Here is a 1139698-nt window from a genome sequence, read left to right as displayed (position 1 = left end):
TTCCATTGAATTTAATGATCCACAATTGCCTTTCTATGGGTCTGACTGTGCTGGGTGCTTGGAGTTAATTTTGTGCAAATAACTAGCCTGGGAGGTGCCCCTCCCTGTCCGATTGCTGGGAGGTGATGTAGTTGCACTCTTGTAACAATTATAATGTTCTACACAGCTATACGTGCATAAATTCAAAACCATAATCTGTATATGCATCTCCTAATGACCATCAAGTTCAGAACATTACACACTTTCATAAAATATTTTACTTGACATATTTATACACAGTAACATTGTATATAACAAATTGATTCAATTGCTTATTCTTTGGACTTCAGATCCCTGTTCTCCCCTTAGGAAGTTTGGACCCTGATTGAGACATGGGAAGTAACTGTCCCATTCTCCTCAGTGCTGGTGAGGCCTCAGCTGGAGTACTGTGCCTATTTTTGGGTGTCACATTTTAAGAAAGATGTGGGCAAACTGGAGAGAGTCCACAGAAGGGCAACAAAGATGATAAAAGGCTTAGAAAACTGATTTATGAGGAAGGGCTTAAAAAACCTGGGTATGTTTAGGCTTGAGAAAAGTCTGATAAGTCTTCAGCTGCATTAAGGGCAGTTATAAAAAGGATGGTGACCTCCAGCATTTATAATAGTAGTAAATATATTAAAAAGTGTTTTTAATGTATAAGGGGGTGTCAAGGTTCCTCCCCCACTCTGAACTCTAGGGTACAGATGTGGGGACCTGCATGAAAAACCTCCTAAGCTTATCTTTACCAGCTTAGGTCAAAACTTCCCCAAGGTACAAAATATTCCACCCTTTGTCCTTGGATTGGCCGCTACCACCACCAAACAAATACTGGTTACTGGGGAAGAGCTGTTTGGACACGTCTTTCCCCCCAAAATACTTCCCAAAACCTTGCACCCCACTACCTGGACAAGGTTTGGTAAAAAAGCCTCACCAATTTGCCTAGGTGACTACAGACCCAGACCCTTGGATCTTAAAACCAATGAACAATCCTCCCAACACTTACAACCCCCCTTTCCAGGGAAATGTTGGATAAAAAGCCTCACCAATTTGCATAGGTGACCACAGACCCAAACCCTTGGATCTGAGAACAATGAAAAAGCATTCAGTTTTCTTACAAGAAGACTTTTAATAGAAATAGAAGTAATTAGAAATAAGAAATCCCCCCTGTAAAATCAGGATGGTAGATACCTTACAGGGTAATTAGATTCAAAACATAGAGAACCCCTCTAGGCAAAACCTTAAGTTACAAAAAAGATACACAGACAGAAATAGTTATTCTATTCAGCACAATTCTTTTCTCAGCCATTTAAAGAAATCATAATCTAACACGTACCTAGCTAGATTACTTACTAAAAGTTCTAAGGCTTCATTCCTGGTCTATCCCCGGCAAAGACAAAATATAGACAGACCCACATACCCTTTGTTTCTCTCCCTCCTCCCAGCTTTTGAAAGTATCTTGTCTCCTCTTTGGTCATTTTGGTCAGGTGCCAGCGAGGTTACCTTTAGCTTCTTAACCCTTTACAGGTGAGAGGAGATTTCCTCTGGCCAGGAGGGATTTTAAAGGGGTTTACCCTTCCCTTTCTATTTATGACAGGGGGGTTGCACTCAGAGGCTTGCCTTACATCAACCAAACTGTAGTGTAGACCAGCCCTCTGATTATGATCATGAAAATACATTAGGTTGCAGCCTGCTGTGCATATACTTGTTGAAGTTACATGAGTTTGTGTAACGTTGGACAAATTCAACCTCATTGATAAATTGCTATGTGCTGCTCTTTGTTGTATTTAGTGACAACAACATAGTTTATCAATAGCATTTTAGTAGCTTTTGATGTGTTTATGTAACTGTAATTTACTGTCAGCGTAGTGATAATAAAAAAAAACCCTTCCTGTTTTTAACCCAACCCTTCAGAAAGATATATTTGCAGAAAAAACGAAGAGGCAGGAAGAAACAGTGAGTCAACACAGGATACCATCTGTTTTCTCACATAGTGTTCTGTATCCACATTACATGAAAAATGATCAGCTATTTAAATAAAAATATTAATCAGATAGGTGGATTGAACTGTCCTTTTGCATAGGGGTCAATTAATGATTTAATTAATGATATTAGTAAAATTCCATTCCATTTTAGTTACTGAACTTGTTTTTGGGGGGTTTCTTTTTGCTTTGATCACGTCTACAGAACAAAAATGATTCATGTATATATCCTGATTAGCAAAATGATATATTTGCTGTATTTGTTTTAATACTTTGAAATTATCGTGGGGTGGTGAACTAACTGAAAGGAAAACCTATAACACAGATGAAGCTAAGCTATTTCCTTTGCCAGAACTATGCTGAGGAGAATCAAGTTCCACGAGCCCAAAGTGCATGCACAATCGTATTTTGAACTCCTGCATAATCTCTAGTGAGTGGTGACTCACGTGGATAAAGTTTATTTTGTGTGCAGAGCTTGGAAGTATACTACCATGGGTTTTTTCCTAACCTGGCCCCTATCCTGCATGTGTAACCCACATACCTTCTGGGTGTGTGTTCTGTCCCATCTAGTGGCACCGAGACAACTTAGAGAGAGAGATAAACATGAGTCTCCTCTACAACCTTAGCCAGGAGGAAGTTGGCTTTTAGGTTATGTAGTAGAGGTTCATATACTAAGCTCCAGAAGTCCCAGATTCGATCCCAATGGCTGGTGTCTGTTAGCGTTATGCATGCAAGCACCCATATATGTGAATCAACTTCCAGGATTGGGGCCTCAGTTTCAACTACTGTGAACACTTTATAAGTTTGCACCATACCACATTTATTAATCACATGCTTAAATACCTTTCGATCCGTGTCAAATCTTCAGTTATGTGCACAAAGAATCAGAACATATTTTATGCACATTAATTCTTTGAGAATTAATTTTGTGATATGGAATTAAAGAGCAGAGGGAAATTAAATTAATGTGAGAAAAAGAATCAAAAGTTTGATTTCTGTCAGCACTCAAAGAATTGAATAAGATGTGTTATTATTTTCATGGAACTCCAGTATAATGAAAAAATTGCAGATCTTGAAGAGCTTTTCAGTTCCAGTGTTAATGTGGTTGACATGCTGTCCATTTGTGATGTTCGACCTCCATCTTGATAAGATCTTACAAATCTTGTATGTAACTTCAATATGAACTCTTTCAAAAGAAGAACTTAAAGGTCAGTTGAAAATTGCACTGTGAAGAAAAAAGTATGTTCACTAGAAGGAAATCAATAAAGTCACTTTAGAGACATTCTGGTTGGATCAACCAAGCACAAAACATCTGCGCTGGAGGTAACAGCTGTTGTACTACCACTGAACAGGATCATAAAATTTCACCCTCATTTGGCTTTGCTAATGAGTGAAAATGACTGCACTTAAGGAGCAGTCTATAATTATCAGTTATCACAGAAGCCTGATAAGAGAGGTGGAGTTTGTGTGCATAATTAAAATTACCCTCAAATTTGAAAATAATGTAGAAATGAAAAGACACGTATAGCTGAAAGTGTTTCCTTTTAGATACAATTTATTTTGCAGCTAAACTGAGAAACTGTCATGAAGTATAACTTTCCATCTGTCCGTTCTATATAATTTCATTTTGTAATATAAGGTATAAAGACTAGGTGGGAGAGCACTTTTAATTTTAAGTTTGAATTGCAATTAGTTTCTACTTCCTTAAAATGAGTTTTTGGCAGTATAGTTTTTTAGAAAGTTTGTGATTTTTTTTGCACTAATTTCAAAAGTTTTTCATACAAAGAATGACAAAAAGATACAGGATGATTCAGCATGTTAACTTAGTATAGAATTTTTCTTTAAAAAATGAGACAGCTGATCAGTTCCTATGCGGGTCACTTGCTGGAGGATTCTCTGCACCTTGAAGTCTTTAAACCACGATTTGAGGACTTCAATAGCTCAGACATAGGTGAGAGGTTTATTGCAGGAGTGGGTGGGTCAGATTCTGTGGCCTGCATTGTGCAGGAGGTCAGGCTAGATGATCATACTGATCCCTTCTGACCTTAATATGAGTCTATAGCCACAGTTATAATGGTTTTATTGACAAAATAAATTTTACTCCTTCTTACTCCTGTTAAGACTACAGTGATTTTTATTAATTTGTATTAATGTAGTGCCTAGGAGTCCTAGTCATGGACCAGGACCCCATTGTGTTGGGCACTGTACAAACACAGAACAAAGATTCGATTTTGACAAATAGGGAGGAACTGGTTGAGAATTTGAAAGTGGAAGGCAGCTTGGGTGAAAGTGATCATGAAAGGACTGATTCTAAGGAATGGTAAGAGGGGAAACAGCACAATAAAAAAAATGGATTTCAAGAAGGCAGACTTTAGAAGACTTAGGGAGGTGATAAGTAAGATTCCTATGGAAAGCAAGTCTAAGGGGAAAAACTGTCCAAGAGAGTTGGAAGTTTTTCAAAGAGACTTTATTAAGGGCACAAGAGCAAACTATCCCACAGTGCAGGAAATATAGGAAGTATGGCAAGAGGTGACTCTGGCTTAACCAGAGGATCTTCAGTGATCTGAAACTCAGAAAAGACTCCAACAAAAAGTGGAAACTAGGTCAAATTATAAAAGATGAATATAAAGAAACAGCACACATATGTAGGGACAAAATTAGAAAGGCCACGGTACAAAACGAGATTAAACTAGCTAGAGACATAAAGGGTAACAAGAAAAGATTCTAAAAATTCATTAGAAGAAAGAAGAAACTAAGGACAGGATAGGCCCATTACTCAGTCAGGATGGAAAAACAATAACAGAAAATGTGGAAATGGCAGAAGTGCTAAAAGACCTTTTAGTTTCAGTTTTCACCAAAAAGTTTAATAACAATTGGACATCCAACTTAATGAATGCCAGTGAAAATGATGTAGGATCAGAGGCTAAAATAGGGAAAGAACAAGTTAAAAATTACTTATACAAGTTAGATGTCTTCAAAGTCACCAGGGCCTGATAAAATACATCCTAGAATACTCAAGATGCTGAGGAGATATCTGAGCTATTAGTGATTATCTTCGAAAAGTCATGGAAGCTGGGAGAGATTCCAGAGGACTGGAAAAGGGCAAATATAGTGGCAATCTATAAAAAGGGGAATAAGGACAACCCAGAAAATTATAGACAAGTCAGCTTGACTTCCATATCCGGAAAGATAATAGAGCAAATAATTAAGCAGTCAATTTGTAAACACCTAGAAGATAATAAGGTGATAAGTAAAAGTCAGCATAGATTTGTCAAGAACAAACTACGTCAAACCAACTGTGACATTCTGTACCTCGGGAGAACAACCAGCACGCCTATGTTCATCCTTATAAAATGGTTGTGTGGTATCCAATGCATAGTTTGTCATGATGAGCGTCTTTGGAAGGCTCATGATGCACTGAGCATTGTTGTTATAGTAATGTTATAGGTTGTAATTTCATGTATATAGTTATGAGGCTGAAAATTTGTCTTCATGGCTTAAAACAGGCCCAGGCAAAACGCTCCAAGAGCAGAGGGGCAGTTCACACCTCATCAGGGCATGTATGGGACAAACCCAGCCCAGCCTCACAGGAACAAAGGACACTGGCATAGGCAGCAAAAAAGGATCTGTTGGACTCTTGAGTGAGTCACGCCCCTTCCTTTGGTCAGTTTGGGACTACAATGAGGTAATGCTCACCTGATTTAGAAGGGGGGGGCAAAGCCAAAAGGGAAGAAAGGACATGATAAAAGGGAGAGACATTTGCCATGCTCTTCCTCTCTCTTGCACCTCCATCTACAGATATCACCACCAAGCAACTGAAGCGCTGATCAAAGGGGAGAGCCTGGCTGAAGGGCAACCAGCCACCATGTGGTGGGAAACATCTAAATTTGTAAGGGCACTGAAAGTGTTAAGATCAGCTTAGAATGCTTTTTGATTTTATTTCATTTGACCAAATCTGACTTGTTGTCCTTTGACTTATAATCACTTAATATCTATCTTTGTAGTTAATACATTTGTTTGTTTATTCTACCTGAAGCAATGCATTTGGTTGAAGCATTTCAGAGATTCCCCTTGGGATAACAAGCCTGGTGCATATTAATTTCTTTGTTAAATATGACGAACTCATATAAGCTTGCAGCGTCCAGCGGGCATAACTGGACACTGCAAGACGGAGGTTCCTAGGGTTGTTTCTGGGACCAGAGATATTGGCTAGTGTCATTCGATTGCACAATCCAAGAAGCAGCTTACATGCCAGAGGCTGTGTGTGAACAGCCCAGGAGTGGGGGTTCTCACAGGAGAGCTGGGTAAGGCTGGCTCCCAGAGCCAAGGATTGGAGTGACCTAGCAGATCACTGATCCAGATAACACCAGGGGAATGTCACACTAACCTAATAGCTTTCTTTGACAGGGTAGCAAGCCTTGTGGATAGAGGGGAAGTGGCAGATGTGGCATGTCTTGACTTTAGTAAGGCTTTTGATACTGTCTCACATGTTCTTCTCATAAACAAACTAGGGAAATATGACCTAGATGGAGCTACTATAAGATGGGTGCATAAGTAGTTGGAAAACTGTTCCCAGTGAGTAGTTATAAGTGGTTCTCAGTCATGCTGGAAGGGCATATAATTTGGGGTTCCTCAGGGATCAGTTCTGGGTCTGGTTCTGTTCAATATCTTCATCAATATCTTAGATACCGGCATAGAGAGTACACTTATAAAGTTTGCGGACAATACCAAGCTGGGAGAGGTTGCAAAAGTGCTTTGGAGGCTAGGGTTAAAATTCAAAATGATCTAGATAAACTGAAGAAATGGTCTGAAATAATGAAGGATGAAATTCAATAAGGACAAATACAAAATACTCCACTTAGGAAGGAACAATCAGTTGGACACATACAAAATGGGCAATGACTGCCTAGGAAGGAGCACTGCTAAAAGGTATCTGGTGGTCATAGTGGATCACAAGCTCAGTATGAATGAACAGTCTAACACTGCTGCAAGAAAAGCAAACACCATTCTGGGAGACATTAGCAAGACTGTTGCAAGCAAGACACGAGAAGTAATTATTCCGCTCTACTCCACGCTGATTAGTCCTCAGCTGGAGTACTGTCTCCAGTTCTGGGTGCCACACTTCAGGAAAGATGTGAACAAATTGGAGAAAGTCCAAAGGAGAGCAACAAAAATGATTTAAGGTCTAGAAAATATGACCCATAAAGGAAGATTGAGAAAATTGGGTTTGTTTAGTCTAGAGAAGAGAAGACTGAGGGAGGCATGTTAACAGTTTATAAGTACATAAAAGGAATGAGGAGGAAGAAAAATTGTTTTCTTTAATCTCTGAGGATAGGACAAGAAGCAATGGGCTTAAATTGCAGCCAGGACGGTTTAGGTTGGACATTAGGAAAAACTTCTTAACTGTCAGGATAGTTAAGCACTGGAATAAATTGCCTAGGAATGTTGTGGAATCTCCATCATTTGAGATTTTTAAGAGTAGGTTAGGCAATCATCTGTCAGGGATAGTCTAGATCAGGGGTTCCCAAACTTGGTTTGCAGCTTGTTCAGGGTAAGCCCCTGGCGGGCTGTGAGATGATTTGTTTACCTGAGTGTCCGCAGGTATGGCCACTCGCAGCTCCCAGTGCCACGATTCGCTGTTCCTGGCCAATATATATAAATATATATAAATATATATAAATAATTCTTGCAGGATTAATCACCATGTTAGTTCTCTAATTGTCATCAAGAACTTTGGGTTAGTGATGTACATCTGTCTGTTAGCTGTCTACCTTCTGAATGTGGAATGTCTATAGATAAGTGTGCAGCAGCATTTTCAGTAAGGGAAAATATACCACATGACTTAAAGTTCGAGTCCTGCAGAGGGTAATTCAGACTGTTCAAAATCTTATCCTTTTCCTTTCAGTAGTTGTCTCTGCAGAGCACTGTATCCATCAAAGGGCTGTACCCACTCAGGTTTCAGAGTAACAGCCGTGTTAGTCTGTATTTGCAAAAAGAAAAGGAGTACTTGTGGCACCTTAGAGACTAACCAATTTATTTGAGCATAAGCTTTTGTGAGCTACAGCTCACTTCATCGGATGCATACTGTGGAAAGTGTAGAAGATCTTTTTATACACACAAAGCATGAAAAAATACCTCCCCCCCCCACTCTCCTGCTGGTAATAGCTTATCTAAAGTGATCACTCTCCTTACAATGTGTATGATAATCAAGTTGAGCCGTTTCCAGCACAAATCCAGGTTTTCTCACCCCTGCCCCCACACACAAACCCACTCTCCTGCTGGTAATAGCTTATCTAAAGTGACCACTCTCCTTACAATGTGTATGATAATCAAGGTGGGCCATTTCCAGCACAAATCCAGGGTTTAACAAGAACGTCGGGGGGGGGGGGGGGGGGGGGGGGGAGGAAAAAACAAGGGGAAATAGGTTACCTTGCATAATGACTTAACCACTCCCAGTCTCTATTCAAGCCTAAGTTAATTGTATCCAATTTGCAAATTAATTCAATTCAGTAGTCTCTCGTTGGAGTCTCTTTTTGAAGGCTTTTTGTTTTAATATTGTGACGTTTAGGTCTGAGATCGAGTGACCAGAGAGATTGAAGTGTTCTCCGACTGATTTATGAATGTTATAATTCTTGACATCTGATTTGTGTCCATTTATTCTTTTACGTAGAGACTGTCCAGTCTGACCAATATACATGGCAGAGGGGCATTGCTGGCACATTTCTGTTCTGCTTTGAACAAAGTATAAAAAACATTGAATCTTAGAAGAATGCCTGGCCACGCTAACCCAGGGGGTATTTTCTCTATCTTTGATGAAACTTGAAAGGCAACTACCACAGCCATATCTCTTGGAACAATCACAGAGAAGAGCTACAAATGCTAAGCAGTGTGTGTCCTCCTGGCTGAGCAGGTCATGCTAGAGTGTATTCAGGTCAACTTACTTGTGTAGATCAATATAATGGTTAGTTGTATACATGTGTATTTAGATGTTTAAATTTCATGAAAACTAGTGGAATGGGCTTGTATTGTTTTTGCTTATCTGTTCCTGTCATAATGTAACTGCAAACATTTACGTAGTAAATAGCCTTGCAACTAAATTGCCCATCAAAGAAACCTTATGAAATGCTAATAAAGGACTTCATCAGAAAAGGTGTTAATTCCAAAACAAATGGCCTTTGTGGTGAGGACTTGAGGTCAGAGACTCAAAAGGCATTCCTCACTCCCATCAAAAGACAAAGCCCATGCCAGGGGAGACCCTGTCAGCTTAACCCTGTCAGCCAGTTTTTTGTGAGAAGATATAAATTAGATTCATGGAAAGATCATTTATCTCTGACTGTTTGGACTCTTATAGGGAAGTGTGCCAGATGCAAAGCTGAGATTCCCAGATATCAGCTGGGTACCCCTGAAAAGACTTTGGGAACTAGCAATTTATTACATCACTGCCACCATTTCAACTTACAAATTGGGACTCACTTGTTATTATATTTTACCTGCTTTAACCTCTCGATAACTCATTCTTTTTTTCTTAGTTAAACAATTAGTTTACTAAAGAATTGGCTACCAGCGTTGTCTTTGGTGTAAGATTCAGAGTATCAATTCATCTGGGGTGACTGGTCCTTTGGGACTGGGAGCAACCTGAGGTGGTGTGATTTTTGGTTAATGTGACCATTATCACTAAGTTCTCTTTGTCTGGGTGGCAAGATAGACTAGGGAGTCTCAGGGGACTGTCTGTGACTCCATGGTAAGACTAAGATAGTGATCCAGGAGTTCACATTTGTTACTTGGAGAAATCTAATTATAGAACATACCACCAGTTTGGGGTGCTGCCTTGTTTTCTGACAGTCTGACCTGAGTTTGGCACTCACAGTTGTGAGCCACTTCAGACAGTGTGACACTGCGTATGGAATAAATCAGCTTTGCAGGGTTGTTGGGTTTTTTTAAGTCAGCAAATTTGACATTAAGCACAAAATAAAGCACAAAAAGCTGATATGTGAATGAGAGATAGGTCTGGCTTTGTCAAGCTTCGGAACAGAACATCTAGAAATCAGATTTGCTTCCCCCCATTTCATCTACTGCAGTGCATAGCCCTATATTCTCAATGCATCCAGATCTGTGTGCGCACACACAGGGATTCTTCTTTCATATAGGGCCCTACCAAATTCACAGTCCATTTTGGTCAATTTCACAGTTATACCTGAAATCGTAAATTTCATGATTGCAGCTATTTAAATCTGAAATTTCACAGTGTTGTAATTGTAGGGAGCTTGACCCAAAAAGGAGTTTTTGAGGGGGATCACAAGGTTATTGTAGGGGAGGTTGCGGTACTGCTACCCTTACTTTGGCACTGCTGCTGGTGGTGGCACTGCCTTCAGAGCTGGGCAGCTGAAGAGCGGTGGCTGCTGGATGGGAGCCCAGCTCTGAAGGCAGAGCCACTGTCAGCAGCAGCGCAGAAGTAAGGGTAGCATGGTATAGTATTGCCACCCTTACTTCTGCGCTGCTGCTGGTGGGGCGCTGCCTTCAGAGCTGAGCACCCGGCCAACAACCACCGCTCTCTGGCCGTCCAGCTCTGAAGGTAGTGAAGAAGTAAGGGTGGCAATATTGTGACCCCCCTGCAATCCTTTTTGGATCAGGACCCCCAATTTGAGAAATGTTGGTCTTCCCTGTGAAATCTGTATAGTTTAGGGGAAAAGCACGCAAGACCAGGGGGGAAACCAGATGTCACGGTCTGTGATATGTTTTTCATGTCTGTGATTTTGGTAGGGCCCTATTCTTATATAAAATATCTCAGAATTTAGCAGTATATAAGTATTCTATAACTTGCTGCAATGAGAGTTGCCTGGTGATTATATAATAAGAAATGCATTGAAATTGGTATTTGGAGGAGTGTTTGTACAACAGACTCAACATAAAAGAAGGATTCTAGGTGGACTCCTCCTGAAGGTCGAAACAACAGACTGGACTTCTACACAGAGTGCTTCCGCTGACTTGCACGGGCTGAAAGTGTGGAAAAGCAGCATCACTTGCCCCATAACCTCAGCTGTGCAGAACACAATGCTATCCACAGCCTCAGAAACAGCTCTGACATCATAATCAAAAAGGCTGACAAAGGAGGTGCTGTCGTCATCATGAATAGGTCAGAATATGAACAAGAGGCTGCTAGCCAGCTCTCCAACACCACATTCTACAAGCCATTACCCTCTGATCCCACTGAGGGTTACCAAAAGAAACTACAGCATTTGTTCAAGAAACTCCCTGAAAAAGCACAAGAACAAATCCGCACAGACACATCCCTGGAACCCCGACCAGGGGTATTCTATCTGCTACCCAAGATCCATAAACCTGGAAATCCTGGACGCCCCATCATCTCAGGCATTGGCACCCTGACAACAGGATTGTCTGGCTATGTAGACTCCCTCCTCAGGCCCTACGCTACCAGCACTCCCAGCTATCTTTGAGACACCACTGACTTCCTGAGGAAACTACAATCCATCGGTGATCTTCCAGAAAACACCATCCTGGCCAATATGGATGTAGAAGCCCTCTACACTAACATTCCACACACAGATGGACCACAAGCTGTCAGGAACACTATCCCCGATAATGTCACGGCAAATCTGGTGGCTGAACTTTGTGACTTTGTCCTCACCCATAACTATTTCACATTTGGGGACAAAGTATACCTTCAAATCAGCGGCACTGCTATGGGTACCCGCATGGCCCCACAGTATGCCAACATTTTTATGGCTGACTTAGAACAACGCTTCCTCAGCTCTCGTCCCTAATGCCCCTACTCTACTTGCGCTATATTGATGACATCTTCATCATCTGGACCCATGGAAAAGAAGCCCTTGAGGAATTCCACCATGATTTCAACAATTTCCATCCCACCATCAACCTCAGCCTGGACCAGTCCACACACGAGATCCACTTCCTGGACACTACTGTGCTAATAAGCGATGGTCACATAAACACCACCCTATACCAGAAACCTACTGACTGCTATTCCTACCTACATGCCTCCAGCTTTCATCCAGACCACACCACACAATCCATCATCTACAGCCAAGCTCTACGATACAACCGCATTTGCTCCAACCCCTCAGAAAGAAACAAACACCTACAAGATCTCTATCAAGCGTTCTTACAACTACAATACCCACCTGCTGAAGTGAAGAAGCAGATTGACAGAGCCAGAAGAGTACCCAGAAGTTACCTACTACAGGACAGGCCCAACAAAGATAATAACAGAACGCCACTAGCCATCACCTTCAGCCCCCAACTAAAACCTCTCCAACGCATCATCAAGGATCGACAACCTATCCTGAAGGATGACCCATCACTCTCACAGATCTTGGGAGAAAGGCCAGTCCTTGCTTACAGACAGACCCCCCAGCCTGAAGCAAATACTCACCAGCAACCACACACCACACAACAGAACCACTAACCCAGGAACCTATCCTTGCAACAAAGCCCGTTGCCAACTGTGTCCACATATCTATTCAGGGGACACCATCATAGGGCCTAATCACATCAGCCACACTATCAGAGGCTCGTTCACCTGCACATCTACCAATGTGATATATGCCATCATGTGCCAGCAATGCCCCTCTGCCATGTACATTGGTCAAACTGGACAGTCTCTACATAAAAGAATAAATGGACACAAATCAGATGTCAAGAATTATAACATTCATAAACCAGTCGGAGAACACTTCAATCTCTCTGGTCACTCGATCTCAGACCTAAACGTCACAATATTAAAACAAAAAGCCTTCAAAAAGAGACTCCAACTAGAGACTACTGAATTGGAATTAATTTGCAAATTGGATACAATTAACTTAGGCTTGAATAGAGACTGGGAATGGATGTGTCATTACAGAAAGTAAAACTATTTCCCCATGTTTATTCCCCCCCCACACACACCCCCACTGCTCCTCTGACGTTCCTGTTAACTGCTGGAAATGGCCCACCTTGATTATCATTACAAAAGGTTTTCTCCCCCCCCCCCCCCGCAGCTCTCCTGCTGGTAATAGCTCATCTTAAGTGATCACTCTCCTTACAGTGTGTATGATAACACCCATTTTTTCATGTTCTGTGTGTATATAAATCTCCTCACTGTATTTTCCACTGAATGCATCCGATGAAGTGAGCTGTAGCTCACGAAAGCTTATGCTCAAATAAATTTGTTTGTGTCTAAGGTGCCACTAGCACTCCTTTTCTTTTTGCGAATACAGACTAACATGGCTGCTACTCTGAAAGCTAACATAAAAGGTATCCACTTTTTTGTATCCAAAGGATGCCAAATACTTTGCCTTTGGTATTCAGTGATTCCAAATTCCATGGAAGTGATAGACTACTTCTAACAGGAGAGAATTCTCTGGAACTGCTCAGGTAGAAGAGGGAGCTAAGGTTGAGAGAGACTGGTGAGATGGTATCTATTTTAAGTATTTGTACCTTTTAGTCGCACAAACATCAACCCCCTGCAACAGGCCCAATGATCATGTATAGACTGAATCTAACTCAAGTATTTGTCACATCTATACAGCACACCATATCTGAGGCATCAAATAGGATGGGCCCATACTGCACTGCCTCATCACTACGTATCAGTTAGTTCCTTTGAAATTCTTTTGTTCTGGAGATTTAATGCACTCATTTTTCTCATGATGCTCTATAGTCGCTTCCTTAGAGACTTCAGAGCCAGACCCTGATGCATGCTCTGGCCCTTTTGTGCCACTTTAGGCATTATTATTATTAACCCACAAGAAGTACCACCAATACTCATTTTATGGCAATGGTGGGTATGGCGCTCTTATGTAAGGTAAGAATACTGATCTATAATTGTTTTATGAATACTATATGTGATCTGGTCAGTAAGTTAGACTTTCCTGGATGACTGTATTCTTCTTTCGTATGGCTCGGGTAGGTAGCAACAACTACAAATTTATATCTAAGTTTGATAGCCAGCACATTGCCGCAGCAGTGAGCTGGTGAATGTCCTTCAGGTTCCCAGCAAAAAAACGAAGGGAACATTCAGATATGATGTTTTCTGTAGTTTGTGCCTGGTGACCACAGTTGTGTACAAGTGTTTGCCTCATTTTCCATTTAAAGAGGGTTTGTTCACATCTCCCATGAGATGTCCTGATGCGATTCAATCTGCACCAGTCTTTCCAAGATAAATAAAAACCTGGTGGTTCCTCAACAGGATCAATGATGAGCTGTTTGTTTAGAGTGATCGAAATACTCCATGTGACTCTCCATTGAGCCTCAGCATCAAAGTTGGGAGTAAGGATCTTAATACTGTTCCATAGAGGGTTGCGGGATTTTAATCTTGTCTTTGGCAGGTTCTGCAGGTCATGGTGCAGTGGGATCCTCGTATTCGCATTCACACGATTAAGAGAGCGAGATGTCTGAACAGCTTTTCTAATCTGTGGAAGCTGGATGTGTGCTAGGACTGGGAGCCAGTCAACTGGAGTAGATTTGCAGTATCCCTGACACTATGTGCATAGCATTATTGAGTTGAGTGTCAAGGAGTTTAGTGTCTATCAGACCACACTGATGCACAATATTCGGCTGCAGATTATATCAAGGCAATTGCTGTAGTTCATAAGGTCCATGGACTGGAGCCCCATGATGTTCCTGCCAATTTTCTGATAAGTGCTACATGAGATCTGACCTTACCGGGTGTGTTCTCGAGGTGTTGTCAAAAGGTCAAACTCCAGTCCAGTGTAACACCAAGATACTTTGGATTAGCTTCGTGGCTGACGCTCTTACCGCAGAACTGCACATCAAGTTTGGTATTAACCATTTTATTGTTCAGATGGAAAGCAGTCACCATGGGGTTTTTTGTATTAGGCCTAAATTTCCAGTATTGGAAATAATCAGCCATTGTGCTAAGATCTCAGGTTAGGGTGCAGCTGATGGTATGAAGGCTTGTATGTTGAACAGCGAGCACAATATCTTCTGCATACATGAATTTCCTTTACTTGGTCACTGGTGTATCTGTGGTGTACAGATTGAAAAGGATTGGGGCCAGGACAGAGCCCTGAGGGATGCCCAAGTTAAGAGTTCTTGGTGTACTGATCCGGCCATTAAGGTGTACCTTAAAGTGGCGGTCCCCAGTCATTGCCTCCAAGAGGCGGATTGTTTGCCGGCAGTGAATGATGTGGGAGACCTTGAGGAGGAGGCCCTGTCTCCAGACAGTGTCGTACGCTGAGGACAGATCAAGAAGGGTGATTCCTGTCTTCAACTTATGTTGGAATCCTGCCTCAGTGTGGCTGGTAAGTGAAGCTAGTTGGTCACAGCAGTTCCTCTTCGGGCAAAATCGTGCCTGCTCCACTGGGACAATGTCTTCGATGATATCAGACAGACAGTGGAGCAGCGCCAGTTCCATGAGCTTGCTGGTGGTTGAGAGGAGAGAGATGGAGCTGAGTCCTTTGGGGGTTTCACAGGCTTCAGTAGGGCAACCACTGTTGCCTGTCGCCAGCTTGTTGGCACTTCTCTGGTTCTATGCAGGCAGTAAAAAGTGCCTCCAGCCGTTCCCGTCCTTGTCTCCCCAGATTCTTTAGAAACTCTGGAGGAATGCCATCAACCCCTGCAGCTTTCTAGCTTTTTGTTTCCAAGAGCGCAACATTGATCTCCTCAACAGAATATGGAGAGGAGAGTGGGGATTCCTCCGGGCATTGTTGAAGGTTTCTGCTGAGTTCCCGTTGGACCTTCTGGCGTGTAATCTTGTCTGCCGGCATCTTGCTGTTAGAAAGGAGAGGCAACAGCATTTGCTGTCACCTTTGCTGAGTGTTGCGTTACTGGCTGGAATCCTCTAGGTTGCAGCAAAAGAGCCCATGCCTTATGGCTCAAAATCAGGGCTTTCAACGGTCTCTTTCCATCTTTCCAGGTATGCCAAATTCAAGGACTCAAGCAGCACAGTGCCGTTATTTGGGTTGCTCCTCTTTTCGTATTCCCTCAGGAGAGACTCGGATTCTTTTGTCCAGCGGGGGGTAAAAGCCTTGTGGTGACCACGCGGTATGTACTTCTTAGTGGTCGATTTTAGGATGTTTGTAAAATAACTGAAGTTTCTAAGTATCAGTTTGAGCTGCGGTATCCGAGATTCTGTTTCTGAAGTGTAGGTGGGCCAGTCAGCCTTGCGGAAATTCCAATGCGGCTTTGGCACAGACTGCAGAAGAGGCACTTCCAGGCCAATCTGGAGGATGATTGGGTGATGTTGGCTATGCAGAAAGTGACTCAGGATGGTTCTTGTTATGGCCAGTGGGACACCTGCACTATTACGGGTCACAAAACACTGGTCAGGGTTGTGATCCGTTGTCCACCTCACATCAGACCACACTGATGCACAATATTCGGCTGCAGATTTTCGGTCTGATTCGGATTCGGTCTGATTGTCACACACCGAAAAGATCCGGATTGCTTCGGATCATAGAACAGGAGGAGGTCTTCAAGTGAGGCCCATTCTGTGATCTGCTTCCCAGCTGTGTCATTTGAGCAGTATCCCCAGTCTTCATGATGGCTGTTAAAGTCACCTATGTAGATGGCCGGATGAAGAAGGGAAGGTAAGATGGGATCAGGCCCCATGATGCTAGGTGGCTTGCATATATTTACTATAATAATGTCCCTAATTCTAACTACATTGATCTCTCTTCCAATGGTCGATGATTCTTCCAAAACTTCCAGATCCTCTAATCCATTTCGTATGTACACTGCTAACCCATATTTTGGATGGTTGACATAGCCATAGAGATTTTGATATAGCCATAGATTTTATGTCTGGCAGCTTTATCTTCTTCATTCACACATGTTTCTTGGAGGGCCACAATATCAATGTGATGGTTTTTGAGGGTCCTCTAGAGGTAATCCACTTTTTCCCTGGACATCCCTTCTACATTAAGTTGATATATTCGGAGGACTGGCCCAACTGTTCTTTTTTGGTCCTGAAAGGGAGGTTTGAGGAAGTATAATCATTGCTACATTCACTGTGAGGTCAGTAAAATGATGTCCAGTGGCCAGTTGAAAACATTGGTATGTTGGTGGATTTCCATAAAACACGGAGCACAAAAAACCACCAGCACTTAACAGAAGCAGCAAGTGAAGGTTGTCGCCTTGCTCCAGATGACTGTATTGATGTAGCTTAATAGGGGGCTGGTGGATAAACAAGCAGGAAAGGAACACAATGATTCATAGATAGGAACATTCCAGTGCACACTTGAAGGTCAATGGGGAAAGCTACTCGCTTCAAGGCTCTTCTGTCCTGTTACAAGTTACAAGCTTTGTTTTGTAAGTGCTGGGAGTTAACAGATGAAAGGGTTGTAAACTGTTAAAGGGACTTGTTCTTTGAGAAAAGAGGTGATAAAAAAAACTGAGCAGCTCCTGAATGAGACAGAGTGAACTGGTTTGTGAGTTAGGGGAAGAGACTGTCACCCAGATCCCAGAGCAGGGGTGGGCAAACTACAGCCCAAGGGCCAGATCCAGCCCGCCAGCCATTTTAATCCGGCCCTCGAACCATGGCCAATGGGAGCTGCAGGGGCGGTGCCTGCGGAGTCAGACTGCAGTGTGCAGCAGAGCCGCCTGGGAGTGGGAGTGGGGAACATGCCACTGCTTCCAGGAGCCGCTTGAGGTAAGTACCTCCCAGAACTGGCAGCCCTGAGCCTCTCCCCATGCCCCAACCTCCTGCCCCAGCCCTGATCCCCCTCCCACCGCAAACCCCTCATCCCCAGACCCACCCCAGACCCAGCACCCCCAGACGGAGCCCACCCCTCCCCCCCTGCACCCTACCCCTTGCCCCAGCCTGGCACCCCCTCCCGCACCCTGAACTCCTCATTTTCTGGTCCCACCCTAGAGCCCACACCCCCCAGCCAGAACCCTCACCTCCTCCCATACCCCAACCCCAATTTCGTGAGCATTCAGGGCCCACCATACAATTTCTATACCCAGATGTGGCCCTCAGGCCAAAAAGTTTGCGCACCCCTGTCCTAGAGGTCTTGGGGTGCCTGTAGGAAGCGTAGACCTTCCAGGCTCCTCATGTGGAACATAATAAGACATCTGGTAAGCTAGACATGCATAGCTATAGGCTTTTAAGGCGTCTCTTCTCTGAAATGTTTTTATTCAAAGAAATACCTTGCTTTTGGAAAGACTTGTCACTAGGTGTCACTGATTACAGCTCACAGAAGGAAAAGAACTGCAGGTGCTGAACATAAATCAGGCCTGCTGAGATAATCATGACTAGTGCCCATGGACTGCAGCTCAAGGCTTGGTCTGAGAGTGGGAGAATCGTATGATTCCATCACAAAGGAGGTGACGGTTTGAGACCTGATGGGAGGTGCACTCACAATGGGAACTATGACAATAACTTTCTCTTAAATTACTGCTTTTTAAAAACAATTATTTGAATTGCTCTGAAGTGCACAAGACTAAACGAAGGACTTAAATAATCATATAGCTGTAATCTTTGTCTTTCTGTTCTTCAGCTCTGCTTCAGCATTTGCTGCCGTTGCTATTGTTCCATGTCTAACATTTAGATTCTAATACACTCTTCAGTGCAGGGCTAGGTCTTTCTCTCTCATCTGTAAAAGTTGCAGCACAGTTTGAATGCTATAAAATACTAGTTAGTTTTACTTTTATATAATGGCCGCGAATTCAACAAAAGTCGTTAAAAGTGCTACAGCTCAGGGGTTTTAGGAAGTACAAATAACTGTATTTCTAGACATTCCATCCCTTTGTGCCTTTGAAAATGTCCCCCTAAACAATACAAAAAGACCATTGGGTAAGCAAATATTGTGGCTCAAAGAATAATATTAGAACTAGGGGCCACCAAATGAAATTAATGGGCAGCAGGTTTAAACCAAATAAAAGGAAGTTCTTCTTCACTCAGCGCACAGTCAACTCATGGAACTCATTGCCTGAAGAGGTTGTGAAGGCTAGGACTATAACAGGGTTTAAAAGAGAACTAAATAAAAATTCAGGGAGGTTAAGTCCATTAATGGCTATTAGCCAAGATGGGTAAGGAATGGTGTCCCTGGCCTCTGTTTGTGAGAGGGCGGAGATGGATGGCAGGAGAGAGATCACTAGATCATTACCTGTTAGGTTCACTCCCTCTGGGGCACCTGGCATTGGCCACTGTCGGCAGACAGGGTACTGGGCTAGATGGACTTTTGGTCTGACCCAGTATGGCCATTCTTATGTTCATAAACTAAAAATCATGGGCAGCAGTTGAAAACATCTGTGGCTGTTAATAGAAAAACTAATTTCACTAAAAAAAGAGCAAGCCCAAGAGAAAAAGAAGTGTCCTCATACTATAAATGAGTTAAACAAAAGCAAGTCAGTGTTCATCAGGACTGTGGTAGTGAAGAAACACTATGTGACTATGTCCTTTTCAAACACACTCATAAAACCGAAATAGCAAACAGCTCAATAGCAGTCCTTAAAAATGAATAACAGTGAAATTAAGCAGTGGCTTTAGTTTTCTTGGATGGCAGTTCTGATACCCTGTAACCCACTATCAGTGACTGCAGCTAGCTCTTAATGCAGACTAAAGGCTTCCCAGGAATATCCAGTTGACATTTTAAGTCTCATAATAAATCAGCTCAGGGAATACAATTTCAAATGAAAACCCAATTCAAATATCACTGCCAGTAGTTAATCCCTTAGCAATACCTAGTGGAGCAACATAACTAAACCTCAAATGCATAAAAATAATGCCAAGCCACAACTCTTCATCTTTTGGGAAACTTAATGATAACAAGGGAACCCATGGATATTAAGGGAATGAAGGATTGAATCCACAGTCCCTGAGTCATCAACCAGCATTCAGGGCCTCAGTGACCCAGGATGAAATGTGAGCTACAGAATTACACAGATGACACATTTTGTTGAAAAATCAAAACCTGGAAAATTTCAACCAGCTTTAGGGACAGATCCTCAGCTGGTGTAAATTGTCACAGCTGAGGACCTGCCCCTTAATCTAGATAGGCCCCCAGAGTATCTGAGCACCCGATAATCTTTGATTAACTTATCCTCACAACACCCCTGTGAGGTAGGGAAGCACTATTATCCCCATTTTACAGGTGAGGCACAGAGGGGCTAGATTAATGGGAGTTAGGTGCCTACACGTTTTTGAAAATCGCAGTAGGTGCCTATCTACCTCTTTAGGTGCCTAAATACATTTAAAAATCTGACTCTAACTTGTTCTAGGTCACAGAAGAACATAAGAATGGCCATACTGGGTCAGACCAAAGGTCCATCTAACCCAGTATCCTGTCTTCCATCAGTGGCCAATGCCAGGTTCCACAGAGGGAATGAACAGAACAGGGAATCATCGAATGATCCATCCCCTGTCACCCATTTCCAGCTTCTGGCAAACAGAGGCTAGGGACACCATCCCTGCCCATCCTGGTTAATAGCCATTGATGGACCTATGCTCCATGAGCTTATCTAGTTCTTTTTTGAACACACAAGAATACTGCTCACAGCACGGACTTGAGCCCAGGCATTCAGCTTCCTTCCTGACCACTGCATCATCCCTCCTTAGGGTATGTCTACACTGCAATTAGACACCCACAACTGGCTCATGCTGTCTGACTTGGGCTTGGGCTTCAGGGCTGTTTAACTGAAGAATAGACTTTTGGGCTTGGGCTGGAGCCCAACCTTTAGGACCCTGTTAGGTGGGAGGGTTCCAGAACTCAGACTGCAGCTTGAGCCTGGAAATCTACACTGCAATTAAACAGCCCCTAAGTCTGAGCCCCATGAGCCTGAGTCAGTTGGTGCAGGCCAGCTGCGGATTTGCAGTGTAGACGCACCCTTAGTGCCCAACGCCTAACCAGAACCAGCAGGTTTCCTTTTCTTTTCTACATTTGTCTATTAACATTTGTGTATGTGTTCCTTTTATGCCTGTGTAAGTCTCTGGAGAAGAGCTGAATTAAGCTGGGACAGTCAGTTTTAGTTTATATGTATAAAGGATGTGCACCATATTTAACTACTTCCAGCAAGGAATTGTTGTTGTGAAGGTCACTTTTAAAGGGGATTTACCACTCTTCTTAGACAAAGGGATTTTTTATATTTTTTTCTTAAGTGGCAAGTTGCTTCCCACCCCCCCCCCCCTTGCTTTTGTATTCAGTCAATACTAAAAAAGATTTTTGAAAGGTTGTCTTCATCCTTCTTCCTCTTAGTCCTTTTTGCCATAGTGAAACAACATCAGAAAAACTGCAAAATGTTAGGTGCAATAAAACTAAGATTAAGATCAAATTGACTTAAATCTTCCATCCTACTGCAATACACCATACCAAGTGATGGAGTTTATAGAAATGATAATTCAGTACAGGGAAAGATAAAAAGGGTCAAATGAGTGTATCCAAATAGTCTTTTTTGCTTGTGGTTTTGTACATCTGTATCCATGATGTCTCTTTTAACATGTTTGATTATTGCAACTGAAAGATTGAGTATTAAAGTACAGTAGAACCCCATTTATCTGACTCTCCATCCTCCGGCTGTCTGTATTAACCGAACAACCAGCTCACCCAGGTCCAGAGGCAGGTGGTCTCTTCTGTGGCCACCAGATGGTGCTACAGCCTTGCACTTTCCTGTTCTCCAGATTTTCCAAATTTTTGATTATCCCATCTGGCCCCAGTGCCAATTAGATGAGATAAACGGGGTTCTGCTGTTCTTGCATTTGAGAAAAGGGTGTTTCCTTCGTAATGAAGGCATCACCAATAAAGCAACATTGCACTTATAGTCATAATTGACCTTCTCTGGTTTTTCTTTACTTCAAATAGTCTGAAGTTGTGTATTGTTCTTTCTATTCATTCTTTATTACAAATCGTGCATTCTTTATGCTAAATCAGATACACTCAGAAAGTAATCAAAATCTTCCTGTTAGTTTGCTGAGAGCAGCTTCTCTGAAGAACTCTTCTAGTGCCATTTTTATTATATAGAAATCAGACAAAGAGAAAGAGACAATTCTTTAGCCAATTCCTTCTTAGGGCCCAAATCCTACAAAGCATTTAACCTGTGTTTAAAATTTAAGCATGTAAGTAGTCCCTTTGAAACCGTGGGACTAATCACATGTTTAAAGATGAGCATGTGCTTAAGCATCTGTAGGATTGGAACTTAATATTAAACTTAAAAAAACTAAACAATTTAAATTGTATAAAAGACAGTGTGATGGTCTGTACCCCTGTATTCAGTCCTTGCACTCTCTTGTAATAATCCTTGTACAGAGCATGCCTTGTGAGGTATTTGAAAACTCATAATTTGCTGATTATTATTGTCCTAGTAATATATGTTTGGCAATATTGTATGTAAAGTTATAAGATTCCACTGTATGGTGTTACTAAAACATGTTCCAAGTCTGGGGAGTGACCAACCCAGTTTTTCAGAGACAAAGGGCAGGCTGATGCCTCAGCCAGGTGTAAACAAGGTCAAATGGGCCATCACCTGCTAAGTGGCTATTCACTGGCAGGAAAAGGGACATGGTTGAAAAATTTGCATTTTAGCAAAAAACAGCATGGGGTCCCCATCTACACAATCTGCCTGCTGCCATGTTCCCAGCTGAAGATGCTTCTCAAAGGAGAGAGAGGACTATAAAAGGAGGGGCAGACCCCAATGTATCTCTCCCTTTCTCTCTGCTTATGGCATTCATGACACCCAAAGAACAAAAGAAGCAGCGCTGGTCGGGCAAGAACCTGACTGAAAGATGTTCAGCCAGTAGAACTGCTGAAACATGGTGAGAGAGGCTTTGCTTTGGATTAACTCCAGTTTTTGTTAAATTAGGAATTTTTTAATTGCATTTAGCTTTTATTTTTCTCTTAACCATTTCTGACTTTTATGCCTCATTACTTGTATTCACTTAAAATCTATCTCTTTATAGTTAATAGACTTGCTTCATTTTATCTAATCCAGTGGGTTTAAATTGAAGTGTTTGGGAAAATTCATTTGGGATAACAAGATTTGTGCATATCGTTTCTATTAATAAAACAATGGACTTTATTAACATTAGGGGCTGGGCAGTACAAGATATATTATACTTCTGGGGGAAAAAGTCTGGGACTGGAAGTGTGTTGGGGTCACCCTGCAATAAACAAATCCAATGTGCGTCTGGCAGGCTGCAACTCACATGGACAAAGCTGGGAGTAATTTACATGCTGGAGGCTGCTTGTGAGCAGACCAGAAGTGGTTGCTAAAGCAGCAAAGTGGTGAGAAAGGCACCCCAGATTAGAGACAGGGGGACACAACCACTCATTAGTCTGGATCTTACCCTGGGTATGTCCCACAGGAATTATAGCATCGAACTTCTTTCACAATGAGGTGAGATTCCATGACTCCATGCTCACCCTCAGGTAAATGCATTTCAAAGTGGAACTGGACTATAAAGTGAGGGTCAAAAACACCCAAGGTTTCTCTCGCTCTTTCACCTAAGAAGACAAAAGAAACAGCCATTTTGACTATGGGAGAGATTCTGACCTGAAATTTGGTCAGCCCTGTTGCTGGGAGCATATGGTAAGAATTTTATCTTGAAGCAAGTCTAGATTAAGTTTTAGCACTAGAAAGCATTTTACCTTTAATGCCTGGTACTTGTAATCACTTAAAACCTCTCGTTGTAGTTAAATAAACATGTTTTCTTCTTTAAACAAAACGAATCCAGTGTTTGTGGCTCAACTGGACTGTGTGGTAACTTCATTAACAGTAGCAAACTGTTTGGATATTATTCCCTTAGAGGGCAACAGACCTAAAATATCTGACCTGACCAGGAGAAGGCTGAACACAGGTTTTAGGGAAGATTTAGAACAGGTAGGGTTGGGGTCACTCTGCAGGTACTAACCAAGGCTGCTGAGGTCAGTGTTGCTGGCAGGCAGCCGCTACACACAGAAACTCGGGTGTGACCTACATGCTGTTTGTGAGGAGTCCAGGTTGGGAGCTATAGCAACAAAGCATTGTGAGGCATCCCAGGTTGCAGGACTGGCGATGACACAGACCCTCACTGATCTAGATTGCACCCCAGAATGTCATACATGTAGACAGTTGTTTTAAAATCCTTCCTCTCCAAGAGTTTTGTTCCTGCTGCTAAAATATTTTGTTTTAATAAGGCTGTCTGATCACTGTAGCCCACTGGTCAGATTTCCTGAAGAAACGAACAGACCGACTGGGTAAGCATGTTGGATACAGAGGCTACTGTAGCCCAACACCTGGTGGCAAAAATCATGGGATTGTACTGTAAGAAAGGTAAAGGCATAAGGCCTAACACCTGGGGAAAGGGGGGGAGGGAAGGGAGTGTAGGGTACACTCAGAGACCAGAAAGAGGACAGAGGTGTAGCTAGCCCTGCAACCATGAGTGGTCTACTTCAATTTGAAAGTTGAACAAATCATCAACTATTTTGCAGATAATTGTCTCAATGCCTGTACTTGCACCGCAAGGCCACTGTGACATGATTTGGCAATGATTAACTACTGATGGGTAGAGAGTGGTACTACAGAAAAGGATGTGGGGTTTATAGTGGATCACAAATTGAATCTGAGGGTGCTGTTATAGAAAAAGCAAATGTCATTGTGGTGTGTATTAAGAGTGTCATATTTAAGATGTGGAAGTAACTGTTCTGCTCTGCGTGGCACAGGTGACGCCTCAGCTGGATATGGTGTCCAGCTTTGGGCACCACACTTTAAGAAAGATGTGAACAAAGTCCAGAGGTCGAGGGTCCAGAGGAGGTTAACAAAAATGATAAAAGTTTCAGAAAACATGACCTATGTGGAAAGATTGGGCCTGTTTCTTCAAGAGAAGAGAATGCCTAATGGGGAACATACGTCTTCAAATATGTCAAAAAGTTGTCATGATGAGGAGAGTGATCAATTGTTCGTGTCCACTGAGGGTAGGACAAGAAATAATCAGCTTAGCTGGCAGCATGGGAGATTTATGTTAGATATTAAGAAAACTTTCTAATTATAAGGATAATTAAGCACTAGAACAAGTTACCAGGGAAGATTGTGGAATCCATGTGCTTGGAAGCTAATAAGAGGTTAGAGAACAGGGTTTAGCAATAAAATGCATATAGAGAATAATGAAAGAGCTCTCCAAAGTCGGGGCCTAAGAGACCGTAAGGACAGTGGAGATGTAAATGAAGAGAAAAGGGAAGTGCAAGAGAAAGAAGAATGAGAAGAGATTAAATTTTGGGGAGGCCCAGTTTGAAATGACAACTGGATTGCTGCTTGAGATATGGGATGGGATGCAGAGGAAAGAGGATAGTGGAGAAAAGAGGTGGATTTTGGCCATCATCAGCATGGAAACCATAGACAGATGAAGCTGCGGCGGGAAAGAGAATGTAATGGGACAGATAGATGGCTTTGGGGAAAAATGGGAGGGAGGAGAAGCTAGTATAAGCAACACTTAGAAATTGCATAGGGTCTGATTGTTCCTGACTTTAGAACATGTGTGTGAGGGAAGGGGGCAGAAAGACATGGGGAAATCGTTTTGTCCCATCTCTGCTAGCACTGGAACTGTTCTCTGAACCATCATAGGACAGCCTCTTGCTGAAAATTGTTGTTGGTCATGTGTCAGTCTCCTAGTGTAGAAAGAGCCAAAGAGACAGCAAATCCCACAGCAGCCACAAAGCTGGACGTATTTTCAACAGGTACATAGAGATTGTGTTATACTATTAGTAAGGAGTACTTGTTTCTAGATGTGAGCTGAACAATATAGGTGAGAGAGAAGCAATTCTTTAAACCTACTAGAGCTCAGTCATTTTCTCTCACTTCTTTGTCATCCGTATTTCCTAACTTATGTTTTCAATTCTCTCTCTCTCTCACACACACAACCCCTCTCCCTCCTCCTTACCCCCCCTCTTTCTCTGACCCTAAACAGACTTAAGGAGCATATTCTCAGCTGGTGTAAAACAGCCTAGTTCCAGTGATTCCATTGGAGCTAGACTGATGTATGCCAGCTGAGGAGCTAGTTGTGAAGGTGTGTACCAACCTCACACTGGGCCAGAAGGGATTAATGAGAGCTTGTGGGCTCAGACAGCCTCCTCTCCACTACACTCGGAGAAAGGAGTTTAAAAGGCAGAGCCCAGTTCAGATGGGGACTGACCAAGAAGGAGAGTGATTGGTGGCTCCCACTCAGTGAGAGAAGCCTGGCTGGAGTCAGGATGCTGAGTGGGCCTGCTGGCAGACAGAGCCTCCCTGAAGGAAAGTAGGGCTGCCATTGGGAGCCCAAGGCAGTTGTGAAGGAGAGCGGGAGGAAATGAGTCTGCTAAGGGTTTTCCATGCTGCTGAAAGGGCCTGCAGGTAGCAGGTCTCAGGTAGCTGAGTCAGGGACTGCCCTGTCAGGCAAACAGAGCAACCTTTCTTGCATCAGAACCAGCTGGGTAGCAGAAAGTGCTAAGGAGCTCTGCAGTGACCCTGTGGAAGAGGCTGAAAGAGCAGCTGATATGCTATGAGCCTGGGAAGAGGTTATGGCAAAGGCCCATGACAGGGCAAGGTAGGAAGTGGACCAGGGAAGCAGCAAAGGGTCTGTGTAGTCAGTCTTATTAAATGGCCCCTGGATCAGAACCCAGTGGAGAAGGATGACGTGGGTTCCCCTGCCAGCACGCTGAGGAAGGTAGAGCCAACCCCCCCAATGGGAGGTAAGGATTCTTAAAACCCCCTGACCCAGGGGTAAAGACTAATAAGTCAGTTGTCAGACAAAGGCCTAATGTGATGTTTGTATTATTGATTACACCTGGAAGGGTGGGGACTATGTGTGACCTGGTTGGATGGCCGAATTATATGAAGAAGCAAACCATGACAGGGCCAAAGCGTCTGTTAGCAGGTGCCAAAGAAGACCAGACCCGGCCACAAGGTGGGAAACCAGCTAGTGAGTTACATGCTTGTATTGATCAAAGAGCTTCTTTGTTCATATCTACTGTATTTCATAGTTAGGCACAAAAATATATAAGAGTGAAAACAGAAGAGCTTTCAGTTAAAATAGACACAACTATGGAATCTTTTCTAGGCCACCATGGTATGTTTGTAGGGGGAAAGCAAGTAATAAGTAAGGAAGTGAATCTAGATTTCTTGAAAAAAGCAGACTAATTCTCCTGTGAAGTGATTGGGTATTTTTTTATGTTAACAGCTATACATTTACATAGCAAACACTCTGAAACTGTTACCGGAAGGGCTTGGCTTGTTAAAAATAGCAACTAATTTTAAAGCAAATCTTATTTGAATTTGTCTATATTTAGTAATGGCTAACAAATGTTTAAACCAATGCCTAGTCAATTTAATGTCTGAAAGGAAGTTAATTCCGGAACTAGAATTTTAATCCAATAAACAAACAAACTGGGGATGATGTGTACAGATGACCAATAGAGCTCAACAGAAAAAAACACTTGGCTGAATAGATAATTAAATTAAATTCATGATATCTATCCTTGACATTATCAGTATTTTAAATGTCAAAGATTTGATGGCTGTACTGTGGCAGGCCTAAAGGTCAAAATTTGTGAAAGCAATTTTTGCTGCTTACAGAAGGTGGCAGTATGTGACATTAAAATATAATATCTGCTCTTAATAAAGACTGACGCTTAGTTAAAAAGAGTATGTACAATGAATGAAAGCTTGTGGGTTGAAAAAATTACACTTTTTTATAGTCAGTCAGTCAATTACTAGAATCTAAGTTCTATGCATTCAGTCCTCATCATTTTGAGGACACTTATCACGAGCCACAGGTAGGTTATTTTTGGTTTCAGAGTAGCAGCCATGTTAGTCTGTATTAGCAAAAAGAAAAGGAGTACTTGTGGCACCTTAGAGACTAACCAATTTATTTGAGCATAAGCTTTCGTGAGCTACAGCTCACTTCATCGGAGGTTATTATTAGGATTAACCTTGATAACACAACTCTTGTATAATGAAAAGAATTATGTATCTCAAATACTTGACAAAAGGGGTTTATATCATTTCCCCCATCTTACAGATGTGGAGATAAGCACAGAGAGGTACTGTGATTTGCTCACAGTCACCCAGTAGCAGAACTAGGAAGAGAACAGAGGTTTCCTGTGTCCTAATCCACTGCCCTATCCCAAAATCTAGTGCCAATGGATCTGAGATATACAGTACTTTTTCCCCAGGGGGAGGAAAGTCTCAGAGTGGAGCAAACAATGAAGGAGAGTAATGAGGCCATGGCTGAAGAGACAGACTGACAACTCAGGGAACATGAGAGTGAGCATGCACATCTTGCAACAGAGTGAGGGATGAAGCACAGGCAGAATGCATGGACACCCAGGGAACAAGTCTTGTTATGAGAGCCAAAGCCAAGCCCATCACTTAAATAACCCTGGAATATGTAGCAAAGACAATGGCTGTGAAGTGATGATTTAAACAGCTGGTTTGGTTCAATATGGTCATTTAATCAGGGGCTAAATGGTACTAGACTTCTGCCTCTAGAGATCCTTCCCCTCCCCATCTTCTACGTTACATTCAGGGAAGTGCCTGCTGAAGGACAATATGTCTCCGGGAAGAACTACACTTAAAATGAGAGTGAGAGGCAGCAGATATGTAGAGGGGAGAAGCGCTGCTGTCAACGTAGAGCTGTCTACACCGGGGTCAGGTCAGTTTAACTTCATTGCTCGGTGGGTGAGGGGTGTTACACCCCTGAGTGATGTAATTATACTGACCCAATTTCCTAGTGTAGGCCTGGCCTCAGTTTTCAATACTGTAGCTGTCTTGGTTTCAAGATATAAGAGAGACAAGGTGGGTGAGGTAATATCTTTTATTGAACCAAGTTCAGTTGGTGAGATAGACAAACTTTTGAGCTTACACAGAGCTCTTCTTCAGGTCTGGGAAAGTTATGAATTTAAGTTCCAAGGTTGTCTTTTGAAGTGTTGTGCAGGTTTCCTTTGAGAATGAGGACTGATTGATCATTCTATATCTGACCTCTTTGTGAAAAGTGTTCATCCAGGCAATGTGGTGTTTTTGTCTTTTATCATTTTCCTGTGTAAGTTCATGTGAGAGTGTAGTGATTGTCTGGTTTCACTCACATAGTAGTTGTTGGGGCTTTTAATATTTTGGACGAGGTACATTACATGTTGTGATGAGCATGTCTAAGAGCCATGGGTCTTGAAAGGTGTGTTTGATCATTGTAGCAGTGGAGATATGCCTGTAGGCTTTGCATTTGTTATGGCCTGGTCTGGTGCTCCTTTGAGTTAGGTGTCTTGGTCTGTGGGGAGCTTGCTGCTGCTGCTGCTGAGCTTGAGGAGGTTGTGGGTTGTTTGAAGGCCAGAAGAAGGGGTTTGGCAGAGACTTCTTTCAGGATGGGGTCCCATTTAATTATGGGTTGTAGTTTGTTGATACCCAGTATGGGTTCCAGTATGGGGTGGTAGGTGACAACTAAGGGTGTGCAGTCAGACAGGTTTTATTTCTGCATTGAAGCAGATTCTCTAAGAGTATTTGGGTGGCCTATTCCATGATGTGAACTACTTCTCCGGTGGAGTGTTGTGGTTTGTGTTGAAGGTGGTTTTGATTGTGTTAAGGTGTATATCCTGGACTTTCTTCTCAGAGCATATGCTGTAGTATCTGTATGCCTGGCTGTAGATAACAGATTTCTCTTGCACTTTTTACACTCCCTGCTTTTTGTGAAGAGCTTGGTCTTAAAGCATAAATCTGTAGCAGACAGAGTTATAACCATTTGGCAATGTCTCGGCCATTTGTAGCTGCCACCTTCCTTCTCCATCATAATGTTTTGAACGGGAAACGAGACTATACCAACCCTTTCACCCAGCTATTTTTTTTTCATGGTGAACAGTCATGAGGAAGCAGAGTGAGATGGAAATCACAGGTTTACACAAAGATTGGAACACTGAAGACCTGTGAGGCCATGGATCTCTGTGACACTCGGAATCTACCCTCCAGAGTGTATTAATGGAATTACCATGTTAGCTTAGACACATTCACAGATTTTAACGCTAGAAAAGACCATTCTAGTCATTTAGTCTGATCTCCTGTGTAATACAGATAGCACCTTGCTGCTTCTACATGGTTTCACAAGATTGTAAAATCACTGGCTATATGTATTTGTAACTCATGGTATATTCATTTAACGATGGTACTTTTTGTTTTGTTTTGTTCACTCAAATAGAAAAGCCAACTGGATTCATCGCTGCCCTACATGGGAAACGTGTTACATTTGGAAATATAAAATGATGAGGCAGCCCAACAGAGTAGTTCAGTTATCTGATATCTGGGTTGAAATTCTCCTTAATATGCAACATTAAAAGTCTTAGCTTTACAACATTAGTGGTTTTAGTTGAATCGCTGGTGAATGTTTGCCACCATGAAGCCACTACATTACTTGGCACAAATGTTAGCTCTTGTTTAAAAGTGTTGGAATGGCAGGGTTATTATAGGTCAGGATTGGAAGAGCAAAACAGAAAGCTACCACAGTGACTGTCCAGCACTAGTCAAGGCTATCAGCTTCTAGCTTCACAAGCACTGAAATTCAATCAAAACTTAAGAAGAGGTTGAGAGAATATAAATTATTTTTTTAAAAGACAAACAAACAAAAACCAGAATTGCCAGTTGCTATTTTTGTGAAGAATAAGCCCCCAACGTGATAGAGTGAAACTCCTCTCTGCTTTGAAATTAAGCACCCACAATGTTAGCTGCAAAGGAAGCACATTTTCCCACTACAAGGGAAAATTCTGCTGTTCAAAACATATGGCATTTAAAGATCAAGAAGGCCTCTGAGGGAATAATTGCTTTACTGTTGGGTGTTCCTACATTTCAGATCACTGGGCTCCCTGACATTAAATCGGTCAAAGGTCCTGTTGATCATAGCTAGTGCACATTTGAGCTAGCGACCAAAAATGTTGAGAATAATCTAAGATCTTGTGAAAACTTCAAATTAAGAAGAAAACACAGTTGTGGGAGATGGGGAGGAAGCTGCTGTTTTATGTGTTTCCCAATGATTACACAAATCCAAAGAAGACAGTTCAGTTACAAGGCAAATCACACTCCAAAGATTTCAGTAGAAATACACTGAAGCACTCCACTGGAGAAGCGGCAAAGAGTCCTGTGGCACCTTATAGACTAACAGACGTATTGGAGCATAAACTTCCGTGGGTGAATACCCACTTCGTCAGATGCATGTAGTGGAAATTTCCAGAGGCAGGTATAAATATGCAAGCAAGAATCAGGCTAGGGATAACGAGGTTAGTTCAATCAGGGAGGATGAGGCCATCTTCTAGCAGTTGAGGTGTGAACACCAAGGGAGGAGAAACTGCTTTTGTAGTTGGCTAGCCATTCACAGTCTTTGTTTAATCCTGAGCTGATGGTGTCAAATTTGAAATGAACTGAAGCTCAGCAGTTTCTCTTTGAAGTCTGGTCCTGAAGGTTTTTTGCTGCAGGATGGCTACTTTTAAATCTGCTATTGTGTGTCCAGGGAGATTGAAGTGTTCTCCTACAGGTTTTTGTATAGCGCCATTCCTAATATCTGATTTCTGTCCATTTATCCTTTTACGTAGGGACTGTCCAGTTTGGCCAATGTACATAGCAGAGGAGCATTGCTGGCACATGATGGCATATATTACATTGGTGGACGTGCAGGTGAATGAACCGGTGATGGTGTGGCCGCTCTGGTTAGGTCCTGTGATGGTGTCGCTGGGGTAGATATGTGGGTAGAGATGGCATTGAGGTTTGTTGCATGGATTGGTTCCTGAGTTAGAGTTACTATGGTGCGGTGTGTTGTTGCTGGTGAGAATATGCTTAAGGTTGGCGGGTTGTCTGTGGGTGAGGAATGGCCTGTCTCCCAAGGCCTGTGAAAGTGAGGGGTCATTGTCCAGGATGGGTTGTAGATCACCGATGTTGCATTGGAGAGGCTTTAACTGAGGACTGTATGTGATGGCCAGTGGAGTTCTGTTGGTTTCTTTATTGGGCTTGTCTCACAGCAGGAAGCTTCTGGGTACACATCTGGCTGTGTTGCTGTTGATCTGTTTCCTTATTTCCTCATGCGGGTATTGTAGTTTTGAGAATGCTTGGTGAAGATCTTGTAGGTGTTGGTCTCTGTCTGAGGGGTTGGAGCAAATGCGGTTGTACCTTAGTGCTTGGCTGTAGACAATGGATCGTGTGGTGTGTCCGGGATGGAAGCTGGAGGCATGAAGGTAGGCATAGCAGTCGGTGGGTTTTCAGTATAGGGTGGTGTTAACGTGACCGTTACTTATTTGCACCATGGTGTCTAGGAAGTGGACCTCCTGTGTAGATTGGTCCAGGCTGAGGTTGATGGTAGGGTGGAAGCTGTTGAAATCGTGGTGGAATTCTTCCAAGGTTTCCTTCCCATGGGTCCAGATGATGAAGATGTCATCAATGTAGCATAGGTAGAGAAGGTGTGTGAGGGGACAAGAGCTGAGGAAGCGCTGTTCCAGGTCAGCCATAAAAATGTTGGCATACTGTGGGGCCATGCGGGTGCCCATAGTGGTGCCACTGGTCTGGAGGTATGTATTGTTACCAAATTTGAAATAATTGTGCGTGAAGATAAAGTCACAGAGCTCAGTGATCTACAACCCATCCTGGACAAATATCCCTCACTTTCACAGGCCTTGGGAGGCAGGCCAGTCCTCACCCACAGACAACCCGCCAACCTTAAGCATATTCTCACCAGCAACAACACACCGCACCATAGTAACTCTAACTCAGGAACCAATCCGTGCAACAAACCTCAATGCCAACTCTGCCCATATATCTACCCCAGCGACACCATCACAGGACCTAACCAGATCAGCCACACCATCACCGGTTCATTCACCTGCACATCCACCAATGTAACTGTCAAGGTTCCTCCCCCACTCTGAACTCTAGGGTACAGATGTGGGGACCTGCATGAAAGCCTCCTAAGCTTACTTTTACCAGCTTAGGTTAAAACTTCCCCAAGGTACAAATTAATTTTATCCTTTGTCCTTGGAATAACCACTGCCACCACCAAACTCTAACTGGGTTTACTGGGAAACATAGTTTGGACACGTCTTTCCCCCCAAAATCCTCCCAACCCTTGCACCCCACTTCCTGGGAAAGGTTTGGTGAAAATCCTCACCAATTTGCATAGGTGACCACAGACCCAAACCCTTGGATCTGAGAACAATGAAAAAGCATTCAGTTTTCTTACAAGAAGACTTTTAATAGAAATAGAAGTAAATAGGAGTAAAGGAATCACCCCTGTAAAATCAGGATGGTAGGTACCTTACAGGATAATTAGATTCAAAACATAGAGAATCCCTCTAGGCAAAACCTTAACTTACAAAAAAGACACAAAGACAGAAATAGTCATTCTATTCAGCACAATTCTTTTCTCAGCCATTTAAAGAAATCATAATCTAACGCATACCTAGCTAGATTACTTACTAAATTTCTAAGACTCCATTCCTGGTCTATCCCCAGCAAAGCAGCATACCAACAGACACAGACCCTTTGTTTCTCTCCCTCCTCCCAGCTTTTGAAAGTATCTTGTCTCCTCATTGGTCATTTTGGTCAGGTGCCAGCGAGGTTACCTTTAGCTTCTTAACCCTTTACAGGTGAGAGGATTTTTCCTCTGGCCAGGAGGGATTTTAAAGGGGTTTACCCTTCCCTTTACATTTATGACAGTAATATATGCCATCATGTGCCAGCAATGCCTCTCTGCTATGTACATCGGCCAAACCGGACAGTCCCTACGTAAAAGGTTAAATGGACACAAATCAGATATTAGGAATGGCACTATACAAAAACCTGTAGGAGAATGCTTCAGTCTCCTTGGACACACAATAGCAGATTTAAAAGTAACCATCCTGCAGCAAAAAACCTTCAGGACCAGACTTCAAAGAGAAACTGCTGAGCTTCAGTTCATTTCAAATTTGACACCATCAGCTCAGGATTAAACAAAGACTATGAATGGCTAGCCAACTACAAAAGCAGTTTCTCCTCCCTTGGTGTTCACACCTCAACTGCTAGAAGAGGGCCTCATACTCCCTGATTGAACTAACCTTGTTATCCCTAACCTGATTCTTGCTTGCATATTTATATCTGCCTCTGGAAATTTCTACTACATGCATCTGACGAAGTGGGTATTCACCCACGAAAGTTTATGCTCCAATATGTCTGTTAGTCTATAAGGTGCCACAGAACTCTCTGCTGCTTTTACAGATCCTGACTAACACAGCTACCCCTCTGATACTTGACTCCACTGGAGAAGTAGATTGCATGATGAAACAGCTTTCCACAGCCCAGGACACACCAACTCAGAGCGGTACCAGACCCTGCCACAACAACAGATGCAAAATGTGCAGACATATCTCCACCGCTGCAATAATAAATGCCCCCTATAACATCTTTCAAGATCTATAGGTCTGACCTATGCCTTTCACATGTGGTGTACTTCATCCAGTGCACTAAATGCCACAGTAACTATGTGGGTGAAACCAGACAATCACTAAGCTTTCAGATGAACTCACACAAGAAAATGATAAAAGACAAAAAAATCCTGTCAGCTGTGGGTGAACACTTTTCACAAAACAAACACTCTTTATCTGACCTATCAGTCCTCATCCTCAGAAGAAACCTGCATGACACTTTCTAAAGATGAGCCTGGGAGTTTGAATTCATAACTTTGCTAGATACTAAAAATCATGATCTTAAATAAGACACTGGATTTATGGATTATTACAATAATCTGTAACCCATTAACCCCCCTTTTTGTCCCAAGACTACAAGAGTGTTAATGGGCCACTTCACCTTGAATGATCCCTTACTTTAGCATAAGTAGTTTGAACAGATAGAATATATGCTATCTTGTATTTTGCTGTGACACTCTTGGTACCTTTCCTAGACCTGAAGAAGAGCTCTATGTAGCTTGAAAGCTTATCTCCCTCACCATTAGAAGTTGGTCCAGTTAAAGATATTACCTTCACTCACCTTGTCTCTGCTAGAGAAACCGCAGTCAAGATAAGCAGAGAAGAGAGAGAAACTGAAGGGAGACAGAGAACTGCAAGAGTACTCAAGGATAGTGAAGACAACACAGACTGAGTCAGAAACTTGAATGTGAAGGATGGTTGGAAGGGAAGTTTTAAGTTGCTACAGAATTAAACTGGACAGGTAATACACCAACAAAAAAACCCAACCCAAAACTCTAGGTGAGATTCTCCACTGCCCTGGACTTCATGCAGTCATTTACTCCACTGCGAACAGAACGCAGATGGATAAAAATCATTATTCTAATTTAATAGCATTTTACACACACTCTATATTGGTGCCAATGACTATGCTATAGGTACAGGGCAACTGAGAATCTACAGGCCTAGACATGTGACTCAAAGTGCCTTTCGTTTTCAGATTGACGTGACTAATAGCTAATGTGGACTTCTTACAAAGAAGGTAGTTTACTTACTGCAGTTCACCCATGAATGAATGAAAGTCAGAGCTGGCAGTAAATGGTATTTAGCAAATAGAATTTTCTGAGAATTCTCTCAATTTCCCTTTTGTAGGAAAATGTTGTTCTTACAGACACCATGACCACCCATAGCAACTCTCATCAAGAACTTCTAATGTGATGGAAAGGTTCAACACTTATACAGAGAACCTGATTTGTATTCACAGGGTCCTAGAACCCATCCTCCAGCCTGAGCCCAGAAGTCTACACAGCAATGAAAGACCCCCACAGCTCAAGCCCTGCCAACTCGAGTCAGCTGGCATGGGCCAGCCATGGGTTTTTCTTTGCTGTGTAGACATACGCTTACTGGGTGTAATTTGTGTCTTCTTTAAGGCCCCTTTACACTGCCAGAGTGGTGGTAGTCATGTTAGTGAAATTAGAATCAGGGCTGCTAGAGATTAACAGTCCAGGCACTAAAATGTTGAACTATGACAACAGGCAGAATAATCAAACCTAATGCTCCCTCTGACCACAATAACAGCCCTCCTCCATAACAGTTTGCGTACCACAGTCTGTGTCTGTGTCCCCTCTGTTCCTCCTGCTGAAGTCCGTAAGAAATTCTTCTACCTTCTTAAATTGCTAGATAATCTTCCATATTTGCAGTTTTCCTGTGTTATATTCTTGTCTGCCTTTCCCTATTTTTTCTTAATTATCTTTATCCCAAATGATCAGCTAGTTGCAGTCTGAGGACAAAGAGCCCTTCCTTGTGCACACAGGCTGGACTCCCCCAGGTTAAAATATATGTAGACAATGTATTATATCGTATATGGAAAGTATATTTGCAATGAATCCATGGATGCCATAGTGTTCATGTTCAGAGGTTATCTGCATCTCTTCAGAACAGGTAGGCCTATTTTTAGTCCCAGCTACACTCAAATGTCAGATTTCAGTATTGTGGCACACAGCACAAACAGGTTCTTGTTCAAAACCCTGTCACACATCACAGAACAGTTGCTGAAAGTCTGTAGGTGTAACTCAGCAAAGGCCAATTCTCTTGCCCCACCATCCAGTCAAAAGCACCAATGTCTTAAAAAAAACTGTGGGAAACATGTTGGGTGTTTTGTCAGCCTGAAACATGAAGCTGGTTTAATGCCATAATTGATTGTGGAACATGAGTCTTAATTTCCTGTCACTAGCATACATTTTTTTTTATCCCTGTCCCCTTCCACTGTGAACGTGGAAACCAGTTTCTACACAATAAGTTGCAAAATGGGAAATGACATTATACATTTTATGAACAGGAATGAGGGAACAGTTTTCTGAACCACACAGTGGAAAGGTGGGGGTGAGGAGGATTTTCAAATATGTGGCCCCAATCCACAATAGTTTATAAGTCAAAACCAATGTCTTAAACTCCACCTGGAAACTGATAGGCAGCCAATACAGATCCTGGAGCACGCCCTGTGGGATTCATTGCTCAGTAAGAGGGTTGCTTTTTTCTGTGCCAGCTTTGGTTGCAGGGAAGATGTAAGGGGCCAGACTCTCACCCCTAGTGAGGCCATGAGGCATGTTAGGGGGATTTCCATTGTGGGGTTGAGTGAGAAACATAAGACGTGCAGGTACGAGCAGAAATATCTGAGTGTATCAGACCACAGCCAAACATTTTTGTTCCATGATAAAATATTTCCTTCCCGTTTTGAAGCCATTCCTACTTAGGAAAGCCAGTGACTGGTCTGGTCATGTTAGGGCAGGAACCAAATGTAGCCTCTCTGTGTAGAGTGCAATGGATGAAGTGTGGCAGAGTATGTACTGGTACAAAAGAGAAGAGCCACTTAAATTATTTTTTATTTGTATTATCATAGTTCCTAAGAGCCCCAGTCATGGACTAGCATTTTCACAGACATTGATTCATCCTTTGTCTTCTTGAATAGTTTCAGATAAGGTCATGGCCTGAATAGCCACTTAGACTACGAACTGCTGGATACCTGAAGACCAGTCTAGGTTGTGGGAAATATTGTATTGCTGACACCTTCCAGGGGTTCTGTGTGAATGCCCTCTTCTGAATCTGAATGACCCACACAGATAACTTCTGAGGAACAGGCCTGCTTTCTTCATACTGCCCCCTCAGTCCTCCATATACTCTTAGAGGGTTGGAAAAGCTACAACAGTGTCATAGAATTATAAAAATGAAGGGCTGGAAGGGATCTCAAAGTCATCAAGTGCAGCCCCTGTGCTGAGGTAGGTCCACCCCTGACAGTTGTTTGTCCAACCTGTTCTTAAAAACCTCCAGTGACAGGGGATTCCATAACCTCCCTTGGAAGCTTATTCCCAAGCTTAAATACCCTTATAGTTAGAAAAAAATTCTTAATATTTAACCTAAATCTGCCTTCCTGAAGATTAAGCCTATTACTACTTGTCCTACCTTCAGTGGACATGGAGAACAATTGACAGTCTTCTTTATAATAACCCTTAACATATTTGAAGACTTATTATTGCCCCCCTCCCAATCTTTTCTCAAAACTAACCATATCCAGTCTTTTAACCTGTCGTCCTAAATCCTGCCATAGTTTCTCTATGCAAGAAATGGGTGTGCATATATGTCCTCCAGCTATACAACGCATGTGTAGTGAAGCAGCTCTGCTAAGATGGTTACAGGCATTTTACAGAGATCAAAAGGTCAGACATAAATTGAAAGAGGCTGCTGTATCATCAAAAGGCAGGCTTTGGTCAGCTATCTGAAATGAGCTCCACTTTATTGCCCACAGATGGGTCCATATTCTAGATAATCTTGGCTATAGACAAGAACTCCAAGGAATCATTGACCGCCAGTAAGAGATAACTGTCCTTGACCACTGCATCTACCTTTAAAAGTCCATGCTGAATTGCAATGTCTCTAGCATTTTATGCTCTGTATATTATTATGTGAGAGGTGGAGTGTGCACTAATCAACTCTGACTAGATTGTATTCTTGCCAAGAAGTAAATGAAATATATTGAACAGATTTTTTTTAATCTATTGAAATGCCTGTAGTAAATATCCTTTCAACATTGTTCTTGTGGCTGTAACAAGAGATCCTCTAAATAAGATGCAACACAGGAAGTCAGTTTAAATCAACCAAACAATCACTCAGTCATTTCCAGTCAGTGGAATAATATTCATAACATCACTTTAAAAGTCCTGCCACAGTTCCTTCTGTGTCTTTCAGTTTTCACCTTTGGGTGCAATGACAATTGTGAAGAAGTTGTTTATAAGGTCATCAAGGATACTAGAAAGACTGATATAGCTATCTGACTCTAAGACAAAGCTAGTGCTGTAGGGTGAGCTGCTGTGCTGGCCTTATTCTGCAAACTTTATTCACTTTGACTGGCAATTAGTCATGTGTGAATAGTCAGTAGGAATCAGGTCCAGCAAAGTCGTAGAATCTGGCCCACTTACATAGGCTTCAGAACACTTACTACTTTACTAACACAATTTTAGAAGCAGATAAGTCAAGTTAGCATCATCCGAGAGACTAATACTTCAGTGGGAATATCTGTATGAATGAGAATTACTCATGACTGAGGGTTGCAGATTGGGGCCCATGAACATATGACAGGTTTCTGTGTTTGTTTTCTTTTTTTTAATGCAGGGGTTATCTTTCACTGGATCAGCTTAATATGTATATGTAATAAACTAGCTGCCAAGATAAATATGTCTTTTTGGGCAAAAATTGAACATTGGAGATAGAGAACACTTCTCTTTCAAATAAAAATTCAGGTTATGAACATTAAATTCACTATAACAGTTACTTGGATATTGACCAAACAGCTATAATAGGTGACTGAATTATATAATACTTATATATATATATATATATATATATGTGTGTGTTTGTGTGTGTATGTATGCACACAGTCTTATTCTATCTTAATTTATATCTTCCTATATATAAATATGCATCAATTAAGGTAGAATAAAAGACCTCATGACTAGATTAGATCCACTTCTGGAGTCTGTTACATGACTATATGGTAACCTTAGGATAAGGTAATTCACCTTAATTATGTGAAAATTAATAAAAATATATTAAAGCACGTAAAGGTCTTTTGGGTGTGTGTGTGTGTATATATATATATATATATATATATATATATATACATATACAAAGGAGAAAGATTTGAATTTGTTCCAATTTTACAATTTGGGCTCAGTCCTGCAGTCCTTACTCATGTATAACTCCATATCAGCAATTATTTGGTATGGAAGTGACAAGGTAAAATTGAATGTGAAGTCTGTTAGATAGCCAGTATATCTGGTTTATGTCTTTCTCTCTTGGTCTGGGAGAAATACTGGTATTTTTAACAATAGTGTTTAAATATTAGCCAAGTAAAGCCTTTCTAGTGCAGAGAGAAGAGGTAACATATCTTAATTTTTCTAGAATTTCCTATGTTTGCTAATCTCGTATGCCTTTCTCCTTAAAGTGCCCCCATCCTTTTTTGAGAGACTCAATACACTAATGAGGACTTCAGTCACTGCCTTATGTTTATAACAATTAGGTCCTGCAATTAGGGAACAAGAATTTGGCCCTGATCATGTAAATAGCTCAATTAAGATAGACCCCTGCACTCAGATGGACCTCCCTGCAGTACTGGGGCTGGAGCCCAAGGATGGGAGCTTCCTTCATTGGGAGTAGAGTTAGGCCAACCAACCCTGAGCATCTCTGAAAATCCTAACCAAAATATCAAAGGCCTTATCTACACTACAGAGTTTTGTTGACAAAAGTAATGTCGACACGCAAAAAGCGCTGTAATAAAAATTGGTATTGCATGTTCACACTTGCTCCCTCTGTCGGCAGAGCGCGTCCAGAGTTGGGGCACTAACTTTGACAGTGTGAGTAATGGACTGCGGGTACCTATCCCTCAGTCCAGCTCAACACTTCTGCCACTAGATCTTGTGGGAAGGTGGAGGGGATCGTGGTACATCTTGGGACCAGGCTCAATGTCCCATGATGCAATGTTTTCCATCCTAGCATTCCTTAGGCTTCCAGTTTTCTTTTGCACCATTTTTCAACTACCCTTGTTTTCTGTGCACCCTGGCACGTTTGTGTCAAGGGATGGATCCCGCACTGCTCTCCTATACTCTGATAATGGTCAATAAGACGTCACGGATGGCTCAGCAGTTAATCATGAAGTTCCTAACAGAACAAGAGGCCCAGTTGCCTGACATGGTGTGTGATATGGATAGCAGCAACTTTAGATTTCTTTTGGCATTCACAGAACAGCTGCACACGGTGGACCATCACTTCTGGGTTCGGGAAACAAGCACTGAAAGGTGGGAGTGTATTGTCATATACGTCTGGGATGACAAACAGTGGCTACAGAAATTTCAGATATGGAAAGCCGCCTTCCTGGAACTGTGTGCGGAGCTCACCCCAGCACTGCAGCGCAAGGACACCAGAATGAGAGCTGTGCTATCGGTAGAGAAGCACGTGGCAATTGCAGTGTGGAAGCTGACGACTCCAGACTGCTACTGGTCAGTCGCAAATCAGTTTGGAGTTGGGAATTCGAACACTGGGGCTGTGTTAATGCAAGTGAGCAGGGAAATTAATTGCATCCTTCTATGAAGGATTGGGACTCTGGGAAATGTGCGTGAAATAGTGGATGGCTTTGCAGAAATGGGTTTCCCTAACTGTGGCACCAGACCACCTTGTGATAGAGTACATCAATTGGAAGGGGTACTCCTCCATGGTGTTGCACGTACTTGTGGGCATTTCACTGACATCAACGGGAGGTGATCTGGGAAGGTGCATGATGCATGCATAGAAAGCTGCAAGCAAGATTACCTTCCAGACCAGAAGCGGGGATGTTGAAATGCCCATAGTGATTCTGGGAGACCCGGCGTACCCCTTACAGCCATGACTCAGGAAACCGTACATGGGAAACCTGGACAACAGGCTGAGTAGGTGCCGGATGACAGTGGAATGTGCCTTTGGCAGATTAAAGGCACTCTGGTGATGCCTTTATGGCGGGTTAGACCTCAACGATGATAATATTTCCATGGTCATAGCCGCATATTTTTACTTTGAATAATATTTGCTAAGCTAAGGGTGAAAGGTTTGCTTAGGAGTGAAGTGCTGAGGCAAACAGCCTGGCTGCTGATTTTGAGCAGCCAGATACCAGGGCTATCAGAGGGGGTCACCGGTGGTGGGAGGGGGGACAATTTGAATCAGGGAGGCTTTGAGGCATCATTTTGAAAATGAGAACCAGTAATGTATATATCTGTGATTGGTATTACAATGTTACTAGTTTTCATAGGAAGCAATTGTGAAATTTGGGGCCCTAAATTCCAGTAAGCAAATGATTAAACTGCCTGTATATGTATTGATAGTGACTGCTGTCTCAATTTGTAGGACACAAAGATTAGTTATTGTTCAAAAACTTTGCTTTTATTGCACAAAAAACAACACGCCTACATCCAAACACGCTTGGTGGGAAAGCAGGTAGGGAAGAGCAGACTTTCAGAGCTGTATGTAGGTCCAGTTATCATTTTGAAAGTTGTCTGAGGGGGTAGAGAATGGGAAACTGAGAACTCCTGGAAAGTGGAAAGGAGTGTGCGGGTGGAGTTTGTGGGGGCATGGGAAAGAGTTCTGAATGTGCTGCAGGGGAGGGCAGGCACACATTTGGTCAGTCTGCAGCATTATTAAGGACTTCAGCATCTGTGTTTGCTCCTCTATGACTTTAATCATCCACTCAGTAATATCCTTATTGAACTCCTGCTTTTCTTTCCTGTCCTGGCTTTTGGCTTCCCTCCATTCCCTGCATTCCCTTTTCTCTACATTGGAGAACTGCAGTACCTCCTGGAACATGTCTTCTTTGCTCTGTCTTGAGCGTTTTCTTATCCGGTGGAGACTCTCTGCCATTGTGTGTGGGGTGTCCCTCAAGGCCACATCTGCAGAAGCACAAGAAACAATGCACAGAAGCATGATTGTTAAGTTCACACACAGCATTGAAACATTTCAGTAAAATACACCTCTGGTAACATTACAATCACTTTCACACTGACCTGTGGCAAGCACACATCTTGGTGAACACCCAAAGCATGGTGAGTGTTGGCTGAGTGGGGGGGGGGGGCACTCTCTATGAGGAAAAGAGCTTTCTGGAAGGGTTGCAGTGAGCCAACTAGGGAAAACATTCTAAATTCTCCTACACTTTTCCACAGGTGGGGGGCATTGTAGCAGATATCTCATTCCTGAGAATAAGCAGGGAAGCAAGGGCGCATCTACTACACACTAGATTCTGCCGTGGTCCCTGTGCTACTTGCCTGTATGCCTCTTTGGTCCCTGCATAAGTGATTGCCAAATGGTGCAGAAAAGTTTCCTACAATGGGGGAAGGAATAAAGCAGCTCTGCCAAGGAACCTTCAACAGAGGATTACTGAGTACCTCCAGGAAAGTTTCCTAGAGATCTCTCCGGAGGATTCCCATGAGATCTTGGCGTTCATCAATACCCTGTTCCACCATATTGATTAGCTGCACAGGGAAATGTCCAGCACATAGAAACAAAGTCATCCTTGTACATTTCTATACCCTGAACCCACCTCTGCACTACACAAATAACAGCCACTTACCAGGCACCTTCTCTTCTGTTTCTTGCTCACTGGAAAGCAACTGCAGAGACTGGCTGGCTGCCTGCCCCACCAGGTGACCCTGCAGTGGGCTCCACATCATCATCTAACTCCACCTCTTCATCAATGACTTTGTTCTCCAGGTTATGTCCTCTTTCTGCCACCTCCAGGCTCTTGGCAGTATCCATGAGGCTCTTGGCAGTGGAGGTGGGAGTCGCGGCTAAGGAGAACATCCAGTTCCTTACAGAACTGGCAGTCTTAGGTGCAGCACTGGAACAACGGTTTGCCTTCCTTGCCTTATGGTACGCCTGCCTCAGCTCCTTTATCTTCGCTCTGCACTGCAGTGTGTCCCGATCACAGCCCTTTTCACAAAAGCCTTGAGAAATCTGCCCGTAGGTATCAAAATTCCTACAGATGAAGCACTTCTGGGACTGCACAGCCTCCTTTCCCCATATACTGAGCAGATCCAGCAGCTCCACAGTGTTCCAAGTGGGAGAGGGTTTTCTGCACGAAGCTGCCATGGTCATTTTGTAAGATGCGATGAGACCTCTGCATACTGAACAAACAGGAAATGGAATTTCAATACTTCCCAGTGCTTTAAAGGAGGAGGAATGGATGGCTGTTTACCTGGCTGCAAGTCAGTGGAGTTCAAACTGCTGACCAGAACAGTCAGGATGGGCATTCTGGGACACCTGCGGGAGGCCAATTAAAGCGATAAAATCAAGGGTGGTGTCTACACTGGCACTTTGTCGACAAAACTTTTATACAAAAAGCCTTATGTCTCTTGTCGGGGTTGTTTTATTTTGTTGCCAAAACAGGGAATTTTTGCCATCAAAAGTCACATTGTCGTGTGTATGCATCCACTGTTTTGTTGACAAAAGCTGCCTTTTGTCAACAAAACTCTGTAGTGTAGACAAGGCTTAATATTTGGAGTACTTGCTATGAAAAGTTCACAGTCAATAGGCCTAAAGGCTCATAACAATATTTATCCAACAATTATAAACAAATTAATTTTTAAAAACTATGATGAGTTCATTGGCAGCTTTTAAACAAACAAAGGCCCAATCCAATAAATCAGTGCAGGCATGTATGGCCCTCCCTCACTGTCAATCTCCAAGAGAGGACATGTCTCTTGACTGTCACTCCCCTGGAATAATAGTTTTAGAGAAGGGGGAAGTTAGCCATTTCGAGGCTCGATCCCTCTGGTGGGGTAGAGTAATGAGCGGTCCAGGGGCCCAATTCTCAGGCAGGGTAGAGCCAGGTATAATCTGGGAACCCAGGCCCTCAGACAGGGTGGTACCATGCACAGTCTAGGGCCCCAACCCTCAGGCAGGGCAGACCAGTGAATAATCCGGGGAACCCGGCACTCAAGCAGGATTGAGCACCCATCAGGTTTAGGGAGCTCAGGTAGGGGCTGAGCAAACATCAAACAGTCTAGGGTCCTATCTCAGCAGACAGTAGACTCCCACAGGCTTCCTTGTAGACCTCCACAAGGTGGGGTAGCAGGGGGTAGGGAGACACAGGCACATCCGACTGCACTGCATCCCAGCCCAGGGCCCGAACAGTGTCAGAGTGGTCCACCACTGGGTCAGCGGGGATCTAGCAGCAACACGCTGAACCAGATGCAGGCAGCAACTGAACCAGACCATAGCTGGCTGTCCCTGGGCCACTTTCCACCCTTCCCTCGGTGTGTACCTGGATCTCGGGGTTGTCCTCCATCTCCCCTGGGTACACTGCAAGCAGTAATCCCAGCCGCTTCTCAGCAGCAGGTGTGTCTGGTAGCTCAGGCAATTCAGATGAGTCCTTAGGGCAGCAGAAGTCCTCAGCAGGGTGGAAGCATCTGCCTCCTTCAGTGGCTTCTGCCCAACTGAGCTACAGGGCTTGCCTTTTATAATTCCTGTTCCTGTCCTGCCCCTCTGCTTCCAGCGTAGTGGGCATGGCTTTCCTGGTTCCACCTACCAGGAGGCCCACCCTCTCTGTTAATCTCTGAGGGAGGCCATGCCTCTTTGTTACAATCAGTCATTTGCAATAACTAGTCTATTACCACCTCTTCCCTTCCCTTCATTTCCTTTTTCTTAAACTAGACCCACTCCCTTCCATTTGTTTTTGTATATTACGATGATGCTGTGTTGTGTTTCAATGTACTGTGTCTACTTTTATTCTTTTATAGATTGGCATGGATATTTTGGAGGAGGATGGGGCATTATAAACTTATTAAGATGAGTTCATTAAAACTGGACATACACAACAATTTAGCCTATTTTCATGCTTCCAGGATCTTATTGTTTAGGGTCCCCAGCCTGGAAATGATTCTGCATGAGTGCAGAGGTCCAACACATCCAGCAAGTTGGAGGATCGAGACTTATCTATGTGACATGATGCAAGGAACACTGTGTCACTGGACTTAAGAACCCTGAGGGGAAAAGGACACTGCTCAACTTACTTGGGGATGGGTCTTTTCCTCATGGTTTATGTTTATGAACCCTGTTTGCGGTGTTTTCCCAAATTAATGCTGAGTTATTTCCCTCCTTTTATGAAAAGTTTCTTTTTACACTCAGACTCTGTGCTTGCAAGTGGGGAATTATTGCCTCTGAGAGGCGTCCAGGGGTGGTGTGTAATTTTTCCAGGTTACTGGGTTGGGGCTTAAGCTGATTCTGTGTTGTATCGATGGAAAGGAACCCCTAGATATTGAACCTGGCCCTGATTGCTGCTGGCTTCGCCTGGCAAAAGGATTACACAAGCAAGCCACATTATCTCTCATATGGCCCAGCCGTGAACCAGTCCCCCATTGTGCTAGGTGCTGCACAATTTCACAAATTTACTTTAGCAGAATACTAATGAGAATCTTCCCACATACACTCATGAGAGAGAGCGAAGCAGCTTTCACTGCTGCAAGAGATTTCAAACACTTACTTATTGGTAAGCCGTGTAGGAGTGTGAGAGAGGTCAGAGTTGGTTATTCTTTCATTTGTGATGAACACAACTGAATTGAAATGTCACAGCAGTTGCACCTGGTAATTTTAAAGCTTCAGAGTCTTGGTAGCCTGTGGTTTCACCTGCCAAGCAAATAAAAACTGACTCCCTGACTGACTATACACATTTAAATTATTATAGACAACTATATTTTACAGTGTGCTTGAAAACATTCTGAGCACTTGTGGAGCTTAGGTTGTGTTTGGACTTTATTTGGAGTTTAGCAGCTTACACTGTGCAGCTCCAAAACATGGAGCTGGGAGTTTAATAGAAGACCAATGCAGCCATCAGTGATCCTAATCACTTGTGTGGGGCTGATTGATGTTAACCTTTTTAGAGTCTGTAATGACCTTCTTGGATATTAGAGAACCTCTGCAGAAAGACACAGAAGATGACATAGTGTAATAAAAAGGACATGAAGAAAATTAATTTTAAATGATCAAAGAAAAGGCAGCATCCCTATAAAAAGAGCTCCCCTGAAAAGAGAGAATAGCTTTGTCAAACCTCTTACATTAGTTGTTTCAGCAATTTCCTTGCTGCAAGTGAACAATTAGAAAGTATTGGGGGAGGGTTGCTGGCTCCTGAGGGAGGAATCTTTGAGCAGGATTTGTGATGGCCCCTCCCTTCTGCAGGAGTTACAGCTAGAAGATTGGTTAGAAGGTGAGATTGGCAGGGTTCATCTAGCCAATATGGTATTGTGTTGGGTGGCACTTAAAAAAATCAAGAAACTGCTCTCACTTTTTTTGGAAGCACAGGAGAGAACAGGCAACTTGAGCCCCTCCTTTAACAGCAGAACAGAGAGACTGAGATTAGTTTATTCATTATTCAGAGTGATGCCAACTCATAAAAAAACCCCACATCTACACTGACTTACACACCCTGCTTGCTACACTTATGTTCCTCTTGAACAGTCCTGAAGATTTTAATAGGGATGAAACCAAATAGGTTTGTCTAGAAATCACTTAAAATCCATAGATCTTAATGAGATCATTTCGCTAGGATTTTTAAAACAGACTTTGTCATCCCATAGCAGGGACATAATTCCCTATTACATTCTATAAGATATTTAAAAAATTCTAAAGGAGTTGTGTCACTCCATTAAAATCTATAGGATTTGATCATAAGGACACTTTTGAACATGGTTGTAGCAAGCACGTTTTGTTTCTCCAATGTAGACAGGTTTTTGTAAACGAAACAATGTGCTAACCAAATCACACTATTAATTATGCACTCACTGCTCGCCTGGATTCAGCCTTTACAGATATTAAATTAGCTTTTACATACTGCATATCATCTACTAAACAGGTTTTTAATGGCAAAAAATGAATCTTCACATTTGCTGTGTAACAATTTGTAACTGTGCTTATTATCCAGCACTTGGTATTAGATACTATTGTGTATGTTCATTGGGACCCTCAAGTACAAAGTGGCCAGATCCTAGACTCCTCACAACAAAATCCCTAAAAGAAGAAACATACATGATGATTGTGTAACCCACACACTCCTGGGTGTGGTGTTCTGTCCCATCTAGTGGCACCGAGATCACTTAGAGAGAGATTAACGAGTCTGCTCTACAGCCTTAGCTAACAGCCAGTTGGCTTTTATGTCATGCGACAGAGGCTCATGTATTGAGGTCCCCAGTTTGATCCTGCCCACTGATGACCGGGGTCTGTCGGCATTACAATTGCAGTCCCTCACATTGTTCACGCTGCTCATGTGTTATATCCCTTCCCTCAACCCATTCTCTGTCTTATCTATTTAGATTCTATAGTCTGGGGGGAAGGAATTATCTCTTATGCTACACTTGTGTAGTGCCTAACAAAATGGTGCCCCGAGTTTGGTTGAGGCTCTTAGGCACTACTGTACTACTAATTCTAATACTACTCTGTTAGTGGATCATTTCTTCAAAAAACAAACAAACAGACTTTAACAAACTCAGAGAACTGGTAGATATGGTTCCTAGGGAGGTCTCTAAGGGAAAAGAGAATTCAGGAGAGCTGGCAGTTTCTCAAGGAGACAATATTAAAGGCACAACCCTAGTCTATTCTGATAAGAAGGAAAGATAGGAAGAATAGTAAGAGGACAATATGGTTTCATGATGGCTCTTTAATTACCTGAAAATTAAAAAGGAATCCTACAAAAAGTGGAAACATGGACAAATCACCAAGGAGGAGTACAAAATGAATCTGTAAACTCAGGGGTTGTACCCTATGACTGGAAAATTGCGAATACAGTTCTTATTTTTAAGAAAGGGGGAAAAAGTGACCCAGGAAACTACAGGCCAGTTACTTCGACCTCAATTGTATGCAAGGTCTTGGAACAACTTTTGAAAGAGAAAGTTGTTAAGGACATAGAGGTGATAAAATACATCATGGTTTTACAAAATGTAGATTGATCCAGACCAGAGTAATATCCTTCTTTGAGAAGATAACAGATTTTTTTAGATTTAATCTACCTGGATTTCAGTAAGGCATTTGATACAGTTTCACGTAGGAAACTATTAGCTAAATTGGAGAAGATGGGGATTAATATGACAATTGAAAGGTGGATAAGGAACTGGTTCAAGGAGAGACTACAATGGGACATACTGAAAGTTAAACTGTCAGGCTAGAGGGTGGCTACTAGTGGACTTCATTAGGGATCGGTCTTAGGACCAATCTTATTTAACATTTTTATTACTGACCTTGGCACAAAAAGTGATTGTGCGCTAATAAAATTTGCAGATGACAAAGTTGGGAAGTATTGCCAATATGGAGGAGGACTGGAATATCATAAAAGATCTGGATGACCTGTTAAACTTGAGTAATAGAAATGGGATGAAATTTAATAGTGCAAAGCGCAATAGCGCGCATTTAGGGATTAACAACAAGAATTTTTGCCATAAACTGGGGATTTAAAGCGACAGAGGAAGAGAAAGATCTGGGTGTATTGGTTGATCACAGGATGACCATAAGCTGTCAATGTAATGCAGCCGTGAAAAAGACTAATGCAGTCCTAGGATGCATCAGGTCAGGTATTTCCAGTAGAGACAGAGAAGTGTTAGTACCATTATACAAGGCACTTGTGAGACCTCATATGGAATACTCTGAGCAATTCTGGGCTCCAATGTTTAAGAAAGATGAATTCAGGCTGGAACAGATGCAGAGAAGCTCTACTAGGATGATCCGAGGAATGAAAAACCTACCTTACGAGAGGAGACTATGAGAGTTTGGCTTGTTTAGCTTAATCAAAAGAAGGTTGAGGGGAGATGTGATTGCTCTCCATAAATACATCAGAGGGATAATTATATACCAGGGAGGGAGAAGGATTATTTAAGTTAAGCGCCAATGTGGCCACAAGATCAAATGGATATAAACTGGCCATCAACAAGTTTAGGCTTGAAATTAGATGAAGGTTTCTAATTGTCAGAGGAGTGAAATTCTGGAACAGTCTTCCAAAGGGACTACTGGGGGCAAAAAACCTAACTGGCTTCATGACTGAGCTTGATAAGTTTATGTACGAGATGGTATGATGGGACTGTCTGCTTGGCATGAGGCCCACTGGCAACTGCCAGTAGCAAAAATCTCCAGCGGCTGGAGACAAGATACTAGAAGTGGGCGGGGGGGGGGGCGAGCTCTGATTTACTACGGAGAATTCTTTCCCAGTATCTGCATGGTGGGTCTTGCTCACATGCTCAGGATCTGACTGATTACCACCATATTTGGGGTCGGGAAGGAGTTTTCGCCCAGGTCAGATTGGCAGAGACTCTGGGGCGGGGTTTGCCTTCCTCTGCAGCATGGGGCATGGGTCACTTGCAGGTTTAAACTAGTGTAAATGGTGAATTCTCTGTAAATGAATGTCTTTAAACCATGATTTGAGGACTTCAGTAACTCAACCAGAGTTTATGGGTCTTTTACAGGAGTGGGTGGGCGAGATTCTGTGGCCTGCGATGTGCAGGAGGTCAAGCCAGATGATCCTGATGGTCCCTTCTGACCTTAAAGTCTATGAGCACACATGGATAGGGACAAAATCAGAAAGGCCAAGGCACGAAATGAGTTATACCTAGCAAGGGACATAAAAGGCAATAAAAAGAGGTTCTTTAAATACATTTGTAAAAGGAAAATGAAGCAAAGTGCAGGTCCTCAGCTCACCAGGGAAGAAGGAGATCTAATGACAGACTACATTAAAGAGGCTGAGGTGTTTAATGCCTATTTTGCTTCAGTCTTCACTGAAAAGGTTAATACTGACCAGATATTTAACATAATAACAAGGCGGAAAAGAATGCAAGTCAAAATGGGAGGAAAAGTGCAATATGCACTTCCTACGGTGCAGCCCTCCAAGTGTGCTCTCGTGTACTGACAGGGAAGGATAGAAAGAAAGGGTCTGACCATCCTCACCCCGCCCCCCCAATCACACACACTCCTGCTACACATCCCATCTCTGGACCATTCTGTGTTGCTGGGAACAGAATCAAGCCCAGAACGAACTCAGGTTGCTCATGCAGGTACATTATGGTTGATTGCTGCACAGGAGACTTAGCAGGGAAAGAGAGGCTTCCTGTCATCTCTTGCCATTTAGGCACCTGAGCTAGGCCAGCCATAATTTAGCTGTTGAATAATGGGAAGGAATGATTTAAAAACAGGGAAAGAAGAAAAACCCAAGGAAACTATAAGACCCTTTGTACTGGCCAATAAAGCTTTCAGAGTGAGTCACAAAGCTAAGTGATACCACTTAGAACTGATTAACGTACATCTCGGGAACTGTGCTTATTTAATTTATCTTCAATTTTATTATATGCAAAGTATTGAAGTGAACTGTGCAACTTTCAGTCGAGTAACTTAAAATAACACCAAACAATTGGTGGCACAGAACCTGGATTAAAAAAGTTCCCATTGGAACTGCCTGATGACAAAAAAGCTCCAACATGTGGACAAATTCTCTGATGATTTAAGTCTTGAACGTTAAAAAAACTGTCGGTGTCACTATGCCTTGATGGTGTTATCAAAGGCAATTTCAAATAGTCTATTTTAAAAGAGTCCCCTTTATTTCAAGGGTGTCCTGAAAAGAGATTACAATGTGTGATGCTGTGGCATGATACCAAGGCTTTATCAGCATGAATCTGAGATGGACATGTTACCCAGGAGCGGTGAAGCCATGAGTGAGTTATGTAGGAATTTGCAGGCCATCCTAATGAGGCTATGTCTACACTAGCACTTTTGTCAGTAAAAACTTTTGTCAGCCAAGGTTGTGAAAAAAACACACACCCCGACCCCACAGTAAGTGTCACTGACAGAAGCGCTGATATGGGCAGCGCTGTATCTGCAGGAGTTGCTCTTCCACTGACATAGCTACCGCTGCTTGTTGGGGGTGTCTTAATTATGCTGATGGGAGAGCTCTCTCCCACCAGCATAGAGTGGCTACACGGGAGACTTTATGGCGACGCAGATGCAGTGGTATAGCCGTGCCGCTGTAAGGTCTGTAGTATAGATATAGCCTGAGTATATGCAGGATACATTGGGTATGTATTCACAGACGTGGAAAAACCTGGTGAGGCAGAGATTACCGCTGTGTTAGTGTTTTACCACCTTGTAATATAATATCTGCTCAGGACCCCCATTCTACACTCTTTGGTCTGAGATCATAACAGTAACAAATATTTTATTTCATGGATCACATCCCTATTGTGCTAAGCATTGTACTAAAACAAACAAAGAGACAGAGCTTGCCCTGAAGTGCTCCTCACCTTGATCACCTTGACTGATAAGTCCTTCAGCCCTCATATAGATTGTGCCAATCACAACATGTCTTCCATTCTTCTCTTATCCTGTCCTTCCTTCGCCATGTGCAGCCATGCCTTTTCATGATAAAATTTTCCCATCTTATTGGAGGTCGGCCGAGTGGTCGTTTCAGTTCCCGTGGGTACCACTTGGCAACAGCTGCAGTCCATCAATTGTCACTGAGCCTAGCTATATACCCAGCCCATCACACATTTCTCTCCCTGCTTTCAACAAAACCATCCTGCACTCCACTCTGCTGTGTGATCACTTAACTGGGGATTCGGTCGAAGATTGAAATCCCCAGAATTATTCTTCCCATTACCCTATTCATGATAGATAATTGTTGCTCTTCTATCTTCGTCAGTGTCCATGTTTTGCTGCCATACAACACTTCTGGCAGTATTATTGAGTTGAAAAGGTTTGCATGTGTTGCCTTGTTGATTTTTCCTTGGAGGACATCCTTGATAGAATTGAATGTACACCAACGAGCTTTCTTTCTTTGCGAGAGTTTGCCTTCCTGGTCATGGTGCATGTTAATTTCTTGGCCCTAACAGACATATCGCTCAACTTCTTCTATTTGTTCTCTACTTATTGCAGAGGTATATGTTAAAGCACACAGTAGAATAGCCTCAATTTTTGAAAAAAATTCATGTAAAGACAACAATTGGGAAACTTCAAGGGTCTGGATGCTTTATCTGAACCTTCGTAGTTGTCTAGGTTGGCCTGTGAGCCTTTTATTCTTTCACAATCCCCCTTCCCACATCAGGCTTTTGACTAGACCCTCCCTTTGCCATTAACTTATGTTGTCTTCTTGGAAGTTGGGGGAGGGCAACAGAAGTAGGCCTACTGGCCTATCATTCTTTATCAGATGCCTTTGGCAAAGGGGAGTTCCACTTCTCTCCTGGAATTTTTTGGGGTTGTCCCCCATCTCTGTGGCTCACTTGCCCCCATATATGCTGGGAAACTGTAGACCCTTCCTGAGTACAGGGGGTAGGCTCAGCAGTTCAGAAAACAAAAAGGAATATTGTGTGGCTTCCTACAATAGTTCAACCCAGCTCAGTGCTCAACAGGTAAGATACTCTTTGAAGTAGCCTCAAAATTTTCAGAGATATCATACAGTGCAAAAACCTTGGAGCCCAAGTTTTCACTGATGTGAACATTTTCCACCCAAAACAACACAGTCATGAAAAAAACCATTCTTTGGGAAATAAGAAAATTCTGTTTCTTGCTTTTGTGTGTGTGTGTGTGTGTGTGTGTGCGCACGTGCATTAAATAATTCTCACAAGGTTTTCTCAATACAAAGGTCAGAACAGAGGCCACATAGAATTGCCTTCAACTTCCCCTGCAAAGAACAGTAATAAAGAAACTATTGAATGTAATAAAGAAATATTAGAAAGTTTACCTGTACCCTACTGTGTCTGTGTCTTATTTTCTATTAACCATGCAAAAAGCATTTCACTGTTCCTTGCTCTGGAGGCCTCTTAGAGATACCCACTCACAGTATGTACTACATCTGGTACAGAGAAAAGAGTAGGTTGTTTGCATTTTGCTATATCTCAAGGGAACAACAAAACACAAACTACAGGTTCAGAAAAGGTGACTAAGAAAAAAGTACAAAGCCAGATAACTGTAGTTGAAAGAGCTGCAGCTGCTTTAATTTTCTCCTGGTACTCATAAACAGCACACATGGCTTGGAGCACAAATGTGAGTCCTCTTAGAAAAAGGAAAGAGATTAAAGAACTGGTAGAGAAGCTTGAAAACACCATACCTCCCTATTACCTGACAGCATACAACCAATAAAGGGCTAAAAATCTAACGACATCAAACTAGGGTATAAAACTATAAATTTGAAAAGGTTTATCTGGGACGTATTCTCAAGCGTACAGTATTTGTCATTTTATAATCATGCAGCAGTCTCAGATTTAAATATGGGAAATTAGATGATGCTTGTACAGTGCTTTGAAGATGTAAAACACCATTTAAGTTCTAAAAATTATTATTATTATGGCAAGTCAAAGGAAAGAGTGGGTAAGGTTTTGACATAATCATGGAATTCCCTGAAAGTCATGAGCGGGGAAGAACTATAATACATTGTACAGAGGAGAAGCCTGTTTTTCTGTTGGGTGGGATTCCTATTTTGCTACTGTAGCCATACTAAGTTTTCTTGTGCTCACCATCAGCAATGCCTTAGTTAAATTATATATGTTTTCTAGATAAACACATAAAAAATCCTCTCAGCTTACTCTTTGGTTTGTGACAAGTAGCAGAGGGAAAGTCAGTTGGTGTCCAAGAAGGAGTTGAACTTGGGAGAAGTTTAGAACAATGAAGTGCCAGTATCAGTTACCAAACAGCCTCAGAGTTGGAGCCTCACCAGCTCAGCTATAACAGTGTAGCATGGATGTGATTTTTATCCTAAAAGGAAGAGAGGCTGAAATCTAACAAAATAAATCAGATATGAATGAATCATACCAATATTCTCTGCACAGCATCGAAGACAACTGAATAGGGGTAAGAAGTCAAGCTGTTTCTTTTGTGAGTGACAGTACCTGATGCAATCTTAATTGTTTCAAGAAAAGGAGGACTTGTGGCACCTTAGAGACTAACAAATTTATTTGAGCATAAGCTTTCGTGAGCTACAGCTCACTTCATCGGATGCATCTGATGAAGTGAGCTGTAGCTCACGAAAGCTTATGCTCAAATAAATTTGTTAGTCTCTAAGGTGCCACAAGTCCTCCTTTTCTTTTTGCGAATACAGACTAACACGGCTGCTACTCTGAAACCTTAATTGTTTCAGTTACTGAGTGAATTGCCTAGGCTAGCGGGTGAACAGAGTGCACTTTATATGCTAGGCACATGCCGTGCATTTTACTCATGATGCGTAAGTAGACTTGTGTGTAAATGGGGGAAGCCTCCAGAATTTCCCTAATTCCCCCAATTATGAAGCTGTTTCCCTCTTTCAAAGCCCCACCTGGCTAGGTAAAGAGATGATGCCCCCTACTCTATAAAAGCAGCAGTCACCCATTCCAAGGTGGGACTTTTCTGCCTGGGAGAGTACAAATGCTGCTGTGAACTCTGGGGTTGCATGACAAATTCGAAATCCTCGGCAAAGTCCTGTTACACCAAAGGGAGCTCTTCACATGCTCTTGAAGAGAAAACCTCTGGCTAGTGCATCAGTGGCTAAAAATATTGGCCGGCCAATAAACTGATGGACGGCAAGGAAAAATAAAGACCATTGACCCCTGGCCTGGGCAGCAGAGCTGTTCCTAAGGCCAGTTCAACTTTTTTCACTAGCTCTCCCCTAATCTTATTTGGTGATGACACTGTAAAAGACTGCTGGCCCTCCTGGCACCTATGACTACTCTCCCAGTATTCCACGACAAGATCTAGTTTCATTACCATTTGAATGCAGAAGACCCAATCTCTAGGTGCACTGCCTTCTTGGGGCAACAAAATGACTTACAGGAGGGCAGTGAGTAAAGTCTGCTGAAGGATAGGAAGTTTATCAGCTTCTCAACAGTGCAAACAACCATAGTCCATGTTTTGCAAACTTTTACAAGTAGGGGCAGAGGTTCACAGATGAAGTGACTATGAAACCAAAGGCTTAATTTGACTAGGTTTGAATATCTTTGCAAATGTTCCTCACAATCTTACCCACTGCCTATTTACTTAGACACTGCCTAAGTGTCTGTGCAGCCTATGAAGTGCCGGTATTCTGTCTAGGCCTCAATGGCTGAGCACTAGTAGTTCAAGAAGGAGCTTGCTGGAAAGTCTGACCAAATGAGCCACATCATTGTGGCATCTGATTTCCAACACTGATCCAAATCACAAACCATGTGATCTTCATTTCTTTTATTCACAAAGGGCTAAACACAAATGGCTAAAACAATGTAGCCAGTTTTAACCCCACTTTCTGTAACCGTGTTGAAGAGAGTTCTGCCTCATCTTTAACAGCTGCATCACAAGGCAGGGCTTCTCCCCAGCTTGCCAAGGACTCACTACCGTGCCCACACTCTCTTTCAGGCAGTTTTACTGTCCAAACTTAGGTTAAATCAACAAAAATACAGTTCCTCAAACTATGGATTTTGCCCCCGTTAGTTCTCAGTTTCCTTCTGCCCCTCCCATCCACAGGACTCTACCAGTCCTTCTGCTCTTGCTTCCCTGTCTTCCCCTCACAGGGGACTCAGGCAGTCCTAGTTCTCCAGAGCTCCCTATTCCCAGGGAACAGGCAGTAAGAACCCCAAGTCCACTCTCTCTGCCTCTTTCCTGTCTGACTCGCCCAGGCTCCCCCATGCCAGGTCTCTCTCTAAGCTCAAACCCTCCCCCCTGCATACCCATGCCCTCTTTTAAAACTCAACTGAGGTCAGCTGACCAGCTACAGGTGGACTGGCCCTGCTCCTTCTTAAAGGGCTGGTGTCACCCTGTGACAAGCAGTTAAACGATTTTCAATTCCAGTTTAGAGGGACCTATTCTGGATAGCTTCTACTTTACACAAACAATTTCCTGGAACAAATAGGGTCTATGCATCTGAAAACTCTTCATCCTTTACGGAAAAAATTGGATGGGAAGTCTTGTAAGTTTAACTCATCAAATTCATCCCTGACAAAAGGCCCAATGTGTTTTAGGACTCCCTCTTTTTCCCTCCTACCCCTACCCTCTTCTATAAATTATTCTGAACAACAGATTATAGCTTTCAAAAATAGACAAACGGTAACTGTGCAGAAGTTTAGAAATCTTCATTTAAAAAAAGAATGGATTTTGAAGTACTTATTATACTAATAACTTATGTATCCTTGATAAAGACTCAAACAAATAACTCGTAATTAACAGCCCATTCAAATACACATAAAGAGCACCTACAAAGTGAAAGAAGGAGAGAGGAAAAATGTGTGTGTACCAATATTAATTAATTAGCTAAGCAATGTTAATTTAGTGACTCAATAATTAAGTCTGGGACACTGAGGTTTCCTTTGCTGTATTTGTTAGTATTTGTTTCCTTAAAACCCAGTTCTGCATTAAGTAGATGATTGCAGCTTATTTGACATATGGTTTCCAGAATGTCTGAGTTTTCATTGAAATAGAAATGGATTTTCCTTTAGATGCTTATGCAACCACTGTAGTTAGTAAAATTTTCCTTGCCCTATTGCCACCTTTAAAACTGCTTCATCAGGGGAGTCTCTGGGAGATAAAGGACTGAGCATATAATTAATTTTACATTTGATATAAAAGAATGAGTCTGATTGCTTTCTGTCCTGAGTATATAACAATGTAAGGTTTTATCAAGTAGCTTTTGAGACTATGAAAACCTTCTGATGCACACATTAGTAATAATTAAATGAGGTTGATGATTGTGCCCTAACTGCTATCATATGCTGGTGCTCACATGGTATTTATTTTATTAGATAATTGAATAAAGAGATTCAGAAATGTCAACAGGCTGGCAGTGTGATTTTTAAATCAGTTTATAGTGTTAAGTTGGTATCTTTTACATGTTTGTGTTTTTATCATATTTCTCTTAGTACTTCATCTCTCCTTGTCGCTTTTATTTTTTAGTCACTCTTTCTTTAAGTCTACCTCAGACTGTAGGATAGAATGAGTGCATCCAAAGGTGATACCAATATTGCTTTATTGATCTTCCAGTGAACAAGGGAGAGCAATAAAAGATGCTGAGATTAACATGAGAGATGGACAGTATCTCTTCTCTTTTCTCATTCTCCCTCTGTTAATGGAGCAAGAATTGCCCCATCTCTTTCTCAGTTGGGCTTTCTTCATGCCATTGTAATTTCCTGGACAGCTGGAAGAAACCGTTTTGCTGGCATGCAGATCTACTCTGCTGAGTTTTAATCTAAAATCAACAAGTTTCCACTGTGTACAAAACTGCACTTCAGCATAGTTTTCTCACGGCTGCCCAGGAGCCAGGAAATGTCTTATTACTTCATGATTCAATGATCAAATGATGCTACTTCAGTATTCTTCCCCATAAATATTTTCTGCTCTAAGGAATATCCCCTTTCTGGCATTTGATAATGCAGAAATTGCTAATTACATTTACTATACATTAGATTGACAAGCTGGCTGAAATTCCTTTGAACGGGCCTGTGATGGTTAACAGGGATCCAATAGTCACTGCCCACTCCTTGTTGCAGTCATTGGAGCGGGTTCTGGATAATGATAGTTGAGTTTCAAAAGGTTTGGTTAGATAGGTGTCCAAAAGCTTTGTGCTTATCTGAAACTAATTTATGCGACTGAACCACTTTGAACTACAAATGAGGAAGGAAAACTCACTGGAAATCCAGCAAGAGAACATGTACTACAGGAGTGGATGGGTGAGGTTCTGTGGCCTACAATGTGCAGGAGGTTAGACTAAATGATCATGATGGTCTCTTCTGGCCTTAAAGTCTATGAGTCTGTGTTCTTATAATTTCCAATTCAGGCAATTGACCTGTGGTTAAGGTTCTTTTATGGTACTTTCATTTTCTGGCTCTAATAAACCAGGCAATGCAGAAGCATACAAACAGGTACTCCAATTAATTTCAATCAAACTTTTTCAAACTTCAGAAAGGTTTAAAATTTGGGTTAATTAATGATTTTTATTTTATCTTAACTGGTTTGTCTGTACCTCATTTTCTTCTTAAAATATTTTACCCATGTGGAGGAGCCATAGATCAGTGGGTCTCAACCTTTCCCAACTACTGTATCCCTTTCAGAAGTCTGATTTGTCTTGCATACCCCCAAGTTACATCTCACTTAAAAATTATTTGGTTTCAAAGATCAGACAAAAAGACAAAAGTGTCACAACACGCTGTTACTGAAATTGCATAGTTTCTCATTTTTACCATATAATTATAAAATAACTCAAATGGAATATAAATATTGTACTTAAATTTCAGTGTGTAATATATAGAGCAGTCTAAAGAAGTCAAAAATTTCAGTTTGTTCTGACTTCGCTAGTGCTTTTAATGTAGCCTGTTGTAAAACTAGGTATATATCTAGATGAGTTGCCATACCCCCTAGAAGACGTATGCTTACGCCTGGTTAAGAACCATTGATAGATGGTTAGATAGCGTAAAGTATATGAAAAGCATACGATGGTTTTGAAAGTCTTTTCTGAAATGGAAACTGAATGATACTTTCAAACGTCATCAGCGGTAAAGTTAGTTAAGGATCCACAGAATGGAAAAGATCACCAAGTGCTTCTGAAGAAAAACAGCTTCTCAGCTGGTGCTTAGTTGGTAAAAGACACATCAGCTGAAGATTAATAGATTCTCAGCTGAAGTAAAGTTGAAAGTTAATGAGCTATGCCAACATTTGCCAGCTGACAGTCTAGCCCAAGATATCCCCCACTCATTATTTCCATACTACTAGATGCACTAGCCATTGAAGTACATAGAGTATTCTATGTTTATACAAGACATGTACTCTGTCAGCTAGGAAGAGAAGAGAAACCTTGAGAATGGATTATTTCTGTCCTGTCATATATAAATAAATGCTTGATTTTTTTCATGAAAAATGTGAATATAACAGTGTGTTTCATGCATTGCAATATTTCTAAGTATAATAATTAATCAGCAAATTACTCTGTTTTAATTACATTAGGAAAATTTCTCCAGTATTTGAAACTTTTTTGCTTGATCTGGATTTCACAGTCAAATATGTATTTCAAAAGTAATTAGAAATAGCAGTCAAGATTATTGTTACAAAATGTTTGTATTATGGGGACCCAGTCAGGCACTGTGTGAATATATAACAAAAAAGTAGTCTCTGGTGCAAAAAGTTTTATAATGTAAGATAAGAGTAAATTCTTCAATATGGTGCTGCACATAACAGTAACTTTGGGTTTTTCTTCCCAGCATTGGAACTGGCATTCAGAAAGAACAAACTCTGACATATAATAACTAAATGCTACCAACCTGTACTCTTCATAATTTTTCTACCCTGCTGTAGTGAGGCTTTGCAAAGTCTTCAACTGGATGAGAACATGTAGAGCAGAGGTGGCCAACCTCTGGCTCCAGAGCCACATGCGGCTCTTCAGAAGTTGATATGTGGCTCCTTGTATAGGCACCGATTCCGGGGCTGGAGCTACAGGTGCCAACTTTCCAATGGGTCTTTCATAATGCAATATAGGAGCACCATGATTAAAAACTGCAGAAGCTAATTGGCAACGGAAATTTGGACGTGCTCAGTATGTTAAGCTTTGAGGGATTTGTTCAGTTCCTATGCCCGGAATTATAGTTAGTGGAGACAGCTTCAAAACTGAAGGGGCAGAATCATATGTTGAGCAGTCTAATGCCGAGGGGTGGACAAAAGGGAGCTTCTTTTGTGGATATTGTATGGTTTAGCCTTCAGTTAAAAAAATAGTAAAATTTTAATGATTCCCAGATCACAGGAAGAATAATATCTTTCATAGTGAGTGCAAATATCAGTCCCAAGAGTGACTCAAACATATTGCTGGATTACGGCAACCACAGTGGAACAGGTACTTCAAAATAGCTGGGGTTGACAAATCCTCCCTTGAGCTCCAAAATTTGAACAAACGTACATTGAGAAGGTTAAGAAAATCTGGTGACATATCAAAAATCAGTGTTTACCCCCAAGTCTATTGAAGAACAAAAGGACACAACTCCTGGACCAACTTACATGTTGTACCTGGAGTACAGAGTAGTGGCTATAGTAAGGAGTTTTAAGTTACTGGTTTACAATTTTAACATTTAATATTCATGGCTATTTAATGGCAGCTCCTTAATAGTCACTTATAACTGAGCCTATGGTCATCAAACAAGATTAAATCCCTCATTGCCTGTTCTAAGGTGGGTTTCAAAGGTGTTAAAAATGGTCCCACTTTAATAAATAAATATAGTTACCTCCTCAAGTTTTAGTGCAGGAGATCTGGGAAGGCACAGAGTAAAGCCTCAGAATACCAACTAGGAATGTTTCAGGGAGATGTATATAGTTTCATATTCTCGGTGCCCAAGCCCCATGGTAGTCAGAAGGTGCAGCGATGATTTGAATTAATTTGTTCCATTCAATGCCCTCTAAAACAAGGGCAAGGGAGCGAAAAAGGCAAGTGTAGGCTCATTGCTTAGAATGGAAAGAGGATTAATAATGGATGACACCAAGAAGACTGAGGTGTTTAATGCTTAATTTGCTTGTCTTCATGACAAAGTTAATTGTGATCAGATGCGTAACACAATATTAACAACAAGGGGAAGGAACACAAGCCAGAGTAGAGAAAGAACTGGTTAAGGAATATTTAGATATGTTAAATGTATTCAGGTTGGCAGGGGCTAACAAAATTCCTAGAGTATTTCAGAAACTAGCTGAAGCAGTCACGGGACTATTAGCTATTATCTTTGAGAACTTGCAGAGGACATGTGAGGTCCCAGAAGACTGAATAAGGGCAAATGTAGTACCTATAGCTAAAAGGGGGAACAATAAGAACCCAGGAAATTATAGACCAGTCATCCTAATTTTGATATCTGGAAAGATACTGGAACAAATTACTAAGCAATCAGTCTGTAAGCACCTAGAGGATAATGAGATTATAAGGAATAGCCAGTATGGATTTGTCAAGAACAAATTATGCAAAACTAACCTAATTTTATTTGACAGGTTTACAGGCCTAGTGGATTAGAGGGAAGTGGTAGATGTGACTGTGAAAAACAGACCCATTGGTGTTTCACTACTGTGTGTCAACCACTCTTGTCAGATCTGACATACTCACTATACCTCACACACTGTGAGCTGTAGCTCACGAAAGCTCATGCTCAAATAAATTGGTTAGTCTCTAAGGTGCCACAAGTACTCCTTTTCTTTTTGCGAATACAGACTAACACGGCTGTTACTCTGAAACCTGTTCTCATGATATTTACCCAAAAGGTGACACGTAATATATTACTGGAAAACTAACTCACTGATCATGAATATTCTTGAGTGATGTACATACTGTAAACCCTCAAAGGACTTTATAAATATATGCTGGAAATATGTGACTAAAATGTGTTTAAATCAGGGATGTCAGGGGGAGTTAATAAAGGGTATTTCTCCAGAGAAAGGAAAGAGGCCAACACCTCAAACCAAGTGTGGCCAAATTCAATGGGCTATTCATTTGTATCAGAGGTTGCAGGATGTGATCGTTTGTACTGTAAAAATCACTAGAAGGGGAGAAGCCAGCATGGAGACTACACCACATGACATGGCATCCACACTCAGTAGGGAAAAGGAGCTTCATTTCAGAGGCTTCATTTCAGAACCCCATAGTTATCTACTACTGGACAGATAGAAGAGGCCAGGGCCATCTTCCTGGAACTGTATGAAGAGCTCATCCCTGCAAGGATACAAAAATTATAGCAGCCTTCAGAGTGGACAAGCGAGTGGTGATTGCTGTGGGGAAGTTGGCAACTCCAGACTGCTACCAGTCAGTTGTGAATCAGCTTGGAGTTGGGAAGTTCACCATGGGGGTTGCGATGATGCAAGTGTGCAGGGCCATTAATCATCGCCTACTATGAGGGACTGTGACTCTTGGCAATGTGCGGAAAATAGTGGATGGCTTTGCTGCAATGGGATTCCCTAACTGCGGCAGGGCGATAGATGTCATGTATATCCCAATTTTGGCCCCAGAGCATCTTGTGATGGAGTACATCAACAGAAATGGCTACTTTTCTATGGTATTACAGGTACTGGTGGATCACCAGGGTCGTTTCACTGACACCAACTCGGGGTGGTCCGAGAAGGTGCTTGACACACGCATCTTCAGGACAACTGGCCTGTCCAGAAATCTGCAAGCAGAAATTTTCTTTCCAGACCAGAAGATTCCAATAAGGGATGTGAAAATGCCCATAGTGATCCTAGGAGACCCAGCGTACCCCTTGCTCCCATGGCTCATGAAGTCTTGCACCTGAAACCTTGACAGCATGAAGGAGCATTTCAACAACAGGCTCAGCAGGTGCAGAATGTCTGTAGAATGTGCATTTGGCAGATTAAAGGGTTGTTGGTGCTGCCTTTTTGGCAGTTTAGATCTCAATGAGGAAAATATTCCCATAGTCATAGCAGCCTGCTGTGTACTGCATTACATTTGTGAAGCTAACAGGGAAAAGTTTCCCCGGAGTGGAGCACTGAAGTGGATGGCCTGGCAGCTGATTTTTAGAGCCAGATACCAGGGCTATTAGAGGGGGTCAACGGGGGCTATTTGAATCAGGGAGGCTTTGAAACAGTATTTTGAAAACTAATGTGTCTTTCTGTAATTCATTCAGCCAGGCATCGTTCACTTGCTGCATTGAATGACCCTTGTAATGATTACTGCCTGAGTGTTATTTGCAGTCTGAAAATGTGCTGATTGGCACTATGTATGAATTACTGCAGCAATCACTATGTATAGGTCACAAATAAAGAATCGTATTTCTAAGTCTAAATTTTTATTAAACAGCAATATACAGTGTGACGGGATCCCCAGGGTGCAGCCTGGGACTGTGGGACCACTGTTCCCACTTAACTCTCCAGCCTGGGCTGTCTCTCACAATGCTTTGCTAATGACAAGCAGCAAACCCCTCCTGGCCCTGTTATCACTCAGCACAACAGCATGTGGTGCCCCACATACAGCTAGATTGCATGAATGCTCCCAGAGCCAACTCATGAATCACACAGAGAAAGGCACCAGCCAAATCCCCCCAGCTCCCAGCACTGTACCTCAGGAATATACCATCTTGCACTGCTAAAGATGAGCAGTGCTAATTTATTAATTGGTTCACCACTTCATCAATGGAAAGTGAATATACACTAGCCTTTGCAAACCTGAGCAGATTTACCACACACTTCAGGCAAACTCACTGGTAAAGATAAACAGTAAAACAAATTTATTGACTACAAAAGATAGATGTTAAGTGATTATAAGTTACAGGAAAAAAGTCAGAGGGGTTACCAAAATAAAATAAAATATAAGCATGCAGTCTAAACTCTCAACCCTATTAGACTGGGCAACATCTAGATAAAGCATTTTTTTTCACCCCACTGGATATTACAATATACAAGTTTGTTCCTTAAACCTGGGCCAGTCTCCTGTGTTGGAGTCTTCAGTCTTCTGAGTATCTTTGTTGCTTGCAGCATATGTGGGGGCAGGAGAAAGGCCAAGTATGCCCCCCACCCCGTGTTCTACTTTATACCCTCAGTCCCATGTGCTTGGAGAACACAAATCCAGGCATGTCTAGTGGGATTCCTGAATCCCCAGGCAAGGTTGAGCAATTCCCCTGGTGTGGCCTCATGCAGGTGAGTCATTGAATTGTAGCTCCCTTGCTGGACAATGGATGTTGACGGTTGTTTGACACCCTGCCCGGGTGTTGGTTACTTTCCTTGCTGTTGCCTCTGGGGAGCTAATATCTGGTTGATACCCCAACTTACAGCATGTTTTAGTGACAAGCATACAACACAATCTCATAACTTCATATGCACTAAAGATATACATATTCAGATAGAACAGTTAGTTTCAGCCGATCATAACCTTTTCCCTGATACCTCACATGGAATGCTTTATATGCAATATCACAATTATATACAGATGAGGAATATGGGGATTACAGGACGCTCCCCCAAAGTATACAATGTCACACACAGATTTCAATATCTTACAAGGGACATGAAATGGAGGAGCACTCTCTCAAATGAGGCTCTCCCTGTTGTGTGTGTAACTCCAGCTGTCATTATGAAACATGTCCCCAGGTGTGGAGTGCAAGGGGCACTGTGATGGGCCAGGAACATGTGAGGAATGTGTGTGGGAAGTTTGGGAAGGGCATAGAACACAGTTCTGTATGGGCTGCAGGAGGAATCAAGCACAGATGTGTTCTGACTACAGCACAATCAGGGACCTCAGCATCTCTGTTTGGTCCTCCATCAGCTTTATCCCCTCTCTTAGCTATCCAGTCTGAGTTTTTTGTTGATTGTCTCTCTCCACACTCTGTGCTTGCTATCTGCAGCATCAGATGATTGAAGCACTGCTCTAAACATGTCCTCCTTACTCCTCCTTGTTTGCCTCCTTATCTAATGGAGGTGTTCCACTGGTGTATAGGACCTGGCCCTCAAGGACACATCTGCAGAAACAACTGAAACAATGAATAGAGGCGGTATTGAGAGTGCACTCATAGTCTTGAGTCATAAAAGTTACATACACCTCTGTTTCACTTTCCCTTGGCAAGCACAGACGAGAGCCCTAAACATGTTGAGTTCAGACCAGTGGGGAAGGGGGAAGAGGGCACAAAGGGCCTGAGTGGTTTCAGAATAGGATCAATGAAAGTGCTAGGGACACTATTCCAAATACTGGTATCATTTTCCACAGGTGGGAATGATCAAAGCCAATACTCCTGAGGGTAACCAGGCGGATCTCCTGCAGGCATGTGGCTAGAGACTCGGTCCATATGCTGCTCAGCTGTGTGCTGCTTTTGTTCCTGCAGAAGTAATTGCCAATTGGTGCGGCAAAGTTTCCTAGAGGGGGAGAAGAAACAAAGTAGCTCTGCCAAGGAACCTTCGGCAGAGGATTGCAGAGTACCTCCATGGAAGTTTCCTAGAGATCTCTATGGAGGATTCCTGGGAGATCCCATTTTGCATTAATAAACTTTTCCTCGGGTCTCCCACTGTGTAGCTGCACAGGGGAAGGAGAAGCAGATGCAAACAGTACCTAGTGTCGTTAATTTCTATCTCTTCTCCCACTTGTACCATGTAACAAAGTAAAGAAGACCTCCACCTCATGTCACCATGCAGTATCAAAGCAAAATGAGTACTTACTGGAACTCCCCTTTCCTGCTTTAGGCATGCCAAAACTGGAATACTGGGACTGGCTAGACCCCTCCAGAGTCAAAAAGAGGTCCTGGCTTGCCATGCCACTAGACGACCATGTCGCCTGTCCCCCATTCTCCTCCAACTCCACTTCCTTATTCATTCTTCATCTTTGTGCCAGAAGGGTAGGGGCAGAACAGGAAAAGTTTTGGAGAATACAGGCAAGGCCTGCAGCTCAGTTGAGGGAGAGCCAGGGGAGGAGTCGGGCCCTGCTGCTGGCCCCTGAACCAGGGACCAAGCTGTATCAACCCCTATCTCAGGAGGAGTATCCAGAGGACCTGCTGTCTGGCAAATATTTGGAGGAGCTGCTGCCAGGCAAATACCCAGAAGAGCTCCTGGAACTGTTGGCTGCCGAGTACCTTGGAGAGCCTGAGAGCCCGTGAGTAATGAAGCCCTATGAACAGGTAGGGGTAGGAATAGCCAGGGAAACCAGACATTAGTCCAGTTGTGTTTGCTGAAGCCATGGTCAGCATGTTTAGTCATGATCCCTGCTGACCCAGTGGCAGGATTCCCTGTCACTGTTAGGACACTGGCCTGGGACCCAGTGAAGTAGGGTGGGCCAGGGTCCTCCTTGCCTCTGCTGCCAGCTCCCCTTTGGGGTAGCAATCTACCACTCTTAGGCCGGATGGCCTGCATTTGTTTGCTGTCTGCCCCAGCCAGGTAGCTGGGCCATAGACTGTGGTCTGCCCAAGCAGGGAGCTGGGCCACAGACTGTTGGCACTCTGACCAGCCCAGAGGGCTGAGCTTGACCGTGCTAATTCCCTGGTTTTCAGCCACAAGGTGGCATTGTGAGGTGGAGTGGCCTCCCTCTGATGCTGACAGGGGGAAGCCACTTCACGCCACTACAGATTCCACTGGCTACTACCTCCAGTTCTCCCGACTTATCCCTGGGGCTCTTGGGCGTGGAGGTGGGGCCACTATCGAAGATGGCGTGCAGCTCCTAGTAGAAGCGGCATGTTAGCACCTCCCAGAGCAGTGGTTTGCCTCCCTTGCTTTCTGGTATGCCTGCCTCAGCTCCTTGACCTTAGCACTGCACTGCTGCATGTCCCTTTCATGCCCCTTCTCCTCCATGCCATGAGCAATCTGCTTGTAAGTATTAAAGTTCCTATGGCTGGAGAGGAGCTGTGGCTGCACAGCCTCCTTTCCCCACAGACCCATCAGATCCAACAACTCTGGTGTACTCCAGTGGGAGCGCATTTGTTGTGGAAAGCTGGCATGGTCAGCTGGGAAGATGTGATGTGAGCTCTCCACACCAAGGAAACAGGAAGTGGAATTTCAAAAATTCCTGGGGCTTTAAAGGGGGAGGGGTGCATGCCTGTGTACCTACCTGCAGGGCAACAGAGTCGAAACTGCTGACCACAACGGTCATGATGGGCATTGTGGGACACCTCCTGGAGGCCAATTAGCACAACATAAGCAAACGTAGTGTCGACACTGACACCGTATTGCTCTAACTTCATCGCAAAAAGCTCTGTGCCTCTTGTTTAGGTGGTTTTATTATGTTGGCATGGGAGGAGAGTTAAACTGGTATGAGGAGCATTGTAGTGTGTAAACGTCCACTGTTTTGTCGATGAAAACTGACTTTTGTAGACAAAACTGTGTATTGTAGACAAGGCCTAAAACAGATTTTCTTTACACATCAGTTCAAGTTGGATGTAATACTGCACTTGAGCCACATGATGGAGCCACTAGAAGTAACCTAGATATCCTGCGTATTATTTGTTTGTTATGATTATTTTAATAAAATAAGTATTTGTGTCGTGATATCCTGTACTATGTGAATGCCAATTCCATACATTTAGAAATATATCAATACCCTTAAGGAAGAACAAAGCTTCCGTTGCCTTCCCCACCGATTAAGCTTTTTTTTCCCACTGGAATGGAATCTGGCAAGTTTACTTTGCATTTATGTTCTTATGAGAACTCTTGCCAACAGAGAGAGAATTTCTAGTGTGACGCAAAGCTGACAAGATTGTGGAGATCTCTGGAGATCTGGAATCCTGAAGTCAAGAGCCTTCTATTAAGAATGTGCAATTTCATCAGCTCCAGTGATCCTAGTTATAACTGCTGTATGAGGAATGGAGTGAGAGGCCACCCCAAATAATCTGGCACTATATAGATGTTTCCAGATCATTCTTGCAAACCAAAACTGACACAATTAGGTTTGACCCAAATAAATCCTTTGAGTGCCAGGAAGCAATGCTTCTTATGATGGAGTTTATTGATATGTAACTCACCTGACTAGAACAGAGATTTTCTTTACATACCAATAACAAATAACAAGGGGCACGGACATTTGTGAAAGAAAAGGCCATTTAGAATTTGAATTAGTGTGCATGAACTTGTTTATACAATATATCACAGGCTCTCAATGTGATATAATGCTGATTGAATCTTTTAAATTAATGCCTTTTTGAGGTAAATAAAAGGATGTGAATCAAACCAAAACATTTTATACATAAAAAGAGACTTCTTAAATGATTGCACGTGGTATTATAGGAACAGACCTTTTAACAGAATTGCTTTTGGTACAAAAGGTTTTAAATTAACATTTACAGTGGATTTTTTTTTTTTTTTTTTTTTTTTGCGTGTGTGTGGCAGGTATCATTGGTGGAATCTAAATATGCTTTTTTCTGGCTCAGGTTTGTTTGTTTTTAAAATATGAATTTATTTGAGCACTCAGATGCTACAGTGATGGGTGTGGTTTAACAACTTGGATACATGAGAAGTCAAATTTTTACACTGGCAAGGTACCCAACAGGGAGTCTAGCCATCGGAAAACTACTGTTTCTGTACTGTTACATTAAAGTATTGGGAGTATCTTTTTTTTGTTTTGGAAGTACAAATGTTTATATTAAGAACAAAATGCAGTTTCCTAATTCTGGATCATTCTGTAATAATTCTTTTAGGACTACACTAGATTCTATACTCATCATAAACTCTTAATTGATATCAGCATGTGCATATTCACAATATAATTGCTTCATACTTCATACACCATCACCAGATAATTCATGCTGAAAGCAATGTGCCAGCTATTGGGTGAATCCAGGCAGAAGTAGGGCTTAGCAAGTATAAGCAAAATGTTGTCTGAAATTACTTAACCCTTTCATATTATGAAGATAACTTTTTTTTGAGTGATTTCTCGTGCCCTTACAGCAAATGGAAACAAGATGAAATTGGCACCATATGCAGTTATTAAAGACCACACAAGGCGAGAATATGCATTTGTCTATATTACCTACTGTCTTACAGGGAAAGAAAGACCTTTCAGTAACATTATACTTTATTTTAATAATGTGGTAGAAGAATAGACCCTTAGATCTGCATTCTGAGCTGTGCATTGCAAGGAAAGCTCAATAGCGTGTGTGTGTTTGGAACAGAGAGGGGGATCACACCTTAATTTTTGTACTAAAGCACTTTGTGGAAACACTTTATAAATATATGGATCAAGAATTCTGGAGATGTTCCATGCATTTCCAGTAGGCACTCATATAAATAATCCTGGAGGTGATACTGATACTGTGCCTATTTATTATAACTCAAACTGTAATCAGATCGTCAGCAGAGAAAACAGACTTAACAAATCCAAAACTGTAATGAGATGACATTTAAGAGATGTAGTTGTACTTCTGAGTAATGGAATAACACCAATCTTTTTGAAATTTTGAAAAAAGACATTTTCCTCTGGAAGCAATGCTGAAAGCTGCTGAGTTAGAGCAGGACATTACTTTACTGACTTCAATTATTAGCCAGAAGTAGTGTGTTAAATGTCCCTAGAAATACCCAGGTTTTTTAAAGCTCAAAATAGTAAATAGAAAAGAAATAGCAGGTCTTAATTCTGGATGCTGAATACTCTCCACGTACCTTCAAGAACATTTGCATCTAGCACATTGTTTACTGATTTTTCATGTTTGCCTTTTGGTAGAAAATAGTTGTAATTCTGTTATTCCTCTACTACTTATTTGATGTGATTATGCTAGACATGACTTATACAGTAGCTGAAAACTTGCCATTGGGCCATATCATCTCCTCTTGTGAGAAAACTCACAGGAGGGAACCGTGTAGGAGGAAATCTGAGCAAGGACTATTTTATGGAGACCTTCTCATATCTACCCTGCAGGGGGAAGGTTTGACCTCTCCTGAAGAAAAGGCTCCAGGGCCTGCTTTCTCAACTGATGGATCTCCAGGGATTTCTGTGCATCTTGGAGGATCTACAGGAGAACAGGGCCATTCTCATGGAGGCACTGTGCCTTTGCACCATCTCTTGCCTTAGTAGCTACCCTTGGTACCCTGGCAGCTCAGCTCCATTACAACTTCACTACAAGAGGCTACTCATAGCTGTGGTGGCCACTGGGGTCCCCAAAAAGGGCTCAAAATATTAAAAACACATTTTCAGGCTATATTATTTTGAAGGAACAATGCACAACCTCCCACTACCCCGGCCGATTCAGTCTATCCCCTGCCACCCTGAACTCAGCCTTCTCTGGTCTCAGTGCTTTGTCATGATCCTACAAACATTTACACATTTGCTTAACGTTGAGAATGTGAATAGTCCCAATTACGTGTGTTTACAGGAGCAGGGTTACTGTGTGCATGTTTTATCTCATTCCTAACCCTTCCTCTGGTTTTGTCCTTGGTCACAATTCAAAATCATGCCCACAAGCATGCTTTTCTGGGAGACTAGTGTACAGAAAATCGCTGCCCATTGAGTCTCTTACAGAATGTCTCACCTTAATTTGCATATATGCTTGAGAAGCTTCTTTATGTTCTTAACAGTGAATCTCCTGTGACATCCCACAGCCTAAAGACAGGTGTTTACAGCTATGATTTATACTACATATTAAAATGCATTCAAAGAATTCCCATAAAAGATATTTCATTGCTATTCAGTTTTACTACAGCATTTTGTCTAATTGTTCCATAGCTGTAAAATCAAAATGAAACACTGTAATATTAACCAGTTATAATAATTTAATAAACAACAAAGTAAGAGAGTAATACAGCCATGGGTAGGAGAATGTATATAAGGAGGAAGGGCAGTGTAGATACCAGTCTAATAGGTTATACTGGCTGTAGAATGACCGTGCCTAATAGGGTACAGAATGTGAGTGAGGCCAAACAGCAAAAATTAAGATGTTTGTACACCAATGTGAGGAGCCTAGGTAACAAAATGGAGGAACTGGAGCTACTCGTGCAGGAAGTGAAACCAGATATTATAGGGATAACAGAAACATGGTGGAATAGTAGTCATGACTGGACTACAGGTATTGAAGGGTATGTGCTGTTTAGGAAAGACCGAAATAAAGGTAAAGGTGGGGGAGTAGCATTATATATCAATGATGAGGTAGAAATAAGAGGTAAAGAAATAAGAAGCGATGGAATGGATAAGACAGAGTCCGTCTGGACAAAAATTACATTGGGGAAGAAAACTATTAGAGCCTCCCCTGGGATAGTGCTTGGGGTGTGCTATAGACTGCCGGGATCTAATCTGGATATGGATAGAGCCCTTTTTAATGTTTTTAATAAAGTAAATACTAATGGAAAGTGTGTGATCATGGGAGACTTTAACTTCCCAGATATAGACTGGGGGACGAGTGCTAGTAATAATAATAGGGCTCAGATTTTCCTAGATGCGATAGCTGATGGATTCCTTCATCAGGTAGTTGCTGAACCGACTAGAGGGGATTCCATTTTAGATTTGGTTTTGGTGAGTAGTGAGGACCTCATAGAAGAAATGGTTGTAGGGGATAATCTTGGCTCAAGTGATCATGAGCTAATTCAGTTCAAACTGAACGGAAGGATTAACAAAAATAAATCTGCAACTAGGGTTTTTGATTTCAAAAGGGCTGACTTTCAAAAATTAAGGAAATTAGTTAGGAAAGTGGATTAGACTGAAGAATTTATGAATCTAAAGGTAGAGGAGGCCTGGGATTATTTTAAATCAAAGCTACAGAAGCTATCGGAAGCCTGCATCCCAAGAAAGGGGAAAAAATTCATAGGCAGGAGTTGTAGACTAAGCTGGATGACCAAGCATCTCAGAGAGGTGATTAAGAAAAAGCAGAAAGCATACAGGGAGTGGAAGATGGGAGGGATCAGCAAGGAAAGCTACCTTATTGAGGTCAGAACATGAAGCGATAAAGTGAGAAAGGCCAAAAGCCGTGTGGAGTTGGACCTTGCAAAGGGAATTAAAACCAATAGTAAAAGGTTCTATAGCCATATAAATAAGAAGAAAACAAAGAAAGAAGAAGTGGGACCGCTAAGCACTGAGGATGGAGTGGAGGTTAAGGATAATCTAGGCATGGCCCAGTATCAAACAAATACTGCCTCAGTCTTTAATAAGACTAAAGAGGATCTTAGGGATAATGGTAGCATGACAAATGGGAATGAGGATATGGAGATAGATATTACCATATCTGAGGTAGAAGCAAAACTCAAACAGCTTAATGGGACTAAATCGGGGGGCCCAGATAATCTTCATCCAAGAATATTAAAGGAATTGGCACCTGAAATTGCAAGCCCATTAGCAAGAATTTTTTATCAATCTGTAAACTCTGGAGTTGTACCATATGATTGAAGAATTGCTAACATAGTTCCTATTTTTAAGAAAGGGAAAAAAGGTGATCCGAGTAACTACAGGCCTGTTAGTTTGACATCTGTAGTATGCAAGGTCTTGGAAAAAATTCTGAAGGAGAAAGTAGTTAAGGACATTGAGGTTAATGTTAATTGGGACAAAATACAACATGGTTTTACAAAAGGTAGATCATGTCAAACCAACCTGATCTCCTTCTTTGAGAGAGTAACAGATTTTTTAGACAAAGGAAATGCAGTGGATCTAATTTACCTAGATTTCAGTAAGGCGTTTGATACCGTGCCACATCGGGAATTATTAGTTAAATTGGAAAAGATGGGGATCAATATGAACACTGAAAGATGGATAAGGAATTGGTTAAAGGGGAGACTACAACAGGTCTTACTGAAAGGTGAATTGTCAGGCTGGAGGGAGATTACCAGTGGAGTTCCTCAAGGATCGGTTTTGGGACCAATCTTATTTAATCTTTTTATTACTGACCTCAGCACAAAAAGTGGGAGTGTGCTAATAAAGTTTGCTGATGATACAAAGCTGGGAGGTATTGCTAATTTAGAGAAGGACAGGGATATCCTACAGGAGGATCTAGATGACCTTGTAAACTGGAGTAATAGTAATAGGATGAAATTTAATAGTGAGAAGTGTAAGGTCATGCATTTAGGGATTAATAACAAGAATTTTAGTTATAAGCTGGGGACGCATCATAGAATCATAGAATCATAGAATATCAGGGTTGGAAGGGACCTCAGGAGGTCATCTAATCCAACCCCCTGCTCAAAGCAGGACCAATCCCCAATCAAATCATCCCAGCCAAGGCTTTGTCAAGCCTGACCTTAAAAACTTCCAAGGAAGGAGATTCTACCACCTCCCTAGGTAACGCATTCCAGTGTTTCACCACTCTCCTAGTGAAAAAGTTTTTCCTAATATCCAACCTAAACCTCCCCCACTGCAACTTGAGACCATTACTCCTTGTTCTGTCCTCTTCTACCACTGAGAATAGTCTAGAACCATCCTCTCTGGAACCACCTCTCAGGTAGTTGAAAGCAGCTATCAAATCCCCCCTCATTCTTCTCTTCCGCAGACTAAACAATCCCAGTTCCCTCAGCCTCTCCTCATAAGTCATGTGTTCCAGACCCCTAATCATTTTTGTTGCCCTTCGCTGGACTCTCTCCAATTTATCCACGTCCTTCTTGTAGTGTGGGGCCCAAAACTGGACACAGTACTCCAGATGAGGCCTCACCAATGTCGAATAGAAGGGAACGATCACGTCCCTCGATCTGCTCGCTATGCCCCTACTTATACATCCCAAAATGCCATTGGCCTTCTTGGCAACAAGGGCACACTGCTGACTCATATCCAGCTTCTCGTCCACTGTAACCCCTAGGTCCTTGTCCGCAGAACTGCTGCCTAGCCATTCGGTCCCTAGTCTGTAGCTGTGCATTGGGTTCTTCCGTCCTAAGTGCAGGACCCTGCACTTATCCTTATTGAACCGCATCAGGTTTCTTTTGGCCCAATCCTCCAATTTGTCTAGGTCCCTCTGTATCCTATCCCTGCCCTCCAGCATATCTACCACTCCTCCCAGTTTAGTATCATCTGCAAATTTGCTGAGAGTGCAATCCACACCATCCTCCAGATCATTTATGAAGATATTGAACAAAACCGGCCCCAGGACCGACCCCTGGGGCACTCCACTTGACACCGGCTGCCAACTAGACATGGAGCCATTGATCACTACCCGTTGAGCCCGACAATCTAGCCAACTTTCTACCCACCTTATAGTGCATTCATCCAGCCCATACTTCTTTAACTTGCTGACAAGAATACTGTGGGAGACCGTGTCAAAAGCTTTGCTAAAGTCAAGAAACAATACATCCACTGCTTTCCCTTCATCCACAGAATCAGTAATTTCATCATAGAAGGCTATTAGATTAGTCAGGCATGACCTACCCTTGGTGAATCCATGCTGACTGTTCCTGATCACTTTCCTCTCGTGTAAGTGCTTCAGGATTGATTCCTTGAGGACCTGCTCCATGATTTTTCCGGGGACTGAGGTGAGGCTGACTGGCCTGTAGTTCCCAGGATCCTCCTTCTTCCCTTTTTTAAAGATTGGCACTACATTAGCCTTTTTCCAGTCATCCGGGACTTCCCCCGTTCGCCACGAGTTTTCAAAGATAATGGCCAATGGCTCTGCAATCACATCCGCCAATTCCTTTAGCACTCTCGGATGCAACTCGTCCGGCCCCATGGACTTGTGCACGTCCAGCTTTTCTAAATAGTCCCTAACCACCTCTTTCTCCACAGAGGGCTGGCCATCTACTCCCCATGTTGTGATGCCCAGCGCAGCAGTCTGGGAGCTGTCCTTGTTAGTGAAGACAGAGGCAAAAAAAGCATTGAGTACATTAGCTTTTTCCACATCCTCTGTCACTAGGCTGCCTCCCTCATTCAGTAAGGGGCCCACACTTTCCTTGGCTTTCTTTTTGTTGCCAACATACCTGAAGAAACCCTTCTTGTTACTCTTGACATCTCTTGCTAGCTGCAGCTCCAGGTGCGATTTGGCCCTCCTGATTTCATTCCTACATGCCTGAGCAATATTTTTATACTCTTCCCTGGTCATATGTCCAACCTTCCACTTCTTGTAAGCTTCTTTTTTATGTTTAAGATCCGCTAGGATTTCACCGTTAAGCCAAGCTGGTCGCCTGCCATATTTACTATTCTTTCGACTCATTGGGATGGTTTGTTCCTGTAACCTCAACAGGGATTCCTTGAAATACAGCCAGCTCTCCTGGACTCCTTTCCCCTTCATGTTAGTCCCCCAGGGGATCCTACCCATCCGCTCCCTGAGGGAGTTGAAGTCTGCTTTCCTGAAGTCCAGGGTCCGTATCCTGCTGCTTACCTTTCTTCCCTACGTCAGGATCCTGAACTCAACCAACTCATGGTCACTGCCTCCCAGATTCCCATCCACTTTTGCTTCCCCCACTAATTCTTCCCTGTTTGTGAGCAGCAGGTCAAGAAAAGCTCCCCCCCCTAGTTGGCTCGTCTAGCACTTGCACCAGGAAATTGTCCCCTACGCTTTCCAAAAACTTCCTGGATTGTCTATGCACCGCTGTATTGCTCTCCCAGCAAATATCAGGAAAATTAAAGTCACCCATGAGAACCAGGGCGTGCGATCTAGTAGCTTCTGCGAGTTGCCGGAAGAAAGCCTCATCCACCTCATCCCCCTGGTCCGGTGGTCTATAGCAGACTCCCACCACTACATCACTCTTGTTGCTCACACTTCTAAACTTAATCCATAGACACTCAGGTTTTTCTGCAGTTTCGTACCGGAGCTCTGAGCAGTCATACTGCTCCCTTACATACAGTGCTACTCCACCACCTTTTCTGCCCTGCCTGTCCTTCCTGAACAGTTTATAACCATCCATGACAGTACTCCAGTCATGTGAGTTATCCCACCAAGTCTCTGTTATTCCAATCACATCATAATTCCTTGACATCACCAGGACCTCCAGTTCTCCCTGCTTGTTTCCAAGGCTTTGTGCATTTGTATACAAGCACTTGAGATAACCTGCTGATTGCCCCTCCTTCTCAGTATGAGGCAGGAGCCCGCCCCTCACAGACGTTCCTGCCTGTGTTTCCTCCCAGTATCCCGCTTTCCCACTTACCTCAGGGCTTTGGTCTCCTTCCCCCGGTGAACCTAATTTAAAGCCCTCCTCACTAGGTTAGCCAGCCTGCTCGCAAAGATGCTCTTCCCTCTCTTCGTAAGATGGAGCCTGTCTCTGCCCAGCACTCCTCCTTCATGGAACACCATCCCATGGTCAAAGAATCCAAAGCCTTCTCTCCGACACCACCTGCGTAGCCATTCGTTGACTTCCACGATCCGACGGTCCCTGCCCCGTCCTTTTCCTTCCATGGGGAGGATGGACGAGAACACCACTTGCGCCTCAGACTCCTTTATCCTTCTTCCCAGAGCCACGTAGTCCGCAGTGATCCGCTCAAGGTCATTCTTGGCAGTATCATTGGTGCCCACGTGGAGAAGCAGGAAGGGGTAGCGATCCGAGGGCTTGATGAGTCTCGGCAGTCTCTCCGTCACATCACGAATCTTAGCCCCTGGCAAGCAGCTGACTTCTCGGTTTTCCCGGTCAGGGCGGCAGATAGATGACTCAGTCCCCCGGAGGAGAGAGTCCCCGACCACCACCACCCGCCTCCTTCTCTTGGGAGTGGTGGTCGTGGAACCCCCCATCTCAGGACAGTGCATCTCATGCCTTCCAACCAGCGGAGTCTCCTTCTGCTCCCTTCCCTCAGACGTATCATCTGGTCCACTCTCCGCATTAGTACCTGTGGAGAGAACATGAAAGTGGTTAGTTACCTGTGTCTGCGTTGCTGAAACCCGGACATCCCCCCTTCTTCTTCTGGAGGTCACATGTTGCCAAGCCTCTTCACTGACCTCTTGGCTCCGCTGTGCAACCTGCTCTAAATTTTTAGAGCTTTGTGCCCGTAGAAGCATATCCTGACTTTTGTCCAGAAAATCCTCAGTTTCTCGTATGCAACGCAGGGTCGTTATCTGTTGCTCCAGACCTTCAATCTTCTCTTCCAATATGGAGACCAGCTTGCACTTTGTACAGACAAAGTCGCTTCTGTCCTGTGGAAGAAAGACAAACATGGCACATCCAGTGCAGGTCACAATAGCTGAACCCCCCCCTTCCATATCACCTTCCTACTATGAGCTTCCTCAGAGAAGTTGGCAAGATGTAAGCCTCACTGGGCTCACTCCAGGCGAACTCCCAGGCAAACTCCTGCTGTGTGCTGCTCTGCTGTCCCCCACTGCTCAGCATCAATTAGAAGTAACGGAGGAGGAGAAGGACCTTGGAGTATTGGTTGATCATAGGATGACTATGAGCCGCCAATGTGATATGGCTGTGAAAAAAGCTACTGCGGTCTTGGGATGCATCAGGAGAGGTATTTCCAGTAGGGATAAGGAGGTTTTAGTACCGTTATACAAGGCACTGGTGAGACCTCACCTGGAACACTGTGTGCAGTTCTGGTCTCCCATGTTTAAGAAGGATGAATTCAAACTGGAACAGGTACAGAGAAGGGCTACTAGGATGATTCGAGGAATGGAAAACTTGTCTTATGAAAGGAGACTCAAGGAGCTTGGCTTGTTTAGCCTCATTAAAAGAAGGTTGAGGGGAGATATGATTGCTCTCTATAAATATATCAGAGGGATAAATACCGGAGAGGGAGAGGAATTATTTAAGCTCAGTACCAATGTGGACACAAGAACAAATGGATATAAACTGGCTACCAGGAAGTTTAGACTTGAAATTAGACAAAGGTTTCTAACCATCAGAGGAGTGAAGTTTTGGAATAGCCTTCCAAGGGAAGCAGTGGGGGCAAAAGATCTATCTGGCTTTAAGATTAAACTCGATAAGTTTATGGAGGAGAAGGTATGATGGGATAACATGGTTTTGGTAGTTAAATATTCATGGTAAATAGGCCCAATGGCCTGTGATGGGATATTAGATGGGGTGGGATCTGAGTTACCCAGGAAAGAATTTTCTGTAGTATCTGGCTGGTGAATCTTGCCCATTTGCTCAGGGTTTAGCTGATCGCCATATTTGGGGTCGGGAAGGAATTTTCCTCCAGGGCAGATTGGAAGAGGCACTGGAGGTTTTGCACCTTTCTCTGTAGCATGGGGCATGGGTCACTTGCTGGAGGATTCTGTGCTCCTTGAAGTCTTTAAACCATGATTTGCGGACTTCAATAGCTCAGACATAGATGAGAGGTTTTTCGCAGGAGTGGTGGGTGAAATTCTGTGGCCTGCGTTGTGCAGGAGGTCAGACTAGATGATCATAATGGTCCCTTCTGACCTAAATATCTATGAATCTATGAATCTATACTGTGGAAAAGCTTAGACCAAAGGATCATCCTTATTAGAGCTTAACATTCTAATGTTGTAGTTTAATTTTTTATTAACTGCATGGTAAATTCTCCACTCCAATCCTTGCTCTGCACGATATAGGAAGTAATATGACAATTAGATGACTTTTGACTACTGCTTAAATAACATATCCTGTTGATATGGTATTAGTTTTGTCTTATTTCTGTTTTGAAGGAAGCCTGTCAGGAGAATATTTTTTAACTTCCTTTTATTCATAACTCTTCATTGTTTGCCATTCCATTTAAATGTAAGAAAATATTTACTATTGCCTACCAATTTTCCTTTTTCCATTTGGAAAACATTGACTCTTTCCTATGTATTGATAAAGCTGAAATTAACAGGGAACACTTTTTTCTTTTAAAGTCCTTTAAATACATTCCATGTGGAGAGCAATGTTCCAAGCAATCCTAATACAGCAGATTAACTCCTCAAGGGAGTTGTGAGGGAAACACCTTCATTCTTATATACAATGAAGAAAGAAGAGAGATGGTGAAAGAGTTTTAATATTCCAAGCACACCCATAAAGCAATTTGGTCTAAATAATCAGATGGAGAAAACTGTTTAGATTATAATCAAAGTTTCATTTGTATTGGATGGCACCCAAGAAGTGGTGTGCTTGTTTGCATGGCAACAGCCAGAAAGCTTTTTCACAGCAGCATTGGTCCCTATCTGGAAGTTGGTTGGAACTACACTACTATGTAGTCACCAGTCTTGTTCAACAAAGATTTATTTGCTTTGGATAAAGATTTACGAATGGTGTTTGACTAACAAAAATATATCATTCTTATGTGTTACCTTATATTTTCAAAGAATGAATAAACCATTCTAAACTCTTGTTTAGCTGCTGATCTCATGTGCCTCTCTCAGTCTCTAATGCGTTTGACATCACAGGGTTTTTTCCCCTTCTGTGGACATCTTATAGACAGCAGTTCTGGAACTAAGAAATGATTCCAGTCATAGGGGCCTTAGCGATGAACAGACTTGACTGGTGATATGCAAATGACGTCTTAAGAGATCTGCTCCTCTGCATTCTAAATAGTATGACCTCTAGTTATGTCTGCTCACTCTCTTCACTGCTTCATCCCTCAGAAAGCTACTTTGTCGTATTACTTTAACATGAACTAGTTCTCATTAGACTTTCCACCTTGATTTGCTTTTGACACTACTTTTGCAGACCATTCCCCTAGTTCTCTGTATTGATGCTGCTCTCACTTGTCCATCTCCACCTCTGGTAGTGGAATCCCCGTCCATGACATCAGCTCCTCTGACTATTGCAACTACCCCCTCTAAGGCCTACAAGTCCCCACTCGCCATACTCCAGCACACGCAGAATAATATTGCCTACCTTCTCACATGCACAAAGCATAAGCACTTTAGATCCCAGTTCAGACACGTCCATTCACTGCCCCTTAATTGCACGGTCCAGTTTTAGACTGCCCTCCTGCGAAGGATCAGCTGTTCTAGCCTTCATGTTGTGTACTCCTTTTCATTTCCTGCTGGCCCCTAGTCTGTGTGTGAGGACAATTTCATTAACTCAGATAGGTGCACTCTTTTCTGAGACCAGTTGCTAAATTCTCATTTGGTGTCCCAAGCTGAAGTAGCTGATCACCAAGTAAACAATTAATTCCCTTTTCTGCCGTATTACTTTTTTTCAGAGCAAAGACTGGTTTAAATAAATAAATAAAACACACACACACACACACACACACACGTTAACAGCATTTCCTCAAGCAAAACAGTCAGATTCAATCCAGATTATCTCATACAAAAAGCTGCATTTATCTTAAGGAATAGCAGAGTGAGATAAATAGCAAAAGATATTAGAAGTTTAACTTGACTGCCTGGGTTCTATGGAAAGCTTAATGCATGCTAGTGGAATCCTTAAAGACCACTTAGCTACAAAGCTAGTGTCTAAAATGTGACATGTTCCAGTCTGTTTGACTTATGTTAGCCTGCCTCCTGCCAGAACTGCATAGTGGAGTGACATATTCACTCACTCCCCTTGAGGAAATGGAATGCTCATCTTCTCAGAGCCTGGGCCAAATATAGCTCACTTCTGCTTTGTAGGTGTCTGAGAATAAATAAATGGCAATTTCTCAGGTCCTGCTGTAATTAAATATATATATATATATATATATATTTTATATACATAAAATCCTTTTCAAAACTGACTACACTAAATCTCATAAGAGACAATACAAAGTGAATAGGGTGCTATCTTCTTCATATCCCATCTCATTTCTACCCAAGCTATTCAAAATTCCTTCACTTCAATTTCCACTATCTAAATGTCTCTTTACAGGCTGATTGATTTCAACCACTCTTTACCGGTGCCACAAAGCTATTTTCAAATTTGTGTAAAAGGATTTCTCCATAGGCACTGCTGAGCTCTGTGGATGCTCTAGGTAGAATCCAGCTTGGTAGTTTTGAATGGGTTCTGATACTACATGGCTGAGTGTAACAAACACCTAGATTGGATGGTTAAGCCTCTTTAATGCAGTGGACCTGATTGTTTGCAACCTCGCATCTGGTGCAGTCATTTACACCTGTGCGAGGTGGGTGTAAAATGCTAACGTTCCGTTTTTTTAACTGTAACAGGCCTGTCTGTCCCCCTTATGGACCACAGGCATGGGGTTAGCCAGCCATATTCCAAGGCATGGCTCCTTTAAAGGTGTTCCAGGGAGGATTGACTGAATATTGGGGCCAGGTGACAAAGTCCCGTGGTGATTACTGTTGTGATAATAATTATGATATGTTAATTTCAATGAAATAAATGGACCCAGAGAGTCAAAGGTGTTAACATGACCTTGTCACTGTACAACAGTAAAGAGTTAAACTTGGTTTGGCGTTTGGAGTACAGAGATCTGTGGCCCTCTTAGTCCAATGGCAAACAGACCATTAATTTTTTTAACCTTTTATTAAAGATACAGAAAAAGGAAACACAGTTAAGGCATTTGAAAAGCATTAAGTGAAGCTTTTATTTTAACAACATACTTAGTCCCTCTCCCTTTAGCTGTAGAGAGTTTTTTATAAGAAAACCTCCTTGTCTGACAGTCTTTTAGATGGTGTTAAATATGGTAATATCTTTCCTTTTTGGGGCAGAGAGAAAAGTTAGTTAAGATGATCTGCAGCTGTTGTTAATGTTTGATCCTGCTTCCTTTAAGACAAAACAAGACAAACACACAAAAAAGGAGAGAAAAGAATAGCAAAGAGACCATGCAGCTTCTGTCTCTGCTACTGACTTTCATTTGCAACCTTACCGCTGGGGGAGCGTAGGCCCAGCACAGTTTCATCAGCCACTCTGAGATCTGGCAAATTTGTACTAGCCATTGGACTGTTTAAAATGTTTTTTAGCTGTCTCACTGGGCATGGGCTCATAGTAGTGTTGCAAAAGAGCCAGCCTTGGCAGGCTAAACCAGACTCAGAAGGCAAAAGGAGAGAAATAGGCAAGACACAAAATAAGGTGAAAAAAAGGAAAATGACACACCAGGGAGGCGGTGACAGCAGGCACTCAAGTCTCACATCCTGGGTGGTGATAGCATTTAGCTGGAGCCACATTAGGTGGTGCTGTCATCGGAGTCCCGGTCTCTGGCCTAGCCTGGTCTGAACATCTTTCAGGATCAGGACACACCAGTGGTGTCAGGATGGATCTTGGGGGTCTCAGGAGATGGTGAATGATGCTAAAGCTTACTCCTTCCAGTTCATCCATCTACACCATTTTGATCTCCCACCCCAAGTCTATTTTAAAGGGCCTCATGAACGAATATAATATTAAAATATTACAAACAATTCAATCAATGTTTTGCCACATTTATCTTGAAAACAAAATGCTCCACAAACTTTCTGGAGCCTACCTGAAAGACCTGTTTCTCTCTACTCCCTTACCACATTTGCTTTTGCTTGTCTAGCCTTAGCCGGTACTGTGCCCCTTCATTATTTCTCTGTTGATACAAGAGCCTCCTTTTCTGCAGCTCAGCTGTACGGAACAACTTCCCTCCATCCATTTGCCTGCCTGACTCCATTGTTTTTTTCAGCGCACAACTGAAACATACCTATTTATTCCTTTTAATCTCTGTCTCTGCTGTTTGCCTTCTGACTGCTACAATTTACCCACAGCACGCTATTTTCAATAAGTGTTATTAGTAGCTTAGGCCACATACTATCATATATTTTTAAACTTTAAAGCATTTGAAGTGCACTTTGTAGTATATTATCGATGGGCAAGACTGATTTAAAAATAAACCCTGTATTAAGAACAGAAACTATGTGAAGGAATAAGCTAACAACATTTATTTCTGCTTTCTATTTCTGCAGCCTGCAACTGCCCAGTCCTGGTCTCCTTTGTTTTTTCGGTCCCAGCATGCAGCACTTCACAGGAAAACCAACAGATTGCATAAAGAATGTGCAGGAAGTATGGTATCTCTCTACTTCCTGAAGGACTTATTCCATAGCAGACATATTGGCTGAGATTTTCAAAGGACTCCACCAGAATGCAAAAGAAGTTGCACACCTATCTTCCTCAGGTTACTTTGGAAAATACCAAATAAAACTGTAACATAGTGTGTGTTATTAGAGAGAAAAAATGAAACCATTACCCTGTAGACCAACGTTCTCACCTTATCACCTACTTCATTCTGCAAAATTAATTAGTTTTTAGTTAATGTTTGCACAGAAAACTGAAGATACAAGTACTATATAAATGCTAAGTATTGTTGAGTGATTACACATGTGAATAAAATGTTTTTCTAGGTAAAGTGAATGATGCATCTTCAAGATGGTCATTCATATTTCTGAGATGATTACCTAGGGCTAGCAAACAGTATTTTGTTCCTAGCAAATGATATATTTTTTTCTCTTATGCAAAAGATAACTGGAGACACAATACAGAGATGCTTCTTCTCAATACACTGCCCAGATGGTCTTTCATTATTTCATCAAGTGTCAGTTTTTATTGCTACAAAGTAGCTATCACTATTCAGATAAAATGCTGAAGAAGATTATTATTGACAGTAAACTCAACGAGCCATTACACTGGGGACAATAATCTTTATAGTTGTTTTCAATGTTTAGCATAAAAAATGCCCATACTGAATTGGATTCCACCACAGGCTCTGCTCAGAAATTGTCCTGTCCAGATAAATTGTAAAATTAGACACTATTCTTAAAAAATATTTCCAAGAAAAGTGATTTGCCATGAAAACATTATGCTCTTTAATACACTAAACTGATTTGTCCCTTAAGAAATCAATTTGATGTGTTCTGAGTTCTAAGAATCCTCCATCAAATCTGCGGCATATGACAAACTAGTGCCGGCAAAAGATCCATTTAATATGCTCAACATCAGTAATATTATCAACTAGAAAGAGCTGACAATTTTGTACAGATAACTTGGCTATGTACACTTATTAGCACGTCATTTTGTTAGTAGAAGATTGTTTAGTCAAACACAAATAGCTAATATTCTTATAATGTCAAGGAAATGGAATGCTGTGCTCTGATACAACCAAACTGTGGTCCTCAGTGTACCTGTTAGTGGTCCACAGAGAGAGCAATATGGTCAGATTCTGTTGCCCTCTCCTTGTTTCCAGATGCAAAAGTGAATTTTTAGCTTATTTTTTTAATGCACTAAACACTTCCCTGTTATTATTTTTCCATGTAACCAGCTGCTAGAAAAGGGAGTTTACAGTATGCCAATGAACTTCACAGCTAATACTACAAACTGGGAAGTTCACAAGAACAACTGAAGACAGATATAAGACCTAGACCTTGTCTACACTACAGGTTACTTTGGTATAAGTTATGTCACTCAGGAGTGTGAATAATCCGCACTCCCGTGTGGCGTAACTTATACCGACCTAAGCGCCCATGTAGACAGCGCTATGTCTGCGGGAGAGCTTCCTCCGTTGACATAGCTACCACCTCTCACAGAGGCAGGAGTTAGTAAACTGATGGGAGAGCTGGCTTACAGCATCTCCTCCACAAGTGCTACCGCAGCACAGCTGCATTGGTGCAGCTGCGCCACTGTAAGTGCTGTAGTGGAGATGTAGCCATAGATATGGTTAGGAAAAATGACATTCATTTTGGAGAGATGCAAGCAATGACATCAGTAAAATAATGGAAAACAGAGATTCAAGGGGGAGGGAGAGAAACCTGTAAAGTTGTGAATTTTTTACCATCCCTAGTAGTCCTAGTTTGGGCACAAGTGCCTGATCAGTTTTTTAAATTGGCATTTTTGTTGTATCATTATTCTGTGTCCATCTCCTAGAGTTGGTCAAAAATCTTCTGTTGGAATTATCTTCCAAAAGAAAATTGGGTTTTCAGAGAAACAAATTTTTTCACAAAGTATTTGATTTCTGTAGAATATTTTTTCCAGATTAAAACTATAATATTTTGACCAACCCCCCAAATATTTCCATTGTGAATTGTTCCCAGTGGTATTTCTGATGCTCCCATTCTCCTCTGTGGGCTGGGCTCCCCAGCTGGTTTTCATTTTCCATGATATACCACTTCCCTTCACCAAGAAAGGAGACCAGGGTGGATGTAGTTTTCGGAAACCCAGTCTAGGAGAATGGGATCTTGAGGCACCCAAATTAAGCTTCTTGCATGAGGCATGCAGCGGCATATCAGAATCTGAATATTTCCATTTTTGGTGGAAATATTTTGGTGTTTGATTTTTTTTTCTGAGTAGTCAAACTTTTTTTGCAGAAAAGACCCCTATTTTCCAAGCAGCTCTAGTATCTACCCAGCCAGCTTGAAAAATTTAACTATTATGTGAATTTTAATTTCTGTGCTTTTTTCCCTGCTACTGTTACTATATTTATGAAAAAAATAAAAGTTTGAAACTCCTGTCAAAGGGAAAACTTTCCTGCAGCCTTCATTATTGAATCACTACTGCTCCACCACAACTTCTTATTGCGAGCAGATAACTCCTTTATTGCTAAGTTTGAGATTTTGGATTAAATTCAGAAGTGCTGTGTACTTTTTTTTGCCAACCCTTGAGTGCTCAGACATTATGTTCCCCAAAATACTGTGATTTTAATGGTAGTAAATGTTGGATTCTTGTTATTTGCTTTTGGATTTTCCAATCTTTAGGGGTGTGACAAAGTGCAAATTTTCTGTAGTATTTTTATGAATCCTATGTATTCCCCAGCTTCCCAGTATACTTGGCATTGCTACTCCAGTGGGGGAAGATGGATTAAGTATGGTCTCAAGGCAGACTAAGAAACATAGCTAGGTGATACACATACACACTTATCTGAGCAACTGAATGGGTCATTAAAGGGACTAGCCGAAGCTGGACCATATCAGTAGAAAAGCTGAGAACATAATGTAAAGCCCCAATCATGAGAATATTGACACCTAGCAATCATCCCAGAGGAAGAACCTTTCCCTGCCTCTCAGCAGTGGTTGTGAAAGCATGGCCCTGTCTGGAGAACAAAGGACAGGGAGGTGACGATCAGGTGATAAAGAGTTATTTTCTGGAAGTGGCTGACTCCTGTCACCTGGTTCTGACTAAGGAAGTCAAAGAGAGACAGAGTCCGAAAATGGAATTCACTACAGCTTGGCCAGTAAATTGCTCTGGCTTGACCAGAATGGACTATGCTTTAACCTTTATTTCTCTATATTAACCTCAGAACTTCCAATGCTGCATTCCAGTTGACTAATAAATCCTTCTGTTTTAAAAATGCTGCTTGGATATCACTCCAAATACTTGCTGAAGTGCATCAGTCCCTGAAGAGTATATAAGTCTCTGCTGGAGTCTCAGGGTGTGAAACAGAAGTTCTGGAGACCAAAGGCATGAGTCTAGGAGGCAGTGAGGCCATGTGGCCTACTCTGAAGGAAGAGTGGGACTGCCTGGGGGTCTGGCTCACTGAAAAGATTCCTGCACATGGCTGTTCCAAAGCTGGTGTGCAACACTGATCCTGTGGATCTGTGACAAGGGGTCACAATTTCAGGCATCCCTGTAATTATGAGGGACAGAAACTTTTTTTTAAAATAATAAACCTGGGATTTTGATGTATTTTTATGACTCTAGGAGCTGGAACTTTAAGAAAAACAATAAATACCCCAAGACACTCAATAGCAATGTGAGAGTTGGCAGCACTGTGTGTAATCAGCTGTAGGTTAAACTCCCATACATTCACTTCCTTAGACAGATATACACCCAGTAAAGGAATCCAATGTAGTCTAACTTACACTTTATATGGCTCCTCAGCAGGTAAGTATAAGTTGGGTGAAGTGGATGCTAGTCACTTGACATTAAAGTAGGGCTGGAGGCGTCTGTAAGTTATACCTCTTTCCATCATTTCAGCATATGCGCTACACTAATTTAGATTCTCTTACACATCAGTAAAGTATCATTAAAGAAGGTCTAAAGGTGCTGAAATAGCTATGCCGGCAGATCGCCCTCGTGTAACATATGCCAACTGAAGGAGTTTTTCTGCTGGCAGAATGACACCATCCTCTCTGCCCCAAATGACATTAGCTAGGTCAACAGAAGCACTCTCCAGCAAAACTTTGTAGTGGAGACCAGATGTAAGAATCTAACTTACAGCAACCAATGCACTTCTCAGTCTGGCCGTTTCTTTCCACTATGAACCTGACTTTGGCTTCTGTTGACCAAACTAACCCAGAGTCCATAATGCTTTATGGCTAGGCCAAAGGTGGAGTGAAAAACCCTGCTGAGAAACTAGAGTGCCAATATAGCAATGGTATTTTCACCATATAAGGAATGGAATGAAAGATTGTGAAACTGGCTCTGACAAACAAATGTATTAATCAAAATATGCAAATTGCTTTATTGCTGTAACTACAACTATGCTTGAATAACGTGTGCTGTACAATCAAAATAAGAAAGTAGCTAATAGTAAATAAGGTATGTTATATAAAATCATTTGTAATTATCTTAAGTTTCAGTGTTGAAACTCACTAAGTCAAATTGCTGTAACCTCTGTGGAACCTCTGTTCATTGCACATGCATGGTCTGGTGGAATCTGTCAGAGAATAAGATGGATGCCTTATTGAGACTTGCAAAAGCAGTCTACCAGGTACAGATAATTATCTGTACTGGGGTCTGGTTGGTACAAGATGCCTCTGTATTTTGCAAAACATATATGGAGCTAGAGGAAGTCTGTAAGATCTGTAGGTAATACAGTGTTTGTCAGTGTCACACACAATATCAATATCATATATCATATCACATATGTTTTTGTATAACTATGAATTGTATCCATGTTAAGTTTTTCTGAGAATGCTTTTCACTTATGCAAAGTTTTTAACCAAAGGGAAAGGTGAAGTGGTGTAATTTCAGTGCTAGATGCAGAAACATACCAGTAAGACAGGATAAGATATGATCTTGTTAATGCTTAACCAACATACATGCTTAGCCACTGTGCACAATTTATCAAGGCATGGTTCGTACAGGTGGCTTTGTTTTTCTGATCTCTGGAATACTATGTTAAAAACAAGATAAGAAACTGGTAAGAACCAGTGTGTAAAATCTTTGGTGATGTATGGAATTTCCTATTTTGTTAGAAACAACTAGGATATAGATATGAGCAGAAATGAGTTCATAACTTTGAAACAGATTTGAGCTGCAGGGCTCTTTCTCAGGGATTGGTGTATATTTACGCTCTGTGCTGATCTGTCTTTAACTAATGAACACCAGCTGAACTGCTATCTGATGTCTCATTGATCAATCATGTAAACTGAATGCCTAACACTTCACACTTAAACCTCAAGAAAAGTCATTTGCACTTTGAATTTTGCATGTGTGGTCTGTGACCAGCAGAGAATTCCCTCCTGCTGCTGCCCCACATTCCCAATCTGATGTAGCTTGAACAAGCTGTACTGATATTTAAGATGTAAGATTCAAGGGAAAAATGTAGCCAGTCATGTTTTGAAAACTGAAGATTTTGCTTAATACACCAAAATATAATGTTAGCTACCTAGTACTAAATACATTTTCATGTCTTTAAATAAACAAAGAAGATGAAAATAAAAAGGCCAGAAAGGTGAATGTAGAGGGAAGCATATTAAGTAGTTAACAGTACAAAAGAGACATTTGAAAGATCTAAAACAGAAATATTACAAAATGAAATTAAACCACTGTGAAATAAGGGTAAGGAAAGCAAAGGCAGAGAATGACAGGATGATTGCACAAGAGGTTAAGATAAAGATAAGAAATGTTTCAAGTACTCAAGGAACAAAAGGTCAGCAAAAGAGACAACAGGAACTATAAGAGACAAGGGTAATTTATTGGCAAAACAGATGAATCCTGTATTGCAGTGTTCACTAAGAAATCCAGGGGTGCAGAAGTTGCCAGAGATAAGAGACATACCTCTACATATCTCCTAGTGGGGAAGAAGAAACACGGACAGAAATCAGGATCTCTTCAGAACAGGTTACCAAGAAATTACAACTGCAACCTCTCTGTCCACGCTCATATCAGCGTTCGTCTGATGGTCTTCATTGTAATGCCTGCCACGTGAAAGAGGTTTCCTATATTTCCCTCCTTATCCAGTCCTAACACAATTCAGTCCTGGCAGAAAGCAGGAATTCTACCAGAATAAGGACAAGGTTTGGTCAAATCTCTTCAATTCTCATATGAAACTATTTTCCGCTTTCCTATATCTTAAACTTTTCAACATACAATAGTGATTAATTTACACAACACTCATATCGTAATCTGTAATTTATACCACACTTGTATAGTGATCACTGTCATGTTTTATTTAACATGGCAGGCAATTTTAATATTATTTATAGGAAAAACACGATATGGAATAAATTATTATGGAATTGTATTTAAAGATTGGCAAGACTCCAAGACTTGATGAGATCTATAATTGGATTTTGAAGGAAGATTTCAGAGTAAAAGACCATTTATGCACATGGAGTCTATGATGCGGTATATAAACCCCACACTGACTAAGAAGAGGTTAACTGGAGCCTGAGAGCTCTATTAGCCCCACCTTGTTATACGTGGAGCGTGTCAGGCTCAGTGTGGAGTTAAAAAAGGAGGAGTTCACAGTAGTTAGGGTGGATGACACCTAGGAGAGAGTTTGCATGGAGTATCTTCTCTGTGGGAAGTTCCTGACAAGAGCCAGGCAGAGAGAGAACTGTGAAAATGCTACAGGAGTTGAGTAAACTCCTGTGGTGGACCTTGGAAAATGAGCAAGACTCCAGGGAGAAGTCCTGGAGCTGTTACTTTGGAAGAAACAATGAGATTGAAGAGGAGCCCAGGAAAGGCAGAAGATGTATTGATGACCATTATTTGCTTCAGGTTGGGGGGCTGTCTGTAAGCGAGGACTGGCCTGTCTCCCAGGGTCTGTGAGAGTGAGGGATCATCCTTCAGGATAGGTTGTAGATCCTTGATGATGCGCTGGAGCGGTTTTAGTTGGGGGCTGTAGGTGATGGCTAGTGGTGTTCAACAATTGAAAAACCTGGTGGCTGAACTTTGTGACTTTGTCCTGACCCACAACTATTTCAGATTTGGGGACAATTTATACCTTCAAGTCAGTACCCGCATGGCCCCACAGTATGCCAACATTTTTATGGCTGACTTAGAACAGCACTTGCTCAACCTACAGCCCCCAACTAAAACCTCTCCAACGCATTATCAAGGATCTACAACCTATCCTGAAGGACAATCCCTCACTCTCACGGACCTTGGGAGACAGGCCAGTCCTCGCTTACCGACAGCTCCCCAGCCTGAAGCGAATACTCACCAGCAACTACACACCACACAACAAAAACACTAACCCAGGAACCAATCCCTGCAACAAACCCCGTTGCCAACTCTGTCCACATATCTATTCAAGGGACACCATCATAGGACCTAACCACATCAGCCATACCATCAGGGGCTCGTTCACCTGCACATCTACCAATGTGATATATGCCATCATGTGCCAGCAGTGCCCCTCTGCCATGTACAGTGGCCAAACCGGATGGTCTCTATGCAAAAGAATAAATGGACACAAATCAGACATCAAGAATTGTAACATTCAAAAACCAGTAAGATAACACTTCAATCTCCCTGGACACTCAATAACAGACTTAAAAGTGGCAATTCTTCAACAAAAAAGCCTTCAAAACAGACTCCAACGAGAAACGGCAGAACTGGAATTAATTTGAAAACTGGACACCAGCAGATTAGGCCTAAATAAAGACTGTGAATGGATGGATCACTACAAAAAGTAATTTTCCCTGTGCTGATACTCACACCTTCTTGTCAACTGTTGGAAGTGGGCCACCTTGAGTGCACTGGCCTCGTTAGCACTACAAAAGTAATTTTCACTCCCTTGGTATTCACCCCTTCTTGTCAACTGTTGAGAATAGGCCACTTCCACCTTAATTGAATTGGTTCGTTAGCACTAACCCCCATCCCCAACTTGGTAAGGCAACTCCCATCTTTTCATGTGCTATAATATATATTCTGCTTACTGTATTTTTCACTCCATGCATCTGATGAAGTGGGTTTTAGTCCATGAAAGCTTATGCCCAAATAAATCTGTTAGTCTCTAAGGGGGTACAAGGACTCCTCATTGTTTTTTTAATTTAGACAAGAGTTCATGAAAAATTCTATACTTTTTTATTTCTCCTGTTTTTACTTTTATCGTATTTCATCAGTTTGAATTTTGGGAATGCCCAGAATTTTTAACGTATGCAAACTGCACAGGCTAAATTCTGCTTTCATTGACAGTGGTATAAATCTGGAGAAACTGCATGGAATTTACAGTACATCTACACTAGCAACTAGTCACATGTCCATACATGTGGCTGTGCCATAACTCCCCCTATTGTCCGAAAGCATGGCTGAAGGCAAGTAGAGAGAAAGTAAGCTAGAAAGCCTGAGAGGTATGGGGAAGCAGGTGACTCGGGCTGAGTCATGGTGCTTTTAGCCATCTTAATGCAGCTAAATGTAAATGTATACATTTAGGAACAAAGAATGTAGATCATACTTGCAGATTGAGTGTTCCTGATAATATCATTTAGTAAGCATGTGTTAACGGTAACACAAAAGCATTGCACAATGATCACAATACAACTGGGTTGACATCCTCCACAGCAGAAACCCAACCCCTAAGGAGTTAACACTGTAGAGGAACCCTGCAACAATTATCTGTAATGAGTCATTAGTTACACAGACATAAAATGCTAATGACCATTGGCTACAGGGAAACAAAACCCTCACAAAGGTATGTTGGCAAACAAATATGTGCTAATGTTCCCTCTTGTGCTTTTCTAGCGTTTGCATAGGGTATGAGGGTCTTCCTCAGCACAGATGGATGTTATTCTTTTCCTTCCTGGCTGTTCAAGGATGTGCACACATATGGCACTCTGGATTTCTCTTGCCTGCCAGGAACGAGGAGCAGTGTGCATGTGGAATCTGGCTGTCTGTACAGAGTTTGCAAATCAGACTTGTCCAGTGCCCACTCTGGACAGAAGTACTTTCTTTTACCCTCACAAACATGGCCTCCAATAAGCTTTCAGCCTCCCAATCGTGCACTCTAGGATCATTCTGCAGCTACACAGTTTGTAACTGAATTCACTGTTTCCGGGGTCACTGATATCTGGGTATGGTTTAACAAACCAAGTTAGGAGTGGGTATGTGTGGTCCCGCAAATTAACTGTTGTTCTGAAGAGAACCATGCCATTGCTGGGGAATAAATTCTCCCCCTTCACCACCCCCAAGTACAATCCCAATCTCCTCAGCATCCTGTCACCATGAACCTTTCCAGTGTTTTCCACATTTTGGTGTCTATGTACCTGCCTCTGGGGACCACTAAATCTTGCAGAACAAGTGAATAGTAACCTTTTCAGTTCACATACTTACTTACTCCTTTTGGTGGGCAAAGTATTGGGATGTGGATGATGTTGATAGCCCTTGCACAGTTTGGAAATCCCATCCTCTCAGAGCCAGCTGTCATTTCTGGCACTTTGTTTATGGCAACCACCCATGCAGAAATGAGAGTGTTAACTGCCTCACAAACCTGTACAACCACAACTCCAACAGTGGATTTTCTAACCCCAAAGTGGGTTTGCAGATGACCTGTCACTGTCTGGTGTTACCAGCTTTCACAGGGCAATAGCATCAGTATAGCTTTCCGAAATCTAATGGTTGGCACAGGAGGTGTGGTGCAAGTGCTTCACACAGCTCCATGAAGGTCTGTTTCCTCATTCAGAAGTTCTGAAGCCACTGCTCATTATCCTAGGTTTCCAAAATCATATGATCCCACTACACCATGCTGGTTCTCCTGGGCCAGAAGTGGCAGTCAACCCATGGGCATGGCAATACCAGCAGTCACTATGTCTGTTCCATGGGACCAGAGTGGATTGTCATTCATCCTCAAGGTCAGCCATATTTGCCATTTTAGAAAGTTCTGCCCTGATTCCGTCCAGTATCTCGACAATTGTATACTGTCCCGCATAAACATTTGTTCCTCAAGAAGAAGCAAGAGCAGAACCACATCATCATTCACTTGCTCCATGTCTTCTATCCAGTTTGGCAGGAGGGAGAGGTGGAGCAAGAACTGCTGTTGGCAAATGTTTGAAGGCAGGGGAAAGTATCGACTACACACTACAAGGAGGTTCCCAGAGTGTCTCCTGTGATGCACAGAACCCTGGTATTTGGGTTGCTGGGTGTCCAATTTTCAACTGGAAAGTTTGGTTGAAAAGGAGATATGACAGTGTCCAGTCAGCTGTACTGACTGGACACCAAAAGTCTGGTTACTGTGGGTGGGTGGGGAAAATACCAGGTCATCAACCTGCACTAGCCCCTGCTCAGCCAGGGCCACTTCCTACTTGCATCTCACAAATCAGCCAGGCAGCAAGCTCTGAATCAAGCTGAAGCTCTCGTCAAAGCTCTGGAGCACAGGGAGCCCAGATTGGGGGAAAGGGAGGGAGGTGGAGAAGATTGAGCAGTGAACAACTTGCGGGGGGAGAGGAGTGGACTGGGGCAGGGCCTTGAGGGAAGAGTCAGAGCAGGAGGGTCCAGTTTTCAGAAAGTTTGCCACCCTACCTGGGATACCACCCCTGAAATGGTAGCACTAATGTCATGTAATAAAAGAAGAAGTGTGGACGGGAGTATATGCTTGTATAGAGTGTTTTATCTGTCTCCAGAACAACATGCTTCCACTCTACTCCAGGCTGATTAGGCCTGGAGTAGGAGTATTGTGTCCAGTTCTGGGCACCACATTTCAGAAAAGATGTGGACAAATTGGAGAAAGTCCAGAGAAGAGCAACAAAAATGATTAAAGGTCCAGAAAACATGACCTATGAGGGAAGATAGAAAAAACTGGGTTTGTTTAATATGGAAAAGAGAAGACTGAGAGCGGATACGATAACAGTTTTCAAGTACATCAAAGGTTGTTACAAGGAGGAGGGAGAAAAATTATTCTTCTTAACCTCTGAGCGTAGGACAAGAAGCAATGGGCTTAAAGTGCAGCAAGGGAAGTTTAAGTTGGACATTAGGAAAAAAATCCTAACTGTCAGGGTGGTTAAGCATTGGAGATTTTTAAGAGCAGGTTAGACAAACACCTGTCAGGGATGGTCTAGATAAAACGTAGTCCAGCCATGAGTGAAGAAGACTGGACTAGATGATCTCTCGAGGTCCCTTCCAGTCCTATGATTCTATGATATGTAGACAATCAGCATGGGTACAGGGTACATGCTTGATCATGTACGTGGTCAACTAACAGAGTATATGCTGAATTGTAATATTATTGAATTAAAGCACTCTCTTTTTCACCTAAGAAACTAACACATGCTGTTACTCCAGTGTCAACCAAGACGATTACACTATAGTTTGATTAATTCAGTGTCAGAATGACAAATCTTTAACCAAAAGCCTGAGATTCCAGTACCATGAAGCGAAATAGGGAAATTTCAAATTAAATCAGATTTGGATGAAATTTAATAATTTCAGATTCAGATAAACATTCACTAGCCTGAATACTCACTAATCTGTGACTTGTACTGGTGTGAGAGAATTTATCCCTATGTTTTTAATAATGGCCATACTAATGCAAATTGTAGTTCATTAGAGGGGAAAAAAAGCAAATTATTCTTCAGCTGATTTGCCATGCTGTAGGTTATGGTAATATTTCAGTATCCCATATCTAAGCTCAGTCCCTCTCTGACAATACTTTTCATAATTCTGATATAGGTGTATGTGATGGGTTTTGAACCCCATTAAGTACTGAATGGCTTAATATGGGCTTGAGAGACTGTGACAGGGTTCACTCACCATTGCAGCATCTCCTGCTGGCTGTCTTGGGGATTAGCTCTGTTCACCAGTGCACCCTCCTCTGGTGGTGCCTCATCGCTGTCACTTTCGTTCCAGGACCCAAACCACTCCTAGGGCTGTGGAGTCCTCTTCAGTGACACTGCCCTCCAGCTGTGCCACACTTTGTGTTCCCCCCTTCTGGGGGACCTGCAATCTCCGTCCAGCCACTCCCCTCAGTGGCAACTTCAGTCCATTGTCCCGGGACCACTTCCCATGCAACTCCAGAACCCTTTTCTGCCCTTACCTCAGGGCCTCAGCCTGCAGGCCCTAGCAGCCAGCCAGGAGCTCTCTCTAACTTCCCGGTCCCTGCTTGCAGCACTGTTTTGTCCCAGGTGCTGCCACTCCTTCCTGCTGCTAGAAGCCTTGTTGCCTCCCCCGACAAGCTCCAGTCAATTACTGAACTCTGCTCTACCCTGCAGCCCTTCTTATATAAGCCTGCCGGGCTGTGACAGGCTGCCCCTCTCAGCCCTTTCTAATTTGCTGGCTCTGGTGCAGCGAGTGAGGGGCAGCTGCCCCATCATAGAGGCCAATTGATGAAGCTCAGATGGGGAGGGGAATGGCGATGATTATAAAGGCAGGAAGTTGAGAGCAGAAGTAGCCATGGAAAAGACAAATGAGGCAGTCCAAAGACTTTCCAAGTATGGAAATGACTGGTGACTTAAAATCTGACTTGCCGAAACAAAGTGAAATGCTTTTAATCAGGAAGAAAAATAGAGAACAATGGGATTTATTTCTTTATGGTGAAAAAATTCAGATAGTTCAAAACTTTATGTTCCTAGGAGTGGTGCTTGATAGTAAGTTAACCTGGAAAAAGTCATATAGATAATGTCATACAAAAGTGTAAAAGTAGGATGAACTTACTTAAAAGTGTAGCTGGAAACAAATGGGGTGCAGATAAGAAGGTACTGATGATGATGATGTAGAGAGCATCGATAAGATCAATTTCAGACTTCAGATGCCAAGCTTTTGGTCCAGCCTCTAAAACAACTCTCAGAAAATTGGAATTGCTCCAGATCCAAGCTCTGCAATTGCCATGTGGCGCAATGATAACACCACCAGTGTGTGTGCTGCAAATAGCCACTGGGGAAGCACCTCCAAATCTGAGGCTGAAACTATTAGATCTAACCTTCTGGGCAAAGGTAAAGGGAATCATGAAAATAGAAGTACACAACATATTTATGAGGATTGCTGGGAGCTTAGTAGACAAAATAATCGCCACAGACTTCCTCATACTATCAGGGTCAAAAATGGGTAAAAGAGATATGTAAAAAAAAAAAACTTGAGAGAAGTGAAAATTTTAAGTCATGGGAAATCAAATTACAGCTAGACAGTTATTCCCATTTGTGGATTTGGAATTGTATGAAAAATCGGAGGGAAATTAAAAACTGCATATAAAGACCGATGACATTTCTGAATTTGTTTATGACCAGCTTTGCCAAGTCTACACAGACAGATCAAAAGATGAGAGTGTGGTTAGAGTGGGAGCAGCCTTTTGGGTTCCTTGTTTTGGAATCCAGAAATCTAAAAGGCTATTGAATTATGTGACCATTTTGACAGCTGAAGTAATGGCAATACTGTTGGTACTAACCTGGATAAAAGATGTGTGACCGGCTGTAGCTGTAATTGTATCTGATTCCCTGTCAGGCATAATGACAATAGAACAGGGACTTCAGAAAGCAGAAATGACAAAAGTGAGACACTGTTCCTAACTATGGAAATAATGCAAGCAGGTATTTGTGTAGCAATAGCATGGATTCTAGTGCGTATTGGAAATGAGATGGCTGAGAAAGCAGCAAAACATGCTCTACAAAATTAGGAGGTGGATATTATGATACCTTGAAGTAGGCAAGTCTTTAAAAGTGTGGTCTTAAAAGAGCTTGCAAAGGAATGGCAAGAACTATGGACTAAGGAAACCAAAGGATGAAGATTTCATGATGTATTCTCAAAAACTGAAGATCATACTGTACTTCACAGTCATGATGGAAAAAGTGAAGTAGTCATTTTTAGAGTGCCAACAGGTCATTGTGCCTTAAATGATAAGTGAAACTGATTATAAAGACAGGCTGTATAATGTGGTCAAAAACAAAAAAACTCGAGCATGTTCTATGGCATTATGGGCAGTATTCTACGGAAGGACAGTTTCTATATGGAAAATTGAATCGGCATAGAATCAAACATTTTTCCCTAAAGAGACAAGTGAGAACATCAGGGAAATAGAACAGTGCAAAGAAAGCTTTGCTGTGTTACCTTAAGAACACTAGACAGAGTGCAAAGATATATTAAAAAAAAATCAAACTTGGCTAACAATGAATGAAGAAAGTGGCAGTCATAGACTGATAGGATGAAACTGCTGCACCAGAAACAAAGACCAGGACAAAGACAGGCTGTAGGGAGAGAGGCTACAGTCATTCTATGGGAAATAGAGAGGTGGTGAGGAGAAAGCTGGGGGAGAATAAGCCCTGGGATTCTAGCCTGAGTTGAGAAGGCTGACAAACAGCTGGGAGGCATAAAGCAGCCCCTGGGGTGGAGCAGGCTCTGGTGATGCACCCTAAAGAGGGGTAGGATTTGTACTGTCATGGATAGAAAGCCCTGGGAGGTGTTCTGTGGAGGAACAGAGAAAAGAGAACTATAGAGACTTAAAAGGACACGCCTGAGGAGGGTGGAAGTTGATTAAAGCTTATATTTTTATGCTGGAATTTTGTTAGAGGATTCCAAAGGAGGGCCCTGAAAGAAGGGTCAACCTAGAGAGGTTTCAGGAAAAAAGCCCTGAGCAAGGATGGGTATGAAGTCTTGGAAAACAGCAGCAAGGAGTGGAATTGTGTAGATCTGGACTCCCGGTTATAAGATCCCTGGGCTGGAATCTGGTGTAGTGGGAGAGACACTAGCAAGATGGCATGTGTCTGGAGAAAGTCATTAGAAAGTCCTGAGGCCCAGATGTAAGGACCAAGGGCCCTTAGTTGGGGCCATAGACCCTCTTGTGAGAGACTTTTGTTACCCCAGAAGGGTTAGACTATGTATTCTGACCTGGCCGGAGGGCTGAGTTACGGGAAAAGAGATCACCACAGCAATGGAGTGTTAACAGAGAGAGCCGTATGGGGAGAGAGGTGTCACACCTGACCATGAGTGTTCCTTTGGCGAGTGAACACCTTCACAATTTCTAAGTCTATCTGTGTACCGATAAGGTGCTGGTTAGTGTAGTATCTATTTCAGTAAGAATAAAAGCTTACCTAAGTGGGCATTTGACATTTTGTGCCAATTGATGGCTGGCAGCATGAGAGGGGAACGAACCACTCTGGCTGCAGTATGATTATGCTTACACAGATATCCTTGCTCACACATGAGCAAGTTTTCTGATGAGTGGCCATTCCTCAGGTGTTTTGGGTGAACAAAACCCCATGCACATGAATATTCACAAATAGCAAATAATAAACGGGGTGAACATAGTCAAACCAACTGGCTGTTCATAATTTGAACAAATATGCCTGAACACTCTTCACAGTATTTGACTAGCATTAGCTGAAACTATGAGCTGCCCATGAGGATCAATTAGGAGGAAGCTGTTTAGTCATTTCCTATTGCACTCTCAAAATTTTATTTGAAACATGAATGTAGGATGCAGCAACATCCCCAGAGACCTGTTTGTCCATTGTTTCCGTCCTCCATATATTTCCAGAGACGTATCAATTTCCGAGTGTTTTTGTGACTTTTCCTTCTTGTGCCCATATTTGCTGTCAGAGCACTTCAAATGTATTCAATAACTGCTTTCTGAGCACCATGCTTAATCTGGGCTGTTTGGCGGCATGACATGTACAGCACAATTTTTGGTGCATTTCAGCCCCTCAGGGCAAAACACCAGACCTGGTCAGACTTGGTATAGACTTCTATAAATCCTCTCTTGAATAAATCCAGGGGTCAGGATGATGAAGAGACAGGAGGACTGGCTCTCTCAAATTTTAATAGGCAGATCACCTCAAATGTCAACTTGACTGGGTTTCAGACTTTTGACATTCAGTGTGGTTACACATGGAATAGGCAGCTTTTCCGAGTATTCCTCTGAGATCGGCCACCTGTACAAACTCCTAGGTGGCCTAATCCTGCACTAAAACTAACATAATGCATTAAAAAAGAAAGCAATTAGGGGCCAGATTTACAAAGTTATTTAAGCACTTGGAGATACATATAGATGCCTAGTGGGATTTTCAAAAGTGCCTAAGCAAGTGAGGTGCTTAACTCCCATTCAGAGTCAAAGTTAATGCTAAAAAAACTGGAAGCAGAATTCCAAAATACTACAGAGAATGATATCAGGATAAACACCCCCCCCCACACACACACCAACAGGCCAAACCACTTGGTTTGCTGGCTAAACAACAACAACAACAACAACAAAATTGTTTGGGGTTGAGCCCAAAGGATTTTTTTTTTTCAAATTTTTCAGTGAACAGAAAAAGTATTTAAAAAATTGTTTGGGTCAAACAAAACATTTTGTTCAATCCAATATAATATGATTTGTTTTGCGGGGTTTTTTTTCACATTTTTAAAAAATAAAATGGAAGTAAAATTCAAAATGAAAAATCATTTCAAATTGAACAATTAAAATATATTTTTTTAATTTCAAAAGGTTTTGATTTTTGTAGATGTTTTGAATTTTTTTTAATTGAAACAATTCGGCAAATTAGTGAAATATTTCAGTTGACCTGAATATGTTTTTGGTGAAAAAAGTTTCAGCCAAAACATTTCCCAGATCTACTCCTATGATTAGATGTGTGGAGTAACCACAACAAAATGATACTTGTTCAAAACACTAATAGCTGCAAGAAAAGGTGCATATTTTGGTTCATGATTGAAAATCCTACCAAGGAGATATGGCAAAGAAAGCATGTGAAATTAAAGCGATGAAACCAATCACAACTCAGTTTTGATGGTCCGAAACTGTTTGAGAGTGCTTGAGCTCTAGTCAATGATATAGTTCCAAACACACACAAAAACAAAAAAAAACCCGCTATGTCCCAGAGCTAACACATTGTACTACACCTGGACATCAGCTTAGCATCTATATACTGTACTTGTGCAGAATTTATCTTTTCCCCAACCAACCACACATCTGTGTGTGTGTATATATATACATAAAACATTATATTACATTATGTATATGCATATATAATGCACATTTAACCAAAGGTATGATTTTCTACCCAGTAAACAACGTTGCACCAATTATCCATATATAGTCTGTCATTTAGAACATTCACCTGAATACCTACTCTGGACACACAAAGGGATCAGCCATGGAAATAACTCTGTGCACTTACCTGTTGTATATAAATATAAAGGGAAGGGTAACAACCTTTCTGTATACAGTGCTATAAAATCCCTCCTGGCCAGAGGCAACATCCTGTGACCTGTAAAGGATTAAGAAGCTCAGCTAACCTGGCTGGCACCTGACCCAAAGGACCAATAAGGGGACAAGATACTTTCAAATCTTGGGTGGGGAGGGGAAGGTTTTTGTTTTGTGCTCTTTGTTTACGGGGTTGTTCTCTCTTGGGACTGAGAGAGGCCAGACAGGAATCCATCTTTTCCAACCCATCCTAATCCAAGTCTCCAATATTGCAATCAGTATAGGTAAGCCAGACAAGGCGGATTAGTTTATCTTTTGTTTTATGTGAATTTTCCCTGTGTTAAGAGGGAGGTTTATTCCTGTTTTCTGTAACTTTAAGGTTTTGCCCAGAGGGGGATCCTCTGTGTTTTGAATCTGAATATCCTGTAAAGTATTTTCCATCCTGATTTTACAGAGGTGATTTTTACCTTTCTTTTTTTTAAATAAAATCCTTCTTTTAAGAACCTGACTGATTTTTCCATTGTTCCAAGATCTAGGGGTTTGGGTCTTTGATTATTTTGGAACCAATTGGTTCGGATATTATTCTCAAGCCTCCCCAGGAACGGGGGTGCGTAGGGCTTGGGGGGATATTTTGGGGGAAGATGTCTCCAAGTGGTCTCTTTCTCTGTTCTTTGTTTAAAACGCTTGGTGGTGGCAGCATACTGTTCAAGGACAAGGCAAAATTTGTACCTTAGGGAAGTTTTAAACCTAAACTGGTAAGAATAAGCTAAGGGGGTCTTTCATGCGGGTCCCCACATCTGTACTGTAGAGTTCAGAGTGGGGAAGGAACCCTGACACCTGTCAATTATTTTTAAAATAATAATAAAAAACCTGTCAATAAAAGAGTGTGACAAAGGAGACAACTGTGATAGAAGTGTTTGAGAAAGCTATAATGTTCTTAATTTTTAATCTACTAGTGGCAGTGTAATGCAGACAGTCAGGCTGCATCTTTGCATCTTTGTAACTTTGTGTTACAGGTTTCAGTGAACCTGACTCGTGAGCTCTGACAAAGAGCCACCATAAAAGAAAGCACTGACTAACTTTTTGAAAATAAGTGTTGAAAAATGCAGTTAAGCAGAAGAGATATATTCAAAGATTGAAAATGCACAGGTAATCTGTCTCACGGCCGTATGGGGTGGAGGATAGACCGAGAGATAGATAGATAGATGTGTGGATCTGTGGAAAAGCCTAGGGACTATTCATCTCTGACTTTGCTCTGAAAATTAGTTCATTTGATAGACCACTGCAGTGCAGGAGACCTGGGTTCAATTCCTTGTTCTGCCACTGGCCTGCAGGGTGCTTTGGGCAAGTCACTTCCCTCTCTAAGCCTCAGTTTCCCCATCCGTAAAATAGGGATAATGATACTGACCTTTGTACAGCACTTTGAGGTTTGCTGATGAAAAGTGGTGAATAAGAGGTATGTATTAATTGCTATTATTAATCCTACATATATTATTATATCCATTTTTATTCCGGTTTAAAGTATAGACTATGGTGGAATTAGAAATTGAATATATTTACTCAAGGATACAGACTCATTGTGGGATCCCTACCAAATTTACAGCTTTTCACTTGGGCAACCTGTATGGATAGATCCACTGACAGCCGCTGTGTTCTGGAATCAAAAAGTGGCAAACTGTAGGAAAAATAATACTTTCTCTCAGATGTATATCACATCTGGTAAATCTAAAGACTCAGCTTCTAATCTAACTGTACAAATTAAATAATTCATATTTGTCTGATATGAAAATTCAAGTTATGTTTACAGTATAAACTTAATGACTGAACTTAGTCTGCAGGCTTTTAAGGTGGGGGCTCTATATTTGATCTCTTCCTCAAAAAGATGGGCTATAGAGCTAGGAAGCCTTAACACCAAGCTTTTGCTCTGATAATGCATCCTACCTACCATGCATATCACTAAAGAGAAGAGTTGAAATTATGTAATTGCATAACAAAACTGAGGTTTCAAGGATTATGCCTAATTAGTAATAAACATATTTCGAGAGATACCAGAGACTCTTAGCCTCAAAATCTAACTTGACTCACATGAAAGGACACAAGGTTTTTAAGAATTATGCCCATACAGTGGAATGAATTAGTGCTTTGTGACAATTTTTCCTCAGACTGAATTTGTACATTTTCTGTCTCTTAAATGGAAGCCAAAATAATCGTTATCTTAAACAAAGCTATAGTATAATTAAATTATAATAAGACGGTTATTTTGGCAACATGATGTTTAGTCATGGAAGAAAGAAGTCTTGGATCACAGGTGGCATGAATCCAACTATATCAAACCAAGGGAACTTGACATCAAAACAATGTTGTTTATGAAAACACAAAACCCAGGGAAGGTGTGATTAATTATTCCTGTTCTTGGAGGATGTCAGAATTGATTACAGATAAATGGCTGAATGATTCATCTCCTACAGGTCAAAATGATTGCACAATGATGAAATTAAAATACTTAATATCGGGGTTGAATCAGCAGTTTTTCCATTCCAGAAGAAAGCTCAGCAGAAGATGTCAGCTACCAGCAAACCCATAAACAGTTCCACATTAGCCTTTTCTCTCATGATATATCAGAGTTCAGTGAACACAGTTCTACTTATTGTTCCTATTCATTCAATAAATATAAAAAACTTAAGTTCCAAGAAGAACTAAATGCCTGGTTGCTCCAGGTGATAACTCATTTTACATCACTCTCTGTCTCCTACTGTTTTCATCCATCCAGTTTTGCATTAAATAAAGAGTTCTTTTCAATTTGAAAGGAAAATGTGAAAAATAGCTGTTGGTATACAAACAGGTAATGGAATACTTGGGGAAAAGACTTATACCATGTCAAGGTTCCTTCCCCACTCTGAACTCTAGGGTACAGATGTGGGGACCGCATGAAAACCTCCTAAGCTTACTTTTACCAGCTTAGGTTAAAACTTCCCCAAGGTACAAACCATTTTACCTTTTGCCCTTGGACTTTATCACTGCCACCACCAAACGTCTAACCGGTATATTACTGGGAAAGAGTCCGTTTGGAAATGTCTTTCCTCCCAAAATCCTCCCAACCTTTACACCCCCTTTCCTGGGGAAGGCTTGATAAAAATCCTCACCAATTTGCACAGGTGAACACAGACCCAAACCCTTGGATCTTAAGAACAATGAAAAAGCAATCAGATTCTTTCCTGAGGAAACTACAATCCATCGCTGATCTTCCTGAAAACACCATCCTGGCCACTATGGATATAGAAGCCCTCTACACCAACATTCCACACAAAGATGGACTACAAGCCGTCAGGAACAGTACCCCCAATAATGTCACGGCAAACCGGGTGGCTGAACTTTGTGACTTTGTCCTCACCCATAACTATTTCACATTTGGGGACAATGTATACCTTCAAATCAGCGGCACTGCTATGGGTATCCGCATGGCCTCACAGTATGCCAACATTTTTATGGCTGACTTAGAACAACGCTTCCTCAGCTCTCGTCCCCTAATGCCCCTACTCTACTTGCACTACATTGATGACATCTTCATCATCTGGACTCATGGAAAAGAAGCCCTTGAGGAATTCCACCATGATTTCAACAATTTCCATCCCACCATCAACCTCAGCCTGGACCAGTCCACACAAGAAATCCACTTCCTGGACACTATGGTGCTAATAAGCGATGGTCACATAAACACCTCCCTATACCGGAAACCTACTGACCGCTATTCCTACCTACATGCCTCCAGCTTTCATCCAGACCACACCACACGATCCATTGTCTACAGCCAAGCTCTATGATACAACTGCATTTGCTCCAACCCCTCAGACAGAGACAAACACCTACAAGATCTCTTTCAAGCATTCTTACAACTACAATACCCACCTGCTGAAGTGAAAAAACAGATTGACAGAGTCAGAAGAGTACCCAGAAGTTACCTACTACAGGACAGGCCCAAGAAAGGAAATAACAGAACGCCACTAGCCATCACCTTCAGCCCCCAACTAAAACCTCTCCAATGCATCATCAAGGATCTATAACCTATCCTTAAGGATGACCCATCACTCTCACAGATCTTGGGAGACAGGCCAGTCCTTGCTTACAGACAGACCCCCAACCTGAAACAAATACTCACCAGCAACCACACACCACACAACAGAACCACTAACCCAAGAACCTATCCTTGCAACAAAGCCCGTTGCCAACTGTGTCCACATATCTATTCAGGGGACACCATCATAGGGCCTAATCACATCAGCCACACTATCAGAGGCTCGTTCATCTGCACATCTACCAATGTGATATATGCCATCATGTGCCAGCAATGCCCCTCTGCCATGTACATTGGCCAAACTGGACAGTCTCTACATAAAAGAATAAATGGACACAAATCAGACGTCAAGAATTATAACATTCAAAAACCAGTCGGAGAACACTTCAATCTCTCTGGTCACTCGATTTCAGACCTAAAAGTTGCAATTCTTCAACAAAAAAACTTCAAAAACAGACTCCAACAAGATACTGCTGAATTGGAATTAATTTGCAAACTGGATACAATTAACTTAGGCTTGAATAGATACTGGGAGTGGATGTGTCATTACACAAAGTAAAACTATTTCCCCATGTTTATTCCCCACCCACCCACCTCCCACTGTTCCTCAGACGTTCTTGTCAACTGCTGGAAATGGCCCACCTTGATTTTCACTACAAAAGTTCCCCCTCCTCCCTTGCTTTCCTGCTGGTAATAGTTCATCTTAAGTGATCACTCTCGTTATAGTGCGTATGGTAACACCCATTGTTTCATGTTCTCTATGCATATAAATCTCCCCACTGTATTTTCCATTGAATGCATCCGATGAAGTGAGCTGTAGCTCACGAAAGCTTATGCGCAAATAAATGTGTTAGTCTCTAAGGTGCCACAAGTACTCCTTTTGTTTTTGTGAATACAGACTAACACGGCTGCTACTCTGAAACTTATACAGATCAGTATCTCTGGATGATGTGTATGAAAGGAATTGACAAACACATTTCTTGCACACTGGCAACTTTTGAAATGTTCTGGGTTTGTGGGAAGATGCCAGAGGATTAGAGAAAATCAAACATAGTACCAGCCTTCAAAAAAGGAAAGAAATATTACAGACTGTTTATTTAAGTGTAACAACCATTTACCCGCCAATGGTCTCTTGCATAACGTAGGCCAAAGAACCTCACCCAATAACTTCTACCGAGGTCTCTGCTGGGGATCTGAAAGTTAAGGGGCTGCTGAAAACCCATGTGGGGAATATTTATGGTTGCACATGAAGGATGAGTTTGTTTTCCCAATTTTCTTTTTGAGAAGTAAATAAATTGGCTAATTTAATTCATACCATGAGAAAACATTCTTTAAAAACTAGTTTTTTACTTTAAAACATTATTATGGCATGTCATGCAACAAAACTGGTCTTCCATATTTTGGTCATGTGACATATATTCTCAGATTTGATGGCTGAAAGATACAGGCATCTGAAAGATAAAGGGATGACTCTCCCTTCCCCAGCTGCACCACGCAGGAGTTTGTCAGGAACTGGCATTTATAATATGTTTTGTACAGCACCTAGCACAATGGGGCTCAACGTTGTTGCAGCTTTTAGGCACACCTGCAATATAAATGTTAAGTAACTGAGGATCAAACCTGTTATTTTCAATTTTTTCTTTAAAATGGTGGCAGAATTGGCCGTTGAAGTGAAAGCATCTCTCAGGTATCAGAGTAATGGGCAGAATCAGCATTTCCATAGCAGATCACTAGTAGCATTTCAAGGGTCAGGTTTTTTTTTTTAACATGGCTGAACTGGGTTTTTTTAAATCCGTTTTTCCAATGTATTTGGAACAGAAAGGCTTTTTGTCTTCTTTGATATCAGCCAGGCAGGTCTTCTCTTCCCACTTTATTTTTTTCCCTTCAACAAACATTTACTGGGGCTATGCTGAAATCCAAGAAGTTGCCTGGAGGGACAAATCACTTGGTCTCACCACAGCTGCTATTGCCAAATTGACAGCCCTGCAGATTGCCCATGCTATAAAGTAGAGGGCTTCTGTCTCTGTCAATCTGGCACTTTTCACAAGCACTTGTATAATAATAATAATAATAATAATAATAATAATTAATATCAAGCCCTGAAGTAGTCAAAATGAAATACAGTATTTACACATTCTTTTTCTCACCACATCTGCTGCTGCTGCTATTCAGAGATGCTGCAATATTCACTACAACAATAAAATCACGCTGATTCATGGACATTGCTGTACTGTTTGAGTTCCACTCACAGGACATTTTAAATGCCCATGATCATCTTCCTAAGAGTTCTGATTCCTCCTAAATGGTACATTTGCAATGGTCCAGCACAAGCTGGTCCACAGCACAGCACCATGATCACCACAGCCTCAATTTCCTCATCAATGAACTCATATTCCTCTTCCTGGGCACACTTTAGTGGAATATAACAAAAATGTGTTCTCTTCCTTATCCTTACAGCAGGGCTTCCCCTGGCCCGTCCCAGTAACCCTTGTGTCAGGTCTTCAGCAGCTCATTGGGCCCTTCTGTAGGGTTCCACAGCTACCCGTAATGTCAAAGCTCCAGACACCAGTTCTCTTGGTTCCCAGTCCCAGGGTCACCCACCATTTCTCTTAGCCTCTGTTGAGGTACACTCTAGAATGTCGTTGTGACAGATGTGAGACCTGGGAAGTATAAGGAGTTCAAATAACTGTACTGAAATGTGCCAGGCAGGCATAGACTTTTGGGACAAATGTTAAGTAGGTTTCCTGGGGAACAAGATAAGGCAAATTTCAACCTTTTGATGCTATGCCAATGGTGAGCAACCTGTGGTTCGCAGGCCACATGTGGCTCATCAGGCCACCAGACAGTTTGTTTACATTTGCACAGCTGCCCGCAGCTCCCAGTGGCTGTGGTTTGCTGTTCTCGTCCAATGGGAGCTGTGGGAAGCGGTGGCCAGCACTTCCCTGCGGCCCACGCCACTTCCCACAGCTCCCATTGGTCGGGAACAGTAAACTGCAGCCACTGGGAGCTGCGGGCAGCCGTGCAAATGTAAACAAACTGTCTGGAGGCCTGCCAGCAGATTACCCTTATGGGCCGCATGCAGCCCATGAGCCACAGGTTGCCCACCACTTTGCTATGCCCTGCTGAGAGAACCATTGACTGGTGATTCCCAGTTGCCAGAGACCAAAGGCCCAAGCTGTATAAAGAAACAGCTGAATTTCCCAGTTGTTGTCTGGTTCCTGATCTAAAAACTGACATGAACTTGTAACCAAGGGGAAAAACTCCAGTTGGCAGGTCTGAAAGACTGACACCTACTAGGAGTCTATTGTGGAGTTGGGCTGACTCCTTTTAAGCTTTTAGTATGAATGTAGGTTCTTATATTGCTTTTCATATATTTTCTCTGCACTGCTTTTGCTCTAAGAATAAATGCAGTTTGCTTTGTGAAGTCTGGCTGGTATCTGGTATAAACTGTTATGGACCCTGGAGAAAGAGTTAGCCACAAGTGCTAGACACTGGTCAGACCTGCTGAGAAATCACAGTGGGGTGCAGAAGGACTACCAGCCTAAAACCCCAGTATGAAGGGAGAGAGATGTGGGTCTCGACCCCCAGAGCAGTGACAGCTGGGAAGCCTAAAACCTTAAGTGGGTGCCCTCCAGGAAGACCGGAGAGCGGGGAAGGGGTCAAAGGTGCAATTAACCCTGAAACTGAGACAGTCGTCCTCTGAAATGGTATGGAAAAGATGGAAAACTAAAAAGGTTCGTACTGTAGCATTTTTCTAAGGGATAGTGTTTCCTAATTCTGAGCTAAGTGCAGAAAGATACTGTTTAAACATGTTTAAACATGACCATTGTGATTGTTCCGTGCCTCTGAGGATCAGGCCTTAAGCATCCACACATAGCTTTGCCAGTCTGACCTACAACACAACTGCTAATCAAAGTCTAGGCCACTTCTAAATCACAGTGTCAAGTATAACAAGCAGGTGACAAGCACTGGCAATCTCTTACAATGATTTTGCGATCTGGATAAATGTTCAACAAATTCTACTTAAAGTAGGCAAAGTGATAAAATAAGTTATCAGGTTTAGTGAAACCAACTTTCAAGGAGATCTAGATGCTTCTGAACCATAACAACCTGCACAAACCTCTCCTGCCAAATCTCCATTTCCAAAAATTTCACTTATTAAAGAGTAAGATTAAGTGCTGGTGAGTTAGCACTGAATAATCATTTTTAGAATTACTACCTTTGGAGATATTATTGACAGAATAAGCAGTTCAGCACAGTCCAGATGCCAATGAGTTAAGTTCCTAAACTGTGTTTTTCTCTAGCAACCTTCCATGACGTACATATACAGTTAAATTACTATTTATGGAAACCCTAGGACAATGGTATCTAAGGTGACAACGTTATCTCTTTAAATACCTCTTCCTGGAAGCAGTCCTTTGGGATGAGAAAGCACATAATTCTGTGAGACAATTGCAGGTACTACAAGTTTGGATCCTCTGTAGAGTACAGACCTGTTGGCTGTATTTTTACTTTTTTTTAAATAAAAGTTGAGAAAGAACAATGTTTCCTTGAGAAATTACCTTGAACACACCTTCTTCCCATTGTGTCTCCTTCAGTAAGCACTGCAGAAGAACAGCAAGGTGTAGAGCTCAGACAAAAGCAGAAATCAAATGCTCATCTAGCTATTCTGTCCTGATTCTTTTAAAAACAAGTATGGCAGAGAAATACTGCAAATGGAGGGTAACGTCCTAGTCCTTCTTTTCTGTTGTTAGTAGACTACATCTCTACATGAAAATCATCAGTTTAATAATCAAATGGAATTTTTTTCAGAAATAAAAGAACTCCAGCACAACATCTTGAAACCAAATAGTTTAGCACCCCTAATGGCATCACATGTTTCCAGAACAGGAATGAAAAGAAAACATCTTCCATCTCTCAGATTTTTACGTGAATTTAGTTCTATCCTGTCCATCAAATCTGTGGAGATTGATTCATGTATATATCAGGAGATTCAAAGGATTTGGGGGCTTAAGACAGCTTTTCCCCCAAAGGGAATGAGCTAGAGGAAACTTTGCAAGGTGAATTCCACAGTGTCCTTCCCTATGCAAGTTTATACCACACAAGAGGATTATCTGGGCCACAGAGACTGTAAGGTTTCTATATCAATTTCAATGGCATTAGATTGAACCTGAAGAATATCTTTGACTCAATTATAATGGGACCAGTTTCCTTTTTTCCCACTGGGTTCCATAAGAGTAAGCCTGTGATTTGAAGGGTGCATCAGAAAGGCTGCCTCTAAAAGGGAAGGGTATAGTGATGTAAGCCTCACTCCCCGGGGGCCTGGAGATGGCTGTTGCAAGACCAGTTGACACAGGGGCAGGAGCAGGCCTTTCGGAAGATACATTGGTGAAAGTTGTTCCAAGAATCAGGGCTTGTCTGGAGCCCCACCTGGAATTTGAAGCTGTTTTACCTTCACGAGGCAGCAGGCTGGGTGTGTGGGGGCGAGAAGTGTACTTGCTGCACCCACAGGCGTGACTCAAACCCCAAAACTTATGCTTCACAGTGAAATTGGAAGGAATGGTGATAGCCACCTTTCTGCCATATTTTCTCTCTTCAGTCTGGCTTGTGCATGTGAAGTTAGAAAACCCATATGGGTCTCATGTAATAAAACAATGCAAGAAGACACTGTCCCCTGGCAGGATTATATTATGCTGTCATTGGAGATAACCAATACCTAGCAGCAATAGAAAATGGGCAGATTGATGTGATGGCACATTACACAGGAAGGAAGCAATTCAGTTTGATCAGTGACTCAATGCTCACTGGCCCAAGCCTCTGATCACTTTAAATCATTGTATTAACTTCGGCCATTTTGAGGCTCCGTGATGAAGCTACTTTTGTTAAGTGTGGCAGTTTCTTTAGAAAGGAGAAGGATCAAAAAAGGAATGTGCAATGTGAATACAAGCACTCACTACTAGTGTTAAAACGTCTAACATATAGGTTATAGCACTATAATGGCAAAATAGCATTCTTCAGAAGCTTTGCTGGAACTGGTTGTGTGAGCTAATCTGACTCACTTTTGGAAATGCTGTTTAACTATTGATCACCACATAACAAAGCTCCTCTATAAATATTCATTTTTAAATTGCTATTTGTGTTTCGATATCCAAATGCTTTTAGTAAATTTACCTCCATTGTGAATACAATGCTGGATATATTACTTTAAAATAAATCTTCCATGGCACATTGCACCTTTATGGGGAAAAATTATCTGTCAAGTTTGCCACTAATTCATTGTGGGCAGAGGGCTGGTGATACACATTTGACCAAGACAGAGGACTCATCACTACCAGCCACAGCCTAAAAGCTGTCTGGCAACAGTGGGGCCAGAGACCTGTTAGCAGAGTGGGGTGGGGGGATAGTGCCCTTAAATAGATGTACCCCTTTTTCTAAACTATCTGTGTGGGATGGGGATGAAGCAGCCAGGCTGGAGTGATGTTGGTGCTGCTTACAACACATGTTGGAAAGCAAAAACTGCCCAGTTCCAAAGGTTCCAAGACTCTAATGCCTTCTGATGTCAAAGTGTACAGGCTGGAGCGTTTGTGTGTTGTCTAGTGAAATGGTCTCACACTGTGGAATTTCCTTTTCTTTCAAAAAGCTTGTAACAGAAAACCTAAATGATAAGAGGACTACAAGCTCAAAAGTCAAGGAATGACAACATTAAGTTTGCACAGTCTTAACTCTGCTCCTTTTTCTGTATATATTATGATACAGCCTTTAATTACAGGACCACATACTATTTTTCAAATCCAATTTATCGTACAATATTGTACATGCACATCTTGTAGTACTGTGTACGTGGAGTTCAGAAAGTCATTTATATGAAAAGTAAAGAGTGAACCATTCTTATAAAGCATACTAAAAGAATAAGCATAATAAAACCAATAGTGAAAGTTTACTGACCAACATAGACCACCTAACTGCAAGAAACTGAAATACAGGTGCCAGTAGATACATATTTTAGAGAGAACTTATCCATAAAATGACTAAGTTAATACAGATATACTAGACCATTGTTACAATAAAAATAGAGCATGTATGCTAGAATGAAAACACATTTTATTCAAGGTGCTGTGCATGGTTATCTAATAAGGATTTGGTCCTGAATTTTACCTGTCTGTATGTGTGTCTCACTTTTTCACACATACATGTTCTAAAACTTCAGGTGCACAGATTCAGCCTAGGGCTGATATCAAGTAGCTACACTCAATAACTGACAATTTTTAAAGAAGTCAGCAGTCCCCACTGATGTCTCCAATACATGATGACAGGAAGAAACAAAGTGCCAAGTTTTATATGCCATTAACAATGTCTAGTTCACATTACAAAACTAAGTAATCAATGTCAATGAGATCAGCATTAAATATTATTGTGCACTTTCCACATTGCTTTTGCCTTACAAAGAAAATGGATTATTAAAAAATTCAGACTGACAAATCCTATTTTGAATGGGGGAACCAAGCTAAGTGCATACAATATACACTGTTGTGATACAGACTACAGATTTCTCATGGTTGGCAGTCTTGTTTCATACAGCAGTGGTGCAAAACTCTTCTGTTAGTTCATGTGTCTTTTTCAACCCTTACACCTTGTCTATGTACAGAAGTTGCAGGGGGTTGACTTAAATTCATTTTTAAACTGGTTTAGCTAAGCTAGTGTGAACTCCATATATATATACACTCTTATTTCTGTTTGAGTGGCTTATTTTCAGATAGCTTAAACTGATTCCTAATCGACTTTAGATAAACTGAAAAAAGCTTGGTTTAAAGAAGCAAGAATGAACACAGCACTGGCATAATGAAATTGGTTTAAAAATCACATCTCAAATTAAACCAGTGCAATTTTGCCATGTAGACAAGCCCTTAGAGTATCCGTTGCCTTATATCTTGTGCAATCATTTAACCTTGTGCAAAGTGGGTATGGAACACTAGCATTTTGATTTGCTAGTGATTTACAATTTTGTGCTCATTTTAAACAAGCTGTATTGCAAGAGGAGAATCAGGCCCTTTGAGTTTTAGGTTTGAACAAAACCTGCAGGGCAAATTTTTCCCTTGCTTACAATCCATGTAACTCCATTGAGATCAGTGGGGCAGCTGGGGGGATGGCAGGGAAAGTGGCAGGGAATGTGGCCACACAACACAACGTGAGACTCAGCCATAAAACCTAAAACTTTGCCTGTTTATGGGTCAAAACGACATGAAGCCACTTAGTGTTTCTTCTTAACCGATGCCTTGGACAAATTCATTGAAATGTTCATGAATGTTAGCAAATATAGCTCAAGTTTAAAGCTATGTCTACACTGGTGATTGGCCACAGGTACTGGGCCATGTGTAGGATTGCCAACCCTCCAGGATTGTCCTGGAGTCTCCAGGAACTAAATATTAATTTTAATTAAAGATTATGTCATATGATGAAACCTTCAGGAATATGTCCAACCAAAATTGGCAACTGTAGCCATGTGTATTCTCATCCATGTATCCCACACCCATGTGAGTGTCCAATTATGCTGTGCTGGAGACGAGTATACACTCTGTACCCGGGTATACCCTCATCCACATTGCACCGTTTCTGATATGTGAAGTTAGTCCTAGCATTTCAGGGGCAGCATCCCAGGGTTCTGTGCAGCACAGGAGACACTCTAGGATATATCTTGTTGTGTTGGTGGTACTGCAGACGACTTCACACATTTGGCTATGGCAGCTCCTGCTCACCCATCTCTTGCCCAACTTGGTGGAAGACCTGGAGCAGTGAACAAAAATGTGGTTCTGCTCCTGCCCCTTCCTGGTGTGTGTGTTGCAGTATGCAACCAGTGAAAACCTTGGGTAAATGGACTTGGACCTTTCTCTCAAGCCAAAGACGGGTGGTATGGACAGTGACTGATCCACTGATGTCCTTTGACACAGTCTCAGGAGACTGCCGGTGTTTCATCTGTATGTCCGCTGGTGGACTGCCGCTTCTGACCAAGGAGAACCAGCATGGTATGGTGGGATTACATCATCTTGGAAACCTGGGATGATGAAACATTGACTGCTGAATTTCTGAACGAGGAAGCAGATGGTTCTGGAGCTCTGTGAGGAGCTGGCCCCAAACCTACAGCAGCAGAACACTCAGTTCCATAGACTCAGCACCGAAGTGGATGGCTCTTGCTCTCTGGAAGCTGGTAATGCTGGACAGATTCCTGTCAGTCACAAACCATTTTGGGGTGGGGAAGTCCACTGTAGGAGTTGTGGTGGTTCAGGTTTGTGAAGCTATCCACACTCTCATCTACCATGGGTGATCGCCATCATTAAAGTTCCAAAATTGATAGCTGGGTTCCAGAGAATGGGGTTTCCAATTGCACAGGTACCATTAGGAGCACCCATATCCCCATACTTTGCCCCCCTGAAGTCCTAGTGGACTACAAAGGCAGGTTCATTAACACTAATGTCAGATTCACAGAAAAGATTTGTGGCAGGAGGATGCGGATAAGATCAGGACTGTACTTGAAAGGGGAGGAAGAGACTTCATACCCTGAAAATGATATGGTTCTGTACAGCATCTCCACTCCCTGGGATGATCCCATGTACCTGCTCCTACCCCGGCTAATGAAACTCTGCCCAGACATCAACAACCTGGCAAAACGGGAATTATATTTTGAAACGTAAATTTGTATATATGCAGAGCTGTGGAGCAGGTTAGAATTTCCACTTATTTAGTAAATACAAGTTTACAAGATGATCCAAAAATTCTGCAGGATAATCCAAGAAATTTACAGGTTATTCTAAGCATGTGGATTTCCATTACTCTTAATAATTTAATAGGTTTTATGTTCATGTTCCTTCTAGTATTAAGGAATGACTAGATTAATTAAATTTGACAACAGATCGAAAAAAAACACATTAAAATGGCTTAAATAAGTATGAATGACTTGCTTAGCTCCTCAAAATTGCAAACTCGCTATATTTTTCTTTGCTATTGCATTACTGTTGCAGGGACTCTACATGTCCAGCTACAGTACATCAGTTAAATTATTTGATACTATACAACTGACTTAACAAGACATGATGCATAATTAAAATCATCAAGTGTGTCCAGGAAATGCATAATGATAGTTTTCAAAAAACGTGGTTTAAATACTTAAGAGATTTAAAACAACTTTACACATTTTAACTCTTAAAGAGCAAAGTTTTTATTTGTTTTTCGAAATGAAAATCTTACAACCTTAATATTCCAAGTTTTTTTGTGGCTTACCTTATATTCTGTGATCCTTGAATGTACTGATTTAATAAAAAATACATGGTATCTTTGAATAAACCAGTATGTCTTGAATAACAGCATTTTTGATGGGCAAATATTAGTAAACTAATTACTTCTCTGTGTGAATGCCTGAAACTACCCAAAACTTCGAACGCGGAGGTCTGATAGCAGTTGTTTGCTAATGTTTTGGTATACTGATGTTCTGATCATGAATAAATTATAATTAATTTACTTTTTAACATGCTGGCATTCTTAACAAGGTGTAACAGCAGATGTGTGTGGTAAATGATCATTTGCTATTAATGTTCGTTATTAGCATTGGTTAAAAAAATACTAAATTTTCAACCAGAAAAGTGACATATTTCTGATGATTATTGTAAAAACTGTCCAATTTTAGACCAGTTGTATTCATTTATCTGATTATACTCGAAATATGGGAACATTAATATTTTCTAGCTCCTTAGTAATAGCCTTATTGTTGTTGCTGCTAACAGAAACAACAAAGTCCAGACTAGAATCCTTATTGTAAACAGACACTAGGGAACCTTAATTCAGTTGACTTTATGAGGCCCATTCCTGTAATGCTTGGGACTGAGAATTAACCTTACTCGCACAGGGCTATTGTAACATCTTTTACTCCCATTGAATAAAAACAATGAGGAGTCCGGTGACACCTTAAAGACTAACAGATGTATTTGGGCATAAGCTGTCGGGGGTAAAAAACCCACTTCTTCAGATGCATGGAGTGAAAATTACAGATGCAGGCATAAATATACTGACACATGAAGAGAAGGGAGTTACCTTACAAGTGGAGAAACAGTGGTGATAAGGCCAATTCAATCAGGATGGATGTGGTCCACTCCCAATAATTGATGAGGAGGTGTCAATATCAAGAGAGGGAAAATTGAATAGTTATTTAGCATCAGATTTTTAAAGGTATGTAATCAATTAAAGATAAAGATGGGCACTTTGTGGGATTTTCAAAAACACCTAAACAGGTTAGGTGTCCAACTCCCTTGGGAATTTATTTAAGTGTTTATCTGCCTCTTTAGGTGCTTAAGTACCTTTGAAAATCTGGCCCTTACTTCCAAAATATTCCCACTGAAATCAATCAGATTCCATGTGAAGTAAAGTGCTACTCACTCTGAGTTAAGGTCCTCACAATCCAATGCACTAGTAGCATTATAGATTTCACTAGGCCTGATAGTAGCAGTATTCACATCGGTGGTCATTGTCTCATTAAAGTTTGAATATTAAGGGCTCAATTTTACTTATGCAGCATCTGTTTAGTTTATTATAGTGGTGATTTATAGGGCTTTCAGCCGAGCCCTTTAATGGATTATATTACCAGTTTCAAACATGGGAGGAATAGGGAATACTGAAGTTTGAAGAAAGTCTGGCATTCAGGCTAACTTCATATGCATGAAGAGTTAATTACCAGAGCATAGAAACAGTGGGGGCGGGGTGGGGGAGGATTTATTAGTCTCTCAGGTAACTAGACTGGAACACACAAAGAAGAGAGGAAGTCAGCTTTCTGGCTCTGCTGGAAGTGACTAAATAGACAAATAGAGCAAAGGAAGCTGCACTGAATTCTGGAGGTGTTTGTTTTAGTGCTCTATCTTCTGTGGAAAGATGAAATCTAAAATCCTTTGTTTTTTAAGACTGTTTGGGATTTCTCATTGGAGGACAGGGAGACCCCACATTTTGTGCTCCCATACAGGTTAAGGGATTTGCAGTTTTCCCTCCATTTAATTTTATTAGCCTGTTAAAAGTTTTAATTTCCACCCCAAGGACTGTACCCAGAAACTTTGCTGACTCAGGTACATTCTTAAAGGGACAGGGAGCCCACAGGTATTCACAGAGGCAGTGGTCTTGTGAATGCAGGAGGGGACACTTTGCAGAACAATTCCTGACTGCTGCCTTTCCTCAGGGGTGCTGGAACAATATGTATATGGGGTTGGGGGGTGCTTAGGGCCAGTGAACGAAACTGTAAACCCTGTGTATGATGGAAACCACTTCAACCCAGCATCCCTAGTTCCAGCACCTATGCCTTTCCTCTGAGTCCAAGACTAGAGTTGCCAGGTACAAGTGTAAGCCACACACCTTCTGGGTGTGGTGTTCTGTCCCATCTAGTGGCACCGAGACCACTTAGAGAGAGATATAAAATGAGTCTGCTCTACAGCCTTAGCTAACTGCCAGTTGGCTTTTAGCTCATGTGGTAGAGGCTCATGCTCTAAGCTCCAGAGGTCCCTGGTTCAATCCTGCCCGCCAATGACCGGGGTCTGTCGGCATTATATAAGATAGGTAGGAACCGGGGCTGGCTTTACCGTGAGGCGAACTGAGGCAGCTGCCTCAGGTGCCAGACTGTGGGGGAGCCACCACTAGAACCCAGAGTGTAGAAAATTGTGTCTGCTGCTGGTGCATATGTATTCTCTCTGCTCTAGATGCACAGAGATGGTAGAGTGCTGTGCTGGAGGAAGAAGGGTACAAGAGACATAGCAGGCAGGAGAAAAGGTGAGAGGGAATAACAGAAAGCTGCAAAGAGAGAGAGGAGGAGGAGCCTTTTATGTACCTCTCTAGCATCCCCAGGAGCCTGGACTGATTAACACCAGCTTCTCAGGGAGCTTCCTGTTTCCTGCTGCTTCCATGAACTCACTTGAGGAGAACAGGGAGTCAACTGAAGTAGTAGGAGCCAGTTAGGCCCTTTAGACGGTGATATCTTCCCTCATTCAGGCCCTGATACCAGCCTGCTTATTTGTCCCCTTCATTTGAGTGTTGAGAGCCACTATAGCTGGCACAGAACAGCAGTCATGAGTGAAAGAAGAAAACGCCCCTCTGAGGCAGCATTCAGAAAAAGAAAGCAAGCAAAGGAAGCTTTTCTATCTAAGCAGGAAGATACATAGACACAAATGTTCATGGTGAGTCTTCCGGCCCCAGTGAAGATGTGAGTGGTGAGGAGATGCCTGATCTTCCAGTTAGTCAGAGTGCAGGTGACCTAGCAACTACTGCAGCATCCATATCTCCATCTCCAATGGATGTAACCATGCACATTCCTGAAGAAAAGTGTAGCTCAGAGAAGAGTGTGGTGGAGGCGCAAGAAACAGCTGCTGCTGAGTTTAGTTCCTTAAGTCTAGATGATCCAGGACTGTGGACCCACTTGAGCAGCCTGAGGGACTTCCTTGTACTGCTTGGGCCACAGCAAGTGAAAAACTTCATGTTCCCCAAAGACAATGAAAATAGAAGTTTCCGTCCAACACATTACTGGCATGAAATCCCCAATGGTGACAAAATGGAGAGGCCATGGCTTATGTACTCAAAAACCTAGAATGCTGCATACTGTTTTTGTTGAAAACTCTTCCAGTCTAATGTTCCAGCCACATTGGGTTCTACAAGAACAAAGGACTGGAAAAATCTGGCTAGAAATCTGGCATGCTATGAGACGGTGTCAAGGTTCCTTCCCCACTCTGAATTCTAGGGTACAGATGTGGGGACCTGCATGAAAGACCCCCTTAGCTTATTCTTACCAGCTTAGGTTAAAAACTTCCTCAAGGTACAAACTTTGCGTTGTCCTTGAACCCTATGCTGCCACTACCAAGCGTGTTAAACAAAGAACAGGGAAAGAGCCCACTTGGAGACGTCTTACCCCTCAAAATATCCCCCCAAGCCCTACACCCCCTTTCCTGGGGAAGGCTTGATAAAAATCCTCACCAATTTGCATAAGTGAACACAGACACAAACCCTTGGATTTTAAGAACAATGAAAAAACAATCAGGTTCTTAAAAGAAGAATTTTAATTAAAGAAAAAGTAAAAGAATCACCTCTGTAAAATCAGAATGGTAAATACCTTACAGGGTAATCAGATTCAAAACATAGAAAATCCCTATAGGCAAAACCTTAAGTTACCAAAAGACACAAAAACAGGAATATACATTCCATTCAGCACAGCTATTTTACCAGCCATTAAACAAAAGAAAATCTAACACATTTCTAGCTAGATTGCTTACTAACTTTTTAGAGGCGTTCTGAAGAGCATTCCTTATCTGTTCCCGGAAAAAGCATCACACTGACATACAAAGCCTTTCTCTGTCCTTCCCCCCCCCCCAGCTTTGAAAGTAACTTGTCTCCTCATTAGTCATTTTGGATCAGGTGCCAGTGAGGTTATCTTAGTTTCTTAACCCTTTACAGGTGAAAGGATTTTGCCTCTGGCCAGGAGGGATTTTATAGCACTGTATACAGAAAGGTGGTTACCCTTCCCTTTATATTTATGACAGAAGGGAGCAAATCACCAGAGAGCATTCCATAGGTGGACAGAGCTTGAGATGAGACTAAGGTTAAAGGCCACCATAGATGATCAGCATCAAGAGAAGACTGCATCAGAGTCTCTTCACTGGCAAAAATTTTCTGAAGAGGCTCATTGCCATTGTGAGAATGCTTGCCACCCAAAACCTAGCACTGTGTGGCACTTCAGATCAGCTGTATGTGCCAAACAATGGAGACTTCCTTAAAATTATGGAGCTGATGGCTCAGTTTGATGCTGTACTCCAGAATATCTAAGAAGAGTCACCACCCAAGAAATGTACACACACCACTACCTTTGAAAAACAATTCAAAATGAGATCATACAGTTACTGGCAACAAAAGTCAAACAGAAGATTGTGGCAGATCTGAAGTCAGCAAGATATTACTCCGTTATTCTTGACTGCACACCTGACATCAGCCATACGGAACAAATGACTTTAATGGTGTGTTTTGTAACAACAACAGAACCCAGTGAAAATGATCCTGCAATGGTGACTGTCAAAGAGCATTTTCTAGAATTTATTGACATTGATGATACTACAGGAGCTGGTATGACAAATGTGCTTCTTAAAAAGCTGGAAGATACAGGAATTGCAATAGCTGACATGAGAGGTCAGGGCTACGATAATGGTGCCAACATGAGAGGAAAGAACAGAGGAATGCAGACACGGATCTGAGAGTGAAACCCTCAGGCTTTTTTTGTCCCATGCAGTTCTCATTCATTGAACTTGGTGGTCAGTAATTATTAACAAACGATAGTATTTCCCTGAGGTAGCCCAAAGGATAGACTGACTAGAAATTAGTAATAATATTATCAACTCACCTATTATGGGCGTCACAGCAGTAGTAAGTGTCTCAAGCTAAGGGTACGGACAGCCTCTGTAGCCAATCATTCCCTGCTTTCATAGCTCAGAGATCCTTTTCATTCATCAGTTTACAGATTTTATGCTGTTTACTCTAGATCTCCCTGCTAAGCATTATGTAATCTTTCTTTTACTCATTTTGCACTGTTCAATGACATTCATGAAGAGTGCCTCATGCTAAAATGAATGTACAGTAAAAAAATGGCATTTTTTGTTTTAAAAGAAGAGGCAGTACTTCCTCAGCTTCAGCAAATGCACTCTTGGGAAGAATGCTTTGCATTTGTCTAAAGGATATGGGATGATGACATGACATCACAGGAAAGTTTTGTGTGTGCGTGAATGAGTGAGAGAGGGGAGAGAATGCACCTTACAAGTAGGTTTTTGGAGGTACTTCTAACAGAATTTCTGAATGACTCCTTAGCTGTTCCTGCCAATAGGTACAGGGCCACTAAGAGAAACTACTGTAATCTATTTTATAGATTTGAATGACCACTTGTAAATTATATCTGATGGTGTTATTTTTATGCAGATGCAAAGTAACTGTTTAACAGGTTATACTTGCAGCAAAACTGCAGTTCCCAAAAGTAAAATACTCTATTTTATCTGAGAAATTAAATTAAATAACGCACAAATTAGACCTTGAACTGGCATTCAGTAATTTAACTGAAATCAGCTTCTCAATTGCATTTAAAAATTCCAATTGTTAATGAGAATGATAGTAATTATGGTCATATTTTAGAGCACTTTGAACGAGATAAAATTAATTTTATCTGAAATGGCAACGTTCTAATAGCCTGTATCTACCGCCCCCTGCTTGTGGCATGATTTTAGCAGCTGATAACATGAGAAATATTTTAGCTAGAAACCAATTCTTTGACAACTGAGGGTTGGGAAATCTGACTTTTGAAAGGTATACAATACAAGAGAGAATATGTGAAAGAAGACAGCTGAGGCCATTAGTTAACTGAGGGTTTGGACAATCAGATTTTGAAGCCCATTCAGATCTGCAGATTTTGATGTCTGAACTCAGGGTCTGCATGAATAACTTCCCTGAAGTTGACTGGTCAGCAAGGGGAGCTGAAGGAGGAGGAAATGTTGGAGTAGTGAGGTGTTCAGCAACACAAGACCAGCTATTGTATTTCTCAGGTGACTATTAATGTGACTTTTAGAGGCTCCGATCTTGCAATGTTCTCAGCCCCAGACAGGTCTGGGAGCTAGGGCTTAGAGCCCTTCTCCTGCTTTCACTGATATCAGTGGCAAAATTCCTGAGGAAGCTGGATTAGGACCGAGGACTATGAGCCATACTCTGATCTGCACGTTGGGACCAGCTGATGGGCTACACAAATAATATCATTTTTCAAATGTTCAGAAGTACACATTTGCAAGGATGTGCATCTCACTTGCCAAGATACTTCCCCCAACTGATATGCACATTAATGTAAGTGCAATTCACAGACATGTATATCAAAAGCTGTGAGACTGTAAGCATAGTGTATACAAAAGTGCATGCCATGCTTGCACTGTCACTGAAAATTTGAGTGAGGGCACGTCTACACTACAGACTTTGGTCAATGCTAGTTACATTGGTGTGCAACCGCTGAAGTTTGTATATCACTCGGGTGTGTGCATACTTAGCTGCTTGCGTGGGCATTGCACATACTCACCAGGAGTGTTTGTGTTGATGTAAAGTATGGTTTATTACATGTCGGATCCCACTGTGCTCTGTGCCATCACCCGGCACAATGCCTTTTGATGTTTTTGCAGTGTTTTGTGGAATAGTAATGACTTGCCCCGGGTTTTCTGGGAACTAGGGGTCAAGATCCTAGCATGCAACTTTCTCCATTCCATTATGCCATCCATAGCCCATAATTTTTGCCCCTTTTTAAAAAAAATATTTCACATACTCAGCCAGCACTTTTCAGCCTCTGTCATCTCTGGCAGAAGCACCGAGCCTGCACAATTCACTCTTCTCATTAATGTTGCAAATACAGGATACACAATTGTCATGGATTTGCAGATCCTCAGGAAGTACTGCACCAACGGGGGAGATGAAGATTTCTTCAAGAGCTGTCTGGTGAGGGATATAGTGAAAAACAATTCAAGGTTGTTCGTGGCATTCACAACCAGCTGCAGATGGAGCACCACTTCTGGGCCCAGAGAAATAAGCACTGGCTGGTGGGATTGCATTTTCATGCAGGTTTGGGATGACAAGCAGTGGCTGCTGAATGTTCAGATGCGAAAGGCCACGATCCTGGGTCTGTGTTCCAAGCTTGCGCCAGCCCTCCAGCCCATGGACACCAGAATGGGAGCTGCATTGACAGTGGCGATTGTACTCTGGAAGCTTGCAATGCTGGATTGCTACTGGTCAGTGGGCAATCATTTTGGAATTGGAAAAAACACAGAAGGGGCCATCGTCATGCAACCATGTCTCCTGCTGCACAGGACTATGACTCTCATCAATGTGCCAGAAATAATGGATGGCTCTGCAGCAATGGGCTTCCCTAACTGCAGTGGGGTGATAAACAGCACCCATCCCTATTTTGGCATCAGCCACCTGCTACAGAATACCTCATTAGAAAGGGCTACTTTTCTATGGTTACACAGGCATTGGTGAATCACCGGAGACTCTTTGCTGATATCAGCGTGGGCTGGTCAGGGAAGGTGCATGATGCACACATCTTTAAGAACACAGGACTGTGCAGAAAGCTGCAGGCAGGGACATGGTTTCCCAACTGGCAGGTGATCATTGGTGATATTGATGTGCCAATAGTTGTTATTCTGGGGGACCCAGCCTACCTCTTGCTCCCCAGGCTCATGAAGCCGTACACTGGCCATCTCAACAGCACCAAGGAAAGATTTAGCTACTGGCTCAGCAGGTGCAAAATGGCAATTGAATGTGCTTTAGGTAGCACAGGTGCCGACTTTCCAAAGTGCTAGAGGGTGCTGGTTCCCTGGCTCTGTCCCAGGCCCTGTCCCCACTCCACCCCTTCCCCCAAGGCCCTACCCACGTCCCTCCTCTTCCCACCCCCGGTCCACCCTGCTCCGCATCTTCCCGCCCCCGCGCCATCTCTGCCCTGCCTCTTCCCACCCATTTCCGCTCCCTCCCCTGAGCACGCTGCATCCTCGCTCCTCCCCCTCCCTCCCAGCCTTCTGCACCCCACAAATCAGCTGATCGCAGCAGGCAGGAGGCAGGAGGAGGGAGGGGGAGGCACTGGTCCACGGGGCCTGCCAACAGCTCCAGATCACCCACTGAGTCGGTGCCTATGTTTGGTAAATTAAAGGGACACTGTCAGTGTTTACTCATTAGACTGGATCTCAGTGAGAAAAATATCCCTATGGTTATGGCTGCTTATTGTGTCCTGCATAATATCTGTGTGGCAAAGGACTCTACCAGGGCAGAAGTGGAGTAGCAGTCAGCTGACTTTGAACAACAAAACACAAGGGCTGTTACAAGAGCCCAGTGTGGAGCTATGCAGTGGAGGGAGGCTTTGAAAGAGCACTTTAATAGTCAGCCACAGGAGTGTTCTGTGCCAGCGTGTTCTCTGGGCCTGGAGATTTGGGTGCTGCTAAGAATTGTGCAGAGCTTCCTGTACATTTAAAAACATGACTGGGTGCTTTCTTGAAGCTATGAATTCTGTGGTGCGTGGTGTATATTCCCTGTTTGCTTTGAGTACAGCCACGGATTCCTCAATATTTGTTGTGAACTAATAAAGATAATTTGAGTCTCCAAAAATAGAACTTAATTGAATGGAAAAACAGTGCAGAAAATGAATGTGCAAAAAACCACAGGCTATGGAATACACATTTTAACATAGCTTAATGGGGTGAGCATTTAAAATTAGAAAGGAAGTACACATTTAGTCCATTTGAGTAAACAAATGTAGTTTGCTGTGGCTGCATATTCACTAACTAGTGAGACCCACAACTGGTGTACGTGAAGTTATGGTTTTCCTTGCTGTCCCCTGGAGTGGAATGGTAGGGGTAATGATGTATCCTGTGATGTCAAGTGGGATGTGGGTGGGTGGAATCTAGGGAGCACTGAACCTGAGTTCTCCAAGGACTGCAAAGGGTGGAGAATGCAAAGGGTGGAGAGACTCCAGGATTTTTGGACTTGTAGTTAAACCAGCATCTGTAGCATTTGGGTTTGCTCCCTGAGAAGACCCACAAAAAGGCATTCAGCAGCCATGGAGAGGACACTCCTAAGCCTGCCGTACCAGAAGCTGCTGATAAATACAGTCTGATATACCACTGAATTTACTGTCACAAGGGAAAAGGAAAGATAAAAGAAGGGAGTTTTGAAACTTATTACCAAACACAGTTTTAATAAGAATTGCTTATTGGCACTTCAGCTTTGGAACACCTCAGCACACCATTGTTCTCCAGCTCCAGCAATGGTTAATATGGCCTGCCAGGGACAAAGAGGGGAAGGCTTTTTTGTTGCATGAAGCTATAAAATCCCTTATCCATGAGTACAATTACAGGGCAGTGACCCTGAATATTGGCACTATTTTCTTGAATTCATTACTTTGTAGTCAAGGAGAGTTCCTGTTTGGCATCCTTTAAACAAATCCCTATGATTTAACATTTTTATCAATGACCTGAAGGAAAACATAAAATCATCACTCATAACATTAGAGAGAGAAGGTGGGTGAGGTAATATGTTTTATTGGACCAACTTCTGTTGGTGTCTCTCTCGCCAACAGAAGTTGGCCCAATAAAACATATTACCTCACCCACCTTGTCTCTCTAAAATCCTGGACTGACATGTCTACAACTACACTACATATATCTCTGATAATGTTAGCAGATGACTCAAACATTGGAGGATCAGTAAATAATGAAGAGGACAGGTCACTGATACAGAGTAATTTGGATCACTTGGTAAGCTGAGTGCAAGCAAACAATATGCATTTTAGTATGGCCTGATGTAAAGTTATACATCTAGGAACAAAGAATCCAGGCCACATTTACAGGATGAGGGACTCCATCCACCCTGACCCCCTAGAATTTTTTTGAGAGTCACTGCCCAGAATAATCAGCTAAATATCAGCTCCCAATGCGCTGCTGTGGCCAAAGGGGCTAACATGATTCTTGGATGTATGAACAGCAGTAAGGAGGTTATATTTGTTATGCTGGCAAATCAGGTGCCTGCTCATGCCAAGGCCCCTAGGCATCAACTGTACACTGACAAATTCATAGCTGGAAACCAGTCTGGCTCACTTGTGTGTTAGTGTTGTTAAAATAGGTATTAGGTTAATGAAAATGTATTTAGTGTTTAGACTTCATGAAATGCTTGTAAGTTGCTGAATGCATTAATCTCACTTATAATATCTCTATCCTATGTTAAAAGGTAATATGTAAGTGTTTACTCTATAATTGTAAAAGCATTCATGCTGAAACCATAAACCCCCACAGGTAGGAGCGAAGCCTTACCAAGTGTAAAATACTGGTTTACAACAGGAGGTCTTATCTCCTGCCCAACAAAAGAAGGCCCACAGACACCAGAAAAACCATTGTGAAACATCCGAGGACAAAAGACTTTGTTGATTGCCCCCCACCTCCCCAACCATGAAGAGGAGACGAGCATCAGGACTCGTCCCATCAGCTTGAACTCTGTGGGATGGGAATAAGAATCTCTGACAGGAAGAAACTGCATCTCTATTCTGCTTGGATTTGGAGAGGGCAAGATTTCTAAGCATAAGCAAGGGATTCCCTGCTGCTTAGCCTGAGTTAGCCCTCGAGGGCATATAGAGCTTACATATTACAGGAGCTTCTATTACCTTTTGAAACCTGAGACTAACTCATTTGTGTGTGTATGTTTACCTGCTTTAACCTTGTAAATAACTTATTTCCTTTTTCTAGTTAATAATTAGTTTATTACAGGATTGGCTACAAGCATTGTCTTTGGTGTAGGATCTAAGGTGCAACTGACCTGAGGTAAGTGACTGGCCCTTTGGAACAGGGAGTAACCTCAATATTATTGTGATTTTTGGCAAGATAACCTGGGGGCAAGATAACCTGGGGGCAAGATAGACCAGAGTACCCAAAGGGACCATCTGTGACTCTATGGTTAGGCTGTTATAGTGCTTGAGGAGTTCACCCTTGATACATGGTTGGTGAAATCTAAGTATAGAACTTGCAGTCAATTTGGGGTTTGTGCCCTGGTTTGTAACAGTCTGCCTTGCAGCTTGTACTCAGGGTCTTGAGACACTCTAGACAGCTTGACAATATTATCTCTGAATTTGGCACCAGTGAGACTGCTGCTAGAATACTGCATCCAGTTCTGGTGTTCACAGTTCAAGAAGGGTGTAGATAAATTAGACAAGGTTCAGAGAAGAGTGACAACCTAGTGATAGAGGATGTGGAAAAAGCTAATGCTTTTTTTGCCTCTGTCTTCACGAACAAGGTCAGCTCCCAGACTACTGCACTGGGCAGCACAGCATGGGGAGGAGGTGACTAGCCCTCTGTGGAGAAAGAAGTGGTTCGGGACTATTTAGAAAAGCTGGACGAGCACAAGTCCATGGGGCCGGATGCGCTGCATCCGAGAGTGCTAAAGGAGTTGGCGGATGTGATTGCAGAGCCATTGGCCATTATCTTTGAAAACTCATGGTGATCTGGGGAAGTCCCGGATGACTGGAAAAAGGCTAACGTAGTGCCCATCTTTAAAAAGGGGAAGAAGGAGGATCCCGGGAACTACAGGCCAGTCAGCTTCACCTCAGTCCCTGGAAAAATCATGGAGCAGGTCCTCAAGGACTTAGAGGAGAGGAAAGTGATCAGGAACAGTCAGCATGGATTCATTAAGGGCAAGTCATGCCTGACTAATCTAATTGCCTTCTATGACAAGATAACTGGCTCTGTGGATGAGGGGAAAGCAGTGGACATGTTGTTCCTTGACTTTAGCAAAGCTTTTGACACTGTCTCCCACAGTATTCTTGCCAGCAAGTTAAAGAAGTATGGGCTGGATGAATGGACTATAAGGCGGATAGAAAGTTGGCTAGATTGTCGGGCTCAATGGGTAGTGATCAATGGCTCCATGTCTAGTATCAAGTGGAGTGCCCCAAGGGTCAGTCCTCGGGCCGATTTTGTTCAATATCTTCATAAATGATCTGGAGGATGGTGTGGATTGCACCGTCAGCAAGTTTGCAGATGACACTAAACTGGGAAGAGGAGTAGATATGCTGGAGGGTAGGGATAGGATACAGAAGGACCTAGACAAAGAATTGGGCCAAAAGAAATCTGATGAGGTTCAACAAGGACAAGTGCAGAGTCCTGCACTTAGGACGGAAGAATCCCATGCACCGCTACAGACTAGGGACCGAATGGCTAGGCAGCAGTTCTGCAGAAAAGGACCTAGGGGTTACAGTGGACGAGAAGCTGGATATGAGTCAACAGTGTGCCGTTGTTGCCAAGAAGGCCAATGGCATTTGGGGATGTATAAGTAGGGGCATTGCCAGCAGATCGAGGGACATGATCATTCCCCTCTATTCGACATTGGTGAGGCCTCTTCTGGAGTACTGTGTCCAGTTTTAGCCCCACACAACAAGAAGGATGTGGAAAAATTGGAAAACGTCCAGCGGAGGGCAACAAAAATGATTGGGGACTGGAACACATGGCTTATGAGGAGAGGCTGAGGGAACTGGGATTGTTTAGTCTGCAGAAGAGAAGAATGAGGGGGGATTTGATAGCTGCTTTCAACTCCCTCAAAGGGGGTTCCAAAGAGGATGGATCTAGACTGTTCTCAGTGATAGCAGATGACAGGACAAGGAGTAATGGTCTCAAGTTGCAGTGGGGGAGGTTTAGGTTGGATATTAGGAAAAAACTTTTTCACTAGGAGGGTGGTGAAACACTGGAATGCGTTACCTAGGGAGGTGGTGGAATCTCCTTCCTTAGAAGTTTTTAAGGTCAGGCTTGACAAAGCCCTGGCTGGGATGATTTAGTTGGGGATTGGTCCTGCTTTGAGCAGGGGGTTGGACTAGATGACCTCCTGAGGTCCCTTCCACCCCTGATATTCTATGATTCTATGATTCTAAGAGCTGCAAGAATGATAAAAAGATTAGAAAACATGACTTGCGTGATAGATTTAACTGATTACAGTCTATAAGTACCTACACTAGGGAACAGAAATTTGATAAAGGGCTCTTCAGTCTAGCAGACAAAGGTATAGCAAGGTCCAATGGCTGGAAGTTGAAGATAGACAAACTCTGACTGGAAATAAGGCATTGATTGTTAACAATGAGGGTAATTAACCACCGGAACAATTTACCAAGTGGGGCGGTGGATTGTCCATAACAGGCAATTTTGAAATCAAAATTAGATGTTTTTCTAAAATGAGAATTAGTTCAGGGACGTTCTACTGTCTGTATTATACAGGAGGCACCTAAGCCAGGTCAGCCACTTAGGTAGTCCATGCCCCAGGAGCTGAAGCTGTCTCTGTCTTCTGCTCATGCTTGATACCTCACTCACACTCTGCAGGCATTTCCCGGTGTCCTAGCTATCTTTTGTGCTAATGCTGTCCCTCTGCCTATTGTGTCCTGCCTCTGACCCTCCTGATGTGGGGTCTGGCAGGTCTCCAGTCTCAGTCATGCTCAGAGCATGCCTGCAAGCGCAGGCCCCACCATCAAGAAAAATGTTTCCCTCACCTACTTTAAAAATCCCACTTGGGTATTCAGCTTGGGCTCTGAGCGGCTCATTAGCTGTGGGTGGTAGCAGTGCTGAGGCCACTTTGAAAACACAGACCAGCAGAGCCAAAAGTGCCTATGGGGATTAGGTGGCACCTGAGCAGCGGCTCTGAAAGTGGCAATCACACCTACATGGTGGACATAGGCACCTATCTGCCTGTTTAGGACCTTAATTCTTTTTAAAACCCTGGCCTCACAGTAATGCAAGTAATACTTGTTTGTACATTGATTTGTATCAGGGGGTAGCCATGTTATTCTGTATCCACAAAAACAACAAGGAGTCCGGTGGCACCTTAAAGACAAACAGATTTATTTGGGCATAAGCTTTCTGCATCTGAAGTGGGGGTTTTTTACCCACGAAAGCTTATGCCCGAATGAATCTGTTCGTCTTTAACGTGCCACCGGACTCCTTGTTTTTTTTAACTGATTTGAGTGCCTTGGGCAGAAGGCACTCTAGAATGCTAAAGTAGAGTTATTCAGGCTTTTACCTCGACTCCTTTCCTGAGCCTCATACACTTATTCTTGATGTATATATTTTCAAAGATCTTATGAACATCTTATATTTATGAAGTGCTGTGTCTATTCTATTTATATTTGTATTTTGTTATTGTATTATGCACCAGACCCTATTGCTAAGACACGAAGAGTCAATGGTAATTAAGATTTCTGTTAGAAGTAAAATACTTATGGAAAATCTAATGAAATATTATATACTAGTTTTCCCTCTGCATTGATTCAGCCAAAAGTAGACAATCTGCAGATTGTTTCGAAGAAAGAGAAAAGGGCAGCTCTATTTTTTCCTCTCATTTTAAAATAAATACATATCTTGAAGGTGTGAATTTCATGGTGCCTTAGTATTCATGGCAGAGTCAAAACTAGGCTTTAGGAAATGTTGAGTGAAACTGATTTGTCCTACAATAAGGACCACTGTAAATGGCTGATGACAATGTGTGAAATAAATACATGGTTTATTTCAATACTACTGAAGAAAGTGTTATTAATGGTGAATAGCAAAATCGCTGACCTCACATGGTGTGACAAAATGGGAGTTTTCTGTAATATTTTTGTGAGTCCTATGTGTGCATCAGTTTCTCTCTGTACTGTACATTGCTCATGGAGAAATAAGGGTTAAGTCTGCTCCTGGGGGCAGCTCAGGACTTGAAGTGTGAATGTCACCTTGGTGTCAGGGCTGCAGTAAATGGGTTGGTAAGGAACTGGCTGGAACCTGCTGAAAGAGACTCATATTAATGCCAAATTCAAATGAGACAACGTGAAGCCCCAATGACCAGAACATCGACACCTAAGAAACAGTGACCAGAAGAAGGACTTCCCACCTTTCAGCAGGGAAGCTGAGCAGAGAACAAAGGACTGAGATGTGATAGGCAGGAGATAAAGGGTTGGCTTCTGATCTCCCTAGGGTCCAAGGACTAAGGGATAGGGACAGCGACTGAAACAGAATTTGTCACAGCTTGGCTGGCTTTTTGCACTAGTTTTGCCAGGATGGGCTATGCCTCTCTACATTAACCTAAGGACTTCAGATTCTGTATGCCAGGTGACTAATAAATTGTTGCCTTGTGCGGTAGTATGGTCTAGTGGCCAGTGTCAATAAAGACGCCCTTCCTCCAAGAGCAGCATGGCCCAATGGCTGGAATCAATAAGCGGTCCTTCCGCTCCGGGCGGCATGGCACAATGGTCGGAGTCAATAACGTAGCCCACCCCCATGGGATTGGGTGGCCGATTGGCCCACTGGGGAAGTGGGGCGCCACTTATGAGTGTGTGGTGCCCAGGGTAGGGGAACTTGGGTCCTCCCTGCTCCTCCAAGTCCCAGCCCAGGGTCCTGGAGGTGATGGGGGTGCTCACCACCAAGTCAGCGGGGATCCTCCCAAACCACGTTGATGGGTTCCCTGGTTCACTCACCGGAGAAGAGTAAGTCCCTTGGGCTGCTTCCTACCCTTTCTCCCTCGGCAATGCTCCATGGTTCCCCTAGGTCTCTGGGGTCCTCGGGTGGCATGGCTCCTGGCAGTGCATTCTCTTCTCCGGGCTTGTCAGGCAGCCTGGAGTCCGTCTGGAACTCTGCATGCCATGGCTCTGTAATCGGCATCTGTATCAGCTCCCTGGAGAGAGCCTGCATCATCCCCCTCACCCCCTTCAGCAGCCTGCCCAAACTGAGTTGGGCTGCTTCCTTTTATACTCTGTCTCCAAGCTGAGCATGCACAGCAGAGTCAGAGGGGTGGGGTTTCCTCAGCCTGCAAAGCACAGTTAACCCTTTCAGAGCTGATGCAGGGTAGGTACAATCTTTATACCTTGTTTGAAAAGGCTGCTTGCTGTTGCTTCAAATACTCACTGAGAGCATTGCACCTTGGAGGAGGGGTTTAGTACAAACCTCTCACAGGAGCCTGGCTCTGCTGGATTCATTGCAAAGAGCCAGGGATAGACACTGGGATTGCTGGTGCCTGAAGGTCCAGTTCTGAAGTCTTGCAAGTCATGGATCTGCCGCTATGGAGTTATTGGTTACAGTCTGGGGCATAGACCGGACCCTGTGGGTCTTTGACACATGGTAGCAGCTATTCTCTATAATTAAGCTCCACTGACTGCACTTTGGGATTTCCCCTGGTATTTATTTATGGTTCAGAGGACGTCATCCTAAGTTTCAGAAGCTCAGTGTACTCTGGATGCAAGCCTCAGAGTTCATTTTCAGCAGGTTACATCAGTGAACACAGGACTCTTCCTGGTTCCAGATATTTCCCTCTTGGTCTATTCCTTTGGGCCAATTCCCCTCCCATAGGCCTGATCAGGGGCACTCCCAGAAATCTCTTTACATTTACATGGTACATATAACATACAGTACTGGTTGGGTTCCAGTCCAAAACTTCCTCTCCACCAACTTCCCACCCAAAGCAAGAAACAAAATGGAGTCACCCACCAACATCCATCTCTGGGCCCTATGCAAAACCTCCTCATGCCCACTTCCCTCAAGGGCTCTCTGCTGCCCCTCTGGCTCCCCCACGCAGGCACTCACCTCACCTCCCCATACTTGAGTCGGGTCCTGAGGATGTTTATGAGTGAGTCCTGTGGGCAGAGCAGAGAGGACATGGGCTGCTGGAAGTGGGGCAAAGCTGAGGAGAACCCCTGTGGGGGGGGGAAAGCTTTGGTATAGGGGCTGGCCCTGTGGCAGCAGTGAGGAGCAGCAGCACTGGCCACCACAGTGCCCACTCAGGTTTGGTCCAGCGGCCCCTCTGTCGTGGTGAGGGGTAGAGAGGCATGGTACGGCTAAAACTGAGTAAGTGGTATTCCAACCTGGTGCATGGGGGTCGCAGTGCCACACAGGTTTGGCCCTGTGGCCCCTCCATCATGACCTGAAAGGAGCTGTGACCTTGTCTGCCAGGTCACAATGCCACTCACTCAAGGTTGGCCCCACTGCCCCTCCCCTCTGTCATGACAGAGGGCCATGAGGCCAAACCGGAGTGAGCAGTGGAGTGGCCACTGCTGCTGCTCCTCACCACTGTCGTGGGGCCAGCTCTGCCTCTGCCAATGGTACACACCGTGCATATAGCTTTAGGTGCCACTGGGCTTGGTGCTATGGTTATTGAAGTCAATGGCAAACCTTCCACTGATTTTGATGCTGCTGGATCAGGAACTTATTCCTCAGCGCAAGGAACCTCTTCCCATTTGCTCAGTTTTCTCCCACTATCCCTTTGTAGCAAAAAGCCATTCATCTTCTTCAGAATAACACACTGATATGTGTGTGTGTGTGTGTGTTATAAATAAAGAAAAATAAACTTTTTTTCTGACTCCACATAGTGTTTAGTGCAGTTGTCACTGAATATCCTCTGCATATGATTTGTAAAGGACAACATAAAATAAACCAAATTGGATGTCAATGGAAATACTGACATACCTTTGCTCCCTTATTATAATATTGCATTGTAACAGAAGCTCAAAAGCTGCTTGGCTATTTCACTGATATAAGAAGGCTGTTGATAAATTGGAGAGGGTTCAGAGAAGAGACACAAGAATGACTGAAGCATTAGAACACATGCTTTATAGTGACTCAGCTCCTTGAGTCAATCTATTTAGCTTAACAAAGAGAAGGTTAAGGGGTGACTTGATAACAGTCTATAAGTATCTGCATGGGGAACAAATACATAGTAATGGGCTCTTCACTCTAGCAGAGAAAGGTATAACACGATTATATTGCTGGAAGTTGAAGGTAGACAAATTCAGACTGGAAATAAGGTGTACCTTTTTAACTGTGAGTAATTAGCCACTGGAACAATTTATCACAGGTCATGGTTGATTCTCAATCACTGAATTTTTAAATCAAGATTGGATAATTTTCTAAAAAGAAATGTGCTCTAGCAATTATTTTGTAGAAGTTCTCTGGCCGGTGTTACACATGAGATCAGACTAGATCAGGGATTGTCAACCTTTGGCACGTGGCCCACCAGGGTAAGCCCCCTGGCAGGCCGGGCCGGTTTGTTTACCTGCCACGTCTGCAGGTTTGGCCGATTGCAGCTCCCACTGGCCACGGTTCGCCACTCCAGGCCAATGGGGGCTGCGGGAAGCAGCGACCAGCACATCCCTTGGCCCGCGCAGTTTCCCGCAGCTCCCATTGGCCTAGAGCGGTGAACCGTGGCCAGTGGGAGCTGCAATCGGCTGAACCTGCGGATGCGGCAGGTAAACAAGCCGGCCCAGCCCGCCAGGGGGCTTACCCTGGCTGGCCACGGGCCAAAGGTTGCCTATCCCTGGACTAGATGATAACAATATTCCCTTTTTGGCTGTGGAATCTAAGAATCTATTTTAAAGAGTCTTTTAAAAAGAATGTGTCTGTCCAGTAAATTACCATGGTATTTAAATGCTGTAAACCTTTGTCTATTTCAGATTTATTGTAATATATTAAAGGGAGGATAAATTTTCAATCTTCAATAAAGAAGTTCTCAGTGTGGTATAATTATTAATATACCTAAAATATTTTGTAAGGGCCTGCTCTTGAAATACTTGCAACTACAGCCAGTCTGAGATTTTTGTAACAAAACCAGAAGATTAATTTTACTGATCTGACAAGCAGGGAGGGCAATTATAGTCTCATCTCAATGTTCATGATGCACAGATCTCCTATTAAACTTTAATATGAGTTGCAAGTGGGAAAAAAACATGCAACAAGATGGGCAATCTACAATAAACTGTTTGGTATGCACTGACATTCCCGGTCAAATAGAAAATATTAGATCTATAAACCTTAATTTTCAAAACCAGTGAGAGCTACAGGTTGGAATAGAGATACAGGCAGAGTCATACATTAAGACTAAAATACTATAAACAAAATATATATCTAATGCTTTGAATGTTTAAAAAAAATTCCAGATATCTCATTTTTCCAGGGGAAACGTCAAGTTTTTCTGACTCATATCCTTCATTATTCATTTTCTGTAGTGTAAAAGTAGGTACATTAAACAGCTGTGAAAGAACACACTAGCTCAGCCGTTCTCAAACTTATTTGATCACAGCCCCCACCTTCTTTGTGTCTGTAGTAGTTTAAGCCCCCCTCCAGCACACAAGTACATATACTGATAAAACAAATCAACAATATTGCCTAAATATTAAAAACAGTAAGGCATTGATTCAGAATTGAAAGAAAATGGATATTTCCATTCCCTTTTTTATTTTTATTTTTTTTAAATAAATGTGGTTGTTGGTGAGAGCATCCTGGGCAGGTGTGAGACAGGAGGTGGAGGAGAGCAGGGGGTAGGGTGAGAAGCAGTGGAGCTCTCAGTTGCAATGGGGAAGCTCTGTGCACAGGGGGCTGGTGTGAAGGCACAGCAGCGAGTGGCAGCTGCTGGCCGGGCACCAGTTCTAAAGGCAGCGCTGCTGCCAGCAGCAGCGCAGAAGTCAGGGTGTCACGGTGTGCCATTGCCATCTTTACTTGTCCTCTGCGGCTGGTGGCGGTGCTGGCGTCACAGGCTAGGCAGTGGGAAAGTGGCAGCTGCTGGCTGGGTGGCCAGTCTGAAGGCAGCGCTGCTGCCAGCAGCAATGCCGAAGTTGAAGAAGTGAGGGTGGCATGGACTAGTCACTGATGTAGGTTAAATGTGCGCAGTACGTTTTTTTCCCTAAAGCGTCTCACCCCCTTCCCCTAGAATACATTTTGCATCCCCCAGTTTGGAAAACTCTGCCCTAGCTGATCAGATGGCAGCAAGGTGCATTGGGTTTATTACACTGAAACGCCATATTTCCTTTACATTTCCATGGCCTGTTCTGGGGAGGATGGCAAGGGAGTGAAGGCACACTGCCCACAGCTGGTATTGGAGAGCTGTGAAATAAAGGAGACGGAGAGGCAAGGTGTGTTAGATAACATCTGCTCCTAAACGGAGTCAATAAGATGCAACCTGCTTGCATAAGCAGAAATATGTCAAGTTAAATGGAGCAGCAGCAGGGATGACGGTAGGGCGCTTGGAAGTTGTGAAAATAAACAAGTGGCACATATTAACATTTGTAGACACCAGTCAACTGGGCTGGTGCTTTCCCAATGGCACTTCCATTTATTAAAACCGCAGTGGAACCATGGGATTCCATCCTGTCAACATGCTGCAGAGGAGAAATATCATAAATTGGGCAGTGCCGACTTGGGAAATATCCATGCCTGAAATGAACTTCAGAAGCCTTGGGAGCAGGTGGAGGGAATATATAACAAATGCTTTATGTTGGCTCTTGGCCCAGCCAAGTAATTTAGGGTAAATGAGCACCAGTGGAACACTGACAGGAAAAATCAGAAGAGGTTTAATTTACTGCCAGAAACAGAGCTTGAAGTGAAAAGAGAGATGGACTTGGGGGAACAAACAAACAAACAAACAAAAAATGCTGAGTAACAGAGAGCCTACAACACAGGCTTCTACTGTTTATTTCCAGGGAGAACTGGATCATCTGTTACCCTGATTCTGTAGCCTTCATGAGACCTTTCCATTCTTATGCATGGCTATCTTTTGCCTTCTTGTTCAAGGTTAGCAGGAACAGTGCACACATTTTGGATAAAATAGACAAGAAAAGTACATCCAGAGATGCTGCTTCATTTATTTCTCTGTAAAGGAGAACCTGCCCCACTCTAAAGAGCCCAAACTCTGCTTTGACTTCGAAAACCAGGCTGCTATAGTACAAAGCTACAGAGCCACACCAGGAGAAAGAAATGGAGAGGCATAGCCAAAATAGAAAGTATGTGTTTTGAGATAGGAGCTGAAGAGAGCAAATGTGACAATAGAATTCAGAAAGGCTGACATGGGGTTGCAAAAGAGAAGGTGTAATGTGCCTGGCATTGGCCCTAGTTACCTGAGAACTCACTTATCCTTCTGCAGTGATGATTTTGTATGACAGCTTTGAGCCAGTGGAAAAATAAAGCTGTTGACAAATGAGGGAAGAAATGAATCTGCAAGGAGACAGACCTTTCACAGGAGCCAGAGCAAGACAATTCAACTTGCTGTCAGAATGGCCGTGCACTTCACCATATTTCGAAGGAAAGGTAAAACCCATCTCTTTGAGTTAGCTTTCCCACAATAACACTCATGAATGTGTCAGTGGCTTTATGCCTTGAAAACATGTTTTTAAAAAATCCAAATGATAACTGTAAATGTGTTCCTGCCACCAGGTACAAATATCTTTGTATTTGTTTTCAAGTAAATAGTTCTGGTAATATGATGATGGGTGACTTTATGGAAGTTTAGGTATATAGTTTTTGAACCAGTGGTTGTGAGTACGTAGATCAGGGCAGGGAGTGGAATAGACAGAAAATAAAATTTACTCTTCTCCCAGACTGTCTCCCAGAGCAGACGTTTGCCCCCTGAGGGTTGTGAAGGGAGAATTGGCCGTGGGAAGAAGTACTAGTAACATTGCTTGAGAAGGGCTTGTGCCTACGGCACATACTATGTTTATGGCCACTAGCTTCATCTTGGTTTTCAAATCATTCTCCTTTTAGGGCTACACACTGAGCAAAGCTCAACTCACTTTATGTCAATGGTGACTTACAGCTTTTAGTGAGTTAACATGAAAAACAGCATGGGAGCAAATACATTTACATAACGCCACTGGAAATAACATAAAATACAAAGTCGCTTGTGTCACCAATGCTGTAGTCACTGTGCTGCCAATATCCTGTGTCATTATCCAGTGCTTGTAAACATTTTAAAAATGTAATTACAAAAACAGATTTTTTTGTAAGGTTTCATTTTGTGAAGTCCCCATGGCTGGCAGCATACACTGTATCATCTAGAGTGCCAGATGCCAGCTTGTTTTGTTGCTGTTTGGTTTACAGATATGCATTGGTAAGTGGGTGCGGACCATCAGCTTTGTTCCTTTGTCGCTCTTTATTTATTTGCTTTGTTTATACTTTCATAAGTGGATGGTGTTGTGTAAGTCACGCTTTTGTTAGAGCCGAGTAAAGCAGTGGGCCAGATCTTGAGGTGGAGTGTGCCCATTCTGTGCTGCATCAGAGGCTAAATCTCAGAGGTGGTGCAAATGGCCATGGGAGGATCACCCTGCCATATGGAGATTGCCTCATAATGTAGAACCCTCAGAGCAGCTCCTATGTCATTTCTATCTGCAGGGGGCATAGCTGGAGCAAAGCTGGCATTTCCAAAACTTCTCTGTGCCCTGCTGATCCCTGACTTCCATTATGGTCCCAAAGGCCATTGGCAGCCACTGTGACTTGGAACAGTCTTCAGGCTGTTCTCATTGATCCTGGAAGACCACACTGCAGCCTCAGGGAGTGCTAAAATGTAGGTTTTTGCCACTTTTGTACCTGCCCTCTTGACCTGCTCTGTGAACTCTTTGGCAATTGCTGAAAGTTTGGCCCCATATTTTTATTTTTTGGAAACATCCTGGCAGCAGAATATTTGTAATAAATGTAAAAGCAGACCTGTAAAATATTTAAGCTGAAGTCATTCTTTAAACAAATCCCTTCTAATAGAAGGGCTGGCATTCTACTCTGTCTTCAGGGCCCACCTTGCCAGTTTTTAGATTCCTGATAGGGTGTTTTCTTCCAGCTGTTGGTTTTCCCAGGCAGATTGGATTACATTTCTAAATCCTATAAAGCTCAGATGACACTGCACCTATTTTCAAACTCTATTTTCTGAAAGTAGTATCGGAAAAGATCACACTCTGCAGTGTATAGGAATGGGATGGTATCCCTTTAACTAGTTTGGGAGCCTTCAAGTGGTGCTCACCCTTTCAGTGTATTAGAAGACACCAGATCCCAGCTAGAGCAGCAGCATATAGATACAGCTAGGCCTTGCATGTTGCAGATATTTGGTAAACACTGATTTGGACCCTAGCATGCTCGTGTGCATATTATGTATGCTATGTAAAGAGGGGGAAAGGAAACTTCAAAACCAACACACACACAGTCAATGCAAAACTGTTTCAGTCTAAAAAAAAATCATTTGCTTGAAGTGATAGTCCTTGCGCTATAGTGGTGTTGCTGTTTTAAATTTTTTTTTTCCTCTCACAGTTAAGTTTCCATCAGGTCTTCTCTCTGCTTCCCTGGAAGAAAGTTTGAAAAGGACAATACACATTTCAGAAGTGGCTTGCCTTAGTGGCCTCTAGAATTGCCGTGACTGGCCACATAAGTGCTGGTGTTGCTACTGTTGACCTTCTCCCACGTTATTTTAATAATTTCTTCTCTCTATTGCACTATATTCAAATCAGACCAGAACAGTGGTATTGCCTAGGACCAGTAGAAGTGTTATCTGAGCAAGTCCAAGGGTCAGGCTTCCTGCCTGCTGCATGGCAACAACAAGGGAGGCTAGGGGAGGACTGAGTGACAGAAGTCACAACAGCACTGAGCTGCCAGTCCAGGGAAGGGGCTGAGTGGGATCAGAGCAAAGAGATCTGAGTTGCCTCAGGACTAGTGGAGGGGAAGAGAAAGAGCTGGTCAGAGCAATGGAATGAGCTGCCAGTCAATGAGTGGGACTTGAGCTTAGCTGATCTCCGTGACACAAACAATGCCTGGAATCGAGGGTATGGAACATTAGAGAAGGTCACCGCTGCATGTTTCTGAGGCTGAGCAACATGCAAAATGTGTTCCCTTTGCAGAGAGGCATGTAAGGGATGGGCAGGGGAGAGATTGGATTTGGGGTTTTTTAACTACAGTCTGGTCATCAAGGAAGTTGTGTGTGCCCGAAAGGCAAACAATAGTTTAATTTGGTGCCCAAGCCACCAGGGGTTTTGCAGCACAATAAAATGCAGTTACTTGCTAGTGCAAAATACAATTTGATTTTAGGGGGTAGATGGCACTTTCTATTACTTTATAAAAATCAGACAAATGTAACTGCTGCTGCTCAGAGCATACCAATGTAATTAGGCAATCAATCTTTGACTTATACACTAATGTCAAAGCAGATGATGGGTTTCACATAGGAGTCGCCTCCTCCGCTGAGGTCACAACCTATAGTGGTTAGGGTTCCCAGAACCGCCCTTTCCTTCAGGGCAGCAAGGGCTAGTGGCAAGAGCCCCAGGCAGTAGCACTGTAACGTTAATAGTCAACAACTGTAGTGTATAGTACCGTTAGTCCCAGGCTGTAGTGCATAGTACTGGTAGTCACAGGCTGTAGAGTCTAGGCGTAGGTGGCGAACCTGGGCCTATCCTACTCCATCAGGTTCCGACCCAGCGCCCTATGAAACCAATCACCACCTGGAGGAGGGTTGAGGTCTCTATGTCTCCCAATGCCTCTCCTGTGTCACTTCCTACCCTTAAGCCTGCCTCAGGTATCTCCTCAGCTGGCAGCAGCTCAGTGTCTCCTTTGTTCCCCGTGGTCAACTGGTTCTCCATGGCACAATCAGGGTCCCCAGCCTCGGCAGTCTGGAATCTCAAGGGTTCTTCACAGGAGCCTGGAGCACACATCTGCTCTCCTCCTCAGTCAGCCTACTCTGAGCTGAGCTGCTTCCTTTTATATACTCCTTTCACCAGGAGGCTGCCCATCAAGGACAAGGGGGTGTGGCCTCTTGGGACCAATGTAGTTGATTAACCCCTGCCTGACCAGTGTGGGGATCACCCCCCTCCCTAACCCCCATTGCAATTAACTATAATAAATACATTTGTATAAAATTATGTACATGTTTTTCAACATCAAAATGTCTGGGATTCACCAAACCACCTTCTTGGGGTTTTTTTGGTTAAAAAATATATTATCAGCCTTAATCAGTAAAGGTTGATATTGAGGCCCTGGACTATGTAAGCATAAAACACATGGCACATAATTTTTTTTTAATTTCTTACCATACTCTTAACTGTAAAAAGGTTTTCCAGAATTCATTAAAAGATGAGTATTCATGGATTATCTATCAGAAAAAAAATTTGTATGTGAAGATAAGACCTTTGGAAGTGTTTCCCTACATGCACAAGACTGCTGTGATGCTCATAGGAAATTAATGGAAGAAGGAAATGTGTCACTTTGCCTGCAAAAGGTTCTTAGTAGTTTGCCACCTTGCTTAGCAAGGTTTATGCAGTTGCCAAATATGTTTTTAATTTTAGAGATTTTAAAATACTCTGCAACTTGTAGACAAATTGTCGTTAGCATAGTTCCATCCAAGATTAAGAGCCACATAATAAAAAATTTTAAATAGGCAGTCACAAAGTCTCTTAGGGAATCATCTTGGAAATGAATACAGAACGTTAGCTTTATCATTGTGCTTGCTGATAGGTCAGTAGCTGAGAAAGTTGGTGTACATCAGAGTTGTGCAAGATGAGAATCTTTATAACTTTCTCTTTGTTGACACAGAATTTGGGAGAGCCTGGGTTATCCTACCGGGTTCTCTCTTTCAGGGGCTATTAGGGAGGAGTTAACATAGGTCCATCTACACCAGCTGTATGTTGCCTAGGGATTCCCACTAGAACTCCTTTGGTAGCTGGTTACACTGGCTTTCTCATTGCTTTGCATAGTTGGAATGAGGTCAAGGCTCTGTCTCTGAGTGTGTGTATTATGTGGCTCGGGATTGATAACAAGATACGATGGCTTTCAGAGCACAAGTGCTCACCATTTAAAAAGTCAATATTCACCAACAGTTTTCTTCTAGTTAGAACAGAAATTGTGACTGCAGTGTTTTGGGTAGCACTCCTGGATAAATGTTAGTAGATGATGACTTTTTGATGACAAGGACGGTACTCTAGGTCACCAATTCAAACCCAATCCAGATTCTTAGTCAGTAAAAGTCCATAATCTCTAATGATGTTTGTGGCATGTGAAATGAGTAGGTGATCTTCGTCTACTGGGCAGGAGACTACTTCACAAACCATGACCACTGGGTTAGTTTTCCCAATGGAGAGGGAAGCTCAGTTTATGAATTGAACTACCTTATGATCCCTAGAGGTGGTTCGTCTAGATCAGGATTGAGGTACATTGACAGAGCAGTGCAAGAAAGCCTGAGCTGTTGGATTCCATGTTGGGCCGCTTCTACAAATAAACAAAGGACTTACCTCTTCAGTTCTATGAATCTGGAGCCGTTCAGAAGCATTAAATTCAGAGGTGAAAAACATAGAAGATTGTCTGTGCTATGTCTCCCGTGGTTAGTCTTTTTGCCATTGGTGGAGGACCACATGTTAATTTCAGTTCTTCTTGTCATATGGTGTGTTAAAGATTAGATTCAGAAGGAGGATAAAGCAGTTGTTTCATACTCATCATAATGCTATGTGACTGTTTCATAAATTGTTCCTGTTTGTGTTAGCAATGTTGGCCATGTCATTGTATATTTAGGGCTAGATCCATAGCCCAGTGAAGTCAAGGGAACTTTATCCACTGGCTTCAATGGTCTTTGAATCAGACCTTATATGTATCTTTCCTGCTGCTCTACATGTACCAATCTAATAAACAATACATAAGAAGATAAGAATGGCCATACTGGGTCAGACCAATGGTCCATCTAGCCCAGCACACTGTCTTCTGACAGTGGCCAATACCAGATGTTTCAGCAGGAATGAACAGAACAAGTAATTATCAAGTGATCCATCCCCATCACCCATTCCCATCTTCTGGCAAACAGAGGCTAGTGACACTTCAGTGTCAGTGATGGTCAGTTGATGGTGATAAAGAGGATATCATTCACTGAGTTAGCATATTTCAGATAGTTTAATGTTGTTTAGAAATCAGAACTACTACCATGGTTAAGGTGAGACTGGATTTGTCCCAAAAGTTGTATAACATTACAGTTAGAAAGTACTAATTGATGGGCAAAGGGAATCAAGCAAAATAAATTGCAGAACAATATCATAAATTCAAGTACAAAATCTTTTTCTTGTTAGGCTTCACATATATACATTAATAATGAAATATTCCAATATCGCTGTACACTGTATCTCTCAAACCAGGCCATTGTAAATTTGATGCCTCACAAGATGAATGATAGCATACATGTCTTTGAACACTTTGGTTCAAGATCATACGAGGTGCTGAGCACATCTTGTGAGGAAAAATGTGCTAAAGATTGTGAGACATTTTAGTGACGGTGGTCATATAAGTATCTTAGATAAGCGCCCTCAGCTCATAAAATGATTGCATTGGCTCTGCTGTGACAGCCTACATAATATATAAAGTACTGTGGGGAAGAGAATGATTTTAAATAAGAGTGGAGCTAAACTGGAAAGGGAATTCAACAGTGAGATCTGATTCTGTGAGGGGCTGAACTCTTCCTGGTTGGTGCTGAGCATACTTTACTCCCATCACAGCCAGGCTCTTGGTGATTTCATACCCTAGTTAAGCACCTCATCATGGAGACACTGACATCCTCATCACTGACTCATCTAATTTGCATAATGAGTACCCATACACCCATTATGCAAATGAGAAAGAAAAAAGAAATAAGGGAAACCATCGTAAAAATAGCTTCCAATTTAGCTTCCTCAATCCCTGGTTTTAATGATTTTTTCCCAAAGTACTACATTACATTCTACAGGATTTAGAAGGAAAGCAGGCCAAAGTTTGTAGCTTTTTATGCTTCAATACTTCTGATGTGTTTGGTGTTCTACAAAAGTCTCTCTTGTGTCTTAATGCTATAACCAAATACGGCCAGTTTCTGCAAATCCTCCATGTGACATACCTTTTGATTTTGAGGGAACTCTGCATGCAGGCTCAAGCTGGTAATCATGAGGTTTCATTGGGTGGGGGAGAATAAAATAAATGTAAATTCCCTTAATCCATTCTATACAGTGCTTAGGCACTATACTGATGAGAGCAAAAGAAAACCTTATTGAGATCAACTGAGAATAGCAGTAAGAATGTAAAAAGTTCTGAAGTAAAATAGACCTCAAAATAGTTGCCTTAAAACCAACATAAATTAAAATAGTAGAGCATGATTCAATGTAGAAAAAAGCAAATAGCAGGAGTGCTGTGAACTGTGCGGAATCTCTCTTGATTATACAGTAAGGTTCTACGATTGAACACTCCAGCCCAGCCGCTGGTCTCCAGTAAGGCTGTCCACCATAGTCATAATGGCCCAAAGCAGCCTTAAAATGATCTTAACGGGGCAGCTGAGAATTCCCTCAAGTGGAGCAATCCCAGATAATGTAGAGTGACCATTACTAACGCTACACTGCTCCCTCTTGTCCCGTCAACATACAAGCATACTGGGTGAAGTAGGAGTGTTCTGTGCTCTGACAATCCTCAATTGGAATAACAGCCCCTAAGGGCACTGTACAAGTCAGCATCAATTTGAACAGGTCTGAAGCATCTCCAGTTTATACTTGGGACCAGACTGGTCCCTAGCTGTCCTAAGGAATAGAGGGAGTGCCCCTCGTGGGGTCCTGCACTGACCAGAGCTTTGCCAGACCCAAGGTAAGGCTTTCAAAGGTAGATAAGCCTCTTTTTTCGCAAAGATATTGTTTCAGCTTTGAAGTCCTATAAGTCAATTTAGCCTCTAACGAAGCTATGTGGTGTTGTTTAGCTATTTGCCTTGCAGCAGCTTCTCAAGATTCAGAACTTTATATTTGCTTCTACAGTGATTTTCTGATACCAGCTTTCCAGGTGGTGATGATTAGTCCTGAGTCGCATGTTTCCATGCCATCTTTTGAGTCATGATTTCAAACATCCCTAGAATTCTCTCCCAGTATATTCAGAAGGGGTAGAAGGATTCTGAATACATTAAAGCCTGGTTCTTGGGCATTAAGGCTGCATTGAGCTAAATAGGCAAAAAACAATGGAACTAGATAATAATACTTTGCATTTCCATAGCACTTTCTATAGAAGGATCTCAAAGATTTTCACAAATGTTAATGAAGCAACCCTTACAGAAATCCCATGAATCATGTAAGCAGTATCAGAGTCCCTATTTTCCAACTGAAGAAGCTGAGGTACTGATGATTAAGTGACTTATTAAACATCACATAAGACATTTATGATTGTCAGGACCAGATCCCAGATCAGCTGACTCAGTTTTGAGATTCAGATGCAAGACAATTCATCCTCTCACAATTACATTGCAAACTTACTTACAGGTATATGGCTGTTGGATATTTCTAAGTGTGACCTGCAAAGAGACCTCTAGGGAAGCTACTAGAATATGTACAAAATAAGGGAATTCCTTATATTAGGCTCCATTTGAGCACCCAATGAATCTGTGACTTGGCTGAGGGGAACTTTTCTTAGCCTGTTCTAATAGTTCAGGCTTAGGTTTCTGTTCCTCTCCCAAAGAATTGAATGTAAGCCAGGTAATGAGACATTTTAAAATGGAACCTTAAACAATTCTGTGTGATGAGAGGAGCTTTACTGAGCTCTACTTCCTAGGCTTACATCAGAAATTCTCAACACTAAGGGTGGAGGGGGTGCTTCAGATTTTTTAGGGGTGTGTGGTGAGACAAATAATTCAGTAATTAATAATAAATGTGTGTGGGGATTTGGGGGGGTGGGGCGGCGCTAAGCATCAGCTCATAATGCCACTCACTCAAATTTGGCCAGGCAGCTGGGCCAAGTTGAGTGGCACTGTGACCCCATGCACCAGATTTGGCTCTTCCTCTTTTGCAGTTCTTCTGGTTCCCATCCTCTGAGCAAACAACTGCTTTCCAGTACCAAACAAGCCCAAATCACTCAGAGTGACATTGGCAACACTAATAAAGATAAGGGGTATTTTTATAAATGCCTTTGACTTGCCTTTTGAACAGATACGTTAGCAATGTTAGGTGGCGATAGCATTCTTGTTGTGGTAAGGGAAGTGGGGAAGGTCCTCGTAAAAACATAAATAAAATAATGCTAAGGTAGGACGTGATTCAAAGATAAAAGATTGAGAACCCCTGTGTTACACCAGTGCTCTTCCCATTGATTTTAATGGGAATTGGATCAGGCCCTCTATAGCCTAAACAATGCAAGGTTTCATCACATGCAATGAAACTCAGTGATAGAATATAAGGACCACTGAGGAGCAAAATGCACATTAAAAAAAATCAGGGTTCTTAGTAACAGTAGAATCCGGCGCAAGCAGGACAAATCCTAACAATGACAGTGAACTGATAAAATGAACAAGAAAGAAAATCCAACTGCTGGGATGTAGGGACCAAACACACATGAGTAAGGGTCTGCAGCTTCTTTTCTGCCAAGGAAATTAATTTAATCCAAGTCACAGAACAGTTTTTAACCTTCCTTTCAGAAACAAATTCTTCAGCTTGGAAATGCCAGTGCACTCTGAACAAATGCATCTCCCCATGTTACTTAATCTCCAGCCCTGTCTAGTCCACCCCCACAACCCCTCTGTCTGGGAGAAATTCTAACAAGCCCCCACCCCCCGCTGCCCTCTTCCTTCCCGTCCTCAAACAGCAGATCCCCATCAGGTACCTAGCCATTCTGAAAAGAAGTGTTTTTCACAATGGGAATAGTTTCTTTTTCAGTAGAGAAATTCCCTTCTTCTACCACCTCCAGTTTGCTAGAGCTAAGCTTCCCACAGTGCTGAATTTTCTTCTCCCTTGCAGACACCCACAGGTTCTGCAGTGATAAGAGTACAAACAGAAAACACTCACCAAATCCACTCAGCTCTACTGCTTTCCCCAAAACACTCAGTCCCACTCCTTCAGCAAGCCCAGCAGCAGCTGTATGTTACACATTAAAGACAGCCAAAGAAGTTAATACTCTTTTATTTGCCGCCGACATTGATAGAAAAGATTGCCCCCCAAAAAAGTGTTCATTTTTCTTAACTTGGAAGCAAACCATCTACATTTCTCTACAGTTAAAATCATGTAAAGTTTCATATTTGAATGTATTAATAGATTGTTCCATGCCTTTCTGTAATTATTACAGTGTGTAACTGTAGGGATGTATTTGGTTTTTCTACAAGATGAATATATCTCCCCTCTGTAATACATGCTATTAAAATTAACATAAAATAAACCACTGGTTTTGTATGAGCAACCCTTTTTCTGGGGTCAGATAATGAGCCCTGAATTTACTGTTTCTAAGCAAGGTGCCAGAGACCTTCCAGCAGAAGTGTGTATCCTGTGGGTTGCATTTGGGAAGCTTTACATTGTTATGATACTGCATAATTCTTGGTTTACAAAACCAACAGCAGTCCAAAAGACCTGAATCTGCACTCTTCACCCAAAGAAATTCTCCCCTTATATTTTCAAAGTTGTCTTCAGTGGGAATTTGGCTTTTGCAGGATCTAACCCAAGGAGCACAACAACTTAGTGCATGGAAAAGACCCAGCTGGAGGACGCAAAAATGGATTGGGGGAGATTTTCAAAAGTCATCAACATTGGCCTAATTCTGTCCCCACTGAATTGCAGTGAGTTTTACCATTGTCTCCACTGGGAGCAGAGTTAGGCCAATGCTGAGCACTTTTGAAATTCCACCTGCACGTGTGTGTGTCTGTATGTTTAAAAAAATATTTTTTAAATAGTGTGGGAAGGATGTCTTAGCTTCACTATAGGCCATGTCTGCCCACCTCTTTACACTCATCTTTGTTCAATACTGCCCTTTTTATTTAGTAAGGTTTCTTGAACAATAGTCATTTGTGGGGAACAGTTGCTTCTTAGCATATTTTTTCATATTCTTCTTTAAATGAGCCAACTCAGAGGGCTGTCAGTTATGTAAGCATCATCAACAAACCCCTACACATTGAAAACCCATCTCTTACCTCCAAGCTTTAACATAGGATTTGTCACTCCAGATCAGACTACTGGTCAATCTACTTTAGTATCCTGTCTATGACAGTGACTAGTACCAGATGCCTCAAAGAGCAAGAAACCTCAGAACAGACAATTATGGAAAAATCTGCCTATGGTGAGATTTCTTTTTAACCCCAGGCAGTCAGTGTTTAGCTTATGTCAAACATCCTTAGGGTTTACAGCTTTTTGTTTATTCTACCTAATTTAATGGTGGGTGGTCTCATTATTAATATAAATGTTTAATATTACTTTTAATCCTGTTAAGATATTGGATTCAATATCTAGTGGCAGTGAGTTCCAGATACTGTGCTTTCTTTGAAAGAAAATCCTTTTCAGTTTGAAATTTGCTGTTTTTAATTTCATTGGGTGTCCCCTTATTCCTTCTAAAAATGCTAGAACAAGTAAAAGCATAATTCTCTAGACCATTAACTGTTTTACTTCACTTTATCATGTTACCACTTACCTATTTTCCTGCAAAATAATGACCTAACTTCCTCCCGCCCTTCTCTTTCAACCCCATTACAATTGTATATAGTATTCTTCATTTCCTGTAATAAACTCTTGCACAGTGGTACTCTGCTTTTCTAAACAGTTTCATTCATTTAATTGACCGAATTCTATTCTGACTGTCACCCTGAAGAGAATATGGCTTTAGGCTTAAACTTAGATTAGATTTTTAAGCCTCCACTGATGTGTCCTCCATTGGCTGCAGTGCCTAAGAAATTAACTCATTTAGAACAAAATTGCATCTGAACAGGACAATGGGGAAATCAAAATAAATCTTTGCATTCCTTAGACCTGGAAGAGTCTTTAAAAGCCAGAAGACTCACAGGTCCTGAATCTCAAAGGATATTTGCAGCTATTACACACCACTCCCTGAATCAGGTTAGGGAGACATTACTGACTTTACGGGAAAACAAAAACGTTGACAAAGGCCTGGAACCCTGAAGTCAGTGGAAAGAGTTGGATGCTGGATAGAGCTCAAAGGGAAAAGGAGAAGAACGTATGACACTAATATTCTTCACATTCTGCTTTCAAATCCTTTGAAAGTGCATCTTGATCTGAAATAGGAGAAACACATCTGGGTTAATGATTTAGGAAAGCCAATTATCCAGATAATATCCTGTGGGTTAAATTCTTCTCCAAGTATGCAGTATTAGAGGTATAGGGCTGAACAGATGATTTGGGGGTGGGCCGCTGCAGACCAGACACTGGTTCCCATCATCACTTTAAAAATAGCTCTTCCCAAGACTTTGCAATCATTCTATGGTTCCCTCTTGCTGTAATTTAAACTGTTCTGTTATGAAAGGAATTTAATTTAGGAGAAGAAAAATTGATTGTTTGAGCAATTTGTCTCCCACTAGCCTCTAAAGTAAGGCCTTCAGGAGGAGTCTTAAACTCCTAATGATCGCACTGGCTACTAGTTATACCACATGGCTGGAACAGTCCCTTGTTTAAAGTACAGAGTAAATTAAGTTCCAGGCTATACAAGCTTGGAAGAAGTATTAACAATTAGAGGGTAAATGCACTAACTGACTTTGAAGATGCTAATTATTTTTACTCAGTACTGTCAATTTTCAATGAGGGTTTATTATAATTGTAGAGATTTAAAATGAGCAAAGATGTTACATGCAGTTGCAGCCGGGTGACAAGAGTTTGTACAAACAAGGAGAGGTTTAGGGGAAAATGGGATTTTGCTTTGCAACTTAACATTTCATGACTTTATTGGAGTCAAAAGTTTGCAAAAACAACAGGGATTTGCAACCTTTGCCATGTGGCCAGTCAGGGAAATCCGCTGGCAGGTCGGTACAGTTTGTTTATGTGGAGCATCCGCAGGTTTAGCCGATTGCAGCTCCAACTGGCCGCGGTTCGCCATTCCAGGCCAATGGGAGCTGCGGGAAGTGGCAGCCAGCACATCCCTTGGCCCATGCCACTTCCCACAGCCCCCCATTGGCCTGGGACGGCGAACCACGGCCAGTGGGAGCTGCTATCAGCCGAACCTGCAGATGCAGCTGGTAAACTAACTGTCCTGGCCTGCCAGCAGATTTCCCTGACGGGCTGCATGCCAAAGGTTGCCAATCCCTGTTGTAGAACTTAAGCAAAAGGAGTAATTTGTCCAATAAGACAAGGGAAAACCACTAAAAATTGTTAGAATCATGATTTCCTGTTTATCTCTCTCAAAAAAATACAGTGAGAGTCCTGAATTAGGATTGTAGGTGTGGACAGCTGCAAAGATGCTATTATTTGAGTAATATTTCAATATCACATGAATCCAGTATAATATCATTAAAGTTTCTTTTAAACAGTCAGAAAAAAAAAAGAGCTATAAGTTAGAAACCAACACACCAATATTTTCATTGTGTGGCAGCTTCCAGTGTTGATGGTGGCCTCACACTTGATGGGAAAATATAAAAGTCGCTTTTACAAATACAGAATTATTTTTTTTCTGCCCAGCTCTCCTTATAATGGAACGGCGAACCGTGGCCAGTGGGAGCTGTGATCGGTCGAACCTGTGGACACTGAAGGTAAACAAACCGTCCTGGCCTGCCAGCAGATTTCCCTGACGGGCCACGTGCCAAAGGTTGCCGATCCCTGAAATAGGATATTGTCACCACCACTACTCTTTTCTCCTGAACGAAATCTCAGCAAAATGAATACTGTTTCCCAAAGCCTTTAGACTTCAGTGGAACTGCATTCTCTGGCTTAAAATGGTTCCACCACAGGTTTTCTGACCGCCTCTTGTTATGAAGGAATAATGTTCCTTTTGGAGGATTATGTGGGACACATTGTGGTATGGGTTTTAAGCTGTGTAATGTGTTATGGGAGATACAGTATGGATAGGGAGCTCTGGGAGGCAGTTTACTGAAACTTAGTAAGAGCTTCTAACTGTTCCCCTTCTAGACCTGCAACAGAGTGACTGACTTACTTATCTGAGGGACCGGGACCAGTGCCAGGTCACACTGATTTTGCGTCTGCAGAAGACTTGGCTCATTTTAAACGTTGCAAAAGATTATTTGGTGGCAGAAAGGAGTGGACTTGGCTTTTAATGATTTTTGATCATTAGAAACAAATGAAATAAGAATTCAGTGATGTTGCACGGTTTGCTTTTGGTGCAAATATAGGTGGGATTGACAAGCCTGAGCCTTTGATTTTTTAAAGACGGAAACAATCGTTGGACAGCACCTATGGCCTTCCCAGAGGCAAAGTGGTAGGACCCAATTATGGAGCTTTTACTCCTGGTAGTGAGCACTTACTCATATGGGAAGTCCCAGTGCAGTGGGACTGGTCATGTGAATCAATTCTCGCTAATGTGGTTAAAGGTTCCCAATCAGGCGGGAAGCTAGGTTTTTCCCTGTCGATCAACGTACCCTTTGATATTGAACATGCGCTGCATTTGCTTTTTACATTTAATTCCCTTCTGGGTTTTCTTAAAAAATAGTTGATGGGACGATGGAGAAAGGGGAAATCATAGAAAAACCCAAAACATAACCCTGCTTTACACAGAGCCATCCTTGTTATATTTGGCTAGATGAGATAATTTGTGAGGTATTTAAATCAGTCCCAAACTCTCACCATTCCTTATAAACTGAAGCAAAAAATAACTTTTAAAAAGTTCTGTGAAAAGCTCCAATGCAGCAGCTCATCTTCTTCCTTCCTCAGAGAACACCTTGCTGGAAAAATATAAATTCAGCTGATGGTTTGTCTTCTCTATGCAGCTCTCATGCTCCATAGTGCTTCCCTTTGGCACACAATGTGTCGTTTAGCCAGGAGAAGTACTATGGAGCGTGGGATCTCTGTGTTCTAAGGACCCAGGAGCTCTGATTCAATAAAACTGTTAAGCATATGCCTAAGTCCCATTGACTTCAGTGGAGCTTAAGCACATGCTTGAAGTTAAACATCTGCTTTGCTAAATCAGGGTCAGAAGCAGAAAATGGAAGCATCTGGTACAAGGATTGTCATTTTTTCTCACAGGTGTAGGGGTCATTGGGGAATGGATAAGAAATCATATATGTGGAATAGAAAATGACAGACCAAAGAATGTTAGACGATATTTGCACGGACCCTATTAGAGTAGTTCTTGAGCATCTTACAGTTCCTAATTTATCCTGTCAACATCCTTGTGAGATAAGTGCTATTATCCCCGTTCTGCAGATAGAGAAAAGCGATACAGATTTTAGGTAACCTGCTTAAGGTCACCCAAGAAGTTTGTGGCAGAGCAGGAAATTGAACCCAGGTTTCCCAAGTCTACAGCTAGTGCTCTAACCACTAAAGCATCTTACCCCAGTGAAAGGAAAGGAATGCGTCAAAGGACAAAAACATTTTCGACATGGGTGTACTGAATACAAATATATGAAACTTTAAATTTCTCTGTACGTTAGTGCCAAAGAAAGTTTCAATCTAACAGATTTCATTCAGAGACCATCCACTGTTTTTCTGTCAGAGTGCTATATTATGCTCTGATTGAGAGAATTTTTAATCAGAATTTGGAAAGTGACACTCAGAATTACATCTGGTAGTCATCAGCACTGATATAGCAACAACACTTTCTGCTAGCTTTAGACAAGCTATAAGATGTTCAGAAGGACAGGTGGGTGAACAAGTAGGAATGTCACAAAGTTTGATCACTTAGGTTATTCTATCTACATCCTAAAAATGAATGAAAATTGCACAAGAAAATAAGGGAGCAGGTATTCCAAAATCAAATACCAACTCATACTATATTAAATATCCTTGTGAAAGTAAGCTGGTGTCATCAGGAGATGGTAGTGTGACTACACTGGAATAATAGTACTTGTTATGAAAAGATTGCCTTATGATAGGCACCTTGGAAAACCTAAGATAGAACAAAAAAACTTTGGAAACTACAAAAGCATGCTTCTGATGTTTGGTATAGTCTAGTTAGACTATGACTATCTTATTGGGAGCTATTCATTTGATGTTGTGACGAATCAGCAATCCTGCTGAGGACTTTAATCAGGTACCTACCAAGGAAAAATTTCCACTTTAAGCAAATTGACTAGCTTCCATTTATTGCTGTGCTATTTCAAGAAACTGTAACTTGCCCAAAAGATAAGTGAATGGACAACAGGACTGGCTGGCAGTATCTCAGTTTGTATAATCTACTTTGGGCCCCCAGTATGTATGTGTAACATTGTTCTCTTGTAGGTGGACTATTACACCTGATTGAGTGTATGTGACTGTGTAGTGGCCAGCCTACAGATGTTATAAGCCATAATACTAAGAAACAATAATAACTAAGCTTTCAGCCCAAGCAGTAGAAGTCTGATATTTAGAGTCAAAAGTATGACAACTTAATGATGCTCCTGATGTTGAAGGCGTAGAATTTAGCTGACAACAAGAACTGGGCTGGAAACAGTATTCCCAGCCTGTGAACATTTTTGAGATTTCAGAAAGTGTTTCATGCTCTGAGTGGGAACGAAATCCAAAAAAAAAAAAAAATTTCAGATCGGGTCAATTGTAGTGTTTCATATTGCTTTTGTCCTTTTAAAATTTGTTTTTATATTTTTACTATAAATTAACAAATTTTGAAATAGTCATTTCAACTCAGAAAACAAAACTTTATTTAAAAACTGTCAACACAGGATGAAAAAGAATCAAAATGGGGAATTAATCAAAACCAACCCTTCCCTCATGAACAATTTTGGTTTAGGTGAAACACCATTTTCTGAGAAAAAAGTTCCCAGCCAGCTCTATTGACAAAGATAGTATCTGCTGTTTTGTAGCCACAGATTTGTTACAGAGTTAGAATGATAAGAGCATATGGTGCTGTAAAAGGAGTTGCTTGAAGTCTGTCTTTTTTTATAATAAAAGCCAATGGACAGAATTACTTCTTGTGTCTTACGTACAACACTCCTGTTAATACATCCCAGAATGACATTTACCTTTTTTACAACAGCATCACATTGTTGATTCACTCAGTTTATAATGCACTACAAGCCTCTGTTGCTTTTCTGCTGTACTTCTACCTAGTCAGATATTCCCACATTCTGTATATATGCAGTTGATTTAAAATTTCCTAAGTGTAGTACTTTGTACTTGTCTTTATTGAATTTCATCTTATTGATTTGAGACCACACTTCAATTTATCAAGGTCATTTTAAAATGTAATCCTGTCCAAAATACTTTCAACCCTTCCCAGCTTGGTGTGACCCACAAATTTTATAAACATACTCTCCACTCCATCATTCAAGTCATTTATGAAAATATTGACTAGTACCGGACCCAGGACAGACTCCACTTGATATGTACTCCTAGTTTGACAGTGAACAACTGATAACTACTCTTAGTTCTGTGGGTCTACTCCAAAGGCCACTGAAGTCAACTGAAAGATTTGGATCTGGCCTTTTGATGGCATATTTTTGTAACATTCATTACAACATTACATGTTTCCTAAAGTTTGAACCGGTGATTAACAAAAAACTACCAGCACAGCTGAATTCATAGGCTGATTATAAACAACTACATTTTGAGTAAAAGGTGTTTTTATGTCTTGTACACACAGTTATAAAATGTATTTATCTGTGATTTTCTCAACTGCCATAAATAGATAGGAAGAAAATTCCTATGTTATACTCTCTAGAGCTGGTTGGAAAATGGAAATCCCTTCACACAAAACACTTTACATCTTTGAATTTCTTTTGTGCCAAATCAGGCTGAAAAGTGAAAATTGCAAACATTTTTTTGGGGGCAGAAATTTACAGAAAAATTCTATTTTGTGAATGCCAAAATTTTGGCTTGCAGGCTGCCTGCCTGGAAGGCTCTCATCAATTTGAAGTTCTGCCTGATAAGAGCCCTCTAGCTGGCCTGCTGGCAGCTGAACTCCCAGGCTTTCCACCTCTCTGCCTCTTCCTTTCCAGTTGCCAGAGAGGCAGCCAATCTGAGGCGGAATTGGAGAGCCAGGGTTCTCAAACTGCCAGCCTGCCCCAGCTCGGCTGCAGCTCCATGGTTGCCTGACTGGAAAAAAGTGAAATTGCCAGCAGCCTGCCAGCTGGGCAGCCACAGAGCCATCATTTTGATTTACCCAGTGGGGAAAAAAATAACATTTTTTTTCCTGAAAAATTGATATTTTCCATATGAAAATTTTGATTTTGTGAGCAGCACCAAAATTCCTGGCCAGCTCTAATAATCTCTGATTTAATTGTTTTTGGTAATTACATCTTCATGTTTGTGTGTGTGTGTAACTTATCAAAGCATAATGAAATTTTTCTAACATTTTTCAGCTCCTTACTGTCACATCAAGGTTTGGGCATGGGGGATATAATGTCTACATAATTAAGACCTGATCATGCAAAGGCTTAAGCACAGGGATAATTTTAAGCATGTGTGTTGTCAAAGCTTTCAGTGGGACTGCTTCTGTGGATAACTCTTTAAGTTTTTCAGGACTGGAGCCTTAATCAGAGCGGAGGCTTTGAATTGAAAACAGTGATATTGTTTAAAAAAAACCCACAGATTTTTGTCAGCCTTGGGACTTATAATTGTACCCATAAATCAAGCTTGTTCTTCCACTAGAAATCAAAATAGTTATATGTGACCTATCTTTTTAAAATTAAAAACAAACCATTATAAATAATTAATAAATTACTGTCCATGCATCGTAATTTTTAATTGCTAAGAAGTTTTTGACATGTTCAGCTTACATCGGGCTGTACTGTTTTCCTGCTGATTACACTGACGTCAGATAACTGATTTATTGCCATATTTTAGACCTGGAACTAGGTTTTAATAAAGCCAGCTGGGTTTTAGCCTAAGCAATACATTTAAATCTATGTCCTAAATATAACATGAAGGCTTAAAACGTTAGGGGGTGGGAAGCAATTAATTGATCAGAAATATTGCTACTGTGACAGTAATGTGACTTATGAAATATACTATGTGGTCCTCCAGTAACTAGAAACAACCAGAATTATTAAATAAATTATTTGCAACAAGGTCATAGAAGCAATAGTGTCACTTTTAAATACAAATTTTTTAATGTACTGACTAATGTGTACCACTGCCCTCTACTGAAGAAAACATAGGATCCAAGAGCATATCATAATGAACCCTAACACTATTATCAGCATCTCATAGCTCAGTGGTTAGGGGCACTTTACTAAGCAGGTAGTATTGCTGCAGAAGGGGACTTGAACTGGGTGGGGATCTCCCTGATGCTGGGTGAGTGTCCTAATCACTTGGCTAAAAGTTACAAGAGAGGCAGGTCTTGAGTGAGGTCTGAGCTAACAGGTGTGCTTAGAGCATACCTACCAAATGAGGCCCTGTAGGTAAGATAGGCAGAAGACCGTCTGTCTTTCCCCAGTTTATCATGCTGGGGTGTAGGAGGGAGATAGGTGCCTAGAGAGAGTCAGGAATGATCTGAGGCAGAAACGTAGATGCCTAAGGGACTTTGACAGTGAAAGTTTAGGCGCCTACAGTGTTGGGGGCGGGGGGAGGTTTCAATCACAGTGGTCCCTAAAAACTGGGTCTTAGAGACCTGAGTCTGGTGTTTAAGCACCTAAGTAACATTGTGGATCTGGCTGTGATTAACTATGAGTTTGTTTGCACAACTGCAGTATGTCTGAAATTTATTTTAAGTGTTTTAATGTAATCTTTTGCTACCTTTGCTAAGAGCATGCATGTTGTAATTATAATGAAAGAGCTTGTGGTTTATCATAGCAATAGCTGTGTCTGAGCATGCATGCATTCCAAGGAGATCAACATCTCTCAGCTTGCATTATTGAGAAGTTACACTGAAACATTTCACTTTAAGGAGAGTGGCAACAATTAGTCCTAATACCTTAGTGACATTTTTATTAAAGAAGAAAGTTCATTTTTAAAACTGTTTTTTTCCCCAAAAACACTTGTTAGAAATATTCGTCACTGTTTCAGTGTCTGTAGCTGTGAATGTTTCTCAGCAGAAGCTGCCAGTTGGCTGCTATTGCCAGCAGGAGGTCCAGTCTGATGATTTATATTAGGATTTAGGGAAGGCAGAGCCATATGCATGCAGGACAAAAATAAGCAGACTTTGCACATTGTTATAAGGTGATTTAGACTCTTTTGAGGTTAACCCTGAATTCCATAGTCTGGATTCTCCCCTGATTTACACAGGAATAAATCAGGAGTGACTCTAATGAAGACAGTTGTAAGTGAAAGGGGAATCAGGCCACCTGAGCTCTAATTTAAATCAAATAGTCTAGATGGCAATTTCCTACATAATTGGTTGGTATGTTCTATTTTTTGTAAAAGATTTTAAAATATAAACAACAAACTATAGGGAGTGTGAAGAAATATGATGCATAGAGGTATACACATTATTTTAATTTAATGGACAAAAGACCTAGGTCCAGATCCTCAAATCGATAGGAGTCAGGTACTGAAATACCATTGAGGATCTGGGACTTAAGGTCCTAATTCTGTCTTCCTGCATATATTTGTCATAGGGAAAAACTAGGTCCCTATTGTTTAGGAACTAGGTGAAGACAGGAAAGCAAAATTACTATCCATAAACTTGTTAACTCATTATAAACTGAATACTCCACTGCATTCAATCTGTCACTGATATGACTGCACGTATATAACTGTCTTTTCTATTCCTACCAACATAAATACACACTCTCTCTAATAGGACTTTAAAAAATATTTTAGTGAGATACTCTTCTTGGCAGTTAGATGTAGTGGTTAGTACACTGCCAAAAGTGAAATCCCTGCAAACTGCATGGAAACTTTTTAAAGACAGCATAATAGAGACTCAGCTTAAATGTATACCCCAAATTAAAAAACATAGTAAGAGAACCAAAAAACACCCATGTAAAAGAAGCAGTGAGAGGCAAAAAGGCATCCTTTAAAAAGTGGAAGTTAAATCTTATTGAGGAAAATAGAAAGGAGCATAAGCTCTGTCAAGTGAAGCGTAAACATATAATTAGGAAGGCTAAAAAAGAATTTGAAGAACAACTAGACAAAGACTCAAAAAGTAATAGTAAAATCTTTTCAAAGTACATCAGAAGCAGGAAGCTAAACAACAAGAGGGGCCACTTCATGATCGAGATGCTAAAGGAGCACTCAAGGATGATAAGGCCAATGCAGAGAAACTAAATGAATTCTTTGCATTGACCCTCATGGCTGAGGATGTGAGGGAGATTCCCAAACCTGAGTCATTCTTTTTAGGTGATATTAGTGGAGGTTTTGGAACAAACTGACAAATTAAACAGTAATAAGTCACCAGGACCAGAGGGTATACACCCAAGAGTTCAGAAGGAACTCAAATGTGAAATTGCAGAACTACTAACTGAGGTTCGTAACCTATCAATTAAATCAGCTTCTGTACCAAATGACTGGAAGATAGCTAATGTGGCACCAATTTTTTAAAAGGGCTCCAGAGGTGATCCTGGCAAGTACAGGCCAGTAAGCCTAACTTCAGTACCGGGCAAACTGGTTGAAACTATAGTAAAGAGCAGAATTGTCAGCTACATAGATGAACATAATTTGTTGGGGAAGAGTCAACATGGTTTTTGTAAAGGGAAATCATGCCTCACCAATCTACTAGAATTATTTGAGGGGGCAACAAGCATGTGGACAAGGGGGATCCAGTGGATATAATGTATTTAGATTTCCAGAAAGCCTTTGACAAGGCTCACCAAAGGCTCTTAAGCTGTCCCTCACCAAAGGCTCTTAAGCTGTCATTGGATAAGAGGGAGGGTCCTCTCATGGATTGGTAACTGGTTAAAAGACAGGAAACAAAGGTTAGGAATAAATGGTTAGTTTTCAGAATGGAGAGAGGTAAATAGTGGTGTCCCCAGGGGTCTGTTCTGGGACCAGTCCTATTCAACATATTCATAAATGATCTGGAAAAAGGGGTAAACAGTGAGGTGGCAAAATTTGCAGATGATACAAAACTACTCAAGATAGTTAAGTCCAAAGCAGTCTGCAAAGAGCTACAAAGGGATCTTACAAAACTGGGTGACAGGGCAATAAAATGGCACATGAAATTCAATGTTGATAAATGCAAAGTAATGCACACTGTAAAACATAATCCCTAAATTATGGGGTCTAAATTAGCTGTTACCACTCAAGAAAGTGATCTTGGAGTCATTGTGGATAGTTCTCTGAAATATCCATTCAATGTGCAGTGGCAGTCAAAAAAGATAACAGAATGTTGGGAATCATTAAGAAAGGAATACTGCATGCAGATGTGGTTACCCCATCTCAAAAAAGATATATTGGAATTGGAATAGGTTCAGAAAAGGGCAACAAAAATGATTAGGGGTATGGAATACTTCTGTATGAGGAGCGATTAATAAGATTGGGACTGTTCATCTTGGAAAAGAGATGACTAAGAGGGAATATGATAAAGGTCTATAAAATCATAACTAGTGTGGAAAAAGTAAATAAGGAAGTGTTATTTACGCCTTCTCATAACACAAGAACTAGGGGTTCACCAAATGAAATTAATAGGCAACAGGTTTAAAACAAACAAAAGGAAGTATTTTTTCACACAATGCATAGTCAACCTGTGGAACTCTTTGCCAGAGGATGTTGTGAAGTCCAAGACTATAACAGTGTTCAAAAAAGAATTAGATAAATTCATGGAGGATGGGTCCATCAATGGCTATGAGCCAGGATGGGCAGGGATGGTGTCCCTAGCTTTTGTTTGCCAGAAGCTGGGAATGGGCGACGGGGGATGGATTACTTCATGATTACCTGTTCTGTTCATTCCCTCTGGGGCACCTGGCATTGGCTAGATGGATCTTTGGTCTAAATCATTATGTTCTTACATTATGTTCTTCATTCATGGTCTCTACTGCTGTGCCCCTCACTCATTTTTTCCCTCTTCATCAGTTTCTTTGCCAGATGCATACAGAGTTTGTATGGCCACATCCTCTCATCGAGGCATACAGAGGCAGTTTCGGGATGCTGGGAAAAACACATTTGCTTGAAAAAGCAAGTGTGTGCCTATCTTGATTTATTGCGATAAAGAGCAACCATTCAGTAACAGCACCCTCTTCATTGGTAGGTTTGCCAACTCTAGAAACAGAGACAGATGCTTCCTTTGATCAAACTGTGTTATTAGCGGGGAACTCCACAGCTGGATTCATTTGGCAGATTTCCAAAAAAAAAAAAAAAAAGGTCACATTTGTCTTGAGGTTTCCATGCAGAAAAGCAGCGTGGAAGGATGGATTCTCAACCTTCTGCTCATGCTCCCGGTTCCTGCTTCCCTCCTTTCCACTTGTGGAAAAATAATGGGCAGGCAGAGAGATACCTGCTGTTCCTCCTCCACTGGCAGCTTGTCTGCGCATATACTCTAGTTTACAATGCCTGACAGATTTCTTGATGCTCCCAGGGAAGCCTGGCAAGATGTACAGTGTGAGTGGAGGAGCAGCTCTTTTGTGAAGGACGCTGATTGCTTGTTTGCAGTCGAGGAATCCTTTCCAAATGCAGGATTTCAAAAGACATTAGACTCCTGCTTTCAGGATAGTAAAAAGCAACAAATACAACAGAATCCGGAAATTTTACTTCTTTGTTCCACGCTGTAGTTAAGACCCTAACCACTGACTATCTGAAGAGAAAATTAGGCAGTAAAATGTCCACCACTATTAAGACAGATGCTTCTCTTTAATATTGGTTTCCCCTGGGGTATCCAGAGACCAGGGAATTTGGCATGCTCGTCAGTATTCCTTCTAGTTATTACCCCAAAATATAAATCCTTTGGTGCAGTCGTTCCCAAACTTGTTCCTCCGCTTGTGCAGGGAAAGCCCCTGGCAGGCCGGGCCGGTTTGTTTACCTGCCGCGTCCGCAGGTTCGGCCAATCGCAGCTCCCAGTGGCCACAGTTCGCTGCTCCAAGCCAATGGGAGCTGCTGGAAGCGGCACGGGTTGTGGGACGTACTGGCCACCACGTCCAGCAACTTCCAATGGCCTGGAGCAGCGAACCACGGCCACTGGGAGCCGCGATCAGCCGAACCTGCAGACGCGGCAGGTAAACAAACCGGCCCGGCCCGCCAGGGGCTTTCCCTGCACAAGCGGCGGAACAAGTTTGGGAACCACTGCTTTGGTGATATCAATGTTTGGCTGAAATATTTAGGTATAATTGGCAGTTCTTCTACAGCATCCATGACTTCTATGCAAAATTAGTATGTCTGCTGTATTAGTATGACTTTATAATGGGCTTGCCTAAAGGAAAATCCAGAAGGTGATGAATTGCTCTTTTCTGGAGGACTAAAACTCAGATTTTAATGCTGCCTGCCTTATAATTGTCACATGAACAAGTTCTAGGATTTTCCCCTAGGATTTCTGTTATTAACTATTTGTATTACATAAGTTAGTGCCTCAAAACCCAACAGAGATCGGGGTCCAATGTTCTGGGGGCCTGTATATACTCCAAGTAAAAGACATTCCCTGCCTTGAAGAGTTTATAATCTAGAGACAGGATAAGACAAAAAAGTAGGAGAAAGGCAATGTAGTTATCTCTCATTTAAAGATGAGGAACTGAGGCACAGAAAGATTAATTTAGGGCCCAATCCTGCAACCACTTAAGTACTTGCCTAAAATCAAGGAATCTCTGGTTCTGAGAGAAACAACTTAGATAGACATCTTGGCTTTATCTTTCTTCTCCATTCTCACCAAGCTCTTGGTTCATGGCTCTTGGCTCTGGGGCCATGCTCTTTTAGGGCTTGTACACAGGGAGGTTAGTGCACAGTAAGCATGATGTGAATTTAAAATGCACTAGCTACTCCACAATAACTTCCCTTGTGGACACTCTTATTGTGCACTGAGAACCCACAGGTAATTTAGCTTAGTCCACTTCTAAAGTGAACTAAGTTAATGTGCACAAAGGCACTGCTAGTCCTCAGTAAGAGTGTTCACATGGGGGAGTTAGTGCATAGTAGCCAGTGCACGCTATTAATATGCAACAGCTACTGTGGGCATTTCCCCCGTGTAGACAAGCCCTTAGCCTTGCTTCTCACCACATCCTCTCCATGCTGGGGCCTCTCTCTTCTTCTCCCAAGCTCCCCGTTTTTGGACCCTCCGTATTTAAAGGGCAAGATGAATACCCACATGTGGAAAATAGGACAAATCCTTTCCACAGTTAAGCCAATGCAAATCTGGAGAAACTACATTATTGTCAGTGAAGTTACTCCAGATGTAGACTATAGAATGTTTTGGGGGAATCACACCTGTGTTATACTGGAATTCAGACTAGATCAGAGGTGGGCAAACTATGGCCCGCGGGCCACATCTGGCCCGAGGGACCGTCCTGCCCAGCCCCTGAGCTCCTGGCCAGGGAGGCTAGCCTCCAGCCCCTCACCCACTGTCCCCCATCCCCTGCAGTCATGCCACTGCATGGGCAGCATGGCTGGCTCCGTCCGGGCAGCAGGGCTGCGAGTTCCTGCCACTCTGAGAGGCATGGTATGGGGGTGGCGGCAGCATGCACATGGTGGCAGGTAGGGAGTCCCAGGGGACAGGGAGCAGGGGGCAGTTGGATGGGGCAGAGGTTTGGGGGGCAGTCAGGGGTCGGGGAACAGGGGGGATTGGATAAGGGCATGGGAGTCTGGGGAGCCTATCAGGAGGAGGGGGTGTAGATAGGGGTCGGGGCAGTCTGGGGAAAGGGAGCAGAGGGGGTTAGATAGGGGTTGGGGTCCCAGGGGGCCTGTCAGGGAATGGGGGTGTGGATAGGTGTCAGGGCAGTCAGAGGACAGGGAGCGGGGCGGGTTAGACGGGGGCGGGGTCCTGGGGAGGACGGTTAGGGGGTGGGAGTGCTGGGAGGGGTCAATCAGGGAACAAGGAGCGGGGGGGGGTTGGATGGGTTGGAGGTTCTCAGGGGTGCAGTCAGGGGATGGAAAGTGGGTGGGGGAGATAGGGGGCAGGGGGCAGGCTGCTTGGGGAGCACAGCCTTCCCTACCCAGCACACCATAAAGTTTCACACCCCGATGTGGCCCTCGGGCCACAAAGTTTGCTCACCCCTGAACTAGATGATCATGGAATCTGAATCTAGTGCCAAATTTGACTCAGCACATCTTTATTCCCTCTGGTTCAAAAATCAAATGCTTTTTTTGTAGTGCACTACAATTTTCCTTTAAAATATTAGGATGTTGCATAGTCATAGACTCATAGACTCATAGAATATCAGGGTTGGAAGGGACCCCAGAAGGTCATCTAGTCCAACCCCCTGCTCAAAGCAGGACCAAGTCCCAGTTAAATCATCCCAGCCAGGGCTTTGTCAAGCCTGACCTTAAAAACCTGTAAGGAAGGAGATTCTACCACCTCCCTAGGTAACGCATTCCAGTGTTTCACCACCCTCTTAGTGAAAAAGTTTTTCCTAATATCCAATCTAAACCTCCCCCATTGCAACCTGAGACCATTACTCCTCGTTCTGTCATCTGCTACCATTGAGAACAGTCTAGAGCCATCCTCTTTGGAACCCCCTTTCAGGTAGTTGAAAGCAGCTATCAAATCCCCCCTCATTCTTCTCTTCTGCAGACTAAACAATCCCAGCTCCCTCAGCCTCTCCTCATAAGTCATGTGCTCTAGACCCCTAATCATTTTTGTTGCCCTTCGCTGGACTCTTTCCAATTTATCCACATCCTTCTTGTAGTGTGGGGCCCAAAACTGGACACAGTACTCCAGATGAGGCCTCACCAGTGTCGAATAGAGGGGAACGATCACGTCCCTCGATCTGCTCGCTATGCCCCTACTTATACATCCCAAAATGCCATTGGCCTTCTTGGCAACAAGGGCACACTGCTGACTCATATCCAGCTTCTCGTCCACTGTCACCCCTAGGTCCTTTTCCGCAGAACTGCTGCCTAGCCATTCGGTCCCTAGTCTGTAGCGGTGCATTGGATTCTTCCATCCTAAGTGCAGGACCCTGCACTTATCCTTATTGAACCTCATCAGATTTCTTTTGGCCCAATCCTCCAATTTGTCTAGGTCCTTCTGTATCCTATCCCTCCCCTCCAGCGTATCTACCACTCCTCCCAGTTTAGTATCATCCGCAAATTTGCTGAGAGTGCAATCCACACCATCCTCCAGATCATTTATGAAGATATTGAACAAAACGGGCCCCAGGACCGACCCCTGGGGCACTCCACTTGACACCGGCTGCCAACTAGACATGGAGCCATTGATCACTACCCGTTGAGCCCGACAATCTAGCCAGCTTTCTACCCACCTTATAGTGCATTCATCCAGCCCATACTTCCTTAACTTGCTGACAAGAATGCTGTGGGAGACCGTGTCAAAAGCTTTGCTAAAGTCAAGAAACAATACATCCACTGCTTTCCCTTCATCCACAGAACCAGTAATCTCATCATAAAAGGCGATTAGATTAGTCAGGCATGACCTTCCCTTGGTGAATCCATGCTGACTGTTCCTGATCACTTTCCTCTCCTCTAAGTGCTTCAGGATTGATTCTTTGAGGACCTGCTCCATGATTTTTCCAGGGACTGAGGTGAGGCTGACTGGCCTGTAGTTCCCAGGATCCTCCTCCTTCCCTTTTTTAAAGATGGGCACTACATTAGCCTTTTTCCAGTCATCCGGGACTTCCCCCGTTCGCCACGAGTTTTCAAAGATAATGGCCAAGGGCTCTGCAATCACAGCCGCCAATTCCTTCAGCACTCTCGGATGCAATTCGTCCGGCCCCATGGACTTGTGCACGTCCAGCTTTTCTAAATAGTCCCTAACCACCTCTATCTCTACAGAGGGCTGGCCATCTCTTCCCCATTTTGTGATGCCCAGCACAGCAGTCTGGGAGCTGACCTTGTTAGTGAAAACAGAGGCAAAAAAAGCATTGAGTACATTAGCTTTTTCCACATCCTCTGTCACTAGGTTGCCTCCCTCATTCAGTAAGGGGCCCACACTTTCCTTGGCTTTCTTCTTGTTCTTGTTTCTTCTTGTCATGGAGAACCCGACTTAATATAACCCAGACTGGTTCAGTAAAGTTGAAGATTAAGAAAACTAAAATAAAAAGGAAACCATCAGCAATGTAGTTTTGCATTACTTATTTCATGGTAAGTAGGTAATGTTCGTGAACATTCAATCTTGCCTACTCAAATTCAATCATGGGGGTGCTGATGATGATAATCTTTTATTCAAGCTTTGGCCACTGAAAAGGTAAGATGAATAATAGCTGCATCATGAACGTGACTGTGTGGCATCCATAAAGCCTTGCTAGAGAAAGTGATCTGTAATTCAACACCAGACAGGCATAATTTAGCAACTGAACCAGTTGATCTGCCCTCTCAGAGAGGAGACCACCACATCTGTACTGCCTGAAACATACATTTGAAAATAAACAAAATGGGAAGTCAATGAGGCTTTAATGATCATGATGGCTAATTTCAATTAGATACAGTGGGAGCTCACTAATTTTCTCTTGGCTAGTTCGCAAAACTCATGATTCTTAGGAAATCTCTGCGCCCCCCAGCAAAGGTTTAAGAGAAGTGAGCTGTTGTGAGGTCTCATATTAATAAGACTTTCCTAGTTTAATAAAATATACAGTGCCTGCATTATGGTATGTTGACAGGCATAGCATAGTTTTGTGATAAATGAAACCCTTATTGCATGGGCCATATTCACTCTATGTAATTATCACAGTTCTGGGCAACCACAACTGGATCCCCCCTCGGTAGCTCCCCAGGGGTACCCTCTCTTAGCTTCCATTTCCCTATCTGTTGCCTTTCTTGGGTGGAGACACGTCTCTCTCCCTTGTGACCAGGGTATTCCCAAGCTGTACAGTTATCTGCCTTCACTGAGTCACTCCCCAGCCTAAACAAACCTGCTTGCTTTCTCTTCACAGACATATCAGGAGCAATTACACTGTTATCTAAAACAAAAACAATGAGGCGTACTAGTGGCACCTTAGAGCGTCTCTAAGGTGCCACGAGTACTCCTCATTGTTTCTGTTTTTGCTGATACAGACTAACACGGATACCACTCCGAAAACTGAACAGGAGTACTTGTGGCACCTTAGAGACTAACAAGTTTATTAGAACATAAGCTTTCATGGGCTGCAGCCCACTTCATCGGATGCATAGAATGGAACATATAATAAGAAGATATATATATATATATATATATATATATATATACATACAGATAAGTTGGAAGTTGCCATACAAACTGTGAGAGGCTAATTAGTTAAGATGAGCTATTATCAGCAGGAGAAAAAAACTTTTGTAGTGATAATCAAGATGGCCCATTTAGACAGTTGACAAGAAGGTGTGAGGATACTTAACTTTAGGGAAAGAGATTCAATAGATGTGTAATGACCCAGCCACTCCCAGTCTCTATTCAAACCCAAGTTAATGGTATTTAGTTTGCATATTAATTCAAGCTCAGCAGTTTCTCATTGGAGTCTGTTTTTGAAGCTTTTCTGTTGCAAAATTGCCACCCTTAAATCTTTTACTGAGTGGCCAGAGAGGTTGAAGTGTTCTCCTACCAGTTTTTGAATGTTATGATTTCTGATGTCAGATTTGTATCCATTTATTCTTTTGTGTAGAGACTTTCCGGTTTGGCCAATGTACATGGCAGAGGGGCATTGCTGGCACATGATGGCATATATCATATTGGTAGATGTGCAGGCGAACGAGCCCCTAATGGCATGGCTAATGTGATTAGGTCCTATGATGTGCCACTTGAGTAAATATGTGGACAGAGTTGGCATCAGGCTTTGTTGCAAGGATAGGTTCCTGGGTTAGTGTTTTTGTTGTGTGGTGTGTAGTTGCTGGAGAGTATTTGCTTCAGGTTGGGGGGCTGTCTGTAAGCGAGGACTGGTCTGTCTGCCAAGATCTGTGAGAGTGAGGGATCATTTTTCAGGATAGGTTGTAAATCTTTGATGATGCGCTGCAGAGGTTTTAGTTGGGGTCTGAAGGTGACAGCTCTTTGTTGGGCCTGTCCTGTAGTAGGTAACTTCTGGGTACTCTTCTGGCTCTGTCAATCTGTTTTTTCACTTCAGCAGGCAGGTATTGTAGTTTGAAGAAAACTTGATAGAGATCTTGTAGGTGTTTGTCTCTATCTGAGGGATTGGAGCAAATGTGGTTGTATCTTAGAGCTTGGCTGTAGACAATGGATCGTGTGGTTTGTCCTGGATGGAAGCTGGAGGCATGTAGGTAAGTATAGCGGTCAGTAGGTTTCTGGTATAGGGTGGTGTTTATGTAACCATCACTTATTAGCACAGTAGTGTCCAGGAAATGGACTGCTTGTGTGGATTGGTCTAGGCTGAGGTTGATGGTGGGATGGAAATTGTTGAAATCATGGTGGAATTCCTCAAGGGATTCTTTTCCATGGGTCCAGATGATGAAGATGTCATCAGCGTAGCGCAAGTAGAGTAGGGCTGTTAGGGGACGAGAGCTAAGGAAGCATTGTTCTAAGTCAGCCATAAAAATGTTGGCATACTGTGGGGCCATGTGGGTACCCATAGCAGTGCCGCTGACTTGAAGGTATATATTGTCCCCAAATGTGAAATAGTTGTGGGTGAGGACAAAGTCACAAAGGTCAGCCACCAGGTTTGCCGTGACATTATCGGGGATACTGTCCCTGATAGCTTGTAGTCCATCTTTGTGTGGAATGTTGGTGTAGAGGGCTTCTACATCCATAGTGGCCAGGATGGTGTTTTCTGGAAGATCACCGATGGATTGTAGTTTCCTCAGGAAGTCAGTGGTATCTTGAAGATAGCTGGGAGTGCTGGTAGTATAGGGCCTGAGGAGATAGTCCACATAGCCAGACAATCCTGCTGTCAGGGTGCCAATGCCTGAGATGATGGGGCGTCCAGGATTCCCAGGTTTATGGATCTTGGGAAGCAGATAGAATATCCCTGGTCAGGGTTCTAGGCATGCGTCTGCACAGATCTGTTCCTGTGCTTTTTCAGGGAGTTTCTTGAGCAGATGGTGTAGTTTCTTTTGGTAATCCTCAGTGCGATCAGAGGATAATGGCCTATAGAATGTGGACTTAGAGAGCTGCCTAGCAGACTCTTGTTCATATTCCAAATTATTCATGATGACGACCTCACTTCCTTTGTCAGCCATTTTGATTATGATGTCAGAGTTGTTCCTGAGGCTGTTGATGGCATTGTGTTCAGCACGACTGAGGTTATGGGGCAAGTGATGCTGCTTTTCCACAATTTCAACCCGTGCACGTCGACGGAAGCAATCTATGTAGAAGTCCAGTCTGTTGTTTTGACCTTCAGGAGGAGTCCACACAGAATCCTTCTTTTTGTAGTGTTGGTAGGAAGGATTCTGTGGGTTAGTATGTTGTTCAGAGGTGTGTTGGGAATATTCTGTGAGTCAGAGACGTTGAAAGTAGGATTCTAGGTCACTGCAGAACTGTATCATGTTTGTGGGCCTGGAGGGACAAAAGGAGAGGCCCCGAGATAGGACAGACTCTTCGGCCTGGCTAAGAGTATAGCTGGAAAGATTAATAATATTGTTGGGTGGGGTAAGGGAACTACTGTTGTGGCTCCTTGTGGCATGTAGCAGTTTAGTGTTCTTTTTCCTTTGTAGAGAAGCAAAGTTTGTGTTGTAAATGACTTGTCTAGTTTTTGTAAAATCTATCCATGGGGAAGTTTGTGTGGAAGGTTGGTTTTTTATGAGAGTATCCAGTTTTGAGAGCTCATTCTTAATCTTTCCCTGTTTGCTGTATAGGATGTTGATCAGGTGGTTTTGCAGTTTCTTTGAGAGTGTGTGGCACAATCTCACAGCATAGTCTGTGTGATATGTAGATTGTAATGGATTTTTTACCTTTAGTCCTTTTGGTATGACGTCCACCTGTTTGCATTTGGAAAGGAAGATGATGTCTGTCTGTATCTGTACGAGTTTTTTCATGAAGTTGATGGATTTCCATTCCATACAGCTAAATTCAGTGCCTTGCATAATGACAGGTTTCAGAGTAGCAGCTGTGTTAGTCTGTATCCGCAAAAAGAACAGCAGTACTTGTGGCACCTTAGAGACTAATGAATTTATTAGAGCATAAGCTTTCGTGGGCTACAGCCCACTTCATTGGATGCATAGAATGGAACATATAGTAAGAAGATCTATCTATCTATCTATATATATATACATACATACTGAAAACTGTTATCTAAGTTACCACAGAGTTCTTTCTAAGCAAGCCTACTTTATTCTTAGGATAAAAAGCGTTACAGAGAAAACATATTAAAACGCTAAAAGACACACTGCCAATAAGCCTATGAGGCATCACCTGTCAGGCTTTGGGTTCTAGGCAGTCAGAGCCAGCCAGAGAGTCAGAAGTGAACCTAGGGCAGCGCTGAAACCGGGGCCCGAGGGACAGGCTTTGGGTTAGAACAGAGGTCAGAGTTCACAGAGAAGCCAAATCAGGATTGGAGTCTAGGCGCAGGCTGAAGGTGAAAGTCCAGCTGGAGTCAGTTCATCAGAGCTTCAGATCAGAATAGGTACCCAGTCTTACGAGGCTTTAGTAGACCAAGTCCTTCCAATCCTCTCCTGAGGATTGGGGTCCTCTGTAGACCAGGAATTCTGGTATTTGCTAGATCAGGAAGAGAGTCCTGAGTCAGCCAAAATGCAGTCTTTTTATCCAAAAGTCTTTTTCTTTGTCTGAGGGTCTCTGGAGAATCCAGTGTGAACTAGTTATGCATATCTCCCCAGAGGCTGATAGCAGAGGAAGTTCATTAGCATCCCCCTCCCTATTAGAGAAGATACATGCAATGCCAAAACATGTACACAATTGCATTTTTAATACAATGTACCCCAAAGGTGTTGGCACAAATTTGATAAAGTTTAACTCAGCTCAGTAAAGCTTATTTTAATTCCATAAGGTTTGTTCAGTACATTACAGGATATTGTCAATTGTCACAGTAACTTCACAGAATTCAGCGGTGTTGTACCCACTATGGCTAAATTGGTATACATTTATTAAAATAGAAATTTCATAAACATTTTGTGATGGTTATCCATAGAGAGGTTCCTAAACATTAGTGAGCACTAGGGTCTGACAAAACCCATTAATGTCATTTGGGTTGGTCCTACAGACTTTATCGGGAATTGGATCAGGTCCTAAGTATAGCAGTCTCATTGACATCACTGGGACTACACAAAAGTGTAAAGTTAACATATGAATAAGTGTTTGCAGGACTGGAGTATATAATGTATGCTTCCTAGAACTTTACTTTTTTGCCTGAGGAGCCAAATTTATCCCTCACGACTGAACTGAAGTCTGAGTTATGGTCCAAAGCATGAATTTGAGTTATGGTCCAAAAACTATATATCATTTAATAGGACCAATAATTGTATTATTGCATATTTAGACTCCAAGGCCTATTTATTTCCTTTTGTTTTTAAAAAAAGCTTTACATAGTGCTAAGATTTCATCAAGGATATAAAACTGATTAGATTTGGCTACTCTAGATCATATAATCAGTTCAAATGAAGAGCTTCCTACAGATATGTCTGAGTGCCGGAGAAATCATAAAGTACAATTCTAAATAGTCCCATTTATATGAGTGGTGCAAGTTAAGGCCCAGTCCTATTCCCATTAAAGTATTCTGAAAAATTCCCTATGAATTCACTGGTTCTAAATCAGTCCTTTATTTAACATGGTCATCTACAGCTATGTGGGAACCAATGTCACGGTCTAATATCACTTCCAACTTGTCTAAACCAGAACACTCTCTCCACTTTCTCAGAAATATTCTGAAAGAACAGATAGTCTTTGAAACAAATTCTGGCTCAGCACATTGGATGAAGCAGGTTTAAAGTAAGTAGCTGATTCACACAAGCTGAGGAGCTAGCTCATAACATTTTATCAAGATGTCTCTCGCTATATAAGCCAAAATATAATATATATATATATTTCAGTTTATATATTCATGTCAAAAAGTGTTTGTCTCAAAATAAAAGAATTAGATCAACAAAATGAGTATAGTTCTTTTAACATCTGTTCTGTTTCCACTGGATGGTATTTTGAAAAATATAGACAGAAATATCTTCCAGTAATTATGAAAAAAGTATTTTTCAGTTGAAAACCTTCCAGGAACAATGACAGAAAGCAAACACAAGACTGGAGATTTACCTAATCATTGATCTTCTTTTGTAAATCAGATCTTCAGCTCTGCATGAATCATTTAGCTTAATAGTCACAAGGAATTTCATTTTGCTGTATGTTCATACAGGATATTGTCTCTACGGAATTAGTTGTCCAATCAGGGTGACTTTCCCTCCTATTTCACCTCTTTTCTTTCTGCACTTTTTAATGTGAATAAGGCTCCCACAAGCAGGAGGTTGGCAGCATAGATACTTTAAACATCAGTTAATCTTTTATTTCTCTTTTCCTCCTTCCCCAGCTTCTGTAGATTCAAATACTTTCACTGGTGATGCAGGCATGACCTCTTCTGAACAGACAATGTGACACAGTTTAACATATTCAGTGTTTATAAATAATGTTTCCACATATACTCCAGATATTCACATGCAGGTTTTTCTTTACCCAGCCATTTCCTCCAAGACTCCTGGAATTTCAGACATAGTTTAAGAAAAAATCTTCTGTACTTCAGGTAAAATTATAAATTACATGGTAATTATTATTATAATCGCTGTACATTGGCCAAATCCTTATTCACATGGATAGTCCTTACTGAAGGGAGTAATCCCACTGAATTCCATGCATGATCCAGCTAAGTGGTGTGGCTGCCTAAGAAAACAATATGCATTTATGGCTAATGTAAAGTCTCTTCAGTCATCTCTTAAATGGTATTAGAGGCTTCATGGATGCTTCATCAGTGGTCACTTTTTTTCTTTTAAATCCCTTTAATCTCCCTTGCAGAGCCAAAAGGGCTAATGTTTTGAGAAAAATGCTCCCATGGGCTGATCTTAACTGTTGCTCAAAACACAAGTATGCTGTATTTACCAATGTTCATTCCCTCTCCCAGAGAGTGTGTCACCTCTAATACATCCAGGGGTCTCCACTCATAGACTCATAGATTTTAAGGCCACCAGGAACCATCATGATCATCTAGTCTGACCTCTTGCATATTACAGGCCACAAAACCTCACCCACCCACTCCTGTAATAGACCCCCTAAACTCTGGCTAAGTTACTGAAGTCCTGAAATTATGATTTAAAGACTGCACATTACAGAGACTCCGCCACTTACATTTGTTTAAACCTGCAAGTGACCCATGCCCCATGCTGCAGAGGAAGGCAAAAACACCCCCAGGTCTCATACCTCAGTCCCTCACATGGAAATGAGATGTAATAATCATTAAGGTATCATGTCACTCTGATGCTGCTGTAGTTTACAAATATTTTAATTATATGTTTTATTTTCTCCTTTTGTGTAATGCAGCAAAGCCAGAGATACATTAGAATTCCATTTTTCTGTTTTCCCAGTATGTAAATGCTGTACACAGCACAGTTTTACCAGGGTATAAGATCCCTCTGGTAAGTATTTTCAGCAAGTCGTATCTCTTCACTCATTCTTGGCAATGCCCTGATGTTCACTGCATTTCAAATGTGCATTCTGGTGTAACCATCCACTTGAGGTAAGGCAATAGAGGATCTCAGCCAAGTAGACTCAATAATACCCTGTGCGCCTACACCTGCGTTGTTGTTGTTGTTGCTTTTCTGGTAAAAGGTCTTCTTTTACTAACAGACTGATATGTTATGCTGTAAAAGTGTACCACAAGCTTTGCATTTTTGCTGGGCCTTTACCATTTACTTGTATCACCCCTACCCTGCCACCTTTACATGGCCTTAAAAATTAATGCAATTCCTTAAATAGTCTTCCAGGGTCTGGGGGATGGGAGGGTGGGTTATGTGCTTGGGTGTCTGAATTCATATAAAGGAACAAACCATGTGCCTGAGAGCCAGATGTATCCTTTAGTACTCACATTACATTCATCTTTGAGGAAAAATATTTCCATGATGCCTGGGAAGTTCCACAACCTAATGCAATAACACTAAGACTCCTATTTTATTTTTAATTTAGAGGGCCATATCATAAACTTATGTAAATCCATGTTGCTTTACTGAAGTTAATAAGCTACCTTGATTTACACCAACTGAAAATGTGTTGGCTAGAATTTAAAAAAAAGCCAATAGCAAAGAGCCATTTTATGTTATTTTGTGTATTCACAATGCACATCTCTGGATACATTTGTATATTATGCATATACACTACATATACTCATTGTCTTTGAAATATCTGTCTGATGGGGTGGGTTGAAAGGACTGTGACCAGAGGGGAGGCGGGGGGAACAAGCTACTCAGGAGTCCAACACTTAAAAGCTGTTGGACTCCTGAATAGCTTGTTCCCCCACATCCCCTCTGGTCACTGTTCTTTCAACCCACCCCATTAGACAGATAACTACCACGGCTATTTACTCCAGTTTTCAAAGCAAATGTCATGTTATTTTTCAGAGATGGTGTGACATACCAGGGTGCAATTTAGACTAATGATCAGCTGTGTCAGCCCCTACCCTGCAACCTTGAGTGTCTTACAATGCCTTACTGAAATAGCTCCCACCTGGGCTGCTCACAAACCGCCTTACAGCATGCAAGCTATACTTTGAGTTACACTCTGGCTCTGACCAGTTTGGTTATACTTCAGGGTGACCCCAAGACACCTCCAGTCTTAGATTTCCCCCCAGAAATGTATGTCCTGTACTGCCCAGCCATCTCCTGGACAATACAAGTTATATTAAGCCCATTATTTCTTTAAAAGAATAATATGCGCACAATTTGTCACCGCAAATGGAGTTGTCCAGCCACTTCAATTTAAATACACTGGATGAGATAAAACAATAAAACAAGTTTATTAACTACCATGAAACAGATTTTAAGTGAGGACAAGTAATGAGGCATAAAAATCAGAAATACAATAAAAATAAAATGCTACTGGTGATTAACTTAACAAACTATGGTAAATTCAAAGCAAAGTTCTCCCACCACATGCTCTCAGCAATCTTAATGACCCTTTCTCCCAGAGTCCAATGAAGGCTTCTGTTGTTGCTTCAGGTGCAATGAATGTGATGGGCGGGGGGAAGGGTGAGTGCCTTGGGGTGTTTGTCCCTCCTTTTTATATTCCTGTCTCTCCATTTGAGAATTTCCAGCTGGAAGCAGTTTGTGTGGAAGGAAACTCTTTGCTAAAATGTAGATTTTTCACCCAAGCCCCCTTTCCTGACAAAGAATGGCCAGTTAACAGGTAATGGTCCATCAGTCTTGTTTATACCTGGCTGAGACAGCTTACTCTTTGTCTCAAGAAACTGGTTTGGCCTTTTCCCAGACTTCTCTAGAAAACATACTTTTAGTCATGATCTCAATTTTTGTTTAAAACTTCACATATAACTCTACTACATGCATTTTGCCATGGTATTATTATTGATCCGCAAATTATGAGTTTTTAAATGATACCTCACAAGGCTTGCCTTGTACCAAAACAATGACAATAGTGTGTAGGCTGTGAACACAGACGTATATTCTGTCACAGATGGGCTCAAAGCAGAACACAGAATTTGACATCTCACTCCTTTCCCTTCTTGAAATTCTGGACTACAGATACAAACTTTACAATCAAACATTTCTAAAATGGACCAAGCTGGAGCATCAAACCCAAGCACTCTGCACTTCAGGGAACATTGCACTAAAATCTGATTCCAGATCTGAATATAAACTTCACTACTCTGGCTAATCTCTAGTATTAATTGAGGCCAGAATAAATGTTATTCATGATGAGCTAACTCCTTAGCAGATTTTTTGCCTAGAAATATTTTATTTAATATGTTTTGAACTGAAACTTCACTGAACCTATTTAGAATTTCCCCATGTTATTAGAACACAATAGTCATAACCAAGTACACCTTTCAGAACTGTTAATTAAAAGGGAATGTTGGGATAAATAAACACATATGCCAGGGGAGAAAACCTGGATTTGTGCAGGAAATGGCCCACCTTGATTATCATACACATTGTGAGGAGAGTGATCACTTTACATAAGCTATTACCAGCAGGAGAGTGGGGTGGGGGGAGAGAAAACCTTTTGTAGTGATATCACCCATTTTTTCATGGTTTCAAAAATGTCTTCTGTATTTTCCACAGTATGCATCCGATGAAGTGAGCTGTAGCTCACGAAAGCTTATGCTCAAATAAATTGGTTCGTCTCTAAGGTGCCACAAGTACTCCTTTTCTTTTTGCAAATACAGACTAACACGGCTGTTACTCTGAAACCTGTTCTTTTTAGAGGTCAACAGTTGGGATCTCCTGCAGTGCTTATGTTAATTGTTGTCCAAATTTTTACCAGGAACTGTTTTGTCCATATGGCACTCGGTGAACATGTTTGTAAATATAGGGTCTGTAGAGAGAAATGAAAATAAGAAAACTATAATACATACAGAGAAACCTAATACTTCACCTGCTCTATTATGATATATAATTTGCAATGGTGATTAAATATGTGTGTACACATTATATACATGTATACAAGAGGAAAATAGTTATTTATATAGAGAATGTTTATCAGAATAAAGAGAAATACGTACTGTACATAGAGATGCAGATGGAGGCTCAGATTATTGGGAATAACTAGTTCCCAAGGCTTGAAAAAAGCAAAAGGGACTCTCAGAAGTGAGTATAATGTCCAAAACTTCACTGCAAGGACATTGTTGCCCACTGGAGGTCACATTTCTCAACCCAAGAGGCACTGTTATTCCCTATAAAACGTATATAGACAGATGTTTTTAGTTAGTTATATTGCTTGAAGATGAATTTCTCCTACAAATGTGTATTGCAAAAAAAGCATACAAAATGGTGTTTGTCCCTTGATTCTCATTTATGATTTCTAAAGATAGTCTTTTGTTTACAAAAAAAATTTCTTATTTGTTTTTGTTTATTATTATTTACAATTTGTTTTTTACATTTATAAATACAAGGTTCTGACTTTCATTATTTGCTGAAGGACTGTGGCAGGTTCTTTGAAAAAGCTGAATGGTGACATCTTAGCAAATTTAAACTTGAGATACTGAAATTCAATATTGCCTTTATCACACTTCTACTTGGAACTAGGAAAGCTGTTAGTCAAGTTTCAGCTTCAAGCAGTGATATCATCATCCAGGTCTTTCAAGGATCTTGGGAAAAACCTCCACCAAAAAGAAGTCAGTAATGATATTTTCTTTTTTATATGAAGAAAAGTGGAAAATGAAACACTTTGAAGAAAACCCCAAACTTTGAAGCTAGATTTCTTTTTTAACTTCATAAAGAAGTAAACAAAACAAAGATTTAGATTACTTTAGATTTCCTGATCAGTATGAGATAGCAGCTGGCCAGAACCAAATCTGTATACCTGTAAACTCTCGAGGGATGGTTCTGTTCTCACTTCCCTCATGTTAACCAATACATATATATTAGGCGTAGTATACACTGTATTAACAGGTATTATGTGCCTGCTATTAGTATGTGTGTGTGTGTGTGTTTTGGGAAGTTATGTTTACTGAATGTATTATGCTCTCCCGACTATTCTGGTCACCCATGTCTAGTATCCCACAACACTCTGCAAAGCTGAAGTCAGTTTTGGCATTAGAAAATAGGAGGCCTGCCAAAGCCAAGATACATGCCTGGTGTGTCCTAGCACAGGCTGGGATGTACTTCTACACCGAACTGGTTTGGCATGAAGTGTCCAAAACAGAGATAAGGAAAGTACAGAACCAAACAAGTTAAGGAACTGCTATTAACTAATGGGTTGTAATTTAGTGACATATAGAGAGTTTTGTAACTTCTAAAACCATACTATAAATACAGCTAGTTTAAATGCATATTTCCAAATCACACCTTCTATGTAAGGTGTGATTACACTTCAATAATTTGCTTCCCAAATACTCACCAGATTGACCATTCATTGCTCCTCTGTCTTTGGTGCACACCTTCCAAGACTGGGTAACACTTACCACCAGAATTCCTGGCTAATGTTGACTCTTGTGACTACCCCTGATCAGATGGCCCTGATTGTAAAGGAAAAAGAGGATAATGTCAGAAACCTCCTCTCATCAGGCAGAAGGAAAATAGTGACATGCTGCAAGGACATTGCAAACAGAGTTAACCATCTGGCTGTCTCCCGTCTCACTGAAGTGACTGTGGCTTCTGTTCAAGAAGAAGGTGAGAAGCCATGAGGCTGCCAGCTGACAATGAGAAGTACTTATGGAACGACTTTTGTTTAGTTAGAAGGGATAGAACTGAAGTAATGCTCTGGAAGATGTTGGCCTGAGGTGTAGGATGCAGGAGGGAAAGCAATAGGAAGAGGCTACACATTACAGATTTTTGTCTACTGTGTAAAAATACAGTAAGTATCACACAATTCCTGATCTCTCATCTTTTGTCATCTGGCTTATTTGAATAGTGGCCAATCCCCCTATCCGTTGGAGAGCTTTGGGCTGAATGGACAACTTCCTCACAGGAGAGAACCTGTTACTCCTGGCTCAGGCAGAGCTCTCATCTCTGACCACTGCCTGATAAGCTGCCTTTGACCTTATACTAGATCTGGCTGAAAAAAATTGATTTTTTTTTAAAGAAAAAGTTGACCATTCTTTGTGTGATATCTTTGCAGAAATGTTTCCCTCTGGTTTATACAGAGGCACCATTCTCCTCCACTCTCTTTATGCCCTGCAGATCCCTCCTGGGGCCTCCTACACAGTCACAGCATCCAGCCTTTTTTATCCACAGCCTCTCCCTTGGTTCTTTGCTGTTTAGGACAAAAAAACCCCAAGACAAGCCCCCTTGCTCAGCATGCTCCTTTCTTCTTCTTCCTCAGACAGCCACACTTCCCTGCCTTCTTCCTTTTCTGAGGTTGGCCAGCTTGGCCTACTCATTTTTTGCTGCCCAAAGGAACATGTCGTTTGGAAAGAAAGACGTTTTCCTCTGGGTCTTTGGTTCTTCAATCTGACTGCATGAACTATCATTACAAACTAATGAGGAATGGGCATTGCACCTGAAATGACTCAGCAGCCATTCCATGGTTGAACCACCATCAGCAGTGGGACAGAGAGACCATTGAAATGAACATAAAGTAGTTGTCTTCTTCTCTTACCTCAACTCCTTTGGCTTGTGCCTCTCTTCCATGACACCCAAACTCAAAGGAGATAAAGAAGAAGCCATCAGTATTCCCCTCCCCGCCATTATGATCTCCTCCTGGGTAAAAACAGAAGGGATCAATTTCTGGCACATCTTGGAGATTTCCCCTGCCTCTAGACATCAACCCAAAATGCCTCTAATTTCACATTCCACCCAGTGCAGGCAAACTAAAAAAAAACCCTGAAGGTTAAAAGCACCTAGATTCCTTAAATAAGTTCAGGTACATTTGTCAGTGCTTCCCACCTCACATGTAGTACCCATATATGTATCTGTAGGTAGTCTGAGTAAATTACCATGATTGAGACTATACTTTCAGGGATCATTTCTATAGTTTGTAACTAGAGAAGTGTAGCCGAAAGTGTCTTGAGCTGGTGCAATTCCTGGCCACCAGGTGAAGGAGGAAGGTGAATAAAAGAGAGAAGGGAGAAAGTCAGACATGATTCAGCTACAGGGAGTAACAGACACATGGCAGTTTAATTCAAAAAAGGCCTTTTCCTACTTAACTGGTATTTACATGGCGTATTTTTCAGGATTCCAGAATGGCCACCAGGTTTCCTGGAAGTGATCTCATAAGACACATCTCATCTGTTAATATCAGCATTTATCTTCTTGGGCAAACTTTGCAGGGCGCCCATTAACTCTGTTGAAGAGTATCTTCCAAGTGCTAGGCAAGGCATTATAGTTAAAGATGGTAGATGCTTGCTGAGAGTATCTGTTTCTGACAGTTCTGTTATCCTGTAATAAACAGATTGCATATTATTGTTGGACCTGTACAGTTGCATTCAGCTCACCATACCTATGCCTCCCTCCTTCCACCTAACAATAGCCTCATGCAGCACAGAACAAACAAAAATTGGATTTCACTATAAGTTGTATATTTAAAACTGTATTCAAATTGTATGCTACTATTTTACATTTCAGGCTTTTGCTTTTAATGCTCATCCTGCTTGCAGGCTATGGGGCACTGTTGGGGGGTATGACGTCTTCATCTAGCAGCTGTCAGTCAGCAGACAGATAGCCTAGTTGGACCTCTCTGTTTTAATGAGAAGCCTGCTTCGTCTCTCTCGGTTTTGGAGTTCTTATGTGTTATCCTTCTGAATTCTATGAAATAAAGTAGTGCTACATTACAAACTTCCAGCAAGAATATTTAAATTCTCTGTTTATATGCCATAAAACATAATACTATAGTAGTGTGATAGTCCTTCCCAAACTATAATAATGGAGTTTTTCCTGTAGCTCTGAGTTATTTGGCACAGACTACAAGAAGAAATCCAAAGATTTGCAGGAGAAATTTCACTTTTTAAATCAGCAAATAAAAATGGAGGAGAACTAGCTGCTAGCACACTCCTTTATTTCACTGGCAATATAATGGCTATGACTATGCATTTTTATGGACAAAAAACAACCAACCAAAGCCATGACAATCCCCCACCCCCAATCATGAGAACTGAATATATAGGTTAATTGTCTGAGCTGTGTTTTGACAAAATATTCAGCTGTTTTGGTTGTCTCAGAACCTCAGATCATGTTAATGTGCTTTTTTCTTTTCTTACAAAAAAGTACAATGTGATACTGAAGTCTCTTAATCCGATGTGATTTGATTATAAGATAGGGGATAATAATATTGAAAAGGTGAATGCTAAGAGTTTAATTCTCTTGGGATATTAGCTCACACTGTACAAAGGCTGTAATGTTTTCTGGCCAGATTCTCAGCTGGGACGTGTAGCTCCATTGACTTCTGTGGAGCTATGCTGATTTATGTGAGCTGAGGATTTGGCTTATTCTGTTTGTTTAGTTGAACTGAAGCTTCCCTCCTCAATATCATTCACTTAAAATAATTTAAATAAATAACTTCCCTCAAAGTGTACCTATAAATAAAAAAGCCAGGCGATAGCACCTTGCTTAATTTAGTACATGTGCATGCTCACATGCTAAAGCTGTTTATGATAATAAATGCACTGTCTAAGGCTCAGAAATCTGTTTTCGAAGTTCAGAGCAATGTAGCCTTGGGTTAAGTAGTTGTGTGGGAGTGAATATTACCAGCAGGAGTAACAGTGATGAGTATTCATTACAACTTAACGCATTGCTGATCACTTACATTATTATAGAATATTTATTAGATTTTTTAAAATAATTTCTCCTTCCTTTAGTTTCTGTTAGAAATGCCCACTTCAGTTGTTTCTTTGAGATGCCACTTTAAATTTCAGGGGTTTTCCTGGCCCTGCTTGCAGGCAATGCGGCTTTGGAAGAAAGCATGCAGTCTGGGCCTCAGAACAGTCAATTCTGCAGCCAGCCAGCCTGGAATAAGGTGGGATGAGTTGTGTCGCTGTTTCAGGGAGCAGCCTGCTTTGTCTCTGTTGGTTTTGGGGTTCTTGTGTGTGATCATTCTGAATTCTGAAGAATAAAGTAGTGATACGTTGCCACCTTCCATCTAAAGTATTTATGTTTTTATGTAATTTCTCTGTGTGTATGCCATGAACATAACACCTATAAAACATGGAGGAAAATCATGTTAGAACTTTATTCCATGTTTTCATGTGATCATTTGCAACTCACCCTGGCAAACAAGGAAGGTTATTTCAAACATCGTACTTTCATTAAGAATGATAGATTAGTTAATGAGTTTTACAGAGAAAAGAAAAGTTTGCAATGAGCTTGTCTGTTTTGATTAGGTTAATGTAGGTCAGACTGACTTCCTTATTCATATAGAAGAAACACTGGTCCCACTGAAGGTAAGGGAGATTTGCCATAGCCTAACTTCTTTAGGACCAGTGAGTTTTGCCACTGAGCCCTCTATGATTTGGGGTGTATATTTTTGTTGTGTTTTAGTCTGCTAATACACATACTTATCACTTGTTTGGGTTTTTTAATACTTCATGATTATTTTATTTTATGATTAATTTAAAATGTTAGGGCAAACTAATGAGTAATATTCCAATATCCCTTTTGTTTAGTGATCTATTTAACACAAAACTAAGAGGACCACATTTTCTGCTGATGTAATTGGGTGTAGCTTATTGGGTTGATGTCCCTGATATGTGGTTAATCTGCAAAGCCAGAACCTTTTCTTGTCCTCACACTAGTTGCAACCCAGATTTTTGATCCACTTCCCTCCCCATGCATAGACGTGCTCATAAATACTGTCAGCACAGTTATGTTCAATTGCATGCAGCAGTACATACAGCACGATGCTTTCACCCAAATACACTCACATAGTCAGATCCATCTTCCTCATATAAAAAGAGTCAGACACTGACATGCACTAACGCACTCCCAATTACAACCCCCAGGGAGACATGCACTAACACATAGTCAACCCTTCATTCCCCACATTCACAAAAGCATACTTTGAAAGTAAATGCCCTCCAATCTCAACATCTTCCAGTATAACATGTACACATACACACATGCTTCCTTCTTTCTCCTCCTCCCTTGCTGGGTGATTCCAACTGATGTATAGGTAGCTCTCACTCCCTTTCTCCTTCAATTGCACAGTGTGTTGCTGTGAAAACAAAACCAATTTTAGCATCAGGGGATATTTTCAAGCTTCCCCGCCCATCCTGGGTCTGAGGCTAGATTCTTCAGTTGCCATGGTGAGCAGGGGTATAGGCAATTCCTCCAGTCAGGGGGGAAAAAAACATGAAGTGAATGTTAATTTGAAGAAAACTGGCAATACCCTGTTTTTTAAGCCAATACTGGTTCGTAAATGAAGGTTATTCCTCCTCAGGCATTAACAGGGCAACAAAGAAAAAGGTTATAAAAATTATGCACACCTTGAAATAAAAATCTTACCTGTTGTATGATTGAAAAAAACAAAAACAGAAATACAAGGAAGAGAGTAGTAGTCTAGTGGTTAGAGGAAGGAACTGGAAATAGAGGCCTGGATTTTGTTTCTGGCTCCACCACTGACTTGCTGGGTGGTTATAAGCAACATACTTGGGGCTAGATCAAGGATCTGCAACCTTTGGCTTGTGGCCCATCAGGGAAATCCACTGGCAGGCCGTGACGGTTTGTTTACTTGCAGCGTCCGGAGGTTCAGCTGATCACAGCTCCCACGGGCCGCAGTTCGCCATTCCAGGCCAATGGGGGCTGCGGGAAGTGGCGTGGGCCGAGGGATGTCCCGGTCTGCCAGTGGATTTCCCTGATGGGCCCCATGTCAAAGGTTGCCAATCCCTGGGCTAGATTATGGCAGTGGTAGGGAGTATTGCCATCACAGGTGGTATGACGCTTCAGTGTGCCAGCAAAAACTTTGGGAAATGGTGGTCCCTTTGGAGCTCTCAGGAGTTCAATCACTATGTCACCGTGAGAGAGAAGCTGTCTTCTTTATGGGTAGCCAGCTCTTCTGGCCAGTGCAGAGGGGGATGGGACCACTGAGTGACGATGCCTGGAGTAATCCTCACACTGTGGTGTTCTTGCACTCAGGAGGTGTGATTTGCACTTGTGCAGAAACCAGCACAAGGTCTATGCACCATTTTAAGTCCTATTTTGAAGGCTTAAATGGGACTTAAGTGGTACAAATGCCTTATGCTGGGCCTCCACAGAAGCGTGAATCCCTTTTCCTGGTGCAAGGAGTCCCTTTGTTCAGGACACTTACATAAGAGAAACAAGATGGTGAGAAACAAGGTTTGTGTTCCCCCCACTCTGTTATGCACTTATGCAGGTTTCAAGCAGAAGCTGGCCTCTGGCTTCACTGTGCCATACTTTTGTGATCTATAAACTAGTGATTGTGATGGTTGGCACTTGATGGACGCGTCAGTAGTGGTTAAGGGGTCAGTTCCTTCTTAATGAAGAGAGGGGTTGGTAGGGGACCCAGGCCCTTCCACTCCACTGGACTCTAGCACAGGGCCCCACGGCTGCCCTCCTTGAACCACTTCCTACCCCTCCCCCAATTCTATAGGCCAGACTTTGCAGTTTATAGCAAAAGGTACTGAAGAAAAGGTATCAACTGCTCATTTAGTCTGTGTGGACCTAGCAAGTAGGCTCCTCTTTTCCCAGAGGAACTGCCCCAGAGTCCCCTCTCAGGAGCTCCCAGGGCAGGTCCCTCTCCCAGCCTTGTCAGCCCCTTCTGAGCTGCTTGGCTTCCTTTTAAGCTCCACTTCCATCTTTAACCCCTACATTTTGAGCACAGAGTTTATACACCACGTCACAGTGACAATAATTTGCACTTATTTTATAAAGTGAGTTCCAGCTAAGGATCTCATAATGTTTTACAGACCTGAATTAGCTTCACTTTACAACCTTCCCACTATTAATTCCAGTTGCCAGGTGGTAGAGATTCTGTGAAAATGTTTGAAAATTTCAAAATAATGTTCTACAGGTTTTAAAATGTAACAATTTTTCATTTATTAAAAATTTTTTATAGAAAATTTTGATGTGTTTTGGCTCTGATTTTTCCTCTTTTCTCTCCCTTTCAGTCCGCTGCCCTTTTTTTCCATTTTGCCACTGGACAAGGCAAAGGAAAAAGAAAGGGATGGAAAAAATGAAAACCAAGAAACTTTGTTTTCTCTTGAGTTTCATAATAAAAGGATGATTGCGGGGGGTGGGGGGGGGAAGAAAATAAAACTTCTCACATAAGATTTGGGGTTTTTTTAGAAAAGGCAATTTGATGAAAAAATGTTTGTTCAAATAACTTTGACCACCTGTACCCGTCAGGTATGTTAGTATTTCATTTCACAGATGACAGAACAAAGACAGAAAGATTAAGGCCAATATTTTCCAAAGTAGGGATTGATTTTTCTGTACTTTAAGTTCTGAATGCTACACTTGACACTTAGAGTTCTGGATGTACTGAGCACCCAAAATTGCAGTTGAATTAAAAGGGAGCAAAGGAAGCTCAGCACCACAGAAAAATCAGGCTAATGGTGTCTCACGGTGAGCTCTCAGAAATCGGTGGCTAATTGTGAATGAGTGTAATTTACAGCATGTCACAGTTGAGTAGCAAAATTAACGTGGGGCTGAATTGTGGCTTTGCCACAAGCCCTGAGTATGGGGCAGTATGTTGTGGTGCTGCCCCCAGAGGAGATGGAGGATCAGATTGGGATTCAGCGAGACACAGACTGCCTCCTGTTTCTCTCCCATCTGGTCAAGGGGGACACATACCCTGGGTCAGCCCTCTACCCAATGCAGTGTGCGTCCCCAGCTTCTTCAGCATATTGCATTGTGGGCTGTATGGAGACAAAACTCCACCCCACGCAGTCTCTGATCCCACACAATCTGACCCCACACACCTGTTGAGCTGCGCTGGAGGGAGAGTAGAGGCTCTTTGGAGTTTACTTTTCTGCTGCACGGCTACCCGCCTTAAGAGTGATAGGCTCAGGAGAATAAACCCTCTTACTTTCCTGTGTGGGCTCCTCGGGCTGGCCATGATCTGGCCTTTATTGTGTAACTTAAGGATTATTAAAGTCAAGGAAGCTATGCCTGCTTACGCTGGTGGTACAGAGCAGAGCCAGGACTTCTAACTCCCAGGTCTCTGTGGTACAGGTCACAGTGCTTTACATATCATGGTCCTCATTACAATAGCCAACTTTGCAAACTGTTCCCACACCACATCAATCAAGAAAAGAAGATTCTTTCTGCAATATCTCAGGTACCACAATGTGATAACTGTTGGTAGTGACTGAGTTCTTGTTAGTAAATATTGTTCCCACTTGTCATAGGGTTAAATTCTGAAGCATAATTAGCATCTGTAAAGTGCCTTGAGATCCTCTGCTGTAAGGCTGTATATAAATGTCAAGCTTTGAATTTGTTAGATAACTATGCCAAGAAAATAGTTAGTGCATATCCACTTTATCATAAAAAAGACTTTGTATAGGATTAACCTCCTTACTGCTGAATGAAGTATTGAGTACACACAGGGATCATGGTCCTCTGGTGCAGCTAGATGTACAATATCTGGGAGAGCTCTTCCTAGCAATCTATGGATTTGAACAGAAATTCTTTGGAATTTCCTACAGCTGGGAAGAGGTTAATATTGAAATAGCTGTTTCAAATGTCACTGCTGTATCCTTAACAATAGTGTGCTCCAGTAATGGTTCCTAAATAAAAAGATGACTAATAATGTTTCACACGCTATAGAGCTCAGCAAATGTTTCTAAGTCAAACTACATGTCTACTAGGCATTTCTACTTATACTGTAAACAGAATGATTCACTGTATCCAGAAATTGATGGCCTGCCCTGTTGCTTTTGTCTGTAACTGTTCACAACCTACGGGAGCATAAACAATTAAAAATAATCAAATAAAACAGTGACAAGGGTATTTATATTTCAAATATTCACAGTGTCATAAGGAAGAGTAAGTAGTGGTTGGGGTGTGAGAGAAGACAATGACGTGTTACTGCATCTTCCATGACAAATGAGCCTAATGGACCTAGGGTTGTATTTTAGGCACTTAAGCAGTTTAGGCATCTAACAAGCCCATTGATTTCTGTGAGGTTCCAGAGAGTAAACCAGTGCTGAATTTGGCCCAGTATGTATGAAATACATCAAAGTTTGTACAGCCCATAGAATATGTAAAATCAATCCTGAAAGATGCTGAGTATATTGCCCCCAGTTCAGCAAAGCACTGAGCTAAATTTAAACACATGAGTAATTTCATCCCTATTCATCAAAACACCTAAGCAAGTGATTAACTTTAAGCATGTACTTAAGGCCCATTGACTTCAATATTTTGTGGGTATGTTGAGAGAAAATAATGGTCCCTCGAGGATGTCCTCTTACAGGGGTGACCATATTCCCCTATGCTGAATACGGGACACATGGTAAAAATTCTCATATTCAAGCAAGTTCAGTGGCAATCAATGAGAACTATACAGTACAAACATTCAAATTAACATCAAGATGACTGAGCCCATTAAAAAGAAATACTGTGTAGCTGGATTATCTTTAAGGCTTTAGGGTTCACACAGAGAGGGGTGACACACACACGGAGAGGTGACACACAGACACTCCCATATCCCTCTCACTAGGTGGGGTGACCGACTGACCCGAGCCTTCCTGCCCGGCACTCTCCATCCTCCATGCCTTGTTGGGCCCCCGGAACGCTTCCCGAAGCAACACGTGGGGGTGGGGCACACAGGGTCATATGCCCCCGCCTCCCCAGATTGTGGCCAGCAGCAGCCTTTTAGCACTCTGTAGGAGGGAAGGGATGGAAGCTGCTTCCAGTCATAGGGGAGAGAGGGGAGGGATGACCTGCCCCATGTCTTTACAGAGCTCATCTCTTCCTCTGCCCCTCCCCCCCAGCTTCCCCTGTGGCTGGAAGCAGTTTGTCCCTTCCTGCCCGCATACTGTTGACAGGAAAGGCAACAAGCACCTCCAGGCTGCTGCTGGCCACCAACATAACCCAGCCACCTCCTGTCTCCCAGCTGCAACATGGGCAGGAAGGGGTTAAGCCCTAAGGATGCATTGTGCACCAGGGCCCAGGGAACCTGACTGCAATGGCTTCAGTGAACCCGGCCAGAGAGGTGGCTCAGCAGTAGAGGTTGCCTAGGGGATGGAGCAGCCCCTTGTTCCTTGGGGGCAGGATCCAGGGCAGGGGGTGCAGGTGAAGAGGGTGCTAAGCCAGTGCCTGGGGGCTGCTGTAGACCCTGCAGGGTTGGGGCACGAACAGGCTGAAAATTGCTCCCCCCCACACTCCAGAGCTTAGCTGAGGGGCGCAAAATGATTGTCTGCCATTGCTTTCACGGATGGTGGGAGGGGTGACTGACAACAGGTACCCAGAACCACCCGCAACAATGTTTTTGCCCCATCGGGCATTGGGAGCTCAACCCAGAATTCCAATGGGCAGCGGAGACTGCGGGAACTGTGGGATAGTTACCCACAGTGCACCCCTCCAAAAGTAGATGCCAGCCACGGTACTGTGGATGCACTCTGCAAACTTAATGTGCTTAGTGGGGACACCCACTATCAACTGTATAAAATCACTTCCTAAAAATCGACTTCTATCAAATCGATGTAATTTCATAGTGTAGACATACCCTAAATATAGATACTTCGCTTCTTATATCAAAACTATGAAGTATAACAATGTCCCGAAGTTTAGGACATATTTTGTTGCTCCCTTATCCTTTTTTCTCTTTGATCCATCGTTCTTGCTATTCCTTCTTAAATTCTCTTTTAAGCAAACTTTTGAATTCCTGTTTACTCAATGTGATCTTTATATCCACTGCCTCATTTTAAAGGCATTTTTCACTGTTCTGGCTAGTCTAAACTGGGCTTCTTCTTTTCAAGGCTCCTTATCCAAGATTGTCTTGCCTCACAGGCACAGCAAGGTGGGGCTGCCTGAGCCCAAACCTGCTCCTCAACTCCTACCATGTCTTGCCTGGTGCAGGGTTTGTACACATTGTCACGGGACTCAAAGCATGTTGTCAGACAACTGAAGGTGAAGGTAGCAGTGTTCCACATCTGTCTTTAGCCAAGACCAGAAAGGCTTGCTTCTTCCCTCCCCATCTGAGTGAAGCTATCATTGGTGATGCTTCAGGCCATGTGCCATCTTAACTCTTTCATCAATGAGTGAAGCTGTTTTGGTTCAGACCTAGCAGCCTAATGGCTAAAACATTAGTCTTTTAATCCACAGTTTGTGAGTTTGAGTCCCACCTTGGGGTACTCTTATCTGAGCCTTTCCCTTTTGTTTACTGTGATTCCCTCAAGAAGATAAAACCATTGCTAAGCCCTTGTTCCTGGTATGGCTTGTCAAGCATCAGACATCACCTTGGAAAGTAGTAGCCTGTATCAGGCCCTCAGAGACTCCTGCAGGCAAGGCTGTGCTCTCTCTGCAGGCTCTTCTTTTCTTGGTCTCCAATCCCCATGGGTTGCAGAAAAGGTGGGCTGTGTGGCTCTCTTGAGTCATCAAGGAAGGTAGGACTAGGAGGAGGAAGAAACGTCAGGCCCTATGGAAGGTAGGGCTAGGAGGAAGAAGAAACCACGACCAGCACCCTCTTCTACTTCAGGAAGCCCAGCAAGTCACAAGTGCCAGATGGAAAGCAGGCAGCCCTGCAATGAGCTGCAGGAGCAGCAAAGGGCCATTGAGAAGCCCTCTGATGTCTGGAGGCCCGTCCACTACTTTTGGAAAGCTCAAGACCAGCAAAAGGCAAGCTTGAAAAGGGGAAGACTAGTAGCTGGCAGGATTCAAATCTGTGTGGGTATCACCCAAAGGATTTTTACTCTGTCGCCTTAACTTATCAGAAGCATGTTGTCTGTTATCAGGGTGCTTTCCTTCCCTGAGACTTCATTTCATATAAGTAATTTGTATTCCAAAGTGATCTTCTAGTGCTAAGTGGAGATGGTGAGGTCTGGGGGGAAATATCAACATTGTTCAGCCTTATGTCTCAGTGAGAATTCAGCAGAGTCCATTGACCTCCGTGGGTGGACCACCCAGATGGGAGCATCGTTAAATCTTTATCTCAGCCTAAGTACCGATCTTATTGCAGCAAAGATACAATTATTATAGCCCTACTTCCAAACCCATACCAAAGATTAGATCCAGAGCCTGCCCATCTGTATGAATTGATCCCATCTACATGTTTGAACACCTCTTATACAAGAGGTAAGGACAGGAGTTCATCTCTCCTTGTGAAGGACCTGAAAGCAGTTTACATACTTAAATTGATAATCAGGCTACAGACTGGATCATTTCACTTACCACTAAAATACAGTCACCCTTGGGTTAAACATGGCAGTTGTTTTACTGAACACAAAAAATGCTATACAGCATGGTAAAAATGGAAAACAATATTATATCCAATCGAAACTTCAGGAGGAATGTGCAGTTGGTAGGCAGAATATAATCACCTCTGGTGGTATTTTGGTTAGGACATTAGAATTAATAAAACAAATTTTCTGGAAATTGTCATAAGGCTTTACAAATGGTCAGGCCATCAGTTTTATGTTAGATTTTTAAAATGACACCTCCAGTAACACATTATCCTCTAGTACCATGCTGGGACATTGATTCAGCACAGAGTCAGAAGTTCAGAAAGAGCTGTACATCTTTTCATATGGCTTCTGTTGAAGTTTCTCATGATAGGCTATTTAAGAAAACTGTATAGCCTCAAGGTGAGCAGCCAAGTTGATTAAAATGGGTAAAGTAGGAAGCAAATAGTAGAGGTTAATAATGGAGTACCACAAGGATCAGTGCTGAGGGTAACATTTTCAAAAGCCCCTAAATCACTTAGTAGTAGAGTTGAGTTAATAACTGATTTCTTGCTTCAGTGGCTGAACACAAAAGTAAACAAAAAATGCTCGTTTCTATGTTAACCAAAATTGATTTTTTTTTTCAGTTTTCTAACTAAAATGAAACTGCCTCCCCAACAAACAAAGCTTCCGATGAAAAACCACCTGAAACAAAAAGGGAAAAAATCCAAACCAAAACAATCGTTTTGGATTTTTGCTTTTGTTTTTTCTTGAGGAGGGCGTATTTTGAAGAGTCAGAATGCTTCATTTTGAAATGATTAAAATGAACAATTTCCATTTTTAATTATTATTTTTTTGGCTAAAACAATTAGCCAAATTCAACCCAAATTTGTGAATAGTTTCAGTGCCCCTGAAATGCGTGTTTTGATTAATTTACTGTCAGGCAGAAGGAGAGTCTAAGCACAGGTCTCCCGTGTCTTTTGTGAGTGTCCTAATAACAGGGCTATTGGGTGGATGGGTGTGGTGATGGTGGAGCAGCAGCAGCACCCTCTCCACCTCCTCCTCCTTTAAAACAAACAAACAAACAAACAAAAAAAACCTGACTGGCCTGCCTGAGGAAACTTACTGCCAGGAGAGGGTTCACAGCTGGGAATCCAGTGTAGAGATAGACACCTAACTCCCTTTGAGGGGTGTGGTGTAGTAAATTCCATTAGGCACCTCTCTTCATCTTTAGACAACGTAGTAACTTCATTAATCTGGCTCTTGAGCACTTTTGAAAATTTTACCCTAGCTCATTTATTAATTATCTGGAAATATTGTGCCAAATTATCTGAGCTACACCAATTTACACTGGCAGAGCTTGTCTCATTAGCTGTATGGCATGACAAACAAGCGTTAGAAGAATTTTCGTGAAGTGAATAACACTTTTTTTAAGTTTCACATAAAAGAAAGATTTCAGAGTAGCAGCTGTGTTAGTCCGTATTCGCAAAAAGAAAAGGAGTACTTGTGGCACCTTAGAGACTAAATTTGTTAGTCTTTAAGGTGCCACAAGTACTCCTTTTCTTTTTATAAAAGAAAGAAAGTGCTTGTTTGATACAAAATTCTATAAAATCTCTCCCCTGAAAAAGGGTAACACATGCAAAAGTTCAAGCATAAAGAATCAGGCTCAGAATGGAAAGTTAGCTGCAACCTTAACTCTAAAAAATACTTGTTAAAATTATCTGATCATGATATAGAAGTATTTGGTATCACACATTTTTTCAAACTGCATATTTTACCAAGCATGGAAATCCTCTCTGGCAGCTGACTGTGGTTTCCAGCGCATACCTTGCTATCAAACCCCATTGTGGTTGGTCATTGTAAAATTGTAAAAGAAATTGTAAAAGAAAAGAAGTGGTTCTCATCAGATAAAACAAAAATGACTGTTGAGTTAATTTAGCCCAGATTCACAAAGGTGCGTGGGCACCTAAACCCCCAAATTAGGCTCCTCTGCCCCAGTTTTGAGTTTCAATGAATTCCACAACCCTTGGCTTATGCCTAACCCTGTAGGTCCACACTAGAAACTGCAACCTGTACAAAATATAAAGCCTACTCACGATACACAAGAACAAATTTCCTTGTGTTGAGTGCTGTTTTTAGGCATGATCCTGCAGCCCTTACTCACAGAAGCAGTTTCACAGAACTGTCCTTAGGAGTAAAGGCTGCAGTACTGGGCCTTTAGCCCAATATGGCAAAGTGCAAAGCGAGACATAACTCTGTGTGCTGTGAAAGGAGATTCTATATTCTATTAAGAGTGAGGACCTTTGATGTTTAGTTTTTTTTCTTTGAGTAATGTGAAAGCCCCAGGGGAGATGAATCAGCTAAAATTCCTGTAAATAGATATACGAAAGCTTGAGACATCTGACTGCAGAGCTAGTGCTAAATATGATGCCACTTTAGCTAGCAGGCAGTTGAGAGGTGTGTGACCATGGGAAACAGATGTTAGAGAATTAATAAGTGTGTTTACATTCCATGTGGTGAAATATTTAGAAATTATTGGAATGGCAAGGTTTGACAGCTCATATAAGTTGTTTGTGTTGTATTAAAGCTGCAAGTGACAGAAATAATGTGGCTAAGGCTGTTCTAAAAGGGAACCATAAGTTGTCAGACTTCTGTGTGAGGTCTTGCTGTTAGACTTTCTAACACAGCTACTTGAGGAGTGAGTATGAAGACTACTTGGATTATAACCACCACTAAAAGGTAAGAAAGCCTCAGTTCCTCAGGGATGGACTTTCCTCACAAAGGGGCAGCAAGCTTATCACAACAGCTGACTAGAAGCTAGTGACTTGTAAGTTCAGGGTGAAAGATTTTCTGGGTGAAGATGAAAATGGAAACCTAAAGCCTGAGCAGAATAAGTGTCTTGATAAAAATATCAAGCCTAGAAGAATGTAAGAATGAAGGAAATAAGTTCATTTCCATTGGAATTTGAAACTACATTTTGGATTCCCCCTAAGGACCGAAAATAATTCTCTCTTTTCAAAGCATCTTTACAAATTTTAATAAGAACCAAGGAAGAATTATTTGTATTACCATTAATGTTATTAATTTTATGGTGTAAACTGTTGTTAGTCCATTATTAATTTTGCTGTACTTATTAAATACCTATGTTATATCCATCACTGTACATGAAATTGTTACACGAGGAGAGATTTGTCAAAGGTACAAATGAGAGACACATAGCTCTGCGACGGGGTCTGGGATTCACCAACCTAGCGCCTCCCGCTGGTACGTCAGGGAATTAGCTCTGTCCAGTGCGGAGCGCCCTCTGCTGGTGGTGTCCTGTCCATCTCTTGCCTTTCTGGCATCTGGACTCGCGTTGCTCCCTGCTCGGCTGCGTCCTCTTCAGGACACTGCCATCCGGCAGTGCCCCCCAGTCCACACTCGCCCCCTTCCAGGGTGGGTTAACAGCAGTCTTTCCAGTTCGCTCCTGCCGCAGTGGCAACCACAACCCCCAAAGGTCTAGCCCCTCTGCTCAAGGGCTGGCTGCAGTCTATCATGGCCACTCTTCCATGGCCAGGTACAAGGGGGAAGGGGGGGACCCAGGCCCGCCCACTACTCTGGGTCCTGACCCAGGGACCCTCTGGTGGCAGCCTCTATGCCCTCCTTCACTCCCCTCATCTGTCCGTCTTCCCTGGGTCACTTCCCCTCTGACCCCTTGCACCCTGTAGGCCAGTAGTTCTCAACTCTGGTCCATCACTTGTTCAGGGAAAGCCCCTGGTGCACTGGGCCAGTTTGTTTACCTGCTGCGCCCTCAGGTTCAGCCGGGAGCTGCGGTTCACCACTCCAGGCCAATGGGGGCTGTAGGAAGGGCGCCCAGCACATCCCTCAGCCCACACTACTTTCTGCAGTCCCCATTGGCCTGGAGCGGTGAACAACAGCCAGTGGGAGCTGCAATAGGCCGAACGTGTGGACACGGCAGGAAAACAAAACAGCCCGGCCCACCAGGGGCTTTCCCTGAATAAGCAGTGGACCAGAGTTGAGAACCACTGCTCTAGGCCCTTTCCTTAGGGCCTGCAGCCTGGCAGGTATCGGGCTGGAGCTCTTCTCTGCTCCCCCAAGCCTGCCCAGCACTGCGCTGTCCAAGGTGCTGGTCTCCTTAGCTCAGGAGACAGACCTTCCCCTCTGAAGGTCTGGGAGACACACTCCTCTCCTGGGCAGCTTTTTTATAGGGCTGAGCCCGGCACTGATTGGTTGCCCTCTGCTCAGCACTGATTGGCTCCCCCACAGGTCCTCTCTGATTGGTTGCCATTCCATGCAGCTGCTCTGGCCTGTTGTAGCGCAATCTGGGAGTGGGGCACCGACCCACGACAAACTCTCATTAACTGTCATTGAGAATTAGGCACAAATGGCAGTTAGGCACCTTTAAAAACCTCTCTCAGGGCCAAGAACCTCTGCAAATAAAGCTAACAGTCCCTTCTTACAATGAATAGTTCCACTTGACATGAAGACACTGAGAGTTATTCCCTGAATATTTGTGTGAGGGAATGAGAATTTACTGCTGAAGGCAATTGTATGGGAAAGAGGTCACTGAGGACTGAGGACTGAGGTGCTGATCCTATAAAGATATGCTTAACTTCACATACTGAGAGTAGTCCCATTAAAGCATGTACATACACCTTTGCAGGCTCACAAACCTATTTTGCCCTGTGATCCATAATTATTGGTGATGATGTGTATGAAGGAAAGAATCCAGCTTGACATTCTGATACCAGAATTAGTTTTGCACACTTGGCAGTTAGAAAAGACATAGTTTAATGGTACGTGGGCCTGATGTTACTCATCTTGAGTATGTACATTACTTCTCACATAGTCTCATTGAAACCAAGCACTTTTGACATGAAAATTATTGAGAGATTATTAAACATGATGCCCCCACAATGCCATTTAGTTTTTGGCTCACTTTTCTGAGTAGAGCAGCAACTCTTTCAAAGCTTTCATTCTTGGGATAGTAAAAATGTTTAGAAAGCCACAATTTTGATGACGTTCTTAACTGAAATTTTGATAAAACAGGGGAAAGTGTAAAAATGTTCACAAAAATTCAGAAGTTTGACCCAAAGAAAAAATAAAAGTTTTAATGCAAATTCTTGAGAAAACTGTATCCCATTTTTGACCAGCTCTATCACATTCTCTTTTTTCTGTCTTGGACAACTATGGTTTAAAAACTTCTTACAAGTGGATGATATGTGGAAGGGAAGGATAGGGGCTGTTTAGTGAATATAATAACCTTCTAAAGAATAATAAAGTTAATTTAGTTTGGATGGGGGAGGGCGAAAGAGAATCTGTGAAATGGTGTAAAGGGAACTCCTAAATTCTAAAGTTCATTTTTGATGAAGAACTTGAAAACCTAATGTCATTGCTAGTCCCAGTTAGAGAGAGGGTATCAGACAAAGTGGAAAATATTTTAAAATGCCTAAGTCCTATTTTCAAATGTGACTTTGGCTATGTCTACTAGGGTATGAATTGCAGTGCACACTAGTATGCTGTACTTTAACACCCCTGTGTGCACTGAAGGCATGAACTAAAAGGTACCTCGTGTGAGTTAATATAGAGTTCTTTAAACAGGACTAAGTTAGCATGAACATGAACTAGGTACCGTTTAGGTCATTCCTGCAGTGTCCACATGCAGGAGTTACAGCACAATACACTAGTGCACACTGCAATTTACACCTCCGTGCTCTGAAATACAAGGCTGTGTAGTCTCCTAAGGGCAGGATTCACAAAAAGACTGCCATGTTAGGCACCTAAATCCCACCAGCAGGCACCACTGGGATTCATAAACCCCTGCTCAGCTGACACCTAAACTTGTATGTGCCAAAACTCATTTGGTGCCTACATTTTTGTAGCAAAAGTTCCCTAGCTGCCTATGTTTCTGCCTCTGAGCATGTGCACTGCAGCCCCATGCCAGGCATCTGGACACCTGAGCCCCAGAGCATGCCTAACTCACCTGTAGGGCCTAATCTGGTATTCATACTCAGATCCCTCCTACCTGATCAGGGCCCTAAAGGTGAGCTTACACAAAACTGTCAAGGGGCAAGGAGGATCTCCTGGGTAACTTTTATCCCAGTGGTTGGGGTATACACCTGGGATGTGAGAGACCCCCCGGTTCAAGTCCCCGTCCACCTGAGGCATAAAAGGGATTTAAAGAAGTATTTGCTACCTTTCATATGAGCGCCATAACAATCAGGCTATCGGATAGTTTGATATCAGGCTCCCTCAGTCTCTCCTGTTGAAGCTGTTTCACTGTGGATAAATAATTTCAAAAGATAGTGGAGAGGGGGATTGGCTCCTGGGTCTTCCACTTTGCAGGTAAGCTCGCTAACCATCAGGATACAGAGAGCACCATGTCTATGTTTCCTTGTGCATTTAACCCCAAGTGACATTTGCAAATGGGACTTAGACTCCTAAGTCACTAAGGTATTTTTGAAAATGTTATCCTTGAATGAACAAGTGGGGTGTGATCCCCTATGACAATTCCCACATTACTGTGAAAAGGTAACCAGTTTGCAGTTTCAGCAGTATATACAATTAAGGTAAAAACAGGTTGGGCCACCAATAGCTTTGATATTTGGGACAGTCCACAATTTAGTACTCACGCATATCTTTGGAGTTCAGTGGATCCTGAGTTAGGCTTGTGTACATCACCCCACATTTCGGTCTACAGGGGTGTGAACTGCAGCACACACCAAAGTGCTGCACTGTAATTGCCCCACATAGATGTTGTTAACATAAATGAAAGGTACTCAGTTCGCCTCAACGTAGTCCTGTTTGAAGACGCTAGTAGTGTCTGCATGTGAGAGTTACAGTGCAGCATTTTGGTACTCATGGCATTTCTCACTCCCATAGTGCAGTGTAAACATAGGTTAAGGGCATGTCTACACTACAAACTTTGGTCTACACCAGTCATTTCAGCATCAAGCTTCCGCAGTTAGTATATTGCTTGTACATGTGAATACTTGGCTCCATGGGTCAGTGCTGTGTGTACTCACCAGGATTGCTTGTTTTGATGCACAGTGCGGTGCACCATGGATAGGTATCCCAGTGCGCAACTTGCCACCATCCAGCACACTGTCTTTGGGGAAATTCTGGCAATGTGTGATGTGGCAGAAACGAATCATGCAAGGGTGACTGGGAACAAGGGGTCAAGTTCCCATCATGTGTCTTTCTCCATCCCATAATGACATCTCTATCCCATAATTTTTGGGCCTATTTTGAAAAGCTCATGAACCCATATGAAACTTGTTGCTGTCCACCATCTCTGACAAAAGTGTGGAGCCTTCACAGATTTGCACTATTGTCATGAGCATTGCAAGCACAGGACACATGATCCTCCAGTATTTGCAGAGCCACAGGAAGAGTCAGAGGGAACATGACAGTCTCCTGGAGGACAGATTGCTGTGAGACATAGCAAAAACAATTCAAGATTGTTGGTGGTGTTCAGGGCACGGCTGCAAACGGTGAAGCATCACTTCTGGGCCTGAGAAATGAGCATTGACTGGTTGGGTTGCATCGTAATGCAGGCTTGGGATGATGAACAGTAGCTGCAGAACTTTTGGATGCAAAAGTCCATGTTCTTAGATCCGTGTGCTGAGGTCTCCCAGGCTTCCAGCACAGGGACTCCAGAATGAGAGCTGCACTGACAGTGGATAAGAGAGCGGCGAGTGCCCTGTGGAAACTTGCAATGCCAGATTGCTACCAGTCAATAGGAAATCATTTTGGAATTGGAAAATCCCCTGTGGGGGCCATTGTCATGCAAGTGTTCAGGGACATTAATTGTCTCCTGCTATGGAGGACTGTGACTCGGCAATGTGCAGGACGTAATGGATGGATTTACAGCAATAGGGTTCCCAAACTCTGGTAGAGCAATAGACAGTACACATATCATTATTTTGGCACCCAGACCAACTTGCCACACAGTACATCAACAGAAAGGATGACTTATCTATGGTTATGAAAGTGTTGGTGGGTTACCAAGGATGCTTCACCAACACCAGTATTGGCTGGTGAGGCAAGGAGCATGACACTTGCGTCTTCAAGAACATAGGACTGTTCAGAAAGCTGTGTACAGGGACATTCTTTCCTGACTGGGGATGTTGAAATGGCCATAGTGAACCTTGGGGACTCAGCATACTCTTAAGCCCCTAGCTCATGAAGCCATATACTGGCCACCTCGACAGCACCAAGAAGAGATTCAGCTACTGGCTCAGCAGGTGAAGAATGACAGTAGAATGTGGTTTTGGTAGATAGAAGGGACACTGGCCTTGCTTACTCACAAGCCTGGGTCAGTGAAAAAAATATCCCAATGGTTATAACGGCCTGCTATGTCCTGCATAATATCTGTGAAGCGAAGGAGGAAAGTTGCCTCTGGGGTGGAGGCAGAGTTGGAACGACTCTCTGCTGAGTTTTAATAGCCAGGCACAAGGGCTATAAAAAGAGCTCAGTGCAGATTTATATGGCTCAGGGAGGCTTTGAAAGAGCACTTTAACAGCCAGCCACAGGAATAGTGCAGTGGTTTACTGTGTGCCAGCTGTCCCTGCAGGGTGGGGGCCTGTTAGGAATTGTGTGGTGGTTGGTGCACATCTATGCATATAACACTGACCCTGCACCTACTAATTTTATGGTGCTTGCTGTACATTTATAATTATTACACTTTTTCACTGGTCCTATGAGTTGTGTCACAGTGTGCAACAAGCAAGTGGGTGCTTTCACTACTGCCAGGCATTCTGCAGCATATGTTGGGAACTAATAAAAATGAATTATTCATCAAACAATAGAGCTTTTTTGAGTAATGAAAACACTTCAAAAATTCTCTGCAAGTAAAAACCAAAAACATTAAAACCATAATAAATTTATGGAAAAGAGTTTAAAGAAAGGGAAGGAACATTCATGTCCATTTTAACTGCCAATATGTCAGCCATGACTTTTGCAGGTGTGTGAAGTTGTAGTTGTCCTTACTATCCCCCACGGTGGAGTGGTAGGGATAGGGTTGTGGTCCCGATGTCACACGCATTGTTGGGGTGGGGGGTGTAGGAAGATACTATACTGGAGTTCTCTATGGACTACAAAGGGAGGCAAGCCTTGGATTATGGACCCAGTAGGTGCACAAGAGCCTGCATCATAAGTTTGCTGCCAGAGTAGCCCCATTATGTCCTCGTTCTTCTACCTCTCCTTTTCCTGCCGGAACTCTGGGGCTTTGATCCTGTCTGCTCTTTCCTTCTCCAGGCTGTCTGCAATGTTCGCCCGCAAGGCTCTATGCTCATGGACTAATGGTAGCACTGCCTTGCAGGATCTCGCTGAACATGTCCTCCCAAGTCCTCTTCTTTCTCCTGCTTATCCAGGTCAGATGTTCTGCAGGTGTGAAGGAAAAATTTCTTAAGGCCTCCATGTCAGCAGTTGCAGATAAAACACCCAGTATAGTCACAACAGAAAGTGAAAGCTAAGATTCAGACCTCCCCCCCAAAGCTTTAAACAAGACACACTTATTGACACTTCTGCTTCAGAGTGTGTATGCACAGCTCCACTCACAGCACCGGCCATGGTGAAGATGGCCCACCAGGGGGGAGAGAGTTGCTCAGTTGCACAAAACTATGACTATAGGGCAATTGACTGAGTACTGGCACCATTTTCCACAGGTGTTGGTGGTTTTAGCTGATATCTCACTCCTGAGTATAACAAAGGCAGAAAGAGCCCAGCTGCTGCTGGTGTCCCAAAAGCTGCCTGGGCCACATGCTGCCAGCCTGTGTACTGCAATGGTGCCTGCAGAAGTTATTGCTGACTGCCATGAGAAAGTGTCCTACCGTGGAAGAAGAAATAAGGCATCCCTCCCTAGAAACTTTTGGGAGAGGATTGCAGAGTACTTCCATGAAAGTTACATTGTGATCTCTCAGGAGGATTCAAGGAACATCTCTGTGTCCATAAAGAAACTGTGGTGCATGCTCCTCCCCCGCACCTCCTGCCTAACGCTACAGGGGAATGAAAAGAGGATAACAGTGCTGCTACCTCTCTCTGTTGTACCACTACCTCTTCTAGTCAGAGTTAATTAAAGAAAAGTTGATAGCTGTGTCCTGCCAAATTGGGACGCCATCACTGTAAAGGGAAATGAATTTACGCACTTATCTAAGGATCCTTTTCCTGCATCAGGCTCACCCGTGCTCGACAGCTGGGACTGACTAGACTGCGGTGGAGTCTCAAATAGGTCCTGGCTCACAGCATAGCTGGACTCCACCCCCCCATCACATGTCCCTCATCCTCTTCCTTTTCTTCTTCCACCTCCTTCTCATCCTTGCTGTTCGACAGGGGCTGTGACTTGGGCTGCTCAGAGGTATCCACAGTGGTGTGTGGGGTGGAGATAGATTCTCTGCCAACTATGGCATACCAGTCTTTCTAAAAGCGGCAGGTCTGTGGCTTAGCACCAGATCAATTGTTGTCCTCCCTGGCCTTCTAATACGCCTGATGCAGTTCCTTCACTCTCATGCAGCACAGTTGCTGATCCCCGTCATACCCCTTCTCTTGCATCCCCCGTGCAATCTGCTCACAGATGTCCACATTTCTATGGCCTGCACAGCCTCTTCTTCCCACAGGCCAAGGAGATCCAATATCTCCTGTCTACTTTAAATCGGAGCACATCCGGAGCATGTAGCTGGCATGGTCAACTGGGTACACAACAAAAGAGAGCTGCTAGGTGTGCTCGCCAAGAAGGACAATCAGGAAAAGGCATTTTTAAAATGTTCAAGGTTTTAAAGGGCGGCAGGATGCGTGGGGGGAGGAGGTTACTGGTATCTGTGGCCCCTGGGCAGTGGTGTTCACAATTGTGACCAGAGCACAGTGCTTAATTTGTAATGAAAGAAGTGCCAGGGCTCAAGCAATTAGGTGCCAGGGCTCAAGCAAATTTTTACTTTAATAACAGACGCGGCTAGCCCGAGTGCTGGGGCTATGAACTGCCAAGCCTAGAGGTGCCGGAGCTCAGCCCTGGCAAGCTCTGGCACAAATTAAGCACTGCCAGAGTGGTCAGAGTCAGGCATTGCAGGACAGCTACTGGAGGACTGTTAGGATTGACATAGGTAATGCAATACTGTATCGACCTCAGTACTTTGACCATGGCTTAACCCTGCTTGGGGAGGTGGTGTTACTATGTTGGTGTAATGGAGAGAGTATATCAGTGGGAGGCAGATTTAAGTGTACCTGGATGCACAACTAGGTCAACGCAAGACAGCTTACGTCAACCTAACCGTGTAGGTCTTCGTCTACATTAGTCTCATGTAATTCTAGTTAATCAGAATTGATGATCTAAAAAACTACCATTGACTTCAATGGACTTTGGAACAGACTCCTGTATCTTTTAGAAATAACCTCACAGCCTTTCAAGTTTTTAAGAAGGCACTGTTTAAACAGACATATCAGAAATTATATGCACAAACTTCACTACCTTTTTTTCTTCATTAAAGACACACCAGTGTTTTTTGTTAAAGTTATTCTTGTAATAAACTCCAAGTAAATTGTATTCCTCTTCAGACGCTCACATTTTTAGTTAAGGCTTTCATAGTGATATTTAATTCATGTTGATATACTGACTACTTGATGAGTTTATAAAAAATGCAGCAGGAAAGTAACATAGTTTAATAATACTGCTGTTCATCAGCTTGTCTTGTCCCACATTTACTTTAGATAATACGTTAGCAACCTATTTCTTTACACAAAGGAGTGCTAATTAACCTGTGGATCTTGGGTGATTATTTCGTGGTTACCTCTGGCCACAAGCTCCCCTTAAAACTGCAAACAGAAAAACTAATTGTTTCTTAAGGATGGTGATAGGTCGATGGAGTATATATTTTTTCAACTACTGGTTTGCTAAAAATGAAGCATTCTTCCATCGTCATTCATTATTACCAGAATCTTTATATTGTTATTTCTTCTACTATCCACAAATTCTAATAGGTAAATTACACAGTCCTTAATTAAACAAAACTTACATTGATTTCAAAAGAAGTTTTGCTCTATTAGGGGTCATAGATAGGGCGCTATGTATATAAGTGTTCTGCTACCATTGAGAACAATGACTAAAAAAACCAATCCAGATGGCATGGATGAGCCCTGGAGTACCACAAAGGACTCCATGAATCAACCTAATTGGAGTAAGCCTTACAATGGAGCAGGTCTCAGCATCTTACCTCTACCATGTGATTTTGAGTCCATCTGATATTATTAGGTACTTACCATGTCACCCTTGCATAGGTTAAGATATGAAAAATAAAAGGAAATAATTATGTACATGTATATTCTTGTAATATATGTAATAAAAAGTTAAAAACAAAAACCAGACATCCTCATCCAAATATACCATATAGAACATAGTACTTCCACAAAACAATGAAATTCCCACACAAAAATATTAAGTTGTATACTAGTTAAGGTTGCTTAAAAAAAATAACCACCAATCCAAACAATAAAAATCTAGGGAATCATTGAAATTATGTGAAATGAATTAGTTAGCAACCAATTGACATTAGTTTTTGGAAAGCACAGTCTTCATTCAGCCTCATTCAACACATGTGCCTCAACCATCCAATTCATAAAAAAACACCTCACCAGACAACTTCAGCCAACACAAACAAATGTAGCCAAGTTGTTAGTAATATGACACCAGCTCAAGTGTCCCTTTATGGCCTTATGAATTATTTTTAAAATTGCTGGAATCCTTTTCTGGATAAAATAATCAATGGCCTCCGCTAGTTTTAAATCATGCTGTTCACTTATTAAATTAATAAACAGTCTTTTTTCTTGTGTATTTTTAAAATTATGTTTCACTTTTGCCTCACAAAAGCAATACAATAAAAAAGCTATAATAATTCTTTAGCTCTTCAGGTTTTAATCAGATTGAAAACGGTAGCTGCTTTTGTGCTCTGGCATGTGACACAATACCGAACAGTCATGGTTGTCAATTTTCTTTGATACTCTCTCCCTTTAACAAAAAATCATTCACCTGTTAAAATTGTGGAACTCTTTTACCTATGCAAAAAATTAATTTCATAGAAAGACTCAGGAGAAATAGATCTTGAAAGTGACTGAAGAAACTGTTTGAAGGTATTCCACTTATTAGAGGTATTACAGAAGTAAATGAAACCAAATGCAAGCATAAATTGGCTACTGCTTGACAGGCAGAGAAGCTGTATGTACTCAACAGAATTAGGTGTGCAGAAAAGGAGATAAATCAGTCAAGCTAATGGTCTGGTTAGGGAAAATATAAGAAAGCTAAAAAATGTTTTTGGGAAGTTTATAATATAGAGGGATTGTGTGTTTCAGATAATGATGATGTTAATGGTTCTTTTAAATAATTTTATTCCCAGTGAGATAGCTGACCATGATTGTAACAGATCGATTAAAAAAAGATATGGAACAATTCTTGAGGGCATTATATTTGCCAAGCTTCTCTAATGAGAAAGGGGAAGATTTCAGAGAGAAGTAAGGGCTTGATTCTACATGAAGAGTGGAGTCCTACTCTCAGCTAGGCACTAGTGATGGGAAGAAAGTTTAGACAGCCCCCTTCTCCCTAATCTTTACCCTCTCCCCCTTCACATCTTCCCTTCCTAACCCCCTGAGGTAGCTGCAGGACACGATCTCTCCTATGTGTTCAAGTAAGGATTAGAAGGGCCGTCCAATAGGTGGGCCCAAGGAGGCACGGACTGATGGCCCACTAGCAGCACATGTTAGCAGGTGATGCACACTGTTCCTTTCTAGACAATCTTAAGAGGGCCGTCTAAAATGTGGGCCAAGTACCATGTCTCAAAAAAAAAGAAGCATGGACTGATGGCCAGTACTTAGCAGCACACATTAGCAGGGGTTACACACTGCTCCTTTTTAGAGCAGCAGCAAAGTGAACCCAATCACACACATGCCTGATCACAATGTGGAATCATGGCTGGACCAACAGAGGACGTGTCCGCCAGTGTTCTGGCTGTTCCTTGCAGCACTGTCGAGGGCAGGGTTTAGCCAAAATGTTTGCAGCTCTCCGAGCTGTTCAATCCATGTTTCATTCCCAGAGTTGGGCAGCATGACAGGACGGTCTCTGGACTGTCTGGATTCTAAAAGGACAGAATAACCGACCAAGAAGATGGAGTTTCCCAGAGTTACTCAGAGTAGCCCCAAAATACTTTTGGGAAACTGGAAAATTACTACATCTCTGCTACCTTTTGAAATTATAGACTGTGACTCACTTGTACATATATTTTACCTGCTTTAACCTCTCAGTAACTTATTCCTTTTTCTTAGCTAATGAACCTTTAGTTAGTTTACTATAGAATTGGCTACCAGCATTGTCTTTGGTGTGAGATCTGGGATGTAAATGGACCTATGTGAGTGTCTGGTTTCTTGGGACTGGGTATAACCTGATTAGTTTGTGATTTTTGGTGTAAGTGACCATTTATTACATAGTCCAGCTTACCTGCGTGGCAAGATAGACTAGAGTGTCAAAGGGGACTGACTGTGACTCCATTCTAAGACTCTTGTAGTCCTTTGGAGTTCATATTTGGTGCTAGGTTGGTGAAATCTAATTATAGAACATACCACCAGTAGGAATATCTGCCTGCTTTTTGACAGTCTGCTGGCACTCATGGTTGTCAGCCACTCTAGACAGTGTAACAACTGACAGCTTGAAGAAGAGCTCTGTGTAAGCTCAAAAACTTGTCTTTCTCACCAACAGATGTTGGTCCAATAAAAGGTATTACCTCACCCACCTTGTCTCTCTAATATCCTGGGACCAACACAGCTCCCACAACACTGCAGAGGACAATCTATTGACAGAACACAATGGAAGCCTGAAAAAGAAAAAAATATTTGTGCTTTAGCCAAGAGATACACAGCAGCTCAGAAGTAGGACTATTCATGTAGGTGACTTCCCTTCCTTCTGTACTTCATAATCACATGTAAGTTCTGTCACCTCCAGTTATATAACTCACAGGAATTATTAAAGTTTCACATTAGTAGTAACTCTCCTGCATATCCAGAGGTGGGCGGACAACTGGCTTTGGTGTAAATTTATGGGCTGAGATAATGAAGGTTTTATAAAATATTTCACAAGAGTCAGAGGAATGCCATTTACTGTGGTGTTTTTCATATCCATGAGATGCTTCCTCTATGATTGGAGTCCTTCTGGGACTCTCTCCATATGATTTCTATATATTCTTAACTGCTTAATCTTGCCCAATATTTTGTTCCCAGAACATCCAGGTCCTGTCAGTGGAAACAATTAAAGTCTCTATGATGGTTTGGTTCCCTTTGTTGTCAAAACTTTAAAATAAATTGGTACAATTCTGTTCACTAGTATGTGGAGCCATGAGGATGTGTATTCATGGCTATTCTGTAGCTTTATTTCTTCCTCTGCGAGAGGGCTCAAAGGGTGGATATGTCATGTGTACTTGCTTGTTTACTCTAACGTTATCACATGCAGAGTTCCACAAATTTCTATCTTGTCATCACTTCTTTTCACGTACACTAAGTGTTTTAACAAGACATATTGGTGTGTGGTTGCTGGTGAGTATTTGCTTCAGGTTGTGGGGCTGTCTGTAAGCAAGGACTGGCCTGTCTCTCAAGATCTGTGAGAGTGATGGGTCATCCTTCAGGATAGGCCATCCTGAAGGACGACCCATCACTCTCACAGATCTTGAGAGACAGGCCAGTCCTTGCTTACAGACAGCTCCACAACCTGAAGTAAATACTCACCAGCAACCACACACCACACAACAAAAACACTAACCCAGGAACCTATCCTTGCAACAAAGCCCACTGCCAACTGTGTCCACATATCTATTCAGGGGACACCATCATAGGGCCTAATCACATCAGCCACACTATCAGAGGCTCGTTCACCTGCACATCTACCAATGTGATATATGCCATCATGTGCCAGCAATGCCTCTCTGCCATGTACATTGGCCAAACTGGACAGTCTCTACATAAAAGAATAAATAGACACAAATCAGACGTCAAGAATTATAACCTTCAAAAACCAGTCGGAGAACACTTCAATCTCTCTGCTCACTCGATTACAGACCTAAAAGTCACAATTCTTCAACAAAAAAACTTTAAAAACAGACTCCAATGAGAGACTGCTGAATTGGAATTAATTTGCAAATTGGACACCATTAAATTAGGCTTGAATAAAGACTGGGAGTGGATGGGTCATTACACAAAGTACAACTATTTCTCCATGTTTATTCTCCCCCACCCCCCCCACCCCCCCCGTTCCTCAGACGTTATTGTCAACTGCTGGAAATGGCCCACCTTGATTATCACTACAAAAGGTTTTTTTTCTCTCCTGCTGGTAATAGCTCACCTTACCTGATCATTCTTGTTACAGTGTGTATGGTAACACCCATTGTTTCATGTTCTCTGTGTATATTAAAATCTCCCCACTGTATTTTCCACTGCATGCATCCAATGAAGTGAGCTGTAGCTCATGAAAGCTTATGCTCAAATAAATTTGTTAGTCTCTAAGGTGCCACAAGTATTCCTTTTCTTTTTGCAGATATAGATTAACACAGCTGCTACTCTGAAAAGAATATTATAGTGTCTTTATATAAATTAATGGTACAGTGTCATCTGCAATAATGTGTGCCATTCTAGTCGAAAAGGATATTACAGAAGTAGAGGGAGTTCAGAGAAGAGTGAGAAGAATGATAAAGAGCATGCCAATTTTGTCATATAAAGGCAGATGGAAAAAAATTGGGATTGTTTAACTTAGAAAGCAGATGAATAAAAGAGGGAACATGACAAAAGTACAGACAATAATGAATGGCCTAGAGAAGGTAGATTGGGAACTTCTGTTCTCTCACACAAGAGTAAGGGGAGACTGAATGAAATTAAAAGGTGGGAAATTTAAATGGAATAAAAAGAAATACTATTTCACTCAATGTGTAATTAGACTGTGGAACCCATTGCCACACAAAGTTTTTGAGGTCAAGAATTTAACAAGACTCAGAAGGGGTTGCACATTTATATTGATATCAAGATTATCCAGAGTTATCACAATTACTTATAACAATAATGTTGTCAAAGGGACATTAAACCTTGTGCTTCAGGGATTAAGCTAGTCTTTAAATGTTAGAGATCAAGATACAACCTAATGTGTACGGAGGGTCGGGGGGCACATTACCCAGCAGATGCCTACTGTGAGGATCTTGTACCTTCCTATGGAGCATTTGATTCTGATCACTCTCAGAGTCAGGCTACTGGACTTGATGGACCTTGGTCTGGTCCAGCATAGTAATGCCTATGAGACTTTACCAGTTAGGGCTCAATTTGTGTAAAAAGGAAATTATACTGACAGATATAGGGAAGTATCTAAAGGAATGGGTGGAGATTATGAATGCACGTACTGTCAGAGGTGTTTTATGGCTATTGCAAGTACAGATCACTGCTGAGAGTCATTTTCAACCCACAGTCCACAATGGTTCCTAAGTCTCAGATAACAGCTATGACAAATAGGTGGTAAAAGGTGCTATGATTGACTCAGAGGCTTCAACCATTCTCTCTCTGATGTGGACCTTGCCCTAGTGGTCTATGCCTTTACAGCTTCAAACTAGATTACTGCAGTATGCTGTACCCCAGAGCTAAAGAATACTTAAAAGCTTTAGGTTCAGGAAAGCCATTATGAGCACATAATGCCAGTGCTCTGATATCTATCCAGGGATTCTGTTATATTCTGCTTATATATAACTATTTTTTTACTGATATATGCAGTGTTGTTATAGCCGTGTCAATCCCAGGGTATGAGAGAGGCAATGTGGGTGAGGTAACATCTTTTATTGAACCAACTTCTGTGAGTGAGAGGGAAGCTTTCAAGCTTACACAGAGCTCTTCTTCAGGTGCGCTTGAAAACTTGTCTCTCTCACCAACAGAAATTGGTCCAATAAAAGATGTTACCTCACCCACACTGTCTCTCTGTTTTTGCTGATATAAGGCATAGATTTACCTCAACAATGGGTGTAGATATAAGTTCATAAATAAATAAAATAAACATTCAAGGGACATGTCCCTAATGAAGTGCTAATACTATAATTAGGTCTATGTGACTAATATAGCACAAACTATTTGATTAATTTTTCTGTTCAGATAATATCTGTGAACTGGTCATGATATCCTTAAACGTATGTGTTATTCAGATTTATGGAACAAATACCTTTAAAATGTGTTGGTTTGTTCATCAATATTCATGTTGCTAAATTGTGATTGTTCAGATAAAACATATGATATTGTTTCTTTTCCTTGACTAGATAAGCCTGAAAGCACTTCCTGAGTCAATATTGTGAGTCACTTGGTAATTTCATTTTCTGTGAATGTTCGTGCTAGCAAACGGACTCATTTATGAGTTTTTAGAAAAGGAGTGTGAATATGGCCGAGTTAAAATCATTTGAAAATTCAAATTAGTATTCAAAAACTCTTTTTTATTTTACATTATACATTGTACAGGAATGGTAGAAAACTGATAAGGGAAGTAAAGGAACACAAGGAGAAATTTATGGCCAGCAGAGTTAAGAACAATAAGAAGGAGTTCTTAAAGTATATTAGGAACAAAATGAATATTAAGATGGTATTGGTTCATTACTATACAGAAATAGTAGAATTATCAATAATAATGTGCAAAAGACAGAAGTGTATCTGGTATCTGGTATCTCAGACGATGTTAAACAGCAGCTACTAATCTTTTAAACCAGTAGGTCCAGATAACTTGCATCCAGGAGTTTTAAAAGAGCTGAGTGATGTGCTCAATGGATTGTTAATGCTGATATTTAATAAGTCTTGGAACACTGGGGAATTTCCAGATGACTAGAAGAAAGATAATGTTGAGTCAATATATAAAAGGGGTGAATGGGATGATCTGGGCAATTATAGGCCTATCAGTCTGACATCAATCCTGGATATTGGAGGGGCTGATAATGGTCTTGATTAATGAAGAATTAAAGAAGGGTAATATAATTAATACCAGTCAACGTGTGTTTGTGGGACATAGAGCCAGTCAAACTAACTTGACGTCCTTTTTTTTTTATGAGATTACAAGTTTGGTTGATAAAGATAATAGTGTTGATGTAATATTCGTATATTTCTCTAAGGTGTTTGACTTGGTACTGCATCACATTTTGATTAAAAAATTAAAATGCTACAAAATTAATATGGCACAGATTAAATGGATTAAAAACTGACTAACTAATTTGTCTCAAAATGTAATTGTAAATAGGGAATCATCATCGAGTGGGTGATTTCTAAGGTGGTCCCATAGGAAGTGGCTCTTGGCCCTATGCTATTTAATATTTTTATCAATGGTCTGGAAGAAAATAGTAAATAAACTCTGGTAAAGTTTACAGAGACAGGACATACAAATTGGGGGAGTGATAAATAATGAAGAGGACAGGTCATTGATACAGAACAACCTAGATCGCTTGGTAAACTAGACGCAAGAAAACAATATTATTTTTATACATCTAAATGTAAAGGCATACAGTTAAGGACAAAGAATGTCACTCATACAGGATGAGTCTCTATCCTGGAAAGCAGTGACCCTGAAAAAGATGAAGAGGTCATGATGGGTAATCATCTGAATATGAGCTTCCAATGCGGTGCTGTGGCCAAAAGGGCTAATACAATCCTTGGATCCTAAATGGGGGAATCTCAATTACAAACAGAGAAGTTAATCTCTGTATTTGTCACTGATACGACCACTGCTGGAATATTGTGCCCAGTTCTGTTGTCAACTATTCAACAAAAATGTTGATAAAGTGGAGAGGGTTCAGAGAAGAGCCACAAGAATCACTAAAAGAATAGAAAACATTCATTATAGTGAAACACTCAAGGAGCTCAATCCATATAGTTTAACAAAAAGCAGATGAAAGGGGTGGCTTGATCACTATCTATAAGTAGCTACACGGGGAGCAAATATTTGACAATGGGTGCTCCAGTCTAATAGAAAAAGGTATAACATGATCCAATCACTGGCAGCTGAATCTAGACAAATTCAGATTGCAAATAAGGTGTACATTTTTAACAGTGAGAGTAATTAATCATTGGAACAATTTATCAAGGATTAGGGTGGATTCTCTATCATTGTCAATTTTTAAATCAATATTGGATGTTTTTCTAAAAGATATACTCTAGGAGTTATTTTGGGGAAGTTTTCTGGCCTGTCTTATACAGGAATTTAGAGTAGATGATCCAAGTATTCCCTTCTGGCCTTGGAATCTTTGAATCTATACATCTAGTTCTAGATATAATGGAATGTTGCATGTTTAATAAAAAAGGGAAGGAGGGGGTGGGATCTGCTAGTAGATTCTGCTGCAGTGAATCAGTCAACTGTTGCCAGTATAAATCAAAATAAACAAGTTGCTTCAAACTTTTATGTGGGAGCAAGGCAAGAAGCCCAAAGTCTTGTTCAAAAATCTCTCAGGCAGTCAAAAATGGAGGATTTAGCTTTCCGCATTATTTTTAATTCTCATCAGTGCTGTCACTTGGAATAGTTTTCAACTTCTTGGGCACCTGTCAACTATCCTCTCCTCATACCCCATTTAAAACAAAGTTCTTTTCAAAAGCCTTTCAAAAATGATCTACCAAGGACACCTATTTTAATTACAGGTTAGTTTTAAAATTTTTAAACTATTTAAACATTGCTAACAAGAAATTGTGAAACAAATCCATGTTCTGGGTTTCCTGGGGAAACTCTCTCTCTCTCTCTCTCTTAAGGTTCTCCATGCGCCCACCACAAGAATATGTGTAAGCTATTCTCCCCATAAGCACTCTTTGCATCACACTGTTTTTTTCTTTCTTGCCACTGCTACTAAGTGGCAAAAAGTATGTTCAATATTGTTTGGTGAACACCCTTATTTTTGGGAGGTATTTTAGCAACTGTTTGCCTACTCCACTTTTAATTTGTTTTAAAAAAATACTTTAGCCCAAGATCTAACTTATCAGTTTTGCAGCCAATATTTATTTGTTTATGGATGTGAGGGGTAGGGAGACCAATTGTGTTTATAATGGAAAGTCAGCTGTAACCTTAACTATGGAATGACTATTGCCATTCCAAAATTTACCTATCTATTGTAGGTTTCTTTATAATATCAATCATTGTCCAAACTATGAGCCTGACTCTTAGCTGGTGAAATCTGTGGATCTCTATTGATTTCAATATATACTGGGGATCTGGCTTTATGTAGGTGTGGGATCAGTGTGTGCGCACTGTATTTGTGATTAGTCTTACTACATATATACCTTGTAGGAAAACATAGTACTAAAATGGAAAGGAAAGGAAATTTAGTTGAGTCTATTAAAGGAAATAAAAACATAACATGAATTACAAGCTTTAAAGTAGGCAGAAGAAATAATGTTGTGTAAATTTAATCAGATGATAGTTTTAATTACTATCAAATCCTACATGTTGTCTGCTTGCTAGTTTAGATTTAAGGGAAACCTTTAAGAAATATTTACCTGGACAGATGTCTCATTGAGATATTTGTGAATAAATATTGTAAAGAACTATGGAATCTTTCAGTAATTAACTTCAATTTTGTTTATTTTGTAATTAAGAAAAATACAGTTCAAGCTAGAAAATACAGAATACAGTGTTTTGCTTTATTAAGAAAGGCCCAAATCCTCTGTGCCTCCTCAGTCAAAATTATTTATTTGCGATCAACTTGAGAACAAAGATGCTCTGTAGAGGCTACCAAAAGGCCACACAGCCACAGTGGCTTCCTAATTGGTAGAATGAGAAGATCCATATAATAGCAGATTTTCCAGCCTCATATTCCTTCCTGCCTTCCTCCTATACCTACTCACCTATCATAAAAGAGCCTTTGCACATTGCCACACTAGGACCACAGAGAAGCTGGGTATTGCAGCATGTATAGCATGCCTGTGCAGGTCCTTGGCATCCTTTTCTATTTGAGAGTTGCTCATACGCTTACGGTGATGCTGTGTATAAGAAAGGTGACCATTTATATCACTGTTCTTACCACTGTTACACAATTTCCATAAATTTTATACAAAGTGTATCATGTAAGGTGTCAATGGAAAAGTTATGATTTGCTAACTATAATTTTCCTGTTTATATGCAGGTATGATCATTGTATCTGAAGTATGAATTTTGGCTATGTGCTTGCATCTTTAATCTGTGTTATATTCCTTGGTGACATCCTCCAGATAGCTGTCTAGCCCTGATGTAGATCTAGGCATTGATAGTCCATCAAGGACACTCCACTCTCACAACGGGCCATGGAAGAAACTCATCACACCCAAATAGCTTTTCCTGAGGATGCCTCAGACAGCAAAGAGCCAAAAGCCACGCCCAGTGATTCAGCAAGTCATGTAAGAACATGTGATATGCTCATGTGACCCTGGACTTCATCTTGGGCCAGTAACTTTCCATGCACCTGGCCTGTGGGCTTTGTTTGGGACAGTAAATATCCAGGCACATGGCAGAGGATATAAAAAGACTCCTGAGATATTTCCATTTTGCCTCTTTTCTGCTTTAATCCTCTGGACTGTGGATTTACAACTAAAAAGAGCACCTTGAACTCTGGACTGAAGACCTTCCCATCTTTTGGAAGTTACCAGAGAGACTTTTGAAAGCCAGTAGTCTATTCCGTCACTGCTACAAACCTGATATAAGGACTTTGCAATCATTTGTATGTATGTGATCTATTAAACATTTATAAAAAGAAAAGGAGTACTTGTGGCACCTTAGTGACTAACCAGTTTATTTGAGCATGAGCTTTCGTGAGCTACAGCTCACTTCATCGGATGCATAGCATATCGTGGAAACTGCAGAAGACATTATATACACACAGAGACCATGAAACAAAACTTCCTCCCACCCCACTCTCCTGCTGGTAACAGCTTATCTAAGGTGATCATCAAGTAGAGCCATTTCCAGCACAAATCTGGATTTGTGCTGGAAATGGCTCTACTTGATGATCACTTTAGATAAGCTGTTACCAGCAGAGGAGTGGGGTGGGAGGAAGTTTTGTTTCATGGTCTCTGTGTGTATATAATGTCTTCTGCAGTTTCCACGATATGCTATGCATCCGATGAAGTGAGCTGTAGCTCACGAAAGCTCATGCTCAAATAAACTGGTTAGTCTCTAAGGTGCCACAAGTACTCCTTTTCTTTTTACGAATACAGACTAACACGGCTGTTACTCTGAAACTTAAACATTTATAAATCTCTTCTTTTCTTTTATTAATAAATCTTCAGTTAGTTTACTAAGGATTGGCCAACAGCATGATATTTGGGTAAGATCAGAGATTCATATTGACCTGGAGTAAGTGTCTGATACTTTGGGATTAGTATGAACCTCACATATGGTGAATTAGGTTTTCAGTAACCTCTTCCTATATTGGACCTATTTATTTGTATGGGAGCCAAGGCCTGAAATGCCTAAAGGGAACTGTGTTTGGCTTCTGGTTAACCAGTATGGTACTGCAGAAGCTCTTTTCTTAATGGGTTGGTGAATCTAATTATAGGATAAACCACCAGTTTTGGGGGATTGTCTGTCCTATTTCTTGCACTTTGCCCTGAGTGTCGCATTCTCTGTGTTGCCCTTCCAGACACCCAGTCACACTTACATCTATATATCCATCTATCTGTTCCATCACCATAGTATCTCAGCAGTTCCTAGGTAAATTAAATCTATATGGCAAGGTCACTAGTTAACCTTATGGAATTGTTTACCCTTCCTCTACTCTTGTTGGCTAAATTAGAATCTGTCTGGGGAACACATTTGTTTTTTGGTGGAAATACTTTGTCAAAGAGATGGGGAGGATCTTCTAATATGTCCTGAATGCAGTAAAATTCTGGATGAATCTAGCTGCCTCTGGAAATCAATAACACGTTACTGTCATTGGTATACTGATGAGAATAATGTCCCACAAAGTCCTTTGTAAATTATTGTTGTGGAGGAGTGCTAGGGTGGTTACCTGAGGGACCCCACCTCCACCTTTTGAGGAAGTGGAACCCATCACTACTAAGTGTTTTGTTGAAGAGAAAAATGTTTTGATCCATTTTAGAACCGCATCTTCTCTTCCCGCTATATCATGTATGTGGGTCAGTAGCATCTTGTGATTGACTGTGTCTAAAACTGCAGAGAAGCAAGTAGCAGGAGCTTTCCGACAGTACCCGAGGCTGCCCATTTCCATGAGGAGGTTGTTTTTCAGTGTTTCCAAGGTATTTTGGACCCCTGCTGGAAGCCTGAATGTGAAACATTCTTTAAGCTTGGTTGTCATTAGCTTACATCTTTCATTCGGGACAATTAGGGATTATTAATAACACTTAATAACAATTAATGATAAATAACTCTTCCCTTTAGATTCCAGATTCCTAAGTGTTGTTCTGGGGAAAAGATGTTGGCTCACAGAATTGTATATTAAACTTGTAATAAAATTTTAAAGTCCCAATTTCAAAAATGATGTATGTATTTTGGTTAAGCACCAATGGTCTAGATTTTCAAAATTACTTAAGTACCCAGATTTCAGAGTAGCAGCTGTGTTAGTCTGTATCCGCAAAAAGAAAAGGAGTACTTGTGGCACCTTAGAGACTAACAAATATATTTGAGCATAAGCTTTCATGAGCTACAGCTCACTTCATCAGATGCATGTAGTAGAAAATACAGTGGGGAGATTTTATATACACAGAGAACATGAAACAATGGACAGTCTCTACGTAAAAGAATAAATGGACACAAATCAGACGTCAAGAATTATAACATTCAAAAACCAGTCGGAGAACACTTCAATCTCTCTGGTCACTCGATTACGCTCCTAAAAGTGGCAATTCTTCAACAAAAAAACTTCAGAAACAGACTCCAACGAGAGACTGCTGAATTGGAATTAATTTGCAAACTGGATACAATTAACTTAGGCTTGAATAAAGACTGGGAGTGGATGGGTCATTACACAAAGTAAAACTATTTCCCCATGTTTATTTCCCTTCCCCCTCTCCCCCGCCACTGTTCCTCACACGTTCTTGTCAACTGCTGGAAATGACCCACCCTGATTATCACTACAAAAGGTCCCGCCCACCACTCTCCTGCTGGTAATAGCTCACCTTACCTGATCAGTCTCATTACAGTGTGTATGGTAACACCCATTGTTTCATGTTCTCTGTGTATATAAAATCTCCCCACTGTATTTTCCACTGCATGCATCCAATGACGTGAGCTGTAGCTCACAAAAGCTTATGCTCAAATAAATTTGTTAGTCTCTAAGGTGCCACAAGTACTCCTTTTCTTTTTAAGTACCCAGAGATGCATATAGGCACTTAGTGGGATTTATAAAAGCATGCCAGAGGGTTAAGTGCCTAACTCTTATTGATTTAAAAATATTTTTAAAAAAATCACAAAAAATTATCTAATTTTTTGGCCAGCCCTAATGATCACCCTTAAATCCCCTTGACATCAGTGTGATCTATGGCCAGTTCAGTGACTACTATTTACATATGTAAACATATCTACATTTACTATTACCTGTTTCTGATTTGTCCTGACCCCAGCTTGTCTGTTTATCTACCTATTGTATCTTTTCAAAATCCTACATTATGAGCTTTCTGGAGCCTTCTTCCCCAATAGATCTCTGCACACTGATTAGCACTCCTAGGTGCAGCTATAATATAAATAATAAGAAGGAGAAGGTAATTTAGGGAATTAACAGAATTATGTTTTCTTTCTCTTTTATAACAAGAGTATAAAGTTAGAATTGTCTGCATTTTCATTGACATATATATGGTAAATAAAATACATGGTTATCATCTCCATTTATATATCAAAGTAACATTTATTTACCAGAATAATAAAAAAAAAAACTTTCTTCAGGACTGCACCTCTGAGGTAGGGGAAAGCTTATGTACTGCAAAGATCCTGATAGTTATGCTGCCAGGAGTTAGAACTTCCTGTAGAGCTATCCCAGTCAAAGGATATTGCACAATATACATGCAACTGAAAACTGACACTAGCAATCAATGGCCCATGTGCAGTACATTAGAATTCCATATAAATATGAAAATTGTGTACAGGAATATTGAAAATCATCCATGTGCTCATTACTCACCTAGTAGCTATCTCATTAACCTGAAGCCACAATGTGATGTTTACATTCAGGTTAAACACATTGAATGAGTTGTAGGAGGATACTGGGCAGACCACAAGTACTTGAGTCACCACACAGCTTGAGTCAGACACCATCTGCACAGTAATGCTATAAAAGAGCTTTCTGTTAAAAAAAAAAATCTTTCTCCCTTATTGGCACATGGCACTGTAGCAACATGTGTGCAGTCAATGCTTTCCATTTCCTTGAACAAAGGTGACCTCTGGGGAAAGTCCCAATCATTTTCAGTGTACTGCTCATGCTTCTCTGATATTAGGAATATTATCATGTTATTGGTATACAAGAACAGGGGAGCTATGAAATGTCCAATACATTTGGACATGAAGACTAGTATAGTTTCAGACACCTCACCAGCTACGTTTTTTGAAGAACCTGTAGCCAGAACACAAAGACTTAGCATTATATTTTAAAGGCAGGAGATGAGGTGAATGTTGAGTGGCAAACTGTGGAGACAGCAGTTTGCACAGCCCATTAATGACATCTGTCCAAATAAAATTGTTGGAATCAGTCAGCTTCAGTATTCTGGTTCCATAATGTATATTCTTACCTCAGTCTAGTTCTCTGTTATGTCTAATCATCGGGGCACACATACAAAAATAGAGTATCGTGGAATGGTTCTGGATGTATTTCCTGTAAAGGAGAATGAAAACAGGAGAGCATAGAGGTATTTCAATTAGCCTATCTATGTTCTTGCACACCTGCCTGGTGTGTGTGGGTGATGGCTACTGCATGCTATGTAATGGAGGTACATGGAAAAAAAGAAAAGAAAAAGAAATAGATCAATATGAGTGTAAACTCATGAGCCCGGGAGCTGATTCAAAGCTCACTGAAGTCAATGTGAACACCTCCATTTACTTTAGGTCTTTGGAGTAGGCCCCAGTAAACAGAACTGCCCCCCACCCCTTTAAAAAAAACACCTGCATTTGTGAGCCTAAGAAAAATATATTTAAAATCAAAGAAGAATGTCTACAAGTGAGGCAGGGAAAGAAACACTTAGATGTTGTAAGTTTGTTCTGGTCTTACAATCACAATCATATTATCCTTATTATTGACAAGATTCAGAAAATAAAACCTCTGAATCTCTCTACAATTTGTATATTAAAATTCACATGGCCCTGAGAAGTTGAATAAAGTAAAAACAAATTATAGAATACGTTGAATATACTGAAATAAGTAACTGATGAATGTCTGTTGAAGACATAGCAGCAGAAGCGTGATTTATAGATGTTTCCATTAAAATCTATCCAAATCACTACATCTAAAACCAAACAGCATATGTAAGAAAAACTATTAAAGTGCCCAATCTTGCTTTTTTATATAAGGAATGGAGGATCAGACTCTAAATGCAAGGAAAAGTAAGGTATTCTTCCTATAAAGTGAATATTTCAAGTTGTAATTGCCACAGTAACAGTGTCAGTAAAGCCAATTAACTCAGCTAACAAAACAAGATTTACTATATTAAAAAATTAACCTGCTGCAGGACTTTACAAAAGATGGTACTCAACAAATGTACAGAATACTCTTCTTAGCGTAAACCCCAGCTATAAAAACACACACACAACAAAGCCAAGCCAGTAATCACAAAGCTATTTTATATGGTTTATGTTATAAATCTTCTGAAAGACATATGTACTGTCATAGCTTGTAAGTCTGATGGAACAGTTTCTTTTGGTGCTCACTATATATTGTACACAAATTTCAAAGCAGGAGAAGAAGGTAACATAGACAGTTGTAGATTATTATATGTGTATTATAAGGTAGAGTTTAAAGATGACTGTTTTTAAACATTTGTTGTCTTTTATATGAGACTAACTTTTACCTACTAAAATTACCTGTAGCCAATTCTTGTTCCTTGTTAAGATTTTCTAAAATATGCGGAATAAGAAAACTCATAGAGAATCACTTAAGAAATTGTTTTCAGATTCTTAAATGTTGTGCATAGGTTATTCCAATAGATTTTGCACTGAGATAAAATAGTAAATAAATTAGTTGTATTGTGGACTTGAGTCAAAGAATTAAAAGAACATAAGCTCTTTAATTCCACTGCTAGAATCACTACATGGTAAAGTTAATTTACACTGAACTAAGCAGCATTCAAGAGATCAGTCTGGAGAACATCTGCTGACTCTTGCTTACTAGGGAAGCAGGCTTGCACGAGTTCTTCATGCTTGCCAAGCTTTGGCAGGCAAGAAGTAATAAGTACTTCCAGTAAGAAGTCAGTACTACATACCACCAGAGTTGTTATTAAAACAAAAGCAAAAGTCCTTAGTAAGAATGCTGAGTGTAAGGACATACTTTTATAATATTTGTGGACAAAAGTAAGCTCTGACTTTTATATCCAAATAACAAATAGTAAACTCATAGTTAAATCAAAATCTAGCTATTCACATCAAAACTATCATAGAAAAAGTATTAATGGAAATCTAAGGGATGATCAATCACTCATTTTATATATCTGAAGAATTTTCCCCCACATGTAATGAAATTGCTGATTTTCCCATTCTGTAGCGTTACTTCCCCCCCCCCCCCCCCAGCTCCAAGACCTAACACTAAGGGGCACCAGAGAACTGAACTGTAACAGTTCAGATCCAGCAGGAACCAGCTGCTGCAGACGTCTGCATCGAACCAACATAATAACTTATTTGGTGGCGGGGAAAAATGAGGATTTGGAAGAGATACAGAAGAGGAAACAACACATCAGTTTGATACATACCCTAGTATAGAAAATCAGATCTGAGATGAAAGCAAAGGAATACAAATTGCGAGAATTACTCTGTGATTTCCCCATTATATTTTATTACTAAATGTCAGCTGAGTGATCAAATATTTTCCAAACAAATGTGGAGAATGCCGAATAAAATGTTACATAACACCATATATCTATAATTCCTATCAGAATGATTGTGAACTTAGTTCAAACTTGGGGAAGTGTCAGTAGAGAAGTAATTCACACACACACACACACACACACACACACACACACACAGAGGAGCCAGAGCCACTAACATCTTTACTAGTTCACTCTCTTTTTCATGGGGGTCTGAGTAAAATGTTGATCCTGCCAAATCCTGCCACTTTTTGACGCCAGCCCTCCACATTCCACTACCTAAACAGAGAACAAGTTTAGCGACTCCTATTGTATGGGTGAGAGGGAAAAAAACCCAAACCAAATAAACAACAAAAAGAACTACCTGAATCCAACATATACCAGAGCAACAGTATCACAAAAACCCAAATCCAGCACCTGCATCCTGGTGGATGCAGCCATTTTGGGGGTCCATCCCATAAATTACACTGCTTAAACAAATTTAGCTGTTCCAACTCTAGGAAAATAGAAATCCAAATGCCACTGCATCCTGGTGGAATAGAACCACAAAATCATGATATCTGGAACCTTTTGGATCCTGCCTGTTTTTTTACACTAACCTGCTCTTTCCCCTGCACAAATAGAGAGCAAGTTTAGCTGCTCTTGTACCAAAATCAAAAAAAGAAACAAAAAATCCCGCCATCAACATATCCCAATGCAAAAATGCAGAGCTGGCACCTGCATCCCGATGGATCCTGCAAGTTTTTTGCCCCAACCCTTGAAATCATTAGAATCAAAGTACCAAACTGAAGTATGTTAAGGGTTAGCAGATTATGTGTTCTGATTGACTAAGAACTGTGATGTGGTCTGATTGACTGCTGTATAGTTTTTCTTTCAGTATTAATGTTCAGTAGTTTTAAATGAACTTCACTCAGATTTTAAGGCCCACTGGGGCCATTATGATTATCTAGTCTGAGCCCCTTGCCAACACAGACAAAAGAATTTCTCCATGAAACCCATAACTTCTGGTTGAGCTATAGAATATCTTTTAGAAAAATATCCAGTCTTGATTTAAGACTTCAAGTGATAGAAAATCCACCACCTCTCTAGGTAAGTTGTCCCCCTGGTTAATTATGGTCACTGTTTAAAATGTGCACTTTATTTCTAGCCTGCATTTGTCTAGTTTCTGCTTCCAACCATTGGATCTTATTAATCTCTTGGATACTGAATTAAAGAGCCACCTACTATCATGAATCTGTTCCCTCTGTGGGTACTTGTAGATTGTGATAATAGGATGATAGAATGATAGACATATAAGGCTGAAAGAGACCTCAAAAGGTCCCCCTTGTCCCTACCCCCCACTCTGAGCCTAGACCAAGTATATCTAGTATATTATAGTATCGCTCCCATTTGCTAAGGAATAAATACATGACTGACTAAATAATGGGGAGGATTACATTTTATGAAGTACAATGGGTACACTTAAAAAGATTCATCCTGCATGTAGAGATATTACAAGTCTCACCAATAGTCTCTATCTTCAAACTGAAATTCATTTTTAAGAGTATCCACTGTAAAAGGAAAGATAAATAACACTACTGATATATGTATCACATGACCAAAACACGAGATGAATTCTTGTAAATGAAGACTCCATTTAAATTATATGTTGGCTGTTCAGTGCCAAAACCCTTGCCAGACATACTTTTGTGGCACTGTTGCCCCACGATATGTTAGGATTCTGATTATTCGAGTGGACTATTAGATGCTGCATATGTACTACATCTAAATGGTATTCTGAAGGATATGCAGCCAAAAAAAAAAAAAAATAGCCAGATCCGGCAAGATATAAGTGCCAAATTAGAGTTGTAAAGTTCTATGACTGGGATGTTTTGGCGTCCAGTGGGTTTTTTGTTTTGTTTTTAGATTTTGGATTTGGCGGTTGTTGGTTTTTTTTTTGAATAATAGAAGCAAACATTGTTCTCTGTTTTGATGGTACAATTTCAGGGTTTGGGGGCAAAACGCAGCAGGATCCAGATGTGGGATCCAAGTTTTTGTGTTACTGTTACACTGGGGTGTATCAGGGTCAGGATTTTGAAGACACACGAGGCTAAACGGGTTCTTCATTTAGGCAGTGCAATCTGAGGTTCCAGATGGCAGTTGGGGTGTTGCAGTGCAGTTGCTCTGGGATGCTTTGGAGGTCTAGGAGTTATGTCAAGTGAAATATGGACGGGCAGACTTAGTTTTCATGTGGGCAGTGGAATAGTGGGTAACGGGGGGCCATAAAAACCCTGGCAGGATCCAGCTCTCACCCGGACCCTGACATTGTATCTGACCCGAGCCGTTTGCTGTTTGAGATGACCCGGCACACACAAAGGACACCCACAGAGAGACAGATGCCTCCAGCCATCGCCCTGCGGGGAGGAGGTGGTTCGGGGGCCACAGAGGGAAGGAAGAAGGAGCCACTGATGGGAGCAAAGGCAGGAGCCGGGGATGCTGGAGCTTAGGACGTGGCGAAGCGAGGCGAGCGGCGCGGGCTGAGGAGTTGCGCTCCGGAAGCCCGCCGGTGGGGCCATGTGGTCCCCGGTGCCTTCCCCCACCTCCGTGGGCAGGCGGAGGAAGAGCGGCGGCCACTGCGCCAGGAGAGAGCGAGCTCGGCGCGGGAGGAGATGACGCAAAAGGCAGCGCTCCCCCCAAAAAAGTGCTTCTCCAGGACGAAGATGGCGGCAACTTAGCCCAGGGACCAAAGATGACCGTGGCCACCGGGAGGCAAAACCCAGGCAAGCCCGCCCCGCGCGCCGGGGGAGAACGCGCCCCGCGGCCCCAGCCGCCGCCGCCGCCGCCGCCGCTCACTGTCACCAGCCGCCGCCGCGGCAGCAGCAGCCGCCGCCGCCTCCTCCTCCCCTTCCGCGTCCTCAGCCGCGCTCCGGGAGCCCTGCAGCAGCGCCGCGCCGGCTAGAGCGCGGGTGGGGGTGGGGGGTGGGGGGGAGGAGGGAGCGGGGAAGACGGAGACCGGGGTGCAGGCATCTGTGCCAGGGCTCTGGGCTCAGGAGGAGGAGAAGCAGCCCCGGCAGCGTTAGGAAGGAGGGAGGCAAGGCAGGCAGGGGAGCTGCTCTCCTCCAGCCGCCCGTCGGCAGCGGGGGAAGCGGCATGCAGCTGGCAGGGGGCAGCCGGCTTTTCTCAGGAGAGCGATGGAGATCTGCTATCTGACAATGCCTGGGTGAGAGGAGGGGAGGAAAAGAAGCAGCCAGCCAACCCCACCACCAGCCGCCACCACCACCACCACCAGCACCACCACCACCTCCTCCTCCTCCTCCTCCTCCTCTCTCTGCATTGTTGCTCTCATCTGCTCCACCGTACTCTGTATTGGATGGATCTGTGGTGAGACCCAGCCGGATCCACCTGCAAAACCCAACAACATTTCAATAGGGAGAGGACGAAGAAGAAAAAGAAGAAGAAGAAGAAGAAGAAGAAAGAAGAGAAAGAAAGAGAGAGAGAGCGGGAGAGAGAGAGAGAGAGAGAGGAAGGAAGGAAGGCAAGAAAATCCCCCCCAATCTTTTAAGTCAATGCATATTGTGGTGACACTGGCAACGGAGCCCTCACGGTGGAGTCGGCCAGGGCTGCGCGTTCCCAAAATATGACCAGGGGTGCTTGGATGTGCAGTCGGCAGTACGATGACGGCCTAAAAATCTGGTTTGCACCCCGGGAGAACGAGAAACCCTTCACTGATTCAGAGAGGGCTCAGAAATGGCGACTGTCCCTGGCATCGCTCTTGTTTTTCACAGTCCTGCTCTCTGATCACTTGTGGTTCTGTGCCGAAGCCAAACTCACCAGGACCAGAGACAAGGCGCAGCAGCAGCCCGAGCATCCGGAGCGGGAGCTACTCTCTAGCATGGGGGAGCCCTCGCCTGCGGCACAGGCGGCCCATAGACTCCTCTCCTCCTCATTACCCACCCTGCCTCCCTCCCCCAGCAGCAGCGGCGGCAGCAGCAAAAATAATAACAATAACAACAAGGCTATTTTTCTAGGGAACTCCACCAAACCTTTTTGGCGCCTGGAGACGTGTTACCCGCAGAGCTCCGCGTCTGGCCAGTGTTTCAGCGTGGAGGATGCGGACTCTGTGTGCCGGGGGAGATGGAGCCGGGAGCAGCAGGTGACCGGGAGTCATCCGACTCCGGGCTGGAACTTGACGGATTTTTACCTTTCCTTTTGTAATTCCTACACCCTTTGGGAGTTGTTCGCCGGGTTGTCCAATCCGGACACTTTGAACTGCAGTCTGGATGTGGTGCTGGAGGGGGAAGGCTCCTGCCGCCAGTGCGTCCAGGCTTACCAGCGCTACGACCAGCACGCTCAGGAGAAATACGAAGAGTTTGAGGTTATGCTCCAGAAGTATTTACAATCGGATGAATACTCGGTGAAATCGTGTCCTGAGGATTGTAAGGTAGGAGCCCTGCTGTGTTTTATGCTCTCTTTCATTGATGGGCCGGCTGGTTGCTTTCCCTTTTATTGTTGGTGGTGTTTTTAATTCGGGTGCTGATGGCTTTAATCAGTAGGGAGGAATTGACTCTTCTAGTGGAAACTGACAAGGAGCCCTTATTTACGCATTGCTTGCAAGGAAAAGAAGAGTGATCCTTGGTCCTCTGGGAGTGCAGAGCTGGATTTCCCCTACTCATGAATATGCGATTGGCTCAAACTCGGCTGCCTGCTTCCACAGGGCTTGGATGCGGCTTAACAGAGAGGCAGGGGTAGGGGCTGCATGCCGATTAGAAGGACCTAGTACGGCAATGGGGTGTGAATGGGCTGTCCCTGGTTGTTGACCGGCTGGAGTGGACGTGGGAAGTTGGTTGTTCCGCGGGATCAGCGGCGTGGTTGCTTGGCGTTTGTGTAGGCGCTCGGTGGCAAAATGTATCTGTTTCGGTGCGCACCGGGGGAACTTTCTGATTGCTGTGTAAGCGATGGGGCTATGCGACGTGACTCTCTCCTAACTTTCAAAGACAAGTTACTGGTTGTCTTGGGCTTTTGGGTTGAATCTCAGTGAAGTCAATGGATGACATATGTCCGGTGTTAGCTGACTTGCAAGTCGTCTCGTCTTAGAGCTTCCAGAAGCAGGGTGCTCTCCAGAATCGCTGAAGGACAAATGTTTTGGTGATTTGGCACAACATTATGAATACAGATGTGTTGTTCTCTTTAACATGTGCAATGTGATGGGATTCTGGAGGAATCAAGAATGGGCATTTCCTAACGTACGAATAGAGATTGTGGCAACGCGATCACGTGTAAAAAGGAAGACGTTCCAGATGACTATCTATGTATGCGTATGTGTCTGTGTCTGAAGTCTGCTCTACACAATCTGTGGAGTGGGGAAGAGCTCAAGGACTAGAGTGGCTGTAAACAGACACTGCAGTGACCTTTACTAGGGAAGAAATGATGACAGAATTTCAATAAACCTCATCGTTAGTCTTTGTGTATTCCCCATGCTCATTCAGAACGATCCAAAGACAGATTATTTTTCTTCATAAGCAAACAGTGTCCCACGTTGATAGCTGTCTCTCCACTTTGCACAAGACTAGTTGGCCCAGCTCTCAAGGCGGGAAAGCGCAGGGAAAGGGGCCGTGCTTGGTGCTTAAAATACAGTCTGGTTTTTAAAAAATATTTTCTGAACAACCAAACCATCTACATGGCTTCTGCTCTGAACTGGCTTGCCTGAATTTTCTTGATTATCTACTGCATTGGTACCTTAACAAATCCAAACCAAATCCTGCTTTAGAAATCTGAATCAGCTGAGCACAGCAGCACATACAAATTATCTATCTGAACAGAAGGCTTTTCTGGTGAGCATATTGAACAAGAGAACCTGATCCCACACCCGTTAGTGTCTTTTAACTTTAACAGGGCCTTCTGGAATCGTTTGATTATTAAGGTATATGCCTTACAGAATCCCATTGTGTTGAATATGGGCAGTACGAATAAAGATAGCTTATGTATACTGCCTCAAAGGACAAACATATGCATGTCCAAAAGTCCAATAACGTTATCTCATTATGTAAATAAAACCTGATGTTATCAGCAAGAAAAATATGTCTGTAGAGTTTTTCTCATTAAGTTCAATAGGAATAAAAGCAACTCACAAAGCAATTTTGGACCTGCATTTCCTGGATCATTTAACCGTATATGTATATGTAAACACACACCACATGCATTTTATACTTAGACTACAGTGTAAATATCTTTTATCTCGAAATTGGCTGATTTGGAGGCAATAGAAAATGTTTAGGTAAGGGCCACAAGTGTGAGGGCATCATTGCCATTTCAGTAACTCCTTCTCCTGGAAATTGATCTCCTACCTTGTGCTGCCAAACGAGCAATATTTACATTATTAACATGATGTTTTAAATCATAGGCTGGTTTGATTGGACTTTTTCACCACCACATTAACAGTTGCTTTACCATATATCATAGCATGTGAGAAAGGGAAAATTGCATAGAATACTAATTATACAATACTGTATATTATTTCTTTTTTTTTTCTCACTGGGGGTTGATGTGAATACATGTTTTGAATGAGTGTTCTGAAGAGAAATAAAAATAAAATTAAACCAGTTACATTTTAAAAAAGAAAATATCCGTACTTGTACCTTTCCAGTAAGAAAAGGGGCAAAAAGGAAATACAGAGCAAATTACTAATAGTTCTTGGGTTGGGGTTGCATGCACTAGACCTGCCTGCCAGTGCTATTCTACCGTGTATTGAGAATTTGTCCAACCAATCTATGTGACAAAGTGAAGACAAAACAAGAACAAAAAATCAAGTAGTATTGTGCCTTTTGGAAGATATGACAAAGAAGTGATCTGGTCAACTATATTTTTTATGTGTGATAATTAATGATCAGATGCAAATCCCTACTCCTGTTACACTGGCTCTTTTCTAAAACAGTTGCTGTCCAACGTGCTGAAAAACAGAGCACAATGCTTACTGCTCCCATAGTCTACATACACTGGAGATATATAACTATGTCACATGTTCTCTCCCTGAATTTATGTGCTCATATCTTTTAGGGCATTTTCAGTCTTATATATCACTATGTGAAATCCAATTATTTAGCAGTCTTAAGCAGTCTAGCGCTGCACATGGTATATAGTAAGGTGATTTAGTGTACTGTATACTCAATTGAATGTACATGCAACTATAAAGTCCTACTTTTTTTTTTAAATGCTCTATCTTGGGGAAATGACCTGTTTAAAAACAAAATAAATAGAAAATCCCACTTTACTATCTTGTTTTGTTCTTTATAAATACTTGATTTATTTTAAAAAAAGGGAAATAGCTTTGCTAATGTACTCAAATCTGTGATAATTAAATGTCTAGATGATATTTAAGAATTATGTTAAAGGATCAACATCTAACATCTGATGAAGAAACAGAAATTTGACATCTAATCATATATAGTTGTTATACCCCATTTGACTGGTTAATGTGGTGTGCTCCTTTTTACTCTGTATTAAAAGACAATATGAAAAATAAAGAATTCACTCAATAATCATATATATAAAGACAGGTCAGAAGTGAAATAAGAAAATCCATTCAAGAAATTTATTTGCATTTAAGAAAGTTTTAGTATTCTGGGAGAGTAGCTACATTCTGGAGGAGAAGAGAGCATTTCATCCAGTTAACAATTTTTAGTTGATTACAAAATCAGGAAAAGTTACTATGAATACCACTCACTGTAACATTTATATTCTGCTGGACCCTCTACTCTTTCTTACCCCAGCAACCTCAAGAAACAATTGATTCATAGGTTAATAAGTGGCAATTATGACATTACTCGTTCTCTCATGCAAATTATTATACCTTTCAATAATTATAATATAAATCACAATTAGCAAATATTGCATGTTTTTTTACTGTATCATTCTGAAATACTGACTTTATACTTTCATATTTTTACCTAAAAGTAAGATTTTTATGAGTTATTGGACTTTCTTCTCTTGTATGCCTAGTAGTTTCTGGAGTTTGTTTTAGTCATGTTTTGTATTATGGCAATACCTTTGTAGTCAGAAATTTTTTGGGTTAGTATAAATTCACTTTTAGATATTCTGTTAAGCTGAATTTCATATTTAGGCTCCCAGATCTTCAAAATAAAAGCATATTAATTAAGTAGAAAGAAATTGCTTCCTCTAACATCGGTAGATCTTGCTTTTACATGTTACACATATCTGTGCATCTAAATTTGAAGCAGATTAGAGTAGTTGCTTTAAATACTCAAGGTTCAGACACTTATGCTTGACTATGCCACATAAACTGCATACACAATGTATACTGGTTGCGGCTGAGCTTCTCTGTGGACTTGTTTCTGTTTTACCTTCACGTGTTATTGTTGTTGTCTCACTGTAATTCTATTCTGGTTTCAAAATATATTGATCAACTGTTGCATAAGTCTGGTGTCTTTGAACATTTTTTTGTTTACTTTGATAATCACACATACGAGGGATATACAAAACAAGAAGTACAACAAAGAAAAAACATTTATTTTAATGCATTTAAATATTGGGCTGGGTTCTTAGCTGGTGCAGATTAGTGTAGCTCCACTGACTTTAATAGAGTTATGCTGAGTTACAACAGTTGAGAATCTGGACCATAATTTATTTTAAACTTTGATTTTTACAAAAAATTTGCTTTTCTTTTGAAATATTAAGAAACAGATTGAAGTAATGTTTACATCTGGGGAAATTATGGTAATTGTGATTGATAATATTGATATAGTCTTGTTAACCAGGAATAACTGATACTGAATATAAATGGTATTGGGTTGATGTTAGAAGACACAGTTCCTAATAATGAGTTGTCAGCTTTCCGTCAGGGGAAATACTCAATTTCTTATTCTTAAGTCAGAAGCCTATTGCTTTTCTGGAATAGAGGAAGATTCTGGCTGCTTCTGAGTCTGAACTGGGTCAAAGCACTAAGTAGGCCATACAAATGTAAAGGTTTTTTTAAATGCTGGTTTTGGAGACAGAGAATATTTTCTGTATGGAAAGCATTTGAGCTGCAGAATATTCTTTGCAGACACATTTATTAATGCTTGTAGTTGCTGAACAAAACAGTTAGCATCTCAGAGTCAATTATTTCACTGTAAGAAACTAAAGTGTATGAAATAAGACCTTACTGCCCTTTGTCAATACTAGCTTAAATACTGTGATGTGTTTTTCATGTATTTTCATGGATTGCCATAATAACATCTAATTATTCTCTTTTAATGCTAGGATACCAGAGTGGAAAAATTAGAAGATATGCCAATATTTTTACTTTCTCTGTTAAAGAAAATGGGTCAAATCCTGCTGGAAAATCTGTCATTAACATCAATGAGATGACTGAGCAAGGGCATCAGGCTTGGGCCCACAGCTCTAAAATTATTTTGTTTATTAAAATCTTTCATTGCCAAGCTCCCCACTGAAATTAGTTCAAGGAAAATGGCATGGTAGATTCAATATATTTCTTCAGTCTGGGCCTTATCCAAAGTCCAAATCAGTGGGAGCTCTTCCATTACTATAATGGGCTTTGGATCAGGCCCTAGATATCCTAAAGGATGATACATAAAACAAATACACTATAAAGATTAAATAATATTTAATCAGTTCAGATTTGCAATTTTAAGTCCATGCTGCTAGTAAATTTGTAAAAATAGTTGAATTCCAATGCTACTTAGTTAAAATATGGGTTCCTGAATATTATTATTATCACAAGTATTCAGTTGATCCGTGAATATAGCTGGTATGCTTCTACTCCTGGTTTTTATTTGATCATTGTGTTCAACTCTTATTAAGTAAGAGGTTATTCTAGAGCATTTGAAAATAATTAAAATTACAGTATTTCTCATTTCATTGGAAATATCATGGTTTGTATGAACCATGAGTTTACCGTAGTACTTTTTTTTTCTAAACAGAAGATGCACTGTAATTGGATTTTGGTTTAAGCTCTTAGTTAAGTAGGCAGAAAAGAACAGATGAGAAATTTGAAACCAAATTTCAGGTGATGAGAACCTTTCTATTGCAAAGGTCAAATAGACCAGTATTTGACACAAAGCTACTTTGGAGTTTCAGTCACACAGCAATATTTAAAATTTAATACATTGGGGAGTGATTCTTAAAATTAATCACTAAGAGTGAAGTCTTATGATTTGGCACTGGTGGACAGTATCTAGTATAAAAGGCAATTGTAAAAATTGAATTACAAAGTTGATATTTAAAAAAAACCTCTGGAAATATAGTGTGTATTTTTAAAACTTCGTTAAAGATGAATAACATATATTATTTTGCAGGAAATTATGATCAGTTTGTTTGCTCTGAGGTAAAATTATTTTCATGCTGTACAGTTTAAAATACATCATGTAATTTAGATAACTTCACAAATTGATGTTTGTGCATATTTGTTTGCTGAACTGAATGTAAGAAGTTAAATCAAAAGCGTAATTTTTTCCCCTGGAAATTAGTTTGTGGATTTGACATGTGGCAGAAGTCAATACCTCTATTATAGTTCATTATGGCTTTCTTGTAATTAAGGCCCTGGTCCTGCCTCCATTTAAGTCAATGGCAACACTCCCATTTACACCAATGAGTTTTGGACTGATCCCTAATGTCTTGATTCAGAAACTACTTAAGTACATGCCCAATCTTAAGTACATAACTAGTGCCAATCAAGTCAATAAGATTATTCACATGCTTAAACTTAAGTATTTACTCAAGTGCTTTGCTGTTCCGGGGACAGAGTGCTCAGTAGCTTGTAGATCAACCCCTTAAAGAACAAATTTCCCATGACCATAATTCTACCCTAAAGACTGGATTAGTGGCAGCTGCCATTACACATGTGGGGATCTTAGAGCCATATAGGGTATGTTTATGCTGTGTTTTAAAACTTGTGGCAATAAGTCTCAGAGCCTGGGCCTAAAGACTTGGGCTCGCAGGGGCTCATGTTATGGTACTAAAAACAGCAGTGTAACTGTTTGGGCCCAGACTGGAGCTCAGAATCTGAAACCCTCACTTCTCCCTGGGCTTCAAAGCCTGGGCTCCAGCCTGAGCCCAAATGTCTACAGAGCTGTTTTTAGCACCATAGCATGAGCCCAAGTCTGTAGGTCCAGGTTCTGAGACTCACTGCCACAGGTTTTAAAACACAGTGTAGACATACACATAGGGGAAGGTCTCATTGCTCTGCCTTCAAGCCTCCATTCCACACTGGTTCATTTGGATCTTCCTTGTACAGTTTGTAGGCGATGCAGAAGACTCTTTCCTTCATCCCCATTTCCTATTAGGAAAAAGTCATCAGGAAGTTAAATACAGTTCTATCGTTTATAATGCCTGAAGATCACCTGGTCTTTACTCAGTCCAACAAACTCACACAGAGATTGGTGCATGTTTTGCTCCATGCTGGTCTGAGTAAGGATTGCCTAAAAGGGCAAAAAACATACACACATTGTATTCTTTAGTATGACTAATACACCTCAGAAAACAAAAAGTGACAGTAGTATTAAAATTAGGTTTGTGGGATGTTGTGTAGAAATGCTGATTCTAATGCAGATTGAGTGGGTTTGGTTATGCATGCTGGTACTTGGTGCTGTTCTGCACCAGCATGGTGATATCACCAGGTTCATGGGACCTGCACACAGTCTCATGGGAGAATTAGAGATGTGTTTTAGAGATGTGAATGGGAGTAAATGTATTAGATTATGTGATTGCATCTGTGTTAAATGGGATGAGGGTGGTCTAGCTTTTGTTGTTGTTGTTGTTAAGGACCCTGCAATAGTATTTGTTTCTGACTCTTACAAAAGCAAATCTTGTGAGAGCAGGGTGTAAAAGAATGGTGGTCTGGTTGTTTCCCTCCTTATAAGATATTCTGAGGGGTGTGTGTGTGTGTGTGTATGTGTGTGTGTGTGTGTTGGGGAAGGAGGTGGATGGATTCCAACAGCTTTCATCCTCTTCTTCTCTCAGATCATGCAAGAGGGAAACTCCAAACCCAGCTATAATCCCCTACAACCCTCTTCATTCAGTATACACAGATCTGCTCCCAGTGTATACTCAGAGGCACAACTGCTTGTTTCAGTGAATAACATATGGTTTCACTACATTTTAGTCTTGTAAAAACTGTAGAGCCATCATAGCCAAGAAAGCGAGTGAGCTTTAGCTTGCTAAATTCCAATTATAGGGTCAGGTTAACTGCTTGAAAGCACGAAAAGGCAATGGAGTTGCACTGCTGTCACTGAGGGCATGTTTTAGCCTGCAAAAAAATGTGTTTTTTCATGATGAAGATGTGTGAGATGGAAGGAACTTAGCTTGACGTTTGGAATTCTGGTTGAGTTACTTGTAAGCACAGCATGTGATATATGGAAGTCCTGGATCATTCATGTGGGATCTGCACTTGGAAGGGTCTCCCCAAGGATGTTCCCCAGCTCATGCCCAAATCTGGGGTTCAGCTGATTCTGTGATATCATTGCCCCCTCCAGATTCTGCAGAGCTCTCTGTGGGTGTCTGGACTGTGGGAAAGATGAAGATTGGGTGGGCAAGAGAAGATGTGGACAGGCCAGGGGTGAAGCTGGGGGCGAGGGGGCGGAGGGGATGAACATTATCTGCCCTTCCAGTCTCATGGAGATGTTTTGGAAAAGAAAATATATTACTAGTATTATCAATTGTGCTAAGCTCCATCTGCAGAAGTTTCAGGGACAGCTGCAGCTGGGAGGAACCTGGGTCCAATGAAGCTACACTGCCAGGGAGCCAGAGATAGGGGCAGGCAGGTGCCAGTGAGACAGTTCAGGAACTTCACATGAATGTCATGGCCTCCTGAAGGTCTTTGAGGATGTTTTTTTTCAGGATGTTGCAGGATGGGGGCAAATCTTCTCCCGTCCCTGGTAGGATGATGCAGAGAGAGATTCTTAGGGGATTTCTTCCCTGTGGTGGTAAAACTTAGGAGATGGGATGATCTGAACTGAACTTATTAAGAGGCAATATAAATGGGATGAGATTTCCAAAAGTGCTGTGCTTTTTGAAGTCAATGAGAGAGATCCCATTGTCATTAATGGGATCATATCTAGGGCAAAGTTGAGGGCCACTTTTGCAATGAAGTAGTGAATTTTTCAAATGTATCTAGTGAAAAATTTAAAGAAGTAGCATTTTAAAAAATAGGTTATTTTAGTATTGCTTGAATATAAGAAGTTCTATGGTCTTCAGGAAAATCAGAAGCATTTTCTCAGGGAATGAATGTAATTCCAGTAGTTATAAAAATATCTTGAATGAGTCCTGAATGTATATTTATTTCTGGATGGTCCTTACTTCTGCACAGTGGATTATAAATTGACTTTATTTGCCTGAGTACAACTTGCAGATGCCACTGACAGCCTGGCTAGAGGGTGGCTGAAGGAATGGCTAGAACAACACAAATGACGTGTTGTGATCGGTGCTCTCTCTGTCGGGGCTGACAGAACTATTGATCAAGGTGACAAAGTGACAACGTGCATATGGAATCTATAGCTTGTCAAGCTACTTCATCTTTGTGGAGTATTGTCATTGCAATGAATCCTTTCATTACATGTTCAATGTATTAGCAATCAAAACCATAAGGAAATTTCTCATGAAAGAAAAAAAAATAGATAGTCTGTGATAAGTAGCTGATAATGTTTCTCACTTTGTCAGTTATTCTTTTAGGGAAAAAAACAGACGTGTTTTAGAATTTATTGTCCATTTCTGATCATTTTTCTACTTTGGTTAACATGCTTTTAATTTGTCAAGAGTTACACTTATGGGAGATACTAGCCCATTTCATCACATTTAAATTTGTATCATTATGCATCCACTTAGGAATATAGTTTTGATTTAAGGTTTTATTATATAAAGAAGATTTTGAACAACTCTAATATGTATTAAAGCAAATTAGAAAAGTTAATTATATTATCTCTCAGATTAACATGCTACAGTAATTGAGTTCTAAATACAAAATCATAAACAACCAACATTTCTAAATGTGTTATTACAAATTATTTTCATTAGGTGAGAACCCTTCTGAGGCATATCAATATATTTATACAAGTGACAGATTAGAAATTAGCAAGATTTTACTGGGTTTTGCTTTAAAGTAAAGTTTAGTTTGTAACAACAACAACAAAAAAAACAAAGTAAATGGAGGATTCTTTTCAAATGTCACATTCCGGCTTTTATTCACATTGTGTATTATTGTAGAATAGATACCACATGTACATGAATCCTGAAAATTTACTCAGCAAAAAGTGAATGGAAATCTCACTTGAGTACCATTAACGTTTTTATCACATATGATGTTTTTTCAGAATAGGCTTCTATACAGAAATGTGTTGTGAATAATAAGAACACCTTATTTAGTCACAGTTGCAATAAAAATTCTTCTATATTGAGAGATTTATAACTGAGCTGTAAAAGGAAATCACTCCAGTCTGAAACTTGGTGTAGAAGCACTCAGACTGGGAGTAGAATTCTTTACAATAGATAAATGAAAATAGCTCTTTCATGTTCAAGATACCAGAGCAGAAAAAGAAACACAGAAATTGTCTGTGCCAATAACTTTTTTGAGCTCCTGCAATTTAAACAGCTTTTTGCATTACAGTTGGAAATGTGCAGAAAACTAGGTTTTGATGTGGACTAAAACCTTTGGTGATTTTCAGAGGAAATTACTCTTCTCAATACAGAGTAACTTTGTTTTGTCAAATTATCTGGCTAGAGTCCGTTACGATCTTAGTGTTCAAGGCTATATTCTTTGTGTACCTAAATTGGGTGCAGGTTTGGGCCCCGTTTGTGTAAAAAAAAAAAAAAAAAGGGGGAGGGGGGGAATGTTATAGTCTAAAGTTCTCTGAGCTGAAGATTTGCCACAGACTTCCAAGGAAGCAGGACTGAGCCTCTGGCTATGATCAGTCCATAACTCATCCTATAGAGGTTGTGGGTTTGCTCCAGTAGCTTGTCCACATGAAGAGCTTCCAATGAAGTAAAGGAAGCTTCATTGGGTGGAATTGCTGTAGGATTGTTGCTATAAGGAGAGATCCATTATTCTGAGACTACTTAGAGAGGGCCATATTTTCAGCAAGTTCCAACTATATTTAATACTTTTGTCTATTTAAGTGAGATCCTTAACATAATATACATTAATCTTAGATATAGACATCTAATGTTTTTAGTGTCATATCAGGGATTCTAAATGTTATTTTGTCTATCTTAAACTCATTTTATTTCTAATGATATTCCCTCTAGTACTGCAATTAGCCAACAGACATTGATTAATTTATCCTCACTGTCTTTGGGTTAGAATACTGGTTTGGTTTAATGTCAAAGATGAAAAGTTAACATTGTCTCCCTGATATTAGAAGTTCTAAAGTAAAAAAAAAAATCATATAAATCTCCCTGTACATTTTGTTATTAAAACAAATGATCAAGTTCATCTAATACATTTTCATAGAATATCCGGGTTGGAAGGGACCTCAGGAGGTCATCTAGTCCAACCCCTTACTCAAAGCAGGACCAATCCCCAGTTTTTGCCCCAGATCCCTAAATGGCACCCTCAAGGATTGAACTCACAACCCTGGGTTTAGCCGGCCAATGCTCAAACCACGGAGCTATCCGATCCAGAGACAAGCATTCAAAATATGGCCACCAGATCATCTCGAGGCTATTGCTGATCAAACATTTGCATAAGAGCAAAAACACCTAATTTTTTTTCTTTGCTTATTTGATGTAGACATGCCAGTGAATGAGGACAAGCACCAGGATGGATTTTTAGCTGCAGGCTGCAATTTTAGTAAAGTTAACACTGGGGAGAGGTGCTACCTCCCCATAATGTATCCTGCCCATCGTTCATCCTGCCCATCGTCCATACTCTCAACTACCAGGCCTTTTAAGTGGTTCCAGTGTAGGGGCTACACAGGTTCCTACCATAAAACCCATAACACAGAGTAGACTTTTCTCAGTCTATCCCTAGGACTCAGCTCTCTCTTCTGAGTTCTATCATCTCCACCTCTGCACAGGGGAGAGAGGGTACTAAAAGGTGTGTGTGTCGGGGGGGGGGGGACGACTCTGGCATGCGAAGGACATAAGGTCTTCCCCTACCCCATGAGCATAATGCCTATCAGTAAAATCCCAGGTCTTTTACCATAGTCTTCTGGAGAAGCTTTGTTGTGCATTCAGACAGAACAGAAATGGGAAACCTCTGATCCTAGATGAAAGTTTTCTTGCAGGTGTCACTGCATAGTACCTGCCAGAGTTTGGCGTGGTATTATAAAGATGTAGAAATTTATGAATAAAACACATTTAAAAATATTGGGCCAAAATATTCTCTCAAACCCATTTGTGTGACCGGGTAAGTGTATTGCATACAAATCTATCTATGACCAATAGGAATTTTAAATGATGCTTTATTTTCACCCAAATAGATACGGTCTGATTCTCCTCTACGGGAAATCAGGAGTGAGTTCATTTAAATCAATGGCATTATTCCAGAATACATGTGATGAGAGAGCAGAATTAGGCCCATGTGGATTAAAACTCCAAAATGTGAAATGCAGAGAATAAATTTTATTCAGATTACTGAATTTGCTAGAAAAGGGGAAGCACAAAATTATGTTTAAAATGCCCAGTTTCCTGTACTTGACTGATTATATTAATTTGCTGTTGATGTTAGACTAGTGCTGTTTCTATTCTTTGTTGCTGTGTTTGGTCTTGATCCCATTCTCCTATTCTATTGATTTTTCATACCATGACAAAATACGATGCACTTAATTTGTTAAAGCTATGAAAGGAAAAATTACTGAGAGACAGCTCAGCAGAATTAATTTGCCGCTTCCAAACAACAGTATAGGTCATTCACCAGTGTTGTAAGGGCTGATACTAGTTAATACAGAGTAACTCCATCAACGTCTAGATTTACACTGGTGCATCTGAGTTCGGAATCTAATAGAGCTGGCTGAAAAACAGAATTTCTGCTCCATGGGAAATTACAACATTTCACAATGTGTTTTCATGCTGAATGGGAATGAAAAGCAAAAGTTTGAAATTACACATGGAAATTCTGAAAATTTTTGATTCAGAAACATTGAAACGTGAAGTCAAAACATTTTGTTTCAATAATATCAAAAGGTTTTATTCTGATAATGGTTAAACATTATAATGTAATATACATTAAACAAATTATATTATTTTAAATTGAATATGTACTATTACAATTGATATAATATAAAAACAAAAATAATCAAAATTATAGTCAAAATATTTTTACCTTATTGAAATGAAATGTTTCAACATCATCAGAATATGAAATGATTCATTTAGACTTTTTCTTATAAAAAAATTCATCATGTTGCTGTAAAATGTATTGATTTGATCAAAACTGCATTTTCAGATGGAAAATGGTTCAAAATGTCACGAGCTCTAATAAATAGTATCGGAATATGATTGGCAGATCAGACTCACAGGGTTGTCAATATTTCAGATAATGAATGCTTCGGGAAGTTTTTCTTATTCATGCAAAACAGAATAAGGTGGTTATATGTTAACTGCTCCAGGTGCAATAGATGATGTATCTTAAAGAATTACTTTAATGGATTGACTTATGAACACTTTTAACTAATAAAAGGTCAGACAAGACATTTTTCTGGTACATTTTTATTGTTTTTTTAGGTAGATGGCTCAAGTTATGGTAAGATTTTTTTAAGACTGTCATCAAGGGCTCATTCTGTCTTACAGCTATTTTAAGCAGAGCTTGTATACACAATAGAAAGGCGACATTTTAAACATTAATTCCCAGATAAATAAATGAGTTGTGGTGGAGTTAAAATGGAGCATATGTCAGTAACCTAAAGGTAAAATCCTTACAAGAAAATTTCAGTTAGCAAAATCAATGAGGAGAGAGCCAGGAAAAGTCAAAGTTAAGAGGATTCTTACTCAAAACACAAACTTTGCAAGTATAAAAATTTGCAGTTAAGGAATCAAAACAACCTTATCTCTGCCCCCTTGACTATTTCAATTCCCTTCTTTATTCCTTTTATAGCTACTTTCTATGATGCAATTTTATTTGGACCAAGGACTTTTTCTAAAGACTTTAAGAAGTCCCCAGCTATTCTTTCAGGTGGAGTAGTAAAAATATGCACTACAGATTACTGGTTTATAAATGAGGCTTGGATCATTGGTTGGCACATGAAATTATAAGGCTAGATCATATAAAGTGCTGCATACCTTCAGTACCTAACATGATAGGGCCCATTAATGGGGACTCAGGAACAATTATCCTGAATATGCTATTTACCTAACCAGGAATTTGTAAGTAAGATTTTTTTTCCCCTATGGAGTGTGTAGGATGTAAAGAAGCCTGGAATTGGCACAACAAGTGTGATTAAGAACAAGGCCTTCTAGTTGTTATGGTACCCAAAGAAAGTGACGTTCTTTGTTAGGGATGGATAGGCTGAGTTTTTTAAAAAATTTTCAGGGCGCTTTACATGGGAGGAGTTAAGTTATTTTGGATACCTTAAGTGTGAATTGTCATACTTTCAGATGTTTGGGTTTAAACTGAATTTGGAATTTTCCTGCTTGCTCAGGTTCTTTTTTAATTATTAAAAATTTCTTATAAGAATTTTCAGCCTTAAATTGCTGAATGTATCCTGTGAATCTTAACCTCACATTAATGACTTTTTTGGTCCAAATTTTCTTAGTTTTCCATAGAGTCCTAACATGACACTGAGCAAAGAATGGAGCTTTGGGCTGGGGAAGGGTGGAGAGTGGGAGAGGAAAGATGTGGCATTCTCTCTTTCCTTTAGAATTCTTGAAGTCTGTAGAGGAGATTCATGCCTCTTGAAGTTCCTAGGAGACATCTAGAACTCCCTTTGAACCTTATTAACTCACCACGAGGGCCCCAGTTCCCTTCACCTCACAAACTCAAGAGCCTTTCAGATCCCACCACTCTACATTGCTTGCAAATGTAAGGAGGCTTGTTGGGACCCCCAGTCCCCTCCCCCTCACAAGCCTTTAGTAAACTATACAGTTAAAATGTCACAGTTTCACTCCACACAAAGCGTAATCCACACACAGAGGTATACATGCCACACAAAACCTGAGTGCATGGGCTTTGTGTGGGGAATTACTCAGGTATTGAAGAGAATGAAATCTATGCCCAACCTTCGCTCAATATCCAAATCAGCTCAGCAGTTTCTTTAGGGCTGCTACTTCAACCCCTGGATCAGCTCAGTGATCCATCCAGTTCAGTACCCTGTCTCTGGCAGTGGACGAGGGAGGTGAAAGACTTGCTGATGGAGAATGTTTCTTCCTAACTCAAACTAAGCAGTGATTGGCATATAAACATTCATGCTTGGGGACATATCTTTTCTCTATATATTATTTTGTCTAGTGTACCTGGGAGTGTGCTCATTATGGAGGAGCTGTGGTAGGGACTCTATTGTTAGGGTAACATTTGAAAATGAACTTAAAATGGAATATAAATCCTTGTTTTTCTCTAAAAGCCCATTGTCTTTCAGTGAGAAAATTCACACAGAGCTGGTTTGTAGGCCCTTTGAAGTTTTGGTTTTGTTTCTCTTTGTAATTCTTAACGTGGCTCTGGCTGAAATTGTTCTTTGGTAGCCTTATTATCCATTGTTGATGGATATCTGTAAAAAACCCATTGTATACCTACACAAAATTTGGTAGAGAGGTGTAACCCCTATGGTAATTTAAAAAATGTTGGATTTCGGGTTATTTTTGTCCATTATACACCATAAGCAAAAGTTTATGCACAAGCTGTTAGAGAAAGTTTATGTGCAGCTGTGCATAAACCTTCTTTGCTGTTTGTGTCACTGCACACACACTTGGTGCCACTCATGGACAGCTGTTGACGCAAACGGATTTGTGTGCAGCTTCTATGCGTAATGGAGAAGAATCTATTTGTGGCTTCTGTGCATATCTGAAAAGGGTCTCATAGGCAGCTGCTGCCACATAAGAGTTTATGGGCAGCTTGAGCTCCTGTCACATAGGGTTCATGTGCAGTAGCTGCTGGTGCATAAAGCCTTCTCTGTTAGCATCTACACTTACCTTATGTTTGCAATGCAGTTGAAGGTGTGTTTTGCAGCTTGGGTGGGCTTACCTGCGCTAGATTTAATTTAGCTAGCACACTAAAAATAGAAGGGAAGATGTGGCATCATGGGCTTCGGCGTGGGCTAGCAACGTGTGTATGTACCCTGGGTCCCTGGCGTGCTTGTACAGCCCACTCTGAAGAGCTGTATCTTCATTGCTATTTTAAGTGTGCTAACTAGATTGAAGCTAGCACTGGTAGTCTCCCCAAGCTGCCAATCACACCTTTTATTGCAGTGTAGCTGTACACTTAGCTGTTGCACGACACCAGCCCCTTTCTTAGGAACGCTAAAACAGTAGGAAATTAATGTACAAAAATCTTTGTTGTGAAGCTGTTAGCATTGCTCCTCACTTGACACAAACCTGCAAAAGCAAGGAAATGGCCAGTTAAAGGACTTTGCAGTACACACCCTCTTCTCCTTCACCCATACGCAAAACTACTGCCCATTACTAAAACTACCGTTCACCTTGTTGGATGAAAAAAAGAGATCCACTTCAATTTAGGCTTAAGCAGTTTCTTTTAGCCTTTATTGTGCACATTTTAAGATAATACTGTTATTATTTATGAATTGCATATACATGCAAAAACAAAGCTGAGAAAAGTAAATGATCAAGTTGCTTTACTAGCGGACAAGGTAACTCTTTTCAAATCTCTGGTCTCTGTTAGGTTTGCCCCTGTGTCTTCTCCACTCTCTCTTATTATCAATCACCTATCTTTTATCCCCTGTTCCTTAACTTTGCACAGACTCAGCTTACCAGGTTACCTCATCTGTGTACTATCTATTCTAAACCCCCAATTAAAACATTCACATGATTAAATCACAATAACTAACCTGAACAAATACATTTTTTACTTATACTGCTAAAGCTTATTTTTATCTGTCTACTTCTGTTATGCCCCCCTGACTCCATCCAGTTGTTATCTTACAATAGTTGGTATTCTTACTGGTCTGTTTTTTTGTCCTTGAGTTTTTGCTTGTTAGCTTGTCTTGTTGGAGATGGGGGGCTGCACTTGGAGCTAACAGGTCCCTCTTGACCCTATGCTTCACCATGCTATTTGCACAGACTAAAAGTTTTACATATAAGATGCACAAACCAGTTTCATGGTTTACACAACCCTGAAGCTGTTTCATCTAAATTCTGAAATGCTGCCTCTGCAGAGACCTACAAAAAGCAAAAGTTACTTTATATTTTCATATACTACCATACATAATATTCACTTCTCTAACATTTAGTATATATATATTTGACTAATACTGTTCTTTACAGAGTTCTCTAACAACCTCAACCTTCCCTTCTCCCCACCACCCTTCAACCCTCACCTATCACTATTAGTTATGGATGTCAGGGCAGTAGTGTGTTGTGCTAGGTGAGGATAGATTGATATACGGGTTGATTGAAGATAATCATCCCTGGGGGGCAGAGATAAGGTTGTGGCATGTGGTCTGTCACTGATCTCTGAACCTCCTCTATTTCTTAAGATAGTTTGCCCACAGCTAAATACTGTATTACAGGTGAGGACATATTATTGATTTATATAATGAGACTGTAATGTCATCAGTATTCTTTTCCATCCCATTCCCACTGCTGCAAAAAAAGCAAACATCATTCTTGGCTGTATTAGCAGGAGTATTGTAAGCAAGACACAAAAAGTAATTCTTCCGTTCTATTCCACCTTAAGAAGGCCTCAACTCCAGGCTCCACATTTCAGGATAGATGTAGACAAATTGGAGAGGGTCCAGAGAAGAGAAACAAAAATGATTAAAGGTCTAGAAAACATGCCCTATGAGGAAAAATTGCATTTTGTTTAGTTTTCAGAAGAGAAGACTGAGAGGGAAAATGATAACAGTTTCCAAGTTCATAAAAGGTTGTTGAAGAGAGGGTGAAAAAATATTTCCCTTAACCTCCGAGGATAGGACAAGAAGCAATGGGCTTAAATTGCAGCAACGGAGGTTTAGGAAAAACTTCCTAACTGTCAGGGTAGTTTAGCACTGGAATAAATTGCCTAAGAATGTTATGGAATTTCCATCATTGGAGATTTTTAAGAGCAGGTTAGACAAACACATGTCAGGGATGGTCTAGATAATACTTAGTCCTGTCATGCGTGCAGGGCACTGGACTAGATGACCTCTTGATGTCCCTTCCAGTTTTATGATTCTATTATATGTTCAAAGAATTCAAATATGTTAGTGAGGGACACAAGCCATGCTGCTTTGTTTCTGTCTTATCATGTTCATCTAGGTGTTTCAGAATTCTATTTTTAATTATTGCTTCAACCAGTTTATCTGGTACTGATATAAAGCTTACTGGTTTGCAAGTCAGGATCCCACCTTCCCGAACACAGCACTTGTTTAAAAGATAAATGCAACAGTTGTTCTCTTTCAGACCTCAGGAAGGTAACTGATTTTAATGAGAAATTAAATAGTTTTGTTTTATTATTGTTCTCAAATTGCTTCAGCACTCTTGAATAAACAGCATCCTGTCTTAGGGATGTGTTGATCTTTAATTTATCAATACGTTCCTCTTCTGACATTTGAATCTTCGAATGTACCTTAAATTTATTACTTGAAAAGAATAGGTATCTCTCCAGGATTCTCTGTGGTGAAGAGCAATGCAAATAAATCATTTAGCTTCTGTGCAATATCCTTATGTTCCTTTTACTCCCTGGTAGCATAAGGGAGCCACCAATTCTCTTTCAGGTTCATGTTTCTGATATATTTTAAAAGTTTTTTATAGCTTTGGCTGTTCACTCATCATATTCCTCTTAGCCCTCTTAATCCCCTTTTTATATGTTACCCGCCATAGTTTATCCTTGAGGAGGGCCTTAAGTTACCTGCTCAATGTACATATATTCACCACTTGGCCATGAGGGAAATAAACTGGGCAGCCTTCCACTCCGATGAACCTGCTTTTGGTATTCTACGTTCATACTTAAATTGGACTTTTTACTCTGTGACTGGGTGGCTAGGTTGTACTAGGCTTTATCTTTAAGTTAGAGGCTAAGGGCTTGTTCTTACCACGGGGGTAAGTCGACCTAAGTTATGCTACTCTAGCTACGTGAATAATGTAGCTGGAGTCGGCGTAACTTAGGTCAGCTAACCCCGGTGTCTTCACTGCGCTGCGTAGATGGGAGACGCTCTCCAGTAGACTTCCCTTACTCTTCTCAGAGAGCTGGAGTATGGGGGTCAACCGGAGAACACTCTGCCATTAATTTAGTGGGTCTTCACTAGATCCACTAAATCAATCCCTGCTGCATCGATTGCAGCAGTGTCGATCCGCCTGTAATGAAGACCAGCCCTAAGATATTTGTAGTTTATTTAATGGGTTTTCTTTACTTTACACTGACATGTAATCAAGCAGCCTACTCATCATCAGTACTGAACACCCACTTAGGCCAAACTCCTTTGTGTTCACTCTGTCAGTGCTTTACTCTGGGTCTTCTCTCTGTTTGAGATTTTGTGATGTAAAATTACTGTAGCACAAAAATTCTCTCAGGGGGTATGTGTGCGTGTGTATAATTCCAGTATTTCAAATTTGTTTTCATCCCAAATTGGGACAAAATATCAAAATACTGACATTTTTCACAGAATGGAAAGACCAAAACCTTTCCATTGGGAAATGCTAAAACATTTTGTTTTGAATTTTTGATTGAAATGGGACATTTCAACATTCCTGAATCAAAATATTCTATGAACTGAAATAATCTGTGTCTCCCTGAGCTACCGGGTTGTCTCTGTAATCTGTGATGCTTCATGAGAGTTGTATTCATGCCCTTGCTTCATTCATTCATGCTTCATGCCCTATTCTTTTTTATGAATCATGAGTACATTTCCCATCATGCTTCATGGCCATGTAACTCCCATGTTGCATTGCATCAGTTCAGCTAGAGGGGATACCGTAATACATCATAAGAGATACAATCCAACCAGGGAGTCTAGACCATAAAGGATAATAAGGCATGAGGCACATAAAATACAACTCCCATGAAGCATCACAGCAGCACAGATTAGTTTGTCTTTAGTTGCCTGATCTCAATGTGTGCACTGTGCAGAATGCTTTAAACCACTAAAGATTAAAAAGTTTGAAACTTATAAAATGTATGTATGTAGACTGCAGCAAGAGATCTATGGAAAATTTTACTTCATTTCGTAATACCGTCTCCTAGGGCTTTCAGTAACGAATGTGCCTGTTGCAGCTATGACACGTTAGAGGGGTACAATGTACATTCCACTCACTAATAGTGGTGTTGCAGAGGTAGTGGGATTATTGTCTCCTTTCTCTTCCATTCTGAGCCCCCATCCAAGTCATGCACCTGCAGGGTTACTGTCATGGAGCAATGCCTGTGCTCCCCAATTTGATTGAACAGAAGTAAGTGGGGAGGAGAATGTAAGAAAGTAAAATGGAAGAGGGGTTTCCAAGCATAGAATCTCCTCCTTGTGTGGCCTCAAAGGGCACAATCAAGCTCTTTCTCTGGAGATCTACCCTCCAGTAATAGCCTTAATCATAAAACTGTCCCCTCCTCTTAAAATATACTGTCCATATCCTGAGGAAAACAGAATAAAACAAACCACTTTAAATTCAGGTGTTCCCATTCCAACAACATTTCCAGACATGTAAAAGAATAGAGTATGATGGTAGTAAAACTGCCCTTTTCAGTCTAAAAAGTTCTCAGATTGCATAGCAGATGAAATAATAGTTTTCTAACTAAGTCACTGTCCTCAAGTTGACAAATGTTCTAAAGATAATTTTATACAAATAGGGGAAGCTCTTGCCCTGGTGTAAGCAAGTGCAGCTCCATGGATTGCAGAGGAGCTGCGCCTGCTTCATTCAGAGCTTAATTTGGCCCATGCTACTTCCTAAAAGCACATTTCCAACAAAAATACTGAGGGGCAGATCCTCAGCTTGATTTAAACCAGTGTAGCGCTGTGGAAGTCAGAGGTGGTAAGCACCTGCAGCTGCCATTGACATCAATGGATTTATGTCAGTTTATACCAAGCTGAGGATCTGACCCTAGGGTATAATGTTGATTAAAGCTTAAGGGCCAAATTCTGCTCTTGAGCATATATGAATGGCACATGTATGAAGCCTCATGTGTCTATCTGAGGGCAGGATTTGGCCTTTGGGAAGAAACTACTTTAAATCTATGTCAATGGCAGAGTTCTTATACTAAGGGAAAAAATAACTTTTTTAATGTATTCAAACCCATGTAGTTAATGGGAACTGAATGTGCTCAGCACTTCTGAAAATCAGGCCACATTTATTTGGAAACCTAAATATGGATTAGGTGGCTAACGTTAGGGGAAGAAATTTGAAAGTTTTAAATGACGTTTTTAAAGTTCTTGAATAATACTTTTAGATATTTTTACAAAAGCTACCGACCACCATGCTGAACAGTCCAGAAATCCATACTAACCTCCATATATTTTCAAATACAACATCTTAAATTATAAAGATAGCCTTAGATCATGCCATTGCCCTAATACCAATAGTCTATACTCTGTCGCTGATCTACTATCTCTGTTGAATGCAGCACCCCTGTCAATCTGTGAGAAAAAGCACTCTGGGTTTACACAGTTCTTCCTTTCGTTGATTGACAAGAGGTGCCGCATCCATCTGACACAAATATAGAGACACATGCATACAGACAGCACTACTCCCAGCTACATGTCACAGCAGCCAGTGTGGGTGCTGCTCCAAAAGCACAAGCCCAAGATACTTGAGCTAAATCTACATCAGCTGTCAGTGGTATTAAGGCTTATAAACCAGTCACTAGAAACTGACATCACACACACACTTTAACATGTCTTACATAATATTCTGTCTAATTGCGGTTGGTAGTACATAGATAGAGACGTTAGCCAGTATGTTACACAGTGAATCTGCTATCTTTTTTAGTAGGATAGACAGATTGGCAGAAGTGCTGGTAAAAGGTTTGATATGGCTTGATGGTGACTGACATTATAGGGAGTGCTTGTGCTCATTGCCATGTATAATGAGAGTGGATAACTATTTGGATTAAATGAAACTCATTCTTCTTCCTAAAGTACTACTTTTTGAAGACCAAAACAATCACCTAGCAGTAAAATTTCTGTATTTCTGAACTAATTTTACCTTCTCTTCCCACAAAATCAGTTCATGTGTACAGCCCTGCGCGGATACAACATTTGCATCTGCATCCAATCTGCGATCCCCAAAAATGGTCTGCAGATATAAAGCAGATATCCATGGATTTGCAGGGGTCTATTCATGTGTTTTTCTTCTTTTTCCTCAGTGAGACAGCTATCACTTACCATCTAACTCTACTGGATATGCTGTATTATAAAACCTCAGCAACTACTATTACTAAACAGTTTCCAAACTGCTGTCATATTTGGATGATGCACAGCACTGGGCACCAATGCTTTGATGTTGTATTTTAGCATACAGAAGTCTGTGTTTTAAAATACATCAGCAAAGTAACTTTTACCTCATAATCAGCACCATCAAAGCACCACCCATTTCAGGGTCTCAGCATACTCTGTATTAGCCAAGGTTGTACCATTAAAAGAGTGAAAGACAATAGGTACACAAAAAGAAAAGGAGTACTTGTGGCACCTTAGAGACTAACAAATTTATTTGAGCATAAGCTTTTGTGAGCTACAGCTCACTTCATCGGATGCATTCAGTGGAAAATACAGTGGGGAGATTTATATACACAGAGAACATGAAACAATTGGTGTTACCATACACACTGTAATGAGAGTGATCAGGTAAGGTGAGCTATTACCAGCAGGAGAGAAAAAAAAAACCTTCTGTAGTGATAATCAAGGTGGGCCATTTCCAGCAGTTGACAAGAACGTCTAAGGAACAGTGGGGGGGCGGGAGGGGGCGGAGAATAAACATGGGGAAATAGTTTTACTTTGTGTAATGACCCATCCACTCCCAGTCATTATTCAAGCCTAATTTAATGGTGTCCAGTTTGCAAATTAATTCCAATTCAGCAGTCTCTCATTGGAGTCTGTTTTTGAAGTTTTTTTGTTGGAGAATTGTGACTTTTAGGTCTGTAATCAAGTGACCAGAGAGATTGAAGTGTTCTCCGACTGGTTTTTGAAGGTTATAATTCTTGACGTCTGATTTGTGTCCATTTATTCTTTTATGTAGAGACTGTCCAGTTTGGCCAATGTACATGGCAGAGGGGCATTGCTGGCACATGATGGCATATATCACATTGGTAGATGTGCAGATGAACAAGCCTCTGATAGTGTGACTGATGTGATTAGGCCCTATGACGGTGTCCCCTGAATAGATATGTGGACACAGTTGGCAATGGGCTTTGTTGCAAGGATAGGTTCCTGGGTTAGTGGTCCTGTTGTGTGGTGTGTGGCTGCTGGTGAGTATTTGCTTCAGGTTGGGGGGCTGTCTGTAAGCAAGGACTGGCCTGTCTCCCAAGATCTGTGAGAGTGATGGGTTGTCCTTCAGGATAGGTTGTAGATCCTTGATGATGCGTTGGAGAGGTTTTAGTTGGGGGCTGAAGGTGATGGCTAGTGGCGTTCTGTTATTCTCTTTGTTGGGCCTGTCCTGTAGTAGGTAACTTCTGGGTACTCTTCTGGCTCTGTCAATCTGTTTCTTCACTTCAGCAGGTGGGTATTGTAGTTGTAAGAACGCTTGATATAGATCTTGTAGGTGTTTGTCTGAGGGCAAATGCAGTTGTATCGTAGAGCTTGGCTGTAGACAATGGATCGTGTGATGTGATCTGGATGAAAGCTGGAGGCATGTAGGTATGCGTAGCAGTCAGTAGGTTTCCAGTATAGGGTGATGTTTATGTGACCATCGCTTATTAGCACCGTACTGTCCAGGAAGTGGATCTCTTGTGTGGACTGTGACTCTTATGTAAACTGCTGGAAATGGCCCACCTTGATTATCACTACAAAAGGTTCCCCTCCCCGCCCCGCTCTCCTGCTGATAATAGCTCACCTTACCTGATCACTCTCATTACAGTGTGTATGGTAACACCCATTGTTTCATGTTCTCTGTGTATATAAATCTCCCCACTGTATTTTCCACTGAATGCATCCGATGAAGTGAGCTGTAGCTCACAAAAGCTTATGCTCAAATAAATTTGTTAGTCTCTAAGGTGCCACAAGTCCTCCTTTTCTTTTTGCGGATACAGACTAACACGGCTGTTACTCTGAAACCTTCCTTTAATATGTTACCCATATTTATTGTATGAAGAGGGGGTGGTGTTAATTGTTTCATTGTAAACTGAGGCCTTATTGTTATTCTGAGTCTAGATTGACAAATTATTGGGCAGATCTGCTAAATGGGCTTTATGCCACAACACAAGGCAGCCCTAAGACTTATTTAAATGATCACTTGTGGTTTTCCACTGTAGCAGCTGCTATGCAACCCCCTGCTTCCCAGACTCTAGGGTATGGAAAAACATCATGTCTAGGATGTTCCTGCCCTGCAATTAGATCTGGTTGAAAAATTTTAGTTGAAATGGGATTTTTTTGACAAAAATGGCCATTCTCATCAAAAATCAACACATTTTGAAAAATATGTTGATTTTAACTACATTTTGTTTAGCAAAAACCCTAAACAAAGCATTTTGCTAACGTTAGAAAGTCCTGTTTTGACAAATTTGGAATGAAACATTTTGATTTTCATTTCAAAATGACTTATGAAAACAAAATTCTGAAATATATTTGTATGTATACGTTTAAAAAGGTCAAAATCAGAACCAAATTTATTTTGAAATTTTATTTTATAAGACATTTTTTAAAAATGGTTTCAAATATTTTTGAAATTGCAGAATTTCTCATAAAATGGCTCCTGCCTAGCTTTACTGGCAATTCCTGGCCACTGAAATGGTCTAGTGGGCCTATAGGCAGACAGAGTGAAATATAGCAGTCCTTACAAAATTCTAAAGTTTGCTGGTGTTGCAAGCTCAAGGGCTGCAAAGATAGCATTTTTGAAATTCTGTCCCTGATCTATACTGAACTCAGCTTCTTCATAGCTCATGATCTTTATCTACATATTTTGGGACAGAGGGCCTTATTCAAAATATCTTACTCATGATGGAGCTGGCTTCCATGTTCCCTTCACTGCTTACTCTGTGGAGCGTCTTTCACAAACATAGCTTACGTAGATTTTATGGGAAGATGGGGGAAGAGAGTTAAATCTCACCCATTAAGTTATTCAAAACTTTATATACAAAAGCTATTTTTCAAAATTATTTTTCCAGTGTGCGTACACAAATACCATTAAAAATAAGATGAGCCGAATGTGTGCATGAGGGCAAATTAATTGCCTCCCTGAGAATTAGCTGTTTTTGAAAACCTGTCACTTTCAAAACCCACCTATTTTTACTATTTTTTTAAATCCTGAATATGGTTCTATTTCCATGTGTTTCTGCTTGAGAAATGGATAAACTGTTTTGCACTGAGAACACTAAAATTGTATGTAGATTGAGAATCTGTATGAAAAGTTAAACCCAATCCACATTAAAATGTAGAAGTTATAAAGCTCTCAAAACATTCTTAAACAGAAAATTTGACAGGCCGTTACAGTAAAAATAGGCCTGCTACAGCATAAGGCTTCTTTTGTCTAATACCTGTAATATTCTATCCAAGAAACTGAGCACTTGACATCTCGTAGGGAGCAAATCTACACACAATCTTAAGTAAAAACCTAGGTAGCTTTAATGAAGCTAAATAAAAAGGTATTATGTAGAGGACATATTACAAACTATAGTTACCTATTAACTTTGGGAATCAAATATGTCATAGACTGCTAGTAGTGTCACAGCTATTGGGGATCAGATACATTTATTTCAGTCTCTATGAGACGTAATATGGATTTATTAAAATGTTAGGTTTTACTTTATCTCTTTGGAATTCGTTTCTTAGACCTGTCATCTCTAAAAGGAAGAAAAGCTTGCTTAGTAAGTACAGCCATCTACTGTGTAAGTACAGCCATTGGCTTGTTTATTTTTTTCAGGCAAGGATTGTTGACAGGCCATTTCCATTTCTAGGACCAAATCCTACAGCCCATGCTTAGACAAAACACCCTTTGAAGTCAGTAGGAGTTTTAGTTGGGTCTGGATTACAAAACTGGTCCCTAATATGCATGACTCTATTATGCTGGGCTAGTACTGGGCAACCAGTTAGTTAACAGAACATGATATGACTTTACAGTCTGTCATATTTAAAAGCGTCAGTGCAGCTGAAAACGGGAGAATCTGTATACTGCTTATGTTGAACCTCGTAAGCTGGTGTGTACTATTCCTTTGGGGGTGGCAAATATGAGAGTTCTATGAGTGTTCAGGTGGAACAGGGGCTGGTCACTCCAGAGGGACACTCGGAGGACTCAGTGGCGGATGTGTGCCTATCACGAAGCTTTACAGAGAGAGCAAGGACTATGGAGGCCTAGAAGAAGTGATTGTGTTGCCAGAGGCTGGTGATCCACAGCAGGTACAGGCAAGGTTTCTTCATGCTAAGGGCAGGTATTAGCAAGATGCCTCCCAACCCTGGATACCCCTGGGAAGCATCACAGTGTTCCACAAAATAATTATGCAACTAGGACTTCACCTGAGAGGTACTGAACACTTGCAACTGTCATTGAAGTCACTAGTCTCGCTCAGTGAAAGTGGGTCAAAAAATATTGGGCCCTGTGAGAGAGCAGAGGAAGTGAGGGAGCTGCCTGCAGTCTGGAGCTGGTTTGCTAAATGAGCCAACTGGAGACGCCTGGAGGGAACCGCAAGGAGCTGGCTCCTCATAAGAGAACTGAAGCAGGTTTTTAAGGGGGAGCTGACTCTAGGAAATCTGCAAGGGAATCAGCTTTGAGCAGAGTAGCTGCAAGCTGAACTCAAACTGGAATGGGTAACTTCCTTAGAACTGACAAAAGTCTCCGTGAACTCACTCAGACTCTGAGATAAGAGCCATGCCTGGGGCCGGATTTTGGGACCCTGAGTTTTACTTCTGAGTTTGTTTTGTCTGAATAAACCCAGACCGCAGTAAGTGTGTGTGACACAGAGGCCCATTTGTGGTTCATCACTGCTATGTATCAGCAGCTTGTGTCAGGCCTGACATATTCACTATACCTAACACACTATACTCACTACTGTGATGATATATATACCCAGAAGGTAATGTGTAAGATATTTATTGAAAACTAATAACTCACCGATTAATAATATTCTTGTGTGATGTATATATGGGTTGTGCACAAAAGTTATGGATCTGTGCTAGAATTATGTTTGTTTGGAAAGCAATATATAAGCACAGTCTGCCCTAGACAAAGGAATGTGTATTTGTGACTCTGGCCAACCTGGTTGTCAGGCAGAGACAATGAACGTACATTTATGTAAAAGATAACCTAAAGTCTTTGTGATCCCTTATTATTCTCAGAGTTCATTGACCCTTTCTCAAGATGCAGGATGACCTGGTACTGTTCTTCCCTTCCTCGGGATTTCCCATTCCCCTGCTGATTCACATGTAAATAGAGCTTCTTTCTTTTGATTCCACACCCTCCTGTTTGAGAGAAAACCTTTCTGTTCTCTGTTTGGTCACAGACTTTAAAGCATAATATCATTAAGTAGCTATACTTCCTGATGTACTGTTAATACTTACATTTCAAAATGATGTTAATCACCATTGTGTCACAGGCTTTCAGACTTTACTTGATATACTTTTACAATATAGTAATAGTGTATACAATCCATTGACTCAATTACTTATCTATTGAAGTGCAGACCACTTCAAGAGGCTATCTGTGACACTCACTAGGTTGATGTCTTTGCTTACCTGTTATGTAAATATGCCTTCATTGTCTCTGCCTGATGACCAGGCTGGTCAGACAAACAAAGGAGGTCCTTTGTCTAGGGCACACTGGGCCTCTGCATTGTTTGCAAAACACATTTTAAGACATAATTTTATCATATGTCCATAAGCGTTCATACACACACCTCATGCAAGAATATTAATAAGAGATTTATCAGTTTTCCAACATGATATACCCCAAAGTTGGCATATACATTGTGACAACAGGTGTCGTAAGGATTTCTGGCCTGGCAAAAGTTTTTGATACAGAGTTGTGAACCACACAGGTCCCTGTGTCACAGGGTGGGGACAGGATGAGCAAGTGTGTGGAGTCTGTTTAAGGGAGAACAAAGAGAAGAGCAGTGCAGAGGCACTGCAGCTATGCAAAGGTGCACCGGGGCAGCCAACATGTTTACAGGCCCCTAGTATGCAACTGATTTATGTATCGAGCTCTGTAAAGAACTGTTATTCCAACTTGTATAATTTTTTTGTGGGGGGTGGTGGGAGAGAGAAAGTGGCAGCTCTAAACTGAACCTCAGAAACAAATATATGTCAACTGTGTATTGACCCAGAAGCTGAAGTTGAGCAGCCAGATTGCTGGGAGTTGAACCATTTAGGAATTTTGATTAAACATTCAACTAGAAAACATTGTCAAGTTGAAACTGACCCTTTATGCAGGAAAGGGTTGGTTTCTATAAACTTTTTTATTTACTGAAATTTTTTTGGAAAAATTTCAAAACTTTAAAAACATTTTATGTTTCAATATTTCAAAATTACAAATTCCGGTTTTCTCATTGAAAATGACTTTCTGTTTACAAATTTAAGCTAGAGTTTAAAAAGCCTTTTTATTAAATTGCAGAAATTGAAATGGAATGTTTTGAAATTATAGAAACAAAACATTTTCAATTAATTGATCCAAACTGATTTTTATTTTTATTTTCGGTTTACAAAATTTTGAGATTTTTGACTTTTTATCCCTATCACACATGGCAAAATGTGTTGAAATCTTGCAAAACACTGCCAGACCCCTGCACGAAATCTGAATACATGAGTTTTATTCAGGGATTTTCTGGATTTGAAGAGATTGAAAGCTTCCCTCCCAGGCTGCAGAATGCTAGGAGAGACACTCCTTTACCACAGCGTAGACCTCAGGACAGCAGTAGCAACTGCAGCCTTTCTGTTCTGCATCCATGGGGGACTTTGGTCTGTAGGTCTGCAGTGTCACAGATGCCCTGGCCACCTCCCTGTTGCTTGATTTCCCCAAATCCTTGTGCACTCTGGAGAAAAAGATGGCCTTTCTGGAAGGATAAACGTGGAGAATGGGAGTTCCTCTGCACAGGTTCTCCGAATGAGAGGCATTTTGTGCAGCAGAACTTCATCAGTTTTGCTTCCCTTGAGGCCTTACACAGCCCTCCTCCATCCTGGTTGGATTGAACTTGAAGGGAGAAGGGGCTGAATTCCTTTTTTTCCCTGATGTAAAAACCAGAAAAAATTACAATGGGGGTGAGGGGTGGGGACACCCCAAGCCACTGGATTTACTGAAAAACAAAAGCGATGCAGTTTCTAATTACTTTCCATGCAGAAACAAGGATCAGAGGATCTAGTGATCTGAATCACTCTAGATATATGTGCTGCTCCTCATTAGCAAATGGTAACAAATAGTTTCGTTCCAGTGCATTGTCCATGGATTAACTTGCAGGCTGCACTTAACAAGTTTATCTTTACCAGTGGTCTGTATTTCAGTGGAACTTTGACCATCACTGACACAATGTAGCCTGGTGTAATTTCAAAATTATTTCTAAGCAGTACAGCATTGAGTACTGTTTTGGCTCCAAAATCACCATCATTTTTACTATTCACACAATTCAGAGATAATGGGAGATGTTAAGAGATACTTTTATTGTACTTGGTAGATGAAAAACTAGGCCAAATCTTCACTGGGGATTGCCTGGTGCTGAGGGAGGAAAGGAAGGAGGGAAAGAAAGGAAGCAGAAGCTTCTTTGATCCCTTGTGTCTCAAAGGTTCATGAAGGAGGGGGAGTCCCAGTCATAAACCATCATTACAACAGGGAAACCCAAATGTATATTTTCTGTGGATGAAGGAGCTAATAAAGAAGGGGACCGGGCCGAAACAGTGACTTTGAGGTTTTCTATCTAGTTATTGGTTTCAGAGTAACAGCCGTGTTAGTCTGTATTCGTAAAAAGAAAAGGAGTACTTGTGGCACCTTAGAGACTAACCAGTTTATTTGAGCATGAGCTTTCGTGAGCTACAGCCCACTTCATCGGATGCATAGCATATCGTGGAAACTGCAGAAGACATTATATACACACAGAGACCATGAAACAAAACTTCCTCCCACCCCACTCTCCTGCTGGTAACAGCTTATCTAAAGTGATCATCAAGTAGGGCCATTTCCAGCACAAATCCAGGTTTTCTCACCCTTCCCCCCCCACACACACATACAAACTCACTCTCCTGCTGGTAATAGCCCATCCCTCTTTGAAACCTCTCTTTATAATGCGCATGATAATCAAGGTGGGTCATTTCCAGCACTAATCCAGGTTTTCTCACCCCCCCCCCCACACATACCCCCCTCCAAAAACCACACACACAAACTCACTCTCCTGCTGGCAATAGCTCATCCACACTGACCACTCTCCTTACAATGTGCACAGCAATCAAGGTGGGCCATTTCCAGCATAAATCCAAGTTTAACCAGAACGTCTTGGGGGGGGTTTGTAGGAAAAAAACAAGGGGAGATAGGCTACCTTGCATAATGACTTAGCCACTCCCAGTCTCTATTCAAGCCCAAATTAATAGTATCCAATTTGCAAATGAATTCCAATTCAGCAGTTTCTCGCTGGAGTCTGGATTTGAAGTTTTTTTGCTTTAAGATAGCGACCCTCATGTCTGTGATTGCGTGACCAGAGAGATTGAAGTGTTCTCCGACTGGTTTATGAATGTTATAATTCTTAACATCTGATTTGTGTCCATTTATTCTTTTACGTAGAGACTGTCCAGTTTGACCAATGTACAATGCAGTTTCCACGATATGCTATGCATCCGATGAAGTGAGCTGTAGCTCACGAAAGCTCATGCTCAAATAAACTGGTTAGTCTCTAAGGTGCCACAAGTACTCCTTTTCTTTTTATCTAGTTATTGTTCGTCACAATGGCAACTGAAGAAAGTTGGTTATTCCCATTAGCTTGTCCTGATAGCTTGTCCTGGTATAAACATAGGTTGGGAGTCTGTCCTCTTGCTCCAGCTTTGAGCTTGAGGAATTTTCCTGTCTGTCTACGTTGTGTCATGGATATAGCATTGGAGATACTGGGGTTGTATTTGCTTTCCAAAAATAGGTGGAGGAGAACAGAACGGCAGGAGAGATTCCAGAAGACTGGAAAAGGGCAAGTATAGTGCCCATCTATAAAAAGGGAAATAAGGACAACCCAGCGAATTACAGACCAGTCAGCTTAATTTCTGTACCTGGAAAGATAATGGAGCAAATAATCAATTTGCCACCATCTAGAAGATAATAAGGTGATAAGTAACGGTCAGCATGGATTTGTCAAGAACAAATCATGTCAAACCAACCTTTCTTTGATAGGGTAACAAGCCTGGTGGATAGGGGGAAAGCAGTAGACATGGTATATCTTGACTTTAGTAAAGCTTTTGATACTGTCTCACATGACCTTCTCATAAACAAACTAGAGAAATGCAACCTAGATGGAGCTACTATAAGGTGGGTGCAAAACTGGTTGGAAACCTGTTCCCAGAGAGTAGTTATCAGTGGTTCACAGTCATACTGGGAGGACTTAACAAGTGGGTTCCCTCCGGGATCAGTTCTGGGTCTGGTTCTGTTCAATATCTCCACAATGATTTAGATCAGGGATCTTGTCAGGGTTCCCTCCCCACTCTGAACTCTAGGGTACAGATGTGGGGACCCGCATGAAAGACCCCCTAAGCTTATTTCTACCAGCTTAGGTTAAAACTTCCCCAAGACACAAATTCTTTGCCCTTGGAGGGTATGCTGCCACCACCAAGTGATTTAACAAAGAATCAGGGAAAGGACCACTTGGAGTTCCTATTCCCCCAAAATATCCCCCCAAGCCCTGGGGAGGCTTGAGAATAATATCCTAACCAATTGGTTACCAAGTGATCACAGACCCAAATCCCTGGGTCTTAGGACAATAGAGAAATCAGTCAGGTTCTTAAAAGAAGGATTTTATTTTTTTTAAAAAGGTAAAAATCACCTCTGTAAAATCAGGATGGAGAATAACTTTACAGGGTAACAAAAGATTCAATAACACAGCAGAACTTCCTCTAGGCTTAGTTTCAAAGTTACAAAAAACAGGAATAAAGCTCCCTCCAGCAAAGGAAAAATTCACAAGAAGAACAAAAGATAATCTAATACGCCTTGCCTGGCTTTTACTTACAATTTTTGTAATATGAGAGACTTTTAGGATGGTTTATAGGAGAAGGAGTTTTCTGAACTGGTGCTTCCCTGCTTCCCAAGAGAACAGACAAAATAAAGCCTTCTCCCCCCGCCCCCCAGATTTGACAGTATCTTCTTTCCCCATTGGTCCTTTTGATCAGGTGCCAACCAGGTTATTTGAGCTTCTTAACCCCTTACAGGTAAGGAGGAATTCTAGGCTACCCTTAGCTGTATGGTTATGGCAGGTCTCAAACTCAATTTACCTTAGGGCCAGTGCCAGTCCTCAAATCCTCCCAGTGGGTCAATAATGTCACTGAAGATGGTGTTCAGAAAAGAAAATGTTTATATTGCATTTTTTATTTTGAATGTCTTAGAAATAATAAAACTGTCACACAACTTTATACAATTCTTCGCCTGCCAGAGCATTTTTGGTGTTTGCCAAACACCTGTCAACGCTTCAGTTCTGTCAGTTTGTTGATGTTTGGCCTCAGTGACTGAGCAGTTGAAACCTTCAGGATTGCAGCAAGGTGGGCATCAGATAGTTGTGTTCGGTATTTTGACTTGTTTATATTCATTGTGGAAAAAAGTGACGCTGCCTCCATGGCTGACTCTGCCCAGCAACTAATGATGCTGCCTCCATGGCTGACTCTGCCTGGTGACTAGTGATGCTATCTCTGTCCCTCTCCCACAGCCAAGGGGAGTTGTGGGTGGAGGCAACGCCTGCAGCTGACATTGCCGGCAGCGTGTCTGCATGCGTCTCTCCTCCGCTGGCTGCAGCAGATGACCTGTGGGCTGGGACTTTAAGACCCCTGATTTAGATAATGGTATAGTAAGTACGCTTATAAAGCTTGTGGACAATACCAAGCTGGGAGGGGTTGCAAGTGCTTTGGAGGACAGGATTAAAATTCAGAATGATCTGCACTAACTGGAGAAATGGTCTGAAGTAAATTGAATTTCATCCTATGAGGACAAATGCAAAGTACTCCATTTAGGAAGGAACAATCAGTTGCACGCATACAACATGGGAAATGACTGCCTAGGAAGGAGTACTGAGGACAGGGATCTGGGGGTCATAGCGAGTCAACAGTGTAACGCTGTTGCAAAAAGGCGAACATCATTCTGGGATGTATTAGCAGGAGTGTTGTAAGCAAGACATGAGAAGTAATTCTTCCACTCTACTCTATGCTGATTAGGCCTCAACTGGAGTATTATCAGGGGTGAAAGTGAGCTGGTGCGGGCTGGTACGGCGTCTTGGTAAGAAGTGGCCTCCGGTACCGGCCCATATGCAGCTGACGTTAAAGCGCTGCTGTGGCAGCACCTTAATGTCGCTGCCTCTTTTGCGCCCCCACCCCTTACCCCCCCCAGTCTGTTGCCCTGCCGGTAGGAACCCTACCGGCAGGGCCACTGACAGCGGGAGTAAAGGGGGCAGCTGCCCTGGGGCCCAGTGATTTAAAAGGTCCCGGGGCTCCTGGCCGCTGCTACCATGGCAGTGGCCAGAGCCCCAGGCCCTTTTAAATTGCTGCTGGAGCCCCGGGCGGCTCAGGCCAGACAGCGCAGAAGGGCTGGCTGGGGGGCTGGCTGGCTGCCCCTTCCGCCCACGGCCCAGCCCCTTCCGGGAGCCCGGAGCAGGGCCCCCGTACCAGTAAGTCGTCTGTGTTACTTTCACTCCTGAGTATTATGTCCTGTTCTGGCTGCTACATTTCTGGAAGGATGTGGATATATTGGAGAGAGTCCAGAGAAGAGTGAAAGAAAATGATAAAAAAGTGTAAAAAACATGACCTATGAGGGAAGATTGAACAAACTGGGTTTGTTAGTCTGGAAAAGAGAAGACTGAGAGGGGACATGTTAAAAGTTTTCAAGTATGTAAAGGTTGTTACACGGAGGAGGGAGAAATTTGTTTTTCTTAACTTCTGAGGATAGGACAAGAAGCAATGTGCTTAAATTGCAGCAAGGGAGGTTTAGGTTGGACATTAGGAAAAACTTCCTAACTTTCAGGGTGGTTGAGCACTGGAATAAATTGCAGAGGGAGGTTGTAGAATCTCCATCTTTGGAGATTTTTTAAGAGCAGGTTAGACAAACACCTGTCAGGGATGGTCTAGATAATACTTAGTCCTGCCATGAGTGTAGGGGACTGGACTAGATGACCACTCGAGGTCCCTTCTAGTCCTATGATTCTATTGCCAACTCTTGGTGTTCAAAACCCATGAATTAGGCTCCCCAAAATAATGAGATTTAAAAATACTTCTGGTTTTTTTCCTATTTGCTTTCTGGTTTTTGAGGTTTCAGGCTTCCAATTTTCCAGCATTTCTTAGCAAATACAAGGACTAGAAATGTACTTAAAAAAAAAAGAGAGAAACTGAGATTTGCTCCTAATAAGAGTGACTCCAGGAGTTGGGGCTTTCAGAAAACCACCAAATATTAGGAGAGTTGAATACATTGGAATGGGGCTGGCATTGCACTGAGCTTAGCTGTTTTTGGGTGTCTTTAATGCAAGTTTCATGCATATTTATTTTTCCCTAGTCTTTTTGCTGTGCCACTGCAGGTAGATCTATGCCCTGGACTGTGGCAATGTGTCAGGATCATAAGATTTTCTGTTATTAAAGGGGAAGAATTTTAGGTCAGTCCTCACATCACTAAAGGTGATTTGTAAAGACTATGTGGTTCTTTTAGTAAAGTTGTGGCTGATTTAGGCAGATTTCACAAGAAACTGGAGGAGCATGTGTCTGTAGGAGAGTTAAGAAAACTGAAACATCTTGAAGAAAACAGAATGTTGTAGTTCATTCCTTTTTTAAAAATAAGAGGACTCAAACGTAAAGATAGCTGGAAAATGCAGGTTTATAGTTTAAATCTGTACACCACCGCAAGACAGGTATACAAAGGAATATTAATAATAAGTGTTGCCGAAGACGAGTTGATCCCAGGATATTAGAGAGAGACAGTGAAGGAAATAATATCCTTTACTGGGCCAACTTCTGTTGGTTAGAGGCACAAGCTTAGCCAGACCTCTTCTTCAGGTCTTCACTGATACAGATATACTCACAAGAATATGGGTATATTATTCCTGTTCTAAGCAGGGCTGCAACAATACTGCTTTTGCTACTTGTAAGTCAGGTCAACACATAGAATATAAATATAATATGTGGTACAGAGTATATTATTCATCTTCAGTAAAACAACCCCCCATTCAAAATGTATTTGAAGCTACTGCAAAAATTGCAGTTTGCCACAGACTTCAGCATCAGAATGCAACAAGAGCTAGGAGGTCTTGTCAAATAATTTAGGTACAGTTTTCCATCAAGTACAGCTGTATGCGTGTGTGTGTGCAGATATGTATAGCTATGCACACTTAATATATAAAGAATCCTTTTACAGGTAATTTACTGACTTCCAAAGACCTTGAAATGACTGTGTTTAACTTTATGCATTGTGAGTAGTCCCACTGAAGTCATGTTAAGGAGTTGGATAAGTTTTAGCAGGATTGGGGCCTTAATTTATATGTTGCTGTTGAGCTAGATTATGAATCTTGAAATTTGGTACATTCATTCATTCATTAGCTAGTGACTATAGAAATAATCCAGATTTGAATATGTACCTTTCCAACAGATGTTGGCAAAATGCCATCAGTCATTTTTATTGGATTTCAGTCTGTTCAAATGCCCTTTAATGTCACCCCTGTTACAATTTACACATTTTCATGGGTCAGGTGCTCATGATGGGAATGAGGCTTCTCTTTTGTAAACATGATGTTCATTTGTGGTCACTAGTTCTGTTTATCAGATTTTAGCCAACAAAAGTGCCATAGACAATGACAACTGATAGCACCTTTGGGCAGAAGTGGCTAACTCCCACACCCATCATCCACTCATACTCTTCCATATTGACACTATATGTAGGGTGACCAGACATCAAATGAGAAAAATTGGGACAGGGAGTGGAGGGTAATAGGAGTCTATATAAGAAAAAGACCCCAAAATCAGGACTGTCCCTATAAAATTGGGACATCTGGTCACCCTAACTATATGCTTGAGATAACTGACTTTCTTGAGCAGTGAAGTGCTGGTGGGTTTGATACCACTCCATGTGAGTAGTTTAGGAAAACTTGTAAGCATGGAATTTTGTCCATGCAAGATACTCAGACTTTCATCTGTGTAGCTTTCCCACTAACAAGCCAGGAGTGGCAGACTGTTATCATTATGCACTAAATAGGACTGGCTATTTTTTTTTTTAAACCAAGCTGATCATTGGAAACTTGGCACGTAGATGCTTCAGCTGGTGCAGCTGTCCATCTGCTTGCTGGAAGTAGCTAAATGCACAATATACAACTTCTTCACCAACCACACTGAATCTGTATTTGAGACCAGGAGCAATTCAAGGTGTTGGCTTTGATCTGGAAAGCTGTATGTGGTTTAGGCCAGGGGTTCTCAGGAGAAATGTTTGGTCTCTGAGGCCACCAACTCTTGCTGGTGGCTGCTCTCAAGCTTTTTCCTAAAATACTTAATTAGTTTTAGGAAAAACAAGTAAATATGTGCATATACATGTCCAAATCATTGTAATTTATTTATTGCTAGCTAGTAAGTCTGTTGTGAAAAGTGATATTAACAAACGTACAGGTATCACTTTTCACAGCAGACTTACTCAGCCCTGGCAACTCTGGGGACAAATTAAGCCCTGGATGGAGGGCCAGGGGAGGCAGCAGGGAATGGGAGGGGCCGCTGATTTGCCCCCCTCTTTCCCAGCCCAGGAGGCTGAGGCTGCAAAAAAAGTACCTGGTGGCCACGTGCGGCCACGGTGGCTGCATTTGAGAAATGTTGGCTTAGGCACTAGCATTTTGGAAGATCATGTCTCTTTCTGGGTACCAGAACAGTAGTCAAGTCCAGCTGGAGTGCTTGAGCTAACAGTGGGAATAGTATTAAGCACTGTTCTCAAGGATGGAGTCAATACTCTGGAGATCTGTCTGAAGCTGACTGTTGACTTTTACAGAATGACATGATGCCCATCTCTCTTAGAGTACATCTAGGCTGTAGTCTTAGCCTGCTTTTGCCCTGCTGCCCCACCATTCATACACAAAACCTTCAAGCACATTTGTTTGTGCTTTGAACCCCCTGCTTCCTTGCATGGCTGTGGATACAGGTTAAAGCCCAAGCTGTGCTTTAATTCAGACTTTTAACCTGCCCACTTTGCAGTGAGGGTGCAGGACTCAAGTACTGATAGTCCTGCAATGCCCTTCTGTGAAGAAGTCTGCTACCCCTTTAAGGATCAGCCAGGAACTCACAATTAGTACAGCCTGGGTGTAATCAAGGAGACTCCCTGTTCTGCCCTAGGACTGACCTATTTAAACAGGAACAGGAAGCTGAGTAGAAGAAAGAGGACTAGATGTTATCTAGCTTGTAAGGGTTGGTGATTGTTCTGAAAGGCACAGAGACTTTGCTTTTGATTTTGGGAGCTCTGAACCTGGGTCCTGAGGTTAGGGCTTTTGATCTGCTCTCTCAATGCTCCTTTGATGGAGCATCATTAGAGGAGGCATACTTATTTTGATTAGTTTGATTTGGCTTCTCATTGCCCTGATCTATACTAGTTGTTTGATACCCAGTTGGGGGAAAGTAAGGTGGGGCTCACTTGTAGTGCCCCACCTGGCCATGTAGAGTGGCCCTGCTCATATACCTTCTCTCAGTTCCCTCCTGAGGGACAGACAAGTTCTGTTAATTGCAAGAGAATTCTCTATAAAAGAATCCTATACCATCTCAGTACAGAGAGCGATGAGATATGCCCCCAGAGATACTAGCAAGTGCAGAAGCAGTGAGGAAAAGAAACACGGGTAGGGCTCTGCTATGATAATGCTCATACTTGTGCTAGGCTAACCTGAGTAGTTAGATACAGGTACCAATCAGTTGAGTTAACTGCAGTGTACACACATCGTTAGGCTGTCACTTATGGGGGTGTGATGAGTGAGTGGGTATGTAAAGTTATCTGGGGCGGGGCGGGGATAGAAGTCACTTGGGTTTTTACTTAATTTTGAGCTCCATGTTTTGGGTCCAAGCTAAAGGTTGTTCCAGCCATGCTGGAAGAATGACTGTGGTGAGACAAACTCCTTTTGAACAAAAGATTCTAGTTTAAGTTGAGTTTTAGTCTTAGAAGCATATTTTATGGTTGCTTGTTTGTAATAATTTCTCTCCTTTTTTTATATTTGGTATCACTTAAACCTATAAAAGTGGCAAAGAGTCCTGTGGCACCTTATAGACTAACAGACGTATTGGAGCATACATCCAATGAAGTGGGTATTCACCCACGAAAGCTTATGCTCCAATACGTCTGTTAGTCTATAAGGTGCTACAGGACTCTTTGCCGCTTTTACAGATCCAGAGTAACAAGGCTACCCCTCTGATATTTAAACCTATGTCCTTTGTTAATAAACTTGTTTTACTCTTCCCATAAACTGACTTAGTGCTTTGATTAAGGTGGAGGGTTTGTCAGCCCCAGTTCAGTGAATAAGTTGCTGTGTACTTTAAAAAGGCCTTGGTAAGGTTTTGTGGGTGCTACAGTCAGAGGGGCTGAGCACTGGAGAAATATATCTTTGGGGAGACGTCTGAACTGGGAGGGTGTTGGGGTCACCCTGCAAGGCATAACCAGGCTGGTGAAAGCCAGGGTGAGGCTATTGTGCTGCAAGCATGCTGTTGGTGTCAGGACACTGAACCAAATCTTCACAGCAGAGACATGCAGGATTACAGGGCAGGTGGTGACTAACCCCCTGACTAGTCCGGGCTGAACCCCAAAGTGTCATATTAAGGTCAAGTTCTGATCTGTTAAACTGCTGTAAATATCAGCCTACATTTAAAAAGTGAGTGATCTTGGATGCCTCCATTTCTGGATACCCAAGTGGAGACACTTTAAAGAGGCCTGGTTTTTAAAGTTGGGTGACACCATCCACTAGATTCAAAATGGAGTCTTCTAATCTACACAGAGTCTTGTATCTCCCAAAGTGGACACAATGCCATGCTTTGGTGCAAAATGCTCTGGCTTCTGTGTTGTTGTTCTGTATTTGTACCAATATAACTGAGATCATAAAAGTGGCTTCCTGACACTATGGACAATATTTTGTTCACAGATTTGTGGAAGCCACTGGAGTCAAAGTGGCTGTATGTGTGTAGAAGAAGGGATTTGGCAATTTCTGTATACTGTGTAGGAGAAATACTTCAAAATTTTAGTTGTATTTTGTTAACCAGAATGTCATTAAGTAAAGCTTTTCTACAAGGGTCTTACTAACAGCCTCTCAGATCAGCCTGAAGAAATGATCTGCCTGTCTTTTTAGACTCTGGAGAATTTGATTCCACCACCTCCCTAGGTAACGCATTCCAGTGCTTCACCACCCTCCCAGTGAAAAAGTTTTTCCTAATATCCAATGTAAACCTCCCCCTCTGCAACTTGAGACCATTACTCCTTGTTCTATCATCTGCTACCACTGAGAACAGTCTAGATCCATCCTCTTTGGAACCCCCTTTCAGGTAGTTGAAAGAAGCTATCAGATCTCCCCTCATTCTTCTCTTCTACAGACTAAACAATCCCAGTTCCCAGTTCATCATTAGGTATGCATTACTTTTGTACAGGTAATTCATATTGTGACTAATTGTGCAGAGAAATAAGAGACAGGAATAGTGATGCTTAGAAAAACGAATGGAGAATATCATATTTATAAATAGTTTTGAACTCTGCTGCATCTCTAATACCAAATGCAAACATTTCTTAAGAGAAATGGTCAGTGAACCGTAATACTAAATGCAGTATTACCAGAAGAATTCACGTTCTAGCTATATTTCCTCTTTGTCTCATCTTATCTATTTATCTGAGGACCAGAGTCTGCACCCTAGAGTAGCACGTTACTCAGCAAGTAGACCAGCTGAAATTTATCAGGATTATTTGCAAAATAATGTATTACCCAGTGGAAGTAAAACTGGCAGGTTCTGTCCCAAAATCTGGGAATGATAATACGCAATTTAAGAACATTATTAAGTGTGAGAAGAATGAATTAGGGATACAATCTCTTTATAAACATTTTTATGTGAAGTTGATTTCAACGTGATTGACTTTAAAGCAACTTTTCTCAATCAAGATGGAGTTTTCAAACGATAAGCAGTTTGCTGTAACCTTGTTCTAAACTCTAGAGGTAAAAGAAGCAAAAAAGGAACTCAGAAGTTTACTTATTTTCACTGTTTCTGATGAATGAATTTTGAGTGACTGGTTGCGTCCCTATGGTTTTTCCAGTTAGCTACTTTTTTAGGATTTTCACGTTTAACTTTCAATACATTGGTGACACAATGTCACCTTAAGACCTTTCACCCAGATAAGACCATGTCAACTTCCGTAAAAATGATCTTATGAATCCAGAGTTGGGGTATTTTGTGGGGGGAGGGGCGTCACAGATGTAAGTCTCCGGTATGCAAAATTTTTAAATTGCCTATTTAAGTGAGACTTTTCCAAACTGATGTTTGCTAATAATGACCTACAGTCCACTCCGACCTCTTACCAGCCTCTCCCAGTGCCCAGAGGAGGCCCACTAGCAAGAAGCACAGTGCCAGCAGGACATCACTGTCTGGCACCTTGACTGCACTTCCAGCTCCTAATACATGAGGATTCAGAAGACTGTGAAAGTAGAAGAGCTTACAACCCTCCTGTTATCTTAAGTATCTTATTTTTCCCTTTGTCAATTTTTTGCTCTTGCTTTTATTAACTGGGAGATGTCAGTCTTTTGATTTTTAGGATGTGGCAGTAATAGAGTGAATGTGTATATCATGTCTCTGTGAACACCCATAAAAGCTATTAAGGGAAGACTCCTGAAAGAAATGTTTCCAATGTTTGAATAGCCCTAAATATTGTCTTATAAAATTACTCATTAAAATCTTCTCTGTGTCCTATGTTCAAAAGGCCTAGGAAGTTTGAGATTGTCATCTGTAACTTCTGACAAATGAAAGTTGTCAAATATCTGTCAAAATCTGTTGGCGAGGGGAGGAAAGGGGAATTAAATACTGAAAAGGAAGCTTTATAATTGGCTCTGACGTTGTGGTCCAGACATTAGATAATTTGGTTCCAATATTAAACTATTTAACAATTCAAATTAGCAATTTGATTGACTTTGATCAAATTCTTAAATTGGTATGTATAATCATACAGACAACTACTTCCTTAGTATTTGAATTAGAATTGATTATTTTTTATATTTGATTTGAGTAATTTAATGATTTAACTTTAATCCAATATTGGGTCTCACTTGTTTCATTTGATTTTGATTTAATAGATGTAATGCTTTGTTTAGTTTAGTTTAATATTAATAATAGCTTAGATTTGGTGATATGTTTTCTTGGTTCTATTTGGTTTTTATGTTTTAATAAAATTGATAAAAAGACATTGTCACATCTCTTTCAATAAGCAGTGTGGGTGCAGAAGCTCCGAGGACCTAGGTGGCTATTAGCTGGACAATCTAAAAGCCAGACCAGCTCCCCCTAATTAGTCTTTGGTTCTCACAGAAATTGTGTGGATTAGAGACATGGCACATATGCCAGTTACTCAAAGGAAGCTCCATTTTCTATCATAAATTATGCTGTAGTCATTATGGCAGATCTTAAGACATCCTCTTTCTGTGAAAACAGAAGCAAAATTGCATGCTTTCACTTCTAGTTTTTGTTTCTGAGCATTACAACAGATTACAATTTATCTAGAAAACAAAAATTAACTTGGCTTCCAAATATTCCTTTCTTCATTCTTACAGGTATGAAGAAAACCTACTGAAGTCAATAGGAGTCTTTCAGCTGACTTCGGTAGGCTTTGGATCAGGCTCCTAAATAGTACTTGTCTTCTAAGGCAGTAGTTTTCAACCAAGGGTACACATATTCCTGGGGGTATGCAGAGGTCTTCCGGTGGTATGTAAATTCATCTATATATTTGCTTAGTTTTGCAACCAGCTACATAAAAAAGCACTAGCAAAGTCAGTACAAACTAAAATTTCATACAGACAATGACTTGTTTATACTGCTTTATATATTATACGCTGAAATTTAAGTACAACATTTATATGCCAATCAATTTATTTTATAATTATATGGTAAAATGAGAAAGTAAGCAATTTTTCAGTAATAGTGTGTTGTGTCATCTTTGTATTTTTGTCAAACACTACCCAAAAACATCTATCAAAATTTCACATTTGTCCACGTGAACACTTGCGGCAAGCTGGGGTGTGACTCTCCCCACACTTGCCTGCCGGGGACTAACTAACCCTTTGAAGCCAGTTTACATGCATTAACAGTTTTTGTTAATCTGCTTTGATCTGGTCCTTTTAAAAACAGGACTAGATAAAAGCATATTGCCTGCTCACCACAAACTAAATGTTCATACAGAAATGTCCAAAATCAACTTTTTTTTGCTGATTGTTCCTTGAAATGGTTGACTTTTTTCGCAATCTCTAGAAATAGCCTACTGTCTAAAGTAGCATTGCTGACTACATTAGCAATGCAAACTTCTTTGGTTACTCTGAATAGAAATGAGAGAAAAGTATGGTTTAAATTATACTTAATCAGAAAGGGCCTGCTCCTATTGAAATCACTAGGAAAACACCTATTGATTTCAGTGATGCAGGAAAAGGACTAGTTGAGATCACTTGTAAAGAACATGGACTTTGTGAAGGATATGTATTACTAGTTGCTATGAAATGATATAAGCCCCACCACTGCTAGTGGATCTATGCAGGTGAACCTTGGTGCTGATGTTGGGTTTGCCTGCATGGAACAATTCTCAGATCTGAGGCCAATCTGTATCAAATAAAATGACATCAGTTATAGGAAAGGAGTAAGAGGAGAGAGAAGTTATCCAAGGTTTGTTTGTTGCAGATTGATTTCCATTAGAATTGTGTTTATAAGTATCTGAAGTGCATGTAATAGTAGATCAGTTTAACAAAAAGAGCACTTTGAAATTTTATCTTTGTAGCCATTTTATATGATAGAATGTCATTGATTAGGAAATGAAGGAGAATCAAACACAAACACGGAGATGACTTTAAGTGGCAGGCTACAGCTTTCCCTCTAATATGAGGGAAACCTCGCTCCCCGCAAAGTACCAGGCATTAACTTGGGTCCAGAATGATAACCAACATTCAGAGTGGGCCTGCTTCAATCTAACACCAAGAACTGAGCCCATCTCTGACTCCTGTGTCCTCGTCCCACGCGGGTGAATAAGGGTATGCACATTGGTTATCTCAGTCTGTGAAAACTTAAGGTCTTGTTTTCCTATAGGTCAACAGGTTCCCCCAATGATTTTCTCAGACAAAATGACAAACTCCCCTTATTAAATGTATAACTTTAAAATTCCTGTCCTTACTCCTGGTTAGCCTAAATCTAGGCTGCTAAGCTGCTGTGAGAAAGCAGGGGAACCCTGGACACCTTGTCAACTTTTCCCAGAGGGAAAAAAAATTCCTTCATTATCCCTAAAACTGGGGGTCTGATCAGGCTCACAGCATTTTGGAAATTCAGTTTACACTTTTCCTTCCTATAGAGCAGGGAGGGTTGGGCACCAAGACTAATTGCTGATCACCTAGTAGGGCTTCATGTCCAGCAAGTGGCTAGGGGAGGGCGTGAGAGGCCGTCAGGCCTCCCTTCCTTCTACCGAATGGCCAACATGGAGAGAGAAATCTTTCCTTCTCCTCTGCCCCACTTGCCTGAACAGGGGCTCTTCATGTTTACAGTGCTCCCCACATGCATTCTGAGAATGGTGGAGGAAGGAAAGACTCTTCTGCATTTAGCTGAGCCTGCCTCTTCTTCTCTTCCCTCTGTCCTCTCTCTTTCTAGTACCTAGTAGCTGTCTAACACTGCTGGTCTGATCAAACACCCGCTTCTGTTTCACCTCCACCCTCCTGGCCCAAGACAGGAAGGACACTCAAAAACAAAGAAAGTTGACAAGGATCTCTTCTTGATCGTTCTAAGCCTTGACCCAGTGGTTCAATCTGTCAAATCATTTGAACTTTTACCCGTTGAGAGAAATAGTGATGAGGAAATGAGAAATGGTGCATAGAAAGCAACCAGGTGCCAGTGAAATCTGTCAAATAAAATTAATGTAGTAGAGTGTCCTCTGTATTATATTATCTTTATTTAATAGTGTTCTAGAACTACAAAAGTAAAACCCTCAGAAAGCTGTATTCCTGCTGTCAGCTCTCCTGCTATTTTATAGCACATCTACTATAATTAATGATCTATCACAGTTTCCATTGTAAGTCGTGATTTTTATTAAGGCTTTATAGCAACAAAATTAACAAAGAGAGGGAAGAGCATCTTCGCAAACAGGCTGGTTAACCTAGTGAGGAGGGCTTTAAACTAGGTTCACTGTGGGAAGGAGACCAAAGCCCTGAGGTAAGTGGGGAAGTGGGATACCGGGAGGAAGCAGGAGCACGCGAGAGGGCAGGGCTCCTGCCTCATACTGAGAAAGAGGGACGATCAGCGAATTATCTCAAGTGCCTATACACAAATGCAAGAAGCCTGGGAAACAAGCAGGGAGAACTGGAAGTCCTGGCACAGTCAAGGAATTATGTTGTGATTGGAATAACAGAGACTTGGTGGGATAACTCACATGACTGGAGTACTGTCATGGATGGATATAAACTGTTCAGGAAGGACAGGCAGGGCAGAAAAGGTGGGGGAGTTGCATTGTATGTAAGGGAGCAGTATGACTGCTCAGAGCTCAAGTATGAAACTGCAGAAAAACCTGAGAGTCTCTGGATTACATTTAGAAGCGTAAGCAACAAGGGTGATGTCGTGGTGGGAGTCTGCTATAGACCACCAGACCAGGGGGATGAGGTGGATGAGGCTTTCTTCCGGCAACTCACGGAAGTTACTAGATCGCAGGCCCTGGTTCTCATAGGAGACTTCAATCACCCTGATATCTGCTGGGAGAGCAATACGCGGTGCACAGACAATCCAGGAAATTTTTGGAAAGTGTACGGGACAATTTCCTGGTGCAAGTGCTGGAGGAACCAACTAGGGGCGGAGCTCTTCTTGACCTGCTGCTCACAAACCGGGAAGAATTAGTAGGGGAAGCAAAAGTGGATGGAAACCTGGGAGGCAGTGACCATGAGATGGTGGAGTTCAGGATCCTGACACAGGGAAGAAAGGAGAGCAGCAGAATACAGACCCTGGACTTCAGAAAAGCAGACTTTGACTCCCTCAGGGAACTGATGGGCAGGATCCCCTGGGAGAATAACATGAGGGGGACAGGAGTCCAGGAGAGCTGGCTGTATTTTAAAGAATCCTTATTGAGGTTACAGGGACAAACCATCCCGATGTGTAGAAAGAATAGTAAATATGGCAGGCTACCAGCTTGGCTTAACAGTGAAATCCTTGCTGATCTTAAACACAAAAAAGAAGCTTACAAGAAGTGGAAGATTGGACAAATGACCAGGGAGGAGTATAAAAATATTGCTCGGGCATGCAGGAGTGAAATCAGGAAGGCCAAATCACACCTGGAGTTGCAGCTAGCAAGAGATGTTAAGAGTAACAAGAAGGGTTTCTTCAGGTATGTTAGCAACAAGAAGAAAGTCAAGGAAAGTGTGGGCCCCTTACTGAATGAGGGAGGCAACCTCGTGACAGAGGATGTGGAAAAAGCTAATGTACTCAATGCTTTTTTTGCCTCTGTCTTCACGAACAAGGTCAGCTCCCAGACTACTGCACTGGGCAGCACAGCATGGGGAGGAGGTGACCAGCCCTCTGTGCAGAAAGAAGTGGTTTGGGACTATTTAGAAAACCTGGACGAGCACAAGTCCATGGGGCCGGATGCGCTGCATCCGACAGTGCCAAAGGAGTTGGCGGATGTGATTGCAGAGCCATTGACCATTATCTTTGAAAACTCATGGCGATCGGGGGAAGTCCCGGATGACTGGAAAAAGACTAATGTAGTGCCCATCTTTAAAAAAGGGAAGAAGGAGGATCCTGGGAACTACAGGCCAGTCAGCCTCACCTCCGTCCCTGGAAAAATCATGGAGCAGGTCCTCAAGGAATCAATTCTGAAGCACTTAGAGGAGAGGAAAGTGATCAGGAATAGTCAGCATGGATTCACCAAGGGCAAGTCATGCCTGACTAATCTAATTGCCTTCTATGACGAGATAACTGGCTCTGTGGATGAGCGGAAAGCAGTGGACATGTTGTTCCTTGACTTTAGCAAAGGTCTCCCAGAGCATTCTTGTTAATACTGCAAGTTAAAGAAGTATGGGCTGGATGAATGGACTATAAGGTGGATAGAAAGCTGGCAAGATTGTCGGGCTCAACGGGTAGTGATCAATGGCTCCATGTCTAGTTGGCAGCCGGTATCAAGTGGAGTGCCCCAAGGGTCGGTCCTCGGGCCGGTTTTCTTCAATATCTTCATAAATGATCTGGAGGATGGTGTGGATTGCACTCTCAGCAAGTTTGCAGATGACACTAAACTGGGAGGAGAGGTAGATATGCTGGAGGGTAGGGATAGGATACAGAGGGCCCTAAACAAATTAGAGAATTGGGCCAAAAGAAATCTGATGAGGTTCAACAAGGACAAGTGCAGAGTCCTGCACTTAGGATGGAAGAATCCCATGCACCGCTACAGACTAGGGACTGAATGGCTAGGCAGCAGTTCAGCAGAAAAGGACCTAGGGGTTACAGTGTACGAGAAGCTGGATATGAGTCAACAGTGTGCCGTTGTTGCCAAGAAAGCCAATGGCATTTTGGGATGTATAAGTATGGGCATTGCCAGCAGATCGAGGGACGTGATCGTTCCCCTCTATTTGACATTGGTGAGGCCTCATCTGGAGTACTGTGTCCAGTTTTGGGCCCCACACTACAAGAAGGATGTGGAAAAATTGGAGAGAGTCCAGCGGAGGGCAACAAAAATGATTAGGGGACTGGAACACATGACTTATGAGGAGAGGCTGAGGGAACTGGGATTGTTTAGTCTGTGGAAGAGAAGAATGAGGGGGGATTTGATAGCTGCTTTCAACTCCCTGAAAGGGGGTTCCAAAGAGGATGGATCTAGACTGTTCTCAGTGGTAGCAGATGACAGAATGAGGAGTAATGGCCTCAAGTTGCAGTGGGTTGGATATTAGGAAAATCTTTTTCACTAGGAGGGTGGTGAAACACTGGAATGCGTTACCTAGGGAGGTGGTGGAATCTCCTTCCTTAGAAGTTTTTAAGGTCAGGCTTGACAAAGCCGTGGCTGGGATGATTTAGCTGGGGATTGGACCTGCTTTGAGCAGGGGGTTGGACTAGATGACCTCCTGAGGTCCTTTCCAACCCTGATATTCTATGATTCTATGATTCTATGAATTGTTAGAGAGGCTGTCATCTGGGAGACTTTTTGTTTTGTTTTAAAGAAGTTTGATTTAAATGGGTTCAGCCCTGTTTAAATTAGAGGACAAAAAAAGATAATTTGTTCCTATGTTTATATATCATGAGCCAAATTCTGTTTCTGTAAACAGGCACAGTTCCCCTGAAGTAGATTAGCAGTTTTGACACCAGTAGAGACTTTGGCCTATTCTCTGTATGTTGTTTATCTTGGTACCCAAAACAAGGAATTTTGCAGTCTGCAATGTATTAGATATGTCCTCCCCCCACACACACCTTTTCTCTTTCTTCTGTGCATCTTTTCCTTCCCCTCGTCCCACCCTCATTGTCCCACCGGCTCTTTATTAGGGATTTAAAATGTGTACATATACTGCCCCATCACAGTATAAGAAGCAGATTATATAGCCAAGATATTCAGAAGTGAGATTCTACGGTTATGCTCCTAAATCCCTATGGAGGCCCATAAACAAGACTTCTGATTTTCAGAAGTGCGGATCACAGGCCACCCCCATCAATAATCTTTGAAAACCTTATAAGCTCCATCCTTTGAATTTGCCGAGCACTCTGGACCAGTGTTTGAGCACTTTGCTGGATTAGGCCAGAATGCTCACCACTTTACAGGATCGGCCCCTACCTGCAAAAGAGATACCTGTTGAGGCCATTTGGCAACGGAAGCTAGTTGAGAAAGATGCATATCCCTCGTGTGCTCTGTGAGATGCACTAAAGCACAATTATTTTAACAATTAAAGTGAATTAAAAGCCAAAAAACAAAAACAAATGTTCATGAGTGCTACGTGCATACGTGCATCCAAAAAAGGAATTTAGGTCCCAGTTCTGCTCTTGCCTGTTCATGAGAGGACGCTTACACTGCTAACTTCAATGAGACTCCTTGGAGGCAGTTGGGTCTGCCCGAATAAGAGTCCGTGGTAGGATCAAGGCCTAAAACTCCTGAGCTGGAGTTAGAGCTTATTCCTGAAGCCAAGCTTCTCTTTGGGCCTGTATTACTACTTGCAATGTCTAAATGCTACCCCAGCTGTGTGGCTGCACACATCCCCAGCTGTTGTTTACCTCATCTTTTTATAGGAGGAGCATTTCCCATCCAAAGATTTAATATTTTCTTCTCTATTTGGAGGAAAACAAAAACATAGGCCCAAGTGCTGCAATGAGATACCCATCCACATCCATGAAAGTCAGTAAAAATGTGCATGTCTCCCTGTGCACATCTCATTGCAAGGTCAAGGCCCAAGTTATCTGACAAGTGCTATAAACAGCCAGGTAACTCAATGTCACCCTTTAAGACAAAACTGCATAATAAAACCCCATTCTTTAACTAATCACAAATGCCAGTACCCGCAACAGTGTGGCTACCCATTCACCAAACTAAACTTCCCAATACGTCAGTTGCCCAATGTCAAAGTTCACACTACCCTCTATGGTATAAGGTTCCTGATTTCTGACTCCTGACCCCCAGCAGCATAGAAAGCTCTGTATTGCAGTGAGGATACCACAGTAGCTTCTTGTTATGCCGTATTGTTGCACAAGCAAATACAGTTTAAGAGCAGCAATCAGCACAATACAGTACCTCTAAATATACATAAATCATTGTTAGACTCCAATTCTCTCTGGGTTACATGATTGTAACCTTAATTCCTAAATAACGTTTTATTTATGTACTTTTCCCCAGAAAGAACATATAATTCCTTCCAAACTCTTTATTTAAAAATAAAAAATCTTATAGACTGACTCTTAAACATCTTTTTTTACTCAATATATACTTAGTCCTGGGAAAAGACATGCACGTGTCAGATTTCTCAAGCATCTCTTCCTCCTCTTCCCCTTCCACCCCCCTCACCCACCCCGTAAATCTGTTGGCCAGCAAAAAAAAAAAAAAAATCCATTAACTAATTTAAGCCAACTCTCTCTCCCACCCCCCTCCCAACCTATCTATTCACTGCCTTTTTCCTAACATGTTCATTTCTACCTCCTTTTCTGGAAGGTTATTAGACACAATACTTAAAGCAAGCCATTAGATCATCAGCAAATTTGATGTAGCTACCTGGGTGGAGTTTCCCAGACACCATCATGTTTGACTGCAGCTGAGAAACTGCAGAAAGGCCCAGCAATCAAGGGATTCATTAATACTAACATGCTTTTAGATCTTTTGCTGATGTGCTACAGTGGTTTTGATGATCCACTCTTTCCTTTGGATACATGATTGTAAAAGTAATTCAAATGCAACAATGTTTGAACTTAGATATTAGTGGTGTGTCAGTCTGGTCAGTTTAATTTTATTTGGACAAGGAAATCATGTGCTACTGTGAGTGACAGAAGAGCCCTTGCATGTGTCACCCATAGGAGCTGTGAGCGTGATGCTGCATTCCTCTCTCCTCTGACTTCTATTGGTGGGAGTTTGAGTTGCATAAGGAGTGCAGAATTTGGCCAATGTATTTTTGAGGAACAAATAGATTTAACATGCATGTCAAATGTTAAAGAAAAGCTTATCTAATACCTTAGATAAATTGTTCATTTCTGGGAAGGTATGACCTCTGTACCTTAGCAAGGTGAGTGAGACCTCAGTAATTCCTACGTGACTCATGGTGAAACAGGTTGACATCCACATCCATTTTATGAGAAACTTTAGAAGAGATGAAGGTGGTGGGGTTTTTTTTTTTTTTGGCGGGGGGGGGGGTCGAGCGGGGGTTGGATACTTTGTTTGCACCTGTTTAATATCTGTGCTCATGCCTTATATTTAGAGCCGGACAATTTTTTGATTGAAAATGTTTTCTAAGAAAAATGCAGTTTTGCTGACACCAAAACATTTTGTGAATGTGTCATTTTTGCTTAAAAAAAAATTTAAAAAAATCAAAACATTTCATTTAGACATTTTTGAAACAATGGGTTTTTTTTCCCATTTGAAACAAAGTTGTTTCAAAATTCTTTAATTTTACTTTAAAAATAAAAAAATGAACAAACATTTTGTTTCATTTCATTTTAAATCAAATTAATCTTTTACTTTTTTGATTCACCAACATTTTGGAATAAATTCATTGTTATACAGAACTTTTATACATAATTGCCAGCAAACCATAATAGTCCATTCTTCTCACAGCTCTGCTTATAAGTTTTCCAAGAATTAAAATATGAAAGAGTCCTGACAACACTCTTGTTTCCTTGCTGTATTCCAAGTATTTTCCAGGAATGTAAAGTATAAAAACCACTAACAAACACACAAGAAAAATAATATGAATTAAGCCTGCCATTTCTTATTAATAAATAGAACATCTGTAGACAGCATGATTGATCTTTATGACAAAAATAATAATGTCTACAACCTTATTTATAGTCTAACATTATTGGATTTCTATTTTGTAAAGTTAAGTCTTTTATTTCAAACAATATGTAGTTCTATTGATCACTTTAAACAAAGAAAGAAACCCCTCCAACCTGCTACTTGCAAAAACTCTTTCTGGCAGAATTCTGTTGATGCCATCTACTGCATTACACGGGCACTTTCATCTTCTATTTTCTGCTTCTCCTCCTTTTAATGTAGCAATCTGAAAAAAGAGATTACTTGGCTGTGAAACATATTTCTCCAGCAGCAGGATCTGGCTCAGGGGCAAGCTCCATAGACAACTAGTTTGGCAGTGATAGATAATTGGACAATAGATGACTCCTGGATCTCTGCCTTGTAGTTAAGTTGTCTAAGTTGTCTTCCCTGCCTCTTTCTATATTCTTTATGACCTGGATTGGTTATGTATAGTATTATGTTTGTGATATAACCAGGTCCTCCTCTCCATTGTGAATGCCACAATAAATAGTGTGTGTGTGTGTGTGTCAGACAGAGAATCCCATTCCCCCTTGAAAGAGGGAAAAAATTAAATGTCTTTATATGAAGATCTCCATTTTACTTTAGGATCAGAAACAATTACTTAGCGCATTGTTTCTTGGAGGGAAGTAAGCAATTCATTTCCTTCCTCAGCAGGGTTCAAATAAACAGTCCTTGCTCCTTCTCACAGGTGGGCTGATAAACAGAGGGATTCCCTTTTGGCAAGTTCAAAGGAGAAAGGTTTTTTTTTGTTTGTTTGTTTTTTGTGGCACAGGAAACAAAGTTTCCTTCTCAGCTCATGTCTTCCTTTATGAAAGGTAAACAGGTTTTGTTTCCAGCAAGAAGGGATAAGTACATACAAAATATCCTGTCTTAGCAAGGTTACAGCAAAAAGTTCATATTCTCCTTGGCAGTACTGGGATATTTAATGGTATGTCTACACTGCAGCTGGGAGAAAGCCTCGCAGCCCAGATAGACAGACTTGAGCTAGCCCATCTTGAGAAAGCATGCTAAAAATAGCAGTGTGGATGTCGTAGCACGGAGGGCCAGTACTTTGGGCTAGCTGTCCAAGCCCACCTGACCCCTCCTACAATCGAGCTAATGCAACTGTATTTACTTGACCTGGGAGGCTCCCTACTTCAACCCTAAAAGATCACAGGTCCCAGTCCTTAGCTCCAGAGCACTTAAGGCCTTTGCTCACTGTGTAGATGGGTTCCTGGAGAAAGGCTATTGGTGTATTTGAGAGTAATTCAATACACCCTAATATCTATCTTATAAAGAGATTCTACTTCTGAGTGAGCTCCGATTTCTCGGATCATGAATCCCAAAATAGCAGGCTGTTGATAGAACACCTACTATTCCACCTCCCATTTCTTCCTCTATCCATGACTTATGAGGGAATGTGTCCAAGCAGTATAATGAAACCTCACTGTTTTGTGATGTTCAAATTCTTGGTATGTGATAACCGGTTTCATAAATGAAGCACATCTTTCAATATACAGTCATTTTATATTTGTGTTTATCTCTTTGGTATACAATACAGTAATCCATTTGAGAAAAACCTGAAGCTGCAAATAACATTTTACATCCCAGTGATTTACAGTGTAATAGTGACACCCAAATGGTGGTAAATAAAAGGAAGTATAAAATCTGCCACGAGGGAGGATCTTGCTTGTGTGGCAGCTTCAGGATTCATGCACCCTAGGCTGTTTAAGATTTTGAGGTAAGTGTTTTGTCAGGTACAGTATTACTTGAGTCTGTCAAGCACCTAAAAAGCATCACAGGAATCCAATATTAATTGGAGTCTAGAAGGGTAGGTTGTGGCTGAAACATGTTGTTTTGAAGCTTGAAATGCGGTTGGCAAGGTGTCTAGTTGCTTAATTCATAGAGATGGTAGGAGACATAATTTGGGTCCATGGATTCCAAGGCCAGAAGGGAACATTGTGATCATCTAGTTTGACCTCCTGTATAGCACAGGACAGAAAATTTTCTCAAAATCTCCAGAGCATATCTTTTAGAAAAACATCTCATCTTGATGTAAAAATTATCAGTGATGGACAAACCACCAGGACCCTTGGTAAATTGTTCCAATGGTTAATTACTCTAACTGTTAAAAATATGCACCTTATTTACAGTCTGAATTTATCTAGCTTCCAGCCATAGGTTTGTGTCCTACCTCTCTTAGCTAAACTGATGAGCCCGTTATTAAATATTTCTTCCCCATGTAGATACTTACAGACTGTAATCAAGTCACCCCATAACGTTCTCTTTGTTACGCTAAATAGATTGAACTCCTTTAGTCTATCACTGAGGCATGTTTTCTAATCCTTTAATAGTTTTCATGGCTTTTCTCTGAACCCTCTCCAGTTTTTCAACATCCTTCTTGAAGGATATGGACTGTTCATTAGTAACTGTTACAAACTGGGCCAGTCACCAGTCCTATGGATGGACCTGATCACTGGGTCCCACATGCTCTTAAGCAAACTGGATCTGGTCAGAGTCTAGTCACTGTTTGTAGACCTGGGTTTCTATGGCCATACTCCCAGACTCAGATTACGTGGCTGACACCACCTCCACCTTGGGTCATGGGACTTGATAGTCTAGCCACTCTAGATCCTAAAACTGGTGTCTTAGACCTCCTAAGCTGCCCCAGTTATATACACGTTTCCCCAGACTGCCACCAAAGCTGTGAGTGCTCTGGTCTTCTAGTTTATTCCTTTTTAGGGACTATGTTGTAGGAAAGACATAGCCAACATTTACACTTGCATTAACAAAGTTCATAACAGATAAGAAATGAAAGATTGCATAATTGACACTATGGACATAATTGACACACGGACAAGTACTGACCTAGTGAATAGTACACAGACCTGACATCTTCTCTGGACAAGTACTGACCTAGTGAATAGTACACAGATTTGACATCTTCTTGGAAGTAGAACCTGCAGTAAAAATTAGGTAAATAATTGTCTCCACCACTGAAACTGGCAAAATATTTCACACCTGATTGGGTTCTCGGTTACAGGTATGGACATGAGTGACACCACTGAAAGTCAATGGAGTTTCAAGAGTGTAAAACAAGCATTGCTGATGCAGAATCAGGCTCTATGAATTTATGGGAAAAGTTACCCTTTTAAGATTTTTATCAGACTTTTGTGTAAAGCAAAAAAACATTTTTGACCTGAAAGAGTTAAAAGACACCTTTTCTTGTTTCCAGAATATTAAGGGCTTTACGGGGGGAAATGGTGAATGTGTGCCTCAGAGAAACTTGCCTAAATAAATGAATGACAGACAGCTACCGGTCAGTCGGGAATCAATTTGGAGTGGGCAAATCTACTGTGGGGGCTGTTGTGATGCAAGTAGCCAACACAATCACTGAGCTGCTGCTATCAAGGATAGTGACTCTGGGAAATGTGCAGGTCATAGTGGATGGCTTTGCTGCAATGGGATTCCCTAACTGTGGTGGGGCGATAGACGGAATGCATATTCCTATCTTGGGACCAGACCACCAAGGCAGCCAGTACATAAACAGAAAGGGCTACTTTTCAATGGTGCTGCAAGCACTGGTGGATCACAAGGGACGTTTCACCAACATCAACGTGGGATGGCCGGGAAAGGTACATGACGCTCGCATCTTTAGGAACTCTGGTCTGTGGGAATGGCTGCAGCAAGGGACTTACTTTCCAGACCAGAAAATAACCGTTGGGGATGTTGAAATGTCTATAGTTGTCCTTGGGGGCCCAGCCTATCCCTTAATGCCCTGGCTTATGAAGCCATACACAGCCACTCTGGACAGTAGTCAGGAGCTGTTCAACTATAGGGCTGAGCAAGTGCAGAATGATGGTAGAATGTGCATTTGGACGTTTAAAAGCACGCTGGCGCAGTTTACTGACTCGGTTAGACCTCAGCGAAACCAATATTCCCATTGTTATTACTGTTTGCTTTGTGCTCCACAATCTCTGTGAGAGTAAGGGGGAGACATTTTTGGCAGGGTGGGAGGTTGAGGCAAATCGCCTGGCCACTGATTATGTGCAGCCAGACACCAGGGCAGTTAGAAGAGCACAGCAGGGCGTGCTGCACATCAGAGAAGCTTTGAAAACCAGTTTCATGACTAGCCAGACTACGATGTGAAAGTTGTTTGTTTCTTGATGAAAACCCGCCCCCTTGGTTCACTCTTCTTCTCTGTAAGCCAGCCGCCCTCCCCTCCCCACTTTGATCACCACTTGCAGAGGCAATAAAGTCATTGTTTTTTCAAATTCATGCATTCTTTATTAATTTGTCACACAAATGGGGGGATAACTGCCAAGGTAGCCCGGGAGGGGTGGGGGAGGAGGGGAGCACAGGGTGGGAGGAGGGGAGGACAGAAGGACAAGGCCACACTGCACTTCAAAACTTATTGAATGCCAGCTTTCTGTTGCTTGGGCAGTCCTCTGGGATGGAGTGGTTGTGTGGCCGGAGGCCCCCACACCGTGTTCTTGGGCATCTGGGTGAGGAGGCTATGGAACTTGGGGAGGAGGGCGGTTGGTTACACAGGGGCTTCAGTGGCAATCTGTGCTCCTGCTGCCTTTCCTGCACCTCAACCAGACACCAGAGCATATCAGTTTGATCCTCAGCATTGCATCCTGCCTCCTCTCATCACGCTGATGCCACCTCTCCTCTCGCTCATCCCTCCTGTCCTCTCGCTAATCCCTCCTCTCCTCTCGCTCATCCCTCCTGTCCTCGCATTCATTTTGTGCTTTCCTGGACTCTGACATTTCTCCCTCAACACATTGTGCTGGGCTCTTTCAGTGTGGGAGGCCTGAATGAGCTCAGAGAACATTTCATCGCGAATGCATTTTTTTCGGCTTCTAATCTTTGATAGCCTTTGGACAGAGATGATAGGGGGAGCGTTGAAACATTTGCAGCTGCGGGAGGGAAAAAAGGGAGATTAGTCTTTAAAAGAGACATTTTAGAGAACAATGGGTAGACTCTTTCATTGTGAACCAAGCTGTTAACATTATATAGTACATGCGCTTTCTTTACAAGGTCACATTTTACCTCTTATATTGAGGGCCTGCTGGTATGGTGTGAGAGATCACACACGCAGGCCCGGCAGGCAACAGAATTTGGTCTGCAGGCAGAAATGGTAAGCCACATTCTTTTGGCTTCTTTAACCTTCCTAACATGTGGGAATGGTTTCAAACAGCAGCGCATTCATTTCACGTACCAAGCACCCTTTGGGTTGGCCCTTTAAAATGGGTTGACTATTTAAAAGGAGGGGCTGTGGTTTTCGGGTTAACATGCAGCACAAACCCAACTAACCCTGGAGGATGTCCCTGGAGGATTTCTGCTCCATCCCCATATATGTTAACAGACTTTTCCAGTAGCTGTACTGGCCGCGAATGCATCCCAAATCTTCAGGACAAATTAATCATAAAACAGGGTTGCTTTAAAACTGTGTATTATATTTACAAAGGTACACTCACCAGAAGTCCCTTCTCTGCCTTCTAGGTCTGGGAGCCCACCTTCAGTGGGTTGGGAGGGTACTAGATCGAGGGTGAGAAACAGTTCCTGGCTGTTGGGGAAAACGGTTTCCCTGCTTGCTTGCTGTGCTTCAACCTCCTCCTCATCATCATCTTCCTCGTCCCCAAAATCCGCATCCCTGTTGCATGAGAATCCATTGATGGAGTCCACGCACAGGGCTTGGGTAGTTGTAGGGGCACCCCCTAGAATGGCATGCAGCTCATCATAGAAGCGGCATGTCTGGGGCTCTGACCCAGAGTGGCCGTTTGCCTCTCTGGTTTTTTGGTAGGCTTGCCTGAGCTCCTTAAGTTTCACGTGGCACTGCTGCGGGTCCCTGTTATAGCCTCTGTCCTTCATGCCCCGGGAGATTTTTTCAAATATTTTGGCATTTCGTCTTTTGGAACAGAGTTCTGATAGCATGGATTCATCTCCCCATACAGTGATCAGATCCAGTATCTCCCGTTCGGTCCATGCCGAAGCTCTTTTGCGATTCTGGGACTGCATGGTCATCTGTGCTGAAGAGCTCTGCATGGTCACCTGTGCTGATCAGCTCACCACGCTGGCCAAACAGGAAATGAAATTCAAAAGTTCGCGGGGCTTTTCCTGTCTATCTGGCCAGTGCATCTGAGTTGAGAATGCTGTCCAGAGCGGTCACAATGGAACACTCTGGGATAGCTCCCGGAGACCAATACCTTCAAATTGCATCCACACTACCCCAAATTCAACCCAGCAAGGTCGATTTCAGTGCTAATCCACTTGTTGGGGAGGAGTACAGAAATCAGTTTTAAGAGCCCTTAAAGTCAGAAAAATGGCTTCGTAGTGTGGACGGGTGCAGGGCTAAACCAATCTAACACTGCTAAATCCGACCTAAACTTGTAGTATAGACCAGGGCTATGTTTACCTTAAACAAGTCCTCTGCCTCCATAGTATTTACACACCTTGAATAATACTGTTAGGATATGTTGCTGCACATAAGATCACGTTTGCTTATTCCAGTGAGATACCTTAAATAAGAAGCAGCCAAATCCTTTAATGTGTGTTTAAAGCCGGATTTTCTACATTCACATCTACAGCACCTTTCTCTTGAAAATTCTCTTCCCTCTCTCCCTGCGTGGCATTTGCTGTCATATAAAACCTGATATTAGTTTGGTGTGCTTGCCTTGTTTCCTTAGAAACCTTTCTGTGAGATTTCCTGTAAAGGAAATTATCATCCCACATTTAGGAAGGTACAGTTACAACTGAATAATGTTTTGACAGAATTATCAAAATTAAATTGCACACTTTACGACAGCATCACATCTGAATTAACCTAATGTATATGTTTGATTCCTAAATGCTTTCTCCTCAATTCTGAGTGGCAGACCAATGTCCATCATCTTTAAAAAGTCATCGAGTGAAAAAAGGTCAAGGCTAACCCAGGGAAAGAAGCATTACATACAGTACTTTCACTTTTGAAAATATGGTTCTTTTAGAGGCTCTAAATGGGAACCCATGCAGTTCAAGACAATATTTGCATTAGAATCAGGGAATGTTATCATAATTTTGTAACATTTGCTGCAAAGCCTGTTTATTAGTACTACAATACTAGTAATACTAGCGTTACCTAGGGAGGTGGTAGAATCTCCTTCCTTGGAAGTTTTTAAGGTCAGACTTGACAAAGCCTTGGCTGGGATGATTTGATTGGGGATTGGCCCTGCTTTGAGCAGGGGGTTGGACTAGATGAACTCCTGAGGTCACTTCCAACCCTGATATTCTATGATTCTATGATTCAATGCACCAGGATTTGTTGTATTTTATCAGAGTTCAACTCCGGTACTAACAGATGTATTGGGATTTTAAGGTCCGCATCCTGTAATCCATGAGTCCACCCATACAGATCCGATTGCAGGACTGGATTCTGAAATCCTGTGGCTCTTGCCAGGTGCTCAAATATGCAGAAGGAATCCATTTGTTTTATCTAGCTTTGGGAGAATCTGTAACAGATTCACTGGTACTGCTCATGGTGATTACTTTTTGTATTTGTATGTACAGAAAAACATATATTCCTCATACAATCATATTACTGGCACCATGGTGCTACATTGTTGGTAATGGTTTTTTGATTATTAAAATGTAAATCAACTGGAAAAAGTACTGGGGTGATGCACAAATGGCACTGTTATTAGGGGCTGATTTGATAAAATTAATGCCTCTCACTGCAAGTTTGCATGACTGTGAATTATTTACTCAGAGTGATGCAGCCATTGTGAATCTTTTGGAAATAACAGACTCTCCTCCAAGCTGTTGAAGTCAAATGGGACCCTACTGTAGAAATCTTATATATCAAAAGCAAGAAAGACTGTTATATATATATATATATATATATATATATATATATATATATATATATATATATATATATATATATATATATAAATATATATATTTTCTGCGGCAATTTAACTGTGCTGAACTCAGTTGGCTTAAGATGGAATCAGAAATCCTTGCTAGACTTATAGTTTTGTAATACATCTTCTCTTATTTTTACTCTGTATATGGCTACACTTGTGCACATACCTGAGTAGTGGATCGTGCAATGCTCATGAATGTTCCTCATAGCAGTGCCTGAGAGTCTACATAAGCTGTGCTGGACACAGGTTTAACACAGTGTACACATGTACACCCGCATCATTAGTGCGACCATTTCTGTGGCAGTATCCCAGGGATCTGTGCATCACCGGGAGACACTCTATACGCTGTATTTTTGGTACTGTCCCCTGTCTGCATCTATTTGCTGATGGCAGTGCCTGATCATGTCACCCCTCACTGTTATCCCCTGCAAAGAGATGGAGTGATTGAGTGATTGGATGATGATCTGGTCCTGCAGTGGAGTGGGTGCTTGGTAACATGTTGGGTGGAATTTGGGCAGCATTTTCTGACACTTTGAAGATGTTGGTCAATGCCCATTGATTTAGCTCACATTGTACAGATATGGTGAATTCTGGTATTGTCATGTTGTGCCCTTATGTTGACCATCACTTCTGGTGCAGGAAAACAAGCATGTTGTGGTGGAATCGCATCATTTTGGAAATCCGGGAGGACGAGTGGTGAAGTCAGAACTTCCAAATAAAGAAATTGATCTTCATGGAGCTGTGTGAGGAGCTTGCACCAGCTCTCCAGTGCCAGAACACTTGATTCAGGGAAGCAATACCAATTCAGAAACAGGTTGCTATTGCCTTGTGGAAGCTGGTTGCACCAGGCAGCTGTAGGTCCAATGCAAACCATTTCGGGGTTGGAAAGCCCACACTTGGTTCATCATGGTGCAGGTTTGCAAGGCAATTAACACTGTGATTTATGTACAAGTAGCTGTCATAAGAAAAGGTCCAGAAATAATAGCTGGATGCAAAAGATGGTGTTTCTGTGCAAGGGCTATCAATGGCACTCATGTCCCAAAACTTTGCCCACCACAATGGGCAAGTGAGTATGTGAACTGAAGAGGTTTCTTTTCACGTGTTCTTCAAGGCTTAGTGGACCACAGAGGCATATTCCTGAATACAAATGTGGGAAATACTAGAATGGTTCATGGTGTCAGGATGCTGAGGGGATCAGGGTTGTATTTGAATGGGGAAGAAGGGACTTTATTCCCTCAAAATGATATGGTTCTGTATGGCATGTGTAGGCCAACTGTTATTTTGGGGACCCTGCTCCTGGTATGGGTCACAAAACCATATTCTGACATCAATGACCCTGGAAAAGGGGAATTCAGTTACAAGCTAAGTAGCTGCAGAATGGTCATGGATTGCATGTTTGGTAAGCTTAAAGCTCATTGGCACTGCCTGTGCCTCCATCTGGATGCCAATGTGGCAAATGCTGTTTGTATAATTGTTGACTGCTGCATACTACGTAACATTTGTGAAGGTAAAGGAGCATGCTTCCATCCTGAGTGGGATCAGGACAAGTCTGTTCGGGCAGCTGGATCCTACCCCCCCTTGCACACTGATTCTGGTTCCCAGTGGGCAAAGGATATCAGGGACACCATATGTGCATACATCTTGGCACGGCAGAGGATGACATCTGCTTGTGCTGAGGGACACCTTCCTATCCTATAAAGCTGCTGGAAATGCACCTGAGGTAACAACACTGATACATACTTATGGGGATACATAGCTTTTTAGGTTTTGTTCCTCTGTGGCTGAAAGTTATTAGCCATTCATCTGTGTAACACTGAGGACTTTCAAGATTGTGAGGTCATATGGTTAGTCATCACTTTGGGATTTGTTTGAACATAATAAAACTATAACATACTTGGTGTAATTTAGACCTGGTGGGAAATGAAACTTACATGGGTGAAGTCTTTCTTCATTCAGTGATGACTTCATTGGTATGGACACTTAAATTTTGAAGGTAAATCTGTGTTTTAGAAAAACTAAACATGAACATCAGGGGAAGAGTATTTAATCTGCTGGCTGAGAGCTTCTCTAATACTGTTCTTAACTATTTTATATAGATTTAATGTAAAATCTCCAGAGCAGTGGTATACATAAATGAATTACCCATAGGGCTAGTTAGCTGAATTAATGGGCACAGGGCAAGTGAGGTGGTCAAAAGGGACTGATCTATCTTCCTGGGAATTATTTTTACATTCCAAACACCCGAAAAAGCTTGAAACAACCACCACTGTTTGTAAAAGTCAGTGCCAGGTAAATGTTGCCTTTATACTTCTTCTGCAAAACGGAATTTCCACCCAAATTACACCTTTCTGCCCTGAGCCTCACAACAGGTATGATTTAGTCCTGGAGCTGTAATAGCTCTGCTGTATATAACAATGATACTTCTGATATAAGGTAGTTCTGCAGATCTAGAAAAGAGAACTTTTGAGATTCCCAGCTTCCCAGTGGGGCCCAACAATTAATCCTAGCCCTATAGACTTCTGAGGTAGTACATTTTATAGTGACATTTTTATGAGTATTTTAAAAAAACACCATTTTTTAGTGCATTATTAGAGGTGTGTTAAAATTTTTCTCCCTGTTACCCTTGAAAGTTACGTACATTGGTAAGAAAGCCAACCTGCTTTAGAGAGAGATGGATATGAAATATAGTTCCAATAAAAAGTTAAGACTCTAAAATATTTAGATAAATATTATGTAACATTGAATGGCATGTAGATAAAACATTATTGTGGAGTGAGGGTAAAAGGGTTTCACTAGCACTCTGTATAGGCTGACTACACAATTTACTCATGCTTTTGTTACTCCTGAGTAGAGCTGGGCAATTAACTGGTTTTCTTTTTTGGTTTGTGGCCAAAATGGAAAAAAAAATGGGTTGACCCAAACCAAATTTTAAAATGGTTTGGTGCAATGAAAAAGTTGAAAACAAATATTTTAGGGTCAAATAAAACATAATTCAAAAGTCATTTGAAATCAAAAAATTAAAACCTCTCACTTAGAAAATGTCAAAATGTTTCATTTTGACTTCCTTGGATTTTTTTTCCTAACTAAAACAATTTGGTGAATTTGACATAAATTTGTGAAATGTTGTGATTAACCTGTTAAATTGCATTTGAAAAATATTGCCCAGCTCTACTCACGAGTTATGTGGATACCCTAAAAGCAGGCTGCTGAAAGCTATATGTTACATATCACATCACAACATATGTGTTTGTGTATATATTGGGGGTGGTGTTGTATTACAGGAGTGTCTAGAGGTTCCAGCTGTAATTGACACTAGCTCTTCATTGTGTTGAGCAATGTACAGACACACAGTACCTCAAATTACTTGTACTCTAAATGGTAAATGAGGTTTGCCAGGGATGTATGTATGTACAATACCATTAAACAAACCCTGTTTAATCTTAATGCCGTATTATGAAAAGACCTTTGAATTGGGAAAACGTTTTTATTTTTTTGCTGGTGACCAATGTTGTCATATCCAAGTCAGTAATCCACAATAAACAGACAAGTCTCCCCTCATTGTTAATAATTTCCATAAAATTGTAAAATATTCCAACTAATCTCTTTCTGGGATGTTGTTGTATTTTATGTGGTTTAATGAACCTCGACTAATTACCTACTTATCACTACTACTAATCACAAAGTTATTAACGATTCCCCAGAAATTAACCTTTTGAGTTTTACTCTTTAAATAATACTGTTTTTAGGATGCTTTAGAGCAGTGGTGCTCAAACTTTTTCAGTTGCACACCCTCTTACCAGTAGTAGAATCTGTCCTTACCCCTCTTCCTCCAGTACTGCACAACCAAGGCTTCCTCAGCAGTGGAGCCTGGGCTGAAGGCAGAGCTGGGGATGGGAGAGGAGCTGGGGCTAGAGGCAGAGCTGGTCTAGAGATGGAGGGAATGAGGGTGGAGCCGGGTTGGGGACAGAGTGAAGCTGTGGCTGGGGTTGGAGCTGGTCTGAGGATGGAGAGGGAATGAGGGGAGAGCTGGTCTGGGGCCGAAGGAGGGGGTGGAATGGAGCTGCGTCTGGGGATGGAGCTGGTCTGGGGGTGGAGCAGGGCTGGAATATGGCACGTCCTCTCTGCCCCCATATTGGGGCTGGACCCGGCCTTGCCGACCCCGGCACTCCCCCTCCCCTCCCCAAACATTCATCCACACCCTCCTAGGAGGGTTTGCCCCAAAATTTGGGGACCGCTGCTTTAGAGGCAAGTGTGTGTCTGCTGAAGACACAAAAGAAATGCTTCAGAGTAGCAGTCATGTTAGTCTGTATCCGCAAAAAGAAAAGGAGTACTTGTGGCACCTTAGAGACTAACAAATTTATTTGAGCATAAGCTTTCGTGAGCTACAGCTCACTTCATTGGAAATGCATAGAAATGTATTTATTATTGAAATGACTTGTGAAAGATGCCGGAAAGACAGCTAAAGAGACTGAAGTCTTTGGGTTATCCAAAGAAATCCACAGGGTAAATAATAGCATGATCCTCCCCATTCTGTTCTCTAATGCAGTGGTTCTCAACTTGGTGGGGGTACTTGGAGGTCTTCCATGGAGTACATCAATTCATTTAGATATTTGCCTAGTTTTACAACAGTTTACATAAAAAGCATTAGCGAAGTCAGTACAAACTAAAATTTCATAGAGACAAAATGAGAAAGTCAGCAATTTTTCAGTAACAGTGTGCTGTGACACTTGTATTTTTATGTCTGATTTTGTAAGCAAGTACAGTAACTCCTCACTTAAAGTCGTCATGGTTAACGTTGTTTCGTTGTTATGCTGCTGATCAATTAGGGAACATGCTGGTTTAAAGTTGCACAATGCTTCCTTTTAATGTTGTTTGGCAGCTGCCTGCTTTGTCCACTGCTTGCAGAAAGAGCAGCCGGTTGGAGCTCGCTGGTGGGGACTTGGAACCAAGGTGGGCCAGCAGCCCCCCTATTAGTTCCCCTAAGTTCCCTGTGTGGCAGCTGCCCAGCAGGCTATCAATTGCCTGGCAGTTCAGCTGTCCCTCTCCCAACTGCCCTGTGCTGCTCCTGCCCTCTGCCTTGGAGCTGCTCCCAGGAGCCTCCTGCTTGGGGGGGAAGAGTGGCGCTATGTCAGGGTGTCCCCCTCCCCTGCTCCTGCCCCCCAGCTCCTGTACCTCATCTCCACAGGGCTGGGGGGACACGACAGGGCTCAGGACCGAGGGAGCTTGCTGGCAGCAGCTGCTGTCTCAACTTGCTGATCTACTTAAAAAGGCAGTGTACTTAGAGTGGGGTCAGCATATTTAAAGGGGCAATGCGCATCTCTCTCTCACACACACGGTGTGTGTCTCTGTCTCTTTCTGCCATGTTGTCTCCCCTCCCTCCATTCATGCTCTCTTGTAGGCAACATTAACAACAATATGTTAACCCTTGAGGGGTCAGCCAAGTGCTAGTTCATCATTTAGCAATAAGGCATTCCTTGGGAAATATCCCACCCTCTTCCACCCTCTGACTTCACCATCTCAACAATCTCACCTCACAATCATCATTGCTGCCTACAGTATTAAACTGTTTGTTTAAAACTTACACTGTTTGTGTGTGTGTGTGTATAGTGTGTATATATAGACTTTTGTCTGGCGAAAAAAAATTCCCTGGAACATAACCCCCCTATTTACATTAATTCTTATTGGGAAATTGGATTCACTTAACATGGTTTTGCTTAAAGTAGCATTTTTCAGGTACATAACTACAAGGTTAAGTGAGGAGTTACGGTAGTTTTTAAAGTGAGGTGAAACTTGGTGGTACACAAGACAAATCAGACTGCTGAAAGGGGTACAGTAGTCTGGAAAGGTTGACAGCCACTGCCCTAGCACGTTTCCCATTTGGTTGTGGGAAGGCTCTGGGTGAATTGTGTGTGCCCCACATAGAGGCACTTCCCTACTCTTCCCCTCACCCTCTACACTCTCTCTTCCCCTGGGCAGAAGGGAGCAGGAGCTGGGTAGCAGGAGCAGCACAGAAGAAGTAGCTGGAATCAGCAAGTGGCCAGTCAGTAGCCTGGTAATGATCATGGCCTGGCCACAGGGGGAGAGGGGCTGGCTGAGGCTGTAGGAGGGGTAGGGGCTGTGAGAATAACATCAAGGGGCCTGGGAGGAGGGGCTGAACAGAAGGCTTGGGCTGAGGATGAGAGGGGAAGGCAGAGCAGGGGTAATGGTACATCCCCAAAAGATACAAATGTACTTAATGGGCCCTGTCAAGGTTCCTTCCCCACTCTGAACCCTAGGGTACCGATGTGGGGACCTGCATGAAAGACCCCCTAAGCTTATTCTTACCAGCTTAGGTTAAAAGCTGCCACCACCAAAGTGTTACACAAAGAACAGGGGAAGTGCCCACTTGGAAACGTCTTCCCCCAAAAAATATCCCCTCAAACTCTACACCCCCTTTCCTGGGGAAGGGTTGATAAAAATCCTCACCAATTTGCATAGGTGAACACAGACCCAAACCCTTGGATCTTAACAACAATGAAAAGCAATCAGGTTCTTAAAAGAAGAATTTTAATTAAAGAAAAAGTAAAAGAATCACCTCTGTAGAATCAGGATGGTAAATACCTTACAGGGTAATCAGATTCAAAACATAGAGAATCCCTCTAGGCAAAACCTTAAGTTACCAAAAGACACAAAAACAGGAATATACATTGCATTCAGCACCACTTATTTTATCAGCCATTTAAACAGAACAAAATCTAACACATATCTAACTAGATTGCTTACTAAGTTTTTACAGGAGTTCTGACCTGCATTCCTGCTCTGGTCCTGGCAAAAGCATCACACAGACAGAAAGAACCCTTTGTTTCCCCCCCCCCCCCCACCTAGCTTTGAAAGTATCTTGTCTCCTCATTGGTCATTTTGGTCAGGTGCCAGCAAGGTTATCTTAGCTTCTTAACCCTTTACAGGTGAAAGGGCTTTTCCTCTGGCCAGGAGGGATTTAAAGGTGTTTACCCTTCCCTTTATATTTATGACAGGCCCCCTTAGTTGAAAGTTTGCAAACTGCTACCTTAACCTTCTTCTGCAAGGATATGAGGGCAGCACTCTATTCTTCCTCAGTCCCTCTTGTGAGACTGTTGTTTTGAAAAGTTACAGAGAACCCCTCTGAAGTACCTCAGTAAATGAATATTTTTTTTTGAAGTACAGAAAAGTTCCAGAGTGGAACAATCAAAGGCAACAGTCTAGTCAAGTTTGTCTGCACAGCTCTTAGTATTCCATTGCACAGTTTTGGCTTCGGATTCCAGCTGCTCAGAGCTGAAGACTGGAATATTAGTTGCAACATTCTAGCACGTTTTACTGCTTCCAGTCATTCATAGGAGCTCAACAGCTCACATGAACTTCAGTTTAGCTCATCTTTATACTCTTTAGGTACTGAACTAAAAATAAAACTCTGTACAATGGACCTACATAAAGGTAAACAATTATTGTCCTTTTTCAAACTCTTTTTTTGTGAAATGGACATTTGATCTACTAGGCTGGACTTCAATCAGCAGCATGTGGTTGGAGTCCTGCTTTGCCTAGAACAGAACTGGGAAAAGAGATGCTGGGGGGCGGGAGGGGAAGAAAGTAAAGGATAGTTCAGAATTGGTTACAGTGTGATTGCTCAATTCCTCATTCCTTCTTTCTCTCCATGGGAGTTGCTGTGGATCTAGAAAGCTGTCTCATTGGGCCACTGGATAGCCATCCAGTGGCATCTGCTCCAAGTCACTGGAGATGAAAAGTGATCCATTACAAATGGTTTCTTCCATTACAAATCCCTGCAGCTAGCCAATCACCATGTTTCTTTCCTCCAACAGGTGGAAATAAATGCTTATAAAACAAAAGCATGAGAACAATTTTTCTGGGCAGAGGAGCAAAAAATATTGGGATGGAGTTTGTAAAAGTTCAGCTCACCTTTCTTGAGATGTGTATGAATTATGGCTGCTAAACTCTTGTCAGCATTTTGTGCTCTGTCTCGTTTGGTTAATCAAATGAAAAGATCTGATTCTGAATATCACTTACTATGCATCTAAAAAAAACCAGGAGTACTTGTGGCACCTTAGAGACTAACAAATTTATTAGAGCATAAGCTTTTGTGGGCTACAGCCCACTTCATCGGATACATAGAATGGAACATATAGTAAGAAGATATATATAGATATACATACAGATAAGTTGGAAGTTGCCATACAAACTGTGAGAGGCTAATTAGTTAAGATGCACTATTATCAGCAGGAGAAAAAAACTTTTGTAGTGATAATCAAGATGGCCCGTTTAGACAGTTGACAAGAAGGTGTGAGGATACTTAACATGGGGAAATAGATTCAATATGTGTAATGACCAGCCACTCCCAGTCTCTATTCAAACCCAAGTTAATGGTATCTAGTTTGCATATTAATTCAAGCTCAGCAGTTTCTCGGTGGAGTCTGTTTTTGACTAAAGGATCAGAAACATGTCATATAGATGACATGTTTGTATTTTGTGGTGTGGTGGACTTATCTACAGTTACAGCTCACTGTTATTAGCAAGGCCTATAGACTAGTAGCTACAACTTAGAGTACAAATGGTGGAAGAGGAGGACGTTAGTTCTAATTACTTGTAAGGAATCTTTTAAAAAAAGACAGATAAGACTCTGTTTTATTAAAAGTGCTATCTGCTTTTTAAGACTAAGCAGAAAATTGCCATAATGAGAAATAATATGAAATGGTAATTCAAATGCCCCTTTTGTTTCCTTGGACACTTTAAGATCTTTATCACCTGCTGAGTGCCTGGCACAATGAATAAACATTAGAGTGGCAGACTACATAGCATTAAGTAGATTCTGACTAGGGGACAAAGCACTTCCCATTACTATCTATCTGCTCTTTTGTTCAAATAAAAAACATGCAGGTTTGAAATTTCTAGAAAAAAGTTCATATCTTCAGTTGGTGGTTCTTAGAAGAAATTTAATTGTTTACCTATCTTTCCTGAAAGTGATAGGTTACTTCACAAGAAAAAAATTAAAACAGTTTACACCAACCAATGCCCTGAAGAAAAGAATGCAATTTAAGTCTAATCACCTAAAGAGAAAACACGCATGGATTTACATCTGTGAAAAATAGCACATCTCCTTTTTATGCAGAATTGTCTCTCTAGAGTGAGTTCATTGGAAAAAGTTAGGAATGTACTGGGCTGTGGGGACAAGTATAAGAGTAATAAGAAGGTGATTAATGCATCTTCTGCAATAGCCATTTATAATTGGGCCAGCCTGGTATTCTTATGGTGGTGTCATGGCACATTAAGTTTGGGAAATAAGAGTTTAGGAGTTGAAATGAGTTCTTTGATTCTGGCCCAGCTGGGCTTGGGAGCTTTTTATTAAAGCAGTATATTTAGCTTCTGAGTGTAGCATGATGGCTTCCCATCCCTCTAATGTCCTGTCTGAAAAGCATTAATGAGTTTCTGAAAAAGGAACATTCAGACTTTTTCAGGTAGAGGGGCAAGATGATTCCATAGCAGAAGTTCCTTTTAAAAATAACCACAACACTTTTGTCTGACAGTTAGATGCTCACGACTGTTACAAGTAAACAGCTAAAAATACTGTAATTGAAAGACTAGAGAAAAGAGATTACTTTGCACTTCTATATTACCTTTCATTTATTAACAAAAAATAACAAAGCACTTTACAACGAACCACTCCCTGAATTCCACGCAGTGAGGTAGGGAACTATAACTATTTTGCCGATGGGTAAACTGAGGCACAGAGAGAGTAAAGTGCTTGACCAAGTTGTCAGAGTGACTTAGTGGCAAGGCCAGGAATAGATCTTATTGTTTGGACTGACCGTCCCAACCTAATGGCCAAACATTAAACTTACACAGTGGACTTGAAAAAATGGTGCAAGTTACAAATTACATGGGCACAAGACTGGTCCTGACCACTGCAAGCTGCCTCAGCTGCTCAGATCACACATGCCCCTGGCAAGACATTGGAACACCTTTAAACTTTTTAAAAGCAGGAAATGGTAGCACCCTCTTTGGTGATCTGTGGAAAGGAGATGAGCATGCTGGAATTTTGCTGGCTGTGTGTGTGTTGCCCATTGTTATATTACCGGAGCCAAAAGAGAAGGCAGTAGATCCAGAGGAAGCTTATGGAAAGACAGCTATCTCCTGTCATGGCTTTATTGTTCTGGCTGGAAAACTGAAACTTGTAGGAAAGTGAGGTTTTGCACTGAGGAGGAGGAGAGTACAGAGCCCCCAAAACATTTAAATGGACACACAAGCATCCATACTTCCCTTTCAGAACAGAACTGGGATGTGTCACACTAAAGAACAGATATCATATACTATTTCTTCCTCCCCCACCCCTTCTTCTCTATTTACACTCAGTCTCAATTCATTTTCCACCGTGTCACTTGAAGGCCCTGCTCCTATTTTTAATCTTCTTGACCCACTCCGTGGCTTACATTACTGCTTGCTTACTCCTTATCACGTCTTTTATGTGTTCTGCTCTTCTGTGCTTTTGCTTTCTCCCTCTGTTCCTTGCATGACTTCTCCCTCCCGCATAGTGCTGTACATGTGGGAAGGTCCCCACTAGAACAGGCCAGGAAACTGAATTTCAGTCCTGTGAAAAAAACATTTTTGGCGGGGAGGAGATTCATTCTGAAGCTTAACAATTGATTAAAAACTCTTCCCCTGGGAATCCATAGAGCTGGCCAGCCTGGAATCTGGAAATTAAGGCATTTTAGGGAGCCTCAGAGCCCTGTATCATGGGCAACCTACCACCTGGGCTGTGGGAGGACTGGGATTCCTAGGTACCCAGGTTGTCACCAGCTGGGGAGCAAGGCAGCCAGCCAGGCGGGCAGTGGGGGCACTGGAGATGCCAGGGAGGCAGACAGCCTGCCTCTCTGGTTTCCATCCAAACTTTTGCTAGAATCGGCACATTTCTGACATATCAGCATTTTCCTACAGAAAAGTGTTCTATCAGAAGATTTTCAACCAGCTCTAGTCCCTTCCCCAAAATCTCTGCTATCTTTTTTAATCTCTACTGCCTTTTAGCTGACCGTGAGCATATCACCTTACCAGCTATCTCTTGGCCCTTGCCCAGGGCTTATTATTCCCCAGGCCTTTTTATATATTTGCATAGTCATCTGTTCAGTACTTGTGTGTCATGCACTTTCATGCTTTCTTTTTCATTCGAGGAGAGTAGTGGCTGCTGAAATGCCTCCCACTACTGTTGATTATTGGGTACATGATTGTTCCTTGCAGTGGTGGTAGAATTTCTGAGCAGATACTTTTACAGATTTCTACCAACTGCTGATCTCTGTAATAAGGATGAGACACCAAGGAATGATGACAGATCCTGACCCATGCTATCTAAATGGCCCCTAATACCATAGTATCTGAGTATCCCACATTCATCGGGGTGTTATCCTCACAACGTCCTGTGAGGCAGGGAAGTAGTGCTATCTCCAGTTTGCAAAGTGGGAGCTGAGAGTCAGAGATTAAGGTATCAGAGTAGCAGCCTGTTAGTCTGTATCCGCAAAAAGAAAAGGAGTACTTGTGGCACCTTAGAGACTAACAAATTTAGTTGAGCATTAAGATTAAGATTAAGGTGAACTCTCCCCGGGGCTCCCGCTGGCTTCTCCGGGTGGAAGTTTATAAAACCTGGAACTGAACCTAGCTCTCCCAAACTCTAGGCAGCTCTAATCACTGGACCATGAAAGATAAAAGATTGACGAGGAATTTTTAAACTAAGTGTCCTCTGTCCTGCTCTGGCCATCTGAGAGAGTCTGCCAGTCTGGGAGAATCCTTAGCTGACATAGCTGGCTGTGCTCCAGCCTCTTGGTGTAAGGGGCATACTAGGGATTGGTGGTAAATAGATTGCCCCTGGGGTGATGATATGAACATAGCTTAGAGAAGCAACGAGGCTGCTCTAAAATTATTCTGGGGATAGGAAATGTGAAGATTAGTGGGAGGATTGGGAAGATGAAAATGTTTCTCATTCCCCCTGCACCAGCATTTACTCAGTACAGCATAGGATTCAGCCATGAAACCTCAGTGGTTCTCAGTCCACTGATTCTAAGGACTGTTGTGATAGGTGCATCTTCTTTCGAGATGTGCACTAGCTGGATTACGTGCCTATTAGAGTCATGAGTAACTTACAGGCCTCTGTTCCAGTGCACTTATTTGCACAACTTAATTCTCTGTCTGCAATGTTGTGCTCATGAAGAAGGCTTATCTCCATGAATCTTACCACTCTCCTCGCAGTGAGATGACATTAGCTTCCAGTAAACTCACTTAAGGTGTATTGTTCCTAGCACTCTACTGACCTCCTTTTTCATCAGAGGAAATGGTGGGACCTCATTTCATGGTCTTGAGTGGTGTTGAGCTTTTACATTAATAAAGATGAATTCCATTAGCAGTCTTGTCTATCAGTCAAATGTTAATTCGTCTAAAATGTAAACACTCGTACATGGCAAAGGAATGAGTGCCAGAAAATAGCTTTAAATGAATTGACCTGTGTTACTTAGAGTTATTAACCTGTCACAGCAGCAATGGAATAAAATTTCTTTTAAGCATGTCATAGGCTCTCTTCCTATCATTTCCACCCTTCCTCTCTTCTTTTGTTGTACACACTCAGGGGATCCAAATAATAGTGGGTTATGTACCAGAAATGGTTGGAATTTTTTTCATTACATCTCTTTTCATAGAATATCCCAACTGGTGAATAGTGAAACTACCTGCCGAAAAGAGTCATTTTTGGCTAATTTCCCATTTAGAAAAAATGTTGGAAAAATTCAAAATTGTATGTCTCATTTTGACCACTTCTAAAAGGGAAATGCCCTTTTTTAAGGTCAAAATGACTCTTTGTTTTGTAACACATTAATTTATAATAAAAAACCACATTTTTAAAAACAGGTTGAAATAAAAATGTATCAAAATGTTTTCACCTGATCCATTCCCCTCCTTCCTCCTCCGGATTTTCCATGATTTAAATTTTTTTAGATTGACTTTTTGTCCTAATTCAACAAGTGAAAAAAAATTGAAATTTCAAAAATTCTCTCGGGGTGAGAAAACGATTTCAAAATCTGTCGTATAATTATACCGATATAAATCTTCATGTTTGAAGAGCAGATACATTTCAACACACGGATCTTGTGAGAAGGGCTTCTTTAGAAAACTACAGCAGCTGTAGTATCAAATGAATGGTTTCACTGAATTGTAGCTGCAGAATTGTGATAATTTTTCCTCTGATTTGTTTTTATGGCTAGTGTCTCTGAGATAACTGTGATATGCAGGGGCTGAAATATTGAATAAGCTACAGCTTCTACTGCAGCTTTATTTTTAAAGCATTTTTATGATAAAATATAATGTAAATGAAAGCAGAAGCTAAGGAGATGGAAGTTCATGTATTTATATGTACGAAGTTGTGCCTCACTGAATCAGCCTGTGCCATAAAAGCTTTTGGCAATTAGAAATGTTTAATGGTTTTATGGAAAGGTGATGTTTAAAATGGTCCTTTCCTGGAAGAAGAGAGCAAGCTGTTGAGTCAACTTTCAGATCTCCTGTACAAAAATCAAGTTCCAACTAACTGACTATAGCCAATGGATATTATGGAAATTTATATTAAATATATATTTACTGTGCCGCTCTAACCTACTTGCTGGAATGGAGCAATCAGGCTGTGGGGGAGGGAGGAACTTAAGTATAAGGATTAATACATAAAGACAGAGAATGTTGGTGCATGTTTTTGAAATTGTGAACATGCTAAATTTTTTAAACCAGGACAGTGAGAGTGTATTGCTTTAAAAATGCTATCAATACAGCACTCTCAATGCTTGACTCTCGTATTCCCAGGGTGAGTCCCCATTCTTTAAGGTTTTTTGATCGCTAGAGTCAGTGGCAATGATATCCCAAAGTGATGAATCGACGGCTCAAATTGAGACACCATGCCACAACCCAGAGCAAATTGAACAATCCAGGGACATCACAATGTCTAGAGATGCCATGGATGGTAGACAAATCTCTAAGGAGATGAACAGCAAGGGACTGAAGTGGAATCAAGCCACGGAAAGATTGTGGAACCGAACAAATGGGCAATCTGGGGGTTTAAAGAACCCGGCAGGTCAAGCGAACTCCACGGCCCAAAACAAACATACGATGCAGCTAACTGGCAAGACTGGTTATTGGCAAAGGATACTTGTAGAAACAGGCTGGGAGACAGCATAATGGCAGCTGGCGGGGCAGCGCCTTCATTCACCATCAGCAAAAAAGAACTGATTGAAAGGTTCTGACTTCTGAGGCAGTGGTTGTTGGGAGTACAGTAAAACCAGTACTGGTGCATGCGGTGGGGTCTGGTTTCAAGTTCTTTGCTTCTACTGCTCTGTTAAAGCCCCAAATCCTAAAAATGTGGGGAATTGTACAGAGTGAAGGAGATCTAGGATGAACATCAGTAAGATGATGCCTGCAAAGAATCAGATTTACAGGTAAGAAGTTTTTCTCTTCACTTACCAAGTGAAGATAAGTATGATAATACACTAATATTATTTTTATTATTTTGTGTCTCCCCAAAGTGTTCCCGGTGCTTCCTAGAGGATAAAGAAAGAAACATTCTCTTTCTAAAAATAAATCTAAAATTCTAAATTTTAGGTGTGACATTCAGTAGACAGGAACCGGCATGTGGAAAGACAAAGGCTAGAATGATAAAATTATACAGTTACACAGGTTAGAAATATGTGCAGTTTGGGTGTTTAGATCAATGTGTGTTTATATTTGTGAGTAAAACAGGCAAGAGAAATAAGACAGTGAAAGTTTTATTTTGCTTACACTGGGTAATTACTATTTTTAGCTGTTTGTTTCCATATTATTAGTCTTCCTATGTATTACACAGGATTGAAGACATGAGTCATCTCATCCCTACCTGATTTTCTTCCTAGCTACTGCACTTCTGTTTTCTCTATACACACAGACAAATACTACTAGTCTTATGTCATCTTTCTCCAGACTTGATTCCCTATTCAGTGCTCTTCTTCTCATTGTCTGGTCCTTTCCTCCCTTCAGCAGCTACTAGTGTCCTTCTCAATCACCCAAATCCTGGCCCCATTGAAGTCAATGGGAGTTTTCCAATTGACTTCAGTGGGGCCAGGATTTCAACGGAGCTGTGGGTGGAGCCTTGCTCATATTTGGCAGCTCACTATTTTTGCAGGAGCACCAACAAGAGAAACATCTGGGAAAAGACTTCCTTTCTTATGCAAGGTAGCCTATTTCCCCTTGTTTTTTCCTACCCCCCCCCCCCCCCCCGACCTTCTGGTTAAACTTGGATTTATGCTGGAAGTGGCCCACCTTGATTGTTATGCACATTGTGGGGAGAGTGGTCAGTTTGGATGAGCTATTGCCAGCAGGAGAGTGAGTCTGTGTGTGTGTGGGGGGGAGGGGGTGTGTGTGAGAAAACCTGGATTTGTGCTGGAAATGGCCCACCTTGATTTTCATTCATGTTGTAAGGAGAGTGGTCACTTTGGATAAGCTATTACCAGCAGGAGAGTGAGTTTGTGTGTGTGGTTTTTGGAGGGGGATGAGGGGGTGAGAGAACCTGGATTTCTGCAGGAAATGGCCCACCCTGATTACCATACACATTGCGAAAAGAGTGGTCACTTTGGATGGGCTATTACCAGCAAGAGAGTGAGTTTGTCTGTGGCGGGGCGGAGGGTGAGAAAACCTGGATTTGTGCTGGAAATGGCCCATCTTGATGATCACTTTAGATAAGCTATTACCAGCAGGAGAGTGGGGTGGGAGGAGGTATTGTTTCATGGTGTCTGTGTATATAATAATGATATTCTGCAATTTCCACAGTATGCATCCGATGAAGTGAGCTGTAGCTCACGAAAGCATCTCATGCTCAAATAAATTGGTTAGTCTCTAAGGTGCCACAAGTACTCCTTTTCTTTCTCCCACACACTCCTCTAGCTCTGGATCACTGTAACAGTGTGAGTTGCCTAAGGGTTACTCACCACTCTGTGCATTTTGTAAGCATCCCCACATGGGATGGGCCAAACTGATGAGATAATTAAGCACCAGGTGATGAACCCAGTTATCAAGGTAATTCAGCTCACTGGCTGAGGACAGTCAAAAGAGGAACAGGAAGAGATAGGGAGAGGGGAAGGGAAGGCCAGAAAAGCACAAGATTTCAGGGTGGTGAGGTATCTTTCCCTGGGTCTAGGGAGAAGGTAAAATCCTTATGCTATGGGGAACAAGCATTTGTATAGCACAATGTAAATAAAGCATATGGTGTTGAACTTCCCATGGGACTGTGAAAGGACTGTTTGTAGCAAAGAATCCAGCATGAGGGAATCCTGCCCTGTCACAGTCGCTCACATAGTACGGTAGATGCAGAGATACCATGGAGATGGATGAAGTTTAAAAAACAAGATGGATAAGTAGACATGTTAATGTCTTTGCCAGAGGAACACTCTGATAATAGAAATTATTATAATAGTCTCAGCTAAGAAATGTAAACAGACATCAGAGACCAAGACCGCCACAGGGAAAGAGACCAGAACCAAGTTAAAAATAAGAATTTAAATGTGACTATTCTGAACTCTTGCAGCCTAAATGAAAGCACCTAGCTTCCTTTTTCCTGTGTAATGTGCCATATTTTGTGTCACCACTCTTGTGTCCGAGGTTGTCAGATCAAGGCTGACAGTAAAGTGATTTTTTTTTCTTGAGCCATGTAGAATGTTTGTTATTATGTGATTAGAAATGTGTATTTAATTTGTTAATTAACACATGTTAAACTAATTAATTATTGAGAGGAAGTCTACAAAAAGAATATTAATTTTGGAATATTAACAAATGCAGGACTTTTTCCCATCAGACTACATAGCAAACACTCTGCAGACATTTTGTTGCCAGCTTTTGGATTTTGATTTAAGAAAGACTTTCTAGGCTTGTACAATATTTTACCAAACCATTGACTTCTTTCCTGCTGTTACTAAACTGTAGGCTAGAAATTGCAATAGACTACAAGCTTCTGATGCTGTGACAGAAATATCAATGTTGTGCTAACAAACAATTCTTTTTTACTACATTTTTTTAATATTTAAAAACTATGGGAACTACCTCTGAGGTGGATTTGAGCAAAATAAATTGTTACAATATTTACTTGGAAAATCTAGGGTGTTGTTTATATAATATGCTTCAGAGCTCTGGAGGAATACATACACACGCAGATGTATACACACACATATGCAGGCAACTTTGACAAGGAAAAAAGCTTTGGTATGCTGGATACTGTAAACTATTTTATACATAAAACAGCTGAATTGATGAATTTTCAGTGTTGCCAGGCAGCACCTTCCACATATGAACTTTCTTTTTAATGGGAAGAAGATATTTAAGTCATAAAAGTCAGAGATGGGAGAGCCCTGTCTAGACTATTCACTGGATAATCAGGAGATCAGTCCCAATTCAGTAAAACATTTAATCATGTGTTTAAGTCCATCCCTACCAAGCAAAGAATGTAAATATTTGCATAAATCCATGCCATCCGCATCCAGCAAAGCTATTAAACATGAGAGGGATGGACTTGAATGGGTGCGTAAAGTTAATCACATGATTAAATGCTTTGCTGATTTAGGGCAATAGTCCCCAATATCAATGAAGTACTGGATATTAAACTGATATTCCACTCTGTATTACACAAGACACAGGACATAAAAACTTCAAACAATCCATGCCAACTAAGCCCCAATCTGACAAACATGCACATGCTTAAGTTTAACATCTGAGAATTCCCATTCACTTCAGTGCAATATGCATCTGCATAAGTGTTTGAAGGAACTGAGTATAATTGATATTACTACTTGTGCTTTCACAGCCAGAATTGTGTTTTTAAGACAAACTGTGGTAATGTGAAGACTTGATATAAGATGGAGTACCTGGTACACTATCAGCCCAAAGATGATTTGATATTTGCTGCAGAATAACAGAGTTTAGCCAGCTACTTGTATTTAGAAAGCCTTTGGGCCTAATTCTAATCGCATGCCAGCTTCATGATAACTTCACTCCATTGACATCAATGTAATTAGTCCAGATTTAAACTGATGTGAGATCAGATTTAATTTCTAATTTGCAGTTATATTTGGCACTGGGATGTAAGGAGCAGTGAACTCCTCATCAATTCTTTATATGGTACCATTTTGCAGAAGAAGATTGTCAATTGCTACAGAGGTTATATCTTACAAAAAATATGGTATGTTTTTACAAACTGCAGAGGACTGCTTGTCTGTTTTGGTTTCCATTCAGTCAGTATCCACCAGATAGAAAATGATGGTTCATAAAGTCCTAATGACACTTTGCTGTCCCTTGATTAAATGTCTTCGGTACCTACCGAGGGACGTACCAGCCGCCGCTTCCTGCAGCCCCCATTTACCTGCAGTGGTGAACCGCGGTCACTGGGAGGTAAACAAACCGGCCCGGCCCGCCCCACCAGGGGCTTTCCCTGAGCAAGTGAAGTCCCAAGTTTGGGAAACACTGCATTAGAGGATTTCCACAATGGAGAATGTTCAATGGAAACGTTCTGGCACAGGTAATTTATTTGTGTAGCCACATCATGTTTGTTTCCTTTTGCCTTAATTTTTAATGTGTGAGGGCATAACATTTACACAGTGTACTATGACCATTAATTCTAAATATTATTTTAGAAACCACACAAACTACTCGTGATCTCTCTGCCAACTTTTGCATAGACGGAGGAATAATACCTGAATTGAGATTGCTCATGACAAAAAAAGAAAAGGGTTTGATGCACCCTGCTAAATTTATTATGGACACATTTTGAACTAATTAAACTCATTTAACTAATGAATTAATGTGTAATGCCTCAGAAGCAGTGATTAAATCCCCACTTTAAATGGCAAAACTTAATATAGCCCAGAATATGAAACTGTAACCAGCACCTACATAAATTCTTTATTTCATTTATTCTGGAGATACTGCTTTTATGTGATGTCCAGTGAGTAGTTTCATTGGAAGTGTTTGGAAAATTAATCTAATGATATTTGGCTATGTTTACTTTCCTCAGCAGAAACTGTATTTTAAATAGACCCGCACAGTTCATTTAATGAGTCTTTTTTTCCTGGAAGCAAAGTGGAAAGTTGAGCTGCAGTCCCCTGGAAGGTACATTTTGTTTAGAATATGACATTGTTTATCTTCCTAATCTCAGGCCGCAAAAATATGAAATCCCAAAAAGTGAAATAATTGTTTTATTCCATAGCAAAACTAAAGAATAACAGTGATTGGCCAAATACCAGTAGAGACTGGTTTTCCCCCCCCTTTTTTTCTTGATCAATAGACCACCAAGTATTTTCCCTCATGTTTTCATTTTGACTGCTGTTCCACTAAAGGTGTGAAGAGGAGGAATTAATATAATGAATGGGACAGCCAGGTGTATTCTTCATAAACAAATAACTTTAAAAAAATACCACTTACAGGTGAGGAATTTTTAGCTATTTGTCTGCACTTTAGGCATATCACCTTCTAGCATGCCTTGATCAGTGTATGAATGAAAGTAGATGAGCCTGCCCGAACTTATGGGTTTCTATTGCATCTATGTGAAAGCAGTGACTTCCAATTTGCAATCATTCACATGCAAAAACTTAGATACTCTCATGATTTTCCAAGAGAATGAAATTTTGCAGTGGAAAAATTCCACTAGTTCCAACCCTGAAACCACTTTCCACGGTGAAAGAATTGCTCTCCTCCCTTCCCCCAAGTATGTTCTGCTCCTATATTTATCACCCCCAAATGACTGCATAAATCTTGGCTTATTATGCCAAGGCCTTTGGAGGAAATTGTGCAAAGCTTGTACTTCTGGTGGGCCTTGGTTACCTAGATTTGCTTTGCCATTTCAGAAGCTCCCTTGTGGACATAGTGGAGTATCTTATAGCAGCCTCTGCCTGATTTTCTTCACAGGATAGAGTTGAGTTATGACTCCCTTGAAGAATTTGATGTATCATGAACAAAGTTCAGTGCCCAGCTAGGGGGTTTTTCAGCTTCACCTTGCAAGATCTGAAAAATCCTGTCTGGATATTGCATAGCTTTTCATAAAATGAGGAAAGGGAAGGCTTGCATGGCTATGCAGGAGGTCAATTAGAATCCCAAATCTCTCTGAGATCAAGGTGAGTTTGAGATTCCAATGGGACCATGAAGACCTGCCCCCTGACCTAAGAGCACAATTTATCCCAATGCAGGCCCTCTTTGCAAATTCTATGTAATATGTTCACACATTCCTCTCCAACTTTCCTGAAGAACACTACATGGCTTAATCTCTCCCGATCATACTCCCTGCTTGCACTTTATATTCCCAATCATTTCTCACATATTCTAGTTCCCCTTAAGTTCACATCAGAGGATGCAGCAACCCTGCACTCTTCCCATAGCATGTACCTGTCCCCCTATTTCTCCTAACATTCCTGTCGCACCCTCCATGGACCAGCTAATCCATCTGAATCTTGAATTCCATCCACCACCCATTGGCGCCATACCTTTTGTAGTCTTCCAAGCATTCACATGTCCTTCCCCCCCACCCCAGCACATTAAATCTGTATACTGTCCTTTTTTCACTGCACAGTCTCTAGCCCACCAAAAGAACCTATTCTTGTTCCTTACTGGAAACTTAATCTTTTCTGTAAGGAAGTCCTTTCACACCAAACTTTAGCAGCAACACCATCTCTTTTGGAGACAAATGGGCTGGTAGCAAAGAATTTTGCTGGGGAAACCTATTTATTTAAACCAAGTTTTTTCTCAGGGGACATGACATTCAGGATACAGCAGGATCTGAAGGTAGGCACCACTAGATTCTCCTTACTGCAGGTGGAAGTTTCTGGGAGGAGTTGCCAGTTTAACTCTTTCTGCTGGAGCCTTCTTCTGTGGGGAGCTACCAACGTAAATTCCCTAGATCAGGTTCTCCACCTAAGGGGTAGATGAATAGACAGACAATCTTGACTCTACTACTCTTCTGCTTACCCACAAAGTGGGAAGAGGAGCTCAATAGGGAATCTGAAGACTAGCAAGGGGAATGAAGACCAAGGGAGAACTATACTATGCATATTGCTGTACATTTACTTACATTCTGCTGGGAGCCAGCTCTGCTTTAAACCTGCCACAGTCTGTCACCACCTAGAGCCAGACTTCCTCACTTCTCAGGGGCCAAGCTGATAGCTGATCAGAAAAGGGGGGGAAATAGGCAAAAATTGTCTCTTTTTGAAAAAATTCATTATTCTTTCAAATATGTTTGGTGTTTAGCACTGTGATTTGCGCTGGAACCACCTATTCTACTGCCCTAGTTTTGCCTGTATTTTAGTACTGGTCCTGCCAGACGTTCAGCTGTCCTTTGTCCCAGAGCTGGTGACTCTCCGTACTTACCATTCTTTCAGTGATCAGTAACCTGCCCACATCCTTCACCCCAATGTTTCCTGGATATCTTTAGGTGGCATTGGATTTGTGTGTCCAAAATAAAATCCCACACTCTCACATGCAGAGACAAGAAAAGAAGGATTACGAAGGATTGCTAGAAGCTGGGAATGGGCGACAGGGGATGGATCACTTGATGATTCCCTGTTCTGTTCATTCCCTCTTGGGCACCTGACATTGGCCACAGTTGGAAGACAGGATATTGGGCTAGATGGACTTTTGGTCTGACCGAGTACAGCTGTTCTTATGTTCTTATACTCTTTGCCCAAAAATGACACATCAGGTCAGTGACAGAGCTTGGAATAGAATTTAGATTTTCCTGACTAGCTAATATTGCTCTTATTTTTTCTGGTGGCTTTCCATTTCTATGTTTGTATTTGTGGCCGGGGTCCCACTGGGGGCCAGCTGAGGTCACTCAATTAGGGTGAACTGCAAAGAATGGGGCAGATAATCCCCAGTGCTGGTGGATATTTTCAATACTTAGATTAAGTATTAAGATTAAGACATCATAAAACAGCTTCTTTATTAACTCACTGGTTGTCCAGAAACCAACAGCACAGTTCTCTTAAAGTAACCCAGCCGCAGGCCTCCATCCAGATACCCAAGTCAAATATGATGAATATTTCTGAAAATCTTATTTCATCATAGAAAAGAAAAAGGTCTACCAATCCCAAAGGATCAGACACATTACCTCCCAGGTTAATGAATATTCCAGATCTTACACAAATACACACTGCAGCCAATTCTTATTAACTAAACTAAAATTTATTAAGAAAGAAAAGGGAACGAGTATCATTAAAAGACTAATATACATACAGACATGAGTTCAGTTCTTGAGGTTCCGATACGTAGCAGAGATGGTGAGCTTTGTAGTTGCAAAAAGTTCCTTTGGAATTTAGTTCATAGTCCAATATCCAATTTCAGGGCGGTCCAGTCAGAACTGGGATCTCAGTCCTTGTGGCTTAGGTTTCCCCTACATGAAACCTCAAGCAGATCTGAGATAAACAGGATTGGGACCCAAGGATCTTTTATACAATTTCAGGTCTTCTTTGACGAGTTGGAGTCCCTCGGGGAACAACAGGTAATCAGGTTTCAGAGTAACAGCCGTGTTAGTCTGTATTCGTAAAAAGAAAAGGAGTACTTGTGGCACCTTAGAGACTAACCAGTTTATTTGAGCATGAGCTTTCGTGAGCTACAGCTCACTTCATCGGATGCATAGCATATCGTGGTAATCAGTTTGTCTTTGAAGTGGGTCCATCACCGGAACTTAGCTATACGAATTAACATAAAACAATTACCAGTTCCTCCACTATTCACCAATGATTTGCTATACATTTCAAAAAGAGATAAATACAAATGTATCCTATGTTTACAATTCATTTAAATGCTAGGATGTTCTTTTGATCTTTGAATTATCAGAATACAGCATAGACAGGGACTGTTGATTACATTGTTGACCATTACCCATATACACATGTAAATACACAAAAACACAAAGATTATCTCCCCATATATTTTTATGTGTTGAATTTGAGTCTTTTTTTTTTTTTTTGCAGGATGCTTAACCCTTTCTGGCCATGCATCACAGTATTATAGATTAGACAAGTTAACTGTCAGTTAAGAGGGAGAAAAAATACATTCTAAATGGGAAGCAATGTGTCTATGTAGAGAAATAGCTTGACAGTTTTTTTCTGAGATTATGAGTGTGACATACTGCAAAGTGCAAACTGGACTTTTGAGCAGCAGTGTCCCCTTAATTCTTCAGTCCAGGGTGCTTCTTAAACTGCTCTGCTAGTGAAAAGCAACCTCTCCAGGCTCTGCTCACAGCCATTAGCATGTAAAGGCATACCCAGCGAAGTTACAGGAATGCTGTCCACAACACTGGCACAGGAGTTGCCATTGTATCTGTTCATATCCCTCAGTCCCAGCTTTGCACCTGAGAAATGCACACTTTACACTGTTCAAGTCTTCCTCCCACCCCCTAAGAAGGTAAACTCATTAAAAGTTTGTCATTCAATGAAAGGGTAATGAATATGCAACAGCCTTTGTTAACCTAAGATTCCAACCAACACTTCAACCAAAAGCACACTGGATTAGATAAACAATGAAACAAGTTAATTAACTAAGGATAGATTTTAAGTGTTTAAGGAATAAAAGTTAAAATTTGTTACCAAAAAAAAGATAAAACTGCAATCTAATTCCTAAACTTTACCAAGCTAAATAAGATTTGAAGTAAACAGCTCTCTCACCCAGAAGCTGCTGCATGCAGTTCAGTTTTTAGTTCCCAGGCTGGGTTTCCTTTCAGTCTGGGACCACTACCCTTAGTCCAGTGTCCATGGATGTTCTGAGCAGGGAGAGGTAATGAGGAAGCCATAGTTTTATACCCTCCTCCTCTCTTTGATGAAGAGATGAAGACAATCAGTCTGTGGCATACATGAGATTCAAAGCATCTCCCAGGTGAACTGTAAATTTCTTAATCACACCTTCTGCTTACATGAGGGATGACAAATCTTTTGTTTACAGTCCCCCTGGTGGTGAATGGTTGCTTTGATAGCTAATAGTTTTCTAACACCTATGGTCAGTCCTTTGTTGACATATGGGAGCTAATCTGTGTGTGTTCCCCAGATTTACATGTTTCAGTAACAAATATATAGCAAAATTGTAATTCCAAATATAATGCTGATATACACCTTTTAACAGGGCAATGATTTTCAGTAGATTGTGACTTTTCAAATGATACCTCACAAGGCATACTTTCTACAAAATATATCTTGCCCATATAAAAGTGGTGAACGTGGGATACAGGGAAAGGTGGAGAGAATTGACAGTGTCATTCAAGCTGTACGTTCCTCGTGTTCTTAAAACTAACAAAAAAATACAGATGCCAGGCCATCTGGCAGGAGACAGCTCTTGTTTCACTAATCAAACTAACCTGGTATTTATTGTATTGCCTATGTCTGTAAAGCTTTCTGTGTATATGGAATGTGTAAATCTTGCCACAGTGATTTAGCAAGTCAAACCATTAGTTATATTGTTTATGTTCATTATATTTCAGTATTGTCATTGTATGATGAGAGATGGACACTGAACTGGATTGAGGGTGTGCATCCCTACAACCTATAATGTGGAAGACATTCCCACTATTTAAGTTAATATCAGAGAAATTGGACAGATTTTACAGTGTACTAAGTGAGATGGGGAGCTTGAGTTGTTGGCAAAATAGTCAAAGTGAAATCATAGAGTATCAGGTTGGAAGGGACCTCAGGAGGTCATCTAGTCCAACCCCCAAAGCAGGGCCAATCCCCAAATCCTTGCCCCAGATCCCTAAATGGCCCCCTCAGGCATTGAACTCACAACCCTGGGTTTAGCAGGCCAATGCTCAAACCACTGAGCTATGCCTCCCCCCAGATCTTTTGGGGGAAGTGGTATGTAGTTGTAGATGTGGATTGATATAGATGAAGAACATCAAAGACGCACAAATATATTTTCTCCAATAGACAGTGAAACTTGCACTAGACAACCACCACATTTCTAGTACAGAGCAGTTTTCTTAGTCTGAAATATGCAGTAGTTAGTTTCTCAGAATAGATCTTTCTGCCCCAGTGGTTATGAATAGATTCTGGCCTTCCTTCGAGTCCCAAATAACATTGTTTCTCTTCACAAATTTTCCACAAGTATGCTACTTCAATATGTCATCTTTTAGGGAAGGCTTTCTTTAATATGGAATAACTACCCAGCAACCCACATTTTCCACTTACATGTGACATGATCAAATTTAGGCTCAAGACTTTTATCTTTTCCTACCTATTTTTTGTACTATTTAATATTAGTCTGTGGTGGGGAGTGGAAGCGGGGGTTGTTCAGTGTGCATTTCCTGGACATGGCCATAAATAAATGAATAAATGTTTAAAATAATATACGAGCTAGAATATACTAAACATATGTATATAATTACAGTGCATGCAAGCTGATGAAAGTAGGACTCACTTTTATCCTAAATTGATAATGTTAGGGGAGGCAACATATTTCATAATCTGATTCATTACATGGTAAATTATGTACTTTCTACAGGAGTAGGCCAGTGAATATAAATGTAGTATCTTAGCACTTCCAAACATTATTCATGCTGTTTATTATAAGGTCTTGTGTTTATTGTCCATTACATTTCAATATTATCATTATATTCAGTATCTGTGTTAATTTTCAACAAATATTCACTGGTGGCAAAGCAGACAAACACCCGTTTATATTGATTTTGCTTTTAATTCCAGCAATTGGCTTAAGTGAATACCTCTGCATTACCTTGGAAACAAATGGAGACTTGACTTTGAGTGGCTATACACCCAAAATTATGGGTGGAGCGCCGCAGTGTGAATGTGCGGTACAGAATAATAAGATAACCACTGTAAAGATCATTCCATGTTGTATTTACAAAAAGAAGAAATCCAGATAAAATGATAAAAGCCATATAATGTTGGAGACTTATGAGAGAGAATAAGGAAAATAGAGTAATTCTACTGAGCAAGTTGCTTTTAAATTCATGAGGTTGGTGTTAAAGTAGCACATCTGATATGGAAAAATCCCCAAACATTGGTGAGAGTATTACAAGTGTTGGTATTTATTTATTCCCAAAATATTGAAAATAGCAACATTTCTGTGTGAAAGTGATATAATGTCCTTCCTCTGTATAATAACAATACAACCTTGATTACTTAAATAGCACAGGGACATTGACTGCATAGGATAACTGAAATTTCAGATGATCCAGGGAAAATTCAGTAGATCCATTTGTAGGCTCCTTTATCAGGCAAGACTCCTGTTGAAGTCAGTGAGAACTTGACCTAAGGACTGACTGGTAAAGAAACTCAGAATTTTACCCAGTCTTAGAAAGCATACTCATGATTTGGATAAAAAGATATTTTGGGTCGATGTTCAGATAATCAAGGTAATGGCATAATAAAATTGCTATTTTGGCTTTCAGAATTTGATTTTTGGTATTTCCTTTTGCTTATACAGTGTGAACATAAATATTGCTTTGTATTCCCATCAACACATAATTTAAGAGTAGAAGTAAAGCTGAAATATTAAGCTACTTCGAGGAAATTCTGAAAATATAATGACCTGAAGGTGCCTATGATTTGCAGGTATTACTGAATTAATCCTCATCATTATTATACCCATTTTACAAAAGGGGAGATTTAGGCACAGAGGTTGAGAATTAGCCTAAATTTTCACAGGACGTTTGTGGAAGTACAAGAAATAGTACACCTGGGTTGCCTCATTCTCAGTTGTGTCTCTCTAGACTTTCATTCAGCAAAGCACTTAAACATGTAAGGAGGTCCACTGAAGTCAATGGAATTTAACCATATGCATAAGTGCTTTGCTGAACTGAAACTATAGAATATTACAGGATTGTGCCCCAATCTTGTATTAAGTTGTCTTATGCTTAGTAGATCTGCCACAGCAATGAAAAGTCATGGTTGGGATAATTTTGCAGATTTTTCTATTCTTCAGGTTCATTTCCAGACTTGCAGATGAAATTTCTGTTAATCATTAGGAATAATTAAAAGTGATTTTAATAAATCCTCTAGGTAATGCCTGTGAGCTGCCATCATTTATTTTTAATTCTGTATAGAAATTGCATTTAGTTGCAAAAATGTATGTCCACAAGAGAAATACAAAACCACAGTAAGCCATATAAAATTAGCAGTTTTCAATGTTAAATGAACACTGTATTCCCAAAAATCTTTGTTTCTAGTAAAACATTAGAATTTACTTTTTATTTTTAAAAAGCTAGTGTTACTTAAAAAACATTGTGTTACACAGTAGATTGTTCATAATCTATGAGATGAGTCCTGCAAGTCCTTATTCGTGTGCGCAGTTGTGACTTTGACTTTGCAGTATTTGTGTAATGACGACTTTGACTTTGCAGTATTTGTGTAATGACTACTCAGATATAAGGCTATGTAGGATCAGCCCCTAATTTACTTTTCACTTTTTATACTTGTTTCTCATTTTTTCTAGTTTCACTTAGTTTTGACAATGAAAGCAGCCTTCTGTCACATTCAGTAAATTTGAGCTGTCCTTAGTCAGTGTCACCTTATAGCTTGCATCTATTAGCTCAGAACTAGTCTGTTTGAATTGCCAATAGAATTCCTGAAGAATTGATTTCCTTTGTAAAACATCATGAAAATGTTACTATTCATATAAAGCTGTAAATCTTCTCTCCCTCCACACAGGGAAAAACTACAAAAAATGTGGATTTTACTGTCCGAGAGTGCTTTTACTATATTGTTGCCCCCTTTTTGGCTCTGACAGCTAATTAATGTATGGGACCCTGGAAATGTCCCAGCTAGAGTAGAAATAGATGAAAGAGTCTGGTATATTCTCTGACTGAATTTTGTTTATTTACAAGAAATAGATGAAGTCCCACTTCTCTGAACTCAAGAGGGACATACCCCTTCCTCCCCCTCGCAAAAAGGCAGTTTGTTAGCATAAGGGCCGAAGTTGCGTTCATCCAGTATATCAACCCGGACCTCGCTCTAGGCTTCTTCAGGTTTGCACCATGCTCACAAGCTGCTGCTTGGCTTTCTTCCTGGTTCTCAGTCTCTCTCGGTTTCTGTATTTTCTGTGTTCCCTAACACCCACCCACATAAACTTACTGAAAACAAAACTCAGCAAAAGCTCCTGGGTGGGTTCACATATTCCTTTTGTTTTAGGTGCCATCTTAAATTAATCGGCATGTGAATTGAAGAGTGGGTTCACACCTGTTAACCGCAGTGAGGTTTTAACTCAACCCATAACAAGGTTTCAACAAGCTCATAATAATACATAGTCACATCTTGATATAATTCACACTAAATTTTCCTGGATCACTTCACAGAACTATTATCAATAAAGAACATTAAAGTTAGGTCAAAAAAGTGACTGACTATTAAAATGCCATTTTAATAATCTATACTGATTCTCCTTTAATCATGAAATGTGTTTACAAATCCAAACAAGATTTTTCAAATGGTAGCAATTAAAATTCAAATTAACACATAATCAACTTGATAAAGTGTAGTTGTTGATTTTCCAAACTCTACTATTTTCTTTCTGCTTTGTACCTTGTCACTGGCAATAAAAATTTCAGAATCAGAACTTTGCTGGCATTGTTGTTGATGGCACATTATACAAAATTAAATGCAGCTTGCCCTTCTGCAGCTGTTTTAACTCTATGGCAGTAAGAACATTTTCAGGTGTTAAGAGATCACTGGAATAATTTCATAAAACTTGCCTAGATACTCTGGTGGTAGTATTAGAAATACAGATATATAAAGGCCCATCTCCCTAAGTGTTTGGAGTTGAATAATACAATCAAAACAACTACATGGAGAGGCTTTCCAGTTGTGATGGAATTCCTAAACCATTGTGTATTACTTCCTGTCTGTGAGCAATAGGCCTTATTCTGATCTCACAGCCACTAGCTTTATCTCTACTGGCTTTATTCTCTGTTCCAGCTGAGCTTAGACTGACGCAAGGACTTTCTTAGACTGACGCAGGGCCTTTCTTAGACTGACGCAGGGCCATTCTAGTAGTATGAGTATAACCAGAGCTCAGCAGCAGGTGCTGTGAAGCGGGGTGTTGGAAGAGAGGGAGATTTCCAAGCTGTAGCAGCAGCTGACTATATGGCCTTTTTGTAGTGCCAGAGAGAGGCACAAAAGTGCTGTTAAGGTACAGAGAATTGGGATTGTTGACTTCAGTGGAGTTTCCCCTGACTGATAGTGGTGTAATTCAGAGGAGAATCAGGCCCAGATTCCTTGGGTGAAATCCTGGTCCCTCTCAAGACAATAGCAAAATTCCAGTTTGTTCCAGTCAGACCAGGATTCTACTCTTTCACTCCATACACCTGGTTATGCTCTTGGGAGCTGGGGATGATTGTCACTAATAACGTCCATGTCTTCTGATTCCTGTGTGGTTCTGCAACTTGCAACAATATAGCTGTATTAATGACACTGTTGCTTCGGAGCTCTCGGCGCAAACCTGGTTGTTTTTTGTTTTTTTCCTCTGAATGCATTTGGCCTCTTGTTGAGTCAGGATCTGTGTGTCCTTCTGGGCTTTACTTGGCTCAGGAACCAATGACTGGTGTCAGCCAAAGGCAGCAGATACTTACAATGTCAGGGTGCCATTTAAGAGTCTACCTCCCCCCTCCCCCGATCCTAACCAATCTTTGACCTTTAAACTGCAACTGACATACTTATATAGTATATTTTATTGATTTATTTATGACTGAGCTCATTAAACACAGCTGCACTCAATGATCAGGAGAAAATGAGCCAAAAACAACAGAAGGAGTGATCTGACTGAAGGAAACAAACGGAAATGGTTGTTTTATGTCCACTATGTGATGTTTATCTAGTTCCCTAGTGGAGCAGCACTTTTAAAGCAGACAACTTCCAGCAAAGTTCAGGCATCACTAAAAATGGTGGGGAGCAATAATACACAATCTCATCATCACTAAAGGTTGCATTGTCAACTGTCCAGGAACCTTCAGATGCTTCAACCATATGTAAATGCATATAATCTTGATATGCAGAGATGCTAGGCAGGAGTCACAGTCTAGGATTTTAATCCTATATAAATGCATATAATCCTGATATCCACAGGCACTAACCTGGTATCCACAGGCAGGGTTCATAAGGAAGTAGTTCCAGCAGTTCTACAGAAGGGGGCTAAGATAACTAATATCTGTTAGTGTTCCATTGCTCTACTTGGGACTTTGGGTGTGGTCAGACAATGAGGATGCACACAGCTCTCTTCTTCAAGCAGCAGTAAGGACAGCTGAAGAGTGCTTTGCCCCAGACCTTTCTGGATCAACTTGTTCTGCTCTGGAGTGGGGCCCTGTAGAACCTCTGACCTAGCACAGTTTTAGTAACTTAGGGCACAACTAATCCCCAGTTGGCCAATGCAAATATTTGGAGAAATGATCGAGTGATGTCTTATAGTACAAAAAGTGAAGCATGTATGGCAATGATCAACATGCATAGTCTTATGCGTATAAAACACCAGCAGCCTAGAGGTCAAAATGGTACTTGTGTAAAAAGTCCTGTACTGTACTGACATCTACTCTTCTGTAGCATTGGAATATAATAAATATTTGTTCAGGGCTATAACCATTGTTTACAGGTAATAAAGGTGAGTAAGGCTCACCCCCACGGTGGTGTCAATGCATTCAAATGTCTACCCATCAACTTTTGATGGTACTTCCTGTGCCTACCAAGGAGACCACGGATAATCCGGTTTCGATTCCAGAGAGGGGGCATGAGAAATGGCTTCCACATCCAAGGAAGGCAACAGGCACACACATTACCCATTCCCGACCATGGGAGGTAGTGATGAAAAATAACAATACAGGACTCTTTTGAGGCCCTATAATTGGTATGAGTAAACAGCCCAGGCTGGCTCTCAGTTTAGGAAAGTCCTTTATGAACTTAGATGTGTTTCTCATTCATCTTCCTTCTTAGCTCTACCTACCTATCATCCCAGCTACCTTTTGCTTGCCTGAGACAACCCCTCAGACTGGGGTGGCCTCACCAGATGCACACCTTTTGTATATTATCATAATCTATTTTAAAGCATGGAAATGAATTATTTAAATATGAACATATGTATACTGTTGATTACAGTGGTCACCATTCATAGGCTCATATTTGCCCAGTTACCACATTATGGTATGTGAGAGATCACAGTTGTTCCCTTTTACTTAGAATATAAAATAAGTGGGTGTGTGTCTTGTTTATATTAATGGAGAATATTGTCAATGGTATATTCAACACAAGAAAAACAAACAGGGTTAAAGAGGTAAACAAATCAGAACTCCGAGGATAACAATCAGCTCTCCTTCGTGTGTTTCAAATGTAAACTGTGCTTTATATTCTTAGAGTTGCATAAAACATGAAATATCTTCAGTGTCTGAACATGCTCCAGTCAATGAATTACATACCTGTTCAGTGACAACCAGGCATTGTTTGAGTACTCAGATGTTGTATATAATTCATCTCTGGCAGAAGTTAGTCTCTTTGCTCTACTTCTTTGGACCTGCAGGTTAGTACAGAATCTTTCAGGGTATGTACACAAAGCAAAGGGCAAAATACTTCATACTGCAAGTACATAGCCCACCACTACAAAAGGTAGTGCATATGAATCAGTTAGACTGTTGTAAAATAAGAGTAAGAAAAGTAATTATGCAAGACATATGTCTGAACGAGTTAATCTCTTTAAAGATGTATTTTGGGTTCACCCATCGTTTCATTGGTCAGGTAAAGTTATAGTCAGGAACCCGTGAGTACTAATCTTGGCTCTAACACTTACAACTTTTGTAACCTTGGACAAGTCCTCTTTGAGAAAATGCTGCTCACTTTGGATAGGTGCACATGGTCCCAAAAGCAGCAGAACCAACACAGTCTGAGTGTGTGTATGTGTGGGTGACAAGGAGGCCTCAGAGTGCGGGATGCCACACTGCACCATCATCATGCAGAGGTGTCCTTAGGCATGGCTTGGGGAAGGGTCAAAGTGTGGCCAATGGTTCCATGTGCTACTTGAATCTACTGGGCAACCCCTCACCTGTAGGGAATTTATTGAGGCTTTCACTGACACTGAAGCCCATAAGCCATAATAAAAGATGTGGAGTGTCTGCCTGACTGCTCGATGCACCGTTTGCTGGCTGTGGCAGGAGGAGTGTGAACCCACCAAATCATACAGAAGTCTTCTGCACAAAGTTCATATACTCAGGGTTTGCATAGGCATTTGGGAGGAGATTTTCAAAGACTCATATGGCAGTTAGGCAAACCAACTGCCAGTGAAAGTTAATGGGTGTTAGGCACCTAACTGCCATTTGTTCCTTTGAAAATTTCCCCCTTTGTTTTTAGAATCAAATCCAATAATTATTATTCAGGAAAAATCCTATGCAAGGAAGTTTTTGCCTGAGTAAGAACTGCAAGATTCTGCCTCAGTCTTTTGGCCTTGGTTTTCCCATCTCTAAAATGAGTGTAATACCAGCCTACTTTGCAAAGCTGGTGTTGTGAGATTAATGAATGACGTAATGTTTGCAAAGCACTTTGAAGCTGTAAAGCATTGTTTAAGTGCTCATTATTATAACTTTGTATGTTTGTCTTTAGTGGTCTTTTACCACCTGCAAAGTGATATGTCCGGTTTACAGTTACCATTGGACGCTATATAAGTGAGTGTACTGCTTTTTGCTATGAAAATATAATTCTGATGTGATGGCCTATTTTCTAGACTGCATTATCTTCTTGTGCGTACATATTTGAAAGATGGGGAGGAAAGACAGAACGTAACTTCTCACTCTGTTATGCTGATCTAAAACTGGTGTGACAGAATGGAGATTTGGGCCTGAACAATGGAATGGCATCAAAAAAAGCTCAGCTGTGATGCCCTATATTCCAGCCCCCAGCCATAATGGTATCAAATCAGTTGTTCACTTCTACAAAATAAAAAATGGGGCTGTAAATTCTAACATAGAATTGGAAAGAGAAACAAAGATTGTAAACTTTTAGGGACAGGGATGTCTGTTTGTTCTGTGTTCATTCAGTACTTTGTAGAACAAGGTCCTCATCCATGACTGGGGCTCCTATGTAACATCCAATACAAATAAATTAATAATAACACAAGTAAAGAAAACTCCATCGCATTTTAGAAAATCAGCACCTAAGGCTTAATCCTGCAAATAAATCTTAATTATTGAAGGCAACTGCTTGACTTCATGTAATGGCATATATAATAGTGATCCCTTGAAAATTATATTCTGGCTGTAATAGCAGAGCTCTGGTACTGTGGTGATGCGTAGTGTTTATGAAGATACATTGAGTGAGATTAGAATGTGAGGAGTGACAATATTGTTCAAGAATTGAATAGAAATTCCTGTGCTTTAAAAAAATAAAGAAATCCAAAAAAGTGCTTATCTGCTTCCTTGTACAGTTAAAGATGGAGTGGCCATTTGTTTAGGAACTTTGTAACTTTTCCATCTTGATAAAGCTGTGAAAATTGTAATCTAAAAGTAACTGTAAATCAATGTAATCTTGTTTTTTATTTTTTAAAAAATTGCACAGTCATAGCAGGCAAGGTGGTAGCTTTTTTTCTCTTGTTTTCAGAACATTTATGCTGACGACTTCAATAGAACATTCTTAACTCTCCAGGCATACGGTGAAGAAACTGCCTGAGACGTTTGATTCATGATGCTTTATAAAACGCACTTTTATAAAGGCTATGAGTATTTGATCTGACGGATGTGTTTGATGCAGTCTTTGGTAACTTAAAAACTACATTGATCAGAATGAGACTTTTGACACTATTCCAAGGACTTTTTTTTTAATTGTTATTATTTTTATTATCAAAACACAGATCATATTGTGTCATCGATTTTTGCATGTAATAAGGTTGCACCAGTATAATTGAAAGGCAAATTTGGCCCATTGCTCTTAAAACTTAATTTTCTTCTTCCAAAACTATCTAGGCAGACCAGCTGGCTCCAGGCAGCTCTCCTTTAAGTGTAGTAATAGCATTAAACCAATTTAATGTGACAAATGGCAAAAAGCACTTTGCAGAAATTTCGTTCAGAGAAAAGAGTGAGTTGGGAAGTTGGGGCGGAGGGGGGAATGTTGCAAATGAATATGCTTATGTTTTCATTGCATATATCTACAGCCAAGGTTAGGAGCCAGAGTAAGCAGACAGAAAATTTGGTAAATCTTTAAGTCAAAACATACAGAAATTACTGTCTTTCAGTGTCACAAAGATCTCAGATTAAGATCCATTCTGACTCAAGGTAGTGTTATGCTGGCAATTTAGGGTACACTTTTAGTTATTCTCTGACAGGATGTTAATTGTCAACCTTCCATCTCTAGGAAAATCTCTTGAAGAATGGACTCTACTGAACTAATGAACTTAATTTCTTAGCGACAGCTGCCAAGGTGCTGCCAAACCCATCTGTTTTATTACCTTTTCATTGCATTTTCTTGTTGTTCCTTGTATATAAGAGAAGAACCGTATCAAAGCATTCACTGTGACTCCATTGTAATTGCACCCTCTGTTAGTAATTCCTCATCCATTCAAAAAGTTAGCTGCAATATTTTGAAACAAATTGACATCATTCTAGTACTGCAGTTAATCTACTATTCAGGAAGGCGTAGCAGGGTATGTTTTATTGCTGTGCTTTCTATGTATGGGTACTTCAGAAAGAATATTAGCTTTGGAGAAAGTGTTTGAATATTGTAATGAAGTCATTATACCTAACAGACTGTAATTTTTAGATTTCAGTTGATACCAAGTAGCCCTGTTTTATAATAATTTTTCTTTAATGTTGGGATTATGAATGTTTTAATATTTCATTACATGTTGCACACTTTTGTCATTAGTCTACATTAAAGCTCTGAAAGTCTATTATATGGAAATGATAGAAATACTTAAAGACCTTTAATAGGCAGACTGACAGCTTCTATGGAAACACTAATAGTGATATATTGTGCAAATCAATTTCTTTGAAATGTGACGGTCATGTTTGTGTAGGCTAGCTTTCTTTAATGTGTTGCATGTCAGGAAAATGTTGTGTATTGCTAGATTTTATAGGTAGAAGGATACATAATGTCCCCTTCGTAGCAGGGCATTTTTCAAATGATAAGACTCCCACAGAATGTAAAAAAGGGTAGTTTGAAAGTTATGCTACAAGGGATGGCAAGAAATGTCAAGAAGTAGTAAAGGTTTGCCTTCATCTTATTATTTAGGAGCAGATTTGAGTTGAATTATAGCATTTGACTTTTTGGGAGGATGTAAAGAGTGGGTAAATATTGACAAATGAATATAAATTACGCTGTCTGGCAAAATTATTAATATGTAGCATTTTGACAGTTAAGGAAAAGCATTTGAAAAATATTTTCTACCAAATAATCATTTTAAAGTGAAGGCAGTTTAAACATTAGATCCTTCCTGGTTCTGCTGCAGGCCCTCATGGTCTAAGTGTAGTAAGAGTCTGTTTGTAGTTTTGACTTCATGTAATAGGATGCTGTCAAGGCTAGCAGAGTAAAAATTACACTTGCCAAATTTGTTTTGGTTTGCAGGCAGGCACAAACACTTTGCACCATTTTTGTGCTGCTCCAGCCTTCTTTGGTTTTGTGAGCAGTCAGGGCATGGATGTTCATGAGATTTGTTCTCACAGGGACGAAGCAGGCTGTTTGAGCAGGATGAGGGATGAAGTATGAGTGCCAAAAGTTGTGATTTTTCCCTAAACCCCAAAACCTACTACTTCTCTCCTCAAAGAACAAAACACGGGAAAACTCAAGCAAACCCACTGTTTTTTATTAAATGAATCAAAAATCACATACTAGTCAAATCACTTGATAAGCATATTTTTTCTCACACATAAAAGGATCACACATAACAAATAAAAATCTTGTTACTCTGTAAGTAGAAGACAGCAATAGTTCCTGGTAATTAGGCCCAGACAGTCTTTTTTGTGTCTGCCCTTAGATACATTGTTACTACCTATTTGCCAGCACTTAACCCATTACGAAGTTTTAACCAGATAAATGCAAATGTGAGGGCAATACACTCAACTGATGCTGCCATAGTTGATCTGGAGTGCAGGACTCTTTAAAATTAACAAACGGAGCTCAACTGTCAGATTAGCACTGTGACTTTGATAGTACCGTTAGCAGCCTGTACTGTGTCTCTCATATTTTACATTTTATTTTTGTTGTTGAAGCAAATGGCAAAGCCTTTCTTGTCATGCTCTTCTCTGCATTCTTGGATGACATCTTCTCAACTAGGATGCAGTCTTCTGCAGTTTTGCTTTTCAGCTATATAAGGAGGAACATGTCCTGGCCCCAATACTTTTAAATCTATACACCACGGATATACCAGCGATGGAGTCAAGGAAATTTGTGTATGTGGATGATGTTGCCCTAGCTGTTCATCATACAAGCCTCCATACCATCAGTGCACCCTAACCCAAGATCTTAGCACAATGGCTGATTATTTCCAATGCTGGAAGCTTAGACCTAATCCAAAAAAAACCCATGGTAACTGCTTTTCATCTGAACAATAAAATGGCTAATACTAAACTTGATGTGCAGTTCTGCGGTGAGAGCATCAGTCATGAAGCTAATCCAAAGTATCTTGGCTTTACACTGGACCGGAGTTTGACCTTTCAACAACAGCTTGAGAACACCCATGGTAAGGTCAGGTATCGTGTTGTGCTTACCAGAAAATTGGCTGGAACATCATGGGGCTCCAGTCCACAGACCTTACAAACCACAACAATTGCCTTGGTATATTCTGAAGCTGAATATTGTGCACCAGTGAGGTCTCATAGCAGTCACACTAGACTCCTTGACACTCAACTCAATAATGCTTTGTGCATGATGTTGGGATGCTCAAATCGACTCCAGTTGACTGGCTCCCGGTTCTATCGCACATCCAGCCTCCACAGATTAGAAGAGCTGCTCAACATCTTGCTTTCTTAATCATGTCAATGCAAAGACGAGGATCCCACCGCACCATGACCTGCAGAACCCGCCAAAGATGAGATAAAAATCCTGCAACCCTCTATGGAACCATATCAATATCCTTACACCCAACTTTGATGCTGATGCTCAATGAAGAGTCACATGGAGCACTTCGACCGCTCAAAACAAACAGCTTGTTGTGATCCTCTTGAGGAACCACCGGGTTTTGATTTATGTCAGAAAGACAGGTGCAGATTGAATTACATCAGGCCATCTCATGGGGAAAATGAAGTAAACATCTGTATGCAACTGTGGTCACCAGGCACAAACAATAAAGCACATCATATCTGAATGTCCCCTTTGTTCTTTTGCCAGGAGCCTGAAGGACATTCACCAGCTCGCTGCTGCAGAAATGTGATGGCTATCAAACTTAGATATGAATGTGTAGTTCAGGGATTGGCAATGTTTGGCACGTGGCCCGCCAGGGTAAGCCCCCTGGCAGGCCGGGACGGTTTGTTTACCTGCCGCGTCTGCAGGTTCAGCCGATTGCAGCTCCCACTGGCCACGGGCTGCGGGAAGCCTCAGCCAGCACATCCCTTGCCCCGCGCCACTTCCCGCAGCCCTCATTGGCATGGAGCTGTGAACCATGGCCAGTGGGAGCTGTGATCGGCCGAACCTGCGGGCGCAGCAGGTAAACAAACCGGCCCGCCCTGCCAGGGGGCTTACCCTGGCGGGCCGCGTGGCAAACATTGCCGATCCCTGGTGTAGTTGTTGTTATCAAGCCATATGAAAAATGAAGTAGGAGCAGATTTTTCCCCCTCCATGGACACTCTTCGCAATTATTGTGTCACTTTTTTCCTGATCAAAAACCATTTTGCGTTAATATAAATGTTGATTCTTTTAATTTGATTCCCTCCCCCTGCCTTTTTCTTCACTTGTCTTTTAATGGATCTCTGAGTCTGGAGGAATATATCCTGGGCAATCATTTCTTTAAACTGTTCATTATGTGAAACTGTTCATGTTAGTATAAAAGACGGATGCATGTTCAAGTCATTTTATTTCAATTGTTATGGCACAATCATTGGTTGGCTTTTGCCATTTTTTGGTGTTGAAGATGAGCAGAGATGGCTCCTGAATGCCTCTGATGCTGAAGATTTTCTGGAAGGCGGACTCAAATTGTCATTGTGGCTGTTTTGATGAGTCATCTGAAGTCTTACTTGTAGAATCATCACTGCTCAGTGTACTTCCTCTAAATAGTCAAAGTTTCATTCAACTTGATCCTGAAGGATCCGATTGTTTTTTGCATTGTCTGACATGAGCAAAATCTTTTATCATGTTAACTCCTGTTTACATTTAACTTAAAAATGATCCATTATCCTTATTTTAGTTGCCTAAAATTACCTTCAGCTTTAGGCATGCTGAGTCACATAAATTTTTTCAGTGAATGCTGGTGATCACAAAACACTATGTCATTTGTAGTATTAATCAGCAGCTTTCACATTTGATATAGTTTGAATGAGAAACAACTTCCTAGTAAATTCAGGACTGATAAGACTGGAATATAAGATGAACTAGCTAACTTTATATAAAATCATGCTATCAGATGTCCTGCACAGCTTCCAAAAGTTTATAGATTCTAACAAAGTCCTATCAGTTCACAACTCCATTCACGCCCTGCCCTGCAACATCCATTTAATGCCAGCTCATACTAATACACTAGCCACACTTGCTCTCCTATCACCACTAATCCATTCCCTTTCCTCTCTTGGTTCCTTGCATTGGCATAACAAGAATCTTGAATAACTCTTCTAAAATGTTAAGAAGGAAGTGATGAGCTCAAGTTTTCTTCGCAGATTCAAATAAGAATCACGAGTTTCTAGTACCAAAAAAATTCAAATATGTGCTATGTTAATGTCAATACTTCAGAGTGAAAAAAGTTTTAAAAAAAATCCTGGTAAAATCCACTGGTTTGTTTTTGTTTGTTTTGATAGTGGGTTGTTGTTGTTTTTTTTCAGAAAAAAGAAAAGTTTTTTATTATTTATTTTTATTATTCATTTTTAATTATTATTTATATCATCTTCTAATGATTAAACAAAACTTTTGGATTTATAAACTTTTGCAAACTTTTTCTTTAAACTTGCTGTCAGCTCAAACAAAGCAATGTTCTGCCAACATGATTCCACTCCGTCTTTCATATCAGCCTTAATCTACTAGGTTTAATCCTCTTGTTGTTAGGGTATGAAAAATATGACACCTATCAATAGCTGCTTCACCTCACATAGGCCCTGATTCAGGAAAGCATCCCTACTCATGAATGTACTTACTCATGGGACTAAAGTTAAGCTCATGCTTAAGAGAGTTCGTCAGTAGGGATGGACTCAAATTTATGCTTAAATGCTTTCCTGAATTGGTTCCTTAGAAGGCAAACCTCTGCATTCTGTGTTGTTGTTGTTGTCAGAGGAAGCTTTAGATTGGTCTTCAGTATAGACCTCCTTTAGTAGAACTCATTGTAGTAATGTAGCCTGGATCAGAAATTTCTCACTGTTTTTTTGTTTGTTTGTTTTCACACCTTCTTTTGAAACATCTCCTGTTTGTGGTTTGTATTACCATAGTGCCAAGGAGCCCTAGTCATGGACCAGGATCACATTGTTCTAGGCACTGTACAAAAACAACTGGTCACTGTCAGAGACAGGATATTGGAATAGAAAGTCTACTGGTCTTATCAGATATGCTAAATCCTCTGTTCCTATGTATGAATATCAGGAAAAACATTAAGTGTGAGGTAAGTTAGATTCTACAGTAGTCTTCAAAGGCAGAAGACATATTTATTGACACAAGCTGCAACTAGACTGAAAACCCATCATAATAAGCACTGTACAAGGATGAAGTGGCAGGTGGTCATTCCCTGCCCCAGCAAACTTATCTAAATATACAAGACAGATAAGGGTAGAAGAAAATTAGCAGTAATAGTATCCTTGTTTTACAGATGGAGAATTTAAGCACAGCGAAATTAAATGACGTGTAAGATCACAAGGAAAGTCTGTGGTTGAATCAGGAACCTAACCCAGACCTATTGAGTATGGCTTTGGTGGCCAAACGAACAAAAAAGTTCGCTTACGATCAAACAAAACTTTTAAAATTTCTCAGTGAAATGAAAAAGTTAAAAAAATACTTGGTTGGTCTCCTTTTGGGGGCTTTAAAATGCTTTTTAAAATGTTTCAAAATAAGATATAGGGGAATTCTGAAATAAAACATCTTTCCTAAATGACTAGTTGAAATGCTTCATTTCAGCAATGGCAAAATAAACTAGTGTTTTGACACTTCTGATTTTTTTTGTAATCATAAATTCACAACTAGTTTGTTGCCCTGAATCTGCATTTTTTAAGTGAAAAATCTATTTGCATGAAAACTTTTGCCTAGCTTTTCTGTTGAGTTCTAGCCCATTTCCCTTACCTCAAAGATCATCCTTCCCCTCTCTTCACACTTAAAACAAGACTGAATGAACACATTGGTAAATACACTGTAAAGAACAGTCCCTCCTGGGAAAGAGATATGTCAGGTTATCTAAAAGGTCTTTTCCATCTTTAACTCTTATGATTCTACAACCATGTATCCAAAACAGCCTGCTCAGTTCTTAAATCCTGGTTTAAGGAGAAACCATTCTAAATTGTCCTTCTCTCTCAACTGCTACAGCAGAATTTTTCCCCCAGTGTCTCAAAATGTGCTCTACCTTTTTAATCTTTAAATCAAACAATCAAATCAATCTAGTTATTGCTTAGGCCATGTCTACATTACAGATACTATAACAACATAGCTATTGTTCCATAGCTGTGTTACACAGCCCTGTAGTAAAGACACAGCCTACCATGACAAAAGGGTTTTTTCCATCCCTGGAACTCAACCTCCCCAACGACAGTAGCTAGTTTGATGGAAGCATTCTTCTGTTGACCTAGCTAGATCGACACTGGCATTCAGGAATGTGGATTTTTCATGCCCCTGAGTGCCATAGCTTTTTCATCCTAAATTTTAAGTGTAGACCTGGCCCTAGTGATCTGCATTTGCCCAGAAATGCCCATGCTTTTAAATAATTTCCCTCTTGTTTTCATGTGAATTTTTTGACCTTGGTCTATATCTCGTCCTCCACCAAGTTTTTATGATGTGCAAAACTGCTCCTGCATTTATGCATGTGGAAAATTGCACATGGTTTGAAAGTAATGTGGATGACTAATTCTATGTCAGTGTCTGGATTTCTACTCACTCCAACAGTTTTCTACGTTTTGCTCCTTGTGGCCTGCATTTTTTTCTTTTTAAAATTGAGCCCTCTGGATTTAAGTACATGATCCACTTTTGTACACATCTGCGATAGGGAAGTGGTATTTTACAGTGGGAACAGATTCAGAGAGAGAGGCTAAAGGCCATATTTACAAAGGTCTTTAGCTACCTAAAAATTCTGATAGGTGCCTACCGGGGTTTGCAAAAGTATCTAAGCAGGTTAGATGCCTAAACTCCTGTTTACTTAATTGCTTTGTAAATCCCACTTAGGCACCTAAATACCTTTTGTACATCTGGCCCTGTTTGATTTGCCCAGGGTGACACAGGACGTCTGTGGCAGAGCTGGGTGTTGAACTTAGGTCTCTGTGTTGATAGATGAAATTGAAACAGGATGTATCGACTTCAGATTTTTCTTTTTCTATTCCCTGTAGTTTCTGTGATGATTTTTCTTATGATAGGAGGCCCATTTTGGGCTGGTGACTGTTACATTTTTTTTCTCTGAGCAGGATTGTAAACTAATATGAGGTTTCTTTAAAAGTGGTATTAATTTTAAAGAATTTGCAATGACTGCAAAACCCTTTCAAATGAAACTCTGTAACTGTGATAAATTAAAAAAAAAAACCACTCAAAGCTGGCTAATCTGTTTGCTTTATCCAAGTTTGGATACCTGAATTTATAATATACTGTGTAGGAGTGAGTGACTTGATAATCTGAAGTCCCAATAGAAATTGATTGAGATTAATGAAGTCTGACTCACAGATGTATTACTAATTAGAAAAATTTAAAGCTGGGGATGGGGGGAAGAGAAGACAAGCCTACATTACAGCGTTGAAACTTTAATTGTTGTTGTGAAAGTAGATACAAGAATTAAGACATAAAAGCAGACTCCTGCATGCGTATTGACTAGCGACAACAAATTTTACTTTACCGCAGTTGAATAATTAGGATTGATTGAAGTGACTCAGGATTCCACTTCTGTGCTAGCAATATTGTAAATAAAAAGGCAAAATGTTTTTATTTGGATTTGTTAGCTCAATCTGAGCAGTATTTGCTAGACCTCAGTGCAGGCTCTTGCTCCTCACCATTTTACCATGGCAAGTTCCTGTTAGAAACCAATATTTCATTCCACACAGTGGAAAGGGTTGTAGGAGAGGCTTCTTGCCATATTTCAGTGTTAGAAAATATGGATTTATAGTGGCCAAGCATCTTTCATGTAGATGGTCCTGGGCATACCTTAACACTGAGCATTGACTGCTGTTCAGCTTGATGTGAATTGACAAGTGGTTTGCCTACTGAAGAGTATATATTAGTCTTTTCCTTGTTTGTGTGTTCAATCCACTTTACCTTATTTTCAGTAAAATTAAATAAATGAATAAGCCTTTAACTAGAGCCCATCTGTTATTGGTAGAGGGTGGGGCGGGGGGGAGAAAGAGTGCTGGCCTGTTAACAAGAGGAGATTGTTATAATTTCCTTCTCAACTCTTTATTGAAAGATTCTCATGACTACAACCTCTGAGTATCAAATATTTTACAAACTCAAGTGCACTCTGTGTAAGGATTAGTGCAAAATGAATATCTTCCTATACAGTCTTGATTTTGGCGATGCCTCTTTGTTGTGCTTCTCTAAAACATTTCAACTATAAGTAGAATTAGTATTGTCTTGAAATTAGCTACCCTGGTTAGTTAATAATTTGTAGTGCTGTCAATTAATCACAGCTAACTCAAGCGATTAACTCAAAACAAATTAAATCAATTTTTAAAAATGGCAATTAATTGCAGTTTGAATTAGATTGTTAATAATCGAATACCATTGAAATGTCATATTTTGGATATTTTTCTACATTTTCAAATATATTGATTTCAATTACAACATGGAATACAAAAAACAACAAGGAGTCCGGTGGCACCTTAAAGACTAAAGATTTATTTGAGCATAAGCTTTCGTGGGTAAAAACCTCACTTCTTCAGATGTCTGTGCAAAAAGAAGAGCAACACTCTTGCAGAAACTACAAAACCTGAACCACCAAAAAAGAAAATAAACCTTTGTTGGTGGCATCCGAGTCAGATGAACATGCATCAGCCCGCACTACTTTGGATTGTTATTGAGCAGAAACCATCATCAGAATGGAAGCTTGTCCTCTGGAACAAGGTGAACCACAAATTTAGTCCTGAGGGACCATACACCAATGGAGCATTAGCATCGCAAAGCAGAACTCTACCATATCCCTTCCAATCCAAGCAGGTTGGAGAATGGGATGGATATGTGGCTCAGGAGCTGCTCAGAGGACTTCAGCTTGCCATCTACAGTTAGAGTATGGCCCCTTTTTGCCATCTAATCAATACAAAGAAACAGAATTGTAAACCAGAATTTGGCCCAGTTTGTATGAAGAGAGTTGGACTTTTCATAATTTGAGTGGCTGGAATAAAATATTCATGACTAGTTTATCCAAATTCTTTCCATCAGTTGGCTAATGAACTTCATAAATATGATAGAATCTCAGAGTTATGAACACCTTGGGAATGGAGGTTGTTCGTAACTCTGAAATGTTCATGACTGAACAAAATGTTATGGATGTTCTTTAAAAAGTTTACAACTGAACATTGACTTAATACAGCTTTGAAACTTTACTATGCAGAAGAAAAATGCTGCTTTCCCTTTATTTTTTTAAAAATAGATTACATTTAACACAGTACTGTACTGTATTTGGGAGGTTTTTTGGGGTTTTTTTGGTCTCTGCTGCTGCCTGATTGTGTACTTTTGTTCCAAATGAGGTGTGTGGTTGACTGATCAGTTCGGAACTCTGGTGTTCATAACTTTGAGGTTTTACTGTATGTTGTTTTTTCTTTATCATGCCAGCTCTACTGCCATGGAATACTAGGTGATGTCCTATCAAGGAACTGACCTATCCTTTCATGATTCTTCCTGTAGAGTTCTAACAAATGATCTGCCAAAGCCTTGACAAAGTGGACTAAGAGCTTCCATCCAATATAATTTATTTTTAGCACTTACCTAACTCACCACTTAAAATACAGGAATCTTACTGATTCCCACTTTGCTAATGCACATACCCAATTGTTGTTATGCCAGAAAATGGTGGCCTCTCCTTCAACAGGAAATAGTGGCATTATCAGATGCTACTGTATAGTAACAGGCTGGGGGGTGGGGGCGATGGATTTTTAATAGTGACCATTGTATGTTATACAAATCAACATTAAAAACAACAACAACCTAAAAACTACAACACAACATCACTACACAGAAAGCCGGACCAGTAATGTTTCACCGTGTACTCTTAATTTCAGGGAATCCTTGTGTGCACAGTGCTCATACTTAAAATCTAACAGACGTATTGGAGTATAAGGTTTCGTGGGCGAATACCCACTTTGTCGGAAGTGGGTATTCGCCCATGAAAGCTTATGCTCCAATACGTCTGTTAGTCTATAACGTGCCACAGGACTCTTTGCCGCTTTTACAGATCCAGACTAACATGGCTACCCCTCTGATACTTAAAATGTTTTTTACTGGTTTGAGAGAGATTTCCTATATACACAGGGTTTATCTGCAGAATTGATAATCTCTCAAATTGGTAGAAATGTATTAGCTGAACACTGTAAAGTCTGTATTTACTTTAGTGTAAGAGATTAACTCAGCCCATAGAGAGCTGTAGGGGCTAATTCAGCTCTGATGGAATGCTAGTGAAGTCAGTTTGTTTGCTCCCTCCTACTCTAGGTCTGAATTTGCCTGTAATCTTCAGTTTGGTCACTAAGGAAGAATGTTTTCAACTTTTTTTTTCTTATGGTAGTGGAAGGGAATATATTGTACAAACAAAATAATTGCACTGGAAAACATGGACTATATCTTTGTATGTCATCCTTTCTTTTTAGGAATGGGATGTGAGAATCTGAGAGGATTTAAAAGTTTTTTTAGTCGAAATGGAGCCAAATTCTCTCCTGTTACACCGGAGAAACTTCTGGTGATTTCAGTTGGCACATGGTCTAAATATTACTGTTGATAAACTAAGATCCCCAGTTTAATCATAAACAAAAGTAATGGCAGTCAGCTGTTACTAGTGGGTTGGGTCTGTGAAAGACAAATTATGTTTACTTAGCGGGCCTTTTCATTCACACCATTCAATTTAAACTCGCCCCAAAAAATACCTACTCAACTACTGTAGAATATTTTGTTCACTGAAAATAAGGGAGTTCTAACTATGCTTCTCCTATGTTAGTAGATCACTTGAAACGTTACATTTAGTATATTCTGACAGCTTTTACTTTTGATTAATCTAGTCTTACGTAAGGAAGGAATACTAAAATCTATTAAAACAGTGTTAAAATGATGCTAAAAGAATTATCGGAAGTTTTTCTGGTTTATGTACTGCAAGGACTTTTATTAGTACAATTTTATATTCAGCTGATTGAGGCAAGGGTCTTGTGGAAAAAAATATTGTTATCATGTAACTAAAGACTGTATCATGATGCATACACACAAGGAAGGAAGCAATTTAGATTGTACAGGCAACCTGAAATGTAGCATTCCCTAATTTTTGAGTGCTTGTCTGTGTAACCATAATGTTTTTAACATAGTTTTGGGATGAATATGTATTAAAATTGAATATTCACGAGTACTAATACCCTGATAGCTGTCCTTTCACAAAGGTTTCTTACAGTAAGAATGTAAAGAATTTGAAAGTGAAGAGGGGCACAGAGGAGAAGAGGGAATACACAGAAAATGGCAGTGAGAAAGGAGGGTGCATTGGGTATGTTGAAAAGAGAGAAGGAAGGTTACAGTATTTTTACAATGGAAATGAGTTTTTAAAAACCTGGAAAGTGGTATTTATAGGAATTATAGAAAGAATTAAGCTCAGCAACACATTGACACTACAACGCATACATATAGATAGTGGATGCCTCAGGGAAATTGGTGAGGGAGGGTAAAATTCCTAAAAGCGCCTAAGTGACTTAGGTTACTAAATCTCATTTTCAGAAGTGACTTTAGGTCCTTAGGAGCCTACATCTCAATGAAAGTTGCTTTTGAAAGTTTTACCCACAATTAGAGCTGTGCAGAGAAAGATAATTCTATTTCACGGAGGATTTTGATATTTTAAAATTAGTTTCATTCCAATTTGGGGAAAAAAATCTAAAACTTTTGGAATTCTTTGCATAAGGGAATGGAGCCCCATCCCTGAGGCACACCATCTGGTGGGCGGCCCTAGCTGCCAAGGAGCCACTGATCTGAGAACTTGATGGCTATGGCTTCCAGGCTTCCGGCTCCCCATCATCCCACTTGGCAGGCTGGTGAGGAGCCAGATGGACAAGCTGGCAGGCAGAGTTCTGTCAGGCCCCTGTCTGTGTTCCCTCAAAACCTTTTGTAGTGATAAACACCCATTTTTTCATGGTTTGTGTGTATAAAAACATCTTCTGTATTTTCCACAGTATGCATCCGATGAAGTGAGCTGTAGCTCACGAAAGCTTATGCTCAAATAAATTGGTTAGTCTCTAAGGTGCCACAAGTACTCCTTTTCTTTTTGCCAATACAGACTAACACGGCTGTTACTCTGAAACCTATCAAAAGTTGAGTGGAACCAAAGTATCTCTAGAGTATTTTTATGAATTGACATTTTCTGATGGAAAAATGTTCTGTTTTGAGACTTTCTAATCAGCTATACCCACAATTCCTTCTGGCTAGTCAGCGGTCATAACTTCAGAATGAAGTGGTAAGCTATGCGTAGTGCCAAGATTGACCCTATTTGGTAAGCCAAATCTCAGATATAGCCATACTATTTGCACAGAGGCCAAAGAGTGAATAGGCAATGGGTCATGGTCTCGCCCCTAAGATGTAGGTCCTCCAGAATAGTTCAGCGGCATGTTGATGTTGTGGTAGCAGGAAGATGGCACTGCTACTGCCCATGCTGTACATGTTCTGTAGAAAAACAGATTTCATTTTTCTGGGCAATCATTTACAGCAGAGATGTAGCCTGATCTGTGAAGAAGGCTTCATGTGTGATAAAGGGATTTGCCAAAATTTGATTGGACTGGGAAATGAATGAACAAATAAGAAACATGTACAGACCAAGTTGGCTGTAACGAAAGGTCAGTGTAACCATGGCAATCTAAAAGTGTTTTCTTTTATGGTTTTCTTAGTTAGGGTTGGATTAGAAAAAGGAGAGTATGTGGGAATTCCTCAGTTTTTCCAAGGAAACAGAGCTTTAAGAAAAGCTTTGAAAATATTTGATTGTATTGGCAGTGAGATTTTTAAGTGATAACCTTCATGAATGAAAATGTAAGAAAAACTTCAACTTTAAACCTCACTATGCTGAAATTTAGCATAACACACAACCTAGGTTTCTCTACCCCCATTGCATCACATTAGTTAATGTCTTCCATTGACACCTCCAGCATAAAAAGCTGTGTGTCCATACGTGGCAATATTAATGTGATTTCTTGTTTAGGGATTTGTCCACTTCAGATATGACAAACAGAATCTCACTATAAATTCTACTCTTATTTTGCCTATATCAATACCTGTTAGCAGTACAGCTACATTTTGATTAATCAGGTTGTATGGATTTGTGTTTAATGTATTTAATTTTATTTAGCACATTGATAACATTTTCAGTGTTTTTAGAAATATCATGTCCTGTGTAGGTATATTTAAAAACTGAAGCATCTGTCAGAAACAATGTACAGAAAAATGGGTCATGAGTGTATCATATATTCTTTTAGAACATTAAAAATGCGTAGGCTTTTACAATCTATTTGTAGTCCATTAACTTTATAAGATCTAATCCTGCTCCTATTGCAGTCTATGGTCATAACTCCTCATGGCTATAATAAAATTAACAAAATTTAATTTTCAAAATAATGCTCTAAATATTTTGGTTTGTGTTTGCAGCCAGGCACTGTTTCTCAATGTAAAGCCTGTAAACTGAACTGCTGTTGTAAATCTGAGCAGTCACACCTTCAACCACATGACATGCCTAACTTGAAATGGTTAAAGGTGTAGCTACTCAAATTTGCACCTATGATTGAATTTCAGGTGCTAATTTTATGGGTGCAAACAGCACTCACAAAAGAGGGACCACCCTTTGGAAAATGTATTGTTCAATATTAACCCACATGTTCAGAACAGTTTAACTTAAACCAATTAAACAAGAAAACTACAGTGATTTCAACAAATATTGTAATTTGGACATATACCTTGTAATGTTGTATTTTTCAAGCTCTCATTCAAATTGAAAGCCCTTTTTTTGTTGTTGTTTTACACAGTAATCTGAAGCTTCACTTTGCCTAAATTTTGTGATCTTTGATCCATTAAGATGCAAACTTACTGAAAAGAAATCTGAGGAAAGTGTGGCTCCCAGTGGATTTCTGGTGTCTAAAAAGAAAACAAACAAACAAAGCTCCTTTAAGAGTTTTAAGGGGAATATTATAGGTTTTTCTGTGAAATTAACAATAATTTTATTTTAAAGAGTATGGTATATTTAAGGACATCTTCATTACTCACATATACAATACAGTCGAGTAAATCTGAAAAAAAAGTGAGCCAGATTCTGCCAACTTTCCTTACACAGGGAGTAACTTACAACTCAAATAGTTCCACTGAAATCTATATTGCTGCTCATGGGGCAAGGTACTACTAGATATGAGAGGCACAATAAGGCTCAGGGAGAGTGGGTTTGTGTATCTGTCTTTAACGCAGTTCTATGGTCCAGATTCAGAAGGGCAATGGAGGAAGCGAAATGAAAAAGAACAGAGGACTTGCTGCTTCAACCTCTGCTCATGTTGAGCATTACCTTATATTGTGAGTAGTTCTACTGAATTCCATGGGACTACTCACATGAGTAAGTGCTACTAGGTGTGAGTAAGGGACCCAGATTTTGCCCACAGCAAGAAAACAGATTATCAGCAGGTGTAACTAGGCACCTGAATGGATGGATACAATGGAAAACTAGTAACAGATGAAATAATGTTACCTGAAGTCCACACAAAGTATTTCCCTCAAACTTCAAAGGAAAAGGATACCTACATTTCTGGGGGAGGGGTACTAGAGATCTAATTTATCATTTTTCTAAAGTGCGTAATTAGTCTATTTGAATTATTCAAGTTGGCAGAGCACCAGACACAGATGAATTATAGACCAGAATTTGAAAGGAAGTGTCCTCGGAAATAAGAGAGCTTTAGGTGAAGCTTTTAGATTGCATAGCTTAGACATACCTTATTTGAAAACAAGAGGTCATGGACTGAAGTTGAGGAGGAAGTGATATTCGAGCAACTTTACTGGTATTTCTATATGAAGAACTTGGAGGGTGGGTCTTGAATAATGGGAGGAAGGGGGAAATCCTAGTTTGCAGTAGAAGAGAGTGAAGTACATAATTTGAAGATGTAATAGGATGTAGAAGAGGAATACAGAAGTATAGCTACTATGGAGAATATAAATTGATTGGTACTGAACCTTGAAGAAATTGAGCAATTCATTGGATATATGATACAAACTGTTAAGAGTTAATGTATTCCTGAAATTAAGATGAGGTTTTTCTTTATTTATCCCTTGGATAATTGGAAATGCAAAGTTCAGATATTAAGGATAATGTTAATTCTGCAGTTGTGGTATCCTAAATAATGTGATCAAGAAGTGGTAGTGTCCGCTAAAGAGTACTCAGGAACCAGGAACTAGTGAATTTGAGATGTGGTGAGCAAGAGGTCTAGAGGAAAAGAATCCAAAAGAGAGAGAGAGTAGTGAGAAAGACATACACCTATATTCTGACAGCATACAGGGAGAAAATGAGCGATGTTAGCTTCTAGCTTGAGAGCTGGAGAGGATCCTTATGTATATATGAGAAAGAGGGTGTCTTAGATATTAAAATATAGAACGTATGTAAGCCTGTAATAGGAGACCCTAAATAAGCACAAACTTATAGATTCAGACACTGTCCCCAGTTATCTGAATGCAGCACCGACTGCAGTAGGGGTTCTATGCATATATATGAGGACAGAATGTGACCCACAGCATACTGTATATGAGACATCCTGGGCCCATTAGAATCAATGGAGGTTTTGCCATACCCATTTACATCAGTGGGGCCAGGATTAGGGTGACCATAGTTCCCTATGCTGAATACGGGACACGGTAAAATTACTTGTATTCAAGCGAGTTCAATGGCAATTAATCAGAACTGTGCAGTACAAACGTTCAAATTAACATCAAGTAGACTGAGCCCCTGTTAAAAAGAAATACTGCATAGTTGGATTATTTTTATTTACCTTATCTTTAAGGCTTTAGAGTTCACGTGGGGAGGGGTGACTTACATACCCATACCCCCCCCCCCCACACACAGGGAAAGGTGACTCACACACACACACACACACACACACACACACACTCCCGTACCCCTCTCTAACCCAAGGTGGGTGACCAACTGATCCAACTCTCCCTACCCGGCACTCTCCACCCTCCATGCCTGGCTGGGCCCCCAGGACACTTCAAAGCAACACGTGTGTGTGTGGGGGGGAGGGCACGCAGGGTCATATGCCTCCCCTCCCAAGATTGTGGCCAGCAGCAGCCTTTTGGCACTCTGTGGGAGGGAAGGGACAGGAGCTGCTTCCAGCCAGGGGGTGTGGGGGAGTAATGAACTGGCCCATGTCATTGCAGAGCTCATCTCTTTCCCCTCTCCCCTGCCCGTGCTCCCCTGTGGCTGGAAGCAGCTTATCCCGTCCTGCCCGCACTGTGTCAAATGGCAGCAAACACCTCCAGGCTGCTGCTGGCCACCTACATAACCCAGCCGCTTCCTGTCCCCTGATTAAAGCGTGGGAAGGAAGGGGTTAAGCCCTAAGGATGCATTGTGCACCAGGGCCCAGGGAACATGACTGCCGGGGCTTCAGCGAACCTGGCCAAAGAGGTGGCTCAGCAGGGGAGGGTGCCTAGGGGACAGAGCAGCCCCGCGCTTCCTGGGGGCAGGACCCAGGGTGCTGGGAGGCAGGTGAAGAGGGTGCTAAGCCCCTGCACCGGGGACTGCTGTGGACCCTGCAGGGTCGGGGCACGAACAGGCTGGAAATTGCTCCCCACCCACTCCAGAGCTTAGCTGAGGAGCGGAGAGGCTTCCCGTTCCAGCGCTGTGCGGGGCTTTGGCACACACAGGGATCGGCTCTTCCTGGCTAGTACTCTGGGCCAGAAGGTCTTGGGCTTTCCTGGGGTGTTTGCCCAGCCCGAGGCAGTGGGGGAAGAAAGGAACCTGCCGGACAGGCTGTTGCTGAGCTGAGCTCACTGATCAGGGGCTGGTTCTCCGCACAACACTCCCATCGGGGGAGATATGAAGGAGCAGCGGGGCTGGGGTGGCGGGGGGAGGTGACGGGGCAAAGCAGGGAGAGGACAGTGAGAGAGGGAGCATGTAAAGGGCTGATGGGTGGGCAGGAGAAGCAACACATAACCGGCCACTGCCTGGCACCTGCCCGCACTCACCAGCCACCACAGCTCTCAACGTGGAGCCAGTGCTGGCTGGAAATGGAATGGGGGGTGGGGCCCTTCTGGCCAAGAGCTGGCACGCAGCAGGGGCTGCACTGATGGGCCAGCAGGAAAAGCAGCTGGCCCCCTGAGCTGAAGCTTTGCCCCACCCCCAGCCTTGCACACCCTCCCCCATCGTCGACCACTGGACCCCCCCAACTCACCACTGGTGGAAGGGCGTCTGGTGAGCAGGGATCTGGCCAGCAGCAGGACCCACCAGTACTGACTGGGGGGAGACAGAAAATACAGGACAATTTTCCCGTTTTTAAGAAAAAGTCAGGATGCCTGCAGGAGGGCTTAAATATTGGACTTTCCCTTTTAAAATGGGACGTCTGGTCACCCTAGCCAGGATTTCACTCCTGGAATCTGATTCTGTGTTGAAAAGATTACTGTGCATATGCCTTTGGCATTGCCATCTGTTTATATTACTCAGCCATTGTGACTAGCAATCCGAACCAAGCAAAATGCACTTAGGCCTGGATGCACAAAAGGAGTTTGGCACTGTGAAGCTGAGTATCAAAATGCCTAACTTTTAGGGGGCTAGAGAATCACTGTGATTCACAAAGCCCGAGTTAGGTGCCTAAATGGGGAAAAGATGGCAATGTTAGACTGCAGTTCACAAAAGCCAGCACTGTGGGACGGGAGCCACCTAAGTTAGCCAGCGGGAGATGCTGACGAGAGGGGTATGTGCTAAACCCCTCCCCTCTCATGGATGTAGGTGCCTAAATACAGGCTGCAGGGAGGTGCCTAAGTCTGCTAGCAATTCTCAGATGTGAACCCTCTCCTGGAATTAGGCACCTACTCTATTTTAGCAAGAAGTTGATTGGAGGGGTCGGAGGAGCTCCCTCATGGCTTGTAGCCCAGTGGTTAGGGTATTCACCTGAGATGTGAGGGAATCCCTGGTTCAAGTTCTCCCTCTGCTTGAGGAGGAGAAGGGATTTGAACAGGGATCTGCCACCTCTCAGGTGAGTGCTCTAACCATGTGGCAATGGGTAATTTTGATGTGAGGCTCCCTCAGTCTCTCCTGTTGAAACTGTTGCTCTCTGGATAAACATATAAAATGTTACTTGGGAGGGAGGGAGAGGGAGAGACAGAACAAGAATGAGAGACAGAACAAGCATGAGAGCTGGTTGTTAGTACACTCACCTAGTGAGGGTCCACTCCCCCTGCTCTAGTAACTGCCCCCCTGCTTCCTCTGCAGAGTTGTGTGAACTCATCTGAGCAGCCTGATTAGGCACCTTCTGAGCAAGCCAACTGGATGGGGCCCCACATGCAAGTTAGATGTTTGACCACCTATCTTCCTCTGGTTTGTGAATCACACTGGGGTGTAGGCGGGAGACAGACATCTGGGTGTCTAGAGCGGGGCAGTGTTGTGCATGCTTAGAGGCAGAAACATAGGTGCCTAGGGAACTTCTACTGCAAAAACTTAGGTGTTGAGCTATTTTAGGCACCTACAATATTCAGTGAGTGCCTTGTGCATCACAATGGTCCCCAAACTGGGACTTTGGTTCCTAAAACAGGGACTAAGGCTCCTAACTCCTTTTATACATCCAGGCCTTAGTTCTTTGGCAGAGTTCAGCAACAAGCATTAGAAGCCAGAAATGAGTTTTGTGTTGTGAGAGAGATTTTTTTTTTTTGGCTTTGTAAACCTGAAAAATGACCAAATCAAGTTAAATGAAGTGTTAACAATCCTTGGCCTGTGACCTCACATACTAATTATCCAGATTGAGGGCTTTGTCAGACCTATCTCTTCTCAGGTGTGAAAGTGTGGAAGGGGAATAAGAGGGTGCTAGAAATTCTTTGTATGCTCTTGTGCAGAGTCCTGTCTCCTCTCTTCACCAGCCAGAAGAACTAAGCTATTTGTGTGCGTGTGTGTGTGTGGGAGGTGCCTACTACATGCTATTAAAGTGTCTGCCACTCCCATGGTCTGCTCCTGGAGGCACTGGCCTGCCCTCAGGTTCACAGGAGCTCCTCACCATTTTACAATGTATGCAGTGGCTTAAAGCCAGAGTCCAGACCTGAACAGGTATTGCAGTAAACTGAAATAGACAGAAACCTGTAAATCGTGGCTCCCCTTTAATTACACCATAGCTGTACTACTAGAAGGCACTTCTGTAGGAATGGTAAGCATGGAATTTATGGTGGAAAGTCAATCGTACATTAAATGGAGGCTTTAAACATTTATCTGCTGTACTTCAGTCAATCTATATAACTAGCTTTTTAAAAAACATGATTAGTTTAATTGTTTTTGAATATGTAACAGGCAAAGCTCCAAAAGCCCTATAGACAAAGACAAGTGATTCATGAGGTCTGCTAAAGGTCAAAGAAAATTGATATTGAAATCAAGAAAACCACAAAGAGGACATAAAAGAATAAATGTCAAAGACAATGAGATTGTGGAAAGGAGAAAGTTAATAAACCACCAAAAGGAACAAAATATTAAGAGAAGAGAATGAAAGTTTAAGTTCAATTAAATATTTCATAATAGTAATACCAGACAAAGAGAGCAGATATTCGTATATTGAATATTGTTTAAAATGTGGCTATTGACCAAACAGGTTATCTTTGTAACTGTGAGCCCTGCAGCGGAGAATATGGGAGGGTGGGGTATAGAAAGGGAACATAAGTTCTCCCTTTGCCTCTCTGCCCAAAGATTCGCCTGGTTCATGAGTTTGGGCATGACCGTGTGGGAAGGCTCTATCTACATGGTCATACTCACACTTCAAGTGTGAGAGTAGAGAGGGATGGGGAATGGACAGAACTTTGACTCTGCCACCAGCATGCAGGCCAGTAGATCTGTGCTAAGGTGGGGAATTACTGCATAGTGTAAAGGGCTGTAGTAAATTACTTCCACATTGGAACAAATAGGTAGCTGGGAAGAAAAACAAAAGCTCATGCTTCAGGGCTTTATCAGGCCACCTGCAGGGGTCAAGAGGAGATTGCATGCCACCCCCAGTGTATTCTGCGGGTATTTTGGTCTTCTTCCTCTGAAGAAGATGACCATGGCTGGAGACGGAACACTGGACAGGGTTAGCCAATGCTCTGCTGTGGCTCTGTGCATTCTCTCTCTCTCTCACATTCTTGGCTGGCTGGTTCTTACTCACATGCTTAGGGTCTGACAGATAGCCCTATGTGGGTTCAGGAAGAAATTTCCCCCCTTCCCCCGGTGCGATTGGCAGAGCCCTTGGTGGCATTTCAGCTTCCTCCGCAGCATGTTTGCCAGGATTCTTTAGGTATCTCTCAATCATTTCTCTGCAATTGCAGGAGTCTTGGGAAGTGGTGCACCTCGGTCTCTCCTGTTCTCTCACAGTTGCACACAATATTCTCGACTCTGGTGGGCAGTATTACTTTGGTCTAACTTGGGATTTTGGGTTTAGCATGTGGGTGCTGGGTAGCATTGGTAGCTTGTGATATACAGAAGGTGTTGCCTGATTTTAGGGAATTAATATTATTGTTTATATAACTTAGGTTATAGGCTCACCAACTGATCTGATCAGAGGATAATACGGTTTTTGTCCCAGAATCAGACTACACAGAGTCTTGCAAGGACCTTCGGGATGTATGACAAGGACATTCGTGCTAGGAACAAAATACAGCCTTAGATACTTTGATTGACATAAATGGAAAAGTAATCAAATGGAAAAGCAATCAACCAGAATTAAAAACGGCAATAGTACTGTTCTAGAGGTTCATGTGATATCAATTACTATAAAACTTCCTCGATTAACATACTCGCACCTTTCCTTAAGAACCTGATGGTAAGACACAAAGGGCCAGCCTCATCTCTGGCATACCAAAAGAGTCCAATGGTCCAGGTTCTTCAGTGCCCGAGTGGAAGATGAAGAACTCAGAAGGAGCTAGAGAGCGAGAAAGCCAGAAAACAAAGCCAAGGAAAACTGACCTAAAACTAACTGGCTAAAGATGGTGGTTTGCCCTTCTTATAGAGCCCCAGCAGTATGTGCCCAACCTGCCATGTCCAAACTTAATTCCCTCACCCACATAATATCAGGCAGTGCTTTCTCCATAGGCTGGCATAGTCATATATGTTAATGACCATTAGCTCATTCTTACTTCTGTTACTTCTGGCCTGAATAGGTTTGGTGGTTATTTCCATGTTCTTTGTGATGTACCTGTTAAGTGGTCTACCGACTGCCATTTATAAACTTATCTAACATAGGTATGCTAACTTGCTTTAGCTCATCATACAGGATGTGGCCTATAGGTTCCTTGCATTCTACAGAGCTGTTATCTGTTATAATAAAACAAACAACAAACCCTTAGAAAGGATATAATAAATCAAGTAATAAGGCTAGCCCTGTAGGATACACAGGTCAGACTAGATGATCTGGTGGTCCCTCCAAGACTTAAACTCCATGACTCTAAATACGATTGAGTCAGAATTTTTTCCCAGTGCAGCAGTTATTTACAGGCTATACACAAAGCCCAATCTAGCCTTATGTTGTATTTTTTCATGATAAATGTTCCTAGGGCCCAATCTTTCAGTTCCAAGTTAACCAAACAAAAACAAACACTTTTATTTTTCTGCCTGTTTCTTACATTTAGAAATATCTGGAATATAAAATCTTGTTTATCCTGTTTTCCACTGCCAACACCTGCAGGGCAGTGCTGAACTGTCCAAATAGCACCGTCTACTGGCTGGCCCAGCAGAGCAGCATGAATTCCCTGGGCAATGCCCCTAACAAGCTCCATAATGCATTCTCTCTGGTGCACTCTAATTAGCACTGGTCAGAAATTTTCTGGGAAAATGTGGTTTCTGCAAAATTGATTTTTTTCCAGAGGATAATTAGATTTTTTCTGGAAAAACCTCATTTTTCCATTGGAAAAAAAACTAAATACTTTTGCTTCAGTTGAGTTGATGTTAATCTGTACCCACTAGATCTGCTGCAGTGGCTAGTGGGAGTTGTAGTTCTGGTGCCTCATTTCCCCATTGTCCCCTATGGGCATGACTCCCTGGCCAGACTATCTATCCCATAATGAACCTGGGTCTCCCTTCTGGCTGAGCTGCCTTAGCACATCATGGGAATCCTGTGACCATGTTGAATCATGGGAGGTGTAGTTTGGCCTGACAGCCTGACCCACAGGGGAGAATGGGGCATGAGAACCCAAACTACATTTTCTATGAGCCACTGCAGTGGCTCAGGGAGATGCAGTTTAATGGTGAACCAACTGGTAATGGAACATTTTGATGCAGGAATGTCACAACAGTTTATTCAGATCAAAAGTGTTAAAGTCAATATTTTTATATTTATTAATCTAAATTTTTGACATTTTGACACTTTGTCCCAGTTCAGGAAGAAAATAAATGTCAAAATATTGGAATTTCTTGTGGGACGGAAATTCTGATTTTTCAGTCAGTTCTAACTGTAAGGTATCCTAAAGACTGAGACAACAGGAACAGGTTGCCTCCTTGCTTAGGCATGTAAGTACACTCTGGATAATGGGGACAGTTAGTGGAGAGCCAGTTTTAATCAAATCTGACAAGTAATCTGAGAGGGAAGAAAGTGGCCACTAGCTTTTGATAGAGGTCACCTACTAGTAACTGCAGAGTGACGGAGGAATACAGTTGCCCAGTTCCTTTTCCTTATAGGCCAACCAAAGCTCATTCTTCACTGGGGCAGCCAATTCTTGCTATTATGTTCAGAGGTTCTTTAGGAAATTGCTGACATGAAAATTCCAGCCCCAGTTTGTATTCTCTCCTAGCCCTTTACCTTTGGTTTCCTTGCTCCACTATAAACTTCTGTATTTCAGGATTAATAAGAAATCTCATCCTCTAGCTAGCACACTTGGCCTGGCATTTTAGTCATGCCCTTTACAATCAGAGTTGAATTGAACCGAAGGGTCACAGCAGAGGAACCCCCCGAGATGTGTAGATAAAAAAAACTTGCAGTTAACCCAAATTTATCCACAAAGATAGAGTAAAACTGCATTGTCAAAAGTCAGATACAGAGTAGTCACTAAAGTTCCTCTAATGCTGCCAAGCTAATACTGTCCCAGGCCAAAATATTTAAAACATGGAAAATGGAAAATCCAAGGAGATCAGCAAAAGTGCTAAGTCATAATTCCTCTCTCTTTCAAAATGTTGAGTAAATTTCCCTTCCTAAACTGTCTTTCTAATGAGTCTGTACTGATCCATTAAAAAGGGAATTTAAGGCACTGGGTTGGCTAGGTGCTAATGCGAATAATTTGTTTATGCCCAATATCCTCCAAGAATACGTGTGCAGGTTTCATTCTAAGCACTTTCCAAATACTCCAGCCTCTTACAAATATCTCTGGTTTCAGATTAGCAGCTGTGTTAGTCTGTATCTAATTAGTCTGTTAGACTGATACATTTGTTAGTCTCTAAGGTGCCACAAGTTCTCCTTTTCTTTTTACAAATATCTCTGTTATTCTCTGTGCTATTTATTAGGCTAATAGGCTTAAACAAACCAAAGCAATATTTCAGAACTTGTCCAGTCTGACTGGGCCTTTTAAGTAATGTAGCCAAGACATTATTTTCTATTTTGTTACCTCTACTACAAAACAAAAAAGAAAACATTCCTCCCCATTAACTTACATTAGTAGAACAACTGAGAGTTCAAACTCCTGTTTAATTCTGTTCTCCTTAAAATGTGGCTCCTTTTTAAACACATACAATCAGAAACTAAATTAGCAGAAATGTGTGCAAATTGGCTCATTATGTTCCACTGCTTAGCTGGAATGACAAGCTGATTTTAGAGGTGCACCGCATTTGTTCATGCAAGGTGCTTTTGCTGTTGTGTGTTGTTCGGTCCACATTTTCTACATAACTAAAATATGTCAAGCTCATTCCACTTTAAGCTGGTAGTAAGATTCTAAAAATGACTTGCTGTGGGAAAACTACATACATGTTAAATAAAGTGCCATACTGATAGATGCATGAAATGTGGCACTGCAGTCACAGATATTAATGCAGTAGCTAACAGTTGTGGTATGGTGAACAACTGCAAATTGGAGTGGGGGGCAGCTGAAGGATTTGAGAAAATAACTCTTATTTTAACTTCTCAGTTCGTGAGTTTCTTGTAAAATAATGTTGGTGTGTGTGAGGTGCGGGGTGTTCAACTGATCGTAATAAGGACTTTAGACTATTTTTAGGCAATACTGGTAATATTATCTGCAAAAGTCTAATATGCCGGAATATTATTCAGTGAAAAAGGATGTGTAAGTAAATACATAACATGAATCTGCTGTTTGGATTTTAGATTAAATATCTTTATAGCAAAGGCTACTCTGGCAGAAATTACAGTTTCTCTACTGAGGCAGACGTTGACGTTCTTCGCAATACTGTATGTTGAAGATGTTCTTTAGGAACTTAGGTGCAGTTTCAGACCCTGTTTTTATTGTGCTTTTTTGACTCTCCTTGCCCATACCCAAGAGCTGTGAAAGTCAGGCAAGGTTAATAAGATGTGAGCCAGAACTGGATGAAATCATGATCTCTTGAGGCCCACACATACTGTAGGAAACTTAAAAAATAAGCCAACCAACAAACATCCCAATCTTCTTTGTTTCTAATTTCATTGACTAATCCCATTGTTGTGCTTCACTTTCTGGGTGCTAACAGAATAATTTTTGCCTACCTGAATGAACGCATCAAGAAAAAAATAAGGCTTTATAGAAGAGCACAAGACCTACCTCTGAACTGCCGTAAGAATGGTACACTCCATTCTGATGATCGGCAGCCTCCAGGGATGAGAGAAGAAGAGCATTTCAAGTGAAAAATTGTTGGTCTTGGCCAAGGTTTTCAAAAATAAGTGGCTAAAAGTTAGGCTCCTTAAACAATATTTAGGCACCTAAATAAGTGGCCTGACTTTCAGAACTGCTGAGCACGTACTGCAGCTCCCAGCATGTCTGAAAATCTGTTTGTTTATTTTGGTGTGTAAATTTGGCTTTAGGAGTCTAACGTTGAGCAGCCATTTTATAAAATATTGGCCCTGGCGTCTGTCTTCTCACAAAGTCTTTATAAAATATGCTACCCATTGACTCAAATATAGCTGGCCAGAATAGCTAAGTCAGTTTTGATACACTTTTTACTTAAAGTAGTTGGATTTAGGATCTAATGGCCATTTAAGTCAATGGGAATCTTTTCATTGATCAGGCCTACCAGGTGTGGCCGAACGGTAGCTCGCAAGCCGCATGCGGCTTTTTGACAGGTCAGCTGCACCTCGTGGAGCTCGCGGCTTCATCGCCGCAGGAAGGGGCACTGAGGCTCAGGTCTTCCCCTTGCAGTGGGGCAAGCCGATGCTTGTGTCTCCAGACCCACAGTATGTGGGGGAGAGTGCGGAGGCTCAGGGTTTCACCCTGCAGTGGGGGTGAGCTGGAGTTCATGGCTTCAGCCCTGAAGTGCGGGGGGTGCTGATGGTTGGGGCTTTCTCCCTGCAGGAAGCAGCGAGGGAGTGCTCAGGGCTTCAGCCCTGCAGGTGGCACCCTAGGCTTCGGTTTCAGCTGCACATGCTCATTATAACAGGAAATGGCATCAGTGTAGTGCTGTGCAGACCTTGTGTGCTGTGATCTCCCTGCATGCTGCACGCTACAGGCTGTGTTTACTGTTCATAAATCACATTTGAATAGATTTAGATTAAGTGTTAACCCTCCGTTAATTTTGTGGATGACAATTACATCTTCAAACTGTAAGAAACACAAATATGAAGAAGAAAATGCACGTTTTCAGCCGCAATGGGAGGAAGATTTTGAATTCACTAGCAAACATGACAAACTTCTGTGCCCAATCTGCAATGCATTGCTACAAAGCAAGTAACTTGAAATGTCACTACAAAACTACTCGCACAACTTTTTGTCTAAGTACCCTCCGGGATCAGAATTAAGGAAAAACAAGCTAACCGCATTAAAATTATCAACAATCAACAGACACTACTTTCTGCGTTCAGTAAGGAAGCTGACACAATGACTGAAGCTAATTTTGTTATGGCATGTAATATTGCTCATGCTAAACATCCATATTTTGATGGAGAATTTAAGAAGACTATTGCAGAAGTGGGTTTCAATTCTAGATTGAAGTAACACAAAACTTCAATGACTAATACAGCAAATTCCAATTTTGTGCCACACGACACAGAGTCAGATCTCCCAGATCAGTGCTGATGTTGCAAACAACTGGCAAAAGGTATATTTTTGATATTAAAATACTCTCTGGGAGCCCTTTTCAGAAGCCCCCATCAGAATTAACATATTTTCAAAAATGAAAACATTTAACATTGGTTTTTGAGTTGAAATGCTGATGCAGCCGTTGGAGAATTCTCTATCATTCAGCTGTCGATGAGTCTACATCAATATTCAAGATATTCAAGATAAACTACAACTAGCAATATTTTTTGCTATATTTCCGCAGATGTAATTGTGAAAGAAAAAAAGTTAGACTTAATGGTGCTAAAAGAAACAACCCACAGTATTGACATAAAGAACGCATTTGACAAACCATTGACGTACTCCAATGTACCACTGGATAAACTTATCAGTGTTGCAATGGATGGAGCACCTGCAATGGTGGAGAAAAAATGTAGGCCTTATCGAGCTCTTGAAAAGCGATCTCAAATTTCCAAGTTTCTCCCTGTTCATTGCATCATCTATCATGAACATCTCACAGGCAGATACTTCAGGTATGAAAATGTTATGAAAATAGTCTGAGAAATTGTCATTTTCATCCACCTGAATGGGAAGATTCATCAACAGTTCAAAAATTTCATTGAAGAGCTGGACCTTGAAGACAAACCTAACAACGTCTCTTTCTACTGTATTGTGAGGTGGTTATCAACCAGCAATGTCTTAAATAGGCTCCAACAGTTCCACAAACCTATCTGTGCTTTCCTTGAAGAAAAGGAAAAGTCCTATCCATAACTGAAAGATAAGCAATGGATGCAGGATCTGATGTTTTTCGTTGATATTATGTAACATCTGCAAACTCTCAACTTGGCACTCTAAAGGAAGGATAAGATTATTTCTGAACTTACTCAGATTGTCTCCAGCTTCCAGAACAAGTTAAAGTGTCTTCAAAGAGACACAGTGCCCAGAGACTTCAACCACTTCCCCCATCTCAAGAGTAGGGTAAACACATTCCCTGAAATCAAAAACTCAAGGAATACAGAAGTAAATTACAAGGACTGCTTGATGACTTTCAGGCCAGGTTTGAAGACATGCAGAAGCTGGGATCCTGCTTCGCCCTTCTTGTAAACCCCTTCATGGTTAATGTGGTCAATGACAGCTATCCAGTTCCCAAAACCATGGTTACTGAAACATCTACTGTAGAAATAGAACTATTGGAACTCCAGGAAGACTGGGCTTTAAAGATAATGCATAAATCACAATTGAGCTCTGGAAGCAAGTTCCAGGAACAAAGTATCCTCAACTCAAGAAGACTAGCATACAACTCCTTTCAATTTTTGGCACAACAAACTGCTGTGAATCGCTGTACTGTGTGATGAAGTTCATAAAATCGGAATATTGTGCGGTCCTTACAAATCAACATCTGACAAATCAGCAGCTGCCCCTCTGTAGAGCCTTGACAGTGTATCAACCAGATTTCCAAAGATTTACGACCAGGATGGAGACCCACAAGGCCTCTAGCTCTAGCAGAAATTAGCCATGATACAGTAAGTAGGATGTTAATATTTTTGAAAATGCATTTGTAAAGGTTGTGCATGTCTTGTGGCTCGCGAACGTCTGAAGATTATCGTATGTGGCTCAGAGTGTCAGTAAGTTTGGCTACTCGTGCATAGATAGTAGCATTCTTGCTTCTGGACCAGAAAGTTAAGGGTTTATTTCAGAGTAGCAGCCGTGTTAGTCTGTATCCGCAAAAAGAAAAGGAGGACTTGTAGCACCTTAGAGACTAACAAATTTATTTGAGCATAAGCTTTCGTGAGCTACAGCTCAATTCATCGGATGTATTTATGTCTGGACTTGGTCAGATACATATTCCTGACATTGCTGTGTACAAAATGAGGAGTGTGCACTGTTAGAGCAGCTGCCCATGAGAAAGGTTCAAAGATCAAGATGTGGAAAAATTGGAGAGAGTCCAGCGAAGGGCAACAAAAATGATTAGGGGTCTGGAATACATGACTTATGAGGAGAGGCTGAGGGAACTGGGATTGTTTAGTCTGCAGAAGAGAAGAATGAGGGGGGATTTGATAGCTGCTTTTAACTACCTGAAAGGTGGATCCAAAGAGGATGGATCTAGACTATTCTCAGTGATAGCAGATGACAGGACAAGGAGTAATGGTCTCAAGTTGCAGTGGAGGAGATTTAGGTTGGATATTAGGAAAAACTTTTTCACTAGGAGGGTGGTGAAACACTGGAATGCGTTACCTAGGGAGGTGGTGGAATCCCCTTCCTTAGAAGTTTTTAAGGTCAGGCTTGACAAAGCCCTGGCTGGGATGATTTGATTGGGGATTGGTCCTGCTCTGGGCAGGGGGTTGGACTAGATGACCTCCAGAGGTCCCTTCCAGCTCTGATATTACTATGATTCTATATCACTTCTTTTCTCTCTAGCAGGTGTTCTAGTAGAAATAAGTCATTTTGAACAAAAGTTGTATCCGTTTCTGAATACTGTTTGTTTGATTTGTTCATTCTAACAATTTGTATTCAATCACTGTGGAATTCAGACTGGGGTGATCACTTTTCCAGCTGTTGGAAAGCTAAATCAGCTAAGACCTGTTTGAGCTAAAAAATAAACTTATAAACAACATGGTACCACCCAAACTAATGGTTTGTAGTAATATCATAGATTGGCTAGCTTCAGCAAAGCCCGTCCCAGAACTATTTCATGCCTGGAAACTCCTTTCCCTGGGCAGATGGAAAGGGTTCTAAGTAGTCCAAAAGACAGCATGGCTGCTCAGATCATTTTCTCTGAGATGTACATATTTCCCTTCAGCCAGTGGGTATTCTGAGGTAACAGCCTTTGGGACAGCTGTAATTAGTTCCGGCTACAGTGAATCTTTCTCCCTAGTGCCAGCATCAACCCCTTTTTTACTTATCAGGTTGTGTATATACTCCATGACAGTAACAATGACTTCTCACACTCTCTACAAGCTAGCATCTCTTTTTGTCTTTCTAATATATGCTCTTGGGATAATCTTGCCATTACTTTAAACTAACCCAGGGGAAGAGTTAATCCCCAAGGGGAAGATAAGAAGTTTATCTTTGGCTTCTCCCTGTCATTCTTTGCTCACATCCAGACTCTTGCCAAGTTTTGTCCCTTCTGCGTCTCTAGCAATTTGAAAATTGCCCTCTTCCTCACCATCCTCACAGCCAAAACCCTAGCTCAGGTTATGATAATCTTTGACCTGAGCTGCTTTAATCTTCTCTGGCCTACCTGACTCTTTACTCTCTCCATGTTACTCCCATTAAATTGGCTCTAATTCATTTTCCTCATAAAGTTCAAATTCCTTGGTCTAGCTCTTAAGGAACATTCCTACCCTGGCCTGTCTTCTCTCTCCTTGTTGTCCTGTGGCTCTCAGTCACTTGCCTTGATGGCATTTCTTCACACTCCTCACTATGTCAAGAAAAAATAACCCCCTGTGAGTATGCCAAGCATCATCATCCAGTTTCAGTCTAATTTCTGGCACATTCTGTCGTTCCTGTGCTTGCTACGCTCTTCCTGACAAAACATAGTCTTGTTTGATAAATATCGGAATTTATCAGATTTGCTTACACATATCATTTACATCATCATTTTCTGTTTCACTCTTTTCCCTTCCCCTTCCTTTGTCTCTTAATTTCAGTTTCTATGTTTGACTAATTTAGGTTGTAAACTCTTCAGGGCCGGGACTATGTCTTTTTATTCTCGGTAGAGTACTGTGCAAAGTTATGGTGTTATAGAAATATTTAATTATTATAATTATTAAAGCCCAGGCTTTATCACCTCACAACTAGCTAATTCATTTCTACTCGATTCTATGATAAATCAGTTGATCTGACATCCATATGCTTCAGTTTCTTAAAAAAGATTCCAACATGACTATGTATGTACTAGAAATGGGTAGTTATTAAAGTACCCATTTGCTTCACTACACATGGGTGCCAAAATCAGGATTTACTTGAGTAACACCCAAGTTGTTACATCAGTAGAAGTGCTACCTATAAATAAAGGGAGTTGGGGGTATTGCTCTCCGAGGTAGCTGTCTATAACAATTAGAGAAGCTAGATATTCAAAATTGCCTAACTTCAGAACTCCTCTGTTTAGAGATGCTTGAGTCTAAAGCTGTAGTTCATTCAATTTCTGTTATATATGGGCCTGGATGCACAAATGGATTTAAGGTTCCCAAAACAGGGATTTAGGGGCCCAAATCCCAGCGTTGGCACTGCAGTGATCCACAAAACTCCTGCCAAACCCTGTAGGCACTTACAATCACACAATACTGAATTTTTTGCAGTAAAAGTTCCCTAGGCACCAATGTGGGCATGTGCAGTGCTGCCTGTCTTTAGTCATCTGGTCTCCTATCACCCGCCTAAACCCAGAGCAATTCACAAACTGGGGGCCCTCTGAGAATGCCTACTGGATCGGGACCCTCAAGCAAGTTCACACAAAACAGATGTGGGAGGGAGAGGAAAGGAAGGCCTTCCCTTTTACCTTAGTGTACTCATCTGGGATGTGGGAGACCCCCCCCCCCCAGTTCAAGTCACCTCTCCACTTAAGAGGGAGAAGACATTTGAACAAGGATCAGCCCCCTCTCAGGGGAGTGCTCTAAACACTGGGTTAGGGGTTACTCTGTTGTAGCGAGTTCCCTAATATCTCCCGTTGAAACTGTTGCACTCTGGATAACTGAAGTGTCATTGGAGCAGGCAGACAGGCTCCTGGATGAGTGCCGTAAGTCCCAGACTACAGAGTCATTCTCATGCTTGTGCTCTCCCTGGTCCATGTGACTTCTGAAGTATTTATTGAGTGTGCAACAGCTTCAACGGGAGAGACTGAGGGGACCCCCCCCCACATACGCACATGAGAATATCCCATAGTCCAATGGTTAGAGCACTCAACTGAGAGAGGGCAGATCCCTGTGTAGATACCAAATTTATATTTGAGGATATAAAGCAGATATCCAAGGAGCTGCAGAGATCTACTAGGAATGGAAGCGGCGAAAGCAGCCGCACGTTGGGCGGCTGCTCGCAGGAGCTGGCTCCCCACATGGGCAGCTCTTCTGGCATGGCTGTACCACCCCCCAGCCCTGCCTTGCAAGCTCCTGGACTAGCATGACCAAGGACAGCTGCCACTGGTGCTTTCGCTGCTAGTAGATCCCTGCAGCTCCTCAGATATCCACTTTATATCATGGATATAAATTTGGCATCTGCACTGGGCCCTACCTCTGGCTTCTAGGGCTCTACTTTAACCACATAGCCATCTGTCCTCACTAGCAAAAGAGGGGAAAAATAAGGAAGATAAGGGAAATTATAGAAAATAATTAAGGAGAATTATAGCCCAGTCAGTCTAACTTCAATACCTGGAAAGATACTGAAACAAATTGTTAAAACAATCAATTGTAAACACCTAGAGCAGTGTTTCCCAAACTTGTTCCACCGCTTGTTCAGGGAAAGCCCCTGGCAGGCCTGGCCGGTTTCTTTACCTGCCGCGTCTGCAGGTTCAGCCGATCGCGGCTCCCACTGGCCACAGTTCGCACTGCACGGCCAATGGGGGATGCGGGAAGCGGCGCAGGCCGAGGGATGTGCTGGCTGCCCTTCCCGCAGCCCCCATTGGCTGGGCACAGCGAACCGCGGCCAGTGGGAGCCGCGATCGGCCGAACCTGCGGACGCGGCAGGTAAACAAACCGGCCTGGCCCACCAGGGGGCTTACCCTGAACAAGCGGCGGAAGAAGTTTGGGAACCACTGGCCCAAGAGGATAATAGGGTTTATGAGGAATAGCCACCCTGGATTTGTCAAGAATAAATCATGCTGCAGCAACCTAATTTCCTTCTTTGGCAGGGTTTCGGGACTAGAGGGTAGGGGGAAGCAGTAGACATTGTGTATCTTGATTTTTAGTAAATCGTTAGACATTGTCCCACATGACATTCTCATTAACAAACTAGGGCAATGTGGGGTGGGTGCACAACCAGTTGAAAGACTGTTAAAAATAATTAACAAATAATTATCTGATAATTTAAAAAATTATCAGTGGTTTGCTGTCAAACTGGGAGGGTGTATCCCACCACACTGGTTCGTTCTGGGTCTGGTACTACTCAATATTTTCATTAATGACTTGGATAATGAAGTGGAGAGTGTGCTTATAAAATTTTCAGGTGATGCCAACCTGGGAGGAATTGCTAGCGATTTGGAGGACAGGATTAGAATTCAAAATGACTGTAACAAATTGGAGAATGGGTCTGAAATCAACAAGATGAAAGTCAATAAAGATAAGTGCAAAGTACTTCACTTAGGAAGGAAAAATCAACTGCACAAATACAAAATGAGCAGTAACTGAGTATTGGTAAAAAGGATATGGGAGTTATACTGGATCACAAATTGAATGAGTCAACAATGTGATGCAGTTCCTAAAAAATCATTCTGGCGTGCATTAACATATAAGCGTTGTATGTAATACAAGGGAAGTAATTGTCCCACTCTGCTCAGAACTGGTGAGGTCTATGAGGGAAGGTGAAAAAAGTACACATTTAGTTTTGAGAAAAGAAGACTGAGGCATGACCTGATAAATCTTCACTTACGTTAAGGGTTGTTATAAAGAGGACTGTGGTCAATTGTTCTACATGTCCATTGAAGATAGGACAAGAAGTAATGGGCTTAATTTGCAGCAAGAGAGATTTAGGTTCCATATTAGGAAAATCTTTCTAGTGAAGGGCTCGAATAGGCTTCCAATGGAGGTTTTAGAATCCCCATCATTTTTTAAGAACAGGTGGACAAATATCTGTCAGCAATGGTCTAGGTAGGTATATTTCGTCCTGGGGGCTTGACTTGATGACCTCTTGAGGTCCCTTTTAGCCCTACATGTCTATGATTCTATAAAGAGCTGAATGATTCACCTGTCTTTTCTAAAACTCTGTCCACACTGCAAACTTGCATCAGTACAAAGCTCTTCCACAGCTGGAGGTGTGTACTTACCCTTTGCTCAGACATGTGCTTCTGGGGTTCAGATGTGGACAATAGGGGGATTATGGCACAGCCATGTGTAGGGACATGTGTACTGTCATACCCATAGTGTAGACATACCCTAATAGTCCTTTGCCTTTGTACCATATTGCTTACACAGTAGTCAAAAATGTGATCTGTGTCTCTTAAGACATGTTTCGGCAGGCCAGTCAATTCTCACTTTCAAATTTAGTTGAGTACATATGTTAATTTCATAACCATTTATGTATATTCCCACAAGGTTAATTTGTGTCATATTCAATCTAAGTACTTGATGTCTACTGGTAACCACTGAATAAAAGTCCGAACACCAGCATGATATGTCTGGGGAAAGTTCTCTAATTATCGAGAGAAAAGATGATCATTTACACCTTTCTTGAAGTAAACAGAGCTCATTCCTAAAAGGGAAGTAAATAAAAGCAGTTCAGGAACATGTCTGTTATGATGTGATTGAAACAGACAAATCTATATAACAATGTAAGTTGTTTGAGACAGCTGGCTATGTGTATAGATTGTTCCTATCATACTGTAAGAGATAAGATAAAAAGTCCAAGATTCAAATTCCCCAGAGCATTTAATTCAATTTGTACAAAGAAGCCTGCAAAAAAAAAAGGGGGGGGGGCTTTCCCAAACATTCTTGCCACCTAAATCTAGATCACAGCACTTTGTGAAGTTGTGTGTATCTTTTTGGACTTATATTGAATTGACAGCAGTCTTGGGGGACCTGATTCTGCTCCCATTGGTGGTACTTTTGTCATTGACTTTAATGAGAGTAGCATCTGGGCTGGTAGTTCCAAAATCCTCTTCAAAGCGTTTGAGTGAATACAGTTCTGTGAACTCTTTAAATCCAACAAAATGATTGTATTCTGAGCTATGTTTTATTTCTTGTGAGTTTAACTGTCATGCAGCAATTTAAGCAGGGAAACACAGACAATAGACTTGAGGTGGCATTTTAGTGGCAAGTACTTTTATACATTATTTCTGTTGCGAGGTTTTTATTACTAGTATTCTCCATTAGTATTCAGATGGAGCATCTCAAGGTAGTGAGATTTCAGGGTTTGTAGGGAAGTAAGCATCTGTGTGTTGTCTTCAGTGAGTCTGTTATTTAGCTGAACCTGCTATTAATGTTCACATCCAGTGGAGACTTTTTTTCTGCAATCTCTACAGCAATCTGCTTAAATGTTTCTGCTTATAGTACTGATGCTTGGTAGTCACAGCTACAACCCAGAAGGAGGAAATGCAAATTGAAGCACTAATTTACAGCCCTTAAACTTCTGACAGAGAGTGGTGAAAGCTTTTGTGAATATATTTTGATAGTTTTTGAGGGGGAGTGGATGAAGTGTGACTTAAAGGAAAAAAGTACTCTTATGTTCTTTGGTTTTAGCAACAGTTTCATGCTCTGTCTCAGGTGCTATAGTAGTACCTGCCTTGAGCTGTAAGTATTAAGACCTAGATTTGTAAAAAATAGGTGTTTTACTGCTCAGCATTGCAAAGCCTAAGTTATTTGGACCAGTGGTTCTCAACTAGGGGTATGTGTACCCATAGGGGTATGCAGAGGCCTTCCAAGAGGTATATCAACTCATCTAGATACTTGCCTAGTTTTATGACAAGCTACATAAAAAGCACTAGTGAAGTCAGTACAAACTAAAATTTTGTTCAGACTATGACTTGTTTATACTGCTCTATATACTATACACTGCAATATAAGTGCAATATTTATATCCCAAACAATTTATTTTATAATTATATGGTAAACATGAGAAAGGAAGCAGTTTTTCAGTAATAGTGTTCTGTGACACTTTTGTTTTTGGTGTCTGATTTTGAATGTAGTTTTTAAGTGAGGTGTAACTTCGGGGTGTGCAAGATAAATCAGACTCCTGAAAGGAGTACTGTTGTCTGGAAAGGTTGAATGTCACTGATTTAGGCAGCAAAGTCCTATTTTCAGAAGTGACTTACAGCCCTTAGGTACTTAAGGCTAGATTCACATGGAGGATTTACGCATTGCAATGCCTAACTTCTTGGTGCCATGATGCCCAGTGGAATTCACTGCCTTGAGTTAGGTGCCCAGGCTCACCATGCATTGCACGGAGACAGATGCTAAGAAAGGGATTCTTGGAAGCCAGCACACTGAGCGGGGCGCCACCTAAGCTAGTCAGGAGAGAAAAGTAGAGGAAAGGGGCAGGGCTTAGGGTCCAGATCCACTTAGGTAGCTAACTCCTATTGAATTGAGCCCATGATGCTGGACTGACAGGTTGCAGAGGGTAAAAATCTTAGTTATGAGCCCTCTCCTGGAGTTGAGTGCCTAAGCCAGCTCTTTCTTAGGAAAGATCAAAGACAGAGAGACATCCCATCTGACCACATTACAGTCATTAACCCAGTAGTGAAGATGTTCACCTGGACATGAAAAACCTGTTCTTAGATCCTCACTTTGTCTGATTTGAACTAGGAACTTGAATTGAGGTCTTCCTCATTGGAGGCAAGTGCCCTAACCACAAAGCTAATGGGAATTTGGGGATGGACAGACTCATATGTGCATCCCTCCCTCCTAGTATGAGGCTCCTGGTGGGGCTTAGCCATGAGCAAAGCCTCTGAGAAACACACTGGCTGTGTCAGGTCTTAAGCAGCTTTGTGCATGCCTACTGGTGTACACGGAGAGGCCTCTGGGGATGTAGGCACCTATAGGATTATGTGGCTGCTGAGCAGTGGTTTTATGAATGTCAGTGGTGCATAAATGTTGGGCTTAGGAGCCTAAAGAGACAGTTAAGTGCCTAAGGGCTGAATGCTCACAAGGAGTTAGGCTCCAAACTTCCGTTTCAATCGAATTTCAAGGAAGTTCAGAACCTAACTCCTTGTGAGCATTCAGCCCTAAATGTCTAAATCACTTCTGGGCTTGCCTGCATGAACCTGCTAGGTGGGGAGGGGGAGTTAGCTGCAGCACACACTGAAGTGTTTTGTTGTAACTGCCCTGTGTAGACCCTGCTAGTGCAAACTTAGAGGTACCTAGTTAACATTGAGACACTTTTTTTAGTTCATGCTAGCAGAATATACATGGGGCAGATACAGCACAGTGCTTTGTTCATGCTGCAATTCATACCCCCCCCCCCCCTCATTTTCTGCACTGTGGAGCCACGTAGAAAAGTCCATAGACATCTAAATCGATTAGAACTTGCAATGCTGAGCACGCCAATACCAAAATACCATTTTTTTTTCCTAAAAAATGTTGGCCTAAAGCGTTTGCCTTTTGAAAACACTTCCAAAGCATGAATAACTTAGTCCTTGGTAGGAGTCTTAGAACCCTCCGGTTGTATTTAGTCATGCAGAATCAGGAAACTGCAAGCCTTTCAGTAGTGAATATATGTTTGTCAGGTTTACAAGGAAAGATTGGTTTCAAATTAAAGAGAAGAGGATTCTTTAACAAAAGGAAAACGATACACATGATGCTGGTCAGGCAGAGAAAAGAGTGCATGGGCAAAAGGAGGCCTAGAAGAAAAGTGATTTTTGAATTCATAATGACTTAATAATGGAATGGGTGACAGACGATGGTAATGTCACTTAATGCACTTCTGGGAGAGGCTCAGGCACTATGGTGCTGAGGATGGTATGAACACTTATATAGAATAGACCAGTGTAGAACTGATGCCTAATCATGCAGCCCCCATTTCACATGAGTAGTGGTGTAGACGTCACTGGGGCAACTCATGTGAGCAATGAATGCAGTACTAGGTGCTATAATTCTAAAAATATAATAGAAATCTAAGTAGCATGGAGCAAGGTGTAAGCATACAAATTAAACCACAATAGAACCAGATTTATAGATTCATGGAAGATGAAATGAAAAGAAAAAAAATGCTCAATTTAAAGCCTGCTATTCCTGTTGTTCTCCAAAGTATAAAGAAACATTTTGTTTGCCTTTCTGTAGCGTGACAGTTGCACCTTTCAGCTGAAGATGCATGTTGCCTAACAAATGATTTTGTTTGAGAATGCTTTGCTGGTGATGAATTATTTGCAAGTGCAGTTGTTTCATTTTGCCATCACAGAAGGAATAGTCACTACCTAGGGGCAATATTGCATCAGTATTTCAGCCATGAGTGTCATTTCCATTGTAAATGATTGGCAGTTTCATATCTGGTGATCTGGTTGAACTAGTCTTCTGGGTAGCCTGATACAAATTAAAATCAATTGTTAGCTGACCTTAGGGTGTTCAGTGTCTGAAAGAGGATTTAGTAATGAAACACTTAGAACAAAACAGGAAACCAAACAAGCAAGCTGGTAATTCTGACACTGCAATCCATTAGTTCAGGGTTTTATGCGAAGAAAGCTGGATTTGATTCTACTCTTGATCACACCATTGTAAATTAGGAATGGTGACATTAGGAGCAGAAGAAGCATAGATGTCAAGAATTTATGCTGATATAAAACTGCTGTGAAAGCAGAATCATACCTATTGGGTAAAATTCCCAGAAGCACCTAATTGTCCTATGAGCTGAAGTCCCACTGAAAGCCAATTTAAATCAATGTACATTATTATTTACATTAACTTGTGACTCTAAACTTAAGTGTAAAGTGGAAATATAAATGATACTATGAATAAGGTTGGAGCTGATTTCTACAAAATTTTGAAATGGAAAATTATCTAAAAATGCAAAACTAATCAAATCTCTGTACCAATGAGCAAATGCTTGTGTTTACGAGCTGAATGTTTTAGAGTTGATTTTATAGAATTTTATGATTTCTTGTGATTCTTTCTTTCATTTTGTATTTTTTAAAAGTGAAGTCATCAAATATCTGTTTTTCTTGCCTTTTGTCATCATAATGAAGTCATATCAGGGGTGTGTTGCTGACTTAGCTTTTTGTGGAAATAAATAATTTTATTCCACTGATATGCAGGAGAAAACAACGTTTTTTTCACATGAGCAAATGTCTTAGTTGGGAAATAAACTGATGTCACAGACTGCCACTGGAAAATAGATTTATTTTCTTCCTCTCCGATGATAATGAAATTGCAGCATATGTCCCAATTTATGAAGTTCCAAATGAGTTATACTTTTTTCTTGCAAGTTCAAAAAAATGCTCCTTTGCTGCTAAACAAGTACACTTTTCCCAGTTGCATGCCAACAAAAAAAAAATCATCTTTCAGTTTTTGTGAAAAATAGTGCTATATTTGAGGCAAATTTACAATGTTTGACTAGAAAAAAGTGGATATATATTTGTTATTTTGCTAGTATAGTGCTTCATGTTAATGGAACACCAAGTGACACAATCTTCTGCCCTCCCTTACTGAAACTCTGAAGTCCTGTCACTATACACCGGGCCAAATTTACAACTGGGAATAGTTGTGTTGGTAATTCTAAAGTCCTGGTCAGGAACCTACAGAGGATTTTCCCTAGGCTTTACAGATAGCAGAACCATATTTTTGCTCAGCCCTAGTTTTATTTATATATATATATATATATATATATATATATATATATATATATATATATAAAATGATGTAGTTGGTAGATTTTACTATTGCTAAACTGCATACAAATTGCATACAAAAACTTTATTAGTCTGCCATTATGAAAGAGCCCTTCCCTGACAGTATGCCAGTAGATGAGGTGAACTTTAGAGAGAGGACATCTTTCTTTTTCAAGGAAAAATGCTGTGTGCAGTGCTGCTGTAGCATTTCAGTGAAGATGCTACTATGCCAATGGGAGCGCTTCTCCTGTTGGTGTAGTTAATCCACCGCCATGAGAGGCAGGAGCTATGTCGATGGGAGAAGCCCTCCCGCTGACATAGCGCAGTTTACGCCCGGGGATAGGTCAGCATAACCGCGTCACTCAGGGACGTGTATGTTTGACTGATGTAGTGATACTGATGTAAGTTTGTAGTGTAGATCTGGCTTTTGTCAGGGGTTGACAGTAAATAATAATAGTACTGGCTATCATTGAGCATTGCGGGGGTCTGCAACGTTTTTTCTATAGCCTTTTGTTTTGCATCTCAGGCCAGATCTACACTATAAACGTACACTGGCATAACTACGTCACTAAGGGGTGTGACAAATCCACATCCCTGAGCGACGCGATTATACTGGCCTAAGCCCTGGTGTAGACAGCACTATGTTGAAGGGAGGGCTTCTGTCCTTGACATAGCTACTGCCTCTTACAGAGGTGGATTAAATACCCCTATAGGAGAAGCTCTCCTGTCAGCGTAGTAGTGTCTTCACTGCGCCACTGCGTCGTTTGGAGTGTAGATCTGCCCTTGGTCATTGTATCACTTCTATTAGTTTATATTTATTATTTTATTTTATTGTCTACATTGCAGCTGCACCTAGAGGCATTAGTCAGAGATTATGCTAGCCATTGTACAATGCCTCCTAATGGGACTACTTACATGCCTAAAGTTTTATGCTCAAGCATCAATATCTTCCTGAATTTGGGCTTTATTTAGTACATTTAGAGAGTCCATATGCATATGTGGTGAATTAGGAGTTCCTTTAGAATTATGCATCATAGATTTATTCTCAGCTGTTTGTTTCTTTTGTGCATCAATTTTCTTTGATTTTTTTCCTTGCATCCACTGAAAGTGATGAGCAAGAAAGAACTGTAGATGCTCTTCTCCAGTGATGCTTAGAAAATAGGAATAAAGGATCTGACAATGGGGACATCCCTGTAAAATTAAGACGGCCAGCAGTAGCATATCTGAGACTATACTGACATAATTTTAGAGATTTGTCTTAAAGGCTCTATGCACTTGCTGCAATCTAATTTAAGATCAATTAAAAACTTGAAACTGAGCATTTAAAATATTGAACAATTAATTTTACAGCGATCCAGAGCATATGTTATCACAAAGAAGTATGTGGGGGGGAAAAGTTGTTTGTCACTAAGGGTTCTTTTTTTCCCTTCCTTTGATGACATATGCTCTTCCCTGTACTTCTTTAGGACTGCTGCTGACCTATGACACACTTGTGAAAATTGATAGTCACAGTATACAAGCCACAAGGAATACATTAGAGCAGTGTAAACTCCCCAGAGATGGGGAACACTGTTAAGGCACGTAAAGAGAGGAAAGGACATGTTTAAAACTGTAAAACGAACCAAAGCCATTCAAGTGAGTATTTACAACTCATGCGTATCAGGCAATACACGAATAAGGTTAATAATGACAACTCTCTGTATATTGTGGTACCACTGGTCAGCCGCAAAGATTTATCATAATGTTATTTTTCTTCAAAACATATTGGGCCAAATTGTAATCTTATAATCCACACTGCTTAGGTGTGAGTGTGTTTCTGTGCTGCCCCAGGAACAGGGCACTTAGCAGAAGTGAGGAGCATGCAGAACTGAAAGTAGCTCAGCTTAATGTGGCAGGCTAAAAACACTTCTGCACAGGGATCCGAGAAGGGCAGACAAGTTCTCCTAAAATACACCAAAACCAAATGTCTAGAGTAGCTTTACATGACGATGAGGTAATAAGAACCATGAGATTTGTCTCCCTCTCTGCCCTCGAAATCCTAGCACTAAACATGTGTTGTGTGTGGATGCAGGATATGGCATGCTCGTGTGTTGCTCTTCCACATGGACTCTTGGAGACGCGCTTGGCTAGCTCGTGCCTGCATGCACGTAGTGTAGACATAGCCTAGGAGTGCCAAGAGTTCAGGAACCAAGACTGTAGCTGCCTCTTGTGCAAAAGAAGAATACTCTTCGCAATCTGTATCCTAATTCTATCTGTTTATATGGCCCCCATCATCTCAGTATAAGAATGCCTCACAACCATTAATGAGTTTCTCCTCAGAACATTGTTCTGAGGTAAGGAATTATCATTATCTTCATTCTATAGATAGAAATTAAGTGGAAAGGAATGGTGTGACTTACTCAAGGTCACACAGGAAGTTGTGGCACAGTTGAGAATTTATTCTAGATGGAACACTCTGACTTAAGCAACCTCTTTCCTCCCTTTGGTGTATCTATGTAAAAGTAGACAACAATGCAGTGGAAGACTCTCTACAAGTGATGGGCAAACATCCAAAAGTTCAGAGCTTTAGTGCCTGAAAAGTCTTGCTCATGACATTGGAAATACAGTAAAAATAGCTTTTCTCTACAGCATTTTGATATTTCCACTTTTGGTCTGGAAGTGAACCAGAGAATGCAGAGTTGAGTGATTTGTTTTTGCATGTGTGTCTGTTAAAATTTGTTAATTCAGTTTGTTTTGTTCAGAGGTTTAGCCTAGCTCTCATTTTATCTGAACTGGTTCCCCATCCTAACTTCAAACTGGCTTTAAATGATGTCACCCAAAAGTATAATCATCCCACAATCAACTTACTAACAAACCTTATTGTAGACCTCATTGACCTCTGAATGGTCATGCAATCTCACAACAGAGTTACAGCAGGAAGATTTCACTTTTTGGTGATCACTTCTAGAACTTTTTGTGGAGTAACTAATTATCAACTGTTTTAAAGTGAGGAGAAAGCAGGAGTGTAAAATGCATAATGTCAATACAGGGTGTAATTCACAGAGCAATCTTATTATCAGGAAATAATTGGACTGAAAGCATGAATTCAGATTGATGGAAAGGATTCATTTGTAGTATAATTAAGTGGGAACAGGACTGTGATGTTTTTCAGTTGCAAACTGTTTTTATAGATAACACATTTGATAATATAAGCTGAGTCCTCTGACATGAGTCTACTAACCATCATGGGGGCTCAGGTTCAGAAGAATTCACCTTCCCTTGCAATTGGAAATCACCAAGGGAATGGTGTGACTAACAGCAAGAACTAACAACAATACTTGGTGTGTCAGAGGCCAAGAGAGATGCCACTTTAGTCAAGAAGATCCAGCTGCCTCCTGATCTCGGGGCCAGGGAGAGTCTAATTAGCGTAGTTTAGCCAGGCAGGCAGTCTGATATAATATTGGACTGGCCAGGGCTTTGTGTGGGTCTGGACAGGCTACCATTCCCCCCTCGAGTCAGTCTTCAGTCTGCTGAGAAGCTGCAAGAGCTGGCTGCCTGTGTGCTTCTTTGCTGTGAGTTACTAAGAAATCGGCTTATGATGACACTTAGATCTCCCATCACATCTGACCTGTAGTGGCTGCCCTGTCTCTTTCAATCTACTCTAAAATACTAAGATGACTCCAGAGCACAGCATTTAATGTACAAGCTGCAGCAGTGAGGTTCTTGATCAAAAGTAATAGAAAATGAAAGGATTCAGGGTCAAGTATGTTACACAGGACAAAGACTATAGTAAGGTCAAGGCGACCAGTTGTTAAAAAAAAATACAACTACAAAGTTTTAGTGGTTGAAAATACCCTTTAGAAAGCTTATTACCCTTGCCTTTTAGGAACTAATACTCTTAAACACTTGGAATTTTCACAAGGCCATGGGCTTTTCGACCAACCAAACAGCATCTGCATTATAAACTGCCAGCTAGAGCTTCCTCAGGGAATCTTATATAAACAAATAGTGGCAGAGTGATTTTAATGAAAATCAACACATAAAACAGGGGGACTTAGTGGCTCAGGGGACTGGTAATGGGACATAGAGCCTTTGAGCCCCAGGTTGCCAGCCTGATTCCAGTCTAAACCTCCATCACAACAGGCAGTCTGGGCAAGGAAAAAGACCTAATATCTCATTACCATAGATGGCTCACAAAGAACTATTCTGACTAACCTATGGTTACTTGCTGCAAAGTGTGCATGTTGCTATATTCTGGCTAAAACTTTTAAATAAGCTCATGATGTTTACTGTCATTTCTATTATGCATCCAATCAGGAACCAGGCAATTTTCCTTCTCAACATTAATGTTTCAACCTTCAATCTCATATTACCAACTTGGGAACCAGATTATTGTTTTAACAAAGCATCACAGTCCTGTTCCCACTTAATTATACTACAGATGAATCCTCTCCATCAATCTGAATTCCACTGAAAATTTTGTTTATTATACAATTTTCACCCATCTGTAGTAGTTATATGAAAAGTAAATGTAGAAGTTGGCCGTGAAAATGTTGGACCCTCCTTAGCTGTTCCCATCCTGGAAGAGTTTGTGGCCTCTCTTATTTGAAAGACTCTTACAGTTGCTCTCACTCAACAAAGTTTTATTCTGGGCCTCTAGCATCTCCAGTGCTGATCCTTTTTTATGTACTGACCACCACACCTAGGATTTTCACCAGGATTTAGTGCTTCACAAGTATTCACATGTGAAACACTGATATTTGCACAACTATCTGTGATTTGGACCCAAGGTGAAATGATCCTGTTCCTGACTGTCATGATAAAAAAATTCCCCTTGAGCAAAGAACACATTTTTGTGAATTAGCCCTAGTGGAAATTTGGAATTGTCCATCAAAAGACATTTTCTAGGACCCATTAGACACAATCAAAAATGCTACCCAAGATTTCATTTTCATCTGAATAACTATTAGACTTGTGGAACAAAACTAACCTGCTACTGTAGTCATGCTGTGGGTCTGCATCATTTTAATATCTTTTGTAGGAGGATATGCAAAATTTACACAGCTTTTGAAGTATGCCAGAAGCATATTAATAATGATAATAAATAACACACACACACACACACACACACATACAACAACTGCAACAAAGAAATCTCTAGAAGTGCCCAGATGTCATTAGGGTTAAGCCACTCTTAGTAAAGCTGATGAAATTCGTAGCTAGCTAGAAGTTTTATTTCACTTTGCCACTGTATGGTGCTTGGAGGATACTATTATAAAAAGGTAAACTGTTTAAAGATAAGCTGCCTTCTGTCTCCGCAAGGGGTAACGTGCTCATGGGCTATGTCTACACTGCACACTACCGGTGATGGCATGTAGGGTACGTGTAGCTACATGCCACAATGGAAAGCAATCTGTATCCATATTGCGATGCATAGCTATATGTAGCAGTAAAAGGCTCTGGCGGGGGAAGGCAATGGGGAAAGGCTTCTGCATTGGGGAGCTGCCACAGTCTTTCCTTGCTACCTCTCCCTTGCCAGAGCCTTTCCCTGCAGCAAGGAAAGACTCCAACTGAGGGACCCTACACTGTTAAAAATAGTGTACATATGGGAGGCACAGGTTGGGCATGTAGAGGGCTGTATAGGGTAAGTACTCATCGGGTTCAAGTGTGTATTTACTCTACTCACCTCAGCAGTCCCTTACCACCTAAACTGCTCTTTCTACCCGTGCTTAGCGGGCGTTTAGTGTATGTGCTCACACACCGCTGTAAGGAGTGTGCAGTGCAGACATACCCATAGAAGGAAACATACGGCGACTTCAAAACTTCCGTAAGAATTGACAGAACCATCTACAGCGGTATTTCTCAACCTGTGGGGGTCATGGGATGGGTTTAGTGAGGTTGCACGTGCACGGCCGGCATTAGGGGGATGGCAAGAAAGGCAATTGCCCAGGGCCCCATAACACAGGGCACCCTATGAAACGAAGTTACATTCTTCAGTCCCAGCCCTGGCCCTGGCCCTGGGTGGCGGGGCTCAGGCTTCAAACCTGCTGCCTGGGGCTGACACATTTAACTTAGTTTTGTGGGGCCCTCTGTGGTGTGGAGCCGGGTAATTGCTCTGCTTGCCACCCCCTAAGACCAGCCCTAAGCATTATTCATAATTTACTCAATGATATTTAAAGTAGGGGATCTCCATTTTTTTGTGACTTAGTGGACGGGGGTAGTGGGGGGAGTCACAATTTTTTTTTAGTTCAGAGTAGGTCACCAGCACAAAAAGGTTGAAATACACAGATCTACAACACAAAATGTTGGACTTAACCATCAGTTTGTGATCTAGCCCATTGCAAGGAAGAATTGCATTGCCTCTGGAGCAGCCGTGGGGGGAGCCACAATCCTGGTCTTCCAGCTGCTTCAGGGATAGAGTAAACTGCCACAGGTTTTTATCTGTCACAGCATGTGCTCCCTGCCATCATAACTACACTTCCAAGCACGCTGGGGAGGTGGAGTCAAGGCTCCACTAGCTTCCCATCCTCTCCTGCATATCTGCATGATATGGGTATACAGTGGATCTGCAGAGCCTGCTTTCCTCTGCATATGCAGGAAGTGGTGGTATGGTACTCCAGTGTGAAAGGAAAGAGTGCGTTACACCTTCTTACTGTCTTGTGCTGGCACATAAGATAGCCCATGATCTGTCCATAATCAGGACCTATATCAGTGAGGTGGGTATTAATATATCTCCTCTGAAGCTGGTGCTTTTATGAAGTACATTTTTCTATAAATAGTTTAGAAGTTTGTATGTAGAAATATATACAGTGGGAGAATGTATTGCTAAACATGACAAGGAAGGGAGATTGACTTCCTCAATTTATAAAAACGTGCATAGGTTATAGAAATACTAATACATTATTTAATATAGTTTTGCACACGGCATGTACATATCTATATTTGTAGTAACCACTTGAATTAGATTATATATGAATAAGAGGCATCATAAAGCAAAACAGCACTGCCAGGATGTCCCTAAATTGTCATTTCCCTCCCAACAAAGCTCATTACGTCCTTAAATCCAGAAAGCACATTATTTCATGATTTAAAAAAAACAACACAAACCTCTTGATGACACCAGGCAGTGAATTTTTTGATGATAGAAGATGGAGTTATCCCTTTAAAATGTTTAAGGGCATATTCAGCAGAGCAGAGTGGTTCACATAGATTAATCTATTTCGGATATGTTTTATCACCTAGCCAACTTACTTCCTAAATTAGGCCTGCCACCTCTCAGGCTTTCACCCGGATACTATGTCAGGTTTTTTTAATGCTGTGTCTGGTGTGAGGTTGAAGACTGCATTTGTCAAGTGTTATATTATTTTATTTTTATTAACCGTAAAACAAATCCAGATTTTGAACATCCACATACCATACTGCTGCTGCACCATTTTTACATCATACTATTTTTAGGATTTTGTTTTTAGCCTTCTCCTTTTTTTCCTCAGTTCTTTGTTTTTCAAGGAGTTCATTTTCAGTTCTCTCAATATTTTTTAAAGATAATGAAGTTAGTCACATTACTGGAGAAGGCATGGGAAGGTTCAAAATAGAGCAGTGTATTAGCTCTTTAGTGTTTCACTGTAGCGAGACTGATCTGTTGTGAATACTATTCTACACAGGCTACCAAGTGAACATCTATATATGATTATACATATTTCCCGCAAGGCTGATTGTCGGTGGGAAATTCAATCCTTCCCTAAATCTTTGGAAGTTTATGGTGAAACTTGCAAAAGCCATTTGCTGAGTTCTTTTACATAGCTTAGAGACTAACCAATTTATTTGAGCATGAGCTTTCGTGAGCTACAGCTCACTTCATCGGATGCATACTGTGGAAACTGTTTCCACAGTATGCATCCGATGAAGTGAGCTGTAGCTCACGAAAGCTCATGCTCAAATAAATTGGTTAGTCTCTAAGGTGCCACAAGTACTCCTTTTCTTTTTGCGAATACAGACTAACACGGCTGTTACTCTGAAACCTTTACATAGCTTGTAAGTTTGGTTAGAGCTTAAAAATTAAGAGCAGCATGGGGGAAAAAGTTAAAAAGACAAATTTTTCAACTCATCATAAGCTTACCTTTTTGTACCATGACACGTGATTATTTCTGGATCTTTTAGTCTTAGAAGTCTTTTTGTTTGAGAACTTACAGCAAAAGATTCTAAATCGATTTAGATTGTAAGCTGTCTGCAGCAGGGACTGTCTTTTTTGTTCTGTGTTTGTGCAGCACCTAGGACAGCGGGGTCCTGGTTCATGACTGGGGCTCATAGGAGCTACTGCAATACAAATAACTGATAACACCCCCGCGGTCCACTCCCACAAAAACAAAACAATAAGCTGTGTGGACATGTTTATACCTGCTATTTGATGTGGGCAGCTGTACAAATGAATTAGCTTGGTGTACTATATTGGCATTGTGGGTGAGCGTCAACTCTCTATTATGAAGTGTGCACTAACTATGTGTGTGCATGTACCTGATGTATGCATACACTTATGTAACCCCCTGCTTGCTTGGAGTGATGCTCTGTCCCCCTCTAAGAAAGGGTGCCTACACTTACCTGATGTACTCTTGAAAAAATAGACCCAGACTAATAAGCTTGGTGTGATTAGTACCATGTGATTTAATTTTGGTAATGTTTTAAAGAAGAGGCATATTTACAAGATTAAACAAATGCAAAATAAAATCTCTATTTAGAGATGGCTGTCTAGGGTCTAGATGCAGATTAGGTTTGGGGCAAGGTTCAGGGTTCAGATTTGAGGCTGTAAAGTGTCTCAAGCAATATACAATTAACTATTATGATGGATAAAGTCGTCTGATTTTTCTCAGGGCACTGCAATGGGGACAGAGTTAAGGTGATATGGGTACCTTAATTGTGAAATTCCATTTTCAAAGGTTTTGGTTTCTTGACAGTTTAGTCTGTAGTCTGGGTTTCTAATGTTTTGTTTATAGTTTTAACTTGAATGTTCTTATAGAATCATAGAAATGTAGGACTGGAAGGGACCTGAAGGTCATCTAGTTCAGTCCCCTCCTACCCCATGCTGAGGCAGGACCAAGGGTACCTAGACAATCCCTGACAGGTGTTTGTCTAATCTGTTTTTAAAAATCTCCAAAGACAGAAATTCCACAACCTCCCTTGAAATCCTATTCCAGTACTTAAATATCCTGATAGTTAGAAAGTTTTTCCTAATATTTAACCTAAATCTCCCTTGCTGCAGATTACGTCTACCTTCAGTAGACATGGAGAACAATTGATCACCACCTTCTTTATAAGAGGCTCTAATGGGATTCACTTGGGGCCAGCAGGCCTAATGGGCAGGCTGTGGCTCAACAGAGTCTTGGGATGGCCTTGCCAAGCAATCTGAAGGTCTGGCAATCAAATTAGTCCACCATCCCCCTGGTGCTCCCCCAGATTCTCTCAGTGGGTAGAGGAAGAGGAAGCAGGAGGGAGAAAAGTAGGGGAACCTAGGCCCCTTCTCTCCACTGGGTCCTGGCCCAAGGAGGAAGAGGTGAGGAAAGTCTTAGTCCTCTCTATCTTGTACATCAGACCTGCATCCCCTGTGCCACTTTCTACCCGCCTCTGTTCTCTCCAGTTTGTGGCATGATCATGGCACTCTGCTTCCTTCTTAGCAATGGATTGCTCCCCCAATAATAATAATTCAGTCAGTTGCATCTTCCCTGCTTATTTTCCAGTGTCCACTTGCTCCTCCTTGTAAGGGAGAAGTGTAGGGAAAACAGAGGGGACAGACCCTTGGGTCTTACTCACATTCCATACTCTTCCCCTGTAGATCTGTCTGTCCCAGATGCCCTCCATATGGAACATGATCTGCAGCTGCTGGGGATGGGGAGATTATTGGCCTGATATTACTCCACAGCTCCCTTAGCGTTAGTGTGGGGTCTATAAACCACATCACACAGCCCTTAGCACATTTGAGATTTATCAGGTTCCAACTCAGTCTTCTCTTCTCTTCTCAAGAATAAACATGCCCAGTTTTTTAACCTTTCCTCATAGGTCAGGTTTTCCAAACCTTTTATCCTCTTTGTTGCTCTCCTCTAGACTCCCTCCAATTTGTCCACATCCTTCCTAAAGTGTGGTGCACCGAAATGGACACACTACCCCAGCTGAGGCCTCACCAGTGCTAAGTAGAGTAGGATAGTTACCTCCTGTGTCTTACATGCAATACTCCTGTTAATACACCCAGAGTGATATTAGCTTTTTTTTTTTGCAACTGTATCACATTGTTGACTCATGCTCAATTTCTGATTCATTATAACCTCCAGATCCTTTTCATCAGTACTATAGCCTAACCAGTTATTCTCTATGTTGTAGTTGTGCGTTTGATCTTTTTCTTCCTGAGTGTAGTACTTTGCACTTATCTTTACTGAATTTCATCTTCTTGATTTCAGGCCAATTCTCCAGTTTGTCAGGGTTCATTTGAATTATGTCCTCCAAAGTGCTAGGAACCCCTCCCAGCTTGTTGTCATCCACAATCTTTATAAGCATACTCTCCACTCCATTACCAAGTCATTAATAAATTTAATGAATAGTACCAGACCCAGGGCAGACCCCTTTGAGACCCAAATAGAGATGCCTCCCCCACCCCACCCCAATTTGACAGTAAACCACTGATAACTACTCTTTAAGTAGAAACAACAAGCAGTGGGGTGGCACCTTAAAGACTAACAAATTTATTTGGGCATAAGCTTTCGTGGGTAAAAAAAGCCACTTCTTCAGATGCATCTTTAAGTAGGTTTTTCAACCAGTTTTCTGCCCAATTTATAGTAATTTCATTTAGACCACATTTTGTCTAGTTTTCTTATGGGAATGTCATGTGTGACTGTGTTCAAATCCATGCAAAAATCAAGATATATGACATGTACAGTTTTTCTGCCATCGACTAGGCCAGTATCCCTATCAAAGAAGGAAGTTAAATTGGTGTGGCATGATTTGTTCTTGACAGATCCACATTGCTATCAATTATAACCCTATTATTCTCTAGGTGATTACAAATTGTTTAATAATTGTTTCCAGTATCTTTCCAGTTACCGAAGTTAGGCTAACAGTTCTATAATTCCCCAGATCCTTCCCCACCACCACCCATTTAAAGATACTTACTGTGTTTCCGCTTATCGGTCCTCTGGGACCTTACCCATTCTCCATGACTTCTTGAAGATAATTGCTAACAATTCGAAGATGGTCTCATTAAGTACTTGTGATGCTCTGCTGGGGTGTCTATAACTGTGTGTTACCTTTTCAAACCTCTGACTCAGTGAGAGAGAGATTTTCTGCTGCTAAACTGTGTGTCAGCTCCCTGACACTCCAGTCAGTGAGCCAACCCAACAAACTCCTCAGGACTCTGCCACTCCTTTCCTTGCCTTGCAGGTAACTCTGGGTGCCCCCAGGTCCCAAACCCTCTGGCAGAGCATTCCTCTGCAGATCTAGCCCCTGTCACTGGACACTTACATAAATTACCAACTACACTGTCTCCAAAAGAGACAGTATGCATACCAGTCTGTTGGATCATCAGAGGATGCACACTTCACTTTAACAGAACAGTGCTGAGATGAATTGATAACAAAACAAAAATGAATTTATTCATAAGACCAAAGATTTAAGTTATACTGAGCAGAGATAATAGAAACACAAAATGCTTACAAATAAAAGAATAGAGTAACACACTTCCAAGAGCCTACATGAACCTTCAGCGTCAAGCTTTGTCTAAAGCAGTTTTCTCACCTACAGTTTATTTTTCAGCTCACCAACCCACATAGTTTTTCTCCACTGCTGTTTGTGCTCCAGTGGGGGGCTGCCATACTGTTTCCTCATCCTCCTGATATTTGGTGTTTACCTGAGATTCAAATGAACAGGCCATAGTCTCTGTCATCACCCTGCTCAATTTGCATTATAGACACAAGATAGGTAAGGCAATATCTTTTATTGGACCAACTTGTGTTGGTGAGAGAGACAAGCTTTTGAGCTTACACAGCTCTTCTTCAGGTCTGGGAAAGGTACTCAGAGTGTCATAGCTAAATACAAGGTGAAACAAAGTATTTAGCATAAGGAGATATCACCAGTTGCAAGAGACCATTCAAGATGAAGTTAATACCTCTGCAGTCATGAAACGAAGGAGGGTTAGTTGGGTATAGATTGCTGAAATGATGCATAAATGCAGTGTTTCTACTGAGTCCAAGATTTTGAGTACCTAGCAAAGTTATGAATGTAAGCAACCAGACTCCTCTTTTGAAGGTGATGTGCAGGTTTCCTTTGAGGATGAGGACTGAGAAGTCATATATGGAATCACTGTTTTGTGAAAAGTGTTTGCCCATGCGTGATTTGGTATGTTTGATCATTTTTCTGTTTTGAGTTCTTTCAAGCTCGTAGTGACTGTCTCATGTCACCCACATAGTTGTTATTGGGGCCTTTAGTGAACTGAATTAGGTACACCACATATTGTAATAGGCATGTGTGGGACCCATGGATCTTGAAAACTGTGTTGTGGGAGTACTGATCATCATGGCAGTGGAGGTTTTGCATCTGTTATTATGGGAGGAACTGGTGCTGCAGCCACAGGCAAACAGGCCAAGCAACATTTCTTTGTCTAGGACAAACTTGTTTATTGAGCCTGCCCCCAAAGTGTATTTTAGGAACATTTTCAGCACACATACATACCTCTTTACACGCCCTCTATACATACATCTGTTGGGGGTTTGAAATCCAAATCTGACAGCACTGCCAAGTAGCGGAGGTCTGGGCCATATCGCTTAGTGGCAAGAGCTGGTTGCCAGGGGTAGGGAAAATTGGGCTCTCCCTGCTCCACCAGGTTTCAACTGAAGACCCTGTGAATAACAGCTCAAATATGTGGCCTGGGGCTGGGCACCCTTGCGCCTGTTCCCTGGTCTACTTCCAACCCCAGCTTCAGTTCATTCATCAATGTCACTGGTCTGTTTCTGGATTCCCCCCTTGAGTTCTGTCCAACTGCACTCTAGAGGGCCTTCTTCTGTTAGCTACAATCCATCATTCCCAGCCTCCAGGGGGTGAAGGGTCTGTGGTGCCTTGGCAGTGGAGCCTGGTCTCGGTTGAATGGAGCAGCAGCTTCTCTCCAGGAGCTTTCAGTGCATGACTGCTCCCCTTCTCTGTCCACCCAGACTGAGCTGAGCTGCTCCCTTTTAAGTCCCGCCTGCAATGTGAGCATGCCCAGTAGGTGTGGCTGGGCGGGGCAGCCTTCTGGACCCAGAGCTGTTCTTTAACCCTCAGTTCACCAGTGAGGGGGTCGTACACACTATTTTCCCCTCAGACTAGGTGATATATTTTCTCCTGCTCTCCTCTTCCCTTTGAGGGGAAAAAAAAATCAGCATTTGCGTGCGCCTTCCCCGGGCAATGGAGCAACCGGAAGTTGTAAGGCTGCAGGGAGTGATACCATCTCGTAATCTGGGCACTGGTGCCCTTCATGGGGTTTGATAGAAGAGGGGATAAAATAGTTGAGTTCATTAAGATCTGGATTCCATTTTTAGTTTTATAGAGGAACAAAATCTTGTGAGAATATAAAAAAGAAAATGCAACTGTCATTGTGCTGAATATAACTTAAAATAGAATATACCCACTACATATGTAATTACATAGGGCAAGGTTTGTCACAAGGAATTACTTTTAATTTAATTTTTATTTACACAATGTATACAGTTTTATTAAATGCTGGCTATTACTTGTGTCCATGTAGTATTTGTGGAATTGGCGTATGTTATTGTGGTTCATCTAGTTATTGTCAGGTTTTGGAGAGGATTTATATTTTCACGTTAGATTTTTAGTTGTTTTATGGTAATTGAGTTTGATCTAAAATCAATATAGAAACCGTAATAAGTAATTGTCTGACACATCCAAACTAGTGTTGACCATAAGACATTAGACGTCTTCAATTCCATAGTTTATAAAGATGTTAAACAGGTAGAAAAATATATATTTTAAATTTCACTTTATACAAATGTTACATATATATGTTTAAAAAAGAAAAATGAAGCTTGAATCTTTCTTGTATGGTACCTGTAATACCATTGCAGCTGAGCTACTCAAAACTTGTTTTCATTGTAATACATTTGTGAGTTATTTTATAACAAAATTATAACCCATAGATTTTAACTCATGGACATGCATGTTGAATTAGACCTAAAGAAAATAACAGTGCTTCAAACATCTGAAATGCTTTAGATTAATAGTAGTTTATAATTATGTTGTGTTGTAAATAGCTGCCTCAGAAATGGAATCTTGAAATGACAGCTATTCCACTCACTGTCTGGTTAGCAATTACTCCATCATCTATCAACAACACACTGAAATTTCATTTTTCCATGAGTGGGAACCTTGAGAATAATGTTTCTGAAATGAATGCAAGAAAGGGAAGATCACTGAGAATCTTTGGCTCTCACAGTAGCATGGAGAGGGTCAGGGATTGTGGGCCTCCATATAAAGAGAAATTAAAGAGTAGGGACAAACCTCTTGACAGGTATGTGGCATGTGCATATGAGAAAACACAAAAAAGACAGAATCAGCAACCAATACAGGTTGAGCAAAAAATATGTTGCTGTCTGGATTGTATACATAAGGGAGGCCAACACAGTATCTGTGATGAACATATAGCACATCACCCGAAAAACAGGAAAGCCACTGAAAATGGAAAAGGGAAGAGCCATTGCATAGTCCTCCATTTTCTCCTTCGTAACACTTGTTCAAAAGCAACTGGTAGAGTATGGCTGGCAGTGTCATTTTTAAATGAGTGCACCAATGTGAACAGGACCTAAAAGTTGGGACACAAAGGCTGGAAACCGAGTTATGTACAGAACGTAAAGACTAATGAGTGAAAGGGGAGAGTGTGAAATAAGGACTGATGACCATTGATCGGCCTATTATCATGATGGCAAGGCCACACCAATCTCCTCCATTTATTCCAGGTGCATAGAGACTGCAATTTATCGGAAATATGAACAAAAATAAATCCACAGAGGGATAGTGCTGATCAGTGGTTTTTCTAACACTGGATAGGGAAGGGGGACGGCTGCTATGATAAAATAACCAGGGTCATATGCAAGGCTGCCGGAACCTTTGTAGAAGTGCCATGGCCAAAGTGCCCCCTCCCGCTTCGCAGCTATGCTCGCGATGAGCCAGCTGCCCTCTCTTCTCGTGCCACAGCAGCCCCTGGTGGGCCAAAGGGATAATTGCAGCATCTCCCCAGACAAATCTATTATTCTTCAGAGAAAAAAAATCTGTAAGGGATATGAATTCTGCACTTATGTTTTTTTTTTTTTGTTAAAAAGTGGGAGGCCATAGTCCTCTACTTCCCCCAGTTCCAGTCCTGTTAGTCATATGTCTTCAAGGGAATAGTGCACAAATAACGGTAGGCAAACTGCAACTGGCCATACACAAGCCAGAAAGACACCAGATAACATTGATTACAGGAGAAAGAGAGAGATCAGGAGTGCTCAAAGATCATTGTAAGAACAGATACCATTGTAGATGCATCTAATCCCATCAAACAGTGTGCAGTGAAAGATGAAAGGAGAAACAATATTCCTTGTGAGTGTTATGTAAACAAATGTATTAAAATAACACTGCACTCCATAACAATACTGAGGAGATCCACTATGATCTACTACTTTTAAGGCATAAAACATAATGGAAATATATCAAGTCAGAAAGAATGCTAAAGAAGTTACATTTCGAAGTGAACACAAATCTGTCCAGGGCTGTGTGCCCACTGTTGACCATGTATATCACCTTCTCCTGTGTCTGTCTTTTGCATGTCACCCTATTTTGTGACTTACTTTTTCCTGTTGCTCTCCTGTCTCTGTTCCTACCAGACCTGGTTGCCAGTGTAAAGAATTGCCGATGCTAATGAAGTTGACATCATGAGTCATAAGTGCCTATGGCTTTCCAGAATTACCCCACCATCTTTTGTTCTCTATGCTGGTATGAAATACTCCGTTAGGTACCACCACCATTATCAGGACAAAGACTTTTCACAAGCTAATATCAGGAAGAAATTTTCCCACAAGGGAAAACAAAGGAATTTCTTTTAGATGGTGTGAAAATACATATAGCAGCCTCTTCAGAAATGCTCCAGAAGTCAATGTTTTATACATTTTCAAATATATTGATTTCAGTTACAGCACAGAATACAACGTGTACAGTGCTCACTTAATATTTATTTTTGATTACAAGTATTTGCACTGTAAAAAACGCCAAAAGAAATAGTATTCTGCAATTCACCTAATACAAGTACTGTAGTGAAATCTCTTTATCATGAAAGTTGAACTTACAAATGTAGAATTATGTACAAAATAAACTGCATTCAAAAATAAACAATGTAAATTTTAGAACCTGCAAGTTCACTCAGCCCTACTTCTTGTTCAGCCAATCACTCAGACATACAAGTTTGTTTACATTTGCAGGAGATAATGCTGCCCGCTTCTTGTTTACAGTGTCACCTGAAAGTGAGAACAGGTGTTCTCATGGCACTGTCGTAGCCAGTGTTGCAAGATATTTACATGCCAGATGCGCTAAAGATTCATGTGACCCGTCATGCTTCAACCACCATTCCAGGGCACATGCATCTATGCTGATGATGGGTTCCACTCGATAACAATCCAAAGCAGTGTGGACTGATGCATGTTCATTTTCATTATCTGAGTCGGATGCCACCAGCAGAAGGTTGATTTTGTTTTTTGGTGGTTCAGGTTCTACAGTTTCCGCATCGGAGTGTGCTCTTTTAAGATTTCTGAAAGCATGCTCCACACCCTGTCCCGATCAGATTTTGGAAGGAACTTCAGACTCTTAAACTTTGGGTAGAGTTCTGAAGCTACCTTTAGAAATCTCACATTGGTACTTTCTTTGCGTTTTGTCAAATCCGCAGTGAAAGAGTTCTTAAAATGAACAATGTGTGCTGGGTCATCATCTGGGACTGCTATAACATAAAATATATGGCAGAATGTGGGTAAAACAGAACAGGGGATATAATTCTCCCCCAAGGAGTTCAGTCACAAATTTACTTAACACATTATTTTTTTAACGATCATCATCAGCATGGAAGCATGTCCTCTGGAATGGTGGCTGAAACACAAAGGGGCAAATACATGTTTAGCATATCTGGCACGTAAATACCTTGCAATGCTGGCTGTAAAAGTAGGAGTGTTGCCAGCAGATCTAGGGAAGTGATTATTCCCCTCTATTTGGCATAGGTCAGGCCACATCTGGAGTATTGCGCCCAGTTTTGGGCCCCCACTACAGAAAGGATGTGGACAAACTGGAGAGAATCCAGCAACGAAAATGATTAGGGGGCTGGGGCACATGACTTATGAGGAGCGGCTGAGGGACCTGAGCTTATTTAAACTGCAGAAGAAAAGAGTGTGTTGGGGGAATTTGATAGCAGCCTTCAACTACCTGAAAAGGGAGGGGGTCCAAAAAGTATGGAGCAAGGTTGTTCTCAGAGATGGCAGATGACAGAACAAGGACCTATGGTCTCAAGTTGCAGTGCGGGAGGTCTAGGTTGGATATTAGGAAAAACTATTTCACTAGGAGCGTGGTGAAGCATGGAATGGGTTACCTAGGGAGGTGGTGGAATCTCCATCCTTAGAGGTTTTAAAGGGCCGGCTTGACAAAGCCCTGGCTGGGATGATTTACTTGTGGTTGGTCCTGCTTTGAGCAGGAGGTTGGAGTAGATGACCTCCTGAAATCTCTTCCAACCCTAATGTTCTCTGATTCTAAGAAGAGGGCAGCATTATCTCCTGTAAATGTAAAGAAACTTGTTTGTCTTAGCGGTTGGGTGAACAAGAAGGAGGACTGAGTGGACTTGTAAGCTCTGAAGTTTTACAGTGTTTTGTTTTTGTACACTTTTTGATTTCAGTTACAACACAGAATACAATATATATGAAAATGTAGAAAAACATCCAATATTTCATTTCAATTGGTATTCTATTGTTTAACAGTGCAATTAAAACTGTGATTAATTGCGATAATTTTTTTTAATTGCATGAGTTAACTGCGATTAATTGACAGCCCTAATAAGCCCGTTAACTCTCTGCACTGCAGACTATGCATCAAAGTGATACAAGATGATGTTGCAAGAGTTCAGATTGTTAATATATGTGTGTTGGTAATATTCTTCTATGCTCAAACTACCCTTTATGACAAATTTCATAACAAAGAGAAAATCTTTTGAGTAGATAAACTCCGAAGCATTGACTTAATTGGCCAAATGAAAAATGTTAGAGTTCAAGTGCTATAATATTTGTACTTGTTCAAATATCTTTAAGAGCAGAACAATTTTAGAAAATTAAGATAATTAAGTGTAGAAAATGTTGTGACACATATGACAGATCTTTTAGAAATTGAGATTTTAAAATAAATATTATACCTATCATAGGACTGAACTCAATACCTTTAAGAATACTTTATCATCAAACATGCATAGTCTACTGAGGCTGCTTGTGCCAGCCAGAGTGACCACCATGCTTCATATTGCACCAGGCATTATGTAGGGGAGTTCCCAGATCTGGCTCTATCCTGAGAATCCACAATCTCTGGGGTTGTGGTGCCAGGTAGGGTCAGTGCATGCACCCTTTCATGCATCAATGAAAAGTTTGAGATCACGGTGTGTTGGGGTGTTTTTGCCAATCCTGATTATTTGGCCAAAGAGCATGCAACATTGCTTTTGAATATAATCAATTAAAGGAAGGACAGGTCTCTTCAAAATTGTGACATTTCGCACAAAGTCAAACCACTTTATGCTCAGGATTTGGCACTGACAGAGCATATGGAGTGCCTCCAGCTGCTCCAAGTCTTCCTGTAAGATTGTCCAGGTTTCTGACTCATAGAGCAATATATGTAGTAGACAGGTTTGATAGATCCTGAACTTTGTCTCAGTGCAACGGCGTTTTTGTGTCCATAACTGAGCCGTGGATTTCACGTCAAATGTCTGGTTTGCTGTGACTGTTTGAACTCAGCTTGCAGCCGATAAACTCATCAATGCTCTCCATAATACTCGACACTACCTGCACCAGGAGTTCTGATGGCCCGACTCTGAGGTTCTGGACCTTGATTTTCTGCCATGAGATGTTCAACCCCATAGTGTAAGGATCTAGATTTCATTTTATTTAAAAAGTAAATTTCTAGTCCTCATGGTTACGAAGAAAAGCTTGAAAATAGGACTCCTAAAGCCTCCGACACTAGAAAGCAAATAAAAAGAACCCCAAATATATTACTTTAACATCTTATTTTTAAACCAATCTAACTATATTTGAGGCCCTACTAATGATTTTTGCACATTTGGGGTTGGTAAAACTGAGATAGTAATGGTAATGCTTTTTAAAAGTACATAAAATCATATAGATGTAGGACTATAAGGGACCTCGTTAAGTCATCTAGTTCAGGCCCCTGCACTGAGGTTAGGACTAAGTGATACTCAGACTGAGGCTAATGAGCCACAAGTGGCTCTTTAATGTGTTTCCAGCTCTTTGCAGCACATGATATTAAAACATGGTGTGATTTAATTATTAACCAATCAGGATGCTTTTACTATGTTATTAACCAATTATAGAACACTTGGTCAGTCATTTTGCTGGGAGAATTATATAATAATCATCACTGGTGATCCCTCAATTCGAGGATGATCTCTACCACAGACCTGCCAGCTGGGAGACAATTATTTCCTTCCTTCTCTCTCTTTTCTGCTTCGAGCGAAAGGTGCTTCCGATCAAAGCGGGTCACTGCCTGATGGAGGATGTGGCACCATTGAGGTTGGTTGGTGGCTTGCTCCTCCCAGCTTGTGATATTCACATCAGTTTTCTTGAGATATGCTTAAATATTAAATGAACCAATGAATTCACACTACTGTGGCTGTTTTGGGTAATGTTGATAGCTAATTTGGCTCCTGAACAACTGAGGTTTGAGTGTCACTGATCTAGACCATCCCTGACAGGTATTTGTGTCACCTGTTCTTACAAACCTCCAATGATGGAGATTCCACAACTCTCCTAGGTAATTTTTTCCAGTGCTTAACTACCTTTACAGTTAGGAAACTTTTCCTAATGTCTAACCTAAAACTCCCTTACTGCAATTTAAGCCCATTACTGCTTCCCCTGTCCTCATTGGATAAGGATAACAATTTATCACCGTCCTTTTTATAATAACCTTTTACATACTTGAAGACTGTTTTCATCCTCCCGCCACTCTTCTCTTCTTCACACTAGGCAACCTAATTATTTTTCAATCTGTCCTTGTCATGTTTTCTAGATCTGTAATTATTTTTGTTGCTCTCCTCTGGACTTTCTCCAATTTGTCCACATCTTTACTCAAGTGTGGTGCGCAGAACTGAACAAAATACTCCAGTTGAGGCATTATCAATGATGAGTAGAGTGGATGAATTACATCTCACGTCTTGCTTATAACTCTCTGGCTAATACATCCCAGAAAGATGCTGTTGTTGTGGTTTTTTTTTTGCAACAGTATTATATTGTTGACTCATATTTAGTTTGTGCTCTACTGTAACCCCCAGATCCTGTTCTTCAGTACTCCTTCCTAAACGGTCATTTCTCATTTTGTATTTGTGCAGTTTACTATTCCTTCCTAAGTGTAATATTTTGTATTTGTCCATATTGAATGTCATCCTATTTAATTCAGACCAGTTTTTGAGTTTGTCCTCTGAAGCACTCGTGAGTCCTCCCAGCTGGGTTTTGTCAACAACTTTATAAGTGTACTCTCTATGCCATTATCCAAATTATGTATGAAGAACCAGACCCAGGACAGATTGCATTGGTATCCCATTTGATATGCCCTTCCCGCTTGATTGTGAACCATTGATAACAACTCTTTGAGTAGTTTTCCAACCAGTTTTGCATCCAACTTATAGTAGGTTCATATAGGTATTTTGCTCTAGTTTTTTAATGAGAATATCGTGGGAGATAGTGTCAAAAGCCTTACTAAAGTTGAGATATGTCACAACTACTGCTTCCCCACATCTACTTGTCAAAGACGGATATTAGGTTGGTTTGACATGATTAGCTCTTCACAAATCTATGTTGACTGTTACTTGCTACCTTATTTTCTTCTAGGTGCATACAAATTGCTTGTTTGATTATTTGTTTCATTATCTTTCTTGGTATTGAAATTAACCGGACTTGTCTATAATTCCCTGAGTTGTCCTTATTCCCCTTTTTTATAGATGTTTGCCCTTTTCCAGTCCTCTGAGATCACTCCTGTCTTCCATGAGTTCTCAAAGATAATCACTAATTACTCAGATTTCTTCAGCCAGTTCCTTAAGTATTCTAGGATGTATTTTATCAAGCCTTGATTATTTGAAGACCTCTAACTTGTCAAAGGGCAAGTCTACACTACAAAATTAAGTCGGTGAAAGATACATTGACACTTCAGTAATTAAATGACTTTTGCGGGTCCACAGTATGCTCCCTATGTCAGTGGTGTGTGTCCTCACCAAGAGCACTTGCACTTATTTAGCTGTCGGTGTGGGGCATTCTAGGACGGCTTCTGAAAGGCAGCAAGTCAATGTAAGCAACACAAGTCTAGACTCTACACTGACACTGCATCAACCTAACTACATTAACCTAAGTGCCATGCTTCTCGCAGATGTGGAGTTAAGTCAGTATAGTGAGCAAGTTACATTGTTACATCAGTGGGAGCTACATGTTACTGTAGACGCTTACAGAGTTAGGTCAATGTAAGCAGTGTTATGTTGACCTACCTCTGTAGTGTAGAACTGGCCCAGTCGTGAATTATCCCACCAAGTTTTTGTAATGCAATTGTGTTACATTTGTGATTATTCACTAGTATTTCTAGTTCTTCCGGCTTATTGCCCATACTTCTTGCATTAGAATACAGACATCTAAGATGTTCATTAGATTTTCCCCTTTATATTCCCTCTTGTCTCTCCTCTGTCCCTGCTATGATTGCTTATGAAGCACCCCCGAGTTTTAGCCTTAACCCCAGTCTCCACGTTTTGGACTTACATGTGGGCTTTTGTCTCCTGCCCCTGTCAAACAAAGTTTAAAGCCTGCCTCACTAGATTAGTCAGTCTGTATCCAAAGATACTTTTTCTTTTCCTTGATAGGTAGGCCCCATCTCTGCTCAGCAGTCCTTCTTGTAACAGCATCCTGTAGTTCGAAGAAGCCTCCTGGCAACACTATGCCATGCATTTTCTTTCAGGATGTGTCTGTCTCTTCTTGGGCTCCTACCCTGGACTGAAAGTATCAGTGACAATGCCACCTGCTCACCCCATTCCTTCACCCTCACTCCTAGAGCCCTGTAAGTCATTTTTGATCTGCTCAGTGATGTACCTTGCAATATTATTAGAGTTCTAATGTGTGAGATGCTTGGGGTAATAGTCAAAGGGCCCGATGATCCTCTGCAGTCCTTCCATAATGTCTCATATACGGGTCCCTGGCAGACAGCACGCTCCTGGGATGCCATGTCAGGCTGGTAGATAGATGCCTTTATCCCTCTTAGAAGGGACTCACTGACCACCACTGCCCTTTGTGTCCTCTTGGGAGCACTGGCTGTGATACTCCTAGCTTTGGGGGTACATGGCTTCTCCTCTTTCACCTTTTGGCGAGATTCCTCATTTCCAAGGCAGCATATCAATTTTTTAAAAATCTCTGTGGATAGTGGGATGGGAGCAAGGGCAGAGCAGTACCTGGTGCTAGAAGTAACCAGCAGGTTCAAGTAACCAGAAGCTCCTGTGAAGAAGCTGTCTCCTCCTCCCCTGTTGGTGCTACTGGTTTCCTCTCCCTATAGATTGCTTCCTCAACCTTGGAGGTCTCCATATGCATGTTTTCAATTAATTCCTTGTGTGCATGGATGCTTCTAAGTCTAGCCACCTCCTCCTGTAGCTCTCCCACCTGCTTCCAGAGACACAGCTCTCACACAGGATGGTCTCCTCTGCTGGCTTTCTGTGATGGGGAAATGCAGACCACCATGTCTGTAAATCCATTGCAGGACCTGGCAGAGGCATCCATGGTCAGGTTCTCTGTCTGGACCCAGGCACAGGTGGAGGAGCCAGGAAGTGTATTGGCATTGGAAGTAGCCTTTCTCCCTCCTGCAACATGCCTTAAATTAACTACCTTAACTCTCAGTACTAGAGAATGAGACTGAGTAGCTATCACATGACTAATCACATGACTAATACGAATTCACATTCCTTGATTCTTTACAGTAAATCCTGTTTTTATGAACACAGCGGGAATCAAACAGCAGAAGACAATTTCTTTGCTCATAGTTCCAGTTCCCTTCCCAGCCAGCACTTAGCCTAAAACGTCTCTCTCTCTGTAGGCTTTTTTTCCCCCTCAGGGTCACGTTTCTAGTATTTGTTGTGAGTGTGTCCTTGGCTTTCTGCTGCTTCTCTGGTTTTAATCCTGCTTCTCTCTCTCTCTGTCTCTTCCCCCATCCCCTCACTCTCACTTATATTAACAAAACCCGTCTACTGATATAGCTCCATTTCTGTGATGTTGTGTGTCTTTATTTTGGGCAGTAACATGTATTACATGTTCTCATAAATATAAAGGGAAGGGTAACCACCTTTCTGTCTACAGAACTATAAAATCCCTCCTGGCCAGAGGCAAAGCCCTTTCACCTGTAAAGGGTAAAGAAGCTAAGATAACCTCGCTGGCACCTGACCAAAATGACCAGTGAGGAGACAAGTTACTTTCAAAGCTGGAAGGGTGGGGGACAAAGGGTCTGTCTGTCTGTGGGATGCTTTTGTCGGGAACGGATCAGGAAAGCTCTTCAGAACGCCTGTAAAAAGTTAGTAAGCAATCTAGCTAGAAATGCGTTAGATTGTCTTTTGTTAAATGGCTGGTAAAATACGCTGTGCTGGATGGAATGTATATTCCTGTTTTTGTGTCTTTTTGTAACTTAAGGTTTTGCCTACAGGGATTCTCTATGTTTTGAATCTGATTACCCTGTAAGGTATTTACCATCCTGATTTTACAGAGGTGATTCTTTTACCTTTTCTTTCATTAAAATTCTTCTTTTAAGATCCTGATTGCTTTTTCATTGTTCTTAAGATCCAAGGGTTTGGGTCTGTGTTCACCTATGCAAATTGGTGAGGATTTTTATCAAGCATTCCCCAGGAAAGGGGGTGTAGGGCTTGGGGAGATATTTTGGGGGGAAGATGTCTCCAAGTGGGCTCTTTCCCTGTTCTTTGTTTAACACGCTTGGTGGTGGCAGCATAGGGTTCAAGGACAAGGCAAAGTTTGTACCTTGAGGAAGTTTTTAACCTAAGCTGGTAAGAATAAGCGTAGGGGGTCTTTCATGCAGGTCCCCACATCTGTACCCTAGAGTTCAAAGTGGGGAAGGAATCTTGACATGGTGGCAGAACGGTGGGATCGTTTTGAGATTTTTTGGGGATCATTTTAAGATTTTTTGGGGATCATTTTGAACCAGAAGCACAGTAAGATTTTAAAAGGACATTTTTTTTCCTTTGGGCTGCTTGGAAGCAGGCTTTAAGCTGAAAGCAGTTAGAGTTTTTCTGTCTCTGCCTGGAGGCCAAAGCAGCAGGCATAACAAAGGGATCTTCCTTTTGTGAGCTGGAGTTTTCTCTACCTAAAGGCAGGTAGTTAACCTCCTGCAGGGAAATTCACAAGTTTTTCACAGACCTAGAGGGTTTTTTTGTTTTTTGCCTGGAGACAGAGGTGTTAGCTATTTTCAGCCTACAAAAGAAAAAATAGCTATCACAGAACATAGGTATCAGGTTACAGCACAACAAAAATTTACAAGCCAGTTTTTTGTTTTTTTTTTAACTCTCCGGTGTAAAGTTAGTTAAAAACAGAGAGGCTAAGGTGACAAAACCCAATGCAGAAAAAGCCAAAGAGGCTGCCCACAGGAGAGAAATGGAGGTAAAGGAAAAAGAATGGAAGCATGCTGAGGAGGAAAAAGAGGCTGCCCACAGGAGAGAAATGGAGGCAAAGGAAAAAGAATTGAAGGCAAAGGAAAAAGAGTGGAAGCATGCACTGGAGATGGAGAAAGCAAAGGCTCAGCAGAATATACCAGATAACCCTAACAATCCTTACCCAACAATCCACAAATGGGAGCGACTATGTCCACAGTATGATGAATCCAGGGATGTTGCTGAATATTTTCTCACCTTTGAGAGACTGTGCACACTCCATAAAATTCCTGAAGCTCACAAGATGACCACATTGGTTGCAAAATTGACTGAAAGAGCTCTGGACATATTCAATAAGATGCCTGTTGATGAGGCTTCTAACTATAATACATTCAAGGATTTGGTTTTAAAGCAATTTCAAGTTACACCTGAAACTTACAGAGTAAAATTTAGAGCCCTTAAGAGAGGACCTGGACTAAGTAATGTGGCTTATCTAAACCAGATAAAGGATCTGTTAGATAAATGTGTCAAAGGAAGGGGTGTAACTAGCTTTGAAGGAATGTGTGATTTGATGGCTTAGGAGCAATTCCTGAATATGTCCAAGGAGGAAATAAAACAGTGTTTATGGGATAAGGAAATGGACTCAGCAGAAAGTCTTGTTTCTTATGTTCATCAATACGAGCAGTCCCAGACCGCCAGAGAGGTGGGGCAAACTGGAACAAAACGGGTGGAGGGAGGAGAGAGGAACAACCCTGGTTGCAGTTGGAGTGGATACCAGAAGGGACACCCTCAGACCACACCCTACTACCGGGGGCAGCCCAAGGCCCCAGCTACACACCAAGGAACACTCCAGACACCTTATCATCCTGCCACACCATTCTCCAGCAACCCATCCCGCCCCAGTGACTGGTCAGCTGGACGATGTTTTAAATGTAACGAGCCGGGGCATGTAAAGGCCAACTGCCCCAAGAACCAGAACAGATTACAGTTCATTGCACTGGAATCACACCAGAGGTCCTCAGGCCCAGATACCCTCAGAGCGGAGGGAAACTGTGAGTGTGCATGGAAAGAAGGTCACCGCGTGGAGGGACACCGGAGCGCAAGTGTCTGCTATCCATGCTTCCTTAGTGAACCCCAATTTAATCGACCCAGAGATCCAAGTGACGATTCAACCCTTCAAGTCAAACTCTTTCAATTTGCCTACAGCCAAGTTGCCTGTCCAGTACAAGGGCTGGTCAGGAACGTGGACTTTTGCAGTCCACAATGATTATCCCATCCCCATGCTGTTGCGGGAAGACTTGGCCAATCATGTGAAGAGGGTGGGAATGGTCACCCGCAGCAGGCTAAGCAAGCTGTCACGCCAAGCTCTGTTCCGGAAACTTCTACCAGGACCTGGTCAGAGGTAATGGAACCAGACCCCATGCCAACGTCTGCAATAGCAGTAGTGGATTCAGTCCCAGAGACCAGACAGATCCAGTCCCAGAACCGGAACAGGCGGAACAACCAGAACCAGTGCCAGCATTGAATCCAGTGCTTGCAATCCCAACTCCAGCGGGCCCCACCGAACCTGCACCAGCAGCAGCAGATAACCCTACACAAGAGGCTCAGCCGAAGCCTGAACCCCAACATAGTGCACCAGCAGAGAGCGGTTCACAGTCAATGGAAACAGCCCTATCACCTGCATCGCTTCCAGGGGGATCAAGCTTAGGTCCACAATCCAATGAGGAACTGATGTCTCCAGCATCAAGGGAACAGTTTCAGACCGAACAGGAAGCAGATGAAAGTCTCCAAAGAGCTTGGACGGCGGCACGGAGCAACCTACCACCTCTCAGCTCTTCTAATCGATCCAGGTTTGTTGTAGAAAGAGGACTTTTATACAAGGAAACTCTTTCTGGTGGACACCAGGAAGACTGGCATCCTCAGAGACAGTTGGTAGTTCCAACTAAGTACCGGGTAAAGCTATTAAGCTTAGCCCACAATCATCCTAGTGACCATGCTGGGGTGAATAGAATGAAAGACCATTTGGGAAAGTCGTTCCACTGGGAGGGAATGGGCAAGGATGTTTCTATCTATGTCCGGTCTTGTGAGATGTGCCAAAGAGTGGGAAAACCCCAAGACCAGGTCAAAGCCCCTCTCCAGCCACTCCCCATCATTGAAGTTCCATTTCAGCGAGTAGCTGTGGATATTCTGGGTCCTTTTCCGAAAAAGAAATCCAGAGGAAAGCAGTACATATTGACTTTCATGGATTTTGCCACCCGATGGCCGGAAGCAGTAGCTCTAAGCAACACCAGGGCTAAAAGTGTGTGCCAGGCACTAGCAGACATTTTTGCCAGGGTAGGTTGGCCCTCCAACAGCCTCACAGATGCAGGAACTAATTTCCTGGCAAGAACTATGGAAAGCCTTTGGGAAGCTCATGGGGTGAATCACTTGGTTGCCACCCCTTACCATTATCAAACAAATGGCCTGGTGGAGAAGTTTAATGGAACTTTGGGGGTCATGATATGTAAATTCGTAAATGAGCACTCCAATGATTGGGACCTAGTGTTGCAGCAGTTGCTCTTTGCCTACAAAGCTGTACCACATCCCAGTTTAGGGTTTTCTTTTGAACTTGTATATGGCCACGACTTTAAGGGGCCATTACAGTTGGTGAAGCAGCAATGGGAGGGATTTACACCTTCTCCAGGGACTAACACTGGACTTTGTAACCAACCTACAAAACACACTTCGAACCTCTTTAGCCCTTGCTAAAGAAAACCTAAAGGATGCTCAAAAAGAGCAAAAAGCCTGGTATGATAAACATGCCAGAGAGCATTCCTTCAAAGTAGGGGACCAGGTCATGGTCTTAAAGGCGCTCCAGGCCCATAAAATGGAAGCGTCGTGGGAAGGGCCATTCACGGTCCAAGAGTGCCTGGGAGCTGTTTTAATGATCTCATAGCATTCCCCACCTCCAACCGAAAGCCTAAGGTGTACCATATTAATTCTCTAAAGCCCTTTTATTCCAGAGAATTAAAGGTTTGTCAGTTTACAGCCCAGGGAGGAGATGACGCTGAGTGGCCTGAAGGTGTCTACTATGAAGGGAAAAGTGACGGTGTCGTAGAAGAGGTAAACATCTCCATGACCCTTGGGCGTATGCAGCGACAGCAGACCAAGGAGCTATGCACTAGCTACACCGATGTTCTCAGGCGATGTTCTCAGCCACCCCAGGACTGACTCAATGGGCATACCACTCCATTGACACAGGTAATGCTCACGCAATTAAAGTCTAACCTTACCGGGTGTCTCCTCAAGCTAAAACTGCTATAGAACAGGAGATCCAGGATATGCTACAGATGGGTGTAATCCGCCCCTCTGGCAGTGCATGGGCATCTCCAGTGGTTCTAGTTCCCAAACCAGATGGGGAGATACATTTTTGTGTGGACTACCATAAGCTAAATGCTGTAACTCGCCCAGATAAATATCCAATGCCATGCACAGATGAACTATTGGAGAAACTGGGATGGGCCCAGTTCATCTCTACCTTGGACTTAACCAAGGGGTACTGGCAGGTACCGCTAGATGAATCTGCCAAGGAAAGGTCAGCCTTCACCACACATGTCGGGTTGTATGAATTTAATGTACTCCCTTTCGGGCTGCAGAATGCACCTGCCACCTTCCAAAGACTTGTAGATGGTCTCCTAGTGGGATTAGGAGAATATGCAGTCTCCTACCTTGACGATGTGGCCATATTTTTGGATTCCTGGGCAGAACACCTGGAACATCTACTAAAAGTCTTCGCGCGCATAAGGGAGGCAGGACTAACTGTTAAGGCTAAGAAGTGTCAAATAGGCCTAAACAGAGTGACTTATCTTGGACACCAGGTGGGACAAGGAACTATCAACCCCCTAAAGGCCAAAGTGGATGCTATCCAAAAGTGGCCTGTCCCAAAGTCAAAGAAACAGGTCCACTCCTTCTTAGGCTTGGTCGGATATTACAGGCGATTTGTACCGCAATACAGCCAAATCGCCGCCCCACTGACAGACCTAACCAGAAAGAAACAGCCAAATGCCGCTCAGTGGACCGAAGAGTGTCAGGAGGCCTTTAACCAGCTTAAAACGACACTCATGTCTGACCCTGTGCTAAGGGTTCCAGACTTTGACAAACCATTCGTAGGAACCACAGATGCGTCTGAGCGTGGTGTGGGAGCAGTTTTAATGAAGGAAGGACCGGATGAAGAATTCCATCCTGTAGTGTTTCTCAGCAAGAAGCTGTCTGAGAGGGAAAGCAACTGGTCAGTCAGTGAAAAAAAATGTTACGCCATTGTCTACGCTCTGGAAAAGCTATGCCCAAACATTTGGGGACGGCGTTTCCACCTGCAAACCGACCATGCAGCACTACAGTGGCTTCATACCGCCACGGGAAATAAGAAAAAACTTATTTGGTGGAGTTTAGCTCTCCAGGATTTTGATTTTGACATCCAACACATCTCAGGAGCTTCTAACAAAGTGGTTGATGCACTCTCCTGTGAAAATTTCCCAGAATCAACTGGTTAAAATTGTCCTTGAGACGTGGAAAATATTATTAGTCTTTGTCCACTTGGTAGTATATTTAGAGGTGCATGTGTCTTATTAACTCTGTTTTCTCCTAGAGCTCCAGGAAGAAATCACAACCAGCGTTTCACCCTATCTGTGATTTGCGGGCGGTGTCACAAATATAAAGGGAAGGGTAACCACCTTTCTGTATACAGAACTATAAAATCCGTCCTGGCCAGAGGCAAACCCTTTCACCTGTAAAGAGTTAAGAAGCTAAGATAACCTCACTGGCACCTGACCAAAATGACCAATGAGGAGACAAGTTACTTTCAAAGCTGAAAGGGTGCAGGACAAAGGGTCTGTCTATCTGTGGGATGCTTTTGCCGGGAACAGATCAGGAATGCTCTTCAGAATGTCTGTAAAAAGTTAGTAAGCAATCTAGCTAGAAATGCGTTAGATTTTCTTTTGTTAAATGGCTGGTAAAATAGGTTGGACTGAATGGAATGTATATTCCTTTTTTTGTGTCTTTTTGTAACTTAAGGTTTTGCCTGGAGGGATTCTCTACATTTTGAATCTGATGTTCTGGGTAGAGGCTCCTATTCTTTAATTTGGTTTCATCTAGTTCCATAAAAGAGCTTAATAGCTTCTTATAACTATCTTAAATGGAAGGCAATGGTTTTGCCCTGCCAGCTTCAATGGGGTTTCACCTATCTCTTAATACTCAGAGTTCTCAACCAAGAGGTCTTAACCATTTTTCTTCCTTCCTCATATTTGTGATGATTTCATTGTTTGTTTGTTTTTCTCTCTCAAGACTACTAGCTTAGTCCAAAGTTACTCCAGCTCAATACCTGTTGGACTGCTTTGCAAGACTTTACTAGCCTAAGAAATATTAGGTTCATGAATAACATGCTGAGCCACTGCCTTCGACTAACTCTCTTCATTCCACATTAATATTCAGAACATGAATAGTATATCATGAGACACAAAATCATTTTAAGAAATGTGCTGCTGATTGTATATAGAAAAACAAATCAGCAATAATTAAATATTTTATGTTAAGCTTCCTTAAAATCTCAGTGGGGAGTCACATACACATTTTTAAATCATTTGAAAACAAAAACTGTCTTAGAAGGAAAATATTTGTTTATATTTACAGTAACATTATCAAATAAAGGTAAATATATCAGTTACAAGATCTTTATATCTATTTTTAAGTGCCTTTGAAGTGATTAATGGGGTCTGCTATATGTGATGGGTGCTAGTTGGATGGGTGTTTAGATGAACCTCTTGTACGTTATGGAAATGGACCTAGATTGCAACAACTCCAGTCTTTGGGAAGTTTGTTTTCAGTGTAATTCCAAATCCAGTCTTCACAATTTGGGCTTTTACCAGTATATACCTCATTTCTGTTATTTGTTAGTATGCATCAATACTATTCAATGGGAAAAGAGCAATTTTAGCTTTTTGTTGTTTTCCAGATGAATGAGTAGAAAACAGCATTAACAGAAAAATATCTATTCTAAGGATTCTAACTATATCTGTGCATGACATGGAGTCAGTGTCAGTGCATGGGGATTGTACTGCCTAAGCTACACTCCCTCCTTTCCTACCACTTCTGAATGCCCTTATGGAGGCTCAATAGGGCTCAGGTCCATGCAGAGAGGCCTGTTAGATTACTATGAACTGAGAAATATATTCCTGTAATGAATTTTGAACTCTCTTTCACCCCAACAGCTTATCGTTAGAGACAGATACTATTCCCGTAAACTCGCCTACTTCCCAAAATTGAGATGGAGAGAGGCCTTGAAGGAAGGCCCCAATTCAAATTCTGTCAGGTTATATTAGGGAAGCAAGTTCCAAAGTTGAGCATGCTCCACTGAAAGTGCCTTGCCTGCAGCTTATTCATAGTTAAACCAAAGAGGAAGATGTCACTTGCACATCTCAGCTGATCTTAACTGCAATGGGATACATATCACCGTGCCAAAGAGACATGTTCAGTGGGTTGGAAAACCTAGGGATTTTTCAGGAAAAAAACACGAACAGTGAGTGCTAGAACTTTTTTTTCAGTGCTGGAATTTATATAATACTCAGAATTATCAACACAAACTTAACATATTTGAAAGGTTTATATGATATGAGAAACACTGGGCTGTAACTTAATTATGAATGAAAGCTTGGACTATTCAAAAAAGATACAATGGAAGTGATGTGATGATCAAGGTTAATGTTACACCTACTCAGAATATTAGGAATCCATTTGAAAGTTATACTGCAGAGTTGTCTCTTTTCTTACATTCTAGATTGTAAACTGCTGTGGGCAGGGACCATCTTTTTGTTCTGTGTTTGTACAACATTTAGCACAATGGGGTCTTGGCCCATGTCTGGTGCTAATAGGTGCTCCCACAATACAAATAATAATAGTGGTAGCAATAATGAGAATGGATGAAATCCCTGGGGAGAGAGGTGTGATTAGTAGGTAGAATTAAATGCTATTGTGAATGAATGTTGAAGACAGGGTGCGAGTAAAGTTGTGAACTGTGGAGAGCTTGGTTTGCTAGAATTTAGAAATGTTTGGAAGCTGGGCAGGGCATCTGTGATACTATGGTTCTGTATAAAGCTGGCTAATTCTTCTTTTGTTTCACTCGCACAGTGTTGAATTCACTATGTAGTTTTTTGTTGTTCTAATGATAGTGCATGTAAAAACCGCTGTTCAGTCTCGCAAATGGAGAGTTAGTGTTGTACGATTACCAAACATCAATGTAGGAATTTCTTATTTAATTCATGATGGTTAAAGTTGAAGGGATTGGTAGGAAATAAGTGACTAAATGGACTAAAGTAATGAAGACACATAGTATGAGTTTTGTGTTTCATTTAATAAAATTTAGATTTTTTTCAGTCAGTTACTTCTTAAAGAGGGCAAAGAAGCTTTTGCTTTTACTTCAGGTAAGGGAAAAAATCACAACCAGAGATGTAATCTTTGAGGTAGATAAGATCAAAATCATTTAGCACTTTATAAATTCAAATCAACACTTTAAACTACACATGCAAGTGAACTGCAGTTAGTGAAGCTAAGAGAGTATACTGGGAATGTGTTCCCCGAAGGAGACTAGTAAGCAGGATTCTGCATCACTCAAGTTTTCACATCGTCTTCAAGTGTGTGTCAATGTAGAGCATAGTACAGGAATCCAATCTTGAGCTAACCCTACTTTGCAGGCAACCAATTTGGCCAACAGATGTAGTTTTCAGTGCTGAAGGTACAAAGCTGCTGCCCTTGGGCCAGTGAGCCATTTGCACATTCCTGAAGTCTGAGAAATGATGCAGTTGTATAACTTCTGCTTCAGTGGTTGCACAAATTTTACCAAGGAATATTTATAGGGCTTCTGTGGGAAAGTATTTAGTATAAATAAGCCATTGCAGTTTATAAGTCTGTTAATTGGGTCCAATATTTATTGAGCTGATTTCACTATCGTTAACATGGGGAAGTTTTGTTAGAGGAACCAATTTTTAGATCCATCCAGGCAGGGCCGGCTCTACATTTTTTGCCGCCCCAAGCAGCCAAAAAAACCCATTACAACCTGGCCAATACGCCGCCACCAGAGAGAACAGGAACATTGGTGGGAGTTGCTGCTGAATTACCGCCAATGGCGAGACCCGGGTCAGAAGAGTTGCCGCCGAATTGCCCCCGGGGCTGCTGCCGGAGTGCCACCCCAAGAACAGCCGGAGTGCTGCCCCTTCAGCAGTGCCGCCCCAGGCACCAGCTTGCTTAGCAGGTGCCTAGAGCCGGCCCTGCATCCAGGGAACCATACTTTGGAACCCAGATGCCAGAGGCAGCCTGAGGGATGCAGTGGTTTAGAACAGGCCAGACTCCTTCCCTTGTGGGCCCTGCCCACTTCCTCTGCTGAATCAGCCAGCTTCAAGTCACCTGAGGGAGCAGTGAGCTGTGGTGGATTGTATGGTGTACAGAGGGCTGTATTGCAATTGCAAGCTATCACTTTAAGAGTGGTAGTAGTGGCCATCCAAGTCCTGCTTGCAGGCTAGGGGCCTCTATAGCAGCAAAGTGGTGTGAGCAGTCAGTCTGCATGCAGCCTCAGAGCAAGGTGGGGTGAGTTGTGCTTCTTTGTTTTAGAGAGCAGCCTGCTTTTCTCTCTCTCTGTTTTTTGTTCTTGTGTCTGATGGTTCTGAAGTCTCAGAAATAAAGCAGTGTTAAGTTACAACCTTCTAGCAAGTGTATTTGTTTTTATCTAATTGATCTGTTTGTATGCTGTGAACATAACAGTTTGCACAACTGATATACATTCCAGGCAGACTTTCTGCCACCGCAGGCTACAGCTTGTGTTCCATTAGCTTCTGCTAGTGAAACTCAGGTACTGATTCATATTCATTCCATGGACAAGGCTCCATAACGTACAGTGCGTTCTGAAAACCAGATGGTAAATTTGTTATTTCCTGGCACTGTACCAAAACCCCAATAAGCCTATCCTTTACCACTGTTGTCCTAGGGGAATTTTAAGAGTGTACCCCTGGGGATATAAAGAGATGGCCTTTAAGGAGGTACTACAGTGTTGTCTAGATGGGGAACTACTGGATCTTAGTTTAGGTAAGACCTCATGGTAGTACTGTTGGTGAGATATGCTCACTTATCCAGGTGCTGAGGAAACATACCTGAGGTATACTTAGGTCTGGAGTTTAAGTTCATTACATATATGAGTCTGAGATGGCACCTGTCTGGTTTATGTGACAGTACTGCACATACAGGATAGTCTGTCACCTCCAGCTACCAAACGATAAATTAAAACAACAGAGTTATTTGATGTTGAACTACATATATAAATGAATAGTTCAATCAATACAGAATTCCTTCTGTTTGTTAATTTGAAACTAAATATTTGTATGCTATCCCACATATATAAGCTCAGGAAAGCTTATGCTCAAATAAATTTCTTAGTCTCTAAGGTGCCACAAGTACTCCTTTTCTTTTTACAACTATAATGCCTAGAAAGTTAATATTTTACATGAAAAAACATAAAAGCATAATTCAGAGATCAAGGGTGGATTCTGTTACAAATTCCACAACCACAAAATCAGAGAGAAGGCAGGACTCTAGTGTTTTTGTTTAGGTGGCTGGAAAAGGTGCTTTGCTATAAAAAAAAGTATTGAAAGATCTCAGATCTCGAAGGTCTTCACTGATTATATGTAGAGTCATAGATTCATAAATATCTATGAATCTATGAATCTATGACTCTACATATAATCAGTGAAGACCTTCGAAATCTGAGATCTTTCAATACTTTTTTTTATAGCAAAGCACCTTTTCCAGCCACCTAAACAAAAACACTAGATTTGGGGCCATATCCTCAGCTGATGTAAAATGGCATAGGTCCATGGAAGGCCATGGAACTAAGTTGATTCACAGGAGCCCAGGGTTTGGCCCATTATACCTGACTGACAGACTCAAAGTAGTGAATTGCAACTGACTACAGTGTAGAATTATTTAAAAGACGGTACCACTGTCTGTTAGTGACTCTGTTAGGAAATCAGTGCGAATTTGTGTAATATTGAACTGTGCAAATTAATGTGTGTAAAATTAACGTAACTGTTTAAAATAACATTTCCCCTCGTTTCTAGGTTCCTGCAAAAGGAAGCATGTATCCAGATTAGTATTATATATCCATGGAATTGCAGATATAGATCAAGAAAGCATGTTCAAGAAACAATGGGTTGCAAAATTATTGTTTTTATATAATGAATTCTACTAATCAAACACTTCTTTTACTCACCTATAGCTCTGCAGTTTTATTGAAAACTTTTCTCCCTCCTGTTGTTTATTCTCTACAACAGCAAATGTGTTAGCAGTATTTTGTTTCTTATCTTTAAATAAAAATTGCTTTGTAGGAAGTGAATAGGAAAAGAAAAATGCAGTTCGAAGCTTGTTTACTGCATGTAGAACAACTAGATTAAGTGTGATAATTATTTTGCCACTAAAGAGCTCTTACTGCACTCTACTAGAAATGCAGTTGAAATATTTATTCAGTGGTCCCATAATTTATCGACAAACAATAAAAGCACCCTCAAATTTTTATTCTCTTGCTCCTCTGGCAATTCCCAAAGGCTTAATTCCTGTTATTAAGCTACATTTTAAAAATAAAAACTGGACTGTATAGATGACTCTCAAGTTACTGGTAAGCTGACAGTTTAAATAAAGGATTTATATGGCTTCATTTATTTAAAAATTGTATAAACTGTTTTTAGGAGGTGTTCTGTAATTATAGTGGGGACTTGTAGCCAAATTTCCTCCCAGCTCTGTGTGGGACCCAAGATACAGGGCAAGTCACTTGACCACTCTGTGTCTCCGTTTACTCACCTGTAAAATAGGGAAAATGCAGACCTGCTAGTAAGGTGCAGAGATAGCTTTAACACTTCTAAATCACTTCAAACCCCTCACATGAAAGATGATGCATAAAGTGTAAAATATACTACTAATAATTATAGCTTATTAATTATATTATCTTCAGTGGGTTCCCTCCAACAGGGCAAGGGCTCCGATACCCAGAATCCTAATTGCCCCATTTCCAGTGATTATGAGGTATAGGTATTTTCTTAGAAAAAAACATGGCAATTAATTGTTTATGACAAACTAGCTTGTATTATTTCCATAATGCAATGCAAAATAACAAAGGCTGAGAAATTAATTATGAACTTAAAAAAATAATCCCAGTAAAAAAACGTAGTCAAACCAAGGAGAGGTGAAGAGCAGAGAACACTCTGGACAAATCAAAGGAAATTTTAATTCCTATATTTAGAGCTTGATCCTGCTCCCATGCAAGCCAATGGAAAAACTTGCATTAACTTTAATGGTGCAGGATCAAACCCTTAGTGCTCAGCTCCTGCAGCAATAAGTTCCCTAGAAATAAGTTGGATAAGTCATGTTTATGGACAGAAAATAAAAATAGCAAATTAATAGCTAACAGCTAAAAAGATCAAAACATAAATCCAATGCCCTGATTTAATAATGTTTTAAAAATAATTACATGTATAGTCCTTCCCATTCATGATACAGGATGCAGTAGGAGTTCTGAACAGGTACCAAGGGTCAGATTGCAGTGCCATGTTTCAAGGTCAGCAGGTTTTATATTCTAGCAACTGATAGGCCAATGCTAGCCTTCATTTTGCCTTTTGTAACAAACAAACTTGTCCAGTGTTTTATCGTCTCCATTGTCTAATATACTGAATTAATGGGTCTGATTCTTGCCCTTCACAATGAATAGACAATATTTACTCTAGTACAAAGTGGGTGATAAACACTATCCAGTCCAAATGTGTACTCATGTGTAAATGATGCACTGATGTAATGATGACTCAAGATGCAGGGCAATGGCGAATCAGGCCTATTTATGGGCAACTGTGATTTAGAACCTTGAAGATATTTTTAATGTATTTGTTTATATTTCACAGTGAAATTAATTACATATCCCTTGCCAACATATTTATGTATCTCTCCACATTTCTTATTCTTATCCAAATGCATTTGCATATCCCTAGGATCTTTGGATGATACAGAGCTGATTATTTGCAGGCTCAAATCACTCGTGACTCTTACTGGTCAAATTGATTTTCATTGAATAGTTTTTACCACCTCCATTAGAAGAATATATTTATATATATATACATACATATATTTAAGACCAAGTTAATCAGCTGCAGAATCTGATATGATTTAAATGTTAATATATTACATTAGTTTGGCCTGGCAGAATGGCAACCATTTATGCTACAAGAGCTGTATACCTCTTTTCTCAATTGTCAATTTGCCTGAGGCAGATGATCAGGAATATGAAGCCTATAGTTTGTTCTCTTTTTAAAATAGCTGGGTTTTGTTGTTAAAAAAAATTACCTTTAAAGAAAAAATTCTCTTTCTTAGTTTTACAAGTTTTGGAAGAATTATATTCAATAATATACAGTTTGGATTGTAGTATTCAGTAAAAACTAAGTAACAGAGGAAAAAACTAATCCGATATAACCAAAAGAACATCACTCCCTTTTCCATTATAGTAGCACCTGCTAGCAGTGCAGCAGGTCAGGGACTTTTGGCTGGATATTGAATGGAGTTAGCACCTAAAGATGCAGATAGATCCTTAAAAGTAGTTTCAAAACTGGTTAGACATTTTTCAAAATCCTTCTAGGCATCAATCTGCATCTTTCAGTGCCTAAATACATTTAAAGATCTGACCTTTTTATACTCAAAAGTTTCTTCTAACCCTCTGTTATAAATTCATTACCACTTAGTGTTACTATCCCTTGGGCCTGTGAGCCATTCAGTATGAATAATAAATAGTACTTAATTTTTATATGTTCACAATAACTAACTAATCCTCACAACTCCCTCTGAGGCAGATGGATCCATGGAATGATCTCTATTTAAAGATGGGGAAACTGAAACAATGCCCAACGATGGATCATTCCTCTTTGGTTTTCCTCATCTGTTTTACAAGGGAACCAGAAAAGAATAAAGAAAAGGGATGTTGTTCACGCACTGAATTATGGCCAATGAACCTCAAGCTTAGCCTGTCACATCCCTGTTGTGCCTAGGCTGGGCCTTTCTTGAGCAGCGATTGCCAACAGCATTAAACAGTTTGAAATGGTTTTTAAACCTATATCTCCAGAGTCAAAGGATGAAATCACCTAATGTAGTTTCCTGATTTTCAGTTTAGGATAATGCAGCCCTCACTTGTTGGTATGGCTGGACTGGAAGTGTAAAGTCACACTGGCGTCCTGGCTGATGTGATGAAGAGCAATGAAACCTTACACACAGTGAAGGCTGGACACTTAGTTCCCACCCTCACAGCCTGACCAGCCCAGCCATGAGGGTGCCTCATGGGTCCAATGCTTTGCCCAACCAGGCTTGTCCTAGATCTAAGCCACTGTTCACACCCATTTCTCATTGCCCCAGCACCTTTCCCTGGTTCTGCCCCGCCCCCTCCCCCATTTAATTACCGCAAGTTTTCCCACTTTGCTCAGGGTTTTGCCAGAACCTTTTTAAAGGAGTACAAGGGCTTTTCCCACACACACACTTTTGTTACATAAAGGAACACTGTCAAGCTGTTTTGCAGCATTATCTTCAAGAATTGATGGCAAAACGATTTTTACCACAACTAACACAAGTCTCACCAACTGTATAGGCTTTCCAAGTTTGAGCAGTCCTCAAGCTTACATGGTCTAGGACCTTCATGTTAATGTGACTGACAGATGGTATTTTTGGCGGTTTTTCAAATTCACTTAAATTTCTCTTAAATTGAGAGGTTTTGTTTTTTTAAGAGCTATGCTTTGTATAGAGATTATGTTGAAGCAGGGAAGATTTCACTGAATGACTAGATAATAATTCACTGCAAGTGACAAGCTGACATGGGTTCACTTTCTTTACCACCCAAAGAAGATCCAAATAAGTAGTTGGGATCATATCTTCTAACAATCTTGCACCGTTCACTACTTGTAACAGAAATCCTACCAGCGGTGTCTCAAATCCCGTCAATTTTTCTCCTTAGGTATTGTTTTATCTGGCTGCCTATTTCAGAAGAAAAAGAGCTCTGTAAGCTCGAAAGCTTATTTTTTTCACCAACAGAAGTTGGTCCAATAAAAAATATTAACCCACCCACCTTGTCTCTCTAATACCCTGGGACCAGCACAGCTACAACAACACTGCATATTTCAGCAACAGGCATTTGTTGTGTTTCTGTATATTTCTCTTTGAAGTTACTGCTACGTAGCCACTTGAAAGATCACAATTCCATTCACAAATATACATCTTCTGCCACCACATGCAAACTCAGACAAGTGACGGCAAAGCATTCAGACAAGTGAGATGAAGGTGGATCAGTATGAATATGCACTAACTCTTCTTGCTGAGCCAAGATCAGGCCATTTCCCTGGAATGTATGCACGCAGGTTAAAAGCGGTCTGGCTGGTGGGAATGTGCCTGGGAGAAATAAGAAGAAAAAGGACCTTGATGGGGGCAATCTGGGTGGGAGGGTTAGAGGACATGAGGTCAGAGGGAAGGGATAATGGCTGGAGTACAGGGGGCTTCAGTTAGTGTATGTTGGGGAGAGGGGGCAGTTAAAATGGGCATCTGTTGCTCTTCTCTAGACTGTCTCCAATTATTCCATATCTGATTTTAAAGTGTGGCACCCAAAACTGGACAGAGTACTCCAGCTGAGCCCTCACCAGTGCCGAGAAAAATAGAACAATTACCTCCCACATCTTTTACGTCTGACAGGCCTGATAATACACTGCAGAATAACAGCAGCCTTTTTGGCAGCTGCAGTGCACTGTTGGCTCAAATTCCAGTTGTGATCCACTCTAACTCCCAGAGCCTTTTCAGCCATATGACTCTGCCTAGCCAGTTGTTCCTCATTGTGTAGCTGTGCATGTGCTTTTTCCTTCCTAAGTGTAATACACGGGACTTCTCTTTATTGACTTTCATTCTGTTGATTTCAGAACAATTCTCCAGTTTGTCAGGGTCATTTTGAATTCTAATCCTGTCGTCCAAGTTGGTAGCAACCCCTCCCAGCTTGGTGTCATCCACACATTTTATAAGCGTACTCTCCACTACATTATCCTAGTCATTAATAAATATGTTGGATAGTACTGGATCCAGGGCAGAGTACTGTGGGTCCCCACTAGATACATCCATGCAAAACATTGATAACTATTCTTTCCTTTTCCTTTCCTTTATTCTTTCAATATGGTTTTTCAACCAGTTTTGCACCCATCTTACAGTAATTTCATCTAGACCACATTTTATCTAGTTTCGTTTATGGGAATGTCATGTTGACTGTGTCAAAAGCCTTACAGAAATCATGTTATATCACATCATCTGCTTACTGCTTTCCCCTCATCCGCTAGGCCAGCCACCCTGTCAGACAAGGAAATTAGGTTGGTTTGGCATGATTTGTTCTTGACAAATCCATGGCTGGCTATTCCTTATAACCATATTATCCTCCACGTGCTTATAAACTGATTGTTTAACAGTTCACCTCCTTGAGATCTCTTTCTTCTCAACAGCTCCAACCCTACAGCAGAACCCTTGGATGCCATTAATACTTGGCAAACTGTACAGGCAGGTGACTCTCCTTAGTTCTGTAACCAGGCTTTTACACTAGATCCGACCGGTCCCACCCCCTCAACTTCCCTGCAGAAACAGAAGGGCAACCTTTTGTTCTCCCTTTCTTCCTAGCTCTGCAGATGCCAGGTTGTAGCCTCTGCAGGGGGGGGATTACAGAGGGATTGCCTGGTGGGTAGCAGCTTCCTCTGTTGGGACCCTCGGTTCCTGGGGTTCCCTGCAGCCACAGGTTTGGCAGCCACTCAGAACTGGCCCTCTATATTTATGTCTTTTGGGATGACAGGAGCTCTGGCAATGTGATATGGAACATCCCAAGCTTGCCTCAGTGGCTTGGCAAGCTTGAAGGGTAGGCTTTACCAAAAGCCAGCCAGCTGTGCAACTGATAAGAGTACAGTGTGAAAGATTTTTTCCAACAAGCTGGTGTACAACAGTTTGGGAACTGCTATACAGTCTAAAGGCCATTAACAAGATCAAGTGGTAGTGTACTCCAAACTAATTTTACCCTCATTTGTGGTTCATTAAAAACCATTTTTTTAAAAAAGCTTTCCAGTCATCATGATTACAGAAATACAGAACCAGACAATCCCAGGCTTATTACCTATTACTTACAGATTATATGAGGTATATTTGCAAAAAAGTTACTTTAAGAATTCCGAAGGCTTAACTGAACAGATAGACATCATTATATTCAATGAAATGTTATGATTTCAGAACTACCTGGAAGATCACAAGGATAGCCACAACAAATCAAATCCACCACATAAATACATGCTACCCTAGCAAAATATTAGTTAACAGTGACGTTTCCCCCTCAACTTTCAAAACTATTAGTGGTGTTTTTTTTGCCTGGAGATGACTAGCTACCTCAGTAGAACTCTCACAGCTAAAGCCCTGTAAATGGCTTTGAAATCATATGGGCTCAGTCCCATTTCTACTCACATATAGAAAATTTGGCATTTGCCTAAATACCTTGATGAATCACAGCTTAGTCACCAAGATGCCATCAAAGGAAAACCAAAAGTGTCCAAACACAGAAATGAAGTAACAAGACCTTACTTTCAGATGAAACCAACCTGTTACATCTCAGGTTGACTGGTGCTCAGTTCCCAGAGAGGAAACATGCAGTGCCAACTCAAAGGTCTGCTCATATTCGGGGAGGAAACCCACTCCTGTGGTCTAGGGTGTAACATCATGGCTGATCTCTCAGCCCCGCTTTGCTAGAGCAGTTCACACACTCTTGGATCAGAGCTCAACTGGCCCTTTACCATGCACAGACTATTGGCCCTGCCAGGGAGTCAAAAATTATGTCCTTACAGTGGAAGCATCACAGAGAGAGAGAGAGAGAGAGAGAGAGAGAGAGAGAGTCTAACATACTAAGTACATTCAGGATTCCGTCACTGCTCCTGCATTTTTGTCCACTTGATTGTAGATGTGGGACCAGGCTCAACAGGCTAATGTCTGGCTTGACCAGAGTTGCTAGAACCATGCCCTGGTTTCCCCTGGTTTTCTTCCCACGCTGTGACTGTGGGGCAATTTGCCAGACAATAACTCATGTGGTGGAAGAGTGCCCATCCTGACATTTGGGAGGCAGTTTACAATACCTAGCCTCCATTGATACAGAGACCATCCACTGGCTACAGAACCTGGACATTAAGTTCTGATGTCTGCGTATGAGAGAGAGAGAGAGAGAGAGAGAGAGAGAGATCCTACTTTCTTAGACCAACTAACTTGTCTGTTCCAGCTGTAGTCAAGGCAGTGAAGACACTGATAGTTCAGCAAACATTCTGTAATGACTCTTATTATGGGATGTCTGCACTGCAGCCGGGAGCATGCTTCCCAGGGCAGGTAGACACACACACTTGAGCTAGTGTGCTAAAAATAGCCGCATAGCTGGGGTAGCACAGGCAGGGGCAGTGTGGGCTAGCCACCTGAATATGTACCCGGGGGCCAAACATATGTTTATGCAGGCAGCTAGCCCAAGTTGCAATCTGTGCTACTTCATGTACGCTGTTCCATTTAGTGTATTGACTTAAGCAAGAGATGTACATGTCTATCTACCTGCACTGGGACGCATGCTCCCAGCTGCAGTGCAGACATACAATGGAGCAATGCAATGTTAAGACACATCTGATTATTTAAATACTTACTAAAAAGAAATGGATTGGTCAAATACAAAAGTAATCTTTTATGATACATACAATTGTGATGGACATGGAAGAGCGAGACATGGAGAGAAGTCCATAAATATTACAGTTTATAACAAAGCAAGATTAAAAGCCACGGAGGATTAAAAGCCACTGTCTTTTACCAGATCCAGATGCCACAGCGAATAAGATTTCATGCACAGAGACTGCGTGCAAGTGCAAGGCACAACGTTTATTACTTATTATTTTGTTCGGTAACAGAACCAGAGGGGGAACAGTCAGGCAGCTCATTCCAATATAAACTACCCATCAAGATAAATCCAGTTCAGTTCCCATGCAAACTGTTATAAAAAGGGAATAATCCTCACAAGGAAACTACCACTAACTCCTCCCCATCCCCTTGCAAAATTCACCAAGGGATCGGGAGCCAAAAGGACACAGGAGCAAGTAGGCCACATCTTTTCCTTGAGCAAGCCCTTTCGTCTCCTTTCATAGCAAGTGCCCAGCCAGAGGCTACATGGTTAAAGCCCAGGACTGCATTGACAACTTTGGCCCCTCTTCTGTTTTATTTAGCCTGCACAGGACACCGGCAATATAGTTGTAATAAATAACTTCCTAGATCTAGCAAATCTCCCTTGAGCTCTGAGGAAGGTGGAAAAACCCAAACTGCTACGTGCCAAGTCTGATGTGGGATGAATTTATGCTTGTTCCAATTTCATTGTACAAACCTGAAAAGTGATCATCAAAAACATAGCCATCTCGTGTCAGCATGGATATCTCTTTGGAAGGTGTTGACGCATCTCTTTGAACTTGGTCCGAAGTACAAGTTTTCCTCACTGATTTTAGTTTTAAATGTGCTGGTTGCTTTGCCAATGAATAATAGCTGTCAAGACTAGCCTATTCAGCTGAGTTGCTCATGTATCTCAATGAACTGAACACCAGTTTACTGAGACTGAAAACTATACTTTTAATGTTGATGACAAAACAAGGGTAGTAATAAAGAAACTGCAATGTATAGCATGAGAAACAGAAAACGGAAATTGGCAAGCACTCCCGACCTTGAAAAATTTCCTCATTGAAAATGAATTGCAAGTTCATCCTCACCTCCCTGCTGACATAAAATGTCATAAAATGCCTGAATTTTGTCACTAAGTTTAATAAATACTTTCATGAAATAGAAGACACCCTGCCATATGGCTTCTTGGCAAAGGAAAACAAAGAGTTGATTGAGCTGTCACGGGATAGTAGACTCAAGCTTGAATTCAAGAAAGTCACAGCTCAGTGACTTTCAGATGCGAAGGAGAGAGGAGTTTAGCCTGATATCAGAAAGACCCTTGAAATGTTTGTGCCCCTCAGTACTACCTATCTCTGCAAGATTGTTTCTTCTTCTGTGATTGCCATTAAAAATAAATACAGGATGAACTCAAGGGCAGAACCAGACCTTTGGTTGAAGCTCACTGATATCTCACCTCAGATGAAGCCCAGTACGTTCTGTGAGGCGAGCACCCCTTTCTCCACTTTTTCACTTTCTCCAAGAGCTACTCAAAATGTTTGGTATTTTTCTTTATTTAAATTATGTAAAAAGGGAACTTTGGCTCATGTTCATCAATCATTCAGATAAAAATTACCAGGGACTTTGATTGAAATTAGACATGTTAAAAGTCAAGCTGTTGATGTAGTACAGCAGCATACCAAAATATACCAAGACATCATTTATGACATTTAATTGGCATCCTTAGGTATTTATTTTGCTATAGAATCCAGAAGTACTTAAGCCTATTAAGGCCTAAATAAGTGTGCACAAGGAGAAATTTGCAAGTAGTATTTAATTTTTTAAAGATGGTGGTATGTGAAACAATAAAGTTTGGGAACTACTGCTTTAGAGGATTCAGTCAGGGAATTTCTGGAATCTTTGATTTTGCTGAATCAAGGATGTGATATCATGAACTTTCCAGGAGGAATATCCCAATCAATTCATTTTGTCATGTGTTCACGAATTAAAAGTTGTCTCTAAAACTGAAATAAAGATCTAGTCCCAATATTGAAATAAATATTGTGATGTAGTTTTTATTAAAGAACTATTAGTTCTTTTGCTTAGTGCCAAAATGTACTGCACTGTGCAAAGGAAACAACCAAGCCTGCAATCCTATAGAGATTTATGCAGGTGCTTAACTGAATACACTGTGAATAGTCCCATTGACCTCAATGGAATGACTCGCAATGTGTGAAGTTAGACATCTACTTAAATCTCTGTAGGATTGGGCATTGTAATGTAAATCTTAAACTGATTTTCTACTCAGAAGCTATGGATAGTGTGAAAGAGAGAGACCAACCTTGGATCAAATTCTGTTTTTTTAAATTGTGCCTTTTAAGTAGCATAATTGAATAAGTGCCATTGAAATCAGAATTTTATTCATCCATATTTTGTCTTGATGAGCTCAGAAGGATGGATGTTTTTTTCTTTACATCATAGATACATTTCCTCAATTGTTATTGTTTTTATTGATTATTATTTGTATTGTATTTGTATGTAGCTCTATACACTAATCAAGGATTAAGGCACCATTGTGTTAGCAGAAGGTTATCCCATAGCAGCAGCAGGAAGGTTTCTTGTACCTTCCTCTAAAGCATCTGATTCTGACCAACATAAGTGACAGGATATTAGATTGAAAGGGACATTGTTCTGAACCAGTATCAGCATTCCTAGGTCCTGTACAGACATGTGATAAAAGCCAGTTACTGCCCTAAGGAATGAAAATTAGGATTGTTTAACATTTGGGGGGAGGGAGGGAATAAGATGTATTTTATTGAAAAAAGGTCTTTTTTCAAAATTGAAACTTCTTGTGAAAAATTTTCCTCTGTTTTGAAATTTTCTGGGTTTTTTCCTCCATTCAGAAAAATGGAAAACATAGCCAGTTCTTCATTTTGTGGTTGTTCTTCTCTGTTTCCCTTTCTTCTCCACATTTTCCTTTCAGTCTCCTCCTCTCCCCGTTCCCTTTCTCAGTGGCAACTTGGAAAAAGGAAAACAGAGGAGAAAGGGGAAAAAAGAAAAGAGGTTGGAAAGAGGTAAAAAGAAAAACCAAAAATTGAAAAATTTTGAAACAAACTTTCAGTAGCATTTTTTGGGAAACTTTTTAAATAAACAATATATTCATTTTTTAACCCCTTGGAATGAGAATGGCTTCAAAATGTTTGAAAACTTTTACAAAAAATATCTTTTAGTGTATGACCAGCTCTAGGTAAGTGACTTCATAAAATGTGTGTATAATTACCAGTATTGCTTGAGAAGAAAGATCTATAAATTTATTGCTACTAATCTAAATTGATAGGGATTATCCTAAAGTTCATGGCATGGACTCTCAAGACATTACTGTTCTCTCACACATTAAAATGCTTTGTAGCCTCTGATTTTCAGAGCACCTTCTTAAGCAGACAGAAAATAATTTCTGACTTATTTTGTTTAAATAAATGCTTGGGTCTGATTTTCTTTCTGTGATTCAAAAGAATGATGGAAATATTGTGATGGACTGTGGTCCATATGTTAAAATGACTTATTTTAAAAAGGTTATATTTTAATTGTGTTACACCAGAGTGACAGAGTTGGTTAATGTGTCTTCATGATGTTTTCTGAGGTCTACATGATAGCGCAAAAGTCATTGCTTGTACCCTTAATTCATGTAGTAACAAATATTGAGTGAATTCATTACCGGTTAATAGAGAAACAGTTTTGTAAGCTAGATATTGCAAGAGAAGAAAGACATTTTAAAAAGGTAGGTTATCATGACTTTCAACAGCACTATGTCACTAACAATGTTTGAAACACAGTTGGATCACTAATCATAAATATTCAGCGGGAGTGTCCCTGCTTCAGGTGACTGTAGCTGGTCAAAACTTAGAAAGGAAGTGCTGGAAACATGTTGTGCAAGATTTGACCAAGTAAACAGGATTCTGTTCCAGAGTCTGGTATTGTCCTCCTCCTCCTCCCACTTCTTCAAATGACAATTACCTGAGCAAAAGAAAGAGCAGGCTGTATTTTGCCAGTTAAGAACATTAAACACTAATGGTTAATGTCATCTTGATTTGTGAGACACTGGCCAGGGTTGCAGGGTTATATAAACTAAATGTTGCTGCTTTTGTGAGGTGATTATTCTGATGGCTGCCAGTTGGGTGTCACATTAATAGACCAGATCAGAATCAGCTCTGTACCATTAGTGACTAAAATCCCCTTAATCAGCACTGCAGGCCTGTCTCAGCTATTGGATAAAACTGGGAGTGTTGCCACAGCACTGAACTTTCCTGCTGATTTAACCTGTTGGAAGGAAGCTTTGTGTAAGGGGACTGTTGCCCCCTTACTAACATTCAGTGGGGGTGTTTTGGTTGGCTAGCTCCCAGTACTAAAAGGGGAAGGGTCTATGGGAAATAAGGACCCTGAGACTGCTAGTCCCCAGGAGGCTAATGCTCCAGGTCAGCCTGAATGACAGGCAGTCAGGCTAATCAGAGAGTCAGGAGGCCAGGGAGGTCCCGTCCTCCGAGTGAGCTGGATTTGCCTGGGTCAGACAGAGTGGGGCCGAGCTAAGGAGAAAGCAGGGGCCCGAGCTGAGCTGGGGAACAGAGCCGTGTCAGATCCAGAGAGAGCAGACCCTGTCCTGGGTGCAGAGCTGCAGCCCAGAGAGAGCAGACTTGCCCTGGGAAGAAAGCTGTAGCAACCAGAGCCAGAGGGGCCAGAGAAGCAGCCCAGGAAGCAGGTCAGTGCTGGGAGCAGAGTCACAGAAGCAGCCTGCAGAGCAGACCTGTCCTGGGAGCAGAGCTGCAGCAACCAGAGCCAGAGGGGCCAGAAAAGCAGCCCAGGGAGTTGGAGGCAGAGCAGCAGAGACAGAGTGGTGGAGCTGGGGCTGGAGCAGTCTGGAGCTGAGTGCGGTGAGCAGCTGGGGAGACCGAGGGGGACCCTGGGGAGACCGAGGGGGACCCTGGGCAGGCCCAGCACAGGGAGATGCCTCAGCCAAGAGGCTCTGCAGGCCAGGCTTGGATCGTAACCCCGACAGGGCGGAGGCGACACTGGGCAGAAGGGTCCTACCACTTAGAGCCTGAGAGCATGTGGCCACCACCAGAGCAAGTGTCCAACCCACAGCATCCCTGCAGCACAGCCAGGGCCTGAGAAGAAGGCCTGGGACTTACAAGGAACCGACTGTGAACTGCCCGGACATTCCAGAGACACTGTTTGTGATGTTCCCTGCCACAGAGCGGGGTGATGTGTTTCCTTTCACCTTTCCCATTTCCCCTTATTCTTTTTAAAATTAATTGTTGATTGAATAACTTGCATTTGCTTTAACTTGTATGTAATGGTCAGTGGGTCAGAGAAGTGCCTAGTGCAGAGAGAGTATCCCAGAGTGGGGACACCCTAGCCCCTGTCCTAGGTGACCACAGCAGGGTTGGGGGTCGAGCCCCCTAGGAATCCTGGGCCCAGCCTTGTTGGGGTTACGAGGACTCTGCCAGACAGGAGAGTGGAAGGGGAGTCCTCAAGGGCAGGGAGGCCACTGGGTAAAGGAAGTGGGAGCGAGGACTCAGATCCTTTCGCTAGCCCACTTCACCCCCTGAGTAGTGCAGAAGCCAGGAAAGTTCCCCACAATAGCAGGACTATTCCCCTGCTTACATTTGCTGTAAAGCAGGTTATTTTTCTGGAGTTCTGGAGATGAGGCTTGTTTCTTCCTTGTTGCTCTTGGTTCCTGGCCCACTGACATTTTTCACAATAAATATGTCAGTATTCCTATATTACCTACAGATTAAAATGTAACACACTATTAATGTCCTGGATGGTGTATCTCCTGTAGATCCCATTCATAACGTCTAAATGAGTTAAAATCAGCAGCTAAAACTTACATATGTGTCAATCTCCATTGTGTGTAATTGAATCTAGCAGAAGAAACAGTTCATAAACACACTATTTTAGTGGCTGTTGTAACTCTTAATTTAAATGATGTGTGGATGATTAACTATGAGACTTGCAAAATGATCATACTTCTTGGATTCAAGTTAGTTCACATATAAATGGGAAAATAAGAAACATTTATTAAAACAATAAGTGGGAAAGCATTTTAGATTGCATTTCTGGTTATCTTCTATGTCAGATGGAAGGATTGAGCAGAGTTTGTTCTGAAATGCAACATCTCCTTTTTTAAAGCAATTTGTTGACAGCAGCATATTTCCTAACCTGCAAAGGCCCAAATATGGGATGCAATGTATGAGAGACACCTACATTGAGTAACAGATATTTTATACAAGGAAGCGTAAATGCTCTGGAACTGAGTTCTCTACTTTTAAATAGCTCTTTCTAGAACTACAGTTTCATGATTCTTTACTCTGATGTAATACATAGAAATATATTCTATATTTCTGATGTAAATAATTTCCCCCAAATTGGACTGTAGGTCACTTTAGGATTAAATGAATGTTATCCCTTGAGATCATGTTTGCTTGAGAGGTATGAACAGCAACAGCAGGATTGCAATCAACATACATGTAGAAACAGAAGCAAAATAAAATTGAACAAGCTACTCAAATAATAGCATACTATACAACAGACATCTGAGAGAAGAAAATCTTTAAATGACCTTTCCTGTGTCCTTTTATATTTACCAGCATGTTTGCACTCTTTAAACCTGGTTTCTCAGTATGGAATCCTGTTGTTAACTGTCACAGATGTCACACGGGACTGCTTCTATCGCTGCTTGCTTTAGGTCTGGCTTGTAAAACTGAAGATAAGTCTTCACTGAACTATATACAGTATTTTTAATTAATTGCATTTCATTTTATCCTTTATATTACCTATCATTCCAGAATGGACAGAATTCAGTTCTGATGAGCATAACAGCTTTTCTAGAGATAAAAGTGGTCATGGCTTTAAAGTCTGATACCAAGGGACCTTCCAAATTTAGAAATGAGAACATATTAGCGGAAAAAGGAAATGTCTCAATGTTCCCTTGGACCCATCTTTCTCTTATAGTCCTAGAAAGACTTGATATGTTGCACTTTAAAGGTGTGACATGTTTATTTAGTCAAGCTATTTTAGGGGACGTGTTTTTACATGCATTCATTTTGATTTTTCTTTCCTTTTTGATCCCCAAAATGTTAGATCATGGTAAGTGAACCACCTGATTATACAGGTGGACTGACACAAGAAATAGTCTTACTAAAATTCTTAAAGCTGTCTAAACCATCTTTTTTATCATATGTGGCATGTGACAAAATATATGATGATGTGATGGGGTATAAAATGTAGATACCGTGATGATGAACGATGCAGTCATTTGCAATGACATACTTCACCCCTTTAAATGATCCCAAATTCATGCTGGTAAAACCTTTATACACACCCTCATGTATAGAGTTGGTCAGGAATTTTTCATTAGAATAATTTTCTGTTGAAAAATGCCCTTTTTGTAAATTCAAAATTTTCCATGAAATATGAAAATGATGGCACCCCAGCTAGACACCTGGAAGGCTTATATACACATTATAGAAATGCAAAGTGTCATACAGTTGGTAGCAGAAACTAAGAGAGATCTTAAGACAGAAAAGACACACACACACTGTTTGTATGTGTACATGTAATTGAAAGTCCAGAGTTACGTCTGCATATGGACAACTTGCAGCCTTTATATATCCTCCAGCAAAGCCAGTATTGATGACCTTGATCTTGGAATTAATCGTATATATTGAAAACTACTGGAAAAAACAATTTAAAGAACTAACAAATCAATGTATTAAGTGTGATTCACATTATACAGAAATAAATTAAGCAGGTTACCATGGACCCAACCCCCCCCCCCCCCCCCCGACCCCAACCCCCCCAAAAGCTGTTAAACAAAGCCAAAATTGTGATAAAGAAATTTGAATTCCCTTTCGAGCTGATTTTCATCCAGATGCAAAAGAGCTATCAAAGAAGCTACCCATTCATTGTCAATTCATAATGATTTCATAAAGTAAACCATATAAGCCTTCAGTGATATCTTCCCAGCAGTTTCCTGTACCTATTTTGCAGGCCACTGAACCCATAATTTCTGAATTTCCTTGTTACAGAGTTGGAGAAACCCTATCTGGGAAACATTTTTTTTCTCTCAATTAAAATTTTGTGAGATCTCTAGCTTACCAAGCAACTTTATAGTAAATAGAGAAATTCAGGATTCAGTCCTCTCTTTAACAGTATGCACTGAAGTAGCAGATGTGTGATAGTCTATCCAGAGGTAGATTATTTGTGAAAGACAAAGTGGGGAATTCAAATATTTTATTAGTATGAAAATAATAGTTAGAAAATATTAGCTGTCCCAGAGTAGTCTGTTGTAGAAATATGTGGAAGGTTCAGAGAATAAATCAAATATACCAATTTATTTATTTTTTCCTGTTTTTTTTTTTTTTCCAGAGAGGAGGAAAAAATGCACTTTTCACTGCTACATTTTTTGACTCTTCTTAACACTAGGAACAATAGCAATTTCCATCATAGAAATGTTTAGTAGAAGTTCTACTATTGTAGGAGAAGGAATGAGGGTACAATTAGCTTTTAACTTTATTTTAAAGAATCATTTATTAAATTTAATGAAATTTAACCTCATTTAGTAACTATACTGAATAATGCTGTTTTTGGACTTTGGAATTACTTGAAACAGATGCATCCGATGAAGTGAGCTGTAGCTCACGAAAGCTCATGCTCAAATAAATTGGTTAGTCTCTAAGGTGCCACAAGTCCTCCTTTTCTTTTTGCGAATACAGACTAACACGGCTGTTACTCTGAAACTTGAAACAGTGGAAATATTAATTACTGTGTTTTTCATAACAGCACCCATTACTATAGTACCTGGAATAATATGACTACATAGTTATGACTACAAAATGAATCAGAATTTTGCTTTTAATAGGATCTTTCAAACTGAACATATTGCATCCTACATTAATGGGTTATATATTGGTAGTTCAGTGATTGTGTTAACAAATATGGCAACCATTATATAATACCTTACACAGTTTCTAGCAGGTTCCAGTAGGTTACAATTCAAACCACAGTAACTGAGTTGGGTGTGTGTAATTATCTACATTGGAATTTGACCCAGGACACTATGAATAAAACCATTGCTTTTGCAAAAGTTTCCATGCAGTGTTTTGAGTGCAGAAGTTGATGACATTTCTTTTAGGATGGTACTTTCAACAGCCTAGCAGAGATGTATTTGTGTAATGCCTAACAGAGGAGAGGTACTGGAAGAGGTAAATGCAGTAGCATATCACAATGTATTTAGCAAAAGGCAAAGTAAACTACAAAAACAGGCAGAGGAGGAGAAAACATGTTTTCTGGAAATAAAGTTATTGAACAGTTAGAGACATGAAATGTCATTTAGAGAGGGGAAATTATTTGGGATTAGTTTGCAAATAAATCACTGGTGCTCAGTGACCCTAATATAATATTTGGGCATTGATTCAGCACAGACTTAGTACTACCTATTGAATCATTAAATACATTCACCTCAGAACCTTGCATTTTCCTTTGAGGGCTCCCATCCAAATACTGACCGAACCTGACCCTGGGCTTATTTCTAATGAGATAATATTGCTCAAGAACCTGTGACTGCTGGCACTGGGCCTGAACCAATGTCAGCTGAAGTTAGTGGAAAGACTCCCATAGACTTCATTGACCTTTAGTTCAGGCCCATGATGTGTAAAGAGAAAATGAGACCAGAAAAAGGCAAAGGAAAGACAGAAGATAAACATTTGAGCTTCAAGATAATACCTACGTGCTCTAATAGTATGCTTTGTGGCTATTCTTGAGACAAAAAAATGGCTTTGTCAGGCTATTTTCCAGGATTTAAAATTGTCAGGCATTCTCAAACAGAATTAATAGCTCCCCAGCAATGAATCTTTAGCCTGTCAGACATGACTTCTCCACATGTTGTCATTTCTCCTGTTTCACTTTTGACTCATGATCTTTCCTGTATATAATTGTCATGTGGTTAATACTCCCACATACAGTTCCTGAATTTTCTGCTTTCTAAGTTTTCAAACTGTGTACTATCCCATTTCTATATGTGGGGTTCCTGTTTAAAGTTTACTCATTCTGCAATAACTGGTACTATGGTTGATGGGGTGGGGGGGGGGTGGGGATTCAATTTTCATTCATGAATAGACATGTATACACATCTTATTGAATAAATAAAATGATGGCACTAGATAGTACTGCAAGCTTGAATGTAAAATTTGATTCATGGTTATCTTTTAGGCAAACTAGCCATTACACCATGTATTAGGATGTAACTACACATAAATAACACAATGCAAGTCATTTTAAAGGAACTTCAATAGAAGATGTTTTTGTTTGAGTAATTCTGGGATGACATAAGACATTTCAATCAGTGGTACAATATTTTAAACCTGGGTTATTGTTCTGTTGAACCCAGACAGTATTATGGTTGATTAAACTCGACTCCTTCTTGAGACAGGTGAACTAATCCTTTTATTCCCAAAGTGATGATGTTTCAAATTTTTTGACAGAACACTGGAAATGAGTAGGTAGGATTTTCTCATCTCTGTGCTCTGTTCACAGAATATCTACTTCCAGGGTGTTGTCCACAGGAACTCCACAGTATTCCAAAGTATTGCACAAGTTCATGGCCAGAAACTATGCGATAAAGCTCAGGAAGTAGATGGTGGTGCAGTGGGCCACCTGGGTAGCTGGTCAGTCCTCGGTAAAACTCAGGGCAGCTTCAGGGTGCTCCAACGTGTGCAGACTGCCAACAGCAACGAGGGTTAATTCTGACAGGTGGGGATCAGTCAGATGTGAATCTCAGACACACACTTGTTCCTCTGATGACAGGTAGAGGGGTCAAGTAGGAGCTAATATGGAAACCGTGCCATACAAGGTTTTGCCTAAGCTGGGGAAATTGTCCAATGATTAGATCCACCTGCTTTGGGAGAGATTTGTGCGGGCACAATGATGCAAAGTCCCCTAATGTAACGGAGAATGTGGCCTCATAAATCTAATCATCTCACCATAGAGCTCATCACCTAAATGCCACTTACCTCTTGCTGAAATAGAGGGCTAAGTAATCCTCTCCCTTCTGATAAAATGAAAGTAGTCACGTGTCAATCAGTCTGTATCAATTAACCCAACTCAGAACCGTAGATGCATACCCTATATGCATATATAATTTTGCTCATAATTGTATATTTATTATATATTGGATGATATATATCCATAACTAAATATTTTGTAGAGCAGGAATAGTCGATTATTTTTTGCCAAGGTCCAAATTTCTTGGTCAAGGTATCGTGAAGGTTGAGACTCCAGAGAAAATAATAAAAAACCCCAGCAATAGTAACGATAGATGATGATGATAATAATAATTAAATAAAAATATTTGGGGTCCATTCAAAAGCATCTGGTGGTCTGGGTTTGTCCCGTGATCCGCCTATCGAATACCCTTGTTTTAGGGCTTTTGAAAGCATGTATCTCACCTGTTTGTCTCCTTTTATTGACAATTGCCACAACAAAGGACACAATATTCTGAACAGACTCCAAATACAGCTGGTTGGTCCTTGGATTGTGTGCCATGGAAGCTTGTGGATTTTTTACATGATGAATAGAGCTCTGATATTATTTCCTCAGTATTCAGCCTTTCACGTATCCATCTGCTGCAATGCTGATTCTTGCCTTGTAGTATATCTGGTACTGGGAAATCTCTAAATAATCACATAATTGAAAGAATCGCACACTTCATGTGAGTGGTGTGTGCAGAGATCACACTTGCAAATGTAGAATCACTGTACAGTACTGCAGTGTCCTCCTACCGGGAAAAAAACCCCAAAACCAGAGATGTTTCAGCACTTCTGCTCACATACAGCCAGTCAGCAGGATTATTGTAATCAGGTATAAAATTCAGTGACAGAACACATTTTAGCAACATGCAGCAGGCATTCAGAGGGATGGATATCTGAATTCTCTAGGAAGAGAAGCATAACATATAGTGGAGAGGAGACCTGTGAAAAGGGAAATCCCTTCAAAGGGAGATTTGAGATTCTGCCTGCTGAGAGGAATTGCACATAACTCCCCCCACCACCATGCAGCAATTGCTACCTTGTTGAGTGAAAGCAGGCGTTGTATCACATGGTGGTGAGTGATGGTGTTATGCAGATTCCTAAACAAAATGTGTATTCTAAAATATTTACTGCATGTTCTAACCCCAAAGGCTGATATTAGAAATGTAAGGAACACTTGACCCAGGGGCAAGAGGAAACCTGTGCATGGAAGCCTAGCAGGGTGAGGCTGATGGTGTGTTTGTTATTAATGATTCATTTGTATTCTGTTCATTAATTCTGATAATATAGGATACATTCAATATTCCTGTTACCTGGCATGTATTCTGTGCATCTCATCCACAGGAACTGCAGCTAGGTGATGAAGAGGTATTCCCTAATGCAGTGGTTCTCAAGCAGGGGTACGCATACATACCCCTGGGGGTACACAGAGGTCTGCCTGCGGGTACATGAACTCATCTAGATATTTCCCTAGTTTTACATAAGGCTACATAAAAAGCACTAGCAAAGTCAATATAAACGAAAATTTCATACAGCTAAAATGAGAAAGTATGGTAAGCAGTTTTTCAGTAATAGTGTGGCTGTGACACTTGTTTGTATTTTTATGTCTGATTTTGTAAGCAAGTAGTTTTTAAGTGAGGTGAAGCTTGTGGGTACGCAAGACAAATCAGACTCCTGAAAGGGGTACAGTAGTCTGGAAAGGTTGAGAATCACTGCCCTCATGCTACTGTGCAAGTGGTGTAATGAGTAGAGTGATCAGACCAGTGTGGAGGCAATAACCAATCTGTACTTTATACCTTGAACTAAAAAAATTTGATGTTCAAAAAGGATTTTGTACTTTTAAAAAAATGGAAACCTCATGAGCCTGTTCTGGTGTGATTTTCAGCTCAGCTTCCGCACAATGATCACTGGAAAGCCTGGGATTCATTTAGCCTGCAAAGTGCTTCCTGCCTCGTGTTTGCAGTGCAGTTCTGGAGAAGCACTGGAGAGATCAGCTTCTGAGGTAATGAAGGTTAGGATTTGGGCAGACATTTGCAATGATCTAGTAGATGAGGTGAAAGGGTAACTTGTTACCAGGTAGGTTATAGTAAAGTGTAAAAGATGAAAATGTATTTAAGGATTAAAGGCTAATTAAGCTATCATATGAGTGATTGGGCAGCTCAAAGAGGCTGTCTGATTCATTCAATGCCTTTGGCTTGTGGTACTGAACAGGCAGTTAGGAAACAACAGGACACAGCCCTAAAGTGCTTCCAACAGAAGAGCTGGATTACGATAGCCTTACTCACACTGAATAGTACCTTACTCCCTGAATACTCCCTTTGAAGTCAATAGGACTACTTGGGAGTCAGATGCTACTAAACCAGAGTAACTGTCAAGCAAGGACAAAACAAGGTGATGGGTGAGAGGAGCTAACCCTAGACTCTGACTTTATAGAACACATTAATGGAACTCTCTCAGTGAATGCCGCTACATGTATAACAAGGGAACGAGGTGGGGATAAGAGCAAACACTTGTTTGCCTTTTGACATTAAACAGGACTTCAGACTAATTATATTTTGGGAACCCTGCATGTGGCCCTCACATACATTTTCAGGATTTAAATATGAGGGTTTAGATAGCCACATACTTTCTGTTCAAGTCAATGGGGCCAAATCACAATGTCATTTTATTTAACTTTGAATAGTTCACAGATGGGATTATTAACAGCAATGCATAAGGAGTAGTCCAAACACATAGACGTAAGTGCCTCCATAATAAGTGGGGTGAGAGAGAATTGTGAAGTCATGAAAATTAAAGTGAATATTTATTATTTTAAATAATGTTATATTGGCTAATTGGCACATTTTGGATGAGCTGCTTCTGAATTATGTATCAGACTACCTCAATACCTTATTAGTTTTTCATGACTACTGACCAACTGCATTAATGCAGTTGATCTCCATGTGTGCCGATGGATAGCCTATATGTGTCTGAAGGTATTGCACGGAAATATATTAGGGGGAAAAAAAAAAGACAGGCTAGGCCAGAAAATGCTAATCAGAAAATACAGATGCAGTGGGAGATATATCTTCCTGAAAGCAGCATTTTTAGGCTGCTGGTACATTACAACATTTATCAGGCATGCATCATGCTGCTATTCCAAAGAATCTGGAAATAAAAAGTGCGCTGAGAAATCTTACAGGTGTTGAAGGAGCAAATGTGGTACAAGAGAAACAATAATGGCAAATCCATCATCAGTGATTCAGGAGGGCTCTTTTGTGAACCACAGGGAGAGGGTTTTTTGCCTGTGAGATTTGATTAAGTGAATGGGGTTCTAAGATTTTTGTATTAAAATTATTGTAAAACATTATTTGAATCTTTGATTTTTCCAAAGAGCTGATCCTTGACATAAATGCTGCTGAGCAACAATACTCTCTCCATAAAGAAAAGGAGGACTTTTGGCACCTTAGAGACTAACACATTTATTTGAGCATAAGCTTTCGTGAGCTACAGCCCACTTTGTCGGATGCAGCTCACGAAAGCTTATGCTCAAATAAATGTGTTAGTCTCTAAGGTGCCACAAGTCCTCCTTTTCTTTTTGCGAATACAGACTAACAGGGCTGCTGCTCTAAATACTCTCCATAGTTAGCTCTCAGTTGTTCAAACCTCAGAGGTCTTCCTTACAGGTGTTTAAAGTATTTATCACTTGTAAGAAAGTTGCTTCATGTTTGTTTTATCACAACCAAAAGAGGCCACTGAGATTTAGAGTATGTGATCTCTGTTGTTCGTAGCTTGGTAGTCACTTCATCATTCTAGTCCAGAAATAAGACTGAATAAGTTAGTTCTTCTTTAAAATTTAAAATCTCAACTTTAGGGGTACGGTTGGGCCCTTTCGGATGAGACTGAATTGAGGAGGTTGCAGTTTTGCTACTGGAAAGCTGGAGCAATTTGTTCTATGCAATTATGTTTGTATTCTTTATTTACGCATTCCTCAGTGTGATGGTAGAATCATTCATTTACCCCCATGCTACAAGCTTGAGCAATCGAAGGGTCAGGTTTGGGATTTAAAAGCTACCTCAGAATACTACAATGCATTAGGGAAAATTATATTATTAGTGTTACCTCTTTTAATGCAGCAACCACCCTTACATCTGAAAAAGAAATGCCTGGAGGGCAAGAGGGCAGGGTGGACATAGAAAGCTGAAGTACAAAGGCAAAATTGCCTTCAGAGAGCAGAACTTTTTTGTTTCTGGAGAATCTCAGCCTGTTCTAAACGCTGCGGGAGGGAGCAAATCACCCTTGTGCAAAGGCTAATGCATTTTTTAAATCTTGCTCCAGCCATATTTTGGGATATGAGAGCCTAACAAGTCAGAAATCAACTGGCGGCAGGGACAGGCTTTACTGGGTTATTAGGAGAGAATTTTGGTTTGACTGCAGTTGCGATACTATGTGTAAGCAGGGGAATAGTCCCGCTCTTGTATGGAACTTTCCTGGCTTCTGCACTACCCTGGGGAAGTGGGCTAGCGAAAGGATCTGAGTCCTCGCTCCCACTTCCTTAACCCAGTGGCCTCCCTGCCCTTGAGGGCTCCCCTTCCACTCTCCTGTCTGGCAGAGTCCTCGTAACCCCAACAAGGCTGGGCCCAGGATTCCTGGGGGGCTCGACCCCCAACCCTGCTGTGGTCACCTAGGACAGGGGCTAGGGTGTCCCCACTCCGGGGTACTCTCTCTGCACTGGGCACTTCTCTGACCCACTGACCATTACATACAAGTTAAAGCAAATGCAAGTTATTTAATCAACAATTAATTTTAAAAAGAATAAGGGAAAATGAGAAAGGTGAAAGGAAACACATCAACCCGCTCTGTGGTAGGGAACATCACAAACAGCGTCTCTGGAATGTCCAGGCAGTTCACAGTCGGTTCCTTGTAAGTCCCAGGCCTCCTTCTCAGGTCCTGTGCTGCAGGGATGCTGTGGGTTGGACGCTTGCTCTGGTGGTGGCCACACTCTCTCAGGCTCTAAGTGGTAGGACCCTTCTTCCCAGTGTCGGCCCCGCCCTGTCGGGGTTACGATCCAAGCCTGGCCTGCAGAGCCTCTTGACTGAGGCGTCTCCCTGTGCCGGGCATGCTGCCCAGGGGTCCCCCTCGGTCTGCCCAGCTGCTCACCACACCCAGCTCCAGACTGCTCCAGCCCCAGCTCCATCACTCTGTCTCTGCTGCTCTGCCTCCCTGGGCTGCTTCTTTGGCCCCTCTGTCTCTGGTTGCTGCAGCTCTGCTCCCAGGACAGGTCTGCTCTGCAGGCTGCTTCTGTGACTCTGCTCCCAGCACTGACCTGCTTCCTGGGCTGCTTTTCTGACTCTGGCTCTGGTTGCTGCAGCTCTGCTCCCAGGGCAAGTCTGCTCTCTCTGGGCTGTGCCTCTGGCTTTGGGGCTGCAGCTCTGCTCCCAGGACAGGGTCTGCTCTCTCTGGGCTGCTTTTCTGGTCCCTCTGGATCAGGGACAGCTCTGCCCCCCAGCTCAGCTTGGACCCCTGCTTTCTCCTTAGCTCGGCCCCACTCTGTCTGACCCAGGCAAATCCAGCTCACGTGGAGGATGGGACCTCCCTGGCCTCCTGACTCTCTGATTAGCCTGCCCACCCTGTCATTCAGGCTGACCTGGAGCATTGGCCTCTCCCCACTGTTTCTGGGGGCTGTCAGTTTCAGGGTCCTGATTCCCCATCGACTCTTCCCCCTTTTTAGTACTAGGAGCTAGCAACTAAAACACCCCTGCTGAATGTTAGTAAGGGGGCAACAGTCCCCTTACATATGGAAGAGAAGTGATAACAGATCTATTTTCCAATGTTATTAGGACTATCAGGGTTCAAGAACTGCATGTAGCAGTGCTCATATTTCTTCCATTAAGTGGATTTGAAATAAAAAAAATAATTTATGGAATTTAGGGCAAGTAATTTTTTTTCAAAACACCACAATTGTGTGTTTTGAAAAGAATGAACGGTCTCTACTGTTTTAAAGCCAAAAGGCTCTTAATGTTCATGAACATTCCGCAGTATTTTCAAGTTTATTTTACTTAGAACTCAAAAGAGATTTATTCCAGTTTTAAAGAAAGCAAGTAGTTCAAAAGCAACCATCCTGTACTTCCAGAGAGATTAAAACTAGAGCTGGTCAGAGGATGACAGCTCCGTTTTGTGACAGCTTTCAGAATTTGCTTCTGTTCCACTTTGGAATGAAAACAAAACCTTTGGAACATTTTCAAAAATTGTGTTGAAATATTCAATTCTTTTTAACTGAAAAGGTTCAGGTTTTGAAGGTTTTTTTTCTCTCTCTCTGCCCCACTTCTTGGAGTGACTGGAGAGCCTACCTGGGACCTCGGAAAGCTTCCTGTTGAAAACATAATCAAAATTGATGTCTCTGCAAAATGTTTAAACTTCAGCAAAACTGCATTTTTGAGAGGAAAAAAACCCCCTATATAAATACTGGAAGGGTAGTAAGAAACAAGACTACAAAGGCTTAGAGAATTATCTAGGGAATATGAAAAATTAATTGCTGCAGTCAAATTGCAAGAAGAGAGCAGGTTAGTTGAGTATATTAGAAAGAACAAATTAGTATTTTAAATGAAAAATACTTAGCAGATGTATGACTCTGACAGGTACTAGTTTGACAAGCCTGGAAGGCCTCTGTTTATCCATGGCACAGACCTGGTCATATTGAGCCTGATTCTCTGCTCTGTTACTTTTGTTTTACCCCAGTATAATATTATGGACTTCTGTAGAGTTACATGGTTGTAAAACGTATATACCCAGAGCTGAGAATCAAATCCACTACCGCTTAGGAATGTAAGGAGTTACATTTCCATTTTCATTTTAGTACATTAGACCTCAGTTTTGCACTTTACTCCTGTCAGTTGTCTCAGTGAAGTCAATGTGATTATGCATAATCTTAAATTTAAAAATGTGAATTTTTGCTGGCCTGGGGGCTCATGTATCATGGCAAGAAGTATGTCACATAGTTTAAATTGAAAACATTTTCAAGTTTACAAGCATAAGGAAAGTAAGGCAAACAAATCATATCATTTAACATGTAGCATTTATTCAAACTTAATTATATTCTGCTCTTATAGTTAATAATTAAGTATCTGGATCAATGGAAAATATTCAGCTTTTCTTGTATAACTCAAATTAACATTTTAAAAATTGATCTTTTCTAAAATCTTTCCAGTGAAGTTTCCTGCTTTTAATTTAAAAATATTACAAAAATATTTGTAACAGGATATAATTATTAGCTTGGGAGGACAGCAGGAAAAGCAGGATGGACATGGCTTTTTAACTAGCTTATTATTGACCACCAGCAGGCCTGCAGAGGAGTAACATATGCTGATGTCACCAAAACTGGAACTATGGTTAACACCTCAGTGACACAGGTAATCTTCAAACAGATATGAACATAAGAATATTCAGGCTGGGTCATACCAATGATCCATCTAGCCCAGTATCCTGTCTTCTGACAGTGGCTTGTGCCAGATGCTTCAGCGGGAATGAACAGAATAGGGTAATTTATCAAGTGATCCATGCGTGTTGTCCAGTCCCAGCTTCTGGCTGTCAGTGGTTTAGAAATATCCAGAGTATGGGGTTGCATACAGGGTATTCTGGGCTCTTTGAGGCTCCCTGATAGAGGATACCACTCCCCGCCCCAGAAAAGGAGCAATAAAGGTGGGTCCTCCAGGCCCGCTTAGAAAGACTGCAGGGAAGCAGCCAATCAGAGCCCATCAGGCTCAGATAAAAGGAGTTACAGGGCCTGAGCAGATCAGTTCCTGGTTGGGACCAGATGGGGCAAGACAGAGACTTTCCAGGAAAGGAGGGCTTGGGGAGTCCCTGTGCAAACGGGAGAAGACAAATAGGACCCAAGGACTGTAACCTAAGGTAACAGGTGAAGGTGATGGGATCAAGTGGGAAGCGGCCCAGGGAATAGCAGCATCAACCAAGTAGAGGAAGCAGCATGTGGCTACTATCTATAAAGGGTCCCTGGGTTGGGACCCGAAGTAGTGGGTGGGTCCAAGTCCCCGCACCAGCCACTGGAGAACTGGCCTGAGACCCAAGGAGGGGATAAGACTCTGCAAGAAAGGGGCTAGGAGTTTAAACAGGTCCAGGGATGGAGCTGAAGACCCTGAAGAGTTCCAACCATTTGTTGAACTTTGTTATCCCAGAAGGGGACTGAAGTTAAAGAGTAACATGTCTGGAGAGTTGGGACACTACAGAACCACTCTAGTGGCAAAAAATTTCCAGGGAGAAAGCACTGGCTTATAACACGGCAGGGACAAACTTAAAGCTAGCCCAGAATGGCTGAGAACTGATCCCAGAGGCAGGGCTGCAAATACCAACAAGGGCATAGTGATAGTCCTTGTTGGCCCTTTGTTACCCTGGAAGGTGTTCATTGATTTTAGACTATGTGTGACTTAGATAGAGGGTTGAGCCAGTGAAGACCTGCCTCACGAGAGCAACAGTCAACAGGGAGCACCAAAAGCATAGAGAGAGAGAGTGCAGGTTTGCACCTAGTCAACAGGAGGCACTCATGAGAAGTGAGTGCACCCCATCACACTGATTGTCTTGGCTAAAAGCCATTGATAGACCTATCCTCCATGAACTCAGCTAATTCTTTATGCAACCCAGTTATACTTTTGGCTTTCACAACATCACCTAGCAATGAGTTCCACAGGTTGATTCTGTGTTGTGTGAAGAAGTGCTTCCTTTTGTTTGTTTTAAACCTACTGCCTATTAATTTCATTGGATGACTCCTGGCTCTTGTGTTAGGTGAAGGGATAAATAACACTTATTCACTTTCCCCACACCAGTCAGGGTTTTATAGACCTCTATCTTATTCCTTCCCCCTGAACATCTCTTTTCTAAGCTGCACAATCCCAGTCTTTTTAAACTCTCCTCGTATGAAAGCTGTTCCATACCTCAAATCATTTTGTTGCCCTTCTCTGTACTTTTTTTAATTGTAATATGTCTCTTTTGGGGATGTAAGCCCATCAGTAGAGTAGTCACTGAAATTGCTGACAGGTTTTAATATGAACAGATAAAATAACACGTTTAATAGCTAAAAATTGTACCTCTTGCTTTTCTGGGTGATGAACTGGAAGATACTGACAGTAAAGGTGATTAAGGCCCTGATTCAGTGAGTTACTTAAAAATGTGCCTTGCTGATTCCGGGTTTTAGTTCCTGATCTTTCAAACACTTATGCAGATGCATAACTCTAATCATGTACTTCTGGAGTCATATAAGTGTCTGTACAGGCCTCAGCAATTACAGGAATCATAAACATTATCATGCATTGTTCATTTGCCACTATAGACGCCAATAATGTACTAGATTTCGTGGGCATTATGAACAAGAGAAGGGAGATTAGAATAACACCTTGATTTCATGAAGGTCCCAGGTGACAGTCTGCAAATCTTCTTCAAATCAGGAGGCTGTGAAGTAAACTGCAAAGAGAATGGTTTTTAGTACAGTATTCTGCATTAATTTTTTCAAAGTGCAATACAGTTTTGTATTAAGTGTGAGTCATTCAAATATTACAAAGAAGAGTGCAAGGCTGTAGGGCTACTGTTGCCCCTTTTGAACTGAGTGGCTAGTCAAAGTTTGGAGCCCTGCTGGTGTTCCAACTAGGAGTAGAAATTGATGAAATAGATATTTCTTTGATGCAGTTTTGCGTATGGACAAAGAATGTACAAAATTCCATGTCTCTGAATGCAGGAAATAGCTTCTTTTGCTCGCAGCACCAAGAGCTCTCTATGCAGCCTGCTCTGCTGGCTCCAAAACTTCTCCCCATGTTTCTGCCAGGGTCAGCCACCATGCTCTCAGTTTTTCCTTCTGCCTGTGTGTCTGACCTGGTCTACACTAGAAAATTAAGTTGGTTTAAGTATGTCAGTCAAGCATGTGAAAAATTCTCACCCCGGAGTGATATTGTTAGGTTGGTTTAAGTCCCAGTGAAGACAGCACTAGCTCAAAGGAAGAATTTTTGTCAACCTAGCTACCACCTCTGAGGGAGGTGGATTACCTACGCTGATGGAAGAACCCTTCCTGTCAGCAAATGTAGTGTCTACACTGAAGCGCCACAGCAGTGCAGTTGCACCACTGTAGCATTTTAAGTGTAGACGTACCTTCACTTGCCATCTTTTTTGTCTCTTTTTCAATTCTTTTTTCTGTGTGTGTGTGTTCTGTCTTGCCCCACTCATCCCTACTCAAAACAACGCTCAGCAAAGTCTTCTGGGCCAGTTTACATAGTCCTGTTGTCTTAGGTGGGGCTTATGCTTACAGTTATATTTATTGAAGTGTGAGTTCACACCTATCAATCTTAATGCCATAACAAGGTTTCACCCAACTCATAATACTACCAAAACACTATTTAAAATGTAAAATCTAATGTTAACATTTATCAGTTCTAGATGACTTAAGGAAGAATTTTCTTAGGTTGAAAGATACAGGCATTTAGAAAATAGTATTTTATAAATTTGGTGTATAAAAATTGGAGGTGTTTAATAGTTATGTTACAGTAGCACCTATTGACCTTAACCGGGATTGAGGCTCCATTGTGCTAGGACCTGTGTAAGATGTAGATAAGGTCCCAGACTGAAGAGCTTACAAACTATGGCCTTATTCCTTCATCAGGATCCACTTTAATGACCCATGTGCCCCTTCCAGAGGTCAATTGAATTCAGCCTCCATTTATGGGTAGCTAAAATTATGAAACCCTGACGAATTTGGTAGCTCATCTCTGATCCGTCTCCAGAATTAGTACATGAGGCAAAATTCCCATATTGGGATGTTATACTCCAGGTGAGGCCTTGCCACAACTACCTACAGTGATATGCAGAAAAATTACAGGAGCTGTTACAGCTCTGTGTAGCATTAATTGATCTTTTTGTCTATGGGACATCTAATCCAGATTGGGAGGGGACATGTACAGTGTAGGAAAGCTGGTTCCTGACTCCTGTGATCAGCCCATATGTTTTCTTTTTGCAGAGCCTCTCTGTCATGTGGAATTACTATGGTGGAGCTGGCCTGTTGGCAAGTAGGGTACAGAGAAGAGGGAACATTCCATGCAGCTGTGTTTTCCCTCCAGGCATCTCCCCCCAACCACGTTTTTCAGCTTGATCAAGGTTTTGTTTCCCCCCGAGCTATACAGCAGAAGGAAGCATATAAGCCTGATTGGGAGGGAAGTTCTCTAAGAGAATATCAGCAGGGACCTTTTTACTAAAAATAAAATAATAAAAAGCTTGTTCTGATCACAAGGGCATATCAGACAGGATGAATTTCCTGCCATTTGTAGGAGGGGCAGTAGAGATTGTTCCTTCCATCCTCCTCTTTGCTTGCTACCAAAGTTCTTTCGCTGTCTCTGATATTATACAAGAGATTGTCTCTTGTATTTAAAGAATCTATTACATTTGTGTGAGGTAGCGTATTAGAAAGCTTTTGTAGGCTGTCAACAGAAAGGTAGCTCATACAAAACTTTCACACTCCATGACATTTTCAATACTTTCTTCACAAGTATAGCAGTTCACCATCTGGCAAGGCAATTTTCCCCACAGTCCAGGATACATAACTTAAATTGAAGTGCTTTGCTGTTTTTTTTTACTTTACAATTCTACACTTTGTCACAAGCACAGTGCTTTGCTTTACTCTATATTATAGCAATGTGTACCTGTAACATGGAACTTTGTGTACCTTATGGTGCAGATCTTTGATCTCCGATGACAGCTTAATTCAGAAGCAGATTCATCATTTTGTCTTGAACTTTTCGACATTTAAGTGTGAGACTTTTCTTGATCTGTCCTTGCAAAAATAGATGGGATTGAAGTAGATACATTTTATTTGAGCTATTTTCCCTAACTGCACAGGATTCAGTTTGGGATGTTATTGATTATAAATGGAGTATTGTACAAGTGAATTAAACTATAGCCCACTTATAGGCAATTGCAAATGACGGATAGACTTTAGGATTCTGTTCCTTTCTGTGTGACTTTAGGCTCAGATTCGCTGGGACCACACAAGTGCTTAAAATTAAGCACCTATTGAAGTGCTTTGCTGAATTAGGGCCTTCATCTTTGTGCCTCAGTTCTCCATCAGTAAATTGGGATGACAGTGTTTCCTTTGTCATCTCTACTTAGATTGTAAGATGGAGGGGGGGGGGGGGGAAGGGGACTGTCTATTGCTATGGGTATGTTGAATACCTGACACTTAATCTTTACTGGTACTGTTTTTATTAACAATTATAATTAAGGCTGCATGTCTGTCAATGAGGTCGTGGAAGTCACAGATTCCATGACTTTCCGTGACCTCTGTGACTTCCACAGCTGTAGTGGCCAGTGTGGCTGACACCCAGGGGATCGCCCAAGCAGCAGCCAGTGTGGCTGGCCCCAGGGGTGCGGAGCAGCTCACCTCCCCCCCACCCCAACCCCCTGCTTCCCGAGCAGCAGACACCTGGACAGCTAAGATTTAGTCAGGGGTATTTATAGTAAAGGTCATGGCCAGGTCACGGGCCGTGAATTTTTGTTTATTGCCCATATCTGAGTTTTACTAAAAATATCCATGACTAAATCGTAGCCTTAATTATAATTACTACAGTGTTGAATTTGTTCTGATTCTGAATCCGCTACAGAACTTTATGCATTATGGGCCACATTGTGTTTTGATGATGCAATTCCAAGTAAAGGTCAATGGGGCGTTGCAATGTCCCAGGGTGAGTTCAGGGAAGGATTTTGCTTATGTCCCTCCCTGAGAGTCCAAGCCCGGAGGGTGGTAGATGGGAACGAGCAGACAGTTCACACTTTGCCCAACCTCTTTTCACACCTTGTTGGGGTCATTATGAGCACCTGGACTCTATCTCAGCTGTGGCAGTGCCTAATACAAAACTTCTCAGCAATCTTTAAACGAACAGTACCTCATCCTAACAAAAAGACTAGAACCGCTTCTGACGTAATGTGGCATAGCTCCATTGAAGCCAATGGATGACTTCAGCAAAATAATGCCAGATTATCCCATTGACAATATGGCCCTTATATGTATAAATCATTCAAGCATGGTATGCTGAAAATGAAAACTGAAACATGCTTTCCAATAAAAGCTGATGCTTTCCTCCTTTTGTTAAAGAACAGAGATACTGAATCCATCTTAATTAAATCAGAACATCTTGAATATTTATTGTATAGCATTAAAAGCTAACGTTCAGCTTTGCAAATAATTTTCCCGAAGAAGAGAGATGTTTAAAAACAAGCGAGAGAAAAGGATAATGGGTGTTCCCAATCAGCTGAGTTGATGATGCTCAATTCATAAGAATGTGAACTTCCTAACTTGAGTGCTGGATTGTGTTTGCACACTTCATACTGTTTGCACACTTGTCTATTCCTTTGAAACAGCCAACATATTGATGATACAGTAAGAAAGGTATTGTGTATATATTAGAACCTACTGTGATTTCTTTTAGGTCAGTTCTTTGCTGTCAATTTCATGTGTGACAGTTTACATTTAATGACAGGTTTCAGAGTAACAGCCGTGTTAGTCTGTATTCGCAAAAAGAAAAGGAGTACTTGTGGCACCTTAGAGACTAACCAATTTATTTGAGCATAAGCTTTTGTGAGCTACAGCATCCGGTGAAGTGAGCTGTAGCTCGCGAAAGCTTATGCTCAAATAAATTGGTTAGTCTCTAAGGTGCCACAAGTACTCCTTTTCTTTTTACATTTAATGTGATTTGTTCTTTACTAAACAGGTGAAACAATATGCGAAGGGCGTGCTTTGTCAAGAGATCGCTAACCAAGAGTTTCTGGGCTGTCCAGCTTGTATCTTTGCTCAAAGCAAATTAGGCCGAGCGAACCCGTAGGAAAAAAATCTGGCAAGTCTGCTTGTCTTGCTAAGCTGCTGGGTCATACAAGCTGTACTAGGTCTGCCCCAGAAAAAAATTTAAAATGTTAACCTCCCTGAGTTCTCTCAGCCTATGTGGTATATAAAGTAACTTGTGCATTTTTATTGCTGGGGGAAATAGCATTCTATAGCTTCACATGTTGTATATTTGGTATTTCCATCTCCCCTGCAGCAAAGTGTAAGGAATATAGTCCATGCAATTAGAGCACTGCCATGTCCGCAAAAGCAAGCTCTGAGTGAGTGGTATTTTGTGGGTTAAAACTGTCTGGGTGTACTGCTAAGAACTGACAGCACAGCTCCTTCAGCATGTTGAGCCACTGCACCACTACACAGGTTTTGTTGTTGTTGTTGCAAAGATCTGCGGTGTGTATCAGCTGGAACAATAACTAGCCAACTCCCCTCCCCACTGCTGCAAATCCGCTACCCAAATATAACCTTTTGCTGTGAAGAAAAAAACATCCTGACAAGTTTTCAGCAACAGTTTTGCATGTGAGGCATCTGTTTGTTTTCTGCATTTGGCCTTTTCATATTCAGGAATATACAATTGTGCGGGTGCTGCTGTTCCCTGCAGAAGTTGACAGTTAATTTTCCCATTTGTCACATTAGAGAACTTGTTCCTAAAGAGATTTTTTTTTATGCACTCTGTTTCTTCACTATCTTCCTTCTGATGCAGTGTTTAAAAAACATACACACAACCTGCCTTTTTCTGCTTAGCTGTGATGATTTTACTTTGACCACTCTTACAAACAGGGGTGATGGAACAATTTTTATAGTGGGGGTGCCAAAAGTCATTGAACCAAACTGAAAACCCTGTATTTGATGGAAACCACTTTAAGCCAGGGGGTGCGGCATCACCCATAGTACCCATAGTTCCAGCACCTATGATTACAAATGATCAATCTTCTTCCATTGAGGTGTAGCCCTTTAAATGCAGTCCAGTTTTGTTTGAGACTGAAAAAACAAGCACAGTGTTAACCTGGCCTAATAATAAAGCTGTAGGCAGTAAATTGCGTAAAGACCAAATATTTTGGCCTACTGTATGTGAAAAGGAGTATGTTCACAATGCCTGTAAACTGAACCCATGAGCAGTGCTTTAACTAGGTGGCACAGCTCAACTTCTGCTATCGTAATACAAATGATTTATAATTATTAAAGCCAATGTGAATTGAACAGTTTACATTTGTACATAGAGTATTTTGAAATGTGTCCTTTTGCATACTGTAGGCATGCTAAGGGGATGCTAAATATAGAAAAGGAATATTTTCCTTTTTAAAAGATGCCTAAAAAATAGGGACACGTGGTGCTTTTGGTGCTTTTGTTGTTGTTTCTGTGGTACCACCACAGTTACATGCAACGGCCTTTCATCGTGTCCGTATTACAGTATATTATATCCTTGTACAGTCCCCTTTGAATGAAGCTTCCTGAGCCGTGGCGTCTCTGAAATTTTAATCTCTGCTAAATTCAAAAGCCAAAAATCTTTCATGCAATTGTGTACACAAGTTCAGAAGTTACATGTTTCCAGAGTTTTTTAAGAGAAAGGGAACGTGAAAGATAATTATGATGGGGACTTCTGTTGCTGGTCGTTCCAAACTCCTATCCTTTGCCTTGTGGTGGAGAAACCTCCAACGGTAGTAGGAGGCAGGATTCACCGAGAAAAGACTCCAGCACCTGTCTCAGTAACAAACAATCAGCATTACTAGCAACAATCACCTAGGTAAAGGGGGGGCGGGGAAGTCCCAGTGCCCCCAGCATCAGCCCCATAGTCATTGATCAGGGGCTTCTTTCCTTTTTGGCTCTGGTTGATTGTCACATGCAGGCTTTTAGAGGGCACGTGCTCAGGCTGCCGCTGAGCCTATCCTGCGGCTCAGAGCTCAGACTCTTGGCCTGCTGTGTCCCTGTAGTAGCAGCAGCCTCTGCCTGAGCCTGTTCTGGCAGTCCACCAATTTGCTTCTCCAAATGCAGAAGAGGTGACAGCAGGAGGTAGGGGCTGGATTTCCTGCCAGATCTTTAGCCTGCTAAGGCTCTGTAAGACTGAAGATGCTAGGGTTGCCAGCTCTGGCTAGATGTATTCCGGGAGGTTTCACCGCATGGCATAATGGCCTTGAGGACTGAAATACTCCAAAACTCACTATGGAGTGAGCTGCTTGCCTTCAGTGGAAAATAATGTGTGTGTGTATCAGATTTTTCATGTGCACACAAAGTTCAAGCATGTAATTAGGGTTGCCAACCCTCTAGGATTGCCCTGAAGTTTCCAGGAAATTAAAGATTAATCTTTAAAGATTATGTGGTGTGATGAAACCTCCAGGAATATGGCCAACCAAAACTGGCAACTCTAAGCATATTACATAAATAACAATATTGAAAAATCATCAGTAATGTTTATTTTTAAAGGAGTGATGGAGATTTACTTTTTAGTTTGTATGTTTGTGTCAATTCCATTATTTAAAAATAATGGAAAGAAAATGATATACCATCCCCTAATGACTGATGCAGAAATAACTCATTCAATAGATTCAAAATAAATAAATACATTTTATTACATTTACCTTATAAAAGTTGGGTTTCCTGTAGTTGAGTATACTTTCTCACTTCTTAACCCTGTACTTTAGTTGGCTTCTTACTGCTTTCGGCAACTCTGGAGACTTTTTGACATGTTCATAAAAGTCTGCACAAGACCTACTGTCATTCATCTGCACCTGTAAATTTGCTTTCACAACACTTTCACCTAATAGATTCCTTTTTTTTCCTCCAAAGTCCAGTCATTAAAATGCAAACCTTTTTGCAATATGCATTTGAGACTGTAATTGAAAGTGTGAAAGATATGACTTTTAAAATTTGGTTGTTTGAGAACTTCCACTCATCTTTAATGTTTTTTTGTTTTTGTTTTTTGCTCCTTTGAAATTATTTCTCTTCTTATTTCCTATAAAATCAATGATCATAATATTGCCTGTCAAAATCAATCTCAAGGTGAAGAACTTCAGCCAACTTCTCAATATCAAACAATTGCACTTCATTTTCCAGGGAGAGGACTCATTTGTTTGAAAACAGATAGATCTCTTGAAATCAGATACATTCCACTCCTTGAGAAATTATCTTCACAATGCCTTATCGGTTTCCTCCTCAAATTTTCTCCTATTCCATAGAGAGAGATTGCACAAAATAGCTTGCACTGAACATCCATAGAACTTGTCATCTTTCCTTCTCTTTAGATTAGGAAGAAGTCCTTCCATGATGCAGTCTAATTCTGTACAGTTGGCATCATTGCATTCTAGTTTTTTAAGTGCTTCATTAAATAATCCCATCAGATTAGGTAGAAAGTAAATATAACAACCAGAACAAGACTTCTGATCATCCTTATATTGAATGTGTCCCACATAATCTTGGCACATTCTTCTGACCCCTCTGAAATGAAATATTCCTTTAGTGCAGGCCACCACTGTAGGACTCATTCTATCAGAGGCAGAAGGGACAGCCACTTTGTTGGCTTATGGAGCAGAAGTTCTTTGTTCTCAATTTCTACCAAGTTGAAAAATGAACTGAGGGATTTTGTCTTTTTAGTGGAGGTAGAGCTCTCACCACACACTTTCAGAATAAGACATTCAACCTAAAAATTCAAAGATTTCATGTAATTTTTAACACAGTTATGATTTACGTGGCATTTGCATCCAACCTGAATCGTTCTTTCATGAAGTTGTTTGAGCTTCTGGTGAACTGACCTGTTTCCCAAAATTACCAGAGCCTTTATCAGTTGTGTAGGATGATGGTGTTTATATGAAGGCTGTTTTTGTCTATAATGTTTGAAATCTATGCTGTACTTGTCTTGCTGGTATGGGAAAAAAACACATAAGCCAATTTTAATCTTTTTTCCATCTTTTGGAGGGAAAAAAAACAGTTACAGGGGAAATATTCTTATTTTCCTTATTTGAGGTGTCTATTCCAATTGAGGAGAAAAAAAAGCACTAATTCAAGATTATTAACTAAAAGTTCCTGCAATTTCAGTGTCAAAACATTTTCAGCAATGCTTTTGACCAGACTTTTACTTGCAATTTCTGAATATGATAGGAACTTCGGAAATGATTTGTTACCATATTCTTGAGCAGAATAACTTTAATGATGAATCATGCCATGGTTAATTTATCGTATTTCTGCTGCTGTTAGAAGATTTCCCTGAGTCGTCCTTTTTTGTGAATAAGGATGGAATCTAAGGGGTTTTTCTGATTTTTTTTTTCACAATGTCTTTGTGTCTTTTATATATAGCTATATCTACACTACAGACCTTTAATGCTGCAGCTGCGCTGCTGTAAGGTCACCCACATAGCCACTCTATGCCGGCAGGAGAGAGCTCTCCCGTTGGCATAATTAACCCCCCAATGAGTGGCGGTAGCTATGTTGATGGGAGAGTGTCTTCCCGCCGTCATAGCACTGTCCACTCCGGTATTTAGTCAGTAAAATTTATGTCAGTCAGGAGCATATTTTTTTTTAACACCCCTGACCAACAAAAGTTTTACTGGCAAACATGCTGGTGTAGACATAGCCTCTGTGTGTGTGTGTGTGTGTGTGTGTGGTGGGGAGGGGGTGGGAATATCACCACACAATCTACTGCATAGACTTATTTTCAAAAGTAACTTCCAGATTAGCTGTCAGGGTACGACTGCGTTAGCGGCTGATTTTTTGAGGTGGTGAGGTTTGAAATGAAAGGAAAAGGCAAAAGCGGGAATTTCCTCAGCATGGCTGAGTGAGAGAATGTCACTGAACAGCAGTGAGCAATTTGTATTATTTATGGCAAGGAAGCTTTCTGCTGAGTTCTGGCTCTTTACTATCAATGTTACTGAGTCAAGGAGAACAGGCAAACCATACAAATTAAAACTAATTCCAGCTTCTTACCAAAATGCACAATTCATCAGGCTTCTGGTGGGAATACTTCAATTCTAAAGAAGAAGGTATCTTGGGAATTATATCATAATTTGATCTGCGTTTCCTTCTCCCCAGTGTTTCACAGTTACGGAATGAAAATGTAGTTGCTTTCTCAGCAGCAAAAAGATAAACGGTGACTGGATTTGCCGGTTGTGAGAAGTCAGCAAGTTGAATCAGATTGTTGCTTCTCAGTTATTTGTCCACAAAATAAGTTTTAAGTTTCACTTCCATGATTAAATTGTCAATGTTTAAGGCAAAACATCAGGGTGAAATAATGAAATCTGAAGCTGTTGTAATCCCTGTGGAAATTACAGTATCACCGACCCTCACATTCAAAATCATGAGTCAGACCCCCACCAAAAACTCATGACAAAATAGTGAGTGAAAAAAAATGTGGGTGGTTTTGATCTATCCCTTATTTCTTTTTCACTCCAAGGAAAAAAACGCCCAAAATAAATGTGTGCGATCGTTTACTTCAGTTCCATTATTTCAACTTTACATTGATTGCGATCTGTCCCAATATACGTACTAAAGTTCAGAGTAGTGGACACATAATGGATTAATAAATATAAGTACGTTTTAAAAGAGACACTTGAAAATGTCTCTTATTTGTAAAGGTTCTTATAAAGCAATCATTTAATAGACTCCAGTAAAAAAAAAAAAAAAGTGGTGAATATCTTCAAGCTGAATTTCTATTTCATCAGTTTTGTTTAATTGAGGTGGTAGACACAGATCCAGGGTAAACCAACTGGTGATATTTTATTTATATATTTTATTTCTCGGCAACTATCCCATAATTCCTATAGATAACCAAAGAGTATCTCAGCCTCTTTCTGTAGACCAACCCCCAACTGATTTGTCCCACTTTCTTTTTCCTTTCATGGGGAACTACACAATACAGAATGATATCTGCTTCTGACAGATAAAGTGCCACAAATTAAGAGTATGTTACATATTGGAGTACAAAATGAAGAAACTTTAACACCTTTCAGAATTATTGCTCTATGATGGCTGCTTTTTCCTGAATCAGATCATCAATCTCTGATGTTTTTATGTCTTGAGGTAAATAGATCCTTCTGTACATCTTTTCTTCCCTTCTTTCTGATGCAAAGACCTCTCCTCTTGTTCCCTTTCTCTCTTATGCCAGGGTGCAAATATTGTTTATAATCATTTTATATATTTAAGCATGTCCCATCTTTTCCACTTAACAATTGTAAAGGGGAAACATTAACAAGGTGCTTTATGGTGGCATAATTGTGAGAGTGAAACTTGGATAAAGTATGTATATAAAAAGATCTTAAATCTTATTCAACTTTAACAAGTTTCTCAAATATATCTGCCTTGTGTATTTCAGTGGGAGTTTTTGTGGATATTAGAAAAAGATATCAAATGTTTAGGATGTGATTTTCAATGTTTGGTGTTTTTTTACCTGTTTTATTCCAGTATTCCTCCACTGACTTTGGTGAATTGCATCACAGTGAAATAGGTATAGTAGAGTGGACACTCAGATCCTATACTCTCTTGTATACCAATGGGTCTTCTGTGGTGTGAGAGTGTCTATAGCACTGATAACATCTTTGGAGCTATTATATTAAAATGAATGTAACTTGCCATATTTGTTGCCATTGTGATAGTATTCCATAACTTGCTAGATTGCATAGCAGGATCCAAACAGTTTTTCTTTATTTTGTAATTCAAAATTATTTTAGAAATGAAATGCTTTCACACACTCACTTTGCTGTTTTTAGTTTTTACTTTATGTATCTGATAGTTCTGGCAGGGAACATGTCAGTGATATATGTTTTTATCGGCAAAAAACAAAAGAGATTAAAATTCTACACCTTTGAAAACAATCACAATCAATAAAATAAGCAGAATGATGAAGACATCTCTGAAATTGTAGACAGCATTTTTTTTTCTCATTGCAAAGCTTGAAATGTGGATTGTGAGAGAACTTTGTAGTTTTCTTGTTGACTTTTTTGACAGTCAGCCTCCCAAAATAATGTAAACTCTAACTGACAAATCACAAAACATTTTTTCTCAACATTACAGAAGTTTGTGCATGATTCAAATTGTTTGGGGGTGAATTTTCCCCCTAAATATTGTGTTTAATGGCTTGCAACTTTATCCAACTATATCTAATGAATGTGTAGGTAGCAAAAAGCAGATTTGGCCAACTAAATCCATCCCCATTATGTTTCTCTGTTCTTCATATTTTCATTGTCATCTTGACTGTATTGTTCAATCTTTTCTTTCTCATAATAAAATAAGAATGGCCATACTGGGTCAGACCAAAGGTCCATCCACCCCAGTATCCTGTCTACCGACGGTGGCCAATGCCAGGTGCCCCAGAGGGAGTGAACCTAACAGGTAATGATCTAGTGATCTCTCTCCTGCCATCCATCTCCACCCTCTGGCAAACAGAGGCTAGGGACACCATCCCTACCCATCCTGGCTAATAGCCGCTGTCCTGAAAATCTTAATCAAAATACTTGTATTGGTGACTGCACTTAAAATATTATTCCATGTGTTTACTCTTTAGAGATTCTTTTTTGAACTTCACCAGTGTGAACAATTTATGTGTTCTACCTTGTCAAAATCCACCCATAATTTTGAATATGTTCTACAGCTTACATCAGTTTCCTTTTCCACAGATAAGAATTCCCCCCCCTTTATCCTTTTCACAAAACAAAAGTTATTAAACATGGGACACAGTAATACTAGGGTACAAAGTTTATCGGAGGGACAGAACAGGTCTTGTTGGTGGGGGAGTGGCACTATTTGTGAAAGAAAGCAAATGAAGTAAAAAACTTAAATGAACAAAAACTGTACCATAGAATCTCTATGAATAGTAATTCCATGCTTGAGTAATAAGAATATAGCAGTGGGGTTATATTACCGGCCACCTGAACAGGATGGTGATAGTGACTGTGAAATGCTCAGGGAGATTAGAGAGGCTGTTAAAATAAAAAACTCAATAATAATGGGGGATTTCAACTATCCCCATATTAACTGGGTATGTATCACCTCAGGAAGCGATGCAGAGATAAATTTTCTTGACACCTTAAATGGCTGCTTCTTGGAGCAGCTAGTCCCGGAACCCACGAGAGGAAAAGCAATTCTTGATTTAGTCCTAAGTGGAGGTCAGTATCAGGTCCAAGAGGCGAATATAGCTGCACTGCTTGGTAATAGTGACCATAATATAATTACATTTAACATCCCTGTGGTGGGGAAGACACCACAGTGGCACAACACTGTAGCATTTACTCTCAGAAAGGGGAACTACACAAAAATGAGAAGGTTAGTTAAGCAGAAATTAAAAGGTACAGTGCCAAAAATAAAATCCTTGCAAGCTGCTTGGAAACTATTTAAAGACACCATAATAGAGGCTCAACTTAAATGTATACCCCACATTTAAAAACATAGTAAGAGAACCAAAAAAGAGCCACCGTGGCTAAATAACAAAGTAAAAGAAGCAGTGAGAGGCAAAAAGGCATCCTTTAAAAAGTGGAAGCTAAATCCTAACGAGGAAAATAAAAAGGAGCATAAACTCTGGCAAATGAGGAAGGCCAAAAAAAGAATTTGAAGAACAGCTAGCCAAAGACTCAAAAATAGCAACAACAAAAAGTAAGTACATCAGAAGCAAGAAGCTTGCTAAACAACCAGTAGGGCCACTGGACAATTGAGATGATAAAGGAGCACATAAGGATATTGTGGAGAAACTAAATGAATTCTTTGCATTGGTCTTCACAGGTGAGGATGTGAGGGAGATTTCCAAACCCAAGCCATTCTTTTTAGGTGACAAATCTGAGGAAGTGTCCCAGATTGAGGTATCATTAGAGGAGGTTTTGGAACAAATTGATCAATTAAACAATAATAAGTCACCAGGACCAGATGATATTCACCCAAGAGTTCTGAAGGGACTCAGATGTGAAATTGCAGGACTACTAACTGTCATCTATAACCTATCATTTAAATCAGCTTCTGTACCAAATGACTGGAGGACTGCTAATGTGACACCAATTTTTAAAAAGGGTTCCAGAGGAAACCCTGTCAATTACAGGCTGGTAAGCCAGACTTTAGTACCAGGAAAACTGGTTGAAACTATAGTAAAGAACAAAGTTGTCAGACATACAGATGATCATAATTTGTTGGGGAATAGTCAACATGGTTTTTGTAAAGGGAAATCATGCCTCACCAATCTACTAGAACTCTTTGAGGGAGTCAACAAGCATGTGGACAAGGGGGATCCTGTGAACATAGTATATTTAGATTTTCAGAAAGCCTTTGACAAGGTCCCTCACCAAAGGCTCTTAAGCAGAATAAGCAGTCATGGGATAAGAGGGAAGGTTCTCTCATGGATTGATAACTGATTAAAAGATAGGAAACAAAGGATAGGAATAAATGGTCAGTTTTCAGAATGGAGAGAGGTAAATAGTGGTATCCCCCAAGGGTCTGTAGTGGGCCCAGTCCTATTTAACATATTCATATATGATCTAGAAAAAAGGGGTAAACAATGAGCTGGCAAAATTTGCAGATGATACAAAACTACTCAAGATAGTTGTTAAGTCCTGGGCAGACTGCAAAGAGCTACAAAGGGATCTCTCAAAACTTGGTGACTGGGCGACAAAATGGCAGATGAAATTCAATGTTGTTAAATGCAAAGTAATGCACATTGGAAAACATAATCCTAACTATAGATATAAAATGATGGGGTCTAAAATCAGCTGTTACCACTCAAGAAAGAGATCTTGGAGTCATTGTGGATAGTTCTCTGAAAATATCCACTCAGTGTGCAGTGGCAGACAAAAAAGCGAACAGAATGTTGGGAATCATTAAGAAAGGGATAGATAATAAGAAAATATCATATTGCCTCTATATAAATCCATGCGTGCAGATGTGGTCACCCCATGTCAAAAAAGATTTATTGAACTTGGAAAAAGTTCAGAAAAGACAACAAAAATAATTAGGGGTATGGAACAACTTCAGTATGAGGAGAGATAAATAAGACTGGTACTTTTCAGCTTGGAAAAGAGAGGACTAAGGGGGGATATGATAGAGGTCTATAAAATCATGACTGGTGTGGAGAAAGTAAATAAGGAAGTGTTATTTACTCCTTCTCATAACACAAGAATTAGGGGCCACCTAATTAATTAATTAATAGGCAGCTTTAAACAAACAAAAGGAAGTATTTTTTCACACAGTGCAGTCAACCTGTGGCACTCCTTGACAGAGGATGTTGTGAAGGCCAAGACTATAACAGGGTTCAAAAAAGAACTAGATAAATTCATGGAGGATAGGTCCATCAATGGCTATTAGGATGGGCAGGGATGTTGCCCCTAGCCTCTGTTTGCCAAAATCTGGGAATGGGCGACAGGGGATGGATTATTTGATGATTACCTGTTCTGTTCATTCCCTCTGAAGCACCTGGCATTGGCCACTGTCAGAAGACAGGATACTGGGCTAGATGGACCTTTGGTCTGACCCAGTATGGCCGTTCTTATATTCTGATATAATGCTAGCTGCCCCCCTTTTCCCCTGCAATAAAATCATTTTACTTAGACCAGTGTTCTACATGTGTTTTTACCAGTGTTTGCACTTGTGCATTGACAATATCATTTATTTTGAGCCACGATTCAGGAAAACACATAAGCAAGTGCTCAACTTTAAGCATATGAGTAGTTCTACTAAGTCAGTGGGAATACTCATCTATCTAAAACTAAGTACATGCTTAGATTCTCAGTTCAGTCTGGACCCTGATTTGCATGCTTTCCCTCAGTTGCTGCAGCTCAGTTTACCCGTTATGTACTGCAGACATAGAGCCAAGTTGTGCTTGTCTGTTGAGCAGGGGTTTGCAAGAATCCCCTGTTCAGAGTGTGGCCATGAGTGCACATACTCTGCTAGTGGCCCCAGGATGCAAAACTCTCTAAAGAGGGAAGTTGTGGGGCCATCAGGCCTCCCTTCCATAGCACCCAGCAGAATTAGTTGCTCACACACTCATAAGGCAGCTGCCACGCACCCTTTGTGTTCCCTTATGCTTTGGGAAATATTGTACCTCCCTCCAAATACAATATCTTTCAGTGTTCCCACTGGGGTGGTGTGTCTCACGAATACTGAGGTTGTGTTGGACTCATAGACTCATTGACTTTGAAGTCAGAAGGGACCGTCATGATCATCTAGTCTGACCTGCACATTGGTCTGATAGATGCTCCTGGAAAACAAATGATACTATGGCTTGTGAACAACAGCTTCTGAACCCTTACTGTGATAGAAATAAACTCCTGTGGAGGTTAATTTCTGACACTCCCAAAAGTAATATTAACTGCATGACTTTATTTGGCTCTCAGTGGTGTTAAGAAATTCAGGCTGTTCCAGAAGAGAATCTGGGCTGTGCAACTGCGGTTTTACAGGCCTGTTTGAGGAGGAAAGCTATGATAATCAGGTCATGCTAGCATGGGTATGTATGTCTAATGGGTTATAAGTTAGAGTTTAATATGTTTCCTCATGAGTCTGTTTACCATTCTCAGTATGTACTCTGCATATCCTCTTCATCTGATACTGTCTTTTGGAGTCACATTTATTCTTTGTGGGGTTTTTATGTGTTCACATTCACTTGTACTATACCATTATTGTCAATTTTACTCAGCCAATCATTTCAAATCATCTGCATTTTCTGACTCTTAATGAGAGCGAGGCTGAAGCTTCACCTCTTCTCTGAACGCAGATATGAACTTTTCCATAGTTCAGATTGGTTTGGATACATTTTTATACTTCCATCCTTATGGACAATGGACCTCCCACAAACCAGTCTCCCTCTCCCCACCCATACTTCTATGCTTCTGAACCAATCCTAGCTATAGAATTTATCTTAGCGCCTTCTATAGCACCTACCCTCTGCATTCCAATCCCTAAACTTGATCTGTTGCTGGGTTCTGGGGTCCTAATCCATATGCAGAGGTTTTCTGTTTACTGATGCCTAAAACGTCACCTTCATTCTGTGAAAAACCACAGAGCTGGGGGGGCACATGCATTCCAAGGTAGGGAGAGGGAGAAAAGGGGCATCCTGAGATGGCTCTTGGAATGCAACATGAGGGAGTCTACGAGAAAGGGAGTCAGGTTAGAATAGGATTCATTTGCACACCGGGTGGTGGCTGGGAGTCTCCTGGGGTTGGATGAATATTGCGAAAATGGATCAAGGACTTGTTCAGGAGTCAGTCTGCTATGTCTGGGGGAATTGGATACTTGTGATGAAAGGGATCTTATCCTAAGTCTGATGCTTGGCTGAGGTTCAGAAAGCATCTTATGTTTTAGATACTTGTGTGTGAACTAAACTGAACCTCCCGTCATCGGAAATAACGTCTTACATGAGAAAAAACAATGAGGAGTCGTTGTGGCACCTTAGAGACTAACAAATTTATTTGGGCATAAGCTTTCGTGGGCTAAAACCCACTTTGGGTTTTAACCCACGAAAGCTTATGCCCAAATAAATTTGTGAGTCTCTAAGGTGCCACAAGGACTCCTCGTTGTTTTTGCTGATACCGACTAACAGGGCTACCACTTTGAAACCTCTTTCCTGAGAACTTTCTACTTCTTAGTCATCATTTTCCTCACTCCCCATCATGTTCTAAGTCTTTTCCTTGGGCAGCTATTTGATTTAGAACCACAGTAATTATAGCTTAAGACAAACTGCAGCACAGGGAACAAGCTCCAGTACTTAGGCAAGACGTTGCCCGTCTTATTCCATTCCAGCTATCTCTGATCATATAGCATTATGATTTCTTACCGATTTCTTATGATTCTTTATAGTATTTTCCCCAAAAATGATGTTAATCTGACTGCTTTATAATTGCTTTTTAAATTTCCTGTTATGTTTGTCAAGAGACAAAAGGGGCAGTAAATATTAAAAAAGAGAAATCACTATAAAGTTACAAAGAACCTTCACTGGATTGCTTGAAAAAATGAGAATTTTATTGCAGTATTATCCTTCCTACCCTTGAGTTAATGTACTTTGTTTTAAGTATCAGAAGGGTAGCCGTGTTAGTCTGTATCCACAAAAACAATGAGACGTCTGGTGGCACCTTAAAGACTACCAGACTTATTTGGGCATAATCTTTTGTGGGTAAAAAACCCCAGTCCATGCATCTGAAGAAGTGTTTTTTTTTTTTACCCACAAAAGCTTATGCCCAAATAAATCTGTTAGTCTTTAAGGTGCCACTGGACTCCTTGTTGTTTTTACTTTGTTTTATGTTTTCTCATGTGATCAATGATTATTACAGCTGGATTCAGAGATTTTAAGGCCAGAAGGGACCATTAGAATACTCATCTAGTCTGATTTCTTGTATAAAACGGGCCATAGAACCCATTCTCTCTCTTTTATTTGGGGGGGGGGGGGAGGGGGATGTCCCACTTTAACAAAGGTTATCAGCTGCTAAAGTCAGAGTCAATCCGATCCAAGATTCCCAAACGTTTCAGGGTGTCCTGATCTGAGGTTTTGGTCCAGCTCGCTATAAAATGAGGGACCTGCTACAAAGTTTGTATTGTGTCTATGCTATAGGGGGCGGGCTCCAATATAAAAATAAAATGCATGATGGGACATTGTCTTTCAGTGCTTAATAGAAAAGTTGCAGCTGACTCCTATTGTTGGCCATTTTGAAAAAGCTCTCTCTCTCTCTCTCTCTCACACACGCACACACACACACACACATTGTTTTCAATGGGACTTAAAGTTTCTATCTCAAAGCATGGGGAGCCACCATCTTCCCTTATGGTGACTGTGGCTTCAATCCCATTGAGAAGAATGGGAGCTGGAGGCCAATTTGAAAGAGGATAGTAATTTGTGACAGGTAAAATTTCATTTATCTGAGTTACCACTGAAAATTATTTCCCAGGTATCTTCATGGTGGGACTTGCCCACATGATGAGGGGGTCTAATTGATTGCCATATTTGGGGTCGGGAAGGAATTTTCCCCTAGATCAGATTGGCTGATACCTTGGGGTGGGGGGAGGGGGTTGCCTTCCCCTGCAGCATGGGACATGGGTAACTTGCAGATTTAAACTAGTGTAAATGGTGGATTCTCTGTAACTTGGAGTCTTTAAACCATGATTTGACAACTTCAGTAACTCAGCCAGAGATAAGGGGTCTATTTTAGGAGCGGGTGGGTGAGGTTCTGCAGCCTGCCATGTGCAGGAGGTCAGACTAGATGGTCATGATGGTCCCTTCTGGTCTTAAAGTCTGAGTCTATTTATGAAAAATAATGTCAAAATATGAATATTAATCTTAAATTTCTTTTCCAAAGCTACGTGTTGCATCATATCTACAGAACAGGTAGGCCAGGAGGGATGGGGAAGTATGTGTGTAGTGTAACATGGGGAAATGCAATAGGCAATGGGAGTCTGGGGTGTTTATGCTGGGAAATCTAGTGACTGAAAAAAGAAAAGGAGTACTTGTGGCACCTTAGAGACTAACCAGTTTATTTGAGCATGAGCTTTCGTGAGCTACAGCTCACTTCATCGGATGCTGTAGCTCACGAAAGCTCATGCTCAAATAAACTGGTTAGTCTCTAAGGTGCCACAAGTACTCCTTTTCTTTTTACGAATACAGACTAACACGGCTGTTACTCTGAAACCTAGTGACTGAAAGTTTCTCTTAGAGCAGAAAACTTAACTCTATCCTATAGTGATATCATGCAACAGCTACACAATCATGATGGTCATTTTAATGTTTGTGAACCCATAGGAGAGGGTTAACCTGATTTTTAAAGACAAACTAGATTATTTTATATGATTTTTTTCCCTTTTGTGTCACCATAAAGCAAAATTATGGTTTGTGCTGAAGGAGAAACATTCAGTTTTAAGAAGTTTAACAGGGAAAATTTTATTTTAAATGTTATTTCTAATTTTATGTATATATAAAATCATAAATGGAGTTGATAGTGCTTCCTATTAAAGCTGCACAAGTCTTCCCATAAGACACTGGTTTCAGTTGCTTAAAACTTTATGAAACTTTAACTGTTTGGCCTGAAGTTTTCCATGCCAGGTGACTGATTCAAGTTGAATTTGTTTGGAAAAAATCTCAGCCAAAGCACGCACGTGTGTGTGTGTGTGTTGCCTATACCGATGGGATTCCGATGGGTTTTTGACGTGACACCTTTGAAAAGTCTGTGACAGAGCACAGTTAAGGTTGTTTGGGTGCCCTAACCACATTTCCTTACCTTATCATGCTTGGATTTCTTTTATATTTAACCTTAAATCTGAATTTCATGGGATTATAATGCATGATTTTGGGATAATTACAACATGCCTTTAATGTAGTTTAACCAAAATTACTGATACATGCTTTTAATCTTAACTGCATATTGACATAGAATATTTTGGGGGGACTCAATAGAAATCTATAGCTACTTATCTAATCAGTTTTCCATGCTACTTAACAGATGCAGTCATCAGATATTATCAATTTTGTTGTTCTTCATCAGGTGAATTACTTTCTTATCTGAGACAGTTTCTATTATTTGTTCTATTCCCTGTTGATCATTTTCCATTGTAAAAAAACCAACAACAATGATCTTTTCATCAGTAAAGAATCATCTAAAATATCACTAAAAAGTCATCTAACTAAAGAGATCATGTAGGAGACACACTTCTGGTATAACAGGAGTGTCCATTGCTAGGATGCAATCAGTTAAAACCAAAACCCTGTTATTTGCATAGAACACAATCTTAGGATCACTGGCTTGGTAACAACATACACCAGATTCCCTGAAACTCAGACTATGTTTGATTATAATCTGTTCATAAATATATAGAATTAATGATAAATTAGTATCTCTTGCTGCGTTAAATGCGCATATACATAGTCTGGGTCTGAGTATGTTATTCCTGTCCCTCTTCCCATTGTGGCTTTATGAGCCTTGTGTTTCAGATGGCTATATATTTTGGAAATGCGGCCTTTATCAAAACTTGTCCTTCCTCATATCAGAGCCAAGGATGAATTCCCTGGCTATGGTAGCCTAGTACCCATATCTCAAAACTTGGAGAGCTTTGCTGGTTCTGAAATGACAATCAAGTTAGAAGAACAGTAAATTCCATTTTTCTATTAAATTTCGTCAAAACATTACCTTATTTTACACTCTGTTTTGTGAACTGTCCAAGTTATCTTCCCCTGTGTAAACCATATTTTATGGCTGGACCAGTTAATGATGTAAAAAAGGTTTTTTGAAAATAGACAGAAAAATGTGTTCAGTGTTTCTCATACCAAACCTAAATGCTTCTCTGACTGCAGACAGAAGATTTCATGCAGTTTACCCAGAGTGATAGAGGTTTCTCTACGGTAGGTCTCCTCCTTTCACCCCTTTGACTAATTAATATTGTTTGAGATGGGAATTTGGTGACTAATGTTGTCTCCTGGGCAACAGTGTTTAAAATCTACTTCTCCTAAGAAGGCCTTTGAGATTTGGTTTCCTGTCTGAGCCTGCTGATTTTTGAGCTGAGCCCTTTTTTTTTGTCAGCTAATGGTACAAATTAAGGAAACGGACAGCATGTTAGAGCAGTGTGAATAAAGGAAGTTTTGCTAAATGAGGTGGGTGGTGGAACCATCTGGACATTTGAAACTTGCCTATTTCTCAGTTAGATAATTATCTAATTACATTATTGTTAGTCTGGGCATGTAAAGATCAAACTACAGCATTATTGCTTGTGTCTTAAATACGATATTGAAGAGTCTGACTTTATTACAGTCTAAGTCAGTTATTAGGTTTTTTTTTCTCCATTGATGTATTGTTGACTTTTAATATCTTGAATCCATGCTACTGCAACTGGTGGAACTTTTCTTTACTAAAATCTTAGCTGTATGCAGAGTTCCAACTTTTTCAGTTCATTTTAATGCTGTTTAGGAAACTGCCATGTTGGGTTAAATGTTGCCCGTTATTCTGAAAATCTTTTAGAGTTTACACACCTGCATTCGCATAGTATTTAAAACTTCAGGTTGTCTGAAAACAATAGTGTCTTTATTGATGTGTTTATTCAGTTTCCAGACACCACCTTAAAATACAGAGCAGATACATGGTGTGCTGATGTCTGGATTCAAATGCATTTTACATTGTCCATCCTAGAATGCACAATATTTTCCTGGAATGAGCCTAAAAGGAAACTACTTGTCACCAAGACTATATACATGTGAAGGGAGATAGCATTTTTCAACCATGTAGTACAGAGGTGCTGGAACCATTTTTATAGTGGGGCTGCTGAGCCATTGAACCAAACTGTAAACCCTGTATATAATGGAAACCACTTCATGCCAGGGGATGTAGCAGCACCCCAGTACCCTTAATGCCAGCACCTATGATATAGCATGTTTCAGGGTTTGGTTGGCTTGTCATTAGTTGTCATTCACCTGAGGATCTTGCCGACCACTGAAGATATGTCTACATTTTGAGCTAGAGATGTGTTTCCTGGCACAAGGAGACATATTCAAGCTAGTTCTGATTGAGCTAGCATGCTAAAAATAGTGTAGATACAGCAGTGCAAGCAGCAGGAAGGCTTGCCATGCTGAGCACTTACCTGCCCAAGATGCTAGGCACATATTGGGGACCGCTAACCCTCCAGCCACTCACATTGCCTTGACTACACTCTATTTTTAGTGCTCTGGCTCAAACAGAGCTAGCATGGCTCTGTCTCCTCAAGCTGGAAATTGCACCTGAAATTTGAAATGTAGTCATACCCTGAAACACAGGAGCTAAATGTTGTCATCAGTGCAGATAGGATATAGAGGCACAATACTTCTTTCAGCCAGATAACAGAAGAGTGATACCGTATTATAGTCTGTGATTTTCAGGGTCTTATGCTATGACTGTAACCAGGATATTTTAGTACAACTGGTCAAAAGCTTTTCACCTTTTTCTTTCTTTTTTTTTTTTAAAAATGAAAAACGGCCTTTTTACCAAAATGAAAACAAAATGGTAAAGTTTCATTTCCAGTTTTGGTCTTTCCTTTTTTCTTTCTTCCTCCCTTTTCAGTGGAAAATAGGAGAAAAACTGCTTTGAGTCTACTTCCAACTTGCACTGTAGCATGCGTCTTGAACAAGGTTGGTCATTAAGAGGCCCATCAGATCAGTGTTTTGCACTATTGAGAAACAGTAGGTGAATTTATCTAGATTCATAATGAAAACTGTTGAGATAGTACATAGAGGGAAAAAGGTAGGAAACAAGATGACATAATCCAAAATGAGACATGAGAGATAAAGCCATGTTAGCGAGAAACACTTGAGGAACACAAGAAGCTATGGCACCTGTTTGTGACTCTTGTGTTCCACTTTTAATGAATGACAAAAAACTAGAGGGATTTGTTTTTCCCTTAGGGATAAACCCAAAGGTGATAAATCCTGCAAAATTGAGCTAGAATTTGTACAGATCTCTGGTGCAGCTTCATTGAAGTCAGAGTAACACTGCGGAAGAATTTGGCTCAATACAATACATCTCACAATCCATTTAATCAGCTTATGGGTTCAAAAACGGAAACATAATACATTACTAAACACTTCCATGACCAGCAGCGGCATACAGCTCTATGGAGATGCCATACGGCACTGTGGCAGATAGGGTAGCCTAGGGAGGCTGTCTTAACTTAGGTTTCAGAGTAGCAGCCATGTTAGTCTGTACCCGCAAAAAGAAAAGGATTGCTTGTGGCATCTTAGAGACGAACAAATTTATTTGAGCATAAGCTTTTGTGAGCTACAGCTCACTTATTCAGATGCATGCAGTGGAAAATACAGTGGGGAGATTTTATATATAGAGAGAACATGAAACAATGGGTGTTACCATACACTCTGTAACGAAAGAGGTCAGGTAAGGTGAGCTATTGCCAGCAGGAGAGAAAAAAAACCTTTTGTAGTGATAATCAAGGTGGGCCATTTCTAGCAGTTGACAAGAATGTGTGAGGAACAGTGGGGGGTGGGGGGGGAATAAACATGGAGAAATAGTTTTACTTTGTGTAATAACACATCCACTCCCAGTCTTTATTCAAGCCTAATGTAATGGTGTCTAGTTTGCAAATTAATTCCAATTCAGCAGTCTCTCATTGGAGTCTGTTTTTGAAGTTTTTGTTGTTGAAGAATTGTGACTTTTAGGTCTGTAATTGAATGACCAGAGAGACTGAAGTGTTCTCCAACTGGTTTTTAAAGGTTATAATTCTTGACGTCTGATTTGTGTCCATTTATTCTTTTACGTAGAGACTGTCTGGTTTGGCCAACGTACATGGCAGAGGGGCATTGCTGGCACATGATGGCATATATCACATTGGTAGATGTGCAGGTGAACGAGCCTCTGATAGTGTGGCTGATGTGATTAGGCCCTATGATGGTGTTCCCTGAATAGATATGTGGACACAGTTGGCAATGGGTTTTGTTGCAAGGATAGTGTCCTGGGTTAGTGGTTTTGTTGTGTGGTGTGTGGTTGCTGGTGAGCATTTGCTTCAGGTTGTGGGGCTGTCTGTAAGCAAGGACTGGCCTGTCTCCCAAGATCTGTGAGAGTGATGGGTCATCCTTCAGGATAGGTTGTAGATCCTTGATGATGCGCTGGAGAGGTTTTAGTTGGGGGCTGAAGGTGGTGGCTAGTGGCGTTCTGTTATTTTTTTTGTTGGGCCTGTCCCGTAGTAAGTAACTTCTGGGTACTCTTCTGGCACTGTCAATCTGTTTTTTCACTTCAGCAGGTGGGTATTGTAGTTGTAAGAACGCTTGATAGAGATCTTGTAGGTGTTTGTCTCTGTCTGAGGGGTTGGAGCAAATGCGGTTGTATCGTAGAGCTTGGCTGTAGACAATGGATCATGTGGTGTGGTCTGGATGAAAGCTGGAGGCATGTAGGTAGGAATAGTGGTCAGTAGATTTCCGGTATAGGGTGGTGTTTATGTGACCATCGCTTATTAGCACTGTAGTGTTCCGGAAGTGGATCTCTTGTGTGGACTGGTCCAGACTGAGGTTGATGGTGGGATGCAAATTGTTGAAATCGTGGTGGAAATCATGTCTTAACTTAGTCTCTCAGGACTGTCTAAATAGTGTCAGGGTCCCTTAAGCAACCCTGGATCAGGAGGGTAAAAAGGTACTTTATAGCTACTTTAGCTTCCCCCTTGTCCGTGGGCTGCAAGTTCTGTGCTATTACGTATTATTAGTTGTGCATTGCAGAATCTCATCCAGTATACCTAAACAGAGGAAAATTAGCACATACAGTAGACACAGCTACTTTAGGTTTAATTAAATTGTCTTTTAAAAAATTGATGCTCCTGAATCTGATAAAACTCTGTTGGGATAATGTACTTAATAGGATAACAAAGATGGCAATGCATATACAAATCCAGCCTTCAGTGCTGTACAGTGGTTCATGTTAGTATCAGCTGTAAGATAGTAAATGCTGCGTACACCAAGATTATAGAAATAAACAAATTGCATATTCTCACATTATGAGAAACATATATATAATTCAGAAACCATATTGCACTGAAGACAACCAAAACAATATTAATGATATATATCTATATATAATACTATAATGGATATGGTACTGCTATGTGAAAGTGGAAAATGTTTTACTGAAATTTCATGCAAATTTCATTGATTTTTTTTTTGGTGACCTTTTCTGATTCTCACTTTTGTTTTGTGTGTTTGCATGTGTTGCATAATTTCCACAGAAGTGACATTTTCACATTATACACATATGCAATTAAAAATGTAACTTTTTTTCAGTGAATATCTTCTGAAAGATATTCTGACATTTCAAAATGTTGCAAATTTCAGGGTTTTTTCCTCTTGAAAATGCATCTTTTTCACTCAATCACTCTTATTCTCAAGCAAAAAACATGCAACATTTTTCACAGGTCATTCATGAAATTCGACCACTTTTAATAACTAGAAGCAAAATGTGAAAACTTTGGTGAGTTTGAAGTTTTCTGATTTAGTTTCCAAATGTTCACGTCAGCACTATAACATTGGTTACACATGAAGAATGACTTTGGTAATTCTATTGTGTATTACTGCAATCCAGGATCACATATAAGAAAAAGATACAGTTGAATACAAAATTATTTTTCTAATGAAGTTTCAGATGAGCCAGAATGAATCAAGTGCAGGAGGAGGAAGGAGAGCTGGAGAATGATATGAGGCAAATAGCAATCTGTGTAAGAAGCAACAATGGCAGAGATATTGATAGAAGACCCAGTGGACTGTGACAGGTGTAGTTATGCTGTCTCAGTGGGAGATATTTGGATACAGTTGGATGCTTTGAATGAAGAGCAGTGAGAAGCAGCTGAAGAGCTAGATTTACAGAATTCTGAAGAAAAAGATTGTTGATTTCATTTGAACCAGAATTGCTAGGCAAATGTTAAACATAAGAGGGTCAGATTCAGAGCTATTGCAACAGATCTAACTCCATTTATTACTTACAGTAGGTTTGAATTTGGCTTTGAATGTTGGCTCATAGATCACCCTTAACTCTTGCGGGGGCTGGAGGGGAATTTAGACACGAGCACCTAGTTACACCTGGAAAAATTGTAAATGAAAACTTATTTGCATGTAAAAAAGCAGCATTTGCAGATGTGGTTGGATACTTATGCATGCATTAGTATATGATGCATGCACAAATGTCTGTTTTCAGGCCAAATGCGGGTTCTGTGAGAAATGGGTATGCAAAATTTTCAGTCTGAGGCTTAGATGTCTGAGACTTAGATGTCCCAAGTCAGAAAATTTGGATCTGAGCATCCTTGTATGTGCATCTGTGCATGTATTAAATAAAATCAAACATAATGATTAGGACTTGGATCATATCTCCCATCTGAGGATCTCAAAGTACTATGTAAACATCAATTTACCTTCTCAACATGCCTGTGAGATAAGTAACTATTATCCATAGTTTGCAGGTGAGGAAATTGAGACACAGATCCACAAAGGTACTCAGATGCCTAAGTCCCTGTTTTAGACTCCACAGTGATCCACGAAACTCCCTTCTAATCATGTAGGTGCCTAAGCTTCTGCCTCTGAGCATGTGCATTGCACCCCACTCTAGATGTCTGGCTGCCTGAGCCCCAGAGTCATCCACAACCAAGGGAAGATAAGCATTCACCTGCTTATTTCATGCGCAGGGCCCAGTCTGTTACGTGTGTTCAGAGGCTGCCTATCCGATTGGATACCTTTCAAAGTCTGACAGGAGGAGATGGTGGTGGTGGTGGCCGCACCAACCCTAATACTAATCCGGAAGTGATTAGAGCACTCGTCTGGATTCTATTACTCCCCCTACCCCTTTTGCCCAAGGGGGGTGGGAAAGGATTTGAAGAGGGCTCCCACAGCTAACAGGAAAGTGCTCTAACTACTGAGCTATAGGATATGCTGATGTGGGGCACCCTCAGTCTTTCCTTGTTGATTCTGTTTCTCTGTGTGTAAATATTTAAATAGCTATTGGGCCAAATATGTATATATATATATATAGAGAGAGATTGAATAGTCCAGTGATTAGGTCACTAGTGGATGTGGGAGACCTCTGTGTCAGTCTCCCTACTCCAGTGACTTGTTTTAAATATTTATCCACAGTGTAACAGCTTCAATAGGAGAAACTGAGGGCTGCTGGTTTTGAATTATTAGCAGAGTTGGGTGCCTCCCTGCAGCCCAGATCCAAGTGCATATCTCCAGGAGAGGTGGGACTTTGGACACGCTTCCTCACTGGCATCTCCATTGGCTAACATAAGTGGTTCCTGTCTAATGTGTTGGCTTTTGTGCATCATATTTAGGTGTCTATCTCTCCCCATGCATTATATAGGGAGCCTCGGTGCCTAACTCATGCTTTATGGATTGCAGGGTAATTCCAGCGATCTTCTCGGTGCCTAAAAGTTAGGTGTTGCAACATTCAGGATATGTCTACACAGCAACTAGACACCCGTGGCTGGCCTGTGCCAGCTGACTCAGGCTCGTGGGGCTCGGGCTCCAGGGCTGTTTCAGAGCTGTGTAGATGTCCGAGCTCAGGCTGAAGCTTGGGCTCTAGGACCTTGCGGCGTGGGAGGGCCCCAGAGCTCAGGCTCTGGTCCAAGCCCAGATGTCAGTACAGCAATGAAACAGCCCTGAAATCTGAGCCCCACGAGCCCAAGTCAGCTGGCACAGGCCAGCTGTGAGATTTTCTTTGCTGCGTAGACATAACCTCAGCCTCTCAATGCCTGAGTTCCATTGTGGATCTCGGCCTGAGTGACTTGCCCAAGCTAATCCTAGTTGTCTGTTGGGGACTCCTGGCCATATGCCTTTACCTCCAGACCATCTTTCCACAATTATTTTGGCTATTCTACAGGCAATTATAGCAAATAATTACATAATGATATAATAATTTCCTCTTGGCAGCAATAATGGATTACTCTAGCAGTTGATGGTGGGAAAACTTCTGATGAGTGTTTTTTTTCTTAAATTTACATTTTATAAAGTAAAAATATAAAATAGTTATTTTTTCTTATTAATATATGAATATGGCATTAAGTGTCTTTTCATATTAGCAGGTGGTCACATTCTAAGCTTGGGAGGAAAACAAGTAGTTATCTCTGCCTCTCACCAATTTTTGTTTGATTCAAACTGCCCATGTAATGACACTAATAGGAAAAGACGGTTTGGGGTGTACATATTAATATAAAAAAATCCCCTGTACTTTCAAAAGTTGGTGAAGTGATGCAATTGTTTTGGTCCAACTAGATCATTTAAATAAAAGTATTCAAACTAATGTCAATTTTAATAATCAATTAAAACAAAACACAGGAAAATGGAAGAATTTATTAAAAGAAATACCTGTATATTCAGGTAATCATAGAATTTAAACTCTCATCTCCACTGGCACCCCACTGTAGTCAAGCTTTGTGTTTTAAATCAAAACACACACAGGAAAATTTCAAAAAAGGGATCCCAGAAGCCTCTGTGAAAATATACCTTTGTAGGAATCTTACTAGCTGAAAGCCAGAGTTCCCAGACTCCGGGCCATGATTGTTCATGGATTGTTTGCTGGTATTCTGTCAAAAGATAGTCACATGGTGCTGGCTCCTCTTCCTCTGTTTCCAGCTGGAAATGGAGACAAGTTTGCCTAGATGCTTGCACTAAAGACAGTCGTTACAAAGAGATGAAGGAGAAGAAATGGATGTTCCCCTTGGGGACTTTGAACCACCAATGGTCCCGGAGGACCCAGGAGCTGCCTGTGCAATTGGCCAAAACAAAAAATAATTAACACCTGTACACCCTCTCCTACCCCCAGTTCAGTACTGGAAGGTGCTCAGATATTACAGTCAGGGTGGTATAAGAACCTATACAAATAGAATAGAGATGCTAGTGGAAGAAAGGAACAGGCAGCATATGCAACAGAGGGGACGACTAATCATCAGGGAAGTATGGGCAAGAAGAGAAAGGGGAGGGGGGAGGTTGTAGAAAAGAATATTCGGGGAAACGGGGAAGAGAGAGGAACAGTGAGGGAGAGATTAAATGAAGAGCAACTGTTGAGTGCAGTTAATCTTAATAAAAAGCAGAAAATACTTTAAAGACAGTTTAAAAACGACAAAATACTTTTCTAATGATACTCTTCCATCTTAAGCAGTTACTTCATTGTTATAAAGGTGTTGAATGGTCATGACTGGGAGGAGAGATGTTACATAAAATATTATTTAGATGTGATCTGCTGTATGAAATATGTTTGGGAACCACTGGTTTAGACAAATGTTACTATCACTTTTAGTTCTATCTCATGAAAAGCTGTTTAGGAATTTGGTAAGATAATATCTATTTTAAGTTTGTGCTGGAAAATTACTGGCATAAGTGGTCCATACCTTTTTCAGTCAGAAATAAGACAATATGGAAACTGTTTGGAAATGCAAGGTGTTTTTAACTTAAGGTGTCCTAATGCCCATTAAGGATTATACATTAATAAAACACACACGCGCGCACACACACATATATATAGTTATATATTGATATAGTAAACAAATTAGTTATTTGTTTACTAGAGAGAGAGAGAGTAAACAAATAAAACAGCAAGTTAAAAATAATGAACCATATTCATCATTGGTGTCTTTCCAATGACTTCAGTGGAGTTACATAAGGGATGAAATTAGCCCAAAGGTTATTGATCCCAACCAGAATTAATTTACCATTGAGATGAGACTAGCAACTAGTAAAATAATGTTTGAATTTACTGAAAGAGATTTCAATGTTAATACCTGTTAAACATTTGACTTAATATCATTATTTTAGCTCATGATGACAGTTGGTCTCCACATAATCTTTTCTAGAAATTCCATTAACAGGCATATTTAAATCATTGAGTAATTGCCAGAATTCAAATGACCAATCAGTACAACCAGTTAACAACAATGCAGTTAACAGAGAGACAAGGTGGGCGAGGTAATATCTTTTATTGGGCCAACTTCCGTTGGTGAAAGAGACAAGCTTTTGAGCTACACAGAGCACTTCTTCAGGTCTGGTCAGTCTTGCTTGAAAGCTTGTCTCTTTCTTCAACAGAATTTGGTCCAATAACAGATGTTCCCTCACTCACCTTGTCCCTCTAATATCCTGGGACCAACATAGCTACAACAAAACTGCAAAATATGGTTAACAGCTCAATTAGTTTTTTGATCAATTTTAAAATGGAGTGCTTTCAAATATCTGAGGCCTAAATAAGTGTATTTTTAGACAAAGCTCTTTTTCATTTGTAGAGGTCCTAATGTAGTATAACACTTGGATGCTTAAGTACTTTGTGTTTTATTTTATCACTTATTTTAATCTGCTTGTTTATTCTTCTAGAAATGGGGAATTCCAATTATGATTTCTTTTCTGATAGCTTGTAATGGTCAGTTGGCAGATCACATTCCTCCATCTGGTGGTTCTTTTCTTGTCTGGCTACTCACCAGTCTCAAGGTTGTTTAGCTCACGACTGATGCCTCTGGCTTCCTAGATAGCTAACCGGTCATATGTGGGTAGATTTAAGCAGTTGGTATGATAACTGGCTCATTGCCTGACAGACCTGCTCATAATGTGCCTTCCACAATAGGCCTTCAAACTCTGTTTGGAGACTCTAGGCACTGCTGCAATACAAATATTTAATAATAATAATAATTAATAATATGGCTCAGATCCTGGAAACCAGACCCTCCAGTACAAATTCTTATGCCCATGCATGTCCCATTAAAATCTATGTGGTATAAAGGTCTACATCACTACACTTTTATTTGCAAGATCAAGGCCTGAATGTGGCTACTGTGTCTAGTCTCTAGGCTATATAACTAGGTCCTAGAGAAAATTATTGGGCAAGATTTGGGGGTTGATATATTTGTTGGTTTGTCCATTTGATTGCAAAATGAAGTGTTCTAGTCAGTGGCATCTCTTGTAAATACTAATGCTAACAATTAATATGTACTCTGTATGTAGCACCTTAGGTGTGCAGACAAATAGGTCCCAGAACCAAAAAGCTTCTCATCTAAATTAGACGTAATATTATAAGGCAGCAAGAAATGACAGAGTCTTGGGAAGTATGGGTAGGATTGTACACCAGCGCTGAAGCCCCTGCTGCTGCTAAGGTATGTCTATACATGTTGCAATCACACCTCTAATTTCAGGGTAAACATACCCTAAACTCTTAGGAGTATAGAGGCATAGCAGAAGGTGAAAGGACAGATGTAAAGATGGAGGCAGTAGCAGAATTTGGAAATACTGTTCAGGCAATGAGAAGGAGTTTGCATTTGATACAGAAGCAGATCTGAAGTAGAGCTGGGCAAAACATGAAATTTTGGGGGTATGACAGGTACCACTGAGCCCTCTGACCACCAGCATGAATTCCCTCTTGCACTGTACTGCCATGACAAGTTGCAAAGCCCTCCAAGCTTGCACTTTCACCAGCATTCACACAGGTAGGGATGCACCCAGCTGCAATTACATGCAGGCTTTCTAACCACCAGCTTCCCAGCCTAGGACCCCAGAGCAGTACCATCCTATCCTGGTCAAATCTGGCCAGTTTATGCATTTAACACCCAGTCCGTCTCTCCCTCAACGTGAAGAGGACCATGCACACCTGTGGTAACTGAGCTGAGATTTTCCCCAGACACCTTAGTCAAACACACATTGGTTTGGATTAAAACATAAAATTAGTTTATTAACGGCAAAAAGATAGATTTTAAGTGATTATAAGTAATAGTAATCAGATGAAAGCAGATTACCTAATAAATAAACAAAAATGCAAACTGAGTTTAACATACTAGATAGGTATGATATGAAATAGAAAATTCCCACCCTGAGTGATAAACAGGCTGGCAGGTTCTTAAGGCACAAGCTGCCTTTGCGTTGCAGCTTGGGTTTCCCAGGCTTTCACACATGGGCTCGAAATCCTTTTAGCCTGGGACCATCACTTCCCCCAGTTCAATCTTTGTTCCTCAAGTGTTTCCAGGTCTGTTGTTGTAGGGAGAGTGAGGTACCATCATGATGTCATTTCCCCCTTTTATATCTTCTTCCCACCTGCTGGAAAGCTCTTTTGCTGTGACCTGAGTCAAACAGTTCCCACTGTGTAGTGCTATCTCGGAGAGGTTTCTACAAAACACAGTTCCTGGGGTAATCCTTGTGCTTGTGTGCATTTTCTCAAAAAGCCATTAACATTGTTTGGCCTTTTTACTGTTGTAACTGAAAGGCTGCTTGTGGGTGTTTTCAACCTCACAACTTGTTTCTGTAACACATACATAGTCAAACTTCATAACTTCACATATGATAACACATACAAACCAACAAGATATTAATGTCTAGTAGACCACCTCAGGGCATACTTTGTGCAAAACATATCCTAATTACATGACAATAGTAAATAAGGGGGTGCTAGGGTGTCACGGGAGCACCCAAACTACAAGCAAATATGAGTGGAATTCAGCAAATAGTTTTGGCTGAAAAACATTCAAAAAAGTAGAAACAGTTAGTTAGTTTCAGCAATTTTGAAATGAAACATTTTAGCTGTTCGTTTTTAAATGGCATTTTGTTTAGAAAGATTACTTAAAACAAAAAAAAAAAGGAAGTTGAAAAACACTTGAAAATGACCCCAAACCAAATGTTAGTGAAAAAGAAAATTGCTCTGGGTTGTATAAAAGATTTCATTTGACCCATAATGATTATTTATCTGTTTATTTGTATTTTATCTTTTGGTGAGAAAAACAAACAAACAAAAATGTCAGTCTGGGTTTAATTAGAACTGATTTTTTTCCCCAGATTTTTCAGTTTGGTCCCTAAGAGGCAGAGTGGGGTTGGACCCAAGGTAATTTTCAAAGTAAAACTACCATAAGAAAAAAAATAATTGATAATTGGGAGAAAAAATAATTAGATCAATTTATTAATTAATTGCTTCTGCTATGACTACGTCTGGCAAACCAAGTCAAAAGATGGCATTATTTATTACGGTTATTAATGATACTGCACCTTGGGGTGGCCACATAAAAATTTCCAAGGATTCTTTTTCCTGTATGCTTATAAACAATGAAATGAGCAAGAATCATGCAAATGATGTACACTAGATTATAAAAAGGTCAAGAAAACATATGATACAATCTAGCAACTCTTAAGACAGACTCTTAACTGAACATGAAATTCTAAACTATAAAGTAAATAAAACAAGATTGGTTAACTATATTGAATGAAGTAGTCTGATAAAACTGAGTATAAAATTCAAAAATTGATGAGACTGTTAACTACAATGGTGTTCACTTAGGGTACTAATAACATTAATAGATTTAGTCTAAGATTAATTAGTAGCTACACATTGTTAATATAGTTCAACAACTAAACTTAAATACATAGTATCTGATAACCATGTATAAACTCAATGAATCGGGGCGATGGAACTGAGATGGGGTGATGGTTTGGAGAAAGGGGGGCTAGCACCTCTGAAATGGAGATATGGGTAGGGCAGATCAGTTTCTGCCCTCCCAATGTTTTCCACCTTCACTGTTCTTACAGAAGCAAGAGCAGGACCTGTAGGAGGGGCTGGAGCGTACTCTGTGGCTCACAAGATTGGGTCAGCCTCCAGGGAGCAGGTGGGACTCCCTAGCTCAGCCCCACAGGTCCTGACGGGGACATCCAGATCAGAGGAGGTATAGGAACATGTGCACCATCACTAGGGAGGGTTGGGGGACAGGACAGGGCACCAGTACCTGGGTAGGGGGCAGAGAGGTATTGGCGCACAGGGCACCAGCCACCAAGGAGGGATGGGGAGAGCGATACGGCACTGGGCATCAGCTGCCCAGGATACATATTTCTGAAATGCCCCTTCCTAGCCTCAAGCCTGCTGCTCCACCCCATCTCAGTAGCTCCCCTCGTTCCCTCACATATCCCTTCCCGCTTGCCCCACAGGGAAGTTACATCCCTCCGTGCAATGAAGTAATTAGATAAGGGGTATTTGGGGTCCCACATGTGGTACAGCAGGAGCTGAGAAAAGGGAGGTCAGAGCTCCTATGTCTGGCAGAGGGGGAGCCTACATGCCTTCCTTTCTATAGCCCCCTTTTACCTCATATGAAGGGACGATGGCGGCAGGGTCCCAGCAATGAGATAGCCGGGATCAAGTTAGGGATTATGGAGGAATGATGAACAGCACTGTACAATTTATTGCTGGGTACTCCCAGATACTTTAAGTGTATAAAGTTGCATAATAATTAAAGCACATTCATTGCCCCCTGTCCTGGCCAGACAATGGTGTTTACTTGATTGCTTAGGATGCTAACAGCTTTATCAGACTGTTTACCCTAACTAAGCTTAACTAGTAGCTAAGTTTTATTAACATAGTTCAACAGGCTAAATTTAAAGATCGTATCAGATAACCAAGTATAAACTCAGTGAAGTAACAAATTACAACAACATAATTCAACTTGATACTAACAATTTTAAACTAAAAAAAATAGGTTGGATAAGATGCTATAATTGGAAAAAGGTATCAACTTAAACAAAAGCTAGCAAAACTGTTACTACTACTTTTTACTTCTGTCCTAAGAAAATATATTCCACAGCTAAACAAGGTTTTTAAGGCAAATTCATAGTCATAGTCACAGCTTGAAAGTAAGCAGTGTTGAGATACATATACTTAGTTGGAAAGCTTGAGTGTTCAGATCAAAAAAAAGCTTGAGGTACCAGATCACCCAGTGTGATTTATTACATAACAATGCAAAGCAGATTGGATTAGCTCTGCTTTGGTGGAATTAGGTTAAAGTTTGGAAATGTTGAAAGAAAGCAATGCAGATGTAAGGGAGATGCTTTCTGTCTTAAGGTTAATTTGCATCAGAGAGACTCGATACAGATGGTCACAGACAAAGCACACTTACGTCTAAGGTATAAACACTAGCAAGATTGACATGAAGCAAAATTATTAAAGGAGCACCATGTTTGTAGTAACTGGAATAAACAAAAGTAAACAATAACAATTTAAGTTACCATGCACAAAAATGAAATGAGGGTAGGTTGGAGTGTAAGGTATAAACATGTTAGAAACACACAACTCAATTAAAGTTAGCATAAAAGTATTGTAAAGCTTATAACACACACCAATAGAAACCGAATAGAGGTCTGATGAAGTGAGCTGTAGCTCACGAAAGCTTATGCTCAAATAAATTTGTTAGTCTCTAAGGTGCCACAAGTACTCCTTTTCTTTTTGCAAATACAGACTAACACGGCTGCTACTCTGAAACCTGAAGTTAGAAGGTGGCTTTTCTCACTTACACACACACTCTGACTGTAATGTTAGAAGGGAGAGAGATCTACTGATACTTCTTGCATGTAATTTTCAATCACACATACAAAGACATCTCAGCTGCAGGGGTTTGGGTGTGAAAGACACACAGAAGGGCAGAACAGTGACTTAACCAAATTGCTAGTTCCAAGTACTCTTAAATAGGAACGGAGTTGAAACAAAATAACAAAGCAAAATTAACCATCAAGCAATGAATTTCCACAAAGCTATGATAACACAGTAAGTGCAGCTGAGATTTACTTATGTACTGATCAAACCAAAGATTTGCAGGGTAGCTCTTTTGAGCAGTAAGCCAAATAATGTAGTGAGCCAAGTGAGCTTAGTACTACACATAAGGTGTGAACAATAATTGTGGAAGTTACAGTGAAAGCATGAAGTTTAAATCAGCACCAAATCAGTTTTAGTTACAATGTTGTCCGATTCAAGTTCTATAACTTAGTTCAGTTTTGCTCTTATGAGAATTTTCCCCAATCTTAGCTACTTAAGACTCTGCCTTTTTCTTAGTTCTCGTGTAATTAATTTCTTTTGTCCTGTTTGAAGTTAGGATATTTTAATAGTTGGATGGAAGTTGTTAGTTTCTAACTTTGGTATTTTCCAGTTAGGGGTTCCTACCAGCCCAAGAGTCCGGTTTTATGGAATAGATCTGAAGTCCAATAGGTTCAGTGTTCTAGGAAAGCAATAATTGTGTTCTGCAAGACTAAATTCTTTCTTCCTTCAAAGCACAGAAATTCCCTGTGGAATTTGAGCAGTAAGCATTGCTTTCCTACATCTTTTTTGCACTTATAAGGAAGTAGAATTTCTCACCCTTGCTCCTTTTGTTCAGAATGCAGTCTTCTTCATGGTGGGACTTAGAATTCTATGTCTTCAGGGAAATATCTTTTTCCCCAAGTGGCTTATAACTGGGCATTCTAAACTTGGGCATCCCAGGATCCAAGATTCTTGTCCACAAAGGACTCTTAGTTAAAGAAAATCCATCTTTCTTAAGGTATGTTTATACTTACAGCTGCTTGTAGAGTACACACACTGCATGCCTAGTTAGCATGGCCATAAATAGCAGAGTAGATGGTGAGGCACAGCTTAGGCAAGTAAGTGCCTTACATGCCTGAACCACAAGGGTATATATCCTACACAGCACTCTACACACCCAAGCAGTGCCTCCCCCTGCAGGTAGTGTCCCGCTGCAGGAGCCTTTCCCCACTGCCTAAACCTTTCACTTTTGTGTGGAGCTATGCACCTCAGTGACCAGTGTGGATGCAGCCGCCTTTCACTGCAGCATGTAGCTATGCATGTAGTGCCTGTACTCTACATGCCATAAACATAGGCATAAGGAGAGTTAAATAAACACTTCTAACATGGAATGGACCATAAGAATATAAGAATGGCCATTCTGGGTGAGACCAATTGTCCATGTAGCCCAGTATCCTGTTCTGACAGCAGCCAATCCCAGATACCTCATAGGGAATGAAAAGAACAGGGCAAATATCAATTGATCCATTCCCTGTTGTCCAGTCCTAGCATCTAGCAAGGGCAGTCAGAGGTTTAGGAATACCCAGAGCATGGGGTTGCATCCTTGAGCATCTTGGCTAATAGCCCTTGATAGACCTATGCTTGATAAACTTACCTAATTCTTTTTGGAACCCATATATAGTTTTGGCCTTCACGACATCCTCTGGCAATGAGTTCCACAGGTTGACTGTGCCATGTGAAGAAGTGCTTCCTTATGTTTGTGTTAAACCTGCTGCCTATTCATTTCATTGGATGACCCCTGGCTCTTGTGTTCTGTGAAGGGATAAATAACACTTCTATGTTCACTTTCCCTCCACACCATTCATGATTTTATAGATGTCTATCAGATCCCACATTAGTCATCTCTTTTCCGAGCTGAATAGTGCCAGTCTTTTAATCTCTCCTCATACGGAAGCTGTTCCATACCCCTAATAATTTTTGTTGCTTTTTTAAGTACCTTTTTGAATTCTAATGTGTCGTTTTTGAAATGGAGTGACCAGAACTGCATGCTGTATTCAAGGTGTGGGTGTACCATGGCTTTATATAGTGGTATCCTGATTTTTTCTCTTATTTTCTATAATATTTCCCAACATTCTGTTACCTTTTCTCACTGCTGCTTCAGATTGAGCAGATGTTTTCAGAGAACACAATGACTCCATTTAAATCTCATAATTTTATATGTATAGTTGGGATTATGTTTTCCAATGTGCATTACTTTGCATTTATCAACATTGAATTTCATCTGCCATTTTGTTGCCCTGTCACCCAGTTTTGTGAGATCCCTTTGTAACACTTCACAGTTGACTTTGTACTTAACTATCTTGAGGAATTTTGTATCATCTGTAAACTTTGCCACCTCACTGTTTACCCCTTTTTCCAGATGATTTATGAATATGTTGAACATCACTGATCCCAGTACAGATCCTTAGGGAACCCACTATTTACCTCTCTCCACTGTGAAAACTGACCATTCATTCCTACCCTTTGTTTCCTATCTTTTAACCAGTTACTGATCCATAAGAGGATCTTATCCCATGACTACTTAGTTTACTTAAGAGCCTTTGGTGAGGGACCTAGTCAAAGGCTTTCTGAAAGTCCAAATGTGTTGTTTCCACTCGATTACCTTTGTCCATATTTTGGTGAACCCCTCAAAGAATTCTCATAGATTGGTGAGGCATGGTTTCCCTTTACAAAAGCCAAGTTGACTCTTCCCCAACAAAAAATGTTTGACAATTCTCTTCTTTACTATCATCTGTGGATCAGGTGTTGATTTGCTGGATTTAGGTTTTGCTGGACAAAGATTTTCGGTTTGCCAATCCTTTTTATGCATTAACTTCCCATTTGGTTGCTTTGGGAGGCTGAGTCTATGTCAACAGTACATATCTGGCAATTTTCCATTGGCTTATTACTATTCCGGGGTGTTATTCCCTTTCACTGCAGGTGGACATTCAATAACTGGACAGGTCAAAATGTCATGGCAAGTGTCTTGCCCATCCAGTAAGTTGCATTCAAGCTAAGTTCCTTTCCAAGGGTTTTCAGCCTCTCCTGGGAATTCTTAGTTTTTCCTTTAACTTAGTTAATTAAAATAAACGCAAACAGAATTGTTTAAATAGTTTTTTCGCTCAACTTTCAGTTGCTATTTCTTGAACCATTTAACAAAATAACATTTTCTCATATTGTTGTAACTTGGTAATTATCTTCTGGAAGCTTTTTTCTTCTGACTCAACTTTAATCTCAGGTGTGTTTATCTCATCTTTCTCTTAAGGCAAGGAAAAGTTTTGTTCCATCCCAATTCCAACTGTATAAAGAAATTATCCCTATGTTTATTCTAATTTTAAACAACTTACAGGTTCATTAAAAAAACCAATATCTTAACTCCAAATGATTAAAATATTATAGCTTATTTTAAGCATTGTCCTAGATATTTCAAAACATTAGTAACACAACAAGTGCTAATTCTTACTAATAATATCCTCTAATATAATTTCACAATTGTTACACTTAATCTTTATATAGCATTCCTAGATTTACTAATATGTGAGCATAGATGATTTTATACCCCTGAAATATTTAATTGCGAGTAGAAAAGGATCTTATCATATGTGTATGCACTTATTAAACTACACAAGAACTGATTTTATTACAAAATTGGTGGGTTTGAACACTTTATGCTTTAACAGAAAGTTCATAAAATATAATTTGGCTTTACAGTTTTATTGTTTACCCAAGTCTAAAACATTGGTTGTTTACATTTCTTCATTTTATGAATTAGAGAATGTTATGAGATTACCTACTAAGTTAATTTATTTCTTTGCACATTGCTAAGAGATGTATCAATGGTAGTGATGGCACCATGTAGTTTGCTCAAAGCTAAAAAATAAACATCTTGAAAACAATTCTGGAGATGCTGATTTTTAGGGGAGCTCAGGTTTATGGTCCCACTATTCTGGTACCTTGACTCATTAGCAAGGAGGTATTGCCTGAGTATATACAGAGAAAATTAACTGTAGCATCCCTTTAGCAGGTTTGTGCCATTTATTAGATGAACTGAAACATCTGTTTTGACACTAAGTCTATTTTGAGACCTTTGGAATGTTACATCTCATTTCTGAGTTTATTAGTATTTTTAGTTTGAGGTTTATTCAAAGTTAAACAGAAGGGCTTGTGGGAGGACAGCTCTCTCTTTTAGGGTCTGGAGTGTGTGACTCTGTTTATTCCTTCCCTTACAATCATATAGTCCCCTTGATCACAAGCTAACATTCATATAGTTAGAAAATGTCTGTTGTTTAAGAATGCAGGGGAAATATAATAAAACCATTTAAAGCACCCCAGAGCTCAATTGTAGGTAATGTGGCCTAAAGTCAGACCTTGGTTAGGTTTTAATGCAAGGCTACATAATTCAAGTGTGAAGCATTCCATTATATCATTATCTTATAACTTCTAAGTGAAAGAACATTAAAATTGCATAGTCAGGGACCTAAATCAGAGATTTTAGGCACCACAGCCCCCCAATCAATTATTCACTCACCTCTAATCACAAGCCAGAGCAGGGACTCAAGGAGAAGGGAAAATGGTTAGAACAAGTGAGAAAGATAATAGCACATTCTTGACGGGTGCAATGTGAAAACTAGGGAAGACCCAGAAAAGAGAGGGCTATTATAGACTATAAAGCAGGAGCTGGCTAGGATAGACAAGGTTTTAGAAAGAGGCAGAAGTTAGACACATTATAAAGAAGAAATGGCCGAATTAATGATTGCTAGATTAGCTAATTTATTATATTCTTTAAAAAAAAGTCACAGTTTTTAAAGTGCTCAGTCACCACCTCAATATTACTTTTCGAAGAAAGAACCGAGCCACTTGGATTATTCACTTTTGCTCTGGGTTGCTCATTGTACCAGATTATTTGCCCGATTAACAGGCTCATGAAAGTTACATATTCAATATCCCTGAAAATCAGGCCATTTAGATTGTAAGAATCTTACGTTAGGCACTCCAATTTGAAATTTTTGACCTTCACTGCTTTTCTCTTTGTGTCTCAGCTGCTTCATTTGCAAAACAGGGATGATAATACTTGTCTATTTCTGCTTACTCAAGGCTAGATCCACCGGTTTAGGCACATCAACCGGTTTAGGCACATCCAAAACTAGGCAGCAGGGGACCTAACCATTAGGTATTTCAATGTCTAAGTGCCTTTGTGGATCTAGCCCTCAGAGCTTTAGTATGGGTTTTTTAAATAAATAAACCTGTTAGACCCAAATAAAATAAACATGTCTCAGGGAGGTTGCAGAGTTTGGCTAATATTTGTACAACACTTTGAAACTACAAAGGGCTATGCAAGTGCTGCATACTGTTTCTTCTTTCTGATTCTTCAGCACTAAGACTGAACATTTGGTGAGGAAGCACATGGATGATACAGGGTTACTGTTCAGAACACTGCACTTTCTAAATCTAATTGCCTGGCTTCTACTACCCTTTGTGTTTCGCTTCAAGTATGAAGATCTGCAAAGGTTGTTAAGGGCTTATGAGAGCAAAGACTGGCAGCTTGCAATGTCAAACAGTGGAGGTGACTGCGCACTTGAAAAATTGAGATTGAATAGGAAAAGAACAAAGGTGGAAAAAAAGGTTAAAAATCTAGCTGGAACTTGGGCCAGTGGCAGTTTTAGCTGGTAATAATTCAGAAGAGTGCTTAGATGGTTAGAATTCTGTTAGTGTGATCTAAATATTCTGTCCCTGGCTCAGCTGTATGCTGGGCTATTTGTGCTTCTGATCTGTTTCCACCTAGTCTGTCTTCTTTTGCTATCCAGCTTACTGCATATATGCCTGTTCCCTGCTAAAGATTTTTGCTGGAAAATTATGCTGGAAAAAAGATGTGGCATCTTCCTGCTTCAGCCCTGGTGATAAGCTATTCTAAATGCGTATTGCATGATATATTCTTAGTATGGAAGGGAAATTAGTATTCTAGACTCACATTCTCAAGGAGTTCAGAGGCAGTAGCCAAATAAAAAATAGTTATAAATTATTACTTATTCCAATAACTAAGACCTTTGTTTTAATGCTCTTTGCTTTTTCCCTCCTGTAGCAGGACTATAGAAGGAGTAGTAACTCATAGGCGTGTTGTCTCTTACTCTACTAAGCTGAAACAAGCCCCATAGAATGCTAACATAAATGCCATCTCTGGTTCTTAAGTTAATAAACAGGATAACGTATATGGAAAAAGTTGGCATGCGCCTTTGCCGCTAAAATAATAAATGAAAATGTTCTATAAGCTCTCTCTTTATGTTATTTCATTAATAAGGATAATGTGCTGAGGAAGAAGGAGATGGATTCATTTCTTTGCAGCTTAGTCTATCGGTGTTGGGGCAGGAACTGTTTTGGTCTGTGTTTGTACAGTTCCTTGTCCATGACTGGAGCTCCTAGGCACTACTACAGTACATAATAAAATAATTTTTATACAACAAATATTTTGATAAGTAAAATTAAAGATCAGATTATCTTGTCTGACTGAGAGGAAAGTTTGGTCCTAAACCCGAAAGAGAACCAAAATGACAGTGTAAGAAAATTTATGTAATTTCTTTAGCACTTTGCATACCTAGATATCACTGTTTGACTGACACTAACATCGTGTCCATGCCCAGTGAAGCCCTGATCCTGCCAGTGTTTACATATGTGTTTAACTTAGAGCATGTGAGTCTTCCCATCGAATAGGCTGTTCACAGGCTTAAAATTAAGCAACAAAAAATGTTGGAAAGGTCAGGGCCCAAATGCACTGAGTTGCCTTTTCCTTATTTATGAATTCTCTTTCCTAGCAGCAGTAAAACATTCTACACTAAGTATATCTTGTATTTCTAAGGATGGTAAAAGTGTTTGACCTTTCTACATATAATGCCATTCAACAATGAATTAGCCAATTGTCTTATATTGTTTATTGCTACAGGTATCCAAGTGCTGATAGTTAACTTTGCAATTATTTTTCTATATTTTTACCATATGTCTGAACATGACTCCTTCAAAAAGCACACATTTCCTGTAGCAGATTCTATTCCTATTTCCATTCATCTCTAAAATACATGGCTTAAAATCGTTCTTAAAATGGTCTGTGTGATTAATTATGATGCCCTGTGCTGAAGAAGCAAGTGAGTAAAGATAGAAAACACACACGCTGGTAAGCTCTAAGGGATAAGAAATCTGAAAAATGGGAACAGGATGAAGACTATCTGGGGGAATAGTTGAATAGTTTCATACTGTATCTAACCAAACGTAAATGGAGATGAGAACCTCATTTGCTCCTCACGGAATTACTCTAAATTGGAGAAAAAAAAAAGTGATGTGGTCAGAATAGAGAATGTTTAATGAACACTATCATGCTTCTTAGAGGACCCAAGGTTGTGAGGCACCTCGCTATCACCTGGCCTTGCAGTGTGGAAGCCTTGTCTACCTGCCAGGGGTCAACTCCCTGACTCTCCCAGCCATACGCAACCCAAGCATTCCGCTCTCAGGCCATGTGCGCTTATGCAAGCTAAGTGATAGGCACACTCTAACCCTACCCACCTCAAGCCCTCTGAGCATCCACCTTGAGTGTCCAGCCCATTATCTACTGGACACTCACAGAATTACCAAGCGCTATGTTCCCAAAGCAACAGTACACCCCAGCTAACGAGTTATACCTTAGACCCCAGCTCTGCTTAACACACAGTACTTGTACATGTTTATAATGAAAACAAGAAAAAGTTTATTTAACAAAGAACAGAAATTCAAATGATATCAGGTTGGACTAATGGAAAGAAAGAGTTACCTATAAAATAAAATTATAACATGCATTCTAGAGCTTAAACTTAACTAACAAGTTGCCCTCTTATCTAATAAGACACTGCTTACCCACAGTCCTTCTCACAGTTCTTCAACTAGGATGGCTAAGGACCTCCTTTCATGAGACCAAGTCCACTGGCAACTTGTGTTCCCCAAAGGAAAGATGACAGGGTATCTTTTTGCACCCCTAGATATATTAGACCAGTCCTTTGTTTTTTACTTGTTAGTAGGATTCCCCCATGCTCTATTCACCATTTCTCTTGAAGTCCCCACAATCTCTTCATCATTAGCATTTGAGACATGTACGCAGATTGACTTCCCTTGTAAGACGACAACAACGGTCAACTAGGGAAATAAGTGTATTCTATCTCCTGTCTGGTGGAACTGGACTTAAGGAATGCATTCTCTGAGTGCCTTTAACTTCCTGCCTTTAACTACAAGGCCTTAGGAACATAATTTCATCCCTCCTTTAGGATCATATATAAATATCTCGTGAGGCATTTTCTTAAAACCCTTGTTCCGAAACTTATATAAGGGCAAAATCAGCTTGTCAGCAGCTTCACTCACTTGTCAGTTAGACAGTCCATAGCACATTGTCACCAGTAGTTTAGGAACCTAACAAGGAGCCCAATGGTATCTGGGAACATATTGCAGTATGTGGACCTGATTTTTCTTCATCCTATTTAACCTGTTAAGAGTTTTTACAATTTCTGATAATGACAGGGGAATTTCCTAAAAGTGAGATCTTTTAGACTGGGGGATATTTTCCCCAGAAAGGATGAAACCCAATTTCTTGAGTTATTTAAAATCTTTAGTCAAAGCACTAGAAAACAGGATGGTGAAGAATCCTGTGCTGTCTGGAGGATAGACTCTATGGCCTTCAATATCTCTACAATAGGACCAAATCCATCCCTCGTATAACAATTTCACTGGAGTCACTGGAGGTTCAATAGGGCTGAATTTGGCATATAACTTTGATAATTCCAGTATTTCTGGGCTCTGATTTAGTATGCAAGGCTTTGATTTATGTTTGAAAAAGAGAAGTATTCTAAATTTGTAGCAGTTACTTTGTTGAAAAGTTGCTAAATGCCAATTTGATTTTCTCGCCCTTCAACAACATTTCAGTGACCATAAGAGAATAAAATATGATATTAAATGATCATGTAAGCTACTAGTTCTATATTTGTTTTGTTCCTTACAGCTTCTGGGAATTGTCAAGCTCTAAGTTATTTCGAGAGCGCTCCAGAGGGGTACTGTGTCACTGGTAGTCAATAACTTAGAGAAGCAGTTTAAAGGTTTGGAAAATACAATAAATAAAGTATATAATTTTGATCCTGATGTACAGAAAGACTGAATGAATCTTTTATGAGGATTTATCAGATTTAAGAATCGGTCTAAAAATAAATGGAAAAAATAGTGTTGCAGAATAAATTTACGACTTGACAGTTCTTATATAGTTAAGCATAGTTAACTAAATGTTAACTGGGTCGTGGAACCTATGTTTCTTCTGAGTTCTGAGAGCTGACAGGATGTTGTCTCAAATTGTGAGATGGGAGGTAATTCCATTTTCAGAGCATTTATGTGGTGCTAATTAAATTAATACTTAAATAATATATGACATGTATCTTAAGGTACAGTATGATATGCCCATTGCTTCTATTTATGACTAAGATACTTGTTTACTTATTTTATTGGCTATTTTCTTCTAAGTATGCAAACACATCATGGGTCCAGTGACCTATATGCAGTAAATAATGAAAAATTCACTGTGCAGGTGTTGGGATGCTGGTATCTGTAAAATACTTTTCGATATCTTACGTGTTTTGTAAAGAATGTCCCTTGATAGTAAACATAAACCATAGAATTGCTTTTCCTTCATAGGAAAATCAAAGCATTCTGCAGATCACGTTGAAAATGTGTGACCAAATACGATATGAATTTATGTGAAAGTATATACTGCAAATAATAGAAAAGAGGGCTTAAATGGGATGTTAAGCTTGACAAACACTTCTGGCAATTAGCTGCTTTTCTACTGTATGAAATTTGTATGATTTTGAAATGAATAACAACATACATATATATCACTTTTTTTAAAATTTACCCTTGGACATCATATAATCTTCATTACCCACAACTAATGGGTCTGTTTTGCTTCATGTCCATGGTGACTATATTGAAGGAAAAGTTTTGTGAAAGAGCAGGTGTTTCTGATCAAATAATGTATATAGGTAATCATTTCTTCTGACTTATATCCTAAAGTTTTATTGCATATTCTTTTGTATTTGTCATGTTTCCAGCTGTTTGTTTATGAAACTAATAGGTTTATAGCTGTTTATTCATTCATTCATTCATAGTTTAACCTACAGACACTATTAAGATTCCAGTTAGCAGCCTTTGTTTCTGTGATTGAATTTTCAAAACATTTGTGATAACGTGACTGAATCATTGCTGTAAAATTGAAGGTATTTAAAATGTGCCCCAACAGAGCTCCACTGAAAGCTTAACAGACCATGGGGAAATCCTTCTGGTTGCTTTTGCCTGTGAACTTGGAAGCAACTTAAGACTTGAATGGCCTTTTTCATGGCAGACCTACATTTCTCTTCACTTTCAGATTCTAAATCCACATCAATTTTCCAAATGGGGTGAGTGGAAATTTCATTAAACTTCCCAAAAAACCAGTGACAATTCAAATTTTTCAGAGCTCACAACAGTGAAGTAAAATAATTTTAGACCATTTTGAGGCAAGTTCAGCTGAAGTAAACAGTGTATAGATGTCACTGCTGTGCAAACTATTTCTTTATCAAATAGGACTCCAATACCCAAAACTAATAATTGGTTTTTATAATAGCCTATTTGTTGATCTTCCCCTTGTCGCCAAGTGAATATAGGAGACCAGGTATCTTTTGAGCTTCTGTTTCAAGGTGATCTGCCCTTCACTCGCTGTTTGACAAATACTGCCTAACTTGTCTTGAGTTGTGCTTGCCCAAGCTTTTTTGTGTGTGTTCAGGTTCCTAGTTAGATAGACTAGGTTCCTACCTAAACTGAATCATAGTTTTTAAAATATGACCTGAAGGGGTTTGGCTTGGTCCATAATGTGTGGTCCTAATGAGTTAGAAACTAATTTAGTGCAACCATGTTTAAGCTGAATTTAAATGCAACTCCTTAGCTCAGTTAGAATCCCAGTAGATGGAGAATTCGTGTTTTTGAATCACATTTAAAGTGAGTCAGAAAGGAGCTATTCTCACTCCAATAACTGATAGTTTCCAAATAAAGGAACTGCATTCTTCATTAGCAGCAGGGATGGACTAAAACTCATTCTGTGGCTTATAATTAGTCTGCAGAGGGATCTGAGGAATAAAATATTGTAAGAATAAGCAATGAAAAATTAGGGGGCCCCTTGCCGCACTTCAGCTTTCCAGTGCATCTCTCACCATGCCCTGGCTCCCTGACCCCAAGAGCAGGCAGGTTGCCCCTCTATTGCTTGCAGCCTTCAGCTCTCTTCCACCTTCTCTGGCCATGGCTCTCTGGTTCAGGAAGGTCAGCAGTCTAGCCCCCACACTGGCTTCTTAGTCCTCAGCCCTTTTCTGCCTCCCAGGACTGGCTTTGTCTTTTGAAAGTCAGTGGGTTAGACCCTTTACTGACTTACTGATAATTCTTCTCTGTTTTAGGGAGGACCTGCGGAGAGCTTTCTGTTCTCTGAAGCTTTCCCCAGAGATCTCCTCCAGTCTCTGGCAGTCCTAACTCACCAGGTTTATACCTCACTGGGTCTCTCCCTGAACTTTTATAGACCCAACATGCTGTCTCTCCCTTTTATTTCACCAAACTGGGAGCAACTGTTCTGGCACAAGCTCACTAGACCAATTTCATTCATAGGTACCAGCTGCACTGTGAGGGTCCTGTTTCGGAAACTGACGAGTAAAGTTTATAGGGTCTACTGGGCTTGTCTAAGTGGAGATTTAGTGTGTGGCTAGCCTGCTGGGCACTAAGTTACTGTGCAGACCCTACCCAACCCGCAGGTTGCCCAGCACTGGGTTAGACAAACACCTGTCAGAGAAGAATGGTGGTCTAGATCAGTGATATTCAGACCTCAGTAGTTCAGGAGCCAAATTAGCTCTCAACATTACCCAAAATAGCCACAGTAGTGTGAATTCATTGTTTCATTTACTGTAGTACCATATATTCATATTTAAACAGTATGACAGGAGAACTATTTAGTTTATACATTAATCTGTATAATTATTCTCACAGTAAAATGACTGACCAAGTATTGTTATTTCATCAACTACAATTGGTTAATAACACAGTAAAAGCATCCTGATTGGTAAATAATTTAGACTGGTTAATAATTAAATCACAATGTTTTAATATCATGTGCTGTGAAGAGCCGCAGGAGACACACTGAAGAGCCACTTGTAGCTCGCGATCCTCAGTCTGAGTATCACTGGTATAGATAATACTTAGTCCTGCCTCAGTGTAGGGGCCTGGCTCAGATGATCTATCCGGGTCCCTTCTGGTCCTATATTTCTATGATGCTATGTACTAAGTCTCCATGTAGATGAGTCCTTCTGATCCAGGCAGGTAGTACCACAATTTTTTTTTTTCATTCTCTTTCCAGTTAAATGGAAAATAAACATTTTCTGTCAACTACTGGAATTTGCAATTTAAAAAACATTTTTGCAATAGTTGGGGGCCCATGTTGCAGAATGTCTTTGGAAACTGTTTCTCTCTTCCAAGCCATCTGTGAGTCCTCAAACCTGTACACCCACAGTGGAAAATTGGTATAATTTGTTTCTGTAGTTGCTTATGGGATCTGCCAAACTTTCTTTTTCAGTTGCTTCTCTTCTATATCTACATCTGTCTTCATTCTTATTTTCTCTGTATTTTTGACCAGCAAGAAGAGGGAAGAAGCACCATCTGTTCTTTAAATGTTCAAAGTTTGGCGTCTTCTGCTGTAAATCATCAGCAAATCAGTCTAAAGCACAACATTTGGTATCCCTTAATTATAATGTATCTAACAGGCAAATGTGAGCAAGCCCAACTGAATTAATGTTGGGTTTCTAAAATGAGCAGTGTGAGGACTGTAGGATATTTTACTTATTTTTTGCAAATGTATGGTTCAAATCTGCAAGCTTTGCACACAGAACTACCGCAGAAGAAAGCTGGCAGGACTAAGCCAATGGATTGTATTCTGTTTAATTAGGCTGTACCTGAATATTGTTGCTCTTATTATGCCGAGTATTTATAAGGCTCTGATCTGTACACATCTTCCCCAAAACAGGAACATATATTTTATTTTGTAGCTCTTCACAGCAGTAGTAAATCATCATCTAAACAAATGTGGAGGTTTAGGGGGTGGGAGGCTGTTGGTCTTTGTTGCTAATCAGTTTCGAATGAACCTGTGCCAAAATTATAATTTTGCTGTTCTGCATGGTTCCAGCATGAAATCAGATGAAATATGCTGATTCAATCTGAGTTCTGCTTTTGAGGTTTGGGATTCATTCAAAGCCAAAAATTGTAGCAAAACTTGAGTGGTGAAAATCCACATGAATTGAAATAGAAGAAAATACTCATTTGAGCAGAAGCAAAATGAAACAGTTGAGTTTTGTGGAGCTCATCCAGAAATCCTAGCTTCTAATCCTCTACTTTTACTGTTAGAACATATTTTTTCTATTAGTTATATGAATAATAGGTAAGTAATCATGTAGATTATCATCAAGAAAAGAATTACATCCAGGGTTTCTGATGTTGTGACAAGCTCCAATGCAGCAACATTATTCAGTCTCCCTTCAATGAGCAGAATTGTCTCTGCAAAGACTGTAGGAAGAATATAGTCCTAAGTGATCTGCCACTAAAACTTCCAAATAACCTTGTAGTACAATGCTGCATCGTAAAAAATTGACAAGTAGACTTACTGTTATGGAAGAAAAGGAGTACTTGTGGCACCTTAGAGACTAAACAATTTATTTGAGCATGAGCTTTCGTGAGCTACAGCTCACTTCATCGGATGCATACTGTGGAAAATACAGAAGATGTTCTTATACATACAAACCATGAAAAAATGGGTGTTTACCACTACAAAAGGTTATCTCTCCCTCCACCCCCGCTTATCTAAAGTGATCACTCTCCTTTTTGCTGTAATGTACACTGTGAAACCAACCAGTTTGTTTGTTGACACTTACTTAGTAAAGTGTGCACTCTGCCTTGGTGTTTGTATCAGTTCTCTGTAGAATGGACAGAAGATGAAGTCCCTCTGCCCATATACGAATTCTGCAGGTAAGCATATGGTCAGATGCTATCTAAATATCTATGTGGATGTTTTGTTTTGTTTGTTTGTTTGTTTGTTTTTCGAATGTCACATATATAGTGTCAACAAAAATATCCTGTCCTTTTTAAGTACTTGTGAAGAATAAAAAATGAGATTTATTTTTCCTTCTATAGGATGAAATTCACCTATGGCCTGTGTTATACACTAGATAATCTAGTAGATCCTTCTGGCCCTAGAATCTATGAAAGCCTGTGGGCCACTAAGACCTTATTTTGTGGTCACAGGTCTTTGTGTAGGCCCTGTGTAGAGGGGACAATTTCACCAGCAATTATTTTCTTTCACTCAGTTTGCTTCTGCTGATCATTGTGCATGTTGTTTCTTAGAGCCAAAACATGTCACTAACTAATCAGTAACAACAAATAACAGGCTTTGTTATTGTTTTAGTTAGTTTAAAATTAGTCCTGTTTGTCAGTACTATATTTGTTCAATATGTACAAAATGGGACTGGGAAAAAAGGGTTTTCTCTTTGTCTATACTTTATTTTACTTTCAAACCACTTAACTTATGTGTAAGTAAAACATACGCTGGAGACAGGATGTGAACTGGTATCATTCACTAGAGTGATGGATATGCACACGTTTGTTTTATCTATGTAGCTGATATTCTTTGGAAATGTGAAATAAAAAATACTACAAAAAGTGGTGTTTCTTTTCCCCTTTGCCATTCTATATGTAGAGGCTAGTTTCTGGTATTTTCAAGATCAGAAGAACTGATGCACAATGGATGTAGCCAAGCAAGAACCCATATACTGCCAGTGCTATCAACCGAGGAAGAATTGCTCATTAGTCTCCTCCTCCTATGAAGCGGTTCTTTCATTTTTATTTCACTTATTATACAAATAAAACGAACCTCATACTCACAATCTCTCCTGAATAAAGCTGGGCAGAGAAAGGTAATTCCATTTTGCTGAGGATTTTGATATTTTGAAATTGGGTTGTATTCCAATTAGAAAAGAAAGTGAAAAAAATCAAAATTTTCCATGAAAGAGAAAGCGCTGAGCTCCCCAAATCTGGGACAATCCACTTGGCTGCTTGTCCCAGAGCTGTGGACTCAAAAGTCTTGGGATCCCCAATTCCAATGTGGTCTGCCTGGCTGACTCTCCCAGTGCTGTGGACCCTGGGAACGCTAGTACCCCCAGCCCTGGCACAATCCATATAGCAGGCTGCCCAGGACTCTAGATCCTAAAACCTTGGGCTCCCCAGCAGCCCACCAGGCATGAGAAACAAGATAGGCAGGTTTGGAAAGCTTGCCTGGGTTCTCAAGGAACTTTGTCAAAATCAGACTGTCCTCGCAGAACATTTCTATTTTGACAAATTGGTAAATTTAGACAAAAACAAACCTGCGTCATTGGAATTTTTCTGGCTAGCTCTATTAATGGCATTTTTGGTTTTGAAATGGTTCCAGGAGTTTTGAGTAGAGCTTCCTATTTTTAGGGCAAATCATTATATCTTTAGGTTAGTTCAAAAGGTGGAGAACATTATTGATTTATATGTGTTTACGTTTCATCTAAGTTTTGCTCAGAAGTCAGGAAAGAGAAATCTAAAAATAGGTGGCTTGAGGACTGTGTATGTATAATAGAGTCCAGAAACAGATACATTATCAGGCTTTAATAGGGATAGACAACATCAGTGCTGTTGACCTTATTTTCTCATTTTGTCTCTTTTCTTGGCTGCTTAATTAATAATTAATTCCTGCAGCAGCACAGTGCTTAGATGGCTAGGATGCCTGCTGATGTCGGACACTTGTAAGCTAATCTCAAATCACTTTTGAGGCTTGTATGTTGTATCTATAAAGACAGCCAAAACAATAATTATTGTGAATGTAATTATATGCTTACTTCTAAGGAAATATTTACTGTAGTTGAGTAAATGTAAATACAGTTACTGCACTTCTGTCAAGTGCATGTTTAGTACAATGAAGTAGCATAGGCAAGGTTGGTAGAACGGCCTATTATTGAGGTTCCCTGATGTTTCCTGTTATAAGACCCTGTTTTCAGTTGCATATAACTTGCCAAAACTGCAACCATTTGGGCTGATATTTTCCACGCTGGGTCTCTACTTCAGGCTGAATATTTATGAAAAACTACTGTCAAAATAGGTCAGCCATTTCCAGGAATGAGGTTAGGGAAAAATATACGTTGTCCTTGTTAAAAAAGAAAATACTGTTAACCTCTTCTTTGAAAAGCTCTGGCATCCCAATGCTTTTGGATCAGGGACTTGAAATATGGTGCATGTGGGGTGGCCTTTGTATCAGGGATAAGTCTCTTTGCAGTCTTTGTGAAAATCTGTTCAAATTCGATCAAGTTATAAGCCTTTGAAGAATCACAGCTCATACATGCTCAGTAGAGTCTTAGATTTTAGCAGCTAAATTCCCTGAAGATTTTGCGTACACTAGCATGCTGCAGCTGAGGGCTGAGCAAGACTTTTTTCTGCAGTTGCAACTTTGGGTGGCTGTTAGGTCCAGATCTGTGCATCTGAACTTATGGCAGAAAGTCAAGTGGGTCCAGGAAGCCTGGAGGAGGATACTGCCCAATTTGAATGAGGAGGACAAGAGCTGTGTGGGGGCAGGGTAGATTGGGACGAAGAGCCAGAGACTGGAACTGCATGCTGGCAGGGGTGTGAGAGAGGGGAAACTGGGACTGGAGCTATGGAGGAAAACAGGAACTGAGGGAAGTAGGAGCCAGTGGGTAAGGGGAGGGGAGACAGAGATGATGAGGAGCAGGGTACCACATGTGTGGGCAGAGAAATTTATGGAAAAAAAATAGTGGAGAAGGCACTGAGATTGAGAACGGGATGGGGAGTGGAGAATGTGGGATGTGTGTGACTGGAGGCCAGGGTTGGGGAGAGAAACAGATCCATTGAGGAGCCAGGAGAGTGGGAACTGGGTCTGGGAAAGGAGATTAGGGACAAGGAGTGCAGCAGGAGGGGAGGGGCTGGGACTGGCTAGCCATGGAGTCTGAATGTGGGAATGGGGAGAGAGACTGGGATGTGGAAGTGAGATTAGGACTCGATGGACAAGGAGACCAGGAGTGGAATGTGAAGCTTGTACAGATTGGGATTGACTGGGGAGGAGAATGGGTTTGGGATGAGGAGCCAGAGTGAGGAAGAGAAATCTGAGATAAGGACAGCTGAGAGGGGATGAAGCAGAAGGGGGACACATATGAGGAGAATGGGCAGAAGAATCTGTGCCCACTCAATCACACTGCTCTCCAGAGCCTGAAATGGAACCCAAGATTTCTAAGACTTGCCATTCCTCTGTTGTTAGCAAATATCTGTGAAATCCAAAGGGCCAAAGGGTCACGTCCCCCTCTAATGCTGGCCCACATAGAGAATGGCAACCTACTACTGCTATCAGTTACTGCATTAGCTCAAGTAACAGTGGTCCGTGTGGTATATCTAAAGATTACAACCATGGTGATGACCAGATGTTTGCTTTTATAGAATTTAGGAAATTACATGCACAAAAACTATGGTCAAAGAACATTATTAAAAGTCAACACTCAAAAATTAGTAAATGCCAAATTAAGGTTGCCTGTGCAAACTTAATTCAGCCACTTGTGCATATTACTTATGATACAGCTTTAATCTTATACTAGTATGCTTATATTATTTTTTTCTACGAGGCCACTGTCTTATTCATTGCACAGGATGGCTTTGATTGGAGGTGAAATCAAGGTTATGGAATAAAGGGAACTGTTATCTGTAAGACTGCTGCTTCATTTCTTGTAGCAGTTGGAAGTTGTGTACCTATTGAGGTATTTGGGAATGGACAGTCCTAGACATGCCCAAAACTAAAGGCCGTTCCCCTCAACTGTGGGGAGTAATCACTGAGCGCAGGCCACAAGTAATTACTTGAGAAAACGAAGGAGAATAAAAGAATTCTAGGGAGGTCAAACGTTAAAAATCGCAGAACCAGAAGGGAATATGAAGCAGAGAACCCCTACCAATGCCCATTACTCCTCAAAAGTATCCAAGGAGTCAGTGGAGACTGCCCATAGGAGCTCTGCCTGGACACATGACTTGACAAGGGATTGGAAATAGGCCCCACAGTCACAGAGTAATCCCCTGCCCACCCCCCATCAAGCTTCCTCCTCCTGGAGGGATGGACATTTATCTCGGCCAGCCCAGTATCCTGTCTGCCGACAGTGGCCAATGCCAGGTGCCCCAGAGGGAGTGAACCTAACAGGTAACGATCAAGTGATCTCTCTCCTGCCATCCATCTCCACCCTCTGACAAACAGAGGCTAGGGACACCATTCCTTACCCATCCTGGCTAATAGCCATTAATGGACTTAACCTCCATGAATTTATCCAGTTCTCTTTTAAACCTTGTTATAGTCCTAGCCTTCACAACCTGCTCAAGCAAGGAGTGCCACGGGTTGACTGTGCGCTGTGTGAAGAAGAACTTCCTTTTATTTGTTTTAGACCTGCTGCCCATTAATTTCATTTGGTGGCCCCTAGTTCTTATATTATGGGAACAAGTAAATAACTTTTCCTTATTCACTTTTTCCACACCACTCATGATTTTATATACCTCTATCATATCCCCCCTTAATCTCCTCTTTTCCAAGATGAAAAGTCCTAGCCTCTTTAATCTCTCCTCTTATGGGACCCGTTCCAAACCCCTAATCATTTTAGTTGCCCTTTTCGGAACCTTTTCTAATGACAGTATATCTTTTTTGAGATAAGGAGACCACATCTGTACGCAGCATTCAAGATGTGGGCGTACTATGGATTTATATAAGGGCAATAAGATATTCTCTGTCTTATTCTCTATCCCTTTTTTAATGATTCCTAACATCCTGTTCGCTTTTTTGACTGCCACTGTGCACTACGTCGACATCTTCAGAGAACTATCCACGATGACTCCAAGATCTCTTTCCTGATTAGTTGTAGCTAAATTAGCCCCCATCATATTGTATGTATAGTTGGGGTTATTTTTTCCAATTTGCATTACTTTACATTCATCCACATTACATTTCATTTGCCATTTTGTTGCCCAATCACTTAGTTTTGTGAGATCTTTTTTAAGTTCTTCACAGTCTGCTTTGGTCTTAACTGTCTTGAGCAGTTTAGTATCATCTACAAACTTTGCCACCTCACTGTTTACCCCGTTCAGGTTCAGGTTTACCCTTTTCAGTTCAGGTGCTTATAGTATTCGGCGGCAGCCAAGCCGAGGATTTGTGGATTGCAGCAGAGCCTAAAAATGGGATTTAGGCACCTTAATCTGGAGTAGGTGCCTAAATTCTCTGTGTCTCAGTTCCCCATCTGAAAATGGTATACCACCCTGTCCCCGCACAGGGGAGTTTATGAAAATAAACTCATTAATGAGTGTGAAGCACTCGGATACTATAGTGATGAGCACCGTAGAAAAGCTTATGAGGAAATTAATAATTATGTCTTCAGAGCAGGGTTTCAATAGTGTGCCATGAGGAGAAAACAAAATATTGCATAGTTACTCATTAAGTGAGGATTAGCTATTCTGTGCACTGAATGAGTCAGAGGTACTGTGGAAAAAAATAGTATGTAATCTTGTAATTAAGGACTGGATCATCGTCCGTACACACAAAGGGGCTGAAATAAGATTGCACAGACTATCTTAATCTGGCATTTCCTAATTTTTGAGAGCTTGACTTTGTAACCTTAATAATTTTCTCTTAACATACTTTTGTGTGTGTGTAATACCGTGTGCATAAGAACATAAGAATGCCCATACTGGGTCAGATCAAAGGTCCATCAAGCCCAGTGTCCTGTCCTCTGACAGTGGCCAATGGCAGGCGCCCCAAAGGGAATGAACAGACAAGTTATCATCAAGTGATCCATGTCGTTACCCAATCCCAGCTTCTGGCAAACAGAGGCTAGGGACACCATTTCCTGCAGAAACAATCTCTCTCAAATAAATGAATGTGTGGGCAAAAGTGTGTGTGTGTGTAAGTAAAATATATAAAATCCATGCTTCATAAAGGTATCTAGAAATGCCCCAAAGTCATAATTAACCATGATAAATTTTTTGGGACGGATATTAAACCTCATGCTTAAAGATTAAGCCAATCTCTCTTAGAGATCAGGATGAGGCCAAATGTAGAGGGCAGATTATCTCACATCTTCCTACTGTGGAGTTTTTGCACCTTCTCTGACTATTTAGTACTGCCCACTGTTGGAGACATGGTATTGTACTAGATGGATCTCAGTTCCGATCCAGTATGGCAATTCCATTGTTCCTATTAAATATATGTTTAGGAAAGCTGGAAATTTCTTTTTTTCTTCAAAAGTTAATTATATACTTAAAATATATCCATTTCCTGGAGATATCATGACACACATTCTTGTGAAACTCTAGATACTTCCTCAAAGATTTTACACTGTTAAGATGTTTGAGCTCTTCTCTAGTGGGAACCATATGCCTTTGCAGGGTACCTTTTCCTACCCTTTAAATATCACAATATCTGTTAATATATGATTTAATCAAGCCATCTAAAGACATTTTGACAGTTCCTAAATATCTTTGCAAATACAGGGGCCAATCCCGCAAATGGCTTAACTCTTCCTGCAAACCCTCTGCTCCCACTGAAGTCAATCATTTCTATAGGACCTGAGGGTAAACTACGCTTCATATCATCAGGCCTGTATTTTGCTGGAGTTTCATCATCAGGTTATGTGGGGCCATGCACATTTTAATCCATTGTTGCTTTTTCCTACATGTGAATGGAACACTGAAAGATTAAGGTTTAAGAAATGAGGAAAACACATGATTCCCGTGGAGCTTTAAAAAATCACAAATGAATTCTGACAAAAAATATTTATAATGAAATAGGTCATATCTCTGCACCAGTCATTTCTGCTAGAAAATACTATTTCAATGAAAAGAACGTTAGCTGAGGCCTCCATATACACAGGGAAGATGAAATCTAAAAAAAAGCTATAATTACCCATTAACATACTGAGGAGAATTTTGAATAACAGACCAGACTTTGCAATCCATTTCCTCATCAATGAACAGGGAATATTTACTTGCAATTCACATTGATGCTTTAGGGTTGCTAGGTATATAAATCTCCTGTGCATCAGAGGGAGAACAGATGCCTTTGTGTTCAATTGTCCGTATAAATTTCAGAGTGTAAAATGTGTATTAAGTATCTGGACCTGTATTAAGCACCAAAAATCTTTTCTACTGAATTACATTATAAGGCCCTGAATTGTATTTGACATACTTCAAAGCTACTGTGGTTAGCAGGAATCTGAATTATGTTTGGCTTTGACTGAAAGTGGTGATTGCTGTTGTGATTTGGGAGTAGGTGAGGAATTACCTTATATATTACTTCTAAAACATTTAACATTGTGTCTGGTTTTGGGCCCTGACGACCTGGAGAGGGCTCCTGTGAGCTCCTTTTTAATTAGCATAGCCAGCCTTTGGACGACTTTGGACTCATATAAGATTTCTTTACATATAAGATTCTACCCCATTTCCTTACAACAGCCTTGAATAATAGCCCTTGCAATCAGTTTTTAAAAGAAACAAGCAGAGGGGCTTCATTTCTATAGCAGGAGATGGGGGGGGGGGGGGAGAAGGAGGGTCCTAAAGCTCCAGCATGCGTACATGCATGAGTACTACACGCACATGCACTCTGTATGTCAAATGAGGCATTTGCTTTGAGTATATTTTAAAGACTCTATTTGTTGACCCTCCCCGCATGAGGCAATCCCATGGATTAACGCACACAGGGTGTTCCTAGTGGACAGAAATTGTTAATGGGGTGGTAGATAACTAACAAATGGCTCCACAAGCCTGCCCTCAAACTGCTAAGTCTGACTCCACTTCTTAAAACTTTCATTGCTGAGGCAGAAACTGAATCAGCCGCTCTTCCCGCAGACAGCTGTTGCGCCACAGATGCACCTGCCGTTGTCACAGTAGCAGCTGCAAGGGGAACTCTCTTCCTGCATCTTCCACTGCGAGTGGGAACATATGGGAGATATGCCACGTAGTCTCCTCAACTTCCTTTCTAGCATCCTGGCCAGCAGAACATAAAGAGAAACGCAAGAGATGCAGCAGTTATGAAGATACACTGAGCTGGAGACCTACAGACGATGAACACATTTCCCCCCCTTTCCCTGCCTGACCAGCCCAGTCCATTATGTGCAGATCTGGTACTAGGAGGGAGCTGTTTTCTTTCCTGAAACTTCACTACCACCCAAGGGAAATTTACCCTACCCCCCCGCCCCCATGTACAGATCCATTGAGACAGATCCATTGAGACATCAATCTGGGGAAATCCAGCCCTATGAATGACATAACAATAGTATGCAAAACACAGAAGCAACCAGTTCCCTTCCCAAGTTCTGAGTAGCTCCTCAAGTGATGTTTTCGTAGATGTTAGCACAGAGCAAGTCAAAACGCTTACTCACCTTATATCTCATAATATAATATATAATTAATATAATTAATAATATAATATTGCAAACTGGATACAATTAACTTAGGCTTGAATAAAGACTGGGAGTGGATGGGTCATTGCACAAATTAAAACTATTTCCCCATGTTTATTCCCCCACTCTCTCCCCCCACACACACCCGCGCTGTTCCTCAGATGTTCTTGTCCACTGCTGGAAATGGCCCACCTTGATTATCACTACAAAAGGGTTTTTCCCCCCAGCTCTCCTGCTGGTAATAGCTCACCTTACCTGATCACTCTCCTTACAGTGGGTATGGTCACACCCATTGTTTCATGTTCTCTGTGTATATAAATCTCCCCACTGTATTTTCCACTGAATGCATCCGATGAAGTGAGCTGTAGCTCATGAAAGCTGATGCTCAAATAAATTTGATAGTCTCTAGGGTGCCACAAGTCCTCCTTTTCTTTTTGCGTAATAATATAGTAATTCTAATCCTTCCATGCAAGGGTACATTCACCTCCCTGGGAGGTAGGCTAGTACCATTATTCCCATATTATTGATGAGGAAACTGAGGTACAAGGAAGCAATATGATTTTCCCAAGATCACACTGGGTATGTCTACAGCGATATCGGAGGTGTGACTGCAGTGCATGTAGACGTATCAGACGTAGCTTTGATCTAACTATCTCCAGCACTCTGGGCTAGTCAATGAACTATATACCCAGGGTCCTGGACAGGCTTTTACAGCCCATGCTGCCACAGCGAGTCCGTGGCAGGGCTGGGAATAGAATCTAGGAGTTCTGACTCCCGGTCCTATGCTTTAGCCACAGAACCATCCTTCCACTGTTTGTCACTGTAGTGTTTCCTTTTCCTTAGCCCAATTTCTCTCCCATAAATTTGTGATTCACCATTCTTTTTCACTCTCTTTCTTTGTCTGTCTCCTTACCCTTATTCCTCCATATCCCTTCTATCACTGGCCCTCTTACTGCGATGGCCAACTGCTTAGATCTGACAATTGCTTTTGCAAATATGTGGTGTTTTACTTAAACCTCCAGTTCCTGGAGTGATGTGATTAAAAGAACTACAAAAGCTGAGGTTCTCAAATAAAGTTTCCAGCCCTTGTGGTGGAGGAGGAAAACTTGGAAGCATGACCCTTATGTACCCAAAAAGTTCAGAAACTAGAAGACAAAGAAAAGTAACCCAAATGTATCATTTTAAAAAAGGCGGGAAAATCTTGATTTTTAGCCCATCTTTTATGATTTTTGAACACTTGGGGATGACAGTTGAAAGTCCTTACTCTCCTTGAATTTTTTTTCTAAGACCACTGATGCCATGCTACTGTCCAAGATCAGGAACCAGCAGTGCTGGCTCCATAATCCTCCTGCTTTTTTGTTCCAAAGTGTTGCACCGAAAGGCACGGGGGGGAGGGGGGGAAGAAAAGCCAGTAGTGAAAAGGGGAAAGAAAAGAAGCCTTGACTGCCTATTTCGAAGCCCTGGGATTAGCTTCTAGTAACTGGAGAAAATTATTTGAAGACAGTTTTTTTGCTACATGGAGTCCCACTACTTCATGATTCTGTTGGGTAGGTAAACCAAAACCACCTTTCCTTGTGAGAGTCTTATTCCAAATCAGTTGGGGCTGACCCTTTATGGGAAGGTTGTTTTCTCTCCCTCCCCCCACCCCTCCAGCTTGCCTTTTGGACTGGAGTTCCCTTTAAATTCTACAGAGGTGAGTCAGTGCAGCCCTTAAGTGGCCATTTTGAAACCAGTTGTTGTTTGCTGCATTCCCCTCTTTCCCAGCTGGTAAGTTTAATAATTCCTGTTATATTTATCTTAGTTTTTTCTTTTCTTCTTGCTGAGGAGAGGGTGCGTTGTTACACCATATATGACTTTTTGCTTATTTATGCAAACCAGTTAGGAGAGCGACTACTTGGACCAAATGGGACCTATCCCCGTAAATTTACACCTCATGTTGACATAAGGAGAGCTGCTTCCCATCTGACCAACCACCCCACTTCTGCCAAATATAGTTTCCAGGTAGAGTAGGTCCCTCAAATGGAGTCTTCATGTGGCATTGGGGTGGAGGAAGCATAGTAGGTCAAGATTGGTGAGTGTGTATGGATTGATATATTTAGGATGGGGGATGTAAAGACTGATGGATTTGGCAATGGAAAGATATGGATCTTGGGGGTAGGGGTATTGTAGAAGAGTGAAATCTATTTTATTTTTTGGCAGGACAGCTGTTTTGCCCAAGGAATATCTTGTGTGCTGTTGACTGATTTGGAATTTTTTTTGAAAGAGCCCTTGTAATATTTTTGGGATCACATAATTGGTTTTGTCAAAATGTAAATATTTCAAAATAGCAAATTCATCTAGAATATCATCAGAAGAAGGAATAAAGTGTTTTGTTCTGATAATGATGCTTCCCCTATGTACAGGCTTTGAGACTGTTCAAGCTAAGGAGTCATTTCTAAGCATAGAGCAAAACACTCTCTCATGGTTACCCCATAATCATTAATCTCTATGAAAAAGAGAGACAAAGGCATATGGCTTCATGAAATGGTCATTGCTTTCTCAGGATGACCTTGCATTTTTAGTCGTCTCCTTAATTATGACGGATACCACTTTAATCACATGCCTCTTTTGTTTGTTTTTTTCTCACTTATTTTTGTTTAGAAATGAGGCTTAGAGGCATCACAAAATTTCATATCCATGACAATAAGACAGAAAGCATGGCTGTGAAATCCTTTATGTGACCCACTTTTAGGTGCTGTTTTGTTCCACTAGTAATGACTAAACAATAGAACATGCCAGGTTATATATGGGTGCTAATGTTTGCCTTTTTGGGTGTGGACAGTCAAACACTATTCAAAGGTGAGTGCCCCTATTCCCCCATAAAAATACTGTTATTAATTTGAGAACTGAAAGGGGGGAATAAGGAATTTAAAATGATTTCTTAAACTTTTAGGGTGGTTTCAATGTCTGTTAGTTGCAGCTTTCCACAGCACTCTTTGCTTGACCTTAACAGCTCACTCTTTAATTAAAACTGTAATTGGGAAATTAAAGCAGTTCGATTTTTTTTAATGTAAATGGAAGCTGAAAGCTAATTGGATCATGGCAGGTGGGAGTTCTGAGGAAAGCCATAGTGGAGAGAGAATCAATAGCGTAGGAGAAGGATAGGAGAGGAAGAGATAGAAGGTGAGGGAGAGGATGATTAGGTCTGCCTGAGGGGGAATGAAAAATATGTACATGTCCAAATTCACATTACTCACCATAACTATAGCATACATAATTTAAACATACAGTAAAATCTTGTTTGGCTAAATTTAATCGTAGACATGGAATACATTTGAATGCAGTTCAGGTAAGAGTGGCTGCTTCTGTAAGTGCTGCGCATCGAGGAATATAACCTTTAGTGGAATTCTGTTCTGCTGCACTTACAACATTTAAAATTGTACTATGGCGCTGTACATTTAAAATTGGTATTGCTATTATAAAAGCTGGAACAATACCCAACTCTGGCTGTTAAGCTGTTGATTTAAACAGATATGGTATAAAGATGGTTATTGCAACTCATTACAAAAAGGTATATAATATTCACACACACCAAAAAAAAAAAGAAAGGAAAGAAAGAAAAGAAAATGTCATCCCCTTTTTCTTTGTTGAAATTGAAAGAATTTAGTTGAAAATCCAAATTTCTGAATTTGATATGAGTACTGTTTTGTTGCTGCCATATTACCTACAGAAAGAGGTCAGAGCTGGGCAGTTCAAAGTCCACTGTGTAGTCAATTACAATTAGGATTTTAAGGTTACTTCATACTTGTAGTGCAGGTATCTGATATTACAGTTCTGAGAAACATACTATTTTGTCCATAGTTTTGAGATACTCTTAGTCTGGATGTTGGTCTTAAAAGCTCAACTTTCTCACATAAGAGAAACTTATGAAAAGACAATAATAAAGGAGTTTCTTGGTCCAGATATGAATAATGTTTGGTTTACTGACTAGAGCTGGTTGGGAATTTTCCATTGTAATTTTTTCAATGGAAAATGCAATTTTTCAAAAAGCTACATTCTCCATAGGAAAATTGTAATTTTGAAAAATAAATTAATTAAATAATGTAAATACAGTTTGTTTTTCTGTTGGAAAAATTGAAATCACAGTGCCCTAGCTTCTTACATGGAAAGCTCTTGTCAATTTCACTTTCTGGAAAAAGAAGGTAAGAAAATAAGAATGGCCCAACTGGGTCAGATCAATGATCAATCAGATCGTCTAGCCCAGTATCCTGTCTTACAAGATTGACCAGTGACAGATGCATCAGAGAGAATGAACAGAACAAGAGCTACTGAATGATCCATCCCCTGTTGTCCAGTCTCAGCTTCTGTCAGGCAGAGGGCTAGGGACACCCAGAGAATGGGTTTGTGTTCCTGACCATCTTGGCTAATAGTTATTGATGGACCTATCTTTTATGAACTTATCTAATTCTATTTTGAACCCAGTTATAATTTTGGTCTTCTGGCAATGAGTTTCATAGGTTGTTGGGAATTATGTGAAAAAGTACTTCCTTTTGTTTGTTTTAAACCTGCTGGCTATTTATTTTATTGAGTGACCCCTTATTCTCGTGTTATGTGAAGGGGTAAATACCACTTCCTTGTTTACTTTCTCCACATCATGATTTTATAGATTTCTATTTGATCCCTCCTTAATTGTCTCTTTTCTAAGCTGCACAGTCCCCAGTCTTTTTAGTCTCTCCTCATATAGAAGCTGTTCCATACCCCTAATTATTATTGTTGTCCTTCTCTGTACCCTTTCCAAGTCTAATATATCTTTTTTTTAACCAGAATTACACACGGTATTCCAGTTGTGCGTGTACCATGGTTTTATATTGTGACATTATGATATTTTTCTCTCTTATTTTCTACCTTTTCCTGATGGTTCCTAGCATTCTGTTACCTTTTCTGACTGCTGCTGCAGATTGAACAGATGTTTTCAGAGAACTATCCACAATGCCTCCAAGATCTCTTTCTTGAGTGATAGCAGCTAATTTAGAACACATCATTTTATATGTATCGTTGGGATTATGTTTTGTAATGTGCATTGCTTTGCATTTATCAACGTCATCAGCCATTTTGTTGTTCAGTCACCTAGTTTTGTGACAGGTTTCAGAGTAACAACCGTGTTAGTCTGTATTCGCAAAAAGAAAAGGAGTACTTGTGGCACATTAGAGACTAACCAATTTATTTGAGCATAAGCTTTTGTGAGCTACAGCTCACTTCATCGGATGCATACTGCGGAAAGTGTAGAAGATCTTTTTATATACACACAAAGCATGAAAAAATACCTCCCCCCACTCCACTCTCCTGCTGGTAATAGCTTATCTAAAGTGATCACTCTCCTTACAATGTGTATGATAATCAAGTTGGGCCATTTCCAGCACAAATCCAGAGTTTAATAAGAACGTCGGGGGGCGGGGGGTAGGAAAAAACAAGGGGAAATAGGTTACCTTACATAATGACTTAGCCACTCCCAGTCTCTATTCAAGCCTAAGTTAATTGTATCCAATTTGCAAATGAATTCCAATTCAACAGTTTCTTGCTGGAGTCTGGATTTGAAGTTTTTTTGTTGTAATATTGCAACTTTCATGTCTTTAATCGCGTGACCAGAGAGATTGAAGTGTTCTCCGACTGGTTTATGAATGTTATAATTCTTGATATCTGATTTGTGTCCATTTATTCTTTTACGTAGAGACTGTCCAGTTTGACCAATGTACATGGCAGAGGGGCATTGCTGGCACATGATGGCATATATCACATTGGTGGATGTGCAGGTGAACGAGCCTCTGATAGTGTGGCTGATGTTATTAGGCCCTGTGATGGTGTCCCCTGAATAGATATGTGGGCACAGTTGGCAACGGGCTTTGTTGCAAGGATAGGTTCCTGAGTTAGTGGTTCTGATGTGTGGTATGTGGTTGCTGGTGAGTATTTGCTTCAGGTTGGGGGGCTGTCTGTAGGCAAGGACTGGCCTGTCTCCCAAGATTTGTGAGAGTGTTGGGTCATCCTTCAGGGTAGATTGTAGATCCTTAATAATGCGTTGGAGGGGTTTTAGTTGGGGGCTGAAGGTGACGGCTAGTGGCGTTCTGTTATTTTCTTTGTTAGGCCTGTCCTGTAGTAGGTGACTTCTGGGAACTCTTCTGGTTCTATCAATCTGTTTCTTCACTTCCGCAGGTGGGTATTGTAGTTGTAAGAATGCTTGATAGCACTGACACCTACAAGATCTCTATCAAGCATTCTTACAACCACAGCACCCACCTGCGGAAGTGAAGAAACAGATTGATAGAGCCAGAAGAGTTCCCAGAGGTCACCTACTACAGGACAGGTGAGAAAACCTGGATTTGTGCTGGAAATGGCCCAACTTGATTATCATACACATTGTAAGGAGAGTGATCACTTCAGATAAGCTATTACCAGCAGGAGAGTGGGGTGGGGGGAGGTATTTTTTCATGCTTTGTGTGTATAAAAAGATCTTCTACACTTTCCGCAGTATGCATCCGATGAAGTGAGCTGTAGCTCACGAAAGCTTATGCTCAAATAAATTGGTTAGTCTCTAAGGTGCCACAAGTACTCCTTTTCTTTGTGCTAGTTTTGTGAGATCCTTATGTATATCTTTGCAGTCGACTTTGGACTTAACTATCTTGAGTAATTTTGTATCATTGGCAAACTTTGTCACCTTACTATTTACCCCTTTTTCCAGATTATTTATGAATATGTTGAACAGCACTGGTCCCAGTACAGATCCCTGAGATTAGATCTCTTCATTGTGAAAACTGACCACTTATTCCTACCCTTTGTTTCCTGTCTTTTAACCAGTTACTGATCCATGGGAGGATCTTTCCTATTATCCCATGAGTGCATGCTTTGCTTAAAAGCCATTTGGGAGGGACCTTGTCAAAGGTTTTCTGAAAGTCTAAGTACGCTGTATTGACTGGATCACCCTTGTCCACGTGTTTGTTGCCCCCCTCAAAGAATTCCAATAGATTGACGACAAAGCCCTGGCTGGAATGACTTGGATTGGTCCTGCTTTGAGCAGGGGGTTGGACTAGATGACCTCGTGAGGTCCCTGCCAACCCTGATATTCTATGATTCTGTGATTCAATGGTGAGATATGATTTCCCTTGACAAAAGCCATGTTGACTCTTCCCCAACATATTGTGTTTACAACCTTTGAGGTGGGCAGTTGGCAAGCTGAAATCTAATGTTTTGGTTCTCCCAAAGTGGAAAATTGCTTCCTCCAAAAGCCTTTTGTATTTTCTGATTTTTTTGCCCTGATTTAGGATAAAAACAATTTCAAAAACATGGTTTATTTTTTGTGGGAATGAATCTCAGTTTTCCAGCCAGCTCTAGTACTGATGCAGTAAGATGTGAGATTTCATTTCTTCTTGCCCACTCATCTGCAGTCCGATTTGTTCCTGATTAGAATGTTCCCTAGTTCTTGTGCTGCAATAAATGCTGCATAGTCAATTGTGTAATGTTTAAAGTGAATATAGTGTTGTGAAACCACTCAGACACAAACGTTAGTTAGAGACCCTTGGAACAGGTCTGGGGAAGAGGACGTGGGTGGTAAAACTGCTCTGACTTTCTTGCAGAGGAGATAGGCAGGTTTGGTGTACATGTAATATCTAAAAAAAATTCCTAGGCAACTGCTATACTATTATATGGATGGTGCAAACTCAATATTGTAAATGATAAATCCAGAAACATAAATAAATCACTATAAAGATGTGCCTGGTTCAGCAGTTTCCATTTAACAACAACAACAACAACACCAAAAAGACACCCACCAAAAAGAACAAAGAATAGTTACTAAAACCGCAGTCTTTTTTTATGAAAAAAGTCAAAATTGCAAACAGTATTACAAATGTAAATGATGGTCCTGCAATCTGATTCAAACAGGCAGATCTGTGTGGGGCTCAATTTTCTTCAGGGGGGTTGAATATGGGTGCAAAGGTCAACTAGTGGAGATCAGATTGTAGTATTAGAGCTTTGCATTTCAGTTACGATTCCCTCAGTTGGTCCTTTCAAGATCCCAGTGAATTTCACAGTTGATTTGTGGCTGCACACATAATGTACGCATTTGAAACTCCAAACCTGTTTCCCCTTCACGACCTTCCTGCTCCTCCATCCCCACATTAAAAGTGATATGAATATAGTGCATGCTTGGTAGTGTATTATGTAGTACTAGTCGTACCATAGGTTTCAGAGTAGCAGCCGTGTTAGTCTGTATTCACAAAAAGTAAAGGAGTACTTGTGGCACCTTAGAGATTAACAAATTTATCACTTCATCAGCTGTAGCTCATGAAAGCTTATGCTCAAATAAGTTTGTTAGTCTCTAAGGTGCCACAAGTACTCCTGTTCTTTTAGTCATACCATAGTTCAGGTGGGAACTAGCATCCCTTATTATCTTCATTTCAACATGTACCCTCTTAATTTTCCCAAAAGAAAGTGACCTTCCTGAATATTTGCATTCAAGCTGGGAATTTTTTGACCAAATATTTGTTTGTTGTTGTTTTCTGTTGAAAAATGGCAGTTCATCAACACCACAAATTTTCACGGGAAAAGGTTGGTTTGCGCAAATTACCTGTTTCAAAAAATTTGGGGGGAAAAATTTGAAATTACTGAAATGGTTTGTTTTGATATTTTCAAAATGAAAAGTTCTATTTTTTCAGTTCAAATTGACTTTTTGTTTTCAAATGGAAGTTAACTTATAGTATATGGGGGGAAATGGGAGGGTGGAATAAAAAAGATTCATTGAAATAAAAGGTTGCAGTTGACCTCATATGACATTTTGTTGAACAAACAAACACAAAAATTGAGACTTCAACTTTTTGTCCTGATTCAGGAAGGGAAAAATTTTGAAATCTCAGAAATTCTCAAGGGACAAGAAAACCATTTTTCTCCCAGCTATAATTTGCGAGTCATACTTCATCCCAGGGAACAGTTTGGTTTTTTTTTCAGGAAAGTCTGATAAAATTCAAACAATCTTGAAAACGTAGCTGAATTCATTTTTAAATTATTTTTTCACTCATTTTGGTTCATCATATTTCCAAAATGATTTGGTCTAAATTATCCAAATTGGGGTGGAGGGTTGGTTGGTTGCTTTTTGAAATTTGCAGGCCTTGTTAGGAAGTAGTATATGTTAGTAATTATGGGAGATTAAGACCAAATAAGGGGTTTAAAGAGAGATGGAGATTTGCTTTTCAGTCTATAAAGAGCAACATTTATAGTGTTTACATGCAAAAAACTCTTAATGTGTATTACGGGTTACAGGTGCTCAACTGTGTCTTCTGCTACTTGTGCCTTTTCTGAACAGGAGAGTTGAATTCCCAAAATTCAGACATTTGAAAACCAAGAAATGTGGAGTTACAGTTCTTTCACATTTCTGTACAAGTTACAAAAAAAAATATACACCTAAAAATGTTAGAAAAGTTGGGTAATGCAGAGTTAGCCTGATGCTTCCCGGGCAACACAACCTTCACTCTTTTGCCCAAAGATATGACCCACTCATCTTCCAAGCAATCTTTTTTTTTTTAACTTTATTTTATATGTGGATTTTAAAAGAATGCAGAACTCATCTTTAAACTGAAATTTAGTTGCAGCTTTATCTGTGAAGCTATTACAAGCTGCACCAAAATGCATGTTTATAATCAGACCTTTTTCTGATTCCAGATACGAGGTGGAAGACCAGTGAAAGTATGTTGAGGTAGCAGTACGGAAAGGAAACAAGGAGAAAGTGAATGTTGGACCAAATTCTGCAGTCTTAACTCAGATGAGACTCCCACTGAAGTCAGTGGACGTTTGGCCTGAATCAAGACTGCAGACGGAGCCTTTTAGGTGCAGGCTGTGACTCTATACTGAATGAACATCTTTGTATATATCATCTTCTACTGCTTGGGTCTGGCTCTGAAAGCTCTTACACAAGTGAATAGTCTCACTAAAGTCAACAGGACTGTATGCATGAGTGTTTGCAGAATTGGACCAGTATTTGCCACAGTTCCAAGGCACCATCCCCACCGGAGTGAATTGATGTGGACTGACAATTGTGGTTCAGAATTTGCTGCCTTCTGTTACTTTGTCAGTCTCTTCAGCTTACTTTTATATAGTTTTTATATGTTAAATTTCTTACCTCCCTCCCAACCTGATCATTACCTCTTCTGAAATGCTGATCTCAGACTGCACACTTCCCCCCCCCCCCCCCCCCATGAAGGAAAGTACATTTTGTATCATCTAAAATGATTATAAATACAGCAAGGGTGACAGCAAAATAGCAGCAGTAAAAATAACAGTAGTTTTTAGCTGTTTAATTGGATGCACTGTATCAGAAATTCTAAACAGCTTGATGTCAAGCAGGCGCACACACGGCTGTTATATAAGCATTTAGCAGTGTATGCATAGTAAAGTGTTCACTTCAGTACAGTGTACCAGACGTGTTTGAGGGTAGGAAATAAGGATTAAAGATAATGCTATGTTGTAATAGCTTTAAAGTGCTGAAACAACTATAAATAGAATAAGTGAACATTAGGCTATCTTCATACATTATTAATACACATAGAATTAGCCCCAGACCTGAAACTGAATCTGTATGGGTGGGGCCTGGGACCTCCATGGAACCCCATTGAACTCAACAGGGCTTCCCGCAGGTGTATTGTTCTGACTGCAGGATCAGGGACTTAAACTGCTAATAACTGTTTAAGACGATAGTGTAGTTCTGTGTCTAGGGTACTGGACATAGGAGATCTGGGTCCTACTCCTAGCTCTGTCACCAAGTTGCTCTGTAACCTGAGTAGGTGTAATTTCTGTCTTTGTTTAATTTTATAATGAAAAAAGCCCTACAAATATTTGAATACGTTTTCAATTGGAACTCACCAGGCAGAATGACGGTGTGTACATGATGAAAGATCTAGATACACTTGGAGACGAGATGTTTGCTTTTCCAACTTGACCAAGAAAAATAATCAGAGTCTGAATAAGGGATTGAAATTCAGTGGCTTTATTTATTTTTTCTTGAAATGGCTATTTCATAAAATATTTTTAGAACAAAAACACTTCCCATTTTCATTTATATTGCCATAGGATTTAAACTAGTATTTTTATTGGTGGTCTTAAAACAAATGCAAAGTATTCTATATTCAGCAGTTTATAGTGACTAGAATCAAGTGACTGTAGATGCCAGAATCAAGTCACTTCATACATATTCACTCTCTCTTTTTACACAGCACTCCAGTGTAACATCAATAATTTTACAGCAATTAGTTGACAACACATATAACATCCCATTTACCAGGCCATGAACTGCACTTTGCTATGCTGGTATCAAGCTGTTAACTAACAACACATTTAAGAGCTGCTGGTAACAAGTAATGTCTTGGGGGTTTTTTTGTTTAAATAGATCTGGCCATTAGCAGAGTACAGTGATGTTGAAGTAAAAAGATTCTTCTGCATATAGTACCAGAAGAACATCAAATGGATGTTATTTCCCTCCCTTCCCCCACAGTGACCAATGTGCTTTCATCACTCATTTTTTATAAGTTTGTACACAGATATTTCCAGAGTAATATAGCTGTTCCCCTGTGATATGGGAATCTGACAGATGGAACAAAATAATCATTGAAAGAGACTCTAAGAAATAAATACTAGAATTTAGAGATGCCTGTTATGGAGTCTGTATTGCCTTACATGTGAGAGTGGGGTAAAGGATGACATTTACCACAGTACAAGCCAGCTTCCTTCATGGTTCTCTACACTTAGATAGATCTATCTATCTATCTATCTGAGGGGTTTATACTGTCACCCATCACAATAGTATCTGGGGCCTAGCTTCACAAAGGTACTTAAATGTGGTGAAGCTGAATGTCACAGTGCCTACATTTTAGGCACCTAGAAAATCCTAGGAAAAACAATTGTTCTCCACACAGCCTGAATTAGGCACCTAGGATCTCTATACCATGAACAGGGAGATATAGGCACCTTAAACTGCAATTCAAAAAAGCTAGCTCACTAGGTGAGGAGGTGCCTAAGCTAGCCGATGGGAGATGTCCACGAGACGGGTGTGTACTAAGCCCTGCCCCTCTCTCAGAGATATGTACCTAAATCCAGACTGCAGATAGGCACCTACCTCTTCTAGTGATTCTCAGCTGTGAACACTCTTTGCATTAGGCACCTCTGGCATTTTTTTCACAATTGGGAAAGACCTTGTAATCACTTGGGATGTGAGAGATCCCTGGTTCAAGTTCCCCATCCACCTGATGACAGGAAGGGATTTGAACATGGATCTGCCACCTCTCCAGTGAGGGCACTAACCGTTGGGCTATTGGATGTTATGATGTGGGGCAACCTCAGTTTCTCCCCTTAAAGCTGATGCAATATTAATAAATAATTAGTCACTGGAACATGGGAACTAGGTCCTGGGTCTCCCACATCTTGGATGAGTCCTGAAATCAGAAGGCTATAGAATAATTCTCATGACTGTGCTCTCTCTGTGTCTTAATGACTGTCTGGGGTTTAGGTGCCTAAGTACCTTTGTGAATCTAGACCTGTGCACTTTCCACATAAAGTCAATAGCTATAGTATAACATGGCTACTAATTAATGGTCATTAATAACAATTAAAATAAGCTAGGCTTCTGGGGGCCAGGGGAGGGTTGTTTTCACATTTTGATGGATTTTTAGGTCATTTTCTTCTTATAAAGTTGACATAGAAATGCAAAGAAAAACAATCAGATATTTGCAACATGGACATAAAACCATCCCGCAGTCTCCAGGCTCTCGGTTTATGTGGGGAAAAAAACACTGATAAAAGGTTGCTCTCCTCTGTTGCTATGGCTCCCACTATGCTTCACCTTTCTCTCCTCATGGCCTATATCCCCATCCCTTCGATGGTTTCTGTTTCCCATCTATATTAGGGGTTGCTTTTCTGCCCCCTTTCTCTATCCCTTACAGCTTCTTTCTTCCTTTCTATCACCTCTTCATGGCTACTCTCTCACTTTTCCCCCAATGTCTCTGTCCCCTGTTCAGAAAGTCAGAACTTTCTGCAAAACTCTTTCTTATGACTAAAATTTTCTGTTAATCGTCTCCGTCCAAAGGTGGCTTTCTTCTCAAGTTTTCCACAGCAGCAAAGTCCATTTACCTATTTTTCAGTTACGTCCACTCTGTGCAGGAGAGGAGGGGACACATATTGGACAGGCACTACTCATTTCCCTCTACATCATTCTATTGGGGGTAACTGGCAACAAAAAAAGTATCAGTGTGTTGTACAGCTGAGTACTGAGTCAGTCCTACCCTGCTGTTTGAATATCCACTCTCAGCAATGTATGTGGTGTTTGAGACACTCTGAGGAAAATATGAAAATAAACAGTGTGCATGACCATATAGAAGTAAGCTATTTTTAATTCATTGCAACTCATCAAATTGCGTAAATGTACATATTCAGTGTCATTGGTTAACCATAGTAACTTTTGATTTATCATATCACTTTTTTCAGCTCATTATACCACAGAATTTTTCTCATGAATGTAAGAGCTACTGTATTAGAATAACTTTCGCCAGTGGTGTCTTTTATTTTCCTGTGAATACCTCTATTTTGATTTATGATAGGAAATCAAATATCTGATTAACACATTCCAATGCAGCCGTGTTGTGGTATTATATCTTATTATATACCAAAAGAAATGACATTAAACCTTTGTTTTCCCTACATGCTCCATTTAAACTCTAAAAGAGGGACTTAGCTCAGATAAATGAATTATTCACCAAGATTATACCAATTCCCTCCTGAAATCCCACCAACACTTGGTCATAAATTCTTAAACCTCAGCAATACTTCTCAGAGATGCAAAAGTGAAAAGCATGAGAGGTTCTGTAAATAGTAAATAAGCAATGGGTTTAACAATCACTTTGCATAACATTTGCAGTAAGCCCCTTCCAGTTGGCTGTATGTTAAATCTCTTTAGTGCATCTAAGCTTTAGTTTTGGCAACAACTGTATGACCATAGGGTAGAGTGGTCAGAAGTTTAGATTGCATTTAAGTAGGCTGGCTCAATTGTTACTAGTTTTGGGTCAGTTTGGAATTTACTTTTTATGTACTTCTAAGAGTATAAAATAGAGAAAATACTTAAAAACTGCAAACATATTGTATTTGAATATAAATGTAGACTATCATACTTTCCAAGGCACTCTGACAATGATTGGTGCATTTTGAAGGTATATTTGTTGTCTCTAGAAGGAAACAATATGGCTTTGTTGGAATTGCATGTAAACTGTCTCAGATGCAAGTGATACAATCTTTCCAGATACAGAACCCTAAAATAGGTTAATACATTAATAAACTTTGTTGTGAAAGAACTAAGTTTGGTATGCACATAATAGACATGATACATAACTACAAAAGCAAGGAAGTGGCAAAACTAAGAGGCTAACATACCCTCTACTTCTGCACTGACAGGCACCCACCTTACCACTACCATGATTCCTATGTACCACATACAACTACCATAACTGTGTCCTCACAGGGATGCCAGATTTCATCCTCCTTTACCAAACTACCCCTCAATTTTCCCCTCCACACTCACACCCCTTCACCATTTCATTCCCTCACAAAACTCTTTGGGGATGTCTACACTGCTGTAGGAAGCATGCTTCCCAGGTCAGGTAAACAGACATGCTAACTCTGCTTGAGCCAGCACATTAAAAATAGTAGTGTAATCAGGGTTAGCATGGTCAGCTAGCTGCCTGAGAGCAAACCTGCCCAGAACCCCTTATGTTTGTACTCAAGTGGCTAGCCCAAGCCACCTCATGTGCTACCCTTGGCTACAGTTGTATTTTTAGAGTATTAAGTGTCTACTTAAGCTGGGAAGTGTGCTCTCAGTTGCAGTATAGATATACCCTTAGTTGTGGATGTTTAGTGTCATAGTTTGGTGTATTAGCAGGAAGTAATTTGGTAAAAGCTGGAAGGTTGGCATTCTAAGGGGACAGAGTTAAGGTGAATAATCTGTGCTTTGTATGATAGTTGTGGTAGTGGTCACAGGTGGTTGCGGGTTGAGGAGTAGCATATTTATTGTTGAGTTGTTTAACTTTTTGTTTCCTTCATTTTGTGGCTTTATTTCCCGTGAGTTATTTGCAACATAGATGTTGTGTGTTAACTTTTAGTGTTTTCAGTGGTTAAGTATTTGCATACAAATCCACACAAGCCTTACATCTCTCTTCATGAAGGGCTCCCCCAGAAACTAAGTGGGGTTGGTGGCCATCTCTGGCTACAGTTCAACTGCAATGAATCATGGGAACTCTTTCAGTCCCAGTAACAAAGCTGACAGCACCATTTGCCAGGGAAATTTGCATTCCAGTTCCACTCCTCCTTCTGTTCTGTGTGTCACGCTGTCTAGAGTGGCTCACAACTGTGAGTGCCTATCTTAGGGCAGACTGTCAGAAAAAAAGGGCAAACACACCAAACTGATGGTGTGTTCTATTACTAGATTTCACCAAGCCAATAACAAATGTGAACTCCTGGATCACTGTAACAGTCTTGCCACGGAGTCACAGACAGCCCCCTTAACCTCTCCAGCCTATCTTGCCACCCAGACAAACTGAACTTTGTGATAAAAAGTTATATAAATAAAAAGTCACACCACATCTGTTTTCTCTCAATCCCAAAGGATCAGTCACTTACTCCAGGTCAATTGGTACTCCAGATCATACACCAAAGACAAGACTGGCAGCCAATTCTGTAGTAAACTGGCTATAGGTTTATTAGCTAGGAAAAAGAACTGAGAGTTATTGAGAGCTTAAAGCGGGTTAAATGTAATAATAGGTGAGTCAGTTTGTAAGTCCAGAATGATAGCAGAGATGTAGTAATCTGCCAGTTTCCTAAAAGTCTTTTCAGGGTTACCCAGAATAATTCTGGGGATCTCTGCTTTTCATCTGGTACACCTCCCTGTAAAAATCCAAGACAGTTCAGAGATAAAGGATCTTCCTTTGAATCAGTACTTATAGCTTCTTCAGACAACAATCTGATAAGACCAATTGCTTTGAATTGAGCACTCTTCTTCATTTGCATTCAATGAGTGATTTAGTCACAGGGATATACATAATGTAAATGCTACCATTACATTATAATAGGAATAGATAAGCAAAAACAATACAAGTAACATTCCATTAGTTTTCATGAAGTTCTAACACCTGAATACACATTTATATGAACACACATCCATTGTTATTTAACTAGTGGGCATGCATAATGTAATGTAATAGTAAACAGGATATAGATAGGTGAAAATAATACAATTAACATCTCCTTTGATCTCTATTAACCCACTGAATGAATTGGCCTGAATATATATACTAATACATTTAACTCCTTTGATATTCACACACAAGTGAACTGGCCTATGGCTCTGGCCTGAGATAGTTTGTCAGCATCAAACTGTGTCTTCTAGACCAGGGATTGGCAACCTTTGGCACATGGTTTTATCAGGGAAAGCTGCTGGCAGGCCAGGATGGTTTGTTTACCTGCAGTGTCCACAGGTTCAGTTGATCGCAGCTTCCACTGACCCCGGTTCACCGTTCCAGGCCAATGGGGGCTGCGGGAAGCGGCAGCCAGCATATCCCTTGGCCTGCACCACTTCCCGCAGTCCCCATTGGCCTGGGACAGTGAACCGCAGCCAGTGGGAGCTGCGATTGGCCAAATCTGTGGATGCTGCAGGTAAACAAACCATCCTTGCCCGCCAGTGGCTTTCCCTGATGGGCCGCATGCCGAAGGTTGCCGATCCCCGGTCTAGAGGTTGGAACAAAAGAGGTAAAGTGAGTAGGAAATTGGCAATAGAAGTCATATCACCAAACACAGGCATTAAAAAATCATGACAAATCCCCCACATCATAAGATTTAAAATCAAATAACAAATCACATTTTTGTCACTTTCCTGTTGGGTTTTTGAGCCTTAGGGGAGAGCTGCCAATCCCCAATTTGTGTGTGATCATTTCAGGTTGAAAATATTGCCTTAAATACAGAAACAAAATGTGAGCCTCCTTATTGGTTGCTTAGAGAAAACTCTACCTACCATCTCCTTAACCTCCAGGTTGTGGGAGTTACCATTCTATCCAGTTCCTGGGAGGGAGGGAGAGGAATGGCATGAAGGGAAGAGGGTAAGAGGTCTCAGAACTGGTGTGAAGGCACTGAGTTCCCACAAACAGTGTGGGGGCCCAAACACCTTGTTTCTCGGGGGAAAGGGATACAAACCCACTCCTCCTTCCAAGATGTGGGGGAAATAATAGATAACTCCATGTTTTCTTTCTCCATATAGTCCAGTGGCAGACCCTGGACAGAGCAATCCACCCGCTGGTGCTGTATCCAATGATAAGTGGTGCTATACTAATAGATTGTACTTTTGTAATTAAGACTTTAATCCAAAAAATAACTAGGCTCCATAACTGATGGTATAACACAGCTAAAACATATTTTGTAGTATACTTCAGCCTACAAATAGCCTCCATTTTAAATATATTGCTTTCTCAAAGGATAATAAGTGGCAAATTGGAGTGGCTGTTTTCCCCATCCTCCCCATCTATAGAATCAAGATGTAGGAATGCAAGAAAGAGACAATGCATCTCATTTATCAAAGGATGCTTGTGATTTTCTGGCAAAATAAATTTATTAGAAGAAAACAGACTTTGGAGGCTTGACAAATGTATCTATACCCCTGATAGTGACCTCTTTACATCTACTTATTTGAAATAATGAAGATTTCTAAATCAAAAAGAGAAAAACTGTGTGTATATATATATATATATATATATATATATATATATATATATATATATTAAAAATGTATATTTTTCTAATTACAAAGCCAGTATTACAGTTACCATTTTAGTTCTTCACACTTTTGAAAGAACAAAGCCATTGTACTCTTAAATATGGAGCACAGTGCCGTTATTAATATAATGCAGTCTCTCTATATTACGGCATCACTGATGTTATAGCTGGAGAAGACCTTTAAATCCATGTGGTATATGTGTTAGTCCTCTATAGTTGCTTCTTTAGGCTACAGGATAATCATTAGAGATGGATGCTTTGACAATATCAACTTTTTATATAGCTAAAAAAAGTGCAGCTCTCTAGAGTTAAAAATAATACAACTTAAGGATATGATGGCTAGCGGTCTGAAAATCCTACATGTAACCCTTCTGCCCATTGGAATTAGCAGTAACAAGGGGCAGGTTCAATATCTAGGGGTTTCTCTTCAACAATGAAACACAAAACCAGCTCGAGCCCCCACCCAGTGACCTGAGACAATTACATACCATCCCCTGGGTGCCTCTAAGAGGCAATACTTTCCCTCTCGCAAGCACAGAGTCTGAGTGTAGAAAAGAAACTTTTAATAAAGGGACGGAAATAACCCAGCATTAATTTGGAAAAACACCACAAACAGGGTTCTTAAACATAAACCATGAGCAAAAGACCCACCCCCAAGAAAGTTGGGTAGTGTCCTTTTCCATCAGGTTCTTAAGTCCAGCAACCAAAAGTCCCTTTAATACGCCCGTCCCATAAATTCATAGATATTAAGGTCAGAAGGGACCATTATGATCATCTAGTCTGACCTCCTGCACAACGCAAGCCACAGACTCTCATCACCCTCCCCTGCGAAAAACCTCTCACCTATGTCTGAGCTATTGAAGTCCTCAAATCGTGGTTTAAAGACTTCAAGGAGCAGAGAATCCTCCAGCAAGTGACCCATGCCCCATGCTACAGAGGAAGGTGAAAAACCTCCAGGGCCTCTTCCAATCTGCCCTGGGGGAAAATTCCTTCCTGACCCCAAATATGGCGATCAGCTAAACCCTGAGCATATGGGCAAGATTCACCAGCCAGATACCCAGGAAAGAATTCTCTGTAGTAACTCATATCCCACCCTGTCTAACATCCCATCACAGGCCATTGGGCCTATTTACCATGAATATTTAAAGATCATTAATTGCCAAAATCATGTTATCCCAACATACCATCTCCTCCATAAACTTATCGAGATTAATCTTAAAGCCAGATAGGTCTTTTGCCCCCACTGCTTCCCCTGGAAGGCTATTCCAAAAGTTTACTCCTCTGATGGTTAGAAACCTTTGTCTAATTTCAAGTCTAAACTTCCCAATGACCAGTTTGTATCCATTTGTTCTTGTGTCCACATTGGTACTGAGCTTAAATAATTCCTCTCCCTCTTCGGTATTTATCCCTCTGATATATTTATAGAGAGCAATCATATCTCCCCTCAACCTTCTTTTAGTTAGGCTAAACAAGCCAAACTCCTTGCACCCCATCTCTGCACCCCACTCACAGTTGTTGATCTTGGTTAGTGCAGACCCAGAGTCTAGAGGTGCATCTCCCTGGGGGGAGGTGAGGGGTAAGAAGGCACTTTACTTGCTCTGCTGCCCAGGCACTTGCTCGCAGCTCCTCTTCGCTGGCTGCCCTGCCAGCTGATCAGTGCTCTGATCCTCTTTGCTGGCTGCTCTGCCTGCCAATCGTCATGGCTCCCCACCAGCTGCCTTGCTGGCTGATCAGTGCACTTTTCCTCTGGCTGCCCTATTACTGCGCCTCTCCGCTGGTCACTTCACTGCCCAATCGCCACGCTTCTCTGCTGGCTGTCCTGCCAACTGCTTGCCAATCTGCCAGGATGTCTTCAGGTCCCACCACTTAACACAGCTCTCAGTGATTGCAGCTGTTTGTGGGGGAGCCTCACTGCTGGTGCACACTTGGCAGTCTCTTGCATCACAGACACTGTCCCAAAATTAGACCTAGGTATCAGGTATGCAGAGCATAACAAGACTCTCAATTACTTCTCTTATTACAAAGTGGAGAGATGAAGGGTCAAATGGTGTTTGGGGCCTACACCACCAGGACCAACTATTTGTCTCCACCCTCTCTCAACTCTCTGGGCTTTGGAACCCATGTCCCCTGCCGAGCAAGTGCCGTTTAGTTGAGGGTGAGTCCCTCAATCAGAGTACGTCAAGTTCTGCTGCCCTTAATTCACACAACAAGGATAACAACCTTTTATTACTTCTGCCCCAATTTCAAGAAGACTTGGGATCTAATAACAGCCAAGAGTGACCATTTGGCCAAGCAGTCCCATCAGGCTGAGCACCTAAGATGGATGGGTGTGCCCATGCAAACAATATCAGCTCCTGAAGTCCTCTTCCACAGCTCATCTGTAGATGTCAGGGGAGAACTCATTCAGACTCTGCTTACACCCATATAAAATGTATCTGGCTTTAGTATTTTCTATACTGCCTGTTGTATGACCGGATGAATACATTTTTTAATTTGCTTAATAGATTTTTTTTTTCAATCCCAAGATGTGCGGGGCGATGAAGATCAGAGTTTAAATTCAATTTGCTGCCTCATTTGATCTAGATCATGTGTGTCAAACTTGCAACACTTACTATCAAACAAGGGCACTTTGGAATGTGAGGGAGACATCCTGGGAGCTGAAAAGGAACCTGAAAAGAAAGCACAAATAGAAATTTGTTAAAAATAGGTAAAATGTGGCCTCCTTGTTCTTGAAGCTTGTGTGCTGTACTTCATGTTATATAATATTGAGCAAAGTGATTACAGCAAATTGGCTGTAAAAACTCAAACCAGTAACATTTTGTTCTTATTTTGTTATGGGAGAAGGTGAGTTGAGGACACTGGGGAGTTGAGGAGGGTGGGGAAATGCAGTGAAAGGGATCTGTGGGAAGGTGTGAGTGGGAGAAGCAATGTTTCAGGCATACAAAAATGAACAGACCCTGAAAAAAAGACAAGGGAGGGGGGAAAGGAAAAGAAATGCACAGAGGGAGAAAGCAAGACAGTGCTAAAGCAGTTTAGTTTAGTTTAGTTTAGCAGTTTAGTTTCCTTCAGAGAAGGAAAAGAAAAAGTGGCAGATTTTGATCATTATTCAACTCCCACTGGCCTGTTCTCTTCCGACATGTTGATTCCTACCCCATGAAGGGAGTTTCTTCCTATCCATCTATGGAGGGAAAAAATTAGTTTGTTTTTGTTATTCAGAGGAGCCAAGGAAGGGTTAGCTGAGAGGGTTATTTTGTTTTTTTGTTTTCTTTTTAGTAGGGCCTCCATAGTCAGGATTAATAACACAAAGCCCTTATATAGTTCTTATTATACTGATATTAACCACTGAAATTAATCTTTAAAACACCCCGTAAGATAGACAAATAATTATCATCTCCATTTTGCTGATAGGAAAAAAGAGTGGTACTGTGCCTCAAATTAGAGAAGAGACTGGACTTGGGTGTAATGAATGCAAAAGGATTTTTAAAATTGAGGTTACTAAACACACAGTCCCTTTAGTTCTTCATGGTGTTCTGGCTCCCAGATGAATGAAATATAGGCTCTGCTGCCTGCTGTTACCACAAATGGTTTCTCAAAGTCCTGGTCTGTATCTAGAAGGGACTGTGATAACAGTAGGTAGAAGACCAAGTGGTTGAGTGCCACCCAGCAAGAACTGGGGTGAGAATTCTGGTGTTCTGGACTCCTAATCTCATGCTCAGAACAGGCTACACCTAAAACCACAACATCCAAGTAGTTTATTTTTCTTTTCCTTCTTTTGTTTTTATCGCTATTTATTTCTATTTCTTCTATACAAATTACAGTTTCCTCAGTGGTGCAGTTCCCACCTGTGCTAATTTGTGAACAATGCCTGCTATAAGAGCTCCTACAATTCCACCCACCATCTCTTCCAGGACCCAAAATGAGATGCATTTTTTTTTATTTTCACAACGTATTCATATGCTCTCTGCTGCTCATCACATTGCGCTAACAAAATTGTGAAAAGGAACTGCTAAACTTCTGCATTAAAAATCTATTGATATTTCTACATTTTTTAAAGTTAATTGCTACAGGAGGCAAAATTACAAAACCTCTTGTTTACTAAAGGCAAAAAAGTTTCATGATCATTAACATTTTTGAAATTCAAGTCTTTGTAGCTTAAATCATGTTCTTGTTCTGTGGCCAGGTGCTTCGATGTTAGTCACCTCCCCCCCTACCCCCCGCTGTTGAAGAGAAAAATTAACACAACAAAGTTGCTGTAAAAACTAAAAATATTTAGAAACTCATGTTGGTTAAATAGAGCTGAGGGGGAAATGGGCACATGTTTGTTCCACAATAAGGAAAAATAACTTTTTAAAAAACTTAGGGATTTTTGGAAATTGTTTTGTAAATGCTATAAAATTTGAAATCTAGTATACAATGTCTTTATGTAAAGTTCTAACTTTGCTGTTAAAACTGAAAAATAAATTCCACTTACTGAGCAGTGTACAGAATTTTGGGAACTTTGAAATGAGTCCACTTCTTACTGGAAATAAAAAGTAAGGCCTGCAAATACTCAACATATTTATTCACAGTATATACCATATTGTCCTACTGAGCAGAGATGGAAATGACAATAGCAAAACTTGAGAGATAATTGCATTTAGAATGCAGCCAAAACATTTTTATCACAGCAGCTTCTTTATCCAACTGACTTTCTCTGTCCTGCGTATGCCTTCTCTTCCTCATCTCTCAGCAATCAGCGTGGTTTCAGTTGTGTGTATTGACGGGGTTGGCCCTGTTGCCAGTAACAATTCATCTGGGGATATCTTGCTAGCGAAAGGCCAGATTCTGGCATTCTTGCTCACATTAATCATAGAATCATAGGACTGGAAGAGACCTCGAGAGGTCATCTAGTCCAATCCCCTTCACTCATGGCAGGACTAAATATTAACTAGACCATCCCTGACAGGTGTTTGTTTAATATACTCTTAAAATTCTCCAGTGATGGAAATTCCACAAACTCCCTGGGCAATTTATTCCAGAGTTTAACCACCCTGACAGGACTTTTTCCGAATGTCCAACCTAAACCACCCTTGCTGCAATTTGAGCTCATTGCTTCTTGTCCTATCCTCAGATGTTAAGGAGAACAATTTTTCTCCCTCGTCCTTTTAACAAGCTTTTATGTACTTGAAAACTGTTATCCTGTCCCCTCTCAGTTTTCTCTTCTGCAGACTAAATAAAGCAATTTTTTTCAATCTTTCCTCATAGGTCAAGATTTTTAGATCTTTAATAATTTTTGTTGCCCTTCTCTGGACTTTCTCCAATTTGATCACATCTTGCCTGAAATGTGGCACTTAGAACTAGACATACTGCTCCAGTTGAGGTCTAAACAGCGCAGAATAGAGTGGAAACATTACTTCTTGTGTCTTGCCTACAACACCTGCTAATACATCCCAGAATGATGTTTGCTTTTTTTGCAACAGTGTTACACTGTTGACTGTCATTTAGCTTGTTATCCACTATGACACCCAGATCCCTTTCTGCAGTACTCCTTCCTGGGCAGTCATTTCCTATTTTGTATGTGTGCAACTGATTGTTCCTTCCTAAGTGGAGTACTTTGAATTTGTCATTATTGACTGTCATCCTTCTAATCTTCTATGATTCTATTACTTCAGACCATTTTTTCCAGTTTGTCCAGTTCATTTGAATTTTAATCCTATCCACCAAAGCACTAGCAACCCCTCCCCGCTTGGTATCATCTGCAAACTTTATAAGTGTACCCTGTATGCCATTTTCTAAGTCTTTGATGAAGATATTGAACAGAGTAGTGTCCTTCATTCTGCAAGTAGCTCCCGTTCCATATGAGGGGAGATTGTCATAGCACTTCACAGTTATGAGTGTTGTAAGGGTTTTACACCTCTCTTTGGCCCAAACAGCATAGGCTACTGTCAAAGAGAGGATATAAAAAAAGAAGAAATATTTGTCTATTCCGATATGCCATTTCCTATTATTGATTCCTTTAGGCAGGTTTGCAAGGATCTCTATTAGTTGTAGAATAAGCAGACTAAAGTTACCTGACTGAATAAAGTTACCACAATTACATTGTAACCTTGACTTGAAACATTTAGCCTGAATTAAAGGAAAATATTTATTTTCAGAAGTGTTATATCTTATTTAAGTATTGATCTCAAACACATCTGCCACTAATTCATTAAAATGAGTTATTCTGGCTTTTCACAATTTTCTTGTAAAACAATCTCAGAAGCGTTTCTAAATATGAACAATTCAAGCATATAAGGGAAAATGCATTGGTTATGAGGTTCATTCTGGTTCTTAAATGTCTAACTTATTTAATTTGAGAATGGTTTGCTTTTTCATGCATGTTTTAACCAGACTGTGTTTTGGTACTAATGCATGCAAATTACATGTTTTGTACCAGTACCCTGGAGAAGAAGAGTGGCTATTTTTAGTGCAAATGTTACTGGTACTGCATACCATATATGATCTTAGAATAAGCATCTACTTTTTGCCTTTCTAGGTAAATATGTACAATGCTCACTCATCCCTACTTTGTAGCTAACATTTGTGACACGCATTGTCTATGTGACCCTCAAGGAAAACTATATTCCATGATTTCTCATGATATTCACGTCAGACCATGTTACCACAATCTATCATTCACTTACAAAGTTCACTTGCAAAGCAGAGGTAACATTGTCACATCATTCACTAATAAAACAGCCATTGTGACATGCCTGCTTAAAAAATATAGACCACTTCTGACAAGTAAATCAGAACATGCTCTTGTGCTGTTATCACAAAAGTTTAGTTATGTTAGTCCATGTATAAAATGCCTGCTGTTATAGGGATACTCCTGCTTTGATGTTCCCTGCTGTTGGTAGAAGAAATCTAAGGCTAATTCAAAGATACTGTCTATTCTTTTTTTAAATAGACCAAAATAGGTGGCTCAGAACAGGTGTAGAAATGTATAATGCTCCACAACCACCTGTATGGATCTGGAGCACTTCAGATGTCGGTGTGGAACAGGATTTTAACTGGAATCAACTTACTGAACTACTTGGAGAGGCATAGAAAAACTTAAACATCATTAGATGTTCAAGGTTTGTTAAAGAAATGTTTGGGAGGTGGGCGGGGTCATGTAGAAGGCTGCTTCATCCACATTTTCCAAAATAAAAAAAATAATATTTTACTTCAGTTCTAAGAGGTCTTCTGAATGTGGGAATCACTAATACCTCTCTGAAGCTAGGCCACTGTGGTAGAGGGACAGAAGGAATAGCCATATTTGCAAGAAACAAGTTTGAATGGTAAAAACTGACTTTTTTGCTGTTAAGCAAGGTGTTTGATGGACTCACCTGATCTTGACTGTTGGGGGAAAAAATTGCAACTGTGAAAAGGCTAAGTACTTCAGAGCCACCTCTCCCTCCTGCAGTTCCTTAGGTGACAGAACAGGGACACTTGCCACACAGCTATACAAGGCAGAGAGGGAGGAGTTAAAAGTCCTACAGAGGTAAGTAGTAGAAGATGTTAAGAAAGAAAAGGAGAAAATCAAATTACATTTTCCACAGTTTCAATGACAGCCCACAAAATGCATTACAAATAATAAGCTTTGATAAAATATGCAGACTCAGAAATATTATACTTCAAGAAGCAGACTTTTAAAAGAATCTAGGTATGTTAAATAATGTTGTATTGTGGAATGATAGGATGTTGCTTATAATCTGAGTATGAACATAACAACATAACATGATCTCCCATAAACCTCTTGTGGCTTATAACCCGAATCTCCAAAAAGAGACTCTGCATCTACTTAGTCAGCTTGGATGAGGACAGGTGTTAGTCATCAGCTTTACCTCCAGCACCGTCATCAGCATCTACCTTGGAGATGCTTTCCCCCGTCCCTATACTTTTCAGTAGCCAAACAGAGTGCACGATCCTGCTCCTTCCTGGTGAAGACTTCTCCAGGCTTCAGAAGTAAGTTCAGACTGTACACTCCAGCAAGTGGCATCTTTATGTAACTCTGTAAAAATAGAAGCTATTGGGTTTTATCGGCTAAAAATGTGTATTTGTTTTAATTTACAGGACTTTCTCCATCTGCCAGTTCTGTATCTACCAGCAGAGATTTCCTCCTTGACAACAGAACCACATGCTGTCACTGGAGAGTCCCCGGACATTAAAGATGCTTGAGCAGATTGAAAGAAAGATCCTGAGGCAACAGCTGCTCTCTGTGAAGTTCAGTAAAGCAGAGACAGCAGTGAAGCAGAAACCTCTGTTTGGTCCCAAGTCCTTTTCCCTCTCAACCATCATCTACTTCATCTCAGACTGAGAGGCCTGTTTCTTGCAGCTGTCTGAAATGAGCAGTTATCATACACAGAGGCCCAGAGGAAAATTACAAAAGAAAAAGTTTCTTATCTGCCATGATGGATTAACAATGGGGCAGGAGGACATAAACATTCAATTTACAATATCAGACGGAAAGATTTTCAGAAAAACCGGGTCCCAGGGTGTGGCCCATGGATGGTATCACCTTCCTATTTTGGAAGCTCCTTATCAAAACTCATGTCCCAAAGGAAATGCTGAAAGAGAACATTGGCAAGAATACCATAAGATGCGACTCTCGGATGAGCTTCTCAGGTCAGTGAAGGGACAGTCAAATCCAATGAATGATCTTTCAAGTTAACTTCATAATCTTGTCTCTATATATTTTTGGTCAAGTTTATATGTTCTTTGCTAGTTTGAGAGTTGAAAACTGAGCCAATTGCGACCTGAAAGTGTCTTCCTGGTACAAAAGAGGCGGGGGGAATTATCTTCTCCATTGCTTTGTCACATGAGGACTCCAGCAAGCATGCTTTTATCTGACTCCTTAACAAAAAGAATGTCGTGGGGAATTTGTTAACATTCATTAATTTTCAAGCATTTTATCCTGATATTTCTTCTGTAATGATGCTGTTTTTTAAAAAAACATAATAAAACATTTTAACTACAAGTTTTATGTATTTTTATTGAAGAAGGAATAATAAGAGAATATTACATCTTCCCATTCTACTAATTGCTTGATGTCTCCATTAAGATTCAGCTGCTTCTTCCTCTTGTTCCCAACTTTCTCCTGAAGTTCTCATGTGAAAACATCCCTTTTTTAGACTATGCTAGACACCAAATAACAAACATGTAATTGCAATGAGATGAACTATGGTGCATCCACTGTGCAGACACCTAAACCTTATTTTAATATCAACAGTAGTGCACAATTTTCTCGGACTTATAGTATATTTCATTCTGTATTGTGAAGTAGGAAGGAGGTCATTAGATGACATCCAGCATTCTAAGTTTTCACCTGCAACATTAAAACATTTGTATCATAATCATTTTCCTAATCTAGTAGAAGGCATCATGAGCAAAAATGTCACTTCTTGAGCTTTTTTTGCACAAAGTATTAAACAGAAGAAGAGTAACCATCATTTTAATATTTGATTTAATTTCATTTTTATATACAGTAGGTCATACCCATGACAAAACTTTTAGATAGAGGAGAAGTTAGGCCTAACTGGCTGGGCCCTGAACTGTTTTGGTTGGTCTGTTATTTAAAGTTATGCCAGAGAAACTGTGCAATCCGAATTTCATGAAAATGAGAGAGGATGAATTCCTATCAATACTATCTGACTCATGCTAAAATGTACAATCAGACCACCATAAGGCGTAACCACATATGCGGGTGCTGGGCAAAACCTTGGTAAGTTTGCAACATTTACTTCAGATAAGCATCCTAAGTGGTGGGTGCTTAGCCAAATCCTTCTAATCAAAATACTAGTGATTTTGTGGTCATCAACTTCTCTGATGAGTTTCCTCTACAACGGGTTAGCTCACTCCTCCCCAGTTCAAGGTTGCATTGCACATGGATGTCCAAAGTATTTTTTTTTCAACTTCCATTGTAAATTGTTGCTAGGGGACAACCTACTTCCTTCTGCAGTTTAGTATACCTGCTTAGTTTTCCCATAATCTACACACACTAGTGTTTATTATGGAGTTATAAAAGTCTGGAGCTAGGAGGATCACTCTCTCTATGTCAACCACTAACCTGTCAGCAAGGGAAAGAGGCAGGGGGTGAATGTTTTGAATATTACTTTATTGTGCTGCATTTGGGGGCATAATATGAGGGAAAACCACAGTGTACCTTTAAACTTAAAAGCTTGTTTGGTTAGGGAGATTGTGTACTTCACTGGGGATGGTTGGGAAGGCTACTGCTGGATAGTGGATGGTAATGATGGTTGACATGGGGTAGGATGATAATTATATCTAAACTCCTAAGATAGATAAATAGGATAGGCCTTGGTTCATGAAGGGTCTCAAGGCTGACAGGTTCTCCTAGAATAGGTGCCTGTTGTGTAGTTGCATAAAGACAGAGCACAGTGTGTATGCTACAGAGGCTCCAAACACCAGAGAACCAGCAGTGCACAGCTGAGACTCATGATAAGGTTAGAGGGCAATGGATTTGGAACAGCAACAAAATGGGAGAGAAATGCTTGACTCTATGCTGCTTTAGCTGGGAAGAGGAAGCAGGGAGAGAGAGAAGAAACAAGATGTTTAAAAAATGTGTGTGTGGGGGGGTGAGTTGCACTCCATATGCTTTATGAAAACATGCTTATGAATGTGAATATGATGTAACTGGAATATGCTTTATGCAAAAGGTCTCTTGAAAGTTATCATTACAAAGCTTATAATCTACTGAATATATTCATCTTATTTGTATACATGTATCATTCTTGTATCTGAAGCTAGAAATATGAAGTATAACTCTGAGGTCCTATTTGTAATTATGTAAAGTGTGGGCCATTAATGGTGGCTTGGACTCTTGATGGCTCCCACTGACTAGAAAAATTGGTTGTGAATTGGTTTATTTATCTGCAAGCCTTCCTGTGTACGTGTGGGCCAGCCCAGGGGTAATGAAAAATGAGGTCTCACAGGGACATGCGACCATGTCACCTGGTGCTGAAATCCATCTTAAATCTGGTACTTTTCCATTTAGAAGGAGGGGTGGGGACCAGAAAGACAAAAGATTCCCGCCTTGTGCCAAAGCTGTAAAAGGGAGTGGAGCAGAACAAAGGAGGCCAGTCATGAGAGAGCCCCTACTTTCCACCTAAGATGTCTGCTGTAACTAATAAGCATTGTACCGGGAAAAGGATTGGGCCCAGACTAGGAAGGTATCTAGTCTGTGAAAGAAGCTTATTGGAACATCTCTGAAGGTGAGATTACCTGTAATCAGTTTCTTAATGTATTAGGCCAGGAATCGGCAATCTTTGGCGTGAGGCCGACCAGGGTAAGCCCCCTGGAGGGCCGGGCTGCTTTGTTTACCTATTGTGTCTGCAGGTTCGGCCAGTCACAGCTCCCACTGGCCGTGGTTCACTGCTCCAGGCCAATGGGAGCTGTGGGAAGCGGTGCGGGCCGAGGGATGTGCTGGCTGCTGCTTTCCACAGCCCCCATTGGCCTGGAGTGGTGAACCGCGGCCAGTGGGAGCTGCGATCGGCCGAACCTGCAGACACAGCAAGTAAACAAACCGGCCTGGCCCGCCAGGGGGCTTATTCTGGTGGGCCACATACCAAAGGTTGCCGATCCCTGTATTAGGCTTAGACCTGAGTGTTTTTGGTTTATTTTGCTTGGTGACTTACTTTGTTCTGTCTGTTTATTACTTGAAACCACTTAAATCCTACTTTTTATACTTAATAAAATCACTTTTGTTTATTAATGAACCCAGAGTAAGTGATTAATACTTGGTGGAGCAAACAGCTGTGCATATCTCTATCAGTGTTATAGAGGGCAGACAATTTATGATTTTACCCTGTATAAGCTTTATACAGAGTAAAACAGATTTATTTGGGGCTTGGATACCATTGGGAGCTGGGTGTCTGGTTGCTGGAGGCAGGTAACCTGCTAAATTGTTTTCAGTTAAGACTGCAGCTTTGGGGGCGTGGACCAGACCTGCGTCTGTGTTGCAGCCAGCTAGTGTGTCTGGCTCAACAAGACAGGGTTCTGGAGTCCCAAGCTGGCAGGGAAAATGGTCTCAGAGGTAATCGTAGCACATCAGGTGACAGTCCCAAGGGGATCTCTGTGACCAAACCCATCACGGGGGGCAAGCTGAAAAAATAGGGAGACAGAGAGGAAAGACTGAGAGAAATGCATAAACACTGAAAGATGCACAAGAGTAGGGAGGGAAAGACAAACCCCAAAACATCAAGGGACCATGAGGGCAGTGTTTCTCCATTTTTTACGCTTTTAAATCCTATATGAGGCCCTGAGGACTGTTCCTTTAAATAAAGTTGCCATCTATTTAATCAAACATGTTCCAATGTTGAAAAAATTTTGGTTTGAATTAGGTTTGAGTGATGGTGAAGATTTGGGTTAATTCTTAATTTAACCAAACTTATTCTTCGGTCCCTACTACATATGTGACCTTATTCCAGTTTGTGAATTGCTGCTAAGTGAAAATGAGAGAGTATGCTAAATCAACTGCAGTCTCTCAGCAAAGCAATACACTTGCAACTCCACGTTCCATTCCATAGATCTTTTCAGATCAATGCCAGTATTTATTGCACTTCACCTGTGTGCAACCAGCTGCAGACAATATGTAATCTAATAAACAAGTATTGTATATTCCCCAATGTATTTTCAAGTTACAGTTCACTGAGCATATTCTCAGCTAAAGGCATTCACTTAAAAAATAAACATTTGGTTCATGTTCTCTTTCCCTAACATAATTTATTAATAACACATTATTGAAAAGCATGCAAATATTGACTATACATCTGAGGGAAATGACCACATTTCTGGGGAAAGAACATGATTTCCATATTCTTTGTGAGGTGGTAAGTAACTATTTCATCTCACTTTTAAAAATACACCACCGCTCCCTTTACATATGGGTTTTCAGCAGAGCTTTATTGAGTTTGCATCATTTGCCCAAACCCTGCAAAGTAGTGAGTTACATTACCCAGGAACTGTGACCCCAAATTTTGCTTACAGTTTTTGATTTCTTGAAGTTGTGAAATCCAAGAAAAACGTGAGAATCCTGAAGAAACTCATGAGTCTTATGATTTATTTTAGCAATATATCCCTCCCACAAAGCTCAGTGACAATCTCTTCTCATTCACCTAAAACACACTCTCCCAACACATCCAAGGAGACCCTCCACATCCCACACATTTAGTTGGTTATTAGAGGGAGGGGTAGAAGACATATGTTTGACCTGTCTGAAATATTTGCCTGCTGCCAACTAGTCTGCTCGCCACATATGTGTAAAGGGACCTGAGAGGCAAACCTCTTTCTCCCCATTGCCACTTCTAGTATATTCAGAGGAAAATATCTTCCATGAGCACATTGCTTACTTCCCCTCTCCACAGAAGCAGCAGGACTAGAAAATGTTTTTGTTTTTTTTTTCCTGGTGGGCTGTTGCTGCCACTTCATAGGACCTTACCATATTCTAGGGCTGATTCATCATGGAATGCTCTGATTAGTAAAAGGGGTTCTGGGTTCCTTGTTATTATGGTCACTCGATTACTTAGTAGTATGTGGTACATTCTGGGGTTCTCCACCCAATAAAGGAGTAGATGATCTTTAATGCAGAAGAAGTAGACAAGCATTTCCTATTCCCACTTCTGTTGCATTGGAAATGAACTTGCCACCTGCTCTTCTGAAGATACATCCTATGGATGTGGTAAAGTGCAGGCTTACAATGCCAGTGCACTAAAGACAAAACATGTGGGGAGCAGGTCAACTGGCTGCCTAGAAGTTCTTTGCAGACCACTGATATACTTTGTCCATCTCATCATCTAAAGAATACGAATTAGTCAAAGGGGATCATGGTGGGATGTTGGGAGAGAAAGAGGGTTGTGAAGGTGCAATGGTTCATGGGTCCTACACTGCTCCTGCAGAGCTGACAAGGTTGTGTGATCCCAACAAACAAGTTGGTTCAATTTTTGATTTAAGTTTACTGAATTTCCCTGTGACTTTAGTATTTCAATGTGGGTTTGGTTTTAGTAGCACATTTATAATATTCACAGCCACATATTTCCAAAGAGCTATTTCACATATTCTGAAGCCAATAACAAAAGAAAAAAAATACTGTTATTAGAGAACTTTCACTATTCTTTTTTAAAAGATAGCTGTTGGGAAATAATAAAATGCTGAATAGAGAATATATAATACTATTTGAATATGAGTAAAGTACTCATTTCTTCATATACCTGCATTTTTTTGTTTGTGCATGGTAGAAATTCATAATGATCATTGTTCCACTGCAAAAAGAACTAGCTAATCTATGGCCAAATGCTGCTAATTTTACTAAGCCAACTGAAGTCAACCGGACTGTTCTGATGTGAGCAGAAATTGTCCCTAACGGTGCATGGTTGAAGGAGATCACATGGAGACACTGATACTTGTTACATATTGATGAGTCTGACAGGACCATCAATCTTCCATGAAATGCATAACATAAAATGAAGATTTGCCCCAATCATGCTTTTTCTTGTCAATAATCTTCCTTTTGGTGTTCTCTTATTTTTTATAATGAAATATCCTATTGTGCTGAATGAGGCTGTTGGCCCTTTTTAAACATTAAAGGTTAAACTGTCAAATCAGATTTGTTTGCTTATTTGTGACAATGATTTGGAAGATAACTTAGAGGTGGTAAAATAAAACTCAGAAGGTTGATACTGATATTTGATTCAGATTTTTGTGACAGGATTTATTATATTAATCTATTAGCAAGTTTGGAATTTTTTTAGTGTAAACATGGATTTAGCACATTGCAGATCTGAAAACTCCTTTCGTTGTATTGGTAATGACTGACTCTTGATAGGAGCTTGAGCCAAATTAGACAGATACACACCATTAATATCTACACAGGGATTATAAATCTGGTATGTTGCCTGTATTCTTGTGATTTAACTCAGACCTAATCAGTAATATCACAAATAAAAAAATATTTTTAAATAATGTTACTAGACTTTGTGTTTATGCAGAAATTTAGAGACAAAATGTTGGGATATTCTTTTTATATATTTGTAACCCATGTAGGTACTTATACACTGTTATCAAGTCACCCCTTAACCTTCTTGTGGGCTTTGTCTGCACTAGCACTTTTGTTGGTAAAACTTTTGTTAGTCAGGGGTGTGAAAAAATACCCCTTGACCGACATAAGTTTCACTGACAAAAGTGCCGGTGTGGACAGTGCTATATTGGCAGGAGATGCTCTCCCACCAACATAACTACCGCCCCTCATTGGGAGTGGTTTAATTATGCTGGCTGGAGAGTTCTATCCCACCGGTGTAGAGCAGCTACACAGGAGACCTTACAGTGGCGCAGCTGCAGCGGTACAGCTATGCCGCTGTAAAGTCTGTAGTGTAGACATAGACTCAAGGAACTCAGTCTATTTAGTTTAATTTAGACTAGCACTAGAAGGCAGATTTTCTAATCCTTTAATCATTTTCATGACTCTTCTCTGAACCCTCTCCAATGTATCAACATCCTTGAATCGTGGGCACCAGATCTGGAAAAAGGATTTTACCCTTTGAATACACACATCCTTTATTGTGAATTAGGAGCTCAATTTGAAATTTTATATTCATTTTTTTTTAAAAATATTGTTTGTTGTCATTCTCTGTATCCTCTGATGATAGTAATGAAAAAAAAATGGCAGTTTTTAGTGCCCAAAATAAAGACCTTAATATCTCTTCATTATAGTTCTTCTTTCCTGAATGAAGATTCTATAGCTCAGTTGGTTAAGCTTCTGCTTTTTATTTTACAGATGTTTTATTTCTATAGACAGTGTCACTATTGCATTTTTAAAGTAGTAATAATAATAATAATAATAAATAAAACTACAAACAATTTAATTTTTTAAGAAAAATCCAGAAACAAAAAATGCAATGAGAAACTTTTAAAGTAATACAGTAATAATTCTTGCTGAGGTTAGGCTGCAGAAAAGTAAATATACAAGTCTATTGCTTTATGCTTTTGGCTCCTGTTCTTTCTTTAATTTTAACACAGGCAAGATGTGAATGCTAGCTTCAAATGAAATGTTTTTTTAAAAAAAGTTCATTTGCCTTTTTAAAAAAGCCAATTAAAGAACAGCTTAGCCATAGAAGTAAAGATGTGCTATTATTGAAGAAAGTTAGACTGAAGTGGTTAAATGGTCAAGTGAAACACTGGAGCTAACTTGGCTGCCCTCTCCCCAGTTCAGAGTTTCCATGTATACATTTATAATCCATAGAGGGGGAAATAAGTTAAAAAAACAACAACAAAGAAACCCAAAGAGAAATAGTGTCACCATTAGTTGTACATCTTCTGTCTACCTAGGAGTTAAGGGTGAGATTTTTTTGAAAGCTTTCAGTGTCCCTCATTGACTTCAGTGGGAGCAGAATTAGGCTAACTCTGAGATTTTTGAATTTCTCAGCCCAAATGCTTCCACTAATCAAAATCTAACATTTTAAAAAAGAAAGCAGGCTAGTCCCTTATCCTGCAAACACATGTGTATGTACTTAATTAGCTGCAGTAATCATATTAAATTCAATGGAATGTCTCACATAAAGAAAGGTAAATCACATGTGTTTGCATTATTGGGACCTTATGTTTCTATCTATTGCATATATATACCTGTACTGTTCTTTTCTAACTTGGTGGGTATTATATGTGAAATATTTTGAGTCAGGTTGTGCCTCAGACACATGCTAAGCATGATGAGCTACCTTAATCTGATTGTCAGCAAGGATGTGTGGGGAAGTAGCATACATCATAGAAATGACTTTGATGCTTAATAACTTGGCATGACTATGCAATATGAAAATTAGTGCAAACAGCCAAATCAGTGGCTGTTCCATGTTTTAACATTCTCCCAACTCCATTCAGGAACTCAAAAATCTAAAGAGGGGTTCTTATCAAAATTCTGCATCATAGATGATCTCTACAGGTAATTATTTAGGTAATACTACTTCATTATTCAAGAGTGTTGAGTCCGAAGCAGACTGTGTAGAGTTACAAAGGGATCTCAGAAAACTGGGTGAGGGGGCAACAAAATAGCAGATGAAATTCAATGTCGATAAATTCAAAGTAATGCATATTGGGAAATATAATTCAAGCTATACATACAAAATGATGGGGTATAAATTAGCTGTTACCATTCAAGAAAGAGATCTTGGAGTCACTGTGGATAGTTCTCTGAAAACATCTGCTCAATGTGCAGCAGCAGTCAGAAAAGCTAACAGAATGTTAGGAACTGTTGGGAAAGAGATAAGACAGTAAATATGGTAATGCCACTATATAAATCCATGGTATGCCCTCACTGTGCAAACAGCATGCAGTTGGCATTGTCCCATCTCAAAAAAAGACGCATTAGAATTTGAAAAAGTACAGAGAAGGGTAACAAAACAATTATGGGTATGGAACAGCTTCCGTATGAGGAGAGATTAAAAAGACTAGGATTGTTAAGAGATTATTAAGCGGGGATATGATAGAGGTCTATAAAAGGTGAGGAGATTGTGAATAAGAAAGTGTTATTTACCCCTTCACATAACACACAAACCAGGTCACCCAATGAAATGAATAGGCAGCAGGTTTAAAACAAGCATGAGGAAGTACTTCTTCACATAATACACAGTCAACCTGTGGAACTCATTGCCAGGGGATATTGTGAAATCCAAAAGTATAACTGGGTTCAAAAAATAATTAGATAAGTTCATGAAGGATAGCTCTATTAATGCCAGTGATGCAACCCCATGCTCTGGGTATTCATAAACCTCTGAATGCTAGATTCTGGGACTGGATGACGGGATGGATCACTCAATAAATTTCCCTCTTCTGTTTTCTCCTTATGAAGCATCTGTCATCAACCACTGCTGGAAGTCAGGTTACTGGGCTAGGTGGACCAATGGTCTGACCCAGTGTGGCCATTTTCATGTTCATTGCCAAGGTAACGTCCTTTATATAAAGTTCCTTTTATGCAACTACCAATAAACTCTAATATTTGAAAACTGGTATAATTCATGGTTTTAAAATATATAGTCAGTGAGCTTATCCCAATGTTATAGATTCCAAGGTGGAAGGGACCATTGTGATTATCTAGTCTGACCTCCTGTACAGGCCATAGAATTTCTCCCAAAATAATTCCTCAAGCATATATTATAGAAAAACATGCAATCTTGATTTAAAAATTGTCAGTGATTGAAAATCCACCATGACCCTGGGTAAGTTGTTCGTTCCAATGATTAATTACTCTCACTGTTAAAAATGTACACCTTTATTTCTGGTCTGAATTTGTCTATATTCAACTTCCAGCCACTGGATCATGTTATACCTTTCTATAACTCCTTCATCCAGTTTCTTGGCTTTACATCGCAGAAAGAAAGTGCTTTTTACTGAATGATCCTTCTTCAAGCATTCCTATAGGGAGATATTCTGCACTCAGATAAGCATTGAACAATATTGTAACATTACTCCTGTTCTGATCCTTTGAGAATAAATTGTGTTAAAGTTCCTTTGACTTTAAGCAAAGTCAAATTGCTTTGTGGTTGTAAAAGAAATGTATCTAATGGTCCTTTTGTGTGAAGGTGAAAGGACACTTAAAGCTAGATTATGCCTAGGTACAGATTATATTTGTTAGTGCAATTCTGACCCACTGGTAGGATTTCTGAGTTGAGCTGGTTGGAAATTTTCTAATTTTTCCCTCAGAAAATGCAGGTTCAACAATATAAAATTGTTTTGTGGGAACATACCTATTTTGATCAATGTTCCAACAGAACATTGACAGGTTTCCATCAGCTCCCTGCCTAGTTTTCTACTAGCTCACCTGCCTGGCTCTTCAGCAGCCAACATTCAGACTGTCATTGTCAGGGGTCCCAGGAATTGCAGGCTTCCTGCTACAGAGCCAGAACACTGGAAGCCCTGAGAGCCCTGGATAGAAATCCCAGTTCTATGGCAGGGGAGCCTGAGAGCCCCAGATCCAGCTTGAGCCAGGAGCCTCAGAGCTTGGGCTCCCATGTGGCATTTTGTTTAAAAAAATGGAATTAAAACATTTTGATTATTCTGGAAGAAAAAGAGTTTGAAATACTTTTCCTTCCTTGGAAAATTACACAATTTCTACCTTTTTGTTCAGAAATTGACTAATTCCCCCCCCCCCCCCCCAACATTTCAGCATTTCCCGCGAAAAGGAAATTCTGACTTGCTGACTTGCTAGCTGTTTCTGAATCCTGGATAACTCACTAACTAGCATGATAAAGTAAACTCAGGGAATCAGGCACCAGGGGGTTAGCAGTGCAGCAAAGACAATGTTCCCAGCACATGTTATGAAGCATAGAGCAACTAGTTAGAGTTATAGTTTTGAGGAGAACTGTTAGAACTTATTCTGTGACTGGCCCACATGATAGCCTCCACTTTCATTTTCTTCTGAGGTCAGTTCTTCTGCACACTTGGACAAAGTAATACTATAGGTTGGGAGTAAAAATCCTGCCGTAATGAAAATGGACTATTCACATGCACATGTTCACCTTTGAGCCACTGTGCCGCATCTCTGTCCACTGACATGCTCACTTCAATACAACTGTGATCGTTACTTGCGTAGTTGAATGCTGTGCACATTTCACTGGACTGTGTGGAAAACAATGTGTGCAGTAGTTGAGCAAACTCTGTATTCTAAGCAGGAGCACAGTCTCTCCATGGCAGAGTTCAGTAACTTGCAGGAGAGAGTCTTCAGCTAACAAAAAGCAGACTAAGCAAAAGGCAAAAAGAAACTTTTTTAACAATTGGATGAGCCCAGGAAGTTGGAAATGGGCAAAGGCCCAATGAATTTCTCTAGTCTTCTTGGCCGCAAGGTGGAGGGTTCGCATCAAGCAGATGTAACAGCATACAAGAGGAAACATTGCTTCTTCTCAGGTAATTTTTGTATATTTAATTGGTAGATGTGTTTTTAACAATGTATTGAGGAGGCCAATGGAAATGTAATCTTAACTCAGCTTAGGTCCTCCAGAAAGAGGAGAGGTGAATGGGTTTGAAGAAGTCTGGTGCAAATTCAAAACAAATGGGAGCCATGTATTCCTCTGTCATCCAGGCAAACTGACTGGTGAGGTTCATATCCTGGACTTGAAGGAGTCCTTGATTTCTACCAATGGGGTTTTGTAAGTTTCAAGTCTAATCTTATATTTCCCATAACAAGGCTTTCTAACAGCATGAACAAATATACTAGATAGGTTTTAATAATACAATTTACTAAATATGCAGGATCTCCTAACCTTGTAAATCAGGAGTAAGGTACTGAAGTCAATGACATCACACCAGTGTAAAACCAGTGTAAGAGTAGAATCAACCCCTCTAATTTTAGTTTACGCTTACTGTATTTATGATTTATGACTTTACAACAGATATTCAATGCTCAAATTATTATTTACTGACTGCATGATGTGTATCTTGATGACTTTTTAATCAAGCCAGCATCTTTAGCAGAGAAGAAAGGTTGTCAGCACAGCCCCAGAGTCCAGAGAAATATTTGTTTCACTCTACAAGAAACCATAGGTACAACTACAGTGCGAGCTTGAGTGTATATGCAGACTACCTCAAGGATGAGCATTAGAGCTGGTCAGAATGTTGCTGTCAAAATATGATGTCTCACTGAGACATCATGATTTCCACAACACTTTCATCAGGAAGACATGAGGAGAGCCTGAGTGATTCTGAATCTACAGCTGGGATATTGGTCTGGGATATTGGAGACTTAAATTCAGATCCCTAGTCTGCCTGGTTTTTAGTGATCTGGAATGAGCAATTCTCCTCTCAGAATGAGACATAGCAAGGATTTGTACCAATATCTTCCACAGACCAGTGCCCCAACCACAAGACCACAGACATACTCTCTCCTCTCTGACACAATTCTGTTTGTGGAAAAGGTTTAGCTTTGGTTCCAACAAAAATGAATTTCAAAACCTGGTAAAAAGGAAAGGAGTACTTGTGGCACCTTAGAGACTAACAAATTTATTTGAGCATAAGCTTTCGTGAGCTACAGCTCACTTCATCGGATGCATTCAATTTGTTAGTCTCTAAGGTGCCACAAGTACTCCTTTTCTTTTTGCGAATACAGACTAACACAGCTGCTACTCTAAAACCTGGTAAGTTTGCGTGAGATGGAATTGTCTTTCTCTGCGCAGTTCTAGTGAGCACTGAATGGACCCAGCATTAAGGCATCTAGGAGAGAAGCTACTCACTAATAATACAGTGTCACTGGTTTAAAAAAAAACAAAACCTCAACCATGTTAGTTCTTGGAACAGACTTTTTTTCTGTATGCACATTTCAAACACGTTTATCCTAGCAAGGTGGCAGACGCTCCCAACGCCTGCTTGAAGTTGATCGACAGTGTGCTTTTGTAAACATGAATGCCTGCTTACAGGGAGTCTTGCTGGCTGTTTAACCTGCAGATTTCTCAAAGGTCTGAGCAACAGAAAAATCTTTGACTGATGGAGCACTGGGGCTGCAAACACTGGAAAAAGGAGTAGAAAAAATGTGGCAGTGATAAAACCTTGTCTAAACAATCTTGTAAAAGAAATATTTATTTCCAAACAAGCAGTCCAGAGCCAGTAATTTCAGTTAGAAACACCAGGGTCCTACATAATGAATCTGAGGAAATTCTGAAGGGGCTTTGACTTCCTATGTTAAATAGGAAGGCTTGGGAAAGGAATAATTGTGCGTGTGGTAGATTGGGGAAAAGACAATAATTGTCAACACAAACTACCATCATGACAGGAACCCAGGGTTTATTGACATTTACATTGTGTGGATCAGTGAAGTTCTTTGAAGTTTCACTGCATATTTCATGGAAAAGAGCCTACATTTTTAAATAATTTATTTTTAAATGAAAAATACTAAGGAACACATTTCCAGTTTTACATGTGAAAAATATAAAAAGGTTCTCTTTTTAAAAAAAAATCATTGTTTGTACTGAATAGTTTAGTAAAATTTTCAAATTGAGAAAGAGTGATTTCACTAAATGTGGCACCTTGAAGGGATAATCTGGATACTAAATAAAGCTGCCTGAAAATACTTTCTGAGGTGCCCTTGCATGAAAGAATTAAAATGCTGTATAAAAATATAGTTGAAAAGTACATACAAATTACCCCGAGCGACTCCCAAACCATATTACCTTTTGATATGCAAAATACTTTGGCAAATTTATTTTAGCTAATTATCTCTTCAATTTGTCATATTCTTGCAAGCTCATTTTTATCAATACACATTTTAATATTGTGAAACATATTTTATGTAATGTAACAATGGTTAAGCATTTCACACTCCTTTTTTCTTTACTATAAAGGAAGTCAGAGTAAGGGCCACACTGCCTGGAATGAAAACTATAATAAATCACCAGTGTCTTAAGTTTCTAACTGAGACTAACAAAGCAGCAAGAGGTCAATTAGTATATCCACTTGACACTGTGCTGGCAAAAAAGAAGGGGAAAAAAACACACACATGTACCTAACAGGGTGAGAACAGGAGAAAAAGCCTAGGCAAAACGTAGCTTAGGTAGGAATGGCTTAGTTCTGTCTTAAATCTTGCAAGCTGAGCAGCAGAAGTGCAAATGAAGAAGTTTGAAGTGCCAGGTGATTTATTAATAGTGACCAGTGCATGAAACCTGGAGGGCTTTTTTTTAATGAGATGTCTTGTGTCTGGAAGGTGTCAGGTTTCTAATAAGTGGTTAATAGGTTTTCATAATTTTTTATATAAAAAATAGCCATTCTGTGATAGGAGAGAAATTGTAGGTCACAAAATTACTAATTTTACCCTGATTTTCCACTGCATGCATCTGATGAAGTGGGCTTTAGCCCATGAAAGCTTATGCTCAAATAAATGTGTTAGTCTCTAAGGTGGCACAAGTACTCCTTGTTCTTTTTGCTGATGCAGACTAACATGGCTACCACTCTGAAACCTGATTTTACCCTGCGTTTTGAGCAAAAAGCAATGGTCTTTTTTTCAACATCATTGTTTTGCCTCCTTGTTAGAACTAGCTGTAAATACATAACAGAGTTAGTGTGTGGACTGTGTGGCAAGATGTAGCCTTCTGGCTATGTCATTCTCTCCTCTCAAAGGAAATATTTTTAAATGGGCAATCACAGTAAGAGTGTCACAAGAGAAGTGTGAGAGGAATCCTATTGATGAGAGCATGTAACCCTATTCATAAGGAAATTTATGTGCACACACATTGTGCTTAACTCACATTGCAGGTAATAGGTACTTCCTGACATGCATGGTGGATGGGAGTGGGCAGGTTGTTCTTCCTTTTAAGTCTAGCCAAATATGTTTTCTTTCCTTACCCTTTCTTCAGCCATTTTCTTGCTTTGGCGTGTCTAATGGCACTAGATTCATGCAGTTCTAATACATGGGAGTACACAAGATCTATGATCATACCTTCTCTATCTAATCTAAGATTTATCCATAGGCATGGGATCTGATGGGCTAGATTAAGAAGGGGAACTTAGGTTCCTTATCACCAAACAGGTGCCTAAGTCCAAAACTTAGTGTCCATTGACATTCACAAAACTAACTGCTCAGCTGCTGCCTATCCCTAACCACAGTCAGGTCCATGTCTTCTGCCTCCAGACCCTGCAGAGACTCCTTTGTGATGCAGGTAGTCCAGTGTTGAGCATATTGGTGCATGCCTTCCTCTGCCACCTTTGAGGGCTCTGTCTAAGGGGTCTTCTGTGAGACATCTCCAAACTGCTGGTCTTCTACCAGGACCTTCTCTGGACATGGAAGCTGGTTTTGGCGACTGGGTCCATGGAAGTCACTGAGGAAGCAGATCTCCTTGCAGAGCCCCTACAACACAACCCCCAACTTGCTGTGTAAGTGGTGGAATCCCGCTTGGTGCACCAGAGGTTGGTCCTGGCAGGAACCACCAGAATTGGAGACTTCCTGGATTACGACCAGTGCTTGGATGGTGCTTGGGGCTCTCCACCCCCGGCATGTACTCCAGGAAGTGAGGGCCGCCTTACTGCCCACTTCTCGGGCCTTCCTTGAGCAGGTCATGTGAGAAGATGATCCCCACCTGTCATCTCTGGGCCTCTGAACCTTTTCCTTGGGCCCCTGCCATGCAAGCCTCCCTGGTCGCCCTTCTGCATACCCCAAGCTGGCTGTGTGACATGCAGCTAGTTAGTTTCTAAACTGTGCCATCTGTACACGGTCGTGCTCTACACATTCCGTTTCCTCACCCTCATGTCCCACCCTGACACCAAGTGGCAGGACCTTCTATCACCTGTTGAGGCTGAGGAACCCTGATGGGCCAGCCTATATTCCACCTTGGTCTCATGGCTGGCCAGGGATATCAGATGGCAGCTCCTCCATTGAGCCATGAGCACAGACGTGTACCTGGCACATTTTACCCCCATCCCCGATACCTGCTCTTTTTTTGTGGTGTGAGGGAGAAACTGGCACACATCTATCTGGAGTGCGCCATGTTGCAGCCCCTTTTTTGGCTCCTCCAGAATCTTCGCCTATCGTTCTGACTGCACGTTTCCCTACACCTCCTGATCTAAGCACACCCTGTACGTGGCCCCAGGAAGCCACGAGACCGCCTCATCAGCCTCCTCCTGGCAATAGCCAAAGTGGCCATATATGACACCAGAAGGAAGATGCTGGACAAGGAGGTGTTCTGCGACTGTGGGTCCTATTTCCATTCCTTCCTTCGATCATAAGAACATAAAAACGGCCATACGGGGTCAGACCAAACGTCCATCTAGCCCAGTATCCTGTCTTCCAACAATGGCCAGTGCCAGGTGCCTCAGAGGGAATGAACAGAACAGGTAATCATCAAGTGATCCATCCCCTCTCACCCATTCCCACACACCTTGGTGTTGGAAGTACGGGTGCAGGGGGTGCTGCTGCTTGTTATAGCATTAAGCCGGGATGTAGAAGATACAGGTTCAAATCTCCACTCTGCCTGAAACAGCACAGGCACTTGCACGCAGGTCTCCCGTCTCCCAGGTGACTGCCCCTAACCACTAGGCTGTGGAAATGCTCTCAGGCTCCCTGTGGCCCAATGAATATTTAAGTATTTTATACAAAGTGGAACAGCTTCAAAGGGAGGAAATGAGAGCACTCATCTCAGACTACCCAATAGCTTGGTGGTTAGGTGCTCTAACCACGGGTGTTTGGATATAAGGGGGTGGTCCCACCAACCCCTCCATTTTCCATGAGATAAGGGTTAACCTGGCTTAGGCACCTAACTGCAGGTGAGGGTTAACGGCTGTGAATCTTGAGTGGAGATAGGCATCTAACTCTCTTCAAAGGGCAGAGAGCTAAGGGCGCCCCTGACTCCCTGACATTTCCCACTGGTTAACTTGGATGGCTCCCTGCTCATATTTCTGGTTTTTGTGAATCCCTTTTTCATTTGCCTATCTCCCTATGCATTATAGGGGGGGTGCCTAAATCAGGGTTGTGAATTCCACTAAGTGACAGGCTGCCTACAAATTAGTTACTGTAATGCCTATGTTCCCCTTGTAAATCGAGTTCTGAGCATCTTTTGCCTCTGAGGATGCTTGAGGGGCGATGACTGTACCCTATCCCACTCACCATGGGCAAGGCACAGTTTGTTCCAGCACTATTGTGTGTGCATGTTTGCAGTTTACTATATGTTTATAAACTATTAGCATAGGGGTTTTTTTAAGGAACCTTTATGCTTTGTTCAAAGCAACTGCTTTGGTGGGTGGGAGCCTCTAGAGAACAAGAGAGAATATTTGCATTTGCTCATAGCTCTGCAAAACCAACACGCATACTTTGTTTTCAAGCTTACCAAGTTAAAGCCAACCATAAACTAAATATATAACAGCTAACATTAAAAACAGTCTTGATAGTCTGAATAAATATTGGCTTTCTTGTATTGTTTTTGTCAGTCCCTCTTTAAAAAAATGGGTTCTTTAGCTAAATCCAATGAGTGGGTTTAAAACATAAGATTTCACAACAGAAAAGAAAGTCCATTATCCTGACCACCTGTCAGCTTTCATGGTGGAAATGTAGATCCTTATTGGCCTTCAGATTTCTAACTGACTCAGGCCAAATTTTTTTTTTTTAACATAAATATTTTTAAACGAATACATCATTGCATCAAGTCTTGACCTTCATTATAAGCCTTACTAATAAATATCATCATCATAAAAAAAGAATCCGTACCCGGTTTCATTTTAATCAGACAGTGGCTGACAAATTATTGTAATGGAGTCCAACTGGTATTGTACTTAATCTCTCAAGGTGCTCATTTCCTTTCATATCTTTTCAAACTCATTGGTTAAATCCCATATACCAGAAGAAATAATCATATTCCTCTATGTAATTAAAACTTTCCAGACACTGTTTGGTTGTATAAAGGATAGGAATAGACTGAGTAAGGAACATGCCTCACATGCTGTTCAGGTCACTTTCTTTTTGGTCCTGAATCAGTTTTGTTGAACTATTACAATGTTTAAGAAAAGCTGCAGCCTGTTTCATTTCAGTGAATGCTTCTCTGAGCAGTCTGAAAGAAAAAAGCTTGTGATACGTTGAAGGATGGCTGCAAGATACTGTCAAAATTCTAGTTATCCGAGTTATTGTGTAATGTCACATTCATGTTATTTACATCTTTATGTTCCTGGAAAAGTCAACACACCTTTTTGATAGCAGTGATTTAAAAAAAAAACCCCTCAAAATACTAGAGCATTGAGATGTGAAATGGACTGTTATATTAATCAATAAATCTGCACTTGCTGTCTGAAATGTCCTGATGCAAATGATTTCGCCATCACTTCCATTATCACATATAGGGTAAAAAGATAAGAGCTCCAAGTTTTAACAATACAGCCTTTATAATATTGCAGATGACTGAGGTCAGTACTATCAGGAATGAGTTTCCTGCAACAACCACTGACATTAATGAGAGTTGAGAGCACTCAGTAACTTCCAGGAGATGTTCAGCATCTCAAAAATCAGGCCTTCTTGTTCCATTGAGTCCCCTCATAACCTCTGACAATAATATACTACAGCACATGTGCTCAGCGACGAGAGATACTGTGAGTTTCTCTTCATCCCTTTTTAGTTATATGAACATTTATATCCTAGCTAAAGATAATCAGAGTCCATTTAGTAATTGAGTGAGTACATCAGGTTTGAGTTATGTTATCAGTGATCCACAGGCTGGTCCTATTGAAGTCACTGTGGAAGTCTCTGAGAGTTTTGCCATTTGCTTCAGTGGGACTAGGATTTGCTCCTATGTATGCAGTTATATCTAATGTAGGACGTGCAGGTTAAAATCAAATGTTTCTGTGTATGGGATCACTATGCCTTCCACACCTTGAAAAGTGTTAGTTGTTTGGCACCGAAATGTGAGAGTTATTCATGGATAGCTCGATGGTTAGTATATGTAGAAAAGACATGGTATGTCTATTGTTAGAAGACATGGTATGTACTTATTCTGCTTCACAGTAGTATTCATGGGAATAGAATACGATGGATAGTTGTTCTGGCTTAGGTCTCAAATGTATCAGATAGTCAGTAATTCCCTGTGGGTGTAATAGAAGCCAGAGGTATGGATTGTTCTGTAACAGTTTTGGCAAAGGTGACTGGGTAAGGTTAAATGCATTCATTACCCTTTATTAATTATTATTATTTATTTTATTTGTATTATCATAGCACTTAGGAGTCCTGATCATGTAGCACGACCCCACTGTGCTAAGGGCTGTTCAAATACAGAACAAAGACAATCCCAACCCTTACAATCTGAGTAGGACAGACCAAATCCCCCTCAGTATTGTATTGTTTAGGGATTCTGATAAGCATGAGAGAGGGGTAGCCTGAATGTCAGTTGCAAGCTAAAGTTGAGTCATACATTACTTGTGTATTAGGGAACAGATGCTTACATCCTTCAGATGGTGAGCTAAGTGTGATATATTACAGCAGTTCTCAAACTTTAGGAACCCGAGGACCCCATTTTGATTTAAAAAATTTTGCAGATCCCCAAGTTGGCTTCTAATTTTCCCTGGGGGTGCTCAACCCCCACTCATCCTAGGCCCCGCCCCCACTCCAACCCTTCTCCCAAGGCCCCATCCCCCACCCCACCTCTTTCCTCCCCATTCCCCGAGTGTGCCCCATCCTCGCTCGTCCCCCTCCCTCCCAGCGCCTCCGGCACACCACCAAACAGCTGTTCTGCTGCATTCAGGAGGCACTGGGAAGGAGGAGGAGTTGATCAGTGGGGCCGGCAGCCCCGGACATGACTCGTGGACCCCCTGGAATACCCTCGTGGATCCCCTGGGGTCCACGGATCTCAGTTTCAGAACCGCTGATATATTACATTAGGACAATGCTTGCTCTTTTGATCTTGGGCACTACTGAAATGTGTAATCTACATGTTTTTCCTTTCTCCAGACTCAAGATTATATGGCCAGAAGGGACCATTGTGAACATGTAGTCTGACTTCATGTATAACACAGGCCATGGAACTTCCTTGAAAAAAATTGTAGAATATGTCTTTCAGGTCTAAGTAGAGATCTTCAAATGTGGACAGTCAGTACTTGTTTTTCAGGGGTAGCAATCAAAACTAAATTGGTATAGTTAAACAAAGTGCTATTTGTGTAAGTAAAAAGAAAGTTAAAAGCAAAGAGGTGCATTTATATTTCATAGCATTTAGCTGTGGCTAAGACAAGCTGTGCTAGAATAACAGGGATCGGCAACCTTTGGCACGCAGCCCGCCATGGTAAGCCCCCTGGCGGGCCAGGCTGGTTTGTTTACCTGCCGCATCTGCAGGTTCGGCCGATCGCAGCTCCCACTGGCTGGGGTTTGCCACTCCAGAGTAATGGGGGCTGTGGGAAGCGGTGGCCAGCACATCCCTCGGCCCGCGCCGCTTCCCACAGCCCCCGTTGGCCTGGAGCAGTGAACCACGGCCAGTGGGAGCTGTGACTGGCCGAACCTGCAGACACAGTAGGTAAACAAAGCAGCCCAGCCCTCCAGGGGGCTTACCCTGGCGGGCCGCGTGCCAAAGGTTGCCGAACCTGGACTAGAAACTATATTCATTGACATTGCAGTGTAGTAGCTATAGTCTCTTGCAGGTTAGCAGAGCCAGTTTCTCATAAACTCCAGGGGCACATTTCTCCTGTTATATTTTGGAGCAGTTCCTTTGGGGTGCTCAGACTGAACTAGTTAGAAAGTTATCTTGAAAATCAAATTTTGGTGATTTTTTTTTTTTTCTCACAACCCACACACAACTTTTTCCCACCTCTGCTCTCAGGTTCAGTTAGGAAATTATGGTTTTCAGGTAGCTCCCTCTTTTTTAATCTTGACTTTGGGATGTCAGAGAGATTTAGTCCTAGTTAACATTTTAGGATTATGTCAGTGTGCCAGGCACCCAATTTTCCTTTGTTCAAATTCCTCCTCAGAATCCACTTCTCTGAGATCCACAGATACCAACCACATCAGTAAAACTATTTAAAAAACCCTATCTTTAAAAAAAATTGCAGAGTAAGTTAAAATACTCTAGGTTTCACAGCGCATCCCTGCTTGATTTGTCGTCTATGGATTGTAAGCTACTTAGGGTAGGAACCACGTCCTTTTCTGGTCCTTACAACACTGAACACACTGTCTGTGCTTAACACTTTTGTACTTCTACATCTGTAATCTAACTCCTTTCCCCAGCACGCATGCAGGTCTGCATATTATCTATGTTCATTTATTATTCTTTGTCTTTTATTGCACAAGCTATTCCCTTTTTTCTTCAGGGTACATATTAAATATCCCTTTTGATTTTGGGTATGGAGCTTATACTTTGCATGACCTTGTGCTATTTTCTTTACCTTTTGGCACCTCGTTTCTCCTTCTCCTGGCTTCTCTCGGGGAAAAAAACCTTTTAAAAGGTGCTCAGATGGTGATGAGCTTGGCATAAATGTCTAGCTAGATAAATATATTTTGGATGTAAATCAACATCCTCCCCTGAAACAGTTGCCAGTCTAATCCCAGCTGGTTTGTCTTGAATCATGAGGTCTGTAGTTTTGCAGGGGAAAAGTGCTGTATATTGTGTAAATAGAAGGACATGCAGAAGATTGTAACTAAGATGATAAATTTGTCATTACTATAGAACCCCCTTTGTTTGCTAACCTCTGTAGTAAGTTGCTTAATTAAATATAAATAAATTGGAGGTGGCCTCACTCCATAACTCTCGGTAACAAGACCAATGTATGGGACACGCACATTATTTGTGAAGGAAGCTTGAAATGATGTCGAATTAATTTTCCTGGCAAAGTCTGTATTTTCTATAACCTCTGTTTCATTAGTTCGTAGAAATGCTCTGACCTCTCTGTCTGTTTCTTCTCAGGCACCTAATCCAACTGATGTCTGAGACTGTCTTTACAGCAACCAAACATGCTAAAGGTCTTTAACCTTGATTGGGTCCCTAATTTACAGCCCTCTGCTAGGGCCAGAGCAGAGGCTCACTGTGCTAATGAGAAGTATGGGAGGCTTGATGGCTGAAACATGAGCAATGTATCTCTCGGTGCAAAGGGAAGCATGGGAGCTGTGTTATCCTGTTATACAGTACAGTGTGTACTTTGCCACCTTGCATTGGGACAGCTTTGCATCAGCCTCATGGAGACTTTGACTTCCTTGCTGGTGTACCTACCATTTTCCCATTCTTGGGTACCCGAACAGCAACCAGACACACCTTAGACCTTTGTACGGAGGCTTCAGCATTATGCTGTTGGTAGAAACGGAGCTGTGTGCCCCTTTTCTGTTTGGGATAATATATGTTCACTAATGCTAAACAGCAGCTGTAATCTTCTGTAACACAGATATAGGTGGGTGGGTGGATGTAAAATTCCCACACAAAATACCTTTAATTTAGAGTGAAGGTTTCTTAGGCATGTGAGCACACTACATACAGACACAAAAACAAGGTAGTCTTAAGTAGAGACAACATTCAATTCACAAGCATTATAATACTAGTCTTCGAGCGTAAATCTGCTACCATCACAGCACTTAACCATGGCAATACATTGATAACTTTAACATACCTTTTTCAATTCACATTCAATATTCAAATCAAAAAGCTGAAGATCATACACCAAAGATTAAACCCATTTTAAGTAAAAATGTGAGATCCAATTGTTAAGGGTGTTTTGAATGACGGGACAATATACAGTTATTTTCTGTTTGTCAATACTGGTTTAGTAAACGGATCCTTAATCCTCAGTATCCTATCTTCTGTATCTCCATATTCATATCAGTGCCCTCAGGGAAATTCTCCATATATTGCTGAAAAAGAGAGTTCTTGTTCATGGATGATAGATACCAATTATTTCACAAATATTAACAATGGTCAAAGGATTCTGGAAGAGGAAAGTCTTGTAGCTAAAGCACAGAACTGGTACTGAGGACTCCTGGGTTTGCTTCTTTGCATTCCTTCAGGTTTCCTGTGTGATCTTGAGCAAAAGTCAATTTGAAGACTTAATCCAAAGCCCTTTGAAGTCAATGGGCATCTTTCTATTACCTTCAAGGGGCTTTGGATCAGGCCCTTAAACTCTCGGTGGTTCAGATTCCCATCTGCAATATGTAAAACAAACAAAACCACATAGTAATGGAATTTAAGATATAGACGATGTATGAAGAAGACAGAGGAAACCTATTTTCATAAACTTTGATTATCTAAATGTCATTTTCATAAGAGAAGGTAAGGTTGATAATCAAGGATTTCAAATAAGGGAGGAGGTGGGTAGGCAATTGACAAGCTTTAAATATCATCATCTTAACCTTATGTGAAGACTAGATATGAATCTACACCCTGTATCCTAAGTTCTCTAAAACTTTGTGAAAATTTTGATCAGATCTGAGCTTTGTGCCTTGGTCATATCTCTTTTCTTCTAGTTTAGTTAAACCATCTTGTTTTTCATGGCATGTATAGTCAGAGTTCCAGAATGGTTGATGTGTCTCTCTCATAAAAAGTCAACTGGAGTATGCATTTGTAAGTATAATAGTTAATTTTCATAGCAATATGACAATACATACCTATGTATACGAGAGGCAGGTATGATTCTGTTCATTGTGCCTTTAGTGAGTTCTCATATGGTTATCATAAAATACATTGACATTAGCTGGACATTTTATTCTTTTCAGCCACTCAATGAATCCAGTTGTAAGCCCTTGTTAGGACCCATCCAACAGCGTAGAAAATGTAGGTTTATCATAATATCGAAGCTGCTTCAGTAGGAAGAGAAAGCAGTGCAGTAGGTTGTATAAATGTATTACTACAATTGATAGCTAATATGATAAATCAATTGTCTAAATTTATTGTCTGTTGTTCTTGACTCCTGAAAACTATTATCTATGGCTGGATCTCAACTGTTTGGGAGTGTTTATTTCATAACTGGAAGATGGAAGAGTGACCAGTGCAAAATCTATTCCTTTTTTTCTCTTTCTTTCTTTTTAAAAAGGGGCATGTTGTCTGCTGGAGGCATAACTTACTTGTTATCTGAGTTCAGCAGCAGGTCAGTTCTTTTCTCAGTAGGTTTCACTGCAGTGAGTTTCAGCTACTGTAGGGTTTTTTTGTTTTTTTCTTTCCCCAGCTAAGTGGAAATAAATCAACCAAAAGAGGCTCTCTGAAGAAATCTAAAATCACAATTACAGTTGAATAAGGATATGGGGATCAGAGGGACAATTCTGTAATATTGCATGACTGACAATCTAAAAAAAAAATCAAGGGAAAATTCTCAAAAGCTTGGAGCTTACTGGGTCCTAGAACACTGTTGTGGGTATGTCTAAACAGTCCATAGTAGTGAGCCTCCCTGCCCAGGCTGACAGACTCTGGCTAATGGGGCTCATGCTAGCGTTCTAAAAATAGCTGTGTGGACAGTGCTTTTAAGTTGCGGCCTAGCTCAGGCTCTGAAGCCTGAGGAGACGTGTGGGCTTCAGAGCCCAAGCTCCAGCTTGAGCCGCAACTTCAAAGCGTTGTCTGCACAGCTATTTTTAGAGTGCTAGTGTGAGCCCCACTAGCCAGAGTCTGTCAACCTGGGCAGGGAGGCTCACTGCTATGGACTGTGTAGACATACCCACAACAGTGCTCTACCACCAGCTTGAGTCAGTCAGTATGACTACACTGCAAAAAAAGGCCCGAGGCAGAGAGTCTCTGAGCAGAGTCAACTGACTCAGGCTTGTGGAGCTCAGGGTTAAAAATAGCAGTGTAGATGTTCAGGCTAAGGGTGGAGCCCTGGCTCTGAAACCTGGTGCATGGGATGGGTCTCAGATCCCAGGCTCCAGCCCAAGCCTGAATGTCTGCACTGTTATTTTTAGTCCTGTAGTGTGTGTCCCAAAAGCCCTGTCACTTGACCTGGACTCGGAGACTTGCTGCCGCAGGTCTGTTTTTGCTGTGCAGACATATCTTGAGCGAGCCGTGCTGGGATGCTCGCTGCTGCAGGCTGTGTAGACATCCCCAGGGGTTATGTGTATGTTCTGGAGACTTAGGTGGTTATTTTTAATATGAATCTCTTAATTATCAGGTCTTGTAAAACTGTGATTTGGAAAAAGCATTTAGAAGATATTCAAATCCAAACTTATTGTGGTGCTCGATAAAACCCATCATATCCCATCCACTACAACCTTCAACAAGCTTTTGCCTACTTGTCTATCTTTACTATTTTAAAGAGATTGGGGACACATTTCCATTGTATCTAGAGAGTACCTTGGAAGCCTGTTCTCCCCCCAGCCTTGTTGTCTTTACTGGAAGACGGTAAGGAGTTTTTCATTGACTTCAGTGGAGCCAGGATTTCACACTATGCTTCATGATAGTAACTAGATATTGGATCCAATCAGCAAAAGTAGGATATTTCCTATTGTTTACCAGATCAGCTAGTAGCACTTTGATTTTATTACAGAAATGTATAAACCATGTTTATGGATATATTACTGATGGTGAAATTTAGAGCTTGACTGCACCATAAAATTTAGAGCTTGACTGCACCTAGTCTGCAGAAGAGAAGAATGAGGGGGGATTTGATAGCTGCTTTCAAATACCTGAGAGGTGGTTCCAGAGAGGATGGTTCTAGACTATTCTCAGTGGTAGAAGAGGACAGGACAAGGAGTAATGGTCTCAAGTTGCAGTGGGGGAGGTTTAGGTTGGATATTAGGAAAAACTTTTTCACTAGGAGGGTGGTGAAACACTGGAATGTGTTACTTAGGGAGGTGGTAGAATCTCCTTCCTTAGAAGTTTTTAAGGTCAGGCTTGACAAAGCCCTGGCTGGGATGATTTGATTGGGGATTGGTCCTGCTTTGAGCAGGGGGTTGGACTAGATGACCTCCTGAGGTCCCTAGGACTGACCCTTGGGGAACACCACTTGTTACCCCTCTCCATTCTGAAAATTTACCATTTATTCCTACCCTTTGTTCCCTGTCTTTTAACCAGTTCTCAATCCGTGAAAGGATCTTCCCTCTTATCCCATGACAACTTAATTTACATACGAGCCTTTAGTGAGGGACCTTGTCAAAGGCGTTCTGGAAATCTAAGTACTCTATGTCCACTGGATCCCCGTTGTCCACATGTTTGTTGACCCCCTCAAAGAACTCTAATAGATTAGGAAGACATGATCTCCCTTTACAGAAACCATGTTGACTTTTGCTCAACAATTTATGTTCTTCTATGTGTCTGACGATTTTATTCTTTACTATTGTTTCAACTAATTTGCCCAGTACTGACATTAGACTTACCGGTCCGTAATTGCCAGGATCACCTCTAGAGCCTTCTTAAATATTGGCCTTACATTAGCTATCTCCCAGTCATTGGGTACGGTAGCTGATTTAAAGGACAGGTTACAAACCATAGTTAATAGTTCTGCAATTTCACATTTGAGTTCTTTCAGAACTCTTGGGTGAATGCCATCTGGTCCCGGTGACTTGTTACTGTTAAGTTTCTCAATTAATTCCAAAACGTCCTCGAGTGACACTTCAATATGTGACAATTCCTCACATTTGTCACCTACAAAAGACGTCTCAGGTTTGGGAATCTCCCTAACATCCTCAGCAGTGAAGACTGAAGCAAATAATTCATTTAGTTTCTCTGCGATGACTTTATTGTCTTTAAGTGCTCCTTTTGTATTTCAATCGTCCAGGGGCCCCACTGGTTGTTTAGCAGGCTTCCTGCCTCTGATGTACTTAAAAAACATTTTGTTATTATCTTTTACCTTTAAAGGCAAATGGCACTGTTTAAAACCCAGCATTTCATTTTACATTTTAAATGTCAACATCAGTATTTATGGGGATCCTTGGAGCCTGATGATGATAGCCACGGAGTTGTCAGTGTTGAAAAAAATTATTCATTCAAATAATCAGTGATTTTTTTTCATTATACTGGGTAAGAAATTGAATGGAATTTATGCTGATAAATTTTATAATCAATTGCTTGACCACACTTTGGTTCAGTATGAAATATAGTCAAGAGACCAAATAACCAATAACAGTCAGGTTTATTACTATAAGCCAATAATAATATAGTACAGGAAAAGTGTTCAGTACCATACCAGTCTCTGAGAACCTGTCTTGTACTGTATTATTACTTTCACCTTACACAGAAGGTGTGCTTCCAAAATTACACATTTCTGCTAAGATTATTTATAGGATGATGTTACAAGTTACAAAACTCTTTACACATTACTAAAACCCAACCCATTAGTTGTCCTAGTTCCTTAACTTGTTTTCTGTTCCTTTCTTTATCTTTGTTTTGGATCCTGTCATTGTACTACCTGGCCCATGAAGGCACCTCCCTAGCTTGTACTAAGACATAGAACGAATCTGTCTTGCTTTTGACAAATGCTGCTTATGTCAATGCTGAGTTGAACTATTGCTGTGTATTGTGGGAGGTAGCTTAGCATGAGTGAACAGAACTCTGGGAAAGAGTCAGCTCTTATAACTGTCTGACATTCATATAATATGGTATATACTAACCTAACATATATATGTGTTGGCTAATACTTATGTCACATATAAAGTTCTATAGTGAAACCTCACAGTGCTTTTATAACTTATTTTTAAAATGCCTAAGTGAATCATGCTTGAGAATCAAGTCCTCTTTCTCTCTCTTGCACATCACAGTCTGCAATACTGCAAGCTTATCCCTCACTGCCCATCCATTGAGCATCAGAGAAAGGCCTTTCTCTAGGGTAAAGAAGAATTGCCCCCTTACTGCCAGTTCAGTCTCTGGCCTCCTTGCCTAGGATACCAATAGGGCTGCTCAAAATTTTTCTATCATCTGTTTTGCAATGGAAAATTGGGTTTCAGACTAAATTAATCGTTCTACAAAAGTGCTGCTTTCCATGGATTTTTTTTTTACTTTTTCCTCAAAAAAAGGACAACAAATGAGTTTTCAGCTAAACACCAATAATTTTGATTCAGAAATGCTGCCGTGTTTCCTCCTGGGAATTGTAGTTTAGGTGCCTCATGCTCCCATTCCCCTGCATGGTTCCCTGGCCATACAGCATCTCTCCTGATAGACCGGGGTGGCTCAGCAAGAGGGGAGACCTCACTCAATTTTTATTTATTTATGTATTTATATATTTGCATTTTTTATATGTTACCATTCTACATGAAACTGGACAAAGGCTACCAAGTCATTTCAAACAGATTACCGAGAAGCTTTAGTAAACACTGTCACTCACTCCTGTTATGGTTAGAGCAAGAGAGCTGCACCATTGACCCATTTCTGATTTGTCTGAGGTATTAAAGTCTCTTGCCTTTACCAGTCCTGAGATGGAATCCTGCGATACTCCTATTCTCAGACCAGGTTCCCAGGCTCAGTACCATGTGTCCTAACCCTGATTACTCAACAGGTACAACTGGGGCCAGTGCCCACAAGTTTTCCCTTCAGGAACTGTGTGTAGTATTCTTTTATCTTAACAGTAGGAACGCAGCAAAACATAACAGGAAATGGTTTTCAACACAATAAACAGTCTATATGCGTATCAGTCTGACCTATCGTCCTCCTAGATAGGCCTGTCTTACCTCAGACACACCATCCTCTGGAGTCTGGGTTTGCTTTAACTCAAAAACCTCTGTTTCTCCCCTTTAGTTTGTATCTCCTTAAATCCAGTCAAATTGCTTTGTCTCCTGAGGTTGGTTAAACTGGTTCATAGAATCATAGAAGATTAGGGCTGGAAGAGACCTCAGGAGGTCATCTAGTCCAACCCCTGCTCAAAGCAGGACCAACACCAACTAAATCATATAGGCCAGGGCTTTGCCAAGCTGGGCCTTAAAAACCTCTAAGGATTGAGATTCCACCACCACCCTAGTAACCCATTCCAGTGTTTCACCACTCTCCTAGTGAAATAGTTTTCCTAATATCCAACCTAGACCTCCCCCACTGGAACTTGAGACCATTGCTCCTTGTTCTGTCACCTGCCACCACGGAGAACAGACTAGCTCCATCCCCTTTGGAACCCCCCTTCAGGTAGTTGAAGGCTGCTATCAAATCCTCCCTCACTCTTCTCTTCTGCAGACTAAATAAGCCCACTTCCCTCAGCCTCTCCTCGTTCAGTCATGTGCCCCAGCCCCCAGATCATTTTCGTTGCCCTCTGAGGGACTCTCTCTAATTTGTCCACATCCTTTCTGTAGTGGGGGGCCCAAAACTGGACACAATACTCCAGATGTGGCCTCACCAGTGCCGAATAGAGGGGAATAATCACTTCCCTCGATCTGGTGGCAGTGCTCCTACTAATGCAGCCCAATATGCTATTTGCCTTCTTGGCAACAAGGGCACACTGTTGACTCATATTCAGCTTCTCATCCACTGTAATCCCCAGGTTCTTTTCTGCAGAACTGCTGTTTAACCAGTCGGTCCTCAGCCTGTAGCAGTGCATGGGATTCTTCCATCCTAAGTGCAGGACTCTGCACTTGTCCTTGTTGAACCTCATCAGATTTCATTTGGTTCAATCCTCCAACTTGTCTAAGTCAGTCTGGACCCTATCCCTACCCTCCTCATATCTACCTCTCTCCCCAGTTTAGCGTCATCTGTGAACTTGCTAAGGGTGCAATCCATCCCATCGTACTTAATCATTAATGAAGATGTTGAACAAATCCGGCCTCAGGACTGACCCCTGGGGCATTCCACTTGATACCGGCTGCCAACTAGACATTGAGCTGTTGATCACTACCCATTGAGCCCGACGATATACCCAGCTTTCTATCCACCTTATAGTCCATTCATCCAATCCATACTTTTTTAACTTCCAGGAGCCCAGCAGGGTGTCAGAAGTGCAGCTCAAAATGGCTGGCTCTGTATTGTCTCTTATCCACTGTCATGTTTGCCAGGGGATGTGAATATCGGTATCCACCCTGTATCTTGAAAAATTTAGGGAGTTAACTGGATGTATGCCTACAGTAAACACCACCATAAGACTTGGTCAAGATTCAGCATTCATAAATTATTGCAGATTAGCTCCACATCTTTAACAGTTACTTCCCTGGGCCATGTCTGAACTGGTGTCCTATAGAGGAATGACTCTGTTCACCACCATTTGCCATCTCATCTCTCATGTGTTTCTTATTTCTGTCATCTAGAGCCTTTGGAAAACAGCAACATTGACTACTAACTGTGAGGGAGGAAAGCCTCTTTTTTTTTCCTTACCCTACCCAATTAAAAGTCACTAGTTCAGAATTTATGGCCAAGCTTCATCTTCTCCTTGCACAGGAGCACAGTTGTGGGGATGGAGACCTGAATAAGGCCAGAAGAAATAGCCATTCCTGCACTCAAGGGAGTACAAGGATTGGTCACTCAGTACTCCTCCAGACCGAGCAGGGGGAGAGCGTCGTAAAGAAGAAAAAGAGAAAGTAGTCCACTCAGGGGAGTTTTCTGTACTTCATAAAGGGGAGTATACATTGTGCGCTCCATCTAAGTTCTGGGAGCTCACAGGTATTAAATGTGACCATAATTTTAGTATTCAATCTGTCTAATTATGAGGGATGCAATCGATATTGCTTCGGGGTCTTCATTTGTTTGTGAGGGGCTTTCCTGAACTATTTCAGTGTAGATATGCTTTTATATTGAGTGATTGTGTCTAGCAACTTGTAACTAGAGACTTTAGGAAGTATTTTTTCAAAAATAAAAACCTGGTAATGAATTGGTACTTCGGGCACCCATAGTATTTCAGAAGCTTTTTGTTGTTTCATCTTTTTCCTGACATGCTCCTTGGTAACTGTTTATATTTTCATGAGACAAAATTTGGTCCTGATCTACTTTCAAAGGGGTATATCTTGGTCACTTGGAAAGGAGTTTTGCTATTGATATAATGGAACCATACTGACTCAAAGCAAATAGAAACTTTGTTTCTATCCCTTGATGCTGCTTGGAGATGGATGCAATGTTGTGCTGAATCAAATATACATCATTTATCGGGACTGATGTCAAGATTCCAAATACATTAAAGTCTGGCTATTTATATGGAAAACTGGCAAATGCAAAAGGCTACTGTCAAAAAGCACCTCTGAAAAAAATAGGAGTGCAATCAAGAATGTAATATATTTTCCCCATTCACTCAGGAAAAAAAAAGTCTAACTCCTGAGGTAAAGGTGCTGTATCTCTGCCAGGGAAGTAACAACGCTTTCGTCGAGAATTATTTTAATATGAAGAAATAATACAAAGAGTAATGGCCCATTCCCTCTAAATCATGATCACAGCACAACCTTAACTTGACCTTATTTTTTTTTATATTCAAATAACACATTATACACTTCACCAATGCACGTATGTCTACAGAGAATACATCATAATGTAGCTGTGGCTGGAATTATTTTTCAGCACTTGAGTGTGACTGCAAGGCCTTAGAACATTTTATCAATGTTTTTAACATGATTTTTTTTTTTTGATGGAGTGCCTAAGTATTAGAGCTGTGTGGATAACTGGGTGTTTTGTTTTGTTTTGTTTTTGGTTCACTGAAACAAAAAATAAATAAATAAAACATTTGTTACAGGTCCAGTTAATCATTTCACTCCATATTTCATTTGAGTATTGAGATTTTTAACTTTTTAAAATAAAATTGAATTAAAACCTCAACAGTCATTTTGCATCGAAAAAAATGGAAATGTTTCAAAAATATTAAAATGAAATGTTTTGGGGGTTGGCTAATTTTTGGTGGGGGGTGGGTTGCCTGAAATAACTCGGTAAATTCAAAATGATTTTGTTAAATGCAAAAATCTGAATTTTTCAGCAAAATTAATTGTCCAAAAAATTTTGCCCAATTCTAGTAAACATGTTAAGGCATGTGAGAGCAGGTAAGCTTTACTGATGGTTTTATTATGTTTTTTACTCATTGTATTGATTGGAGTTGCACATTAGCAGCTGTAACTCTTCACAATTTTTTTTTTTAACCTGGAGGGGTTTTATACGTGTATCATTGTGCTGTTTCACTCACCTCAGGTTAACTTTCCAGTCTTCTTGTCTCTGAGACACCAGCATGGGAGCTTCAACAGCCTATAAAGAAGGAGGCAAGAGACCGCCGGTGCTTTCATTTTTTAGCAGCCAATAGAAAATGACAGAGTGGCCTGCAGCATAGACCATTTATAATTATAAAATAGTAAGTTAAAGTCAGGGAAATTGTCAATAACTGCAGAACATTTCAACAAAATTCCTGCATTTTCAGTTAATTATCTCCACAAGGTTTTTGTTCAGAACAAGACTCAAGCACTTCCATGATGCTGTTGTACCAGGGATTTTTTTTATAATTGTAGAGAATATTACTTTACTAAAAGTAAAGACATCCAGAAACAGTATTTGCACAATTGTTAAAAAGGATAGAATGTCAATAAATAGAAGCCTGGAATATCAAGTGTTTAACAATCTATTTTATGATGGCAAGTACATCATGAACATTTATTGAGTTTAAAAAAAATGAACCTGACCATATGAAACTATGCACATTTGCACAATTTTTTATTCAAAACCATAATCAATACAGATTTAACTGAATCTGGGCTCATTTTGTCTGGGGGAGGAGGAATGAAGTTGGTGTTTAACTTAATTTTGGAGGGACTTTGCTGGCACATCCTCATACGATGTAAAATCAGTGTAGCACCATGAGAGCTATGCCAGTTTACACCAGCTGAGGACATGGGATATTTATATTTAAAAGTTGTGCAGTGTGGATTTGTCCATGCACCCTATGACTCTTTGTTAGGGTACATTGTATATTATTATTTTTCTGTGTAATGACAATGTACACAGCACACAGAAAGTCCCTTCTATATAGCGCTAACAATCTTACAATTATAAATTTTAAAACATGGCCTGAGTTTTGGTTAGAAAATAGTTTTCTTTCCATGTAAAATTCTAATTAACACAAAGAAATAGTTTTGTCAAAAACTGAAAATTTTCAGGTTTTTTTTTTGACAAAAACTCTAAATTTTCCACAGAAAGAACTTTTCATGAAAATCTCTAGTTAGTCAAAATCTCAATTTTTCATCCAATAGTTCAGACAGACATTTTGTAACCAGTCCTAATACTGAATTTGTAACACATTCTGAAACTAGGTGAGTTTTGTGTGGTTTGGAGATTTTTAAAACTGTGTGAAACTCAGGCATTTTGAATCTTAAAGAGCCATGAAAACATTTTCTTCAAGTTTGACCTATGTGGGTTTGCCAGCCCACGTAGTTTTGAATCCTAATAAATTCCACATTTCAGAACAAATTTCAGTAGTACAGTTCTTCTGTCAGCTGTGAAATTAGCATGAAAATGGTTTATATTCCCACATCTAAAATTTAGAGTGAAGGTTTTTAGCTGCACAGCCCACAACTACAAAGTGTAGAAAGCAGAGAAATAACAAATCCATTTGACCCTGATTAATACTCTGTTAGTTCTCCTGCTCAACCCCAAACACCTCCCTTCCACTATGACAGCCCATAATTTCTAGCCACTTGAACCAGAGAGAGGTCCAGATTTAAATGCTGTATTCTACTGGCCCCAGTGTGTGTGGGTATATGAAATCAATATTTAGATAAAATGTTGTATCATATACCCTTCTCTAATTTGAATTAATATAGAAGCAGTTTTTATACGAGCTGTTAAAATTTTACAACAAAGTTCAGTTAAAGGGAGTTGTGGGGAGGTGAGGCAGCCTATCTTTGATTGACATCTTGTGCTCTTCCACTGCATGCCCTGGTATTCTTCTTTATCTATATCTTCTTTAGCTGGAAACTGTCATTTTTTTATTTGTGAAAAACAATTCAAAGTATGTCATTAAATCATGAAATACACCTTCCACAAGGCTCATAGTCATTCTTTATTATTTTATAAGAGAAGGACCAATCCCGCTAACACTTTCCCCTATCTCCCAAGAAAAGCTATGGTAACTGCAGCAAAAATAAATAGAAAGCTGCATTTTTCTCAGTTGTTCAGTAATAGGAACTCTGTATCCTCCAGGAATCAAGGACTGATCTCAGCATGAACAACTGAGGGTTGATACAGGACAAGAAAAAGCTGGGAGGTGAGAGAAGAAAGACATAGTTTGAAAAACCTCAGATGTAGCATAAAGGGTTTGGAGTAGTAGTAAAGCCTAGGACACTGGGTTGGGAGCCAGGAGAACTGGCTTCTCTTCTCAGCTCTGGCACTGCTATATGACCTTCAGCAAATCTCATAACTCTTCTGTTTCCCCTTAACCCATTTCTAATGGAACTATTTAGATTGTAAACTCTGGGATAGGGACAGTCTCTGACTTCAGCTTGTACATTGGCACAGTGTGACCCCAATCTCAGTTATGACCTGTGTGGGCTATAGTAATGCAAATAATTAATAATTATAAAACCAATGGCCCAATCTTACTCCTATTGAAATCAACTGATATTGTCATTGATTTCAATGGGCACATGATCCATTTACATAGGAGCATTCCAGCTAAACTAGTTAGCTGCGATTTTAACATTCACACAGAAGATAGATACAAGTGACATAGGGAAATAGATAATCTGATATATATATATATATATATATATATATATATATATATATATATATATATATATATATATATATATTTGCATACAGTACACCAAATAGAAATATATTTTATAGTGCATAGAACAAAATGTGATTTCTGTTCAACAGTTGCAGACTCAATCTGTTTCTTCTAACATAATTCCTAAAACTGGTCCTGCTTTCGTTCAATATAAATTTAGTTCCATCACTTGTTCTCTGTGAGAGGAACTCAGCTCCAGTTCTTCTGGTCTTGGGGGGAGAAGGGAGCAAATGGGTTGCGGGGCCTGGGGTGGGGGGCAGCATTGGGCGGGACTCTGGGTGGAACAGGGGCGGGGCCATGGGGGGAGGGGCAAAGCAGGGTGGGGCCTTGGGCAGGGCCACCGACGGAAAGGGTGGGGAGGGGTCCCCCACTTGCTCTGGCCCAAGGCCCCATGAAATCTTAATCCACCTCCGCTACCAGCTCAAGAATAAAAGCAAATATAACCCATCATTACAGTTCAGTGGTTCAAATCCAACCCAAACCTCTGTATTCCAAAATAGAAAGTCTTGTCACTTTTTCATAGGTTTTAATACAAAAAATAAACAGTTCCACTAAAATTCAAGCACAGCATAAATGATCAGTTGTCAATATTCTTGGCAGAAGATACTAAAGGACACAATTATATATCAGAAAATTTATGAACCTTAGTTTAAGTTAAACAATAACTATCTCTAGCTATTAAAAGTATCTTAATGTTAACTTCAGTTTTTGCTGGCAGGCTGCTCTCACCAGTAGAAATCAAATTATGAAACCTTGTAGGAAAAAAGCTTCAGATAGGCAAGTACTTCAGATGTTTGTCTGTTTATAGGTAAGAGATGAGTGCCAAAAAAGGTCAATTTCTAGTCTCTGAATTGTTCAGCTATACCGAAAGAAGGACAGGAGATATTTAATATGAATTTAATCAGGCCATAACTTTATTATTAGCCAGCAGATAAAAGTGTACAGTGCAGGTAACCCCTGTTTATTCTGTAATTACCCAGGGGGAGGGGGGCTTCCACCAGCTCCCGCTCTTTTCTCTCCAAGTCCCTCCAGCAAATCCATTGCGAGGACCTTACCGTCCACCCCACCTTGTAGGAGGGATAAGGTGGGCTATAAGAAAGAGGGGTTGGCTCCCTGCTGTTTAAACCATAGGGGCCCCAAACCCCACACCATTTTGTTCCTTTAACCAGCACCCCCTTTTAAAGTCCTTTACTGGGCCGTTTAACTGGTTACTGGATGCCTTCCCTGTTCAGTATCTGCACTGGACATCCACAATTAGCTTGGCTGCCTCCCCTACACACCTAGTTAGGGTCCCAGACATCTTCCAATGGCCTTTTGTATAGCAGCGCAAAAACATGTTACCCCCCAAGTTTGATAACTGAACCCCCTTCTCCCAAATGAACTTGGTTGCCCTTTGCACAATGCAAGGATCGTCAAGGACTCCCGCAGCTGGGCTGCCAATGCCATGTACCGCAACACCTGTCCCTTCCTGATGGGCCATATAGGTGACCAGGATCCCGGATCCTCCTATGCCACTGCTACCTAGTACCAGCAGCATCTAGTCACTAGCGCATGAGTTAGTCGCTAGCACCTGGTGCAGGCCCTCACGCTCTGTTGAACTGCAAATGAGACAGGGCATCCGCTTTGCCATCATCCAATCACAGGCACGTGATTGGAAGGAAAAGAGATGTTAAGGCTCAAACAACGTGACACAAATTCCCTCACTAACTATAACCCTGCATGAAGTGGAAGTTTGGCCTGCCTGCTGCGTGGAGAAAGGGGTTTCCAATGCCAGGGCTTGCACCTTTAAAGCCTCCGGAAAGCCTGGATAATGTGCCCCCTGGTTTAGGTGCAAGGCGGTCATGTGTGTACTCTTTTTGGGTACTAAGGTAGTATTCTCTAGTAGATATGGATGTGTGGTTAGTGGAGCTGAAAGATGTCCTCTTCTTCTAGAGTTTGTGATAGTGATCAACCTTGTTTTAAGTCTTATCATCTTCCTGCAGGAGTCTTCTCACTTTTCTCCCTCGGAAGAGGATGAGAGTCCAAGCACAGGGCAGAAAGTAGCTATGTTGCTTACTGTATTACTGGAAGGCACTCAGATATTGCATTGATAAGTGCAGTGTAAGAACCTACACAGAAAAGAATACGGTTTGGCATCTTTTGTCAGGAATCTGCAAACAACCTCTTATCCATATTTTGAAGTTTCATTATTTATTATCCCTCAAGTCCAGGGGAAGCTCGTTTTAGTCTTCAAAGCTATTTAATACCTCTCCTCCCAAATTACTGCACTAGCAGTTCTCAGTCTTAGTGGTCTGTGTTGTCAAAAAGAACTTTTCAGTTTCTCACTGCAGTATAGCTCACCATTCATCTCTTACTGCAGTTCACTTCATTATATTAAGCCTCAATTTGTTCCAGAATTTACCTCCTCAACTTTTTTGGGGAAAAAGTTATTCTCAAAGCTTTTCCTCTGTCTGGGAGTAGGTTAATGGATAATGTTAGAAAAGTTGATAAGAAAGAGCACTGCTTTGTATGCAAACTCCTTTCACAGTAAGAGGACTTTCAGTTAATTAATACTTATTCATATTTTAATTAATATAAAACAATATAATAGAAAATACTGTCAATAGTGCCTTGTTCGTCATTCTCTGAGATATGATTAGATGCATTTGACTCTTAGCTTCCTGTTAGAAAGATATATTTAAAACATTCAACAAATAACTGGGTATTGGTGAATGTAAGTTCCCTAATTTTTCGCACAGAGACATCTCATAAAACAAGGTGGGGTTAACAGAAATCAGCACATCTGTCTCATGCGTTTCTCTTTTTCTAGACTGCCAATATATTGGTCTCAATATTTTGAAGAACTCTTTCCATAGCATTGAATGTTACATAGGGTTTTTTTTTTTCCATTTTCATTGCTATATCTAGTCTATTCTTGAGTCTTTCTGATACTCTTCCCAATACACTCTCGTTAGCATCTATGAAATAACTTTTAGTTTTGCTAAAGGCTGATAAGTGTTATCTCAAAGGATGGCACTGTTATAATGTCTAGGTTTTTATTCAAAAGAGAAGTAAAAGCTATTTTATCAGCTGATATAAATCAGCATGGCTCCATTTATGTAACCTAGGAATCTGGCTTAAAATATTTTATTTAAAAGAGAGGCGGGGAGAAACAAAATACAAAGAAAGTTGGACAATCATTTTTACCACTAACGTTCATTCTCATTCTCTTTCTCTCACTCTCTTTCTCTTTCTCAAAATGTGGTGTTGTCTGTCAGAATCATTTATATATTTTATTTTATCTATTTGTGATTTTATCTGTTATTTGTAGGTAGTCTCCTGATATTTGAAAAAAAATCATTTTATTCAATTCCTTCATAATAATCTCTGATAATATTCTATTAAATTTTCTGTAAGAAAATTTCTTAATTTCTGAAAGTTTGTAATAAATTTGGTTGTCCTATGCTGAAACCTGTCAAAGGAATAATATTCTTCCAGGGAAAATATGGTTCTGTCATTCATAGAATGACTTTGTATCCAGGACTCTATATTTGGAAGAAAGGCTAAATCTTGCAGTTTCTCCATTGATTTCAGTGGAAATACATCAGGAATTAATTTGGCTGTATATACTCTGAAAACAATTTTTAAAAAAAGTTACAGGCATATCCATTTTTTATTGTGATCACATTACAGTAGCCTGTTCAAGACACCATTATAGATGAGGTCTAGCTACTGATGTTTATATTAATGGTATCTCATTCTGATTAGTGTTTTATCCTTCTGTTGGGGATACTCAGTTTCCTTTCTGCTGTTTACTGTTTACGAACATCACTCAAATCAATGTTATATTTTAAACATTTTTTTTCTGGACTAACCTTTGCAGTCCTTATCTGTCTGAATGTTGCATGACCATTCTGTTTGAATGTGGTTTTTTTGTTGTACTCAGACATCATCAGCAAATTCTAACATATTGGCCAATGTTGTTAAAGATTGACTAGTGAATCTGGGTGCCTCAGTTTCTGAGACCTACTTGAGACACCTTACTAGGGCCTCATTTTCAGAAAGTGATGAGCTTCTACTCCCTGAAAATCAAGTCCCATTAATGCATCTCATGTAGGGCATTCTTGGAAATCCTGGCCAATATGTTTAATATTCACATCCAAATCATTTACCCAATCTGTAAAGGAGGACAGTCCTCAAACTATCCCTTTGGGTAGTTTACTTCTACTAAAACCTTTCCAGCTAGAGAAATTACTACACTTGTATGTTACTTATTTTAAAACACTTTAAACCACAAAAATTTCTTGGTCTTCTTTACTTGTAAACTATACTATTACTCTTTGTTTTAATCTTCACTGTAGAGTCTCTATTTTAGTTGCCTAGGTCCCAGTTTTGGCTCCTCTGCTGTCCACAAAACTCCACCCAAATCTATAGGTGCCTAAAGTCACTCGGCACCTAAGTTTTTCAGAGTAAAAGTTCCCTAGGTGACTATATTTCTGCCTCTGGGCATGCGTACTGCTGCCTGCCTGTAAGCATCCATCTAAGCCACTGGTATTCACGGTCCAGTGACCGTTCCATGTGGATAAATACTTAAATAGTAATTGGGCCAGAGAGAGTGGGAATGACTCTCAGGCACGTGGGAGCTTGGAGCCCCAAGATCCAGTCCTTCTGCTCCAACTACTCTTTCATTACTTATACACAGTAGACAGCTTCAACAGATGAGATTGTGGTAGAACCGCATCAGAATATCCCATAGCTCTGTGGTTCGAACACTCACATAAGAAGTAGGAGACCCCTCGCTCAATCCTTTCTCCCTCTCTCCCACATCCCACTGGGCTAAAAGTTTTACAAGATGGGCAACAATGCCTCTTTCAGCCATTTTGTGTTGAGCAAGGCAGGTTCCTAGCTCAGTCTCCTCAAGCAATGCTTTAGATGCCTAAGCCTTCGAGGTGATGGGTGCCCATTCATGGATTTTTAAGGAGAGGTAGGTGACTCCCTTTAGTCTGGACTGAGGAACCTATCTCTAGGAGAGGGACGGGGTTTAGCACACGCCCCTGTCATTGGCATTTCCCATTGGCTAGAGTGCTGGCTTTTGTGGATCAAATTTTTAGGTGTCTCTCTTTCCCCATTCATTGGACAGGGAGCCTAGGTGCCTAACTTGCTTTTGTGGATCACAGTGTTTTTCTTGGATTTTCTAGGAGCCTAAAAGTTACATACCATGATCTCAGCATTGCAATGCCTAAGATCCTTAATGGATCCCACTCATAATGTCCACAGAATATATTATCCATGGGAATATTAATTTGAATGAATACCAGCAAATTAGTTGCTTAAGCCCTCATTTCTGTAAATCCACATTGACAGTCTCTGATCAGATTTATGCTTTTTATTTGAGCTGTTCTTCGGTTCTGCGAAATTTTCTAGCGTGCCCCTAGTTCTCAGATGATTGATATATAACTGTTTGCAATACTGAATTGTTCTATTTGGATACTGGTCATCTGGAATTTAACTTTCAACCAAAAACTTGTTAAATGTATACAACTCTCATAGAAATTGTTAGTGCCACCTATTGGTTAGAATATAGAAGTGGAACAAGTACTACTAATTTGCATAAAAACAAAGACAGTTATGAAAGAGAAGTAACATGTCATTTTGCTCTCTACATTAATTATGTCAAATTAAAAGTCTTATTGTATAATTCTGTGTTAGACTTTTTTAGCTAAATGTGCCTACTTTGAAATCAGTCATCTTAATGTAAAACACTAAAGAAACTGCGTAGGTGTAACATCATTACAAAGTTATTAATATTTTCTACATTTTAAAAAATGTATCCAAACATCCAATTTCCCTTGTTAATTATTGAAGCACATTGAACAAACATCCTATGAGCTGGGATGATTCCACTTTCCTTCTGAACATTTCCTGTTAATTTAGAGCCCATTATTAAACAGTATGTATGAACTTTAAATAACTTTCCCTTACTAGGAGCTCTCTGCTCTCATTTTAATATGATCCCTGTCTTAATCAGTCCCCTAGTTTCATCCTTATATATGTAAAGATAGAAAAAAAATAATTATTTAACATTTCTGCCCTTTCTGTAACTGTTTAACAATTGTTCTCTGTCTAGCTTTCCATTCGGTGGTGGACTAATTTATCTTCTGTTACTCGGAATGTATTAGAAGTGCATCTTATGGTGAGACATTCTCCACAGTGTGATGTTACGATATATTTTTTTAACTTTTCTTTTGAATCACTTTGCTTATCCTGAAGCTACTCTTTATACCAGACATTATTTAGTAATTTTAAAATTTGTCCCAATCCTCTTCAGCTAGTTTTTCATGTCTTACAGAATTTCAGTAATTTTCCCCTTAAAATTAGGTTTCCTAAAGACTAAGCAGTTTTGCTTCCCCCATTTGTATGGGACATGACAATAATGCAGGACAAATTTAGGGGCGGGGCGGGGGGGTTGGCCAGGGTAAGCCAGATCATCAGGATTCACTGTTTGATACCCAGAGCAACTCTTTGTATGTTTGCTGTGGGATAGCTGGCTGTGGCAGACAGGAGGTGCTATTTAATAATCTAAAAAAACCCCACTGTTTCAGTTATTAACATTGTATGTAGTCTAATTATTGAGATAGACGGTATAACTTATATTTGAGTAGTGAAATGAATTATATGCCTTTATTGCTTTAAATCAGTGTGTACTGTGGGAATAACAAATAGGAAAGCAACATAATGACCATAGGTAAGCAAACAAACACTTATGGGGCAATTCCAGGATAATGGCCTTCTTCCAAGCTCCAGCCCAAATTGACACAGCTGTTTTGGCAACCTTGAGAACTAACTGATCAAAAGGCCACAAACAGTTAAACAATGACTTTATTTCTAAAATGCTGGGTGATGAAAGATGGGTGATCAACTGATTTTAAAGAACATTCTCCCTGAAGCAGGGGGAGTGAACTGGTTTGTGAGTTATGTGGAAAGATCATGCCACGTGGACCCTAGGGTCTTGGGGGGCCTATAGGAAGCATAGACCTCTCAGGATCCTCATGTGGAAGATGAATAAACACCTGGTAAGCTAGACATGTGTATAGCCACTTTATTATTTTAAGATCTGTTTTCTCTGAAATGGTTTTGTTCTAAATAAATAAAACATCGCTTTAAGAAGGCTATCATAGCTCCTGGAGGGAAATGAACTGCAGGTACAGAATCCAACCCAGGCCTGCTGAGGTAAGCATGGCAGACTGCAGTCCAGGGACAGTCTGAGAGTGGGAGAAACTGTATGATTCCACACCGAGAGATAGAGAGGTGACAGCTTGAGGCCTCAGAACTGTGCGGGGGTGGAGGTGATCTCAACGAGACCAGGAGGGGTCAGAGGTGTAGCTAGCCACTATCTGTAACACTGGCTATCATTCCAGTACAAAGGAGCAACTCAGAGCACTCTCAGGGCTGCTGCAAACTGCAACAGATCCTAAGATAACTGAAACACAGATGTGCTCAGGCCACACCCCCTTTTCCTTAGACACTCCCCCTACATCAATAGCTGTCAGGGAACAGTGTGGAAATGGCTCTGTGCTAATGGATGAATCCCCTACACAACAGCTTTCCTCAAATGTCCTCTTAAAATAGCTGCCAAAGTGGTACAAAGTAGACTTAAAGGAGCTGAGGTCATAGCCCTAAGTGTTTCAAATTACATATTTCCTACAGGAATTGTCTCCTCGTTTGTCATATTGTGGGGGATTATTTTGATTCAATTGTTTATTTGTAAGAAGTTTCTATGGGATTATATCATTTGGCGGCCCCTGCTATCACAGTCTATAAATTTGGATTAGCTTGATTAATTCTGTGTTAATGAGAGGAATTTATGCAGAATTGTAGTTGACAACTGAAGTCCCGGCAATGATGATAAATGTTTAATTACAGAAACTCTCTTGATATACCAACAGTTCAAAGTCAGTTTTTGTTTTATACATATCTAATACTTCATTAGGTGGATTGTTTACATGTTATATTCTGAACCAAATTAAAGGCCGACACTAGAGACTTACTTGTGCTTCTCTGACATTCTGAGGACCTAAGGGCACAATACAAGTATTATATCCTTCTGGGTTTTTCTGTCCTTTTATCCGTTCTGATCATTTTCATTCCAGCTGGAACATTCCAGCCTTCTCAGTTCCCAAACACATGAGAGTGAGGGAGAGAAAGTGTGTGTAAATATTGACTCCCATCTCCATGCCCCATTGATGACTAGAATATTTCATTTATTCAGCCATATTTATTATGATGCTACACCAGAGGCAGTATGGCCCAGTTGGTAGGGCACAGCCTCATGAAATCTGGGTTCTTCTTCCACTGACCTATTACATGACATTGGACAGGTCTCCTGGTGCCTATATTTCCACTCCCACTCTTTTTCTTACCTATTTAGATTGTAAGCTCTTCAGGTCAGGAGATGGGTATATCTAGTGCCTAGCACAATGGTCACTATACTATAAGTAATAATGACACAATATCTTTATGACTGGAATATACGATAGCTGCAAGAGACATAACATAGAATACTGAGCAGAGCTGGGAACCAGAATTGCTGAGTGAAATGTTGTGTAGCCTTGATCTAGTATAAGGAAGGAGATTTTCAGTTGAGTTATTTCATAAACTGGAATCATCAAGAGGAGGAAAGGATTCAATTTGATTTTCAGAGCCCAGGCTGTTTGCAAGCCTGGCAGTTGAAGAAAAATCATATTACTTGTAAACTGAGCACATTTGATACAAGAACTATTGAGAGAAGACAAACATAGAACCCCTTGATGCCATTTTTACAGTGCAAATGTTCCGAGTTCAACAGCACTTAAACCTCCCTGTTTCAGCTTCCCCTGGTGTTAAATGGGGCTCAGAATAATTACTTCCCTACCTCACAGGGATGTTGTGAGAATTAATTAGTTAACATTTGTATGAGCTTCCAAGATGCAGAGCACTATACAAGTGCTAATTAGTTTGATTATTATTAGCTGAATGTCACTTGCACTGTTAGGAAACCCATCCTTTAAAAATCCAGTGTATTAGTTGAGTTTTATGTTGTATCTCAGCTGATGTATTAGAAATGCCTCTCATGCAAGAAAGAGTGAAAGAAAGAAAGAAAGGTGTATATTATGTAGCTCACGAGAGCGACTGCCCGAGTGCCATTTTCATCTTGTAAACATTAACAAAATACTGCTGGAGTGTGTTTTAATTCTCAGAGCAGCCATGCAAACCATTTTATCACATACACATTCTGGACTCTGGATCTTTAATTACAAGGAAAATGTAAAAGTAGATACAAATATGGCCTTTGGGTGGGAGGTAGCATCAGACCAAATAAGGAGGTGCCATATAATCAGGCTCTCAAATACGGATTTAATTAAGCAATAAGCCATAATTGGCAGTGAACCTTTCTATTACTGTGCCTCAAGTGGCATGTATTTATAAGGCTTGAGGCTAAAGGCAGAACTACCCAGGAAATACAGTAGTCCCCTAAAAGTGCACTTCCCAGAATAGTTTTTTAGTGTTCCAGGAAATGAAATTTATTTAATACTACTACTAATAAAAACAGTCAGATCAATTCTTACTATCTATAAGTATTTGAAAGGTGTAAGCAGGGACGGAGAGGAGTTATCAATGTTACAAAAGGAGTATGTCTACGAGTAATGGGCAAAATTAAGAAAGGAACATTTATGCTGACTTTCAAGAGGAATTTAAAAAAAAATACCAGTTACACTGCAGAATAGTCTCATAAAAAAGAGTTGTGGAACTTGAGAACCTGATTCTGCTTCCATTGAATTTGATGGGAGTTTTCTATTGAATTTAGTGGCAGCAGGACTAAGCTCTAGGACATATAAACAAGGGTGGACAAATGTTCTGAAAAACATCCTATTGGGAATATCCCTACATTGGAAGAGAATGGCCAAGATGATTTAACAGATCTTTGCCCTCTCTAATTTCTAGGCTTGTGTGTGTGTGTGTGTGTGTGTATATATATATACATACACCTGATTCAGCACTTAGTCATCTGAGTAGTCTCTTTCCCTTCAGTGGGAGTATTCAGGCACTTAGGATGTGTTTAGACACCTGAGTGATTCATGCCTTACTGACTTTGATGGATGTGGGAATTTCTCTGATAGCTAGCTAGAAAAGCTCCTCTGCGTGCAACCATCTAAACTCGTGATATCATGTTTAGACAGCTACTGTATGAGAAACGGTAATTTAAGGGTTTTTTACTGAGGATTTTTTACCTTGTGATCAATAAGAATCTATTACTGTACAAATTTAACACCCTGCTCATTCTCTGAAGATTGCTGCTTTGAATTTCCTAAATTGTCCCAGCAGTCCTGGTGTCACTGATGACCATTACCCATTCACAATTCCTGAGCTGCCATTTCAAGGAGGGAAAAAGAGGGAAAAAATGGAATCTGTTATTTTTGTGAGTCTTGTCTACCACTCATACAAAGCTCAGGTGCTTCATAATCTAGAACATGCTATAACAGAGCAAGTGTGGCTGGAAAATATCATCCAGCATCATCACAGTAAGGTGGGCTCTAGTTTCCTCTGTGGAAGATGGTGCAGGTAATATAGCATTTATAGAACAGGAGTTGAGGAGAAAAATGAGTCTGAGACACTTGTGGGGGAGGGAAACTGGAAGGTCAGAGAATAGGGGTGATGAGCCCTTCCAGACAGACATGGTCTTGGAGTGGGACTAGGAATGACAGAACGTAAGCACCACCATAGGACTGTGCTGTCTATCATTTTCAGGAGCATCATTCATTTTAGTACCAAAGATACCAAAGGGGATAAATTTCATATCCCCTCACTTTTATTGTTGAAAATTATTTATGCCTCATATAAAGCTGAAGTTATAGAACGAGGTGTTCACTATAAAGCAATGAATTCTCCATGTTTAAATTTCTTGCATGAATACTGTTATTGGCGTCCATTTGAGTCTTTGTCACATGCCGCATCCCACATTTGGGCTTGGACAGGTTGAAAGATTATGAGCAACACCTGTGTTCCCATTCCCTTCACTTCTTTGTCATGTACCATTCTTCCCCACTATTCATTACCCAGCAGATTGAACCAATGTGTTGTTCTACTGTGAAGCTGGAGTTGGGGGAGTTGGGGAGAAGAGGACAGCGTAGAACAGTCTTGCTAGATGGGAACACATTGGAGTATTGATGGCAGGAGCCCAGAGGCCAGGCCTGCACACAGTGGAAACAGGTCTCTCATTTCTGTTCACTTCTTTGTCAGTACAACCAAGCCTGCTGACCTCTTTTTTAATTCCCTCCTTGTGGCTCTGCTGTTAAGAGAGAACCTATATTGTTTCTCTTTCCTCAAGTCGGGGGTGGGGGTGGGGGGTGAGGAGGGAGGCTTCAAATGCTATGAGAAAAGAGGAGGAATGAAATATGTTCTCTTTTATAATAATTGCTATTAGGGCTATCCTGTCATGCCCCTTTATGATGCACTTGCTCGGTCTACGGCTTCACAATAAATCTTTTTTCCCTTTACGAGGAAAAGACTATGATGAAGTAGTTTCTTTACAAATATAAATAAAAAGTGACCTCCAGACTGTGCTGTAAATCCATTTAAAATGGAACAAATCTATTTTGCAGGCTCAGTTTCTTGAAAAAAATTAGTACAGTTACACAAAAGTCCATGTGGGGATTATTTGCAGGGAAACTTGTGCTTTAAAATGCAGCTCTTAGTTATCCAAAGTTGCAATATTTGATCTAATTGATAATTTTTTTCTGGGGGAGAGCCACAGTTTTTGGAATGGGCATTTTTCATGCTTCAATCCCAAACCAGGCTACTCACAGTAAGAAATAGGCACTTGGCCATATCTTCCATCATGTCAGATGTGACATTGCATGGCTCTTTTTTCATGCAGTTATCAAAAATGCACATGTTATTTCCCCATGAGTTCAATCAGAGGTACAATTGCACGCATAAAATGTCCATGATATGCCTTATTTTTAAAAGTAATCTGCTTCATAATTTATCCCACCAGTGCAATAAGTCTGAAATGACTGCATAATTTATTGGGAGCCCATGTGGGAGAAGTAGGGAACATTGCACTCTGTGAGAAACATGGAGTAGGAGCATAGGAATTGGATCTGAGCAGTAGTCTATCTAATTCAGGATCTTACATCGGACAATCGTCAGTAGAAATGCTTCCAAGGAAAGGAGTAAAAAACTCTTCTGTGGCAATTGTGGAGTCACCTGACCATAGAAATATCTTCTAAGATTAGTATACTCATGACTTCCCTACCCTAATTTAATCACAAATTTCAGAGGCAAAGTATTTGTGTACAATTTCCAAATGGAATACCAGTAAAATTCATTTGAAATTAATTTTTAGATTTGGCATTCTTTAACATTGCTACATTTTCCTCTTTCCCTATCACTTGACTTAGTTAATAGATGAAGATTCAAGAGGCATTGAAATGTGGCTTTGTGACACTCTCTCCTCCCCCTCCGCATCAGGATTCACCCACTCTACCATTCCTGGTCACTGTTTTGCTTTTTTTACTTCCCTTCCTCTGGTGCGCTCTACATTGTTAGGGAAAGCAGACAAACTGCTCCTTTAAAGGCTGCTGTCCGTGAAGCTGCTGCTGCTGCTTGATCAGACCCAGCTGGAAGTATCAAATTCAACAGAGTTGTTCCTTTGCCCCCAGAAGTGGAGAGTGCGCCCTCTAACTTCCAAGAGTGGGAAGCCTGGAGTCTGAAAGTTGCTCAGAAATGGAAGACATCCATATGACAGTACAGTAGTGCTGTTAGCTGAACTGATCTTTGTCCGTAACTGTTGTGGTTTAAATATACCGACATTTTTCAAAAGCCATTTTATTGCAAAGTTGCAAACTACAGTTTTGCACTGGTGCATAAAATCCATATGTGCTAACTGATTTTGTGTTAGTGCCTAAGATTCATTAAAACTGAACTCTCATCCTAACTGATTTTTATTATTTAAAAGCCATAGGTAGAAGAAAATAGTGTCAGCAGGTAGGATTTAAATTAAAACCAAAGATGGGCTAACACAGTGCTTTCCCCTTTTCTGGGAAATCTATTAAGGTATTCAGAGAGAATGGTAGTTGACAATCCTCAAACTGCAATTAGGGAATCTGATTCTGCTCTCAGTCACGCCAATGAAAATCAAGAGAAATCTCCATTAAGTTAATGGAGTTGTGCAAGTATAAAACTGGAGCAAGTGAAATAAGAATAAGGCCCTGATATTTTGCACCAAAATAACAGAACCAGCCTTTGTGCCACAGGATCAGAGAATCTGGATGTAGTGGACCTAGAATTGTAAATGAGAATCTCAATGTTCATTAAAAAATTTAAAAAGTGGATTTCTAGACCTTTTCCTTTTGAAGGTGGCTTTGAAAATGTAGGTTGATGTGCACTGATGCAAAATAATTTACAGAGTTGAAAAGAACAGAGTTGAAAAGGTCCCACTTTTGCAACAGGCTGCGGGTGGATCTAAAGAACACACACACACACACACAAATTAGTTAGCTAAGTTTTTGGTCTTTCCCAGAAAAAGATCTTGCCAACCCTCCATAAATTATTTAGAATGTTCTTCTGCATAGTGGGACAATAAGGATGGAGAAAAAAAGATGATTGCGTTCGTGTGGTCAGTAGCTAAAACAATTTTTGTGCACGCCTGCCCAAAATGTTAAGGCCTGTTCTGCCAATATTGCTGAACCCACATCAAGCCTATCCTTTCATACTGCAAGGACAAATTCTTTTTTTAGTTCCAAGGACTCCTGACTACGTTTTACAGAGAATGGGGGAAAGTCTAGTGATGACAGCAGCGGATTATGAATAACCATTCTCATTCTTGGCGCAGCCAGTGGCTCATTGTATAACCTCAGCAAGTTATTTAAGCTCTCTATGCCAAAACAAGCAGTGTCAACAAATTATGCTGTATATTACACATTAGGTGTGCACTGGTCTGAAAATGGGTGCAAATGGCAAAGTAGCACAGTTGGCATTTATTTGCTAGTTATTAGGTGAGCAAAATACTGTGTTTGGGGGTCAGTATTCAGTCCTGGCATAAACAGCTGCAATGTGCATTGTAGTCAACAGTTGTAGATGCTTATGCAATGCCGACAGACCCTGGTCATCATTGGCAGGGATCAAACCTGGGACTTTTGGAGCTTAACACATGAGCCTCTACTGCCTGAGTTAAAAGGCACATGTCTCTTAGACAAGGCTGTAGCAGACTCATCATCAATCTCTAGCTGGTCTAGCTGCCACTGGAGGGGGACAGAGTGCCATACCAAGCAGGCATGGATTATACTTACACCAGCCTAGAATTTGGCCCTGGAATTTTGGGGGTGGTGCAATGCTTGTAAATGACAAGGAGGATAGCACCTTCCAGTTAGTTGCTTTTTCTACGACTACCTTTTTTGGCCCTCTCCCCATATAAGCATTCATTCTGCACATCTACAGAATGCCAAATCAGTGCTACCTTCACAGGTTTTCCACTTAGGCCCATTTTCTGACCAGTTTACACCACGCACTTAATTTACCACCACCTTGATGACAGTGAATTTGGCCCAAGACAGTTACATTCACTTACTCCAGGCTGCAGTTAGCTGAATTCAGAGCTCTTAGTTTACACATCTGTACAATGTGTATACGATTCATGACTGAAAAGGGCTATATAAATCCATTGTATTATTTATTCTCTTCCATTTTTTTCTATAAATCAGTCAGGAGAACTTTCCACTCTCCCATCCCAAAACACCCATTGTGACTTACGTTTAACTTTGGCTGTACATATAGAATTAAATAAATAGGGACGGGGAAGGAGGAAGAGGATGAAATGAGAGAGAATAAGATGGAATGAATAAGGTCAGTCAAAGTAAAATATAGGATAAAAATGTTAATGATAAAACTTGCCTAAATTCACAGTGCAGTGTTACTTCTGAGTCCTGACTCAGTGGGAATTTTGCTTGAATTAAGAAGCGAGTAGGTCATTTTGGATTTGCTCAAGAAAGGGTAAATTGAAAAGACTCATTTTCTAAGAGGTGAATGAAGCCAATTAGAATCCATCAAGCTAAAAGAGAAGGGATTTTCTAATCCCAGCCTTAGTAAAAGGTGGTAATGGTAATTTGGAGGTGTTCTATATCACACTTTGTTTTATGAATGATCAAGGGTATTTTCTTGACTCTACAGATAATCATTACTTTTTAAATCTCTGATCTTGAATGAACTGTGGTAGAATGTAAAGGAGGCATGTATTGTTTGTTTGTTTTTTCCTTCTACTTTGTGAGATTATCAGTGTTAGTCAAAATGACAGAAGAGCGCAACTTCTGTCTGTGGACTTTTTTTTGTCCAAAGATTACACGTTTACACTTCTTAGGAAAAAAAGGACCAGAGATTGCTCCTTTCAAATCTTTCCCACTTACTAGTTTGATTTGTTTATTATAGGAATGATCTCCCAAATATTTATCTAGCCCGTTTTTTCACCAGAGGTCCTGTGTGTTCCTTTCGTAGCTCATTCGTAATTTGTACCCCTTGTCTCAGAGACCCGTGTTGCAGCCACCATTTTCCCAGAAGCAGAAGTCTGCTGTTTCTTAGGAGCCAGCAGTAACACAACTTAGTTATTAGAGGAAAATGCTGTAAACAACAGCAAGGTTCTTCCTTCCAGCTTTGGTAGCCTGAAGAATGATAAACCAAGACTGTGGATCAAAACTGAGTCTCTGCAGTGCAGAGCACAGCCAGGAGGCGACCAAGACACCCTACATTATGCCTTAAAATTTTATTGTATTTAAATATATATACATGCATAAATATATAAATGCTATTTTCTTCTATTTGGTACCTTGGGTATTCCATAAAGATTGATAGATATTTGAATATCCAAATTCACAAAAATCTGCACAAATACTGTTCCAATACACTATGTGGGGCAAGGTAGGATTATGGACTGTTTGTAGACGGGTGTCAGTTTTTACACAGAACTCCCTAGTGAAATCAACAGGAGTTCTGTTTAAAGTTGATGGCATAATATTGCTCCCTCTTTCCATGTCATTCATGGAAAGAATTTGCCACTAAGGTTTACATTACAAAAATAATTGTTTTTACACATTATTGTGAAACATGGTTGTGGTCACCCCATTCTATCCAAGTTCAGGGTATGTTTTAATCCTGGTAAATACCTAGGCTAAAATATGATTAATTTAATTATAACTTTTTTTTTCTGGCTACATAGACAAAAGAAGAAGCAAAGTTATCACATGTTTTGGACACAATCATGGTCAGTGCAGATGTGGCCTAAGTCCTATACTTCCTAGGGCGCAAAGTATTGCTCAAACAATAATATCTGTGTAAATACCACTTTTAAGAGTGGCAATTTAGGGAGTACTTATTTGAGGAAGAAGTAAGACACTAGTTCAGAAAAAAAACGTAGAATGATATGAAAAGAATAATGTATGTTTTGGTGGATACTTTAGAGCACCATTATGGGCCTGAGTCCAGTTTTGAGAGGGTTAATCAGGAGTTATTCCTTTGAAGTAAATGCAGTTATATTGATGTGACATTGTTGTGATAGAAGAATCTGGCCCAGTGTGTTTAGACTTGGAAGGCATCTCAAATTCTAAGGTACCATTTCTGTTCCTCACATTAACCACTGTACATGGAGATATATTTTGCTTATATTGCATATACCTGACAATAATTCAAATAGCTGATCATCTTATTTCTGTTCTCCAAAATTTTGCTCACTGAAGCTAAATACTTCATGCCTTGCTTGTGCAACTTTACAGTAAAATTCAGATAGCTAAAATTCCCCAGTTTGGATCTGGAGTTCTGGTTATGACCGATCACTGAAAACCCAGGCATTTGAAGCCCGGTCACAGCTTTGATCCAAATTTGAAGGGAAAAAAAGGTGTCTTCAATTCCGATTTTAGTGAGGGAAAATAGTTCAAATCATTTTGGTTCCTGTCACTCTTCTGTTTGATCAGAACTCAGAGTTAATTAAGTTATTACCGGTATATTGTGTCTTTAAAAAAATCTCCCATCATTTTTTGAAGTTCAGTGAAACAATCCTTTTTCTGCAGCTGAGTAAATACTTCTCCCTCAGGAAGCTTGACTGTTGAATTGTTTTCCTCTAGACATACATCACACTTATGCAAATTAACATAGTGGCTTAGATATGCGTCCTCTATCCTTTCCAGACAGCAATCAAAGCCTCTAAACTAACTCAGCCAGTTTTACTGTACACAGGGGGGACCTGATTCTCCACTCTGTTACACTGGTAATACACCTGTGTAATTCCATTGAAGTGAATGGAGCTACACCAGCATAAAACCAGTGTATCAGAATGCAAAATCAAGCCCCACAGCTGGTTGAAGCAAATGTGACACCTGCTGCAAAGCCAGCTGCAACTTCCAAAATTCAGCGTGCAACCTTCCTCTCTTCCATTCCATATGTCCTCTCTTATATCCTGTCACCGGTGAGGTTCAGTCACTCCAGGTGAGAAGCTCAGTTACTATGCTAATGGGTATGGTATAGCTCAGAGATGAATAGATAGTGCATCTGCATCTGGTGTGTATGTATAAGAGAGTTAGGAGGCATAAGGGGATTTCCTATTAAACTGGAGGATTGGGGGAGCCCTGTGATTTGCCCCAGACAGGACTATGATAGAGAGGGAACATAGTTATTTCGTCATAATTCGTTATGGTGCTCAAGTGATCACTAATGATCTCTGGGACAGCTCATAGCTCCTCAGGCTCCCCCTCATGTGACACTGGGACATGAGCAGTGTACATTAGACTAGTATTGGTGTCCCCTGATGATGAAGGGGCCCTCTGCAGTTGCGGGTTTGGCAGAGTTTGCTTTGGCCCTGCCTCTGTCACCCCTTGTAGTTATTTAAAAGTGCCCTGTAAGATTTAAGAGTGCCTAGGAGGAATGGTTACCACCATGGTTTTCAATCCAACAAAGGGGATCTGAAGAAAATTAAACACCACATTCTACTTTAGTGGAGAATCCTTTATTAGAAATTATAAATAATTTCCATAGCATCACTAGTATTTTCTTTGACATTGTTATAATAATTCATTATGCCTTCTATTTGATGCCTTTATGCTTGCAGAACGTTTGCTTCTTTTTTTTACTTTTGGGCAGAAGATGTTAGTTTTGGTCACTGTTTGCTCCATGTTGTCTGTTATACAGACATTGAAAATAGACACTTAACAACAACAATTTTCTTTTCTTGCATCTGGACCTCTCCTATTCTTCTCTTGCTGGTGGCACACCTCAGTGGTTAATATATGAAAGAAATCTAAATCCTGTTGTCCAAATGAATATTAGTAAGGCCATCTTTGTATGATTGTTTAATCTGCACCAATCCTTCCAGTTTATATTAGGCACAGGGATTTCAAGCCTGCCTTGCCAGGTTACACAGGCTATTGTAAATCTGTGGCCCATATGTTCAAGATGAAAAGGGACAAAGATCCTTGGTCTATATCTGGAATGTGGAATCTGACTAATCTTGGGAGAGTGAATTGGGGATGTGACGCTTTCTGGGGGTACTTGGGATTGTGAGGCACCTCGCTACCAGCTGCCTCTAGTGTGAGGAAGCCTCATCTGTTATTGCTAGGGGTCAGCTCCCTGAGTAGACCAGCCACTAACACAAACACTCCCCTCTCAGCCTACACAGGCTCCACTATCCCTCTGCAGGTTAGTGATAGGTCCATCTTCCTGGAGTGTCCAGCCCTTGTTCCACTGGATACTCCCAGAATTCACAGATCTGCTACCCCTGAATACAGGAGTTTGCTGGTTTTATCTCCAGCTCAACTCACAGCACTTAGATTTGTTTATAGTGAAAACAAGTAAAAGTTTATGTAACAAAGAACAGAAATTTAAGAAAAAAGTAGAATTGATGGAAACAAATGCTGAATACAAAATAAAATATCATGACATGCTCTCTAGAGTCTAAAATTACAAAAAGAATCTAACAAGACATTTTCCTGTCTCATAAAGGATAGCTCACCCACAACCAGACTTGCTGTGATCCTCAGTTCAGAGGAGAAGTTTGCTGTCAGGTTGTCCCCTAGATGAAGGATACCTGGGGGTACCCTTGTGCCCCCAGGTATTGTTTCAACTATGCATTGTCTTCACTTGTAAACAGGGTACCCACTGCTGCTTGTTTTTTTCTTGTTGAGAGTCTCCCCTTCACAATCCCTTGACTAGCATTTTGCTCACACTGTAAATAGGCGATCATTGTGAAATATACACTACTCAATTTACATATAGCCAGACAGGTAGATAAGCATCTCCTGCCTGAAAGAAACTTGTTTATCACCCAACTCACAGACCATAAGATGATAATTTTCAGTGTAGATACATAACTCCTTACATATTATCCATATATGCATTTAGCAGTGATTATGATGACTAGTGTGACACAGACTTTCAGTGGAGACCTTGTGACACTTTTGGATGAACTATTATGTAGAGACCAGACCCAGGGGAACCCTGTAGCACTATAAACCCCCTGTGCTCTCTGGCAATTAGCACCAAAAGGATCCTGGGTCTCAGGGGCAGGGGGTATCAACACATATTAGAATGGTAGACAGGTTCTAGTGTGGTCCTTTATGCAGGGGGGATATAAGCTATTCAGGCTCTGATCCTTACCACAATAGGTGGGGAGGGTTTTCCTGTCCCAAATTGACTAAGGGTTGTAGTTCATAGAACTCTGTTTATAGGGGCTCTGTTCCCCAGAGGTAAAAGTTAGATGGGGAATGGTGGTAAAGGGGTAGAGTTTAAAGAAGGTATTAAAAATTCTACTGAACATTTCCAAACTTTCTGAAATTCAGGGGTTTTCAACTGTAGTGTTCTAATTTCCTGACTTTAAAGGTGAAATCCTGGACTTGGGAGTTTTGCCATTGAATTCAGTGAAGGCCAGGATTTTACCCTAAATGGCTGGTTCTTTAACTCTGAATTTCCTGACTTTCCATATTTTTAATAGTTAAAAAAGGTACTAACGTTTTAAATCAGTGTTTTGCTTATAACCTTGTCTCTGAGGATTTCCTTAATATTTTTTAAAGAAATCTAAAATTTCTAATGTCTTGTTTTTAACTCTTCTTGTATGTACAGTGCTACTATTTTTAAAGAATAACTTTCATGAAAAAGGATCTTTCAGAAAAAAATTAAAATTGAATCTGTACATTATAGACATAAGATGAAGAAAAGAACCAGTAGTGTGTCTGTAAAACAAGAGCAGCTGGGATACATTTCACATCCTCGGGCTCAGATTGTGCCTTGCATAAGACTAATATGGGAACGGATGGAATGAAAGGTGCTAGGACCTTTCTCTTCCATTGTGCTGCCCATATACAGGACAGATGTATTGGTAGTACCTGTGCTCAGAGACACAGATACTGCTCCCTCCACAGTGCCCGAAAGGGAGCAGGCAATAAGGAGGGCCAAGCCTTTTCTCCCCCTCTCACAGAGAGAAACCAACACATGAGGGGGAGTATCCTGCACTCCACAGAGAAGTGTAGTGGCAGCCACATTCTCCCTAATGCCAGGGAGCTCTCGGAGGCATTCTGCTATACCTTATTAGCTTTGTTTTTATTTAAATTGCCTCCAGGTGCTGCCCTGGGGATGGTTTAATTTCTTCGCTCCCCACAATGTAGGGCTGTGCCTTAGACCTTGTCAGCATTTGAAAAATTAGCACACATACTACAGCAACTGCTGTCTGTATGAGCTCTAAGCAACAGTGATATTCCTGTAAACAGGGATCACATATCTTTATCATCCTCAGGAAATCTAGTTAAATTCCTGACTCTAGTCTCCAGCCCTGGCTTAGAACTGGCACATCTAAGCTCTTGCTGGCTGCTGCTTTAATATGGGTATTAGTTTTCCTAGTGTAGCTGCATAATTAAGCCTCAAGACAGAATGGAAGCAGGAACAGCAGGCCTCCTCACTCTCTAGCAGACACGGGGATCAGCGGAAGCCATCCAGCTGTGCTCTTCTGCTGGAATGTGCTGCTGATACTTGAACTAGAACTTCAGAGTTTTTGCTGTTCAGAGCTCATAAAGTGCACTCTTTAGCCAGGGGCTGCTAGTATGGCTCCTAGTGAAATTTTAAGCTCCTTCTATCCAACTAGTTTCCTAGACCCTGTGACAAAGTTCCTCCTCTACCTTGGTGGGTCCTGCGCTTATTGGCGGATTTTGCTCGCCTCAGAGATTCACAGTAGCCCTCAGTTTGGCCACTTCCATGGCTCAAATCTGCCATTCCCTCAGATAACCTCATCACTGGCCAGCATGGGGGAAAAAAAGAGTAAGAACAATCCCCACAGTTTCTGCTGATCCACCATGTGGGTCGGGGACCAGCTCAGAGACATCCCCTCTGGTGGAAGCTCCTGTGTTGGGTTAAGAGTTGGGAGTTTTGGGGGGAACCTGGGCCCACCCTCTACCCGGGGTTCCAGCCCCGGGCCCTGTGGACTGCAGCTGTCTAGAGTGCCTTCTGGAACAGCTGTGCAACAGCTACAACTCCCTGGGCTACTTCCCCTTGGCCTCCTCCCAACACCTTCTTTGTCCTCACTGCAGGACCTTCCTCCTGATGTCTGTTAACGCTTGTACTCCTCAGTCCTCCAGCAGCACATCCTCTCACTCCCAGCTCCTTACGTGCACACCTCACTAACTGGAGTGACAGCCTTTTTAAACCAGGTGTCCTGATTAGCCATAATTAATTCTAGTAGCTTCCCAATTGGCTACACATGTCCTAATTAGCCTGCCTGCCTTAATTAGTTCTAGAAAGTTCCTGAGTGTTCTGGAATAGTCCTTGTTATCTTACCCAGAGAAAAGGGACCTGCTTAACCTGGAGCTAATGTATCTACCTTCGACCGCTTTCTTGTAGCCATCTGGCCTGACCCTGTCACAACCCGTAGGTGTTTCAAACTTAGAAACTGTCACAGACTTCTGAGAACTCCATCAGGACATAGCAAAGCTGATAAACTTTCCCAGTGGTCTTTTGGAGTTTTCATCTTCACTGACCCAGGCAAATTTGCTGGAGATTAAGTGCTCAGATATGCCTTTGGTGAAATTGTAAATCTCTGCCAGACCTTTGGAGTTTAAAAATGGGATGTTTTTGATTATATTATCCAGATTTTTATTATTATATTATTCACTTTCTAATTTAATTCAATTCAATCCTCTATTTTTCCAGAACTAGAATGAGGCAGAAACCACAAAGTTATATCCAATTTGACATAGTATACTATAATGCCTTGGTCCTCCAAACACTTATGCACATGAATAGTCCTATTGAATTTCCTTGATGGTGGAGCACAGGGCTATTCATGTGCGTAAAATTACTCATGCATGGAAGTTTTTGAAGGATTGGTGCCTAAATATGTGTCGCTATCTTTATCTGTATATAATATATAAGCAGGGCTTGAAATGAAGGAAATATCTAGTGCGTTTCTGCCTCCTCCCTCCTCCCCCCATTGTTTTGTGACTTCTGTACAATTCCAAAGATGAATTGTGGCTGCAAGGATTTAGTACCCTCATTTGCCCTCCCAGGAGTCAGTGTTTATGTGATATGAGATTTGTAATGATGCTGCGCGTTAAAATGGAGGAGCATGGAGATACCTTGGAATGCAATTCCTTGTATAGCTCATGCCTCTGATTGATTTCAAAGGCTGCTTTAACTGTTACAAATAGGTTTTGGCTTTAGCAATATTTGTGTTCTGTACAAAAAAGAATAAAAAGCTGGCTTGACTGTACAATGGCAGCTTTGTGGCTTGCCAAATAATTGACCTGGGCTCAGCAGTGGGCATGGATCTCCACATCAGGCTGTTACAGACATTGTGTAGATAACAATGTGCTTAACAATGTACCAGAAGCTACATCTGTTAAGGCCAGTCCTTAAAGCAATATGGGGTAGGGGATTTGGACTGGTTCCTTTACCAGACGTTCCATTAAGAAGAGAGAATACCGTAAATGATAGCAAAGTGTGACTGAAAACGGGTGGAATTAAGGGTACGATTATGTTGTGCAGAGAACTCCAGTCACTATTCATTCAGATTTCACCACTGGCTTCCAAATGGACATAAACCAGGACATTCCACATAAAATGCTGTGAAAACAGAGAATGCAGGCATTTTGGCCACAGCTCTATCTGGTTTACTTTGTTGATAATATAAAGGTTCTGAGGGGCATGAAAAATCACACAAACAGCAAATTTCATGTAGTAAAGGGAGGTCCAAAATTTCTTGGCACTGACCAGTTTGCCATTTACTGCCACAGGTTTCTTTGCCAGCATTTCAAATAAACTGGACTAGAATCAAATCAGTTTTAGCAAAACCCTGCTCTAACCTTTGGTTAAGCTGATCATTTGCAGCTTGTTGAAATGTTTAATCTATATCAAGACCGCATCACACTGTTACTCTTTGGCAGGTTTGAGTGCCTGGTGAATGGAACCCTACATGGCATCTCTCCCTAGCGCAGCTGCAGAATATTAATACTGTGGATTCTTTATGAGGCACTTGGTGCTGTCAACTATCTAGTGTAAAGATGCAAAATCTTTTTTCCTCCTGTAAAACATGATTGATTAAATTATTACACAGTCAGAATGCCATCTAAATAGTACCAAATGTGCACCATTCAAGAAAAACAGAAGGAAATCTCTTTCTCCCCTACAGGCAATCCCTATGATTCTAATATCTTTGTAGCCACATTTAATTTAATTCCAAAACCTGCATGCCAGAAATAGTTCAAGAAATGTCTTTCTAGGTTACTTTTCCTTGCTCAACACTGTCACAAGTGGCACATTGGTCAATACATGATAGCTTCACTGTTCTATAGGATAATTGGCGAGGGCCAGAAAATATATGGTTCTTGTAATATTTTGCATAGCTCTTCCTGTTTTTTGTAATATGCTGTATTTTCAGCTATGTCTTAAGGATATACAATATGTATTAAAAAGGGACTTAATGTAGTGGTATACTGTCATCACAGTGGTTAAAATGGTACCTAATTCTCAATGTATTGAAATGAGACAGTATGTACCTCAGACTCTCTATAGTGACAAATATAATAGGCTATATTTTTTTAGTGTTAGACAAACTGTAAATCAGTTTTCACCCTCAAATGTTTGTCCATAAAGCCATTAGCCCAGTAAACTGTATTACTGGCTGAGTATTACATACCATGAACATGCTGCAAAACATTAAATAAACAACCTTTCCCAGTTGTGCTTTATTTCCTTCTTTTGAAGTACAGTCATGGAGCAATGTATTCTGATTTGCACTAAAAACAGACATTTTACTTGTGAGGAGATCATGTAAATGATTGACTATTTGTTTTTTTAGCTGATGCATTATGATGGAGGCGGTTGTTGGTTCTGATGGAGTGGGAATCAGGACTCTTCAGTTTTATACTTGACCCTGACTTGCTATGTGGCCAAGAGCAAATTAGTTTAGCCATGTGTAAAATGAATGTATAATAGGTGTTGCATGGTTTGATTAGTGTTTATAATATATGTTAAGTTTCTCACATGAAAGGAGCTATTTATTATATATTTATATATTATATATATTTATATATGCAATTATTATATATTTATTTGTTATTAGGTATCCATTTCCACTACCTCCTTTATGAGGTTTGAAATGACACTCAGCACTCAGTTTTGGTTTGAAATGACACATAAGAAATGACACTCAGCACTCAGTAGACCTATGTCATAAGGAAGACTGAAGCTAGAGGAGGCAGATTTTACTTCTTTAATTTAGATAGGCTATAGAAGTGCACAGTTATCAAACCGTGTACGTGTGAGTGTTTTTTTTTTTCTTTGTGGAGGCATATTTCTTGGGAGAAGAGATAATAAAATCAGGAAAAATGCTTCACCACAGTCTTGCACTTTCTATAATTTTCCATTATCATTGTCCACTTTCAGATTTTTTGGGAGAAAAAACCTGATATTTTCCCCATATATATTCACATTTCATAGCTAATTATCATCATTACAAAGTTAGGTTTACAAAAATGTTAGCCATATTTTAGTTACCAGAATATGTGTGTGGGGAACGTTATTTTTTATTCAGTTAAGACATATGTCAGTAACTTTTTGCACTCAAATTACTAAAAATAGTTTATTTTTCAAACCTAAAGGTGGCTATAAATAACTTCAAGGTATCTGATTTGGAAATTACAAAATTCCTACATGTAGGGTAACTGCGTGCACAGAATAAACAATATGCTATTTTCTAATAAATGTTTCATAACATACTTTCCCAAGATGGGAAGCAAAATTTCAGGATTCAGTTTCTCATCTGCCAAATTCGCCATGTTATCAGGTAAGATACAGAGTTTGTATTGTAAAGTAGTACTGTATGGGGGAGGAGGCAGCTTTAAGTTACAGGTCACACTGGAGTGAGGAGAGTCATATTACAAAAACCTTCTCAATTAGAATTCCTTTCGGGTAGGACCGGTCAAAAAAATTCCAACTGAAAATTTGGGTTTTCAACCACACAAAAAGTGTTGCCACAAGTTTCTGCTTTCCATGTATAAAATTTGAGTTTTCATCGAAACCTTTTCTGACTGAAAAGGAAAAACTGTAAATTTTTCAACAAAAAGTCAAAATTTTCCGTGGAATGTTTTTGTGGAAAACAGTTTTTAATTTTCATCAAAATTTTCTTGAGGGGATCCCCTCCCCCCAGTTCCCAAATTTCAATCAGCTCTACTTTGGGGGCTGTGGGGGAGCACAGACTGGAACAAGAGCTCAACAACCTTTGTAAGGGTGCAACATATGCTCCCACTCTGCCCTGTTTTCTACCGGTGATGCCCTAGAGCGTAATGACACCAGCTCCTCACATTGGTCATGGATAATCCCTGTTTAAAAATAGGGCTTTCTCTGGCTATGTGTATGGAATCTGTCTAAAAATTTTCCACTTGTATTCCACTATATTGTGTTCCCATGACAAAGACTGATATAGTTAAATTTGCAAAGACATTTCTGTTGTAGCCCTATATCCAGTAACCCATATCTTTATTGAAATTTTCCAAGATTGGTTCTGACCAAAAAAGATTTTCCCCCCTCTAAAATATAAGTCCATTATTAAATATAAGGATAATGGAGAAGTTAGAAACAATATTTCTCATTATAAGGAAATTCCTTGCACTATTTTGTTAATAGATGTAGCACTAAAACCGCTGGGGGTAGAAAGCACAAATTGGGCTAGGAAATGGCCCTCCATGGGAAGTATCTTTCGAGTGTTCAGCTGAAAACCAATTTTGTTTGACCGAGTCATGACTCAAAGAAAATTAAACTCTGCACTTTAGATATACAGCACATTTACACATGCTGTCAAGGTTCCTTCCCCACTCTGAATGCTAGGGTACAGATGTGGGGACCTGCATGAAAACCTCCTAAGCTTACTTTTACCAGCTTAGGTTAAAACTTCCCCAAGGTACAAACTATTTTACCTTTTGCCCTTGGACTTTCGCTGCCACCACCAAACGTCTAACACTGGTTACTGAGAAAGAGTTCGTTTGGAAACGTCTTTCCCCCCCAGAATCCTCCCAAATCTTACCCCCTTTTTTTCTGGGGAAGGTTTGATAAAAATCCTCACCAATTTGCATAGGTGACCACAGACCCAAACCCTTGGATCTTAAGAACAATGAAAAAGCATTCAGTTTCTTAAAAGAAGAATTTTAATAGAAGAAAAAGTAAAAAGAATCACCTCTGTAAAATCAGGGTGGTAAATACCTTATAGGGTAATTAGATTCAAAACATAGAGAATCCCTCTAGGCAAAACCTTAAGTTACAAAAAGACACAAAATCAGGAATATCCATTCCATTCAGCACAGCTTATTTTCTCAGCCATTTAAAGAAATCAGAATCTAACGCATATTTAGCTAGATTACTTACTAAGTTCTAAGACTCCATTCCTGTTCTGTCCCCGGCCAAAGCATCACACAGACAGACCCAGACCCTTTGTTTCTCCCCCCCTCCAGCTTTGAAAGTATCTTGTCTCCTCATTGGTCATTGTGGTCAGGTGTCAGCGAGGTTATCCTAGCTTCTTAACCCTTTACAGGTGAAAAGGTTTTTCCTCTGGCCAGGAGGGATTTTAAAGGTGTTTACCCTCCCCTTAATATTTATGACACATGCCTAATTTACCTGCACAGTGAATGAACCAGGGGTCTGTATTCAATATGTTCTGCCTGGTCAGATCTGAACATTAGCCCTTATTCTCACAACAAATGCCATACTTGCAAATGGATAAAAACAAGGGACTGGAGGATTGTGAGGAAGAGTGATTAGGAAATCTGGGTGGGAACCAGATTTTCTGTTTCATGGGAAGTTCCATGATTTTGATTTTTTTTTCGTTCCAAAAAGGAACAAAGCAAAACCAAACAAACAAAAAAGACATTTCCCATGAAATAAACTAAAACAAAACCAAAAATGTTTTGGGTCAGTTGAAATGTTTTGTTCTGATTCTGACTTTTTAAAAAAATATGTATTACAAAATGTTTGTACAAAAAGTCATTTTGAAAGAAAAAATGCACCATTCCATTCTAAAAATGGAAATCTAACTTTTTTCTTTTTGTCTTTTGACATTTTTTTTTCAGAATTGAAGCATTGCTGTGAAATATTTCACTTTTTTATGAATCAGCCTTTTCAGATGGAAAAACATTGTGTTGGAAAATTTCTGTCCAGCTCTAGTGATTAGGTCTGGGGCTGGAGGTTTAGGGTAATAATATCCAGTGATCTGAGCTCAGTTGTCCAGCAGGGAAATGCAGTTCAATTGCCTTGTATATCAAATGTGATTAATTTGTCTCAGTCCTTTAAACTGTTGCCAGCCTCTGTAATGATGGGAGTAGAGTGCATAACTCCATGTTTAAATTTAACCACTTAACCAAGAGTGACCCATTTCAAATGCATCACCACTAGGTTTTAGGGATGAAACTGGTAAATTTTATTAAAGGAAGTTTCAAATGCATTTGGAGCTAAATTTTCAAAATGTATGTGCACCAGATGTATGCATAACACCCTATGCGAAACCAATGCCACATAAAATGAAATTTGCTTTTGAACTGGGTGAGTACAGATAATGAGCAGAAATTAAAGTAGAAACTCAGATCTGCTGTGCATGAGCATTGGGAGAGAATCTATCTAGCTTTCAGTGTTTCTGGTTTTCCCTTCTCATTTACTGGACTTTCTCTCTGCTCTCTTCCCTTGTCTTCCTTTTGCTTTGTCTATCCCTCTTTCCGAGTCTTCCTCTTGCTCTGTCTCCTCATCCTCTCCATGATTTTCTCCATCCCATTCCATCCTTAAAGTATAACTCCTCCTGCATTTCACACCACATAAATGGACTCTCCCTATTTCTCCCCAGTATCCACTCACTTCCGTCCCACCCACCAACTGTGCCTGCATTATGGACTGCACAGGGACATTTACAACTGCCATCTGATCATCATTGTTGGAACACTTGGTCGTGAACCGGAAGTAGAGTGCTGATCAGAAGATTGTTTACTGCTGGGCTTTATATGGGAAGGTTGTACCTAAATTGGGAGTGCCTACACATACATTGGGCTGAGTGGAACAGCACCAACCAGAAGTGCTGCAGTAAGAAACAGGAGCTCTCTCTCTCCAGATCTCCTGCAGAACAGGCTCCCAAAGTGTCGGCCTTAGTGCTTTGCATTTTCCTTTTTTACTTCAGATGTTCATCTCAGTGTTTATAAATAATCCATATTAAAGAGCAAAGAAACTAACTCATTGTGGCAATTTCCAAATCACAGATTCTTATTGTTTTGTTTTATTTCAACAAAACAGACAACTTTGCAAAGAAAGGGACTGAATTAATTGTGAACATGAAACAATACTGTGCAACTTCAATCATGCTGGCTAATGGAAATCTGAGGAAATAAGTAGGAGTTTAATAAGAGTGATGCTTTGTTGTTTTGAGGCATTCATTGTCCTCAACTGTTATCCAAGAACAGATGGCAGGGCCTGACACCGAGGTTAATAGGGCCCTGCAAGCAAGGGAGTAAGTGATGATAAATGATTGGTAATTTCCCACAGTGGAATAAATACTGAGCTAAAAATCATTTGCGGAATCTTCTAAGATTCTTTCTTTCTTTCTTTCTTTCTTTCTTTCTTTCTTTCTTTCTTTCTTTCTTTCTTTCTCTCTCCAAAGCAAAATAGTGTAACAATCTTGACTTTTGCCTCTGTGATATCTTCTTTTGTGGGACAGTAGCACTTTACTGTCTCACTCTCAAGAAAAAAGTCTCCTTCACTAATTATTTGAGATGAAGTAACAGATACATTTTAGTTAGAGTTATGGTTGGATTCTTTCTTTTCTTTCCAGCAAAGGCTTGAGTGAACAAATGGATCTTCCTTCCCACTTATCTGAGATGGCCTGTGCTTGAGTGCTTTGCTATAATTGGTTAAAGGGTTAGCCCGGTATTTTTGCGCTTGTGCCCCATTTTCAATTGAAGAAGACAAGAAAGTCTGAAATATTAATTATAAATCAGGTAGGAAGTCAGTGAATTATGCTAAATAGATTCCAGCTCATGGGTAAAGAAGGGCTAAATATTCAACTTTTTGGCGTACACATCATTTTGTATTAATATATATATAATTGTAAGAATTGATAGGATTTTTTTAAGTATTATGGATTTGTGTTCAGCACCCTCATGGAATATAACAGTTTTCCAGAGTGCACGGAATATGAAAATCAACTTGTGTAGTGTAGGTATAGTTTGATTATTTATTAATTAGATCAGAGTTCCTTGTTGATTTTAACTAAAGTGCTGAGATGGAGTTGTGAATTGATTAGCTCAACCAGATGGATAATATTCATTAATCATTAAGAGCTTAGAGAACCAGAACATACCTGTGACCTTCCAGGTCAGGCAAGCCCTAGGAAAATAGTGTGCATTACATCTGCAGCTGATTAATCTAACGTATGTTGGCCTGTTGTGCAAAGCCAAAACAAAGGTAAGCAGAGTTAAGAGATGGATGGAAAGAAAGCCCAGCATCAGCTCCCTGTACTTACTTAAACATTGAAGGATCAGGGCCCCAGCCTGAATGTGTGTGTCTTCCTCCAGCATGCTATGGCCAGAAAGTCCAGAAGAGTGTGTCCACAGAGAAGATACATGTGAGTCTGGAACCCTGCCAGCAGGGCCGGCTCCATGTGGCAAATGTAAAGGGGCGGCAGGAGGTTGGGCTCTGGGGTGGCAATCCACCTGTTTCGCACTCGGCAGCAATTCGGCGGCAGGGATGCAACTCTTCTTTGGTCGCTGGCAGGAATTCGGCAGCAACACCATCACTCTGCTTCCGTGCTCGGGGCAGCAAAAATGCTAGAGTCGGCCCTGCCTGCCAGTTACTCCCAGCTCCACATCTATGAGTAGCAGTTGTCCCTATCTCATTTAAAATAGCATAAAGACCTCAACAAAAATCACCAAAAATAAACAAAACCAAGCCAATCTCCCTCTCTCTCTCTCTTTTTAGTCCTCCTTTTACGCCCTGATGCTTCCCAAGTGTGGGTAGAGTTCTGTCTTTCCCTTGCAATAACATTCTGTCATTGGCACCTAAAACAGAGCTGAGGGCAGTTTTTAATGGTGAATGGATAAACCTTCCAAAATCTATATTTAAGGAACTGTCTTTTATTTCAGTGAGTGATATGATCTATTGTTTGCAGGGGAAAAGAAAACACAACCCTAAGCCAGGATTTTGGCAGGTAAATAAATAAATAAATAAATAATGCTTCTGCTCTTTTATGGAACAGCTGGAAATTCAGGTAAGTTTAGTTACCCTCAGTTATAGTTTGTTACTACTGTGATTTTATATTGTGTTGTTTTATTTTGATTTTGTACAAATATGGTTCTTTGAATCAGTACCTTTTTTGCAAGGCTGGTTACTTAGTAGCAGAGATTTTTTTTCTGTGTATGTGTTTGCTGGGGCATGTTTGCTTAATAATGGTGAGGTGATAATTTTAAAAAGAGTCTACTCACAGTATGTGTTTTCTAGCTTGATTTAATGAGTTGCTATGACATCCTTAGATTGGTCAAATCTGTTATTGCACAACTTCATAATGTACCCTATGGATTGGATACCTTTTAGCAATGTGAATAGATGTTTGCTTAAAGGCAGATTGCCATCTTTTTTTCCCCCTGCAGTGCAGAGGGAGATAAATACTACTGTATATATCATATTTAAGCAATAAGGTCAACATAAGCCTTTTATCAGTTAGATAAGCATAGTCTGGGGGTAGTTACGGTCCTCTAGTACTTTAAACAGTTTGATCCTTATATAACAGATAAAGCACTGCTACTGAGCTCATTGTTACTATTTCAAACTTGTGTTTTTAAGGGAGGAAAGGTATAAGCTTTTCTATTTCATTTTTCCATATTTCTGAATTCAGCTTGTAGCTTTAAAAACAACCAATAGGGTTCAGCGTGACCTAGACAAATTGGAGGATTGGGTCAAAAGAAATCTGATGAGGGTCAACAAGGACAAGTACAGAGTCCTGCACTTAGTACGGAAGAATCCCATGCACTGCTGCAGGCTGGGGACTGACTGGCTAAGCGGCAGTTCTGCAGAAAAGGACCTGGGGATTACAGTGGATGAGAAGCTGGATATGAGTCAGCAGTGTGCCCTTGTTGCCAAGAAGGCTAACAGCATATTGGGCTGCATTAATAGGAGCATTGCCTACAGATCAAGGATGTGATTATCCCCCTCTATTCGTCACTGGTGAGGCGATATCTGGAGTATTACATCCAGTTTTGGGGCCCCCACTACAGAAAGGATGTGGACCAACTGGAGACAGTCCAGTGGAGGGCAATGAAAATAATCAGGGGACTGGGGCGCATGACTTATGAAGAGAGGCTGAGGGAACTGGGCTTGTTTAGTCTGCAGAAGAGAAGAGTGAGGGGGGATTTGATAGTAGCCTTCAACTACCTGAAGGGGGGTTCCAAAGAGGATGGAGCTCAACTGTTCTCAGTGGTGGCAGATGACAAAACAAGGAGCAATGGTCTCAAGTTGCAGTGGGGGAGGTCTAGGTTGGATATTAGGAAAACTATTTCACTAGGAGGGTGGTGAAGCACTGGAATGATTACCTAGGGAGGCGGTGGAATCTCCATCCTTAGAGGTTTTTAAGGCCCGGCTTGACAAAGCCCTGGCTGAGATGATTTAGTTGGTGTTGGTCGTGCTTTGAGCAGGGGATTGGACTAGATGACCTCCTGAGGTCTCTCTTCCAACCCTAATCTTCTATGATACTATGTTATTTATTATTTGTATTATCTTTGTTCAGATTGACTTACTCTATGATGGAAGTAATTGCCCAAACTAGCATAAAATCACTTAACTGCATGGTACAGTTCGGAGATAATATTCTTCCTACTTAGGTTGATATTCTGTGTAAGAGAATAAAGGCTGAATTGTATGTTTAAGATGCTGCCTAAGGCTGGCACAGTGTTTTCAGGTGCACACAGAGTCATGTCATCTGTGTATGCCCTTTACCATCTTGACCTTTTGGGGTTTTCTAATGCCAGTCTTGATACTTGAATCTCCCAATCGTTATACACTGGGAATAGAATGACCAATACGGTGCCTGCCCTTGAAAAAGGAAATAGGGAAAGGCTTTCCTTTATTTTGCACCCATGCAGGCTCAGCAATAATTTGGCCCCCAGCAAGGGGAATTGTATATATTTGGCAATGGGTATAATGGTCTTGAGCCAGTAGCAAATGCTTAATCCTAGAATTTGAATAGATTTGAAAGAGACTCTCATGGAGTACCGGGATATACTTGTGCATGTGCTCCTTTATTTTCCTTCTTATTTTTGCTGTGTTTTTTTTTTCCTGCATATTTTGTACAGTCTTCCCTTCTCTTCCTCATTTTCTCTTTTCTTAGTTCCACTTTGCCTGGTTTGTTATCTCTATTTATAATCTGTGTTGCCTATATTTTAGAAACTTTATTTTCTTCTTCACTAATTCTTTTCCTTAGATTTCACTCTTATTTTTTGTCTTGTTCTTTTCCTTGTGATCTCTGATACCCATTTTTCTCTCTTGCCAGTTTCATTTTACTTATACATTTATTTTGCCTGTCTCTCTCACTTGTAAAGAATATTCCCTTTTGCCTTTCCCTGATTTGTATCTCTGCTCTACCTTTTTTGTCTCTTTTCTTTGCTATTTTCTTCTCTTCTTTCTCTCCTCAATCCACCTGTTTTCCCCTTATTCTCTCCCTGGCCCTGACTTGTTCTTTCTCTCATCTCTGATTGTTTCTGCCTTCTCATTAATTGGTTAATGGGTCATAACCAGCCATTGATCTTCCTACAGAGAATCTCATTGATTTCTAGGGGGTTGCAAATGTAGATCAATAGCAGCATATGGCCCAATGTTTGTAGAGTGTTCTGGTGAGAAAAATACTGTATTAGTATCATTTATTATTTGTATTGTGGTACCACATAGGAGACCCTTTCCTTTCTCCTTCTAACCATTCTTTTTGCTTTTTCTGTCTTCTCATCCCTTCATTGTTTTTTCCACAGCGGCTGCACTGTGGTAGCTCTTTCTACATGGTGATTAAAAACAAATGTGTAGGGGGGATAGACAAAATGTATTCAGACGCAATCACAGATAAAACTGAGATTCATGTTTTCATTGTTGTCTCTCACTATGGCACTTAATATGTTCTGTGCATCTAAATCAAGATGAAGCACTGCAGTCAATGGCAGAGATAAGAGCTTTTCTTGAATCTTAATTTTGTGTGTGACTGTCTGATTGAATCTAAGCTCTCATTTTCTTTTTTGGTTCATATAAAACACAGCTGGCTCAGTGGGGAGAATGTGGAGCTGGGCTTGTGTGGATAGCAGATGAGAGGAGTTGAAGGCCAGGGGAGATAAGAGCAGTACCCCTGGCTTCCTGACATTGGCTCTGCAGCATCAGTCACCCTTGGAAGCCCAGATGCAGGGTGACCAGACAGTTGCTACCAGTGTGGAACAAAGCTCCTGGGAGCAAATCGATAAACAGGATAAAAGGAACCTTTATGGCAAGGTTCCAGAGTGCTGAACAAAGGGTATTATCTTTTCTGTAGGTTGGCTGGCGTTTTCTAACTATGCTGTAGAATTTAATGGAGAATTACATCCTTTTTAGGAAGATTAAAAGAAGGGACATAATTCTCTATTAAATTCTATAGGTTTTTAGAGAAATCCCTATAGAATCCCCTGGATCCATCATTATTAAATTGTATAGGGTTGGGTTTTTTTTTTCCACAAGGGACATACAGGCTGGCAGTAATGAAGAAAGAAGTGACTGTTCCTGGGGATTCATCAACTCCTTCCCTCCCCACTTTATTCCAATAAACTGAGAATAACAAGATAGTAACTAGAGAGACAAGGTGGGAGAGGTAATATCTTTTATTGGACCAAGATATTGCCTCACCCACCTTCTCTTTCTAATCTCCTGGGACCAAAATGGCTACAACTACACTGCATACAAGATAGTAAATGTCAAGCAACGCCGACCTACTTTCCTTTTTAAAGGGAATTGGTAAGCAGTTCCAGCATGCCTCCACCATCTTGTTCATGTGATCACAATCAGTGTCAGCATGGGGCCATTTTAAATCCATTTTTACAGGCAGCCATACTTTGCTACAGATATTTTTAGACAGTCCATATTTCTTGATTTTTTTCTTCATAATTTATTTTTAAATGGAAGAGCTGGTAATTGGTAGGTGGCTTGCAATCCATCCTCTTAGCAGGACAATGTGAAGGGTTAATAATAATGTGTTTTTCTTATAATATATAATAGTTTGCTCATTGCTCATCTGCGGTAAGTATAGAGTTGGCTGTTTGGAATAGCCATATTTTATTACAGTTATTCTAGAACAAGGTATCAAATATTAGTAAAAAGCATTTAATTCATTTTATTCTAAAGAGATTATCAGTATGAAATATTCAGTATGGATTAATTTATGCTTTTTATTTAGGCTAGGATGAATAAAATAAATAGAATTAAACTTATACGAGTAAATGCTATTTCAAGCCCTCTAGCAGCAGGAAATAGCTTTATAACAAAATTACGTAACAGCTGTTATTGCCAGTGATCAGCATGATAACATTTTCTCTCTGCTTCTCATGCAGCAATAAGGGTTATTTAACTGAGCTCTCCTCAAGGAGCTCTCCTCAAGTGAGAAGAAAGCAGAGTTAGGGGACATAAGGGTTATGCAACTGCTGCCTATTAGTAAATAAAGTAATTGGTAACACAGTATGGAAGTGTCCTTTCATTCTGACCTGGAAATGTCATCTGAGTACAATGAGTGTCACTGTAAAAGCCCAGGTAATTTTTGTCTTTAGCCATTAGTGTCATTGATTGTGGCGACAGCAACTGATCACTCTTATAGGGTATGCCTGCCCTGTAGCGCCCCCTGCTGAGTCAGGGTGACACAGCACATACTCCCTTCCTCAATTCCTCTATTCAGGAGGCAAGTAATTCCACTTCACTCTTGATGCTTGATTCAATAATTCCCTTCTTTAGCACTTCTTTATTACTAAACTTCCTACAAAAGGGGCCACAAGAAAAGGTGCTTCTGGCTTTCAGGTTCTTCTGAAGCCTGCCCTCTAAGCCTAGACCCCTCAGAGTTCTCTCTCAGTCTTTAAGTCTTTTCTCATGGCAGGAACACCAGCTCTCTTCTTGGCCTTGGATAATTCAATAAATTATTATTCCTCTCCTTACTAGGAGTTTTCAGCTCTCCTTCTGGAGCTGGGTTGCAACTTATCTCCTTCAGCTGGCCACACTTAGTCCTCAGGCTCAGATGGTTTGGCAGCTTTCCATTGCTAATGGCTGCTCCCTCCCAACTCAGGGCCCTGCAAGAGAAGGCATTGTTTATATTGGCCCCTTCTCTCAGCTCAGATGGGTGAGAGGGGAGTCCTGCCCCACCCTCTCTGCAAGGCTCCAGGTCCTGGGCCCTTAAAGATACAGTATCAGGATTCTTTCTAGAGCTACTTCTTCCTGGTACCCCATATTGCCTCAGGCTTTTTGTGTTAGACCACCACAAACTCATAAAGGGCAATGTCATGTGATGGGGAGGACTGACCAGTAGGCAGTACTGCCCTTAAGAGGCAGTCTACACCATCACAATCGCTAAAGGCTAAATGTAATAAAACAGATGTCCCACTTAAGTGGCGTGGATGCTCCATGGAAGACCATATAGATTCTGTCCACAGAGTAAAAGACACACATTTTTTTAATGGAACAAGTCATAAGTAATTTAATAAATGTGCACGGTGACATTGATTGCATAACTAGTGCAAAGTAGTGGTGAATCAGACCCTTAATATCACTGAAGGGATGAACAAAATTGGAAAACAGTGAAGATGAAATGTATAGGCCCATTTTTCAGAGGATCACCAATTCCCATTGACTTCAGCCACAATTTGTATGTACTCTGCACCTGAAAAATCTACCTGGAGATGTTTCTTTTACAGTATGATTAAGGTTAAAAATAAATAATAAAACCTAGTTAATTAAATTAATATTTCTAAAACCATAAATGTTAAAGGTAAGCATCTACCTTAAGCATGAGATGAAAAAGTCATATTTAAAGATGACATGCAGGTATATTTGGAAACTAAAATCAAGTAGCTGTAGAATGTGCTGATGATTTTTTAACAGTTCTTGGGTGAATTCCTGGCTCCACTGAAGTCAATGCCAAGCCCCCCTTATTTTAGTGATGTGAGATATTATTAAAAATAAAACTTTTAAAAAAATCAGTGTCATGTTTTAAAAATATGAGGAATAATCTTACACTTATGGGGCCAGTTCCATTTTGCAGCAGATTATAGGGTTGTTTGACATCACCAGAAAGTTGCATCCAGGTATGTAGCTCCAAGCGGGAACTGGAAGACCTTTTGTGAGTCTGGACTTCATATGTTCAGCACATATTTTTAAAACATTTTAATTTATTTTATGGCAAAATTGTATTTCTCACTTATTTTGTTGTCTGGTTACTGCATTAGAGTAATGAAAATCATTCAATATTCAGAGGTTGGGACATTCCAATTCTCAGCCCTAAACAGCATTTTAAGAATGAATGATAAAACCCTGGAAAAAAGGGAAGATTAATAGAAACGAACACAGATCTTCATGTATAACAGTGCTAGCAGCCACTATTGTGATGCAGAAAAGAGAGAAACCTTATTTCAACAAACTGATATGTAAGAAAATGCTGTAAATTAAAATCCTAGTTAAGTACTATGTGAGATGTTACAGAGTAAAGATTAATACCATTCATTTTAGAAATAGCTAATAGGTAAAATTAGCTGGGTTTAATATAATATTTGGTGTGTGTTTATATATAATATGGTGTTTTCCCTCCTCCAAACAGGGGTCAATTTCAGGGTCTTGAAGTAGGTAACTTTTTTGATATTGGAGCGAAATTGATGTCATGGAGTAAGGTCTGGTGCAACTTGTTTATTTCCACTTTGCACGTATACTTAGCGCACAGGTCTTGTTGCTCTTAAGCCAAGAGAAACCTGACTGCACTCAGGCAACTCTGGAAAGCTCAATCAGTCACCCTGAGCCACCACCAGGAATAGCTGCTTCTGTTGTTGTTCCTCTGGCTCTACAACTGTCCTCCAAACAGCTACACAAACTTCCCTTTTTTGTTGTCCTATAGGGCTGAGTGAAAAGTGCAGTTAAAGTGCAGAGTCTGGGCAAATTCAAAGTGTAACTTATTTTACTTACACACGTATGCAAGACCTAGAGGCTGTCATGTATATCATGAAAGACAATCCTTTCCTTCTGGAACTTCTGTCACCCCCAGAGCTCACTTCCCAGGGAGCAACTCTGCCTCAAGAGTTGATTTTAATCAGAGATCCACTCAGAGAGCAAATTCTCTTGCTGTTCTCTCAGCTCCCGACTCCCGCAATTTTGGATAACGAAACTAACAGCAATACAACATGTCTTCCCAAGGCTTGTTTATACACTAAGAAAAACTTGGAAGACATACAACAATGCCATCTGATGATACCTGCAATTACAATATGCTTATATTTAGACTGATATTTTCCTCTTCTTCTTCTTCTTCTAATTATTATTATTTCTTCTCAACCTTCTTTTTGTTTCTTTATTGTAGCTTCTGTACTCCATTCAGAATTTTAACAGAATGCCAGTCTTTTCATTAAGTAATTCCCAGATCACTATTATCTTACTGATTATTCAGAAGAGGCTGTTATCAGCTCTAAATTTTTTTACCAGTGCAGGATTTGAACCATGGTAAACTGAGTTTAAATACATTTGGTAACTACCAATTTGCAGCTGGACTCTCAAACAAGGGCAAGAATAATTAGACACATATTGTTTACAATTATATCAGTCAAAAGTACAGTAAGATTGTTCTGCCAATTAGATTGCTTGGCTAGTTGACACCTCTTTCTTTGAAAATAGATTCCATCTGGTGCAATGGAATGCTTAACATTCTGATGTAGAAAAGACAAACGATAGGAGGTGATAAGTTTAGAATAAGGATGGGAGAATTAAATATTTGTTGGTATGTGCTCTTATATTCATAACACTTCCTCTACCTGAAGCTGTGTTGTCATTATAAAGTAGTTATATTTGCTGTTTAGGAAGAACCAAGTGCCAATCAACTGCAGATGGTACTTGGTATCAGCCAAACCGCTCACAAGGGTACTTTGTCATATTAGGAGAAGACAGACAGGAAAGCCCAGTGTCTGACATTAGTAGTTCAGCAAACTATCTATTACACAGCATTTTTTTTATTCCCTGGATGAGGGGCTATCCCTGTGTAATATGTTTGAGTATTTCAGATTGTTTTATGTCCATCACTTCCATGCTCTTTGCATCAATGGGCCTCTTACAAACTCAAGTCATACTCCCTAGAATATCCCTTACTAATTCGACTCATGTCTTACTTAGATATTGCACTTTGCTAGGTCCTGGTGGCTGAGGAAAAAGAAGAGTCCACTAACAGGTTCATCTTCTCTATTTTCACCAGCAAGCCAACAGTCTTTGAGTATTGGAAGTTTCTACTTGTTTGAACAATGCCTAGCTTGACTGTGCATCCCCCAACTCCGCAAACGATATTTTTTTTAGATTATTGGATGGTGAAATTTTCGACTTTGTCCCAATTTGGGATGGGAATTTTTTTTGAAACATAGAAAAATTTTGTGGAACAGGAAAACTGTTTCCTATCCAGCTCTAGAAACAATATTGACCCAAAATTCAAATATTGTTGGATTTGCTGATCTCATGTAACATCAATATGCATTGCATTTTGTTGGCTTTTAAAATTTCAGCAGAATGACCAGCAATTAAATACCTGATGTCTACATTCATACCTCCCATCTTACATTTATGTCTTCTCCAGCTCTTGCCAGCAAGCTAGTTGCTTTTCATCTCACTTGAATGTTCAATGACTATATTGGCTGCTCACCTTTCATCCCTAGTTCTGCTAAGGAAACTCCACTTTGATGTCACTATTCTGCTTTGGTTGGGCCTGACATTGTTCTGTGACCATGGCAACAGCAACACATTTTGTTAAGAGGGCATTAGCACAAACACTTACTGCAGTGAGTGATTCCAGTACTTTCTAGTCCAATAGATTGAAGAAGGGACAGATGAAAGTTACACAACATTTCGGTTCACTCAGTTCAATTCTCTTCACTCATGCAAAACCAAAACCACACAAAATTAATTCACACGAATGTAGTGTGAAATTTCAATGAAAATTTTTCTCCAGCATCTCTCTTTATTCAATACCACAAAGAGAAAGGGAACAAAGGAAAGCATTCACTCACATTGTGCTCTTCTCATCTTCAATTACTTCTGTAAACCTACTTCCTATAGATTCAACCAACTTGACCTAACATTCCTGGGCAACTCATATTTTTCCTCCAAGCTTCTCAAAATTCACGTTGCTAAGTTGTAGGCTTGAGGATAAATACTTTCTTTTACTAGCAACAAAATATATTTGTTGTGCTTCCTACCAGATTCTCTGGTGTTTCCACCCCCCTCCCCTTCTCTCAAACTAGATTCATATTCTGAATGATCGGATCTGGCAGCTGCCCAGATACAACAGCCCTGCCAGCTCCAAGATCAACAGCCAAGACATTAATATTCATATTGTGTCCCATCTTTCTCCATTGTGCATTTAACTCTCTTTGATTCAGAGAGATCTGTTGGGAGCAGTAATGTGGGAGCACCGGCGAGTTCACACAGTTGTACCAGGGCCCTACAAAAAAGAAGAGGGAAATACATTTTTTAAAGGCATTGGTTACTCTAAACTGTACGGAAGCTTTGTTAAAGATTGCCTACACACAAGCAAACATAAACTTACCAGGGAGAATGTTCCATGGTTTTCAGTTGCATTTTACCATGTTGGATTTCTCAATTTCATGCCAGGAGAATGTAATACTTCATAGGATTGATAACATTTTTACAAGATGAGAAACTGACACATTCCCCAAGGTCACCAATTTAAGGCATAGTGAGAGACACCACATCCTAAATAGGGAAAGCATGGTGGCAAATGACTCTTCCTCAGTAATCAAAGTTAGAAATAGGTTGCATGCAGATTCCCAGGTAGAGCTGGTTAGGAACTTTTCAATTAAACATTTTTTTGCCAGAACATTCCAATTTGTCGAAATTTAAACTTTTTAAAGAAATCTATCTGTTTGAACTAAATCTTTGTTGGCTCCAGGATGGAATATCTGGTCTAAACCAAAAAAATAGCTGGCAGTCTGGAAGGTTCAGGTTCAAATCCTGGAACTGCCTGATTAGAAGTAGGGATTTGAATCTGGATCTCTTCTATTCCATGAGTGCCCGAGACACTATAGAGTTGGCCTCTATCCTAATCTCTCCAGTTAGAGCTGTTCCACTTTATATCAATAATCATAGATTCACTGGGGGGAGGGAGAGAGAGAGAGAGAGAGACTGAGACTGACTGACTCTATAGCTCAAGGGTTAGGGGATTCACTTGGGCTGGTTTAAGTCCCTGCTCTATCTGATTAAGAGTAGCAGCTTGACCTGGGTCTTCCACATCCCAGCTGAGTGCCCTAACCACTGGGCTATTGGCTGTTCTGGGATGGAGGCATGGCTCTCTCATGACCATGTAGTTCCTGTCATTAAAAGCAAACAGGGTTGTGATGGGAGTTCATAAGGTTGTAGAGTCATTTTCTGTTGTTCATCACAATATTTTTTGAGGTTTGTTCCACAAATGCCCTCACTTGGACATTCATGCCTAGCTAGTTTTTACATCATCAGACTCATCTAGACATGCTTCTATCTCGAGATGTGAATTGTGTATCCATCTTATGGTGTCAGCTCTTAAATTTGATGGGATTACTGGTTGTTCCCTTTCAGATAAAACTCCATCTTGCACACCAACTCACCTCTCCCTTTGGTAGCAGAGGGAAACCTCCTGTGGCAGTTGCTCCTGGAAAGCAGCCTGGAAAGCACCAACCCTGGCGTAATTTTAATGACAGTAGCATCCCAAACTGTTTAGTGTTTTGTTGGATTGCCTGGAGCCTCCATTGGAGGTATGAAGGTTTTGTAGCATGTTGATAGAACCTGTTTCCTGTTCCATTGGGCCACCTGTGTTGTACTCTGGAAAGTATATCAATTAGCAGTGTATTTGCCACCAGAAGTGAGTTTCCTGGGCAGTACCGTATCCTCACATCATAGTGCTGGAATCTCAGCAACATGTGTTACAGTCACTTGGGTGCAATCAGCAATGGCTTCTTCATGACGCTTTCTAATGAGTTCTGCATAAACTGCCTGACCACCTAGTGCCCAAGGTGAAGTGGTGGAGTCCATTTATTCCAAAGAGCACAGACAGTAGCTCCTTTTCTCCATGAGCATATTCCCTCTTTGTGTCTGTCAGGTCTCTACTAGCAAATGCTCTGGACTGCTGACTTTTCGTCAGTGATGCGCCCTTAATATCCTTAAAACTGAGCATTTCTTTAATGGGTCTCAGTTTCCCAGGATGCAGAGTCCCTCCAAAGTCAACAAATGTCCAAGGTAAGGAACCTCTACTCTCTTCTGCTTCAGCTTGTCTGCATTGCAGCACCTGTTTAGGACTTGTCACAGCTAGCACTGCGGGTCCTGGATTGCTTCTTTTTTTAATCTCTTTCTCTTACCATAAAAATGACATCAGTAACAGTCTTGACGCTTGGGACTCCCCATACTGTCTGACTCCGTTTACACTGGAACACCTTTGGGGCTGGGCTAATGCACATAGGCATTGGCATACAACAGTACCTGCCAAAGGATATGGCAAAAGTTGCCAGGTTCCTGGATGATTTATCTAGCTCAATATTCCAGAACCCATTCTTGACATCACAAACAGTGAACTCTTTTGCCTTGGATAGGTCAAATAATATGTCCTCAATTGATTATACTAGGTAGTGACTTCTTTTCAAGGATCTATTCAGTGGTTTTGGGCTAATAGAGATCCTCAGTTTAACTGGGGGTTTTCTCACCACTACTAAGCTGCTGATTCATTCTACTACTTTCAACAAGTGCAATGATTCCCCTCCTTTACAGGCTTGCTAGCTTCTTCTGCAGTGTCTTGCCCCAGCTAATGGAAATCCATATTTCAGCAATGTTGTGGGCTGTATGTGGGGGTCTTATTTCTAACTTCAGCTTGCCTTTTAGGGCCCATCTGTTTGAAATATGTCTTTATATTCTGTTAGAATGCTGGGCAGGGCCCATATGACTGTTCTCTCTCCTCTCCCACATTGAGGGTATTCTGGTGTTGCACTGTAATCAAATCCACAGCTTGTACTATCCTGCTGCCCAGCAATGGGTGGCACTCATGTGTCAACTACTTTAAACTCCAAATGATCATGTCTCTTGTTGTGTGGGTTTCTTACTGACAGCCTACATTTGCCTATTGGTTTTATTGTACATCACCACTACCTGGTCACATTTCTGCAGTCTAATATTGTTGCTCATCAGCGCTCAGCAATTACATTGTAGCTGGCTGTCCACAATCTCTCCCGTAAACTGGAATCAAATGTCCTATAAATGAACTTGTCTTTAGTTATGAAATCTTTAATGTCCCCAAAGTTGCATGTGGATGCCAGAGTTCCGAGCTCTGTAATGTTCCCTCTTCTGCTTCTTGGTTTCAAAGTAAAAACAAAACAAAACAAAAAAACCCCCACACACAACACCAGTATCTCTTTATAGTCTTATTTTGTCTGGGATCACAGTGCTCATCAAACACCTTTATCAGCTGTTCCAGTGTTTTGGAGATTATTCCTGGAAACAGTGTCTCATTCACTTATCATGCTTTTGTCCCAGTGAGATAGTAAGAAAGCTTTACCGTTATTTTCCCATCTTTATTCCCCATGGTCAGTTCTGTATACAGACTCATTTCTTGCTTCCATACTTCATGCTTGAGCAAGGCTTTTTTTGTCTTGAAATGCAGCATTGCAGGTGGTCTGAATCCCTCCATGCTCCTTGTTTTCTCTGTTTCTAGGTGCTGCTTTGTTTGCCTGTTAATCACACCGTCTCTTCCTTGTTGTGATTCTCACTGGACTGACTGATGCCAATACGTTTCGTATACCGCGTGCTGAGTAAGAACATGAAAGCACTCTGTGTTTCTAAAACTAAACTGACTCTTTAGTAACAGAGCTATTTGCAGAGATACTGGAACTGCAGCTCGCATTCTAGCCATGTGCACACACAGACCGCCTTCCTGATGCCTTCTCCAAGCTTTTCCTTTCTGTAACCTGGGCTGTACCCTTCAAGTGCCATGAAGGTTGCTACAGTGCACTAGACTAACCTTTGTGCTGAATAGATTGACCCAACACCTAGCAGGCATACATGGTATTCTTGGGCTTATGAATTCCAGAAAGCCATGCATCTTTTCAGCTAAATAAAGCCGTTATTTATTTAGGTAAGGTATAAAGTTAATCATGTAGGATTTTCATTAAAGAAGCAGAGTAGATAAGTAGCTAATAGGAATGAATGTAGTTCATTTAAATGCTACAAATGGAAGAGATCTGCCCATTATTCTTTTCACAGATCTGTCTTGTGGTCAGACAACCAAGACTCAAAACCCAGACATGTTCAATTTCTGAAATGTTTTGAAATTGTGATTGGGCAGTTTCATATTATTCACAAATGTGTAACTATTTTGCATTAAATATCTGAACATAAAGAGCATTAGGACAAGGATTAGAGAGCTGCAAGAACCAGAAATGTGTGATGTTCAAATACTTGAGCTTTTACTCTCACCCAAGAACATATTTCTGTCATATGCTGCCAGATAAGCTTGTGTTTGATCTGAAAGATGTTTTTAAAAAAACCCATGAATCTATACTGCATACCTTCATATCACACATTGTCCTTGCATGGCATATCTTTAGGGTGTCAAAGGATAGACTACAGACAGGATCATATGTTCAACCTAATAATTTATAGTGCAAGACACACATATATGAGCACATTTCTAGAGCTTAAGGCCAGAAAGAGGGAGAAGAGGACAAAAGAGAGAGAGACAGATGCACACACACATTCATAGAGTTTAAGGCCAGAAGGGACCATTCGATCATCTACTCTGCACTTCTGTATAAAACAGACACTTACATTTCATGCAGTTACCTCTCTATTGAGCCCAATAACTTCAGTTTCACTAAAGCATATCTTCCAGAAAGGCATCCAGTTTTGATTTGAAGACATCAAGAGATGGGGACTCCACCACGTCTGCTGATAGTTTTCCCAATGGTTAATCACCCTCACTGTTAAAAATGTGTGCCTTAATTTGAATTGGTCTGGTTTCAGCTTCCAGCCACTTGTGCTTATTAAGACTTTCTCTGGTAGATTAAACAGCCCTTTAGTTAGTACCCAATATTTTCTCCTCACACAGGTATTTATACCCTGTAATCAAGTCACCTCTGAGTCTTCTTTTTGGTAAGATAGAGAATTGAGCTCTTTAAGTATCTCTCTCTAAGGCATTTTCTCCAGCCCTCAAATCAGTTTGTGGCTCTTTTGTGAACTCTTTCCAAAGTTGCAGTATCCTTTTTGAAATGGGTACACTAGAGCTGTACATAGTATTTTAGTATCAGCCTCACCAAAGCCATGTTCAGAGGTAAAATCACCTCTTCTATACATACAAGAATCACATTATCCCTTTAGCTATAGCATCATAGAATCATAGAATCATAGAATAGAATCATAGAATATCAGGGTTGGAAGGGACCTCAGGAGGTCATCTAGTCCAACCCCCTGCTCAAAGCAGGACCGATCCCTGACTAAATCATCCCAGCCAGGGCTTTGTCAAGCTTGACCTTAAAAACTTCTAGGAAAGGAGATTCCACCACCTCCCTAGGTAACACATTCCAGTGTTTCACCACCCTCCTAGTGAAAAAGTTTTTCCTAATACCCAATCTAAATGTCCCCCACTGCAACTTGAGACCATTACTCCTTGTTCTGTCATCTGCTACCACTGAGAACAGTCTAGAGCCATCCTCTTTGGAACCCCCTTTCAGGGAGTTGAAAGCAGCTATCAAATCCCCCCTCATTCTTCTCTTCTGAAGACTAAACATCCCCAGTTCCCTCAGCCTCTCCTCATAAGTCATGTGTTCCAGTCCCCTAATCATTTTTATTGCCCTCCGCTGGACTCTTTCCAATTTTTCCACATTCTTCTTGTAGTATGGGGCCCAAAACTGGACACAGTACTCCAGATGAGGCCTCACCAATGTCGAATAGAGGGGAATGATCACATCCCTCGGTCTGCTGGCAATGCCCCTACTTATACAGCCCAAAATGCCATTGGCCTTCTTGGCAACAAGGGCACACTGCACTGCACTATAGCATTGCACTTGGAGGACACGTTGAGTTGCTTGCACAGTAAGACCCTGTGAAGGGCTTTACAGAACCCTCATTAGGACCAAAGGAGTGATGGAGCAGTACTGGACGAAGAAATCCCATGCCTCAGCAGCTTCAGAACATGCTCCAATTGGAGGTCCTGCTTAAAATGGGCCTCTGGCAATCAAATGCAGGGGGAGAGAAGGAAAGGGTGTCTGCAGGAAGGAAGCTAGTACCTTCTGGGACAGAGGAATCCACAGGGAAAGCCCCTGGACTGTGGGTAAGGCCCAACTGAGCAGCCAGGGGCTTACCCCTTTTTTTCTCCTCTTCATCCTAGCAAGGAGGAAATCATTGCACACTGCAAAGCCCTGGTTGACTATCTGAATAATTGAAACTGCTCGAACAGCCCTCCACATGGAGGGAAGCAGAAGGCTGTGACCACTTCCCAAACCAGAGGGAGTGGTGGTACGAAGTGGCTCAGGGGAGGCTAGTCTGGGGTATCAGTTGGAGGGGATGGAAATGTCGCCTTGGGCCAGGACCCAATGGAGAGGGAGGATCCAAGAAGGACAGACTGTGATTTGGCTGTGAGGCCCCCAGATTGCCTGACAACCCCCCCAAGATGTTGGAGACTGTTGCGCTCTGGCCTGTTGACTAAGCCTGCTGGCCCCTAAGGGAAGCCTACTACAACCCATAAATCATTTTCAGAGTCACTGCTTTCCAGTCCCCTATTCTGTGGGTAAAGCTTGTATTCCTTGTTCCTAGATGGATAACTTTGCATTTGGGTATATTAAAAAGCATTGTGTTTGAATGGGCCTAGCTTGCCAAGCTATCCAGATTGCTCTGCCCTGTCTTCAGCATTATTTACCATTCTCCAATCTTAGTGTCATTCACAGATTTTATCAGCAATATTTTTATATTTACTTCCAGATCATTGGTGATAGTGTTGAATAGTGTTGGGCCTAGTAGTGATTCCTGCAGAAACTTACTAAAACCATTGTCCCTTCCCCCACTGCCCCCATTTAATGATGATTCGCCATTGACTACTGTTTTTTGAGATCTTTCAGTTAGCCAGTTAATTTAACATGTGCTTTATTGGTATTGTATTGTGTTTTTATTATATATATTATATATGCACACACAAATATCAGTATATATGTACTGTATTGTATGTGTACTTGAACTTTCAAAGAACAAGGTTTCCTTTTTTATCACTCTTTAGGTATTTACTATCCATTTCAGACTTTGTTAGGGATTTTTGAGGCTCAGGTAGCCATTAAATTCTCTAGAAGGATATATCCTTCTAGATAAAGAGCCAACCCTCCTTTGCCAAGGCTGTTTTGCTCTGAATGGATTGATGTTGCCCTCTTAACTAAACAAAATTTAACAAATGCATTCGCCACCAAGAACTAGTATCATCATCTTACCCTAGCTCTGTGCTAGTGCTTAGAAGGTGTGAATCATTAAACAAGTATGTAATCAGCTAGATGATTGATTGATTTATCTAGTTACTGTTAAATGAGATAATTATAGCATAGCAACATTCACCCAAAATAAAGTGATTGTTTTTCAGCCCATCCCTAAGCTTTGTGTACCTATTTTATTAGAAAATCCCTGTTAATTATATTCTGTTGCTGGGTAGTGTCTGCTCAGAACATTTTCTGGATAACCATGCTTATCTGAACATTTTATAATGCATACTACAATGTCTACAGTGTTCCAAGGGGTATACTTGGCATTCCTTCTCTCTTAATACTTTAGTTACTTTCCTATTTAGATATTCCACACAAAGCTCCATGAGTGAATTGAAATTCTGGCTCTTCAGCCAGCCTGATTGTGCATTCTGCAAGAGCAAGGAACTTCACTCCACTTCACGAACGGCAACATTTTTCATTATGCTCTAACACTGCATGCAGCCAAAAAGAGAGAACCACCCGTAAAATAATGGACAGCAATTATGCCTGTGGAGCAACCCTCAAAGACTATGAGATATCAAAAATCCATTTCAAAGTCTAAAATTAAATCTCAAGCAAATAATGTGTATTGTTAGCAGTGGCAATGTTATGGTTTTGTTGATTACCACCAGCCACGGATACATTTTGTGTTTTGTGATATAATGTTGTGATGGAATAAATATAGTAAAGGATAACTTAACTGTTGTAGAATATTTATTCTTTGCCTCATAGACAACACTTACACAGTGCCAGTGCTGTTTATGACATGCACATTTTACAAACAAAGTAAAATGTGTGTCTGTTTGCCTTGATACATTACAGACCATCAATAGATACAGTAACTCCTCGCTTAACATTGCAGTTATGTTTCTGAAAAAATGCTACTTTAAGCGAGATGATGTTAAGCTAATCGAATTTCCCCATAAGAATTAATGTAAAGGGGGGGGGAGGTTCCAGGGAAATAAATATATCTTCACACAGGATAAGTTTTAAACAAACCATTTAATACTGTACACAGTAATCATGATTGTGACGCTTGGTTGAGGCAGTGGACTCAGAGGGTGGGATATTTCCCAGGGAAAGCCTTACTGCTATATGATGAACTAGCACTCAGCTGAGCCCTCAAAGGCTGACACATTGTTGTTAATGTAGCCTCCCGCTCTACAAGGCAGCAGGAATGGAGGGAGGAGACACAATAGACACATGGCAGTGGCTGCAATAATTCCAAGCGGAAACTGAATGTGATGATGAACCCACACTTTCCCACTGGAGTGCTCCACTTTCCAAAGCCCCCGGTGGTTCGTGTGTGTGTGTGAGAGAGAGAGAGAGACAGACAGACAGACAGACAGACACACACCATTTGTGTGTGTGTGTGTGTGTGTAAGAGAGAGACAGAGACACACACACGGTGTGTGTGTGTGTCTCTCTCTCTCTCTCACACACACACACTGTGTGTGTGTGTGTGTGTCTGTGTGTGACAGAGACACATACCATGTGTGTGTGTGAGTGACAGAGACACACACTGTGTGTATGTGAGAGAGTGTGTGAGTGACAGAGACACACACCGTGTGTGTGTCACAGACAGACATACCATGTGTGTGCGTGTGTGTGAGAGAGAGACACGCATTGCCACTTTAAGTACACTGACCACACTCTAAGTACACTGCCTTTTTAAGTAGATCAGCAAGTTGAGACAGCAGCTGCTGCCAGCAAGCTCCTTGCGCCCTAAGCCCTGTCGTGTGTCCTCCCTGCTCTGTGGAGATGGGGTACTGGAGGGGGGAGGGGAAGCCTCCCTCCTCCGTCCCAAAGGCTATCTCAGATAAGGTGGTGAAAAAAACGCACGTGCGATGAAATGTTCTCTGAGCTCATGCAGTTGTCCAGCACTGACAGAGCTCAGCAGAATGTGTGGAGGGACACAACAGCAGAGGTCAGGAAAGTGGCTGATGAACATGAGGAGAGGTGGCGGCAGGAAGATGGAGGAGGCATGAGGCAATGCTGGGGCTACTGCGGGATCAGACGGACATGCTCTGGCATCTGGTGGAGGTTCATGAATGGCAGCAGGATCACAGACTGCCACTGCAGCTCCTGTTTAACCGCCCTCCCTCCTCCCCAAGTTCCATAGCCTCCTCACCCAGACGCCCAAGAACGCGGGGGGCAGGGGAGAGGCTCCGGGCACCCAACCACTCCACGCCAGTGGACAGCCCAAGCAACAGAAGGTTGTCATTCAAGAAGTTTTAAAGTGGCCATTTCCTTCCCTCCTACCCTCCTCCCACACCCCACTTGGGCTACCTTGTGAGTTATCTCCCTATTTTTATAATCAATTAATAAAGAATACATGTTTTTTAAACGATAGTGACTTTATTTCCTTTGCAAGCAAGCTGTGATCAAAGCGGGGAGGGCAGGTGGCTTACAGGGAATTTAGAGACAACCAAGGGGGAGGGGTTTCATCAAGGAGAAACAAACGGAAGTGTCACACAGTACCCTGGCCAGTCATGAAACCGGTTTTCAAAGCTTTTCTAATTCACAGCGCTTCCTGCTGTCCTCTTCTAACCGACCTGGTGTCTGGCTGCACATATTCAGTGGCCAGGCGATTTGCATCAACCTCCCATCCCGCCATAAACATCTCCCCCTTACTCTCACAGAGATTGTGGAGCACACAGCAAGCAGCAATAACAATGGGAATATTGGTTTTGCTGAGGTCTGATAGAGTCAGTAAACTGCGCCAGTGACCCTTTAAAAGTCCAAATGCACACTCTACCACCATTCTGCACTTGCTCAGCCTATAGTTGAACAGCTCCTTACTACTGTCCAGGGTGCCTGTGTATGGCTTCATGAGCCAGGGCATTAAGGGATAGGCTGGGTCCCCAAGGATAACTATAGGCATTTCAACATCCCCAGCAGTTATTTTCTGGTCTGGGAAGTAAATCCCTTCCTGCAGCCATTTAAATAGCCCAGAGTTCCTGAAGATGCGAGCATCATGAACCTTTCCCAGCCATCCCACGTTGATATTGGTGAAACGTCCCTTGTGATCCACCAGTGCTTGCAGCACCATTGAAAAGTACCCCTTGCGGTTTATGTAATGGCTGCCCTGGTGGTCCGGTTCCAAGATAGGGATATGGGTTCCGTCTATCGCCGCACCACAGTTAGGGAATCCCATTGCAGCAAAGCCATCCACTATGATGTGCACATTTCCCAGAGTCACTACCTTTGATAGCAGCAGCTCAATGATTGCGTTGGCTACTTGCATCACAGTAACCCCCACAGTAGATTGGCCCACTCCAAATTGATTCCCAACTGACCGGTAGCTGTCTGGTGTTGCAAGCTTCCACAGGGCTATTGCCACTCACTTGTGAACTGTGAGGGCTGCTCTCATCTTGGTATTTTTGTGCTTCAGGGCCGGGGAAAGCAAGTCACAAAGTTCCATAAAAGTGCCCTTATGCATGCGAAAGTTTCAGAGCCACTGGGAATCATCCCAAACCTGCAACACTATGTGGTCCCACCACTCTGTGCTTGTTTCCCAGGCCCAGAATTGGTGTTCCATGGCATGAGCCTGCCCCAGTAACACCATGATCTCCAAATTGGTTTTAGAGAAACCTGTGTTCATGTCCTCATCACTGCGCTGCCTTCACCTCCTCGCCTGTTTTTTCAGGTGCTGGTTCTGCATAGACTGCACGATAATGTGTGAGGTGTTTACAATGGTCATAACTGCTGCGGTGAGCTGAACGGGTTCCATGCTTGCAGTGCTATGGTGTCTGCTCGGGCAATCCGGGGGAAAGGGCGCGAAACGATTGTCTGCTGTTGCTCTGACGGAGGGAGGGATGACTGACAACATGGTTTACAGGGTTGGCTTACAGGGAATTAAAATCAACAAAGGGGGTGGCTTTGCATCAAGGAGAAACAGAATGGCCCCCTCAAGGACAGAACTCAAAACCCTGGGTTTAGCAGGCCGTTGATTTCACAAAGGGAGGGAGGAGAAAATGAATACAAAACAAAACTGGTCTATTTCTTGTTTTGATCCACTTCATCTATCTTTATACATCTTGCTGGCAGCAGACAGTGCAGTATGACTGCTGACCATCATCATCTCCTGAGTGCTCGGCAGAAGACGGTGCAGTATGACTGCCGGCAGGACTGAATTGCCATGAGACGAAACTTAAAAGGGAAGTGACCTGGCTGAGTCACTCCCATGTTTGCCCAGGCGCCCCTGACCAACCTCACTGAGGTCGGCTAAAAGAGCACCCTGGAGTACGGCGATGATAGCTACCAGTCATACTGCACTGTCTGCTGTCAAAAGGCAATGAGCTGCTGCTGTGTAGCAATGCATTACAGTGTCTGCCAACACCCAGGAGACATACGGTGACTGTGAGTTGAGCGGGCTCCATGCTTGCCGTGGTATGGCATCTGCATTGGTAACCCAGGAAAAAAAGCGTGAAACGATTGTCTGCCATTGCTTTCACAGAGGGAGGGAGGAAGGGGGGGCCTGACGATATGTACCCAGAACCACCCGCGACAATGTTTTTGCCCCATAAGGCATTGGGATTTCTACCCAGAATTCAAATGGATGGCGGATACTGTGGGAACTGAGGGATAGCTACGCACAGTGCAGCACTCCAGAAGTCAACGGTTGCCTCGGTATTGTGGATGCACTCCGACGACTAAATGCACTTAGAGCATTTGTGTGGGGGGACACACAATCAACTGTATAAAAATGCTTTCTACAAAACCGAATTCTATAAATTCGACCTAATTTCGTAGTGTAGACATGGCCTTAGTCACTGTTGAGTGACAGTAGAGAAAAAAGTAGGCATTGTCAAGCATTTCTTATTTAACTCAGGTTTTCTTCTGAAAATGTCAGGTTAAAGTGAAGCTTTTCTTTCTGTGTTTTAATAATTGCATCAACTGGATATGGCTTTCTTGTTAGCTGGCTTGCAAGGAAATTGAAAGGGCAAGAAACTTAGACATTTACAGGTAGGGTGATGTGTAAGCTTGTACATACTTCACTTAAAGCAAAGCGTTTGGATCTCAGCTAAGATACAAATTGCATAATGTTCTGGCTTCATAGTCTAAAAGTCAGATGGTTCAAGAACACTTTTCCACTGGGTATGAAGAATCTTCTCTCAGTATACCAATTAGAGAGATATAGATAGGGGAGAGGAAATGGGTAGAGTATAGGGGAAAATCATCCAGCAACTAAAGATAAATTCTTGGGATGGAGAAATGACTTAATGGTTTCAAAAATTACCTTCCTTTCCTGAAGCTCCAGTTAAGTTTTCTCCTGCTAGAATTCCTCCATTGGTTTCTTGTCTCTTTCTTCGTCAAAATAGAACATCCACAACCCCCGATCTCTTAAAACTGTGTTGTGAAGCACTTTAGGTTATGCCACACCAAACTTGCCGGACACAAAGACAACGTTAAGCCACCTAACAGGAACTACCATCTGTCCACCTTACCTGTCCACCTTAAAACACACACGAACATTCCCACAAATACTGTAAATGACACACCAGGACTTTAATTCCTCCCCCCCCTTCAATCTGCCTTTCTTTCTCTGCAAACTACCCCTTCCTATCTCTACTGTTCATGTAGTAGTATGTTCTCTTCAGAGAGGGTAGTTTGGTGAAGCGATGATGGATGGCTGTGCTGGTTTATACTCTGTGCTATATGGTAGTTGTGGTAACGGCAAAACATGCACCTGTGGTTGAAGAAGAGGATACACGCCAGCTTACCTCTCATTTTCCTTGCTTTGGTGGATTTGGGGAAGGTCTGTGGTTTGTGTTATGACCCTAACTGCTTCACAACAGAGTCCTTACATTAATTTCCTATTTTGTGCAGTTTAAGAGGGAATGGCAGGTTAGGCAAAATTGGTGGGGAACAGGTGCTGCACATGAACACTTTCTTGCTGCCCATTCCATCCAAAACCCTTCTGTATTGTCATCAAAATGTGACAGAAAAGTGTAGATGCCGATGTAGAACACTTTATTTGCACTGCAGAGCGTTCATTTGCATGATGGAAGCTTTTATCCAATAAAATTGCGTCCGTCAGCAATCCCTGGCACCCAAACTTCTAGCTATGAAGAATAATGGTGAAAAGTTATCTAAAATCCCTCTCTTCCAAAAATAATATATAAACGTTGCATCAGATCCACTCGGCTTACACTACTCTACCAGATTCTGTGTAGCTAGATGGTCTTTTCCAAAAGATCTCCGTCAACAATGAAAGGTCAAACTGCCAAGGGCAAATTTCAGTCAGAGCCCAATTTCAGAGACTTGCACAAACTACTTCACAAAAAAAGAAATCAATGTGCATAAAAACTGACAGTGAAATTTCACTTACTTTTAGAAAGAATCACACATTTATGCCTTATTGTATGTCCATTTTAAGACACAACCATTACATATTGTGTTGCCAGGCACTGTGTGCGCGTGTGTGTGTGTATGTGTATACTATGACAATATATAAATAGGTATATGCTGACATTTCCAAAAGTGACTATTGAGTCTGGTGCCTCCATTTTGGAGAGCAGTATGGAGCCAGGAAGGCCCCATCCCTCAGGCACTTCTGAGCATGCTACTGGGAGAAAGGAAGTACACTATAAAGGGAGCTTCAGCAGGGGGATGTAGAAAGAGGCCAATTTTGGAGCAGTGGTGCTCTGCAGCAACAGGAGAGGAAACCTCTGCTGTGGGGACCTGGCTGTGAGTCTTTCTTACCCTCTCATAGACGCTTCTCGAAAAGGAGGATGCACCATGGGCAAGGTCCCAAGAAGGTTGCAAGCATTGACCCTTGATGGTAGGGTTTTGAAGTAAAGACTTTACATCCGCTCTGGCCACACCCACAACTGAGAGGCAGTGGTGATAGGAAGTAGTCCAGGGGAAGGTGAGAAAGTAGGTCTGCCAAACGTAGGGAGGGTAGGTCCAGATCCCTCTACTAACTTTCTAGCTGTGACCCCTAGACCGAGGAGCTAGAGACTACCATCACCAGTCCAGCTAAGCTCTCCACCAGCGTGCTGGGACATCTTTAAATGATAGAAAGGTGGAAGTTGGAGGCCCAGACCACTAGGCCTGCTGGCCAAATAACCACCTCTCTGTGTATGCGTGCACACATGCACGCACACACACACACACAGTTTATTCTTAATGTTATATCTGGAACTAAAGTAAATATGCCAACCTATATACAGCAAATTCACGTTTTCCGTACTTCTTAAGAACATAAGAACGGCCATACTTACTCAGACCAATGGCCCACCTAGCCCAGTATCTTGTCTTTTGACAGTGGCCAGTGTCAGGTGCCCCAGAGGCAATGAACAGAACAGGCGATCATCAAGTGATCCATTCTGTTTCATCCACTCCCAGCTTCTGTCTAACAGAGACAAGGGATGTTCAGAGCATGGTGTTGAATGCCTGACTGTCTTGCTTATAGCCATTGATGGACGTGTCCTCCATGAACTTAGCTAGTTCTCTCTTGAACCCTGTTATAATTTTGGCCTTCACAACATCCCATGGCAACGGGTTCCACAGGTTCACAGTGTGTTCTATGAAGAAGTATTTCCTTTTGTTTGTTTTAAACCTGCTACCTGTTAATTTCATTGGGTGACTTCTAGTTCTTGTGTTATGTGAAGGAGTAAATAACATTTCCTCCTTCTCCCCAACTCCTTTGTTCATACATTATTTGAGCAGAATTTAAGTTTTGGGAGGCTTTACTCATCTATAAAGAAGCAGTACTATAAAAGAAGCATAGTACTGTAAAAATAAATAATAGAAAATTAGTCTGTTTTCCTATACTAATGACATGATTTAAATAATTGTCTAAAAATCTACTCTATTTAGTATTTTTATGAATAGTGGAATTTGCTGGTGTAAAAGCACAAGCACAAAAAAGAAAGGGTGGGCATCGTTTAAGATAAAACGATGAGATAAAATGGTGCATTTAAAAGAGATGAGCATTAGCCTAACAAGTGTTTTTGTTTTCCTTGTTCCTGATATTTCCTTAATTCTGGAGTTCAGCAGAGTACGAATGAAATAAGGCCTGCAATTGTGTTTCTTATTGCACTGTTAAATAATAGTTTAGTTTTTTTTCTTATTCAAATTGCTGTCTGAATTATAAACTGTATCCTGTGCTGGAGAAATATGGATTCTGCTAATCAACATGTAGTTAGAGATAAGACCGTTTGGAAAACAAAACCTATTTAACAAGATAGGAAGGTAATTAATCTAATGTGAAAATGTTAAGAGCAGAAAAGCAGCAATGAACACCATATGTGCAAAGTTCAAGTTCAGGATTGAAATGAGAAAGATGTATTGGAAAAACTATGAGCAAGGGTCTAGCTTTCTATAGATCATCAAATTCATTGTGAATCTTCTTATTCTGGAAGAGTGGTAGCTTGGAAGCTGAAGCAGTGAATAACCTCTATCTGCGTGAATGAGACTTTGCAGGACTGTACCCTAGCAACTACCAGATGATCTAATATCAAGGGTAGTCGGCAACATGGAACAGCTTGCTAGCAACTAAGCTCTAATGATTTGTAATGTGTGGGATATGATTATTAATTTGAAAATAAGAGGCACTGTCACGTCTGTTTGTGACAGTAAAGAGCAAATGATAGTATCAGGCACTGCGAAATCTCCTGGTTGTTGCAACAGCACCTCTATCGCATAGACCCAAAGAGCCTAATCCTGCAATTACTTATAAGACAAAACTCTCAAGTAAATTAAACTGCCACTCAGGTCAATAGGAGTGGGTTATATGTAGTTATATACATCTAGGGAGGTTGCTGTTACTTCTTCTGTTAACTGCACATTTAAATGGATAGAAGTCTCCATAGGTGTTCGCTGTGGGGCTGTGGTGTGTCAAGATTGACACACACTGCTCTCTACAGGACTGATGCTAGATTTTTTTTGCTACCGGCATGTCTACGCTTCCCATTTAAAGCGAAAAAAGTCCCTTTTTTGGGCAAAACCCATGGGAGTGTCTACACTTGCCAATGACTTTTTGCAGTGAAACTCAGAGAAGTTTCACCGCAAACAGAAAACCACCTCCACGAGAGGCATACAGCTCTTACTGGTGATGCTTTTGTGGTGATGTGCAAGTGACGACATGTTCTTCCTGTTTACGGAGCTTTTAGCCTCCTGAGGATATCCCACAGTGCCGAGGCGACCACTGTAGCCAGCAGCTCTACTGCTTTGTTGCCAGGTAAACAGACATCCACCCCTCCTCCTGTAAAGCCCCAGGAACTTTGAAACTCCCCTTCCTGTTTTCTTGGCAAGTGCTCACTTATCTGGCCAGGTGACAATGGCTGCTCCACGGAGCAAAGGATCCCCTGCTTGGAGCAATGCTGAGCTACTGGAGCTGATCAGCGTTTGGGGAGAGGAGGCTGTGCAGGGACCCAGGATGCCCTGTGATCACCCCCTCCCCCTTTCCACAAACCTATCTTCAAAATGGAGAGAGCTGCACTGTGGGATAGCTGTCCTAGAGCGCTGCTCTCATGGCTATAGAAGTGCTGCTAATGTGAACACTCTCTGATGTCTGAGGAATTGAGTGAGTACACAAACCAGCGCTTTACTTTCACCGGTTCCCTATCACCGGTGAAACTTACAGAGCAAAAGTTCTGCAAGTGTAGACATACCCTTAGGCACACCTCCAATCTACAACAAGCTTCCCGGCCTGGTGGAGGGGGCAGCTGGAGCTCTGGCTGCTTCCACTGATGAAAATATATAATATATATGGGAGGCAGCAGCAAACTTAGTGGCAGACCCCGTGAAAGTTCTCCTGCTCCTGGTGGCAGTGGCAGCTATTGCTGTTTCTGGCTAATGGTAGTGGTAGCAGCTAAGAATTCAGTACCCTACATATCCTCCTAAGTGCACTCTTCCTAAAGCTGGTCCTATCTATCATTCTATTGTATTTGTTTTTCTGTTGCTTCTGTTTTCCTGAACTTCGGTTAAAATAATTCTGGAAAGTACATTTTGCTCCATGTTTACAGAAAGCAAGAATTTTGCCTTCATAGGGACATCAGATTTAAGTCCAGGAAAACCTTGTACTACCAATGTGGTGTTAATGGCTATGGGAAGACACTTGTATAATGAAAGGGCAGGGAAATCTCCATTAATCCACACTACTCTGTGCTGAAATGACATGCTTTAATTCCCTTTGCTTTACTAAACATTTTAAACACATGCATATTACAAAGTCATCAGCAGCAGTTAATATTAGGTGCACTTATTTACAGCCAGTTAATAAGTTCTATCTAGAGTTGTTATAGTAAATAAGAGTTTTGAAGGGATAGAGACCTTCATACTTCAGGACCAACCTTTAACTACTGGGGATTCAGAGAGAAATTAACCTCTGGGTAGTTTCTCTCTTTCTTGCCTACTGCTGGTTTTCTTGCACCTTTTGTGAAGCATCTTCTACTGGCCACTGTTAGCGACAAGATACTGAACTAGACGGAGCGCCATAAGAACATAAGAATGGCAATACGGGGTCAGAGCAAAGGTCCATCTAGCCCAGTATCCTGTCTTCAGACAATGGCCAATGCCAGGTGCTGCAGAGGGAATGAATAGAACAGGTAATCATCAAGTGATCCATCCCCTGTTGCCCATTCCCAGCTTCTGGCAAACAGAGGCTAGGGATACCAGCCCTGCCCATCCTGGCTAATAGCCATTGATGGACCTATCCTCCATTAATTTATCTAATTATTTTTTTAACCCTCTGATAGTCTTGGCCTTCACAACATCCTCTGGCAAGGATTTCCACAGATTGTGCGTTGTGTGAAAAAATACTTTCCTTTTTTTGTTTTAAACCTGATACCTATTAATTTCATTTGGTGACCCCTAGTTCTTGTGTTTTGAAAAGGAGTAAATAGCACTTCCTTATTTACTTTCTCCACACCAGTCGTGATTTTATAGACCTCTATCATATCCCCCCTTAGTCATCTCTTTTCCAAGATGAAAAGTCCCAGTCTTTTTAATATCTCGGAAGCCATTCCATACACCGAATCATTTTTCTTGCCCTTTTATGAACCTTTTCCAATTCCAATATATATTTTTTGAGATGGGGGCAACCACATCTGCATGCAGTATTCAAGATGTGGGCGTACCATGGATTTATATAGCAGCAAGATGATATTTGCTGTCTTATTATCTATCTCTTTCTTAATGATTCTCAACACTCTGTTCGCTTTTTTCATGGCCACTGCACATTGGACATTTTCAGAGAACTATCCACAATGGCTACAAGATCTCTGTCTTGAGTGGTAACAGCTAATTTAGACCCCACCATTTTATATGTATAGTTGGGATTATGTTTTCTAATGTGCATTACTTTGCATTTATCAGCCTTGAATTTCATCTGCCATTTTGTTGCCCAGTCACCCAGTTTTGTGAGATCCTTTTGTAGCTCTTCACAGTCTGCTTGGGACTTAACTATCTTGAGTAGTTTATCTCACTGTTTACCCCTTTTTCCAGATCATTTATGAATATGTTGAATATGTCCCAGTACAGACCCCTGTGGGACACCACTATTTACTTCTCTCGATTCTGAAAACTGACCATTTATTTTGACCCTTTGGTTCCTATCTTGTAACCAGTTACCGATCTTTGAGAGGACCTTCTCTTTTATCCCAAGACTGCTTACTTTGCTTAATAGCCTTTGGTGAGGGATCTTTTTGAAGGCTTTCTGAAAATCTAAATACATTATATCCACTGGATCTCCCTTGTCCACATGCTTGTTGACCCCCCTCAAAGAATTCTAGTAGATTAGTGAGGCATGATTTTCCTTTACAAAAACCATGTTGACTATTCCCCAACAACTTAAGTTCATCTATGTGTCTGACAATTCTGTTCTTTACTATAGTTTCAACCTATTTGCCTGGTACAGAAGTCAGGCTTACCGGCCTATAATTGCCGAGATCACCTCTGGAGCCCTTTTTAAAAATTGGCGTCACATTAGCTATCTTCCAGTCAGTTGGTACAGAAGCGGATATAATTGATAGGTTACAAACTACAGTTAGTAGGTCTGCAATTTCACATTTGAGTTTCTTCAGAATTCTTGGGTGAATACCATCTGGTCCTGGTGACTTATTACTGTTTAGTTTACCAATTTGTTCCAAAACATCCTCTAATGACACCTCAATCTGGGACAGTTCCTTAGATTTGTCCCCTGAGAAGAATGGCTCAGGTTTGGGAATTTCCTTCACATCCTCATCCGTGAAGATCAGTGCAAAGAATTCATTTAGTTTCTCCACAACGGCCTTATCATCCTTGTGTGCTCCTTTAGCATCTCAATTGTCCAGTGGCCCCACTGGTTGGTTAGCTTCCTGCTTCTGATGTACTTAAAAAATTGCTATTATTTTTTGAGTCTTTGGCTAACTGTTCTTGAAATTCTTTTTTGGCCTTCCTAATTATATTTTTACACTTTACTTGCCAGAGTTTATGCTCCTTTCTATTTTCCTCACTAGGATTTAACTTCCACTTTTTAAAGCCTTTTTGTCCCTCGCTGATTCTTTTACTTTGTTGTTAATCATGGTGGCACTTTTTTGGTTCTCTTACTATGTTTTTTAATTTGGGGTCCAGCTATATTTACCTCTTAGACCAGAGCCCGTGCTCCACTTAGGACTACATCAAGAATTGCCTCTCCTCTTGTGGGTTCCAGTACTAGCTGCTCCAAGAAGCAACCATGGCAATTCCTATGTTCTAATGATTTGCTTTTTCAGTAGTTAGTGTCCTATCTTAGTAAAAGAAGACCACTTCTATATCTAGGCACAATTTATTGCAATAGGGCAGATTTTTTTATTTATTATTTATATAAAATCAGACCTTCCCAAGTTAAAAACGTGTCTCAGCTAGAGTTTGGGACAGATGTGTACTGGATAGGATAGTAAAGGATAATTATAAATACAAAGGTGAAGGTGTTAGTTTTTTAAAAAAAAACTTTTTGAAGACTCGGAGAATTATGTTCTTTGCAAAGTAAAATAACTATTGCTATTATTTCATTTATTATTTGTAATACAGCAGCACCTAGAAGCCCTAGCCAGGGACCGGGACCCCATTGTCTAGGCACTGTTGTCTACATTTTATCACTAATTCATTATGGTACCCAAAAAGCATTTGGAAAATTTTAATTATAACTATATCAAAGTGGGAATCAAAGTATGTCTCCTGCGCTAAGAAATCTTTGCTATTTGCAATAATAGAAAATGAGATACATTTTTTTCAAGCTTCTAATCATAGGATGAGTTTTCTGGTAACATTTTACTTTATTTGAAATATGCCTGAGGGTGGTGGTAAGTTCTAATTGATTTTTCACACTTCAGTGCATATAGTTTTTGCAAATATTTTTGGTCACTTTAAATGTGTACCAAATGCAGATTTAATTTCAATATAGTAAGACAGTCACTGTGCATAGAATTCTAATATAATATTTAAAACAGTTTTAAGCTGAATATAAAATAAGACTGACAGTATATTTATTTAATGGTTGTTAAACTTCAGCATATACATTCATGGTGATCACCTGGGGTTTAAATAATCTACTAAACTTGAATTGTCAGGCTCGATTCTGCTATTCTATGCAATAACTTTTTTTTTCAAGTAGCCTCGCTAAAATCAGTGAGACTACCTGAGGAGTAAGGCCTTGATCCTGCAAACATTTACTGATGTGTTTTAGTTTAAGAATGGGAGTTCTCACTGGAGTCAGTTGCAGTACTCCCATCCTTAAAGTTAAGCATGTGTATAAGTGTTTGCTGGATTGGGCTTAAGGTACTAAACTGAGTCAGAGTCGCAAAATCTGGCCCATAGCCCATACTTAGAAGATTATTTAAAATTTTAAAGTATTTTTAAACCTCTGTAGATGTGCTGTGTCTAGGAAGTAGTTTCCTATTTTCAGCCTTATGATATATCTTACTAGCATTTGCAATGGTATGCATATTAAATATCATGCATAAGCAGATTTCTTTGTAACCTAGATACTATAGCAATTGGCACACTATAAATGTCGAAGGCAGATTCTTTTACCAAACCTTATGTTGTAACTATGAATTGTAAGAGAATAAATAGCATATGATGCACTTTATGTATACCTCATTTACTTACTTAGAGACGTGTGTTTAAGAAATGAGATCCAGAATTACACATCCTAGCATGTGCTGAAAGGTACAAGTCGATGTGGTCCAGCTGGTAGGATATCCAACTGATACACTGCCACTGTGGGGCTTCTACTTCCTCAGGCCAACAGTACCATCAAGGCGCCTTCAGTCTTTAGGCAGAGGCTAAAGCATACATCATCCCTGCACTCCTCCCCATTCCATCCTCCTCCAGTGACAAATTCAAGCAGCAGCATTAATCTCAGCGGAGTCTCCTGCATTTAGGGCTGTCAGGCAAGGACTGTAAGTGTGGATTCAAAGCTGAGAAAAAATGTAGAGAAATACAAGAGAGGGTGTGAGGGAGGGTGAGGGTGTCTGGAATGATGGTGTGAGTGTGATGCCTTTGCACATTCATTTAGCCCACACATGGGGTTCAGCAGTCTTATCAGAACTGGATGTGCAACTGGGAACCCACACCTTAGCATCTGGGAACTCCCTGTTGCAGAAGAAGTTTGATTAAGAAGGTAGCTCCAGGTGTGCTCTATCTTGTGGAAGTCCAGCCTGTATGTGAATTGATGTCCTGATCCCAAAGCACCCCTTCAAGAACCTCTGCAAAGTGTCGTTAATCTGACAGGCGCCTAAGGAGGTGTGGGAATATGCCATCAGTACATTCTGCCGCTCTGGGAACCCAGGAAGTGTCATGATTATCAGGAGCTGCAAGGGGAAGGGAGCAAACAGGAGTTAAAACAGCCGAGGATAGAATATTTGTAATGAAGAATGGTTAATATTAGAATACCCTGGGACTATTTTCAAAATACATTAAAAAAATTATAATAACACTGTTGTATACTTTTAAAGCTCTGTTCAATCAATGAGTTTCTGTTCTGGAAAATATAACCCCTTTATTTACATCTGTGTCACAATCAACACATGACTAATGTTAAAGTTACACTCTTAGTACTCAAAAGCTCAAGGTGCTCATGGTAACCTTATCTTGTCTGCATGGCACATACTGAGTCAGATCTGTAGTTGATGTAAAATGAAGCTGTGCTATTTTACACCTGTTAAGAATCTGGACCTGTATAATTACCTGAGCTGCATCAGGACAGCTGTCACTGAGGTTATTTGGAATGCGGGAGGAAGTACGTATTTAAAAAGAGAGAGATGTAAGGGAAACTACAGACATTTGAGGAATGTCCAGACTAAAATATTATTATTATTACCATTATTATTATGTATTATTTGTTTTACCGTAGTCCCCTGGAGTCCTAGTCATGGTCCAGGATCCCATTGTGTGTGAGCTAATTCAAGTTCATTGGCAAGTTCATTGGTTAACTTGAATTAATAAACTCAAATATAGACAAATCCATGGAGATAAGGTTGTGGAAGAGGGAGCAGAGAAAATATGAGGTGCAGCCATCAAATTCTGGGGAAATGAAGCTTCAACCTCATGAGAAGACTACCCCTCTTCATTTTTCTTTGGGTCACCCATCATCCCTGGTGGCATCTATGGCTCTGTGAGGAGAAGTGCCATACTTGCCCACCTGCTCTCAATGTACTCCCCACTCCTCAGGGAAGAGATGGAAGAGAGCAACAGTATTGAAACTCTAAACTTTAAAATTCATACTTCACTTTCAGGAAAACTGGTTATTCAGTCAGTTCTTGCTCGGTTCTTATAGTTTTGAAAGCTGTAGGAGACTGGATCTGAACAAGAAGTTAGTTACCTGAAGAATGTTAGCTTGTAAAGATGAGTAATTATTGGTTTATGCACACATAAAGACTCAAGGCCAGCATATCAAAAGAGTTTAACACACGGCTTCCATTCAGTCCCCTAAATAAGAATCCAGCTTTCCAAATTTAGCAGCTTGCTTGAGCACTCATTATAATCTGGTCATTTTATTGAGATGCTTACCTGGAAATGAAGCTCTTTTGAAACTTGAGATCTTAGATCTATTTTGCCAACAAAAAGGTATATTTTTTCATTCGTGGTTCATACCAGTAATATCAAAAAAATTGTGAACAGAGTTTTCTTAATTTAATTTTAAAAAAATGCCTTTGAGATGAAAACTAGAGGTTGAAAACTTTAGGCCGAAAAGAAGAATTTTTCAGAAAATAATGAGCAAGTAAAAAATGTCTTTGAAAACAAATGAATAAAACAAACCCAAAGTTTCTAGAGCAAGCTGCTTTGTAAAGGATGTTTCAAAAAATGAAAACTAGAAGACTTTTCAAAATATAAAAATCCTCTCATTTTTCAAACTCATTTGACAAGTATGTACTACCAAATTAACCTCATTTTTTTTCCAAAATATTCTCCTCTGCCTAGATATCAAATGTCAGCAGATGTCTGCCTAGACAGAAAGAGGTGGTCTTATCTTTGAGGAAGTCATAATTAGCAGGACATCAAAATAGCTATTTTCTAAGCCTAATCAGTGCCTTACCATGTATCTAGAGAGAACAGAATATTAACTATGGGGCTGTTAGCACAACTCAATGAAACATAAGTGTATGTTTATTTGTTTGTTTAAATTGTTTTAATTCAATGTTGCTTACATGATTTTTGTATTACGTCCAATATATTGCAATAGCTGCAAGATCCTACATTCTTGTACCTGGGAGGAAATCCTACTTCTTGAGAGGAAGCCACAGGAAAGCCAGCTGGCATTTGGACTGGGAGAGACTAGCCAAAACAACAAAAAAAGAAAAACAAATAATTTTGCCTGCAAAGTGAGATATTACATTAATATGGTAGTGTGCGGCTGCTTGAACTTGCAGCTAAAACAGTTTTGACCCACTGGGATTGCATATAGAAAAAACATTTGAGAATGTAAAATAGAGATAAGTGGGCTTTTCTGGATTTTGGCTGCGATTAAAAACAAATCAAAATGGTTGTTTCAGCCACTTCCTCATTACTTATTGTTGTAGACCTCAATTGCGCAGGTGCTCCCTGTTCATAAAAACCCTTGAGCTTAAGTCTCATTGACTTCTGTGGGATGCGAACAACTGCTTAAAGACAGGTTTCAGAGTAGCAGCCGTGTTAGTCTGTGTCCGCAAAAAGAAGAGGAGTACTTGTGGCACCTTAGAGACTAACATTTATTAGAGCATAAGCTTTCATGGGCTGCAGCCCACTTCATCGGATGCATAGAATGGAACATATAGTAAGAAGATAGATACATACATACAGATAAGTTGGAAGTTGCCATACAAACTGTGAGAGGCTAATTAGTTAAGATGAGCTATTAGCAGCAGGAGAAAAAAACTTTTGTAGTGGTAATCAAGATGGCCCATTTAGACAGTTGACAAGAAGGTGTGAGGATACTTAACTTTAGGGAAATAGATTCAATATGTGTAATGACCCAGCCACTCCCAGTCTCTATTCAAACCCAAGTTAATGGTATCTAGTTTGCGTATTAATTCAATCTCAGCAATTTCTCCTTGGAGTCTGTTTTTGAAGCTTTTCTGTTGCAAAATTGCCACCCTTAAATCTTTTACTGAGTGACCAGAGAGGCTGAAGTGTTCTCCTACCGGTTTTTGAATGTTATGATTCCTGATGTCAGATTTGTGTCCATTTATTCTTTTACGTAGAAACTGTCTGGTTTGGCCAATGTACATGGCAGAGGGGCATTGCTGGCACATGATGGCATATATCACATTGGTAGATGTGCAGGTGAACGCACCCTTGATGGCGTGGCTAATGTGATTAGTTCCTATTATAGTGTCACTTGAATAAATATGTGACAGAGTTGGCAATGGGTTTTGTTGCAAGGATAGGATAGGTTCCTGGGTTAGTGTTTTTGTTGTGTGGTGTGTGGTTGCTGGTGAGTATTGCTTCAGGTTGGGGGGCTGTCTGTAAGCAAGGACTGGCCTGTCTCCCAAGAACTGTGAGAGTGAGGGATCGTCCTTCAGGTTAAGTTGTAGATCCTTGATGATGCGTTGGAGAGGTTTTAGTTGGGGGCTGAAGGTGACAGCTAGTGGTGTCCTGTTACTTTCTTTGTTGGGCCTGTCCTGGAGTAGATGACTTCTGGGTATTCTTCTGGCTCTGTCAATCTGTTTCTTCACTTCAGCAGGTGGGTATTGTAGTTTTAAGAACGTTTGATAGAGATCTTGTAGGTGTTTGTCTCTGTCTGAGGGGTTGGAGCAAATGCAGTTGTATCTTAGAGCTTGGCTATAGACAATAGTCGTGTGATGTGGTCTGGATGAAAGCTGGAGGCAATTAGGTAAGTATAGCGGTGAGTAGGTTTCCGGTATAGGGTGGTGTCTATGTGACCATTGCTTATTAGTACTGTAGTGTCCAGGAAGTGGATCTCTTGTATGGACTGGTCCAGGCTGAGGTTGGTGGTGGGATCATCCGAGAGCCTAGACCATTTTGAATTTTAATCCTGTCCTCCAAAGCACTTGCAACCCCTCCCAGCTTGGTATTGTAAGGAGATTACAAGTCCATTGCCTATAGCCAAGCTCTAAGATACAGCCGCATTTGCTCCAATCATGCTCAGCTAAATTTATGTAATAGAACTTGTGCTTCTCATACTTTGTATTGACTCCTGTGCCAGACCTAGAGCAAAATCTTCAGAGGGAATTCCGCCCAGAGCTGTTGCTAGACTTAAAAACGTGCCTTCTCAGTTCGAGATCACTTGTTCTTGCCGGCTAATACTTGCTCCCCAGTTCCCCCTAACTTGAACATGCAGGACAGTGAATAACTCTTTACTGGAACTAATGCCATCTGAAATACATTTATAGAAGATTATAACTTCCAAAAGACATTGGAGTCTCTCACGTAATGTGTTTTGTTTTATTTTTCCAACCCCCCCTATTTCACATAGGACAAAGATAGTGTAAAACCAGTGCTGTACACTTTGAGTCACAAAAGACTAGGTTCTAAAAGAAAAATGTAGGAACAATGTGATGATGCATTTGGAGGTATATTCTGTGTATGTCAGTGGAGTGAACTAATGTGACAAATTCAGGATATGTGTGATATGTTAATGAGGCTTTAGATTTCCCTGTAGCTGTGGCATAGCAAAGGGCATATTGCTCTGGATGGCATGTTGTGTTTTTCCCTCACATGTGACAAACAGCAATGATGCATAGATTGCTGATGAGAGGGTTAAAAGTGCAGCTTCTTCTATCTTGTATAAGACATTTGGGACCTCCTCTATCAACTGCCAAATTAACATTGTGGGATCTTAGAAAAAATCTGTCCTCAAGAAAGTATCCAATAATCAATTTGTTGAACTGGAATTTTAGGCCAAACTTTGCTGCATGAAGTAAGATACCTAAAACCAAATATGGACACATCACTGAACATCTCCTGTCTTTCAGAGGTGCTGAGTTATCCGACGTTGCTTTCAGTATTTCTAGTGGGGGGGAAATCTTAAATGTTTTCTATTCAATTTCATCAAGAGCAAAACAATAGAGTGACAAAGTTTACAGTCTTATATTGATTTGATATCACTCAGCAAACATCATAAAATTACAATAAAAATTACAAAATAAACTTGACAAAGCTTTATTGTTAGCATGATAATTTGGTACAATTTTTAAACCTTTCTTTGGTGGGGCTCTTGCATTCTTACAGCTAATCATGTGTGCTGAAGTGCCTTTCTGGATCATGACCACAGAGCTCTGCATGTTACAAGACAGAGCCCTTTAACAGAACAGCATGAGAGAATGTCTGCTCGCTCTTGTGAAAGCGCCAGTCTTGCAAGTCACTGGGTGCAGGCCCAAGAAGATTGCATTGATGGGCCCTTAATAGAGAAATGCAGAGAAAAGTAAATCTGTTTCCCAGAGGATTTTGAATTTCAAAATTTGGTTTCATTTCAGTTAGGAATAAACCCCAACTATACTGACATTTCTTGTGAAAGGGAAGACCTCAGGCTTTTGACTAAAGGGCACTCCACCTGGCTAGTTCACGGTCCACCAAGGATTGTGAACCCTGGAAGACCTGGAATCCATAACTCAGTCTGACTGGCTGAATTCCCCAAAACCGTCAATCCTGCCATCCCTGGATTCTGTAGCTCAGGGGCAGACTGCATGGTAGATTGTTCCAGAGTTGCAGATCCTAGAAGCTCCCCAGCAGCCCACCAGATGGCTACTGAGGAGCAGGAGCAGGTGAGCTGGCAGGAAACCAGACAGGTTTCCACCTGGGTTCTGGAGGAACTTTGTCAAAATTGAACAGTCACTGTGGAATGTTTCAACTTTGGCTTGAGTAAATGCTGATGAAAAACTGTCTTCTTGGAATTTTTCCTACCAACTCTATTCTTTCCTACCAACTCTATTCTACCCAAATTCACTAATGCTAGTGCTGAATGATAAAAAACTTATCAAATCAGTCCTCACTTTACCATAGAAAATAATGCAGTTAATGGAAAGCTGTAAAGCAGGATGAAAATGCAGGGAAGATTAAAACTATTGCCTCCTTCCACCACTTTTGTAAGCTTCTGCTGTCTGGAAAAGAACTAAAAAACAGTTTGGCATCTAATAGTCAGTGGAATGACCTTGCTTGGGCAACTGGTAAAATTCTGATGCCATGCTTTTACTGCGTAATTTCTATCAATAATGATGATAATGCTAGATATTTCCAACAATGTTCAAAACACATTGAACAAATTGACATAAAAGTTAGAGAGCCGTTCACGTTACATTTCTCTTTGCTTTATATCCCTATCCCTTTGCCTCAAAAAAAGGAGGTAGGGGAAACTTGGAATTCCAGTAGAATTCTGCTCTAAGGCCCTGATTTGAAACAATCTTCCTGAAATAGTTCTGAAGTACAACACAAATGCAACTGCCAAATGCCATAATAATTTTTTTTTATCATATGGAAAAGCTTCTTAATTATCTATTAGATTATGCTCTAAAATTAGATGGATGACTTCAGTTGTGATGTCTTGCCATTTTTCAAAACATGTTTTCTGGCATAATTATTGATGTCAAAATGATCACGACTAACCCTTTGCAAAGAATCATAAGTACTACAGCGGTCGCTGTCGAAACATCAGCATTCACCCATGATGGTATCTGAGATATCAGTTTTCCTTTTATTTACAACTGGAAACACTTGGGCTGTCTAAGGCACCAAAGTGGTAACTGTGGATAAATGTTGACTATTAAAGATTGTGTAGAGGAGAGAATCTGCAATCCCCAGTGTGCAGAGCTTTTTCATTAGCACAGTTGTCATTGAGAGGATACAAGTGCCCGTCCTACCCGTGTTTCCATATTATGCCTGCTGATTTATTGACGTCATGTTGTATGCCTATTTATTTTATCAGATGTGTGCATTTCAGCAGCCCCTTCTGCCAAGGGCTTGGTCTGGACACTACACAAATGTGCCTTGACTCAAGGAAGAGGGTTTTGTTTTTGTGTATGTTTTTTTATAGACGATAGGGAAAACATCCTGTGTATATATATTGCCACTAACAAGGCTCCAGGAAAATCTTATTTCCGTCTCACTAGCATTTTGTCCTGTTTCCTGCATCTGTATATTGTCCATGTAGGCACTGATACTGCAAATACATGTGTAACTTTACTGGTGAGAGTGGTCCCACAGAAGTCAATAGGCTTACTCCCATGAGTAAAATTAAGCATTTTTTTTGCAAGATTGATGCTTTAAATTGTAAGTTCTTTGGGGCAAAGACCTCTTCCTCTCATTTGTCTTTATATGTGTCTTCAACACATTTGGAGCTATATTAATAATGATAATGGGACTACTCATTTGCCTGAAAACCATATATATATATATGTATGAATTCACAGGAAACATTCAGATGGGATTAGAATATATATATATATTCTGTGTCTGTGTCTGTATCTGTTTGTGTTTGTTTTATGAGGTGTGTAGAGCCCTCTGCTGGTGCCTGGTTGCATTCAGAATATACACTGTGTTTTTATTTTGTGTCAAACAGTGCCTTGCTAGACTGAGGTTGCCACATGTGTATTTGTTTGACTGCATATTGTACTGCACAGTTTGCTCATTGTTTTCTAGCTATATAAATGTTTTCCATGAAACCGTGGAGCACAGAACTTAAAAACAGTTTCTATAATAGCATTCAGTATAGTCCAGAGCGAGGGGTTTGTAGCTTTACAATTGACAGTACTGGGAAAGTGGTTTATTTGATTTCTATAACCACCAGGGATTCCTGGACTTCCTGACTGTTCTGGAGTCTTTGATTTGATCAAAGCTATTTTGCTTTCCTCCCTAAAAGTGTCCTTAAATGGAAAGAATATTTTATTAGTATTCAGGAATTCCTCCAGAAAAGGGAGAGGAGGGGAGGAGGAAGGAAGGATTAAGGTGCTAGCTTTGATAAGATGCTGAAAATAATAAGTGAATGAGCACTGTTAAATGAGGAGAGAAGAGAAATATGATTATGCAGCATCAGAACTGCAGTCACCTCTGCAGAATAGAAGCAGTACAAGCAGCCAGCATTTCCTCTTTGAAATCACTGAAGGGAGTCTCCCTTATGCAGGCATAAAGATTTTCCCCTGTTTAGTTTTTGACAGGTGAATAGTTAATTACTGTGCATTTGCATAGCTATTGGGGGGACATAAATCTTACATTTCCTTTTCTGTTTGTTAAAAAGAGATGCCAGGTCTGTGTGTGATTCATTTAATATTCTTAATAATAATGTCTAATTAAGAAATCCATTAGAAGTCTGTAATGCTAATTAAACAGGGGGAGATCCTAATGGAGTGCTATTGGAATTGTTTTTCAAAATGAATGCTACAGACTTTTAGGATTTCCTGATGGACATTTCTACTGTCTACAACAGTTCATTAACTCAAATCATGCTGAAATCCATAGGCTTATTCTTCTCAATTGGCTTATACTGTGCTAAATGTGGAGTGCAAATACAATATGTTTCCATTACCATTACCCGCAAAATGGTGTCAGTGGTTTGAATGTTGTAAGATGCTTATTCTATTCAATCAAAACAATAATTCTGAGTGTGAAGAGCTTGCTCTAGGTGTTTTCTGCATCAATACTGAGCGTCATAACAAATACAGACTAACATTTCTAAAATAAGTCAGAGTGTTAGCATCGAAGACATATTGTGGGATGTGGTGACAGGTGGAACTTGTTGACGGGTTTCCCCCATTAATTTACAATATAAGCCTAGTTTGTTAGGTTTCCTTACCATCCACTGCAAACAACAAAAATAATGAAATTTTCCTTTGCTTTAGAAAAGAGTCTACCATACAACCTCATAAGAGACACCAAAGGAAAACACTGCACAGCCAATAATTAGAGGGCTATAGTTTGTTCTGTTTGATTTTGTCTATAGAACTGTAGCCATAATCACAGTTATTTCTTTGAAACAAGTATCTGAACAATAATCCTAAATCCCTTGCTGACTGATAACATTTAAGAATTTTGGACTAGAAAATAATAAACAAATGAGCTGTTAATAATAATAACATGAAAAGAAAAGGAGTACTAGTGGCACCTTAGAGACTAACAAATTTATTTGAGCATAAGCTTTCATGAGCTACAGCTCACTTCATCGGATGCATTCAGTGATGATGGTGGCTGTTAGGCAAAGCTCAGTATAAGCAGTGTTACGGATTTGGCACAGCCCTTCAGAGAGCACTGGGAGGCATTCTGGATCATGGAGATGGAATTCCTCTCTAGCCCCAAGGGAAAATGAATGTGTTACCACTATTTCGTGTGGCATATTCCACTTGCAAGCTGATCCCACCTTATAGGCCTGCCTACAAGAGGGTGGCATGACCATAGCCCCCCACAACAATTTCTCATCTCCTTTGGGAACTGTGAAGTCCCCAGGAACAGCAATTCTATGTTGTTTACCTTAGGGAAGCAGAGAGAGGCTCCTAGCTTCTTTTTCTCACACTCCCACTAGTTGTAAAGGGGAGAGAGAGAAGGAACTGCTGAGGGCCATCTGCCCCTCCCAGTTTCCCACACAATGGAGAAGAGAACTGAAGTAACTAAGAATTGCTCAATGCCATATGCTTTCTTTGCCTGGCTCTTTTCTACCCGAGCTGCCTCGTCTATTGGAATAGCACACAATCTGACGTAGATTTTGCATGAATAGTTTACTGTATCTGCGTGTACAGCAGGTAACATTCTAAGACATGTTAGCTAGTTAAAGCATGTGCAAGGGTGGAACTTTAATCAACAGTTCCACATTAAAATACTCACCCATGGTTTTTATTTGAAATAGCAAACAATCACAAATGTCTAGAGTTGCTTTCCTCAAGAAGGACTATAACTGTGCCAAGTTTATACATTCAACGAATTCTGAGCCATCCAAAAATAGGTCTCAATATCTTTTTTCTTTCCCCAGGAGGTTTGTTTGTTTTTTTCTTTTTCCAAGCTCACAGAAGCTGAAAATGTCTCCGCCAATTTTGCTGAAACGTTTTAAACAAAGGACCTTTTGGTTGGTGACCAAACGGTGAAATGTCCTGCACTAGTTCCCTTTCCAGGTATAAGAGGGGGAGAGAGAGTTATGGGTGAGTCAACAGAAGAGTTTGGAATGGAACTGTCTTTTCAGTCTTCCATCTGTGAACTTTTTGAGCTAAGTGGTGCCCTAGGAGAGCGTCAAGGGATAGAGTGAATGAGGAGCCATCCCTACCTACAGGGAACCAGGGTCAGGCTAAATTAGGATGCCTAGCACTCAGCCTTCCCAAAGGAGCAGGATAAAGTGGAAGTGGAGGCAGTTCCACAACCCCCTTACACACTTCCCATCTGCCATAGCTGACCCGGTGTGGGGCGAGCACGTGCTGCACTTGTTAAAAGGTAGTGCAGAACTCTCATTTAGGCTTACGTTCTCCCTCTTCCTCAAAGGAATTCTGGGTGTCCCCTAGGGAATCCTCATCCCTTTCCAACATAGCCAGTGATTTAAAGCCATAATCTAGTAAAGGGAAATACAAACAGTTTGTAGTCCATATCCTGTTTATACTGAATCTATTAGCAGAACATATGAAAAATGAATCTGTGTTAGGCAAGGACACAAGGAGATCATCTGAAGAGACCTGTAAAAGGTTTTTGTAACCATAGATCAGGGTCCCCAATGCGGTGCCCGCGGGCCCCATGGCACACAGGACACCCCGCCGCCGAAATGCCGCCGAGAAGCATTGCCGTTTCAATACGCTATTCCCACAAGAAAGGTTGGGGACCACAGCCATAGATTTTACTCTCTTCCTTATTATCATAATCTAAGCCCCTGTGCTCTCATATAATTCTCCTGGACTGACAAAATATGTATTGGTTAATTGGAACCCTGTGTTGTATTTTGGACTCAATTTTTAAAACCTTAAGGAACTTTTTATATGGATCTGCATTGCAGATTGTCTATGGTTATATTGTAAATAAAACTTATTTGAAATGATAGCCTGGCAAGCAAGGAGATATCTATTTCAACAGCAGCTCTACTGTGCTCGCACATTTTGGATTTGGACCCCCTGCTTCCTTGCTGTCTCTTCCACTGAATTTCATGCTCTCTCTTGCAACCGAGACAGAAAGCTTCCCCTTGATTTCACCAACGCTTTTAGCATTACTTTCATCAGTTTTAGTAATGTTCCAATGGCTAAAAAGTAGTTCTAGGTAAAAATACCACTTCTGGTTTCTAGGGAGCAACTGAGGGTTTTCAAACCCTTCAAACCTTTTTTGGGGGTCATAAAACGTGTCTGAATTTCCAATTTCTTTAATTTAAGAACCATGTGTTTTTTCATAGAGGAATTAATAAACATAACTAGACTGTTCAAATAATCAAATTTTCAGTTCAGTGGCCAAAACCAAAAATATAATAATTTAAAGTTTTGTGTCAACCCAAAATGAAAATGCTTACGTTTTTTTCCTGCAAAATGAAAATTACACACACACATTTATTTTCATTTTCAAGGGGCTAACCTTTTTTAAAAAAATAAAATAAAATTGAAGCACAATGTCAAAACAAAACCTTTTAACTTCTTCAGTTTTTTTTTCCAGCCACATAATTTTTCAGCAAAGACTGTTTTGTCCAAAACATCGCCCAGCTCTAGATATAACCTTACTTTTTCTACCTAAATGAAAAACTTTGAATTGACAAATGAGCCCCACCCCATCACAACACATACTAAGCTGAATCATAGTTTACCCGTTTTTCCTCTCTGATATATATTCAGTCCTATCTCTGCTTTATTCCTCTCCCGCATCTGATTCTATTTTATTTTTTTCTCAGTCACCACTCCTTATCCCCCAATTCCCCTTTCACGGTTTCCCCTAAGGGGAGTGTAAACTCAACAGTGTTAGTCGAACTTTTGAAACCATCATATTCAAGCTGGTTCAGTATTAGATAAAACTGTTTGGGGGGTCTCATTACTCTTCAATGACACAGTGAAAATAAAACATGAGGCCACCTTGTGCTTGAAGTGTGTGCTGTGTTACGGACTATGCCAAATCATATCCTATGTAGGTAAAAACCACAGCAGGGCCAGTATTTCTTATTTGTCTTAACAGGGGATTGCTATCCTCTCCCCCTATAGAATTAGTAGGATACATGATCTTAAACGCAAAGGCCGCAGGAGTTCAGAACACTCACGGGGTGTCATGTATGTAGACAAACCTGAGTATCAGATGGGGATTGGAGAAAAGTGGGAGAGGAGATGAGGATAATTAAAGGATGGCTTCCTTGATCCTCATACATGGAAGCTCACCTGAACCCACTGCATACCAGTATACACTAGACTAGGATTAAATGTTCCAGTGGCCAGCACAAAGTTTGGTTTCTGAATATACCCCATTACATATATTTGTGAATTTCAGTATTTTTTCCTCATTTTGGAGTAAATTATGAGAGTTGCTTGGGAATTTTTATATTGTGGTTTTCATCAGAAAATGCTGATTAATCCAAAGCAAAATGTGTAGGTGGAGTGGGCTGGTTTTGACAAGTTTTTTTACTTGAAAAAATTTTGGTAAAAAAAAATGAAAATTCTGGAAATGTCTCATTTTTAAAAAGGAGAGAACAAAAAAAAATTCCAGTTTTCAGCTTTGAAATACCTTTTTGATTAGAAATGCAAGTTTGAAAAAAGAAAAACCCCGGCAGAATGCTTTGATTTCATTATCAAAACAAAAATGTGATGACTGATCTAAACCATTTTTTCCCCCCACTTCTTGAACAATTTGAAGATTTCAACTTTTTGTCACCATTTGGTGCAGGTGCGGGGTGTGGTCAGGGGCTGGGGGAATTGAAATCTTTAAAATTTTCATTGGATGGGGAAATCGTTTCCCATTCTGCTCTAAAACATACTCCCAATTACACTGAGGCAAATTAGGAAAACAAGCCACCATAAAGTTTTGTCAAGGCTGAATCCAAAGCCCAATTATGGTATTTGGAGTCTGTGTATTTACTTCAATGGACTTTGGTTCTGGTCGTTAGTGCAAAGAGTCTGATCCTGCCTTGCTTAATATCTTTATTCATAGGTGCAAGTGATTCTAGGATTGGGCCCCAATTCAAACTATTATATACAGTCAGCAGGAGATCTCTAAGTTTTGCACCCCTATCATGTTAACACTCTCAACTAATGAAATATAAGATAAAAACAAGACATCACTTAAACAGCTCTCAGCCACTACACTACCTAGAAAAATTGTGAGAACTTCTCCTCTTTGTGGGTGTAAGGTAAGATACATATTGACTTTAACCATGTGAAAACAATTAATGCAGAAATGACCATCATCTTCAGATACAAGATACCCTCTCATCTTTAAATGATCCATATTCTCAGTGAAAGTGTATCTTTGTTTTCAGCAGAAATGTAGAAGGCAGGTTGTATTAGTTCTAAGAAAAAAGAAAAGGAGGACTTGTGGCACCTTAGAGACTAACCAATTTATTTGAGCATGAGCTTTCGTGAGCTACAGCTCACTTCATCGGATGCATGCTGTGGAAATCGCACAAGACATTTTATACACAGACACCATGAAACAATGCCTCCTCCCACCCCACTCTCCTGCTGGTAATAGCTTATCTAAAGTGATCATCAAGTTGGGCCATTTCCAGCACAAATCCAGGTTTTCTCACCCTCCGCCCTCCCACAAACAAACTCACTCTCTTGCTGGTAATAGCCCATCCAAAGTGACCACTGTCTTCACAATGCATATGATAATCAATGTGGGCCATTTCCTGCAGAAATCCAGGTTCTCTCACCCCTTCACCCCCCTTCAAAAACCACACACACAAACTCACTCTCCTGCTGGTAATAGCCTATCCAAAGTGACCACTCTCCCTACAACCTGCATGAAAATCAAAGTGGGCCATTTCCAGCACAAATCCAGGTTTTCTCACTCCCCCATCCCCATACTCACACAAACTCACTCTCCTGCTGGTAATAGCTCATCCGAAGTGACCACTCCCCCTACAATGTGCATGATAATCAAGGTGGGCCATTTCCAGCACAAATCCAGGTTTTCTCCCCCCCCCCCCCCCACACACACACAAACTCACTCTCCTGCTGGCAATAGCTCATCCAAACTGACCACTCTCCCCACACTGTGCATGGCAATCAAGGTGGGCCACTTCCAGCATAAATCCAAGTTTAACCAGAACGTCTGGGGGGGGGAGGAAAAAACAAGGGGAAATAGGCTACCTTGCATAATGACTTAGCCACTCCCAGTCTCTATTTAAGCCTAAATTAATAGTATCCAATTTGCAAATGAATTCCAATTCAGCAGTTTCTCGCTGGACTCTGGATTTGAAGTTTTTTTGTTGTAAGATAGCGACCTTCATGTCTCTGATTGCGTGACCAGAGAGATTGAAGTGTTCTCCGACTGGTTTATGAATGTTATAATTCTTGACATCTGATTTGTGTCCATTTATTCTTTTACGTAGAGACTGTCCAGTTTGACCAATGTACATGGCAGAGGGGCATTGCTGGCACATGATGGCATATATCACATTGGTGGATGTGCAGGTGAACGAGCCTCTGATAGTGTGGCTGATGTTATTAGGCCCTGTGATGGTGTCCCCTGAATAGATATGTGGGCACAGTTGGCAACGGGCTTTGTTGCAAGGATAGGTTCCTGGGTTAGTGGTTCTGTTGTGTGGTATGTGGTTGTTGGTGAGTATTCGCTTCAGGTTGGGGGGTTGTCTGTAGGCAAGGACTGGCCTGTCTCCCAAGATTTGTGAGAGTGTTGGGTCATCCTTCAGGATAGGTTGTAGATCCTTAATAATGCGTTGGAGGGGTTTTAGTTGGGGGCTGAAGGTGACAGCTAGTGGCGTTCTGTTATTTTCTTTGTTAGGCCTGTCCTGTAGTAGGTGACTTCTGGGAACTCTTCTGGCTCTATCAATCTGTTTCTTCACTTCCGCAGGTGGGTATTGTAGTTGTAAGAATGCTTGATAGAGATCTTGTAGGTGTTTGTCTCTGTCTGAGGGATTGGAGCAAATGCGGTTGTATCGCAGAGCTTGGCTGTAGACGATGGATCATGTGGTGTGGTCAGGGTGAAAGCTGGAGGCATGTAGGTAGGAATAGCACCCTATACCGGAAACCTACTGACCGCTATTCCTACCTACATGCCTCCAGCTTTCACCCTGACCACACCACATGATCCATCGTCTACAGCCAAGCTCTGCGATACAACCGCATTTGCTCCAATCTCTCAGACAGAGACAAACACCTACAAGATCTCTATCAAGCATTCTTACAACTACAATACCCACCTGCGGAAGTGAAGAAACAGATTGATAGAGCCAGAAGAGTTCCCAGAAGTCACCTACTACAGGACAGGCCTAACAAAGAAAATAACAGAACGCCACTAGCTGTCACCTTCAGCCCCCAACTAAAACCCCTCCAACGCATTATTAAGGATCTACAACCTATCCTGAAGGATGACCCAACACTCTCACAAATCTTGGGAGACAGGCCAGTCCTTGCCTACAGACAACCCCCCAACCTGAAGCGAATACTCACCAACAACCACATACCACACAACAGAACCACTAACCCAGGAACCTATCCTTGCAACAAAGCCCGTTGCCAACTGTGCCCACATATCTATTCAGGGGACACCATCACAGGGCCTAATAACATCAGCCACACTATCAGAGGCTCGTTCACCTGCACATCCACCAATGTGATATATGCCATCATGTGCCAGCAATGCCCCTCTGCCATGTACATTGGTCAAACTGGACAGTCTCTACGTAAAAGAATAAATGGACACAAATCAGATGTCAAGAATTATAACATTCATAAACCAGTCGGAGAACACTTCAATCTCTCTGGTCACGCAATCAGAGACATGAAGGTCGCTATCTTACAACAAAAAAACTTCAAATCCAGAGTCCAGCGAGAAACTGCTGAATTGGAATTCATTTGCAAATTGGATACTATTAATTTAGGCTTAAATAGAGACTGGGAGTGGCTAAGTCATTATGCAAGGTAGCCTATTTCCCCTTGTTTTTTCCTCCCCCCCCCAGACGTTCTGGTTAAACTTGGATTTATGCTGGAAGTGGCCCACCTTGATTGCCATGCACAGTGTGGGGAGAGTGGTCAGTTTGGATGAGCTATTGCCAGCAGGAGAGTGAGTTTGTGTGTGTGTGGGGGGGGGGGGGGAGAAAACCTGGATTTGTGCTGGAAATGGCCCACCTTGATTATCATGCACATTGTAGGGGGAGTGGTCACTTCGGATGAGCTATTACCAGCAGGAGAGTGAGTTTGTGTGAGTATGGGGGTGGGGGAGTGAGAAAACCTGGATTTGTGCTGGAAATGGCCCACTTTGATTTTCATGCAGGTTGTAGGGAGAGTGGTCACTTTGGATAGGCTATTACCAGCAGGAGAGTGAGTTTGTGTGTGTGGTTTTTGAAGGGGGGTGAAGGGGTGAGAGAACCTGGATTTCTGCAGGAAATGGCCCACATTGATTATCATATGCATTGTGAAGACAGTGGTCACTTTGGATGGGCTATTACCAGCAAGAGAGTGAGTTTGTTTGTGGGAGGGCGGAGGGTGAGAAAACCTGGATTTGTGCTGGAAATGGCCCAACTTGATGATCACTTTAGATAAGCTATTACCAGCAGGAGAGTGGGGTGGGAGGAGGCATTGTTTCATGGTGTCTGTGTATAAAATGTCTTGTGCGATTTCCACAGCATGCATCCGATGAAGTGAGCTGTAGCTCACGAAAGCTCATGCTCAAATAAATTGGTTAGTCTCTAAGGTGCCACAAGTCCTCCTTTTCTTTTTGCGAATACAGACTAACACGGCTGTTACTCTGAAACTTAGTTCTAAGAGTTACATCTTCCACTATGTTTAGGTGGGAAATAAATTTGACATCTTAATTATTTGAGATCATTTAATTCCATGAATAATGATGATAGTCCTGATGTTCTGGTCAAATTCCAGTTTATGTAATTATGTTCTTCTTACCTAAAATTATCTACCTCTCACGGCAGTCTCCATTATATATGGTATTCTGGTTCATTTTCTTTCCTAAACAATCATGTAGTGTTGCTTTGCACTGTTAAACAGATGCCACATTCCTCTCCAATAATTCCTACATTTCAGATGTGACTAACTGAAAATCCCCTGCCATGATAGTATGTTCCTATATACATTCCAAACCCTATGCAGCTATACAAAACAGTAGATTCAGGGCCAGCTGCGGCCACCTTTACTCACATTTTGTAGTACCCCATTCCACAAGTAGCTCTTTGGTTTCAATGGGAGTAGCAGCACAGTAAGGTGACTAAGGTGACACAATGTGTGACTAAGGGTGGATGACCCTAGCCCTATTCCTGCCACCCTTACTCACACTTACTACTTTACCCTGGGAGTAATCCCATGTATGTAAATGAGGTTGCACCCTGAGCAAGATATTATTCAACTTGAATAAGAGTGGAAAAATCTGACTCAGCTAAACATAAAAATTTTTATGGCATGTTTCATCTTGAAGAATTCCAGAATACTTCACATAACTTCGTTTTCTTTCTCTCTATCTATCTCTCTCCTCCTGCCCTCATACTCACCTCACCGCATTACAAAGATATATTATCACTGTAAAGCTCTTGAATGACCATATAATAGACCAAAAGTATTGGTTGCCTAAATGAACTTATCTTACTAAAGTAGGAATAAATCTTTACTAGAGATCTTGCAGATGAAACAACTTGTACTATGTGTGTGGTCACTACACACACAAACACACACACATACAGGTTCTTTCACAAATTAGAGCATGAGAAAGGGAATGCATGATTGTGTGGTGTGGTATAAAGATATGACCATTATGATTTTGTGATGGTTACATCACTCATGAATTGCATAGCCACACCCAACTCATGTTTATAAAATCATAATTACACCATGTATCAAAGTGCCATAAATGTTCATGTACAGACTTGTCTAAGTTAATTATATGTAATATAGCTCTGAAATGTTTCTCTGAATAGCACTTTTGCCTGTTTCCACTTATCTTTGCCAAACTTTCCAGTTCTGTAGCAAAAACTCAGGTCAAAGACCAATGTCTAAAAATAACTGAAGGGTGTAACCCAAGAAAGAAGATGTATTTTTAGGATGGCCCAAAAAAGGATTGAATGAGCTGAATCCTATTAAAGAAAATCTATACCTAATATCAGGAAATATCTCCAATGTTGCGATCTATTACAATGCAGGATAGATTCTCAAAAGAAGTGGTGGAAGCGCCAATGTTTGAGAGATTTAAACTGTATTAGACAAAAAACTGGAAGATTTCCAGAACAATTGGCTTTATTGGCAAGACAATGGACTAGCGGACCTAATAGATGTTTCCATCTTTATTTCCTTGATTCAGTGACTGCATTCAGTTCTCTCGTTTGCTTGCCACATAACTCACATTTGGAAAGAAAGTTAATGAGGAACAGACTTACTTTTGTAACCACGAAAGCTTGGCTTCATGAGATTACAGAAGAGTCTGTGGAAAGACAATGAATTGTTAACTGTGTGTTTTCTCCATCCACCGGCTCCCCACTCCCATAATACAAATGATTACAATAGAGCAGTGAATGGGAGTGGATTGTTGTATTCATGGTGCATCCATGGTTGTAGTTGGGGCACTTCTTTTAAGCAGTCCTGGGTAATCTTTTGAGTACTAAGAATATTCAAGATATAGTCCTGGAGTTCACCTGCTACCTGATTGTGTTCCTTTTATGTCTCACTAACATTTTATGTTTAGGATTTCAAAGAATTCGTTGGATTAAACACTTTTCATTGTCCTACCCCTCCGTCTATCCTGAAGTAATCCCTCCCAAACAGTGCAATATTTCTTTGCTTCTTGGGAGTTAGATAAAGTCATGCTGGATACATTTACATGCAATTAATAATGGTGATAAGTACAATAGGTAGGTAATGAAATCCCATGGAGGGTGAATGCTAATGCAATGGAGGAAAACAAGGTTCTCCACTTCATAAGAATAGAAATAAACACTTGGGGATGTTTCTGGGAGCCATGCACATACGCTATTGCTGATGTACACTATTGCTTGATCTGTTTGAATAATTTACAGGGATGTTTTACTTATCAAACTGTAGTTCAGAAACAGTTTCTGGACTTTGGACTCCTACAAGAATTTAGTGAGGGAGAAATGTGCATGTAGCTTGTTTTGTCTCGTACAGAGACAGAGCTTCATTCTCATCCCAATTCTTTTACAGAGCCAATAATAGTTCTGCTTGGACTGCAGCACAATGTGTCAGACACAGCCCAGGTGCTCAGCACTGATTGCAATGGGTTATCTTTGTCCTGCTTGTTCCTTCTCTATTTGAAGCCTTGTTTATTTAAATTGAGTAGCAATGACAATTCTGTAGCTACAACTCAGGAAGTAATTCACTTTCCGAAGTTAAATAGCATGGAAAAAAAAAAAACCTTATTGTACTGGGTCATATTATTCAAAGTTATTTTCAGGCTGTTCAGAGATACTTTGTCCCGGGGGCACATAGGGCATCCCAGTTCACATATTAAAGAAAACAAGGGTAGGAATTATTCAACCATTCCTAAACATGATCTTTAGAGTAATTCACCAGTTTTCACACTGTATTACATTAATAACCAAAGGGGAAACAGTGGTAAAAAGTTGCAAAACTTTTAATGTTTTTCTCTGTCTATGTAGTCCTTTGTCCCTCTACCTAATGGACCAAATTTTATAGTCCCTGCTCAGGCACATCTCCTATTAAAGTCACTTTGGAGCCTATCAACAAAGCTACTGATCTGGCCAAAGGGATCACTACAGAATGAAAAAAGAATGAGGAGTACTTGTGGCACCTTAGAGACTAACACATTTATTTGGGCATAAGCTTTCGTGGGCTAAAACCTACTTCATCGGATGCATGCAGTGGAAATACAGTAGGAAGATATATACACACAGAGAACATGAAAAAATGGGTGTTGCCATACCAACTATAATGAGACTAATCAATTAAGGTGGGCTATTATCAGCAGGAGAAAAAAAACTTTTATAATCAGGATGGCCCATTTCAAACAGTTGACAAGAAGGTGTGAGTAACAGTAGGGGAAAAATTAGCATGGGGAAATAGTTTTTACTTTGTGTAATGAACCATCCACTCCCAGTCTTTATTCAAGCCTAATTTAATGGTGTCCAGTTTGCAAATTAATTCCAATTCTGCAGTTTCTCATTGGAGTCTGTTTTTGAAGGTTTTTTTGTTGGAGTATTGCTACTTTTAGGTCTGTAATTGAATGACCAGGAAGGTTGAAGTGTCCTCCGACTGGTTTTTGAATGTTATAATTCTTGACATCTGATTTGTGTCCATTTATTCTTTTGCGTAGAGACTGTCCAGTTTGGCCAATGTACATGGCAGAGGGGCATTGCTGGCACATGATGACATATATCACATTGGTAGATGTGCAGGTGAACGAGCCTCTGATAGTGTGGCTGATGTGATTAGGTCCTATGATGGTGTTCCTTGAATAGATATGTGGACAGAGTTGGCAATGGGCTTTGTTGCAAGGATAGGTTCCTGGGTTAGTGTTTTTGTTGTATGGTGTGTGGTTGCTGGTGAGGTTGGTTTGCTTCAGGTTGGGGGGCTGTCTGTAAGCAAGGACTGGCCTATCTCCCAAGATCTGTGAGAGTGAGGGATCGTCCTTCAGGATAGGTTGTAGATCCTTGATGATGCACTGAAGAGGTTTTAGTTGGGGGCTGAAGGTGACGGCTAGTGGTGTTCTATTACTTTCTTTGTTGGGCCAGTCCTGGAGTAGATGACTTCTGGGTATTCTTCTGGCTCTGTCAATCTGTTTCTTCACTTCAGCAGGTGGTTATTGTAGTTTTAAGAACGCTTGATAGAGCTCTTGTAGGTGTTTGTCTCTGTCTGAGGGGTTTGGAGCAAATGCAGTTGTATCTTAGAGCTTGGCTGTAGACAATGGCTCGTGTGATGTGGTCTGGATGAAAGCTGGGGCATGTAGGTAAGTATAGCGGTCAGTAGGTTTCCAGTATAGGGTGGTGTCCATGTGACCATTGCTTATTAGCACTGTAGTATCCAGAAGTGGATCTCTTGTGTGAACTGGTCCAGGCTGAGGTTGATGGTGGGATGGAAATTGTTGAATCATGGTGGAATTCCTCAAGGGCTTCTTTTCCATGGGTCCAGATGATGAAGATGTCATCAATGTAGCGCAAGTAGAGTAGGGGCATTAGGGGATGTTGTTCTGAGTTAGCCATAAAAATGTTGGCATACTGTGGGGCCATGCGGGTACCAACACAGCGACCACTCTGAAACCTGTCACCATACAGAATGAAGTGAAGTGCTCCCTCTGTCCAGGGGCTAATTATATTGCTTCTTTTTCTTGTCACCCTTGGAATAAGTGACAGGAACTGAAACTTAAACTTGTCCTCTCCCATGAAGGCAGGAAGAATGGCTGAGGTGCTAGCATGAGACTCAGATGACCTGTGTTAAGTTCCCTGCTCCACCACAGGCTTCCTAGGTGAACTTTAGTCATTTAGTCGCTCTCTGCCTCAGTTCCCCAGCTAGAGGATAGTATTACTTCCCTACCTTACAGGAGTGGTATGAGGATAAATGCATTTTTTTTAAATGAGGTGTTGAGATACTATGGTAATGAGGGTGTAATGGATTCTACAAAGCCCACACTCAGCATAGCCATAAAGGGGAGGAGAGACTCTCATGTCTATAGGCAAGCAGCTTAATCACACCCCTCACACATCTTCCAGAGCTGCCAATCTTGGGGGCAGGAACCCACAGCTACAACCAATACAAAAAACAAGGGTCCCTATAAAGGGGAGAGTACAGAAAAAGAAGGGGAGGCAGAAAGGCCTGGAGTAGCAAAGGGGAGACAGCCCTGCACCAGGCTGCCTCCAAGAAAACAGCCAAGAGACTGAAGGAGATTACAAGTCCTAAAACTGAAGGGTAAATAGATTTAATTGAAGGTGAGGGTCTAGGAACTGACCTGACTAATAAGAAACTAAGGAAGGCCAATCAGGAGAAGCAGAGACCTCTTGAAAGACCACATTAAGAGACAATGACAACATGGTACCATAAGTGGGGTTGCAGTTAACCATCCCCACAAAAAAATAAAACAAAGCAAAATAAACTTCCTGACTTCCCCCCCCCCCTATATTTTTCAAGAGACCTATGTAGGCAAATCAGCTTCTCCAATGGCTGGCTGACTCACAAGCACAACAACAACTGTACGAACAGGTGGCAGCCCATCAGCTTCAGCTGTTGTGATGGGTGGCATAACTACTACCAGCTGCTACCCCTCAGAGTTCTGCCCCTAGGGGGAATTCATCCTATGTAATTCATGGAACACTCCAATTTTGGTGCTCGCCAAAATGATGACAGATGATGACTTTCAAGAGGGTAGTCACAGTTTGCCATTGGCCTCTGCCTAGTGGGCAACCTGGCTCACCCCACTTCTCATTGGGGAAGCCCAGGCAGTATACTCAGGGTTTGACAACACAGCAGCCCAGGACGATAAGCAAATGAGGCAGGCAGCCATACTGGACATGTTAGGCCTAGATGAAGAGGCTCACCACTGGCATTTGCACCAGAAGTCATCCTATCTTCAGTACCTGGAAAGATAATGAAGCAAATAATTAAGCAATAAATTTGCAAACGACTAGAAGATAATAAGATAAGTAACAGTCACCATGGATTTATCAAGAACAAATCATGTCAAACAAACCTAATAGTTTTCTTTGAAAAGGTAACAAGCCTTGTGGATGGGAGAAAGTGGTAGATGTGGTAAATCTTGACTTTAATAAGGCTTTTGATACTGTCTTGACCCTCTCATAAACAAACTAGGGAAATACAAACTAGATGGAGCTACTATAAGATGAGTGCATAACTGGAAATGGAAAACCATTCCCAGAGAGTAGTTATCAATGGTTCACAGTCAGGCTGGAAAGGCATATCAAATGGGTTCCACAGGGATCAGTTCTGGGTCTGGTTCTGTTCAATATCTTCATCAATGATTTAGATAATGGCATAGAGAGTACACTTATAAAGTTTGTGAACAATACCAAGCTAGGAGGGGCTGCAAGTGCTTTGGAGGATAGGATTAAAATTCAAAATGATCTGCACAAACTTGAGAAATGGTCTGAAGTAAATAGCATGAAATTCAATGAGGACAAATGCAAAGTTCTCCATTGAGGAAGGAACAAATAGTTGCACACATACAAAATGGGAAATGACTGCGTAGGAAGGAGTACTGCAGAGAGGGATCTGGGAGTCATAGTGGACCACAAGCTAAATATGAGTCAACAGTGTAACAGTGTTGCAAAAAAAACTAACATCATTCTGGGTTGTATTAGCACGAGTGTTGTAAGCAAGACACAAGAAGTATTCTTCCACGCTACTCTGCGCTGATTAGGCCTCAACTGGAGTTTAGGCCTCAGTTCTGGGCTCCACATTTCAGGAAGGATGTGATAAATTGGAGAGAGTCCAGAGAAGAGCAACAAAAATGATTAAAGGTCTAGAAAACATGGTCTATGAGGGAAGATTGAAAACACTGGAGAAGAGAAGACTGAGAGGGGACATGATAACAGTTTACAAATACATTAAAAGCTGTTAAAGGAGAAGGGAGAAAAATTGTTCTCCTTAATCTCTAAAGATAGGACAAGAAGCTATGGCCTTATATTGCAGCAAGGGTGGTTTAGATTGAACATTAGGAAAAACTTCCTAACAGTCAGGGTGGGTAAGCGCTGGAATAAATTGCTCAGGAAGGTTGTGGAATCTTCATCACTGGAGATTTTTAAAAGCAGGTTCGACTCTTAGCAGGATGGTCTAGACCAGGGTCACTGATCCACAGGGCTGCCAGTGGGTGTTGTGCACCCACTATTTTTTTTCCATGGGTGCTCCAGCCCCGGAGCACCCATGGAGTTGGCACCTATATATCCAGTCAATATAGCGTACCTGGATTTTCAAAAAGCCTTTGGCAAGACCCCTCATCAAAGGCTTTTAAGCAAACTAAGTAGGCATGGGATTGGAGGGAGGATCCTCTCATGGTTGAAAGATAGGAAACATAAGGAGAAATAAATGGTCCATTTTTACAATGGAGAGAGGTGAATAGCAGGATCCCCCAAGGACCTGTTCTGGGACTTGTGCTGTTCAACATATTCATAAATGATCTGGAAAAGAGTGTGAACACTGAAGTGTCAAAGTTTGCAGATGATACTAAATTATTCAAGATAGTTAAGTGTAAAGCTGAATGCAAGGAGTTACAGAGGAATCTCCCAAAACTGTTTGACTGAGCAACAAAATGGCAGATAAAATTCAACATTTATAAGTGCAAAGAAATGAACATTGGAAAAAATAATCCCATCTATACATATACAGTGATGGGTTCTAAATTAAGCCATTACCACCAAAGAAAGAGATCTTGGAATCACTGTGGATAGTTCTTTAAAAACTTCCACGAAATGCACAGCCACAGTCAATTAAGCTAACAGTATGTTAGGAACTATTAGGAAAGGGAAAGAAAATAAGAAAGAAAATATTGTAATGCCACTATATAAATACATGATGTGCCCATGCCTTGAATACTGTGTCCAGTTCTGGTCACCCTCTTTCAAAAAAGAATATTAGTGGCTATTCAGTTTAGAAAAGAGATGACTGACATGGGGATATGAGAGAGGTCTATAAAAATAATGAATGGTGTGGAAAAAGTGAACAGATAAGTAGTATTTATCATTTACCACATTAAAAAATGGGAGTCATGTGATTAAATTAATAGGCAACAGGTGTAATACAAATAAGAGGAAGTACTGTTTCATAGAGCGCACAACTAACCTGTGGAACTCATTGCCATGGGATGTCATGATGGCCAGAATTATAAATGGGTTAAAAAATTTATAAGTTCATGGAGGATAGGTCCATCAGTATCTGCTACCTGAGATGGTCAGGGACACAACCCCATTCTCGGGCAACCTTAAATCTCTGACTAGCAGAAGTCAGGAGTAGAATTCAGGGGTGGAACACTCCAGAATTGCCCTGTTCTGTACATGCCCCCTGAAGCTCTGGTATGGGCCACTGTCAGAGACAGGATACTGAGCAAGAGGGACCAGGGTCTGACCCAGTATGGCAGTTCTTATGGTCTCTTATGATGTCTATCCATAAGGATAAAAATGTTGTTGCTAATATCTGATTAGAAGGAAATGTTCAGTTCACTGTACTGTACATTCTCTTGTGAATACTTGGTGATGTTAAAAATGTACCTTCTATTAACTTTAAAGTCATAAACCTTCCTGTAATTTAGTGCAAAATTTACCCTGACTCTTAGTAAAATAAGTTTAACTAACAGTTCTAAGAGGACAATAAAATACTATGTCACAGAAGTTCAATTTCCAGTTGTAATACAAATCTTTCATTCGTAAAGGAAATAGAAATCATTCCAATTATTTCTTTTCTAAAGCTCAACTCTTCAGTAAGCACATGCTGAACACCTGTGTGAAACTTCATGAAAGTATGCAGCCTTTTTTCACAGTTAAGAAATAAAAGTGAAGTGCTGATTTATCTGGCCCAGAACATTTCACATGCAAAGAAAGCTAAATTAGAATAAGCTATGTAAAGATGTAAAATGAAATGCTGGCTCCACAGAAATCAGTGGCAAAACTCCCAATGGAACCAAAATAGATTAACATAATTTGTTGGGAAATAGTCAACATGGTTTTTGTAAAGGAAAATCATGCCTCACCAATCTATAGGAATTCTTTGAGGGGGTCAACAGGCATGTGGACAAAGGACATCCAGTGGATATAGTGTATTTAGATTTTCAGAAAGCCTTTGACAAGGTCCCTTACCAAAGGCTCTTAAGCAAAATAAGCAGTCATGGGATAAGAGGGAAGGTTCTCTCATGGATTGGTAACTGGTTAAAAGATTGGAGACAAATGGTAGGAATAAATGGTCAGTTTTCAGAATGGAGAGAGGTAAATAGGGTATCCCCCAAGGATCTGTACTGGGCCCAGTCTTATTTAACATATTCATAAATGATCTGGAAAAAGGGGTAAGCAGTGAGTAAAATTTGCAGATGATACAAAACTATTCAAGATAGTTAAGTCCCAGGCAGACTGTGAAGAGCTAGAAAAGGCTCTCACAAAACTCAGTGACCGGGCAACAAAATGGCAGATGAAATTTAATGTTGATAAATGCAAAGTAATGCACAGTGGAAAACATAATCCTAACTGTACATATACAATGATGGGATCTAAATTAGCTGTTACCACTCAAGAAAGAGATTTTGGAGTCAGTGGAGTCAGATAGTTCTCTGAAATCATCCACTCAATGTGCAGCGGCAGTCAAAAAAGCGAACAGAATGTTGGGAATCATCAAGAAAGGGATAGATAATACAACAGAAAATATCATATTGCCTCTATATAAATCCATGGTATGCCCACACCTTGAATACTGCGTGGAGATGTGGTCACCCCATCTCAAAAAAGATATATTGGAATTGGAAAAGGTTCAGAAAAGGGCAACAAAAATGATTAGGGGTATAGAATGGCTTCCGCATGAGAAGAGATTAATAAAACTGGGACTTTTCAGCTTGGAAAAGAGGCGACTAAGGGGGGATATGATAGAGGTCTATAAAATCATGAGTAGTATAGATAAAGTAAATAAGGAAGTGTTATTTACTCCTTCTCATAATACAAGAACAAGGGGCCACCAAATGAAATTAATAGGTTGCAGGTTTAAACCAAACACAGGAAAGTATTTTTTCATGCAACACACTGTCAACCTCTGGAACTCCTTGCCAGAGGGTGTTGTGAAGGCCAATACTATAACGGGGTTCTAAAGGGAGCTAGATAGATTCGTGGAGGATAGGTGCATCAATAGCTATTAGCCAGGATGGGCAGGAATGGTTTCCCTACTCTCTGTTTGCCGGAAGCTGGGATTGTGTGACAGGGCATGGATCACTTGATGATAACCTGTCTGTTCATTCCCTTTGGCCACTGTCAGAGGACAGGATGTTGGGCTTGATGGACCTTTGGTCTGACCCAATATGGCCATTTCTTATTAGTATCAGGATTCAAATCATGGCATCTCATTACACAGAATACAAATTACACAGAATTGTTAGTTGTTTACATGTTCTATTTTGTTTTTCACAATGATGTTCTATTTCATTACAGTGAAGCATGGCTGTATAGAGCCTTAAACTAGCAACAAGTGTTGAAAGGTTGCATAGTAAATGATACCTCTATTGCCTAGAATTAGGGATAAGGTAAAGACGCTCTTAAAATGTGTCATGTTAATTTGTTTGTTTATCATATTTTAAAAAATCAAATAGGAGAGCTACAGAGTTCAGAATCTTTCCTGCTTTACTCAGTAAGCTCAAACCTCAACCTGCAGAGGACCCAATCCTGCAGTCCTTACTGAAGCAAAGTTCCCATTAACTTGGGGTTTGAATATGCTCTGGCACCATTGTAAATCAGCAATATCTCCACTGGAGAATCACTAGCGTAGAACTGGAGGTAGTATAATCAGAATCAAGACCAAAGATGAAGAGTAGGACCCACAGGACACTGGGTCCATAAGGAATCAAATGACTTCGTGTCCTTTGGGATGGATAGCGCGGAAACAAATGTAAGATAATTTTGTACATGGTTAAGGAATAATAGCAGTGTCCAGCTCTGTGTTAAAATGTGTTAAACTGCAGTACATTTTTATTATATTATAATTATATTAACATTTAAATAAACCTGGATTACATATTTTACCGATAAACCATTGCACAGATTAATGATGTAGCTAGAGTCACATTGCATAATTTCTTCTAAAATTTCAGAGATTTCCCTCTTTCAATTCTTTATAACCCCAGTTATAAAATAGGATTCGATTTGCCCAAGGTTATTTTGTTTTGAACTTATTAATTAAGCATAAAACTTCATCTCTTAATGTAAAGCTAGTGCTGAGCTGTCGGGGCACAACAAGCATCTGAAGTCGCAGAAATCTGCTCCCGACCTGCGCCTTCCATGCCAAGTTTGAGGCTGAAGCAAATTTTCACAGTTGAATTATAATCTTTGAAAAACTGGATTTATAATGGAAATGCTGACATGCCCTTAACTATAGCAGTGATAGTGGGTGCCTATTATTACTCTACAAAGTACAAAAAAATTAGACTTCCAGCACGGAGCAGATCCATATGAATGCCAAATCCCTCTTCCAGTTTTGCTTGTTCAGAATTCTCCACCAGTCCAAACTGCATTAAGCTCTTCAGCAACTACCAACCTCTCTCTAAAGGAACACTAATAATAATAGTAATAAAACAAAAATTAAAAAATAATGGTTGCTGTATGGGTTAATAAGAAGAATATGCAGACAAGTTTTGTGTTGCTTGTACAAATCAGTCTTGTCCTGTTTTGAGACCTGTCTGGGGAACTCAGGTTTGGGATGAGTTCTGGTCTTAAGTAGGTTAGGGACCATGTCTTCTCAGTGTAATTTTATCCTGTCATTTACCAGTCAATAAAGATCTTCCAAGCAGCTTTGTTTATCCATTGGGAGTATTTTTTTAAGATGGATTTTCTTAAATATACTTCCCATTATTTATCCAGAATGTCCTAGGGTTTGCCCTGTTCATAAAATCCATGTACATCCTCAGAATTCTGATATCAATCATGGTGACATCCTGGAGAATGGTAGAGTTGCTGACTTCCTTTTAGCCAGGCTTTCCAGTGTCGGCCCTTTGATTTCTGGACAAAGTTCTAGCTCAACAATAAGTCATCAATATTTTCTAAATTAGATAGTTATACCATTAATAGAGGCTTCGATTCAGCTCATTTAGTATAAAGTGGGAGAGCCTGGCTTGATCACTGTTATCTCTGTTATCTCTGGGGACTCATACTTACAAAAGCTTCCTCATGCTGTGACCAGATGTCTAAAATGACTTCAGCGGTAATACTTCAGTGAGACTGGAACTCATTTGATATCAGTAACTTGTAAATACTACAGAGAAGACTTTGTGTGTGTGTGTGCACAGTTCAGAAATGTCATTGGGCTTCCTATATAAACACAGACTTTTAGTGTGAGAGACACATTGGGAACTCACAAGGCCCGATAAGGACTATGTTAACTTTCAGATACAAAACCACAGCATTTTGTTAAAAAGACAATGAGCACAACAGTATTTGCCTTGTGCAGGGTCTTCTTTGATCAGCAAATAGAAATTGTTTGTTTTGGCTAACCAAAAGGAGTGAGGAGGAGAAGAAGAAAAGAAAGAAAAGTGCAGCTGATCATTTTTATTCTCACTCCATAATTTAATTATAGGAAGATGGTGGATGCAGGTTGTGTTTGGCTCATGGAACACACTGTGGGCATCCATAAATGTACAAGTAATTCCTTTCTTTGAACGTGTTACACTGCTATGCCTTTTGGAAATACAAATTCTTGGTTTTAAGGTAAAATAGTTTCATTTTAGAACACCAAAGATAAAAAAAATCCTTAGGGATCTAACCAGCTTTACCATAGTGGTATATACATTGTGTGAAAGAATTTTGGTACATTGTAATCTATAATTGTTATGTAAAATCTTCTACATTCCCCATCTCAATTCCCTTACCCCAGCCTTGGCCACTTCACACCTTGGGTACAACCAATTCCTTCTCCCTGGCTTCCTGAAGATTACTTCAACCTTTCCAACCCATCCAGAACACTATTCTGTCTTCCATGCCTTGGCCATGTTCACTCCTTCTTCTGTGTTTCCATTCTATCCTACGTCAACTCCACCTTCTTAGCTTTTGCTTTCAAGACCTTCCACAACTCAGCTTGCTCCTGCCTTGCTTCTCTCATCTCCTTTTTTACTGTTCCATGAACTATTTACTCAGCCCAAACTGCTCGTCTGGATGGCCCTTCATGTCCTCCTACACCTACCTCGGTTCCTTCTTTCATTGTGTCCCATCTATGCCTGAAACTTCATTCCTGATCCCATCTATGATGCCTCTTCCCTCACACCAATTACATACTTTCTCAAAATCCATTTTTCTTCAAACTTGACTATGAACTATGGGGCTGGTTCAAATCTCACACTAGTGTAAATAAGTAGCAAATAATACCATTTAAATCAGTAGGAACTGTGGATATCTAAATATGGATTTAGATTTCTAACTTTAGGCATTCATTTTGAAAACTTTATCTCTTTCCACCAAAATATGTACATTAGCCTTCCATTAGCTCAGCAATTTTATTGTCACCACTTTTGTCCCACCTCTTCCACATCCTTTCCCTGTCTTCTCTCTCCTGTTGTCAGTCCTTACTTAGACCTGGTCTTGCAAACACTCAGAGATGCGCTGTACTTTAAGAATGTGCATGTTTTCAGGATCAAGGCCTTACACTGTAAATTCTTTTGGACAAGGAACCTGTCTTTATCTGCTCTGTGAAGTGCCCTGTGTATCTATGGAATGATATAAATAAATGAATAGATAGTAAATACTTAAATCAGTAGTGGTTTTGCTAAACCACTCTTGTAACTTGTGTACAAAGTCTCCTCTGCTGGTCTAGCGTTAGAAAATACTGTAGTCATCTAATCCTAGTACATATATGTATTTTGCTTTTTGAAATCAATGAATGTCCCTCCTTTCAGGATGGTTAGTGGGTCAAGTTAGTGCAACCACTTAAATTAGTGGTATGTTTGCAAAATTGTCCGCTGTAGGAGGAGCAAAAATAAAGATAATGACTGTAGGAATAAGTTATAGTTCCAAACATCTGCTAATGATATAACAGAAATAGCATTGTAGTGCAACATTTTAGCAATCAGTGTTCCTAAAGTGGCAATCCCAACCCTCTCCTCAGACTACTTTATATACTCTATATAAATGACCTATAAATAAATCTCCAGACTCTCTGGTTCAGATGTAAACAATGAATAAAAGAAGTTTACCCAGTCACTTACCTATTTTTCTTTATCTCTATTTTCAAGATGTCACTGTAATATAAATATAACATTTCATCCTCTGTGGACCATTTTCACTGATTATTCATTGAAAAAAGCCTGCCATGGCAGTGCGAAAAATTCTTTTATTCCACATTTATATATGATTTGGCATGCCCTGGGGTTGGTTTAATAAAATGTTATAGCTCCGAAAAAGTGAGACTGTGTCATGAAGATAAAGTACAGACAGCTATTTGTAGTACTCCTCCACCCAAGCCATTGTTTTAATTAATAGTACAGTTCTGGGATGGCAACACTTCCACATATGATTGTGTCATCATCCTGAAATATTCCTAGGAAATGAGAGAGGGTGCCAGGATCTGTAGACAAATTGTTTTTAAAGATGTGTGAGAAGGTCTAGTTTTTGGAAAATCTTTTAAAATGATATGATCAGTGCCATAATCCAGTGGTTTCGCCCTTCAGATAATATGGGTAGTCTGACTAACAGGCTTCTCTATATGTTACATAGAATCCTCTTGAAAATGAATGATGCTTTTTGGGTACCTTATTCTTGGCCTGCAGTTCTGCAAGAGTGGAGTAACTATCTCAATATACAATGCCTTGTTTTATTGGTTGGATTCATAAACTGTTAAATGGTTTAAGTGGTCTCTTTTCTCAGGCAACACCACTATCATTTTATAAGGATTTTGACAGACTACAGTGAGTCAGTTGCCTCTAGCCAGTGGCTTCATACCATGTCCTATCCTTGTGCAAAACATCTCCTCGGCAGCAAATGCAGGATATGCAGGTGTTGTATCCTTCCATCTTCAGGCTTCCCAGCAAGGTTGGAAGCAAGAGTTGGGTAGATTTTTTTCAGCTTCTAAGGGGCTGTGCTTTATGTTTGTACAGCTCCTCTGCACATTGTTGATACCACTAGAAACAAATAAGTAATCACAATAATAATTAATCATTAATAATGCTTTCCAGTAGCCACCTGTCACAGTGAGCCACCTTCTGGCCTACTTTTCTAATTCTGATGTAAGACTGTGTTGAAGATACACACAGGTCACCCAATAAAGTCAATGATCAGTCCTGCCCACTGAACAGTTATGGTGATAGCTCTAACAGTTATTTGCCAGATTTTCATAGGGGTCAGCACCTAATGGCTCCCATTAAAGACATTGGGTAAAATTTTCAAGAGTGCCTAACTGACATAAGAGCCAAAGTCCCATTAACTTTTGAAAATGGGCGTTTGGCTCATAAGTCAGTTATGCCCTCTTGAAAATTGAACCCATTGTCAGTAGGAGCTGCTTGATTCTGAGCTCTTTTGGAAATCTGGCCCGATGGGGTCTCCATGCTAGTACAGGCTGGTAAGGAAAGACAGGTGGGCTCATGTCTGTCTCAAGTGCACATAACATGGTCATGCTTTTAAATGCCAAAAGGCAGAACTAAAAATATGTAGCAGTGGTGTAGGTGCCTTCCTGTATCAGTTGAAAGGAAAGCCTTATAAAGTTTTAAATAATATCTTCACTTACAACCAGCCGCTTTGGGTCATTTTAGCAGAAGACAAATTGAAGACTAATTACTTAAACTTTCTGAAGAACTTGGAAGTGTAGAAACTCTACATTAATTTAAAGTGTTATTTTTAAAAAGAAAAGGAGTACTTGTGGCACCTTAGAGACTAACAAATTTATTTGGGCGTAAGCTTTCGTGAGCTACAGCTTTTTGCAGATACAGACTAACATGGCTGCTACTCTGAAACCCTGTTATTTTTGAGACACACTGGTACAGATAGAATATAAAAACGTAGGCAAAGACAATAGGAAGGGGACATCTGAAAAACTGGGGACCTGCTGGTAACCTGAAGTTTACACACAGGCATGTTTGCTTTGCATGGTAATGAGGAAAATGCTAGCACACGGTTGCCCACGATGGCATTTTATTTTAAATCTCTGAAACATTATAGAATATCCTTAGGAAATAAATTGATTCCACAGTGTACACCCCTTGGGGTTTGCCAAACTTCCTATGGGTTTTTGTAGTGACCTAGTGTTGCATCGATACTGGAAAAAATTAGGCAATAACTCACCACTAGCACATTGCTACTGATGGCAAAATGTCTTCAATTTGTTTACACTGAGTTTCTACTATTGCTTGCACTGGTGGTGAAGTGATTTAGTTGGTGTTGGTCCTGCTCTAGCAGGGGATTAGAGTAGATGACCTCCTGAAATCTCTTCCAACCCTAATATGCTATGATTCTATGATTCTAAGTGTTTGGTTTTTGCTACGTTAACCTTAGGAGACTGTAAAAGATAAATGTTGTCATGAATGCTGGGAGGCACAGTCAAGTCAGTAATTGTGTCTACAGTAAATCTTGAATGGTTTTGCCTTTCCCCTGCTAGGAACCACACACTCTCCTCTAAAATGTTCTCCCTGCTGTCTCCTGCCTCCCTCAGTGCCCTCTCACATCAGTTCCTCAGCCAAGGAATCAGCAAGTGGCAGAAGGCATATATCAACACCAGGGATCAGATGTGGAAAGAAGTTGGCACAGTCCATAGAGGGACTCTGTGCTTAGAGGCTATCAGGTAGTAAATGGAGGAAGTTCTCACTCTCAGTAATGCAACATAGAATGCTGATTGTGAGTTATTTGTCTTCAGGATTCTAAGGGTTAATAAAACCAAGCCAGCCATGCAGCTGTGGATCCCCCATATAATTAATTTTTATTGCCTTGGTAAATAGGTTGTTCTGTAACAGAAGGTTAACTAACTAGCTAGTAACACAAGTCCCAAGTTATCAATACCTTTGCATATTGAGTCTTTCCTCTGTGTAGCAAATAAGATCACTGGGGTGGAGAGTGTGCCACCTGCCTGATACCATATGATCCACGTTTTGGAGCTGAGGATACTGTATATGTACATGCTGCTGTGTTCCCAGTCCTTTCGAAGAACATCGTAATGTGAACTATATAATAATCATTTCACCCCACTCTGGGATGGAACGTAGCATCTATTTAATAGCCAACCATAATCCAGGACAAACAAAACTGCAGGTGGACTTTTTATATAGTTAACATGTAATTTCCCAAATTAAATGTGTCTGGAACACCAGGGCTAGCATTCTCTGTATGAGTCTCCATTGCCCTATACCTTATGCAGTCATTTAAGCCAGGGCAAAGTGGGAGTAAAATGCTGTTCTCAGTTGCTCCCAAAATGCTATCAAATGATTGCACAGGGTGTAGAGCAATGGAGGTCTCTTATTCTTATAAAAAAAAAGCACAATGGGATTATTGGCTCTGACTTGTCTGGACCTCTGTTTTAGTTGCATCTGAGAGATGGCACTTCCAATAACACATGCTGGAATATTGGCTCAGTTCTGGGTAGAGTGCCCCCTACTGGATCCTGCTGTTCTTTGTTGGTTCAGTGGAGGTCTCTCACTTAATAAATGAGAAGGCCTGACCCCCTTAACTTGTGAGACCTAAAAATATCTCTGCCAAATGTACTCAATACAGAATATACACAAACCTTGGAGTGAAATTTTCAAAATCCAAGCAAAATGTAGGTGACATTTGGAGAACTGACATAAAAACCAATCATAAACAGTTGAAAATGGGTAAAAATGTGCCATGAACATTTCCTTAAGTGTCTTGTTTGAGAACAAAAATGGAAATAATTGTATTACATTTTTAGTCTAATTCAAGTAGAAGGTGTTTCTTAACAGCATGCTTTGTAATTGTTTTACTAATTGTATTAGTAGTTACACAAGCAGAACAATTTCCCCCCCACAGTGTGTGTTTGCAAAGCAGATAAAAATTTGATCAACAAGTGTTGCTATGACGAGCATTGTTTGGCTAGCAAGGATCTATAAAATTCATCGTAAATTCAGAGAAAACTGCTAAGACAGAAATGACATTCACCCCGCTCTCTGGGCTCAAACCAATGCTCAGTAAAGTAACTGGGAATCTTTCATTTACTTTTGTAGACGCTGGATCAGGCCATCAGAGAATCAGCCTCTGTAACTTCTCATATTTGCAATCTTTCATTCCTGCATTTGTAAACTTTAGGGACACAGAGCCATATTCACTACCAGTCTACATAAAGAGTATTCGTTAATAAGTGTCTTCATCTTTTCATGGTAAAGCACTGCATGCACTTCAGGTTTAGTACATCTGTTTTGTCAGCATACAGTGTTAATCACATATGATATGATGCATAGCACAGCTAACAGAGAGTAAAAGCAAGAATTCAAAGAACAGCAAATATGTATTATTAAATTCAGAGGCTAACTTGAGAGTAAAAACAAGATTGTTTCTCTTACTTCTGTATGGTTTAAGAATGGAACTAAGGTCAGTATGAAACGGCCATGCACTGTGATGTTAATGTTGCTGGTCAATGACAAACCAGTTATTCATTACTAATTCCTAATCATGGTTTTGATTGTTCGTTGTTCAGAAGTGGTCGTTTTGAATGCAGCTTTAATCTGAACATAGAGATTTATGCAGAAGCACTTGGGAACAGTCTCAGGAAAGAGCTCTTTGATTACATGCAAACGGAGGGCTTGAGGACATACTTCTAAATACGTTTCTTTAAAGCATAAATGGTGGAAGAATAAAGTACAACATATTTGGTTAATGTGAAATGAGCATGGAGTGGACTTAGAAGAAGTTTCTCAAACTGTTTGCCTCCAGAAGCTTTTTATTTTTAAGGATTTTAATATGATAAGCCTCGACATTTTCACTGTCATAATTCTTTTCTAAATCTTCAAGGCACCTGTATTTCCTGAACTACTTGTTAAGCAGCAGGTATGGTTAATTGGTCTTATTTTTACAAGTAGTATAATCAGCATTTGTCAAATCTGGCGATATATTGCACAAAAAGGCAGCCTACCATTTGTTAAGGTTAAGTTCTCCAAATTCTTTTGCTGCTTGGAAAGTGGTTTGGCTGATAAAAGTTAACATTAGGAAGATCAAATGCCTCAGGAGAATAATTTCATTTATTAAGATACACTATTAGCTAAAATCAATATGTTGTAATGTATTATATTATTGTGATTATTTGGCATTGACAGATCAGAGTAAGTATTGCACGCTCATTCTATTGTGTAACTTGTTTTCTATCCTTGGAAAATGGGAATAATTTTCACTAAAATTTCCATCAAACATTTTTCCCATTTTTGTCAAAAATGTTAAATTCTATTTTTTTTCCAGCCAGCACTATAGCTGATGAATTAAAATAATATTTTTGTGCAACTTTTTGGGGGAACATTAGTCTTTTTTTTCATTGAGAAATCTGAAAATGTTCAAATAACTCTACATTATTGCTCACATTGTGGCCCATTAAGTACGGTTCTTATAACAGCTATAAAGTAAAGTCGGGCTGTAGAATATTCAGACTGAACTCAGTGACTGTAGCATTAAGACCAAATTATGTTTGACCTCCTGCATATGAATGAAAGGTGGGGAAAAAGATAAAGAGCTTCCCTTATTTGTGTGCCTTTGCAGGACCTTATGCAAAAAAGCTTGTTTAGGGCTGGAGGGAAATTTTCCATCAGAAGGGTTTTTCACAAAATATTGAGTTTTCATGAAAAAAATCATTTTGTTAATGTGTCTGCTTTCCACATACAGTTTCAACTTTTTGTCAGAAGCCAAAGTTTTGATTTGGAAAAGTTAGTACACTGCCTCGTGAGAAGTGTAGTTTGGTTGCCTCTTGCTCTCATTCTCCTCTGTAGAGCAGGGTCCCAGGACAGACTACATCTTTCATGTACAGACTACACCACAGCAGCTCAGCCAACAGACAAACTCAGGAGCATCCATGGAGCCCAGACCATCAAGGAGAATCAGGTCATGAGGCATCTGAACTACAATTCCCATGAAGAACCCAAGGACATTTCCAAAGCAATATTTTCAGTTTTCAGCCCCAAGTTTTTGGATTTTGGATGAAACATTCTGGCTTTTAGTTTTGCACTGAGGAATTGAAACTTTCCATAGAAAATTTTCATGAAAATGATTTCATTTTCATTATTTTTTCTAAATTTTCTGTTAGGAGGAGAAACCCCATATTCTGACCAGCTCTACTAATGTGGAGTGTGAACAATATGGGGCCATGACCCCATCCATCTTTGTATTAGGCACTTGTGTAGCTTCATGCTGTGACAGCACACAGCTTTGACTTGCTTCAATTTAGGCCTTCAGGACTGACGGCAGTTGCTCCATATGCAAAAGTCAGGCTGATGTCAAGGGGAATTCTACACAATTATTGGCTACAGTAATGTCTCTTTAATTAAATACTTCCATGATGCTCAAAGGCTCTACTGCACCATTACTCACAGTTGGACTTGCTTGCACTGTTACCGGGGAGATCTCTGGAGCCACTGAATTCAGGAATCAGAATGTCTTTTGCATCATGCAGCGTTAAAAGCTTTCTCCTATAGAAATTTGTTACTTAAAATATGCTACGGGTATTTGCATATAATGTCCCTGTGCACTATAAATGTGTGCAATACAGTTTTGAAATGTACTGTTCATGGAAAATATATTTGGTTTATGGTAAATTCTTAAGAGGCCTGTACAATCTGCAGTAATTTTAAGAGTACCGCATGACATAGACCTTCGCATAATTTCCCAGACAATTAGGAGAACCATTTAGCGGCATACAAAGTTACATTGCAGGTTAGATATGGTGCAGCTGAATGAAAGATGGACCATGGTGAAATACTGAGGATTTATCCTTAAGATGGAGGTTTATCATTTAACTTGGTTAGAATACCCACCACAGACAATCTTCATTACAATACTGGAACATGTAGCAAGAGTTAGGTCCATCTAATTCTACTAATTATCTACCAGGCTATGTAGTATCAAAGCACTGGAACATAAAAGCTGAGCTATTTTTATCTTGGATTAAACTGCAAAATCTAGATCAGGGTAATGACACTCTGTGACAGAGGACCATATGAGCAGTTCACCAAGAGCCTGACAACTGTGTCCAACTTGCACACACATTTCCATAGCTTTTTCTTTATGTGGTTTACTAGTTATGCATCATAATGAATGTCAGTCCTGAAGTTTACTTATGTTGGAACCTTACTGTTAATAAAACAGTGTCAGATATCTAGAATGTATGAGTAGGCATTATTGTTTTTTAAGCTTGTCTGTGTGTATACATAATTTTTAACTGCTATAAATGTACACAATCATTTGCTCATGTGAGCATTTTCCTTGATAGGTGGATAGAAATTGCTTGTTGTTTGATTTCACTACCAATAATAACCTTCAATTTATAAGGGTTGCCATCTCTCTTGTCAGAAGAAGGGGCGATGTATATTTTTGCTGTCACTGGCTATATTTTGCCCTCTTCTTTTGCACCCCTGATCTGAAGAGGTTCAAATGCTGATTTATTTTTTTTTAAATGGGGTCAGGAGATACTTTTCACTAACATCATATGATGGAAACATTGTTTGACTATGTTTCTAAATTGTGAATTTGATATTTGGCTACAATTTCTCATCAAGGTGCAGAATGTGGAAGCAGGGATTGAAGTTGTCTATAGCACACCAAAGCACAGCTTTGCCTCCTGGTAATAATGAGCAGTTTCCCACAACTTGTTTGGATTGAAGGCATTGTGTTTGTATCCTCCATTACAGTAATGCATTGCAACCGTCATGATGCCCTAAATAAGATAATTCAATCTTCTTTTTGGCATTACTTTTGCCTCCTCTGTGGAAGTTCAGAAATCCGTGAACTGGAGAAAAAGACCATAGATTAGAACCTAGTTAAGGGAGTCTGTGTGACTAGTGATTTTCTGTGAAGAAATCAGCTGAAAGGTTTTGGGAGATCCTGTAGCCTGTTTGGATAGTTAAAGAAAGGAACTTTTACAAACTGTGTTATATAAAAGAATGAAAGTTCCTCTCAAAAATTAGCAGTTTAAGGATCCCCCTTAACCTTTTGAAACAGGGGAGGGGAATGCTTTTTCTGTAAGCACACTGTAGGAAATAGTCGTTAAAAAAAATCTTTTGAGAAAAGATGCTTTGTTCAAATAGATTCTACTGTTTTCTATCTGCAAGGGGGAAGGAAGGGATAAAAACTTTCTCTTCATTTGAAATGGAAAATAAACACATATGAAGGCAGGTTCTCCATTCCAGGCAGCCTAAAGGCCTGTTTACTCACCCAGGACCATAAATTAAAGTTGCAGGGCAGTCATATGTGCTAGCACATATGCCCCTGGAAGCTCTTCAGTCAAGTTTCTGTGCTCTGGCATTTATCATGTAGGCTCACTTTGCATCTCATGTCTGAATGTACCTATCAGGCTGAAAATAAAGAAATCATGTTAAAACATCCTACGTACATGTGCTTTGTCAACATATAATTCAAATTTCCTTAAGTTTAGGGTATATCAAAGCCTAGAAACACGAGGTACAGTCTAGAATACAATCTCTGGCCATGATTTGGTCCTGAAGGTGTTTTTTTAAGGAGAACATGAGGAGGCAGGGAAGGGGTGATCAAATGTCACTATATCAGTGTCTGAGGGAAAGAAGAAGAGAAAAAATTCTCAGAATTAGACCTTTAATAAGTACAATTTTGAACATCAAAGTAATCACGTGCCTAAAATGACAGAGAGGAAAAAAAGGCAATTACCAAGGTTTCTCTTTATGTTATGCCCCCAAAGATACAGGATAGATTTGCCATTCTTTAAAATCTTGGATTTTGGCTTGAGGAAACAAGAATTTTAGCTGTCATTTGAAAAGAAAAATGAATGTAAGAATCCCCTTGTGTGCATCTAGACAGTAAATTGATTAATACCCTATGAAAGTATTAGATTCATAAGTCAGTTGAATGAAGCACCATTATTTATTTAATTATACTGACTCATTTAAAATGAAAACATTCAAAGCTCTAGGCACATTAGGTTTTAATATAAGCACAGATCAAACCTGCTCCTCTTTTCATTAATGCTTGTATGGGGCATGGCAATGGTACATTTCTTTAATTAAAAAAATCTGCAAAATATAACAAAACAGATACAGACTCAAAATCTGGACGGGTAGACACTCAAAGAATAGGTATTATACTACGGGTATGTGAAAAAGTATGCTAATTAGGTTATTTGTTTGTATTGCAATAGGGCCCTGAGACCCTAATCAGAGATTGGGATCCCATTGTGCTTACATGTGATGAAAAGGCAGTCCCTGTCCCCAAAGAATTTATAATCTAGGTATGTGATGTGAGACAACAAACAGATACAGCAAACATTTAGGGAGATGATTAGGATTGGTGTAATAAGCAGTAGTCACAGAACACCAGATGCCAACTCATTGGCCAGTGTTTTGCAGGCATAATAGTGTAATATTAATATGAGAGTGACTATGCCAGTATCTGAGTTAAAGTTACTCAATCTTTATTCCATCTCAGTGATTTCCAGATATAAGATGTTCAGTTTACAATTCAGAAAATATTTCTCTGCATTTTTTAATTGCAAATTCAACTGGGGACTCTTTCCTTCTCACTTGACATCAGTAATAATTATTCTACAGCATAGGTACCCAAATTGTAGGGCACGCCTCACTTGGGGGGCACTGAGGAACGTTCAGGGAGCATGGCTGGGGCCTGGGCTAGCCACCACGGGAGACGTGGAGGGAGCACCATCCAGCTTCGCTCCTGGTGCTAGTCCCATGCCTGGGGCCCTGCTGCCAGCCCTGCGCTCAGCCCCAGCACTGCCCACATCTGTGCCCCAGCCTTGGCACCCTTGCCCCGACCATGGCCCCCCTCCCTGAGCCGCGGCCCTTGTCCTGGCCTCAGCTCCGGGGTGGGGGGGGGGGGGTACACAGACGGGATAAGGAGGGGCGTGAGGTTAAAAGTTTGTGGATCCCTATTCTCAAGGCCAAATTCTGCACTGTATTACATCTGTGCAACTTATTTGCACTCATATGATTTATACAAATACAACTAAAACTGAGTCTACAATATCCTCTTTTCCCTAAAATTTCCTGCCATTGCTATCAATGCTGCAATTCCTACAGTAGTAGTAACAGTGGGACAATTAGTGTAGCTATGATGCTGGCACCATGTTATTGAACAGACAACATTTCAGTGAAAGTACCAGTGCTTCCTCATTGCTATTACTGGTGGAACAGCATAACAGATAGGAAATTTTTTTGGGGGGAAAATGGGTGTAGACAAACGCCAATTATATTCAGTGGGATTGTTGATTTTTCAAGGTGTAATAAGGAACATACCCCAAGTCAATCTCTTAGTGTTCTGGCTTAGCTCCGTTAAGAAAAATAAAAAGAAATAAGGATTTTTTTTTTCACTACAATAAGCAGATATGACTCTGAGGACATATAAGGAATGGATGTGCTGTGTGAGAAGGTGCCATTTTTATATAGTCATTAATATATGATATTATGTAGATTGTCTAAACTTTAGAATCTAAAGAATTATTGTATTAAAATCAACATTTAAAATAAAACTTCAAAAATCTAGCCATACGTGTATTAGAATATGAAGCGCTGGTTCAATAGAGCTTGACTCTTACACACTAGAAAGGTTGGCAGAGCACCAAATACATTATGAATATAGTCCATCAAGAAACATATGGAAAAGCCACAGTAATTCTTGTTCAAACTTTTGGGGAGTAGAAATGTACACAATGTTTGTCAGGTGTTTCTGCTTTCTAAAGAAGTCACACAAAGAGGTTGTTGGGAACCGGACTGGTGTCAGTCGGACAAATCCTTCCCATTTGTCTTCTGAGCCACACACTGGAAAGCCTTGAGATGAGCTTTTTAAGAAATATAGAGCTACTTCTGCCGTGAAATGAGTGACTGTCTTACATTTGTGTCAAATTCACATTCTCGTGAGTGTCCTCCTCGATTCAAGCATCACACTGCCAACAAGAACAATACAAGCGCAGACTTCTGTTCAAAGACACCTTAGCAATCTCCAACTGACAATGAAGAGAAATCAGCCAGAACCACTATGCCTCCTCCAGAATCCACCCTCTTCTATGCCTGTTGTTTCCCCAGCTAATTCTAGGAAGCTTTCTGTCTAAACTATAGCTGGATGCTACCAGCTATTTCAAGGCTGTTTTCATAAAATCAGAGTGGAAAAGGTTCTCTAATTTAATACTTTAAGAATTTTGTTTCAGAGCAGCCTACTTAAGTGACAGTAAAATACTCCTGCCTGTGCTTACTGGTTTTTCAAATAAAACCTGCCTCTTGACGGTGACACCTGTCAAACAGTTGATGGTAAACTGCAAAGGAAAAATAAACTCAGTTAAGGCTAAAATTCTGAAAAGTGCTGAAAGTCTCTGCTACCCCAATTGTATTGTGTCTTCAGCAGAGAAATACATTTTAGACAAGTTTTCAAAAAATATGTTTTCCCTCTGTAGTATCCTCTTGGTACTTCCTGCTTCACTACAGATGCCCCATTATGTGACATTACAGATAAAAAAGGTTGCAATGAGACTATTAGTGTTTGGGATGTCAGAGTTTTATGCTTTATAGGGTATGGTCAGTGGCCAAGGAAATGCCATGAGCATCATGTTGTAGACATATTTTTTTAAAGGCTAGTTAAAACTTATTCTTGTGCTGAGTGCCCCCCCCCCCCCCCCCCGCCATATTAGAGAGAACATTCTGCTGTAAAATCTGTGCTTAACCCAATTTTCATTTTTTATTTTGCAGCTGACCTTTAAGTTGTACGAGTTGCCAATGTTTATTTTCAGTGCAACTTGAGAAGCTCTCTAAGCAATGAACAAGAATACTAGAAATCCATAGAAACAACAGGAAAAAAACTAATTTAATGGAATTTTGCAGAGTTTTCCAGAACCTACTTTTGTTAACCATGACATTCTTTTGGTAACATTCAAAATATAAACCAATAAATTGTTGCGATGAGTATGATTCCTGACACACTGAACCAAATAATACTGTGAAATTTGAACTTTCTCCCTTCATCTGAATAAGGTGTTAATTTTGTAGTTTAATATTTGGATTTAGATTGTGCCACTTAGGGTTTATCTATACAACAAAGTTGCACTGATTTAACTGAAGTGTGCGCTTTTTAAAATGTTTTAGTTAAAGTGGAATAGATAGTTGTGTGGACACTCTTCCTTTGGTTTAACTTAAGTCAAGTAGGAGCATGTTTAAGATGAATTCTGAATATCTGTACAAGGGTTTGCATTGGTTTAAAATCACACTTCAAGTTAAATCAGTGCAACTTTCTTATGCAGACAAGGCTTAAGTCACAGCCCATAATAAGAAATTATTTGGAATTGCACTGCTATTTGAGTGGTGCAGTGAACTCCTGCGCTCTAGGCAGCTTCCAAACTGCCTCCATGCCAGGCATTGTTCTGCTTTTCTTGGCTCCCTTTGGGATGCCATATGTCCTGAGCACAGGGGTTGCAAGCCTGAAACATTTTAGATTTAACCACTACATTATCACTGAAATATTTCACTGTTACTGTAGATAAGAATGCAATATTATTTATGTAGCATCAGTTCTCTGCATCAGTATTTGTTTTGTTTTCATCATCAAATACCAGCAGAGACAATAGGGTAATACAGATAAAGCTACATGGGTTTCCATGATTTTGGTCATTCATAACTTCCCAAAATGTTCATCTTTGGGCTATTATTTTCTGGGGTTGGTGTCTGAGCAAATATGACTTTTCTTTTAAATCCCCAGAGGGGAAAATTAGACTTTTGAGTTCAAGGACAGTGTGGGGAAATAACCCTATTCTAAAAATAATTTTGACAGGAAATTGGGCTCTCGGGGTGGCACAGTATCTTTCTAGAAGCAATAGATTTTGATTAGAGCAAGTTATTAGCTTTGGAATATCACATAATAAGCAAGCACATTTTTTGTTTTTCTTTTCTTTTTCAAAGCTTTGCCGTGCTTGTGTGCATGGCTAACTTAGCTAAGCTGTCAGTTATGAGGCGGCTGAGGAAGGGCTCCTGCAGATATTGAAAACTGAGAAAGGATTGAACAAGGGTTCCTAAGCCCATTGCAAGTTGTGCAGCCGGAAGCCCAGTTCTGATGCACTTTCCACAACTTCAGAGCTCTTAAGTTTCACAGCAGCGGGACTCTCTCTTCTGTGGGCCGCCTGAGGTGCCTTGGATGGAATCCAGCTCCCCAGTACATTAAGAGTTCTGACGCTGGAGATGGTGCCTGGCATCAGCAGAGCTTTGATGTCTTAGAGTGAGGCTCTTCCCTTTTTATTTGTTCGTGTATCTATCTTTTCTCCAACCCCTCCCCCCCTTCCTATCCCCCGCTCTTAAAAAAAAAAAAGAAAACACTAGAAAATTCTTTAGAGAGAACTGTTTGTGATGCTGGCAGACCAGATGCCAGCTCATGCCAAGGCCCCTAGGCCTCACTGAACACTGACAAATGTACAGCTGGAAACTAGTCTGGCTCACTTGTGTGTTAGTGTTGTTAAAATAGATGTTAAATTGAGAAGAATGTGTTTTGTGTTTCGACTTGATGAAATGCTTGTAGGATGCTTCATGTATTGTTCTCATTTCTAACATCTGTATCCCATCATATAAAGTTATACTAAGTGCTTGCTTTGTAAACCTCTGCAACTGTGTAATTCACCAAACAGGAAAGAAGTATTAATTAATCCAACATTGTATATACTGTATCTATTATAATACTAAGCAACTATATATACATATTATACAGAAAAAGGGTATCTGATTACATATCTATACATATATCATATGCCCTCCTTTTACCATTTCCTCCCATTTGTGTATGTATGTTTACCTGCTTTAATCTGGCAAATAACTCTTATTTCTTTTTCTTAGTTAATACATCTTAATTAGTTCATTATAGGATTGGCTACAAGCATTGTCTTTGGTGTGAGATCTAAGGTGCAATTGACCTCAGGTAAGCAACTGGTCCTTTGGGACTGGGAGTAACCTGAATATTTTTGTGATGATTGGTGTAAGAGACCATCTATCACAAAGGCAAGTTTGCCTGGGTGAGAAGATAGACCCAAGGAAACTGTCTGTGACTTCTTGGTTTGGCTACTATAGTGCTTAAAGAATTCATACTTGTTTCTTGGTTGGTGAAATCTAAGGGTATGTCTACACTGCAATTAGATACCTGTGGCTGGCCTGTGCCAGATGACTCAGGCTCCTGGGGCTCATGCTAAGGGGCTGTTAACTGTGGTATAGACATTCGGGTGTGGTCTACAGCCTGAGCTCTGGGACCCTCCCACCTCACAGGGTCCTAGAGCCTGGACTGCAGCCCAAGCCCAAACATCTACCCCACAGTTAAACAGCTCCTTACTCCGAGCCCCAGGAGCCTGAGTCAACTGTGTGCCCATGTTCAGGAAAGATTGATATAACTGGAACGGGTGCAGAAAAGGCCTATTAATTCAATGTGTGTTTTAAATTATTTAAATGTTAAGTTATACATTTTTAAGTAATACTGGTTCAATTATTTGATTTTCTCCTTTGAAAAACAAAATTATTAAACATGTCAATAAAGCTAGTACTGTATATTCACATCAATGTACAGTTTTCAGTGAGAAGTATGGCAATGGAAGAAAACCTGAGCTCTTTATGTAAACTTGTACATTGTACCTGGTGCTGTTAAACATTTTAAGAGTGATTCAACACACATAATGTGAAATATCTGACAGGTGTATGGTATATTTGAGATGGATGGAGTGCCTTTTTTCCATTAATTTATGATGGGATTGTTATATTTAAACACTTGTATTTTTTCTCATGGCTGTGTCTATCCGCTAAGTATGTATTCTCTTTTGGCTTTGTTTCCAAAACAGGCTGGTATTTAGAAATACTTACTGCCAAATTATAATGCATGCATTATGAGTTCAGTTGATGGCTTCCTGTGGGAACAGGCAACTTGCATTCTGTTTGGTTTTGGTACTGTTTTAAGGACAGTGGTGGATGACATACAAGCTTTCTGTCATGTTTAGATAACAAAAAATACACGCTATACCAGTTTAAGTGTTTCCAAGAATCTGCTTTTGAAAATGGAGATTTTAACTTTGAAATATTTTAATACTTTAAAAAAATATACTAATATTTCGACAAATTATACTATTGGGGATGTCCATTGTACTAGTAGCTCACGTCCAGCAGATTGTCCACCATGATGCCCAAGTTTTTTTCAGAGTCACTGCTTCCCAGGATAGGCTCCCATCCTGTAAGTATGGCCTACATTCTTTGTTTCTTTCATTTTGCTTTATTAAAACACATTTTGTTTGCATGTGCCCAACTTGCTAAGCCATCCAGGTCACGCTTTGTATTATTTATGTTTGTTAAACTCTCATAATTCTTTCATATGCTAGCCAAAATCCTTTTAATGTTGTGCATCAATATATTTAGTACCTATAGCTGTTAAAACTACAAAGTTATTTGTCCTTCAGTTGAACCAAAATGGGTGACAGGAAAATGAACTCAGTAATTGAATGTATGTAATGTGTTAGTAGGGTGACCAGATGGCTCAGTCCTGACTTTTTGGACAGTCCTGATTTTTGGGTCTTTTTCTTATATAGGCTTCTATTACCCCACACCCGCATCCCGATTTTTCACACTTGCTGTTTGGTTACCCTATCTGTTACCTTGCTTTTTACCCAGACTGTACTCATCTGGTCCAGAGATTCAAGGAAAAGGCCCCTTGAATTAATAAAAAGTGTCTACAGAAGTATGTTATAAACAAACTGACGTAATTGATAAGGGATACTTATTATTATACACATGGTGAAATTAATTGTGGGGAAGGATTTTTCCCTCCCCTCCCCCCCCAAAAAGTGTTTTCTTTGTCTCACCCTCTCTAAAAAGAAAGAGGGTTGGAAAATTAGTTTGAGAATGGACATTTTCAGCATTCAACTAGGTACAGAGGAAGGGACCAGACTACATTCTCTTCACCATCTACAGAGGGTGGTAACATAGGGCTTCTTTCTGTACTCTGTATAGTGCTGTATTAACCTTTGATTAACAATCATTGATTACATTTCATTTGATCTTGTTATTTTACGATCTCAAATCATTAAATTCAAACATGCAACATTATTTACTACTCCCCCAGTCTCTACAAAGAAAAGGAGTACTTGTGGCACCTTAGAGACTAACCAATTTATTTGAGTCTCTAAGGTTCCACAAGTACTCCTTTTCTCTTTGTGAATACAGACTAACATGGCTGTTACTCTGAATCCCCCAATCTGTATCATCTGCAAACTTTAATGAATTTATTTTCTTTTAATTCATTGATAAAAATGTCAGGTGGCTTTTAGGGCCAAGAACTGTGCTCTATGGGACCCCACTGGAAACACCCCCACCCCCATTTACAGTTACCTTTTGGGACCTATTTATTAGACCTATTTAATCCATTTAATGTGTTTTGTGTTGGTTTTGTACTATTCTACTTTCTTAATCAAAATGTTGTTAAGTATCAAGTGAGATTCCTTACAGAAGTCTATATTATATCAAAACTATTACCTTTAATTTATAATTTCATCAAAATATCAAGATAGTTTGACAAGATCAGTTTTCCATAAACCCAGGTTGATTGTCATTAATTAGATTACCCTTTTCTAGCAGTGCTGATCCCCTGTAGGCTACTGGTTGAGAAAAGGCTGCCTGTGTCTTTTGCTGCTATAATCCCCTTCCTCTTGGTGGACTTTCCAGTAGAGGGAGCCCTGTGCAGAGGTTTACGCTACCACAAGCCAACATGATTTAGGAATGAATTTGGCTGAAGAATTAGTATCAGAGGGATGATCAATGTGTGTCTAAATTTTATTTTCACAGAACACAAATAGCTTAACCAACTCATTTCTCACCCTTCCCAGCTGTTTTATGTCAGAATTTAAACTGGCATAAAGTAAACATAACTTTCCTTCAGGATATATGTCCATCTGAACAGGAAGCTGGCAACATAAACTAAGACTGGGTGGGTGCTTCTCGAAATAACTCACTCTTTTCTAAACCTCAGCATGATCACAATATTTAATAAAAGCTTAGAGCGCAATGCCAAAAGTCAAGAACAGATGGAGAAGGAAGATTTATTATACCTCGAATAATCATAGGTCAGGAGAAAATGATTTCAGAGAATATTTATGTTCTAAGTATATCCCAACTTTTTTTCATAGCATGTCTGAGATAATAACAGAACTCCAAATTATATTGCAACCAGTCATTCTATTTGAAGCTATTAACCATATATTAGATATTAAAACGAATCTAATTGACTTTTTCTTAATGGTGAACATGGAGAATTTTGATTTAGAACACGATTCTGCTGCTGCTACTGATACTGATATAGTTTCTGACTCCGTGTGATGTCTCTTCAAGATGGGAGACTACAGACTACAAAGACAAATGAAATTCTCTGAACACAAATCCCAGGGCTCTGTTACAGTACTTAAAAGCCTTGACTTTCCCGACTAGGAGATTATTTTGTCAAAAGCACAGGCACAACATTCATGTAGTGTCAAACTGATGTACAAAGTCAAAGGAAAAATACAAAGTCTGTTTTCTCTTCCTCTTCATTATTATTATAATTCCGCTATTTATTGTTGAGATGTTTCTTTTGCTATGATTATGGCAATAAGGACGTTGGAGAATACCTCTCTGGAGGATGGGAGAATGTTTTTGGTGTTCCTAGCAGTCATATCATGAAGTAATGGGCTGATTTTCAAAAATGCTGAGCACTACCGTGGGAGCTACTGAGTGAGCCATACTTTCTAAAGGGCCATAAGAGACCAAGTGTAAGCACTGGGAATTCCAGGGAATTCAAAAAAGGACTGTAGTTAAAGGAGGCATGGCCAACAGGATAAGAAGAGCTCCAAAGTAAACTGCATTTATTAAGAACAATCCACATTTTTGGTTTTTTACATTTTTTTGTTACATTGCTTGATTACTCTGATGCTCTGCCTCACGCTTTCAATATGCTTTGCATTTAACTGGCTGGTATCCTGGCCCCACTGGGAGAAATGGGAGAAATGCTGCATCCTTCTACTTCTTTGTTCTACTTGCCTATGTTCCCAGGAGTGCTATTCTGCTTGGCAGGGGGTAAACTGTTTGTGTGGTGGGGGTGAGGTGAAGGTCGTGGTATTTTTACAAGCAATACCCATAAAATAAGCTTTTTCCTCTTGAGACTCCAACATGTGATGCCACAATAAATTAAGCAGAAATTTGAAATATGGCCATATATGCTATCTGGGCTCTGCTTGATCTCTTGCACTTGCTTCCCCATCAGCTAGGTTCAAATACATGTTTATGCTCTGCTGGGCTCCTCTGCCTTTTTCTTGCTTTGGTGTGATTTGGTTATGTCACTGGGCTCCTTAGGCTTGATTCTTCCCCTCTGGGGCTCAGAAAACCTGCTGACCTGTTAAGCTTCTTGGGTTTGGTTTCTTCTTGATTGTGGGTAGTGTTAGCGGGAGTCCAGCTCCCTCCTCCTTCTCAGTTCCCAGACACAGTTCGCTGGAAAATAACCATCCAGAGTCCAATCTGCAGGCAATTCGATGGGTTTATTGGGGCTAAACAAGCAAGCATATTCCGAAGTCCTTCACACCAACTGGGCTTATTTTTATATGCCAATAGAGTTTTACAGTGTTTTTAAGCCCTTCACACCAGTCGGGCTATCTTTATACACCGATAGAGTTTTCCTCTTCCCCTTCCCCAGTTACTGTTCTAGATGATGATAGATCCCCCTTCTTCTCCTAACCCCTAGCTCCGCACATCAGCGGAGCTTCCTTGTCCGCCCCCCTTTTCTTGGCAAACTTAATTATACTTGTATTGCCCCCTCCCTGATACCACTCCTTCCAATATATGGTCATGTTCCGTTTTGGGGGGTCTTGAGTCTAGGGTGACCAGATGTCCCAATAAAATTGGGACTGTCCCGATTTTTAGTTCTTTGTCCCGCGTCCCGACCAATGCATGATCAGGATGCCATTTGTCCCAATATTGTGGCTTTGGCCGCTCCGGCTGCTTCTTTTTTTTTGTTTTTTTTTGCTTCCCCCAGGTGTCCCGATATTTTGTCCGTTTCATCTGGTCACCCTACTTGAGTCTGGGGTCAATAAGACCACCTCTTTTATACCTGATGGGAGGGAAAAGGAGCAAGGTTCCTTTTGGCCAGGGTTCCTTTATTGCAGACTTTGTGTCTCCTCCTTACACCCTCCCCTCTCCTCCAGCTGCTTGGTTACCATAGCACCCCCTTGCTCAATTAGCCCATTATCTTCAAGGCTACCAGCTGGGCGGGGAGCGGGGGGCAGCCTTGTGCTTTCACTTACATGCTCTTGCTTGCTTATTCAGCCTTTTAAACTAAAAGCAAGGCCAAAAGCAAAATTATTATTGTTTAGTCTCTACCTTATTTATTTCACATTCTCCTAACAGATAGTATAATTGGTGATACTCAACTATGTGCCAACCACTCATGGTGCCAAACTGAGACATCATTTAGGGTAGATTGCATACATCTTCAAAATGTGATCTTTCCTCTCCTGTCATACATGGTTAGATCAGCAATGAAATAGTTAACAGTTCTGATGTTTTAATTATCTTCATTGGTCATGTGAGTTAACACCTCACTCAGATGAATGGAGTTGGAATTTTTATATCTAGTTCTTTAGAATAAGGCTATGAGTTGACAATTCACTGAAAGTATCTTAATTTCTCAAAGGCTGATCAGCTTTTTACCAGAGGAAATACATCCTGTATGCTGTGCTCAACATAACTATATATACCTACTAGAACAATGTGTCCCTAATATTAAGCAATGGCCATTACTTACAGTAGAGCTAGAAGGATGATCCACCACAGGTATCCTGTGGTCTTGGCTGCCCAGGGGGACTTCTGCGCTAAACTGTGATGCTCAAATCCCTCTTTTATATTCTATACCTATGAGCCAGCTGCACTGGTTTGTGTCAGGCAGTATTTCATTTCTCTAAGACACATCCTCTTGCATTAGTTACAATCCTTCTGGTTATAATAGTTTTAGCTAGCTTAATCTATTTTTGTCATTTTAACTAACACAAAAACAACCCCTTTAAAAAAATCTTAATTTTACCTAACAGCAAAGCTAATTATCTGCCTAACAACTGTTAACTTATTACTTTTATATCACACGCCTCTTCTTGTGTTATCTGTATTCCTTCAGTCCTGCCAATGAAGCATTAGTGCTTAAGCATTAAAGCTTCCATATTCTATATACACTAAGCCCCTTTAGCTCTAACCTCTTGGGAGCCTTGTTTATTCTAATAACTCACATATTTCTCTTTTTTCCTTGATGACTGATGCATAGCTTACAATTTGCAATACAAAATTGAAACAATAAGCACCATTATTACTTTAACCAACAAGAGTATTTTAAATGACAATCTCATCCATGGGTGTGTAGACAGAATATAAGATACATCTAACCATGAGGTACTTCCAAATGTTTTAATTCCTTGTGCAATTTCAGTATCTTGTTGCTGCATGTGCACAACGTGTTCAGGTGTTCTTTCCATTACTATTTTTAAAATAGGCTTAAAGGTAGAATAGGATATCCAAAGTTAGGTAAATACTTAATATCTTCCTCCTGCAAATTGAACTGTGCCTGAGTTTCAGTGACATTATGAAACACAGGAATGGGATAAAATATTTTCCCTGGCACCTCAGGAGTTATACAAAACACTGGCCAATTAAACCCACGGATAACTGCTCCATACTGAAGTTCCGATCCCCCTGCCACCATGCCATACTTACCGCTGCCTGCACAGGCTGTTTTAACTTTATTTGGTCCCCATTGACTCAGCAGTATTGTTCAACTAGGAAATGTATCTCCAAGGGTAAAGCCACAGGCTGGCATTTCAGACTGCAATAATCACATCTGCACACATAGGGTTCCCCAAGTTTATGCTGCATCTCACAGAAAGACACCCACAGTCTATCCTGGTTTCTGCTTACGCCAGGATCTGCCCTGCAGCAATCATGTTCACATTCCTTATTCCAATTTCCCCCTTCGCTGGTATCTAGCCTATTAATCCATCCTCACCCACCTAACTGGTTCCATGAGGTCTATATCGGTTATTCCACTGAGGGCTAAATGGTTTATTTCAGACCAACTTTCCCCTCTACCTGAACCATATTTTCATGTATCACTCCTTTCTGTTTATCCTTTAATTCACCTTAGTTCATATTCTTTTTACTTTTCACCACTATCCAAATAAAATTTTTTATACTTCTTCTCTGTCAATCCCTTGCACCACCATCCCATACACAAACTACATTTTTTCCTTAAGTTCTTTAGTAGTCTTATTTGTCTCCTTCCTTCTTTGTGCTAGCAGATTAATGCCACTATTGCTTCCCAGCACCAGGGTCAAAACAAAGGGTCGAATTTGTCCCCACTGAGTTGATTCCATTCTGTGTTCCATCCAGCAACCATCCCCATATTCCAGGAGTGGTTCAGTTTAACAGTTTTGTCACATCTTACCCAGTAAGGCCATTTAACATCACAGACTGATCTAACTTCTTCAGCCACTTAAATACTTCCTCTGATCTGTAGAAGGGGACCTATGTCTTTGGCTACATGGGTCAATTCAGTGGGACTCAAGGGAGTATTTGTAGTGCTTGTGGTTTGTTGAAACTGACCTTGATTATTTGGATCAGGTGTCTGTACAGTTTTTGTCACAGTAGGCTCCACAGAAAAGGGTGACTATGAATACCACCAAGCCTCTATACTTGGATCATAGCACAGTTCTACTCTTTGTCTACAGTCGCCCCCATTATCCCCCACCCAACTGCCTCCAACACATCCACTATGTTTTTGGCACAGTCTAATCCATCTAATTTTGGGGGCGGGGTTTCAAATTTTGCACAAATACACCTTTTATTTCACAACATTCTCTTTCTAACTCAACACAGCTTTCATACTTGTTACAATACTTCAGTTTCCACTGACTGTTTTCTTCTGAGAGGGTCTTAACTGACTTGGAGGCTAGGACCAACTGTCCACATAGTTATTGTAGCTGTTTTCATCTCCTCCTCTTTTATCTCCCGTGCATTATAATGGTACTGCATTTGATTCTTTGCTTTTTTACACTCAGCTTTTAGGAGTAACAGCTTGTCCCACAAAGATGTTCCTAATAAATGAAGTCCTTGTATTACAGCTGCCTAGATTTTACCTATCTTAATTCTTTTCTTGTGTCCACCTCCAGGGCTCAGATTCCCATTGACCGGGGATCTCTTGTCCCACATATTTCTGTAGCCTTCAGTAGTTCTCCACAGTGATCCGCTACATACTTCTCTACCCAGGTGCCAAGAATTGTTAGTACCATGGTCCAAGAAAAGGGGTGGTTGGAAGGTATCCAGTTTTGATCTGAATAATCTTCTCAACCAAGATATATTCCTCAGTAGTCTACTCTGCCTTATCTCCTGGCTGGCTCACCAAATCTGTTGGAGTTTTTGGATAAGATTCTTCAGAATAAGGCTACAAGCTGACAATTCACCAAAAATACCTTTATTTCCTAAAGGCCTATCAGCTTTTTACCAATGGAACTATATCCCATATGTTCTACTCAATATAACTATAAACTCTAATTAGAATGATGTTTCCCTCATACTATAAGCAGTGGTCTGTTACTTATAGTAGAGCTAGAAGGAGGACCCAATACATCATAGAGGAGTCACATGGTCTTGGCTGAAGTTTGATGCTCATATCCCCCTTTTATATTCTATACCTATGTGCAGCTATACTGATTTGTGTCAATCAGTGTTCCACTTGTCTTAGAAATATACTCTTGCAGCAGTTACAGGCCTTTCTCTTTCAGCAATCTTAAATTATTTTTGTGGTTTTGACTAACACAAAAGCAACCCCTGTGAAACAATCTTACTCTACATAACAATAGCAAAGATAATTATCTACCTAACAACTATTGCCTTATAATTTTATATCAAGAGCTATCTTGCATTTATCTATATTTCTTCAAATGGGACAGTCCGCATCTCTTAGAATTACAGTTTCAGGCTTTCTGAACACATAGGTAGCTTTCCCTGCATCAAGTTATACTTTCATCAAGCTTTCAAAGGTTTATTTTGCAACAAAGACTCGTAAGGTTTTTTTTTTTATTTTTCATTATTTTTTGTTTGTTTGTTTTTAAGTGAAAGCTTGGATTCTGAAGCACATACTGGTGATTTGAAAGAGGTGCTGATATGTCATAATACTAGTCCCTCCCACAATCTAATTTGAGCTCCACTTCTGGTTTGGCTGTCAGTTTGGTTGTACCTTTTTGTCCTGCTAGCTGAACTGCTCTGCATTGCATGTCAGCTGCAGAAAGAGAAATCTTGTTTTCTTCAGTTTAGGCTGAGGTTTGTACTAAGCATTGCTGGTGAGACACCATAGACGTGCCAAAGAGGGGGCTTCAAAATATTGAAAGTGCCCAAGAGCCCCTTGTTAAAATTTTGTCATAAAACTGAGCACAAGTTTGGTAGGATTTCTATGCAGAAATTATTTCTATGGAGCTCACTCTTCCTGTCTAGAAAGTACTACGTCAGCCCTGGGTCAGATGACTTCTTGGTGAAAAGCAAATGAGATAGCAACATATAGCGTTCTCCAGGAGGTACCCAAGTACAATCCTCTCGGGTCTTTAAACAAGTGTAGCTTAATCTATTTTGTTTGCTGCCTCTCTGATTGGTCATAAGAAAGGATTTGTGATTAAATGGGAAAGCAAATCAATAAATTTACTTGCTCTTCTCAAACAGTTCATCATAAGTTATGGGGAAATTTCTGGGGAATCCCCTATTAGCAGTGTATCCTATGGGATACTTGTATGGAGGGTGTTACAGGAGCTCTACTGAGAAAGTTACATGAGAATGCCAGTGGCAGGAATAGTTGAACAGCAATTGCCTGTAAGAGTTTCCCTCAGTTTCCTATAGATTCTGGTAACATTTCAGCTTCTACTTGTACCACATAAAGGGAATTACTCCCAATATGCTTATCTGGCAGTTTCCACTTGAAAACTCCCCATGTAAATCAAATGATTATTAACTGTTGGGTTTCTTCTTTGGAGAAGTGTCTTGTTTTCAGGAATCTCTCTATACCCAAACCCTCCCTGTTCACTCCATGATCTTAAATACTATTTATGTTTGCCTTTTTACATAGCATATTTTTTTCTTTTCTCTGGGCATTTTATCGTCTTCCATCAATAGCAAATCACTGTCAGATGAAGCAGGTGTAACCAATTTATACTGTACAAAAACCTGTTGAAAGACCTGCACGTGTTCTCCTGACTATGTGCAGCACCTCTTTGCAGTAGCACAGAACTGATGTTTTGTCCATTCAAAACAAACAGAATGATTACTGTCACATTTCAGGGCAACTGTATTTCCCCTCATGATCCACTGTATTTACTATAGGAGCCTGGCTCTTCAGCAGTCACCTTTCTTGGGCCGAGATCGGCATCTCTCTCCCTGTTGACAAGAGGTTTTTCCAGGCTGCACACTTCCCTGCCTACACTTTGATATTTCCAAAAAGCCAGGCACCCCAAACAGGCCAACATTTGAACTTTGATTTCTTTTCAAAGGTTATGAACAGCTGTAATTGCTCTCAGTTATAAGTTACCACACAGCTTTTTATAAGAAAGCACATATATTCTTAAGGTGAAAGCATTTCAGATAAAATATTAGAAACAATAAAACAACCTACACACATGCTAAAATGCTTAGCAGAAGTCACCCCAACTCCAACCTCTGGCTTTGGTAGGTATCTATCCTTCAAAACCCACCACTGGGTTTTCCCTGTGGTTACCAGTGCACAACTGACTCAATTTAAGAAACAGAACTGTGAATGTTCAATCTTTCCTTTATACACCTTGGGCCTTTGCTCTTGGCCTCATTTAAAGGTGACTGGACAATGCTGGTCCACATCTCAGGGTGTAGTTTTAAAGGGCTGGGTTTTTGCACAACCAAAAATGAGGAATTTTCTTTTGCTTCCCACTAGAGATCTGCAGGAAAACCACATATTCCTGTTTGTCCCAAAAGTTCATTTTTGTCTGGCACATTGGTCTATATATTCCATTGAAGTTCATAACACTTCCCAGGGTTGACATCCCATCTTCTTCCTGGAGAGATTACATACAATCCTAGCCCATGATAATATATAAACCATTAATTTAATACAGTGGACCCCAAACATGTTTAAACTTAATTCAAAAAACTGTCCCAAGGATATTACAGGAAATTGGTGTATTAGTCAAAGACACCTCCAAAAATCCATAATCACTAGGAGTCCTGTTTCCAATTTTGAACTCCTGAGGCCAAAATGTGTGTTAAGTTTTACCAGTGTAAATTCAAAGAAATCCCATACAAATCAATGGTGTTTCCGTGGGATTATGCCAGTGAAACTCATGAATTTGCGCATGATCTTCAAATGGGTATTAGGGTTCAGTTTTTATTATTGATTGATGAAATATCAGATAACACATCTCAATCAATTTATTAAACATATAGAAATCAGCACAAACAGAGAGGCTCATACATTACCAATCTGTGGGAAGCCATCTCACAGTCATCACAGCCCACATCATCTGTGTGTGCTCCAAAGATAACTTTGACTCACATTTACTGGGGACTTGTTTAGAACAGACAAACAATTAATATACCGTGCTCCCTTTTCCTTATCCAGTTCCATATGAATTTTTCAGGTTACAAGACATCTGGTTTTCAGAAAATATACTCTACTTGTATTTTCTCTCACACTGTTTCATATTATTTTTATGGTACACACTCTCAGATAGCCCATCAAATGTAGTTTTTCAGTAATATATTTGGCAAATTTAGAATCAGATGCATAAATTTTAAGACCAGAAGAGACTGATCCTCATTTAGTCTGACTTTCTGCTTAACAGTGACCACAGAATTTTACCCAATTATTTCTGCAACTAACGTAATAACTGTGGTTTAACTGAGCGTGTATTTTAGATAGACAACTAGTCTTAATTTAAAGATGTCATGTGATGGAGGATATATCCATGGGTAATTTTGGTCCAATATTTACTTACTCTCATTGTTAAAAAATTGCATTTTATTTCCAGTTTGAATTTTTCTGACTTCAACTTCCAGCCACTTGATCTTGTTAAGCTTGTCTTCTTAATGAAAGAGCACCCTACTATTACCCATCTTCTTCTTTTGCATGAACATAGAGGTGGTTGAATAATCAAAGATTTTCAAAAGAAAAGAAAAGAAATTACTCTTCTTTTGTTGAAAAATTTTGAAATTTGAATTGTTTTCACCAGCCAGCCCTACCTAGAAAGTATGATCAAATCAATTCCTAACCTTCTCTTCAGTAAATTGAATAGGATCTCCTTATTGTAAGGCCTGTTTTTTTAGACCAGGAATCATTCTTATAGCTCTTCTTTCATCTTTCTTTGTAAAAGTTTAAAAACAAAAACAAAAAAATGTAAACTTTTTTTACCAGGCTCTTATACTATATGTCTCTAGATGGAAGTTCTTTTCTTATTGTGGGTTGTGGAATAGGGACAAACATGTCATTGCTTAGCACTTAAAACTAAAGCTGGCCAGAGAATGATAACTTCTGTTTCATGGAGGATTTTGAAATTGTTTTTATTCTGAACTGAAACAAAACCCCAAAATTTCAAAACCCTCTGTGGAGCCGAAGTCTGGGGAAAAATGTTTCTGATAATTCTGAAGCTACATTCCACCAGGCAGGCTTCTTGGAGCATGGTACTCTCAACGCTGTGGCTGCCTACCTGAGGAGCTGTGAGGAGCTGGGAGCCTGAGAGCCAGGGCTCCCATGACTCCCCAGTTCCCAGGACAATTGTATCAGGAGTCAGGCTGCCAAGGCAGCTTCCTGACCAGGAGCCCTGGGAACTGCATCTCCATAGAAGCCCACCGGGTGGGTTGACAGGGAGTCCAGGAGATCTGGCAGAAAACCTGGCAGGTTTCCACTGGAAATTTATCACAATCAACATGCTTCTGTGGAACGTTGTGATTTTGACAAATTAGTAACATCTACTAATGGAACAACAGTCTTATCCGAAAATTTTCCACCCATGCTACTTAAAATATATGAATGATCCTAAAGATTATCTTCTCTGCTTGTGTAATTCTATATAGCTCCATTTAAATCAATTGAACTATGCTGAGGAACTGGCCCTACAATTTAATAGTGCAATTTCTGAGGTGGAACTCCTCTGCTATTTCTCAATACTGTGCTACAGTAGAGATAATGTATTGCGTATTTTAAGGGTTCTCATTTGGAGAAATGAGGAGTGACTGTAGGTATGCAGTCAAATTAGAGTTAGACTCACAAAAGGACTTAGGTACCTAATTGCCACTTTAGGAACCTTAATCCCAGAATCAGGCTCCACTGGGATTCACAAAAACCCCACTCAGCTGTCGCTGAACCTTGTAGGTGCCTCAACTCACTCAGCACCCACATTTTTGCAGTAAAGATTCCTTAGGCACCTGTTCCTGCCTCTGACTATGGGCAATACAGCCCTGCACCAGGTGTTCAAATGCCTGTGTCCCAGAACAATGCACAGCCTTACTTTGGCAAACTTGCCTATAGGGCCTTATCTGGTAAGCGCACTCACACCTAGCCTACTGGAGTGGGATCCTATAGACAAACTTGCACAAAATAGTGGGGAAAGAAGGAGGAGGAGCTCCCTCAGAACCTTTAGTCCAGGGGCTAGGATACTCACTTGGGATGTGGGAGACCTCCAGGACGACTACTTCTCCATCTGAGAGAGAAAAGGCTCTTCCATCTCTAAGGTGAGTTCCCTAACCACTCGGCTATGGACTATTCTATTACTGGGAGGAGAATGGGGGGGGCGGGTTCCCCAGTCTCTCTTCTGTTGAAAAAGTCATATAAGTAGGGACCCTGGATCTCCCATCTTCCTGATGAGTGCTCTAACCACCAGGCTACAGAATCCTTCTTGTGTTTGCTTGTTATCTCTCTCTCCCTGGCCCAATGATTCTGTCATTATTTATCCACAGTGGAACAGCTTCAACAGGAGAGACTGGGAGTGCCCCCCATCAGAATATCCTATAGCTCAGTGGCTACGGAACTAACTTAAAAGGTGGCAGAGCCCTCTTCAAATCCTTTCCCGATTTCAGTTGGGGAGGGGTGGGGGCTTGAACTGGGGGCTCTCCCACACGTCCCAGGTGAGGATCCTCACCCACTGGGCTAAAAGTTATGAGGGAGCTCCTCCTTGTCATCCTCCAACAGCATAGGTGGCTAACCCCAAGAGAGGGTTTGCAGTTGAGAACACCAGGCAGCTAAAGGTACCTCCCTATAGCCCAGACTTAGGTGCCTACCTGTGAGAGAAGGGCAGGGCTTAACACATACCTCCTCAACTTGGTACTTCCTGTTGGCTAGCATGGGCAAGGAGCCACCTAGCATGCTGGCTTTTTGTGAATCCCAGTGATTATCTAGGTGCCTAACAGTTGGTCATGGCAGTGCTCAGTGTCACCAAGCCTAAGTTTCTTTGTGAATCTAGCCTTTAGTGTGCTACAGAGATAAACCAGCGATAGACTGCTAAAGCCAATGTAGAGCATGGAAGGGCCAGAGCAGGGCTGAATGTAATGTCAAATGGTTGATGCTGCACATATTTAAACTGTCTGTTTTGCCTCTCCGCTAGAATAGAGTTCTAAATTGACTTTGTGAATATGAATAATCCTGTGTCTGATCTTTATGCTAGTCTGAAGCTGGAGCTCATCTTGGCAAAGACCGCTCTCCCCCCCTCACTTCCCCCGCCTTTTTTTGACTGGCTCATTTTACAAAGCAGTTGCTGTCTCAGCAGCTTAGATCTCAGCAGCTGTCTTCATGAAGGGATGAGATGGAACGCATTAATGATAACAAGACTGCTCAACAAAAGGGGGTAAAGGAAAGGCAGAGAAAAGCATTGACAGGTTTAAAATGTTGTTCCAGAGATTTTTGTTAGAATAAAATATGGGGACAAAACCTGTGCAGCCCCTTACTTTTAGGAAAGCATAGTTTAAGGTGGGGCTGTGATTTTGTTGACACCTAGTTACATGGTTCCAATGTGATCAACGGCAAACAAACCAGATACCTCAGTCAATCAAGTTTCCTGGGTGGTGATGCTGGAGAACTTTATTTGTGTCTCTTTCTTTGTTTCGGCACTTCCTATGAAAACATTAAAATAACTATGATTCTCAAAGAAGCCTGCTTGTCTTCTGGAACAAAAAGATAGAAGGAAAACTGCATCAACATGCCAGCCACAAATAGAACAAAGGAACTGACAAAGTGAGCAAAGTTGTTTTTATTTCCAAAGTTTCTTTATTGGCAGTTGTTTCATAACATAATATAGTTAAAACTTTTTTAAAAAAAATATGACATTAAAAAAGAGCACAGCAACATTAGATTAATTAGTGTTCAAACCACTATGGAACTTAGGAAAAAAATCAAATTTGTATAGTGCAGGGATGTGGAATATAAGGTTGAGTGTTTGGCCATTTGTATAATATCCACAGAGGTCTGTCCTCTATTAAGAGTTTGGTAAAGGGGCAGTGTAAAAAACTGTTATAAATAAGCCCAATGTAATGAAAGGGTTATATAATATATAGTTGCCTAGTTTTTACCACAGCCATGGCACTTTATTAAATTATCTTAATTAGGAAATGATTACTAGAGCTGTGTGACCTATTCAGAACAGGGTTTGCTAAGGTCTGTTGGCCTTATGAGCATTTGGTGATATCATGGTGATAAGAATGTTTTAGATAACTAGATGGATGGATGGAGAGACAGGGACAACGAATCTCTGAACCAGTTTATGGTTATGTACTGAAATTGATTTTTTTTGTCTGTGTGTTTGCTTCGCCAAGGCAAGTGAAACTCTGAGGTTTGGCGAGAATTGCATTTTGATATTTCTTTGAATCAAAAATGACATCACTTCCAGGGTATCCCAACCAATGACAATTCTGAGAGATAGCACCAGATTTCACACAGCTCTGAAATATGAATCTTCACTATTTATAGCTAAAAATATTCTAGAGTTTTGTGCATATGCATAATGCAGTAATACAGTATCTGCCAGATATATTCAAAAGCCCACTTTGGCTGAAAAATTAAGTGTCAGGGTTGCTTTGATGTGCATTTATAGTTTACAATGTTAAACTGCATGTCTGAGGATCTGGTCGAGTTGGTGTTCATTATAAAACTCTGCTAAAGAAGAGCCCATTGCATTAGTATTTACAGATATTTAGTTATGCAGCATTGAGCTTTAACATGTTAGACTAGTAGTATAAACCCGCCATTTTATTACTATTTACTATGTAAATGATGAAGATGCTATTGTCAAAGCGTGACAGCTTGTGGGGAAACAATGAAATGGTGCGCAGGCAAAGCCTGTCTGCTTTCTTACAGGTATTCCCCAGTCGTAATGATCATGAGAAATGTGAGGTTTTTAAAATCATGTTATGTTCAGGAAGCCCCTTTAATTATGCCCTGAAGTTCTGAGTATTTGCTTAATTGCTTAGTAGCCATTGTATTCTGAAAACATAATTAAATAATGATTGACTATTCATTATAACATTTTCCTCTTATTATTCAATGTAAGCAGAACATAACTATTTTAGGGCTTGCTCTTGTGCAGGGCTGAGCAACCTCAACTCACATTACAGCAAATGTGAATTGAAAGCATTTAGCTCGTCACGCAGCTGTTGGTACAGTAGTGTTTCCCAGTCTGGGGGCCAGTTTAATCTGGAGGCAGTGGTGAGGGGCAGAGGAGAAGAGCAGTGGAGGGAGGGGTGAAAAAGATTCATGACCCCAGATATGCCTCAGTTCTCACTGCAAATGTGCTCTTGCAGCTATGAGGAAAGCAGCAAGTGGCTCCAGGTACATATCTGCCTTCCATTCTTGTTCTGTCAGTAACTCTGTAATGCCTCTGGCAAGCCAAAGCTAGGGTTGCCAACTTTCTAATTCTAGAAAACCAAACACCCTTTCCTCACCTCCGCCCCTCCCCTTCCCTGAGACCCTGCCCCTGCCCCTTCCTGAGGCCCCGTCCCCTTCTCACTCCATTCCCCCTTTCCTCCATCACTTGGTCACTCTAGCTTCAGGATACTTCCTATGCCCGCGGGCCCTTCACCCGGGGGGCTGCAGCGTGAAAGTTGGTCCCCAGAGCGAAAGGGCCACAGGCTTGCTGCCTAGGGGCTCTGCTCTGCCTGGGCCCCGGGCTGCTGGCTGTGTTTTATTGTCTGGTTTTATTCCCTTCTTATTTTCTCTCTCTGATTGTGATGGTGCCTGGGAGGACTCTACTCTTCCAGGGGCTGCTTAAATCACCCAGCCAGGAAGGGAGAAGGATGGGCTAGAGGGGAAAAGATGCGGGGGGAGGGGGCGGGAGAGAGGATGGGGAGGGAAAGAGGCCAAGGATGACAGCAGGGTGTGGGTGAGAGGGGTCAGTGATGGAGACAGGAGAGGGGGGTATGTGGGGTGGATGGGGATGCAGGGGGAGGCAGAAGGCTACAGTTGCATGAGGATGTGGGAGGCACAGGGATGTATAGGGAAATTATGGGAGTGCAGCAGTGTATGGAGGTGAATGGGGTGCAGGGCTGTGGGGGGAGAGGGACTGGAGGTGGTGCTCTAGGAGGTGGAGAGGATGGGTGGGAGAGCACAGTAAGGGGTACAGGACTGGGATGGGTAGGGGTGGGGGGCAGGGCAGGATGGGACAGGGAGGGATGCAGTGAGGGGGATGGGAGTGCAGGGAGGTTGGTACGGGGAGGGATCCAGTGATGGAGTTTCAGGGCTGTGGCGGGAGGGGTTCCCCAGAGTCCAGGGCTGCTAGGGCCAGCGTTGGACTCAGGAGGACTATTCCGGGCCTGGGGGGGTGGTGCTGCCAGAGCGGAGGTGGTGCTGCTGGGCTGGGCCCACCCCCGACTCCCCGACGGGGCTGGGCCGGGCTGGGCACTGGGTTCATCTCGGTCTCCTCCCTTCCCCTCCCCTGCCCTCCAGTAGCCACATTCCCAGCACTCGGAGATGGGGATATATACCTCAAACTCCTGGGTGCCGGCAATGGGGCAACAGATGGCGGGGTCACTGCTGGAGCAGTCGCCGGAGCTTCAGCCCAGCCACAGGAGGCATGTGAGGAGGAGAAGAGGGCTGGCAGCAGTGGGAGAGGCGCGTGCCATGACCCCTCAGCAGCCGCCTGCAGAGCACTCACGAGTCGCGTGAGTTCGTCCCCTGCCCTGAACCGGCCAATGGGAGCTGCGCTGCGGGCGGGGGGCAGGGCAGCATGCAGACCCCCCTGGTTGCCCCAAAGCCTAGGAGCCAGACACGCCGGCTGCTTCCCAGGAGCTGCACAGCGCGGAAGCTAGCAGGGAGCCTTCCAGCTCCGCTGTGCAGCACCGCCAACCGGACACTCAACAGCCCGGGCAGCAGTGTTGACCGGAGCTGCCAGGATCCCTTTTCGACTGGGTGTTCCAGTCAAAAACCGGACATCTGGTCACCCTAGCCAAAGCAGCCCGTGAAACAGTCTGTAGAGTTGTAGTTAAGCAAACTTTGCTTCTTTGCTCTACTCCTGTAGCAGTCTGCTCAGCTGCAATAGCACTTGTGACCCAGCCCCGAGGGGCCACCAATGGATGTCTCCACCCCCAACAAGATGAGGAACAAGATGGAGAGTCACAATAGAAGATCAAAAAGAATATGTTAGAAAGCAATATTGATCATTTGTAGGCAGATAACTCTCTCTCTCTCTCTCTCTCTCTCTCTCACACACACACACACACACACACACACACACACACTCAAAAAGATAAGGAAACAAGGAACAAAGGAGAAAATGGACATGTTGTGAGGGGACATAAAAAGAGGGTGACAATTTGCCAATTGATTGCCAATGGAAAACTGTGTTGTGAAATGTGTGGAGAATACATACGGTAACTTATGAACATATCTATCTATCGCCATATCTATAAAATATGAAACCAAGTGAAATATTGTTTTTCATTTCACTTGAAATGGCACTCTGCATCTTCATGGCTTGCTCCTCATGAAAGCAGTCTGCTGAATTCTGAACTTTTCAACAATTCAGGACAATTCCTGGACAAGATCCTTAGCTGGTGTAAGTTGATAGAGCTAGACTGATTTACATTAGCTGCAGATGTCATCCCACATGATGCTGTCATGTCATTAAGTGTATTCAGAATGACATTGGAATACTGGAACTGATGATCTGTTGGCATTTCTGAAGTCAGGCCTTCCATGAACTTGTTGCAGTGAAGTGAAGACATATTGTGTGGTGAAGGGAAGAACTGTAGAAATAAGCAGCTTATTGCAGGCAGAACTGCTAGCACTGCCTATAGTTAAGGTTGCCTGACACTTCCCATTATGAGACTCTGTTTTGAGTAGAGTTGGTTGGAACTTGGAAATTCTGACATTTATAAAAGTTTTAGTTTTGAACCAGAAGGAGAATGAGACATTTCCTGTGGTGAGGAAATTCTGGAAAAAAAATAATTTAGGAAAAAATTGAAACATTTATGTTCAACCTTTCTAAAATGAAATGGAGTAGCCGTCTGCCCTGACTCAGTGGGGGACTCCTCAGAGCAGGGAATCTAAAAGATATGCTCTATAAATTATTTTGGGGGAAGTTCCATGAACTGTGTTATACAGCGAGTTAGGCTAGATGATCATACTGGTCCTTTCTGGCCTTGGAATCTATGAATCTATCTATGAAAAGCCCTGAGAGACCCAGCTCTAGTGAGAGCTTCCAGGGCTATCAGGCTCCCAACCACAGAGCAGGGAACTAGAAGCCTTGGTTTGAGACATCGGGTAGTGGGTAGCCTAGAATCCCTGAGACCCTGGCTTGGCTCCCAGCTGCAGAGTGAGGATCCTAAAAGCCCTGGACCCCTGGGCAGTCCACATATTGGGGCTTCCCTGGAGGTGCAGAATTTGGATGCCTTGGGATTCACAGCAGCCCACCAGATGAGCTGGCAGGGAACCATCAAAACTGAAAGTGCGTCACAACTCGTACATTTCCATGAAACATTTTGGTTTCAATGAATCAGCATTTTCCAATGAAAAATGGAATCATTTTGGGGAAGTTCTGTGGCCTGGGTTATATGGCAAATTAGTGCACACCTGTGAAATACTTGGTTTAAGTGGCTTGCCCAGTAATACATAGAAACTCTGTGGCAGAGGAAGGGATAGGATCTCATACTCCAAGGGGTCTTTCAACTGTCTGAACCATCCCGTCTCTTCCTGAAATCACCTCCCTCATTCACTGCACAGCATCCAGCTTCTACAACAAATGAGGCTGAGGTCCTACAGGCAATTCTTGCATTGCCTAGCTTCTGGGTCCTTGACCTGGTAACCATAATGTTCTTTTAGCATAGGTTTGTGTGTGTGTGATATTTGTTTATATGCACTCTAAAATAATGAAATCTCTCAGTCCTGATGCTGATCACCAATGCTCAATGGGTTTGTGTGAACTGAATTAGGAAGGATCTGAAATGGTTACTCTGGAGCTGGGATACAGTGGAATCCAGTTGCCATGGAAGTCAGAAGCTTTCCTGTGATTTGGTGAACCAAGAGAATTCTTCCAGTGACAGAGAGATTAATTGTAAACATTTTATTTAAGGTTCATTTCTGGTTTTCAGTTTGGCAGATGTTTTGTTAAAATAACTCTCTGAACCTACAGAGAGCCTGATGCAAAGTCAATCAAAGTAAATTATTGTGTATTTGGAAATTTCATCTCAGTCCCATGTGTTGGACTGAGTACCTTTGAATGACCCTTTTATTGGTTAGAATTAGCTTGATAGCAAATTGCTGTATTATTATGTTCTAATTTATTCTATCAGTCATAATGTTTAGTACATAATGTTCATTACCAAAAGCACTGCACTGGCTGATTTATAATATATGGGGTAAACTTTGTGGAAGGAGTTAGCGAGTAATGAAATATTCAGATTTATTTCATTGTTGTTTGCTGTGTGGTTGTAGCTGTGTTGGTCTGAAGAAGAGCTCTGTGTAAGCTCGAAAGCTTGTCTCTTTCACCAATGGAAGTTGGTCCAATAAAAGATATACCCACCATGTCTCTCTAATATTAAAATTTAAGTAGACATTCATAGACAGATACAATTTGAAGTGATTGTTTCCAATATATATCTAATGTTAATTATATATAGTAAGGTAAATGGCATAGAGTCTGTTTTATTTGCTATTTTTGTTCTATATCTTTATATTTTCTTTATAGATGCCACTTCAGGTAAATCATTCACTTTATCCCAATGGCACGCAGTTTAATTTCCAAGAGTAGCTTATTTTCAAAGTGAAAATTTCAGGCGTCTCCTCTCATTTTAAGTATGGGGGTGCAATTCTCTGGACACTTACTAGTAAACAGGGCTACTTATTTGAGGGCTGGAAGTGGAATTCACCTTTGTGCAGAGGGCCATAACAAGGCCTAAGCAGTATTTACTTTTCCAGGTTGGGCTTAAATGGTGTATGGACCTTCTCTGGGCTTTTACAGGGCTGAATTTTACCCTGTAAAAAGCGCTATTCCTGGTAGTAAATATTTGCAGAATTAGGCCCTTAATTTGCATATATTTCCAAGTGATATCTGAATTGTAAAATCATTTATAACAAATCTTTGCAAACTTAAGAAAAAAGTTAACTGAAGTTGAAAATAAAGTGAATGTGGGGAAAGTTTCAGAAGCTGGACTATAGACCATCACAAATCTCATCACCTTCTGCTCCAAGTGCAAGATGGACTTCTTTGACCTTGACTTCTTCATCATATATACATAGCAACATGTACAGTTAAAAACAAGTATATTTAAGAAAATCAAAACCCAACATTCCCCACAAAAACCTACCAAACAAAGACATTCCACTGCACATGCTTCTCCCACAAAGGAGAGAATAACAGAAAAAACAACACATAACAGATGTGTAGTCACATTGCTTATTGCACTACTGGAAAGTGCTCAGATACTATTGAGATAAGCATGGTATAAGAAACTATATAGAATAGATTGGAAAGCTGGCAAAGGTTCCAATTTCAGCTGGTTGTGTCTGCTAGTATAATTCAGCAGGGGGTCTCTTCTCCACTCTGTGGAATTGTTCTGTAGCAATGGGCTAAGCTAGGAACTGTGTCTTTGCAAGTATTTCCAGATTTAGCATTTCTCTTCGTGTCATACTACCAAAAGTGAAATGAACTAATAAGATCCAATTATTAAGCTAGCTGCTGCTCTAATAGGAGTGCTATTAAAGCATCTAATTAATTTTTACTAATTGACAATCACTGAGAGAAGTGCTGAAATGCACTACTTCCATTGCCTCTAGGAAGGCAACAAGGCACAGTTCAACTGATGAACCTTTAATTTCATAAGGATGGCAATTATCCATGAGACCATACTTAATAAAACTACTAATATCATAGCTGCACATTTGGTTAACTCTTGTAGCAAACATGTGTTTACAGTCCCGTGTTGTAGTTGACAATTATTTAAGAAACTCATAACCCTGGGTAGCCTGTAAACCAAAGAGGAATCTGGAATTTTGAATCAGGAGAGGTTGTGCTAAATATTCATAGTGAAATTGAAAATACTCTGCATTTGCATTTTTTCCTCTCGTGTTCCTGGTGTTTCTGTGAAAATGCAGCATATTTGAGTGGATTGATGTTTTGTGTGGATTTTTATGTTTGCACTATGTGCATGGATGCCGGTGGAAACTTCAAGATAACTGTCTATGGTGCAATTTCCATTTTTCAGCCAGTTTAATTGGGACTTATCCTGGGGTTTAATTCCCAAGCTGTTGGTTCTGTCTTCCTGACAGCAGAGCTTTCCCCAAGTTGTCAGGAGGCTCAGCAGAATCCATTCTGACTCTGTCTCTTGGGACGAGGCTGTTGTTAAGTTGCTCTCTGCAAGTTAGTCATAAAAACAGTGTCTGGGGCTTGGTTTGCTTCTTTGGTAAATCATAATAACACAATTGTTATGTACGAAATAGGGGGCACTGTATTTTTTTTATATTTATGTGAATACGCACACCCAGGGCACAGCTGTTTTTATCCAGAAGTTGTTTTCTGGCAAAAAAATAAAAAAGATTTGCTTATTTTAGTCCCTGTGGCCCCTCCTCCATGCTAGCGGGCAGTCATCCTTAGGTTTTCTGTTCCTGGGGGAGGGGGCGGGGATAGAAGTTCTGTTGTTGCCACTGACGATACTGTGATTATATGTGTTCCTAATCACACAAATACAACAAAAATAATTGAAACACCCTGGGAACTGATTATTAGTAGTATAACTTGGAACTGATTTGTTTGCTTTTTTGAGTATCTAACCCCCATGGGTTTTAGTATTTAGAGTTTTGCAAGGCAGCCTAACCTCTGAAAAAGATCAGTGTCCTGAATCCTTCAAGGTTATTGCCTTGTTAGCTCTCCTGATTTACTGAGCTGGGGAACTGATTGCATTTTCAACCATTCAATATTACATTTTATTTATTCACCATTCTACAAGTTACCAATGTTTCATAAGGGCAGCAGCCCTTTGAGCGCGGTGTGCCTGTGCTATGCTTTCAGATCGAATCTGTTGTCCTGCACTTTGTGAGGTCATTTATGCCAGTGCAAAGTGAGTTCTAAATGGGTGTAAAACTGTATGTGTTTTGGTGTAAATGACCATACACCCCTTTGTAAGGCTATGAAATTGTCCATGCCATGGACAGTGTGGCCACTAAAGATTGTTGCTTGAATGAGGTCTCTCTCATCAATAACAACATACATTGAGGTCATTCCTTTTTCTTAATCCCTCTGTTAGATTACTTGATAATATAGCTAGAGACAGAGTGCCTTTCAGAGTTTGACTCAGGCCAGGTCTACGGTCTACACTGTAAGTTTACATTAGTATAACTATATCACTCAGGGGGTATGAAAAATCCACACCCTGGAGCTATGCAGTTATACTGACCTAACTCCTGGTGTAGACCATGCTATGTTGATGGGAGGGCTTCTCCCAGTGACATAGCGACCACCTTTCATGGAGATGGATTGACTGCACCAAGAAGAGAAGCTCTCCTGTGGGCACAGTCATGTCTTCACTGAAGTGCTACAGTGCTGCTGCAGCGTTGTAAGTGTAAACCTCCCCTAAGGCATCCACTCCGCCTAAATTTAGGTAACTGCCCTATTAAGCTCCCCCCAGCTACTGAATCAGAGGGAAAAATTACTCTTTATAGTAGCTCTTCAATTGTGTATCGCTGCAGAGCCATGCTCACCCACCCATCTTCTCCACAGAATTATGGTATTTGTTTCCTTAGCTCATTATATGTTACGTTTACACATTTCACTAGGGATAGTTGTATTATTGTATTTGATATCCATGAACTTCTAAATGAGCAATACATGCACGAACTTTAATTTTTTCTTCTGATGGTATTCATAATTTTGGTTTGCACCATGTCACTGTAGATATTTCTCTTTTTCTTTTATAAAGAAAGGCATAGCATTTTCCAAACTACAGGGGGAAAACCCCAGTAAACATTTAAGATAGTTTAATATAAGACCACTACAAAGTTTAAACATTATTTGATATCATTACCCAAATTAATTTATTTAATCGGGAAAGGTAATGTGTTCTTTCTTTCTTTCTTTCTTTCTTTCTTTCTTTCTTTCTTTCTTTCTTTCTTTCTTTCTTGGAGCTTTAAAGAAAGAAGGAAAAACCCTTATATGAATACATCATTTTAGATATCCTAATTCAAAGGGGAATTATTAATAACAAGCCATTTCAAGATAAGATTTTATTTAATAGGAATTTTAGGCATGGACATTTCACAGTCTTACAAAGGGAGTGATGTCATGAAATCTATTCATCTAAATATTGAATGGACATGTTTTTGTTAGTCAGATTGGCCTTTTCTTGATCACAGAGACATTAAAATGCAATTGCAATCTAATTGTGCTTATCAGGCCCTTATCAGGCAATCAGATGATAATGTTTGCCAGATTGCTTTAAAAGTAATTAATAAAGGATACAATCTTGAGCTTCAAATTGCCAGATGCTGTTTCAAGAAGCGCTTCAGATGGTCATAAGGAAAAGTACATTCTGACCTTGATCTTTGTTGCTTATGTCAAGGTGTTACTTTGATACAGAAAGATCAAAGACACTCGCTGTCTGACACATCCGTAGTCTGAAATTCAACACACACACACACAATCAGAATACTGTAATGAGTCAGTGGCTTTATGTGTAAAAACTAACTAGACTTTTAGGGGAAAACTAAGTGTTAAGTGAACATTTTATTTTGAATCCATTTTTTTTTCTTTTTTGTGTACTCTGTATTAAAATGGATTCCATCTAGGACTGTGTTATGTTTATGAATTTTCCTCCTCACTTTTCCGTGACTGCTTTACAATATTGTCCTTGAGTAATAGTAATTCATTCTATAATACTCTCTGAAGATGTCCAGTTAAGAGGGCTTGTCTACACTTAAAAGGCTGCAGTAGCGCAGCTGCACCACTTTAGCGCTTCAGTGAAGATGCTACCTATCCTGCTGGAGGGCTTCTCCTGTCAGCATAGGTAATCCACCTCCCTGAGAGGCTAGGAGTTAGGTCGGTATAACTACGTCGCTCAGGGGTGTGGGAGTGACTTAGTTATATCAACATAAGTTGCTCGTGCAGACGAAGCCTAAGAGTTATTTCACTCTGATTTAAAGACAATCAAATTAATCAGCAAATCAATTAATACCAATTAACAATGCAGTACTTTAAAAAAGAAGTCATTTTAATTAGTTAGTAATGCATTTATGCAGATCTTGCTTTCAAACAGGTTGAGAATTTTACTCTTCGGAACAATTTGAAATGTAAACTTTAAACTGAAGATTGTCTAAAAGATAGTAGAGTAATAGGCAGCTCATTCAGCAAGTGCAATAAAACAGGGAGACTGAACGTGTGTATGAAGTCAGAAGTTGGGGAAAACTTTGTGGAAAATGACTTTGGCCTCGATCCTGCAATGGATTGCTTGTGAGTAGACACTTGCGCTTCTGTAGTGTTGCACTGCTTTCAAAGAGGTCTCCTGCTCAGTGTGCATTGCAGTATTCGGAGCTAAGATATTTTCCCAGAGGATCACACAGAAATAATTGTGTACCCTGGACATTATGGACATGTTAAAACTCCATTGTCAGCATTGACCAAAAAAGCAATTCTGATTTCACGGATAAATGCAGCAGGAGCACAAAGGACTACTATATGGGCCAACCTGATCAGAGTAAACTTTATAATGAAGCCAAGTATCTGTAAAGTCTCAGCAAGAGCAGCAGAGGGTTTACATAAGAACATAAGAATGGCCATACTGGGTCAGAGCAACGGTCCATCCAGCCCAGTATCCTGTCTACCGACAGTGGCCAATGCCAGGTGCCCCAGAGGGAGTGAACCTAACAGGTAATGATCTAGTGATCTCTCTCCTGCCATCCATCTCCACCCTCTGACAAACAGAGGCTAGGGACACCATTCCTTACCCATCCTGGCTAATAGCCATTAATGGACTTAACCTCCATGAATTTATCCAGTTCTCTTTTAAACCCTGTTATAGTCCTAGACTTCACAACCTCCTCAGGCAAGGAGTTCCACAGGTTGATTGTGCCATGAGTGAAGAAGAACTTCCTTTTTCTTTGTTTTAAACCTGCTACCCATTAATTTCATTTGGTGGCCCCTAGTTCTTATATTATGGGAACAAGTAAATAACTTCTCCTTATTCACTTTCTCCACATGACTCATGATTTTATAGACCTCTATCATATCCCCCCTTAGTCTCCTCTTTTCCAAACTGAAAAGTCCTAGCCTCTTCAATCTCTCCTCATATGGGACCCGTTCCAAACCCCAATCATTTTAGTTGCCCTTTTCTGAACCTTTTCTAATGCCAGAATATCTTTTTTGAGATGAGGGGACCACATCTGTACTCAGTATTCAAGATGTGGGCGTACCATGGATTTATATAAGGGCAATAAGATATTCTCCGTCTTATTCTCTATCTCTTTTTTAATGATTCCTAACATCCCGTTTGCTTTTTTGACTGCCACTGCACACTGCGAGGACATCTTCAGAGAACTATCCACGATGACTGCAAGATCTTTCTCCTGACTAGTTGTAGCTAAATTAGCCCCTATCATATAGTATGTTTTGTAAGATCTTTTTGAAGTTCTTCACAGTCTGCTTTGGTCTTAACTATCTTGAGCAGTTTAGTATCATCTTCAAACTTTGCTACCTCACTGTTTACCCCTTTCTCCAGATCATTTATGAATAAGTTGAATAGGATTGGTCCTAGGACTGACCCTTGGGGAACACCATTAGTTACCCCTCTCCATTCTGAAAATTTACCATTTATTCCTACCCTTTGTTCCCTGTCTTTTAACCAGTTCTCAATCCATGAAAGGATCTTCCCTCTTATCCCATGACAACTTAATTTACATAAGAGCCTTTGGTGAGGGACCTTGTCAAAGGTTTCTGACCAGTTTGAAAGGTAAAGGGGAACAACAATCAATTATTATTAAAAAAAAAAAGAAGGGAGGGGGCGTAAATCATGGACGAACCCCTACAGATGGCTTTGCATCCATTTGATATGATCTAAATATAGTGCCACTCTCCCTTATCTTTAGATATGTAATTGAAAACAAAAGGAAAGCATTGTATACATGTCAATTCTTGTAATATTATCAATAAAAAGAGGGTTTTTTTAAGAGGACATGGTAATTTTATCACAATGACTTTTCAGTTATTTAAATTACAGATAATCTAATCAAACTTTGGGTTGTGATCACCAGCAGGGTACATGTGGGAATGAATCCTCATAAATGGTCTGACCCCACATCTTGGAAATCAAGGGGAGTTTTTCAATGGAAGCAGAATTGGGGCCATACAGCTTTGCAACATCAGCTAAGTACTTTATTGTGGGTGAGGTGGTCTTCATCTGAACCATGAGGAATGTTGGTGGCTGCTAAACTTTATGTCTCAGTTGTCTGATTTGAAATGACAAATCCTGTGCTTTTATATTAAAACAGCAAAAGAAAAAACAACCCACCAATCTTAATTTCCACTCTAAATCCAATTTCTTTATTAATATTCTTATTAATATTTGCATTGTGGTAGTGCCTAAAGATCACAACCTGGATGGGCCTCATAGTATTAGGCACTGTAAAAAGATTCAGTAAATGACAGTCCTTACCCCAGAGAGCTTGCAGTCTAAAAGAGTTCTTAATCATTGATTTAATATATTAAGGGCCCATGTGGATGATGCATTCTCAGTTCCCATTGGCATTGAAGGAATTCAGCCCTAGATATGGCTGAAAATTTTCCATCAACTTTTTTTTGAACTGAAAATAGCTATTTTGCAAAATCTAAATTAGCACTGGATAGGTCTGTTTATGAAGACATATTCTGGATTTTTGTTGAAAATCCCCAAACCAGATATTTGGCCAAAGCTGAAAATTTTCAAAAAAAAAAAAAAAAATGGTATTCAGCAAGTAAAAATAATGTGTCCAGTCCAGCAAATAAAAATTTTGAAGGAAAAATTTTCAACCAACCAGACAAAATGTTTCATTTTTGGTTGCCAAAACACAAACAACTTTTGGTTTTAGCTTTTTATCTTCTGAAAACATCAAATATAAATGGACGTTAGTTACCAGAGCAACTAACTTATTCCAGAAATATTCAAGAAGATTCTCTCCCTGATTTGTTCAATATTTAAATTACTATACGAAAGAGACTTTAAATTTAAAACATCAAAATTATTCTTAAATTAATATTAAAGGAGATTGGACTTAATTTACAGTCTCTTACGGATGGTTGCTCTACTTCCAGTCTAATATATAGAGAGGATATCATTTCAGCATGCAACTTCTACATGCCAATTGTAATTCAAATCTTTATTTTTAAATAAATTTCCAAATTTATACATGGGGAGTAGCTATTTTTTCCAGCTGCTGGGCTACTAAAATGGGAAAAGGTTTTCTTTTTAAAATAAAGCAAAGCCCTAAGACTCAAATCTTCTGAAGGAACCAGAGAGCAGTGAGGCCTGACAGTACTTGCTAAAATTTAAGGCGATGTGGTATTGTGAGTGTCATAATCTGGAAGGCACATCGTGCTGAAAAACTGCAGTGAGGAGCGTACCATTTATCTTCATAATCTCATGCTTCAGGGAATAAATGGATCGCTGCATGGGTCAGGAAAAATATTTTCCTCTTTATCCAGCATTACACAATTGGTGCTATATTATGCTTTCCCCCCTTTCTCTTAAATATAAGGTAGAGTCTGTTGAAAATACTCTACTGCTACTTTATAAATCAATGGTATGCCCTCGCCTTGACTTCTGTGTTCAGTGTTGGCCACACTATCCCCAAAATACATAGCAAAATGGAACGGATGTAGAGATGATTAGAGGCATAGAGAGATTTTGATATGAGGAGAGACTGAAAAGATTAGGACAGTTTATTTGGAGAGAAAACTAATAAGAGGGATCATGATAGACATATATAAAATAACATGTATAGAGACTGGAGCCAGAGCAGGAGGGGTTGAGGGAAGTCATACTTGATTAGACAATAATATCAAATGCAAAGGAGCTAAGTTATTTTTGTCTACCTAACTGGAGGACTTTTACAGTGGCATCTGTGACATGAATTGGTATAAACTGGATTAGTCTCAGTGTTCCTGGTACACCACACTTTCAAAACGACTGTGGAATTGGTGTAGTATCCCTAGCTCCTGGTATTGTTTTTGCCCAGCAGATGTTGTCAGCTTCAAGAAACTGTAAGTCAAATTTCAATGGCTGAAAACTTTCTTTAAAAAAAAACCAACTGTGACATATTGTGAGGACATATTCATTGAACTACACGGGATTATACACCACTCTCCTTGCTAGAGACTAGAACTGGTCAGATCATTTTTGTTCCCAAACATATCACTTTAGACATAATTTTTGTGGGTGAGGATTAGAAGAGAGGGGCAAAAATACATGCCCTTTAACCTGGTGGCGAGGGCACTGGCTTGTGGCATAGAAGCTAGGTTCCAGGCCCCACTTTCCTGATTCAAAATGATCTGGATTGAAGAACTCTCCTCCAATATCTTAACCACCAGGCTAAAGAGTAACATGATAGAGACAAAACTTCCTGAATCATAAATCTCAGGTTTCAATCTGCAAATGGGAAGTTCAGCACAATCCCATTTTTGTGAAAATGTTTTAAAGGGTTACGGTCAGTGACGAGCTGCCAAAATCTTAACAACCGGTTCCCTCCTCACCCCACAATGGGGTCGTGGCCCGCCTCTGCCCCCCGGGACTCCTGCCCCATCCAACCCCATCCCCTGTCCCCTGACTGCCCCCAGAACCGGGCAGGAGGGTCTCGTGGGCCACCGTAGTGGGTGCCCACTGCGCCCCTAAGAGCCAGAGGGACCTGCCAGGGGGCGAGGTGGGGAGTTCCGGCGGTGTTTACCTGGGGCAGCTCCCAGGAAGCATCTGGCAGGTCCCTCTGGCTCCTAGGGGCGGGGGAGCGTAGCTGGGGGGGAGCAGGGGAAGCAGCTGCTCTCCCCACTGATCACATCAAAAGTGGAGCCTTAGGCACCGACTCCCTGGGTGCTCCGGGGCTGGAGCACCCACGGGGAGAATTTGGTGGGTGCAGAGTACCCACCGGCAGCTCCCCGCCCCACTCCGCGCCCAGCCCCAGCTCACCTCCCCTCCGCCTCCTCCCCTGAACACGCCGCCCCGCTCTGCTTCTCCGTCCCTGGCTTCCCGTGAATCAGCTGTTTGCGCGGGAAGCCTGGGAGGGCTGAGAAGCAGGCGGCGGCTTCACGCTCAGGCCCAGGGAGGCGGAGGTGAGCTGGGACGGGGAGCGGTTCCCCTGCGCCCCCCCCCCCCGGGTTACCTGCTATGGTGCAGGTGGCCCTCCTCGTGCCCCCTCACCCCAACCCACCTCACCTCCGCCTCCCTGGGCCTGAGTGTGAAGCCGCCACCTGCTTCTCAGCTCTCCCCAGCTTCCCGCGTGAACAGCTGATTTGTGGGAAGCTGGGGCCGGGGGTGGGAGGGGGTGAAGAAGCAGAGCAGGGCAGTGCGTTCAGGGGAGGAGGTGGAGCGGAGGTGAGGTGAGCTGGGGCCGGGCGCGGGGCGGGGAGCTGCCAGTGGGTGCTCTGCACCCACCAAATTTTCCCCTTGGGTGCTCCAGCTCCGGAGCACCCACGAAGATGGCACCTAAGGTGCCACTTTTGGCTGGTTGTTAAATTTAGAAGCCCTTTTAGAACCGGCTGTCCCTCGCGGAACAACCGGTTCTAAAAGGGCTTCTAAATTTAACAACCCGTTCCAGCGAACCGGTGCGAACCGGCTCCAGCTCACCACTGGTTATGGTTAGGGTGCCAGACAATAGAGTCACACTCACACAAACCACCTTCCTTCCAATGCAGGATGCACACAAATTTTGGAATCTCAAAAGTTGTTATGAAATGGAATTGCCATCCTCTAGTCAGCTGTACGAGAGATACACCAGGACCCCACATTGGTACAGAAGTACTGCAGCTATTTCTCTAATATTGGAAAAGTAACTTTTTAATGGCAACCACTGCAGAGTAACATAGTAAGAGAAAAATCATTTTTACCATGGTGATGAAGTTACTATCTGCTTTTGTTTTCCAAATAGCACATAATAGTGCCTTTGTCCCATACTAACTGGCACATGTGCAGGGGACATGCACAATCATGTTACAAAAAGAAAAGGAGTACTTGTGGCACCTTAGAGACTAACCAATTTATTTGAGCATGAGCTTTCGGGAGCTACAGCTCACTTCATCGGATGAAGTGAGCTGTAGCTCACGAAAGCTCATGCTCAAATAAATTGGGTTAGTCTCTAAGATGCCACAAGTACTCCTTTTCTTTTTGCGAATACAGACTAATACGGCTGTTACTCTGAAACCAATCATGTTGCAGGTGCACAAGAATTAGGAGAGATTCTACTACTGACAACAGTGCTAGACTCCCTGAAGGAACTAATGAAGGAGCTGTCATAGCCTTGTATGCAGCACTGCTGTAGCCGTGTTAGTCCCAGGATATTAGAGAGATAAGGTGGCTGAGGTAATATATTTTATTGAACCAACTCCTGTTGGTGAGTGAGACAAGAAAACATGTCTCTCTCACCAGCAGAAGTTGGTCCAATAAAAGATATTACCTCATCTGCCTTGTCTCTATCGTAGCCTTGTCGTTGTCATCAGTCTATACATGCCAATAGACCAAGGCCAGAAAGAAATACACCATGCACCCTGTTAAAAGATACAGCAAGAGCTGTTGCTCTGTGCCCTATTTGAGGATTTCCAGAGGCACTGTGTTTTTCCTGCAGCACAGTGCCCCCCGCAGCTGCATTGGAACTGGTACACCACCACTCATCTCCTACTGGAGGCAGTGTATTTAAAGCATGCTCTAACCCAGTAAATGGGGAAAAGGATCCTAAGGGTGTCATTCTTTTCCCTGTGCAGTGCTGGGAATGTATGCCAAAAAGTAACACTAGAGCACTAGAATTTCAGAGCAGCGGTACCTTTATGAATATTTGGAGTTATTGAGTCTGATTGAAGCATGAAGTACCAGTGGTCAGTAGCACCAGGAAACTCAAGCATTTGTATATTATTCCTTATGCATGTTCCTAAAATTGAACTTAAAATTTCTCTGCACGTTTATGCATCTTTCTACATGTCTGTGTGTGCTAGGGTCTGCAAGGAAGAGATTGCGACTTTGTAAGCATTTGTTAGGATTGGGTGGCTGAAAGGCTAAAAGGTGTAAACATGACTATCAAAATGCTTCCCTAGGCTGATAACATCTCTCCCTTATCTAGACAGATGTGCACTCAGAGTTAGCCATGGTTGCATTTACAAAGCTACTTTCCTCACATCAGGAGCTGTTAAAATGAGGAGAAAGGGACATGTAATGGGTTCTGCTTGATGGAAGCATCCAATAATTTTTTCTCATGAAGGAATTCAGTCACAGTCACTGAACAGTTCTCATGCTCAGTGCAGTCCTGTGCAATGAAGCAAAATACCCATTTGGAGAAGTGGTAGAAATGAATAGTAAAAAGAAACTATTACTGCACCCCAAGACCTGTGAAAATAGCCTGGAAGATGCATTAACTATTGCACATTTTCATTCATAGATTCTGGTGGGTATATGGGTTAGGACAGGTGACCTGTGCTAACGGGGTAGCTCATTACTTGTCCTTTCTATTCTCAGCAACTCTATGGGACAACACTGTGTTATAGTAACTAGTTTAGATATAGTAGTCTCTTGATCTCTGAGCACAGCAAAACACTTGCTGGAAATAGTGGCATGGCCTGGTGCATTCCAAGATGAAGACAATCAGGGATGGACATTATGTGTGAGTTCTCAAGTGCTGGCAGATTGGTTAGGTGTAAGGAATATGTACAGCTGTGACAAAAACTGTGGGCCTGATTCCTGTCTCGTCCCCGGTCCCACCTTGAAGCCGTCAAGCTCCCCTCCAACCCAATCCTCTGCCCCAGCCCTGAGCCCCCCTCCCACACTTGAACCCCTCGGCCCCCATTCCCACCATATGAATTTTGTTATGTGCACCAATATGGCGGTGATATGTGACACCATATTGGTGCACATAACAAAATTCATTCTGCACACACGTGGGAAAAATTAGAGGGAACACTGGTCTCCAGTTGTTTTACTTACCTCAATCCTCCTGGTGCACTAAAGAGCTTAAAGGTTTCAGAGGGGTAGCCGTGTTAGTCTGTATCAGCAAAAAGAATGAGGAGTACTTGTGGCACCTTAGAGACTAATGAATTTATTTGAGCATAAGCTTTCGTGAGCTAAAGCCCACTTCATCAGATGCATGCAGTGGAAAATACAGTAGGAAGATATATATGTATATAGACAGAGAACATGAAAAAAATGGGGGTTGCCATACCAACTCTAACGAAAGTAATCGATTAAGGTGGGCTATTATCTGCAGAAGAAAAAAAACTTTTGTAGTGATGATCAGGATGGCCCATTTCAAACAGTTGAAAAGAAGGTGTGAGTAACAGTAGGGGGGAAATTAGCATGGGGAAATAGTTTTTAGTTTGTGTAGTGACTCATCCACTCCTAGTCTTTATTCAAGCTTAATTTAATGGTGTCCAGTTTGCAAATTAATTCCAGTTCTGCAGTTCCAGTTCCGTGGCTACAGCGCTGCTGGTACTCCACCTCGGCCAGTGGAATAACGTTTGCTGCACCCTCGCTGGAGTGCCGCGGCGCCAGTGTGAATGAGGTGTTGAATTACTGCAATCTGATCAGCCTTCGGAAACATCCCATTATCCCCTTGAGTCAAGTGGCCACTCTTGTCATTGTTTTTGAATCACTGCAGGACTGCGGATATGCCCTTTGAAAGCTCCGTTTCTGACAGCCGGCTGCTTATCTGCTCCGAGACAAAGCAAGCCATTAAGTGTGGAATGCTGTGTGTGAGAGAGAGAGGCAGGGAGGGGGAGGCGGGTCTGCTGCTGTCTGAACTTACAAGACAGCATGCTGACATGCTCTCAGCCCCCAAAAACCCACTCTCTCTCCCCCCACATACACACAACACACTCCCTGTCACAATCCACCCCACACCTCCCACATTTGAGAAGCACGTTGCAGTTGCTTGCATGATGGGATAGCTGCCCATAATGCACAGCTCCCAAGCCGCTGCAAGTGCCGCAAATGTGGCCACGCCACAGCGCTTGAAGCTGTCAGTGTGGACAGACTGCAGCGCTTTCCCTACTGCGCTCTCCAAAGGCTGGTTTAACTCAAAGCGCTCTACATCTGCAAGTGTATCCATGCCCTAATAAATGGACAAACCAGGTTTGTAATGCTGAGGGAAGATAAAGCATTACTGGTCCCTCAGCATTACAAAGATCAGATGTCCCTATCTGATTACATTTAATCACCTGCAGGCTCCCCAGTTAAACGAATTAGCATCCCAATTAAGCAGCAGTTCTTCCTGTTAAGTATCGTTAGATTTAAATCTATTCCCTGGGAAGTGTCCCGATTATAGGTATTTCTCTATTTAGTGGTGTGAAAGGTAATAGTTAAGGAGGAAAAAAAAGAGAAGTCACAAGCAGAGCTGAGAAGGAATAGGTTAAAGAAATTGTAGATAACTTGAACATGTTAAAATAAGCTCATGCTGATAAAATTCTTCCTAGTGAGCGCCGAAGGAACTAGCTGAAGTGGTATCAGAACCATTCCAGTTATTTTTGAGAACTCTCAGATGCCAGATGAGAGCCTATAAAAATGTAAAAAAGGACAAACATAGGCCAACTTACTAGAGCAGACTTTTGTACTGGTGACCCCTTTCACATAGCAAGCCTCTGAGTGTGACCCCCCTTATAAATTAAAACAACTTTTTAATATATTTAACACCATTATAAATGCTGGAGGCAAAGCAGGGTTTGGGGCGAAGGCTGACAGCTCGCAACCCCCCCCCCCCCGTAATAACCTTGCAACCCCCTGAGGGGTCCCAACCCCCAGTTTGAGAACCCCTGTCCTAGAGGAAAATAAAGTGGTAACTAGTATAGGAGCAGTATTGTTTTATCAGAAACAAATTATAGCACATTAAATGAATTTCTCACTTTAGTAGAATAGCAAGTTTAATCAATAGGCGTCATTTGTACTGGACATTTTAATTTTATTAAGTCATCGTGAATCGCATATAACATTTTCTTAGAGAAACCAGAAAAATTCAGATTAGACGGAATTCTAGTAATCTATGGAATTTCTATGTCCAAGTAATTCTTTCAAAACTGAACTCAATGATAAGTGTTAATAGTTGTCCGAGCAAAGCAAAGTCTGACACTCATTTCAATGGCATTTCTCTGTTTGTTTATCACATTACACACAACAGACAAACAGGCACATAATGTTGTACCGTCGCATCCAAATCAATTAAAAAATTTCTGGGAACATTCTGGGCATCAATGGCCAGAACTCTATTGATTTTGGCGAAAACTGAAAAATCAAAAAAGGGGAAATGCCGCACTTGTGGCATGTGTGGCTACCAGACCCAGCAGCTTCAACAACTTCTGTAATTGTCTATAGATCAAAGAACTGGTTGATGGAGGCCATTAACAACTTCCATCACAAGAATACCTCCATCTCAGCTGTGCCCATCCTCCCAATAGAGTTTAAAATGTTGACACCCTAAAAAACTTCTCTCCCAGACAGAAAGGAAAGAAATTAGAATGAAGGAAGTGAAGCGGGGAATGTGAGTGTAGAGACAGCCACACTGGTATGGGAGGGACAAGGGAGAAGAAAATGGGGAAATGCACAGACCCTTGGCATGATGAAGAAAATGGAAGGGGTTGTGGGGTGGCCCTGAAATAGAGGGGGATGGGAGGGTGGCACCCAAGGCGCTTGTGGGGAAAAATGGAAAAATGCAAGGAGCCCGAGTCTGTGCAATGCACTTGGCCTATGGAAGCAGCAAAGTGTGTCAGCCTAGTATAGTTGCTGGTTGCAGGAAGGAGATATCATTTGGGGATTTCAGTCTGGCACAGGGAAATCATGTTGGTCATGATACAGGGAGAGGTGAACTGGATTCTTGTCACTCAAAGTTCCTTATTAATTATATTCTCTAATACAGGGATTGGCAACCTTTGGCACACGGCCCATCAGGGAAATCCGCTGGCGAGCCGGGACGGTTTGTTTACGTCCTGCAGGTTCGGCCGGTCGCAGCTCCCACGGGCACGTCCCTTGGCCCACGCCGCTTCCCACAGGCCCCACTGGCCTGGAACAGCGAACTGCGGCCAGCGGACGCTGCAGGTAAACAAACCGTCCTGGCCCGCCAAATGATTTCCCTGACGGGCCGCATGCCAAAGGTTGCTGATCCTTGCTCTAATATATACTGTTTTTACTGCTTTATACATATACTACCTTAGTCCCTCCCTAACTTCAGAGCAATTTTTCCTAATTTGGTCAATTAAAAAGTTGCTAGATCTACCTCTCACCTCTCCCTTTGTCATCATAGTTCATCAACTCCTGGAGTTGAAGCAGAGTCACACTCCCAGGACTTCCAAAGCATTTGCTATTGTAATGACCATATATTTAACAGAATCTTTTATGGAGGATATCAAAAATGAAGTACTTATGTGAAGCAGGGAGCAAAAGACATACATGCTTTCAAAGCCAAATGTTATAAATATGCTATGAAGTGATTTCTACCTATTCCGCTGGTGCAATTGCTGCTCACTGGTGCTGACTGTTCCACCGCGTAAGAACAGTAGTTTGGGTACACTTAGCACTTTTCATTCAGGGATTTCAAAACATCTTAAAACATTAATGATTACAAACATCTTGTGAGCTAGGCAATTAGTATTCAACCCTTTCCAGAGGGTTAATGGAGGCACTGGGTTTAAGACATCCCAAGGCCATGCTGGGCCTGATCCAAAGCCCACTGAAGTCAACGGGAGACTTTCTGCGGACTTTGATAGACATTAGATCAGGCCCATAGGTCTACGAAAAAACCGCCTCAAAATCCAAATCTCCTTACTTCCAGTTCCCCAGCTCTAGTCATTAGACTGACATCTATATAGCTGCCGTGTTAGTCTGTATTCGCAAAAAGAAAAGGAGCACTTGTGGCACCTTAGAGACTAACAAAATCTGTTAGTCTCTAAGGTGCCACAAGTACTCCTTCTCTTTTTACCCATATAGCTGTTTTTTTTTAAAACATATGTGTTCACCTACCATTAAAGTGAAGGGCAGTTTTGTGTGAAAATCAGGGATAGAATTTGGCTATAAAAAAGAAAAATTGTTTGTGATTGAATTAGACAGTTTGAGGCTCCACAGATGTTCCCTAATTCAATGTACTTTTATGTGTCTTATTTTCAAATTTCCTCCATTTCTGTAAAAATAAATAAATATTTTAAAAACAAAATGTTGCTTTATCTTATAAAATTTAAACTTGGGCATTTAACCAGGACAATTCTATCCATCTTGAAACATATTGGAACAGCGAACCGCAGCCACTGGGAGCAGCGGGTGGCCATGCAAATGTAAACAAACTGTCTTGCGGCCCACCAGCGGAATACCCTGTCTGGCCACGTGCGGTCCATGGGCTGCAGGTTGCCCACCCCTACTTCAGCATGTTTGTAGGTTTGCTCACATAAATAGTCTCATTGATGTTAATGAGACTACTTGTATGGATAATACTGCTCACCTGCTTAAATGTTTCTGGGACTGGCCCCAAATCAGCAGTTTTAAAATTATTCCTTGAGGTGCTTAGTATTTATAAATGCCCTGTTTCTGCCACTGTTACTCACTTTCAGTTGACTACTGCACAAATAGTCCCAATGAAATCAATTAAAGGTGGGGGTGTGTGGAAGAATTTCATGTGAATTAAAAATGATATCCTGGGTTAATTTACATTCATAGGAGTTGCTTGAAAAAAAATTTCAAAAAACATTCTGTGAAAAATGCTTTTTCTCCAAAACAAGCGGTTTTGTGTGTGTGTGTGTATGTGTGAAAATTTTAATTTATTTCCAAAACAAAACAAAACAAAAACAAAACAAAACAAAACACAAGGGGTTGTCCAATTAGTTAAATTGGGCCTGAGGGTTTCAGAAACAACAAAAACCCTAAAACTTTTTCAGTTTTTCATTGAAAATAAGTTTCCAAGAAATTGTTTTTGGTTCTTTTAAATTTCTTTTTTGAACTACATTTATTATGTTCTGACCAGCCATACTAATAGGTCAAAGGCCAAGGTATTTAGCAGCCCAGGATTCGGTTAATATCATCTTAACAAAAAGTACCCTCAAAGTTATGTGGCTGTCTACTAAATGAAAAGAGAAGATGAGGCAGTGTTTTGTAGTAGCAAGTCTGAGTGCAGGAATTTGCACCCTGTGGAGAGTCTTTCCATTGACTTCAGTGGACTTTGGATCAAGTCCACCCACTATTGCAGAAAATTAAATGGCGCAGTTAGTGGTCATTCTTCTAAGCAAAAATGCAGCATTCTAAGGTAATAATAATAATAGAAAAACACTGCAGTACCATTGCAGACAACTCTAGTCATTTCAACAATTGCTGTACAATATTTTTTTTTCTAAATAAGGGTATTGAAAATGCAATAAATATATATGATGTAGAGCAGTGATACTCAGATCTCAGTAGTTCAGGAGCAAAATTTGAAATCAACATTACGCAAAAGACACACAGTAGTGTGAATTCATTGTTTCATTTACTATATATATATATATAGCTCTAGAGCAGTGATACTCAGACTGACTTATATGATGTGTATATATATATATATATATATAATTCTCACAGCAACTTGATTAAGTATTATTATTTTATCAACTACAATTGGTTAATAACATAATATAAGCCTCCTGATTGGTTAATAACTTAGATAGGTTAATAATTAAATCACACAGTGTTTTAACATCTTGTGCTGCAAAGAGCCACAGGAGACACATTAAAGAGCCACTTGCAGCTGGAGAGCTTCAGTCTGAGTATCACTGCTGTAGAGCTATAGTACAGTTGAGTCTCAGTGTATTGCACTCCTATGCTTGATTATTTAAAACTATTCAATTTTAGTACGAAATATAATAAAAAATTGTTTCTGTCACGTGTCTTGGAAAACCTGGGCCAGATTCATCTCCTTATCCATGGTGGAATTACCAATGGAAAGGAGATTGGGAAAAGAAAATTCTGCAAAGGTCCTTCCGTGGCTTATCACCCTTTGTGGAATGAGCTGTGACTGAACCCAGGAGGTTGTCTGCTTTAGCACATGTGCCCCCATCTCTCCTTGTATAGCCATGCTGCTAAGGCGTCCTAGTTAGTGCTGTACGTTGGACCCCTCTCAATTTTTAAGAAAAGAGTTCATATTTGTTTAGGGATCTGGGCATCTCAATGGGTATTTTAAGTTGGATAAAGCCCTGCTTCTGTTCTGATGATTCTGGAATCACTCCAAGACTCCTATTACGTCTTGTTTAGTATGTTTGTTGTGCCATACCGACATCTTTCTAAAGGCATTGTGGAAATGCTGTAGAAACTTGGATATATCAGAGTTATCACCAGTTCTTCTTTGAAGAGAATTCTCAGACATGTTGAGGTGATGAGGTTTCTTGGTGGTTCTCAGAGTTCACCGTAATTGCATTTAATTATTTACACTGCAAAAGACAATGCAGATACGTAATTTCCAGTTAGTGACTTTAGCTGAAGAACGCACCCTCTAAGGCATATGAATATTATGAAATAACACTTTATAAATGCTTTTGTGGTAAATTATCATTGCTAGGTTTTACCTTCCACACTGTCTAAAGTCTTACTGGGAAATTCGATTCCCTAAAGAATACACTGTGCTGAGCATAATGCCAAATGAATCTGGTGCTAAAATTCCAGAGGAAAAAGATGCACTGCTGTAGTATGTCAATACATGTAATAGACTAGACTGCAATATTCTATCTTACATAACAGATGTCAGTGATTATTTAAGCAAGAAAGTACTTGGCACTTTCAGAATCACACAGTGAGATACATGAGATATAAGTTCCAATGTGATTGCTGCCAGTTATACAACTGTGAAAGGGATGCCTGAAGAGCCAGATTCTCATTTCCTAGGAAATCTAAGCAATCATAAATGATATTTTGGGTGACCAGATGTCCCGATTTTATAGGGACAGTCCCGATTTTGGGGTCTTTTTCTTATATAGGCTCCTATTACCCCCACCCCCGTCCCAATTTTTCACACTTGCTGTCTGGTCACCCTAATGATATTCCAATAGAGAGGGTATGACCAGTGAAAAAAACACATGCTCTGACACATCATCACACATACCTTTCTGTAATATGTGACACCCAGGAAAGGCCATGACTATTTCCTACCATTCAGGGTTTGTATCCTCCCGCTATGTCAGTGAAGAGAATGCTAAACTGGAAGTGAGGAGAGAATTGGTTATGTAAGAGTCGATAGCCAAGATAACCCTTGATGCTGTGCCACCAAATGCTAAGTCACTAAGTGCAGAGCTGTGCTTGAGGGATCTATAGCTGTGCAGTGTGGGATTAGCTGCAGAGTCTGACAATTCCAAGTGGCATCCACACTTTAGCCATTTTGCTTGTCATCTTTTGTCACCTTCCCATTCTTTACTAGTTCATTGGTATTAAGATTAGGAATGAAGATAAAAAGTATTTAATTGAGCTATTTTTCACAAAATGCAATACATTTTTCAGAGAAAAAGAAACTTCCTTTCTGAATTTTCAAAATATTTTGAAGCGTCACAGTTTTCCCATGAATTCAGTTAACTTTGGATTTGTTTTGTTTAGATTCCCTCACTTCCCACAATAGAAAATGATCTGACCTTACATGCTTAGTAAAAGCTGAATTAGGGCATCTTTTTTTTAATCAGGGCACATTCGCTTAAGCAAGGATGGTCCTGATCACAATTCTTTTCTAAGTGATGGGGACTTTTTTTTTGAATACTGATGTATTTTGTTAGGTAATTTGTTAGTTACAGGATAATCCACCCATGAGCAATGTTTAAAAAAAAATGTTAATGGCTTAAATAATGAAACACATTCAGGCAATCTCAAAAGGCATATTAAGTAGATAAGTAAGTAGCATAGAAATAAATATTAGAAATTGAAACTAGCATAGAAATCATTAAAGGCTAGGGAGATGTACTGAGAAGGTGCCTAATATTTCAGGTTCAGGCAATTGAGAAACAACTTCAAGATATGTACACAATAAAAATAAAGTAAATCCTCGTAGAGCTTTCATCTAATGGCCAAATCAGCTTGTGTTCTATAAAGTGTCTCAGTCTAGTTAAAGCTCTGGCACTTGGATACCTAGTTTCGGTTGCCACTGGTAAGTACTTATCCTTACCTATGATACTATAGACCAGGGGTGGGCAACCACGCGGCCTGTCAGGGTAATCTGCTTGCAGGCTGCTAGACAGTTTGTTTACATTTGCACGGGCACCCGCAGCTCCCAGTGGCCGCAGTTCGCCGTTCCTGGCCAATGGGAGCTGCGGGAAGCGGCAGCCAGCACTTCCCTGCTTCCCGCACCGCTTCCGTCAGCTCCCATTGGCAGAGGATGGTGAACCCCGGTGAAATAAATAAATAAATCAGATGCTATAAACTATAAAAAGACATCTACCTAAGACTCTGGTCTCTCTAACATCATTAATACAAAATAAAATCCAAGCTGCATTAAAGAAGTCATTTCTCAGGAAATCAGCCATCCAGCCAGGCATCATGGGGTTAATTGAATTCCCAAGAGTATTATGGGATGGAGGCATATTCCATCCCTCCATTACTCTCTGTTTTGTTCCTGGGAGTTTTTTCCCCTCCACACACTGTGATGCAGCAGAATAAAGCAAAAAAGTTGCCACACTGCACTACTGCGAGTAGAGAGTTTTTTGATGTTGCACAGAGAGGTCCTTTTGCAAAACCTTTTTTCCCTTCTTCCTTGTGGAAACATCCATGCAGCCCTCTCCAAAAACCCTGTCGGATGTCTTTCAGCTAACAGGAACGATTATACCAGTATGACAGGTTTCAGAGTAACAGCCGTGTTAGTCTGTATTCGCAAAAAGAAAAGGAGTACTTGTGGCACCTTAGAGACTAACACATTTATTTGAGCATAAGCTTTTCGTGAGCTCACGAAAGCTTATGCTCAAATAAATTGGTTAGTCTCTAAGGTGCCACAAGTACTCCTTTTCTTTATACCAGTATGAAGACTGTGTATGGACTAGGTCAAAGTAGTCAACACTATCGCTTTGCTGGCTTTCTTTGTAACTTCAATTTTACACCACAAATATTAGGAAGATGTGTAAAAATATAATATTGATATTCAACGTAACGTGTAGGAAGCCCCAAATGACACAAATAAATTTATGAGAAAAATTCTGCACAATTATTTTAAAAATTACATACAAAGCTATATTAAAAGAATATTAAGGTTTCCAAGTCAAGCTCTCAAAAGTTAGGCAATGGCAAAATTAAGGTTTCCCAAGCACCAATCCCAGGCTGTAAAATCTTTTTTGTTGCTCTGTCTACCTGGGGAATGTCACGAATGAGATGAGTTCCTAGCACTGTGGCTTCATTGACATTGAGGAATGGAACTACAGCAGGAGAACAGAGTGTCTGCTCATATCTCCTGGGAGGTGGCTCCTGCTCACATCTGCCTAGTTCAAAGGTGGGTTTTCTACAAGGGGAGAGGCAAACCTTATGGTGGGATGTAGGAGTATTGCCATAAGAAAACACCTTTGGAGATTTCCAAGTGAAAAGTCAATTCCTGTATTTTTTACCATGGAGGGATGATTTGGTCTTGAATTGGGGCACACAAGGATTGATTTTAGGACCAGTTCTATTTAACAGTTTTACCTAGGGGAAGCAGTGAAACACTCACCATTTTAATTGCCAGATCACATTAAGAGGATTTGCAAATGCTGATTCTGGTCCCAGTTCTCACACTGAGTTCTTATGATCACTTCATCTGTCTGTGCTTTTGTTTACCCATCAGTAAATACCTACCTTCTGCCCCTCACGGATGTATTTTGTTTCATGAATTAATATTTGTAATGTGCTTTCAGATTGTTGGATAGAAGGTTTTTCCCTTTCTCTCTCTGTATTGTTGAAAGTTTATTACACTAGGATACTCCCTTGGCACAAGAGAGTGGGCAGAATATAGAATAAATATTTTCCTGCTTTTGTTTTATTTGTTTTTGTGAACCATGAAAAATTAAAACTTAAGAAATAGGCATCATCTCTGTATAGGAATCATTTACTGTAAAGGAATATTGGTAAGCTTTGAAGAACTCAAAAGTTTTAGAAACAGCTGAATGTTTTGAATTTAAATTAGCTGATGGACTGTGCCCAAAACATACACAGAGTCTATTTTCTCGGAAGCACAATAACTTAGTCTAAAAGATTTGCACCCGTAAAATAAGCAACCTTGGAGAAAAATCAATGCAATCTATGATTTTTCTATTTGTTTGAGTATGAACTTGAAGGTACTGATTTTTTAAAGCATGCTCAAATTGTAGGTTCTGTAAATATGTGGTTGTACTGCATTATGCTGGATGCCTTTAACCTTCCCATTTCTCACAAAGCAGCATCATTATTCTTCTCTACTGCAAGGCAGCACCTGAGAGAGGAGAATCCTCTCCTGTGATTTCACTAGGAATGCAGAAATTCTCTGTGCTCAGGGTGAAGCCTTCTCATGGTTAATTCTAAAGCCCTGTCATGAATGAAAGTAATAAAAAGGCTTTTCACACCTCAAACAGCAACGAGGTGGTGGTTCACATCGCTGTGTTTTCATTCCTCAATGTCTCTCGTATACACACATCTATCAAATTGCCTCTCCTTATTTAACATTACTTTCCCCTCTAAATGATTTAGTTCACTTACCTTTTTAATTACAGTATGATTTCAGCACTATCAATGTGCAGTGATCCTGAACTCCAACTAGACATACCCTAATTTTAATTCACATGCTAAAGATTTAGCTCTTTGTCGTCAGTCTCAAATTCTCATTCATCATCATTTTTAAGAAAGAAAGGAGATATCCATTATTCCCTCGCCTCAGCGGTTGATGTCAGCTCAGTAACCTCCACTCAGCTCAGCCACTGATGCTAGCTTGCCAGCCCACTCCTTTGCCCTTTCCCCAACCCATGTGATCAGTTTGACGGTACCTTTTTCCCTGCCACCCCACTAAGTATGGAATGGCCTTCCTGACCTAATAGACCAGGCCACTACTGTCTCCTCATTTAACACAGGAGCGTCCTTTTTATCTGCTTTAGAGTTTTATACATCTTTCCATCGCTGTAATATCAGAACGCCTACCATATAAAATTGATAATAGTGAAATCCTCAGTGGAATTCATGAAATCATGATGGCTTCATTTTTGACATGTTGGCTACCAGAAATGAGTCCACAAATAAATTTATTTAAAAATATATTTTCTACCCCATGCTATTTCATTTTTTGCTGAGTAATCCCATAAACTCATCCTCATCCTTCCTATTGTGTTCTCACACTCATCATTACATCACACCTGAAGTCAGATTGTAAATTCTGCAGAATTGGACTATGTCTTCTTATTTGTACCATGAAATACCTAATATTTTGGATGATCCAGTAATAACAGCTTGTTATTTATTCATTATTACTATTATATAATGTCATTTATCAGTATGGCACTTTACAGACAAAACAAGAAAAGACAAGCTCATTGTCTCGTTGAATTTATAGTGCAAAACAGTTAACATCAGGGAAGGTAATGGACTGAGAAGGTAGCGGGAAATGAAGGCACATGACAAAAATCAAGAGGAAAAGGAAACTATGTTTGATCTCCTTTTCCTCCTCTCCCATTGTACATGCTTCCCTGTGGATTGGTTCCCTTCCTTGCACTCTTGGACATGGTGCCCCACTGTTTCATTCCTACCTGTTTCTCTTCTGCTTATGACTGATAACTCCAGTCTCACGGATGGCTCTAGTCCCTAAGTGTCTCCAGTTTCTTCTCTTTCAGTTTATTTACTAGCTGCCCCTATTTGCATGTCCTTTACATTCCTGTGCAATAATTATGTGGACCAAATAAAACTGTGTTTGGACATGGCGTGTGATAGAGGAAATTAGATAAACTAGTCCCACAACCAGGATGTATTTCCTGTCATTCAATGAATGTGTTAGTCCTGTATATTCGTATGGACATAGGACTCAGAATATTCATTGGTCCAGCAAGTGTGGCATTCTGACTCCAGCACAGTCTGATACCTGATGTTTCAGAGGAAGTTTAAGAGGCCACATTATTCACCTGACCAATCATACAATTAAATAGATGCATGTATAGCCTGAAGGGGAGATACTTGTTTCTGACACTTGCTAGTAATCAGTGTGTACCTAGAGCTTTTTGCACAGCCCCTTCGGGGTTAGCATTTATATTGCAGCACAAGCACTCTTCCAGTCACGGTGGTAGTAGCAAGACTCTGCTCTTACTGCTTTGCTGTCAGAGAGCCCTACCGCAGCTTTCAGTTGATAGAGAATGCCTGCACAGTGGTGCACAGCTGTTTTAATTGCCTTCCTTTGGGTTTTCCTTTCACCTGCAGGCAACTGCTTTGAAAAGGGCCACTTCCTCTGTCTGACAAAAATAATCTAGAATGTCAGTGTTATTTTATGTGGCTGCAGTTACCCACCGACATAGCAAAACCAGGAATTGAAATGTAGTCTTCAGCACGCAGGTTTTGAAGGAATATGCTCATTACTAACCGTCTAAGTGGTCTCATGACTATTTATGGTATTTAAATATCTATATGCTGCTAATGAAGATGAGGCTGATTAAATGTTAACAGTTTGTGTCACAAAATGAGATGTTACCGTTTATAATTCACACCCATTTGTGTCAATGCAAATGAGCAGCACTTAGAGCGTATATGGGGTCTATTGATATCAAACTGTTCCACATCAAATATTGTTTGCAGTGTTGTTGTAGCCATGTTGGTCCCAGGATATGAGAGAGACAAGATGATGGTAGAAGGGTAATATCTTTTACTGAAATCGGTCCAATAAAAATATTACCTCACCTACGTGTCACCTACATTAAACAGTCATAAGTGCAATGCTTTCTGATGTACTCATTCAATGAGCTGCTAATGGTTTACATTGCTCAGACAGGAGCACAACTTTCCCCATTTTCCTTATGCACCTGTTGCAAAGCATACTGAATTCAACAATAAGCCCTGGTCTACACTGGTGGGGGATCGATCTAAGTTATGCAACTTCGGCAAAGTGAATAACGTAGTTGAAGTTGACATACTTAGGTTGACTTACAGTGGTGTCTCCACCGCGGTGAGTCGACTGCTGCCGCTCCCCCGTCGACTCCGCCTGCGCCTCTCACGGCGCTGGAGTACAGGAGCCGACTGGAGAGCGCTCGGGAGTCAATTTATCGCATCTAGAGTAGACGCGATAAATCGATCCCTGCTGGATCGATCACTGCCCACCGATCCAGCGGGTAGTGTAGACATACCCTGAGAGTCTTTCTATTGATTTCAGTGGGCACTGGATGGGGTCCATTAGCCTTCTTACCCATTCTAATTTGTATCTAGGTTTTCTTGTTTCTCTCTCTTAATCACAGGTTTTGCTTTACATATTGCATGTTGGATTATTTGTGAAATAACTGGTGAATTAGCTTTCAAGTATATACTCTAATTCTGTATTTTTCTAAATCAGAAATCTAATGATATAATATAATGCTCATTGTACAAAAAATAGAATGAAGAAAATCACTCAGTTTGTCCAAAGGTACTTCACAGTATTTCTATGTGCTTTTATCACTGAATGTGCAATATTTTTTCTGGTGACCTTTATGCCGTACTGTTTCTTTATCAGTCTGTCTTGTCTTATTATACAATACACTTCTACAAGAAAATATAAATGATGAGTGGTCTCTGGTCAGAATAAATGGTGCACAGATTTCTTTTAAGTCAAATTACAAGGTACAGAATACTTGGAGTTACCAAAGCTCTAAAATTAATTTATGCAGTGGTGTGATCACACATAACACTACAGATGTAATATATTAAGTTGGTATGGCAACTGAATGTTTAGATCAAAGTTTATGTAACCAGAACTTGAAGGATAATCCTAAGAGAATAAAATAAACATATTTGCAAACAAATTAAATATTTCTATCCACTTAGTCTATTTCTACCAATCATCATGTATATTTACTGAGAATTATCTAATTTTTTTGGATTTGGACTTTATCATACATCTGGTGTTGTACAGTTCTAGCGTATCTTTTTGATGTCTAACCGATTGTTCAACTTGCTGGGCAACGTAATGTCATGTGTTGTACACGAGCAGTTTTTTATTTGTTTCTATCTCATAGTTATATCATTTTATTTCCACTTCTTTGTTGTTTTGATTTTGATTTTGTTTGTGTTTTGTTTCGTTTTTAAACAGTTTCTTTGTTTCCCTGTGGACTAGACATGCTTATTAAATGTCATCACAACACAGGACCAGATTTTGATATTCTTACTCATGCTGAATAGTACTTGACACCATGAGTAATCTCAGGGAAGTCAATGGAGCTATGACAATTTACACCTGCTGAAGATCTGGCCCAGTGTGATTAAAATGCACAATCTTGCCCTTTTCAAGGAATTAGCAGATGAACACTATTTTTTGGTATGTAGTTCTTCACATTCTTTTCTAATCCAATCCTGCAAAGTGCTGAGTGCCTCCAGCAAGGTGATGCGCACTTCAACCACTGGTTGAGGAAGTATAGCTGAACTAGTGTTGAGCGTGCTCACCAATTTCAGGAGTGTCCCCCTACACAGCTATTTTATTTTATTATTTTAATTTCATTCATAAATGAACCCAGACAAAATGCATTTTCCCCCTTCTGGGGTTTACTATATTCATTTTGGATGCTGATACATTTCTTGTTTGATTTCCCATATACTGTACGTATTTTCAAAAATAATGTATTTCAGGGAAATTAATGTAAAATAAGTTCTCAGCCATTATTGAATCACAAGAAAGTGGCAAGTGATTTAACTATTTTCAAACTGAAATAACACAGGCAATTGCTTTGTAATTTAAACTGGTACTTATAATGGTATGTTTACTAAACTACCCTTGATTCAAAAGGAGCAACCTTTGGCCTCTACTGTACATCAGTCTGCACTACAGAATGCCAACTCTCCTCCTTCCTTTCAACAGCTCATTTTCAAGTTTAAAGGTGTTCCTATTTTCTATTCACCAACTTTTTGCTAGTTTTCAAAACAAAGAGGTAAAAAAGAAGCTTGTAATAGAAATTGCATCCAAGTTTCCATGTATATCAGGAATGTAATGAATACTTTCATTAAATATATTTGCAAATTTTCCTTTAGGGCAAAGTGTAGTTGAGCAGAACACATTTTTCAATCTCTGCATATTGCAGAGTAACAATAATAAAACCTCTGTAAATTCTGCTTTTTGGAGCCATAGCTCTGTTGGGCGGTTTGGCAGATGCATATTTCCAAAACCCAAGTCAAAACAAAAGCAAAAAGACAGTATTGAGCCAAAAGCTAGCACTTTATCGGGGGCCAATCAAAATGTTTTTTCCCCTCCCTGTTCTGCCCTCAAACCAAATAAAAGGCTTTCTAGTAACAATCTTACTTGAAAAAAAACATTGATCATCTTTCCAACAAGGAATATTATCTATAGCACATTTATGATTACACTAAAAGGTTAGACTTGCAAGATACAGTCTAAAAATTGCTCCAGGACACATTATTATTGATATTATTTAACATGTTATTTGGCATATTTAAATCACAAATATGGACTAACAGGAAATCTGTTCTCACCAGTATAATATTAGCAGTATCGCAATATTGTGTATGTAGGGCTGTAACAGTCCCACACTAACTTTGACATTGCAGTAAATTTATCAGTATTTTCAATATCAATAATGAAGATGCTTTCTCGCACTGAATTATATAATCCAGCAATAAAATATACTGGTACCTGGCTGTTATGCACTGTAGTGTGTGGCATGCACATAACATGAGACATTGCATATATCCTTTTGGTGTGTAGTAAATCACTCAGTGCTGCAGTCTTTATACATTACCAAATAGTGCTTGCCTTACTTTGGAGTAATCACAGTGAACTTATTATATTTACTTTTATCAATGAGGTAATCAGGATTAGACTCTTTTTTACTCAGACAATGGGAGTTTTATCTGTGTAAGGTCTGCAGGATGAGGCAGCTGGGCTACGTGAACAGGCTGTTAATTTAAGGCAAATCATAGTGTAAACAGTCTATAAAAAACTTATGTGCTATTGCTTCTTATTGCACTCACACAAAGTATTGCAATCTATCTCAATTTTTGGATATATGATTTATACAGGAATTACCATACTGGATCAAACCAGTGGTCCATATAATTCAGGGTTGTATCCAATAGTGGCTGGTGTACCAGATGCTTCATATGAAACTGTAAAAAACTCCATAGTAGATAATTATAGGATATTATACACATCAGAGGAAATTCTTCCTAACCCCATCAGTTAGTGAAGAATGATGCCCCAAAGAATTTGGATTTATACCACTTCCAGAAATTTTTTTTAACTGTGTGTGCAATGTGACTCTGGATGGTCTCGTTTGCCATATAAATATTGAATCCATTTTGAATACCATTAAGCTGCTGGCTCTAAACTATATCCTGCAGCAATGACTTTCACTTAGGTTAAGCATTGATATCATCTCAGCAGATCCTCAATTTGGGCCAGAATAGGAATCTCTGAAACTCAGAAAGAAAGTAAAATTTCAGCTGCTTTCCACATCTGATGATCTCATACACACCTAATAACTTTCCTTTGAACATTATTAATTATTTATATAATACCTTAAGTATACGGGGTGTGATTTGTGCCCAACAATTAATAGTTCCTATCCCAAATAAGTCAATCTAAAGGCATGAGAAAGAACAATACAGTACAAAACAATGCAAAACGTGAGACTAATGTTGTCTCAACAATAGTCTTTAGTTTTGTATTCACATCAACCAGTTTGCAGGTGTATTCCAGCAAATCATTATCAAATATCTTCTCATGGAAAAAGTCCCATTAAAAACAATAGTAGGCTATAAATAATCACGAACTGCTTTGAGTGGTCAAATCAGCAGCTGTCAAATTTGTACATACAAACAATAATTAATCTTTTGTCTTGAGCTTGTATTCTTCTGACTACTAAAAATCATTTATTCAAAACTTAGTAAGCAGAGAGACACAGAATTGTATCTTTACTAAAACATCCACTGGTATAGGCTAATCAGTTTGTTGAATGTAGAATGTTTAGAATTTTGGTTCAGCCTCTATCAACGCAACTAACTAGTTCTGTCCATGGACCTAAACAGCTAGAAAGACTAGTAGCCAGACAAAAGAGTAGCCTGGACCAAAATGAACATGGCATTTATTTTTTGAGAAAACATATAACATGAAAATGAAACAATATTTTAAAACTAATTTGCAAAAGTTGCTTGAATGAGAAAGATTTTGTTAGAAAATCCATAGTTAAATCTATTTTTCAGTAATTTATAATTTAGCCGTTAAAATCTATCCCGGATAAGACAGTCTATTTAATCTACACGTCTGTCTCAAGTCAAAGCAGTGGATATTAGATTGGGTCTCCTGTGATAATATACAATGTAACCCCCACTCCAATGTGAAAGTTTAGTATGTGACCATCTCCCCTTTCACTTGTTCTAAACTCTTTGTAATTAGGGTTGCCAACTCTGAGTGAAGCTATTCTGGGAGATTGTTTCTTTCCAACATGACAATGTCATTTTCTTAAAATATCCTATTAAAATCTCCTAGATTGCTTACAGTAGTCACCGGGAGAATGATGCCGATTCTGGGAGACTCCAGGCCAATCCTGGAGGTTTGGCAACCCTATCTGTAATACCCGCTGGGTGAGAAGAAGCAATTGGGAATATGTTCACAGCAGTGGAGGGAGAGAATGTTCATGGAGATTTTTAGGAGAACAGTGGATGGATTTTTCCTGTTAAATAGAGTTAGGGACAGCCTGTGATATGCTTCCACAGAGGCCAAAGAGCCAGAAGACAAGTTACCACCACAGGGCTCTCTGTCAGCATGAAGCAATTTTAATTCCACATCACATGGCACCAGAGCATGATCAGTTAGCATCACATTGGCATTTCAACTTTTCCCTGATGGCACTGGACTCCCATTAGTCTGGAAAGTCTCTGCAGATTTAACATCATTGTCTGAACTAGTCCTTACCTATCATGCAGTACTCAGCACTGCAACATTTGACTGATGATAACTAGCCCCCTAAATTTAAACTTGGAAATGAATGTGTTCTACCAAAATTCTTTGTAGTTCTTTAATACAATGTATTTTCCCCCGTATCAGCTCCATTTTCCAACTTCTGCTTACCACCAGGGACTGTGAGCTGATTGGAATGGTTTTGTGTGTTTGTTTTTTTACTGGAACCACATAAAACTATGCTGTATTAGGGCCTGATCTAACATCCACTGAAATCAATGGAAAGACTTCCATTCACTTCAATGGGTTTTGACTCAGGCTCTTACTGCTGAATGTTGCTGGTAAATGAAGACATGAAGAGAGAGAATTCAGAAGGATGGAATGGATGCTTGGAGAGGAAGAAATTGGATGCCATGGACCTAGCAAACTAGATCCCCAATCCTGAATGAACTGTCCTGTTCTGTCAGCCCAGCCATGGTAGGACTTCTAGAGGCAAGAGGCAAGAAATGGCCATCGACTGAGGTGCGGGGGGCGGGGAAACATGGAATGGGTTAGAATCAGTGCCTGGGTTTCCAGCCAAACACAGACCATAGTATCTGATGTCAATAAGCCCATCTGGAAGTGGGGTGCAATGGGACAAACTTATTCCTTAGGAAGCCTGTAGGTGGCTGTGGTAGCCCACATAACTGAGTGTGACTGGCATGGAAAGAGCAAGGAAAGGGACACCCAAAATATTCTGTTCTACATAGGTTCTTACACTGGTCTTGTCAATGTAGTATCTGAGTGAATGCAAAAACTTTATGCTAATATCCTCTCCCCCAGGGGAGAATTATTTCTGCAGCGTAATGTTTTGTTTTGGTAGGGTTGTTTTTTAAATTTTTTTGTATGCACTGCTATGTGTTTTTGTTTGAGTAAGCAAGGTCAAAGAATCACCCTTTGAAGTGGAAGGTGGTTAGGTTTGCTATGCTCCTTAGTTCCTGTGAGAGTTTGTTCCACAGTCTAGGAACTAGTCCTGAGAAAGCTCTGGCTATGTCCGTACTGCCCCACAGTTCTACAGGAGTGTGAATTGGAGTGTGCACCAGAGTGCTGCGCTGTAACTCTCCCGTGTGGATGCTGTGGCGTGAACTAAAAGGTTCCTAGTTCACATGGATGTGATCTTGTTTGAAGAGGATTACGTTCATGTGAACTAGGGACCTTTTAGTTTGTGCCCACAGCATCCCTGGGGTGAGCTAAAGAGCAGCACTTTCAGGTGCACTCCTTTTCACACCCCTGTAGTCTGAACTGTAAGGCAGCGTAGAGAAGCCTTCTGTTTGCTGCACAGTTGGCTTTTACTCTTGTGAAAGAAAGTTGTTCTTCTGGGGAGTATCCACTAGCAAGGCTTCTGTGGAGCCCCACACGTCTTTAAATCTGCACTCTGCTGGCAGATTTAGGTAATTGTGATAATGCTGCCTGCCTTCCTCGCGTGGTGAATTCCTGCTCAGGCATGGGCATAGGGGAGTGATATAACGTGCATAAGCACATACTGTGCATTATCTATCTATCTAGTGAGTTAGTGGTTTACAAGTTGAATTAACCCATTACTATTAGTATTAATTTATTCTATATTGTGGCAACACCTGGGGACCCCAATCATATGCCTGGGCCCATTTGTGCTAGGTACTATACAAATGTATAATAAAAAGGCAGTCCCTGTCCCAAGGAGCTTACTCTCACTAAGTCTATGAGAGTAAAAAACCACACCGTTTTCTTTTTGATTTTTTAAAATGTCATATTCTTGAAAAACACCTCACTGAGATCACTTAAAATGAAGTCCTCTGTTTCTGCACACAGCTGTACATCACTGGATATAGCAGTGTAAGTTTCCCCGCACTGACCTGCCAACATACTTTTTTGCAAGGACTAAATTTAAGGATGATATGTAATTCAGTCTCCACACAGCAAGCCATTCCTTGGCTTCTTTTCTGAGACTGACAACAAGTGTGTCTGTTACAGCTAACTGTGGCAATGATTTTTGTGATGAAAATACCTAACAACCAGGAACTGGATGGAGATTAACAGTTTTTTCACATAGGCCATCGTATAGCTATTAGAGGGCAATGTTTTGGTCACTGCCGCCTGAGTCAGTTCAAACCAGGGAATAGAACAGAAAGGCACCTATCACATTCCATTACCAGTCTCAATGGTCCTGCTTCCTAATATTGTTTAGTACATGAAAGGCCTGATGCTGAAACCCCCTTGTGTAAATTTCTTCTTCTTTTACTTTAAATATATTATAGTTTACTGATCCATATAACAATAAATTGTTATGCTTTCCAAAGATCTAAGAATGCTTTTTAAAATGGAGTAATTATCACTATATGGCATCCTGCAAGGATGCAATCTGGTGTATTGTATCAGTAATCTACATTTTTTAAAAAACATAGTATCTACAATCTGGTAAATTACTTTAAAAAAACGTATCTAAATATATTTATGGCCATTGTCATAAATATAAAGGGAAGCATAAACACCTTTAAAAATCCCTCCTGGCCAGAGGAAAAACCCTTTCACCTTTAAGGGGTTAAGAAGCTAGGATAACCTCGCTATCACCTGACCAAAATGACCAATGAGGAGACAAGATACTTTCAAAAGCTGAGGGGAGGAAGAAACAAAGCCTCTCTCTCTCTCTGTATGATGTCTTTGCCGGGGACAGAACAGGAATGGAGTCTTAGAACTTAGTAAGTAATCTACCTAAATATGCATTAGATTCTGATTTCTTTAAATGGCTGAGAAACTAAGCTGTGCTGAATGGAATGTAGATTCCTGTTTTTGTGTGTTTTGGTAACTTAAGGTTTTGCCTAGAGGGATTCTCTATGTTTTGAATCTGATTACCCTGTAAGGTATTTACCATCCTGACTTTACAGAGGTGATTCTTTAACTTTTTCTTCTATTAACATTCTTTATAAGAATCTGAATGCTTTTTTTCATTGTTCTTAAGATCCCAGGGTTTGGGTCTGTGTTCACCTATGCAAATTGGTGAGGATTTTTATCAAACCTTCCCCAGGAAAGGTGGTGTAAGATTTGGGAGGATTTTGGGAGGATTTTGTGCAGACTAGATGATCATAATGCTCCCTTCTGACCTAAATATCTATGAATCTACATAAGGAACATATATTTAATGGGCTTTTCAGTCTAGTAGAGAAAGGCATAACACGGTTCAATGGCTGGAAGCTGAAGCTAGACCAACTCGGACTGGAAATAAAGGATTGATTACTCTCACCATTTTAAAATGTATCATTGGAACAATTTACAAAGGATCATGGTGGAATCTCATCACTGACCATTTTCAAATAAGATTCCCACCCCTTCTAAAAGCTATAATCTAGGAATTATTTTGGGGAAGTTCTATGGCCTGTGACACAGGAGGTCTGGCAAGATGATCACAATGTTCCCTTCTGGCTCTGGAATCTATATGTTGATTCCTAGTGATTCTATATACTGTGAAACTGTCTTTGAAATAATTATCAAAGTATAATAAATATACAATAAAATTAGTGTTTGTATTCACATTGGTCACTGATACTTGATATTTTAATTGGTTTGGTAGTTCGCACTTTCCTATTAATGTAATATAAAAATGGGGAGTTGGGCAGCCAACCGGGGAGGCAGATAGCCAAGGCGCAAGGGAATCCACCTATTGGCCAACTGGGGACTTGGGAGACAGGCAGCAGATGGGCCAGCTTGCCTGGTTTCCATTGAAAGTTTTGATGAAATTGACATGTTTTTACAGATCATTTGACTCTATCAAATCAACAACTTATGGAAAAGTTTTCTGTTGGGGAAAACTTTTGACTAGTATAATACATGCCCAATATAGCTGCATCTTAATACGTTCAGTTTTCTATCACTAGAGTAGGATGATATTGTGTTTGACTCATTACAGCCCCACAGTGCCTCCTTTCTAGGTGTATTGGAGCCAGGAATTACTGTACTGCATTTAGCATTGGCATTCAGTAGCTGAATGAGCTGGTTGTGTTCTGAGGTAGGAAAATATTGCTCACTATAATTAGGCTTGGCAGAACTTTTTATTTTTTGATCATTTTGATGGATAATATCAAGGTTTATTTTAAGTGATTTTTTTAAAGATTTGTATCAATTTTCACAGTTGTGAAGTTATGGGTTTTATTTTTAAAAAACTTTCAATAGTGGGAAATTATAGGGGGTGTTAAGCAGTAACCATTTAATGACCGTAGACACTGAGATTCAAAATTTGTTAAAACACAAATTGTCAACATCTAAGTAAATAACCCTAAATTAAACTTTCAATTTTTAAGCAGCATTTTTCTTAATTTACAGATAATCAAAGTTTGCCTATTATCAATGGAAATATTTGTCAGTTTGTGTATACTGTGAAATTGACATTCACTGACATTTACCAATAAAAATCTATTCCTTCCAAGCCTACCTATACAGCACTGCTTCCGGAAACATTTATTGATTTATAACTGGTTAGTTACATGATCACCTTGAATTAACAACATTCTGGGTTATTACTCTGCTGTGATTTATCTCAACTATCAGAGATGTTTCTTTTCAATGTAGGCTTTATATCTCTGAATATTTTTTATTTCAGATGAAGAGTTATCACAGTTACTTTTTGCAATAGTCCTTTTACATTCAGTACTATTTTATTTGCTGCATTTATGAGAACATTCTACCAAATGCAAATTATCTGAGTTAAATATAACACTATCTTTCCCTTGCAGCATTAGTCAGAAGTGCCATACCATATTTTATTGATATCAGTGTAATATTAAGGGTTGGAGACAAGAACTTGTATAGTAGGTAAAGTCAGAAAAATAGTAGTTTTTTTTTATTAACCAAAGCATATGTTTCCTACTACCTTGGCTTTAACTGTGGGCCAGAATTTTATAGAAGTAGGGTTCAAAGCATGAATAACAAAATTCACAAACCTTAAGCTGTGGGTTTTCACATTTTATTTTGATATTGCATAAGAAGTCAAACGTCAGAAAAATCCTTCTGGAATATTGTGGGATTTTGCTTGAAAGTAGGACTTTAAAAAAACAACACACATTTTAGGGTTTTATCTTTTAATGGGCCAGTTCTTGACATTTCATTTGAACCTAGATCAGTTTGTATATCAGAATTAATGAAAATTTGACATTTCTGTAGAAACTGATTAGTGTGATCACAGGCTTCCAGAAGCAGGTCTACTGGCTGGAGAAAAGATTCTCCCATTCAAATATCATCCTTTTCCTAACACAGCTTTTGGGCAGCAGGCTTGGAGATAACAGGAAGTAGAGGTTCAAAGATAACTTCTTGTTACAATGAAATCAATATTATAAATTCAGAATCAACATTGGGAATGGCAGAGATGTACAATATACCAATTACTGTAATTAAGGGTATGAGTTCATAATAGAAAAGTAAATCTGATATACAAAGGATCGGGTTTATCTGTGCACAAAACACAACTCAGATTATTGGCAAAACTTTGAAGCAAGATACTGTAAAGTTTGGCATAATCCATAAATCCTTTCCCTGACCACAAAAAAAATTTCAAGCACTGCTGTCTTTAGTCACAGGGTGTGTCCTCATTGAAACCACCTGACCAGGACAGTGATAGTGATGATGAAATGCTAAGGGAGATTAGAGAGGCTATCAAAATAAAAAACTCAATAATAGTGGGGGATTTCAATTATCCCCATATTGACTGGGTACATCTCACCTCAGGACAAAATGCAAAGACAAAATTTCTCAATACTTTTAAATGACTGCTTCTTAGAGCAGCTGGTACAGGAACCCACAAGGGGAGAGGCAACTCTCAATCTAGTCCTGAGTGAAGCGCAGGCTCTGGTCCAAGAAGTAACTATAACAGGACCACCTGGAAATAGTGACCATAGTGTAACAACGTTTAACATTCCTGTGGTGGGAAGAACACCAACAGCCCAACACTGTGGCATTTAATTTCAGAAAGGGGAACTATGCAAAAATGAGGTTAAACAAATTAAAAGGTACAGTGACTAGAGTGAAATCCCTGCAAGCTGCATGGACACCATAATAGAGGCTCAACTTAAATGTATACCCCAAATTAAAAAACACAGTAAAAGAGCCACCGTGGCTTAACCATGCAAAAGAAGCAGTAAGAGATAAAAAGGCATCTTTTAAATATTGTTGGAAATCTAATTCACAGACATTTTAAAGTGCACTGAATTTTTGTATTCTTTAGTCTGCCTGGTTCGGCATTTCAAACGTAATGTAGTGGAGCCTGATTCTCCAGACTGGACTGTATTAAAGTGATTTGAGACAGTTGCTATGTGACCTTGGGCAAGTCACTTAAACTCTCTGTAAAATGTAAATCTTTTATCAGTAAAATGGAGGATAATCCTTCCTTTCTCCTACCCTGTGACTTGTCTACTCTAAATTGTAAGCTCTGTGGAGCACAGGCTGTCTTACTCTGGGCTTGGGTGGTGCCTAGCACAATGTGGTCACTATCATAATATAAATAAATGTATTGCTTAAATTGTAGCTGGGCCATGAGATCTGTGAGTAAGGAGTCCACTGTTACACCTCACCAGAAGCAACCTGGGAAGCAGATTGGATTCCTGCCCGCTCAGTGTGGATATACTCTGTACCAATCCTATGCCAGCACACTTGGGATAGAGTATATAGTCAAGGCTCCACCTATTTACACCTACCAGTGCAGGAGGGGAAATAGTTGTTTTGTGGAAGTTTTTCCCCCCCCCACCCCTGCTTCTACCTTTGGTGCAGATAGCTGGTGCAGGACAGTAAGAGGCATACAATTTTTCCCCTGCCCAGGCAAGCATAGTGGGCCATGATCTGACCCAAGAGTAATGACATTTCATCCATTTTGTGTACATGTAAACGATTACACCCTGTGTGAAGTAATCTACACCTACAGTGTGCAACATTGACTTGAGTTATGATCACAGATGGTGGAAGGAAGCATGTGACCTACCTGCCATTTCAAACCAGGTCATGGAAATCAGTGACTTTTGATTAACATTAGCCAGGATAATTCAGGCTAATTTACAATAATGGTCTCATACTGTCTTGGAAAACTGGAAAAAAATAACTCTAGTCTTCACTTTAGAAGATGACTGGACTCCATTGTTGCTAAGTAGGTAAGGATGGAGTACATTTTACAGTACTGCATGTGGAGGGAAAAAAATAAATATTCAGAAGATAAATATTTAGCCATTTCACCGGTCAATGCACAGGGAGTGGTGTAGGTAGCGTCAGGTTAATGCTCTAGTCTGTCACTTCTTAAGACGTGAATTCAAATAGTTCAGACTAGAAAATGATTCTGGTAGAGTCCCCAAAGCTCCAGTTCATACACATCACATAATCACCACTGAAATGTCCATTATTGGTAGCCTCAGCTCAAGAGAGGTTCAGGACTTGGAAAAGCAGGGATCATGTGTGCACCAGGACTAAGATACATGGTCAGGCATGAGAGAGCTTGCATTGTTCATTCCTGCGCTATAGCTGTTGTAAGCCAGCAATACTACTACTGCTTTCACCCATAGACAAATAAATTAAATAAAACAAATGCAGAGAAAGTTGGTGAGAACAACTTACAAAAGAATTATAATTTGTGATCCTTATTAATAATGTTTAGATTCCAAGGCAAGAAGGGACCATTGTGATCCTTTATGTAAGCGGGGGAATAGTCCCGCTATTGTGGGGAACTTTCCTGGCTTCTGCACTACCCTGGTGAAGTGGGCTAGCAAAAGGATCTGAGTCCTTGCTCCCACTTCCTTTACCCAGTGGCCTCCATGCCCTTGAGGACTCTCTGCCCTTGAGGACTCCCCTTCCACTCTCCTGTCTGGCAGAGTCCTCGTAACCCCAACAAGGCTGGGCCCAGGATTCCTGGGGGGCTTGACCCCCCCCCGACCTTGCTGCAGTCACCTAGAATAGGGGCTAAGGTGTCCCTACTCCGGGACTTTACATACAAGTTAAAGCAAATGCAAGTTATTTAATCAACAATTAATTTTAAAAAGAATAAGGAAAAATGGGAAAGGTTAAAGGAAACACATCAACCCACTCTGTGGCAGGGAACATCACAAACAGTGTCTCTGGAATGTCACGGCAGTTCACAGTCTGTTCCTTGGAAGTGCCAGGCCTCCTTCTCAGGCCCTGGCTGTGCTGTAGGGATGCTGTGGGTTGGACACTTGCTCTGGTGGTGGCCTCATGCGCTCAGGCTCTAAGTGGTAGGCCCCTTCTGCGGTGTTGCCCCCGCCCCGTCGGTTGTTGCCGGCACAGAGTGCCCGAGGCAAGCAACAGCTGGGTTCGTTGCCCGGTGTGCATCGTGCCAATGACCACAACAGGGTGGAGAAGCAGAGAGATTTATTTGGAGCGCCAAATAGGGCGCAGGGAGACTGAGCTGTCTCAAATCCTGCCCCAGTGCAGCAGATTCCAAAAAGTATACATTTTATACCTTTTTCTACTTCACTACACAAGCTTATGCAACCAATTACCTGTTGCCCCGTACAATACCGTAGTCAATCAGCTAAAGCAGCCAGTTGTGTTTTTCCTCAGTAGCATTGCCCGAGCCTTGCCTTATTTGGTCCTATTTGTTACTGGTTTTTGCTAAACATTTCTGCCTTATCTATCTGTTTCCCAGGCCGAAGCTGGCCTCGGCTGGCGAGCCGTGTGCACACCTGTCTGTCTGTGTGCTAGCTTCCTCAGTGTTATGCAGGATCACAGAGGGTTCAAGGACCAAAGGGGCCTTCGTTTATCCGGGCCTAGAGCAGGAGGGCTTCCTCAACACTCGTGGTCTTCCACCCTCCCGAGTTACCTAGTGTAGTGCCCAGTGTCCCCAACAGGGTTACGATCCAAGCCTGGCCTACAGAGCCTCTTGGCTGAGGCATCTCCCTGTGCTGGGCCCGCTGCCCAGGGTCCCCCTCGCTCTCCCCAGCTGCTCACCGCACCCAGCTCTGGACTGCTCCAGCCCCAGCTCCACCACTCTGTCTCAGCACTGCTGCTGCTCTGCCTCCAGCTCCCTGGCTGCTTCTTTGGCCCCTCTGCCTCTGGTTGCTACAGCTCTGCTCCCAGGACAGGTCTGCTCTGCAGGCTGCTTCTGTGACTCTGCTCCCAGCGCTGACCTGCTTCGTGGGCTGCTTTTCTGGCCCCTCTGGCTCCTGCAGCTCTGCTCCCAGGAGAAGTCTGCTCTCTCTGGATCTGGCATGGCTCTGCTCCCCAGCTCAGCTCGGGCCCCTGCTTTCTCCTTAGCTCAGCCCCACTCTGTCTGACCCAGCCAAATCCAGCTCACATGGAGGACGGGACCTCCCTGGCCTCCTGAATCTCTGATTAGCCTGCCTGTCATAGAATCATAGAATATCAGGGTTGGAAGGGACCCCAGAAGGTCATCTAGTCCAACCCCCTGCTCGAAGCAGGACCAATTCCCAGTTAAATCATCCCAGCCAGGGCTTTGTCAAGCCTGACCTTAAAAACCTCTAAGGAAGGAGATTCTACCACCTCCCTAGGTAACGCATTCCAGTGTTTCACCACCCTCTTAGTGAAAAAGTTTTTCCTAATATCCAATCTAAACCTCCCCCATTGCAACTTGAGACCATTACTCCTCGTTCTGTCATCTGCTACCTTTGAGAACAGTCTAGAGCCATCCTCTTTGGAACCCCCTTTCAGGTAGTTGAAAGCAGCTATCAAATCCCCCCTCATTCTTCTCTTCTGCAGACTAAACAATCCCAGCTCCCTCAGCCTCTCCTCATAAGTCATGTGCTCTAGACCCCTAATCATTTTTGTTGCCCTTCGCTGGACTCTCTCCAATTTATCCACATCCTTCCTGTAGTGTGCGGCCCAAAACTGGACACAGTACTCCAGATGAGGCCTCACCAGTGTCGAATAGAGGGGAACGATCACGTCCCTCGATCTGCTCGCTATGCCCCTACTTATACATCCCAAAATGCCATTGGCCTTCTTGGCAACAAGGGCACACTGCTGACTCATATCCAGCTTCTCGTCCACTGTCACCCCTAGGTCCTTTTCCGCAGACCTGCTGCCTAGCCATTCGGTCCCTAGTCTGTAGCGGTGCATTGGATTCTTCCATCCTAAGTGCAGGACCCTGCACTTATCCTTATTGAACCTCATCAGATTTCTTTTGGCCCAATCCTCCAATTTGTCTAGGTCCTTCTGTATCCTATCCCTCCCCTCCAGCATATCTACCACTCCTCCCAGTTTAGTATCATCCGCAAATTTGCTGAGAGTGCAATCCACACCATCCTCCAGATCATTTATGAAGATATTGAACAAAACCGGCCCCAGGACCGACCCCTGGGGCACTCCACTTGACACTTGACTGTCCTGTCATTCAGGCTGACCTGGAGCATTGACCTCTCCCCATTGTTCCTGGGCCCTATCAGTCTCAGGGTCCTGGTTTCCCATATACCCTTCCCCTTTTAGTACTGGGATCTAGCCAACCAAAACACCCCCACTGAATGTTAGTAAGGGGGCAACAGTCCCCTTACATTTAGTCTGGCCTGTGTTATGCAAGAGGTTAGAACTTCCCCAAAATAATTCCTAGAGGAGATCTCTTAGAGAAAAGCATCCAATCGCAATTTAATATTGTCCGTGATGGAGACTCCACCATGATCCTTGATAAGTTGCTCCAATGGTTAATTATTTTCAAAATGTTGAAAATTTACACCTTATTTCCAGTCTGAATTTGTTCTCTTCACTTGAGCTTAGTCATTGGATCATGTTGTTCCTTTCTCTGCTAAGTTTGAAGACCTTATTAAATATTTGTACCCCATGTTGGTACTTAAACTGTAAGCAAGTCACCCTTTAATCTTTTCTTTTTTAGCTCCAGTCTATTTAGCTTATCACTATATGTCATTCTCACGGGTCTTCTCTGAATCCTTTCCAATTTATCAACCTCCTTCTTGAATTGCAGCACCAGAACTGGACACACCACTCTGGGAGCTCATGTTCAGCTGATTATCCACCTTGACACCCAAAACTTTTGCAGTCACTGCTTCCTAGTATAACCCCCATCCTGTACATATGGCCTACATCCTATGTTCCTAGATGTATACATTTACATTTAGCTATGTTAAAGTGCATGTTTACTTGTGCTCAGCTTACAAAGCAATCCAGATCACGGTGTTTCAGTGACTTGTCATCTTCGTTATTTACCATTCCTCCTATTTTTGTCATTTCTTCCACATTAGTACAAATGTTAAATAGCATGATCCCAAGAACCGAGACACCATTAGAAACACATCTGTTTGATTTCCCATTTACAATTACATGTTGAGATGTATCAGTCAGTTTTTTTTTACTCCATTTCATGCGTGCCATGTTAATTTTATATCTTTCTAGTTTTTTTAATCAAAATGTCATGTGGGACCAAGTCAATGCCTTAAAGAAATCTAACTATATTACATCAACACTATTAATGGAAAGGAGACCTAAAACTCTTGGAATCTGAGTTGGGGAGGGACACAGACTGTGGCATACTGGCTTAATGGCATGTTCCTCGTCATCATTGTCCACTTCTATGCCATGGAATCTGGGATTTCCCATGAGGCAGGAAGCAACTCAGAGATAACAGACCTTCCTACAGGAAGCTTTAGACTTTAGTGGATACAAGAGGGCAACAAGTTCCATGGACCAAACCCGTTGCCTATTCTAAAAGGGGCAAATCCTGCCTCTCCCCTCTCCAATAGGGAACAATCAGTCAGAAACTCATAGTAAACGTGTTTCTAGTGCTTTGCCCAGGAATAATCCACATAGGATATGATTTGATCCAAAATATTAATGGCATGGCCTGAAAAACGAAGCTTCCTTATTTGCCATGCATGTATGAGTGAGTGGTGCCTTCTAGTGTCTGCCCCAATGAAAGCTTAGAAATGTTAGTCTGTCCCGAATGCCAGCCAAGCTCCCACCATCCTGCAACTATAAATTGCACTGGTTTTCAACTAAGAGAGAAGAACAAAAGAGCTACTCATTACTTTCACTTTATTACTCCCAGTCCCTATGACCACGAGGAAGACAGACTTAATGCAGGTGTAAGCAGCAGTGGTTCCCTTGTGCAGTCATGCGTGGGAGATTTAAAAGTCTTTGGGATATTTTCTAGTTAAGATTTGGATTTTTTTCCTTAAATCTGCAAAGTGCTACACTGAAGCCATTCCATCTCCATGAGCTGCTCTGTCACCTCTTCTCCCCTCTTGATCACTTATTTTATTTTCCTTTCAATCTTCAGGAACCAAGCCTCCTTTTCTGCCCTCTCTTGCTGACAACAGGAGTGTCAACCAGCAAAAATCCATCAATACCTTTGATTCATATCCCCCTTTAAATCTTTTATAGCTGACACTCATTAAGAGGCAAAAACAAAATATGTGTTAGGATGTTCTAGGATTCCCACAAGATTCACCTCACTGGCATTTCCCTGAGCATCCCTTGACATTGCCTTACGTAACAATATATGGCAGCATGTCAATTAATGACATCCCTTCCTGTAAAGATGTGCAGAGCCATCTCCAGAAAGAATCTGCTGTTAAGCAACAACTTCAAGGCTTCCCCAAGGTTTCTAGAACAATTTTACTTGACCTTTAGTTAAAGACCCAACTCTTCCAGGGTGGCTGCTGAAGAAAGCTTTCACTTGGTTTTATACTTACAATCCTTGACATAAGGCTGTAAAATACAAGGCTGTAAAGGCTTATAATTTATTTGGAGACATCAAGTACTCATGTATTATATTTGTATTTACTTTAAATACCATGAATCAAGATAAAGAGCAGCTTATTTTAAGGTGCGTGTGTAAGGAAAATTACACTGGAAACGATAAACTTCTTATTAAGAAGACAACTCTCAAAATATTTAAGTTCAGTGCTTATTTCCTAAGGAATTATCCAGAATCTCTTCCATCCAGGATGTGCATGAACAGATATAAATCCAGACTCGCAGATCATACATTAGAATATACAGTCAAATGAAGCCCTGGGAAGCTGTACGGGGAAGGTGACCTTTCCAAGTGTGCACTGCTGCTATGTGTGAAAACACCTGACATGTTTTTTTCCCACAGTCATGTGTGGAAGAAAACAAATATGGGTAAAGGCAACTAACAAATTTTACAGGTCTTTTAAAAATATAATGATAGTTGTTACATCAGAACCAATGGCATTAGGCCAATATTTTCAAACCTGGGTGGCTAGTATAGGCTCCTATTTCCATATTCAGGCACATAAGTAACAGTTGTCTGATTTACAGAATTACCCACTGAAGGTAGTGAAGCTAGAGGTGTTCAATGGGGGGGAGGGGGGAGAAACCAGGCCACGTTTACTTACATGCCTTTAATCTGGAGATAGGAGCCTAATTGTCAAGCCTAACTATGGCCTTAGCTTTTATGGCTTATGCCATTTGTAGCTGTAGAGTCTAAACTGAGACTTGTATTGTAGCCTGATCTATAGATCATGAATAAATATTCCCAGTTATCACTTTGAGGGATGACCGGTTCTTGTCCCAAGATCAGGCCCAGTATTAAAATTATATAATTGGGAACCCCGATGGGCACAGGTGCAACACTCACACTATAGGAACTCTTCTATATTTACAAATTTGTTAATTCATTTAGCAAAGTCACACACACTCTAACTCGGTAAGAGAGATAGAGGTTATTCAGAAAGTACATCTGAACATCCATTCTGAACATCCATACCATCCCTTGCAGAAGAACTTGAAATGTTAGCCATTATCTTCCTCATAACCGTCACCTTCCTCATCTTCTCCAGTGGCCATCATTCTGCCCCACCCCACCCCCCAGCCCAAAGGCTACATCTCTCTCTCTCTCTCTCTCTCCCCTACTGCCCCAGGTTGGGATGCCACTTTTATAATGTTATGCTGATGTTACCGTGTCTAATGCACATTCAATAGTTTTCCCCCTCTTCCTTATATGTATTTCTTTCCCTTACCAATGTTAAGGTGTCCTTCTATAGGTTAGTGTATTTATGATTTCATCCCATTATCACAAATGTCAATTCATTACCATGGCACTCTTGCGGTCGGATGTTCCATCCAAAACCTTTCAGAAGCCAGTGTCAGTTCCTGTTGTCATGTACAAAATCCTCCCCCCCATCGCTCTACTTCCAGTTCCCCAGAACTTATGAGTTACCTAAATTTATCTATGCCAAAGTTCGTAGGTCCCAACCCTCATGCTAACTGCTGAAGCCAATGACTTACAGGATACAAGCCTGTGGGTTCTTTGCATTACTGCCACAAGTTAGGCAGATACGTTGCTGCTGAGGCTAATATGTTGAACGTGACCGCTGTTATGGGTGTAGTTGGCACGTAGTCGCACTGACAGTTGTTTTCAAACAGCTTCACTCCATCATTCCCAGCTAGTTCATTTGGAAGCTGCAGTTTCCCAGTGCCCTCTGTCAATATTACAGAGCTGTACATTTTAAAACAACTTTTCCCTTGCCAGCCTGGTGCCCATCTGCAAACTCACAATGTCAGTTTGTGAAGTACAAGCTGTTGAAGTTTATCCGCTAGTGCACTTATATACGGTCACAACTTCTCTTGAAAATAGTTGATAAAACTAGAAAAGAATTGTATATGCACCACCTACCACAATGTCTTTTATTATGGGGATATATAGATGTCTACTAGAGTGCAGTGAATTTTTATCTCAACTGGTAGGTGTTGCCCTAGATTATAGCTCTCCTATAAACATATTTAAAACCCTATTAAATCTATAACTGTCTCCCAAGAACATGTCTTCATTTTGTGGAATAAGAGAAGAACTACTTCAGAAAACCCCAGGTACGCCTGATGATTGACTTTCTTGTTGTTTTTTACAGTCTGGAACACAATAAACACAACAGGTGCAATCCATAAACACACAGTGAGGCTGTACTGAATGCAGATCAACCTATCCACCTAACTCCAGTTCCTGGTCGTCGTCGTCCTCCCAGTACAATGGATATGATATACTTCCTAATATTGGCAAGGGGTGTGATTTGGAGAGCTTCATCTGAATGCTGTGCAACACAGAAGCATGGAGATTCCATGACTTGCAGCATGCATTTTTTGGTGTGTATATGTGTGGGGCAGGGAGAGGAGAGTTGGATGGAATAGGACTGTTGGGGCCTGTAGTAGTAGCAAGATGGGAATAATGGATCCATCACCATAAACATCCTGGAAATGGGAGTGCACCACCTGCAGAGGCTACTGTTGTACTGATGCAATACAGGCCTTTTTCCAAAGCCCACTGAAGTTAATGGGCCTTTCACCAGGCCCCTAGACCTCTCTTTGTGTAAGTTTTCCTCTCCCTTGTTCCTGCAACTCTTTCAGATGCATTAGAGATGTACACTAAAGGTAGGATTGGCCCCTTTAAGATATCTTTGCTGCAGATTTGGTCTTGTTTAAGACACCTTTAATTTATTAAAATGTCAGGCAAGAATTAAAGGAAGAACCAATGTCTCCATTGATATTGCCAATGTAAATCAATACCCTTACAATGAAAGGAGGCTTATTCAAAGGATGTATTGATTATCTCTTCTCAACTGCACAAAAGATCATTATGAAACAAATGAAGGACCTTGACTTCTTAGGCTTTAACTGGATTAAATGCAGTGATATAGTTGAAGGGAGAATTTGCCCTACCCTCCATGGCCATTAAACCTGAAACATTTGCTTCATTAAAAAGGAAATTTTACTCCACTGTTCAAAGCAATAGTAAAACCTCTTCACTGACTTGATTGTATTTCAGTTACTCAAATTTCTTAAGAACTACCACACTGATAAACTGTGTGAAAATTCTCATTAGAAGTATCCATATTTGTATAGAAATACTGCAGCATATTCAAGTACATATGTGGATGCAGGTATATCATCCGTAAATATGAACCTATCTGAACAAAATATGGAAGGCAATACATAAATTGCACTGGGCTCATTTTCAAGCAGTAGACATTTCCATTAAGCACAACAAAAAACTGCGTATTTCAAAGTCTGTGAAAACTATGCGTCTGTGAAAACAAGTTAGTCTGTGGAAAAAATGACCTCATTTTTCCTTCATAGTGAAGTTGTTCTGCATCTTTAAGTGCTCCAGCATTAAGCATTAGATTTGGCTGTTGCTGCACTGAAGATTATATACACACTAGTGAGACAAACTATTTTTATATCATTGAATGCTATAATACATGTAGAAAAAATTAATGCTCATCATTGGTTATGAAAAAACTCCTGATCTCATTTTTTTTTAATTGGAATGGAAAAAATAAATAACTTTTTTCTCCTGACAGATGATCTTGCAACAGATACCATCAATTTCTCATTATTTTTTTAGTATAGATTTGAATTGTATCCAGGCAAATTATTGCATTCTGCATCTCTGTGTTTATAGACAGTGGACTCCATTTAAACTAGATTGGATGTCTAGATTGAGTTTGCTGTTTCACACCTTGTGTTAGTGCTTACTAGACAGAGCAAATAACATCACCTAAGGTCTTGCATTCAACGGGCAATTGCATTCTTTTGGAAGAGGTATCTACTGGCATTCCCTTGCTACTTTGTCTTCTAGAAAACCAACTCCTACTCATTAATTTCAGCTGACTCTCATGACATTCTAATATATGTATGTGCTAACTAGTATTTGGGCATGCGGAGGAGACAGGCAAACTGTGCTTTGCCCTCCCTGCTGCCATCCTTCCCACACAACGCCTTAATTAGCTTTAGCTTCCTCCCCACCATCCTGATGTGCTAGAAGGAGTTCTAGGAGGCTTTCAAGATCCCATTGTTAACATCGTGCATTAAACTGGGTTGGGATGATTTCCCTTCCACTAATGTAGCTAACCATTTTTCTCAGGAAACTGCAAAATATCTCCTTGGGCTTAGAGAAGTACTATTTCTATAGAGCAAATGTTTGCATTAGGAATGAACCTCATTGCACCCAATGGCAGTTATTTTCACAACGTTTCTTAAGGAAGAACCCCCACCCCTTGAGTCCCTACTGGGCTTTCACACCAGTTCATCCACCCTGCCTTCCACATACACCTAGTCAGTACATCAATATCAGTATCCCTATACACAGAGTTTACAGGAACAAAATGTAAATATGGCCAGCAAAATATATCTTAAAATGTTTGTAATGCCTGATGGTTCTGCCTATCTCTTTGCTTATATATTCAGAAGCATTTTCTGTTGAAAAGGGAAAACACACAGCTTCTCATGCCCTGCTGTCTTGCATCACACACATCCCTTGGGCATTGGATTTATCAAAGGCTAAGAAGGAACATTTTTAGGGAAGCCCCTCGATTATAATATAGGATAGCACATCATTCCCATACCAGAAAAAGTCTGTAGATCTTTCCCCTCAGCTAAGGACTCTTTACCCTCTCCCTGTCGAGCTTCTCTTCGTGGACCAAGAATTTATGACGAGCTCTCTCTCACCCTCCACTTATGACTGTTTCAGAACTAACTTCCCATCTAGTTCCCACATCTTCTGCAGCCATTTGTCATGAACAGATTGTCTGTCTGAAGAGCTACTAAAATCTTGTCACTATTTGTGGGACCATAGCTATTGTACAAAGGACAGAGCCTATTCGACTTCTCCTTAGAGGGCACATCTGAACGAACAAACTACCTTGGTGAATTGTGGATGTAACTTTGACATTATTTGATGCTTATTATGAGACCAAATTCTATCACAACTTAATCATCAAAAAGGGTCTCAAGCTACAAAGGAGAAGGATCCAAGGAGGGAGGGAAGATGAGAGTAGAGATCTAAGAGTAGAGATCACATTTCTGGCATTTTGCTTATACACAGGCTCAGGGAGAAAGCGATACGCTGAAGAGACAGTGTATAATCTCTAGAAATGAGAGGTATTGCTTTATTTCTGTAACTGGTACCTATACAGTTAGGGTGACCAGATAGCAAGTGTGAAAAACTGGATGGGGTGAGGGGTAATAGCTGCCTCTATAAGACACAGTCCCAAATATTGGCACTGACCCTATTCTAAACCCACCTTAGGTGCAGCTTAAGCCTAAACATGCTATTTTATTTTTGTTCTAATCTGATTTTTCTCTCTCCACTCTTAAAAACAAAAGTTTTACTACATCCTCTGTGTTTTTACAATTGTTTGGTAACTTCATGTATGCTGTAACCCTCCTTTCAATCTTCAAAATGAGGTTGTGGAGAAAGGGTGTCTACAGTCTATCCAGGTTGGGGTGCTCAGTCAAAAAGGAAAGAGGACCAAGGAATCGCTCTCCACCAAGTGTGCTGCAGTTAGTCCCTTCACGGGCACGGGATGTGGCTAATGACCATGGAGAAGGACTGGACTTAGGTTCCAAGGATGACACAGGCTCCCATTCCTCGAGAGTAAGTGACACTTTGACATCTGTTTTGTAATAAATAAAATGGAAAAATATAATTAGTCTCTGATTACTGTCCCTTTTAATCTGCTGAACCCCATTTTGAAACAGGTACTATTGACCTGGTCCAACTCCAATAGTATAAAATAACTTCCTCATATTAGCCTGTTCACTGGCATCCTCCCAAATACCAGGCTCAGCTCAGAAGTGACGGGTGAAGGAATGCTCACGCAAGCTAAAGGAGAACTCTAAGTGTGACTCCCTTATTCATTTACACTCCGTCACCTCACATTTCTTGATTTCCCTTCTCTTCTCATTCTTCCTGTTCCAGGCCTGGCACCCCTAGTGCTTTTTAGGAGTGGGGATTGTTCCTCCAGCTCCCCATCCAGCCTTTACCTCCTTCAGTAGCACAGCCAACAAAGCAGTCAGCTGAGTAAAGAGCAGTGAGGCTCCTTTGAGTGAGCTATTATATATTTGGGAGCAGTGTGGGTTTGAAGGATATGCATAGGGATGATTCTGGAACATGCACGATATTGGACATGCTACAGACCCACCCCATTCCTTTGAGTCACAAGGTAATGGTCAAATGGGCAGTCAGTCCACTCTCCTGCTTTCTCCCTTCTGCATTGCATGCTGCTCTCACCACTTGCTTCACTGAAGCCCTGTCTGCATAGGCAGCGGCCAAGCCTAGGGCACAGTCCACTGGGCAAATACTCAGCGGCTCAGTCTGAACCTGTCATGAGCGGTTTCAGATTTGTGATTCTATATACCGTATATAATATGCATACTATAACAAAGTCGGACAATCATTGCTTTTGCTGAATAGGGCAACCTTTATCAATCCAGATTCTCAGTCTAATGACTAGTGAAGTTTGTGATTAGTATGCAAGCCTTAGCCTGAGTTACTGACACTAGGTTCTGAAAGCTGTAACTTGCATGTAGCTTGACTACAAACCAGCTCAATTTACTCTCCGAGGATAATTCATCAGCATAAAAACCAAAAACTAAAATATCATTGTAAACATTCCAGAGCCAAAATGCCTCTGGACAAACCTTTAAAAATACTTTATTTCTCCCTAAGCTTATTCTGTGTGGCCCATGCTACCGACTGGTTTTGGCAACTTGTGTACAAAGATGATACATAATGACACTGGCTGTGCTGTCTGCTTTAATCTACCCACTCCTGAGCTATGAAGTCATCCCTACCATGTGAAAATAAGTTCTATAGAACCACACGCCCACTGTACAATTTATGGAGACCGATCCCCATTAAGCAAAAATTTCCCTATTAAGAATAGTGTAAACGCATTTTTAACATTAATCACGTGCTTAAGTGCTAATGACTTTAATGGAATATAAACACATGTATAACTTGGGCGTATGCATAAGTGTTTTTCTGACCTGGGACCAGAGTGAATACATAAGAACTGGTAGATATTTGAAGATGTTTATAATATCCTAGTGCCTGATTGGGAAAACCCCTACTGTGTTTTTTCACACATCATCCCAAAGCAAATGAAAAATGCTGTATCTAAACTATGCAACTCTAAACAGGTACTAGATAACTTAACAGATCTTTCCCATTACTACCTGCTCTGATTTTACTAAATAGATCATGGTTTTACAAATAATATAATAGCTAAAGCTTTTCTAGATCACAAAAGATAATCTTGCTTACTGTACATCATCTAGTTAGCAATAGCAAAAGATTGACACGGATGCAGTGACTTAGAGTGGGACAATACAAAGGAGTACCTCTAAATTAGAAAAACAACGTCCTGACAGTTTGGAAATACTGTCTTTTTTTTTTTAGTTTTTATTCACCCACTCTTCCCATGGAACACCATAGCAGGGAAACTCCATGAAGGAAACACTGGTGATTTCCTCCTTCTCAGACCCCTCCAACAGGCTTTACTATGGGAGGAGGGAATCTGGCACTGAACCTTTGTGAACATCAGTGATCAAGTAGGCGGTCATCTTATGGGAACCGCACATTATTATTATTTGTGTTACTGTAGTGCCGAGCATCCCCAATCATGGACCAGGGCCCCGTTGTGGTAGGAAACACAGAACAAAAAGATGGTCCTTTTCCTGAAGAATTTACAATCTAAACAGACCAGACAGACACAAGATGGGGGAAGGTAAAGAATGCAGAAGCAGAGTGAACCAGGAGATGGCAACAAGAGGCATGTTAGTGCCACGATTTTATTTATTTATTTTGGTGGGTTTAGTTAGGAAGGGATGTGCTAAAGGGAAGGGAGAGAGCAGTAAAGCATGTCCAGGTTAGAATACGTTGGTGTTGTGCATCTTTGGCAATGTAAACACAACATACAAATCACTGAATAAAATCCTACAAAGTGTAGGTAGCATTTAGGGGTGGAACTTAAAACGTATGGCCACCAGCTCGCAGTTCTACTAAGGCCAATCTGCCATTGACTAAAGTCTGACTATTTTGCCTGAGTAAGGAATGCACAATTGAGCAATATATACTTGCATATCTTAAGATAATTGATAAGATATGCAAGTATAAATAAGATGCCAGGATCCAGATATCTTAACTACCATATCTTAAGAGGTACCTGCACACACATTATGCACAAACACTTGCATATGCTAGTGTTTCTGTACAAATATGGATATTTCTCATGAGAATTTTTTCACATAGCTTCTCAGTATGGTAGCTCTTAAGATTCACAAGTAATTGATATACAGTGAAATCAGTGGTATAGTGCAGCATTCAGGTGGTGATCAATTCTGAGCCTAAAATGATGTTTGCATTTACAATAGGACCTGATGCTACGGTGTGCCGAGCACTTACTGTGAGATGCTTTCATGCCCTTGACTCCTGTTGAACTTAATGGGACTTCAGCATCTCTGAGGATCAGTTCTGTTTTTACACAGTGGTTTGTAATGTAAAGCAAAAAAGAATCCGTAATGTCTTAGCAGTCATTAGACTGGTGCCTGATGTTGTTAACTTCTAGTTCTAAAGAAACGTCTGATTTGTTAAGTCAGCAATAGCGTTGCAATAAGATTAGAGTTTTGAAAAAGGGAATATACCACTTTCCATTTACACTGTTGAAACATTACTTATTTCACCTGTGGGGATTATAAAGTTCAGAGAAGAAAAGCTTCTGCTGTGTATGTTGCAGTTGAAACTTCAATATACCAGAGCATACAGCAAATCTTCTACAAATGTAAACAAACTTGTTTGAGCGATTGGCTGAACAAGAAGTAGGACTGATTGAACTTGTAGGCACTAAAGTTTTACATTGTTTTCTTTTTGAATTCAGGATTTTTTTGTACATAAGTCTCCATTTGTAAATTCAACTTTCATGATAAAGAGATTGCACTACAGTATTGTATTAGGTGAACTGAAAAATAATATTTTGTTTTTTACAGTGCAAATATTTGTAATCAGAAATAAATATAAGTGAGCACTGTAGACTTTCTATTCTGTGTTGTAATTTGAAATTAATATATTTTAAAATGTAGAAAACATCAAAAAATATTTAAATAAATGGTATTCTATTAACGGTGATTAATTGCGATTCCTTTTTTTTAATCGCTTGACATTCCTAGAAAAAATCACTTTGAAACAGCTCAATATATTTTCCCTAGGTTGCAATTAAACAAACAATAAATATTTGGACAGTTGTGCTGACCCAGTCCTTGAAAAAATCCGTGCTCTTGCTTGGCTCACCATTCAAGTTTATTTGTCCACTGACTGGCAACACAGCTTCCAAGTTATTACCTTGGAAACCTTAACCATATGCCTAGTCTGAGGTCCAGAACTGAAGAACCAACAATGTTGCCTTTACATTAGTAAATTGGCACCCAATCCTGGAAACACTTACATTTGGGAGTAGTTTTATTTGGCCTTACTCATCTATAGAATTCAATGGAATTAATCATGTGAGAAAATCTATTGCAGTACATGTTTGCGGGCTTGGGAAGGTACTCAAAGTCACTCGCTTGAGTCCTGGTTTAAGTAGATTGCTTAAGCATTGTGGAAACTGTGGGGAGGAGCTCCAGCCATGCACTCTGAAGAAGAGAGGGCTGAGATGGCAGGGGACAGGTGAATCCTTTGTTCCCCCATTTTTCCATGCTCTCAGGATAATTCATCTTTCAGGAGCCAACCACATGTAGATTATTCTCTTTGCATTTGTTTGGTAAATACAGTTGCAGCCACTTGGCCAATATTTTCAACAGCTGCCTTTCCATCCTCATTAGCCTCCTGCCACTTGCAATTTATCACAGACATGTTCAGTGGAGAAAGGCAGCTAGGAAAGATTCTGAATTCCAGGTATACTGCATACAACCAGAAAGAAAATTGCTTTTTAATTGATTGCAAATGTATTGACTGTGTTCTCTATAAGGTTGTTTTGTTTTAGTTTAAAACACCATTGGTTCTGTGTGTGGGTTTGCCTCCATTGTGAGCCAGCATATCACTTTTAGCACCTGGTTCCCATGTGACATTAACTCACTGGAGTGTCCTCCCCTTTTCTCTACCCTTCATTTTGCTGCTAGTATGAAGTGGTTTTGAACATTCATGCTGCTGTCTTCTGCCTAGGGTTCTGTTTTCCTTTTCCCTCTGATTTTTCAGTCTGCTACAGCAAGTGTTGACAATAGATTATTGTGCCAATTCTTTTTCAGATCTTCTAGCTATGTATCTGTAAAGGATGTCAGTGGGGGTTTTTCTTCCTTTACTTGCCTGGATAGACTATGAACAGTGATGGTTTATGTACTAAAAGTGACTTTAAAAATATATAATTCTCATAAAAGATTATTTGGATCTCTCCAAAGCTGTTCAGGTACCTTTAAATTAATGGACTATATGCAACTTCATAAGTAGGGCAGATATTTTTATATCTGTCCCTTTAAGGGCCTGATCCCAAAAAGCACTGAGTACAGATGACATCTGTGAGAGTTGAAGATGCTCACCATATTACTTGATCAGGTTCATAGCTACCTGTATGAGCACTAAGTAATGTGTTCTAATCCCCAAACACCGGTTTGCAGGATAGTTATTGTGACATTTTCCCAAAATGTTGCCTCCCAGGAGAGGTTTTATTTAGGAAGGATTTCACACTTAGAGCTTTGCAAAACATTCATACCTGAATCAAAAACAGGCAACAACACTCACTTTTGAACTTTGTTACAAAAGCAAATTTTGGACTGGGTCAGTTATTTAAGGTTCACCAAGTTTTGCTAACTTAGACCATAAGAAAAGCCATAGACGGTCAGACCAATTATCCATCTAGCTTAGTATTCTGTCTTCTGACAGTAGCCATTGCCAGATGCTTCAGAGGGAATGAACAGAACAGGGCAATTTTGAATGATCCATACCCTGTTGTCCAGTCCCAGCTTCTGGCAGTTGGATTTTTAGAGATACCCAGAGCATGGGGTTGCTTCCCTGAGCATCTTGGCTAATAGCCATTGATTGACCTATCCTCCATAAATGTCATTGGGATGAAATTCAAACCAACCAGTACCACTTTATAGTTTCAGGTGGAAATCATGAGACATCTGGTGACTTTGCATAGATTTAACCTCAAACTGAACAAAACATGGTGATTATTTCTCTTCTGGCTAGAGGTTTTAGGATCATCTACAAATTAAAGAATAACTCATGGTGAGCGAACCCATATACATTATGAAAACAGCTTTATTCTCAAGTGCTTAGTACTTCTAATTATAGCTGTGCAAACAGGTTTTTCAATTTGCTGGCTGAACCAAAAAAATGGGAATAAAAACCGGACAATTCATTTTGGGTCAAACCAAAACACAAAATTAAAAACCAAAATCATTTGTGGTTGAGTGAAATGTTTTGTTACATTGGGGGGTTTTAAAGAATCAATTTACAGAATCAATTTAAAAATTCCTATTAAATGGCATTTTGAATCAAAAAAATCTAAACCGTTTGTTTCCAAAATGTCAAAATGAAACATCTTGACTTATTTTTTGCCAAAACAATTAAGTGAATTCAACTTGAAAAATGTTTCAGTCAACCTGAATCTGCATTTTTCATAAAGAAAAATAGTTTAGTCTGAAAAATTTTACTCTCCTTTCATTCTGCTTAAAATCCACACTAACACCAGAAAATCATGAGGGCTACCTTTTATTTAAAAACAAACAAACAAACAAAAAACCCACACATTTTAAAATCACAGAACAAGTTTGGCTTTTAGATGGAACTTTAGGGTGTTACTTTATCTAAATTTGTTTTCCCATCTTTATCAGTATGCTAAATATCCTATAATGTTGTTTGTTCTCAACACATCATAAGAATTAATAAATGTCTCCCCTCTGAGAATGCTGTAAAAATGGTAAAGGTAAAATGGAATTTACTGGCTGTTTAGCTCTGAATTTTTAGTTAAAAATAGAATTATTGACCACTTGGATGATAAAATGGTCTTTAAAAATATAAACTAATAACTTAAATAGTTTGACCTTTATAGAATGAAATAAGACTACCTGTCATCCAAATTATTGTGGAGCCCTCCATGGAATATCCTAGCAGGAGTGGCTCTTTAAGATATCCCCAGCATCTTCCATTAAGGAGACACTGTGAGCACCATCTTGGGGCAGAAGGTCATGGAGATTTTCACCACAGAGCCAAGGCTCTGGGAGCAAATGCAAATATCCCTGTCCCAGCAGCAGTGGGGCCTGGATGATGCCTTTACAACCACACTGCTGTAAAAATATGCCTAAATTTTTAAATAGTTAAAACAGTTATGCAGATTTGATATTTTCATTTTCTCTTGCAAAGTGTGTTAAAACATAAAACCCTCCTGTTTAAACCAAATCAAAAAAATGGACAGAAATCAGGACCGGTTTCTTAGGTGTTTCCGGAGTGGTAAAAATTAGCTGCATTTACCCTTTGAGACCTAATCCTTTTTTGTTCAGAAAATTATCATATATAGTGTATGCTGAAATATCATTGACCAAGATGTGGCAGTGCTAATTATATGTTTTCAATACAATGAATGATGATGATGATATCTGTAAAATACCTACACTGGAAATTACTGTAGCAATAAAAGCTGGCTGGTGAGAATCTGCTGCTGGCTGATATATTATGTAGGTCTTATTTACTGATTTAAAGCAGTGGCTCACTTTCCTTCAATTGAGGTCATGACAATTATGTATATGGTCTTTAGCCTCTCTGTGGCTCCATGTAGAGCAATTGAATTCTCTCAGATTTTGTGCCAAGAAGAGGTTTTAAATAAAACCAGTTCTTGGAACCTCCTGCATAAAGATTTGATCAATTTTTAATTATGGGCCTTTAACCCAAAGAATCTGTTATTTCATTTGAAAATATTGGTATAGACCAGATTGCAGTCCCAGTTACACCCATGAAAATGTGAAATATTTCCATTTATGTCATTTCACTGGGGCTACTTCTGATTTATCCCAATGTAACTGTGATTGGCATTTTCCCCATTCTCTTCTGATTTCTGCTCAGGAATCATATCTTAGGTGCTAAGTTGATCTTGCTCCCTGTATTTGTGTACAAAAATAAACAGCCAGTCATTTTTTTTTCTAGTGTTCCATGTAAACTTCCATCCGCATTTTGGAGTCAGAGTGTCAAATCGTTATCCAGTGTAAATTAGCATAGCTTCATTGAAAACTTGCACAGTGGCTTAGAGTCTGACCCTTTTTTGTTTTTTAAATGTAATGACCCTAGATACATAGAAAAATTTAAAACCATCTATGGGTTTTGGAGTAACTCTATTCAATTTCTATAGAGCCTGTTGCCGGCACCCAGTGCCAGAGGCAAGTAACAGCAGGGGTTCGTTGCCCGGTGTGCGTCACACAATAAACACAACAGGGTGGAGAAGCAGAGGCATTTATTTGGAGCTCCAAATAGGGTGCAGGGAGACTGAGCTGTCTCAAATCCTGCCCCAGTGCAGCAGATTCCAGTATACATTTTATACTTTTTTTTATTTTACTACACAAGCTTATGCAACCAATTACCTGTTGCCCCGTACAATACCGTAGCCAATCAGCTAAAGCAGCCAGTTGTGTTTTTCCTCAGTAGCATTGCCCGAGCCTTGCCTTATTTGGTCCTATTTGTTACTAGTTTTTGCTAAACATTTCTGCCTTATCTATCTGTTTCCCAGGCCGAAGCTGGCCTTGGCTGGCGAGCTGTGTGCACACCTGTCTGTCTGTGTGCTAGCTTCCTCAGTGTTATGCAGGATCACAGAGGGTTCAAGAAGCAAAGGGACCTTGGTTTATCCGGACCTAGAGCAGGAGGGCTTCATCGACACTCGTGGTCTTCCACCCTCCCGAGTTACCTAGTGTAGTGCCCAGTGTCCCCAACGACTCCCTCCTTTAAGAATACTCAACAAGCTTGCAACTGAGTCTTCTCATATTCCCTGGACAATAAGTGATTCAGCACTGAGGAGTTGGAATCCTCAACAAGAGGATATAATGGGGTTTCTATGGAGCGGAAGGCACATATCTTGTAAATGAGTGCTTTACAACAGGCAAGCAAGAGGAGATTGATAATACACAACACGGCACCTGTGACCAGGAGACGAACAATGCCTCTCCCATGGTTGGACAGCCATCCTCAGAGTGAGGCAAAGATAGTGGGCTTTCTTTCTGTGCTTTTTATTGGTTAAGGGCCTGTTCGGCTGACAGGATGTGCTTGTTAATATTCTGTGAATTTTCTGGGACATACGTACAGCATTCATTCCCAATCAGGGCACACACCCCGCCCTTTGCAGCCAAAAGGTAATCTAGGGCTTGGCGGTTTTGCAGGGACAACAACCGGAGTTGATACAGTTCCATGTTGAGGCTCCTCTCTATGGCCAAGGTATCATTAGCGAACTTGGTGAGGAATACAGAGAGCTGGCGATAGAGCTTGGCCAATCTTCCCACCCCATATGCTGGGAGGAGGATCATACCGAATCTATCTTCCTCGCTAATGGGTTCGGGGGTGGCATACAGGGACCGCTGGTGCCAGGGCCGGCCCGATGGGAAGTGGGCTGTGTTTGCAACCGAGTGGCGTTTGCTTTTATCCACCCGTTACAGAGGTCTGACCAGTTGTGGGGGGTTGCCCTCCAAGGGAAGCTGGCTGCATGGTAGGAGATCTGGGAACATATCCAGCAGTGAGACAGATTAAATTCCCGGGCAAAGGTGATTTTGAGGGCCTCATAGGTATTTACATTCAAATTAACGGTCCCCATTTATCCCTTCTTCAGAGAAAGAGAGACGGGGAATACCAGGCAAATGGCACCCACTATGAGGGACCTCATGGTGTATATGCCCTTGTAGCCCCGCCCCCCTGTGCTTATGTCTTTTTAAACAATAATTTGAGTCCAAAATCATCGGAGGGTGATGTGGTGATGGGCTGGACGGTCCACTGTTCCGCTAGTGGAGGACTAGGCACCACCTTCAGGCGAGAGTAATGGATCCAGTTTTTGTGCCCCTTGACCTTTGCCACCGTGTGGGAAACCAGCAGGATGGTGTGGGGTTCCTTCCACTTCTCTTGGAGAGGCTCGTCCTTCCAGGTACGAACAAGTACGGAGTCACCTGGCTGCAAGGAATGGACAGGGGTATCCAAGGGAAGAGGCTGGAAGTCCTGTGGAGAAAAGAGAGAACAGCAGACAGAGAGCACGTGTACTGAGACAAAAAACCACACCCCATTTCCCACTCCCCTGCCAGAACCGGTGTCCCATTCATAGGCCATGCCCTTTCAAACATAATTTCAAAGGGACTAAGCCCTAATCTACCCTTAGGGAGAGCGCGGATGCGGAGCAGGACGAGGGGCAAAGCATCAGAGCATTGCAGTGAGGCTTTTTGGCGCACTTTTGAGAGATGCCGTTTAAGGGTCTGATTGGTCCGCTCCACTACCCCACTGGCTTGTGGTCTCCAGGGCGTATGGAGTTTCCAGGGGATCTGTAAGGCATGTGAGATGCTTTGAATGATTTTTGACGTGAAGTGTGTCCCGTTGTCAGATTTCATCCACTAGGGGAGTCCAAAGCGGGGAATGATTTCCCTAACAAACTTGAGGGCTACTGTTCTGGCAGTACAATTACGGCAGGGGAAGGCTTCTGGCCATCTGCTGAATCGATTCACTATGACAAGGAGATATTTGAGCCCTTGGGTCTGGGGAAACTCAGTAAAGTCTATTTGCCACAGCCGTCCGGGGCCTGGAGTGGGTTCCAGGGCAGCTGGTGGCACTGGATGTCCTGGTCGGGGTTATTCTTTTGGCAGACTAAACAGTCAGCTTGTACCTGGGTAGCCAGGGGTCGCAGTCCAGAAGTTAGAAAATATTTTCCCATCAATTGGATAAGTGCTTCCCTGCCAGCGTGAGTGGTCTGGTACAGTTTCTGCAATACTGGCCAGATCAGGCCCTTTGGTAGAAGGACCTTCCCTTCCGGGGAATGGAGCCATCCCTTCTGTTCCTGAAGACCGAGTTTGTCAGCTAATTTTTTTTCTTCACTAGAGTACTGAGGAGTCGGAAGCTCCCCCACTGATGGGATAAGGGCATGCATATGGGCATTCTCAGTCTGGGGGGACGTCAGGGTGGCAGCACGCTTCGCCTCTCTATCTGCCCTAGCATTACCCCGGCCACATCTTGATCCTTCCTCTGATGGGCTTTACAGTGTATCACCGCCACTTCTGAGGAGAGTTGCACTGCTTCTAGAAGCCGGAGAACTTGGGGCCCATACTTTACTGGAGAGCCTTGAGCTGTCAGCATTCCCCTCTGCTTCCATAGGCCAGCATGAGCATGCAGCACACCAAAAGCATATTTTGAATCAGTAAAAATATTGACTTGCTTTCCTTTTGACAGTTCAAGTGCACGGGTCAGGGCTACTAGTTCGGCAAGCTGGACAGAGGTCCCAGCAGGCAACCTCTCGGCCTCCACAGTATCATGGAGGGTCACGACAGCATAACCCGCCCTCCTTTGCCCCTCCATGACAATGCTGCTACCATCAGTGTACCACTCATAATCTGTATTTGGGAGGGGTACATCCTTTAAGTCTGGGCGGCTGGAGTATTGGGCATCTATGATCTCTAAACAGTTGTGTTCCTGTTCCTCTGTTTCTGGCAAGAGGGTGGCTGGGTTAAGGGAGGGGGCAAGACTGCAGGGTGACCTCAGGGTTCTCTAACAGCTTAGCCTGATACCAAGCAATCCGAGCCTGGGTGAGCCAGAGCCCACCCTTGGTGTCTAGCAGGGCTCGGACCATATGGGGAGTATAGATTTGCATAACCCCTCCCAATGTTAGCTTCTCGGCTTTCTCAAGCACTAGGGCAGTAGCTGCAACTGCCCGTAAACGCGCCGGCCAACCCTTTGCAACCTGATCCACTTGCTTAGAAAAATAAGCCACGGGACGTTTCCAGGTCCCCAACAATTCGGTTAGCACTCCCAGGGCCACCGCTTTTCATTAGAGATCCGGCAGACCCAGGGCTGGAGCTTCCATCAGCTTCCTTTTTAGGATTTTAAATGCCCTGTCGGCTTCTGGGGACCAGTGAAAGGGGTCGTGATCCGTTCCCTTGACACGGTCATATAACGGTTTAGCCCATAGTCCAAACTCTGAGATCCAGATCCTGCAAAAGCCTGCCATATCCAGAAAAGCTCTGAGCCGTTTACGAGTGCTTGGGGTAGGGACTTGACAGATAGCTTCCTTTCTTTCGCTTGAAAGCTGACGCTCCCCTTGCCTTAGCTGTAACCTGATTCTGCTCCACCTCAGACAACAGGGTTCTCAGGAGGATATTACAGTCATCCCAATCCGGCTTGTGACTACTGAGGCACCCCTCAAAGACTGAAATAAACCGGCTTGGGTTCGTGGAGAATTCCCCAGCCTGTGTTTTAAAAGCTGCTAGGTCTATTGGATTGAATGGCACATGGGTGTAAACTTGCATAGTGGTAACCTGACGTCAGTCTGCCCCTGGGCGAGCCACAACAGTCTCGGTAATCAGAGGATAGAGTCCCACCGAGGGGGCAATCTCTGTAACCCTTATAAGGTGGGGGTGTGGGGGCCGAAGGGGACGCCGAATCTGCCATTACAACAGTGTGGGGGGGTTCTGGGGGCTAATATTAGCTACTACCGGTCCTGTTGGAGTCAAATTACAGCTCTGCAGAATGTCTGTTCTATCTCTTAAAGCCATAAACGCTTGTGCATACAGATGTTCATTCCATTTACCCGTTCACTGACAAAACATAACTAATTGGAGGATCGTATTATAATTGATTGACCCTCCCGGTGGCCATCGCTCTGGGTCCTCTAGCCGATATTGAGGCCAGTCTACTGTACAAAACCTTTTCAATTTGCTTTTTGTCATTGGATCTGATCCAAACACTTTCCAGTTTGCTAGAATGCATTCTAGGGGCGTACACTCTGCCCTGCCTCCTGAGCTCTGACCCTGTCCCATACCTACAGGGCAACTCTGGGCATCCCCAGGTTCCAACAGAGCATACAATCCGGATTTCAAAAGGTTCCTACCTTATCCAAGGGACCTGTTCCCCACCGTCGCCCGCAGCTGCTCCTCCCCTATGTCCAAGGGACCGGTTCCTCACTGTCGCCCACAGCTGTTTCTCCACTATATGAGTGCGTTGCACCATTGTGCCCTCCGGGGTCGACCAAATCGCGTCTCCTCCGAGGCCCCTGATGAACTCACCGGTGCGCGCTGGGCGTCGGTTCTTGCCGCAATCCTCGACCTCCAGGAGGGATCCGGGCAAGGCTAAATAGCAGCCTCGTCGCCCACCCAGGGACGCCAAAAGCTGTTGCCGGCACCCAGTGCCAGAAGCAAGCAACAGCAGGGGTTCATTGCCCGGTGTGCGTCACCCAATAAACACAACGGAGTGGAGAAGCAGAGGCATTTATTTGGAGCTCCAAATAGGGTGCAGGGAGACTGAGCTGTCTCAAATCCTGCCCCAGTGCAGCAGATTCCAGTATACATTTTATACTTTTTTTTATTTTACTACACAAGCTTGTGCAACCAATTACCTGTTGCCCCGTACAATACCGTAGCCAATCAGCTAAAGCAGCCAGTTGTGTTTTTCCTCAGTAGCATTGCCCGAGCCTTGCCTTATTTGGTCCTATTTGTTACTAGTTTTTGCTAAACATTTCTGCCTTATCTATCTGTTTCCCAGGCCGAAGCTGGCCTTGGCTGGCGAGCTGTGTGCACACCTGTCTGTCTGTGTGCTAGCTTCCTCAGTGTTATGCAGGATCACAGAGGGTTCAAGAAGCAAAGGGACCTTGGTTTATCCGGGCCTAGAGCAGGAGGGCTTCATCGACACTCGTGGTCTTCCACCCTCCCGAGTTACCTAGTGTAGGGCCCAGTGTCCCCAACAAGCCCTTCTTTTTACAGCCATTAAATCATAACAAATGTTTTTATTTTATTTTAGGAGAAGGGGATTTCCTACACATAAGATGTAAAGATTGAGTGGCCTTTCCCATCTTGGTCTCTCCTTTGTGTATTGCTTTTGATAACATGACAAATGTAGAGTATACTATCAATAATATGGGGTATAGTTGAGCCAAAATTTGCACCTTTCTTTGTTTGACCATGGTGTTTCTGAAAAAAGAAATTAGAAAACATGTTGCATCCCATTATCCTCTGAGAGAGCTGCACATGCCAACAACCTGTCCCTATAAAATCTCTAACAGAAGGCACCCCATTGACACAAGCAAATTTCCATCCAATATATGCTTTAATTAATGGCTTTTTGGCACAGAGTCATTCCTGACTTTGCAAAAAGTTGATAAAGGAGGGCTCTGTATATATCATTTAACAGTTTATCATGTGGATGGCTCACACTGTTAACCACAAATCCCTTTTATTCACCTCGCCATTGTAATTTTTCCCCTAATATTTCTAATTAGCAACAGCAAAATTACTGTTTCTAATTACCATTTTTACAGAAACCAGTTGCACATTACTGTACAAAAGAATAGCACAGTGTGTCATCTGATTCTTTATCAAATAGAATTGCTGTCTTTAAAAATAGAAGTAATATATTTTGACTTTTTTCAAATTTTTGGCATTATTATTTGAAGTTAAGGAAGTAGAAAAACTAAACAGCCGAGAACTGGCTGGTAATTACTTAATGAAATATGATAAGACCATTTTTACATTGTCCCATAATGTAAGAAGGATGCAATCAATGAAATTAATAGCACACAATTTTAAAATCAATAAAAACAAACGTGTATTCACAAAGTATCTAGGCAAAGCTTAGAATTTACTACCATTCCAGGAGGAAAATTTACTACTACTGTGTAGTTAAATACAGCAGCTGAATTGTTTAAAAAGGGTTGAATAGTTTAGGACCAATAATTTTCACTTTTGGAGATTGTTAGCTCTTTTATAGACAGGAGACTGTTCATACAAGGACCCTACCTGTCTCTCTGCTAGGACAGCACCTAGCAGAGCAAGGTTCTAGTCTAGATCAGGGCCTCTGCATGCTGCCGGGAATACAAATATTAAATAATAAAGCTCTGCAAGCTAAAGATAACATTTCAGTTTTCATGTCATAAAATAATCACCCCAGGGATTCTCCTTTCATTACTCGTCATCTCCGTTTTGGCGGGTTAGCACAAGCCGACAGATTCCCCAGAATGATCACACTGGTATGAACTCGTTAAACAACGGAACAAGTATTTGTTATTGGAAGGTAGCACAAAGGCAGCTCCCCTCCTGGTGCTGGTGCTCCAGGAGTCCAACATTTTTTTCACCTCCTTCCCCAGGCAGGAAACACACTCAACCCTCAACTTCCTCTGAGGGGTACTTCATGAAATGGGGTCCTTCCCATCTAGGAGGAGCCACACCCTTTGAGAAGCTTAACAGGGTGGCTTGCCTGTGGGCTGGAGATCCTGGAGCTAAGCCAGCCCTGGTTACAAGCCCTGGTGCCCACCTGAGAGGAATCAGGTGATTCCAGTATAAAAGGCACCAAGAAGCTCCAAGGAGGTGGGAGAGGTCTGGGGAAATGGATAAGAAACCAGAGTATTGCTATACAGAGCACTAGTAGACCAATTCTTGATTCTGGCTCCAGGCCTTTGGGTCAGCAACAACAAAAATCTGAGAAAACTAGACTATATTCAAGCACAGGCATTACGTATCACATGTGATGCCTTCAGTGCAGCACCTTTGTGTGTATTACAAATAGCAACTGGTGAAATGCCTATCGCTCTTAAGATGAAGATCTTTGACTGACCTAGTACTTTGCCCTGAAAGGCCAGAACACAAAGTTAGTAAATAATGATTGTTGGGAAATAAGTGGAGGCTGGATGGGTCAAAAAATTCAAATTCCCCATGTAAATAGAGTACAGAAGTGGAGAAAGGATCTTAATGAAAATAAATTACTGAAGGAGACCAAAATCTATAGCTGTGGGAAAACACTCCACCACTGAAAACCATTTCTCCCCTTCCACCCCGAGATAGACATGGAATTATATAATGAAATAAATAAAAGGAGCAGATTGATAAATATACAAGATACAGCAAACCAATATACTTGTGATAAGTAGGCACTCTATTGTCAAACATATACAGACAGTTCCAAAGAGGTAGGAACTGGAAGAGTGAGAATAGCTTTCTACGTGCCCTCATTTGGACTCAAGAAAGCCATAAGGCTAACTAACTGTGTATCTGTCTTTATAGTTGAGGTAACAGGGATTATGCTAGCACTAAATGGAGCTTAGTTGTGTGGTCGGCTGCCGTAGCCATCCCGTCTCACTCCTTATCAGGGCTGCAGGCAATTTACAATGGTATGTCTGACAGCAGAAATGATATTCTTAATAAAATATTACTGCTAACAACTGAACTGGTGCAATTGGATATAACTATAGTAATAGCGTGGATGGCAGCATAGCGGCAGTCAAACAGGCAAAAAGTGTTATCAATCATGAACAAGTTGACCTAGGAATCCCCTTAAGCAAAATGGAATGTAAACACCTAATCAAAAATGAGCTAAGGAAGGAATGGCAAGAACTGTGGGTAAATGAATCAAAGGGGAAAAATGTCCAAGATGTATGCCCAATAGTTAAAAATGTTGACCTAATCCAAGCCCCTGAGAGGAAGAGTGAAGTTGCTTTATTTAGAATTCTAACAGGGTATTGTGGATTAAATTTATTTCCAATTAACATGCACACAGATGGATTATATGTAACATAAGGTCCATGAAATGATAGATAATACCCTTTGGGATTGTAAAGACTGCATCAATGAATGGAGGTGTTTATATAGAAAACTCAGAAGCTTGAAAGTAACACAGTTTTCCTTGCAATATCTATTAAAAATACAAGGAAACTGGAGCGCAATAAAAAAATTTCTTCTGTGATTCTTTAAGCGTACCAGGTATGAGATGTTAAGTCATGAAATAGTTACAAAGTACAGTCTATGGTGGTCATGGACTCAGGAAGCAAATCTGCTGTGCCACAAAACTGAAGAAGATGAAGAGGGGAGGGCTGTGGTAAAGAGACACTGCCAGAGGCAGGAAGTCCTGCAGAAGCTCCGGAAACAGGAGACTGTGGGGACTGGGGCTGATGGAAGAAGCAGCGACAGGGAGCAAGTTAAAGCCTGGGAGATAAAGCAAGATAAAGCCTGGGAGTGGGAGTTAAAGAAGGGAAGATGAACTGAAAAGCTGTGTTCTGCTTCTTGACAAACTCTGTTGCCTGCCTGAGGAGAACAGGTGAAGAGGGAATTAAAAGATTTGAGCTTAGAAGGTCACTGGAGACTGAGTGAATTCTTAAAGGGGAAATAGAGGCAGGATTGCCAAAGAGGAAGGCCTCGCCATGAGAGGTCGCTCAGGAGACAGTAAGTGGCACTAGTGCTACAAGGGGTCTCTGATGTGCCCCCCCACACACAGTAACTCTGTTACCATACAGTTGGAACGGTGCATTCAGCATTTACTACACTTTTGGCACTATAAAAACAATTACATACTAAAAACAACATTAATAGAATGTTATGGTTACAAAAGTCAAGCATTCAAAACAGAGGATGCCAGAATTAAGGTTGCCTGGATGAGCTTAATTCAGCCTCCTGGTGTGTAGGCATAATTTTACAGTTTTTAATTATGAGGTCACATACTATTTTTTCCAGAGAACCCTTGCTAACTTATTGAGTGTTCATCTCTTCCACAGAGAGGAGATTGGGTTTGATGGATAAACAGTGAGATCTGGTATGGCAAATCCTGTGTTCCTGGTAAAAGCCTGAGGCTTAAAACTCTGCAGTGGCACAGCTGGGCCACTGTAGTGCTTCATTGTAGCCACTGCTTACACTGAAGGGGGGGATTCTCCTGTCGGCATAGATAATTCACCTCTCTTAGAGGTGGTAGCTAGGTCAACAGAATAATTCTTCTGTCAGTGTAGTGCTGTCTACACCAGGGGCTAGGTCGGTATAGCTACATCTTTCAAGAGGTATGGATTTTTCACTCCTCTGAGAGATGCAGCTATACCGATGTAAATTCCCAGTGTAAACCAGGACTGAATAACTGTAACCTCAAAACAGTGAACAATCAAAACCACTCCCACCCCAAAGCCACAATTAAATTAGATGAAGTTCTAAGAAGAGGACAGAAATCCAGTGAGAAGGTTTCCTGCTTTATATCAAGGATTAAAAAAAAATCTTTTTAATCAAACAACCTCCCAAATCAGCAATGATACTATCATGCACTGGCTTTTCAGGGAATATGCACACTGCTCACATGGAGATTTTTTAAAAGATGTCTGATGCCTTCCAAGAATTCAATTGCATGAGTCTGTTTGATGCCAACTCCATTCTAGAGCCAGCATTTTCAGGCCCATTTAATTAGTTGGCAGGCTGCTAATACTAACAAAAGAGAGAGCCAGACCTATGGTAGATGAAACACAAAGTGTGAATTGCTGGTCGTGGAAGTAAATGAGAGTTTTGCCATTGACTTTAGTGAAGTCAGAATTTAATTCACAGTCTAGAGAGGAGGCAAAGATGTTCACATCTCCCTGTCTGTTCTCTGGACTGTGCAAACTGCCACAACTGGTATCATCCTTTACCGATGTGTGTTTCTTGTTGTGCTGCAGGTTTCCAGGGCCTTCTTATGTCAAAGCACAGAGGTACAACAATCAAGTCCATAGCTATGAACTTAATTGATTACAACTAAATTCTCAGTCTATTGCAGCATGCACTAGGTTCCGGCCTTGTCTACATGCGAAAGATTTACCAGTTATATCATGATCCCACTGTAACCTCCCCCTCACTCCCCAGTGCAGTCATACTAGACCAAAACTGCTGTGCACATGGGGTGGGGGAGGGGTTTATACCAGTATAACAATATCCATTTTTAAATTCACACCTTAGATCATAATGGGAAAAACTCTAGAGCAGGGACCCAAACTGTGTTCTCCCTCTCCCTATGTGAGTACTCTAACCATAGGGCTATTGAGTATAAGGGGTACTCTAACCATAGGGATATTGAGTATATCACTACCATCTGCTCCTCTGATTTTGTAAATGGTGCTTAAATCCCCTGGTGACTCTATCTTGAGAAATCAAAATATTAATTTTGATAATATCCAAGGGGTTCATTTTGACAGTTCCAAAACATTTTCTGTTTTCATTTCCCCAACAGAAACAATTCTCTGACTTCGACATGACTTTGCAAAATGTTTTGGTTGACCCAAATGTGCATTTTTTTTTTGTCCATAAAAAGTTCTGTCCAAAAAATGTTGCCCAGCTCTACTCAGTACTGCATTCAGAATTTTATGTAACATTTTACACAATGCAGGACGGGATCTTCAAGCAAATCTTTTTTTTTTTGTTTGGTCTGTCTTTTTTTGACAGTATATCATCAGTCGTCACAGTGCTTCTTCTAACACGATTTGATTAAAGTAGCTATTTTTAACTGAATATAAGGGAAGATTCTTTCAGGAAAAGGGAGTTAATTATCTCTTTAATCAGTGTGCCACAAACTATGTGGACGTGACATCTAGCAGTTAAAATTGTGGAATTGGAACAATGAAAATAGTGGTGGTAATAATAATAATTAGTGTTCATCATAAGTCACAATGCATAATTCATCTGACAAATTTAGCCACTTTTTCTACTCATGTAATATCTACATGCAGAATAAAATTTCCTTGGATTTATTCCTTATTTCACTTAATTAACTAATTATTTTATTTATGTAGGGAAACTTGAAGGTACATCTACCCAGCGAAAGCTGTGCATGGATGACCTTACCTGATTTAGCTAGAGTGGGTAACAATAGCTGTACAGACAGCTCAGTATGCACTTGTCTCGCTAGCCCACACTGAAGCCTGCACTGCACTGCCTTTACTGCTGTTATTACCCAGGGTAGCTGGATTTATGGTGACTCAGGTAAGATAGCACCTGTTCAGCTTTTGCTGGGTAAATTCACTGAGTGTGTTGAGTTAGATAATGGGGATTTTTAGCAATAGTCAAATAAGCTGGATGGTATTGTTTTGTGTATACTCTTCTGGGTGAGCGTTCAAGCAAAAAACCACAACATTAGTAAATGTAAATTTGGTTGCCATGAATACTCGTGCGTGCAACTTTGAAATTTAAATTCCATAAGAATGCATGCCATGATTATCAATGGAAAGTGAACACAAAAGAAACGTGACTATGGATGGAACAAAATTCAAGTGCATATTTGTGGATTTTTAATTATTTATTGCAATATTCAGTTTTTTCTCATAATAATTGAATTGTCTACCATTTCTGCAGGATTTTTTCATTCTTACCTCTTTATAAAGGTGGGTGAATGTCACTATCCACATTTTACTCACAGGGGGTGTAACAGGCACAGACCGATTAAGATTACTTTTCCACCACCAAACAGGAAGTCAGTAGTGGAGTAGGAAACAGACCCCCTGCTTTGTGCTGAATCTAATATGCCACAGCTGTCCTTTATCACAGACAAACATTCGTTCATATTTCAACATTAAAATATATTGTCTTGTTTGTGGCTATTTATATTTTATCTTCAAGCACAAAAAATTTTTGTGAGTCATGTAGAGTTAGTTCTGTTCCTTTCATGAAGTGGTCCTTATGTTGGCCTGGTGAGTAGGCCTGGTAAAACACACAGCTATATTATTGGAGCAAGAAGGTGGGGGAGGTAGTATGTTTTATTGGACCAACTTCTGTTGGTGAGAGAGACAAGCTTGTGCACTCACACAGAACTCTTCTTCATGTCTGGGAAATGGATTAAGAGGGTATGGCTACACTGCTATAATTAATGAGAAGAGCTCTGTGTAAGCTATAAAGCTTCTCTCTCTCACCAACAGAAGTTGGTCCAATAAAAGCTAATGCCTCATCCACCTTGTCTCTCTAATATCCTGGGACCAACATGGCTAAAATTACACTTCATAGTCACAGAGTGGTAGTTTATAGGCACCAGCCAAGGCAGGGGTGTATTACAGAGGTGGGGCCAGATGATTGGTAAACTCAAAGACAATGGCTGTTATTGGGAGGGCTATCATTCTTTCCTAGTATTTCTGTGAAGTCATGAGATTAGGCAGCTTGCAAACAGCAACACCCATCAAAGGCAGCAGCAAATGTAAAGTTCTCATTTCAATGTGCATCCCATAGCTTGCTGATGCTTGTGACCACAATCAACCCACGCTGCTAGTGAGTAGACCTTGCTCTGCCTCACATCCCCTCATTAACCAGTGTAACAAGTGCAGAACAGCACTAACAACCACCTCTCTCCACCTCCTTTCTAGTACCATTTATTATTTATTTGTGTTGCCCATCCATGCTACATTGCTTCAGTGGCACAGCACAGAGTTTTTCAGTTCCAGGATAAATGCAAGATGAGATACATAATCTGTTGAACCATCTGAATCGTGACTGCACTTATGCTGTTCTGCATCATCATCATCATCCCGAACTCTTACTGGTTTACTTTCTATTATTGAATCCCCCACTGCATGTCAGTAAAGGGAGTGCAACAGTCCGACTGCCTAATCCCTTTATGATGAACATGAGGCTATTCTAGCCAGGCTGCTGGAAATTTAGCTTTTTGTTTTTCTCCAGCGGCTTTCTGTAGTCTTCACCATTGTCACGTGCCAGCGATGGTAGTTGTGCATATATGTTACTGAACCTATTAACCAAGCCAAAAGGAGTGCTAGTCCTTCCTATTTTGACCACAGTATGAGGGGAAGATCTGAGATGATGTGGAGGGCCGATTGTTATAATATGGACACACGCATGTCCCCGAGATATTACTTCTTGCAATACTAGTTGTTGTTTTATTTACTGAGTAACCAGTTGTTTTTTGTGTCTTTCACTGTTGCTTTTGAATTGGGTGCTGAGAGTTACTAATGAGTAAGGCAATCATTCTTTTGCTTAGTGCTTAAGCCAACTCAAGTTACATTCAGGAATAACCAGGCTATAGTTCAGAAAAAATTGCAGATCAAACACTGGATTTAATGGAAATGTGAACAATCCTGTTGATGTTTTCATTTTGCTTCTAAAGTACACCACATGTGTAAATCTTTTTTCTCTTTGAAAAAATAAATATGGTGCCATCTGCAAATAAAAAGTGTAATGTCGCAAAGTATATAGTGTAGTTGACAGCCCATACATATTGATGTCCATGATCTTGCACTGTGACAGCAGAAGTAAATTTTGCCCTCTCCAGAGGTCTGTTTTAGTTATATCCAGAGGAGGCATTATATTGGCTGATCTGACTTTATTTTTTTTTTTAATAATGAGGATAAGCTGGAGCCCTAAATAATTGAAACCTGATGAGGCTAACAGAAAAGAATAGCTGTGTGGGGTATTTCTCAAATATGTAATCAACTGGTATGATCAACTTTGAGAAACTGATTTTGTATCCTGAGAAAAGGGGAAAATTGCTCATCATATGTTTGACACTTGGGAACGATACTTCTACATCTATATCATAGTGGCAACATGCCATTTTGATGTATTTTTTTCACACCTTCCTTCCAAGAGCTTAACAGAATTCAAAAAAGGAGTGGACATTTTTATTGATAACAGGAATACCCAGCAGCATAACAATAAGGATTTTTTTTAAAGTAAACACCCCTCTCAAACAAACAATCCATCCCACGGCTGTTTTTGAAAAAATATAAAGCCACAGAGTGAAAACCTGGCCCTATTAAAGTCAATGGAAGTTATGCCATTCACTTCAATGGGCCAGGATTTCACTTCTTGTCTTCAGGCCATAAAACACCCTCTAACTAAAAGGTGTTTAAGACACTTTCCCTGTGGGTCCGTTATTCCATAATTGCCACCACTGGATTTTTTTGCACCGTACTCTATATACCTTGCCACTGTCAGAGGCAGGATGCTAGATAAAATGGAACACTGACCTAATCCACTAGACTGATCCTATGTTTCAGCTAGAGCTATTTGTAACCAAAAGTTCTCACAGAAAATTGCCTGTTTCACAAATATCAGCAAAATGGAAACACTTGCACTGAAAGTTCCTAATTTTTCCAATAGCTTGCTCTTTGAACAATTTTTGCTATTTGGATGAACTGAAGACATTGATAATTTTTCCCTTTCTTTTCAGTTTCAAGGTAATTTAGTTGCGCTTGGTCACCAAAGTCACATAGTACTAGTTCTGGCTTTCAGACTTCTGGAGCCTACTCCACATAGTCTCAAAGTTTAGCAAAAGGTGTCTGTACTCCTAATCTTGGGGGAGTAGCTGTAGACTTTTGTATTCTCTCAGATCCAGTCAGAAAAAAATGGCAGCATCACCATGGATCTGTGCCTTTTTCTTCAGCAGTGTTCGGGGCAGGACCACAGATTGTCCTCTTCCCACACAAACCAAAGACTACCAGAGATTTTAAGGGGCAAGTGGGGCTACCTGTCAGATCTCCAAAACACATCTTGAGGAAGATACATTCCCCAAATAGTCTGGGGAAAATGGCGTTAGGTGGGTGTGAGTCCCTCCCACAAGAAGGCAAACCAGGTGCAGTTCCTATGTGAGGGCAGAATGTGGCCTGGGCTAGTGGTGTTCTCTGTAAGTCTGGATAGTTCAGGTCTAAATCTTTTGAAGTTCCTCAGTTGCTAGATTATTGTGGTTTGGCTATGGCAAAGCCATTTTTACAGCATGCTTCTCGATGAGACTTGGCTACAATAAGGCTTGTTTATTGCTGTTTCACTTGGAGTTTGGTAACAGTGAGAGAGGCTGGGTGTGCTTTTACATAGTGTTTGGCTATGGTAATGCTGAGATTTGCATACTTACTAAAAATCTGTTCCCTGCATTTCCCATGTAGTCATAATGTACAGGTAATATAAAAACGACTACGGAGTCCTGGTGGGAAACAGGTTTATTCATTGGCTGCCTGATCGTAACAATACCAGCAACAAAACTTATTATGCCTTCAGACTCATGTTGCTCTCTCCAGGGGACCAAAATGCTGATAGCTCCCACGTGTCTGATTTTAATCTGTAGTACTGGTATATACGTCTAGTTTAACTTTGTGAAGTTACTGCAGAAATGACATTAATGTGAATGAACTAATATGGAGTACACAGCTCCTACTCGGAAAATGGGTGTGTGCAAGATCCATGTGCCATTTCTGCAGGTGGAATCAGAGCTCATGTGTCCTTGCAACATCTGTCCGGTTGGGTCCATCGATCTCTGTCGACATAGCTACACATATAAAATATTAGAAATGTTTGCTGTGACTTTATAAGATACTCTATCTCTTCTTGTCTTTTCCAAAGTCAAAGTTCCTAGAGAATGGATGCTGTGGTTTCTTGTGGAAGTGACTAACTTCCAGCATGGATTATTACAGCCATATGGTGGTATATCATTACTGATGTTGTGGTAATTTTTCATGAAGTATTGAATGGATGATATTTTGAGTCAGATTTTTGCAAGGTGGGGTGTAAAATATTTTGAGATATTTGTGAGCCTTAAAAATGGGAATACTAAAAAGATTTGGCAGGGGGAAGAGACATTTATTGATTTTTAACCTATTGTGATAATCCCTAATTATGACTCCTCTAAGCATAATTGTTCTTAAGTTTGATCAGCAAAGATTCCAGTGTAAGTGCAAAATGAAGGGACAACAGAAGTGTCCTTTGTCTTCATTTTCTAGTCAATCTAAAATATGAAGCATGTTCCCCTTTGAGACTGAATCTAGACTGGAGAATTATGAAGAAACCATTCCAGGTCATGAAGGTTCTCTGGGACCGTTATCTTGAGAAAAATCCCATATAGACATACTAAACCTATTCATAAACATTTTCAGCACTGAATTATATTTAAACATCTGGGAGTGAGCCTAAAGTGGAACACGTGAGAGTCACCTAAAATTAGATGTCCAGCAACCAAGGAAGTTAACCATCTTGATGTGATGACACTGTGAATATTTTGTTTCCATTTTCATGCAATATTAGTCTTAATAGGGGATTTTGTTTTGTGTTGCTGTAAAGATCATAGGTTGAGACTTTGAAAGCTGTGCAGGGAATTTAGCCATACCTCTTCCATTAACTCAAACATCTCAATCATAGTAATTTTGGTTTAAAAGCCAATCAGCCACTACTTCAGAGATAGTTTTATTTTATTTTATTTTATTTTATCCGTTTAGATCTCTCTGTCCTGGGTCTTTTTGGTTAGATAGAAATTTTGTGTCCATTTGTATTTCTTTCCTTTTCCTAGGGTCTTAAGGAAACTGCATTTGGCCTTCTGACAGGTTATGTACAAAGATATTCCTCTAGCATAGCAGATCTAATATCTGAGACTTCAGTTCTGTAAATATTTGTAGAACAAATCAAAATGAAGAGAACATTCATGAGTCTTAATATACTGGTGTTTGGCTACTGTGGTACTGAGCAAGGTACAAGAACCTATATAGAATAGACCAGAATCAGTTGTAAAGTCCCCTGCCATCTCTAACAAAAAGACTTCATGTCCATTCAGTGGTCATCATGAGCCGTCTAGCCAGAAGTTATCTTGGCTTATTGCAGAAAAAAGACTGATCATGATGACCGCCATACTGGCATCAAGTCTATTTATTAGAGATGTCAGGGGACTTTACAACTGATTCTGATCTATTTTATATAGGCGCTTATGCCATGCTTATTTCTATACTATCTGAACATCCACATAAAATTTGACCTAAATAAAATGTTTTCTTTTATATTTTGATAGGGGTTTTTTTACATTTTTAATTTTTAAAAAATAAAATGGAAACAAATTATAAATAAGCAGTCATTTTGAATCATAAAATTGAAACATTACATTTGGAAAATACAGAAATGAAGTTTTTAGTTTTGTTTTGTTTTAAACAATTATGTGAAACCAACACAAATTTAAGAAACATTTCAGTGTTGCTAAATCTCTTTTTCACCACAAATAAAAAGTTTCAGTTGAAAAATGTCACCTATCTCTACATATATAGTCTGCCTTCCCATCCTTGCATATCACCAAGGATGGAAATTGCAGACATACAAGTATGTCTCTGAGAATTGAAATGTCAATAACTCTGGGGAACCTACAAGAAATGTGGGGAACTTCCAGGAATCTCCCTGTGTCCTTGGTCTAATTCTCCGGTTAGTAAAACCAGAGCATGCTCAGATACTCTAGCTGTCCTTAATGATGCTAGACTGGAGAATTGCCGGAGTTTATTATTAATACATGTGTAGTCTGGTATAGTTTCATGTTTGAGAAGAACAAGGTATATATCAACTCAGTGGGGTTTTCAGTATCACACCATAGAGCATAACAGAATTCCCATTTCACTATCGGCTGTGGGAGAGTTTTGGAGCAAATCAATTTTTCTTTGTCACAAATATATTTTCAATCTTTAACAGTATCTGTTGTTGTGAAGTTCCCTATTAGCTGCATTAATGGTCCAGCTAGAGCTTTTTCTTTGTCTAGCACTTCAAGCTATGAGGAATTTTCACTGTTTATCAGTGGTTACCATTAAAAACTTACCATTTGTCATCAGTTACCACACAGTGGTATCTGTGATACCAAAGTATTCATCTATATTTAGAATATGAAATAACTGTCATACCCCAGATACAGTCGTGTGGTCATTATTGTGGTCAACACTTTATTGGTGATCACTGTGTGCTGTATTTTATTTATATCTCAAATGAGTCTTACACCCAATCCACACATCTCTGCATCATCATTTAAGGTTCAATCTTATTCTTTAAGAAGACCACACACCATTGTAATTTTTCTGCAATGACAGTTTTTCAATAGTAAGGTTAACTCCTTCACCAGCCAACAACTAAATCTAATTTCTGCCATTAGGTACAACAATGATGTATTAAACAAATAGGTGGCTGCTAAATTCTGAATAGCCCTGATGCATGTTGCATAAATGCAAAGCTACACTAATCTCTGGCACTGTTATTTTCCCCCAAAATATACAATCATGTATGGCAACATAATCAGTAAACAGACATAAATGAATACTTGGAGCCTGTTCATATTCAAGGCCATGGCTATGATGAGGAAGAAAATGTGCACAAATTGGAAAACATTCTCTTGGCAAAACTATACTTTGAAGACAACTTTCCTTAGCCAGCATAAACTGTGTGTTGAGAAAAGATTACACTGGATGCTGAGACCAACTCTTAGGACAAGGACTCTGCCAGCAGCATATCAAACAAAATAAAAAGATGTTCATGTCCTGATGGTGGCTTATCCTGCATTGTTTTCTGCTTCTTTCTCTTGTAGATGCCTCTCGGCGGCCTCCATGATAGTGATGGTGAGTATGCTGTTCAATTCCAAAGACCTTGATAATCACCGAGTGCATCAGAGCAAATCTCACTTCTTGATCACGTACCTCTTTATAAATCTCACCATATTGTTTTCATTTAGACACCACTCCTATCATACAATGCAGTAAGAAGGGAGTATTGTGATTTTTTTGTTGTTTTGTTCAATCATTCTCTCTTTTTTTGATGGGTGGCCCATAATAATCTTTGTTTGATCTGGTCATGTTGAAATCTGATTATGATAGGGACTTCAGCTGTTCTCAAACTCAATAGTGATGGGCCATGTCAATAAGGGTTTCCAAGATTAACGTCTCTGTGAGCCATTCTCTCAAAGTACACTGCACATCTGAGAATCCAAGACACTGATGGGTCTTGTGTTGTTTCTCCTTTCACACTTTGCAAGCTCCTTTGTAAGCTCCAAGTGTTTCTTTTCCTTGTATCATGGATCTGCCACAGTGCCAGGGGATAAAGAGTTAACAATATCATCCATTGCCATGAACATATCATCAATTTCCTTCATCCTAATTCATGTATGCTTACACGTTTTGCTTAATCATTCATGATCTTGGAGATCTATAATTTGGGGGGATTGATTGTGCTGATCATCTTGCCGGTGATATTTTACTCCTGCTATTGTGGCAAAAGAGGCTTGATCATCTTTCAGCCTTATCTACCACTTCAAGGCAACATTTTATTGAGCTCTGTAAGTTTCTAATGGCTGGTTAAAACAAAGTTCAATGAAAAATTCAGCACATAAATTACATCTTTCCTACATAGATAACTGAGTACTAACCAGTGTAGTATTTTTTTAAAATTTTATTTGAAAAATATCTTAATTGATTTCAGAAAAACACTTTGTTTTAATCGGGAATACCATAATTCTGTATGAGCATTAGTCTCTATGGTAAAGTGTGTTTTGCTCAGTGTAGGGTATGGAAAAGGCTTCAGAGGCTATGCTTTCCTATTTAAAGTCCCTCCTTAGATTCCACTTCCTCTGTCAAGTCTGCAAGAAAATAGCCAACTATCACTTCTATTTTATTTCTAAGAGACGACAAAATTAAAAAAAGTCCTTCCTGCATCATGCTATATACTTATCTCACTAAACAGTTGTATACTCTTATTGATAGCCCCTGTCCTTCCTTCCCTATCTCGTCCTAATGTCTTGTTACTCCTCATGTTGTGTCATGTCACTCATTAATTTATAAGGTTCTTGGGGAACGGATCTTCCCGTTTCCCTACATTGGGAGGCATCTAGTTCTACAATGTAAGTAAATGACTCCACATTTTTAGCTAAATCAAAGAAAAATGTCTTGCTGTAGTTATATATTTTTTCCTTTTGGAAATCCTCCTGGCGGACCTGAGCTGTGATATTCTTTTCTCCTTATATACAAGGCATTTGATTCATATACTGACTAGAGATCAAAGCAGGAATGGGAAAAACAGAATTTCAAAATCTAGATCCATGAGCAGTTGATACGTCTAGGGAGATAAAAACACCCACTGAGATCAGAGAGGAGAATTTATCCTTTATTGTTTGATCTATCATACTTTCTTCTTTCCAAGCCCTAACTATTAGCACAAAACCAAGTACTATTGGAACTTTGGTATGTCTACACTTGAAATGCTACAGCAGCTCAGCTGCAGTGTAGACCCTACTTATACCAATGGGAGGAGTTCTTCCATAAGCATAAGTAATCCACCAGGCAGTCGCTAGGTTGATGGAAGAATTTTTCCATCAACCTGGCGCCGTCTACACTGGGGGTTAGGTCAGTACAGCTTCATCTCTCAGGGGTGTGTGGTTTTTTTTTCATACCCCTGAGAGGCAGCTATACCAATGTAAATTCCTGGTGTAGACTAGGCCTTCATGTTGTAATAAAATTGAAACTAGGGATTAACCCCTAGCTAAATATTATGACATATATTGAATCTGCTTCTTAGCCAAAGCAAATTAAGGTCTAGATTGTTTCTTTACACACAAGGGGTTATATGAAAACTTCATCAACCTGGGAATAATCCCAAGAGGCACTGTGCCTCAAAGAGACACATCTGAATCACAGTTCCTTATCTGTTTCCTCCTTGTTCCCTATACCAGCAATAAATTACAACATTCCATATCTCAGTCTTTCTAGCCAGCAATTAGAGAGGTGGAACCACCCTATCCCTGAGCACTTGCTTGGGGAGAGGGTAAATTAGTGATACTTTCCCGAAACCCAACATCTGAGTAGGGCTATGATGTGGTTTCTTATTCAGTCTTACTTCATGCATGGTCATGTAGTCCCAGTTACAATCTAGCATTAAATAAACTATTGGGCTTCTTACTTTATACCGAACATCAGTAATGCTGGAACTAGGAGTGCTGGAGTGCTGCCGCACCCCCTGGCTTGAAGTAGCAATAACACCAAATACATGGTTTTCATGGTTTCTGTTATCAACACCCCCACAATAAAAATTGTTCCAGCACCCCTACCGTATATAAAGTTGTGTGTCTCTTTGTACCTGGTTCAGAACTTTAGCAGCATTTTTTAAATGTTTCACTGTGCTTTAGTTTATGTAATGAATGGCTAACATTGTGGAGAGGAGTGAAAGGTACTGTATAAAAAGTCATGTAGTCTTAGAATTAGAGTTTTATGGTGATGGTTTTTAGTACATTGGGTATCTGTTAAGAGACAGAATGAATGTTCATAGAACTGTAAAAATGATTGAGACAGCATGCTGACCAGTGCAACAACCTTAGCTTGCTTGCTTTTCTTTAGTTAAAGGCATCTGTGCATGTGTTTCAGGGCTAAACCTTAAAATTTTTCAGGAGAGATGCAAGAATAAATACTATACATTTAAAAGTGAAAATGCTGCCTCAGATTCAAAGGTATCAAAACAAAAGTGAAGAATTGTAGTGATGTTTTTGATTGCCACATATGAAAAGACTAAAACTGAAGATGAATGGAGCTTTCAGACTATATGTATTTGTAGGGCTGGTAACCAGAGGACAGGTCACTGATTCAAAGTGATCTGGATTGCTTGGTAAACTGGGTGCAAGCAAACAATATATGTTGTAATATGGCTAAATATAAATGTTTATATCTAGGATCAAAGAATGTAGGTCATGATTACAGGATGAGGACTTTATCCTGGGAAGCAGTGACTGAAAAAGATTTGGCAGGGGGTGTGGCATAGCACCTTAACATGTGCTCCCAGTGTGACGCTGTGGTCAAAGGAGCTAATGTGATCTTGGGATGTGTAAGCAGGGGAATCTTGAACAGGAGTAGAGAGATTATTTTACCTCTGTATTTGGCATTGATGCAGCTGCTGCTGAAATACTGTGTATACTTCTGGTGCGCACAATTCAAGAAGGATGTTGGTAAATTGTAAAGGTTCAGAGAAGACCCACAAGAATGATTAAAGGATTAGAAAAAAATGCCTTGTAATGATAGACTTAGGGAGCCCAATCTATTTAGCTGAACACAGAGAAAGGTAAGGCAACATGATTACAGTTTAGACATACCTACAGGGCGAACAAATATTTAATAATGGGCTCTTCTTTCTAGCAGAGAATGGTATAATAAGATTCAGTGGTTGGAAGTTGAAGCTAAATAAAGTTAGACTGGAAATAAGATGCAAATTCTTAATGATGAAAGTAATTAACCATTGGAACAATTTACCAATTATTGGGTCATGTTATACCTTTCTCTGCTAGATTGAAGAATGCATTATTAAATATTTGCTCCCCATGTCGGTACTTATAGACTGTAATCAAGTTACCCGTTAACCTTCTCTTGAACTGTGGGCACCAGAAGTGGATCCAGTATCCCAGCAGCAGCTGCACCAATGCCAAATACAGAGGTAGAGAAGTGTGGAAATGGAAGGCCTCTCAGGGTACGTTTACATGGGGATAAAAGTCCCGCAGCATGGCCGAAGTGGACCTAGGTCAGCTGACTCAGGCTTATGTGGCTTGGGCTGCAGGGCTAAAAATTGCTGTGTAGATGTTTAGGCTTGGGCTAGAACCTGAGCTCTGTGACCCTCCACCTTTGAAGGGTCTCAAAGTTTGGGCTTGAGCCCAAATCTAAACATCTACACAACAATTTTTCAGCCCCGAAGCCCAAGCTCTGAGAGCCTGAGTCAGCTGACCTGGGCTAGCCAGTGTTTTTGTTATACCTGTGTAGACATACCCTCATTTGTTGGTAAGAATGCTCCAACAGGCTTTCAGAAGTGAGAGGAAAACAAGAAGCAGGGAGCAGAATCTGAAGTATGGAGAAGCAGAGAGTGCAGCTCTCCCCACTGTGTGATGTGAAATAAAGCAACTCCGTGTAGTTGTCCCTGGTTGTTTCCTCTTCCTTTTTTCAGACTTTGCTATGGGCACCTCAACCTCAACTAGCAAAGAAAAGCAATTTGTTTTCTTCCCACAAAATAATGAAAACTAGAAATTTTGCACAGGGTGTACTTCAATATCTTTTTTTTTGTCTGATTGCTTTTTAATGTGTAAATAAAGCAATCAGTCTGTATTTTGCAGGACTTTACTGTCCTTCACTTATTAGTTTCCTGTGTTCTGAGTCCAAGGTACAATGTCATACTTTCGTAGGGAGATATTTTGTTTTCATTACCTTCAGTAAACACTAACTGTACAAATCCCTGGTAAACAAATATAAAACAAGCAGATCTGGCAGCATAAAGACGCTTTAAATCTATTTATTGTGGAGAAAGAGTTTTGGAACTGGCACCAGGTAAGCATCTCAAAAGGAATGAAAAGCAGGTGTCTATTCTGAAGTATCTGATCTCCCCATGACCGTTGTGCATATTAAAGTAAAGTGTTGGGGACCCAAGATTTTTCTTAAAATGAAGAGAATATATTTTACATTACAAAATTCTCTCCTTCTCAAGTGCACTTATCATACTGAAAAGATATACTTGGGAACTGGGCTTCAAGAGCATGCTTAAAAGTCTTCAGCATGGAAATGAAGCTTAATATTTTTATCCATTGCAGTACAAATGCCCCCCCTTTTTAATTTTACAAACCAAAACCAAACCTGAATTGGTGAGCACAGAGGTGGGAGTCGGAAACTGGATGGGAAATCAGAAACTGAGGTCATATACCCTCATAGAAGAGGCATGGAGAGGTTGTGGTACAATTTCAGTCCATAGGAACATAAAAATTACCATACCTCATTGTGATGTTGCACCCCATAATGCTTTATAGAAATCTGCTTAGGAGTGTAAATATGACATACTGGAATATGTGTTACGCTAGATATGCCATGTAACACATCTTTGCAAAGGTCATGATCTACTGAATATATTCATCCTATTTGTATGCATGTATCATTTTTAGATCTGAAGTTATGAGCATTGGCTCTATGCTTGTATTTAAAGTGTTTGCTGTAGGAAGCACATAAGACAGATTTGGTCAACATAGTGTGAAGTGGTTATTCAAGTAATTGGGAGTAGTTAATTAACAATGGACTTTGGAAGACGCCAATCCACATCTGAGCTTTCTTGGGAACATTCAAACTAACATGTAAACAATGGCATTGGCCTGCAAAAAGCTGAATCATTCATAGACCTGTGACTTGCCCAGGTGGCAAGAGACCCCGTCTTGTGGCTGTGATGCTGCACAAGAGAGAATATAAAAGGCCCTGAAAGCCCCTCCATTTTGTCTTCAGCTGGCTAAAGAGATAGCCTCTCCACCCCAAAGAAATGCCTGAAAGAAACTGGAACAAAGCACAGTAACTATGTGGGTGTGAGTAATTGCTGGACCCAGACTAGAAAGGAGTCTAGTCTGTCAGAGAAGGTTATTGGAACACCTCGGAGGGTGAGATTTACCTGCATTTAGTTTCCTACAGTATTAAGCTTAGACTTGTGTGTTTTTGTTTTATTTTGCTTGGTAATTAACTTTGTTCTGTCTGTTATTACTTGGAACCACTTAAAACCTACTTTTTATATTTAATAAAATCACTTTTTACTTATTAATTAACCCAGAGCAAGTAATTAATTCCTGGTTTCAGAGTAACAGCCGTGTTAATCTGTATTCGCAAAAAGAAAAGGAGTACTTGTGGCACCTTAGAGACTAACCAATTTATTTGAGCATAAGCTTTCGTGAGGAAGTGAGCTGTAGCTCACGAAAGCTTATGCTCAAATAAATTGGTTAGTCTCTAAGGTGCCACAAGTACTCTAATTAATTCCTGGGGGAGCAAACAGCTGTGCATATCTCTCTATCAGTGTTATAGAGGGTGAACAATTTATGAGTTTACCATATATACGCTTTATACAGAGTAAAACGGATGTATTTGGGGTTTGGACCCCATTGGCAACAGGGTATCTGGGTGTTGGAGACAGGAGAACTTCTCAAACTGTTTTCAGTTAAGCCTGCAGCTTGTGGGGGACGTGGTTCAGACCTGGGTCTGTGTTTGCAGCAGGCTAGCGTATCTGGCTCAACAAGACGGGGTACTGAAGTCCCAAGCTAACAGGGAAAATGGGCTTAGAGGTAGTCTCAGCACATCAGGTGGCAGTCCCAAGCGGGTTTCTGTGACCCAACCCATCACAATCATAAGACCAGTGGTTCATCTAATTCAGTATCTTGTTTCTGATGATTGCGAGTACCAAATACTTCAGAAGAAGGTGTAAGATACTCCATAATGGATAATAATGGAATTACATTATAGGTGCAATTTACTTGTAGAGGAAATTTCTTCCTAACCTCAGATAATTCATAGGTGACGTATGCCATGAAATTTGATTGTTTGTGTACCTTATACATGCTTTGTGTTATCTAGTAACTGTGGATGGCTTCATTGTCCACGTAAACGTCAATTCCTTCTTTGAATCCTACTAATTGGCCTCAACAATAGGGTATGATATAGAGTTCCACAGAGTAATTATCTGTTGTGTAAGAAAATATTTACTTTTATCAGTTTACATTTATTATTTTTTAACTTTATTGGATCTCTCCTTGTTCATTATGAGTGTGTAAATAGGAGCACCTAATCTATTTCTGTGGCCCATTCATTCTCTTATTTGTCTCCTCTGTAAATTAAACATAGGCAAATTCAAGGGATCTCCGAGATAGGAGAGTGGTAAACCATATAGATTCCATACTCCATCATTTTGTCTCAGTTATACTTTTCACTTTACCCATTGTCCTAGTTCCACAGGATCCATGCCAATCCTCACTTGGATTTCTTGGGTTTATGTCAAACTAAAATTCCAAGGAAACTGGAGCTGTAGTGAACCATGTAAACGAAACCACTCGTTAAGTTCTGTGAAACCCATACAAAGGCAAACCACGAGGTTTTGATCAGGTCTTCTATGCAGCCTGTAAATCCAACCCCTCCTTTTTTGGCTACTTCTTTTTGAATATTTTTTCCTCCAAAGAGTACTGTATGATTTTGTCCTTTTGGCCTGAGAAAAAGTTGTAAGGAAGGAACTAAGTAAAAAAAATGGAACTGCCAGTTGCCTGCCAGACAAAGAATTCCTTTGCTGACCATGGTCACAAGGGAACTGAAATGAAGTATTATGAAGGGCTCTGAGGCACGGCAGCTAGCCAGTCTATGGGGAATGATGGCTACATATGTGCATACACGGGCCTTGGTTATTAGTAGGCAACAAACCCAGAACCTTCAAATGCAAAAACCCAAGCCCTTACCACTTGAGCTGATGGAGTATGAGGCCAGTCAACACGTAACTGTAGATAGGCTAGGCTACAGGATTCTGACATAATCCTTAAAAACAAAAGTATAATGAATGGCAAAGAAAATAATAGTAACACACATTTGAAAATAATATGGATATTTCACTTATAAACTGTATTTGAAAAAAAATATGATCGGTGAAGAAAAGTCTTTTTGAAGTTTTGATACTCAGGAAATGGAGATGAAAAAGAATTACACTGTACTTCATCACACTGAGATGACCTGAACATCCCTGAATAGAAAGAATGTAGAATGAAGATTTCTCTAGCTATTTTTCTAAAAATTGTAGAGCATAAATGATTAAAAATAGTGCTTGATTGGATTTTGTTTAACTGGAGATAGAACATTGTTCATCACTGTTTCCTTTTTAGTCTCTAATTCCAACCCTCCAGCTGTTTTTCTTATTTTTCCCCTTTAAATCTTTTCTTGCTCCCTAAGCAAATCTGACTTTTCACATACATTTTCTTGTTTAATCATACAAGGAACCCTATGTGGCCTCCAGAGTTACCATCCACTTCTTGGAATGAAAGTTAAGAAGGAGGACACGTTGTGTGTGTTTTAATCTTTGGTTTGCTTGCTGAACTTTGAATGGGAACTTACAATTGGGTGACTGTATAGTTTTCTACTTAGAATTTCAAGGTCTTATGCAGTCTCTTACACCAGTGCAAAGTGTATATAACATGCTGCTTTTCTGATCTGGTAGTGGTTTAGATTTTCTTTGCACAGGTGTAAATGATGATGCAGGTGCACGGCAGTGGAGAAACAGGATTTTGATTTCCAATTCTAGTGATCGATATAATTTAGTGAACAAAACATGAGGAATATATCAATCAGTGAATTTTTGTACCCACAGGCCAGATGAAAGAGCTTGTCTTTTTTCCTATAAATGAAGTCAGCTCTTAAAGCTTATCTTATTTCTAGGCACTTAATCCAACTTGTTTGTACCTAGTCTTAAATTCAGTGCTGTGCCTTGCTTATGATACATCCTTTTTATGGATTATCAGCTGATCTGATAATAGTCTATCTTCTCCTTTATTTATGATTACACACAAAAGAGAAAAAGAAACTGGCCTGTCATTTTCTTAGCTTGCTGAACTTGTGAAAAGAGGGCTTTTTAATGAGTTCAGAAAATGAACTATATCTGTTTTTCCCTTTCTCTGTCTTTGAGTAAAGGCAGCCTCACTGAGAAGACCTTGTTAATGCTTTTGTTCCATTCTGACGGCCTCTTGTTCTCAATATACTTGCAGTGGGAGACCATTGGGAACGTTAGTAAGATGACATGGACTGCATTATCTCTTTGGTAAGATAATGATATGTAGCTGTGCATCACTATCGCATGTGATTCACAGTGGAATGAACAACCTAACGTCTCCAGCAGATTGGGGGCTGTTTGAAGGCTAAATGGACTGAGGCTCAATCCAGGGAAGCCTGAGATGATACTGGTAGGATGGGGAAAAGTGAGGCTCATAGGCTTGATACAAAGCTCATTTAATTCAGTGAGAGTTTGGATCCAGCTAGAGGTTAATGTAGACCAGGGATCTACTACCTTTGGTGCGCAGCCCATCAGGAAAAGCCGCTGGCGGGCTGGGACGTTTGTTTACCTGCAGCATCCACAGGTTCGGCCAATCACAGCTTCCACTGGCCACAGTTCGCCACTGCAGGCCAATGGGGGCTGCGGGAAGTGGCGGCCAGCACATCCCTTGGCCCATTCCGCTTCCTGCAGCCCCCATTGGCCTGGGACAGCGAACAGCGGCCAGTGGGAGCTGCGATCAGCTGAACCTGCAAATGCTGCAGGTAAACAAACTGCCAGTGGATTTCCCTGACAGGCCGTGTGCCAAAGGTTGCTGATCCCTGATGTAGACTGAAACAGCTGTAGTAGCCAAGCAGGAGGTGAAGTTGTGCAGGAACATTGCTTACCTAAACTAGAGAGAGGCGTGCTCCAGGCCTCCCTATTCTAATCCTTGAATTACACTTCATATCATCACCCCTGATATAGAGAGGATGCTTGTGACTTAGATTCACAATGAAGGAATCTTTTTAAACCTGAGGCTACTGCTGGATGCTCAGGTAGTTGCTGTGGCCAAGAGCATTTCCCCCTTTCTGTTCCTAGCAAGATGACTGACTATTTCTTTCAGGTACAAACCTTGCTACAATTATCTACGTCTTTGTCACCTCTCCTTTTAGGCTGGAATGTGGTTTTGTTGTTCATTTTTTTTACACAGGACTTACATCTTTAGACTCTGACATGTCCCTCACTCCCGCTATGCCCCAAAACAAAAATAACCCTCTTTGCAGGTTTTACTCAGATGGATCCACTGGTTATAATGACTCTGTATATGACAATTTGTGTACTCTGTTCATTGAAGAGTGGGGGAGAGACATCTACTGTCAATGGAAATATTATCCTTTCTCAGAATTTGGTTGGAAATGGGATTGGCTGGTTAGTTTTCCCTACTTCGCTACCATAGTTCTTACATTAACACAGCCTTTAGGAATTCAAAATTGTATCTAATCAGCACCATTATAGTTTTAAATTCTTTCTTCCTGTTCCCCTAATAAAACAGGACATATTTTGGGTCTCCCTGTGGCAGGCTTTCATGGCTGCTCAAGTGGCCGAGGCGTTGTCAGGTTGGAGTGAGAGAGAAGATTTCACCCTTTATGCCCCACAGTCTGATTGCAGAATGCAGGCACTGCTCTCAACTCATGCTGCTGCTAATTATTGGAAAAGGGGTGAGAAGAGGTGGAATAGCGGGGTGGGGGGGGCATGTCCAGAATGTAGCCTTCCTTAAGCACCAGGCGGCAAAGCTAGCCATGAACAGGATAAGCACATGCAGCAGCTGTTGCTTCTGCCGCAGTATGTAATCTCCTGGAGCCTCTATATTCTTCCTGGGGCTTCCACTGCTGTGTCTCCCTACTCATCCCATGCCTCTGGCTAGTGCTATAGTATTCCGGTGACGGTAAAATTCAGAATCTAGCCCTTTGTATTCAGGCAATGTTTTTAATATGAGATTTTTCATTTAAGATGAACAAAGAAAAAGATAACTGAACATATGTTTTCATGGTTTGCATGCTAACTTTTCAAAATGCCTTAACGTATTCTATAATTCCTCAATATACCATCCCGATAAATATCTCAGGCTCATCTATGGAAATGAATTAGAGCACATATAATTTGAGATCTTGTTGATAAGCTTCTTTTAGGAATGATTTAGAAAATTGTCTCATGTATTTGTAACAGAAAAGCAGACTTGCTTACCAATACAAGCGTTTTTTTCTTTACACACAGAGATACAAATGTAGTTTCATAAAGAAAATCAGAATTGACTACTTCAGAGAAAATGATTTATTAGATAAAATGGCAGTTCACCTGTGGGACCAATTAACCCTAGTTCTCAAGAGCAAAGAGTTTTTTTATGGCATCAAATCATTCTCAGTTGGATATTAGTGCAAATTACAAATTCACACAACACATGTTCTCAAAGTGTCACAATTTGTCTCTGTCCTCCAGTTCTCTTCCCACTCCTCCTTTTCTCACCTCTGCTCCCCAAAGGCAGAAGAAAAGACTGAATTCCCCACAAAAAAGTAACCAAGTAGGACAAGAGTGAGAACTTTTATTTCATTTGGTTTAATCAGAAGTGAATATCATTAGACATTAATGTAATGAAGATAAATTGCTGTTGGATGCTAGACGGTAGTGTCTCATGAAGATGGTGTTTTAGGAATATGGCAGCAAATTGCCAAGCAGGGCATATCCATCCATCTTCACCAGATATAATAGATCTGACTAGTGCAGAAATAGATCTCTGATTTTTTTAAAAAAATACCTGTGGGTTCTTCCCTTAAAACATTGAAATGAGAAGAAATCTTAATCTGCTGGATGTACCAAGGCACATTTTCAAAGGTATGCGTGGTCGATTAGAGGTATAGCTCCTATTAACAATGGGTTTTGTGCAGCTAATCCACCACGTGGGACACTGACATTTGAACCCAAATTCTCCTGCCTGTCCATCACTGATTTTGTGGATTTGTGTCCAGCTGAGTCACTCATTAATGCAAGTGAATAAAGAAAATATTTTCCCTTTGAACCACTTTCCTAATTAGTGTGTATTAATATTATATAATCAGTGAAATAAGAACCAGTCATGGGAGAGAACTACTCCCTAACTTTGAAGGACAACTGGAACAAATATGCATTAAATCATGCTTTTTTTAATGGGTGGGAAATATAGTTTACTCATAGCTCTGAAAAACATTGGGAAGCTTTTCAGTGGAAGCAGTTAGAACATTTTGGACATCAACAAGCCTAAGAGAGTCATGTATATGTGGAGGCAGGGAAGAACTGTCCTGAAAATCCTTTATGCAGGCCTTTGAGGTGATGGTGCTCGGCAAAGGAGATTGTGACATTTAATACTCTGTCTGACGCTTCAACTGGAGTAACTGCAAATAATGTGGGCTAGGATAATTTATGACTCCTATCTCCTTGTACATTTTATTCTTTTCTAAAAACAAAATTACCCTTCTTGAGTCTAATCATATTCTTGAATATTTGTAACCCATCATGATACTTCCATATTCTCACTACATATATGTCTGATATCTAAATACCACTAATTATTGGATGGATCACTTGATGATTACCTGTTCTGTTCATTCCCTCTGGGGCACCTGGCATTAGCCACTGTCAGAAAACAGGATACTGGGCTAGATGGACCTTTGGTCTGACCCAGTATGGCCATTCTTATGTTCTTGTGATATAGAATTGCAAAGAGCTCCTTAGAGAATTCCATTATCCTCAAATGGCCTTTGGTGTAATATCTTAATGTAGTCCATATACCATTATTTGATTAAAAGGGATAAAAACATTTTAGGTGTTTTTTTCTGCTGTTTCTTAGCACCCATCATTTTTGCCTTGAGTACTCTAGTATCTAATTGTGCTGGAAGTACACAAAGGCTGTTGTTTCCAGTCCTAGGGCTGAGTTGTTTCATTTGGGTGCCATCAGTCACTAGCAGTGATGCAGAATCCCACCACCCTAGGGTTCACTTGGGGAAGACTTCTTGTGGGTTCAGAATTCTTCAAAATTGCTGGGGACCACACAGCTGCTGGTTATACCTCTTCTGGTGTGTGTATCGTAGCTCCCTCTGTGTGCCAGGTCAGCTTGCCGGCAAGGCACCTCCTCCCCTGGAATTGTGCCTGGCATCTGCACAGGGGTGCAAGCTGTGTAGGGAGGTTCCCTGTGCCCTCTCACCTCACACCCACAGAGAAGTCTAACCCTCCAAACCCCCCTCCCCACTGTCTAACCCCCCCAGACCCCACTGCAATCTGAGGGAATGTTTACATGGGAGTTTTTAACTCAAGTTAATTGATTCCCAACTGATATGAGTTAGCCAACACATCTGTATGTGCTAGTCTGGACACTCCATAAATGTTTGTGGCTTATTTAATGACACAAGGACCTTGCAGCCCTGTGTAGCAGCTGAGCTCTAGCAGAAATCATTCCACAAATGTTTGTGTCCTGGAACAAGTGTACACAGAGTGTGCAGATCAGCATGTACAAATGTATTGGCTAACTTAAGTTAATTGGCAGTTAATTAACTTCAATTAAAAACTCTAGTATAGCCAAAGCTTGAGTAACATTTCTTCTCCCCCATTCAGATTTATGGGGTAGTTCTCTTTGAAACTGAATAAAGTATAAACTTTAAAATGTTCTTAAAGCAATCCCATTATCTGTGATTGTGAACTAAAGCCTAATAGCAGTGTAGTGAGGACAAAGAGGGACCATGTTTGTCAGCTGAGCTCCTGCCACTTCCACTGGATGCCATGACAATGGCAAGATAATTAAATTGCTGACTAGATAATATGGAAATATGAAGCAACCCCATCGTTGTTGTTTTTTTAAATTAAAGCAGCCAGTGGCCAAGGACATGGTTTATTAATTATTGTATTTGTTATTATTTGCTATTATATAGTCTCTGCATAACTTGCAGAAGAGACAAACCTGAAGCACTGGGTTTTTTCCAATAAAATTCATGTAAAGCAAAAGTACGCAGTACTACCTAACACTACTAAATCATTTTCAGTCTCAACTGCACAATACGTACTGCTGAAAGCAAGCACATTATTCCCTGGTTTACAATGTAACATAGATTTGGCTAGTTTCTGTTCACTGGAAACTTTTTCTTCCTTAAGAGACATGAAATGGGCATGGGCCAACTTTGCTGAATTTAGCACCCACTCAAAGACTGTGGATTCTCAGGTTAGAAAGTAATTTAAATGATTCGAGGTCTGAATTTTGTTTGGGACTAGCAAAGGATGATTTATTTTTTATCTCACAGCAGCTCTAGAAGCAGGATAAGAATTATTTTTAAGCAACAATCATTATTGTGTCCATCTATAAAGCACTCTGCATAGTTAGAACTACTGAAGTTAATTTCTCTAGGTCTGAGAAAAGCGTCTTAAATTAATGGAGAAATATTTAATGAAATTCAAGTTTTACAAAACAGAAAATAAAATCATAAAATTCTAGAAGTTCTGTAAAATCAAATACACCGTCGAGTTTCTCCCATCCTTAATAAGTACTCTACAAACTAGTAAATGTCAGGAGGTGGGTAAATTATTGGTTATGTTAGATGATAGCATGAGCCTCCTGAGATTTATACTACAACATTAAAAGTTTGCTACTGAAAAAAAAGTTTCATCATGTAGTCTAATGTTACATTAATGTAACCCACACTTGGAATTTGCCAGCTCCTGGAACTGTCTGCACTGAGCCTCTAGGCTTCCCATGCTATGGACTACAACAGTAATGGCTATCTGAGCCCTCTGTGATGCCATTTCCCATGCCTGGAGTCAGGGGTGGGAATAGAATGGACTAGAAACTCTTGCTGAGGCCAATAGGGAGGCGTCAAGCAATTGACTGTGCCACTGATGAACCAGTGTCATGGGCTGGGATTTAGGCAGACACGTCTAGTGGGTAGCACAGGGCAGGGGGCCCAGTCCCCATGCCAGGCAGGGTTGAGAACCAGGAGCTGACATCAGGAGCCAATAGTCAGATACCAGGAAACAGGAGCAGATAACAGTGGGTGAGCGATTCAAAGCAGAGCAGGAGCCCAGTTACAGGGACAACTTCCTTTTCCACCTTCTTGTTTTAAGTAGGGGAAGCTGGCCAATCAGGAGCTCCAGTATTCTACCAGTCGGGGCACAGGGATGGAGCCTTCTGTCTTAACTGGGCTTCAAAGAGTCCCAATTCTAGCTGATGCCAGTAAGCGTGATGATCCCACCCCTTCCTCCCAGGAACCCTATGGACATTGTTTTGAGATCTGTGTCATGAAATCTAGGGCTGCTCAGGCTGATGGGAAAGAACAACTTGAGAAGGAGACTAGTTTCAGCTTTGAGTTGGTCTGAGGGAGAAGCAGCACTTCTCAGGGAGTCTCTGATTAACTCTTCTCCCCATAAATGGAGTGTGTGAACTGCTCAGGGATTTAGTGCCTGGGTCAGGCAGTTCCACCCTGCAGAGATCCAACCTGGCATCAGTTGCCAAGAACCCCATGCAGCTCCCAAGTAGAGAGCTGGGAGAGGACACTGCCCCACGCAGGAGTGAAGACACAATCAGGGGACCCTTTATGTTTAATCCAGCCAATGTTCACAGAGCTGTGGCACTCATCTCCAGACTCATCCCGAGCTTGCCATCTGCCTGGAAAGGTGCTAGGGAGGACTTGGGGATTGGGAAGAGTTGTGCGTATGAGAGGCAGGGAATTTGACGACGTTTTAGTATTTATTAGTTAACCCTAACCCTTTCCTTGCCTAGAGTCTATTTTTCCAGGTCCCAAAAAATTCCCTTTTATTATACTGTTATTTTTGGGTGTGTAATTTCTTTGTTGGGGATTTGTGTTCATGTACTTTATTGTTCTGTGTTTACTGGGTTTTATACACCTTGCCAGCAGTGGTAGCATTATTCATTTTCCCAAGGGACAACACCCCTTCTGTATCAGGCACAGTGAGGAGCATCCGGTGTCACTAAAAAGAAATCCAGGACCCAATCCATGTGAGAAGCCACTCCAAGCAGTAAGCACCAGGGAGGAGGCTAGAGCCATTGGGCTATGCTAACAAGACTGAGGACTTGTCTACACTTGAAATGCTCAGTGGCACAGCTGCAGCCATGCCGCTATAGCGCTTCAGTATAGACACTACCTATGCCAGAGGTGGGCAAACTTTTTGGCCCGAGGGCTACATCGGGGTTGCGAAACTGTTTGGAGGGCCCAGTAGGGAAGGCTGTGCCTCTCCAAACAGCCTGGCCTCTGCCCCCATCCGCCCCCTCCCACTTCCCACCCCCTGACTGCCCCCCTCAGAATCCCCAACCCATCCAACCCACCCTGCTCCTTGCCCCCTGACTGTCCCCTCCCGGGACACCACCCCTTATCCAACCCTCCCTGTCCCCTGACTGTCCCGACCCCTATCCACACCCCCAGCCGTGACAGGCCCCCCGGGGACTTCCGAGCCTATCCAACCGCTCCCTGTCCCCTGACCGCCCCCTTCCCCCAAACCTCCGCCCCATCCAACCTCTCCCTGTCCCCTGACTGACCCTGGGATCCCCTGGCCCTTATCCCACCCCCCCATTCCCCGCCCCCTTACCATGCCGCTCAGAGCGGCAGCAGCTTGCAGCCCAGCCACAGCCAGCCATGCTGCCGCGCTGCCTGGCAAGAGCAGCCAGCCAGAGTGCTGGCAGCGTGGTGAGGTGAGGCTGCAGGGGGTTAGTCTCCCCGGCCGGGAGCTCAAGAGCTGGGCAGGACCATCCTGCGGGCCGGATGTGGCCCGCAGGCCGTAGTTTGCCCACATCTGACCTACGCCGACAGGAAAGGTTCTCCTGTTGGCGTGGATAATTCTCTTCCCTGAGAAGAATTATTCTGTTGACCTAGTACTGTCTACACAGGGGTTAGATTGGCTTAACTACATTGAGCTCAGGGTGACATAGCTGGGCAGATTTTAACTTTTAGCACAGACCAGGCTTTTTATTAAAGAAACTTTTACCCAGTTAAGCCATTCAATAGATTTCCACAATCACCAAACAACTGGTTATCCACTAAGGGTGAACAGAGCTGGTGACCCTAAAACTAGCAAGAAAAAAAATAATATTTTTAAAGTAGATTTTATAACTAACTTGAAAAAGAAAAGGAGGACTTGTGGCATCTTAGAGACTAACAAATTTATTAGAGCATAAGCTTTCGTGAGCTACAGCTCACTTCATCGGATGCATACAGTGGAAAATATAGTGGGGAGATTTTATATACACAGAGAACATGAAACAATGGGTGTTACCATACAGACTGTAACAAGAGTGATCAGGAAAGGTGAGCTATTACCAGCAGGAGAGAGAAGGGATGGGGGGGAGAAGGGGGGACGGAAGCGGGGGGGGGGACTTTTGTTGTGATAATCAAGGTGGGCTATTTCCAGCACTTTACAAGAACAGTAGGGGGGGAAATAAACAAGGGGAAATAGTTTTACTTTCTGTAATGACCCATCCACTCCCAGTCTTTATTCAAGCCTAAGTTAATTGTATCCAGTTTGCAAAGTAATTCCAATTCAGCAGTCTCTCGTTGGAGTCTGTTTCTGAAGTTTTTTTGTTGAAGAATTGCCACTCTGTAATTGAGTGACCAAAGAGATTGAAGTGTTCTCCGACTGGTTTATGAATGTTATAATTTTTGATGTCTGATTTGTGTCCATTTATTCTTTTACGTAGAGACTGTCCAGTTTGGCCAATGTACATGGCAGAGGGGCATTGCGGGCACATGATGGCATATATCACATTGGTAGATGTGCAGGTGAACGAGCCTCTGATGGTGTGGCTGATGTGATTAGGCCCCATGATGGTGTCCCCTGAATAGATATGTGGACACAGTTGGCAACGGGCTTTGTTGCAAGGATAGGTTCCTGGGTTAGTGTTTTTGTTGTGTGGTGTGTGGTTGCTGGTGAGTATTTGCTTCAGGTTGCGGGGCTGTCTGTAAGCAAGGACTGGCCTGTCTCCCAAGATCTGTGAGAGTGATGGGTCTCCCTCAGGATAGGTTGTAGATCCTTGATGATGCATTGGAGAGGTTTTAGTTGGGGGCTGAAGGTGATGGCGAGTGGCGTTCTGTTATTTTCTTTGTTCGGCCTCTCCTGTAGTAGGTAACTTCTGGGTACTCTTCTGGCTCTGTCAATCTGTTTCTTCACTTCAGCAGGTGGGAAACTAACTTGAACATTTGAGATCTTTTGTTCAGTCATTGTAATAGCTTCACAGAACTCTCAGGTAATCCATAAAAGTTTTATTTTTGTGTACACATATTAGTAAATTATTGTTATTAGTAACCTATTTGTGCATCCACCCAGTGAAACCACAAAAAGGGGATTTATATGGCAAACTCCATGATGTCTGACATGTGGGTATGAAATATTATTCAAATCTATTCATTTTGTCAAAAAACAAAATTTCCACCAAAAAACAATTTTGCTAGAATATTTTCAAACTTCCCTAACCATGAGGAGCCCCACTGAAATCAATGGGACTACTTATAGTTGTAAAACTAAGCATGTGCATAAGTATTTGCAGGATCAGAGCACAAGACTGTAAGTTGTTTGGGGCTAAGGAGTGTACCTTCGTATGGGTTTGTGTAGTGTCTAGCACAATGGGAGCCCAGTCTTGGCTGAGAACTCAGGAACCCTTGGTCAACTCAGTTGCTACCCTCACTGGCATTTCTCTGAAGTAGATGGAGAGAGACAGGGGCTGGCAGCCCCAGCATTAACATCTCCTCCTGCCCCTACCAGACACCAGTCTCCATCTTGTGGAATGCCACCACAGAAGGTTGCAGTAGGTCAGGAGCTGGCTGACTGGCTGCAATGTGGGATATATTGTAAAATGTACTGCAGCGCAGAGTTCTGGAAACTAATGTGTTGTAAATATTTACTAATAAACAAAATTGGCATGCGTAACTTTGGAGGATAGTTTGAGGTCAGTTAAAACATTTACCCCTGAATATTTTGTTCCATAATTCAATGTTATAGTAGTTCTTCTCCTGATGGAAACTGGATTGCTGTCTCTTTTATGAGCTTACCATATGTTTAGTATTATAAACTTCTCAGCCTGACAGCTGAAGCCAGCAAGTGGCCCAGCAATGCCAATTAGAGTTACTTTTTAAAATATGATTTTTCCCTCAGATGCATTGTATATTTCATTTGCTTGGTGAGAGAGGGAAGGAGGATGAGCCTTCCTGAGAGAGAGTGTGGCACTCTGCACCTTGCAGGCTCAGATACAGATGTATCAAAGAGATTAAGTCAACACTTTTCCTTCTGGGTACACAGTGCAGTCATAGTTTTATTATATCTTTCTAGACACTTTGTGTAAAGTCTGAGTGGCAACAAATTGCAGAAAATACAACTTTTGTATAGGCTATGGCCCAGATTCTACAAGCACTTGTGCACACAGGTAACTTAATAGACACATGAGCAGTCCCACTGACTCCACATTGTTTACACCAATGCATGTCTATACTTGCACTGTGTTTTTCGCTTCCAAATCTTGGGTGAGGAAAGTGTTGAAATCACTAGAAATAGACACAACAGACATAAGACCTCACATTAATAATCTGCTTTTTCAAATATAGCACATAGAGCAGGTTCAGGCACAATAAAAGATCGTGTTGGACTCTTGATTGACTTCAATGGAACAACTAACATAATTAAAGCTACTCACATGTATAAGTGTTTGAAGGATCAGGACCTTACAGTGATTCAGCTGACTATTTGTTTAAACTTTCAAAGTTGCATTTATATTAATACGAATAGAGGGAACATAGCCCTTCTGAAGAGTTCAAAGTAGAGTGAACAGTGTTGTGGGAAAACAGAAGGTCAAAGTTATGCCACATCCCAAAAGTGTTTTTTCTTTGCTGTCATCATTATGATTTACCCTTTTCCCCATCCATTATTTTCCCATACAGCAATACATGGGTGGGAAGGAGGTTTAATGATTCACACACGTCAGACTCATGAGTGCCATGGCATACATGAATTATGAGATTCCACCAGCAGTTTCTCTCCAAGGAGCCATTCTGACAGCAAAGAATGGCCTGTCAGGTCACTCTAGTGATGAAAGAAAATTCACTTCCATAGTGGTTAGAGTATAGTGGCTGTCAAGCTATAGCTCGACTCATACATACAGAATTTCATACATGAGAGTTTAGGATATCAACAGCAGAAAAGAGCAGGAACAGCAGGGAAGGAGTTGCCTGTGCATGGAATTGACCACTGATCATTTGTCTGCCTAGCCAAATGAAGGGAACAGTGCTTTATGCGGGAGGAGAGGGGGGAGAGAGAGGTCAAACAGCTTCAAAAGGGGACAAGTGGTGACTCTGACTCATCCCCTGGAATCCAGATGGCAGAAGAGTTTAAAGGGGGCAGCCCATGTGGTGAAGCCTCCTTTCACAAGTAGCATGCTGAGGCAGCACCAACCCTCCCTGCCTTTAGGTGGTGAAATAGTGGGGGTGGACGGTAAGGTCCCAGCCATGGATTGGCTGTGGGACTTGGATGGAAAAAAGAGGGGGAGCTGATGGAAGCCCCACAGGAAGTTATTGAATGAACATGGGTTTATCTGCACTGGACACTGCTGGGAAGTCCCAGACATCTAATAATAAAATTGTGACCTGATTAAAACCATATCAAATGTCTCCTGTGCTTCTTTCAGTATAGCCAGACAAACAAATGGCACTATTGCCTCTTGCCCCCTTTGAGGGTTGAACCCCTACAGCAGTTGCAAGGCAGTGCAGAATCAGGCCAAGGATTGATGTGAAAAACTAATGCTCCATGGGTTGATATAATGACTGACACTGGAATAGCAAAACCACAGGGAAACTTTGCTGACTTAAACACCACAGCTGCTCACACAAAAACTCAGGGGACACTGGTCAGTGAGGGTAAGGGGCGTGTGGGGGGAATAGTTTCACACCATTTGTCTGGCTATGCCAAAAGAAGGACAGGAGACATCTGATATGGGTTTAATCAGGCCACAATTTTATTATTAGATGTCTGGGACTACCCGGCAGATAAGTGTACAGTGCAGGTAACCCAATGTTTATTCTCTAATTAGCCGGGGTCTTTTACCAGATCCCCCTCTTTTTCCATCCATGTCTCTCCAGCAAATCCATTGCTGGGACCTTACCCTACCCGGGGTGGGGGCTTCCACCAGCTCCCCTGTTTTCCCCCCAGGTCCCTCCAACAAATCCATTGCTGGGACCTTACCATCGACCCCACCCTCTTGTAGGAGGGTTAATGTGGGCTATAGGCATAGGGAGTTGGCTCCCTGTCATACCTATCATAGGAGTCCCCAACCGTCCCCTGTTCATTCCTTTAATGAACACCTCTTTTTTAAGTTCTTTTCCAAGCCATTTATCCAGTCACTGTATAACTGTCCTATGGAGTACCCACACTGGACATGTGCCAGCAGATAACAGTGTACAGTGCAGGTAACCCCATGTTTATTCTGTAATTAGCCGAGGTCTTTTACCAGCTCCCCCTCTTTTTCCACCCAGGTCCCTCCAGCAAATCCCTTGCCGGGACCTGTGTGAGTAAGGGGTGGGGGTGGGGCAGTTTTACACCATTTAGTATTAAAGCAAAATGGGAATGGGAATATAGAGAAGTTGCTATGGTGCTAATTCAGTAAGGTATGCATGCACATGTCTAACTGCAAGCATAGGAATAGTCTATTGACTTCAGTGCACTCCCATTTTTACTGTTTGGCACAGTTAAGTACCTTGCTGAATCAGGGCCAAAAGAATGAAAAAAAGGAAAGTCAGTGTGCTGGTAACAGAACAAGTAAAACAGAGTTGCTTTCTCTATTATGTTAACGGTGTAATACATAGTATATGCTGTGGATTATGGACCTGATTCTCCACTCTGTAATATCCATGTAGTTACCCAAGTGAAAAACTTGTATAATAGCAAGAAGACTCAAGCCTTATATATTTTACTTAGAAGAAACAATATTAATTTCAGTTTCAGTGTAATAGCCCACATCACAAGTCACTTTATAAAGCTATAGACGACGAGGCTTCAACTGCAACAATCAACTCCAGTCAAATGTATTTAAAAATATAGATGTAGTATATTATTTCACTAACTGTGATAACTGTTGTCTAAATGCCAGTTTTTACAGGTTTACAAATGTTTTCCTTTCTTATGGATTATTTTCTATATTTCATTTCATTTTATTATGTGGGCTACTTTCAATTGCTAGAAAGAACGAGGAGTACTTGTGGCACCTTAGAGACTAACCAATTTATTTGAGCATAAGCTTTCGTGGGCTAAAGCCCACTTCATTGGATGCATGCAGTGGAAGCTTTTCCCAGGAGGTTCACAACCTGCCTGCACTGGCTGCAAGGGACCGTGCAGATCCCCAGCCTGCAAAGCAAACAGCAAAGGGATCCTCCCTCTGAGAGCAACAACTGCCGCAAGCTCCAAGGCACCCAGCCTGCTGGAGGAGCCCCAGCTCAGGGCCTGGGCCAGCTCACCCTGGGCCCCGCTTTTACCATTAGCTCTGTATGACCAAGAGCCCCGAGATGTTCGCCGGTACCAGGCACAGCCTCCCCTCCCCTGACCCAGGGAGAGCTGCTGACACTTAACAGGCCATTCGGCTTCTCTGGGGACCTTTGGCTGCATCCATGATCTGCTGCAGCCACGGGGAGGATTCTTCCCTTTTCACATCCCTCATCTGCCTACCTGGAGGCTCTGCTGCGACAGACCAGGTGGGGGAATCCATTGCCCCCTCCCACCCATAACCTGTTGGCATTGGTGTGAGTGAAGCAGACAAAGAATGCTCCCGGAACCTCCCCATGGGGGAGCCTTGAATGGGGTCCCAGAGGATGGGGGAAGAGGCTGGTTTTGTTTTTAAATAGAGGGGATAGGCAGTAATTGGGGGTGTCCCCAGAGCATCGACAGACCTGAAAGTCATGGCCGGCCAGATGCTATTGGCTCCGGTTCAGTGTGGCCTGTCCTAGAGGAGGCCCGAGGTACAGCCTAGAAAGTAGATTTCCCGGGCCAAGGGGCAGCTCCAGTCCTGGAGGGAGGGCAGAGCCCGACAGCTCCATCACTCCCGTCACACCTTCTTGGTTTTCTTCTTCTCTGATTTTGTGACACCATCATGAGCTTTCCTCTTCTCAGTGAGTCTGGTTGCCTCTCGGACTTTGCGCTTCTTCCCAAACATGATTTTCTGATAGAGGTACTTCTCCCTCTTCTTCATCATCATGAAAGCGAGATGCTTCTTTTCGCTCTGCTCCTCCTGGGCTGCTCGCTGCTTGTCCTCCAGCCGCACCGTGCCCGCCGACACCTTCACTGGCAGCTTCTTTCCCCGGGATCGCTGCTCTTCCAGCTTTTTCAGTTTCCCTTCATCTTCCTTTTCAGAGTGTTCTTCTCCTTCTGAGCCTTCATAATCATCATCATCTTCTTCATCACTGTCATCCTCCTCCTCCTCTCTGCTCTCTTCTGCTGGGTTCTCGCCCCTCTGCAGGGCCAGCAGCTTCAGCTTCTCAGTGGGATGTAGTCCCCATCCTTCTCCGAAACGAAGGATGAGAGGTGTGGGTGCAGCAGCATGCCGGGGAAATAATCAGCCACCAGGAGGCACATCTTGGCATTGACCAAGTAGAATACCCACTGTGGCTGGAGGTACTACCTGCCTATCACCCGCTTTCCCAGGCTGGGCCAGTCTACAGTCTGGTGGGTGATGGTTGGGTCCCTCACATCATAGGTGGAACTGATGCACACGAACTTGTCCCAAAACTCTTTGCTTCCAAAACACCTGATGATGAAGGCTATGGGCTCCCAAGGCACCTCTCTGTTCAGGAAGAACTGCAACCCCTCAAACAGCTTCTTCTGCTTCTGTCATAAATATAAAGGGAAGGGTAATCACCTTTAAAATCCCTCCTGGCCAGAGGAAAAATTCTCCCAACCCTTGCACCCCACTTTCTGGGGAAGGTTTGGTAAAAATCCTTTCCAATTTGCATAGGTGACCACAGACCCAAACCCTTGGATCTTAGAACAATGAAAAAAACATTCAGTTCTTGAAAAGAAACATTTTAATAGAAGAAACAGTAAAAAGAATCACCTCTGTAAAATCAGGATGGTAAATACCTTACAGGGTAATCAGATTCAAAACATAGAGAATCCCTCCAGGCAAAACCTTAAGTTACAAAAAAGACACACAGACAGGAATATTCATTCTATTCAGCACAGCTATTTTCTCAGCCATTTAAAGAAACCATAATCTAACACATACCTAGCTAGATTACTTACTAAAAGTTCTAAGACTCCATTCCTGTTCTGTCCCCGGCAAAAGCATCACACAGACAGACCCAGACCCTTTGTTTCTCTCCCTCCTCCCAGCTTTTGAAAGTATCTTGTCTCCTCATTGGTCATTTTGGTCAGGTGCCAGCGAGGTTACCTTTAGCTTCTTAACCCTTTACAGGTGAAAGGATTTTTCCTCTGGCCAGGAGGGATTTCAAAGGTGATTACCCTTCCCTTTATATTTATGACAGCTTCTCTACTGCCTCCTGCTCCTTCTTCCTCGCTGCCTCCTGCTCTGCGCTCCCCCCGTCCGCAGGCAACTCATCCACCCACACTTCGTCCTCTGGTTTCGGCACTACCACTTGGGCTAGTCTGGCACTCAGAGCCGACAGCTTCTCCATGTAGCACTCTGAGTCCATGGTATACGCCTCCCTCTCCTCCGGCTTCTGCTCTGCCTCAGCCTGGCCTTCAATCTTGTGGAGGTAGTGCAGGTTGAAGGACTGGTAGAGGCAGAAGTTCACAAAGCCCAGCAGCATGGTGTACAACTCCGTGAAGGTCGCCATGACTCTGTAGTAGGAACTCCACGGTGAGGCGGAGGCACAGCTGGATGGTCTGCATGTGGCACTTGCCAGTGCGCAGAAGGTGGCAAAGAGGAAGCACATGGACAGTGTGTCGTCCAGGTCTCGCAGGGTATTGATGAAGATTGGGTACCTCTCCTTGGTGATGTGATGTATCTGATGAAGTGGGCTTTAGCCCGTGAAAGCTTATACTCAAATAAATTTGTTAGTCTCTAAGGTGGCACTAGTACTCCTCGTTCTTTCTGCTGATACAGACTAACACAGCTACCACTCTGAAACCTTTCAATTGCTAATTACACATTTGTTGAGAGTACAAAACTTTTCCTTAGAGAAGCAGTGTAAAACGGGACAGTCAAGGGAACACAGAAGTCAGGCTTGAATAGATAATGAGTTACGACAGGTATACATAATTATTATAAAAGTTACATCATTGATTCTTTTTAACCAGTTCTTCCAATTGACTCTATCTTCCTGGAAATCGCTCAGCTGCTAATTAATGAAAGCAGTAAATCTGTTTCATTTCTTTGATTTTTTTGTTTGTTTTTTTTGTCAGCCACGTTGGAGCAAGCAGTTCATGGAACAGCAAGAGACAGCTCTATAGTTTAGTCATGCTCATTTTCAAAGGAATGTTTACTGGTTGTTAGTTTATAGCCGTTTTTACTAGGTCCAGGAAGAGCATCAGTGCTTTATAATTGTTTCAATAACTGTTCCTGTTGAGATTACAGCACCACTTGTTTGAGGTCACTACTTTACACTTTACTGCTGATCCTCAAAGGAGAACATCTGCTTTCTTTAAAATATATTCATAAAAATGTGTGCCTTCCCTCCAAAAACCTTAAAATGCCTTACACATGATTAGTTAAACCTCACAAAACCCTATGAAGTACTATCTCAATTTTACAGGTGGGGAAACTATGGCAGAGATAAATTAAAGGCAAATTTCCAAAGTTGCCTCTAAGTTTGTATACTAACTTTAGATATCTAGGTCTCAGAGCTGCAGGTCCGCACACTGATTTCATTTAGACTGCACCTGTGTCTAGAGGTCCATACAGCAGATTCAGAAGACAGCTCCCATGAACTTCAACTGAATGGTTTGATAACCAAAAATTTGCACAGCTCTATGCGGCATGTTTCCTTCCTTCTCCATTTCTATTTAGTATTTTCAGTTCTTTATCACACTGATATGCTCCCTGACTGCGTACTCAGCTTGGATGGCAAATGTATCCAGACAACAAAACATTCCAACTTGTTTTCAGTAGAATATACACATTTGCCGATTCAGCTGCTAGCTTCATAGAATCATAGAATATCAGGGTTGGAAGGGACCTCAAGAGGTCAGCTAGTGCAACCCCCTGCTCAAAGCAGGACCAATCCCCAACGAAATCATCCCCGCCAGTGCTTTGTCAAGCCTGACCTTAAAAACTTCTAAGGAAGGAGATTCCACCACCTCCCTAGGTAACGCATTCCAGTGCTTCACCACCCTCCTAGTGAAAAAGTTTTTCCTAATTTCCAACCTAAACCTCCCCCACTGCAACTTGAGACCATTGCTCCTTGTCCTGTCATCTGCTACCACTGAGAACAGTCTAGATCCATCCTCTTTGGAACCCCCTTTCAGGTAGTTGAAAGCAGCTATCAAATCCCCCCTCATTCTTCTTTTCCGTAGACTAAACAATCCCAGTTCCCTCAGCCTCTCCTCATAAGTCATGTATTCCAGTCCCCTAATCATTTTTGTTGCCCTCCGCTGGACGTTTTCCAATTTTTCCACATCCTTCTTGTCGTGTGGGGCCCAAAACTGGACACAGTACTCCAGATGAGGCCTCACCAATATCGAATAGACGGGAACGATCATGTTCCTCGATCTGCTGGCAATGCCCCTACTTATACATCTCAAAATGCCATTGGCCTTCTTGGCAACAATGGCACACTTTTGACTCATATCCAGCTTCTCATCCACTGTAACCCCTCGGTCCTTTTCTGCAGAACTGCTGACAAGCCACTTGGTCCTTAGTCAGTTTATTTTTTATTTGGTTCTACAGAGGTGGGGACTCGAAAGGAAGGGACTTTCACTTTTAACTTCCATACCTTCAAGCAGGCCAGGACAAAAAAAATAGAGACACAGAAATAAGGATTCATGGTAGCCATAATGTTCCATGCTTAGAACTAGTAGAATATAGAGCAGCTTATTGAAAAGCCTGAAAATTTTCAGAGAAAGTGTTTGTGAAACTTTGAGATTTTTTTTTCTGCCAAATCAAATAGTTAACAATGAGAAAACATTAAAAAAATTTAAACCCAGGAAATTTCAACCAGTTCTATTTTGGCATTTTTATCAGTTTCCTCAGTGATGGGATTTTTTATTTTATTTTTGCCCAGCTTTAGTTACAATATAAACTGAGATCTTTTCCTCAGACAAAGTCCCAAGATCTGAAAGAAGAAAAATGGTGGGGTATGGCTTTGATTGTAAGAATTAAAAATGGAAAAGACCAATGAAATTATCCAGGCCCATCACCCAATTAGTGCAGAATTTTCTCAACAGTATATATGCAAGTGTTTAGTTCAGTCTTGTTTTAAATAATTAAAGTTATGGGTCTTTCATGACTATTTGTGAGAGAGTATGAACATCCCTCTCCAAATTTTAACACCGAAGCTGTTTGCAAACTGAATCTCCTTTTCTCTGTTTACATATTGTGTTGAGAATCGCTAAGCTTTAGTTGTGCAAAATATTTATTACTTGTATGAATCTGACACTCTATGATTTGCAGAAGTTCATACAACAAACCGTTTTGACATGTTGTTTACCCCTCAGATGAGATCTTCCTTCACCAATAGACCCTTCCTTGAAAAGGCTCTGGATACCCCCTTTATTTTTGGTTGTCATGTAGGAATAAACCCAATGGTTTTCTGCCAAGCAGTCTCATGACAGGGAGGTTGGGCTCTTCTGATGATCCACCTTGCATAAAACTGCTGAAGTTCTGCTGACTCATTTGGCAGATGTGGCTTGCTAAACCATCTTGCATATAAGGGAGATCAGAATCTTTCTCTAGAAAGAGAGAACTAGGACAGATGAAGTCCTCAAGGAAAGCCCTTGGGACAGTGTGACAGGGTGAAGCCCTGCACTCCTATCTTCTTGTACAAATGGCTCTAACACCTGTGGTTTGTAAACACTGACATGTAGTTTGTGTATTATCTCAACCACCACCACTTGATAGGCCCATGCAACAACTTTGTGTATACTGACATACAAACATCATTCCCTTTTACATGAGGGAAGAGATCTGTCCATGCAAAGATCTTCCTTTACTTAACCCTACTTCCCTCTTTCTCTCATTCTCTCTTTGCTCTTCTTTCTTATGTGCCTTTCTACTCTTCCAGTTAATGGATTAACTATCTCCTTAGATCCCCCAGCTCAGACTGATCTAGTAATTAATCCCAGCTTCTAGCAATCAGGTCCTTCTCCAGGGAAACTAAATTGGACTTACAGTGACCAGAGTGCTGGTTCAGCTGTTGGTTCTCAGCACTCTGCCACAGACAGACAGCCATGCTCAGTGAGGAAGCTTAGGCTGAGGTTTATGATGTGGAGTTGATATTTCAGAGTTATCAAGTAAAGACAAGCCCCAGGCAGGAAAAGGTAAGTCTAGACACTTGTTCTTTTTTCGGGTAGAGAATCAGACTTAAGTTGGGAAGTGGCTACCTTTAGGGAAGTGCATGATGGCCTCTCCTGTATCTTGAAGCTGATAGGATCCCAAGGCTGAAATGGGATAAGAGTGAGCTTAACTGATGAAAGATAATAATACACTGTTGTAATACCTAGCTGGCTCTTTCTATAGATTTTATGCTGCTGTTTTTTTATTTTCCTGTGGGAGCCCAGGGCTATAACAACATATAACAACATATATGACCCTGATTTGGTTTCCATAACTCTGTATTTCATTTTTTAAAAGATTTGTTAATTTACATGAATAGGGAAAGTGGAAAGTGTTCTAGATGAACTGAGGAAATAGATTTAACTTTTGGATGCAGCAGGCTAATTTTGAGTGTGATAGGAGATTGTTACATATACCTAAGGGATTTAGGAGCAAAAATTTCCATTTAAAAGAAAATCTTCTCCTGTCATCCATAACAATGACTCTTTAAATGTGTAGAAGTAAAGTGGGTAACAAGTAATTAGGGCTAGATTGTGCCCAGCAGGTTCACAAGATGATAGCAAATGTAAGGATCTCAGGGGTATGCAAAGGGATTAGTGCTTAAGGCAGTATTAACCTCTTCAAAAGGAAGTGCTAAAGATGCAGTCTCTGCATCAGCCAGAAGAACTGGATCCCCATATGGGAAATGACATACCTTGTAAAAGGGGTGGGTAGAGCAGTTATACTGCTGTATTCCATGGGGCTCCAGGGGCATCCACGAAAAGGCTATGTGAGTCAGAAGCATGAAACTGAAGTCTCTGTGGGCCCAGGGATTGCCACAGGTGAAATTTGTTAGCTAATGAATTAGTCTTAATGATTAGGTAGACTGAGAACTACTGTTTGTCTGATTCTGCACTTGTACAGGTTTCCTTTTTGCCACTCATTATGCCTGGTGTGCATTGTGGGTAATTTTTTTTCCAGGAGGCAAAATTTTAGTTTCAAAATTAAATATGTGATATGAAAACAGGGAGAGTCACATCTACTCCACCCAGGTCAGCCAAAGGAAATTATGTTATGAATTCTGTTTCTACAGAAATAAACTCTAGCAACCTCTACAAAACAGCACTGTTCTGATTTGTTACAGCATTATAATGAAATGTGAGCATTTAAAGTAGATTTTGAGGGTCAGATTCAGTTGAATTGAGGGATTTAGCTGCAATTACATTTACAGCTTCTGAGTCCTATCCAGCATTCTTTATGCACCCAAAACTCCTCTCAAAATCAATGGTAGTTTTGGTTCATGGGGAATGCAGGATCGGGCCCACCATTAACAAACATAGCTCAAATTCATGCCCATGATGTTAAGGCAAGATTTCTACTCCCACCCCATGTCACCTGTGTTAAAGAAGTACAGGAGAGAAGAAAATCAAATATTATGAAAGCACTGGAAAAATAATATCTATTTGTAACCATCATGTAATATAGTCTTATCCTTAATCTGTTAAAGTATTGTTATTTTTATACAGAAACACACTTTTCTTTTCAAGATATCAAAAAGCCAGTTATTAGTGACCTGTTAGCTTGACACCAATAATCCCCAAACCATTCCTTTTTTATAAAATTGGATTTAGATTGAAGAAACTGAAAACATCTTTCAGCCTGATGAGAACTATGTGAAGGTGAAATCCTCACTTGTTTGTGTCTTATAGGAAGAATGGTAAATAAACCTCCACATCCTTGAGTCTTTTATTGCAGCCCGAGTCGGTATGATAGAAATACAGCTGATATTAGAGAGCCAAAGACCAGATAGTTTGTGCTGATGAACTCTTCCTGACTACTATACAATATTTCAGAAAAGGAATCAGGCAGCCACTTGACTTAGTGTAAACTGCAACAATTTTATGGTAATTTTTCTTATGACATAATGACATGCCACATAGAAAGGAAGGGGGTTAAAAATGGTGGAAATCCAACCAATGTGTAAATGTAGCAATAAAGGTAACATTTCTAACAATTTACATATAAAGGTTTAAGTTTTCAGCATGAAATATGCCATAGAATTACTTTTTCCTCCTAATAAAACTATTAACGGTATCCACTGATAGAATGAGGATGGAGTCTGAATTTTGTGAAACACGGACAACTGTATGAAAACTGTAACTTACCCACATGTCTGCTCTCCAGATCTAGAAATTCCAAATTGATTGTGAATTAAAAAAAACCTCTTTAAAATGCACTGTCAATGAAAGCTACGTATTATCATGGCCAAATACTGCTCCTTGCTTGTTTGCCACTCATTCTCCCTCATCTCTTCATTTCGGTGTCTATTTGCTTTGTCCCCTTTTAGACTGCAGTTGGTACCGTTTTGCCTTTTGTGTTGGGAAGTGTCCAGCATTTTGTGGGCACTATTAGAAACAAAGAGTAAATAATAACTAGTTGCTTGCACATAGTGAAGCCACAAAGGTCATCCCAAAAGAGTGTTGATAAAACCTTTACGCCACATTTCAGTCATGTATTCCGCACCTGCCACATATGTTACAGAAAATAATTTGAGAGTTTGTAAATTATACAAATGCTATTTTATGTCTTTATTCCTCCACCTGAAAGCCAGGACACCTTGGCACAACAAGTCCAACAAATTATTTGGGATTGTCTGTAGCTAGATAATCCCAAATGGCACTATAACCATGCTGCTATTGGTACTTGTTACCCTCACTCCTCCACAGGACTATGAAAGCTGTAAAAGTCTCTTAGGCATGGGTGATGGGGAAGAGAGCCCTCAGTCATCATTTCAGGTGTGCTCCCTCCTTCAAATTTTCCTCAAAGGAAGAGACTATAATGGACCGTTAATATTAAAAGTTTATTTCCAATTTTTAAAATGTAAGCCTCAGATTCCAAGCTCACCTTTGTGTCTGGCTATGGCAGCTTAACATCAGATTGTCCATTTCTTAGGCAATCCAAATTCCCACTGAGTTAAGTTAAGTGGGAATTTGATGTCCCTAATTTATGAATTGCCTAATATGGTTTTGGGTATTCTAAAGCAGGGTTTCTCAAAGCCAGTCCGCTGCTTATTCAGGGAAAGCCCCTGCCGGGCCGGACTGGTTTGTTTACCTGCCGCATCCACAGGTTCGGCCGATCGCGGCTCCCACTGGCCGTGGTTTGCCGCTCCAGGACAACGGGGGCTGCGGGAAGGGCAGCCAGCACATCCCTTGACCCGCACCACTTCCCTTGATGCGGCAGGTAAACAAACCGGCCCGGCCTACCAGGGGCTTTCCCTGAACAAGTGGTGGACCAGCTTTGAGAACCGCTGCTCTAAAGCACTGCTGGTAATGAGATTGGTGCCCATGTTCAGTTTTAGCAGCCAGACCAGTTGCCTGGCAACCAGCAAGAGGCATATGTCAGAGTGAGAGGAGTTCAAATGTAACAACTAACATCATGTTCTGGTGGATTAGGCAAAGGGATAACCACTGACTAGTTTATCCAGATTTGTTATACGCAGAAGTCACATTTCTTGGATCATGGTGATGTATGCTTTTTCCAAAGCTGGTCTTATCAACCTATTTGATGGAGTTATTAATTAGATTAATTAGATTCACTTTTTGTCTATGAAACTGATGAAACATTTTAGAAGTGGAATTGAAATATTTCTTTTGTATTAGTGCTTCCTGCTGGTAGGGCCCAAGTGTCTCATGTTGGGCCCCCAGAAAATGAGGAAAACACAGTTAGTGGCCATCTGTGAAAAGTTTGGTGTAAATGACTTGTCCAGTATGATACAGAGTTTCGGTGGCAGAGGTGAAGGTGGAATGTAGTTCTCCCAGGAAGCATTCAATTGACTAAATTGTTCACTATACACCTTCCAACAGTCCAGGAGGAGAAAGGTCAATGGTTGGGAGTGCGCTCTATGACTGTTGGGTCTGTTTCCATTCCCTCATCCTCTCACATCTCTCGGCATCTTTCCTCTGGGCGGTGTCCACTGGCTCCTTGGATGCCTTTATAGAGCAGTGGGCGCTCTCCAGTGTTCTCTGCTTGGTGTTCCTCTCTGGATCCCTCGGTTTGGCCTGTGACTTTACTCCCATCCCTGTTTTTTTCATTCTTTGTTCTCCATAATTATTTGCATTCTGGGCTCTGTGGTTCCAACCACTCAGTTGAGGGGGTTGCCCTTTAGTTTTGGGAGGGCCTATGCCTATGCCCTCCCATCCCAGTGTCTGCAACAGGCTTACAACTTCCACCTTCTGCAACAAATGAAGCATGACTCCCACAGACAACGGCCTCCTTCATTGCACAACTCTGATCCCTTCTTCGAGCACAATCCTCATCCCTTTGCATTCAAATCTTCCTCCTCCTCATTGACTAGGTGCCAGAAAAAGTGGGGACTGACTGCACCGAAGGGACTGTCTCTCTGTTCTCAATTCTAGAGCCCAGTGCCACAGTGGATACCAGCAAGGAGCAACTGCAGGGAAAGTCCTGTTCAGCCCTGGCAAGAAGCATGCTCAGTCACTCTGGGGGGATATCACACGTGCAGTCTGATTGGCATGTGGAAGCTGTGAGATGATGGAGCACGCTCATTGTGGGCAGCATTTTCAGAGAACTGAGCTGCCAAACTCGTCCAAGGCTCTACTTGTGTGAACTGAAAATGTTCAGAGCCTTAAAACCTGACAAAATCTGGGGATATTTTCCTATGCATGGCAAATGACACATCCCTGAAACAAAGGCCAACTCCCTGCCAAATTTCAAACCCCTGCTCCAAAGCATCAAGACATTAGAGCTTCTCAATGAAATGGTTGTAAGTGTCTTTATTAAATGTGGGCAAAATGACACCATTTTCCCTAATCTCATTCTGAGATAGGGCTGCACCATTTTAGCTGAAACTGTCAAAAAAAAAAAAAAAAACCCAAAAAACAAAACAAAAAAAACAGTCTGAGACACCCCAGCATGGAAAATTTCACCCCAAATGGTTTAAGTGTGATTTAGTTACAAGCAACTGAAAACAGGGTCTTATAACAGAAAGTGGTAGGCTACCTTAACTTTAGGCTACCAGTGCCACCTATATAATAACACTTAGCAGGATTAGCAACATAAATGCTCATAAATACTTCGGACCTGCCATTTTTTGTTAAATACTTCAGACCTGTCAGGTTTGTTTGTTTGTTATTTGTAAGTATTATTTTTTCAAAGAGTATTCCTGGCCTCTGTTGCAAATAAGTTATAATATCATAGATTATTAAAGTCAAAATCAAATTTAAATTTCAAAATTTGTTTTCTTTGTTTACACTGCATTTCTCTCAGCTAAGGCAATGGAAATAAACAGAGGTTAGTCTCACTTTTATTTACAATCAGTTTCTAGTGAATTTCAATTTTTCATTCCTTTTTCAGAGTGTTTCAGATTTTGGCCTGTAAGCACTGAGGGAAATGTTTATTTGTTATTGTTTGTAGTAGTAATAATAATAATAATAACAATGATGGAAAGGCTTTTATTGTTCATAGACCCCTCCCCATCAGGTGACACTCTCCTGAGTAATCCCACCAAAATACAATAATTATTTGCACTAGTAAGGGTGTTAGGATCAGTCTCTTAATTTTCGTACAGGCTTAATTTTACAGAATTTAAATCTTAATCCTATTCCCATTGAAATCAGTTGCAAAACTCCTATTGATTTCGATTAAAACAGGCCAATGTGTTTTGCCTAAATCTGAATTTACAATGCCCCTTTAAATGTGGTAAAGTTTCTCTTCTGTCCTTAACGTGACAATGAGATATAACCATTAAAAGTAAAAGAGGCTCCTTCTGGTCACAGGATGATAAAATTATTATTTTTTCTTTTGAGAGAGAGCTGTGGACAGGGTGTGTGGGGCGGGGCGGAGGGGAAGGGGTAGTCCATGATTTGAAAATGCTTTTATTCAGTTTCAGCAGTCATCTTGAGATACGTCACTGGAAAATACTTGCCATTTCCCCTTGCTTAATTCATTCATTTATACAGCTTTTACAGATGACAGATTTGCCAGAACTGCTACGTGCACCAGCCTCCTCCTCCTCTCTCTGTGCCAGCATCCCCCTTTGCTTTCTAGTTCTGGTTCTTTTTTCTTGCCTGAGGCTGTCTGATAACTCAGAGAAATCTGTGTACCACATATGTTAGCTTTTAGTAGCTAGTATGCTGGGCAGCTTGAATAACAAGGAAAATGCAAAAGATTTTCAGATTTTGAAGGAAAAAGTATTTTATTTGTTTAGTATAAACTGAATCATGATATTGCATCTCCTCTCTTTGCAAGAAATTAGGAGCCTCTATTTGAGGACAGAATTATTTGTTTGACCTCATTATTTACTGTCTTTTCTTATTATTCACTTGCTTCGGTGTAAGCAGAGCCATATATTAGTACATGTGTATTTCGATATACTAGTTAAGATAGATATTAAAAGATATTGATTCACTCCTAAAATTTGTTCTGGATATTGCTTTTTCAGTTACAGAATAACAGAGCACATTTGCAATGGGAATTTCCACTGTTTTCATGATAGTCACCCATTGAGTTATTAAGTTACTATTTTGGTTTTTGCAATGAATAAAAATGACAGTTTGTTACATGAAGTAATAAAATTATAGTAGTTACCAATGCAAAAGATCTGCTAGGTTATGTAGTCCATCTTCCAGCCAAGATTGGCTGTTCCCTACAATATATTTTCTATTACTTTGTCCAGATTTGTCTTACCTAAAGTTAAATTACTTTCTTATTTTTATTTTAGATTGTAAAACTAAATTCTGGTTGAAAAATTTTGCATCTGATTACATTTATTGATGGGAAAGGGTTTAATAAGACCTCTAATACTACCTTCAAATCCTGGCAAACACATAACCACAATATCCAAACCCCTTAAAATGTCAGTGCGTAGTTCTGATTCAATACCCCATATTTTACCCTTGTAATTTTCATTTTGGTTTGTATCCTGACCTGGAAGAGGCCTGTTTCCTGTTTCTCCATTTGACTGTATCCATAATCTGTGCAAACAGTTATATTAATGAGATTTCCATTTAAGATGTGAGAATCTGTTCAAGCCACTGTTCTTGTGAAAATTCTACAATTCAAGAAGGCAGACAGCTCTTGAGATTTTAACCATTTGGGCTACAATATTAGGATCTAAATTCCACTTTTTCATTGAACCTGAACCTCAAAGTTCAGCCTAAACCTAATCCAGAAGGTGGATTTGAGCATTGCCTTGCCAGCCCATCTCAGCTCCACATAGCAAATAGGGTTCTTCCTCATTTAAATTCACTGTACTCATTTAATTTACCATAATATACTTTAATTTATTATAAATGCTATGAAGAAACAATTTGCAGTCAATTTTGGCAACTGCTTATTTTACCACCTAAATTGAACTAATACATTACACTTTTATCTATGGAATACACCTACTGTAGCTTTGCATGTTCATCTCATACGTTCACAGAATCACTGACTTCTCATGTTGTCACCATGCCTCAGTGGGTCACAGCTGAGAATACCAGAATCAGGACAAACTGCTGAGAAATAGGGCACACTGACTCCAAATTGGATATACCAAGCTGGTAACAAAGTAAACTTCTGTCTCACCATGCTGATTAACAAAAAGTCAAAAATGCAGTCTCCTGAGGCATTCCAGGCCTTATTTCATCACCCAAACACTAGACTTTATGATGAGTGGTCATTGAAAAACAACGTAATCAAATAAAGGGTTCTGCTGATCTCAATAGATCAGACACACAGCTAGGTCAATATATAACTCAGATCTTATCCAATAATTACGCTGCTGCCAATCCTTTAGTAACTAAAGGTTTATTTATAAGATTAAAAGAATAAGAGTTAAAGTGGTTAATAGATCATATACATACAATAATGTCAATGTTCTTATATTAGATTTGTAGTAGGGATGGTGCAGACTGCTGGCTTGTAAAGTCTCTGGTCACTTCCAAAAGATTGGAAGGTCCTCAGTCCATAGTTCAAATAGGCTACTTTTAGTTGTAAATCCACAGTCCAGAGAATCAGAGCAGGAAAGAGGCAACATGGAGATGTTTCAAGGGTCTTTTATACCCTTGGCCATGTGTTTGGAATTTTACTCTCCCAAACAAAGTCCACAGCACAGTTTGTGGGAAAGAACTGGCAAAAGATGGAGTCCAGGTTCACATGAACAAGTCACATGCCTATACGTGGCTTGCTGCCTTACAGGAGAAGTCATTGGCTAAGCTGTCTGCAGGAAGAGCCATCTGGATGGAATGAGTTTCTTCTGCAGCCCATTGTGAGAGTTAATTGCTTTTGATGGGCCATCAACACAAAGCTGTCTGGCTTCAATGTAGATTTTATTTGGTGGGTGTTACCCCATGAAGAAACACATTTGGGATACATATCTATAGCTCCTATTCCTAACCTCAGATACAGTGATGATACATGGATTTAAACAGGATAATCATGTCTAGCAAATCATAAATGGTCATATTTTGATCATACAGCAGCACACAGGTAGAATCCAAAATACTTAATTATTAGAGACCTTCTAAACTCACCTTGTGTCTTCCTATCCTTACTATATCCCCACATCAATCATCACTGTACTTTCACACACTTTTTTTCTTGTCACACTCAAAACTGATGCTATAGCTTTCCTTCCCCCTCACCCCCGCAAAAAAACCCTCAGTTGACACTCCCTTATGCATTCCCCTTTGCCAGTCTTGGAGCCTTCTATGTAGAACAACATATGAACCTCAACAGGTTGTGTTCTGTTCATGATCTCACTGTGCCCATAACTTTATGTCCATAAAATTCAGCATTCTCAAAGCCTAGACTCACAGATCCACATATTTGAGGTCTGAATCATCTAATCCAACTCTCCACACAAGTCTAGGGGTATGTCTACACTGGCAGAGTTACAGCGCCAGCAGTTACAGCGCCACTCAGAGAGCACTGAAGGGAAAACACTGTTGTGTGTGTTCACACTGTCAGCTGCCTGTGCAATAGCGTGTTCACACTTGCAGCACTTGGCAGCAGTATTTGGAGTGGTGCACTCTGGTCAGCTATCCCAATCCCACAGAGCATCTCTTTCTCTTTTGCCGCTAAGGCTTGTGAGAAGGCGGAGGGGATTGCGGGGAATCCTGGGTCCTGTCCCAATGCCCTGTGATGCATTGCTTTGCATCCCAGCAATTCCTGTGCTTCTGTCTGCATTTGACACCATCTTTCAATGGTTTGTGTACTGTTTGCTCTGCCTCTTCGGTCTGCAGGAATGGATCCTGCACTGTTGACCAATAAACTTCTTGCTCTGACTAACAGGTCACAAGCAGCAGTGGAGTTATTCCTTAAACTACAAATGCAAGAGGAGTGCAACATTGATCTCGCCACGTGTAGTAGCTATGACAGGAGATTGCTTGTGGCATTCACAGAGTGCTGACCACAGTGGAATGCCATTTTTAGGCTCTGGAAACAAGCACTGAGTGGTGGGATCACACCGTCATACACATCTGGGATGATGAGAGTGGCTGCAGAACTTTTGGATGAGGAAAGCCACATTCATGGGGCTGTTTGATGAGCTTGGCTCAGCCCTGCGGCACAAGGACATGAGAATGAGGGCTGCCCTGTTGTTGGAGAAGCACGTGGCGATTGCACTGTGGAAGCCGGCTACTCCAGACTGCTACCAATCGGTCGCTAGCCAATTCGGAGTGGGAAAGTCGACTGTTGGATTCGTGTTGATGGAAGTGTGCAGGGCCATTAAATCCAGGCCCTCTATGGTGGCATTCTCAGAAATGCTTCCAGTTCCACATGCAGGGCCAGGTAGGCAGGCAGAGCTTCAGAGTCTCAATGCGTGGCTGAGACAATGGTGTAGAGAGGAGGGCTTTAGATTTATTAGGAACTGGGGAAACTTTTGTGATAGGGGGAGCCTATACAGGAAGAATGGGCTCCACCTAAACCAAAGTGGATCCAGACTGCTGGCACTTAACATTAAAAAGGTTGCAGAGCAGTTTTTAAACTAAGAGATGGGGGAAAGATGATTGCTGCAGAGGCACACATGGATCAGACAGAGACTTCTTTTAGAGGAGTCTATTGACAGAGATTCTCTAGGTTTTAGTCAGGAGGAGGGGATGGAACAGATGAGTAACATTCACATAAAGAATCTGACACATCAGAAAAGGGCAGACAAATAAACAGTGACAAGTTTTTAAAGTACTTGTACACAAATGCTAGAAGTTTAAATAGTAAGATGGGTGAACTAGAGTGCCCCGTGTTAAAGGAGGATATTGATATAATAGGCATCATTCAAACTGGTCAGAAACCTTTGACAAGGTCCCTCACCAAAGGCTCATAAGTAAATTAAATTGTTACGGGATAAGAGGGAAGATCCTTTCATGGACTGAGAACTGGTTAAAAGACAGGGAACAAAGGGTAGGAATAAATGGTAAATTTTCAGAATGGAGAGGGGTAACTTATGATGTTCCCCGAGAGTCAGTCCTAGGACCAATCCTATTCAACTTATTCATAAATGATCTGGAGAAACAGTGAGGTGGCAAAGTTTGCAGATGATACTAAACTGCTCAAAATAGTTAAGACCAAAGCAGACTGTGAAGAACTTCAAAAAGATCTCACAAAACTAAGTGATTGGGCAACAAAATGGCAAATTAAATTTAATGTGGATAAATGTGAAGTAATGCACATTGGAAAAAATAACCCCAACTCTACATACAAGATGATGGGGGCTAATTTAGCTACAACTAATCAGGGGAGAGATCTTGGAGTCATCGTGGATAGTTCTCTGAAGACGTCCATGCAATGTGCAGTGGCAGTCAAAAAGCAAACAGGATGTTAGGAATAATTAAAAAAGGGATAGAGAATAAGACGGAGAATATCTTATTGCCCTTATATAAATCTATGGTATGCCAACATCTTGAATACTGTGTACAGATGTGGTCCCCTCATCTCAAAAAATATATACTGGCATTAGAAAAGGTTCAGAAAAGGGCAACTAAAATGATTGAGGTTTGGAACGGGTCCCATATGAGGAGAGATTAAAGAGGCTAGGACTTTTCAACTTGGAAAAGAGGAGACTAAGGGGGGATATGATAGAAGTATATAAAATCATGAGTAATGTGGAAAAAGTGAATAAGGAAAAGTTATTTACTTGTTCCCATAATACAAGAACTAGGGGCCACCAAATGAAATTAATGGGGCAGGTTTAAAACAAAAAAAAGGAAGTTCTTCTTCACTCAGCACACAGTCAACCTGTGGAACTCATTGCCTGAGGAGGTTGTGAAGGCTAGGACTATAACAGGGTTTAAAAGAGAACTGGATAAATCCATGGAGGTTAAGTCCATTAATAGCTATTAGTCAGGATGGGTAAGGAATGGTGTCCCTAGCCTCTGTTTGTCAGAGGGTGGAGATGGATGGCAGGAGAGAGATCACTAGATCATTACCTGTTAGGTTCACTCCCCCTGGGGCACCTGGCATTGGCCACTGTCGGTAGACAGGATACTGGGCTAGATGGACCTTTGGTCTGACCCAGTATGGCCATTCTTATGTTCTTATGCATCCTGCTCCAAAAGACTGTGACTCTGGGCAACGTGCACGACATTGTGGATGGCTTTGCACAAATGGGCTTCCCTAACTGTGGAGGGGTGATAGATGGCACACATATTCCAGTTCTGGCACCAGACCACCTAGCCACTGAGTACATTAATCGGAAGAGGTATTTTTCAGTGGTTCTCCAGGTGCCTGTGGATCACCATGGGCATTTCACAGACATTAACGCAGGCTAGTCTGGAAAGGTGCATGACACATGCATCTTTTGGAACACTGGGATGTTCAGGAAGCTGCAAGCAGGGACTTTCTTCCCAGACCTGAAGATCACCATAGGGGAAGTCGAAATGCCTGATCCTGGGAGACCCCATGTACCCCTTAATGCCGTGGCTTATGAAGCCATACATGGGGAATCCTGACAGCAGCAAGGAATGGTTCAACAACAGGCTGAGCAAGTGCAGAATGACTGTTGAGTGTGCTTTTGGCCATTTAAAGGCCCGTTGGCGCTGCCTATATGGGAGGCTGGACCTGGCTGATGACAATATTCCTATGCTAAAAGCCGTGTGCTGTACACTCCATAATATTTGTGAAGATAAGGGTGAAAGTGTCACTCAGGGCTGCACCGCACAGGCTCAGTGCCTGGAGGCTTATTTGAACAGCCAGAGACCAGGGCTATTAGAGGGGCACAGTACAGGGCCATAAGGATCAAGGGTGCCTTGAGGCAGCAATTTGAAGCTGAAAGCCACTAATGTTTGTTGCTATGCTCAGGAGTGCAGTGCTTGTAATGCTGGGAGGTGATTGTGATTGGTGCAGGCGATGCACTATGAAGGTATAAGAAAATTGCCTGTTGATTTGCAGGGCTGTGTTTGCATTCAATTAATGGAATAAAGATTGCTTCAAACCAAAACAATTCTTTTATTAAAAAACAACAACCAGAGAAGAGAGACAAAACAAACAAACAAAAACCCACATCAGCACTGGGGGAAGGGACGATCACAGGAGGAGGTGGGACAGTTAAAGATTTGTGAATGTCCAGATATCATATCCAACCTTCTCCTTTGGAGTACAATGCAGTGGGTACCGTACTTCATCAGGGCTAAACTATAGAGGGATGGGTGTTGAGTGCACTGGGTACTGGGAGTCCACAAGGCTGGAGTGTGATGAGGCAGGAGTGGAATGTTGCAGGTACACACTGGAGCCAGGAGGTTGATAAGAGTGTGTTGATGGTGTCTGGGGGGCACACGGGAAAGAGTTTTGCGACAGTGGCTGCAGGGGAGGGCAGGGTTGCTTGGTTTGCAGTGCTAGTAGCACCTGGAGAGTGTTTGCTTGATGCTGAATAACGTTTATGAGCTGCTCCATGGCTTCATTCTGGTGCGCCACATTCTCCTTTCAGTTCCTATTTGCACTGTCCCGCCACTCCTTCAATTCTTGTTTTTCAGCCGCGGAGTGCATCATGACCTCACACAGAAAGTCCTCTTTAGTTCTTCATGGCTGCTTTCTAATTCTGCGCAGCTGTTCAGCGGGCGATAACAAAGAGGGAGGCTTGGCTCCCAAGGCCATATCTGTGAAGCCAAAACGCAATATTTTACAGAAGCAGTATTGTTTGCAACACAGAGACCACTGATTCAGTGATTTTAAACACAGCCACTATTCACATAACTATCGCTAACTGGCTGACCCCAGGCAAGCACATATGAGCCACAAGACCCCCAAAATGGTGAGTAACCGCAGGAGTAGGGGAAATCAGTGTTTCAGGACCGTACTGTCCACTGGAGGCGTGGCTCTTGGGGAGAGCCAGCACTGTAGAGGGGGGCCTGATAATCATTATTGTCCCCACATTTTCCCCAGGCTATGTTCATTATGGAAGATATCTCGCGGCTGAGGGTGAGCAGGGAATCAAGGGAGGGGTCTTCTCCAAGACTGCGGCTTCCGCCCTGGCCCTTATGCAGCTTACCTGTGTTCAGCAATGCCTCCCCCCTCTCCCCAGTGCCAGCAAAGTGGCAAGGGAAAGTTACCCTTAATGGAGCAAGAAACAAAGCAACTCTGCAAAAGAACCTGTGGCATCAGATTGCCCAGTATCTCCATGAGAGTTTCATGGAGATCTCTGAGGCAGATTCCCGTGAAGTGAGAGAGTGAATCAACAGCCTGTTCCGCCGCTCAGAGTAGGCATGTGGTGGTAGATGCATCATACAGATAGAAGCCTGATTTCTGCAACCTTCCTGCCCCCAACAACTCACTTCAAAGCGATTCCCAAAATCAAAGCCACTTATCAGCGGTCTCCTCTCCTGTTTGCGCTTCGCCAAGCTCCAATCGCTGTGACTGGCTAGCCTCCTCCGGGATAGAGAAGAGCTCCGGGCTGCATGCATCTCTGACCTCTAAATTGTCCTCTGCCTCTGGGTCCCACTCCCGCTCCACATCCTCATCCAGACTTCCTCCTCCTGGCTCGGTTCACTCTCGACTGGCATGCGAGCCGCCAAAGTATCCACAGTGCAGGTGGGGTCACCACCGAATATCACGTCCAGCTCTTTGTAGAACCAGCAGTTTGTGGGTGCAGCACCAGAGCGGTGCTTTGCCTCCCATGCCTTGTGGTAGGCGTTCCACAGCTCTTACACTTTGACCCTGCACTGCAGTGTGTTCCGGTCATGGCCCCTTCAGAATCATAGAATATCAGGGTTGGAAAGGACCTCAGGAGGTCATCTAGTCCAACCCCCTGCTCAAAGCAGGGCTAATTGCCAACTAAATCATCCCAGCCTGGGCTTTGTCAAGCCTGACCTTCAAAACCTCTAAAGAAGAAGAAGAAGATTCCACCACCTCTCTAGTATTAGAGGGGTAGCTGTATTAGTCTGGATCTGTCAAAGTGGCACCTAATAGACCAACAGACGTATTGGAACATAAGCTTTTGTGGGTGAATACCCACTTCATTGGATGCACCTCCCTAGGTAACCCATTCCAGTGCTTTACCACCCTCCTTGTGAAAAAGTTTTTCCTAATATCCAACCTAAACCTCACTGCAACTTGAGACCATTACTACTTGTTCTGTCAACTGCTACCATTGAGAACAGTCTAGATCCATCCTCTTTGGAACCCCCTTTCAGGTAGTTGAAAGCAGTTATCAAATCCCCCCTCATTCTTCTGTTCCGCAGACTAAATAATCCCAGTTCCCTCAGCCTCTCCTCATAAGTCATGTACTCCAGCCCCCTAATCATTTTTGTTGCCCTCCACTGGACTCTTTCCAATTTTTCCTCATCCTTCTTGAAGTGTGGGGCTCAAAACTGGACACAGTACTCCAGATGAGGCATCACCAATGCCAAATAGAGGGGAATGATCACTTCCCTCGATCTGCTGGCAATGCTCCTACTTATACAGCCCAAAATGCCTTTAGCCTTCTTGGCAACAAGGGCACACTGTTGACTCATATCCAGCTTCTCATCCACTGTAACCCCTAGGTCCTTTTCTCCAGAACTGCTGCCTGGCCACTCGGTCCCTAGTCTGTAGTGGTGTATGGGATTTGTCCGTCCTAAGTGCAGAACTCTGCACTTGTCCTCGTTGAACCTCATGAGATTTTTTTTGGATATTTCTTTCTGTCATGCATCATGAAATCATCATCATGTATCATAATTCCTAAGGCTGGAGCGCAGCTGGGACTGAACAACTGCCTCTTCCCAAATGCTGATAAGGTCCAGCAGCTCAGCATTGCTCCAAGCGGGGGATCGCCTGGTGAGTGGAGCAGCCATGGTCACCTCGATAGATGTGCTGATTCCACTGCATGCATCACTGAGCAAACAGGAAGGGGACTTTCAAAATTCCCAAGGAAATTAAGGAGTGGGGGGGATGATTGGTCACCTGAGGGCAGGGCAGTAGAGTTCAAACCGATGACCAGAGAGGCGAGAACAGGCATTGTGGGACACCTCCCAGAGGCCAATCGCAGCGCTGTAATTGACCAGGGTGTCTACACTGGCACCGTGGTGCTGTACCCACAGTGCAGAAAGCTCTACGCCTCTCATCAGGATGATTTTTTTTATAGTGCTGCAACTGCACAGTTTCTGCGCACTAAGTGGCTTGGCAGTGCATGCACCTCGGGAATTACAACGCAGAAAGCTGCTTTACTGCGCAGAAATTTGCCAGTGTAGACAAGGCCTAGAGTTCTCTTCTCGAACAACTCTAAATGTTAAATCCAATTTTCTTTTCAATATATCTGGTGATGATGACTTCTAAGGACATGTTACCTCCCCTGACTCCACTGACAGGACTCCTCTCCTAATAACTGGAAGTTTTCTTTTAAACACCTTTACTGCTTGTATTGACCCCACTGACCATGCACAATTATTCCTCCCCTTCTTTGTCTTTTTAAATTTCCTTAGTTTATAGGCCATCATTTCCTATTCTGTTCTACCTTTTTCCTAAAATGAACAATTCACTTCCTTTTGTTATGAATGTAATTTTCAGCCTTTCACTAACTGCCATGAATAATGGTATTAAAAATAGGATATGAAATATTTCACTGCTTTATTTTCACTTTGGAGTGATTTTTAAAATTATTTTTCATGCTAGTGAAATGAGTTTGTCTGACTACCCGAAAGTTCTCTGTTTATTTACAAGAGTGGGAGAGGCCAGCCAGTGGCAGAGTAGATGTCTTCACATTGCCCTGTCAATATGCCTTAACCTTGCCAATGTAACTTTGTTGTTCAGGATGAACCAGCTGTCATGATGAGAGGGTAGCTCAGGGCTGATCTTCACTATGGGGAGATTGACGTGGCTGCAATGGATGCAGCAGGGGTTGATCTAGTGGGTCTAATGAAGTTTAGTGGGTCTAGCTAAATCAACCAAAGAGAACTCTCCGATTGACCCTGGTATTCCAGCTCCCCGAGAAGAGTAAGGGAAGTCGACCGGAAAGTGTCTCCCATTGACGCAGCACGGTGAAGACACCGGGGTAAGTCGACCTAAGCTATGTCAACTCCAGCTACGTTATTCACATAGCTGGAGTAGTGTAACTTAGGTCGACTTACCCAGGTAGTAAAGACAAGCCCTTAGTCTCCTGTTCTGTTACTCCTTGGGATTTCCCCTGAGATTGTCAGCAGAGGTTCCAGTTGTGATTATGAGATGTGGGTACCAGGCCACTAGCAATTGAAATAAAACTCTGAAATAATTTCTCATATAGCATCAAACTCCCAAATAGAACATAATGACTGCAACATGCCTATTCTTTACAAAATTAAATGAATTTTCTTGGACTGTGATCACACCTTTCCAGTGTATACTTTCCATAAATATTCTAGCAAATTAGTTTACTGACAAGAACATTTGTGGGAAAGTGAACTAATTACTTATAGACAATATTATTGGAGAGCAAATTTTGAATTTGCAATCATGAATATTTTTGTTCAGGTTTTGTTTACACTAGATATCTTACAGATGTACCAATGCAGCTGTGCCACTGTAAGATCTCCCATGTAGCCACTCTATGCTGATGGAAGAGATCTCTCCCATCACCATAATTAACCACTCCCAACAAGTGGCGGTAGCTGTGTTGGCGGGAGAAGCTCTCCCACCAACATAGCACCATGCACACTACCACCTATGCTGGCAAAACTTATGTAGCTCAGGGGGAGGTGTTTTTTTCACACCCCTGAGTGACATAAGTTTTGCTGACATTTGTGGTAGTTTAGACATGGCCTAACTCTGTGAACTTTGTGTAATTCATCTCACATTTCTTCTTGTATGTTATTCTATAAGTTCTTCTTTATAAATTATCTGCAGATTGAGAACTAGTCACAAAAATTATTCTGTGCATAAATTCTGATAAATACAGTTGAGAAAACTAAGTTGTTTGCAAAAAAATTATGCAAAGTCAGACTTCCCATTTTATCATGAGTGAAATAAATATTAATGGATATATTATTTTCAAAAAAATGGTGAAAGAGGGTTTGTTGTTTACCTACAAACCTTATAATAAAACATTCACTATTTCCTACTGAGTAGAATGAGTACAAAAAAAAACTTATTTCACAGTTTGTATCATTTCTGTGAAACCCATTAAACTTTAAGTTAAGATTCAAATATTCAAGGTTAAGGCAAACAATTATCAACAAAACAGAGAAAATTCTGGGCCATAGTCATGAAATCATATAACAGTGTTAGACTTTAATGGGTGCATTTAAAAAAAGTTCACAAATTGCATTTCCAAAATACACTTGGAGGTGATTGTGTGCACAAATATGTGATTGTGTGAGTAAAGGAAGAAATTGTATTTGCAAACATGAGATTGCACATAGAATTGTGTATGTGCCCAACAACATCTAATTATGTGGTTATATGGCATATCTCGTGGGTATCTAAGTTTCTATTTTAAAAATTTGGCCCTCAGTGCTTGTGCTGTGAGAAACTTCATCTTGAATTGAAAGTGACGTTTGCAAAACTATCATTTTCTGGGGGGTTGCAGGCTCGATTAAACTGCATAGATCCTATTTGCTGTCCCAGAGAACAGCCTTTAATCTTGAAACATTTTTCAATTGAACAAGACCGCAGTAGACAGAGGAGAAGTGAAACCCAATCAGCTGGGGTTGACATTGGCCTATAAAAGGTGTTAAAGATAAGTCATATCCTGCTCTGAGGACTTCAGCTCTGTTGAATAAAAAAAGGAGTTGGAGCTCAGCTTTACAGGATGGATGTATGAGCAAGTTCAGACACAAATATCAAAAACAAAACCTGTCAACCCCTCAGCATCCTTGCTTTAGAAAACAGAAGTGCCAGTTCTCAAACTGCTATTTATATAAGTTTGTAAAAAGCAAAACTGAAACGCTAACATTTCATCTCCTTTACTGTAAATTCACATTTTTCACAATTTCTATTGACAGCATAGCATTTCTGCAACAGCTTTCTATTGATAAAAATATGTGTATGCAACTATGTCATGCAGTATATTCTCTACTGTGTTTAATATTGTGTGTATGAAGTGGATGCAGGTGGAAGCTCTCAGTTCTTTGCAGGATGAAGTCTCTTAACTATTTGCCCAGATATGTTTCTAGTGCACAATTACTAACTCTTGGTGACAGATATAATACGGCATGGTACACATTCCACTATTATCAATACGAAGACTTCTGTCCCCTAAAGACTTTGACGTTTGAAATAGGCCTTCAGCAGACATTTTATTTTTTTGACAGTAAGAAAAGAACAATGCTGACACTCTGCTTTCCAAACAGAATAGCAACCTTGAGTCTGATCTGATTCTCACATAATGATATATAAAAGCAAATGTAATGTTGAAGACCAGTATGCAAAATTTTGGTTCTCAGAACTAACTAACAATTCTGTTGATGGACAAGTCAGAATAGAATCTCGCTCACTGTAACATACTTCTGAGTACTATCTGGCATCCCTTTCCTAAGCAGTGCTAAGAGGAGTAAAAAGTATCAAAGATGTATTTATAGCATTTATTTTAGTCATAGTAAGATAAAACTCTAAATACATATGGGAGTGGTTCTGTTGAATAAGGTCCTATTTTTACAGTCACTTTTCTGTGTTTAACAACACCTAGAAACATGCATAACTTATTGTAGCGTGAAAATTGGCCAATTTCATTAATTAAATTAATGTCAAATATTTTTAGGGAGTTTTACCACTGACTTCAGCAGGTATGGAGTTAGGCCAGAACTGATGCTTTTGAAAATCTGTGGGTGTATATGTATATAGAATCATAGAAACATAGGGCTGGAAGGGACTTGAGAGGTCAATTTCAACCCCCAGCACTGAGGTAGGACCAAGATAATCCTTGACAGGTGTTTGAAGGTTTTTAGGAATAGGTTGGACAATGATGGGGATTCCACAACTTCCCCTTGGAAGCTTATTCTGGAACTTAACCCCCTTATAGTTAGAAAGATTTTTCCTAATATCTAGCCTAAATATTTTTGGTGCCGTTTAAGCACATTACTACTTGTCCTAACTTCAATTGACATGAAGAACAATTAATCACAGTTTTCTTTATAACAGCGCTTAACATAGTTGAAGACTAACAGGTTCACTTCAGTCATCTTTTCCCAAGACTAAACATCTCAGTTTATTTAACTTTTCTCCAAAGGATAGTTTTTTCCAAATCTTTTATCGGTCCTGTTGTTCTCCTCTGGAATCTCTCCAATTTATCCACATCTTTTTTTTAAAAGTATGGCACCCGGAACTGGATGTGGTACACCAACTGAGGACTCACCAATGCTGAGTAGAGCAAGACAGCTACCTCCCATGTCTTACATATGACACTCCTGTTAATAGATCCCAGAATGATATTAGCCTTTTTTGCAACTGCCTCACATTATTGACTCATATTTAATTTGTAATCCACTATTACAACGACATTCTTTTCAGCTGTACTACTATCTAGCCAGTTATTCCCCATTTTGTAGTTGTACATCTGATTTTCTGTATTAAGCACAGTACTTTGTACTTGTCTATTTAATTGTATCTTGTTTATTTCAGATCAGTTCTTTAATTTGTCAATTTATTTTGAATTCTAATCCTGTCCTCCAAAATGCTTGCAAACCCTCCCAGTTTTGACCCCAGGACTAACCTCTGTGGGTTCCCACTATGTTCACTCTCCCCAGCTGACTATTTGTATCTATATGTATGTATTACAAGGTATTATTTATTCTTGGTGTTTCTTTGGTGAATATCTATATTAAAGCTTTAACATACATCTGTAGAACATTTATTCATATCTGAACTGTTTCATTTCTCAACTACTGCAGTCCCCTTAAATATTTTAGGAAATGTTCTGCTCTTATAGATTGATGTTAATCTGGAGTAACTTCACTTCACTTCACTGACTTCAATAGTTTTCCACTAGACCTGTTAATTAATCGCAGTTAATGCCTGTTAATTTTTTAACGCGTTAATCACATACCTGTGGGCGGGGTTGGGAACCATCAATGGTGGAGGGGCCTCAGCCCGCAGCTACATGGGCAGCGGGGAGGGGGCTGAAGAAGCCCCAGCCTGCAGCTCCGGAGGCAGTGGAGGCACTGAAGCAACCCCCAGGCTGCAGCTTCCCAGGCAGCGGCGCGGGTAGAGGAGGCTGGATCCTTGCATCCTGAACTCCAAGGGGGGCTGAATCTCGGAGCCCCAAGGGGCTGAATCACCAAACAGGGTTGAAGCCCAGAGCTCCCAGCCCTGACCCTATATTTGAACATATAGAAAACCCCAACAATATTTAAATAAATGGCATTCTAATGTTGTCTAATAGTGTGATTAAAACTGTGATTAATCACAATTAATTTTTTTAATCACTTGACAGCCCTAATTTACACCAAAGTTGCTAAGAGCAACTAATTTCCAAATTGCATGGTTCCACAATACTGTGGGCATATTATTCTCTTGCTCTAGGTATCGTTATTCTGTTACCTTCACTGGCTTCCTGCATGTTTCTGAATTTAATTCGAAGTTACCCTAATAGATGTCAAACCTCCAAGTGGACTTCTGCCTATTACTACTCTGACCTTTCATCTACTTATTTCCTAACCTGATTGTTCTGCTTTTCCAATCTGGCATCCTATGCTTCCTCCCTGAATGTCATTTCACTTGTGATGCTCTGAGTCATATTCTACATAGCTTTCCCAAGCACAAATACCACTGACTTCAATGGGAGTTTTGCATGAGACTGTGCCTTTTCATTTAAAATTTTTGCTGGACTGTGCCTTTTCATTTGAAACTTTCTCTCTCCCTTTTATTATTGTCTCCATCCTCACTTCAAATATTACCTTATAAGCAATTCAGTCTGTACTTGACTGTAAGCCTGTATTTGGAATTTTTACTTTCTATCTGTACTCAACTTTGAAAAGCAGAGATGGGCCCCAACCAAAACTTTGTCCCTGACCACCCACAAACTCTGTTGGGGCAAGAATAATGTAAATCTGGAGTAAATTAATCTCTACTGTACTGTTTCAATGAATATGTCTACACTGCAGTAAGGAGCTGTGGTTATGTGTAGACATACCTGAGCTAACTTTGTTCTAGATAGATCAAAGTTAGCTCAAGTAACTACCGCAGTGCAGCTACAGCAGGGTGGGCAGCCGCCACTCAAATATGTATCCAGAATCCTGTGTGGATAGGACTAGCCATGTAACCGCCCATGCTGTTGCTTCACTGCTACTGTTACTTGAGCTACCTTTGAAATAACTAGAACGAAGCTAGTTTGGGTATGTCTGTGTCCTGCAATCACACCTCCCAATTGCAGTGTAGACATACCCACAGAGGACTGAGGCAGGATTATTATCTATTTAACAACAAGAAATAATTTACAAAGCAAACACTGTACTGATGCCGTTGTCAACTAGTGTGGGCTGTATTTTCGGTCTCAGTCTCTGCAGCTTTTTTCCTGTCACTATGTGTGGAAGTGTGACACTGCATGCTATCCTATGCGATATGTGGCAACTGTAAACTTCCTCATTAGAGGTGCTTAATTAGAGATTAAGTTTACTGTGACTTGTTCTCTCTGCTTTACCATTTATAATCATTTTGAGATATTTGGGGCCAAATTTTTAAAACGACAGCAACGAGTCTTTAATTTAGCACCCACACTTTTGTACCTTCACTCAATTACAAATTCAAGTTTGCAGGCATAAACAACTATTTCTGCAAATTATGGCATCTAGCTACCTAAGTACAGTCAAAGATGACAAATACAGCTGAAGAAAATCAAGAGCAGATTGTGAATGACGGATCTGACAACCAAACGAATGGTCAAAGCATTCATAAAAAATAATTCTAACAGCTGTCGTTATACTTTTATAAAGTATTCCATAAAAATTATCTCTCACTTTAGAAATCAATTTAATTTTCTTTCTTTCTTTTTTTTTTTTTGTATTCTTGTCCTTTGCTGAAGAATAATTTTTTCCTTTGGAGGAAACGGAGCAGCAGCAAAGTGAAGACAGCAATAAAAAAAAAAGTACAAATCTTTAGAAAAGAGTAAACAAAAAATAGTGCTGCTTGGATGGCATCCCGGGAAAGCACAAGAAACCCTTTTTCTTGCACCACGAAAGCAGTTTCACCCACACCCACCCACGCACAACATTGCATCCAATATTATTTTACATAGCCTACACGGAGCTAATGGTGTAAATCTATGATAATTATAAGCGTTTTGTGTGTATAAAATACAGAGCTGGTTTGTTATCCAGAAGACTTAACATTAAAGTTTTATAACTTTTATTCCAGAATATTGAATTCATATATTAAAACCTTGTAGAAATGAACATATAAACTGTGCTTAAAACACACAGGGTAAAAACAAAGAGGCTAATGAAGTTTCAACTAAAGGGTTAATATTTAATTTCTTCTTGTTGAAGAATAAATAGTGAAGATCGTGGAGGAAATTGATCAGTGTTAAGAGGTTAAGTCGGAGTATCCAATCCAAGTTGGCCATGCCTTTTCCAAAGAGAGGATTTCAGGGCTTTCTGACAGTTGTGTCTCAGTAGTGATTACTCAGGTTTCCAGAGCTGGGCAATGGCTCTCTTTGCCTCTGGAAATTGTAACTTGTTTAACAAATAGATACCATAAAACACTGGAACTGCTCCAATAGCCATTATTTGTGTTTTAGAAACGCGATCTGTTTCAGAAGCAAAGTATTAGAATCAACAGGTCATTGTGACTTCCACATCTCTGGCCAAAAAAAAAAAAAAAAATCTATTTAGAGAATGTTGGTATTAGCTGATTTTTTTTTAAATAGCCTTTTTATTACAGTTTCATTTTCAGCATAAAAAAACATTGGGAATAGTTATTTGTGCTTGGTTTACAAGTCTACCCATTTAGAAGTCCAATTTCTGGACCGTACCCAGAAATCAAGTAATTGGGGTTCTAAATGGGGATAACTGCAGACTCTGTTATGTGCAACGCTGTGGGAGGTGGGGCAGGTTTAACCCTCTTTAAAAATCAGGGTGTTTTTTTTTTATTCTATAGGAATTTTCCATATGGGATAACATGTTCATTCGCCTCTTGTTCAGTAGTCAGTAAAGCAAGGAGATGACCTATCGTTACAAGGTGTAGCTACAGCCATGCACTCTTTCTGCATGTTTGGAGCACCAGGAATAATTGTGCTTCTTTGAAGCATAATTTAATCCGGAGTTCCCACTGGGGTCCCACCTCTGTGACATCTCTAAGGCAAAACGGTGCCCAACAAGCTCAGCTGAATCATGACAAACCATGTCAGACAAAGTAATTTGAAAATAAATACATATCCTGTAAAATGTTTTTATGTGGCACCATTGCCAAAACTGCTGTTAATGTGTAAAGATTTTGTACTTTTTCAGTATCTGGGGAGTAAAAATAACAGCACCAGATCCTGAGTTGGTATAAATTAATACTTCTCCATTGAAGTTGTCTATGTATTGCCCCCCACCTATAAGAATAGATTAAAGGTGTACACTAAAAGTAGTGCTATGAAAGGTATTTACTGTAAACATACATGATATATTTGTAACCCAGGCTGGTTAGGCAAACCATCGAATGGGGCTGGATAACTTACATTCAAGTTTTATAGAACTGGCAGAGGAGCTATCTGAATCACTGAAATACTGGAACCCTGGGGAAGCTCAAGAGGACTGTAAACAGCTATTGTTGTCCCAAAATTAAAAAAAAAGAGTAAAGGGAATGACCTTGGAAACTATAGGCCAGTCATGAACAGTCCCAGGCAAAATCATGGAAAGTCTGATATTGGATGAAATTGGTAAATAATTAAAGGATGGTAAAATAATTAATGTCAAACAACATAGCTTCATGGACTGTAGGTCTTGCCAAAAAAACTTCATGTAGGTTTTTTTTTAATGAGATTACAAGTTTGACAAATAACTGTGCTGACAATTTATTTAGACTTCTTTAAGGCCTTTGCCTTAGTGCTACACAACATTATGATTTAAAAAAATGGTGCTATACAATATCAATATAGTATATTACATTGATTAAAAACTGGCTGATGGATCTCAAAGTAATTGAAAGTGAAGGCTTGTCATCGAATGGTGACATTTCTAGTGGGTTCCTGTGGGGATCTGTTCTTGACCCAATGCTATTTATTTCAGAACCAAGAATGTAGGTCCCTCAAAGGCTGGGGGACTGAATTTTGGAAAGTAGTGACTCAGAAAAGGACTTTGGGTCATGCTGGATAGCCGAATGAACATGAGCTTCCAGTTCAATGTGGTGGCTGTGAGAGCAAATGTGATCCTTGTATGAATACACAGGGGAATATCAAGTAGAACCTGGGAGGTATTATTTCCACTGTATGCAACATTTGTGAGTCCACCACTAGAATCCTGTGTCCAGTTCTAGTGTCCACACTTTGAAAAGAACATTGACAGATTGGAAAAATGTTCAGAAGAGAGTTGCAAGAATGATTCCAGGTCTGGAAAACCTTCTTTAAAGTGAGAACTAAAGAAGCTTAATCTAATTAATTTATCTGTGAGACAGTTAAGAGGTTGACCACAGTCTAAAAGTACCTATGTGGGAATAACTATTCTGATAGTAGAGAGGTCTTTAATCTAGCGGACAAATAACATAACAAGTTCCAGTAGGTGTGTCAAGGTTCCTTCCTCACTCTGAACTCTAGGGTACAGATGTGGGGACCTGCATGAAAGACCCCCTAAGCTTATTCTTACCAGCTTAGGTTAAAAACTTCCCCAAGGTACAAACTTTGCCTTGTCCTTGAACCGTATGCTGCCACCACCAAGCGTCTTACACAAAGACCAGGGGAAGAGACCACTTGGAGACGTCTTTCCCCAAAATATCCCCCCAAGCTCTACACCCCCTTTCCTGGGGAAGGCTTGATAAGAATCCACACCAATTTGTACAGGTGAACACAGACCCAAAGCCTTGGATCTTAAGAACAATGAAAAATCAATCAGGTTCTTAAAAGAAGAATTTTAATTAAAGAAAAGGTAAAAGAATCACCTCTGTAAAATCAGGATAGTAAATACCTTACAGGGTAATCGGATTCAAAACATAGAGAAACCCTCTAGGCAAAACCTTAAATTACAAAAAGACACAAAAGCAGGAATATATATTCCATTCAGCACAGCTTATTTTACCAGCCATCAAACAAAAGGAAATCTAACACATTTCTAGCTAGATTACTTACTAACTAACAGGGGTTGTGAGGCTGCATTCCTGATCTGTTCCTGGCAAAAGCATCACACAGACAGACAGACCCTTTGTCGTCCCCCCCCCCTTCCAGATTTGAAAGTATCTTGTCCTCTCATTGGTCATTTTGGGTCAGGTGCCAGCTAGGTTACCTTATCTTCTTAACCCTTTACAGGTGAAAGGGTTTTGCCTATGGCCAGGGGGATTTTATAGCACTGTATACAGAAAGGTGGTTACCCTTCCCTTTATATTTATGACAAGGTGGAAGCTGAAACTAGATAAATTCAGACTAGCTATAAGATGGACTTTTTTTAACAGTGATGATGATTAGCCAGTGGAACAACTTATCAAGTGATGTACTGGATTCTCCATCACTTGAAGTCTTTAAATCAATATTGGATGTCTTTCTCAAAAGTTATGCTCTAGTGTTCCCAGAAGTTGTGTGTTTGATTCAGAAATAACTTGGTGAAACACAATGGCCTCCGTTAAGCAAGAGATCAGTCTAAATTATCATAATGGTCCCTTCTATCCTTAAAATCTGTTGTTTGTTTGTTTTGTTTTAAATCATTGGACTGAGTTATAACATCTGAAATATTTTATTATGGAAAGCAACTGACTACAGAATACAACTAACTACTGAACTGCTGAAAACAACTGTGTTCTAATCAGAGATATAATGGCTCATGACTTCTATAGGCAGTGCCGGTGCTAGGCCTAAGCAGACTAAGCAATTGCTTAGGGCCCTGACCAGCTCAAGGGCATGGAGGGGTTATTCGCTCTTTTAGTATGTGTCCTGGGGGTTGGGGGGAAGTATATTCCTGGTTAGGGCCCCCAGTGGACTGGCTCTGCCCCATAGGATTTAAGGATGTCCTTAACATTAAGCACATCTGAAATGCTTACTTGAATAGAAATGCTTTTCTAGATCAGGGCCCAAGTGCTGGTGGGGTAATATGCCATAGACAGATTATAATGTTAGTGCCTGATTCTCCTCACAGGTACAAAGCTGTAAAGTTCTGAAGTAATACCAGTGTAAACAGGTATAAGTGAGAGGAAAATCACATGGATTTGTCTTTAACCAGCTTGTGGAGAATACATTCCTTACCCTTACCTTTGAATAATTTTTTTCCAGATTTTATAAGTGCATTTTTGTCTTTTCTTTTGAAACATATTGTTGTGCAAACAAAGAGTCTATTCTGTAATTAAAAAAAAAAAAGAGAGAGAGAGAACACTTTGTACCATATCAGATAGTCAGTGCTGAACTGTGGTGAGAAAGGCATATATTATTACGATTATCTATGGATTTCCTGAAATACGCTTATGTAACTATGCGTATTCAAGCATTGACCAGTTTGTGATTTATATACAGAAAGATAACCAAATATTTGTGATATTGAACATACTTTTCTTTGGATAATATGTTTTATGAGCAGTACTAGAGTTTAAAGCATTAGGAAAAAAATCTGGTGTATTTGCTTTCTCTGAAATCAGAGTTAAATCATCAGGATATTCAGCCCTCTCATAGATGTTCCAAATCCGTATATGACTACTGAAAGAAATAATGCCATGACATTATGCAAAAGACCATCTAAGGAAGGTAAATAATCTGTATAAAACTGAACAAGTTTAAATACCTATCAGAGAAAGTATCTGCCAAATGAAAGAAGTAGCAAGACTGACATAAGGAAAGAGGCTCACAAATGGCAGGGCAATATTGAGCCAGTGATATTTCCCCGGTATGGGGAGAGAGCGCTACTGGAATGTTGTGTCCAGTTTAGGAGTCTACACTTTAAAAGGCTGATGAAAAATTGGGGAAGATTCAGAGAAGACGTATGAAAAACATGCCTTTCAATGAGAGACTAATTTGCTATTTTGCTATTGAAAATAAGGTTAAGAGGTGACTTTACCACACTCTATTATTTACACAAGGAGAAGATATCTGATACTAGAGGGTTCTTTAATTTTATAGACCGAGGCACAGCAAGATCCAATGGCTGGAAGTTTAAATCAGCAAAGTACAAATAAGGTGTAAATGTTTAATGGTCAAGGTTATTAACATTTGAAATAGATTCCCAATGAATGTAGTAAATTCTTATAGTTTGGCCTATTTAAATCAAGACTTGATGTCTTCCTGAAAGATTTGCCCCAGTTCAACCACAAGATTTTTGCTGAATGTAGGGATTAGTGGGTAAAATTATATGGTCTGTGTCATGTTGGAGATTATACTAGACAATCTTAATGATCTCTTCTGGTCTTAACATTTAGAAATCTATAGATATCTCAACATTTAGAGATATTGTATAAGAAATTAGCCAGTGCTGATTTTGCTGGGCAGTTATTTTGAAAATGATCCAACTTTGATGCTTTCAAATTGTGTATCACAACCTATAAAAATGCCACAGATGCAGTCTTGAGCATTCAGATACATCCAAATATGCAGTTACCCATTCTCTCTGTGAGTAGAGAAATATCTGAGTGGGTGGCAGACTGTTTACTTGTGAGAGTGATTCTATACTTTTTGATATGTTTAATTGTCCCTTCTGAAAGAAATGCCTCTGAAACCTGTCTTTTGAAGAGGTGCTTCGAAGAAATTACTTTGTAGTAGCATCAATCATTATTTTGGCACCGAAGGAGCCATTAGGATATATTATGTCAAATATTTAGGTATTACCTTTTACATGATTTGATAGATATGACACATTATATTTCTCATCTTTTCGCAAACTGATGCTTCAATACTTTGAGGGTGTCACTGTCAGGGTGATCCAAGTCTAAGGAAACTTTGAAGCACTTCAAAGCAATGTGGCAAGACCTGTGACACAAGTGCCTGCAAGCAAACATAAAATACAGTAGTGAAGCACTTTTTCTATAATGCTGAAAGAATAATGCTGGGTGTAAATTTTTTGTTCTGATCAAAGTGAAAGACTAATAGAACTTGCTTCAGGCAGGTATAATATTGGCAGACGTAGTGCAAGCATCCCTAAATACCTTTGCCAATGCATCTCCTTTGTAACTTGCAAAAAACAAAACAAAAAATGACTCCCAAACAGTATCCCTGTTATATTTGCCCTCCCTCTAAACATGCCCTTTTTATGGTGATTTTTGTGACATGGCAAAAGAGGATTACAATCAATACATTTTCACTTCCATCTCCTTTCTTTTTCCATACCGCTTCCATAGAAGCGTGGAAGCGGCGCGGGCCAAGCGATGTGCTTGCCGCCCTTCCTGCAGCCCCCATTAGCCTGGAATGGCGAACCGCGGCCAGAGGGGAGCCGCGATCGGCAGAACCTGCGGACACGGCAGGTAAACAAACCGGTCCGGCACGCCAGGGGCTTTCCCTGGACAAGCAGCAGACCGGCTTTGAGAACCACTGCTGTGGGCCATATTCTCTCTTTTGAAAATGAGTGAAATGTTGTTAAAGCCAAATGTGCGGTGCCTGTTTACATTAGCAGATAGGGCCAAATTATCTGTGCCTATTTAAAATCCTTGGAAAAGAGATGTGTCTTTATTATTGTGTTTTGTACAGCTCCCAGCACATTGTCAGTGATAATCAAATACATTAATGATGCTTAGGATATTTTCTAATAATACAGTGCAAGTTCAAAATATAAAATTTGTTTTTTTCTTTCTGGAGTTCTTTCTGTTTTAGTATTTCAGGGTGCTATTTGTAACATTGATAGAGCATTTTCTTAAAAAACAATGAAACACTTGGCCCCAGAAAAAGCAGAATCTGTCTGGTTCTCACCACACGGGGGGGGGGGGGGGGGGGGGGGGGGGGGGGGGGGGGGAATTAGGTAGCCCATTCCGAAGTGCTCCAAGCAGCATGTCTTTGTTTAGTTGGGACTGAAGGATAGGTCAGAGGCTAGGCTGGCAGTTGTTATTAATCCATCAGCAATCAGTCGCTAAGCCTTTTGGGAGCACAGGAGCAACAGGGATTACTCTAGCCCTAGGCCACCAGGATCTACTGAAGAGCAGACTGGGTAGGATGATTCCTTCTCATTCCTACTGGTTTAGCAGAAATACCCTGCACATGTTTAATTACTTGGGTTAGCTCCGGGGGATGAGATTTGGGGCTAAGAGTTTTTTGTTCTTGATACTCATAAGAGAATAGTTCTCTTTGTGGCATGATGATCAGTTGCTCTAAAAATATTGATGAAGTGGCAAACAAATCTGACTTCCTGTGAACAAACAGCAGCAAGCACAGATCCTGTATTCATGCTAATATCCTTAAGAACAAGGATGAAACAGTGCTATTCTGGAGTGTTGTTGGTGTTTAGTGGTAAAATGTGACGAGCAGGACAGGGAGAGAGGAGGGGGGAAACTGATCTTGTGTTAAAGAGAGTTATCACTGTTACTCCTGTCTCTTTGTAAGGTTGAGGAAAAAGAGCGAAGCAAATAGTTAAGCACTTCATTGAGGATACCATTTGAGCCAATGTTTCCTTGTACACACACACATTCTTAACCCCAACCTTCTTCTTTTTACTCTGAACATTTGTGGGTAAAGGAGCGGGAGTGCAGGATGCCTGAGATTTACAACTTCTCAGTGTGGAGGACTATGCCTATTTCTTAACCTTGCTCCTACATTTAGCCTCCAGACACATTTGCACATTATTGGAGCACAACAGACTTGCATGCTCTGCTGTGCACAGAGTTTTGCAGGATCAAAGGACTAGACCTAACTGTTTTGAAAGACAACAGACTTCATTTGTCACCCTGAGTCATCAATGGCTCCTGAATGTACTTTCTTTCCTGTATCTTTTTAAATGTCTGTTTACTCAGTTTGGATTAATTGGTGAGAATGTGTTTATTTGAAAACGGATTTTAGACTGTGTTTACAAAAGAAACAATTACACTATTGAGAGAGCAGTTATAATGTGGATTGTAATTATTAGAGTTTCTTGGGTTGTTCCTAATTTTCACATGGAAGAGAATAGATTTAAAAAAAAAAGCAAAGGGAACGTTACACATTGACTTTAACTCCATTGTGTTTCTTGTAAGCAATGTGAATAAAGAGTGCATTTTTAAAGAACAAATTTTTTCTCTTCAGCATGTCACTCATATCATGTGCCTGCTGTACAACAAATGGATAGACAGGTTACCTGGCGCTTATATCCTCCATCACCTTGTCAATCAGAAGGCACAAAGACTGGCACTGAGGAAAATGGGGAGTTAGGCTGAAATCAACTCAGTCACATGCGCAGAGTTTAATCAAGTTCCACTTATTCAACTTAATGTGCTTCCAACTTCACTCTTTGCTAATAACATCTCTGCTTATTTTTCCTCTTAATTGTGGGTTTCCTCAAAACACTGTAGATAGCACTTTCTGTTTTTTTAGTTCTTAACTCTTCCTCCCTTTTTTTCACTGATGTCTCTTTCTCGGGATGGTTTCCTCAGCTGGCGTTTGTGAAGGATGTGTGTTCATTGTGCTTCAATTCTCATACCTGTAATTTTTGGACCCTATTTAACAAAGCACTTAAACATGTACACAACTTTAAACATGGGAGTTTTGCTAAAACATGGCTTTTAAGAACAAACATCAGAATCCAGTTCCCCAAATATAAACTGCTGCAGAGTCTGAACTGGATTCCCAAAGTTAAGTATCCTGTATTGCATTGATGAAGATTAAAATTAACACTGGTTTCAGAGTAGCAGCCATGTTGGTCTGTATTCGCAAAAAGAAAAGGAGTACTAGTGGCACCTTAGAGACTAACCAATTTATTTGAGCATAAGCTTTCGTGAGCTACAGCTCACTTCACCGATGAAGTGAGCTGTAGCTCACGAAAGCTTATGCTCAAATAAATTGGTTAGTCTCTAAGGTGCCACTAGTACTCCTTTTCTTTTTGCAAAGTTAACACTGGCTCCGATAAATCTACTACAGCCAGATCTTTGTTAGTGGTGAGGGAAGAGGTACAGTGCCTTAACATTAGTGACCAGAGTCAGGATATGCCAGTGTACGTAGGAGAAGCATATTGTTCTGCACTAGGGCAGCATACTCACTCTCAGCCCATGACATACCCCAGGCTCCCCACATTGCTGGGCAGGCTGCTGTCATTGTGGGTGACTAGAAAGAAGAGTGGAATCATGGCCATCCCATAACATTGCACAGACTGTAGAATTGCTAGAACCATCCCTGTAGTTTTGATGAGCAGTATTATAACTCCCTGCTTGTGTGGAAGCCCGGGGTAAGAGCTCCATGTTCCCTTTCACTTCCAGTTCACTATAGTGAAACAGCCATAATTGACCATTATGTATATGAATTAGTTACTGTATATGAACTGGTAACTAATTCATTTGTGTGAATAGCTTAGCGTTCAACTGTGAGCGCCGAAACTGGGTTCCTAGATGTGGGTATTGAAATAACTCACTTACCTATAGAAAATCAGGTACCTGGGACTGAAACAGACCCACAGTGCTCTTGTAATTTCTTCTTTTCTTTTTTCTCTTCTGTTTTTCAGCCTCTGCCATACAGTAAACAAATACTGTAAAAAGCTTACAAAAAGCAACAATCTTTCCTGGCTCGGACAGGAATAATTTTCAGTTCTCAAAGACCTGTAAACCTATACATTAAAACTCCCAGGGTAATTTTTTCCTGGTTGCCATTCCATTGACCTCAGTGTTCTGCTCTTATATACAGTACTGTTGTAGCCATTTTGTTCCCAGGATTTGAGAGAGACAAGACAGATGAGGTAATAGCTTTTATTGAACTAACTTCTGGTGGTAGAGGGGAGAAGCTTTTGAGATTCACAGCGCTCTTCTTCTGGTCTGGGGATGGTTAACCAGAGTGTCTAGCTATATGCAAGGTAGGACATATTGTTAAGCATAAGGGGTTCACATATGTTGGAGACCACTTAAAATCAAGTGAATAATTAACATGAAGTGGATGATTAACACCTCTGATTTCACAAGATGATGGAGGATTACTAGACACTAGGGTGTATTATAAATTATTGCAATAAGCCATAAAACCAGTGTCTCTCTTAAGTGCATGGTTTTAAGTGTCCAACGAAGTTATGAATATAAGTTCCTTGGCTCATCTTTTGAAAGTGTTGTGGAGGTTTCCTTTTAAGGATGAGGACTGAGAGGTGCTGCAGTAATTGCTTTTGTGAAAACTGTTCACCCAAGAGTGAGGCATTTTTTGTTGTTTATCATTTTTCTGTGTGAGTTAATTTCAGAACATAGAGATTCGTTTCACCCACATATTTGTCCATGGGGCACTTGATACACTGGATGAAGTACACTACATGTGGTGTAAGGCTTGTACAGGACCCACAGATCCTGAAAGATGTGTTGTGGGTAGCAGTAGAGATATGTCTGCAGGTTTTGCACCTGTTATTCTGGCAGGGTCTGGTGCCACTTTGAATTGGCGTGTCCTGGTCTGTGTGGAGCTACCTTCTGATGAAAATCTGCATGAGGTGTGTGTGTGTCGGGGGGGGGGATGTTTAAAAGCCAGGAGAGGTGGTTCAGAAAAGAATACTTTCAGGATGTGATCCCCATGTGTGAGTTGTAATTATCTGATACCTGTATGGGTTCTAGTAGGGGTTGTCTGTGACAACTATAGGCACACTATCTGTTTTTAATCTTCAGTGAAGCAGGTCCTCCCAGGACATTTGGGTGGCTCGTTCCATGATGTGATCTACTTCTCTGGTGAAGAATCCTTGTTTGCTCTGACCCATAAGGAGTGCAATCACTTAGCCTTACTTGGCTGAAAGGCCACAATATCTGGCAAGCACAATTCATTCTGTTGTAGTGTTTGTGCTTCAGCTAGTAGTGTTATTTAATACTGCTATATTACAGTAGCTCCCTCAAACAAGATTAGGGCCCCATTGTGTCACATGCTGTGAAGACACATAGTAAGAGACACTCTCCACCCTAAAGAGTTTAAAATTTAAATAGGCAATATTTCCTTTATACCACCCTTTGTTTGTCTTATTATGCCAATTTATACAGCTGGAGAGATTAAGGAATGTGCCCAAGGTCACAGAGGCAGACTGTGGCAGAGTCAGGGATTGAAGCCTGATCTCTTGATTCTCAGTGCAGTGCCTCAAGCACAAGATCTTCCTTCCTCTCAAAGAATGGGCTAGAAGCTCACACTCCCCATGTTCTATTTTCCATCTGCCCATTTGACCCAGATCTGAGGGAAACTGAACAACCACCTACAACACTACTGGAGTAGAAGAAGATCTTGTATCACTCCCATCTCTTAACTTAGAATCACACAGGGTCTGTAGGTCCCATGGCAGAATAGGAACTTTACATCATAGCATCCATGAGGCTTTTTCAACCTTCAAGGCCCTTATATAAACAGTTGTAATTATTGGGGTTACTTCGTATCCAAAACCCATAGGGTGCAAGCAGCATGCTCGATATACCACATCTCAGAGGCAAGCACTGTAGCTGCTTCAGCAACTAGACCTTGTAGGCAGTAGCCCTGGTAGGTCCCAATAACTACTCAGACACATGGCTAAAGGAACGGTTTTCACTAGGGTGGGCAGGAAAGAGGTACCGAGGCTTAAACAGTCACAGTTCAAAGTGAACTATAGTGGATCCTGGGTCCCTGGGCCAGTCCAATTGAGTCAAGACTCTCCAGGCCTAGTGCCTGGAGCATCCTCTCCAGTCTCTATTCAAGCAAATAAGCATTTGTAGGTTTCCAGGCCAAGGTCAGTGTGTCTCATTGGGGCCCTTTGCTCTGGCTCTCTGCCCAGACACTGCTGCTCCCCCATAAGACCCACGGAGACCTGCACCCACGTGAGATGTCCTGCAGTTACAGCCTGTTCCAGATGCAGCTCTGTCCAGTTCCTGGGGCTTCTCTCCAGTTCCCTGCTGCCATGTAGCTCCCCCACTCACAAACAGAGCCTGGCCACTTTACAGTTCAGCACCTTACTCCTGACCTGGTACAGGGAAGGGGAAGTGCAATGGGGATGGGGCTGATGGGAAACATAGGCCTGTTCAGCCAGGAGGAAGGGATATACAAATGGGAGGGGGCTAGTCTCCTGCTTTGAAGATCACACAATGTTTATTTAAACTTATTCTTTATGGAGTTTATGAATGCTACAGTACAGATCAAGCTCCCAGGAAAGTTGAGTGTCCCCTCGATAGGTTTTTCGGCTTTAAAAACATATTTGCTATGATCCCCCAGTTTCAGGCCATATTCCCTTTTCCTGTCCTATATTAATCAGCCTAAAAGCACCATTCTCTCTCTCAGTGCAGGGAGGCTATAACAGAGAACAGCAAAATGGCTAATGAGGTAGAAAGCCAGGGTGTGCGAACTTCTTAAGACGCACTATAACCATATTCCATAGAGTGCAGGGAGAAAGAGACTAATAATGTGTAGAATAAACCTGTATTTTTGCTCCATTTGTGCTTTTTGGTTGTAATTTACCTAAGTAATTTTGAGACAATAATATAAAATTATTATGGAATAACAAAATACATTCCTGATTTGATACTAGGGCATTTTTAAGCCATTGTTAGTTGTTTAAATTCTGTTTCCTTGGTCATAACAGATGCTATCATTAAGTAAGATCCTACTGTCATGGTTATCTCTGGGTTTTCAGTCACTAGATTATTTTTTTTGAAAGCCCGTTATCAAGACAGAAACTGTTTTTATCATAGGAGGTGATCTGTGTGGGTACACATATTTATAGCTTGAAAGACCTTACTTCACCCTTAAACACACAATTTAAAAATGTTATTAAAATTGATAAATTACAGAATGGATTGGGTTACCAACTATGAGTCTGATCTTCTAAACATCAACTGCCAGGAACAGTGCTTATCATTGCATGTGGGCCCCACTGATTTCTGTGGGACTGCTCAAATGCATAAAGTTATGCATATGTGAAAGTGTTTCTAGGATTGACACCTACATTACAAGAGTAACTTAAAATATTCACAACTTGTCAATAATGTCTCTATATCAAACAATCATCTGTTTGAGTTATAGACTTGCGTCTAGTGGTGCTCTTAAGAGGAACAACAAATATGTATATAGATACTGTATGTTCTATAGCTAAATACTGTATTTTCTACCCTTTTTGATTTGTCAGTACTGGTAATCTTTTTAAATATAGATATAATAGAGTTTTTTATTGACATCCCGTCCGCACATTTATACAATCAGACTAATCACACATTTTGAAGACACATTCAGTTCCTGTTATTCTTGCACATCTCTCTTATCTTTTGTCATAAAACCACTGTATAGAGTTGCCAGAAATAACTGTAAAAAGAAAAAAATAACAGAATATAAAATATAGAATGGACAATAAGAAACTACATGACAAATATCAAATACATTCCATATCTGCTCTGTATTTTATTTGTATATTTACTTGTTCAAATTAGAAATACCACAAACATATTTCTTCACAGATACAAATTTTCAAGTCTGAGGAATGGGAACAATGATTTTTCTCTTTCAAGGAAATCAACATCAAAGCAATAGTCTGGAGTTCATAGTTTTTGCTAATTTAGGGTGCTATCCATTATAAAAATAATGTGGTTGTACCAGGTTTGTCTAGGAAGCCCAGCTATGGGGTTATGTGTTGAGACTCCCTATCTAATCTATATAGGGATTTCACCAAGTGCTTTATATCAGATAGTTTTCAGGTTGGGGAAATTACTTGCCCCTGATATCCATCATAATCTATCTGTCGTGACTAGAAAACAGCGTTTGGAAACTTTTTCTAAGGTATGTATATTGGGTAAAAGCTACTATATAAATGTTACTCTGAAACCTATATAAATGCAAAGTTTTAAAGATGTGTGAAACAAATATAAAGTTATTGGTTTTGATTTTCTGAATGATGTAAAAGTTTGAAACATTGTAGAATAAGAGAGACAGAAGAACAAGAAAAAATATTCAAATACATTGATGGTAAGTAACCTGGTTAACTTGGCAGTCTCCTATGTCAATTGTAATGAGGTCCACATAGTACAATGGAAAGAAAAGAAAATATTTAATATTTCAAGTGCTATCTACCATCACATAGTTGAATATTTATAAAATATATTACTGAGAGATCTTTCCACCAAGATAGAGAAATTCCATTGTAGTAGAATACACTATTTTGTCTGAAGACTGCTTTATATTATGAGACACTTGCAATTAAATATTGAAGCTGTCACCACAAACTTTCTATATATGCAGATAAAGTCACAATTAAATTAATTCTAATTCATAATAATTTGGATACATCCTACACTGAAAGGTTCTATGTTTTGTGGGATAAAATGGGTAAGCGTGTTGAGGAGAGGCTGAGGGAACTGGGATTGTTTAGTGTGCGGAAGAGAAGAATGAGGGGGGATTTGATAGCTGCTTTCAACTACCTGAAAGGGGGGTTCCAAAGAGGATGGCTCTAGACTGTTCTCAGTGGTAGCAGATGACACAACAAGGAGTAATGGTCTCAAGTTGCAGTGGGGGAGGTTTAGGTTGGATATTAGGAAAAACTTTTTCACTAGGAGGGTGGTGAAGTGCTGGAATGCGTTACCTAGGGAGGTGGTAGAATCTCCTTCCTTTGAAGTTTTTACGGTCAGGCTTGACAAAACTCTGGCTGGGATGATTTAGTTGGGGATTGGTCCTGCTTTGAGCAGGGGGTTGGACTAGATGATCTCCTGAGGTCCCTTCCAACCCTGATATTCTATGATTCTATGATACAAACGCTGCACGAAATGTTTTCTAAATGTTGAGTGGATATTTTTGTGGTAAAAAAACACCTGAAACTCATGAGCTAAAGTAGAACATTTCATTGCGGTATTATAACTGAAGAATTGATTATTGCTCCTCTCAATTTCCTTTCCTACTGCTGAATTTACGAGAAGACTGGAATGGAGAAGTATTGTGTGATTATATTTTTTTAAACTTCGGTATAGTTAATACCTTCCACAAAGTTGTCCTAACCTTTGAAATTTATTAGTAATTGTTAGTTGATTACAACATACACACACACACACACACAAGACAATTTTCAACATAGGCTATTTCAGGGAAATCTTATTTATGGTTTTAATTTATCTTTACAGAGGAAGTATTGCTTACATGACAAAGGTATAGAGGCATTGCAAGATTTTGTTCCAGATCCTTTTCTTTTGTAGTGTATCTACTTCAAGGGTTCCTTTTTATTTATTTATTGGTCCAAAGTGAATCCCCCTTTCATTGCAGAAATCAATAAAGAATGTATGAGCAGCAATATGGGGCTGGAAGGGGCATAAGAAGAGAGACCATCTGGATTAGCAGGCATGTGCTATAATAGCAAGTCAGTCTTACGGGGTCAAATTCTGCTCTCTGACACACATGCACATATCTGTTGAACTGAGCTTAACATGTCTGTGGGCATAATTTGGCCCTTAGATCGTTTGTATTGGTATTATACGTAATATATGTTATTAAGGAGTTCTTAGGTGGAGTAATTGGCGTCAGTGGGGCCAGAATTTCACTACTTGTGTATAGGTGAAAATAATAATTTTCTTCCACCCATATCTGATGCTTACACTTACATACTACATGGTCAGCAAACTCAGTTATTTGGTTCTTGTGTTCTATAGCAGTTCATTTCTTACTGATGTTAAATTTGTGGCCACTTCCTTTTGTATAAAACACCTACAGAGGAAAAAAAGACATCAACATCTTTTCTTTTCTTTTCTTTTCTTTTCTTTTCTTTTCTTTTCTTTTCTTTTCTTTTCTGAAGGCTTCAATTTTTAACCTGTGTATAAGATAAATCAAAACACACTTCAGTTTGCTAACCTGCTTTGAAATGAATAGACAAATATCTTTTACTTTAAAATCGTATATGTTTTTAGTTTAATTCAGTATTATTCATTGCAAGCAAACTGGAATAAACAGAAGGTAAAATATATTAGTAGCATTCCTATGGAATATTATATCTCCATAACTGAATGCTTAGTTATGAAAATAGGAAATCTCATTTGCTTTTAAATTCTTTAATATCATTAGAAGATGGCAAGTAGCCAAATTATTACAGGAAGTTGGGTAAATCTGTCCATTGATGCTCCTCAGGGTTCTGTGTTTTGCCTATATATTTTCAGAATTATGAATATAAAAATATATAGATGATTGGGCAGACTCATCCTTCCGAGTTTAAATTCATTGGTGAGATCATTTTCCCTAGATTTACAGTCAGCTCTTACATATATGATGCATGACCGAAATGACCAGAATTCTTCAAACTTCTCTAATTTAATTTATTTAGCAGCAATCTGGAGAAAGAGAAAATACTGATTCAATATACAGACTACAAAAAACTGGAGGAAAATATTTAGGGCATCAAAGGACAGATAGATAAGTCTTTAAATCTATTTAAATTGGAGGCATGAGAAGAGAGGAATAGAATGCAATTTACCAAGGATAAGCGTGAAAGATTGTTCACACTGGGAAGTGGGAGGGAACACACATACAGGTGTAAAATAGGAAACTAGTGGCTAAATAGTAGCAATTCAGAAAAAGGCACAAAAGAAAAGTGAGTAATTCCACAATTGATTATAAACCTGAGGGGTCTTTAGTACAATACGGTACCCTGATTAAAAAGAAAACCCTGTGGGGAGTGTTCATAGGAGCTGGCATTAGGAAAGTTTCAGGACTCCAACCTCTGAGGGCTAATGTGGGGAAGGCTGGGGTTGGTCATGTGACTGAAGATGGAGGATGAAAGCTCAGGACAATTGAGAGGAAGCTAGGTCTATGTAAAATGCATTAAAATTATATCATAGTATCAAGTTTTGCAGAGTATTCTACATAAAGGATATAAAGAAACTGTAGAAACTGTAGAGGGTAATAGTTAGGAAACTAAAGGATTTGAAATTAATAGAAAGATTAAGGTAATCCGAATGAGTAAGGGAATCGTCAGGCTCAGTCTCTGCCTGAGCTCCCCAGGGTGCAGGACGCACCATCCCACGAAATTCAGAGCCTGCTCCTCTCTCTACTAATTGTCTATCAGTAGGGGTGAGATCAGGCAAAAGGAGGGATACCATGGATTTTGGAGTTAGCTGTCACCCTTTTCTAAATATTTCCTGTATCCATTCTTGCAGGGTTGGCATACTTTCATATGAAACACTTTCAGATAGCACACAGTTATGCTGAACTGTAAGGAAAGCACAATTAAGAAGTGCCAATCGAAGCTACACAGTTTGTTCCAGGACACCTGTAGTTAGTAGTACTGCATTTTGCGGAATGCCACGCAGGCCATCCCCTTGACCCACCTGGCCCCCGCAACTTCATGGTTCCCACATACTGTCTCTGCTCCTCCCCAACTTTCCCCACCCCATCCTGGTCCCCACTGTGCTCTGTTACTCCCTTCCCATGCTTAACTTTTATCTTTAGTTTATAGTCATTGATGCTTTTAGACCTATCAGTGTTAACTGTATCAAGTGTTGATACTTATAATATGTATAAACATTGAGATTAACATTGCCTCAATCTTCTCATTCCACTGGAGTACCAGAGTGCACTTTGCCTTTGATTTAGCAGGTCTTCACTAGACCCGCTAAATTGACCCCCACTGCACCGATCACAGCAGCGTCGATCTCCAGTAAGTTTAGACATGTCCTAAAATGGAAGACTTCAGATCTTAGCAAAATGTACAATGACATTCTCAAACATGGTCCAATGACCATAACATTGTTTCTAATCTTATTTTCTTATTTCAAGTATGCACTTCCACTAATACATTCTATAGTCATATTCATTATAAATGTGAAAGCTGCACTTGACATTTCCACTCTACTAAGCCAATGCAGACAAATTGAAAACCTTTATTACATCCCTCTCCTCTCAAGAGGGCCACTGTGGAAACAGTTGCTATGATCTGATTCACAAAATTGCAAGTAATTGTGAAAACAGCATTTATCATAAAGAAAGTTAAGCAGGGGACAAAAAATTGCCATCATGTGAATAGCTTCTAAATCTTTGCCATTTTCTGTCTGTGTTGCAGTACATCTGATGCTATATTCACTCCTACTGTGTATTCGTTTATAGGCAAATCCTTCCTGAGCAGCTAATATTGGGTGTTGGGTCTTTCCACTGGGGAGAAGAGATGTCATCCCCAGATGATGGATCAGAAGGGAATCTATTCTGTGGCCATTATTTCTGAACTGATAATGAAGTAACTAACAATTAGCCTTAATACCCTCTTATGCAATGTCTTTCATTAATTAAACATTCATTGGGCTAGAGCACAAATAAGTTTCTCTCTATAGCTCCCACAGTCCTGGGCAGAGAATTAGGTTCAAGTCCCATGCTTCAATTAATATTTCAATATTTTATGCAAAGTGGAACAGCTTCTACAGGAAACGTTGAGAGAGACTCATCTCAGAATACCCCATAGTTAGGGCACTCACCTGGAAGGTAGGGGTAGGAGACTGGGGATCAAGTTCCTCTTTTGAATAAGGTATTGGGGACCAGATCTGAATCTGGGTCTCCAACATCTTGAGTGAGTGCTCTAACCATTAGGCTATTACATAAAAGGGGGGCACTGCTTCCTTCTCCTCACTTTTGTGAGAAAAGGGTGTCCTGGGTCAGTTGCCTGCCTTCAGGAGAGGGTTCGTTACTGTGAATCCCACATGGAGATAGCTGTCTCCCTTGGTCCCAGAGGTAGGTGCCTAAGTCCCTTTGAGCAGTGAGGCTTAACCCTCACCCCTCTCTTTGGCATTTCTTATTGACTATCTTCGGTATCTGCCCACTCATGTTGTTGGTTTTTGTGGATCCCAGTCTTAGGTACTAACTCTCTCCCCATACAGTGCATGGGAAGCCCAGGCACCTAACTCAAGGCAAAGGATTCCACTCAGTAACAGGGTTCTGCAGGTAAGTCTTGGGACACTGAGCCTATGTCCTCTTTGTGGATATAGCCCTCAGAAACTATGGTGAGATTGGGATATAATTACTTAAATAGGTATACTGGATTAGATGGATAGGAATTGAAGACTGATGAATACAAAACTCTTACTCTGAAGGTGGGGTAAAAAGAGGTTGACTAGAACCAGACATTCTCCTCTCTCTTCTGAGTCCAACTTTTGTTCATCACTAGCTCAGAAGATGTGACTGGAGCAAGCTGTTTTTAGGGGGCACTGAAAAAGCCATTGTGTTAGGGAGGTCAAATGACCAGCTCATTTGATGCATTTATGTAGCCCAAGCAACATATTAGATTTTGTAGAAAAGTTTCAGTGTCTCCTGGTTGTGAAAATAACTTTCAAAATGTGAACCTCATGGAACCAATGTAGCATAGTTCTTCCTGAGTTTTGAGACCACTTCAATTATGGGAGTTGTGAGCTCCTCCACCCACCATTAATCTCAGTGTGGTGTTACCACTAAAGACCAGAGATGACATTTCAGTGGAAGCATTAATTGTCTAATTTCTAATCACTTTTTAAAATATCCCCCATGGAATGGGGAAGGGGTCACAGTGAAGCCCTCAAGGGGGAGTGGGAATTAGGAGTTGCAGTAGAGAAAGAAAAGCAGAAGGAAGAACAGAATGGATGGAGAGGTATCAAGGGAAGTCTCCTGGTAGTTCCTCAGTGCTGAGAAGAACACCAACCCATCGTGCATTTTGGTAGCCCAGAGCCAAGACAGGAATCTAGGTTGGGTTCCCCAAACTTCTTTCCATTTCCAGACTCCTTCCTCTCCCCGAACACTTATGTTCACTTTTCCATACAGGGGTTCCCTGAGTAAATCACAGAGAACATGTTATGCCCCTTTATCACATAGGTTAACTTAACTAAGAAAATAAAGTCCTAGAAGTGTAGGACTGGACGGGACCTCAATAGGTCATCTAGTCCAATCCCCTGGATGCAAGGCAGGATTACATAATAACTAGACCATTCTTATTCAAATAAATGATACATTCAATATTTTACTTGTAGATAGTGACTGTCACAAACTCTAAAACAAGGCCCAAGTATTTGAGAGAAATAAGGAAGTGCCACACAACTGGCTGAATCACAATGCAATCTTCTTGGGCTTTTGAAATGTTTCTTTGCAGTCCATTGGGTTGGAATGGGACTTTTGCCCTATAGTCCCTAGGTGTGAAAGATGATAACAAATTCTGTCTTCTAAAGAGAAATCAGCAGTTCTGTACCCCCTTATATCCTCTTTCTTCTGGCTGGAGAAAAGAAACAAGTAAAAGCAAAGGAAGAAAATGTTCTTAATTATTTTAAACTAAGAAATATTGAGCTCTAGAAGATCTTGTTTTTCTCAAGTTTGGGGATTAACTCAAAAGTTTTTAGGCCAGCTTCAGTAGTTTTCAACTGAAAAACAACAACAACAACAACAACAACAGACGTTTTCTATAAAGAGGGAAAGTGAGAGAGGACTGGTGTGATTTTTGTATTTCTTATGAAGGAACTGAGTACTGGGACCTAAAGGCTTTCCAAGGTTACAGAGTTTGAGTGGACACATAGAGACAAAATGCTGGCCTTTTCTTTCTAGGCTAGCAATTAGTAAAGCAGCCAAAATAAATTATGGGAGAAATGAAATCATTTTGTAACTTGCATTTATCAATAGTGCACAAATGTACAGGAAGTAGCCTACATTTCACCTTTTTTCTATCCATCCCAGCTGTCAGAGCAATTATTGCTGTTGCCACACAAATAATAGTGCCTTAGCTTTTGCATGTTGCTACAAGCCATTTGTAAATTCCCAGACTATGCAATACAGAACAAATATTTGTGGTCGTCAACTTACAATCATTTTTCCCCTGGTGGCCATACTGAAGCTGATTACAGGTTATATAAATGCAAGTTTTATCATGACAGCAGAACAGAACTGATGCAGCATACTAATTTATTCATTAAAGTGTAAATGAGCAAATTATAATCTAAGGTGGTTGCATGGTTTGTTCCAGCTACTTTTGCTATAAAACACATATGTCCATTCAAAACATAGTCTCTACTAAAAAGACAGCCTTGCAAATCTTTAAATGCAGTCTGGTCCGCCTTCATTATAATAGCAATTACAGTGTCTCACTGAAGAGGCATCAGCATATTTCATGTTTGATTCCCAGTCATCTAAGGATCAGATGTCACTAAGAGGTTGCTGGGGAAAAAAAATCCCTGTTAAAGAAAAAGCTGTCATGCCAGGTCTTGTTAATTTACTTTTGCTGAAATTCTTGTGGGAATGAATATAGCTGAAATGAATAAATAAAGTACAGAACTCACTGGAAATCTGCTTAAAGCACCATAATTTAAACAAAACTTTATTTTATTAACAAACTGGGGAAGAGCTTAAATATTGCACCAAATGCTATAGCTGAACATAATCATAAAAGTAAAATTTTAATATACTAAGCAGTTTATTTTCTATTGTTATGTTATTATATCAATAAATATAAATGTATATTTTTTCCTATGGATCATCAGTAGCCACTTCACAATTAAAGTTCCAAATTAGTTTCCATTGTGTTTTGTTTCCTCAATACATCCTTCTAAAATCTACCTCGGAGTTCATATTGGCCTCAAGATTGGTAGGTTCAGATGTGATTGAGCAGAGTAAGTGAAAATAGAAGAAGTTACTGTCAGATGAAGCATCTTTAGTCAGTGATGGCTTCCAAGCACCAGAAGTCTCAGACAATGGCCTCATGTGAGTGATGCTATCAGGAGGGAGGGGCCTTGGCCAGTGGAACTCACAGTGGAACAGCTTTGCTTCTTTAGACCTGTAATGCACTTACCATGGCACACACTAAGCTGAGAGGGTCTGAATACATTGTGTTGGGAGACGTGTCTCCTGCTCAGCCAGCAGCCCCACAGAAACCCCAATTGAGGCATCGTGTCCTGAAAATGTGGTTATCTTCACCTTTGTGTCATGTTCAATCTCCTCTAATCACTTAGTGTGCGTTGCAATCTGTCCTGAGTAAGAAGTTAAGGATTTAGCAGCTATCTTTTTCTCAATCTCTTCCATCACATAGATGGCATTGTGCTATGGACCAGCATGGTATTTTGGAAGATACCAGATCAAATATCCATGCGGTAATACCAGTTCCTTGATTGACTGACTGTACAATCAAACCTCCATTTAAAAAAGATTTCTTAAGAATCAAGATTGACACAAAAAGGACAATGAGAAAAAAATGTACAAAAAAGAATGTATAATCCACCCCTCCAGTAATGATAATCTTCATTTCTATTTACCAAGCAGCTATTCTTAGAAGGATATGCTGACAGACTTCACGTAAGCCTAACTGAATGGTCCTCATCAGCTTTTATTTTCTCAGAGCTAAAAGGGGTCAAGTTGAGTCGTAGTAGACTTGTGGTTTTGATGTAGAAGGTCCCCTTGAAGGTGCTATGTTGTAAGAGGCCATGGCTGCTTTCACAGAAACCTATCATGGACAACTTGTGACTTTCAGCACTGAAAGAAAAGAGCTTCTACTCTTCAAGGCAAAAAAGAACTCTTAGCTCTGTGAAAGTCAAATGTATAGGATTATACATGCTAGGTCAGTGTACTATAAAAGCCTTTTATCACTGGGTTTTTGGTGTCAAGGAGAACCTCTGGATATGTTTGTCTGAAGGTCAGTCATTCAGCGTTGGTTTTCACTTTTTAATATCAAAAGAGACCCTGAATAAAAATTAAAGATCACATAATCCTTTATAATATATAGGAGTCAAAAACTAATTTCTTAAGGTATTTGTAAGAGATATAATTAAAAGCACTGTTCATATTCTTTTAAGAAAGGGCATTATTAGCACAGGAGAAATGTCCAACCTCTACTTAACATTTAATGTACCAACCTTAAAAAAATCGTAATTATCAGAGATTTTCATTGGCAAATATTAGAAGCTGATGTGTCAAAGACTATGATATTAAACACAAAGGCTGCATCTTCTGAAGTGTATGTTTGAAAGGGAATTTCAGCTGATATTTGATGCTTTCTTTGGAGCAATGTGCTGTTGGAAATGTTTTTTCTTTACTTTTCTTTTCTTTTTTTATGTGGTGCATTACAAACAAGGACAGAGTCAGATTTTGTAACATTTTCCTTTCCTGGTTTGGAGAGTGTATGAGCAATACCATCTGCGTCATAACAACAAAGGCTTTCTAGAGCTTGGAACATTTCATGGACAACTGGCAATTAAGTTTCATCAGCATAACAGCTTCAGTGGCCAGTGTTTAAATGTGTTTTTCCATTTGTGTTTTTAATGTAACTACAATATTTGTAGCCACTTATCGAAAAATGAGCAGCACCTAAACACTTTAAGGTGTTTTACTTGGCTGCTTTGTACAATTCTTTAGTGAAAACCATAAAACTACATTTATATTCTTAAGACCCAGATCCTGAAAATTGTTCCATGTGGGCATATCCCTTCACCATATTGAAATCAATACGGCTTAGTGTGTGTTCAGTGGTCTGCATGTATGGAATAGATTGTAGGATTGGAGCCTAATGCTGGAATCCTACTTAACACTCCCCATTCTGCTGAAAACTTGGAGGGAGGATGCAGGCAGAGCGCCCATGCAGGAAATCCATTAGATATAGGCCAGGAGTAGGACTATGGGCTGTCCACTTATACAGTCAAAACGTATCAAAACGCCTGTACAGGGGGCATGAATGACAGCAGGTGCTACTCCTGTACGTATAGTGAAACAGTGGCCATGTTGCAGCTCTGCTCACAGGTTATAAGTGGGTTAGGGTGACCATATTTCCTAAAGGGAAAACAGGAAGCCGCAGGGACAGCTGGCCTGAGCCCCCTCCCCTCCCTGAGGGGGGCTGGCCCAAGCTGCTTGCCTGAGCCCTGTCTCCCCTCCCCACATGGGGCTAGTGTCACTGCTCGCCCGAGAGCTGCCTGCCCCCTGCCCGAGCAGGGCTGGCATTGTTGCTCCCCCCCCCCCCCCCGCACGTTCCTCTGAACCCCACTTTTTTGACAAATACCCACTTTTGCCAAAAAAGTCAGGACAGCTGGGACAGGGCTTAAAAAAGGGACCGTCCAGGCCAAAATGGGACGTATGGTGGTCACTCTAAGGCAGGTGGAAGGAAATTCCATCCCGTCTCAGTGACCTCTTAGTCTCCTACACAAAGCTCAATTTTTCATGCTTTGCATGAGGAGGGGTTAATTTTATTTTAAATGAAAGCGGTAAACTGAGAGCAATAGTGATGGCATGGGCACCTACTTTTTCCTTCGTTCATATTTGAATCGAGAACTTATTTTAGCTATGAATGGAAACTAACTCTAAAAATGAGGGTGCAAAATCAATCAATTCAAACATAGCGCATATCAGGAATGGGCTTCAGGCCTAGTTTTTTGTTTGTTTGTTTTTGTGTCTGGATCAGTTGGAACATAATTTTAAGCAGTTTCTAGGCTGAGAGTTGTAAAAAAGCAATTGCTGGTATGGTACTGAATTTAGTACTCATCAATGCCTCAGGTGTACTGCATAATTTATGCTGCAAAAACATAATACAGAAATGTCAGGCTTAAAGATTTAGAGACTCTTAAGGCCAGGTACAGGGATTTGGCTCTGAGACTCCCATTAAAGTAGAAAATCCAACCAAAAATAGATATGACTGTCCTGGGATAGGCAAGCTGTAAATGAAATATGGAATGAACAGGAACATGACCTCTGGGTATGTCTAGACCAGTGGTTCCCAAACTTGTTCTGCCGCTTGTGCAGGGAAAGCCCCTGGCGGGCCAGGCCGGTTTGTTTACCTGCCGTGTCCGCAGGTTTGGCCTATCGTGGCTCCCACTGGCTGCGGTTCCCCGCTCCAGGCCAATGGAAGCTGCTGGAAGCGGCGCGGGCCGAGGGACGTACTGGCTGCCACTTACCGCAGCCTGCATTGGCCTGGAGCGGGGAACCGTGGCCACTGGGAGCCGCGATCAGCCGAACCTGCGGACGCGGCAGGTAAACAAACCGGCCTCCTGCACAAGCGGCGGAACAAGTTTGGGAACCACTGGTCTAAACTACAATCATGGGGTGCAGTTGCAGCTCAGGTACACACACCCCAGCTAGCTTTAATCTAGCTAGCTCGGGTTCTGAAACGGTGAAGCCATGGCAGTGTGAGGTTCTGGGTGGGCTTGTATAGCTTACACAGGAGCTCATGTTGCTGCATCTTCACTGCTCTGGGAACTGAGCTCGTGAAATGATGGCTAGCTCAGGTAAGTTGGCTCAAGCTGGAATCACACCCAGTGATTGCCGCCTATCTGTCTGGTGAGGTCACAGATTGCTAAGGGGAGGATGTCCCAAGAAAAGTAAATATCCTGGTGCTCCTAACAGTGAACTGTCTGTCTCCCAGATGTCCTAAAAGGGCTACAGAGCCTGGGGACTTGTTATAGCCTCACCAAAGGAGTAATCCAGACCAGCAAGCTCCTTCTTTAGTGGTGGGGGTAAGCTCTTCTGAGCCAGATGAATGTGGGAATGGATGGGTTGGCTTCTTCCTCAGATCACTAGCCCAGATGGTGCGGTAGGGCTCAACCTCCCATTTTTGGGAGCCCTTCTCTCTCCCTGTTTTGGGAGAGTTGTGGCATCTCTTATCCTGGACTGAGTTTCATCTCTGAGTTGTGAGCCAGAGAGAAGTAATTTGGACCACAGAGCCGTGTAAATTACATTCCCATCACTAAATAAAAAGGCAGGGAAGAACCCACTCACTGCATCAGGATGTCTTTCCATTACTGGTCGGTGTCAGTGACTTTTCCCCTTGGAGAGGGGAGGCTTAGATAGACATTTAAAGGTGAAATTAGCATTACACAACCACTTTCAAAAGGAAAATGCCACCTTTCAATAGAATGGCCTCTCCAGTTGAGTAGCCTGGGAGACTCATAAACTCTCTGCACACCATCCGTTACAGAGACGAGATTGGGGTAGTAATCTGTGTAGCACAGCGGTGGGCAAACTATGTCCCGTGGGCCACATCCAGCCTTCCTGCCTGGCCCCTGAGCTCCCGGCCGGGGAGGCTACCCCGCACCCCCGCAGCCTCAGCTCGAGGCATGGCTGGCTCCAGCCAGGTGGCACAGCTGCCAGTCCTGCCTCTCTGAGCGGCATGGTAAAGGTGTGGGGAGCTGGAGGGGGGTTGAATAAGGGGCAGGGACTCCCAGGGGGCAGTCAGGAGACAGGGAACAGGGTGGTTGGATAGGTGTGGGAGTCCTGGAGGGCGTGTCAGGGGGTGGGGGTATGGGTAGGGGTCGGGGCAGTCAGAGGACAGGGAGCAGGGGAGGGTTGGATGGGGGTGGAGGTCCTGGGGGGGCAGTCAGGGGACAAGAAGCAGTGGGGGTTGGATGGGTTGGGGGTTCTGAGGGGGGCAGTTAGGGGGTGGGAAGTGGGAGAGGGCAGGGGTCAGGCCGTTTGGAGAGGCACAGCCTTCCCTACCCAGCCTCCCATACAGTTTTGCAACCCTGATGTGGCCTTCGGGCCAAAAAGTTTGCCTACCCCTGGTGTATCAGAAGTTCCCACTTGTAACATCTTTCTAGGATCCTCCTCCCAAACTCTGTGTGAAAATGTGGGACTAGGTCCTATCAAGTGCATGTGATGTGACTGCTCAGTGCAGCCTCCAGAGAGTCTTCTCTTCTACTGCTGTGCATTGATACAGCACCAGTTTTGCTGCATCTGCCACATTGGGGGAGGCAGGGTTTTTGTTCTCTATATTTAAAGATCCTGATGACTTTTGCTATAGCCTTTTCTAATGCTGGCCATAGCTTCACTGCAATCAGTACCCATGTAGAGTGTACGCACTGCAACTGAATCTACCAAATATTGCTCATTCCTTCTGGGCATCTTGCCAGAATACACCAGTGATATTCTGATAGAGAAGCAGTCAGCAGCATACTTTGATCAAGATTTTTTAATGAATTTTCTCATTCCCTTCCATCCTGCATATTTTTTTAAAAGGCAGTTCAAGGTACATATCTTGATCAAATTGCAATGCTGTCTGCTTCCAACATATACCATGCAAGCATTCAAACTAGTATGCCTCTTAACTAATGTGATTACAACAGGATGTTGCAGGTAGTTCTAACTCAATTTTGGATGCAATGAGGTCTGCAATATTTGGGTAGGACACCATGATTTAAGGACAGAGGACCACACCCCTCTACTGTCCTTCCTTAAAAGGGGTAGTATTCATTTGACACACATGTTTACCTCTGTCCCACAAATTCTTAGTAGCACTATATTTACCATGCATTATAATGATCTGAAGTGGAGAATCGTGAAACTGAATTTACAGGGTCTGTTATTTATACTGAATGAAAATCACATTACTTTAAGCTTCTTTTCCCCTTATGCCTCTGATTTTAGTCCTTAGCATTGGAGCCATGTCAGCATGATCAATATAACCAGAACCTTAGCTTTGAATTATCACAGCCTTAATGTCACTTAATGCATATAAAAATCAGATGATAGGACCTCAGTAATTTATAGAAATATGCTGTTAATCAAGACAAGAAGGAACAAAATCAGTATAAATTTCTGGGCATGAGTAAATGCGTCAATTTTTTAATGTATTCACTCAAATGTACAATATTTTAACCAAATGACTGAAATTACTTTACTTATTTTTTTCCTGGAGTGAATATGATAGTGGGAGATAAAGGATCATTGCCTGAAAATAACCTTCTCTTTTTCTGTGATCCAAATATTCTTCAGGCAACTGCAATGCAGTTCAACTTCCCTGCCATTGATCTTGACCTTGATCTAGAGGGACCATGCTTTCTGGATCTCAAAAATAATTTGAGTATCTGGTTTGCTTTCCCTAGAGCATTTCCTCAGGGAAGGCTCTAGTCCAGGGGTGGGCAAACTTTATGTCCCGAGGGCCACATCGGGGTTGCGAAACTGTATGGAGGGCCGGCGAACTCAGGCTACTTGAGAGGGGGACAGCAGGGGAGGGGCTGGGACAGCAGGGGAGGGGCCGGGAGCTCAGGGGCCAGGCAGGACCGTCCCACAGGCTGGATGTGGCTCGCAGGCCATAGTTTGCCCACCTCTGTTCTAGTCTATCAATAGGATCTTGCAGCTTTCTGGGTTGTGAAAGCCTCTGAAGTCTGTACAACTTAGGTCTACATCCTGCTGGCTGGGAATTCATAGAAACTTTTTTTAAAAAAAATGGCTGTGGAAAAGCCAGACACAGATATATGAGTATAGGGCTGAATTCTGAGGCGGCCTGAGGTCAATAAGCTCCTCAAAAATGAAAGGAGAAGGGTCATGCTCCCAGATCTGTGCACAAAAATTTTCCTTCTGTATATAAGGAAGTACTTATGAGCCTTTGAAGCACCCCCAGGTCCCACAAAGGTCTCTCTGTTGGAGTCTGTGTGAAGTGAAGATGAGGGTGGGAGGAAGGGTAGATTTTCCCCTTCCCACGGCACCAACTGAAGTTTACAAGAAAATGATTATGCAGCCTGATGCTGGAGTGTAATTTATGCAGAGTTCTTGTGACCATGAGAATCCTTCACCCAGGTCAGCTATGGCCAGGGAGATTTCCTAGATAGTGTGACTGTAATGGATGTATTCTGCCTGGGGTGAGAGGTAGGGGTCCATTCACAGATTCCACTGAGAACAGTGGGGTTTGTCCCATGGCCTATTTTGTGGGTGGGTGAGCATACTCCCAACTTCCTCATCCTAAGTGGAATGACATGGGGGATCCTCATGAGGGGATCCTGTACCCTATAGGACTAGCCTGCTTGCTTGCATATATATATATATAGATGTAGATATAGATATAGATATCTTTTCTTACAGTTTAAGTATTTGGTGTATTGTAATAGGGTTATAGATTCGTATTAAAGTAACTTTCTCTCTAATGCAAGAGACCTACAGGCCATATCCTGTATGTTAAGCTAAGGCAAAGTTAGCATATCTATATTAAGACCTTTTACTCAGAAAGCAAAGTTGACCTATATCTTGTTACCTAAATAGATAAGTACACACGCCTATGCCTATGACCTTTTATCTAGACCAACAGACAATGGAGAATGGCATAAGGGATTTTTCAATGTTGTACCCACAGACTTAACAGGTATACCATAAGGGAACATATGTGCGTAGGTACATGTCATCAATACGCACATACATACTAGCCTATGGGGTAAGCATACCCTAACATTTTGTAGGCGAGGAATGAAATTTGGTCATAGGAGGAAGGATTTCTGGCACTTTGCCCTATAAAAGAGGTGCCCCACCTCGATAGAGTACTCCATTCTCACTTACTTCCTCCACTCTCTCTATCTCACTCTTTTTATTCTATCTACTATGACTACTACTATTAGTAGGCTATACTGGTTCTTCTTAAACTTTAAGTTTCAAGGGAACTAGGCTAAGCTTGGTTTCCCTAAGTTTTTATTCTTAGTTTGTTTATTAGGTTTTGACTTCAAGTTTAAGTTAGTCAAGTAAATCCTAAGTTAGTTTTGATAGCTCTTAGCATTAGCTTTTTCTAAGCACTGCATCCCTCACTCAAGAATCGAGAAACCTGAACTGCAAGGCTGGTCCTGTGTCTCTTACCACCAGGTTATCAAGGAAGGGTGTGACCAAAGCTTTGTTGTATATAATACTATATTAGCATATGCATCTTTTGAATAGCAGTAATGCAATTGTAATTTTGTAACTCTGAATATTTTGCCATTTACTTACTATTATTGATTTTAATAAAAAGTCTTTAAGGCTATATCTGTCTGAGTGTGAGCTTCCGGTCATACCCCTGAGGGTCCTTTGTAAATTCTGTGGAGCCTGATTCAGAACAAGAACTTTAATCTTCTGATCAAACAGATTGGCGCGCTTAAAACCCATACTATGAATAGTAATAAGTAATTGTTATTAATGTTATTAACTAATTAAAATTAAAATAAAATAAGAATAAATAAATATTATTAGTGCACCCTAAATCAGGTTACAATCCTCACAGAGATTTCCTTCTCCCCTTATTATGCCCTTGTTATGAGAGCAGGCAAAATGGTGATGTTAGGTTGAACTCACATGATTGAATTGCTCCTTGGGTGGGCAGGCGATGCAGCATCCCAACCTTCTATCCCACCTGTACTTTGGGACCCACAGGTAAAAGAATCCCACCCTGGCAAAAGCCAGCCCTTCTGCGCTGCTCTTCTTGCTGCCCCACTGCTGGCATCTAATACAAGCAATAGAAGTTCCATGAATTCCAGTGGGGGTGGGGTGATCCATGGTCTGATATTCTGGCTGATCTTCAGCTTATTTCCTTTCTCTTGCTGAATTCCAGTCCAGGCTTTAATGAGAAACCTTTTATGTGCATTTGTAAAAGAAAATAAATGGTAACCAGCGCGCCAACATTTGTTTTGTCTGAGGTCAGGGAGCTGATGCTGCCTGCCTCACTCAATGACAAACTAAAATAGTGTCAGCAAGCTCTGCCAAGTTTATGGGATAGAGCAAATAAAATAAGGGAAACCTTTTGAATAGGAAATTAGGCATTATGTAAAAGTTTCTAAATGGGAGTTAAGCACCGAGTTGCTTTTGAAAATCCCACTGGGGGCCTAGTTACTTCTTCGGGCGCCTAAATACCTTTAAAAATCTGGCTCTTAGGAATGTAACTCAGTGACTATCACTAAGACCTAGGCTCCTAAGTACTCAGGTAATTTGAAAAGTGGGGATCAGGCTCCTAAGACACCCAGTGCCACATATCAAGCAGAACTTTGACCCAGCTAGTGTTCAGATTCTGCCACTATTAGTGAATAATACTGGATATTTCAGAGGAAGGTGAAAACCCCCTTTGGGGGATGCGTAAGAAACAACTGTTCCTCACTCATACAAAGGTCACTTTAATCCCTGAATCTAAACTCTTCCTGGGCAAACCTAGCCTCACCTTTTAGTGGGGGGGTTAGCAGTTTAAAGTATAGTAAATGTTTATTATACACTTGGGGAGGTGAATATACCTAGAATACTTGCACATTTGAAGATCATCTCAAAGGACTATTACATGCTCTGCTTTCTAGTAAAAAAAGTATGTGGAAAAAAGGCCATGCCCCTCAAACATATACTACAAAACTTAGCTGTGTGTGTTAATACATACCATGCCACTCAATAATCAAAGAACAATACATGGCCTTTTACCAGGAGGGATTTATTGTTTTCCCCCCAGAGTAGCATGCATATTGTTCCAACACACAGGCTCTGGGGAAAAGACCACAGAGATTTAATGCAACATCACACTTCAGTGTTGCCCACATCCACTAGAAGGGTAGGGGCTGACACTGACAGTTTTTAAGGGCAAATTCTGTTCTCTAACACAAAGCAATGGTAAAACTATCTGGGGATTGACAGGCACAGATTCTTCTCTTTCAGCCAAGCAGTACGATGTGTGAGCTGCTAGTCTGAGGCAACTACTATGCTGCACTGTTTCTGTCGTACCTACCCCATACGTGGTGTTTGTATAAGGCCTAACTAGCCATGTTCCTACCATTCTTCTATCCTACATTGTATTTACCCTCTGCAGGCTGCTCAGGAGCATGACAGGCAGGAGGTCTGTACCACGACAGATAGGTAATTGCCCCAGTGCAGTCTTTTTGTGGCTTGAGCGGTAGAAGCATAAAAGTTCTGCCTCTTTTTGGGTTTTGTAAATCCCTGTAGTTGGGACCCAAAGAGCTACCAACTATTTTCCCTGCTGTGTGTTATCGACAAGCTAATGGAGACACTAACTCCAATGCAGATTAATGAGGTAGGATCCTCAGCTGCCTCACGTTCAAGCCCATTTTAGAAGATCAGAGACTCTGTCTGACTGGAGACATAGAAAATTCACTGGAGTAAGGAAAGAAAGTTGGAACAGTCCTTATTGCTTTGACAGCAGCCTTCACCATTGTACAATGTGTTCGGCTGACTGCCAGGTTGCTGCAAGTTTTTCCTTGCCGGCCAATGGTGCAGTTCATCCAAGACATAATTAGCACCTGAAACTTCATCCTCTAAGTTCGGTGTGGGGGGATTTGTTGCCTTCAATGTCTCTGCAATGGCCTTCCACAAAGGTCAGTTTTGGCTCCCTTTTTGTTGAATATATATACACATACAACCTTCCCGAAACGCAAGCTAAGAAGTATGTATATGCTGCTGACACTGGAAATGACATTCATAGGAATTGCAGCCAAGACAGGGATACTTTGACCACATACTTCCAACAATAGAGACTAATTCTCAATGAAATTAAGACAATAGCAGCTACTTTCCATTTAAAAAATCATCTTGCTGATCAACCCATCCCGATCCCTGTCCAAGGACGGCTACTGCCCTTCCTTTTAGATGTCATATACTTGGAAAAAAAACCAAATGACAGTTTGACATAACAGCCTCACTTGGAACATCTGACAATTAAGATTTCCTTCCCATATCGCCTAGATATGATAACTATCAGGAACCTCTGTAATTGCCCTCGTGTTTGCTCCAGAGAAATGCTGCTCTGCAGCCTGGGCACACAGCCATCACACTCAACTTGTTGACATGGAGCTGAATTTAACCACTTGTATTATTATTGGCTGCTTGAATTATTCACCAACCTTAAGACTGTATGTGCTAGAACACCTATCTCTACCAGACCTTTGTTGAGAGGCTATTACTGTTCAGTCTATCCGAAGAGCTGACACAGATGAAGCCAGCCCATTACATCTCCAGTTGACTGATGCTCTATTCCCAGATAGAAACAACACACAGTGCCAATTCAAAGGGCTGCTCATATTCTGTGGAGGAATCCCCCTTCCATCTGTGGAGTGGGGTGTGATACTATGGTTGATCTCTTCACACCCCTTTGCTATGGCTGTCCATGCTGTTACCTCAGTTTCCCTAGAAACCAACCCAGGGTTACACTTATATTGGTTTTATTAAATGCCACAATTGGATCAAACAGAAAAGGGATGGAGCTTATTTATGCACACACACATTCATTGCATTCATACCCTCACGCACCCACACACTCATGCAGGCAGAAAGTTACCGGAGACAGCAGAGGAAGCCAAGAAGCCGAAGCATAGTAGATCTGGTGTGTCTGCCTGTGGTCACGGATCCGGGCAGGCGAGCAGGTTAAGAAGCAGGGGGCTTGTGTGTGTGCCTTCTTCCTTTTACTGGAACGGGGTGGCTCCTGTCACATACACTGAGTTTTTCCTTCTGTGTCCGTCACCAAGAAGCATTCCCAGACCTTGTTCTTTTTATGCATACCAGGTTCTTCTTTTCTTTACAGCACCCGTGATTGCCTTCTCAGGGCAGATTACATCAGACACACCTGACTCCTGTCTCTGGGCTCTTTTCTCCTTGCAGTTCCTCTCCGCCCAGGCCCACGTACACTCCCTTGTTCACACTCCCTTATCTCCCACACACACTCCCTTGTTCACACTCTCCCTGACCACGTGATGGAATATTGCAAAGCTTGGCGGTTACACAAGTGGTAACTGAAAAGGTTACAAAGCTTGCAAAAGTTACACTATTTAAAAGGCTATGCTAACAATGACTAAATGTTAAAAAGTTTGTAAAAGATTACAGAATTTAATGATCATACTAGCAATGACTGAAAAGTTACAAATCTTACAATTGCCGTCTACTGGATTGAGCAGAGGCTTTACACAGCACATGCATTCTTCAACAAGATCTCTACTGGTCCTTTACTATGCATGGATAATCAGCACTGCCACAGAGCTGAAAACTGAGCCCTTACAGAGTGGAAGGATTGGTGGGAAAGAGAATCTAACATGCTTATTTCAGTAGTCCAGTGCTGAACCTGACTCATTGTCCACTTGTCATAGATCCTGAACCAAGTTGAACAAGCTCTCTCTGGCTTGGCAAGAGTTTCTGCAACCATGCACTGCCTTGGTCTGATTTCCTCCTTACACTGTGACCGTGGGACAGCATTACAGACAATAACTGAAGTGGTGGAAGAGTGCCCAGCCCTTCATACAGAGGCTATCCTCTGGTTATGGCACCTTGACATCTAACTCTGATGCTGCATATGAGAAAAGTTTGTTACCCTATTATAAAAGGAAATAAAATAACTTAAATGTTCCCTCACTCCTCTGAGTCAAGTATTATAGATGATATATCATGTTTGATGAGTGGTGAAGATCTGGAGACGAAAATGATGTGGAAAAGAAAGCTAAAACAAATGAAAACTAAAAGAGAGAGAGAGAAATGAAGGTGAGATGGAAGGGAAAAAACTGGAAAAGGTAAACTCAAGAAAGAAAAGTAGATCAAAAAAGAAAGAAAATGTCCTAAAAACAAAGGGAAGGAAAGAAAGCAAAGTACAGAAATAAGAACATAAAATAACTGGTGAAGGAAGAATATAGATGGACACCAGTGAACAAGAAAGGTCACAAAAAGGAAAAAGAAAAAGCGGCAGAGCAAGAAAAAAAGACTGATGAACAAAGGTCTAAATGAAGACCTGTTGCTGCTAAAACAGGTCTGTCTATAATTGCTTTCTGTTAGAAATGGCCTCTATGCTATGTATGCTGTGTACTGCATTTTGATTATAGCTGTGCTCAAGAGTCAAGCACAAGTACTGATTGCAGGAAACAGGGGCTGGGGTTAGAGGAATTGTTTTGGAAGAACATATTTATTATTATAAAGCAGGTAATTATTACTGGAGCTGTGGGGGCAGGATATTGTAAATCATTTTCAGTTAATAGTCATTCAAATTTTTAAACCGATGAGCTTCAACAGTCTTTTTGCTCTTTTTGTGTTCCCTTTCTGTCATTTTTCTAGAGAATGAGTTTACTGATAGAAGTGTTCACAGAAACAGCACTGGTGAGTCCATAGCAGAGAATATTAATGAATAGTAAATTTTGAACTGGTTCATTCAAGTACTTGTTACAGAAACCTGCTCCAAGAGTTATGTTCACCCACTGAACAGAAAACTATCATGTAATACCTGTGAGAGAGGGACATTTTATGTCTATTTTATGGATGGGAACTGAGTCACAAAGAAACAACATGACTTCCCCCAAGGTTATACAAGGAGTATGTGGCAGAGCCAGGAATTGGACCCACATCTGCTGAATCCCAGTTCATTTGACCACAAGCACATACTCGCTCACAGGGATCTGCACTAGTGGATACTGATGAAGTGTTAGGGCTTTAAATTGTAAGCTTTTGAGTGAAAAGAGATCCCTGTGTAATAGGAAGCATCTAGCTCACTTCAGGGCAATGTTACTTTTGGGATAGTTCATTATTAGAATTGTAGCAAAACAGCAACATATGTGTTACTGTTTGAAAGCAATCTAGCTATGATTTTAGTTATCCGGTACCATTCATTCATGTTAGTGGTTTACATTTTGGACAGATATAGTGAGTCCCCAAACTGTTCGACTTACAGAAATCACAGAATAAAAGATCATTCAATTCTTCATATTCCATTTCACACTTTTCCTTTATATCAATGCTTAATATTTTAAATTGCTTGCTTATCAGTCACATTATTTTTGTTTGCATCTCTGACGGCGCAGACTTCTAGATTAAGAGTGGCTCTCATTACTTCCAGTTATAACCAAGATTTAAATTGCAGCAATACATGGAGAAAGATTTTTGTTTCCTTTGAAGACTGTATTTGACTAATTGTAAACAATCACTCTGATTGCATGGGAATCATCAATAGAAAAAATAACTAATTTTACAAAGCAGTGGGTTTTGTTTTATCATCTGATTCTGTTCCCATTCTAAATAAAATGTTTCCATATGGTAATGTCTGCTTTACCGTTTATGATTCTGGATATGTTTGATAAGATATAGTCAGGTTGGGCAGGTATTTTTTCTTGTGCATTTGCTGTTGTAAAATAGAATCACTGGAATGAAAATTCTTTAGATAAATATGTTCAGTGAAGTTCACTTTCATATCTAGATTGGCCACCTATTCAGTAGCTTCTGATTTGGATAAAACAGACCAAAAGTAGCATCCGTTCAGCACTCATTCTGAATGGTGATGTTTAGGAACAAAACAGACATTCTCATTCTGTGCAGGTCTTTTTTTTTCATCAAGAACTTCTGAGATTTAAGTCTCCTCACTTCAACTGATAGAGGAGAAGTACAGTTAAATTAAAAGAGTCTATAATCCATAGCCTGGAACATATTGCGCTATTTTTACTTGTTAAGGTCAATTTTGATCATAAAATTGTAGGGGCACATCCTAATTTGGGTTAAAGTATCATATCTCTGTCAAATTTCATGACTTCAGTTGAACTATGACAATTCTCCCCACCTGAGGATCTGCCCCTTTGTGTGACTGTTGATGATTTTTACACTGACTCTTTCTGTGGAGACCTAATCTCGAATTATGTAATTCGCCGAAGGACTCAACAATTTTGAAAACTATGTACAGACATAATCCAACACTCCGTCCTGTGCACGGAGGCGATATTGATAACTGAAGATTTCTCAGAGTTCAAACAGACACTGTATAGTATATGTTGTGGTCACATATGGGTGCAGGGAGGTATGGGGGCATATTTACTTAGTCCGCAGCACAAAATGGCCTAGTATGTTGAGGCTGGTATTTCAGACTAAGCAAAATGGACTTGTTGGGGTGTGTGTGTGTGTGTGTGTGTTCGTGAAAAGACTAGGAAGGATAAGTAAGAAGGGCCAAAGTCAAGTAGACTGCTTAAAGCAAGACCAAGAATCTTAAACTTGATCCATGGGAGGAGGGAGAATGAGTAAAGGGGTTCATAGACAGGGGTTATATGGTCAGATTGGTGGGCCAAGAAAATGATTTTAGGGAGTACAACTTTGTACAGGCTAAAAAGAGCAGTGTGGGGGATGGGATTGTTGAGGAGGAAGTTGCAGTAATGAGGATGGGAGATGATGAGGGTATGAATAAGGCTTTAGCTGTAGGGAAAGATATATGCACATTAAACCATCTGTGCCTAGAATTATGAGACATGTTAAAATATTCTGGATGGAAGAAAAGGACGGGGGAGGGAAGATGAAGCAGAAATGAGTTGTGTTTCTCAATGTTCCTGGCTTCTTTGTTTCTTTAAGTATCTTATAATAAACAAGGCCTCTGGATGAGTTAAAAGAGTCTGTTATGGTGTGACAGAAAGGTATAACAAGGAGTAATTTTACTGGGGGTGCAACAGTGGAATAGGTTATTGCCCTGCAGGTTATTGGGTACTACTAATACTCATTTGTCATGTGAGGACTTTCCTGTTGCTTGCTGACTGGCTGAATTGTTTATGGTAGTTTATAGCTCCAAAACTACTTCATCCAACTTCTGTTGAATTTATGTATTTATGTTGGGGGAATCAAAGGTGCTGGCATTTGTTGCTAGACCTCTTGTAGCAATTGTCATACCACTGTACTTATAATAAATCCCAGGCGACTACAGTCCCAGACCTCTTCTATAGACTTAGACTCTGATTTATGGATAGTAAATTATCAACTGTAGCTTTGGGCAATATTTGACATTCACAGTAAAGCACCTGGATGACATGAGATTAACAGAAAAAGGTACCTCCTAAGCTCAAAAAAACCTCTACTGAGGCTTTTAAAGCAAATTGAACTTTTTTTTTCTGTCCAAATAAAACTCAGATTTCCTGATTAGAGCACAAAACACTGAGTCTTAAAAATTCCTTTAATAAATAACTGGTTTCCATTCTAACTACATAAATTATAATAATGGCTGAGTGTGTTTAATAAAGTCTCTGTGCTCTGTTTTGTTCTGTTTTCTTCTGATATTTCTGTAGCTGTAGGTTCATGTTGTGTTCTGCACCCCTCGCCTCACAACTGCGTCTGCTGTCATACAGAACAGAAATATTACAAAGCAAGCTCCAAATGTTGTGTTAAATGAGATAATTATCTTGTCATGAGCAAGGCAAACATGAAAGTTAAAATAACCAAAGTGAACTCTTAGGGCCAAATTCAAATCCTCCTTTTTTGTCATCACCTTCTCCTCCACCAAGTCCCCTTCCTTTCTCCTTCCCCCATCACCCTCCTGAAAATTGTGCAAAATAAAACATCAAGGGCAGCAATAATGTGTATCCAGACTCTGCGGGCTCGGGAGTGGTCACATTCCCCTGCACTAGCTACTCTTGTATTCAGGGCAAGAGCACAATCAATCTCAGCAAAGGGAATGAATACAGGTTCTTGCTGTATCCACTAACATATAGATTGTGAGCACTCAGCACAACCTGAATAATAATGCCTAATTCTAATATAGTACTTCTAATGTATTTATCCTTACATTACACCTGTGAGGTAGAGAAATACTATTATTCCCATTTTACAGATGAGGAGCTGAGGTACAAAGATGCTAATTGACTTGCCCAAGATCACACAGGAAGTCCATAGGAGAGCAGGGAATTGAGCCCTGGTCTCCCAGAGCCTAAGCCATGTCCTAATCACTGGACCATCCTTCTCCTCTATGTGCCCCTTCAGGGGAGCTGCATGATGGTAACACTATCTTGTTTTTGGAACAAGGAACAGGATCCAGTGTTGCACCATCCAGTCCCCCCTCCTGACCTTGGTAACAACGCACAGCCTAAGCGTGCATTTGGGTCAGAATTGCAAATCCGTGAAAAAGAGCTGGATCTCTAGTGCCATTATTTGCAAAGGATGAGTAATGAGAGATTTGTAGTTTTCCCTCCTTCCATATGACTTTCTCTTGCATAACAAATCAAAACAATCTATTGTTTTTGTGTCAGCTTTCACCATCAACCTGATACAAATTACAGCCACTTCATTCAGAAAGTACTTTTCAGAAAGTACCTTTTTAGACAAAGAACCTCAGTGAGGGGGAGGGCTTCCTTTATTGCCTAAAATATATAGTTACTAAAATGTTAAGTCAAGCTTCAGTACTTAATTGTGCTCCATACATTAATAGCCCTGGTGAAAGTGAACCTTCTCTTGCACCAAAGCAAATTGTTCTTTGCCCTAAATACTAACTAAATGCTACCTACTATCCAATTAGGCAGTCTTTCCATTGATTTCACTGAAAGTTAGCTTTAGACCCACTTAAAACAAACTGTGAAATCCAATTCGCAGACTTTAAATTCTATAATTTCATCACAAACTTTAGGACTCAAAAGCTGGACCATGGGAAACTAGGGCTTTGCAAGAATCAAACCAGTTCTCCCTAGTAAATAGTACCTAGGGTCTTTACATGTAATTTAGCCAATTTTTTTTTAAAGTTGTTTTCTAAAGCTCCCTCCGAGAGAACTTTACACTGTGATAAAAGACTTTTGGCACAGCAGTGGCTGGCCCAGTTCATCTGACTTGCACTTGGGCTGCAGGGCTATAAAGTTGCAGTGTAGACATTCAGGCTTGGACTGGTTCCTGGGCTCAGATCCCATGAGGGACATGAATGTTTAGCCCTGTGAGCTGACCCGGGCCCTGAGACTCTGTGCTGCAGGGTTTTTTTATCACAGTGTAGACATGCCCTAAGGGCTTGTCTTCACTGTAGTGTTAACTCAAGCTATAACTCTAGTTTTGCTTCTAACCTGACTTCCATCCATACACACAAATCTAGTCCATGGGGATGGTGGTTGGAGCATGAGGGCTGCTGAAGGTCCAGCTAGTAATGGAAAGGGGATACAGCAGCTCGACTTACAACAACTCATCAACTGCTAATCCAGTCCCAGTGTGCAGCTCATGATTGGGTTGTTTCAGAATGTGGTCACTCTCTAGCTAAGCGAGCTCACGTGGACTAACTAGAGTGTACTAACTCAAGATAACTGCTTCAGTGAAGACAAGCAAGTCAGTTGTGACTTGTAACATTAAAAGTAGATTGACAACCCCTTATGGATCAGGTGATCTCATCCTTTTATTGTTATTCTCCATTGTACTGAAAGATTTCCAGCTAGCTATGTTATTTTCTTATTTTACATCAATTCAAAATAAATTAGGTCATTTAAGTTCCGTTCATTTGTGAGAATGATAATAAATACTAATAAATTATAAAACTGTTATGCTCTTAAGTATCAGGGTGTAGCCGTGTTAGTCTGTATCCACAAAAACAACAAGGAGTCCGGTGGCACCTTAAAGACTAACAGATTTATTTGAGCATAAGCTTTTGTGAGTAAAACGCCCACTTGTTCAGATGCATCTGAAGAAATGGGGTTTTTACCCACGAAAGTTTATGATCAAATAAATCTGTTAGTCTTTAAGGTACCACTGGAGTCCTTGTTATGCTCTTGAAACTCAGTAATGAGATAGATTGCAAAATTGGAATTAAGTTGCACACTGGATACAATTAACTTGGGCTTGAATAAAGACTGGGAGTGGATGTGTCATTACAGAAAGTAAAACTATTTCCCCTTGTTTATTTCCCCTCCTACTGTTCTTGTAAAGTGCTGGAAATGGCCCACCACGATTACAAAAGGTTACCCCCCCTCACCCTGCTGGTAATAGCTCACCTTTCCTGATCACCCTTGTTACAGTGTGTATGGTAACACCCATTGTTTCATGTTCTCTGTGTATATAAAATCTCCCCACTATATTTTCCACTGTATGCATCCGATGAAGTGAGCTGTACCTCACGGAAGCTTATGCTATAATAAATTTGTTAGTCTCTAAGGTGCCACAAGTCCTTCTTTTCTTTTTAAAATTAAGCTGGGTATTCATTCCCACTGTTCCATTCTAAGTTTAACTGAAGCACACTACCATTAGGTAACATCCTAGGAAACTGAGGGAAAGCTTCCTAACTTAGAAGTTGACCTACTGTTCTTTTGCAATTAGATAACTTGTGTGACTTTCAAGCTTCATTCAGTTCAACTGGACCACTGGATTGTAATGAATAGATTGGCACAAAAAGTATGCTTGTCCCTTAAAATAAAGTGAAGGAACATAAAGCCTTATTCTCCCTTCTGCTATATGGTGCAATAGGGAACAAAATGGAAGTGAAAACCAACATATCTGTGAAAGTGGCGTGGTGTCCCTCTGTACCATGCTCCCCTTGCCTCCAGTCACTACAGATGCCAATCCGCATGGTTAGGAGTTTGTATGTCTGCAGGGTACATTCTGGAGCCAAGAAGGAGCAGAAAATTCTCACCAGAAATCTGATGTCCTGGTGGCACTCCTTTCCATGTTGGCAACCCTTCTCAAAGGGGGCAAGCACTGGGGCCAGAGCCAATCCAGCACAACTCAAGAGATAGCCTGTGGGCAGGTGGGTGACCAGAGACCTTTGCAAAGACATCAGCTGGATTCCACACAGTTCTGTGTTCACTTCCCAGCAGATCCACTGAATCCACTGGCTGTGTCACCTTCCACTTGGTACTAGCTCAAACTCTTAGAACGATAGAATATCAGGGTTGGAAGGGACCATCTAGTCCAACCCCCTGCTCAAAGCAGGACCAATCCCCAATTTTTGCCCCAGATACCAAACACCCCCTCAAGGATTGAACTCACAACCCTGGGTTTAGTAGGCCAATGCTCAAACCACTGAGCTATCCCTCCCCCCACTCTTCCCTATGTTGGAATCTAGTCCAACCCCCTGCTCAAAGCAGGACCAATCCCCAATTTTTGCCCCAGCTCCCAAACACCCCCTCAAGGATTGAACTCACAACCCTGGGTTTAGCAGGCCAATGCTCAAACCACTGAGCTATCCCTCCCCCCACTCTTCCCTATGTTGGAAGGATGTGACTTGAGTTAAATGGGCAAATGTTTTATCTTCCTCTATATTAATAAGCAGGAAGCTATTCCATGGCTCTCAAATGGTGTATCTATTCTCTCAACCTCTGTCTCACATATCCAAAAGGCAGGAAAAGACACTTAACCCAAGAAGGGAAGAGAAAAGAGAAATATATCATTTCATAATCTCACATTGATCCAAAATAAGCTGATATAATAAATTAGATGTGACCAAACTTACTGACTGTCCTAGCCACATATGACAATCTTCAGAAGTTCGAGAGCCAGGGCACATCTGCCGGGGCTCAGGGCTTCAGCGGGAGTGAGGCTGAAGCAGCGGCCCTGCCCTGCAGCTCCCAGCTCTTTGTCACTGCCTCTCCACACGGATCTAACACCTGGGAATTGCAGGAAGGGGGCTGCTGAGGGTAAGAGGGGGTTTGTGCCTGGGAAGGCATGACTTAAGCTGTTGGATGGGGAAGAACCTTTAAATTATGCCCCCCACACACACACACACTCAGCAGGCACCAGTCATCTCTGGCAAAAGCTCCTAGCCCTCCCACCCTGCCACAGGGCAGAAGCCTCAAGCTCCCCCGCACCAGCCAGTAGGCGGAGAAGAGGGGGGCTCCGCAAGCTGCACTTAACTGTAAAAGTCACACGTGGCTCACAAGTCGCAGTTTGGTCACCCCTGTAATGAACCAAATGTAATTTGCATTGTTATAAAATTTTTTGGTGATTATTATGATTATTATGGCCGAAATCAGGTAAGCCTTTATGGCCATGCTTAACCATAAGCATATGAGTCATCCCACTGAAGCCAATAAACTACTCAATGTGCTTAATGCTAAATATCAGCTTAAGTGTTTTGCTCAGTAGGTTTGGAATCATTCACATGCTCAAATCCTCTGTTGAATCAGGACCTAAATCCATTTAAGATTTGTACCATGTATTTATTTATTTAAAAATAATAACTTGGCAGGTAGGAAATGGTTAAAAATGGCAGCTCTGTTGTGTTTCTACCAATCTGGGGACTGCTGTGAACGCTATTTATGACATAGAAAGTATTGTTCTTCTTCACGGCATTAGCAACACCAAGATTTCCTGTAATCGCCCTTTCAGTACTCTTACACACACGAACACTAACCACTCTTATACATTCAAGGATATTTGGAAAACAATCCCTAAGACTGCCTGGTGCCAGCAGGGAAGGAAGAGAGAAATATAATTGCTGTTGTTGTACTCTCGGGAGGTGCTCAGATGCTATGGTGTATGGTGCTCATGTAAGAACCTAAATAGATAGAACTCAATAGTGAAGAAGCATAGTCAGCAGAAACAGAAGGACTTCATGAGGAGTCATTGAAGGAGGGTTATGTTAGCTGAGCATGGTGGTGATTACTACATGTCGGCCCCAGTTCAGTAAAAGAGAGACAGCAAAACCTATGAAGATATTTGATTGTCCCTAACACTTGTTCTGTTGCTATTGTTTTAAGCCCAATTGTACATTAGCACGTTTCTCTGTGAGATATCGGTCATTGTGACACTCAACCTTTTAAAGGCATCCGAACGGTAACAAAAGAGCAAATTTGAGTCCAGTGAAGAAAAGTAAAACAAATTCCTTGTCTTGATATTTTTAACTTCAGTTCTAGCAGCAGGCTGTCTGGAAACATTATCGTTTACCCTTTAGTTCTGTCACCAGTGTGATTACTATGAATGGCAGCATTAATATTTGTATTCTAGTGAGATAGGCCAATGCCCTCCAGCAGTTGAGTGGGCCTTTCTTCATAATTCCATAGCTCTGAGGAATGCCATTTGCCACAGCAGGTAAAAGAGATGCCCTTGGGTCATGTTTTATTTTCCTGCTGCTCCGCTCTAGAACTTGTCTCTGAACAATTTTGACTTCTTTCTCTTCAGTGTTTGTATTCCCCAAACACATTTTTTGTCTGCAGAACTCGTCATCTCTTTGTGAGCAAAGAGTGAATAGGAGTTGAGGGCACTCAGCACTTTCCTTCTTGGGCCCTTAAATTTCATAGCTTTAAACATAATTATGACTCTATCTTACAGTACTCCTTCAAACAAAATTATCATTGAGCTCAATGCAAGTTTTGCCCACTTAAGGATTCTGATCATCAGGCCCTAAATTTGTCCATGAAACTAGCATTCATATGTCTTCATTAGCATAATGGTATTGCTGTTTGTATGAACTTTTGTGTGTACTGTCTTGTACTGGTCATGTATCATTTGTATTGATTATGGACATGATTCTGCAAGGAGAGCTATGCAAGTGGACCCCTGTGGCTGTCTGGAAGTTCAGTGAAGTCAGAGGGGCTTTGTATGGGATCAGGAGTCCATCTGCACTGTTTTCTTGGCAAGATTGGGTCCCATGCTTGCACATTAGAAATTGCTGTAGGTGTACATGTAATAGGAGGTGTGGGAGGAGTTTATGTAGAGCTGTGCAGTTGTCTGAAACTGTATTTTCTGTCTTACACATTATTATAGACTTAATAATCAAGGGACCTAAACACTCACCATACTCCAGTGTGCTGCAGGGGTTTTCTACCCTTTCAGCCACCATAAGGTGACCAATGAAATTGCTGCTTCTGAGCACCTGTATAAGGAACTCAGGACAAACAACGCAGGTAATCTTCAGCCACAGTAACCACTCCAACCTCCACCTAACAGCTAACCCAGCAATACCACAAACACATCTCCACATAGCCACACAAAAAAGGAGTTTACCCAACTCAAACCCTGCCCATCATGCTCTGAAGGATCCACACTCCGGCTCTCAGCTCTGCAATTAACTTGGTGTATGACTTGGGTGAGTCACCTAACCTCTCTGTGCCTCAATTTCCCACTCTGTAATATGTGGGAAATATTTCATACTAATTACTTAATAATTAATGCTTTCAGGTCTGTAGAAGAAAGGCATTACAGTAAGTCCTAATTATTAGAAAAGTGGTCTTTTTAATTTATTTGAACAAGTGGTTTTAGTTTTATTGTTTATAATGCTAGTAAACACACTGCGGTGTATTCTGTAAGAGTCTTCACAGCACTTCACTATTTAATCTTTGCTGTAAAGAGATGTGATACTATCAGAGTTTTATTAGTCTAGGAAGTATAGTCTTTATAGATTAGCAACGGGTGGTATATGGGCTCTGATCTTGCAATCAAATCTACATGGGTGGACCCCATTGCAAGATTGGGGCCTCACAGAGCTTCTGGTTTATCGTGTGTGTGTATGTATATATAACATGTAGTACACAGGTACTTTTGTGTGTATGTAGTGATGTATCTGTGGGAAGAATTCTAAAAACTATTTTATTAAATCATAATTTACTGTAATTTAAAATAAAACAAATAAACAAAAACCCCGGTACTTTCATACCACTGCCCAGCAAAGGTTATAAAATGAATCATTATGGGCAGACCACTTATGACTAAAAACCTTATTACTTTTCTACAGTAATGATCAGCATAATTTGAAAAGCAGACTTGCAAGTGGGTTGTTTTTTATTAGTTTGTTGCCCAATTTTATCACTCTGCACCCCTTTGAAATCAATAGCAAAACTCCCATTAACTTCATATGAAATATGCAACACTGGACATTATCAGTGCTCAATAAATAGTAAATCATGGTATTCTGAATACATTCTTCCATGTTTTAAGCATTGTCTTTTTAAGTTATTGATATGCTTATACGTATTTAGGATTTTTTTCCTCATAAACTATGCACAGGATAACCCTTTGTTTGTTGTTTATGGAATCAGTGTCCTTATTTCAATTAAAAAGAGGATTTCAATTGCAACCTCATTCTATGAAGAAGCAGAACAAAGAACAGATGGCATAAAGGAGTAAGCTCTGGATAGAAGTCTCTTTGTGTATTTGGGAAAATTATGTTAGCATAAATCTTTACTTTTCCCTCTTGTTTTAGGTATTATATCATGCTTCTTGTCACAGGATTCAAATTCTGAATTCCATGTTCAAATTGAAAGATGCAGTTCAGCAGTTTGTATACAAATATCCAGCAATTATTCTGAAATGAAATACATTCTAGAATGTCAGTGTTACCATACAGTAGTTACAAATAATCCCAACACTTTAAGTGGAACTATAAAGAATCACACAGCCAAAAGACAGCATTGCCATTGTTGATTTATGACTATCCCATAGTTTGTTAAATATTTTTGAGACTATGTGCAAGTTATATTCAGTTTCAATAGCAACAGGTATCATGTATTTTATACTTAGTAATTGGGTTGAGTCCCCATCTTCAGATTTCTGATGACTTTCTCATTATCCAGATATTCCTTGCCTTCTCAAGCCTTTGCATTTTTAGCACAGCTCAAATGTAAACTCCCTTCCAATACACACCTTGTTTTTTTTGTATTTTTTTAACTTCAGTTGCCAGTGCCAAATTTTCAAAGGCCCACGTGACTGCAGGGTAATGCAGAATATGTACAACACCTGTTACACCTGGAAACTCCCATATTTGCTAGTGGGGTTCTGTAAATAGATCCATATGCAAGGATCTCTACTTTTGTGCTAAGTCCTATTGCAGTAAATGGAACATGTCGTGGACACATCTGTTTGTACAATGGGCATTAAATATAAACTGGATAACTTAATTCATTGCTATATGATTCCACTAGAGCTGGTAAGGAATTTTCCATCAGACAAACAATTGTCCAACTGAAAACCTAGTTTCCACAAAATCAAATTTTTGATTCTTGAAAATTTTGATTCAAGAAAAGTCTTGATTTTTTTGTTGGGATTTCAGGTCAGTTTGACCCAAATCAAAAAATCACCCCAAAACATTTCATTTCAAATCAGTTCAATAAAATATAGGAATTGTAGTTCTTCACACAATGCACAGTCAACATGTGGAACTCTTTGCCAGAGGATGTTGTGAAGGCCAAGACTATAACAGGGTTCAAAAAAGAACTAGATAAATTCATGGAGGACATTAGCTATTAGCCAGGATGGACAGGGATTGTGTCCCTGGCCTCTGTTTGCAAGAAGGTGAGGATTGGGCAACAGGGGATGGATCAGTTGATGATTACCTGTTCTGTTCATTTCCTCTGGGGCACCTGGCAATTGGCCACTGTCGAAAGACAAGGTACTGGGCTAGATGGACCTTGAGTCTGACCCAGTATGGCTGTTCTTATGTTCTTATGTAGTTTGGGTCTATGGGTTGGGCTCACTGGAGGACTACATCTGCTATAACACAATGCAGGTTTCCCTTTGACCAAGGTTTGTGTGGCTTCATGAGAGTCACATGACTGAGTGCATTATGGGAGATTTAGTCCATTCAGGTAGCCTGATCTATAGAGGAGAATGGAGGCATCAGGCTCCTGAACCATAATTGCCATGAGACACTGCCCCACTTTGGAACATGCAGATTAATAATGAACTGACTTGAAACAAACCTTTTAGGGTCACTACAATAAACAAAAACAAACATTTCAATTTTGGGAATGTTGAAATGTTCTATTTAAACTGAAAACTTCAAAACTGAAATATTTTAATTTTTTTTGGAACTTCTGTTCTGCAAAATAGTTTGCAATTTCTACTTTTTCATCCCAATTTGGGACAAAAACAAATATTGAAAAGCTGGAATTTCCCATGGACAATTCAGAAATTCCATATTTTGTTTTAGTTTCCAATATGCAAATGCAGGTGCTCTAGATAAGTGATTTTTACCTTCCACTTTTTCATACAAGTGGCAAAAAATCAAAATGTCCTATTTTCAATGCAAAAACCTTTAGCATCTCTTTAAATTATCTGTTCCTGAAGAGAAGTCTTGCAAGAAGCCAGGAAACATCATCATTTGGTACTCAAACTTCAGTTTCTGTCTCTATGAGCCATGTTCTTGGCAGTGCAGGAATTTGATTCATAGATTCATAGATACAAAGGTCAGAAGGGACCAATTTGATCATCTAGTCTGACCTGCACAACGCAGGCCACAGAACCTCACCCACCCACTCCTGCGAAAAACCTCTCAACTATGTCTGAGCTATTGAAGTCCTCAAATTGTGGTTTAAAGACTTCAAGGAGCAGAGAATCCTCCAGCAAGTGACCTGTGCCCCATGCTACAGAGGAAGGCGAAAAACCTCCAGGGCCTCTTCCAATCTGCCCTGGAGGAAAATTTCTTCCCGACCCCAAATATGGCGATCAGCTAAACCCTGAGCATATGGGCAAGATTCACCAGCCAGATACTACAGAAAATTCCACGGATACTACAAGTTTTCAGTTCACTACAATATTAGTATTGTATTTTGTCATATTTGTCTGCTATTACTGAAGAAAGTACTCAGTGAGACAAGTTCAGACCTGAAAAAAAATGAAGAAAACATTTTTTTTCTGAAGTAACCTCAGCAATACGCTCTTTGTCTGCTGAGCATATTTCAACAGCTAAGTATATCATGGTGAAAGAAGTTCAGAAATCCTGCTCACCTTAAATAGCACTCTAATTGAAGCCAATGGCTCAAATCCATAAGTCTTTACTCTGTTTTCATTCACACTTTATTTCGATAACTTTACAAGGACTTCAGAGGGGGTCTGCTTGAGCAAAAGCTGAATATAAACTGAGTAAAACCGCAGGATTTGGTCCAGTGGACCCACTCACATGAGTATTAATGAGTATAATAAAACAATAGAAATAAAATTTTCAAAAGTTCCTGTCTGACTTTGGAGAAAAAGTGCCAGTGAGATTCAATGGCACTTTTTCTCCTAAGTTATTTATAGGCTTTTGAAAATTCCACCACAGATGTCCTTACTAGGCTATTCTCAAAACCATAATAACAGTCATCCAAGGAACTGGGCCACATTGTGCCCTTATGCCGTAAAAGTTGAAGAAGCAGGTTTGGGAAGAAAAGTCTGTGAGGTTTTCCTCACCGATTTTCCTATATATTCTTTCATCTGGTGGATGTGGTTTGTTCCCTTACTGATGCAACAAAAGGGTCTAGCCCCAAACTCTAGGGATCTCTTGGCAGCCCACAACCATCCACCTCTTGAGTCCCCTGCAATACTCCCCCCTGATTCCCTTAAAGATCTACCAGGAAGCATTTGGGCTATATCACTTTTTTGGCGGAGTGCAGCTTAATATACATAGAAGAGCATAAAATAAGCATGTAAAAGAGCATAGCCTAAGGCAGTGGTTCCCAAACTTGTTCCGCCGCTTGTGCAGGGAAAGCCGCTGGCGGGCCGTCCGGTTTGTTTACCTGCTGTGTCTGCAGGTTCGGCTGATCGTGGCTCCCAGTGGCCGTGGTTCACTGCTCCAGGTCAATGGGAGCGGCTGGAAGTGATGCGGGCCGAGGGACGTACTGGCCGCTGCTTCCAGCAGCCCCCATTGGCGTGGAGCAGCGAACCAAGGCCACTGGGAGCTGCGATCAGCCGAACCTGTGGACATGGCATGTAAACAAACCGGCCGGCCCGCCAGGGGCTTTCCCTGCACAAGCGGCAGAACAAGTTTGGGAACCACTGGCCTAAGGCAAATATCACAAACAAAGGACTAGATTCACAAAGCATCGCCATACCTCCCTTTTGTCACCTAGAAAATCATTGTGACTCACGAAGCTTGGGTTAGGGGCCTCTTCTCCTCACACAATGAATGGGGAAAGATAGCAGATAGGGATTCACAAAAGTGAGCGTGCTAGGTGGCTCCTTGCCAAAACTAGCCAATGGGAGATGCCAAGCCAAGGGGTGTGAACTAACCTCTACCCCTCTCAGGGAGTTTTGCAGCTTTGGCTCCCTCTGCTTGAGATTCTCAGCTGCAAACCCTCTCTTGGTGGTAAGCATCTACACAGCTTTTGCAACTTGCTTGTCCTTTGCTTCGACAGCGAGCACGTACTTACTGTCTGACTGAGGGAGCCCCTTGTCAAAATCTCCCATAGCCCAGTGGTTAGGGCACTCAGCTAGGAAGTAGCAGATCCCTGTTCACATCCCTTCTACCCCTCAGTTGGGGGACAGACTTGAGCTGGGGGTCTCCTACCTCCCAGCTCAGTACAGTCATGGGAGAGTTCCTCCCTGTCCCCCCACAGCTGTTTTGTGTAAACGGTGACAATATAGCAGGCGCATGCTTCCTGGATCAGGCCCTGCAGGGGAGTTAGGAGGAGAAATGCCTGTCTTCCTCTTATTCATGGATCTCTGTGGTGCTTAGGCATCTGTACATGCACAGAGGCAGAAATATAGGCACCTAAGGAAATTTTACAGAAAAAAATTGTGTGCTGAGCAAGATTAGGTATCTTCAGTGTTCAGTGACAACTGAGCAGGGATTTTATGAATCCCAGTGGGGCCTGATTCTGGGCTTTAGGCACCTAAAGATGCAGTTAGGCCTCTAAGTTATTTTGTCCATCTAAGGCCTTAGCCCAAAATGTCATGAATATTCGCTCTGCTATGGTTTGGCTATGTGTGCTGCCCTTTTGTGTTGGCTTTCTGTGAACATTTGTATGATGGCGTTTTATTGCCACAAATGTTCAGAGAACATGATTTTCAAAGTTTTGTGCATAAGTAGTAGTGCTGGAAGTAATCACAAGCATCCAATCAGGGAACAAAAACAATACTATCTGACTTGTCCAGCCAATCACTGCTGATTAACACAGCTCAAATGGTGAGTATTTAACAATCACAATAAACTGTGCGTGATCAGTCCACAGAATTTAATAGAAAAAAAATTTAGAATGTTTTGAAAATGTTTAACTAATGAATTTGATGAAATAATAATCTATAAGTAGAAAAAAGAGGCTAAGTTTGTTGAGTAAATTATTCATTGCAAAATGTTTGCTAAGGCTCCAGTCCTGCTCACTCTGAAATCCCCGGAAGAAAGATTGAGTCCAATTTGCTGGATGCTATCCAGTGCACAGTAAAGGCCACTTGCACTCTCAGTGAAGAACATGGGGTGCTTTGAAGCCAGAGATCTGTAATGGAAAATAAAGCAAGGGAAAGAGGAACTCCAAAGGGCTTTGTTTACTAACAAGTTGCAGCTTGATGTTGATTTGATGTAACACAATTGTGTCATAACACTATTTACCATTCATAAATATTTCTTTAGGGTTTGGATATTTTTTTCCAAAGCAAGGGTCAAATGAAAGTTAATAGGAAAATTATTTTATTTCCTATTCTCTGGTTGGTTTTTGAGACACGAGGTTTACTCAGCATGAAATGTTAGTTAACTCCTTAACCACTCTGTGCACCTGGCTTATGATTGTAGAATAATAATAATAGTAGTTGCCTACATTAGAGCATGTACGTATGACATTAGGACATAACGCTTGAAGCATCTCTACATTTTGCAATATTTCCCCCCACCTAATGTCAACAAATATATAACCTGTTTTTGAATAGCTACTCTGCTGGCACCTTTATCACTTTGCTTCGTAATCTGTTACGTTTCCCCTTTATTTCTACTGTGTGAGAGTATGTCTGCACTACCAAAAAAGGTGTGTGTTTTAACTCGGGTTAGCTAATCCAAAATAAGCCAACTTCGGTTAATATAGCAGTGCAGACACAGCAACTTGGCTTTTAACTCAGGTTACCAGCTCAAGTTAAAGCCTATAGAAGTATGTCTGCCTGACAGCTGGGAGTAAGCCTCCCATCCCAGGTAGACAGACTCAGGCTAGTTTGGGTCGACTAGCATACTAAAAATAGCAGTATGGATATTGCAGCATCAGCTTGGGCTGGCCACCTGGGCTCAGACCCAGGGGGTCAGGTGGATCCAAGCGCAGATGACTAGCCTGAACTGCCACTGGTGTCACGATATCCACATTGCTACTTTCAGTGTGCTAGCTTGAGCTGAACGAGTGTGTGTCTGTCTGCCCAGGCTGGGGGCTCTCTCCCAGCTGCAGTGTAGGAGCCTAGGTTGGATTCAAGCTGCTAACCTGAGTTAAAAGCCAGGTTATCATGTCTTTGCTGCTATTTTAACCTGAGTTAGCTAACCTGGATTCGAGTTAAGAACTCACCATTTTTTTCAGAGTAGATGTACACTGAAAGTCACCTCTGTACATAGGACTAGAAGGCCTATGCCCCTCTTAAACCCCACCAAAGCCCTCAAAATAGAGTGTATGGTGGTCCCACTATGAGTAGGCTTTGTGCTGGCCCTCTCTGAAAAGTATGAATGTAACCCATTGTAAAGCACTTTTTCCTGCTACCTGGGCTAACTCTTCATTTCTTAGCTTCAGACTCTTGCTGCTTGTCCTACCAGAACTCTTTACCCACATTTACATTATTACCTTGAAGGTATTTATAGCCTCTGATCACGTTTCTTCTTTCCTAGATGAATTATATTTAGCTCTCCCTGTTTGTCCTATTATGCTTTATCTTCTAATTCTTGTATCATTTTTTCACCCTTCTTTATATTTTCTCAAGTTTTTTCAAATATTTTTCCCTAAACTGTGGAGACAGAAGAACGGCCATACTGGATCAGGCCATCTAGCCCAGTATCCTGTCTTCTGACAGTGACCAGTACCAGAGCACTAAGATGAGAACTGTATAAAATATTGCTATTGCAGTCACATCAGGGCTAAACCTTGCTCGTTTTACATGTGGTCCTTCTTTGCTCACCATTAACTTTTTAAAAGAAACAGCATTGCACTGAAAGCTCATGGTTAGTTTTCCTGTGTATCCCCTCACTCCCAGAAACACTTAAGCGTATGAGTAACTTTATTGATGCGAATAGGCCCATTTGAAATCCATGGAAGGAAAGTTACTCGTGTGCTTAAGTGTTTTCAGGCCTGGGACTAAGCCCCCAACCTTAGATTATTCTCTGAGTCACTGTTTGGTGGATGGGAAAATGACCAGTGTTGTGTATGGATAAATTAAACATGTACTTGCACTTTGAGACACTGCTGCACTTTAGAAATCTTAAAATTAACTTTTGAAATGCATGTGAAAAGATCTGGCACTGTTTCTGCAAATTTGCCGATCTCAGGCATTTGAGGGAGGTGAGGTATTATGACTGAGATTCTCTGAAACAAGGAGAAGAGAGAGTTAAATCATCTAATAGTAAATCTAACCAGTAAATAGCAATTTCCTAGCCACACATGGCCATTCCTAGTAATGTGCCCTCAGCCATGAATTAGAATTGTCCAGATATCTCAGTGATGGATGCAAGCAGTGTTTCTACAAACTTATTGGTAGGAAAGCTAATCAGGTTCAAATTCTGTTTTCTGTGTCTGAAATATCCTCTGAGCCAAGGAAGGAAATGGAGGGGAATGAATGGGAAGCCATGCAATATTATGACTGATGTTCTGTATTTTCTCCCTGTCAGGGATATAACATTGGTAGCAATTACCTTGCTGCAGGGAGGGCAGTTGAAGGGTCACCATAACTATGAAATAGGACTGCTCAAAAAAGTGATTCCTTCTTAGATTAGACTTTCACCCTTTTTTCCAACAAAATAAGCCACACTGTCTTCCCCCTGCGTCATATCCCTTGTGTCTAGTCACACTGCCATGAAAATTGCTCATTAGGACTAGGTCTGTGCTGCAGCTGGCAGGGCACCTCCCAGCCCAGCTAGACAGACACACACTGGCTCTGCTGGAGCCAGAGTGCTAATAACAGCAGTGCGGCTGTTGCAGCATAGGCGGCAGCGCGGGCTAACTGCCGGAATACAACACCCTGGATCGGTACTCGGATGGGTTGCCCGTGCCCCTGCCTGAGCTGTAACATCCACACTGCTCTTCTCAGTAGGCCAGCTCAAGCAGAGCTAGTGCATGTCTGTGCACCCCGCCTAGTAGGCTCACTCCCCACTGCTGTGTACACATACTGAGCTGGTGACGTTTCCATTTTTTTTAAGTTCAGCAAGATTCTCAGTGTTTTCAGTGATGAAAGATGAGGTCTAGAGGTCTGGGAAAGGGTGCCCTGATTCAAGATAGTTTATGACCAGCAACATTTTTTGAGGGAAAGTGAGTCCGCCAACTCAGAAAGCTTAATTGTGTTTAGTTCTACAAAGTGCACAAGTGACAACATTGCATTAGTCAGTGACTCTTTTTGGCATACACAAGTTATGATATGTACCATACTGGCATTCTGCAAAATCTAAAAAAAAGCAGAGTCAACTTATTTGGACATAGAATACAACTTGAAGGCTAAGACTATAACAGGGTTCAAAAAGAACTAGATATGTTCACAGAGAATAGGTCCACCAATGGCTGTTAGCCAGGATGGACAGGGTTGCAAAACCATGCTCTGAAGTTTCTCTATCCTCTGTTTGCCAGAAGGTGGGAATGGGGAACAGAGGATGGATCACTTGATTATTCCCTGTTCTGTTGATGTCCTCTAAAGCACCTGGCAGTGGCCATTATTGGGAGACAGGATATTGGGCTAGATGAACCAGTGGTCCTTATATAGAGAGAGGTCTTAGGAGCCAGTCAACCTGCCTAGTAACTGTTATTAACACAACCCTCTAGGGAGTTCACAAATGTGCTTATTTTCCCATGGTAATTGTATTGCCAGAGTTATATGAAACATTTTTAAAGTGAATGAGTTTTACTACTTTGAATGATTAAAGTAGGATTATCCTAAAATCCCTATACACAGATGTCACTGCCTCTCTCAGCTATGTGGGGTTTGGTTCAAACTACAGTATATATTTGGCTCACAGTGCTTCTGTAGACGTTAAAGTGTGCCTATGTAGCACTGTTCCTGATATTTAGGGTGGGGTGGAGGTTTAAATTAGGACTTAATGTTGAGCTATTCTGAGCAAGTAGAGATGGGGGGAGAAAAGGGGGCTCAAAAACACAATTCTAAACTCTGATCCTCGTCTTGACAAGGAGTCAAAAATGTCTGGAGCAGCATGGAGTACTCCTAGGGCCAGATCCAAAGCCCATTGAAGTCAATGGACTTTGGATCAGGCCCTTAGTGTTGGATCTAGCCCCAAGTTTCCTTGATCCTGCTTAGAGCGGTAGGATTTTCACAAGCCTATAGGGCTCTACATTTATTACATTTTTTTGTTAGTGAATGTATATCTACTTCTTGGGGGCACACAAAGAAATACCTGTTCGGCACTAAAGGAACCTGTGCTGCAAGGAGTGCCAGTTTTCAGTTGAGATGTAAAACAGAGTCCCTGAATATTAAAGGTTCTGTTAGTTTTCACAAGGAGATAGAATTTTAGCTCCAGTTGTCTGGCCAAATTCCAGTATGTGTAAATTCATTCTGCCTCCTGTAGTTTCCACTGTTGTTTAGCTGAATAAGTTAGTCTTCAAATAACATCTCTTAAAAATTGTCTGTAGTGCTGTGGACCAAAAAAATAACACATTTCCATAATTGCACACGTAGACAAAGAGCCTTTCATCAAATGATCTTACCCGAGATGTGATTGCACTTCATTGACAAGAGAAATGACCCAGGTATATACAGTATAATCTTGGAAGTACATTTGGGTAAAAGGAGATGCAACAAAGTGAAAGACATTAGTGTGTCCCACATATCAGGCAAATGATCATGTATTTAGTGCATAACATCCTAGCCTGAAAGCTGTAAAATTTCAGCTGCACAAAGTCTGAGTTGATGAACCCTAGCATAAAGGAGGGTGAGCTTGCTTTGATGGCATTTCCCGATTTTCTGGTCTATTCATATTAGTGAAATTAAAGTGTCTGTCAAACTTTTGTTGTCTTTAATAGGAAAGTTTAGGAAAAATTGGGGATTTCAATAATAAGTGAAAACAACAAGTTTTCACGTTTGCTGTAGTTTTCTAAAAGCATGATAAACCAGCTTCATTTTTTAGAAAGGTTCAGAGCTTTATGAGCTACTGCATTCCAGACTTTAATGACAACGTACCACTTTCTATGGAATTTTTAAAAAGGTTGCTTTGTATGCAACATACTAAATGTTGCTGTGCACAATTCATTGCTTTCAAGGGCTATAATTATCATTTCAATTCCTGAATTAGGCATTGCAAACTGTGAAGAAAACTATCGTATAACGGTGTTTTTATAGGTAACTCTGAAGAAAAGGAATTTCCACATTAGGATATTTGTTGTGACAGACCCAGACCAGTGGGGTAGAGGAGTCTGGTCCTATTGGGATCCAGGTGGGTAGAAGAGTCTGATAGAAGGCAAATATACTGGCCACTGGATGAATTGTTTTCTGTCCCCTGAGTGACCAGAGCAGGGGCTGCCCTAGAGCAATCAGGAACCTGCCAGAACCAATTAAGACAGGCAAGCTAATAAAGACACCTGGAGCCAATTAAGAACTTTCTAGATTCAATTATGGCAGGCAGGTCAATCAGGACAGCTGGTTTAAAAAGGACCTCCCATCAGTCAGTGGGGGGGGCGCTCAAAGAGCAGGGAGCGAGAAGGCGTGCTGCTGGAGAACTGAAGAGTACAAGCATGATCAGGCTTCAGGAGCAAGATCCTAGAGTGAGGATAAAGAAGGTTCTGGGGGGAAGGCCATGGGAAAGTATCCCAGGGAGTTGTAGCTGTCACGCAGCTGATACAGGGGAAAGCTGCTATCCACAGGGCCCTGGGCTGGAACCCAGTGTAGAGGGTGGGCCCGGGTTCCCCCCCATCCCCCCAATTCGTGATCGGACACAGGAGGAGTTGACCTGGTCTGTGAGGCACACCAGAGGGGAAGGTCTAATTTGGAAAGGGATCTGGCCTGTCCCTGACCCACTAGGTGGGACACAGAGACTGCGGGGATTGTTCTCCGTTTCTCCCATGCTGGCCAGTGATGAGGTTAGCTGAGTGAACAGCTGGTTTGAGCCTCTAGCAGAAGCGGCCAAACTGAGGGCTGCCGTGAACCTCTGAGGCGAGCAAATTCACCAAAAAGTGCAAGACCCACCAAGGCAGAGGAGGAAGTTTGTCACACTGTGTAAAATATAATACATACTTCAGCAGATCAAGCCTCTGGTGCTAATGCCTTATTTTTAGAGTTAGAGGTTTTTGAAAGAAAACTGGATCCTTACCATCAACCAAATTCAAAACTGTGATTCTTCCTTCTCCACATGCCTCCCTTGTAGATTTCACTCTTGAGTAATGCAACTATCCCAAATTTGTAAAGATAAAACCTTAGTGTGCATACATGTGTTGTGGTACAAACTCCTCCCTCCTCCCCTTGAATAAGGTATGTCATTGTGATTCAGAGACAAACCTCTCTGGCACAATCCCTTCCTTGCTTTCCCTTTTTTGAGTGACATAGTAATTTGCTGTGGAGCAGATTACAACACCGTTTACCTGTCAGCTATGCTGGTCAGCACCATGGCAACAGTGGGGAGAAACAAAGGTTCACCCCATTCGCAGTCCCTTGCCGACCTGTTTGGGATAGCCCCTGTAAGCGTATAATTGGGGTTCTTACCTCCCCCTCATTCCCATGTCCAGGTGTAGAATACAAGTCACAAGCTGGCCATAGTGGTCTTTTATTATTTGTCAATAGAATTCAACAGCACACCAACATGTTAGACACAGAGAGTTGTGAACTACGGTTCTAAGCAGGCAGATGCCATGGGCATAGAAATACCTGCACTGGCAACATGAAGAACTGTGTCTATCCAACAAATATTCAGTAAAGAAAGGGCAAGGAAGAAGAGGGAGAGAGAGAGGAATAGGGAAGTAGCAGAAGAGAAAAGGCTGAGACAAAATCAGAGAAAGGGTGCATTGCCCCACCTCCTAAAAAATATTTCTGAAGAAGGAGGGTGAGAGAGGAGCCAGGATCTATCCCCCCTAATTCAAGCTGTCGACCGGAGTGCCACCCTACACTCCGGTCGACAGAGAGAGAACCAGAGGCCTATCCCTGAAGACTTTGCTCTTGTGGTGGGACCAGGAAGCCCTGAAATCATTCCAGTATCCGATGGGACACCTAGCAGATATCCTATGGGAAAATAAAATTGGTATTCATAAAACAAATATTAACTTAGTCTAAATAAATTGTCTGAGGGAAAGATCATTTCCATTTGCCTTTGGGTGATATTCAGAAATTTCAGGAACTGTTCTCCTCCTTCATACAAAATTTTACTGTTGTTAAACTCAGAGTTAGTCCAGAAATCTTTACTTGCTTTATTTATTTATTTATTTTTAAGAAAATTATATTTTTTTCAAGTAAAAAACTGAAACCTCATTTGTGTGTTTCCAATTGCTGAATCACACACTGGGGCAATGGAATTCATTACAGTGTCAGCACTACTTCAGGAAAGTGGACCATGTAATTATTGTTAGATTAGTAAAATGGGCATAACTTTTATTGAATTCTTTAGCAAGTGTAAAACAGTGGTTCTCTAGTATCCAGGCAAATCTTTGAAATCCATGCAAAACTGTTTAAACAGATATTGATTTGTACTAACCCAATGGCTTAGAAGCAATATGACATGTTGCAGCAATGAAAATCCTAGTTCAAGTAAACCCATCTTTGTGGGGGCATGATCCATTTCCCTTTGTAGTCAGTGGACAGGCTCTGATTTATTGGGAAACTGATTGGGCTCAAGGTTGGAGATTGCAAATGTAACATATTTGGGGTTGGAGAGAGGTTACGGCCATTATAATAAAACTGTCCTAGTGTGAAATTTACCCCTTTGCAGAGGATCAGCATTTTGGTTGGGGGGTTGCCCTTTTGGGAGGGTCTGAGGCCTCTGTGTCATTGGAGCCAAGATCTGTGGAAGACCTGCCCCTTTGGGTAGGGAGATGAGAATGGGCATAACCACCTCCTCTAAGCACTCTGGGTGGGGAGAACATCAACTGTGTTGAATGGAGCAGTTCACAGGCTCAAAGCTATTGCTTTGGGTTATGTTATTCTCCCTAAGTGTTCTGATTCAGCTGAGAACATCACATTGAGCTCAATGGGCCACTTCACAATTTTCAGAGCTTTCTATGCTGCAGATGAATGTGTAAAGGAGCCCTTTCCCTCCCTCATCCCTCTATCCTTCCTGTTTAAAGATGGTGATCCTAAGTGCTGTGAAATCTAAATACTTGCATGGATTTTCTGGAAGTCTGGTGTGCTTCATGGAAATGCAGATTAAGATGAATGACCCAAATTTGGGGTCATTTGAGCAAGGGATTCCACAGATATAAGCCCTGAAAATAGTAGGAACTTTTCAAAATGTTCTAGGTTTGTTTGTGCAGAGCTAGAGATTAGACTATTGATGTGATTGGGTCAGAATAGTCTCAATCTGTCCATTTTTACCCAAGGTAGTGTATGACACCTCCAAAGTCTTTGGGGAATCCAATGTATGCATCATATTTCAAAACATGTTCACTTCTTTGCTTGTGTGGATATGGAGCTGGAAGAATTCCAGTGTGCCTGCACCAATCAAGAAAAAGCTGTGAGAAGGTTTTTATGCAAACACTTTATTCTTGCCTGGGTAGTTCAAGGGAATGTGCCGCACCATTATCATAGAAGATTAGGGTTGGAAGAGACCTCAGGAGGTCATCTAGTCCAACCCCCTGCTCAAAGCAGCTCAAACCCAACTAAATCATCCTAGCCAAGGCTTTGTCAAGCTAGGCCTTAAAATCCTCCGAGGATGGAGATTCCACCACCTCCCTAAGTAACCCATTCCAGTGCTTCACCATCCCTCCTAGTGAAATAGTTTTTTCCTAATATCTAACCTAGACCTCCCATTGCTCCTTGTTCTGTCATCTGCCACCACTTTGAACAGCCTAGCTCCATTCTCTTTGGAACTCCCCTTCAGGTAGTTGAAGGCTGTCATCAAATCCCCCCTCACTCTTCTCTTCTGCAGACTAAATAAGCCCAGTTCCCTCAGCCTCTCCTCATTAGTCATGTGCCCTAGCCCCCTAATAATTTTCATTGCCCTCCGCTGGACTCTCTCCAATTTGTCCACATCCTTTCTGTAATGGGGGGCCCAAAACTGGGCGCAATACTCCAGATGTGGCCTCACCAGTGCCAAATAGAGGGGAATAATCACTTCCCTCGATCTGCTGACAATGCTCCTACTAATGCAGCCCAATATGCCGTTAACCTTCTTGACAACAAGGGCACACTGTTGACTGTCATCCAACTTCTCATACACTGTACTCAATCCACTGTACAAGTCCCTTTCTGCAGAACTGTTGCTTAGCTAGTCGGTCCCCAGCCTGTACCAGTGCATGGGATTCTTCCATCCTAAGTGCAGGATTCCGTACTTATCCTTGTTGAACCTCATTAGCTTTCTTTTGGCCCAATCCTCCAATTTGTCTAGGTCCCTCTGGACCCTATCCCTACCCTCCAGCATTCCCCCCCCTCCCCCCGCCTCAGTTTAGTGTTAGCCACAAACTTGATGAGGGTGCAATCCATCCCATCGTACAGATCATTAACGAAGATGTTGAACAAAACTGACCCCAGGATTGACCCCTGAGGCACTCTGCTTGATACCTGCTGCCAACTAGACATCAAGCCGTTGATCACTACCCATTGAGCCCAATGATCTAGCTAGCTTTCTATCCACCTTATAGTCCATTGTCTCTGGAGAACACCCCACCACTGATGTTTCTAGTCTGAACCTTTGTATATGTTTGCAATAATGATTTAGTAACTCAGGTTGCTTGCTGGAAATTATAATAGAACATGTTTATATTTTATTGTCAGGTTTATGGTTAACACAGCATAATAGTCAGCAGCTGGTCTAACCCAAATTTTAGTTATATCGGGTGGGGAAGAGCTGGAGACAAAGGACTTTGTGTGGTGGGGATTTAGGGTAGGAGCGGAGATGGGGGGACAGATGGCTGGATCTGTGGGAGGGGTTAGGAAATGACAACAGGTGATAGGCAAGTCTTGGATTGGTTGTTTGGGAAATTTCTGTATTTTATTAGGTGCTGGAAGAGCAAGTGGCTACTCCCTGATCTCAGAACAGATTAATGTGGTGTTTCCAAAGACACATAGCATAGATTTTTGGAACTGACAGTGCAGGTACCTTGACCACTGAGGGGGGTGGGGGAATATGCATGCTGACATGGTTGCCAACATGTGGATTCTTTGTATTTCCTGGATCACATGATTGAAAAAGTTTGTGGGAGAGCAAGGAGTACACGCTGACCTGGGGATTGATGGCTATAGGATAATTTGGGTGGAGAGAGGTGACCTGCACGGGCATCATGTTTTACCCATTCTGCAGCATCTAAACAATGACTTAAGAGGTGTGATATACCATATTGTGGTGATTCACTTCAGCAGAAATGATCTGGGCCTTATTCCTAGTTTGTATATCATAAAATGTGTGAGAGAAGATTCGGACCACAGCAGAGATTTGTTTCCAGGAGCTAAGAGTTTTCTCTGATTTGGCTGCATGTCTGCATAATTGTGACATTGACAATATGAAAGCTATTAATAGTGTTGGAAGAACATTAATTGGGAAATTGGAGGGTTCATGGCTGAAAATGTGTACTGCATGGCACAGGAACATTACAAGCTGCCATGTTTCATTGTTTCTTGGAGCTGGGGTACATCTATCAGACAGGGGCCAGAGGATCTTTCTCTCAACATAAAACTGTCAGTATATTGGAACACACACTCTGTCTGTGATTTCTTTCACTGGTCCTGCCACAAACTCCATCCCCCAACCATTCTGAAAAATGACCAAAAACACCATTTGACTGTACCATATTTGTCCTTCACTCCAGGCACTGAATGTGAGTCAGGTTATAAGAGTGGGGGAAGTAGCAGCAATAGAAATGGTTGTATACCAGGAAGAAAGGACTTCAGGGAGATGTTTTCCCAGCTTGTGTGGGGTGTGTGTGTGTGTCTGAGTATAGTAAATGGGGAAGGGACCAAGTTGGAGGGGGAAACTCAGTATCTGGGTCAGGGGCATGGCTGAGAAGCTGTGCCAGAGCAGGGCTGGTGGGGCCCTGTTAATGTGTATGGGGGAGGGGGCCTGACTTGGTATGCAAATTGTGGGACATGATTTGTATGACTATTAACTCCTACAACAACATATCTTTTCCTGTTCAAAAAGTTAGAAAATTTAATGGCAAAATACTATGATAACACAGAGTTAAGATTGCCTGGTGATATGTTGTCCCCTTGCAGAATGCTGAGTTGAGCAATACTCAAACTTATGAAAACCTATGCAACCTTAACTCGGCCGTCTTTCAGCAGTGCTGCATTACGCCCCATTAACACACATACCTTTACTCTGCTAACCCCACAGTTGCTGAAATGTACAATCTTTTCACCTCCTTCTACAACCCACTCACTCTCATCTACAAGATTCCATCTAACACTACTGAAGGACAAAAAGGAAAACGAAAAAGGTTGCCACTTTCCTTCTCCACTCTTTGAGCAGTACCTCAGTATGCACATGGCACATACGCACAGTGGGCCTTGACACTGTAAGATTCAGGAGTTTCTAGGTCCTGGTGTACATTCCTAGACATAGCCAACTTCCCAGACAGAATACCACAGGTGTACAGGTTAAGAACCACTTCACAGCCTTTTATTGCTCCCTTACACTTACTCACAGGATACCACCTCAACCTACACTTTCACTTAACCATCATTAAAGCATTAGCATGCCACTGAATATGTATTCTACCTACTTTTAAATTCTTCAGTCCCTGTAAGCAGGCCAGATCTGCAATTGATAAGCTTTCACATTGCCTTCCCTCAGAAAATAATTGGCAATACCAAAGAGTTTGAATATTCACACCTACTAATGCTCAAGAAATGTCATGGTGCAATGCAATTGTTCCCAGTCAGCATGATGTGGTACGTGATTTAGTGAGTTCAGGAATAAAGCCATATTTCCACAGGAAAGGGGGATGATCAACAGCCTAATAGCCTACAAGATAGAGTAAAGAATTTCTCCACTGCAGAGATAAAAAGTATTTTTCAGACATCCCATTTAGATTATTTAAAGAAAATAAGCAACAGAACCAAGCCAATGCTTTTACATTTACTGCAGGAGAGTCCTTAATAAATAATATCTCCATCAACTTACAAATTAAAAAGTCTCTTATGGTGATCTGAATAAATCTGATATTTTTCTTCACAAGTGGTCAATTACAGAAAGAAGAAATTGAACCACAGAGAGGTTAAGTGACTGGCCCAAGTCTACAAAGCAAATTATCCTAAAATCTGGAATTAGAAAACATGCTTCTGAATCCGTGCCATATGTCCCAATCTACTCCTTCCATACAGTTTAGTAAAAGACCAATAGTATTATGTGAATAAAGGAGAAGTTGGGGATTTTGTGAATGTGAATAAGAGAAGCAACACTTTTCATTGAGATTTTCAGAGGTAATACGTGTCTCTTTTTTGCCTCTGTCCAATCTATATGGTTAGTTTAAAGAACACAACTCTTATAATTACTATTGTATCTGTGGAATCAGTTTCCTAATGACTACATAAAACAATTCAACAGCAATCAAATAGTATGAGTGATTTCTTTTTTCTAAATAGCACTAGAAACGTTTGAAAACTATGACTATTGAGTAGCCACTCTTGTATGGGATAAAACCCTCTTGCCTTACTCATGAACAACTACGACTGATATGGGAATTGTGTAAGAGTAAGGCAAACTAAATGTACCCGTGTGTGAGATTTTTCTAGAAGGTAGTAATAACAACAAAGCTATTTATTTGAGCTGTTTATTGTTAAAATGCGAATCTACACAGTTTCGTGCTTCAGTATATCTGTTGTTATTGGGCTAAGTAACAGAAATAAAGAAAACATGTTAATTGGGCACCAGGTGCAGTAAGTAATTGTTTAGAAATGCTCAGTCTAGCAGCTGGTGAAAAACAGAGCAAAGTGAGATAAAGGGAAAAACCATGAAGAGAGCAGAGTGCCACCCTAAACTCATTGCACCTAAAGTCCAATAACCAGCAATGATATCCCTTGTTATAGTCTATAGAATGCAAGGGTTTCTAGGGGTTCTTTGTGAGAGCCTTTCCTTACCCGTCTAGGGTCATGGCATGATGGGAAGGTGTCGCCTGAGCCTGTTGTGAATATTTTTGACTAATGCTTATAACTGTGTTGTTGCTCGGATATAGAACATCAGGGTATACATGTGTGTATTGATGTTTTGGATATAGTCGTCACCAGGGGTACATCTACACAGCAACTAAACATCCATGGCTGGCCTGGGTCAGCTGGCTTGGACTGCAGGGTTATTCAGTTGCTGAGTAGATGTTCGGATTTGGGCTAGAATCTGAGCTCTGGGACCCTGTGCTGGGGAGCGTCCCACAAGCCAGGCTCCAGCCTGAGACGGAATGTCTACACAGAAATTTTTAATCCCCCTACCCAAGTCCCTCAAGCCTGAGCCAGCTGGCTTTGCCCAGCTATGGCTATGCCACAGGTCTTTTATTCCAGTGTAGATGGACCCCAAGTGGCCTATGGTACTAATAAAAGAATGCTTGAATGGTAACTGAGTCATACTAAATATTAATAAACTTATTACGGAAATTATTTCCAGCAATATTCCTGCCTTATAATTCACTTTAGCCTCTGAGGTGCAAAATGCACAGCATACTAAATCTTCCTTATTTTTGTTTATGTACTTTGACTCTACTAAACGAAGTATGTGACCTACATTGTGCATAGTGTAAAATCACTTCTACAATTGGAAGTTACTTATTTACGACAAAGATCTGAGTTCCAGTATTTTATTCCAGTAAATTGGGTAACTTCTTTTCTAAAATTGTTTTTTCTGTATCTGAATTACAAAAGGCGGCACAAGTATATATGTCATTTTATCATAAATGCTAGTACATCAGTAGCTCTAGGGAAGGGCAAGTTAGCTCATAAATTATATGGTGTCATCTCAACCTATTCTCTCACTTCAGAGTGATAGATTTACAAAGAGAGCTTTATTCTCTCAATGATAGTTAGAAATAAGTTTGATGCAATATTCAGTGAGTGGTGGCATGCAAAGATGGCTAAATGTTTTGTATGCATTTTGAACAATTGCGGGGAGGGGGAATCTTTCAAGTTGTTTATTTCTTTTCAAAAGTGTTTCATTGAGCTCAGTGGTATTTCAGAGAGATGTGGGCAGAGGAAAGGAGAAGCCTCTCCGCCCCCATAGCCGTGGTTGGATAGAGATCTGGCAGGAAATGCTATTTTTGGCTTCATGCTGCCAGACCTTCTCCTATTGGAATATTGCTCTGGAGAAGTTGCTCAGCCTTGGTCAAGTGGGGACAGGTGATTGTTTACAGGACATCTGTTTTGTTCTGGGCCTATCAACTGACAGGAAGGTGACTGGGCAGCTTGGGCTGCAGGCAAGGGCATATACTGCAGGAGGGGAACCAGGCCCCAAAAGAAACCTGAGCTCAGGGCTGGGAGATTGGTTTAGGTATGAGTCCAGGTGCACAGCCAGAGCCATCCTGGCACAGAGATGCAACCCCAGCAGAGGATCACATTGCTCTGCCGATGTATAATTGCTGTGGTGAACGAATGACACGTGTGTTATTTACCATTCCTTTTAATGACACTAAGGCTATGTCAACGCTTAAAACCCTACAGCAGTGCAGCTGTTGTAGTGCTTTAGTGTAGACACTCACTACAGCAGTGGGAGGGGTTCTCCCATTACTGTTGTTAATCCACCTCCCCGAGAAGTGGTAGGTAGGTCAATTGAAGAATTCTTCCACTGGCCTAGCACTGTCTACATTGGGGATTAGGGCAGCTTAACTTCATCTCTCATTTGTGTGGTTTTTTCATATCCTAGAGCAGTGTTTCCCAAACTTGGGATGCCGCTTGTGCAGGGAAAGCCCCTGACAGGCCCGGACGGTTTGTTTACCTGCCGCGTCCGCAGATTCGGCCGATCGCAGCTCCCACTGGCTGCGGTTTCCTGTGCCCGGCCAATGGGGGCTGCAGGAAGCAGCGGCCAGCACATCCCTCAGCCCGCACCACTTTCCGCAGCCCCCATTGGCCAGGCACAGCGAACCATGGCTAGTGGGAGCCGCGATCGGCCGAACCTGCGGACGCAGCAGGTAAACAAACTGGCCGGGCCCATCAGGAGGTTTCCCTGAACAAGCGGCGGAACAAGTTTGGGAACCACTGACCTAGAGATATAAGTATGCCGATGGAACTTTCCCGTGTAGACCAGCCCTACGATTCTCTCCATAGTATAGAAATGGCTGATAAAAGGGTTAGAATATAGTGCTGTTGAAGTGGTTCTGGGGTAAATTCATGTCTCCCCAAATGATAAAAAGTTTCTCCATCCAAAGAAAGTGGATGGGCAATTTGGACCTGTCTCGCTTTAAGAAAGAAGACCCCACCATACCTCTCTCTTGTGGATATTGCTTCATTTTTTTTAAAAAGTATCCCCATACCAAAGAACAGAAGGTAACAGAATGTAATGTGACTGCTTTCAAAGTACACTATTACTACGATCATAGAGACCCAGAGAGGTAGCCCTTGAAAATTTAAACACTTAAAATAAGGGTAATTTGGGTGCAGTAAACATCTAATTTATTTTACTCACTATTGAAAAGAATTGTCTGCAGCTCAGGCTCAACATGTTCTTACCTGGGCCCCGTGGGACAGTGCATGTGGCATTTACACTAGCATGATATCATCAGTTTGGGCTGCATTGTTATGTAACCCCCTCTGGAGCTGGTTGTTCCTGATACACTACACTAAACTCTAGGGGACTTGCCTCTGGACTTATAGCAGCAAGGGCAGTAGAGGCTCAAGACTCTGTTTCCCGGGTTCCGTCCAGTGTAGGGCAGAGGTAGAACAAGCTGGAACCCTCTACAAGAACCAGTTATCAGCCTGAACTCAAAGACAAAGGATTTGGTTTTACTTTTGGTTTGGGCTGTTGGAGGGGAGCAGAAGGAGAAGCATCACAGCAGCCTGAGGTCCCCATTAAACTCCCATTTTTATCCAAAGGGAAACTTTGAACTCTGCTGGTATTTATTGGGTCATTGAAAAGTGTCTGCTCAGCAGAGGCCAGGAACGTGGAGGCTGAGGAGCAACCTACTCATATTCAGCCTATCTTTCCATTGGACTCCAAACCAGGGCAGACGATCCTTACCTTTCAGAGTTGAAGGCCTTATGAGAAATCTCATGTTTCTTTATTTTTTCTGATCAGTTTTAAATTGACCAGTGATTACAGCCCTGCATCACCCCTCAAAGAATCGATTCTCTACTCACATTTTGCCCAGGCAGGTGCTGGAAGGAAGCTGGGGCTGTTTGGACCATTGTAAATGTTGAGGTGATTTAAAGATATTGTTGGGGGTTTTATTATTTTAGTTACTCCCATTCTTTCAGTATCCCCCGTACTTTGTTCCTTGTCTCTAATAAAGCTTCCCCTGTTGTTGTATTGCTGTGTTGGGGGTTGTGGTAATTATGGTATTCCTTGCATATTGGACTAGGTTTCTAATATATTATTTGGTAATAAACATTTTCCCAAGGGGCTGCACCTTTTATGTTCCATGCAAGGAAGGGTCCCCCTTGGGAAGGCACCAGGAACAAGATAAAGAACCCAGGGCTCTGAGGTCAGAGAAACAAAGCCGTTCCAGGCAGTAGGCAACAAGGAGAAGGTTGAGCCACACCTTTGGGGAAGGGCTACAGTTACATTGTGCATTAGCACCACATCACGCCAATGCAACCAGGTCACAAATTTGTGTTAGCCCAGAGGTAAAATTGTGATCCTTATAATATGCCATAAAAATAACTCTCTTATTCAGGATGTGGGGTGGCCCTTCTACAAGGATTAAAAATCAGCACGTCAATGAAACAAGGCTAGGAGAAAAAGCCTGCTAAAAGGATCCTTAACTTGTGGCAAGAGTCAAATGCCCAGTGCATAAGGTGATATAAAGGAGAATTGACCTAACTGAATATAACATTTCTACACAAATCTTCATTTGTTTCCTCATCCTTAAAAGGAATGCAGGAAGCAGGCTTTGGTAGTAGCTGATGTAGTTCTGCAAAATGATTCCATTCTTTGAAAGGGAAACTAAATGGAAAGTGGTCTCGGTTCCTAGATTGTTAGGACTATTTGGAAATTTGGGGACTGCATAGCTTTCTGAGAGCTCATACTTGTCATGTTTTCCATTTCTCACCCCCCTTTATACAAAACAATTTCCACTGTGTTCCCCCAAATCGTAAAACAGGTCTGCAACTAGCAATCAGAAGATTAATGCCCACTGGAGGGTAACAAGGAGCAACTGTTAGGGGAATCATGGATGGAGACTTCCTGCTAAACAGGAAGAGAGAGTAACCTGCATCATGCCTCAGGCAGGACTAATAAAATGAAGAGAAGCATCCTGGTTCCCCAACAGACTTTATCAATCTATTTTAGGATTTTGGATTATGCTGCTCACTCTGGTTTCTTACTGGGGAGACTAGATCTGTGTGGTGAGGTCCCTAGTGGGTTTCATGCTCTTTCTGCTTTTCTCCTTTCTAGTGTTATAGGAGGCTTTGATTGTGTTTAGTCTAGTGTAGTCTCTATCATTTTTATGCTGCACTAATCACGATAGGATCTGAGCGCTTTCCAGTAGGGCATTAGCAAAATGGCTTCAAATCAGTCCGATGGTGTTCTCTCATTAGGTCCCCAGAGGGAGAAGTGTGCAGTGAAGTGTCTAGTTTGGGGAATGTCTTTTTATGTAATAAATAATAATAATAATTAATAACACATATACATAGTAACACATCTCCTCAGAGCTATCAGTCAGCCTAGAATAACTTGCAGCGCTAGATCCTGAGTAGTAAATTTTAGCCAGTCTCTGAAAGAAGTCTCTGTCTGCACGTTTGAAAGCATTTTCTAAAGTGGCCCTGTAGAGGAGAGAATTGTGGGCACAAAAAAAACGGTTCCCCCAATTTTAGGGTCTCTTTAATTTTAACTACATGCTACAATACTCTGCAAATTTGACATGCACATACATATTTCTGAAGATAGTCAACCATACAGGAAGATATGATACTGCACTGCTAATCAAGCCTCTTTGAAAAGAAAGTCCCCAACCACACAGCAACAGCAGTTAGGGTAGGAAATCACTTCTTATATACATTTACCTCAATAGCATGTATACTTCAGAATGAAACAGGGACAATTTAATTGGTAACATTGTTAAGCAATTTCTTCATTTTCTCTTTTTAAACAAATTAAATACAGAAATTGATATCAGTCCAATGTTAAAGTGGCATAGTTCAAACCACTAGTCTAGAAAGACAAATTTATAAAATTACATTAAAAACGAAAAATATATTAGACCATCCAGCCAATCTTTCTAGAATAATCACATAATAAGAATATTAATATAGTTTTATTGCTCAATGTTGACATCTAATCATACTATATGTAATATAAAAAGAGAATGTATGTAGCATCTATTTTCTTGACTACTATAATTCTCAGAATTGTTTTTCATTAACAATACAGTTATTCCATATTATATAATGAGAGAGACTGTACTGCTATCCAGTGCATATTTACTGGGTTCTTTCTCTAGTTCCTAAACCTGTCTTTTGCACTACCATTAGGGCGTATGCCTTTGTTCATTTCATTCATTTTTTAAAAATACACTTAAATGTAAATATTTCAAATATTTTGCTAGCAATTTTGAGTACTGAATCTGGCAATGTTTTGTAGATTGACATTGTGGTATGTTTCTCCCAGTTTATCTTGTCCACAGCTAATCTTATTGTACTGAGTTTATAACTAAACCAACATTTAGAATTGTTCATTTCTATTTGATTCCTTCTTGCCTTACATGTTCAGCTCTCTACTTCTGACCAAGAAATCATTTTATTTTTTCCTCCATAATAGCCATGTTAATTAGAAATCTGAAAAGATCTAACATTGTACTCTTTAAAATTCTGACAGTTAAGTTAAAGCAATAATGTCAATCCATTTAATTTTTGGTCAGCTCTTTTAAAATCGACACAATGATTTCAGTTGAAATCTAATCTTGGATGATAAGCTTATGCTTATCTTAAAAAGAAAAAATTTAGAAGGATACTTAGATTATCTGTCTTTCAGTGGTGTCTCTCTCATGCCCTCCTTTCTTGTGTAGGCTAGAAATATGCTAGAGGCAGGGATTTTAGATGTAGATAGCTACAGAGCAGTCTCTGTTCTTGGAAAAGTTGGACCTCCCTTTCTCTGTAATACTATGTTTGTGGCTGAAAATTTGAGGATTTTTAAAATCTGATTCATTTGGTGGCAGTCTCTTTTGATTGACTGAGATTGGAGTGGCTATGGACACTGAGCTAGGCCCTCGTCAGTGGAATGTGAATCATGAGATCAAAGATGGCAGGAATTTGGCAGGCAGGAATTGAAAGACAAAGGAAATTTCCCTGAATAAGGAATGAGTGTGAAAACAAGTAATGGTCTCAGAATATGGTGCATTGTTGTTACTTTCATTGTTCCAACCCCATGCTTTGTATCTATGCTGGGATTTTTTTGTGGTTGTTGTTGTTTTGTTTTTACTCTTCTTGGGAGTAGGAATTTATATGTTAGTAACAAATTTCTCCTGGTTTCCTGTGGTACTCACTGCTCTGATATTCCAGTTTGGTATTATCTGTCTGTGTACTACATCTCCGTCCAGTTCTGAGGTCAGTCCATGGTTTTGGTCATTGCCACATTCACACTAAAGAAACATCCCACAAAGGAAGAAATGAAGCAGCCATTGAGGATACAAAGGAGTGCCTGTTTTGAGGGGAGGAGGAGTGGGGATGTTGTTTTGGGGTTTTGTTCTGTTTTGGTTGATTTTTTTTTTTTAAGTTCAGTTGCATCCCACACCCAGAAAGAATGCTCAAACATTGAAAGCATCCTAAACTGTGCGCTACAAGTAACAAAATGTGTCACTGCAAGTATACTGACAGATCATTCACTATTAGGTCAGAAACTGCTCTGTGAACAACCTCAGCATGTTCTATGGATCATACTTTGAGAACCATTGAAAGAGAGAACTTTATTCTCCAAGATTTTGTCTCGCATCTTTCACCAGCACTGGATTTATATTAATGGGGTGGGGGGAGATACCACATTTTATGGAAATACATTGATCTACATTTTCTGAGGCAATATAATCCCACATAATAGCAGGACATATCTCAATTTTTTAAAAAGTCTCTTCTGCAGTATGTACAAGTGGAGTCCTAGGATCTCTATGACAGACACTCACCCTGTGCTGCTGATAACTGTGCTTTTTTGTGGATTAAAAAGGATTTCAGTCTCCACGGCTATTAATCTAGTGCATTTCACAAGTGTTAAATAAAATAAGAATTAATAAACTTGACATAGCTTTTATGTCAAAGGTGACTTTGTTTGCCATATTTTTAACGGAATTGATCAAATGCATTCCTGGTGTAAGCTTCCTAGGGTGGGGCATATAAATCTTTAGACAGGTAGAGAAAAGGAAACAGAAGAGTCTAATGCAATGGATGACTATTATTATTTGTATTTATTTATTCAGGACATTATATGCATTTCTGATGGGCCCATCACCATAGGTATCTGGATGGGTTTGTTTGTTTTTTGGTGTTTTTTTTTTTTTGCATATTTCTAGAATTTTGCACCTAAGGATCTCAAAACAGTATACAAATATCAATGAATTAAACTTCACAACACTTCTGTGTTATAGATCATTCATTACCTGTGAGATAGGTAACTATTATTACAAATTACCTGCATTTTATAGAAAGGGCAACAGAAAAAACCTGTAGTAAGCTATAAATAACACCTTGATTGAAAGGATTTCATGAACCTACTGTACTGAAACTATTGAGTTTGCCACTGCTCAGTTTATAACAGGTATAGCCTTTATTTCATAAGTGTTTCCTTTAGGATATACATAAGCCAACAAACTTTGAGAGTTACTGGGTGGCAGAAGACAGCCACTTAAATGCATATGAGCTTTGTATGTGTAAAAATATTTGTGAATATTTTTAGGAGATTCAGAATTAAAAATGGATTGAAATATAAGTTTGCTTTTTTCCCTTTGGTTTAAAAAACCCCCCACAAAACACAAAAAAACTAACACGAGACACTTGAAACAAAGAACTATGGTACTGATTCAGGAAAGCATTTAAGTACTTATTTAATTCCACCCTTTATCAGGACAGCACTTAAACATGTGCTTAACTTAAGTGCTTTCCTGTGTAGGGATGCTTTCCTGAATAAGAGCCTATATTAGTAACCCTGGGAGGATTTATGTGCCCTCCTTAATAATGTCTGATCTTTAGGCCCTGATCCAATTGGCATTGAAAGTCATCTCAGGCCTTTAGTCAGCACTCTCATCAGCATCTGAACCAAGATCAGTGAGAAAATATAACTCACATTTCTGGCAGGGTAATAAGATTTATCAAAGAAATCTAGGAAATATTCTGGCAATATACATTATACTAGTCTCTACAATGGAACCTGTGTCTATATGTAAATATGTACTGATGTTAATGATACGAGATTATAGATCTTCCAGGAACTATGGATTAATATATTTTGTGGGTTTAGGAGGCATATTCTTATGCACCAGGTTGAAAGGCATAGTTTATAATAAGAAACAAATTCCACAAGAATCAAGGCAAATTCTGCCTTTGGACATGAATATGTAAATGCTATAGATTTCAGGGTGCATGCATCTGAGAAAAGAATTTGATTCACTTTGACATTTGCGTCAATGTACAATACCAGAGTTGTTCATTTAAACCTCAGTCTGTGTAATGCTCTGTACTTCGGGGGAACACCCTGCACCCCCACCTTCATCCTTATAATATGATTGTGTGGTATCTAATGCAAAGTTTGTCATGTCGGGTGTCTTTGGAAGGCTCATGATGCACTGAGCATTGTTGTTATAGGTTTTAATTTCATGTGTATAGTTATGAGGCTGAAAATGTGTCCTTATGGCTTAAAACAAGCCCAGTCAAAACTCTCCAGGAGCAGAGGGGCAGTTCACATCTCATCAGGGCATGTATGGGACAAACCCAGCCCAGCCTCACAGGAAAAAAGGACACTGGCCTAGGCAGAAACAAAGGATCTGTTAGACTCTCGAGTGTGTCACCCCTGTTCCCTTCGTCAGTTTGGGACTATGATGAGGTAATGCTCACCTGACTCTGAAAGCGGGGTTGAGGCAAAGTCAAGAGGGAAGAAAGAACATGATAAAGGGAGAGACGTTTGCCATGCTCTCTCTCTTTTCCACCTCCATCTACAGATACCACCACCAAGCGACTGAAGCACTGATCAAAGGGGAGAACCTGCCTGAAGAGCAATCAGCCAGCCTGTGGTGAGAAGCATCTAAGTTTTTAAGGGCACTGAAAGTGTTAAGATCAGCTTAGAATGCATTTTGCTTTTATGTCATTTGACCAAATCCGACTTGTTGTGCTCTGACTTATAATCACTTAAAATCTATCTTTTGTAGTTAATACATTTGTTTGTTTGTTCTACCTGAAGCACTGCATTTGGTTTGAAGTGTGTCAGAGATTCCCCTTGGGATAACAAGCCTGGTGCATATCAATTTCTTTGTTAAATTGACTAACTCATATAAGCTTGCAGCGTCCAGCGGGCATATCTGGACACTGCAAGACAGAGGTTCCTAGGGTTGTGTCTGGAACCGGAGATATTCGCTAGTGTCATTCGGTTGCACAATCCAAGTAGCGGCTGGCCAAAAGTGCTCACTCACGTAGCTGGGAGTGCTTACATGCTAGAGGCTGTGCATGAACAGCCTTGGAGTGGGGGTTCTCACAGCAGAGCTGGGTAAGGCTGGCTCCCAGAGTCAAGGATTGGAGTGACCTAGCAGATCACTGGTCCAGATAACACCAGGGGAATGTCACAGTCTGTTGTTTGAGTTACCAGAGTTTTATACTATGTGGCTAACCTTCCTGGTCCAGTTCTAAAACTCTTTTTTCCCCCACTAATTGTTCTGTCTGGAGTAGGGGGGAAAAAACTGGGTAATTTTCATTTTTAATTTATAGAGGTTTGACTTTATCTCTACTTAAAATGGAGTCTGGTTATTGATATGCAATGGGTTACCTGGCCTGGTAACAGAAAGGGAAATGAGAAAGATTAATCTTGGCTGCCAGATTTCCATAAGTATTTCGTTTAATTTTCTTAACTCTTTGTTCTAACTTGAGCTGCAAAGAAGTGAAAATTAGTCATTGTGACTTAGGGCATGTCTACACTACAAAGTTAAGTCGTCATAAGGCATTTTACGTTGACCTAACTATGTAAGCGTACACACTACAGTGTTCCTCCCAATAATGTAAATCACCCGCTATGACGACCTAATAAATCCACCTCGACGAGAGGCAAAAGGCTTAGGTCGACATAGTTCGGGCGACACAGTGTCTGTTCAATGCTGTCAATTGCACTGTTGGTAGAGTCCCTGAAATCAGGAGAGAGGATGTGTGTGTTCCTACTGTGAGCCCCAGCAATGGTGATGGCTGGAGCCTCGCTGCTCAGCTCTGAGAGCCTGGGCTGTGGGCTCCTTGCAGAGCTCCCAGCTGCAGCTAGGCTGCCACCCGGGCTCTCAACTCCCTGCTCCCCACAGAGCTTCCAGCTACAGCCCAGGTACCACCCGAGCCCTCGGCTCCCTGCTGTGCATGGACTCCCTCCCACATTCCGTTTTGGAATCAGCCGAACCAAGAAAGTACTGGTAGCATTACTTATCAATGGAACTGGCGTCATTTGGGGGTTTGGACACCCCTTAATGCACCACAATGTAAGTAATGGCCAAGGAGGTTCCCCACTACATGATCTAGTCTAGAGCCTCTCTGCCCCAGGATGAAATAAACACGTTGATAAACATTAGCAGTGGGATTACATAAGCATTTCCCGGTGACAGGAGAAGCACAAATAGAACCCACCCTAAAAGCTGCAATGTGGATTTAAGAGGATTGGCTCTACCAACCTGAGCACCAATCCCTTTCAGAAAAAATTAAGAGGGAGGAGCATGCCAACCTTTCCATTAGAAAACACCAGAAAGGTAGGGGGGAGTTCCTACCCACGGGGAGACAAGCAGGGGAAACACACTAGTTTTACTCGTTTCATTTGGAAATTCAGTATTCAAGTGATCTTGAAACTTGGGAATTGTAATTATCTGCTGGGATTGGTTCATTGCAATTGGTGGGTTTTGCTCTATCCTAGTTATTGCTTCTTCTTTTTGATTACAATTATAATACATTCTTCTATCCATATCAGTCTGCCTCTTCAGACTGTTACACTGTTCAGACCATTTCTCAATCACAGCAGTGTTATTTCAATCTATCACATGCTGGGGGGGTGGGGTGATGGTGAATACTGATTGCTCATATCAGAATGTTTTAAGGATTTATACACATTAAGTATTTGGGTGATTATTTCTTGGAATAATTTTTTGCACATATATTAAGGAACACCGAGTTCCTTCATTTGCTCAAGTGTGAACTGGCTTTCCGAAGCGCAGAATGATAAACCATGCAGTGTGCTTTCTAAGACCTATTTCTCTCCTGTATGTCATTTACCGATCAGGCTAAACGTTTTCCGTCAAAAACTCCATCAGTTTGCTTCCAGAGATAGCGATGCATCTTAAAATAAGATGAGTTGTACTTTACCTTACCTTCCATATTAGGAAATAAGATTAGACTTTTCTGCTAGTCTCTCTCACTATATGACAGTAAGGCCACATACTTCATTCGGGTTCATTTAGATTACAAAGAGTAAAGAATTATATTATGTATAGCCACAATTCATGTAATCCTTTTCATTGGAGCAACTGCAGAAAATTGACAGAGAGGCTTATGACAGACAGAGAAATCCCTTTTCCAGTTAGTAATAACTGAAAGTCCACAATAGAGCTGCAAATACACAGCCATGGATTGGAAACCTAGCACATCACCCATGCGATTGCATTCATTCAATTATACTGATGAGCAGAACCAGATATAGCGGTACACTCGTAACAGTAAGTAGCAAAACTGCAAGACAGCAATTATGGATCCCAGTAATATCTAACGTAAGCCACAGAGAGTCATGATTTGAGGAAAAAGAGCAGTCCCACCAGGTTTTTTTAGAAAATATGAATTACCTGCTTACACAGAACATGATTCTGCCACTGTTATTGACATTAACTAGTACAGTGTTAATCCACAGAAGTCAATGGATAAAGCAGTAGGTGTGGTACTCAGTGTGAGTAAGGGTGGCAGAATGGGCCCACAGATCGATTAGAGTATGAGGATTGATTACATTAGCCACAGGGCCTCGCTATGAAAAGAGCAAGCTTGCAGACATATAGAATTAGACTGGATTAAAAACTAGATTGGGCAAAACACTAGCAGTATTGGCAACTCAAGAGATCAAAAACCATGAGTCAGACCCCCAAAATCACAAGATTTTTTTAAAAAACATCAAATGTTTTTAACTCCCCTCTACTCCTCTGCCAATGTGCGGGTGATAATTTCAGGTGGAAAAGCAAGCGTTAGTGCACACAGAAATGCACACCTCTCCCTGGCTGCTCAGATGGAGACTCCACTTTTACCATCTCCTTACCTCTGAGACTGGGGAAATGCCATCCATTTCCTATTACTGTCTTGACTCTTTCCCCTCCTAATTTATTTCCTTTGATAAAAGAAGGGCTGGATGGTAAATAGTTTGAGAGCCAGTGACCTAATTAATGCATCATCATTCACACACACACACACACACACACTGTATTACTTTTGAGGGCTGATGAGTTACAGGTATACATATTAAAGAATCATTCATATAAGCGAGAATGTCACAGTAAAAACAATAGGAGATTGGTTTAGCCTTTTGCAAGAAGCAGCACTTCCACCCCTCTTCTGCCTCCTGCTGCTTCAGGCCTCACCCCTCCACACCTTTCCCCTGCCCTGCCCCCACCCCCATATCCCACTGCAACCTCCAGATCTCCCTCCTGCTTCTCCTTATTCTCCCCATGCATCTTTCACAGGCTACATCTACGCTGCACACCACCGGCAGTGGTGTGTAGGGTATATGTATCTACACACTGCAGTGAAAAGCCCGCTGTGCCCACACTGTGGTGTGTAGCTACATGCATCGGAGAAAGGCTCTGGCAGTAGATAGACAGCAGGAAAAGGCTTGGCAGTGGAGAGATTCCGGAGCCTTTCCCTGCTGCCTCCCTATTGCTGGAGTCTTTGATGGAGTGGCATGACGCTACCCTGCTATAAAAAGCAATGTAGATAGGGCAGGCACTGCTTGGGCAAGTAGAGGGCTATGGAGGGTACATACTCACAGGGTTCAGGTATGTCTTTACTCACCTCACCTAAGCAGTGCCTCACTGTCTACACTGCTATTTATGCTCATGCTAGAAGGGTGTGTAGTGTATGTACTCTGCATGCAACCAAAAGGAACGTGCAGTGTAGACATACCTATTGTCTGTGTTGCTCCTCAAAGTTCCTGTGCCCTGTCTAGCCTCTGGACCATGGAACGGCAAACATTTTGCCCCTAGGTGAGGTATCGGTCTTGCAGAAAACACTGGGAGGTAGCAACCAACTTTATTAAGGACAGACTCACTTTCACATGCAGCTGGACAGTAGAGAAATGATTGCCCTCCTGCTGGCTTCAGCCCCATTGACAGTCATAGGAGAAGATGGCCATTTTGAGTAAAGGGAAAACTTGTGAGCTGGCATTTCATCATGTTTTCATGAGACAGGTAAAAAAATTCTCCACATTTGCTGGTGTCATGATAAAATCACCAGGGAATTGCATTAGTGTGCAATATTAAGTGTGTATATAGTGTAGAGAACAATCTTAGCACTGGTGCCCTCTGCTTCACCACTAATTTCTGTGAGATCTTGTCAAACACAGTTTTTGTATTGATTTCACTATGCTAGTCTGAAACTGAAACTGGTCTAGTTAAAGTCTGATAACTGCTGAGGGTGGATGCAATTATGTTTTTACTGAGAGAGCTAACTCCAGTTAATTTAGGGGTATGTTCACACTAGTATAAGTGTGTCTATACGAGGAGTTGTATCAATTTAACTATTTTGGTAAGAAATCACATTTCTAACTGAAATAATTAAACAGATACAAAAAATGTGTAGACCAACAATAAACCTTTCAAAAGCACAGAAGTAATTTAGGTGCCCAAATCCCATTGACTTTCACTTTTGAAAATGAGACTTACGTTCCAGAGTCACTTGGGCCAGATTTTCAAAGGTATTTAGGCGACTAATGGTACAGATAGATGCCTAATGGACTTTTCAAAAGTTCCCAGGCAAATCAGGCACATGGAAAATAATAGGAGTTAAATATCTAACTTTCTTAGGTTCTTTTGAAAATCCCACTAGGCACCCAGCTGCATCTTTAGGCACCTAAATGTCTTTTAAAATCTGGCTCTTAGGCACTTCTGACATTTTTAACCAAGGCCTAATTTCCATAAAAACTGGCTAATGTCCCCAACTACACAACTGGATTAAAAGACAAGAACAGTTGTAATTCACATATTCATAATGTCTATTTGCAAGATGATTTCCATTTGAAATTGTACAGTAAAACCAAAAGGATGAAGTAACCTATTCTAAAAGTATGGATGCTATTGCTAGATATCACTGAATTCATACAGAACTAGGCACACACAAATATTTTAGGTTAATTGGTTCTGGAGCTCAAACACCAGCATTCCTGTGAAATATGTTAGAGCTGAGATTCCTCCTGGCTACTGATATGGCACTGAGTACATTTTGCCTTCTTAATTCTGCCACAATGCACAGTGTTTGTTGTTGGAGTGGGACCTTTCTGGTCATTGATGTATGACTTGTGTGGTTATAGTTCATCTGCATGGCGCAGTGTGATAGAAAGTGTTCTTTCTGTTCATTTATATGCATTTGTTTGTATGGGGGTTGTTTGTATGGCTGAATACCCTTAATTATGTGTTCCAGGCAAAGTTGATATATATATATATATTGTTTTGCTCCAGATGTAGAACCAGGGTCTCTTAGTATTTAAGAAAGTTGACTTTCAGACTTACATAAATATTGTTATAAGAAGAAACTGTGAAATAGAGCCTGGTGAAATTCAGTGGATTTGCTCTCTGAGGATTTCAGAGAACGTCTTGTTTGCTTTTGATCCACCGGCACTCATCAATTTTAATTTTTGGTTTCAAGTCTGAAAGAACTCAAGATCTCAGAGTGACACTCAGTCCAAACCATTTATCCTTTGAGGCTGAAGAAAGTTGGAATATGAACTGGGGAATGGCAGAGTTCAAAATATCCAGATAAATTTGGATAAATAGCAATCTTGTGATTTGTAAGAGATTAGCCTCTGTATAATTTGTATATTGTTAACTCTTGTCTGTTAGACAAGGAATATAAATCCAACAATACATGTTATTTCCTCAAATGTTCTTCTTTATTTGTTTTGATCTGGATGTTTATTCTTTAACTTTATGAGATCTGAAGAGTTTAGATTTTTGACTTGTTGAGATGAACATTGCAAGAACAAATAATCAGATTTTCTGTTAATGAGAATACACAATTTGACTAATGCATTTCAGAGATGCCTGTTGTACAGACTGAATGTAAGTCATCAAGCATATGAGCACTGCATCAAGATACCAACTGTAATGTTAGCAATTTTTCTCTGTGACACTGAAACAGCATTAGTTGTAGAATCTTGGAAACATGATGTATCTGCAAGGAAGAGCAATAAAAAAATAAAAAGAAATGTTTTAAAATAATTTAATATTTCTTATTGAACTGCTAGCATTTACTGTCTTATGTAGATTATTTTATCCTGCAGGGATACAGGGAGAAAATCTTTGTAGCATTCAGTACCGGTAATTTCTGTAAGAAGATTAGAAAACAATACAGAAATGAATGTAAACTACTCAGGTATCCCAGCAATAATTTTAAATGAAGAAGATAAACTCAGTGTTGTTTCTGATTCATTCTGAAGATTATCTTCAGTCATCAGGGATAAAAACTTCTTATTTTTAAATGAAACTTTAAATTCTGTAGAAATTGATAAATTCTCACTTTCTCCGACTTTCTGGTGATGAGTGAATGAGTACATTTGTCAAGGCCTGTGCATAAGGGGAGATATGCAACTCTGTAGAGAGGGCATAGACAAAAGTCTTCCTTAAAACCTATCCTAAAGACTTAAATAAGAAATGAGTGGCACATGGGCCCTGTGAGGGTTTTCTGAACAGGATGAAATTCATCCAAGGACTGCAGGAACAGGGTGTGTGTGTGTGTGTGTGTAAATCTTACATCCATAAGTCACAAATCCATAAAGATTACTCACATGCTTAATGTTATGCACCGTGAATAACTAAAGTCAATCAGTGACTCAACTGAAGCACATGCCTAAGTCTTCTTGGGATCAGAACCACAGACTGCGAGAGAAATTTTAGCTGGCTGAGACACTATCTGATTAAAAATGGTTTTGAAGTATCTTTGTATTAAATAGTCAATAGTTAGCTGGACTATTGGACTGTTTGCAATTGGCTGATGTTGGCAAGTAACTTGCAAACAATAGGCCACTCAAAGGATTACTCAATGTAAAATGTCAACATTTCTTTTGATGTCCAGAGCATTAATAGCACACCATTTTAAAATCATACAAACATAAAATATCCTCTCACTATGGAAAAATAATACTGTAATATAATAATATTATAATAATAATAATCACAGTTTTTATATTTTTCAAACTAGCTGATATGAGAAACTATTGCCTCTTGGATTGAAAAGTGTTCTTTAGAGGAATAATGATGTTATTGTTGTTTACTAGAGTTATTTATTTGTACTACTGTAGTACCAGAATATCGTTCAGGAGTTTCTATGAAAAGAAGATATACCAAGTAATACATAAGAGAAAACAGACTAAGACATCTGAGATTACTATGGGTTTCAGACAAGGATGCCTTATGTCACTATGATCTTTTTACTAGCAGTGGATTAAGTAATGAGAGAGACCACAGAACAACCATGGGGCATACAATGGACTTTCACACAGAAGTTAGGCCTTGACTTTGCCGATGACATCAGCTTGCTATCCCAGACCCAAGGAGACATGCAAGCCAAAACAAATAATTTCCAGGCATGTGCACAATTTCTAGGGCTGAAAATAAACCACAAGAAAACTAAATACAGGAGAATTAACACACACTACGAAAAAAACACAACTTTTTGAGGCGAAGCCTAATATTTTACATATCTTGACAGCATTGAAAGCACAACAGATGAAGCAGATGAAGACAATAAAGCCAGAATAGTGAAAGCTTTGTAACTCTAAAGCCGATATGGAAAAACAGCAATCTTGCCCTCGGAACAAAACTTCTAAAATAGAACACCATTGTAAAGTCAGTCATTCTATATGGTGCTGCAATTCGGAGACTTAAGACCTAACTGTCAAAACTCCAGGTTTTCATAAAGAGCTGCCTTAGACGAATCTTCAGTATCAGATGGCCAGAAAGAAAATCACAAACAAAGAATTCTGGAGGAAGACAAAACAGAAACTGATAGAACAGGAAATTATAGAATGAAAATGGAGATGGCTAGGACATATATGAAGAAAAGACCCAAATAACATAAGAAGACAGGTGTTGGACTGGCACCCCTAAGGCAAGAGGTGACAAGGTAGACCAAGGATAACATGCAAATGCACAATAGAAACAGAATTGAAAGCTATCAAAATGACATGGGAAGAAGCTAAGCCTCAGCAGAAGGCCAGGAAAGATGGAAGCCAATGGTGAAGGCTCTATGTTCTGCATGGAATAGAGAGCCATAAGAGAGACAGAGTGCCTAGGAGCCCTAGTCATGGACCAGAGCTCCATTGTGCTAGGCACTGTACAAACATAAAAGAAAAAGATGGACCCTCTCCCCAAAAGATTACAATCTAAGTAATATACAAAATTACAAACTGATATAGGGGTGCTAATAGTGACATAGATATTGAAAGAGACAGAGCAATTCTTTAGCTTTTCATTGCCTGGGTATTTGATATATATTGTAAACCTGTAAAAGTTATAGCATCTGTAAAATGGGGATAGTAATACATACCTACCTTACCGCAGTGGTGTGAGGCTAAATTCATTAATATTTTGGACATAAATATAATCAGATTGAAGGTACTGCAGAAGTGCAAAATATTATGATTGTTTATAAAAACTGCAATTTTTCTAAGTAATCCAATAATACTCAAAGTTACAAATCAATTTTGAGGATTAACAGACTTTTTAAACCATCAAATAATAGAGCTATATTTACATTAGAGAGGTGTAAATGAAGGGTGTGCAGGGAAGAAAATGTGAGAGAAACAATAAACATGACCTATTACTATTATCCCTCTGTGTTACATAAAGGGGGTATATATATTTAAACAAATAGCCTTCACAATGTACAAGATCTTTAAGCATAAAAAGGGGAAATGAGTCACCAATAAATCGACCATGTTAAACTATCTGCAGAATTCCTGCATTTTAGGTGCTAAAATGCCTCATTCTTCTTTGACTTTCCTTGCCATTCTAACAGGGCCTAAGAGCACTGTCTTCTGGATGTCACGGATTGTGATGGTTTGCGCTCCTAATGTGTTCTTAAGCTGCTGATCAATACTCTTAGGGATCGCTCCAAGTGCTTCAATAATCACTGGGTCATCGTTGTTCTAGTTTTCTATAATCAATACACTTTGTGGCAGAGTTCTTCATATTTTGCTATCTTCTCTTCTTGTTTCTTTTGTACGTTTCTCTCTGCTGGTATAGTAATAGCAATCAACATGGTCTTATCTGTCGTGTTTTTCACAACAACTTTGCCTGCACTGTTTGGTCTCTGGCAATTGCCAGATCCCTTCAAATCTTATCTTCTTCATTCTCTAGAGCGCTTTCAGTTCAGTGGTCATAATACTGCACAGTGCATTTACATCCATACTTGCCACAGAAGCTCCAATGCAGACACTTGGCAACCTCATTGTGTCTGTTCATATATTCTCTCCCATCCAGGCTCCTGCAGGTTCTCAACATATGTTCCACTGTCTCCTCCTTTCTGGAATAAATTCTGCTGTTTGAGGAGCAGTTCTGTCAGTCAATTTTGTTTCAAACCTAAGTAAGCCTTAAGGACTGCTCTTGTGCACTCATAATGAGGCTGTCTGTCTCTCTTTTGAGGTATCCTTCTACAAGCCATGAGTTTGTTAATCTTTGATCACTAATGGGTTTAATCTCTCCACAACTGTCTCTGCATTGATTTCTGTGTAAATCTTTTTATTCTTTCTTTGATGATTTGCTTTCTCCTTTTTTTTATGCTTTCTTGGCCTGGGATGCACATTCAGCCATCACTTGTTATCAAGGCCAGATGATCTTTTACTCTAGCTAACTCCTCATATGTTTTGATGTTATATTCTTCCGTGTCCGTTTCTTCCTCCACAAAGAGTAGACTTTTTCCTCCATCACGTCATCAAATGTACATTCTTTCCACATCTTGATTTGATATTCATTATTTTTCTGCAGCGTCAGGAGCTTTTTTTGTTTCAATTTTTTCTTCTCCTTTTGATTCCACTTGATTGCTTTGGCAGTGTACCATTTTACTGATATTGCCACATATTAATGGTTTGGATCAAATTTGATTTTTCTCTGTAGAGTAGTTCTTACTTCTCTGTAATATTCCTTCTTCACATCTTCTTTGACTTCCTTACATTGTAACTCCAACAGTTCTCTGATTCCAAGGTACTGATAGGGGACATGCTGGGAGATACCTTGGATAGTGCTGTCATTAACTTGTATGCCATCTAATTGTACCAGTTAGCCCCTTGTTACAAATGCTGACACACATTTAGTCAAGCCAATCTATAGCTTTATAGCTTCACCAATTTTTTCTTCACGTGTCATCAATCTCTGCAACTCCTTTTGTCACCTTCATACAATTTCTGATCATCCATGTATAACAAATGGTTAACTGGCTGCTGCTCTTTGTTGCTATGATAAATTGAGGTTACTTCATGGAGAATCCCTATCAACAGCTGCATCGCTACCACTAACAGCAATGGTGAGAGAGTCCCCTTGATAAATTCCTCTTTTAATTTGGACTTCATATGAGAGCCCCTTCTAGGTAGAGTTGAGTGTTCCAGTTAACCATGGATTTCTGCAGAAAGGAAATGATCTTTGGATGAAACTTGTGCATTTTCAGTGTCTCGATGATCCATGAATGTGGGGTGCTTGTCATATGATTTTTGCTTTATTATTTTTATTATGTATTCGTATTAGAGTTGCACCAATCAGATTGCTAGGTCTTATGCAAACACGTAGTAAGAGACGTCTCCCTGAAGAGTTTACAATATAAATTAAGATAAAACACAGCAACTAGATGTATCAAACAGAGGAATGGGGGAAGGTTGATTATGAGCACAACTTTCAGGTTTCCGGTTTGGTTTTTGTTTTTCCTTGTTTGCTTTGTTTTTTCAGAATATAAACAAACACGAGATATTGTTGATTTTGGCAATCATTGCTGGTCACCAGCCCAGCCATTATGAGTTGGATGGTTACCACAAAATTGGAGCTTGAAGGGGAATTTTGAAGGTATCATGCAGAAGTGTTGGTGGAAGACTGTTTTTTATTTCAATCATACGGCATGGGTTTGGATTACAAAAAGCAGTGGTCAGATGCATCCACTGACTCCAGTGGCTAATTATAGACAGGTTAGTAGCTTTATATACTAATTGAAGAAAGGTGTTCTGTAGTACTTAAATATATTGATAACTATTATTTAAAGGCATCAGAACACAAAAGGCCATTGACATTGATACGCACTATCTGTAATCTAATATTGTTAGTGTGATGGCTGGGTCTGTGTGTGTGGCACATCTGCATTCAGCTCCTAAAGAGTTGAGCGTCTCCCACATGGGAAAGACCTATTTCAGGAAGTAACTCAGAGAGGAAGTTTGGGAGGTAGGGCAAGGTGCCTCTGCCTTGGAGAGAAAGCAAAATTATTTTTGGTCAGTAGCACCAGAGGGGAGCTGCCTTGTACCTTCTCTTTGTAATAAATACGTGTTCTGTTTACCGAGCTCATGCCTGTGTCATCATTCCAGGGACTCTGCCTGCCTGTGCTAACCCAACCAATAAGGAGTCGAGGAGCTCGCGTAATACTAATCAGACCTATAGAAATACATTTCTGGAAACTAGCTGGCAAGCTGTATGTAGGAAATACTGTAGTAACTCAGATGCTGTCGCGTGGTAGCTTGGTAAACATGGACTCCGTAGTGTTGGCTAATGTACATAATAAGTTATTAAAATGGTGAGCTTTAAGTTAGATTGCTTCAAAACAACTTCATTTATTCTGCAGAGAGTAAATTAGAATATAAAACACTTCATTAAAGATGTTGGTACATCTGTCCCGCACATACCATCTAAGTTAATGAGAACAGTTTGGGTATGAATGCATGTCAAGTGCCTGAAGAAGGCTTTCAGCTGAAACCACACACTCACTGAGTAATATGTAAAATTAAACACTTCAAAATGGACTTGCCCCCTGCTGAGCTGGCCGCTGTTGTTTTCTGAGTTGTGTTTTGCTGCTGCTTCTGCCAATATAGATGTAAAAAGAGATTTCTTAAGGGGCGGATAAATGGAGCAGAGATCCATTAATGGGGGGAGTAATGAATCCTGCTCCTTTGTGCATGTGCTTGTATTACTAAGCACTAAAGATGGGATTTTTAACTGACTGTGGCTACGTCAACTCGGCGAGCGGGGGCTATGGTTCCCCAGCTTGCAGACGCATACGTGCAGAGCTCAATAAGAGCTAGCACGAGAAGAAATAGTTTCATAGCCAGGGTAGTACAAGCACCGGCAACAGCCACATGGCTTATCCATGCCGAGTGCCGACCCACCGGTTTGTACTCGGCACAACTGACCCGGACCCCACGGCCTCTGCTGCGGCAGCTGCACTCCTGTTTATGCTGCCACTGGTTCTCCCTGAGCTGCTGCAGAGGTGTGTGCGTGAGCTAGGGAATCACCCCCTTAGCTTACAGTGTAGCCTTTGACTCTGACTGGGAGTTTGGTTCTTCACTCGCATAAGCTGCTGTTGAAAATGTCACCTAAAAGCCTCATCCAAAGCCCACTGAAGTCAATGCAAAGACTCCCAGTGACTAACAAACAAAATGTGGATCTCGCAACCCAAAGCATTTCTGATCATCAGATTCTAGTCAATCCATTTTATTAAATTAGGGGATGATCCAAAGCCCACTGAAGTCAATCTGTATAATCGGGTGCAAAATAATGGCAGGCAGCTAAACCCAATCCCCACATCACTTATAATATTACAGAGTCACATCAGCAACACCATCAGTAAGATTGAGAAGGCACTTCCATACTGCAGGCAAGATTGTGATTGGTCCTGCAAGGGTACATGGGAGCCAGCTGCAACATGAAAAGCAAAACTGCTGGCAACTTCAACTGTGCTCGCTTCTCAAAAGAGAGTGGGAAGTGGAGGGGAAAGCCTTAGCTCTGTCTCCCTTTCTAACAGGGTTCAATACAGAACTAGATAAGTTCATGGAGGATGGGTCCATCAATGGCAATTAAATTAATGGGCAGCAGGTTTAAAACAAATAAAAGGAAGTTCTTCTTCATTCAGCGCACAGTCAACCTGTGGAACTCCTTGCCTTGTTGTGAAGGCTAGGACTATAACAGGGTTTAAAAGAGAACTGGATAAATTCATGGAGGTTAAGTCCATTAATGGCTATTAGCCAGGATGGGTAAGGAATGGTGTCCCGAGACTCTGTTTGTCAGAGGGTGGAGATGGATGGCAGGAGAGAGATCACTTGATCATTACCTGTTAGGTTCACTACCTCTGGGGCACCTGGCATTGGCCATTGTCAGTAGACAGGATACTAGGCTGGATGGACCTTTGATCTCACCCAGTATGGCCGTTCTTATATTCTTATGTTATGTTCTTAATGGCTCTTAGCCAGGATGGGCAGGGATGGTGTCTCTAGCCTCTGTTTGCCAGAAGCTGGGAATGAGCTACAGGGGGTGGATCACTTGATGATTACCTGTTCTGTTCATTCCCTCTGAAGTACCTGGCATTGGCCACTGTGGGACGACAGGATGCTGGGCTAGATGGACCTTTGGTCTGACCCAGTTTGGATGTTCTTATGTTCACCAGCCAGAAGACTTGTCTGGGTGCAGGAGAATCCACACTTTGCATCTGTTTCCAGTGGTGGCAGAGCTGCTGCTGAAACATGGATTCCATTAGAAATACAGGAAGAATTGTGACTGAGACAGTAGCATACTAAGTACATGCTTAAGTCTGTCTGTACTCAGGAAAGCACTTAAGTGCTTTTCTGAATAGGAACTCTTTCCTGAATAGAGCCAAAGTCATCCCACCCTTACCCACTCTAGGGCTGTTCTTTAAACCATGAACTCCTTTGCTTAATTTGATTCTATTTTCATCTTTTTTTATTAAAATTTGTTAAGATTTTGTCTGCTTAGTCTGATCCCAGAAATGAGCCTTTTCAGAAACTTTCATCAAAATAAATGTATCCGTTTGGAGGATATCCCCAGGAAGGTAAAAAATGAAAATCTCACTATTTAAGCATTTTTTCTGAAGCATTTGTGTTCTCAGTTATCGTAATTCCAATATATTTTAACTGAAACTTCAGAACTGGTATTACTGCATGAAGACTGCTGTCCTACGAATGAAAGAATTTGATTTTGAAATGACAAAGTTATTGATATTTTCATCCAAATTTATAGTAAAGGAGATTTGGGGTTTACGGGGGGAAATATTGTCAACAATGGCACATCTGTGGTCCAAGTCCTGCAACTAGATCTATGCCAACAGACCCCTGCACCAATGCAGAATCCCATTGCCTCCAATGGAGCAGCACACAGTTTCAGGGATCCTCTGTTGCCGAACCAGTTGCAGGATCAGGGCCTATATTTGTATGTGCAGATACACCATTGCACACTTGAAGCACTAGTTACTGTCATAGCACCCACTACCACTTTCATTCACACCTGTGGTTATTTGTCTGTACAGCTGCAGATTGCTTTTGCTTATGACTTTTTTTCCTGTGTGAACCTTGGGCTTGCCCTTTAAAAAAATGGCTTATTAAAATGGCTCATCTAAATTGGCTATAGAAGTGAGCAGTAGGTTATAATGTTCTGAATAATCATATGTACGTTTGTTTTATATTCACTATTGCTTTTATTCTGCTAAGGGAGAGAGGTAAGTGAGGCTTCATGCAGTACAGAAATTGGCACTGTAGCAATAAATTGAACATTTATAAATCCACTCTCTAAATTGTTTGGATCTTTTATTCACTTCCCAACAATAGCCTTTTCCTACAACAAAAATCTCTGAATACCTACCTACCTATGTCACCTGCACAATAGCTTAACATTTTAAAGTTAATAGCATATAATAAACGCAATTACTATTACAGATTTATAAGTGCATCCTGGGAATAATTAATCAGGGGAGTCATGGTAAATTTAAAATGAAGGGACAGACAACAGATGGCCTTTTAGCTTTGAACAGATCTCATCTTATCTGATTATAACAGCTGAGCAGGTGTTGGACCAGTTACCACCAGAGAATATCTGGTGTTCCACGTCTGTTACTTCTTTGTGATGTCAACTGCAGTTTTTAATGTATTTTATTTTGGAATTCTCTTATTTATTTATATATTTGATGTCGTGCCTAGTGGCACAGTGCATTAGTGTTATGCAGGAGACCTGGATTTGATTTCTGATCTTGTTAACTAATTTCCTGAAATGTCTATAAATTCATACCCCAGTAGGCACACTTCCATGGATTGTGTTCTTGAGAGATTTCCTAAGCTGAGCAATTTCAGTATTGCCCATCCTGGGCATTGCCTTAGGCAGGGGGTCTTATGGAAAAAGTAATGCATTATCATGTGATTAAAGACTGACCATGCAATCTTAATTCTGGCATTTCCTAATTTTTGAGTCCTTCATTTTGTAACCATAATAATGTTCTTTTAATGTTAGGGATTTTTTCATATGTAATTTCATATCTGTTTTATTCATTTATTTATTTAAAAAAATGAAAACTGAAAAAGTCATTCCATTTTGTGTAATCATACTGATACCCACTAGTGTCATCAGCAGGGCCTTTAACCTCACATCCACAGGACAAACCTCTCCCAGTTGAGCCAGTAGACTTAGCCTGCATGTGGACCAGTTGATGGAGGAAAACAAAGTAGGTTTGCCAGGGAGTTACACCAGTGGCTCTTAACCTTTCCAGACTACTATACCCCTTTCAGCAGTCTGATTTGTCTGGTGTACCCTCAAGTTTCACCTCATTTAATAACTACTTGCTTACAAAATCAGACATAAAAATTCCTAAGTGTCATAGCACACTATTAGCTAAAAAATGCTTGCTTCAATTGGAAGCAAATCAATAGTACTTACATTTAAGTGTGTAGTATATAGCGCAGTATAAACAGGTCATTGTCTGTACGAAATTTTAGTTTGTACTGACTTGGCTAGTGCTTTTTAGGTAGCCTGTTGTAAAACTAGTCAAATTTCTCGATGAGTTGATGTACCCCCTGGAAGACCATTGCATACCCCCAGGAGTATACATACCCCTCATTGAGAACCATTGGGTTACACAACTATTTGCCAGTAGGTTACACAATTATTTGCAGGATAGTAGGTTAGGGTAGGTCGAAGGGTATCTTTGTTGAGAGCAAGCAAGTGGATTGACTGGTACATTAGGTTTGGCAGCATGTGTGGAATATTCCAATAATTAAGAAACAAGCACATAATTCATTTTACTGCATTTGTGCAGTAGAAGATTTTCTGTAGTTTACAAATCAGACAAATCTGGACAGATTTTTACGGGGAAAACAGAAGGCACCTCTTTGACCTCAGGATTATATTCTCTACCTAATTCTAAATTCTTGTTCCAAACACAGAGAAACTTGAACAGTTCAAAAAATGGTCAAAAATCATTTTGCATTGATAACATTGCCTATTGTTCATTAATTTCATTATGAGAAATATTGAACCCTTTGTGTCCAAATGTTCAGAAAAATTTTGGGGGGAGAGATTAAGCATGGAAAAGTTCAGCCTGAGGTGTTGAAGTTTGGGAAAGTTATAGAGTCATCACTGGTGACTCCACATTAAAAAAAGGAAGGGGAAAGAGAATTCAGCAGGGGACATAAGGACAACAGGAAAGTGTGCTGTCTCCCTGGAGCAAAAGTAAGAGAGAAAACCATAAGAGTATACAGGATTCTGAAGTCATCTGGCAAATCTCCACTGGTAATGATACACACTGGAATTGATGACTTGGCATCAGCTGGAACTACACAGATTATAAAGACTTCAGGGATGCCAGAAGGGAGTTGAAGAAGAGGAAAGTCCCAGTGATATTCTCAGTGATCATTCCAGTCCCATAAACAAGAGAAGGGTATTGAACCACTGGCTGTGTGACAGGTGTGAAGCCAAGAGTTTTGGTTTTGTGGAGCATTGGGCCACATGCCAGTGGGAGACAAGGCTGTATGAATGGAATGGCCTGTATTTCACAGGTAGGAAGGAGTAATGATCATTGTTGTAGACTAGCTGGCACATCCAGGAAGCCATTAAACTAACAAGGCAAGGGGAGGGTGCTAAGATGGTGATTGTAGTACAAACTCAAACTCCGCATCTTGTGAAAAAATTGAATAAATCTGAAACAGAATGTGAAAAGAAGAATATTTTCAGCTGCTTATATACCAATGCTGAGTTTAGGTAATATGTGAGAGAACTGAAAATTGTTATTGATTAGAAGAAATGTTATATAATTTGGCATGACTGAAATTTGGTAGGATGATTTGCATGATTAAAATGTTAAAATCACTGGTTATGACTTGTTCAAGAAGAATAGAATTTGAAAAGAGGTGGATGGACACTCTACAGTAAAGAAAAACTCCATTACCTATTTTAGAGTTTTGATAACTCAGAAGAGTAGACTCTGGAATGCATAGGGGTTAATGTGGAAGAAGCTCAGGAGATGGTACTGGTGGAGGTCTACTACAGACAACGAAATCAAAACCAGAGAACAGGGTGAGTTACTCCTTAAGCACCTCTCTGTAATGTGTGGAAAGAAAAACTGTGTTATGGGGGCCCTTCAGTTTGGGAGACACAGGATAGAGGTCTCAAGCAGTCTGTAGTAAAACATCATTACAGTTTCTCAAAATTATAGATGATGATTTTCTGGCATGAAAAGTATTTCACCTAATACAAGATAACTCTGTTTTGGACCTCATTATGACAGATAAAGATGAATTAATTAGTGGAGTGGAAGTTGGTGGTTTCTTAGGGATCAGTTATGATATGACTACATATGTATTATTACATTCAATATAGGCAAAAAGAGAAGAGTACCAAACATAAATATATATGCTTGGTGCTTCACGAGGGTTACTTTTCCTAATATAAGGAAAATTATGAGTGAAATTGATTGGGAGGAAAAATTTAGAGTGAATGAAAATTGGGAGCTCTTTCCAAACGAGTATATTAGATGGCCAAAAAGCTAAGATTCCAGAATCAAGAAAGAGAACAACTTTAGCTAAAACTTTCCATCCTGGTGCAGTGGAAAAATGAATGAAGCCATTAGAAATAATATAAAAACAATATATAACAAATGGACAAAGGGGCAAATAGATATCAGTTTTCTGCACTTCATAATTTCTAATTTATATTGATTGTTAAGGAAAGCTGGCAGATTTAATAACAAGAAGGTGTTTTGTCAGTACATTAAGAACAAAAGAAATCCTAGAAATGGTTTAGGCCTATTACTAGCTGGAGATGGTAAAATTGGTAATACTGATACAGAAAAGGCAGAAGTGTTCAGTAAATATTTCTGTTTCATATTTAGAAATAAGCAGGATTGTATCACATAAAGATGATGAAGTACTTTCCCGTCCCTTAGTAATTTAGGAGGATGTTCCACAACATCTACAAGGGATAATCATTTGTAAATCAGCAGGCTGTATATCTTGCACCCAAAAGTCCTAAACGCATTGGCTGAGGAAATCTCGGGACCACTGATATTAAAATTTTTAATACATTTTGGAATGCCCAGGAAATTCCAGAAGACAAAGAGGCTAATGTGCTATTATTCAAAAAGAGCAACTGGGATGACCCAGATAATGAAAGGCTAGTTAGTCTGACATCCATTATTACAAAATAATGCAAAAGCTGATATGAGATTTAATTGATAAAGAATTAAAGGACAGACATATAATTAATTCCAGTCAGTATGATTTTATGGAAAATAAGTTCTTGTCAAATAAACCTGATTTCATTCTTTGATGAATTTGCCAGTTTGTTTGATAAAAATAGCTGTGTAGATGTAATATTCTTAGACTTTTGTAAGTACTTAGTACTACATGACATTCTAATTAAAAAACTGGCGCTATACAGTATCAGTAGAGCACATGTTAAATAGATTAAGAACTGGCTGGCAGCTCTCAAAAAGTAACTGTCTATGAGGAGTCACTGAATGGGATGTTTCTGGTGGGATTTTAGGTGCTATGCCCAATGCTATTCAACATTTTTTTCCTGTTCTGTTCTACATCGGTTTTTATACTGAGCTCATCAACATAGTCTCTGAGCTCCTTCCAATAGTATATTAAGTAGCGTGACTACACATCTGTCGTGTGTTTCTTCTACCTCTGGGGAGAGAGCGAAGTGTGTGGCGTGGAGTGTCTTGTTTTGGTAGTAGTTGCAGTGTTTTGGTTTTGTTGTTGTTGTTGTTTTTGCCTGGTTAAATATACCCACTTCCATGTGTGAATATTAGAGAAGGCAAGGTCAAAGAAGTGCACTTTGCACTTGGAGTGGAAGGTGGTGAGGTTTGTGATAGTCCTTAATTCCTGGGGAAGTTCATTTCACAGTCTTGGACCACCCAGGTACAGATGAGCTTTCTTCTTACTGTGGAGAGTTCCATTGTACCAGAGGAGCCATGTTGTTGACCACAATCTTTGTTCTGGAATTTTAAACTGTTTTTAAGTATTCAGGGCCTGGGCCATGGAACACTTGAAGATAAGCAGACCTTGAACTTGATTTAAGTCCTACACCCATGTAGAGAGCAGAGGACAGATGTGATGTGATCACAATAGCCTGTATGGCTGAGAAGATGTGATTCAGCATTTTGTATTAGTTGGAGTTTCCTAAATGCTGAAGGTTTCATGCCCGGGTATTCTGTGTGTGTATTCTGTGTTGTTGTAGTCCAGCTGAGAAGTCATGAAGGCATGAATAGCACAGGCCAAGTCTTCATAGTCAAGGAACATAATGTAGTAAAATCTAATTCCATGGGCAAGTTAGTGATAGAAGGGCCAGGGAGGTGTCATTTGAGTAATAAAAATCTACAGAATCATAATTTCAATGGCGTCACCCTCTGTGGTGTGACAATGGAGACTAACTGACCCCCCATCCCCAGACCCCAGCTCCATGCTCTCCAGTTTGTGGAAATTTTGATAATACCATGTTGTCAGAAATAGGTCAAGTTGGGTATCAGTCAAAAGCCCTTTTCCCATGAACACACTGGTACCAAATATAAGAAAACTAGAAGAATTTTGTCAATATATAGTCAATAAAACATTTAAAAATGAATGTTAGTTTTATTATACTATAGCATGGGGATGCATTGGCTACATAAAAAAAGATGTTGATCTTTGGTAATCCTAGAGATGTTAGCTGTGACATGTAGAACTGAAAACATTTATTCGTAAAAGTCATCATCTGTGTCATCTCCATCTAGGGCACCACCACTAGACATGTCACACTGATCCTTGTCTGCACCGTACTCACACGTCTCCATACCTGGCAGGCTGCTGGCCAAACATTTGCAGTGTGGTGAGCATCTGGTCTTTGCACACAAGCTTTGATTAGCTGAAGGATTGATTCAGGAGCTCATTGTATTTCAGGTATAACTGGTGTGATCAGTCCATCCTCCAAGACCCATCCATGCCAACAGGAGGGTAGTTTTGGATGCACTTGATCCCAGAGCCATTCTTTTGCTTGATGATTTACCCTCTTGGTGGCAGGTATAAATTCATCTCTTGTTGGTGGCAATTTTTCCTCTGCTAGGCTGCTTCTTGGAAAACATCCACTAATGCAGCTCTGCGAGTGTTGTAATGTTAGTCTTCACATGGTAATCTTGGCATATGAACAACTCCAGTACATTTATGACCTCATCAATGACTGTCTCAGCCATTCTGAGACCTTCAGAGGGAGGATAGAGTCTTCAGGGGCTGAATCAAATGCCTGCCAATAAAATAATTTGGTCTTTCCAGCCAGCATTCCAGTTGTATTGCATTCTGCAAAGACGTGGAAGTGCAGTGACTTTTACTGGTCTGAGTGATAACTGAGGGATATACAGCAATTCTGTTCCCCAGCAGCAGGCACAAAACCAGAATCTTTTAGAAGTCTTGGCTAGTGTCTCACAGAAAGCACTAGAACATCTATGTCTTATGAAAAAATCCAGCACTTAGTAGCACTTATCTCTGTGGAATTGATGACTTACAACATAATTTTAGTTTCATATCCTTAGGGGAACTACAAGGAAACTTCACTGACAATGTGAAGCAGCAGCTTCATTACACCATGAAACGATGACATTTGAGCAATTCTTCAAATGCTGGAGCATTTTTCCTGCAAGGTACATAGTTAACTCATCCTTCATACAAATATCAGACAGTGGCTTCTCCATTATGACATTGGAGATGTTCATGGAGTCAATGATTTTGTATTGGACAGGTGCAATACATGGAGTCTCTGCTTTCTGGATATTTTTAATCGATTCCTCTACATACATGTCAAACACTCAAGGTGGACTTTGTCCTAGGTCAAGTATTTTCTCTATAGCCTCATACTGAAGTATTCAGCCAGATCTTTGCAGGTGTTAAGTTTCTGGTTTGTGAAGAACTTGTATCTCAGACATACTATCTATGACTGATATGTCGAAAGGACTCTGCTGGCATATGGTACCAGTCATGTTGTCCGTAGGTGCTGACTTAGGAAGATCATGCAAGGTGTGCTTGCTTTTTGCCTGACACATATGCACTTTTTCATTGTTTTCAGACATCCGTCGCAATACCCTGGAGAACTTGTACTTTCCCACGGTCTCATATCAACATCATGCTGAGATCTGGACATGACCAGGAGATGAGCAGACAATGACTTGTCTCTGGTTAGGACCATAATAGTCCCTGCCACCTTCACTCTGCCTTTCTTTTTTGCATTTGAGCACAACTTTAGCCTGTTTTTTCTTGGTTGGAACCTACAGATTGACATAGCATCGGATAATTCCTTGGGGTTTGAAGTCAAGTCAAGACCCAAAGTATCCATTCAGTTGACATCTTTAACTATCTCAGCACTGAAGACTGCTTTTGTCATGATATTAATGATCTTCGGTCCACCATACACAAATGGGTTGTCAACACATTACATGCATTCTTGGTATACACTTGATGCGATGCTCAACATCATATGCATGGTCCTCTTTTTTCCCAATGCATCTACTTAACTTTACTTTCCAGGCAATGTTCTTGCTAAGAGTGACTCTTACCAACTCACCCAGGATTCTCCCAGGGTCTTAATCTTTGGTGGTGGTGTGGACTGGCTACACAGAATCTAAGTCTTCTTTCAAACCTTTGTTTAATAGCAAAGGGCAATCAAACAGTCATTTCCTATTACAGTTAGTGCAAGTCTTACCTTACAGTGCCTGGGGAGCTCAGTGGTCTGAGATGGATTCACTGTCTGGACCTTCCTTCAGGCTGATCCTTCTTCCTCCATCTTATTCAGCTCCCCACTTAACTATTTATAACCATCCTATGACAGTTGCAGTGAGAGATTTCCTGCCAAAGCCAAGCTGTAATGTTACATTCAAACTAGCAACAGTCAGCTAAAGCAATTGATAAAATATCTGTTAACACTTATCTAACCACGGGAGAGAGAAAAAGAAAAGAAAGCCTAATTAAGAACATTCAGTTCTACAGTTAATGTTGCAGAGCAGGTAAAAACACACATCACTCAATTCAGCAGTCAGAGTGGCAGAGGAAGTCACATGCACTCAGAGTTAACACTCAGCTCTGAAAGGAGCAAGCAGTAACACTCAGGCCTGATATAAACGACAATGTTAGCTTGACATAAGTCCCCTTGTGTCAACCTAGTTATATATGTGTCTACACTTAAATTTGTCTCCCACCAATTAATGTAACCTGTTACAGAGATACAATAACACTACCTCCCCAAGTGGCATCGTGCCATGGCCGATGTACTGAAGTCAACACATCACAAGTGTAGACACTGCATTACTTATGTTACGGTCCTCCAGAGCTATTCCTGACACTGACCATTTCGGTCATAATTGTGACCTCAAGAGTCTGGAGAGGTACCACCAACGATGCCTCTGGAAGATCATTCACAGCAAATGGGAAGATTGTCGCACTAACGCCAGCATCTCACTGAAGCCAGTGTCACCAGCATTGAAGCAATGGTCCTTATGCACCAACATTGTGTGCGGATGCCAGATTCTTGCCTCCCAAAACAAGCCCTCTACTCTCAGCTCACCTATGGTCAGAGATCCTATGGTGGTCAGAGGAAATTCTACAAGGACACACTGCAAGCGTATATCAAGAATGTGGACGTCACAAGCTGGTAGGAGCAAGCCACCAACTGACCTCAATGGTCCCACATCCTCCATCAGGCAGTGGCCAGCTTTGAGGAGAAGCTCCTTGCCCTGGAAGTTGAAAAGAGAGAGAGAAGGAAGGGAAAAAGAATGTTCTCTCAGCAGGCAGCTGATCTGCCAGGAAATGTCTGTACCTACTTCGGGCAGATCTTTGGTTCCAGAATCGGACTCCTGAGTCATCTCAGGATCTAATGTAAATCTGTGGTAGAGATCATCCTCGAATCAAGGGATCGCTGCCGACATAATTGTGAACTCCACTTCCCAGGTGTCATGGAGACTGAAAGGACCCCCTCCTCTTTAAATCCCTAAGACTGTTCAAAATTGTTTCTCCTGATTGTCCAGCTTGGGAAGCACACCTAGAAGCTATCCATTGTTGTGTGCAGTTGCCTAGTTGACCATGTTGGCTACATGCTCCAGATGTACTCGGGCTTGGAGTAGACAGGAGATATTGGATCTCCTCTGCTGTGGGGAGAAGAGACTGTGCAAGCACAGCTACGGACCAGCTGTAGAAACATGGACATCTATGAGCAGATTGCACAGGGGATGCAGGAGAAGGGGTACAATGGGGACCAGTAGCAGTGCTGCATGAAAGTGAAGGAACTGCAGTGGACATATCAGAAGGTCAAGAAGGCAAACAGTCAATGCAGTGCCAAGCCATAGACTTGCTGCTTTTACAAAGAGCTGTATGCCAGACCTGGCAGAAACCCCACTATCACCCCATAGACCACTGTGGATATCTTCAACAGGCCCAAGTCACAGTCCCCTAGGATGAACAGCAAGGTTAAGGAGGACAAAGAGAAGGATGGGGGATATGTAACCAGGGAGTTCAGCTATGCTGTGAGCAAAGACTTCTTTGAGACTCCACCACAGTCCAGTCAGTCCTGGCAGTCAAACACAGGTGAGCCTGATGCAGGGGAAGAAACCTCGGGTAAGAGTGTACATTGATTTTCCATTACAGTGATGGTGCCCCCAACTTACCAGGACACAACTAACAACTTTTCATTAATTTACTTGCACTAGAAGAGGTAGTGGTACAACAGAGAGGTAGCGCTGTTATCCACTTTTCATTCCCCTGGAGAATTAGACAAGGGGGTGGGGGATGCAGAGCAGTTTATGTACACAGGGATCTCCCTTGCATCGTCCCGAGAAAACTCGATGAAAATTTCATGGAGATACTCCGCATTCCTCTCCCAAAGTTTTCTAGGGAATAGCAGCCTTTTTTCTTCCTCTGCAGTAGGACACTTTCCTATCTACACCAGTCAGCGAAAACTTTAGCAGTCATCATTGCAGTAAACAGGCTAGCAGCAAAAGGGCCCTCGTAACTTCAGGATGCCAGCAGCAGCTGTGCTTTCTATACCTTTGATATGCTCAGGAGTGAGATATCAGCTAAAATCACCAACACCTGTGGGAAATGGTGCCAGCATTCAGTCCATTGCCCTATACTCATAGTTTCATGCAACCGAGCAATTTCCTCCTGATTTCCCTCACCCCTGGTGGGCCATCCTCACCATGGCTGGTGCTGTGGGTAGCACCATGCACAAGTACTTTGAAGCAGAAATGTCAATAAGCATGTCTTGGTTAAAACTTTAGGGGGGCAAGGGAAGGGAGTTCTGAATCTTAACTTTCGCTTTCCGTTGTGACAATACTGACAATGGTACCTCTGTGTGTTTTATCTGCAGCTGCTCCCGTTGCAGCCTTGAGGGGTTCCCTTTCCACACCTGCAGAATGTCTGAGCCAGATGAGAAGGAGAAAGAAGAGGACTCAGGATTACATGTTCAATGAGATTCTGCAAGCCAATGCTACATCACTCTGTGAGCACAGGGCCTGTAGAGTGAACATTGCAGACAGCCTGGACAAGGAAAGAGCAGGCAGGAGAAAGGCCCACGAGTGCCAGCAGGAAAACGAGAGGGAGATGCACCAGGACACAATTGAGCTTCTCTGGCAGCAAACACAGATGCTGCAGACTCTTGTGGACCTACTGGTTCAACAGTCACGGGCTTGTCTCCCTTTGCAGTCCATGGAGAACTCCATTACAGCACCTCTCTACCCCATCCCTCAACATTCCATGTGGCATCAGAGGCCACATCCCCACCCCTATCACTCCACCCTGGAGGATATTAAAGACAACCACAACTTCACACACACTGACCTGTGAGAGACATGGTTGCTGTATGTGTAGCTAAAATGGACATGAATGTTCTTTCCCCTGGTTAGGTTCTGTTCCACTAATATATTATGTTTTTTAATGTATTTGCTCTTAAATTGCACAGATTTTTTTGCACTGGTTTTGTTACTGAATAAAATTGTATTACTTGGAAAATAATTCATCTTTAGTAGTTCACAACATATGCTGCAGAGTGCCTAACAGTTCAGAAAGCACCCACTTGTTACTGCACAGTGAGATGCAAATCATGGGGTCTGTGACACCATGTAATAATCATAAATGTACAGCAAGCACTGCAAAATTAATAGGAGCATTGACAATGTTAAATTCCTAGGTGTGTTCCAAGCACCACACAATGCCTAACAGGCCTCCAAACTGCGGGGCCAGGTAAAGCATGGTAAACTACTACATATTCCTGTGGTTCACTGTGAAAGTGCTCTTTCAAAGCCTCCCTGAGCCAGGTTGAGCTCTTCTAGTAGCCCTTGTGTCTGGTTGTTCAATCTCAGCAGACAGTCATTTCACCTCCACCCTCTATCCCCGTGGCAACTTTCCCCTTTGCTTTTCAGATATTATGCAGGACACAGCAGGAAGCTATAACCATTGGGATTTTTTTTCATTGACATCCAATCTTGTCAGTAAACAACACCAGCATCCCTTCATGCTACCAAAAGCACACTCAGCAGTCATTCTGCACCCACTGAGCCAGTAGTTGAATCTTTCCTTGATGCTGTCAAGGTGGCCAGTGAATGGCTTCATGAGCTGTAGACTGGATCCCACAAGATCACTACTGGCATTTCAGCATCGCCAATGGTAATCTGCTAATCAGGAAAGAAAGTCTTTGCTTTTAGCTTTCTGAACAGTCCTGTGTTCTTAAAGATGCGAGTGTCAGGCACCTTCCATAACCAGCCAACATTGATGTCGGTGAAGTGTCCCCCGTGATCCACCAATGCTTGCATAACCATAGAAAAGCAATCCTTTCTTTTGATTGTACTCTTTGGCAAGTGGGTCTGGTGCCATAATAGGGATATGTGTTTCATCTCATACTCCACTGCAGTTTGAGCACTCAGTTACTGCAAATCCATCCGCTGCGTCCTGCAGATTGCCAAGAGTCACAATCTTGTGTAGCAGGAGATGATTAATGTCCCTGCCAACTTGTATGATTATGGCCCCCACAGTCGATTTTCCATCTCCAAAATGATTTCCCACTGACTGGTAACAATTGTGCATTGCAAATTTCCACAAAGGGATTGCCATTTGATTCTCCACTTTCAATGCAGATCTCATTCTGGTATCCCTGAATTGCTGGGGTGAGTTTGGTACACAGATCCACGAATGTGACCTTGCACATCCGAAAACTCTGCAGTCATTGCTCATCATCCCAACCCTGCATTACAGTGTGACCCCACCAGTCAGTGTTTGTTTATCAGGCCCAGAAGCAGTGCTCCACCATCTGCAGCTGCTCCATGAACACCAACAACAACCTTGGATTGCGTCTCAGTAGTCCCACAGCAATCTTCCCTCCAGGAAATTGTCATGTTGCCTGCTGATTCACTTTTTAAGGCTCTGCAAATACCGGAGGATCGTGTGTCCTGCGCTTGCAACACTCATGACAATAGTGCAGAGTTGTCCAGGTTCCAGGCTTGTGTCAAAGATAGTGGACAGTGAGGAGTGTCACGTGGATTTGTAGAATTTTTTTAAAAGGAGCAAAAAAAAATGGGATTATATATGACATTATGGGATGGAAAAAGTTACATGCTTGGAAGTTGACACCTTGCTTCCAGTCACCCCTGCATGGCTCATTTCGGCCCCACTAAGCATTACCCTAACTTCCCAAAAGATAGTGTGCTGGCCGGTAGTGGGTTGCACACTGGGATAACTACCTGTGGTGCACTCCTGGTGAGTAGGTGCAGCACTGACACAAGTATCCAAGTATGCCTGTGCACAGCAATATACTAACTGCGACGGCTTTATGCCAGAATAACTTGTGTCAACCAAAATGTGATGTGTACATATGACCTCAGCTCTGCAAGAAGCAACACTCAGCTCTGCAGGAAGCAAGGTCAGTTATACTCAAAGTATTCTAGAGGAGGGGGTATAAAAGAATTCTCTCCGATCCTGCTACAGACTGCTTCATACAGTTTCTCACTTGTGTCACAGGTTGAAACTGTGCTTAGTGGATGCCTTTGGGCTTCTGATTTACCACAGAAGAAATAGGTTTTCATCTCAAAATGGCACCAAATATAAAGTAAGTCTTGCCCACAGCTGTCACTTGTCCTGGCATCTTTTTTCAGATCCTCAGTGTATTTCCTCTCCAATCTAGCCAAATTCAGTTTATTGATGCACTTCTTAGCGCATATAGGGTGCCATCAAGCATTGCATTTTACCAGGTCCTCTGTGATGGTATTCTCCAAAGATTCAGCTACTAGTTGGTACTTTTTGTCTCCCCATTGATGCCTAAAAATGACCAAAGTAAAAGCAAGGATTTTGTAATAAATTACTTTGGGACTGTAATTAATTAGATTATATTATGTATGTTATCTATCTATGTGCATACCATTTGTGAGTGGATTCCAGTAATTTTTGGCTGGATGCTGACATCGTAACAAGTGCCTCATTACAACTCTCTTGGCATGATTAACAAAGCTGATAATCAATACCACTTTTTTGCCAATGATGGCAAATCAACTTGAAACACTCCTTTTATTTACAGTAATCTGGAAAGTGAAAAAATTAATCAGGTATCAAGTTCTGATCATTAACTGAAAAAAACAGTAATGCTAGTTGAGGGCCACAATTTATGTTTGTGAGGGCTGCATGGTTGACCTGCCTGTGTTAAAGTACAATTTAAAGTTGATTTTTAAATATTTTCTTTACTATATGTTTATATAATTGTTTTAAACATGTTTGTCATGTTTGGTACCATTTTGTTTCTGGGTGAAAGGGTTTTCAAATGATACCCAACTCAACCCATTTCCAACAGAATTCTATTATCAAAATTTCCACCAATCAGAGAACCTCAAGCTGGGGTCGGGGGGGGGGGGGCGGTGGAGGTGGAGTGAGTCCCCCTCCCGCCATTCTGCAGGGGGTTACACCATTGAAATTAAGATTCTGTAGAATTTACAAACCAAATGACACCTCCCTTGCCTTTTTATCATTAACTTGCCCATGGAATTACATATGCGCCCAGACTGTCATCTGCAAGGATGGGACAGTCACCTGGACAACCAAAGATGGTAGAAAGCATTACTCACAGCTATTTCAATGTGAGAGCTTAGCAGCAATGATGAATCCAAGAGTATTCCTACACTATTAACTGAACTGACCCATTGTGGATATGAGCCTTCAGTCAAAGGAGAACCGCACTGAGGTTGCAAACTCCTCAAAATACTTTCCTCTGCCCACCAACATCACCTTTGTTTTTCTCAGGTTAGCTTCATCCATCTGTTCTTCATCCATGAGCTGATCTCATCCAAGCACTGGGCCATCTTGGTGTTAGTGGTGTGGCCAAATGTGGTAAAGGATAGGTGTGTCATCTGCATATTGCTGGCACTTGAGTCCATGTTGACTGACCGGTTCACCTAGTGATTGCATGTAGATGTTGAAAAGAACTGGAGGGAGAATTGAACCTTGAGAAACCCCACCAGTGAGGGGTCTAGTGGTGGACATGCAGTTTCGTATCACTACTCTTTGGGCACGTCCCTCCAGGAAGACCTCAAACCATTTTAGCGCATTATCTGGACTTTTGCCACCTCTCAGGCAAAACAGCAGTATCTCATGATGAATAGTGTCAAATGCTACAGAGAGGTCTAGGAGGATGAGAATGGATGTCTGTCCTCTATCTACTAACAGAAGGAGATCATGCAGATTGTTCTGGGTCTAGAATGCCGGCTTCAGTTAGATGAGCTTGTGGGTGGACTTTGGCTAGCTTCTCTATGGGCTTCCCCAGGAATGACAAGTTTGATGCTGGGTAATAGTTGGCTAGGACCGACGAATCCAGGGTGGGTTTCTTCAGTGTTGTCCTGATTATTGCATGTTTGAGGGAGGAAGGGGAAGTTTCCTTCTCTGAGAGAAGCATTGGCTATTTTGGTCAGGAGTGGTATCAGCTGTTTGTTTCTCTTTCATAAGTCAGGAAGGACATGTGTTGGATTAATTTGTCTTGGGTTGGGATTCTTTTAGGGTGTCCAGAACTTCTTGATGAGTGAATGTACTGAACTCTGGGAATGCAGGTGGAAAATGCAGGTGGGCTGTTGGTTGGTGCACTTGAGAATGCTTCCCGAATGTGCTGTTCTTTTCTCAGTTAAGTAGGATCACAGTGCTTGGCTCTGATGCAGGCTGTAAGTTCATCAATGGAACTGGAAGTAAATATAAAATCACTGCTGATAAAATCTACAGATGATACAAAGATTGGTGGAGTGGTAAATAATGAGGAAGACAGTGCAGTCATACAAAGTGATCTGGATTGCTTGGTAAGATGGGCCCATTGAAACAACTAAATGTTTTAATACAGTCAAATTCAAAATTATACATCTAGGAACAATGCAGCCCATATCTACACAAAAGGGGACTGTATCCTGGAAAGCAGTGTATCTGAAAGGGATGTGGGTGTCATAGTGGACAAGCAACTGCAAATGAACTCCCAGTAATGACATGGCAAAAAATTCTAATGTGATTTTTGCATATAAAAACTGGACAGTAGGATTATGGAGGTAATTTTACTTCTATATATGTCTTTGGTAAGAGCAAAACAGGAATACTGCATCCAGTTCTGGTGGCCACATTTTAAAAAGGACGTTGAAAAACTGGAGAGGATGCATAACACAGACATCAAATGGTTCAAGTTTCTGGAGAAAATAACTGACAATGAGAGACTTAAACTAAAAAGAGTAAGCTCTTTATCAAAAAGAAGATTGAGAGATGACATGACTACAGTGTATAAGAAGTACCTTCACAAGGAGTAAATACTGGTTACTAACGGGCTCTTTAATCTAGTGGAAAAAGGCATAAGAATCACCAATGGTTGGATGCTGAAGCCAGACAAATTTCAATGAGAAATTAGGCACCACTTTGTAACAGTGAGGCTGATTGAACCACTTGAACAAGCTTTCAAGGGAAGTGGTGGATTTACCATCTCTTGATGTCTTCACATCAAGACTGGATGCCTTTCTGGAAGATATGCTTTAGCCAAACACAAGTTATTGGACTTAACAGAGGGGTAACTGTGTGAAATTTAATGGCCTGTGATATACAGGAGGTCAGACTAGATGATCTATTAGTCCCTTCTGGCTGTATACTATGAGTCTATGAACGCAAGTGAAATAAGGTGATTACAATGGGAAATGTTAGGCGACCTTAATTATAGATATTGCTTAGTGCTCTTCCTACAATACTTGTACATAGGGTAGCACATTTAAGGTGTCTCTGGAAGCCTAAGCGCTGAATAGCTCTGTGGTTTGGAATCTTAACATTAATATTGCTTTTTGGTATATAGACCCACATTTCAGAAGACTGTGTGTGCAAAAATGTGGGTGCAATTTTACACTTCTTACATAATCTGGGACCAACTGAAATATGGAAAATTCACCAGTGCCTGTAATGGGAGCAAAATCAAACTCCTCATTTGTGTGGATGGTCAAATGACTGCATGCACAGATGAGGTAACTGCATTCACAAATGACCAATTATATGTCTAATTGTTCATTTGCACATGCGATTAGCAGAGTAGTATACTCCATTACAGTAATGGTGGACACAGATTAGACACATTTGAAAAAAGACATTAAACACACTTTCTGAAAGTGTAGGCTATACTGTCTCTTGATTCCTGGGGAAAATGCTGTGCAGTTGATGAGACATAATTTTTCAAGAAAAATTAGACGAAGAGGTCACTTTCCACAATGATTGCTGCTGTGTGCTTATTAAGTCTAACAGCAAAAAAATCCACTAATCAGAGCATAATCTGACAAATTCTTGATTATGACAATATGACTAATGGGAAAATAATAGTCATTCTGGGAAAAGGTAAAAATTTAGGATGGTGACTTTGCATATTTGACTGTGTTTAGTAACTAGTTCAATATATAATCAAAATACAAAATCTGGAAAGCTCGATAATGTGCATGAAAAGTGGAAGTATGTTGTGGTTAACTGTGAATATTTATTAGCCAACACTGAATAATTAAAAGTTTTTTGTCTTCTGAAATTTTGTATTAGAATCTCAAGTGCTGTGTAGAGGACTTCATGAGACATTGTACCACAGATTAATAGTTGTTTTCCAACAATGTAATCTTCACATCTTCGTTGAAATGACATTTTAAAACAATCCCTTCCAAATGCATGCAAATCATAAAGATTAAAAAATCATATACCCTCTAAGTGTTCCTAGTTTTGCTCAGAGACATAGAAGAATTAGTGATTCAGTCTACACTAATCAAATAGGGGAAATGTCCTGGACTGTGCATCATTGTTGTAATACACAGAAAGTCTTTCAATATGGTAGGAAAGCAGAATCTTTAATCATTATCTGGTTCAGTATGTTAGCTAAATCTGGCAGGCATTTTAAATGTGTGTTGGTATTGAACTAAATGAGTTGTACAGTTGAGGAAAGTGTACTTTGGGGTACCCTTAGTTAATAAAGAGGCTTCTTTGGACCACCCATAAACTGGGTATTTTAACTGTCTTACCTATAAGTGAAGCACTGCTATCACCTTGAATTGGCATTTTCAAAAATAAATCCTAGAGAGAAGAAATTCCAGAGTTCAACTCACGGGTGAACAGCATGCTTCAAGTTTTCTTTGTAGTGCAGTAACAGAATAGTCCTGAGAAAAGAAAGGTGAACATTACACCAGGGGTGAAAAAGCAAATATCCTGTTCCCTTTCATCACTGACCGTGCTTCCACAAAAGAGGTAGCTTTCAACATTTTCACACATCTGAACAGGATTAATACTGTTTATTTCTAGTCATAGAGAATGGTGTGTCCATCAGATTAACCTAGGCTTCAATTGCTATAGAATTGATCTTGGCAATTTATACAAAAGGGGACGTTTCATTTTCAAGTGTTTGTCATCATTTGGGCCAGCTATAGATTAAAAGTTTCTCCTTCTGGTAAATTTTGCAAAGAAGTTACTTATATAAACTATAAAGATGCTTAAGGACATCATCAAGTCAAACAGACTCAAATTTGAGGATTTGGAGTTTGTTATTTTTTAAAAGGGGGTTTTACAAAATTCAGTATAAAGGTCAATTATTCTGACTTCATCAAATAACTGAACGCACAATGCCTGAAGTTTCATCCTAACCGCAAACATTTTCATTAGAAATGATGCCTTGGTGTATCATGGAGGTTGTAGTATGCGTGCCTCTAGCTACCATTCTCTTTTTTGGGAGGCCTTCCCCAGATGTACATAGAAGTTGTGAGATGTGAACTGAAACTGATCAATTCTCACAACTACAATTCATTAACAGAGTTATGTGGCAGGGACAGGAGACTGGAATTTGCTGAAAAAATTAAGAATTTCTCTCTCTCTCACACACACACACACACACACTCACACTGTTTGTTTTTCTGTTTTGCAGGGTTCAGAACAGACCCATATTCACAGAATTTTTATCGAAAATTGTATTCATGTAGTTATTGAATATTTTACTTATTAAAAACATTTTTCAATAAACAAATATTGAAAAGTTTTTATTATGTTGACACTAAAGTCATGAAAAATGAAACATTCCATAAACATCAAGTTTTTCTGCAAAATGTTTTGTTGTAGAAAAAGTCATCTTCCAACTGGAATTGTTTGTTGTTGTTCAAAACAAGGCCTTTCACTAATCTACTGTCAGGAAGGTGGAGAGACAAGAACAAAACCTGTCCCTCTAGAAATCAGGACAGGTTAGGATGGCATTGATTATGGAAGCAGTTGGCCTGGTTCTGATGAGCCAAGTTTTGAACACAGAAAGAGGTAGCAGTTGAATTCTTAATGATGCCTTAGATAGCTATAGGAAAGAAGAGTTGTTGTTGTTGTTTTTTTCTTTTCAGATCTGCGCAGCTTTAGAGCCTAAGAGATTTGTGATGTTTCTAGAAGCCAATAGGTATGGAAATTAATGATAGTTGGATCCTTAGGGTCAGATTATGAGCCATTTACTTCAGTAGGTCAACAGGCAGTTATTCATGTAAGTAATCCCATTAGATGAATGAAGCTATTCATATGAGTAACTGCTCACTAGTATGAATAAGGAATTCACAATCTGGCCCATTGTGTTGTATGTGTCAATTTTTAGGTCCATTTTTCTAACAGTGGGAAAGAAAGCAATGGTGAAAGCCAATCAGAATCCAATGTGAGATGAAAGGGATAGCAAAAATGTTGTCCGGGACATTGGAGAACAGAGAGAAATGACTGTTGTATAACTGACAAAGGAAGAATTAAAATCTTGAAGTTCCACGTCTGTTGTCCAGAGGTAGAGGAGAGGGAAAAGAAATTCTTCCCACATTCACATAAAATAAAGGTTGGGTTTCTTTGGCACATCTCGTAATATTCACTGTAAAAATTGTACCTATATTGGCTTAAAAATAAATGGTCCTGATTCTCATTTATACTGTATCTCCTTTACTTTGCCATAGTGGCATGAAGGAACATTAATGTAAATGAGAACCTGACCCTAATATCTTTGCTTCTGTGTGTTGTCTGCACATAAACCTTGCACCAAAATAACAAAAGGTGCCGGTTAAAGCCAATTTAGTAATTTTGGTGCAAGTCTGAATGTGGTATGAAAGTGGCTGAAATCAATGTAATTAGTTAGCTTCTTACCAGAGCTTGTTGGAAAAAAATTGTCAGAACAGTTTTCCATTGGAAAATGCTCTTTCGATGAAACTGAATTTTTTTCATAAAATTGGATTGATTTCAACAACATTTTAAAGAGAATTTTTTTTTAGAAAATTTCAAAATGTATCATTTTGTCAACTTTGGAATGAAAAGTTTTGATTTGTTTTATTTCAAATCACCTTTTCATTTCAAAATATATTGTATCTAAATATTTTAAATAAAATTTAAACAAAACAAAATAAAATGTTTTGAATTTATCAGAATTAAATGTTTTGATTGACCCAAAACTAAATCTTTTGGCAGAATTTCATTTCACACTGAATTTTGAAATTTTGGCTTTCCATCCCAATTCAGGATGAAAAACTGTTGAAACCTTGAAGTTTTTGTGGGACCAGTTCTACTTGTTACCAACTTTAGCTAAATCAACATTATCTACTTTTCTTCCAAAATAAGGGTATCTACATGCAGACTTGCACCAAAATAACTGAATTAGTTTAGGAAACCAATTTAGTTCTAATGGTGTAAGCTGGTATATAGTCCTTTATCTTGGTGCATTGCTATTTGTCGGATCAAAATTTCTCTTGGTGAAATCCCTGCTGTGTTTCTACATCTCAGTACTATTTGGAAGGTTCAGCTTCTTTCTTTAGTAAGAATTTTTTAAAAAGTAACTCCTTTTAATCAGGCTTTGGGAATTGTAAATTCCAGCCAAGGAACTCTCTCCTTAGTGTAGCTAACCTAAAAGATAACTGACCTGCTCTTACTTTAGCATCACCAGTGTATCACTGTGGCTTTGGGAAAACACTTTCTGTGCTAGAGATTAAGTGAAATTATTCAGTCAGGCATACATGCACATATAAATGAAAGATGCTGAGATTATTGTGGTGTTTATGTACAGAGGTTGTTGTGGTACCCTGTTGACAACTGACACATCATTAAGTCCATCTCCTTGTGTCAGCTGTCTATTTCTTTGGCTGCCTGCTGTTATGAGATGTACGTCATTTCTTTTGCCACTGAATATGTTTAGAGTTTTCTTAGACAACCAATTCAGCCATCCAGCAATGTTGTCAGTTTATTTTTCCACTTTCAGAGGAATAATGTATTAAGTGCCTGTGTAAATTGCAGTGGCAGTGCTCTTATATTTGTTATAAGCTAAGTTTATTTCATAACTGCGAAGCATTTATTATCCTTATGTGGGACATTATTCCCTATGTGTCAGGTTTTCCTTTAAGTGCTTTCATGTCACATTTTTGTGTCTGTTTTCTATGAGTAGTTCATCCATGAAATTTGAATCCATTTACTGAGCATGTGTCTTTTTTTTTTTAAAATCGTCTCAAAACAAAGAGCCTGGAGTACACAATTGCACACATACATTTGCTTATGCCTGCTTGAACTGCGTAAATACCTGAAGTGAACATGCAAATTAGCTACGTGCATGTGGCCAGTTAGTGTGAAAATACCCAATATGCTCATTCAAATTAATCATGCAAACGTATAAATTAGGCATCCATAAATATTTGGAGTCAACTGTTTGTGTCTAACTTTGAAAATCAGATCCAACACACCATTTTCCCCCACATTAGAGTTGTAACGTCAAACAGCACCCAAAAGGAGCTTGAGAGTAGGAAATGGAATTGCCAGGGAAGTGAGAAAATAATATAGATCAGGTAGGGAAACAGAAAAAGAAACAGGGAATTTATCTTTCTCATTCCAAAAATGAGAAACCACGATGACAGAATCCTGAGAATTGGCACACAAGCAGAGTAGAAGTCTGTTCTCTATTGCTCATCTTGAGGGACTCTGGAGAAGAAACCCTCCACCCTAGGCTGCAGAGAGGCTGATATGCCACCTTGCATCAAGTACTGCAGGCATCCCTGAGGCTGCAGTAGCCCTGAACTCCCTGCATCCTGCTGCCCTGAGTGGCAAAACAGCCCTATACATTTGCATGGTGGTATTTCTGGCTTTTCCCCTCCCCAGCCCTGCTCCCACCATGTACCCCACTACCTGTCCATGCAGAGGTACGGTGTGTCTGAGTGGGGCTGCTGTCCACTCTGCATTGAGGTGAACAACACTTGCAGGTCCCGCTCCAAATCTGGCTTCCCCACCCACCCTGTGCTGCAGAACCACACAAATGTTGCTGCACATGGAGCCCTCTGCACCATGAAGAAAGAGCAACATTATAATTATCATAACTGTATTGGTGCTAACTTTGCCAGCCTGTTTTATCAGTAGGAGTCTGACTCCATACAGCCATTACCAATGTAATGCTAATGAGAACTTGACAGTAGAACTCCAGACATAGATTCTGACAGTACCGCTTCCAAATCTGCAGCTCCCTACAGTCAGCAGATCCTGTGCTTTAGCACCAAGCAGGCAGTTCATTTAGGTATATTGGTTTCAATAGGAATTGCACAGGGCAATTTCAAAGTTGTATTCATCTGCCATCCCAAAGGAAAGAAACAAGAAGGAATGGAAGGGAGTGATCCCGCCAAGTAACCTACATATTTGCCTTAATTTTCCAGGTGCCTTAACATGCTACCAGATAATGAACATGCTGATATCAATGCGCTCTTACACGGTGCTACTAGGCTGCAATACATATAATACTTTATTTGATTTTCACATTTTGATGATATTAGAAGCAAATTAACCTAGTCTAGATTAATTGGAAACTCATAGAGTTTCACAGGCAAAGCTGTCAGACAGGTGGTGTAGATGAGGCTGTTAAAGGGTTTTCTTCCTGTAAAATGGAAAAAAAAAACCACTGATAATTTTAGTAAGTTACATAACATGAAATAAGAAAAAATGAGCTGGCTTCATCTCAGTCTTGTTATATTTTAATTCACAGTTCAAATGAGCCCAGGCTGGCTCATTTATACCAATCAACCACCTCCTACATCTAAACTAACCACAGGGTTTTGGAGCAAAAGGAGATTTACAAAGGTGCAGATAAAATGATCCACAATTAAGATGCTTCCATTGTGCACCCTCCACAATGTCCCTCTGTGCCCCTCTCCATACTGTGTAGGTAGAAGATTATCATTGTGATTATCTGCTCTGAATGAGACAGCAAACAAGCCATTGACTCTTAGTGTGGAGAGGTAATAGTCTTTTATCCATTTCTTGGGGATCTTTCATGAGTTTTTTTTAATGCTGCAGAAAAGTGGTGGGGTTTGTGCCTCCTGAGAAGAAAGGATCACGCAGGAAATGTTTTGATGATAGCAGTGGGAGATTATGGGACATTACAGTTGGAGCTGGAGTTCATTTCGTTTAATATTGTCTGTGTAATGAGGTGGAATGGCCTCTCTCAGAGCCCAATGGGTAGGGCCAACTCCACTCCCCCTAGTGGGCAGAGTCAGACCAGCCCCGCTCACCACGCCAGAAGCAGAATGGAAGGACCGGAAGGATAAAAAGTGGGGCCCCCAGCTCAGTTGGGCCAGAGCCAGGGAAGGAGACAGACATGTCTAGCCCTCTGTGTAAGGGGACTGTTGCCCCCTTACTAACATTCAGTGGGGGTGTTTTGGTTGGCTAGCTCCCAGTACTAAAAGAGGAACGGTTTATGGGAAACCAGGACCCTGAGACTGATAGTCCCCAGGAACTATGGGGAGAGGCCAATGCTCCAGGTCAGCCTGAATGACTGGGTGGGCAGGCTAATCAGAGAATCAGGAGGCCAGGGAGGTCCCGTCCTCCGAGTGAGCTGCATTTGCCTGGGTCAGACAGAGTGGGGCCCAGCTAAGGAGAAAGCAGGGGCCCAAGCTAAGCTGGGGAGCAGAGCTGTGCCTGATCCAGAGGGACCAGAAAAGCAGCCCCGAGAGAGCAGACCCTGTCCTGGGAGCAGAGCTGCAGCCCCAAAGCTAGAGGCACAGCCCAGAGAGAGCAGACTTGCCCTGGGAAGAAAGCTGCAGCAACCAGAGCCAGAGGAGCCAGAAAAGCAGCCCAGGAAGCAGGTCAGTGCTGGGAGCAGAGTCACAGAAGCAGCCTGCAGAGTAGACCTGTCCTGGGAGCAGAGCTGCAGCAACCAGAGCCAGAGGGACCAAAGAAGCAGCCCAGGGAGCTGGAGGCAGAGCAGCAGAGACAGAGTGGTGGAGCTGGGGCTGGAGCAGTCCGGAGCTGGGTGCGGTGAGCAGCTGAGCAGACCGAGGGGGACCCTGGGCAGCAGGCCCAGCACAGGGGAGACACCTCAGCCAAGAGGCGCTGCAGGCCAGGCTTGGATCATAACCCCGACAGGGTGGGGGCGACACTGGGCAGAAGGGTCCTACCACTTAGAGCCTGAGAGCGTGTGGCCACCACCAGAGCAAGTGTCCAACCCACAGCATCCCTGCAGCACAGCCAGGGCCTGAGAAGGAGGCCTGGGACTTCCAAGGAACAGACTGTGAACTGCCTGGACATTCCAGAGACACTGTCACTGCCACAGAGCGGGGTGATGTGTTTCCTTTAACCTTTCCCATTATTCCTTATTCTTTTTAAAATTAATTGTTGATTAAATAACTTGCATTTGCTTTAACTTGTATGTAATGGTCAGTGGGTCAGAGAAGTGCCCAGTGCAGAGAGAGTACCCTGGAGTGGGGACACCCTCACCCCTGTCCTAGGTGACGACAGCAGGGTTGGGGGTCGAGCCCCCACGGGAATCCTGGGCCCAGCCTTGTTGGGGTTAGAGGACTCTGCCAGACAGGAGAGTGGAAGGGGAATCCTCAAGGGCAGGGAGACCACTGGGTAAAGGAAGTGGGAGCGAGGACTCAGATCCTTTCGCTAGCCCACTTCACCAGGGTAGTGCAGAAGCCAGGAAAGTTCCCCACAAAAGCGGGACAATTCCCCCGCTTACATCTGCAAGACTCTGGACCAGATCCCAAGCCATGCACTGCCCTGACTCCAGAGGAGACTGACCACAGGGAAAAGTTGCTGGGAATGCTGTCTGGGGACCAGCTGTGGAGGGGTGCTTCCAGGACTGCCGGGTGCTTCATACACCAAAGAGACTGAGGACCCACAGACTGTGGAGCTGCACCAGAAAAGAGCAGTAGGAAGTTACTCAGGGGAAATCAGACGTTAGTCCAGTGGTGTTTCCAGAAGATATGTCAGTATGTTTCAGGGGATCCCAGCTGACCCAGTGGCGAGATCATTCACCACTGTTAGGACCCTGGGTGGCACCTGGTGAAGTAGGTTGGGCCCAGGTCCCCCTATCCCCTGCCACCAACAACAACCCTGGGGTGGTGGCCTGCTCACCTTATGCCAGATGGCTTGTGTTTAGTTGTTACTGGCTCCAGCCTGAAGGCTGCCGCTAAAGACTGCTCCTTGCTCTTCCCTGCACAGAAGTCCAGAGCACTCGATTGCATTTGCTGTCTTCCCTAGCCAGGCAGCTCGGCTAAAAACAGCTTGTTGCTTGGGTCCGCTCAAAGAGCCAGGGCTCTAGACTGGTGAGTGAAGCTAGGAGCTACTAATTCCCCTGATAATTGACTTCTGATTGCTGTACTGCAGTGAAGCAGAGTGGCCTCCCTCCGAGCCTGATGGGGAGGGATGACTGCCAGTGCACTACAGTCTGTGTTTTATACATGTGCTCGGAGCCTGTATTATGGGCATCTTATCTACACTGAAAAATAAATAAAAAATGACTGAAACTAAAAACAGAATAGTGAAAATGCAAAATTAGAGGTAGCTGAAAAATTAGGCTCTGAATGAAAAGTTTGAGAATATTTTAATATGGTATTTGCAATACCATTTCTATTGAAATTTGTTATTTTTAGCTTCCAAAAGGGTATATTTTTCTCTGAGAATCACACTGAAAATTGTGTACTAAGACTGCTCCAAAATTATTTTTTAAAGAAATAAAAAAATCCTAAATTGGGGCTTGGTCTGCACATTTGAAACAGCAGTAGGTGGGCACAGACTATGAACTTTTAGTGTGCAGTCACAGAGTCCACAACAGCAGGCTAGAGCACGGTAGATTTGCAACAAGGCTTTTCTGCGCAGTAACTCACCAGGTAGGCCAAGCCCTTAGAAAATGTAAACTGGAAACAGTCTGAGAACTTTTACTTTTTATATCAAGAACTGAAATAAAGAACAAAAATGGGACAGTAAGACATGGATTTCATTTATACACCCTGAGTTTGAATTTGTCACAAAATGATTAAATAACATCAAACTGCAAAAATTCAGAGTTAAATTTCAAACCCAGTTAGGATTGCATCAAATATAGCACACATTTAATATTAGCTTTATGGTGCACATTGCTTTGTAATTCAGATAATTGCTACTAAAAAATTCCGTATATATGTGCATCATACAAAGAGTCAGTAGTGGATGTCCATAGCTATAAATTTTGCCTTCAAAAATCTGTCTGAGATTAAAATCTGGCCTGTACCGTGAAAGGTCACTCACTACTTGAAGATTCTTGCATATCTACAGCTACTACCATACACCAATTAGAGCCTAAATTCTTTGCCTGTTTCTGGGAGGAATTGAAAAAAGTTTAACATCACTTTAGAATAGTTTCATCTCTTCCTTGATTTATATAGTAGTGTTGTGTGAGTGGAGAGAAATCAAATTCCTGGGGTGAGATCCTCAATGTCACTCCTCCCCCTAGAGTAAAAGGATCAGAGCACCATGAAAAGGTGGTCCCATAAATGTCCCATATCCAGCAGTGTGAGGGTTCCCCCAGTGTACGCACTGTGGAAGACAGCTTAAAGCTGCCTCTTAGGGGCCCCCTTAGAAATCCTGGTACCAGAGGAATGCCAGAGGCAGGACTGGGGATAGGAGGGGCATGCTGGGTGTGTGGCCACAGCAGAGATGTCAGGATATGCTGTTTCCCTAAGACTTTCTGGACCAGCTGGGAGCCCACGACCAGCCCAGGATCAGGAGGGCACAAAGGTGATTTAAAGCTACCATAACATGTACAGACGCACACGCACACACACACACAGAGACACACACACCCCCAACTCCTCACAGAATCACACCCCAACTGTTTAAGCACAAAAGTAGACATTGCCCTCCAACCCTAGTATATCCCATGATGCATTGTGGTCACATGATTCCAATGATGAATTACATTTATTCAACCAGACGAGAGACTGGTGAACTATGGGAGTTGTAGTCCAGCGAGGGAGCCTAGACCACATAGGATAATCAAGGCATGAGGCACTCAAACAACAACATCCATGAGGCACTATGGCTGCTTAGACACAGATTAACGTCAAACATTTTGACTCAGTTCCACATGCCAAAATATTTCTATTTAGATCAACCCAAGCTAAAATTCAATATTTAGTTATGTTTTTCCCAACAGAAAATCAATAAATTTGGGCAAAATTGAAATTTTCCTAACTTAAAATACTGTAAAGAGGCCTGATTTTCGGAAGACTGTACAAAAGATTTCAGGCATTCACTATGGGGTTTTGATGTAATGCCATTTATGTATGTGCAGAAAAGAACCACCATCACTTCTGTTTCAAATCATATTCCCAGTGATGTTCTATCCTGGAGACAATATGTGCTTCAACGAAAGCGAAAAATAATTTGAGTATGTATTACAATGCCACTAAGACCTCTGTCAGACAAGATAGAGAATAGCCAGGAAGCAGCCAAGCTTAATTTCATTTACATTAAATTTATTGATCATATTTCTGTTTAAACCATTTTAATATATCTAATCTGATACCGTCTCTAGTCACAGAGAGAAAATATTCAAGCAAGGCTCCTCAAAGCTCCAAACGTTTACAGCCATTAGTGCCAATATCTTTCCATAATTACCTAATAGCAGTCACAAGAGAGAGCACTTCAGTATGAAGCTCTAAGTGCCTCATTTAATTACGTATCAGGTGAAAAAAAGAAAAAAGAACTGCAAAAGACTATGCAGAATCAAGAAGCAATAAATGCTGAATTTTAATCTGCACACGATTTTAAAATAATTCTGCAATACATTGATCCAGGTAACTATTCCCTTTTCAAAAGAGACATCTGATAACATTCTTTCTTCCTAACCATAATTCATGTTCTGTTCAACCATAATTCGGCAAGCTGTCACTCACATATATTGTCTCTTGCCCTTAGATGAAGGGGACTGTCAAAGGAAAACAAAATAGTGATGGAAAATCCCTCAAAACACCTCTCTAAAGAGTGTCCATAAAGGTATTCAAAACACGAGTGGCTGGTGAATATGCAGTAGAACCGGTGGCCACCACTGTAAACTCTATGGGCTTCTCTACATGCAGAGCTGCACTGGTTTAACTCAAGGTGTGATATTAAACCATTTTTAAACAAACACTTTTTTGGTTCAAAAGTTGTTTATTTCAGCTTTTTTTAAGTAATTTAGCAACAGGCTTGAGATAAACAGAAATGAGCCCCTCTTAAGCCAAAGCAAGATTGTCCACACAATGGAGCTGTTCAAAAAGGAGGAGGTAGGCTGGTGTCATTAATCTCTTATTGCTGGAAGCCTGGGTTCAAATCCTGATCTGTGGTGAAAGTAAAACTTAAATCTTCATTCCTGAACCCTAGGAATTAAAAATGGAGCAGCAGTTTTGTCTAAGGGATTGTAACAAATTATACCGAGTCAGGGCCAGTTTCCAAGTTAAGTTCCCTTAGCTGATGTTCTAAAGTAGTAGTCCTAAAGAGCTAGATAAGTTCATGGAGGATAGGTCCACCAATTGTTATTAACCAAGATGGTCAGGGATGCAACCCCATGCTCTGAGTATCCCTAGCCTTTGATTGCCATAAGCTGGGAATGGGATGACACGGGATGGATCACTTGATGATTTCCTGTTCTCTTCACTCTCCTCAAAGCACTTGGCATTGGCCACTTTCAGAAGACAGGATACTGGGTTAGATGGACCATTGGTCTGACCCAGTATGGCCGTTCTACTGTATTTTGCAGTTCTGTGCAACAGAAATAATTTGGTCTGCACTGTTCTTCCTAATGTAAGTCCATTATCTATTAATCACCACCTCATTTATATTGCACTCAGTTACTGAAACTGCATGAAGTTTACTAAGGGTGAAATCCATCCCTGGGTAGAGGGCCCACACTCTAAGCCTCGCAGTGGATCAGTGAAGGAAAGACAGGTTTATCTGAATTGCCAGTGCTGGAAAAATTAGGCTATTGTGCTATTATGCACTGGGGTTGAATTAAAATTTAATTGTATCTATTCACATTCATACCAATGTAATAGCTTGTGGTGGGTAAATGTGTGGTCCTAATCATGAAAGGAATAGCCGGATCTTTGTTTAGATTATTTAATTTTCTGTGTTCCAGTGTATGGTCTGTATAGCCCTAGCTGTGAAGGGTGCAGTCACATTCTTTTGTCTGCTTTGTTTAACTGTGTGAGTACAAGGTCACTGACCTGGTGTTTGAGGAACACTGCTACTCCCCATCTTGCTGTGTTAAGCACTGTTCAGCAATGTGTCGATTATACCAAGTGTGTTTATTGAATTTACTTATCTCCAGGTGTGACATAAGCGTTATGTGTTCAGTCCTAGTTGAGGCTCTGGATGGATCCCTCTAATAGCCTCTGTGTCTTGGCTCTGGCCATGTGCTGGGGAACATTTCAACAGGTCTGTCCATCTGGAGTATTAATTAACCTTTGTTTTATGTGCTGCCACCTCAACTGGTCATTATCATCAGCCCATGGAAGGAATAAAAATATGCTAGCAGTGAAGAGATGAAGGAGACTGCCAAAAAACACATTTAGGGCCCGTGCAGATATAAGAGGACATTCTCCACATAAATGAGGCCAGCATAGCTTTATCACCACAACTTCTCACTTCTGCTGGTATCAGACCACAGTGAACTGCTGCAAAGAAATAGCAACAAACTGACTATGAAAAGCATTTCTACTACCATCTGAAATTAAATTTTGTTTCATTGCAAAACTAATTTTGGCAAAGGACTTAAAATTCATTGATGTGTTCATGAAAAGTAAATATGAAAAGGGCAAACCTGGTGAAACAAAATTCAATTTCTAATTTAACAAATTGTTTGCCAATAATGTTCCTTACATTTTCCCCAGATCTAGTCTGAAATTAGATGCATCCAGTTGGAGGACGGTGTCTAATGATGTACCACAGGGCAGTTGGTATTAGGTTTGATCTCATGTAACATCTTACTTAATTACCGGAATGTGAAAATAACTAGCACATTAGTGGTACTCACACATAATACTAAATTAGGAAGTTTCACAAATATCTGTGGGGGTGCACTATAACACAAAGGAATCTAGAGAAGTTAAATATCATGCAGGGATTTGAGATTTATCTGAGAAAAATGTAAACTAATACATCTGGATGGAAAGAGTCATTCAAAACTAGAGTTGCTTGAAACCTTTTTTCATCAAAATATTCTCTTATATTGACACTGAAATGTTTCGCAAAGCATATAGATTTTGACAAAGGTTTTAATGAGATGGTTTGTCAGGGCCAGGGTGAACTGCAGAGAGAGTTTTAACTCTTCAGTTCAAAAATAGATGTATTGACACAATTCGGTTTCAAAAAACCATCAAAAGCTTTTTTGTTTTCATTCCAATGCAGAATGAAAAAAACAAATTTTGAAACCTCTAAACTTGTCATAAAATGGAATTGTTGTCTTCTGGCCAGCTCTATTCAAACACAAAAATTAAATGGGAGGTATAAATAGGAAAGTACTGTAGTGCCCATAAAAATATTAGGTGAAAGGGAGCAGCAAATAACATACAAGTCTGCAATGTGATATGGAAGTATCACCTCTCGACCATCCCATTGTTGCTATGGCTGGCTCTGCAGCTCCTTGCCTCAGTTTCCCTTTTTGGATGCCTCAGACACTCACAAGAGATGTTAAGAAGTCCACAAACAACAGCCCTTCTGGTTTATTAACATGGAGTCCAAAATAAACACACTTCCATTCTAACCTTAAGCTGGGCACAGTCCTTCCTCCTTGAGGTGCCATCTCTGCCTGCTGTCTAAGCAGCTGAAGATATGTTTCAAGACCTGGATTACCTTCTCCCCAAAAGTAAAACAAAACTTCCAGCCAGGGGTTTTCCACTGAGCCATGACTCCCTTCTTCAGGGGCCACTGCAGGAGAGACATTCTTCCTGCAGCTTCACTCTGCAGTCTTCACACTTCCTTGGCTGTCCACTGGCCTCTGTTTTTCTACCCCTATCACCTCATGCTGTGACCTGGTTAAGTCACATGACCATCTGTCATGTGATTTAATTCATTCTTGCCAAGCAGCTGTGTCATAGCTGGGCTGAGACCTATCTCACTTTAAAAGAGCCAGTCGCTTTGTAACAGAAAGTGCATTAGACAAGGGGAGTTTTGGGCTGCATGGTCAGAGGCATGCAGTCATATATTAGAAGAGTGACAGTCCTTCTCTGCATTACCCAGGTGAACACAGTAGAGTTTGAATATTGAGTAAGCTCTTGGCCCCACAGAACCAAAAAATGTATAGATATATTTATAAGCAACAGAGAAGAAACTAAAGCTATTTTATAAGGAAGGGTTAAAAGAACCACATATATTGATATATCTTTGATAATTATTGACAGAGTCACAGGTCCTTTGGGTGTGTCATTTACAAATGTTGGAGGGATGTAAACCTCAAGGAAGGATAAAATTATTTAGGTTGATGCTGTGTTTGCAATGTGGGGGAAGAGGGAGGGGAACATTAGAATGCAACAGGCTAAAAGTGAAACTTTGGACTGCATATCAGAAAAATCTTCCTGACAGTGATATGTATTAAAGTAAGAGACAATCTTCTCAGGACACTGTTGGAAGCCCCATTTCTTCAGACCTTTATAACTAGGACAGAACCCTATAAAATTTAAGGAACAAAACTGTATTGGCACAAAAATAGTCTAAATGGCCCAATACATTATAGAATCATAGAATCATAGAATATCAGGGTTCAAAGGGACCTCAGGAGATCATCTAGTCCAACCCCCTGCTCAAAGCAGGACCAATCCCCAACTAAATCATCCCTGCCAGGGCTTTGTCAAGCCTGACCTTAAAAACTTCTAAGGAAGGAGATTCCACCACCTCCCTAGGTAACGCATTCCAGTGTTTCACCACCCTCCTAGTGAAAAAGTTTTTCCTAATATCCAACCTAAACCTCCCCCACTGCAACTTGAGACCATTACTCCTTGTTCTGTCATCTGCTACCATTGAGAACAGTCTAGAGCCATCCTCTTTGGAACCCCTTTTCAGGTAGTTGAAAGCAGCTATCAAATCCCCCCTCATTCTTCTCTTCTGAAGACTAAACATCCCCAGTTCCCTCAGCGTCTCCTCATAAGTCATGTGTTCCAGTCCCCTAATCATTTTTGTTGCCCTCCGCTGGACTCTTTCCAATTTTTCCACATCCTTCTTGTAGTGTGGGGCTAAAACTGGACACAGTACTCCAGATGAGGCCTCACCAATGTCGAATAGAGGGGAACAATCACGTCCCTCGATCTGCTGGCAATGCCCCTTCTTATACATCCCAAAATGCCATTGGCCTTCTTGGCAACAAGGGCACACTGTTGACTCAGATCCAACTTCTCATCCACTGTAACCCCTAGGTCCTTTTCTGCAGAACTGCTGCCGAGCCATTCAGTCCCTAGTCTGTAGCGGTGCATGGGATTCTTCCGTCCTAAGTGCAGGACTCTGCACTTCTCCTTGTTGAACCTCATCAGATTTCTTTTGGCCCAATCCTCCAATTTGTCTAGGTCCCTCTGTATCCTATCCCTACCCTCCAGCGTATCTACCATTCCTCCCAGTTTAGTGTCATCTGCAAACTTGCTGAGGGTGCAATCACACCATCCTCCGATCATTTATGAAGATATTGAACAAAACCGGCCCCAGGACCGACCCCTGGGGCACTCCACTTGATACCGGCTGCCAACTAGACATGGAGCCATTGATCACTACCCATTGAGCCCAACAATCTAGCCAGCTTTCTATCCACCTTATAGTCCATTCATCCAGCCCACACTTCTTTAACTTGCTCGCAAGAATACTGTGGGAGACCATGTCAAAAGCTTTGCTAAAGTCAAGGAACAACACGGCCACTGCTTTCCCTTCATCCACAGAACCAGTTATCTCGTCATAGAAGGCAATTAGATTAGTCAGGCATGACTTGCCCTTGGTGAATCCATGCTGACTGTTCCTGATGACTTTCCTCTCCTCTAAGTGCTTCAGAATTGATTCCTTGAGGACTTGCTCCATGAGTTTTCCAGGGACTGAGGTGCGGCTGACTGGCTGTAGTTCCCAGGATCCTCCTTCTTCCCTTTTTTAAAGATGGGCACTACATTAGCCTTTTTCCAGTCGTCCGGGACCTCCCCCGATCGCCATGAGTTTTCAAAGATAATGGCCAATGGCTCTGCAATCACAACTCCTTTAGCACTCTCGGATGCAACACATCCGGCCCCATGGACTTGTGCTCGTCCAGCTTTTCTAAATAGTCCCGAACCACTTCTTTCTCCACAGAGGGCTGGTCACCTCCCCATGCTGTGCTGTCCAGTGCAGTAGTCTGGGAGCTGACCTTGTTCGTGAAGACAGAGGCAAAAAAAGCATTGAGTACATTAGCTTTTTCCACATCCTCTGTCACTAGGTTGCCTCCCTCATTCAGTAAGGGGCCCACACTTTCCTTGACTTTCTTCTTGTTGCTAATATACCTGAAGAAACTCTTCTTGTTACTCTTAACATCTCTTGCTAGCTGCAACTCTAGGTGCGATTTGGCCTTCCTGATTTCACTCCTGCAAGCCCGAGCAATATTTTTATACTCATCCCTGGTCATTTGTCCAATCTTCTACTTCTTGTAAGCTTCTTTTTTGTTTTTAAGAGCAGCAAGGATTTCACTGTTAAGCCAAGCTGGTTGCCTGCCATATTTACTATTCTTTCTACACATCGGGATGGTTTGTCCCTGTAACCTCCTCAATAAGGATTCTTTAAAATACAGCCAGCTCTCCTGGACTCCTTTCCCCCTCATGTTATTCTCCCAGGGGATCTTGCCCATCAGTTCCCCGAGGGAGTCAAAGTCTGCTTTTCTGAAGTCCAGAAACTTTATACTTAATACTTTATACTTAAAGTTAGTGGCAGTGTGGTCCAGTGAGTAGCGTATTGACCTGGGTGTCAGAAAATTTGGGTTCTGTTTCCAGCTATTTCCCGCCTGCTGAGTGACTTCTGCTAAGACATTTCACATGTGTCAGTTTTCCCAGATTGATGGATAAGAAGTGATATGCAAGAGCTAAGTGTTGTTATTGTAATTAAATCAAGCCTTGTCAGTGGCTAAACTGGTAAGAGATAGACACTAGAACAGATGGGGACTGGTGGGATTATGCATCCAGTGTATGATTGTTTTAGATTTTTGCAATACAGTGAAAAAGATGACTACATCTTATTTGTCTTTAGCCCAAGGTATTTAAAGATGGCTACTTTAAATTACACTATTAAATCCATATTTAAGCTCCTAAATAAGTGGCCTGCTTTTCAAAGTACTGAGTACCTTTGCAATAGCATGTTCACACTTGTGGCACTTGCAGCGGTATTCGGAGCAGTGCACTCTGGGCAGCTATCCCACAGAGCATCTCTTCCTCTTCTGCCGCTAAAAGTTGTGGGAAGCCAGAGGGGGTCATGGGGGTCCTGTCCCAATGCCCCATGATGCATGCATTGCAATCCCTGTGCTTCCGTCTGCATTTGGCGCCATCTTTTGATGGTTTGTGTACTGCGTGTTCTGCCTCTTCAGTTTGCAGGAATGGATCCCGCACTGTTGACCTATATGCTGCTCACTCTCACTAACACGTCACGAGTGGCAGTGGAGTTATTCCTTAAACTACAAAGGCAAGAGGAATGAGACATTGATCTCACCACGCGTAGTAGCTACAACACAAGATTGCTTGTGGCATTCACTGAGGTGCTGACCACAGTGGAATGCTGCTTTTGGGCTTGGGAAACAAGCACTGAGTAGTGGGATCACATCGTCATGCATGTCTGGGATGACAAACAGTGGCTGCAGAACTTTTGGATGAGGAAAGCCACATTCATGGGACTGTGTGATGAGCTCACCCCAGCCCTGTGGAGCAAGGACACAAGAATCAGAGTTGCCCTGTCTTTGGAGAAGCTTGTGGTGATTGCACTGTGGAAGCTGGCAACTCCAGACTGATACCAATCAGTCGCTAACCATTTCGGAGTGGGAAAGTCAACTGTTGGACTCGTGTTGATGGAAGTGTGCAGGGCCATTAATCGCATCCTGCTCCGAAAGACCGTGACTCTGGGCAACGTGCATGACATCGTGGATGGCTTTGGACAAATGGGCTTCCCTAACTGCAGAGGGGCAATAGATGGCACACATATTCCAATGCTGGCACCAGACCACCTAGCCGCCAAATACATTAATCGCAAGGGGTATTTCTCAATGGTTCTCCAGGCGCTTGTGGATCATTGTGGGCATTTCACTGACATTAACGCAGGCTGGTCCGGAAAGGTACATGATGCGCATCTTTTAGAACACTGGCCTGTTCAGGAAGCTGCAAGCAGGGACTTTCTTCCCAGACCTGAAGATCACCATAGGGGAAGTCAAAATATCCCCACCTACCCTTTAATGCCATGGCTTATGAAGCCATACACGGGGAACCTTGACAGCAGCAAGGAGAGGTTCAAAAACAGGCTGAGCAAGTGCAGAATGACTGTTGAGTGTGCTTTTGGCTATTTTAAAGGCCCACTGGCGCTGCCTATATGGGAGGCTGGACCTTGCTGATGACAATATTCCATGCTTATAGCCGCATGCTGTACACTCCATAATATTTGTGAAGGGAAGGGTGAAAGCTTCACTCAGGTCTGATTTGAGGCTGAGGCTCAGTGCCTGGAGGCTGATTTGAACAGCCAGAGACCAGGACCATTACAGGGGAACAGTGCGGGGCCATAAGGATCAGGGATGCCTTGAGGCAGCAATTTGAAGCTGAAAGCCACTAATGTTTGTTGCTATGCTCGGGAGTGCAGTGCTTGTAATACTAGGGGGTGATTGTGATTGGTGAAGACGATGCACTGTGAAGGTGTAAGAAAATTGCCTGTTGCTTTGCAGGGCTGTGTTTGCATTCAATTAATGGAATAAAGATTGCTTTAAAACCAAAACAATTCTTTTATTAAAAAACAACAACCGAAGGAGAGAGACAAACAAAAAAATCATATCAGCAGTGTGGGGGATGGGGGAAGAGAGGGTCCCAGGAGGAGGTGGGTTGGTTAAAGAGCTGGGAGGGGTTGCAAGTGCTTTGGAGGATAGGATTAAAATTCAAAATGATCTGGACAAAGTGGAGAAATGGTCTGAAGTAAATAGGATGAAATTCAGTAACGACAAATGCAAAGTACTCCACTCAGGAAGGAACAATCAGTTGCACAAATACAAAATGGGAAATGACTGCCTAGGAAGGAGTACTGCAGAAAGGGATCTGGGTGTCATAGTGGATCACAATCTAAATATGAGTCAACAGTGTAACGCTGTTGCAAAAAAAGCAAACATCATTCTGGGATGTATTAGCAGAAGTGTTGTAAGCAAGACACGAGAAGTAATTCTTTCACTCTACCCTGCTGATTAGGCCTCAACTGGAGTATTGTGTCCAGTTCTGGGTGTCACATTTCAGGAAAGATGTGGACAAATTGGAGAAAGTCCAGAGAAGAGCAGCAAAAATGATTAAAGATCTAGAAAACATGACCTATGAGGGAAGATTGAAAAAATTGGTTTTGTTTAGTGGTACACGCATCATACAGAGACAAGCCTGCTTTCTGTAACCCGCCTGCCCCCAACAACTCGCTTCAGCGATTCCCAAAATCAAACCCACTTACCAGGGACCTCCTCTCCTGTTTGCTCTTTGCCAAGCTCTGACCGCTGTGACTGGCTAGCCTCCTCCAGGGTAGAGAAGAGTTCCTGGCTGCATTCATCTCTGACATTCGAGTCGTCCTCTGCCTCTGGGTCCTCCTCCCGCTTCCCCTCCTCATCCAAGATTTCCTCCTTCTGTGTCGGTCCACTCTCGACTGGCACGCCAGCCACCAAAGCATCCACAGTGGCCTTTGCAGTAAAGATGGGGTCGCCACCGAGTATCATGTCCAGCTCTTTGTAGAACCGACAGCTCGTGCGCACAGCACCGGAGCGGCGTTTTACCTCCCATGCCTTGTGGTAGGCGTTCTGCAGCTCCTACACTTTGACGCTGCACTGCAATGTGTCCCGGCCCCTCTATGTCATGCATTGTGAAATCTGTCTGTAGATATCATAATTCCTACAGTTGGAGCGCAGATGGGATTGGGCAGCCTCCTCTCCCCAAATGCTGATGAGGTCCAGCAGCTTGGCATTGCTCCAAGCGGGGATCACCTGGTGCATGGAGCAGGCATTGTCACCTGGAAAGATGCTCTGAGACCACTACACACGTCACCAAGCAAACAGGAAGGGGACTTTCAAAATTCCCAAGGAATTTAAGGGGCTCACGGTTGGTCACCTGAGGGCAGGGCAGTAGAGTTCAAACCGATGACCAGAGAGGTGAGAACAAGCATTGTGGGACACCTCCCGGAGGCCAGTCGCAGCGCTGTAATTGACCAGGGTGTCTACACTGGCACCACAGCGCTGTAGCCCCGGCGCAGAAAGCTCGACGCCTCTTGTCGGGGTGGGTTTTTTACAGCACTGCAACTGCCCAGTTTCTGCGCACTAAGTGGCGTGGCAGCGTGGGCACCTCGGGAGTTACAAGGCAGAAAGCTGCTTTACTGCGCAGAAACTTGCCAGTGTAGACAAGGCCTGCGTGTATGAGCAATTAACCCAACCCACTGAAAGGCAGGAGCAGCCCTGGTCAACTGCTATCCCAAGTCTCCTACCGGGGCCCACAGTTGGATGGTAGGAAATGCTACTGATTGATTTAAAAGAGTCAGCATAAAAACCTGGACTGAAATCCTAGCTCTACTGAAATCAATAGAAAAACTTCCGTTAACTTCCATGGAGCCAGGATTTCTCCCCTGACCTATGTCCGCTACTAGGAAGAGATTATTTCTTGTGGCAACAGGGGAGTTACCATACTATACTCAAGCCACAAATCTGATTGAATTAGGTAAAATGAGGACTCCAGGTGATATAAGAATAGTTTTGCCCAAAAGGCCAGGATAAAATCAAGTGAGAATATAAATGTCAAGTGTTGGTTTCTATGCCAATGGACCCCTGGCCCCACACTGGATTTTGGTAGCTATACAGGGAAGAGGTCAAGTTTACAGGTAGCAGCTTGAAGCATCCTTAGCACATGAAGGGCATTTATAAATGAAACTTGATTGTGACAGCCAGACACAACATGGTGTTTTCCCCTTCTAGATACAGAATTGTCCCATGGAAGAAGCTGTTTCAGTCCACATCCACTTGACCTCATATTCAAAAGAAAAAAACTTAGAAAAGTCCTTATCTCAACACCTATTCATTTGTTTCCAGGAAATTGCAACCCAGGTTTACCAACTTTCCCCTGTTTGGGAGACAAACTACTTTATCAGGTTCAAAGACAGCAATTGATCCGAAAATCTTAGTAGACCAGTAGTGGAATGATTCACCTGTTGCACAATATCCTTCTTTATAGATGTCTGGAACTGATTCAGATCCACTAATCCCCAGGGTCAGACCAACAAAATAGGCATAAAGGAGCAAAGGTGAATACCCGTCCATACAGAAAACTTCCAGCTGACAATGGTTAGGCAGGTTGTGAGCTGTGATTACTGCTGCTGATTGGCTAAGATTTGTGCCAAAACATTGTATCACCTTTGTTACACTGTTTGCCTCATCCACTTCAGATGTTTTGTTTTTTTGAACATGCTCTTTGGGACAGGGATTATCACTTGCTGTATATAGTGCTTACCACAATGGGGCACTGAGTGCTTAAGTCCTCTGGGTGCCTCTTTGTTTGCTGACGTTTCTCAAAGCTCTCAGATATATACAGAAATGGATACATCGCCTTACCTAAGATTTTACCGTAATATCAATGATTAAAAATAACCATAACATCAAACAAAAGATGTGTGCTACCAGCATGCTTGAATTGCAGGACAAATACATCCACAGTGGCTGAGTATTTGTGGAACTGTATTAAAAGAACACAGTAGAACTGGAAAATATTGGTTACTGTACAGAGATTAATAGAAATGCAAAATAAATAGTGCATGAAAAGTTAATTATTCTGCACCAGACTATCCCAAATTTGTCTGTGCCTTTATAGGGGGTAGGGTGCCATGCCTTTGCACCTATTTTGTACCCACTCAAGAGCTAGGAATGAGTACAGGAAAGTGCAGGGATAGGTGCCTTGTGGGAAACAGGCTGTGCACACTCACTCCTGGGCCTAGCACCAGGGACTTTGGGGTGGTATTGTGCTTTTCTATGCAACCTGTGGAGCTGGGTCGGCTTTGTCGCTTCTTTCTACTCAGAACAGTGCTTAAATGCACTATCAAGCCCTTTGCATATGTAAATGACAATGTGAAAAGCTGAAGTCAATGTCCTATTTTCATGATCACTGTTTGATTTGTAAAGAAAGTCCCTACTGTGAAGTCTACAATAGATTCTTCATTTCTCTTAAAAAGAACAGGAGGACTTGTGGCACCTTCGAGACTAACAAATTTATTTGAGCATAAGCTTTCATGAGCTACAGCTCACTTCATCGGATGCATTCAGTGGAAAAAACCTTAGTAGATTGTAATGGTAGAGAAAAACATAACAAAGGTGATAGTTGTAGCAGCATGTCATGAACAGAACAGCAGCATGAGCAATATTTTCAGAGCTGCATACAAAGAATAGTAGAATGAGCAGTATTTTACTGTGTATCATAGGAACAAAATAGTTTGTTATACGGTTACCTTATCCTCCCCCATGCAAGAAATTAAGCTGACATATAACATATGTCCTGTTTTAGTAAATTAATTTGCAATAAATCTGGCCACTGGGAAATCTTTCCTGAAAATCCTTCATAGGTGAAGTATAAACAGATTGATGGAGTGACAGAAAGTTTGAGTCAGAAAGGAAATGAAGTTTACTGATGAGAATCCTTTCCTGTCTCCTCCTAGACTATATGAAGATTGCTGAATCATATAGAATAGAGGTGGACAAGCACAATAAAAGACTCAGAAAATTGCAGCCAAGCCATCCATATCATTATCTTCTTCTTTTACCAGAGATTTTCAGAGTTACTCTCACCTGAGAGGTCAAGAAACTAATTAACTCCATATTAAATGTTTTTTTTTCTTTGAGTTCATATCAGTCATTGAGAGAGAAAGGAAATACCTTACTTTTGAATGGATGTCTGCCTAGTTTATTTAAGGCTTTAGCTTATTGTAAATCATACATATTTTACTTGAAAGTAATTCTATCAAATTAAACTATTTGGCATTGTTAAAGTGAAGTGTTCCAGGTTCATGGCAAAACATGAGTGATATGTTTCCCTAATATATTATTATTAGACATAGCCAGCAATTTATATAGTCCCTACAAGATATTATATATATGGCCTGATCAAAAGCCTGTGGTAAGCAATCTATCCATTAAATTCACTGGGCTTTGGATATGGCCCTTACTTAAGTATCTTGCTAAATATGGACCTAACTTAAAAGCATGACTAATTCCATTGAGGTCAGTGGGGCTATCCACATGCTTAAAGTTAGGCATCTGCTTAAATATATTGCTGAATGAATATCTACTGCATGTTACTGATATGAGGAGCCAGAGATTTGTTCTGTTAGTTCCAGTTTCGGGAAATCTATGGCCAAGAATCTAACCCAGGGATCGGCAAACTTTGGCACGCAGCCCGTCAGGGAAATCCGCTGGCGGGCCAGGATGGTTTGTTTACCTGCAGCATCCGCAGGTTCGACCGATCGCAGCTCCCACTATCTGCGGTTCACCTCTCCAGGCCAATGGGGGCTGCGGGAAGTGGCGGCCAGTACATCCCTCAGCCCACGCCGCTTCCCACAGCGCATATCGGCCTGGAACGGGGCCAGTGGGAGCTGCAATAGGCTGAACCTGTGGAATCTGCAGATAAACAAACCGTTCCAGCCTGCCAGCAGATTTCCCTGATGGGCCGCGTGCCAAAGGTAGCTGATCCCTGATCTATCCCATAAACCTATTAATGCTGTATTGTAGGAATTTCAGATACAGGGCCAAATCAAACCCAGGAGAGGTAAGGTGCAACTCCATTTACTTTATTGGACCCACAGCATCTAGGAACAGCAGGAGAAGTGTGCTGCATGCTAGACTTTAGTGGAGTTGAGAGCCAGACTGCAATGTACCTATATCAAGAACCCAGAAGCAGAGAGCTTTAAAAAGTAACTTGCTACTATCATCTACTATTCTAACACTTGATTTATAAGCCATTATACTACTGTTATGGCATTGACTTGATTCTGAAATCACAAATTGTAGCTGAACATGGTACATCCCAATAGAAGTACTGAATTTTCTAATATTTTCTTGTACCGACTAGAAGCATTTTTTTTTAGAATAAAAGAGTACTCCTTTTATGTACTGAATTGATTTAAGTATTGAAGAGACTTAAATAACAAATCTATGTACAACTAACTGAGTTTACTTTCCAGGGACAATACCATACTGCTTTTTGTTCAGTGCAGAACCAGTTTAACTTTGCAATAATCCCTAAATAAGAAATGCTTTGAATACTAACTAATGAAAAATATTGATTCTTTTATAAAAACAGTCAAAAAGGTAGGCATTAACAGCTAAAAATGGCTGTATGGTCCCCATCTTACAAGAATAAGTCCCATGTTAATTTTGCCATAAATTTCATTAAATATCAAATGTATCATGTATCCTAAAGAACTGGAATTAATTACAAAGAAATGTGTAAGCAGTTTTTCTATATACTCTCCATCTGTCTCTGATTTTCCTTCTCAACATCAATAAATTAGAGGGTAAAAAAAGCCTTTGGGTTTACCTCATGAAGAGTAACTGTGTAAAAGTTTAATAAAATTTAATCTTCATGGGAAAATATGTGAGGGGCTTTGCTTCATTATTATTATTACAATATTTAATATAATATTGTAAATTGATAGAAGCCAGGCATGGGGTGGGAAGTAGTATTTTAGGTTGTTGAGCACCAAGTAATTTTATCCCAAAACTTACTAAAATTATTTAGTCTAGAAAACAAGAAATGATAGGCCAGCTCTTACTAATCATTTCTCTTACTGTCCAATGCAGAGATGTGACTCCCACTATTTCAGTCATAGCAGTTCTTTTGCATACCTTAGTGGAAACCACGAGTAAAAAACAAGCAAAATACAGTAATCAGAATTATTGACTTTGGCTATCCTATTGTTAAAGAAAGGAAACAAATAATTAAACAAACCAACATAAATGACAGAACACAACTGATGACCAGTGGTTACTTTGGTTCCAATCTCTTCTCTATGTCTCTGTGTAGAGCTTTTTAACAGCGACTACACCCTTGAGAGTGAACTGCCTCGCAGGCTCTACTCTTTAGGTAAGCTAAGACCAATGTATTATTTCCCAATGTTGTTGTGAGCCTAGTCATAATATAGCATTGATAAGTAAAATTGGTTATAAATGGGCAAAATAATTTAAGGGCAGAAGAGCCCTGTTAGTTATCAGGAATAGTATTCAATTTATAGATGGGCAAGGTAAGCAATCTTAACTAAATCTTACGAAATCAAAGAAAATATTTAAATCAGATACTTAGAAGGAGTAATTTAAAGAACCAATTAGCAAATATTAGGACTCTTAAATCCAATTAAATCCCACTATTTCTCTATTTACCAATCTTTAGCCCCTGTTTCCTCTCCAGAAATATAAGGTCCTAACCATTTGGTGATTAACAGGAAAAACTGTTACTATCTTAGGTTATAATAACATGCCAGTGTAACCGTGCCTTTGTGGGTCACAACTGAGAACAGCAAATTGAGGACAAACTGCTGAGAAATAGGGCAGACACACCCCAAACTGATGGTTATTCCTCCATAAGATATACAAAACCAGCAACAAAAGTAAACGTCTGTCTCACCACACAAGAAGTCAGGAAAGCAATTTCCTTCGGTATTGCAGTCCTTGTATCACCACCAAAACCACTAGACTTAAAGAGTGTTTCTTTAAAACTAATTTAATCAGATAAAAGGTTCTTCTGATCCCAAGGGACCAGCCACACACCCATGTCAATATATAACTCAGATCTTACCCCAAAATCACACTGTTGCCAATCCTTTAGTATCTAAAATCTAAAGGTTTATTTATAAAAAGAAAGAAAGAAAGAAGGGTGAAAGTTAAAGTTGGTTAAAGGAATCAAATATGTACAATAATTGCAAAGTTCTTGGTTCAGGCTTGTAGAAGTGATGGAATAAACTGCTGGCTTAAATCAAGTCTCTGGTTGCTTCCAAATCATTTGAAGGTCCTCAGTCCATTGGTTAGAATGCTCCCATTAGTATAAATTCATAGTCCAGGGGCTTGAGCAGGAAAGAGGCAAAATGGAGATATTTCCAGCGCCTTTTATAGCTTCTGCCATGTAGAGGGAAATCCATTGTTTCAAACAAATCCCTCAGCATAGCTAGTGGAAAATTACAGGTAAAAGATGGAGTTTGGAGCCACATGTCTGTGGCGGTTCAATGATGAGACAGAACACAGATTTATTCAAGCAAGCAAGCTGGTCAGCTGAAATGGGCTGCTGCCTGTCAGCTTTCCACCTTCTCCTTTATTATATTTCTCCCCCCTGCACATTACCTACTTTCCCCGCAAAGGAATGCATGACATTGATTAATATTCTTGTTTTTCAGCCTCTATCTACTACATTCCTAATTCTCAGGCCTTAAGGCCAAGCCAAGGAAGCTTCCCACGATTACTGTCCTTTAATCAACTTCCCAGGGTTCATATCTGGTCCTCGTCCTTGGACGGAGCAATGTGTTGCTCCTACACAACAGTCAGGGTGTGCCCTGACCGTTTGCAGGTGGATGGACCAAACATGAGCCCTTCATCTCCCCCTTTTTGTTTAATTATACTCGGCCCTCTCATGGGAGCCGTCAATTTGCTTTTGCGAGCAATTTAACTCCCAAATAGGCAAGGACATAACTCGGGGAGCTTGCCAGGGCGAATCTCTACAAAGCCTTAGCAAAGAGGGAATACATTGTACACAGCAGCAGCAAAAAATAAGCCCAATGATTATAAACACAGCATAACCAAAAATTTGCCGCAGCCAGCCTAGAGATGGCTTGTACTAGTGCAATTAACCACACGCGCACAGGTGACATTGGTGGCCCCGGCCGGGTACGGTGTGTGGAGGGATATAGCCGTGTGAGGCAAGGTATAGTAGGCCGGGCCCCAATTAGCCATGCCAGAGTACTGGGAAGAGAGATTCGCGTAAGCAGCGAGCATCGTCTCATTCCCTATCTCCTCAGGGTGATGACATACTGGAATAAGGCATGTACCTAACAATTCTCCGGCTGCTACAGAATCAGACAAACAAAAGTGGGTAACATTTGCTATTGAAGCCAATCTTTCCCATATGTTATATGTCATTCGGGCCCGTAACGGGGGATGCGCTTCCGAGCCAACCCCTACAGGAAATAGCAGGCACAAAAGGCATACAATCAGTACAGAATTAGCAGTGATTTGGGCGAGAATCGCCACAAACAAAGTCTCAGGAGTCTCTGGCTGTTGGTTTGCTGCCAGTCTTCGTTGAGCCGCCGTGACCAATGCTTTTACTGCTCCCCATGTCACGGGCTGGCTTGGGGCGCTACGCCTCTTCCGTTTCCGTCCCGCCGTTGTTGACCCGGGAGGCACCGCGTTCTCCTCCAAGGTCAGCTGAAACTCCGGTATGGGGTTCGGCAGCCCCTGGCGCCATGCCATGCTGTTTCAGTGCCGGTCGCACACACCGGGCTGGAACCCACAACGGTCCTGCAGGGAGAGACACCGCAGCATATCCCCGACCCCAAGTGATTAGAGGTACTGGGCCCAGCCACTGCGGATCAGGCAGCTGACAGTAAAAGACACGCGGTCTTTCCAGTACCTCAGATTTGTGAAAATGCCGATCCGCGGGGGTCTGCTGATCTGCGTTCAGCGTTAAATTGTTTAAAGTAAACAAAAGGATATGCATTTGTTGTTGAATGTCTCCTAAGGTTCGGAGACGCAGCTCCCCTTGTTTTAATTGTTTATCAAGCAAGGTTTTGAGCGTGCGATTGGCACGTTCAACAATGGCTTGGCCCGTGGAATTATAAGGGATCCCGTGTTTAAGGCGGACGTCCCATCGGGCACAAAAGGTGGAGAGGGCTGTGGAGCAGTAGGCTGGGGCGTTATCTGTTTTAATCTGGCTTGGGCGACCCATGACAGAAAAACAGGCTAGCAAATGGTGAATCACTTTGGCAGTGGCTTCCCCACGCTGTGGGGTTGCCCAAAGAAATCCCGAATAAGTATCAACAGAAACATGTGAAAAGGAATAGGGGCGGAATTGTGGCACGTGAGTGACATCCATTTGCCACAGCTGATTCGCTGCGGTACCTCTAGGGTTAACGGCATAAGAAAAGGTAGGGGCAGCAGCGGCACAGTGGGGGCAGGAACGAACAATGGAACGTGCATGATCAGTAGGAATGTGAAACTGCCGGGCCAAAACAGAGGCAGACTGATGAAAAAAGGCATGGCTTTCAATGGGGTCAGAAAAAAGAGAATTTACCTGACCACGTAGCGCGCGATCGGCGCGCGCATTGCCCTCAGTGAGTGACCCAGGCAAAGGGGTATGACTGCGAATGTGAGCAACAAAATAAGGAAAATTACGAGTGGAGATAAGATATTGCAAAGACAAAAATAGGCGAAGGAGGTCCGCATCGACCTGAGGGGTAATGAGGGCAAGGGGTAAATGATCAATCACTTGATAAACATAATGGGTGTCCACAATTAAATTAAAGGGACAATCAGCAAAAAGTTGAAAGGCCAAAATAACAGCAGCCAGTTCCGAGCGCTGCGCGGAACACTGAGGCAGTGTAAAACGAGAATGCCAGCGAGGGGGGTCACCGGATTGATAGGTGACAACACCTCGATGTGGAGAGCCATCAGTAAAAAGAGTAACAGCAGAAACAATGGGTTGAGAGTGGCTAAGACGATGAACAATTAGAGGCACCTTTTGGGTAATTACCAACCGAGGATCTTTTGGGGGATTATAAGAAATTTCTCCCACATAATCACAAAGAGCAACCTGCCAAGCCAAAGAGGTGTGGCACAAGGAATCAAATTCACTACGGGACAAGGGGAACACAATATCAACTAAATCAGTGCCAGTGAGTTGCACTGCACGGTGGCGGGCTTTACGAACAAGATCAGACAGGGCATCTAGATAGGGGTAAATATTCCGAGGAGGAGTGGAGGAGAGGTACAGCCACTCTATGATAGAGACGGCTGTATTCGTACGGGGTACAAACAGAGCCGCAGTGGGCGTATGAGGGGTGGCAAGAAGAATCAACCATAGGGCACGGACCTCAGGGGGTCTGTCCACAAACTGCTGACTCAACGCTGCATTAATTTGTCGAATGCAGGCAATGTGCTCTTCAGTGATGGCAATAACTGCACCCGGTGCTCGGGCTCCACGTAGGAGCTCGAACAACGGCTGCAGCATTGAGGTGGGGAGACGAAAATAGGGCCGAATCCAATTTAAATGACCCAAAATCTGTTGTAATTTAACAAGGGTTAGGGGTTGAGGTAGAGTTAGTGCCGGACGAACCAGAGCAGCATAGGTTTGTAAAACCTTATGGCCGAGGTAGTGGTAGGGATAAGAGCGTTGGATTTTTTCTGGTGCCACCAACAGGCCATTTTGGCCGAGAATTTGAGACAAAGAGTCAATCTGTTGTTCCGTGACCTGGGGACCACTAAGCAAAATGTCATCCATATAATGGTAGACCTTTAGCGTAGGGTACCGGGCACGAAAAGGGGTGAGGGCCCGATCCACAAAAAGCTGACACAAGGTTGGACTATTTTGCATTCCCTGGGGTAAGACCTTCCACTGATACCTTTGAGAGGGTTGCTGATTATTATATTGTGGCACCGTAAACGCGAATTTTTCGCGATCTTGCGGGCAAAGGGGGATGGTGAAAAAACAATCTTTTAAATCTAACACACAGAGCTGATCGGTTTGAGGAATTAAATTTGGATTTGGTAAGCCAAACTGCAAGGGGCCCATAGGTTGGATGCGTTTATTTATTTCCCTTAAATCATGTAACAGCCGCCAAGCACCAGATTTTTTCTTAATAACGAACACCGGGGTGTTCCAGGGACTAGTAGAGTACTCCAAGCGCTGTGCCTGCAAATGCTGCTGCACAAGCGAATGAAGCGCTTTCAGCTTTTCTAGAGGGAGGGGCCACTGGTCAATCCAGACGGGCTCTAAGGATTGCCATACCAAGGGTAATGCGGAGGGCAATGTGGGTGAGGGAGGGTTTTGAGCCATCAGATATTAATATCGAGGGTGGTGTCCAGCTTTGTAAGTAAATCACGGCCCCAAATATTGAGGTGGACAGGGAGCACAAAAGGGCGGATAGTAGCAAGGGTACGGCCTCCCGGTTTAGAGACTGTGACCCAAGACAAACTCTGTCGCCCGGGTTTACTACCCCCGATCCCTCACAACTCCTTAGAAGGAACCGTAGGCCAACTAACCGGCCACTCCGGATCACGAATCACCGTAACGTCAGCTCCAGTGTCCACCAGCCCTGTGAAGGGAACATCATTTAAGAGAAGTGTTAACTGAGGTTTCGAGGGGCGGACTGACATTGTCAGAGCAACAAGTGGAGAGGACGTGCTGTGAGACGGCGAGTGAGACAACGTTGATCCAAAGCCGCCTCCGCCCCGAGTTCGATCCTCGGCAGCTGGCACCTGATAGGGGACTAAAATCAATTGTGCAATTGATCGTCCACGCGGGAGCGACTGTGGAAGATGAGTCCACACCTGAACCTTAATAATGCCGGTGTAATCGGCATCAATGACTCCGGGGATGACAAAAAAGCCCTGTTTCCCAGCATGAGAGCGAGGGAGAACGAGACCCACAAAGCCAGCAGGGAGAGGTCCCGTCACCTGGGTAGGTATGGCGCAGACCTCCCCTGGCAGCCGAAAATCAGTGTCCTCCTGCATGATCAAATCAAGCCCTGCACTTCCAGCAGTCGCCGCCCTCATAGAGTCTATGGATTTAAAGGCAGAGGAACGGTTGTCTGAGTGGGAAACACCCCCGTTTGGCCCTGGGTTCGGGGGGAACCCGTCGCGCGGTTTCCCGACCCGCTACGACACTGATTAGCCCAGTGATAGCCCTTCCCACACTTGGGGCACTTTTTCGAGGGCCGAGCGGGTGCCTTTGATGAGCGGCACTCCCGCTGAAAGTGACCCTCCTTACCACAGCGGTAACAACGCTTCCCCTCCCTCCCGGTTTTTCTCAGGGCGGCAGCCAGAACTCCAGCCTTATGGGCTTGTGTGCCGATGTTCTGGCATGCCCGTAGCATGTCTGAGAGCTCTAAAATGCCAGAGGCTTGCGCCGTCTGGAGGGCACGGCGGCAATCCTCGTTCGCATTCTCAACCGCCAATTTTAACAGGATCTCCTGAGCTGCCGCAGCGTTATCCACCTGTCGGAGGATAGCCTCCTGCAATCTGTTGGTAAAATCCAGATAGGACTCTGATGCACCCTGACGGATACTGACAAAGCTTTTGGTAGGCTTGCCTGAATCCGGGACCTTCCGGAAGGCATGCTGGGCGCAGGTGGAAATGAGAGGGAAGAGGGCCTGAGGGAGTTGAGTCTGCACCTCAATGGTAACAAACTGTCCCTCCCCTGCCAATTGCTCATAAATAACATTAACACCTGCTGCTCTATGAATCTGGGCCTGACGGTCCGCCTCCTGCCGATACTCACTGACCCAAATAACATACTGACTGGGTGACAGCATCATGCGCATCAGCGCCTTCCAATCCTCAGGGATCAAGGCGTACCCACTACCTAGCCCTTCAATGAGACCACGCACAAACGTGCTAGTCAGACCGAACTCGCGAATCGCCTTCTTTACCTCTCTAACCACCGAGTAAGGCAAAGTAACCCAGGTTCCAACCGGGTTGCCCTGGTCGTCATTCTGCCAGGTCACCGGACAAACTGAGACCAGCTCAGCCAGCTCCTCTGCTGTAAGATCTGAGCGAGTCTTCGCTGCGTGAACCATTTGTTGCACCAGCGAAAGCCTCTGAGCAGATGCAGACGACCCCCTGGGGGGCCCCGAAGCATGGGGTCCTACGGGGGGAGGGTAATCACACACCGGCTCCGGCAGGGAAGGTAAGGGAGGCGGTGGTAATAAAGGCACTGGGGGCGAAGCAGGGAGAGGGATGGCTACAGGAGCCGACGGCGGTGGCGGAATTGGCAGCCCCTCTATCGGCGCGGGAGAAGGTTCTTCCGAGGCGACACACTGTGTTGCATCGGTAGGAGGGGGGGTGGCTGCAGGAGCCGACGGGCGTGGCGAGATCACCAGCCTCGCGAGGGAGGGCCTGTCCGAGGCGACACGCTGTATCGCATCGCGGCAGAGGTGCCAGGCATGTAAAGCCTGCACGGGCGCCCGAGGTTCTTCATGCAATGTCTGGCCCAACCGCTCCCAGTCCGCTAGCTTAAGGGTTCCGGCTTCAGGGTACCACGGGCACTGGGCACTCACCTCCTGTAACAGGAGAGTGAGTTCTCGAGTGGGGCAGACATGCTGAGCCTTACGCAGCAAATACTGTAGCTCATTGCGATGTTGCACTTGCAAAGCAGAGAGGGAACTTCCCATACTTACCACAACGAAAAATACTCACCGGGATCCACGAAGCGGATGAGTGACGCGTCTGAAACCCTTGCCGGGCGAGGTGAGTGCTGAGGGCCCCACGTTTGGGCGCCAGTTGTGGCGGTTCAATGATGAGACAGAACACAGATTTATTCAAGCAAGCAAGCTGGTCAGCTGAAATGGGCTGCTGCCTGTCAGCTTTCCACCTTCTCCTTTATTATATTTCTCCCCCCTGCACATTACCTACTTTCCCCGCAAAGGAATGCATGACATTGATTAATATTCTTGTTTTTCAGCCTCTATCTACTACATTCCTAATTCTCAGGCCTTAAGGCCAAGCCAAGGAAGCTTCCCACGATTACTGTCCTTTAATCAACTTCCCAGGGTTCATATCTGGTCCTCGTCCTTGGACGGAGCAATGTGTTGCTCCTACACAACAGTCAGGGTGTGCCCTGACCGTTTGCAGGTGGATGGACCAAACATGAGCCCTTCACATGTCCATGCATGACTTCACTTAGTCATAGCAGGAAAGTCCATTAAGAGCGGATAGGCATCTTCCATTGTAAGTTAAGTGTCCTTTAATGGGACATTCTACTTGAATAGTTCCTTCACAACGTGCTGGCTAAACACCATGTTCGTGCTACCCAGAAACAAAAACCTTAGAATACGGGTACATAGTTAATATTCCTAACTTCAGCTACAAAATTGATACATGCATACAAATAGCATAATCATATTCAGCAAATCATAACCTTTCCATAGACATCTTACATGCCACATTTGTACAAGATTTGTTGCAATTATATAACAGTGGTAGCAATATGGTACACCCACATCTTGAATACTGCGTACAGATGTGGTCTCCTCATCTCAAAAAAGATATACTGGTATTAGAAAAGGTTCAGAGAAGGGCAACTAAAATGATTAGGGGTTTGGAACGGGTCTCATATGAGAAGAGATTAAAGAGGCTAGGACTTTTCAGCTTGGAAAAGAGGAGACTGGGGAGGGCGTGTAGTGGAGCAGCTGCCCCACTCCTGCAGAGCAGGGGTAAAAAGCAGCCGTGGAGAGGGCTGCAGCTGGGAAAAAGCAGTGAGAGCAGCGGATTCAGTAGCTGACCACAGGTGTGGCCAGCTCAATCAGTGCCCAGCTGGCCCTTATAAGAGAGCTGCAGGGCCAGGCTACAGGAGTCTCACTCTAGCCCTGGAGTGGGAAGGGCTAGCTGCCTGGGAGCAAGGTACCTGAGATGGAGCAGTGCTGGGGAAGGGCAAAGGGAGCTGGGGAGCTCCAGCCTGGTAAAGGCCCAGAAAGGTACTGGGGCTGCAGAGGGGCAGCCTGGGAATAGGCAGAGGCACTGGTCCTAACCCCTTGCCAATGATGAGTAGCCATTACAGACTGCAGTCTGCCCCAGTGAACTTGGGCTAGATGATGACTGGCAGTAGCCACTGAGGCAAGGTGGGTTTAGAGGGTTGGGGGTTCCCCTGGGAGGGCAGACCCAGAGTGTAGGGGTACTGCTGGGGCAGAACCCTGAGGTAAAGGGCACCAGGGTCTGGGAGGGACATGGGGGCCAGCGGCAGGTGAGACACTGACCTGCAGAGAGCACTCTGAAGGCTGGAAAAAGCTAATTCCTGAGATGACCAGCAGGCAGCGCTGCACCGGTGAGCCTCACTTTGCTACAGGGGGATATGATAGAGGTATATTAAAATAATAAGTGGTGTGGAGAAAGTGAATAAGGAAAAGTTATTTACTTGTTCCCATAATATAATAGCTAAGGGCCATCAAATGAAATTAATGGGCAGCAGGTTTAAAACAAATAAAAGGAAGTTCTTCTTCACACAGCGCACAGTCAACCTGTGGAACTCATTGCCTGAGGAGGTTGTGAAGGCTAGGACTATAACAGGGTTTAAAATAGAACTGGATAAATTCATGGAGGTTAAGTCCATTAATGGCTATTAGCCAGGATGGGTAAGGAATGGTGTCCTGAGCCTCTGTTTGTCAGAGGGTGGAGATGGATGGCAGGAGAGAGATCACTTGATCATTACCTGTTAGGTTCACTACCTCTGGGGCACCTGGCATTGGCCACTGTTGGTAGACAGGATACTGGGCTGGATGGACCTTTGGTCTAACGCCGTATGGCAGTTCTTATGTTCTTATCTACATAGTCATAGTTTAATTAGATAATGTCACAACCTATATTCTAAGAATATCATTACAAGAGTTTTTTAATCTAATCCCTTGGTAGTAGTTGTGACTACTTCCATCTCACCATGATTTTTGTCATCTAAGTAGAAAGGTTGCCTTTCTTTGCTGTTGCTGTATGGTTGTTCTCTTCTTTTTCTTAATTGTCTTTGCCAGCTTACTTGTAGAGATGGATGGGATGAACTGAAGAGTCCTTGAGCTGGGAAAATGATGCGTGCTCATTTCAGAATATGAATACTCATCTCCTTGCTATTTTCATGAAATTATGGGAAAATTCATCTTTTTCAGGCTTGTTTAGGTTTGAAGTTTGCTGCTGTCATCCTTTCACTGGCTCTATGCCTCTGGGTTTCGTGACACCTCCAGCTCCTAAATATGTAGCTTACCAAATAAATAAACACCATAGTTCTAATTGTCTTTGTTTTCTTGCATGAGGAAAGCTGCAGATAACTTTAAAAGTTAATTTTAACTCTTTCTTTTTAGTCTATTTTCTGAGGTATTTTTTTTAATTTCATCTGGGTTAACAGGATTCAAAACTTTGATTTTAAAAAGTCCAAACTTTTGTGTTCCTTGTGTAAATGTGTGTTTAGATCTTTTCTTTTTTAACTAGTTTTTTAAAGAGTCTTTATCTTAAATAGTTGTTAAAGAAGGTGTTAACGTTTTTTAGAGAGATGAATCTTGTCTTCCTGAGTTGGGTGAGAGAGTTGCTTATGTAGTGTTAAATGGTTAATTACTTTTCCATTAATACAAATATTCTGTGCATAAATGACTATTACTATAAATGAATATCAGTAATTAGTCTGGCAAGGTCATTAGATTTCAGGTTGATGCATAAAGCATTTTACCATGTATATAGTAATGATATTGGGAAATTACATTAGAAGTTTTGCATTTAGCTCACATATTTAAAAGTATACAGATGTTCATATGTTTACAACTTAATTCTGTGAAAACTGACTTCCACTATTGAGTTCTTTGCAAGATAATTTCTCTTTGAATTGCTGCTGTCTCCAAATTCTCATATCGATGTTAAATGCAATATGACCCAAATCCAAGTGTTGGAGATTGTATGTAATGGAAAAAAATACAGTTTTTATTACTGGAGGTTGTAATAGTAATGAGGGGTCTAGGAAAGATTGCAGTAATTATACCATTTTTTCTGAAAGAGGAAATCATATCTGATTACTTTCAGGGGCAGCTTTTTTCCTTCTTGATTCAGAGAACAAGCTTTGAAATCTGAGCCTGAAAATTCCATATAATTTTGTCTAAGTAAACCTTAGTGTTAATCATCAGATCTGAATCTACTTATCTTCCATGTTTACAGAAACAACTACACACTGCTGATCCCTTTCTGTACCTCCTTCTGGGAACTATTCCCTGTGATGTTTCAATATAATATAAAGCATAGTTTAGCTCAGTAAGACAATACATTTATGTGAGGAAAGTAATTCCAGCATTTGTTACAGCTAAACTATGTGGAAATTGTTTCTAGCAACAGTTAACCTGGTGTTACCTGGACCAGTGATCTGCTAGTCACTCCAATCCTTGACTCTGGGAGCCAGCCTTACCCTGCTCTGCTGTGAGAACCCCCACTCCTGGGCTGTTCATGCACAGCCTCTAGCATGTAAGCTGCTCCCAGCTACATGAGTGAGCACTTTTGGCCAGCTGCTACTTGGATTGTGCAACCGAATGACACTAGTCAGTATCTCCGGTCCCAGACACAACCCTAGGAACCTCTGTCTTGCAGTGACCGGTTATGCCTGCTGGCCACTGCAAGCTTATATGAGTTAGTCAATTTAACAAAGAAATTGATATGTACCAGGCTTGTTATCCCAAGGGGAGTCTCTAACACCAAACCAAATGCACTGCGTCAGAATAAACAAATGTATTAAGTACAAAAGATTTTTAAGTGATTATAAGTCTAAGCACAACAAATCAGATTTAGTCAAATGAGAAAAAGCAAAATGCATTCTAAGCTGATCTTAACACTTTCAGTGCCCTTACAAACTTAAATGCTTCTCTCCACAGGCTGGCTGGTTGCTCTTCAGCCAGGCTCTCCCCCTTTGATCAGTGCTTCAGTCGTTTGGTGTTGTCTGTAGATAGAGGTAGAAGAGAGAGTGAGCATGACAAACATCTCTCCCTTGTATCATGTCCTTTCTTCCCTCTTTGCTTTGCCCACCCGCCCCCCTTCAGAGTCAGGTGAGCATTACCTCATCGTAGTCCCAAACTGACCAAGGGAAGGGGGAGTGTCTCACTCTAGAGTCCAACAGATCCTTTGTTGCTGCCTAGGCCAGTGTCCTTTGTTCCCGTGAGGCTGGGCTGGGTTTGTCCCATACATGCCCTGATGCGGTGTGAACTGCCCCTCTGCTTCTGGAGAGTTTTTTGCCTGGGCTTGTTTTAAGCCATGAGGACACATTTTCAACTTCATAATATATACATGAAATTATAGCCTATAACATTACTATAACACTGCTCAGTGCATCAGAAGACACCCGACATGACAAACTTTGTATTGGATACCACACAATCATATTATAAGGATGAAATTGAGGGTGCAGGGTCCTCCCCTGAGGTACAGAATGTCACAATACTGCCTTACTGATATAAACTATGCTTTTATATTTGTGAGGAAAGTAATTCCAGCATTAGTTACAGCTAAACTATGTGGAAATAGTTTCTAGGAACAGTTAACCTTCATGCCACTTTGCCCACACAGTATGTGATCTGTCTGATTATATTAAAAAAAATCCATTTTGGGGGAAAACTGATTGCTTTCTCTCTGCTCCTCACTTAGCCTCAGCCCAACCCATGCATTGAGATGAGTACAAAAGCTGTGTTTTTATTAATTACTATTATTAAAATTTGTTTATTAAAGCAGGGCTTGGATTTGTTTACAATCTTTGCCATGCCCAAGACTACAGATGATGAGGATATTTTATCATAATGGCTTTTTTGGCATGATTTCGATCAGCCTGGCCATACGTTACACTCTTTTTTTCATTAATTAACCCCAGTGCTCTCTTCACAAAACCTATAATTTTCTGCTGTTGAATCATCATTTAAGATTTTTCTTTTTAGTTTGGGCATATTTTGGGAAAAAACAAACATTCTGAAGTTCTTATTTTTCTCTTGTTAATTCAAGGAACACTGTCAAGTTTTCTAGGCCCTAAAATTTAACTTCTATAAAGGATGGAAATTCCTCTGGAGCATCTTTGAAAGATACATATGTTTTCAGTTTCCTACAGCCTGAGCTTACCAAATGTAGTCTAGCTGACTGAGGTCTTCTGGGCCACCCCATGGTTAAGACAATCCAGGAAACACCAAATGAAGCTGCCACATTATTTAGGGAAAAAACTGCAGGTATTGGAAACACATATAGTTACTGCATAATTTGGTACATATTGCCTTTCTCCTCTTCTCAGGGAAGCAAATATTGTGCATCAGGGTTGGATGGGGGAGAGATAGAAGTCCCTTTTACACTGTTCTCGCAGTTTAAAAATATCTATAAATAAGACTCTGGCCCACAGAATTTTAAAACCATGTTAGGGATTAGGCTGTAACAGAATGGGAATCAGGCCCTCAACCTCTGATAACACAATTCTAATATATAATGGTTTTATTCTCTATCTTTTTGCCACTAGTATGTTCCTCATGTCCTCTTAAAAATACAAAACAAAACACAGTATCAGATTCTCTCCTGCATCAAAACTGGATGCAGAAGAGAATATACCCAGAAGAGAGGCACGTGCAGGTCCCTGGCCTCTGCCCTCTGCCCAGATGTAAACTCAAACAACCTATGGACTGCTTAGATTAAGACCCTTAAAAGACTATGTTAATTGTTAAAGCAGGGTTGGGACTTGTTTATAGTCTTTTCCATATGCTCAGGACTACAAATGTTGAGATTTTTTTTTCAAAATGGCTGCTTTAATATGCCAATGCAATTAGAATCTGTATTTTTAGATACATTTCACTTTACTCACATGGAAAAGTGTTTATTACCTTATGAATTATCAGATGACAATTAGAGATCTGTTGGACAGGGAAATAATTTTCCAGGAGAAGTGGTGGTAGCACCCTTTTAAACTTAAGGTATAAAACTAGATTTGGTTTTTTTGTTTGGTTGGGGGTTTTTTGGTAGTGAATAATCTTGCAGTCACATAAATAACACAGCCTGCAATTGGTATGACATCTAGAATCTAGATGCCTTCCATTTGTGACTCCTGTTTGTCTGTGAATCTCCCCAGTTGTGCTGTAACATTTCATGATTCACCTTAGCCCAGGCCAATAGAATCATTCAGTGTATGGGATCGCTCATACTCAGGGTTAGAGTGTATCCGTAGGCGGGTGGCAGTGAAGCTGCACCGCCCTAGGAGGCATCTCCGAGGCACAGTTCTCTCCATACTCCCCACACACACTGCGCTGTGATGGCAATTTGTTGCTTGCGTACACCAGCATTACATTATGACAGTTCCTGTGCCGTCTCAGCTGTATGTTGGGGAGCTGGAGCCAACCCTCCTCTTGCTCCATCCGTCTGCTCCAGAGAGGAGAAAGCAGTTAATGGTTTATTCAGTATCTTGCCTATAGTATCCCACTGGGAAAGAATATACTCCAAGTTGCAGTCCAATCCTGTTTGTATGATACGTGTCTTGAGCATATTGTGCTTGTCTGCAAATTAAAACAAAATGAATGACATGAATGTTTAAAAAATCATGTTCCCTCCCAATTCCACTAAATTTCACTAAAGATCTGTTGAAAATAATGTTCTTGGTATACATGGAAGATTATTGATTTTTCTTAGAAGTTGTCAAAGGGAATTACCCATTGTAAATATGTCAGAATTGATGAAGACAGAGATTTTGTCTTTTTCCCCCTCCTCACAGAAAGAATCAAAAAGCCAGCTCATAGAAAATAAAATGTCAGGCCAACATCCCTGTCACATCTGCTTGCTGAAAGTTATTACTGCTTGAACTGACATTAAAGAATATATATGAGAAATTTCAAGAATATTCATAAAATGTACTCCACTTTAAAAGGCCATTTTGAGAATTCACATTAAAAGTCATGTCTGTCATAAACAAAAGGATACTATTGACTTTGTTTAGAATTGTTGAACACAGTAATTTCCAATCTGTCTTCCCCTCTCAGCTTGTGCATTCATGGTAATATATAGCCTCGTGGCTTTCAGATGTATACCCAAGCTGACTGAACAGCTAACCCTGTGTGGGGGGAAAAAGAACATTAAAAACATCTTAACAATAATACAAGTCAACATCCTCCACATGGAATTTTTATTCCACTGTACTGCAAAATGCATTTCTGCAATGGCAAAATGGTACAGTAACAACAAATTAATATCCAGCTCCAAATAAATATCTTGGTCACCCAACTAAACAATAGGGGGGGGAATCTAATTTAAACCAAAAACAACATGTGTTTGCAGGAGGGATCTGGAAAGAAACTGAAAATATGAAAGCTGAAGGAAGACAAGATGTGGTGTTTAAATAACAGGAGAAAAGTAGTGTAAATATTCAATTCATTTTAATTGATTTACATTTGGGTTTTGGCTGTACTGAACAATATTTGTTGCAATTTATATATGTATAAAATTTTATAAGAGAAAGGGATCTAATTTATCCCTGGTTTACTAATTTATACTGACTTCACTGGACTATTACCAGGAATGAATCTACACCAGAATATTATAGAAGCAGTGAGCTTCCTGTACTGATAGTTGCCACCAGCTTCCATTATTTTAACCTCTAACTTTTTGGTTTTGAAAATTGGTTTGTCCTTAAAATTGTCATAGTCTGTATATAGACATAGAATATTTCTGCAGTTTGAAAGGTATTTATCTTGAATAACAGGTCTTCAAAGATTACAGTGATTTGAAATGTCTGTGGTCTCACATTTCCTTGTCTCCCTCTTCTTCAAAAGCAGTTTCTCTGTCCCTTCAAAATTTCCAGAAAGTTAAATCTCACAAAGTAGCTGTATCTGGAGAAAATACATATTTATAAATAAGGTTATATTTAAACAAAGTTATCAGTAATTTTTGTTTATAGTTCAGGGCTTCATCCTGCTTCCATTGATTTCAATGGCAGTTAAAAGAACCAGACCCGCTCTCATTAATATAGGTTGTTTTGCAGTTGCCTTTGGTGGGAGCAGGAGCAGTCATTATACATTTGTGTGAGCATGGTGTCCTCTATTGGCTGGTTGAAACTTAGGAAAACGCTGCCTGAGGTGGAGCATGGATTTAAGCCAAGTCTTCCATTTCCTAGGTGAGTGCCCTACCCCCTGGACTATTAGGTATTCTGGGGTCAGTGGAGTTCTCCCACTCTCTCCTGTGGAAGATGCTCCACTGTGAATATATAATTAAATATTAATTGGCTCAGAGAGCATGAGAGTGACTCTATGGCCTGGTGGTTAGGGTACTCATGTGGGGGGAGGGGTGCATTACCTGAAAAGGATTAACTTGGTTTAGGCACTTAAATCCACCACCTCTTCTTCCTCGTTATTTCATGATAAAGCACTAACCTGGTTTAAATTCAGGTGAGGGGTCACGGCTGTGAATCCTAAACAGAGATAGGCACCTCCCTCTGCAAAGGACTTAAGCACCTAGCTTTCTTTGAGAGGAGGGACCTACACCCCATCCCTTTCCTCCTCATTTCCTATTCCTAGCTTAGATAGCTGCCCACTCAGTGCTGGCTTCTGTGAATGCTGTTCTTAGGTTCCTAATTCTCCTGCTGCTTTGTCTGGGTGCCTGAATTCTGAATTCCACCAGGCAGCATGGCATCTAAAAGTTAGGCATGGCAATGCCGAAGTCCTCCTTGTGAATCTAGCCCTAAAAAGGCTTTTGGGGATAGCTCAGTGATTTGACCTTTGGCCTGCTAAACCCAGGGTTGTGAGTTCAATCCTTGAGGGGGCCATTTGGGATCTGGGGCAAAAATTGGGGATTGGTCCTGCTTTGAGCAGGGGGTTGGACTAGATGACCTCCTGAGGTCCCTTCCAACCCTGGTATTCTATGATTCTATGTTTTACAGAACATAATGTTTGTTTGGATTCCTTTATGGGTTCCTTAGTGAAATCACATTACTACAAAATTTGAAACCTGGGTGGATTTTGACATTGGCTTATGCAAGAAACAGTTTTATATGGCAAAATATCTGCCCTATATATGTGGGGGTTTGTTTGATCATAAATTATGTGCAGAAAATTTGTGGGTGCAGTATTACAGGCTACTTAAAATGACTTTTATGGAAATATTAAACTTTTTATTAGTAGACACATCAACAAACCCAGTTATATTGACCCTACTTTTTTTCAAAAAGCTGTGAAATAATTCCAGTTAAGACTGTATAGGGTGCCATACCTTTTTATGTACTGGTGGATTTTTTGGGGGGGTGTGGGGGAGTACAGGAGGAGGGGTTAGCTATTTGGATGAAGTCTGTAAAATGAAGCAGAAGCATTCGAGCTTGCCCAAACTGTGAACACGATGTCCTAGCATACAAAAAGTTGCTCTCGAGGCAGCATATAAATCATTATGAAGCATAAAATGAAATAGTTTTACTGAATTTAGAATTAATACAGAACATCTGTTTTCTCCTTAGCCAAATGGTTACACTGTCATCTCCAGGAGTGTTCAGCCAGCCTGTAAGTCACTTGTGTCCAAAATTACTGAGGTTGTAAGTGGGGGCATTCAAGTTATCTGATTGGCTGAACATTACTAAGTGCTTTATTATGTCATTTCCATGAATTTACATACTCCATTACAGTAACTTAAGTTCTGCTTGAAGAAACTGTAATTTTACATTTGACCTTAAGAAATGTAAAACCTAATAGGAAAGAAACATAAAATTACATAATTCATAAGTGTAACAGCACTGGAGACACTGAGTGATCTGTGTATATTTCGCTTTACATGAGTATACTATTTAACTCCAAAGCAGTTATGGCACTTTGTTCTAAGTTGTCCAGCTTCTCTGACTATCCATAATTGAGCCACAGTTAAAATTAGAGCCAACATTTCTCCTTCAGGCATCATACCTCCCCTTCCTGCCCTCCTCTATGCAGGGCACCCTAGGAAAAAGGGTATCAGAATAATTTAAATTACTATAAGTGGGTGATTTAAAATAAGGTTGATGTATTTTGTACTTCTATGCCTTACTCTTTACACTAAACTAATTATTGAGCTGTAGCTCTCTATGATCCTATCTCCCAAAAGTATGGTACTACTAAGAAGTGAAATAGAGAGGATGAAGATGGTCAGAAGGGAAGGTCACAGCCACTCCAGCAAATTTTTGTACAGGAGTGGTGCATCATCCTAGAGAAGTTATTTCTCCCCCTCCTCTCCTCTCCCCTCCCCTGCCAAATTGGTTGCATTTCAGGTTGCAAGGCAGCCCACCAGCTCCTGAAGAAGAAACAGGGGCTTCTACCCAGAGGACATGTGGGTCCAAGAAGATCCATTAGGTTATGCCTACACTATGAGCTAGGAGTGAGATTGCCCCTGCTCATGCACACACATTCATTCTTGATCGTATCACGCTAGCACAAATATAAATAGCAGCGTAGCCCACAGTAGCATTCGAAGCAGCCACGGAGGCACAGCTGAGCTGTGCCAAGTACAAACCCATCTGAAATAGGTCCAGCACCATCTGTGCATAAACCCTTTACCTCTCCAATGGCTCCAGGGCATGCTCCCCACTATTTCCAGATTTTGAAAGCACTGTTCTATTCGAGCCAACCTCCTTCTCCATTCACAGCTGCCCCCCTCAGGTTGAGTTAGCTGATTGGAGGATTCCTTGAAGGTGTTTTGGACAGAGGATTCTGCATTTTTCTCAGACCTGCCACACCCCTAGTCTTCCCCACAAGTTCTTCCATTGACCCACAGAGCTTCTTATGTTGTCTAGAGTGGGGCAGAGGGTTGTGGAGACAGCTGACCCTCCACATACAAATACACAGGAAGGGAGATTCATGTGCACAAATCCTTCTGCACACAGACCTTGGGCTAACCCACCAATAACCCTATCCTTCCCCTGTCTCAAACATGGAACTGCCTTCTACCCTCAGCGACATTTCCAGCCTCCAAAACATCTATGATGCAGGATTTTGGGAGCAGGGGAAAGGAGAAAGTTGTTAAACTTCACAGCCAGGTGCGCAGCCAAATGTTTCTTCAGTGGATCCGAACTTGTTTGATCCAGCCCAGAACTTTTCAGATTCTTCTAGAAGCCTGGGAGTGTTTGAAGGCTTAGCTGGCCTCATTCACCAAATACTGATGACTTTGGGACCTATGCATCTTTCAGTGCTTTCCCCTCTGCTCCTCACCTCCTTCCCCATCATGATAATTTCACCTCATTGATTTTACTTAAGTATGCTATACACATTTCCAGCTTAAATCTTTAAGAAAAACTTGTTCGCCAGATCATGTACTGTTGGTTTTCTCAAGCCATTCATCATAAAAGAGATTTTTAGACTGTTTCTGTGAAAGGGACTCTATTCAGAACAGAAAATCACGCAAATTCCTGTGACAATCAGTGCTTTGTATTAAAATAGTCAGGTTTATTTATTAAAACCACCAAAAGAATGTTACATGAGCAACTTTCAATGTTACATTTGTTTGTAACTTATTACATTGAAAACCATTCAGATATTTTGGACATTAGGATTGCACCTGGCAGGCTCAAGCGGGAAATCTCTGTTGGAGTTCACTCTCGCTGTTTCTCTGTACACTAATTGTTGCATGGCTCAGTTTGTTTTTTTTCATTTAATATGAATGTAATTGGTTTGTCTAAGTCTTACAATTTTGATCAATACCAATTTAGTGAAATTTCCTGGTTAAATCCAATTTGTGTCATCTTAGTTTTGGTGTAGCATCAAATCAGTGTCTATTTTTTTAAGAGCATAAATTATTTACTCTGTTTTTTCTTCAATTATGTTATATGCTGATCGGAGCTTTTGTTACAGTTGACAAGTTTCAAAGCACATCAAGTCTTGATTTGTTTTCATTTGAGGACTTGTCTCTTATTGCTGATTTAATTAGTTTAAAACTTACAAAGCATATAGCAACCTTTATACTTTAGATCATATCCTACAGCAGTGGTTCCCAAACTTATTCCGCTGCTTGTGCAGGGAAAGCCTCTGGCAGGCCAGTTTGTTTACCTGCCACGTCTTCAGGTTTGGCCAATCGCGGCTCCCAGTGGCCGCATTTCGCTGCTTCAGGCCAATGGGAGCCACTGGAAGCGGCGGCCAATACGTCCCTCGGCCTGCGCCGCTTCCAACAGCTCCCATTGGCCTGGAGCAGCGAACCACAGCCACTGGGAGCTGCGATCAGCCGAACCTGCAGACGCGGCAAGTAAACAAACTGGCCCGGCCCGCCAGAGGCTTTCTCCGCACAAGTGGCGGAACAAGTTTGGGAACCACTGCCTTAGAAAATCCTATATCTATATTTAACATAGGGCATAGATGAAGCTTCAGAGCTGAAGTCAGAAAGCCTTCACAGACTGGGACCACCAATTATAGCCACATGCATGGCATTTGTTAGACATAGATGGTGTGGCACAGTTTAGTATATCAAAAATCTAAATGGCTCTTTGCACACAGGAAAAGAACATTTAAAACACTGACCCTAGGCACCCCTGTACTCATACCCCACACACTTTTGCAGAGAGGGGGAGTGAACCCCTAAGTTATCCCTCACCTGACAAGACTAGGAAAACTTTGGAGTCTGGTGATTCTGACTAATATCTTGCCAGCCATGCTGGAAGAAGGACTGTGGTGAGTAAACATCTTTGAACAACAAACAGTTTAAGTTTTATTTTAGTCTTAGAAGCATATTTTTACTTTTGTTTGTAATTCTTTCTACGTTTAGTCCTTCTACTTCATACCACTTAAACCTATGATTCTCTTGTTTTAATAAACTTTTACTATAAACCAATTCAGTGCTATGCTTGAAGAAAGGTGTATTTACCCCAGTTAAATTAATACACTGATATATTGTCTCTTTAACAGAGAAAGAAACATAATGTCTTCTGTGAATGCGCAGTGATAGAGGCTATGCATTGCAGAGAAATATCTCTGAGGAACACAAGGGCTGGTGTTCACTCATTGTTACCTGCTAGGTGAGGTTTGTGTTGGGAGAGCCTTGAGGAGTTTGCTGGTGAGGAAGACAGACTGGTGTGGCAGGGAGCTGATGCACAGTCCAATCTCCAGCAAAACTGACTTTTGCTGAGGCAGAGAGGTAGCGGTGGTGCGTAGCTCTGGGTATTCCCAGCAGAGTGTTACAGCTACAAAGCAGGTAGCATGTTGTGTATTTAGAGTTTCTTTCAATATGAGACATTCCTGTTTGTGTATTTCTTGACAAACTGTTCATTTCAAATTTTGCTCTGAGTAAATCAGCAGATTACTGTAAAGAAGCAAGAATCTGAAGAACAAGAACATTTGGAGACTGGATTTGAGGCACATTTCTCCTTTTCATGAGAACCTTCATTTTCATAATACCTTTCTGTCTCCATATAGGACACAAGAGCATTATTGTCTATTTTAAGTAGAGGGCTGAGACACATTGACAGTCTTCGTTTGTGAGACCTTGATAGATGATAGTTGATCTAGTGATTAGCAAAAAGGATGGAGTAGACTTTATAGTGGAGGTTTTGTTCAGCTTGGCTATAGTTAAAAAACACACTTCAGTGAGAAGGGGATGTAGGGCCAAATTTTCAAAATTGGATCATTTTGTTCCATGAAAGACCTGTAAGGCATGGAAAAGAGGAGGCAAAGATGGAAGAATACCCTGCTTGGGAGGACTTGAGAATCCAAGAGGGGTTCAAAAAGCTCTCAGTCAATATGAAAGCCATTGGAAACTCACATCTGATTCCACAAGCTCCCTGTAAATAAAACTCACATTGACTTGAATGAGATTTCTATTGAGCTTTCAGGTTTGGGAGAGGAAAACTCTGAAGAAGGTAAACAAACCAGCACAGCCCACCAGGGGCTTTCCCCGCACAAGCGGCAGAACAAGTTTGGGAACCACTCTTCTAAAACAATGAATCTCAATGAGACTTATGCTCCTAACCTCGCTTCTAAAATTTCTACTCATAGGGTGGGAGCCTCAGCTGGTGTAACTCATTGTAGCTCCCTTAACTTCAGCTGAGGATCTGGTCCATACTTTGATGTCCCACAGTAGTGATTCTTAATGTTGGTGGAAGTCCCCAAAACTATAGCCCCTAAAATCATCTTAGGCCATTAGAACTCCATTACTTTTCCCTGAATGATTCAACAGCTTTTTCTCATTGAAAGAGTGCTGATTGGGTTAGTAATTCTATTTGTTACAAAACTTTTTAAAAAAAAATTAGTTTCAATTTGCAATTGGTTTGGCTGGCATAACCATCACAATGCAAAAAAGCACTTGTCCTTCTCCCTCTCTATGTTCCCCTCTGTATACCATTTCCACAGAGGATGCATGGGCTGTGTGTACCTCTGGAGGCATTGTCGTGCCTGCCTTTGGCCTCCCCCAGAGACTCCCCTCACGCTCATGGGGTGCTTCTGCCACCAGCACCACAACTGAGGCACTCAAAGCCAGTTACTCAGCTTCTGACTCCAACATTATCCCCCATTTTGTTAATGGGGAATCTCTATCAAGCCAATAGAATCTTCCAGAATGAAATAAATGTTTAAAGTACAACCACTGTATCTCACTGAATTAAGAGACCTCAAAAATCAATGAGCACAGTTGAGGCAATGCTATATCTATGTCAGGAAATCACATTAGCTGAAGACTCACAGCCAGAACAATATACTCCATTGCCGCTGTCTTTGTCTTCATGGCGCCGGGGGATTTATTTTTAGTTTATGAACTCACATGGGTCTGCTTATGCATTGTATAAAAAACAGTAATGTGATAGTCTCTTGTGCAAATCCTTTGATGTGATAACTGGGCTTTGATTGGATCCATGACCTAAGCAAGTGGTGATCTCTGAAATGTCCCTGAATTTATATCAACAGTTTTCTTCTCACTGTAGTATCATTTTTTAAGGACTTGATTTGTTAATGTCGTTATGTATAAATGGGGAGGAAAAAATCTTGTGCTTTCTTTTAACCTTTCAAGTGTTCTGCTATTTGGATTTGTTGCAGCCATTGAACTGAACTCCTGCAGAGTTCATACCAACAAATGGTGCATTTCTGTCTCCTTGCTTTCGCTCATCATCCTCTGTGGTCTTTCATTATTCTAGTAGGTGCAGCAACAGCCAAGGACTAATATGTACTCATGAACATGTACTTTGTGCCTGGAGCCTGAATTCAGAGTGTAACTGACTAACATGTCAGCCAGCTCCATGAGTAAGATTTCTGTGTATGAACATTAGAGTGCTAATGTTGGTCATGCCATAGAAAGCTACCCCAGATTGGCTCCTGTGCTGTAAATGGTTGCTAAGAATGAAAACTATAAGTCCACAATTGCTTTCTTTTGGGTTGATTTCTAGTTAAAGGAAGATCTGTTTAGACGGTCTTTTCTGGCAAAAGATAGAGTTGCCAATCTGCAAAACTCAGTGGGGATGTTAATACAGTCAATCTGAAGATTCCAACATCTTTCTCTTTACAAGCATATGTTTAGGCCCTGATTCAGCAAAGCACTTAAAGTTAAGCACATGCTTTAGTCCCACTCAAGTCAATATTTAAGATTAATCACGTGCTTAAATGTTTTATTCAATTTTGGGCCTGTATCCACATCTTAAGTCTCCTTTTCTACAGTGTTTCTACAGTAGCATTAGAAGATATTCAAACTGTATTTTAAAAAAAAATCATTCACAATGAGTACTGGACAATTCTAAATGCTCATTCAGTTTTCACATCCAACACTTTAAAAATAAATTTTGAACCCACTATATTATAGGGCTGAATTTTCCCACTCTTCTGCCCAGATTTCACTTCAGATGTATTTGTTTGAATACATTTTAGGGATGCTGGGGCCTTATATATAAAAAATATATTTTCCTTCATGCCATGCATATCTCTCATGCTGTATAAGTAAATTATTGATTATCATTATTATAACAGGCATGATCATCTCTGATGTAACTCCAATAAAGAAACTAGGGATTAATTTGGTATTATAACTTTAATGGCAGGACCCATTAGTATCAGAATAGAAAGGACAATACTGTGATTTAACACCGTTTTGACAGTCTTAATCTGTTGGAGAAAGAGGGAAACTATTCCCCCTGGTATATTTTTGCTGTGGAAGAAGTAAGGACATTTATTGTGGTTCATGGAGGTTATTGCTCTAGGAAATTATGACAGAACGTGTCAGCAGAGAAAACAAAGATACTTATAGGCGCAACAGTGAAATTAGATAATCTTTTAATCTATTTATCAAAGGGCTTGCAGTTTCGTTTAAAGGAAGGTGAAACAATTAACCCATAAAATGAATCTATATCCACAGCACTGTACTATCTAAAAAAGGAGGTGGAAATCAGAGCAAACCTGGTAGTACCTTCCAATTCTTATTAAGCAATTAGAGTGCTTTTAAAAATAAAGACGCAGAGTCGCTCAATATTTTCTTTTAAGTTTCTCCTGGCTGAGTTCTCATGTGTACTGCTGTGCACTACAGTGAAACAGATCATATTTCAAATCCCTAGAACTGGAAAAGCATTGTAAGTTATAAATAACAAAGCAACTTCTCCTCAGGTATTATGATTTTTTTCTTATTTATTTTTCTTTAAAAAAGAATCTCAGTGCTGTTCCTGAAGTGTTGCTGCTCTAAAGCCAAGGAAGGCTCAGCATAGCCTAGGAACATATCTTTGCACCTTTTAGGACATATGAAAATGAACTTACTAGGCATATGGCTGCCTGTGACCCAGGAACCTTGTGGTGCTAACTGGCAGAGGGCACAGGGTTTCATAAAGTTTTACAAGGATTCCCTGGGTCAGATATATGCATAATAATTCACTAAAGGGAGGCATGTGAAGTCTGTACCAAGAGCCCACTGGCTAGTGGTAATCATCACTGTAAAATGTATGTATAGATAATATTTAAGGAATTATGTGTCTATGCTGAAAATTGTGTCCTAAGGCAGGTAACCAGGACGGAATGTAAGTTTTGGGGTAAGTTTCTCTCAGGTAGGAGGTACCAGATGCTTATCTCACTGTCTGGTCTCATGGTATGTCTCTCAGTGCATGCTGGTTTGCATACTGAACCAAAGGCTAATCAAGAGATTGTGAAATCTTCAAGAGAGGAAATTTACAGGAAGAAATAAACAGCAAGAAGGAATTCTCTTTACAGGTAAAGACAATGGATTGTTGTGGCATACTTGGGGGTGCTGAAGTACCCCCTGGATCCTTCACCAAGGAGGTAGATTAATAGCATGTTTTATGAAGAGAGGGGTCTTGGCCAAGCTGGGATGTAAAATGCTGGAAGGACATGGGGTGGACACTGCTCTAAGGTGTGAAAGTATCTGGCTAAGTAAAACTAGATTCCAGAATGCATGTTATGATTTTTATTTGCTACAGAACCATTTGTTTCCAGTTGTTCTGCTTGCTATCAATTCAATCTCTATACTGTTAAATAAACTTGTACTAGTTTTCACTATAAATGTAACTATGTGTTAAGCAGAGCAGTTACACAAGGTATAACTGGTAAGCTGGGGTGTATTGCTCCTTTGGAAGCAGTGGATCTGTGAATATTGTGAGAGTGTTCATTGGAACAGGGGCTGGGCCCTCCTATATCTCTCTCTAAAGAGAGCATGGCCTGTGCAGGCCTAGAGTGGAGCGCTTGTTTTGACCATGGCCAGTGAAGTAGGGCAGCTAATCCATGACAAGCATGGACATGGCTTCCTTATGCTAAGAGCAGGTAGTGAGGTGCCTCACAACCCTGGGTAGTCCCACAAAGCACCACAGGGGCACAGTCAGCAGGATCTCATATCCCATTTACTAGTTAACTAAGGTTCAAATTCCAGGCACTTGTTTACCCATTAAAATAGATACGGAGAGATTCAAAAGTGAGACGGTCGGAAGCAGGTAAAGAAAAAGGTGTGGTTTATTTTCTTTTTTTGTTTTTTGGCTAAGGGGAATAAAAGAGAAGACAGGATAAGTAAGCCAGAGACAGGTGCCAAACATACCAAATCACCAGATCCCAGCTGGAAAAACTGCACAGGCCATGGCTTGATTACCACAGGCAAAATTATGGAAGGCATGAAATCTCCACTCATAGAATTTAAGGCCATGGGGTAGGTGTGTGTGTGTGTGTGTGTAACCAGCCTGGCCCAATTCCCAGTGAGACAGTGCGACAGTTAGAGCTGGCCAAAATAGAGCTACAAAAGCTGGAAATAGCAGAGGACCAGAAAACTGGAAATAGTAGGGAAAGCCAAAGAGCGAGAAGCAGAGGAGAAAGCCCAGGAAAGGGAGATGCTGGCAGAGCAGGAGGATGACAAGTGAAAGCAGGTAGCAGCAGCCCAAGAAAGGAAGATGGAAAAGGCACTATGAACTTAAAAAGCTGGAAATGCAAGGCTAGAGCCCTTAGCTCATAGATACCCCTCCCCAGGGATCACATAGCTGGCACAGCCTTTGCCCAAGTTACAGGAACACAAATTGCATTGAAGTATATTTAACCACTTTGAAAGGATATGAGGGCACACAAAATCCCTGATAACCAGAGAATGATTGTCTTACACTTGAAATTGTCTGGTAAAGCTATACAGCTGTTTAATGGTACGGATGTTAATGATGTTATGTTGCAAAATCTGTTTAAGGGGTCTCTTTAAAAGGTTTCAAATTATTCCAGAGGCAAATCACCCAAAGTTTAGAAACCTCATAAACTTAATAAATTACAGGGAATACATTCATAAAATGGGGGATTATTTAAGAAAATTGATAAAGAGTAAAGGGGCAGAAACGTATAAGTTGGTAGATGTATTTGCTTCGGAGCGGTTCTTTGATGCCTACTCTAATGAGGCAAGGGTCGAAGTGTGTGTGTGTGGGTGGGGTGGGGCGGGGGGGGGAATCCCCAAGAACTGTGGAAGAGGCAGCTGAAGCATACAAGTGAGACCATGCATAGAGTGCAGGTCCCAAAGGGAAAGGCAAAAGCCTGGTGTAAATGGGTTCCCATCTGTTTCAAGGAAAAAGGATGAAGGGGAAGGGATTAAGTGCACATCACTCTAGTACAGGTCCCTTTCTAGTAACCCTAATTATAAGACCCCAGCTTAAGGGGACATTTCAAGCAAGTGCTTCTTGTGTGGTTCCTTGAACATTTAAAGAAACAATGTCCTACACCATGGCCAAAATACCTGTGCTAATGTAGCTACTCTTGAGTCAGACTTCAGTAGTGGCAGAGAGACTACTAATTCATTTTATCAGGTCTAACCTCCTGGAGGTAAACGGAGTTTATTAAAGAAGCTGAGGTAAATGGTAGTGTGCCAGGATGGAGAGACGCTAGTGTCCAGTTCTCTGTAGCCCAGAGGGATGTGATTAAGGAGGTTGACATGCTCCTAGGGGAGGAGATAAAAACTCCTTGCCTTGGAGCAATTTAGAACCATGGTGCCTTTAGCTCACATTGAATTACAGTGGGTAGGTTTAAGGGGTATTCTGTAGTGGTCTTAAGAATTTACCAGATGTATTGGTGGGAAATGACACAGTATCACTCCTCAAAGCTGTTAACATTGTGACCTCTAATAAGAGGGAATATGTCCATAATTCCCCAGGGGTAAGCTCTGAGGAAGAAGAGGTGGCTGAAAGGGGAGAGGTACGCTCTGCACTCTTATCAGAAACAGAAGCAATGTACCTCCACGGGAGGAAGGAGTTGACCCTTACCTGAGACAGCTCTGAGGGCAAGCCAAAGCCAAATGGAACTTGCTGCAGAACAAAATACAGACACCTCCCTGGAGAGCACAAGGAAGGCCATCCTCAAGAATGCCTCAAAAAGAACAAAGAGAGAAAAAGGAAGAATGTCCAGGAAAGCCCTGCCTGGGGAAAAATAGAAGTCTTAGGAGCCCTAATGATTGTGCCTGAAAAGCATCATATGGAGTTAATGCTACTAGCCCACAAATTGTCCTTTTGCTGGACATATGAAAGACTGAAGAATTCTTTGGCCTAATATTCAAAATGAGGTAAAGGAATACTGCAAGGCTTGTGATTTATGTCAAAACAGGGAAAAACCTGTAGGTTTCCACTAGGCTCCTTTGCCAGTAATCACAAGAGCATTTTTCAGGGTTGCCAAGGATATCATAGGGCCCTTATCCAGACTGACCCAGCCAGGAAAAAAGATTTATCTTAGTAATAGTAGTGGATTTCACCGCCATGTGTCTAGAAGCAGTTCTGTCAAATGTGGAAGCTGAAACAGTTGCTAAGGCAATCTTCTCTGTATTCATCAGGGTAGGTTTGAGACCTTATCATAGCGGGGGGGTCCAATTTCATATCCCAGCTATTTGATGAGTTGTGGAGGATGTATGGGGTAAAGCAATTGAAATCTGCCCCATATAACCCAGAGACAAATAGTTTAGTGGAGAGGTTCAACAAGAGCCTAACATCTATGCTGAAAAATGTATGTAAATAAGAAAGCAAGTCACTGGGATACGTTACCCCATCTGCTTTCTTATTAGGACGTACACAAAGAGTCTATGGGGCTCACTCTGTTTGATCTCCTGTATGGAAGAAAGCTCAGAGTCCCCCTGCCTCTCATTAGAGACTTCTGGAAAGGTGGCATTGAAGCAGAGGGGGAACGAGTGGGCTGAACTGTGCCAAAGTTTAGGAAGGATTTAAAGTCCTGACAGGACTGCTGCAGAAAATCCTCACAAAAAGCCCGGCAGTTCAGAAATCACGTACGCTCACAATACCTATACTCAATCACTTCATGTGGGGGTTTTAATACTGGCGTTACTCCCTGCAAAAACAAGTATAAAATGCAGAACTCAGGGGAGGGACCTTTTGACATGATAGAAAGGGTTAACAGTGTTACCTACAATGTACAAAGGCCTCACAGCACCGCGCTTCAAACTGTGCATTTAAACAGGTTAAAAGTGTATCACAACCATGAAGTCATTGTGAATGTGATATAGATAGAGGAGGACTCTAAGACATTCCCTCTGATTGATTTGATGACTGAACGTTGTAGTGACACCCCATTAGAGAGCACTGACCTTTATAAAGGGTTAACCCTGACTGAAAAGATAGATTATGGCTGTGCTGCAAAGTCACCAGCAGGTATTTTCCAGGAGGCCTGACTTGACTCATAGAATGGCCCATACAATTAACCCTGAAAGACCACAGCCTGCACCCGGCAGAGCGTACCTGAATACTGCCAAAATGCAGAAGTACATTTGTAAAGAGACAGCAAACATCCTGGAAATGGGAATAATTGTAATATGAATCCCTGGGCTTCTCCAGTTGCTATGGTTACCAAAGAGGATGAGACCATAAAGTTGTGTTCATTATAGAAAGCTTAATGCTGACACAGTTCCTAATACATACCCTATGCCCAGAATTGATGACATGTTAGACACCTTAGGGAAGGCAAAGTTCCTAAACTCTCTGGATTTAATAAAAGGGGTATTGGCAGATGCGCTTGCACACTGAAGTGCAGAAAAAAAATCCACCTGACAGAACCTGTGGTTGCAGGGCACTTTCCTCCCCTGAAAGGGAAATGTATAAATATAGAACAATATCTGTTCATGCTCCTCACTCCTCCATGTGCCTTTCCCAAGTGCCCTACTCTCCTCTTCTCTCCAATAGAGACATTTCTGTGTACCCACTTGTGTTTATCTTTATTTTTTATTAGAAAGCATACAGTTTCAACTGTAAGCACAGGGGAGTGAGATAAAAGACTATGAGGGAGGGAACCCCAGTTGAGTGGCTCAGCAGGTATCTTGGATGTGCTTTAATCAACTCTGAACAGAGACCACTAGAGCTGATTGGAAAGTTTCATCAAAAAAATCTCCAAAGAAAAAAAACGGGTAATGTGTGGGTGTATGTGTTGGAGTGTTTTTATCAACTCTAGAGATCAAACAGTAGTGTGAACAGAGGGTGACTCCATTGAGATCAGTATAGAAACTAGAGCTCAAATTGATTTGGGGTGGGATGGGATACAGCAGACTTTTGTCTCCCTGAACATTGCAGGCTCTTTGATTTGAAGCTGTGCTGTAGCACTTCATCTCTTTGTCCTGCAGAGGGCAAGGAGACTGAATCACCTACCTTACCACTGGCTCACTTTAACCCCAAGAGCCAAAGTCTAGGCCCTCTCTCAAAGAGAAAGGGAACATATTCTGCTGCAGAGAAGAGAGGGGGTAGGGGACAAAAGGAGAAGCATTTAGGGACTGAACCATTTGCATTATAGGGGGAAATGAAGCTTTCAGGATGTAGAGGCATTTCAATAACAGAGAAGGCTCTGAAAGTCCATGCTTTGCTGGTATTCCCTACCTGAACTACCACCTAATGGGGCAGGAGAGAGCCTCAGAAAAACAATGTGAGGCCACATCTTTAAAGAGAACAAGCACATGCTGGGAGGGAAAGAAAGAGTGACACTGGTGGGATTCAAAGGGAGAGAGAAAATTGCTATGAGAGAAAATAGAAAAGGAGACACTGTATGGGGAAGGAGTGGGCAGAGGGCCGGTGAGGAAAGGTAGGAGAACATGAAGAGAAAGGAAGGAGAAGGAAGAAAGTGATTGACAGGGGATTCCAGTGGGGGAGAGTGACAGATAGAGTTAGCTAAGGAAAGAGGGACAGAAATTATTAGGTCCTCTAAAGGCATCAACATTTAAAGTACAACTTTCCCTAACCAACAATGGAAATGGCACAGATCCACCTTTTTAGAATATATCGGTAGGAGATACAGGGTTCTTGGTAAATATTGACTAGAATCCTCTCCTTAGCAAGGAATCATGGAGTTGGGAGTAGGTGCAGAATACATAAGGACTATGAAAAGCAATAACTTTTGAAATAAACAGATCCCCAGGTTATCCAAACACATCCAAAGTTCCCTCTGAACATGAAAATAGTATTGATTAAGCTTTGTAAAAATCTCTAGGCCTGAATCTTATTTACACTAGGGCTCCTTTACACATCTCTGACAGTGTAAAGGACCTAGAAGTGAGGTTGAATATAATATATAATAAGCATTTATATACACTGCCTGAGAGGTGTAAAGGATCCACAGAGTAAATGAGAATCAGACCCTCTGTGTCTGCCTAACAACAGGGTATTGGTCATCTGCTTGTCCTTGATCTGCAGTAAGATTCCACACATGGTCTGAGGCCAGCAATCTGTATGATCCTGAAAGTGAAACAATACAATGCTATTTATACCTTGGCAAGTCTTATTCCTTTTTTAAAGCATACCATATTTTGCCACAACAGAAAATTGCAAATAAGCATTAATTCAACATAAGTTATTGATCTAAACTGCAGTGAATTTATTTAAATTTGCTTTGAATCACCTTGTGCTCATTTAATTAATTACATTCTTCTGACCTCAGTACTCTTCTCACTAATTAGAATACAAGCAGAAGAGACTGTTCTTTAAAAGTTTGCTTTGTGTTCATTAACTTCATTTATGACAACAGTTGTTATGAGCAGCTGTTGTGCAAATCTGGGAGAATTAAAACTTGTGACTTGTCACATTTCATGGGGCTAAGTAGTTGGGATTCAGAGCTTGAAGCAAGGAATGGGACTCAAAGTCTAAGGTTCCATTCCTTATTGTCTTTCTATGTGAACTCGGGTAAGACACTTAGGCCTGAATGCACAAAAGGGGTTAGGTGTAATTCACAAAGCTGGAGTTAGGCGTCTAAGCCCCTATGCAATGAATGGGGAGAGAAAGGCACCATAGACTGTGATTCACAAAAGCCACGAAAGATTCCCATAATAGACAGGGAGCTACCTAAACTAGCCTATGAGAGATGCCAATGAGAGAGGAGTGTGCTAAGGCCTGCCCCTGTCTGGGAGATAGGCACCTACATGTGGGCTGCAGCGACATGCCTCCCTCTGCTTCTCAGCTGCAAACTCTCTCTCGGTGGTAGGCATATACAGTGTTAGCAAGAAGCTGAGGTAAAAGGCCATCCCTCATAATTTTTAGCTCAGTCGCTAAATTTCACCTGGGATGTGGAAGACACCTGGTTCAGGCCCCCCCCTCCATCTGAAGGAAAGAAAGGATTTAAATGAACTCTGTCATCTCTCAGGGGAGTGCCCTAACCAGGGGGTTATGGGTTATTCTGAAGTGGGACTTCCTCAAACTCCTCTGTTGAGGTTGCTGCTCTCTGGGTAAATAATCAGAGTCACTGGAGCAGGAGGACTGGATGCTGGGTCTCCCACCTCAGTGCTCTAACCACCAGGCCATAGAGTCATTCTCCTGTTTGTGCATTCTCGCTCTCTCTTTCATCCAAATGAGTGAAAGAGTGAGCACAAGCACAGCTCTGTAGCCTAGTGAAGACCCATGATCCAGTCTCCCTGTTCCAATGATTTAACCATTTATCAATAGTTCAATAGCTTCAACAGGGAAGACTGAGGGAGCCCCCACATCAGAGTATCCCCTAGCCAAATGGTTAAAGTACTCAGCTGAGCAGTGGCAGAGCCCTAGTCAAATCCCATCTTTTCCTAAGGGGTTCTTGAAGGAGTTCGTGAATAGGGATCTCCCGCATCTCAGGTGTGTACCCTACATACTTGGGTAAAAGTTATGAGGGAAGTTGTCTTTTTCTCCCCGCCTCCAGCTGTTTTATGTGAATATGCCTGAGGGGCCCAATCCAGTAGGCACGCTCTGAACATACCTACAGGATCAGGCCCCACGTGTGAAGTAGGCTGCAGAGGAACACCTGCCTTCCCCAGGTTTGTGAATTTGCCAGGAAATTTTGCTGCAAAAACTTAGGTGATACGTGAGATTAAACTCCTACAGGGTTTGGCAAGAGTTTTGTGCATCACAGTGACACCAAAACTGAAACTTAGGCATAGGTGCTAGAACTAAAGGTGCTGGGGGTGCTGCTCACCCTCTTGTTTGAAGTAGTTATAACAACCCAAATACATGGTTTCTGCCTTCAGCACCCCCACTATAAAAATTGTGCCTGCACCACTGGACTTAGGTGCCTATCTCCTTTTGAGTATTCAGTCCTTAGGCTAATAACTTTTGGCCCCAAGTTAAAAAATAAGCACATAAATCCATATTTACACATTGTAATAGCTTGGTTTGCAGTGCTGAGCAACCACAATTTCCAGCTGAAGTCAATAGGAGCTGTGGAAAAACAGCCTCTCAAAAATCAGGCCATTTATTTAGGTGCCTAAGTATCATTTTGATGCCTAATTTTAGACATCTACGTTTGTAGTTTTTGACTTTATGCCCTCTCTGACTATTTACTTATTTGCCAAATATTTTCCTTACCTCACAATAATGTTGTGAGGCTTAAGCAGAGTCTGTAAACTGCTTTGAGATCCATGGATTGAACAGGTTACAAAAATGTAAAGTATATGTAATGAGACATATTGTGCCCTCAATTTTTGAACAGAGCTCCCCATTAATGTCAGTGGGGGAGGTCTATTTTAAAAAACAGCACAATAGCTCTCATTACTGTTAGTTCCTTCCTCTACCCTCTTTGGATTGTTGCTGCTACTTTCTCTCTCTAACTTGATAAGATTGATACACCTCTCTTTCTCTCTTCCCCGCCCGCCCCCAGTTAATTGGACAGAAACTACTTCTGGGAAGGTTTATGTGGGTCAAACAGACCCTAACAAAAGCACTGCTTGAAATGATTCATATGTCAGTCCCAGTCTTGCCAATTCCTGCAGTTTTATCCAGTCATTAAATATTTTGTAAATATTAGTGTAATATTTAAAAAAAAACATAATGGAGATGAGCAACAAGTGAAAATTAAAATCAATAAATCAGAGGGTCTCAAAATATGCCAAAGTCATTGTCTTAGCTTTTCTTCTTCTTTTCTTAGAAGAACAAACTCTGTATTGGCCTAGGCAATTTGTATTATGTAATTAGCTCCCATCTCCTACTGCTTTGCTTATGGACCATACCCATTGCACTGTGAATGGGAATTGGAAGTTTAAGATGAATGAATGAGTCTCCCAGTAGAAAGAAAAGACCTATTCATCATGTGCAATTGAAATTCTTGCTTGCCTTTGCCCGTTCTTCAAGCGGGGAAATGAATCAACTCTCTTTATTATGAACTTTGTCAGCATGATAGAGCTAATATTTTAATTTGAAAATAAACAGCAAGGTTGACATTTATATACAACACTTGAATGTGACAGCATACTGTATGCTGTGATGTGTGTCATTGGCTGATACAGTCTGAGCACATTACACCAGGCGTTCTTTCTGCGAATAAATCAATTAATCTTTCATTTTAAAAAACTACCACTTTGGTGTAGCTCAGGCATTTCATTGCACAGAATCAATATGGACAGTGGAATTATTTCTGCAGCACAGAGAGAGGGTTTCCTGGTGGGGGAAATTATATGGCAACATTTTGACAAGAAATTACTTTGCACAGCTTGTTGATAAGTCCTTGGCCTGTCTTTTAACAGGGCTTGGATCAATTTCAAAGGAGATTATAGTGCGCAAATAGTTGATCCATATTTTTCTGGTGACAGCAATTTTTGCCAATAGCATTGTCCTGGTATTGTGCTGACCTGTTTGACAGGTTTTATTTTTGTTTTGAATAATCCAGAGCAATTTTGCCTATTGTGTAATTTATGTATAAAGGGATCTAAATTTAGATCCACCATATATATCTCAACAGAAGGAACTGTATGTTTATATAGATGCCTATTGCTAATCAGAATATTGACATTTTTGGTAAAACCAAACTCTTTTTGTGTTATTTTTCCTATTGTAGATCTGGTTGGAGAGCTCTGTTTTAGCCATATAAAGAATAAATGCCTTATTTCCTAAGCACAGATATTTGGGTGATTTCATCAATAATTTTTAGTATAAAGATGATTACTTGGACAGTTTGCAGTATCTTTTCATACATACAGTGTTCTTGTTAGATGACAGAATGTGATAGATTACCATGTTTGTACTATTATAGGAGTGGACTGTTTCCTTTATGCTTATTTCTTTATCTTCTCATTCTTCATTTTATTTATTTGTATGCTTTATGTTTATCTCAGTGCAGTTAATGCTTATCTGTTCTTTCATTCTGTGTTCTGTGGAAATAAGACAAGGTTTCATAGCTAAAACAATGTTATCAACCTCCTTTTAATTGCCCTGTGTGTCACCAAACAGAAGGGAGGGATAGCTCAGTGGTTTGAGCATTGGCCTGCTAAACCCAGGATTGTGAGTTCCATCCTTGTAGGGGGCCATTTATGGATCTGGGGCAAAAATTGGGGATTGGTCCTGCTTTGACCACGGGGTTGGACTAGATCATCTCTCAAGGTCCCATCCAATCCTGATATTTTATGATTCTCACCTGTCTCATAGGATTTGTATTTAATAAATATATCATGTTTCCCTAAATGATGCTGCAGTATCAAAGCCTCATCCTTACAATGTTCATCCTTATCTCACGTCCTGGAAGTATTAAGAACATCCTGAGCTATGCCACAGTGGTGCAGCTTTGTTTCATCTTAAAATGAGAGCATTCCTTAGGAGCAGAAAGCATGCAGTTCCCCTCTCAGGCTGTCCCACGTAGTCTGAAGAATAGCAGATCTGACTCTGAGGAGTGGTTTTTGGTAACAGTCCTTCAAGAGGCATGTCAGGAGTGAATGCCCTTTAAACAAAGGGGAGTCAAAGAGTATTATACATAGGGAGTCAATTTCCGTCCTCGGTTATGAGGATGCAACACTTGTAGTCAAGGGGTTGTCCAGTAGTTTTGTTTATTTAGAGAGGCCAAAATGCCATAGGCAAAACATGAAAATAAAAGTGATTGAAAACAAATGAATGAAAGGTAATGTGTTGGTAACAGAGGTAGAAAACTTAGTTACAAAGGATAGGTACAGATATACTGATTAAAGTCAATTTTCTCTGAGATTTCATGTAGACACTGGTGCTGCAAGAGAGCATGACATGTCTTTTAACCTGCCAAAGCCAAAATGTATGACAAAGTGTGTCTTCATAGCATTGTTAGCTTGATGTAAAACTCAAGTGTTACCCTTAAAGAAACTCCTGTGCATGCACAAAAATCTCTAGCTTGAGGTAACTGGAGCTTTAAATTCTATTTAGCTGTCCTGGCAATGGAGGGGGAGAGAAAGGTTGAGTGCCTCTGAAGCTTAAAATACTAATGCAGTGGGGACTCAGCTACAGATCCAAAATGTAGGCCAGCGAAAGTATTCATGCAGGAAACCTAAATTGGGGGGGGGGTCACTTCTTTAATCTAAATAACATTTCTTATAAACCCAACTCCCTGTTTCTTTATTTCTGACCTAAGTAGTTTTCAACAAAAGAAATGAGGGGACACAAAACTGAGTGGAATATAGGTAACACTGGGACTAAGATGAGTGATCCTGAAAATGAGGTAAAAGGGAGAATATGGAAATTGGCATCTGAGGGAGAGAGAGAGAGCCTATTATATATTCTGCCTTATTTCTACACTCAAGCTCCCCTCATCCTCCCTCCTTTCTCTGGGAAGTTTCAACCCAAATCAGGTGACCTTCTGTCAGGCACTGCCAACTGATCATGTAAACAAACCTAGAGGGGCTGCTTCACTCTATCCCCTGTTACCTAAATGTTAGGATTCAGTTCACAGACCCTGTCACAAACCAAATCCTGCAGGACTTGCAAAGTCCTAGTTATTATTCACTCTGCAATAAATCACACATAGTCATGGCATTAGAGACTGTGTTATTGACAGAGGAAATATTGGTCAGAACACTGGGGTTAACTATTCTTTTTGAAGTGCATCATGGGACTTTAACTTACCCCTGAGCTATTGTTCCAGAGATAAATTTTAGAGATTTTGATTTAATGTGAAGGAAAGCACTCCTAGCAACTTAGGATCTGCTCTGGGTGTCAGCCCAAGTCTATATCGGTAACCTGAACCATGTCCATCATCTTCTGGCAAGTCCCCAGCCCCACCCTTCCCCAACTATTCCAGTACTTCTATGCTGATGCCTGCCGCATCTTGATCCAGAACTTTCTCCTGCCCTATCTCCATCCTGCTACTCCAGCCCTGTGCTCCCCCTATATACACAGTATCAACTCCTCAGTCTCAACCCCCAGCTCCCTTCTATTCTAGCCCTGTGCTTTCCACACACAAGATTGCAATTAATGAGGAGTGGCATTAAGGCATAGACTGCCTCTCTGGGGAGGGATCCTCCCCTGCCACTGACACTTCATGTACGGACAAGTTCATGGTGTGGGATGGGGCTGCAGACATGGAGCCATGCATAGATTCCTTTAATCCAGTCCTAGCAATGGGGCCAACAAGGATACCCAGCAAGCTACACTGTCCTTGCTGCGGTAGTCTACAAAAGAAAAATCTTCTAAGAGCAGATCCTACTGCCCGCCACAAAAACATGCATGAAATTTAGTCATCAATGCCCATTTCAATTCCATACAGTACCCCAAATAACTTTAATAATGGACATTATGTGGCTAAAGCTCATGCGATTGTTTGATTGTTTACAGGATAACTGTTGTAAAAGCAAATGTGAAGACAATTTCTATTTAGTATTACATTGACTACGTATTTACAACATCCAAGAAAAAAATACCAAAAAACATCCAGGATTTATTAGAAATCCTGTATATTGGTTTAGTTTTAATTTACTTATAAAGTGAACTGTATTGTTCATAAAAGTAATCATATTGATAGCAGTGAACATTAAAGCTAGATTCACATGGGGCGCTTAAAATGAGTATTGCAGCTTTCAGCATCTAGTGCCCTGCTGACAAGTGGAAATCGTAGCACTGAGGTTAGGCGCCCAAGCCCCCTCTACCATGGACGAGAGCATTAGTGCCTAACAGTGGGATTTACAAAAGCAGACTGGGGAGCTACCTGAGGAAGCCAACAGGAAATTCCAGGGGTTTGCTCCTCAAAGGGAATTGGGCCAGAAGGAGACACCTCCCTCCACTTGGGATTCATAGCAATGAACCCTCCCTTGGAATTTGGTGCCTAAACCAGGTCAGTTCTGTCTCAAAAAAAATGGAGGAGGTGCTGCTTCCCCTCTTTTTACCCAATAGTCCAGTGGTTAGAGCACTCACCCAGGATGTGGGAGATCCAGATTTAAGCCTGCAGAACGTGGAACAAAGAGTTGGATCCAGGTCTCCCAACTCCCAGGTTATTCAATCTTTCTCTGAGCCAAAGATTATTTAAGTAATTGTATACAGTGGAACAGGCATGAGTTAAATGCCGAGCTTCGCACTAGTGGCAGAATCTAGGCAGCTATGTGCTTGTCCAGCAGCAGAAATGTAGACGGGGTAGGAGTTGTTGTCTCCAGGAGTGACTGTAATGCAAAATAAAAATTATAATAATGAGGAAGTTAAAAAATAAAGCAAAATAGGAAAGTAAAAAAAAAAAAGGAACACGGGGTTTGAAACTGAAGCAGCACTAGTGGGGAATTGATTTAATATAAATAAGAGGTAAAAATTAGGAAGGAGGGAGCTGCTGAATTTCTTAGCCGCTCTTTAGCATTCATGAGAGCTGATTATAAGGAATTATCATGTCACAGTTAGTTTGCAGCCTAGACGAAGGGATTTTGTATGTCAGTCAGCGTAACTGTAATCACCCAAAATAGAGATGTTCCAGACTTGTTTCCAAGATTAACCAAGTTCGAAGGAATTTAGAACTTTAAAGGCAAAGGAGCACAGGGGCTTAATGTATTATTTTCCTACTTTGCTTATATCTAGAGAGAGGAGTTTCTTAAGAAGACACACCAGCTTGCCATTGTAAAGATTGTTATTAGTAAGGGTGAGTCTCTGACACTGAAGGAGAACAGCTGATCTTAGAAAAAAGGAACTTGGCTCTCTGCTCTGTTTGTTCTTTCCCCTCGCAGAGCACAATATGCTGCTCTTCACAGAGCAGGTTGACAGACTATTGCTGAGTTGAAGCTCTCTTTCCATGCTGGCTTTGATGTTCATGAAGATGGTATCCTCATAAAAAAAAAAAAAGCCCACAAAAATATGTGCCAACACAAGAAGTACTTTGTAAAAAGATAATTAACTAGGTCACAGATTGGCAAAAAATGATCTGTGGTTATCATATTTTCTTGTACAGCATTTAGAAAGACGGCTGCATTTTAATGCAACCAAAAGAAGCAGAGCTCCCTTAGCAAACGAAGATGGTCACAAAAGTACAGTGGAAACATAGAAGTAGCAGCTTACTCAAAACTTTAACAGCACGGAAGTCTAAATAGCACAGACTAGAGATCAAAATTAATCTCTGTCCTACTTTTAACTAAATAAAACTACTCTTAAAGAAGCTGCTAATACCTCAGATAAAGCATTTTAATATTAAACAATGTTGATTTCATTTCATATGTTTTTCTGCATTTGTTTCCTTGTTCTTTGTTACTAAGAATTTGCACAGAAAACACAATCTTTATTTCTAAAGAGATGTACCCACTCCTGCTGCTCATGGTCCATCTGAAATTTTAGCATATGTTTGTACTACAAAAAAACCAACCCACAGCAGCGAGTCTCAGAGCCCATGTCAACTGATTCAGGCTTGGGGGCTTGTGCTACAGGGCTAAAAATAGCAGTGTAGACATTCCCTGAAGCCCAGGCTTTGAGACCGTCCCCCCTTCCTTGGGCTGCAGCCTAGACATATCCTCAGAATCAGATTTATTATGGGTTAGACTAGACTATCACAGCCCTTATTCAGTCATGCAGGCAAGTAAAGGGGACTAGTGCCTGTTTTAGGCCTGCTGTACACTAAAACGTGGGTTGACTTAGGGCTTGTCTCCACTTATTGGTGGATCGATGCTGCAGTGATCGATCCACCAGGGGTCACTTTAGCAAGTCTAGTGAAGACCCGCTAAATTGACTGCAGATCGCTCTCCCATCGACTCCAGTACTCCACCGGAATGAGAAGAGGAAGGGGAGTCGATGGGAGAGCATCTCCCGTCGACTTAGAGTAATGTAAACCACGCTATAAGTAGATCTAAGCTACATCGACTTGAGTTACGCTACTAATGTAACTCAAATTGCATAGCTTAGCTCGACTTTCCCCCGCAGTGTAGTCATGCCCTTAGCTACATCACTCAGGGCTGTGAAAAATTTCACGCCCTGTGTGCCATAGTTAGATCAACATATCCTCCACTGTAGATGCAGCTAGGCCAACAGAAGGATTCTTCTATAGACCTAGCAGTCACCCCTGAGAGGTAGCTTTACTACAGCAATGGAAACCCCCTTTCTATCAATGCGGGAAATGTCTACACTAGAGCGGCACAGCTACGGCACCATAGCTGCACGTCTGTATCCCCTTAGTGTAGACATACTCTTACTCCCGTGCTTCGCTTGTGACTTCGGCTTCAGGGATTATTCTTCCGTTACTAACACCATTGAGAAAATAGGGGGGTGGGGGGGAGTGGGAGGAAGAGCCCAGGTTGGATGCCCAAGGGGAAGAAAACTTCTTCATGAAAAAGGGTTAAGGAAACATGGGTGCATTTTTAAATAAAATTTTGCAACTATTTTTATATAGAGGATAAATCATATTTTAAAATAAATTAGCAACCACAGTCTCCCCTTAGCTAATACATTTTAAAACATGACCTGTTTTCCTCATCTAGAGCTACGCTTAAGGTTTGTCTATGCTGGGAAAATGAGTGGCATTAAAAAAAAAAGTGTCAATGAACACATTTTAATTAACACATTTTCAAACATCACTTAGCACCTAGTGTAGACAAAGACAATCATGTTTAAAACCATGTGAGCTGGTTGTGGTTTACCCTATGGGGCAATAGGCCACAGTTCAGCACATCACTTAACTTTAAGCACAAGAATAATCCCATTTCTGTCCTTCTGAAGTCAACAGGATCTATAAATGTGTGCTTAAAATTAAGCATGTATTCACATGCTTTACGGAATTGGGGCCTTACATAGCAAGATTGTAAGGGTGATTACTGAACACTACAAAAAATGTCCCAGACGTTGTTGAGGAAAGGGGGAGCTGGGGAGGTTTAACCTTTCTGCAGGAAGGGATTAGCTAAAGAGGGTCTCTCTACTAGAGTATTCCCCTGGGAGGTTTGACTAATTGAACTCAAATCTCCAAGCAAACAGGCCAGGGTTGCTTCACTTCCAAACTATATAAACAAAAGTGCAGAATTTAGTTTATCCCTTCACAAAACAAGACCTGCAAGACTTGCATAGAGTTAGTTCTGGAGCATAATTCCTGTACAACTAATAGAAATAAACAACCAACGTACACCTGACTTCAGTGCCCATTTGCAGCAGCTGAGGACCTGGCCCTCTGTTTTGTAGTACAAGACAGAGCATCTGGCATTACATTCGCTGATTTATTTTTCTTTAATACAGAATTGCTAACTCGTGTACATATCTATTATTTTCTTCTCGTTTCCGTTAATAGTCTAGCTTTCCACATATCTTACCCCTATTTGGATTGCTATGGAAGAATAATATATAGCCAGGCTGCCTGTAGCAAATCAAGTTCTCTCTCTCTCTCTCTCTCTTTCTCTCTCTCTCTTTCTCCTGTTCTGTTTATCCTTCTCCTGACCTCTGTATACTTGCTTATCATTAGATACTTGAGTTTCTCGGAGCAGGTGCTGTCCTCCTTAAGTGATTAGGAAGGACCTAGTATACAGCTGATGCCACCACAAATAAAAAGTAATAATAATTATTTCCATCTTCTTTACCTGTTATGTGGACAGTACAGTATGGTGATAAGTTTATTTCCGGTCTTAGCTCCTTTTAACGGGAAAGGAAATTAAAAGAAAAAGGAGTGAGCTGATGATGCTAGCAGCACATATTTTCTGCACTTTTAGAGAAATGAAATGCTGCTGTATTTAGTGGAAGTTATTACTTACTGTAAACATTGCATTGGACATGTGAATTCATGTGAGGAACATTACTAAATGGGTTTGTTCATCCCTGCATTATGAAACAGTTTATCAATTTTCCTATCACACTATCTATAAAAATATGATTTTTTTTCTTCCCTTGTTCATACACCAATTTAGATTTCACTTTTACTTTTAGTTCAGCAACAGTTCAGTAGAAAACCAAACTTCTTGTCTTACCTTCAGTGGACATGGAGACCAATTGACATGTGGGACTGGGTCAAAAGCTTTATCAAAATCAAGATATATCATGTCTACTGCTTCCCCGCCCCCTCTACACAGTAGGTCAGTAACCCAATAAAAGAATGAAGTTAGGTTGGTATGGCATGATTTGTTCTTGACAAATCCACGCTGGCTATTCCTTATTACTCTATTATCCTGTTTAATAATTTGTTCCAGTATCTTTCAGGTACTGAAGTTAGACTGACAGGTTCCTCATCTCCATATGGTGGGCCACTTCTATGAGCAGTATACTGCCATACAAGATTTCTCCTCACATGCTCTAATTTCACCCAGAAAGAAAGCAGCTTGCTTGTTCACAAGCAGATTGGCCACTGTGTAAGGATCGTGGGGGGGGGGGGGGAGGAAATTCTATGGCTGAGTAATAAAAGAAGGAAAATGACAAGACAGGTGTAGCTTTAGAAAAATTACTGCACACAGTTTCACGGTGTCAGTTTTAATTACAGTTAGAGCAGGTCAAAAATTTTCCACATGAAAAATGTCCTTTTGTTGAAAATCAGAACTTTTCACATGTTCTTCTTGTCTGTGTCTTAGTGAAGTCTATTCTCCCAGTTTTTGTTTGCTTTTGTTGTGTGCATTCTTTTGGGTTTTTTAAATATCTAATAATATTAAGCTTCTTTCATATCAGTCCCACACTTTATGTACTGTAACTGCCATAGCTCACGATAGCCTCCATCCTGCAAGCTGAATCACACAAAATCAGCCCCATTCAAGTCAGTCAGGTTCCATATGGGCACGGATGGCGGGGACACAACTGGTCACACACTTCTCCCTTGCTGAATTGGGACCTAGATTGCATATTCCTTATAGTTATATATTTAAAAATAATAAATAGTCTACTAAAGGTTTCCCATCAGATTATGAGCCATGAATACAATCTTAAATGCTATAGATTAGTCCATTTGGCTGGCAATCTTAACATTGATGGGTTTAGAACTATTCCTGGACTCATGTTGAAATATTGAAAGAATAGAGAATTCAGAGCCAATATCTTTTCTGTCTGGAGTGAAAATCCTAGACCCACTGAAGTCAATGGGAGTTCATCCTCCTTCTTTATGTATGCCACAATATAAAGCATCTTTCTATGCTAGATGTTTTGGGTCCTGATCCTACGTTAGTGGGATCAGGACTGGACTATTGGCGTCCTGAGTTGTTCAATAATTAGGGCCCTTTGATGTGCCTTAAATCAAACATCCAAACTCTCTCGCTAAGTTCCGTACCCCAGATTTGCAAAAACAACTATAGGCACACATTTAAAAAATATTGACCCATGTTTCTAATGGAAATCTAATGAAGGATTTGTTTTAAAATGCTAATGAAATTGTAAGAGACTTGTAAGTGACATCAGATTGCAGATGGTTTTAGTGCTTACAATTCTTAAATCCTCCTCCCCCCCTCCAAGATTTGAACATCCTTTTTTATCCTTTGCAGCAGATAGCAGGTAGTACTGTAATTGGATGACTGTAGTGTGGTGTAGGAAATTGCTCATGGTGGCTTTGTTTTCATTGGAGCTGGGTTTTAGGGCAAGGAGATCAAGTATAATGTACCAATGATGTTTCTTTCACTTCAGTTATATAAACGAGTTATATATATATACTCCTTGGTATCCTGTTTTCAGACTGTGCAAACTAAGTTTAAACATCATCTTGTTTGTTCCTAGATACAATTGTTCTTTCCCTGAGAAAACAAATGTATATTTTAAAATGTGCTCATTGTTTAAATGTAGCATTATCAGGAGTCTAATTATTCAGTATTACACTGGAGTTCTGTATCCAGCCATTTTTAAGTCAAAAGGTCGGTTATGCATCTATGCATGGGTAGATTTTATTACCTCTTAAAAAAAAAAAGTCCTGGTTGCTGACAGTGGGTGAGCCTCAAAGCTTTGAAGTTTCTGTTTGGTTAACATATAAATCTAAAAGCCTGAGTTTGACCAAGAAATCTGAACCTAACAATCTGGGGTCTGCAAAATAAGTGTGTGCTCTGATTCTCTTCCAAATCAGTGGGATTTAGATCGGGTCCATAGGTTGAAAATCTCATGAGAACAGGTTATTTCATGCAGTTTTTTACTTCTTGACTCCAGACAACTTTACAAAAGGCTTTTATGATATTTCTATTCTTCCACATCCTTTCTCAATCAGAACCAGAAAGTGGAGGAGGAAAGAGGAACATAAAGAAGATTACTTTTTTAAGTTGTCCAAATGTCCAGATTGAATTTTTGGTGAAAGTTTGGGTCACTTGGATGAGGTTGTGTTTTTTTTACATGAACCAGTATACATATCCTTATTGGAAATGAATGACTTCCTAGCCGACCTTGGTTCCATTAGGATACTGGTTTGGAATTGGTGCAGGAGAGTTGGAGTCAAGTTTAACGCTAGAAAAATCACTTGGTATTAAAGGATGAGGAAACCCCTGGAAGTTAGTGCAGCAGATGGAAGAAACGTCTAAAACCTCTCACCTAGTCCACAAACCATCGCTAACACACATGTTTAACTTTAAGCATATGAAATGAGTAGTCCCAAATGAATTCATTGTGCTTAAGTTTTTTGCTAGATCACTGCCAAAGACTTTTCTGTTCATATAAAATCTTAATGAAGCCTCGTATTTGGGCAATGCCTAGTGGATCAACTTATTGGAGGTACACAAGCCACATCCATCTTTCTCTAAACTTACCCCGTACTACACATGGAAAGGTGTAGAGAGACTTTATGCAGCAAGCTTCACAGCATGCAGGAGCTGTGCGTCATTGTTCAATCTGGGCACATCAGCCCCACCCACTCCAGAACCTCAGCAGTTCTACTGCCCATTAAGCCTTCCATAGCTGTGAAGTGGTGGCAAGATTTGCCACTCAAAAATGTATGTACAAAATCCCATATTATAAAATGATTAAAAGCCAAGCTTCTCTTGCTCCCTAATTACAATCTTTTATATTTTGTATGGAAACATAGCTGGAGGCAGTCAGCTGCACCTAACAAATTATTCAATATACTCACAATTACCTTAGTCCTTCAGGACAAAATCATGTAAGGAAATGAATTTTTGCTAATGTTGCCATGCTTCTATAACAATAGCATGATGTTATTAATTGGGCATTCATTACTCCTTCCCAGCATTTGGAAAGATTGATTTCTAAATATATGTGTGTGTGTGTGTGTGCGGCGTGCGTGTTTAGTTTTGCTAATGTAGTACTAAAAAGATTTACAAGGGGATGGAATATCCCACCTGACAAGCAAACTGTCCATAGAGAGACCATAATTCAAATTAATTGAGAAACCTCCCTCAACAAAACCCAATTAAGTGCTGAAGTGTTCTATTTTGGTTCTGTGTCAGGAGACAGTCAGATATTAGCCTCACTTTCATAGTATACATATTGAAAGCTTTCAGTTTTGTTTTGTTTTTTTACTCCAGCTCTGAGCTTGTAAAATTTGTAAACAGGCTCCTGTCTATAAGGTGCTTGGCAAGCTACTGGAGCAATATAAATAATAATAATGACTTAAGAAATGTTTGAAACTCTTGTAGCTGGCTCATTGCTAGACTTGATAGTTAGCCATTGTGATAGACCCAGGCCAGTTGAGTACAGTAGAGTAGTAGAAGGCAGATATACTGGTCACTGGAAAAGCAGTTTTCTGTTCCCTGACTGACCAGAGCAGAGGCTGCTCCAGGCTAGGATGGACACATTAGCCTGCAAAGAGTTAGTTGAAGCCGTTAAGCTAATATGAACACCTGACTCTAATTAAGGCCCCTCTGATACTATAAAAGGGCTCACTCCGATCAGGCCGAAGAAAGCCAGGGAGCCAGAGGAGAGGAAGTGAGGCTGAAGGGAATGGGTAATCAAGACACCCTCAAGCCACTAGAAAGGGAGCCCTGAGGTAAGGGTGAAGAAGGCGTTAAGAGAGAGAAGTGGGAGAGTTGTGGGGAAGTGGCCCAGGGAAATGTAGCAACTCTGGCAGTGAAAGGTCGGCTGTCAACAGCTGCTGCTGTTAGGGTCCCTGGGCCGGAACGCAGAGTAGACGGCGGGCACGGGTTCCCCCCAACTCACCACTACAGAAACACATCCTGGGAAGGGAAGACAGGTCCCTGTCAGGACAGAAGGCTAACCTGTTCTGGAATAAGCCCGTAGGGACAACAGAGACTGTGGGAGTTCTTTCACCAACCTCTTTGCTGGCTTATGATGAAAGTGGCCTCAGAAGGCTGTGACCCTTGCCTCTAGAGGGAAAAGAGTGATGTAGAGGGTCACAGTGAGCCTCTGAGGCTAGCATAATCCACCAGAAAGCACGGGACCCACTGAGACAAGATCGGAGCTCTGCCACACCATGTAAAAGTTAACTACAGCAAAAAATATATTTGCTAAAATATAACTACAACTATATTTTAAGGACCACATTATAATCACCATTCTCACACATAAGGAAAAGGCGTACTTGTGGCACCTTAGAGACTAACAAATTTATCTGAGTATAAGCTTTTGTGAGCTACAGCTCACTTCATCAGATGCATGTAGTGGAAAATACAGTGGGGAGATTTTCACAGAGAACATGAAACAATGGGTGTTACCATACAGACTGTAACAAGAGTGATCAGGTAAGGTGAGCTATTACCAGCAGGAGAGCGGGGCCGGGGGGAATCTTTTGTAGTGATAATCAAGGTGGGCCATTTCCAGCAGTTGACAAGAATGTGTAAGGAACAGTAAGGGTGGGGCAGGAAATAAACATGGGGAAATAATTTTACTTTCTGTAATGACACATCCACTCCCAGTCTTTATTCAAGCCTAAGTTAATTGTATCCAGTTTGCAAATTAATTCCAATTCAGCAGTCTCTCGTTGGAGTCTGTTTTTGAAGTCGGAGAACACTTCAATCTCTTTGGTCACTCGATTACAGACCTAAAAGTGGCAACAAAAAAAAACATTCTTCAACAAAAAAAACTTCAAAAACAGACTCCAACGAGAGACTGCTGAATTGGAATTAATTTACAAACTGGATACAATTAACTTGATTATCACTACAAAATATTCCACCCCCTCCCGCCCCCGCTCCCCTGCTGGTAATAGCTCACCTTACCTGATCACTCTTGTTACAGTCTGTATGGTAACACTCATTGTTTCATGTTCTCTATGTATATAAATCTCCCCACTGTATTTTCCACTGAATGCATCCGATGAAGTGAGCTGTAGCTCACGAAAGCTTATGCTCAAATAAATTTGTTAGTCTCTAAGGTGCCACAAGTCCTCCTTTTCTTTTTGCTTATACAGACTAACACGGCTGCTCCTCTGAAACCATTGTCACACATAGAATCACAGAAATGTAGAGCCTGAGAAGTCAGCAAGTTCAGCCCCCTGCGCTGTGACAGAAACAAGTAAACCTAGACTATCCCTGACAGGTGTTTGTCCAATTTGTTTTTAAAAGTTTCCAATGATGTAACTCCCCTTACAGTTAGAAAGTTTTTCCTAATGTCTAACCTAGATTAGCCTTGCTGCAGATTAAGCATATAACTTCTTGTCCTATCTTCAATGGACCTGTAGAAGAACTGATTATTGTCCTCTCTCTCTAGCAACCATTAACACATTGGAAGACTGTTATCAGGTCCCCCCAAAGTCTTCTTTTCTCAAGACTAAACAGGTCTATTTTTTAATCTTTCCTCATATTTCAGGTTTCTAAACCTTTTTTGTTGCTCTCCTCCACACTTTCCAATTTGTCCACATCTTTCCTAAATTATGGTGCCCAGAATTAGACACAGTACTCCAACTGGGGCCTCACTAATGCAGAGTAGAATGGGACAATTATCTCTTTTGTCTTACATACAAACACTCCTGTTCATACACCCCAGAATATTAGCCTTTATTGCAGCTGCATCACATTGATGACTCATTCAGTTTCTGTCGCTATAAATCCCAGATCCTTTTCAGTAGTACAATCACCTAGATCAGGGATTGGCAACTTTTGGCATGCGGCCTGTCAGGGAAATCCGCTGGCGGGCCGGGACAGTTTGTTTACCTGCAGCCTCCTCAGGTTCAGCCAATCGCAGTTCCCAGTGACTGCAGTTCGCCGTTCCAGACCAATGGGGTCTGCGGCAGCTAGCACATCCCTCGGCCCACACCTCTTCCCGCAGCCCCCATTGGCCTAGCTCTGCGAACTGCAGCCGGTGGGAGCTGAAATCGGCTGAACCTGAGGCTGCTGCAGGTAAACAAACCGCTCTAACCCACCAGCGGATTACCCTGATGGGCCACTTGCCAAAGGTTGCCAATCTCTGACCTAGATAGTTATTCTCCATTTCGTAATTGTGCATTTGTGCATGTAGTATACTAATTTTAGTAAGATTATTCATGGGAGTAAGGTGATCATAGTTTGGCCCTAATTATATAATGTGTGCTCTAGTGGATAAGGCATTGGGCAAAGCCTCATTAGACCTGAGTTCTATTTCTTATTCTGGCATTGACTTGCTGTATGACCGTGGCCAAATCACTGTACCTTTGTTTCTCCTCCCACCCCTTATCTATTTAGGCTGTGAGCTCATCAGGGAATCAACTACCTCTTACGATGTGTTTGCACAGTTCTTAGTACAATGAGGCCCTGATCGCAGTTGGGAAGTATAGATATTACCATAATACAAATCATTAATAGTAATGTGCATTTTAGTGAAGCTCTGGTTTAACATATGAAAAACAAAGTGAGCTGTAGCTCACGAAAGCTCATGCTCAAATAAACTGGTTAGTCTCTAAGGTGCCACAAGTACTCCTTTTCTTTTTATTGTTAGTAATGTTATTTACAATTAGTAACCACTTTTAAAATGTGGATTGTTTGTTTTTATTACAACGTGTCCTAACTTTGGGCTAGATTGATTGTATATGGGCTAACCTGATACTGTGGAGGGGAGGGAGTAAGGAGACTCCCATCACTATATATGGCTCTTGTGTAAGAATTGCAGCACAATAGAAGTTGCCTCTCTGTTTTCTGAACTGGGCTGAGGAACCGGAACAGCCATGGACCCCTTCTAGCTACACTCCAGCCAATGTAGAATTATGATTGAACCCTGCTCCTGGACAATCAGGGAGCTATGGGAGGCATTAGGGCCGCGCATCTCCTAAAGCTATCCCTAGGGTGGCATGGCTGTGCTCTGCTTCTTATTATGGAATGTGCGTAAATACCATATTTTAGCCCGAAAAAAGTGACCCCAGTGTCTGCTGCTTTCACATGTGTATATGGAAGTATAGTGAATACTGCAGATAATGAGGAAAAGTTATACAATTAGATAAAACAAAACAAGGGTTTTAGTGGCGAGCACTGTACATTACGGCCCTGAGCTTCAAAGGTATTTAGACTCCTTATTGCCATTGAAGTTAGTGGGAGTTAGGTGCCTAAATACCTTTGAGGATCCTGTCCTACATTACGTCTTCATATTGTCTAGTTAGTCCATTTCCCAAAAAGCAGATATGATAGCTAACAGTGTAAACCATAGAGCAACATATTATTGTTCGTATTTTAATATAGGTGATGTAACTATCAAAAGGAAAAACAGGGGCTACTTCTGACTTTTATACTTATGTCAATTAGAGACTTACTACAGGAGTAGACCCATGGCAACCAATGAGGCTGCTCACACAGAAATGCAAGAATAAGCATAGAACAGAATAAAAGAGAATATCTTAATAGAAGAAAATGGTGCCTCACGTCACCTGCCTTGTATTGTTTTTAGTATCCACCGCAACTAGCCTCCAGAGGATCATGACAATCAGCAGAGATTTTGCTGAAGTGAGGAGTGCCGGATTGGCCCCAATATTTTTTAAGCACTTTGAAGATGAAAAGTCTCATAAACGCAATGTATTTAAAGGAGTTATTTAATTTGCAAAGTGTGTTCAGTAACTCCGAAAATAGGCATGTCTTCAAATGGAGTCTCTGTCAGATGCTCAGCTCCTGTATGACTGCTCCAATAGTGCTACAGTAATGATGAAAATGATCAAAGGCTTCTTCACTTATTTTTTCCCCTTCTCCATATTACTGTGCATCCAGACATGCAAACATGTTAGACCACTGCAAAGACCAACACAAAACAGAAAAAGGACAAAACAAACACCCATGTATGTAAAAGAGAAGCTTTTATATGGCATATCAGAGCTACACTACCAAAGTAATTAATTTCAAAGAGACCCTGAAAGTTAATGTTTTCAATTGTTTGTTGATTTGCACAGCACACTACCTTGGCTCTGATCCTCCCCTTCCGAGCTTGCGGATCGACTGCTTCACCAGTGCAGAAACCAATTCAAATTCATCTACCCTCTCTCAGATGCAGAACTGGGTCCTGGTGCCAATCTTGTCATCTAAAATCTTCCTGGGTTTGGTTCTCTTCTACCCAGCACTCTGTGTAATCATTGACTTTTGTGTGCAAAAGGAGTCTGAAGTTGGTGTGAATGCTGCCAAATCAGAACAGTAGAATTTCCTGCACACTTTGCATTATGATAAAGGAATACACAAGGGGCAGGGAAATGGAGAAGCAGGCTCCCTGTATTTAACTGCTTAGTAGCTATTTTCTTAACTGCACATTTATGTAGCTGTAATAAAATCAAGGACCAAACTCTTCCTGGGAGGAACTCCCCAGACTTCAGTGGAATTGCATCGGGATTGAATTTGGCCCACTGAAAACATAGGGTGGGAATAAATTAGAGCCCACTCCTGCAAAAACAGCCTTCAGTATACTGCATCTGAAGTGAATGTAGATGTATGCTTCCAATTACAAAAAGATAAAAATGGAATCTACCTGAACTAGTCTGACTTCACGTCCGAGTTCTCTCTTAATTATTCAAAGTCTGCTTGTTTACGTGGACATCTTAATGGGATATTCTCAGTTTAAGAATCCCATTTTAAAAATATTTAGTTATGGTTACACCTTGCAGAAATGATCTTGAGTCACCGGTCTTATTCCTTGGGTGAAATTACGGCCCCATTTAAATCCATGGGATTTTTGCCTTTATCTTCATATGCTCATTACTCCCATAGAAGGAGATTAGTGGTATAAAGATCAGAAGGAGTTTCAGATGCATGGGGAGTACACGATCAGACCTTAGGTAGCTAAAACTTAGAAGTGTAGCTATCTCATTTAATTTGTCTCTATTTATGCTGTTTGTTTGCACTTCCCTCATCTTGAAGATGGAAATTAGATGGGTCTGATTATGGACTATTGCACTTCCTGGTTCTTAAGAACTGGCACTATGTTTGGGTTGCAAACTCTACTAAGGGAATGCTTAAATAAAAATATGTTTTTAACTGGAAATTTAAAAATACCCCCAAAACTGGAACATTTCTATAGGTTTTGCAAAACTTAAAATAAACCCTAAATTTGGGGCATCAACTACAAGACCTGACAATATTCCCTACTCCAGACACGGCCTTTTTTGGTTTGAGAATCTACTTGATAAAGACTGTATTCTACATTCACATTAATTCTCTTTCTGAGTGTATGGTATAGTTCTTGCTAGTTGATTGAATAATATGATAGGATTTTAAATTTCATGGTTAAAATTATATTATTACCCTTACACAGGAGCAAAATACAATGTGAAAATGATAAAACAAAAATACATCTTAAATTCTCCCTGAGGAAAACCAAGGATTGGGGGAGGTAACATAGGAAAGAAAAAGTTCAAAGATAGCGTAAGAACTAAGAGCTTACTGCTGAGGTATAAGCTTCACAGGCAGAATGTTTTTCATAAGCCTGGTTATATTGAATACATTAGCTTTCATGGGATTTCTCAAAGGATATTGGGGTGAGATTAATAAAAGGAAACAGAACACTAAAAAACCCAACATGGACTTTCTAAAGTGTCTGGGAGGATGATGTTTTGTGAATACTGCACTGTACATCATGGGCTCAGATGGATCTCTTTTGAATAATGAGCAGATAGTCAAACATATAGTCTCTCTCCCTGGACCATACTGCAGTCACTTCACACTGCTACTCTGGTCAAAACAGCCCTAAACTTGGCAGCTCAAGCTTCTAAGGGATACTAATGCAGCAATTTCTACACAAGTAGCTACCAGCTTAGAAGATATGGATGCAGGAAAGGGGCATAGCTAGGGCTCCCCTGTGGGTTGGTAGTCATCCCCAGCTGCTGTTACAGCTCCTTCAGGATGTTCTAGCTTGTCTCAGAGAAACTAGCCCAGCATAGAACAGCCACAGGATGAATGGAGCTCAGGGGGCACCTTTGTATGCTTCCTTCTCAGCTGTGCTAAGAGCCCTTTGACCTGAGGTGATGATCTGGCACATAGGATCTAACTTTATGGTGCTCTGCCTGAAATAATGTAAGCTAGTGATCCCAGAAGAACTGCACTAGACATTTTGCAAAAGTGACCAGAATTAAAGTATTGTTTTTAATTGGGTCTATGAAAAAATATGGTGAATAATGCTTTAGAATCAAATATTACCCTTGGTGGTGCATACATATCTCCCATTGGAGTTGGGGCAGCTACATACGTATGGAAGCCTGGAAAAGGGTTCCACTCCAGGGAATTAGCTCTTGCACCATCGGTTACCCTCTTCCACCAGTTGCTCATGCTATGGCCTCTCTCTCTGTGACTCAGGGTGCTCCCTCTTCTTGACTCAGCCCCCTGGCCATGTCACTATATAGTCATAGAATATCAGGGTTGGAAGGGACCTCAGGAGGTCATCTAGTCCAACCCCCTGCTCAAAGCAGGGCCAATCCCCAGTTTTTGCTCCAGATCCCTAAATGGCCCCCTCAAAGATTGAACTCACAACCCCGGGTTTAGCAGGCCAATGCTCAAACCACTGAGCTATCCCTCCCCCCTGCTGCCCCCCATCCCAACTTCTGGGATAACAAAGTGCCACTGGACAAGCTGTTCAAATGTTGTCTCAGGCAGTCTTCTGTTCTAATTCTAGGTCCAGTTCCACTTTCCCAGAAGATGGTAGGGGAACCCAGGCCTGCCTGCTACTCCAGGTTCCAGCCCAGAAACCTGTGATGAGCAATGTAGGTCTGCTCAGTCTCCAGACCCATTACAGTTTCCCTGGGCTTCTTCCTACCCCACCTCTCTATCTCCTTAGATTCTTCTGCTCTCCATGGCCACTTCACCCTTCTTGGCCTCTTGTCAGACTTCCCAGTTCAGGGCAAGAGCCCAGGACTTACTCTCCTCCTTATCCCTAGTCAACTCCCTTTCCCTCTGGGGAACAACTGCAGAATTCCTCTCTACAGCCCCTTCCTGCTCTCACTGCTTAGCTTTATAATGCTAGCCCAGCTCCTCCCCCAGCTGGGCTTCATCTGCCATTAGGCCTTATCAATGCCTGGTTCCCTTCCAGGTGCAGCATCTAAGATTAATTGGCCCCTTCTGGCCTACATTAATCAAGTCCCTTATGAAGAACGTGTATCAAAATAAAAAATAGCATAACTCCAGGAGACATGTTGGCTGGTAGTGTAGTTCAGTGCAGTGACCCTTCAAGCCTTGTTCACTGGGCTCAGGTTTGAGTGAGGATAAAAAAGTGAGGTTAGTCTAATAGTTCTCAGGACAGTTTGCAGTACAACTGACAAATTCTGGTTAGAACACGTTTGTGACCGTGGCTAAAATAAAAGCATTTTAAATCAGTCAGGTAACACAACTGGCAGCTTGCATAGTATGTAAACTATCCCAGACTCTTGCCATTATTGTGAGTCTTTCCTTGTCTGAGTAATTTTCATGTTGTGAAGGGTTTGACTTGTCTTCAATGCCATATATTTCCTCCAGAGTGCTTCAACTCTTTATCTTGAATTTCCTTCAGCTTATTTAATGAATTTTCATCATTTGCTTGGATTTAAACAGAGAATTCTTAAGTCTGAGTGAGCAAGCTGAAAATTCCGTACAAGTTGAAAAACTCTTCTGATAAGGAGTGACAGTTCCAAAAGAAACAAGAACCTCAAAGCACTATAAACCAGACACCATCCTTAATATATACATGTATATAGCCCTTGACAACACCACTTACCTACTTTCCGTTTTTAAATCATAGACGGCTCTGGCAAAGCAGTTCTTATGCACACCACAAAAGCTCTGCCTCAAGAGGGTGTGGAGCCTCTCTCCTGGGGAACTTAGGAGCTCTTAAGAAACTTAATTTAATTGGGCAGTTAGGATTCCATGCAATGAACACTTCAGATTTTTCTGTGATTCTTTTTAATGTTACTTAAAGATTGCTAAAGTAACAGGAAGACACTGATGCAATCTCTACTGTGGTAATTTGCCTATCTTCAAAGAAATATATTTGTAAGAGTAACTGTCACTTCTACATTTTGTAGGTGTCTTTCTCAGACCAACAACAAAGAGATGAGCATGGCAGCTTTTTATTCTTTGTATTTGTGTCTTGTTAAGAGAAGGCTAATTATGTAACACCAGAGTTGAAACTAAAGTAGAGAATATATTAGAAAACAAATCTCAGCCTTCTCTTAACATTTAATCTATTTTCAAATCAAATTGAAATAAAATGTTATGCATATTTTAAAAGAAAAACTCACACACCGTGCCTCCCATGTGATTATAGTCTTTTGGGCCTTTATTAGATGCTAAACAAAGAGGACGCTTGAGCTACTGCAGCTTTGCCTTGAAATCAATAATTATATTAAGATCCAGTCACATGCGGTCAGAGATTTTTCTTTCAACTGTGTGTCCTCATGATGCCAACATTGTGCCCAGTCCTGAAATCAATGGGTGTTTTTCATGAATAAGGACTTCAGGTTTGGGCTTTAGGATTTATCTGGCAAATAAATGCTTAAAAAGCTCTCACAAAAAGTAATTTGCTGGCGTTCATCAAGGCTGAGTCAATCATTGGCATATTCAGCAACATCTTACGTTGGAGAGCTACAATCTCAAATACCAGTTAGGAGACTGGTAACTCAGTCCAAATGTTTGGAATGATTATAGCTGATGCAGACGGCTAAAAATTAGGTAAAGGAAATTCAGCCAAAGTAGATATTTAGAAAATGGGTTTAAATATAAGTTTGGGTCAATACTCCAGCAAATACTATTAACTGAGGCACACATGCCTGAACAAATGCCTGTTAGCTAGAGATAGAGCAAATGATCATCTAATAAAACACTTACAAACTAACAAAAAATATCTATATTTTGGACATTCCAGATGATAAATGCAACTCACATTCTATTGCCCTTCATGAATGTTTTTGTATTTGCTTTACTAAAAACAAATATCAAGATAGTACAAGTTTGTACAGTATAAAATGAGCATTAGAATCCATTTAGAATGGACAGGTTTTGTTAATATTTAAGTATGTCTACTCTCATGGTGCATTTTCCTTTATTAATGTACCAGAACAATGCATGTAGCCCCCCCCCATTCAGGAAAGGCCAGCCAGCAAATTAGCAAGGTACTTAATTAATTATGTGCCTAATTTAAGTACATTAATGAACCCATTGAACACTACTGAGATATCTTGCTGCATCGGGGCTATAATAAAGAGGTAGATCAATGCATACATATTTGCACTGTGATACTATCAGTTTGCAATAAAAAGGAATTTTTAAAAGTATTTTTTGTGTTCTGTGTTTTCGATGGGTCTAATTCTGCCACCCATACGCAATTTGAGCAGTAACTTGTTCCACCAGTAGTCTCAGTGAAACCATTGGGACTAGTCACAAATTAAGGGATTGCTCAATGTTAACTACGGTGGCAGAATCAAGCCCTAAATAATTGCAATCTTTGTTACTGGTGACACTGGAATCATAACACACTGTTCCCCACTTATCTCAGTTAGTAGGTACTTATCTCAATTAGTAGGATATACTTATCTGAAATGGTGTATAATGTCCATGGACAGGGCATCTATAAAGCCAACACAGGTCTCTCACCACTCTATCAGTTGATGAAAATACATTATAATGTGCTTTGTCTGAGTGTTAGACTCCATTCTGAGGAATCGGTGTGCGGGAAGTTCAATGGGCAGGAGTATGTCAACTCTGAAAGTTTGCTGACATGAGTAATGGTTTTCAGGGAGCTTTTTTTCACAGCTGCAGTATAAACCCTTTAGAAGGCTTCAGGAACTGAGTTTTGATTGTTATTTTGATAATCCAGCTGCTAACATCAGAATATTGATAATGAAGAAAGGCAAAATATTTGAGCACTTAATCACTTTCTTTTGAAATATTACACAGAATCTCTAGTGTTGTGGTGTGAGCAACGGTGGAGGGGGAAGTAGGAAGAAAAGATTCATATCTTGAAAACGATGATGAAGAATTGACAGCAGTAGAGAATAAAACTGATTAGACACTCTAGGGCTTTTCCATTCTACTCTGCTGATGCATTTCAGTGTGACTCAGATGATTCAGTCTACATGCTAAATCTGTTTTGACAGAAGGCAGATTATTTAGAGTGTGTGTGTGTGTGAGAGAGAGATATGGTGGGTATATATGAATGTATAATTTAACCATTTGCCACTTATAATTTTGACAATCTGATTGGTTGAATATTGGTCACATGGCGCAAAGTTAGTTTTATGCCACTATCCTACTAGTCATACTATACTATATGCTGTTGGGCAGTGGACAACATCACTGACATTTAATGTGGACACCTTCCAGAAGACAGCCAATGTGAAGAGCAACTCTATGACCATCCAACATGGTGACCTCCTCTGCCTGATGACTTTCAAAAGTCACCTGGTTCCTTTGCACCCGCTGTGGATAGGAATTAGTAAGCTTCCACGTGTGTTGTTTTGGGTAGATAATCCAGCCAGCATCCCCGATGTCTCTTAGATGCACATATTGTAAGGTCAGAGGGAACCATTATGAGCACCTCCTGCACAACACAGGTCATAGAATTGCCTAAGAGGAGTCAGTCAGCTGGCCAGACCCTCCCCCAGGAGAAGGAGATGAGTGCCCACCCAGTTCTACAGCTTGGAAGAGGAGCTGCCTGTGAGCTCTCTGCCTCTCATTTAGTGGGGCTGGTTTTATATCCTGAATATAGCTGTTTGAATTATTCCTTGACAATAATATGAGTTGAGAAGTTAGGCTCCTTTTTGCTGTTCACAAATTGTTCACAAACAGGCTTTGGTTTTTTTTCCCAAATCCACTTGCTATTTGTAATGATTTGACAAGCAAACAAATATCAGCCTCTGGTTTGTCAATTAATAATTTCTTTAATCACTATCGTTTGCTACTTGTGACGTGATTAGTCACCAACGTCACAAAGTATTTTTTCCACTTCCTGACTTCTGACTGAACCTTTTTTAACAGGAATATAATGAATACCAAATGGTGAATAACTAAAAAGCTTTATCATCCGCCTAACAGATAATATATTTATACCATACAAATATTTGTTATTTGCAAGGAGCAATAGTAAAGATTATGATGATGATCACTTTTCAATAAAGAATGTAATTACCTAAATTGGAACATGTAGGCTAACATTTTTAGTAAAGTCAATCTGACAAATGCACTGATTCTGTTCCATACGGGTGTATAGCACATATTTTCATTTGAGCCTGTATATCTTGGTATATTTTCTGTGTCTCTGTGGTGTGTGTATATAATATATATTACTCACATGTGTACACACACACAACAAAGTTACAAAACTCGCAACCCAAACAAACAAAAAAACATAGTTCACAGCAATGGCATAATAGCAAAAATGTCCAAAAGGCTATATTTAATTACTGTGATTAACTCATAAAATACACACAAACTACATATTATAAACACTGTGTTTTTATCTCATGAGGTTTTGGTTTAATGTACAAATCAGTAAGTTTTGCATGCCTGGTTTTACTAGAGTCTCTTCATAGTTAACATGTTCTTATAACATTCAGTATAGTTTATAGATCCTTTCCTTGTTTAAAGGTCCACTTCATTTAAAAAAGAAATGTCAGGCTTCTGTACTGTGAAAGCCATAAAAATGGATTTTCTACAGCTTCCACAGCCTTACCTTGGTTTCCATGAAACATACGTTTTATTGAACTGAACCCTTAGAGAGTATGTCAGATTTTGGAGAGCCAACAATTTTTCACTAGAGACCTATACTCAATGTGAAATCTTGAGGATTCTCTCTGGCTCTGACACTTTGACATACAAACCATTTTCTTACATTGGCATTTCAGAAAAGAAGCAGGTAAGAGATCAGGGACTGTAATGAAGAATGGGAAAGCTAGAATGTGTCAGTATGTTTAGAATCTGAGTGAATGTACATTTGCCCTTGCATTGTGCAGTATGGTAATAGGTAAGGCCCTACTTAACTTGCGATATTGTGGAAATAGCAAATTCCTCAATATTAGGCTTCCACTGAAATTTTGACAGCAGGAGACCCCTTCTTCCCCGCGTGTGCGGTTGACAGTGGGAGCCCCAGCCGCCCAGGAGCTGAGAGTGAGAGCCCCCGCTGTCAGCCCCTGGAGGCCGCTATCAGCCCCAGACCCGTATTCCCACTGTCAGCCCCGGGTCTCTACTCTCAGTCCTGAGCTGCCAACCATGGGAGCCCCCACTCTCAGCTCTGGGAGACCGACAGCGGAAATCTCAGAAGAGTAATAATGGACTTTGTTACCACAAATAATTTGGTCCGTTGTTACTTTTCTGCAATTTTCCATGGCTTGTCCACAACTCAGTTGCAGTTTTTTGACAACCATCCCGCAATTCAAGTAGGGCCTTAGTAATGGGCTAGCTCACTAGTAAATCAGAAATCACTTGTATGTATTGGAGCCTGTCCAAAAACAGCAGTGTCATTCTGTTTAAACAAAGAAAAGAAGAGGAATGGTGGAGGAGAGAAAAGGAAAATATGCCAGAGAAGAATGAAGAGATTCCGAAAGAAGTGTTTTTCACAGAATTGAACTTTTTCACTGGCTCTTATATTCTGACAGCTATGTATATGTGTAGAGTTCCAGATACCAGCTGTCATTCATAATGCTAAATTATTTATCCCAAGTTGAGTTCAGAGGAATGGAGACATCTACACACACACACATATATGTATATGTATATAATGTATATGTATAAGCATAGTTGAACAGTAGTCCCACTTGTTAAGTGGGTGCTTAAAGGTGGGCTGTACAAACATGTCAATTGGAGCGATGCATCTAATTCCTTTAGGTGCTTTTGAAAAACCCACCTGAACTGCTTTGCTGGTTTGGGTCCCTAGTGTTTTGCCCAGCATCATACAGAGAGACAGTGGCAGATATGGGACAGCTTGTATAAAGAGCCATCATTTTAGATGCTGTTTTCTTTTGACTTTGTTTTGCTTTGGAGCAAAAATATCTACTTGGGAAGAAATAGCAGTGTCCTTTTTTTGACAGTGACTGAGCCAGCATATGCCGAGAAAGAGCTTTCTGTCTTATCTGATGTCCATGAACAAGAACTCCCATGCCCTTTGTCAATGACGTGATAATTTGATGAAGGCACTGTAAGGGCTCACCCTCCCCAAGATTCCAGTTAAGCTCCTCTTTTATCTTACAAGTGGGGTTGCTTAGTTGTTTTAACATGTCTATTGAGTGTGTGTGTGCAGGCATGTTTGTGCAGGCATGTTTGTGCACATGTGTGTTTGTTGGATGCTTGAGTTATTCATATTCTGTATTTTTTCCCTTGGTTGTAAGTAAATTAACAAAGTATCGACTTGGAAAACAATGGAGAGAATATAGAAATAGAAGTATTTTTTTAGAAAAAGGCAATATGCTTTTTTTCCCAGGAAAATATGGACTCCCCCCTTTTACTTTCTCACAGACCGCTGAAGACCAATTCACCATCGCAAGTAATACCAGGCAGTTTGAATAGATGTTAAATTGGAAGATGGAAAAAAACAGGGTAATGTAAAGGTGGAAGCAATGCCCACTTGTGGGGCGGGGGGGGGGGGGGTGAGGCAGAGAGAAAGAGTGAGAGAGAATGAAAAAGAAAATCCTCCCCAAAATGATGGTCATGAATAATTTATCTTTGTGCTATGAATGAACAAAATTGGTGTTTCATTTACTATACATGAAAATGTATGAGCCTGGTGCATTTTCTACAGCAAGCTAATACTTGTATAACACAATTACAGCCCCACACATACAGTATTCATCCCATATCTCACGAAAATTCTGTGGAAAAATGTTAGCAATAACATTTATAATTTTAAATACCTTTTATTGTATGCAATAAAACTGAGGGGAACATCTACTGTGACTGTAAATCTTTGGCTTAGCCACTGAAGTGCTAAAAAAAAGACTAATAGTTGCAACATGTATGTTGACTTACATGCTGGGTATGCATTATCATTGATGGGTTTACATGTAACTTCTTATATAACAGCAGAAACCTATGGGAACAATCTGTGAACTCCAAGGATTTGGGGCATCTCAGCAGATAGGACAGGATTCCTAACAATCTGAAAGCCAGACAGAATGTGAACTTCTTGGAGGCAGGCTGACAGGGATGTGGAACTGTACTGGCTGAGGGCAAGTTCTAACAAACCTGTGTGTTGCATAAATACCACACATACTTCAGCTCCAAAAACACAGGTTCTTTTTTGAGTAGTGTCTGTAGGGGTGCTTCACTTCAGGTGCACATGAACCTCATGCACCTTTGATTGGAGATTTTTGGAAGCAGTATCCATTTGGCCTGCACATGTGCCCCAAACTTCCTAGTCCAGGGATTGGCAACCTTTGGCGCACGGCCTGCCAGGGAAATCTGCTGACGGGCTGGGAGGGTTTGTTTACCTGCAGCGTCTGCAGGTTCAGCCTATCGCAGCTCCCACTGGCCGTGGTTCGCCCTTCCAGGCCCATGGGGGCTGCGGGAAGTGGTGTGGGCCAAGAGATGTGCTGGGTGCCACTTCCCGCAGCCCCCTTTGGCCTGGAATGACTTCTATTTGTAGCCTGTTTTACAGACTATAATCAGCTGGGGAAGTCACCTGTGATGATTTTTTATGAAAGCTGTTATGCAAAATAAATGATATTACATAGCAAGTTTTGATTATGCAAGTAGAGGATACTTCTTGTGAGCATTCACAAGTTTGCTAATGTCCATAAACTTTAAGGTAAAAGTTGTTGGATTCAGATAACATGATTAGTGAACATGTACAGGCTCATGCAGGTTGTCTATAGAAACTGGTTCTACAGAACCAAAGGCAGATAGTCCAGTTTAGTAAGTATCTAAACTGGTAACTGGTATTATGTGATATCAGTGTGACAACAATTGGCTCTGTTTACATATACCAAGCACCTACTAATAGAGTTTACACAGTATAGAAATATAGTATTTCAAATAAATCCCACATCTCAATTGAGTGCCATAAACACTGGGCTATAGAGGCACTGTCTGTCAATCTCTCCTGTTAGAGCTGTTCCACTTTGTACATATAATTAAATGTTCCTTGAGAAAGACAAGGAGAGACTGACTCCAAAGCCAAGTGGTTAAACCACTCACCTGGGATATAGGAGACTCAGGTTCATGTTTTTGCTCTATCTAATTCAGAGTAGCGAATTGAACTTGGGTGTTCCACACCCTAGGGAGTGACCTAGACCCACTAGTCTACTGGCTATTCTGATTAGTTGGTTTTCATGAGAAATTCCATCCTGGATCTCAGAAACCTTCCCAATTAAATTTTCATTGAAACCAAATTTCAGTTTCAATGAATCAACATTTTTCCAATGGAAAAAACATTTCATCAAAATGTTCCCAACCAACCCTACTGCTGAATAATGTTCACATCCTGTCCCACTCAAATGTATACACCCGTTTATCTGTTTTTTTTCTATACTCTATAATTGACATTCACAAACCAATATCGATTTTTGTAGATAATTCACATAGCATCTTTCATTTTTGGATTGTTTGCACTTTATAAATAGTAAAAGTCAGACTCTGTGAAATACAGCGTACATTACAGATAGGTAAACTGAGGCACAGGGAGGTGATTGACTGGTCAAAATTATTGGACCAACTTCTGTTGGTGACAGAGACACGTTTCAAGTTTACACAGAGCTGCTCTTCAGGACTGAACAGCTCTGTATAAACTCTAAAGCTTGTCTCTCTCACCAACAGAATTTGGTCCAGTATAAGATATTACCTCACCCACCTTGTTCTCTAATATCCTGGGACCAACACGGCTACAACAACACTGCATACAGAATCAGTTGTAATTTCAAATTTTATTTGAGAACAAAGAATACATATATCATCTGGACTGCTGGCATGATAATCATTTATTGTGAATATACTCCATGTAAGCAGTTACAAATGAACTTGTAATGAAAATATTTTTTCTTCACGATATAATATCTCAAAGCTACTACAAAGGGGTTAACATAAACCACAGATTAGTGACGCTATTTTCAGTTGTCACGTAAAAACCTTGCCATATCTGCTGCCATTGCAAATATTCTAAAAATAATAGCTTTGTGGTTCTGGAACTACCACCTTGGAAATAATTATAGAACTTAAAATTTTACTGACACTAATAAAAACTATAACTGATAAGACGAAACATGCCTACATTGAACCAAACCCTCTAGCAAATTAGTCCTTTGAAGGATCAGCTATTGAATTTTCAGTGTTTAAACTTTATAATCTCAGTTTTCCTTTTTTTATTAAAAACAGGTATAGAAAGAGGAGAAATAATCAGCTAAACTATATTGCTTTTCAGCCTCTGATAGAAGAAATGTAGTTACTAAATCTTTCAGATATTTTTGAGTGAAGACAGAATGGAAATTTTCATTATCCAGCAAACTAGATAATAATCTTAGCCAGTAAATAATGTGTTTAAAAATAAACATAAATTATGTATTGGGAAACCAGGAAATTGTTTTAGGACTCAGTCCGTAGGTGTTTCCCTATAATGGCTACTTGATAGTCAGCAAATGAAACTCTTGCATTTCCTGAACGGTCACATGTATGAAGCAGTTGTATAGCTAATAGGCTCAAGTTACCATTATGAATGATAGTGTGTCTTAAGAAAATACCTTCCACAAGACTAAACCAAACAAAATCAATTTGCTTTAAAATAAATTATTCGGCTGGGTTGCTTTACTGCTTCAGGTGATGGACTCTTTAATGGGTTGGATCTGGATCACATGTAAATGTTCTCCCTGACTTTATCCCCTAGTCTGTGGCTGTTGATGTTCAGGCACTCTAATGTGCTCCTTAATCCTGCAGACTGCATTGGAGTTTAATTGAGGGGAAACAGCACCATCTACTGTGACCTTTTCCCTATTTGGTAAAATTACGAAGAGCAAATAGGCCAGAGTGTATTAAATAAATCTCTTTGAAATTCCTTCTGGTGTTTAGTTCCTGTGCCTTTTTCCAAATTATTTCTAAATTTTTTAGAACCACAGTTTATCTGTAAAGTACAGGACATGTGTATAATTTAAAGGTGCATCAGAGACTGGTACATCTCTACACAAATATGATTACAGAATAATATTAATCCAATCATGATTGAGTAATGTTTTATGTTTTTAAATCAGTCATTTTAGATGGCTTGGTTGGGGATTTCTTTACAGAAGTGGGAAGGTAGTGATATGTTATGGGTTTGTTTTACTCAGGTGATATTCTCTTAAAATTTGCTTTAAGAACCAGCATCAGCGTAGGTGTGCAGTACACTATGTGCTTCTGATAATGACAGTGCTATTGTCAGCCATCTATACTTCTGATTCTTCTCTTTTTCCAGACTGTCTACAAAGCCTGGCTCTGTTCCCAGTATTTTGAAGTCACACAGTTTCACTGCAGCAACAGAATTCCTTGCAAGCAATACTGTTTGGAGGTTCAGACAAGGTGTCCATTTATATTACCAGACAATGATGATGTCATCTATGGAGGACTATCAAGTTTCATCTGTACAGGTACAGTGCAGATCAGCATGTCTCACTAGTTTTCATTCCAAACTTAACTTTGAAGAGTGTGGCTAACCATGTTTTGTTTCCTAATAGTTTTAAGTATGAGAGCCTGAAGGAATTCTTCATCAAAGAGTTTCTGAAAGGTTTTAGGCATTGAATCAATACTTTCTATGCCACATTTTCTATAGTTTACCTGTGACCAGAGTAATTAACTTTACAAAAGCACATTTCCAACAGAAAACTATTCTAATCATTTGTATGCTTAATAATTTAAGTGAGAAGAGGTAACTTCTGTGTTATGTAATACTAAGACATTGCAGACAGAATAGTGACTTGAGCTGTGAGGCTAGTGTCTGCCACACCTGCTTTCCCAGCACTCTCACATCTTATGTCTACCACACATTTACAGTAATATGATTAAGCTAATTTGCTAGTCATGTCCTCCTCCTAACTTTTAAAGGGACACTGTCAAGATAAAATCAAGGGTAATTTCATATACTCCTGTTGGCCATGGGACAGAGAGCCCAGAAAACTCTACACAGTGGAGGAATGTGGAGGATTCCGAAGAGGATATGAGGACCTAAATTTGCAGAAGTTTAGGATTCATAGCTGAACTCTTCTCCCGACTCCATGGATCCAGGATCATCCGCAATGATCTATGGGTCTTCTTCCCCAGTGTTAGCTGAACTGCCTCTGGCAGATGTATTGCCTCCCCAGGCAGATGTTTTGGGCATCCGGTGAGTGGGGTAGCTGTGGGAACTAATGTTGTTCAGAACAGCGCTAACTGTCTCTGAGGATGTTCAGGAAGTCTGGAGAGGAGCACTCCACAGAGTACAGATGCTCCTGCTCTGGCTGTACCCTGGTCTCACCTTCAGAACCCCAACACTCGTGGATTTGGAATAAAGGGGCTTCAGTGGGCACTGGTGGAGAGCGTGTCATAGAGCTGCTGCTCCCTATGCAGATTTCCCCAGTCTGGCTCTCCTAGGCTTCTGTTACTTTAGCAAGTACTGTTCCCCCAATATTTTTAATGATAAAATATTACCCATGTCATTATTTCTTTAGGAATGCACCTTGAGGGTTAAAATAGTGTACTTTTGTTCTTCACTCATTTTTCACAATGAAACTCAATTACTGACACGGAATGTCCCAAACCTTCAGGTAATCAGTGGGTTGAAACCTCAAAGGAAGCTAGGTTCTTCAGGCCCGGAGTGCAGACCTCAAAGTTGCTCCCCTGCATTCTTGATTGTTAGCCAGCATGGTGCCCCGTCAGCTGCCACTCAAAGACTGTACTCTGGGTTCTCCAAGTTTGGATCATAGTTTAAAATATTCCATCAGACAGCTTTCTCCATGCCAGACAGCTGTATGGGAATAGTATGTGCTCTGAATCGTCCAAGCTTAGCGCTCTGAATATATGTTGTTGTGCCCTGGGGAAGCCAATTGATGCAACATCATTGGCTTCGTCCCAGCTTTTGGGAACCTGGATTGCAATGAAAATATGCCATTTGGCCTTGGGGAAGACATACCCAATCTTTGGGTTACATTAAACAATGTTTGATTAACCAGATGTTTTGGACAACTGGGATTCAGTTACTTAAAACAGTTCTGTTTGCTGTAGACTTAATTTCGTACTGTAATGTGCTAGGACAGTGGCAAAATGCTGTTGTATTTGGATTTCCATCATGGGAGATGAATTTTAAAAACAAAATGGCTCAAGTTTTCAAAAGCCACTTCTCTTTTGGGTACTTCTCTTCATTGGCTGCTAACTTTAGAAGCCCACAACCTGATTTCCGAAGGCACTGAGCACCCAAATTGTAATTTAAAGTCAGTGGAAGATGCAGGCACTCATGACCTATAAATATCAGGTTCTAGGTGTTTAACATTGGGCCCTCAAATTTTGACGCACCCTAAATTAGAAGCTGCCCTTGAGAATTTAGTCCTATATGACTGGCCTTGGGCCGCATGATGACTCAGTGGTATAGTTGAGAATAGAATCTGAGAGTCCTGACTCCTAGAATGTTACTAGGACGCAGTGCTTTTCCACCATTGGGTTGATTTGTAAAATCGGAGAGGCAGATCATAGTGTTCATGAGGACTCCCCTGGTATATCTTATAATTTTGTGGATGTTGATACTAAGTCGTTTGCTAACCTCTGGCAAAATTACTAGTTTTACCCCACAGAATCCAGAAATTCCTATCCCACATGGGAAGGATGACAGAATGGAATCTAAGTTGAACTGCAGATTCGTAGCCATCAATGAAGGAGGATAATAATACTCTCTTACCTTCAATGCAGTTTACAAATAGGAACACTTCCAATGTGTGTATGAGGTAGTTAAATAAGGATTATTTTCCCGAGATGGGGGAAGCTAGGGACTGCAGAAAGAGACTTTATTTACACTATTTATTCATATTTTAAAAGTGTTTATGCATAACATGGAACTCTCCTTACAAAAAGTTCAGATATGCACAAAGATAAAACTCCAGTATACAAAGACGTGCCCCATCCTGCCAATCCACCCCACAAAATCACTTTAGAAACAAATTTCCATCTCCTCATTTGTCCATCACATCCCTTGGTCTGACCCCTTCCCAAGCCAGACCAAAATACATGGCCACTACAAAGCTTTCTTAAGATCCAGGCAAATGGGTTCTGACACACTAAAGTAAGGAAGGGAGCAAGTTTCATAATCAAGAATTTCTTAAGGACAGTGCTCTGCAACAAGCCTTCACTCTCTCAAACCAAGGCACCGTTAGCTTGAGTAACTCTGCTGTGCCTAACTATGACAATATCCTGCGGGGAGAAAGTCGGCGGGTTCTTTTGCAAGATTTTGACTTTTACTTTTATCGAGATCCAGCAGAAACTGAATCTGATTTTGCTAGTGGGAGATTTTTGGAGATTTGCTTGCCCTCGGGCGGGGCAGGACTTTGACTGGCTATGGAGCTGATTGAATTACACCAAAGCTTGTCTGGAGAAGAAAGGAATCCTTGTGTTTATGGGGTGACCTTCTCTATGAGAAATGACAGCCCTCCAGAGCCCCTGTTTTTCTTTAATGAGGTTTCAGGAGCAATAGTTTCACAATCGAGGTTTCTCTTCTTCCTTTCCATGGTAACAGGCTGTTTTCTCCAGGTTCCATTAGAGATTTAGGGCAAATGGAAAGATGGACTGATTGACTCCTGCAGAAAGATGTTTCATTGTATTATTGCAGAAGCCAACAAAGCTGAAAAGGTGTATTGGTGGTTACTGTTTTTATCTGATATTGAATGCAGCACATAGCCCGAGATGAAAATATTAATGTTACATGCTGCTTTGTAACTGTGCCTAGATAAGAGGATACAGAGGGCTTTTTTACTCAAAATACTGTGAACTGTGATTGCTATACAAGGTTTTAACCATTAGTATCCTCCTCAACTGCTAGAAGAGGGCCTCATCCTCCCTGATTGAACTAACCTCGTTATCCCTAGCCTGATTCTTGCTTGCATATTTATACCTGCCTCTGGAAATTTCCACTACATGCATCCGACGAAATGGGTATTCACCCATGAAAGCTTATGCTCCAATACGTCTGTTAGTCTATAAGGTGCCACAGGACTCTTTGACGCTTTTACAGATCCAGACTAACACGGCTACCCCTCTGACGCTATCCATAAACTGTGACTTTTGATAGAGTAGGGGAGACACCTAGTGGGGAAAAGGAGACATCTCCACATCTTAAGACAAGCCCGGTGGTTTACTGGTTTTAAACAGGAAGGAATAAATATTATGTATCTAAACCTGCCTGAAAAGCAACTTTGTGTTATCTGTAATATAGGGATTCCCCTTACTTTTCCAGGGCATGATGTTCTAGTGAGCAAAGCACTGCAGGGAATTAAGGACAGGTATTTCCTTGGAAGGGTCAGATGGGAAGAAAAGAGGCACTAGCAATTCTTACCCGTAACACTTTCCGAATCATTCTATTGCTAGAACATCCGGCTGTACGTATTTAAACTGCTTCTCTGTGTTCTTAAAAAAGTGTCGCATTTGGAGTTCTAAAATCTAATGGGTTAGATCTTCACTTGTGACTGAGAATCATACAGAAAAGTTCAGCAGTGGAGGTGCAAGGCGCCCTTTGTACTCTTTCGGCCCTACCCTGGCTGAATATTGTGCTAGTCCTCCAGCATCATTTAGAGCAATTTAAAGGTTTCTTTAAATTACATGGACTGCCAATGACACATACTTCTGTGTCCCCCAAAGCATTGGTTCTCAACCAGGGGTACATGTACCTCTGGGGGTGAACAGAGGTCTTGCAGGGGGTACATCAACTCATCTAGATATTTGCCTAATTTTACAACAGATACATAAAAAGCACTAGCGAATTCAGTACAAATTAAAATTTTATACAGACAAAATGAGAAAGTAAGCAATTTTTCAGTAACAGTGTGGCTGTGACACTTTTATATTTCTATGTCTGATTTTTGTAAGCAAGTAGTTTTTAAGTGAGGTGAAACTTTGGGTACACAAGACAAATCACACCCCTGAAAGTGGTACAGTAGTCTGGCTCCCCGGGCGGTAAGGCCTAGCACTAGCAACACCCTGACTCCCAGGGCAATGGGGTCTAGTAGCCAAAGTCAATAACAATACCTGGACGCCCAGCGCAGTGATGCCTAATGGCCAGATCCAATACCAACACCCTGCCTCACAGGGTAGTAAGGCCTAGCTGCCAGAGTCAATAGTAAAACCCTGCCACACAGGGCAGTCAGGCCTAGTGGCCAGAATTAATAGGTTCGCTCTTGTCTGCAGGGCAGTTAGGCTTAGGGGCTGGAGTCAATCGGGTTGGGCCGCCTCCCAGAGGGGGCAGCAATGGTAGGGAGACTTGGCCCCTCCTTGTTCCACCAGTTCTCAGTTCAGGACCCTGATAGTAGCGACCTCCGAGTGGCATCCTCAGGTTCCTGGGTACCTGCTTGAGTCTCAGTGTCTCCAGCTCCTGAGCTGGAGCCTGCACCATGCATCCTTCCTCTCCAGCGACTAGCCCCAAGTGAGCTGGCTGCTCCCACTTATACTGGTGCTACATCTCGAGCATGCCCAGAAGGGACATGGGGGCATGGTGTCCTCAGCCCACAGTGAGGAGTTAACCCTTCCCCATCCTGAGTGCACCCCATCACAGGCAGCCTCATCCAACTGCTCTAAGGTCTGCTGATATCTGATCTATGTATCGAGTCTTTGGCCTTCCCTCTGGTTGTCTTCCATCCATAGTAATTGCCAGAGCCATCCTATCAGTATAGCTCTCCAGTCTCCAGTAGCTAGGTCTATACTCATGTAGCCTAGCCTAGCCTATCTCAACTTGCCTTCAACTGAAGCAACCCAAATTAGGCCCCTTACAACCTCATGTTGTTTCCCATCATGGCGAAACATTCCAACCATTTGACTATCTCAACAACTTCATTGCCACTGATTTCCTTTCTTGTGGCTGGCCAAGTTTCTGTTCTATACAGTAAGATGGGTCAAATTACAGCTTTATACATACATTCTACCTTTTACCTTTACTGGCATCTTTTTGTCACAGAGAACTGGGGGCAGCTCGCACCATTTGCACCAAACAGCTTTAGTATGATGCCAGGAGGGCAGCATCATCAGCAACCATTGATCCTAGGTATTTAAATTCTTTCACTCTTTTAAGTTCCCTGCCTGTGATATCCTTTAGGGTGAGTCCTCCTCCCTCAGTTATCATAGCCTCAGACTTACCAATGTTCACTCTAAGTCCAGCCCACTCAAAACTGTGTTACCGTTGTTCAAAACTGGCTTGCAGGGTCTCAAAATCTTCTATGCATATTACTAAGTCATCAGCAAACAGCATGTTCCAAGGCAGCTCCCTTCATATATTTTCACTTATCGCACCCAAAACAAGTGCAAATTAAAAGGGGCTGAATTCTGACCCACTAATCAGGCCAACATGTACTGAAAATTCTGTAGTGTAGCCCCATTTAGTTTTGACTCAAGTAGTCACTCCATCATATATATCCTGTATAAGATGGACATAGCCTTCTGGCACATCTCTCAGTCACAAACTCCATCAAACTTGTTCTCTTGGTACATGATCATACACTTTCTCCAGGTCCTCAAAGACCATGCCCAGTTGCCATCTCCTTTCTCTGAACTTATCCATGAGCATTCATAATGCAAACATGTCATCGTTCATGCGTCGTCTTGTCCTGAATCCATACTGACACTTCCAAATTTCAACCGTTCAACACAGATACTTTTCAGTAATCTTCTCCCATACTTTCATAGCATGTGATGTCAGCTTCACTGGACAATAATTAGCACAGGGCGTAATGTTTCCTTTATGTTAAAAAATAAAGCTTTTACACCATCCATCTGGCATTTTCCCTTTCTTAAGAATATCATTTCTGGTTGTAAACTCACTTTTCTCGAATCATAGTAAGTTAGGATGTGGGCTTCTGTGATGTCCAGAAACTGCAAAGCAATAGTACAGTATGTAAGTTGTTTTTTCAAATGTGTATCACATTTACCCTTTCTACAATACACTCAACAATGCTAAATACCTTTTACCAATGATTGTGTTCTAGCCTGATTTGGGTTAGAAGCAGGCTCTGTATTCCTCCTCCTCTTTTCTCAGCACAAGGCGCACCAAAAAAGAAAGTAAAAATTAGTTTATTCCATAGCTTTTGGGGACAGACCTTTAGCTGTTATGAATCACTGAAGCTCCATTGACTGCAGTGGTGCCACACTGATTTACACCATCAAAGAATCTGGCCTTATATGTTGTTTTATAAAAATGGTGTAAGTATTGCATAGAATAACAGTGTGTTCATTCCCTTCTCCCAGCGCGCACACACAAAGGAAAAATGTCCCAGGGACAACTGCCTGAAACAGCCTGCTAGACTCCTCTATGCATTGGCAAATTAAAAAACAAACAAACAAAACTTCATCAAGCTTGTAGTTTGAATGGAATCTTGAAAGGCAAATTAGTTCTTAGAACAGGAAAACAACTTCTTCATTGGTTTAAAAATAATCTGTCTGAAGGAAGACTAACTTCTTTGTTTTAAAAAAAGATTTGGTTTACATTTCATTTTATTACATTTTGTATAGTTCAGATTATAAAATGTATATCCAGACAGAAGCATTAGTGTATCGCAGACACAGCAATCTGGAAATGTAGAAGACCATCTGGATAAGATCAAGGAAAGCTGACTTCCAGCCCGAATTTAAGCAAGCGCTTAAAATCTTTTCCATTCTCTCTCATTCCATTTTAAGAAAATGCTAATATAGCCGTCACCAGGCTAAAAAGATAGAGGCATACATTCTAGGTATCTAAACCTACCCATTGTGACGGGTTATCTGAGCCACAGATTGCAGATTATTCTTTTCTGTCCATTTGGGCCAGTGGACATGCTTGATAGTACAAATACTATCCACAGAAATTTAATTTAAATACCAGTTCATATATCATCCTGCAATGACACTGTATGGTGGAAGTTTATTTAGGTGCAGTGTGGCAGGGGACTCTCAAAGTCCAAACTGTTGCTGTAGTTTATTAGATGCTGTTTTTTAATGTTTTCCTGAATCCTTTCCATATAGTCTTGAATCTGTTACTTTTTCACTAAGAACTCAGATTGTGCAACCCTTTCTCACAGCAGTGAGCATTTCTGTGAGTAGTCCTCCTGCAGTCAGAATACTTGCGTGAGTGGATGTTCACTGGCATAAATGTAGAAGAATCAGGCCTTATATGTGCTTAACAAAGCTGCAGGCAATAAACATCTCATTTTCTGAGAATAATTAGTTTGTTTGCTTAGGACATGGAATTAGGGCTAAAGGCCACAAAGTTTAGATCAAAAGTTTTGGTGTTTTAGTTCAGACCTTTCTCTATAAAGATGTCCAAGTGCATTGTAAAGAAAGAGGTATGTCTAGTTCTCTACTTTACCTACCTATATTTCCCAGAATTAATTGCTCTGAAAGGGGAAATGTTACTCTAAGTGCTGGCATTGTCTGATGCAGTGATGTCACCTTTGGATGTTTCACTCCTGGAGCCATTATTTGCCCTGTGCTTCACAGCAAAATTGCTCAGGCTACATTCCTGACTTACTCCACCTGGTCCTGCAGTTACCTCTTATTATTGGGTGTACCTTCTTTAGGCAGAGCAGGTTTTGTCTGTCCCTCAGATTGGGATTAGAAGTCCTGAAGAAAACATAGTTTATGGTTAGACAGAAAAAACTTTATTGAAAAAAACCCTCGTTTTCAAAACCTTTGGCTTTCAAAAATATTTACAAGTAAAATTGTGAGGACCAAATCATGAGAGGAGATGTGCACCCGCAACTCCTACTGAAAGGAATTGAGGGAACATTGTCCCAAATGACTTCAAATTCTGTATGTGAACGCATTTTATGCCTCTTGTTTGTCTCCCAGTAGCTCTTTCTTTGTAAAGTGTAGTAGCTTATAATTCCTTTTTAACTTGACTCAGTTAAAACTGAACACATTTAATTTAATCACACTAAAATCTCCATTAACCTAATCACATTAAAATATCCATCCTTAATGCTGACCTCAGCTATAGTTAGTTATATTCCCTACAGACATATGTGCAATGCTGAAGTCTATCATGTGTCATTTGTTTGTGGAAAATGATGTGGTCATAGCTAAGAGTTTGCTTTCAGATGTACCTTTTCAGGAATTGCAGGTGCGGAGAGGCTGGTATTATGTTGAAAATTAGTGAACCTTAGCAGTTTCCTCAGACTGAAACTCCTGCTGGTGAACTTTGGGAGGCCCCTGAAAGTGGGAATGGGGGCAAAACTCCAAAGGCAGATAGGATGAGGGATGGGGTAAGGAACTATGTATGTAAGTGACAAAGGCAGAGCGGGAAGCTGTGCACCCAGGGAGGTTGTGTCAAAAAATGGAAGCACATATTGGATTCCATAAGGTAGATTGGCTTCTCTTGGTACAGATATAAAATGCAGTGATGAATAAGGGAAATGTCTTTTTTCTGTTCAGTTTTACAGTTTCAAATGCGGCCAGTCTGACAGGTGTCATGGTGATTCAAATGTGTATAAACTTTAGAATTTGTAGAGAGTATGGCTATGCTAATTTAGCTACACGAAACCAAAAGTGATACTTAGGGTCAAAAAATCTGTAGTGATCTTTCATTGTTTTCACTGGGAAAGTTGGTGGCTAGATTATCTAAATAGTATAGAAAATTTAATTGTTATTCTATTTAGATGTAATTCTGGAATTAATAAATTATTAAATATGTCACTGTACATGCAGAGACTAAGTTAAATTGCTGAATTGAGGAAGAGAAGAATTTTAATTGTTAGGGAAAAAAAACCAATGCCACTTATGGAGTTGCTTCTACCAATGTACTTATAGTGTTCACAAAGTATTTAAATATCTTTCTGATGGCTAACTTGTATAGATGGCCTTTGGTTTCAAAGTAAGTCTGTGTTTTCCAAAAACAAGAAAGTCAGGAAATATAGTTGGAACGGTAAACAAGCAGCAGTGGGATCAAAGCATGAACAATATTCTGTGTCTCTTCAATTACAGCTAATAGTTTGAGCTACTGCAGGTACAGAGCTGTTTTCATAATTTCCTCCATTTTAAGGTATTTTCTTTATAGAAGTACAGTTACCAAGGATTTTTTATCAATATTAACTTATGTATGCCATAGAATGATCCACAGAATACCTAAAGTTAAAAATGAGACTGTTTCTTAGTATAGGCAAGAAAAAATACTGACGTGTTTCCAAATCACAGCAGAGTATCTTAAGAAAACATTAAACATGAGTGGTGCTGATAAAGGTAAGAATGCAAAATTTTCAAATCCGGGTAACCAAAGGTAAGCACCTGACTCCACGTTTTAGGCAACTAGAGAAGTGGACTGCTGAACACTTATGGAGCAAATCCTGAGTGTGAGCACTACAGGAAAGCCAAGAGCCTATTCTAGTTTCCAAAGAGTTCAAAGAAGCTTTAAAAACACAGATAAATGCAGACCCGCTTTTTAACATAACACACTATAGCATTGTTTACTTGGATGTGAATATAAAATATGCCACCTCAGATTCAACTTATATTTACCAGTGCATTGAGTAAACTCTTCTGTTTAGTAGCATATCTATACCATAGAAGTATTGGCTGAAAGGGCTAGGTTTTATCTTATGTTATGCTGTGCTAATTTCTTCTGTACAAGGAGTTAATGAAATGCCAACAGTATAAAGTTTGGGCCTGAGCACATTAAGATATGCCTACACGACTATCTGCTAGTTCCCGAGGGACGCTGTGTAATTGGCAGTATTTTTTAGACAAAACAAACATTTTTCTAGAAGATAGTTTAATCTATAAACAATAACAGTTGTTTAGCCCTTCAGAAGGGCCTGATCCTAATACTTCATTACTGGTAAGTTAATTTCTAGCAATACCTCAAGCTGTCATGTGTGTGAATTGCTGATATAATGCTGAACGAAATGTTTTATTACAACATGATTTTAAATCAAGAAAAGATCTCTGATCATTCATTAGACATTCTTGGACTTGTAATGCCAACTCTGAACTGTGTTCTCTTGACTCTTCTGTAAAGCAGACTTGTGGGAAGTAAATAGCACACTATGACATTTCTGATCTAATCGATAATAATGTCAGAAATATAGAAATAATTATTCCAAAATACACAAATTATGTCAAATTGATTAGTCCAGACCAGTTCAAAGTGAAGGCCTAGTTATCTACCAAGAAATTTCAGGAGATCCAGTGACTATGTTCTTTTTTTGTTTCCCTTTCGGCGGTGTTAAGAAAAGAAGAACCGAATCAGAGGAACTTGTTGGGGTAGGATCTGAAAGTGGATGGGGAACAATTGCAAGCTGATGGGTTTAGAAAGTTTTGTGGTGAAGTGTTACGCACCAGTTTACACCAGCTGAAGATTTGGCCTTTAATGTCTACCTTCCCACTCACCGTGATATTATTAGGACATGTTCATTGTTCAATAAGAACTTTCAAAATGGTTTATAGAATTAATGTTTTGTGGAAAGGGGGTCCAAAGTTTGAGAACTCCCTCATTAACACAAACCCATCCTTAGGAATAGATTTATCAGCACCCCAAGGAAGGGACTTTAAATGTTAGATTATTCTGACTGGTATACTTGAGTTATTGCTTTTTCACTGTAACCCACATTCTTCCAGAATGACACTCAATTCCATACTTTTATGAAAATATTGTTTGGCTGCTAGTTCTTTGATTCTCCCCTTTGATAGACTAAAAGTATTACCTCAACAACTCTTATGACCCAGGAAGGCAAGAACTACACGAGCCCCGAACTTACGCTCAGACCTGGAACGGCTTCGTCTGGAGAAGTTCATTTCTGAGAACTACCAACTTCTGCCATTCAGTCTGTTAATGAAATTAATTTTCTGTTGTATTTATCCCTACAGGGCTCTATGAAAATTATCCAACCAATGCAGAACCAGAATGCTGTGATGTCAGATGGGGACTATTACCAGATAATCAATCCAAAGGGACTATAAAAACAAGTGACTCATCGATGTGTCACAGGACATCGCTCACAGTTTCATCAGCATCAAGACTGTGTAACAGCAGACTTAAACTGTGTGTTCTTGTATTAATTCTCTTGCATACAGTACTTACAGTCTCAGCAGCACAGAACTCAACAGGACTGGGCTTTGGAGGCATAACAACTTTGGAAGATAATTCAACTAACGAGGAATAAAAGAAAGGATACATGTCAAACGATAGACACACCACAGGCCCATGTGTACTACAGTCAAATATAACAGAGACTGGGTGCTTTTACCCTCAATTCACTTCTTGAAAGGCCTTCTGGGTAAAATTAAAAGGATGGGCAACAATCCAAACAAGGACACATGAACACAAGCTTTTTATTGACTAAAAGGCTATATGGTGACTTAAATTTCTCACACCATTTTATACACTGTGTTTTAATGTTTGGAGTTTCTTTTTTTGTTTGTTTTTTGCACTTGTTAATACAGGATTTTATTTTTGGGACGGTTTCTCAAAGCTAAACTTAAGTCTTTTCACTGTCGATATATTTCTATTCATTGTGTATGTTCATCTGATAGTTCTGTCTTTTATGTCCTGTCAGTTTCTACTAGAGGAATGACTGCTGTGATTCCATGGCATAACAAAAAAAAAACCAACAAAAACAAATTTAAAAAAAACAACAACAAAAAACACACAAAAAATTACAAAAAAAACACACACACGCCCCCACCACCAACCTAACTGTCCTTTCCGCCCATGGAAACCATTCTCTTCCTTCCCCCTCCCCCATCTCCCTTAAGCAGACAACATCCACTTGCTTCTGTCTGTGTAATCACAATGAATGGGGTACACATTATTCTGGTGTCCCTCTGCCACTGTTGCACAAACCAGCTGACTGAGCAAGCCCACCCGGAGCATGAGGAGGGTTCCTTTTAGCTGAACAAACAAGTGCTCTCCTTACAAGGTGGGATCGGACGGGTAACAAATGTTTAGGTATGGGAATCCATGACAAACTGTTGCTCCACTTCCCGTTCAAAAGAAGAAGTCCAGTCCTTTGCTCGCTGGTCAGTTGAACAGGAGCAGCCTTTCTAGATAGCGTATGGGAGACCAGTTAAGCTCAGCGAGTTGAATAGTTGGGAGGCCTTCCTCCTACTGGAGGTAAAGGATCGGCATTCGTTGTGAATTACGTTTTCAGTTCCATGGCAGTCACATACCCAGTAAAGGTTCAGAGTGTCCGGGGAGCGAAGGGATTCAGGAAAAAAAGAAGCCTTTTTGTTCTGACACAGCTCCAGTAGAAGCATTTGAACACCAACAGTACCAGCCGTGTGTTCAGTCTTGAATCCATTGCTTTTCTAACAAGCTGCGTGTTGCTGAAAGGTATTAGAGTTATTAAGGATGCCACGTGATATGTTAGCACAGCTGAAGAACATGGGTTTTTTAATAAATAGGTCAACCATTTTCATAAGTATGCGATGAAACAGCAAAGAACACACCAGGCTATCAGTAATCAAGGGAAAGAAGAGTAATCTGATTGCCTTTTCCATTGCTTTTTTTGTGTGTGTGTGTGGGAACATTTTACCCGCTGAGTGTATGAGTATTTGCTTTATAAAAAGGCTTTTTAGAGTTTACAATAGAATCAATGGAAGGAAAAGTTAATAAGGGCTGTTTTTAAACATTTTACATTCCTTCCTATTCTCTAACTACACTTGGGAAGTGCACTTTAGAGATGTTTGCTGTGTAGCTGGGAAATGAAGGAAAACTATAGGAAATGTTCTCTTAGCAAATAAAGTTTAGTTACCTACTTTCTAGCTTTGAAATATCCCTTGATAATTTTTTCCATTATAAGAGCATTTAATCACTGCTACTTAAGTATGGAATATTTTTTAATTCACATTTTATGGTTTGTGAAATTCTGCGGGGGAGGGAGGCGAAGGAAACCCTACTGCTTAAGCAGCTTAAAATGCATTTGTTAAGATGTAAAAGCTCAAATATTTTGCAAGAGTATTTGTTTTGATAGTGTTTTACTATTACTGGGACTGAGGATCCTAAAATGATCTGTGCAAATACAAAAAAGCACGAAAAAATGCAAAATTCTTCAGCTCATTTGTGTTTCCATAACCTGTTCCGTTCCCCCTACACAATATATTCCATTCAGTAAAACATGGTGCTTTTTTTGCTAGGGGCACATGTGTTAATTGCATTGAACAGATGCAAACTGTGGAAAAAAAGTGTAGAAATGAAAATGAAAAAGCCTTAACTAATGGTAGAATGTAGATTATGAAGAGGATGGGAATATTCCTGAAAAATAGTGGAGCAATAACTGGACAGTGCTGTGGTACTGTATGATAGCTTATGAGTCACATTACTGAGAAGGCACTTACTAGGTGAGCTCTTGTTCAACTGACCTCTTAATTATATTAAGTGTACATGGTCAGTAAACAGTTTGTTATAACCTTTATCTACCTCTGCTGTGCAAAGGCCATTCAACATCTATTTCTGTGATGCTCTTCATATTTTTGTTCACACCATAGTTCACTTTCATCTATTTTTACACTGCACCAGTACAGTAGCAAGTCCTGTTCATCCCCATTAAACTGGCGTATAAAGAAGAGTTACCATTTCAACTCACTGAACCCTATTTTTCCTCATGGTGACCTAATGTGACAAATTATCTCTAAGAAATATATTTCCTCCCTCTCTGTCACTCTCTCCCCTTTAGTTTTTCTTTAAAGGTGTTTTCAACTGGTGTCAGTGAGAAAGATGACTCCTCCACTGCTTGGCTACACTCAGTAACATATGTCATACAATATGGGGAGAAAGACAGCTGAGAAAAAACAGTGGCGACATCATCACATGCATAAAACAGCCAAATTAAAGTTGGGTAAAACAGAGCAGGAAGCAATTACAGAGTCTTAATCATTAAGTATAAAATGTAATAAAATACTCCCCTTATCCCCACTCCGAGTTAGTGCCTGCAGTTAAATGGTCTGTGAATTCTCTCTGTCTTTTTTTTTCTTTTCTATTTCTTTTGTTTAAAAAAAAAATAATGTTCTTGGGGTGACTACTGCTGTGATATTTGTTACCATTCCAACAAGGTATTTCCACTCCAGCAGTGTGGTCTGAAGCTTCTCTTGGTGACAACTAGGAAATCACAAGTAGACAAAGACTCTTTTATGAAGTTAAGCAACACGTAATCATGTATGATGCAAAATTTCATTTCGTCCACTCCTCCTTCGTAATAGTTTTCCTGGCACAAGCTTAAGCATGCTTGATATTGTGCACATCTTACTTTTTTTGCCAGAATAAATTTGCATCTTGCCACTGCTGTAACTGCCATCTTGTTCCATTTCTCCTTGTAGTGTATGCCTATTACATACATGATAAAGAACTGGCTTAAAAAAGAAAAGATAACACTAAAATAATTCTTCAAGCAAGTGACAAAAAAAAAAGAAGAAAGAAAGAATAGAATAATATTTATTTTGCAGTCATATGGAACAGATTTTCCCCATGTCTTTTATTGTCTTATTTTCTGCAATAGGGAAAATCCACAGTTTGTGCAATATGTTAATACTGCTCAACCAAATGTCATAAAACATAACCAGAGCTATATGTTATTTCTTATTGCATTTACATTTGGTAATATGTTATACTGACTTTTTCTTTCATTAAAGAGCCAGCACCCATTTTTTGCAAATATAGCAGGTGAAGGCTGTCCTTCTGCACGCCATAACTTAACGACAAAAACAAATGTAGAATAAAGGACTAGCTCCATAATTGATGAAACAGAGCCATTGACTGCCAATGAATCTGTGGAACAATAAAGATACACCAAAAATGGGTTTTCAAGAAATTCCATCATGAGTGATCAAACAGTAGTTTTCATCTAATAAAACAGGGGAACAAAGAGCTGTATACCAAATAGTGGAGATGGCAGGTTTCATTGGGTATCTGGTGTTGGTCTCACCACCTAATCAATATAATTATATTCTGTTATTACAAAGTGGAGGGATAAGGACTTTGTCTTCCTGCTTTCTTTGTATCTATATATTGTGAATGGCCTTGCCCTAAGTATTGCATTGAAGCAGAAAGCACATCTGCTTATCATTATAACTGAAGACACCACACACGCGTGCATGTACACAGTGAAACCTGTCTTAAGTGACTACCCAAAGCGCAAGCAAAAATAATTTTCCTAGTAGAGGTAGTTAATTAAAGGTCAAACAAAATTATACTAGAAACCTTAGAGAGAAATTGAAATGGCCGCGGAGGGTCTCACTGGAGGTGTTCCTCACTGCAGGTTTCACTGTATAACTTAAAAATGCCCAGCCCTTCAGTGAACTCTTTGTAGATGGAACTCTGGCTCTTCTTGGAGCCCCATTGACTTCACTGGAACTCCATGAGGGCACAGGGTCTATCCACTGAGAGCTCATTGCAGAGTCTGGGTCTAAATTTCTGATCATGTAGTCTTTATTCCAGCAATGTGCCTAAGTAAAGACTGCAGGATTGGTCCCTAATGGGCTAACACTTAATTATATATCGATAAATGGTATACTGTGAATGGTTCCATTTTCTTTATTAGTTTGGTAGCAAGCTCATGTCAAAACTAAATCCACTGCATGGAGCACAGACTAACAGAAATTTCTCTGTTACTGAGGGGAAATTAAACAGCAGTTCTGAGGTAGCAAGAGATTTTGGAAGTTTGGAAAGTGAATGTGAGTGAGATGTATCAGTTGGATATTTGGTAATGGTGATATGGTGGTTAATATTAGTAGCCTTGGGATAAAGGCTAAATAAATACAATTTGTGGTTTTTACTTGCAAGAATTTTCAAAAAACAACAACAAAACCCTGAGCAAAGGCTTGAATTAGACACTTCTGAATTTTCCAGCATTGTTGTTAATTATTAAGACTGGTCTGTGTATGTGAAAAAACCTATAGTGTATGATGGTATAAAAAGCAAATATAGAGCAGGGACAACCTGGGGAAACCCATCTGGCAAGCAAACTAGGTTTCTTTAAAAATATACAGTACGTCAATAGGCAGATAGATGCATATATAGATATGGATCTATATATGAATATAAATATCTATATATAGATATAAATATAAGGTTTCCAAGAGTGTCCAGCATACAGGCATACTGTATGTTAAAAAAAAGCCAGTGGGTAAAAAGGTAACATATAGGGTGACATTCTTCTCTCTGATTCATAGTCACACTATGGAATGTGTATTGCAAAGGAGAATTTTGGGGACATATAACTATTTTATAATGTGAAAATAAAACGTGAGTTTGCAGGGTTTTCTTAATGAACACTTTGATGCTCATTCCATGCTCCTCTCTCGTCTTAGCTTCTTTCAAATTTTTTCGAGTCTTTCACTTTAAACCTTGACTTTTGCTGAACATTGGCCTAATATTCCGTTCAGTTTATGAGAATGTCAGCAGCCCAGAGAGTGTTAATGAAGAACCAGAAGTGAGAGGATTCAAAGTGCTGTTTTGTGCATCAGTCTGAGTTCCCAGTCTCTCTCACTCTCCCAAAACTAACCCCCTCTCTATGACTCACACAGGGTGAACTTCCTCCTTGTGCAGAGGACCAGTACTAGGCCTCTGCACATCTTAAGTCTCTTTTAAGGCCCCACTTAAGATATCATTGGGATTCTCATGCTTAAAGTTAGACATATTTTAAGTATTTTGCTGATTTGGGACCTAAGACCTCACTATAGGTCTTAAATGGGATTTAGGTGGCATGTAGGCCTTGTACAGGTCCTCAGCATGTGGGTGGGAATGTCACTAACAGTTCCTATCTTAAGAGTCTTCTGCTTTCCTCAAACACCAAACTCTTCCAACAGGGAGTTCGCCGCATGTAATATGGTCACATGTTCCATAATTAGATAGCATTATCTCAATATTACAGTATTCTCTATATATTATATTGGGAATACTGCAAATAGGGCTCAGTCCTGTGTGGTGCTGACAACTTTTAACTATCATTACTTAATTGAGTGTTGAGAGTACATAGCACCCTACAGGGGCAGGCCCATACTGAAATAATGATACTTTGGAGAAGGTGGTTAAAAATAATTAAACTAGACTGTTTTTTTCCTTTCTCCTGTCTTCTTTTCTTTTCTTTTTCTGTCTCTGACAGAGTCAGCTGCCTGGTCTGGAACATGCTTTAGCCTTAATAGCCCTCTGAAAAATAAAGTAATTTTAAGATGTAATGTTCTTCTACTTTATATTTCAGCAGCCATCATGACTGCTGTGCTTGCAAAAAAGATTTTGAACTTTTTGAACTTTGAAAATTTTATGATTTTGTCTTTTCATTTTTTCCTCTCCCTCTGTAATCCAAGTCCCATTGAAGTCAATGGGACTCTTGCGTTTGACTTCAATAGGGCCAGGATTAATGGCATGGTCCAAAGCCCACTGAATTCAATGTAAATTTTCCCATTGATTTCAAGGACCTCTGGATCAGGCCCAAACACCTTCTGAGCACTTGCATGATAAGAAGATAAGTAAGCAGGTGCACAACAGAAAGAATACAATATTTCAAAGGTTTGTCCAAGTGGTGGGTCTAAAAATTAGCTGCAGCTCTATGCAAAGGTTACATTGAGCCAAAGCTTTGAGCTTGATTTGATACACCTTTTTTTTCTGAAACCTAACAAGCTTCATTCAGGGTTTGAATATGCAAAAACTTACACAGGATTATAAGTACAAAAGAAAAAAATATTGAAAAGATTCTAAAATATTTTCACTGGTACAAGTGAAAATAAAAATTTAGGATTTTTTTTTAATTGCAATTTTTTTAACCTGTTAAAGACACCCCTTATGTAGTTTTGCAAAGCTGCTTTTTTGTTTTTAGGGATTTTTTTTTAACCCAGCTTTTTAGTCTTTTCAAGAGTCATATTGAACTATGCAGCTACAGATTACATGCTGATGTTAAAGGATTTGCAATTAAAATTATTCTACTCTTCTGTTATTCCCAAGTTGTATGAAACTGAAAGCTCATGTTAAAAGCAGTGTGTTTATTCTTGTTTCCTTTTTTTCTTTTCTTTCTTTTTCTTTTTTTGTCAAAGTTAAGGACTGGGTTTTGTTTGAAATGGGCTAAAATGGCAACAGTGGTTTTAACTATATGGAATGTCTTATGATTCTTAGCATTGAAAAGAGGGCTACGTGTTCCAGTCAGAAAAAAAATATTTAAAAGATGTAAATTGTAATAATATATTAAATATTGTATTATTATAGCAAGTTTAGTTAAGCAACTAATACTATCTTTAATTTTTTACAGAGAACTTTGATGAAATAATTTATTACAATGACTCACAAAAAATCATGTTTTCAAAATGACAGGGGAAATTGTTGAAGATTGTGAAAAAATACTAAAGCGATGCTCTATCAAGAATAAATGTAAAGATGCAAACAGTGAGTCTGACTTTTTGGAGGCTAGGGATTCGGGAATGTCATTAACTCCTTTTTAAACAGATGGAGATAATTATTTTTAAAAATATTCATAAAAAAGAAAACCTAAACAACTCCCCTCTTTTCTCCCATAAATAAATATGAAATCTCTTACCTTTTCTACCTGGACTGCAGATCAACAACTACCTATTTAGTAAAATGCTTACAATATAAGTATGAGGACTAAGGTTATTTCCGCCTGTTTTTCTAGCTTCCCGGATTACATTGTGCAGGCATAGCAGGAGCTCTGTTGTGGCTGACCACTTGAAAATGTTTAGAAAAGAAAGAAAACTAGAACAAATGCAGAAAAAAAAATCTTATATTTTTAGGTTATGTATCTGTAAAATTTAAGTTGTATGAAATCTCCAACAACAAAAATACAGTGATTTTTCTACATACTGGTCATTCAATATTTCATAACAAAGAGTGAATTTATAAGTGGCATTTGATTCTTTGTCTGTCTGGTGGTCTCCTGGTTTTCTTAATCTTCGTATTACTCAAAAGGGGTTGACAAGAAAATAGCTACTCCCAGAGGTAGGTACATAAATGCTTATAACTTAGAACATGTTGATAAATTGGAGAGGGTTCAGAATAGAGCCACAAGAATGGATAACGGATTGGAAAACATGCCTTATAGTGATAGACTCAAGGAGCTCAATCTATTTATTTTAACAAAGAGAAGGTTAAGTGGCTCAGGTTACGGGGATTACAGTTTGTAAATACCTACATGGGGAACAAATATTTAATAATGGGTACTTCAATCTAGCAGAGAAAGGTCTAACATGATCCAATGACTGGAAGTTGAAGCTAGACAAATTCAGACTGGAAATAAAGTGTAAATTTTTAACGATAAGAGTAATTAACCACTGGAACAATTTACCAAGATCATGATAGATTCTCCATCACTTACAACTTTTAAATCAAGAGAGAAAGGTTCTTCTAAAAGATACACTCTAGGAATTATTTAGGGGATGATCCATGACCTGTGTTATAAAGGAGGTCAGATGAGATGATAACAATGGTCCCTTCTGGCCTTGGAATCTGTGAACATATTAGGAACTCTATGCAGGGTAATATTAAAATCCTGATCCTGCGTCCACTGAAGTCAATGACAAAACTCCAAGTGAGAGCAGCCAAAGGTCCAAAATGAGTTTTATAAAAGGCAAATCTGTCATGTTGCAATTGTAGGTCAGCATCAGATGTTCCTGCAGATAACAGATGAAAGTCTACAGTCTTTTATAATAATGAGATATATGGAGAAATATGTGTTCTGCAAGGTAACCTGGAACCTGGTAGCCTTGATGGTTTGATTATGTTGAAGAGCGGGCAGGAAAATGAAGTTTAACTGCTACTGCTAGGACAGCAAGACCATATGGAGAAAAATCTGGGGTGAAGAAAGAAGAAAATCCTCATGTTTAACCCGCGGTTCATTGTTATCTATACTTTTGTCTGTGTTATCTCTGATCATTAAGATTATAGTTATCTTGAACCCACATTTCATTTGCAGTGCCCATCCATAGTTTCCAAATCATTAAGCTTCCTCATCTTAAACATATAAATGCAAGTTATAATCACATTATTTAAAAATGAAACACAATATGAGTGGTTTATTTCAAAAACAGTTTTATTACCTGTCTCATTTTGTAGTTTAGTATAGTATGAATCTATTTTTTGCATGCCATGTATAGGTAAGACAAGGAATCTCACTGATACTCATAAATCAGGAGTAATTCCATTGAAGTCAGTGGACTTACACAAATGTAAAGTGATGTAAGATCATGATCAGGCCCCTGTTTTTAAACTGTAGGGGGGAAATCCTGGCAGCATTGAAGCCAAAGGCAAAATTTTCATTGATCTCTATGGAGCCAGGATTTCACCTTAACTATTCAAACTGCAATAGATATTGTAGTGAATGCCAATTATATAGTTCATGTTCTTAAATAGAAAAGCAATCAGAACACGGAATAGAATGTTTTTGTGATTGGATTTTTATTCATGTGTGGTAAACAATATGCATAAGGTAAAATAAAACGCATTAAGCACCTCATTCAGCAAGGCACTTAAGCATGTGCTTAACTTTATGCATGTTCCTAAAGATCTGATCCAAAGCCCATATAAGCCAGTAGAAGGGTTTCCATGAATTTCAGTGAACTTTGGATCAAGCCCACTATGAAAAAAAATTCCCTTTACATAATGTTAGAAAAACACGACCTTTCTGTTTTTCTGCATAAGCATATTTCACATCTTTCTTAATTTAACTTTCAGTGGTTCCTCATTTCTCACTAATATATTATAGGCTGAAAGTGATGGACTACATTCAACATAAGTAACATAAACACTCATCATCGCATATGCAGACCTGGTGTGTTTGTCACCTTCTATGAAAGAAACGAACATTCTTTAAAACATGTATCCACATCAGCATAGTTCAGTGATCTGCAACCTTTGGCACGTGACCTGTCAGGGAACGCCGCTGATGGGCCAGAACAGTTTGTTTACCTGCAGTGTACGCAGGTTTGGTCGATCGCAGCTCCCACTGGCCGCGGGTTGCCGTCTCAGGCCAATGGGGGCTATGGGAAGCGGCAGCCGGCACATCCCTCAGGCCGCACCACTTCTCGCAGCCCCCATTGGCCTGGGACGGCGAACCGTGGGAACTGCGATCTGCTGAAGCTGTGGATGTTGTAGGTAAACAAACCATCCCGTCCCATCAGCAGCTTTTCCTGCTGGGCTGTGTGCCAAAGGTTGCCAATCCCTGGCTGGTCCTCCTCATTCTCTTAGTGTTTTTAATTTAATACTTCCTGAGCACTTACTCTCTGAAATACATCAAATATTTAAACATGAAGCAGTTATTTTTCTTTGAAATACATCAGACTAACAGTAACAACTTGCATATGAAGCATCCAGTTAATAGCACAAGAAGAGGCAACAAGTGGTTGAGTATAGATGTGGAAAATACTTTTCATGTTTGATTATCGCCTATAAAAAAAGTCTGAAATGTCCTTCAGCGTGCTCTATTTGTACCAAAATAGTCTAGAGATGAAAGATTTTTGTTTGTTTGTTTGTTTGATTGATTGTATTCCTTCACTGTTGTAATTAGCTGCAATTCAGGTGTGTGCAAACATTCTATCTATATGGACAGCTCTGCTCAATGAAAACATATGTTCAATTTGCAGCAGTGGGCAAAGCAGCAATCAAGATATTAGATTTTGTTAAGGAAAGGACAAGGGAAATGTTGGGGCAGGGACCATCCTTTTGTTCTGTTTGTATAGTGACTGGCACACTGGGGTCATGGTCTATGACTAGAGCTCTCCTGCCAGCATATAACCATCCCCAACAAGAGGCAATAGCTATGTCAGCAGGAGATGCTGTCCCCCATCATAGCATTGTCCACACCAATATTTTTGTCAGTGAAACTTTTGTTGGTCAGGAGTTTGTTTTTTCACACCCCTGACCGACAAAAGTGCTAGTGTAGACATAGCCTAACAGGATGAATCCATCAATTTTGAAATGACCAGATGCAACCCAAGAAGGGGAAAAGGGATCTGAATTAGAGAGGGGTCTGAGCTGCAACATTTGATCTAAATTTTGAAGACCCATAGCTCAGAGTAGATGGTGTATTCAGAGCTAGGGTTGTTCAGAATGCCAAACCACATGATTTTAGCTCAGTGAAATCTTGATCTTAATATGGCTTGGCATTACGAAGCTGGAGCTGAATTTGACAGCTGGCCCTTATTGCTACATCTACACTGCAATGAAAGACCTGCAGCATGGCCACAGCTGGCCTGGGTCAGTTGACTGGGGCTCAGGCTGGGGAGCTAAACAAATTGCTGTGTAGATGTCCAGCCCAAGCCCAAGTGTTGACATAGCATTTTTTAGCCCTGCAGCCCGAGCCCCGTGAGCCCAAGTCAGCTGACCCAGGCCTGTCATGGATGTTTAACTGCTTTGTAGATATACTTTATGTCAGTTATGGGCTAAGTCAAAACCCTAGATCTGAACACACCATCTCCTCTTATCTTTGGGGGTTCAAAATTCAGATCCAAATGTTGCATCTCAGGCCCATCATGAATTCAAATCCCTTTTTCCCTCTTGTAGGTTGCGTCTGGTCATTTTAAAATGTAATAAATCAAAATGAACTGTAGAACAGCCACAGCCGTAGCAGAGAGGGTGTTGATAGGCTATTGGTGCCAAATTTGGGCGCCTGGAATCTTCAGACAGCTGCTCCGATGCCCTGGACTTGGCTTATGGCTGCGAGAGCAAGGCTTCTCATTTTTCTATTTCATGAGAGCTGGAGTCATGCAATGTATCCTTCTGGGCTGAAAAATTGTTTTACCAGTATCACTGCCATCTTGTCTGTTAAGCCTCAGCCAGCTCGCTCTCAACTTAACCACTGTCTCAATCAGATACTTAGAAATCAAGGATACTATATTATGGGTCAGATATAAAAAATGGTACTTTGCACCATACAGCATCGTTCATCTCGGGATATCCTAGTCCTTTACAAATATTAATTAATTAAGCCTTCCAATATCACAGGGAAGTGTGAAATTATTGTTTATCCCTACTTTACAGAAAGGAAAACAGGCACAGAGATGTGACTTCTCCACGGGCACAAGGCTAGATAGTGGGAGCCAGAAATATGACCCAGGAGGCCTGATTCCTTGTCCAGTCCTTTAAGAGACAACACACTATTTATAACTTACCATAATAGCTATGGGACACTGAGGGCTTTCCTAGATGGTAAGTTAGTGTGCAGCAAGTTGTAGCATAAATCGACAGTGCACTAACCTGCCATGCACTAACTGGTCATGTCGGCACCCCACCACACGCAAATAATTCCCTCGTGCATGCTGACCAAACAGGAGTAGCTCAAAGTGCATTAGGGAACTTTTAGTGCACCGTAGCAGGAACCATGCATCTCAGCTAGTATAGGGCATGTTAGTGCACTATCAGTTTGCACCCCGGCTTGCTGCACACTAATGTCCCATCATGACAAGCTCTGAGTGGTTCTTGCTTAGGACCTAGTGAACATTTTTCAATATTTTCTAATACATTTAGAGTTGGTATGCAATTATTAAATATTGAGTTTTATTCTCCTTTTATTTCATGCCACCAGCTCCTAATGAGGTTCACAGAAGTTAGATATTTGCAATGAGAGAACAGCCTGCTTAAGTAGAACTCATTTTTGCACGTACATTATGATGTTTTGAGCTAATAATGCATTAGTTCAATCTGCCTGGTCTTACACCATCTCTGGAATCTTACTCCTCACACCCATAGCCTTTTTGAAACATAGGGAGCTGTACCTTAAAGTATATAGTGCTTCCCCAGTGCTATTAAAGAGGTCTTCATTTAGGCTCATTGACTGTCAAATACTCGTTTACCACTGAAAAAAGGACCAAAATAAGGCATTTTAGCTAATTTAAGTATATATTTTATTCATTCAGTAAAAATTAGGCGGAGGGGAGGGAGTTCTATAAGTACATTCTATTTTTTTTTCATTTTAAGTTACAGTCCTTTATATATTTTTATTCAATAAAGATCATGCCAGTGTGCTGCTCACTCCTTGACTCTGTTCTTTCACTAGGTCAAATTCAAGGCTACAGTCCTCATGTTCTAAGCTTTCCATTGGGTCTGGTCTCTGTTATCTGAGAGGCCACCACATCCTGCATGACCCTAACCTCTCATGACAACTGTATTCCACTGGTTCCACTTTCATTCTTGAGGTTGTGTGTGGGAGAGACAGAGCTTTCTTCATGACTGGCCCACAATGTGGAACCCTCTTGGAAGAGATCAAAGATGCAACAAGCCTCATCAACTTCAGGGCAAACTGTAATGCACTCATAGTTGAGCCTTTCCGCAGCAATCCCTGCCCCCATCAGAATCCCATTTCTTTGTTAAAATAGCCACATAACTCACTCTTGAAAGGGGAAAGGTTTTTACTTTAATAAGCATGTGGTGATTGCAGTCACAAGCAGAGCACAAAGTCTCATTGAGAGTTAATGTCCTCGTGTGTTAGGTGCTGTACAAACACATAAAAGACCACTCTTCCTTAAAGATCTAATGAAAATTTTCTGATGAAACTGTTTTTCAATGGGAAATTGGGTTTTCAACTAAATTTTTTTTTTCACAAATAGTTTCTGTTTTCCATGGAAATTTTTGATATTTTGTTGAAAAAATGAACACCCAATAACTGAAATATTTTGCTCAAAATCCTAAATACTTTGATTTGGAAATGTTGCCACTGGAAGTGTAGTTTGTTTTCCTCAAGTCCCCATTCCCCTCTAAGGGCTCAGCTCCCTGCCCAGACTACATCTCACCACGGCCAGTGACTCCAAGATGCAATGCTTCCTCTCTCCATCAGGGGAGATGGTGGTGAATGATGGGAGATGTACCCCAACCAATGAGCTCAACTTGTAGAGGAGAATGTGAACATGAAGGAGCCCAATTACAACTCCCATGATGAAGCATTTATTAATTAAAATATTTTAATTTTCAGCCAAAAATATTCCGTATTCAAATTTTCACCAAAAAAAATCAAAATTTTCTATGGAATAAAACCACATTTTCTGACCAGCTCTAGCTTAAAATGTAAAATAGCACAGTGATTTCACATTCAGGAATTTAATCTTCTGATAGCTTATGCTCCATCATCCCTATCATTTGAAACAATTAGGCATTTGCTGGTGGCTTAATAATGAAATTTCATTTCACTTTCAATTACAGTAAGTCTAACAGGCAGATGGTATTGAATTTATCGTATGTTGGAAAGGGATTTATTTCCCCCCTATAGTTTGACTTCCTGATGAATTCTTGCTCATTGAGTCTCTGTTTTTTATATCACTAATAGAAGTTTCCCTAGTATCTAAGAGTACATACTGGTTTAACAGCAGGAAATAAAATTTGAAACTGTTTTTTCTGTATATTACCTGCATTTACCAGTAATCTTCACTTCATACGCCACAAACTGAAGAAATTTGAATTGTAAAATTATACCCAATCTGTCCACTGAGACAAACCATTATCAAAATGAAGGGGCTCTTTCACTTCATAAATAAGTTTCTTTTAACTCTCTCAATAGTTTCATCCATAGGTACCGGCATTAACAAATAAGAAAATTAAACCCTAACATGTAAAAACATAATCAAGAGAAGAATGCATATAAAAATAAACAACACAAGACAATGAAAAGATAAATTGATGATGTCTAAATGTAGCAAAATAATTTTAGAAACAAAACATTCTTATCAAAATACAATAACTGAAATGCAAATTATTGCTCATTACTGTCATTGTTACAGTATTTCCCACATGAAAATGATGATTATAGGACATCTAGTGGCGCAATGCATATACTACCTTGTTCTGTGTAAATTGTTAGGTGATAGTTACATATGAAACATACTACAGACTTCATATGTTACTACTGACTAGAGTTGGACAGGGATTGAAATACCTGATCCATTTGGAACCTGGGGAACTACAGATCGGTCAACCTCACTTCAGTCCAAATTTCTTTGTTAAAATAGCCACATAACTCACTCTTGAAAGGGGAAAGGTTTTTACTTTAATAAGCATGTGGTGATTGCAGTCACAAGCAGAGCACAAAGTCTCATTGAGAGTTAATGTCCTCGTGTGTTAGGTGCTGTACAAACACATAAAAGACCACTTCAGTCCCCACAAAAATCATGGAGCAGGTCCTCAAAGAATCCATTTTGAAGCACTTGGAGGAGAGGAAGGTGATCAGGAACACTCAACATGGATTCACCAAGGGCAAGTCATGCCTGATCAATCTGATTCCTTCTATGATGAGATAACTGGCTTTGTGGATATGGGGAAAGCGGTCAACGTGATATACCTCGCCTTTAGAAAAGATTTTGATACAGTCTCCTACAGTATTCTTGCCAGCAAGTTAAATAAGTATGGATTGGATGAATGGATTATAAAGTGGCTAGAAAGCTGGCTAGATCATCGGGCTCAATGGGTAGTGATCAACGGCTTAATGTCTAGTTGGCAGCCGGTATCAAGCAGACTGCCTCAGGGGTTGGTTCTTGGACCGGTTTTGTTCAACATCTTCATTAATGATCTGGATGATGGGATGGATTGCACCCTTATCAAGTTCACAGATGACACTAAGCTGTGGGGAGAGGTAGATACGCTGGAGGGTAGGGATAGGGTCCAGAGTGACCTAGACAAATGGAGGATTGGGCCAAAAGGAATCTGATGAGGTTCAACAAGGACAAGTCAGAGTCCTGCACTTAGGACAGAAGATCCCAGGCACTGCTACAGGCTAGGGATTGACTGGCTAAGCAGCAGTTCTGGACCTGGGGATTACAGTGGACGAGAAGCTGGATATGAGTCAACAATGTGCCCTTTTTGCCAAGAAGGCCAAGGGCATACTGGGCTGCATTAGTAGGAACATTGCAAGCAGATTGAGGGAAGTGATTATTCCCCTCTATTAGGCACTGGTGAGGCTACATCTGGAGTATTGTGTCCAGTTTTGGGTCCCCCACTACAGAAAGCATGTGGACAAATTGAAGAGAGTCCAACGGAGAGCAACAAAAATGATTAGGGGGCTGGGGCACATGACTTATGAGAAGAGGCTGAGGGAACTGGACTTATTTAGTCTGCAGAAGAGAAGATTGAGCGGGGATTTAATAGAAGCCTTCAACTACCTGAAGGAACATTCATGAGAGGATGGAGCTAGGCTGTTCTCAATGGTGGCAGATGACAGAACAAGGAGTAATGGTCTCAAGTTGCAGTTGGGGAGGTCTAGGTTGAATATTAGGAAAAAGTATTTCACTAGGAGGGTGGTGAAGCATTGGAATGGATTACCTAGGGAGGTGATGGAATCTCCATCCTTAAAGGTTTTAAGGCCCAGCTTCACAAAGCCGTGGCTGGGATGATTTAGCTGGGGTTGGTCCTTGCTTTGAGCAGGGGACATGGACTAGATGACCTCCTGAGGTCTCTTCCAACTCTAATCTTCTATGATTCTATGATTTGGCTACTCCCTGGTGTTTCCCAGAACAGTATTTAACCTGCTAGTATACAAAACTGTGGTTTTAGAGGAATAGGGAACTGCCATTGTTCTGTATTTCTTCTGGAAGTGCAGACTTTACAATGTATTATTTCCAAGCATGACCTGTTTCAAGCTATGGTAATGAAGTCATCTGGTTCAGAGGGAGATTGATGGGAAATTGCACAGCTCCTCTTTAGGGCTTTAAGGGTGGCTGTATAACTCTCATGAGCTCCAAGGCTCTAGAATCTCAGTTTTTATTTTTTAAAAAAATTTATAGTCCTTATGGTTGCAAGGATCACCTCAAACCTGTGACCTGGGAATAAACAACCAGTCTGCAATACAGCTGGTCAAAATATTTCAAATTGCAAATATTTTCCACACACAAAAATAACTTTTTTTGACAGCTCTAGACTATAAAGAGCCTGAAACAAAAGTTCTGAGAATTGTGAATTGCCCCAGTCATCTCAGTCAGAGTCCCATGATTCTGCAGCTGTGGAATTTGGCATTTTCCTAAGATACCATGGAATTCCACATTTTTGCTTCAGAAGTCATTACTTTCCTGCAGCCATGTGCCCAGAGTATTGGAAAATGCAGATTCATTGAAATTGAAACATTCCACAGGAATGGAACGACTTTTATTAAACTTTTGTGGAAACCAGGCAGAAATCTGCCTGGCTCCCTGGCAGCCCACCTGGAGGCAACTGAGAGCCTGGCAGTCCTGGAGGTCTTCTAGGCTTCTCATCCATGGCAGAGAACATGGCATCCCTAGAGTAGGAACCCCAATATGAACTGGGAATCTCAGGAATTCTAGGCTCTCTGCTTAGTGACAGGGGACTCCTCAGGCTGCCCCCCACTTTGGGAGACACCCCATTGTGTCCTTGACTCCTCAGAAGCAACCCATGGAGTTCGGGCAGCATGAAGCCTCCTGGGGAGCTGGGCAACCAGTGGCTCCATTTCATCTTGAAAAAAATCAGCTAGACACCTTTTGGAATTTCCTTTTCTATTTCTACTTTTGGTTCTGAATTGGAACAAAACCTTATTTTGAAATGCTGAGATTTCCCCTGGAATTTTTCTGTTTTTGACCAGCTGTAATCTCATCCACTGGTGGTGGTTTTGTGATGTGAATACCAGAAAAGGGATTGAAACGATCATCTCATTGCAACTGAACCCCCCCATCAAACAATACCTTTGGTAACTACCAACTTGTGTCACGTCTGAGTCAGAAATCTTCAGGGGTTGCTGAAACTCAGCATGGACAGCAGTGATTAGTGGCAAAGTAAGATAGCTAGATCAGTGTTTTCAAAAAATTTTAAAGCTGAGCCCTACTTCAGAAAAATAAAGTCAATCCTGTCCACCTTTATCCCACAATGTGTTGTTAAAGGCCTACCCAAATTAAGCAGTCACTCAAGCCTTGTCTTCAGTCAAAAAAAAAAGTGTGTTTTTAACTTGAGTTAGGTAACTATAAAAACCTAGTGAAGACAAGGCTGCTTGTAGCACAGGGGAGATTAGGGTTTAACTCAACCTGCTAACTCGTGTGAAAACTACAACTAAGGTTTTACCTCAAGTTAGGTAGGTTCTCTCCAGAGTTAATTTGGGTGATTGGCACTTGGGCATAAGCATCCATGTTGGCCTAGCTTGGGTATAAATGGCCACACTGCAAAAACATGCCTGAGTGTGTCCACTTGACTTCATCCACGCTGGTGTTGTACTAACCTGTGTGTTTTGCTAGAACTTCTGGGGGCCCATCTAGGGTGACCAGATAGCAAGTGTGAAAAATTGGGCCATTCTATTTTGGGCATGGAAGGATAATAGTTGTCTATATAAGACAAAGCCCCTAATATTGGGATGGTCCTGAAAATATGGGATGTCTGTCACCCTAGGCCTATCCCATGATTCTTTGTGCTGTAGTAAGCTCGGCTGTCCAATGATTCTTGCCCATTGAATTGTGGGAGAACTAGTCTGCCCTTCTAGGAACAAGGGAGAATTGTGGGAAGGCACTGAAGGAGTATCAGTACTTAAATGGTTTAGCCTACATCCATACTCCAAAGTTGATGAACTAAAAGCCCAAGCATAAGTAGCACATGGGCTTTAACCTACACCCCAGGTCAGGTTAGCTAGCTTGGATGTAAAGCACCACCTCCCTTGAGTGAAGTGTTTCTGTGTGTGGACAGGAACTGGATTGGGACAACACCTGTGTAGGATCCTGAGTTAAGTGCAATGAAGGCAAGCCTTCAGAAAGACATTACTGATGATCTCAGGTCACATTTGCAAGGTTTTCTTTACAACCATAACAGTTAAAGCCTTACTTTAGGGGGGAAGGGGAGGAAAGCTGAGACTCTGAGAACAAGTGAGGGTCTGTCCACACTCCTTTGGTTAAGCCTACATGCCCTTTGCCACAGATCCAACCAGGCACTCCCTTCCAGCCACCCACCAGATTGCTGTGAGCAGAATCCAAGCCTTTGTATCCTTAGATCCCCTAGCTGTTTAAAGCTTACAGCTTTAAACAATCTTCCACTCAAGACAACACTTCAGTGTATCGCACTTCCACATTACTCTAATTTGGCCCAGCTGCCCCTCTGTTATGATGGAGCAGGGATTCCCAGACTTGGTTCACAGCTTGTTCAGGGTAAGCCCCTGGCAGGCAGCAAGACGCTTTGTTTACCTGAGCGTTCACAGGTACGGCCGCTTGCAGCTTCCAACAGCCGCGATTCACAGTTCCCGGCCAAAGGGAGCTGCAGGAAGCGACACGGGCGAGGCCACTGTTCAATGTTCCCTCTAATTTTTGACAGGCCATGTACACAAAACATTTCTTCTGTGCAAATTTTTGAAGCAGAGTTCAAATTTGTGCACCATGAGGCAAATGCACCCAAGCAAGTAAAATGCTTATACATTTTAAAAGTTTTAATTTGCAATTTGTGTCAATTTATATGGGTTTTCAGGTAGAGACATCATAAGTAAAAAAAGAAAAACAAAAGTTTGTGTTTTAAATTTAAAATTGTGCTAAAAAATTATCAATAAATGATTATCAGCCAAGAATAAGATATGTAATTACAAATGCATTTTAATTTCCTTATTGGTCGAAATGTCAAAGACTGCTAAACTAATCTTACTGTTTTTCCCTGCGATCTTTTTCATTTGCCCATTCAATATAAACTCTGTCCAGATCTGTCAGTCCTCCATCCAGCTGGTAACTCTTAATACACATCAGCATGTCCAAATGATCTACTTGTAAACGATTCCGTAGTTTGTTTTTTAGAGTGTTCAGTAAGTTAAAGCCATGCTCACAGTCTGCACTTGATGCTAGGAATGTTCCTCCAATATCCATCAACTTTGCAAGATCCTGGAACTGTTCGTTCTGGTCAGCAAATGTCACCATATCCTGAAACTTAAAACCAATTGGCTTTTGATTCTTTCGGCTACTGCAAACTTGAAGTCATTGTACCAACTGACTATAACAATCTCTTCAGCAAAAAAGTCTTTGTATTTTGAACATAGGGATTTGGCTTGATGATTCCAAAATTGAAGTCACACTTAACTATTATTGCACAATCAAAAGTGGACCACTCCTGGACTTCATTCTCTGGAAACCTGTCTGCCAAATGTGCACACAAGATGTTTATGAAAGTTATTATGGAACTGGTATCAATTTCATTATTTTCTTGAGAACTCATATCTAAGACAGCCTTAATTTTGTCACTCCATAAGACTGAATCTCCAAGGTACTGTCATCTGATCTTGTTCAATTTACCTCAGGCAAGGTGAAATGCTTCAAGAGGTGTAAGGCCCCGTTTCTGGAGCAGCGCGGATAGTGAAGCCAGCTCCGACAAAACATCATTCAAAACTTCTAATGTTATTCGGTATTCCATGGTATTCAGCTTTTGTGGCAGTATTTAGAAACTGGATTAGTATCTTTGTCTTGCTCAAAATGTTCCAGAAGAGGATTATAGTTGCGAATAATTGCTCAAAGTGCAAAGTGCCTAGATAACCAGCACACTTCATTGAGTGGCTTGAAAGTCACTGACAAGCATTCAGAAGCATCCACTATTTCCTGAAATTTGCATTTTCTCCTGGATGACTGACAGAACACCATGTAGACAGTTTTCATTAAGATTTCGATGTCTCTTATCAGCTTGACCTCTTTCCATGCATCGGAAATCCCCAAGTCTTCTCAGTGTGCAACTCAATGTTGCTGGACTAAGTGTGGAATATCACGTTTCAGCTGAGCCGCCACGCCATTGAGTTTGCCCAACATCACAGAGGCACCATAAGATGTGAACATCACCATTTTCATTAGCTCAAGTTGATGTTTTTTATAAAACTCTTTGATTGCAAACACTATTGAAACAGCATCACATTCTTGCAATTGTAATAGTCCACCAAACAAAGTTTTATAGTCTGCAGAATTTATGGATCTATATTTAAAGTAGAGTATCGAGTATTTGTTAATGCATATATCAGTGCTTTCATCAACAGCTAGAGTATGAAACATTGCCTATGCTATTTCATGCATGAGGTCATTTTGGACAATGCAGTTGATAATTTCAAGAAATTCAAAAGCATAATTTTTACTTCTCCAGCTCGCTGGTATGTGCACATACTTTTCCATATGATGTTTAATATCCTGAACAGAAAGCAGTGAGCTGTTCATTTTAATAGCCAACAACGCATTGTCAATAAGTACCTTGATTTCTTCTGGGTTTGAGCACTTGCATTCAAGATTAATTTGCCTCCTCTGCTTTTAAGCTGGACTTTCAAGAATCATGCTAAGCAATCCACTCCATAAGGAAAGGGTTTTGTTTCTAAGTCTTGTTACACCATCTATATGAGACTTATTTGACAGATGACACTTTAAGAAATCCAACTTCCATACATCGTTCCACATTCTTCCTGTTGAAAATTCTCCCGGAGCTCTTGCATCTCGACAATATACACAAACCACTCCGTTGTCCTCCTCATATGTGAATATTTCACGAAGTTTAAAAGGCATTACACTAGAATACTTAGGTGTAACCATCTCTATAGTCTCATCCAGCCATCCAGATTTAAATGAAGTCACTGTTCTTTTACGCTTTAGAACTCTAGACAGTGACATTTTGGGATTGATTTTTTAGCAGATTGCTTTATTTAAAATTAATACTTTTATTATATGGCTACTATTTCAATGCACTAAACAGCATGACTCGACAAAAGGGCAAACAGGAGATCATTCAGATCAGGATACCTGACGTTTATGCATAGTTCCGATTACATCCATGTATCTGCGGCAAAAACACGTGGGAAAATGGTAAAACATCACGAGTAAATGTATGAAGTCCAATGCCTTTGAAAGATTTCAATCATGAAAACAACACTTACCACTTACTTGTTCATTTCTGGGAAATCTTTGCAGTTCCTTAGCAACTACGGCCAGGCATTTTGACTTATTCGCACATACTTGAGTTTGTACACAGCCAAATGAACAGACTACAAGGAGATGTGTGGGTCCCCCCCTCCCGACCATCCCGACGTGATCAACATTCCACGTTTGAAATGCTGGCGGGGAGGGGTACGATTCACTGCCCTTCTTTCTCTTTCCCCCCCTTGCCGGCTAGTAGAATCTGTCTGTGTTGATAGATGGCGGGTGAACAATGTCAAAAGTCACCCGTAAATAGGGTGACCACATCGCAAGAGTGAAATATCAGGACACATTGGGTGAGCAGGGTGTGGGGGGGAGAAGAGAGACACACAGCTGCCCTGGCCTGCACCCCCTGAACCCACTATGCCCAGATCCCCCCAACAACCCCCCACATTTGACACAATGACACTGAGAGGTCTCTGGCTCCTAGGGTCAGAGCGGTGGGGGGGGGTCTCCACTCTCCATGTGCTGTGCCCGCCACAAGCGTGAGCTCTGTGGCTCCCATTGGCTGGGAAAAGCGTCAATGGGAGCTGCCGGAGCCACGGAGCAGGGCTTGCAGGCGCCGGCAGCACGCAGAGACCCTAAGAGCCAGCAGGTCCCTCTGGCTCTTAGGGTCGGATCTGATCGGGTCAGGTTGGGTCGGGTCGGGGGGGGGACCTGCAAGCCCCACCACCGCAGCTCTGATTGGGCAGGAGGGAGCTACCTGCACTGCAGGCTCCTGCCGGCGGGTGGGCGCGCCACCATCAAGATTCCAAACCACTATTAATGGCCCACACTTTGCATAACTACAATAGGACCTCGGAATTATATTTCATATTCCTAATTTCAGATACAAGAATGATACATTCATACAAATAGGATGAACACACTCAGTAGATTATATGCTTTGTAATGATACCTTACAAGAGACCTTTTGCATAAAGCATATTCCAGTTACATAATATTTACACTTATAAACATATTTCCATAAACATATGGAGTGCAACGTCACAGAAGGAATGAGGAAGTGTTGTATGAGTATCAGATGTGTTTATACCTCAAATTCTTAGGGTTTCGGCTGTATCCAGGCCAACTGGAGAACAAAGAACAGAAATTTCATCTACAGAATTCATGAAGTTGACGATTATTGTCATGATTTGTATTTATTCACTGGGCACCATCTGTGCACGCAGCACTATTCAGAATACGCCAAGGTAGTCCCTGTGCCAATGTATATGTGTAACCCTGGATAAGATGGCTCAGATATTTAAGTCTGAAGTATATAGTTATTAAGCACACATCAATATCTATGAGTGGAGGTGCTGATGGCAATAGAAGTTTTACTTGATTAAGGACTAGATGATTTGACCCTCCACCTTTCTTTCAAAGAGGAAAAAATACTCAGAGCTCCTGTGCCTATTTATTTTCCTTTCCTGCCTGCAGTGGCCCTGAGATACCTTAGAAGTTTCAACTTTTTTCTGAACTTTAAAATCTGGAATTTTCTTGGTGTTTGGTTTTAAATATTCTCCTATGAGAACTGCCACTCAGTCACTGTTGTGTTGTGTTTAAGAGACTTCTGGAAAGTAAGTAGCCTTTAAACAGAAGTGAAAGCAGTGTTGCCAAGTCTCATGATATTGTCGTGAGTCTCATGATAATGATTGTTTTCCTTAAAGCCCCAGCTCCTGGAGTCACGTGGATATGTGATGATTTCAGCCTGCATTGTTGAAAAATGAAGTTTCTAGCCCTCATGGCTGTGGAGAAAGCTTCAGAATGAAACCACAGTGCACCCTAAAGGCTCAAAAAGTCAAAGGCAAATAAAAAGAACACCACATCTATTATTGTTACATAATCTCATGATTTTATAGCCAATCTCATGATTTTGGTGAGCCTGATTCATGATTTTTTAACTTTTGGGGTTGGCAATATTGTGAAAGTGACTTGACCCATCACTCTCACAGATCTTGGGAGACAGGCCAGTCCTTGCTTACAGACAGCCCCCCAACCTGAAGCAAATACTCACCAGCAACCACACACCACACAACAAAAACACTCACCCAGGAACCTATCCTTGAAACAAAGCCCGTTGCCAACTGTGTCTACATATCTATTCAGGGGACACCATCATAGGGCCTAATCACATCAGCCACACTATCAGAGGCTCGTTCACCCGCACATCTACCAATGTGATATATGCCATCATGTGCCAGCAATGCCCCCTCTGCCATGTACATTGGCCAAACTGGACAGTCTTTACGTAAAAGAATTATAACATTCAAAAACCAGTCGGAGAACACTTCAATCTCTTTGGTCACTCGATTACAATCCTAAAAGTTGCAATTCTTCAACAAAAAAACTTCAAAAACAGACTCCAAGGAGAGACTGCTGAATTGGAATTAATTTGCAAACTGGATACAATTAACTTAGGCTGGAATAGAGACTGGGAGTGGATGGGTCATTACACAAAGTAAAACTATTTCCCCATGTTTATTCCCCCTACCACCATTCCTCAACCAGGGGTACGAATACCCTGGGGGTACACAGAGATCTTCCAGGGGTTTTCCATCAACTCATCTAGATATCTGTCTAGCTTTACAACAGGCTATATAAAAAGCACTAGAGAAATCAGTCCAAACTAAAATTTCATACAGACAATGACTTGTTTATACTGTTCTATATACTATACACTGAAATGTAAGGGCAATATTTATATTCCAATTGATTTATTTTATAATTATATTGTAAAAATGAGAAACTAAGCACTTTTTCAGTTATAGTGTGGCTGTGACACGTTTGTATTTTTATGTCTGATTTTGTAAGCAAGTACTTTTTAAGTGAAGTGAAATTTGGAGGTTCACAAGACAAATCAGACTCCTGAAAGGGGTAAAGTAGTCTGGAAAGAATGAGAGTCACTGCTTTAGCTGATATAGTACTCTTGAGGGTAACAGATGCTGAAAGGGAACAGCTTTTGTACACATCTGGCTGCAGACTGGGTCCATATGCTGCTATCCTATGTGCTGTAATGACACCTGATGAAGTCATTGCTGAGTGCTGTGAAAAAGTGTCCTACCACAGCAGAAAAAATAAGGCATCTTCCTCGAGATCTCTTATGGAAGATTCACAGGCCAGCCCGGTGCACATAAACAAACTGTTCTTGAGAGCCCCCTCTGCCTAACTATTGAGAAGCAGATAGCAATTCTACCTCTATTGATTATTTCATTACCTCTTGGAGAATGATTAAAGAAGAGCAAATGAACATATGTGTCCCTGCAACATCAAAGCAAACTGCCTACTTATGAGATGTTCCTTCCCCTGCATCAGGCTCACCCAGGCTGGACTGCTGGGAGTGGCTCAAATGCTCAGGAGTCAAAAAGAGCTCCTGGCTTGCAGTGCCGCTGGATCCCCCGGTCACCTGTCCCCAATTCTGCTCCTCCTCCTCCTCCTCCTCATACAACACCTCGTCCTCAGGGTTCACTATGGTGGCTTGTGACTAGAGCTCCCCTGAAGTATACACAGCGTCCTTGGGGGTGGGCGTGGGGCTGTCGCTGAAGATGGCATGCAGCTCCTTGCAGAAGTGGCATGTCTGTAGCTCTGCACAGAGCAACTTTTTGCCTCCCTAGCCTTCTGCTATGTCTGTCACAGCTCCTTGATTTTCACATGGCACTGCTTCATGTCTCTGTCATAGCCCTTCTCCCCCATACCACAAGAGATCTGCTCGTGCTTGTAGTTGTTTGCAGCATGAAGCCATCACGGTTAGGTGGGCAGTTGCTATTTGATCTCTCCACACTGAGCAAAGAGGAAATGGAATTTAAGATTTGCAGGGCTTTAAAGGGGAGGAGTATGTTCCTGTGTACCTAGCTACTGGGCAGCGGAGTTCAAAACAGTAACCAGAGCAGTCAAGGGGGCATTGTGGGACACCTCCTGGAGGCCACTAAAGTCAACGTAAGTAACACAGTGTCTACACTGACACTGCCTCCACGTAACTACATTGAACTAAGCGCTGTACCACTCGTGGAGGTGAAGTTATTAAGTCAGCATAGCAGGTGAATTATATTGGTGGGAGCAACATTGTAGATAGACATTAACATGGTTAGGTCAACATAAGCTGCCTTGCATCAATCTAACTGTAGTGTAGACCAAGCCTTTGCCAGATGACATCCTTGCCAGCTTCCTCACATGACCACAAACCCCTACTAAGTTATATCATTGCCAATGCAATCTGTCCCCTGACAAACCAGTTCTCCTGGTTTCTACTATGTTGTCTAAAGCAATTACATTTTAGTGGAAGAGCACCTAATTTCCATGACTCTCTTTTGTTATTTTTTGGGGGTCCACCAAGAAGGCAAACAGATCACAGAGAAGGCAAAAGGCTGCACATTCAGAAAGCCGTCTGCAGCCTGACACAGATACACAGCGTTCATAATTTCGTACAGAATTCCTAAATGGTACAGCCATATTCCCAAATTGTAACAACCTTTCCCCCGAGTGCCACCTACACACTTTATGAAATTCTGGACTCTGCAGCATGTTCACCACTCACAGACCACACAGTACCACGCTTTCCAACAGCTAATTCGAATTTCCGGAGTAGCCACTAGGTGGCGATCATAAACCTTGTCTGCACACCAAACTATGACAATGCGATTTAGGCTCCTAAGTGTCTAGGTTGAAAATGAGACTTAGCCATCATTTAGGCATTGCAATGCTGAGCAAATCAATGCCTAAATACCTTTAAAAAGCTGGGCTTTTGTGGCTGTATTTTGTGTTTGTATGTAAAATGCCTCTGATTCTAAATGCTGGGTACCAGAGTTGGATAAATATTAAATAGCAGTAAATATTCTGGGCTGCTGTTAAAGGAATGTTTATTGCTGAAACCTTAAAGTAAAATTTCTGGGGTACAAATGCAGGCCTGTCCATTCTCATGAATGTATTATATGTCTCAGCATTTTGCAGTATTTTAAAGTGCTGGGCCAATGTGAAGATGTTCTCAATTGAGGATTTTTGCTGAGCCATGAGAAGTTTCTGTTGAGAGCATGGGTTGATAGCCTTTGAGGTCCAGTTCGCCTTTGTCATCAACAAATGCTGCTGACCCAGGTGTGTTCAGCATCACTGCTCTATGCTCAGCAATTCTGAACATTTGTTGTGTCAGGAAGCAGCCACCAGGCCAGGCAGGTAGGACAGTGGGAGCCAGGGAAAAGGCATCAGGCAACTACCGCTTCAACCTTTTCGCCCCAGCAAGGAGACCAGGTAACAGTTACAGAAAGTGTGCCAAGGTTGTTTGTGCTGCTCCCACCTCTCATTGCTGTCGTCTCATTGAAACCCATTTTAAAGATTGGATTTTAGGGAATCTGGTGGGGAACAGGATGGGTTATAAATCTTTCTCAGGGTATGTCTACAGTATGAAATTATTTTGAAATTATTCTGTCCAAATTTTCTGAAGCTATTTTATACATTCGGTCTTCTGTGTCCCCACTAAAGCATGTGAATTCGGTGGAGTGCGTCCATAGTACCAAGGCTAGCATCGAATGTCGGAGTGGTGCACTGTGGGTAGCTATCCCACAGTTCCCGCAGTCCCCACTGCCCATTGGAATTCTGGGTTAAGCTCCCAGTGCATGATGGGGCAAAAACATTCTCACGGGTGTTTCTGGGTGTGTGTAGTCAGTCACTCCTCCGTTCATGAAAGCTACAGCAGACAATCGTTTCGCGCCTTTTTGACGTGCAGATGCCATACTACTTTCAGCAGATGGTGCACCGCTGCTCTCCTGCTACTATGAATCCACCTCTCATTTCCTCTCATCTTCCTATGTAATCTCTACTTCTAATCCTTCTCTTCCTCATCGAATGCTTCCTCATCGAACTCTGCTCGGCCATCATGAACCAAGCAGCACAGCTTCTGCCGCCAACTCTGTTCTCCCGCTATTCCCACGCTTCCGAGCTTCTCCATGTTATCTGTCCTGGGCTCCCACCTCCCGTGAAAGCTCCAGAAGACAACCATTTACTGCCTTTTTTCAGCTACCGTGAACCAAACAGCACCTCTTCTGCTGCCACTCTGCTCTTCTACGTTTCGCACCCTTTTTCCGTGCAGGTGCCATAGCCATGGAGTCCGATCAGATCGCTGCAGTTTTGACCATTTTAAATACCTCGCGCATTATCCAGCGGTATGTGCAGTACCTGCAAAACTGGGCAAGGAAGCGATGACAACGCAATTATGATAGCGATGAGGACATGGACACAGACGTTCCTAGAAGCACGGCATGTGGCGATTGGGAGATCATGGTGGTGTTGGGCCAGGTTCATGCCATGGAATGCCGATTCTGGGCCCGGCAAACAAGCACAGACTGGTGAGACTGCATAGTGTTGCAGGTCTGGGATGATTCCCAGTGGCTGAGAAACTTTCGTATGTGTAGGGCCACTTTCATGGAACTTTGTGACTTGCTGTCACCTGCCCTGAAGCGCAAAGACACCAAAATGAGAGCAGCCCTCACAGTTGAGAAGCAAGTGGCCATAGTCCTGTGGAAGCTTGCAATGCCCGACAGCTACCGGTCAGTTGGGAATCAGTTTGGAGTGAGGAAATCTACTGTGGGGGGCTGCTGTGCTGCAAGTAGCCAACGCAATCATTGACCAGCTGCTATCAAGGGTAGTGACTTTGGGGAATGTGCAGACCATTGTGGATGGCTTTAATGTACTGGGGTTCCCTAACTGCAGCAGGGCGATAGACGGAATGCATATCCCTATCTTGGCCCCGTAACACCGGGGCGGCCAGGACATAAACTGCAAGGGGTACTTTTTCATGGTGCTGCAACACTGGTGGATCACAAGGGACATTTCACTGACATCAACATGGGATGGCTGGGAAAGGTCTATGACGCCCACATCTTCAGGAACTCTGGTCTGTTTGAACAGCTGCAGGAAGGAACTTACTTCCCAGACCAGAAAATTACTGTTGGGGATATTCAAATGCCTATAGTTATCCTCGGGGACCCAGTCTACCCTTTAATGCCATGGCTCATGAACCCATACACAGGCACCCTGGACAGTAGTAAGGAGCAGTTCAACTATAGGCTAAGCAAGTGCAGAATGGTGGTAGAATGTGCCTTTGGATGTTTGTAAGTGCGCTGGTGCAGTTTACTGACTTGGTTAGATCTCAGCTCAACCAATATTCCAATTGTAATTGCTGCTTGTTGTGTGCGCCACAATATCTGTGAGAGTAAGGGGGAGACATTTATGGCAGGGTGGGAGGTTGAGGCAACTCGTCTGGCGACCAGTTTCACACAGCCAGACAACAGGGTGATTAGAAGAGTGCAGCAGGGTGCGCTGCACATCAGAGAAGCTTTGAAAGCCAGCTTCATGACTAGCCAGGGTACGGCGTGACAGTTGTGTTTGTTTCTCTTAAAGTTACCTGCCCCCTATATATATGAAAGGAAATAAAGTCACAATTGTTTAAAAACCATTCTTTATTATTTGTTGCACAAAACATTGAGAGAAATCAGAAGCTAGACGGGGGTGGAGGGGTATTGGGTTGGGGGGTGGAGGAGGAGGGAAGGACAAGTCCAGAAACCAAATCAAAATTTTGGATATGCCAGCTTTCTGTAACTTGTGCAATCCTCTTGGGTTGATTGTGTGGGTCCCCGTAGCCTCCCCCCCCCCCCCCCCCCCGTTTTCTTGGGCCTCTGGGTGAGGAGGCTATGGAACTTGGGGAGGAGGGAGGGTGTTATTCAGGGGCTGCAGCAGCAGTCTGTGGTCTTGCTGCCTTTCCTGCATTAGATCCATCATACAGCAGAGCATGTCAGCTTGCTCCCCCATAAGCTTGACCATAGCATCCTGCCTGCTCTTATCGCGCATGTCCCTCCTCTCTTCGTATTCATGTAATGCTTTATGTGACTCCATAATTGTTTGCCTCCATGTATTCAACTGGGCCCTATCAGTGTGGGAGGACTGCATGAGCTCGGCAAACATGTCGTCCCAAGTTTGTTTTTTCCGCCTTCTAATCTGGACCAGCCTCTGGAACGAGTAGATAGAGGCCACACTGAAACATTTGCACCTGCTGCAGGAGGAGAAAAAGGGAGGGTAGTATTTTAAAAGATACATTTTAGAGAACAAAGGGGACACTGTTTCTCAGTGAAACAGGCAATTCACAGTACACAGCATATGTTCTTTCTGTACAAGGTCTCATTTTGCCTCTTATACTGAAGTACCTGCCACTTTGGTGTGAGTAAGCCATCACATGCGGCCGGGCAACAGAATTCAGCTTGCAGGCAGCCATGGTAAGCCATAGGGGCATGCGGGGTTCTGCTTCTTCCACATTCATTTCAATGCTTTCAAACTGCCGGGCCCCCTTTCCCATAGCAAGCAATGCCTGGTGGATTTGCCATATAAAAGGAGGGCATGCGGGCTCCCTGGGATGATTGCTTCACACAACACCCTCCCCCCGCCCCCCCCCCCACACACACACACCGCATGGCTCCGATGAGGCTCTGAGCAGGGATGTGCCCTTTAAACTAAATGCAACAGTCCAGTGTGGCTCCGATCAAGCTCTCACTCACCAGAAGTGCCTTCTCCAGGGTCATGGTCCGGGAGCATGCCTTGGAAGTGGGGGGAGGCTATTGGCTCCACCGTTAAGAATAGTTCCTGGTTAGGGGGGAAAACAGATTCCCCGCTTGCCGCCTGTGCACTGTCCTCCTCCTCCTCTTCCTCCTCCTCCTCTTCGTCCTCCAAAAACTCAGCCTCCTCGCTCCGTGCTAGTCACTCCTTGCAGGTGTCCAAGGACAGTTGTGGGGTAGCGGTGGCGTCACCCCCCCATAATTGCATGCAGCTCACGGTAGAAGCAGCATGTATGGGACTGTGACCCAGAGTGCCCACTCGCCTCCCTGGCTTTTTGGTATGCTTGCCTGAGCTCCTTGATTTTTGTACAACACTGCTCTGTGTCCCTGGAGTAGTCTCTTTCCATCATGGCCTGGAGACTTTAGCGTACGTATTTGCATTTCTTTTTTTGGAATGTAGTTCTGCCATAACAGATTCATCTCCCCAACATGCAACGAGATCCAGGAACTCCCGTTCGGACCATGCTGGAGCTCGTCTGCAAATCCGGAACTGTGTGGTCTCTTGTGATGGTGGACTCTGCATGGTTGCCTGTGATGGTGGACTGTGCTGATGGTCACCTGTGCTGATGGTCACCAAACAGGAAATTCAAAAGTTCCCAGGGCTTTTACTGCCTACCTGGCTAGTGCATCGGAGTTGAGAGTGTTGTCCAGAGCAGTCACAAGGGAGCATTCTGGGATAGCTCCCGGAGGCCAATATTGTCAAATTGCATCCACAGTACCTGTAACCCGGAACTGCAATCTCGATTTTAGCGCTACTCCACTTGCCCAGGTGGAATACAGAAATCGGATTAAAGAGCCCTTTAAATTGGAAAAACTGGTTTGGTCGTGTGGACGGAATCCGTTTTATTTCGAAGTAACTCAGCTAATTCCGAAATAACCGCGTACTGTAGACCAGGCCTCAGTTTGTGCTGCTGCTTTCAAGGTTGTCTCTTTCCTCTGTCATTGACATTTTAGCTAGGGCAATTCATTCCTTTCTGGTCTCTTGGGGGATGAACTGTCGGGGATGAGCGAGAGGGGGACAACAACAGTGCATTGAACTTACCTGTCCAGTGTATTGAAGAAATGATATGCATGTGGTCAGTGCTGTGGCTGCATGTTTCATAGAGAGGAGATGGGATCTCTAGCTTCAGACAGTACCTCCCAGAAATCTTTGGCAGATGAGCTGTCCAAATACTGATGCTTTTCCCACAGCTCTCAGCTGTACTGGCCTTTACCTCATTCTTGTCCACGGAGCCTTAGGCACTGACTCCATGGGTGCTCCAGGGTTCAAACACCCATGGGAAAAAAAATAGTGAGTCCTCATCACTCACCGGTCACAGCTTTTTGGCAGCGGCGCCAATCAACTGTTTGGCGGCTGGCAGGAGGCGGTTGGAGGAGGGCAAAAAGCAGCGAGCAGTGGGCGGGGGCCTCGGGGAAGGGGCAGAGTGGGGGTGGGAAGAGGTGGTGCAAGGGCGGGACCTCTGGGGAAGGGGTGGAATGGAGGAGGAGCCTCAGGGCGGAGCAGGGGTGGAACAATCCCGGGGAAAATTAAAAGTCAGCACTTTTGCACAGAGCTTCCTTTTGTTCTTTCTCCACTTCTGCCCCCCTCCCCCAGTTTATTTTTCTGGCTGCAGTTAATTCACACTCTAGATCCTACATGCTTTCTTGTATTCCTGTATGTAGTGCCGTGTAGACTTCTAAGTCAAATGCACTTCCTCATAGTTTCTCCCTTAAAAGATTTGGCATATTTCACTGCTTCCAAACACATTCAAAAGAAAATTGAAGTGGTTTGGGATTTCTCCTTGCAAAACCAAAACAGACAGTTGAGAGGTTTTTGATGAAAACAAAACATGGCCCATCTCTGCTCAACTTGTGCATCATAAAAAAGAAAGGGAGTCAGGCCCACATCCTCAAAAATATTTGGGCACCTAAAACCCATTGTTTTCAATGGGAGTTAAGCACCTACATACCTTTGAAGATCTGGGCCTCCATGAATACAAATGTCTTTTTCATGACTATAAGATATTGTTCTTTACCTGGTTTGCTGTTGAAATAACACACTGTATTTTCTGACAGCATGTGATTCTGCGGAGGAACAGGTAGATGGCAGTGCTGTTTCATTGTTCAAAGCTACTATCGTTTACTTTCTGGATTTGTCAAAAAATCATCGTTTCAATTCAACACTAGAAAGTCAAAGCATAATTACCAGCTAACGCTTCCCTTCTCCTGAGCAATGCCATCATCCTCAAATTGTATTAGACACCCATATTGTATCTTTCAGCAGTGCTGGTGTTGTCTTGGTTTCTTGTGCGTCATTATATAAGAGATAATAAAGTAATAGAACAAAAAGCACAGTGATAAAACTCCTTTGTAGTATAAACGCTGGGCACCAATCAATCTGTGAATTACGGCCCAATAATCTGAATACTCTTCAAATTCAATTACTATGTTTTAGTATTCTACATATGTCTCATAAAGGAGAAAAGAAAAATAGGGGAAAGCAGTAAATGAAATCCCATTTTAATTCATGTGTTTTCATCAATCTATAAAGAAGTATTACTTTACATTCAATTTGCTTTCAGATATATTTCTTCATTTCCAACTCAGGCTCAAGTGATAAATTTAAGGCAAGCAATTATAAAATATATGTAATACATAATGCCTGTTCCTTAGGAAAATGCTGATTAGTCTACACATAAAGTTGTGCTACCTTAACTATATCCTGACAGTTAAAGCAGGTACAACCACCCGCGTGTGGACACAGTTATACTGGTATAAATGTGATTATATCGGTGTAGCTTATTCCTGTACAGGAAGGGAAATATGTTATATCAGAAATTTGGTAATATTGGTATACCAGTTACAAGGCACCTTTCTACTAGAATAACTGTGTCCACACTAAGGCTTGTACTGGTATAACTATATTGGTGAAACAATCACACCCCTAACTGACAGATGGAATTTTCAAGTGTAGTCAGAATTGTAATGTCAGAATTGGTTTCACAGGCAGGAGGATGTAAGTAAGTAGTACCATAAAGCAAGCCCCTTACCTTCGCCACATACACCTGACATCGTCCTGTTACTCTGCCTTCTGTCTCCCATTTCCACTTGCTGCTACATATAGAAGCTACAGAAACAGACATTTACACCTAGTAACTGACATGAGCTTTTCCCTACAATTTACAACACTTCTAAATTTGGCCTAACAAGTGAAAGCTGATTTATTTTTAACACTGTACATTTACACTCATCCTCTCTTGTAGTTCTTAATTGTATCAGACAACAAAGGGGGTTTTGGTTTTCTTTGTAGGAAAAGGAGTCAGCTCGGGAACCTGAAAAGAAGAAACGGGGGAGGGGGGACAAACAAACAAAAAAAACCCAACAACCATCAGCCCCAGCTATTCACCAATATCTTACCTTAGCTCAGTCCCCAGGAGAGTTGGCATATCTTGTTTCTGTCTCGTTATGTGGCATATAACTAGATCACCATCTCTGCCAATTAGATCAACCTTCACATGCATCCTGCCCATCGCTCTCCCAAAAACCCCCTCATAACAGGGAGAAATAAGCAAAGAAAATACCCTCCATTGCTCACAAAGAAGGTCCCCAAATAACTACCATTTCCTATGGTACAGTCAGTAAAAAGCTCTCTCACACAGGTGCCAAACAGACAAAAAACTACCTCAACCTTCTGCTGATCAGTACAAGATCTGTGGGCAATAAGACTTTTCACTATCCATGCTCTTATTGCTGATCTGCTGCCCAACCTCATCTGCATCAAGAAATCTGGCTGACGGATACAGTAGGAGAAATGATAGTGTGATGCTGGCAGACCAGGGGCCAGCTCATGCCACGGTTCCCATAGCTCAACTGAACATTGAGAAATACATAGGTGAAATCAGTCTGGCTTACCTGTGTGTTAATATTGTTAAAATTGGTATTAGAATGATAAGGCAGTGTTTAGTGTTTACACTTTATTAAATGCTTGTGAATTGCTCCATTAATCTCACCAGTCCCAGGTTTACAATGGCACCAGTGGCTCCATGGTGTTGGGCCCATGCTCAGAATGGGCCCAGCCTGCATCACTTGTGCTGTGCTCTGACTCCCCTGTCCATACCCTTAGGCAGGTGGGGCATCCTCCTCGCTGCACATGCACAGAGTGAGACAGGACAAGTTGGGGTTTAGTTGGGGATTGGTCCTGCTTTGAGCAGGGGGTTGGACTAGATGACCTCCTGAGGTCTCTTCCAACCCTAATCTTCTATGCTTCTATGATTCTATGACAACCAATCAGCAGTGTGGGTGGGAAATTTAAAAGAAAAGGAAAGCAGAAAACCCCCTGCCTGACCGTTGGTTTCTCTCCACCCCCCTAACCCATAGGCCCTGCCCACTCCTCACTCCTCTCGACCACCTGCTGGGGCCGGCTGAGGGCTCCTCTCCACCCCCTGGCCAGACCCCAGTGCAGCTCCAGCTCTGAGCAGTCTATGCTACCCGCCACCTGCGGGGCCCTGCCTGCCTCCCCAGAGCCGAGCCGCCCGGGACCGGTGCAGAAGCCGGGCCAGTCTCAGCCAATGGATGGGAAAGATAGGGAAGGAAGCTTAGCTGGGCCCCTCCAGGCAAGTGGGTCCTGAGGGAGCCTGGCCCAGGCAGGCCCTGCTCCTCCTCTGGCCTGATTGATTGTGCTACACCCAAGGGAACAGACTGGGACGATTCCCTACCAGCTCAGCATGGCAGACAGTAACCTCCCAGCAAGGCCGATGAGTGTGGCCGGGGGGCCGAGTGTGGGGGAGTGGGGGCCCGGGAGGTGGGGGGTGCTGGGCAGTGGGAGAGGTTTGTGTCTTTTGGGGTGCTAGCCAGTTGGGGGTTTGTTGAGGGGACACTGGGCAGTGGGAGAGTCTGTGTGGGGCACTATGTAATTGTGATTGTGGGGCTGTGAGCAGTTGAAGCTGGGCAGGGTTGGTGGTGTGCAGGGGATTGTGTATTTGTGGTGGAGGGTCTCAGGGGGTCTCTGGGCATGGAGGCTCTGGGCATAGCAAGTCCAGGGGGCACTGGGCTTCAGGATGTGTGAGGGGTCACTGGGTGGAGGAGAGCTGGGCATAGGGGTCTATACAATGTCTCTGGGCAGGGGGCATTGGGCATAGGGAGTTGGGGGCTTTTTGGCGGGCGGGGGCTGCGTGGCGTGGCACAGGCCTGCCCCTGAGGGGAAAGGGCACACTGGCAGCACAAAGCCAGGTGGGCCAGTGTGAGTCTGGCAGCTGTCGGTTTGTAAACAATGCCCTCGCACGGGGTTGGGCGAAGTAGGGCCACCCCTACCATACCACTCTGGGTACCGACCTCCCCACAACATGCTCCATTGCCCCGATGGGGGCCTACAAATACATTTGGTGCTGGGCCCACAAAAGGTTAATCCAGCCCTGAATCTTACGTATAACATCTGTATCTCATACTGTAAGGTAATATTTGAGCCATTGTATTGTGAAGCTCTGTGACTGTGTAAAACACTAGACAGGAGAGAGACGTTAATTAATGTGAAGGGCTCATCTTCAACAGAAGGGGTTACACCCTTCCCAAAAGGAAAGGTTCATCGATACCAGACAGACTATTGTGGGACATTGCAACTGGTATTTCCCTATGTACCATCAACAAAAGGGCAAAAGACTTTTGTTGTCCTGCCCTTCTCCCCATGAATATGAGTCAAGCAAGTGGCCTCTTCCTGTCAGTTGAGTTTGCAGCTCAGAGCACATAGCAGGAGGGGGATAAAAACACACAAAAAACGGAACTTGGTATTTCTATGCTCCTTGGATTCTGGAGGCAAGGTGTTTCTAGGCATAAAAAAAGAGATCCCCAGCTGCTTAGCCTGGGTGAGCCCTAAAGGTCATATAGAACTTGTTGATTATAGCAGCTTCTATTACTTTTTGAAACTTAAGATTGTAACTCACTTGTGTCTCCATGTTTACCTGCTTTAACCTTGTAAATAACTCTCTGGTTTCCCTTTTCTAGTTAATAAATCTTTATATAATTTATTATAGTATTGGCTACACACATTGTCTTTTGGTCTGAGATCTATGATGCAACTGATCTGGGGTAAGTGATTGGTTCTTTGGGACGGAAGTAACCTGACTATTGCTATCATTCTTGGCATAAGGAACAAACTATCACAGAGCTATGCTTACCTGGTGGCAAGACAGACCAGAGTACCTAGGGGACTGTCTGTGACTCCATGATAAACCTATTGGTTGGTGGAATCTAAGTATGGACCTCACAGCCAACTTGGGGTTTGTGCCCTTTTTCCTCACAGTCTGCCCTGAGGTTGGTACTCACACTCTTGAGTCACAGTAGGCAGCATTACAGATAGATCATTTCATCTCCCAGGACACTCTCTCTGTTCATCATAAACTCAGACCAAGGGAGAACAAGTCTGAAGGCAGAGTAACCATCCTATTCCCATCTTGGCTTTAATGCCTCAAAAGCTCATTTGAAACAAAATCACTTATTTTCAATCCAGAGGCAAGACAAACTTCGGCATCCTGCTAATCGATACACTTCCAGATATGAAAGATTTTCCAGAAGAGCTGATCGAGATGCCATCTACCGTGGTGTTGGGAGACATGTTCTTGAGAGATTTCTGCAACCATGCACATGATAGCCCCAAATCTCCAATATTTCTTCAGTTCTCCACCTTCCGTTTCTCCTAATCAGTTACTGGACCAATGCACACACTGCCAGTCATATTGTGGATTGGATACCTGGGACCTCCCCTGTGGAGACCTGGAGATTCAGACCTCTTCCCTATATTGTTTAGTCCTCTTCCCCATACATGAAGCTGTTAGGAAAACAGGAGGCATAACATAGGCTGAAGTGCCAGCAGTGTGCTGATGATAAATATCACTAGCTTCCCTTTTTGTAAAACATAGACAGCTCCACCTCCCAGCTTTTTCAATGCTTAGCACAGATGAAGAGCAGTTGGCTGTCACTGAACCCAGGCAAGACTGAGATATTGCTGGCAGGAACAACTTGCCTCCTCTATAACAACCTGTGACACAGGTTACCATGAATACACATTCCAGTAATCTACTCTGATCTTGTCTTCCCTTAGAAACAGGCTTCAGTTCAAACTCTCTGTCCTGATATTCAAAGCCCTCCATGGTAGTGGCTCGAGTTACCTGAGATATCAACCACAGCTACACTTTACTGAAACTGTCAGCCAGTAAGAGTAGGTTTCTGAGCATGAAAAAAAGCTTTCATCCTAGCACAGGGCAAGAGTGAGCACAAAACTAACCAGTTAAAAATGCAAAACTCATTCCTTCAACGTCATTTTCTCTTGATAAGATTACACATCCAAAAACAGAGTCACAAAATGCCCCTTCACCCCCACACATAAACAAATTTAAAACAACCATAAACTCAAGTTATTTCTTACATAAAATGGATAGAGAGAGTGAGATTGTTATTGTTATTTCTATTGTTAAACACTTGCTCAGACCATAGATGGATAGATTAATGAAAAAAGCAGGGGGAAATATGAACCAGGAATGTGGCAGGCACAGTTGCCAATTTTCACGTGATAAATAAGCACCCCAACTTTCACAGTAAGCCAAAAATCAAGTTAATCCCATTTCAAAACAAGGCCAAAATGGGATGAGACGGAGACCAGGAGGGGAGCGTAGGCTCGGAAGGAGCCAGGAGCTGCTGACGTCTGTGCTAGGCCAAGCCTGTAAATAATCTGTACATAGTCGGAGCTTGATATTGGGGACCGGGCACAGGAATAAAGAGCGTGGATGTTGCATCATCTTGGAGTGGTCCTGACTCACAGGGGAGCGGGACCAGGAGGCTGAACCCAGCGGGATGTGGTGAGCACCCTATTACAAGGAAGAACTTTTAACATGGGAAAGAGTTGATTTTTACTAATTTCTCAACTCAAAAGTTTCAAAATTCTTGAAATGAAAAATTCCTCTTTTCTAGTTCAAAACAACTTTTTGTTTTGAAATATGAGCTAATTAAAGTAAAACAAATTTTAAAATGGTGGAAATGGAAACAAAACATTTTGATTGACATAGCCTGAAACTTTTTTCAGATTTTTCTGCTTGCAAACATTTTCAAGATTTTTGACTTTTTGCGGATAGCAAATGTGTTCAAAATCTTGACAATTTTCACTGAATGGGAAAACCATTTATTATGATAAGTACATGTCTGAGATTAATAGAGAGAAAGAGAAGCTTTCTTAAAACCAGGAAGAAAGCAGAGTAGAAATGAGACGTATGATAGAAATGTCCAATCCCTTAATTGTGATTGGCCAAAGCAGTCACATAATTGTGATTAATAAGCATAATCCCACTGCTGTTCAGAATTTCTTTTGCACTAGCTGACATTATCATAATCATGAAGAAAAATATAGATCACTATGCGAAACAAATGTGAATAAATACGGAGTTCCTTCTTGCCTCAGGGCTTCCTTTTTCCTATAAATCTGTATATCCCTTCCTCTTTCTGCCATTTCCATCCACCATCTGCTACAGATGCTGAGGAACAACTCAACCTCTCTTGTCCAGGTCGCTTCTCTTCCTGCAGTGGAAACTCTCAAGAAACCCTCTTCTCCACCACCCAGGTATTCAGTGTATTTATATTAAACGATATAATTAAGTGCTGCTGTGCTCCCATATGTTTATTTCAATATATAATCAGAATAACATACTAAATGGGGGAAGTATGGGGGTAGCTCACTTCAATACTATTACATTTTAAACAGGCAGGGTTTTCATCTTCTTTCAATCACTGCCCTGAATTTCCACAGTCCTCCTCTTCTCATCTGATCAACTGGTTAATTTAATTTAGTACTGAAAAAATCCAATTGGGTGCTGCTTTGTGCTCCTGATTGTATTTTTCATTGCAAAATGAAACTAACCCACTGAAGAGGCTGTGGGAAGAGACCGAAGAGCCAACAGAATGCAAAAGTTTAAAAGCTGTTTTTTCCCCCTTCCACTTCAAGCACTAAGCAGCTCCTGGTTGTATTTGTCAAGACAAAATGAAACTGACAGGATGGTAGGGTGGGAGGAATAAGATGCAGGAGGCACAGAGTCATTAGAGGCAGAGTTGGTAAAATGGGGAAGAGAAAAGATAGGAAAAAAAACAAGAAAAAAATCGATCGAAACCCAAAAATATTATATAAAAATACAGGGGGGGGGGGGGAAGGTTTTGTTTTCCTTTTTTTGGTTTGTTTCTAGACATTGTTTGTACAAAACTCCCTAGAATTCATGGTGTAAGATTATTTTTAAATTATCACCATTTCTGTTATTAATTTATGTCAATATTTAGGCCCCATCGTATTAGGAACTGTACAATAAAGATGACACAATGTAGGCTCAGACACTAACACGTTACACGGTGGCATTGATTATTGCATAGAAGCATGGGGCAGGAAGGGGTGCACACTAATCAGCACTACCACATGATCCATTGTGTCGTAAGGGGAAATACAGAGCTCAGTGTTCAGCCCAGTTACTTGGATGTGCCGGGGATCCAGGGAGAAGGAATCTTCCCCACACAAGACACAGAGTGCTCAATGGCCATTGGTGGGAGAGAGGGATGTTCTTCTTCAATCTGCTCATGATCCCATCTTATTGCCATCAAAGACATTCCATTGTCTTTGAACTCTGTACAGCAGCAAGGGTTGAATTTGCAGCATATTCCAAAGCCAAACTCTTAAGCACCGATGCAACTTTCAGCATCAGGACAGTCCCATTAATTTCATACATGTGGGACTACTCATGGGCGTAATGTTACACACATGTGTAAGTGCTTTGCTGGATCAGGACCCAGATAAGCTTTCGCAAAAAGAAAAGGAGTACTTGTGGCACCTTAGAGACTAACCAATTTATTTGAGCATAAGCTTTCGTGAGCTACATAAGCTTTCGTGAGCTCATCCGATGAAGTGAGCTGTAGCTCACGAAAGCTTATGCTCAAATAAACTGGTTAGTCTCTAAGGTGCCACAAGTACTCCTTTTCTTTTTGCGAATACAGACTAACACGGCTGTTACTCTGAAACCTGTCAGATAAGCTTTGCATTTTCTTGAAGAGCTGCATGTAAGTCCAAACCATTCCTAGTGTAAATCCATAGTGGAGTTATGCCAAGGATGTCTACATGGCTCTTTGTATTTTACAATGTCTGTGTCAAAAGACCTCCTTAAATAGCCCTTTTCATGCCTTCTCTTCTGTTTTGGAAGGTGTCAGTGCCCAGCAAGTTTGTAATTATCTCCAAACGTGAATACCTGCTGACCTACAAGTAGGATAGGTATATGGTGCATGTCACTTTTGCTTGTCTGAAGAGAAAAATATTTTATAGCTCTGCTGTCATTCCCAGGGAATTGTACTTCCAGGACAAATATTATAGCATCAGAAATTTCAATGTTCTGGTGCTATAATTTTGCAGAATTGGAACTTCCAGAAGGACATGTGCAGGCAGGCAAGTACAGAGAGAATGGGCAACATACCAAAACAGACTGTTTAAATTAAATGTATCGGGGCACAGTAGAAATAGAAATATTTCTTGTTTGGCTATGGACAGATATGGGTACAAGTAACATATACCACTGGTTATTGCCTTGATTGATGTGCAGTATGGAATTGATTGTTGTTTGTATAGGTGCAAACAAATACCACAAAACTCACGGTTAGCTCAATCAGGGTATAAAAATTTAACACTTGTAAGTAAGTACAGTGAGTCCCACTTCTCATTTCTTAACTTCTTATAATACCCACTCAGATTTCAGCTTAAGAAGTCACCATTAACCATGAAAAGTCATAGGCTCATATATTCATTAATTCTAGATAGGCTCATGTTTTTTCTAGAAAGTGAATAAACACAATTTTCAGTTAGTTTCTCGTCTTTCTTTAAACAGATAGGAAGGAGCTGGTTCCATTACATTCCATCTCAGTTTAATCCCTTGCTGTTACGAGAAGTGGAAAATGCAATTAAATGCACTTCGGAAAGCTTTCCCTAGAGTGCTGTTTACAATATTGCCTGCATTAAGCAGCCTGCATAAGGTGATGCATCCACTTTTCTATGTGTCTGCTACCTTTGAGAAACTTCAGAAAACTATTTTCAGAAGCAAAGAATTCAGGCAGCTGCACTTTACAGAATTAAGTTCCCACTCCTTATAAAAATGTTGTTAAGGATGTGTGATAATATGATACGTGTAGTAGTTTGGGGGGTGACAGGTTTGGTAGTGGGGCCCTGGCGTGAGAGCGTGGGTCATCTCTTCCACACTTTATTATTGTGCCAAGAGTGCTATCATCTTTTTGAGGATGCTAACTCACTCCAAATGGTTCTGACCGCTCCTCCCTGGGCACACATATACATTTATGTTGAAAAAAGACAAACAGCTATATCATATACACAACCCAGATATATGTTTTTCTTATGCAAGCTGATAACTACATATGTAATATCAGAGCTTGCAACACTTTCTGATATAAGTAGTTATACTGAATTCAATGGGGCTACTCGTCTGAGTAAGTTTTCAGGACTGAGTCCATAGCCCCCAAAGCCAAGATTTTCAAAGGTGACCACTGCCTCAACTGGCTCGGTGTCCAAAGTAGTACACCTTAAAGGGGCCTGATTTTCGGCTAACAGGTGCTCACCATTCTTTGGAAATCTTGTTTCTTTAAGTTGTCTCAAGTTGGACACTCAACCATCAAAGCATCCCAAATCATTGGAGATGTTTGAAAATCTCAGCCTCTGAACAGACAAGTGTCTTTAAGTATGAAGTTTGAGCTCAACATCCATTGTTCATATAACCCACATGACACTGTATCAAATGGGACAGAGCAATATGAACTACAATAAATAGTTACACATAATCAATGAAGAAAAAACACAACAGAAAAGCAAAAACCACCCCAAAATAACTGAACCATTCCTCTCATCAAGGGAAAACTTCTGCCTCATTAACTGGTTGGCTGAGTAGGGGAAAGTCCACTCAGGTTAGCACCCACAGATAAAACAGCTTGTCATAATTCAGACTACAAACTTGGGTGAATTTTATATATCTGTTTTTTCATGCGGCAAAAATGGAGACAGTGTCTCAAAAAATAATTGTTTATTTACTCTGAAATGTTAAGGTTAACTTTTCTAATTCAGCTACACCAGATTTATTTCTGCCACTCTGTGATTCTTTAGTGGAATGTATTCCTCAGACTATGGCATGTTTCCTAGACAGTAGTTGTATCCAGAGCAAGTTTGGAGATTGAGAGTCAATTGTGTTAGGTACTCCATGGTGTTAGTCCTGGTGTGAACATGACCTGAATGTTTGATTTCTTCTTTTCCTAGTGACTGATTACTTCTCAGAAGATTTAATTATAGGGCACAACTATTGGATGCGGATCAGTATCCCTGCCATATTGCATTCCCTCCAGCACTTGCCTGAATTAAATCATATATTTTTAAAAAATTAAATAAGGTCAAGTTGTAATCATCCAGGATTTTATACTGGGTTCCACGAAGGTTGGTAGTGGTCACTCATTTTTCTGATAATATTGAAATATGTCTGCCCAGTCTCCCACCCACATGTTATCTGTTCCTGTTTAGTCAGGAATCTTGTCTGCACTATTTGTTAGGTTGCCAAGCAACTTGTATAGTCTACCTGATAGACCTGTTCATTGATTCAGTCTTACAAAGGATATTTAACTCCTTACTGTTACAAGAAGTAGAAAATGCTTTTAAAATCCGCTTCTGAAATCTGTCCTCTCCTCAGTCTTGAAGGGAGGTGTGGAGTTCTTTGAAACATGGTCATACAGAACTAAGTTCCTGATATAGTAATAGATAGATATTGGATAATGGAAACCAAACTATGTAAATTTTCCCTTGAAGGCACCAATGAGTATGTCATCTCTGGGATTAATTGGGTATAGTGTAATAATCCCCCCTCCTTTATCTGGTCTACGATATCCTCAAATCTATGACAGGTTTCAGAGTAACAGCCGTGTTAGTCTGTATTCGCAAAAAGAAAAGGAGTACTTGTGGCACCTTAGAGACTAACCAATTTATTTGAGCATAAGCTTTCGTGCGCTACAGCTCACTTCATCGGACACTTTCCACAGGATGCATCCGATGAAGTGAGCTGTAGCTCACGAAAGCTTATGCTCAAATAAATTGGTTAGTCTCTAAGGTGCCACAAGTACTCCTCAAATCTATGTGATATAATAGGGAGTTAGGAGTGCCAATAAGGAGGAAAGCACCTTGTGTGAATCCTCACGGTTGTTTTTTCTTTATATTATCCCAGACTGAAAACTCTTCCTATACAACTGGGTAGGTTGATATCCCTGTGTTGATTTAGGAAGCCAGAGTAAAAGTCAATCAGAGGGGACTATGTCAGCCTGTTAAAGGTTTAGATTTTGTCTTTTCTTCTGTTTTAGACATCCTTCCCCCATTACAAAGTTTCCTCTAATATGTTAAGAGAAGCTGGGGAACAAGCTTTGATAATAGAAAAAGAAATACTATACCATAAATCAGAAAAATATGGAGATTAAAATAGCTCATAAATATTAGGGGGAAAGAGATCTACTATTCTAAATGCCTGTGCATTTAAGGTTGTGGGTGGTTTTCAGGAAAAAGAACATTTGGGGGATAGAAAATGAAAGCATAACGGGGTGATCACTTTCTCGGTCTCAGAGAGAATCTCTGCAATATACAGAAGTTCAATTCCCCTCCAGTTGTTTAGCCATTTATATCATTAACCCTGCAGTCAAAGTAAACAACCCACCAGGGCTACCATTCAGTGTCACTATGTCTCCACAATTATCTTCACCACTAAAGATTCTGAAGAGAGTTTCTTCCAAGCCAGGGTTGCTAGGACAAGGGAGAAGTAGGACTTTCAGTTTATAACTTGTTTGATTGTGTTGGGGTCACTTTAATTCCTTTATTAGCAATTCTTGCTTCCATTTTGCAGATGTGTTGATTTTATTTTTTATCTTTATCAAAATGAAAACAGTTTGTTTTGTTTGGGGTTGAATGATGTGGTAGATTTTTTGGTTGGTTGGTTTTTTTATAGCATAAAGCACAGGTAATAGATTGTAGATTGCTGTACACAGAAAGGAAACATCTAACGAAACCTGTCTCCAGGAAACTTTGTTTGAATAATGATAAATTTAACCAGATTCTCCCAATATCTTGGGAAGTTAAGAAAAGCAAATGTAAAAAGGACCTTCTCAGGTCATCTTTTTCCAGTTCTATAGAAGGCTGCAGAAGGTGATTCATCTGTGACCTGCAAATTCTGGATGCAGATACTTTCTCTGCAGGTACTTTCCCAGTTTACGGTTGTCTACTGAACATGAAGTCATGCATTTTCCTTGGCCCTAATCATACGCTAGGACTAGCTATGTACTGAAAGTTATTCATATGTGTAAGGGCTTGTAGGATTGGGGCCTTTGTTTCTTGGGGTATGACTCATGGCCCCTTAGTGTGCAGCAAGCTGGTACACTGTACACTGGCATTGCCCAGCACTAAGTCGCCTTGTACACAAGCCCAAATTGTAAAATACTTAAGCCAACCCTCTTGACAGAGCCAATTTATATAACCTGTGGAAAACAGTAAAAGGGAAGAAAAAAAAAAGCTTCAAATTTTTCATAGGAAAAAATCTAGAAATGTTTCAAAAACAACATTTATAGATGGTCAATATTTTTTAAAATATCTATTGAACAGGTAATGCTTTCAATGACAGGAGTGTAACTCTGGTGTAGTATAGGTTTATCCTGAGTCACACTAATGCCAACCCTGTTTTACAGTGGTGCTGCATGTCTACATTGAGAATTTGCAGTATGGCTGTGGGGCAAATGCTAACCTTTTTTTAAATTGTTCATAATTTCTTTCAATGACATTTAAAAAACAATAACCTTGAGATAAAACAGCAAAAATGTTTGCTTAACATGTAAAAAATATTTAGTCAAAAGTTGAAACATCTTTCATCAGTTCTAGTTTGCCCTGATGTAGCTATGTAATTGTAGCTGCTCCAGTGCAAATTGCCTTGTGCAGACACATCCTAAGGGTGTAAACAGGGTGGTATAATACTTACCTTAGTCCACAGTGTGTTTTGAGGCTTAACCCTGTTGGTAGACAGCTTTTAGATTATTGGATAAATTGGTTAAATACTATTAATGCAAAATAATATATAAAACAAACAAATAAATTTGCTCAAATTTTCATAGGAACTTAGTATTTTCAGGCCAACCAGAACCAGAATGTATCAGAATCTTGAAAGGATGCATTTTCTTATGAGTTTTTTAGGTCAATTTTACAGGTCTTAAAGATTCAAAACAGTCCACATAACCATAGACAGCCAAACTTTGCATACTTATCTGAACTGAATTTCTGAACTTTAAGAGGTCCACCAGTCACAAGGGAGAAAGTTTCCTTAAAACTTCCTTAAAGTTTCCTTGATCACCTCCCCTTGGTAAATGGGAGAAAGGATTATTGTATGCTTTTGTTCCACCGTTCCATATTCTACCTTTCCCATTCCTCCTCCCCCATGCCCTCTTCTCATTTGCCATCTCCATTTTCACTTTTCATTTCTCTTTCTTCTTCCTCCTCATTTTAAAAATTCCTTAGCCTCCATTTTCCACCTTCTCTTTCTTCCCTGTGAACCCTTCCTTTTTTTTCTTTTTTCTTTTTCTTGTCTGTGCCTCCTCATATCTTCCTTATTCTAGTGTGCTTGCAAGCTGCTGCCCATTCTCCACAGAGGCTTCTAAACTGACAATATTATTGCCAGGTGACAGAAAATTATGGATTGATCTGAAATTCATGGAATCTACCATTTTATCCTGCCCAGGATTTTTAGTGACCCTTAGCTATAGCTCCTGCTAGTAAAAATGCAGCAATTACCCTTATAGATGTCTTTATGAAAGTAGAATTTCTGGCTCTCTATAGTATTTTCTCAGCTGGCCCATCACATAGCTTCCTAAAGTGAAATAGTATCTTATATAGTGTTGGGCTAATATCGGTGACATGGGTATATTAGTTTAAGATGAGCCAGTCAATTTGTATTACTGTACTGAATCATCTCTAGAGAGACACCAAACGTTCAGAAGCTACTTCTCATTTCATATACTCTCTCAATAACTTGTTGGCACTACCAGCAGCCATTTCAGGTTTTTGTTCTTGATAATGAACAAGGAAGCAACTAATCTATTAAGTAAGTTAGAAGAAAAAACAAAAAGCTGAAAAAAGTTTCAAAATATGTATGAATTAGGGTAAAAATACTATAAATATAATTTGGGGGGGTGGGGCGGGGTGTTGTGTGTAGGAAGTGTATACAGAAAAGCTTCACTTTCCAAAGGCTTAAGAAAGTGAGTGAGAAAGAGACCTAAAAAAGAAAACTGACAAATTAAAAAATGGTTTAATTTAGGTTAAGTTTGGGTATTTCTGAACTTCATACTTCTTGGCTTGCTGGAGATTTATGGCTACATTGGAAGCTAAAATCAAATTTATGGATTGAATTCTTCCCCCTGAGGTATGCATCAGTCCCATTGTTTGCAATGAGACTTGTGCATGTATTTCCAAGGTCAGAATGTGCCTACATAGCAAATAGCAAGGCAATGCTCACAAAGATCACAGTGCTTTCGGCAGGAAGATCTTTATTGGAAAGGATGGACTTATTTACTCAGAGTTTATCCCAAAGTCACACAATTGCCATCAGTGCTCCACCTCCAGCCCAGGAAAGGTGGAACTAGTTCCACTTTAAAACAAAACATCCTATAAAAAATGGTCACTACAGGCCACCATACATGGGGTTGAAAGTGTTATGTTTCACAGCATATACACCGAGAAGTTAGATAAAAACATAACATACCTTTTCTGGTAGGTTGCTATATAACACCACTTTATTTCATAGAATTCAAATAACACACAAAATCAAAACAAGAGAAAGAGAAAGCAGGCTGCTCCTAAAAGAGGGGCACAACCCACCTCATCTTATTCTAAACTGGCTGTCTGCAGACTCTGACTCTGATCTTCTTATGCTTCGCTATAGAAACTTCTAGCGAGCAAGCAGGTCCGAACACTCCGACTATACACACTCTTAAAGTGATACATTTTAATTTCAACTTGTGGGGGGAGGGAGAGCTCAGTGATTTGAGCATTGGCCTGCTAAACCCAGGGTTGTGAGTTCAATCCTTGAGGGGGCCATTTAGGGGTCTGGAGCAAAAATTGGGGATTGGTCCTGCCTTGAGCAGGGGGTTGGACTAGATGACCTCCTGAGGTCCCTTCCAACCCTGATATTCTATGATTAATACAGGACAGAAAGAATCACCTTCCAGAAACAACATTCTCTGTTGTTTGTTTTCATGTCCTGGTCATTCTCTTCTATCTCAAGCAGGTGATTCAGCTATTTGAATCTCTACATTTTAAATACTTGAGACGCATGGGAACAGCACATATACAAGATTAGAAAGATAGATACTGGAATGAGAGCCAGTGGGTAATATGGGTCTTTTGTCATCTTCCTAGACTGGGGGTAGAGCTATCCAGTTATATGCATTTCCCCTTTGACAGTGGAAGAAGATTTACATCATAAAAACAAATATATCTGTAGTGTCTTGGGGACTGAAGTGGGCAGATCTAGCAAAGATTATTGTTCTTTACCTGAGATGCTCACCTCTAGCATTCTCAGAACTTCAGACTCCATGGTTAGCATTAACGTTATAGGCAATGTTATAGTCAGAAGTCTACCAAGTACAGCTAATGTTGCATATCTCCCTTTTAAAAACCTAAATCTTAGAAACCCTAGATTACACAGAATTGTTTATTAATGTACTTGTATGTATATATTGCTATGTTTTCAAACTAAGCATTGTGTAAACTCTTCATCTGACCCTGATGTCACAGTGCATGTTGAAGTATGGTCTATGAGAGACCAACATAATTAAAATGCTGGAGTGATAATCTGTACAACACCTTGTTATGTTTGTAAATCTGTGGGGATGCAAGGAAGCTATATACAGTCCTTTAAATCCCACCTGTTTTGCAAGGGATTTCTTGCCTGGTGTAGTAGGTTACATTCAGAGGAGTTCCCAGCATGAAAAAAAATCTCCATTCTGTGGAATAGAGGGATGTCTAAGGGTATGGTTACATGGGAATAAAAAAACAGTGGCTGGCCCAGGTCAGCTTACTCGGGCTCCAGGGCTGAAAAATTGCAGTGTAGACATTTTGGCGTGGGCTGGATTCCTCAAAGGGTTCCAGCTCAGGCTCTAACCTGAGCCTGAATGTCTACACAGCAAATTTTAGGCCTGCAGCCCAAGCCTCGCAAGCCCAGCTCAGATGACCCAGGACAGCCATGGCCATGCTGCAGGGCTTTTATGTCCATGTAGATATACCCTAAGGCTCCACGATTGTATTGTAATGTAGTTGTTAATTACTATTATTTATCTTCATTTCTCCTTCCCTCACTCCCAAAATCTGCCTGCTAGATGGCTGGCAAACACAAGCTACAACACATCTTCTGTAAGAACTGCAATACAGTCCTCAGTGTTCAATCCTCTGCAATATATACCACATGTACAATGTATCAGTTTGACTGTTGGTTGATAGAGGATAAAGTAAAGAGGTAAAGTTTATGGTAGTTATTGTTCCTTTCTGCCTCCAACTGCTCTCTCTTGTTTCCATCATATATTATTATTTCTATAAGAACAGCACCTAAAGACCCCAGTTAGACCCTCTTGTGCTAGGGACTCTACAAACAAAAACACAGAGTGCCTGCCCCAGAGAAATCCCAATGTAGAAGGAATTTTGCTGTTACTACAATTGCCTTCAATATACACAAGTATGTGTGTGTGACCCTGCCTTGGGAGGAGTACTGAATACTGATAACATAATGGGCCAAATTTTCTGCTGATGTAAATAGTTTCATAGAATTTAAGGGCGGGGGGGCATTAGAGCATCTAGCTGACCTCCCATATATTACTTTTCACTAAGATACCCTTCTATTAAGCCCAAAGATTTTAGCTAAACTAAAGTATTTCAGTCCTCAGGAGACTGTGTGCCACAGGGAGAGAACAGATACCAAGACAAATTCCTGAGGGCATGGCATGGAATTTATGAGTTGAGAATGGGTGAAACCCACTCATATCAATGGAGTTGCACACATTTACATGAGCAGACAATTTGGCCAAATATTTTGTAAAACCTTAGGAAGTCCTTTTTACCTCTTAAACAGCTTAGGAACAAATTTGGCCCAACAAGGTTGCCAACAGGTGTGCCAATTAGTGTTGATTCTTTTGATAATATGGTTTTGTCACGCAGAAACTCTTCAGTAGAAAATGTATTGAGTCCACTAGCTCATTTCACATAGGCTGTTTATGGGGAAACAGCTTTGAGTCATTCCTAACTTGGGTCAGATTCAAATAGAGTTACTGGAAGAGAACCATATCCATCTCAGGATCCCTCCCTCAGGTTGAGTATTTCAATACTACCCATCTATAACCTTATCTTTTCCTCACAGAACATGCTGTAAGGTCTATAATTTATTACAGTTTTATTTTCTCGACACAGTAAGTTATATTAGTGATTTTATTCACCTGTGAAAGATCATTCAGAAGGTGAAAGTCCTTAGAGAGATGGTAAATGTTATTCTAACAAATAGTTCTGAAGAGCACAGCATAAATCATGTTTTGGGGCTGGATGAAATGTTCATTGGTGAATCTAAACATCATATATCATGGGAAGAATTTTGTCAAACACCTTAGTTCATTATATGAACAAAATGTTTTCAATCAGACCCTTGACATGAATTCTCATAACTGCCCAATCAGTTCTTTAACCAAAATAATGTCATTTTTGTCAACCAAATAAGCACATTTAAATTGATTGAATCTTTCCGCTTATATGTGTACAGTCTGGTCTGCATTGCATGACTACTTTACCTTTTTTAGTGGATGTGTCCACAGAAGGAGAGAGGGTAAAATTCTATCAGTGTGACAAACCGAGAGAGAATTTAATTCTGTTGACAAAATGATAATGCAGCCGTTTGGGGGCAGAGCCTCAGCTACTGTAAACTGCCATAAATCCCCTGACTACAGTGGAACTATGATAATTTAATCCAGCTGCGGATATGCCCCTGAAAGTGTTAGAATACTGTTCATTCTTGGACAGCATCTTAATAACTGGCACACCTTGATTCTAGCCACTGGAAATAGCATAAAAGGTTAAAGGTCCATTCCTGCACTCCTTGCTCTGGTACAATGTCCAGTGGAGGCATAATAATAATAGTTAATAATAATAAGATTTCAAAATAAAGACATTCCTAATAAGAGGTATATTTCACAAAAATATAAACAGGAGCTTCTGTTTGAAAAGAGGATGGAGCAGGACCATATCTGCTGTGGTGTATGTGAACACAGACTCACGCGATGCAGTCCAGTTTGGAAACCCAGCCTATAGAAGAGAAGTGACACATGAAGCACTTGAACTACAACTCCGTGAGGTAGCAGTTCAGCCATGGCAGCATGTCCAAATCATGATTTTCAGTTTTCTGCAGAAAATGTTAGGGCTTTGTCCTAAATATTTTGGTTTTCTGCTGAAGAGTGAAAACTAGATCTATATATTTCCATTCATTATAACTAAGACCCTGCTGTGATGTCATTTTCTTCCTTTGAAAGCCTGTAGCTCCAATAACATTTGGAACACACAAAACTGCTTTCAAAAATCTAACAGTGTTTGTAGTTCACTCTCTTCCAGTGATGATGAAAGATCAAAAGCCTCTATGAGCCATATTACTCGGCCTGCTGATGAACTTGTCAACTATTTTATTTGTAAAGTCTGATCATGTAATTTTCTTCTTATCTTGCTTTTGTGGCTTACAGAGAACATGGCATCATTTTGAAAAACCCTAGTAATAATACCTTATTAAAATAAAATATTTCCCTAGAGAGATTTACTCATACAGGTTATTACACTGTCATTTGATCACATTACTGTTTCATTTCATTAGAAAGTCCTGTAATGGAGAAACATAAACTACATTTTGCATGTTTATAGATTTTTAAGGTTCATACTGTCAAATCCTGTAGGCCTACTTCACGATCTGTGATATATAAACTACTAATTAACTTGATTCATCTGTTTTCAAAGCAAGCCTCCCTCAGTTGGGAGAGATTTTACTCTCCAAGTTTCTAACACTAGAGTACATTTCCTTACAGTTCTGTTGCATTTCAAGCATCCTAAACTCTACTTCCACACAGAATCCTCATTCAGTGAATGCCTTGTATTTGAATGAGCTGACTCTTTTGTTCGTCTTCTTTTTTTTTTTTTTTTTTATCATTCACACACAGGCACGGAGGGGTCTCTCTCACTGAAGTAGTTTCTTCAGTGCTGAGGTTTTAGTTGAGATAACCTAACCATTCAAGGCTGTGCCCTTTGGAGAAGTCCTTCAGACTGTTTAATGAAGCAAAGAACTGGAAAGGACTTTGTTCTTTCAGCTTCCTATCCATCCTTCAGAGCCACAGTGTTTAACAACACACTAATGAATCTGGTTTATTGGATGGAAATACAGTATTCTTCACTACAGACATTTTAATAAATGCAATCAATTAACAGGTTTCAGAGTAACAGCTGTGTTAGTCTGTATTTGCAAAAAGAAAAGGAGAACTTGTGGCACCTTAGAGACTAACCAATGTATTTGAGCATAAGCTTTTGTGAGCTACAGCTCACTTCATCGGATGCATACTGTGGAAAGTTTCAGAGTAACAGCCGTGTTAGTCTGTATTCGCAAAAAGAAAAGGAGGACTTGTGGCACCTTAGAGACTAACCAATTTATTTGAGCATGAGCTTTCGTGAGCTACAGCTCACTTCATCGGATGCATACTGTGGAAATCGCAGAAGACATTATATACACAGACACCATGAAACAATACCTCCTCCCACCCCACTCTCCTGCTGGTAATAGCTTATCTAAAGTGACCACTCTCCTTACAATGTGTATGTAAGGAGAGTGGTCACTTTAGATAAGCTATTACCAGCAGGAAAGTGAGTTTGTGTGTGTGTGTGGGGGGGGGGGGTGGCGAGAAAACCTGGATTTGTGCTGGAAATGGCCCAACTTGATTATCATACACATTGTAAGGAGAGTGATCACTTTAGATAAGCTATTACCAGCAGGAGAGTGGGGTGGGAGGAGGTATTTTTTCATGCTTTGTGTGTATATAATAAGATCTTCTACACTTTCCACAGTATGCATCCGATGAAGTGAGCTGTAGCTCACAAAAGCTTATGCTCAAATACATTGGTTAGTCTCTAAGGTGCCACAAGTTCTCCTTTTCTTTAATCAATTAACAGAATATTTCAGCAACTCAGAAGAGATCAAATGATTCCCAATTATGAAATTGCACTGGTGTAACTATCTATTGTATGTTTAGAAACCCTTTAAAGGGAAATTCTACACTGAAACATTACTGTGTTAAAAATGGCAGATTTTTATTTGACAGATATGCTCCCCCATGTCGAGGCACAAACAGTATAGCACAAATTAATACAGTTTGAATTTCAGATCCCAGGTTGACTTTTCTGAGGCTAGAAGGTAGAAATAACATCTTTTTACTAGTAAGTTTAGGAGCTTTCATCTGGAAGTCCCGGAGTGAAACTATATTTTGGAGTCCACACAATGTCATTTTTACAGTCACTCTTCAGAGTACAACTGCACTTTAACACTCCAATAATAAGAATCCAAAACATATTTAATTTAATGGTTTAGCTGTCAGCGATTGCTGGTGTTAAAATGATGTAGTACAAATATCTCAAAAAAAATCTCTCAGAAAAAATGAGACTAGCCTGATATAGTCTGAGGACTTTTTCTCACAACCACTGTCATTTAAAATATTGTTCCTTCTTCAAAAAATATTTCAAAATTTAAAATGGCACAAATAAAAAGACCCAAGTTTAGAAAAAGAACTTATGAATTTAGATACTTTTAAAATGGGCTGAGGTGAAGTGTTTGTGGAGGTGACCTTCTCTTAAGTGGGGTCAAAAAATCAGTTCCATCTCTCTTTTACACTTTTGGTACATCAGAATGACAGGATGAGTGAAAACTGTATGTCCCCCAGGATCAGCCTCCTTTATATAAAACACTTTAAAAACGTTTACAAAAGGCTGTGAAAAGAAAGCGACAGACAAGGAAGAAGGGGTGGAATAATAGATTCCACTCTGTAAGCATCAGTATTTAAACATGCAGTATTTGTGGATGGTTTCATTTTATAAAGAGGAATTTTATTGATAAAGTTGGTGTGTTTTTAACTGAATGTGAATAAATATTTCAAATTTCTATCATTTTAACACAATGGAAATTACATTTCTTTCCCATATTGAAAAAATGCTACCAGGGATGCCACAATGAAAATCTAATATATGAGTCCTTGAAGGGATTTTTAACACTAGTCTCAAGGGTAGGGCTGGATCCTGCTCAGTAGTATAACACAGTCATACATCTCAATAGTATAACGATGTCTGAACTCGCAAATCCACTCTTCACTCCTCACAGATTAATGCTATTATATTCATATAAGCAGATTTCCAGTTCAGTTCTTCATAATGCCTCCTTTTATTAAACACACACACACACACACACACACACAAATCGTGCTAATCAATTTGTCTATAAAATTGGAAGCAACCTTTTCACTATCTACTGTGGGTGGTCTATCAGTAGCTGCTTGACTAATGTTCCACTCACACTTACATACCTCCCCACCCTCACCCCCACCTTCTGTTCTCTCTTTCATTCTCTTTCTTATCTACTACCAGATATACATGAAGATGGCTTTCAGGTGTTAATCAATAACTGTGACCTGATCAGACATATTTCCTTCCCTTATGTTATGTTAGTGCTGCTGCTCTTGTTGGTGGTGTTTGGTTTTTGTTGTTGGTGGTGGTTTTTTTAGTTGAAAGCAACATACTTCATTGTCATAAAGGAGGGATCGGCAACCTTTGGCACACGGCACACCAGGGTAAGCCCCCGGCAGGCCAGGAAGGTTTGTTTACCTGCAGTGTCCACAGGTTCGGCCAATTGCAGCTCCCACTGGCCGCAGTTCACTGTTCCAGGCCAATGGGGGCTGTGGGAAGCGGCAGCCTGTACATCCCTCTGCCTATGCCACTTCCCGCAGCCCCCATTGGCCTGGAACAGTGAACTGCGGCCAGTGGGAGCTGCGATCGGCCGAACCTGTGGATGCTGCAGATAAACAAACCTTCCCGGCCTGCCGGCAGATTTCCCTGATGGGCCACGTGCCAAAGGTTGCCCATCCCTGTCATAAAGGAAGGGAACATAAGAACTCCCATACCAGGTCAGACCAGTGGTCCATCAACAACAGTATTTTGTGATTGATAAACAATGCCACAAGCTTCAGCGGAAGGCACAAGAAAGCCTGTAATGTAACATTATAGCTATAGGTGAAATTTCTTCTTCATCCTGTCAGTTAGTGATTGGTTTATCCCCTAAAGATAGAGGATATATATATCACGTGTAGAATTATTTTCTCCGATCCAAAGTAAATATGGATATTCTAATTATCCATATAAATATCTAATCATTTTTAAAGCTACCAAGTGTTGGCTCAATTATATCATGTGGCAGTGAGTTCCACAGGTTAATGTTTTGAGGTTTAAGTGGTTTTTCAAAAATGTGTTTTGAAAATATTATATTTCAATAAAATGCTTTGAAGATAAAATAAAATTAGACAATCTATAAACCTGTTCATAAAACAATGTCAATTTTTCAAAATGTTTCAAATATATTTTGATTGAAATTCTACTTGTCAATGAAAAATTTTGTTTAAAAATGTATTTCTTTTAAATTAGCTACTCTAATTACTTGTGCCTTGTTGGAAAAAATTCTTTTAATTATTTTTAAATGTATTATTCTTGTGGTCGTGCCTCGTTATCCCAGTCATGGACCAGGTGTTGGTCCATGTGCTAGATGCTGTACAGTCACAAAACAAAAAGATGGTCCCTGTCCCAAAAAGCTTATAACCTAAGCACAAGACAAGAAACAACAGGTGGATCTAGACGGACAAGCAGAAGACCACAAGGAAACAATGAGAATATTGGTCAGCATGATAGGCAGGGTTTTCAGTTTTGCTTCTTGTATGAGGAGAAAAGGTAAATAGCAGCATCCAATTTGCCTTGTCTTTACCCTTCCTTCATTTGTATACCACTGTAGTATGCCTTCTTATTTGTCTCCTCTCTAAGCAAAATAACCCCTGTCTTTTCAATCTCTCTTCATACAATTTTTTTTCTGTTTCTAATAATTTATGACTGAATCATTTATTTCAGACTCATAGCTTGTCTGAGCCCTTTCTCTTTCTGCTGTATCTTTTTTTAGAAAGATTGACCAGAACGGAACACTGTGTTCTGGATGAGGGCATAACATCAATTTTAGAACAGCCTTTTAATATTTTTAGCATTATTTTCTCTATCGTTCTTTATATATACTAATATTTTGACCATCTGACATTGTTCTGACACTGAACAGAAGTTTCCATTGAGCTTTACAAAATGACTCCTGGATTCTTTTTCCTAAATTAATTTAAGTTAATTTTGAACCAGTAATGGGTGTGAGCAGTTCAAATTATTTCTTCCAGTGTGAATTTCCTTGCACTGTCAGCAGTGAATTTAATCTGCCATTCATACCTTTGGCTCAGATCTTCTCCTTCAATGGTAGAGCCCACAGGATGGGATTGCAGGGGTGGAGTCTCCATGATTTTCCACTGATGTTGATCTCCCCACATGATCCCATCAAGACATGAAGGAGCAGCAGTTTGTCCTCTGGTCCCTCATCCCCAGCCCCACCCCAGCCAACTCCCGCACTCCAAACCTCTTAGCCCCAGCCCTCACTCCCTCCTTCACCCCAACTGCACCCTAGATGGGTTATTTTTGCATAGGGAATGATATGGGTCCTTGAACTTTCTGAAGTCAGATCTTGGAATGTTTGACTTCATTTCTGAAACTGAAGTAAAACAAAATCTAGAGTACTTATTATCTGTGATGGAAAATTAATTATTCATGTATGCAATCTACTATATGCATTATATACAGAAAGGGACATAAATAATAAAAGCCTCATTTCTACAAGGGACAGATATTCTGTTGTCACATGTTCTGCAATACATTAGTTATTACTGCTTGTTTTCTGCCCTAAATCCTTTTAAAGCTCGTATTAACAAATGCCACCTCAATGAAACTGAGTCTCAAATGTGCATTTGTTCCTCCTCCTCAGAGGAAAACTGGACATATATTTACCAATTAATGTTCTGTTTGCTTTACCCAGAAAAGTGAGACAGATACTGCAGACTAAAAACAAATAATTTAGTCTAAAAGTAAGAAGGTCATATAGATGCCTACATTAAAAAAAAAAAATTAGAAGTAAAACAGTTCATCTAGGTCTGATTAATCATTTAAACTAAGATATAATTTTACTTATACAACATTGTTACTAAGTAGTGGCCAAGCAACATATACATGTGGTTGCATGCACATGCATAAGTGCTTGCAGGATTGAAGTCTTAAATAGGAAGCAATTAGGGGCAGTGACCACAGTGAAAATCTTCAGACCGGGAGTTAATGGGCATTTTGCCACTGATATCAATGGAGTCAGGATTTTACCCCACTTCTTCTAATGATTTTATACTGCACCAAGTGCTCTGGGATGCTGATGCTATATTACTATCTCAGAAGTAGACTATGATTATGTAAAGTACATACACAAGGCCAGTGGAGTTAAGATGTCATATACATGACCTTGGGTCCCAAACACTTAGTGAGTTTGGGTAGGTACAGAAGTTCACCCAAGTGAATCTCGCGGCTGGATTGGGACCTTATTTTTTTCATCTCCTGATTTTTGTATGCTTTAACTTGCATCCTTAATTTTCTCTTAAAATAATTTCCTTCATAAAATTTCTTAAGAGTTTGAAGTTTTAGGGCAGCTTTTTGGAGGAATGAGTTTTATAACTTCTAGAAGCATCAAGAAACATCCTGGTAGAAGTTTGGTGTTACCTGTCTGACTGAGTTAGAGGACAGCCCACTTCAAAAGTCAACAATGATGTAGTCAATTCACAGGGACATCATTACTTTTTAGTAATACTGGGTATAACTTTGAGGTAATATCTAACTAAAATCAGTGCCAAGAGTGGCATTTTGTGAGCAGCACCTGACCCATTCAGAGAGCTTTGAAATACCTCTTTCTAGAGAATATGCTGAGAAGTCATTATCAATGTGATCATTTAGACAGCTATTTTTATTCAAAGGTTTTCTTGGCCGATGCTTATTTTTTGCAGTTTGGCTGCATTGTGCTGAACTGACAGACTATTTAATTCATTACTGTCATATTTTAGCCCATCTCCCAGATGATTGTGTGCAATACATTCATATTGAATTAAACTGTATTGGATATTTGTAATATTTCAAATATTACACAATAAATATGTGATTTTATAGTTAACGTTTAAAAAATTAATATTGTTCTTGAGCTATACGGGAGATGAGCTTTTTAATTCTAGTGATATTTTTAGCACTACCATTTTAGTTCCATTTCACAAATTATTTTTTTTACTAAATCCCACTTTCCTAATTTTTTCCTGGACAGAAAATAAATATTTAATGAAGCAAACTAGAGCTAAGTTTGTCTGAGGCACCTGCAAACATAAATTTTAAGAAACCAGCCAACAGTATAGTATTGGAAAATGTAATGCTGCTTTATCATTTAGGGGGGGAAAATCGTGTTTTAAGTTTTTCATGACATTTCACAATACTTGTGTGAACGAATTGCATCTAAAATATGTGTTTTGACTAAAGTAATTAAAGTGTGGACATTTTGAGTTATTCTGATATTTGAAACTAAAGAGTGACTGCTTTATTATTTCTCATCTAGCAATTCTTCTTTCCCCCCATTTGCAGTGACCTTAAAGCTACTCTAGCATAGTCACCTTGAAGGTGAATTCTAAGACTCTGATTAGGAGCCAGTGCTTTATTTCCTAGCTACTCTTTTGGCAAATACAATAGCATGATGATATGACTCATTTAGGAGGATAGGTTGGAGAGTCTGGCAGAGATTTGGTTCTTTAATCAAAGGTAATATCCTTCGGTCAGAGGCATAATGTAAACAGACCAGAAAAGCAGATTCAAGATTGCTTTAGTAAATACCAGGTCCCAGCTCTATTTTTAGGTAGAAGGGATGCATGGACAGAAAGCCCATCTAAACGCTACATCTAACTGTTTCCAGTTGAATGTACGCTCAATTTCATCTCTTTCTCGCTATCATATTCCTGATGTTTCCATAACTTTAATATCCAGGTGGCATTAGGTATATTCAAGAGGACCCTACTGTGACGTTGTATGGCATCTGGGGGATACTATAGCATATTATGAACACCAATATTGTAAAATTGCGATGAGATATGCCATGTAAGATGTCTGCAAAAATGTTACAATTTGCCAGATATGATAATCTCATTTAGGTGTTTGTATCACCTTTGTATTTTGGGTTATAGATATGTATGTATGTCTGTATTACAAAACTTGGGTTATGCTTCTGGGTGACACCCTCAGACAGTTTGGGATCAGCACTGCCTAGCCTGCTTGATGGCCCATTAAGGACCATTAGCTATACAATTGACCCATTGAGAGAAGGCAAGGGATACACCTTATGACTCAGCAAGGCATGCATGGGTATGCCTATGGACAGAAAAGGCTTCCAAGCCATGTGCTGGGCAGCTTGTGCTGGAAACAAAGGAAGCATAGGCCACATGGCAAAAGACTATAAAAGGCAACTGCATCTTCATTTTGTTTTCATTCCTGCTTCTTACCTCTGGAGTAACCCTTCTACAAACAAAGGACTGAATGACCCATCCAAGTTGTGGACATGTTCCAGAGGGACTTTCAAGATAGCAAACTCACCAATATTGCTAGGAACCTGATATATGGACTTTGAAGCCTTTGTATGTATGTGACTGTTTTGCCATTTAGAATCTCTCTTCTTATTCGTTCTTTTTTCTTTTTAATAAACCTTTAGTTTACATGCTAAAGGATTGGCTGGCAGCATGGTATTTTGGATAAGATCCAAACCTTTACTGACCTGGTAACGTGGCTGACCCTTTGGGGTCAGAAGAACATTCTGTATATGTGAGTAGAGTTTTTTAAATAACTTCTCACTATCCTGGACCTAAGTGTTGATTGGGAGCCAAAGAACTGGAATGCAATAAAGGGGGCTGTGTGATTTCTTTTTTGCTTCTTGATAACCAGTGTGGGGGATCAGAGGCACAGTTTGTGACTGGTTGGGGAGTTTAACTTCAGTGTTACGCACCAGCTTTGGGAGTATCTGCTCTCCCTTTTGCAGCCTGCCCTGACCTTGGCATTTCCAGTGAGGGCTACCCTAGGCCACTGGGTCACACCTACTCCTTACGCTTCCTAAGCTTAGGTGCTCTCACTTTTTGGTAATATGTATATTATCTTGTTTCCTATTATTTTTCTGCTTCATATGCCCCTTTTCTTTGTTCTAAAGGTTTTGTTGTTTTATTGGAAAAAGTACATTTTGAATTGTGTTCAGAAAACAGCCATGTATCTGATCACCTGTGGAAAGGAGTTCCACAGTTGGGACCTCATTGCAGAGAGCTTCCTGGCCCATGATCTTGAACATTTGAACCTACTGTCTCTCCACTTTCGATTCCTAATGAGCAAGTTGTTGTGGAGGGTCACAGATGAAGCCTGGTTCTAATCCATTAAAAGTTTTGAAGATAAGAACCCTCAACGGGATCTTGAATTGTATTTGGTAATCAATAGGAAGGCAATGGAGCATTCACAGCAACTGTGTCACGTGCTCTTAGCATGTTCCCTATTCAACAATCGGCACAGGCGATGGGAGTTGCAGTAGTGAATCCTGAATGATCTGCAGGAGGTGCAGGCCACCTGTTCTGAGGTCTGGTGCTTTCTCACAGGCACTGGTACTCCCCACACCTTCAACTCCTTGGCTGCACGGATCCATTGCAACTACACTGCCAGGGACTGACCCCTGACTATTGATACCTGCAGAATCCTCACAAGTTACTGCTTGGAACAAATAGCATCGCCTTCATCGGTATTATCTTTTCTGACCAAACTAAACAGAACCTTGAACCTGGCCCACTGACTCCTCCTCCTGACCACCCAGTCTATTCCCCTCAGAGCTGTCCCTTGGGTAGGGCGAATCAGAGCGAACACTCCGGGCCCCGCACTTTGGGGGGCCCCGTGGGCTGGTGCGACTGGCTGGCGTGGTTGGTCCCGGAAGACATAGGTGTGGGAACTAGGGGTGCAGGGGGTGCTGCAGCACGCGTGGGCTCCTGGATGCCAGCCCTGCACCCAGGCTCCCAGCTGCCAGTCATAGAATCATAGAAGGTTAGGGTTGGAAGGGACCTCAGGAGGTCATCTAGTCCAACCCCCTGCTTGAAGCAGGACCAATCCCCAATTTTTGCCCCAGACCCCTAAATGGACCCCTCAAGGATTGAACTCACAACTGCACACCCAGGGTTCTGCTGCTGCCCCACACACCTGGAGCCCTGGCTGCTGCAATTGCCAGCAGCAGCAAGTGACCCAGCATCAGGCCGGATCTGTCCTGCTGGCCCAGCCGCCAATGCAGAGCAGGGCCCCAAGCCAGTGGGGGCTGATTTGTCCCAGGCCCCGCACCCCCCTAGAGATAGACCCTGGCTCCCCTTCTCTCAGTGCAGATACCCAGACCTTCACAGAGTCCTCCACATGGTTTGGAGGAGGAGAAGGTAAACAAGACCACTTCTGAGTATGGATAGAAATCTGTGCACTGGGGGATGTGATTTAGGCCATCAATTTAAATGGGACTGTTCACAGAGTATGGTGTTACTCCACATGAGCCAAGGCTATACAATCGATCCAACGGAGTTGTGCAAATAGTTTCAATGAAATCAGAGTGTGTCTTCTGCTTTTCATTGTGTTTGTGAAATCTTTGTGAAAATTTTTAGATAAATTATAAAGCTAAACATGAATCATTTCAGACAAAATAGATTCCTTTTTGAGAGAAATTGTTTTCATTATGCAAACAATTAAATATAATGATTTTCACATGATTTTGCAGCCAAATTACTACTTTTGTAAAAATTTCATGAAAATACTAAATTCAGGGAAAATGTAAATGTGAATTTTTTTCAAACACATTTTCTATTGTTTTGTACTCTTCAGTTAGTAGTGGAGTCATGTATAAGAAACAGGATTCTTTTCTGGGTGGCTGATGCATTAGTTTGTGGCTTGCCAGTTAGTACTTTACTGTTTTAATTGTTTCAGATCATGTGCCATTGCAATTTGACTGACGTACACTTCACTGACATATTACAATGCTGCAAACGAGTCTCTACACAGTTTCCTCAAGACCCTACCTAGACAATAGATTTATGAGAACAATCGAGAATATACATTGAAGAAAACCCTCCTACATCTAATGATGGTGTCTGAATTTCTTGACATTGACAATCTGTGACCTTCACAGGTACTTGTCTTAGCTTCCATCATGCTATTTCTGTTTGAGGAGTCCTCCTCTAAAATGATAGGTCCTTTATGAATGAGAAGTAATGGCAAATGCTTCACATTTGCAACAGGGAGTTGGTATTTTGTCATTTAGGCATGTCACATTGTTAAGATGCATAATGCAATGTGTCAAAATGATTCAATGCTGTCCTCACAACAAACATTTATTATGATATACAACACACTAGAGATGTGCAGCTATTTAAAAATAAAATCTTCAACCAATAACTACACTGCTTGCTAATGATTATATACTCACATATACATCTCAACACATATTCTTCACATCTATTGGCTTTGCACTATAAAACCCTAAATCGTTTGGGATCTGCCTACTTAACAGGCAGCTTTTCTCTCCATGCCATATGCCATAGTTGCAACAAGTACTCAAGCTGAAGTACCTTCATAGGGGGATCTGCTGGCAGAGCATTCTCATTGCGGGGCCCTTGACACTGCAATTCAGCTGCCCTACATGGTTCAGTCATTTTTAGAAACAGTTAAACAACATTTTCCATGTTGGTGAGATTAATGGGCACTTCCATGCTGTATGGCAGTATGCCAATTTCTTAGCTACATCCAGCCAACATCTAAGACATATCTAAAAACATTTCTCAATCCCTCTGGTATGATATTGTGACATTGTTTAAAGTGTGTACATTTCATTTTAACAGTTTCAGAAAATAACATAGTACTTTCTCAGATACCCTTCCTGGCTAAAGCTTTATATAAATGTTTGCCTATCAAGCATCAAGGAGAAAGAATTTGTACAAACAACCATAAATCTGGTATTTCCTAACTTTTGAATGCTTGACTTTGCAACTGAAATAATATTCTTTTAGCATAGTTTGTGACACACATACACACACAAAATTCAAGGAAAACAATTTAAAGAAAAAAAACAATAGAAGTTATTTATGCTCTTAAACAATGAGCTGTAATTTCCCTAAATTTAACTCTGAAAATTAGGAAAACAAACGAAACAAAACCAACCCAAAACAAACAAAATAAAACACATCACAAGCTGATCGTTTACTTAACCTGAGGAGTATATAGTGTACAGGGTTGAGTGAATAATTGATATTTTGGTTTGGGGGGGCACATTGAAAATTAAAAAATAATAATAAAATAATAATTGGTTAAGACTCAACTGAAACTGACATTTTTATGTGTTTCTCACCAAAATAAGACCCTTCCCCCCCCCCCCAAATTGTTTCAGAAGCATGAAATATGACTGGCATGTACCGAATGAAACTGACATGCAATAGCAGTTGTGAAACTGTGAAGAATGTCAATTTCAATGAGAATTTGAAGGGGCTCCCAGGGTCTGAGGCTCTGAAGCAGCCCCAGAGCAGTCCACATGGACCCTGGAAGCCTATTCCAGGACCTCCAGTTGGGGCTCTCAGGGTATCCAGTCTCCCTCGTGCAGAGCCAGGAGCCAAGTCCCAGTTAGCATTGGGGCTTCCAGGACTACCAGGCTCCCGGCTCCACAGCTGGGAGTGGAATCTGAGAACATAAGAATGGCCATATAGAATCAGATCAAAGGTCCATCTAGCCCAGTATCCTGTCTTCTGACAGTGGCCAATGGCAGGTGCTTCCGAGGGAATGAATAGAACAGGTAAACATCAAGTGATCCATCCCCTGCCACACATTCCCAGCTTCTGGCAAACAGAGGCTACGGTCTCCATCCCTGCCTATCCTGGCTAATAGCCATTGATGCAACTATCCTCCATGAATTTATCTAGTTCTTTTTTGAACCCTATTATAGTCTTGGCCTTCACAACATCCTCTGGCAAGGAATTCCACAGGTTGACTGTGTACTGTGTGAAGAAATACTACCTTATTTACTTTCTCCACACCAGTCATAACTTTATAGACCTCTATCATATCCTGCCTTAGTCGGCTCTTTTCCAAGCTGAAAAGTCCCAGTCTTATTAATGACTCCTCATATGGAAGCTGTTTCATACCCCTAATCATTTTTGTTGCCCTTTTCTGAACCTTTTCCAATTCCAATATATATATTTTTGAGATGGGGCGACCTCATCTACACGCAGTATTCAAGATGTGGGTGTGCCATGGATTTATATAGAAGCAATATGATATTCTCTGTTTTATTATCTATCGTGATGATTCCCAACATTCTGTTAACATTTCTGACTGCCGCTGAACATTGAGTGGATGTTTTCAAAGAACTATCCATAATGATTCCAAGATCTCTTTCTTGTGTAGTAACAGCTAATTTAGACTCCATCATCGTATACGTATAGTTGGGATTATGTTTTCTAACGTCCATTATTTGAATTTATCAGCATTGAATTTCATCTGCCATTTTGCTGCCCAGTCACCCAAGGCTTTCAATTCTCAGCTGCATGGCAGTTGAGCCTGAAACCCATGAGAAACCTGTCTCCAGTCTGGGTCCTAGAATCTCCATGGTCCCCAGTCCTGGGACAGATTGCATGGTGGATCTGCTACAGACCCTGGAAGCTCCAGCTGGGACTCAGGGTGCTGGCCAACTCCCTGCTGTCTGTCCGTTGACCCTGAAAGACAAGCAGGTTTCCATTGGATTTTGGTGGAAGTTTTTCACATCTGCAATAGCTTTGGCATAACATTTTGGTCCAGCAAATTAGCATTTTCCAAGGAAACTAAGGTTTGTTGAAGCCACCTTTGTACTCCTTCAATCCCAGATTGGCTAACTACCTAGTGAAACTAGAACTGCCTGGGGGTTGCTCTATAGTTCATCAGCTGTCAATGGCCCAAAAAAGGCTGTTTGGCAGTTGGGGATTTCTATGGGGCAGGTGAGCCTTGACAGCACCACCTTTCACCTGGTCATACCCCTGATTCTGCACAGAAGTGTGGGGTTGACATAGCAGATGCTATAGTGGCTGTATGTAGGATTTCGCCGACAATGGAATGATGCTCCCAAGGCCAGTTATGCTAGTTTAAGATCCACAGATGTCAATGTTTTGTTTTGTTCGGCATTTTTTAAGCTTTTTAAACTTGTTCATTAGACTATCTGTGGGGTCCTATATTATTTCAGTTTATGGAGAGCAGGATCAGGCCATGTGCTTAACTCTATGATCGATGAATAACTTATTAGAGCTGCTAATGAAGCTGGAACATATATCAAAATTAAAAATAATGTGAACAAGGCTCAACATATTTGTAAAATACATTTGAATCATCTTAAAAACAGTTCAGTCAGGGAAACTATAAAGACTCCAGCAAGCAAAAAAAGCTCAATGCATGCATCTAGGAAATGCTATAGTAGTTTATTCGGCCTTCTTTTTGGAGTATGCTGTTTGAATGGTTAAAACATTGTATGGCTTTTATCTCCAAAGTCTGTGATCCTACTAATTGCACTGGTATTTTTTTAATATTATATTAATAACAATAGATCAGAGCTTTTCTTCTCTTAGAAGTTTGTAATATCAGATAAATTATTCCTTTCCATTAGCGTTTCACAAGCAAATGTAATTGTGCAATTTGCATAAAAGAGACAACATGGGACAGATGGTACTGCACTTTGCTCATTTATGGCCTGATCTACAGCCTGTTGAAGTAGATGAGAGTCTTTCCAAGATTTACAAGGAGAAAGCTGAAGCTAGAAAAATTGAAACTAGAAGTAAAGAGCAAATTGTAACAGTGAGGATCATTAACCACTGGGACAGCTTAGCAAGCAATGTGATAGATTCTCCATTACTTGATGTCTTTAAATGAAAACTAATCTCTTTCTGAAAGATATGTTCTATGTCCACCTCACATTATTGAGTTTGATGCAGAAGTAACACAGCATCCCTGGATAGGCTGTTGGCAACAGGAATAGAAACATGGGACCTCTGTATCTAAACGTATGAGCCTCTAACACCTGGGGTGAAACCTACCTCTGCTACCAAATGTCTGTAGCAGATTCATAAATCTCTATATGTCATCCAGATAGTAGAGCGGGACAGAGAACCACACTGAGCAAACATGGGCTATACAGGAATCACTGGGTGAAACTCTATGGCCACTGTTATACAAGCTGATCAGAATGGTACTGTCCTGTCTTAAAAACTATTAACTTCAATAGGCTTTGAATGGCATTTTCATTAAACCCCTATCTGCTATTTTCAGCTGGGAAGTTGGTCTGCTCTGGAAGTTTTTGTTGTTGTATTTTGTGATATGAAGAGACAGGTGTGCTTATAGAATCATCTAAATGTAGGGCTGGAAGAGACCTTGAGAGTTCATCAAGTCCAGCCCCCTGCACTGAGGCAGGACCAAGTAAACCTAGACCATTCCCGAGAGGTGTTCGCCCAATCGGTTCTTAAAAACCTCCAGGGACAGAATTCCAGTACCTCCCTTAGAAGCCTATTGCAGAGCTTAACTACCTTATCATTAGAAAGTTATGCCTAATATCTAACCTAAATCTCCCTTGCTGCAGATTAAGCCCATTACTTCTTGTCCTACAAGGCTCACAAGAACACCCCCATCCATATTTCCTTGCATACACACCCACCTATTCCTCTTTCGCCTTTTCTGCCTCCGGACTGTAGCTTGGCTTCACTCCCACTGGGGAAAATGGGAGGCGGTGACCATTTTGCAAAGGGCAGCCTGAACTTTATCCTGCAGAGGTCATAGGTAAACAGTGACCATCTTAAGTAGGCTGCCTGTGTCCTTAATCATAAAGAGACTAATGGGTGATGGTCGACATAATGAAATAATGACATTCTGAGTGAGTTATTTTGGAGATTATTTTTCAGCTTCTGGTGAAAGAAGAATGTTCAGTTAGAAAGAATGATGGAAACAAATTACCCTATTTCTTTTCTTTTAAAGAAATATATTGACAATAAGATATTAGAAAGCCAGAATACTTTCAGCCAAAGACCAATTTCAAATACTTTCTGTTAAATGATATGTGAAGCCAATCAAAAATGGCATGTAAAATTCAAAAGGCATATGTTAAGTTTCACACTGAAAGACCATCTTTTACAACTCCGGACAAGCTCCCTTTTGTGGACACTTACCAGGCTGCTGTTCTGGACCCAAACTTTTGTTTTCCACTTGCTCTTGGCTTGATGGGACTGACAGAGTTTTCAGGTGCAGACTCGGTGTGTGACACCTCTTTTCTCAGTGTGTACCCTATAGTCAAATTACCTAAGCCTGGTGCCATCTCCCCACTAGCTACAGCACGCTCTCAGATTTCCACCTAAGCTGTGGACACTCTAGCTTACTGCTTCCTTCTTTGGGGACTACATGACAGTGTAGGCAAGTAACACACAGAGTCGGCAAAGGAATTTCTAAACACATATGCAATTTGCTCTGAGACAGTATGCGAGATATACCAATCTATAGAAAAACAAAACCTGCATGCAAATCCTGGCCTGTTTTCTCACCACTCCATGAGACTTTTGGCATTCCGTAAGTGTCTTTTTCAGGGATCCAGAATTCCTTATCTCCTCCTACTACACCTTGTCTGCTTCTGGTCATGGCCTGAAGCCGTTGGTCTCTTGCTGAAGCCAGTGTTTTTAATAAAGTTGCAGTCATCTTTGCCTAGGGTGACCAGATAGCAAGTGTAAAAAATTGGGACAGGGAATGGGGGGTAACAGATGCCTATATAAGAAAAAGCCCCCAAAATCGGGACTGTCCCTATAAAATTGGGACATCTGGTCATAGGCACCAACTTTTCCCGGTGCCGGTGGGTGCTCGACACCCGCCCCGGCCCCGCCACCGGCCCTGCCCTGCCCCCTCCCACCGCATCCCACCGCCATTTCAACCCCTTCCCCAAAGTCCCCGTTCCAACTCTGCCCCCTCCCTGCCCCATTGGACTCCTTCCCCAAATCCCCGCCCCAGCCCCACCTCTTCTCCGAGAGCACCGAGTTCCCCCTCCTCCCCCCTCCCTCCCAGCACTTCAGCCACTGTTTCGTGGCAGCAAGCGCTGGGGGCTAGGGGGAGAAGCGGGGATGTGGCATGCTCAGGGGAGGAGGCAGAGGCAGAGCGGAGGCGGAGGTGAGCTGGGGCGGGGGCGCAGGGCGGGGAGCTTGGCTGCCGGTGGGTGCACAGCACCCACCAATTTTTCCCCGTGGGTGTTCCAGCCCCGGAGCACCCACGGAGTCAGCGCCTATGCATCTGGTCACCCTACCTTTGCCAGGTGACCACTTCAATTACTTCAAGTCCCTCCTTAGGAGATCAATTGCTTGGTTACCAGCCTTTCTGGAAGAATGGCTTCCCCTGGGCATTAGTCGCTTCAGTGTTCTTCTAGAGTAGAGTTATTCAGTCCTTGATGAACGTTAATGACTGTCCCATTAAGGAGCAGAGAGACAAGGTGGGTGAGGTAATATGTTTTATTGGACCAACTTCTTTTGGTGAGAGAGACAAGCTTTCGAGGTTACTCAGAGCTCTTCTTCAGGTCAGCTTTGTGTGGTTCAGAAGCTTGTCTCTGTCACCAACAGAAATTGGTTCAATAAAATATATTATCTCACCCACCTTGTCTCTCTAATACCCTGGGATTGACACAGCTACAACTACACTGCATACCATTAAGGAGAAAACTCTCAAGTGCCAAATCTCCTCCCCTTAACACAGGAGGTATGATGCAAGGATACAGTGAAATACAACCATAAGGGCATAAACACACAGAGCGGGGGTGCCAGAACAGGGGAGCCAAGGGGCCATGGCCCTTCCACTTTTTGCCATGGGCCGGGCCCCCTGCCCCATCCCTGCCCCCTGAGACCTCACCCCCAGGCCAGGCCAGAAGCTGGAGCCAGGCAGGGGTAAGAGCCATGTGGGCAGCTGTGGGAAGCCACCGACCCTCCACCTGCCCTGAGTGAGGGGCCCAGGGGGGCAGGGATATGGGCTGGGGACTGCTCTCAGTCCCCCCACCCCAGGCAGGTGGAGTGACCTGGGATCCCAGCCCAGTTCCGGCTTCTGGTGCGGCTGGTGGGGGACACAGAGGGGGCAGGGCCTCATCTCCCCCTCCCCCTTTTTAGGAATAATCCATCACCCCAATACAGAGTGTTCATAAAATCAAACTGGAATTCATAAGTTCACATGGACAGGTTCCCAAACTGTCCCACCATTAATACATAAGGAAAAGCAAGCATTTATCCCATTTTAAGCCAGTTTCAGAACCCTCTCTAAGCTATGCTGTCACAGCCAGCACTTCCATAATGAAATATAGAGGTTTGAATTGATGGGACTTTGGGGAATCAGTGGAAATTGTGTAGTTCTGATCTTTCCTTTTATGCGCCTAACATACAAATAACAGGCTCTATTTGTTTGCTGACCCTTAATTGCTATCTGAACAACTCCATCAAATGACTTTTCAATTCTGAAATAACTGTTTGACATGTAAGTCAAGATTCCAGATTTCCAGTTACGTGTTTTCTTTTTAGCTTTGGAGGTGCATTAGTCATCACACCTAAAATCACATTATTCAAATTATAGTCTATTGTGCCTAATGCATCCTGTACTAGCAGAACAGCCGTCCTGACCTGTGATCCAGACAGTCTAGCCTGCTAAAATCCTTATTACTAATATTTCTGGGAAATTATCTTAGCTCATATTAATTTTTTGAATTAAAAAAAAAACCCTGCTGTAGGTCTGTGCAGGCTATTTTGGAAAAACTCTGACTGAGGGTTTGATAATTTGAGGATAACAAAGGAGATTTCATGTTCATTATTTTGGAATAGATATTAACATTACTATTTTAAAATAATCTTTTCCAAAATAATCTTATACATTCAATACAGCCTAGTAATAGGGAGACAATTTACAGATTGTAAATAGTTAGATTCCTGGCTCTCTTCTAAAATAATTCTAGCATTCTAAATCTATCAATTCTGTGAAATACACAGATGGGCAAGCATCTTCAAAGCTTCAATGGCAAGAATTTGCAAATGTTATTGCTAAAGTGAGGCACCTATGTCCATATCAGGCGCCTGCATCAAAGCGGCCTGACTTTCAAAAGTGCTGAGCACTTCCATTTAGGTACTGATACTTTAAAATGTTTGTCTGTATGTTTTATTTAGAAAATTGACTTAAATGCTCAGGTACAGTTAAATAAAATCCATTTGTAGTAGTTGGTATTGTAAAGCTGGTTTCCTTAAAAATATATGTATATATGTAACAAACTTGTATGAATTGGTCCTTTCTGAAGAGTCTTAAATAAAAACTTAATAAAGTGATAATCTGAAGCGAAGAATAAAAACATTGGGAGAGTAGGTGTTCCTGGGCAGGTGGCTAGTGATAATTCAGACTTCACAAGTCTCCAGGTGACTACACCGTATCTCTATTAGGGCCAGTCTACACTAGCTACACTGTACTGATGTAGCTGCGTCACTGTAGCGCAGCTACTGCAGGCGACCTATGCCGACGGGAGAGAGCTCTTCCCGTCAGTATAATTACTCCACCTCCTCAAGCAGCCGTAGCTCTGTCAGCAGGAGAGTTTCTGACATAGCACTGTCCACGCCGGCACTTAGCTTGGTGTCATTTATGTTGCTCAGGGGGGTGGGTTTTCCATACCTCTGAGCGACTTACGTTATATCGAAGTAAGCACTAGTGTGCACAAGCCCTTAATGTCATCTTTGACGTGACTCTCTTTAGTTCCACACATATAGCATCTCAGTCTTGCCACTCCTTCCTGCCAAACCTCTGCCTTTCCTTTCTGTCCACACCACCAAAGCTCTTGTCGGGCTCTCATCATTCCGTGTCTTGACTCCTGCAAACTCCTCACCAGTCTCAACTACTCACGTCCATCCAAAATGCTGCCAAAGACACTTCTCTGGCTCATTGTGCTGGCCATATCAAGCCTCTCCCCCGGCTTTACCCACCAGCCTCTCCCCCATCAAATCAAACACAAATTTTACCATTATTAAGACCTTTACCTTTAAGGTCCTTCACAACTCAGCCCTGCACAGCCTAGCTGCTCTAGTAATGTATAGCCACATCGATCTCCACTGTCACTGAGCCAGTTACTCTTAGCCTTTGCAGTCAGTTTCTCCCTTAAAAAACCTTCACGCCTCCTATACCCTCCACAATGTGTCACCCCCCACCTACAGTCCTTCCCACCTATCAGCCTCACTACAGATCCCCTTTCCTCCCCCACCACACTGCTACCCATCCACTGACTACCCCCGCATCCAGACCCTCTGCTCTACACCCCCATCAATCTACCCACCCAAACTCCCACCCTTCCAATGATTTCCCCACCAGGGCCCTGCACCTATCTACCCTCCCCACCTACTGATGTTCCACCCTGCCGTCCCACTGCAGCACCCCACACCCTGACCCCCACCCCCTATACTGTCACAGCATGGCAGAGAGAGCATGCAAGAGACAGGATGAAACCCACCTCCATATTCTCCCGCACCCTCACAGGTAACTCCTCCCCTTCCCCAGGTCCTGGATCACCACAGCACAGCTGAGAGGGGCCGCAAGCGACAGGGTAAGACGCTCCTGGAGTCCCCATAATAGGAGGCTTTCATGTAGGGTTGACATGTTTCAGGTTCCCAAAAAGAAGACGCTGCTGGAGGAGGGGAGGGGGGAGCTGGAAGGGAGATACAGTTGGGGGGGAATGGAGGGTGTGTGTGTGTGTACTGGGGGGTTAACTGGTGGATGCTGGAGGGGGTATCTGGGGCCTCAGTGTTGCTCCCCGTCACAGTGGCAGGGTGGCTGGCACAGACCCATGATACAGACAGACAGCGCCCCCCTGCAGGCCCCATTCTCCAGGGCTGGGAGCCAGGGCCTAGGTGGGCAGGATCCAGGAGCTGAGGGACCAGTCAGATGTGGATGCAGGGGAGAGGCCAGTTGGGAAGCAGACCAATCAGGGCTCTTTCTGATCTGCAATGTCTGTTCCACAAAAAACCTGGACATTGCCTCTTATTTGAAAAACCCTTGTGGACATAGAGCAGAGGATCAAAAAAGAGGCAATGTCTGGGGAAACCCGGATGAATGGTAACCCTGCTTTCATGAACACTTGGATTCTGGTTCTTGTCAAACCAGCCAGCTCTGCAAGAGACTGAACATTGCTACTTCATTACATAGAAGAGGTAACTAGAAAGGCATCTAGACCCAGGTTCATGTTTTAGCATTTTGTTTTATGTTGTAACCAGTTGTTTCCCTCACTTTCTCTCACTTCCAGTTAAATGTTTATTCTTCCTCAAATAAACCCACTTTTGTTTTATTATAAGTACCCACAAGTGCTGTGTGGTTTACAGGAGAGGTGGTTTAAAGTAAAACTGGTAAATTGGGGTACACTGCTTCTTTGGCGGCAAAGGATCAGGAGTGTTTGTGAGTAGCTAGTGTTAGGGGCTGGATATCACAGGGGGATGAGTCAAAGAGGTTCAGGGATTGGGGTTCACCTCTTGTTAACCTGCAAGATGAAGTTATGGCTGGTATAGCCCAGAGGAGCATGCTTGGGTGGCTGAAAGACTGGTTAGCTAAAATGCAGCTACCACAAGGAGGATTCCCTCTCACAGAAGCAGATGGTAACAAGGTGACTCACAGTGCTGGGTCCCCGAAGAGCCATCGCAACATCTATAAGGAAGTCAATTGTAGGCATCATCATCTTTGAGATGAAAACTGTTGTATTACTTGCTACACTTATCTGGTTACCTGTGCAGTGAAGTAGCAGAGCAGCATCCCCAGAAATAAAGTAGCACGTTGCTAGCACAGAAGAGAGATACTGAATGATCCACTCCACTTCTTCTCTGCACTCAGCCACCTCTGCCTTCCTCCTGAGACAGAACCTGTCACAGCCTTCTCCCCCTTTCATAGAAATGGTTGTATTTACAGAATGGAGAAAAATAAATAGAAAAATGACCCATGTATAACAAAACAAAACAGCTAAGGAATAAGCATAAAACTAGAGGGGGATCTCTTTTGTTTCCAAGATTCACAGAACATCCACTTGGATTTTCTGAACACATTGTTTCAGTTTTGTTATACAGAAAAGGGGTATTTCCAAGGAGTTTGAAGATCACAAATAGCACTCCAGTCAACTTCCGCTACCAGATAACCTTGTCTAGCAGCTCTGTCTTGTTCTCTCTTTAGTAGCTTTAAAACTAGATTCCGGAGGCAAATCTCAAGCAGTCACACCCAGATTTAACTAACCCAGATTTTAGATTCTGAAAGTGCACGTTATAATAGCTAACACAACCTATCACCTTTAGCAGCTCCCAGGTTCTTCGAGGCCACACAGACACGAAAAAACACTCAATTGGTGTAAACTGATGTAGCTCCACTGATTTCAGCAGAACTATGCCAAGTTCCATCAGTTGAGGATATGGCCAACAGATTCAACATTAGGCCCCATGCATACATCCCGAGGACTAATCCTAAATTTGCAGGATGAAAGTATTGTGCAAAGTACAGACACAATCAACAGACACAATCAACCCTTCCCCTTGGTGTCTCATGGGAACCAAAACAAAAGCAAGAAGAATGAAACAACTGAGCTATCATTGCTGGGTCAAATACCAGTTTACAATTTTGCACGTAGAAAGTGTTTAATTGCAGCGAGATATTCACTGTGAGCAGCCACTCTAAATTCCTGTTTGAGTAGCATTTTATTTAATAAATACATGCTTGGTGGTGGGGCTGACGATGAAGGGGAGTTACTGAACAGCCCTTTGGTACTTCCACTGTACTTAAAGGCTAATGAAAGAGATTGCTGTATGGACATTGATCTTGAAGAGAGTCTGTTTGGGGGCCAAAATGTTATTAACCTTCCCTGTATGAATTTTTGTAAGTGCACATTACTCTGTGAAGCTTTTGGGAAACTGAGATGAAGTGAATTTATTTTGCAAAAAAAATGAGTGCATTTGGTGAACTACCATTCTCATACTGCAAAAAAAAAAAATTTAACGCCCATTGCCTTCAGAAACTCAGGTCATATGGTCAGTACCTGAATTAATTATTTGATTATGACTGATTGGGGTTAGACCAAATATTTGCTCATTAGCATTCAGCACCACTGGCATACTATATTTTGCATGTCACAGCATGGCCTGCGCTTTTTCATTTAACTCTGACTCCTTTTTGGGTTACACCACATTGTTCTGCATGACTGGGAAATGAAATTGGGCATGGGGAAAGGAAGGTTCAGAGAATAGTAGCAGACATGACTTTATACAAAAATGCACGTTTCACAAATTTTCCTACCAATTGGCACAATCCTGTAAGGAGCCCGCACACAGCTTTGAAGTCAATGGGAGGTTTTTGTATAGAAATATTTACAGGATCAGGTCCTAAGTTTGCAAAAATCTTCAGAGTCATTGTTCTTTGTGTAAGCAATCATGTAAAATTGCAAAATAATACCACTGCTCTCTCTCTCTTTTTTTTTTTTCCTACCACTTCTGTAACATTTTTCATCCAAGGCACTTAAAGGGCTTTGCAAATACTACACTAAATTAAGCTTTATGAGACCACAGTTAAGTAGGTATTATCATTACAGCCCTGTATCCCATATGGTAGGGACACTGGATTTATGTGGTATTGTCCCAAAACAATGCTGAGTATCTTCTGAAATTGAGGCTACTTACTGTGATGGCTACATATGGATGAAGGTGGCTAACTTTAGGTACTCAAGTTTTAACACTTTGGCCTAGGTCACTTACAGAAAGCATAATCCAAAATAAATCCCCCTAAAAAGTACAGTAAGAAAATGATTATTTTCCTAACTATCTTGGTAATAGTTTGTTGCATCATATAAGCTATCACACATGCCTAGAGATCAGTATCTCATTCCTTGTATATACTCTGGCTGTGAAATATGATCTATTTTCATACAAGTTTCACATGAACTTTGTGAAGGACTACATTTATAACTATGTGTTTTCAAAGGTTAAACAGAAATTAGTCTGGACTGTGTGACAAAGTTCCTCCTCTGCCTTGGTGAGTCCTGCATTTTCTGGTGGATTTGCTTGCCTCAGAGGTTCACAGCAGCCCTCAGTTTGGCCACTTTTGCTAGAGGCTCACACCTGCTGTTCACTCAGCTAACCTTATCATTGGCCAACTTGGGGGAGATGGAGAACAAGCTCCGCAGTCTCTATTGTCCCACCTAGTGGGTCGGCAACAGGCCAGATCCCTTTCCAAATTAGACCTTCCCCTCTGGTGTGCCTCACAGACCAGGTCAACTCCTCCTGTGTCAGATAGGGAGTTGTGGGGATGGAGGGAACCCAGGCCCACCCTCTACGCCAGGTTCCAGTCCAGGGCCCTATGGATAGCAGTTGTCTACAATGTCTCCTGTATCAGCTGCATGACAGCTACAAGTCCCTGAGCTACTTCCCCATGGCCTCCCTTCAGCACCTTCTGTATCCTCACTGCAGGACCTTCCTCCTGAAACCTGATAACACGTATACTCCTCAGTTTTCCAGCAGCACGCTTTCTCACTCCCTGCTCCTTGTACACCACCCACTAACTGATGGGAGGTCCTTTTTAAACCAGGTTTACTGATTAGCCTGCCTGCCATAATTGATTCTAGTAAGTTCTTAATTGTCTCCAGGTGTCTTAATTGGTTCTAGCAGGTTCCTGATTGCTCTAGGGCAGCCCCTGCTCTGGTCACTCAGGATACAGAAAACTATTCATCCAGTGGCCAATATATTTGCCTTCTACCAGACTCCTGCACCCAACTGGTCTGAGTCTGTCACAACTGTTAAATTCTTAAAAGCACTGGCTGTGACATATTCCATATTTTAACTGCAACTTTTCGAAGCAGAATTAAAATGTTTGTAGAGTGCCACATCGACTAGTGTACAGTATGCAATAGAAAGAATGTAGTCTCTCTTTTTTAACCTTTTGTACTCTAGTTATTTAGTGTGGATTTTGTCGTCTGATATAATTTAATGAATCACATGAACTTCAGCACAAAACAGCATGCACTGACAGAAATAGCACACTTTCCTGTGTCCATGGCAAGTACAGACTCTGTAGCAAATGACATGTGTGGAAGTATAACATTGTATAAGTATAACGTTGTATAAGGGGACATGCTGGATACATTGTATATGAAAGGGCATGCCAAAACATGTTACAAAGTATCTGAGGGAGCACACGTGGGGACAGTTAGCTTTTGAATGGAGAAGCAATTAAGATAGAGCCAGCACGTCTAAGAAGCCGGCCTCAGAATGGAAGGTGTGACGGGCAATTAGTTAAGTTAACTGGAAGCTGTTAAAGGAGATTGTTAAGGGTGGCAGGTAATTGAAGATACGTGACTGGTCTCAGGGATCTCGAAGGGTGGTGACTAAAATCTTTTTCTTCTTTTGTCTGTAACTTCTCTGTAACTTGTTCTCCAAAAAAACTGTATAAATTAAGGGACACAAGCCCCACTCGGGGGGCTCACTTCTAAATGTATTAGCAGAGCAGCTTTGCTAATAAAACAGAGTGGTCTAATAAATTGTGAGTCTGAGTCAAACTTTGACACATGCTAATTGGTAGACAGGTTTACTTGCATCTATTAAAATTCCCAAAGACAAAAGTCAACTAACTAACAGAGTTAAGATTGCTCAAATATCTGCACATAGCACCACAAATACAACCCAGAACCCTCATCCAAACAAAACAAACCCCAATAAAATAACAATTTGAGGCACACCCAACACAACACCATTCTCCAGCCATTAATTCATTACCATACTGAAACAACCACTCCAATGCTAATTGTTACTCTAACATACACATTTTCAATTCAACAAAGTCATCATGCTCAGTGCATAAAAAGAACTAAAAATCACACGGCTCATCCTTACTTCTCCCTTCCACCATTACATTATTTAATGACAACAAATATAATCTTAAAATAACAATCTTAATATTTGTATAACAGGGTACACTGTCTCTTTCAGTCTGATGAGGCAAGCTTCTGCAGCCAGCATTAGCCTTTCCAAGATTTTATTCAGGGGACATGCACATTGGATAGAGGATGCAGTTGCTGAGGAAGAATAGGCATATGGTATAGACTCATTACTAGATGGAGATGGTATAATTGTTAATCATGGTGCAGAAAAGGCAGAAGTGTACAATACATATTTCTGTTCTGTATTTACAAAGAAGAAGGATGATGTACTCCTCACACAAGAAGATGATGAAGTACTTTCCAGTCCATTAGTAGCCAAGGAGGATGTTAAACAACATCTTCTATGGATAAAAATATTTAAATCAACAGGCTGGAGAACTTTGCACCCAAGAGTCCTAAAAGAGCTGGATGAGGAGGGCGAGAGAAGGTTCCATATTTCAAAACACAAGGTCCAGACTGCGAAGCCAGGAGAGGACCTTGCCTCACCCAGGGGTGAAGACACAGTCAGGGGATCTTTGTGTAAGCTGGCCAGCTTCACAGCACTAGAGCATTCCTCTCTGGACTGATCCCAGAATGCCCCCTGCCTGGTAAGATGCCAGGGATGTTGGATCATATTAAAGAAGTTCTGTATTAAAATCACAAATGAGTTTGATTCCCCATAGTTTAAATTCCAGGGTATTACTAATTAAGGGTCTCTTGGTTTTTGGTACTGTTTCTTTCCCTCTCTGGGTGAAACTTGCAAGCTGCCAATTGTGTTAGTACATCCTAAGACAGAGTCTGTTCTCAAAGCAATACTTTGTAATAACAACTACTCACAGAGAGAGAGACTCAAAGCAATGCTTTGTAACAACAGAAACAGCACACAGAGACTCCCCACCCTTTTGTTGTATTTATCTCACTTTGTTAACAATTGTGATTAAAATAGAGATAGAGGATGTATGTGGATGGATGCTTGGTGTGATAATAAATGAATGATCAGGGAGGTGACAGCCTAAGAATCCAGTGTCCGCCGAAGAAGGTGTCAAGTGAAAACAACCAGAGGACCCCTGGAGGGCAGACTGGAATCCACCCAACAGCCTCAAGGATGGGAGAACCGAAGAACAAGATAACATCTGGCAGCACTGGAGCCATCACAAATGTGCCATCTGCTGATTGATTCAGCAACAGCATGATGAAGCAATTCCCATAGACTGGCATAGGAATAAATTCCTATAAAAATGGACTCTAGAAACTGAGAACTTTGGGGTCTGATTCTGCAAACCATCTTCCAGGAGCATCAGATGAGCATCTGACAAGGCCCTGCTCCCTCCTCATGTCCAGGCCACCTGGCCAGTGGCTTGGCATGAGCAACTCTAAGGTTGGTAACTATGATAACAACCTTGCAGAACCTGTGTGTGTGTGTGTGTGTGTGTGTGTGAATAAATATGAAATTGAATGGAATGTTATAGCTATAACTAACTGCTTACTATGATTCTTTCTGTATTCATAATAAATGTGGCATTTTGTCTTTTCCCCTTTAATAAGATCCTGCTGGTTTTTATTTTATTGGTATAACAGGGAGGGAGCTGGGGGTTGGGAAGAGTTGTGAGGGTTGGAGGTGGGGAATCTGTTGATGTTTTAGTATTTATTAATTAACCTTAAACCTTTCCTTTCACAGGTCCTATTTTCCAGCTCCCAGTAAAGTTCCCCTTTGTTATATTGTTATTTTTGGGGTTTGTCATTCTTTTGCTGGAGTTTGTATTGATGTACTTTATTGTTACTTGCTGTCAAGGTTCCTTCCCCACTCTGAACTCTAGGGTACAGATGTGGGGACCTGCATGAAAACCTCCTAAGCTTACTTTTACCAGCTTAGCTTAAAACTTCCCCAAGGTACAAACTATTTTACCCTTTGCCCTTGGACTTCCACAGCCACCACCAAACTTTATCTGGGTTCCTGAGAAACCGTTGTTTGGAAATGTCTTTCCCCCCAAAATCCTCCCAACCCTTGCACCCCACTTCCTGGGGAAGGTTTGGTAAAAATGCTCACCAATTTGCATAGATGACCACAGACCCAAACCCTTGGATCTTAGAACAATGAAAAAGCATTCAGTTTCCTTACAAGAAAACTTAACAGAAGTAAAAAAGAATCACCTCTGTAAAATCAGGATGGTAAATACCTTACAGGGTAATTAGATTCAAAACATAGAGAATCCCTCTAGGCAAAACCTTAAGTTACAAAAAAGACACACAGTCAGGAATATTCATTCTATTCAGCACAGCTATTTTCTCAGCCATTTAAAGAAATCATAATCTAACACATACCTAGCTAGATTACTTACTAAATTCTAAGACTCCATTCCTGTTCTGTCCCTGGCAAAAGCATCACACAGACAGACACAGACCCTTTGTTTTTCTCCCTCCTCCCAGCTTTTGAAAGTATCTTGTCTCCTCATTGGTCATTTTGGTCAGGTGCCAGCGAGGTTACCTTTAGCTTCTTAACCCTTTACAGGTGAGAGGATTTTTCCTCTGGCCAGGAGGGATTTTAAAGTGGTTTACCCTTCCCTTTATTTTTATGACACTTGCATACTGGGTTTTATTCTTCTTGCCCATTAATAGTGTTGTTTATTTCCCCAAGGAATAGCATACCTTTTGTCTCAGGTATAGTGAGGAATCACATGGGGTGCAGGCACCATGTGTTAGAAAAAGAACCAGGACCCAACCCATGTGAAGAGAGGAGAGAAGCCACTCCAAGTAGCAAGCATCAGGCTGGCAGCTTGTGACACACCTCAAAGTAGGTGCTATAGATATAGAGATAAAATATTCATTATCCAGCAATTTCATAATAACAACTTCATAACATTAGCCAGATTCCACAGTCACATAGTCTAATGTCAATCCCTGGCAAAGTATTCCCTGGCAAAGTATTGGAAAAGCTGATATGTGATTCAGGTAATAAAGAATTAAATGATAGCAGTGTAATTTATGCAAGCCATACCTACAGAAGAGGGGACTGTATCCTGGAAAGCAGTCACTCTGAAAAGGACTTAAGGGTCATAGTGAACAAGCAACTGACCCTGAGCTCTTAATGTGATGCTGTTGGCAAAAAGGGGTAATGTATTCCTTGGATGTATAAATAGGGGAGTAGTGAGTAGGAATAGAGCAGTGACTTTACTTTGTATATGGTATTGGTGAGACTAGTACTGGAATAGTGCATCCAGTTGTGGTGTCAATATTTTAAGAAGGATTTTGAAAAACTGGAGACGATGCCAAAAAAAAGTTATTGTCTTGCAGTGAGAGACTTCAAGAACTCAGCCTGTTTAGATGATTAAAAAGAAGATTGAGAAGTGACTTGATTACAGTGTAAAAGTTTGTGCACCAGGTTTTAAAGGACTCTTTAATCTACTGGAGAAAGGCATATCAAAAACCAGTGGTTGGATGCTGAAGCCAGACAAATTCAAAGTAGAAATAAGGCACATTTTGTAAAACTCCACAAAGGGAAGTGGTAGCTATTCCATCACTTGATATCTTCAAATCAACACTGGATGTCTTTTTAGAAGGTATGATTTTAGCCAAACACAAATTATTGGCCTCAATACATCCATGACTGGATGAAATTTAATGGCTGGTGATATACAGGATGTCAAACTAGATGATCTAGTAGTTCCTTCTGGCCTCAAACGATGAATCTATGAAAGGGGAAGAAATCTCTGAATGGCAGCATCAGGCTGCTAATGGTGTTCACAACCCGTGACCAGATTTCCAAAAGCACAGTGGGATGGAACACTCCGCCAACTTTATCAGTGATGATTTAATGTTTTCGTCCAGGTCATTAATAAAAATGTTAAATTGCATAGGACCAAGAACTGATGCTCGTGGAACTGCACTGGAAACACACCTGCTCAATGACGATTCCTCATTTACAATTACATTTTGAGACCTATCAGTTAGCCAGTTTTTAATTCATTTAATGTAAGCCAGGTTAATTTTATATCATTCTAGTTTTTTAAATATAATGTCATATGGTACCAGTCAAACATCTTACAGAAGTCTAAGTATATTATATTAACACTATTATATGTATCAACCAAACTTGTAATCTTATAAAAAAAGATATCAAATTAGTTTGACAGGCTCTATTTTCCATAAACCCATATTCATTTGCATTCATTACATAACCTCCTTTAATTCTTTATTAAAAGATTCCTGTATCATCTGCTCAATTATCTTGCCAGGGATCGGTGTCAGATTGACAAACCTATAATAATCCAGGTCATCCCATTTACCCTTTTTAATCTGATTGGTTCACCTAGTTCCCAGTTTCCCTAGTTATGCTTCGTAGCCCACTACCCTTCTGCAACACACAGCAAAAATATTCATCCATTCTCAATCCTAGGCAGGCACCTCCTGCTTCACCTCCCATCCATTGTCCCCCATACAGTTTTCATCTTGTAAACTATGGCTCTGATTCAGCAAAGCACCACAGTATATACTTAATGTGAAGCACATGAGTAGTCCCATTAAACCCAATTCTAGACCCAATGAAGGGCTAAAAGAAGCCTGAAATCACAAGAGACTTCTCAAATGCTTAAAGCTAACTGCATGGTTAAGAAGGGCTTTGCTAGATTGGGACCTATCTGTATACATTTTTATATTCATTCCATTTTATAAAATTTATGGCTAATCATGTTATTTCCCAACAATTTGTTACAACTTTGCTGTTAGCTGCATATCTCTTTTCCCTTGACATCTCTCTTGGGAAAGGACTATAAAGTTAAACTTGAGATAACAATAAAAGCCTATCTTTCAGAATCTTTCTATTACAGTCATTTCCAAAGCAAGCGTATTAAGTCAGCGATATTAAGAGAAGTGTCATACAAAAGGTGCCACAGGACTCTTTGCCGCTTTTACAGATCCAGACTAACATGGGTACCCTTTTGATACTATATACCATGTAAGTGAATTTGGGTCTTATCTCAAATATCAAGAGAGATAATTTGGGACTAAATAAAATGAAGTAAATCAGTTATTGAGCTCTAAGGCACTCTCAGATAGTAACAGTAATAAATCAGATTGATAACCTAAAACAGTCACTGATTCTTCCTCCTAATTAAATAAGATCAGAACTAAGCCATCATTCCAGCAGAAAAGCAAAATGTAATTAGCTTATCTAGCAGTGTCAGTTAGTGAATCAAAAGCTTTTGAAAGGTCAATGAAACTTCCCCTTATCAGCTCATTATCTTGCATTGCTAACAAGATATCGTTAAGCAACCTCACAAGAGCAATGTAGCAACACTGCCACAGTTAAAGGGAAATGTCTAGATATTTTTAAAATTCAGGTTTTGTTTATATTTCCACTGACAGAAATGCCTCAAAGCCTTTCAAAAGAATGATTTTCAGAACAGATTTTGCTCTTTCATGTCAAGTTATTTCCATATTTGTTTCTACTACTGTAAAGGCTAAGGGTATGTCTACACTGGCAGAATTACAGTGCCAGCAGTTACAGCGCCACTTAAGGAGCACTAAAGGGAAACCGCTGTTGTGTATTCACACTGTCAGCTGCCTGTGCAATAGCATGTTCACACTTGCAGCAGTATTTGAAGCGGTGCACTCTGGGCAGCTATCCCACAGAGCATCTCTTCCTCTTCTGCCGCTAAGAGTTGTGGGAAGGACGAAGAGGTGGTAGCTATGGTGACAGGAGAAGTTCTCCCGCCAACTTAGTGCTTTCCACAAGGGGGGTTATGTCGGTATAACTGCGTTGCTCAGGGGTGTGGATTTTTCATACCCCTGTGCAACATACATATGTCGATATAGCTCTGTAGTATAGGCATTGCCATAGCACCAAAAGGGCTTTATTAACTTTTTAATTTTTTTAAATGAAAGCTGAGATTCAGACATTATTGCATAATGCTGGCAGCTCGGGCCCTGGGCACAGATCTATTGCACCCAGGACATAATCTGGTCCTGGCCAAGACTGTATCCAAACCCTATCAACCAGGGACCAAACATGAGGAAATAATGGTCCTAGCCTGGGATTGTGTTCAATTCCCAGCTCTGTCACAAACTTCCTGTGTGACTTTGGGCAAGTCACTTAGAGCCAGATTCTTAAAGGTATTTAGGCACCTCAGAAATCTGGCCCTTTGTGTATCTGTCTCAGTTCCCCATCTCCAAAATGAGAATAATGGGTCTTCCCTCTCACAGCTGTATTATGAGGGACAATATTTTTAAAGATTCTGAAGTAATTGTGGCCATGTAAGTATCTTAGATAGACGAGCACAGGAGGCTGTGTACGATCATTTTTTGAATATTGATACCATCTACAGAGTGGCATCACATTTTGGCAACTCAAGTGGGCAGAATTCAGCATACGGACAAAGCTTGGGAGAAATGAACACCACTATTTTCCATTTGGAGTCCTGGCTCTGAGAGACAGGGAAGCAGAACTCCAAGGATTTGTCTGCATAGTCTCTTAAAACAATGCTCTTCAATCCTCATAGTTGAGCTCTGCTGTGAGTGGGGAGAAGAAAAGGAGGGAGAAGCCCTAGTTCCACTGGCCTCCTGAACCTTAGAAACACTAGGTTCCTCTTCCAGCCCCAGCCACTTACCAGTCTGACAGACCACACCAGCCTTAGACAAGATTGTAGGATATGATGGTTCGGGAATGATTTTTCAATCATTTTTGTGGGTCCTGTCCCAATACTGGTTGAGAAGCATTGGACTAGCATATAGGCATTTGTTACAGCTAAAAATTAAAATGGTAATTTGAGGGCTACAAATCGATGATTGGACACCTGTAGGAATTTTAATAGAGGAAATTAGGGTAGCTAACGTAAATTTTTTAAAAATCACTGCTCATATGGATAAAATGAATGCAATGTTTTTTTCATACACATTTTTCCTATTCTTACTACAAAAATACAATAACAGGTGATTAATACAGTGAGTGACTTTAGGGCCCAAATTTTCAAAACATTTTTGCATGTGTGATTTTGTGTATATAATCACTTGCACTCCCATGTTATAGAAATAACAGGTGAAAGCCCATTCTACCAGGAGGAATTGAACATAAAATGGGATTTGCACATAAAAATTTGACCATTTGCATGTGCAACTGGTAATGCATCTAAAGAGTTAAATGAAAATGTAAGTTATTTCAGTTGGAAAAATAAAAAAGCGGACTGGATTGAGGACCCTTTAACAATTGGCCCTTTAAATGTGCATCTTCCCATTGACAAAATAGACCATAAAAGCTTGTATCAATAATCTACTGATTAAAGCTCACTGTATATACTCTAACGTGATAGACCATAGCAGCCCCAAAGGAAGCATAATGATCAATTGCGGCAATAATCCACAAATTAAAGGTCCCTAATGGTATGCACTGACTTGATAGACTGCAAGGGCTTTGAAAGTGCTTTGCATTCTATCATGTCAATGATCCATGGATTGAGGGCTCACATTCATATACTACACTGTAATGGGTTTGAGGGAGACATTAGGGTCTATCATGTCACTGATCCATGAATAATGGGAGTTGTTTGAGGAGTATCATTTGTCCACGCTGCAGTGCTTTAAGGCTGCAGCAAAGTTGGCTAAAGCTTAGTAAATGTTTATGTACCTCAGGCAGTACCTTATGCACTTTTATTTACACGTGGAGAAAATATAATATTGAAATCATACTAAGGCCAAAGGAACAAATATAGCTTTAAGGGGCAAATAATGCTTTCTTTCCCCTCCTCGCCTGGCACCAGATTCTGACATTCTTCCTCATGTTGAATAGTAACTTAATCCCTGAGCGATTCCTCTGCAGTTAATAGGGCCACTCATGGAGCAACGTGCTAAGCAGCATGAGTAACATTACCAGAACCATGCGCCTTCCTGAGCATAGTGGGGGCAGTGGCAAGAACAGTGGTGGGAACCTATGCAGGGCATCTTCATCAAGCTGAGCTATCTTGACTTATAGGGGATTCACTTCATCCCAATGTACAAGGAAGTTTAGGGGCAGATCAAGAGATGTGTAGGATCAGGGTCTGTATGACTTAGCTGATCCACCACTGTAGCCCTTCAGGAGCTACTACAGCTTTATGGTCCTGATTTTAAAAACATCAGAATTGATGGAAGGCTGTCCATTGTCTGCAGTGGAGTTTGGCTCAAGCTGAAGGTTGTAATGGTAGCTGCAGAGCAACTCACCATTGCTCCACAGTCAGGAGTGAAGGTAAAAGGAGGATCATGTATCCATTCCCAGCTGTGGTGGACCCCTTAGCAGATAATCCATCCATATTTGGCTGTTCCCTGGCTTTAGCATTTCGCCCAATAACAGTGCCTCATATAAGATCATGAAATTGTTGTCCTTCCCCCTCCCCCGCCCATTTAAAAATAAACAATGTTTTTTTTTAAAAAAAATTACATCATCGTAAAATATCATTCAAATTGTGACTTAATATGCAAAAGCTAAGAAATTCAGAGTTAATTAAGGAATGTCTTAGAGGTAAAAGGTTTCCAGTAGAGCATATTTAAAAAGGTATTCTCTTCACCTTTGGTATGTCCTTAGCAGTTCTCTCCATCAAAGCTATTTGTGTTGGAATAATTTTCCTTCATTGTCCATCCTATTTGCCAAAGTGATCCTGAAGTAAAATCACAACACTAAACTTGTAATATTATAGTTGTTTCCATGGCAAAAGCTATGAAGTCATAAATACAGGATTGTGAATTCACTGCACAATCAGTCTGAAATGCTGGGTAATGAGGGAGAACAGACCTATTAAGACACATATCTTCAGCAGTATCAAACACAATGAAGAATACTTTTACAAGCAAGGAAACTTACTTTTTGTCCAGATAGTCTCTTTTCAGGGAAACCTAATTGATATTGAAAACATCAGAACAGCTGAAAGTTCAACTACCCTGGGAAAATATATTGATTGTAAAGGTTACTACTACTAAGATGAAGTTTCCTTCTACATTCAGGAATTGTGCCTGCACACACTTGAGCGAGATACATTCCAAGTGCAAGTTAAAAAGTGATAAACAGGACAGAGAGCTCAAGGTAACTAGATCCTGCATTGACAAGAACAGCGGGGTAGCCACCAAGTTACTTCTGCTGTGTAGCAAAGGTCTCAGATGAAAAAGAGTAGCTAAGTGTCTCCTCAGTAAGAAAAGGAGTACTTGTGGCACCTTAGAGACTAACCAATTTATTTGAGTATGAGTTTTCGTGAGCTACAGCTCACTTCATCGGATGCATACTGTGGAAATTGCAGAAGACATTATTATATACACAGACACCATGAAACAATACCTCCTCCCACCCCACTCTCCTGCTGGTAATAGCTTATCTAAAGTGATCATCAAGATGGGCCATTTCCAGCACAAATCCAGGTTTTCTCACCCTCCGCCCCCCCACAGACAAACTCACTCTCTTGCTGGTAATAGCCCATCCAAAGTGACCACTCTCTTCACAATGTGTATGATAATCAAGGTGGGCCATTTCCAGCACAAATCCAGGTTTTCTCACCCACCGCCCCCCGTCCCCAAACACACACACACAAACTCACTCTCCTGCTGGTAATAGCCTATCCAAAGTGACCACTCTCCTTACAACGTGCATGAAAATCAAGGTGGGCCATTTCCAGCACAAATCCAGGTTTTCTCACCCCCCCCCCCCGCACACAAACACACTCTCCTGCTGGCAATAGCTCATCCAAACTGACCACTCTCCCCACAATGTGCATGACAATCAAGGTGGGCCACTTCCAGCATAAATCCAAGTTTAACCAGAAGGCCTGGGGGCGGGGGGGGGGGGGTGGTAGGATAAAACAAGGGGAAATAGGCTACCTTGCATAATGACTTAGCCACTCCCAGTCTCTATTTAAGCCTAAATTAATAGTATCCAATTTGCAAATGAATTCCAATTCAGCAGTTTCTCGCTGGACTCTGGATTTGAAGTTTTTTTGTTGTAAGATAGCGACCTTCATGTCTCTGATTGCGTGACCAGAGAGATTGAAGTGTTCTCCTTGCAACAAAGCCCGTTGCCAACTGTGCCCACATATCTATTCAGGGGACACCATCACAGGGCCTAATAACATCAGCCACACTATCAGAGGCTCGTTCACCTGCACATCCACCAATGTGATATATGCCATCATGTGCCAGCAATGCCCCTCTGCCATGTACATTGGTCAAACTGGACAGTCTCTACGTAAAAGAATAAATGGACACAAATCAGATGTCAAGAATTATAACATTCATAAGCCAGTCGGAGAACACTTCAATCTCTCTGGTCACGCAATCAGAGACATGAAGGTCGCTATCTTACAACAAAAAAAACTTCAAATCCAGAGTCCAGCGAGAAACTGCTGAATTGGAATTCATTTGCAAATTGGATACTATTAATTTAGGCTTAAATAGAGACTGGGAGTGGCTAAGTCATTATGCAAGGTAGCTATTTCCCCTTGTTTTTTCCTACCCCCCCCCACCCCCCGGCCTTCTGGTTAAACTTGGATTTATGCTGGAAGTGGTCCACCTTGATTGTCATGCACATTGTGGGAAGAGTGGTCAGTTTGGATGAGCTATTGCCAGCAGGAGAGTGAGTTTGTGTGTGGGGGGGGGGGGGGGGTGAGAAAACCTGGATTTGTGCTGGAAATGGCCCACCTTGATTTTCATGCACGTTGTAAGGAGAGTGGTCACTTTGGATAGGCTATTACCAGCAGGAGAGTGAGTTTGTGTGTGTGTGTTTGGGGGGGGGGGGCGAGAAAACCTGTATTTGTGCTGGAAATGGCCCACCTTGATTTTCATGCACGTTGTAAGGAGAGTGGTCACTTTGGATAGGCTATTACCAGCAGGAGAGTGAGTTTGTGTGTGTGGTTTTTGGAGGGGGATAAGGGGGTGAGAGAACCTGGATTTCTGCAGGAAATGGCCCACCTTGATTATCATACACATTGTGAAGAGAGTGGTCACTTTGGATGGGCTATTACCAGCAAGAGAGTGAGTTTGTCTGTGGGGGGGCGGAGGGTGAGAAAACCTGGATTTGTGCTGGAAATGGCCCATCTTGATTATCACTTTAGATAAGCTATTACCAGCAGGAGAATGGGGTGGGAGGAGGTATTGTTTCATGGTGTCTGTGTATATAATAATGTCTTCTGCAATTTCCACAGTATGCATCCGATGAAGTGAGCTGTAGCTCACGAAAGCTCATGCTCAAATAAATTGGTTAGTCTCTAAGGTGCCACAAGTCCTCCTTTTCTTTTTGCGAATACAGACTAACACGGCTGTTACTCTGAAACCTGTCTCCTCAGTATGATTAGTAGAATACTTATCCCAGTGTCTCCTCAGAACTATTTAACCTACATCTTTGCTCCATTTTCACCCTCTGTATTAGTATCTCTACTGTGCTACTGCCTAGATGCCAAAAGGCTTGGTCCCCTATTGTATGAGATGGGGTATTGTACATCTCATACAATAGGGGACCAAGCCTTTTGGCATCTAGGCAGTAGCACAGTAGAGATACTAATACAGAGGGTGAAAATGGAGCAAAGATGTAGGTTAAATAGTTCTGAGGAGACACTGGGATAAGTGTAATAAGACATGTAATCCTTCTGCCGCTAGTTGATGGAAGCAAAAGATGCCAGGTTAAATTTTCCAGGGGTTTGCTTAAACAGCGAACACCAGTTTAAGGCCCCACCCAGAAACCTGGGAAACTATATATGCCACCCTGGGTGCCCTTACATAAGAGCATGAGAACAGCCATACTGAGTCAGACCAAAGGTCTGTCTAGCCCAGTATCCTGTCTTCTGACAGTGGCCAGTGCCAGCTGCTTCAGAGGGAATGAACAGAACAGGTAATCATTAAGTGATCCATCCCCTTTCACCCATTCCCAGCTTCTGGCAAACAGAGGCTAGGGACACTATCCCTGCCCATCCTGGATAATAGCCATTGATGGACCTATCCTGCATTAATGTATCTAGTTCTTTATTGAGCCCTGTTATAGTCTTGGCCTTCAAAACATCCTCTGCAAAGATTCCACAGCTTGACTGTGCGTTGTGTGGAGAAATACTTCTTTTTGTTTGTTTTATACTTGCTGCCTATTAATTTCATTTCTTGACCCCCTAGTTCATTTGTTATGAGAAGGAGTAAATAACACTTATTCATTTACTTTCTCAACACCAGTCATGATTTTACAGGCCTCTATCATATCCCCCCTTAGTCATCTCTTTTCTAAGATGAAAAGTCCCAATCTTATTAATGACAGGTTTCAGAGTAACAGCCGTGTTAGTCTGCATTCGCAAAAAGAAAAGGAGTACTTGTGGCACCTTAGAGACTAACCAATTTATTTGAGCATAAGCTTTTGTGAGCTACAGCTCACTTCATCGGATGCATACTGTGGAAAGTGTATGCATCCGATGAAGTGAGCTGTAGCTCACGAAAGCTTATGCTCAAATAAATTGGTTAATCTTATTAATCTCTCCTCATATGGAAGCTATTCCATACCCCAATAATTTTTGTTGCCCTTTTCTGTACCTTTTCCAATTCCAGTATACCTTTTTTGAGATGAGGTGACCACATCTGCACACAGTATTCAAGATGTGGGCATACCATGGGTTTATATAGAGGAAATATGATATTTTCTCTCTTATTATCTATCCCTTTCTTAATGATTCCCAACATTCTGTTCGCTTTTTTGACTGCCGCTGCACACTGAGTGGATGTTTTCAGAGAAATATCCACAATGACTTCAAGACCTCTTTCTTGAATGGTAACAATTAGACGCCATCATTTCATATGTATAGTTGGAATTATGTTTTCCAATGTGCATTACTTTGCATTTATCAACATTAAATTTCATCTGTCATTTTGTTGCCCAGTCACCAGTTTTGTGAGATCCCTTTGTAGCTCTTCGTAGTCTGCTTTGGACTTAACTGTCTTGAGTAGTTTTCTATCATCTGCAAATTGCCCTTGATGAGCAATAGTTCCCCACTTGCAGTCACTGCATCTAGAGGTTAAAACACAAACTTCATTAGGTGATAATGGGGGTGGGATGGTGAGAAGTAGAGCAGAATGAATTTGCGAAATTAATTAAATTCCATCAGGTAAGATTCTCACTACACAAGGTACCTTAACCATAGTCCCATCCTGAGTCCTCTGGGCAATTGTAAATGGCTGGTGCATTCTAAATAGTTCTCCCTCCTCCCTAGCTCCCCACGCACAGTTAGCTGTCCTGTGTTGGGGAAGTCCAAGCATGCTGGCAGGCCAGTGGTACCTGGGCAGCTATCAGCACTCTACCACCTGATCAAGCTAAAATTTCAATGTTGATTACTGGGTAGTGATGCCCACACCAAAATGCCCACACCACACCAAGCTGCCTCAGCTCTACTCTGGTGTCCACTGCTCTGCCCCATCCATTGCTTCCTAGCTGCCGCCACTGCCCTGTGCTCCATTGCCTGAAAGCTGCCACCACCTCTCTGCACTGTCTGTTGCCTCAAAGCTTCTCTCAACTTTCTACAAGGAGAGTTCTACAAGGATGCAGCTTGTTGGGTCTCAGTGAGGTGTGGTCCAGGTGTGGGAGGCTCGGTGGGATGGTCTGGGTGCAGGGGGGAGGCAGGTTTAGTGGGGTGGGGATTCAAGTGCAGGGGGCTCAGGAGGGATGGTAGTTGTCCAGGTGCAGGGGGTCAGGCTCATGGGGGGGGGCAGGTTCTGATGTATGCAGCTAGGCAGACACTTTACATGGGAAGCTCCCTGTACAGTGACCCCTACCAACAGCTGATAAGTGATGGAGGCAGGAAGTGGGGGCTGGGGGTGCAGAGCTTCCTGCACCTGGGGGAGATTCACAGAGGTGGATCTTACCTGACCCTTGCCCCAGGAGCAGCCCATGCAGGGGAAGAGGAAGTCCCCTTCCCCGTTTCCCTCCCGCCAGCTCATCCAGGACTTGCAGCTTGGACCTTGCACACAGTAGGAGCCATGGGCTGGGATGTCCCCAGCCCTGCCCTTGCCCGGCTCTGGGCAAACCATGATAGTAAGCAAGGGGGACAGAGAGGCCCAGCCATGTCCCCCAAGGTGGTGATTTACATTTCCCCCAGCTGCTCCTGGCACTCAAGTGAGATGCACCCCCTTGCTGCCATCTGCTGCCCCAGAAGGACGTGTGAATACATTTTTCTGTGGGGAAAGAGTGAAATCTGCGGGGGACATTAGTTCTGCGCTTGTGCAGTGGCAAAGAATTCCCCCTATAGTAACCTAGGAGTTCACATTTGTTACTGCTTGGTGAAATCTAATTATAGAACACACTACTACTTTGGGGTATATTCCCTGTTTTTGACAGTTGTCTTGAGGTAGATAGTCATAGTCATGAGCCACTCTAGAGAGCATGACAAGATAGTATAGACAAACATATCCAGCCTGTACAAACGGGTCACAGTTTTCAAATGCTGCTCATCTGAGTAACATCTAGGTGTTGCCATAGTTCATTTTGTCAATGACTAATATATCAATTATAGTACACTTATGACAACAAACATCTGTTAGAATAGTTTCTGATAAGCTAAAAGCATCTTGATATATTATTTTATTAATCACAGAAAACACCTGGCTTCATCAATTACAAGTGATCCCATTCTGGCCACCTCACACATTTCCCTGAGCGTCAAGAGTTATTTTTTAAAAGGGCTCACAATCCATTACTCAATAACATGCTACAGTCCAGCTAAAGTTCAGCTTATTGATAACACATTAAGGTCAGCTAAAGTTCAGGGAAAAACAGAGTAGATAATTAAGTATAGGCTTATTATGATTATAGACTTTCATTAGCCCAAAGCAAAACACTCTAACAAAGTTTAGACAGCACTTATGGCTAACACAGAAAGTATTCTGGGATGTTTGGCTGGGAAATCATGAAAGTGTAATTAATATAGAAAAGAGTCATAAAAATCAATATTTACTAACATAGCGGATGCTCAAATCCTCTCCCTTCTGCCCCTATTGTTGCTAGGGTCGCCAGGTTCCCTACATCATCATCACTCCTGCCCGTTACCACCACCAACGATAACAAGGAGTTCAGAGTGAAAAATCCTCCTCCCTTTTGCTTCTGTTGCTATTAGGGAAATGAAGCCCTTCCATTAATCCCTTTCATCTCCCTCCTGCCACTTTAAGTGACTTCTAAGAGCAGGGTGAAATTTTTACTCCCTCCAGTTTCTGTCGCAATCTTTTAGACTCTTACAGATATGGGGATTTTGGGGGGAGGGGTTAATAGGGTGCAGAGAAAGATTTTTCTGCAGTTTTTTCATCCTTTTCCTTCACTTATGTGTAAACTGGAAAAACAGAGGTTTTAGAAGTTGCCTAATTGACCATATATTTCCTTTAGCTGATGCACCCAAAGCCGGCAGTCCATCTTGGTGTTATGTTTTCTTTTTTATTTAATATGTTCAGTTGTTGCTGTTCATGGCTGAAGGAGACAATATCTCTGTCCTTGGTTTATTATTGTATATATGTGTGTGTGTGTGTGTGTGTGTGTGTGTGTTGTTACAATACCATCAAAGCTCAAATGGAAAAACAGGGATGGAGATCCCTTAGAAAAATTAGAGCACAAGAATATACTGAATTAGAGGGAGTTAGGCTTGGACATAGAAAATCTGTTTGCTCTGAACCTGTTACCACATCTACTTCTTCCAGTGAATCAGTGTTTACAGCTATCTGTGCTATTGAGGGGCAACTTGAGTCCTATGGTTCTAAATTGGATACTGTGACTAATTGTCCAGATTAATAATCACATGGAAATAGTGATCCTTAAGGTTATCAAGGAAAGATTTTTGGCTCTGAAAACAAAATGGTGGAAGTATTAAAATATTCATGTGTGCCCTGGCATCCTAATTAAGTCTACTATCTTTTTGTACCAAAAAATGGAAAATCTAGAAATCTTTACTAAAATATCTTTTAAAAGTATCAAAGATATTATAGAAAAAATAAACTAAGTGAGTGAGGCGGCAAAGATACCTAAAATATGGTAGAAAGACGAGTAAAAACAAAAGGAGACATAGAAAGTCAATGTTCCCTATTATTATTAAAGGATGAAAAATTGTTACAACAATTTGATTTCAAATAAGTTTATACGCAGTGGTCTCTATTTAAAAAGTATCTATCTTAATGAAAGGTTTCAGAGTAGCAGCCGTGTTAGTCTGTATCTGCAAAAAGAGCAGGAGGACTTGTGGCACCTGAGAGATGAACCAATTTATTTGAGCATAAGCTTTCGTGAGCTACAGCTCACTTCATCGGATGCATTCAGTGGAAGTTAAATTAACCTAACTACAGTTAGACTCTAGGGCCCAATTCCTGAAGAGCGAGGGTATACATATTCTGTCCTATGGCCTTACTTCAATGGGATTTTGTGCCAGAGTAAGGGTTTGTCCACACAGGCAGTGGTACAGCTGCACCACTGTAGCATTTAGTGAAGACACTGCCTGTGCCAACAAGAGTGCGTCTCTGATTGGCATAAGTACTTCACCTCCCCGAGAGGCAGTAGCTACGTTGTTGGGAGATTTTCTGCACCCCTGAGTGACGTAGTTATAGTGACATACGTGTGTAGTGTAAACCAGCGCTGAGTCTCTGTCTGCACACATGCCTTGAGCAGGAGCAGGATCATTAGTTCACCAAGTGAAAAAGAAACCACTATATATACACCAATGCTAGAGTGATCAAAATTTGGGGTGGGATGAGGAATCGTGAATTTTTTAAAGCCCCCCAAAAAATCAAAATGTGAAATATCAAAAATTTAAAATGTGATAACGTTCAACCACATAACCACCCTATCACTGATAAATTCCTGGGGTGAACTCCTGGTTTGTGGCTTGTGCTACGTTTACATTGTAATGTGCCTTTCCTGTGTAACAATTGCCAATTGGTATTCATCAACATATATTTAGCAGCTCCAGATAAGGGCTTCATCTATGCACAGACAGGAGGACAGAAGTTGAAAAGGGGAAGGAAGAAGGTGAAACCTATTGAAAAAGACACAAATATCTTTTACTTTAAAGGATGGCAATGGGCCAATATGTGCCAATGTCTGATTTAGTTCAGTTTTTGATCACCTGCAAATGCCAGTGCCACAGAACTAGAGTTTGGGCTTTAAAAAAACATTCTGCACAAGTAGTTCTGCCTTTTTGGAAATAAGGCTGATTTTCCCCATATTTGTAAGTGAAGATCCATGAATAAATTTGCAGCATGATGCACAAGAAACTATACTCCCAACCAATTACTGTTATTGGCAATTGCATAGCCTTTCTCCCTTCTCTTAAGTGTGTGGAGAAGAGGCATCGGCAGAGATTGTGAAAGGAGAGCTCTGAGGGTATCAGAAGAGATAGCAAGAAAGAGTGGGCTGAGGTAGCACTCCCTTGCTGTGAACTGAACCCTGTTCTCATTTACTACTTGTTGACACAGGTAGCTCCTTTGTTTCACAGTAAAGTGGAAAATGCAATCACTTTTAAGACTCACGCTGTCATATTATAGGGTTAAAAAAAACGGGGATTTTTCTGGCCATCATCAGAATTCATGCTCTTTTATGATAAGTAAAGCTTTGAGGCAGTGGTTAGGAGCTGATAAGTATTTTTATTAATGAATACCTTGCAGTTCTATGTATGCAGATGCCATATGATCTCCTATCAAAATTCCTTTTAATTCACCATCAGTTAATGTTCCATAAAAAATTAAAGGTTACTCACAACAAAAGAATTATGGTTCATTGCATAGAAAAAATGAGTTGGGAGTACAGTTTCTTGATGAGTTAATAATAGCAAAACATTAACTTCCCCAAGGTCTTTGGCAGCTCTGAAAGCAGCCCCCATTGGATGATGTCAGTTTATAAAAATACATTTTGAATATGTACTTTGTATGTTCTCTTTTTCAAAGTTTGGATTTCCTGCTAAAACAAAGAAGCCCAAAGTTCAGGTGTACTGACACAATGCAGCGCTTCCTTATCTACAGTTCACCAGCCTCCAGTCAGATGTAGGTCCCAATCTGGCAACCTTTACTCCTATGTGTAAACCTTATTCCTATGAGTAAGAACAGTGAAATAGGGCATGATAGGGCATGTAATCCTCGCCATTTTCATCTGCAAAATAGTACAAGAAGTAGATGGCTTTTGTAAAATGAGTGAGTATACTTATTGCATTACAATCTGGACTGTTGAACAGCTGTGTGTCCTCAATTCTCCAGCCTGGAGTGTCTTTTACACTGCTTTGCTGTGAGAAAAACCACTCCTGGCCTACTCTTACACAGCTTCTAGCATGTAAATTACTCCTAGCTGAGTTATCGGAGTGCTCTTAGCCAGCCACTCCTGAATTATATTGCAGAGTGATACCTGTAAATTCCTAGTCCCAGACTTGTTCTCAGAAATGTGTGTCTTGTACTGCCCAGCTCTTTCCTTCTGGACAATACAAGCTCATAGAAAGGCCGTCATTTTCTTAACAGAAAATGATATGCACAAATCCTGTTATCTTAATGGAAGTTCCCAAATACTTCAGTCCAAACATACTGGCTTTGGAAAAACAAGAAAACAAGTTTATTAACTACAGAAAAATAGATTTTAAGTAAATACAAGTACTGAGGCATAAAAGTCAGAATTAGTTACAAAAAAAAGGTAAAATGCAAACTAATACACAACTTAACAAGCTAAGTGAATTCAAAGCAAAATGTCTTTCTCACCATATGCTTTTTCAGTGTTACTGGCTGGATACATTTCAGACATGACTCCATCTCCCAGTTCAAAGCTGTCTTTTTTATTCAGGTGTTGCTGATACCATGAGCAGAAAGAAAGGAAGGAAGACATGATTTGGGGGCCTCTGTTCCCCTTTTCTTATAGTCCTCCTTTTCTTTTGAAAATCATCTGCAGCTGGGATTCAGGCGACAGGATGTCTGTGGGGATGGGAACTTCCAACTGTTCCTTTGCCAAGATGTAAATTTCTCACTCACACTCTTTCCTGCCAAAGAATGGTTGCTTAACCAGGTGACAGTCCATTTGGTGTTGTTGACACCTGGCTGAGGTGTTGGCTAGCCCTTTTGTCTCTGGGGAACTAGTTTGAAGCTGTTTTCCCAGACTTGGAATATGTCTTGTACTATACAGTAGAATTTTATAACTTTACATACAATGTTGCCACACATTCTACCCGGACAATAATGTTCAGTGGAATATGAGTTTTCAAATGATACCTCACAAGGCATAATTTGTACAAAATGTATCATTGTCTTGTAAAAAGGGTGAACATAGGGATACAGGTTTCAGAGTAGCAGCCGTGTTAGTCTGTATCTGCAAAAAGAACAGGAGTACTTGTGGCACCTTAGAGACTAGCACATTTATTAGAGCATAAGTTTTGTGGGCTACAGATTTGTGTCCATTTATTCTTTTGCATAGAGACTGTCCGGTTTGGCCAAAGTACATGGCAGAGGGGCATTGCTGGCACATGATGGCATATATCACATTGGTAGATGTGCAGGTGAACGAGCCCCTGATGGCATGGCTCATGTGATTAGGTCCTATGATGATGTCACTTGAATAAATACGTCCACAAAGTTGGCATCGGGCTTTGTTGCAAGGATAGGTTAGTGTCTTTGTTATGTGGTGTGTGGTTGCTGGTGAGTATTTGCTTCAGGTTGGGGGGCTGTCTGCAAGTGAGGACTGGTCTGTCTCCCAAGATCTGTGAGAGGGAGGGATCATTTTTCATGATAGGTTGTAAATCTTTGATGATGCGCTGGAGAGGTTTTAGTTGGGGGCTGACGGTGACAGCTAGTGGCGTTCTGTTATTTTCTTTGTTGGGCCTGTCCTGTAGTAAGTGACTTCTGGGTACTCTTCTGGCTCTGTCAATCTGTTTTTTTCACTTCAGCAGGTGGGTACTGTAGTTTTAAGAATGCTTGATAGAGTGGACCGTCTCTATGCAAAAGAATAAATGGACACAAATCTGACATCAGGAATCATAACATTCAAAAACTGGTAGGAGAACACTTCAACCTCTCTGGCCACTCAGTAAAAGATTTAAGGATGGCAATTTTGCAATACAAAAGCTTCAAAAACAGACTCCAACGAGAAACTGCTGAGCTTGAATTAATATGCAAACTAGATACCATTAACTTGGGTTTGAATAGAGACTGGGAGTGGCTGGGTCATTACACATATTGAATCTATTTCCTTAAGTTAAGTATCCTCACACCTTCTTGTCAACTCTCTAAATGGGCCATCTTGATTATCACTACAAAAGTTTTTTTCTCCTGCTGATAATAGCTCATCTTAACTAATTAACCTCTCACAGTTTGTATGGTAACTTCCAATTTATCTGTATGTGTATATATATATATATATATATCTTCTTATTATATGTTCCATTCTATGCATCTGATGAAGTGGGCTGTAGCCCACGAAAGCTTATGCTCTAATAAATGTGTTAGTCTCTAAGGTGTCACAAGTACTCCTGTTCTTTTTATAGGGATACAGACTGTCATAATATCATAACAGAAACTGTGTGAATTTGGAATTGCTTGGGGTAGTTTTTGATTTTCAAAACAATGAACATACCTGTAAGCAAAAGACCATCTTGTAATAAATAAACCTTCTTTTTTCTTCAGTTCATGGTGATTTTCAAGAGTTTGTAACAGATAGTAACTAGCTTAAAGATAAATGTGTAGATAAATATAAATGAAACGTTAAACATTTTTGCTTTCTGTTGCACATGCTGACATCAAAGGAGCTATGACAGTTTACACCAGCTAAGGATCTGGCTTGGAGCATCTACCGACTGATGTTCTTGTGTGTTACCTCCTTATATATACATTTTAATAAAACATCCAAGCATATATGGTGTATAAAAGGATGAATAATCAGGTTTGCCATTGCAGTTTGCATTTGTTACCTATTGTCAATAAAGAGCCAGATTTTGCCTACCTTTTGCACAGATGCCAGGGGAGGTGAGTGTGACTACAAGAAATCTCATTGCCTCTTTTTCCCCACCATGCAATGGCCAGGCACAGACAGTATGCCAACTATAAGGATAACTCTCTTCTAATTCCCCTGATCACTAGCCAAAGGAAAATGGGGGAAACAAACAGCAAATCCATATAAATTATAAGTTATGAAATGCAGAAAATTGATAAGAGAAGCTAAAGACATCAGGAAAAATCCATGGCTGCAAGGGCTAAGGACAATAAAAAGGCATTTAAAGTATATTAGCAAACGTTATTAAAAAGAGATGGTAAAATTCTGAAAGACGCAGAAAAGGTAGAAGTGTTCAATAAATATTTCTGTTCTATATTCAGAAAGAATCATAGTCATATGCATTTATCACGTGAAGGTCCATTATTAAGTGAGGAGGATGAAAGACAACATCCTCCAGGAATAAACATTTTTCAATCAAAAGGCCTGGATAACTTGCATCCAAGAGTTAAATGAAGAGATTGCAGACCTGCAGATGTTAATTTTAAATAAACCTTGGAATACCAAGGAAATTCTAGGAGACTGGGAGAGGATTAATGTTGTGCTAATAATCAAAAAGAGCTAGCAGGATGACCTGGCTAACTATATGCCAATGAGCATGAATTCTATCACAGGCAAAATGATGGAAAACCCGATATTGGATTCAACTGATAAAAAAACTGAAGGATAGGAATATACTTAATGCCAGTCAACATGGTCTTATCAGAAATAGGTCTTGTTAGGCAAACCTGATTTCAACCATTGAGGCGATTACATGTTTGATTGATAAAGGTAACTGCACAGATGTAATATACTTAGACTTTTCTAAGGCTTTTCACTTAGTATTGCATTATATTCTTATTTAAAAAAATAGCACTACAGAATATCAATAGCTGTGTTTGTCAGCAGCACTGTGAGTAGGAACCTGAAGTTAAACCCAAAAAAACACTGATGAGGGGAAAAAATATTTTAATAAAAGAAAGTGGTTAGAGAAAGAGAACTTGAGCACCAAGAAAAAAGGAAAGCAAAGCAGGTAAGGAAAATATATTGAGCCAGTGCTATATTTTCTAATATAAGTAAGTTGTATGCTCTTATATTCACACAGTTGTTGTTTACCATAAGTATGATACAATCTTTCCTGCAATTTATTGGCTTCCTGGCCAACCCCATTGTCAAAGTTCCTTCCCCACTCTGAACTCTGGGGTACAGATGTGGGGACCCACATGAAAGACCCCCTAAGCTTATTTTTACCAGCTTAGGTTAAAAACTTTCCCAAGCTACAAACTTTCTTGTCCTTGAACAGTATGCTACCACCACCAGACAAAGAACAGGGAAAGGACCACTTGGAGTTCCTATTTCCCCAAAACATCCCCCCAAGCCCTTACACCCCCTTTCCTGGGGAGGCTTGAGAATAAACAAGATGAGCACAAACCAGCCTTGGATTTTCAAGACCCAAAAAACCCAATCAGATTCTTAAAAATCAGAACTTTATTAGAAGAATAAAACAAAGATAAAAGAAACACTGTAAGATTAGAATGGAAGATAATCTCACAGACAGTCAGATTCAAAACATAGAGAATCCCTCTAGGCAAAACCTTAAGTTACAAAAACACACAAAAACAGGAATACACATTCCCTCCAGCACAGCGAATTTACAAGACAAAACAAAGAAAACCTAATGCATTTTCTAGCTAGAATACTTACTAACTTTACAGGAGTTGGAGGACTTGCATCCTTGATCTGTTCCCGGCAAAGGTATCACGCAGACAGACAAAAGCCTTTTTCCCCCCCTTCAGATTTGAAAGTATCTTGTCTCCTCATTGGTCATTTTGGGTCAGGTGCCAGCAAGGTTACCGTAGCTTCTTAACCCTTTACAGGTGAAAGGGTTTTGCCTCTGGCCAGGAGGGATTTTATAGCACTGTATACAGAAAGGTGGTTACCCTTCCCTTTATATTTATAACACTCATCAATGTGATAGGAAATTTGTTGAAGAGGTTTTCGGTTGGCATTGAGCTGCAAAGAGATGATATAGATTGATGGTCACAAATGCAGCACCAATTTCTAATCACTTAGCATAACAGCATCCCACTGTAAAGAAACAGTCAGAATGCAGTGGGCATTTTTTAAAGGACATGTAATCACAAGTAGTTCACTTTACTGCAGTATTCTGCAAACCTCGGTTAGGTTGTGAGATATTACCCATATTGTGGTAAATTTAACTACTGCAGGTAATAAGTGTCCAGTTTTTAGAGCAGCCCAGTTTTAATTCAGTTGAGTTCCTTAAGGGCCTGCCCATGCAGAGACAGTTGCAAGATGGGGAGTCTAACTTTAGACATGCACTGTGTTGGTACAACACCTACCACAATGGGGTTCTGGTTCATGTCTCCAGCTCCTACATGCAGCTCTTTAGAGAGGATCCATTGTAGTTTTGAAAATCTCAGTTTTAAAACAAACTAGCATAAGAACACAACGTTATATAGTATGTAGCATAGGCAGTGCGTAGGGGAGCCATGAGGGGCAAGTGCCCTCTCCCTCCCCCCCCCCCCCAGATTTCTGCTTGGCCTGCCAGGAGGAGAGGGAGAGGAGCTCTGTCCTTCTCCTGCTGTGCCTGCCCCCCCATCATGCTCAGCCCCTGTCCCTGGCAGCCTGGCCAAGGCGGGGAGCAGAAGGGGCAGGACCAGCCACTTCTCATGCTGGCTGCTCTGGGTCACTGTTCTGTGAAGTGCAACGGCTAACAGAGAGAGCCTGGCTGGGGAGGTGGTGGCGTGCTGTCCCCGCCCAGGTCCAGCTGCCAGGGATAAGGGCCGAGCGAGCTGGAGTCCCCTCTTCCCTACTGGTACATTTCCGGCTCGCTCTGCCCCATCCCCCGCAGCCGGGCCTGGGGAGTGGGGGGATGGATGACCTTCTGCCACTTCCCCAGCCAGGCTCTCTCATGTAGCTGCTGCACAGTCAGCGACTCAGAGTGGCCAGCTTTACCTGTATGAAAAGCAGTTCCGTCCTGCACCCCACCCAGGCCCAGCTGCCAGGGAAAGCATCCGAATATGCTGGTGGTGGGGAAGCACACTGGGAGAAGGACAGAGTCCCACCACCCCTCCCCTCCACAGGGAACTCTGGTGGGGCGAGGAGAGTGCGGTGGCCCCAGGCTGGGGAGGTCACTGGGCAGAGGAGATACATGGGGTGGTTACGTGTCCTCCCCTTTAGCTTGTGCTCCTCCCATATCAGGAGGCATGACTTGTCTATGGTATGTAGCTTGGATAGCAATGAGCATGCTGTGACTGAAATGTCTGTGTTTAACTGTTAAGATAACGGTTTCAGTCATTTTAAAATGACTGAAGGATTGTATGGTAAAGTTTTGCTGCAAGAATGTTGCTTTAGGTATAATTTAATTTTGGTTAGTTACAGATAGTAATGCGTGAGCAACAAGCAAGTGCATTAATTTCTTCTTACACCAGTTGAGAAAAAAGAGCACAGCAGACCTATAAATATAAAGCCCAGAGGTGAGAAAGCAACATTTCAACCATGAAATTGTGTTAATTCAATAATTAAAGTGAGTCCTGATTCAAATGTAGAGTCTGGTTATGTCGCAGAATTGGGACAAAACAATTCGGAATGGAACCAGCGCATTACACACATATTAATAGTCGAGAGAGAACAGATCCTGTAAATAGAATGTTTTATTACCTGTACAGTACATTTAGACACCAACCTGCCATCATCTCATTAATCAAAGTAGATAAAGGGGAAGTGAAACTTTCACCATTGTTCAATTCTGAGAAAGAGATCGTGAGAGGAAAAGGTGACTTTTATGAGGTCCCAGCTGCAACAGCAGAGGCAGGTGTTTCTAGTACTCTTCCTAGTTCCCAGCAAGGAAATTAAGACAGTGCTTTAAGGGGGTATTAGTTATTAGCAGGGGCCTTCCAGCTGGAAATCCATGGAGCTACAAAATTTACACATTTCAAGGATTTAGAAGGGTCCTGCTGATTATACTGTTTTTATTTATTTATTTATTTCCCCCTGTGCTTTAATAGATTTGAAGGTTCCATTTAAAAGAAAGTTTCCAGTCCTCCTGGTTGAAAGCCTTCAGAATATAAATTGTAGCAAGATTAATTTATAGTGCTTTATTGCACAAGTACTAAGGGAGCATATGCCCATGCTGATTCCTCTTTGTCTCTCAGCAAGTTTTGCTACAGTTGGTCGCAAAATTCCTTTGCCCAACTGTTGACATCTAACTGAAAATGCAATTGTGCCCTGTCAGCATTTGAAAGCAGCTCGGCTGCATGCTCAAATGAATAGATTTTCAAAATTACAAATGTCAGAGAAAGTTTGTGTACTCAAAGTTGCACACAACTCAAAAGCCTTTTGCCCTATCACATGCATACCATCAATGATTATAGCATTGATGCTTACAGTTTACAGCACAGCTGAAAGTGCTTTGCAAATATTATCTAATTCACACTCACGCTAGTAGGTAAGTATTATCCTTGTTTTGCAGATGCAGAAACTGAGGCAAAGAGATGAAGTGATTTGCCCAAGATCATAGATTAAATTAAATGTCAGAGCCAAGATTACAGCTTCTGTGCTTCAGCTGCCGGAACATGTTCATTTGCTTTCCTACACATGTTCATACACATCTATGCTAATGTAGACTAGCTAGAGATCTTCTTACCCTGTAAAACAAACTGCCTCTGAAACCAAGATTAAAATTAGTAGATGGAAACCCCCCCCCCTTTTTTTTACACTGATTGTAAGCCAGGCATTTCAATTACTTGTTAACCTAGCTAGTTAATTATTGAAAATAGCTTGATTACCAAACTTGTATCTCTAAAATACTTCTTCCACTGAAATGATTTTGCCAGTTCTATTTGCACAACATAAACACTTTTCTCATTCCCCCCTCCCCCCCGTGCATATGATGAAAGTATTTTCACACTTTTCAAAATCAAATCTATCCCTTAGTGATTTGATACGTAGGAACTGGAGAAGAAAGTATCACCAACGGTGTGATTTAAAATAATCACCATCATGCCTGCAAGTGGATCAGCTAAATTTGGACAAGCAATTAAATTAGTAATTATGTCAGAGATGCAATTGTCTGCCTAAGTAGCTGACCATTCCCTGCAGTCTACAGAGGTAGCTCTGGTCTATCATTTAGGTGCATAGTGGTTTCCTCACAATTTCTTGGTCAGATTTTATTTCATGAAAATTGACAGAAGATGGAAATGCAACTATGTACTATGTACTCATTTAGATGTGAGGTTCCATTCTTTATGGACCCAGTAGAATCATGTATTTTTGAAAATTCTGCCTGGCAGTGAACTGTAACATTCTTGTTTCTTGACACTGGAAATCTTCACAAGACCTAACATCAATTTCTTGTTTGGTGTTGTTCAATCAAAGTTACGCAAAGCCATGCATTCTTCTTCCTCCTAAAATCTATTTAGTCCATGGATTCCCATCTGTGGGGAGACTGACTTGTCACATGGTGTTGGCTCTCTTTCTCGTTTCCATTTGAGAAAAACAGAATTGAGGGGCATAAGGAGGAGGAGAGATAAAATGAAGAGCTCCACTGGCTCTCCATTGTCTACTACATCAAACAAAAGTTATCTTGGGTTTTCAGTAATTTCTGACTGTATTAGACCTGTTTGTCTGGCGGGAGCCATGGGCTAGAATGCCTGAAGAGGACTGTTTAGTTTTTGGTTAACCAATGTGCTGTTGCACAATCTCTTTTGTTACTGATCTGGTGAATCTAACTATAGAATAAACCACCAGTTTTGGGGGATTGTCTGCCCTGAGTCTGCTTTGTGCAGTCTACTCTGAGTGTGGCATGCTCAGTGTGGTCCATCCCAGTCACACCACAACTCCAAACTCTTCTTTGTCATGATTTATGTTCTGGGTTATGTTCAACCAGTAAAGAGTTTTGTCACCTCTTATCCTATAACCATTAAGTGCCTGAAAGCTTTGCTACTGAAACTCTCTGCCTGGGATGTCCATGGTCAGTAACAAGCATGCACTTTAGGTCTATGTATTGGGCAGCCCTGGTCCAATGCCTGCCTGCAATACCACAGACTTCCAGTGGGCTACATCAGCCTTGGTTAACAACTGGTAAGTGATCCGCAGTCTCGCTAGGACCAAATGTCCCCAAAAACTTGTGTTCTGAAATGTCCAGCTCTGCCCTGGAACAGTCAGACGGATCTTAATGCTCATTTCTCCTTTAAAGATTTAATATGCAACAGTTTATTACTTTAACTGCACTTACCAAACAGTTTCATTCAAACACAGCACTGGATTAGTTTAGAGTAAAAATAAAACAAGTTGATTGAATTCCACAGGGACAGATTTTAAGTGAGTACAGGTATAAAGATTAAAGTCAGAAATGGCTATAAGAGAAATAAAAATAAAACACTTTCTAGTAAGTAAAACTTAACAAGCTAGACTTAGTTCAAGGTAAAATCCTCATCACATATTTCCATCAAGATGGCTGCCCGAACTCCTGAACCAGGGCTGGTACCTTTTGTCTTCTTAGGTGAAAGACAGATAACTTGGGGTTTCTTTGCCCTTTTATAGTCCAATGAACCTTTGAAATGGATTCTTCTGAGGGTTACTCCTAGATAAAGTTCATTCAAACTTTGAGGAAAGCAACACAGAGTCTCCTGTTGAAGGAAGTTTCCTGCTGGGGTTGTCTGCTAAATACAAATTATTTCGTTCCTGCCCCCTCCCCTTTAATTGCATGAACATTTAACATCTGATTGTCAATCTCCTCTCCCACCATGATAATCTGAGATTTGCCTCCATCTCTTTAGCTTGATGGGTCTGTTTACATGCTATATAAATACATTCTCATTGTCTTTCAAAGTACTTTGGCAGTAACTCCCAGGTGGAAAAACTACATGCCTTTGTCTAGTATGGAGTATCTCCTGCTTGGCTGCCAAACACATTTTAAGAATTATAATTCCAGTTTATGCCCATAACTTTGCATTGGTTGCTTACACCTACATTATGAGATTATATTAGTAACCAGTGAGTCATGAGCTTTCAATGACACCTTGCATGACACTTATCAGATACATTTCATGACATTAAAGCATTGGGATATACTTGAACTGGTTAAGCCAACTGCAGTTAATTACCAGATATGTGGGTAACCCTGGACCTCTGCCCTGGGGCTGGTCTTAATGTCACAATGATGCCAACCAAAAACTTGACAATGGTTAGGGCTCCTGGTGTGTGGTGACCAATGCCGGTCACCAAGATTGTCTCATTGTTTCCTTGTTCAACTGCATCTGTCTGTATCCATCTGTTGTCTCTTTTCTTATACATAAATGATTACCTTTTTCAGGCAGGGACTGTCTTTTTGTTCTGAGTTTACATAGCATAGATCAGTGGCTCCCAAAGTTGTTCTGCCGCTTGTGCAGGGAACGCCCCTGGCGGGCAGGGCCGGGCCAGTTTGTTTACCTGCTGCGCCCGCAGGTTCAGCCAATCACAGCTCCCAGTGGCCGCAGTTCCCCGCTCCAGGCCAATGGGAGCTGCTGGAAGTGGTGCGGTCCAAGGGACGTACTGGCCGCCGCTTCTGCCGAACCTGCGGCCACAGCAGGTAAACAAACTGGCCTGGCCCACCAGGGGCTTTCCCTGCACAAGCGGCGGAACAAGTTTGGGAACCACTGGCATAGATTATGGTCCATGACTAGGGCTCTTATGTGTTACAGCAATACAAATTAATAAATACTGTGATTAAACTTTAAAACAAATATTACTGGTGCTGATCAAGACACTTACTTTTTCCCCATGACATTTTTAATAAAAACAGATTTGTTTGTGTGTGGTGTGTGAAAATTTCTGTTTTATCAAAAAGCCCTGTTTCACTTAAAATGTTTTGACAAAAAAAATTCCAACCAGCTTCACTGATAGAGACAGCTCAAAAATACACAAGTGCTTTCCTAACGTTAGATTTCTATATAGTTGTTACACATATACCATGTTTCACATGGGATATATAACAGTATTGTTATAAGATCTCTATCAGGAAGGTCATCTGTTCATATTTTACCAGCTTCTTTTGTCAACGATGAGAAATAGCAAAACTAGAAGAAGTTTAGTATTTTAGAGCTTTTCCAGGACAACCCCCATCATATGTATCTCAGTCAAAATAATAAGCAGTCTCCACAGTCCACAGCCTGAATCAGACAACAAGGCTGCAGCAAAATGAAATGATCTTGATCAAATAAGAAAGTAACATTGATCTGTGTGTTCTCATCACAATGATGAGACTTTTGACAGATCTTCAAGTGTTTTCACTTACATGTAGAACAGCAACATAGCAGTAAGTTGAACTCTGTTTAGGAAGGCCCTTCACAGGACTCTGTTTTGGAGGCCCTTCTTTATCAATGAGTAGTTATACACAACCCAAGCCCCAAGCAACATTTCCCTGAGCCCAAGACAAACTCATAACATGGGCCCCCATCCCATCCCACACGCACACTGTAACTAATGAAAGAAAAAAATATATATATTATATATATATATTTCTGAAATGGCGTAGATAGGCCTTATCGCTTTACAACTTTCTTTTCTGGCCTTTTTCATTGCAAAATCATGAATGACCTCACGAAAGTCCATTTTTATCATGAGTTCACACTCAACAGACCACTACAGCAAGATGACTTAAGCGTTCCTGTGCCACAGCAGACTGTCTGCAGTTTTTAATGAGCGTCAGCTGGCTGGAATTTCTTTCAGCTTCTGCCACTGCCAGTGGCAATGTGCAAAAAATTCATAGGACTGTGCACGCTTCACCGTAAATTAGTTGAAGGTTTTTGTTGTAAATGTTATTAAGTAAGATTAGTTGTGGCAGTTTAAGTTCTTTCCCAAAAGTAAACTTGAAGATTTTTTTCAGCTGCAATATTTCACATGGAAATTTCTCCAAAAGAGCCATTGAAAATAGTTGAGACCTTCACATTTGGATGTTTTCTTCCAGTTTGTTAGGATCCAATGTGACATATTTTAGGATTGAATGGAATGTACAACACATGTCATTGGTTGCTTTGATTCGCCACTACAACTCTCAGACAACATTGCCTAAAGTTGAATAGAACACGTTCCTTCTGAATAAAGACTTTGTTTTATCTTCAAAGGTTATAGAACATGATTCATTGGGTGTCTCATCATGAAATCTTTTTCCATTTGCTACCTCTCTTTTGCAGTATTTGTGGAAAAATTCCCATTCCTTCTGCCACAAGGCAAACTTCAAATAGAATTTTTGGGCAACCGATCTTCAATTATATCAGCAATGAGAGTTGACTTTGAATCAAAACAGATTCCTTTGGCTTCAAAAATCTTGCTTTTCTCCTCAGTACTTGAAAGAAATTTATGCCAGAAGCTAGCCAACAAAATGCATGAAAATGAGCTGAAGTGCTGTTCCACGGCTTCCACTTCTGCCTTAGCTTTGGGTGCCAAATTTAACTGAAGAGCACATTCCAATGCTTCTAGAATACCTGGGAGATGCTTTGTCATTGGATGAACATCATCAGCACGTGCACTCCAACTGAGCATGGAATGAACAGTGTATTCCACCTCACAGGACTGACACTGAAAAACATGAAAAATCACCACATACAACCAAAAATTATTTCTATTTGAGTATATGAAGCTGCAGCATTAACTTCTATGAGATTAAGTGAATAGGATGCACAAAGAGAATACATGGCAAATTTATTTGGACATAATACAGGCCTGAACTCCTTTTAGCTTTCCTGACATATTAGATCCATTATCAAATCCTTGACCTGTACAGGCATCAAGTGGAATGTTGTTCTCCATGTTTTTTTATCTAAATTGATGAACACAAGAAATCTTTCTTCAATATTAAATGTACCTTCTGCATGCTTTTACCACATAATTCAATAAACTTGTTCTGACTTTCCCATCAGAAGTAATGTGCCTGTCCTTGCACTGTTCTACTCTCTATCTGCTTTTGTGAGACGTTAGCCAAATCGTCACCAGTTATGTTATAATGAGCTAATAACTTAAGAATTCAAAGGAAGTTGCCATTGTGTGATTCACCAGTCAGATTAGCTCCTTGGAATGCTAAACCTCGAAGCAAGACGTAAGGTAACATCCAACATTGTTTGCAGTATTGCTCTCCATTTTGCAGTTTCTGTTAATATTTGGTTTTGAATCTCACTGTCTACTCCCTCTCCACCTGAAAGCGACTGCTCTAACTTCTTCCACTGGCAGTTGCAGGTTCTATGCACTTTTCACGTTCAGGAAATGTACTATAGTTTGTGCCGTTTTTCACAATTGGCAAATACCGTTCCCTTTTTGGCAGTATACTGCATTGTTCACAGTTGTTTCCGCTTTTGGAAAGTAACCAACATGGAAAGAAGTACAGTGCTTGGTTTGTAGCACTCCAAACAAGCCAGTCTCTTGGAATCTATTCTTTATTATTGGAAATCTTACATTTGAGGAGAAATTCAGGAAAACTACGGCCACCAAAATCTTTTGGCATTGACTTCAATAGCTTCCACATTTCTTCAAAATTTGGTACACCAGGTAGAACAAAATTTTGATTAACAGACTCTAATGTGGTTAGGTCACAAACCTGAATCTTTTAAAAAACATGAATCAGCAAGTAGTGCACCACTACTCTCTCCTGCTTCTTGCAAACCTTCTTCTGAGTCTGGTGGTGGTATTACTCAACTATCTTTGGAAGTGATTAGACTGGAATCACATAATATATCTGGCTGCTTTTCTTCATCAATTGCCACGGTGTCTATATTGAAATCACCTTCACCTTGCTGTTTTCATTCATCCACTTCCCCTGTTTGTGCATTGCTTGAACCAGACAGTTGAGAGGTATCGTCTGTCAGGAAAAAATGGAAGGACTGACTGGTGTCCTTCAGCTTCTTTTCTTTCACCTTCTGCCAGTTCTGGCTGCCCAATTTGTATTTTTAGCCAGACATGGCAATATGGCACATATATTAGTGATACACAAGTGACAAATTCCCTCTAGACACCGCAGAGGTACTGTTCCCTGTCCTTGGGATTTTCTCTCAGCCCTTCTATGCATCCTGGAGGATTAGTACATTGTTCAGAATGAGGAGTACTTGTGGCACCTTAGAAACTAACACATTTATTTGGGCACAAGCTTTCATGGGCTAAAACCCACTTCATCGGTTTTAGCCCACAAAAGCTTATGCCCAAATAAATTTGTTAGTCTCTAAGGTGCCACAAGTACTCCTCGTTCTTTTTGCTGATACAGACTAACATGGCTACCACTCTGAAAATTGTTCAGAATGTTGCTTCTATTCTGACACTGCTTCTGATTGGCTCAGGTAAGTCTTGCGAGATCTTGTGAGATCTGGATGCCGCATCGATACATAGGTACAAACATATTCACTGAGATTATATAAATAACATTTAGTTAATCTCAAATGTCCGCAATTTAGCCTAAATCTTTTTCTCGTGGTGATGAGCTTGTGACCCTCTGGCCTGCCCTTTGAATTGGACTCTAGTAAAGTGTACCAATTCCCTGCTTCTCCCCCATCCACCCCACCACCACCCTTTACTTGGGGCCAGCCAAAACCATTGACTGGAGCTTGCTGGAAAGGAATGAAACAAACTACTCAAGAAGAGTCCTATTTTCCCCACCAAATCCATACATTCAGGTCAGTGTTATCTCCTGGTCATTAGTGGTAAAAGCAGTTGGTAGATCTAACTTTATCAGTATGGGTTGGCAAGTACTCTCAGAAATCCATCATTTGAGAAGATCATCCATCACACAATTTTAGGCAAGAGTTTGGTGTTTCAGCTCCAATTAAGTCTAGATTCTAGAAACACCAATACTCTTTGGTTTTGGTCAAGATGAAAACACATGAAAACAGACTCTCCTGCTATTTCTGTTTTCAGATGAAACCAAAAGAACTGCAGAGACTAATGGAAACTTTAAAGAAAGGGCTTCTTCCTAAACTTCTTCAAACTTCCAGTAATATCTGGGCATCGTTCTGTTCAAATTTGGTTGACGGTTTGGAGTGGGTTCTAATTTTATCCTAAAAGATCCACTGAACTCTAATCTAAAGCATCTGCTGTCTATGCTGCTAATCCCTAAATATGTATGTGTTTTCCCTAACTTCTACAAGAGCTGCTCCTCAAGTTAAATAGTGTATAAATATTGTTATTGAGGATTTGAGATGTATAGTTAGGGTTTCTGGTTTTAAGTTTAAACCAATACTAACTAGTGACTATACTGTTAAAAAAAGATCAGGATGATGAATGAAGTCCTCTGAGTTTTCAATTTGAGTTTGTGTGAGTATGAGAGAGAGACTTTTGAGAGTCAGTTTTTCAGGGATTCCAAATATAAAATATCCTAGAAATGCTGTAGAATAGCATGGGACTGACTGTAAGGGATGCAAAGCAGAATATCAGCGGGGATTTCTTACTTCCAATTTCTTTTCAAAAATATTTCCATATTTTTTAACAAACTAATGCTGAAAAACCTCTTTCAGAATTAATTTAATTAAACTTTAATGCAGTAGCTTTTAAAAATACCATGGATGGTGAACTACCTTGATAAAGTAACTATCTTACCAGAATGAAAACTAGATCTTTGGGGTACATGTGTTCCCTTCTGCTGCACATTGTGGAGGGGATCACATTGGGGCAGAAAGGAAATGTAAGACTACCTTAGATAAGAAACACACAAGATTGAAGCTTCATGGGCCTAGAAAATGTAGTCCAGCAGATGAGCCAGCAAACAGCTGCTGTATGCAGCATGCTTCTTTGTGCAGCATAGCTTGACCACTTGGGAGTGACAGTTGATGCAACTGTCAGCCACATGTGTACTTCCCCTGAGGCACAGTTAGGGCACAGGCATGGGGACAAAGCTATTGGTTCCAAAGGGCAGCTAGCCTAGAAAAAGTGCAGTTCTATACAGATTCAGCATTATATCCAATGATGTGCCTTTAACACTGTATGTACTAACTTGTGAAGTTTGAGGCACATGGCTTACCCTCTCACTGATTTATTCACAGGAGAATAGCTTTTGGAGATATGAGTACTTTTATTTTCACTGTTTTCACATTTGTTATCAAATGAAGGAACTGAAAACCAAGGTTCTCATTTTAAAGACATGACACATGAGATGATCTATGAGGTGGAGTGCAGGCAGCTGCAATTTGCAATTCATTTTTCTCACCAAATCTTGTCTGGGAACAATCCCCATAGGAGGAGTAGAAAGGAATCGAGTTCTAAGCATTTGCTGTCTTAAGTCTCTCATGAGCAGAGGCTTCCTGTAAATTCTGAGACACTTTTTTTAGGTGATAAACACATGTCCTTTGAACCAGATTGAACATTAAGGTGATATGAACTATTGCCGGGTTCGGCAACCTTCAGCACGCGGCCCATCAGGGTAATCGACTGGCGGGCCGCGAGATATTTTCTTTATGTTGATCGCTGCTTCCCGCAGTTGCTTCTCATTGGCTGGAAACGGCGAACTGTGGCAACTGGGAGCTGCGGGTGGGCCGTGCGTGCGGACAATCAACATAAACAAAATGTCTCGCGGCCTGCCAGCAGATTACCCTGATGGGCGGCGTGCCGAAGATTGTTGACCCCTGGACTATTGGCTTGTATAACTGCTATGTCCATTGCACTGAACCAGAGCCATGAACCATGTAGCCTGCTCAAAAGTACTTACTACATTGAAACACCAATATCTTTGCTTCAGAGGAAAAAAAAGGTTACACATTCAGTCAATCATGTGATGTTTACTGTGTGTTTGAAACTCCTCAGTGTGTACATTCCTTACTTACTTAATCAATACACTGTTTCTGTGAAACCCAGATTCAACCTGGATTCTTTTATGGATCATTTATTTACAAAACATTACCCTCATAGGTTGATCATTATTACTTAACAATCTCTGTGATTATTATCTGATACCCATATCTGGTTTCCTTCTTGTTTGGGTTATTTTTGCTGATCTTTATCTAGCCCTGAGAATGCTTTCAAGACTATGACCTCTCTGCTTGTGGGCACTGAAAAAATATTTACTTTAGATTAGGTACTGCTGGGGACCCTTCACATCCTCTTTCACACATCATGTGTTATACTGTAAGTAGAACTACCCAAAAAAAATTGCATATAAAGTGATATTAGACCCTAATCCCAGCAAAGCTCTTAACAGACATGGTGGTTTGGTGGATATTTTCCATGCAAAAGATTTTTTTTTAAATCATGGGAAATTTTTAAACTAAAAGAATATCTTTATTTAGTTTTGATTTGAAATTTCCCATTTAAAAAAATTCCAACCATCTTGTGGAAAATGACATTTTCTAAAAAAAAAATATTGTTTTTGACAAAACACTGTTTTTCAGCCGGAAAATTATTTGGTTGAAATATTTCAACTAATTCTTAGTTTTAAGCATGTGAATTGTCCAGCTGAAGTCTACAGGACTCCTTATGTGCTTAAAGTAAAGCACATACTGAAATGTTTTGCTGAATTGGGATCTTAATTTACTGTCCAATTATGTCAATCCCCACAAAAGGCAAACAATTAAATCACTTTTATTATGTCAGTTTCATAAGGCTTGCCATAAACGAATCGCATTTTTTGCTAGAAAAGTTGTAATACATTCCTGGGAAGTTTTGCATTTGCATTTGCATAAAAATTGCAAATTCACAAAATTTGTCAAAATTAGTGACTTTTTACTGTAAATTTTAAAATGTATTCTGTTTTGTCAGCATATTTTGCAAAGCAAAACTCATATTTCACCCAGTTTTAAATGTGGTGTATGTTAATGGTGACCTCTCTTTCTAGGTGGGAATGTAGTAGTTTAGACTTAAGTTTGAAAGAAATTAGTAAATTTAATTATCTTAATACATAACCTGATAAATAGCCGGAGAAAAATGTAACACTACAACAATACATTTTCGGTTCAGGAAGCAGAATAATTCTCACTATAGCAGCAAAATATATTTCAGAATGTCTTCCTTTGAGGAGATGCAAATTATATATATATTTTCTAGCTTAAATCAGGGCAAATATGGATGGGCTGACCTGACCCTGATCTGTATGTACCACTTTCTGTTTGAGAGGCTTCAACTCTGCAGCTCCTGCCATCTGAAACAGACTTCTTGTATTTCTTTGCTTTATTGACTCACAATCTCTTTTTAGATCTCATCTGAAAACACGTCTGTGTTCCCAGTGCCTTTTAATTTCTCTGTTCCTCTGCTTTTTATTGTGGAAAGCTGTATCATTTAGTTCAATCATTTTCCCAAAGCATTTGAACCTACACTTTGCGTGGGAGACTATACATAATAAGTGTGCATTTTTTTAATGGAAATTTGTGCCATTATGTTAAAACAAATTAATCAAATGGAAAATCAATGCAATAAAAAGATCCACATTGACAATTATGTATTAATTGATAGAACAAGTTATAAAAAGTTAAGGAAAAGGAAAAAGCATTAAACAAACTGTATAAGTGCAAAAACATTTTAATGTTGTTTTATTGTACAATGACAGTTCCTAATCTTTGGTTACACGGGCCAATTTTAGGCATGGTATAAAAAAAAAGCAATGCCACTGAAGACCATAGGCCAAATTCTGGTCCTACTGTACATATCATATAACTCTATTAAAGCTCCATTGCTTGGGAACAGGGAATGGGAGGGTAGGACTGGTGAGTCTCTTGGGATATGCGTCCTCTACAGACAGAAGGAAACTCCTTTATGGGACCCTTCCACATTTCCCCTTCTTTCCAGAATTCCCTCTCAGAAATATTTACATAGAAGTGGACAGTGAGGACCATATAATTACCAGAAAAGAAAATTATTTTCCTTCTTATTGACCTGAAGAGAACATAAACAAAAATGTTTCTATACAAGGGGAATCTCATATGCTGTGTGGAAGTGGTCTGGAGGAGAGCAAGTATCAATTGTCCTTCCTCAAACAAATCTTCAGACAAAACATAAATGCAGACCTTACACTAGGTAAACATTTAAAAATTAAAATTAGAAGAGGAGTATCATGTACAAAGCTATTATGATTTTTGCCTCTGTCCTGCATCTTCACATTGCTAAGGAGTCTGTAGGTATGTCTATACTGCAATTAAAACCTGCGGCTGGCTCATGTCAGCTGACTCGGGCTGAAGTCTGGGCTCTAGGACCCTGCAAGATGGGAGAGTCCCAGAGCTCAGGCTCTAGCCTGAGCCCAAACATCTACACAACAATTAAACAGCCCCTTTATCCTGAGCCCAGTGAGCCCAAGTCAGCTGGCATGGGCCAGCCACAGGTATCTAATTGCTGGGTAGATATTGCCTCACAAAATGACAGCTGCACATTTAGGACAAGTTGATACAATATGCTACAGAATAGACACTCATTGGGTCTTTCACATGGAGAGCATGGACTAGATCCACTGGAACTACACCTATCTACACTTGCTGTGGATCTGTTCCTATGTTATAATTACTTATTTGAACTTCAGTAGCATCCAAAGGCCACAATCAGGATCAGGGCCCCATCTTTTTAAAGTGCTGTATAAAGTCATACACGAGTCAGTCCTTGCCCCAAAGAAGTTACAATTTACCATCTGTTTTTTTAGTTTCCCCTAATCTGAAAAGTTATTCAGACTGAATACATGAGTTTGGTCTTTGTGCATGAAAAAACACAATCACTCTTCCCCCACTTCTAAATAAATTCTAGAGAAAGCAAAAGCATACAAAAGGAGATTCAGTTTGTATGAGATCCAGAGTGTACGCACTTTCACCAAACGGCTGGTCCCAAGACCCAAGAAAAAGAAGAATTCTTCCATCTGTGCCTGCCATGACAGTCAGAGACTGACAGAACTACCTCGAGCGAGACAGCTCAGGCAAGTGCAGTACAATCTTCCACACAGTACACCTCAGTTTTGATTTTCAGCACCCTTGCTGTCCTAGTCTTGGGACCCTCTCGAACATAGACTGTGATTTATGCCAAAGGGTACCAATGTATGTTATTTAAGCAAATAATATATAAACTACTCTCTAAAACCTACTAAATCAAATACTTTTAGTACAGTACCGCAGACACTGTTTCTCTTCTTTTTATGCTAAAAAGCTGTACTGATGTTGCAGTTCACATTCCTTGATATTTTTATGTTGCTGCACTATCTGAGATAATAATATATAAAATATGTAAAATATAATATATACTCTGTAAATCTTAAAATTTCTGATAAATAAGTGGTAAGAATGAAACCATGTAATGAAATATCCTAGGTTTTCCCTCCTGGATTATACCACCATTTCATTTCACAGAAGGTAAATTCCATCAATCAGCTTGTCCTTTACTGCCAAGAAAAGAGCTTCAAGTTTATTTCTATAAAGAAGGTAATGATCAAATGGGCAAACAGTCAAAGTAAATAAATTAAATTAACAGCCAAAGGGAGGAAATATATCAGCTGTGGATTTTTCTCATCTAAAAATCTGAGAAGTCAACCTGATTGTGTTGTAAGGTTAATTTTAAAGAAGAAATTATATAGACAATGAAAACTTAGAAATGGGTAGGATTAAAATAAACCCAGTTTATTAATGTATGTCCATTGTATACCAGCAGCACTGTGCCATTAGGCCTGATCCTGCATCAGTTCTAAGCCTCTCATACCTCAACTTCCTTAATAGTAGCTGAGGGGGCTCAACATCTCAGGCCCGTAAGCGGGCAATGTTTAAGAAGATCATAGATCAGCCAAAGCATTCCCCATAAATTCCATTCCTGTAAATTCAACCCAAATTGGTGGTTTCAGCTGGGTTTCAATTTGATTTTCGGGGAGTCATTCAAACCAGAAACTCAAAGTGAAAATCAGTTACCCAGATTATGATCTCAGTTTCACCTGAGTAAACGTCAATTAACTTGGATTGGAATCTGGCCCAGAGTAAGCAAACCAGTGTGAACAAAAAATAGAATAAAGACTTGCACATATACCTCCCCCCCAAAAAAGAAAGTGCTAAATCTCTCAAAGCTCTAGTCTCACTGTGGATGAGCTAAGAAATGTGCTGTTATTGAGCACTGACATTTTTCCTCTGTAATTGGAATATTTGACCTATACCAATGGACATCTCTGTGCAGTCAGTGGGAGTTTGTGTGTGAAAGGACTGGAGAGATGTTGTACTAAATAATTTCCTAAAAACGCTATATGACAGCTGAAGAGGACAACTGAGAAGAGGATTGTCACAGTATCTAATCTAAGGCTCCATCCAGATCAAATTGAGATTCAGTAGAAATATTTCACCCACTTCTTAGTCCCTGCAATATCAGGTTGTGCTGCTTCGAAAACGGGTGCAGATTTCTTTCTAATGTAGCACTATGGATTGGAGAATATGTAACCATTAAATGATGGATCAATATTTATACCTTACACTACATCTAAATATTTTACTACATAAAACCAAATGACTGGCCAAATTAACCCCTGGACTAAGCAAGCACATCAGCATTAGCTTCAAAATAGTTATGCCCGTTTATGCCAGCGGTGACTTTGGACTGTAATTGCCATAAGACACTCCTGAGCACACACTCTGATGGATCTAGTCTCTTTTCAGGTGGGAGGATGCATTTAGTTCACTTCACCTTGTGCACCTGAGGCACGCTGATCCATCACTACACATGGTGTGTCACGTCTTGTGGCTTAAGTAAAGCTGTGCTGAAATGCTGTCAGCAATATATTTATTGACCAGCATAGCTCAGCTAAAAGAGAATTTATCTTCCTTAAACATGTGTTATCTTTGTTACCTAACTCATCATCATTTAAACAGCTTAAGTTCACACACATGAAGGACACATCAGCCAATACTGCCATGTGTACTTTGAAATCATCCATGAAGGAGGCTATATTGCCACTGCTTAATACTCAGATACTAGAAATGATTTACCTTCTGACACTTTTTTACATCACTTGAATGCTGACTGTTTAAAATAATGTATTTATTTCCCTAAGGAGGCTAAGTTTAGAGGTAGTATCTACTTTGCAGTTTTGCAGCTGGCTAGATTGAGGTCAAGTGATTCACCTGAGGTCACACAATGAATGAATGGCCAACAGAATGATTTTGAACCCAGGGCAGGACCTTTCAATCTCCCTGCTGTAACCACTGGAGCACAATGTCTCCCTTGAATAAGTCTGAGTATTGGTGCCCAATGAAGGTATAGATTTCATAGTCCCCTGTGAAATGAAAGTTTGCACTTACATTGTTTTAAAATTAGAGTAAGGCAGGAACAAATAGTTCAGTGTAGAGATGGCATTGCTTCCAATCAGCTTGAAGTACACTATGAAATTCTGAAGAAATGGGACTAACTACAAGCCCAGATCCAAACACTTCCAACTTCAGCCAGAACCTAACTTTGTGGTTTCAGAGCATCTCTAGTTTTGATCCACTCCACACTGGTTAAAAGTCTCACTTTATCTTTCAGGGAGCTCCCAGCACAATGGAAAATTCTGACAGAGTTAAATTTTCTTGCAGGGGGGGCATGATGTTTTGACCGTAACTATCTCACATGTCAAGCATTAACTTATGACCCATAACAAGATCAGGCCCTTGGTATGAAAGTTCTTCAGGCCAGGGATACTAACTCTGCTTTCACTTCTGCTGGTTTTACAGATTTCAGTGGAATTATATCCGATTTACAACAGTGTAAGTGAGACCAGAATCAGGCCCATTATTTTTTGTCTGCAAAGCGCCAGGCATATTTATAGCATTGTGTAAGTAATGGATGATAATGCTATTAAAGATGAATACTTCCTCTTTTACAAAACCTTAAGACAAACAAAACAAAACAAAATCAGCAGAGAATACTAAATTGACACAAAGAAAATGGCAGGATCTATAAAGGAATAAGTGCCATCTGAGTACCTGCTCTGGTACCGAGTCATCTCATCTGATGTCTACGAGCCTAATTTTCTTTTTCCCCTCTAGACTCATAAGACGACACTACATGGGATGCATCAATGTTATGTTTTTAATTTAGAGCAGACCCTGGAGTAAAATACCTCTTTACAAATCTTTTAAATAAGCACTCACATAATTTGGTTGCGTATGTGTGGCAAGGAGGGAGAGCAGGATAAGCATGATTAAAATTAAATTTGGATCATTAATAGCTGTTCATTTCAAAAACTCAGCTCTTCTCAGGCTGGCATCTAAAGTTTTCTTTCTTCTATTGTCAATTGCTTTGGAGTCATAGCTGGAATTGAAAGTTGTTCCTAAAGTACCTTCCCTCATATCCATGTGTGCAGCCATTGTCAGTTCACATTCCATTATCTATATACAGAGCAAGGCCAACAGTAAAAGTAGAACAGAGCAAGAAACATCTAGAGAAGTGTAGGTGATGTAGGTCATACCTAAATACACATACTATACTCCTCTAGGTTTATGTTCAGGCTGGGGCAGGTTACTTTCCCCAGTCTCATCTCAGTATGTCCCTTTATTTATTTATTAGTTTTTAACAAGACCCTATTGATTTTTGACTCAGTAAACTTTCTTGTTATGATGCTATATGAATCTATTTTGTCGTGGTGTAGCAAAAATTCTTCCTGGCATCTGCTCTGAATTTGTTTTTCTTTACTTATGTGTGCCTCTTTTTCCTATCATCTGGGTTGAACTGAAAATAGCAATTTGGAATATGGAGTAGTAATAATAACAACAACAAACAACAACAACTATCTACATCTCCAGAGACCTCAGCAAGGATCACTTTATGAACTAACGACATGCAGCTACCTCAGATTGGAATACCACAGCCATTTTATACTACACAACAGTTTACAGAAGAGGAAATGAAACACACATTTATACACAGTTGAAATTACAGGGAAATTCTAGGGGTGCAGAATACAATTAACTTGGAAATTGGCCAGAACGTTGGGACTGATAGCTGTACACTTGCAAAAAAAAAAAAGTGACTTGGGATCTTTAATAAGCATGAGTGGCCAAGTCTTCAGCTTTGTGTCTCATTTGAAAGACAGAGTATATCTAGCGGCAGGTTGGTGGGGCAATGGTTCAGTATTGACTCAAAGGAGAGCATTAAGAAGACCTGATCCAACTCCCATTAAAGTCAATGGGAATCTTTCCATTGCTAGAGTTACAGAGTTAGATCATAGCAAATCACCAACCCCACTGTCTATTACACCCTTTGTTTTTCCTTCACAGTTTCCCAGTGATCAAACCCACCTCTTTTTAGTTTATGAGATCTGACAGGATCACAGCCTGAGGTGGTATGGCTTTTATCTCACATGCTGTAATTTAATCTACTCTGAAACCCTCTATTTACTGAGTTGTTTATCTTGTTCATTTAGCTTTCAGCAAAGAAAAGCTGGCTCAGTTACGCTACGCACTGTTTAAAATGTGTTTTTCATTTTCCCATGGGGATTTATTCTAAAAAAAATGCAGGCCTTGCTGAGAAATACAGTAGTTAATTCCATTGGTTTCATATGGCCTCAGGCTCTCTGCTGCTATATGCAAAAACATACCCTTCAATTTTCAAAGCAGTAACAAATAGAATTAGATGTGCGATTCTTCAGTCATACTTTGAGAATTTAAAAATTTATTGTCCACAACACTTAGGGTCCAATCCTTCTCCCACTGAAGTTAGTGGGAGTTTTCGCATTGACGTCAATAGAAGTAGCATTGGACTATTTTCAGCATAGATTTCAAAACAAAGGCATGAAATTGGCAGAAACAATAACTATGCCATAAATCAATAGAACAAATTTCCACATGGTAGCTTTTCAGTGAGATATGCAAACAAATTGGTTGATCAATACAAATATTTGAAAGAAATGGGGGAGGGGCAGAGGGAGAAATTCTCCAGAAGTGTTACTGGATGGTCAAATTTGATTCTCTTGACTCAGGAAAAGTCTTTTGTGTTTCACAAATTTACCTTATTTGTAACCAGATATGAGTGATCTCAGCCTGCATTACAACTTCAACTTAATTTCTAGAATTATAAATTATAAAATTATAGAACTGCCCATTGCACCATTGTTTACATTGGCACTGCTGGACCAGTGAAGGAAAATAGCCAGAAAAAGCATGGGGTAAACACATTACTACCACCAGGAATTGGTTTTGGAAAGTAACTTTGATTCTGTTTAGAGAGTTGACCTGTACTAGTAGTGAATAATTAAAATTGGATTTCTCTGAATTAAAAAATCTTATTATTATTTTTTTCTACATAAACAAATAAAGGGATATATAGGCCTGAGTGACAGAGAGACTACTAAGAAAAACAACTGTATGCTGTCACAAATCCTCTTCTCAGCTGTCATATAGCTGCTTTTCAAAATAAATAAATAAATAAATAAAAAGGGAAACATTTAGTACAACATCTGTCCTGCAGTCCTTTTGTCCACAAACTCCTGCTGACTGTGATGAGAGCTGTGCATGTGGAATGACAGATGAATCATTGTTTAGGCCCAGTTCCTCAAAGGTATTTCACCACCTACCTCCCATGGATTTCAATGGGAGTTAAATGCTGAAATACCTTTGAGGATTTGGGCCTCAGCCAATAATATGCCCCACATTCCAATTAGATATGTGACCAGCCCAATCAGGCAAAGTATATTTTCTATGTTCATATTTGTCTTCTGAGTACCACTGCACGTTCCCGTGCCTGCTGGCATTTTGCCATCTCTATTTTAAGCTGTACACAGGCACTGGGGACTGGGGAAATAGCTGCCTCTTCTTTTTAAGGGAAAAAAAATCAGAGTGACTATTTAAACAATTTAGACTGTAAAATGTATATATACTTAAAAGGCTATACTGATTTTAATCAAACAAATTGTACTGCATCTTTGAGCTGGTTAAATTAACCTTGTGTTCCATATATTCAACTCTTATGGCCTGCACTGACCTCTTAGGCAAGGCAAATCAAATCAGCTGTGAACTGCTTGAACAAACTTGTCTGAACTGGCTGAGCAGTAAATTCTACCTCTGCAATATTTACTAGTGCGAGAAGCTGTGCTTTAAACACTTCCTATACTTCCTTCAAAATTACCTATGGATCATCTAACCAAACTAGGCAAGGGCAAGCATTTGAACTAATTACCTGCAAATGATTCTTTGGATTGACCAAGTATTTCACCCCATCAACACTCTGGATCCCTGCTATAGCATGGAACAAGGGGTAAAAGTGTGATGTAAGAAGAGAGGAGATCAAACAAGTGCTGTAGGACACCACAAATAAAAACTTTTAAAGTCTGCTGGAGAAGTTTAATTTAAAATGGTTACCCCTCTCAACATACTTTAGAGACTGGCATATGGCATATGCTACAGATGGCTAGGCAATGATACACATACAGCTGTATGTCTCTTGTACACTTGGTCCAGCTTTATGTTGCCAGCTGGCCAGAAGCAGCCAGGTTTGCAGGATGATTTGATTCCCCACAGCTGTCGTACAAAGCAAGAGGTCAGCAGGAGGAGGAGCGGGGGATATAGTCGACTAATCCTCACCTATAACAGATAGAGATTGAGCCCAACACAGGGAACAACAGCTTCCCAGACAGCAATGTTCTTAGTGTACAAACCCTTCATTTAAATGATGTGTTAATGTGAAGGTTAGGTTTGGATAAGGTTAGGTGACTGTGGAATCACTCACTGCATCGAGTTGTGAAAAATATATGAAATGAGTGATCCAAGCCTGGTGCACAGGGAGTATGGGATGCAGCTTTTTGTAATGTTCCTCCCCAGACCCCCTTTATTGAGCCCACAGAGAGAAACAGCCAGGAAAACTCATTCAGACCAGCATATGCTGATGTCTCAACAAGCAAGCCGACTTCTGAAAGCCATTTTTACTCTCAAGAGATTTTTAAATTAGTAGTATAGTAAAGGCTTCTGTATTTGGAACCAAAGTTAACCTAACTTAAGGGCCTCTGCACACCTCTAAGAGACTTCATTTTATAAATGTGTTTTGGATGTAAAAACCCAGTGATTCATTGTGACTAGGACTGCTAATTGTGAGTTGGTCTCGGTAACTTCCAGGAAAAGATGCTGGTTGGTCATGGTGCAAAGGCTAAAAATCACATACAGACTTTTCCAGAACCACATAGTAAAGTATTGTGTATTGGTGATCTATTTTAATAGCATGGATAACCAGAAATGGACAAATGTAATAGCAAATTATTTGAAAACAAACTTTTTAATAATGAATTACTTAGTTATGTGAAATTGAAAATTTTCAACTGTTTTTTGTTATTTCTGCTTTGTGAAGAGAGGTTGGTCACCTAAGTCACCTGGTATTGTTTCTGCTCCCTGACTGGATAACAAACTTTTACTCAGAGGAGGAGGGAAATGCTAACTTTCAAATGTCAGCTACTCTTCATTTTATTAGCCTGCAGGAGAGATATTTTCAAATTGTGCCACCTGTTAAACATTTTTCATGTTCTCTGTAGAGTTGGGAGATTATTCTTAAAACCAGCATGCTATCCTAATATTTTGCCTTATAACTTCATATAGGATAGAGGTAAAAGGGGTAAAATTTTCTTGGGCACTTAAGAGCCCAAGTCCAATTTTCAAAAGTGACTTATGCAATTTGGAGCCTAAGTCTCATTGACAGTCAATGGGATTTAGGCTACTAAGTGCCTATGTAATTTTTTGATAATGGGACTTAAGCACTTTTGAAAGGTACTTACCAATACAAACCAATGCAAACAACAACAGTATGGTGAACAGTGACTCACATCCAGTGATGTGGAAGGACAGACAGGGAGGAAGAAAATCTCTAATTTCAAGCAGGTCTCCCTCCTTCACATTCAGTCTGGGAGAAGAGGATGACCCCTCTGGAAAGCTGCTGCTCCTTCAGTGTTGTCTCCAAGCAGGACTCTATAAGTACTCATGTCCATATGTTCCTTCAGATTTTTTGACAAACTGGGACTCCTGAGGCACTTGAGTTCCTGCAGTGGCCTGGAGGACTCTTCTTCAAGAACAAGTAATAACCGACGAACAACTAGTCACCGTCAAGGTCACAGTCGGTGCAGGACATCCCACCCTACCTCTTCCCTCAGATCTCGATCAAACCATCTAAAGTAATTGGGTCAGTAATCACAGGTCATTTGATCTTCTACCCCCCAGTATGGGAACTCTGAGTCCATCACATGATTTCCCCTACACACGCAGAGGAGAATACTGACACACCTACATGTGCATTCTCAGACTCCCACACCTGTGCCAGGCACCTACATCACACGAAAGGAGAGAATGGGCAACACTTTAGGATGTGGACAAGAGTAAAGAAGATAGGATCTGATCTCTTCTAGTCACCCATCTGGATGCAACCTTCTTCTGGGGAGGACACATTACACCCTTCCCTGGATAATAACTTCCCCATTCTGTGAGCTGCTAACTCCCTCAGACCCTACCACCCATAGCTAGTCAAGAACTTTTCCATAGGAACCCATCCCCACCAAATACAGGAAGGACTTATCTCCAGTCAGGATTGCTAGACTCAAAGCTCTAACTGGACACTTACCTCAGGGATGCTGGCAGCTGCTCTGTTCCCAGTTGGGCCACTGTTGCTTGCAGCGGTCTGTGCTAAACAGGGTAAACTTGCCTGTCTCCATGTCTCAGGTCTGGGCTCGGATCCTCTTATAGCAGAAAACAAACCATGAGAAGATAGAGAGGTTCTTTGTCTGTAGGACACAACATTCTTTATATACATTGTTTCTGACAATTTTATGTATATATGTAAGGGGACTGTTGCCCCCTTACTAACATTCAGTGAGGGTGTTTTGGCTGGCTACCTCCCAGTACTAAAAAGGGGGAAGGGTCGATGGGGAATCAGGACCCTGAGACTGACAGCCCCCAGGAACAATGGGGAGAGGCCAATGCTCCAGGTCAGCCTGAATGACAGGGCGGGCAGGCTAATCAGGGAGTCAGGAGGCCAGGGAGGTCCCGACCTCCGGGTGAGCTGGATTTGCCTGGATCAGACAAAGTGGGGCCAAGCTAAGGAGAAAGCAGGGGCCCGAGCTGAGCTGGGGAACAGAGCCATGTCAGATTCAGAGAGAGCAGACCCTGTCCTGGGAGCAGAGCTGCAGCTCCAAAGCTAGAGGCACAGCCCAGAGAGAGCAGACTTGCCCTGGGAAGAAAGCTGCAGCAACCAGAGCCAGAGGGGCCAGAAAAGCAGCCCATGAAGCAGGTCAGTGCTGGGAGCAGAGTCACAGAAGCAGCCTGCAGAGCAGACCTGTCCTGGGAGCAGAGCTGTAGCAACCAGAGCCAGAGGGGCCAGAAAAGCAGCCCAGGGAGCTGGAGGCAGAGCAGCAGAGACAGAGTGGCGGAGCTGGAGCTGGAGCAGTCCGGAGCTGGGTGCGGTGAGCAGCTGGGGACAGCAAGGGGGACCCTGGGCAGCAGGCCCAGCACAGGGAGACGCCTCAGCCAAGAGGCTCTGCAGGCCAGGCTTGGATCGTAACCCCGAGAGGGCGGGGGTGACACTGGGCAGAAGGGTCCTACCACTTAGAGCCTGAGAGTGTGTGGCCACCACCAGAGCAAGTGTCCAACCCACTGCATCCCTGCAGCACAGCCAGGGCCTGAGAAAGAGGCCTGGGACTTACAAGGAACAGACTGTGAACTGCCCTGACGTTCCCGAGACACTGTTTGTGATGTTCCCTGCCACAGAGCGGGGTGATGTGTTTCCTTTAACCTTTCCCATCATTCCTTATTCTTTTTAAAATTAATTGTTGATTAAATAACTTGCATTTGCTTTAATTTGTATGTAATGGTCAGTGGGTCAGAGAAGTGCCCAGTGCAGAGAGAGTACCCCAGAGTGGGGACACCCTAGCCCCTGTCCTAGGTGACCACAGCAGGGTTGGGGGTTGAGCCCCCCAGGAATCCTGGGTCCAACCTTGTTGGGGTTACGAGGACTCTACCAGACAGGAGAGTGGAAGGGGAGTCCTCAAGGGCAGGGAGGCCACTGGGTAAAGGAAGTGGGAGCGAGGACTCAGATCCTTTCGCTAGCCCACTTCACCGGGGTAGTGCAGAAGCCAGGAAAGTTCCCCACAAGAGCGGGACTATTCCCCCGCTTACATAATTGGTGTCACGAACAGGATCCTATCCACAGGGTCCACCCCATTGGTTTACTGGTTGAGTTCTAGTAGCACTGTCCGAGCCTGGTCGAGCACCCTAGCATGGCTGGAATTAAAGAACTACAACCCCAGTTTGCTGAACTTCAGCGCAGATTATCAGACCAAGCGGAGGCATTACAACAAGCTAGGACAGAACAGAGAGAAGCCTTATTACTGGCTAAGGCAGTAATAGACCAACAGGCAGCAGAAGCTAAGAAACGCCCTACTATTTCGGGAGCGGAAGGTCACTGAGTTTGGTGGCTTCTCGACTAGACCAGGAGACATTACGGTAGAGGAGTGGGTCAAGTCTGTGAAGGCGGCTCTGCGTGTGCTAAGAGTACCTGAAGAAGATCATGTGGATTTCATAGAGGAGCACCTCAAGGGCCAGGCCAAGGCCACAGTAAAGTTCATGACAGTGGCAGACAAGAAAGATGTGGAAAAGGTGTTTGAACTTCTCCTGGAAGTGTACGGAGATAAAGTACCTATTGGAACCCGACTAAAGGAGTTCTTTGAGCGAAAGCAGGAGCCTGGTGAAACTATCCGGGCCTATGCGTATGACCTCCAGGAGAGAATGAGCAAAGTGGAGCGGCGAGACCCTCAACGAGTTCCAGACCCAGATACGGTTCTGAAAGAGCAGTTAGTTCTGGGGCTCCAGGATGATTCCCTCTGCCGCAAAATGAAAAGGAGGTTTAAGGAAGAGCCCAGTAAGAAGTTCCATGAACTCATGCAGGCTGCCATTATGTGGTCAGAAGAAGAGGAAGTTCCTGTGACAGAGAGAGCCAAGCCTAACCCCCGTACACGAAGTGGGGGCCTAGTTAATGCAGCTGCTGGGGAAAAGGCCCTGCCCCAAACACAGTTAACACTGGAAAGTTTAAGTGAGGCTGTCCAAAAACTGGCGGTCCAACAGGAGGAGATGACAAAAGTGATGACTGAGTTAATGAAAGAAAAAAATCCCATTAGTATGTCAAAGTATCCAAGGGGACTGGGATCCCGAAGAGCCCCACTAAAGGATGAGCTGGGAAGGTACATCTGTTACACTTGTGAAAAGCCAGGCTATACTAGCCAGGAATGCCCACTGAGAAGGGGAATAGAGTCCCAGGCACTGAAAACGAATGGGGCACCAGGAGTGAGTAGCCCACCGTCAGGGGAAGGTCGAGTGGGGACAGAAGGGTTTCTACGGCTGTCCCTAAGAAAAGGGCCTCATGTCAGCAGTGAGGAAGAGGGCCCTGCTGATATTAGTGTATTTGACGACTTCTGCGGCCGAGCTTTTGGGGACTGCTTGACAGTGGAAATAACCATAGCAGGGGTGAGAACCCCCTGTTTGATAGACACTGGCTCAGAAGTCACCACTATTTCTGAATCATATTTCCGAAACTACTTAAAAGAGAGAGATCTGACCATGCATAATACCTGATTTGTACAGCTAACGGCAGCTAATGGACTTGCTATCCCTGTTGTGAGGTGCCTTGAAGCAGATGTAGGGTACATGGGTCAAACGATCCCTGGGAAATGCATCTTTATCCTAGAGGACACAGCTTCAGAAAAATCTTTAATGGAGAACACAGTACCGGGAATTCTTGGGATGAATATTTTAAGAGAACTGAAAGAATTACTGTTGGTAGGAGAAGGAACCCAGGAGATGAACCGTCATGGGTGGCCTAAGAAGGACACTACGCTGAAGCGGTTACTGGCCCAGGTGGAGAGACATGGACGTTTCCTGAGTCCCACAGGACAAATTGGCTATGTTAAGGTGGCAGGGAGACAGAAAGTGGTTATACCTCCCTGGAGTGAGAAGATTATTGATGGGCACTGCCGGGTGCCAAGTGACCTTGATGGATACAGAGTATTTGTCAAGCCAACACCTGGGGCCAGTCTCCCTAATGGGCTCCTGGTTGCAAATGTACTTGCTCATGCCAGTAAAGGAAAAGTGCCAGTCAAGCTGTTAAACTCAAGTGAGAAGGTCATAAAGTTGTGCCCCCGAACCAGGGTGGCAGAGATACACTGACCTGAAGGAGTGGTGCCGCCAGTGAGGGTGGCCCTGGAAGAAAATGGGGATGAGCTGCAGGTGACAAAAGTGGAAAAAGGAACACAGGCTATCACATCGCAAGTGGCACCCAATGGAGAACTACCCATTCCAGTCCAAGTGGACCTCCAACAGTTAACCCCTACACAAGCCAGCCATTTGTGGGCGCTACTGGAGGAACATCAAGAGGTCTTTTCCAGGGATGAGCGAGACTTTGGTTACACAACCACAGTCACCCACCAAATAGCCACTGGAGATGCTGTTCCAATAAAACAGAGACACCGACGGAGTTCACCACGAATGTTCCAGGAGGTAAAAAAACACATCCTGGACCTAGTGACTCAAGGTGTCCTTAAAGAAAGCCACAGCCCCTGGGCATCACCTGCGGTGATTGTAATAAAAAAAGATGGTGGGGTGCGATTTTGCTGTGACTACAGGAAACTGAATGAGGTAACGCACAAGGATGCTTACCCGCTACCCCGGGTGGAAGAGTCACTGGATGCAGTAGGAAGTGCAAGAGTGTTTTCAACTCTCGATTTAACTTCTGGTTATCTCCAGTTGCAGTGGAAGAACAAGACCAGGAAAAGACAGCAGTGACGACTCCGCTTGGGCTGTTTGAATGGACACGTATGCCATTTGGCTTGTGTAATGCACCTGCTACATTCCAGAGACTAATGGAGCGGGTGTTGGGAGACTATATCCTAGACACTTTGTTGATATACCTGGACGATGTTATTGTGTTTTCCAAGGATTTCGCGAGTCATATGGAAAAACTGGACTTGTTTTTCACATGATTGAAGGAACATGGATTGAAACTGAAGCCAAGCAAGTGCTGCCTCCTACGTGAAAAAGTCAAATTCTTGGGCCATGTAATTTCAAAGGATGGAATCCAGGTAGATGAAGAGAAGACCAGGGCGCTGGAAAATTGGCCGGTCGCCAGGAATGCCAAGCAAGTGCGGCAGGCTCTAGGTTTCATGAGCTGTTATAGACGATTTGTTCCAAAGTTTGCGCACATTGCTGCACCCCTATATGGACTAGTGGCCCAAATATGCACCCCTATATGGCCCAAAAGAAGGAAAAGGACCAATGCTTTGTGTGGGATGATACCTGTCAGACAGCTTTTGACGAATTAATACATCAACTGATGTCACCACCTGTCCTTGTATATCCCGACTTTAGTGTGCCATTTATAGTGACAACTGATGGAAGCCTGCATGGCCTAGGTGCAGTGCTTAGCCAGAGGCAAGAGGGGGCCGAGCGTGTGATCGCATATGCGAGCCGAGGGCTGAGGAGGTCAGAAAGAAATTATAAGAACTACAGTGCTTTTAAATTAGAACTGCTAGCCTTGAAGTGGGCTATCACTGAAAAATTTAAGGATTACTTAGTGTACTCTAAATTCACGGTAATCTCAGACCACAATCCACTCCGATACCTGGCAACAGCTAATTTAGGCACAACTGAACACCGGTGAGTGGCCCAACTCGCTGAGTTCACTTTTGAAGTACAGTATGAACCTGGAAGGCAGAACATCAATGCTGACACCCTGTCTACATTGCCTCTGTAGGAGGAATCAGAAGAGGGCGAGGATCTGGAGAAAGACTTCCTAGTCATTCCTGCAGATGTTGTGCGGACGTGTTTGTGGCTAAAGAATCCAACACCCGAGGACAAAGTGATGGTAGAGGATGCAGTACAAAACCTGGTAAAAGGGGAGAGTGCAATGATCTCAGGATACTCATGGGAGGAGATTCAGACTCTGCAACGAGAAGGTGACGTTGGACCTGTCTTAGTGGCAGTCACGAGCCGAAGGAGGCCAGACCGGAGATTTGGGGCCAGATACCCCCAGTCTAAGAAGCTAGCCAGACAGTGGGAATGACTTACATTACACCGTGGAGTGCTGTTCCGGGTAACATATCATCCCCGAGATGGCGAAGAAGTGTGGCAGTTAGTGGTGCCTGTGTCACTACGCCGTCAAGTTTATGAAGCCAGGCATGATCATGGGGGGCATTTTGGAGACAGGAGCACTCTTGAGGTGATGAGGAGAAACTATTACTGGCCCACGATGGGTAGTGACGTGCAAGCATGGGTCCGTCAGTGCAAACGGTATGCCCTAGCCAAGGATGTGTTTCCTCCCAACCGTGCCCCTTTGACCTGTACTAACGTAACTGCCCCAATGGAGGTCCTAGCGATGGACTACACACAATTAGCGAGATCTTCAGAGGGGTATGAGAATGTACTGGTTCTCACGGACATGTTCACCCGATTCACTGTCACAGTTCCAACAAGAAACCAGACGGCGCGGACAACGGCTGAAGCCCTCATAAAACACTGGTTTGTGTACTATGGTTGTCCAGCACGGTTACACTCGGATCAGGGGAGGAATTTCGAATCGAAGGTGATATCTGAATTGTGTGAGCTGTATGGCATAGCCAAAGCCGAACAACACCCTATCACCCACAGGGAAACGCTCAGTGTGAAAGGTTTAACCGGACAATGCATGACATGCTAAGAACACTCCCACCTGAAAAGAAGCGAGCCTGGCAGCAACTTCTCCCTAAGCTGGTGTTGGCCTATAACAGCCATGTCCATTCGTCGACAGGTTACGCTCCTTTTAATCTCATGCTTGGGAGGGATCCCAGGTTGCCGTTGGATATTCTGGACAGAGAGGGCCCTAAGGAGGATGAGGTGACCAATTTGGATGACTGGGTCAAAGGTCACCATGACAGGCTGAAAACAGCCTGTGAAGTTGCTCTCAATACAACTATAGACGCAGCCCGAAGTTGGAAAAGGACTTGCTCTCATCAGGCCTGGTGACCGTGTGCTAGTTCGTAACCATAGACACCGGGGGTGTAATAAAATACAGGACAAGTGGGAGTCAAATTCCCACATTGTAGTCGCTCACAACAATCCCGAGCTACCAGTTTACACCATCTGACCTGAACAAGGAGATCCTGAGAGAGTAGTACATAGGGACCAGCTAAAACAATGCACTCTTAGTCCAGTCAGGGACCATAGGAGGCATAGATCAGCACGCCCTGAGGAGAAAGAAACCAATTGGGGGATGGTTTTAGTCCCACAAACCGAATACAGAAAGGAACAGAGTGGGGCAAATGCAAACCCTAATGAAAATGGCCAAATCCCTCAAGCTGACCCAGTATTACCTGAGAACAGGGAAGTAGAAAATAAGAGTAATGAACCACCAGTTTTAAGAAGGTCCCAAAGGGCTAATAAGGGTGTACTTCCTGTTAGACTTAGAGATAATTATGTTATTTTGGTTCTTTGTAGTGTTTTAATTAATATTGTTATGTATAGTATGAAGAAGTAGATGTGGAATGTTCAATATGTTAAATGTTCTTTTAATAATTGTTAATGGGTTTTTGATATGATATGATATGATGTGGGTATATGTTGTTACTATGGGGCCCGGATGTACTGGTGTGAATATTGTGGCTGTGGCAGAATTTTAGCAAGGGGAAATGTAAGGGGACTGTTGCCTCCTTACTAACATTCAGTGGGGGTGTTTTAGTTGCTAGCTCCCAGTACTAAAAAGGGGGAAGGGTAGATGGGGAATCAGGACCCTGAGACTGACAGCCCCCAGGGACAATGGGGAGAGGCCAATGCTCCAGGTCAGCCTGAATGACAGGGTGGGCAGGCTAATCAGAGAGTCAGGAGGCCAGGGAGGTCCCGACCTCCGAGTGAGCTGGATTTGCCTGGGTCGGACAGAGTGGGGCAGAGCTAAGGAGAAAGCAGGGGCCTAAACTAAGCTGGGGAGCAGAGCTGTGTCTGATCCAGAGGGACCAGAAAAGCAGCCCAGAGAGAGCAGACCCTGTCCTGGGAGCAGAGCTGCAGCCCCAAAGCTAGAGGCACAGCCCAGAGAGAGCAGACTTGCCCTGGGAGCAGAGCTGCAGCAACCAGAGCCAGAGGGGCCAGAAAAGCAGCCCAGGGAGCTGGAGGCAGAGCAGCAGAGACAGAGTGGTGGAGCTGGGGCTGGAGCAGTCCGGAGCTGGGTGCGGTGAGCAACTGGGGACAGCAAGGGGGACCCTGGGCAGCAGGCCCAGCACAGAGAGACGCCTCAGCCAAGAGGCTCTGCAGGCCAGGCTTGGATCGTAACCCCGAGAGGGCGGGGGTGACACTGGGCAGAAGGGTCCTACCACTTAGAGCCTGAGAGTGTGTGGCCACCACCAGAGCAAGTGTCCAACCCACTGCATCCCTGCAGCACAGCCAGGGCCTGAGAAAGAGGCCTGGGACTTACAAGGAACAGACTGTGAACTGCCCTGACGTTCCCGAGACACTGTTTGTGATGTTCCCTGCCACAGAGCGGGGTGATGTGTTTCCTTTAACCTTTCCCATCATTCCTTATTCTTTTTAAAATTAATTGTTGATTAAATAACTTGCATTTGCTTTAACTTGTATGTAATGGTCAGTGGGCCAGAGAAGTGCCCAGTGCGGAGAGAGTATCCCGGAGTGGGGACCCTGTCCTAGGTGACCACAGCAGGGTTGGGGGTCGAGCCCCCCAGGAATCCTGGGCCCAGCCTTGTTGGGGTTATGAGGACTCTACCAGACAGGAGAGTGGAAGGGGAGTCCTCAAGGGCAGGGAGGCCACTGGGTAAAGGAAGTGGGAGCGAGGACTCAGATCCTTTCGCTAGCCCACTTCACCGGGGTAGTGCAGAAGCCAGGAAAGTTCCCCATAAGAGCGGGACTATTCCCCCGCTTACATATAACTAGGCTGCGCAATATATTAGCAATAGAGGTTGGGTTCTTGAGCCTGATTCCTTAATTTCCAGGCTAGAAGGGTCTGCAGCACTGTGGGATAGGCACTTTGGCCCCAATTCACAAAGTCTGTGTTTAAGCACCTAAATCTCAGTTTTAGGCTTTACTGCAATTCTCAAGCTCCTGCCAAATCCTGTGGGCACTTAAACTCACTCACTGCTTACATTTTCTTGGTATAATTTCCCTAAGCACTTAAGTTTCTGCCTTTGGGCACATGCACAGTTGCCTCCCTTTAGGCATCTGGATGCCTATCTCCTGCTTAAGCCCCATAGTGATTCATGAATCAGGGAAAATACGTGTTCATCTGCCTAACTTGCATAGCAGGCCTGATCCAGGAGGTACGCTCAGACTGCAGCGATCAGATTGGGTCCCATCTAAAGTCTGGCCACCAGAGGAGAAGGAGGTGGTAGTGGTGCCCACCTTGTACATTTTAGCCCAGTGGTTGTTAGAGCACTCACCTGAGAGGTGGAAGGCCCCTGTTCAAATCCTTTCCCCCCATCATGGGCAGCAGGTGAACCAGCCACTGGGGGAAGGTTAGTCCCTGGCCCCTCCCCTTCTGCCTCCCATCCCCCACAGGAGCCCAGCTCAGAGAACACACACTCCGTGGTCCCTGGTCCCCCTGCCCCAGAGTTCCAGGCAGGCCCCCCCTGCCCCAGAGCTCTGGGTGAGCCCCCAACCCCAGCACCCCAAGCACTGGGTGGGTGGCGCAGCCCCAGAGCCAGCCATTCTGAGTCCTGGCAGCACACCGGCCCACCCCAACCCCAGCCAGCCTGGGCTAGGGAAGAGTGGGAAGTACGACACACACACAGCCTCTCCTGACCTATAATATCCACTGCCCATGCTCCCCATCAAGAAGTAGGTGGAATTGAACCTGGATTTCCCATATCCCAGATGAGTACTCTAACCACTGGGCTAAAAATTATAAGGTGGACACCATCTTCTCTTCCTCAGCCAGTCACGTGTGGAGCTAGGCACCTGCCTAAGTCATTTTCACATGCACCAGCTTAGGCCCCTGATTCCTGAAGAGGGGTCTCATTTATGAATCATTAGCAGAGATAGCACCTCCCTGAAGCCCAGACTTGGGTGTCTATCTCCCTGAGGGGGTGGTGCTTAGGACACACACCTCTCATTGGCATCTCCCATTGGGTAGCTTAGGTGGCTCCCTGCAGAGAGTTCTGGCATTTGTGAATTGCATTCTAAGGTACCTGTCTCTCCCCATTCATTGTAGAGGAGCCTGTGCACCTAACTCGGGCTTTGTGAATCACAGTGTGTTCCTGTGATGTTCTAGACACCTAAAAGTTAGGCATTGTAATGCTCTGCATCACCACACCTAAGTATCTTTGTGAACTGAGGCCTTTTCCCTGAAGTAAAGTATTACTCTATTTCACTCTCTAACAATGACATCTATGGTAGCTGATTAAGGGCAGAATTGTGGCTGTGCAGAGCTGTGCCATCCCAGAGAATAGCCTGGAATCTATTGTGCCCCTCCGAAGGGGATTAATGATCTAAGACTGACCTGGCACACAGAGGAAGTGCAGGTCCCCTTGTAGCTTGGCTGGAGCAGAAGGATTCAGGGTCATGGCCAACCTTTTGGAGTGCATAAGGCTGATAATGGTTCTAGCTTTGTTAAGTCTCTGCACTTATCCAGCTGTAACTGCACTTTTACCTTACGCCTGTTCAAGGCCATAGGAGAAATATGCTTGCACCCTCTTCGTTCTCCTGAGTAAAAATAGGGAACCATCAGTCCCTCTGAAAATAGCATCAGGAGATCCAGAAGTTGCTGCACGTAGACTTCATGGGTGGTTGGGATGTGTCTCTTTTGAAATGTAAGAGAGGTGCTCAGGGATCAGAGTTTATCCTTTGCCTTTGGCGAGGAAAAAAAAGATGATCAGTGTGTGCTATTAACTGCTGTAGAAATTTGGCTGCCTTTCAAATAAAAAAAACATTGAAAAGGCTCACAGATCCTATCGCCTGCATGCAGAATCTGCTCCGGACTTCTTGTCAGATATTATTTTTCTGAGAGCTATGAAGGGTTTTCTCTGAGAGTTTTACATCCCAGAATGAAACCCGGATGGTCTGTGCCATCAGAGCAAAAACTTTTGATGATGCATTAACACGACACTGACCTAGCTGGTTGGTACACACTGTCACTCTGAAATTCCATTAATAGGAAGCCTGCGGACATGAACTCAGTTTGACTTTAAAGCTTCATGTGTTTCAGTTAAAAGTGCATTTATTTAATTAATGCACATTTTAGAGAGAACATATCTTTTAAAAAGAAGCAGTGGATTTGACAGACTAACTTTGTCTACCTCTCTCCAAGTCAGCTGGGAAATACTGCTTTATTTATACGCAGTATATGCAAGGGGGAAATGGAAACCTTATAAGTGCCTACAGCGGGGCCACCGAGGAAAAATCCGCCCTGCTGAACCCAAACTGTAAGGTTTGAAGGTTGGCAGATTTGATTTTGTTTGCAACTATTCAGCCAGCACTAATCTAATTTGAAGGTGCAAGCAGGAAGAATATTCTTTGGCCACAATGAAATGTATGTCAGCTGGCATCATTTCAATATAGGGACAATATTTTATGTAGTTTGGTAAATGGGACAAATTCTACCTTCAATTGAAACCTCATTGAAAGAAGCATGTGAGTAAATGAGGAAAGTATTTAGTCAATAGAGGTACATCAGAGATGAATTTGCCTTACTACGTCTAAACACAATGAGCCTGATTTTCATTTACAGCAAGAGGTCCCTTAACACTGGGAGGTTTAACCCACTTTAAAAGTCACTTACCCAGCTCAATTTCTGGAGAATATTATGCTAGGAAAAACAATGCAGTGAATTTTGGAAGACATCACTTATGCTGCTTTTATATATTGAAGTTTCTGGTACACAAATTGTAAAGTGTAAATAATTAGCTGCCATGGAGACTGCAGTTACAAATGCATATATCCTTCCTGAGACACTCTGGATGGTATCCACTCTTATCATCCTAGCGTAAACAGAGATTTAGTAACTGACAGACACACCACATAGATCTTATCTATCCTAGCAATAGCAAATTAGCATTTCACTGACTCATTCTTAGGTAGCTATCAACTTGGCTGGCAGCTGTGATTTTTCATATCCAGTACTTCTATTCAATACCATATGCCAGAGCTAGATCTTGGGATTCTGGCACCTTGGTTTTGTTGGACAAGTTCTTTGACATGTTTTTCTCCTTCATGTGAGGTGAAACAATTCAATTGCATTTGCACCTCGTATTGTCAGGATTATTTATTTACTTTGGATAGTTGTACAAATGGGACAATTCTGCAAAGTGATACAAAGAAGAGGGCTTTGACACATCACAGGATAGTGATTAAGACTGCCCTGATGAATATGTAGAGTAGACCCAGAAGTATTACTTTTGGAACTGCTGTCATAAAGCTTTCTGTTGCCTAATGGAATGAGAGTTAATGTTCTTTGAATTAGAGGTTATGACCCGGTGATGAAGATATGAAACCTTCAAGGAGAGAGTAGGAGAAAAATAAAACACAATAAACTCCTTAAGAGACCATAATATAATACCAAATTGAATCATATTACTTCTTCATGTTTTGACTATGATCTAATGGAGAAACAGTTTAATATCTGATCTGCCCTCTGCTGTGGTACTTACAGCCCCTTGTGAGTGCAGGATAAAAGAAATAATCTATAGTAACTTCCATCAGCAGAAGTCATCTGATGTTCTGAATACACCTACAACCCAGCAGCTATAATGGTATAATAGTATATAAGATGCTTTTTGATTAGGGAACTCCATCACCTCATTAAAATAGGAAGAAGCAGTAAAATGTGTCACATTTACAGAAACAAAAAAATCTGTAGCTAAATTAATTCAAAATTAAGTTGTTTTAAATTATTTGAGCAAACTTCTCTTCCTGGTAGTCTAAAAGGTCTTTCTAAAATGATGAGAAGTGAGTTCCAATGGTGTATAGGTCTTCAAATAAATGGCTATCTAAGCCCAGGTAATAGCTGGGTGAAGGTTATCATAAAAAACAACAAAATCACAAACAGTCTTTTGAATTTAACAAATTTGCTTCAGTTTTGTTCACGCATTTTTTTTTGTGTCTGCTTTTGGTGAATACTATATCAGATGAGTTTACCAACAGGAATGTTTACTGAGGTAAGAATTTTTAGCAAATATTATAGAGGATTCACAAAAAAATAATTTTGGAAGTGTAGCTGCATGTTTTCACACTGGAAATTTTATTCTAAGTTAGGCTTTCACAGTCAGGGAACAGAAACATCATATGACCTGCCTATGCAATCAGAAAAGCTTGAATTTCAATATTCACAATGAGAAAAGGAGTACTATAAGGTGCCACTAGTACTCCTTTTCTTTTTGTGAATACAGACTAACACGGCTGCTACTCTGAAATATTCACAATGAATTGCTTTCAAGCAACCTGGAGATCAAGCATAGGTGCCGACTCCATGGGTTGGAGTTCCGGGGCTGGAGCACCCGTGGAAAAAAAATAGAGGGTGCTCAGCACCCACCAGAAGCCCAGCAGATCACCTCCGCCCCCTCCTCCCCAGCGCCTCCCATCCCCAGCGGCCCTGCCGATCAGTTCCTCCCCCTCCTTCCCAGCCCCTCCTGCCCGCTGCAATCAGCTGCTCTGAGACTTGCAGGAGGTGCTCTGGGGGAGGGGGCAGAACAGGGCGGGAAGAGGCAGAGCAGGGATCAAGCACCACCGGAGAAATGAGGAAGCTGGTGCCTATGAGACCGAGCATTATTCATAGAAATTAGTGTGTAAATAGTGCTGAATAATGAATACATTTGAGAAAATTGTGGTTTGTTGGTGGAGAATTCAACACAAAAATGTGTAAAATTAGTTATTAAATTGCTTTTATTTTTATTTATTTACAAATGATTGGTTCACCTCTACCGCCCATAAAAATCCAGGAAATATTTATGTGGGTCTAATCTCAAAGGTGTGTTCTAATAAAAGCTGCTAGAAGTATTAATTAATGGAAGAACATATGGTCAGAATCAGTGGTCCCTTCTGCATGTTCCTGAGTCCCTTCCCTAGAGACTATGTACCTTGGGAAACTCACAAGTGAAAGCTTGCAGAGATTCTGCATAACTTTTCCTCTCCTACAGGTTTTTCTGTTGGGGAGAATGATATGGCACACGGTTTTTACCTTTTTAAATTACATCTCTCTTTATTTATAAAGACTTCAGTTTGAAAGCTGTTAAAAGTAATAATCCACATCTTTTTGAGGAATACAGCTCCATAATTTAATCATGCCCACAGGCAGCAAAGACACAGCAAATAATTGTCTTTGTGTCGTTCAAGCATGAAATGCCCAGCATTGTTTGAAACCTAATTCTAACTAACCTCTACTGTTCTGTCTCAGAAATCCCCTGATCACGGACGACTATAATCTCATTTCTCAGTCCCCTAAAAACACAGTTTGATGAAGTATCCCAGAAGGCAGAAGTTTTGTTTGCCTCTGCAAAGTAATTTTTTTCATGTCTGCAAGATTTCATATTTTCCATCTGTGTACCAAATCACAAATCCATTAATATTATAGCAGTTCAACAAGACATTCATTCATGTAATTACTTACATCTTAAAATGCCTGCTTTAATTCTGTGCAAACCACAACTGCATAAAGCAGATCAAAATGTCCAGAACTACTGTGGTTAAACACACATAATAAAACCCTGCAATGATAATGGAAGTGTTTTGGCATAAGGTACCTTTCTCGGAGCAATGCCAATGCTTCTGCAGAGCGATAAGCACTTGTTGAGCCTCTTACTGTACTCTTCCCAGCTACCATCAAAAGCTTTGCCAGTTCACTCATTTATCACAAAAATCACTAGGTACAGGCACTTTGAAATCAATTAGCTAGGTAACGTTACCATTCTGTCACATAATTAAGAGTGTTCCTGTAAGAAGAGTAGGCACACACTAAAATGGTATTGTTAAAGGGCCCAATACTTCACTCTGAATCTGCAAGCCGGGGAGCAAAGAATAGCAGAGTCAGGTGGAAGGTTGTGTTCATATGTATCATGTGGTTTCAAATCACTCTGTAGTGTATGTGTTCTATGCTATACGGCGGAGGTGGGCAAACTTTTTGGCCTGAGGGCCACATCGGGGTTGCATAACTGTATGAAGGGCCAGGTAGGGAAGACTGTGCCTCCCCAAACAGCCTGGCCCCGGCCCCCTATCCGCCCCCTCCCACTTCCCATCCCCTGACTGCCCCCCTCAGAACCCCCGACCCATCCAACCCCCCCTGCTCCTTGTCCCCTGACTGCCCCCTCCCAGGACCCCCCACCCCAACTGCCCCCCAGGACCCCACCCCCTATCCAACGCCCCCCCCCCCCAGCTCCCTGACTGCCCTGACTCCTATCCACACCCCCGACAGGTCCCTCAGGACTCCCACGCTTATCTAACCGCCCCCTGCTCCCTGTCCTCCCTGTCCTGTCCCCTGCCCCCGGGATCCCCTACCCCTTATCCAACCCCCCCCCCATCCCCTGACCGCCTCCCACCCCCCAAACTTCCACCCCATCCAACGCCCCCTTCTCCCCGTCTCCTAACTGCCCCCGGGACCCTCTGCCCCTTATCCAACCGTGCTCCCCAGTCCCCTTACCATACCGCTCAGAGCAGCAGGAGCTCACAGCCCCGCCGCCCAGCCGGAGCTAGCCACACCGCCATGCTGCCCGGCATGAGCGACGGGCCAGAGCACTGGCGGCACAGTGATCTGAGGCTGCGGCGGGAGGGGGAGGGGGCTAACCTCCCCTGCCGGGAGCTCAAGGGCTGGGCAGGACAGTCCCATGGGCCGGCTATGGCCCATGGGCTGTAGTTTGCCCACCTCTGCTATACGGATTGATACACAGTCATATCCAAAGCTGACAAGCTCAGTTTTGCTCTGAGCTTTACAGGCACAATTTCTTGGATTTGGGCCTCAAACTTCCAGGAGCTTAACCCTCATCTAATATTAGAACTGCAGACAAGGAGGGGAAATCAGCATCCTGAGGGAATGGGGGGAAGAATTTGGATATTTTAAAAAAGGAAATGTGGGATTCTGCTACACTGTGATAAAATTAAGTGTTTTCTTCAAAAAACTATGCCTATTTGAATAGAACCTTCCTTTTTCAAACATAATTTAATATAAATAAAAAAGGAGAAACTTATGCTCCTTGTCTTTAACACAGAATACGCAATAACTTTTATACTTAGGAAGTATCACTGTAAACTCAAATAGCATCGGACAGTTGATATTACTTTAAAAAAAAATGGTGCCACTGTATAGTTTGAAAAACAAATTCATTTACCTAAGTACTGTAGTTTCACTAATGTTTTCTCCACGTGTGGGGGGTGGAGGGAATGACCATGGGCACAGTTTGGGGGGGGTTGCGCCCCCAAACAGAGGTGAGGAATGGGGTTACTGCCATTGCCTCCCCCTCATTTCTGCAAGCACAGAGCTGCCCAGCTGAAGGAGGCTGCATCTCGCCTCCACTGATTCTGCAGCTGAACGCCGCCTCCTGGGTTCTAGTGTCAGTTCTGCTCACGATGTGTGTGCTGGGAGCCTTCCTGTGTTCTGTGCAACAGGGAGTGCCCGTGGTGGGTCTGGGTAAGGGGCGGTGGGGGAAAATGAGGGATGGGAGTGTGGGTGTGGAGGGAAGAGGCAGTGAGGAATGAGGGGGGAGTGGAATAGGGCAGGGGGAGAGGAATGTGGAAGTGGGGGGCAGAGATGGGGAAGAAAAGGGGAGAGAGGAATCGCAGGGGGAAGTGGGAGCCCAGCATGGGGCATCCCCTCAGCAGCAGCTGGGACTCCCCCGTTAAGCACCCATACCCCCCACTGAGCCCATCTCCCCACACCCAGACTCCCCCTGTGAGCCCCAACCACTTTCACCTGGATCCCCTGCAGTGCCCCCTTGTCCCTTCACTGGGAACCCCCCAATGAGCCCCTGTGCATCCAGATTTCCCACTGAGCTGCCCACACCCAGATTGTGCCACACAGAAACCTCTCACCCCACACATAGATCCCCCCACACTAAGCCCCTCCACACTTGGATCCTACTGAGCTGAGCCTGCCCACCCACACCTGGTGCACCTGGCACAGAGGGGCAGGGCCGAGGGGTGTTTCTGGGGCAGGCCCGGCCCTTGCACTGTGTCAGGGTCAGGTGCAGCCTCACTACCGAGTCCCTGTACTGCGGGGAGGTGGGGGCTTCAGGGTGATCTCCCACCTCAATGAAGCCAGTGGCCTGTGCTCCCCACTGCCCTGCTGCAGCCACATTTATATATTGACAAATAAAATTTGCAGAATTTTGAATTTTGTGTTCATAATTTTTTTTTTTTTGGCACAGAATTCCCTCACGAGTAACATACAGTAGCACCCTATATAATTTATGTCATATGATGTCTTACAGAAAACTATTTAATATTAAAAACAGTTAAAAAGCTGCAGACTTTGGTTTGGGATATAAGTACTCCGTATTTTTATGGAACTCCCAATCCAGTCAACAGAAGATGCACACTCTGAACAAGGATAGAATAAAGATTTAGGGCCCAATCCTTCATGTTATAATGTGCACCCAGTGAAGCCATTGGGGCTCTGCACAGGGAAGTAACTTGAAGAACGGGGCCTAAGATGGGGTGGGAGGAGGAGTAAATTTAAAACAATTTTTAACCTCCCTCAGAAAGGGAACCCTCAAGCAAAAAAACAGATCACTGTAAGCAAAGAACTTCATACTGAAGAACATCAAGAAAACTATTTTACTCTGTGCAGTAGGTAGATAAGAATCGTGCTGATGCAATCAATGGAAAATAATGTAAACAAAGGATTTTAACATGAGGTGGAGGGTGGGGAGAAAGGGTTAATTTCATGTGAGTGCCTAAAAAAAAAGTTCCTGAAAGTCATTGTAAAACATTCCAAGTATGGTGTATGAACACATGGGGCTTGATCTTTGAACATGTGGAGCACTTCTTGCAAAGTGCTCAATGCCTTTAACTCCTATTCAATGCAACAGTAGCTGAGTGCACTGAACAGCTTGTAGGATCAAACCCAGGGTGCACTTATTTATAAATCAAACACAGCAAAAAGTGTACCCGCACTATTGAAAATTAGCTTATTATGTTCAGGAGTATTATTTTCAGACATGAATAGTGAAAATCAACCTACCAACCATTAACAAATATATACTGGTTCAAAGCCAAATTCTAAGTCATTATCAATATACTATATATTCCAATTTACTTTTCTGAATTCACTTCAGAAATGGTTACAGAAGAGACAAGCTTTGGCATACCACACACTTGAAGAAAAGCTCTGTCAGGCTTAACAGCTTCTCTCTCTCACCGACAGAAAGTGAAAGATATTATCTCACTCACCTTGTGTCCCTCATGCCCTGAGACCAACATGGCTACAACAACACTTCAAAAATGGTGTCATTTTTTACTTTACAAAAAGTCATTTCATGAGTGCCTTTGATTTTCTGTGTATATGCCCCTCATTAGTTCTTATGGTTATCCTATATTTTTAGCAGATAAATATACATACGGCAAAACTGTATATACATTTTTGGGAAAAGTATACCAGCATATACAAAGAAAACAATCTTCCACTACTAAGGAACTTTAGAAGATAAGAGAATAGATTCCACCACCAATCCACCATCCTCTTGGTATCCTATTGGCTTTGCTGAATTCACAGTGATACTATAATAAAAGAACTCACTAAGCAGATTTTAAATTAACTGGCAATTTGAACTTTGAATGATCACTGATTTGTGACTGTTTGGGGAACATGATTGCTCGATTTAAAGATGGATAAAGAAAAAAAAAACTATTCTACTCTGACAAACCATTCTTCTGAGCAAATTGAATCTTTTTTCCCCCCCAGCGGAGAAATGATACTTAATCCACTGTAATGTAAAATCTTTATAAAAAGGACTCCTTACAGGAGCACTTAGGTCACCAGGTTAAAGAAAGTGAATAGTATTCTTAATGGAAGATAAATGGTTGCCCTATAGGGTTTTATCTGTCATACAAATCTCAAAAAGTATCTCATATAAAACTAGAGTTGAAAAGATTGTTGAAGGCAAGCTCCACCAGTCAACTCAACCAATACCTGTGGCTTACCTCCCGTGCCCTAAACATGTGAAATGTTTAAAATGTTTGGCAGGAAGCTTTTTCCCACATTTGGCTAGGCTTACTCAGTGAACCCAATGTGAGATAATCCAAAACAATTCTGGTTCAACAAAGGTTGGGAAAATATTATAGCGGACATAAAGCTTTGATGGAAAGCTTCTTTGATCTTAAGATTATAAAATACACAATTTCTAATCTGACAAATTTTTAGCTGCAAAGCATAATATCTAAACATTCCTCTTTTGTCATAACAGTTTAATCCTTTAAGAATGTGATTAAAACCATTAGGGAGCAAAGGTTACCACAAGATTTGTATGAAAGAGGAAACCTGCCTCAGACACCTATATAGAAAAATGTGAAGGCCATTAAATTATATAACTAAACACTGTCTACAGATTGGCACTGCCAGGTCACATGCAGTTCAAGTTGTGTCAGATATTCAGTTCTCAGAGTTTTGCTGTAGATGAATACAGAATTAGTTATGTTTCTTTTTAACTTTTAGCTGGAGTTTAAAATCACGCAGATGGCAGTACATGAAAAATAGTGTCAATAATTATAACATTAATTGTATCTAAAGACTCTTAAATTAAAATACACTTATTACCTGTTAGATGCATTAACTCTACCAAGGAAATTGCAAAAAATGCAAAGATATGTTGGCAATTATACAGACAATATTTTTTAGTACTACAAGTTTTACTCTTCCATCTACGTGCCAGTGAGTATGGTTGTCGGTCCTGATAAACTAAAAGGCTTTTATTTGAGTGCTCATTTAAGGGCCTAATCTTATAAACTGCTAATGGCTGCAACTGAATTGGACCCTTAACAATTTTCTACAGTTAGGCATCTAAATCTTTTTGTTCAGCACCTAACACAATGGGGTCCTGGTCTATGACTACGGGCCCTCAAAGCTATAGTAGTACAAATAATAATTAATAGTAGGGTAAGCAAAATTTTTCATCTGAAACTTTTTTCGCCAAAAAAAGCAGAGTCAGGTTAACAAAAATTTTCATGAATTCATGTCAAATTTGCTAAATTATTTCAGTTAAAAAGAAAAACCTGAATGAAATCAGAAAAAAAAAATCATTTTAACATTTTCTAAATGAAACACTTTGATTTCTGATTTGAAACAACTTTTCATTTCGAAATTTACTTCAATTTTATTTAAAAGCAAAAAAAAGTTTTAAAAGCTCAAAAATTAAATGACCCAAACAAGTTTTTTGTTTTGCTTTTTACTTATTGGTACAGCCAGTGAACAAACAAATATTATTATATGCACAGCTCTATCCCTTATGTGGAGACTCCTTACATCTTCACACACGAGTACAGGCCCTCAATGAATGTTTTCCCCAAAGAGTTCTCTGAGTCCTGGGTGAATACAGTTTGGAAAATTAAAATTCATAGACAGATAAATCCAACATATTGCTTTAGCAGATATCATTCATTTTGGACAGCAGTACAATTAACCATTAAAGTACAATTAACCTCCTTTACCATTCTCCATTTTTCTGAAATGGTATCATATAATTCAAGATAACTAGGGTGACCATATTTCCCAAAGGGAAAACAGGACACTTCACGGGGCTGGACCATCCAAGCCCAGCCTGCTCCCTGCATGGGTCTGGTGTCACTGCTGATGCTGAGCTCTGCCTGCCCCCCCACCCCCCCCAATGAGGCTAACTGTTGCTGCTCATCGGAGCCCATCTCTCCCCCACCGCGCCACAGGGCTGGTCTTGCCGTTTCCCCCCCTCATGTTCCTCTGTGCCCTGCTAGGGGTACAGGCCCCACATTTTTGGAAAAAGTGGGCATTTGTCCTGTTCGTTCTTGGCAACTGATCATCAGTTGGCAAGAGCAAATGAGACAAATGCCCACTTTTGCCAAAAATGTCAGGATAGCTAGGACAAGGCTTAAAAAAGGGACTGTCCTGGCCAAAACTGGACATATGGTCACCCTAAAGATAATACAGAGTTCTTCGGTAGAATAATTTCTGAACCATATTGGTGTGCTCATATAACACAGAAAAGATACATAAAATAATAATAAAAAAGAAATGTTTCTTCTGGTGCATTTCCTAGGCAAAGCCTCCCCAAAATTTAGCTACAAGTGAATTAAATCGACAAAGGGAATGTCTACCTCAAAAATCAGAATCCATTTTTACATGAAACACACGTAGGATTAAGGTAGACTGTATTTTAACCACAAAAATGGCTTGCAAAATGTTCTCATGAAGTATTCATGTGGAAGTTTCATTAAATATATTAAGTTGTTATATCCATCAGAATCAAAGAATAGTCATAGGGGGAAAAAACTGTAGGAGATGAATACGGAGTTGAGAGAATGTTTAAACTGAAATAAGCTATACATACACCCATGTGACTGACCCAGAAGCATCTCTGATTTTGCCAGCACAGCTGTCTTTGGAGTCAGCCAAACAGCCACATTTCTCTGCCAAATAAAAATAAAAATATTCATAGCTTGGCATCTCAGTACTGCAATTAGTCAGTCACCATTCTGGATCTGTTATTTCAAGTTTTAAACTATTCTTTCTGAAATTAATTTTTTGTTTCTAACTTCAGTTCTATACTGTATCTTGAATATTAATTATTGCCCAAAACAAAAGCACCTCCTCACTGAATGCTTGGCTGTTGCCTTTGGGCACATTCCTCTCCACTGGAGGTTTCACTGTCAAAATCTAATCTCCTCTCTTGAGAAAAACCCTCATTTGCAGCTACTGTCCCATCTGCATTCTCCCATTCCTCAGCAAGTTCCCTCAACCCCCAACTATCTGCCTGCCTTTTCTTGATGCTGGCTTTTCTTAGATGTTGGCTTCAGCCAAACTGGATACTAAATATTTCAAGATTTGAAATCTTCCTTCTGGGTAAAGTGCCTCTCTAAATCCCAGCCTATCACTCCTCTCATCTGTGGTTTTGCTATGGCCCCAAATCTGGGAGTCATCTTTGATCACAGACTCTTCCTTCCACCCCAAATTGTCCTTGTCTGCAGGTCTGCCGTTTAGTACAACCTGTAAACCCCTCCAATGATTTGTCTTTACTGTAATTCTGGTACTCTTGAGATCTCTATTCAGGTCTTAGCTACCGCCCACTTTATCTACTGACATTCCCTTGTTCATAGTCTTCCCAATTCAATACTCTCCATTTTGTATGGGGCTGCAGAATGCTGAACCCAGATTATCTTACTCCAGGAAGTGAAACCATATTTCTATCCACCTCTGTAACATTCCTTGCCTTCCTCTCCAACTCCAACACAGTTCAAATTGTCCTCTTAACTTTTAAGTTTCCCCGTGGAGAGACTACACCTTTCTTTTACTGTCTCTTTAACACTTACCTCCTCACCCACTCAGTCCATTTCTCCACCTCACTGTCTTTTCCTTGTGACTAATGGAACCTCTGGGTATTTATTTTTTCTCTGTGCTGCCCTATGTCCCTGAAACTCTCTTCCCCATTTTATTGAACCATTGCAGTCCTTTCTTTTTACATTTCACCTTAAAACCTTGCTCTTCACTTTAGCTCAAGACTGGCCTTTAAAAACTTTATTGAGGCTGCCTTGTGATAAATGGAAGAGTTTCAAAGAAACAAGGGGAAGGGTTGAGACCCAGTATAATAGTAGCAATCATACCTCATATCCCCAAGGATTTCCTTGCCTGAGGCTTTCACTCAAATAGAAAATAACTAACTCTGGCAATTCAGAGAGCTGAGCAAAAGATAATATATTAGAATCCTCTCCAAAATGATCACTGAAGGGAAGACATTTGATGTGGCTAAATGAAGCACAAGTATATTCACATACCCCAATTTACTCTATTTTAGGTTGACATGATACTCTGAAGAGTCAGCGTTGACTTTTTTTAAAAGTTAAGATGTTAAATGAGGTCAACAACATCAGACCAAGGTCAAGCCTGAATTGCAATTTTATGAGGATGGCATTCAATCTTCTGAAAGACCAATATTGCGGACCTTTGGCTGCTCTAACACAGGAAGAGATTTAACCTGGTTCATTTGGCTCATGAATGTTGCCCACTGAGCACCCTCATCTCCCATTGTCTTCAAATGGGAGTTGGGGATACTCAGCATCACCCAGGAGGGTCTGAGCACCATGCAGGATCAGGCCATCCTTTAGCAGAGAAGGGAAAAATGAAACCAAAGTTATAAGGACAGCATGCTGAAGGCCCTGTGAATCAGAATGGCTGTGGGAAAGAATGCTAGAAAATAGATATCTCCCACTACCGTTGAGGACTATGGAGGCCAGGACTTTCAGGAACTCTCTAAACCTGAGTTTCCTTCTGTATTTCTTTAATGGCTTCCTAAGTAGGGGACACCAGATTCCTGGGATTTGGGAGCCATGATTTTTAGTCCACTTACCACAGATACTTCAGATTCTCTCTGGCTGTTTACTAATAGCTAGCAATTTAATAAAGGAGCAAACCTCCTTTCTGGGTTACAAGGTAGCTAACTGCCCTTTTTTCAGGCTGTTAATCAGTTAGCGACAGTTGGTCTCATTCAGAAGAAAAAAAATAACATTTCCAGTAGGACATGGAGATGGGCCCAACATTTTCTGAATTAGCTTTAAATTAAGGACTAAATGCTCCACTGGTCCAGAAGAGAACCCCATTTGGACAGGAGGTGGAGAGTTGTCTCTGTAGGCTGCCTCCCACTTGGACGATTTTGGCAATGCCAGGGAACAAGGTTCAACACACACCTGTAAGAGAACTGCACTTGATGGTATAAGTAGGATGGGAAAAGCTGAATTGGCTGGGCATTGGAGCGGGGCCAAGTAGGTACAGAAGCATGGAGTGAGGAATGGGAACAAGGGAAACTGGTAAGTAGGGGCGTAGTCTGGGAATGGGGAGAAAAAAAGTAATGGGGTTGGTGAGGAAAAGGTATGGAGTAAGAGGGGAATACTGGGAGCCAGTGAGAGCAGACTGGGGGACTGCAGGGTGTACTTCTAGAGCTGTGATGGGAATAATCAGGAGGGGAGAGGAGACTGAGAAGCAGCAGGTGAAAAAAGCCCAGTAAGCACTGCTGATGAAGAGACGGATCAAGGCTGCTCCAGAGAGTTTTGCAAGGGAAGAACTACAGCAATTTACTCAGCAAGATACTACAGTCAGAACTACAGTTGATACTGTGGTGGCCGGTTCCCTTTTAGATTGCAAGCTCTTTGGGGCAGGGAATATAAGCTTTTTGGCCCAGAACCCCTTCCCTAGTTGTCCCCTTTTGCAGTAGACTGAAGCTAGACAGATATATATTAAATATTAGTTCTTTTCCCCAGAAGGCAAAAGAGTCTCTTCTTATAGCAAAATAATAAGGTTAAGTTATCATTCTTCGAAGGTGAAAGGGGCATTCCAATGAACTTCCCAGCAAGCACATAGGTGGAAGGTAGGTTGGAGAGAAGGCACAACGTTTTTCTTGAAACTTCTACTTCACACTGGACGTGTTCAGAGGCTTAACATGGTTATTAGTACGGTCACTCCCATATTCACATTGTGACAGCTTATTGGCACATACACTCCCATACCAGTGACTTGATATATATTCTTTTGTTGAGCTATTGGTCAAGAGATGTTGATTTACTTTTTAAAGTCACTTAATTGGTCAGTTGTATTTTATTTCAGTCTTATGAGTATCCAGCTGGTTTCCTCAGGATACAGGCACTAAACATGACTCACTCCAAGATGATTATGTTTCAGCTTCAGTCAGGTGCAACTTGGACTTGGCAGCATTCATGATGCTGGTGTCTGTGCTAATTCTTCAGTTAGTGACCTTCGCGATGTGGGAGTTTGCAACGATTCTGCTGGCACTAATACGAATTCTGTCATACCACCATCTGCTCCTCATGGAGCTGAGTTTTCAACAGGTAGCTGGTATGTTTCAAATATTTCACATCAATCTTGATGAATTATCTGGTACATCTCATGCATCTTTCAGCCAGAACTACGACGATGGCTGTGCTGTGTGCATGGAACTGCAGTCCCTGGAGGTTAAGCCTGCCCCTACTGCCACTAACCAGGTGTTCATGGCTACACAGCTGTTTATACTCATGCTAGCTCAGTGAGAGCTAGCTTATGTTTACCCGAGCAGAGGAATCACACCCCTAGCACTCAGTGTAGGCGTAGCCTATGTTTTTATTGAGGAAACAATTAGCAGTAAACAGATTTCAGAGTTATTCATCCTAACCTTTCCCATGGTCTCTTTCAAATGTACACATATTGACGAAGACATAACAGGATTTATTTTTTTAAGCATTTTACACACATACACACGCACATGCACACACAGAGGCAATATTTTCTTACACACTT

At 41.1% G+C, this 1139698-nt stretch overlaps 1 protein-coding gene, 2 long non-coding RNA genes and 2 pseudogenes across 3 annotated transcripts; 2 read left to right on the top strand and 3 right to left on the bottom strand.

Annotated features, from left to right (window-relative positions):
• Nucleotides 1-128324: 128324 nt before the first annotated feature.
• LOC122462083 lies at nt 128325-129978 on the bottom strand. Its single transcript, XR_006284426.1, has 2 exons — nt 129755-129978; nt 128325-129062 (listed from the first exon to the last, which is right to left on the bottom strand). It is a non-coding gene; the product is annotated as an uncharacterized LOC122462083 (long non-coding RNA).
• Nucleotides 129979-173066: 43088 nt separating this feature from the next.
• Nucleotides 173067-176755, bottom strand: LOC122462082. The gene is made up of 3 exons (XR_006284425.1): nt 176541-176755; nt 174783-174900; nt 173067-173258 (listed from the first exon to the last, which is right to left on the bottom strand). It is a non-coding gene; the product is annotated as an uncharacterized LOC122462082 (long non-coding RNA).
• Nucleotides 176327-176429, top strand: LOC114018501 (annotated as a pseudogene).
• Nucleotides 176756-218539: 41784 nt separating the features above from the next.
• On the top strand, nt 218540-999925 carry NALF1 (NALCN channel auxiliary factor 1). The gene is made up of 3 exons (XM_007055856.3): nt 218540-220069; nt 980086-980257; nt 991662-999925. Exons 1-3 carry the CDS (start codon nt 219266-219268, stop codon nt 991955-991957), a joined length of 1272 nt encoding a protein of 423 aa, XP_007055918.2. The 5' UTR covers nt 218540-219265; the 3' UTR covers nt 991958-999925.
• On the bottom strand, nt 759516-761430 carry LOC102934240 (annotated as a pseudogene).
• Nucleotides 999926-1139698: the final 139773 nt, after the last annotated feature.

This window comes from Chelonia mydas, chromosome 1, assembly GCF_015237465.2.
Source record: "Chelonia mydas isolate rCheMyd1 chromosome 1, rCheMyd1.pri.v2, whole genome shotgun sequence".
Classification (NCBI taxonomy): Eukaryota; Metazoa; Chordata; order Testudines; family Cheloniidae; genus Chelonia; species Chelonia mydas.
This window is presented reverse-complemented; position numbering and strand designations above follow the sequence as displayed.

Coding starts and splice junctions, on each gene's coding strand:
- NALF1 (XM_007055856.3), top strand. CDS start 219,266: ATGACCAGGGGTGCTTGGATGTGCAGTCGGCAGTACGATGACGGCCTA. Junction 220,070..980,085: donor CGTGTCCTGAGGATTGTAAG/GTAGGAGCCCTG, acceptor CTCTTTTTCCAG/ACTGTCTACAAAGCCTGGCT. Junction 980,258..991,661: donor ATCAAGTTTCATCTGTACAG/GTACAGTGCAGA, acceptor TTATCCCTACAG/GGCTCTATGAAAATTATCCA.